The sequence below is a fragment of the Pan paniscus genome, chromosome 2 (assembly GCF_029289425.2).
Source record: "Pan paniscus chromosome 2, NHGRI_mPanPan1-v2.0_pri, whole genome shotgun sequence".
Taxonomy (NCBI): Eukaryota; Metazoa; Chordata; class Mammalia; order Primates; family Hominidae; genus Pan; species Pan paniscus.
This window is the reverse complement of record NC_085926.1, coordinates 54,107,175-55,226,812: the sequence shown is the minus strand read 5'-3', so window position 1 is coordinate 55,226,812 and position 1,119,638 is coordinate 54,107,175. Positions and strand designations below refer to the sequence as shown.

At 42.0% G+C, this 1,119,638-nt stretch overlaps 3 protein-coding genes and 3 long non-coding RNA genes across 8 annotated transcripts; 3 read left to right on the top strand and 3 right to left on the bottom strand.

The window, feature by feature from the left end:
- Positions 1 to 52,863: 52,863 nt before the first annotated feature.
- Positions 52,864 to 63,783, bottom strand: LOC130541406 (uncharacterized). The gene is made up of 3 exons (XR_008955457.1): positions 63,539 to 63,783; positions 55,359 to 55,468; positions 52,864 to 53,090 (listed from the first exon to the last, which is right to left on the bottom strand). It is a non-coding gene; the product is annotated as an uncharacterized LOC130541406 (long non-coding RNA).
- A 96,475-nt stretch (positions 63,784 to 160,258) lies between these two features.
- Positions 160,259 to 1,111,537, bottom strand: CACNA2D3 (calcium voltage-gated channel auxiliary subunit alpha2delta 3). 3 transcript variants are annotated; one of them, XM_003818723.8, is made up of 38 exons: positions 1,111,253 to 1,111,537; positions 1,110,494 to 1,110,575; positions 913,044 to 913,160; positions 846,769 to 846,828; positions 736,688 to 736,850; positions 671,723 to 671,854; positions 664,815 to 664,875; positions 664,566 to 664,716; positions 652,813 to 652,887; positions 606,888 to 606,977; positions 592,545 to 592,658; positions 482,085 to 482,163; positions 470,592 to 470,725; positions 418,418 to 418,435; positions 398,246 to 398,317; positions 396,828 to 396,908; positions 389,024 to 389,098; positions 361,700 to 361,783; positions 354,236 to 354,307; positions 353,914 to 353,975; positions 352,461 to 352,528; positions 347,979 to 348,024; positions 347,719 to 347,816; positions 345,232 to 345,325; positions 341,838 to 341,933; positions 336,416 to 336,537; positions 333,416 to 333,496; positions 264,468 to 264,529; positions 263,125 to 263,169; positions 247,453 to 247,515; positions 244,369 to 244,439; positions 227,274 to 227,349; positions 224,272 to 224,324; positions 222,689 to 222,744; positions 213,827 to 213,938; positions 161,245 to 161,357; positions 160,943 to 161,025; positions 160,259 to 160,678 (listed from the first exon to the last, which is right to left on the bottom strand). In XM_003818723.8, exons 1-38 carry the CDS (start codon positions 1,111,372 to 1,111,374, stop codon positions 160,586 to 160,588), a joined length of 3,276 nt encoding a protein of 1,091 aa, XP_003818771.6. In that variant the 5' UTR covers positions 1,111,375 to 1,111,537; the 3' UTR covers positions 160,259 to 160,585. The 3 variants fall into 3 exon arrangements, 2 of the variants coding, with proteins under 2 accessions (XP_003818771.6, XP_034812569.2); XR_004670571.3 differs by having other exon boundaries at positions 160,609 to 160,678; positions 160,943 to 161,021; positions 1,111,253 to 1,111,490; XM_034956678.3 differs by lacking the exon at positions 418,418 to 418,435 and having other exon boundaries at positions 1,111,253 to 1,111,487.
- On the top strand, positions 305,184 to 315,430 carry LRTM1 (leucine rich repeats and transmembrane domains 1). Its single transcript, XM_003818724.6, has 3 exons — positions 305,184 to 305,338; positions 308,020 to 308,616; positions 314,361 to 315,430. The coding sequence occupies exons 1-3, from the start codon at positions 305,332 to 305,334 to the stop codon at positions 314,792 to 314,794; spliced, it is 1,038 nt and encodes a 345-aa protein (XP_003818772.3). The 5' UTR covers positions 305,184 to 305,331; the 3' UTR covers positions 314,795 to 315,430.
- On the top strand, positions 332,029 to 359,561 carry LOC130541330 (uncharacterized). The gene is made up of 7 exons (XR_008955373.1): positions 332,029 to 332,125; positions 336,328 to 336,620; positions 338,528 to 338,670; positions 354,381 to 354,637; positions 356,166 to 356,304; positions 357,009 to 357,051; positions 357,610 to 359,561. It is a non-coding gene; the product is annotated as an uncharacterized LOC130541330 (long non-coding RNA).
- On the top strand, positions 600,077 to 602,990 carry LOC106633824 (uncharacterized). The gene is made up of 3 exons (XR_008624753.2): positions 600,077 to 600,326; positions 601,650 to 601,693; positions 601,980 to 602,990. It is a non-coding gene; the product is annotated as an uncharacterized LOC106633824 (long non-coding RNA).
- LOC117979670 (small ribosomal subunit protein uS19-like) lies at positions 607,051 to 612,713 on the bottom strand. Its single transcript, XM_034956680.3, has one exon. The coding sequence runs from the start codon at positions 608,535 to 608,537 to the stop codon at positions 608,088 to 608,090; it is 450 nt and encodes a 149-aa protein (XP_034812571.1). The 5' UTR covers positions 608,538 to 612,713; the 3' UTR covers positions 607,051 to 608,087.
- Positions 1,111,538 to 1,119,638: the final 8,101 nt, after the last annotated feature.

Genomic DNA, 1,119,638 nt, shown 5'->3' with positions numbered 1-1,119,638 from the left:
TCTAGCTTTGGTTAGCATCCTTATTCTTTTCTCTGAGTCAATGTGGATACCCTGGTCAAAAGTTTCTTATTGATTTTGGAAAAGAACTGACTTCACATTTATAACCAGCAGTGCTCTGATGTCTGGGAAGTAGAGTTATGGGGAATAACGACTAATGGGCAATCCCAGAGGGCCAGCTGCATGCTGACAACTCTCCCTGCACATCATTTAGCAGGGTCTTCATTTTGGAGCAATGGATGAAGGCCTGTCCAGCATTGCATGAAGGCTGCTTTGTGACTCTGTTTTATCCCTCTTCTTGAAATAGGAGGTGTTCTCTGAAACAATCATATATGTTAAACTTGTATGATGAACGTCAGGGAGGATAAACCTTATATATTTGTTGGTGCATTGATCCATCCATCCATCCATCCATCTATCCATCATCCATACTTATTGTGTACTCTGCTTGTTTCTTCTTACAAGGACACCCATAATTCTACTCTCTTCAAGGATGGTGCATTAAGCATGTATTTTATTTTGATATTTGACATCTTGGGGCCTTGTGGAAACTGGAAAAAACTGCCCCCTCAGGGTTAGTTAATTTCGACAGACAGCAAATATCACCCCCAGGAGAATATCTTCCATATGCGAACCAACCTAACACAACCACTTCTTTTTCAGACTCTCACTGGGTTCTCAAACTTGGGCCATTATCCTCTTACCCTAATCTCTCTAGGTCCAGGTACCAGGGTACCAAGAGATAGTCCCCAGAGCCTACCAAAATTATTTAAGCCAGCCAATGCTAAACCTGCTTAACCTGCCTCCCACATTGCTTCCTGCAAAAGCCACAATAAAGATTCTTGCCCATATTTTCCCCTTGCTCCTCTTGCCTCTTGATGGACCCTGGTGCTTCCTGTGTGGCCCTCTGTGGCGCAGCATGCCCCTCCTCTTAAGAACTGTGAGTAACAAACTATCTTTTCAATGGCTGTTCGCTTTTGTTCTGTTGGCCTCACCGTACCAATAATAATAAAAGCTATATTTTAAACAGGTGGAATCAATATACCTTCCTTCAGAGCCTCAACACAGATCTGAATGGATCTGTGGCCCTGAGATTGGAGGTCAGGAAACCCAGTCCTGACTGTACCAGATGCATAACAAGTGTTTTGTCCAAACCATTTGATGTTGCTAGGGTTACATTTCCACTACCATCAACATGGACAATTTTAATTTTGAGGCATTGCAATAAAGGTCACATGGGTTTGCATACATGAAATACATAGCATGTGTTAGGAAGGAAATTAAATCTGATGTTACTTCCCTTAAGCATCTCGTTCTTCCTTACTCGAGTTTTATAAACCCCACTCTAGGAGATTTTCTCTATGTGTAATCCCGATTGAGCTGGTGGGGACCACAGGGAGGTCCATTTTCAACCTCAGCGTGAAGAATAAAGTGGCGGTAGGCATCAAAGGCACAAAAGTGGAGTCGGATTTCTTGTAGTGACTGTGCCACTCACTGGCTGGGTGGTCATAGGAAAATTACTATTCTTCTCTGTGCCTTGTTTTCCTGATCTGTAAAATGGGGATAATTCCCTTCTTCACAGGATTGTTCTGAAGATGAAGTAGGACACTTAGAAAGTCGTGCATGTTCTGTGGATGTCAATGAGTAGGGGTAGAAAGAGCACTACAAGGAGACTTCCTGTATCACCACAGACTCACTCCCGCACCTCTCATGATTGTAAATCCCAAGCAACCATCATAATATACCTCTGCTGTTTTGGTTTCTTTTTTAAACTTTTATTTTAAGTTCAAAGGTCCATGTACAGGATGTTCAGGTTTGTTACATAGGTAAACATGTGTCATGGGGGTTTGTTGTGCAGATTATTTCATCACCCAGGTATTAACCCTAGTATCCATTAGTTATTTTTCCTGATCCTCTCCCTCCTCCCACTCTCCACCCTCCAATAGGCCCCAGTGTGTGTTGTTCCCCTCTATGTGTCCATGTGTTCTCATCATTTAGCTCCCACTTATAAGTGAGAACATGTGGTATTTGGTTTTCTGTTCCTGTGTTAGTTTGCTAGGGATAATGGCCTCCAGCTCCATCCATGTCCCTGAAAAGGAAATGATCCCGTTCTTTATTATGGCTGCATAGTATCCCATGGTGTATATGTACCACATTTTCTTTATTCAGTCTATCACTGATGAGCATTTGAGTTGATTCCTTGTCATTACTGTTGTGAATAGTGCTGCAATGAGCATACACATGCATGTGTCTTTATGATAGAATGATTTATATTCCTTTGGGTATATACCCAGCAGTGGGATTGCTGTGTTGAATGGTATTTCTGTTTTTAGGTCTTTGAGGAATTGACACACTGTGTTCCACGAAGGCTGAACTAATTTATACTCCCACCAAGAGTGTATAGCATTCCTTTTTCTCCACAACCTCACCAGCATTTGTTATTTTTTTGACTTTTTAATAATAACCATTCTGAATTGTGTTAGATAGTATCTCATTGTGGTTTTGATTTGCATTTCTCTAATGATCAGTGATGTTGAGCTTTCTTTCATATGCTGGTTGGACACATGTATGTCTTCTTTTGAGAAGTATCTGTTCATGTCCTTTGCCCACTTTTTAATGGGGTTGTGTGGGTTTTGTTTTGTTTTGTTTTGTAAATTTCTTTAGGTTCCTTATAGATGCTGGATATTAGATCTTTGTCAGATGCATAATTTGCAAAAATTTTGTCCCATTCCATAGGTTGCTCATTTACTCTGTTGATAGTTTCTTTCACTGTGCAGAAGCTCTTTAGTTTAGATTCCACTTGTCAACTTTTGCTTTTGTTCCAATTGTTTTTGGTGTCTGCATCATGAAATCTTTGCTCACGCCTGTGTCCAGAATGGTATTGCCTAGGTTGCCTTCCAGGATTTTTATAGTTTTAGAATATCCCCCTACTGTCGACAAGATGCCATTTCTCTGATCAACTACTTTCTAGAGAATGGAGCAGCTGGTTTAACCAAGCTACTTTTGACCTGAACATGACATACCTTATCTAAATCTCAAACAAGAACTAAAATATTATATGTTGATAGATCTTCAAGCCAAAACAGTTTTACTGTTACGAATGACATTTTTACAATCAATACCCAATCCTGCAGGTTTATGAAATGACTATACTGGAATATCTGAACTGATTTTAAACAACCTGATTTCAACTGATGCCACTTAAGTGTCCTACTAGCCAATCAGAGATGAGCTGCTTCTTTATTGCCTGCTGCTTGATTCCTTTTCCCCTCAAGAAGCCTTCTCCTGATGATTGTTTTCAAAGTATGATGGACAATTGGGCCATGTGTGGTGGCTCACACCTGTAATCCCAGCACTTTGGGAGGCTGAGACCAGAAGTTCAAGACCAACCTAGCCAACATAGTGAGACTCCCCCAACTCTACAAAACAAGAAAAGAAAGGCTGGGCTCAGTGACTCACGCCTGTAATCCCAGCACTTTGGGAGGCTGAGGCGAGTGGATCACAATGTCAGGAGATTGAGACCATCCTGGCCAACATAGTGAAACCCTGTCTCTACTAAAATACAAAAAAATTAGCCAGGCATAGTGGCATGCACCTGTAGTCCCAGCTACTTGGGAGGCTGAGGCAGGGGAATCACTTGAACCCAGAAAGTGGAGGTTGCAGCGAGCCGAGGTCACACCACTGAACTCCAGCCTGGCAATAGAGCAAGACTCCGTCTCAAAAAAAAAAAAAAAAGTATGATGGACAGTAATGATAAATAGATCTCATTAGTACTGAAATAATAACTAATTGATAAATGATTAAAATATGTAAGCACAGATTTAGTATAAGTATGTGGACATCAGAGTCAGTCCAACCCTCATTGGAATTTAAACTCTAGTACTCGTACGAGACATTTACCTTCTCAGAACCTTGTTTATTCAACTGTAGAATGCAAGTGGTAAATTGACCTTGCAGGGTTATAAATGCCGGTAACGCAGTAATAGCAACCATGACAGTTAGTATCTATGGAGCACTTACCACTTGCTAGGCATTATATTAATTCATTTTTAACCCAAGCAATAGCCCTACAAGGTGATTATTATGATCAGTTTACAGTTGAAGATGACGAGGCACAGATAAGTAAAGTGATACTTGGATAGTTGGAGCCAGCATTGGCACCCAGGATGCCTGATCTGGAGCCTGTGCCCTTAACCGCTACACTATGTGGTCTCCCAGTAATATTTCAGCAGTTATCAACACACATTTTTCTTGATTTCAGGTTGTTTTGAGGCCTCTGGGATAAGGAATGTCAAGACCCCTCTCACAGCTCAACTGCCCACCCACTCTCACTGCCAAGCCCCTTCTGTCACCAGCTCATATCTCTCAAAACGCAACACTCCCTCCACTGCCAATTCAGGCTTCGGGAGCTGGTAGGAATGGGGGAGTCCAAAAGGCCAGGGTGGGGGCCAGGCTGCCTCAAGAAGGGGCCCAAGGAAACTTGGAAGCAGGGCCGGAATGAGTCAATCAGTCAGCAAGTATTTATTTAGTGCTAGGCAGCTTGGGGGATACAGAGAATTATAAGACGCCATCCGGTCCCTGGCTGGATTTCTGGCGAGATTCCCCCATGTAAGAACCAAGCCTGGAGCTGACGCCCACCCAGCCCATGGAAGGCTGCCATGGCTGTGAAAGTGGCTGCCTGGCCTCTGCGGAGGAGAAGGGAGAGGCAGGGAGGCAAAGAAGCTTGGAATGGGCAGGCCAAGCTCGTGTCCCAGCAATGCCACATGCCACAAGCGAGTCACATCACCATTCTGAGCCTCAGTTTCCACGGATGTACAATGGGAATAATAGCAGTACTTGCCCAGGTATTGACCAGCTGGTGTGTGGAAAGTGTTTAGTCCGGGGCTTGGTGTGATCCAAAAATGCAGGTGCTTTTTAAAAGGCAATGATTTTGTTAGACAGTAAAAAAAGGTGTGTTCTGGAAGCCCTTTGTGTCCAGGCCCAGATCCTTTTGACCACATGACAATCCAGTCACCACTGTGGCAGCCATGCAACACAGGTGTAACTGAGAGCACTCTCACATGCTGCCTGCTGGGAGCTCCTGCACACACCCTTCATGGATGCTCCCTTCACTGAGAGGAAGTTAACACCTATGGGTGACCTATGGGTATCGCTTAACCAGCAGAAGACAGAGCTGGAAGATAAATACTCCCCTCCTTTGTCCTTCAGGCACACAATTCTGAGATGCTCTCTACACACTCCTCAGAATCCCCTGCTACATGTGGGCAAGCCCTACTGTGGAGGCCTGCTTGAACCCACCCTCTCCCTGTGGCACTCTCCCCACTCCTCCTACCTGTTTCCTGGGACCACTCCCCACAGTAACCGCACTCGTGGTATGTGTGTGGAAGGAAGTTCCCCAGGGAAAACGTGGTACAACAAAATGCCCAAGAGCTCACTCAGACTTGGGTTCGAACCCAAGCTCTCCCAAGCACTGGCTGTGAGATGGAAGCGTTACCAAATGTCTCTGAACCTGTGTTTCACCATCAGTAAAGTGGGAATACTTCGTGGTATAGGCTGTATGCGGTGGAGAAAATAATGTCTAGAAAGTGTTTCATCTCCTAGATTTGATAAACAAATTTGGTAAAGTCTCAGGTTACAAAATCAGTGTACACAACTCAGCAGCTCTGCTATATACCAATAATGATTAAGCTGAGAATCAAATCAAGAGCTCAATTCCTTTTACAACAGCTACAAGAAAGAAAAAGAAACCTAGGAATAAACTTAACCAAGGAGATGAAAGATCTCTACAAGAACTATAAAACGCTGCTGAAAGAAATCATACAAGACACAAATGGAAACACATCCCATGCTCATGGATTGGAAGAATCGATATTGTGAAAATGACCATACTGCCCAAAGCAATCTACAGATTCAATGCAATTCCTATCAAAATACCAACATTATTTTTCACAGAATTAGAAAAAAAAAATCCTGAAATTCATATGAAAGCAAAAAAGAGCCTCAATAGCTAAATAAATCCTAAGCAAAAAGAACAAATCTGAAGGCATTACATTATCAGACTTCAGGTTATACTACAAGGCTATAGTTACCAAAACAGCATGGTACTGGTATAAAAGTAGGCACACAGACCAATGGAACAGAATAGGGAACCCAAAAATAAAGCCAAATATTTACAACCAACTGATCTTTGACAAAGCATACAAAGGTATAAATTGGGGAAAGGAAAATCTATTTAATAAATGGTGCTGGGAAAACTGACTAGCCACATGAAGAAAGAAACTAGATATCTCTCACATTTTTGTTTATACAAAAATAAACTCAAGATGGATCAAAGTCTTAAATCTGAGACCCAAAAACCATAAAAATTCTAGAATACAACCTTGGAAAAATGCTTCTGACATTGGCCCAAGCAAAGAATTCAAGAATTCATGACTAAGACCCCAAAAGCCAATGCAACAGAAACAAAAATAAATAAATGGGACCTGATTAAATTAAAAAGCTTTTGCACAGCAAAAGAAATAATCATGAGTAAACAGACAACCCACAGAATGGGAGAAAATATTTGCAAACTATGCATCTAACAAAAGACTAGTATCCAGCATCTACAAGGAATTGAAGCAAATCAGCAAGAAAGAAACAATCCCATCAAAAAGTGGGCAAATGACATAAATAGACATTTCTCAAAAGAAAATATACAAATAGCCAACAAATATATGAAAAAATGCTCAACATCACTAATCATCAGGGAAACTCAAATTAAAACCACAATGAGACACCACGTTAGTCTTCCAAGAATGGCTATCACTAAAAAGTCAAAAAACAATAGATGTTAGCATGGATATGGTGAAAGCGAAACATTTAAGTACTGCTGGTGGCAATGTGAATTAGTACAACCCCTATGAAAAGTAGTAAGGCTATTCCTTAAAGAATTAAAAGTAGGTCTACTATTCAATCCAGCAATCCCACTACTGGGTATCTACCCAAGGGGAAAGAAGTCATTATATGAAAAAGACACCGGCACAAGCATGTTTATAGCAGTACAATTCACAATTGCAAAGATATGGAATCAACCTAAGTGCCCATTGACCAATGAGTGGATAAAAACAATGTGGTATATATACCCCAGGGAATACTACTCAGCCATAAAAAGGAACAAGATAATGTCTTTTGTGGCAACTTGGATAGAGCTGGAGGCCGTTATTCTAAGTGAAGTATATTATTCAAGGATGGAAAACCAAACACAGTATGTTCTTACTTATAAGTGGGAACTAAGCTATGAATATGTAAAAGCATACATAGTGATATAATGGACTTTGGAGACTCAGGAGGGGGATGGTGGGAGGAGGATGTGGGATTTAAAAAACTACATATTTGGTACAACATACACCACTTGGGTGACAAGTGCCCTAAAATCTCAGCATTCGCCACTATATAATTCTTCCATGTAATAAAAAACCACTTATACCCCAAAGCCATTGAAATTTAAAAAGTCTAAAAATAAAAAGACTTTTTTTAAAAAAATAGAAAGTGCTTAGTCTGTGCCTGGTGCCCAGAGCTGAGTTCTCCAGAAGCAGAACCTGAGGCCAGGATTCGTGGGAAAGAGATTTATTGGGAGGTGATCCAAGGAAAAGCCAGAGAAAGGGAAGCCAGAAGGAAGGGAATCAAAGATATCAAGAAAGTTACACCAAAAATGACTTTGGCTGAATCCCCCAGGGAGCTCTGGAAACAATGCAGACCCAGCTCAGAGGGAGGTGGCTTGTTAAGGGCTGTCCCTGGGGGATATAAACTCCCAGACACCTTGGCTCTTAGTGCATTCAGGCAAGGTAGGCTCCAGCAGGCTCACCTATAAAGACATTCAGGTTCAGGTTGCTTGGAGTGAATGCACAGTGGGAACAGAGTGCAAGAAAATGATCAGCAGAGATAACAGGCCCTAAGAAATCTGGGTACGGCACTGACCTTCTCTGCCACAGCTTATTAGTGTTGTTGTTCATGGTTAGTATGCTATTTTTTTTAGAGGCTTCTGGAATAATAGAAAAGCAAGGCTCTAGAGCATTCAAAACACCAGTTTCCCCAATTCCCTTGAGGCTTTCCTTCTTAGAGCTCATCTTCACTAAACATCATGTGATGATGACCTCTCCTCTGAAAACCAGCCTCCTGAGTGGGCCTGCTACCATTTGTCAACAGCCACTCAAGGCTTTTCCCAGTCCCCGGAGACACCCTGAGGGTAGCAGTAATAATGCACTCTCACTCTTTTTCTCCCTCCCTCTCCACCCTCATCCCCCTCTTTCTCTCTGAAGGTTCACATACCGAAGACCCCTCCAGATCTCTGGTGGTGACTAGCCTGGAGATGGGGGAGCCACAGGCACCACAGAGAGGCCAGGCTGGGAACAGAGGTGATTGGAATCTTCCAGGTGAGGGGAGGTGGTGTTCTCAACACAGGAAGAGGGGAGAGGCAGAGCGTCAAGTGGGTGGTTTGGAAGTTATTTGGTGACAGTTGGATACGGGGAGGTGAGACAGACAGGAGGCACTCAGGATCCCTGGCCAGGTTTCCCACTTGGGCAAATGGGTAGATGGTGGAGACATTCACTGGAATGGCAAAGCAGAGGAGAAGCAGGCTTAGTGGTGGAAGACAAGCCCAGTGTAAGATCTTTTCTATTTGAAATCTACAAGACGGGCAAATAAAACCGTCATTAGGCAGAAGGCTCTTTGAGTCTGTAGCCCAGGAAAGCCAGCTTGGTGAAGCTATAAATTGAAGATCTACCAAAATGAAGCAAGTGAGGACCTACCATTGAGGAAGAGCAGGACTGTGATGTCATGTGACCTACTAGCTGGGACTTGGAGATCAGCACATGGAAAAGGCATGTCTGGCTTCTGTCTCTGTAGAGGAGAGCACAGGCTTCCTCTCATGCCACTTCCCCTCATGTTCTTCCATCAACCTTGATGCTCCTGGCAATGCAGTGTTGAAAACATTTTGTTGAAAAGACGTCTTTTTTGGAGAATGTGCTGAGCAGGGTTGGGGCTATTACTCTCCTGACTACACGGCTTCTCCCACTCCAGCCTCTGCTCTGATACTGCTGAGGGAATGGCTATTTTTGGGTCTCTCTGGCAAAGAGGGCTCAGGTACTGCTGCTTCCCTCAGCTCTGTCCTGACTCTTTTTTTCTAACACTCCTGGCCCTGTCCCATCCCTGTCAGAGTAGGTGCATCGCTGTCTGTAAAGGAAATGCATTCTGGAAAGAAGCTCCAGGTTGCAGAAGCTCTGCCACCTGACGTAGAACTATTGCAGGGACCATAGAGGCACAACTGTGATGGGCCCCTGTGTTAGTCAGGGTTCTTTGGAGGGACAGAAATGATAGGATAGAAAGGGAGTTTATTAAGGAGAATTGACTCACACGATCACAAGATGAAGTCCCACAATAGGCCGTCTGCAAGCTGAGGAGCAAGGAAGCCAGTAGTGGCTCAATCCAAGTCCCAAAGCCTTGAAAGTAGGGAAGCCAATGGTGCAGCCTCCATTCTGTGACCAAAGGCCTGAGAGCCCCTGGCAGACAACTGGTGTAAGTCCAAGAGTCCAAAGGCCCAAGAATCTGGAGTCTGATATTCATGGGCAGGAAGCATCTAGCACCGAAGAAAGATAAAAGCCAGAAAACTCTGCAACCCAGCTTATTCCATTCTCTTCTGCCTGCTTTTTCTAGCCACACTGGCAGCCAAATGGATGGTGCCCACCCACACTGAGGGTGGGTCTTCCTCTCCCAGTCCACTGAGTCAAATGTCAATCTCCTCTGGCAACACTGTCACAGACACACCCAGAAACAATACTTTGCATCCTTCAATCCAATCAGGTTAACACCTAATATTAACCATCACAACACCTTCTTCCCTTTCCTGGAGAGGAATCTGTAGCTCCTCAATCAGCACCCCAGGCCTCCTCCCTGCTTTGAGAACGTCTCAGAGCTGACCCTACCCTCAGCTGGCTCTCTCACTCTCAAGTATGTGCCACAGACCTGTCTCTGGGTTGAGGACACTAGAGGTCTTGAGCATCAGGAAATGAGCTCCCTAGGGAGAATCTCATGGCCCCTTTTGTTCATCAGAGTCCATACTCAATAGACTTGTGAAAGGGACAAGGGACACCTTGCCCAGAACTTGGGATCAGTGAAATACTCCTGAAGGAAGTGATGTCCCTTGTGAGTTTTGACCAGGTGAGTAGGATTACCCAGATTCAGAGAGGCCAGGGGGAAAAAAGACCATTCCAGGCAGAGGGAATTGCATAAACCCGGTCCAGAGGACAGAAGGAAAGAGCCCATCCAGGAATTCCCTTTGGTTGGAGCATGAATTCACAAAGAAGAAAATGAGATGTGTGTCCCAGGAAGTTAAGACAGGCCAGGTCATGCAGACTCCTCATACAAGGGAGGTGGGTTCCAGGGAGGGAAAGTGGGTTCTGGAAAGGCAGGGATGCAGACTTTGAAGGGGTTTGAGCAAGGAACAAATCTGATCATGTTTGAACTTTAAAAGGTAGTTTTGGCTAGCAAGTGGAGAATGGATTGAGGCTCACTTTTGGAAACAGAGCAATGGGGATGGGAGAAGAGGAGTCAGCTGTTGAGGTCCAAGTGAGAGATGAGTGCAGTCTCACCAGGGTGGTGGACGGGGATGAAAAGAAGTGGATGGATTTCAAAAGTGTTCAAGAACTACAGTTGATTGAGTCTGGCAACTGAATAGATGTGAGAGGCAAGTTACAGGGAGGAGTCAAGGACGTCACTGAGAGTTTTGATCTAGACAACTGTGAGAGGATGGGACTATTCACTGCAATAGAAAGTCAGGAAGCAGGTGAGAGTGGGGTGGGACATGATCTTGCGTTTCTATCAACTGAATTAACCATCTGATCTTCATGAGTGACGATAGCCAGTTGGTGCTTGCAGCTTGCAGTTTGCAGCATGCTCTCACGCTGCTTCCTCCAATGTCCTTTCATCTGTGTGAGTGTTCCTGGCAATGCCATGTTTAAAACATTTGGTTGAAAGGGCTGGAGTGAATTTGTTCAGCTCAACCCATACTCTCCCATCCTCATCACTCAAGACACATAGACTCAACTCCCAATAGCCAACATCTGTATTGCTGTGCCTGATGCTTTCCTCTTGCTGGAATTAACATATTCCAGGGGCACCTCCTAACCAATGATGTTTAATGGTTGGTAGTTGTGTTTAAATACCCCGGCTCCCTCACCCCTGAGGCAGGATCACTCTGAAGGGTGTGTTCTCCACCCCCTCCCAGAGATCCTCAGCAGGATTAACTCTACTCACTCACTGGGGAAGCTGGCCTAGAATGCACTCATTATTGACCATCTTCCCTTCCCGGCTCTCTTCTCCACAGTCATATTGTCTTCACTTCCTGATCAGGGCCTATTTGGGGAATAATTCAAACCAAGACATTAGCCCATGGATGTGAACAACTGTGGGACAGAGTGGGGTTGTCCCACCGTCTCCAGTGGACACAGTGGAGTACATAAAGAAAAAGAGAATCTATTAAACAGGACACAGGAGAAGGTCAACAACTAAGGGTTGGGCTGAGACATTCCTTGAAAGGAATCCAAGAAGGCTCAGTCTAGGAAGTGGGAGAAGGGAGTCTCAGGAGTTGACAGTGAGCAGCATTGTCTGATTCCACCAAGCCATACAGTCATGTGAGATAAGAACCAAACTGCTCCTACCAAGGTAAGCATTGTGGAGGTCACTGATAAACTGGGTGGCAGCAGTGTCAGAAAAGCGATGTGGAAGAATTCAAGCTGTGGTAAGTTGAGGGATCCGAGCAAATATAGATGCTCACCTTGTTTTCTCCTCCTCTCACTACTCATCAACTCCTTCCCCTCTTTGACCCCAGAGAGAATTCCCTTTCCCTCCCAGTTCTTTGTGCCCTCCCACCAGAGGGCCTTTGCATATTTTTGTTCCTCTGCCTGGAATGGCTTCTCGATCCCACTCATCTTCTGAACTCCTTCAAATTCTTTAAAATTTTCCTGATGCCCAAGACATGATTAGCTTCCTTCACTAGTTCTCTAAAGCTATTGCTTTTCTTAAAAGCATTTATCTCAGATTGCACTTTCTTTCTTCTCACTCTTTATCCATCTTGTCCACTCAATTTTAAGCTCTGCTATGCTCACCGTTACATCCCCCAGTGCCTTGCCTGGTGCTCTCTGACATAATAGAAATTCAATAAATATTTATTGAATGAATGAGCCCTCCTCCTGGTTGACATCCCCACTCTTGATAACCCTGGGCCTTGAACTTGAAAACAAGGATCTTCAACAACATGCACCATCCTACTTTTTTATTCTTCTAATTATTAGATTGGTGCAAACATAATTGCAGTTTTTTCCATTAAAAGTAATTGCAAAAACTGCAATCACATTTGCACTAACCCAGTAGAATCATATGCAAAGCCTGTAATGATTCTCTCCCCAGTTGCCCTGCTTTTATGTGCCATTTTATTCTGGTTTCCAGCATGTTCGGTTTCCTGTTGGACAAGGTCTACCTCTCCTCGGCTAGGATTATGAAGCCAGTGGGCTCTTTTAGTAGCTTTGGCTATGGATAGTCAAAACCAATCTACTGCTCAGCTGTCAGAGCCTGAGGAAGCTTTAATTACAGAGAACATGGATATCACGGGAGACATTTCTAAGCTTTTCAAACTGTAGGACCCATCTGGACAATTTCAGAAAGGTTAGCCGTGTGGTGTGTTCCATGTTACATAACCCATGCTTAATACTCCTGCTTGTGTTCCCAGACATTACCAAAAAAATTTCAGGACACTTTTACCCCAAGGTATCTAGAAAACTTATAGAAAGCCTCCTCAAAATGTTCATGTTTATGCCCAGGTTCAACATGTGAATCCTTCCATCACTTTCCTCTTTGAACACTCACGAGGGAATAGGGTCTTGTGCTCTCTGAAGATTCCTTTAGTCTTTGGCCTGCCCCCATGTCAGGTGGTAATCACCACTTTAAAACACTGAGATTAGTGCAGTAAAAAAGATTTATGAATATTAATTCTTTTTATAGCAGGTCATAATGTGAGCTAGAGAACAAACAGAGTATGGTTTCATTCCAACGCCTTACTGCAAAGAAGAATGGGGGTTGCACATTGTGGAAAATATTAGTTGGAGATGCTAGTTTGAAAACTAATTTATAGAGAATGGCTTTGGCCATAACTCGCCAGACACCCTGAATTTGTGGAGAATCTGTTCTAGAGAGTAAGGATCATGAATTTTATAAGCATTGTATTGTTCACAATCAATAGCATTATCCAAAAAATTTTTAAAATATACTATTACAATGCAAACCCCAAAACACTACAGTGGCTCATATTAAGAAGAAAGATGATTCCTTTTCAAACTTTCTAGAGTTAGAGTTTACAAGGTTGAGTTTTCCCACTGGCTGCTCATTTCCCTACAACTCCATTATAGCCTTCACCTTTGCCCCTCCCTGAAATGATGTTTTCAGAAATCACTGGAGTATTCAATTCAGTAGCCTCTCCTTGCTGTCTTTGCAGTATTCTGACATCATTGACCCTTTCTTCCCTGACATTCTCTCTTCCTTTGACATCAGCAAGAAAAATCCTAGAAGGCTGTGTAACTGCAGTTAAGGGCACAGGCTGGATTCACTCAGGTTATCGGGGTTCCAATCTCAGCCCTATACTTAACTAGCTGTGGGACTTTGGACAAGTTAATTAACCTCGTTGTCCTCATCTGTAAAGTGGGAGTAAGGGTAGTACTCACCTCTTGGAGTGGCTGTGTGTCCCCTGCCTGTTAACTTGGTCACCTTTGAGAATCAATGTTTAATTTTGATGCCCGAGCTAAGTCATTGGTTTTTCTCTTTAGAGTTTATGTTTTGGAGTCTTGATTAAGAAATCCTTTCCTATTCCAAAGTCATAAAGATATTATTTACACTTTCTTCATTAATTCTATACTTTTAACTTTCACATTTGATTCTTATTGTATATAGAGTTTATTTTTTATTTGAAGGGAAGTAGCAATTAAATTTTAATTTGCCATAGAGTGAGGTTATTTACCAAATAATCAGTTCTTTCTCTCATTGATTCGTGATGCCATTTTTGTAATATGCCAAGTTCCTGGAGGCACCCGGGAGTCCACATGAGTATTCTGATCTGCTACCTTTGTCTTCAGTCCTGCCCCTATTTTATTGCCATACTATCCTAATTACTACTGCTTTTTAATATTTCTTAATACCTGGCAGGAAGAATCTTCGTGCTCTTCTCTTTCAAAATATTATTTAATATCTACAGACCTTTATTTATCCATACATATTTTAGAATCTATTTTTTTAAAAAAAACCTTGAAATTTAATTGGAATTGCATTAATTTTCAACTTAGTTTGAGAAATATTGATAACATTCTAATGTTGAATTACCCCAACCCTGGGCATGATCCTTATGTAGGCCTCCTTTTATGTCCTAGAATAAAATTTAACATTTTTCATAAAGATCCTGTGTAGTCTTTATTAAGTTAGCTAAGAGATAATTCCAGTTTAATTGATAATTCAAGGTAGAATTTTTTTTTCTCTCTTTTTTTGAGACGGAGTCTCACTCTGTTGCCCAGGCTGCAGTGCAGTGGCATGATCTTAGCTAACTGCAACCCCCATCTCCTGGGTTCAAGCTATTGTCCTGCCTCAGCCTCCCAAGTAGCTGGGATTACAGGTGCCACTACCACACCTAGCTAAGTATTTTTGTATTTATTTTTAGTAGAGGCGAAGTTTCACCATGTTGGTCAGACTGGGCTTGAACTCCTGACTCAGGTGATCTGCCAGCCTCAGCCTCCCAACGTGCTGGGATTATAGGCGTGAGCCACCGGACCCAGCCACAAGGTAGAAAATTTGACAATTCAAATTATCTTATACTTTTGAATAGAAATTTGCTTTAGTAGGTGCACATTAGTAGTGTTATTGATTTTTATTCTCTTATTGTTTTCCAAATGTTTTTTTTTGTTTTTGTTTTTGTTTTGAGACAGAGTCTCACTGACTTTGTCACCCAGGCTGAAGTGCAGTGGCATGATATCATCTCACTGCAACGTTAGCCTTCCTGGTTCAGGCAATTCTCCTGCTTCAGCCTCCCTAGTAGCTGGGATTACAGGTGTGTGCCACCACTAACAGCTAATTTTTATATTTTTAGTAGAGACGGGGTCTCACCACATTGGCTGGGCTGGTCCCAAACTTCTGACCTCAAGTGATTCACCCATGTTGACCTCCCAAACTGCTGGGATTACAGGCATGAGCCACCGAGCAGCCCCAGATGTTTTGAATAATGGTTGTTACGGTGATAATTCTTTTCTTTGTCCTGACCTGAAAAAAAATAGTTCTAAAATCTTGTAAAGCGTATTCATTAAAATGATGTTTTCAATGAATTTTGATAGATAAACTTTATCAGATTACGGAAATTCCTTTATAGTCTAGTTTTCTAAAGTTTTTTTTTTTTCCAGAAATGGATGTTGAACTTATTTTTTGCTTTTTTAATTTTTTAATTTTTAATTTTAACTTGTATGGGTATATAGTAGGTGTATATTTTTATGGGGAACATGAGATGTTTTGATACAGGTATGCAATGTGAAATAATCACATCGTATAAAATGGTTCATCCATCCCCTCAAGTATTTATCCTTTGTGTTACAAATAATCCAATTATACTCTTTTGGCTATTTTTAAATGTATAATTAAATTATTATTGACCATAGTCACTCTGTTGTGCTATCAAATACTAGATCTTATACATTCTTTCTAACTATTAATATTTTTTGTACCCATTAACCATCCTCATCTCTCCATGTTGAAATTTACTGCATGCTTTCTCTATTACTATTGCAACCTTAAACTTTATTAGTCTATTAAAAAGAAGTTATATTGCTGGGTTTTCTTATTTTAAGCCATCCTTGAGTCATGGTCATTTTAATATACTTTCAGAAATAAATAGGATGTATTTTATTGAAGATTTAAAAAATTAAGTTTAGAAGCTGACTTGTACTATTATTTTTGTCATGTACTTGTTTCGTGTGACTTGGCTGTTAGAATTATACTAGCCTCAGCCAGGCGCGGTGGCTCACCCCTGTAATCCTAGCACCTTGGGAAGCCAAGGCAGGTGGATTGTCTGAGCTCAAGAGTTTGAGACCAGTCTGGGCAACACGGCAAAACCCCATCTCTACTAAAATACAAAAAATTAGCCGGGCGTGACGGTGTGCATGTGTAATCAATCTCAGCTACTCGGGAGGCTGAGGCAGGAGAATTGCTAGAAGCTGGGAGGCAGAGGTGTCAGTGAGCTGAGATTGTCCCACTGCACTCCAGCCTGGGCAACAGAGTGAGACTCTATCTCAAAAAAAAAAAAAAAAAAAAAAGAATTATACTAGCCTCACAAAATAATCTGTCCATACTTCGTCATTTTTGACTTTTTGGGACAACATGTATAACAACTGCATATTCCTTACCTCATCTCTAAAACCCTCTATGCGTGTCATTTTGGAGTAGGAGCGAATTGATTATCACTTTAATTTCTTTAAATAATACAAGTTTATGTACATTTTAACATTTTTTATAAACATTGTTTTTTCTAGGTTTGCAAATATATTAGAATATGACTGATATTATTTAACTTGTCCCTATATTTATTCTGTATTCTTTATTTCATCTCCCTTTTTCCCTGTTATTTGAAAAAAACTGTTACCAGAAAGGGTTATTTAGTAGTCATCTAAAAAGTCTGACTTTTGTGTGTTAAGATCTGTATTTGTTTATTGTTATACTCATCTCCATTTTATCGATTTATGCCTCTTCATATTGCCATATTTCTTATTTGGGGAGGCTTGCTCTATTTTCCTTTTTCTACCATCTTTAAATAACCACTTAGCTTATTAATTTTCAATCTTTATTTTGAGAATATATTCAAAGCTATAAACTGTCCTCTGAAAACTGTGTTAGCTACATCCCACAAATGCTGACATAAATGGCTTTCATTGTCATTAAGCAAGAAGTCTGCTGCAATTCCTCCTTTTCTTTTCTATTTTACCCATTGTCTACCTGGTAGTAGATTTTGTTTTGTTTTGCTTTTTCTTAGATTTCAGACATACTAATCTTTTTTTCAGTCAACTCTATTAGTTTTAAATTGTATTACATTGAAGTTAGAGAATATTGTCTAGAATTCAGACAATAGGAATATATTGAGACTTTCTTTGGTCTGTAGCATATGATCTGTTTCTGTGACTGATAAATTTATTCTAGAACAAAAATGTATATTCTGTGTTTGGGTGCAAAGTTCTATATAAATTTGTGTGTATAATTTGGTAATTATTTTATTGTCATCTTCTCCATTTCAGTTTATGTTGATTGGATATAGTATGTCAGTTTCTGAGAGCAATGATTTAAAATCTCCAATAACTTTTTACTTCTCTCTCTTGTTTCTGTCATCCATTGCTTTGTGCATTTTGCTCTCAAAATTGTGAATGCTTGTAGATTATTTTTTAAATTTAAATGCAGCGTCTCTCTTCATTCCCTGTGATTTTTAAAATCTTACATATCTGAAATGCTCTTTTGATTCATATTTGTGTGGCATATCTTCTTCTATCCTTTATTTTTCTCAATTCTCTGTCCTTTTATTTGAAGTGTATCTTTTTCCAACATTATATAGCTGGGTGATGTTTTGATTTTTGTTTTAATTTAATTTGAGAATCCCTGTCTTCTGTTAAGCATGTTCATTTTATTCATATTATTTATAATATTGAATTAATTGAGGCACATTTCTGCCATTTAACATTATGATTCTTGAATGTATCATTTAAAATTTTTATTTTAAAGATCATTTCTTATTTTTCATTAGCAGTTTATTTTTAAAGTTACTAATTCTATTTCTGTTTTCCCACTAGTAAGCCTCAAACTTTTTAGGACTCATACTTTTATTTATTTTTTCTTACAATGCTTCAAGCTGATAAATATTTATATCTTCTCCTTTACAAATGACTAATATCCCCTTACCTACTTTAGTCTCCCTCAATTCCTATTTTTATATCACCCCTGTAGGAAATTTCAACTTTAGAATTTTGTTAATTTTGAATTTATAAGGCACAATATATCCCTTTAGACTCATTCAAGTATATAAGAGAAAAGATCTTCTCTTTAATGTTCCTTTACAGTTTATTCACTTATTATATCTGCTTAATAAAATTTGCTATGAGGATAAAGTGAGAAAATTCATATAAATTGTTTAGAGCAACTCCTGAATTCCAGCAAGTTTTCTTATGATTGCTTTCTGGTCTCAAGAAATTTGTATAATATTTAAAAACATAAAACGATATAATTCAAAGGTCTCTTGGACAACAAATAATAGAGAAGTTTCTAACCTAATGATTCACTGTGAATCCTGCAGAATTTTATGTAACACTATGGGTACATGTTATATATTTGGACAGGCATGCAACATTTTTCTGAAGAACATGGCTTTAATCATACACTCAATGGATTTAATAACCCAAAACAGATTCTAGTTTAATCCATCCACCTCATTTTAAAGATTTTAAACCGAAAGCAAAAATTAAAAAAAAAAAGAGAGAGAGATTTATTTAGGATGTCACAGGAAGTTGTTGGCAGAGCTCAGAGGTACACAGTGCTAGACTTTTAGGTCCAGAAGAGCAGTGACTATCTGGCCATCTCAAAGTTGAATCTCAAGAACCTACCATACAGCTGAGCACAAAATAGACCATCAGTACATACTGGTTTGAGGAAGAAATATTCAAATGAAAGAGTAGCACCAGAATCAGGATGTAGCTGAACTACTTAAATCCCAGGATGCAATTTATATCTCAGCACTAAAAACTGCCCTTTTAAATTCAGCCATCAGAACTCAGAAAAAAAGATTATAAAATAAAAAGTAAGTCCTTCATTGCGTGTTAAAATTAGAGAAATTAGAGACATAGCATTTAAGTTTACAAAATCATCTTACAGCTAAGTTTTTATTCAACTTGGTTTTGTTTTCCAATTTAGTTTCACCATCTGCATTTAAGTGACCCTTCCATTTGGCAAAGCAGATATTTATTTTAGAACAAATGAGGAGACTTTCACTTCCAGGAAAAAAGAATAGACATACTTTTCATTATTTCCCCAATTAAGTCAAATAAAAACTGAATGTAAAATAAACATAAGGTGAAGATAAGAAGACAAACCAGCTGGAGACCTTGGGTCTCAAAAGGCAGTGAGTTCCCTGGGTTTTCTCTTTGTCTCATTTAGCCTGGACTTGTAGCTGAAGAAACCAGCAGCATGGAAACATCAATAATCAATAGACACAGCCCAAAAAAATTAAAAAATTCTAAACAAAAGCCCCATTTTCTAACCAAGATATCTCAAAAGGGACAGCCAGCCTACCAAGACAGAATACTTTAAGACAATAACTGTTCTACTCTAGCCAAACATCACAGTAAAAACAGAGACCCCAACTCCACTCTTGCTAGGAAAGACTGAGTGGGGACTCTAGATGTTTACCAGGAAGTAACAAGACACCTCAACACCCTTGCAGAAGTGAAGTCAGAGAAGACTGAGTAGGAAGCCAGAACTCCTGCCAGTGACACCTTCCTTCTTCCCTGCCATGATGTCAAAGAAAACCTTGTAATGAAGCACCTCTACTCCTTTCCACTAGAGTGGTATCAGAGAAGGCCTAGGGGAGAATCAGGACATTCACCATCACTCAGCAGCAAAGAGGTCACTCTCCCACAATGTCAGTGGAGGGCACACGGGGAGCAGTAGTGAAGCACTCCTGTTCCTCCTACCAGGGTGGTATCAGCAGAGGCCTGGCGAGGAGCCAGGAGCAGTCATAAGGGGACTTTACTTCCTCAGGTGACAACAGAGGCTAAGTGGGAAATCTTGATGCCTACCCAACCTTGCACTAAGAAGACAGTCCCTTTCTACCTCTGCTGAAGTGGCATCACACACACACACACACACACACACACACACACACACAGCTAAAACAGGTTTAAATAAAGTTCAGAATCATAATACCAAAAATGACCTTGTTTCAATAAAATATTATTCAGCATACTAAGAACTGAGAAAATCTCAACTGTAATGAAGAAAGACAATCAATAGATAGAGATATGAATATGACAGAGATATTAGAATTATCTGACAAGGATTTTAAAGCAGTCATAATAAAAATGCTTCAAAGAGCAATTACAAATGTTGATAAACAATTTTTTTAATGTAAAATGAAAAGTCACAGTGAAGAAATAGAAAAGTCTCAGAAAAGAAATACAAAGAAGAACCAAATGGAACTTCTGGAACTGGAAAATATAATACCTGAAATTTTCAAACAACAAAAATTTCAACAGATGGGCTTAATAGCAAAATAGCGGGCACAGAGGAAAGAATCAGCAAACTTAAGAGTAGAACAATGTAAGTTACTTAATCTGGACAATGGAGAAAAAATAAGCTTAAAACAAATGAACTTCAGGAACCTGTGAGACTATAACAAAAGATCTGTTTGTGTCATCAGAGTCCCAGAAGGACAAGACAATAAAACAAGACTTAAAAATAGTCCCCAAAATTATGATTGATAACTTTCTAATTTGGCATAAGACATATGCCTACAGTTTCAAAAATTAAGAGAATCTCACAGAGAATAAACCCAAAGAAATCCAAGACACATCAAACTTCTGAAAACTAAGATAAAAAAATTGTAGAAGCTGCAAGAAAGAAACACCATCTTACCTACAGAGTAAAAACCATTTAAATGACTGTAAATTCTCATCAGAATCCATGGAGGATGTAAAGATGTGGCACCAAATATTCCAAGTGCTGGAGGAAAAAAAAATACCAATATAGATTTATATATCCAGCAAAAATACTCTTCCAGGAATGGATAGGACATCATGTCATTTTCATAGGAAGGCAGCATTAAGAGAATTTTGTCACCAAAAAGACCTACCCTGAAATAATAAGTAGAGGAAATTCTCTTAACAGAAAGGAAATGATAAGAGAGGTTTCCAAACATGAAGAAAAAAGAAAGAACAACTGCAAGAGTAAAAATATGGGTAAATTTTCCTTCTCCTCTTGGATTTGTGAATTATGCTTGACAGAAAAGCAAAAATTCTAACACTATTCAATGCAGTTCTAAATGTTTGTATGGGAAATATTTAAGACAATTATTTTATATTAAGACAATTTTATTATAAATGTGGAGGTAAAGGGGGTAGGGTTTCCATATTCCACTAGAACTGTTACAATGATTGTAATAAGTTATGTATATGTAATGTAAAACTTCAGGAAACCACTCAAAAGCTACACAAAAATTTACTTTTAAAACAAAGATAAATCATCATGTTATTTTTAAAATGTCAACTAATCCACAGGAAGGCATTTTTAAAAAAGAGAAATGAAAAACAGAACAAACAAAACAAAAAATGGCAGACTTAAACTCTAACATATCAATAATTACATTAAACGTGAGTGGCCTGCAAAACAGGAACTGAAAGACAGAAATTGGCAGGGTGGATTAAAAATGATAACACATCTGAATGATTAAAGAACAAGACCCAAGTATATGCTGCCAAAAAGAGACTCACCTCACCTGAAGGACACACATAGACTGAAACTAAAGGGATGGAAAAAGATACCTCATGCAAACGGAAACCAAAAGAGAATAGCAGTAATTATATTTATATCAGATAAAATAGACTTTAAGTCAAAAACTGTAGAAAGAGACAAAGAAGGTATTTATATAATAATCATAAATGGGTCGATTCAGCAAAAGTAAACAACAATTGTAAATATATATGCACCCAACACTGAAGCATCAAATATATAAAACAAATAGTAATAGATCTAAAGGGAGAGATAGATTGCAATACAATATTAGTAGGGGACTTTAGCACCCACACTTTCAGCAATCAACAGATCATCCAGACAGAAAACCAACAAAGAAGCATCAGAGTTAAATTACATTCTAGACCAAATGGACCTAACCAACATTTACTGAACATTTGATCCAACAGCTGCAGAATACACATTCTACTAATTAGCACATGGAACATTCTCCAGAATAGAACATATGTTAGGCCACAGAGCAAGTCTCAACAAATTTTTAAAAATCAGTTGAATCAAGTATCCTTTCTGACCAGGGTAGAATAAACTAAAAATATGTAACAAAAGGAATTTTGGAAACTGTATGAACACATGGAAATTTAACAGCATGTTCCTGAACAACCAATGGGCAATAAATTAGGAAGGAAAGTTAAATAATTTATTGAAACAAATAAAAATGAAAACACAGCATACCAAGACCTATGGGATATAGCAAAAGCAATACTAAGAGGGAAGTCATAGCAATGAATGCCTACATCAAAAAAGCATTGAAAATAAGCAACCTAACAATGCAACTCAAGAAATGAAAAAAGTAAGAACAAACCAAACTCAAAATAAATAGAAGGAGAAAATATAATAAAGATTAGAGTAGAACTAAACAAAATAGAGGCTAAAAAAAACCCCAAAGGATCAGTGAAATGAAAGTTGGTTTTCTTAAATGATAAGCAAGATTGACAAACCTTTAGGTAGGCTAAGATAAAAAAGTGGACCTAAATAAATAAGATCAGAGACTATAAAGGAGACTTTACAATCAATACCACAGAAATACAAATGATTGTTAGAGACTATTATGAACAACTATATGCAAAAAATTGGAAAACATAGAAGAAAAGGACAAATTCCTGTATGCATACAATGTGAACAGACTAATAACAAGTTATGAGATTGAATCAGTAATAAAAAGACTCCCAACAAAGAAAAGTTCAGGACTGGATAGTTCACTGCTGAATTCCACCAAACTTTTAGAATTAATATTAATTCTTCTCAAACTTTTCCAAAAAATGAAGGGAAGGGAATTCTTCTAAGCACACTCTATGAGGCCAGCATTACCCTGATCTCAAAACCAGAAAAGGACAAACAAAGGTAGCTACAGGCCAATATCACTGATGAACATAGACACAAATGTTCTAAAACAAATACTAGCAAATCAAATCCAACAGCACATCAAAAAGATTATACACCATGATCAAGTAGGATTTATTCCAGAGATGGAAGGATGGTTTAACATACATAAGTCAATAAATGTGATAGATCATATCAACAGAATGAAGGACAATAATCATATGATCTTCTCAATAGACCCAGGAAAAACATTTAATAAAATTCAACATCTTGATAAAAACTGAACAAATTAAGCATAGAACAAATGTACCTCAAAACAATAAAAGTCACAAATGGCAAACTCACAGCTAACATCATACTGAAAGAAGAAATGTTGAAAGCCTTTCCTCTAAGATCTGGAAGAAGACCAGAATGCCCACTTTTGCCACTTCTGTTTAATATAGTACTGAAACTCCCACTGAGAGCAATTAGGCAAGAGAAATAAATTAAGGGCATTCAAATTGAAAATGAGGAAGTCAACTTGTCCCTGTTTGCAGACAACATAATCTTATGTTTAGAAAAACCTAAAGACTCCACCAAAATCTGTTTGACCCAATAAACAAATTCAGTAAAGCTGCAGAATAGAAAATCAACACACAAAAGTCAGTAGCATTTCTATACACCAATTGCAAACCATCTGAAAAAAAAATCAAGAAAGCAATCCCATTTACAACAGGTGCAAAAAAATTACCTAAGTATAAATTTAACCAAAGAGGTGAAAGATCTGTTTAGTGAAAACTATAAGTCACTGATGAAAGAAATTGAAGAGGACGCCAGAAATTGAAAGCCATCCTATGGTCATGGATTGGAAGAATTAATATTGTTAAAATGTCCATACTACCCAAAGAAAACTACGTATTTAATGCAATCCCTGTCAAAATAACAATAATATTCTTCACAGAAATAGAAAAAACAATCCTAAAATTTATATGAAATCAGAAGAGACCCCAAATAGACAAAGGAATTTGAGCAAAAAGAGCAAAGCTGTAGGCACCACACACAAAATATACTACAAAGCTATAGTAACCAAAACAGCATGGTACTGGTATAAAAACAGATACATAGCCCAACTGAACAGAATAGAGAACCCAGAAATAAATTTACATATTTACAGGAAAATGATTTTTGAAAAAGGCACCAAGAACATACAATGGAGAAAGGACAGTTTCTTCAATAAGTGGGGCTGGGGAAACTGGATATTCATAAACAGAAGAATGAAACTAGATCCCTATTTCTCACCATTACAAAAATCAACTTGATGTGATTAAAGACTTAAATGTAGGACCCCAAACTATGAAACTATAAGAAGAAAATATAAGGAAAATGCTTCAGGACATTGGTCTAGGCCAAGACTTTCTAGATGAGATCTCAAAAGCACAGGCATCAAAAGCAAAAATAGACAAATGGGGTTATGTGAAACTAAAATGCTTCTTCATGGCAAAGGAAACAACAAAGTGAAGAGACAACCTACAGGATGGGAGAAAATATTTACAAACTATCCATCCAACAAGGGATTAATATCCAGAATGTATAAGGAACTCAAATAACTCAACAACAAAAAGATAAATAATCCAATTTTAAAACAGACAAATGATATGAATAGATATTTCTCAAAGAAGACATACAAATGACAACAAATATATGAAAAAATGCCCAACATCACTAACTATCATGGAAATGTGAATCAACACCACAATGAGATATCATAGCATCCCAGTTAAAATGACTATTATGAAAACATAAAAGTTTACAAGTGCTGGTGATGAAGAGAAAGCAGAAGTCTTATACACCACTAATGGGAATGTAAACTAGTACAACCACTATGGAAAACAGTATGGAAGTTACTCAAGCAACTAAAAATATAAATACCATATCATCCAGCAATTCTACCACTGGGCATATACCCAAAGGAAAGGATATCAGTATATCAAAAACATATCTGGCCCTCCATGTTTACTGCAGCACTATTTATAATAATCAAGATATGGAATCAACCTAGTTGCCCATCAATAAAACAACAAACAAATAAAATGTGGTATGTATACACAATGGAATATTATCCAACCATAAAAAAGAATGAAATCTTGTCATTTGTGGTAACATGGATGAGCCTGAAGGACATTATGTTAAGTGAAATAAACTAGGCACAGAAAGACAAATACCACGTGTTCTAACATATGTGGGAGCCAAAAGGGGTTGATCTCATAGAAGTATAGAGTGAAAGAGTAGTTATAAGAAGCTGGAAAGTGTAGGGGGATAAGTAGGTGTAGGGAGGGCTTGATTAATGGGTTCAAAATAGCAGTTAGATAGGAGGAAAAGTTCTAGTGTTCTGTAGCACAGCAGGGTGACTACAGTTAATAATAATTTATAATTCAGAATAGCTAGAAGAGAATTTTTAATGTTTTCACACAAAGAAATATTATTTGAGGCTCAGTGCAGTGACTCACACCTGTAATCCCAGCACTTTGGGAGGCCGAGGCAGGCAGATCACCTGAGGTCAGGAGTTCGAGACCAGCCTGACCAACATGGAGAAACCCTATCTCTATCAAAAATACAAAATTAGCCAGGCCTGGTGGTTCATGCCTGTAATCTCAGCTACTCGGGAGGCTGAGGCAGGAGAATGGCTTGGACCCAGGAGGCGGAGGTTACTGTGAGCCTAGATCACACCATTGCACTCCAGCCTGGGCAACAAGAGTGAAACTCCACCTCAAAAAAAAAAAACAGTATTTGAGATAATGAATATGTCAATTATCCTAGTTGTATTATTACACATTATCTGTATGTATCAAAATATCACATACTCCACAAATATATATATTATTAAGTATCATCTTAAAATTTAAAATGAAAAATTATGACCCAATTATATGCTCTCTAGAAAAAACTTCAAACATAGCAATCTAAGTAGGTTGAAATTAAAAGGATGGAAAAAGATATTATGAAAACATTTATCAAAAGAAGCAGAAGTAGCTTCTTCAATTCTATTAATATCTGATAGAATACTTATCAGATATTAATATCTGATAAAGTAGCCTTCAGGGCAAAGAAAATTACCAGAGACAAAGAAGAATGTTACATAATAATAAAAGAGTCAGCCCACAAAGAAGACATAGCAATTCTAATTGTGCATCCACCAAACAACGTAGCTGCAATACGTGAGCAAGAAACTGATAGAGATGAAAGAAGAAACAGACAAATCTACGATTATAGCTGGCAACTTCAACACTTCCTCTGTCAGCATTTAATAGAACACTAGACCAAAAATCAGCAGAGATATAGAAGAATTCAGCAACAATCAGTTAATAAGATCTAATTGACATGTGTAGAACACCCATTAACAGTAGAATACACATTCTTTTTAAGCACCTATGGAATATATACCAAGATACATCACACTGTGGAAGATAAAACAAGCTTTAACAATTTTAAGATAACTGAAACAATACATAGTTTATTTTCTGGCCACAATGGAATAAAACTAAAAATCAATAACAGAAGGATAACAGGAAAATCTCCAAACACTTGGAGACTAACCAACTTGCTTCAAATAATTTATGGGTCAAAGAGGAAGTCTCAAGGGAATTTTTTTAAAACACTAAATAAAAATGAAAACACAGCACATCAAACTTTGTATATCACAGCTAAAACAGTGCAGAGAAGAAAATTCATAGAACTAAATACTTAATTTAGAAAACAAGAAAACTGTAAACAATTTAAACTCCCAAATGTAAAAAATGAAGAGCAAAACAACCCAGAGCAAATAGAAACAGAGAAATAATATAGATAACAGCAGAAATCAATGAACTAAAAAACACTGATGAAATAAACCAAAAAAATTTCAAATAAAAGAGGAGAGAGATCAAGCTCATGAATTGAAAAACTAAATAGTAAAAATGTCAATACTCTCCAAAGTTATATGCATGTTTAATTCATATTTAATGAATTTAAATATGTTTAATGTTTTTTTAAATTTTATTATTATTATACTTTAAGTTTTAGGGTACATGTGCACAACGTGCAGGTTTGTTACGTATGTATACATGTGCCATGCTGGTGTGCTGCACCCATTAGCTCGTCATTTAGCATTAGGTATATCTCCTAATGCTATCCCTCCCCCCTCCCCCCACCCCACAACTGTCCCCGGTGTGTGATGTTCCCCTTCCTGTGTCCATGTGTTCTCATTGTTCAATTCCCACCTATGAGTGAGAACATGTGGTGTTTGCTTTTTTGTCCTTGCAATAGTTTGCTGAGAATGATGGTTTCCAGCTTCATCCATGTCCCTACAAAGGACATGAACTCATCATTTTTTATGGCTGCATAGTATTCCATGGTGTATATGTGCCACATTTTCTTAATTCAGTCTATCATTGTTGGACATTTGGCTTGGTTCCAAGTCTTTGCTATTGTGAATAGTGCCACAATAAACATTCGTGTACATGTGTCTTTATAGCAGCATGATTTATAATCCTTTGGGTATATACCTAGTAATGGGATGGCTGGGTCAAATGGTATTTCTAGTTCTAGATCCCTGAGGAATCGCCACACTGACTTCCACAATGGTTGAACTAGTTTACAGTCCCACCAACAGTGTAAAAATGTTCCTATTTCTCCACATCCTCTCCAGCACCTGTTGTTTCCTGACTTTTTAATGATTGCCATTCTAACTGGTGTGAGATGGTATCTCATTGGGGTTTTGATTTGCATTTCTCTAATGGCCAGTGATGATGAGCATTTTTTCATGTGTCTTTTGGCTGCATAAATGTCTTCTTCTGAGAAGTGTCTGTTCATATCCTTTGCCCACTTTTTGATGAAGTTGTTTGTTTTTTTCTTGTAAATTTGTTTGAGTTCATTGTAGATTCTGGATATTAGCCCTTTGTCAGATGAGTAGGTTGCAAAAATTTTCTCCCATTCTGTAGGCTGCCTGTTCACTCTGATGGTAGTTTCTTTTGCTGTGCAGAAGCTCTTTAGTTTAATTACATCCCATTTGTCAATTTTGGCTTTTGTTGCCATGGCTTTTGGTGTTTTAGACATGAAGTCCTTGCCCATGCCTATGTCCTGAATGTATTGCCTAGGTTTTCTTCTAGGGTTTTTATGGTTTTAGGTCTAACATTTAAGTCTTTAATCCATCTTGAATTAATTTTTGTATAAGGTGTAAGGAAGGGATCCAGTTTCAGCTTTCTACATATGGCTAGCCAGTTTTCCCAGCGCCATTTATTAAATAGGGAATCCTTTCCCCATTGCTTGTTTTTCTCAGGTTTGTCAAAGATCAGATAGTTGTAGATATGCAGCATTATTTCTGAGGGCTCTGTTCTGTTCCATTGGTCTATATCTCTGTTTTGGTACCAGTACCACACTGTTTTGGTTACTGTAGCCTTGTAGTATAGTTTGAAGTCAGGTAGTGTGATGCCTCCAGCTTTGTTCTTTTGGCTTAGGATTGACTTGGCAATGCGGGCTCTTTTTTGGTTCCATATGAACTTTAAGGTGGTTTTTTCCAATTCTGTGAAGAAAGTCATTGGTAGCTTGATGGGGATGGCATTGAATCTATAAATTACCTTGGGCAGAATGGCCATTTTCATGATACTGATTCTTCCTACCCATGAGCATGGAATGTTCTTCCATTTGCTTGTATCCTCTTTTATTTCATTGAGCAGTGGTTTGTAGTTCTCCTTGAAGAGGTCCTTCATGTCCCTTGTAAGTTGGATTCCTAGGTATTTCATTCTCTTTGAAGCAATTGTGAATGGGAGTTCACTCATGATTTGGCTCTCTGTTTGTCTGTTATTGGTGTATAAGAATGCTTGTGATTTTTGCACATTGATTTTGTATCCTGAGACTTTGCTGAAGTTGCCTATCATCTTAAGGAGATTTGGGGCTGAGACAATGGGGTTTTCTAGATCTACAATCATGTCATCTGCAAACAGGGACAATTTGACTTCCTATTTTCCTAATTGAATGCCCTTTATTTCCTTCTGCCTAATTGCCCTGGCCAGAACTTCCAACACTATGTTGAATAGGAGTGGTGAGAGAGGGCATCCGTGTCTTGTGCCAGTTTTCAAAGGGAATGCTTCCAGTTTTTGCCCCTTCAGTATGATATTGGCTGTGGGTTTGTCATAGATAGCTCTTATTATTTTGAGATATGTCCCATCAATACCTAATTTATTGAGAGTTTTTAGCATGAAGTGTTGCTGAATTTTGTCAAAGGCCTTTTCTGCATGTATTGAGGTAGTCATGTGGTTTTTGTCTTTGGTTCAGTTTATCTGCTGAATTACAATTATTGATTTGCATATGTTGCACCAGCCTTGCATCCCAGGGATGAAGCCCACTTGATCATGGTGGATAAGCTTTTTGATGTGCTGCTGGATTCAGTTTGCCAGTATTTTATTGAGGATTTTTTCATCAATGTTCATCAAGGATATTGGTCTAAAATTCTCTTTTTTTGTTGTGTCTCTGCCAGGCTTTGGTATCAGGATGATGCTGGCCTCATAAAATGAGTTAGGGAGGATTCCCTCTTTTTCTATTGATTGGAATAGTTTCAGAAGGAATGGCACCTGCTCCTCCTTGTACCTCTGGTAGGATTCAGCTGAATCCATCTGGTCCTGGACTTTTTTTGGTTGGTAAGCTATTATTGCCACAATTTCAGAGCCTATTATTGGTCTATTCGGAGATTCAACTTCTTCCTAGTTTAGTCCTGGGAGGGTGTATGTGTCAAGGAATTTATCCATTTCTTCTAGATTTTCTAGTTTATTTGCGTAGAGGTGTTTATAGTATTTTCTGATGGTAGTTTGTATTTCTGTGGGATCAGTGGTGATATCCCCTTTATCTTTTTTATTGCGTCTATTTGATTCTTCTCTCTTTTCTTCTTTACTAGTCTTGCTGGTGGTCTATCAATTTTGTTGATCTTTTCAAAAAACCAGCTCCTGGATTCATTGATTTTTTGAAGGGTTTTTCGTGTCTCTATCTCCTTCAGTTCTGCTCTGATCTTAGTTATTTCTTGCCTTCTGCTAGCTTTTGAATGTGTTTGCTCTTGCTTCTCTAGTTCTTTTAATTGTGATGTTAGGGTGTCAATTTTAGATCCTTCCTGCTTTCTGTTGTGGGCACTTAGTGCTATAAATTTCCCTCTACACACTGCTTTGAATGTGTCCCAGAGATTCTGGTATGTTGTGTCTTTGTTCTCGTTGGTTTCAAAGAACATCTTTATTTCTGCCTTCATTTCGTTATGTACCCAGTAGTCATTCAGGAGCAGGTTGTTCAGTTTCCATGTAGTTGAGTGGTTTTGAGTGAGTTTCTTAATCCTGAGTTCTAGTTTGATTGCACTGTTGTCTGAGAGACAGTTTGTTATAATTTCTGTTCTTTTACATTTGCTGAGGAGTGCTTTACTTCCAACTGTGGTCAATTTTGGAATAGGTGTGGTGTGGTGCTGAAAAAAAATGTATATTCTGTTGATTTGGGGTGGAGAGTTCTGTAGATGTCTGTTAGGTCTGCTTGTTGCAGAGCTGAGTTCAATTCCTGGATATCCTTGTTAACTTTCTGTCTCATTGATCTGTCTAATGTTGACAGTGGGGTGTTAAAGTCTCCCATTATTATTGTGTGGGAGTCTAAGTCTCTTTCTAGGTCTCTAAGGACTTGCTTTATGAATCTGGGTGCTCCTGTATTGGGTGCATATATATTTAGGATAGTTAGCTCTTCTTGTTGAATTGATCCCTTTACCATTATGTAATGGCCTTCTTTGTCTCTTTTGATCTTTGTTGGTTTAAAGTCTGTTTTATCAGAGACTAGGATTGCAACCCCTGCCTTTTTTTGTTTTCCATTTGCTTGGTAGATCTTCCTCCATCCTTTTATTTTGAGCCTATGTGTGTCTCTGCAGGTGAGATGGGTTTCCTGAATACAGCACACTGATGGGTCTTGACTCTATCCAATTTGCCAGTCTGTGTCTTTTAATTGGAGCATTTAGCCCATTTACATTTAAGGTTAATATTGTTATGTGTGAATTCGATCCTGTCATTTTGATGTTAGCTGGTTATTTTGCTTGTTAGTTGATGCACTTTCTTCCTAGCCTCGATGGTCTTTATAATTTGGCATGTTTTTGCAGTGGCTGGTACTGGTTGTTCCTTTCCATGTTTAGTGCTTCCCTCAGGAGCTCTTGTAAGGCAGGCCTGGTGGTGACAAAATCTCTCAGCATTTGCTTGTCTGTAAAGGATTTTATTTCTCCTTCACTTCTGAAGCTTAGTTTGGCTGGATATGAAATTCTGGGTTGAAAATTCTTTTCTATAAAAATGTTGAATATTGGCCCCCACTCTCTTCTGTCTTGCAGAGTTTCTGCAGAGAGCTCAGCTGTTAGTCTGATGGGCTTCCCTTTGTGGGTAACCCGACCTTTCTCTCTGGCTGCCCTTAACATTTTTTCCTTCATTTTAACTTTGGTGAATCTAACAATTATGTGTCTTGGAGTTGCTCTTCTCGAGGAGTATCTTTGTGGTGTTCTCTGTATTTCCTGAATGTGAATGTTTACCTGCCTTGCTAGATTGGGGAAGTTCTTCTGGATAATATCCTGCAGAGTGTTTTCCAACTTGGTTCCATTCTCCCCATCACTTTCAGGTACACCAATCAGACGTAGATTGGCTCTTTTCATATAGTCCCATATGTCTTGGAGGCTTTGTTCATTTCTTTTTATTCTCTTTTCTCTAAACTTCTATTCTCGCTTCATTTCATTCATTTCGTCTTCCATTGCTGATACCCTTTCTTCCAGTTGATCTCATCGGCTACTGAGGCTTGTGCGTTCATCACGTAGTTCTCGTGCCATGGTTTTCAGCTCCATCAGGTCCTTTGAGGACTTCTCTGCATTGGTTATTCTAGTTAGCCATTTGTCTAATTTTTTTTCAAGGTTTTTAACTTCTTTGCTGTGGGTTCGAACTTCCACCTTTAGCTTGGAGTAGTTTGATCTTCTGAAGCCTTCTTCTCTCAACTCGTCAAAGTCATTCTCTGTCCAGCTTTGTTCCATTGCTGGTGAGGAGCTGCGTTCCTTTGGAGGAGGAGAGGTGCTCTGATTTTTAGAGTTTCCAGTTTTTCTGCTCTGTTTTTTCCCCAACTTTGTGGTTTTATCTACCTTTGGTCTTTGTTGATGGTGACGTACAGATGAGTTTTTGGTGTGGATGTCCTTTCTGTTTGTTAGTTTTCCTTCTAACAGTCAGGACCCTCAGCTGCAGGTCTGTTGGAGTTTGCTGGAGGTCCACTCCAGACCCTGTTTGCCTGGGTATCAGCAGCGGTGGCTGCAGAACAGTGAATATTGGTGAACCGCAAATGCTGCTGCCTGATTATTCCTCTGGAAGTTTTGTCTCAGAGGAGTACCCAGCTGTGTGAGGTGTCAGTCTGCCCCTACTGGTGGGTGCCTCCCAGTTAGGCTACTCGGGGGTCAGGGACCCATTTGAGGAGGCAGTCTGCCCGTTCTCAGATCTCAAGCTGAGTGCTGGGAGAACCACTGCTCTCTTCAAAGCTGTCAGACAGGGACATTTAAGTCTGCAGAGGATTCTGCTGCCTTTTGTTTGTCTGTGCCCTGCCCCCAGAGGTGGAGCGTACAGAGGCAGGCAGGCCTCCTTGAGCTATGGTGGGCTCCACCCAGTTCGAGCTTCCCGGCCGCTTTGTTTACCTACTCAAGCCTGAGCAATGGTGGGCGCCCCTCCCCCAGCCTCTCTGCTGCCTTGCAGTTTGATCTCAGACTGCTGTGCTTTCAATGAGTGAGGCTCTGTGGGCGTAGGACCCTCGGAAGCAGGTGCGTGATATAATCTCCTGGTGGGCCATTTGTTAAGCCCGTTGGAAAAGCACAGTATTAGGGTGGGAGTGACCCGATTTTCCAGGTTCCATCTGTCACCCCTTTCTTTGACTAGAAAGGGAATTCTCTGACCCCTTGTGCTTCCTGGGTGAGGCGATGCCTCGCCCTGCTTCAGCTCACGCACGGTACGCTGCACCCACTGTCCGGCACTCCCCAGTGAGATGAACCTGGTACCTCAGTTGGAAATGCAGAAATCACCCATCTTCTGCATCGCTTATGCTGGGAGCTGTAGACTGGAGCCATTCCTATTCGGCCATCTTGGCTCCACCTCCATTTAATGTTAAGTTTAATTCAAAATCCCGACAAGATTTCTTGTAGATATAGACAATATTACTCTAATATTTACATGAAAAGGCAAAGGAGCTAGAATATCCACAACAATTTTGAGAAGGTAGAATACAGTAGGAGGTATCAGTCTACTCAATTTCAAAACTTATTATATAGATATAGGAATCAAGACTGGTAGTATTTGTAAAGGAATAAACATATAGATCAATGGAACAGATTAGAGAACCCAGAAATAGATCCATATAAGTACAACTTGATCATTTTTAAGAAAGATGTAAATGCAATTCAATGTAGGAGCAATAGCCTTGTCAACAAATGGTGCTGGAGCAATTGAATATCCACAGGCAAAAAACAAAAACAAAACCTTGATGTAAACCACACACATTATGCGAAAGTTTATTCAAAATGGATCACAGACTTAAACATAAAATGTAAAACTGTAAAACTTTCAGAATAGAAGCATAAAAGAAAATCTTCAAGATCTAGGACTAGGCAAAATGTTTTTAGATCGAACACTGAAAGCATAATATATAAAAGGAAAATATTGATAAATTGAGCTTCACCAAAATTTTTAACTTACTTTCTTCAAAAGACCCTCTTAAAATAATGAAAATACAAGGTATGGATTTGGAGAAAATACTTCCACTCTACATACCCACTAAATGACTGGCATCTAGAATATTTTAAAAATGCTAAAAACATACAATTCAATTAGATAATGGGCAAAATATATGCAAAGACACTATATTGAAGAATATATACAAATGTCACATAAGCCCATAAAACAGTGGTCAGCATCATTCTCCATAAGGAAAACACAAAACCACAATGAAATATCACAACATACCTATGAGAATCAGCAAAATAAAAAATAATGCCAAAATCAAATGCTGTTGAAGATACAGAGAAATTGAGTCACACATAAACTACTGGAGGGAATGTAAAATGTTACTGCCACCTGGAAAACAGCAGTTTTTTTAGAAACTAAACATGTAACCGCCATTGACCCAGCAATTGTACTCCTGGGCTTTTATCCCAGAATAATCAAAACTTATGTTGACACTAAAACCTGTGCATGAATGTTTATAGCATTCTTATTCACAGTAAAAATCCCAAACTGGAAACAACCCCAATGTCCTTCAATGGTTTAAACAGATTATGGCATATCCATATCATACCAGCAATTAAAAGGAATTAACTATCAACACACAGAACTTGGATGACTCCCCAGAGAATTATGCTGAGTGGAAGAGAAAAAAAAAAGCCAATCTCAAAAGGTTACAAATTGTATGACTCCATTTTTAAAACATTCATAAAATGACAAAATGATAGAAATGGAGAACAGATTAGTAGTTGCCAGGGAACAGCAAAGAAGGAAGTGAGGCTAGAAAAAGGACAATGTGAGGGATCCTTGTAGTGATGTAAGTATTCTGCATCTAGACTATATCAATGTCAGTATCCTGCTTTTTTGTACTGATGTTTTGCAAGATGCTGCCAGTGGAGGAAACTGGGCAAAGGGTACTAAAAGAACTCTGTATTATTTCTTACAACTACATGTGAATCTATATTATTTCAAAATAAAAGTTTGAAACAACAATAAACACAATAGACCCTTCACATCAAAATATTAATAGAACTTTTATTGCTTGTTTTCCTAAATTACTTTTACTAAATAATTTCTCTGAACTGAGTTGGTCAGTGAAGACATCTGGTTTCTTCCAGACTTGCTGCATTTCTCTCCACCACTCTGTCCTCACCCTAGACCCTTTCAGGAAAAAGTTACCTGGGCACTTTCAGCCTTCCCCTGCTCAGTAGGCCTGGTCAGATTTCCAGACTCAGTTCTCAGAGCTTTCTTCCCTTATCATACAGCACTGGAGGGCATTCTGGAGGCCACCTCTCTACTAAAATTAGGGGTAATTAAGGAAACAGACATAATCCAGTTTCATTCATTTGAAATGGTGAAGCAGTCAGCAGTCATACATCCTCAATAGAGATGAAATACAACAAATAGAGAAGTATTAATTTAGCAGAGAAGGATATGGAAGACTAATAAAATTAAGAGAAAATGGAAAAGCAGTAATAATTTATTAAAAACTGTTGTTTGGTGAGGTATTAATGTCTGGGGCTCACCATTAGAGTGGAGAACCTTCAGCAGCATCTACACAGAGCAGCCACTTGTGGCTGGAAGGGGTGGGCTCCATGAAATGTCCCTTATATTCCTTGGGTGCCTGGTTGCCGCCTCCTGAAATTAGCCTTTCATAGCACCATGGACCTTATATCCCTTCTTAATTGTTTCAGATTCATTTTGCTGTAAGTGTGAGACCCATTTCATGCAAGATTTTATTGAAATCTTACTGGTACACAACTAGCCATTTACTGGTAGATTTAGTGGGCAGATTTTCTCAACCACAGCACAAAGTTAGCTTCGAAGGGCTGGAAAGATAACTCCAAGGGAGTTTTAATATATTATTGTATTAGTGTTTATTGCTAGTGTTTTGTTTGTAAAAATTAAATAGGTTTCCCAAAGCACATACCTTTTGACCCCACTACATTAATAGAGGCTTAATTATTTACATGTGTCTAAAGTTTGATATTACAAAAAGGAATTTTTATACATTTTTAAATACTAAGATGTAATATCAATTGATGATAATTTCAATACATACACAAATTATTTATTGACCTAATACCTGTATTTCCTTATAAAGCCAAACTGAGTTATAATAAATGCTATACCTTGACCTTGTTATCATCATAATTTGTTTTTATTGTTAGAAAAACCTATATATCACATGACATGTGTAAGAAAGGGAGGAGGGAAGAAGCTGATTTATTTGCTCTCCAACAAATCATATTCACCTTCTTCCTTGGAGGCCACTTGACCTCTGCAAACCCATATGTTATCCATCTCTCTGTCCTCCAAGCATGTGGTCACTGGTTGTGGGTGGGTTCTACACTCTGGGTTTGTTTTGATAAATGAAGAGCTGGCTCAAATACCATGTGTGACCTGAGCGAGACTGAGTCTCAGGTTTCTGACATGTGAGGCTGCCATGGAGGTTTTGTTGAGTGTAGACAGAAATGGCCACAAATTTGAAGATGTTGTCTATCTCTAGAGCTGGTGTTATTCAGTCATGTTGGGCAGATTTTGTTTTCTGAAGGGTGAAGAATAATGGAGATGGGATTATTCTTGAATGCTGCTGATTCTTTGGAGTTTGCTGAGTTGCTTTAGGAAATAAGAAATGAATCGGAGGCCCAGGTAGTTCCTCACTGCCTCCAGGACCCAGCATCACTGGGTCACCCTAGGGAGCAATGATAAAGAGAACATCAGGGACAATATCCCTGGCCTGGACTCTGGTCACCTAAGAAGGGGCACCCTTGACAGTGACAATGAAAGAGAGAAAAATGTAGTGGATTCTACCTGATGAGGATCCCAACTGGAGTTGTTCTCAGATCATTTTGTGAACACACAGGAGAGAGCAATTAGGGAAATTCAGAGAAAATTTTAGGGTATTTGGAAAGGTAGAATCAACACAGTACTCAGAATTAGGATCCTGGACATTTGGGAGTTAAACATAAACATGACCCCATTTTACCATCACTGACTGAGGAGGCTTACTAATTTGGTATATGACTATATCTGCATTTATTAATTTTTTCTAACTGCAGTATTTCCAGAACTTTACATGCAGTAACTTGGTTCTTAAAAAAGCCTTGCCAGGGTTGGGCGTGGTGGCTCACACCTGTAATCCTAGCACTTTGGGAGGCCGAGGCGGGCGGATCACGAGGTCAGGAGATTGAGACCATCCTGGTTAACATGGTGAAACCCCGTCTCTACTAAAAATATAAAAGTTAGCCAGGCGTGGTTGTGGGCACCTGTAGTCCCAGCTACTTGGGAGGCTGAGGCAGGAGAATGGCGAGAACCCCGGAGGCGGAGCTGGCAGTGAGCCGAGGTCACGCCACTGCACTCCAGCCTGGGTGACAGAGCGAGACTCCATCTCAAAAAGAAAGCCTTGCCAGGCAGATATTGTCCCCATTTGACTTATAGGATTAGTGAGGCTCAGAGTGTTGAGTAATTTGCACAATGTCACTCAACTGCTTGAATGGTAGGTGTGTCTGTTCTCAAAGGCTGGGCTACATTTCCTCACTAGCTGTATCCCCGATTTCCAATCCTGGGCTTGATTCCAAAGGATACAGGAGTCCTGTGGAAGGATAGGCTTGCTACACCTTGAATCCCACTTAGAAGTTCACCTGAGGGATGGCTCTTGACCATGACTGGGCCAGTCATCACACCTCATCCTGTAGGGAGAAGGGGTAGAGCACATGGATAGAGGGAAGGAGGAGGGATTTCCTAAGGGTGATTGTGTTCTGGCCCAACAAATCCACACTGTCCACTGTATCTCCCCATGTGAGGAAGCGATTTATCACTTGGGGGTGGGAGATCAAATGGGTGAGGAAGATTGCATCACACAGAACAGAAGCTTCAAGGGCTTGCCTCACAAATGATTCATTGCAGTTATCTCCAGAGCCTGAACCCCTGGGATCCAGGCCATCATCTCCCTGACAGGAACAGATAACAAACTTGTTTCTCCCCACAACTGATGCCTGAAACCAATCTCAAACTGCCCACCTCTTCCCTGGAAAACAGTCCTCATAGATGAGTAACAAGATTGCCAACTCCAAGGGCACCAATTCTAATCTGTCTTGTCAGGTCAACCCAGACAGATTTCTTTCTCAGAAAATTGATTTCTTCAAACAATTATATAGCAAGCATTTGCCATTCCCTTAAAAGATGGACACAATGACAGAAAAGAAGCTAGAACATAGTATCCATATAATTTTTATACCACCCGTTGCAGACTGAGACAGAGATTAGGCTGGGTGACATGCAGTGTGTGTCACCCACATAGAAGTGGCAAAAATTATTTAGCTTAAAATAAACGGTTACCATGTATAATTAAAACTTTCAAAGAGTTGTCCATTGATCGAAAAACATTATCCCCTGCTCTTGTTTCCAGCTGTATGTGGAGCTGATTGGCTCATTTAGGGGCAATATGCCTTTGATATTTGAATCCGTCGTTCACTTTAACTTTAAACAGACAGGCTGGGGAGAGGAAGCTGGGCTGGTGATGTGCTAATTCTTGTTTGTGATTTACCCCTGAGGAACTATAAGAAACCTGCAACTTATTGTACATTAACAACTGAAACTGGAGACAACCACATCTGGTTTGTTGGTTGGTCCTCCCCCACCCCTCCCTCTGCTTTTTAAAAAAAACACAGCAACCCAAAATGCTTAAGCTAGATAGTTTGATTAAAATGGTTAATCTATCAGGGATAAAAGGTTGGAGGATAAATTACTCCCGAGAGAAAGGTTGAGTCATTTTGCAAGACGGGTTATAAGCATCAGTAAATAAAAGCAATTTTTTTAGCCTATTATGGAATTTCTCAAAGACGTTGTATAAAGAATGTGTGGTAAAGCTTTTAAAATGCATTCAAGTTTTGCAGTTGGAGGGCCAAGTGGCTCTGAACCACTGGAGTAGTCTGTCTGGTACCCGTTTTGGTCTCTCACAGAGGCCCATGGTCCTGAGGAAGGAGATGGGTTGTGGGTTGGTTTGAGGTAGGAAGCAATCAGCTTAATAAGGGGCCCCTTTGTCCATTAAAAATATATTTTATGATTGCATTGGTGTGAAGAAAAATATATTAATATTATATATGAAAACATTTTAAACTCTTCCTCTCACTCCTCCTCTCCCCTTCCCTCTTTTCTGCTTCCCTCTTCCCCCACCCTGCCCCTCTGTTTCCACCTGCTTTCCTGTCCATTCCTTTCCTTGTTTCTGGCTTTGTCTATCCACAACACTCTCCATAGTCTCTTATCCCGGCCACTGCAATGTCTCGCCTGCTGTTTTTCTGACTCACCTTTGAAATATTCCTTTGACTTTAATTAAACTCAAGGGCCTGGAAAACTCATTCATTCCTGTCTTTAAAAAAAAATAGACAAGCAAAATTTCCAGGCCGTTTTCTTGATTTTCAGTTCCTACACTTTTTTCAGCTCTCAACGACTGTAATCTCTTCTTTCACACAATACTTTCTTTTCCCATAGTCAACCAACTTGGCCTCATGTCAATTGAGCATTGATTTTTTTTTTTTTTTAAGAAAATGCTACGAATAAAGAAGCTAGCACAATGAAAAGGATCCAGTGGCAATTGGAATGAATGGCCCTACATTTTCAGGCCTTCTGAAAATGATTTTTCATTTATGAGATGCTTTTGACTCTAGTCCAGACCAAAACAAAGAAGGGTCAAATTTTCCTGAGAATCACAATGTAGTGACGCCTGGGATTTATCGAGAAAATCTTTCATGATGAGATTTCCAGTTCATATTTCCAGGTGTGGAAAGTGTTTTCCCAGTTTAATGAGAGCACCAACAGGGTAGGTACTTGCCTGATTCAAACAGGTAAATAGATTTGTGGTCTTCCCATTACACGTGGGTTTTATTGATTCTACTGCTGTTAGTTACATGGGATTAAGATGATGTTGAAATGAACTCACCATGCTCAGGTCCTAGAGAGAAAATCCATGACTCACATGAATGAGTCTTAGTGAATGAGGTTGGCTAGAGGATTGTGTGTCTCTTGGGAACTTCAAAGCTCAGAAAAGAAGCTGTTTTGTAAAACTAGGCAGGAAAACCATTTATGAAAACTCTGGCCATGATTTCAGAGCACATGAGAGGATGGTGAGGAAATGAGAAACCAAATGAAATGCCAAGGAAAGAAGTTACCATTTTCTGAGCTTCCACTGTGTTCTGGACACATCACAGACAACATCTCATTTCATCCCTCTCAGGAGACCCAGCAGGAAAGTATTCTCTGTGAGCAACCCCACTGCAACCACCACCCACTTAACAGGTGAGGAAACGAAGGTAGAGAGTCTAAACAACTTGCCCAAGTTTACATACAGTTGCTGTATAAACCCTTTTGCGATTCTTTTGCCTTTGAAGAAACCATTCTTCCAGCATCTCTTCTTGGAGACTTAAGAGTAGAAGCTGTTTATATTAGGCCTTCCAGAAAAGTGACGTTTTTATTTAAAAAGAAAATATTAGCATGTTGTTGGAAGCTCCAAGTCTCCTGTGGTAGGACAGGAATCCAGCTAGGGGTGAGGGACTTGGGGGCTGGGGAGACTGGGCATGCACCAGTGAGGAGCCGGCCATCAGCCATCTGCTCTGGGCACTTTATGTGGTTCCTTCACCCTTCCGGGCACCACATTACAACTGTCACAGCAAAGTCCTTCGGGGTGATGTGATACAAAGATGACATTCCCATTTATCACTCCTTAAACGAAAATAAACAGAGGGAAATTATTAAATATTGCAATATCGCATATGTTGTGTCTAATTTAGGATTCACCATAGACTAAAATCATCACTGTTTACAAAAACACTATCTGAGTGCTGGGTACTTTCAACGAGATTCCTTACATGCAAGGAAAGCATAATACGCATGTTTTCTATTTGAATGCCAAACTCAGAGAGGTTACCTTATTAAAAACCCTAGTTCATATAAATGCCAGGTGTTTTTAGAAAATATCATAGTTCATAAATACTGCATCCCCTCAGATCATCTCCTCAGCCTCTGTCTTCAACATGGTACCAGGAAAAGTGTCAGAACTTGCAAAACCACTTTGAATCCACAAATACAGGGTGGGTATTAAAAAAAAAATTCAATGCATAAACCCCTGGGAAAAATGGAGACAAGCCAAAGAAAAGGGCTTGTCTTTTTAGGAGCTCCCAGAAAGGAGGAAAATCCTCCAGAGAGGCTCCTAACTGGGTGGAAAAAGGCTCAAAATGGAACCAAAGTTTAATTGCCTCTCCAGGAGCCAAGCCAGGCCTGGAGGGAAAATGGGAGACAGGTCTTTGATTCAGCGCATCTGTACCACACGGGCCTCACCATGTGCAGGCCAGCATGATCCTCCCCCTCCAGAATGTGTTCGCACTTCCTGTATCCTTCCCCAATACACACTAATGCACCTGTGGGGTGGGGAAGGGGCTCTCTTTTAGAGACAAGCTTGGGCCCCAAGAAGGAAATTACATAACAATAAAGTCATTCTGGGTTTGTCTCACTAACCTATAAATTAAGCCTGATCCTGTAGGCCAGAGTGGAAAGGAGTTTGCAGATATTTTGAGCACCCATCTAGTCCAGTGGTTCTCAAAGTATGGTCCCTGGACCAGCAGCAGCATCAACATCATCTGGGAATTTGTTAGAAGTGCAAATTCTCAGGCCCCACCTCAGGTCCATTGTATCAGAAGGTCTTGGTGAGGGCCTAGCATCCTGTACTGTAACATGTCCTCCAAAGGATGCTGGTGCTGATGTGTGGGTATGCATGCTGTATTTTCAAAATCATTGGCCTGGTTTACTAGGTAATGGTAACCCCCAGGGCTATGCCTTCCTGATTTTATGCTGCCGATAATTGAATGCTTGCTGTCCTTTAATTTAAGCATTCCCACAACTTTTGTGGTTGGTACTAATATTTTTCCCATTTTACAAATGAGGAAACAGATATTCCGAGATTAAAGAGTACTCAAAACACTGACCTAGTCAATGTGAGAATAAGGTTTAAATCCACAGACAACACTGTTTACATGCATTACGATTCTCCACACTGGAACTCCTCTCCTATCAGAAATATCTGACTTGCGAAAGGAAACTGTAAGAATCAATAAGACCTAACACAGAACATCAGACTGTAGGCTTGGGAGAAATGTTAGAATCCACCCTTCAACTTACATAGAAATTCTCTACAGTAATGTTCCGTAAAGGATGTTCCAGGGACCACTAGTTTCACAGAATATTAACAGGCAGGTACACATAGAGTTCCATGGCCAAATAAGTTTGAAAAATGGTGGCTTAAACTTTGCTGAGTTAATTTCTTAGCAGCAGGACTTCTCAGTGCTGTTGATGAACGTGATCAGGCATGAGGTGACCCACCACAGGTACAGTGCGTACCATATGTCTCATGTTTAATTGACTACGGAACTGTTTGCTCCCAGAGCATTTCTTGATTTTGTAAGGCTGTAGAATAAGATTTTGGAAGCCCCAACCTACAATATGCTTTGGAAGGCAGGATCCAGGCTGTGGGTGAAGATCTCCAGTCTTAGGACACTTCCTGCTCTCCAGGAAGCCCAAGCTGTGAGCAGATATGCCTGCCTGCTTGGAAGTTCTGTGTGTTGAGTGGAACCTCCTCCTCAATAGCTTCCTGCCACTGCTACTTATTCTTTCCTGGGCAAGACTGAGGGTAAGTCTAGTAAGTCCCTCTTTCACATCGAGGCTCCTTGGAGATGAGAAGGCAAGCACTCTATTCCTTCCTAAGACTTGTTTATCCAGGACTCAACTCTCCAGGCCTTCCAGCCTTTGCTCAGTGCTATTGTCATCCCCTTTCATCTGGATTATTGCAGTAGCCTCATAGCTAGCCTTTGATATTTTGACTCCTCTAATGTCCATGGCAGCCAAAGCAGAAAATATAAATAATCCTATCTTGTCCCTACTTACAACACTTCAGTGGTTCTTCATGGAACTTGGATTGAAACCCAACTCTCTAAATTGGCCTAATGCCCTGAGACATCCTCCTCCTCCCTATCTGAAAATTTAACAGTGCCTTTTCTTCACGAAGCTCCAGCTACACTCTCCTCTCCCTTCCCAACTGGCTCTTTCCCACCTCCAGGCCTCTGTCCTTGCTGTTCCCTCTTCCTGAAATGCTCTTCCGTCACTTACTGAGAGGCTGCCTCCCACTGACCTCTTAGGTCTTAGTTTAAACTGTCACCTTCTCAGAGGCCTTCCCAGACAACTAGTCTCTCTTAGGGTTCCTATTACCCCCTGCCTCAGCACTCTGCCCTTTCCCTTATTATACAGCCCATGCTTCCTAATTCTACGCTTGTGTGAGAATTGGTTTAATATCTGTATCCCCTGCTCAAAAGTAAAATTGATTGCATATCCAATAAAGACCCTTATGCCTTGCATATAGCCTGCTGTCAAAATTTTGGGATGAAGGGACAATTGTTTGTCTCCAGACCCTTCACATCCTTCACCTCCACCTTCTCAACTGCTAGTTCCTGGAACTTACACACACAATAGGTGTGCTCTGCCTCATGACGTTATTATCTCCTATGCCCTGGATACCATATCTCGATTCACACCAGAGACTAAATTACCTTTTCCAGTGGCTGCCTCCTACCTTGGGCTCACACTAGACTAACACTAAGTCTTCAAACACTGCCAGCTCTTTCCACATGTACTCCCCTACAGTATGACTTGCCTGGGCTAAAAATATGCTACAAATTCCGAGGCCTCAGCACAGATCCTCTGTCTTAACATCTGTTGAATACTTCTCTTTTTCTCAAGCATGAAGTCATCTCATTCTTATCGTAGTCACTGATACCTTGCAAGGAGCTAGGGTGAGGAGTGAAGACTAAGTCCTGTGACTCAGACCCACAGCGGCTTCCCACTAGATTGGCACTATCCTTTGGTGATAGCGCATCCTTCAGTTGAAGGGCTAATGGTGGCACTTCAGGTGCTATGTCACCCAGTGAAAGGTGCACTATTTGGGGAGCCCGTTCACCTGAGCTGACACTGAAGGTAGCCCTGTTTGAGCAGAGAAATTGATCCCTCTATTCTCACAAGTACTTTTATTCCCCCCATTTGGCATCCCATATCTCTTTTTCTTCTCCTCATCTTTGGAGGCACGTACCCTTCTATGTTGTGGACCTGTCTGAGCTAAGTAAATTTTCTTCTTCCACATAGTCATTTTGAAATTTAAAATGCTCTCTGGCTGGCCAGGCCTGCATGGTGGCTCACACCTGTAATCCCAGCACTTTGGGTTACTGAGGCAGGTGGATCACTTGAGGTCAGGAGTTCTAGACCAGTCTGGCCAACATGGTGAAACCCCATCTCTACTAAAAATACAAAAAATTAGCTGGATGTGGTGACAGGTGCCTGTAATCCCAGCTACTCAGGAGGCTGAGGCAGGAGAATCGCTTGAACCTGGGAGGTGGAGGTTGCAGTGAGCCGAGATCACACCAGTGAACTCCAACCTGGGCGACAGAGCAAGACTCTGTCTCAAACATACATACATACATAAAAAAATGCTCTCTGTTTTCACCTTCAGTATTTACTGTAGAGATTGAATTAAGCTTAAGAGGAGGAATATAATGTAATGATTAAGGATTAATAATTAAAATCATGGTCTTTAGATGCAGACGGAATTGGGTTATGATCCTGGCTTCATCAGTCACTAGATGTCACCTCAGGAAAGTTGTTAAGGGCCCTCAGAATACTCACAAAATGGACCATTCAAATGCACCTTCCAGAATGTAGCAAGAATCTAATTGGCACTATGGCTGCCATGGGTAAAAGGGGGCTGGAGTTGTCATTTCTTCTTATTGTTTAGTCTCTGTCATGTCTGTCTTCCATAACTAGTTGCTCCAAAGGTGGGGATTAGCAAACTTTTTCTGTGGAGATCTAGAGAGCAAAGATTTTAGGCCTCATGGGCTGTATAGTCTCTGTTGAAACCACTCAACTCTGCCATTGTAGTGCAAAGACATCCACAAACAACATAGAAACAAATGAGCATGTTCGTGTTTCAAAAAAAAAAAACCTTAATTTACAAAAGCAGGCTGCAGGCTGAATTTGGCTTGCTGATTGTAGTTTGCCAACCCCTGTCACAGACTTCATTTGTAGGTGACTGTTTGATGGCTTTGGAAACTCTGAGCCCCTGGCTTCCACGCAGCATGGCTTCTGGCCTGAAGGATAGGCAGGAATCTGTGCCACTCTGATCATGTAAGTTTTAGTTTTGCCAGATGAATCTCCATGCTATTTGTGGGAAACTCTGCAGGTCGTCCAGGAAGAATGACCTCAGTCAGCCAAGAAAATCTCTCTCCTTGGGAAATGTCTTGGTGGTGACAGAATCAGTTTGTACAAAGAGGAAAAGACACTTGTCCAGTCCATTGAAATGACAAAGCTAAGTCCCTGCATCAAATGCCACATTAGAAGAGATTCTAACAATTAGCAATCTGTGAAGAGGAAGGAATCAAATGTAGCCTGATGGGTTTCCTGGCTGGCTCTAAATTCTCTTTATTAACTCGGATTGCATTTGGCTGCTTGTAGCTAAAATCTGACTGTAGTGGCTGAATCAAATAGATTTAATATTGGTAACCTAACAGAAAGTCTTTCAAAGACCATGGTTCCTCCTAGCTCCCTGTCTTGTAATCCTTCTAGTGTCTCTTTTGACTTCACAGCCACAAGATGGCTACTCTGAGTCCAGGCATCGGGTGCAAACTTTAGGCTAGAACAAGAAAAAAATGATAAGGAACAAAGTCCTCTCCAGAGTCATCTGTCCCAGGAGCCTTTCACAGTGGACTTTGCACTTACATTTCATTGGCCAGATGAGAGTCACATGACTAAGCTTCAGGGGAGTCTGGGGAAATGAATTTCTTTAACTGGGCACACTGATACCTCAGACAAATCTGGAGTTCTCTTATTGAGAAAAAAAGGAGAGTGGATTTTGAGGGAGGCAGTAGCAAGGTCTGTCACATTATCCAAAATGGCAAGTGTGTGCTGCACAGTGGTTGAAAACAGGACTCTAAAATTGGACTGACTCGGCCAGGGTTCCTCATTTCTGAAGGAGAATCATATAACCTCTCTCAGGGTTGTTATTAGGATTGGATAAAATAATCCATGTAAAGTGCCAGACATTAACAGACATCGTTATTGTTTACTATTGCTACTATTCTTCCTCCCTGCCCCTCGGAAACTGCATTTTTTTTTTAAGTAAATTCAATTTCTTTGAAGTATATAAATGAGAGAATGCTTGGAAGATTTGAATAATTCTGTTTGACAGAGTCCCAAGAGGGTCTTTGAACTAGGTTCTGAAAAATGAGTAGGAATTTGCCAGGCAAAAAAGAGGGAACCAGGAAGGGCATTCCAGGAAAAGGGAACAGCAAATGCAAAAGCGTGGCGTCAAAAAAGAGCATTTGGCCTCATCACATCACCTAGTAGTGATTCTTTCTAACTGCAGAGATATCAGGGGAATGTTTCCAAAGGTCTAAGGAACATGACTAGAGATTAAGAGGCAACTGCAGTGGCTCCACTATCAAGCACAAGCTCTTTGTAAAGTGTTTATGTTCGTTAAATGGAAACAACCAGAAATGTAGAGCTGCCTGTTCAGAAACTGTTGGACTAGATTTTATTCTGCACTTACTATCCCTGTCCTGGACTCAGCACTTTACATTCACTAGCATGTGCACCATTCTGGTAACTTTATGAAGTAATTGTTATAATCCCCATTTCATGTGCGAGCTAACTGAAGTTCAGGCAGGTTAAACAAGACGTTCACCCAAGTTCACCCAAGCAAGGGCCAGAGCTCTTAATGGTGAATCTGTCATCTCTCCAGGCAAGCCATCTACCTCCTCCATTATCATCTTTATTGTTTTTATTTTTTTATTTTTATTTTTTTCAAGATGGAGTCTCGCTCTGTCACACAGGCTGGAGTGCAGTGGCGCAATCTTGGCTCACTGCAAACTCCGCCTCCCAGGTTCAAGCGATTCTCCTGCCTCAGCCTCCTGAGTAGCTGGGATTACAGGCATGCACCACCACACCCGGCTAATTTTGTATTTTTAGTAGAGATGGGGTTTCACCATGTTGGCCAGGCTGGCCTCGAACTCCTGACCTCAGGTGATCTGCCTGCCTCAGCCTCCCAAATCATTGGGATTACAAGTGTGAACCACTGCACCCAGCCTCCATCACCATCTTTAGATCATCTTTATGTAGGAGACTGTAGCAATGTTCCTCAAGGCTTAGAATCTTAGGGCTGGAAGAGATTAGAGCTGTGCATTCCAATACGGCAACTACTGGCCACATGTGACTATTAAGCCTTTGAAATGTAGCCATACAAATGTAGCCTTGAAATGTATGGCTAGTGCAACTGATGAATTGAATTTTAAATTTTATTTAATATTAATTAATTTTAATTTAAAAATTAATACTAAATTAGATATTGGAAAGCTTTAAGTATGTTTGGAATAACTTGGGTATGGAGATATATCTTTTTGCCTGTAAATTTTATGAAATCTAAATACAGGTCAAATATGTCTGATGAAAACTTGGCATCTGAAATGCGAGGTACTTTAAGAGTAAGACACACTCTGGATTTCAAAGATGGAGTACAAAAAATAATGTATAATATGTCACTAATAAATTTTATATTGATTATATGTTGAAATGGTAGTATTTTAGGTATATTGGATTTAATAGAACATATTTTTACACTTAATTTTACCTGTTTTTACATTTTAAAATGTGACTACTAGAGAATTTAAAATTACTTATGTAACTCACATTATATTTCTGCTGAATTATACTGCTATAGAGAACACATCTTTTCAGATGGGAAACGCTGGCTTCTCTCTGTTTTGAAGAGAAGTTGATTACTGGATGGGGACAGATCCCATTCACACTTTTGTCTCAAATGGCACAAACTTGGACAAGTCACCACGTTTCCATGGATCAAGTTCTAAAAAACTGTAAAACTGTGAAACTACAAGAAAACATTGGAGAAACTCTCTAGGCCATTGGTATGGGCCAAAAAATTCTTGAGCAATACCGTACAAACACAGGCAACCAATGCAAAAATGAACAAATGGGATCACATCAAGTTAAAAAGCTTCTGCAAAACAAAGGAAACAAAAAACAGAGTGAAGCGACAACCCGCAAAATGGGAGAAAATATTTGCAAACTATCCATCTGACAAGGGATTAATAACCAGAATATATAAGAAGCTCAACAACTCTATAGTAAAAAATCTAATAATTCAATTTAAAAAGGGGAAAGATATTTGAATAGACATTTCTCAAAAGAAGACATAAGTAGCCAATAGGCACATGAAAAGATGTTCAACGTCATTGATCATCAGAGAAAGGCAAATGAAAATTACAAAGAGATACCATCTCACCCCAGTTAAAATGGCTTATATCCAAAAGTCAGGCAATAACAAATGCTGATGAGGATGTGGAGAAAAGGGAACTCTCATACACCGTTGGTGGGAATGTAAATTAATACAACCACTATAGAGAACAGTTTGGAGGTTCCTCAAAAAACTAAAAACAGAGCTACCATATGATTCAGCAATCCTACTGCTGGGTATGTACCCAAAAGAAAGGAAATCAGTGTATTGAAGAGATATCTGTACTCCCATGTTTGTTGCAGTACTGTTGGCAATAGCCAGGATTTAGAAGCAACCTAAGTGTCCATCAACAGATGAATGGATAAAGAAAATGTGGTGCTTATACACAATGGAGTACTATTCAGCCATAATAAAGGAATGAGATCTTGTCATTTGCAACAACATGGATGGAACTGGAGGTCATTATGCTAAGTGAAATAAGCCTGGCATAGAAAGACAAACATTGCTTGTTCTCATTTATTTGTGGGATCTAAACATCACAACAATTGAACTCATGGAGACAGAGGGTAGAAGGATGGTTACCAGAGGCTGGAAAGGGTGGTGGGAGGATGCCAGGGAGATGGGGATGGTTAATGGGTACAAAAAAAAAAATAGAAAGATTAAGATCTAGTATTTGATACCACAACAGGGTGACTATAGCCGATAATAATTTAACTGTACATTTTCAAATAACTAAGAGTATGATTGGATTGATGGTAACACAAAGGATAAATGCTTGACAGGATTGATACCCCATTTTACATAATATGATGATTGTGCATTGCATGCCCATATCAAAACACCTCATGTACCCCATAAATATACACACCTACTATGTACCCACAAAAATTAAAATATAGAAATTATTAAAAACCAAAAAAACCAGGTAAACTTCTTTTACATTCCAGGTTCCTATGATCCTATTGAAATCTCCAGAATTTCAAATACAGTAATTATCATAGTTTAATATCAAGAGGAAAACTGGAGTTTTTTTTTTTTTTTTCAGACGGAGACTCACTCTGTTGCCCAGGTTGGAGTGCAATGGTGTGATCTCGACTCACTGCAACCCTGCCTCCTGGGTTCAAGCGATTCTCCTGCCTCAGCCTCCTGAGTAGCTGGGATTACAGGCGCATGCCACCACGCCTGGCTAATTTTTGTATTTTTAGTAGAGATGGGGTTTCACCATGTTGGAAAACTGGAGTTTTACATCTAATATAGGAAACTATCTGGTAATGAGTTATGCTTCTGCAATGGTATTTTAGACTTGATTCAAAAGCATAACAAATTCATAGTTATCCTTACTAGATAATGTGTAGTATATGTGTGTGGTTATATATAAATGTATATATATGCACTAACACACACACACATATATATACATACACACATACACATGTATACACACACACGCAAGTTACTATTCTTATTTCAATATTTCAGACAGGAAAACTGATTAAATAACTCATCCAAAGTCACTTTGCTAGTAGTAAAGGGTAGAGCTGGGACTCATGTTGTAGTCTGTGTGATCCCAATGTCTGCACAAATATCCACTTCCCTATAATACCAGTGCCCATGGCCAGCCCCTTCAGAGTGCCCTCTCCTTTCAGTCATCAGCTTTAAACCCAGGAGCCACAACTGAGTCTGTGCTGAAATGGGGAAGGAGTTCGGAGTCTGGGTGCCCTGAAATCTATAAAAGGTTCAGGGAACTTTGAGGTGAGAGGTTATTAATTAGCCTCCCAGACCAAAGGGAGTGCTTCCCATTTGTTAATTTGATTTTGTTTAGGTTACTGAGCCATGATTCATCCTTAATTGCATTGTTTCAAATGACTAAATAGTCTAAGTATTAACCGACTGCTGAGTGGTTGCCCAGCTTTGGTTTAAGTGGGACATCTTCAGCTTAGGAGTCATTAAAATCAAAACACTGTTGGGCTTCCAGTGGGGTATTGGGTCATCTGCCCACTGAAAGATGGTCCTGGTGCCTGGTGGAACTCCAGAAAATGGAGAATGTACCCCTTCTGTCCCTGTTGCCTGTGTGGGAACTGGACCTCCCACTTCATGTGGGGTTGAAAGTTCCCATAGATGGAATGCCACAGGACAGACTAATCTGATTCAATAGATAGACCTTCCTCCTGACTGTGGACCTTAGCAACGCACTCCACCAGAAAGGTTTTGAAAAAAAATTTTTTTTTGAAATGGAGTTTCGTTCTTGTTGCCCAGGCTGGATTGCAGTGGTGCGATCATGGCTCACTGCAGCCTCTGCCTCCCGGGTTCAAGTGATTCTTCTGCTTCAGCCTCCCAAGTAGCTGGGATTACAGGTGTGTGCCACCACGCCCAGCTAATTTTTTTTTTTTTTTTTTTAGTAGAGACAGGGTTTCATCATGTTGGCCCGGCTGGTGTCGAACTCCTGACGTCAGGTGATCCGCCCGCCATGCCCAATCTGAAGTCTGATAATGCATAGGAAGATTTCCAGATTAAAATTATTATTCTCAGAACATGTTCTACTGGGCCTCAGATTCCTTTTCTATCAAATGGGAGTAATGTCAGCTCTATCCTTTACTCCACTGTGTGAGCAGAGAAAATGACATGATCTCTTATAATAAGCTTTGGAAACATTTTTCAAACAGCTTATCAAAATGTAAAATATTGTTGGTTGAATATAAATCTTTTTCAGCACACTTGTGGGTGTCATGAGTCTTTGACTATGAAATCTATTTATGTTTAATTCCATACTACATTCCCAGCCCTATATTTTAAACTAGTAATTCTGAAGTATCCCAGCAGCTTGTGAAAGACTGTCAGGAGCTGAGAAAGGATGTGAACTTGGGCTTCATTCATGGTTAAGTTTCTAAAACATACAGGTTGGAAGTGAAAGAGGCTGTCATGGTAATGACTATATCAGGGCGATGGGCAAGTTTGGTTTGAACCATGGTTTGAGGGTATGACACACTCCACATGCTAGATTGATGCTTCTCACACTTTAGCATTCATAAAACTACCTGGAAAAGCTTGTTAAAATACAGATTCCTGGGTCTGATGCTTGGAGACTCTGATTCAGGGGGTCTGGGATGAAACCAGGGACAGGGCATTTCTAACCCAGTCCTAGTTGATGCTGATGCTGCTGGTCCACAGTCCATAGTTCAGGTAGAGCTGTTCTAGGTGAATCCTCTGTAGGACTGCAGCTACTAGGATTGGTCTAACCAGTCCCAGACCCTTCATCTACCAGGACAGCTGGCTAATACCCCCAAGGAACTCTGTCATCTCAGGAATTGCCAAGCCAAACTGCCCCCTTTTCCATTCATTCTGAGAGAGTGAATGGCTCCGGGAGTAATCTCCCTGTCTCAGAACACTCTTATGACCACACATAAATTTACTTTAAAATAAGCAAGGCGTGAACATGTAAGAATCCACTTAACATGAAGACTGACAGATTTCAGAATAATGTCCTTGTACTACAAATACCCCCACCCCAGGATGGATTGCAGAGGGCTTAGAAAAGAAAGCCTGGATGGATATCCACATCTGTCAGTGAGACAGAGAGACAGGCTCAGTCACTCTATCTTCCTCAGAGCCTCTCCCTGATCTTTGGGAAAGGGGAGTGAACAACGGAACTGTGAAAAGAGGCCTTTTGACTCTTTTCACGTACTAAGCTCCTGAATCACGCTGGTTTGCTTCAGACAGAGCAACACTCTTTAAGGCGGAACATCTGGACAGGGCAAGAAAGGGATCGGCCACATGGACTGGTGGCCTGCTCCAGATGTCTCAAAGGAATAAAGACATTCCCTCGTACAACATCAGAATCATCTGAGCATGCTACGAAATGTGTTTAATTTTGAATCTGAATATAGGTTAAAATGTCCATGATTTAAGTCAACAGCAGGAAGACCTGACACTGAGGGACTATGACAATGAAAATTCCTAAGGAGGACACTGACTTGGAGGAGACATTTGCAGTAAATTACAACCATGTTAGGAACATCAGGCTCATAGCTGGTGGAGCATTTGGCTGTGGGTTGTATTAATTTAGCTAAATACTAATATGCATATCTAAGTTCATTCACTCTCCGGATTAGCACAGTATTGTAACAGCCTAATATAGCATTAGCCTAATTTGATATGCAAGTATTAACATGAAAGGGGATCCCTTTCGTGACAAGGTATTATTTCTATAGCAATTTAATATTTTATTGGTCTGAGACAATCCAGCGCCAATTTGCTTCCCTCCCCAAATACAGCATAATAAACATGGGCTTCTTTGTTGTAGCTGTGGTTTAAGGACAGCCACAGTACGGATAGGGCATGAAGTTTTATTCCCCCGCTCCCCACATCAAACCTCTGTGTCTTCCTCACCATCAGAGGCCCATTGGCATTGTTGATGGTCTGTTTGCATACCTTTCTTTCTTGCCTAAGGGAAGTCAGATGGGATATTTAAGATCCTCCCCAACTTCCAGATTCTAGGATTGAAAACAGAGCAATAATGTGCCTGCTGCATCCCAAGTCGGGAGATGACTCACCCTTCCAGACTTCCTGGAATCCCCATGGAAATGGGCTTGCATCTTATTTAAATGGAAAAGTACAGCCATGACGAAAAAGGAAAATGTCGGTCAGGGTCATGTTGGTGTCAAGGCGCTAGGAAAAAGATAAAGGTCGGCATATTTTTCTCAGAACAGAAGCCTGCTGACCTATTCCCCCAGAGCAAGATCTCTTGCCCTCCTGCCCCCTACTGAAGAACAGTGTGGGTCTGGGACTGAGAGAGAGACCTTGCTGGCCTGGAACACAAGAGATGGCTGCCACTGCTGCCCCAGCTTCCCCTCCCACAGGGGCATGTGCCCAACCTCCTCTTTCTAGAGCCCCTGACCCTGACCTTGGTCAAGCCCTCCTTACCTCTTGCAGTAGACTTTAAATTGAATTTCCTTGTCTCCAGTGTTTCTCCTGTTAATCCAGCTTCCACCCTGCTGCACAATAATCATGTAATAGAAGAGTTCTGAATAGGACACTCCTCTGCTTCAAAGATTTCCGTGGCTCCCCATTGCCTAGAGAATAAAATTCAAATTCTTGTAGTTCTTAACGTCCTGGCTATGTTTGCAGCTCCCTCTTCCACCTCCGTCCTCCCTCTAAGACTCACTATTTTCTTCTGCTGCTTCAGCAAATCCAGGACTCCAAATGTCCCATGACCTTCTCCATCTCAGGGCCTTTGCTCATCTGGGTTCCTGCTGCAGGGAATTCTGTCCCTTGTGCCTTTTGGACCACTGTTCTACCTTTAAAGCCAAGTTCTGATTCCCTCCTTTCCAGAACATTTTCCCTATGCCACCTTAGTCTATTTTTGTTACTATAACAGAATAAGACTTACACAAAGTAAGACTGTGTAATTTCTAAAGAAAAGAGGCTTATTTAATTCATGGTTGTGGAGGTTGGGAAGTTCAAGATCTGGCATTCCATCTGGTGAGGGCGTCAAGCTGCTTCAACTCATGGCAGAAAGCAGAAGAAAGGAGAAGCTCTGTCTCTCATGAGAACGAATCCATTCCCAGTAAAACTAATGCAGCCTCTCAAGAAATCCATCTTAAAAACCTAATCACCAGCTAGGCTTGGTGGTTCATGCCTGTAATTCCAGTACTTTGGGAGGCTGAGGTGGGTGGATCACGAGGTCAAGAGATCAAGACTGTCCTGGCCAACAGGGTGAAACCCTGTCTCTACTAAAAATACAAAAATTAGCCAGGCGTGGTGGCTTGCACCTGTAGTCCCAGCTACATGGGAGGCTGAGGCCGGAGAATCGCCTGAACCCAGGAGGCAGAGGTTGCAGTGGGCTGAGATCGCACCACTGCACTCCAGCCTAGAGACAGACAGAGACTCCGTCTCAAAAAAACAAAAAACAAAAAACAAACCAAAACAAAGAAACCTAATCACCTCTTAAAGGTACCACCTCCCAACAGCACTACATTGGTGATTAAATTTCAACATGAGTTTTGGCAGGGACAAACCACATCCAAACCTACTGAGAATTAGTCACTTTTGGACCCCTATATTTGGTCTTCTAGTCTATTTAGTTATGTGCGTTATTGGCCTCCCCAGTAGACTCTGCAGTCTTAAAGAAAGAGCTTGGTCTAGGCCACTAATTTTCTATAATCTGCAATCTTTTATATCCTTATATCTTTGAAAAAGTATCTATTATTTCTAAATGAAAATTTTGCCTATGTAGACTCACAGGACGCGTGAGTCAGAGGGATGTTATCAACTATTGGTGACGGCAAGTCATTGCATCCGGGCCTATATCCCGCTCTGTAGCTAAGGCAGACAATGATCATCAATCATGGTGGTCTTTCCAATGACCCCAGATGTAACTTTCTGATCCTTCCAACCCGGTGCTCCTAGCAGCAACCATTAATCATTCAGAGTTGATATTTACTTGCCATCCCCTATCTAGTTTCTTAGCCTTTATTTTCCAATTTCCTCCCCCCTCTCCTTTATGGCTGGTATTGCACAGCAGTCTTACTGGAAGCCCTAAAGGAAGTTCGTGCTGTAAAAGTTGAAATTTTTGTCTGTTCTTTTAAAAGCCTCCAGCAGTGAGGCAGGTAAGAGTTTGGGGAGAAATCTGAGATGTTCTTCTATTGGGAAGATTCACCCAGCTCTCCTTTAACTTAAAGGAAACTCAGTGCAAAGTCTAGTTCAGCCAATTAGCTGCACTGGTTGGTTACAGCTAAAAGAAGATGATCAGTGTTCATGTTTAACTTTATAATATTGATATAGAACCCATAAATGCCACCTCAGCTCTTCAACATTGAAGAATAGGCAACAAAGTTTTCTCCTTTGAAATGAAACTACTATATTTCTAATAAAGAAAGAAGCCACATTTAGGAGAATTTTACAAAAACATTTCTTATCTTTTCCAACAAGTCTCTCTCCATTTGAGGAAAAGCCCGGTGATATTAAGGAACCCACTGATAGCTCCACAGGTGTATTCACCCACCCAAGGCAGGGCCACCAACGGGACTGGATACACTCACTGGCCTGTGGCCTCTGAAATTCGTCCTGAAGCCAAACTCCTTTTAGGCAACATGACATGATCAAGGCCAAAAACAGACATTCCCCTCAAGTAGGGGTTTTAATTACTTCGTGTGGTACCAGAATAGAAAATTCTAGAGAATTCTTTCCCTTTACTTCAGTAAACTTAGCAACAATGAATTCAAACTAAAGGGAATCACATTTTGACTGTACTCAGTGGATAAACTTCCACATTTATATTTACTGACACCCATTCAGAGCCAGATGTGGTTGTCTATCCTGGAGTTATAGCAGCGATTTACCTTGAAGAAAGCCTGGTCCGTGGAGAACTTCCATCCACTACACGAATGCATGCTGCAAATGACATTCACATTCGTGATTTCCAGAAAAGGACAAAGAAGTACGACTTACACTGTGCAAGCAAACAAAACAATAACACTGGTCAAACATTATTTCCCATTGATGTGAGTATTGGAATTCCTCTAAATGTGCCCCAGCTTGGCTCCTCCTCTCATCCCTTCCCTTGATAACTCCTGTCCACCTGTAAGAGTTCCTGCACTTACTGCCACGTTTGAGTGTCCCCCTCTGTTACCTTCTGCCTCCCAAACCTGATGAGTGAGCCCTCTGCATCCCTGTACTGCCCTGTTATTTCCAAACTCCCCTTCAACACTGACAATGCATAGGAAGATTTCCAGATTAAAATTATTATTCTCAGAACATGTTCTACTGGGCCTCAGATTCCTTTTCTATCAAATGTCCTTCAAACTGTCCCTGTCCTATTGATTATTGTTAACTCTCTCACCAGTATATTGCTGGAACATTACAATTGTTGAAGAAATGCTTATTGAGGGAATGCATTTAATGAAGCTGTTAATATTTAGAGAAACCTTTCTTTAAAAGAAGAAAAATGGCTGAGTTGAAAATCACTGAACTATCACTCAATTCCATTTTCCTGTTAAAGATGGACAGACAGCACAACACACACACACACACACACACACACACACACACACACACAACATAGAAATAGTTCTTTCCATGAAGTTTCTTTAGAACTTTACTGTATGACTCTCATTCTGTTGACTGTGGTCAGAATTATGTTTTCATCTTATGCAGTTTATCTAGTCTTCTGTACCAGGCTGTGTATTCTTCAAGGTCAAGGACTGAGTATTTCATTTCACCCACAGCACCCTCTCAAGTAGAATTACCATGTGTCTTCTTGCTACAGAGTTCTCTCTCTTCTCTCTCTCTCTCTCTCTCTGGATCTCATTTAAAAAAAAAACACAACAAATAAAACGTGAGGCTTCAATACTTTGGCTGGGTTAGTTGACTATGTGGTGCCAAGGAAATGGCTTGGTGGTTTTTTAGTTTGGTTTGTCTTTTGTTCTCTGAATTTAGCATCATGCGAAGACAGAGTATAGCCTAAAGGTGTATTTAAAATGTCGTCCTATTTCTGAGCTTACTCAGACAGGCAATAGAAAATGGCATTCTTGATAATTAATGCCCTTACAGAAATTCAGCACAGGCTAGCAACTGTAAACAATAAGTTATTAGTCAGGGGAGGTGCTTGCAACATGAGCACGGAAATTCCCATGGAACTTCATAGGGCATGAAAGGGAAGATTCAAGATGCTCTGGATAATTTCGTTACTGTGTTTGCTTGATCATTTTATACTTAAGCAGACTGTTCATTACCATCATCTCAACCTCTTCTGCTAGCTTAAATTCCTCTTAATTCATTTATAAAACAAAATTAGAATGTTGACTGCAACCTATAAAGTAAGCCCACATCTTTGTTTAATTATAGATTCTACATAAACTATTTTAGCATTACTGAAGGTATATAAAGAAGGAATAAAAGAAGATTATTATTCTGTTAAAATGCCAGCTAAAAACAAACAACAATTTTTTAAATGTGCATTTATATCATGGCAAGAGACTGTGTTTAAAATCCCCAAACTCCTGAAGCTGTTTGAGAATTATGCCAGTGCACTGCAGACAAAAAAAAAAAAAAAAAGACAAAACTGGTTGAACATAATACATGAGTAGTTGAAATATGGTTTAATTTTTTTCCTTCTGATTCTTTTTCCCCCCTTTGGAAACCGATAAAAGATTTTGTATTTTTTAAAAAATCGACCTCATTTTTAGTTTATTTTCTAAAAGTGGAGATGTCTTTACATATGTTCAAAAGTATGTCTGTCAAACCTTTGGAGGACTTCTCAGAATGAAGAAATCTGCAATGCATATCTTACCAAATTGTTTGGGGATTTTCCACTTTTATGTGTTTGGGCATTTTTCCCTCTTAAACATCAAACCTAATAATCGTGGCAGAAGGTTAAATATTTTCCATACTTTGTTTTTGAAATTTGTTCCTTTCAAAGAACGAACATATGGGGGAAAGAAATCTACACACCCAATCTATTATGATGGCTACCTCTGGGGTTAGGGAGTAGAACCACAAAGTGGGGGCAATGAGGGGGCTCTCACTTCTTTCACCATTTTATTTACAATGAAAATGTATCCATGTGCCACTTGTACAATTTTCATAGCTACTTAATGAAAAAAAATCATATTTAGAGAAAAAATATCAATTTGGATAATTGTAAATGTTTTATGGTATCCCAAGTGTGAAGATTACACATAGGATTGCAAAGAGAAAGAAATAGGGAGGAATTCCTGTTTGCTTGGCTGGTAGTATCCACTCTTTAAAGCATTTCTGTACAGAAAGAGAAATAAAAGAATTGATACTTTGATTAGTTACATGAAGATGATATTGAATTCATTTTCTCTGATGCCAGTTTGCTTTAACTTAATATCCCTTTTAAAAATCCACGCCCTCATGACATCATCAGTTCATGCACTATTTCTTGGGGCATTAAAATAGAAACTTAAAGTTTACATGAAACAACCGAATTCAAGAGACTACGCTATTTAAATTTCCAAATCTATTAGGGGCTAGGAATGAAATGTAATGCTAATTTAATTTAGTAATTTTTTCTCTTTCCACCAAAACGCACTGTCATTGCTTGTGAAAGCCTCAATCCCATCCCCATCCCCAACTTTCTTTTTCCATCAGTCTGGGATGGAATTACAGGCTGATTTGAAGCACAAAGTCCAGTTGCATCCCAGACCCTTGTCTCTAAACAGCCAGTGCCACAGGATGTTTCATGACCACAGCATGTCCATCATCTTACTTTCCAAATGCAGTGATGAAGGTTGAATGGGTGGAGCTTTTTAGTCTTCAAGGATTTAAAACTACGCACACACAATGCAAGAGGCTGGCAGGAGTCCTTTGTAAGAGTGTGTGTGTGTGTGTGTGTGTGTGTGTGTGTGTGTGTGTGTGTGAAAGAGTTGGATCAAATGAGTGGTGTCCTGTTCAGAGCAGGACATAAGTTTCATTCCATGAAAGGAAACATAATTAATTCCACTTCCATCAGCACATCAAGAGGATGATTGGTAACTCACCTCCTACCAGCCCTGGCTGCAAGGGAGAGGTAGCCCAAGGGAAGTGACCCTTTATTGGGCCTGTGCTGGTCTCTGGCTGGCCAGGGAAAGCACACACCTCCACACTCCCAGACCCCTCCACGTCCCCCTGGAGCCTGTCAGTGTTTTAGTTCTGTCCTTTTTCCACTCTTGGGAGGACAACAATGTGTCTCCAGGTCCTGCAGTCTGGGTTTGATTAAATAATTATAAACTCCCAGCAGCAGGTCTATCATTTATGTCCTGAAACATGCCAGCATGTGTCTTTTGTGGCCATGCCAGCCAATCATAAAGCCACTCTCCTTATTGTCACTAAGAACACAGTGGTTCAATGTTTGTGCTTGTTCCTGGATTTTGGCTATAGAATGTTGCCCAGCAGTTTGCTGCTGGTGCCAACATCACTACAGAACTTCATAATAAATCCTTTCTATATTTATTCAGTCCAGTGTTCTGACACTGAAATTGCCTTTTATGAGCATATGATCAGAGGCTTCCATTTTCCACTTCTAACTCGGGGCGATTATATGTTCTAACAGAAAAGACCTCAAGACTTGTTGTCCATACATGCAGCATGGCATGGGGATTGCCAACTGGCTGGGGGAAAGTAGGAGATTGGAAGTGCGTGAGAGCTGACCTTTTACCCCACGCAAAGGAAGCACAGAGATGATCTCTTTAATCCATTTGGTTAAAATGTTTAAAATTTTCCACTTCCTCCACAACTAAAGCCCAAAATAAAGTTGCCCAAGCAAGGCAGTAATATTTCATAGTAACATGCCATCTCCTACAAAAGGGCAAGGGGAGAAGGGGGAGGTAGGGATACCATTTAATTGAGTTCAAGAAACTTTTGAAGAAATGTTTTTCATTCTTGCCTTAACTGAGTCACAAGTGATCTCTAAATGGCTCCAATGTTAAGTATATCATATCAACCAAAACTAGGAAAGCGACTGAAATACCTGAATGGGAAGCCTTTTTCTATTTTTTATGTATATGAAAAATCTCACAATAATTCACATGGCCAGAATGACCTTCCACTAATGACAATTTAAGAAGAGGTCTCTAGAAATTACGATGTATAAAAATTTAGCAATGAAACACAGCCATGTTTTGGAAAGAGAAAGATGTGTTCTTTTTTGTTTTGCATAGTTCTGTACAGGTTCAGAAAAATATGAGTACACATGGCCTATATGTGTTTTCATTTTTGAAAAACGATCAAAGCCACTCATTTATTGAAAGGAATACAATACACAAAAAGAGATAACAAGGCTTAGTGAAAATAAACTGCATAAACTGGAGGAAGAGTACTAGAATAACAAAATAAAACCCATCAGTCGTTCATTTTTCATCACTGTCTTTCGTTTGCATTTACATTTCCTGAAATGCCATGGCATCGTATCAGTCTGCAGATGAAATGTGAATCTCGAAAGAAGAGTTACTTTATACAAAGGTGGAATCGGTTGAAGGTTGCATGTTTTGTTTTTACTGCATCCTTTAAAAGGATCATTAAAATGTTTCCGCTCAATGCAGATAGCAATAATTATCATTACAGGAAAGGCTTCAGATATTACATTTCACTTTTAAGAAAATGGGTTTTAGAATAAATATTAAATATATTTAAAATATATACAGTTTGACATTATTTTTCAAAATAAAAATATCTTATATTTTCAAAAACTGTAAGTTGAGATTTTGTTGCTTTGTTTTTAAGATTTGAGAACTAACTTCTTTCAGTATTATAATTCCTGGTGACATCACATTTACCCCAACAGTATTCAAATTATATATGTATTTTTGAAAATGAAGTTATTCAAATAAATTATTTTCAAATGTATCAACTTAAAACTATACTACTATTCTAGTGAGACTAACTTAAGTTGGAGACTAACTTTATAATTAATAAAGACATTTCAGTATGAAATGTGTAGTAATATACTGTGACTGCACATTTCTTTGGGTGAATATTACTGGGGAAAATAGTTAGAAAAAAGAAAAAGTTTAAAATAGACCAAGTAGTCAAGAAGATAGAGAAATACAGTTTTTGCCCTCCTTTAGCTTTATATAGGAACTACTTATGCTTGTAAACATGAGAAAGACAAAGAATTCTTAGAGACTAAATGTTTCAAATGTAGAACTTTTAGACATTTGTGAGAAAAGCTGGTTTCTTAAAAAAAGTGCTTTTGACAAACAGTGCTTAAACAGAAATGCAGCCGTGTACAGGACTGTTTTTAGTTAAAAAATTTCAATGTGCCAACCAAAAAGCGATGTAATCGGTAACTGGCCACTAGGGGGCTTTCCTATTGGTCCATTCTTATAAAGGACAGTAACTAATAATAAACAAACTGCAAAGATGTACTCCAATATTTTCTATCATACACATAGAAATAGCTGATTAGGAAGTGACAAGAGTCTGGTTATCCTATCATCTGGTTATTTAGATAGTATAAAAGTATTGATTAATTTTTTGCTTCTTCACTAAACAGACTTTTTAAAAAAAAATCAACTGCTGTTATTTTGGGGTTTGTTTTTAGTTCAATAATGGTTGTTTTATCTGCTTCTCATAATCTTCTTTTGTTTTATTGATTTTCCCCAGATATGAAAATAATGAACTTAATTTAATCCAACCAGTACATTGATTCAGTCTGTTTACTCAGATTAACCTAAACAGATATGCTAGCTTGTCAGAGCCTATGTTCATCATCTCTTTTGACAACTCTCCAAACTGTGGTCATGTTGAGATCCAGTGGCACCATGGTGTGGTGTTCAATCAGCAAACCTTTGTTGAGCATTTACTATATACTGGATGCTGTGCTTGGTGCTAGCCTACAGGTGGAAACCAACTTAGTGTCATGGTCCTCACAGAGACAGCAAGGAACAAGATGAGAAAGGAAAGGGGTTTTGAGGAGGTTCCATTTGAGCAGAATCCTGAGTGGTACAAGGGAGAAAGCCATGTGAGTGTGATAGTCCAGAAGGTGGGATTTGGGATTTATTATTAGGAGGCCCGGGTTCAGGTCCCGTCTCCTTTACTCACCAGCTGAGTATGAACTTGGGGAGTTCATGGACACTCTCTGACTTTGCTGTCTCACCAGGAATGTTAACAGTTCTGGCTCCATTCCCTGCAATTGTGCCTGTACCTCCTCCCTCACCAGATTTTGGGAGGATCAAATGAAGTGAGTGATTTGAGATTACAAATGATTTTTATTGAGTGAATTTTCAACTAGAAAACTTTGATGAACAAGATGCCTTCTTGTCCCCAAGTTTTAAAATATTTAATAATCAATAGCATGAAAAATGTTCCATTAAGTTAACATTGTTTTTGAAAAATATCATTTTTAATATGAATACATATATGCATAAGAGGGTTAGCCAAAGACATAATCCAACATAGATATTTCTGGTTAAATTATGAATATTTTCATTTTTTCCTTTTTGCTTTTTGTACTTTCTGATTTTCTGTACTGGCCATGAAATGTTTCACAATAAAATAATATACTAATTAAACAAAATCATAAAGAAAAAAGATATTGATAGAGTAGGTGGAAAAATTCCATTTTCAACCAACATAAAATTTCTCTTTGTAGATGTTTTGTTAAATATTCATGTGGAGAGATTTTCATCAAAATCTTTAGATAATTTTCAAATCCCCACAAAAACCATTAACATCAAACTTTTTAAAACTTAAATTGAATTTTCCTTTTATAGTCTAAATCTCTTTCACCTGTTTGTTAAATTCCAAAAAGGAAATGTATTTCAAAAATGAAAATTATTTTTCAATGTAATTATACATCTATGTTAACTTCTATGCTTAAACTTGTTCCTTTAAGATTTGTTTTTAAAATAAGTGACTCCTTCAAATGCCTCTCTGCCTTTGCATTTGCTGTGCATTAGGGTGACTTTCTGCTAATTTATACCACCTTTCAGAGTACATTCGAACAAGATGCATTTGAAAAATGCCCCAACATTATCCTTTCCACGGCACTCTGATTTTATGCATTTCCACCTTGCTTTCATAAACTATGCAACATTGACCTATCTGCTGATTTTTTCTGAATTCTCTTGGTGATAAGAAATTTGTTATACCTACTTTTTTCGTTTTGCTTACTTTTAGGAACGCAAGTCCTGAATTAATAAGTTTTGGTTGTTAAAAATACAAAGGTCGGATGAAGTTCCAAGTCCATCCTCTCCTAGAGGCTGCCGTCAGTGCGTTGGATAGCATTCCTTTTGTTGCTGTTTTTCTAATACATCTGCATCCAGAGATACAGACCTAAAGAAACACGTAGTTTGGGGTTGCTTCTCTTTTAAACAACATAATCTGAATCATATGAAGAAAGTATTGTTCCACACTTTCTTTTCCTCAAGATCTCTTGGAGATCTATCTGCATCAGGATGCATAGATCCACATCGTTTAAAAATAATCTGTTTCGAAGATGTATCCTCGGCCCTCTTTGGATGCCTAACGTTTGTAGGAACTTAACTATTAAGTGATCCAAATGTGTGATTTCAAGTCAGTTCCGAATATGCTAGACCCCTACTTTAAGCCTAGCACTGTGGACCCTGAGAGGAATGAGGTTATTACCCCTGCTCTGGAAGAGAATGTCAGATATTTCTTGAAAGGGGGAAGGAGGTAATAAATTCAAGGACTATTAACTCTTCTGCTGTATCATACATTTAATGTTTTAGAAATAAGCTGTTCCACTTTAAGAACAAAATAATTTAAACTCTAGGCACCAAGATCTAGAAGCTGGAAGCAATCTTGGGAAATCATCTTTGTCTGTCTTCTACCTTTAGACATTTAACTCAGGATGGAAAATTGAGTCGCAGGGAAAATGAACACTCAATTGAAACTGTGTACATGCCCAGAAAGAATCTAATGCTGCCTCAGAATCTGTTATGCTGATGTAGCTATTTCATTCCTCGGCATGTGTTTGGTATCTTGACTTTTCTTTATTATTTAACTAAGGAGGTGTCTCCTCATGTTTTCAAATAAAAGGCTTGATCAGTTTACTAACCTGTAACAGGGAGGTGGCCAGCGAGTTGGTGGAAATACCTGTTAAGAGGTAGAAGCTTTTTCATTGAGAGGCCAGGCAGGGCAGATGTTTGCACAGTTCTGAGACCAGCCTCATCAATGATGCTGCTAAATACTGCCACAGTTTTAGGGATGGTGAAGAGGAACCCCCACTCATTCCTTTGTACCCATCTTCTCTTCATACAGGTGCTCACATTTCTCTGAACTCTGTGCTTGGGCTTCTAAGAGTGCCAAAAAGGGTTAAACTGTGGGTGGTATGTTTGGTGTTCTAAACTGGTTTCATAGGAACGGCATAGGATACACGTAGGATTTCAGGTGAGGCAGAAGATGCAGAGCAGCGCTAAACTCTTCCAGACAGCGAAAACCAACCTATAAGAAGCAGGCAGTCTTCTCTGTGCAGTTACAGCTCTACCGGCCCTAGGTCCCAGCAGACAGGCAAGAGCCTGCACTGCTGGGTACAAGCCAGGTCGATCTATCAGAAACCCTTATCCTGTCTCCAGTGAACACTGAGCTTTCACAGAACAATTGTTGGAATGTAAGGAGAAAGAGTTTTCTCTCTGAGACAAGGAAGGTAATTTTAAAAATATATTGAACTATCAGAGATGTAGAGAAATAATATTTGATAATGCAACGTTTGACTCAAAACACCCAAAGTGCCTAAGCTTAAGCAGGACATTTGTGTCTTAAATAAGTTTATTTTAGATACAAGAAAATGAGTTAAAAAAAAACACACACACACAAAAGATATATCAGAAACCAATTATTAACATCACAGAAAGATCTGCCATGGCTAGCTTTAACATAAAATATCCCAATGATGCACTGATATTTTTATTTATTTATTCTTAAAATATGCCCTTTTTGGTTGTTTTTAGGAAAAAAATTGTTTTTGGATTCTTGAATTATAAAATATTAGAGCTTCATGTTCATGTAGCTGAATTCTTCCAGGTAATGTCACAGGCACGTAAAAAGACATCTTAATAGTGTTAGGAATTTTAAATGGTTTGTTAAAACACACATCAACTAAGAAAAATAAGGCAGAATCGATCTATGACTGAGAAAATTGCCTGTAAATTCAATTTGTTTTGTTTTAATTTGGACTTTTTAATAAGCAAGCAATATTTTAGGTCAATGAGATTCGATTTGTAGGCATAGATGTATTTTCCTTCTATACCACAAACATACGAAATACTAATAAAAACCATACTGTGGAGCTTGCCAAGGTGATCTTCTTTATTATGGCCCTGATTTCTGAGTGCAGAAATCACATAGATATATTTCTAGCCTCTAGACAGTGTATACATTACATGTCTTATCAAAATCAAATACTCTAATCTAGTAACAACAGTATTTTTCATTTTAATTGATAGATGGTATTTATGAATAATTTTATGCAAATAGAGTGTCACTGAAATTTTACTCAATGGAAAAAACAATTCTCTGAGCCAGAAAACTTTTACCAAAATAATGTCAGATAACTTTGTTGGAAACTATGGCCATTTTTTCTGATATTACTATGGTTTGAATGTGTCCCCCAAAATTCATGTGTTGGAAATTTAATCCCTAATGTAACAGTGCTGAGAGGTGAGACCACTAAGAGGTGATTAGGTCATGAGGGCTCTGCCTTTGTGAATAAATTAATGTCGTTTTCATGGGAGTGGGTTAATTATTGTGGGAGTCAGCTCCTGATCAAAGGATGAGTTTGGCCCCTTCTCTCTCACCCTCTCTTTGCCCATCTGCCATGGGATGACACAGCAAGAAGTCCCTCATCAGATAAGGCCCCTTGATCTTGGACTTCTCAGCCTCCAGAACCATGAGCCGAGTACATTTATTTTCTTTATAAATTACCCAGTCTCATGTATTCTGTTATAGCAGCAGATTAAGACAGACATCAACAAAAACATCAAAGATATACAAAAATGCCAGTTTGATTTTTTTAACATCTCTTGCTTTCTGTGTAATGCACCATGAATTTCTTATTTATAAAATATGTTCTTGCAGCAATTTAGAGATTAATTTGAAGCAATTGAGAATTTAATCCATCTCACTTTTAGGGGAGGTAAGATTAGATTAATTTACTCCACTAAATTCAATAAAGGGCTCCTTTCATTTGGGCTCAGTTTATCTCCTTCCAGTTCCTAGTTGTGCAATCTGGAGTTTGTGAGGCACGGTGGACATACCTTTGCTCGCATCAGCCACCTACTTCATGAGCTGCACGTGCCCCTCAGAGCCTTGGCTTCCTGCACTTGAGTTTCAGCCCTCTGGAGCTTTATATGTTGCAGAGAATGCCTAAGGAAACCTGTCTCGCAAAAGTAGACTGAAGACCACATGTGTTGAACCACAGCCCATGCCAAGCTGCCCTTGAGGGAGAGGGGCTAATGCAGGACTTTGAAGGCAGGATAGAAGAAAGAGTCTGGGAAATGCTTTGGAAAATGGCAAAGCAGTCCAAAAAGATTTTAGTTTTATGTCTGTTTAGGGAAGACCAAATATCAGACAGGATGTAATGTGACATTTAGATTTAATTGTGTTGATGATTTGCAGATTTGGAAATACACTTCCTTGATTGTCCAGTGTCCTCGGGAGCTGGATCTACCCAGGAGTGGTAGTTGCTTACAAGAAATGAACTATGAAAAAAAGTTTACTGTGCTTTCAGTCTGGAGCTCAAGAAAAATATAGTGACAAGGTGTGTTAGACTGCCTCTCGTCCACAGGAGAAAAGACAGACCAACCTGGATTTCCACTTTATATCTACCACTGATGAGCTGTGTGACCTCGGGCAAGTGAACTAACCTCTCTGGTCCTGTTTTCTCATCTGCAAAAAGGTGATAATAGTAATAGCTATATTCATGAAGATTTAATTCATGCCAGGGATTATTCTAGAAAGATGTATTAACTTAGTCATCACAGCAACGTTTGAATTTAGAATCACAATTAGCTTCTTGTCCCGTTGAAGAAACAAAGGTTTGGTGTTTTTTTGTTTGTTTGTTTTTTGTTTTGTTTTGTTTTTGAGATGGAGTCTTGCTCTGTCACCCAGGTTGGAGTGCAGTGGCACAATCTAGGCTCACTGCAACCTCCACCTCCTGGGTTCAAGCTATTCTCGTGCCTCAGCCTCCCAAGTAGCTGAGACTTCAGGCACGTGCCACCACACCCAGCTAATTTTTGTATTTTAGTCAAGAGATGGGGTTTCACCATGTTGGCCAGGCAGGTCTTGAACTCCTGACCTCAAGCAATCCACTCACCTTGGCCTCTCAGAGTGCTGGGATTACAGGCGTGAGCCACCACACCCGGCCAAGTTGAGGAAACTAAGGTTTGAATGAGTTAAGTAAGTGGCTCCAGCTCATATAGCTAGAAATGCAGAGTCAAATGTCAGGTCAAAATGTCTAGATCCAAGGAATGTGTTCTGACACACAATACCATGAGAGACAGGCTAACATTAGCTGAGGCCAGGGACTGTGAGCTGGATTGGATCCCCGCAAGCTCCCATCACTTACAGGCTGCAAACGTGCCAAGCAACAGAGCCTCTCTGGGCTTGTCCCACTGTAAATCAGGGATAATAATGGGATCTGCCTCATGGTGCTTCTGTGAGGATCAAATGAGGTAATATTTGTTAACTCAGAACAGTGCTTGGTAAGAACTAGGTAACTATTTAAGAGTGCTCTTAGTATTATGTTAGAACTTATACTCTGCAATGATATGGATTGAAGCAAAATTTAATTAATACATATAAATTACTTAGCTGTACATAGTAACTACCCAATAAATAATTCCTTCTAGGAGATTTTGTGCTAAGTATGAGGCAAGGTTTAAGTCCTAGTGAGGTGCAGATCACAGGGCCCAGGGCCACCTACTGTGGAGCTCACAGTCTAATGGAAAGAAGAAGAACAGTTTTAATTTTCTTTTCTCCAAGGGATCAGAAAATTCTGTCTTTAAGCAGGCAGATTTCTCACCTGCCTGTAATAATACTCATGCAATAGGATAAATGGATTGAGGAGTATTCCCAGGCTCATCTTTTCCCCTAGCCTAGTAGAGAGAATCCTATGGGTACCGCCTCCATTTCTATCTCTTAGCCACCATCGGCAGGATGACTGAATCTGACATAGAGGGTGGGAAAAACTAGGTCAATCTCCACAATAAAACATCAAGTGAAAAAGGAGGGGGGAAAGCAAAGTGCCATCTTCAGAACACAGCAAGGGCATGCAAATGTGTGCATGTAGGGTGTGTATGTTGGGTATACATGCATGTGTGTGTTTTGCGAGTGCGTGCTGTGTGTGTGAGTGTATGTGTTGGGGGCTGGGGTGGTTCCAGTGTAACTTCAGGGTTTAGGGAAGGTATAAGACAATAAGATTGAAGTAAGTATTACAAGGATCTACATTTTCTTTCTTGTTGTCAAAATACAGGAGTAAAAGAACTCTATTCCTCTATTATTACTTTTGGCTCACTGATTGTATTTGCGCAAGTCATGCTCCTTGGAGACCAAAAAACCATGTGGTTTTATGGGGTATGGAACACCTATTTGCCAGGAACCTTGCTGGCCCATTTGTTTGAGAGAGACTCTCAAGTTCTGCCTGTCCTTGATCATGACCCTAAAGCAAATAAGATTTCAAGGTTGTTCCAGTCTTGGAGAGCCCAGCCACATGATTGCTTGGGCATCAGTGGGTTCTTTTTCTAGTCTCAGAGCCTTCAATGCAGAGTATGCAGTTATTAATCATTTCCCAATCTTAGACCACTGTGCCGTGGCCTCTCTAACATTGGCAAGAACTATTACAATCACAGGGGACAGATTCTACAAACACTAATGTACAGCAGTTTCCCAAACTTCCCTGATGGTGAAAAAACTGTTTCCTGGGATCAATCTAGCAATACTGAAGCAGAAATTCTAGATGAAATGTCCAGAAATCTGGATTTTTGACCAACATCACAGGCAACTTTTATCAGTAAAGTCTGGGACAACGGTGTGGATGTTTCCAGCATTGCCAAAGCTCCCTACCCATGAAGAAGAAGCCAGGTGTCTTTCATGACTGGTGTACTGGCCACCTATGGTAACTAAAGTTGAGGATGAGAGATGAGGACCCATTACCCTGCACCCAACTTAGCAGCACCAAAGTTCATTATCTTTAGGGGCATAATTAGTTCAGGTAGAGCAAAGCTACACTGTAGACACAGTTGTAGATGTCTGCTTGCCCTTCCTCACCTCCTCTTCTCACATTCCTCTCTGAGCCACTCACTTGCTGCCTCTGGGCTCACTACTCTTTTGAATTCCTGAGGTCAACACTTTAAATATGATACCTTAAAGCCCCCAGATGAGCTCACCTCTAGATCTCCTGAGAGCAAGTTTCTCGACAGAATATATTAGTATCCTGGCAGCAGCTGGAGGATCAAAGCTAAATCTCCTAAACTGTATAAGTGGAGACTCCCTGCCTAGGGCTTCGGACACCCCTTCAACTTACTGTTGGGTATAGCTACCATACTTTCCTTTGACTACCAAGAACAGTGTGACCTTGATTCAGAAGTTGCCATACAGGTTTTACTGAGAACCTGTGAATCTTCTCAGAGTATTTTTAGTTGAAAAGTATTGTGGAATTTTATTAGTTTTCTATTGCTGTGTAACAGTATTACCACAAAATTAGCCACTCAAAGCAGCACACATTTATTATCTCACAATTACTGTAAGTCAGAAGTCCAGAAACTACTTAGCTGGGTCCTCTGCCTAGAGTCTCATAAAACTGCATTCAAGGAGTTGACTGGGGCTACGGTCTCATCTGAGTCTTGACTGGGGAAGAATCTGTTTTCTAACTAATTGAGGTTGTTGAGAGAATTTAGTTTCTTGAAGCTGTAGAACTGAGAACTTCCATTTTTTATGGCTGTTGACCAGAGGCCACCCTCAGTTCCTTGACATGGGTCTTCCAACATGATCACATGGCACATCAAAGCAAGCAAGTTGGGGAGAGACCCCAGCAAGACTGGTGCTACAATCTTATATTATATAATCATACACATGTAATCACATACATTTTGTCCCCTTTTTCATGCTCTTTTGATTAAAAGAAAATCACAGAGCTGGGCACAGTGGCTCATGCCTATAATCCCAGCACTTTGGGAGGCCAAGGCGGGCAGATTGCCTGAGGTCAGGAGTTTGAGACCAGTCTGGCCAACATGGTAAAACCCCATCTATACTAAAAATACAAAAAAAAAATATCCGGGTGTGGTGGCATGCACCTGTAATCCCAGCTACTTGGGAGGCTGAGGCAGGGGAATTGCTTGAACCAGGGAGGCAGAGGTTGCAGTGAACTGAGATTGTGCCACTACACTCCAGCCTGGGCAATAGAGCAAGACTCCATCTCAAAAAAGAAAACAAAATTACAGGTCTTGCCCACATTCAAGGGCATGGGCACCCCCAGATGACCCTGAGGGGGATTACCTTAATGAGTTTGTGTGTGAAAGCAGTGATCACTAATTAGAGTGTCTGCTCAACCCCAAAACAACACTACTTCTCTAAGACGTGGGTTAACTGTGGCAGCCATGTGTGTGCTGTGGGACCCCATACCCTGACCAGAGTTGATTGATGGGCAGGCAGAGACCCAACCCAAAGTGAAGCAATCAAATTCTGCCTTCCAGGATTTGGGCACTGGAGTTTACAAACAGCCAGTTAGTCTGGGCTATTTTCCTTCACGGAAGAGAAGACAACTATTTGTTGGGTGATCTTTTTCCAAAATGTACACATGGGAAAGAGAGAACAAAATTGGGACAGAGAGAATGATGAAGGTGATCTCCAGGGGAAAAAAATGAAAATTAGAGATGGAGAAAACGATTCACAATTCACTTGGGTTTCCAGTGGCGATCTAGTTTATGGTTCCAGATTCTTATGTAACACATTGATGATGAGTTCCAGAACTCTTTCAATATCCTGTCAGTAAATCTTCTATTTTGCTTAAGCTTGTTCAAGTCGGCTCCTGTTCCTTGTCAAGGTAAAGAATCCTGATTAAGTTGAGATCTCAAAGCGGGCCTTATCTGTTCCTCACTTATAACCTCTCCAGCCTTCATTCACCTGCCCACATATCCATCCACCTAATAGACATTTCTCTACTCCCTCATATGGCCCCTGCACTGTCCTGGATGCTGGGATACAACAGCAAACAAGACTTTAGCTCCTCACCCTCACCACTTCACAATCTATGGAGATGCCAGGCAGGTAAGCAGAGTCCCAGGTGGGAGGTGCTGAGGAGCACAGAAAAGAGGCAGGAACCTGAGCCTGGGGAGGAGGTCTCCAGGAAGGCTTCCAAGAGGAAGTGGCTAAACTGAGATATAAGAAGCAAGTCAGGACTAACCAAATGAAGGGGATAGCAGAGACAATTGTGCCAGGCAATGGGAACAGCATGTGAGGAGGCGACAAGGCAAATCTGAACAGCCTGGGAGCAGGAGCAAGACAAGTCTGCAGTCAAGAGAGCTGAGTGTATATGAAGAGACCTTTCATGGAAATGGTGAGAAAGCTGACATTTTATACATCTGTCCCCCAAAACTATTACATCTTTGAAGCTAGGCACTGTCATTTTTTTTTAATTATGAACACTTAGCTTTCCATTAGGGATTTATTAATTTAAAAGTACGTGTTAGGGCATCTTATTTACTTTTTCACTTGTATAAATTAAAATTCACTCTTTTCAATGTAGACATCTATGATCTCTGACAATGCATGCAGCTATATAACCACCCCCATTACCACAATAGAGAATAGTTTCATCACTCAAAAAACTTCCCTCAAGCTGCTGCTTTGTGATCAACCCCTCTCCCCACTCCCTGCCCTTGCTAATATTCTGTATGTTCAGTATTTTATTTAATCTTCGTATCTACCTGTGCAGTATAGATAGTAGTATTCTACTTTACAGACGAGGAAACCAAGGCTCAATGGATTGTTGTCTTCCTTCTTTCCCTGGCTTCATTCTAGAATTGAGTGATTGCTCTGTCTGTGAAGATAAGGGGCCTGTTCCCTCAGATCATCAAGTAGGGCACTCACATTTGTCAGGTCACACACAAGAAAACATCAAGTCAGTTCAGAAAATTGCCCCTTGTTTTCTAAGACTTGAGCTCTGTGCTGAAAGGATATAAGAACAGAAAACTGGCATTATCCCTGGGTCAGATCTGCATTTCCTGGCCTTCTGCTGTGGGGCCAAAGGCATGCATTTCATGAAGCCAATAAAATGCACCTTGTTCTCAAGAAATGTTACAACAGCTGGCTTCCAGATCCTCTGATTGTTATGTCTTTTTTGAGAAGTATCCATTAATTACTTTTAATCATCTCTTGATTTTACCAGGAAGGTCATTATTTCTACAGGGAGCTTACGGACAGATTTGGGAGTGTTTTCATGTTGTTTTTTTCCTGTGGTGTGGTGTAACTTTCTTTGTCATCAATACATACGTCAAAGCAGGCTAACCAGAGTATTTCCCCAGCCACAGCATATGGTTGGGTCATGCAAACAACCATCGTAAATCCTCCTTGACAATGGCCCAAAATGATATCGTGACCTGGTCCCAGTGGAATCCAGATTTATGAAGATCTGAATGTGAGAACTGAGTGTTAGGAGCATGGATTTTTGAAAATGTGCCACATGAATACATCTGTCTATTTATATGGCTACTTGCCTCCATATGTGGCCAGTGAATGAAAAATATGTGCAGAGGTATTTGAAAAATTCTTGAGGTGCCTGAATAAGCTTGCCTGGTCCCTGGCGCAGAGTCAGCACCCAATAAATATTCCCTGAGTGAGTGAGTGAATGGATAGATGAAGGAAGTGGAACTTGGGTGAGTTATAAGGCATCTCATTTTTCTAGAAAGTAGCTCACTACTATAAGGGCATACTTGATTACCTTTTCTACTGCTGAATGCACCCAATTTTGTTCAGGAAACCTCTGTATCCTCAATCCCAGTGGTAACTCTTAGTCTAAGCTAATCAGAACATGGCATTTTTTCATGGAGACTATGATTGGTCTGGGAAGATGCAATGTGACCTCTGTTGGCCCAATCAGATTAAAGGGGATGAGTTTTAAGTCCATGGCATGGGAAGAAGTTTTTCATTTTTTTTTCTCTGGGGAAAGACAAGGGATGTCACCCTATTTCTGCTCTAGGGCTTTTCCCTTCCATGCCAAGATCCTGCCTGGGCTGCCCCATTTACCTTATGACCTTGAGCGGAATCATTTTGGATTTGAGCCTAGTCCTGTGCAAAACAGAGAGCAGAAAACAATCTTATTCTTGATGACATAGTTGAGCTCCTGGACATTCCTGGAGAAGACCAGGATGCTGGACCAGATTTCACTCTTGTTGTTTGACAGAGCAATTTCCTTCTGGTTACCTTATGTTGGAATTTTTGTTGCTCTCTCCTGAAAACAAAAAGCTAAGGTGAAAGTCTGAAGTTGAGAAGAGAATAAAGAAGAAAGAGCTCAGTTAGTTATTTTGTGTTGTTTCTATCAACAATAATAGCAACTTTTGCATGTAGAATACATGCATGAAGATTGGTGTTAGATCCTGTCTTTCATTGTATGTATACACACCCCTGGGAGGTGAGTACTGTTATGCTTGCTTTGCTCACCTCCTTCAGGTAAGATTTGCCCACCTGGAAAAGAAGTTTTCCTCCTTTTCTAGTGATGCTGTGAGTCTTTTTCTTTCCCCTTATTAGTTTTTGCGCTGGTTTCCCTGGCAACAAAGAGAAAAAGAGGTTTCCATTATTATGTACTCCACAACCTGTCATGTCTTCATCCATTCATACTATTGTCCTTCTCACTGGTTCATGAAATTTAGAAAATGGGTTAGCAATTATTCCTTTTGCAGTTACTATAAGCAGGGTGTAGGCATGGAAGAAAGAGAAGAGGAACAGCATGGTCTGCTTTGCTTATGCAAGTTTTACAAAGAAACATGAAAACAACCCTTGCCTACAGTGATCTTATTCTCTAATTGGGGCACCAGGGCAGGGCATTTCAGATGGTGATAAGAGACTTGAATAAATAGAAATACAAAACTGTGTTAGCCATCAAAAACTAGCATGTCATTAATTCTTGGATGAGAGGAACATATTACTTTCAAATCCAGACTTATTTTTTTGGTCTCTTCCTCCACCATCATCTTTTGCCTGGAGAGCTGCAGTGACTTCCAGATCTGCTTCCACCCTGTCTACTGTCTGATTGATTCTTCACACTGAAACTAGAGAGATTTTGTGGAGAAGCAATGCAGACCATGTCATTCCTCTGCTCTTTCTTGCATGCCTACAAGATTCTGCCTGGGGCGTTCCTCCAACCGCTACACCCTGGTCTTATGCCATGCCCCGTCCAATTCTTTCTGTTGCTTTCCTTTTGGGAAATTTCCAGCCCCACCAAGCAAAGGCCTTTTCATATGCTGTTCCCTCTGTCTGAAACACCCTTTTCTCTTCTCTTCAATTAGTCAACACCTATTTATCTTCCTTCCATTCTCACTTCAAACATGCCATCCTCAGCAAAGCCTTCTTTGACCTCCTTGTGTCAGATAAAACCTACAACAGGCTCTCATAGCACTAAGGATCTTTCCTTTGGACTTGTCCCAGCTGCAGCTCTGCAGTTTGAGTCATCATTTAAGATACACCTCCAGATAGAGAGGGATCTTATCCATGTTTAGTCACTATTGGATCTCCAGAGCTTGACAAAGCATCTGGCATATGGTAGATGCTCAGTAAATATTTATTGAAAGAAAGAATGAGTATATAAACATGCAATCCATGCTCACTTTGTGCCAGACACCATGCTATGAACCTAACCATATTTTCATTTACTTATTAGAACTCTTTAGTTCCTTTCTATGAGAGAAACACTATTGTTGTCATTCCCATTTTATAGTTGAGAGCACTGAGGCTTAGAGAGATGAAAGGTGTCCAAGGTTACACACCAAGTAAGTGAGAGAGCTGGGATTCCAGCTAGGCACATGGCTTCACATACTGAACTCTTAACTACTGGCCTCTGCCACGTCTCACAGAGGAAAGAAAGTTCTGGAAGGTCAGAGGAAGGAGAAGCTTTGTAAGCAAGCAGGAGTTTGGGCTAGTCCCAAAAGGCAAGCTGGCTTCATCCAGAGAGGGGATAAGAAGGAGTGGTGGTGCAGTGGCACACTGCCAACCTAAAGGCACCTTAGAGCAAGGTTCCCTTCTGGGTGGGTGAATTAGAAAAAAAATGCCTTGTCCTTCCTGCAAGAGCTGGCTTAATTTCAGCTTCCACTTTCTGGCTCTCTGGGCCACCCTCGCCACTTTTTTTTTCTTTTTTTTTTTTTTCCCCAGTGCACAAACCACTCAGCCATATGCAGCACTCTGCAGGCATGAAGACTCAGAGGCAAAAAAACAAGAAGTGAAAAACTCCATTTGGCTAGAGTGGAGGCTTTCTGAAGCAGATATAAAAGTCTAAGACTTGTGTTGTCCAATATAATAGCCACTTACCACACGTGGCTATTTAAATTTCAGTGAATTAAAATTCAATACAATTAAAATATCTGTTCGTCAATTATATTATCTGCTTTTTATAGCTACCTGGAGTTGATAGCTGCCAGAGTGGAAAGCACAGATAGAAAACATTTCCATTGTTGTGGAGAGTTCTATTGGACAGCTCTGGTCCAGAAAGCAAGGTGGAGCCATTGACTGTAAAAAATTGCTCACCCTTTATGCATGCCATTGGGCTATGAGGAGTCATGAAAGGGTTTTAAGCAGGGAAGTGGTGTGAAAGAAGTATAGTGCTAAGAGAAGTAATAATATCGTTTATTGAGGGATAAGTGTGTTAAGTACCTCACAGGCATGATTGCATTTAAGGCAGGTAGTATCATATCCCCATTGTACAGACAAGGAAATTGTGGCACAGTGAGGTTAAATAACTCATACAGCTCCAGGTCTGTCTGATCCCAAAAGGTTCTACCTTATACCATGCTCCTAGCCTGTACTCTAATCAACATGATGATGGGAGTGTATTATTCAAAAAAGCAGAGCTCAAGTTCAGAGAGGCCCATTTGGCAGCCCTAGTAGGCATGAAATAATAATGACTTCAACTAGGGGGTCAAGAGCTCCCTTTGTAGCAAGCTTCAGAGGTTTCTTGTTCTTTGTTCTTGGCCTATAGTTTCCTCCCTTCCTCCCCAACCATTAATCGCAATCGCTTTCATTTTCTTTGGAATCATCTTTGCTTATTCTTTCGCTCCTCTTGTTGGTGTTTCCAGAGAAAATTGTGTTTGCATTAGGTTTTATCCTAATAAATTTTTATCCCTGGAAGTACGTCTCCTGCCTCATCCTGCTGTTAGGCCTCTTCCTAGAGATCCCAGGACACAGCTGGAGAGCTTGTGTGGGCCCCACCATGAGCCAAGCCCACAAATCCCATCTGGAAATGTGCGTGGCAGAAGCTTTCCCTCTCCTTCTAGTTCTCCTGGTGAATGCAAATGCACCAGTGTGTCCCATTTCCTGCTGGGACATGGGGCCTTTTTGTTTCTTTGGCCTCCTGGTGTTGAAGGTAAACTCCCCTGGGGAGTACTTGCAGCTTCATTTTATGGTCCAGCAAACTTTAATTTGTGACTATTTCAGCTTTAGGTGAAGTCTGTCAAGCAATGGAGGTGGATTGGCCTTCCCTGGGTCTTATAAAGAGAATTGGTTTCTAGAATTTGGTTTTTTAGAGTATGGACAAGCAGATCCCCATTACTCTCCCCATCACCCCCGAGGAAGTCTATGAGAGGAACCCTTGAATGCTGATCTATGTGTGACAGCTGGGGAAATTGAGGCATCAAAGGAGGAGAGAATTCCACATGCATCAAAATTAAAGAACTAGAGAGAAAACCATGACATCCAGGTTGCCTGGTCATGATTTAACCACAAACCGCACTCGCCTATTTAGTTACAACAAACACAAAAGAGATAAACATAGATGTAAGTTAGTCTAAACACCAAATTTTAGAAGTTTTTCCTCTGATGTCTAGTCAGTCATCCTGACCTTTATTGGAGGATAAACCAACTTGCAACAGCTGTGGATAATTATTTACTGTAAGTCAGAGACCAAAGGGCTTGGATAATGAAGTGAATTCGGCATTAGAAGGAGAGAGATGTGCTTTAGCACCAGAAAGTTACCTTTTAAGTTGATTTCTGAATTTCAAAGATCAAGAGGTACCAAATTCACTATCTAAGAGATGCTGGAAAAGCGCAGGATGTGCTGAGCAGTGGACTTTGTTCACATGTGAGGGGTTTTACAAACATGTACAGCCACACCTGGCCCTTCCTCAGCCTGGAATCATTCAAGAAGATACTTTGTGCAGATGCTACTGAGATGACACATCCCTTGCTGTCCATAAAAGTGATCTACAGCTGGCTGTGGAGTTACCCAGCCATCTTGGCTACTCAATAAGAAACAGATTTGGATTCCCTCACTCAGGCTGTCAGATTTTACAGCTGTCTGAGGGTCTATGGCAGTGTGGCCTCTCAGCAAGACACTGCTGAAGTGGGGCTCAAACATTTGGCAGTCAAGAGAGGGACAAAAGCTTTGTATAATTTGGGACTGAGTTCAAAGCCAATAACATTTACACTCCAGGCCAAGAAAGCATTTTAAAGCCAGCGAGGTGCCTCTAAGCCAATAAGGTGTTATTACCTTTAAGCACATCTCTTCTGCCCTTTGATAATAAGCGTTGTTTTAAAGTATTTGAAAATACCATTCACAATTTAAAACAGGATATATCACCTCCACACTTTGAACACCCAAAAAGAAAAAGAAGCCTTGATTGATGTTTATGCACTTCCATTATGGACAATCCTCCAAACACAACACAAGACATACACACACATGCACACTTCCTCATCCTCACCTGTGCTGCAAAATAATGGAATCTGGCCACCCCACATGTGGCAAGAGGAGCAGTGAGGCCAATCAAGTTCCTCTCCAGGAGCCCCATTCCTAAAGGCCAGCCAGTACAGGGAAAAATTCGTTGCAAGTGTTCCCATGCCTTGCATAAGGTTCAGCCCCCAGGATGCTTTCCAGAGCAAGACCTCTGCTGAGAACTCTGTGTTCTAGAATTTTAATTAAACAGACCACAAAACCCACTTGCTCCCAAGTTAAATTCTAAGTCTAAACTTGAGAACAACAGAAAGTAGGGAAATGTGATCATTGGCCTGGGCAAAATGGTTGAGCACAGAATAGAGACAGTGTAAGGCAAAAAGTAAGAGTACAGAGTCTAGAGCTAGGCAGCTTAGGCTCAAATCCTGGTTCTGCTACTCCCTGGCTGTATGACCTTGGGCCCATTACTTATCTTATGAGGTTAAGTGAATCCCTGTAACTTGGAATCATGACTCAGAACTGAGGGTAACCTTGAAGACCCTCTTGTTCAACCATTATCCCATTAGACTCAGCCATGATGATGAATGAGGAGACCCAAGAATTCCCAGTTCCCAGCCCTTCACCATCAGAGTGGACCATGAGGGTGTGCCAGTGGCAGAAGAAGAGGAAGGCAGGAGGTCTCCCAAATCTTTTGCCAAATACCTTAGCCTAAACTGGAAAATATCTTAGGGTTGCTGGATGGACAACAGAGCCGAAAGCTCTATGCGAACCTTAGGAGGCCGATGGACAGCTAAGAAACTGCTTCTTATCTGTCTCTCTCCTTCCAGGATTCAGTCTCTGGTTTCTGGAGTGAGAACTACCGTGCTACGTTCCATTGTTTCCTGTCTGAAGCATGTAGTTCACCATGGAATACATAGTCTTTTTCCAGCTGTCCTACGTGTCCAGTCTCAACTCCCATCCCACACATCCCCTCTGTCTGACCACACTGACCATCTGCTGCCTAACACGTCACACATATGCATGACTCCAGGCCTAGACATGGTTTTCCCTCTACTTGCAATGTTCTTCCCCCTTTTCAAGTCCCTACTCATTCTTCAGGATTAAGACCAATGTTACCTCTTCTGTAAGGTTTTCCTAGACAGGATCACTAATTCTAATCATAGAGAAGTCAAGTACTGCACTGAACCCTTTTTATGATTATTTCATTCATTCACTGAATCCTCACTACAATCCAATGAAATAGATCCTACTATAATCCCCATTTTAAGATGAGGAAACCAAGGCTCACAGGAGTTAAGTAAAGCCCAAGGTTACACAGCTAGTTAGTGAGAGAGCCAGTTTCAAGCCCAGCTCTAATTATTCTAGAAGCAAATTCTTCCCCCATGGGTCTCCCAGTGAACTTTATTGACTCTCCCAGTGAACTTTACTTATACTTTGGTTACATCATTTTCCCAGTTTAACTTTCTCTCCCCTACAAGATTAAAAATCAAGTTGGATGTTAGATTTATTTTTATCTCTAGTACTTAGCTCACTGCTTGGCCCACAGTAGATCCTTCACATAAATGTGAAAAAATGTGTTAATGGAGAAATGAATGAATAGATGAAAGGATAGAAGAGTAGAAGGAAAGAAGGAAGGAAGGAAGGGAGGGAGGGAGGGAAGGAATCAAGGAATAAAAATATTTGACTTCCTCAGAGGTACATATTATAAAACAAAGTAGCCTTTTCCAAGTACATCAAACATTATGTTCCATAGAGAAGAATTTTAATGCCGCCTGAAAAAATGTGACTAGATATTCAATACATATTTTATATTGACCCTGGGCCTTATTAATGGCAGGAAATTCAAAGGAAGTCAAGTCTATACTGTATGCACCTACTGCCAGAAATGAGGAGCCTACAAATGTTGGACAAAGCAAAAAACATCTGGGCCTGACCATGACCTTGAAGAATGGAGATATTATGCTCTCTGAGCTTAGTCTTTTTGCTTGGAATAAAACCAAAACTAAAACCAAAAACCCCACCTCTATGTTCTTCTCATGATTTGAATGCCTTTCCCTTTGCTATGTCCTCCCTGGGAGAAGTCTCATCAACAGACTTCAAACAGGTAATCTTGCAGCTGCTACACATTCAAGTGTTTAGACTACATCTAAACTTGCTTTTTTATAACAACTTGCTTATTAGGGATGCATAAATAGATCTAGAGAAAATGAGAACAGATCTTATCTTTGGGTAAAAATATGTAAGGCACCAAACAGACTCATTAGAGAAGGTTCAGAAGTCAGGGCCTGTGGCTCAGAGTTCAAATTGGCCTGGCCAGAGCAAGCCTCCTCTCAGAACAGATGAGTCAGTGTGGTTATCACTCAGTGTTTTCAAAGCATAGAGGATGCAATCTGAGAGGCAAACGTGAGTTTCCAGATAGGGAGAGAGGAAGAATCAGGATTATGAGTGACATGTTAAAATATAATGTCGTGGTCTGCAAGGCCTAAATGCTTTGGGCAATGTTGTGTCTGGAATTTCTGCGGGACAAGCCGTGTCCAGCTGTGAAGTCATTCCTAGTGGGTTTGCGACAAGAGTGTAACTCAGGGCCTTGCCTTGGTGTACCCTAAATGTGGAGAGGCTGACCACTTGCCTAATTGAAGGCAGATGGGAGGTTGCAAAGCTGGGTAAAGAAGAAGCTTTCTGACATCTGTCTTTGACCCAAAAGGAGATAAACTCAGGCCACGTTTTAAAAAGACCCCCTGAATGATTTACGTTTACCAATTCCTATAGATATCTTAGCAAAGATTTTGCTTCAGTGCTAAGTACGTATCCTTGCTTTGAATGGATATCTGAAACTGTTTTCTGTATTGACTTTGTCCAGTTCCATTTTGGAAGAAGAGACATTTATAAAGTAGACAATGCCCTGTACATACCCCCACATCCTAAATATGAGAAATAATCACAGCTTCCACGTACAGAGTGTTAATTACATGTGAGAGACTCTGACAAGTGCTTGATAGGACATTGTCTCATTTAGTCTTCACAAGCAACCCTGAGAGGCAGAGGTGCTTGTTCATCTGTTTTATGGATGCGAATAAGGAGACATCCAGTTATTCAGCAGCAGAAACAAGACTTGTATTCAGGACTTGGTTAAAGGCCAAACTCCAGCCATTCTTACAGTAATGCAATTCTCCCCAGCTTTTCACATATTTGTTTAAGTCTCCCCTAGGTTCTAGATGATCAGGGCTGTGTTTTGCCCTTCTCTGGGCATCACACAGTGCAATGTACATACTAACAGCTAAATGCATGATGAAACCTTTTCTTTTTCTTAATGAAAAAGGCAGAATACTAAATTTTTCAGATGGTGAGTGTGATCCATGCATGAAGTGGGACAGAAATGAATCAAGAAAGAAGTTTTGTCAACACAAGAATGAGAGACTCCTGTTTGGGCTTGTTGTTGAAGGTCCCATCTTATATCACAGAGGTCATGAAACTGGGAGCCAAACAAAAGGGCATATGTTGCTGGACGATAGATGTTCTGCTCACTCAGGAACCAAGACCACTTCAAAGTTTGCTTGGCTTGGTGGGAAGCTGTTGCCAAGGAGAAGAGTCCCTGTGTCCCAACTGCCCATAAATATGTCTCCAAACAGCAGGAAGGAGTTGTACAAAATGATTGTAGTAGCTGGAGCAGGGGGGTGGAGACTTGGGAAGTAGATTTGTCTCCTTCCACAGCACTGACTGAGCTAGGAAGCATTCCACATTCCAACTGGCCAAGAAAAACACAGCCCAGCACTGGTAGGGAGGCAGCCATCGGGGAACAGCTGAACCACCATGGTCATCCAGCCTCTCAAAGACTGTCACCGCAAGAGTGAAGCCAGAGCCTGCGGTTTCCTGTCATCCTCTCTGGGACACAGCTCAGTCTTCCAATGACTCATGGCCAGTGGCGTGCAAAGATTTCACGTCCCATCTCCAACAGAGCCCAACCTGTGCAGAGCCACGGCCGTTCCCACTGCTTCTTCCTCATGGGTTGCTTAATGAGGGGATTAATGATGACCAGGATGTGAGTGGACATCTTCACATAAGCAGCCCGGCTGTAAAACTGGCCGTGCACAGGCAAGCAAAAACAAAGCAGGGGGTGGGTAACACTCAGCAGCACTGCACCAAGGCTTCTGTGTCTCAAGTCTTCTGGTCATGTGGGGAGAGGAGAGGAAACTGAAATTTATTAACTTCAGGCCTCTAGAGAGATGGTGAGGCTCAGTGGTTAAGAGTGTGGGTGTCAGATTGCATCCGGCTTCATCACTTCCTATTGGCTTAGTGATCTTGGGAAGTTCCTCAGCCCCTCTGAACCTCAATCTTTTCATTCAGAAAAAGGGAATGATAGTAGTATCTACTGCATTAAGTGGTTTTGAAGATCAAATGGAGATTTATAAATGTAAAGTTTGGTAAATGTTAGCTTTTGTCATTGTTATTTTTACCACCATTGATACTCCAGTTTAGTTGGTGATGGGAGCTGAAGAACAGTGGAAGTTACTTCTGAAGGAATTAATACCAATTATAGAGTAAATGCTTTGTGGAAGTTGAACACTGGACTTCAGTTATTAATTGGAAGAGAGCCTTGCTCCTAATACCGGCTGTGTTCTGTGAATGATTAAGCCTAAAGACCTTTTGGGATCTGTGGTAACTCAGGAATAGACTGGCCAGGGTGACAGTCTCACTTCCCACTTGGAAACACTATTAATAATCCAACCCCCAACCATACCCAAGCTTGCTCTTCAGTTCTACCAAAATTTATTGAAGGCTCGTCACATGCCAGGCACTACTGGCATGGTGGGGAGGTGGGGGCATGAATATAACAGAGAAGTGTAACACATGGGCCCTGTATTCAAGACATGAACAGGTGAGATGAATATATGTACACTCAAGTAACTACCATGCAGCAAATCATTGCTCCAGTGCTGAAACAAACTACATGCAAGGCACATGGGGAGAGACTGATTCTGAGTGGGAATATCTGTGAAGTCTTCTTGGAGGATATGTGTTTTGAGATGAACCTCAAATGTCGATGTGAAGAGGAGGTAAACAATGTAGATAAAGGGATCATCTTTTGCAACAGTAGTAGCCTAGAGTAGACTAAAGGAATAAACTGGAAGATAAAGTTGAGGAGGTTGGAGAAGACCATATTCTGCAGAGTTTTGATGGTCAGGCTGAAAGATTTGGATTTTGTTATTTATATTGGGAGACAATATGCCTTGGGAATAGAAGCTCAGGCATTGACTCTGAAATGTATTTGAGTCATGGCTATACTTTGTGCACATGGTGTGACCTGAGAAAAACATTTCACCTTCTGGACCACAGTCTCCCCACTAGAAAGAAGGGCTCACAGCAGTGGTTCACTCACAGGACTGTGGATGTGCACAGGCTGCTCAGCACTGTTCCTCAGCATGGTACAGTCTTATAAATATTAGCCATTGCTCTCATCATCAGCAATCAAGAGGCTGTTGCAATAGCTTAGGGAGAAATGGTGAGCATCTGGGGTAGGACAGTGCCAAGCAAAAAGGAGGAATGCATGTACCTTTCAGAGGCAGAATAGGGAAGTGAATAGGGCTATTGGGCATGAGAAGTGAGAAGGGAGCAAGGATGACTTAAGGATTTGAACCTGGAGACCAGGAGTTTTGAAATGGTGTTACCAAGTTCAGGTCATGGAAAATGTCTCAGTTTGGGCTGTATTGAATCAAAGGTGGCTGGTAAATCCTTCAGATTGGTCTTTTTCCTGGGGATTTCAAAGGCAAATATCCAAATTTCAGTAGAATTTTTTGGACAAGAGACTTAGACTGGAGGATCATGCCTTTAGAAGTGAAAGTCAAGCCTTTGGAATGATAAATGGTCCTGAAAGGGTCTTTAAGAGCAATAATGTTGCTGGGAAATGGACATTATTAAATGTCTATTTATAAGAGAGGATAGAGGGAAAAAAATGGAAGACTACTAGGCAGTTACTATGTTTCTAAAACCAAGTGATGGATGTGTCAAACAGGCTGTGGTAGTCAGCTCAGCAGACAAAGATGAGGTCATTAGTTTGATTATACCTTCCATTTGCATCTCAGGAGAGTATAGGGAAGAAGCTAGTTTGTAAGGCATTAAAGAGAAAATAATGGGGAAATGTGGTGTGTGCTTCATTGTAAAGAAGTTCAGAAGTTAAAGGAATGTAAGAGAGAAAGGTAAGGACGTTGAAACAAATGTGAGTTTGGGGTAGAAACGATTTGAACAGTTTTGTAGAGTAGAGGAAACATCCACTGGAGAAAAATTAAAGATGCACCAGAGGAAAGAGGTTATTGTTGATCTAAGGAGAGTCAGGAAAATGTGTGAATTACAGATTTATAAGGATGTTCGTTTCAGAGCAAACAAAGACCTCATCTTATGTGGATTCCAGAGCAAGGAAGAAAGATTAGGTTTAAAGGCAAACAAAAAAAATTACTTTGGTAGCTGATGGAGTTCATGTTGGTGTACCTTTGCCTTCTAATAAACTATAGATTTTCCTTTAATAATTTAATGAGATTTCATAAGTTTTTATAAATGTGGAGGGATTTTTCTCCCTTAGCTCTCTTGAGAGGCTGAGTAGAGTGGAGCAGGAATAACCACAAGAGTGGTTTGGAAGTCAGAAGTTCAGACCAGTCATAACCTCATTAAATCTCAGTGATCTCACCCACAAACGGAGAATGCCCACCAAGAGGATGAACTGTGGTTTAACTGAGATAATACATGTGTCTGACTTTGTAAAATTGATCTGTAACTAACTATACTTTATTTTTATCTGTCATATTTATCATATTGTGTTCTTGAAGCTATTTTGTTTTTTGTTTTTTTTTTTCGGAATCAGTTCAATACTTGAAGAGAGAATGATGCCTGGGACATGAGCGAAACGGAAAGTTTGTGCTGTGCCTTATTTATGCTCTAGATAGTGCATGATGCAGAGGAAAGCAAGGCATATTTAGAAGCCAGTTCCTGTCAAATACTCAGAAAAGTGCCACTACAACGCTGTGGGGGGACTTCACAGATTTTCCACCAAGACAGTCCCCTTCTCCCCCAACTTTTTTCCAATGATATCGCCAACATGGTTTTGAATGACTCAAGCTTTGGGACGCATACCACTTCCCTGGTTATACACGTTTGCCATTTCCCAGATTTCATCATTAGGGCATTTCCTGAAATTCAGCCCAACATTTTCCTTTTTTTCTCATTTCAAAAAGGATTCTGTTTCAAGTCTCAGCTGTCAAATGGGGAACCCAACTGTGAACGGTAGCGCATTTGACTGTGACATCAGAGTTTCCAATGGGAATGCCGCTTTCCACCCCTGATATCAAATTCTCCCTTTGATTCAGGGCTTGAGAATAATGCACAAGTCTATACAGACCACACCGAGGTGCTACTGCTGGGGCCAATAGCAGCAGGACCCCAGATTGCCTTTGTGGTTGGCAGCCCACAAGAACTGTCTGCCAAGAACCCCCTTGGAAACTCATCACCTTTCCAAGACCCCGTTTTCAAGTAGATCAAAGTATTTTCCTCATCCTGGTGAAAGCCAGAGGTTCAGGTCAAAGTGAATGAGTGTGGGATTCTGAAGGAAGCTGGCAGAACATCAAAGACAGTTGGGTGGGACCTGAGTCTTTTCTTTGAAAACTCTTTTCTATTGTTTCCCAGACTTTTTCAGTCTGACACATCATTGAACTTGCCCCTGTGCTCCCACCCCAGTCTCTACAACCCCTATTCAGCTTCCATTAGTTCCATCATCTGATCCTGAAATTCCTTAGGTGATTCTGTGTTCCAAAAGCAAGTGACCACACATATGTACTGACCTATACATATGAATAACTGCCCATATCCACCTGCACTTACCTTATCCTAAGCCATAAACCCATAATTAAATTTTATTTTCTTTTATTCTGAAAGTACTTTTTTGTATCCAGAACACTTAATACACAGCTCTGTGTCTCCCCATTAGACTGTACACTCCCTGAGGACAGCAATCTTCTCTGTGCCCTTTCTCAGACCAGCACAGAGCCTGCTGCACTTAAAAAATTTGATAAATGATTAGCGAACACTCTAGGTAATCTTAACCTTCCTCCTAATTTTAATAATTATCCATTTATGCTACAGCAAGGAATTTGGGGGAACTGAATTGTCACTCTTGATACTCCTGAAAAAAAATATATTTGAGACCATTGTTTTCTAATTTAGATCATAACGAAACAAGCAGTCATTATGGATATAATAAATACTGTAATAATTATAGCCATCCTAGGTCATATTCATTGAACACTGACTCTGTGTCGTGCAGATGCAACATGTGTTCTGCCATGTGTTATCTCCTTTGGCTGTTAATGTTGGAGTGCCCTGGGCTCAGCCCTTGGTCTTCACCTCTTCTCCCTCTATACTCTTGATGGTCTCACGTCAGCTATATGCCACCGACCCCCAATTTCACGAGACCAGATTTCTCTCCCAAACTCCAAACTTATATATCCACTGCCTCCACCTGGAAGTCGAATAGACTTCACAAGTTCAATATGTCCAATACTTACTCTTGATCTTTCTGAAAAAGCTGCTCTACCTGCTGCCTTTCCCAGCTCAATTGATGGCAATGCCCTCATTCCAGCGGCTCAGGCCAAAATCCTTACAGTCTTCTACATTCTACTTCTTCTCTCCTACATCCAACCCATAAAAAGTCCTGCTGACTTTATCTTCAAAATATATCCAGAATTCAGCCATTTCTCACCACTTCCCTGGCTACAATTCCAGTCCAATCCATGCTCACCTCATTCCTAGGTTAGAGCTATACCCTCCCAATAGAGCTCTGTGCTGCTTCTGCTCATGCCCTATGGAATGGTCTCAAGAAAACAACACAAAATACACAGTATATATATATAATTTATTTTTTGGGACATAGGGTCACTCTGTTGCCCAGGCTGGAGTGTTTGTTTCCAGGAGGGGAGGTGTGAGAGAATTCCAGAATCTGTATAAACTAGAGTAGCTGAGACTACAGGCACGCACCACCACACCCGGCTAATTTTTGTATTTTGGTAGAGATGGGGTTTCACTATGCTGGCCAGGCTGATATTGAACCCCTGACCTCAAATGATCTGCACCCCTCGGTCTCCCAAAATGCTGGGATTACAGGCAAGACCCACCGTGCCTGACCTCAGGATACATATTTTATCAGATTTTGACCCTCCAATGATTCCCAGTTTCACTACAAGGAAAAGCCAGATTCTTTCCAAGGCCTGGCATGATTTGGGGTCCACTTGTCCTCTGACTTTATGTCTTGATACTCCTCCCATTACTCCCTGTCCTCCTTGCTATTCAGTGAACATGCCAGGCAGGCTCCCACCTTCGAATCTTGGCTCTAGCACTTCTCTCTGCCTACAGTGTTTTTCCTGCAAATGCTACTTGGCTAATTCATCACCCTTCCAAGTCTCAATGAGGTTTGCTCAGACCATCTTCCTCATGCCACCACTTGCCCACCTGCCAACACCCCTCTTCTACTCACTCTGTACTATGTTTTCTTTTTTCCATAGTGTTTCTCACCTCCTAGTATAGTGTAGAAAGTTACTTGTATATTATACTATTTGGTTATCTTTCTTTCCCTTGTATAATTCAAGCTATGTGAGGGTACAGTTTTTGTCTCTTTTGTTTGGAAAAGTGTCTGGCTCACGTTGTAGATACTCAGTAAACATTGTTGAATGAGTGGGTAAGAAATGCCAGATGTTCCTAGAATCAAGATACTCAGGTCTCAGAGCTCCAAGTGGCTTCAATGCCCTGAGCGTCCGCACATTCTTACACCCTTCATGCTCCATCTCACACTCAAAAGCCCAACACACACCCCACACCCTAAATCCTCTAAATCCATTTCTACAGCCTGAATTTCTATCTTGAGAAACTACTTCTGTCTGCCAGAGAGTGGCAAGGCATCATTTCATTTGCCTGAAACCAAATCCAGTGAAGGACAGGAGTTTCTTTGTCACAAGTGGCTGCTTGGTGGGTAGAAACTAACAAAATGTGACCAGCATGGGCAGCTCCCCTGGCAAATTGTTCCTTGAAGAGAGAATTGCAGTCTGCACAATTCCCGCCAAGTGATTATCTTCTTCTGCTCTCGATGCTTACTGAGAAGAGTGCTGGGCATGAACTGTCAAATCTCCAAGGGCAGTGATGGGAAAAGAGGCTTATTTTGGAGGCAAGCAGGAATGTCTTCCATCTATCCAGAAGAGAGACTGTCTCCTGTTTTATTAACTACAGTTCCATTACTTGGCTACCGTCTTTTACAGGGTACAGGTTAAGGAATACAAACTCAACTCAAAGGCTTTCAATTCATTCAGGAGCAGGGTCTTTGGGAAATTTTCCATGAGCATCAGCAGAAATTAGCAGCCAAATTTTAGGATGAGGAAGTGCCAAGCTGCAGGTGGCAAACTTCTCAGGCATCATCTTCTTTTTCTTCTTCCTTTAAGACACCCAAGCACTGGGTGTTATCATCCCAGTATTTTTCCTAAGCTTTGATAAAAAAGAGACTTTCTTAGGCTTTGTTAAGCATTCTGAGGGAGCAATAACATACAATCCCAGAGAGAATATACCTGATCCTTGACATTTCCATGAGAAACACCAAAAAGAAAGTAATTGATAAAGTAAGTTCATTGAATAAGGGGGCCATAAGGCCACCTTTCCCACACAAACACATCCAGACATTCATATTTTCTATTTCTTCATATTCAACTCATTGTCTTAGTCAGCTTGAGTGTTTTTTTTTTTTAATTACAAACTGGATAGCTTTGAAACAACATAACTTTATTTCTCACAGATCTGGGAGCTGAGAAGTCCAAGGTCAAGGCACTGGCAGTTTTAATTTCATGCCCACTTTCTGGTTAATATATGGCACTTTCTTGCTGTGTCCTCACCTAATGGAAGGGAGGAAGTAAGCTCTCTCGGAACTCTTATAAGGACAGTAATCTCATTCATGGGGCCTCAACCCTCATGACTTCATCTAATCCTAATTACCTCCCAAAGACCCCACCTCTTAACATCACATTAGGGCATAAGATTTCAATGTAAGAATCTGGAGGGTACACAGCATTCGGTCCACAGTACTCACTATGTGCTCTACAGTGTATAGGATAAGTATTGGGTCTATTAAATCCCTTCCACCTAAGATTAGTTGTTCATTGCGATCCTACTATTATTTTACATGCCTCTCCCAGACTCCACGTTTTTTGTTTTTTTTTTTTTTCATGCTCAGTGTACTTAGCAACAGACCCAGGTCTATTCTATAAGGCATTTTATCTCTCCCTGGATCATCTCCTGTTCATTATCATCTTATTTTTATCCTATTACATTCTAGATTTATTATCTATTATATTACATGCCTGGAGGGTGGGATTCAATTTGAGGAGGGGAGATGTGAGAGAATTCCATACTGATTTCCCTTCTGTCTTTATGGCATCCTGTAATTTCAGACACTTGCCATTTCTACGCATCCACACTGGCCTCCCATACATCTGTTCTCCACACAATAACCAGAGTGACATTTTAAAAGCTCAGATATGCCTACATTACCCTCATTGCTTAAAATTCTTCAGAGATTCCCATTGCTCTAAACTCTTCAGAGATTCCTATTGCTCTGACCCTCAAGCTCCATATCTCCAGTGTGGCCTCTGTGGTCCTGGGCACTCTGACTTTTGCAGGTCACTGGTCTCCTCTTACCCCTCTCCGATGCATGTTCTCACTGCTCCAGCCACCTTCATCCTTATATTCAGGAATAATCCAGACTCTGGACCCCAAAAAGCATTTATCAGGTATTCCATCTGTCTAGGATGCTCCCTCTGCCTTCACCTCCTCACCTGCCTCCTCTACCTAGCTAACTCACCTTAAGATTTCAGCTCAGCCATCATCTACCAGGAAACTCCTTTGCCGGCCAAAACCCTGTCTTCCCAACCTGGCCTCTCCATTGGTGCCGCTGTAATGCCATCATGGTGTTGTGTGCTGCTCCTGTGTAGCACCACTTCCCTTGTTTTGTCTTCTGCTTTCTTTGTCTCCATTTCATCCTCTTTTCCTGGTAGACACTGAGCTCTATCAAAAGTGTTTTTGCCACTATTGTATCCTCAGCACATAGCATGTTCCCAAGAATAGTATGTATTTAATAAACAACTTATTCATTGAATAAACGAGTAAATGAGTAAATGAATAAAAGAAAATCTCATTAAGGCACCTCTTATTTTATAATTGAAATTAAATGTGATTAGATATTGACCTTGCAAAGAACATGATCTAGTAATATATTAGTCAGGCTAGGTTATGCTACAGTAACAAATAACCCCAAAATTTTGGGGTTCAAACAACAAAGCTTCTGTTGGGAATGTAAAATGGCACCGCAAGGCAATTTCTTACTAAACTAAACATGTGCTTACCATATGACCCAGCAATTGCACTCTTGGGCATTTATCCCAGGGAAGTGAAAACTTATATTCATGCAAAATTCTGTGCATAAATGTTCATAGCAGCTCCATTCATAATAGCCCTAAACTGGAAACAACTCAAATGTCTTTCAATGGGTAGATGGTTAAACAAACTGTGGTGTATCTATACCATGGAACACTACTAAACAAGAAAAAGGGATCAACTATCTATACACACGACAACTTCAATATATCTCAAGGGAATTGTGCCAAGTGGAAAAAAGTTACATATTTTTTTTGCACAACATTGTGAATGTAATTAATGCCACTGAATAATACGCTTAAAAATGGTTAGAATGATGGCCAGGCATGGTGGCTCATGCCAGTAATCCCAGCACTTTGGGAGGCCGAGACGGGCAGATCAGCTGAGGTCAGGAGTTTGACACCAGCCTGGCCAACGTGGTGAAACCCTGTCTCTACTAAAAATACAAAAATGAGCCAGGCCTGGTGGTGCATGCCTGTAATCCCAGCTACTAGGGAGGCTGAGGCAGGAGAATCGCTTGAACCTGGGAGGTGGAGGTTGCAATGAGCTGAGATCGCACCACTGTACTCCAGCCTGGGTGACAGAGTAAGACTCTGTCTCAAATAAATAAATAAAGTAAAATAATGTAAGATAAGATAAGAACTACTTACATACCATTTACATTGTATTAGGTATTATAGGTAATCTAGAGTTGATTTTAAATATTTGGGAGGATATGCATAGTTTATATGCAAATACAACCCCATTTTATATAAGCACCTTGAGCATTCATGGATTTTGGTATCAGCAGGGGTTTCTGGAATCAATCCTCTGTGGATGCTGAAGGACGACTGTACTCCCTGACTCTTAAAGGCTTCCAGCTATAAGCAACATACATCATTTCCACTCATGTTTCATCGGCCAAAGCAAATCCTCTGGCTTTACTAACTTCTAGGAAGCAGGGAAGTTCAGCCTTGCTATGTGTCTGAAAATAAAATAATCAAAATATTGATAAAAGCACCACAGTCACAGCTGTTGATTAAGATTATATAAATGGTTAAAATACTTGCAAAGCATTTAACATTTATGCCATTATCACGTGACCAATTAAATAAGCATCTTCCATTTAGCAATAAATTGAATGTAGGGAAATACAAAAATAAATATTACACTTGTCACTGTGGATAAAACTTTGTACTGGGCCTGAGTTTCACTCTTCAGAAAAAGTGAAATGCTAAAATGTAAGTTAAAATGCACCCATGTAACAAAGACAGTTTCTCCTTTTGCCCACTGAATTTTCATGGAAGTAATGCTTACATGTAGCTTTTCTAGCTGAAGGCGTCTAAGTTAGTCAAAGCGTACCTGTAGCTTTTCTATCTGAAGACATAAGTAGTCAATTTAAAATGAAACTGACATGTGTGAAAAAGTTTGTACATGTTCAGGGAGGCTGTGTAGAAGGCGTTGGGATGGGTGAGCATACATGGATCAGATTGATAAATTTGGAAGATCACAGGTGCAGGACAAACAACAGAAAAGCGAGGAGTTTGCTAAGAAAAGAAACATAATACCACTAATCAAGAAATAACCAGAAAGCTCTGAGAATAACCAACTACATATTGTAGTTGTAAGAAATTAAATAAAATATTTTGCTATGTAGAAACATCTAAGACGTATTTTTAACATGCACCTTTTATGTATTTAATAAACAGCTTGTATATATTTAAGAACACAATTATATTGATCAGAGTTGCTTAGGGTCAGGAACAACAGGAAACTCATGCTTAACGAGCATCCAGTGACTGGCATCACTGTCTATGGCACCCAACTTTAACCCACATGATGCTCTCGCATCTTTACTAGCACCCTATTTTACAAATGCATCGAGAGTCAGAAAAGTGATATTATGTCTCCAGAGCTGCCATGTGCATCTAGGACTGCCCGACCACTGAGTCTAGTAGACTGTGCTGTACCCCTTACTCATCATCAGTTCCCTGGGGTGGCACCACGTACAAGGGCTGCTGTGACTGGCTTCAGCCTCCTTTTCCAAACTCTGTTCACTGCTTCCTTCTATGGCTTCCAATCTCCAGCCAAAGGACATCTCTCACACTTCCTCAAGCCCAGCCTTCAAAATGCAGCCTCTGCCTCTTCAAATGAAGATCCCCCTGCCCTTTCTTTCTTACCTCTTTACCCCAAATCTTACCGATTCTGCAGATCCTAGCTCATGTGCTACCTCCTTCAAGTCTTTCATCATCATTACCTTAAAACCTTTCAGATACAAAGCAAGAAATTAATGAATGGATGAATGAATGAAGAGATAGGCAAATGGTGTTTTCCCCTAAAAGCTATGTTCTGTCCCCCTAATTCTTTCCCAAGCGTTTTGTAGTTGTTGTTATATTCTATTGGCTATTATGTAGCTATTTGAATTCAACTCAGAAGACATTAATTTCATTTTTATTATTGCAGAGTTCCATGCTGAGTAGGGAGGGGAATACAACAGTGGATAAGACCCAGTCCAGTCTCTGCACTTTACGTTTTCACAAACCCTTTTGGTGAAATCACCTCTAACGCACTTGAGCTCCCTCGTCAGACTCTCAGATCCTTGAAAGAGAAAGTACATTTACAGAGTAGGAATGCTACTTCATGCTTTTTTCTAAGAGAATTCTGACTTACATCAACATCCTTCATCAAGAGCAAAGCTCAATGTAGAATAACTCCATTCCTGGCCAAGTCAAGACCCGCCAGGCTCCGGGATGCCTGGCTTCATCACTCAGGATCGCAAATAGCCTATTGCGGCTTCAGCTGGTTTGAAATGATAAGGTTGGGAAAACCAAACAGTACTGCCCCAGTGTTCATAAAAATAAGCAGAAATTAGAGAAGCCTTAGCATTCTTAAGAGTTATCATTTATTATGATAACCTTGCTCATTTCAAGAGTGATCCCGGAACAGTAAAAAAAATTAAAATAAGATGGCAACGTAATACTACTATTTAAAATAAAATCATGGATTAATACCAGAAAACTTCAGATTATTCCATTTAACTTCATGTAGGGGAGTCTGCAGAAGTAAGTGACTCAGGCTTTTTATTTATAGAAACAACTTGGATGTTGGTCTGAGAAGTGAGATAAAGTTTTCAAATAAGCTCAAGTCACAGAGAATTGTAAATAATGAAGAACCATGTGGATGGAAAATAAATCTTTTAAGTACCCTAATTGATAGGAGAAGCATTTCATATTAGATAAAACCTAATAAAAATATTTAAAGACAGGATGTAAAAATTATACACACACACACACACACATATATATATATATAAAATCATGAAACCTGCATCACCATTTTGTATCCCAAGGGAAAACAAGAAGAAAAAAATAAAAAGGAAAAGTTGTATTGCTATTTAAAAAAAAAAAAAAAGTAAATTTCTTACTGCTCGCTCCACAAGAGGAACCTTGGAACTAAAGTGTGGGGCACAGACTGGCTGAGGACCCAGCTAGCCAACAGCATTCCCTGGTCTGAATTAGCAAAAGGCACCCTCTCTGGGTGGATTCAGCACTTTGAACATACGGCTTGACATCTGAAGAGTCGGTTTCAGCTAAGGAAAGGTGTCTGCCTCCCAGGAAATGCAGCCCTGCCTAAGTGCTGGACTGTAGCTCCCCGGTCCCTTTGCAGTAGGACATACATTTCACAATGGACCCCACCAGCCCCCTGGAATTCTGCATAAAATGTCTGGGGGAAAAGCATTGGATTGTAGTCCCCATTCTAATTTTTGAACTAATCTTCACCTCTCTGAGCTCAGTTTCTTCCCCTGCAAATTGAGAAAGTGGTGCCCATCAGACCTACTCCAATGGGAAGGATCAGATGAGCTTACTCATGGGGAAAGGCTGGGTTAATTGCCCACCATCATATAGGAGTAAAACTATCCATGTTGAATAAGCCATCCCTCATTTACATTTCAGAGCATAAAATGTTTTCCCATTTTACATCCTAATGTATTCGTATTTTGACATTTTAAAGTGCATTTATTTTCCAATTTTGTTCATGTAGATTTGTTTCTTCAAGTAAATTAATAATTATAATAAATTGAAACATGATAATGATTACCATTTACTGACCACATTTCCATGTGCCAGGCATTGTATCAAGCACTTCTAATATCTTTGTGGTCTCATGTCATCCTCACAAGGTGGGAGTGTTACTTCCTCCATTGTACAGATGCAAAACCTAAGACACAAAAATTAAGTAACAAAAAATAGCATACACAGGGTTTAAATGAACATCTTTGTGATCCACAGCTTTTCCTCCCCAAAATTTCATTATGGAAAATTTGAAACAGAGATAAACAGTAATCACTCTATGCTACCACCTCACTTTTGGCATAATGCTGTTCATCCTCTTTATATTATTCTAATATTGTAGGAGGATTTCTTTTCATTACAGGGTGGATAGAATAGAGAGAGGATTTTTTATGCAGTTGAGGTACAGCTATTAATAGTTGGCCTCCACCACCAGTTCAGGAAGATGGGAGAAAAACTAATGTTGTCTGCGTTGTAATAGTTTTTTTTTTTTTTTTAGCTTCTGCAAGTGCGAATTTAATTCCTAACATCATTCTTAGAATCATTTATTCTTGCTAATAATTGCAGCAATAACAATTCAGAATCTCTGCAGCTTTGGCAAAGGTGGTCAAGGAAATAAACATCGTATTTAATTAAGTCTCTATTGAGAGTAAGTGGAAGGTGCTTAATCATGTTCATGAGCCTCTAACTACACTCTCTTATCAGAGACTCCACTCGGGACACTCTGTAGCTTCTTACAACTGACAGGCTACAAATCATGCCCTGGACTGCACCACTGATTCCTTTGAAAAATATCACCTGCAACTTGTGCACATCATGCCTCCAGATATTAGACTCTATTTATGGAACCCATCCTGTACAAATCGTACTGACTTTAGAAAACCTTCCCAGTATCAAAACATAGGCATCCCTATTGGGCTCAAAATATCTGATTCCCATAGGCTTGAGCAACGTAGAGTTGCTCATTCAAAAGCCCAGCTTCTTCTCCAGGTTTCTGGTTTGGTGATAATCAAGAGAACTTTTGAGCGATTACTGTGTCAAGTAATGAATTGGGCACTTAAGAATGATCTCTTTTAACGTTAAGAACAATCCTATGAGGTAGTTAACACCCTCATTTTATAAATAGGGAACCAATCTTAAAGTGATTATTTGTCCAGGGTTCTCTTTTTTCTGAGCACATGAGAATCCTAGTTGGCTTGACACTAGCTCAGTTTTAACCACAACGTGCTAATACCTCCCAGGCTAGGCATTGGCTCCAAAGAGACAATGAGGCTCTATCACACCTCTCTCCCCTGTGAGCCCTCCAGCTGCAGTGAATCAAAAAAGAGCACTCTCTCAGATAGAACCAGGATTAGTCTACTGGTCGAGTCCACATATTAATATTTTGCCATTCCAGATCTGAGCCACAATCCACTCCTCCGTGCCATGCTCTGGAAGCAATTCAGGAAGTAAAAGAGGATTCACAGAGCCATTGCGATCAACCCAACATGGTTTGTTGAAGAATTGAAGGACTTGGAAATCACAGTTCCTTTGCTTCCCTTCTTTTATGGTTATATGCTCCTTAGGAAAAACACCAGAGAGTAGGTGTCCCCCAGGCATAAGTTTTCACCCACACACATCAGGATAAGCTTCTGTTGCATCCGCACTTGAGCTAATCTCAAAGGAGACAATTTGGGGAATTTCAATCATGCTCGCCTGGTGTCACAGCCCCTCTAGCAGCAAGCAATGCTTGGATCCTTATGGGAAATTCAAGTGCTCACAATTCCAGCTGTGCAATGGATGTCATTCTCACTTTGTCTTCCACTGGTGTGGGGTAGCTGCGGAAATGCTACATCTGTCATCCTTACTTTCAAGAAAAAAAAGTCTCTATTACAAGGCTATCTATAGTTTTTCCAATGTTTCTGCAAAGAAGGGGAAAAGAGGATGTGTTGAAAGACATGGCTGCCTGTGGACACTGCTGAGTAAATTTTGGCCAGTGTGGTGTAGTCATGAAGCTCCAAAAATATATATTTTTTCCTGGTTCAAAAGGGAAGGGAACAGTTCCCCACTGCACTAGGAAAGTGCTGGGACTTGACAGACAAAGACAAAACCTACTCTTGCCACTTTTCTCTGAAGTGTTTCCGTAAGCCCAAATTTCTGGGTGGTTACAAGTAATTTGCTTCAACTTAATTTCTTTCATTCAAGTTTTTGGAAAAAAAAATCTGTCACAGGCAATGGAAAATAATTAAGACATTAGCCCAGTGTTGGATGTTCAGACAGCAAGCTGCATTAACCTACATGTCAATGTTGAATTACAGTATTACCAAACATACAGTAGAGACAGAAAGTCAAGGAATGAGAGAAACAAATGAGCCCTGGTCATATTCCACTCATTAAGTTCCTTGCCTTTCTGCTCTGGCCATCATCTTCTCCAGTCCTCTGCTGCTATCTCTTGAATGAATTGACTCTGCCAACTTTGAGGATCCTCCTTAGTAATCTATTCAATATGTGCATTCCCTTTGGAAGGAATACAGTAGTCTGGTGTGCGTTTTCTATCTGCTCCTAATTTCCTATCCTGTGAATTATGTCATCTAGTTTTTGTGCTTTTGCCAGTGGGAAAAGGCTGTCTAGATCAATTTGGTTGGACCACCTCATATCCCTAGGAACACCAATTAGATCACCACGAAGCTGACTCATGCCTAGGAAGACCACCCTCAGTTTCCTCTACTGTCCCTTAGTTTAAACACTTAGCCTTAGGAAGGCTCTCGGAGATGTCATCTGACACACAGTGCTTCTGCCTAATCCAGTTTGTACACATCTTGCAAAAGCCACAGACATATGCTGAGATATTCAATCTACAAAGAGATGTATTCTGGCTATGGAGGGTAGACTTTGATCCAGGAAGTGAGATTTTTTTTATTCCCACCCTCCCGAATTTCATCAGAGCAGCTACAGAGGATGTGGGAAGCTCTTATGATTTCCAGACTGACGTTATTAGATTAGAATGTAAGGGGTAATGCAATGCTCACATCTACACAAACGGCAAAGAATGAAAAGAACTTCACGTCAAATTACCTGGATCATTGTTTCCATTGTTTAGTTTGTTGTCCATGGCAAAACACATACTCAGAAAATTTTGTAAAGCATTTTAATCCAATCTTGTCTTCTTGGCAGAATCCATTTAAAGGGATGGAAGATTGATGTCCATGGCATCCTCTGAACCTAAGATCCTAAGACATGTCACCCATAATCTGGTCACACCATCCAAAAGAAACCCTGAAGGCACAGGTAATTAACATGAAATGTTCAAACATACTTTGAAGACAAAGCATATTTTCTTCTTGTTGTCTTCTCTACTCTGTGTTAATCATTTGGTTAATGGATACGGGTCAACTAAAAATTGGACTTGTATTTAGAAGTCATTAAAGGGAAAAAGGGAGAAATTTGTTTGGCTGTCCAGCAGGACTCTGAAAGCTGGTACCTGCCATGCTTGTCTGGGAAGAAGAGGCATGAATGTGACCTTTTGGGTAGAACACAAATAGCCAGCATTCCTTACGCTTGTGGCTCCAACGACCCCAGGGCTGTCCCTGGAAATTGATTATAGAAGCTCTTGTCAGGGTCCTGGCTTCTGAAGCCAAATCTAATTAGAGATGAGCAACCACAGCCCCATTCGTTCATGGCTAGAATCTGCTTTCCTCTGAACCAATCAGACAGTAGCTGTACCTGCATGGAGGAGAAAAGAACTTGTTCCTGGACTATGTTCCTGTGTTATAATGAATCAGACCAAGGGCTGGGTTATTTTGCTTGGTTATCCCAAATACTTGACTCTATGCACCCTCTGCTCTGGCTGTCATAGTCCCTTTGCTGCCACCAGCAATAAAAACATGTATCGGTTAAAAAAGAATAATTCCAGAACCATCACAGATAACTAGCTACATATTCCAGATGCCCATAAGACGGGAGGTGTCTTCAATTGGAAACATCACAACCATGGTTTTGTTTGTTCAATTTACATAAATTAGCAGCTGGTTTCTCAATTTCCTCCACCAAAGTCAATACTCACAAGGAAACATTTTTATAGATGACAGAAGTATTAATTGCCTGGAAGTCCCTAAATTGGAATAACATTCTTTTTAGAGCAAGACCTGATATTGTATTATTATAATTTTATTACATGAATATACTGTTGTTTCAAATCATACAGGATACATAATAAAAAGATTCCCTTCAAACATCGCAATTCTCCATATACACAAACATGGATCCCCTCTATTTCCATGAAGAAATTGCTGTTGGCAGTTTTTGCCATACACTTCCAGAATATTTTCAGTTAAACTAAATATTTATGTTTTTGTTTTTCTGTTTCATATAGTTATAGCTTACACATATCAGGTTAACTTTTTTAAAAATTTAATATGCCTTGGAGCCTTTTCCATGTAAGCATATATAAATTTTATCACCTTCCTTTTAATTGAGAATCTATCACCTGGTCTCTTTCCCAATATTAGGGGAAATGTTTCCAAATCTCACCATTTAGCATGATGCCTCCCATAGGTTTTTGTAGATTTTTTTCTATCCAATCAAGGAAGTTCCTTCTATTCTTAGTTTGCAGAGAGTTTCTCATATTGAATAGATGTTAAACTTTGTCAAATGTTTTTCCATACAGCTATGGAGATGATGATTAAATTAGTTTTTACTTTCTGTTTATGTGCTGAACTACATTGATTTATTTTCAAATGTTAAAATACTCTTGCATATGTGGAATAAACCCCACTTGGTCATGCTATATTATCCTTTTCATATACTGCTAGATTCTATTTGCTAATATTGTGTAACATTTTTACATTTATATGAAGGAAAGAGTTTGTCGTTCTTCTTTCTTACAACTCCTTCGGTTTTGGAATCAGTTTATGCTGTCCTCATAAAAAGAATTAGGCAGGAGTCTCTTTTTTTCTACTTTCTAGAAGCCTTTGTACAAGATTAGTTTACCTTTTCCTGAATTTTGGAAAAAGGCACCAATGAAGTCTTCTGTGCCTGGAGTTTTGTTTGTGGAGAGGTTTTTAATAATGAATTCCATTTCTTTAGTAGATACCAAAGCATTCAGATTTCTGTTTCTTCTTTTGTCAGCTTACATAATTTGCATATCTCATGGAATGTGTCCATTTCAACCAAATTTCCAAATGTATTGGCCTAAGGCTGTTTGTTGTAACATACTATTTGCTTTTTAATATCTGTAGGGTCTGTGGTGAAAATTTTCTCTTTCTTGCTAGTTTCCCTTTCTTTTTCAAAGTTCTTCTTGGTAGCAGTTTATTCAATTTTATCAGTCTTCTCAAGGAAATATTTTAGGATTTTTAAATTCTATTGTACTTGTTGTTTTTCTATGTAATTCTTTTATCATATAGTACAAGAAAATTCTGGTCTCTGCCTGTGGTAGGCAGAATAAGGGTCCCTCAAAAATATCCACATCCTAATCCCTGGAATCTGTGAATATGTTACCATACATGGCAAAAATAACTTTGCAGATGCAATTAAGGTTTTGGTCCTTTAGATGAGGAGATTATCCTGGATTTTCCAGGTAGGCTGAATCTAATCACAATGTCCTTAAGAGTAGAGAACCTGTCTCAGCTTCACACAGAAAAATGGAACATGAATAGGATTCAACCTGCTATTTCTGGCATTGAAATGCAAGAATGGGAACACCAGCCAAGAAATTTGGTCGTCTCTAAAAACTGAGAATAGGCCTGGGCATAGTGGCTCATGCCTATAATACCAGTGCTTTGGGAGGCCAAGGCAGGAGGATTGCTTGAGGCCAAGAGTTTGAGGCCAGCCTGGGCAACATGGCAAGACCCTTTCTCTACAAAAATAAAAATAAAATTAGCCAGGCATAATGGTGTGGGTCTGTAGTCCTAGCTACTTGGGAAGCTGAGGCAGGAGAATCACTTGAGCCCAGGAGGTCAAGGCGTCAGTGAGCCATAATTGTACTGCTGCACTCCAGCCTGAATGACAGGAAGAGACCCTGTCTATAGGAAAAAAAAAAAAAAAAAAGCTGAGAATGGCCTTCAATTTATAGCCAGCAACTGATCCTACAACCTCAAGGAACTGGATTCTGCCAACAACCCAAATGAGCAAGAAACAGATTGAGCCTCCAGAAAAATAAGGCAACCCTGTCTCCACCTTGATTTTAGCCCAGTGAGATCCGTGCAAACTTTCTGACCTGTAGAATTATAAGATAATAGATTTATGTTGTTTTAAACCACTAAGTTTGCGGTAATTTGTTACAATAGCAATAGAAAATGATTATGCCACCCTGCATAGCTTAGAGTCCAAAGAGGGAGCAAGAACATACATCACCCACGACAAATCAGCAGGGTATGACTGTGGGGTGGGGGAGGGGAGATGAGTGATTTAACCCTGGCTTCACCTTCAAAAAGAGCCTCAAATTTAAATTTGACTTTATTGGCAAATGCCCATATATGTACATATGATCATTGTAATATGAGTACATCTATGTGTATGAAATAATCCAACTTGTTAAACATTTAAATGCTGCAAAGATTTGTCACCCTTTTGAAACATTTCTTCATTTTCCCATGTATTGCAGATCTCAAAGACAGTGGTCTGAGCCTCTTTCACGTGAAAGGAGGCAGGACTTAGTGGAGCTGAGCAGAGCTCCATTGACAGTGTGTTCCATAAGGAAGGAACTATGTGTGCAAATCCCAGTAATGAAGATAGAAATCATGGGCACAGAGAACATGAGAGGAAACCACAGAGTCTGACACAGTGATGGGGCTGCAGGTGGCAAAAGGGATACTGGGGAAGCAGGCAGGACCTGCTGGTGTAGGGTCCATAGGGCTGTGCTAGCAGTTTGGACCTCATCCAAAGGGCAATGAGGAGCTATGAAAGGTTTAAAGGGGAAGGGGACTCACACTTAATTGTGTTCTCTCCGGCAGTATTCCCTGGTTATAACATAGATGTAATAGCTTCCCCATCCCTCTCTACATCTTGACCTTCTGGGAAGAAGAGCACCCAGCCGAGGTGGAATGGTGGGTAGGAGATTCAGGTGGCCTTAAGGTTACAAGCAAGGAAGGAAGTTCTAATTTGGGCCTCCAGAGTTTGCTCGTGGCAATTGAAAATATTTCCTGTGAAAGGCAAAAGACAAGCTGAACTGACAGATGATCCCCCTTCTTAATGGACTCTGCACCCAGTCAATGTCACTGCCTCCTTCTCTGTGAGGCAGACCCTTGGCAGGGCTGCCCGCACTATTCTTATACTTTTCTCTTATACTTTTCCGCACTTTTTTTTTTTTTTACTTCTTATAAATTTTTTCAGACAAACAGAAAAGTCAAGCATGATATTACTCACACTCACAGACCATTTCCTCTGACAATTGTTAACATTTTACCATGTTTGATTCATCTAATTTTTGTTCAGTAGTATGTTGCAGTAAATTACAGACATCAAGACATTTTATCCTAAAATGGTTAAGTACAAATCCTGGAGGATTGTTCTATATACCACAGATCAGTATAATTCCTAACAAGATTAACAGTTGCTTAATATAATCTAAGCCAAGTCTATCTTCCCATTTCCCCCACTGTCCCCAAATGTCTTTACAACTGCTTTGTTCCATTTAAGACTCAATCAAAGTCGTGTATTTTATTAGATTATTGTTTCTCTTGAGTTTCCTTTAATGGCAACAGACCCTCACCACCACCCTTATTTATTTATTTATTTATTTATTTATTTATTTATTTATTTTAATTTTTTGACATGGAGTCTTGCTCTGTCACCCAGGCTGGAGTACAGTGGTGTGATCTCGGCTCACTGCAACCTCCACCTCCCAAGTTCAAGCAATTCTCCTGCCTCAGCCTCCCAAGTAGCTGGTATTACAGGTGCTTGCCACCACGCCTGGCTAATTTTTGTATTTTTTGGTAGAGACGGGGTTTTGCCACGTTGGCCAGGCTAGTCTCAAACTCCTGACCTCAGGTGATCCACCCACCTCGGCCTTGGCCTCCCAAAGTGCTAGGATTACAGGCATGAGCCACCACGCCTGGTTCTTTACTTTATTTTCCCAAGACATTTAAACTTGTTAAAGGGGCCAGGCCAACTGTCCTATAGACCAGTGGTCCCCAACCTTTGTGGCACCAGGGACAGTTTTCGTGGAAGGCAATTTTTCCAGGGATGGTTGGGGGTAGTGGGGTTGGAGGGACAGGGTGTTGAGGGGGATGGTTTTAGGATGAAACTTCCACCTCACATTGTCAGGCATTAGTTAGATTCTCATAAGAAACACACAACCTAGATCCCTGGCATGCACAGTTCACAATAGGGCTCCTGCTCCTATGAGAACCTAATGCTATGGCTGATCTGGCAGGAGGTGGAACTCAGATGGTAATGCTCGCTGGTTCACCACTCACCTCCTGCTGTGCAGCCCAGTTCCTAACAGGCCATGGACTGGTATCAGGCCACAGCCCAGGGTTTGGGGACCCCTGCTGTAGACTGTCCCACATTCTGGATTTGTTTAACTGGTTCCTCACGGTGTTGATAAACTTCTTCCTCTGCTCCCTTATCTCTGTTTCCAATAAGCTGGAGATTAAATATATACACTTGATTAGAATCCCCTTAGCATTTTCAGTATGCTCATTTTATAAGTGATGCCAGGTACTTCGTACTGCATCTTGCTGGGGCATGTCATATTTGGTGGCCCCACCATGACATATGTCAAGATTAATTTCTACTTAAGACAATGACAGTGAGAGGTTTTCTTCTTATGAGATGCAAGTCTATGGAAATAATTCATTGGCACCATGTGTATACCTAGTTCTCCACTAATGGTTTGCCTAAAAGTTTTTATGTCTATTTTTATTTTTATTTGAATAGAGTTATTTCACAGATTGCAAAATGATCATGTGCTTTTTGATCCAGAGATGGGCTAAGCATGAGAACGATCCAACTCTTTTGTTTGGAGGACCAGCTAACCTCTAATGTCCCCTGTTTTCTTACAGTCCTGCTTCTCTGGGTGTTGTCTGGAAGGGGCATGTTCAAGGTTGTCAGACCTCTGTTCTCTGCAGCACATGCATATACACACACATATCCAGCCAACAACTGAGGTTGTCTTTCAATTACTGACAGAATTGTAGCCAGACAGCCAACTTCCAAGAGCAGAGGTGTCCGAGGTGGCAGGAAGCATAAGGCCCCCATGGGGCCGCCTCTCACATGCATGGCCCTGTCACAAGGGCAGTCAATTGCCCATCTCCTGTTTGCTTTATGGGGAGCACCCAGCTGAGGAGGAATGATGGGTAGAAGATTCATGTGACCCTAAGGTTATGGGCAAGGAAGGAAGTTCTGATTTCGGACTCCAGAGTTTGCTCGTGGCAACTGAAAATATTTCCCGTGAAAGGCAAAAGAAAAGCTGAACTGACAGATGATCCCTCTTCTACATGGACTCTGCACCCAGTCAATGTCACTGCCTCCTTCTCTGTGAGGAAGACTCTTGGCAGAGCTGCCCCATGCTATCCTTTTGAATGAAGACTCTGTTAATTAAATACCACTGTGCTTCCAGGAGACATTTTCTAGGCAATTATTGATTCCAATTCAACTCGATGGAAATGTTCCCCGCATTCTTGGGAGGACTCCCTGAGATGGTAACCTTTTCCCAAATTTTTTTTTTTTTTTTTTTTTTACTATTTTTTAAGCTTCCCTGTACATTTGGAAATTATATAATCCTCTAATAAAACCAAAATGAATATAATTGGGTTCTTCAGTGGATTCAAGTATTTGTTCATTTCCAAAAATGGAGAGATTTTATCATTTTGGTCGCTTTTATCCCCTCTGTAAATTTAGCTTGGATACCTATTGGCTGTTATTTTCTCCACTTCGCCAACCACTAAACAGTTAGAAATACAGGGGATGCAGCTCAGGGGACTTTCATGTGGCTCTTTTCTCTGGAAAACCACTGGCTTGGCATCCCTTGGCTTACTATGTTGGTCTAATATTCTGTCTGCAAAGGTAACATTGTGGTTTAGCAAAGGAAAGGAAAAAAAATACAGGGGAAGTGGAGTGCCAAACTATGGTGTAAAAGACTTGTTTTGAAAATCATTAAAGATACATCAGAGTCCACAGGGTCTTTGATTTCAGGACCATGAATGGGGGTCAGATGGCTCATACACTCCTTGACATCATAAGCACCGTTTTGTGGGTCTTTGCACTGGTGCATTTTCCTGGGGAGAAGGGTCACGACTTTCACCAGATCCGCAAAGGAGTTCATGACCCAACAAACTAATGTGATTTTCAGTGCCCAGGAAATCACAGCAAGACACACTAAATGGAAAGGAACTGAAACACAAAATAAACCTCACCATATGACCTCCCCAGATGACAGCCTTGCTTTAGCCTCCTGTCCCAGTAGAATGAGTAACACCTTCTTTTACCATCCAAAAGGTCCTCATTTGCATGGTCTCCCTGTTTATAACCCTGGTTCATACTCTATTGGCATAAGGTTCCCACTCCTCTCTGCAAATCACCAATACCATCCTTTTCCCAGTCCGTCTGCTTAATGGGACTTTCTGCTAAAGCAGATCATGTCTTTTTGGCTAAAGCTGTCCTCAAAATGGTGATAATGCTCCAGATTATCAGATCATAAAACCCTGCGGGGTACATCAGGCACAGGGCCTGGGTCAAAGGCAGGCCTCTGGGAAGACTGTTTACAGGATTGAGCTGCTCTAAAACTCCCTTGGGTGGAGTCCAAGTCAGTCTCCCTACCCCTGTCATGGGGCAGGTCAGGGGCAGTGGGAGAACAGAGAGGGATGAGGACTTGGGCTCAGGTCTCATAGTCATAAAGCATAATGCATTTAGAGTTTTGCCACCATAGACAAATATAACCTCACAGCTAGGGCGGAGGATGCAGGACATTTTATGAAAAGTTCTTAGGTACCATGACATCTTCTCTACCTTTTCACGATTTAAAGAATCTGAAAAAAAGTGAAAACACCCCAGCTCACTCTCAACCTCTGGAAAGCCTTGGACCCAAGATATTTATTCAGTCCATCATTCAACAAATATTATTAAACACGTACGATGTGCCGGGCAAAATGATTCACTGTATACAAAGCAGATGTTGGTCCTTGCCCTCCCAGAACTCCCGGCTTGGGCTAGCACAGGGTGTAAAGAGGTGCTTTGGAGATGCTGCCAGATGCCAAGCCCCCAGCACATTGTAGTCATTAAAAAAAAAAAAGGTCATTATTAATGTTATTCATTTCCAACATTAGTACAGACTGCCTCTTGACTTTGAACAAACTGGTTAATATTGTTTCTCTTACTTTTTTCTTATGACCAGTAAATAATTGATATTTGACTGCTGATGCTCATTTATAAAATGAGAATCATCAGACTACTACAATGTTTTATTTATTTGCTGTTGCTACACTGATACATTTAACAGGCTAATTTTCATCCTATGAATATTTAGATAGATAAATTAAGGAATTAGGCATTCTGTTCTATAATTCTATTAATCCCTAATAGATAGGAATTAAGGAATTTCATTTAATTGGTTTTGGGAGTCTTGTTACATACATACATATATATAGCCAAAAGTCAACTACACATACATAAAGCCATAGAAAAGAAGAAAAGATAAATATCCATACATCTTTGTTAAAAATATATATTAACAATGGAGATTGTTTTTTCTTTACTTTTATTTATTTACTTATTTGAGACAGAATCTCACTCTGTCACCCAGGCGGGAGTGCAATGGTGCTATCTCGGCTCACTGCAGCCTCCACCTCCTGGGTTCAGGTGATTCTCTTGCCTCAGCCTCCCAAGTAGCTGGGATTACAGGCATGCTCCACCACGCCCAGCTAATTTTTTGTATTTTCAGTAGAGCTAGGGTTTCACTATGTTGGCTAGGCTGGTCTCAAACCCCTGACCTCAGGTGATCTGCCCACCTCGGCCTCCCAAAGTACTGGGATTACAGGCGTGAGCCACTGTGCCCAGCCTGTTTTTTCTTTTAAAAAGTTAGCATTACTTAAAGAACTTGACAATTACTATCATTAAATAAAATAATTCATGCATTTTCCTTTGATTTTGTTAGCAGTAACGGGAGTTGCTTCATTAGCTCTTCCCTTTAAACCAGAGTGTCATTTTGGAAAATGGATGGAAAATATTTTTGAGAGTGTTATTCGCTGCAATTTGTCTTTCTCTTTGGAAATAGTCACTTCAATAATAAACCCGATCTGAAATGCATTGTCTGCACTTGGTGAAAGCACTTGGGGGTCGTGGATTTCACAACTCTCTAATCTCTGCACACTGCAAGATCTTTCCCAGCCCAGTGTGATAAATCAAATTAATGTCTCCAATTACAGCCCAGGAAAACAAGAGACAATTGGTTCAGAATGAGCTGGCCACTTTGCAAATCATGACCTTTTTATTTATTGTGTATATCATGCCTGCCTTTTAGGCATTTTTATTTGAGGTATCTGTAGTTAATGATATGGTTCATTAGCTGGAGGACGGCTCATGCAGCTTAGCAACACAGTAGTTCACAGCACTGTGGGACTTAACTGATTCCACATGGCCCGGAATAGTTTCCTAATAGGGCTTTAGCAGGAATATTTTGATGTGTACATAGCAAATGACATATTTCCAACCAAAAGTACACAGCGGAGGTGTGGCACGCTGAACAATGTTATTTTTGGCTGGTATGTAATTAATATCACCAGCTGTTTCTATTACTTAGACTTTTTTCCCCCTTTGACTTCCATCAGACTAAAGTCATCGCATTTTTGGCCATTGATTAGAATGTTTTTGTGGTTGAATTACTCAGCGTAAACTGAACACCCACATAGGTGTGAGAAGTTAATTGTTTTTCTTTGTACTAAATGCAGCCCAGCCAGCAGAGGAAACAACAACAACAACCACCACCACAACAAAAAACAGTTCCCGTGCTGTGGGAGATCCACTTTTTCTCGCACATAAAATCCGTGGATCCCAGCACTGGCTATATGTGAGAAACACCTGGGTATTGATCTAAGAACACTGGCTCTATCTCACAGATCCCAATTTAATTGGTTTAGGGAAGGTCCCAGGCATCAGTATTTTTAAAAAATCTCCCCAGAGTTGAGAGCCTCTGACACTTCTTGTCCTCTGAGCCATCTTTTTAAACCATCAGTTGGATTAACCCTTGGTGGCTCCCCATTGTGTTTACAGGGCATCTAAGCCTCTTATGCCCCCGTGACCCTGAATGACCCAGTGCCTGACCTCTCTCCTACTCTTCCTTCCGCCCCTACTGCCCTGGCTGCATGGTTTCCATTGTTACTTCAACTCACAGAACTCTAGTCTGCCTAAGACCTCCCTCCACTCCTGCCATTGCGTCACCCTCAGTGCTCTCCCACCCTCTCTTTGCCAGACTTGTTCTTGTCATAGCTCAAGTCCCAGCCTAAATATCACCTGGGACCTGGGCGACCTCTCCTCACAATTTAAACCATGTCCCTGTGATTCTGCCTGCAGCCTGGGACTTTCCTCCTTAGCTTCTAGCACTGCTGGTCGTTGGGCATCTGTTTGTGTAACTCTTGGTATAACATTGTCTCTCTTGGGAGATTGTAGACTCTGTAGGGCCGGTGCTTGGATTTGCCTGGCATCTGCTCTGCTCCTCTAATCGTTACTTCACATGACAAAGAGAAGATGCTCGCTTAGCACTGATGGAATGAATTAATGCCTGAATGAATGGCTAATAAAATTTCATAAAATGACATAGGATTTAGAAAGACTGAACCCATGCTATGGAAAAAAGTACACACTTAGCACGAGTAGTGACAACATGGCTTAAACGGTGACTCATTTACAAACATCCCACCTTCTCTAGAATACGATTTACTCTCAGAGAGCTGAATGGAAAGAAAACTCTGATAGCTTAGAAAACTAATTGAATGTTAACATCTTAAAGTTTGGAGAAATTTGAATACAGTTGTTAGAGTCTCAGCATTTCAAACATGAGAAAGAAAAACAAAGGTTTTTGGGAGAATGTGTTTTCAGTGTATTTATCTCTCAGGAACCTCCCAAATCACAAAACAAGTCATTGATTTAAAACATCTATTGGAGTAGTTAGTCGTCCCTCCCAGTGATCTTTCTGAGCATTTTACGTTTCAACCTTAACCATCCTCCATCCTCCAAATGGAAATATAATAATTTAATACAAACATAAAACATCTAACTGAGGCTTTGGCACTTCATCGGGAACAAGTTAACTTATTTTCCATTTTTATTTTAGATTCAGGGGTATATGTGCAGCTTAGTTACCTGAGTATATTGCATGATGTTGAGGTTTGAGATACGAATGATCCCGTCACCCAGGTACTGAATTAAGTTTTTCAACCCTTCCCTTCTTCCTCCCTTCCCCACTAGTAGTCCCCAGTTTCTTTTTTTCTTATTTTTTTCTTTCTTTTTTTTTTTTTTTTTTTTTTTTTGAGATGGAGTCTTGCTCTGTCACCAGGCTGGAGTGCTGTGGTGCCATCTCGGCTCACTGCAACCTCTGACTCCCTGGTTCAAGCGATTCTACTGCCTCAGCCTTCCGAGTAGCTGGGATTACAGGCACGCGTCACCACACCCAACTAATTTTTGTGTTTTTAGTAGAGATGAGGTTTCACCATGGTGGCCAGAATGGTCTTGATCTCTTGACCTCGTGATACACCCGCTTCGGTCTCCCAAAGTGCTGGGATTACAGGCATGAGCCACCACGCCCAACCTCCAGTTTCTATTGTTGCCATTTTTATGTCCATCAGTACCTGATGTTTAGATCCCACTTAGAAGTGAGAACGTGTGGTATTTGGTATTCTGTTTCTGAATTAATTTGTCCATACCCTCTCTAGACCTGTGTTGTGCAATGTGGCTATTGAGCATTGGGAATGTGCCTGGTCTACACTGGGATGTGCTATAAGTGCAAAATGCAAACTGGATTTTGAAGAGCTACTAGCAAAATATATAATATACTATATTAAACATTCTTATATTGATTATATATTGAAATGATAGTATTTTGGACATTTGGGGGTAAATAAAAGATATTCTTAAAATTAATTTATCTTGTTCCTTTTTGCTTTTTAACTTAAAATTGCATGGGTGCAGGGGGGCTTGCATTTGTGGCTTGCAGTTTATTTCTATTGGACAGTGCTGGTTTGGAAGGCAAGCTTTATGGAGTCAGGGACCAGGTCCGCATTGTTTATGCCAATTCTTCCACATCAGTTCTTACACACTTATTATACACCAGTTCTAAGCACAAAGTGTGATACACACTTGATCCCCTCCACTGCCAAAACAAAATACTGTAGTATTAAATAAATGAAGTGAGGCCAGGCACCTTGGCTTACATGTGTAACCCCAGCGTTTTGGGACACCGAGGCGGAAGTATGGCTTGAGCACAGAAGTTTGAGACCAGCCTGGGCAATGTGGCGAAACCCCATCTCTACAAAAAATACAAAAATTAGCTGGGCATTGTGGTGCACCTGTGGTCCCAGCTGCTCGGGAGGCTGAGGTGGGAGAATCACCTGAGTCCAGGAGGTGTAGGATAGAGTGAGCCATGATCACACCATTGCACTCCAGCCTGGGCTACAAGGTGAGACTCTGTCTCAGTGAATCAATCAATCAAGCAAGCAAGCAAACTTTGTAGAAATTCCCATATGAATCTGAATCGAAAATGTGCAAGCAGTTCATTTAAAACAGTTCATTAAAAACCTTTACACTATTTTTAGAGTTCATTTGGAGGTCCGGCTATCAGATCACCAATTGTTTGAAGCCTGTTCCACGGCATCTCAGAGCATCCATCCATGGTGGTGTTCAAAGAATGCAGCCAGGGAACAAATGGTTTCCAGGCTGTCTGTGCATTTCTCTGTGTTCTTCTGAAAGTAGCCACAGGCAACTGAGAACGTTAAGAGTCTCACTGTAGCCTGACTATAGTCTGGGAGTCTTGATGGGTCATTGCTGTGCCAGTGTCATAAAATACTAGCCAGGAGACTGGATTCTTTTACTAATTTTTGGTCCCTTAGGCTCGAAACCTCAGCAAGCCATGGACCCTTGGTGTGCTCTGCTTTCCTCCTCTGTAAAGGACGTATAAAAATATTTGAGCTGGGTCCTTCATTGGGTTACTGTAATGATGACCAGGATAAGGATTTCTAGAAACAACCAACATTTGTAGGAAAGCAACAAAAAAGGCAGAGAAAATAAATGTACCTCATTTTTTCAGTAGTAACTCAGAACCTTTGCGCATACAGGGAGAGTATTTAGAAACTTTTTCTCAGGGATAAAAGCACAACTCCTTCCTTTAAGGGAGTCGCAGTCACTGTAGTTTCTTCCCTCATGCTTTCAAGAAAATGCCTTTGAAGTTAGTAGTGTCAGAAATGCTCACCAGACAACTCTGAGGGACACTGGCAAGGAAGGGAGTTGGCTGGTGTTGATCTAGATGAGACTGTGGGAGAACAGTTCATCCCAGCAGCCCCTTCAACCAATGACCACCCTGCGGGGAAAGCCACCCAGGCGATTTAGACTTGCAGTTCTCCACCTTCAGCCCATTATATTTATTTTAAATATAATTCAGCAATGTTTAATAAACAAGACTGTTCATTGCCTTGATGTTTGTTCTTTGCAATTCATTTTAAACACATCAAGATATAAATTCATGAGGAAATATTGGGTATAATTTGAAGTACCCAGATTTTTCAAGCGAAATTGCAAACATAAAGATTGGTGTGCTTTGCCTATGTACACAAATTCAATTTGGCAATAGAGGCTGTTTCCAAGATCTTCAACATGTGTGGCAATCTTTTTCTAGTCCTAAAACCAATTAAAAAATCAGGAAGGGAGGATATATAATATATATATTTATATGTGTGTACATATATAATTTTCCCATCTTGCAGATTTTTTTTGGCTCAGGTTGTTTGTTAGTGTAGATATAACCTTCCCAGGTCTTCCACAAAAGAAAATACTTAATTTATATAGCTATAACTTTGAAGAAATGTTTGCCCTCCACCCAGGTATCTGTGCAGTCCTAAGTCTACCTGACTTACTCCAGTAAGAATAGGAATTATTTTTCCTAAGAATCCACAGCTAGGTTAGAAAGGAAGTTTAGACACTTTTCGTTTGTGGATTTCAGATGTTTAGGTTAGTTGGTTTGTTCTGATGGATTTCACCTAAAGTCCTTGAGTAACTAGCAATGTTATCTTTGTCAGCTAATGATGTTGGAGTAGCGCTGATGTTGTGTTGCAATATCCCAGCCTTTATCTGGGCCACCTAACACATGGGACTATGACTATTTCAATGGTTTTAGAGCCTGCCTGGACCTTTTTCTTTAGCAAAGTCTTAAAGAAAACCCAAATGATTCTAAAATAATTGAGATGATTCAAAGGCTCCATTCCAAGTTAGATGAGAAGGCATCTGGATTAGACTTGAGGATTTTCCAAGCTCCAGTGGCAAAGAGATTGTGAATGAAAATCTTTTAATGCAAATATTACTGTTCATTGGGTGGTATGTCAGTAATGTGCACTCGGACATATGACAGTGAATGTTTGGGGGCTATATAAAGCTCCAATCAAACTGACTTCAGATTTTTGGCCCTTTATTTCTCCAATTGCATTGTTCTTAATATAAAACTTTATATAAATGCAAGAAATATCTCAGTGAATATTTATTCCATGGGTGAATATAAATGCATTATTCTTCATCTAAACTGGTACCCAGAGGCCAGTACAATACTGACTTCACATGAGCCGTTCACTACTTTCTAGTCATGTTGTGAAGAGGTGATGAATAGACTTTGATCTTGCCCAACTGGGAAGGAATGAACATCCCTAAATCTGATCTTTTCTTCTAGGCAGCTGACTCAACCATTGATTCTTATGTAATGTTTATTTTCCAGATTTGAAATCTAGAATGCCTCTGAATTCTTGTCCTTGGCATAGTAAATAAGATTTTTTTCTCACATACCCCAGTTTTTATGATGTGCCCAGACCTAGACCTACATAGAGCTCCTATTTTGTGTTTTCTCTTGGCTTATTCCATGATAATTCCAGAGCTGCTTCCCAGGCATTGTTAATGTCAATTAACTGCCATGGTTCCTGCGTCATTTTGGATCCATTGGCCCTAGCTGAATCCCTCATTAATTCTTGGCCCTGTCTTTTTAGAGAACAGTGTTGCCTCTATTGTCCCCTTGGGCATGGCTTTATGAACTTGTGAGAAAGCTAGTTTTCTCTTAACCCTTATACTGAAGACTTTCTCTTGGGGTGACTGCAATCCTATGATGAATATCTTCCTTTTGCTGAAGAAAGCTGGCTTCTGGGCATGTAACATTTGTCTCTGTTTCAATGTTTCACACCCCTTTGCAGTCGTCTTTTCCAACTGAATTGGCAATGCTCTTATCGTCAATGAAAACAATCAAGATTAATTATTGGTCCCTTCATGGGCTTTGGTAGATCATTAATCAACTGAGCCTCTGCATTGTGTAGCATCATTGGACCCAACCTATCTATTTCCATGGGACAGATCAATCATTACTGCTTAGTGAGGGTACACTCACTCTTCCCTAACAGCAAGATGCACTTAGCCATCTGCTTGGGGTCGGACCCTAATCTGAACAATTTCTTTCATATAATCCTTTAATTGCTATGTGATATGGAAAGTTCATGCTTTAGGAATGAATTAATGAGACGCATTCAATAGTGCCTGGTATATACTGATCTAATCTGGATCTGAATTAGAGTATGTGTCATCTATGCTTAGAGTTGAAGTCTACTTAACTTTAGGCTAATTATATGATTTCTAATAATAAGAGTTAAAAGAGCTTGTGTTAAAGGGGGGTTTGTGACTTACTTTTTCTGTAAATATGCATGTTACATTCACTTTTTTTTTCTTTTTGAGACAGAGACTCACTCTGTCACCCAGGTGGGAGTGCAGTGGCACAATCTCAGCTCACTGCAACCTCCACCTTCCTAGTTCAAGCTATTCTCCGGCCTCAGCCTCCTGAGTAGCTGGGACTACAGGCACATACCACCACGCCCGGCTAAGTTTTTGTATATTTAGTAGAAACAGGGTTTCACCATGTTGCTCAGGCTAGTCTCAAACTCCTGACCTCAAGTGATCTGCCCGCCTCGGCCTCCCAAAGTGCTGGGTTTACAGATGTGTGCCACTGTGCCCGGCCTTCATTCACATTTTTGTTTGTGCTTCACAATGGTTCTCTGAGATTAATACTATCATTGTGCCCATTTTGCAGATGAAGAAGTTAAAATGATGAAGAGGCAAAGTGATTTGCTCAAAATCATAGCATTAACAGCGCTGTATCTGGGTGTTAGTGAAGCAGTAGCAATTCCCAAGACATTTACAATGGAACATGAACCTTCCATGGATTAAACTTTATGGTTATGGCAGTCATATTGTTCTCACATGCTCCTGCCCTCCAAGCCCTCCTTCCTTTCTGAAACTCACCAAATTGGCTCTTTAATCCTCCCATTGGTCTTGATGGATATCACCTTTCTCAGACAACAATACTAAGGCAGTTAACTCCAAGCCATCTGCTCTTGAAATTTGTATATATTACAGTGGCCAATAACTTATGCACACCATTTCTCAGGACTCAGAGAATGTAGAAATGTTTCTTGTTTCATAGACTATAATCAGTTTTGAGGTCCATCTAGAGCATCTTAGACCAAATCATTTATATACAACTAACACTTGAAATAGCCAGCTCATGAGTGCAGAAAAGTCACAAAGATGCTTGTGTGGGTTTCTTTATCCCTTTTCCACTAATAAAAGTTTTCATCTTTGATTGGTTTAATATCGTATTTTTTTTTTGCTTGTTTTCAAAGTAAAACTGGTAATAAAAAGCTGAAATGTCATCTGGACAATATACTCTGTGGCCAGTCTTCAAAATCACCCAATAAGTTACAGAAGTAGTTCATGTATTAAACAGACTGTAGGAAGTTGACATAAATTAACTAAGCTTCAGCATTTTGTTTTAACTTTAAATGATATTACTCAGGCTGTAAGATCCCAGGAAAGAAAACAGCCTGGTAGGGTCCATTCTTCTTTACTGGCTCTTATAGAGACCCGCACATCCCAGCAGAACTTCATTAAAGTCTCTTGTGTTACTTTCACCTATGCCGCCTCCACTCTGGCTCTGTTGAAAGAAGTCCTGCCCCAACAATGGATCAAGGCATGAGTAGGCATGAATTAAATGGTAAGCCAGCAGCTCCAGGTCAGAATGGGGGACCTTGGTCCCCACATGCCTTTTACCCCTGAGAATCCTGAGGGGCACCCTGAGCCTTTCTTTTTTCTAGTTCAGAAACCAAAGCCAGCTGTGATGGCAAGAAGGGCATGAGAAGTTGTGTGCAAAGCTGGGAACTGTGGCTCAGCTGGCCACTTACATGTCACCCCTAGGGACTATGTGTGGGTGAGGAGAGACATCCTTCTCCATGATATCCTCTGAAAGTTGGGGATGGCACCCAGGAACCCTGCTGGAAAGCCAAATTTGTCCTCCCTTCTTCATTTTGAAGGCATCTTGAAACTGCATTAGAAAACTGGCTGGGACCAACTACTGAGGATCTATATTTTTGATTTAATATTTACTTTATTTCACAAATAATTCCTTCATTGTTGAAAGAGTAGAAAGCTCAGTACTACCTCAAGTCCTGACCCCCTACTCTCCTCACCACTGAGAGATAACCTCTATCCTCATTCTGTTGAATGCTTTCAGATCTTTTTGCTTTTAAATGGGGAGTAAATACACACTCCCCCCAATGCATCCATACTCATTTTCATACTCCTCTCCCCACACAAATTGGATCAAATGTTTTAGATCCTTTTCCCTTTGATATAGCTTACAAGCTCTTTCCAGGTCAATTAGTAGAGTTTGCTACTAACCTTTGTTAAAATGGAATTGGGATGAGCAGTCCTACCCTTAACATTTGTGAATCTGCAACCTGGTTGGACAGTAAAAGTGAAGGCTGACATAGCATGGGTCTAAATATTTTAAAGTTACAAAGTCAGCTATAAGCCATTAAGTGAAAAAACATTTTATTGTCAAACCATGATAATCATGACTTTATTCTCAGGAGGGCCAGGTTCAAATTTAGACTCCTTGGACCCCTTGAGCTCTGTGCCAGAACACAGCAAGCTGGCCCTGGCCCCTGCACCTGCTTCCCAGCTTCAGCTCATCCTACAGCCACCTCATAAGCTGAATGCCCTTGGGAGATGGATCTGGGAGTTCAGAGACATTTCCAGGTCCTGTGAGCCTGCGGTGTGGTCTCTAGAGGGAGGGGTACAGGCTCTAGGCAGGCACAACCCCTTGATGTGAGGCTTCCTCACCCTGACATGAAGGACTAGGCTGCTGGAGGAGGGCCAGGAGAGCCCCTAATGTATGAAGCCATGGCAGGGTTGTCCTGGTGATCGGCATCCTTGTGTGTGGATATTTGTACACTTAGCCAATTATTTCCACAGGTTAAAAGTTCATTGGTTGAATCCAAAACCAATGAGCATTGTGAGGCTTTGGAGTCATATTTGTGTACGATCTTTCTGAAAGCAGGCTCCATGTTACATCACCCAACAGTGCAGGAAAGTGCCTGTAAGCAAATGCCAAGTGCACACCTACACTGAATAACAGGGATTCTTTTCCATTGCCACCAATCCGATAGATAAAAAGGATATATTACAACTGAACTCACATCTCATTGTTTAATGAGAGGAATCCTTTTTCGTATCAGTTTGATTATTTGTATTTCATATTCTGTGAATTAATTAATTACATATTTTTTATTAGGTGGTTTAATTTCTTCTGTTTGGTCTCTCGGTTCATTGAATATTAATCCTTTGGCATATCCAGAAACAAACTTATTCTTGAATTAGGTAAATTATTTTTGTTCCTATTATTCTGTTATGAATCTATTACTCCTCAAGAGTGAGTTCTAAAAATGGACCATTTTGAGAATTTAATAATGCTAAATTCAGTGGTCTGATTATATGGGTCAGTTCAATTGAACATATTATTCACCTATTCATCACCTACATGTGCTAAGCAAAATGACAGATAGAACTCTACAACTGCATCAAAAATGTTTGAGGTTCAATATTAAAACAGGATGGAGTGAGAACACTTCCAAATTCTCCACAATCCCTTACTTACCACTAAGGAGAAGATGTTGTCTAAAGGCAGAGAGTCATCTGTATATATGCCTAGATATACAAAATAATTACACTTCCTGTGTGGTACCCAAAGCCATGTGTGCTACAGTTTCTTGGGGATCTAAAAGATTTTCAAAGATAGTTTCAATTACGTGCACGATTCACTTTATACAATGGGGTGAGCCCTGGGCTGTTGCAACACCACCCAACACAAATCATTTTGAGAAAAGCAATAATAATAGAGATAACATCATCACATTCGAGGACATAGAAAAGGAATGTATTGACTCTTATTTATAGGGAATCACAGAGCTCCCATGAGAAGTTCTGTCTTGAGAGAAACGTATTCAGGCAGTTAGAAAATAACGAATATTTATTCAGTGTGATTGGGATGCTGTTCACCATGCGAAGTGAGTTGCACTGCCTTGTTTAATCCTTGCACACTTTTTTTATGAGGTAGGTGCCTTTATAGAATGTGATAATCCCTGTTCTACAGATGAGGAAACAGGCAAGGAAAGATAAAGTAACTTGTAAGAGGTGGCATATATATAGCAAGAGGTCGACCAAGGATTTGTTCTCCTGGGCTCCGGGTCTCATCTCTGTTGCCTCTCATGAGAGTGCAGGACATTCTAGGTAAAGTAGGCACCTGGAGGGAAGGTGTAGCGATGTGGGGATGCAGAGTATGTTTAAGAAATGAGCCTATGAATCTAGAAGATGATGTCAGATACCTGGCATTGAGCTGCCACATGCCCTTTCAAGGCACATGCTCTTCCTTCCTTCTGACAAGAAAGAGCCTTCAAGTCCCTCTCAGAATTGCCCTCCATATAGCCAGTGCCAATCAGGAGACGTTATGATGTCTTAGCACTACAACAGAAATTCTTTACCAGAGGCCCGAGGATTTCCTGGGTCCATGTTTACAGATCTTGAAAGACTGTGTACCTGTACAAATGTGTATCTTTTCTGGGGAGGCAGTTCATAGCTTTCATCAGATTCTCAATAGGATCCTTGACTCAAGAAAGATCAAGAACTGCTGGTTAAGATAGAAGAAAATTTAAGAGTATATCAAGAGACAGCTGCAACTAAAGCTGGAAAACAAACTCTGGGGGTCTTTAATTCAACAAATATTTATTAAGCATATGCCAGGTGATAATCCTTGTGTGGAAAACTGGTGTTGCAAATATTTGGGGGCCATTTGAGTAGCTCAAAGTTTACTGGAGGCTCAGAAATTGGGGGTTTATTCACACGCAGAAAAAAAGGATGGTTTTAATGTATGGTGTTGCTATGCTGTGTGATGTTGTTATGCTGTATAGTTTATATGTGTCTCTGCTACGTAAGATGGCATTAGCAATGGCCCATTCCCAAAAAACATTATCCAAAAATTCAGAGTGTATGTATTGATTTATATCTAGGACCTAGCAATGGTTTCTTTTCTCTTTTTCTTTTTCTTTTTTTTTTTTTTTGAGATGGAGTCTCACTCTGTCACCCAGGCTGGAGTGCAGTGGCACGATCTCAGCTCACTGCAACTTCCGCCTCTTGAGTATAAGTGACTCTCCTGCCTCAGCCTCCTGAGTAGCATGTGCCACCATGCCTTGCTAATTTTTGTGTGTGTGTGTGTGTGTTTTTAGTAGAGATGGGGTTTTACCGTGTTGCTCAGGCTGATCTCGAACTCCTTACCTCAAGTGGTCTGCCCACCTCGGCCTCCCAAAGTGCTGGGATTACAGGTGTGAGCCACTGCACCCAGCCCCAACAGTTTCTTTAAATAGGATAAGGAACCACCCCACATTGAACCTAAGTAAGGGCTATAGAGGCAGAGAACTCTCCACCCCCTGAGCCAACGTGGTCTCTCATTCTTATCTGTATAGAGGTATTTGAACACATACTCATTTGGGCTTATCAAAGAGAATGGAGACACAGCTATCTGGAAATAAGTCAGATATTGTCTAACTCTTATATTGTCCACATTGAGAAACTGGGGAGAAAAGTGGGGTGGAGGCATAACTAAGTTGACAATCAGGCTGGGACTGCAACCCAGAGCCCTTGATTCTCCCCTTTATAATGTATAAATTATATTCACATTCTTAGTATCCATTAATACAGATGCCGTCTTCTCATAAAGGCCTACGATCAGTGCTTTCAAAGCAGGAGGGTATGGAATTGCCCCTTTTCCAGAGGTATGAATCTCTGTGACTTCAAACCAGGTTCCATGCTCCCTTGAAGTACACAAGTTTTTCCCAAGTAGTATGTATATGCACGGGGAGTTTTAGGAGAATCTACTTCCCCAGCTTCTACTGTACTCTTTGCTAAAAGTGATCTACTTGATCACTGCTGTGGAGGCAGGTGAGCTCTCAAGTTCTCCCGTCAGTGGATGCAGAAACAAAGATGTTAGCACAAGTAGTCAATTTGGAAGGCGATCCTGGGAAACACTGTATTGGAGTGGGACCTGAGATGGAGAAGGAAAGGAAGCATATGAAAGGTGTGCTCTCAATCTCTCATTCTGCTGGGGGTACTCTGGGATCCCACGTAGGGCGTGCATCGGGAAGGAAATGTAAATGTGGACTGTGTGGCTTAGCAGGCTCCAGGTGCAGAGAAAGCATCAGGTGAAGCCATGGAGGGCATGGATACGAGCAGAGCATCAGCAGTTCTCATAAAAGACACCATACCAGCACACCTTTCCCACCTGCCCCAGTGCAGTAATTCTTCTGCTCCATTACGAATAAAGGGCCTGTCTTTTGCCAACCTCTGTTCCTGCCATGGTGTAGTGTTCCAGGGTGCCAAACACTACACCAACCAAGGTGTAGTGTTCCAGGGTGCCAAAGGAACAGCTCGAGGTGCTCTAATTTCATGTCCACAGAGTCTTCTTTAATTAATGTCCCATAAACCTACCCCTATGCATTTCATTAAGAGATGAAATGACAATAAAATTTTACATTTTATGTCTGATAATGCATTGAAATTTATATTTATGTTTGTATCAATTATGTTTTAGTAATTCATAATGATAATTCAACCCAGAAGAATTTTATTTTTAAGTTTAAGGTCACAAGAAATACAGGAAATTCTAAATTCTAGTTTATATGCATATTTATGTCACGAATTATGATAGGTCAGTAAGAGCATTTTAAACACAGAAACACATTACATTAGTGTAAAATTTCATAGGAAGGTGAGTAGAATGCAATTTCAAAGAAAAATACAAAGTTTCTTCTTCATATTTCCATTCTATTGGATGTATTTTAGAATGGGAGAACATTTTTATGCTAAAATTTTAATAGTTCTTTTTTTTTTTTCTGAGACAGAGTCTCACTCTGTCACCCAGGCTGGAGTGCAGTGATTGGATCTCGGCTCACTGCAAGCTCTGCCTCCCAGGTTATCGCCATTCTCCTGCCTCAGCCTCCTGAGTAGCTGGGACTACAGGCGCCCGCCACCACGCCCGGCTAATTTTTTGTATTTTTAGTAGAGACGGGGTTTCACTGTGTTAGCCAGGATGGTCTCGATCTCCTGACCTCGCGATCTGCCTGCCTCGGCCTCCCAAAGTGCTGGGATTACAGGAAAAATTTTAATAGTTCTAATGCTGAAACTATTTTAACATGTTGAGAAATGTTAGTTGTCATATTAAAAAGAAAGATGATATCTAGGCTTCCAAAGTTCTTGCAGGGACGGGTATGAGAGCAAGTTAAGAAATCTCTTGGTCTAGAACACTTTTCAAATTCTTTGTTTCAATTTAGGCCAATAGTTCTCATCCATCGCATATTGGTGACTTATCTATAACACTTTCATAGTGAAATGTGATAAATACAGAAGAGTGTCTAATTGGAAATGCCAGATCGCTGATTTATCACTAAGCAAAATCCCAGGTAGCCATCACCACACCGAAAAACAGAACATTTCAAGCCCCCAGAGGCCCACCTCATGCCTCATTCCTTCTTCCTGTCCCAGGGGAAACTTCGATCTTGGCCTTTATGGAAATCCCTTCCTTTTCTCCCTTTATGGTTTTATCAGTTAAACATGTATTGCTAAATGATATAACTTTTCCTGTTTTTCCCCCTTTAAATAAGCTCACCCACACATTCTCTTGGGTCAAGCTTCTTTCACTCAACATTATGTTTCAGATATTCATCCATGTTGATTCATTTTAATTGATATAGTTAACTCATTGTCTTTGTTCTCAGCCAGTATTTCATTTTAGAAATACACCACAGTGGCCGGGCACAGTGGCTCACGCCTGTAATCCCAGCACTTTGGGAGGCCAAGGCGGGCAGATCATGAGGTCAGGAGATCCAGACCACGGTCTCTACTAAAGATCATCAGGAGATCGAAACCCCGTCTCTACTAAAAATACAAAAAAAATTAGCCAGGCGCGGTGGTGGGTGCCTGTAGTCCCAGCTACTCGGGAGGCTGAGGCAGGAGAATGGCGTGAACCCGGGAGGCAGAGCTTGCAGTGAGCCGAGATCGTGCCAGTGCACTCCAGCCTGGGCTACAGAATGAGACTCCGTCTCAAAAAAAAAAAAAAAAAAAAAATACACCACAGTTTGTTTATGCATCTTACTGTTGATAGACTTTTTTGGGTTGTTTCTATCTCTGAGCATACATGAAACACTTCTGTGAGCATTCCTGCGCGTGCCTCACGTACACACTCACACTTCTATTGAGTATATGCCAAGGGGTGGAATTAATGGGTCATATAGTAATTGTATGAGAAAGTTCAGTAATCAATGCCAAATGGATTTTCAAAACTGTTGTATTAATTTATACTCCCACTGACAGCACCTGAGAGTTCCCATTGGTTCTCATCCATTCTAACACTTGCTACTATATGAATTCTGAATTTTAGCCATTGTGATGGTTTGTGTCATGGAAACTTATTGTGATTTTAATTAATATTTTCCTGTTTACAAAAAAGGTTGAGCACATTTCTGTGTGTTTATCGACCATTTTGATATTCTCTTTGATGAGGTAGAGTTTTTTGGCAATTTTTCTATCAGGTAATCTTACTGTTTTTAAAGATATCTTTATGTATTCTCAATACATACCTTGTCAATTATATGTTGTTAATACCTTGTATTCTGTTACATTTTCATTCTTATAAGGGTAGCTTTTGATGGAGTACATTTCATCCCTTTTTGTCTTTGTGATTAATGCTTTTAGTGTCCTGTTTAAATAACTTTCCCCTATTCCAAGGTCATGAAGACATTCTATACATAGAATGCCTTATATGTATATATAGAATGTCTTATATTGTATTTTAGAAGTTATATTGTGTCATTTACTGTTTTACTTTTTGCTTTACAACCCACCTAATATTGATTTTTGTGTACGATGTTTTATAGTGTTTAACTTCTTTTTTTTTTTTAATATGGAAAGCAAACTGACCCAGCACAACTTTTTGGACAACATATAACTTTTTATGTAGAAAGCAAAGTTGACCCAGCACAACTGATTGAAACTGGCTCTCTGCACTGATTTGCAGTGCCAGTTTGCCATGAGTCAAGTGTCCACACGTGTAGAGCTGTGTTTCTGGGCTCTCTTTTCTGCTCTGTTGGCCAATTTGGCAGTCCTAGTGCCATTGCCACCCTGTCTTGTGGACTGTACATTTAACGTTTGTAGAGCAAATCTTCCCACTTTTTAAATCAGAATTGTCTTGGCTTATCTTTGCCCTTTGCATTTCCACATAAATTTTAGAATCAGTTTGTCAATTTTCACAAAAGTGGCTGGGATTTTGATTAGGATTGCATTGACTGTATGGATCACTGGAATCAATCTCTGTAAATATTAAGTCTTCTGATCTATGAAGACTACACACGTTTGTGTAGTCCTCAAGTTATTTAGATCTCATTTAATTTAACTCCCATTGTTTTATGGTTTTCTGTATGGATGTCTTATACATGATTTGTTTGAATTTTTTTTACCCCCTAGGTATTTGATGCTTTAAATTCTATTATAAATGGCAAAGTTTTAAATTATGTTCGATAACTGTCAATTGTTGATAGAAAAGCAAGAAATTCCTTTCATATTATCCTTGCATCTAGCAATCTTGATAAATTCATTCTAATAGTTTTTCTGTAGATTCTTTTGGATTCTATACATGTATATCTATTTTACCTGTAAATAATAATACTTCTACTTTTTACCCATTTAAATTGTAATTATTTATCTTTCATCTTTGTGCTAACTATGATACTTAGGACAATGTAGAATCAAGTGGTACTAATGGGTCTTCCTGTCTCTTTTCCCATCACAGAAGGAAAGCTTTTACCATTTTGCCATTGATGATAATATATCTTATATGTTTTATGTAGATACTTTGATGACAGTAATTACATTCTATTCCTAGATTACTAAGAGTTTTTAATAATGAATGGGTGCTGAATTTTATTAAGCACTTTAGAAATACATGTTGAGGTGCTTATTTTTTCCCTTTTAATACAATGACTTACATTGATTAATTTTTTTTTTAAGCTCACTCTGTCACCCTGGCTGGAGTGCAGTGGTGCAATCTTGGCTCACTGCAACCTCTGCCTCCCAGGTTCAAGATTCTCCTGCCTCAGCCTCCTGAGTAACTAGGACTACAGTAGTGCATCACCATAGCCAGCTAATTTTCATATTTTTTGTAGAGATGGGGTTTCGCCATGTTGGCCAGTCTGGTCTTGAACTCCTGGGCTCAAGTGATCTGCCAGCTTCAGCCTCCCAAAGTGCTGGGATTATAGGCATGAGTCACCGTGCCTGGCCTGATTTTAAAATGTTAAAACAACCATAAATCCCTAGAACAAACCCAAGTCGGCTGTGATGTGTTATCCTTCCCATAAATCAGTAGATTTGGTTTACTTAAGATTTCTGCATCTATGTTCATGAGAGAGACTGGCTTATAATTTTCTTTCCAATAATGCTCTTGTTGGGTATTGATATTAAGACTATTTTAGCCTCATAGAATGCACTAGTAAGCATTCTCTCTTTCTGTTCTCTGGTGGAATTTGCATTCCATTTTTCTATCTCTCCAGGCATCATTGTAGTTATCTCACTGAGATCTTCCACTTCACTTTTCAGTTGTGTCTAAAATGCAGTTAAACTGTTCATTTCAGTTACTTTATAGTTGAGTTTTAGAGTTTCCATTTGATGCAATTTTATAATTTCCTGTTGCCTGCTAAAATTTTTGATATTATCTTTTTGAATAAAAGCCCATGTCTAAGAATTCCATTTTCTAATGCTCTCTGGATTTATTTCTATGGTCTATTATTTCTCCTGGATATTGGTTCCATAGTCCTGTCTCTTTGCCTGGGAAGTAGAGTCAGAGTAAGTTACAAGATTAGCCCAGATTCATGAAATGGAGAACTAGGCTCTACTGCTTGATGAGAAGAGCTGCAGGCACATTATAAAGGACAAGGATAGGATAGATACAAAGGGATGGGAAAGATACCACCAATCTACCTCCGTGCCTGATTAATTCCTAGTCATCTTATCACTGGGTCGCATTTCCCAATTATCCACTGTCATATTACCTTCTTTCTCCTTTTTACAACACTCACCACTGTTAGAAATTTTAGATGTATATGGGTGACTCATTGATTAACATGCATGTTCAGTATGATCTTGATGCATTAATAGCATTATTTAAAAGTTTCAAGGTATAAGGAGGCAGAGGCTGGACCATGTGGCCTACCCTGTACCCCTTCTCCTAGATCAGTGCATGACGCATGCTGGGTATAATAAGTATCAATGAAGCATAAAATAGAAATGGATGTACAGCCAACTATGTGAGGAAGGTACTTCTACATATGTCCATTTTATAGATGATGAACTGGGGGCCCAGGGAGATCACAGAGCTGGTCAGCAATAGCTCTGCAGTCTATCTGATTGTAAAATCAGTGCTCTTGGCTGCTGTACCCTGCTGCCATGAAAGTAACTATGGGTTATGTATTTGGTAACACTAAGGTCCCACCACCCATATCAGGTTCAATTGTGAATTGGATCTTTTTGGAAAGTAAGAGTTTTGAACTGTTACTGGCCTAACAACCACTACACAACCCATTGAAATGCTTAGTTTTTTCTTTAGTAGGCAATATCAACTGAGAGATAAACTGGATTTATTACCTTTGTGACACAGGAGCAGAAAATGGTTAATTTGTCATCTTACTTCATTTTGACTCCTGAATAGATTGCCAACAGCAGAAGGTGGTACAGTTAGAAATGTCCCTTTTACACCTGTCAGGTCAGTTTCTCGGGGTCATTAATCCCTACAGACCCCCAGTAGACACAGAGCTGGCTGCTCATTCAGTCTGTCCTCAGGATATAGTCAGAGGGGGGCAGAGTGAAGGTGACCACAGTGTGTCCCGGTCAGCCTTTCAGACGTTGACACAGCAGCTGCCTGACCCAGGCTTGATCCTAAAGAAGACGGGTATAGAAAGCAGCCTTGGCTGAGATATACTTTCACTGAGGTTTGGCTTTGGAGTTGAAAGAACAAGTGTGACCTGTGGCCATGGTTTTTATCAACTGGGAGAACTTGGGGAAATTTAATATTTCTGAACCTTCATTTTGTCATCTGTAATGTGGGGATAGATGATACCTAATACATCAACTGTAGTGGGTTAATCACAGAATCAAAAAATATTAAGCTTCCTGATCTAAAGGAGTGTTGTTTTAGCCTGACCAGCATAGATTCCCTTTCTTCTCTAGGGAACAGTAGCCCACATTTCCTTTGGAGAAACACAATTCCTTGACACTCAGGTTATGAGTTTTGGGTTGGCCTTCATCATGGCTCCAGGAATGAAACTTATGATCCAGGCCTGGCTAATCAGGATATTCTATCCCCCTGACCACAGTCCACAGGGATTGGCTTGCAGACGGGCATATGACCCAATATAATCCGAGTAGCTCCTGGAATTAAACCCAAAAAGATGTAGGTAAGGAGCTGCTGTTTGTTTACTTTGCCATCACATGGAGTCAGGACATGAAACCAGCAGAGATGACACAGAACCTGAAGATGGTTAGCACAGGTCTTGTTGATATCATTTAAATTCCCTGATTAAGCCACTCCTGAAGACTATACCTGGACTGTTCTATTAGTTAAATCAATAAATACCCTTTTCATTTTTGATTAAGTAATACTAGCTGAAATTTTTAAAGGAAACTCTTCATATAGTTCCCCTATTTTACAGAAAATTGAGGTTCAGAAATGAGTAGTAAAACCTGTCTAAACATTGAGTAAAATATGAACTGCCTGCAGGCCAGGTGTGGTGGCTCACACCTGTAATCCTAGCACTTTGGGAGGCCAAGGCAGACAGATCACCTGAGGTCAAGAGTTCAAGACCAGCCTGGCCAACATGGCAAAGCCCTGTCTCTACTAAAAATACAAAAATTAGCCAGGCCTGGTGATGCACGCCTGTAATCCCAGCTATTTGGGAGTCTGAGGCATGATAATTGCTTGAACCTGAGAGGTGGAGGTTGCGGTGAGCTGAGATCACACCACTGCATTGCAGCCGGGGTGACAGAGCAAGACTTTGTCTCAAAAAAAAAAAAAAACCAGTAAACTCCCTTCAGGATCATGGACTTCGTCACTGTCAGGCCCTCTTCTCTGTATCTTCACTCACTCTGGTTTCCTGCCTGATTTCCTTTTCCCTTTGTTCTACCCAATGACATCCACCCAGTCTTCCAAGTTCTGCTCAAGTCCTTTCGTTTCAGGATGTCCTCGCTGACTTTGCTTCATCACACGTCCAACACAGGTCAGCCTATTCCACAAATGCACAGCTTTCTCTCTGACCCGTTCATGTCTCAAGAAGACTGTTCAGAGGTATGAAAGGTAACTGAACACTGTAATTCTCGGCTCTTCATGTTCATAGGGACACTCTTTCTTGCTAATGGATCAAATTGTGTCAATCCCCATTGCTGAGGTGATTTTTAGCTTGACGATGAATTAACAGTTAATTCATTAAGGGCACATCATCTTAGTGCAATACAGAAGCCGTATTCGGTCTGGCCTCTTTTGCATTTGTATCATGATAGTTTGTCTTTTTGCTGCAAGAGAAAAGGAGAGTTGAACACTCTCTTACCTTTCTTAATCAATAGTTTTATAAATTATAAGATATCTTGCCATTATTACTCTTTAAAAATATAAATGACAAAAATAAGATCCAGGTGAATTAGTATAAAATGTAAAAAAGGAAATATTTTTAAAATTGGAAGCAATAAAAGCTACCCTCTGCCTTTGGGATGGAGAAAGCCTTTTTCAGCATAGGAGCCAACACAAAAACCATGAAGAAATGTAGAGTTATAAAGATATATTTATATAAACTTAGTACATAAAAAATCACAATGAGCAGAAACAAATGATAATGACAAATGTATGTGATGGGTGAATACTATAACTTTCCATACAACAACTTATTTTTCCCAATAGAAAATAAACAAAAACTTGAATAAGAAATTTTCAATAAGGAGACTATTGATGGCTAATCCACACAGTTAAAGCATGTTTATCTTCATGTGGACTCGGATAAGCCAGTCAGAAAAACAGTATCATTCTCCTTCTAAAATTGAAAAAAAAATACATGAAAACAGTATCTTGTGTGTATCAGAATGCAAAAAACAAGAACCCAGATATATTGCTGGTACCAAGTGTGAGTGACTGCTGACTTAACAGTAAATGTCAAATCAGAAATGTGTATTCCCTTTGATCCTACAATTCTACCTGTACAAATTTATCCAGAGGAAATACTCAGAAAAGATTCCTGTACAGGAATATTTTTTAATTAGCCCTTTGTAATACTGTAAAATTGAAAACAACTTACATGTCCAATAATTGCACATTGGTTAATTAAATTAAAATAAATAATATATCCACATGATAGAATTATCAAAAATGATGATATAGATCTATATTTATTGATTTAGAAAGATGTTCACAATATATAGACAAGTGAAAAAAATCAAAGCTACAAAGTCTACAAGGTCACATTTTTTTAAATGCTTGTAATAAACACTTGGAGAATAATACAAACATACATAGCAAGACGATAATAGGTTGATCCCTAGATTCCAAGATCATGGGTGATTTTTCTTGGTTTTGTTTTTCTGTAGTTTTCAAATTTCTGTAATAAACTTGTTACTTTTAAAATTAGAAATACTTTTAAAATACAAGCAGCATGCCTTTGCATTTATTTTTACTCATGCAACTGGTGCCTGTGCCTGATAGATAGCACCCAATAAGGCAATAAGGACTTATATGCCATTGGGCTTCCATTATATGGAAGAGTCAGGGGCGATTTGCCCAGCATATGGGCCAGTGGACCTCTTCTCTTTTTTTTTTAACCAGGACTGGTATTTTCAGGCACAGAGATTTGCTCATTACCCACTCCATCCATCCACCAACTGGGCACGGGAACCATAAACATTGTCGTTTCCCAAATGGAAGAAGGTATGGCTTTGAAGAGCTGAGCCTTTAATCAGACAAAACATCTCACTTTGCCCTAGTCATTAAACCGACTTCAGAGACAAAGGCCCAAGGCCCTGCACATGTTCAGTTTGTGTAAAGACAGTCAGCTGATGCAAAACACTGGGCATACCGGGTGTTTATATTAGAAGTAATGAACTGAAAGCCGGGCATCTAATCCTTTCCCTAGCCAGGAGGTACTTCCAAAATTTTAAATGTCTTTTTTTAAAGAGTAATAGAACTTTATAAGCATATTGGTCCTTTCATCTCCCTGAAAGTATATTCAAGGCATAATTCAGACCTTCACATTAGATCATATTAAGCCTAATTTTGTTCTTCAGCTCAGCAAAGAGCCTGGGGGCCTTTAGGAAGTTGTAAGAGTCATAGAAGTTAAAGAACCTGACTTTTTAAACACACATGCATCTTTTCCATATGATAATGAATGTGTTTGAATGTATTGCCTGGGGGTCTTGCCAACACCTTGGAGGATTTACCTCAATTTACCAAGGGTGGGTCACTCCAGCCACAAAGGGATGTGGGGACAGGAGTACAACCCTGCTGGTAACTCCTATTAGATTTCCACTTTACTCTCATCCCGTCGTCCTCCTTTTAAGTTTCTAATCAGCAGTCATGCTGAGGCTGTTTTTGGTGAGCCAAGGGTATATGGTAACTGATGGCCTTCAAATTCCCAACTGGCTTGCTCCAGGGACCTCACGTTTAACTACCACATCAGGATGACTTTCATAATTTTGTTTTTCAGCCACATCTGAGATCTCAGGTGATAGTAGTGATTCAATTCTTAAAAAAAAAAAAAAATGACAGCATAAACCTCACTAATTGAAGTAAGACACTTGTGGCATAATAGAGAGGGCATGGACTCTGGTCATAGACCTGGATTCAAATCGTAGCTCTCCCATTACCTAGCCGTGTGTTCTGGGGCTCATCACTTAGCGTCTCTGAGCCTCAATTTCTTAGTCTCTGAAGGGAGAGAGAGAGAGCAATACATGGCCAGCCTACCTCACGGAGTGGGGACAGATGAGATCATGAATGTGGAAACACTTTGTGAACTGTAAAAAGCTTGTATCAGGAGTGTGATGCCAAGTTTTGCTGTTTTGCTAACTTCACATGCAGTCAGGTCTCAGGTATCAGCGGTTGGAAGAGCAGCCATGGGTGAGTGACAGAGGTGCTCAGATCTGAGGTGAGGAGCCTTCAAGAAGTGTCTCTGAGTCCATTGCAAACCCATATCCTTCTTGTTGTGTGGAGTCAGAAGTCACTTTCCATGGCAGCAAGCTCTAGGACCATATGCCTGCTTTGATAACCTAGAATTTTGTTATGATGACTATTGCTCAAGTTCACAAAAGTTGGCTGCTCTCTGGGACAAGAAAATCTTTTCAAGGAGACTCTGTTGGCTAGTGGGATCTTCTGAAGGGGACTTGGCCAGCAGCCACCCTCATTCATTCCCCCTCCCCAGGCTGACTCTCCATCTATTAGCATGAAAAACGAGGAACTGATTGGGCTTATATCATCTGTAAGTTAGCTTAGCTGAGTCGAGATCATTTGTCTAGTGCACATATTCCCGAGGCCGAGGAGGGTCGTCATTCTGTTTTCCAGTGAGGTCATCCCCCATGTCTGCAGTGTTGACATCCAGCTAACCACAGGCTGCATGTTAGCAGACGACTTAGCCTTTCATCCAGGAGCGACAGGCCAACTTTGGAGTTTCCTTCCTTTGCTATGTTCCATTCTGTTCTTTTCTCTTGTGTTACCGTCTCCGCTTCGGCTGGTTGATAAGACCCTTAAACCTCAAACAGAGGTGTCTGGCTTGACCATGAAATGTTCTTCCCATGCCATCTGGGAACACATTTTCCTTTATAACTCATTTTGAAGCTGTTTTTCATGTGGTGTGGCACGCAGAATGCTTTTCTTTCATTGATGGGGCCTGCTTGTGGCTCTCAAATGCAAACACAAGATTTATCAAAAGGGATGGTCAGCCATGGGCCCTCTGGTTGCACCATATTCAGAAAACCAAATGTGCCTAAAGTAACAGTAAAGCTCACAATGTCAGAAAACTTTGAAAATCTCAGTGCTGATCTCACTGTGCCAGCTCCCATGCTGGAGGGGAGATTTATGATCTTTTAACTAGGTGCCGTAGTATGCTGATGCTCATTTGTAATCTTTATAATAACTCTCTAGTGGGCACTGCCATTCCCACTTTGGAGGTGAGGAACCAAAAGCCCAGAGAAGTGAAGTGGCTCACCTAGGGACACACAGGCAGGAAATGCAAAGCCAGACAGGCAGAGACTTACAGCACACACACTTTGCACAGCTCTCAAATATTGTCAAGGAAAGGTTGACAATGAAAATCAAGGAAAGATTGAGCAACTTTTCCAGACTACAGAAACATGACAACTAAATCTAATATGTGATTCTGAAATGGATCAGTTTGTCATAATTGGCATTATTGGGACTATTGGTGAAACTTGAATGGGATCTGAGGATTAGATGGTAGTAAGATATCCTTGTTAGTTTCCTGCTTTCAATGGTTTTATTGTGGTTATGTAAGAGGGAATCCTTAATACTAGGAAAGCCACTGCATGGCAACAGAACATCAGGCGGACAACTGACTCACAAATGGTTCAGAGAAAAAACTCTTTGTACCTTATTTGTAACTCTGTAACTTGTGATTGCTTCCAAATTTCAAAAAAATAAATTAAGAAAAAACATTAAAAATATAGCTCTTATGGCCTCAGATCCAGAATCAAGTTGAATCTTAAATTAAAATCAATTGTAGAGTTTCAATGTCCTTTTCCCTTCTTTGTAGGCTGGTGGGATTTGTCTTTTGATGGCAGAATTGTTGTTTCACGAGGCTGGGCGTGGTGGCTTACACCTGTAATCCCAGCACTTTGGGAGGCTGAAGTGGGTGGATCACGAGGTCAAGAGATCAAGACCATTCTGGCCAACATGGTGAAACCCTGTCTTTACTAAAAATACAAAAATTAGCTTGGCCTGGTGGCGCACACCTGCAATCCCAGCTACTCGGGAGGCTGAGGCAGGAGAATCACTTGAACCCGGGAGATGGAGGTTGCAGTGAGTGGAGATCACGCCTGGTGACAGAGCGAGACTCTGTCTCAAAAAAACAACAACAAAAAAACCCAAAAAAGAATTGTCACTTCAGGAGTACCTGCTTGCCATCTTTCCATGATTTTTATCTTATCCCCTAGATTGGAGTTTCCCTTACCTCCAAAGTAAGCTAAAATTAAAAAGGAGTTGCCTATGAAGTCATGATGTGATGAGGATTGCAAGCCATGGATAAAGGCCGAGAAACATATTAGTAAATCTTAACATTCAGACAATTATCTCAGGGAAACAAAAAAAGATTTATAACTTTCTAAACCAACTTTCTAAAACTCACTCCAGGAATGTGGAATAAAGCCCCTAGAGAAGTAGATACTGATTTTGTAGCTGTGGAGAGGATTTCCTCTGTGAAGAAAAATAGTCAACTGTTCTCTTGGGACAACTGTATGGAAATGAGAATTCGATTCTCAGCCTTTTGATAATTATGGATTTTAAAGAATTACAAAGGAATAACTTTTGACAACATTTACAATATCTACACCTAAATGAAAAAGGAAATAAGCACAACACAACCAACCCCTTCCTTCCTTAAGTTAAAGAAAAAGAAAATTCCTTCCATAGGGAATGGTTCTCTGACATTTGTATCTTCAGCATCCAGATAACTATGGTTAACTTTAAGTATTTTATAATTACTTTTTAAATTGCATTGAATTCTGTTAAATTATTTGCATGTGTTGAATACATATCCCTATAAAATAGAAAAGTGATTGAATCTAAAAAAATTATTTAGAGGTTTCCTTAGAATATTATCTGGCCTAAGGATCTCCAGATTTTGAGATTTCATGAAGGAGAAACAATTGGATGACTTAAATCGGAAAGAACTATAGAAAGTTTATGATTTCTACTTTCATTAATTAAGAGCATAAAATACAAATAAAATAAACATTATCCTTATACTTTTATAGTCTTACAATAAAGGGTAGTCCTTTAAATAAAATACATGTAACTTTATGAAAACTTACAGCCATTCCTTATGTTTCTTTCAAAACTGAGGACTGGTAGACATGTTTTCATTGACCAGCCTGGTCTGCTTGACTAGAGTTTGGAAAATCCTGTTCTATTCCAGCTACTTCATTCTGCAGATGCTGGGTTCAGAGTGGAGTAGGGACTTCCCTAACTAATGCTGCCATTTAAGGGAAGAGTGAGACCTTGCACTCAGGTCTCTGAAGTCTTAAGCCAGCGTGCTTGTCACTGCACCCAGCAGTTAGCTTTATATAGGTCTATCAGCTAGATTTCTTTAGGTTATAATCAACTGAAAACTAACTTAAATTGGATTAAACAATAAAAGGATTTATTGGCTCAGGTAATGGAAAAGTTCAAAGTATGGCTTCAGGCAAGGCTTAATTCAGGTGGCCAAAGCATGTCATTCCCCAGGATCTGATTTCCTTTATAGCGTCATTAGGCACAGTTGCCCTCCTTGCCATTCTAGGGAGTCCCTATGTGGCTGCAAAAATTTCTGACTTCATGTCCTTAAACCATGAACTTCATAGGAATAAACATTGTTGCTGCATAGCTACTGCACATCCTGGAAGTCATTCTCTCACTCATCAGATGAGTCTGGGCTGCACGGCCTTACACAATTGGATTCAACTGGCTTATTAAGTCACAGGCTTCTCCTTAAATCTATCATTGTTGCTGCTGTGAGTTGGGGAGATTGATGGCTTAAGCCAGTCAGGGCTTGGGCCTGTCTCAGTCCACTCAGGCTGCTATAACAAAATACGCTAAACTGGGTAGGTTTTAAACAACAGAAGTTTATTTCTTACAGTTCTAGACACTGGTAAGTCTAAGATCAAGGCGCTGTCACAGTCGGTGTCTGGTGAACCCCCAGTCTCTGGTTCACAGGTGGCACCTTCTGTCTGGTTCCTCACATGGTAGAAGGGAAGGCAGTTCTCTGGGGCCTCTTTTATAAGAGTACTAATCCTGTTCACCTAATCATCCACCAAAGGCCGCACTTCCTAAAACTATCACATTGGGAATCAGATTTCAACATTTTAGGCTGAAACAAGCATTCAGACGACATCACCTCTTGGAGCTTGGAGTGGGTCAGTTCCCCATAAACAACCCAGCAGATGATGAGAAAGAAGTGGTTTCCGAGTGAGAAATTAGAATAGTGTTTTATTAGAAGAAGGGTGAATGAATGCTGGGCAAAAAGATAAACACAGGTGTATATTACTACTCTCAAAGAGTTTATTGCATTAAAAAATGCTTTACCCAAAAGGGCATGGACTGTCTCCAGCTTGTCTATGGCTCTGTCTCCAGCCTCTGGAGTGGTACTGGCACTTGGAAGACCCTCAGTAAATATGATGGAAAATGTTAGAAAACTAGAAATATACAAAAAGAATTCAATAAAACAAAATGTGTTTATAATCCCCTAATCCAAAAATAATCACTCTTAAAATGTTGGTATAGTACCTTTTTTCTTCCTATGTAAAGATGCATATAGTTTTTTATATTTGGAAGTATAATGTTTATTCAGATTTTATCTTGCTTTTATTTTCCACTTAATATTTTAGCATACACATTTTCCAAGACAGAAAAATCAGTTGAAAACACAATTTTTAACAACTGTATGACATTCTATCGTAAGGATTTGGTGTAATTTATTCAAATAATTCTTGAGATCCTGTTTCTAATTTTTCACTATTTACAGAATGCTGTAAAAAACATACAGCTACATAAATATTTATGTGTCTTTAAGAAATTGTGAGTGATAGGTATTTTGTGTGTGTGTGTGTGAGTATGCAAGCCTATTCCCCCCACCTTGTATTCTAAGGCTTTTGCTGCTTGATTTTCTGTGCTGATGAGGATAATGGGTAAAGAGGAGAATTGGAAGGAGAAAAATGAGCTAAATTCATTTACTTTTTAAAAAAGACAAGTGGGTATTCAAGAAAGAAAACATGGGAAATTTGGGAGGAGTTGTCTGAAGGATGGAGATGCTGGTTTTTGGAAAGAGAAATTTGTATGTGAGTTACTCAAGTGATGTGTGAGCCTTTGGAAGAGGGATGCCCAAAGAGGATTTTCAATTAGTCTTGCTGTGTATTGCATCTCCCTTGCCATCTCTCCAAGAAGCTTCAAAAAAGCAACATGTTATAATTCAGGGGTTTTGGAGTTGGATTTATTTTTCTTTTGAAAGACAGGATTTGTCAGGAGATAAGAAAATGATGAGAAAAACACCCCTGCCCCTCCTTTTCTGGTTAAATATCCTTAGGAAATGCTGCAAGAAGTAGAATTATCAAGTCACAAAGTGTGCAGTTTCTTTTAAATTTTTATTATTATTACACTTTAAGTTTTAGGGTACATGTGCACAATGTGCAGGTTTGTTACATATGTATACATGTGCCATGTTGGTGTGCCGCACCCATTAACTCGTCATTTAACATTAGGTATATCTCCTAATGCTATCCCTCCTCCCTCCCCCCACCCCACAACAGTCCCCAGAGTGTGATGTTCCCCTTCCTGTGTCCATGTGTTCTCATTGTTCAATTCCCACCTCTGAGTGAGAACATGTGCTGTTTGGTTTTTTGTCCTTGTGATAGTTTGCTGAGAATGATGGTTTCCAGTTTCATCCATGTCCCTACAAAGGACATGAACTCATCATTTTTTATGGCTGCATAGTATTCCATGGTGTATATGTGCCACATTTTCTTAATCCAGTCTATCATGTTGGACATTTGGGTTGGTTCCAAGTCTTTGCTATTGTGAATAGTGCCGCAATAAACATATGTGTGCATGTGTCTTTATAGCAGCATGATTTATAGTCCTTTGGGTATATACCCAGTAATGGGATGGCTGGGTCAAATGGTATTTCTAGTTCTAGATCCCTGAGGAATCGCCACACTGACTTCCACAATGGTTGAACTAGTTTACAGTCCCACAAACAGTGTAAAAGTGTTCCTATTTCTCCACATCTTCTCCAGCACCTGTTGTTCCCTGACTTTTTAATGACCGCCATTCTAACTGGTGTGAGATGCTATCTCACTGTGGTTTTGATTTGCATTTCTCTGATGGCCAGTGAGGATGAGCATTTTTTCACGTGTTTTTTGGCTGCATAAATGTCTTCTTCTGAGAAGTGTCTGTTCATATCCTTCACCCACTTTTTGATGGGGTTTTTTTTTCTTGTAAATTTGTTTGAGTTCATTGTAGATTCTGGATATTAGTCCTTTGTCAGATGAGTAGGTTGCAAAAATTTTCTCCCATTTTGTAGGTTGCCTGTTCACTTTGATGGTAGTTTCTTTTGCTGTGCAGAAGCTCTTTAGTTTAATTAGATCCCATTTGTCAATTTTGGCTTTTGTTGCCATTGCTTTTGGTGTTTTAGACATGAAGTCCTTGCCCATGCCTATGTCCTGAATGGTATTGCCTTGGTTTTCTTCTAGGGTTTTTATGGTTTTAGGTCTAACATGTAAGTCTTTAATCCATCTTGAATTAATTTTTGTATAAGGTGTAAGGAAGGGATCCAGTTTCAGCTTTCTACATATGGCTAGCCAGTTTTCCCAGCACCATTTATTAAATAGGGAATCCTTTCCCCATTGCTTGTTTTTCTCAGGTTTGTCAAAGATCAGATGGTTGTAGATATGCAGCATTATTTCTGAGGGCTCTGTTCTGTTCCATTGATCTATATCTCTGTTTTGGTATCAGTACCATGCTGTTTTGGTTACTGTAGCCTTGTAGTATAGTTTGAAGTCAGGTAGCGTGATGCCTCCAGCTTTGTTCTTTTGGCTTAGGATTGACTTGGCGATGCGGGCTCTTTTTTGGTTCCATATGAACTTTAAAGTATATTTTTCCAATTCTGTGAAGAAAGTTATTGGTAGCTTGATGGGTATGGCATTGAATCTATAAATTACCTTGGGCAGTATGGCTATTTTTACGATATTGATTCTTCCTACCCATGAGCATGGAATGTTCTTCCATTTGTTTGTATCCTCTTTTATTTCCTTGAGCAGCGGTTTGTAGTTCTCCTTGAAGAGGTCCTTCATGTCCCTTGTAAGTTGGATTCCTAGGTATTTTATTCTCTTTGAAGCAATTGTGAATGGGAGTTCACTCATGATTTGGCTCTCTGTTTGTCTGTTATTGGTGTTTAAGAAGGCTTGTGATTTTTGTACATTGATTTTGTATCCCAAGACTTTGCTGAAGCTGCTTATCAGCTTAAGGAGATTTTGGGCTGAGACAATGGGGTTTTCTAGATATACAATCATGTCATCTGCAAACAGGGACAATTTGACTTCCTCTTTTCCTAATTGAATACCCTTTATTTCCTTCTCCTGCCTAATTGCCCTGGCCAGAATTTCCAACACTATGTTGAATAGGAGTGGTGAGAGAGGGCTTCCCTGTCTTGTGCCAGTTTTCAAAGGGAATGCTTCCAGTTTTTGCCCATTCAGTATGATATTGGCTGTGGGTTTGTCATAGATAGCTCTTATTATTTTGAGATATGTACCATCAATACCTAATTTCTTGAGAGTTTTTGGCATGAAGGGTTGTTGAATTTTGTCAAAGGCCTTTTCTGCATCTATTGAGATAATCATGTGGTTTTTGTCGTTGGTTCTGTTTATATGCTGGATTACATTTATTGATTTGCGAATGTTGAACCAGCCTTGCATCCCAGGGATGAAGCCCACTTGATCATGGTGGATAAGCTTTTTGATGTGCTGCTGGATTTGGTTTGCCAGTATTTTATTGAGGATTTTTGCATCACAAAGTGTGCAGTTTTAAAAGACTACTGTGACGTCCAGAAAGGGTGTAGGAATTTGCATTTCCATTAGCAGACAATTAGAGCATGTTGTGTACTCTTTTGATAGAAGCTCTGAATATTTTTGGAAAACAAATATCCACGATTTTTTTTCCATGCATTGTGTTGTGGAAGATGGATTTTATTGACAGATGGCAAATTCTGAAGTGGGACGTCATATGGTTCTTGTAGGTCTCGCCCATCCTGGTTTGGGCTAAGTTCAAGAAGGAATGTCGAGAAAGAACATATTATAGCTTCCATGGTAGAGGTGAGTCTGGGCTGCATGGCCTTACACAGTTGGATTCAACTATTTTTATTTCCCTGGGACATTTTGGATGGTTTTCCTGAGAAGAACCACATCAAAGCCGCATTGGGGAGGTTTTTCCAAGAATACAGCATGGATATGTTCTGCCATCTGTTCCTATAGGAAGGCCAGACGAAGATGGCTGTGGGGGAAAGCGTCCACCTGTTCTTCCAGGAACTCAGGAATACCTTCTTTTGAGTATGCTGGTGCTGAAGAATAGGGCACATCTTTGAAACAAAGGGAACCACGGAGACATGTTGAACAGTTCACCTGGACTTGTTTTTCTGTCACTTCCATCAACTGGTCATTAGGAAACTCCAACACAACCCAACAGGCCAATGAGGCCCACATATCCTCATGCTTTTAGAAAGGGCCAAGCAAGACAATGTGTTCCACTTTGCTGCCTAGGACATCTGAGTCATTAAACCTTCTTCTAAAGTAAAGCCCCAACGAGGAATGTATGCCGCTTCTAATCTGAAACAGCTTTGCCTCAAGGCTTCCATCTTGAGAAGAAATGCTTTGGTGCTCCCAGCATCCTTGGCTGGGGCTACTCTTCTTGAGACTGCTTTTGAGCCTTGCTGCTGCTAAGTGCTTCTTGTAAAATACGGTAAATGTAGGGCCTCAGTAATGCTTTCCTTGAGGGAGGGAAGAAGAAAGAGTTGTGCAAGACAGACAGCTGAGCACACGTAATGATTGCCATATGTCAAAGGATTTTGGGACTTTAAAATGGACTTGGGCAGTTCTTTGCTAAGTGTTCCCATAAAACAACTGTTTTTATAGGTTTCTGAGGTCTCAGCAATGGAAAACATGGATTTCTGATCTTTCTGTATCTTGTTTAGTTTTACCATTCCTTTGTTCCAAGGACTTAGAGACTGTCTCCCTTTGGCACCAACCAGAACTTGATTTGGATCACCCAGTATGGCTCATGAATTACTTTTCTCATGATATTCCCAATGTTCACTAGCCTTTAGAAAAGTAGGAAAAATTGCCCTTGAAGTAAACCTTACAGACCTTGGAGCAGAAGTTGACAAAAATCATGACCAATGAGCCCCAAACCACTTCTCATATCCCTCTTCCCCTTCAGTGGCAAAATAAGATAATTAATTTGATAATAAGGCAAAAAACCTTAGGTCAAAGGAATGTACGTAAATTAATAACTTCCTTTATATTTAATCCCTAATCTTTGATATCTTTCTGTGAAGCTCTCCCCACAGTCTAAAATATCTCAGTTGGCTTCTATATAGGAGGAAGAAGCAAAGATTCTTCCAATGGCCCCAAGGAAAAGATTCGATTAAATTCTTCAAATCAGGGAGTCTGGGTGCTCTGCTCCTAAGCTCTTCCCATATACTTCTTTGCAAATTATAAACTGCATCTTTCCGCTTAACAAAGTTTAAGATAGGATTCACGTGTTTGAAGGAGGATTCAACAAAGTTCTTGCTTTTCTGAAACATACCCCGGTCTCAGAGACAGAAATAAAAAAGTAAACAAGATCTCTATTTATGTTATTAAATGCTGCTAAGGAGATAAACAGAAGAGTGTGCAAAAGAATGATTGAGGGGGATATTGCCTTTTGAGGTGCAGCGGTCAGCAGAAGTCTTCCAAGAAGCTGATAGTGAACTACCCCTGAAAGATGAGAGTTGATGGGAAGGGTGTTCAAGATAGAAGGAACAGGCCAGATGCGGTGGCTCAGGCCTGTAATCCCAGCACTTTGGGATGCCGAGGCGGGTGGATCACAAGGTCAGGAGAGGGAGACCATCCTGGCCAACATGGTGAAACTCCGATTCTAATAAAAATACAAAAATTAGCTAGGTGTGGTGGTGCATGCCTACAGTCCCAGCTACTCAGGAGGCTGAGGCAGGAGAACCACTTGAACACAGGAGGCAGAGGTTGCAATGAGAGAGAAGGAACAAACAAGATGGAAGTCTAGAGGCCAGAAAGGGCTTAGCAAGGAATAAAGAAGACCAGTGTGGCTGCAGTAGAGTGAGTAAGGGGCAAAGCATGTGATGAGGATAAAGATGCAGAATACAGGGGCTGTGAAACCCAGCTGGGCCTTGTTGGTCATGGAAACAAGCTTGGATTTCAGCAAACTCTAGGTAATATGAAGGCCTTCAAGTTCTGAGTTCAAAATGAATCTTTGTGCCTGGGATTTGGAAAGCCATATGCCATTAAAGGGAGAGTCACATCAGAAGTGCCGAAATTATGAGTTTGCATAAGAAAGCAAAGGCATAGCACCTTTAAAATACTGATTATTAAAATCGTCTCCTCTCACACAGCCCTCTCCATTCAACACCATTTCCTGTCTCAACCTATCCAGTCAACATCTTTGTTGGTTTGTCTCATGGCGGTGATTGTATAATGTAAATATCAGACAACACAATGTAAATACAAGGCAAATTCGAAAATTGAATTGCCAAATTTGATGCAGTAGTTCTTGGAGTCCCTCAGAGTTGAAGAATCAAGTTAGCTATACCCAAAGCCATGGACCAAGGAGGATTAGTTAGGGTTAAACCAAAAGAGAAAATCAATCAGATTTGAGAATATAATTGGGGCTTTAAAGGAGAATGATTTGAATACCAAAGGTTAAGATTAAGAGAATCCCTCAGGAAAATTTATGAAATCTTTGAATAATTTTGAAAAAGAGAGAGAGAGAGACAGAGACTGATGGAGAGACATAGACTTTACGACAATATCACAAAAGTTCAAGGCAAATTGAATTTTCCTATTATAAAATTTTGTCAGAAAATGGAAAAAAACCACTCAATTCTTGTTGTGTATTTTCTAGGACAGCAGAATTTTAACCTAGCCCTGTATTTTGTTAAATAAATAAACTTGTTTTCATAATTGCCAGCTTTGTTTTTCAAGTAAAAGTCCCAAATAACTGTCTTTCACCATTTATTTTGAAAATGTAGTCCCAATTTTTGATGGACTCATGTTAAGTGGCAGTTTCCCAGCACCAATTATCTTTGGATAATGAACACCTCCTGTGCTCACAGTTAAGAATGTGCTGCCTCGGCATGTGAAGACGGTGGCCCTGAGTTACTCATCAATTCCTGAATACCTAGTTACATCTCAAAGAGAAAGACGGCTCTTCTGACTGCTTATACCCTCCCCTGGTCCCTCACCATATGTGAGGAGCTGTCTGGGAAAAGAAGAAAGTTGGGTCTAAGACCCACTGGCTTCAGCCAAATGAGTTAATCGACTGTAGTCTAGCCAGCAAAGGAAGACACTTACCCCCAAGAAGAAATATATTTCTGTTAAGCAAGAACTTTCAGAAGCTACATTTACAATTTAATAGTCCCAGGAATTTTCAGATGTCTGGATAATAGTGTGAAGACTTCCCAGATGGAAAATGTATTCTTCTGTTCAGGAATTATAAACATGAAACAAGCACTGGAAATTCTTTCCCACACTGCTTTTGAGAGTGTCTGTCTGTGGACACCTCTTCAGAAATTTCCTGAGGCAGGGCCAAGAGCTTAGGACTTTGTAAGCAAGAGAATTAGGGACCATTTCCAGGGTTCTCCTCTTCCTCATTGTATGATCTTGGACAACAGGCTTACCCTCTCATTTATCTCAACTCTGAAGTTGGGCATAGCAATTCAGAGAATTGAGAATTAAGGCGGCAGTACATAGAAAATGCTTGCTACTCTAACCCATTATCACGTGTTCACTAGTAGTAGTAGAACAACAGTACCTAGAAAGAAGTTAGACCTGACAATTCTAAACTCAGTGTCACATTTTGAAAAGTGAAGATATTAAATTGTTCTAAGGATTTTGTTAGTCATGGTAACTTCTTCTCAGCTCATACTGCAAATCATGTAAGGTTCACAGTGCCTTATGTACCAAGCAAAACATTCCAACTTTATTCTGTAGGTTAGGAAAAAAAAGCTTTGGAAAATATTTAATTCATAGTTTTTTAAAAATAACTAATTATTATAATAATATTAGCTCACATTTACCAAATGCTTATTTCACACAAGTCACTGTTCACAGCATTTTCATATAAGAATTCATTTAATCCTCGCACAACCCTATATTATCATTTCTCATTTTACAGATGGGAAGTTGAGATACTGAGAAGTTAAATAGTAGAGCCAAGACTTAAAGTAAGGAAGTATGGCTTCAGACCCAGTGCTTGTAGCCGTTAGTCTATAGTGTTCCACGGAAGTATCATCTTTGTGTTTGCATTTAGAAGGGCCCAAATGGAGACAAGGTTGTGAATTAGGCTGTTGAAAAAGTTCAGAAGAGAGATGATGAAAACATGACCTACTTTCATAGTAGATGTAGCAGAATGCACAATTTCAAAGACCTGAATACAGGCAGAAATTAAACAACACTACTTTGTGTTTGACAGAATCTGGGGGGGGTAGGGGGTGGGAGGCTATCTGAAGGGGAGTGATGAAAAGAAAGAAGAATTAGGAGGAATTAGTTTCTGTCTTGGTTGGCCAATTGGCTAAATAGATAAGATTTACAAGGAAGTAGATCTAGAAATAGAAAGGAGGATAAGAAGTTCAGTTATGGACACAAGAGGTTTGAAGTTCTTGAAAACATCCACAGAGAAATGTTAAAGTGTTATTTAAGCCAGAGAGTTGCTAGAGATTCTAAGAAGAAAGCAACAGAGTTTAATATTTAAAAAAAATTAAGCAAATCCACAGAATGGGAGAAAATATTTGTAAATTTTAAATCTGAGAAGGGACTTATATATAGGATATATAAAGAACTGCTACAACTCAACAATAAAAAGAAAAATAGCCCTTTTTTTAAAGTGGGCAACGAGTCTGAACAGACTTTTCTCCAAAGGAAATATACAATGGCCAATGAGCACATGAAAAAAAGGTGCTCAACGTCATTAGCCATTAGGGAAATGTGAATCAAAACCACAATAAAATACCACTTGATACCTCCTAGGATGGCTATAATAAAAAGGATATAGATAATAACAAGTAACAGCAAGGATGTGAAGAAATTGGAATACTCATACAGTGCTAGTGGGAATGAAAAATGGTGCAGCCAGTTTGAAAAACAGTTTGGCAGTTTCTCAAAATGTTAAATATGGTGTTGCCATATGATCTTACAATTCTATTCCTAAGTATCTGCCCAAGAGAAATGAAAGCATGTCTGCACAAAAAGTTGTACACAAATGTTCATAGCAGCATTGTTCATAATAGTCAAAAAGCAGCAACTCAAATTTCTATGAACTGATGGATAAATGGATAAATGTGGTTGAGTCACACAATAGAATATTATTCAGCAATAAAAAAGGAAAGAAGTACTGTTACATGCTTCAACATGAATGAACCTTGGAAACATTATGCTAGGTGAAAGATGCCAGACATGAAAGACTACATATTATGTGATTCCATTTATATAAAATGTTCAGAACAGACAAATCTATAGAGGCAAGAAGTTGATTAGTGGCTGTGTAGGGCTGGGGATTGGGAGTGGAGAGGAGGAGGGAAATGGGAGTGACTGCTAATGGATATGGGGTTTCTTTTTGGGAACATACAACAACTACTGAACTGTATACTTTAAATGAGTGAATTGTGTGGTATGTGAATTATATCTCAATAAAGCTATTTTCAAAAATTAATCAGGTACAATAATATAACTAAATACAGCAGTCTATATCTATAAATTATGGTGTTTAGACTGCGAAGTTTAGGCCGGGTGCGGTGGCTCATGCCTATAATCCCAGCATCTTGGGAGGCCGAGGTGGGTGGATCACCTGAGGGCAGGAGTTTGAGACCAGCCTAGGCAGCATGGTGAAACCCCGTCTCTACTAAAAATACAAAAATTTGCCAGGCATGGTGGTGCACGCCTGTAGTCCCAGCTACTCGGGAGGTTGAGGCAGAAGAATCACTTGAACCCAGGAGGTGGAGGTTGCAGTGAGCCGAGATTGTGCCACTGCACTCCAGCCTGGGCAACGGAACAAGGCTCCATCTCAAAAAAAAAAAAAAAGGACTGGGAAGTTTAACTGACACAACAGGAGCAAATTTTATTCTGTCTTTTTTTCCCCCTTTCTCTATTATTACTTACTAATAATATTTTCAGCAGTGGATTCACTAAATTCCTCTCTACTTTTTTTCCAAATGAATTCTTTAAAAGACTCCTGAGTGATATATAAGATTACAGAAAAACTCCAACTCTCATAAGTTACACCCAACCAGCAAGCAAATGAATCAAATTAATCTTAAACTGGCAATTTCAAATATTTACAAAGTCTGTCTTTTAATTCCTACTGTGTTTGAAAGTGGCATTCTGAAGGACATACTGAGTCATGATTGCATAATGGGCCCAAGCATTAAGTTACTGGTAACTGGAAAGGATTCAACTCAAATTAATTCTAAACCCATAATCTTATGAGTTTACAAACAAAGGCTGCACTTTAATTCTGGTGGGTTTAGAAGTTTTCTTCCAAAACCTTGTCCTTTCAAGAATAACAGCACCTATCACCTCCCCACGCCAGATGGTTTTCCATCATCAGATCTTGGAATAATTTCATTCTTTCTAAAACCAAAAAGCAGTCCTAGTTCCAAACTGCAGTTCATTAGGAGAGTTCCATGGTGTTTGTCAGGCCTCGTGCCACATGCTTTCACCAAAATGGTTTTCATACATGTCCATGGGGCAATGGTCTGCATCCACTTAAGATGCCTACCATGTGGTTGGGAATTTGTATTGCTGATCTGGAAAGGGGCAGTGTGAGGCTCAGGCCTTGCTGCTCAAACTGGAGTCTGTGGGCAACACGGAGGGGATGCACGAGAGCTGGTTCTGCAGGAGTTCTGGGAGGGTAAGATGAGTCAGAACATGGCTACAAACTAAGGTCTTGAGGCTTTTTTTTTTTTTTTTTTAAACAGAGTCTCACTCTTTTGCCCAGGCTGGAGTGCAGTAAGGCGATCTTGGCTCACGGCAACCTCTGTGCCCCAGGTTCAAGCGATTCTCCTGCCTCAGCCTCCCGAGTAGCTGGGACTACAGGCATGCATCACCACACCTGGCTAATTTTTTGTATTTTTGGTAGAGATGGAGGTCTCACTTTGTTAACCAGGCTGGTCTCAAACTCCTGACCTCAAGCAATCTGCCCACTTAGGCCTCCCAAAGTGCTGGGATTACAGGAGTAAGCCACCACGCCCAGGGGACTTTGAGCTTTATTTGGTAGACACAGGGAGCCCTTTGAGGTTTTTAATAGGAACACAAGATACTCTAAGATGTCTATGAGTGAAATGTATTTCTATTGTATAGCATCCATACCTCGGCCGCAAATAATGGATTGTGTTAGCGAGTGCTTCCTGTGTGCCAGACACCAGCTTTACACTTGACCTACATTCTATCCTTTACTCTTTACAATCATCCTGTTGTGAGGCCTTCTGTTATCCCTGTTTATAGGTGAGAAGACAGCAGGATTTCAGGTAGGTTAAGGAATTGAGCCAAAGCTACATGGTTTATAAATCACAAAGCCAGGACTCAAATTTCCATCTATCTAACTTAAAGATTTATTCCTACCTCTGAGGGCTGGGTGGCTCTGGAGGCTGTCCCTCCAGTGAGGGGTGTTAAAAGCTTGAAGGAGATGGAGGTGGGGGGATGGTAAACAAGGGGCTGGTGGTTGGCTGAAGATCTTTCTGTCCCAGCCACTGTGTGAGCCACAGGAATACAGAAGCAAGGGTCTTCCCCTCACCTCAAGGGACTTCCTCTCTAGCATAGTCAGGCAACATCAGTGCTACATTCACTGCACTGGAGAGATGACACCGGCTGGAAGGGCAGGGCTCTGAGTTCCTGCTGCAAAGTCGGTGTTGGAGGTGAGTAAGGTGCTGGGTTTTGAAATGAGGCCAACTGCTTCACACCCTGCTCGGCCATTAAGTTGGCTATTGGGAACAGTCAGAATGTTTAGTGACATCCTCGATACATTAGAAGCACATAACCAACATCACTTCCTGTTATTCTTGTTACTCCTGTAACCATTATTCCTTCCAGGCCTGGGCAGATATTCTTTTCCTTCATGCTAATCCAGGGCTGTCCTTCCAAATGTTCAGATTCACTGGATGCGGAAGGCTCTTAGGAAAGAGTCTTCATTTCACACAAAACGTTGATGACTTTGCAGAAGGTGTTTTGGATGTTTTCTTTTGCTGAGCCCCAGTGGCGTGTGTTGTATAGACAGGTTAAAGCAAGAGTCAAGGAGTATTTCTGGCTGGACACAATGGCTCACGCCTATAATCCCAGCACTTTGGGAGGCTGAGGTGGGAGGATCACTTGAGCCCAGGAGTTTGAAACCAATCTGAGCAACATAGCAAAATGCTGTCTCTACAAAAAATACAAAAATTAGCCTGGCCTGGTGGTGTGTGCCTGTCATCCCAGCTACTTGGGAGGCTGAGGTGGGAGGATCACTTGAACCCAGGAGGTTGAGGCTGCAGTGAGCTGAGATCACACCACGGCACTCCAGCCTAGGTGACAGGGCAAGACCTTGTCTCAAAAAAAAAAAAAAGGAGTATTTCCAAGAAAGGAATGAACAGGTCAGGCAAAGGCAATCAATGGAGGATCCTGAGATGGTGTAAATAAAACCAGGAAAGAAGGAAATGGCGTGCGTGCCTTGCGTCCACACTTACATGCTTGATGAGCTTGATAGCAGAGCACAGACAGTGGGCAACTGAGTGTAGAGGTTACCAAGACAAAGAGAAGGATATGAACACTGCTCTGCTGCTGACTGGCTGCGGGACCTCGGGCCCCAGACTTCATCTCCACATGCCTTAACTTTCTCTTCAGTAAAATGGAAACAATATCAACCTCACAGGGACCTTTTGAGGCTAAATTAAATGTTGGCCTGGTGCCTGGAATATGATAAATGTGTAACAAATGGAAATGACCAAATAAACTATTTTGAATGCAAGCCCTGGAATTTCTCAGTAATGATGTAGGTATTGATAGCCTTGCTTTGCAAACAAGGAAACTGGGGCTGTAGAGGTTAAGCTTCTTGTGTAAAATGAGGATGTTTATACTTGCTTCATAGTGGCAGCTGTTGTGACAATTACTTATTCACAGACATGTAGTGAGTACTGGGGCACAAGAGTGAATAAAGACCAAACTTCTGTTTTGTTTTGTTTTGTTATAGAACTTATATTCTCATTGTCAAAGACAGATGATGAAGACAGGACAAGGCAGGTAATGGTAAGTGCTCCAGTGAAAATAAAATCATGTGCTAGGAAGAAACTGGGGGAATACTCAGCTTTGGTGGCCAAGAAAGTTGTTTTTTACGAGGTGACATATCAGTTGAGACCTGAACAGCAAAAGGTGCCATCCAGGAGGAGGCCCTGGGGAAGAGCATTCCAGGCAGAAGAACAGCCAGTGCCAAGGCCCTGGGGTAGGAACAAGGCTGGCGTGTTGAAGGCTGGAACGAAGCCCTCTGCACATGAAGAGCGGTGGCTGCTGGGGGGTTGGACAGGAAGGCAGGAGAAGAGCCTATAGATTTTCAAAGTCCAGGGAAAGAGCTTGGATCTTTTTTTTCTTAAGTACAATGGGAAGGTTTGTTTTAAAGTTTGTTTTCTCAGAATTTTATTATGAAAAATTTTCAAATATAAAAAAGAAGTGAAAGAATTTTACAATTGAACTTCCATATATTTATCACCTAAATTCACAACTAACATTTGACTGAATTTTCTTGATCATATACCTAGCCATTTCACTCACCCATTGATAAATCTTATGTTTTTTCCTCTTTTCAAAGTAAGTTGGAAGACGAGCCAAGTGACACAGCACACCTGTTATTCATAAGGAAGATGAATTCAGGGACGGGGTGGGGCAGTGAGGAGCAGCCCAGAGACCCTTGATCAGGCTGCTGGAGTTGGGGGGAATCTCATGGCTTCTACTAAGGCTAGTGGTGGGGATAGAATGTAGCAGAAAAATTCTGAATGTGTCCTGGAGGTGTAGTCAGTAGGACTTTCTGGGAGTTTGGACATGGGGTGAGTAAGAGAGGAGTCAAAGGTGGTTCATAATCATTTGGCTTATGCTACGGGGTGATGGTGCTGGGGCTGGTGAGGCTGTTTACTGAGATGAGAAAACAGGGAGAAGCTGAATAGAAGGAGAAAATACAGAAAATAGGGGCGTGTTAAGATTGAGACACCTCTAACCTCTAGTACATGCATGTGGGTAAGTAAGGTAACAGCAGGATCTATGAGTCTGGAGCTCAGTGGAGGAGTTTGGCTGCAGTGGTGAACTTGGGAGTCATCAGCACATAGGTGACTTTTCAAGCTGGAGGACTGAAAGAGATGACTTAGGGAGGGAGGGCAGTGGAGAGAGAAGGGGTCTCAGGAACAAGTGCTAGGGCATGCAAAGATGGAAGAAGGTGGGGAGAGGAGGAATCACCAGCTAGGAGGAAGAAGGAGCACCCATGAGGGAATAGGAAACCGAGGGAGCCAGGGGTCCAGGAGAGCTAAGAGAATGGATTTCAAGAACTCATGGTTGGGTGAATCAGTAAGATGAGAATGGGAGGGCAAACATCTGACTCGGCCTCAAGAAGGCTCCTGCTGGCCTCAAGAAGAGCCCTCTTATGGTGGGGAAGGAATCCACCCTGGCATCTGTTGAGGAAAGAATGTCACTAGAAAGCATAATCCAGGAGCACTGGAGAGTAACTGAAGGAGTTTTACTGTGCAGGACAGAAGGAAAAGTGAGTGATGTTCAGAGAGGTGACTCGAGAGAGAAGGTCTTTTAAAATAAAAGTATTAAGGATTGCCTGTGTGCTTGGGAATGATCCCGTAGAGGGGAAAGGACTACTGATGCAAGAGAGGGAGGTATCAACTCTATAAAGTCGGGAGCAAAGTCCTTGAGGAGGTGAGAGAGGGGCAGGAGGGGGCACATGCAGAAGGACTGCTTTTGACAGCACAGGGACACTGCATGAGGGCATCAGAGGAGGGGACTGAGAGAGGGAGTACAGATGAGGCAGGTCAGTAGGTTTTGTGGGAAGATGGAGGCACCCCTTTGTGATGCTGGTGAAGCTACAAGTGCATGCACTGAAGAGATGGGGTCATGCGCTGAAGAGGTGGAGAGGGAAGGTATGAGGTAGGTGTTTTGGAAATCAAGAAAGTGACATACAGTGGAAGTGGAGTGAGAGCATCGGGTCGTGGGTAGTGCCCATTTGAAACAGATGTACCATCATGAATTCAAATGTGACTGGTGAGCTAGTTGGGTGTTTTGCTCCAACCATGTTTAGCTGCTTGGAGGGAGGCAGAGTAAACAAAAATCTGCCTTTAACCAGAAGTTGAGGCTTAGTCAGCTGGGTGTGATTAAGGGTGGAAGGGAGTTTGTGCATGATTTTAATATTGTAAGGATGAGCAGTGGAACAGGCAGTGCCATGGGATCCCAGCCCACAAGTGGCTAAGCACAAAGGAGGGTTGAGCAGGCATAGTTGGGTGTCGCTTCTTTAGGCTATTAGCACCTGTGCTGGCCAAACCAGGTGTGAGGGGATCACTGGTTTGACCTTTTCACATCACCACCCTGGCAAACGAACAGACACTGCAGCCACTTAGAAATATACCCAAATTATGCTGCCCAAGTAACTACAGCAAGGAAGCTCCTTTCCCCTCTACAGCTAAGACAGGTGGAAAGGATCGATCTAGCCCAAACCAGACTCCGTTTCACCGAACAGCAGGAAAGAGGTGGCATTCTTTTTAAGGTCGCGGAAGCTTCCTAGATCTCTACCTGACACACTCAGCCCAGCCTTGAGTTAAAGAAGTCAGTACCCCACTCAGAATCCAGTTAGTAAACTTCATAAGTGGGCAGAGGGCTCCTCAAGAGTTATGTACTCTCTGAAGAAAACTACAGAATGCACATATCCTAGCGGCAGGAGGGCTGGAACATCATTTGGCCTTTGAAGGTGGCAACACTGTTTTTTAATTGACAGTTTTGTAAGGAGCTAGTTGGATTGAGGCATCATTTATTTATGTACTTCTTGTCCAAAATGCAAATTAATCTGGCTCAGCAGGAAGGAATAGTGGTAGTATAAGCATGGTATGAGATGCAGTTGTTTAGAGCAAGGGCTGCTGGAAAAGGTTCAGCCTTTTGACTTCCAACAAGTCGCTTATCCTCTGCATACCTTGGCACCCTTTGTGAAATGGAGAGAATTGTAGCGTCTGTCTCAAAGACTTGTGATGATTATGTGTGTTAAGTACTTAGCACTGTGTTTAGCACATATTAAGCTCTGTGCTTAATAGTATTGTTTCTTCAACCTCCTCCCACTCCTCATTATTATTATCATTATAACTATTATTTTGACTACCATTGAATTGTTAGTACGTTAATATCAAAGTAACTCTGATACAAATGCAATTCACTGATGCACAGGCATGATCGCTCTAGGGAACAGACATATTGACTGAGGGGACTGATCTTCCTGAATGGGGTTTAGGAAGGTTTCTGAGTGTGTAGAGAGAAGAGAAGACAATTCTTAAAGAATGGCTCTTGCTAATGAAAGGTATTATGAACTGAATATAGCCTCTCCTTCAATTTATATGTTGAAGTCCTAACCCCCCATGTGTATTAGAGATTGGGCATTCAAGGAAGTGATTAAAGTGAAGTGAGGTCTTAAGTTCGGAGCCCTGATCTGATAGAACTGAGCTGAAAGTGGCCTTATACAGGAGCAAGAGACACTAGATGTGGCTTGCTCTCTCCACCATATGAGGATACCATGAGAAGGTGGCCATGTGCAAACCAGGAAGAGAGCCCTCACCAGAAACGGACACTGTTGGACCTGAACCTGGAGCTTCTTGCCTCCAGAAGTGTGAGAAACACAGCTACTGTTTAAGCCACCCAGTTTATGGCATTTTGTTGTAGCAGCCCCAGGAGAATAATCCAGGGCTCCCCTCAGTGCCCGTCGCAGGTACTCCGCACCCTCACAAGATGGGTGACCAAATAAGGAAAGGAAGCATGTGGCTATGTTGTGTAAATGACATGTTGGCACTGGAAGAGAGCACTTGCAGATTATAGCCTTTAATATGTCTTAACTGGGTCTACATTATTAATTGAGTTAATTAATCCCCATCACCCTTACTGACCTGTCATGTTTTGAGAGAGGTGAATTAAGGTCTCCCCATGCTGTGATCTTTATAACCTGCTGTATTCCCTATACTTATGCTTTAGACATTTTGATGGCTTCCTTTGCTAATAAGTTGTGTCCATTTTGCTGTTTTTGCTTTGAATACAACCTTGTATATTTTTAACATTATGCACCAGCCGTCTTCTCTCTAGCTCTCTCTCTTTCTCACACTCTCTTTCATTTTCCTGGCATGTTTTTTGGTTGCAGAAATAAGAGCTTTCTGGCATAGCTCCCTGCAGCTGAGGATCATCACGATATACTTTAAGCATGTACTTTATGCCACAAAGAGCACAGGTAACCTGAGGAGGTATCTTGGCTCCAGATGCACCAGCTGTGCAACCTTTTCCAGTTACTGAACCCCTTAGCTTCAATTTTGTTTTGTTTTGAATCTGTGAAATGGAGCAATGTCTGTGTCACAAGTTCACTGTGAGAACTTGTGTGATCACAGATGTAGAGCCCCAGTTTAGTGGTCAATAGTAGCGACTGGTATTGTGTGGTCTTGAGAAAATACCTACCCATCTAGGAAGCACGCATGCCTTTATTGTCAGAAATATTATTTTACCTAATTCATTCACACATATACATTATTTTTACCTATCATCCATCATTAAATAAATTAAGAAAATGTGGGAAATTTGAAATTATATGTCAAATTGGGCATACTAATGATAAGAAAAAATAATTACTTTAAAGAATTCAACAGTTTATAAAATGAAAAGAGACAAATGTTTTGTCCAGTATCGATTGTGTCATGAATGAACTGAGAACTTTGTAAGTAAAGTGTATTTCCTCCGCACCTCCCACTGCCTTTTCAACTCTAATTTAATCTCTCCTCCACCTCCTACCTATTAAACTCTTACTACACTGAGACTGTTAGCAAACCCAGGGACAGGTTTCATTCAGTAGATTGAGGGCGAGGCTTAGAAATGGAACAGCCCAGGCTGGGCGCAGTGGCTCATGCCTGTAATTCCAACACTTTGGGAGGCCGAGGCAGGTGGATGACCTTAGGTCAGGAGTTTGAGACCAGCCTGGCCAACATGGTGAAACTCTTCTCTACTAAAAATACAAAAATTAGCCAGGCATGGTGGCACATGCCTGTAATCCTAGTTACTTGGGAGGCTGAGGCAGGAGAATCGCTTGAACCCGGGATGGGGAGGTTGCAGTGAGCCGAGACTGTGCCATTGCACTCTACCCTGGACAACAAGAGTGAAACTCTGTCAAAAAAAAAAAAAAAAAAAGAAAAGAAAAAGAAATGGAATAGCCTAGACTTCATCACTGTGCAATATAGCCATGTAACAAAACTGTACTCATATCCCTTACATTTATACAAAAAGAGAAATGTATATTCTTAGAAGGTTCTTCAAATGTTCTTGAAACCCCTGAAATTTTGATGCAAAATGTGATGTGTCTCATGTCTCTGGGAAGCTGTAGTTTTCTTTAGATTCTCAAAGGGGTTCTTCACCCCGAAAAAGTTAAGAACACTTGTTATAAGCCATTGGTTCTCTAATTTTACAGCAACTTTAGTAGTATTAAAGCAGAAGAGAGGAAGGGAGTTCAGTATAGCATAAAATGATATAGTAGCTTTGTTTTTAAAAAATAGATCCAAATACCTGTAATTGGATATATGTGTGTGTGTGTGTGTGTATCTGTGTATAGTGATATTGTTTCTAAGTAATTTGGTAGTAGTAGTATTACCAGAATGAGTATGAGGTAATAAAATAATAGTAAAAATGATTAAAATAGTACCAGCTAAAATTATTGAACTTACTGTATACCACATCCTGATATCTTGTGCAACTAGAACTACTACCCAATTTAGATATATTGTTCAATTTAAACCTCAGAACAACTGTGAGATGAGTTCCTTATTAACCCCATTATACAGATGAGAAAACTGAGGGTTAAATCTACCAGATATTTTGACAAAATCACTCAAGGAGTAAGTCGTGAAGCCGTGACTCTAACAAGACTTTGCATTATATAATATTCATTCTATGCTTTTTGGCAGTGTCAGAGTAGTATGTTGAACATGACATACTGTAGTATAACAACACTAAAACTAAAAATAATACTAACACGAACTAAAATAACACCAAAATTATTAACAGATCCATTGTTATTGCTACAAGGAAAGGTGCACATTATATTTTAGTACATATTGTCTAGCAGCAAACAGATGATGAATGATTACAATATAGTTAGCTCCATTAATATAATTGTTGCCATCCGTTTTGGAGATCTCAATTCATTATGGCATCATTGTTGTGTCTAAAATTATAAAAATAAAATAAAATGTTGTTCACATCACTCTTTACCCTGGCAAAGGTGGAGCATTATAATATTCCTGCTAATAATGCAAACAATGTAGATCACTAAGCATAGCACACTATTCGTGTATTATTGCACTCTGTCTATAAGCATTATATTTTTTGCACCATATTATGGTAAAAAATGACATGTTTGATGACAAATACAGACAGCAGAGCATACAATACTGGTATAAATCTATAAATTATAAATATTGGGACTCTCATGTGTATTCAATTAGAAACTAAACTAAAATGCATTATCATTTCAGTATATATTGGAATAGTACCAATTCAGTACATACTTGAGTAGTATCTCTCTTCAGAAAATACTTGTTATGTAAGTATTAGCATGGCTGTGTTAGCGTTTTTGCTAAAATTATAGATATGACACACTGGTTATTATATTGGCAGAATTGCTTCCATTTTGAAAGTAAGTATGACATGGCTTAGTAGTAATATCATCACAAATGCTAACATCATAGGACCATCATATAGAATGGTATAGCAAAAGGATTACTTCTACTATCAGAGATGGCACAGAACCTGAGTGATTCCCGTGTGTCTGGCCATTTGCATGTAAAAATGGAGAAGTCTCAGTCCAAAGTTCTACTTTTGAGGAGTCGTAATGCTTCCTTATTTCCCTGTAAAGCTGCAGTCATAAAGGTGGTTTCTCAGATCCAACATACACTGAGTATAGACCAGTGGGCTCCATATTTGCACTTTTGTTGTTGCTACTAAAACTACAGGTGGCATTAGCGTAGCAGCTGTATTGTTCTCATAACTTGAAGTAACGTAGGATTATGTACAAGGGAGGGTGGTGTTACTGTTTAAAATGTATATGGAATATAATAATGCTATTGCTGCAGAAATAGATGCTAGAATGGCATTGGGGCACTGTGTTGTGGATTAGCAATATTGCCGATCTTTCTGCTAAAACAGTATATGGAATAATAATACACTAGTAATGATGGTACAGATTGAGTATTCACTGTCAGAAATGCTTAGGACCATGAGTGTTTCAGATTTCACATTTTTTTTAAATTTTGGAATATTTACATTACACTTACCAGTTCAACATCCCTACTCCAAAAATCCAAAACCTGAAATGCTCCGATGAGGACTTCCTTTGAGCATCATGACCACACTCAAAAATTTTCAGATTTTGGAGTTTGGATTTTTGGATTTGGGATGCTTAATCTGGACCAGTATTGCATACACTACACTTCAATACGGCTGAATGGAATTGCTGTTTCCTGAGTCTTGATGACAGCATGTGGCATGAAAAGAAAGTGATGTGGAGAAAGTTGACAGGTGGCTAAGTGAATAGAACACATGCTCTGGCACCATTAGGCTGGCTTCAAATTCTGGCTTTGTCCATCACCGCCTCTGTAACTTGGTCAAGGAGTATAACCTCTCTGAACCTTAGGCCTATAATCTGCAACGCTTGTCTTCTCATGGCTTGAGCCAGCTTTGACTGTGAGGAATTATGTGACATAATGACTGTGAAGTGCTTTCCACAGTCAGCACTCAACAAATGTCCCCATCTCTGCCCCACAGTGATTGCTACAGCTTGAAGATTATGTGGTGGCATAACTAAATAGCATGTTCAAGGACAATATCGAATCGTTTATAAATATAACGACAATATGACTATAATTTAGGACTCTTCTTGATGCTCTGGCTAGTAGGGGCATATCACGCCATGGGTGACAGTATTTTATTTAAAAGATGCCACTCAAATATTTATCTCTCTTTACTAATTTATTGCTAACCATTTGGAGCTAGGATAATTAAAATATGGGTTGTTTAGTATAGGATCTTGTGGTAGAATTTTTATTAACAAGATTTTGACAACCTAACATAGTCAGGATATAGCAGTAATAGTACACACAATGCTACGGTTTAGGACCACATCTTACAGCATAGCCTAAAGAAAGTAACTGCTTTGAGGTGGCCAATGCTGGCAGAAACAATGTGATTTTATGCTTCACTTTATTATATATAATTGTGGGAACAGAAATAAGATATCGCACTGAACTGCATTATGTCAACCTATACTTTTTGCCCTACAATTCAAGTAGCAGTAACACTAGCACACTATGTGAATTATGCTGTTTATATTAATAGTTATATGAATATGTCATTAGATTATACTAGGGTGCTTCCAGCGTTTGAAATAATGCTACTTTGTGTGATGTTAAAGTAAAAATTATAGTCACATTTGTAATATAGTATTTCCAATATCCATAGGACTGACATTATTCTAGTGTACACATCTGTAATGTTGCAAGGATGTTCCTAACTCATCATATTATGAGAGCTTCAAAAATTGGCAGCAGCGATATTCTAAATTAGGAGACTGACAGATTAGGCCTCACATATCAAATCTTTCCTGCTGCTTCTTTTGTATAGCTCGCAGTATAACAGTGGTGTTTACATTTTTGAACGCTTGCAAAAAAAAACCTCAAAGGAGTAATATTTTTGTCATATAAAATATAAGAAATTTGAATTTCAGTGTCCTTAATGTCCTTAAATATAGTTTTACTAGAACATAGCTGCTTTGGAGCTGTAATGGCAGAGTTAAACAGCTGCATCAGAGACAATAAGGCCCACCGAGTCTAAGCCAATTACTCTGGCTCTTTAAGAAAAATGTTTGCTGATCCCTGGTTTAAACAACACTACATTGCCTGTAATGTGCCTATGAGTGGAAAGTATTGTATTTTGAAAGTAGTAAAAATGAAGCCATCATGTCGTATTACCATATGCTGTTTCTAATCATAGGCAACAGAAGTATCGCTATAATCTACTATTGTATGTTGCCTTTACAGTGTCCGAATGCTGCTAAATTATAATATCCTAAACTAGAAAGTATTGCTATCTCAACTTACTACCTAGAAGAGGGAACCGGTGTCTGATATAGGACGGGACTATGGTATCCAGCTGCATATTGTTACGGTTAAGGGTAAAAAGTGTGGAGTAAGGCCTTGTTTCTTACTGGCCCTAGTAACTTTGGGTAACTTGCTTGTTGAGACTTAGTGCATCATTTGGTGGTCCCAAGATTTACATGAAATGTTGTAAAGGGCTCTGTGTGGTACCTTGTAAACAGAAGGTTTTGATAAATAATATCGTGTGGGTGGTTTATTCATTCAGCAAATGCTTTCTGGGTGTCACTGAAGTTGGGGAGTTACTCCAAGCATTGAGGATACAACAGTCAACACAGATGAGTCCCTGCCACATAGGATATGAGGAGGGGACTCTGGCAGTAAATGAGAAAATGACAAATTCTAGTGAGTACCATGGTGTGAATGAAACAGTAGGTAGTGAGAGAGCATTCCTGGGTGTTCGGTGGAAAACTGCTGAGGCCTGGATGACAAGGAGGCCACCACCTGAATAGTTTAAGATACAATGTAGCTAGATTGCTATTTTATTGAATCTGTAGTTTACTCTCTTACACTATGGAAGAGATTCCCAGCATTGGTACAGTCAACCTCCATAATTTAGATGCCAATAGGGATCCCGAAGGTTAATGGCATCTATTAAATTGTAAAGACAAAATCCCTAATAATCCTTAAGGATTAGAATAGGGTTCCTCAACTTTGGCACTGTTGAAACATTTGGTCAAACAATTCTTTGTTGTCGGGGGCTGTCCTGGGCTTTGTAGGATGTTAGCAGCATCCCTGGTCTCTATCCACTAGATGCCAGTAGCACTGCCCCTTCCCCCACAATGTATCTTCTGCCACTGCCAAATGACCCCCCTGGGGCAAAGTTGTCTAGGTCTGTAACACTGGATTAAGGGAAACGATGCCTGCAAAGCCCCCAGTAGGAACTTTGGTCACTACCAGCTGCATGTGTGTGACGAAGTCCTATTAGTAGAAATGCCCCCAGCTGACTCTCCAGCAAATATGTGCCAATTAGAGACATCTTTGCAAAGCTTCCAAATTGCAGACACTGCAAATGGCCCTCAGGGGTCTGTTAAATTATTATGACCTCTGATATTGATAATAAAGCTGTGCTCTTTCTGCCTGTAATTTTAATATTTTACTAAACTATAGAGTCTCCTATAACAAGAGCTATATTATTATCCTCTACAGTGCTGTACTGTTCATAATTTAAATAATAATGTACATTTCCTCATCCTAAATTACTTCACACATTAAATAGTAGTTTTTACCAACACCATTACAATCCTATTTTAGTGTGCTACATTATTCTAATTCTGTGTTCCCTTCAATACTGCTCATAAAAGGACGGCACATGGAGCTGGCCAGTCTTTAATTTTAGGACACATGGAGGTATCATTGCATTGTCTTGTCTATGCTGCATTTTAGTATTCTACCCTCAATAAATATTGCAATTGTTCTATTATAATTTTATGAATTTTACCTAGTATATACATACAATGAATTTTATAATTATACAAGTATATACATGCATATATGAAATAGTTCTATATTTTAGGAGGAACGTTGCTACACTATGATTAGCTATAGATGCCTTCTGAATCTGTTAAAAATTATATTGAATGTCACAGCCTATAACTTTAGTAACTAATTGTGCTATATAATGCTCTATTAAACTATATCACATTAATTAGTCATAAACTGTACATTTTAGTAAAAAGTTCTCTGATAAGTTACCTTTGGATATGTTTGGTATCAATCATATTAATATTGCATACAGAAATCTCCTACTGCAAATTTTAGAAAGACAACATACTCTAGAATATCCTAAAGAGAGGGAAGAAACTGAAATATTTGTTGGGGACAGTGGGATAGAAGTCGACTCAGGAAAGAATATGTCAGGTTGCTTACTGGTCTGCCCAGGTATGCTAGGCAGCCCAGATGTGCTCAGCAGCTCAGGTAGCCATAGAATGTTATGTGACTTGTGTATTCTAAGTGAGACATGGGGATAAATGAAGACAGGGGAGGGCTGCTGGGCAGCAGACAGTGGCCTGGAAGTGGGAGGACAGGAATAGCAGCCGCACTCAGGGAGGTGAGTTGGCAGGCTGGTATTAGAGAGCAGGGAGTGGAGGCCAAGCAGTTTGGAGAGATGGCAATAAGATCAGTGGGTAGGAGACGCGGAGATGTTGTAGTACAAAGTTATTGGCAATTCATTCATCCATTCGAAGTACTTGATTGGCTGAGTGCCCTGACTCAGAAGCAAAATTGCCTGGCTTCTAATCCCAACTCTGCTCTTTTCCAACCATGTGACCTTTGGGAGCATGACTTTTCCCCTTGTGCCTCCATTTCTCCATGTGTATAATGATGATCAGAATCACACCTACTTCCTAGGTGTGCTGTGAAAATCCCACGAGTTAAACAAGGAAGTCACTTCAAATAACACCAGGCAGAGAGAGTCAGACCACAGTAAACAGTAGGTGCTAGCTTTGTCACTGTTATTGGTGGTTTTAGTTGTATTATAGGCCAGGCACTGTTCTGGGAGCTGGAGATGAAGTCACGAACGATAGAGGAGTCCTTGACCTATGGAGCTGGAATACAGTAGGTGAAACTGAAAATAAAATGATTCCAGATACTGATGTAAAGGAAAAGTAAAACCAGAGGAGTGGGACTGGGGGAGAAGAGCAGCTGTACCAGGGGTCTCTGAGGAAGGAATCTTTGAAGGGAGCGTGGATGTTGGGAAGGGGCAGCCACATGAAGACCAGGGTCTAGAGCCCTCCAAGCAGAGGGCACATGAAAAACAAAAGCCCTGAGTGGGCACCAGGCCTGGCATTTTCAAAGGCTTGGAGGCAGAGCCATGGAGCACAGCGGGTCTGCGGCAGAGCAGCACAGGATGGTGTGGGAAAGGGAGGCAGAGTCTAGCCGAGTCCCTGTAGGTCCCACAGCTCAGCGGATGCCAACCTGGCTTCATATTAACATCACCTGGGGAGTTTTAACAAAAACTAAAATGCCTGGGTTCTGCCCCAGAGTTTTTGTTTGTTTGTTTGAGATGGTGTCTCGCTCTGTCGCCCAGGCTGGAGTGCAGTGGCGCGATCTTGGCTCACTGCAACCTCCTCCTTCCGGGTTCAAGCGATTCTCCTGCCTCAGCCTTCCGAGTAGCTGGGATTACAGGCACCTGCCACCATGCCCGGCTAATTTTTGTATTTTTAGTAGAGACAGGGTTTCATCATGTTGGCCAGGCTAGTCTCCAACTCCTGATCTCAGGTGATCTGCCCACCTTAGCCTCCCAAAGTGCTGGGATTACAGGCATAAGCCACCATGGCCGGCCTGCCCCAGAGATTTTTTGAAAGGTCCCTGAGTGATTCGAACACACAGAAGACTCAGAGAACCCCTGCTGTGGACTACAGTAAGGGATGTGTATGTTGTTTTAATTGTACTGGGCAAGGCTAGGATCAGATATTTGTTTCCGAAAAACTGCTCTGGTTGTTGTGTGGAGAACGGACTGTGGAGTGGGACTGGGTGGTCGCTGACAGTGGAAGAGAGGAGACTAATGAGGACATAGGTCTTCAGAGACCAGGGACGGGGGTGGTGACTGGGAAGAGGATGGCAGCTGTGAGGGGCTGGGAAAAGTGATGGTCAGGTTTGGTGTTTGAAGGGCACAGCTCGTGAGACTTGCTGCAAGGTGGGTTGCAGGGGAAAGCGCAAATCGGGTGGCCCCAAGGTTTGGGGTTGGAGTTGCGTCAGTGGGAAGAAAAAAGTTTAACGGAGGGGGATCATGAGTTGTGCTTAGGACACATTAAGTTGGAGAAAATTATTCAATTTCAAAGTAGACAAACAGAGGGTCCAGTTGCTTGGAGCTGTTGTGAGAACAGCGAATCAGAGGTGCCTGGTGGGTCAGTTACATGAATGTAATCGTGACAAGGGCATGAGGTGCAGTGTGACTCAAGGATGCTATATTTATGCCATAAACAGTTTAACAAAAATGACTCCATCGTTTAGAATGAGACTGGGAGTGGAATTATACGTAATTATATTACATGTATTTTGCATCATTTGCATTAAATTATGGGCATTATAACATAATATGCTTGACTTATTGTTGCCAGTTTTTAAGAACTGTAATGGAGAATCATAGGTTATGTCATGTTATTTTTGTTAAAAATTAACTAAAATATGATTTCTCTCTTATAAATCATCTAACTTGCTCTCTTTTAAAATCACCTAAATTTTCCTATAAATCACCTAGATCTGTGATAAATTCATCTTTCTCAGTATTAAGCTCAATTTTCCTCTGGTCATCACCTTAGGTATAAATAGAATGTCTTTATACTTGTAACTTCATGGGTTTAGAGTCTTATCAATCATTCCAGCTTAATAAATTGTGGCTCCTTATCTGATATCAATATGTCAGTGTAAATGTAATATATCTTTATATTTTTATGAGCAACAAATGAATTTATTCATTTACCAAGTGCACAGAGTGAGTAATATCAATTGTCACAATTCTATAGCTCCATGGCTTTTGAAAGTTTGGCAAGTTTGCCTGTTACAGTAGTTACAGTATTGTGATGTTGAGAACAAACAAACAGCACTGGAGGCATAGTAATTTAATTTTAAAAGAAGTTAGTTATAACAATGTAGTGGAATCATTTTAGTATAAAGCAGTACAGTGACATCAGTTTTCCTAAAATATCAAGAGGATAATGTGCCCCTTTTGAAAAGAGTTTAAGTAGGATTCTCTGGATAACTTTTAGATGTCGTCTGTCCTATAAAGTAAGGCATTCTCTACTCCGCCTAGGCATGGAAATTTCACTTTATTTAGTAACCATGATCCAGTGAAATCTGTTTTCTTTGGGTCAAGAGCCAGTGTTTAGAAATGCTTACATGTCTGGGTAGTTTCATCTCATAATACTTGAGATCTAATTTCATATCTTGTTTATGGGGAAAGCCAGAAGCCAAATTTGTAATCAATCATTGTTCTTTTCCTCCTTCAAGTCAAGTCTCCTCAGACCGAATTCCTAGGATTTATGACTTCTTTATTTCTATTCCCAAATAATTCACCACTTGAATATGATGAAAGCTTGTGTTTGCATCCAAATTATGATTTTCATTGAAGTTTAGTTCAACAAAATTCACGGTTCTATGTAATAAACTCTTCCCATGTAGATGATATTTTGATATACGTCTATAAATATTTTTATAACTGAGAGTGAAGCATCACGTCTATAAATATTTTTATAACTGAGAGTGAAGCATCTAAACAAACAGTTGTTAAATATGTGCCTAGAATCTGCTTTAGAACAAAGGCTCTGCCAACAGCCATCATTTCCTGGTTTCTGGAATGGGGACCTTTTCCCCCATGCATTGTTTTCAGTTGGTATTCTTAGCAATAAAGTGATGATAAAATCCAAACACGGAGATTATGATTTTAATATACTTTATTTAAAAAGTACATAGTTTTAAATTGGTTTCAATAGGTTTCAAGCAGAAGGGACACTGCCTACCACTTGCGGTCCCATTTCTGATGAAGGGTGATGATTATCATGTGGCAAACTCACATTTGCATGACTGGCAAAGTAAAAAGATAACTTTTTGTCAACATATCTTTAAGAGTTTATATCACGCACAGTTTAAAATCATGATGAGATGCTGATGGTTGGACTATATTCATGTCTCGTATGTTGCACCATATTTTGGTTCACAGTTTATCCATGATTTAGCATGCCAAGAGAACATCTCAGTCAGTGTCACCTTGAGAAGAGCATCAAAAGCAGAGGGAGCAGAAGGAGGACTGTCTGGGCTTGGAGACTCGGCGCACCCCCACACTCCCTTGCATTCTCCTATGGGGAAAGGCAGGGGTTGGTTAGACGGAAATAGACTCCAGGACACCTTCAACTTTCCAACCATGTGGATTCCCCAGACCTCTCTCCCCTCTCTAATGAAAGAACGAAGTCTTCTGGGACCTAGGTGATGGTGCAGATTCAGTTTACTGAAAGGGATTATTTTCTCACGAGTAAACTTTTCAGCTGTAGTTCTTGGACCACTGTGAGACTCTCATGGTGATTCTGATGGGAAAAGGAAACAGGAACAGTTCTCAGACTTACCTCAGGATGGAAGCCATGACAAGATTCTGGGCGCCTTCTGATCTTCTGGGCCTTTAGACGTTCACACTTAAGGGATTCATTATGTTGACTGTAGTTAAGGCATGTTTCCAAGGATTGCTTTTTTCTACTCTGCATTTCAGAGGTCAAAATTTGGCAATGACAACTCTCTTAACTACTCTCTCTCTCCAACAGTGGAAAGGATGTAATTTTCCTTCTCTAATATTTCTCCCCCAGGTTTCCCTACCACTCATACCCCTTACTGGTTTCCGTGGTAGTGAGTGGACCTGCACACAAAAGGATATACCTGATTTCAATGGGTGCCATGGTGATGGGGGCCACAGATTCACAGAGGCAGCTGCTGTCCACCACCACCATGAACAGGTTGCTGCTTGGGATTTGCTGGATGACAAAGGACCTGTTGGAACAAGAGGTAGCGAGACAGTCATTTACCATCCATCAATTAAAGAGCCATGAGGAAGACCTCTCCTGGGTGGCAGTAACTACCATATTTTGTAAAGCAAATTTTGGAGACTGTTTTACTACTAATGTTACCTTTCTCCATGAGGCGCTTCACTAGGAAAACAATAGCTATGATGACATGCGGCTCATACAACTCACCTTGGAAAGACTGAAATGCTGTATGTACAAAACACAAGAGTCAGAGTTGGCTGAATCACCTGTTCCCAAGGTTTAAGAGGTTAGACTTTCAAAGCCTAATTTCCTTCTCCCAGAGCCTAAACATTACCCCAAGTTACATTTGATGTTCCTCTAAGTGGCGTTTTCTCTCCTCCTTCCCTCAACGATAGACTGAAACTATGTCATACCAATGGCAAAAGAGATAGTGAACTTCTTTTAGAGCCTTCCTTATACTGCTTTGCACAATGTCTGCCCAGTATACAGGAACAGTGTTTTGAATGAGATTAATGCTAGTCATTTATGAGGTCCCACACTTCCCAGAGCCCAAGTTCTGTAAGAAAGAACCAAGGCTGTATATCTGCTCTGACCTTCTGCTCCATCAGGATAGTTAGTCCAACTTAAACAAGCTTGGCAGTGCCTCCTTCTCACATTGCCCAACATGGTGAAGTGACAAAGAAAGACACTATAAAATAATCCTTTAACACAAAACACTACTGACTCTTTGGAGGAACAAATGAGGGATCAAAATCTCATATTCTTCCAGAACCAGATTAGCTAAATATTTAACTCCAGGGTTAGAACCCCTATCACATAATATTTCATTAAATTCAGTTTAATAGATTTTAACAAATGGAAATTAACAAAATTGTCAGTTTCTCCAAAGTTTTATCTTCATTTGCCTTTCTCGCAATAAATTTGTTCCATTCTTTTGAGTATATCACCATGGTGAACTAAAATCATGCAATGAAGAAAAGTTCTTCTGCTTTATGGGACGTTATAAAGAAGGGAAAGGAACTCCCCCTTTTTTAACCTGTTGCCACCTCATATGTTGAATGATCCATGAATGCCTCTCAGAGAAAATCATGCAATAAAGAAAAGTTCTTCTGCTTTATGGGACGTTATAAAGAAGGGAAAGGAACTCCCCCTTTTTTAACCTGTTGCCACCTCATATGTTGAATGATCCATGAATGCCTCTCAGAGAGACTGAAACACAATTGGTTTCTTTTCTATAAATGCCCAATGCCCATCTAATATTCCACAGTTATGTTCATACCCCACAGTTATGTTCACAGGGCTTGCCACTGTGCAAAGATGTTTCCTCAATGCCTTAACCACTATCCACACTGGGACACCTACTCTCTGCTCTTCCTACTCTTGTCTAGAACTATATCTGGCCTCAGAAAAATATTCAATCTTGCTGTTTTGCTAATTAATTTCATCTATATCTGTCTATATCTTCTTTACCTTCCCTCTTTAACACTAGACTCTTTCTTGCCTATGCAAGAATGTTACTCCAGCAGTTGGCCTCTTCTGAATGGATTTTGCCCATCAACATAAATATATTCTACCTGAGATAGCTCTCATCAGAGAACCAACAATTTCCACCTTTGAGGCGGCAGGTTAACAGAGTCTCAAAGACAAGTACAAAACCAAGATCACAAAACACTCTGAAGAACAAATGGCTGACTAGAAGATTAAGCCAAGTGTGTCTGCCAGATGAACAATAAAGGAGAAGAGGTGAAAATATGACATAAAAGATCCAAAGGAGAAAATATTTTTTGCACCGAAAAAACAAATCCAATTCTTTTCAATGAGTGAGCCCACTGAAACATGAGTAAAAAACTTCCTATCATCAATCATCAAAGATACAGACCAATCCTAAAAGCTTCCCTAGAAACAAATTACTTAGAATGAGAATAAAACCAGTTTCTCAATGGGAGTACTGAAGATGAAGAAACAGAGTAATATATTTAAAGAAGTTTTGAGGAAAAAAGAGAGTCAAAGGTATGCCAGTGTCCAGAGAAAAATAGATTCTAAATCTCTGTAGACATTTATAGAAAATTATATTTTCAAATTAGGAATAATCATTGAAAAATATTTAAAAGTATTTAAAACCTGATCAATATGGATAGCATGAGAAATTAAACACCCCCTACAGACACATGACTGCCAGTATAAGCCTAAAATTATTACCAATCACAATAACTGTGAGGTTGTTAGATTCACATATTAAAAGGCAAAGACTCTTAAATTGGGTTTATAAACATTATGCTGTTTGCCACAAACACTCCTAAAACAGAATGACATAGGAGAAGGGGAAAATATACCAAAAATATGCTAACAAAAAAAGAAACAGGTTCAGGTTTAGCAGTAATATACAGATATTCAGAGTAAAATAAATATCATTAAAATATAATAAATAAAAGAGTTCATACCAAAAAGTATTATAATCCACTAACAAGATAAAATATGATTCTTTAGTCACATAATGATCACAGTATACAAACTGAAAGAAATAACAAAAGGGATTTCTGAAAGCATGATCTGTTAAAAATATGGACCCAAAACTCTTCAGATATAAACAACACAGAATATAAATTATTTTCAAACACAGGGAACTGCAACACATTCCAAAGAACCTATAGTACTGATTACACATTCTTCTTTTATGGTAGACTACAATTAGAAATGAATACCAAAAAGATATAAACAAACAGTGAAAATTAAAAGTTAAAAAACACCTTTCATCAATCCTTGAGATTTGATAATAGCCCAGATTCACATTTGTGCGGTAGAACCTTAGACATTTTCATCAGAAAAAATAAATAAAGGTCGCAAATATTTGACTCAGTTTTCAAATCAAGAAGCTGGAAAAATAAGAAGATAAACCTGCACCTGTGCCCTATACATTGTCTTCCCCCTTGTCCAGTGGACTGAGTATTAATGTCCCTCTGCAAAGCCTATCTTTCAGGCTTCTTCAAGGATGTGACTGGTGGAAAAGAAGAGATAGGTGACCGCTGCACAAATGGTTCCCCTCATCTACTAGCCCTTCCTGGAGGTTGGCAAACATGCTGTCACATCTCCCAGCTCAGGAAAAACAAATCTGTCTCTTAACCCTCCCTCCTGCAACCACCCCATTTCTCTGTTTTTCCTTATAACACAACTCCTAAAAATAATTATCTATAATCCTTCTCTCTCTCCCTCCAACTCTCTCTCTTCACACATCTCCCTCCTTCAGAAATTGTATTCCAACAAGGCTGTAGTCCTCATCACTCCAACTGAATCAGTTATTGCCAAGGACACCAATGACTTCACCACTTTCCTTCTGTCTCTTCTTCCTTGCTTGTTTACTGTCTGCCCCTCATAAAAGACTGTAGTTTCCAAGGCAACAAGGCTGCATCTGACTGCCTGAGGTTATCAGTTATCTCTAGCACCTAGGGTTGTGCCTGGGATAGAGCAACTTCTCAGTAAGTATTTGTTGAGTCAATGACAGAACTTGAAATGATAAAGGCAGAAGAATAAAATAAAAATTAAACTGTGCAGATAACCAACAGAATCAAACTCTGGTTTAAAAGCTTACTGACATAAATTAACTTTGGCACTCATGATCAAGAAATTAAGTCACAAAGTATCATTATAACCTGTAAGATACGGGAGCATTTTCAACATTTTTTGGTGACTATTATGTATAGCCTTGTAAACAATCTGAGAACTTAAGAGAAAACACACCTTTGGGGATAAAGCATAAATTATCTACATTTGGCCAAGCTATAAAAATCATGAGCAGACCAATTGCCATGAACAAAACTGAAATGCTCATTGAGAATCTACCCCCAGGTGAATTCTACCCAATCAATCACCCAAAGAACAGATATTGCTGTGTTCATAGAAAACCCACATGAACCCACTGACCAACTATTAGAACTAATAAAAGAACTCAGCAAGCTGGCTAGTTACATAAGCAGCATATAAAACCACAGCCTGACACTGGCAATAACCAATGAAAAATATTTGTGAAATAAAGAACCATTGATAGTATCAATAATCAGTATAAAAGGCCCAAGAATAAATCTAGTAAAACATATGCCTTAATGAAGAAAATGATGCAAATTTACTGAGGAACATAAAAATACTAGCTAAAAATTGGAGGGAAGTACAATGGTGGTGGAAAGGAACACTCATATTTTAAATATGTCATTTCTCTCTTAATTAACTTTTTAATTCAAAGCAATTTCAATAAAAATAGGATATTTTATGGAATTTGAGAACATGATTCTAGGATTCTTTCAGAAGAGTAAATATAGAGAATAGTCTGGACAATCACAAAAAATTGGGTTTTAAAAAAAAGGGAAGGGCAGTTGCTTGCCATATCCGGTATCGAAACTCGTGAGACAATTCATAGAAGAGGAAACACAGATGAGTAACAAATACGTAAAAGCGGGTTCAATCTCACTAAAAATTAGAGAAGTATAAGTGAAAATAATGATTTGACTAGGACATGGGTAAAAATTTAAGTCTATGATAATATCAAATAATGGAGAAAGTCTGAAGATATGAATACTCTTCTATACCACAGGTGGGAAAGTGAAATTTATAGCTACTATGAGGACAATTTGTTATTATTATAGTGGAAATCTTTTACACCCTATTTCTCTGTAGTTTTACTTCTCAGTAAAATAAACTCATGTTCAGAACCCAAGAAGTCATGTACAAAGATGCTCTTGGTAGCAATGTTCGCTGTAAGAAAGAAATAGCAAAAACCCCACCTAAATGTCCAACAATGGGGCAATGATTGAATAAGCAAGAATATGTCCACTCGGTGGTCTTCTTGGCACCAAGTGACAGGGTAAAGAGGATCTCTATTTACTATCATGAAAGGAGACCCAAGACGTTGAGTGGGAAAATAATGTTGTAAAACTATACGTAAAGTACCAGTATTTAAGAATATTTAGGACTATTTAAGAATATTTAATTCTGCTACAGAGAAACAAGAAAAATAAATGAGATGGATAAAACTTATAAGATGTATTAGGTATAGACAGCATTTAAGTGACCCATGACTCATGTTAGACCAGAGTAAATGGACTCAATAAGTAGAGCGTATGCAAGTTGAACAGAAATAGTAAAGGAAGAACATATGAAGTGTCTTCCTATAGAGAAGAAGGAAGGGAAGAACCACGTAAAATTAAATGCGCTCAATTCTTAAGGCACAGACCTTGTTGTCTCTAGGTTGATAGCTCTCTCCTGGCTCATCCTTAAATTAACTCACTGGCAACATCCATTCTCTGCCTGAGACACACAGATAAATGTGTGGCTGCTCAGGAGGTTACAGGCAAGCTACACACTTGCCCTTGCACCTCTCCAATAAGGCAAGTGTGTGTTGGCTGCAGGCACCTTCTGCCTACTGAGGCCCTGTTCCAGACTGAGGACCCTCAAGTGTGGTCCTCCTTGCTACACCATCAGTGGGAGACAGAGCAGGAGAGGGTGGAGACAAGGGAAGGGAAAGGAAGGGAAGATGGGAGAGAGAAGAGGGGAATAGAGGAACAGTGCATAACACAGGTTACAGGGGGGGAGATCCTCCATCCTCTTTCCCCTTGCTTCTAGCCATATGCTTTAAATGAATTCAATCAATCAGCCAAGTGATTTGAGCATCTTAATTTCTTGGTAAGCCTTTTTGTTTTGTAACCTCTAGGATTACTTGCCTGGTAAGTAGTTGGCATTTATACATAAAGTGAGTACAAAAAAAAGACACATTTCTATAAATTCTTTATATGTCTATCTATCGCTCTGTCTTTATGTATGTATGTATGTATGTATGTATGTATGTATGTATGTATGTATCTAATGCATGGATGTATAAATAAAGGTCAGGAAGGTTACACACCACACCAGCAACAGTGGTTACCTCTGAAGAAAGGACTGTGACAGGGAGTAACTGTCAAGGGACACTTGAACTCCATCTGTAACCCTGAAGTTCTCTACAAGGAGAATGTATTAATGTCTTCTTAAAACAAGTATAAAGTGAACTGTGAGGGTCAAGCCCATTTTACAAAAGAGAAAACTGAAACTCAACGAGGATAAGTAAACTCTTACCACAGCTATATGAATAAGATAAAATTATGCCCATTTTACAGATAGGGAAACAAAAAACTAAGTACCTAGAGTAACCGGGGCAGAGCAGAGGTTCAAACCCAAAGTTGCAGCCCTCCGGAGTCCAGGCTAGTGTGGTTCTTTTGCCACAGGCAGCAGACTGTCTGTCTCGTGCTGGAACGATTAGAGCTCAAACTCCTTGAGGACAGACCCAGAGTGATCACTCAGTGCAGATGCTTCATGACAGCAAATGCAAGATGTCATTGTTTTCAAAGTCCCACAGCCAACTTTCCTTCTTTCTTTCCCAAATCCTAGGAGTTGAAAAGCCCTGAAAGCAGCTACACTGAGAGGAGAAAAGCCCCCCCCTACAAAAGATTGCCAGCGGAAAGATTAACTACTTTTCCATATTTTAAAGACTTACTGTCTGCTTATTAACATGGTGCTTCGGAGGGGCCTGGGCAATGTTAGCTGTACATTTATGTGTACAATGTGTATTTATGGCCCAGGGTGCAGGGTTGAACTTCATAAAACACACCTCCATCCAGCTGGGCCCAGCAGCCAGGCTGACATCATAGTCAGAGGGGCTGTGGCCTGGTGGGTTTGCCTGGGGGCCAAAAAAGGCGAGGAGGGAAATGCCTCAGCAGAGAATCACAGCGGTTGTTTCTAAGCAGGGATAGGTCAAAATGCGTGAAATAAATTAGGTCCTCGAGGGAAAGGGAGTTGGGAGAGGGAAGCAATTTTGATGTGTCCATTGCCAGAACTGAAATAATCCAGTCCTCCCTTTCCCACTCACTACAGACAGAGAAAGAACTGGAGGGAAAAAGATGATGCGATTTCAAGACAGCCTCCCCTGACAAGACAGAGTATTTGCCGCACACTATCTTCCGAGAGGGGCTTTCCTGAGCAAATGATGAAAGCGATCACCATGCCTCCCTCATACTCCCTCCAAACAAGCACGCGGGATGGGGAGGAACGCAGGGATAAGATCCCCCGAGGACCACAGGATTGCACATGTGGAGAGCTTGTTTGGCTTGCCTTTCATTAAATGGGTACAAAACTGTAGCTTGAAAAATATTTGGTCAGGATAGAATCTTAAAACGTTTTGACCCTAGACTGAGGTATTTCACCCTTTATAGATTTTTACCCTTTATATAGATTCTCCAGATTTTATCCAAAGATAAAATGAAAGCCAATGAGTCGGTCCCAGGGAGCTACTGAATTTGGCACTGGCCCTGTTCACAGTGTCCTGTTCCCCGGCTGGATGGGGCACGTGACTGTGGCTCTCCACCAGGATCCTGTTCTCCTTGGAGGTGGAAAGTGGCCCTATCCCCCACCTGCCCTGCCCCAGCAAGCACCAGGTTTCCCTACATGGACCTGGGCCCATAAGTTGAGAGCAAACATTTGGTGACTGTTTAAATTCAAAGGAAAACTTAATTATTTTGTATGTGTTCTAGCATAACTGGATAGCCATCTTATGAGACAGTAGGAGGGAGGTGGACAGGAAGAGAAATACACAAATATTTTCTCCTTATGATTATTGATGCAATGATCTCAAATGAAATGTAGTAACTAAACTTCAGCAGGACATTGAAAAAGCAACATAGCATGCCGCAGTGAGGATTGGCCTAGAAATGCAAGTGAACAAGATTATTGAGTGGTCCCAGCTTAATGAAAATAGAAACATGAAACAATTTTTTTTTCTTTCGTTTCCTTCCTTTCCTTCCCTTTCCTTCCTTTCCTTCCCTTCCTTCCCTTCCCTCCCCTCTCCTCTCCTTCCCTCCCCTCCCCTCTCCTTCCCTCTCCCTCCTCTCTCTCCTTTCTTTCGACATGGTCTTGCTCTGTCGTCCAGGCTGGAGTGCAGTGGTGCAATCGTAGCTCACTGCAGCCTTGAATTCCTGGGCTCAAGCAATCCTTCCCACTCAGTCTCCCAAGGAGCTGGGACCACAGGAGCATGACCCATGCCTAAGGGTAAAAGTATCTGTTGGAGGGAAATACCTCTTTGCATGAATACTGACATTCTTGTTAGGTAGGCCCTGACCAGTGTTCACATGGCAGACAAAAGGCAGGCCCGTTTTCTAACCCAAATAAGCTTGGAGTGGGAGTATGGGGTTGGGGCAGGATTTCCAACTTTAAATTAGTGCCAGCCAACTCTAGAACTTGTGGTGCATGGTGTCACTTTGTCCTCCCCTAAATCTGGGACGACAAAAAATCCCCACTTGACATCCAGTTCACATCCCAGAAAATCTGTTCATGTAAGACACCCTATACAGCATTGGAAAACAGTCAGTGCTGTGGGATCTGTTCAGTAGGTGCCTAAAAGACACTGGACAGAAATCCCATCCCTGAAAAAAATCCTTAAAAGAACAGAAGTGGGCACCCCTTTGTGAATCAAATTTAGCATCATGCTTAGGATAAAACACTCAGAGCAGGCTAATTAGAGTCAGAAGAAGGCAAGGAGGCTCACTCTCCTCTGTTATTTATCCTTGTTCTAAAAGTACCAGCCTATGCAATTAAATCAGAGAAAAGACAGATGATTCTCTGTTGGAACGAAGGAAGTGTTCTCAGGTCCCTAAAGCTTGCCCCTGCCCCCATCCCCATAATAATTTCCTCCGTTTCCCTATATATCTTAATGGTGTTACCCTCTATGCAGTCACACAGCCAGAGATCTCCAATGAACTCTGAACATCTTCCTCCCTGAACATTGCCATGCTCTGGTTTGACTATGTCCTTAATGCCTCTCAAATCCATCCTCCCATCTCCATCCTGCAGGGCCAGCTTTATGGGTGTGACCAGTGTAGTTGCAGAGGGGCCTACTCTCAGAAGGGCTGGTCACTTGGAGTTCAGTGTTCTCCGCAGGCATGGCTGTCTTAAAATTCTTAACTTTGTCTTTGAATTTGTGTTTTATAAGTGAAGTCCAGAGGCCAATGGGGCATGCACAGGAGTGGAGAGAGGAGGGCTGTGAGGAGGGGGTGGTTGAGGCTTGCCTCATGTACAGTGGCACTCGCCTCCATCTCCCCAGGGTGTTCCCAGCTACCTATTCCCCTCCTGCACTCAGCCCAGCAACTAGAGCCCTGCCCCCCACCTCACCGGCACCTGGCTGGGCCTGGGCCAGGCAAGCAGAGGGTCAAGGCTTGGGAGTGACTGGCAGTGCCACAGCATGTTCAGTGGGTGACTTAGCAGGGGCAAACCTCCCGCCCACCCTGATCCAGGTACTAAGTATTTGGTATTTGATGCAAAGATTGAAATCCCTTGTAGACTGGCTGTGCCCCATGAGTAGGGACAGCAAGCCCCTGGCAAGGGGAGATTCAGTCCCCTCCTCCAGCCAGGACACAGCACCTCGGTCCTGTGGCTAGTGGGAGGGAGAAGCCCTGCGGCTGCTGAGCTGCGTACCCCACCAGGTAACTGGGCAGGGCTCCTTAAGCACTGGGCCAATGTGCAGCCCTGTGTCTGAAGGAGCACAATATTAAAATGGCAAATAAAAAAATCATGAACAGTCAAGAGAGACCACAGAAAGAAGGAAAAAGTTTTACCTTTTAGTACCTTTAAGAATACATTTTTCTTGCTTTTTAAACAAGCAGCCCACAATTTTATTTTGCACTAGGCCTGGCCAATTATGAAGCCAACCCTGCTAATCTGTAAAATGTTAGGCTTATCTTCCAACTGGTCTCCCTGCCATGGCCCATTCTTGAGGTGGTCCTTCCCAAGTGCAAGGCTGACACCCCCATCCCTCTTTTTACACCTTTCCACAGCCCCTGTCATCTACCTGATGGTCTGCATTGAGTGAAGCAAACAGGGCCTTTATGTTCTACCTGGCTCTCTCTCCAGCCTGACGTGTTCAACCATCCCAGCCCCAAAGCCACCTTCCTGTCCAACATCCAGGCTGCTGACCTACCCACGAGCCCCTGAGTGCACCATGCTGCTTCTCTCATAGTGCTGAGACCCAGATGGAGCTCTAATTCTTACCTTGGTTGCTCACTGGAATCACCTGAAGAGCATTTTGTTTTGTTTCATTTTGCATTTTTTTTCTACTGATGGCCATGCCTAACATAAATTATATTGGAATCCTTGCAAGAAGGACCAAGGCATCTGTTTTTTTTTTTTTTTTTTTTCTTTTAAGCTTCTGGAATGATTCCAACATCCTTCAAGGCTGAGACTGTCTGGTCTAGAGTTGTGCTTCTCAAGCTAAGTATGCTTATGGATGACCTGAGGATCTTGCTGAAATGTCAGTTTCTGTTCAGTGGGTCTAGGGTAGGGCCTATGATTCTGCCTTTCTCACCTTCTACCAGGCAATACTGATGCTGCTGGTTCGGGGACCAGCAAGCCTCTGAGTGTTGAAGCCACCTCCTCCCATACCTTTGGAGAACCCCAATTCAGTTATAAAAGACTTATTAAATGTCACTTTCTCCATTAAGCCCTCCTTCTCAAAGGGAAGTATGTCTTCCTCCATTCTCCCATGACATGTTGTAGGTACCTGTATCACCCATATAAAATCCACAGCTTTCTATATGTGTGTGGAATTAAATGCTCACAGCGACTTTGCCATCCTTGTACTGCTACACTGGAAATGACTAGGACAGACATCAGCACTCTAGGCTACATAAAGGATAGTCTGAAAACTGTAAGCTTTGGAGTGTGTAGAAAATTCTCTTTTTGTAACCCAGGAAAACAAACGGAAGAGTTACCTTCTAGGGCAGCTAAAAGTGAGATCCAATAAGAGACTTCTGTAAATGTCAGATGGGAGGCAGAGGTCAAACACATTAAGAAGCCATAAACAAAACAAATAAGAAAACAAATGGTTTCCCAGTAGGAGCTCAAATCAAAAGCCGTAAGGACAGATGCCTCCAGTTCTACAGGTTGGTGGCAGTAGGAATTGATTTAATCATCAATACGGTATAGTGAGTAGGCTAGCTACTGTCTTCCTTTCCTCCATCTTTCTCTAGGTAATCAGGCAGACAGACAGCTATTAATATTTTGTTTTGTAATTTGGGTAATTTTGTTTCCTACTAGACTTCTGAGAGCAAGGCAGAGACCTCCTTTTTTTTTGTTTTCTACGCATCATTGAATAACAATGGAAAATGAGTAGAAGATACAGCCAGGTGTGGTGGCTCATGCCTGTTATCCCAGCACTTTGAGAGGCCAAGGAAGGAGGGTCGCTTAACCCCAGGAGTTTGAGACCAGCCTAGGAAACTCATAGTGAGGCTCTATGTCAAAGAAAAAAAAAGACAGATATGATGATGTGTGCCTGTAGTCCCAGCTACTCGGGAGGCTGAGGCAGGAGGATCACTTGAGCCCAGGACTTTGAGGCTGCAGTGAGCTATGATCATGCCACTGCACTCCAGCCTGGGCAACAGACCAAGACACTGTCTCAAAAAACAAACAAACAAAAAATGAAAGATAAAAATATAATTCAAAGTAGCACAAGCTCTTTGGCAAATGGGTTTCATAGAATATAGTACAAGGTTTAAGCAGCCCAGAATTTTTGTTTATTCTCACCATTCTTCAAGGTTCACAACCACTTTCAGAAAACAAAGAGCCCTGTCTGACCTTCTACAGAAGTTTCTCTTTGATATCCAATCTCCCTTCTTTTGGTACAAATATCTTCCTTCTGGGAAGGACTGCACCCTTCCCTCAGGCAGCCCAGGTGCTTCTGAGGAGCTAGCCCTGTCCAGGCATGCTGTCTAGACCTAAGCGGATTGGTACAATTCCTTCCCCTGGAGAAAGCAATGGGTTCAGAGATGGGTACTGAACCTAAGTTATTTCAATCAGTCTGAAACGCAGAATTCTTATCTCTACTCCAAACATATGAAAACAAAGACATTTTCAGCCTCAGGAGCTACTGGCAGCTTTCCTGTGCTCATGAAAGGAAATGCCTGCTGGGAAATGCATAGAGAAAACCTGGATCTTGGTCTTAACCTTTGGGAAACTTGAGTAAGCCCTATCTGAAGCTTACATCTCAACTTTTCCCTGTATTGTTTAAGCTTGCTTGAGTTGAGCCTCTGTCATTTGTAAACAAAAGGATATCAAGTGATAAGCTCTTAAATTCCGTATCATCACCACTACATTGCCTGATCACCCTGCAGTTGGAAAATCTAGGCTTTAGGGAGCTGAGCCCTAGAAGCCATAAGCATGGCTCACACCCGGTTTACCCTGGATGGCCTGCCAAGAACCAAGCTGGTATAGGCCTCTTCTGCTCCATTTCACTAGTGTGGGAAATGTGCTGTGTTTTCATAGTTAAGTGCTAAGATTAAATCGGACCAGCATATTCTCTTTGTTATACTTATTTATTCAAAAATGTATACAATAGACACATTATGGCATTCCATTTGTGACTTGCTGATGGGGAAAGCACACAAAAAGCCAGAAGGATGCTTTGCCTGCAGGGCAGTGTCCCATGGTGGTATTTATTCTGTTATAGACAGAATGCATCAGTAAGAGCCATGATAATGACTTCCACTCATCCTCAGCCCACAAGGATTTATTGAGATTTATGGTGCCGACCTACAGCTTGAAAACAACCTGGGCAGGAGGTTCTTTGGCATTGTCAGCCCAAGGCAGATGGCAAGGAATGGTATTTTGTGTTTGAAATATGGGAGAGAAAGCCCCATGGAATGAAAAGGAAGAGGGGCCCAGTTTTCTTTTCGTATCCCAGAGGAAGGGAATCTCAAAAGAGCTCACAACAAAGGATATTTTTAAAACCTGGCTATCATTTTAGTTTTTCAAAGTTTTTTTTTTCTTTGTACTAGGGTCTTCAGTAAATCTTCTTAATTATGACATGAACCATTTTTCTTCTAATCCCCTTAAGAAGAGTAAGGAGTTTGTTAACTATTTTCACTGAAACTATTAATGTCTTTTCTTATAAATAATGACAATAATAGCTAACATTTACGGAGTGTTTACTTAATGCCAAACCCTTTTCTAAGCAGTTCCCCTTTAATCTTCACACCAACTCAAAGAAATATCATTTTCTCCATTTTATAGATGAAGACACTCAAGCATTAAGTTAAACAACTTTCCCAAATCCTAAAAAAACATCAAATCTCAAAGTATCAAAACTCTACAAAGCTAGACCTGCTTGATGCTAACCTTTGTTTCATCCTTTACACTCTATATAACTAATCACCACCATCATCGTGACCATCATCACCATCACCATCACCACCAACATCAGTAAGTCTACCACTTACTGAGCACTTACCCTATATAGGCATTGTATGATAGTCTTTACCTAAAATGGACTCATTTCCCAACTCTGTGAGGAACTTCAATAATTAGACCTGATTTTGCTTTAAGATAGCACAGGTTTAATAGGTATGATCTGGATTCCAGCTCTCAGGCAATAGAGCCTGCCATCTCACCCATCATACTGATATGGACAGGAGGCAAGGAAATACTGCGTAGGAGACAGCAGGTCCCTGACAAAGGCCCCACCCTCAAGCCTGGAAACTGGTGGCTCTAAATGGGAACAGTTATTCCTGTTTTTGCACCCAAATATTGCCTCTTGATCCACCATGCTCCCTATCCTGTACCCATATAAACCCCAAACCTCAGGCTCTACAAGCAGATGAGCAGATAAACAGAAGAGCAGCCTGGCAGAGGAGAGAAGAAAAGGAGCATCTGAATGTTGAAAGGAGTTTGGCTGGGGACAGTTGGAGAGGAGAACGGGTGTGGGATAGCTGAACTCCAGGGGAAGATCATCTTCCCATTCCATCCCTTTCCACCCCCCAATCCATCCCACTGAGTGCCACCTCTATCACCCAATAAAATCCCCGTATCCACCATCCTTCAAGTCCATATGTGACCTGATTCTTCTCGGATGCTGGACAAGAACCTGGGTACCAAGAGGGCACTAAGCTGGTTAATACTTAAGCTATCTATGGACAGCAGAGCTAAAAGAGCACTGTAGCATGCCCACTGGGGCTTCCAGAGTTTCAGCCACACAACCTTAGTTGCCACCGTGGGGCTGGAGCCCAAAAGTGTCCACCCCGGCTCCTGCACCTGCCCGTCTGCATGTTCCCCATCCCATAAGGGGTTTGAGCAGCAGCCACAGCCAGAACAGACAAGCCACACCCCTGTTGCACTTCCTGCGAGGGGGGTCAGATAACTCTCCTGTTTCAATACAACAACATCTCATGTGGAAATGTGTTTGGGCAATAGTAATGTAATGATTCTCTGGTAAACAGAGAAAAGAGAATCTGTCCCTACATCGAAGGGAGAATTTAACATTACCTAGAACTCACAGTTCTAATCTTCTATTTTCTATCATCTTTTATACTGTCTTTCACAATTTCCATGTGAATTGTTGGGTTCATTTAGCAAAATAGAATAGCCTCAGAATGAATCATCAGGAAGCCTGAATAAAAGTGTACACTTTAAAAGTATAAAGAATTCACTGGGAAGTTAAACATCTCCCTTTATGTGATCTGGCAAAGTCAAATTGTGATCATTGAGAAGTACTTTATAAAAGGTTGGACATCTTGCATTACATGAACAAAATATTTTTGTTAAGTGTACCATGTTAATGGTAAGAAAACAATTGAGCTAAATATGAAGCCAGTTTTGCATAGAAAAAAAGAGCGGCGGTGGGGAGGGGAAGTATCACACCATTTAAATCCTTCTACTTATCCTGATTTTACAGATGAGGCAATGGCTCAAAGTTACAGAGCTAATAAGATGTGAACCTGGGATTCAAACCCAGGCCATTTGGCCTCAGAGCCTGAACATGTAACTTTTCTGCCTCTTAGTTCTGAGTAATGAGCTGGCATGTGATTTTTGTTTTATTTTTTACACAATTCTCTATTTTTCAATTTTCTGCAATGAATAGGAATCACATTTTAATAAGCACCAAGAACCATGGAATAATAACTTTCTATTTAAAAAAAAACATATATATATATATTTTTTTAAAACTAAATCTCAGTGTTCAGTATTTTACTCTATAGTCTCAGTTGCTGACCACCAGAAAAACTAAAACCAGAGCGAAACTTTTCCAGGATCATTAATTGAAAGAACAATGAAATCCCTCCTTAGTGGTCTTGCTGTCCTCTTCTATGTACTCATTTTTACCGTATATCCTTGGGGTGAGTTCTCCCCAGAAGGAATCCTCTCTGAATCTCTCTATAACATCAGCTGTATCACTGCCTGATCTACAATTGGAGCTTGATACATTTTTGCTGACTGAAATAAAAGCTGAATTCATGCTTTCCTACTTTGACTCTATCTAAGCTTTCTGAATAATATATCTTGTAGCTTTGAATTAATATACCAGGGAAATAATTAAACAAATCATGTAGTCTGCTATACTTTGGGTTCTGACTTCTGAAATCAATGCTCCAAATAATTCCCACCCCTATTCAACTGTCCCTTATCACAACATAGCATGGTTATTCACTCTGAATAGTATGAGTACCGTGGTAGAGACCTATAGCCAGGAAGAAGTTTGAAGAGAGACAGATGTATTCCAGAAACACTGGATGAAAGGCAATGTTTTAGACTTTTAAATTACTGTTCCTATGGATTTTTTTTTGGTGATTTGTCAAAATTTTGATCATTGAGAATTACTTTATAAAAGGTTGGACATCTTGCATTACATGAACAAAGGATTTTGTTCATTTTGCATGACATGAACAAAGCATTTTGTATTCTAAATAGGAAAAAAATCTCTCACAAGAAAAATCAGAACTATTCTCCCATTCAGTGTATACTTGATCCACACAAAGAATATCAATATGCAATAAAGGGGAAGAAAAAAATGGAGGTGGGAGATAACAGGGTATGCCAGAAAGCCAACTGGTTCAGAAGTTAATGGACTTGAATTGAACTCCCATTGTGAAATTAAATTAATGGGCAAATCACCATGAGAAGTGTTTTGTTCCTTCCCTCTTCTTAGTTTTCCTACCTCATAAGTGATTTCTAAGATCCCTTCCCAATATAATACTAAAATATTTGGCTTTCACATCACTGCTTCCTCCTTAACAAAAAAAATCTCACATTTCTCCAGGCTGTTAACAGACTTCAGTTAGTTATTGCCATTATCTTCTTCCATGAGCTCTCTCCATTGCTAACCCTCTTTTTTGGTGGGATGGGGGGAATCTTGACCTTATAATTTAAAAAATTATTTTGTTGTAAACTGACAATTTATACTGGTATATATTCATGGGGCATGAAGTGATGTTATAATTTATGAATAAAATGTGGAATGATTAAGATTGTTTACATATCTGTATTATTCTCATGCTGCTAATAAAGACATACCTGAGACTGGATAATTTATAAAGGAAAAAGGTTTAATTGACTCACGGTTCCACGTGGCTGGGGAGGCCTCACAATCATGGCAGAAGCCGAAGGAAGAGCAAAGGGATGTCTTACATAGTGGCTATTCACTATCACGAGAGCGGCACAGGAAAGACCTACCCCCATGATTCAATTACCTCCCACCGGGTCCCTCCCATGACACATGGAAATTATGGGAGCTACAATTCAAGATGAGATTTGGGCAGGGACACAGCCAAATCATAACAGAATCCATCACCTCAAATACCATGTTTCATGGTGAGAGCATTTGAGATTTATTCTTGTAGCAGTTTTGAAATGTACAATACACTATTATTAACTATATTCACCATGATGTGCAACAGAACTCCAGAAAAAGTCCTTATTCTTCCTGTGTGAGATTTTGTACCCTTCAAACATCATTTCCCCATTCCTCCCTCTACCTCAGCCTCTGTTACCACCATGCTACTCTGTTTCTATGAGTTCAGTTGTTTCAGATTCCACATATAAGTGAGAACATGCAGTATTTGTCTTTCTGTGTCTGGCTTATTTCATATAGAATAATTGTTCTCCAATTCCATCCATGATGTTGCAAATGACAGAATTTCATTCTTTTTAATGCCAAATAGTATTCCATTGTGCGCTTATACTGCATTTTCCTTATCCATTCATCTATTGATGAACACTTAGGTTGATTCCATAACTTAGCTATTACGAAAAGTGCTGCAGTAAAGATGGGAGTGCAGACATCTCTTTAAAAAATTGATTTCAAATCTTTTGGGTAAATACCCGGAAGTAGGATGGCTACAACTTACGGTAATTCTATTTTTAGTTTTTAAGGAAACTCCATACAGTTTTCTATAATGGCTGTACTAATTTACATTCCCACCAAAAGTGTACAAAGTTTCGCTTTTCTCCACATCCTTCTCAACACTTGTTATCTTTCATCCTTTTAATAACAGCTAGTCTGGCAGGTGTGAAATGATATCTCATTGTCATTTTAATTTGTATATCCCTGATGATTACTGATATTGAACATGTTTTTCATAGATCTATTGGCCATTTCTATGTCTTCATTTGAAAAGTGTTGATTCAGGTCCCTTGTCCACTTTTTAACTGGGGTTTTTGTTTTGTTTTCTTGCTGTTGAGTTGTTTGAATTCCTTATAATATTTTGGATACTGACTCTTTTTCTGGTATATGGCTTACAAACATTTTCTCTCAATCTGTAGATTGTCTATTCACACTATTAACTGTTTCCTTTGCTGTTAAGAAGCTTTTTAGTTTGACACAATCTCATTTGTCTATTTTTGCTTTTGTTGCCTATGCTTTTGGGGTCAAACCTAAAAAAACATTGCCCAGACCAATGTGTAGTTTTTAGCATTTCTGTACACTAACACTGAACTATTCAAAAAAGAAATCAGGAGGACAATCCCATTTATAATAGCCACAAAAAAAGCTTAGGAGTAAATTTAACCAAGGAGGTCAAAGACCTGTACACTTAAAACTATTAAACATTGATGAAAGAAACTAAAGAAGCCACCAAAAATGGAAAATATCCTGTTTTTGTAGATTGGAAAAATCAATATTGCTAAGATGTCCATCCAACCCAAACTGATCCACAGATTAAATGCAATCTCTATCAAAATTCCAATTTCATTTTCCGTAGAAATAGAAAAAAAATTCCAAAATTCATGAGAAATCACCACAAGTCCCTAACAGCCAAGGCCATCATAAGTAAAAATCAGTGAAGCTGGAGATACCATACTACATAATTTCAAACTATACAACAAAGCTATAGTAATTAAAACAGCATGATTCTGGCAAAGAAATAAACACATCTATTAATGGAACAGAATAAAGAGCCCAGAAATGAACCTGTACAAATATGGTCAACTGATTTTTACTGGAATACACACTGAGAAAAGGACAGTCTCTTCAACACATGGTGTGGGACAACTGGATATCCACTTGCAAAAGAATGAAACTGGACCATATCGCACATTATGTACAAAAATCAACTCAAAATAGATTAAAGACTTACATGTAACACCAGATACTATAAAACTACTAGCAGAAAACACAGGGGAAAAATTATGCAGCAGTAGTCTGAGCAATGATTCTTTGGATTTGACACCAACTCTCTTTAATCAGCATGTTTCTTATATAAAAAAGACTTGTTTAAACTCTAAAAGTTAAAATTCAAAAATCCAGAAATGTAACACCTGTATATCAGTTCTAACTAGTACAGATAAATTCTGTACATGATAAAGGAGAAAAGTTTTAAGAACTAAATATCATATTCCAGGGCTAGAGGCAAAAACGAAACAAAATCACCTTCTGAAGCCTAAAACCAGGCCACCAAAAGCACAAGAAGATCCACTGGTAATTTAAACACATGCTACAATAAAACTCAACATTCTCTAGAAGAATATAACAGAATCCAGGACATCTACAATGTACCATCCACAATATCCAAAGTACAAAACTGACTATGCATGTGAAGAAACTTGTACAGTAATTGTGTCACATAGTAAAATGTGACAAAATAGTCAACAGAAAAATCAATCTAAAGATAGACCAACATCTGGCCCAGGTATTAGAGTTAGTAGATAATGGTAATATATTATACTTTATAATATAGTATATTAAATAATATATTTATATATTAATTAAACTTTAGCAAGTGGCTATACTGAGGTATGAAATGGGGAATTCCAGCAGAAATATGGAAACTATATAAATGAACCAAATGCAAATCTTAAAACAGAAAGAATAAAATATTTTAAATCCAAAATTCACTGAGTGTTATATATTCAAGGCAGACTGAATGCAACAGAAGATAGGATCAGTATACCTGAAGTCAGGTCAATAGAAATTATTCAAATTAGAGAACAAAGAGAAAAACAAGGTTAAAACACAAATGAACAGAAGCTCAGTAAGCAGTAAAATAGTACCAAGTAGTCTAACAAACAAGTATTTAGAATCCCAGAGTTGAGTAAAGAGAAAATGAATCAAAAAATACATTGAAGAAATACTGAGTGGGCTAAAATAAGAGACAGGAATTGGGATTATATTATCCTAAGGTAAGTACACTACACCTGAAGCAATTTAATATTATTTGAAGATAGAACATGAGCAATTAAAGATGTATACTGTAAACCTTAGTGCAACCAATACAAAAAAAAGCTTAAAAGTATATAAATAATAAGCCAATAGCAGGAAAAAAATGGAATCATAAAATAGTCAATATAAAAGACAGAAAAAAAGAGGATGAACAAGCAGAAATCAACTAGAAAAGTGCTAGATTTCAAGCCAATAATATCAGTAACTTCATTAAAAATAAATGGTCTATATGAATGACCAAATGCTTTTACCTTAAGGTCAGAAACAGAAAAGCATGTCTGATTTTACCATTTCTCCTTTACATTGTACTTGAAGTTACAGCCTGTGCAGTAAGGCAAGAAAGGACATAAAATTCATCCAGATTTTAAAGAAAGGAAGAAATTATCTTTATTTGATGACCGTATGTCCATATTTGTAGGAAATGTAATCAAACCTACCAAAAACTACTAGAAATGATAAGGAAGCTTAGAAAGGATGCAGGATATAAAATTCAATATAGATAAGCAACTTGGATTTTTTGGCAGCAAAAAGCAGTTGGAAAATGAAGTAATACTACTTAAACAGCATAAAAATATTCAGATTTAGAGAGAAATCTGACAACAGATGTGCAGGAACTATATACTACTGAAAACCATGAATCATTGCTGTTAGAATTTAAAGGAAGCTTGAGTATGAGCATTGGTTAGAAGTCCCAGTGTTGTTAAGATGTCAGTTCTATCTATACTGATTTCCATATTTTATAAATAAAAGGCAAATTAATCAAAATCCTATCAGAGTAAGGAATAAACTATTAACTACACAACATGGTGAATCTCAAAATAATTAAATGGTATGTAAGGAGCTGGACCAACAAAGAATACATACTGTATGATTCCATTTACATAAAATTCTAGAAAATACAAGCTCATTGATAGTGACAAAAAGAAAATCAGTAGTAACTTGGGGATAGAATTAGGTGGAGAGAAACCAGTGGGAGGGATTACAAAGAGGAAGAAACAAATTTTTAGAGGTAATGGATATACTCATCTTGTTTGTGGTGATAGTTTCATGGATATAGACATTTGTCAAAAATTTTCTAAATGTACATTTTAAATATGGTCAGTATATTCTACATTAAATATGCGGCAAGTTGTTTAAAAAAAATAAATGGCCCAAATGTACCAATTAAAAGGTAGATTGATATACTGGATTAAAAGGTGAAACCCAATTATGTCCTATCTATAAGAACACACATTAATTGTAAGCATACTGAAAAGATTAAAGCTAAAAGATGGGGAAAGATTCCACGAAAATGTTAGTCACAATGAACCTGCAGTAGCTATATTAATATTAGACAAAGCGTACTTCAGAACAAGGAATACTGCAAGTGTAAAAAGGGACATCACAAAATGACAGAGGAGTCAATTCACTAAAAAGGCATAACAATCCTAAATATGCATGTATCTAATGACCAAACCTCAAATAAATGGGACCAAAAATGAATACACATTGAAAGAGAAATAAACAAATCTACAATTACAGTTGGAGACTGCAACACTCCTCTCTTGGTAATGAACAGAAAAAGTAGAATACATAGAAAATCTGTAAGAATATAGAAAACAACTTTACCTAAGTAACATTTATAGAAAACTTTAACAACAACACTATATATATATACACACACACAGGTATATACATATATATGTGTATATATACACACACACATATATACAGAATATATATATATATATATGTTCATAAGGAATATTCACAAAGTTAGATCATGTTTTGGATCACAAAGCAAATCTTTACAATTTTAAAAGAATTAAAATTATACAAAGAATGCTCCCAAACCATAATAAAATAGAACTCCAAATCAGTAACAGAAAAGTTTCTGGAAAACCCTCAAATATTTTCAAATGAACGATACAGCTTTAAATAACCTCAAGGTCAAAGAGGAAGCCATAAGGAAAATGAGAAAATATTTTGAATTTAATGAAAAGTGTGAGGGGAGGAGCCAAGATGGCCGAATAGGAACAGCTCCGGTCTACAGCTCCCAGTGTGAGCAACGCAGAAGACAGTCATTTCTGCATTTCCATCTGAGGTACTGGGTTCATCTCACTAGGGAGTGCCAGACAGTGGGCGCAGGTCAGTGGGTGTGTCCACCGTGCGCGAGCCGAAGCAGGGCGAGGCATTGCCTCACTTGGGAAGCGCAAGGGGTCAGGGAGTTCCCTTTCTGACTCAAAGAAAGGGGTGACAGACGGCACCTGGAAAATCGGGTCACTCCCACACGAATACTGCGCTTTTCCGACGGGCTTAAAAAACGGCACACCACGAGATTATATCCCGCACCTGGCTCGGAGGGTCCTACGCCCACGGAGTCTCGCTGATTGCTAGCACAGCAGTCTGAGATCAAACTGCAAGGTGGCAGCGAGGCTCGGGGAGGGGTGCCTGCCATTGCCCAGGCTTGATTAGGTAAACAAAGTAGCCCGGGAGCTTGAACTGGGTGGAGCCCATCACAGCTCAAGGAGGCCTGCCTGCCTCTGTAGCCTCCACCTCTGGGGGCAGGGCACAGACCAACAAAAAGACAGCAGTAACCTCTGCAGACTTAAATGTCCCTGTCTGACAGCTTTGAAGAGAGCAGTGGTTCTCCCAGCATGCAGCTGGAGATCTGAGAAAGGGCAGACTGCCTCCTCAAGTGGGTCCCTGACCCCTGACCCCCGGGCAGCCTAACTGGGAGGCACCCCCCAGCACGGGCACACTGACATCTCACACGGTAGGGTATTCCAACAGACCTGCAGCTGAGGGTCCTCTCTGTTAGAAGGAAAACTAACAAACAGAAAGGACATCCACACCAAAAACCCATCTGTACATCACCATCATCAAAGACCAAAAGTAGATAAAACCACAAAGATGGGGAAAAAACAGAACAGAAAAACTGGAAACTCTAAAAAGCAGAGCACCTCTCCTCCTCCAAAGGAACACAGTTCCTCACCAGCAACGGAACAAAGCTGGATGGAGAATGACTTCGACGAGCTGAGAGAAGAAGGCTTCAGACGATCAAATTACTCTGAGCTACGGGAGGACATTCAAACCAAAGGGAAAGAAGTTGAAAACTTTGAAAAAAATTTAGAAGAATGTATAACTAGAATAACCAATACAGAGAAGTGCTTAAAGGAGCTGATGGAGCTGAAAACCAAGGCTCGAGAACTACGTGAAGAATGCAAAAGCCTCAGGAGCCGATGCGATCAACTGGAAGACAGGGTATCAGCAATGGAAGATGAAATGAATGAAATGAAGTGAGAAGGGAAGTTTAGAGAAAAAAGAATAAAAAGAAATAGGCAAAGCCTCCAAGAAATATGGGACTATGTGAAAAGACCAAATCTACATCTGATTGGTGTACCTGAAAGTGATGGGGAGAATGGAACCAAGTTGGAAAACACTCTGCAGGATATTATCCAGGAGAACTTCCCCAATCTAGCAAGGCAGGCGAACGTTCAGATTCAGGAAATACAGAGAACGCCACAAAGATACTCCTCGAGAAGAGCAACTCCAAGACACATAATTGTCAGATTCACCAAAGTTGAAATGAAGGAAAAAATGTTAAGGGCAGCCAGAGAGAAAGGTCGAGTTACCCTCAAAGGGAAGCCCATCAGACTAACAGCAGATCTCTCGGCAGAAACTCTACAAGCCAGAAGAGAGTGGGGGCCAATATTCAACATTCTTAAAGAAAAGAATTTTCAACCCAGAATTTCATATCCAGCCAAACTAAGCTTCATAAGTGAAGGAGAAATAAAATACTTTACAGACAAGCAAATGCTGAGAGATTTTGTCACCACCAGGCCTGCCTTACAAGAGCTCCTGAAGGAAGCACTAAACATGGAAAGGAACAACCGGTACCAGCCGCTGCTAAATCATGCCAAAATGTAAAGACCATCGAGACTAGGAAGAAACTGCATCAACTAACGAGCAAAATCACCAGCTAACATCAAAATGACAGGATCAAATTCACACATAACAATATTAACTTTAAATGTAAATGGACTAAATGCTCCAATTAAAAGAGACAGACTGGCAAATTGGATAAAGAGCCAAGACCCATCAGTGTGCTGTATTCAGGAAACCCATCTCACGTGCAGAGACACACATAGGCTCAAAATAAAAGGATGGACGAAGATCTACCAAGCAAATGGAAAACAAAAAAAGGCAGGGGTTGCAATCCTAGTCTCTGACAAAACAGACTTTAAACCAACAAAGATCAAAAGAGACAAAGAAGGCCATTACATAATGGTAAAGGGATCAATTCAACAAGAAGAGCTAACTATCCTAAATATATATGCACCCAATACAGGAGCACCCAGATTCATAAAGCAAGTCCTGAGTGACCTACAAAGAGACTTAGACTCCCACACATTAATAATGGGAGACTTTAACACCCCACTGTCAATATTAGACAGATCAACGAGACAGAAAGTCAACAAGGATACCCAGGAATTGAACTCAGCTCTGCACCAAGCAGACCTAGTAGACATCTACAGAACTCTCCACCCCAAATCAACAGAATATACATTTTTTTCAGCACCACACCACACCTATTCCAAAATTGACCACATACTGGGAAGTAAAGCTCTCCTCAGCAAATGTAAAAGAACAGAAATTATAACAAACTATCTCTCAGACCACAGTGCAATCAAACTAGAACTCAGGATTAAGAATCTCACTCAAAACCACTCAACTACATGGAAACTGAACAACCTGCTCCTGAATGACTACTGGGTACATAACGAAATGAAGGCAGAAATAAAGATGTTCTTTGAAACCAACGAGAACAAAGACACAACATACCAGAATCTCTGGGACGCATTCAAAGCAGTGTGTAGAGGGAAATTTATAGCACTAAATGCCCACAAGAGAAAGCAGGAAAGATCCAAAATTGACACCCTAACATCACAATTAAAAGAACTAGAAAAGCAAGAGCAAACACATTCAAAAGCTAGCAGAAGGCAAGAAATAACTAAAATCAGAGCAGAACTGAAGGAAATAGGGACACAAAAAACCCTTCAAAAAATTAATGAATCCAGGAGCTGGTTTTTTGAAAGGATCAACAAAATTGATAGACTGCTAGCAAGACTAATAAAGAAAAAAAGAGAGAAGAATCAAATAGACACAATGAAAAATGATAAAGGGGATATCACCACCGATCCCACAGAAATACAAACTACCATCAGAGAATACTACAAACACCCTACGCAAATAAACTAGAAAATCTAGAAGAAATGGATAAATTCCTGGACATATACACTCTCCCAAGACTAAACCAGGAAGAAGTTGAATCTCTGAATAGACCAATAACAGGAGCTGAAATTGTGGCAATAATCAATAGCTTACCAACCAAAAAGAGACCAGGACCAGATGGATTCACAGCCGAATTCTACCAGAGGTACAAGGAGGAACTGGTACAATTCCTTCTGAAACTATTCCAATCAATAGAAAAAGAGGGAATCCTCCCTAACTCATTTTATGAGGCCAGCATCATTCTGATACCAAAGCCAGGCAGAGACACAACCAAAAAAGAGAATTTTAGACCAATATCCTTGATGAACATTGATGCAAAAATCCTCAATAAAATACTGGCAAACCGAATCCAGCAGCACATCAAAAAGCTTATCCACCATGATCAAGTGGGCTTCATCCCTGGGATGCAAGGCTGGTTCAATATATGCAAATCAATAAATGTAATCCAGCATATAAACAGAACCAGAGACAAAAACCACATGATTATCTCAATAGATGCAGAAAAAGCCTTTGACAAAATTCAACAACCCTTCATGCTAAAAACTCTCAATAAATTAGGTATTGATGGGATGTATTTCAAAATAATAAGAGCTATCTATGAAAAACCCACAGCCAATATCATATTGAATGGGCAAAAACTGGAAGCATTCCCTTTGAAAACTGGCACAAGACATGGATGCCCTCTCTCACCACTCCTATTCAACATAGTGTTGGAAGTTCTGGCCAGGGCAATCAGGCAGGAGAAGGAAATAAAGGGTATTCAATTAGGAAAAGAGGAAGTCAAATTGTCCCTGTTTGCAGACGACATGATTGTATATCTAGAAAGCCCCATGGTCTCAGCCCAAAATCTCCTTAAGCTGATAAGCAACTTCAGCAAAGTCTCAGGATACAAAATCAATGTACAAAAATCACAAGCATTCTTATACACCAATAGCAGACAAACAGAGAGCCAAATCATGAGTGAACTCCCATTCACAATTGCTTCAAAGAGAAGAAAATACCTAGGAATCCAACTTACAAGGGATGTGAAGGACCTCTTCAAGGAGAACTACAAACCACTGCTCAATGAAATAAAAGAGGATACAAACAAATGGAAGAACATTCCATGCTCATGGGTAGGAAGAATCAATATCATGAAAATGGCCATATTGCCCAAGGTAATTTACAGATTCAATGCCATCCTCATCAAGCTACCAATGACTTTCTTCACAGAATTGGAAAAAACTACTTTAAAGTTCATATGGAACCAAAAAAGAGCCCGCATCGCCAAGTCAATCCTAAGCCAAAAGAACAAAGCTGGAGGCATCACACTACCTGACTTCAAACTATACTACAAGGCTACAGTAACCAAAACCGCATGGTACTGGTACCAAAACAGACATATAGATCAATGGAACAGAACAGAGCCCTCAGAAATAACGCCGCATATCTACAACTATCTGATCTTTGACAAACCTGAGAAAAACAAGCAATGGGGAAAGGATTCCCTATTTAATAAATGGTGCTGGGAAAACTGGCTAGCCATATGGAGAAAGCTGAAACTGGATCCCTTCCTTATACCTTATACAAAAATCAATTCAAGATGGATTAAAGACTTAAACGTTAGACCTAAAACCTTAAAAACCCTAGAAGAAAACCTAGGCATTACCATTCAGGACATAGGCATGGGCAAGGACTTCATGTCTAAAACACCAAAAGCCATGGCAACAAAAGACAAAATTGACAAATGGGATCTAATTAAGCTAAAGAGCTTCTGCACAGCAAAAGAAACTACCATCAGAGTGAACAGGCAACCTACAAAACGGGAGAAAATTTTCGCAACCTACTCATCTGACAAAGGGCTAATATCCAGAATCTACAATGAACTCAAACAAATTTACAAGAAAAAAACAAACAACCCCATCAAAAAGTGGGCGAAGGACATGAACAGACACTTCTCAAAAGAAGACATTTATGCAGCCAAAAAACACATGAAAAAATGCTCATCATCCCTGGCCATCAGAGAAATGCAAATCTCACACCAGTTAGAATGGCAATCATTAAAAAGTCAGGAAACAACAGGTGCTGGAGAGGATGTGGAGAAATAGGAACACTTTTACACTGTTGGTGGGACTGTAAACTAGTTCAACCATTGTGGAAGTCAGCGTGGCAATTCCTCAGGGATCTAGAACTAGAAATACCATTTGACCCAGCCATCCCATTACTGGGTATATACCCAAAGGACTATAAATCATGCTGCTATAAAGACACATGCACACGTATGTTTATTGCGGCATTATTCACAATAGCAAAGACTTGGAACCAACCCAAATGTCCAACAATGATAGACTGGATTAAGAAAATGTGGCACATATACACCATGGAATACTATGCAGCCATAAAAAATGATGAGTTCATGTCCTTTGTAGGGACATGGATGAAACTGGAAATCATCATTCTCCGTAAACTATCACAAGAACAAAAAACCAAACACCGCATATTCTCACTCATAGGTGGGAATTGAACAATGAGATCACATGGACACAGGAAGGGGAATATCACACTCTGGGGACTGTGGTGGGGTGGGGGGAGGGGGGAGGGATAGCATCGGGAGATATACCTAATGCTAGATGACGAGTTAGTGGGTGCAGCGCACCAGCATGGCACATGTATACATATGTAACTAACCTGCACAATGTGCACGTGTACCCTAAAACTTAAAGTATAATAAAAAAAAAGAGGTTAAAAAAAAAAGTGTAACATAACACATATCAAAATTTTTAGGATATAGTTAAAGAAGTACTTCACAGAAAATTTCTAATATTAAATGTTTATATTAGAAAGAAGAAAGTCCTCAAATCAATAATCTGAGTTTCTACTATAAGAAACTAGAAAAAGAAGAATAAAATTCAAAGCAAGGAGGACAAAGAAAACAATGAAGAAGAGAATATTAAAATTGAGAATAGAAAACAATAGAGAAATCAAACTAACAGCTGGTTCTTTTAAATGATCAATAAAACTAATAAACTTTTAGACTGTTTTATCTATTACAAAGTAAAAAGAGAAAAGACATAAACTAAAACTATTAGTAAGAAAGAAACGACATTACTACAGATTCTACAGACACTAAAAGAGCAATAAGGAAATACAAAACAATCAAAACAATGCTCATAAATTCAATAACTTAGATGAACTAAAGAAATTCCTTGAAAGACACAAACTACCAAAGCTCACTCAAGAAATAATAGCTAACCTCAATGATCTTAAATAAAGATATTGAATTCATAGCTAAAACTTTTTCTACAACGAAATCTCTAAGCCCAGATGTCTTCACTGGGGAATTCTACTAAACATTTAAGGGAGAAGTAGTACAGATTTGACACAAAATCTTCTAGAATATAAAAGAGGAGAGAACACTTCACAAGTGTTTTTATAAGGCTAGCATCATCCTGATATCAAAACCAGATGACAGCATTATAAAAAGACCACGATAGGCTTGACGCGGTGGCTCATGCCTGTAATCCCAGCACTTTGGGAGGCCGAGGCGGATGGATCACCTGAGGTCAGGAGTTCAAGACCAGCCTAGCCAGCATGGTGAAACCCCATCTCTACTAAAAATACAAAAAATTAGCCAGTCATGGTGGCAGGCGCCTGTAATCACAGCTACTTGGGAGGCTGAAGCAGGAGAATCACTTGAACCTGGGAGGCAGAGGTTGCAGTGAGCCGAGATCATACCACTGCATGCCAGCCTGGGCAACAAGAATGAAACTCTGTCTCAAAAACAAAAAACACTATATATCAACAGACCTTATTAACATAGAGTAAAAAAGCCACAACATAATATTAGCAATTTGAATACAGTAATATAAAATAGAACAATATATCATGACCAAGTATGGTTTACCCCAAGAATCCAAGACCAGTTCAAGATTCAAAAATTATCTAAAGACTAAAGAAGTCCATATGATTATCTCAAATGATGAGAAAAAATATTTGACAAACTTTAGTAACCTTTTTTGATAAAAGAGAAATAAATCTCAAGAAATTAGGAACAGAAGGAACTCCCTTAACTTGATAAAGGATGTTGAAATAAACAAACAGTAAACATTAGACTTAATGATAAAATTCTAACAGCTTTCCCCCCTAAAACTGGGAACATGGCCAGGGTGTCTGCTGGCACTCTCCTATTCACCATCACTCTGGAGGTTCCAGTCAGTGCAATAAGACAGAAAAAAAAAAAAAAAGAAAGAAAGAAATAAAAGAAACAAAAGGCATACAGATTGGAAAGGAAGAAATATAACCATCTTAATGCACATACGATATAATCTGTCTACATAGAATAGTCTAAGATGTTATAAAAAAGCGAGTGTTGACTAATAAGTTTAGAAAAGTTCAGAAACGAGATAAATATAGAAAAATCAATCACGTTTCTAAATACTAGCAATGAACAGTTCGTAATTGAAATGAAAAAGTATAATTTATAATAGCACTAAAGGTACAAGAAATAGGTATAACTTTTTTAAAAACTGGAAAAATCATTATATTGAAAACTATAGAATACTGATGAAAAAACAAAGACAACTGAAATAAATGGATGGTTACACCATGCTTATGGACTGGAAGACTTGGTTGTGTTAAGATGTCAGGGCTCCCCAGCTGAGCTATATAATCAACCCAGTTTCAAACAAAATCCCAGCAGACTTTTCAAAATATTTCTAGACAAGCGTATTTTAAAATTTACATGGAAAGGCAAATGTACTAGAATAGCCAAAGGCATTTTGAGAAAGAATAAAGTAAAGGATTCTTCTTGCTTGATTTCAAGACTTAATATAATGCTATAATAATCAAGACGGTTTTATATTAGAGAAAAGATAGACACATAGATAAATTAAAATGTGTTCAATCAGATGTATACATATATAGTCATTGGAATTTCAACAAAGGTTCAAAGGCAAGTCAGTGGAGAAATGACAGTCTTTTCAACAAATGATAATGGAATAATTGGATATCCATAATGCTAAATAAATAAAAATCTTAATCTGTACCTCACACCATGTATAAAAATTAATTCCAAATGAATCACAGACCTAAATGTAAAGCTGACGAGTATAAAATTTATAGAAGAAAGCATAGAAGAAAAACTTTTGTGACCTTGGCTTAGGCAAAGATTTCTTAGATATGAAACAAAAGTACAATCCATTAAAAAGTCAATCAATGGGATTTCAATGAAATAAAATACTTTCTGCTCTGTGCAAGATACTATTAAGAGAATGAAAAGACAAGCTGCAGGCCATGTTTTTACAAAGGATTTGTATCTAGAATATACAAAAAATTTGCAACAGTAAAAAACTCAATAAAAAGAAAACAAAGTACCTTTTTTTTAAAATCAGCAAAACATTTGAACAGATATTGAATAAGATGTAGATCACAAGGAATTACATGAAAAGAATCTTAAAATCATTATTCGTCATGGAAGTGCAAAACCACAATGAGATGCCACTATGGTACCCTTAAGAATGGCAAGAAAGAAAGAAAGAAAGAAAGAGAGGGAGGGAGGGAGGGAGGGAGCAAGGAAGGAAGGAAGGAAGGAATGAATAATACCAAGAGCTGGCAAGGATAAGGAACACCTGGAACTCCCCTACAGTGCTGACAAGAAGGCAAAATGGTACAGATACTATGTAAAACAGTTTGGAGGTTACTTTCTTCTACAATTAAACACACATTTCCCACACAATCCAGCAACCCCACTCCCAGGTTCATTCAGGTGAAATGACAACCTTATGTTCATACAAACACCTACATGTGAATGTTTATGGTGGTTTTATTCATAATCACCAAAAACTCCAAAGTGTCCAAATGTCCTTCTACTGGATAATGGATAAACAAAATATGATACATTTATACAGTGAATACCAGCAATAATATGAATAAATCTCAAATGCATTATGCTGATATAAGAAGTCAGATTTTAAAGGCTATATTCTGTATGATTCTACTTATATGACATTCTGGAAAAGGCCAAATTGTAGGGTCACAAAAATATCATGGTTGCCGATGAGCTGTGGTTGGGGGAATGGATTGACTGGGAATAGACTGACCTCCAATGCACCTAAGGAGAATTTTCTCAGATGATAGAATTGCTATATCTTGATTATAGTAGTAAATACACAACTGTAAATATTTGTCAAAACTCATAGAAGTCTATAGCAAAAGGAGCCAATTTTATCACGAGTAAATTGAAAATGTAAATAAAAATACAGTAAAATATACCATAAGCAATAACAACTAAAAAGAAAGACCAAAACATATGCTGTTTCAAAGAGGCGAACTTAAATACAAAGACACAGATAAGTGGAAGGTAAAAAGATGGTAAAAGATGTAACATGCAAATTCTAAGTGGAAGAAAGCTGGTTTGGCTAAATTAAGATCAGACAAAGACAAAGGATGTCACCAGAGATAAAGACGGCCATATTCTAATAGTGAAAATAAGACAGAAAATAAGATAATCAAGAAGACATAAAAATTCTAGATGTGTAAGCACATAATAACAGGATTTCAAAATAATGAAACAAAAATTTACAGACTAAAGGGAGAGAGACATAGATCCACAATTGTAGTTGGAGATTTTAACAAATCTCTCTTGGGATTTTATCAAACATTTCAGCCATAAATAAATTAGAATACAGAAGATTTCAACAACACAATGTCTTGACCTAATTCACATTTATAGAATATTTCAACTAACAACTACCAAATATACATTCTTTTAAAATGCACATGGAATATTCACCAAAATAGCAATATTCTGGACCATAAAACTAATCTAAAAAACATTAAAATACTGACATCATGCAGAATATGATTTCCAACCACAACAGAGTTGAAGTAGGAATAAAACATATTAAGGTATCTAGAAATTCTTTAAAAATAATTAGAAAATTAAGCAGCACACTTCTAAATAACACATGCCAAAAGAAATCACAATGCAGATTAGAAAATATTTAAACTACAAGACAGTAAAAGGCATCATATCAAAACCTGTGGAATATCACCACTCCTAGAGGGAAATGTATAGATTTAAATGTTTATTAGAGAATAAAAATGATCTAAAAATAATGATCAAAGCTTTTACCTTAAGAAACTAGAAAAAAAGCAAATAAACCCAAAGAAAATAGAAGAAATCATAAAGATCAAAAAAATAGGCAATGAAATAGAAAGTGAACAATATGGACATATTTTTTAAACACCAAAGAACGATTTTTTGAAAAAAGCAAATAAAAGCTTTAGAAAATCATTTGCAACACATTTCATTATAAAGAATTATTTCTAACACATGTAAAAACAACTGCACTCTCACTTCTAATAAGATAAATGAAAATTGGAACTACAATAAGTTAGCATTTTTTAAATCTACTGTAGATTGGAAAAAAATCCAAGGGTTTGATAATGCCCCCACTGGCAAGTCTAAAGAGTAACAGGTACTTGCATACATTACTAGAAGAAATGCAAAATGATACAACTTCCATGGAGGAGTTTGGTAATATCCAGAAAAATTATATATGTGTTTACCCTTTCACCCAGGAATCCCATGTCTATGAATCTATCCCAAAATGTTAAATTATACATGCATTAAGCTGTTCATTGTAAGATCATGTGTAATAAGACAAGGCTTGAAGTAACCTGAATGTCAATGAGTAGGAGACTGAGCAAGCAATTGTATCTCTATACAATGGAGTACCATGCAGCTTTGAAACAGAATGAGGGAAATCTCATTTCCAAAACCTATGAGGAAAGATCAGTGGCATATAATATAATATGAAGAAAGGCATGGTGCTGAAGAGTGTGTATGATATGCTTCATTTTGTAAAAGAAATGAAAAAAATGAATACATTTCAATAAATAAAAAGCTAAACCAACTAACAAAAATGATTACCTATTAGGAGAGAGAGAAAATAGGATGAAGGATTGGGAAATGGAAGCGATGCTGCTCTAAATTACCTCATTTTGTGGTTGTGGCATTGACACCATGTGCATGCACATTTTATATAACTGAAAAAAGCACTCCTCAAATCAAAAATAACAATAACGAAAAACCCTCCTGTATAAGAAATTGTTGGAGTAACCCCACAAAGCAAAAAGTATTTCAAATGGCTTTTTTATTATTAGAGATGAGGTCTCACTATGTAGCCCAGGTTGGAGCACAGTGGCATGATCATAGCTCATTGCAGCCTCAGACTCCTGGGCTCAAGTGATCCTCCCGCTTTAGCCTCCTGAGTAGCTGGGACTACAGGTGTGTGCCATTGTACTATGCTTTAAATGACTTTAAAACACAGTTTTTTTTCAAACTATTTCCATCTTGTGATTTAGCCTAAAAATAAAAAGACTACAAAGAATTCTTAAACAATACTGAGTCATTCTACTTTTAGCAACAATATTGATACTGATACTTGAAAATTATTTTTGTATGTTGTAGCTTAAATAATTATTATGCTGATATGGTTAGGAAGTGAGATTTTTAGTGTAAGAGAAAAGAGATACACTATGGGTTGAACTGTATCCCACCCAGAGTCATATGTTGAAACTCTTACCTGCAATGTGATGGTCTTTAGAGACAGGGCCTTTGGGAGGTAATTAGCTTTAGATGAGGTCATAAGGGTAGAGCCCTCATGGTGGAATACATGCTCTCCTAAGAAGAAACCAGAGACGAACCTGCTCCATCTATCACGTGAGGATACAGCAAGAAGGCCATTCACTAACTAAAGAAGAGAGCCATTACCAGAACCTGACCGTGCTGGCACCCTGATCTAGGACCTCCCAGCCTCCAAAAATGTGGGAAATAAATGTCTACTATTTAATCCATCCAGCCTACGGTATTTTTTTCTAAACAGCAGCCAGAGTAGACTTAAACAATGTACAAGTGTGAATCCAAGAAGTTAATTAAAAATCACGCAATTTTGATTTGGAAGTAGAACTATTAGCATGAGCACTTGATTTATTGTCTCTTTCTAAACAAAAATATATTTCCTAGGTTTGACTCCTAAAAAGACTTAAAAGATTTTGGCAAAGCCATTAGCAATGAATACTTAGGCCCAGATTGTGGTCTCTAAAGAACATTTCCCAATAAACAAAACCAAGACTCCCTTGAAAATGGCTGATTCCAGATTTGAGGCAGAAAATGTACAAAATAAGCCTGTAATATCTTGTTATGCAGAACCCAAGGAAATTATCAAAGACTAATGAGGTACTGTCAAAAGGTCACAAGGACCAAGTTGAAGTGGCTTCCACAGGCCAAAGACGAGAAAGTTGTTATCAAATAAATTATATCTTCAAGACAAAACACTAACAATTGTTGAAGCTGCATATGGGTACACAGGGTTCATTCCACTATTCTTCCTAATTTTATATGTCTGTCACACTACCACAGAAAACATTTCACAATTCATCTTTTCCAACGACCATTAAAAGGTCAAAAAGAGATTTGTGCATCAAATCAGAATTTTTCTGATTTCTCACTCTTCTGCATCTTTTCCCCGTAGTCAATTTCTGAATTATCGTTTTGGGGGATAAGAGAATAGCATAGTGCTGCAGGCTGGGGCATTTTCTGAAGATGAACATCATAAAGTCCTGGCATGGGACTCACTGTTCTTTGGTTTCTACAGGTGAAGAAATGAGTGCTTCTGCCTCTTTTAGGTTTTTCTATGGCTCTATTTCAAGAAAGGTATTTTGCGAAGATGCTAGAATGATCTTTCAGGGTAGCCAACACGTACTTCCTTTCTGGTTCTTGTAACTAAAGTTGCAGGGCAGCATCTCTGCTTCACAATCCCGGTTCAAGTGATTCTCCTGCCTCAGCCTCCCAAGTAGCTGGGATTACAGGTGCGTACCATCATGCCCGGCTAATTTTGGTATTTTTAATAGAGACAGAGTTTCACCATGTTGGCCAGGCTGGTCTCGAACTCCTCACCTCAAGTGATCTACCCACCCTGGCCTCCCAAAGTGCTGGGATTACAGGTGGGAGCCACTGCACCTGGTCAAGGGTGTTTTCATTTTATGGTTAATAGACTATGCCAAGTGGTTTAATGTAATCACCCACAGGTACAGGTGCCCTTGGCACAGTCACTACCTTTACCCTGTCAAACTTTACTTGTTAACACAACATCAGACTTCAGGCAACACCTGGTGGAACTGATGTTGTATCTACACAGCAAAGAGGCATGGAGAATTCAAGTTAACGTGTATTCAAGACCTTTCTCTTGAATTATCTACATCACTGGGGCTACCAAATTTTAATATCCATCCTCACTCATGAGTTACTAGACAGTCTGTCTGAATTCACCACTTCACATAACATATAGAACCATAGCCGGAAAGCATTTTTGGAATTATCCTAAATACCCTGACCATTCAAGGGTATATTTTTTCTACCCTGCTCAGTTTCCAAACACGGCAAACAAGATTGTCTATTATTTGTTTTGCCTCCTTTCTTAAACACCAATTCAATTTTTGGAGCTTGATAAGCATGCATTTGAAGCCCATGTCCTTTATAACGGAGAAATGACATAAAAATAGATAAACAGGCCAGTGAGGAAATGGTTAGAATCAATAGTATTAGCATAATTCATTTGAGAGATTTACTGTGAACTGAAATATGCATTCTGGAACACATGGGCCTGCTCAGAGAACTGTGTGACTTTATACATCCTGAGCACTTTATCCTGTTTTAATCAGGGTCCATTAATCTCAACAATTTTTCATGTTGCTTTAATTTTCCTGATTAGTTGTACTTATAGCCATGCTCACACATTCACAAAGTATTTCTGAAGCTCGTTTTTCTGCAACTCCCTCAACAGGCCTGTGTAATGTCATTTCAATGTTGCTCATTATTAAGTTGAAATAATTAACTCGGCACCCTGCTAGAAAAGTCAATGCCGTTTCTTTTATAGTATCAGAAGGTTTGTAAATAATTACTAACAAAAGCATTAAATGTATAAACATGTCTATCACTACTGTATTTTCTGTTTTTCTTACAATTTAAATTACAAACAGGCTTCTCCTAGCACCTTAATATGAGAAATAAAAGCTGAGGCCTCTTAGGCTCCATTCTCAGTTGGCACTATATCTTCCTGGAGAAGGGTTCTGGAAAATAATTTCCACCTAATACCTGTTCTTTATAAAAGTTATATCTTATGTCCCAAAATAGGCAACAGAGAAAGAAATAAAAAAAAATGGCATTTATGTCTGTACTTTGTAACTAACTCTTACTGAGATTTATCTTAATAAAGAATGGTTCCAAACTATTTTACTTCTAGGAATTGATACTTGAAAGAGTCACTACATAAATACACAGAGTTTTCAGAGTAAAGACATTCATCTATGATGGCATTGCTTATATAGCCAAATATTAAGAGCCTAAGTGGTGTTGGTTAAAGAAACTAGTAAATCCACATACTGCGTGGTTATTTTTTTAAGAAATTATGTTGCAGAAATATTTAGAGGCAATGAAATATGCTTATGACATTTCAAGTTTAAAAAGGCATGTTATAAAATAGTATTTATAATATTGTTCTATTTTTGAAAAAAAAACAGAAAGCATGAATGGAAGCAAATACACCGAAATTTTATCAGTAGTTTTACTGCTGAATGATGAGACTACAGATAATTCTCTAACACTACCATAAGCCAGTACTACTTTTGTATTGAGAAAATAATTATGATGAGCTATGCTTTTAATGCAATATATAGGAAAAATGGTTAATTTTCTTACTATATAAACTCAATAGAAATGTCTAGCACCTTAAAAGAAAAGACTAACAATATAAGACTTAACAACTTAAGAGACAAAGAGAAGTAAGGACATAATTAGACGGCACACAGAGATGGAAATATAAATAACCTTAAAACATATGACAGGTGTTCAAATTTGATCATAAAAAGAAAAGTTAAGACAACAATGATATTCCATCTTTCATCTATCAGACTGAAAAAGAGCAAAACATTTCATAACACACCGTGTTGGTATGAATATAACTAATATTCTCATAAATTGGTAGAAGAACAGTTTGGTTTCACATTTCCAGAGTGCATTTTTTTTCCCCAAGGATCTATCAAAATTATAAACATGTATACCCTTTGACTCATCAATTCTTCTAGTAATTTAATGTATAGATAAATTGCATCTTATACAAAGATATTCCTTTCTGCTTTGAGTTAAGTAGCCAATGTTTTGGAACAACAGAAAGTCCAATCTGGATTAAATGAAAACATTCCCCAAAATGGAATCTCATACAACCTTAAATATATATATATTTTTATATTATATATTAAATATATTTTATATATAATATATATTATATATTAAATATATTTTATATAATATATTATATATAAAATATATTTAATATATAATATATATTATATAAAATATATTTAATATATAATATACATTATATATATTTTTACGGGTATATATACACATTTATATTTTATATATATTTTAAGGGTATATATACACATTTCAGATACTTCAAGGAGATATATATATATATATACACACACACACACATAAATGACATGATAGTTTCAGACATATCGGGTGAAATAAAAGGTAAAGTACAATATATACACTGTGTTATCATTGTATAAAAAAATGAGTTGCAAAACATTTAATATACCTAAGCGCCTATATGTGCATAAGCCATCTATGCAAGGAGAGGGACACACCAGGGCTTGGAAACAATGGTTGCTCCTCTAGAGGAGAGAACTCAGGGGATTACGGGTGGCAGAGACTTAATTCTTATTGCATATCCTATGTACCACATTAGTTACTTACCATGTTTATGCTACTTCATACAAATATTTATTTATGTATTTTGTCAGTTAATAGTTGTTTTTAAATTATCAGCTATGGAGAAGCAATGATGTGAAGAAAGATTTGTAAGCATCAGGACTAACTACTGGGCTTTGAGTCTGGTATCATAAGGGGCTTCCTCCCTGTAGGACCTCAGGCAAGCCCCCTCCCTTCTCTGGACCACCTTCTCTTTTCCTAAGGAAAATCACAAAGTTGCCTTTCAGCTCTTGGGAATCTGAGCTTCTAGTTGTTTTCAAAACAGATACTTGTTTTTAAATATCACACAAAATAACAGGTGTCTCAGCTACTAGAATTACACACAACCCCCGCCCTACCTCCCCCGCCCACCCCCCATCGCACTTTACAAAGTTATTCTCTTGGGAAACCTCATCTCAATCAACAGCTTTGTGAGCACTACTTTATACACAAGGTCCTATGTTAAGTGCTAGGAACACAGGAATTAACATGACATGTTCCTGTCTACAATGAATTAAATATAAGACCTCCCAGCTATTGAGCACCAACTAAATGCCAGGCACCGGTTTTTCTATAATACCTTGTAATATTCACATCAAGCCAATCCCCTGTAGGTGCTATTAGCATCTTCATTTTACAGAGGCACAGATGGCAACTAAGAGGGGAAGTGACTTGCTGACAAAGGTTGCCCAATTAGGAACTGATGGCACTGAGATCTCAAACCCAGGTCTTCATGACGCCAAAGCCAGTATTTTTTGCTACTATTTCAACCTACCTCATTTGGTTTAATGGGGGAGGAAGACTAAGAAAGAGATGATTAAACAGTAATGTGGTAAGTGTTGTGAGAGAACCCCTGGGTACACCTAATGGAGATTTGCATGAAACTGGCATTGAGAAGTGTATGGCTCCTGTCAAACTGGATGCTTGTAGATTTCTTCCCTTAGATCAAGTGGATCAGAGAATTTTCAGTTTCCAAAGCAAACCCTGATTTTGAGATGAACTCAATCTGAGATGTGGCTACATAGATGACTAGTATCATGACAGAGAGGCATCCACATGGATGCCAACAGGAATTCTCTGTCAGCTTTCAGAGTCAGGCAGATCTGGACTTAATTCAACTCCAGCACATAGTGGCTCTGTTAGATTGGTCAGGAGAGTTTACTCCTCTGAGCCTCAAGTTCCCCTTGGTGAAAGGCAGATGAAGTGGAAAAAATGGAAAAAACAATAAATGTGGAAATGAACACAAAACTCTTTTTGAAAAGTAGGCATTCAATAAACAGTAATCATATATGAATTCTCATATAGGCTTAGATCTACTGAAATAATCCAAGATTGCAGGGGCAACCTACTTCAATAGAAATGGAATCACTCGTGAAATATATAATTTGTTTTCTAAAAGTCAGTACAGCAATGTTTTCAGATGCATCTGATACAATGATTTTATCCTGATAATTTCTCCCACATCCTCCTGACTTTGATCATCTACACCTCTAATTATTCTGGATCATAGGTGATTCTGATCCTCATCTTGTACCCTCTCCACCCATTTTCTTTCAGATGCACTAAGAAGCTTCGTCATTAGCCAGTTAAGCTTCTTGGGCTACATCTTCCAAGGCACGAACAACATACTGAAATTAATGACTGTCTCTACCCTGGGGTGCCAAGTGGTCTTCTTGTCAAAATCATGAGAGATGCTCCAAAAGGTGGGCGGTTACTAAAGAGAAAGAAAAAATTCAAGTCCCAAAGAAAACTTGATCATTAAAAAACGAATTTTCTTTTTGAGTATACAGGATGTCCCTTGAAAAAGTTGTTTGGGTCTAGAAACTTTGTATCTACATTCAACATGCTGCATTTCAGGCAGCATTTCTGCTTTGATCCTTTGAGCTCCTTTAATACATCAGATGGGTTTTTAATACCCATAGGAATATATAAACTCTTTCCAAGCTAAACAAATGGAGGGCAAGCTGGAGAGTTAATAAACACACATCTATAGGGTTTTGGCAACTTGCTAAGCCACTTCAGGTGCAGTACTGGGCAGAGCAAGGGGGGAACACAGACTGCTCTTTGAGGTAGGGATAGAGGGAGCCACAGCACAAACAACCACCAGGATGGAGACAATGCACCGCAGAAATGCAACTTGCAAACGTCAATAGTGTGGACACAGCTCTGCACGCCTCCATTCCACATGCAAATAAACATTCTAAAAATATTCCTTGGCTCTGCTGGTGTCCTACCCTCCGGCATGGAAGAGGAAAGCCTCACTGTGTTGTTAGCCCAGACAAACTTCCATGTGCTCCCACCCCTCTTCCCCACACATTAAGAAATGTACAAATGGGAAATTGTGAGACTAATTCATGTCAGGTAGAAACCTGCCTAGTCATTATAGACATGCGCCCCTCTCATTTTATATCATGGACTCAGGAGGGAAAACAGTAATTTATAACATTTCCTGTACTAAAACCCTCCAAACACTGCTTATCAAAGAGCAAGTAAAGATAGCAACACCTACACAACAACATCCATTCTATCTGGATCCTCAAAGTTGTAATCATCCTTGAGTCTGGAAATAGGGTACTTTTTCCTCTGAGCAGCTGAGGGAAAGAATCAGGGAAACCCTGTCCCCAGTAAAATGCTTCATTGAACTGAGATTCAGAGGGTTTGGTAGAAAAATTGACCAGAGGTTTTAATCCCAATTATTATAGTATCTTTGGACCCCACTTTCATCTTATGGCACTATTTCAACAACGCAAAATAAAGTGCCCAGGATAAGCATTTACCTCTTCCTCCCCTTTTTAAAATTTAAAGCCAAGACGATTTTAGCAACCATAAACATATAGCACTAATTAGGATATTCATTGTAAGAGCTAGCATTGAATTATTCAAACCTGGCCCCATACCCATAATACAAAAAGAAGGCAGACTTGTATTAAAGACTGATTAGCACAGCCTCAACATTATATGACATATCATTGAAAATCTTTTCAATGTGATAGTCATGTTTTAAAGCTTTAATGCTGGAAAGAAATTGGTTTTTATGATGCAGAAGTTACTTCTACCATGTTTCTGAGATGCAGAAGAGGAGGCAAGAAAATACAGGGAGGATGTGGCTGGTTTTCCTCTACTGCTGCTTGGGTATGACTGTGTTGAATTGAGATAGGAAATATTTTGACTTGGGTAATCCACAGTTTTGTGCATTACCACCCAACATGGCAAGATATAAGGAAGTAAAGACAACAAGGGAAAACTTGGGGAAAAATAAGATGAAGAGCCTTCAATCTCCAAAGGGAAGAATATGACCACTGGTGCTACTCTCACTGCAGAGTGGAAAGCTGACTCGTTTAGAAATTAAACAAAGCCCATTTGAAAAGATTGCTGATTATTTCATGGGAAAATGAATCCTATTGATTTACATGTTTTAAACAAGATTGAGTATGGTAGTTTGGCAAGAATCTATACAGCAGGAGATACAAAAATATTTCAACAAATTAGCATATGCTTGCAAGTTAAGTGGTTAAAAAACTTACATTTTAACACCTACAAATTATATTATTCATGACACTAATGTACTCCCACTGACAAAGTCTGTATCTAATTTGTGTAATGAAGGATCTGGTCACTGTTGAGTATGTGTATTCCCAGATCCAGATTTCCAAATTTCTTGTCAACCAAGAGCTCAAGTAGACCCAGGAAGTGGCAAAAATCCAAGAGCTATTTTATCTAGGACAGTCTCATCAGAGCAAAAAAAACCTCACCATCTACTTTTCCTGACTGAAACTATTAGTTTTACCTTCAAGGCTGAGAAATCTCGAGTAAGGAGTCCTGTGGTTTTCCTGCATCCCTGTCAACACAGATAGGTTTGTGGACTGTGCTCCATAAAAATGTCTTCCATTTATGAAGCATTTATTCTGCACTATGCACTGTGCTAAGTATGAAAGTAATACATCTTTTTTTTAAACCCACACATAGATCCTAAGAGGCATGGACTATGCTTATAGCCCTCTTGGAGATGAGCAAAGTGAGGGTTAGGGCATTTAAATAATGTGTTAAGATCTTTGCACTAGTAAGTGTGGTAGCCCAGACCATAGTTCAGTCCCAGAGGCCACCTTCTTAGCCTTTACTCAAGGAAAATGCTGTGTCCCTATTGTGCAATGGATCCATTATACAGGTCATTTCCAGAAGCCTCACTTGGTAGAAACACCTGCAGGGCACTCACTGAGAACAGTCTAAAGACTTGTGGTAAATCGCCCACCCAGCTTGAGACCTCAACAGGAAATTGGAGTCGTTCGTTGGAAAATGGAATCCCTGAACTATGGTTTTCTGAACTGTAGCCCACGAAACATGTCAACACAGCTTCGAGACCAATTACTTTCTTTCAGCTTTGCAGATAAATGAAAGGTGCGTGGGGAGAAGCGATGAGAGAAGAAAACTGTAGCCACAGCTTTTGGGGCTTCCAGGAAGATGAGCAAAGCTTGTGTACAGATCTCAAAGTGAAACCGACGGCAATATAATTTTTATGAGAAGTGATGAGTGATACTAACTAAAAAAGCACACGCTAAAAAACAAAAACAAAAACCTAATTTACCTTAGAAATTAATATTTTGCCAACATTGAAATGTTGAAATGAAAATGTTACATGTGTTTAAAGTTTTATTTTTGGTTAATTATTTTTCTTAACTGGTTCTAACTATTTATTTTGCAATTGATTCTAAGCAAGTCTTTGTGAATCTCTTTCTTGGCAAAGGGGGCTGGGTAATCAAGAAGGAAAGAAACATACTGGAAAATAGTAAAACATTACATCCTTTTTAGATTCCAATTTTGTCCAACTTGTTGACAGTCACAAATGCCCAGAAAATATGGGCTGAGTTGTTTTCGATTGCTGTTTGAATAACAGATTAATTTAATAATCAGTGGGGTATTGGATGACAAAAATTATTGGTTAGAGCAGCCAAACCACCAACCCTAATGACATTCTTATGTAAATTCTTATTTTCTTTTAGGCTCCTGCATTCTTAATAAACCCTATATTTTTGAAAATCCCTTTAAAAACACTACATACTGTCCCTGTATATTATAATAGATCTGTCTATGCTATAGACATACAAATGTCCACTTTTGGAGTTGCCAATTTGAAGGTTTCTATTTAGAGTAACTGAGTCACCTCTTGATGTATTTTCCATACGAAACCATCTAATGATTCTGGAAACAGGACACAGAAATGGAGTAGGACGCAGCTCAACTTTGTTCTTCAAAGACTTCTGAAGACTGAAAAGACTTCTGCTATATGGGTAGAACCACCTGACATGATTTACTTAGTTCTAGCAAAATGTTTAGACACCAGGGTCAGCGGATCTCTTCTAAGAGATGGGCAGATTGTTAATGACAGTCCAAAAGCAAACTGCAGCTGAAGCCTGTTCCCGTGGGAAGTGCTCAGTTCTTTGGGATTGTTGCTCTATGGTTTGCCATTGCTTGTGGAGGAAAGTAATCGCTGCCTTGAGACTAGTTTGTAATGGACACGGTTCTGTATGTTCCGTTGCGGAAGGCGAGATGTTTTCCTATGAAAAAGATCTTACTGCGTAATTTCTGAAATACTATAATTTTCACCAAACTCAATTTCCAGCGCACTCCTGGCCAAACGCTGCAGAATTGTGTTATTTTTGAATGTCATTGCCCCTGACCTGAAGTTACCTACAAAGTTGGTCAAAAATTAGTAATTGTCTTAGAGAACTAGACCTGAAAAATCTCATTCCTTCCAGGGAAAGGTTGATAAATTTCTATGCGAATTAGATGTAAAGCAGAGGTACAGATTCAGCTTTCTGGATGCCACCAATCATACTGGCCATTGTACATCTATGGGTCATCAAGAAGAGTAAGACAACAAAAATCAAATAACATCATTTTCCTCCTTAATATATCGCATTCTGAGAATACAAAGCTCACAGAAAATGCCAAACAACAGCTTCATAAATACTTTGATAAATACTCAAATATATCTTCTAATAAACTGTATTTCATAAAATGGAGCAAGGAGGGATAAAGAGAAAAGAATATGCAAAAGACAAGAATAAAAGGGTTCCACTCTTCAAAAGCACTCAACGAAACTGTTTATGGGTCCTTTTTTATATTGTATAAACATTAAATCGTAATTATATAACAAAGCTTCACAAAGATTTTTGGATTAGGAATAAAAGTAGTCTTAAATTGATTTCTCATCCAACTAGCTACCCCAGTGATCTGTCAATTTCTAATCTCTAAAAAGAAGAGGAGGAGGAAGAGAACAAGTGAGTTGTTTGCTCTGTTAGGACCAGCGTGTGCGTGTGTGTGTGTGTGTGCGTGCATGCGCGCTTAGCGGTGAGAGAGAAGGAAGGGACAAAGGGGTAGCAAATGGCTGTCTGAATGAGGAGTTTCTGTTTCAAGAGGCCACCATGTCATTTTTCCCATCATCTAGAATCTGATCATTTTTACTCTTTTCCTTAAAACCTTTCAGTGGTTCCATACCGGTGTCAGGGTACTTAGCATTTGAAGTCCTTCAAAGGACTAGTTCTCTTTGACAGGATCAAAAGGGCAACAAGCCCTAGGCCTTGATCAGCCCTTGTCCCCTCTGTCATCTCTCCTCACCCACAACTCTCTATTCAGCTTCCTGGAACTTCTAACGATGTGTTGACCAAACCACAATTTCTCTCATCTCCACAATGCTCTTCTCTCTGCCCGGGTGTGCATACCCAACTTCTCACCCTGGTGGTATTGTGTTAGGTGCTATTTCTTCCAGGAAGCTTTTTTTGACCACCTAAGCCTTCCTTCTGTGACCCCCATGTAACATTTACTCTCTAATCATGGCACTAACCATGGAGTATTGGCATTGCCTGGTTACTCATCTGCAAACTCCATGAAGGCAAGAATTTTGTGTGTCTCATTCACCACTGTCTCCTCAAAGTGCAGCCCAGTGTCTGGGATGCAAGCAGACGATCAAGAAATGTTTACTCAAGTCCTGAGCTATCTTCACATTTTCTTCCTATGACCCTAATTTGTTTTCTGAGTGAATTCCTTAGAGACCTCCTTCAAGATCATTAATAAATCAGCCCTCATATCTTACCTACCAAATTGCCATCTCACAAGTTAGCAATAAGAAACAGGCAAAACCATTCCATGATGTTAGAAATCAAGAGAGTGGTTATCCCGTGGTCAGTAAGGTTACACTTAGAGGAGGGCAGGTGTGGGGGTCGGTGCTTCTGAGGAGCCTGTAATGTTATTTCACTTCCTAACCAGGGTGCTGGTTATGCAGGAATATTCACTTTGTGCAAATTAATCAAGCTGCAAACTTACAGTTTGGACACTTTTCTGTAGGTGTGATGCTTCAATCAAATGTTTACTAAAAAAAAAAAAGAAAAAGCCCAAGTCCCCATTTCTGTCCCCACCCAGACTCCCGGGGCTTTATTGTTCTGCTTCTGCAGTGTATGACTGACCTGCCAGGTGGTGGTCTTGAAATAAAGCTTGGAAAGGAAAATCCTCCAATGCCTACAGTGTCTTTTCACTGCTGCTAGCACACTGTGCAAAGCTTTACTCCACTTACTACCCAATCTCCTGTGAGTCTTCAACCCAACGTCGTATTAGAGAGCTAAAACAGACTAGCCATGACTGATATAAATCTCTTCAGCTTCAACTATGCTTTTTTTTTTTTTTTGAGATAGAGTCTCATTCTGTCACCCAGGCTGGAGTGCAGTGGCGCAATCTTGGCTCACTGCAACCTCCGCCTCCTGGGTTCAAGCAATTCTTGTGCCTCAGCTCCTGAGTAGCAGCTGGGATCACAGGCGCGTACCACCCTGCCTGGCCAATTTTTGTATTTTTAGTAGAGACGGAGTTTCACCATATTGGCCATGCTGAGCTCGAACTCCTGACCTCAAGTGATACGCCTGTCTCAGCCTCCCAAAGTGCTGGGATTACAGGTGGGAGCCACCGCGCCCAGCCTTCACCTTTGTATCTTATCCATCTTGGCATTCCCCAAAGCACCAGCACAGTTTCTAGACCACAGCAGGAATGCAATGACCTCCTATTCCTACTGAATGAAAGGTAGTTATTTCTTTAGTTTGAAATCTTTAGGTCGCTTTCTTTAATCCAACTGCATTTATTTCTTTATTTTCTAATTACGTTTTCTAATAAGGAAAAATACTGCTTGCTCTACCAATGTCCTATCTTAGTTCTATTGGTTTTCTCACTTAGAATAGAAATAAGAACCCTAACTTGCTCTACTAAATATGACTGTGCCTATCTTCACTAAGAGATACTGGCTGCCTCATAGAGTTTGTAGTTATGATGACTGAGGGTATAGTATGCATTTGGTCAAAAAGGATCTCAATCATTATAAAACCAGTAGCATTTACCTCACAAAACCATAGAGTCATGAATTGTCAACAACCCTTCCATCACACACAGCCTGTGATCATATCTGAGACATATATGCTATACCTTTTTATACAGGGAATTCTACAGTAGTGAAATAACATTAGACTGTGGAAAGAAATATTCACATTTCAGCAGAATGGTTTACAGGTGTTAAAAACTTTTTATATATTTGGTGTTATGTGTTTCCATCTATTCAGGCTGCTATAACAAAATATCTCAGAGTGGGTAATTTATAAACAACGGAACTTTATTGCTCACAGTTTTGGAGGCTGGGAATCCCAAGATCAAGACACCAGCTGACTTAGTGTTTAGTGAGGGCTTGTTTTCTGCCTCAATGATAACACCTTTTAGCTGTGTCTTTACATGATGGAAGGTCAAACAGATTCCCTCAAACTTATTTTATAAGGGCACTAATACCTTTCATAAGGGCAGAGACCTCATGATCTAATCATCTCCTAAAGGCCTCTCTTCTTAATACTATCACATTGGGGATTAGGTTCCAACAAGGAGATTTTGGGGGGACACCAACATTCAGACCATAGCCTTATGCACATGTTACATGTGACTGTTTACTGAGTACTTAATCTGATTCAGGCATTACGCTAAATTCACAACACACATTTTCTCACTTTAACTCCTATAACAAGCCATGATATGCTTACTATTATAATCCCCCAAATCACCCAGGAATAAGCAGAACTTCATGGAGTTAAGGTTTTTGTCCAAGGTCAAAGAGTGAATAATTAGTGAAGTCAGAACTCACATTCTGAACCCATTGCTTCCAAGGCTCCTGCATGAACCGTACACTTCAGTACTTTCTTGTGGTGGATCTAGAATGCCCCCAAGTCAGAAAAACAAACTATAACATGGTAGACTGGGCAAATGTGGAAGCCATCCTGCTCTAAATACTCAGACACACTAGATGAAATAGTAAAACAAAACAAACATGTTTAAATACAAAAGATCTTACAAGAGAAGACACTTAAAGCTAACTTGTAAATTTACTGCTAAGTGTAAAAAATGGATAATCTGGCACTCTCTGAGGCTCTGAATAGGAAAACCAATATTGCCCATGAGAAATCAAACTTCAAGCCTAAACTACATGCTGCTTAGGAAAAACATGTATTCTAATTATATGGTACAGAAATTCCTAAATACAAAAAACTTACATAACAATTATTCCCAGGCAGTCATTACTAATAGGATACATGATAGAAGCCAAAATGCAAATATATTGTGAAGAGAAACTCAAATTCTATTCTGTTCCCAGAGAAATAATATTTAATAGTAGAGATCAATTCACAGTTAAAAATGACAAAATACATGAGCCAATAATCTAACATGGAAAAACACAGATAGAAGAAAAAAGAGGATTGATACTCCTAAAATTTAAACTATTAGAACAATCTTAAAAGGTTTTTATAATTTGGTACAGAGAACCTAAGAATAAGACTGTATAAAAGAAAACATATATTTTTAAGAGAAGCAAATGAAATGTCTAGAAATAAAAAGCTCAATAGATTGTTTAAGCAGCAGACCAGACAGGATCAAAAGGAAATTAGTGAACTGGAATATGAGTTTAAAGAAATTACCCAGAATAAAGCACATAAAAAATAGAAATGAATTTATATCTGGAATCACTTCAGTGAAACCTCAGAACATTCGAGAGAGACTGAACACTGTAAAAGCCATCAGAAACGGGGGAGAGTTCAGACTACCTACAAAGGTACAAGGCTAAAAGTGAGAAGACAATGGAATATCTTAAAAATATTTTAATTTTGAGGTTATGGAGATAAACCATCACTGTTGAGTACATACTAAATTTGGGATTTTAGACAAAGAATGAGAATTTATCACTCTCAGATCATTCTTGGAAAAACTTCTGAAGTACTGTAAAACAAAAAGCAATGTTTTTTTTTAAATTAAAGAGTAACTATAAACATATAAAAATGCAGGTAAACATGTTATTTACTATAGGCAGCAGCAATAGTAATAATTATTTCATGGGTTAAAAACACAGTAGAACTAGAAGGTTAGAAAATATTATTTGAAAGAGATGTGAGGTAATCCAGCTTAACAAAATCTAAGTTTTTGTTTGTTCTGGAGGAGAGAGGAGATCCTCACCAATTGAAACATCGTAAAAAGGCAAAGGGCAACTACTAAAGGAATAGTGTGTACTTTACATAGAGTATGAAAAAAAAAAAGGAATAGAAAAACCCAATCAATCCAATGGAAGGGAAAGAAACGAAGAAGAGAGAGGAAGGAAGGAGGGAAGGAAGGAGGAAGGGAGGGAGGGAGGGAAGGAAAGAAAGAAGGAAAAAAGGAAGGAAGGAAGGAAAGAAAGAAGGAAGAAAGAAACAAAGAAAAAACATGAGGAATAAGAGCATATAAAATGATGGTAGAAATACTCCAAACTTGTTGGTAAGCACCATAAATTTTAAAAGATTAAACTATCAGATAATAGAAATAATAAAAACTTCAAATCCAGCTATATTCTGTTTATAAAACAAAATCCTAGTGCAAAATGATGAAAAAGGGTTGAAAACGGAGGGAAAGGGGAAAATATGGCTAGCAAGTATTACCAAAATAGAGCTAGTGTACCTCTGCTATTAGCAAACCAAATAGACATTAGGGCATAAAGCACTTTCATGTGTAAAGAGGGTTATTACATAGTGATAACAGGAATGATTTCTTAGGCAGCTATAATAATCATGAACAGGGATGTCCATGGTAAGTAACATAACTTCAAAATACAGAAAGCAAAATGAATTGAATGGCACAAAAACGTCCATAAGCCTGGTGAGAGATTAACTGACATCTAAAATAGACTGAAAATAAAGGTAGGTTTGAAACATAATTTGTACACTTTGTCCAAAGGACACACATTGATCCCTGTACCCAGCTATTAGAGAATGTAACTTGCTTTCAAAAACATGTGGACAAGGACTGGAAATACAAAGCAAGTTTCCACAAATACTAAAATAGATGTGTTATACAGACCACAAGGCCATTTAACTAGGCTTCAGTAATAAAAAGGATGGCCTCAACTCCCATATATTTGGACATTTTAAAACATGATTTAAGCATTTACAGATCAAAAAATGGTAAAAATTAGAAACTTGTTAGAGATGAATAAGAATGAAGGCTATATATATATATATATATATATACACACACATACATATACATATATATACACATATATATATACACATATATATATATGTAAAATTTAGAGATGCACTGGAATGCAGAGAGAAATGTATACCTAGACATATATATGCTTATATCTATATACATATAAAATGAACCTGAAAAGCTAAGCATCAAAGACAAAATGTTAGAAAATAAAAAAACAATGTAAACTCAAGAATCATAGAAGAAAGATAAAACACATCTCTGGCAGTATGGAAAGGGAGAGAGAGAGGGAAGGAGGCAAGAGGAAAGGGAGCAAGAGGGAGGATCAATTAAAAACTTTAAAAGGGGGCAAAATCACAAATACAGTAACATTTTTAATCAAAAGAAAACACTATCAACAATGCCTGCAATAACCTTGAAAAATGAGATGAAATAGGCAGTTTTCTAAGAAATATAATCACCAAAACCATTTCAAAAGGAAAAAGAAAATCCAGAAATATCTAACCACAAAAGAAACTAATTTCATAGTTGTAAATTTATACACACACGAAAAAACACACACATACAAATCCCACCAGTCACTAATAGTTTTATAAGTTTTACCAAACCTTCAAGAAACAGATACTGGATTCCATCTTATATTAAATGCTACAGATATTACAGAAAGAGAGAAACTGTAAGTAATTTTGTGGCAATAAAATGACCTTAATAGGAAAGCCAAATGACAGTGCAAGGAAGAAAACGTATCGCCACTCTCCTTTTTGAGCATAAAAACAAAAAGTTCATGGTGTAAGTAAATTGAATCCAGCAATATGTGTGATATATTATTACTTTTTTTTTTTTGAGACGGAATCTAGCTCTGTTGCCAGGCTGGAGTGCAGTGCCGAGATATTGGCTCACTGCAACCTCCACCTCCTGAGTTCAAGCAATTCTCTTGTCTCAATCTCCCAAGTAGCTGGGATTACAGGTGCCCGCCACCATGCCTGGCTAATTTTTGTATTTTTTAGTAGAGGCGGGGTTTCACCATGTTGGCCAGAGTGGTCTCAAACTCCTGACCTCAGGTGATACACCCGCCTTGGTCTCCCAAAGTGCTGAGATTACAGGCGTGAGCCACCGCGCCTGGCCTGTTTATGACAATGAAGGTCCATCCTGAAAAAGCAAGTATATTTTCACATTAGACATTCTACATACTATTAATATATAATATATACTACATATAAAGTATGTAATACATACATACTATACATATGTAATATATACTACATAGATTATGTATAATACATATACATATGTATTATATATTTATTTTATGAAAATAGAACCACAAAATATACATTATAGATATCATGAAATAATACATACATATGATATGTACATATAATACATATATTATACATATAAAAACCCTATCAGAATTCATGGAAATTAATAAGCTAATTCCAAAATTAGTATGCAAGAGTAGAGTCAAGAATAACCAAGAAAATTTAGAAGTATTTTATATGTATATATATATTTCATGATTTAAAATTTTAGAAATATTAATGTAACATGTTAACAAACTAAGGAAAATTTTTTTGTAATGGATGTTGAATTTTCTTATAAAATTCAAAATCAATTTAGATTTCAACAATAACAATGGCAACAAAAATTCTTACAAAAGTTTTCTTTAGCCTTATAAATTGTTACTACCAAAAATCTACAGCAATTATGGAATTAATAGTGATGGTTGCACAACATTGTGAATGTACTTAATGCTCCTGAATTATACACTTTAAAATGGTTAAATGGTAAATTTTATATTCTTTATATTTTATGACAATAAAAAAGTCCTTTAGCAAACATACTTGACATGTAATTATTGGAGGCACTTCCTTTAAATCAGGAATGACACATGGTTGCCTAATCTCATCGCTTTTATTTAACGATGTGTCAGAAGTATAGTGCAACAAAACAGAAAATAATAATTAAGTATGGAGATTAGAAAGAAAACGTTTCACAAATGATATTACTGTCCATGCAAAAAGTCCAAGAGCATCCATACACAAACAAGTCGATCTCAAAGAGCATTTAGCAGTGTGTTGGATACAATATTCAATATACAGAAATCAGTGATATGTTCATATACTAGTTATTACAAATTAGAAAAGTAGTTTTAAGTATATACTATTTATGATAGAAGAAAAACTATGGGGTGTGTAGGTATAAATATATAAAGTTATAAAATTGTATTAAAAGGCATAGAAAAGGCATATAACTAAAGACATATACTTAGTTTATTATAAAAAATAGTAATTATCTTTAAATTGATCTATCACGTACAGAAATTTTAATCAAAACCCTATCAGAATTCATGGAAATTAACAAGCTAGTTCCAAAATTAGTATGCAAGAGTAAAGAGCCAAGAATAAATAAGAAAACTTAGAAGAATAAGGAAAGGAGCTTGTTCTCTTAAATACCAAGTCATATTATAAAGCTATAATAATTAAAGAGATATGGTATTGATACATAGGTATTAAGAAACCATAAGATCTGGAAACAGATCTGCATATAGATGGGAACTCAGCCCATGACTAGACTTATTAAAAAAAGAAAGAAAGAAAGAAAGAAAATTTCTACGCATTGTGTGCCTGTAGTCCCAGCTACTTGGGAGGCTGAGACAGGAGGATTGCTTGATCCCAGGAGTTTGAGACCAGCCCAGGCAACACAGTAAGACCCCATCTCTTAAAAAAAAAAAAAAAAAAAAAAAAGGCATCTGTAAAGAATCAAACCATAGAATAGGAAGACCCACATACAATGCATACGATTGTAAAGAAATAGTATCCAAAAGAGAAAGAACACCCAAATCAATAAGAGTAGATCCAATCACCCAGACGGGAACTGCCCAATTGAAATAAAGAGGTCAGAAACCCCAAATAAGCAATAAAACCATTAAAAGAGGCTCAACCTCATTAGCAATCAGGGAAATGCATACTCAACCACCAAGAAACATTTCCAATTTATCAGGTTTGGTTAAATCCTGAAGGCTTGTGCCTTCAGTAAAGATATGTCAGGACATTCTTGAACACACAGTTCAAACTGCCAACCGTCAATTAAGAAAGCACCAATTAGGACTTTCTCAAAACATGAACAAACTGACCTACAAATCTCCTATACTGCAGGATGTATTTTCATGCATTCTGAATGCTTCCCAGTGTCTAGAATATCTTATAAAGCCAAGTGGTGTTTCTTCCAAGCTGATAGAAATACTTCCTCATGCAAGAGGGCAGCCATGTTTTCTATTGGTGTAACTGTGCCTGCAAGTCACACAGACCCATCTGGGAAAGTTCTGTGCTGAGCAGAAAGGTGTAGGGGGTTAGAGGGTGGGGGGATGGCTTACTTGGAGCAGTCTTCACAAGCAATATTCCCTGTAGTCTCCTTGATGGTGCGCTCAGAGACGAATGCTGGATATTCAGTATCACAAGGCTCTAGGGTCTGTTTCAATTTCTGGGCTGTAGGGATAGGGGAAAAAAAAAAGGTAAAGAATTCAAGGCACATGCTCAAAATTGTGACTGGCAGCCCACAGCAACCCAGAACACAGTTCCGCTTCTGCTGCTCTGTGATTTTTCTAGCACAGCATAATGCATTATTTTCTAATTAGTGAAGTGATTTCATCTGCCAAGCAACTCTATAAGCTATAATTCCTCCAACAGTTGTGTTGGCTTGATCAGCTATCATTTATGCATCACAAGAATTCTACTTTCTGGGACAACATCAGTCACTGGGTCTCTGACCTCAGACTTACTCAAACTTAGCAACAACACATATGTGTATCTGAATAAATGTATAAAATATAAGTTATACCATATTATTTAGGGTGAGACAAAGGTCATTATACAATTGCATGGTTTTATTATAGAAAGAAAATTGAAATATGAAATAGTAAAATACGTAATGTCTTTGAAGCACAGCCATGAACCAAATCCTACTATTATGAAGCTCTCTGTCCAATAATACACCATGTCAATTTTAAAGCACTAAATAACCCTGGTATGTGGATGAGCACATAGTAGGCACTCGGTAGAGGCTTGGCAGTTGATTGTCCAGTGGGCAAGATCCAAAACCTCACTGGGTCTCAATTTTCTTATTTGTAAACTGAGGATAATAAAGTTCTATCAGAGGTTGATGTGAGAAGTAAATAAAACAATGTATATTGAGTACTTAGTACAGTAACTGGAACATAATGAGTGTTAAGTAAATGTCAAATAATGATAATAATAATAGCAACAACAACAAAGATAACAGTAGCATTCTAATGAAGCCATTTTGACATTATAATGATGACAATAATGATAGACACTATAGCATAGTGGTTAAAGGTGAAGGCTCTGAAGTAAGAGAAGTTTGGAGTACCAATCCCTGCTTTGCTACTTCTAGCGAATCCTCACTGTTCTCACCTGTAAAATGGGGATGCTAGTAGCACAGGTACTCTTCACAGGAGGTCTACTTGTTAACATTTCCCCAAGAGAATGTTTGTAGATTTCCAATACCAAAGTTTGTACAAAGCCTTCAGCTATTGTTTTTGTAGAAAAAAAAATCTTATTTACATTTCAATTCCAAAATTCAATGGGATTTTAACAAAACTATGTGTGAACAAACTCTCATGTTACATTCCAAATATAACTGGTTGGTGGGCAGAACTACGGGAAGATATTTTGTCCACTGGCCATGTGGGATGCTGCTGGCACTAAGCAAGCCATCAGTGCTACTGCACACAAAACAACTGCTGGGTAACAACCAAACACTTGTGGGGTGATCAGGAAACGATTCTAAGCATTTGTAGTATCCTAGCAATGATGGTTTCTTATATGTAGGCTTTTCGATGAGGTTTAATTATTTTGAGGAAATTGGTTGGGGGTTTGGGGTTGGAGCACAATGCATTGTAATCTTTGTTATTTAAAACAAAAGGAAGTAGACTCTTCATCAGCTCTTTTAGTCAGGATACAGAATTTTCAGTAACTGGTCACTGACATTAAGGGGAAATGTCTATAGTAACCTCACAGGATCGTTCTGAGGAATAAATGAACAAAAGCATGTACAGCTCTTAGCAGAGTGAAGCCTGCATGCACGTTTGCCCATCTACATGCATACACACAGCCTTCATGAAATGCTAGTCATTAGCAAATGTTACCATCCACAGGCCAGGGGCTGGCTAGCTATGTAGTAGCTAAAAGCACCAATTCCAGGCAGTGAATCCTGCCACTGCTGTGTGACAGCAGGTAAGCTTTTAACCGTTTTACACCTTAGTGTCCTCATCTGCTAAATGGGAATAGCAGTACCAAGCTTGTGTGGTTGTTTGAGAATCAAATGAATTACATGGACAGTAGCTGGCACGCTGTGAGTGCTGCTTAAGTGTATGTTTTTACTACCACCATGACTCCTGCTGCACTCGTGCTATTTCATGGAGTCAGGCTTTTTGAACCATCACCTTTTGGTAGAAAAGGCAAGCAAATGGCTGCCTCTCTGACTCCTGACTACACTGATTGTACAGTGCTGGTAGTCATTCTCCAGAAAGGCCAGGTTTCAGACACTATCCCTCTGTCCCCAAGATGCTAGCTCATTGGAGGGAACATTAAATGCCTGCTGAATACAAGAATGACTCTCTTGAGTAGTGTTTTCAAACAAATAAAATAGAATAAAATGGACCAAAAAATGTGAGAACCTCTGTCCCTTACGACACATTTCTTTCTTGCCTTTCAGATGGAGGGTAAGGTGAATTTTAGGTGCTCCAGGCCCAACAGTAACAACACAGAAGAGGCACGTGGTGGGAACATCATTCTCTTCCCAAATCTTTTTCAGTGCGTCTGTTTTGTAAGAAGGACATCTTTGTTTGATAGTAGGGAGTTTCTACCACCTTTCTATCTTTTTCACTTCTTTCTCTCATTTGCTCTCCTCTCCTTTTAAGCTGAAGAGGCCAAACACAAAGCTCATAGGATCTGGCTACAATTTGGTAACACTTTTTATTTTCATGGTTCTGATTTTTACAACAGATTTCTCTGTATGGCAAGTCATTCTGGTTTTCAGTTTATAAAACTTTCTTTTCATATTTAAATTATTTGAATTTCAAAAAGTGAGTCCCTTGACATGAAATAAAAGATTTAAGTATACAATAGCTTCGGTTATAAGTGGATGTGGCACAAGCATGCAGATGGAATATAAAAAACTAATGATGGCATAACAGCTACATTTATGAAGAAATTGCTGCGTTCCAGATGCTGTCCTGCTTAATATGAATTAATTTATTTAACAGTAAAACATGACAAAATTAAAAAATAAACTATGAGGTATGAACAGTTGTTATCTGTTTTGCAGATGGTGAATGGAGGAAAAAGAATGAGGGTAAATTGCCCAAATTCATCCACTGAGTATGTGGCAGAACCAAAATTTGACCTTGGGCTGTCTGGCTCCAGCATGTATATGTTTAACTGCTCTGTGAAGTTCGGCCAATGAAAAAAAATAAGAAAGGTCTTTGGGTCAGGCTGAGATAGGCAGCACACGTGATTTGAATAAGCCTGATAATTGCACCATCTCTAATTCTAATTGTCTGGGCCCAGTTGCAATGGAATGAGTCCAATACTCTCAATGGTGAGACTCATTTGGCTCTGATCCTTTCTGGAGATGAAATTCTTTTTCCTTTGACAATTGTAGGGCACTCCATGCCGATATAGTGATAAACCGTTGGGTCTATTTGCAGCACGACTATTGGCTGGAAGTTGCTTGATGTGCTTTTGGGAAACGTGAATTATCGTGTAAAGCCATGGCCACATTTAATTTAAATAACATGGCTAGGACTTACTTTGTCTAGAGTGCTATGGAAAACACCACATATATGTGCAATTGCTACTATTTATCTATGGAATTTCAAACCAATAACTGAGGCTGCTTGCAATCTACTGGATACTGTTTTTGTTGTTGTTGTTGCTGTTGGAGACAGAGTCTCACTCTGTCACCCAGTCTGGAGTACAGTGCTGTGATCTCGGCTCACTGCAACCTCCGCCTCCTGGGTTCAAATGATTCTCCTACCTTAGCCTCCCAAGTAGCTGGGATTATAGGCATGCACCATAATGCTTGGCTAGTTTTTTTGTATTTTTAGTAGAGATGGGGGTTGCACCATGTTGGCCAGGCTAGTCTCGAACTCCTGGCCTCAGTGATCTGCCCACTCTGGCTTCCCAAAGTGCTGGGATTACAGGCGTGAGCCACCGTGCCTAGCCATATTGGATACTGTTTTAACTCTTAGGCATTCAGAACTCACATCTTACAAAGCTGTAGGTATTCAAGGATCACTGAGCTCAGTTTGGCTGATTCCTTCTTTTACAAGAAGGGAAAAATGAGGTTCCAGAAGCAGACACTGCCTGCCGTGGGTCCCACAGAGAGTGACTCATCACAATCATCAACTCACACAGCAAACCACCACCACCTTCACCATCAATCTTCACTATGCACTTACTACATGCCAAACCCTGTGCCAGGCCCTTAGCATGGGCAGAATCTTCATCACCACAGAATAAACAAGCCCTTGCTACTGTCCCATTTTGCAGATGAAGAAACTAAAGCTCAGAAACGAAGACACGTGCCCAAGGTCACACTGCAGTGAGTGATGGGGTCCAGATGCGAGCCAGGCCCTCACATCCTGGAGCCCACACTGCTGTGCCTCCTATCCCAGTTACGCCGATGTCACCATGACCTATCACCCACTCACAATGAAGCACCCAAGCGAGTGTCCGCACAATTGAATTTCTTTAATTTTCCCTTAGCAACAAATGTCCCTGATGAGAAAAACTGACTTGGGTTCACAGTAATTATGTGCAGACAATTGGGATTGAATAGATTTGCCATTTGAAAAGCCTTCCTCTTCTTTTGTTTCTGTGAATGCACCCCTGTTCACAACCGGGTGCCAGAAAGCTCTGTTCTCTTTGTGCAACTTCACCAAAATGATACCTTTGTGATAATCAAGCAGAAATGGGCTTCCACAGTCCCCTTCATTAAGGAAATGGAGCAGATAAACAGTGTAATTATGGATTCCATTTTTAGCTAAAACAAAGACGTATGTCTCAGCTCAGGGTCTTTATCTATTGAGGGAATGGTAAATTTAGAATGAAGAAACCTTGCAAGCCAATAGCATATGGTGCCTGGAACATTTCCCTCCTTACGCTGGGTCTGGGATTTATATTTACATTTAATAAGATATCCCAATGACAGCAACCCTGTAGATGGACGAATTCACCTTTGCTTGTTTTCTTTTCTTCATCCATAAAATGGAAAAAGTCATATTGATGCCCAGCAGAGGGCTGTCAGCTGGAATTCCAGTGCAGTAGCTGCAGCTCTCGCTGTCGTCATTAGCTGAGGGAGGTCTTGGCTTAGGTCTGAGTCCACTGCCTCTTAGCTGTCTGACTTAGGTGCTTCAGAGAGGCTTGGTGGCAAATTCTAGCAGTCCCCACCCCTCAGGTATGTTGAACGGATCTGAAGATAATCTATGTGCCAGCTCTCTGGAAATGGCAAAGCACTTATGTATCAGCACACCATGCATCAATGATGCAATTATGTGACAAGGTCTCTCTGTAGTCTGTGGAAAGGAGGTCTCACAGTCTGGCAGTGGGAGTCAGAGGACATGCTGAAATGATCTATTTGGGGTCCTTTCTACAAATCTCCTTAAGACAGAAAATAGAGAACTGAAGCACCATATTATTCCTTTCAGCTAAAAATTGGACCACTTTTGGTCCAGCTGGGGTGGGGGTGGTGAAATTGCAGAATGGGAGCCTTCACAAGTATCTCTCAACGTCATGGGTGCAGAGACCATACCTGGCTCCCTTAGTCACTGTCCCCTACTCTGCACCCCTTGGTCTAGGCCACGGTTTCTCAACAGTGGCATTATCGATATTTTGAGTGGGATATTTCTTTGTTATGGGGGCTGTCTTGTGTGTTGCAGGATATTTAGCTGCATCCCTGGCCTCTATGCACCAGATTCTAATAAGAACCCTCCTCCTCCATGCTATGACAGCAAAAACGTCTCCAGCCATTCCCCTGGGAGGCAAAACTGCCCCATTTGAAAACCACTGTTCTAGGCAAAGATCATAGTGAATGGCATTCAGTAAAAACTCTAGAATCCATAGGACCACAATAACAGTATGACTAGATGTCTGTGGTGGCAGGTCACAAAGAAGGGAAACAGGCCAAGGCCAGGATGAGGGAAGTGGGAGTGAAAGCAGACATGAAGAGAAGGGAGCGTCTTCACTAGGTATGAAGAAGAATGCCAAAAAGAAAACCACTGAAAACAACAAGCCTGCTGCCTTCAGCCCTGTGCAAACTCCTAAGAAATAACCAGACATTTCGGTTAAAAAAAAACCACCACCACCCAAAGCGTGAGCGCCCACCCACCATGCATGGAGTACTTGCACAAGGGCTTGGCACGCATTGCTTAGTTCACTTCTCACAGCCACATTATGTCTATTGTTTCCTCTGTTGACAAATGGAACCAAAGTCCAGAGAGACCAAGTGACTTGCCCAGAACCTCACAGCAGGCAAGAAGCAGAGAAAGGCTACCCAGGGTTCCTAACCACGAGGTTCCAAAGCTGCTCCGGCCTCTCAGAGCTCACAATCTGATTCAGAGGGCGAGGGGATTTGTCCCCAGGGCACTGGTGCCGCAGAGACAGCAGCCATTTAACCAACTTGCAACTCATTTTCCTGGGCTCTATTGATTTTATTTTTTTTAAATCTCATTTTTTTTTCACTCCTATTAGTAAAATTGTAGAAAAGTGAGTCAAATAAGAAAAGCGAATGGTAAAAGATAACCAAGTGCGCATTTAGTAGGTTCTTTCTCATCTTTCTTTTTTCAAATCATGTGCAATTTTAACAAAAGCAAGTTGACACTACAGGTAAGATTTCCTTTCGGGAACATGACAGTCTTCTTTTCCTAACTCATATGTTGGTGTTTGTTTATTGACTCCCTATTTCCCATACCAACTACTGACCCTAATTAGCCCCATATCTCCTTCCTCCCACCATTTTATGTGTTTTTGTGTATATACGGTTTTGTTTCCTGGGTTTTGTCTTGTTTTGTTATAATTTCATGAGCATTTTTTAATTTCATCAAAAAGTTTTCAGAAACAGAATCATTTTTCTTTCTGTGGATGGGTTGTAATTTATTTTAAAATGGCCTTTAGTGTTAGACATTTAAAGAGTTACCAGTATTTGCAATTATAAATTCCCTGGTGATGATCATCCTATCATAGAAACCTTTGTTCCCATCCAGGTTTATGTCCTCAGGCTGAATTTCTATAAGTGGGATTTGGGGCACTGTCACTCAGAACTCAACCCAGCAGGGAGGAGCAAAATTGGGTCCAAGTCCTGGGGGTCACCAGACCAATGTGCATGTGTGTGGATGAAAGCAGCACACAGGGGCCCTGCTCCACTGGGCTGTCAGCCTCCCAGGGCAGAGCCAAGCCTGGACAGGCATGGATTAGGCTCCCAGTTATCAGAGAGCAAACTATGCGGGCATCAGCAGGGGCAGAACTCAGCAGATTCTGCTCCATCTCATGTTCTAAGCAGAAATCAGAGAGTTCCTGGATTCCGGCAAAACGAGCCTATGTGTAAGTTACAAAGCCATGACTATAGTGACCCTAATGGTCATGCCTAGCACCAGAAAGATTTGTTAGGATATTGAATCAGCAAAGATAAAGCACCTACTGTGTGCTCAGCACCAGTTAGGTGTTAAGAGAGAACAATGTTTAAGACATAGCTCCTACCATCAAGAAATTCTAGGTTAGTGTAAAACACAAACAGTGAGGCAATAATGGTAAAGAAGAGATAGGATAACGCATGAGCTGACTGGGGCAGGAGCAAGAAGAAAATGTTCATTCTGCCTGAGGGAGTTGAGGGAATCCTCACAGACTGGGATCTTAAGGGAAAGGAGAGGGAATGTTAGATTAAAATAGATCCAGCACCTGGGGAAATGCTGATATGCGACTAATCAATCTCTTTTTTAAAAGACAGACAGTTAGAAATAATAAGAATGGTAATAGCCTACTAGTCCCTGGCCTCCCAAGTAGGAAAATGAACATGAATGAAGGAAAGAAAGAACAGAGTGTATCTGAGAAATAGCACATGAGTGGGCAGGCCTGGGGCAGACTGCTGGAGCCAGCGTTCATTAAGGATCACTGGATTTGTAGGCGATCATCATCATTGTCATGGTCACAGTGTCACCACCATTATAATTATGGATACTCTTTCTTTTATTTATTTATTTTCCTTCCAACTTTTATTTTAGGTGTGGAGGGTACATGCAGGTTTTTTATACGGGTCAACTGCATGTCTCGAGGGTTTGGTGTACAGATTATTTCATCATCCTGGTAGTGAACGTAGTACCCGATAGGTAGTTTTTTCATCCTCACCCTCCTCCCACCCTCCACCTCAATTAGGCCCCAGTGTCTGTCGTTCCCTTCTTTGTATCTATGTTTACTCAATGTTTACCTTACTTATACATGAGAACATGCAGTATTGCTACTATTTTTTGAGGACTTATGTTCCAGTCACTGTGGTCAGCACGTAATATGATTTCTCACAGCATTAAACATACATGCACACACACACACTCCCTTTCTAAGATAAATATTATTTTTCCCCATTGTACTTAGCATAGGGAAACTGAGCCTTGGACACAGATCAGCTGATATGCCCAAGGCCAACCTCTAAGCTGGGACTGAAACGTATTCTAACTCCACAACCCATGCCTCCAAGAGTCTCTACTAATTACACCCTCCTCAAATCATCAAAGGTATTTGAGAAGGGATAGTAATGTGGTCAGATTTATGTTCTATGAGGGTAACTGTGAAAACAAAAATAGAATGGCTGGCTAATCATTCATTTAGCCTGAGACACAGGCAGTGTGTCTGTCTCCCTTCTATTTCAGCATTGCCCATGAGCTTTCTGAAGAATTTACCTGTGCAATGTATGACCTCAAAGCCTTAGTTAAGGAAACAGGTCAAGATGTACATTCAACGTGGGTTGAATGAAGCCTGTGGAATTCTGTGTCAGACTGGATAGCACAGCACTTAGCACAAAGGGTGGCTTTTTGCTGACAGAGATGAAAAATCATCACTTTGTCCTGGGGAATTTTCTGTGAGCCAGCACATCCCTGATGAAAAGTAGCCAGTGAACCCAGCGCTTATCCCTCCAAGCTGGGAAACAGAAACCAGTTGCTGCTCACCTTTAGCTGTCATATCGGAGTGCCACCAACTGCAGAGGTTAAATTCCACCAGGAACCTAAACAGATCGTGGAAAAGCCCAATGTTACTTCGTCATCCATGCCCATATCACAGAACAGTGACTTTCTGTATTCTTTGGCATCGCTTACCTCATTTGAGAACATCACAATTTGGAGATATCAACACAGTTGGCTGAGTTACCACTAAATTTTCACAGGGGTTTATCTTTCTTGTGAAAGGCTATTTTATCCCTAAAGCCAGGTTCACCTAGACTCAAAGATTCCTAGATGAGGAATAACCTGCTGTATAGGCTGAAATACTTTTCTCGTATTGTTCACCAGTTGTTCAATCTTAATATCATCTAGTTTGATTCCACAGTAAAAAGCCAATTTCTAATAAGCTTCTCTTCCCTTAGTTCAGAAATACAAATAGAATATTCTCCTCTACCAAGACTATGAACTGTAGTAATAAAACATGCTTTCAAAATGAATACTGTGACTCGAACTTGTTTAAGCCCCCTCTGTGTGTGTGTGTGTATGTATAGAGGGAGGTGGAACAGACTTCTCTCTATGAAATTATGCCACAATGCAACTTCATAAAAATCAACATTTCTCAATGGCTGGTAAAGACTACAAAAATAATATAAATTATCCTCCAAAGGATGAAGAGAAATCAAAATTTGGTCATTTGTTTCTCAGGCTTATGGCTACTATTCCTAGCAGCTCTCTCTCAATCAAAATCCCACTATTATCTGTTAATGTTCTTTCTCTGCCTCCTGTGTATATGGATAATTTACTTCCCATTTGAATTCACAAACTTTATTAAATTAATATAGGTTACATTAAGTTAAGAGGACAGTGACTATCCATCAAATGGCATGAAATTTGCCTCAAACCCACAGAACTGGAGTCTGTAGGAAATAAGCAGGGGAAATAAGAATGAGAGAGTTTGGTGCAACTTAAACAATCTTGTTTACATGTTCATCTATGTAATTCTTCCCTTTTGTGTGACACGGTGTTTCTGTAATGTGTCTAATATCTAGTCTGAAAGTCAAAACTTTCATCTTTGTGCCATTTCAAGTGTTATCTAAGTCATAGATGCAACCAGCACCTCCAAACAAGACCATAGTTTGACAGAATAAACAATGAAATCATACCTGAGAAAGCCCCCAGCCCTAGCTGACAATCTCACAGGCACCCATTCCTGCACAGGCCAAGACAGCCAAAGTGGCATGGTGGACAGTCACAGCAGTGTGCTCTTCTGACCACAGCCCACCCAGGCTGCAGAAAAATCAGCCAGATATCCATGTGAAATTGAGCAGTAACCACAATAAGTAAATTTGTTGTGTATTGCAAATGATCTGCTAAACGATGACCTAATAGCATAAGGAGTGATGAAGAGTCACTTAATAAAAGATCATTTTTTGGTCTCTGTGTTCAATATTTTGAGATGTTCAATGAAGTTATCTCAGAGTACTAGGAATCTAATGGTTATTGAAAGCATGACTCACAATCTCTTAGATCACTTTATGATACAAAAGGGAAAATATTAATACTTTTCAAAAAATGCAGCAGATTTTACTTACAAGACAAGTTCTGTCATGATCCATTTTACTGCAGAGAGGAAGGCATTATAAGGCTGAAGAGAAGAATTCAGTTCATTAAAAACAATGTAGTGCACACAAAATTTGTAGCTTAATTTAGGGCTTTACATAAGGACAATGTTATTCTTCTAGAGAGATTGATATCATGTTAAAAAACAGTGGCGTTCTAGCTAAGTGAAGAAAATTGTTGGATACTGTATCCTAAAACAAACATTTTAAAACTTTGAACTCCACTCTAGTGAGATGTGATTTACAAGTAAAATAAACCTGATCTAATACAAGGGTTATCAGTGGGAGGAAAAAGGAAGTTCAGCACCCGATGCTTAAACCTTTACCCTCTAGGGGCTAATATTTTGAAGCTTAATGCTGAGGGGGCTGGAATCATATAACTAATTTCAAATGGTAATTTACAGGGCAGCCTCTTGGAAAGGTGATTCCCTGTTCTCCATCACTGTATGTCATTCACTAAAATAAGCAAAAATTGCATACACCTGATTTTAATGCCGTCCATGAATTATGTAGGATTTAAGCTGCCTTTTCTCACACTTACATATTTGGACTTGAAGAAAATGATAACCATATAAACATGTGATTTTATCCTTGCTGAAAATCCCTTTCACTCTATAAAAGAAGGCACTGAAAGCCTAATCTTTATTTCAGAATATTTTAATTAAAAAAAGCAGTTGGATTGTTTACTCTGTGATATTTCCTATGTGGATAATTCAATTTCCTGAATTCTGGAAAATACCAAGTCTCCCCCTCAGTTGGTTCCTTGTACCTAGCTATGCCAGTTATGTGAGTGGTGGGTGAACTTGAGAGACAGACAATGACACTGGCAAATCCCGGGCTCTGGGCTCCAGATGTCAGGTCCAGAAGAATCTCAGAACCTTTTGTGGTTGCCTTTAGATATCGGAGAATTGAAATGCATGCCAAATCCTTGCTTCTGCAGCTAGAGCTGCTTAATCCCACCTTCTGAGCATTTTAATTATAAGAACTAGAACTAAGAATGGAGGAATTATCCAGTTTTAAATGAAACAAGAACAAATTTACATGCCCCCAGTCATTCTCAAAACTTTCCCAGTCCGGCCAGAAAGTAAATGAGCAGAACAACAACAACAACAATGCTGAGGCTCTTCCCAGCCCACCCAGATTTCAGACTTGGTGTATCTCTTGCTCTGGTTCAACCGAGTGCTTCCACATCATTCCTTGAATCACAGTGTTCTGGGCCGCCAGGATTAGGGTCAGATAAGGATGTGAACTTTTAACAGTTGCCTGAAACCACACTTTGCAGTCCTGCGGTTTTGCCATTACATTTTACGGCTTGAAAAATAATCATCTTGCTTTCAAAAAGACCGGGGTGGTCAGACTATGGGACGATGTTGTGTCTTTGTATCTGCTGGGTGGGTAATGTGCGTCAGGGGAAGGAGAGAGTGAATAAAAGGATTAAGGAAGCTTTGGAGGTTGCGGGGGAAAGAGGGCAGTAGCAGGGGCAGCTCGCTCTGAGGCCAGGGGAAGGCACTCAGGCATTCCATGCCAGGCATTGGCTCAATATATGAGTAAACAAAGGGATTATGCAAATACAGGATTAAAAAAATTTAAATGCAAATTATCATCTAAAAGCATAAAGCCACTGAGCTTTTAAATCTAATGGTGAAAATATATCTTGGGAACCTTTAATGTCTGGAAATATTCATGCTAAGGTTAGGGGAGTTGGGTTAGAAAGACATAGTGAGTCTCACTAAAAAGCTGTATTTTTCAAAATATTCATTTTAGTTGCCTCTTAAAAATTTGCCAGCTCTGAATCATTTCTTGCTCCCTCAGTGTAGGAGAACTGTGTTAATTATCTGTTTTTTAAATAATCCCCTTGTAACATCTTACATCTGCAAATTAGAAAGTATGCATATTTTAAAGCCAAAATGGCTTTTAAGTGTTGTGTTTCAAACAAAATTTTAGGTTAATTTTTGGTACTTACAAAATAATAACATTGTAAGGGTTATATTTAAACACATATGACAGACTATCCAGAGGTACACTATGTCTGGTTTTTTTCTGTGTTTTTAGGTATTGCTGGCCAAATTTACATTGTCTACACATTGTAAATTATATTTTTAATTTGGGAGTAAGTGGTAACAGTTAATTTCTGGCCATCTGAAAGCCAGTTTCTAATGGTACAACAATAGCTATGCTGATTGATCCTCATCTGTGACATCACCAAGGAATCAGCTCCAGGGAAAATGATGCTGAAACCCAGTGGCATGATTAGGGGAGAGGGAATATCTGTGATCAAAATGGGAATTAGGGCAAAAGCTCACAACTCTGTTACAAACTAAAAGGAAAAGTTCTGTTGAACAAAACCAAGTTCTTTTATATACAAATGAGAGAATTAACAAAACTTCTCCCTTTTTCCATCTGTCACAAGGGGCTGCTGCATTAATCCATCAAAGACTTTAGATCCATTTCTCATTCATATAATTACTGGATTTGAGTTGAAATAGCAGTGGCTTTTTAAAATTTTAATTTAATTTAATTTAATTTAATTTTTTTGAGAGGCAGGCTCGCTCTGTTGCCCAGGCTGGAGTGCAGTGGCATGATCTTGGTTCACTGCAACCTCCTCCTCCAAGGTTCAAGTGGTTCTCCCGCCTCAGCCTCCTGAGTAGCTGGGATTATAGGCACACGCCACCACGCCTGGCTAATTTTTGTATTTTTAGTAGAGACGGGGTTTCACCATGTTGGCCAGGCTGGTCTCAAACTCCTGACCCCAAGTGATCCAGCCACCTCGGCCTCCCAAAGTGCTGGGATTACGGGCATGAGCTGCCGCGCCCGGCCTGAAGTGTTTTTTTTTTTTTTTTTTAAGTGAGTAAAGTCAAAATGTTCATGATTTTGCAAAAAGATAAACTTGATTACTCCAAAGAGGAAGATAACACTCAGACAGGGAGAAAGACAGAAATGTGCAGCTGTTTTCTGAGTGACAGCATAGTACTTACATCCACGAGGCCATGGGCGCCATCGCTGCTTTCCTTGTTGGCTCTACACATGGCTTGGTAGTCATAAAGGGTAATTCTACAGGAAAGAAATGGAAGGGAGCTTCACTAAATGAGAAAACACGGGAACCAGTTGATGCTATGTACTACAAGGTGAGCAGTCACTATCATCAAGTGCAACAGTGACAAACACCATGCAGCCCTAACATGGATGATGAACAAGGAGCCTGGCAAAGGCCAGTGCTGGAGGCACAGTCATGTTATCACTTGGAATTTGAAGAACAAAGGGAACGAAGGTATTGGAAAGGGTAGAGGGGGATGAGGACCCATCTAACTTGACGAAACAGTCATTTGGTCTGAACAAGGATGGTCTGCATTGAGCAAGATATTCCAAAGGGAATGTGCTGTTCTGAACTGGATTCTAAGACCCGGATGGAATTTACTTGGGCCATGTCTCCAAGGGACAGGAGAACTAAGAAGAACCACTTTGGGATAAAGCATGGCAGGATTCTGTTTCTCAAGCACCAGGAAACAGGTTTGGACCAGGATAAGCCCTGTACATTGACAAAGTGTAGGAAACCAGCTGGCTTACTAATTGTAATCCCTACTCCTTATTGTCATCACCATAAGAGTGAATGTACCTTATTTTGAAAACAGCATAGCTTATGAAACAAAAACAAAGTGGACATTTTTTTCCTACACTGGTGATAAAAGTATGGCTTTCATCCCAATTATGACCTTTACTCTGTTGCAAAAATGTTTTACTTTAACATTATTCAATGTATTTTAATTCCCCCATCAACAAAGGAAAGGTGAATGGCAATTTCTGGTAGCATGTGTTAGGACTCAGAAACCATTACGCCAAAATATGGTGCTTTGACTTGAAGCAGTCTCAAAGTTTCTCCGACCTTGCTGCCTGTCTCCCTTACCACACAGTCTCTTAATCCTCTGTCTCACCCAAACCACAGGATGCAGTTGTTTTCTGAAGTTCCCTTATCTATCTAAAAGCCAGATCTGCCAAAGAGGAATACAATTGCCTTTCCTGACATTTCATTCACCAGAGAAGAGAAGATTACAATTCATATTACAGAGGAAGAGATTGAAAATTAAACACCACACCTAGAGCCCAGGCCAACTTCTTCCCAAATCATTGTCAGCTCTCCATCCCATTCAATTTCCATTGAAATTATTTACTAACCATTTAGGCCCACTCGTTTCCCCCTCAAAATCATTTATTATCCCTCAAGTAGCCATATTTCCCCCTTTTCCCTCCCCTACGAAGACGGGCATTTAAGCATCTGTACCCCATTGGGTTACTGGGTAACCATTCTACTATGATTCCCCTGTGTTGTCCATATTAAAATAAATTTTGTGTGCCTTTTTTTCCTATTCACCTGCCCTTTGTCAGTTCATTTTCAGCAAACCTTCAGGGGGTGATGGGGCAAGCTCTCCCTCTTTGCCCCTACACATGTTCCAGTATTTAGATGGTATGAACATCCTATCCCATGCTTGAAAGGTATAGCCAAAGGAGTCTGGCATTCCCACCCTTCCCTTCGGCATCCCCTCCTGCCATGAGTAGCAGCCCAATGGAGAGACACGTAAAGTCGAGCCTGAGTTACATAACAACTGCCAGATGAGATTTTAAACACTTTAATACATGTGCTTCTACATGACTGGATGAAATTCTCTCCACAGGAATTCCTTTCTAGAATACTACAATGGTTAATGTTGAGTGCACTTACTGCTGTGCTTGGAAAGACCTGTAGATGTAAAAGCTTCATGCAGCAGGACTGGTGTTGGCTCTGTTTCACACCGACCTCTAGCACCTAGTACAGCACCCAGCATACAGAAGGCATTCAGTTTTAAAAGGGTGAATGCATAAATGATTGCCTGATTGCACAAATGTTACACAGATGATGAGAACAAAGTGGTCAACTGCAAAATGTGATGTGGAGGCTCCTTATCTGGACAGTAACTTACGGACATTACCGATAAATGGATTAAACACAGTCGTCTGTGGGTACCAAGCAGAAAACCAGCCACATTTGACCAAATGGAAGATCAAAGCCAGCTCCTAACCAGCAGCATCACACAGCACTCCTTGGGCAGCAAAGCCCAAGGGGATACCAGTGGTCACGTAGCCAGTCCTCAAGGTCTTTTCGTCATCAGAATATTTCTTCACTGTCCTCTGGCTTTTTTCCTTACACAGATGCAGGCAAGAAGCTTTGAAGCTTTGTTTATACAAACAGAAACGAAGACCATAAATCAGCCAAGCATTAGGCTTGGGGGTGTCCCCGCACAAACTTCTCACAGAAACGCTCTCACCATTGACACAGCCCTAGCACTAACCCAGACACCGGGATATGTCACAGAATCAACTGCAGACCACAATGGACAACTCTAATTGGTCCCTGACTGGCCCGCCAGGCCACCATCTCCATCCTCACTCAGGAGATTTCTACAGGTACCCCTGCAAGGGCTTTCTAGCATTTGGCAAGAATTGGTATTGACTTATCCTTTTCCCACTGCCCAATGCTTTCTCTACACCTAAAACATGTGCCAGAGCCAGGTGAGAGGCAGCATGGGGTTGAGAGGAACGTGCATGTGCTTGGAGTCTCACAGCCATGGATGCAGGATGGCCATGGTTTCAAAAGTTGGTCCTGTCGTATATTCAGGGTACATTCTTTTTTTTTTTTTTTTTTTTTGATATGGAGTCTCACTCTCTGTCACCCAAGCTGGAGTGCAATGGCATGGTCTCAGCTCACTGCAACCTCTGCCTCCCAGGTTCAAGCAATTCTCCCACTTCAGCCTCCCGAGTAGTTGGGACTACAGGCGCATGCCACCACACCCAACTAATTTTGTATTTTTAGTAGAGATGGGGTTTCACTATGTTGGCCAGGCTGGTCTCGAACTCCTGACCTCGTGATCCACCTGCCTCAGCCTCCCAAAATGCTGGGATTACAGGCGTGAGCCACCGCGCTCGGCCTCCAGGGTGCATTCTTGAGCAGCTTGCTGATACTCTTCAAAGGCTTCATTTCCTGACTTATTAAACAATTACAGAGACGTTCTGAGATCTAAATAACCAGCTGTGTAGAAGTACACTGAAATATGCTCTAAGTGTGCCAACGTTGTTAAGATCCTTACAACAGAAGACTGATTTTATTCTTTGTCAGAGTTCGGGCTCTTAAAGCTGCACTGTTCCCAAAGGCTCAAGGGAAGGCAGTGTGACATAGTGAAAATGCCATCTTTGAAGTCAGTAATACCTGAGCTCAAAACCTAACTCATCCACTTATAAAAATGTCTTTTTAACCCTCTTGGTGCCTCAGTTTCCTATCTGTGAAATGGTGAGAATAATGACTACCTTATAGGGTGGTCATAGGGTTAAAGAAAGTTATCTATGTGTTGCATTCAGCACAGTGCCTGCTAGAGAGGAAGTATTCAACAGGAGGCAGAGCTATAGCTGCTGTTATAAGTATTGGTACCTTTTCATTGCCACTACCAATTAATGGGCTGGTGTTTAAAGGAATGGGAATTGACACAGGCATTACCCAGCTGGCTGAAAGATGAACAAGGCTCCTGGTTTTCTTAGCTCATTGGCATAGACAATGCAGAGTAAAATCCATGCTTGCTACTGCAATACAAGGACACCATCAGAAGCTGTGCTGGTGTTACCAAGCGATGATGCAGGAACTTCTGTCCATGGGCTTCTTAGCGGAAGGCAATGATAACAACAGCTGATGTGTACTGAACTCTGTTTAGCAACCATAAGCGAGGTACTCCCCTAAACACATCCCTATAAGATAGATTATAATCATCTCCATTTTACAGAGGGGAAAACCAAGTCTTAGCCAGCCTAAATAAATATGCCCAAGTTCACATAGATCATTGGTGATAGAGCCAGATTTAGTAGGGGGCCAAGCTGAATCCACCACCTTTTACTCTCTGCTCAGAAGCAGGCTCTGACAGATTCTAAGAAATGCTTAGGCTTCAGACCTGTTCCCCAGCCCAGGGTCTTATTGGAATGTCACAAAAAATGCTGCCCAAGATAACCAATGTCCAGAATCAACTTTCAACCCAAGCTGAAGGGCTGATGAGTCACCAGGCCAGACTGGAACAGCTGGCTGCACTTGTGAATACTTCTTACCATGGTAACCACCCTGACAGATGGCAGGAAACTCAGGATTCTCCTTGGATCATTTTCAAAGGCTCTAGTTTACATGTTGGGGCTAAACTAAATTGCTCTGGGGCAGCCCCCAGGCCAAGGTTCCTTTTATTTATTTATTTATTTTTAAATATTACTTTAAGTTATAGGATACATGCGCAGAACATGCAGGTTTGTTACACAGGAATACATGTGCCATGGTGGTTTGCTGTACCTATCAACCCATCATCTAGGTTTTAAGCCCCATGTGAATTAGATATTTGTCCTAACGTCTCCCTCCCCTTGTTCCCCACTCCTCTATTTCAAAAGGAGGCTTTCCTGATACTATTGCCATTGACGAGGTTACAAAATAAGCCTTCCCTGTCTTCTCCACACTTGGACAGCTTTAACTAGATGTTGCAGCAGGAGACTTCCAGATTATTACCCTTTTTGAAGTGACTTTGTTACTGTTTTAAATAACTCCATTTTGCGGCTACCTGTATCCTGTTCGGCTGATTATAGTTAAAGAACATGATAATTGCCTGCTTTCATTTGACTCTAAAATCAGCTCTGAGAATCATGCCCAGCCCAAGACTAGTGCTGTGTGCAGCTGCACTCAGCAGTGGGGGTGTATTCTTATTACAGATAACATGCCTTAATCCCCATGACATCACCACCAGGCTACTCCAACCAACCTTATCATTAGCATCGCTGTGTGCCCACATGGATGGTGGAACTTTGAAACTTTAAACTTTGACAGAAGGCAGATACGGCCTCTGAAGAAGCAGCTCAAAGCAATGCAAACAAAGCCTGGTAGCCCTGCACCCATGCTGGGTAGAGCCTTGGATGATAAACTCATGACATTAAGACATGTTTAAAGCCATTTTGCTGATACTGTTCTTTCTTTTCCAACTAGACAAAAATCCTGACCAAGAAAAATATTTGCTCTAAGAATTAGCAGGCTGCATTTTAACAGCATAAGCTCAGCTAATTTAGGCTGGCTAATTTAGGGGTGGTTAGCAACTGTGGGGCTCAACATTTATTAAACACCTACTATGTACCATGAGGCCAGGTAATTTTCCTGTAATAATTCATCAAATTAGCTCACTTTGGCTAAACAACTGGCCTAAAAACAATCTTGAAACAGCTTAATGTCTGCAAATACAGCCCTAAAAACAGGACAAGGGAGGCATTTGACATAGAGATCTATCATGGGACATAATTAAGCAATTCCGAATTGAAAAGTCTGAGAAGCAAAATGACTCACTAAGGTAGCATGTAAAAATATGTCTTCTTTGTTGCGCTATAAAATGTGTCCTCTGGGGGCAGCTTTCAACTTGCAATTGAAAAGGCATGGGGTAGGAACATAGGAAATTCTTAACAAAGAGACCGTCGCCATGGGAAGCCCTTACTCATTCTTACATCTCAGAAAGCCAGGAACGTAGAAAGCTCAACCTGTTGATAGGAGTGCTAATAGAAGATTCAAAATGTGCTCTCCCTTCTCTCCTGCTCGTATCAGTCATCATCTCATCCCACAGCAACTTCTTGCAGAGATGGCACTGTTCTTTAAGATTGGTGCAGTGTCTCTAACACAGCAGAGGCAGTGAATTTACAAAACCCTGGTCCTACTGCCTTTGAGCCCTCCAACTGGAAATTAGTTAAACAACTTTAGCTGGCCGGGCGCGGTGGCTCACGCCTGTAATCCCAGCACTTTGGGAGGCCAAGGAGGACGGATCATGAGGTCAGGAGATCGAGACCATCCTGGCTAAAATAGTGAAACCCCGTCTCTACTAAAAATATAAAAAATTAGCCGGGCATGGTAGTAGGCGCCTGTAGTCCCAGCTACTCGGGAGGCTTAGGCAGGAGAATGGCGTGAACCCCGGAGACAGAGCTTTCAGTGAGCTGAGACCGCGCCACTGCACTGCAGCCTGGGCGACAGAGCAAGACTCCATCTCAAAAAACAAAACAAAACAAAACAAAACAAAAACCAACTTTAGCTAATGAGCACCCATCATTAGCCAAGAATAAACCACACAGGCTATCAGGACCTCTCAGGGTTCACTGCTGAACACTGAATGGGGAGCAACAAGAAAGCGTCACTCATTTGGTGGGTGGATTAAGCAGAGGGTCTGTTGGCACCAAATCAACACCTTTCATCAACAGATGCTGATAATATAAAGAGAAACAAAATTGTAGATACTGAGATATTAATCCCATCAGCATCTTACCCAAGTAAGAAGAACAGTAACCATAAGAATTAATTGATTAAAGGCCAGGTGTGGTGGCTCACGCCTGTAATCCCACAACTTTCAGAAGCCAAGGTGGGCCGATCACTTGAGGTCAGGAGTTCAACACTAGCCTGGCCAACATGGCAAAACCCCATCTCTATTAAAAATACAAATTAGCCTGGCGTGGTGGCACGCACCTGTAGTCCCAGCTACTCGGCAGGCTAAGACATGAGAATTGCTTGAACCCAGGAGGCGGAGGTGGCAGTGAACTGAGATTGTGCCACCGCACTCCAGCCTGGGCATGGGCAATAGAGCAAGACTCCATCTCAAAAAAAAAAAAAAAAAAGAATTAATTGATTACTTTCTGTCAGCAGTGTTGACATTCTCTCTGATGGTCATATTTTATATGAGGGGAAACTAAGTCTCAGAGAGATGAAGTCACAGGTCCAAGATTATCAGCACACTAGTAATCAAAGGGGCTGGATTATTAGTCCAGGTCTCATAGTTTAAAGCTGCACACTTAAACTGCTTCCCAAACATGAATTCCCAAGGGATATCTTGCTCCTTAGGGATCTCATGGGCCTCTGATGAGGCCTTATCAGAAGAATCTGGAAAATTGGATGTAAACTCACTCTCAATTCCTAAGGCATACACATTGGCATTTGTTTAAAACAGTGATCCTCAACTTTGGCTGCCCTTTAGAATCACCTGGGGAACTTCAAATACATTTTCTTTCCTTTTCTTTTCTCTTTTGAGATGGGGTATTGTTCTGTCACCCAGGCTTCAGTGCAGTGGCACATAGCTCACTGTAGCCTTCAACTCCTCAGTTCAAGCGATCCTCCTGCCTCAGCCTCCTGGATAGCTAGGACTACAGGTGCATGTCACCACATCTAGTTAATTTTTTTCCTTTTTTTGGGTGGGGGGATGTAGAGATGAGGTCTCACGTGCTGGATGTGGTTGCCCAAGATGGTCTCGAACTCCCGAGCTCAAGCACTTCCCCCACCTCGGCCTCCCAAAGTGCTGGGATTACAGGCATCAGTCACTGAGCCGGGCCAAAGTAATTTTATATACATGATGATACCTGAGCATCTCACCTCCTATCTGCAATATTTCATTAGTCTGGGGTGGGGCTATTTTTTAAGCTCCCCAAGGAATTCTAATGTGCAAACAGGTTTGACAGCCATGAATTTTAGAATGTGATATACCTCACTTGCATTTTCTTGTGTTGTTTCTTCCCCTCTCACCTTAACTGTAAGTAGCTTGCAGGCAGGAACTGGACTTTATTTATTTTTTGTTTTGTTATACTTTAAGTTCTGGGATACATGTGCAGAATGTGCAGGTTTGTTACCTAGGTATACATGTGCCATGGTGGTTTGCTGCACCCATCAACCCATCATCTACATTAGGTATTTCTCCTAATGCTCTCCCTCCCCTTGCTCCCCACCCCCTGACAGGCCCCGGTGTGTGATGTTCCCCTCCCTGTGTCCATGTGTTCTCATTGTTCAACTCCCAATTATGAGTGAGAACATGCGGTGTTTGGTTTTCTGTTCTTGTGTTAGTTTGCTGAGAATGATGGTTTCCAGCTTCATTCATGTCCCTGCAAAGGACGTGAACTCATCCTTTTATATGGCTGCATAGTATTCCATGGTGTATATGTGCCACATTTTCTTTATCTAGTCTATCATTGATGAGCATTTGGGTTGGTTCCACTTTAAAACCCAGACACATCCTCCCAGGGCTTAGTACCAGTCTGGACACATTCAGGGGTACTTCCTTGACTCACCAAATAGGAGGTGCCGCCTGCAAACCTCAAGGATAAACAGTTTCCCATTGTCCTGGAGAGCAGCACTGATTTGATAAACAAGTGTGAGTGCCCCAGAGCCAAGAAGAGAGGGTCCTCTGAAAGAAGGTGGCCCTGGGGAGACCAACAAACTTCCAGCATCAAGACAGTCCCTGTCCCCACTCAGAGCGGATGTTGCTCTACCAACCGCATTTGCTTTGCTCCTGGGGCAAGTGATCAAATTCATGGGTGCCCAGTAAATGCACCTAGCTGCCAGCTGGTTTGCCCATTCACGCAGCCCCTCCCATGGAAATTAGCTTCACTTACGAAACTGAAGGGGAAAATGGAATCACAATTAATTCAATATAGAAAATATTAAATTTCTTTTGCCTCCTTAGAAGGAAAAAGCTGAATTCTGCTTTGGGAATGAGTTAATGCAAAACCCATTTGAAGCAGGAGAGCTGATTCTGGGGAAGCGTCCTTGGGCTCTGCCACATTCATGAAGCCAGGTCTATATTTCATAGCAACTGCACCACAATGATGCCTGTACTGCATTTGGCAGTGTGGGGCATGTCATTGAGGCTTAATAAATGTTAGTACCTCTGAGTGTTGGTATTGCTGCTGTTATGATTATTATTCATAAAACCCAACAGGTGTTATTGAGTGTTCCTACTTCCATTGTCTGGGGTCAGGCAGGCACACGGACAGGTGGTTAGAAGGTGGCTATGATAATTTGTGTTCAGGACCGCATTGGGCATGCTGTGGGGAGGGAAGACTAGGAGAAGAGTTATGAATACAGCCCCATCACTCAAGGATTTCCAAAGGGGTTATCAGAGGAAGCCAGAGGACTCGTATAGTTTGAAGCAAACTGGGGCATGCTGGATGTGGTAGAGACTATCAGTAGTTTCACAATAACTATTCTCCTCTTCTGGTGAGCAGAACTCTGACTTTTTAATATGCACATTTCCCAGGTTTCTTTGTAGTGAGGTAAGGCCAAGTGATTAAGCACAAGTATTGTATGGGAGGCTGCTTAATACATTAAAAATCTTATTTAAAGCATTTATTAAAAAGGAATTTGAAACTTGGCCTTTTGGAGCTTTTGGAACTCCCTGAACTCTTCTTTTGCAAGCCTGAATTGCAGATGTGATGGCTGGGGCTCAGCAGCTACATTGAATCATGAGGTAACCTTGAACTTAAAAGCCATCTTGGAGAAAGGTAGAAGAAAAAGTTGTGGTCCTGGGTCTGTAACATAAGGGTCCCAAATTAGTATTTTTAGACTTCCTTACCATAAGAGATGAAAAAAAACCTCCTATCTTCTTTAAGTCGTCCCTGTTAATTTGGATTTTCCTATTATTTGTGGCTGGACCAATTCTAACTAATACACTGGACTCCAAGTTTGATTAAAAAACTTTCTTTGGCCAGGTGCAGTGGCTCACACCTGTAATCCCAGCACTTTGGGAGGCTGAGGCAGTTGGATCATCTGAGGTCAGGAGTTCAAGACCAGCTTGACCAACATGGCAAAACCCTGTCTCTACTAAAAATACAGAAATTAATTGGGCATGGTGGCGGGCACCTGTAATCCCAGCTACTCAGGAGGTAGAGGCAGGAAAATCGCTTGAATCCGGGAGGCGGAGGTTGCAGTAAGCCAAGATTGCACCATTGCACTCCAGCCTGGGTGACAAGAGCGAAACTCCATCTCAAGAAAAAATAAATAAGTAAAAAGAAAGACTTTCTTTCTCTATCTCTTAAGGCAGAGCAAATATGAATGTAAAAAGAAAAATCTCTGCAGAAGATATGCTAGTCTGCTCCATCTATGGAGAAGACATGAATGGTTATCAGGAGAACATGCTCTGGAATCTGAGAGACATGAGTTCAAATTCTGTCTTCTCACTCGTGCCTGTGAGAGAGCTTGACAAGTTGCTGGGAGCCTCCACTTCTAGTCCCTTGTTTGTCGAATGGAAATAATAATAGTAGTTACTTCATGGAATTGTGATGGGAATTAATTAAGGTAATGCATGTTAACTGCCTGGAATAATGCCTTGCCTATAGTTAGTATGTAATAAGTGAGACAGACTGAATGATGATGAAGATGAGGGCAGTTACTGCTATTGCTGTAACTGGGGATGCTCAAGCAGCAGCTTTTGGATTTTAAAGAGTGGTTCATTGGAAGCTCCATGTCTCCGCATTCCAGAAAGTTTGGCCCAGAAATATACTTGTCCAAGCCAATCTGTCTCCTTGTTCCCTTCAATGCCACCTCTGACAAAGCATAATTCTGAGGACATGGTCAGGTCAGCAGGAAGCCACGAAGCCATTACACTCATTACATGAGTTGTTGAGTATTAGACATCAGCGGGGCAGTCGGCATTAAAGGCGAGCAGCCATCCAAACATAACAGAATTCTCCTTTAACACTCTCTACACTCCAAGGCCAGGGCACTCGCTGAAGTGTAATGTGATTACCAAAGACAGGGAAAGCTCCCAAGTCCCACCACACAGAGACAGGAGTAGAAATGATACAGATCTTGGATTCTACCTGGATGTGTTACCTTTTAGAAAGGTGATTTAAATAGCAGAAGCTGCCACAGGGAATTCCACACAAGCCAGCCATGTTAACGAACATTTGTGGGGTGCAGCGACAAGGACATCTGCCAGATCCCACAGGGAAAATATGAATGGCCTTGGATGGGTAAAAGCTCAAGCATGTTGCACCAAGCACAGCAGAAATACAAACAAGGAAAACCATGCAAAACCACACACACACACAAAACACACACACACACACACACACACACAAGCAGTTGCAACCAAAAAAAAAAAAGAGAGAGAGACAGATAAGACAATGGCCATGAAAGATAGGTACTATTGGTGGCTTGACAGCAAAAACAAAAACAAGTTATTTGAGAGCTGTCCATTTCCCGGCAAGCCAAGGACCAGGTGTGCTCCATTGGTCTTTCTGGCCTCGAGCATAATCAGATAGACAAAGAACAAGGGAAGAGCCTTTGGTCTTTCCAGAAATCACAAGTATGTTGGTAATAACAAAAAACCCAGGGTAAACCCTCAAGTTCTGGATATTTGATAACAGCCACATTTTCATCCTTCAGTAAAGATTTCTTTCTTTACCTGTTTTTTGAAGGCTCTTGCTCTTTCCTTGGGCTCCATATTGAACTCATTTCAACTTTCCCTTCGGTCTCCCTGGCTCAAATGTCCTAAAAGTCATATTTGTGCCTCTTATGTAACAAATGGCACTTAATGTCCAGGTTGGTGCCCAGCTCCGCAGAACTCAGGCAAGATGTATTACATTACTTACAAGGGGAAGGGAGGAGAGGAATTGGAAAAGGGTGGAAGAGCCTTTGCTTTTTCATGTCTTACTAGCAACCTGCTAGATATTTTGCTGGAGCAAGGTGCCCTACCTGAGATTAACCCAGAGTGTTATCCTTGCTGTCTATGTGCTTAGTGTTTTGCCCTAGCATCAGTGGTTCCAGTGCCCCCCAGGGGCCTCTAGGAGAGTAAAGTGCTAATATGGTTTGGATCTGTGTCCTCACCCAAATCTCATGTTGAACTATAATCCCCAATGCTGGAGGTGGGGCTGAGATTGGATCATGGGGGCAGATTGGAAGTGATTGCATCATGGTGGCAGATTTCCCCCCTTGGTACTGCTCTTGTGATAGTGAGTGAGTGCTCACGAGATCTCGTTGTTTTAAGGTGTTTAGCACATCTCCTCCTCCCTCTTCCTCCTGCTTCAGCCATGTGAAGACATGCCTGCTTCTCCTTCACCATCCGTGATGGTTGTAAGTCTCCTGAGGCCTCCCCAGCCATGCTTCCTGTACAGCCTGTGGAACTGTGAGTCAATTAAACCTCTTTTCTTTGTAAATTACCCAGTCTCAGGTATTGCTTTTTTCTTTCTTTTTTTTTTTTTCTTGTTGTTCAGGTATTTCTTTATAGCAGTGTGAGAACGGACTAACACAAGCACCATCAAGACACTGAAGGTGGGGGCCCCTCCCATCACACACTAAGGGGAGGATGCAGGGACAAGAAGATAATCCAAGAAGCTGACCTCAAAAAGATGGGCTGGGGGCTCTTCCCTCTAGGAAGAGACGGATTCAGACATTGCTTAGAAGTCTAAAAAGAGGAGAAAGAACAGAGGAAACAGAGAAAGGTAAAAGCCGTGGATCAGAGAGGACCGCCAGGAGCTCTCACTTTGCGATATGATTCATTTGTGCCAGCTGATTGTGCCCTGCAGGGATCTCCCCTGTGGTCACAATGGGAGACATCCAGGAAGGAGGCTGAGTGCCCACACTCAGGAGGGTGGGCTGTAGGCATGTATGTACCTTCAAGCTGGGGACACCTCAGTTACTCACATATCATTCCATATATCCCTCACTTGTAGGTATATGAATAACTATTTTCATCCTATTTTGCTGCAGAGATCAGGTGACTCCTAAGAGCCTAGTAGCTAGACTGCTACCATGCTTTTAACCTCGTGTCTTGATGCTGGCTGCACATGATAATCACAGAGAAGCTTTTAAAGAGTACAAGTGCCTGGGCAACATCCCCAAATCAACTTAATATACAATTTCTTGGGCTGCAGCTTGAACTTGGAGTGTTTTTAAAGGTCCCCAGGGATGCTAACGCACAAGAGAGTTCAGGTCCATGAATCACCCCAACACTGTGCTGTAAAGGTAACTGCTATGTAGTAACTATCCTTTGGGGGTTATTAGTGATAAAATAAGACAAACAAACAAAACAAAACAGGAGAAAATTGGAAAATAAGAAGAACATATGGAACTCTACTCAAAAGGTATTCTTATCTCCTGTTTGCAATGGCTTTGCAATTTGAAAAGCATTTTAACATATTGTATTTTAGTTAATTCTCAGAAAATCCATTGAGGTCCCTATTTTGGTAATGAAGAAACAGGCTCAGAGAGGCTGACGACACCGTCCATGGCCACACAGTGGAGAATCTTGTGCTCAACCTGAAGTCTTCTTATTTCAAGTCCAGAGTATCACAAAGGCCCCGTCAGGAATCTTGAAAGAAGAAGACTCCTATGACAGGCTGTATTTTCTCCCTTTTCCCTAGATACATGACAACATTGAATTTGCATTACCAGGGGTAAACAAATTCTAATGAAAGGATTTTGAGACTAGATTTTCTCTTAATAGTTGCAAGAGGCCGGGCATGGTGACTCACACCTGTAATCCTAGCACTTTGGGAGGCCAAGTTGGGGGGATCACCTGAGGTCAGGAGTCCAAGACCAGCCTAGCCAACATGGTGAAACCCCGTCTCTACTAAAAATACAAAAATTAGCTGGGCATGGTGGTGTGCACCTGTAGTCCCAGCTACTCGGGAGGATGAGGCAGAAGAATCGCTTGAATCCAGAAGGCGGTGGTTGCAGTGAGCCGAGATTGCACCACTGCACTCCAGCCTGGGCAACAAGCGAGACTCTGTCTCAAAAAAAAAAAAAAAAAAAAAAAAATACTCGATACTTTTTGAACACGGGGCCCCACATTTTTATTTTGCACTGGGCCCTGCAAATTGTGCAACTGGTCCTATTTATGCCCGTCTCAGAGTTATTGGAAAGCCTGCAAAGAGGTAAGATCTGTCAAGGACAAGCCAAGCCTGGAGTCTGGTGGGTGCTCAGCGAACGCAGCCATGATTATTACTGTCATGCTGCTGAACCTATTGGTCTGTGAGTTGGATCCTGGATACTAGGTCATATGTAAGCTGGCTAGAGTCAGGTCAAAGAGTCAACTAAAGTGCCCAAGAGTGGTCAATTTTGCCTCTTAGATTGTTTCACACGCTGCTGTGAGACTTTCTCAAAATTCTTTCAAGTTGTTAATTTGTTCACATAAATCAGTGGTTTTCCTTCTGCCTGCACTACAGACCCAGAAGTGGATGTTCTTTCCCTCTGATGGCACTGTCAGGTAGAAGAGCCAATGGGTCACGAGGTGAGTGGTCAGAATGGTCAGGGGAGAGGTCTGCTGTCACCCAGACAAGCATCACCTTGCTTCCCTGGAGAGAGGCAGCAAAGTGACCAAGACAGAGAAACAAAGGGGAGGCTATGAAGGGAGGTAGTGCTCTCCTCTTGGAGCTCTGTCTTTCTGGAGAAGATGGTTTGTGGAGTTCTTGTGCATGAAACTTGTTTCTTTCTTTCTTTTTTTTTTTGTTTGAGATGGAGTCTCGCTCTGTCACCCAGGCCCAGGCTGAAGTGCAGTAGCATGACCTCGGCTTATCGCAATCTCCGCCTCCCAGGTTCAAGCAATTCTCCTGCCTCAGCCTCCCAATTAGCTAGGATTATGGGCACACACCACCATGCCCAGCTAATTTTTGTATCTTTAGTAGAGACAGCATTTCACCTTGTTGGCCAGGCTGGTCTTGAACTCCTGACCTCAAGTGATCCACCCATCTCTGCCTCCCAAAGTGCTGGGATTACAGGCGTGAGCCACTGCACCCGGTCTGAAATTTGTTTCTTTAGGACTGGGTATAAGACTATCAGATAAAGAAACTGAGGGCCAGCCCGGTACTGTCCAAGATGCTGAGATGAGGGGTCAGCACAGTAAACTGATCTCGAGTTTCACCTGGGCTAACCACAGCACCGGAGCAACGCAGCTTCATGTAACCCATGTTTGAGGGTGGGCTCAATTCAATATGGTGCATGACTTCTGATCCAGAGTGCTGTCAGTTACAGCCAACTATATCCTTTCACTGCTTCTGAACTATAGATCTTCTCTGAATGACAGGACTGTCAACCTTATGCTCTGAGCAAGCACTGCATGCTGGGAAAGGCAACGGCACAAATGTGTGATTGCAAGGACTATGGTCCTCCAACACCAGAGACCCATCATATGGTGTCATAGGAAGCCTGTAGGGAGAGGTGTAAATGTAGATGAAGCAATACCTGGTGCTAAGTGGAAAGCAAATTCAAGACAGAACGAAGATCGATAACAAAAATCATGGCTGCAGCTCACAACTAATTGAGCTCTTCATACATGCCAAGTTCTGTGCTAAGAACTTTATGCTTATTATGATCTCACTAGCTCTGACAGCAACCCTTGGAAGTAATTATTGTCATCTTCATTTTCCATGTAGAGAAACCAGTGTTTGGAGAGGTAATCTGACTAAATCAAGCAGCTGGTAATGTCAGAGCCTAGATTTGACCCCAGTCTGTCTGACTCCAAAAATCAAACTCTCAATGCTCTACTGGCCCCAGTGAGGAGGCCCGTCAAAGAAGCCCAGGAGGTTTGTCAACTTGCTCCTGGATGATAGCAGTTGCTGTAATAACTGAGTTCCCAGCCCTTCCTTTTTCTCAAATATGTTGGCTACTCTTGTAGTAAAAGAAAGTTCTAGATTCATGCCAACTGTACTTCACCCACATGAAGGAGAAGACTAGAGGTTCAAAATTCCATTACACCCTTTCTCTTTCTCCCACCAAACAGTTTGAAAGGAATATCCAAGAGGGAGAGGAAAAAATAGGTTTGTTAAAGAAGTTGAAAAATGTGCTTTCAAATGAGAAACACGTGTGCGATTATTCCTCATCTTTTGTCTCCTCCCCCCACCAAGTTGAAAAGAAGTTAACATGATACAAATGCACACATCCACATAAAGATAGGAAAAGTCAGTGGTGCCGTGGATGGCAGGCCAGGAGCTGCTGCAGGAAGCTTGAAGAAGTGGTGGAAAACTCCACAGCCACTCCAGCCCAGATCCAAGCAGAGTTTTCAAGCATGTGTACAATGACTCCCAGCAAAGAAGAAAACTGTACTTGAATTTTTTTTAGAAGGGAAGGGAGCAGGAGGGGACGATCTGCTACAGGCAGGCCTGAGAGCAAGCAAGTATGTCAGAGATTGCAGAAGTGCTGGTGCTAGGCCAGGTTCTTATATCATTTCTTTTTTTTTTCTTCCCTTCTGGCACAAACAAGCTATGGAATTTCAAACACTGGGTCATCATTTTTGAATTCCCTGCTTTCAGCAAAGTGCTCAGTTGGTCTTGTTGACTAGCTTAAAAGTCTGATTTCCTGAGCTAACACTTCCTAGCCATTCAGCTGCAGAAGAGTAATAAACCAGGGGCCTGCCTACCCACTGGCCACCGATGTGCAATGGATCTCTCAGGGAAGCTGGAGGGCCATCCTTGCATTTCCTGCCATTATATATTTAACAGCATCAAATATGCCCATTAAAGCACCACTTGAAAGGCTAACATTCTTCCTGGGAGGCCAAGGGAAGGGAGACAGCATGGACCCCCAGGGAGGCATTCTAACACCTGATCTCATGGGATGATGGCTTTTCCCAGAAGTTTAGGTATTCCCAAGAGCATGGCTGACCTGCCCATGAGGGACATGGGGCCGTAAGGAAGCTGCTCTACACAAGCTTTATTCAGGATCAGCGAGAGTTCTTACACCTGGATGAGTAGTCAGTATCTGCCACCTGTGGAATTTGGCACCATCTAGGTTTTCTTCCAGAAGCAGACTTAAACTTACCTCCATCAAGAGCGGATTTTGAGAATTTTCACTTGATTTTCTAAAACAACATCAAGAAGTCTCTAAATACCACCTTTCATCCCCAAGTTCCAGATTTCTAGGGAGCTTCCCAGGTTAATCAATAGGAGACAAAATACACTCCACCCTTCCGGCCAGGTGAAAACCTTTCCTACTTCTTCGCAGTGACTTGCTTCAGACTGACACAATCACATCACAGTGCAGCCTCCTACTTCAATACTGGCCTCCAATAAACGCTCTGCTGGGTGAACAGGAAACTCATTGTGAACTGAGTTTCTAAGACTCTGACACTCTAACACTCGTGCAAGAGGCATCGAATTTCAGAGAGATCTTTTGGAGCATGAACACAAGTAAAAACCAGCTACGGGGTCAAGTCTGGGCTTGCTTTATTTGACCTTGGCTTGTTTTATTTTATTTAGGAAAACTTTTGGGGGGAATGCAGTGGACCATAAAACCCTTACCTTTTAAAGGAGCCCATTGTTAGCAATTTGTTCATCACAGCTCCCTCGATCTCACCAAAAAAGTCTCCAGTCTATGGGGAAGAAGACATATGAGGAGGTGTAGATAAATAATGTGCCCCAACAGGAGAGAAGAAATGAAAAGGGACACAGTCTGTGTCCTGGAACTGACAGGAGCAAAAGGCAGGTTTTCAGGAAAGTGGAAAAGGTTTTAACAGTCATGAGAAGTCATGGGATTACACAGCAAACTAGTGAGCAGATGCGAATGCTTCCACGGTACGTGGGAGGGGGCTGCGTAACCCATGCTGAATGCTGAAATTAAAACACGCATGCACACACATGTGCACACACACATACCCCACTACCCTTGGATGGAGTAGGTAGTAATATGCACATAATCCCTTGTGATTAAAACACTACTTCATCTAGGCAGAAACAGGCTATGAGAGGGCTTCCTAAGCACTAATAAAAAGAATTGTTTATAATTCCTGGACGACCTGTTTAGGGAAATACAGCAGTCCACTTCATCAGCCCAATAAAGTTCCTGCAGTTGAGAATCCATCCTTTCTCAGAATCACTTTCTGAGGATCACTTTCATTTTGTCATAGGCAGTTGACATGTTGACCAAGAGTAAGACTATCCAGCCCCTTGAGGAGACAGCATGGCCAATGAGACTTCTAATGGCCTACCCCACACCTGAGGCTGTCTTAAGGTCATTCGAAGCTTTGCAGTCATTCCCCACCACCAGGCTGATGTTTTTGTAAGTCTGCTTCTTGGTGCTGGCCAAGATTTGCAGACTTTGGTGGAATGGAGAATTAACATCCTCATGCATGCCCTCTGAATTTCTGGAGCCACTATCATGCAAGGTGTCCCATGGGGGAGGGCGTATGCAGTGCATGGAACAGAGCCTGCAGCAAGGGCCTTCTGCCAACATGCTGAAATGAGCCAGTGTTGACCAGAAGAGAAGCCCCATCTCTACTCTGGGTGCTCTGAAGATTTGTAGCTTGTGAGTGGCTGGGTGGGTGGGTGGAGGGCACTGCAATAAGAATCCAAATTATGTAAATTCCGTAGGCTTTGTATTAACTAAACCCCAATTCCATTGCAACTAACTGAGTGACCTCAACCACACTCCTGGGAGTTTTCAGGTAGCAAGACATATATATAAACTTTGGCAAAATGTAAAGGGGGAGAAAAGGAGGAAGAAGGAAACAACATTTCTCTGACTGAATATTGACCACTTCCTTTTTCACTACAGGGAAACTTGGAAACTTTTGCAAACTCTGTGGGCGTGTACTACTGCTAGGAGCAAGAAGGACATTTGTATTTCGTGTGTGTAATATGCCAGTTTCAATGAAACTGGTTGTTAGATGAAGAATTATCCTAATTGGGGCACAGGAAGTCAGACAACATCAAACAAGCCCAGGCTGAGCAGGCTGGCAAACTCACTGGGTCTATTGCAGGCTTATTCCATGGAGACATAGAGCAGAGAATCTGTAGTGGCCATGGCTGCTCATGGCTGAAACAGAGACACTGTTTCCATCATTTGTTGGCTGCTCCAGGACTCACCCCCGGAAGACATCCACTGCACCCTTCCTGAGCCCCGGGATCATTCCTCTCTCACCCCTACATGAGTAGAGCAGAAGACTAGAGCTCCTCCCTCCAGGCAACTAATGTGTATTCTTGCTCCATAGATTCTTGAATGCCTATGTTCCTCCTCCCAGCCAACAGGGCATATAACTATAGGCCAAAGGACTAATCCTGCTGTCTCAGGGACTGGCCTTGTTTCATGGGCCCATTCATCCTATCTAATGTCCATGGACTGTCCCATGTCTAGTGATGTAAAGCATCAGAGGAGACTGGGAATGGGCATTTTGAGTCTCAATAGCGCAACCAAGGGGCACTGAAAATCCTACAACATTCTCATAAAATAAGACAGGAAATGAAAGCACAATTCCTCAAGTTTCCTGGAGCCCCTGTTTATAAATTACCAAACCATTCATTTCAGACCCTAAGAAGCCACACTTAAGGACAATTAACTAATTGATTAAGCAGTGAACCTATCATACTGCTGACTACTAAAGAATTTTAAATGTTTTAAAAGAGACTTCATTATAATGTATTAGTATACTCAAATATTTGAATTAGAAGAAACCTTACATTGTCAACCATCCTCATTGCACAGAGCCTATCTAGAGGTCTAGACAAGTTAAGGAACTTGCTGATGATCCCAAAACTAGTTAAGGAAGAGAGCTAACATCAGAAACCACCTTCCTCCTCTGATGGTGATACTTTATTATATGCACTGTTGAACTTGTTTGTATTTTACCTTTTTTTATACGTTAATGTAATTTCTAATTGCAGGAAAAGTTTTAATGCAGAAAATTTGAATGGAAAAACTTGTTTTTCTTTTACGGTACCATTGACTTTAACTCTTATTTTGATTTCCAGGCAGAGTGGAGATTTCTGTGCTCAAGCCCATAGCTTGGTTTCCTTTCATCTCTCTCCCTCCCACCCCTACACTGCACATGGTGCAGTCAAATGAAGAATATTCCTCTTCTATCTCTGGACCCTTGTCCCTTGGTGTTGAGAGCCCAAGCTATTAATCCTTGAACTCAGATAACTGATTTTTAAAAAGCAAAAACCAGAACGAAAGCCATAAACAATAATTATGTAGAAACATACGTGTATGTGTGTGCACACGTATGAAGATGAAATATCGGAAGGAAAAAAACCTTAAAGTTGCCCAAACTATTTAAGGCACCCCACCCTCGAGGCAAAAGTTCTTTATGTGGCACAGACAACTCTTTGGCTAAGAGTTCTATAAATTGAACATTTTATGAGTGAGAGAACAGACCCTGGGCACTGTCACCCCCCTGCACCCCCCAGTGGGAGGTAAAAACTCTTTGGGGCCTGCTGAGAAGCAGACTGTGGCATTCTTAGAGGGATGGAAATAAGGTTTTATAATCTCCTGCTATTACCTCCTAAATAAAGATCATTGTCTCCAAGTTTTAACACCATAATTTGTTCCCCCTGACCCAAGCACATTCTGAGCTCCTTACTTGGAGCTGGTAGAAAGTTTTCACTCACCTGTGTGTAGTCTTCAGACACCAAAATAAATCCATTATTGTCTATGAGGTAACAATTCACAGTCTAGAAAATTAAAACAAAAAACAAAAAACAAAAAAACAGCTTCAACTTCGGGCCATCACACTGCTTTTAAACAGAATGACACACTTCCAACCTGAGACAAACTTATTTTTTTGGAAGGCAATTGTTTTCAGGCAATTGCAAAAGCCTGCTGGTTCTAGGCTTTAAGGCCATGGTTAAGATAACCCCGGTGTTTACTTTGCAAAACTAACAAAAATAAAAGACTGAACAAGTCTTGAATGATCCAGATTGGAATAAAATTGCATTAAAAAATGATGAATTACAGTTTGTCTTCCTTTTTTTTTTTCTTTATACGACCTGAATAATATTTCCCAGGAACAAAGTGCTCAGAAGCCCCCAAGCCTGTATTGGTGGTTGAAGTGCAGGCTGTTTTGAAAGCAAAACGCCAGCACAATGTCATTACTCTAATGATGTATTAATGAAAACACCGTGTCAGCTCAGAGGACCATCAGGGGACCAGGTAATATTTTTTAATTTGTTCATAGACTGAGGCAGGGGGGAAGGGACAGACTTCTGTTAAAGGGGCCCCTCAGGCCTCCTAAAGGTTTTCAAACTGTGTTTTTAATTGGGAGCGGGATTTGGGGGCAGGGCCGTTAGCTTTTGGTAGCTCAGACTTATAAATTGTAGAAAGCAAGGTAAGCCCAAACCTCTGCTTCCCCCACACTACTTTAATCTCAAGTGAATGATTTGCTACAGGCTAAGTTTTAATTACAGTGCTGTGGAGTTTAAACTTAAGGTTTAATTCCGTCCTTGATGTAACTCAGTTTCTATTTATTACAGCTTTACATACCAACTGCAACATTTAATTTGTAACATATCTTTACTCTGAGCTAAATTCCGCCTAGCTCCAGGCCACCACGGGGCTGATGTTTTCTGGGACATTTGCCTATCCACAGGGGTGGTTTTGGTTAGGCACAAAAGGGCAGCAGTGAGTTGGTCAGAATGGTCCGTCCTTTATTAGTAGACAGTGACTGTGCAGAATCAACAGAAAATTAAAAGCCCTGCTAGCACCTCTTATAAAAGAGTTGGCTGCTCTGGTGAACAGCAGAGCTTCTCCTGGTTATACAAAGGGATCAGATGAATTACTTGAGTAACCTGTTCACAGCTTGGCTATTTGAAGAAGCTCTTGGCCTCAGGGACACTACCTTGGTCCTGGAGGGAGTCTTGATAAGCTTTCTCCATTGTCAGGAGATAGCATCATGGAAGCAATCTCATAGAACTGTGTTTCTAATATGGTAGCCACCAGCCTTATGTAAATTTAAATTTAATTTCAACTTAATTAAAATTAATGCAACTGAAAATTCAGTTCCTTAGTTGCACAAGTCACATTTCAAGGGTTCCACAGCTACCTCTGGTTAGTGACTACACTTTTGGACATTTATATCGTTGTGGAAAGTTCTTCTGGACAGCAATGTCTTAGATTATACTAGTACTACAATGAGTTTTAACCTAGTCTACATTGGGTCATAACAAACAACTCTGTATCCTTGCTGATCTGAATGTCATTGCCAGAAGCATTTGAACCAGAGCAATTCCATCTTTAGAGGCTGGAGAAAATGAGGCTAAGACCTGTTGGGCTGCATTCCCAGAAAGTTAAGGCATTCTAAGTCACAGGATGAGATAGGAGGTCGGCATAAGATACAAGTCATAAAGACCTTGCTGATACAACAGGTTGCAGTAAAGAAGCCGGCTAAAACCCACCAAAACCAAAGTGGCGATGAGTGTGACCTCTGGTCATCTTCACTGCTATACTCCCACCAGTGCCATGACAGTATACAAATGTCACGGCAATGTCAAGAAGTTACCCTATTGGTCTAAAAAAGGGGAGGCATGAATCATCCACCCCTTGTTTAGCCTATAATTTAAAAAAAAAAAAACATAAAAATGGGCAACCAGCAGCCCTCAAGGATGCTCTGCCTACAGTGTAGCCATTCTTGATCCCTTTACTTTCCTAATAAACTTGTTTTCACTTTATAAACTTGCCCTGAATTCCTTCTTACGTGAGATCCAAGAACCCTCTCTTGGGGTCTGGATCAGGACCCGTTTCCAGTAACATCTTTCTGGTGAATCCCAGATGGATGAGACTGAAGAGACCCCCAACCCAAAGGAAAATCATCTGCATGCACCAGTTGACTGACTTTGGGTAAGTGGGGTGCATCTACCTGGGTAAAGGATGGGACTGGGTTAGAGGCCCAACTTAGGGGAGTTAAGAGTCTCTCCTAAGGCAGAGTGGGCTAAAGGCTCCTATTAATGAAAGGCAAAGATGCTTGATCAAACTTGGGTTCAAGGCTCAACTTAGGAAGGTTAGAGTCATTCCTAGGATTTAGGGGGTTAGAGGCTCCTCTCAGTAAAGTCCCTCTCAGCTAAGAATGGGTTTGGCACTATGGAATGTTAACTACTATTCTCTTTGGATTAATCTGTCTTGCACTTGTTGCTAAGGGCTATGGGTGACAGGATAAAGCATGTACAGGACCACAGGACATGGGGAGCTTTTTCCTCCCCCGAAAAAGGGAAACTTGAGAGCTGATGGGACTGCCAGAAAACATCCCTTCACTACTGGCAAGTGGCCACCTGAACTTTTCAGTTTCACTGCAATAGCTGGGTCTTTCTCTGGCCTCCCTGAGCTCTTCACTTTCCCCACCCTGCCACAGGCAATGCTTTGCTCTCTCTCCTTTACCTTTCTTATCTTTTCTGTTACCCAGGGCCACCATCTTGCCCAGAGGCAACAAGTTGAAACTCCTGGTCAGAGGTTGGATTAACAATGATGGGACCCAATGGGGGGCAAGTATGAGCCTTGCCAGTTTGATACTGGGCGCTAAGCAAAGGGGCTAATGTCTGTGTTTTGTCACATGTATTTTGCTCTGGCCAGAATGGAAAATCATTTTCCTTTGTGTTGCGGCTTGGCTCCCAGGGCTGTGGTCCAGCCAGCCCGGTCACTACGGCTGCTCAGGGAAAGGGAACCCAGAAGCCTGGGATGCCAATAAAAGGGTAAACATTTCTTACCAGTCAGACTTCTAGCCTCTTTTTCTCTTTCTCCCCACCCCCCCTCCCTTTCTCTCTCTCTCTCTTTTTTCCTCTCTTTCTTTCTCTCCCCGTCGCTCCCAATGGGTTGAATGAATGGTAAAAATCACTGTTTAGGTAAAAATTCTCTGTAAAGGATTTATCCTGTTAGGTAAAAAATCCTCTGTAAAGTTTTGATAAATGGGAAAAAGGATTTGTGAGGCTAGTCTTAAACTGTAGTGAATCTGGTGTGCTGTGTGTGTCTTTCTGTATTGTTCTGTCATAAAAGAGGGGTACTCTAGGATAGAGTGCGAGCCTAGGACTCCCATAAGCCCACTGTTCAAGAAGGCGCAGCAAACTGGTCAGTTAAAAACTTTGCTGCACATCCCTGAAAAAAGAAAAAAAAAAAACTGGATGACATTTCCCTATTGTCTTGTATGTCCTTGGAAACTTGACCTTGTAACCATGTGACTGTGCTTTCTCTTTTCACAATGGCAGCATGGGTTCAGGGTTCAATTCCTGGTTTAGGGAATGAGTCTTTTATCTTCTGCCTGTCTGTGTATTTATATGTGTTGTATGTGTAATATAAAAGAGCTTTGATTCATTGGCTTAAAAATAATAGGTGCTTAAATCAAATATTGTCAGAAAAGTAAAAAGCGTAATGTCTTTTAGTTCAGGTGACTTTAGTAATCTTTGGGAAATAAAGATAGTTTTAAAGATTATTGATAAAATTAAAATATCTTCAAAAATGTAAACATTTGGTCTAAATTATGCAAGTCAGATATTAGCTTTGCTAAATATTTTAAGGTCATAAACTGCTTCTTTGATTTTTGAAAATTGTTCAGCTTCCCTATTTTGCAGCATTAGATTCTAGATAAGGCCTGGGGACATATGGAGAGTCATGCCCTCTAGTTATACTGGAAACAGTCAGACCTTATGGTGTCCTAGGCTAGGCACCTAGTACATAATTAAAATCCCTTACTTACCAAGGTTTTTACCAAAAGTAAAAGTTGCTAAGAGTTAACACTGTAACATGTATTTGAGACCACCAAGGAAACAGTTGTACACTCAAGGTGTGTAAGAAAAGTAGAATATATTTTGGAAGGTGGATTTTTTTATGCCTAGATTAAAGGGTTAAAGGATTGTTTTAAGTTAGGATAAAGCTAAAAGTTTGAATGACTTGTGGAAGGTTTGTAAAAAATTAATGGTAAAAGAAATTCTGTGTGTGGACATTGACTAAAGTTAAAGAGGTAGTATTCAGTTTTTCTGTAAATTAAACACTGGAATAAAAGCACAACAGGTTTTTCTTAGAACACTGATCTGCTCTTTCACAAAAAAAATGTAAAGGGTTATACAAGGTTTATGAAAATCTTACCTCATGGTCAAACTGATTAAGACTGAATACATTTGTCTATAAGGTTTTATTAAGAATTGGATTTAACATTAATAGTACACTAATGCAAAGGTAAAACTTGGCTTATTTGGTATAAAAATCATAACAGGAAGCATTATCAAATGTGAAATAGTGTTTGGCTTTCTTTGGGATATATTTATATAGTTGTGTTATTGGTATGTGTTCCAAAATTATAAGAAGCCCTATAATTCTAACATGGCTTACTGTATGTTATTAATAGTTATAATTGTTATGTAAGATTTGGATGCCACAGAAGTAACCAAATTTCTTTATCAATTGTGGCTTTAATAGTGGCTGTCCTAAGACTTTTTATCATCCACAGACAACTGTTGTCTTGTTTTAATCTTCTTCAAGAGATGGTTTATAATCAACTATAGAACTCTGACAGGTGCTATTGAATACAGATTTCTGATAATGTTGGAGACTGTGACATTAGAATAGAGGAAGAAACTTTCAGGACTCTCACAGAGAGCTGAAATGTTCATGACAGAACAGTAGTTCTGTTAAAGCAGAATAGGAGTCAACTGCATGAACTGAACTAATAAAAAACTGAAGTAATATTTTTTCTTTTACTTTTTTGCTTAAAACATTGCTGATCCTTTTTGTTTTCCAGGGCCAAGAAAATTTTTCTTTTGAGCTATTTACAGCTTTTAACAATTGAGTAAACTATACTTCTGCGAAAAAATTTAGAGAATATTTGTTTCTCTCTACCTGGTTCCTCCAGAATTTGGAAACTATTTGAGAGTATCTTAACTTATGGCAATATAGTTATTTGCATAAATGCAGTAAGAACCTGTTTTCTATTGTAATAGGATACAACTGGAGAAACTGGTTATTTTACCAAGGCTTTGACTGGAATGGTGTGTTTACCTTTAAGGAATCAAACTTGAGTTAGAGAGCCAAGAAGAGCCCCTTGAAAAAAACTAGCCCCATACCTTGTCTACACAGTCCCTGTATAGGGTTCCTGACCTGTGGTAAGTAAAGAATGTCACCTTCCGAAAGGCCCAGGAGCCCCAAGTTATCTTGGGACCTCAAGAGGAGAAGAATTTACTCAACTCATAGATATCTGGGGTACAAACCCATGGCTAGGCTTGGCTTTAAAAAAAAGTCTTATCTGAGATTCCCTCTATGGAACAAAATTTCATCAAAGACAAATTTAAAAGCCTATGTGAAAAATAATTATTCTTGCTGCACTGTATACAAATAATCAGGCCAAGTATAATAAAGCAAATTAGTCTTACTATGATATGTCTCCAGCAAAAATGGGAAACTAAAGAGAGAACAATTATGTTTCAAGAACTGTGGTATACCCTGTTATTAAGTTCTAGTCTCATCAGTTGATTTTAAGTTTTTTTCTGTAATTTAGGCCAACCCTGTTTATTCCTGTGAACCAACCAGTGATCTCTTGACTGCTGCTCAGAAGAAACAAGAGGGATGGGTAATGTAAAAATCTGGATCAATATTCTAATTCTGGGCATGTGTTGGAATCAGCTAGCAACCTCATATCAGCTTGGTTCCAACAGTTGCCCAGTTCATGGAACGCCTTATTTAGTTTACTTGGGATAATTTTACTTATTTTGTTTTACTGTTTTGGAATACACTGCTATTGTACTCTTTGTGTAGAAATGCTGGACAAGCTTACTAAATGTTGTCTTACACTGAGCACTTTTTAATCTTCTAGATATCATCTTTTGTCAGAACTCGGAGTTATGAACGGCCCTTGCCATACCAATGCTTTCTGACTGAGCTCCTCTCTACCCTGAATGCAAGAGACCCAATAGTTAGGCAGGAATGGCATTGCCCCTATCAGCATGAAGAAGTTACAGAAGATGCATCTTTATCCCTCTGCAACCGTTAGGATTAAGGGTTTTCTTATAAAAGGGAGGGGGGGAATGTTAGAGGTGTTTGAACCAGAGCAACTCCATCTTGAATAGGGGCTGGGTAAAATGAGGCTGAGACCTATTGGGCTGCATTCCCAGACGGTTAAGGCATTCTGTGTCACAGGATGAGTTAGGAGGTCAGCACAAGATACAGGTCATAAAGATCTTGCTGATAAACAGGATGCAGTAAAGAAGCTGGCTAAAACCACCAAAACCAAGATGGTGATGACAGTAAACTCTGAACATCCTCACTGCTACACTCCCACCAGTGCCATGACAGTTTACAAATGCCATGGCAACGTCAGGAAGATACCCTATATGGTCTAAAAAGGAGAAGCATGAATAATCCACCCATTGTTTAGCATATCATCAAGAAATAACGATAAAAATGGGCAACCAGCAGCCCTCGAGGCTGCTCTACCTATGGAACAGCCATTCTTTTATTCCTTTACATTCTTAATAAACTTGTTTTCAGTTTACTCTATGGACTTTCCATGAATTCTTTCTTGTGTGAGGTCCAAGAACCCTCTCTTGGGGTGTGGATTGGGATCCCTTTCAGGTAACATCATGATGCTCATTCTGCAGATACAGACATTGAAGCAAGGGGCGGCTAACCTCTGCTGAGTCAGTAAATACATGTTGAGTACAGAAGTGGCCTCCATATTCAGATACTGTCAATATTCAAATCCCCACAGCTGCATGTAAGGCCACAAATCATCATAACCTCTACTCCTAATTAAAACTTAGTCCCTACTCCAACATCTCTAACTAATTAGTACTCTTGCTATTAGACCTACATCTTTGGTCAATATCTTTCCGTTTGCCTAATACTGTAAATATTGAGCAATGCAATACAGGTACAAGGCAAACAGATTATAAAGTCAATTGAAAATCTTGACAAAGAGGCAAGATTTCATGAAGTCCATGAAAGTAATGTTAAACAGCTCCAATCACACAGGAAGCCATTGGCACATTAGAATCTGTCAGAGGCAGAAAGATGAAAAAATACTTGCTACAAATAAAACATGAGCTGTACTTCCAAAGGGAATAATTTCAACGGCAAAGGACTAAGAAAAGTACCTAGGAAAATTGATCAAATTCTTTACTATATTTTACCCTTTTTGTGGTCATTCTGAGAAAAATCAAAATATAAAGTGAAGGATTTCATATTGTGCTATTTTATCATCTTATCAGAAACACTAAACTCCTGGCCCCTAAACCCCATTTGTTTCTTTGGAAAATTAGAGTACAATTGCAAATATAACCTAAATTTATTTAAAAAATAAACACAGTTTCATACTTTCCACTTTATTTAGAGAAAAATATTCAAAATAACTTTTTATTATTTGCTGTAAACATTTGGTTCTTTTTCTGACCTTTCTTCTTAGAACGAGGCCCTCCTTATAATGCTCCTTATAACAGCCGGCACCAGTAGAAGGGAGATCAGAAGACTCACTTCTCAGGCGTCTGCCCTGCTCCCTCCCACTCCCACTTCTGGTGTGGAAGGAACAGAGCTGAGAGCTCTGGAGCAGGGGCAAACACTGCTTTAACTCAGAACTTGGAAAACCAAGCTGCAAAAATAGGGGAGTGGCCTCCTTGGGAGAATACCAGACGAAAACTATCACACAAAGAAGTTTTTCATAAAACATGACTGTCACTAATAATAGTAACAATAAGAATGTAAGAAGAAGAATAAGGAGGATGGTAGCTACAGGAAGACATCGACTCATGAAAACCTCACTTTTCACAGCATCAAGCAGGGAATTTTTCTCTTGGAAAGAAGAGAAAACTGAGATGTTGTCTTTTTTTATTATTATACTTAAAGTTTTAGGGTACATGTGCACAATGTGCAGGTTAGTTACATATGTATACATGTGCCATGCTGGTGCGCTGCACCCACTAACTCGTCATCTAGCATTAGGTGTATCTCCCAATGCTATCCCTCCCCCCTCCCCCCACCCCACAACAGGAAGGGGAACATCACACTCTGGGGACTGTTGTGAGATGTTGTCTTCTCCAAGGTCACACACACACAAGTGAGACTTGAGTCCATTGCTATGGGACTCCAAAGCCCACACTCCTTCTACTGGCTGACCCCCACCCTTACTTTCTAAAAGACAGCAGGACACAGTTAGGGTCTAGGGATTTTGCCTGCTCATGGAAGGCTTTCCTTGTTTGAAAAAAGCAATCCCTTTATATAATGTATGTGTGTGTCTGTGTGTGTGTGTGTGTGTATCTATATCTATACCTATATTTATATCTAATCTCTATGGATATCTAAGACAGATCTTGTCTGACACCTGCTACCAAAGGAAACCACAACAAATGGCAGAAAAATCAATGTACCAAGTGTCTGGGGTGTTATTATTGTGGCTGAAAGCAAGTAAAAACAATAAAAGTGACTGACGTCTGGGTCAGTTTGGTCAAGTGGTATCAACCCCAATTATAGGTTCCTAGACTCCCTGGGCATAGCAATTCTTGAGCTAATATCTGAACCAAGACATAGTTTAGGGGGATTTTTTCTATCCATCTCCACAACTTGCTACAGAATAATCTATGGAAGAAAAAAATATGTCCATTATAGGCTAGAGTCTAAAAATATACTTAATGAACCACTCATTTTGGTAAGATTGCTCTACATCCTAGCAAACAATGATGGGAAGAGGAACAAGGCGGAGAACTGGCCAGGGATCCTGAAGGACAACATGCCTAAGCTTCCATTTCCACCAAAGGGGGGCACTTTTTTTTTTTTTTTTGGAGACCAAGTCTCACTCTGTTGCCCAGGCTGGAGTGCGGTGGCATAATCTTAGCTCACTGCAACCTCTGCCTCCCAGGTTCAAGAGATTCTCTTGCCTCAGCCTCCTGAGTAGCTGGGATCACAGGCATATGCTACCACACCCAGCTAATTTTTGTGTATTTTAAAAATAGAGACAGGGTTTCACCACGTTGCCCAGGCTGGTCTTGAACTCCTGGCCTCAAGTGATCCTCCCGCCTTGGCCTCCCAAAGTGCTGGGATTACAGGCGTGAGCCACTGTGCCTGGCCTTGGCCTCACATCTTCCCCAGCAAACTAGACACGTTTCCCGTGCATAGGCTGGGGAACAGCATTTATTTCTTCTACACTGAGTACCAGTTGGTATTTATTTCTTATACCATGCTTCTATTTAACACTATTTAAATCAACTTTTTCCCTCTTATATTAAGATTCCAGGACAGAAATTTGGCAGCAGAGAAGATGCCTTACCATACTTGTTTATGGCTAACTTTGAATTTCAAGGTCACACTCAGTATAAAAAGACTTGTGCACCATATTAAGCAAGAAACAGGTACTGTCAACATTGGGATTTACAAATCACTGAGGAAAATTACAAGTCCAAGGCAGGGTGCTGTGTCATTGATGTAGACCTTGGTCACTGAATCTGAAAGGTGCCACTGCATTTTTTTTTTTTTTTTTTTTTTAGATGGAGTCTCACTCTGTTGCCCAGGCTGGAGTGCAGTGGCACGTGATGTTAGTTCACTGCAACCTCTGCCTCCCAGGTTCAGGTGATTCTCCTGCTTCAGCCTCCTGAGTAGCTGAGACTACAGGTGCACACCCCAATGCCTAGCTAATTTTTGTATTTTTAGTAAAGACGGGATTTCACCATGTTGGCCAGGCTGCTCTCAAACTCCTGACCTCAAGTGATCTGCCTGCCTTGGCCTCCCAAAGTGCTGGGATAATAGGTGTGAGCCATCGTGCCCAGCCACATTTTCTTTATAGACACTGCTGTTACTTTGTCTAACTGTAAACATTAAAAGGCAAATTGAGTGACAAGATGACTTTCTAAACAGACCTCCCTGTCAATGACCACTTGGATTAAATTATTATTGAGAAGTAGAGTGCAGTGGAGTGAGCCCACTGGAGTTAGGGGGTCAGAGTGCTGGGTTTATGGATAAATTAGGACAGAATTAGCTAGAGTCCAGTCTGATCAACTGTTTTTTCCGTATCACTTTACAATAAACAATATTCAATTCCCTTCTCCATATGGCCTGTCCAATAAAAGGAAATGGGAACTATTTTCTCAGCTTTCCCTCGCTTGTGCTACCCTTTCCTCCCAAATTAATCCCAACATCTTAGAAGATGTCTATCTGTCACCCTGCCTCAAGGGTGCACTAACAAGTTGAAGAGCTTGAAGAAATTAGGAGTTCAAACAGACACTTGTAAGCACCTACTCCACAACTACCTTTGGCAAAACATCTGGGGATGAGGTTGTTTTTAAAAATGCAGCAATAAAGGGCAGGGTGGAGAGCACAGAGGGAAGTTGGATGTTTTAAAAAAGGCATCTTCCTGCAACTATTCAGATGGCTCCGTATTACTCAGAGAAGTCTGATTCTTAGTCACAGAGGTGGGTCAGGTAGATACCTGAAGTTAAAGCCCAAACCCAGGCCATGGGAATTGGGCAGTCACATATTGGAAGGGCAGGGTGCCTGGGAGTGACAAATGGCAGTACTAACCTTGTGTACACCGGAAGGGGTACTAGCCCAAAGGCTAAGACACCAGTTTGAGAATCACAGACTATGACATTTGCTATCGGTGTGACCTCGAACAAAGTCTTTCTAACACTCCGAGTCTGTTTTCTGATCTGAAAGATGGAGATAGCACCAACTATTTCATAATGTTCCTGAGATTAAATGGGAGGGTGAATGTAAAGTACTGAGCATAGTACCTAGTGCATAGTAAGTCCTCCAAGAACACAGGCTTCCATCTGCTCAGCAAATGTTTATTGGTCACCTATGATGTGTCATTTTTACAAGTATCCTAATGCTACAATTGTACAGTTTTTCAGAAACGGAAGTTGTTACATAGTTCATAGCAGGAGGTCCCGGCTGACTGGCTGAGCTTTGCTGCTTTTTGCCTTTTGTTTGGAAGGATGCCTTTTGTTTGATTGGAGAAACAACTCACTTAGAAACCCGGTATTGCACTGCCTGTTGTCTTCATTTGTGGTGAGAGAGGGAGAGAGAAACACACACACACACTAGGTTCTTGCATCTGAGGATGGGGCCTGAATCTCTGTACATCAGGCACAGGAAGGTGCCACTCCTTGCTACTTTTCTCCAGGTCTCATGATCCAATCCCTAATATTTCCATTGTGGAATACGCTTGACACTTACTTCACATCATTTGCTCTATCTTTTCATTAACTAACGATCATATCAAAACACTGTCTTTTGAAAAAATTTATTGCAGAGGGGTCACCTAGGAAAGATGCACTTGGTAGGGGTCACCTGTGCCCCCCTGTCCTCCTTTGCTATTCAAATCGTCCTCAAACCTACCCTCTGGCTGAGGTGGGCAGTCCAACATGCAGGCAGGTGCCTGGCTGCCTGGAGGCAGCCCTTCTCGTTGCCCTGTCATAATTCAAGCAGGTCTTTCTGATGCCAGAGGAAATGCCTACAAGCCCTCGAAAAGTCTTAGAGATTTTTAATAAGGGTTATTAGCCTCTATTCCTTTGGAACAAGAAAGGGTAGAGCTGACTTTGATCATGAAGTTTTCGATTCTCTCGCTGCCGTCACACCTCTTCCAATGCCTCAGTAGGAGACACCTTCTCACCTTCCACCGTCTTTGCTAACTCCTGGTACTCTCATCAGGAGATGAGAAGTGTTGCACAGGTGAGTGGAAGAAGAGACTGAAAGCAGTGAGGAAACACTAGCACCTGCAGGTCAGACTGAGATCAGAGGTGAACGTGGCCCTCGTTCCTCCCTTCTGTCCTGAATGCTAACTGTGTTTTCCTTGACCACAATGACCCTTTGCCACTTTGGTGCCTCTACAGTGGTGTTCTCTGCTTGCAAAGCTCTTCTCAGGCTTCAGGAATTGTCTTCAATATCATCTCCTTCTTTGGTTGACTTAAATGTTACCCCCTCAGAGAAGCCTTCCCTGACTACCGCATGTCAGTTTACTCTGCAGGACTTACCACAATTGATGATCATATAAGTTTATCTCTCCTGCTAACTGGTAAGCTTCAGGAGAGCAGGGCCTTTTCTGACTTTGCTTCCCGTTGACTGCCCAGTGCTCAGCCAGGCACCAGGTGCCTAAGAAGGGCTCGGTAAAGATGTCTTGAAGGAAGAAATGAGTGTGTGAACTGTTGCCTCAATGGCTTGGAAGTTAACATTCACCCCGGGTGAAATGGAGCTCCTTAAAAGTCAGCCCCATGGCCAGGGCCTCAAGTCACATGGCTCAGGTTCTGACTGGGCCAACCAAAGATGCACCTCTACAAGACGGCAGAGCATCTGGCACACTGGCTCCACCTACCAGCCATAGCACTCCTGCCAAGGCCCAGAGAGTGCACTGATGGGGGAGACAAAGGGGCTGGAGTGGATCTAAGGCTAAGTGTGTCTGATAAGCCCGAGGGAGTTGGGCCAGGTCATAAGTGCAATGGAGAAGCCAGACCACTGAACTTAATGAGCCCCCACAGCTGTTTTTAATGGAGACCTGATCATTCGAGGGCAGTTGGGGGAGAGGAGGAACATGGTCTCATATGCCTAATTAAAAGTCACAAAAAAGAGAATGACACATGGCAAGAGTCTGCTGAAACAATGGAAAGGGGCCTTGGTGAGAAGGCAGGACTGACTTTTCTATTTAAAACAGTGTCAATTGGTTGCCTGGAACCAAAATTTAAGAGTCAAAGAGGACAATGGATGACAGCTTCGAAGTACAAACTCAGGACATTTGAGCATCAGATCAAGTTCAGAAATCAGGGCAACTTCGAGGCTTAATTTTCAAAGCATGTGGACCTTTAAATGACATTTGAATAGGGGTTTATCCCAACGGTTGCTAAAAGAACATTGTTAGTAGTGAGCAAGAGGTCGTAGCCTGTGCTTACTATGCCCAGGGGAAATTATCACTTGCCCAAAGTATATATACCATTGCTGTCTGAGGTTTCAAACCCAGCAACCTGAAACCACAGCATGGAAGAAAACATCTTCAGAGTTTGTTTGTTTTTTTAATTTATAACCAACATTTACTGAATGCTTATCATTTCCAGGAGCCATACCATGCATTGTTCATATCTTATCTATTCATTCTTCACCACTACTCTGTGAGGTGGATATTTCTATCCCCATTGTATAGTTGAGAAAACTGAGGCATGGAAAGATTTGGAAACTTGCCCAAGGTCACACATTTTATTACTGTCAGAGTCACAACTTGAAGCTAGTCAGTGTAAATAGTTTTGCCTTTAACCACCATGTTAGACTGCCTGTGAAAGCAGTCATTGAAGAATGAACATGTATTGGATGTTTCCAACTCTAAGTGGAAATCCATTTCCACTTGTTTTTATATAAGGATGCACTGAGGCAGTGTGGGTTCTGGGAAGATTACTGTCTCTGGCTTTAGTTATAAAATTGTTTAACCAACTATCCAACCATCTATCCAATCAATCGACCAACTACCTAACCAACCAACCAATGAGCCAACCAACTATTCAAGCTACTGCCCTAGCTGTGAGCCACCCGTCCAACCATCTGTACAATCAGCCAACTAACCAACTAACCATCCTCACTCCTCTTACTGTAAAACTGGGATTCATAATTATACCCACTGTGCAAGTGAAGAGCTTAACACAGGGCCTCGAGACACTGATTAATCACTACTACTATTGAGTTGTGTTGTTCTTGAGCTGAGCACTCCAATAAGACAATAAATGTCTCAAAGACATGGGAGAGGCTTGAGGCCCACTTGACTATCCTACAAAAATTATCCCTGAACTTGCTGAAAAGGGTGTGGACCATACAACTTCACAGGGTATTCTTTCCTAAGGGGAAATTAGTTTTGATCTGATGATCACAGAAACTTGGGCTTCTGCAGAAAACTTTGCTGATTGGCTTTTTTTTTTGATACTGTGACTTATACAATGATTATGATTTTCTAACCAGCAGCCAGATCCTCTGGGACCGAGCATTTTGTTTTAACTTCATCCTGGACTTCCTTTTATATTTCCTTACTTGTTTTTCCTTTGTCCACCTTTTTGAAATCTACTTCCTAATCTATGTTTTCTGTGTTGAAATTGTTTGGTTAGGATTTCTTAAGTCCTCGTGATAAGCAGAAGGAATATAAATATGTGACTATTTATAAGGTCTAGTTTACATATTGACTGCGGTTTCACTGATGCAGAGAGAGAAAGGCTACCTCAGGAGAAGTGAAAAGGCCACCATGCTTCTGCCTGCTCCAAAACATGGGGCAGAGGGTATGGGATGGCATGGTATAAAAACATAAGGCAGATGGAAACACTTTGGGTAGTGGCATAGTTTCTTCTTCCATTGCGCATGTGTAGGATTAAAATCCCTCCTCCCAAAAGGCAGAGAGAGAGAAAAAGAGGAGAGGAGAGGAGAGCAGAGGAGAGGGGAGGGGAGAGGAGAGGAGGGGAGGGGAAGGGAGGAGAGGGGTGAGGAAGGGAGGGGAGGAGAGAAGAAGAAAGGAGAGGAGGGGAGGCTGGGGAGAGGAGGGGACAGGAAGGGAGGAGAGGGGTGAAGAAGGGAGGGGAGGAGAGGAGGGGAGGGGAAGGGAGGAGAGGGGTGAGGAAGGGAGGAGAGGGGTGAGGAAGGGAGGAGAGGGGTGAGGAAGGGAGGGGAGGAGAGGAGAAGAAAGGAGAGGAGAGGAGGGGAGGGGAGGGGAAGGGAAGGGAGGAGAGGGGTGAGGAACGGAGGGGAGGAGAGGAGGGGAGGGGAGGGGAGGAGAGGAGGGAGATGGGGAGAGAGAGAGAGAACAGAAGAGGAGAAAGAAAGAAAAGAAAAAAGAAAAGATTTGTAGGAGAGAAGCAGTATGCTACAAAGAAACATTTTGAGTTTCAAAGTTTTTAACTCCTAGGTTTTTTGTTTGCTTATTACATGAAATTAGCTGAATCACTTAATTTCTCTGATCCTCAGTTTTTCTTATCTGCAAGATGGGTCAACAAGTCCTACCTATTTCACCGGTTGTTACAAGGATGGAAAGAGATTAAGGCATGTAGAAAAAGGTTTGAGAATTGTAATGTGAGCTTCAAACAGTAGGAGTTAGGAGTTTGTATTATTTCCTACAAAATGTCAAAATTCCAATAGTGCTATCCATGAGACATTTAAAGCACATTTCCAGCTGTTATAAACTGATGGGAGGTGGGGAACAAAAAAAAAAGAAACAAAGCAAATAAAGCAAATGATTTTTTTTTTTTTAAGATTGGCCCAGTACAATGCGTCAACCTGGCCTTGTTTATAAGGGCATTCCCTCGGTCATAAAGCACCATCTGTCACCTTCTCTCTACAGGGGTAGAAACAGGACCAGGAGGCCGTCTTACCTCATCATCACAGCTGATGGAGCATTTGCCATCCAGGGAAGCACACTGTGAAGGCAAAAAGTGGAGGGAAATGTGTTACTATGTTACTTGGGCATCCCAGTGCCTGCTGTGGCTGCCACTGAGCTACTTAAGGACAAGCTATCCAAGTCATGGGCTAGAATTCAAATACCCAATTTCATTGAAAAGGAATGCTCCATGATGTGTCTTGTCTACTATCTCTGGAATCAGTATCAATTCCAAGTAGTAATGTAAAATAAAAGATCTATGAAACAACTGAGCAGCGGGGGCAGGCACAGTGGCTCACACCTGTAATCCCTGCACTTTCGGAGGCCAAGGAGGGCAGATCACTTGAGGTCAGGAGTTCGAGACCAGCCTGGCCACATGGCGAAATCCCATCTCTACTAAGACGTACAAAAATTACCCTAGTGTGGTGGCAGGCGCCTGTAATCCCAGCTACTCAGGAGGCTGAGGCAGGAGAATCACTTGAACCAGGGAGGTGGAGGGTGCAGTGAGCCGAGATCGCACCACTGCACTCCAGCCTGGGAGACAGAGCAAGACTATCTCAAAAAAAAAAAAAAAAAAAAAAAAAAAAAATCTACTTTATGTTGTCATTAAACAGTAATGATATCTTTTTAAGATCTCAAATCTTTTGGTAACTACAAATACAATTATGTAATTAATTTAAAATTCATTAATTCTCAATGACTTTAAAAAACCCCTGTCCATCTCCTTAGTTTATAGCTTCCTAAAGTATCTTAATTTAAAGGATGATAAGCCATTCTAACATTTATTCTTGGTCAGATGGAAGCAACTTATCAGTGGCCCTTTCTACCAAATTACTCAACAAATACCACTGAGATGACTTAGTACAGAGAGCATAGCGAAAAGAAAACAATGTTCCCAGATTCTCCAAGGTAGACCCTGTGAACAAAGAAGTCAGATACATGTTTTGGAGAAACTAGTTACGTAAAGGGTTTCTAGATTTTGATAATGAGATTCACAAGTAAGTAACCAGGCACGACCACAGGATTAGGAGAAAGTCAGTATGAAAATCTCACAAAGGCCCCAATACTTAAAAGAAAAACTCCTTTGGAAGGTCACTATCTTGATCCCACAATTAAAACTGTTCCTAGGAGCAAATTCCCTGCTTTGCTCAGCATGTGGTGTCTAACATGCTGACAGCCCTTTATTTTGCAGTGAAATGAAAGGTAATCTGAGCAGCCGGCAGTTGATTTTACAAACATTCATCGGAAATCTGGCACTTTCAGGCTCCAGGTACCCAAATGTGAACACCTGTATAATAACAGTGTCGCTAATGCTTCAAGATGCTGATTATAACTTACCTGTCTGCTGGCAGTCCAGAACTTCCTTTGGAAAAATTCAAGTTTCATCTGAATGCCTACAGCTGGGACAAATTATAAATAAAACAAGGCATTAGTGATCCCTTTACACAATTATTTAAGATTATCATTGAAAATTATCCGTCATGGCAAGAAGCTGATATAAGCATATAAAATAAAATGTACAGTGAAGCATACAACTAAAACATTTTATCTTTCAGGTAAAGAATTCTCAAGTTTACCTGCACTCACAGAACTCTCGATACAAAACAAACAGCACAGTGCAGATGGCTCTTTGGAGACATGTTACTTCGGCATTTCTAAAATTCATATGCTTGCACCACTGCCCCTACCCCCACCCCAACACAAGCTGAGAAGAGGAAAGAAAAAAAAAATTCAAAAGATCACTATTGCGTCAGTTCCTGTATCAGCTATTACTGTTTGAACTTGCATGTCTAAAATGTGTACTCTGCATGTGTTTTTGAGACGTAACATTTGAAAAGCACTTGTCATGAGGCTAGAATTCAGAAGTGAGTCACTTTACTATAATGTGTCTTAGTTTAACTGGCCTCCTAGAGTCCACATCTCAAGGTTCTTCTCTCCCACGGAACTCTGGTAAAATTATGTAATTTTTTCTTTGTCTGTGAAAAGCTTCCTAAAGCAACTGTGAATGCTAGTTCTAGTGACAGAAACAGCCAAAAAGAGAAGAGGTTAAGAATGTGACTTGAAACTTTGGGAAGTGAAATTTAGTGGAACCTCAAAACTATAACATGAGGAAGTTCACCTTATTTTTCTCCATGAAGCCCAAACCACTTGAAAGACTTGAAACCATCTCAGGAAGTAAAATGGTAAGGGCAAAATGCTCCTCAGATGGTGGGAAAACTTGAGAGGCGTTAAGAAGAATGAGACTACAGGGAATACTGAATTCCCTGGAGCACGTCATTTACCCCAGTGCAGTTTTGCAAACTGTAGTCTGTTGCACACAACCTCCCAATTTTTACCATATTTGCATACCACCAATACTCTTATTTTCCTTCCACATTTCTTTCTTTTGCTTAAAGACCTACAGTAATTCAACCTAAATAATATTGGAACACCCATCAAAAGAAATACACAATTGTAAGAAAAAAAATCACTTAAATACTCTAAAAATTTTGCGTGCCACTATACTGGACCTCCCATTTGGGTAATCATTGTTGTGCTGGCTTCAGGAACTTGGAGATTCATAAAGGTCTTGGGCTGTTATTACCCTGATAACTGTCAAGGGCATTTCTACTTCCTAAAGAAATTGTTGAAGCAAGCCCTGAGAGTAAAGGTTAACTGGGTGTGTACATTGGGAGAGATTTGCCATCTGTGTTTGCACTTAGAATTTCAGACTCTAGGATAAAGACTAGAGCAGTGCACGGCTGCAACATGCAGAATGTGAAAAGCCTCTGAAATGCACCATGTCAGTGCCCAGGCTCATTCTGCTCTGCCTTAAGTGTCCTTCGTTCTCTGGACCACAACCTTCCCAAGAATGAGGACCTGTTCTTGCTCCCTGCTGGACCCCTGCCTCCAGCAAGATGCTGAGTACACAGACGACCCATAGGTAAATGCTTGCTTTTTAAAAAAACTTTCAAGTGGTATTATAGTCAGCAGTTAGAGAGAAACATAGAAGAGTAACACCTATGCGAATCATTTGTTTGTTTGAGACAGAATCTCACTCTGTTGTCCAGGCTGGAGTGCAGTGGTGTGATCTCAGCTCACTGCAACCTCTGCTTCCCAGGTTCAAGTGATTCTTATGCCTCAGCCTCCTGAGTAGCTGGGATTACAGGTGTGCACCACCACACCTGGCTAATTTTTGTATTTTCTGTAGAGATGAAGTTTCACCATCTTAGCCAGGCTGATCTCTAACTCGTGGGCTCAAGTGACCTGCCTGCCTCAACCTCCCAAAGTGCTGGGATTACAGGTGTGAGCCATGTGGCTGGTTTGGGTATGTTTTAAAAGTGTCCCAGATGATTCTCACGCACAGCCAAGGTGGGGGATGGCTTTAGTAAATCAGCTGTTGGGGACCTACTGTGATGTGGGCCACGTGGCCAGACTACACAACACAAAAGCTGTTCTTCCCGGCACTGGAGAACATTTCAGAGAATGCCTCAAGGAAGCTGATTTTGAGTCTGATGGTAGTTGACTGCATTTCAAATAAATCTCATCTTCCAAATGCCTGACAGGCCAGGGTGCAGGGTGCAAAACAGGGTCTGGGCTGAATTCTGATCAGATGCACTGGCAGGCGGGGGTGAGTGCTGGGCTTGGAACACGTATCTCCGGTTTCACCAAAGATAGGCAGGGGCTGGCTAAAAACTGACTTCAGAGGAGAGGCCTCAAAATTGTTGTGACAACCAGTAACTGGTATCTAAGAGGAGGGTGGGAAATGAGTTCATGTGTCCTCCTCTGTGTGCCTCTTTACAGCTCCCCTCCACAGTACTCCCCAGCCAGCCCCCACCAGGTTGTCAGGAAGAGAGTAAGGCTAAGGCTACCCCTCAGAGCCAAGGGCAAGCTGCAAGGCCCTACAGGGTAGAGCATCAGGGCTCCCTGAAAGAGTCACTCCAGGGTAGCCATTCCATGGTGCTTCTCCCTCCAACAGCCCAGAGCTGTCCTGGGCCCACCTGTCATCTCTTGAGCTTCCATGAGTCTCCTGATGCCCTTTCTGAGACCCCCACCCCCGTTCTCTGATGGAGCCCTCATCTTCACCTCCCTGATGAAGCCAGCTGCTCCCCGCTGGGTGTTTATCCATCTCACATACTTGCAGCCTGTTCTCATCTGCCCCTGTCGGTCCTCTACCCCAGCTCCTTGGGGCGCTTTCATCTTTCCTCATGAGTCAGTCCCTCCATCCCATTAATCATGCAGGCTGCTTCTCTCTGATCTCCCTCCAGCAGGCTGCATCCTCGTCCTGGTCCTGATGCCCTGAACTAGACACTGCTTCCCTCTCTCCTCACTCACACCCCTGCCTGCACCATGAGGTTGTTGCCCAAAGGCTCCTAGATAGTCCTGGCTGCAATTGTTCTGCTAGTTTTGACCTAGCTGTGTTCCGGCTGGCTGACCTCATCCCCTTTCCAGTAACACTGGCCCCTGGCTTCCTGTGGCATATCTGGGGTTTGCAGTGTTTTCTTTTACCCATAAGTTAATATACTCTCCTATGATTAAGGGACTCACAATTTCATTGATGGATCAACTTCACGACCATTTGTTCAGTGAGTACTAAGCTCTACACTGGGTACTAAGCTCCCTCCACGTCCAGTTGAGGAGTAGATCCATTGTAAAAGCTACACTAGAGGCATAAAGAACTGGAGCGTGCAGAGAATGGGGCTGACTTGGCCTGGTGAGAGCTTTGTGTAAGGTGAGGCATGGAGAGCCCACTCACAGAACAGTAAGAAGCCAGGGAAGATGGCAATCCAAATGGAGGAAACAGAAAGGGAGGGGAAGGGAGAGAACCTTTTTAAAGACCATCATTTGTTTGGAGGCTTGAGAAGAATGGGAACGGGGACCCAGTTGTTCAGGCTGAGGTCAAATGGCAAAAGGTCTTGAATGTCAGGCCAAAACTTCAAGAGTATCTTGTAGGCCAGAGATTGGTCCAATGGTCAGATCCAGCTTCTTTTTGTAAATAAAGTTTTCTTGCAGCACAGCCACACTAATTGGTTTGCACACTGTCTATGACTCCAATAGCAGAGCTGAGTAGTTTTAACTGAGATTGCATGGCCCACAAAACCTCAGTTATTTACTATTGGTCCTTTACAGAAAAAGTATTCTGACATCTGCCATTGGTGCCATTGAAGGTCTTTAGTATCAAAGTGGCAGGATCAGGTTTATATTTTTAGAAAGCCCACTCTGAAAGTTTGCAGAGGAAGTGCTAGGGAAAGGGCCTGTAAAATGGGAAATGGGAGAATGAGAGTAAGGGATCGAGAGTAACAGGATTGAGCTAATTATTTCTTGAGTGTGAAAATGATTTAAAGTGCAAAAAACAAGGCAACAAAAAAAAAATAAGAATAACCCTCTCCCCCAACAAACAAGCAAATAAACAAAAATGCTTAAGGGAATCCTATGGCCAACTCTATTCAGAAAAACAAATATCACCTGCCACAAACAGAAGTGTAGCTTCCTTTCACTATTTTCCTTAGTTTTGGTCCACATTTTTCTTCTTTTTGACCTTTATCAGAGAAAACACGACTACTTCAGTGAGTCCCACTCTCTCCCTTCAGCCCCCACATAACCTAAATGGAACCTGAGACATTTGTCAAGCCCGTCTATTTTGTTCTTTCAGCAACATTTCAAGCCGTAACAGTATATTGATTTAAGTCAGTCTTGCTAATTTAATAAGGAAAACAAAGACAGCAAATGCTTTTGTGAAACTCAAGTCCCAAGGAGAGTTACAGAAAAAAAAAATCACCATTCCTGGGGTTTGTAATGTTTTAGACAGTCCAGAAAATCATCAACATATTTCCCCGGAGGTCACAGTGCTCCTTACTTCAATTTGATTACAGATGTCCCAGGGCTCCCCCCCTCCTGGGAATCTTCATCACATGGATAGAGACAAAGTCCCTTTACACAACTGCATCTGGTGATATCTTACTCACCACCCAGGAACACAACCGATCCAGAAAATATTATCCCATAGGATCCTTCCCCATGTGCCAATATGGGGTGAGCCTCCTAGGACAGTGACCCCAAGATACTGGGATGGTCTTTGGAAATCAAGACAGCAAAATTATTGTTACAAGAATTGCCATCTCAAAGAGCCCAGAATCCTTTCATGTGAAATATTCAGGAATCTGAAGCACTGACCTCTCTTTTGAACTATCTGTGTGACTGTTCTCACAACTCCTCTCAATACTCTAAGAGGGCTTAACTACAGATATCGAAACTTCAACAAAGTATCTTCCTTCCAGACTTCCTCTTTTCCCAACTGTCTAACTTCCTTCTTATCTACTTTTACCCTCCCTTCTTCCATTCCTTTCTCCCATGTTTATCAGAAACCCAGTATGTGCTGGGTGATAGGTGTATTGAGAAAAAGATGTGAGAGAGACAACCGCCAGGGGTACAGGCCTGGGGAGAGCAGTCAAATCACCGAAGAGAGATTCACACTTCAGCATCCCCAGAGCTGACAGAAACGAATGCAGGGCATCATCCAAAACACATAGACCATTTGCTTTGCAGAATACCAATGATCAGCATGCTTGAATCTAGGGACAGGCAGCTGACCTTGAATGCTCTGATCCTGTGCTGTCCAAATTAGTGGCCATTAGTTACATGTGGCTATTTAAATAAAAATTAACTAAAATTAAATAATATTCATAATTTAGTTCCTTAGTTGCACTAGTTAGATGTCAAGTGCCCAGTAGCCACAGGGTGCTAGAGGCTACGGTACTGGACCATGCAGATCTAGAATATTTCCATCATTGCAGAGACTTCTACTGGACGATGACCAGTGATCCCAGAAGGAACCATAGAAAAGAAATGGACCCTAGCACTCCTTAAGGATGGAAGGTACAATTCTCCACAAATCTGTCCATACTACCACTCCCCAGAGGTAGAAGAAATGAGATGACTTAGGTATAGGGGGTTTAGATCAGACAGGACTGCCAGCGTGAGACAACCTGGACTTGCAAGGGGAAGTTGGAAATGAGTTTGAATGAACCCTAAAGAAATCAATGCAACAACCACCCTCCAGATTTATTTATTTTGCTTTATAAAACTTGAGACTACAAATTACATTTGCAGTGCTATTATGTTTAAATGCATTCAAGATGAAATCATGCATGCATCTCATATCATGTTAATAGACATGCATTCAAGTGTAATCTGAAACTCACAAAATATAAAATTAGAAATAAAACATATAAAATTAGAAATAAAACAACTTTTCTCATATCATATTCATTTAGAAATAATTTTCTGTGGGGTTGGCCTCAACTTGCAACATACTAGAGGGGCACAGATCTGGTTTGCAAAATAGTGCTCACTATGCCTGGCACACAAGCTCACCCAAACACCCCTACTTCCATTTGCCCAGCCCTCCAGTCATACAATATATTCACATACACATAGAGAGCTCATCCAAAAGGCAGAAAAACAATCCTGCCACCATCAGTGAATTCCAATCAGGAATTGTTTTGCTGCGAGAACTGACTGCAAACCCGTTTTAAGACCACTGCTGTGTACCCTTGGGTATGTCACTTTACCTCTCTGTCTCCACCAATAGAGTTGTACCGGCTCTGGCTTCTGAACAGAATTTTTGTGGGACAAAAATCAGTGAGAGTAAATAAAATCACGGGTATTAAAACACTCTAACTAGTTGATAGTGTTGTCATCATTCATGTTATGACTTGCTCCTAGAGCTTTTATTCTTTATTCTTATGTTTCATGGCTAATATACCTTTCATGCGAATTATGTTGAGAGTGAGCAGAAAATTCATCTATGACCAATGCAAACTGTCCACTCCTAGGAATGTTCCTTAGAGTGTTATATCAGTGAGCAAATGCATTACAAAATCATGCTATCAGCCAAGCAGGCTCTTAGAGAATTAATCTTTTTCCTTCAGGATTAAGGAAAGGTGTGCTCCACCATTCAAAACCTGTGCTATGGTTTGAATGTTGGTCCTCTCTGAAACTCATGTTAAAATTTGATCTCTAATGCAGCAGTATTAAGAGGTGGCACTTTTAAGAGGTGATTGGGTCCTGAGGACTCTGTCCTCATGAATGGATTAATCTATTAATAGATTAATGGGTTAATGGATTAATGAGTTATCATGAGAGTGGGACTGGTGGATTTACAGGAAGAGGGAGAGAGACCTGAGTGAGCACGCTCAGTCCCCTCACGATGCCATGCCCTGTGCCTCCCTGGGACTCTGCAGAGCCCCCACCAGCAAGTCCCTCACCACATGGGGCCCCTTGAACTTGGACTTCTCAGCCTCTGAGAAGAGGCTTTAAGAAGTGAATTCCTTTTCTTTACAAATTACCCGGCTTCTACCACTCTGTTAAAAGCAAAAGAAAGCAGAAGATGTCCTGCCACCCACCCCTTCTGGAATTGTGATCATTCATGCATACTCAGGACAAGGTTAGACAGGTCAGGGTACAGAACCCAAGAAGACTGCTGTCCATGATACTGGTGCCATCAGCTTCCTGTGCGCATCAATCAGGCCACCTGCCCACAAAACTTCTCAATGACCTGGCTACTGCTGGACAATTGCAAATGTGGACAATTACCATTTCATTGTGGTGTCCAGGCAGAGAAACAGATCCAAGAGCTGACTTGCACTGGCTTGTTCTACAAACAGAAGATTTTCTCCTAATAGATTCCAATCCATAGGTAGGAATATAGTAGAAAATTGTAGTTTTATTAGAGGAAATACAACTACAAGAAGTTAATAATAAATAAATTACCTGCTAAGGATTTCCCATATATTTCATCTCTTAGGAGTAGAGTGACTTTTCCCAAAACCCAAATTGTACAGATAAATGCTCATCCAGATCATCAGCTTCCTTGCTGGTCATATTTCTTAATCAGGGCACTGGGTATTTTTACATGGCTTGGTTAATATCTCTTATCCAGTCTCACCTCCACTTTGACAGTCTCTGAATTTTTATTTCTTTGTGCACCATGGCAAAGATTGCTAGCAGTGATAGTAACAAGGCCTGGCATGTTTGGATTCCAACTTGCCTTAGTTAACGGTCAACTGTAATAGCCATTACCCAAGCCACGTTTGTTTAAATGTTTTCTTCTGTTTGTTTTCAAAACAGTTAACTGCAAGTAGAACTAACAACGAATCTGAATGTCATTTTTTGGGAATATTTCATGATTAACCCAGGGTTTGGAAAAAGGGCACTGTTCTGGAGCATCAAGGAAAATAACTCCAACCTTCTTTACATCAAATGTGAGCCCATTCCGGAGGTCTGTTGGTGTCCAAGATAAATGACTTACCACATGAATAACAATTTAAAACTGCAATGTGAATTAGGACATAACTCATCTGTTAAATATTTCATGTGAAGATGTTAATGAATTGCATGATGGAATGTTGGACAAAAAAGACAACTGAAATCCTGGGACTAATTTGGGCAAAACTGAGAACAGAGTATCCTCGGGAAGATGAGGGGGAAGGAAGGGAAGGCAGCTGCACTCTTGTCCCCCTGGGTATCAGGCTGGCAAATTCAAAAGCTTTCTTAGAAGATTATAGGCAAGGGAGAATGATCAGCAACAACTTTTGGAGAAATATTTAGATCAAAGCAATATGCATTTGTTATAATCTTGGTAAAGCCTGAACATTAATCTCCAAGCTATGGTATTATTTCAGAAATTAGAAAAAAAAATTCTCACAGCAGCAGAAACACCTCATATTTTAGCCTAGTGCAAGTGAAGAAATATAATGATAAAAGGGGAGGAGGTATTTTAAATGTAACCCCTAAATGATTGCATATTTCACTTCTGAAGTATTCCCTGTGGTATGGGGGGTTGGTAATCTTTCTTATACGTGCTTTTAAATAACAAAGCACTCCATGATATATGTCTGTGGTGAGAGAGAGGGAGGAGAAATAGCTCACATTATCACTCCATTGACAAGGCCATAGCAGAAGATTTTCTTTGCTGAGGAGGCCTATTTTAATCTGTAACCATCCCTACCTGCTGCCTGTGACTGGCTTCTGGGAACGAGTGTAGGAAGGCCTGATCCATTTGGCCACACATTTCTTTCATAATCACTTTGGTTTTTTTTTTTTTGTCCTGTCAGAGCTTCTCGGAACAGTCACCTTTGGTAAAGTAGAGTAAATGACAATTATAAATGTTTCCTCCATTTGGGTTCTAATTACTTGGCTGGATTGATGTTGAAAAGAATTAGCAGGGTTGTGGAATGGAATAATAATTTTCTTTTCACCCCTGAGGTAATCTGGAAGCATTTTTCCAGACTTCATCTGAAGAAACCTATATTCCCTCAGCTTTCCCAGGCTGCCGGAGCTAGCATCAAACAGTTTTTGTCAGATCATTTTATGCTCACAAAGTTCTTCAAATAATATTATTTCAATAAAGTTTTCAAGCCAATACATTTTTAGAGTCAATTCCCACCCTTTCAACCTTTCAGAAGAAAACATTTAAGCCTCGGGCTTCATTGTATTTTAATCAGGGCTGCACAAATCAATGTCCTTTAAAAAATTATAAGCTTCCAAGTTATAGCTCCCTAGTTAATAATTTCTTATTAGGTCACCACCTAATAACAGTTACTAAAGAGACCATAACAAAATTGGGGGTCAAGTTTCTAAACATTTCCAAACCAATAATAGAACAGCCACATATAGTTGCCAAACATCTCTGAGTTGGATGTTTATGACTTATTTAATATAAAATAGCACTAAAATCTCCACGTGGGCAGTCTACAGAGCTGGAGGGATGCCTGTAAACCTTCTGACTGTCAGGTTCATGTTACAGGGCACGGAGATGGTGAAGAACTTGCCCAAGCACACCCAGCTCCCTGGAGGGACCTGAGTCCCCTGTGGAGCTCCCAAACTCAAATTCCCTCCAGAGCTGACAGGGAACTGTGGTGAACTGAACACCATCCTGTGCCGCAGTCTCCAGGGAGCTGCAGAGCTCAGCTTGGCCCAACTGGTACCTTGTGGAACACGAGACTCAATATATAGACAGTTCATTTGAAAAACTGACAGCACTCTAATAGGATTGCCAGATAAAGGGGGTTTTTGCTGACGCAAGATCTTGCTCTGTTGCCCAGGCTGGAGTGCAGTGGCGCGATCATGGCTCACTGCAGCCTCGACCTCCCAGGCTCAGGCAATTATCCCACCATAGTCTCCCGAGTAGCTAGGACTACAGGCATGTGCCACCATGCCTCGTTAATTTTTGTGTTTTTTGTAGAGACAGGGTTTTGCCATGTTGCCCAGGCTGGTCTCAAACTCCTGGGTTCAAGCAATCCTCCTGCCTTGGCCTCCCAAAGTGCTGAGATTACAAGTGTGAGCCACCATGCCAGGCAGATAAAATATTTTTGGTTTACTAAATCTGGCAACTCTAGGCTGGGGGTTACACAGAACATCCCCAGACAATGACCTGGGGTGATCTCTGTTGCATACTTAGCCCTGAGAGAATTGAGACAATTTGTATCCTGCAGCTTAACAGTTAGGACTGGGGACCAAGGCCACCTCCATCAACATGACTTTCATGACTTTGCTATTAGTTCCAGAAAATTCGTGCTCAGAAAGATAATAACTATTGCTTTACTCAGGAGACGTCCCAATCCCAACCAGATCCCCACATTGGAAGACCTGCCCAGACTCCAAAATGCTGTAAATATCCACCCTGGCTTCCTCTTTCTGAGATACTTCTAAGACTATCAAGGTTGTATTCTCCCTTACTGCTGTAGGGAATAAACTGACTTTGACCTAAAAATACTCTTTAAAAAAATAGAGGTGGGGTCTTGCTCTGTCGCCCAGGCTGGAGTGCAGTGGCACAATCATAGCTCACTGCAGCCTCCAACTCTTGGGCTCAGGCAGTCCTCCTGCCTCAGCCTCCTGAGTAGCTGGGATTATAGGCTGAAGCCACCACACCCATCCGATACATGGAATATTCTGTTGGTTTTCTTGTCAGCAGTTAAACCTGCTTCTTCATAGCATTTATCAATATTTGACATTAAATGACATTTTATATTATTTATTGTGTTTCATCCTCATCCAACTAGAGGTTGAGGCTCTTTGTTTACTGCTGTATTCCCTGTACCTAGAGAAGCTCCCAGCACAGGCAGGCACTTGTGAACCCACACGGGGTGGTTGAATGCAATGTGGATGGAGATATCAATTATTCTCAGGGAGTTTGCTCTCTCCAGACATCTACCTCTGCCATCCATGTGGTTTGGACTCTGTCCCAAGAGCAACAGAGAGCAATGAAAAGGTTCTCAGCAGGGGAGGGAAGGATGTGAGACACAAATAGATTTGTGCTTTGGAAAAATCTACAAGGGAAGTTGCTGGGATGCATGGTTTGTGTCTGGGGGACTGTGTAGGGGTCATGCGTGCTCATCCTACCGGGTGAGAAATGACAGATGGACTTGCATGGAGCAATGGGCACCAGGGATGGAGAAGTGTGATCTTGTTTCTAACCCCTCCTGACTGGGTGAAGCCTGGAACCCCTGAGTTTGCCAAAGGCCCATCAGTTGTATCTGAATCTGGCCAGTTACAGCACTTCCCCACCGGCCCTTCCTAACACACACACCAGACCTCAAGGCTCTGTCATTTTAGTTTGATAAGTTTGAACATGCTTTGGCTTCCAAGTAAATTATTTAATGAAACATACTTCTCTGCTCACCAGATATGTCTCCGAATTACCTAAGACTTATTCCATGATGAAAATTATTTTATGGTTGGGTGTGGTGGCTCACACCTGTAATCCCAGCACTTTAGGAGGCTGAGATGGGATGACTGCTTGAAGCCAGGAGTTCAAGACCAGCCTGAGCAACAGAGTGAGACCCCGTCTCTATAAAAAGTTTTAAAAAATTAGCTGAGTGCAGTGGCGTACACCTATAGTCTAAGTTCCGTAGGAAGATCACCTGAGCCCAGGAGTTTGAGGCTGCATTGAGCTATGATTGTGCCACTGAACTCCAGCCTGGGGGACAGAAACCCTGTCTCTAAAAAAAAAAGAAAATTATTTTATAACTTGATTCATAGGAATTATATCACATAGTAATCATAGCAGTAGTAATAATCACAATTAATCCCATTTATGAAGCCCTCTAGTATGTGCCAGGTGTCTGCTAGAAGCTTAAAAAACTTTATTGCTAAGCCTAATAACATCCTGCAAACTTGATATTGGAGAAGAGCAAGGGTCATAGAAGAAAGTTACGGGCCTCAAGTCTCCTACTAAGAAGTTACCTTCACCCCTGTTTTCAACCTATACAGCAAAGGCAAAGAGGTTTCCCTAACTGTAAGATGTAGTGTGCTCTCGGTGTTCTTTTCTGTCAGATAAAATGCAAACTGGAGGTATCAAGGTAAGTCATTTGCTACCTAAACACTCTAGAATATTTGCACCAATTAATGCATCTCAATATTCAAATGGGTTCTGTCTTCCCCTAGGTAATGATGACTGATTTGCTTAGGTGATTAGGCCATTACCTTAAGATTACTCTGAGAACGAATTACCTAATCTGGAGGTAGAGTGAAAGAACTCTCCACTAAAGAGGCAGGGTCTGTAGGATGAGCAGGAATTTATGACAGCCTAAGACCAGTTGAAGAGGGAGTGGGGGAGAAAGTATTTTTGGCTGTGCACAGAATCCTAGGTTGGTAATGAGTTTGAAAAGACTGAGAACGTTAAGACCATGTGGCCCATGCAAGTTAGGAAGCTGCATTTCCTGGCCTTTAAAAGACAAAGACCGGAAGGTTAAAACAAAAACTGGTAATTATTCTGGGGATAGCCTGACACAGCAAAATTGTCCCCTTGGTGGTGGGTCAACAAGACCATCACTTTCTTTTCCCGGAATCTCCAATTCATTGTACATGGAAAGGATGACTACACCAGGAACAGCCAAGGGAAGACCATGCGCTTACGAGTCTGCTTGTGCAGCAAGGCAGCCTGGCAAGGCAAGCCACTGGGCTTGGTTCCCTCTGGCCAGGGAGATACCCACTTCAAAGTCAAACACCTGGGTGGCAGATGTGATCAGCTGCAGCAGACCTGGCCCAAGGCAGATCCTCCCAGAAGAGCTGCACATGAGGTGATTATGAGGAGGGAGGGGAGGGAGAAGGAGACAGGGAAACATTAAGGAGGGGCGGACGGCACTCTGGAGTAATCACGCACTTTTTTCCCTCTCATTTCCTGGAATCTCAGGACCTTAGAATATGTGGGAGTCAGCCCTGGAGTGGAGAATACCAATTTTTTCTCTTCATCAGGCAGATGGCGAGGCTGGAAAAGCCATCTTCTGTTGTTAAGCGACTGCTCCTTGACTCTCACCAGGTTTCGTGAGCAGGCTGAGCTGGTCAGGTCTCTTGAGAGTGGGCTGTGAGGTGGGGCTGGCACTTTCCCATCTGATTTGGCAAGCCACCTCCAACTCCTTCTCAGCAGGGCCAATACCCAAAAGAGCCCCCGCGGTAGACAGAGGCCTCAGGGGAGAGCCAGGCTGTCTGATCTCAGTGTCCCTCAATTTACACATTTCTCCATTCCACCAACATTCTGTTGGGACTCAAAGAATGATATCCCAAAGACTGGAGCTTTGACATGCTGAAAGACCTTAGAAGCTGCCTCAGAATCAACGTTCCTCTAGCCTAGTCTTGTTTCTCCTCTTATCCTAAGTGCAGGGAGGGACTCTCTTTGGAATATCCTCATCTGACCAAGAGAGCTTTTTTTTTCTTTTTTCTTTTTTCCAAAAGAAATGCAATTGTCTTAAACCCCTGCCCTAGAAATCTCATCAAATAACCAGGAAAGATCAATGACCAGAGAAGAGAGTGGGAGTCATCACCAGCTCAGACAGACTTTTCATCTGTTCTTCTGAGAGTAGCTTCAAGAGATTACCTGGGGGACATTATCTGCATAATAAGACAACCTTTGTCCCTGTGCAGCTCTGCCCCTCACCTTCCCTAATGTCTGCCCGTCTCCTCCAGGGTGGGTCCCCATCTCCCCTGTCCCCTGTGAAAAATGTATATACAATATGTAAGCTTCTGTACCCCACTGGGTTATTGGATAATCATTCTCCTACGATTCCCCATGTTACGTACGTTCGAATAATTTTGTATGTCTTTTCTCCTACTAATCGGTCTTTTGTCAGTTGATTTTCAGCAAACCTTCAGAGGGTGAAGGGGAAGTTTCCTCTTCACCTCTCATATTCCCTAAGCATAGCTGGTGCCCAGTAAGCATTCAATAAAAGCTAGATGAGTAAATGAATGAGCAAATGCACTGTGGTCCAGACACAAGGAGGTTAATCGGCGCCTCTCATGCTCTGAAACCCAGTTGTTCTTCTTTCTGGAGATTCCTGGCACCCCCTGGCTCTTCTCCGTCCCCTCAGCTAAAGCATTCCATGCTTAAGGCCTCAGGGAAGGGAGGACACACAGGAATCCAGAGAACAAAGCAGCAGATTCTGGATTTTTGACCCTCAAAAGCTGAGGCCTGGGGAATCTCAGGGCAGGAAGAAAAACAGGGGAACTGCCTGGGCCAGTTTGTCCTCTCTGCACCCTGTCTTCTCCACACCCTACCTCCAGCCTCCTGAACGAGCTGCTCAGGAAAGATGATTTGGACTGGAAAGGGAAGAGAATCAAAGGGAAGCCGAGGGGCTGGTAGACCCCGACAGAAAGATATGCACCCTGATGTCTGGGCAGGCATCTGCCTTCCTACCTTGGGTCTAACTCTGGAAACTACCAGAGCAGTGAGGAGTATTCTGCTCCACACAGTCCTTTCTCTCCTATTGCTGGGAAGAATGTGAAAGCATCCCTGCTCTAAGCCCTGCTACTGCCAGAAAGGAGACAGCCTCCCAGAGGCCACAGACAGACAACTCAGTGGGGAAGTGTTCGTGCTCCCGCAGGCTCTTCAGAGTGAGGCCCAGGGAGCTGCCGACTGACTCGAAGGTGACCTTCCCTTGGAATGAGAAGGCCATAGCACTGACCTGTGCCTGGACTGATGACAGAAGACCAGATGCGACTGGGTGACTCAGGAAATGCCTGCATGATGACATGATTAAATAACCCCCTCTCTCTTTGGCCTCAGGTAAACCCTGGGAATAGGCAGAGAGACACTGAATTCATGGAAAGTTCTTGCCTACTAGGATAATGAAGACTTCTGATGGAAATTAGGTTGAATTCAAATAAAACTGCATTGATGGCACTCCTGAAATCTGTGGACTGAAATCTGTGGCCTCTGCTTATTCATGACACAAGAACATAAACAATGGAGCACTTAGCAAAAGGGGGTGACCTCAAGAGGCTACTCAGACTCCAAGTCCCAGGCCTTTCCTCAGGTCTGCTTGGGGCTGATCCTGGAAGAGAACCTAGGGTTGTGCGCACTGAGTTGCAGTGCACCCCCCTCACCCACTCCCAGTGATTCCCACAGCCTGTCAAGCTAGCAGAGGCAGGAGCCCGAGGTTGCGCCAAGTGTTCACAGGCAAGGGGGAAACAACCAGCACAATGGCTTAATCCTCACCTCCTTCCCAGCTCCTGGGGAATTGGACCTTTTAGCATGGACAAAAGTCTTTAAAATAGAAAGGATCGTGAATGTCCAAGTATTGCAAGAAGTGGCTTTGAGAGAATAAGGTCTTCTGAGGCCCTGTTGTAATGACTGGTACTTTTCCTCTACGCACAGCATGGGCCATCTGACCACCAAGCGCGAGGGCTTCAGCTGTGTCCCATGATCTTGGCCCAGTGCTATCTGTACTGAGGGTGGGGAATTTCATGAGTCTCACCTCTATAGGTAAGAAGCCATAGTGTTACCGGGCCCCACCACTTTAGCAGTTTCTTAGTTACTATCTGTGTCTGCTTCCTTCCCAGATTTGAAAATTTCAGACAAACTTAGGGCTGAGTCCTGCCTGTTTCATGTACATGCAGCATGCCTTCAGAGTCAGTTTTCTCATTTGCACAATGGGAACAGGAGTCATGCACACCTTATAGGTTTGTGCCTTAAATGAGCTAATGTATGTCATGAGCCTAGCACAGTGCCAGGCATATAGTAAATATTCAGTAAATGTCACCCACACATACACATAACAACAGGTATGTACATTAAATACATGCATTATTTAATCCATATCCTGGTTTCCTCCCCTGCAGTTGAGTCTCTGTACAGTTTTTCCAAGACTGGAGAATGACTCCTGCTCAACAATCCATCCACTAAGCAGACTCCATGTCACCTTCAGGAACATTAGGCTTCAAATCCCTAAGAAAAGTTTCCTCCTTTGTTGCTGGAAGACAAGTAAGCCAGACCTAGTGTCATCTCAACCACCCAGAACATTCCCAACTCTGCTGAATTTGTAAAACATCCAAAGAGCACGTGGAATCCTCATAGATAGATATTGTCATTGTCCCTCTGTTCTACAGCTGAGGGCATTGAGGTTTTGGAGTGGCTGGGCTGGAAAACAGATGAGAGAGCTTTCCCATCTGGAAGCTGGAGGGAACTATGCAGGCACCAGAATTTGAACCCATGAACACCAGATCTTTCTGACTTCAGAATAGAAGCAGAAAATAAATAACTATAATGAATGAGCCAAAGGGACTCACCTAAAATTACTTCAAAAAATATGCATTTAATGACCCTGTCCCTATAGAAAAGACTGACATTCCATCTGCTTAATATGAGATTGGTAAGTCCACATTTTCTTGCAAGTTTTTGCCTCATGTTTTATTTTTTCTTTCCCACATCTGTGAACTGATCTGTTTCTGAGAGCCCAAAAAGAGCTCCTAAGATGCTCATGACATCTTCCAGAGCCTCCAGACCCTTCACGTTTGCGGCCTCCCTCTGAAGAAATAAGACAACTGGGGAGCCTCCTGGGAAACTAGGCAGGGCCCCAAAGAGATCAGAGCCCTGGGGGGCTTAGTTTCTAGGAAACCTGTGCCCACAGGGGTGCTGCAGAGTGCAAGGCCAACATCCTTTGTCTCTAAGAAGGCGGTTACAGAGGGAAGAAATAGTATAGAACCAACAGGGGTGCAGGAGGCAGTTTATAAACACAGCTGGCCAGCCAGGCCCAGTGGCTAACATGTGTAATCCCAGCACTTTGGGAGGCTGAGGCGGGCAGATCTTGAGGCCACGAGTTTGTGACCAGCTGGCCAACATGGTGAAATGCCATCTCTACTAAAAAGACAAAAATTAGCCAGGTATGGTGGCAGGCACCTGTAGTCCCGGCTACTTGGGAGGCTGAGGCAGGAGAATCATTTGAACCTGGGGTAGGGAGGTTGCAGTGAGCCGAGATCACGTCACTGCGCTCCAGCCTGGGTAATGGAGTGAGACTGTCTCCAAAAATTAAAATAAAATAACAAGCATGGCTGGTCCTAAGAAGATAGAAAATAGAATTACTGAGGGCCCACTCTGGGCCAGGCACCCACCCTGTGTTATCTTACTTAACTCTTCAGCCATCCTGCAAGGGAGAAGTTGTTTTCTCCATTAAAGAAAAGGTACACGGCGGTTCAGTGACTTAACCAGGGCTGTGCAGTTGCTAGGACTTCTTGGAACTGGGACTGGAGCCCTGCACGCCTGACTCAGAGCCAGCCGCCCTGTGGCTCCCAGGCTCTCCTGTGGTTCTCAGTGGGGCTGCGTCACCCCCTAGGGGTCTGTTCTGGAAGTCTGTAGAGATGCTTCCAAGTTCACAGTAACTGAAATCCTACAACTCACAGGACAGCAGCCCCCCACCCCACTGCCCCCGGGCCCCGCACCAAAGAACAGTTCCATGTCCCTAATGGTATTGATTGCTTGGAACTCTGTTTTATGTCCAAATACAAAGTATGTCTTGCACATGGAATTTTCTAGAAACATTACTATAGTGCTGTGAAAAAGAGAGATGGGTCTTCTTTATCTTGTCTGCGGCTTAGCTATTACAGAGGTATCTGGCAGGATTTGTGGGTGAGATGTCTACATAGTGGCCACTGCATTGACAGATTTTGCACCAAAGTGCAGCACAAGCATCTAGCTACTTTATTCTGTATTATCTTGTAGTTATGCCCCAAAATATTACAATATATATTTTCCTATTATAAACAACTCTCAACTAGTTCTTGATATTATAGTTGGAGCGTTCTGTAGATTTTTTTGGCAGCATATAGGAAAACAAGTTACATTTTCTATGAATTTCATTTGGAGATAGTAAAGGGAATATTACAAATGATTATTTAAAAGGAGCCTTGGGTGTGAGAAGACTCAGGACTGTCCTGGCTTCAGTTTCCCCTCTGCCACTGAGCCCAGTGAGTATCCTCTTTATTTTCCCTCTCACCCCATCTTGTCTGTGGCTCTCCTCTCCTGCTCTTGCCTTGAAAGCACAGACTTGGCTCAGGCAAACCTCACATGTCACCATGCTTCCTCTGTGCGTCCCTTCCCGTTTATTTTGGCCCCGATCAAGGTGCAAGATATTGGTATCTGAGGCTCAGCTCAACTGATGGATTTCCCATCTCACAGCCGAGCAGTAAAAGAACGGGTTCCTTTCGTGAGTAGAGAACCCGGGTCCTAGATAAGGAAAACTCTTGAGGCTGCCCTGCCACAGCCTGGAGCTGCGCAGGTCCACTCTCCTGTTGGCATATTTTCTTTGATCAAGCAGCATTCTTTGAATTGCTGGTAGGCTGGGAAACAGGAGGAAGCATTGCAAACTGCTTCTTCTTGCATAAAGCATCTTAATTATAATTATTGTCAGCATTATATCGCTGCCTTGCAAGATGAAGAGGGAAGGAAGGAACACTGCAATTTCACAGCATACACAGGTTCCCTAAAATGAGGAGGGGGTTGCAAAGAGTAAAAGAGCAAGGAACAGAGCCCTCAGTAGATTAAAAGGGGCCTTTGTAGTGGCTGCATCTGTACATTAAAATAAATCTCTCCCAGCACTAAAATAACATGTACGTTCATTTGGGCCAGTGCCACATTCAGCATTTAAGAAATTTGACAAAACATTGCTTGAGCATGTTGAAGTTTGCCAGCTCAGAACAAAACAAGAAAGCTACCTCGGCTGTATGGAAATAGTTCTCCCAGTTCCCTACTTTTCACTTATGACTCCCATTTTCCAGCTGCACTTGAAAGAAAAAGACTTTGCCCTTTTTTCAGGTGCCAACCACTTAGCATGGCCCTGAAATGCACAGCAAATTGCCATTGGAGGTGGTAGATTTCAAGACGAATCTTTTTCTTTTCCCCTAAAGGAAACTACTAGAGACTCTGCATGCCTGATGAAGCCTTTAATAGCTAGAGAAACATTATTTGGGGTGGCCCTCAGGTAGACTAGACATGAATAATGCCTCATAAAAATAATTACTTCTACCCAGAGCACAGCATGCCAGATGAGCTTGGCAGGGGCCCAGTTTTCAGAAAGAATCACAGGCAAAAAAAAGTCTTCCATCCAAGAGCCTAAGGATGCATCTATCTGTGGCAGAGACCACAGTCACTTCTGTGGAGTGTGCCCCTGCAAAACCAGTTCTGAATTTTTCTGAGGCCCTGACCAACGATGTTGGGCGGTTTTTCAGGCTACTGTTTGCAACACAATTAGGCCTGAAATAAGTGACCAATGCGCTTGAGAATGTTGATAATGTACCCTGATTCCAGTGCTGCCCCTTGGGTATGGCATCAATGGGTAGATTTACACAAGTTCAGAGCTGGAATGGTGGAGTGGGCCATTGAACCCAACCTGCTTATTTCATAAACCAATAATGAACGATCCAAAGAGGCTAGCAACTTGCCTGATGTGATTCATAGATGGCTCAAACTAATTTGAACTCCAGCTGAGCTGGAATAATAGAAAGCTGTTACTTTTGCCAGCTGAGCACGCATGTCCCCTTTTTTCAGCAGCAGAGACCCTCCCTCCTTATCCACACCTAGACCATTTCCTTTGGGGAGCTGTCATGACTCCAATTTCCAGTCCATGTGGCATGTGTAGGCTTAACCCTCCACCTGCTAGGCAAAGGGATGCATCCTATGCTCCTGTGCCAAAGTGATAGGCACTGACCTAAACCATATCAAGGAGAACAAGCCCCAGGACATTGAACTGAAACTTTTAGGAAAGAGGGGGTTTCTTTCCACTGAGTTTGCCAATCTGCTCAGATGAATATTGGGGGCACTGGATGAGGAAGGCCTGCTTGAGAACAGGGCTGACACAAAGAAAAGTAAAACAAGAGACTGAGAAACTTGGTGATTTCAGCTGAGCCCCAGATCCAACTGTACCTGAAGCTGGTTATAACTATGGACTTTTTAGTTACATGAAACAATGTATTTCCAACCATCCCCAAATAATCAAATAATCAACTTCCTTTAATTTACTGATTTTGCTTAAACCAATCTGAGTTTGGTGGTTGTTGCCTGCACTAAACAGCTCCTGGCAGATGCAACTGTAGTCTAGTTTGGTAGGAGATGAGCAAATTATCTTCATGTATAGAGATCCGTCACATAAGCACCTCCATGCAGACAGTCAAATACAATAGCTGACAACAGCATGGGCATGAAAGGCAAATCTGTGGCATGAATGGTGCCCTTCCCTACTTCATGTCAAGTGTCTCTCATGAAACCTAGTATTCCTTCCAAGGAGTCTCATCATCCTTCCAGCATAGTGTGCCTGGCAACCATGACCATCATCCAGTTGTACCAAGTTAGCTGATCATGCAGAGGTGCTCATGGTGAAACCACTGCAGGAAGACGCTACCTTTGCCCATACTAGTTGAATGTACATAGGCCATTGAACTGCTCTTAGTAACCAAGTTCTGGACAATGAAGAAGGCAAACACATATATGCCCATGAAGGGCCTAGTTGCTAACCTCTTGGGAGCATTTTAATTTTTTTCTAATGACAATTATCAATAATCTTCCAGTTTTTACTGAGGTCAGCTGTGAGGTGATACAGTGAGAGAATTACTCATCTGGATGGGCTCTCAAGAGGTCACCTGGAATGGACCTTGGGCTCACATCACACATACTTTCCCAGTCAAAAAGTTTCCTATCTCACTCCCTAGTCAAGACAACCAGGGGAAAGTGAGCTGGGGGTGAGAGGAGAAGTAGAAATAGAATGTCATTGTAATTTGAGGTCATAGGAAGGTCGACAGCACTTGATGGGTGATATTCAACTGGACATCACCATCTCCTCCGTAGAAGGTCTACCCTGTATTGAAGGAGAAAGGCCAAGACTGCATTTCCTGGAATCTCCCCCATGTGTGGTTCCAGATTAGCATTTGCCAATAAGGAGCTAGTGCTAGATTTAGAAGGCAGCAAAGAGACAGAGGCCATGTTGCTCTGGAGGCAGCTGCAGGCAAATTTGTTGGCAGATGTGAGGTTTGAAGCAGCTCCCTAGTGAGTGCTAGAGAACCATTTACATGGATGCTTCCTGACCCACATCCCCAAACATTGCAATGATTATAAAAGCTTCTAGTTGCCTTAGGGCTAGCATCCAAGCCCTTCATATTTGGAATACATAGGGTAACTTCCGTTCCCAAGACCGAGTCCTGACTGATAAGAGTCAGGACCTCTTATTTTCATGGGGTATAGCCAGAGCAAAAATTTCCTTTGCCTGCTACTAAGTCTCCACTATCTCCATACTATAATCAGGCCTATTCCCAGGGCATCAGGCCACTGTGGGGACATCTAGCACTCAAAATTTTGTGGATATATGCTGCTAACCCACAGACTCCACAGTATGGGTTCTCCTGCAGGTACACATGAGAATGCTTCAGTGCCTCCTGAGAAGTCCTATCCTGCACTGGCAGATGCCAGCTGAGATCACCTGGAATCCTGGTATTCTTTTTCTTTCTCCCTGCTCAGCAAGTCCTAACCAGAGCCTGTTATACACCTTGTTTTCTGTCTCTTAGGTTTGCATTAGCACTGCTTGGAAGATTATTCCACCCTTTTCTTCTGTTTCTTGGTCTACTGGAAAAGTTAAGAGGCAGCATAGAGTAAAGGTGGGCTCAGAATTAGAATCCAGTGATCCCACTTACCAGCCGTGGAAGGGATTTAGGCAAGTTACTTAACCCGCCTCTGCTCAGTCTTTAAGATTATGATGATGAAAACTGGATCAAGCACAGTGTCTGGAACACAGTAAGAGCTCAGTAATTGTTAGTTTTGGTATTATAGTATTTTCCTAGAATGGAAGATCACTTTCATTATGGGGTTCCAGAAAAGATTAATGATGACCCAATTACTTGTCTAAGGCTCTCCAGGTAATTCTAATCATCTTAAATGCACTATGGTCACAGGCAGATTAATTTTTCATAATGCTTAACTATTTTTGTTGACACAGTGTTACAATTACAGATAAAGATCATTCACACTACAGCTCCATGCCTTAAGAGTACTCTCAGTCAGGGACTAAATGGTCCCATGATTTTTTTTTTTTTTTTAATAAACCACATCTACTTCCAAAGTTATATGTCTTACCTTTCATTTCTTCCATGATTTCGGGTGTTTAAGAAAGGATTGGATTCTTTGCATCCAGTGGAGAAGAGAGCAAAGCAACATGCTTTTCTGAGGTTGGGCAAAATGCTAGCTCCCCCCAGCTTTGCACCCAGCTCCCATGAAAGGACGGCTCTCCTGTCATTATTTGGCATTTTGCAACAAGGCCTTGGTGAAAGTAACCTGCTCTTCTTCGTTAAGTCAAACTTTCCACTGGAAGGGCTGTTTCTAAGAGGCTTTCTCTTCTTTCCTGCTGCTAACGGCCCTCACATCCCCCCTCCTTTCATTTTCTTCCCCTCTCTATATTCTCTTCATCCAACAAATACTGACTGAGGATCTCTGTGCTGGGGACACAGTGAAGGATGTGACAGCTCAGGTGTTCCCTGGGCTAAAATCTCTGAAGGCATACAGATATTATGCAACCAATAACCATTGTGGTGGTCTGAAGACATGTACAGGATGGGTACAGGAGTATAAGAGGGGGCACTCAACCAAGTCCTGGAGACTGGGGGAGAAATGGTTTTTAACCTGCAGCCTGAAGCTAGGGGTGGAGGTAAGCATTAACAGGCAAAGTGAGAGGCAGGGAAAGAACATGAGAAGCTAAGACACTGATGTGGAATTCCATAGAACTGAGAGTCTTTCAGGACAGGCACATCAATGCACACTGCTTTTTATTTCCTTAGCAGCTTCCACTTCTATTTATGGCATCTTAGAACCAAGGAAATGTGATAATGAGGCAGGGTACTCGTTTTCCTGCTGTTTGGAAAGAGCTGGGCGAATAAGTGTGGCAAAGAACTCTTGTGAAGAGCAGGAGCCGGGATAGAGGTCAGGCCTCCTCCTTTATTCCAACGAGGATGGCCCCCGCCATCCACCACCCTACCTACGCCTGGCATTACCTCAGCTTTGCTGCATTGCCCACTGACTACCTGGCAGAAGTAACTTCTCTGCATGCTGCAAACCCTGCCTGGTCCCTGCCTGATTCCCAACATACAATGTCCCAGGACACCTATAATCTTGAAAAAAGCAAGGCTGCCTATAGACACCTAATGGGGTAGTGATAGGGAACCACTGTCATACCTGCATTTGGTGGGGCTGGGGACTGACTGCACTGGATAAGCTTGAGATTCCATTGGGTGGGCTGAGAGGCACTGACACTAAAGTTTGAAGAACTTACATAACTTGCCCCAGGTTATGGTGCTAATAAGTGGGAGGGAATGGAAAGAAGTCCAGGCCTCCTCAAAGTCTGTATTTCCTATGGATAGGCACCTAAAAGACATTGTTCTTGCTCTGGAGACACTCATTGGCTCCTAGGGAAAAAGAGATACATGCCTGGGCTGGATACAGGAGAGAGAGGTCAAAAAAGAGATGGCATTTGAAGACAGGGTGGCCCTACTTGGCCACTTTCAAGGCCAAGATACTACAGAGTAAGGCTCGGAGAGCCAGATCCCCTGGCAATTCTAACCACTGCCACAGACAGACTGGAGGGCACAATACTAGCAGGTATCAACACCATGTATTCTTCTGCACATGCCACAGACACCAACTTATATATTCCTGAAAAACTGCTAATGTTCAGATGAGGGAGGGAGGAGGGGCTGAACTGGGAAAATGAGTACCTGCATGCTGATTGATGGGAATTCCTAACCTTCCTTTCCCTGCCCAGCTCTCAGATGCTGACAAACAAGCTTATAGCCCCCAAACAAGCCCTAGAATTACTGTCATCTTCCCCATTCTCCAGTTTGGCTAAGTTTTCATTGATTCACCCAATAGTAAAGTCTATTTGTGGAGAAACTTTCAATCTGCATTTTAGTGCCTCACTCTTAAAAGTGAACTAGGCTACAGATATTTGGGGAGAGCCTTCACCTTGAAAAAAGAAAGAAAAACATACAACTAAATGAGTTAGTGTTACAGCAGAGACAGCAAACACACACACACACACACACACACACACACACACACACACACACACACCCAGCTCTAACTACAGTCAATATATTCAGAGATAAAAGAAGTTATTGTGTCTTTGAAACAAGAAAAGGCTGCTATAAAAAATAACTCTTGGAGGCTGGGCGCGGTGGCTCACGCCTGTAATCCCAGCACTTTGGGAGGCTGAGGCAGGCGGATCATGAGGTCAGGAGTTCGAGACCATCCTGGCTAACATGGTGAAACCCCGTCTCTACTAAAAATACAAAAAAATTAGCCAGGCAGGGTGGTGGGCGCCTGTAGTCCCAGCTACTCAGGAGGCTGAGGCAGGGGAATGGCGTGAACCCGGGAGGCAGAGCTTGCAGTGAGCCCAGATCATGCCACTGCACTCCAGCCTGGGCGACAGAGTGAGATTCCGTCTCAAAATAAATAAATAAATAAATAAACAAATAAATAAATAAATAAATACCCTGGGAAATTTAAAATAAAACAGTCAAAACATACAAATGAATTTAAAAGTAGAAAGATATATGTTGGGAAAAGAAAACGTGGCAGATAATAAAACAAAAAGACCTAAAAAATACTCTAACAAAATTTCCTAGAACTGAAGGATATGCATTTCTAAAGCAAAAGAGTTCGTAGGTCCTCAGCGCAATGAATGAAGTGAACTCACAGCATCTTGGCATAATGAACATGCAGAAAGCTTCTAGGGTGGAGGCTGGGCAATCCTGTTCCTACCAAAGGATATGGAAATGGTATGATACCAGACTTACTAAACAACACAGGAAGTCAAAAGAAAATGGAGCAATGCCTTCAAAATTCAAAATGATTTTCAGCCAGGTATTCTATGTCCAGTCAAATGGTTAGGAAATGAAGGCATGGAATGAAGACCTTTTCAGAGCTACAAGGTCAGAGGAAATTTTACCACCCTTTCTTAGTAAACTACTGGAAAATGTTCACCACCTAAATGAGAAATTAAGTCAAAAAAAGAAGGCATGAGGGTTTAGGAGAAAGGGGGAGATGACAGAGAAAAATAGGGAAGAGAAGTCTCAGGTGCCTGCATGCCCAGCAAACCTAGAGAGCTATTAGTCCGGACTGAAATAGGATGACACAGAGAGGGAGATCTCACCAAAGCAAGATGAAATAGGCAGAAATACCAAACATTTAGAAAATAGTAGTAATACATATTTGAGACATCTGATGAAACACATGGGGGAAAAATTTAAGATGAGTAGAAGGAAAACCAAGCAATAAGAAGACCAGGGGATTTTCTAATCCAGGGAAAAATATCATAAAAAAGAAAACACATACCATGCTATTAAAATAATAGAGAATGTACATAGATTGTCCTAATAATATATTCGCTGACTAATTAATTAAGAACAATGAAATGGGCATACAGTCATGTTGGTGGAATAGGAAGAGGGCAGGATGAGCCGGTGTAAAAAGTCCAAAGCACCATGTATTAAAGGAAGTAAATACACGTCTAAAATTAACTAAAAAACGGCAATCTTAACTTGCCAGTGAGAAATAGAGACACTAAGAGAGTTGGAAGTGGTGGCCTCTAGGAAGTGAGAATAGGGGTTGGGAATGATGGATCAGGGCATGATTTTTTTCTTTTTTAAAAAACATTGTTATTATTCTCATTTTTTTTTTTTTTTTTTTTTTTTACCAGAGATAGCGTGTTGCTATTACCCAGGCTGGAGTGAAGTGGCATGATCATAGTCCACTGTAGCCTCGAACTCCTGGGTTCAAGTGATCCTCTTGCCTCAACCTCCCTAGCAGCTGGGACTACAGGCACCTGCTACCATACATGGTTAATTTTGAGTTTTTATTTTATTATTATTTTTGAGATGGAGTGTTGCTCTGTCGCCCAGGCTGGAGTGCAGTGGCACAGTCTCAGCTCACTGCAACCTCCGCCTCCTGGGTTCAAGCAATTCTCCTGCCTCAGCCTCCTGAGTAGCTGGGACTACAGGCACGTGCCACCGCGCCTGGCTAATTTTTTGTATTTTTAGTAGAGATGGGGTTTCACTGCGTTAGCCAGGATTGTCTCAATCTCCTGACCTTGTGATCCGCCCGCCTCGGCCTCCCAAAGCTCTGGGATTACAGGCATGAGCCACCGTGCCTGGCCTAATTTTTTTATTTTTTTAGAGATGGAGCCTCTCTGTGTTGCCCAGGCTGGTCTCAAACTCCTGTCCTCAAATGATCCTTCTGGCTCAGTCTCCCAAGCTGCTGGGATTACAGGCGTGAACCACTATGCCTGGCTCCTGCTTTTTCTTCTTTTTAAAACATCTTTAGCACCACTTAAGTTTTAGAAACTGCATTCATATATTACTTTGCTATAAAACCAAGTTACTTAGAAATAGAGATGCATTAAGAGGAGCATATAATCAGATTCAAGGTCCCAGCCTCAAGATTCAGGCCTAAAACTATTTCCCTCTTCGCTTATTTCTCCCTGTGCCCAAATCAGAGGGTGTGCATGCTCTCGTGGAGGCTGCTGCCACTGTGGGAGGGGATGGCAGAACTCAGGGGGAGAGGTCAGCCCCTACTTCTTGGGCCAGAGTCTGAATCTTTGAGCTTTGACTGACTGCCTGTTCAGAAGGTGAGTCTTAGCCATGCTGGGACTTTCAAGGGGCCATGGGCTGGTGTTAAAAGCACTGACACACCTGGGCAGAGATACACGGTTGTATCACTGCCCTGTTGCAGAAATCATTCTGCAGATGCTCTGGGATACCATGGCTAAGGTAACAAAGGATTGCCAGGCTCTAGCCAACACTTCCTTGGTAAACCCTATTTGAAGTTCCTACGTGACTGAGGAAGCATTTTTGCAAGAAGGAAACTGATCCCAAGAATACCACTTGTGATGATCTCTGGATGGAATGATTTTCAAATAAATCAAGTAGGTTTACTGAAAGGCAGCTGTCTTTGCCATTTCACGAGGTTGAAGTTTATCCCATGGTGAGCAGTTTCCATTTTTACTACAGCCGAGACAGGTGCAAACAGAGCTGCAGAACTGTGTGGCAGGGAGGAGGCCAATGCATGTCCCTGAAGCCTCTCCCCAGACCCAAGGGACTCATCCTAGCCTTTGACTTAATGTCCCTTCCTCTAGCGGTCAAAGACATCCATGCGAACCCTCGTGGTTAGAATTCTACCAAGATCCCATTAGCAGGAAGAAATTATTACTTTAATAAAACTTAAACTTGTAACATCCCACAAACCATTAAATGTTATGGGTTGTCTTGTCACAAAAGACAATGAAAACAATATGGGGCATTGTGAGGGGAGCAATGATAGATATTGAAAAACCCAAATGTCGTTAAGATTTTATTTACTGCTCACCCACATAATCCCGGCATTATAAAAATGATGAACAATGAATGGAGGGGGAAAACGACAGATGAAACTGGAGTCTTAAAGCCCCATCCCTGGGCCAATAAGTAGTTTGAAAATAGCGTCCGTCAGGATCCATATGTTTTCTGCATGTGTAAGAATACTCTCACACAGGGGGCTTACTTCATAACTGAGATTCTTTTTCATTTAATTCAGTCATATTAGATTATGGGGCTGATTATGATCATATCCACAAATCAGTATTTTAACAGAGTTTCCATGGAAACACTATATGCCCCTGTTTTTTTACTTTTTGGACAAGGCTTTGCCTGTTTAACAACTTGAACAAGTTTGACGAGGACAACATGTTTTGTTTAAGTTACATTAACTGGGGCCAATATTTCCTAATTGCATTACCAGGAGAAACATTCACGGCATTACTCGTACCATGGAAAACCTCCCCTAGTCCAGTGTTTGATTTGCTTTAATCACTGGAGAACAGGAAACATACCAGGATTGCCTTGTCTTATCAAGTTTTAAATGTGTTAACTGGTTTTAAATCTATGAAATAATCTCCCTTATTAAATGACAAAGTTAGTCTTGTTAAGAGGATAGGCATTTATGGCTATATCCATTTATTTTTCAAGATGCAAACATACAGATACCTTTGGCTCCCTGCTAGGGAGGTGAACTCATTGTCCATAAACATATGCCCTTTTTTGCATATGGGTTTCAGAAAAATTCCACCAAAAAAGCCCCCTTCCCCTGCAAAACCTGCAAAAATAAACTGAATAATATCAAGCACAGAATAAATGCAAAAGGAATGTCCAGAGTACAAAGACTTTTCATACAACAGCCTTTTTGTTTGTTTGTTTCTTTTTGGTCCTTTTAGGCATTCACACCCAGAAAACTAGTGATGTTCACTTCCAATAGTGACAGTTTGGGAGTAGCCTGTAGCAAGGTTTTTGAAAATGCTGCATTATATAAAGACAAGGGGAGGGGGCTTTACGGACTGGTGTCAGAGTTCACCCTGACAGCAAATAAAACACATGGCCCGAAGCTCTGTGAGATGTCTGTGTCTGAAATGTTGGTGGAGCTTAATAAAATATCAGTGAGGAATAGTTTAATTTTATAGCATTAGGCACCGAGGCAGTAATTTGAGTGGGATGAGCTGTATTTTAATACATCAAAGTATACTACACTACAGGGAAGTTGAATATATTTTTAGAAGACAGTTGCTCCCTATTCAGAATTACTTGACTCAAAAATCTTCCTTTCTCAAGGATAAGTAGAAAATAGTTGCAGTCTTCCAAGAGCTACCCATCTACTTTTAAAACTGTGCACATATCTCAAAAGTTAGCTAATCTGTCTCCAGGCAAATGCTTCTTACTGGGAGTGTGGGGCTGTGGCCTCAGACTGGACACCAATGTGGTGAGTGTGTGGTTTTTTCCTGACCATAGAAGATTGATTGAGCTGTCCAGTGGGAAGGCTGTAAGGTCAGCTCCACCTTCTCCATCTTCCACCCCTCTTTTTGAGATGCTCATCTGCTCAGATGGGAGTCCTAGAGGTATCCTGTCCTCTTGCATTATGACCTAGAATTCCATCATGGAAAGGGAGTGGTCATTCCACTTCCACTTTCTTCCAGGGCATGCTCTATCTTCAGACTCTGGACGCTCTAAAGCAAGCATGGCCAGCGGCTTTTGTTCATGTGGTTGTCCAAACAATCATGTGGGCCGAGGGGCAGGAGCAGGCCCACAAAACGCCATGCTTCTCCCGCTACTGGTCTATAGATCAAAGGGAGTTCTCTCCTTCCTGCCCAGCAATGAAGAGAGGGTGGGCCTGCAGGGGCGGCTTCTGAATAGGGAAACAGCCATGACAAATGTGTCCCAGATCTGACTGATAGCTCCGTTCTGGGGGATGGACCAGATTATTGCTAACTCTCTGCACAAAATGCCTTGCTTTCCCCACCTCCGGCCCCAGCACACTTTGCCCAATCCCCGGCCACAGCAGACAGACAGCAGGCTGCCCTCTTTTCCCTGTGGCCCTGCCTCCCTGAAGAAATGGGCAGCGGGAACCTACAAAGGTGAATGTCTTGGCCCTTTTTTTGCTTTTCTCCACATGCCAGTGGAAGGGACTGGGAAGAATAAGATGAGATAAAAACGCAGAGTAGTTCAAAGGCTTTGAAGTCAGGCAGATGAGGGTTCAAGTCCCAGCTCTGCCCCTTAGAAATTGGGTCTCAGGCAAGTGAGTCAGTCTCATCAAGTTTCAATTTTCTCTTTAGTAAGACATAGAAGATAATAGTTCCTACCCTGGAGTGGTGGAGAAAGAACATGATCATTTCCAGGTAAAGCACCCTGTGTCTGAGAACTTCTGGAATGTTGTAAGAGTTTCAGATGTTGGATTCAGCCTTGAGAATTTAAGGATGCACTGTGTCCAACAAATTGGATTTCTAGACAGAGGAAAAGCTAACCAAATAATAAACTGCTAAATAACAGTGCCTCATTATCCCAAATGGAGAGGTAGCATCACAGTTTCCGCTTGGTCCCAGTTTGCTGTCTAACGTGTGCTACCCTTTTCAGATCAACTTCCTCTGGACTAAGCACTTCATTTCTGCAGGCCAATGCACATGCTCTCCTGGGACAGCTTCAGCGGAACAGCATGTCCACTGCCCATGGCACACTAATTGGGATTGTCCACATGCCCAAACTCAACCCTGACTTTTCTAGAATCATATTTCTAGCGCAAGCCATGGGTTTCCTGTGCAAATGCACAGACCACAACAACCTTTTCAACATGCTCTCAAATTTTGTGTTTCCCTTGAAAGACATTTTTAAAAATAAAAACTTATTTTTATCACTGTAGAAAAATTACCATGGTCACAGGACAAGGAGAAGACACTGAGTCTATATCAAGATGTATAATTTGGGGGTGGGGGTAACTAAGGGGGCTTGGTCAATAGCTTCCCAGGGCATGATTCAAATTCTCCCTTCAGCAAAATGATGCTTGGCTTTGTATTATATACTTTAGGGGCATTTGGGCTAGTCAAACTTGCAAATGGCAAGGATCTATACTACAGGAACACCAACTAGGATTATGTTATCATGGTGTCACCAGCTGGCTATCTAATACTGTCTGCTTCAAGCACTGGACTAGAAAGGATTCTGAGGCCATGGATGGCCCCAGGGGCTGCTGAGCAAGGCTGCCATGAGGCCACAAAGCAGGTAGTTGCAGGACGTAAACACTCATTTGCCACTTCTGGTCTGCTGCAGTGTTTGCATCTGCACTAACATATACACAAACTCACAGGAGGAAATGTTATGTCCCATCCAGGCAGTATTGGAGTCCCAACAGGGCTGGTTCTTCCTTGACTGCACTGGACCCAGGCACTGATGTGGTAAGAATGCAACTCTTCCATTCTGCTGCCCCTCAGACACATGCAGAAAGGATTTGCCCACAACTGCCAACTCCACATCAAAGCTCAGGATCTGAGAAACGTGTACGGGGATTTCATAATGCTTGTGAAATCATACTGAGGACAGCAAGGGGCTTTTCTCTGGTTATGGTCAGATGGTAAAAACTGATGGTTTTCAATATTAATAATAAAGTGACTGGGAGATGAGGTGGGGGACAGCAACCAGCCTCTCACCCCTTCTCCAGCACCTGCTTGCCCAAGCTCCTTCCTCACCCTGTGCTGTGATCATGCCTGCCTTCTGCTAGCCCCTAAGATGCTGTGCCATCTCACTGGCCTCTCAGCGTAACACATGCCATGCCTTTACCTGGAATGGCCCTCGTCTCTTCCCCTCTCTGTGGTAAATTCTGGCTAGTACTTCAGATTTCAGCCTGGCTATAACATCCATTGGGATGCCTACCCTCACCTCTCAGGCTGAATTGCCAGACTGCATTCTCTTATGGAACCATGCACCTCTTTTTCCTTGCACTTTTAATGGCTGTACTTTTTCATATACAGTTGACCCTTGCACAACACGAGTTTGAACTGCACAGGTCCACTAATACACAGATTGGAAAATACATAATTTACGGAATGTGAAACCTGGATACTTGGAAGGTTGACTTTTCCTACATGTGGGTTCCACAGGGCCAGTTGCAGGACTGGTGCAAGCACAGATTGCTGGAACCAATCCCCCTCATATACCGAGGGACAACTGTATTTGCATAGTGGTATAATGAATTTCTGTCCCCTTTCTACACTGTAGTGGCCATTTGGACTGTAGGTCCATTCATTGAGCTGTGTCTTATTTTGATGCCTATGACACTCCCAAACACAGAGCTTTGCAGGTAGGGAACGCTCAGTAGATACTTCTTTCATCAAGAAAGAATACACACAAAGGGGTCCAGAATGAGACTCCCTTGAGCACACCTTATTTTTAAGTAAGGGTGTTTTCACCTTCAGAAGTGGAAAGCACCAAAAATAGAGAAACACCAGTCTCTAAGGGGTGAACACGGGCACTGCTCACGCTCAGCAAATCTAACCACCTTAGCATCTCCTCACACACAGCGGCACTCAGCTGCCTTTCCAGACGCCTTCATGGCGGGAGCAACTGGAGGCCATGGATAGGAACTTATAAACATCAGCCGTAGCAGTGAGAGCATACACGGAGTTTATTTTCTCCTCAGCCCTCATTAGAATCACAAATGAAATGCTGACAACACATGAAGGAGCTTGCTTGTTGAACACAATGTTTCCACTCCTATCAACCTCAAAACTCTGATAGTCATGCTTCATGATGCAAGCTAAGCAGCCCTGGGGAGATGACTACATGCTTTCTCTAATTATGCAAGGATGGGAAAGAGGGCCTCCTACCAGCGACGGGCTGACTGGAGACAAGGTCCACAGGGAAGCCTTAAAAAAATCACAGCACGAGCATGTAGTAGGTAACCCAATATGGGATTTTTGAATTAAAAGAAAAGATGAGAACATCAGTATTGCACCAGAAGGGGAAGGTGCCCATTATAAACCTGAATGGAGGCTGCAGCAAAGTCAAGGCAGGGCCTTTATTTTGCTAACAAACATCCCACATGAAAGTGGTAGTTGCATGATACTAACAATCAACTTTCCTTTGTTTGTGGAGCGATTTTGATGACAAGCAGAGATATGTAGAGCACAAATTCACTGAGATTGCACTTGATTCTAGGCACACACACAAAGGCTTTATAATACGAAAAGATGGGGAGCTCTGTCCACGGGCAGAATACTCCTTTGCATTTAACTTGCCTGTTTTTGTACCAAGCAGATTAGTTCAAGCAGATACAATCTAAGTACCTAGTTGATACCTATAGACACAATAATAGAAGATACTAGCTAATGTATATTACTATGTGCAAAAGATTTTTTTTTTTTTACTATGATTCTCGTGATAAAAAACTGTTTAACCCTTTCCATAAATGTGCAAGCTGGGTTCCTTTGCACAGATGATGAAGTTAAAGATCAGAGAGGTTAAGTAACTCATTCAAGGCCACACAGCCAGTAAATGTTGGAGGCGGTATTTTTGAGCCTAGATGGTTTCACTCCAGATTCCATGTGTTTAGCAGGAACACTGTTCTAAAATGAAATGACTGGACTCACAAAGGGGATTCCTGAAGTGCAGGATGTGTAATGTGGGCTACAATCTAAGTCCTGCTTAAGATAAACTGTTTTCCAGAGCATTTTCAAGCTATGTATATATCAAAGAACTCATATAGAACAAACCTTAAAGAGAAAAAAGCATAACACAGGCTTGCTATTGCTTCATGATATACATACAGTAAACTATAATTTAAAAATATGAAACATACATTGTAACCTATTACAGAAACTGAACTATCACGTTATAGTAAAAGTACAAAAGCAAATAAAAACCCAACAACAAGAACTGCAAAAAACACTCATTTCATGTGTTAACATGAGCAAACAATCAAACACGAACATGAATTTGATTCCAATTTATATTCCTGGGGCACAGACAAAAGTAGCCACTCAAAAGATCTAAGTAAAACAATGTGTCACTGTGAGGCTTTGGCCAGGCTTCCTAAGCTGCCATGTTTCTTGATCCATTTGTTTCTTTCATTAACTTTATGTCAACCAGCATCTGCCTATGTTTATTCCACCAGCCACATGAGCTCACTAATTACCTTTAATCATACTTATCTGAAATGCATCTTTATCTTTACACATGTCCTGAGTGCAGGACAACTGAACGCTGGAAGGCTGACATTGGGAAGATATTGGAATGGGAAGTCTGTATTTCCTCTAACCCTGACAGTATAGGGAGGATTAACCCCCAAAATGCAAGTCTACCCCAGAGGTAGACTTAGATGGTCTACCTCTGCCACCATCTGAAGTTCCCCAGCAAGGACTTCTAAGAACTGGTTCCCTGAGAGTTAGACAGTGTCAGGGAAATCCTACCTTGTTCAAACAAAATCACGTGCAGTCTTCTCATGGAAAACAGGTTCAAGGTGATGAGAAAACTGCTAAATAGCACCCTCCAGACTTGGGCACCATGGCTCATGCCTGTAGTCCCAGCACTTTGGGAGGCCAAGGCGGGTGGATCACTTGAGGTCAGGAGTTCGAGACCAGCCTGACCAACATTGTGAAACCCGTCTCTACTAAAAAATAAATACAGAAATTAGCGGGGCGTGGTGGTGCGTGCCTGTAATCCCAGCTACTCAGGAGGCTGAGGCATGAGAATCGCTTGAACCTTGGAGATGGAAGTTGCAGTGAGCTAAGACAGCGCCACTGCACTCCAGCCTGGGCAACAGGTGACACTCTGTCTCAAACAAAAACAAAACACAAAAAAACAAAACAAAACAGACTGGTGAGCTCTTTGAAGACCAGGAACCAGTATGTAATATCTTTTCTAGTCTACACAGAACCTGGCTAAGTCTTAGGCTCTGTGGAAACGTGGATGCCGAAAAGAAACATTTTGGCCACTGTCTTCCTTAGCTTTAGGGAGGCTGGAGGCATACATTTCAAACCCACTACTCCACTAATTTTATCAGGCAACTCAAGGCCTGCTAAAGGGAGTTCAAACTCCACTGATATTCATATGCAGTAAACGGAATAATCCTAGGCATTCCTTGAACCTGAATTCTTACCTTATCAAAAGGGCAAGAAAAAACAAGGAGATGAACACATCCTCCCCACTTTCTTACTAGAGAAAACGTATGGCAGCCTTGGTTCTCCACTGAACGGCTCAAGAGGGAACTGTGTTCTCACCTCCTGAGTCAGAGCTTCCAGATAATTAAATATACATCTTAATGTCAAAAGAATGGGTTGTGTAAAAAATGACCTTAGGGCATAAAATGAATACAACTATAGGTTCCCTTAATATTGTACCAAACGTTGGTACTCACAATCCATGTGTTTGCAACAAATAACGCTGTAAACCTTGGGTAAGTTTTTATCTTCTCCGTCCCTGTTTTGTAATTTGTATTAAAAGTAATAGTAACATCATGGATGGGCACAATGGCTCATGCCTGTTATCCCAGCACTTTGGGAGGCCGAGGCAGGTGGACCACCCCAGGTCAGGAGTTAGAGACCAGCCTGACCAACATGACGAAACCCCGTCTCTACCAAAAATACAAAATAATTAGCTGGGCATGGTGGTGTGTGCCTGTAATCCCAGCTATTCCGGAGGCTGAGGCAGGAGAATTGCTTGAACGTGGGAGGTGGAGGTTGCAGTAAGCTGAGACCAGGCCACTGCACTCTAGCCTGCAGTGGCCTGGATGACAGAGTGAGACTTTGTCTCAAAAAAAAAAGTAATAGTAATATCTTTATTCATTCAATATTTACTTAATAAACCTATTAAGTGGGTTTTGAAGAAAGTATGGGAAACAAACAGGTCATTTGAAACTTAATGTCTAGTGAGTTGTTGTCACTTTAAAGGGAGATAATGCAATAAAATGTGGAGGCAGAAACTGCTATGATCTCCAACAGCTATGCCTCCTCTTCTTCCAAGACACACTGCTAGACAACATTTCCCAGCATCTCTTGCTGTTAGACATGGTCATGTGATTTAATTCTGGCTAATAGAATGTGAGCAGAAGTGGTAAGTACCTTTTCCAACTGATGGAGAGGGCTCTGAGAGCCAAGAAGAGGTCACAGCCACAAGGTGGAAGAAGCCTGGGTCCCTGAATGACACCATGGAGCCCAGGCCCCTGTCAACCTGAACTAGACTGTGATAAGAGAAATAAATGAGCTATTCTGTTAAACCACTGAGATTTGGGTGTTGTTTGTTAAAATAGCATAATTTTAATACAAATTATTAGCACTATGTGCCCCATTGTAAGCATTAAATACATGATTGATGGGGTTGTCATTTTAAAATATATTCCTAGTTTTCTATGTTTCTTATTTTTCTATCTCTTATAGGATAGTAAATCCAAAGGCAGAGGTCCAGAAAGAAGGAAGGAAGGAAGGAAGGGAGGGAGGGAGGGAGGGAGGGAGGGAAGACAATATTACAACTTTAAAATAGCTCTGTATAAACTGTGTACCTGGGTGCCATTTGGTCATCCACAATTCCTAGGAAACTATTTTCACTATTATCCACATGTCTCCAATGTCAAACTTTCTTTCTAACCAAACGAAATTTCTGCATGGATTTGTGGTGCCAAGGGCCTAGCCTACTCCCCACTATTCCTGGCTGCAGCTGTCACTAGGCCTGGCTGCCTTCCCTGGCATTAGATCGCCATACCACATGGTTTGGATGAGGAGCCTGTTGACAGGGATGGAGGAGCACCTGGCCATGACTTTACCAAGGCAGACCTTACAATTGGGAGAAATGCTCATATTTGTTATAAGGGCTCATCACACGTACAGACCCCTTGGCAGAGAAAGACAGATGTTACCTGTGGGGCTAATCCTCTTGGTGAGAGAGGAGGCAAACTCTAGGCATGCTATATTTACACAGATAACTCAGCCAGTCACTAGAAGACAAGACATCTCAAATATTCCAGTAAAGGAAATGTGCCTTTACTTGCTTCTTAATTTTTGTTGTAGCGAGTTGAATATACAGAAGTAAAAGCAGAAAACATTTATTTTCCCCTCTTTTTCTTTAGTCTCCCCTCCAAGTAATCAGCATTATCAGTTTGGTGACTGACCTTTCCCACTTATTCCATTTTCAGACAAACCAACGCGTATTTATAGGGTTAATTCCTCCATCTCTAACACTTTTTGAATATAAATGGGATTATACAATATGCTTCCCATTCAAATTGCTTTATTTTGCCTCCCATTTTATTATGAATGTTCTCCCAGATGGGTATATTTAGTTCTAATTGTTCTTTTTCATTTATTATTATTATTTTTTGAGACAAGGTCTCACTCTGTTGCCCAGGCTGCTGTGTAGTGGCGTGATCTCGGCTCACTGCAGCCCACTCTTGGGCTCAGGTGATCCTCCTACCTCAGCCTCCCAAGTAGCTCAGGCTATAGGTGCTCACCACCACACCCAGCTAATTTTTTGTATTTTTGGTAGAGATGGGGTTTCACCATGTTGCCTGGGTTGGCTTTGAACTCCTGGACTCAAGTGATCCACCCACCTTAGCCTCCCAAAGTGCTAGGATTGCAAGCGTGAACCACTGAGCCTGGCCTTTATTCTTTAAATACCTGTGTAATATTGCCTGGGAGAAAGAGCTATTACATGCTGGATTTCAAGACATTGTCAATTTTACTGTAGGGTTAATAATCATTGATTTTTCATTTCAGGGAAATTAAATGGTAAATAGACTAACATATTAGAAAACATTCTGGCTTAAAAAGGGCGAAAGAATATGTCTCAGAAGCTTGGAAATTTTTGAAATCTCAGTGTGATTATAAACACAATTTTACTCTAAGGGTGCATCTGCAGCTAGCTCCCATGTGGGAACCTGGGGTCCTGGCAGGTCTTGGGGCCAGGAGCCCCTCATAGTGCAGTTCTCCTCTTTAAGGAGTGGCTCTGGCCTGAGCTGACATTCAGCATCTCTCCTTGGTTCCTCTTTTTGCAAGCATGGCTGTCTTGCCACCTCTTGGATGTGCTCACCACGGGAGGGAGGGAGAAAGAAAAGGCACTGCCTAGCATTAGCATGCATATCACACACCCTCCCTTTTTTCTCTTGGCTGAGGTCAGATGGAATAAATCAATCAGCCTCCACATCCAAGTGTCCGGGGGGGCAGTCCAGGCCATGTGTGCATTGTCCATCTTTTAACCCCCAATTGGGGTCAGCATGAGTAAAACAGAACCAAAAAAACCCCTTGGGCAGTAAGCAGATGTTGCCAGGAACCCATTAGCTCTGGGGCTTCTCTACGAGTTTCCTGGGCATTCGTGTTTTAGGTGGGAGCAGCCAGCTCAGACTCTTTGAAGTCTATAAATCCATGCTGCTAGTAAGAGATGCCACTTTGTTTTTTGTTTTGTTTTGAGAAGAAGTCTCACTCTGTCACCCAGGCTGGAGTACAGTGGCACGATCTTGGCTCACTACAACCTCTGCCTCCTGGGTTCAAGCGATTCTCCTGCCTCAGCCTCCTGAGTAGCTGAGATTACAGAAGGCCACCATCACGCCCAGCTAATTTTTGTATTTTAGTAGAGATGGGGTTTCACCTTGTCGGCCAGGCTGGTCTCGAACTCCTGTCCTCAACTGATCTGCCTACTCAGCCTCTCAAAGTATTGGGATTACAGGCGTGAGCCACCATGCCTGGCCAAGATGCCACTTTGGATCTCTTGCTCTACCAGATATGTGCTAGGCACTTAAGTATCACCTGATCCTCCCTGCCTCCGGCGAGGTAGGTATTATCTACATTCTACAGATAGGATGCTGATGCTCAGAGAGCCTGGGATTTTCCCAGGACCATAGAACTTTAGGGAATAAGCAGCATGAAAGTGTGCTTCTTCATTTAGCTTTTAACCAGAAGTGTCCTTGACTGCCTTTGGTTCTCTGCCAGGGTCTTGACCTCCAACATCCAATTGTGCTGTCAACAGATTCATCATTTTCAGGCCCCCAAGTCTAAGATATCTGGATCCCAGTTGGGCCTTATAGACACGGCTAAATATCTCCACTATAACCTAAAGAGGTATTTAAATTCCCTGTCTGTCTAAGCCCCCTTAAAGTTGGTAAGTACAGTGCCTTTCAATCCCATTTATGCTTTTTGACCAGAATGACAAGGTTCTGGACATAAGAAGGCCTTAAAGATCATCTTACCCAACCCCCTCATTTGACAGATGAGGCAACAGGAGAGTGGATATGTTTGCCTGGGTGGCGGGAGTTGAGGGTGGGTGACAGGTGGGGTGGTGGACTAGTGAGAGCAGTTGCCAGAGGATGGGATAACCAGAGTTTGCAGATCACAGACTGTGGGCCGATCTATGCCTCTAACTGTTTTTGTAAATAAAGTTTTATTGGAATGCAGGCACACCCATTGATTTATGTATTGTCTTTGGCTGTTTCCAAACTATAATAGCAGAGTCCAATAATTGCATTGGAGACTGATGGCTCTTAAGGTCTAAAATGTTTACTATCTGGCCTTCGCAAAAAAATGTTTCTGACCCCAGGGAAAGAGAGAGGCACACAGGTAGATATGAGTTATTAGTAACTTTCTAGTTCTTAGAAGGAGTGTTAAGTTCACAAGTGTTTGTTGTGTTATGATAAATTAATGATTGAATGCTAATGGGGGCCATTGATGGTTATGTATGTATTTCCATTAATAATGGAAATTATTGTCATTAAATTCTGTGCACCTGAAACAGATAGATAGGAAGGAGGGAGTGGAAGGAAGGAGAGAAGAAATCATTGAGTTCTTAAGATTTAAGTGGCTCTTCATCACCTGACTTGCTTTGTCACCTACACCTGACTTTTGCCCATTGTATCTGTGATGCTCAAAAAAATGTTGGAGAGAAGGACAAAAGATGGCAGGTTGGGTAAAGTGGGCTTTCTGGAAGAGGCAGGATGAATATACTGGGTTATGTGGGGTGACAAGGGGCTTGGCCAAAGGATGAAAGAGTCCACAAAGTACAGGTTGTTGAAAATAATCAAAATTTGATGTTTTCAACTTCCATTCACAAAGGGCCCCTTCCCTCTGTACCTGCAGAGTGGCACGAAGGGCCAGGCTCCACGGCCCTCTGTCAGGACCTCCCGCAGGACATTCCTCCTGCTGACCGGTCCAGGTTGTCCTCAGAAGTTGGTAGCATACAAGTCCTGAAAGCCTTTCTCATGCAAAATTGTGAACACTTATGAAGACACTCTGGGCCATGTCGTGTACTGCCATATTTAATCCTGGGCACAGCCTGGTAAAGTAAGGGCCAATGTTGTCCCCATGTCAGAGATGGGGCTCTGGGTGGGTAAGTCACTTGCCTGGAGACACGCAGCTGGTGATGGTGGAGCCAAATATCGACTCTGGACCCACCTGATTCCAGAGCCCAAACCCAATGGCTCAATTATACCTCCTGGAGCCAAGGATTGCAGTTCATGCTGCTTCCATAAAAGCGTACACACAGTTACACACAGCAGAACATTTTGTTTTATCTAGAAGGGCAGCTTCAGGGGTTGAAACCCCACCTCAGGAAATGGCAGGGGATTTGCACATTCAAAGAAACGGTTCCAGTCCCTGGTGGGAAAGTTCCCTGAAGCTTCAATTAGAGAAGAGTCACAGTTGACTGACGCCTGATGCTCACAGGGGGCGGCTTTATTGTTTTATATGTGAAAAATGAGGGAAGGGCCAGGACCTCAGCATCAGAGAAATGAAGAAAGATTAAGAAGTATTTCTAAAGTCACACTAACCAAAAGGTCAATTCAACTCGGGGGCTGGGGAGTGGGTGGGGTGTGGGGGCGGCAAGCAAGCAAGCAAGCAAGCAGCTGAGAAGTATTTGTGGCACCAGAAGGAAGGTTGTGATGTCCACTAAAGGAAACCATGGCTATGAATTTCAGGGCATCAAGACCCTGTCAACACAGCTAATCCCCACAGATGCTGGCTGAATAAGACTTCGATGACCAAAGAAGTGCATTGTGCAAACCGTGTCAGCCTCCAGCAGGCCAATTTGTCCTCATATTACACACTCTGCGGGCTCTGCTGCTCGACCCCCAGGTGAGGGTCCCGTCCAGCATCCCCCAACCCAAAGAGGGGTGACCCGGCATGGTTAATAAGTCAACAGAATTCAGAAGCCACAGCCGGATTAAGAAGGCAGTTTTATTTTGGTGCCCTGTACTTCAAGCAGATTAAATAATCAAAAAGGCCGAGGCACTGGGGTCATGTTTGAATGCTACAGCTGTTCACCAAGGTTTGACAAACATTCTTTATGCGGCTCATCGTCTGAATGGGAAAGGCAGGGATGATCCTGGGGAGGCCAACATTTTAAGAAAGAAGAGGGGCACGATCCCAAGATCCTCTTATGGAAACTGATCCCAGCCAGATGGAGACAAGGGGAAGGGCTGCTTAAATAAGTGGTCTTTTGAAAGCAACAACTGTTTTCTGCATTGAAGAAAAGCAAGGGCAGGGTTCAGAAAGACTGAATGTAAAGCTGGGCTCCGAGTCTGCCATGCCCTTCGTGTGTTGCTCTGCACATTAATTAAAGGGTCTACGAGGTCAGCAAGGACGCCCAAGAAGACTCAGTCATGAAAGGTGAGCCCTGATCAATTCCCGTTGGAAAAGTTCTTGTCTGGGAGAAAGATGGTATCCCCTCACAAAGGTATGTGCGGGAAGTCTATTCTCAAGTCGTCTGTCTTAAAAGACTGGACAGATATGAAAAATGTCTCTGCATGGAAGGATTTATGTTTGCGCATGTTGGGTGCAGAGGAAGAGGGTGGAGAGAAATGTATGCAGTCATGACATGAATATGTAGTTGGCATGTCACGGGCCATTTCATAGAAAACATGGTGCTTGTAGTTGGAGTTCATATATTATTCCTTTGGGGGGAAAAGTGGAACCAATGAAAGAATGAACAAATTGGCTACAATCTCAGAGAGGCAAGCCTTTCATTAATAGATCAGTGGATTCTGCGGCAAACATGTTCTCTGGTTTAAGAATTAATTTCCTGCAACTAATTAATGCTTGAGCCCCACAGCTAAAAATGAGGGGTGTCCGTTCATTACTGAGGGGAAGATGTTTTGGCTTTGAAAGGAGTCATTTAGATTATTTGCAAAATTATAGAAAGGAAAACAGTGGTTTTGCTCTTTGATATTCTGGAAAGGGGAAGGGGACTGTGATGTTCTGCATCCCTTGAACTAAATTAAACTGAGAAGACTCTCTTTCAGAAGGCTCTCTAAACATCTTCCCTATTGCCCTAGAGCACTGTTAGCCTCAGTAGAGAATTTAAGGAAGACAGGGGAAAAGGCTCAAGTGCATGACAGCCATGCTGTGTATTTCCCTAGTTAAGGCCCAAAACAAGCAAGCAAGCAAGCAAGCAAGCAAGCAAACAAACAATCAAACAAAGCCCCTTTCAAGAGCTTCCACTATGAGTAGATAACTATTTTGAGTTTTGGATATTATTGTGTGGCCTCATGAATTCCTCTACCACTTTATAATAAACTGCCCTTGACAGATGTTTGCCATATTTTGAAATTCAAGTCTCAAAAAAAAAAAAGATGGGAGTGTTACAGCTACTTTGGTGAATGACAGAGCAGTATCTAAGAAAATGTGAACTTAACCTCCTCTCTGAGCCCTGTGAGAAGATTTCTCTGGATTCCAGAGACCCTCTCCCAGTTCCTGCACAGCCAAGGCAGTCTGAACAAGGATGCTGTTTTATAGCATCATTTAGAATGAAGAAAAAAACTGCAACAGTTCAACTACCCCTCATAAGAGTGGGGGTAAATATTAATACTAAATGTGGCATGCTCTCACCATGGAATATGCTACAACAGTTAAAAGGAATGAATTAGCTTTCCACGTATCCATGTGGATAGATCAGTTTTCAGTGAACAGAGCAAACTGCAGAATGAGACATATTGACGATTACATTTATTTGGATTTTTAAAAAGTGTTATGTAAAACAGAGTGTGTGTGTGTGTGTGTGTATTTGACAGGCAGTGGAGCACAGTAGATAAGAACTCTGACAGACTCTGGAGGGAGGAAAAGTGGAGCACAGTAGATAAGAACTCTGACAGACTCTGGAGGGAGGAAGACAGCCTTGGTCCTTATCACAGCTCTACTATAATACTCTGTGTGAACTTGGGCAAGTGATTCAGCTTTTCTGTGCCTGGCTTCCTCATCTTTCAAATGGGGATAATAATGGAACCATATTTACAAGGTTATGAGGATTAATTAATATACATATTTATAAAGCACTTAGAATGGTAGGTGGCTCAAAATGCATGCTATATGGTTATTTGAGATTTTTGTCATTACTAATGATTGTTTTTAAAATGTCTGGAGAGACACATCAGTAATGGTGTGAGGAAAAGGGCTTATGCTGGAAAATAGAAATTGGGCATGAATCAAAGTAAGTTCAACTGCATAAGTAATGCATTGTTCTTTTGAGTTAAAAGAAAAAAGAATCAAGGAAGTACGATAACCCATGAAGGACTTGCAGAACTATTATAGAAAATGGGTATTTATTATACTATTCTTAATGCTTTTCTATATTTTTATAATCTTGAATAAAAACGCAGCAGACACTATCCTTGTTCATGGAATTACAATGGCAAAAATGGATATCAATATGTAGCAGCGCCTTCGATCTGCCCTATCCAATACAGTAACCATTAGCCACACGTGGCTACTGTTGTTTAAAATAGTTAAAATGAAATACAAATAAAAATTCAGTTCCTTGGTTGCAGTAGTTGCATCTCAAAAGCTCGGTAGCCACACATGGCTATTGGCTCCCATACTGGACAGCAGATGTAGGACACTTCTATCATCACAGAAAGTTGTATTAGACAGCACTGTTCTGCAGCATACTTTACAGAAACGTAAGTATCTGAAATCCTCTAACACTCTTTTACACATCTGGCCCCATATAATTCTGCTGTGGCCTACAAACGGCATATACACCCCAAATATTTTTTTTCACCCTTCTATTTGATATCACTAAGTCTTCCATCTTCCGAATCAGGAGACACTGAGCGTATCTTTCTCAAGGCTTCAGACAATAGTTGGCACAAAGATTGCAGAAGGTAATGACACTGGGGATGTACTCTGACCAGCCTGGCTCTACTAAAGACGGTGAGTAACAGAACCTCTCTTCCAGGTTGTAGAAGGTTTCACCTGGCTGGAAAGCACATTACCTGTAAATTCCAAGGCGGAAAAGTGCTGATACCACACCTCACAAACTGGTTCCTATCCCAATTTCTTTCTGTTTGTTGTAGGTGAACTGCTCCTGTTTTCCAGTGTGATTGTCCTGCTCCAGGTGGTACGCAGCTGCCCGGACAAGTGTTACTGTCAGTCATCTACAAATTTTGTAGACTGCAGCCAGCAGGGTCTGGCCGAAATCCCTTCCCATTTACCTCCTCAGACTCGAACGCTGCATTTACAAGATAATCAGATACACCATCTTCCTGCTTTTGCATTTAGGTCAGTGCCATGGCTCATGACCTTAAACTTGTCCAACAATTCCCTTTCAAATCTGGCCCCTGGAGCTTTCCATGGGCTTCAGCACTTGCAGGTTTTAAATCTAACCCAGAATTCACTCCTTTCCCTGGAAAGCAGACTTTTCCATTCCCTCCCTCAGCTGAGGGAGCTTGATTTGTCATCAAACAACATAAGCCACCTTCCCACATCCTTGGGAGAGACTTGGGAGAACCTAACTATACTTGCAGTTCAACAAAACCAGCTTCAGCAGCTTGATCGAGCACTCCTGGAATCCATGCCCAGTGTGAGGCTTTTACTTCTCAAGGACAACCTCTGGAAATGCAATTGCCACTTGCTCGGTCTTAAACTCTGGCTGGAGAAATTTGTCTATAAAGGTCAGTCATGTCTATTTGGAACCCCCCATCTGTGTGTTACCAGCCTAGGATGAATCTCATCTGTTCTCTGCATTAGAAAGAATGTGGAGGAGTGTGTAAGGGGTGGATTTGGGCTTTTACACATCGGTGCCATTTCACGGTATGGCGAAAGAGTCAAGTGAGTCATTAGAAGGTGTTTAAATTCAGGTTCTAAATTAATCTACAAATATGTTGCATGGAGATAACTTTCACTTGTTTAATTAATATAACAAGAAGTTACTTATCTGGGAGTATGCTATTAAGAAGGAGGACATTCAATCATCACCTGAATAACTGCTCAACCCCAAATAACACCAACCTCTTATTATCAAGTGTGATCCAATTGTGGGTATGGTTATCTCTCTCTGGGATATTTTTCTCTCTTTGTCTGCTTCTACCCATTTGACAACTGTCATTCTTTTCTAAAATTGTCCTTTCTGCTTTAGCAAACACCACTGTCACTGAAATTGGGTGCAACAGGGCCTCTCTCTAAAGTTACTCACAATTTCTTTAACATGATGACAACAGCAAAGCAAGAGATCTCAGACTATTAAAGACGGGGGCTCTGGAAACCACCCAGGGTTAGCAAACTACAGCCCCAGGGCCACAGCCCATCTCCCGTTTCTGTAAATAAAGTTTTACTGGAACACAGCCATGCCCATTCATTATATAATGAGTGAGTGGTTGCTTTGCACTATAAAAGCAGAGTAGTTGTGACAGGGGCTGTATTGTCCATCTGGCCCTTTACAGAAAAGTTTGCCAACCCCTGTTGTCAATGGGCAACAGAGTCCCAGAGAGGTTCAGTGACTTGCCCAAGATCACAGAGCAGAAGCCCAGGTGAGAACAGAAGGCATGGCTTTTGGGTCTTGACCCGACATTCTTTCCTCCACTTCACAGTGCTTCACTCTTCCTAGCTCTCAGCATGATTCATTCATTCCTATATTTGAGTGCCTTTTGTATGCCAGGCACTGAGAAGATGGCAGTGCCTAACCATCACAGAGATTTCATTCTGGTAGTAGAAACAGATGTTAAATAAGATGATAAATAAAGATACATGTTTAGAATAGCAGTTAGTGCTAAGAAACAATGAGGCAGGGGAAGGGGAGAGTGATAGAATGTGGGTCTCATTTTTGATAGGATGGATGGGAAGATGTCTCCAAGGAGGTGACATGGCTGAGCAGAACCCAAAGACTGAGGAGGAATGAGCCATGAGATAACTGGGGGAAGGAATAGTGAGCACAAAGGGCTTGATGAGGGGGAAAACTTGGCTTGGCTGCAGGACAAAAAGAGGGACGAGACACTGGCTAGTGCAGAGGAAGGGAGTGAGTGGACACAGACAAGACAACACCAGTACTTGGGGGTCAGATCATGCAGAAGTGTGCAGAGAAGGCCAAGATGCTTGGACTTTAAGTGAGATGGAAAGCTCTTGAAGAGTTTTAGTCAAGGGAACAATAGGATCTGATTACAATGTAAAAGGTCACTCTGTAGACTCTTGGGAGAGCTGACGAAAGGCTGCAGAAGAAGAACCAGGGAGATGAGGGAGAAGGTGATTTCAGTCAGCCAGCGAAGATGATGGTGGCCCAAACCAGGGTGGTGAGACATGATCAATGCTGGGAGATACTTGGAATACTGAACTGGCAGACATTGCTAATGGGTTGGAGTGGATGACTAAGAGAAGACCATAATTATGGGAAAGTCTATTTTGATTTGTCCTGCAGTGGTAACCAAGTAAATGGTGATGCCTTCAGCTGACAAGGGGCAAAGAGGGGACTGGGGGGAGCGAGTGAGTGTGTTGGGGAGGTGGTCAATTAGGACTTCAGCTTGGGGCATGTCAAGTTTGAGATGTTCTGTACATATCCATGGGGAGTTGTTGAGTTGGAGGTTGTATATTTAAGCCCGAAGCTCAGGAAGATGTTGGAGCTACAGACATGAATTAGGGAAGTCAACAGTGTCTGCATGGTTGTAGCGGTTCTCAGCGGGAATGAGGTTAGGGTGAATACAACATGGGTTGAAACGTACGATATTGAATAAATCCTTCTCAACAATGTAATAGCAAATTACATAATCAATATCCAGTCGGCATTCAAGCCCACCAGCAACAGGAGCCACATACTATGGCAACATCTTCCTTATAAGAGGTTACAAATAAAATTGTTTACATCTACAGGTAAAGTGGCTTGAACTATTGTATTGTGGATTAAATTGTAAGCACAGGCCAGCCAACACAGAAAGATAGTTTTCATTAAAGAACATTTCTTGATTAAAAAAAAGAAAAAGTTCCCAGGACTAGGGCACTGGAAGCAACCTGGGATGGGATGAAATCTGCCCTACTCTGCCACAAACTTGCTGGTGGTCTTTGGGAAAATTAGTACACTTCCCTAGCACTCAGTGTCACCAGAGGGAAACTGGAGTTCCTACGGCCCATTCCAGTCCTCAGATTCTGTGACGCATTTCAACACGCCGTCACAACAGAGCTGCATGAGTACAGATCACAGCTTTTCTTCGGAGGAAGGCAGAAATTGATTTGGGGTAATAAGACCTGGATGTCCCAACATAACTAGGAAAAATCCAAATATGTGTCAAACATGGGAGACAGTCTGATTATAGATATATTGAATACAGGCAAAATAAGGGAACAGATATGAGTCAAGATCTTCTTTTAAAAAAAGATATATAAACAAATGCAAACACTACAGGTATTAGGGCAGGCTAACTGACATAACAGACTAGCCCAGACTTTAGTTATATATGCAATAAAATCTGTTGCTCATTCATGTCAGAGTTCAAAGGAAATGGGGGCAGGGTCTGCATTCCATGCAGTCATTTAGGGACATAAGCCCCCTCGAGCTTGTGATGTCGCCAAGTTTATCACGTGGCCTCTAAGGTCATCCCCAAGTGGGAACAAAATGCATGGCGGATTACACGGGGGCTTTATGGCCTGGAGGTGGCATTAATTAATTCAATTAATTGAATTCCATAGTCCAGAATTCAATTAATTCAATTAATTGAATTCCATTGTCCAGAATTCAATCACATGGCCTCAAATAGACCACAAAAAGTGGGAAAATTTAGTCTTCCTGCTGGCCTAAGAGCAAAAAGATGTGCTTTGGTGAATACATAATAATATCTCCTCCAAAGAAATATGCACACAGATTGTATGATTAATATTTCTCTCTATTTACTACTAAACAAGTCATCTTCACTTCACTAAACATTTACTCTGAGCTAGGTATTATGCTAAATACTTGACATATTTTATCCAACTGAGTCCTCAGAGCAATCTTGGGAAGTGAATTTTAATTATCCTCATCTCCCACTTTCCAGATGAGCAAGCAGAGGCACAACGTGGTCAAGGGAGTTTTTCACGGCTGCACAGCTATGTAATGTTCAGACTCAAGATTTGAATCTAGTTTCTCCCAAGACAGAGGTGAAGAGCTACTAGTGATCAGATAGAGAACAATGAGTGCTTGGCAAGCTGGAGCTTCTTGCATTGTCAGTTACGTTAATCTAGAAGGATGTGGGACCCTCAAGCTGTAATCAGCAGATTTGACGAGGGGGTCATGGCCCATGAAATGGTGGAGAGTGGGAGTTGCATCCTGGCTGAGGATCACCTGCACAGGAGACCACAGAGCATTTGGCAGCCATAGCCCCTGCCTTCCAGCTATGTCCCAGGCTCCAGTCTGGGTATTTCCTTGGCTCTGGGTCCAGAGGCTGTGGCTCCCACCTTAATACCGAACAACAGAAAGTCTGGAACTGGAGAAACACAGTTCTTAAGTCTGGGGTGATTGGGTAAACCACCCTAGTCAAGGTGGAAGTCAGCTGATGAACCTGTCCATCCCCCTGGCAGGTGGTCTTGCTTCCCCTGATAGAAGTCTCCATGCTCTCTGGCTGGATTAAATATCATGACTACTTCTCAAAGCCCCATCATTTCATTTCTGTCTCTCTGACCTTTTTGTCTTGCAACCAACTTCCTGGCAGAGGCTCCTATGGTCAGGTGCAGAGGAATGAAATGGTCCATGAGGCAAGAATCCTTAATCTCAATGGCACTTTGAACTCATCTGGAGCAGCTGCTCTGAACCTCTGGCCTCAGGAAAATCAGTGGCTCAAAAAAGGAAGAAATTCCCCTTTTATCTTTCTGCTTTAGGGTGAGGACTGTTTCCTCAAAGGATTGCTAGAGAAGCCAGGAGGAACCCAAGAGACTCTGGTGGTGGGTGATTCAGTTTTAAGCAGTGGCAACAAAAAGGACATGGGTTGAATTTTGCCACTGCCACTCACCCTGGTGTGTTGGGGCCACCTGATAATCCTTGCACTGCAAGATAGGCCCTATCTACCTACAGGGCCACTTATGACTTATCTTGTAGTAAGCTTAGAGAGAGTAAATGTGAAAGCATTCCTAAAACTCTGAAGTGCCATGCAATGGAGGGTGCTAATAATGTTGAAGTGATGCCCTCTACATATGTCTTTCTGGTATAATTTCCTAATTCACTTATTGTGTGTACTAAGAATCTCCTCCAATCTAACTTTGCTAACAGCAGTGCCAGTCTTTTCGGCTGGCCTAGGGGAGGTGCTTATGGCAGCCCGAGAGGGCCAAGGTGCAGGTCATGGGGCAGTTCTGTCCAGTCAAAAGGCTTCCTAGCAGACAGTGCCGAGGGCCATCCTGCCCACTCCTCTGACCTCACAACGCTCCTGAGAGGAGGATGTGGCGAGGCAGCGAGTGTAGTGGAAAAAACTTGGACTGAGCATGGAGAACTGGGTTTGGATGTTGTTTCATCCACTCGTGACCTCTGTGAGTCTGGACAAGAGTTACCTACAAGAGTGGAGTATTAGGACTTATCTAACAGTGCTTTGTAAACCATCAAGTTGGATACAAATAGCATGTTTTCATGGCAGAAAATTAAGTCAGCGAAGCACGTTTTCCCAAAATCAAAGAGTAAATCAGTGGTCACACTAGACTAGACTTCAGTCTGCTAGCTCAGGGCTCTCTCCAGGAAAGAATGACCGACCACCCAAATTCCCCCGACCAACAGCAGTCTACACACCTGAGGATATCAATCACCTTACAGGTAATGGAAACTGGGTTTAATAACGCATTGGAAAGTTCAGTATTCAAAGCCGTAAATGTTCTGAGGCCTGAGGAGACACATTCATGGTACCGAATTCCAGGAACTAAACTTCCAGTATTGTCAAATCCACAGATCACTCCAAGACCATTCCACCTCTCCATTTGGCATCACTGAACAGTGTTGAGACACACAGGATCTTTGTAATAAACACATAACATCACAACAATGCACATTTATTTTTACTTTTTCCTTAGATTTTCAATGGGAATCTGGTACAAAAGTTTTCTTGTCTGTGGGGCTCACTAGGACCATGCGTGGCACGAATGCAGTGGGCAGCTGTGCCCTCACCATCGGCCCCCAGCGTGCCTTCTTGTCAGCTTTTGCATTGTTTTCTCTGAGCATTTATAGAACATGAAGGTTACTGGGCTTCTAATGAATTCTTGGCCATAAGTAATTGCCAATTTAGTGTGTGGCATTTTTAGTATTTAGCCAATTTAGGAATCCTAAAATCATAAAATATGGTTGTTAAATTCTTTGACTCCAGGATTTAAAAAAAAAAAGGTACTTCATAAATTCCATCTGCCTAAGTTTTTGCAGGCAGAGGATTTTGGAACTCTGTTGTATCAAGGCTTTGTTATTGTTCTTTGCTTTTGTTTTTTAAAGGGGGAATAACAGACGGCATCATCTGTGAATCACCAGACACCTGGAAGGGAAAGGACCTCCTTAGGATCCCTCATGAGCTGTACCAGCCCTGCCCTCTTCCTGCTCCTGATCCAGTGTCCTCGCAGGCTCAGTGGCCCGGCTCTGCCCACGGTGTGGTCCTGAGGCCTCCTGAGAACCACAACGCGGGGGAGCGAGAACTCTTGGAGTGCGAGCTCAAACCCAAGCCAAGGCAGGCCAATCTGCGTCATGCCATTGCCACTGTCATCATCACTGGCGTTGTGTGTGGGATTGTGTGTCTCATGATGTTGGCAGCTGCCATCTATGGCTGCACCTATGCGGCAATCACAGCCCAGTACCATGGGGGACCCTTGGCTCAAACCAATGATCCTGGGAAGGTGGAAGAAAAAGAGCGATTTGACAGCTCACCAGCCTGAGAGCTTTTGTCTCAAATAGGATTGGTCATTGCAGGCCAGAAGATAGCGTCTGAGTAGGGCTGATGTGTTTCCTGTTAGTCTGATTTTGCTTTTGCCAAAAGACAAAAAAAAAAAAAAAAAGAAAAAAAAAAGATGTGTCTGTAAAAAATATTTCTGGGGAGGAATTTATGTTGCGATCTTTAAAATACTATAGGTAAAATAAAGATGATACTTGTGCTCTGGGCCTGGGAAGTTATTACAATGATTCTATGTGGGGGTAAGACACACATAGAGAAAGGGAAGATGCCATCTCTTCCAGGTACTCTTCTGTGGATTAAGTTCCTTTTACAAAGCAACAGAAATTCAAACACACATGCCAATCAGCATTCCTGGGAGCTTTATGGTCCACTGGAAAACTGCCCAATTTTGAGTGCTTGGGAAGAGGCTGGTGATCTTACCCGACGGGCATTGAATGCCTCTATAATTCGAGTTCATGCTAGATCAGTGATACTTTTAGATGTTGTATATGTTATAAATTTAGTGGAAGCTGTTGGTTGGGAATTTCATAGCTTGCCACAAGAGTCAAAGTCTATTTCATTTTCGAAATCAGAAAACCATTTGGGGCCTTCTAGGCCTCAGAGGAAGAAGAAGATTCCATGTCCGGATAATAGGACTCAGGCCCTGAGTCTGGGGAAGTTTTCTGATGAAAGGTTAAAAAACATATAAACAAACACAAAGAGGATGGGGAGCCAGAATTTGGGGCAGATATTACCAAAAGGCCATATCCACCAAGGGATTGGAACCTTCCATTTATAACTCTTACAGCAGGAATGAATTTAGGTTGGGCTGAGAGCGAGATAATGACTTTTGTGTATCTGTATCTGCATACATAGCGCACAGAGTGCATAGAGTTGTACAACCACACCCACACATAAACATACTCTGAGCAATCAGTTTACCCACTAATGAAATGCAGCCGTGTCAGGGTGGAAGCCAGCAGCTGTTGTCCACCACCCAGATTGTCTACTCCCCACACTGGGATAGGAGTAAGAAGGAAGACTGCAGAGAGTGGGAATTACCAAGAAACTCAAGATAGGTGGCGGCAGCTATCCTCAATGTTATTTAGGCCATGGTTTTAAAAAATCAGGTGTGGCTGGCTTTACTCCACAGACATGGTCTTGAAGAGTTGCATGCAAAGTGAATTTTTGTAAATTGAATCATCATTTTAATGCAGTAGGGGAGCTGGCTATTTAAAGGAACCTTTCATGGAATCTTTCTGTAATAGAAATAATTGGCTCCAGATTTATGCATTTTGTAAATTTTGCATTTTCTCATGCTAGGTTTTCTTAAAGTGGAATCTACCTGTTCTCTCTCATGATGCTCACAGTCACCTGTTAGTATTAAAATCATTTTACACAAGAAGAGAGGACAGAGAAGTTATGGACATGTTAAAAGCAGAGAATGGCAAATATAGGGCCAGCTGTCCCTCCAGAGGCCATGACAGACATTGCTAATCAATCTCAGCACTCTTCCTAGCTCAGCACCACAGATGCCTTAAGACAGCACTGTAGGCAACCAGAACTAATCAACTGGAGTTGGTTCAAAGGATAAAACACATTTGCTACTCAGGGTACTGGCTCTACATTCACTCCTTCAGGCCATGTAATGATTGGTTTGGATCCTAAATCAGTAGTCCATTCTCTAACTGAAATGTGAATGGAAGGTTCACATGTGTATGGGATAGATGCAGGGAAACGGGTGAACCTATCACTTCCTACTGTGCAGGTCTCACACGGATGCACCTCTAATAATCACAGAGACAATCTACACCTGCCATGGTGCTTCATAGCTAGTGTGGGCCCCACACACCCAGAGGCTAAAGATGGACCACCTTTCTGGAGCAGCAATTTTGCTAGATGATTTTTCTAGGGGACAAAGTTTAAATTTCGATGGTAATTTTTTTCTGAATATCGAAAGAAACTGAAATACCTTAAATTGTAGATCAAAGAAAGACCCCAAGGAAAGCCTGCTGACCCATCAGCTCTGTCCCAGGCCCTGGCACCTCCTCTCCATGGGCCACTCAGTGGACATGGCTCAATATCCTTCTTTATGGACGTAGTGACTACTTTCCAAGTGAAAAAACCTTTCTTTCCATGGCCCTGGACTGAGGATGCTTGGCCAAGAAGGCAGTGTGAGAAAGGAATTATACGTTTTTATACCTTGTCCCAGTTTCACCAAATGTTTCCAGAGCTCACACCGTGTACCGTGTACCAGACATAGTGCAAGGCGTTCTTGTGTAATCCTGACACCCACCGCATGAGCCACTTGAACGGATATTACATTAGCTGAGAGCTACTGAGGTCAATAACGCATGCTTCATTTTAATGCAGTGATTTCAGTCAGCAAGTGCACTGGGCCCTGCCAGAGGTTTGGTGACAGTGGAGGTCAACCCAGTCCCCCTACCCACAGAGATTACATGAGGGAGTTTCTGATCCACCACAGAAAACCCTGAACGTGACTAGAATCCTTGCTTGTCAACACTTATATCCTTTTAGATTTCTAAGTACAGATGATAACTCAGGCAAACAGACTTCCTGCTTTATGGGCAGTCTTTAAGGAAAATGATTAAAATGATGCATACTTATATTCAGATTTCTATCTTTTGCCTACAGTCACCACAAACAGCAGTTGGCAATGAAAATAATTACTTACCCTGAAATGTCAACAGCTTCTCAGCACAGAAAAAAATATAAATCAAATTGTTTAGATTAACAAATGCAGAGTTATCATTTGTTAATATGAGAAATGAAATGTTTTAACTGTAAAAAACATTGCAGATGAAAGACCCAATTTGCAGGGTATTCTGTGAGAACCACAAATTATCTTTCACAACCACTATAGCTCATGAGGGGTAATTTGCAAACGCCTCATAGACTATTTTCAGCTGTTTATTGCTGCTGTCATATTCATAGATTCCCTTATAAAAATGTCCTTCTGTCATAGAAGACTTGCTGAGGGTACACTGTGGACAAAAATCACGTTTAGTGTTGATTGTTTCTGAGAAAACTAAAAATATAGTTCTTTCATCATATTTAGTCGAACAGTATGGCTACAGACGGGTGATTTTTGCCTTGCCAGGGATCATAAATTCACAGATATTGTAGCTGTCTGTAGTGAGGCATAAAAAAAGGGGCATGAAGAATGTACTCTGCCACAGAGATTTTGGAGAAGGAAGACCTAGAATCAACTTTATATCTGAAAAGTTTTCACAAATAAGGCAAATATCCCTGACCCTACAGGAAGAATCTTTTGCTTAAGATTATAAAATGCCAGTGGATTACTAAGGGTTTCATTTTTCCTTATAAAAATGGCAAGACTAAAAAGTGATGCACACACAGATTTCTTCCTGAAGGTCTGTGCAAATCAAATCTCCTTGCTTGAGTTAACCAAGTACCCCTGAAACAAGACACCTTTATCTTAGATCCTAAATATCAAAGGAAGTGGTTAAACTAATTTCTAAAATAATCTATCTGTAACACACATTCACATAATTATCCAACAACTGTTAGAAACCTATAACTTTCTATTGCAGGTCAGGAAATTACTGTTTCCAGTTTGGGAAAACCCATCCCTGTATCCATTGCTAAATGCTATTGACAGAAACCTACACAAAATGATATTCCAACTCCACATGGCATTGCTGGGCTATGATCTGCATGCATGACTTTAGGGAACCATCCTTTTGCTCTTTTGATTAAAATGCTTTATTTTTTAGACTCAAATTGCAATGCAGTCTCAAAGAAACCCCTACCCCATTCAGAGAAGCAGCTGCCTAATCAACCACTTCCCTTTCAGATTCTTTTTTATTTTAATTTTTATTTATTTTTACTGATATATAATCCCTTTCAGATTCTTAACTGGACTACTCATATCTACGTTTTACTCCAATGACACTGAATATTCATTTGGGTGGACAGGATAGGATGTCAGCCAGCTACAAAGGCCCATCAAGACGACCTCGATAACAAATCAGAGGACTGGGGATCTGAGAAGGGTCTTAGAGAGCATTTAGTCCAGGCCTGGAGAATTTCAGAATAGCTGCCACCAGCCTTTCTATCCATTGCAGACATTGCTAATAGATCATGACAAAGTTATCTGCTGAGCCCAGACAAGGCCTCATAATTTTTTTTTTTAAATCTGTTTTCCAGGTACCCATTACTGATCAGCTGGAGTTGACATAAGAGATTAAACCTATTTGTTACTCTGATATAGTTCCATGTCCTTATTTTACAGAGGAAACGGAAGCATGGAAAGGAAAGCAACATTACACAAGTCATGCACAGAATTAACTGCAGACTTATAAATGCAGTTGCAGGAGATGGGGTTAGCATAGATAACACAACACGATCCTCACCATTCTTTGTTCATTTAGTGGTGAATCACAATATCAAAACTATGACATTATTATACTAAGTATTTGGATAAGGGCAATTACAACGCCATTATCAGCATTTATTGAGCACCCAATTTCGTGCCATGTATTTTCCAAGCATAATACTTAATTTTCTCTAAGCCTCATAGTAACCAAAACACGTGGGTATTGTACTGCCACATTACATACGAAGACACAGACAGCTTAGGTCATTTGCTCAACGTCACACCACTGGTAAATGGTGGAGTGGGAATCTGGATGAAACTCTTCCCAAGGCCAACACCCAGGCACTTTTCAGGACCTGACAGGTTCAAAGAAGTCAGAGTTAGGATCCTTTCCTGGCACTGCCAACACTTACCTTAAAGCATGGCAGGGCAAAGAAACCCAATCACCAACCAGTAGGACACTGCCAGAGCTCTGGTACTACTAAAACCAGGAGGCCAGCTGAAGGAGCCAAGGCAAAATGGGGAAATAAGAACCCTTTCATAATCTATGGCTCTACTGGGCTGGAAAAGGCAGTCTCCAAATGAGAAGGGAAGAAACTCAGTCATACTCTCTTGAAATTATTTGAGAAAAATGGGAAATTTAGAGTCTAGATTAAGATGCTAGCCAATAAGTATTTCCCATTGAAATACTCATTAATACACAGAAGAGGAGAAAGTTACGAGGGCCACGGAAATTAGGAATACTGCTCAAGGATAGCTAAGTCTCCAGGAGGAATATCTACTATCTAAAGCAGAAGTGCAGCCTTGGCAACATGGTAAAATCCCGTTTCTACAAAAAATGCAAAAATTAATTAGATGTGGTGGCACATGCCTATGATCCCAGCTACACAGGAGCCTGAGGGAGGATTGCTTGAGTTCAGGAGATCAAGGCTGCAGTGATTCATTCCAGTCACTGCACTCCAGTCTGAGTGACCGAGTGAGATCCTATCTCAAAAAAACAACACAAAACAAAACAGAGCAGAGGTGTGACCTTGAAACAGTTGAGTGGGGTGTCAAGGACGAGAGCAATAGTCTGTACAGCCCATCCTATGCTGATATGCCTTCCACTGAGGCCCTGAGTTTAAAAAAAAATCAGAGGAATCATGCTGTCCTGTATGTAGGGTATCTGAGGACATTGAACTTCTACAATACCTCCCATTGAGACCCCACTGTCTTCATTCATTAAAGATGAAGACCGTCTACAATGTGGCATACAGGAGGATGTTCTCCTTTTCCAAGTATTAAGGCTAAAGGAGTGAACAAGAAATATAAAATATCTGTCCCATGAAACTTAACATCTAGCAGAGGGAGAAGATCAAGAAATACAAATCATATCAGGTGGTGAACAAGCAGATGTGAAGAGGAGAGAACGCTGGGGATATGGAAGAGGAAGAGTTTTTATTTTACATGTGGTGATAAGGAAGGTCCCTGCTGAGAAAATATTTGAGGAGAGACCTGAAGGAAATGATGGAACCAGTGGTGAAGGTATCTGGAGGAAAAATGTCCCATGGAAAAGGCATGGCAGGTGCAAAGGCCCTGAGGTAGCAGCAAGGTTGGTGTGACTGAAGAACAAGGAGGTAGTGTGGCTGTGGTTGAGTGGGCAAAAGGGAAGTAGAAGGAGCTGAGATTAGAGGGTAATAGGGGTCAAATCATGTAGGACTTACAGGTTGTGGCAGGTGCTTTTAGGATAACTCTCAATGATTCTTGCCTCCTGGAACTCATGCTCTCTCCTTGACTGTGGGCTGGACCTAGTGACTTGCTTCGAACAAACAGAATATGGGAAAAGTAATAAGATGTCCATTCCAAGATTAAGTTACAAAAAACTCCAGCTTCTATCTTGCTCACTCTCTCTTGCTTGTCCTATTCAAAGTAAACTAGCTCACTATGAGCTACCCTATGGAGAAGCCTATGTGGCAAGGAGGTAAGAGAGGTCTCTGGCCAACAGTGAGTGAGGAACTGAGTCTCTCAGTCCAACAAACCACAAGGAGCTAACTGAATCCTGCTAATGATCTCATGAGTGACGGTGGAAGCATTTCCTCTGTTGAGCCTTCAGATGAGTCCGCAACCCTCAACAACACTTTCATTTCAGCCTCATGGAAGATCCTGAGCCAGAGGACTCAGCTAAGCTGCATCCAGAGTCCTGACTCACAGGTACTGTACAATAGTAAATGTCTGTAGCTACAATGTCTGTAGCTTTAAGGCATTAAGCTTTAGCATAAGATAACTAATACCTGGACCTCTGTGAGAATTTTGGCTTTTAGCTCTGAGTAAAGTGGGAAGTCAATAGAGAGTTTTGGATAGAAGAGTGGCATGATATTACTTATCTTTAACATGATTTCTGTGGCTCATATGAAGAATAAAATGAAGAGGTGAAGGTTGGGAGAAGACAGGGGAAGCGGTAGAAGCTGCTGCTTCTACGACAATCCAGGGCAGAGATGAAAGTGGAGCGGCCCACTGAGGGAACAGTGGAAGTGCTGAGAAGTGGTCAGACTCTGTACATAACTGAAAGAAATAACAGGATTTATAGGCAGATTGGTTGTAGGTAGGAGGAAAAGGAAAGAGTCAAGAATGACTTCCAGATCCTGATTCAAAGCCAGGCACAGGGGTACATGCCTGTAGTTCCAGCTGCTCATGAGGCTGAGGCAGGAGGATCACTCGAGCCCAGGAGTTCAAGACCAGTCTGGGGAAAAACGTGTGACCCCCATCTCTTTAAAAAAAAAAAAAAAAAAGACGACAAAGAAGGAGGAGGAGGAGGAGAAGCGGGGAGGGGGAAGGGAAAGAATAGGAAGAGGAAGAGGAAGAAGAGAAAAAAAGAAGAGGAAGAAGATCCTGATTCAAACAAATTGTAAAAAATAAATGACATTTTTGAGACAACTAGAATTTACATTCTGACTAGGTAATAGATTTAGGAATTATTTTTAGGTAATTGTATTGCTATATTAAAATACAAAGAAGTCCTTATCTTTTAAAGATGTAGGCTGACGTATTTATGAATGAAACGATGTAATGACTAAGATTTGATTTAAAATAATATGGGAGGGGTGGTTGTGGATTGGCAAATTGAAGGACATAGTGGCCAAGGGTTGATGGCTACTGGGATTGGGCACAAGATCCATGGAATTTCATTGTATTTTTTTCTGTCTACTTTTGAGTACATTCAATATTATCCAAGATGACATGCTTTGTTTAAAAAAATAAATGAATGACTCCAAAGGTTTTGGACTAACTAGAAAATGAGAATTATTGAGTTGGATTTTAAATTATCAAGGCTATGGAGAAAGGGTGGAGGGGGAGGGTGTGAATGCAATCAGGACTTCAGCCTGGCATCTAATGAATTTGACAGGCCTATTGGAGAAAGAGTAGAGACACTGAATAGGCAAGTAAGGTCAAGTAAGAGAAGTGTGGCTTGGGAATCACCAGTTTATGAACAGTGTTCAAAGCCTTGAGAGTAAATAGGAGCACAGGTGGAGAACCCTGGGGCCCTCCAACATTTACTAGTTAGGGAGATGAGTGAATCAGCAAACGAGACCTAGGAGGGTTGGACAGTGAGGTCAGCTAAGAACCAAGTAAAGGGAAACTTCAAGGAGAAAGTGATCAACATGGTGAAGCACTGCTAATAGGCCACGACAAAAGAACAATGGAAGTTACTGAAATTACTGGTGACCTTCATGAGGAATATTTCATTGTGGAGTGGGTTTCAGAGAAAATGGAAAACAGCAAGGCAGAGGAGCATATAGCATAAAAGAATGAGTAACGCATCACACAAATAAAATAATGTAACAGAATACTTTTGACTTAAAAACCTGACTATATCATAAAATCTGGAAGTTGGTGGAAGAATGGTAAAGCATATACTATGACCATACACGATGTTTTCATTCTGAAATTTTATTTTGAAAGACAATTTTCTACTACCATCTGCCTGAGCTGTGTCATGTATAATTGTGTACTTTGGCCTTGAGGTGACAATGACATTCAGGCATTGATCCTAACTTCCTGCACATCTTCTCACCCAGAAGAGAACCCAGGAGTTCTTGGTAAGTGCAAACTTTGGGAGACATTGGGAATAAAAAACCCTTGATCAGCACTGTCCCTTTCCCACCAGACACTGATCAAAGCATTTTCCTCAGGCAAGAAAGTCCATGTACTGGACTTTCAGTCAAGTCAAAGGGTTTAGGCAGGGATGTCCAATCTTTTGGCTTCCGTGGGCCACACTGGAAGAAGAAGAATTGTCTTCTTCACCACGCTGATCACTTTCTCCTTGAAGTCTCCCTTTACTTGGTTCTCAGCTGACCTCACTGTCCAACCCTCCTAGGTCTCATTTGCTGATTCACTCATCTCCCTGACTTGTAAATGTTGCAGGGCCCCAGGGTTCTCCACCTGTGTTGCACACAAAATATATTAACACTAATGATAGCTGATGAGCTAAAAAAAAAAAAAAAAAAGATCACAAAAAAAATCTCATAATGTTTTAAGGAAGTTTACGAATTTGTGTTGAGCTGCATTTGAAGCTGCACAGCCCATGGGCCGCAGGTTGGACAAGCTTGGACTCTTCTGCTGCAGATTCTGCTCATGCCCGTCCCTTTTTTCCCAAGGGAGGGAAATTCATGTCAGCTCATCTATCCTCTGTGGGCCCTTTACTTAGCATGAGTCATATATATTCTAGTCTTAACTGAGATCAAAATCCCAACAAGGTCACTAGGAGATTTGCCTGGATAAAGGCGGTTAAATAAATCCCCAAATCTCTCATGAGCCATGTTGGAAAAAAAAAAAAAATCCCATAAACTGTTTTCCACCAAAGCATGTGAGGGCATTTTCAATGTTCTACCAAGCATTATGCTGATTGCACTGTTCAGAGATTTATAAGCTAGAGTGAAGATTAACTAAATCATCGTCTTGACTTACAATGAAAACATATATTTTTAGAAAGCTTAGGATCTTTGATTGGAATTTCTGTGTAACCACACAGACAAAAACATTAGGCACTACCGATGCACAACCTCTGATACTCAAAGCTCTGTCTTCGGCATCCACTTACATAACCTCTGATTTCAATATCTACTTCATTTTTATAGAAACATGTTTAAATAGGTGAGTGAACAAATCAGCCTTTTTCGTTGTTCTTTTAAATAGAATATGTGACATATGTTCATGTGAAGTTGGGTTTGGCAAGCTTTTTCTGTGAAGGAGCAGGTAGTGGATATTTTTGGCTTTTCAGTTTCTATGGTCTCTACCCCTCCATCTACTCAGCTCTGCCATTTTAGCAAGAAGGTATTCACAGACAATATGGGCATGGCTGCATTTCAATACAACTTTGTCTACAAAAACAGGCAGTGGAGAGCTCACAAGATTTTTTGCTTTTTCTCTTTTGTTTTGAGACAGGGTCTCACTCTGTCACCCAGGCTGGAGTACAATGGCATGATCTCGGCTCACTGCAGCCTTGACCTTCCTGGCTCAAGCTATCCTCCCACCTCAGCCTCCTGAATAATTGGGACTACAGGTGCCTGCCAGCCTGCCCAGCTAATTTTTGTATTTTTTTTGTAGAGGTGGTGTTTCACCATGTTGCCCAGGCTGGTCTTGAACTCCTAGGTTCAAGCAATCTACCTGACTCAGCCTCCCAAAGCATTAGGATTACAGGCATGAGCCACCACACCCGGCCTGACAAGGTATTTATATCCAGAATATATGAACAACTCTTACAGCTCAACAATATGAAGACAACCTAATTTAATTTAAATATGGGCAAAGGATCTGAATAGACCTTTCTCTAAAGAAAATATACAAATGGCAAGTAAGCACACGAAAATATGCTAAGTCATTAGGGAAATAGAAATCACTTCACACCCACTAGGATGGCTAAAATAAAAAAGACAGATAGTATTAGAAAGGATGTAGAAAAACTGGAATGTTCATATGTTGCTGGTGGTGGTGTAAAATGGTGCAGCCACTTTGGAAAACAGTTTTGCAGTTCTTTCAAATACCAAACAGAGTTACCATATGACCCAACAATTCTACTTTTAGGTATGTACCCAAGAGACTATAAAAACATAGGTCTGTACAAAAACATGCGCATGGATGCTCATATCAACATTACTAACAGCTAAAAAAGCATCCATCAACTTATGAATGGATGTGCTAAACGTTGTCTATCCATACAAGGGAATATTATATGGCAATTTAAAAATGAAGTACTGATACAGGCTACAATGTAGATGGATCATAAAAACATTATGTTAAATGAAGGAAGCTTGTCACAAAAGGGCACATATTACATGATTCCATTTATCTGGAATGTCCAAAAATAGACAAATCCATACAGAAAGTACATGAGTGGTTTCCTAGAGCTGTAGTTTGCGAACCTCAGCTCTGAGGCACAGGTATGTGAAAGTGTGAGTTTCTAAGTTTTAATACAAAACATATGAAGATATTATTAATATAATCTTCTGATATGCAAGTTTTCAGAAAAAATAACATAATACAGGAAACAGCACTGACTAGTGAGCAGCAGTGGGAGTAACATATGGTAATTCTTAATGAAGAGAGCGACAATAATAATTTAGCAGCTAATGATTATTACCCACCCAGATGTAAGCATTTACCAAAAACTTTATATACATAAAAACTTATTTCTCTCAACAGGAATCAGACACTCCCCCAAACGCAAGACTGAATCTGGGTATGAGACATATTCCAGTATTGGTTAATTCCTTCCCTTTTCTCTGGTGGTAAAATAAATGTCCACCTTTTAAAAATAAGGCTGTTAGAGATCCAGCCTCTTCACCAAACAACCTCCTCTTAACACATGTGAAAAGGAAGGCACAGGGGTGAGGCCTGGGGAAGGGGATGGCCTGTGCTCACTCATAAATACTCAGTTCACACTGTCTTTTATGTCCACATCCCACCATGACCTCTAAAAGAAGTGGCTTAACTTGCTGATTTAGAACACACAAGCAGGTATGAGGATGTGTCACCCCAAAATTCTGCTGCTCGTTTTTGAGTGGAGGGCGCGTTGGGGCTTTTGAGGAGTTTAGAAAGGGACAGTAACTCTTGGGAGCAAGTGTCCTGGAGAGTGAGCACAGAGGATCCAGTTTCTCAAAACTCTGGGCTATTTTTATTCCTGGGGCAATAATCCTCAACATGCCCTTGTCACTGGCTACTGTGTGGTATGCAGAGCAGCTGCTCTAATGTCCAGCTCTCACTCTTAAACTCTGCTGTAGACTTTAAATAAAGTGTGACCTATAGCTACATCACTAACCCATTTCTATAAAGTTTGCTGTTGTCAGTCCTACTGGCTTAGACCTGCTTCTGTCCCTGCATAGTACTCATTTGTTAGCTTAATAAAAATGTCAAACATATAAAAAGTCCCATCTCATAGTTGACATTCAGAGCAAAGACTTGCCTTGGGTTGCCCACTTTCCCTGGGTCAGCTACCCACCTACTCATCAGCTCTGGTTGTAGAACCTGGTAACTACCCCCAAAACCCAAGAGACTCATTCAGGTCTCACAGCACCCACGTGGAATATGGACACATGGATGAGGAATCTCATTCCAGGTTACTGGAGGCATTAGTTCCCATTGTATATGGGATATACTCTTCCTGTATATCTTTGCATGATGACTGCAGACTGCGTCTCATGATTCACACCTCCATTCATGTCACCTCATCAGGGAGGCCTTCTCAAACCACCCCCAACCTGGAAAGGCATTGCCCCACCACATACCCATGTGCACATGGCTGCGCACTTCCTCTCCCCTTTGCCACTGCCAACCACATTTCATCTCTTAATCCTACTCCATTTCTAGAGAGTATTTACCACTACTAGAAATCAATCCTTCCTTCCTTCCTTCCTTCTTCCTCCCTCCCTCCCTTTCATTTCTTCCCTTCCTTCCCTTCCTCTCTCTCATTCCTGCAATACTTGTCTGTATCTGCCACACAAATGGAAGCTCTCCATTGGCAGCAACTTGGCCATGCTCAGCATTCTCAGAGGGTGCTGCAGCATTTGTGTGGAACAATTCTTCATTGGGAAGCTGTCATCTCAGTCTCTGGACGTCGATGCCAACAGTGCCCTTGTCATCAATTGACAATCCCCTGACACCCTCCACAGTGCCTTCTGGGGTACTTGTTCACAGCTGTATCCCCAGCGCTAGGAACATTGTAGGTGCAATATATATATTTATTGAATGAGTTAATTAAAAATAAAGAAATGAATCAAGATTGTTAGTCTATAAGGAAAAACACTGAATTTGAAAGCACTGAGTTGAAGTTTACCTGTCAGTTTAACCCAACAGTTCTCAATCTCAGCACTACTGACATGTGAACCACATAATTCTTTGTTGTGGAGGCTGTCTTGTGCTTTGCAAGATGTTTAGCACCATTCCTGACCTCTACCCACTAGATGCCAGTAGCATCCTCCTAACCAGTAGTGCCAATCAGAAATGTTTTTTGATGGTGCCAAATGTCCCCTGGTGGCAAAATCACCCCCGGTTGGAAACTACTGGTTTAATCAGTAAGTTTTCATTTTTGCCAAAATAAAATAGTTCCTTTGCTCAGATTTTAAAAACTAGAGGTTTATCCAGGCAGACTTGATACACACTTTCTGACATACTAGTTAACTCCTACATACCAAATATGTGAGATCCCACCAAAGGAATGTTGACAAGTTAAATTTTTGCCTAGAACATTTTGCCAGCATTATTCACCTAACTCTAATGAAGGGCCCATAGTAAATACTGCATTCAGATTAAATACCACATACTTGGCAACAGTTAATGATCACTGATGTTAATCAATCCCTTTCCTAATTAGCTGGTTAAATGGGATCTTCCCCTTCATTACACTGCCCTGAGTTATGCAAATGAGACCACATAACCCACATTTTCAAATTTCTCCAGTAACAGATCTAAAGTGTTCTGTGTTTCTTGCAAATCAACTCCCAAACTTACTAAAATTCATTGAATTTTATAATTTAAAAAGATATATAAATCCTACCTCAATAAAGCTGTTTAAAAAGAGCAGTTTCTATAAGAAACCAATGTCTCTGGTGTCTATACTCCTTTTTATCTGCTGATGTGATCAGATTAGCTATTCTAAGCATCACCTTAGATGCCCGGACCTCAGAAAAGACATCTACTGATGCAGAGATAACTACTGGTCCAACAAGGTTGCTTTTGGGATGTGACACAAAACAATTTTCTATTCCTTAAAATATTCATATTGATCAATATCATATTACTATAGTATGGACTGGAGTTTTAGCTACTGAGTGATTATCTGTCTTAGAGTTTTAGTCAAGTACTATGTTTCCACTATCTGGTCAATAAATATGTACCTACATAAAGGAGGTGAAAATGAAGTCCGTCTTCCTTGAATCATTTATTTATCCAGTATCGCTCCCATATGGACCGTATGTTAGCCCTTGTACTTGGCACTGGGAATAAAAAGATAATTGGGTCTTTGCCCTTAAAGAGTTCAAAACTATCTAAGAAATCAAAATGAAACATTTTTAGGAGCAATTTTAGATTTTGGTATGTTAAAAGGTACACTTTAAAGCAAGTGCACATAATTCAGATTTCATTATTTAATATTTTACACATCTCTAGAAGTCTGAAATTGTTAACAAATATTGGGATTGAGTATCTTGTATTTGTCAGAGGGAGGGTCTAGAAGATAAACAGGGAAGTCAGACAGACAATTTGAGGAGGGGAAGAAGTCTCCTGCAGGGCCACACCTTCCATCTTGCTTCAATTCTGCCTCCCTGCATTTCTTCCTACCAGGTCATTTCTACCCTGATATGGTAGATGCGGTGCCTATGACTGCTGGACTAGTGGGCCAGGTCTCTCCAGGGAGAACAAAGTAAAGAATCACCACCACGATCAGCGTAATTTATAAAACTCAAGTCAACAATAAGTAAGTTAAGGCAAAATAGGTTTTGCCCTTTCTCCTCTCTTGTGTGTGCTCTCTTGCCCTTCTACCTTCCGCCCTCTGTCATAACATGACACAGCACGAAGGCTCTTGCCAGATGTGGGCACCTGGATCTTGGGGTTTGCAGCCTGCAGAACTGTAAGAAATAAATTTATTTTCTGTATAAATTACCCATTCTGTGGGAGAAAATTTTTGCAAACGAAGCATCTGATAAAAGTCTAATGTCCAGTATCTATAAGGAACTTAAACAAATTTACAAGAGAAAACAAATAGCCCCATTAAAAAGTGGGCAAAGGACATGAATAGACACTTCTCAGAAGAAGACATACGTGCAGCTCACAAGCATATGAAAAAAAGCTCAACATCACTGATCATTAGATAAATGCAAATCAAAACCACAATGAGATACCATCTCACACCAGTCAGAATGGCTATTATTAAAAAGTCAAAAAATAACAGATGCTGGTGAAGTTGGAGAGAAAAAGGAGTGCTTATACACTGTTGGTGGGAGTGTAAATTAGTTCAGCCATTGTAGAAAACAGTGTTGCGATTCCTTAAAGAGCTGGAAACAGAACTACCATCCTACTCAGCAATCCCATTTCTGGGTATATACCCGAAGGAATATAAATCATTCTATCATAAAGACACATCCAAGTGTATTTTACCGCAGCACTATTCACAATAGCAAAGACATGGAATCAACCTAAATGCCCGTCAATGATAGACTGGATAAAGAAAATGTGGTACATATACACCATGGAATACTACGCAGCCATAAAAAAAGAATGAGATCAGGTCCTTTGCAGGAACATAGATGGAATTGCAGGCCATTATCCTTAGCAAACTAATGCAGGAACAGAAAACCAAATACCGCATGTTCTCACTTATACGTAGGAGCTAAATGATGAGAACACATGGACACAGAGAGGGGAACAACACACACTAGGGCCTAATGGAGGGTGGAGGGTGGGAGGAGGGAGAGGATCAGGAAAAATAACTAATGGGTACTAGGCTTAATACCTGTGCAATAAAATAATCTGTACAACAAGCCCCCATAACACAGTTTACCTATGTAACAAACGTGCACGTGTACCCCTGAACTTAAAATAAAGTTAAATAAAAAAAATTACTCATTCTGTGGTATTCTGTTATAACAAAACAAAATGGATTAAGACACTGGTTATTATTTACTTATAGCTAGAGTGCCTGGCAAAAGCAGAGGCTCAGGAAATATTTATTTATTGAATGAATGAATATGCCACCAACTTTTAGATAAAAACAGGTTATGCTAAACTCTAACATTTTTATTCTTCTCTCTTATCCAAGAATTTTCTTGTTTGTTTTCTCATTTTATCCCTGAATTGACACACGGGAAGGCAAGGGAGGTAATAATCCCAAGCCTATTTTAGATAGAACTTTAGAGACCCAAGACCACACATTTAGCAAGTTATAGAGTGAATGACAAACTGCGTGGACCTTACAGTCCAAGATCTGCATTTCCAGTGACAACAATGCAATGGATGAGGGACCTGACACAACAGAAGGTTCCAGGGCTAGGATGAGACTTGGTAGGCCAAAGGGAGAGTCCCACCACTTCTTCCTGTGCAGTGGGAAAGCAATTAAGAAAATGCAGCACACTGGTGGCAGCTGGAGAGTTGGCAGGCTTCTCAAGAGAAGGACTGTAAGCAATGTCATAGGCCGGGAAGATGGATGGGGCCCATTTATGCACCAAGGCTGGCGTACGAATGGAATCTTGCCCAGTCTGACTGGCCTTTCTTCAAAGGTGTCATTGACAGATGAGTATCTAAATGTTTTTGTTTAAAAAAGAAAACACACAAAAGAGAAAGAAGAGAATAAAACAAAAAACAAGAAAATGAAACAAAAAAACCTCTTTCTACCCCAGACATATACAGCCAATGAACATGAGATGACCAGGTCAGGCCTGGGAGCGAAGCTGGCCTTTCCAAGGAGTCCTTGATAATTATTTGCATAGTTGTACACCTCTTCTTTCAGAAGAGTTCCACTTTAACACAAGGATTTCATTGAGACCTAACATTCCTGCCAGTCGGCTGTCTCCCATCTGCTGTTGGGGCACACTGATGGGAGAAAAGCCTGCTCACATATTCATCTTCATCTGCCAAAACAAGGCTTCTTCCCCAATTAAAATGGCCTTTTTAATTTTAGAGTGGTAAACAGTGTCTACTTAATTTGAGGAAAATACACAGAGGAAAGTTACCAAACCTAATCACACAGTGATATGATGGTTGAGTCAGAGTCAGGAAAACTTGGGGAGGGGGTGCTGAAGAGGCCGCTCTGTTTTTGGAGACAGAGAGGTCTTCTTGAGGTCACTGCCTTCGTGGTGCTGCATCCACAGCAGCCTTCAACATCAAAACCAAGCAATTCTGTTTTATCTTTGTCTACCAAAGTTTGAAAAAGGTTAACAGTCACCAATTCTAAAAGGTAAGGACTAAATACGGTTCTTTAAATGACCTTGCTTCTTGGCCTTGCTCTGTAATTATCTTCTGAAAATGGGGGCCATTTGGCATACACAGAGAAGCAGTAAATAGGAGGGTGCCTTCTCCACCCGCTCAGGGTGGACCAAACTGTGTCTCGTGACCTGCCTGTGGTCTATGGCCAGCGATGCAACTCGACAATAGACTGGCATAGCATTTGGAAAGTGCACGTTCTTCTCTAGACTGGATACACAGTGTTCAGGCTCAGACCACGTTTCACCTATACTCAGCCAAACAGGCATTTATGAAATGTAAGGCATTTGGAAACATGTGAGCATAGTTTGTAAACTTGGACAGAGGTGGCTGGGACAGGCACAGTGACCTTAGGGCTCATCCTTCATGATGACTAAACTAGAAACCCAAAGAAAGGGTTTTAAAAAGAAATTTCAAACAGACAACCAGATATTCTGGCCAGACCATGTCATTGACAGCTGCTGCATGTGGCCTCAGCTCCCGGGAGATAACATGCCTTCAGAATTAGCTCGCTGGACCAGCCTGGAGGTAAGCAAGTCTGACCTCCTTTAAGCATAAGTAAATCTTGTTGAGTTAAATGATCCTGTCTCCCACTTTCCTCAAGGAACATGAGACATTAAGTGACAAAATTTGAAGACAGCAACAGTGAATCCTCAGAGCCCATATCTCCTGGCTGATTAAGAATAGGTCTGCTTAGTTCAAGATGAGCCACAGGTCAGATACATAAGGCTGTCATCCTTGTCACACCCAGTAACTCAGGAATAACCAGGGCAACTACCCCCAGATCTTTCAACCCTACTAATACAACTATACACAGGCCAAGTCAGAAATAAAGTGGGGGGAAAAAAGCAGTATTTCCTCACCAAAGAACAACCACTTCAAACAGGTCTCCTCCATCTGCTCCATTTATACTCCTTCCCACAAATATTCAGTGTGTGAAGACACAGAAGTGGATGTTAAGTCACCCTAAAGTATAACTTATTGAGGGAGACTGCTGGAAAACAAAAATCGCTCTCTTTAGTAAACCCAGCCAATACCAGGATGGTGCTTGGAGCATATCACCCACCCATCAACCAATGGCTCCAAAATGATCAGAATAAACCATGTGCCAGACACACCCTTGGGCTTTGTTTTTATGTCAGCATCTGTCTTCAAAGAGGGCTTTTTGGTAGTTGCCAGCCCTTTAGGCCAAATGCCACCAATGAAAGCCCCTAGCCATCCACAGACAGCTGCTGACACTCCTAAAAAGTGAGAGAAATGGAAAAAGCCAGAAACAGGACTTCTTTGACAATTCAAGACTCTCAGTCATATAATATTTTGGCTTTCCCCTAGTCCCAAACCCAGCACCTGCAGATACAGCTAACTCTAATTCCCCAGGGGGATTAGGGGGATGAAAATCTCAGTCTCTCTGGAGAAGGGCACATTTCAGTTTGTGTTTGCCTAAAACAAACCTGCAGTTTCCTTGTATGCCCACTGTCATCCTAATGACACAGAAGCTGGAGATCTGGAGTTTACTTTGAATGAACATGCTACCTACCATCAAGAAATTCTCCTCGGCAAGTACTGACAATTTCTTACTGGCTCAGAGTTTAAGGATAGAAACGCTGGGAAAGTTTTCTGTTTTCACATCAACCACCACCAGCTGTCAGAGTCTTGGTTTGAAGGAGATGACACCAAGCTGAGAAGGAAGTAATTTAAAATTGTTTTCTCCTTTGAAAACCTTTTTGGAGGATAAGTGTGCCTCGCAGAAGTAGCCCACTGGCCGGATGAATGGGCACCATGCTTACTTTGTCTTCATGGATTGAATCAATTATTTACCTGCCACCACAGGAGATTTCCGTTCATCCAGGAGCTGGATGGATGTACTCGCTGTCACCACATTGCTTTTATTGACTGGTCCTGTGAAAAGAAAAAACACCACAACAAAAATGAAGATAATTACAGTGTACACATTAAGAGAGTAATCATATTGGTCTACAGTCACCAATTCTGCAAATTGTTCTGGGGCTTGGTCCCAGGCCCTAGAGTCCTCTGAGGTGTGGATGCTCTGCCTACGCTGCCAGGCCATGAGTGCAGTGCTGCGAGTCCTCCCAGCTGAAGGAATCGGCGAGTTGAGTTATGACCACCAGTGCACTGGGGAACATCCAGCCTCTTCACATCGAAACCATTGACCACCATCGAGGGACCACATTTTTCGGTAATCTGTGGTTTCAAATTGCAGTGTTTACTTGTGTCAGTGGTCATATTTACACTGCCTGTCTAAATATAACCATGAAGAGCTGTATGAGGGCTTTGAAATTATTTTACAAGTTGGCAACTTTAGCTCTGATTCATTGGTTAAATCTTTACTGATCTATAAAATTGTAATTTCGAGCCCAGTTTTTCTGGGCAAAATTATTCTAAACAGGGATAGAGCTAGAGCATAATCTTCACTCCAAACTATTATTATTCTGGTAACAATATGGCATTAGTATTAAGAGATTTTCAATTACCAGCAATGGTTCCAATATCCATGAATTAAAAGATACTGAGCACAAATTCTGAATGCCTGGAGTTAACAATTTAGTCCAATGCCCACCTGCTAAAAGGTGCTCAATGAATGTGAGTTGGATGAAATCCAATTGAATTAAGAAGCAGGGAAAAGTCAAACCTGAATATGAATACACTTAGGACCAAAGTAATGAGAAATTTTCTCCTGGCCCAAGTTTAAGCAGCAATAAAAACCAGTTTCTTTTCTAGTTTGTACAGGTATTCAATACATAGCAGAGAAAATTAGAGACAGCTCCACCACAGAGAGAGCTCCACCACAGAGACTTGCAGTTGGTGATTTTTAAGATTTTCCCGGACTCTAAGGGGGTTATGAAATGTCCTAAGATGTTACGTCATCTGTAACTTTGTCATGAACAAGGTAAACTCACTTCATGGATTGAATCAATTATTTTACATTGAAAGTTTGGTGAAAATCCCAGTTACCAAAAACCAATCCAACAACAGCTTTAGTTAACTCGATGATTCCAGAATCAGAAGAACAGCAAGCTAAGTTCTATTATTTTTCTTTAGAGGATTGTGACAAGGAAGTCTTAAGAGATTGCTTGACAGAAGACAATGTTATTATTCATAGGTCTGCAGCAGAATGAAAAAGTTCACTGTCTCTTGATATTTTCAGCAATAAAGTGTGGTACAGACAAGCACAAAGAAAGAGCTTCAGGCAGGCACGGTCCCAGCACTTTGGGAAGCCAAGGAGGGTGGATCACTTTAGGTCAGCAGTTAGAGACCAGCCTGGCCAACATGGTGAAACCTCAACTCTACCAAAAATACAAAAATTAGCTGGGTATGGTGGCGGGTGCCTGTAATCCCAGCTACTGAGGAGGCTGAGGCAGGAGAATCGCTTGAACCCAGAAGGCAGAGGTTGCAATGAGCCAAGATCATGCCACTGCACTCCAACCTGGGTGACGGAGCAAGACTCTGTCTCAAAAAAAAAAAAAAAGACAGGGTCGGGGGGGAGAGAGAGAGAGAGAGAGAGAGGAAAAGAAAAGAAAAGAAAAGAAAGAAAAAGAAAGAAAAAAGGAAAAGAAAAAGAAAGAAAGAAAGAAAGAAAGGAAGCAAGCAAGCAAGCAAGCAAGCGAGCTTCAGACACCTGGAAATTTATATTTGAGAAAGCACACACAACTACAGGCAGGCATACACACAGGTCTATCAGCAAAGGAGCACAGACCCAAAGAACCTTAGACCTGAAAAGAATCTAACAGATAATCTAGTCTGAAATCCCAAGCAGCGAAGAATCTCATCAATAACATTCAGCCTCTCCTTAAATATGTCCATTGATGAGGGACTGTCTTCCTAATGAGCCCATTCAACCAACTGTAAGAGCACTCTTTGCTTTCTACAAATTTCAAAAGCACCCTTTCTGAAAATATTTTCAGTCATGGAAATGAGAAAGCACCAAGCCTTAGGGAGGGGGACTGGGCACAAACCCTGGAGAACTTCCCTTAGGATTGAGTTAGGAATATTTGTAGAAGATTAATATGAAAGGAACTGATATATGTAAAATATAACTACAGATTGAACTTTCCAGAGCAACCCAAGTTTACAGAACTAGGTTTCCTTCATCTCTCAAGTTTCTGCAATAAGCAGTATAGAGTGAGTACCCAAAATACCAGATGCATGAGGCAAGAGAAAAAAAAAATACGAGGAAAACTGAAGCATTTCCGGTATGTTTTGCTTCCAAAACTGGTGGAAATAAGACATCATTCAGTTCTTTTTGGAGGCAGGTGACTTTAATTTTTTATACTATCATATCATAAACTCTTAGGACTGAAAAACTAATCGGCTACATGCCTGTCATTGGTAACTGCAGGCTCCTGTCGAGAGAGCACATGGTTATACAAAGTCAGTCCTTAGTCCGGCATATCAGTTTAAATCAATTCAGTTCAAATGGGGAACAGTGGACCTCTGCAGAGATGTGACTCACTGAAGGTTCTGGCAAGGGATGCTTGAATTTTCTCTAAGTGGGGCCGTGACTACATTTAAAAAAACTGACTGACAAGTTTCTATTAAAATCCCATAGGATGCAAAACATCAGCCCTGCTTCCTGAAATACATTTACATAATCTGGTAAAGGAAAAACCTTCCTCTTCTTTGAGGCTATTACTCTTATGGAACAGGTCACTGGTTCAGGGCTGACCCAATATTCAGCACTGGCTCTGAGGGTTGAACTTGGTTCCTTTCAGCATTCAGGCAGCTCCCCAACACCCTGCACACAATGCCCAGACCCACTGGACCAGACAGACAGAGCCCGCCTCCAACAAGGGCACCCACCAGTGCTGAACGGGATCGAGTAGACGAAGCTCCCTGGAATCTGCTCAGCGGCTCTTCGGTACCAGAGAGGGAAATGGTCTGCGTTAAAAATGTTCTCCTTGTCGCCAGCTTTCAGGAAGTCCCTTGCAGTGGAAAAGAATCAGAAGAACATGCATCACTCAGCAGAGTAAAGGTGGGCCTGGAGCACCCCGACAGCCTTCATCAGGTAAAACCAGTGTTCACTTTTAGAACCCCAACTTGCCTTTCTCAGTAGAGAGGGGGCCTCACTTAACACTGTGCACCCCAGATTACTCAAAAACATCTTGCAGAGCTCTGGGAGTCAAATTCTGAGTGGGTAAAATGATTTTTCCTTGTATATCTAGTGAACTAATTGTCTTAAAGTCTGAAGCCAAGCAAACAAAGCCTACAGAAATCCTATCAGAAAACCCAAGGATGTCCCCTCTAAACCAGAAAGCTTTGTCTGGCTTTAATACTCTCACACATATACTCATACCCTTGGGAGAATCAACTCCTTAAGTAGATCTCATTCTTCTTAGAGCAAGTGTAAAGAAGGTAAACACGCTTCTCAGAAGAAGTGCAAAGGAAGTAAATGTGAGCCCACACTGAGATCTTTGTACCTTCTTCCCTCACCTGCCTCCTCGCTGGACAAACAGGCCTGCTCCTGCCCCCTGTGTGCATCCCTGCCCTCCACTGACTCCCTGCCTTCTGCGCAGAGAGCTTGTCTATAGGGAAGGCTAGGTGCATTCTTCTTTCTATCTCTTCCTTTCAAAATCACACTCATTTTCAAAGTGCGCCTCATCTACCATCTACCCCATGAATCCACAGAAACACATGCAAGCTTTTGCCACACCCTGGGCCCCCACAATCTTGGTAACTTTCATATAGCCCTTTATTTATTTTTTGGCCTGCACAATCATCATATCCCCTCCCCAGACCTCCCAAGATCTCTGAGGACAGGAGATTTGTTCACATTTGTGCACTCTTCACAGAGCCTTAAGCATATTCAAGTCCCAGTGCATGATTATTCACCTGACATCCCTCTAGAGAGTCACATGTGCTGTCCAGCACCTGAAGCGCCTCATCTTGGCTGATACGGTGCAACTCAGGCGGTGGGGGGATGACCTCCTGGTTAGGCCACAGTCTGCTGCAGACATTTTTCCGGAAGGGAGACCAATCAGGGGACAACATATAGGTAGGGAAAAGGCCATGAGTTGAAGCAGAAATGGCACCACTTTCAACCCAGCAGTTTGCAGCAGAGAGTTGGATCACAAGGACCATGGAGAGAAATTTTCATGCTAAGTTGTAACTGGTTGGTTTCCTGAACTTGGCACCCAGTTCAGGAAAGCATTCAGTAGTTGCAGGGTGTGTCTAACCAGGGTTCCCTTCACCTCTACCAAAGATGGAGTGCCCACTTTTGGAGAGGAGGCCCATGCCCTTGGAGGACACCCTCCAGGTTCTTAGATAGCTCTGGAATCTACCTCCCTGTAACTTGTACTAGCATGTCCTAACTCCTTTCTAAGGTCTGGGACCTTCCTCCTCCCAATATTTCCAGGGCCTGGCTCTCAGCAGGCGCTTGGTGTATGCTTAATGATCACAAGAAAAATCTAATCTCATATCCAGATAAGAGCTCTTCCAGTATTAAACACAATTTCCTATATCTTCAAAAATAAAATTTCTCAATTTGTTTAAATTCCTTTCTATGGCCGTCTTCATAAGTGCTCTACTTTGTTAATACTGCTATAAAATTTTGTGCTACTAGAACTGGTAATTGTAGGTCAAAAATGGTCTGACATAGCATAGCTGCTTGCATTTGATCTTGACTCTTATTGACAAAATGACTCTCCAGAAATTAAAAGTGTTTAAAAGAAAATTTTTTACAAAGCACTCTTCTCTCATTCAGAAGGCTAAGGCCAACTTTGGAGTCATGTGCAAGATTGAGAAAGTGCAGAGATCCCCTGTGCTATCTAGAATGCTGGAGATCAGGACTTCCAGGCTCATCCTGGTAGACAAGCTCTTCCTTGTGCTGCTGTATTCAGTGGTAATGTTTCCTAATCTAAAAGTCATCAGGCTTCGGGAATACTGAAATTTTAGCCTTTTCATTTCTTTCGCTAGACATGAAATTCTTCAAAAACCTGACCTGGACGGTGTGAGGAGGAGCCTCTGTTGCCTGGCCCATGGCAGGATGCATTGCTACTCTCTACCCTGGGTCACAGGTGCAGCCACGACTGAGCAGAAGGTGTTCGCACTCCCGGCAGGTCTGTTCAGTGGTCATTACAGCTAAGAGGTGCCCTGTCTGTGCAGCACAGGTTAATGATGCCCACACGGGGCCTTTTTCCAGAGTCATGGTAGATGAGATGGTGGCTTGGTTAGAAGGTATGAAGTGGTCCTCACTTAAGACAGTGACATTCAGGCTTTGGGGGTGGCTGGCAATAGATCTGGAATGCTGCACATCTGGGTGTCCAGTGCCCTGCTGCCCGGGACAGTGCTGGCACCTAGGGCAGCCAGCAGGAGCCTGCAGCACTTGATCCCCATTAGCCCTGGTGTCACTGCGAAAGGACTGAGTTGCCGGGAAACCCTGGAGGCCTCTGCCAACTACTAGGCAGCGATTCTGGAGGAAACAGGAAGGAGCAACCTGATTTTACAGAATCCCAAAAATGTTCTTCAGGAAGAAAGATCCTTCTGGGTAAGGTGAAAGTCTCCTCCTGGATACTAGGAGCTATTGCAGTGGTGTGTCAGGCTGGTCTAGATTCTGGGAAGAACTGGGTGACTCTGAGTGAGTAATTGAGTCTCTGACCCCCATTTACTCATCTACAAAATGGGAACAATAAAAACGCTGCACTTTACCAGGGTTGTATCAGAATTACATAACACCATATGTGAAAGAGTGTTATGGACACTGAAAACAGGCTCTAACAAATATATGGGATTCTTAAAGCCCAAGAGCTCTTTTGTTCTCTGTGGTTGAAAGGGCAGGGGTAAAGTGGCCATCTTCTAAACTTAAGGCTGTACGCTGTGAAGGCTAACATCACTGGATGCTATATGCATGGGATGTGAGAAGTCGTACTGAAGGCACAGAATGTATTATAACTATTGGGGGTGACGGCCAAGTTTCAGTATAATTGACCTACTTCCAAATGCAGGTGGCGGGGGTATGGGATGAAATCTCAGTGTAGGAGACTGATGATAGTATGAGATAATTGCAGGGTAGCAACTTTATATTATCAAGTTCTCTGCCCAATACTTAAAGCTCTGCCTTTCATGCCCTAGTCAAAAGCAAAAACTAAACCAAAAGTCAGAAATGCTAAAAACTTTCTAAGCCTGCCTTAGAGAGTGTATCCAAATAGCTGGATCTTAACAAATCCCATTTGATGGGAGGGGATAGGCAGGTAAGACCCTAAGACAATAGATGTCAAGGTGCCTCTATATGAAGCAATGACAGGAGTTTCTTGAAGACAGAAGATTTCATCCATTCAAATTGTCAATGAGTACCCACTCTGTGGGTCACGTAATGCCACAAAGAATAGAACACACAGTTGTAGGAATTTTTAGCTTCCCAAAGAAATTTTCCATCCATTAAAAAAAAAAAAGAGTTTTTTTGAGACAGAGTCTCACTCTGTTGCCCAGGCTGGAGTGCAGTGACACAGTCTCAGCTCACTACAGCCTTCACCTCCCGGGTTCAAGTGATTCTCCTACCTCAGCCTCCTGAGTAGCTGGGATTACAGGTGTGTGCCACCATGCCCGGCTAATGTTTGTATTTTTAGTAAAGACAGGATTTCACCATGTTGACCAGGCTGGTCTCAAACTCCTGACCTCAAGTGATCTGCCTGCCTTGGCCTCCCAAAGTTCTGGGATTACAGGCATGAGCCACTGTGCCCAGCTCATCCATAATTTTTTTTGATCTTCACAGTAACCAAAAGAGATCATCGCTCTCACTTTTCAGGAGGACAGAATGAAGATACCCAAGTGAGATAAGCCAGGTACACCTCCCAGCATCCTTATTGTGGTCCTTTGTCTTTTAAATCCGTCACAATAACACAGTTATCAGACCAGCAAGGTGTCATGTTTTATTGTTACTGTTTTGCAGCTTTGCTTGTTTCAGTCTCAATGCCAGCAGCAGACTTTCTCAATGAGTATTAGAAAATGAATTCCCTTGTCTCCCCTTGCCTATCTGGATCCTAACAGGAGAAGGCAATGTGTATCTCAGCACCTCTAGTCCTTCCCAGGAACTTGCCCTCTGGAAAAACAATTGTCTGGGGGAAAAACGCTTAAAAAAGCCTTTAAAAATCAAGTTGCAACTATAATCAAACTTCATAGATGATAAATGTGAGTATCAAGAAGGTCAAAGTCCTGGAACAGAATTCAAAGCCAATCTCTTAAAATACCTAAACATTGATTGATCTGTCATTTACCAGACTTGGTTTTGTAAGGTTATATGGTGGGTGTCAGGGCCTCACCTAGCAGAGGCAAACAGCACTGTCAAGCTCCAAGGAAGCACTGCCTCCTTGGACCCCTGATGAGCCAATCCCTCTCAAATTGGCAGCTACCCTGTGGCTTGGTTATTCACCTCCAGGTACCCTGAAGGTTGGGGGTATAATGTTCTGTGGTAACCTCTGAACTCTCACACACATACTTGCAAACCACTCTCTAACTTTCTGAATCTTGGGACCCATTTGTCCATGTCTTAACAATCTCTCTTGCTTCAGAGAAAAGAAATAGAAAAAACTTATTAACAGACTCAGAAAAGACTTCACAGTCTACCTACTAGCCCTGGTGAAACACCAATTTGATGAGTTAAGGGCCCATGGTTCTCTGAAGATGCAGGGGCTGAGCATCTGGGTACTAGACCTGGAAACTCTCTGCCCACCATCCATCCACGTCTCTTTGGAAGTCCAAGGAGACACTGTCAAACCCCAGCATCCCCAGAGGGCCCACTCCTGGGTGTGGAGCTCTGCAGCCCCTCAGGCTAAGCACAGAGGCAGAGGTTTATTAGTAAAATGTAAACAAACAGGACTTGGAACAGTGACTTTTGTACAGGCAGGAATTCCTCAGCATAGCTGCAGAACAGCTGAACACCCTGAAGCCATTTGTTACGAGATGAGTGTTTCCTCCCTCTGGCGGCTCCCCCAGCAGCCGCACCACCTCCCAGAGTTCTGAAATGACTCATCAGGGCGGGAGAGGACTCCAGGACAGTGGACAGAAGCCAACAAGCGTGAGGAACAAAGGGTGGTGGAAGGGCTAACGGGCAGGTGAAAGCACATGCTGGGGCCCGCATGGTAGAACAGAGAGGAAAAATCTCAATAGGCCTGGGGTGGCCTAAATTATGTTTCTACCAGTAGTGGAATCAAGAAATGAAATAAGCTTCCCTTTGAATGTTCCATTTCAGAAGCTCCCTGGGCCCCTGTAGAGGATCCCTCCTACTTACTGATTGGTGAGCTGCTCAGCCCCGACAAACAGGTTGATTCTGGAGAGGCCTGTGCGAGTGCCGAGGAAGGCAACCTCCACGCCCTTGTCAGAATTTCTGAAACAGAACAACGGACGTCAGGGGGAGGCCTCTAGACAGTAAGCAGATAATACCTTGCATTTTAAGACTCACAGAATGTTTTTACCAAATAGTAGTTTTGAAACTTAAACTTTAAAAGAAGATACAGAAACACACACACACACACACACACACACACACACACACACACGAGCACAGATTGCCAACTTGTATCCCTTACAAAAGTTTTCAAAGTAATACTTGCAGGAAAAATGAAGAACTTCCTGCCAACAAAAGCAGCATGTGAAAAAAATCTACTTCCAACCATACACACATCTTTATTTCAAGGTTCTGGGTGCAAGTTCAAAGAGGTCAGGCTAAGAACGGGAAGGACTAGCCAGTTAGGGCTTAGGACTCGCTTTTTGCATTAAAGCTACCAAGTTTATTCTTGGTCTTGAGATCATTTGTGGAATCTGCCATTAAAGCAGCTGAGCCACGGAACCAAGTTTGCAGCACCCCACAGCCTGGAATTCCATGTAGTTGGAATTGGTTTTGACATCCACACAGTTGTGGGGGCACCAGCTTATCACTTCTACCAGACCACAGGCCTTATTCTCACCACCAACCCCAAAGAGATGTGTAAAGAAATGGCTTCTTCCAATAGCTCTGAAGGAGGCTACACATAGGAACTCTAAGAAGGCCTTGGCAAGGAAAACTAATGTAAAAATTCACTAAATATCATTTTGTTTCAACTTCCAAGGCAAATTCTATATGCTTGAGTGTGTTCTTTAGGAGATTTGCAAGGTATATTTCTCCTATGCAAAAAGCAAATGGCCTTTCTTCAGAAACACATAATATTTTTTTTCTTTCTTTTTCTTTTTTTTTTTTTTTTTTGAGACGGAGTCTGGCTCTGTCACCCAGGCTGGAGTGCAATGGCGCTATCTCGGCTCACTGCAAGCTTCGCCTCCCGGGTTCATGCCGTTCTCCTGCCTCAGCCTCCCGAGTAGCTGGGACTACAGGCGCCTACCACCACACGTGGCTTATTTTTTGCATTTTTAGTAGAGACAGCGTTTCACTGTGTTAGCCAGGATGGTCTCGATCTCCTGCCATTGTGATCTGCCCACCTCGGCCTCCCAAAGTGCTGGGATTACAGGTGTGAGCCACCATGCCCGGTCCACAAACACATAATTTTATCCTACAATAAATGTATGAAGAGAACACCAATTCTTGAGCTTGTTTCTCTGTCCTAAATGCTACTAGTAATTTGATCCAAAGTATTCTCCACGTTATCTTCAAAGTAAGGTCATTTGGTTACTTGATCTTTGATGAAAGTCAAAATGGTGGATGCTACCTTTAAGTATTTAAGGGCTGAATAAAAACCAACACTATGCATTTCTGCTTGTAGCCTACACCAAATTGGAAAGCCAGGCTGTCCAATCAGTTACAGATGGTGGACTACAAAGCAAGTTACCATTTTGGAAATCTTTAGTATGTGTTAGGAGTGAATCAGCAACCTTTGCTCAAGATTTTGAGTTTCATGAGAGCCGAAAAGAAACACTACAAGGTTTACTAGAGAAAGAAACCCCAGGAAAGGCTCAATTCGTTGCCAGCTTCCCAGGAACTAAGATCCATGCCATGAAGGCAAGCAGTTCAAAGACACCCCTAATAATGAAAATGGCAGTCTCTCTGGGGCTCCAGATTTGCATACTAAACAGCCTACCTGACATCTCCATTTGGGAGACTTTCAGTCATTTTAAGCTCACGATGTCTAGAAGAGAGACTGGCCATGCCCAGCCCTAAACCTGATCCTCCCCCAGTGTCTCTTGTGTTAGCAAATAGCACCGTCTGCCCAATAGCTCATGATATAAACCTGGGAATGATCCTTGATGGCTCAACCTCCCTACCCTCCACAACAAACCCATCATCAAGTCCTGGAGACCTTGCCTCTGAAGCAAGCCACAAGTGGACCTCTTCTCTCTGTGCCCACTGCCCAGGTCCAAGTCATGAATCCCTGGGAAAACTGTAGGAACCTTTACTATTGTTCTTACCCCATCAACCTCTGTTCTCCACACAGCAATAGAGAGATCTTTTTGTAAAATGAAAATCTGATCATTTTCTTCCCCTTCTTAAAATCCTTCAGTGATCTTCCAGTGCTCTGAGTATAAAATCCAAAATCCTTAACCTGACTCCCAAGGTCCTGAGCCATGCGGCCCCTCTGCAGCCTCATCCTCTGACATCTTCCAGGCTATCCTCTATATGTCAGCTGTGTCCACCTTCTTTAAATTCCTCCAATGTGTCAAATGCTTTCTCATCTCAAGGCCTTTGTACATGCTGTTCCTGGAATGCTGCCCAAACCTTGAACTAGTTCCCATCTTCCTCCTCCACTTTAGATCTGTTACACTTTATGTGTCTTTACTTTTCCTTCAAAGCAGTTATGATTCTAGATAATACAGCACACTATATACCACAGGTGCCATGATGTTAAGGGCTCTATCTGTGTGGTTTCTCTCCATTTCCCCAACACCTCGCTCAGAGTGTGGCACATAACACACACACAGTCGACACTTGATGAGTGAATGAATGAAAATAAGAACAGAATGAATGTCAGGATGGAAGGGAAGATACAATGAGGGAATGAACTATTGAATAGAAAAATGGAGAGAAACAGGATAGAAGGGAAGATAAAATGAGGGAATGAACTAAGGAAGAACAGAAAAGTGGAGAGAAATGAATCATGTAACACATGAAAATATAAGGGAAAAGGAATGGTTCTTCCTTTTCTTTTTAATCTTTAATAGTCTACTTAAAGTAATAATGGTAAAGAAATAATAATAAGCTGCTAAAGCAGTTCTCATCCTAGTCTTTGATATCAACTACCACGGCCTTCCCCACAGCCCTCCACCCTCCACTTCAGAAATAAAACCACAGGGTTATATCTAACACCCTATGAAACTGAGCTCTCACTTCTCCATCCTACTCACAACCTAACCTGGCCCAGATCCCAAGCTCCCTCAAGACTGCAAAGTAGAGAGAGCTGTGGCGAGGCAGGCAACGAAGTTCCCTTCCGCCTCCCTCTCTCTCGGAAGTGTCACCCTACCTCAGCGTACCAAATTTCATGTAACGTTAAAACTCAAACAAATTATATGTCAAAGCCAGGAGCTTGCCATCCAAGCCCGAGCCGCTAATCTGCTCTAGCTCTTGTGGTTTGGAGCTTGGGGGAAAATTAAAGAACTTTAACACCAGGTTCCTAAAACAGTTTAGTTCTTTAAACCATAACCATATTTCGGAGTGTTGGTGAGGAAATGGCCATGAAACGAGGACACGTGCAACCACTTACTCAGATTTGTTGAGGGCCAGGCTGGTCCAATACGCTTCAATGGGGGCACTCACCACCGCGTCAAAAAGGACTTCTTGGATCAATTCTTTATCACCTGTTGGGAGGGACAGACAAGAGGATGCTTCAGCAGGGCTGGAAGAGGGGCATGAGACGCACTCATGGGCTCATTGTGCAGCGTCTGCAGGCTACTTTCTCATGCGGCATGTTGCTTTATGAGTTAAGTTCCCACTAGTTGAAAATATGAAACAGTTCTGACACCTGGTATGCCTGCAACACAGGAGCCTCCAAAGCATTTGGGCAAGAAGGTAGTCAACTGAGAGCCTTGGGTGTCTCACACTTCAGTTTCTTGCTTTCTCACCCCATCTCGTGGTTCCTGCCATGGACCAGCAGGCTGAGTCCCAGATTTGGAGACCAGAAGCCAGTACTCCTTGAACACTTGGCTGTCATCATCCCCATCTCTGTCCTCTCCTAAAACTGAAATTCTTTAGCACACTGAAATTCTCAGCCTGTTGTCACATGGGAAAGAGATACCATAACTTAATAACCCCTGGGATTCTTATTTTGTGATTCCTTCTTTTTAAGAATTGTTTCATTTTATTTATTTTTATTTATTTGTTTATTTTTTTGAGACACGGTCTCACTCTGTCACCCAGACTGGAGTGCAGTAGTACAATCTCAGCTCACAACAACCTCTGCCTCTCAGGCTCAAGCCAGTCTCCTACCTCAGCCTCCCAAGTAGCTGGGATTACAGGCACAGGCCACTACCACCTGGCTAATTTTTGTATTTTTAGTAGAGATGGGGTTTTACCATGTTGGCCAGGTTAATCTCAAACTCCTGACCTCAAATGATCTGCCTGAATCAGCCTCCCAAAGTGCTGGGATTACAGGCATGAGCCACCACGCTCGGCCAAGAATTGTTTCATTTTAAAGGAGAATGTCTGTTGCCATCCAAAGGGACTCTTGGTAGAGCTCTGTGGAAGAGGCCAAGGAATGAGAGGATATGGTAAGTCTAGGAGAGGCATCCTAGAATTTTCAAATCACTCTGCAGAGAAGGATAACTAATTATCACATGGGACAGGACAGTCCTCACCTTGACTGGGGACTAAAAAAAAAAAAAAGAGCTTTGCTGAAAAGCGAAAGCTAGAAATAACTTATCAGTAAGACAATGAATATATTAAGTTATGTAGTGGAATTCTATATAGTAATGCAAATAAAAGTGTTAAAGCTAAATGATCAACACAAATTTCAAAAATATAATGGGTGAAAACACAAGTTGTAGTACATATATATTTTATGCACATATTGTATGTATTATAATATAGTAATTCATACAATATACCATAAAGTTTAATATGTATTTTAAAATAATAAAATTAATGCTACATATTGTTTATAGATACCTACATATGTAGGAATAGCATTAAATTATTGAGAATAATGAACAAATACAGAAGGTCATTCTCTTTGGGAGGGAAACGAGGCTGAGCAGGGACCCAGGGGCTTCAACTTTATCTATAATGTCTCATTCCTTAAAAAGCACCTGGAGTAAGTATGGCAAAATATTAAGACTGCATAGAGCTGGATGGTGACTACAAATGTATTATTCATATTGTCTCTATACTTTTGTTTTTTAAATATGTCCTTAAGAAGTCAAAGACAATGACACATTGGGCTCACAGGATGTCCATCTGATCCTTTCCCCACCAGGGCATATCCCAAAAAGTAAATCCATTCTATGGAGATGTCATTTAGTAGCTGGATAATCTCCTTACACCTCTCATAGGATTACATATGTAAAACACTTTTCAGGTCATTGAATACATGATGCTTGTTAGAGGTGGGGGCAGATATCATGATCAGTTTTAGTGGCTCTCCCCTGCCCAAACTGTAGCTACTGGAGCTATACTGTGAGAGTATAGGGTCTGTTCCTGCTTTTGAGGGATATCCAGGGCTGCCGCTGCTCTTCCCTCTTTTGCACCAGCTGAGAGATTTCCTACTCACTGAACTCCCCTAGAAGGGGATGCTTGGTAGGCAGGGCACTCAGCATGTACCACACTGAGAGGCTACGTGTCCCCGTTGTGACCCTACTCTTGGGAGAACCAGGAGATCTAGATATAGCCTTGAATGAGGCACAATCCTACTTCCAGCCTTGGTTTCTCATTTGCAAAATAAGGGAGATATGCAAATATTTACAGTCCCTTCCCAGTTGTAACATTGTCATCCTATTCAGTTGCTTGACTAAATGGTTCAGAAGGGGACAAAGCCCAATGCAAACAGCTAAACCAGGATTGGGGATTCTGTACAATTTTCCATAATCCACATTCTTTCTCCTGTTCCTATAGGAAGCAGATATTTGATTAGATTTCATGTGACTGATAATCTCTGCCAAAGCAAAGCTTCCCTTAACAAGTGAGGCCAAAAAATGTTTTGAGTTCATTCCCCACCATCACCCCTGAAGGCACAGCACACTTTTGAAAGCATACTCACACTGGAGCAGAGGTTCTTTGCCTTTTAGGTAGAGCTTAATCGCTTCTAACTGAGACAGATGGCGGTGCTCAGGGTGTAGGTCAGTGTTGCAGTAGGACCTAAGAACATGACATGGCCCAAAACAAGAGCATGTCAATATTTACAGCATCTGCTTCCTTTGCCTTGGAATCAGGAAAACTGGGCAAGGGAGCACAAACCATGTGGAATCAAAGAGGGCAATGAAGGATGCCATGGTCAAGGAGGGATGGTTTAATTCTTACCATTCATCTGCCAAGGACACATCGGGATGTTCTAAGTCATGCAGGCCTGGGGGTCAAGGAGAAGGGGTTCATGAATAAGTACCACTCCCCCAGTCCTCCTGTGTGCTTCAAATATTCTAGGGTAGGGCTGCGGGGTGGGTTAAGGATAGACATCAACCCTAAGGGACCTGCCTTGGAGCAGGGACTCTGAGGAAAATAAACGAGTTGCCTTCCAGGCAGGACTCTCTCCCCATCTCTACCTCACTCAGCCCAGCACTGCCACCTTCCCTGGCTGTTCATCCCAGGAAAACCTTAACCCCTTGAAGATAGAGGATACACAAATGAGTTCAGAGGGAGAAGCTTAACAGGACTTTAGAAACACTCTCTCTGGTGCTCCATATAGTCTAAGTTGGGAACCGGGCTAGGCCATTGACCTCCTGTGTGATGTCAACAGGTTATTTTACTTCTCTAAACGTCAGTTTCTTCATGTGAAAAGCAGGAATAATAGTCCCTAATTGATGTGTGGTTGTGAGGGTGAAATCATAGGTTGAACAATATGAAGTCGTCAATACTCAACTGTTTTTGAGCAGCAAAGATTGCTAGTTGTTACAGGATCCTAAGTGAAAACGGTCATCCGCCTGGGAAAGAAACTAGGGGAGCTGGGGCTTGCATGGAATCTGGGAGTTTTAATAGAAGGTTCCAGACCATCCTAACTCTGCAAGGATAACTGTTTCATTGCACTTTCACATGGCTTGATCTTAATGGGTTATCAGCAGACATATACTTCTGAATGATGACCTCGGGAACTCCCATGATGCTTATAGCCTGTTTTGGGAAGTTAGTTTCTTAAATGACTGATAGTATCTTACTGCACTCAGGACTCCAGTTTCCTTCTCAAACACAAATCTATAAAAGAAGTAGCAAAATACTAGACCTATCACACAATTCTGCTTGATTTTACAGAAAGTAGAGAATACATTAGAATGAACATCATTGCATATGATCCAAGTGGGCATACCCATGCTCCAACACCTACAGGCTGAATGACCTTGGGGATGTCATGTCAGCTCTTTGAGTTATATCTACCATGAGATACAAGTAATACTGCATAGCTCACAAGTGCCAGAAAACAGTTAAATGGGACAGGGATTAGTCCCTAGTACAATCCATCTATCTGTGCAGCCTTCCTTCTTTTTTTCCTTTCCTTCTTCCCAACCAAACAACTTTCCTTCCTTCCTTTTGCCCTCCTCCCATTCCTTCCTTTCTTCCATACTTTTACTGAGCATCTGCTATATGCCAGGTATGATTCTAGGCCCTGAGAATATAGCAGTGAAAAAACAAAACAAAAATTACTGCCTTCATTGTATTTAATTTCTAGTGGCAGAAAAGAGATAGTAAATTACATTAAAATTTAACTTTAGAGAATATCAGATGGTAGCAAGGGCTAAAAAGGAAAAGAGAACATGGAACAAGAACAGGGAGGACCAAGAGATAAGGAGGGTTGAAGGGAGAAAGAAAGAGAGAAAGAGAGAGAGAGAGAGAGAGAGAGAGAGAGAGAGAGAGAGAGAGATTCCATTGTAACTATGGAGGTCAGGAAAGGCTTCACTGAGAAAGTGACCTGAATGAGGAAAGGAAGAGTCATGCAGGTGGCAGGAAGGGTGCTCATGGCAGAAGGAATAACAAGTGCAAAGGCCCTGAGAAGGGACTGTACCTTCCCAGAAAACCGGGTTTAGAGTGTCAAGTCTTTTTCTAGTTGCAGTTCCCATCCTCCCAATCTCATTTACAAAATCGTCTCTGGCTATATTTCACAGGACCTATAAATGACACTCAGAAAAGATGAGATCTATCGGGAAGATCTTTTTGACTGCTTCTTCTCTGGGTTCCTAGGGCACCAAGGAAATTTAATTGCTTTCTAATTCTCTCACCTCTGACATTGGTCCTTCTGATAAAAATCATATCCACTGATGACTGGAACTGTTGACAATAATGACATAAGCTCTAATTTGTTGAACAATTATCATGTGCAATACATATAAAAGATACAAAGTGGCCAGGCGCGGTGGCTCACACCTGTAACCCCAGCACTTTCGGAGGCCGAGGAAGGCAGATAACGAGGTCAGGAGTTCCAGACCAGCCTAACCAACATGGTGAAACCCTGTCTCTACTAAAAATACAAAAATTAGCTGGGCGTGGTGGCATGCTCCTGTAATCCCAGCTACTCAGGAGGCTGAGGCAGGAGACTCACCTGAACCCAGGAGATGGTGGAGGTTGCAGTGAGCTGAGATCACACCATTGCACTCCAGACTCAGCAACAGAGCAAGACTCCATCACACACACACAAAAAAAGATACAAAGTGTTGAAAAAGATTAAAAGATTCATAAGAGAAACAATTTCAGCAGGTAGAATTATAGCCCACACCTTCAATCTTGGTAATGACTTTTTATATTTTTTAGCAAAAGCTACCTATTTGCCACCTTTGTAATCTCTGGCATTGGCAAAGCATGTGGAAAATTCCTACATTCTGTAGGCAGTTATTCCTTATTGAAGATCCTATAGAAGTATGGTTGCCAACCCCAAGGAACTCCTTCCCTCTCCAAGAACAGAAGAGAACAATAACACACCATGGCTCCTAGAGAGATGACAAGATCCTCTACTATTTGGCCCAAGGGGAAGCAGCTTTCTTAAGTTCTATTACTCAGCAAAGCTGGCAGGATTGTCAGTCTTTTTATTTACAGAGGACCAACAGAGAGAGGAAGATATGACCTCATTTGGGTGGATAAGCAGCCACTCTCCCCCTTGCTGAGGATTTGAGCTAATTTTTTGCACAGTGGTTACAGTTAGCTCTGAAATTCTCTGTGATTGCTTAGCCTCACAGCTGTGGAACATACAGGAAGATAGTGACTGAAAAAGAATCCAAAAGACAATGCAAAACAACTGTGTGTATCTGTGTCTCCATGCATGTATGTATGTATGTGAGTGAGAGAGAGAGAGAGAGAGGAAGGGAGGGACAGGCCCATGTATTGAGGATTGACCAAGGGAGCAGACCCATGAGAGGCAGTTAATCTCTTAATAACCTCTCCTATTGTTCTGACCATGAGTTGTTTCTTCAGCGTGACCTCACATGGCTTAGACATGAATTTTCTGGCTTCATGGGCAGTGATGTCCACAGAGCCAACATGGCCCACAGAGGCAGAAAATTCTAGAAGTGAAAACATGATCCTGAAAACACATCCTGCAGAGGGTCTTGCTCAAGTCACAGAGTTGCCTGTGTTCTCTGGCATGTCTCTGGGAAGAGAGACCACATGGTTAGCTCTTTGGTGGGCACACTCTGGGTTGTGCCCAGCTCACAGTGAGCCTCTCTACTCTCCTTTCTGCCCCTATACGATCTCACAAGCGCTTGGGAAGCACAAACCAACATCCCTGAAACAACACGGGCAGGGACCACTGGCAGTAAATCAGAGGCTATCTAGGGGGTTGGCGTCTCAGGGAACATCCATCTCCTTCCTCACGCCCTGTGGCATCATCTGAGGGCGCCATGGATGGCCCAGCTTCTGGAAACTCACCACATACATGTGTAATCAGTTCCGACCAATTAAAACTTTGCTTATAATTGACCTTCCCATTCCTGGCTGTCCTCCCTAAAGACATCCAGAAAGACTACTGTTCTGGGCCCACTCCTTCTCTGTGGACATGCAAAACCTAACGACCTGCAAGTGAGTCACTCAAGGCCACTCAGGGAGTGGTGCCCTTCAGAAACAATGTCCACCACCCCTGTGAGCTCCTAATGCTGGGACAGGTAACCTCTCTGAACTACTAGGGAGCTGGCAGATGAAAAGGATAGCACATGTGACAGCAATTTTAAAATTTAAAGAGCTATAACAACTGCTCCTGTTTACTGAGAGTTTACTGTGCCTCTGTGCTTTATGAAGATAAGAGGGTCTGGGAACTTCAAGGTGCTACTTACTCCCTCTGACCTATGTAAATCATTTAAATGGTCACATTTCCCTTTGGGCCAGGGCTGCCATGAAACACAAGTGAAATACGTGGCTCAACTGTGTAGGAGAGACTAAGGCTCTCATATCTCTGTTTTCATGGTTTCCCCTGGGCATGAGTTACTTCATAAATTTGTATTTCTCCCAAGTACTGATTTTTATGTATGAGAAGAATATACTTGAGGGATGATTCCTATTTACTGATACTCTGCTTCCATCCACAATGTTGTTGACTGTGAGTTACTCATAGTCAACAGCTTTGTGGATGAAAGTAGAATATAAGTAAATTAAACCACAACCATGAATCGGAACTCCTGTCATTCTGAAATCTAGGCACACCAGGGAAGAAGAAAGGTATTAAGAATATCAAGTAGGCATTCGTTTGAGTGGAATGTCCAAGGGACTGGTCACAGGTGCGGACAGATGAACAAGTTCTTCGGCTAACTCAATAGCTAGCTCCCGAGCTTTCCTCCCACACCAAAGGATAAGACGAGCCAGGCAGTATCTTACCTTCTTCGATGGTTACATTCCCTCGGAAGAAATATTTCCCATGACCTCTGGAAAGCGCCACACCTAAACTGTGCAGAGAGACAAAGCAAATCTTGAAATCCCTGGCATCGACTCGAATAGACTTGTGGGCTAACATTTTTTAATTTTCCATTTTTCACATTTCCATTTTATGATCTGTCAACAATTTTTCCAACCATTTACTTTCAAAACCCCACTGATTATCACTGGTGTTGGTTTTTCTTAGGTTCAATCAGCTGCTTCAAAGTAACTTCTGATTGGAAATGCCAGCAGCAATTGGCTACTCTTTGTGTTTTCAGAGTTGTGGCAAACTGCTCGCCCTTCCAGCAAGCCCTTCTCTCAGATGCCCTCCCGAGGACCATGAGCCCTGCTCTTTATACACCCTTGCCCTGCATTCAGCCAGAGATGGGTCTCTCCAGCCCCTAGACTTTGGGACTCGGGGAAATTGACCCCTTCTCAAGGGCAAAAACAAAAACTTCCACTACTACATGAGTGTAACCACATTACTGTGTTGCAGGCTTCTTTGCCCAATCCTCTCAGTACTCTAATAGGTTTTTCACACTCACTGGCTTGATTTAAGATCCATTCCGTTTTTATCAAAAGCAAGAGACTATGTTTTTAAAACATAGTCCCTTACATTAGAGAGACTATTTGGCAAACCCACTTAGCAGCTCATGTGGTCCTTATTTGCTCCTGGTTCCACATGGAATCCACCCATGATCCTTGGCAGCTTAGGACAACAATGCTAGAATTTATTTTTCAGATTATTCTACAGTCAGTAAACTCCTTCTCTCCTTAGCTCTGAGACGCCAGTTCAGGAATATGAAGCAGGCTTACTGAAATAATTTTTTACAAAATGAATTACAACACTAAGTTAATAGTAGTGGGAAACTTTAGAATGCTACATACACATCTGAAAGCAGCCAATGAGGCAAAGCCATTTTTCAGGACTGTTACAAAGAGAAACAACAGGATTCAAAAGTAGACAAGCACACAAGGACAGTTCAGAGAAATGGAAACAGAGGCACAACATGTAGGGATGGATATGCCATCTCCAGGTTTGAAGGATTGTTTTTTTGGTCATGGAAATAAAAGGTGAAATGGAACTCACAAAGCAGCAAGTTCAATGGTTAAGGACCCTGGTAACCCTCTGCACTTGTCTTCACCCTTAGCAGGAACCCCCAAAGCATATTTGCTTGACAATGAGATGCAAAGCCATGGCAGATTGAGTGAGTTCTCCTAGGTGAGCCTGAACCATCTCCCCCCCTTCTGGAAAACAAAAGCAGCCTGGGAAAAGCCCCTTCCTCACTCTTTCCAGCCTTTTGGCAGGGTGTTTGGTTATCTTCAGATGATGAGCTCTGAGAGTGTCAGCAGGTTTTGTACAAACACAACTGATGGGTCTGATGGAATGTCCATGTATTATGGTCAGCTCTACCTGAAAGGAGTACCCTTGATGTCTGTATAATAGTAGTCATTTGTCATCACCAAAACCCGTTTCTAGATTGAAAAAAAAAAAAAAGTCGTAGAGAAAAGAAAACATGGTTAGTCTGCTAAGTGACGTCTTCAGAAATAAATAAAAATAAATGGACACACTATGATCAGGTTAACAGTACTACATGAATCTTGTTTGAGATAAGTAAAGACAAGAGAAAAATGATCTCAGCGAAAGATATTTATTCCAGATATAGCTTTCAAAGCTAATTTTTCACAGTGGTTTGTTTTAAATTAAGCAGCAAAAATGTTTGAGAAAAATGTACCCCTTTGTCCACTGTCTTCTTCACCTCCATGGAAAACTTCCCCGTCTTTCGATTCACCATAGCATTTCTCAACTAAAATGATAAAAGAAAAGTGTGTTAGTTCTTCCCTGGGTTATCATGTAATCTGGACATCTTGCATCCTCAGCGTGCAGTGGAGCCTCTATATTGAACTTACACCTCGAAAACAGAGCTTCTGAAGAATAAAACACCCAACTGCTCGTGTACAATGGGAGACAGGCTAACAACAATAAATAAATGACCTTCATCTTTAATTTGGGGAGCTCGTGTAAACTTCAGGACAATAACAAAAGAGCCTTGACAATACTGATGAATCCTGGGAGTCAGAGAGTGAACTCCTGGAGACCCGCTAAAATGCCGAGCAAGAATGTCTCTGGGGACAAGGTACGTTTTCAAAAAGGGTACTGATTTGTCATGGAGAAATCACTTTTCAAAACATAATCAAGTTAAAGACGTTTTCCTACACAGTAGTTAAAAAGAAGAAGAAGAAAAAAAAAGGCCAAGCATTTGGAAGACAGGGGTTAGCCTTTCCTAAGATGAATCATCTTTAAATGCTCTCTGAGAAATCTGGGCCAATTAATGACCTTGCTGATGAGGCAGTGAACAGGAGCGACCCTGTATCTGATTTTTGGAGGTCCTGTTTAGGAGCAGCGAGCCTGGCTCTCCTCCCCCACCCCCAGCTGACCTCATCTAATTACATGTGGCCCTTCCATGAGTTCAGAGGAGGACAGCAGACGCAGTGATGAAAGATGTGCCGTCATGGGCACCAAGGCAAGACGACAGAGAAGGCCAGTTAATGGAATAGGAGCAAACGCTGACATGCCACAGCCTGTCAGGAAAGGCTCTCTCCCCACCCCTCTCTTGTCTTTTTCATCTTTTCCCCTCTTTTCTCCTTTGAGGAGCTTGAGTAAGATCTGGCCGATAGAAAACTGCAACACTAGCAAGCAACCTAAATTTGATTCGAGGCTGTCTAGATTTGGGTTTGCATTCTCATCTTCTGTGTGAGTGAGTAAAGGCATAATTTTTAGCTGGAGGCATGTATAAAATAAAACATATATTTTACTCTAGATTTTTTTTAACAACACATAATAGGCATTTCTGGAAATATTTTCCCATTTTAACTTTTGTGGTTTTGGACAGGGAGAGCTGGTCCTAATTAAGTCTACTTTCTAACTTTTAAGAACGGCTCGATTTATCTTTAACATGGTTTTCATTTTTCCTCTTTCTGGTGCCTGCCTAAAGCCATTTGGGACCTTCTCCTCTCACATTCCCCAGGCAAACTAGAGATTAGGTAAGCCTCGCTGTGTCTCCATGCCACCCCACCCCCAACTCCCAGTAGCACAGAACAATCAACATGGGGGTCTGGGAGTGTCCAAGGCCAGGGTCACTGATGCCTCCTTTAGTCTTGCCCTTTTCTTAAATCATAACAAAAACAGGTTATACTTATTGAACCTACTAGTGAAGCAGGATGGCACTGTAGTTAAGGAATGGACTCTGGAGCCAGAGCTTTATGATCTTGGGTATCTCGATCACTTACCATCTCTGTGACTCAGTTTCCTCTTCTGAAAAATGGAACTAATGCCAGCACCCATCTCATTAAGTTGTAGTGAAGACTGACGAGTCAATATTTAGAAGAGTGTCTGGTGCCTCCCAAGCACTCAATACATGCTAGCTATCCTCCATCATCATCAACACCACAGTCAACAGTATCTGTATCATCGTCATCCTCATTACCATCTTGCTCATTTTCACTTAGTGTCAGACACCTTTCAGTAGCTTAAAGCATCAGGATTCGGACTTGAGTTTGCTTGAGGCAGATGCCCAAGCTCAATGTTTTCCAAACTGTTTTGACTTTGAGCCATGTAAGAAATACATCTTACTCTGATGAGCCCCTCTCTATCTCCTATTTTAGTAGATTTCGTTGCTATGTTGCTCATGAACCACTAAATGGATTTTGTGACCTCTCCTCCAACTCCCCACATTGAAAACTGCTGCTCTTAACTGCCTGTAGGTTTACATAGACCGAAAAGGAGACAGCCCCAGGTAAAGAGGTAAACCACGATATCGATGTTCAAGTTTTGCCACTGACACAAGCCAGCTGTCCCGTGACCTCTCTGTGGCTCACTTTCTTCCTGTTTCATTCATTCTGTCTAAAGTGTTCATGAGTGAGGACTCCCAGACCCCAGGGATCCTGTCAGGGGCTATAAAAAGGGAGGTCATCAGATTCCTATGAAATTCGGATACTACTGAGAGATACTGTTTACTGAGTTCTTACTGAGCTCTTACTGTGTGTCAGGCACAGATTTTAAACCCCTCAAACTTATCTTCTGAGGTGCTGTTATTATCTCCATTTTACAGGTGGAGAAATAGGCACAGATAAGAAGTTTGCCCAGGGTAACGAGGCCTCTGCCTCTTGAGCCCATGCTCTTAACCTCTGCTTCCCAAATCAGAAGAGAAAGCACTTGGACAACATTAAATATTTTATAGCATTAATATAAAAATCATATATTATTTCTGAGTTTTTAAAAACCAAATAAAATGTTTTAACAATTGACCACGTCATAGTCTGAGGTCCTAACTTCCTGGCAGACTCTTCTACAAGCTCTAAGTACTATGATCTAGGGTTGACGGGAAGGTGGCTTTCTGTCCTCCTTGCCAGAGGAGGAAAGGGAGTTTGATGACTTAATAGACTGCCCTGTGAGAATACAGCATTGTGAGGCTGGAACATTCTAGAAATGTCACTTTTTTATCTTAGGAGGCTGCGGCTTGAGAAGAGGAGCAACTTGCCCAGAATCACAGTGAGTGGCACCCCTAGGTTGTAAGACGGCAGAGGAGTCCTAAGCACAGGCCAAAGTGATGGGGAAGAGCAATGCAATCAGTCCCCACCTAAGGCGGGGAGGGCATGATGTTCACTGCTTTGAACTTGCCACTGCTTGGATTTACAACAGTGAACAACTGGAAAAATGCAAATGGCCTGGCAGAGGAAAATTTCCAAACAAGTTTTGATGTGCTCATATGTTAGCATATTATGTAGTCATTAAAAAACCCACGTGCAGCTGTTCAACTCTACACATAGTCAGAGAAAGGCAAATTAAAACATCAGTGGCATACCTTGATTTTTCCATATCAGATATCAAGCATTCGCAAGTGTGGTAATGCAATGGACATTAAAGCAGCTTGTACCACGGTGTACTCAATAAAATAAAAGGTAAAATCTCCTCAAGCTGAAAATACTCATCTGGCGACAGTGATCAGCCTCTCCGCTCTCTGGGAACCACCCTTTCCCCTGGGGCCTGCATTGTCCAGTTCAGATGTGCTTCTCCAGAGCCCCTGGTGAATGTGTCTCTCTTCTGCAGTGCTGAAGCAGAAGCTCCTTGGATAACCACTCAAAGCACCCACTTTCCTGCCAACCTCGTTACAGCTGGAAGCCATGTTTCCTGTTTCATTGTTAGCCTGCTACTCTGACCAGCCATGTTACAGTTCATTAAGGAAGCTTTCCCCAGAGATTCACTGGCCACCTTAAGTTGTGTGTATGATTATGGAATGATAGCTCGTGCTCCTAATGGTGGCTCATTGTCCACATTAGAACGTGAGCCTCACCTTTTCTGGTGCACAGGCAGCCTGCATTTCTAAGCCCCTAATGACATGCAACCACAGACAAGCTGGCAGTTTAAAGAGGAAGGGAGACACAGTGGATAAACAGGTCTGTCATTCCCAAGCAAGCATTCAACCAGCGTAGGAAAACAGACCTGAGCATGGAGAACCTGCAAAACATTCTCTCTCTTCCTCCTCCCCTATGTGTCAGTTTGGGTTTGGAGTGGGTGGGGGAGTGCTGTGCTTAGTTTGGGTGTCCAGAGCTCAAGCATGAGCTGGAGAGACACTCTGGGAAGGGTATAAAAAAGAATCAAATAAATGGACTAAGGTCTCAGAAATATGTCCCATGAAAAAGGCTTTTTTGCCTTATAGGGCTTCGGGCAAAAAAGACTCCGGAGAAATTTTCCATCAGAGTCATCATGGGTATGAAGCAATGTAGTTGCCTAGAGGGTAGTAGGGGAAAAAAGGCTTTTACCACAACAGAAGGGATTGTAGTTAGATTCAAAGTAGCATCTATGGGGCAGTATTCACAACAATACCATGCAGACAAACATCTGTTTAGCAGCTACTATGTGCAAGGCACTCCCTATCTTTTCTGCACCCGCAGAGGAGGATAACCCATATACTATGCGTCACTGAAATAGAGTCTTCAAGGACTCCTGGACTCAAGGACTTAAGGGCTCTCTCCATGGAATATCCAAGTGTCAAGACCACGGCTCTGTGGGCCAGGCTGCCTGAGTTGGAATCCACACTCTATGTCCTTAGGCCATTACATCCATTCTCTGCCTCAGTTTCCTCACCTGTAAAATGGAGATAAAACACCCATTTCATAGGTTCACTGTGATAAATAAATAAGTTCACTCATGAACTTAGAATGGTACTGGTGTACAGGAAGAGCTAATATATGGCAGTTATTATTTTTATGAGTTTTTTTCTATTAATAGATATAATCACATTCAATGTGGAAAGCGTGGGAATGACTGGAAGTTAATAGGAACAAAACAAAAAAATCACCCTCAATTCCTTGTGCCATCTCTGAGAATTTATAACCAAAGGATAAACGCTATTTTTAAGATAATTTTCCCTTCCCAGAGGGGATCTACACTGGCAATTCAGACTGGGCTATGCATGTCTCAAAATCCCCTGCTGGCACACGGGTCCACCAAAGATCTGCCCTACTTATTGTATTCCTGCCCTGATGCCTAACTCATCCTGCAGAGTGGGACAGAAGTCCTGCTCATACTGCTATAAATAGTTTTAAATTGTTGTCTTTTTTTCTTTTAATTTTAGCCAGTCTATTTTATATACATTGTAGCAGTATATACGAACTTACTTCATTTTTGGAAGTATGCAGGTTATAACTGTGGTTACTAAATTCAGGAGCCTACTTCCTAGAGAAGTAGAACTCACCTTCCAAGAAATTCTCTGCATCTGGGCAGACTCTACTGCTTCTTCCTCAGTGGGCTGTGCTTACATGTTCTTTCCTAGATTTCAACCTAAACCCTGTCCTCTGCTACTCAGGTGCAAATCCCAAGGCCCAGCACATGGATATGTAAGATTTTGTGCAGACTTCACAATGATGCTTTCTGTAGATTCCAGAATTCTCCAATTAGTGACGTGCAAATCCCCAGGAGAGAAATGGTGGTTTGGGTTTTCCCAAGTCAAATATGTTGATAGAGAAGGAATTCACATTCCAAATGCACCATATTCCAAGGCGACAAGTTAAGAGACTCAAACCAAAGACATAACCAGAGAACAATTTGTGCAGAACAAAAGCACTGGACTTGCTTGAGATGTCCAACTCTGAAGTTGGACAGACAGAATGCAGTCCTGGGTGTCACGTGGAGGTGAAGAACACACACGTGAGGCTGCGAATCCAATGCCTGCAGCTCCAATGAGAAAGCAAAGTAGGATGAGGAGATACAAAGTGTTCCCAAACTGTGATTACTAAAGGAGACATTCGCTCACTGAAAATTAGCTGGGGCACAGGTGATGACTGGAGTGAGCTGAGTCATACATCTCTTCAAGTAGCATGCAAAAAGGGAGACGATTCAGTGAGGTCACAAACAAGCAAACAAACAAACAAAAAAAATCAACAGATAAAGTGAAGAAGGAAGAGGAAGGGCAACAATGGAAAGTCCCCTCCGAAGATTCATAGCAACTGTAAATCCACAGGACATTCATTCATGACAGGGTCCCCTGAGGACTGATGAGGTCAGAATAATACTAACAATGGCTACCACTTGTAGAATGCTTACTTACTCCCCAGAACGGTGCAAGTACTTCTCTGTTTTTCAATCTATTAATCCATTTAATCCTCAGAACAGCTCTATGAGGTGGGGACAACTGCCATCACACTCATTTTCTTGGGGAAAAATAAAACAAAGAACACAAAATAAAACTGAAGTCTAGAGAGGCATAATCACTCACCCAAGACAAACATCCGGCAAGCAGAGAAGGCGGGATTTGAACCTGGCAGGAGTCTAAAACCCGAGTGGCACTCCTCACAATTGCGCTAAGCCAGGGTGGACACATTAGGTGCAGGACAATCCTAAGAACTGACTGGATCCTTGTGACAGTGTTTAAGGAATAAGAAGATAGAAAACTCGACCACGCTATTGAGCTGACACCGTCAGCTCATTGGCTTGCGGGGAAAAGGGTATGGAGGAGGAAGGAGCTTTTATCAAATGGCAAAGTTATTTTGTCTAAACTTGGGTTTAAGTAGACTTAGAGCAGATGAAGAAGAAAAGAGGCTAAATTTCTAGAACAGGTATGGCTCTCACATTTTACCGGCAAGGATGAAAATGAGAGATTTATGCTAGTTGAGCTGGTGACAAAGTGCAGAGGTGTGGAAAGAAGGAAAGCTGCAGTGGAAGCACTGTGATGCTGGCCCCCTGTTCTGGAAGGCATGAGAACCCAGTCTGGGCTTTCAAATGGTTCTCCTCAACATCCCTTTGGAGAGCAGGATGCAGTGAGAGATGGAAACAACGCCAGCTCAACAGTGGAACTTAAGAAAGGACCCTAGACGAATCTGGGAGGGTAGGGCAGAGAAACGTAGCCTCAGCACACACACACTCTTAGAAAAAGGGAAGAGTAGGGACCCAGATGGAAACACCTGGGAAGTTATGATTTAATTAAGGAGAGTCCACCTGGATTCACACAAAGGCAGCCGTGTCTAACAAATCTGATTTATTGAGGAAGTACCAAGAAGACCTGACAGGGTTAAGTCATGGGTATAAGGAGAGCTTTTGATAGAGCACCATAGGCTGAATCTACGTGGGGAAAAAGCATGGGGCACAATTGCAGCAAGGCCAGAGCAGAATGAAAGGCTGGGAAGGTACAGGAAATGGGCAGCCGACCAAGCAGGAGAAAAGTGAGCCTGCAGAGCCCTGGGCTGTACTCTGAAAACAAGGGCTGTGCCAATGAGGTCCTGACAGGTGAATTCTTGCTGCCCAGGAACCTGCCTGCTTGGCCTGCAGGCACCCTGACTTTGCACCAGGCAGAGCCTGCTGTTGCCCAGCCAGGTTCCACTGAAGATGTCAGGGGCCATCCACTGCACTGGGAAGAAGGCTGGAGTCATCAGCTGCAGAGGGGACCAGCGTCCGCCAGGGGATGGTTTTAGTAGACTGCACAAACAGCTGGGGTGGCTGGCCTGTCTGCAACTGGTCCGACTGACCGGCTGAAGAGTTATAAAACTCCACACATGGTACAAAGGCCCCTTGTCTCCACGTCCCTCTGGTAGCCAGGTGTCCCTTCAGTGGGCCTCTTGGCCAACTCCTGGGATCGCCCCCAGGTACAGAAGTGGGTACAATGCAGCTCCTTCTCCACAAGGCCTGAAAACAAATCACTTACCACGTCATCTCGGTCTTCCCACTCCACCTCAGAGAGGTCAACGCTACTATAGTTAGGTTTCCTTCGCTTTTTTCCTTCTTCGTACTAGCAAGGGGAAGAAGATAAAGAAAAGAAAAACAAAAGTCCGTGAAGTCATCAGCCAGGGCAATCTTTACCTTCCCAAGTCCTGTTTCATGGACAGAGCTTGGGAGTGGACCGATGAGGGTGAGAAGCCCAGCAGGGTGACAGTCCTAGGGACTTTTAATGACAGGAAAGCCAAGGTCAGATGCCTCTAAACATTGGCTCCAAGTTGGGAGTAGAAAAGTTAACTCTTTGCTTGATATGAATTTACCTTGTAGACTTCTTGGTTTCCAAAACACCAGATGCAAAGGAAAATTTGTCCCCTCCTTGAATGGGGTGTGTGTGTGTGTGTGTGTGTGTGTGTGTGTGTGTGTGTATACACATATATGGTATACATGTAAACAATGTAAATTCTGTAAATCATAGCAGACTAGTTAGCAGTTGGATTTGTCTTCCCATTGAATGGGGTGTGTGTGTGTGTGTGTGTGTGTGTGTGTGTGTGTGTATCCCAAAGCTGCTAAAACTCAATCCGTGATACGAGAAAGGGCTTCTTACTTACATTTACCAAAAAATCTAGTCATATCCCCCTATACTTTATAATTCTCTCTCCTCTACCTTTTGTCTCAAACCTACCCGTACTCCTTAGCTAGGAAGCAAAAGCACTGATCTCCACAGCTGGGGCTGGGCTCAGCATACTGGTGGCATTTTGCAGACACACAGAACCATCTATTCGCTGTCACACTGGCCACAGCAGTACTGAACTAAGCATGGCTCCTTTACCTGGAGTAGATGAGGGTATTGGGAATCACAGCCAGATGTAATGGCTGTTAGGGCATTTCTCCGGAAAAGCTGATGAGTGCATGAATAACTGGGGAAGTGGTTTTAGTTTTCTGCCCTAAATCACTGGTGTTAGTCACCCTGCAAGCCTACCATTTTATCGACCGGACGTTCTTGTGTCTGGACATTCTTGTGTCTTGAGGCCTTTCATGCTGGTTGTGGGGTGTTTATAACGTAGGAAAGTCTGCCCTCTGCTGCAGGCTAAGGATTAGCAACCCCTTTACACGTTCATCAGTTACGGTTAACGGCACATTGGAAAAATATATATGCATGTATACTGCTTTCTTTTTCACTTTTCTCTCCAGCTTGGTCATCTTTTGATTTAATTGGAAGGTTCTAAGTGAGATACAGGGTCAGTCTAAGTGTTTGAAGACCCCAAAACCATAGGTTGCCATTTTTGACACTGATCAGCTACTATGGAGACAGGTGCTGAGGCCATACTGGGCATGAAGGAGAAAACTGCCACCCATATGTTGAACCAGACAAGTGTAAACTGACCCCCAGTGGGATGAGGGGAGGGCCAGAAGGGGTCGATCTTGCACCACTGTGGTGCCAAACAGGGCCAAGTGTCCACGCATGCACTCTTTTCTTACCTGTCAACTGCATTTCAGGAACTCTGCGACCTCTCTGGAGACTCCCCCTCCTCACCACTACCTAGGATAGTGCCTAGCCTCCTATGGCCAGTGGGCTCTTAACACCCTGATCAATGGTGAGCCCACCCCACTACTCTTAGGTTTTCAATTAACAGACATTCACGGTCAGTTTTATGACATCAGATCCACTCCAGATGAAGGGGAAGGAAAGTGGTTCCCTCAGAAGCCGCTGTAAACAATAGCAGATTAGCAGTCGGATCTTGTTAAGGAAAGTTCCTGTGTGCATGGAAGCCCTGGTCCTTGTGAGATGCAGTCTTGGGCTGAACAGAAAAGAACAGCAACGAGGTCAACCGGAGTTGTCAGCAGCGGTGCCTTGCCCCTCAGTGTGGAGGAGTGCGGGGCAGGGATAGTCGTGTCCCCCTGAGGACTTAGAGTCAGACAGTCATTCTGGACCTCTGTTACCTAAGAACCATTACTGAGAACTATTAGGTACCCCAGAAACTCACACAGCCCAGATCCTGAACTTCACAGGCAGAACTTTCATAATTTCTTGGGTAGCCTGATACTGGATCTAAACTGTCTATTTTGAGGAAGTTCTTTCTTTGGTCACTTCAAAGTGCTTCTTTATTCATTTATTCAATGCACATTTATTGTATACCTACTACTAAGTGCAAGGCACTAAAGATACAAAGTCAATTAAACAGTGCTTCACTCTTTCCCAAGGACTTACTTGTGGTTTATCCTTCTTAATTCTGCTTCTTTAAGGTCAATTTATTGCCCATAATGCATTTGGGAAAACAGGTTCTCACAAGTTAAATAAATTAAATCACAAGTCAAATAAGATCGCATAGCTTGTATGGTAGAGAACACCCCACCCAACACCAGCCTCTGTCAAATTTTCATGTCTAAGCCTCATGTTATTTAAAGAGCTTTGAAAAAAGACTACAAGCTCCAGAGCAACAAATGTTCCTTCGTCCTCAAAAAAAAGTGTCCATGTGTCTTTTTCAGAGGAGAAGGTCACAGTGGCTCTGCTGTGTCACACCACTCACATCACATTGGGTGTGTGATCCTGAACCAGGTATCCAGCTACTCCAAGCTTCCTTCGTCAGTTACAAAATGGGTAAAAACAATAGCACCTCCATGGCAAAGAAAGGTTGAGAGTATTAAATGAAATATTGTATGTAAAATGGCAAACACATTCCCAGACACAGTAAAATATTTTCATATTCAGCTAGCAAGATTCCTGAGAGTCATGCATTTTGTGGAATGACACAGGCTCATTGAATAAAATTGGCTAATATCTCATTTTCCTGAAATGAAGAAGACCATTCAATAATTTTACTGGTCACCATTCTGCAAACCATAGGCAGACAGAAGCTGTTTGTTGACTATGATGGTGTCAGACAATCACATTCATATGTCTCTGCTTGGTGTGTAGCTTACAAGTTTGAACTGAAGACTCTCCTGGCAGAAAAATTCATACCTGCGCTAAAGAACCCAAGTCATTTTAGATGGTATTTGGCAAAGGTGGAATCAGCAGAGAATTCTTGACTTCTGATCCTCCCCAAATGTCTTTATTCGTTTTTTATAATCTCTCAATAAATACAGTATATTTCACCAAAAAGGTATTCAAGATACTTGGAATGATTAGAGAGTGATGGAATAAAAGATTTCCCATCATACTAGCCCATGAGCCACCATATTCCAGCAAGTCTCTATAGTCTAATTTCATGGCAAGATACAGATCGGGGGTAGGGATACTTCCTCTGGAACAATGTTTAAGAATGCCCTTCTACAATGTCTGCTTAGCCAGGTACGTAAAATGGGTATGAAACACTTTTCATTTGGGTCTTTTTTAGAGAATAAGCTCCTTTAGAATATAAACAGTCATGCAGCAGAGTGATTAGTTTGAGTGAGAAAAGGAAAAGTCAGTGGGCTGTTGCATAGATATAACAGGCCAAGAGCTATGAGACAACTCTAATGTACTAAGCCTAAATCCACCTACCTCTTTTCCCCTACTAAGAAACTACATTAAAAGGCCAGAGAGTGGCACTCCATTAGGAAGGTTCCCATGCTTTGGCCTGCCACCACCCATTCCCCATGTTTTCCAGGTTAATCACCTCGGTTTTCCTGTAGGGAACTCCTTGGGCACCACTCCCATTAAGCATAATTCTAGTGAAGGTACAACCATCCTTCATGTGGCCTGATCAGTGGGGGAGGCCCACATCGCTCCAGGATGTCACTGGTTCAGAGGTGGGTACATAACCCACGCAAATTCAAATGAGATTCAAGAGATTCAATTTGGGATGCATTCCTGGATTTATCCAGGAAAAGAGGTGTTGCTAAGGTGCCAGGATGGGAGCTTAGAATAGCTCATGGCCATCTCTGCCACTACTTGGAGAGAGTCTTCCTGGGCATGAAGCCAGGGCAGAGAAAGCAGAGAAAAGATATGAAGAGAGTCCTGAAAATGTGGTGTGTGCACCTGGATCAGGCTGTACCTGAAATCCTTGGATGTTTCATGTATCAATACTTTATCTCCATATTATCCCCCTTCCCTTTTAAAGGCCTTTTTTTTTTTTTTTTTTAAAGCTGGCTTAGATCTTAAGCATTGAGTAGTCAACAGAATTCCAACTTGTATATATTTAGTGCCTTTATTTTTTTCTTTTCAAATGAATGGTTTTTAAAGTACATGTTATGTGAAGTATTCACAAACACTGGTGCTTCCATGATTATTGAGGAACATGTGATTTATAAAATGCCTCACTGTTTTCCAAGATACACGATTGTGTCTGGGCACAGTTGATTTCTCCTTGCCTACTCCCCCTCGCCCCTCACCCCCATGAGTGACAGAAAAAGAACTAAATTCTCATATGTCCAACTCCCATGCCCAATCTCCCTTCTCCCAAGCAGTTTTAAAAGGGGACAAATCCCAGGTCCCTCGGCTCCACCACTTCTTCTTCTTCTGCGTGAGGAGTTGGTTACCGGGGCCTAAGCATCGTGTATGGCATTTGTTAGTGTATCTATAATCTGTAACTTCCTTTGAAAATATGATTAACTAATTGCAAACGGTTTCCAAAGGTTTATAAACAGATACTTTGAGAGCCACAGGTAGGTTTGTAGTTTTTGGTGCCTGTTTTATGAAAAAAATCTGTGGGGGAGAATTTAATAAGGAAAGATATTCTGTGCTATGAAATACTTTGAGGTGGAGTTTCAAATAAAGGCCAGATGTGGGGAACACACAAACAAGCCCTTGGCCTAGCAGGATGGGACGAGAGGGCACTCATCCGAGGAGCAAGCTGGAACCAGGACTTGCCTGCAGCACAGAGCCTTCCTGGCCATATTTAATGGTCTGGATACCAGCAACCCTTTGCGTTACCTACAGACTGACTTTGGAAGCACAGTGGGCTGGGCCAAGATGATGGCCATGTTGATTTAAATAAAACAAAAACCCTTTGCTCCTTCTGTGTTCTGGGAAAGGCCAGAGGAAATCAGCTGTACACATCCATGCAGCCTCTGTGGAACAAATATTGTGTGTGCTAATAATTGATAATCTATATGTGCCACTCCATGCTGCCAACAGGAAGGAAGGGGATGGGGTGGGAGAGGAAGAAACTTTGCCCAAAGCTAATGCCATCTGGACATGGGGTGTGACCGAGGGCTGACAACCAGCGATTATCTGGGGCAGATGTTTCTCTCCCAGGCAGCCGCAGTCCTCAGCTGGTGAAGACCTTTACCACTTCCTCTGAAGCCCTGTGTCTTCTCTCCTCCCCAAGGCTCAAGGGACCATTTCAGGAGAAGGGATGTAGGTACGCCTTACTCCTCCATATGCAAGAGATAAGGACCAATGGCCACAGGGCACTTCATTCCTTCACTCACTCATCCATTCTTTCCCTCATTCACTCATTTGTTCACCTACACATTCCAAAATACTGTTGGACACCTAATATTTCTCAGGCTCTGTGCCAGGCCTGGGCAAGCCTTGGAGGGCATGAAAAAGCACCCAGGGAGAATGAGCTCCCACCCTCATGTTCTTGATCCCAATTCACTACCAGTGAATCAGGCTTCATCAAGGGAACCCATTGAGAAGGGTGCTTAAAGCCAGGGTCCTGGAGTCAGACTCTGATTCTAATCAGTTCTACATGCTGTGTGGTCTGGGGCTAGGTGTGCACGTCTCTGTGCCTCATTTTCCTCATTTTCCTTATCCGTAAGATGGAGGTACGGGCACTCAGCTTACAGTGCTGCACTAAGAAGCAAATGGGTATAAACATGGTTTAGCAAGGAGCCCAGTACATCCTGTGTCTTAATAAATATGGCCTGAAAACACGCCCATTTGGCCAGTACCAATGGCTGATACTGATTGATGAGATGCAGCAGCCCCTGCCCCCATGCAGCTCACCCCTAGGGAGGAAGTTCCTTCACAGGTAAAGGGAGTTCATAACAGTATCATGTTTATAAATAGCCCTATTCCTTTAAGGAGGTTGTTCGACCTGACTTGGTGCTGATTTGTCTCAAGGTCAAGGCGAAGGCCAGAGGGGCCTGTGGCAGAGTGAGGGCCTCCTCCCCTTTGATTCCATGTTGCCAGCTGCACATCAAGGCCTCTGGTTGCAACAGACTCAGAGGAGGTGGCCCCGGGGAAAGGCAGCCCCAGTGGCCTCTGTCAGCCCCTACTCCCTTGGGGATCAGTAGCGGGAAGGTGGGGGGCATGAAGTCACAATCTAAGAACTTTGGGCATTTGGTGTTTCCTTACTTTCCCCCTCTTATCCATGTAATAACTGCTCATTGTTGAAAATTTGGAAAATAATGAAAAGTATACAAAGTGAAAAGTACATTGCCCTTACTAACACCACACCGGCGTCTGCACCTGCCATTCTGCTCTCTTTCCCAAAGGGTAAAAGTACTTTGAATCAGTTACTGTTTTCACTTTTCAAAGTTCATTGTTTTCCTAAAAAGGAATTTATAAAATGTAGTAACTAATCTTGTTCTGCTTTCCAAGTGACTGCCTTTAGAAAAGAATAAAAAAGCGATTATTCCCCCGCTGGGCAGTTTCCCCCTGCACTTCCCATCATTCGTCAGGAAGGTGAATGTTTCTGGTGCCAGGCTTTGTGCTAACAGCGGTGCATGTCTCGTTTCATTTTCACAACTCCAGGTGAGGGATAACTGCTTCAGAGATGGGAAAACGCAGCACCCAGAAAGGGCGGGTCACGTGGTGACACGGCTGACAGGCAGCAGCATCGTGGCGCAGCCTGCCCAACCTCGTTTCTGAGCCTGTGGTCTGGTGGTCACTGGCCCTCAGCACTGCCTCACCTGAGGTGCTCTTCTCCTGGCTAATGCAGGTCCTTGGTTCAGGTGGCAACTGCTGATGGGACTGGACCCAGAAGACCCATTAACAGTCACAGAATCACACTGGCAGTCAAATCCCACTAGCCGGTCTTGTCTCTGTTACCAGCTGACTCATTTGGCCTGCCCTGAAACTGAGCTTGGTGGCCAGGGAGAGGAGAAGCAGTGTCAGATTAAGAACACCTAGGCCAAGGCCAGGCACAGTGGCTCGCGCCTGTAATCCCAGCACTTTCGGAGGCTGAGGCGGGTCTGGAGTTTGAGACCAGCCTGGCCAACATGGCAAAAACCCATCTCTACCAAAAAACACAAAAATTAGCTGAGTGCAGTTGTGTGTGCCGTAGTCCTAGCTACTCTGGAGGTTGAGGCACAAAAATTGCTTGAAACTGGGAGGCGGAGGTTGCAGTGAGCTGAGATTGCACCACTGCACTCCAGCCTGGGCGACAGAGAGAGACTGTCTTGGAAAAAAAAAAAAAAAAGAACAAAGCTTTTGACAAAATTCAACAACCCTTCATGCTAAAAACTCTCAATAAATTAGGTATTGATGGGACGTATTTCAAAATAATAACAGCTATCTATGACAAACCCACAGCCAATATCATACTGAATGGGCAAAAACTGGAAGCATTCCCTTTGAAAACTGGCACAAGACAGGGATGCCCTCTCTCACCACTCCTATTCAACATAGTGTTGGAAGTTCTGGCCAGGGCAATTAGGCAGGAGAAGGAAATAAAGGGTATTCAATTAGGAAAAGAGGAAGTCAAATTGTCCCTGTTTGCAGACAACATGATTGTATATCTAGAAAACCCCATTGTCTCAGCCCAAAATCTCCTTAAGCTGATAAGCAACTTCAGCAAAGTCTCAGGATACAAAATCAATGTACAAAAATCACAAGCATTCTTATACACCAACAACAGACAGAGAGCCAAATCATGAGTGAACTCCCATTCACAATTGCTTCAAAGAGAATAAAATACCTAGGAATCCAACTTACAAGGGATGTGAAGCACCTCTTCAAGGAGAACTACAAACCACTGCTGAATGAAATACAAGAGGATACAAGCAAATGGAAGAACATTCCATGCTCATGGGTAGGAAGAATCAGTATCGTGAAAATGGCCATTCTGCCCAAGGTAATTTATAGATTCAATGCCATCCCCATCAAGCTACCAATGACTTTCTTCACAGAATTGGAAAAAACCACCTTAAAGTTCATATGGAACCAAAAAAGAGCCCGCATTGCCAAGTCAATCCTAAGCCAAAAGAACAAAGCTGGAGGCATCACACTACCTGACTTCAAACTATACTACAAGGCTACAGTAACCAAAACAGTGTGGTACTGGTACCAAAACAGAGATATAGACCAATGGAACAGAACAGAGCCCTCAGAAATAACGCCGCATACCTACAACTATCTTATCTTTGACAAACCTGAGAAAAACAAGCAATGGGGAAAGGATTCCCTATTTAATAAATGGTGCTGGGAAAACTGGCTAGCCATATGTAGGAAGCTGAAACTGGATCCCTTCCTTACACCTTATACAAAAATCAATTCAAGATGGATTAAAGATTTAAACATTAGACCTAAAACCATAAAAACCCTAGAAGAAAACCTAGGCATTACCATTCAGGACATAGGCATGGGCAAGGACTTCATGTCCAAAACACCAAAAGCAATGGCAACAAAAGACAAAATTGACAAATGGGATCTAATTAAGCTAAAGAGCTTCTGCACAGCAAAAGAAACTACCATCAGAGTGAACAGGCAACCTACAAAATGGGAGAAAATTTTCGCAACCTACTCATCTGACAAAGGGCTAATATCCAGAATCTACAATGAACTCAAACAAATTTACAAGAAAAAAACAAACAACCCCATCAAAAAGTGGGCGAAGGACATGAACAGACACTTCTCAAAAGAAGACATTTATGCAGCCAAAAAACACATGAAAAAATGCTCATCATCACTGGCCATCAGAGAAATGCAAATCAAAACCACTATGAGATACCATCTCACACCAGTTAGAATGGCAATCATTAAAAAGTCAGGAAACAACAGGTGCTGGAGAGGATGTGGAGAAATAGGAACACTTTTACACTGTTGGTGGGACTGTAAACTAGTTCAACCATTGCGGAAGTCAGTGTGGCGATTCCTCAGGGATCTAGAACTAGAAATACCATTTGACCCAGCCATCTCATTACTGGGTATATACCCAAATGACTATAAATCATGCTGCTATAAAGACACATGCACACGTATGTTTATTGCGGCATTATTCACAATAGCAAAGACTGGGAACCAACCCAAATGTCCAACAATGATAGACTGGATTAAGAAAATGTGGCACATATACACCATGGAATACTATGCAGCCATAAAAAATGATGAGTTCATGTCCTTTGTAGGGACATGGATGAAATTGGAAATCATTATTCTCAGTAAACTATCGCAAGAACAAAAAACCAAACACTGCATATTCTCACTCATAGGTGGGAACTGAACAACTGAACAATGAGATCACATGGACACAGGAAGGGGAATATCACACTCTGGGGACTGTGGTGGGGTGGGGGGAGGGGGGAGGGATAGCATTGGGAGATATACCTAATGCTAGATGATGAGTTAGTGGGTGCAGCGCACCAGCATGGCACATGTATACATATGTAACTAACCTGCACAATGTGCACATGTACCCTAAAACTTAAAGTATAAAAAAAAAAAAAAGAACACCTACAATAAACTGAGTGGCTGCAGTGAGTTAAGCAGCAATATGCTGACGCCCAGCTTACAATATCTTACTAAATTTCACCAATATCCATCTCAGGGCCTCAGGGAACCCTTGTGGTATGGGAGGATATCATTTCAGCTCGGATTTCCACTGAAATGGTGCTGTCTCCTTGGATGTGTGACTCCCTGACAGCCCAGATTTCTCTAGACAAGATGCCCAATGGGATGACATAGACATTATGCCAAGAGAAAAATGCCAATGAGCCTCTATTCGGAGATGCAATCTTACATGTCACGGAAAGATGAGAAGCCCAGATATACTGCAGAGAAAAAGGGTCATGAGGGTGTGTCAAAAACCAGCAGGAAGGTGGGAAGGAGGCAACGGGGCATGTCAAGACAACAAGCCCTTTCCTTTTTCTAAAAGGTACTGTGCTCTTATTAATTAATGTTTTTAAGCATCTCAAAGATGAAAAGTTGTATGTGCTCTCTTAGTATGATTACAAAATCCTTTTGATCGCTGTAAAACTAAAACAGCTTTGGTATTTTTTTTTTTTAAAAAAACAACAATTAACAGGCTGCTTTGAAAACCTGAATGACCTTTATCTTAATCAGTGTCCTCTGGGTAGCCATGAGTCACACACAGCACTGTGTGTGGGGAGGAGGTGGCTTAGCCCACCACCGTTTTTGTAGGTCAAACACGCTTACCACACCGAGGCTGGATTTAAGCTCCCATTCTCAAAAAGCCAGTTGGTCTTGTAACAGCAAGCTAGACATAAAAATCAAAATAGTGCTGAGTAGTTGAGCTGGGAGGAACCTTTTGTGCCGGCAATGGGACAGAGAACAGGACACTCTGAAAGCAGGGAGGGAGAGTGGCAACTCCATACCTCTGCTGTAGGCAAAGGAGTGACGCTGAGAAAAGAATGCTCCTCGGCAAAGAGGAAGGAACACACACAGACGGGCATGCAAAATAAAGATCCATGTGGGCACCCGGGGGCATCTGCTGAGTTGGAGCACTTAGAGGCAAACAAAACCGTCTCTAAAGTCTCCTCGACAAAAGTTAGATGCAAGACAGCCTCGAAATAAATTTCAGACAGGGCTGCACTGAGTTCCCGAACATGGATATATGCCTTCTCCAAAGCCAAGTTCATAAAAGTTTTCAGAAACTGCTGTGTCATTAGAACATCCAGGGTAAAAAAGAGGACCTCTATAATTTGAAAGTATGTCTGTGACATTTGGCAGGTAACTTTTTTAAAAATTTACAGAACTTTCTTTGACATTATTCCTTTGAGCAGTTGACCATATCAAAAGACTTTTGGGTATGTGGAGCCGTCAGACCGTTTTGAATATGAGGTACAATTAGGGACAACTAATTGATTCTAGTTTTGAAACTGCAAAAACATTGACTTCCTTTATTCACTCAAGTAAAATCTCAAAGTAGTATCCATCAACACTACAAAATGTTAACTTTCGAAAGATGCCACGGCTAACCACCACGGAAGAGGGAGTTCTCTCTTGTTGGTTTTCCTCCTGTGGTCAGTAGTTCGGGCCCATTGGCTCATATCCTGTCACCCCATTTCCAATGCCTCTCCTTAACTTAGTCCCTGGGGAGTGGACTCTAGTCTCACCATCTCAGAGATGGCTGAGGAACAGAGAGAGCCTTCAACTTCAGGTTTTTATGCTAAACGACAAGCAGGGCAGGAAGCTGGCAATGAATTTGCAAGTGAAGTTAATAAAGGGATGCAGGCAAGAGGGAAAGAAATTCTTTCTTCCAAGCCAACTGCCATTACCTGATTTATGCCTGTAATAGCATCAACCAACAACCAACGTCAGAATGCTGAGCCTTCATCACGTGTGTGTGTGTGTGTGTGTGTGTGTGTGTGTGTGTGTGTAATTTTATTTAGGGAGATGCTTGGTTAAATAGCTTTATTTTGTTTTGCTTTTCCTGCTAAAAATTGTTGAAGATACTTATGAAGGAAGAAAAGACATGAAGGGCTCCATCTTTGTGGCCACCTTTTCCATGAAAGAAATTTCCCAGATCCTTCCAGCTGAGTCTCTCTCCTTTCTCAAATGGGGTGGCCCTTCTTCTGCAACCCTCTGAGGATACTGTGCTTCACAGTATAAATATGTATGTGACCACTTTGTACACATATGCTCTAAGCCCCAGCCATGTTCCGACTACCAAACTGAGCTGGTTCTTGTCCATCATTGGTCCATCTTCTCGACTGGATAGGTGATCCAGCAAAATACTCAGTTTTGATTTTGTGTGTGTGTGATTCTCAATTACAGTGATATGTCTTTTTAAAAATGTTTCTGGATGCATGCTGGTCTGAATAAACCCAAGAGAGCTCTGATGTGATTCATAACTCAGAGGACAGCCAAATGTCCCTTGTAAGACTGAGTTCTCTGGGTCTTATATTTGCCTGTGACCATGGAAACACAGGCAGGAGCTGGAATGGGTGAGTATAATCAGAGAAAGTGGTGTGAGCCAGGCAAAGCAAGCAGCACCCATCAACCTACCATGTCCATTGCTTCTATCTTCTAAATGTCTCTTGGAATTGGATCATATCAATCTTGCCGTCAGCTTAGTGTCAGCCACTGTGATAGCTCTGCCCTTGATACAAGCAGGCATCCCCTAAGCGGTCTCCCTGCCTGTACTCTAACCCTTCCAATCCATTCTCCAGGGTCCAGCCAGAGAGATTCTTTCACAACCCAAATCAGATCATATCACTGCTTAGGCTGGAATCCTCATAGCTCCTCATGTCCTAGATGATGGCACCCAACAGTCCAGAATTCCACAAGTCCCTGTGACTTGGCCTCTGCTTGCTGTTCTGGCCTCTTTCTCGCCACTCCCTGCCTCTCACTGTACTCCCCAGCTAGACTGAGCTGGCTGCTGAAAATGTCATCATCGTTCTTGCCTTCAGGCCTCTGCACATGCCACCCCATGTGCTCTGAATTCTCTTTACTCCAACTTAGGGTCGTGGTCAATTTCTGCTAACCCCTCAGGATTTCAACTCCTCTTGGAAGTCTGTCCTGACCTGGCCAGGCTAGGTCAGGTCAAGTCCTTCCCATACTCTCCTCAGCCTCCCATGGCCCTATCTCCCCAGCCATCACACTGTACTGCAAATTATTAGCTTACTTGCCTGTTTCCCCCACTAGGTCCTAAGCATCTTTGGTAAAAAGACTATTTCAGGTTCACCACTGGACCACATGCCTAGGACAGTGCCTGGCAAAGAACAGGTTCCCATGAATATGTGACGAATGAGTGGACCGAGGGAATGAACAAATTAGTCTATGTAGTCATTTAATAAACACATGCATAACAATGACCTATGTTTTTGGCCTTTTCTAGATGTTTTAGGAACATTAACTCATTTAACCCTCATCACAGTCTCATGTAGTAGGCACTATTTTTTTGTTCTCATTTTTCAGCGGAGGAAACTGAGGTCAGGAAGGTTAAGTAGCTTGGATGAATTTCAGCCCCAGAATCTGACCTCAGAGACTGCTCTGCTCCATAGAGAAACAGGCACTAGTGAGCCTCCCAGTCTGGAGCTGAAATCACTGCCCAGTGCCTACTTGAGATGTATCCTGAGGACGCAGGAAGGGGATGACAGCAAGGTGACCTACAGTCACCATTAACCAGGTCCCTAGAGTTCCATACTGAGCAGAGCTGAGTTTCAAATCATTAACGCTCAAATGAATCTTCCCTTTAAATATATACGAACATAACATTTATATTTGTATTTCAGCCTGGATAAACATGGGTTTCATTAACTTGGGAGTCCAACCCCATATTCATGAAAAGCCTGCAGCAATCCTGGGAGTCAGATAAAAGTCCCAGCCCCTCCCAGTTACTACTAGATCCTCTTCCTGGAGTGCAGCTAGAGACTTAGAAACTCCAGGAGAGGCCCTTTGGGAGAAGCAGGCATTTGGAAGAATCAGAATATTTTAACTGGTTCTAATATGCAGGATACATTTCTAAAATCTCTACACTTCTTCACTGTGGAGAGGTAAAAATACTCAGTGATGTCTGTCAGCTTCTAAATATTCCAGATAAACCCTTGGTCTGACTTCTCTCCTCTTTCTTCTGTTTCTATTTCCCATTCCCAAGGAATCCAGCTTAGCTCATTGGGCCAACCTTTCTGCTTGGCCACATTTCTGCCAAGCCAGGTCCCAGTCCCAATTTAAATCCAGCTTGAGCATTCCTTAGCAGAGGGATCCTTGGGCTGCCGATCTAATTTGGAGTGAGTGTGTGTGTGTGTGTGTGTGTGTGTGTGTGCATCTACTTTCCAGATGATGTTCTAAATTTGTCTCTTGCAGAGTGGGGCTTCAGCTCTGCCTGGGGTGAATTGCCTACCTTGATCTTATGGACTTTGGTATTATAGTCATTGGATTCAAAGGAGAGAAGCTGTCGTGGCTGCAGTAAATGTCCCCTTGACTTGCTCCTCAAGAGGCTCTTGCCCTTCCAGGAAGAGACAGGCATCAAAAGCATGGAATTTAAGACCTGAACCCAGAGGCTACCAGGTTGGAGCTGGTAGGTCAGTTTGTCATTTGGGATTTCTGTCCTTGGTTAGCTGGCACACAGAAGTGGCCAAGCCAATAAAAACCCCAGCAACGGGCCAAATAAATGCTCCCAGGGACAATCCTATCATGCTACATAATGGAGGGAGGGGGCCACTGGGGCAGGCACGGGGTAGACTCCATCTCTAGGAGAAAGGGACAAATGAGGCTGAGAAGAAGTTTCAGCAAAAACCTTGCCTGTCTTAGCCAAGCTCCTTCTTTGCCTCAAAATTCCAAATGTATTAGTGTTTCCCTTTGCCTAGCAACCTCCACAGAGAATGTAAAAATGGCACCTGGGAGATGTGTTTGGAAATAGATGTGCCTATCACATGATGATGAAAGTTCACCTAAGTGTATCATGGTTAGAGCACATTCCTCAATGAAGTACAATGGTCAGTGCAGTGGTGTGATAGGGATTAAATTATTGTGCCAAAAAGCCCATGGCTTCAACATTTTTATTTGCATTCTTTGGGTCTTATCATTTAGGATTATGTAAAAATGACAGCTGCTTATAATTATTTGGAGGTTTGAGCTGCAGTAATTAAAAAAGTCTGCCTTTATCTTACTGCTACCAGATTTAACCCCGCGAGGTTGGGTCTATTGAACTTCAAAGAGGGGAGCAAGAAATAAAAGAAAACTCCACACATTACCAACAAATTTCTAGTGATTCATTTAAATGTATAACCAGTTATTCCAACAGCCTTCAAACCTTTAATTATCTTTTAAATATATATAATTTGGGACTGCTAATTAGATAGCAATTTAATGCTCTCATGGGGATTCAGATGGAAGGTCTTTCTAAAATGTAAACTCCCAGAGGAATAATCATTGGCATTCAAATGATTGAATTCTTCAGTTATTCAAATGAATGTGGGCATTTACCCAGTTGGGATCATTTGGATATTCCGCTGTCAGATCCAGCTGTAGGGTTTTACAGGGCCCACAACAGAGTGAGGGTAAGGCTAGGTTATCTCTGGGTCAAGTCCATCTCCCCGGAGACAAACAAGATGTGTTCTTTGGGAAAGTCTAACATCACTTAAGCAGCCCAGTCAAGTCTCCTCTTAGAGGCAGATGGCTCTGTTTCCTATTTTAAGGAGGAACAAACTTTCCTGGAATTTGCAGTTATGAAAGTTCTAATGCAATGCCTGCTTCTCAGGCTTTCTCCAAGCTGTTCTGCCTGCTATTGTCTGGGCAGTTAACATTTTAATTAATAACTCTCTCCCCTCAGCAGGCTGTCACAGATGGAAGAGGAGAGTGTTTCATTCTGCCTTGAGCTCCTACTTCCTGTGTATTCCCAACCCCGGTGAGATGGTCCTTTAAATTACATAAAGATGTGCATCAATCACATGGAGAAAAGCAATTGATCAATTAGATGACACTGGGCAATGTTAGAAGCCAGCACTCACATCCCAGCCTTGCAATAGGGCTAGGGTCTGCATTCCTGAGCTGAAGCTAGTAGCTGGCAGCTGAGGCTCATTTCCCCCACAAGGGGAAGGAGGTGCAGACAAATCTATAGGAATTTTTAAGAGATCATTATTCAACACTTTGCCTGTAATTACATTTTGATGAGGTTTTTATTGCTAATTCATCATCCAAGATGGGGCATTCTAGATATGAAATTAATCTAGTAGAACAAAGGTCAGAGTGTGTCCAGTGAAAAGAAAAGCCTTTTCCTCATCAAATCCTTTCTTCAAATAATAAAGCAGCCGAGAATCCTATCTTCTAAATCAAATTTCCTTAAAGCGCCTACTCTCAGTTATTAATAGCATAAAGCCAAGGCTCCTTGGTACTTCTACAAGCAAATGTGGATTCTCCAAGCAGGCTGGTGTGTTAGGAATACATGCTCAGGGGCCTGAAATAGAATGGGAAGCATGCTCAACGCCATGGTGTTAATGTAAAAGCCTATGTGAGAGCACTCAAAACTGCATCTGAAGCTCTAGTCTACAGCAAATCAATTTTTGCAGAGACACATCAGCCTGCTGGCGTCTTGGCTTGAATTCTCTCAGAAGTCCCTGAGAACAGGATTCAAGTGCAAAGTTTTTATTTGACAGGGATTCCCAGGAAATACCCGCAGGGACATGGCAAAGTGATTCAGAGATGGGAGGGCAGCCAACAGGGTGCAGGCATGTTACCACTATGGGCAACTGTGGCATAATCCCATCAGGGAACTCTGGGAGCCAGTGTAAAACACACCCCTCAGAGACACCCCACCTGAGAAGGGCAGTCTTTGGCTGAGGGATGCTAATTTCTCGTCACATCTTGTCTGCTGCGTGCCTGAGAAGAGATGACTACAGAAGCCAGAGAAAGCCTTCACCTAGCTGCTGTCAGGTATGAGCCATGCTACACATACAGGAATGGTCAGAGCAGAGTGGAGGAAACGGGGCAGTACCAGCAACGACTTCACGACATGCAGCCTCAAATAGGAATTTGTCAACAAAACCTGGGTCACCTACCCTTCTTTGAAAATCTGGCCTAAATCTATGAACAGAATCCAGAACCCAGCATATTCACCATCCCCATGCCTCAGGGTTTTTGTACACACTGTTTCTTCAGCCTGGACCAGTCTCCATAGTTTTTCTCATCCTCCAGGACTCAGCTTAATACATCATCCTGGCCAGGCATGGTGGCTCACGCCTGTAATCCTAGCACTTTGGGAGGCCAAGACAGGTGGCTTGCCTGAGCTCAGGAGTTTGAGGCCAGCCTGGACAACATGATGAAACCCTGTTTCTACTAAAACACAAAAAGTCATCAGAGCATAGTGGCAGGTGCCTGTAATGCCAGCTACTCAGGAGGCTGAGGCAGGAGAACTGCTTGAACCTGGGAGGTGGAGAATGCAGTGAGCCGAGATTGTGCCACTGCACTCCAGCCTGGGCAACAAAGTGAAATTCTGTCTCAAAAACAAAAAACAAACAAACAAAAAAACCATCATCCTTAAGAAAGGGTCTCCCTGACCATCTAACTAAGGCAGGTACCTCTCCCGACTTTTTGTTTTCTCAGATTTTTGTTTCTTTTGGCGAGCTTATCCAAATTGTGTAGTATTTTTATTTATCAGTTTGTTTTAGAACTTTAAAAACCCATATCTTCTCTATGAGAATGAAAACACCAAATAAAGGGACAATTCTATCTGCTTTATCACTAGATCTTTGGCATCTAATAGGGTGTCTGCCACATGACAGGTGTTCAACAGAAAAATGCCAAGTGAGGGAAGGACAGGAGCAGGTGGGGGAGGGAAAGATGGCAGGAAAAAGGAAGGGAGGAAGGGTTCCAGTCACACACAAATGAGCAAGTAACTCATCCAGGTTATCTGAAAGGCCCTCTGCTGCTCCCAAGCGTGCTGGACTGTGGCCTCAAAGTTATAGGCTGCAAACCAGCTCCCTGCAGCCTTCCCTAGCTACCCAGTGCACAGCGAGACACCAGGTCCTTTCATAAATTCTCCTTCTTGTCAGTACTCTCAACCGTGGTGCTTGATAACATATTGTTTCATTGTGTGCTCCATTTCCTATACATGGGTTTTCTCTCGTCATTTATTTGTCATTCCACCCCCTTTGCCAAGTACCTCACCAGGCCCTGGATATACAAAGCTGAACAAAACACAGTCTCATCAGTGTCTTCATGCTACTCGCAGCACAGAGGAGCAGATGTGTCATGATATTTCTACAATGTCGTGGGGAGCCCAGACTCAAAGGTCCATGCAAGAAGACTTGAGGAATGGGGACAGACCCCTCTGTGGGGTAAGGGGAGGCTGAGAGGACTAAAGTTTTACAAACGAGGGGTGACAGGGCAGCAGGAGGTGGTGTCAGACTGTGAGCTCCTTGAGAGCAGGGGTCAGAGCCACACCCAGCAGTGGTTCCCAGACTTTGGGATTCATGGTTGGATCAGTCAGGCTGTTCTGGTTGCCAGCAACAGATAACAATTCTTAATCACTTGAGCAGAAGGGGGGGCTTATTGGAAGGGAATATGGAAATTCTCCACTCCCACTACAACGGGAGATAGATAAATAATGAATGAATCAATCACTAAAGGACAGAGGGTCTCTCATTCTTCCTTTTTCTTTTTCCTTCCCTCCATCTCTTTCTTCCTTCCTCTCTCCCTCCTTTACTTTTCTTTGCATTCTTCCATATTTCCTTTCTTCTTTCTCTCTTTCTTTCCTGGCAGAGTAATGACTATAAAAGACAAACCTTCCATGTATTCTCACCTTCGTATCACTCAGGGCCACAGCAGGAAGCACGTGGTATACACGAGCTGGCAAATTAAGGAGGATTTAGTAAAGAGGCTCTTGGAAAGGCCTGGGCAGGGTGTAGGAAATGACAGGAAATGGTGCAGCACCCTGAAGTTAGAAACAGTGGGGCGCACCCACCCATCTGCATGAAGGGTCAGAGGGAAAAGCAGGTGCCGGAGCCCAGAGAGTAGTAGGCTTATGAAGCTTTAGAGGGGGTGCAGCCAGTCCCGGAGGACACGGGTGAACACACAGCCTGACTCCCCTCCCCTCTCTCCATTTCCTGTGAGTGTCCCCCACTCAGCAGACCCAGAGTCGCAGCCCAGATCAGAGGGGTCATTGCTGTGTTCCATACAGGTGGGCATCCTAGGGCCAGGGGGATGCTGTCTGGAGAGGCTGACAGAGGCTCTGCAGCCCAACCTGGCATTTTGTCAAATAACCTGAGGACACAGCTTCAGGATTAAAGAACATTCTTTCAGTTGAATAAGCTTAATTTTATGAAGAAAATACACTGTCCTACAAAGCAGGGGTTCCTTGCTGGCAAGAGGGACCCAGAAGAACTATGGGCTCACAGAGGTGGGTAATTATCTATAGCTGTCTTCTTGGTTTTTCTTCTGAAGACTGACCCGAATTTACTTTTTGATTGACACATTCCTTGGCCTAAGCATCAGGGAATATCTTTTTTGCCCTTCAAATATGTATTTATTTATTAATTTAATTTTAAAAATCATTATATATAGAGAATCTTCACGCACAGTCAACCCCTCTGTGGTGAGCACTCCATGCACGAGGCAATGAGAACTGACCCAGGCAAGGCACCCAGGGCTCTCAGCACAAGGCCTGGCCCGAGACCCGTGGTGAGGGCAGTGCTGTGATTCCTGGTAGCCTGGGTGCTGCGGTGCCTGGCACCCAAAGGGGATTCATAAGCACACTGTCCATAATAAAAAAAATACCTGTGGGATTGATTCCAGACCCCATCAATCCCTTGAGTGTCCAAGCACACACCCAGTCACAGGAGTTGTGGGTTCTCAAGGTTTGCAGAAAGGGCGTAGCTCCCACCCAACAGAAACCCAGGCACCCACTGACTTGAGTTGTAAGCCCTCCCCTCAACGCTGCAATCTGTCCACTCGTGCCCAGACCAGGCAGTGAGGACGGTGCCCTCACCAATTCCGTCAGGAAGAAAGCACACAAGGCTCTGTTTTCTTTTTCTTTCTTTTTTTCAAACCAAATGATGTATTTCCAAAAGAACAGGCTCGCTACATGGGGTCACACAGTCTTGTTTATTTTTTCTCAGAGAACGCTCTCCTCTGAGCAGATACACTTACTAAGCCTCTGTTAATTCTTTCTTTGAAACTAAACGAAATGGACTCAGACCAGGCCTAGGTTGCTGTCGCCCGGGCTCTGTTCTGAGAATGTGCACTGGCAGGGGCTGGCTCTGCATGGGGACCGGGTACTCGGCGGTGCCCGCGCGCCACCTACTGGGCAGTCTCTTTCAGTTCAGCAGCAGCCTGAGAGCGGGGGTCCAGGAGGCTGGTAACAGATCCCTGCATTTGGGGACCACCGAAAGTTCCGTGAACAATGCTAGGCCCAACTCCCCATCCCCCCACCCCCATAGGCTGTGGCCGGCAGAATGCGTGGTCCTGAGATGAGACAGAGAAGTCAGGCCTGAGGTCAGTGATCCTGGGGAGAGTGTAGGGTATCTGCTGAGTGCAGTCCTCCCCCACCTCCTCTGGGAAGCCCTCCTGCATCTCAGGGCACCCTTCCTCTAAGGAAAAGCAGAGACTTCGTCTGTGAGCCCATAGTTCTTCTTGGTCCCTCTTACCACCAGGGAACCCTTGCTTTGTGTGATGAGCTTCTTGTGGGCAGAGACCTCCTTCTACCTGCTTCTATGTCTCCATTAAATAGCATAGTGCTGGACTTAAGGACATCTGATGAATGCTTGCAGGCAAGCAGGAGGGGATAGGGAGGGATGAAAAGAAAAGGGAGCTTAACCAACCACATTTCTGTTTCTGCACCCGACGTAGCAAGGACTCAACAAATGTTTGGTGAATGAACGTGTGTCACCTGCTCTTCTCATTTATTGTAAGAAACTGGTACTCAGATATCCAACCATCAGCATCACTCAAACATCCTGCAGATCATTCACCAAATATTTACTGACTACCCCTTCTGTGTAGTAGCAAACTCCCAGCTATTCACAAAGGACCACAGGGGAGAAGTTAAACAATAGACGTTTTCCAAGTGTGGTGATTCAAGAAAACTAAAGCAGGGGATGTGATGGAGAGTGATGGAGGAGTATGGCTTCTCTGGGTGGGTGCAGCGATGCTTCTCTGAGGTGACATCTGAGCTAAGAAGTGGAGGATGAGAAAATGCCAGTAAAAGGTGTACCTGGGACAAGATTTCAGGTAAAGAAGAGTTGAGCATGAGAATTTGGAGCAGGAAGGAGCTTGCGGTTTCTGAGGAACGGACGAAAGGACCTGCTATTTCCTCAGTTGCGGAATTGCATAGTTAAGAAAAATTCCATTTGACTTTCACATCTAAATTCTTTGGAATTATACAGAATCTCTTCCTATGGCCTATTGCTTGAACTAAGTCAGCTGGATTCTAGAAGTGCTCCTACCTTTTTAAACCCTTATTTAAACTGATGTTTGATGTGCACTGTCTAGTTAGCATTTAACACATATTTACATGTGTCCATGGGGGATGTCCACTTAGTTCCATACAAGAGGACTAAAGTGTGAGAACATTTACACTGATTAGCATGTCCACGTATCAATCCATGGATTTAATAACCTTCCATGAGGACCCATCTATAACCATTAACAAACGTGCACTGCCCAGGAATCCACAAGAACAAAGAAGCAGAATCCATGTTTGGAATGGGGCAAGGACAGTCCAGAGTGACACAGGGAAAGGCGAGTGCCATCCTGGAACCCAGGCTGTGGAGAGCTGGTGGTGGAAACAGCAATATTAAATTCCAGCGGAGGTGCGAGGACTCTTGGGTTAGGAAAATTTAAACTCGTTCAAGAGTTCATCTGAGTTTTCCAGAACAACAGAAATGGCTTTGGCATCAAAACATTCTGATTTAGATGACCTAAGTGCTCAGGTTCACCTAGTGTGGCTACTGCTTTCCACCCACTGGCCTCCATGACAGTTTGTCTGTGGAAGTCTAGATGGCGTAGGGGTGAACCTACATGGCTAGAATAGGCAGAGTTTCCAGGCCAAACTATGGAGCTCATCTGCCCTGGCAATCAAGTCAAGGCCCCTTGAATTCTGGGCAACCTCCCACTTCCATTCCTGGACACTGGAGAGGCTACAGCCTGGGAGGGAGGGGTGGTGGCCACGGCAGAGGAGGCTAACTGGCCACTAACTGTTGGCCCAGACTTCCAGGATGGCACAATGATGGGTGGTGGTGGAAATAGGGCCTGCTCTAACCCACTTTAAGGAAAGAGGAGGTCCTATAATCCATTTTATCTAGAAGGGTCCAAAATGTCTGGTCACACTCTAGACCTGTGTTGTCCCTTATGGGGGCCACAGCCACTGGTGGGTCTTGAGCACCTGCAATGTGGCTTGCCTGAATTGAGATGTGCCATGTAGGATACACATCATATTTCAAAGATTAGCATGAAAAGAATGTAAAATATCACATTAATAATGTCTGTATTGATTATATATTGAAACACTGATATTTTGGATATGCTGGGATAAATAAAATATATTCTTAAATTTAATTTCACTTGTTTCTTTTGTATTCTTTTAGATGTGGCTCCTAGAAAATTTGAAATTACATAGGCAGCTCCTGTTTGTGGCTCACATTATATTCCTACTGGACAGTGTTAAGTCTAGACAGATTCTGACATGATTACCTCGGTATTGGTCCATATGGCTGCAAAGACCAGGTATCCCAGTCACTCCCACCCTCCAACCACTCTGCCTCCCATTTCCTGAAGAACCCACACAGCAGAGTGAACTTAGTACACCTAAACTGACTGGGGTTAAGGGTCCTAGTTCTGGCACTTTCCAGTTATGTGATCTGGGAGACGTCACCTTAGGACTCAGTGCCTCAGCTTCCCATCTGTAACATGAGGATATTTACCTTCATCTTAGAGAAGCCCAGCTGCTCAGCCCAGTACTCACAGTTGTCCTCACTTCAACTCCAGGCTGCTGCTAGATGTATCTTCCACCTGGACCTCCCCTCCCCTTCATCCTTTCCTTAAGCCTCTAGGCCTTTCCAAGGCACATAATATCCTAGGCTTGCTATTCAATTAGTCAGTGATTAAAAGCATTAACACATGTGAAACACTTAGAATAGTTCCTGTCCCATAAAAAGGAATCAGTGAATGTTAGAAAAATATACTAATACCAACAACAACAAACAAATAAAAAGCGCATCTTCTCTACTGTCCACAGTTACTGATACACGTATCGTATCCATCCTATTAGAGTTTGAGTTATTTGAGGTAGGGCACATCTCTGTGACCTCTCTGAGCAGCTTGCTCAAGCCTACAACATAGTGAACATTCAGTGTATGTTGAAGGAATGAATGTGAATTTCTCTCCATCATTTTTACCTCCCATCTCATCCACTCCCACATATGTGACCCACGTGACTGGCAGATTTTCATCCAGAATGAAAACCCTACAGCATCCTTCCTCATCTCCTGGGTTTGCAGACACAGAGCAAACAGCTTCTGGCCAATTTCAATGCAGGCTTCATGGAAATGAGTCCTAAATTTTGCCTGCCTGAGGCTCCTCTGTGGAACCCTGCCATTGCTGCAGCTGCTGAAAGGGAACCTCCTTTGTGTTCTCCTGTTGGTTTGACCAGGTCCACATTCCAGACCTCCTCCTTGGGGGAAGGAAATCAATTTAGCTGTCCCTTTATTCTAAAAGGTAGGGACAGATGGATGACCAATCCGCTGTTGGGCAAAAGAAAAGGAGATCTATTCAGGGCTCCACATTCTAAGAAAAATTCATAAAGCTCTCAAATACAAAGGAATTATAAAAAGCAAGAAAACAAAATCTAGTCTGTAACTATACCTCAATGTTTAACAAGTGGTAACGATCAAACAAACAAACATTCCAGGGGCATCATAACAACTCAAAAAGCATTTCTCAAGATCAAGAGCATTTAATCACTCTGGCTACGTGCTGTTGTTCCATTCCCCACCTTGAGAACAGGTGTCTGTCCCCATTTGTGCTGCAGCCCCCCAGCCCCTTTGAAGATTACTTTATCAGTCTTCAGTCTAACACAGGACTGAGCCACACCAGGCACAAGGGCAATGCTTGCTGAACCAACATCAGTTAATCTATCAGGAAGTCACAAGCTGGTGGCGAGGACAGAAAGGTTGAGAAGCCCTTAGAGGAGGACTAAGGAGAGCCCAGAGATCACAGAGAAGCACTGCTTCAGCAGCTTTGCCAGTTAAACCAAAGTGAGTCCGCTGATTAAGGCCCCTATGTCTGAGCTGTTCTTGGAGACACTTCGTGATTCACAACCAAATCACACAAGATTAAAGGAAATGCTGGATAAAATCAAGCCAAACATTAAGTTCAGGGGAAAGATTTTATAGGACAAATTAGAAAAATATTGGTATTGTGCTTCAGAGAAACCCACCTCTTTCCTCTGACTGTAGGGGCCGAAACAAAGTCCATGGCAGATGGAGAGGGAATAGGAGTTACTTTAAGTCAGCTTGCTGTGTCCTCCCCATGCTGGCCACAACCCCACACTCACACTCACCGTGCTAATCTGGCAGCCTTGGCCAGAACTAAGGGGATCGTCCATTTGTAATAAGGATTCGATTATATGGCTGGGCTTGCGAGGAGACAAATGGAGTTTGAATGAGGGTTCCCTGCCTGAGCTAGCCAGAGAAGCTGCTAGCAGCTGGCTGTTCCTAGCCATGCCTGAGAGCTCTGGCCAGGATGGATTTATGCTCCATGAAGACACTGGATTTCCAAGGTAAGTTCACAAGTCATTTACAACCTCCAGAAGAACCTAAAGTAAGTAAAAATGAAACCGGTTTTAGAGGATCCCTTCACTTATTCATCTACTGAGTCCCTACTCTGTGCTGAGGGGACTGATGGTTAAGGAAGGAGGAGGGGGAAAGCAGGGATAAGTGAACAAAACAGAGATGAACAAACAACTAGTGCACGCCAGAGCCACGGGTATTCATGCCGGCTGACTCTTAGCTATCATTCTTTAGCTACTGTGGCTGCTAGTATTATTGCTACCTTTAAAACAAACAAACAACCTTGGTTTCTTCACATGGTAGGACTCACATAGAACCTCTAGTACAAGTTGTCTACTTGTCTTCTAGACCACAGTTGGCCAAGCTTGCCGTAGAACCAAAAAGAAAACTGATGGTGTATGTACACGATCCCTTCCCAATGTCTATCACAAAAACCTGAATCACCTGAATAATCAAAAAGTGCTCTTTAGGTTGCCTCTTTAAGCATCCATTACCACCATGTTCTTCCAACCTTTAGGGAAGCTGAGGACAGAACAATAGAAAATAAACACAAACAAGATGTCCAAATAACCACTACTGCCTCTGAGATATTCTGGGGCCTGCTTTTCTGCACCAGGTCCTTTGCTTGCGTTATCTCATTTACTGTGACAACAAGCTACGATCTATGCACTATGGTTATGGCAGGATTGCAAGAGAAAAGTGCAGCTCAGAGAGCCTGTGTGATTGCCCAAAGTCACACAGTGCGGATGTAGTGGGACTAGGAGTTGAGCTTCACAGTGTGATGCTGGAATTGAGTCCTTCCCACTTTGCTGCGTCTTTTGCTCAGAAGGAAAATGCAGAACTCAAGTCAGAGTCAACATACACTTATTGACCACATTCAGATGGGTTAATTCATGTAATGCTTAACGGTTGGTATCACCCTAAACTTCTTCTAAGTATCTGATGGCCTCAGGGTGAGAGACAGATGAATGGGACAGAGACCAACGGGTCTGATCATTCCTTATGTTCTTGTCATGGATCAGCTGCAACATGGTTCATATGGTTTGGGTTCTCACAAATAGAATATGGGGCATTTGTTTGGGCCACCCCATGTATGGCGTGGCCAAAATCCTAGCAACCACCACCACTTTTGACCCTAGCAACCACTACCACTTTTGGTGTGTCAACAGAAGAACAGCAATGGCATGTGTTTACAAGTATCTGTACTCTTAGGAGATGAACAGCATTGATGGAGTTGGTCTGCTTTTCCAAGAGCCTTTCAGCTGCCCTCTCAGTGGCCACAGCTCTGGAGAGTGCATCAGATGGACTATTTACAAACACACCACTTGCTGCAGGGCCAGAAGACATAAAAGACTGCTAGGCAAATGTTTGTTGGCAAAGCACTGTGGGGACCAGTTCACATTGTGAGTCGACTGTGTGGCAGGCAGCTAATCATTTCCATTGCCACAGACAGAAAGATGCTACCTTGGTGACTTCTGACATCTGATTCCATTTCATTTTTCCTTTAAATGACAGGCAATGATAAATAGGAAATTAATCCATTTACTGGTAGAAGATTTGGGTTTGATTGTTTCATGGACTCTGTTCCTTTCCAATTTGGAATAAATACACACTAGGAGCCCAAACTCAGTCACACAAACTTGTAACTTCTCTTACTTCCAGCAAATGATGCCAACTGGGCAACCTGGAGATGGGTAATGTGCCAAGAGTTTTAAACTTCAATATGTCTTTGGACTTAAATGTCTTTAAAAAGACAGCCGCTTTTTCAATCAGACTTTTCAATAATTCTGAGTTACATTTGGAATTAGCCAACTAGTTAATTCAGTCCTTTTCTGATAAAAAGATTGTTGAAATTGAATATAACCATAAGGCCCATCTTAAAGCATGCATATGGCATCCACATGATGTGGTCATGACTCCATTAATACCAGGGCGATTAGAGCAAAGTTGGATGATGATGGAGCTCTCACATGAACTGTTTCTAAACAATGATGCAAGTGAGAAGTGAACTGGTCCCCACAATGCTTTGCCAACAAACATTTGCATAGCAGGCACTGCCGCTACTTTCTCATTCTGATGAATGGGAAAAGATGGGTGGGGTGGATGGGTACGTATGCATTTGTGTATGTGCATATAGGTACGTGTGTGTTTGTTGATTGCTAAAGAAAACGATCTACACTTTCTTAACTTTAAAAAACAGTGTTCACTGCATTACTCTTTATAATTCTATATCTTCTTTAAAAATTAGATAAGTACACACAAACCCAAAGGGATGTCCTTTTTTCAACACACTGCAACTAGTTCAGGGGTGGCAAACATGTGGCACACTTGTGGCCAATGCCCCAAGGGCAGCCTTGCCCAGGGATGTGGGTTGATGCTACCATGGGCTGTTTTGGATTTGGCCTAACCCTACTCACTTCAGAGACAGTAAAAATGATACTGAGAGAAAGAAAGTGGTTTACATATCAGTTCACCAAGCAATGCTACTGGATATGACATAGGCAGGAAACAGAGAAAAATCTCAGCTGCTCTGATTTAACAAAAAAGCTGTTGAATAGCTTCTATCCACAAGACACTGGGCTTAAGTAATGTAATTTGGGGGCAAATCCCATTGTAATAAATTTCCAGGGATCTTGGGTCTAATTTATCGTGCCAAATTAGACTTGCAGTAAGTGGGTCTAGAGCTGGAGTATGAGTGTCCATGTATTACATCAAGGGACCCGTTATGATAGGTTTCATGCTGTCTAGAGTTAAAAAAATTTTCCATATGTTGGCAGATGTGAGATAAATAAATAAATGCATATACACATATATGGCTTTATATACAAAATCATAATGGTAAATATATTTATCCAACATTATTTATGTATTATGTGTCCAAATACCAGTTTATAAACTCTATAACAATCTTTACAATGCTATGAATTCAATCGTTTTTTAAAAGTGAAAACTGCAGCAAAGTGTCATCACTGTTGAATTGAAGGAAATCTTTTAAAATCATAAAAGCAGAAATGCAGAAGTACATAATTTCTCTTACCAGCAGCCTGAGTTCCGGATGCGTCAGGATATATCCATTATTTGTGATTGCAAAGGCATAACCGTGAATCCCTAACTGTAAGAGGAAGCAAGAAAGAAACCTTCATTAGCTTGCTCCCTGGTGAATTCACAAAGCATAAAGCAGCCCGGCATTTAGTAATTTACAGCTTTAACTTGTCATTCATAACCCTTATCAGCACAATATTTCATTAAAATGAATGCAAGGCACTGATCCTTGACATTTGGTGGAAATGAAGACCTGTCAGAGGATAAGCTCAACAAATAGCACAATTTAAAATGTCACATCCCCACATTGGCATCCAAGGGCTTTATTTTGATTTATTTAAAACAAAACAATTACCTTTTTTTTTTTAACAAGAAAGTGGCTAATGTTTCTGGAAAGACCCTATGTCCAAGTGCACAGAACTTTATCAATGGAGGTGCCTTCTCTCTGCCTGTAATAAGGAAAGAGGGGTCCCCATGCTGCCTCACTTCTAGACTTCGTATAATTCCACGCCCACAGGGGCCATCTCAAATTGGCGCTCCCCTAGGCCGTCATTTTCCATAATTCTTCAAACATAAAGTGTCCCCCTGTCCCAGCCTACACAGGAGCCTGGCAACCCTTTTCATATCCTTTCGTCTTCAAATTGTGTGGCTGCCTAGCTTTTCCATGCATGCTTCCATCAACACAAAGCCTGGGTAATTTTCTATGCGGAGCCTCACTTGATTTATGTTTTCTGACTAAATGGGACTATGGGAAATAGTTTGTGAGCAATGAAATGTTTTATTAGCTTTAAAAAGTATGTAATCAAATTTAACACTGCACTTATTTAAATAATAATCCCGGCTTTTTGACAATATTTCTATTACACAGTTGACTGCACCCATTGGCTACAATAAATTTACCTACAAATCATTCATGTATTAAAACGGCCTCTGGCATAAAACCCATACTGATCTGTCTCTCTGAAGAAAGAAAATGTAACCCAGTTTTGGCCAGAGCAGTGAAAGGGGAGAAGAAAAAAAGAAATTCTCTATTTTTTTTTCCTGAGGAGTTATTTCACAGTTCTGAGCCCCACTGTTAATTTTCTTTAAATTCTCTGCCACTCACATTCTTGAATATGATACTATTAAATGATCCAGACAACAGAGTTTACAAACCAGGAATGACCCTGTCTGCCTGTTAGCTTAACGTCAAGGTGATGTGAAATTAACTTCAGAGAATTTAACACTGGCAATTAAAAGTTTCCGTTGCATTACATAAAGCAAATATGCACGTGGTAGTCAAGGGCAACAGACGTCTTCTCCTGGAGTTACCTTGCACGGCAAGTCTTAATAAGATTCTACTTGACTCTAATGATAAAAGTATATTTCATTATGCTGTGAAAGATAAACCAGAGATTTCCTATCCTTTGAGATGTATATCGTCTCTTTCATCTTGTCTCTTGGAAAAATGTCAGACACAGTCAACACTGCATTAATTACCATTATTATGTTTCAGTTTCAGATGGACTGGAGGGGTCAAAAAAAAATCTTGAGAGTTTGGCTTTTTCCATTAAAGGCAAAAATTGTATTTGGGAATTCAAACTCAAAATTAAACAAAACAAATAATATTTTATAGTCAGCTCATGTATTCAGCACCTTCTAATGTACATTACTTTGGTTCTTCTTCTTTTGCTTGTGAGAAGCAATACTCAAAAGAAGGCAGGACTCCTCTTAATGCCTGTACTCTTATAGTACTTATCAAAATTATAATAATTATCTGTGGGGTTGAGTATAAGTAATCAGGACTTTTGATTATTTCATGCCTGCCTCCCCTACCAGAATGTAAGTTTCATGAGAGCAAAGGTCCTATCATGGGGTTAAAAATATATGGCGGGGTGGTTGGAATAGAGAGACGAGAGGGGAAAGAAGAAAGAGAAAAAGGTGGAAGTAGGGAAACAATAAAAGAAACTGCATTTAGTGCAGATTCTACACAGCTTAGCTAAACTCTCTGCTTCCTCCCCCAGAATGCAGACGCTGAGCTCATCTTCCCATCCCAATGTCCTGTATTCATTAACCAAGTGCCATCTCTGTTTCCTTATTGCCCCTTCATGCCTCAACCCACTGCACTCTGCCTTTGCCCACCCTCCACCACCAAATATGCCATGGAAATCCCTTTCTCTACGGTTGCCAGGGGCCTCTTCATTGCCAAACCTTACAGGATTTTCTCCCTCCAATCTTCCTACTTTTCTTAGCCCATTGCTTCCTCTTCCTCGACACTATTCCCTCAGTTTCCAGGTCCCATACTCCTGGGCTTTCTCCTTTTCACAGGATCTTTGTCCTTTGCCCATTCCTCAAGTACTCATTTTCCCTAAGATTCTGTCCCCAGTACCTACTGTCTGCCTTAGCTCTCCTCTCCCTCAATAAGCTGCAGTGACCACCTCTGTGCTGTTGCTCCCCAGATCCATGCGCTGGCCTCAGTCTCCCCCTTCAGTGGCAAACCAAGTATCCAACAGGGTAGTGGTCATCTTTCTTGGCCATTGCTCTGGCACCTCAGACTCACCCAGTCACAGTGGAGTTCTTCTAAAGCTGTTCTTCCTCCTCCTCTCTCAGTAGGCGGCACCACCAACCACACAGACTCCCCAGTTAGAAACTGCAGCATCAGTAGTATGAAATCCTACTAATGTTTTTCTCCAGGTTTGCTCCAATTCCATCCTGCTACCCAACTGTACCACTACTATATTAATTCAACAGATTTCCACAATGGTCCTCACTGCTCTTCCTGCCTCAGAGATTGACCCCAACAAAACCATCCTCCAGGTTGATCCAAGTCAAAGATAATTCTGACCATGTTGCTTTCCTTTGTGACAGCCACTAACAACCCCTTTCATATGTAAGACAGAGCCATAGGCCTGTTCATCAGGTCTCCCTGGGGTCTGGCCCCTGCCTGAGTACCCAACCCTGCCTCCCTCCACTCACTGCCACTCAAGGCACACGGCAGTAACAATCCCCCTGCAATTTTCTCGCCCAGCCAGACCTTTATTGTCACAGTGCCTGCTACCCAAGGCACCCCTCCTTCTCTCTCCCTGTGGCTAATCCTCACCCATGCTATAAGCTCAGCCTCAGCTCATCTCTTGTAAAAAGGCTCTCCTGACCTGCACTTTGCTTTGTCCTTTCCATACCATCATCACTATGTTTACCCTAGCACCTAAAAATGCTATACTTGGCTGGGCACAGTAGCTCATGCCTGTAATCCTAACAGTTTGAGAGGCTAGGCAGGTGGATCACCTGAGGTCAGGAGTTCGAGACCAGCCTGACCAACATGGTGAAACCCTGTCTCTACTAAAAATACAAAAATTAGCCAGGCATGGTGGCGGGCACCTGTAATCCCAGCTACTCGGGAGGCTGAGGCAGGAGAATCGCTTGAACCCGGGAGGTGGAAGTTGCACCACTGCACTCTAGCCTGGGCAACAGAGTAAGGCTCAAAGAAAAAAAAAAAAAAAGCTACACTCACTTTTCTGCCTCTCAACCCTAGGTAGTTCTCTTTCCTTCCTCTGATTTGTCCTAGAAAGAACTGGAGGTGGTCGGGCGCAGTGGCTCAGGCCTGTAATCTCAGCACTTTGGGAGGCTGAGGCAGGCAGATCATTTCAGGTTAGGGGTTCAAGACCAGCCTGGTGAACATGGTGAAACCCCATCTCTACTAAAAATACAAAAACCAGCCAGGCACGATGGTGGGTGCCTGTAATCCCAGATACTCTGGAGGCTGAGGCAGGAGAATTGCTTGAACCTGGAAGGCAGAGGTTGCAGTGAGCCAAGATCGTGCCACGGTACTCCAGCCTGGGTGACAGAGCCAGACCCTGTCTCAAAAAAAAAAAAAAAAAAAGAAAAAGAAAACAGAAAAGAAAAGAGAAGAAAAAAGAAATAACTGGAGGCAGTACTTCCTCCATCAGAATGAGCTCTTTGTGGGAAAGGGGCCACCTCACTTACCTTTGACTTCTACAGTCCCTAGGACAAGGTCAGGCATGCGGCAGGCGTTCAGTTACAGTTTGTGTATTTAAGACATTTGCCACTTAACTCAAATGTTACCTAGCTCATCTTGAAAATTCCAACTAAAGTAAATATTAAAAAAGAGCTGAAAAGGAGAAGCCAATTTGCTCCAGGAGATGCACAGCCAGTCCTTCTTAAGCCTGTACCTGAGAAAGTCTTCCTGATATTCAGAAACTGGTTAAAATCCTCCCCAGGAAAGCATTCTGAGAAAATAACATCAGAATGTTTTGTGTGTTGGTTGATGGCATATAGCTACATCCTAATGTAGACGAAGGAAGGGCAGCTCTGACCACATCTCAAAATACAACACATTCTGTGGATGAGTCTGTCAAATAATTAAAAGCTTATATGACGAAGTCCAACATTAGTTTTTGGCCACAAATCAATACACTGATGAAATCGCTAATTTTGGTTTTATCCAAAATAGAACCAGTCTTCCTGTCCATTCTAATGTACAGTGCCATGGAGTAATGGAGAACAGATCGGACACAAGGCCTTCCAGCACTTGGGCTTGCCAAAGGGGCCCTGGACCAGAGGCATGTTCTCCTGGAGGCCAGAAGCCACGTGGTCCAACAGCCTGGGGAAAGGAGGCACTTCCCTTCCAACTGGAGAGTCTGGGCTAATGAAGTGAACCCAATTATAAAATGGCTCGTTATGTTAACAGAGGTCGTGGTGTCTGGAAATTATTGCTGGGGTGTCTGGAATTCTTAATAAAAATTACAGGAAGTCTGATTGCTTGTGGGAAAATCTATGAAGCTAAGGGAGAAAGAAAGAATTCTATCTACTGGGAAAACCCCAAGAGCCAAGAGCTGATTCATCTTTACAAGGTGTTAATCAGGAGGGCAAGGTGTGACCTGAACTCTGTTCCCTGGAGCTCTCCTCTCCTGGATGAGAGGGGCCCATTTGGCCATGGCTGTCCCTGGCTGACACGCACCCCTTTCACAAGGCTCTGTATGGGAACCAGAGGGAAGGATGCCTTAGGTTAACTTATGCCATATCTACGTCAATGGTTCCCAGCTTGACCCTTGGAAAAGCACAAAACACACATGCCTGCATTTCAAGCACTGCTGGTTAATTTTCTATAGTTGATCTTCTTCCTCTGTTCCCTTGTTATGCTTCGTTTCCTTCATCTGTTACTAGCAGAATGATGTTGAGAAAGTTATTTCAAGCATCCTTAAGTAAAAATGAGGCCAAAGGGTCCCCACTTCATGGGAATGTAATAAGAATTCAACAGGAATAATGCATGTAAAGTACTTTGGATGACACCAACCACATAGTAAGATGTTCAATAAATGTTTTAGTGTATTTTAGTTATTATTATCATTTTATTTTAACTATTACTATTATGATTGTCATTGCTCTTATTGTTCTTGGTAGCATTGTGGTTACAGAGGTTAAAATCATGGCTCTTGGGGCCCGGCACGGTGGCTCATGCCTGTAATCCCAGCACTTTGGGAGGCTGAGGCGGGTGGATCATGAGGTCAGGAGGTCGAGACCATCCTGGCTAACATGGTGAAACCCCATCTCTACTAAAAATATAAAAAATCAGCCAGGTGTGGTGGCGGGCACCTGTAGTCCCAGCTACTCGGGGGGCTGAGGCAGGAGAATGGCGTGAACCCAGGAGGTGGAGCTTGCGGTGAGCTGAGATCATGCCACTGCACTCCAGCCCTGGGTGACAGAGCGAGACTCCGTCTCAAAAAAAAAAAAAAAAAAAAAAAAAAATCATGGCTCTTGGCAGGGTGCAGTGGCTCACGCCTGTAATCCCAGCACTTTGGGAGGCTGAGGCGGGTGGATCACCAAGTCAGGAGTTCAAGACCAGCCTGACCAACATGGTGAAACCCCATCTCCACTAAAAGGACAAAAATTAGCCAGGCATGGTGGCGTGCACGTGTAATCCCAGCTATTTAGGAAGCTGAGGCAGGAGAACCGCTTGAACCCAGGAGGTGGAGGTTGCAGTGAGCTGAGATGGTGCCACTGCACTCCAGCCTGGGCCACAGAGTGAGAGTCCATCTCAAAAAAAAAAAGACATGGTTCTCCTGCTTGCAAGGTGTGAGATTTGGCAAGATATTTAAGCTTTCCATGCCTCAGTTTCTTTAACTATAAAATGGGGGTGACTGTAATGTTTACTTAGTAAGTGAGATAATGCCATAAAGAGCTCTGCACATTGCCTGGTAGAGGAAGCTTGGAGAAACGGACACAAAGGATAATTGTTACTGGTTCCTTGTTATGTTCCTTCTTTCTCGATTTATTGGACACATATCAAGTAGTGGCTCGGTGCTTAGGTTTCTAAATCTCCTCATGTGAAATAAGAGGCTCAAGAATTGTTTGGAAAAGTTCTCTACAGGTGGGATGCCTTTTCTGAAACTGAGCCAGCAGTTCTGGACACCTAGGTCTGGCAATTTCATCAAAAGTCAAGTCCACTATCTTTAGGGGCCTCAAAGTCTTCCCTCATCTCCATCTTTGACTTTTAGTTTCTCAGGAACTACAGTTTCCAATATTTATTATGTGGGTTTGGATCAATGAAATGTCCTTTCATGCCTCTGGGAACTTAACTCCAATTATAAAAGCCCTGGTGGATGAAGCTGGAACGAGGGATTGGAGGGACTTGTCCACACCCACCTCATCAATGATGGAGCCAGGAACCTGCAGAGTCAAGCTCTAACCACTGCCTGCCTCCACCTGAGGCCCAGGAAAGCCCAGGTCCCCCTCACAGCTGTGGTGAATCAGGCCCCAGCACATCAGGGAGGGTGGTGCTAAGAAAGAAGCCCCTGGCAGCCAATAATCCCTGATTCCTGGGCTCCCTTTAGATGGAGACAAAGAGAACCCTCGTTAATCTGAGTGGGCCAGAAATGGAGACCAGCTAGCCGGTCAGCTTGGTGCTGGGGGAGAAGGGGGTGGATGTGGTGTTCGCCCCTGTGCAGCCAGTGGAGCCCTTCGTCCAGTGAATCAACCAGATCTGGTGGGGGCTGCTCTCTGATGCCTCTGGCATGCACATGCTCATGCCTACATTTAGAGCACTCTTGGGCAGTGCTGTGTGCCTGGGTTGTGCCTCAAGGGCATCCCCCTCCCACTTTTTGATTTGTTTTTCCAAAGAGTCCCCACCAGGAAATAGGAGAGTTTTCTGGATGGGGTCTAAGAACTCTCCGGACTATTTTTTTTTTATTTTTTGATATGGAGTCTCGCTCTGTCACCCAGGCTGCAGTGCAGTGGTGCAATTTCAGCTCACTGCAAGCTCCGCCTCCCAGGTTCACGCCATTCTCCTGCCTCAGCCTCCCGAGCAGCTGGGACTACAGGCGCCTGCCATCACGACCGGCTAATTGTCTTGTATTGTTAGTAGAGACGGGGTTTCACCGTGTTAGCCAGGATGGTCTCCATCTCCTGACCTCGTGATCCACCCGCATCGGCCTCCCAAAGTGCTGGGATTACAGGCGTGAGTCTCCACGCCCGGCCTGGACTATCTTTTTAAAAGGCAAACCAGTCATGTTGATATCCTGTGTGTATCAGAAAAATTCAATGATCATGTCAAAACTTAAGATATAACATTGATTCTTTAAACTGAGGTTAGAGGAGGTAAATAAGAAAAACAGCAAGTCATTGTAAATAATAAAAAAAAACCTTTTAAATAACTGTGCAGATGGTACAAAGACAAGCTAACAGGCTGTAATAGTGGTGAGCAAAAACATCGCTCCAAAGTAGAGTTTGAAGCCTGAACTTTGTGAAAACAAGGCTCTGGGCATCTCTGTTGCTTTGATTTCAGGGATTAGGTCATTCATTACCTTGTATTTGGGGATGGTCTTCAGAAGTTCTTTCACTGGGACATCTGTGCCAACCACTCCCAGAAGAATGCCCTTCGATCTCTGTTGAAAATAAACATTGAATTATAATAACAGTAAGTTAACTTGGCAAAAGACATAGAATCTCACAAGAAGTCACATACCGTCTGCCTGGTGCCTTCCCCAAACTGATACAGATTGAGGATTAACCCATATCTCCAAGAATGGTCTCTTCTATCCCCCACCCTCCACCCAAAATGTTACTGGGTAAAATGAGAGCTTCTCAGGCCAACCATTAACTACTACAGTCCCCAACGCATAATCCTACCAAGATACTACAATAGCTTCCCTCTCCTCTCTTGAAAATTAAACACTGATTTGAAGAAACCCAAGAGTTTCAGCAGCTAAGGGCTCTAAACATTCACCAGTTTCTCTTATGAAAGCTTTTTACAGGAAAGACAGCATGTTAACTGCTTTCTCAATTTACACTGCCATCTGGTGCCCAGGAGAGAGAGTCTAAATAGCAAGAGAAATATATAATAACCCTAATACTTTTACCAACTGAGGACCAAGGTGAAGGAATAGGCCTCTGGAGCCCCATTTTCCCAGGCATGTAGCCATTGTGATTTGCTAAAACTTTTCAGTGTCAGAAAGGCCATTTTTTTGAGGCTTTATGGTGAGTTGAACAGTGTCCCCCCAAGTTCATGTCCACCCAGAACCTCAGAATATAATGCTATTTGGAAATAGCATCTTTGCATACGTAATTGTTAAGGATCTTGAGATGAAATCATCGTGGATTTAGCGTGGGCTCTAAATCCCATGACTGATTTCCTTACAACAGGGAAGGACACAGAGAGACATATAAGAGGAACAGGTCACATGAAAACAGAGGCAGAGATTGGAGTGACACTGCCACAAGCCAAGGAATGCCGGGGGCCCCGAGAAGCTGAAAGAGGCAAGGAGAAATTCTTCCCTAGAACCTTCAGAGGGAGCATGGCCCTGCTGACATCTTGATTTCAGACTTCCAGGCTCTAGAACTGTGAGAGAAGAAATTTCTATTTTTTTAAGCCACACAGTTTGTGGCACTTCATTCCTAACAGCCCTAGGAAACTAATAAAAGGCTGGTAACTATAAAGGAGAGTGGTCAGTGCACCATAATCATGGATGGTCTCTGGGGCTTTTCCTCCTCTGGTCCTCTAATACTTAAACTTTGGAAAGGTGTTGCCAACTCTAAAATGATGCCAGCCTGGGTTCCTCTCATCTGTTTTTGATTTGGTGATTCTAACAGCAAGATCAAACAATAAGGAAAAATGACATACATCCTATGCTTAAAAATCAAAAGTCACCAGAGCTGGAGTCAGAGGGGGTCTGAGAAAACCACCCTCCTAGCATCAAGCAGGAAGCTCAGCGACTGTACTCACGGTTTCGTTCTGCTTACTAAACACAGGCATGGCTACAGTGGTCATCAGGACGGGGCCCTGATCATCAGTCAGCTGGATGGAAGAGAAAAGCCAGTTACCGGGGAACGGTCTGGAAACCACAGTTCTGGAGGCCACCCCCTTGACAATCATGTCCTTTCCAAACCAGGGGCTGTTGAGATGGAACAGTGCCCACTCAAGCCTTTAGTGGAGCGGGGAGCACAATGTGTGTCCTGGATTTGCAGAGGACAGTCCCAGCCCCCAGCTGGGGAAACAAATCATTTGTCGTTAGTCACTCTAGCAGATGTGTTCTCTGCTTTCAGCCACTTTGGTTCAAACAGAACCTTGTTTGGATCTTCCTGATTCATTTTATTTTATTAGCACAGGTTTATTTTACTATTTTGCCTCCCAGACACTTATGTTTCTTAAGAGTGCTTCTCCGTAATCTAAATATTGAGGATCAGAAAGCATGCACATAAAGGGTCTGGTGAGTTGCCCCTGCTAAAAACAACAGAATCTGGATGCATTTATTTTCCCCAAGGTAGCCAGTCAAGGCTGTTTTACCTCTCTGGGTCTCTGAATGCCAGTCCCAGACGGAAAACAAATAAAACAAAAACAAAATTAAATAATAACTTTATTATCTGACTTCTAAAATCATGATGAAGAAGGTAATCATTTCTCTTATAAGAATGGCCCTTGAGGACAGGCGTGGTGGCTCACATCTGTAATCCCAGCACTTTGGGAGGCCAAGGCAGGCAGATCATGAGGTCAGGAGACTGAGACCATCCTGGCTAACATGGTGAAACCCCGTCTCTACTAAAAATACAAAAAATTAGCCAGGTGTGGTGGCAGGTGCCTGTAGTCTCAGCTACTCGGGAGGCTGAGGCAGGAGAATGGTGTGAACCCGGGAAACGGAGCTTGCAGTGAGCCGAGATAGTGCCACTGCACTCCAGGCTGGGTGACAGAGCAAGGCTCTCTCCCAAAACAAAAAAAGAAAAAGAAAAAAAAAAAAAAGAATGGCCCTTGAAATACAGCATGTGATTCACGTCTGTAAACCTCTCAATTGGGTTACAGACACATGGAGACACACCATTGCACCTGCTTTTTACACAGTGTTGGGAGACAGGCAGGAACCCCTACTCTGTCCCAAACAAATAGGGAAACAGAGTCTTGGAACATGGTAGGCTTTGGCCCAAGACAAATCTGGTTCTAAATCTCAGCTCTGAATCTTTCCTAACTGCACTAGTGAAGTCTCCACATGCTCATATGAAATAATGCCCACTATTCCCCAGCACTGTTGCCATGAAGACAAAACAGAAAACTGCCCAGCATGGTACCTGGCATATGGAAGTGCTCAAAGGATGCCAGCTTCTTTTCTCTGCCTTCGAGGTCACACAGCTAGTAAGCAGCAGAGTCCAAAATGAGATTAAGGCTGGAGGCACTGCTGACAGGCACCAAAATTGACCAGGCAAGTCCTTCTGGCTTCGTAGCCTGTTCAAGCCCCAAGTGCAGCAATCTGTGAACTAGAATCCACTATCTTCAACCTAGCGTGTTTTCTGATATTTGGACACTTCTCTTCCATAGCTTTAGTTCCACAGAATAATCAGGCATTGCTCCCTCAATCTACTTGGAAAGAGGCATTATAAAGAGAAGATCCTAAAATCTAAGCGTTTGAAGCCCCCATTGACTGGCTGGTCTCTTGAGTAAAGGTCATTAAACTTAGTCTTTCTTTTGCCTTGTTCTTCTAATAGATTATTAGAGCTGTGGGGTGTCACTACTTACAATGTAGTACCCAGAACAGCAGCACCTGTAGCACCTAAGTGCTTGTTAGTCTCAGGCCCCATTCCAAACACTCTGAATGTGAATAATTATTTTAATGATTCGTATGTATATTAAAATGCAAGAAGCATTCGTATAGGGCAATCCTTTCCATTTCATTTCCATCAATAATCATGACAGCTAAAGAGAAGCTGGCAGGTGTTGGAAAAAAACTCCCAACAGGGGTGGAGGGGGCCATGCTTTTATAAGTTTTACATGGATATCAAGATAGTCCTATATCCCTCCGTGACAAGTAAAATGAAGCAAGAATCTCCTGGTCTGTCTAGGACTGGGAACTCATGGTGACATGCTTAATTTTATGTGTCAACTTGGCTAGGCCATCATGCTCAGTTGTTTGAGCAACTGCCAGTCTAGATGTTGCTGGGAAGGTGTTTTTTAGATGTGACTAACATTTTAATCAGTAGTAAAGCAGATTTAATCAGTAGTAAAGCAGATTATTCTCCATAATGTGGGTGGGTCTCATCCAATCCATTGAAGGCCTTAAGAGAAAAGACAAGGCCCCCCTCAAAAGAAGGAATTCTGCCTGTAGACTGTCTTCAAACTCAAGACTGCAACATCAACTCTTGCTGCAATTTCCAGCATGTCAGACTGCCTGCCTTGCAGATTTCAGACTTGCCAGCCCCACAATTGTGTAACCCAATTCCTTAAACTGAATTCCTCCCCACCCTATCTGTATAGCCTATCTCTAGCTCTATAGGCTATCTCTAGAGAACCATGACTAATAATATACATGGTAATCATATAAGTGATTATTTTGGGCATCCTAATTTGGGTGAAAGAATATGTAAACAACTTTAATTCATCAATATAATAAACAAAAAATATTAACTATGAGATGATGCTGACAGTTAGTGTTGCCATGAACCAAGTCAACCAGTATATACAGTCTGTAACAGTTTTTGGAAACATGGTTCTAACATCTTGCTTAAAATACTCAAAGCATACTGTGGCCACCACTGGAAACCTGCAAGGCCATTTTCAAAGGCAGAACCAGCCCATGGTAAATAGTTCTCTTAGAATTAGAAGTCTTCCCATATTCTGACTCCTTGATTAATCGTTAATGCTATAAAGAAAACTGATTTGAGCTGATCCATAACTCCGCACAACTTCCACTTTGCAACTCAAATCAAATTTCAAGCAGTGCCAACATGTAACATGGATGAAATAAAAACATACCATTGACAATAATGAGAAATGAAGCCTTTTTCCTGCAACCAGTAAAAATCAGTTATAAATTACTAGTAATTGTCCTGGCACAAAGACAAGATTATGAGAAACTAACTTCAAAATATTAAGCCAGAATATAGTATCAACTTCACTCAGGAGCTAATTCCAAATGTAATTACTGCATCATTACTTTAAAAAAGAAACCCATAATATTGCATTTGTACTGAAACCATTCATTTGTAACCAGCCCCAGGTAAACAAAGGAAATGCATTCAGTTCAGTCTGGCAACAGTTCACATGTGGGCCAATGATCTCATGGACCTCTCCTAGGGGCAGTTCTGGCCCCAATTTGAACTGGCTTGGCCAGAACCCTAACTCGTAGGCTTTCCTATGTATACCAGTTCATCATTATGGCAACAAAGACTGGCAGGAACACAGAAATACCATTTGCAGAAAATTAAGACTCTCTTCTGCACCCACCAGCTCCATCATTCCCAGTCCCCACAGGTCTGGACTCTGTGAATCTTAAACGTTTCATGGAGAAACACATCAATTTGCAAGTTCATTTGCACTGTAAGCACTTTATGATTGAAAGGCATTCTATACTCTTGCCATAGGAAATAGCAGTCAATGGCAAGTTTTTTTTTTTTTTCCCAGACCACCAAGCAGAAGTTATGCAGCCAACTATGGCCAGAAACCCTCTGTCCCCCAACACGTTGCTAGGGGGGTCCCTGCTTTTCTGTGGCCCCCCAACCTGTAGCTGCTACTGAGGCAAGGGCGCTGCTTATGATTCATACATGTGGCTTCCAAGAAAAATGCAGACGTAGAGTCAACATTCATTTTCCAAGGGGTAGGAGCAGGAGATGGGGGTCACCATGGTCCATCTGGGCAAAATCCCATTAACTTAAGTCCAAGTGGGAATCTTAAAATGAACTGCTATGCAATTACACTTGCCCAGGCTTTAAGCAGGCCTCTGAAACCTGTGGTTGTGGTGCTCTGTTGTATAATAAGTGTATATTATTCCATATCCTTCATTTCCCATGCTACATAATGGGGACCGTTTGGGTATCAAAGGAAATGATGAATAATAATACTGAACATCTGGTTTATAAAACACAAACTTGCTCAACAGATTGACTGCTTCCTGTCAGCTTCCCAAGTTAATCATGCATGTAGGCTCATATGAATATGCATTTGAACTCATGTGCAAGGTCCACGTGGCCATGCCAGGCCTACTCCTTAATACTTGATTAGTTTCCCACTGATGGCACCAGTTGGCAACATGGCTAGACCTAGGGCATGACCCCAGAGAGTATAACAACACAGGACTTGTGACCCATCCATTTTGCTGCTGGCCTAGTCACCTACTCATTGATTTCCTTAATAAACACTCCTCGAGCATCAGCTATGTGCCAGCTTCCATGCCATGTGCTGGGAAACAACTAGGAATAAGGCATGGGTCTTATCCCCAAGGAGCCTCAAGTCTGCTAAGGGAGAAAGAAAAGCTAACATGGCAGAGGAAGAACTAGCTGGGAATGGCATGCTGGCTCTCATTCGGTGAGCAGAGAGGTTCTCTTTTCCAAGTCTAGCATGAACTAAAGTGAAAATGCCTGGTGTTTATCAATATCTGTCAGGGTTTATATGACAGATTCAGAATGCTTCCTGAAAGCCAGTCTAACAAACGCAGGAGAAAGTAGTCTGCCGCAGAGTGATTTCATTCCATTGCTTTATACTTAAGGATATTGGTAAATGGAACAATGCAGGGGTAGACATCTTGTAAACTGCCTGGCCCCTTTCTTTTCCTTCTTCTGCAGGTATCACCCACTTCCTTTAGGAAAGTCCTCTTCACCCCGTCTAACCACAAGGTTTCTTAGCAGTCAAGCTCTCCCATCCTGAGTGTGGGGATGGACAGCCAACCCAGGCTGTGTTAACCAGAGCACTTCACACACAGAAGTGTGCACACACACACTCAGCGCGAGCTGCACTGGTAAGTTTATTAACTAGGCATGTAGTTCAGGCTAGGCTACCTGAGATGTTTTTCTTTTTCCCAGGAGCAAATGGGAAAGACTCCCTATTCTCCTTTGTGAATGGCTATAAGAACGTCAGCTTGACAGCCGTGTCCCCTTGCTACAGAGAGGCGATGAGACCGAATAAAATAAACTCAACAGAGAGGAGGAGAGACGTGTGTGTGTGTGTGTGTGTGTGTGTGTGTGCTGTGTGTATGATGGAGAAGAGAGAGATAAAGAGGGAGGGAGGAAAAAAAAGAGGGAAAGGGCGGGAGGGTACCTGTCCCTGAATGCCTTCATTCCCAAGATCAATTCCACCAATGCCCCTTTTCCATTATGGGGTTCCCTGAGCCAATAAGTTTTCTCTTTTAGCTTCAATGAGCACGAAATGGATTTGTAACTCTTAGACGTACCAATTTGGGCCATAAATGACCTAGGCAGCTCTAGATACCCACTGAGGTGGTCCCAAGTGCCATGTACAATCCACACAAAGGAGAAATTTCTGAGGCCAAAAAGGCCAAAGGCAAAAGGGTACCAACATTCCCAAGATGGATGGTTGCATATCTTTCCCACAAGAGAAGAAATTTAGGTACCTGCAAAGTACCCAAATACTGATGGTAATGACTACTCTTTATGATGGTATAAAAGACTATTGTCACTAGAATTTTATGTCAAGCCTTCACAATGAGTAGAAATTTGGCTGCTTCCCCAGTGGTTGCCCATGGTGGGGAGCAGTTGTGGCTATGTGCTTGCTGTCTGGGCAGCCTCCACCTTTGAAGGACATCTGTTTGGGTTGCCTTCTTCATAACTCTATTCAGAGGAAGCTTGCCAGGACTGGTGGCAGAAGCCTCTGTCTCTCCTGCAGCTGGAAGCCCCTGGGGGTGAATGCCAAGCTGCAGAGAAAGGAGGCAAGCTGGACCTGGAAGGCATCTGAGCAAGCCAAGGACAGCACTCTTGGCAGCCCATTTGAGGACTGCCAGGTGGTTTTCAGCGGAGCCGCCTGCCAGATCTGCTCAGCCCTAGAGGCTTGGGCTTAAAGGGAAGGTTGTGCACAAATGGTGGACTCAGCTCAGATACAGGACTGGCTCCAAGTCAAGAACAAAAGCTAATCCACTAACTCTCATCAAATATCATATTTCTTCTATATTTTGCTCCTCTTACATTTGTGTTGCTTTATTATTAACATTGATCAACATATTGACTATGTTAGTAAATAATATAAATATATAATACTATAACACATAAATATTTTATATGTGTGTGTATAACTTGTGAATACGCAGCGGTGTTTCTGCTAGCTTCCTCTCAACACCTGCGAGGAACTTCAACCTGCACTCTAGGAAAAGACACTGCCACCATCTAGTGGCCATTAGGGTAAATTGCAGGCACGAGGACCTGGACAACAAAAAGCCATTTCCAGAGTATGGGCCTTACAAACAAAAATATATTTAGGGGCCAGGTGCGGTGACTCGCGCCTGTAATCCCAGCACTTTGGGAGGCCAAGTGGCCAAATCCCAGCACTTTGGGAGGGCGGATCACCTGAGGTTGGGAGTTTGAGACCAGCTTGGCCAACGTGGCGAAAACCCGTCTGCACTAAAAATACAAAAATTAGCTGGGCGTGGTGGGGGCACTCCTGTAATCCCAGCTACTCTACTTGGGAGGCTGAGGCAGGAGAATTGCTTGAGCCCAGGAGGTGACGGTTGCAGCAAACCGATATCGTGCCATTGTGCAACAGCCTGGACTGCAGAGTAAGACTCCATCTCAAAAAAAAAAAAGTATTTAAATGCCAGCTGATGTCGTTTAGTTACCTACCCAACTGAAGCAAAGACCGGCTGTTATCAACAATTAGGTCTGATAATAACATTTGCCTTGACAGAAAAGGAGTAGTACTAAGAGGTGGAAAAACACAGCTGTGCACATCTATAAATCAGACGAGACATTATGAAAAGAGAACCATTGATTCTTTAAGATAACCAGAATCTGGGCTGGGCGTGGTGGCTCACACCTGTAATCCCAGCACTTTGGGAGGCCAAGGCAGGTGGATCATGAGGTCAGGAGTTCAAGATCAGCCTGGCCAAGATGGTGAAATCCCGTCTCTACTAAAAATACAAAAAATTAGCCAGGCGTGGTGATGGATGCCTGTAATCCCAGCTACTCAGAAGGCTGAGGCAGAGAATTGCTTGAACCTGGGAGGCAGAGGTTGCAGTGACCTGAGATCTCGCCACTGCACTCCAGCCTGGGTGACAGAGCAAAACTCCATCTCAAAAAAAAAAAAAAAAGAAGAAGAAGAAGAAGAAAAGATATGCAGAATCTGAGAATGTGACAGGGGAGCTTAGCAAAGGAGAGGTTCTTTCACACCCACTTTCTCAAATGCAGCTTGAACAAAAGGGACACCAACTCCTTGGCACTTTCACCTCTCCCCATGAGCTTAAGTTTATCAATGACTTGGGAATTCTTAAGGGCCATTCTCTGGGTAGCACATAATAGGGTTAACGGGGTGAGGCTGGGAAGAAATGTCACCCATGTTCTGCAGTTTGCACACTCCATGGCAAGGAGAGAGGAAGACAACAGAAAGCCATCAGAACAGCTCTCTGTACAATTAGTTTGTGAGGGCACCAGGGAGAACAGCAGGGAGACGTACATCTGGAAAAGGGGATGTAAGCAGACTATGTGGCAATTTAGATACCTTCCCCAAACAAAGTCTCTGCACCCTTCCCTCCTCCACCAGCCAAAAAAGTCCTCTGTACCTAACCTTTCAATGGCCAACTACTTGCACCACCCCCAAATCTCCCACCCCCTTCCATCATCACAACATCTCTTATCCTCAACACTGGGCAGACATGTCAGGGAAAGAATCTAGTAAGACTGTGCTAGGCATGTTCAGGAGGATGTTTTCTCCGGAGACACACCCCCAGTAGAGATACAGACACCCTTTGGAGGAAGAACACAGGTGAAAATCCACTGAAACGTGGGGCAAGGAGATCCTATTGCATCTCATGCCTGGAAAGGGACCACAGTATTGATTCTGCCTACTTGGCTAATGTTAACATCATCTGACTCTGGCTGTGGATTTTGCTCTTATATTCTTTAGATTTCCACTACTTTTAGTGATAATCTTAAGGTTTGCTGATTGTGAGCAGTTTTAATTGAGAGACTTTACAATTAGAATAAGAAACAAGAATAAGAAATAAGTAAACCTTTCAAGTAACATGTCCTCTTGCTTTTCACTTGATTGTCTTGGTAAAGTGTAATCACTAAATCTTGAGAATGCTACAAAAAAGATATTTTGCTTTTAGCCAAACATTTTCCCTCTTCTTACTGAATCATTATTACTTGCATTTGAGATCTGGAGATTCCATATTCTTCCATGAGATTTCACTGCATTTTAACTTGTTTAAATACAAAAGTAAACAGATTTCCCTCTTTGAACTTTAACTGCATCTTGTATGAGCTAAATTGTTGAATTTGTTTGTTCTCTTTCTCTTCTTAACAAACTGAAGACAACTTTGTGAATATAATGCTGGACAATCTTGGAACATCTATATGAGAATCTAAAAACAGTCCTCTTCTAATAAAATTGTTATTATTCGGGAACATTTTGATATTCTGTCCTTTTGTTCCAGTGATTCTAGGATATGTTATTAAGAAAGGAATATGTTTTATGAGTAAACTTCTAGATAGAGGGAGGATACTGCCTTTGACCATGAACATATATAAATAAAGCCATGGTCATGAGAATATCACTGATTAACATATCTGAAAGCTGCCTTGGAAAGCGCTTTGTTGGTTTATTTGGGTATAACCTGCTTATTTCAAGAATGCCCAGGACTAATGACAATGAAAATTATCATGAGGCATTGGATTTTGGTCAATATTTATGATGAGCCATGATACATAATTGACCCCCCATGGTGGCCAAATGTTCATATTTTCACAAACGTGGTTTAGACACCTCCAAATAGATGCCCTGAAAACACAGGCAACTGTCAGAGCTTTGGGGCCCTGGGACAAAACCTTCTCCTTGTTTAAAGACCCCCTGAAATGCTGCTTCCTCCATAAAACCTTCCCTAACTAAGTGGAAATGAGAACCAGATGTTCTCAAACTTCACTACAAAGATAATCATATTTATTCTACAACCAAAGATACCATCTAGGACCAAAATTTGTGCAAACTGTTAATGAAGCAAAGTCACTGAACACTGTGGCTGGAAGAAATGCTGGGAATTGTGTAAAGCCTGTGAACTCCAAGGGCAGAAGCTGGGAAAGATTCCTCTTTTCATCCATGGCATTTAGCACAGAGCCTGGTACACAAGACATGCCCAGCAAATGGTCCTTAAATGAATTTATTCCAACACTATCCTTTAATTTATTTCACAAATGAGGCCCAGGGAGTAAAGAAGGCAGAGAAAATTAGTACCAGAATTCAGGCAAGACGCTGGGGCTAGTGCTCCCTCTTTCACATTATACAGTCTGTCCTTGCTCACGGCTCCTTCACTGAATATCTTTGTGTATTTTGCCTGTATCAGTGTGGTTGGACTGAGACTGTAAGGAAGTGCTGAGAAGCTGGTGCACAACGTCCAGCTGATGTCACAGTGATAAAAGAAAAGGACTTAAAAAAAACACAGCTTAGTTGAACACTGCAATGTGCTTAGCAGCACGGAGAAGACAAAAAGTAACAAGCAAACGGAAGCAAACAGACCTGCATTAACATGCTGGAGAAGGTTACTCAAACTTGCTGAGTCATTTTTATTGATCTATCTTTCCATCCTTCCTTCTGTCTATCCATCCACACGCCTACCTTTCCATATCCATTGCCAAATATCATTTGTACTTGTTACCAAACATTGCTGTGAATGTTTTGCATCTACGTAGCCTTAAATTGAACCCTGACAAAGACCTTGCAAGTGCCTACGCTCATTTCACAAGTGAAGGAGTTAAAAAGGCAAAGTACCTTGCTTCAGGTACAGAAAACAGCAGAGTAGAGATCTGAGTCTTGGTCTACCTGATGCCAGAGCCTGTGTAGTAACCACTCCACCCTCAGACTCTTGTTTTGGGGTGCAAAGACAAATGCCATGTTTGGCCCTCAGGAGTTTGAAGTGTAGCAAAGGAGGTTGCAATCAAGCAAATCATCCTTCAAATAGGAAAAGTCCTTAGAGTTCTTGGAGGCATTAAATGAATTATAGACATAAAGTGCCCAGCACAGTGCCTGGGACATCTGACAAGTGCAATTAATCTCATAAAGACCATTCCAGACTAGGCCAGAGAAATTCTTATGCTTCTTTGAAATCCAAAGATTTGAACTTCATCTATCTCCTGAATTGCATAAATAAAATAGGAAGACATGTTTCCTTTATCCCATGATCAAATATCTTGGTCTTAACAGTTAAATAATATGAAAGCAGTTGGTGGGGGTGGGGAGTGGTTAATTATAATTAATTATGATCATAAATATTAAAGGAGATTAGGAAGGATGCACACTGGGAAGGAAGTTGTTATAGAGGAAGGGAGTCTGGGAAGAAGGGACAGATGCTTCAGAAGTACCCAGCCTGTAAATCATCTAATGTGTTCCAGGCCTGGGCAAATATGGATGGGTCCCATCCAAGCACACAGGGCTCATGATTCAGCAAGTGGTTCAATTTCGTGAGTCATTTCTGGAAAAAGAAAATCCATACCACGGCATTAGTCTTTGCTTGACATTTTCTACTTCATGAAACTTGGTTGGGTTTTCCAAAATCCTTCCAGTTAATTTGAAGGGATAAACATCTAACATTTTGTTTTTGAACTTCTTGGTAGCACTGATGTACAGGATTGCACAACTGCTCCAGTTTACCCCAGAGGGTCATTTCAGTTGAATCCTTTGGCATGAGATGTCTGGCAGCGCATCCAGAGCCATTCCTTCAGTTCTCATGGAAGTGGGCTACATTTGGGTTTGTAATGGATATATATCCATTAATTGGGGATGTGACCAGTGAGTAACATGACTGGAAAAAGCATCAGGCAGCTGAACATGACCAGACCATTAAATATGTGGCTCAATTTACTAAGAAAAACCAAAAGGCAGTTGCTTCATTAAAATAATTAATTTTTTAGTTTTAATGTGCACAAACAATACAGGTAGACAAATTTTGTCAGAAAATTCGATTTGTATTGTATCAAAAAAATTTTGCCAAAAAGTAAAGAAAAGCTATGCATATGCACATATGGTATGTGTGTTTTCTCTTGAGTAACTCATCATATTAATCTAGTATATCTTCCACACAGGAAATCCCTTCCTATGAGAATAAAGTCAGATTAAAATCACTGATGATGATTTCACATTGATTTGATATAGACTTCATTTATTATATTTTACATAGATTTGGTTTTCAAATTAGTAACTAAATTGTATTGAATCTGATTTACCTCAGTGTTAAAATGGTGTTCTTGTGTCATCTTTCTCTAATGCAATTCGAAAATAAAATATGTTTATTTCCTGGGTTGTTTAATTATTTATCTCTTTAAGATACTGGCAGTTGTCCTTTAACTTGTTCTTTAGCTGGCCTCTTCCAAGGCCTCGGCCATAAAGTGTAGATTCATACATTGTTGATTTCAGGAAACATCCAGTGTGTCAAGTGATGGATACAGGTGTTCTAAATCTACCAAGAAATACGGAAGAGATCCCAAAATGAAAACCCAACTCATTGAGTTCAAGATCAACTTTGTGTCAATAAAAATGACCTACAGAACTGTATCTATAAGCAAGGAAACAGAACATTGAGTGTCCTGTGATGTCCCCTTCAAGACCACCCAGGCTAAATATTGGTGATACTGACATTAATATCATGGTATCCCAATTCAGAGGGCTTTGTGAAATAACTTTCCTCGATCCTCTACCTTCCCTTCTGTGTAGAAGGAAGAAGGGTGTTTTTATATCTTCGGGGATGTAAGAACAACTGAGATGAAAACAACTTTAAAAATTTCATTGTTTTTACTCAGATGTTTCCTTAACATTCAAAAGAAAAGGCAGTTTCATTGCAGCAATGTTGTGAGTACAGTTTGTATTGTTTTAGCACCTTAAAAGAGTCATATTTTATAACTGTGCTTGATTTAAATAAATAGAAAACAGTCACATATTTAAATAAATGAGAATTTTTGAAAGAAGACACTGGATTTCTAAGACACTAAGAATTAAGTCTGAAACTAGAAAGCACTGAGATGTAAGGAACTGTAAAATCAATTTTTGGTTTTCAGCTTAATAAACACCAAGTTCTTTTTGCCTATTTTTTAAAGAAACCATTTCTGCTTTAACTTTATTAAATGTGTCTGTATTAAACAAGGTATAATGCTGCTAGCATTATTAATAATATTACTGTCCCTGCCATGGCCAACACTACCCCTCATTGAGCATGTGGCGTGGATGGGCCCTGAGCAGGTGCTGCTCCTGTACTCTCAGGAAAATCCCATAAGGGACGTGTCTGTACCCCATTAAAACAAGAAAAACCGAGGCTCAGGACGATGTATCCTGGGTCCATATCCTGGGTCCAAGGTTACCAGTGAGAACTGGCAGGTGGGGCCTCCACTCCATATCCAGCTGACTCAAGTTAGTCTTAAGAGCGATGGGCTCCTTTGCCTCACCTGTAGGAGTGGAATGCGTCCCTTCTGCAATGATGAATGCAATACCAGAGGTTACACAACTTGGTACAACACTCTCCAAATAGCAAGTTGGGCAGATGTCATTCTCACCCCGCTTCATTTTTCCCATTTTTAAGCCAAGGTAGCCCTTCCCCCAACCAGAGATGTGAGGAGGACAGGGAACACCTACTGACTGAGGCTCATGTTGGGTGGGTGACCTCCACGGTGTAACCACACACCTACCATTTTTTGTGGATTTCCCATGCTCAGATCAATGTCGCTCTAAGCATCTGACATGGACTGAGTCTTTGATTAAAGATTGGTAGATCGCCTTTGGTAGAAAATAAGGATTACTGATAAGCTAAGGTACTTTCAGACTTGTCCCACGTAAGACAACCCACTGTTTATAAACCTTTGTCCTTCTGATTATAGCTGTCTGTACCAAGAATCAATGCATGTTATGCATGTGTATTTTTGCAACAGAGTTTGGGTTTCCCACTTTTTCATTTGTTTATTTCTTGGGAGAGTTGGGCTTAGCAGACTATTGTTAGGTTAACTCTTGGTAGTCTATTTCATTTAGTGTATTTATGAGTAAAACAATTAGTTCATTACTACAAATATAATCATTTACTTATAAAAATAATGTATGCTCATAATACAGAATTTGAAATATGCAAAAATGTATTAAGAAAACAAAATACATATTTGTTCTCCTACCAACAGGAAATAGCCACTATTAAATATGTCTATGCATTTCTTTCCAATACAGTTTTGTACATCTGTTTGTACACACACGCACACACACACAACAGGAGCATAATGTACATAAAATGTTACACTCTAATTTTAAAATGATGTATTTTCTTACATTATTAAATATCCTTTTGAACTATGGTTTTGTTTATGGCTTCTTAATATTCTGTTTTTTGGAAGTTCAGTGACTTTTTCAACCACTTTCTCATTTCAGGTATTTTGGCTCTTCTTTTCCTCATTATGAATAAAATTGCAAGTCACTGACCAATTTAGGCTAGATTCTGCAAAAGAGGGTTGTTGAGTCAAAGGCTGAAAGTGTGAAAGTTACTGGTATGTAGTGGTATGTTTTATTGAAGGCTTTTATCAATTTTCATGCATGAAAGTGTAAAAGCTAAAAAAAAACTTTTAAAAAAGTTAATAATAAAATGTAATATTGTGTTTTTACTTTGTTTTTTTCCTGAATAATCAGGAAAAATAGTATATAAAGCATAAAAATAGTACATGAACATGTCAAATGTTCAAATAAATCTGAAAATGGAGTAAACCCTGATTTTTCCCCTTACACACAAGTAGACACACACTATGAGGTTGTTTGATATGAAGAGATTATTTCCTTTCAATAAGAAATGCAAATAGCAGGCTGGGCATGGTAGCTCATACCTGGAATCCCAGCACTTTGGGAGGCTGGGGCAGGTGGATCACCTGAGGTTAGGAGTTCAAGACCAGCCTGGCCAACATGGTGAAACTCTGTCTCTACTAAAAATACAAAAATTAGCTGGGTGTGGTGGCAGGTGCCTGTAATCCCAGCTACTCGGGAGGTTGAGGCAAGAGAATCGCTTGAACCCAGGAGGCAGAGGTTGCAGTGAGCCGAGATCACGCAATTGCACTCCAGCGCAGGCAACATGAGCTAATCTCTTTCTCAAATTTAAAAAAGAAAGAAAGAAAGAAAATAAAAAAGAAATGCAAATAGCATCTTGCTTCCAAACAGAGCTCCATGACCCCCAGGAACCCATAAGTAGCTTCAGCTGGAGTGCCTATATGCTGTCCTGCTGGCTATCCTGCCAGTAGGAAGCCATGCACTTTGAATCTGAGGGTCTTGCATTCATTTATTTCAGGCCTCAAGTGCAAAGTTGGATAGGGCCATGGAAAAGGGGTCAGCCAAGACTCACATGGGTACACTTGCAAAGTTCACCTCCTTCCTCAGCAGCAGAGCAGCCTGTCTGGGCTGCCACAGACACACTCATACAGAACTATGGCAGAGAACAAAATACTTAGTTATATAACCATTGTTAGGGTTGGGCAATATGCCATCACTCAGATTTCCACAGAGCCTCTCACGCTGGCTACGGGAAAAGCTTAAGTGACTAGACTTGCTCTCTGGTTTCTAGCACCATAGCCTTATTCATAAAATAGATTCAATAATTTAAACTGTAGTCCACTGTGCTGCTATCATTTTTCAGACTGTGAGTATATCAATCTTAACACCCCCGGCTTGGGAATGCATATAAAAAGTACCTTACATGTTACTATAAAATAGTAAATGATAAGGAGAAAAATAGGGTTTTCAAAACAAGAAGTAATAGTTTACATGCAAAGCAAAGTACAGGTAAAAGCAAATGAGTCATAAACCAGAACCAAATGTAAATAGTTATCAGTTCTCAGTTTTGCACTTCATTTGCATCAGTTTAGATGGTTATATAACTGTAATTTAACACTGAAATCACTAGACCTGCAGTTCTACAAAAACAGCAGCTTTGCAAACTTTCAATTTTTGATTTTCATTGACAGTTAATTCAACTGTTCGAAGTACAGAAGTTAAATGAGGCAAAGAATGATAAATGATGCCTCGCAATTGCTGAAATCTGATTACCCTGAGATAAGAGCTAGGCCAAATTCTACTTGTACAAATTTGTACCTAAGGAATGAGAAAGAGAGAGAGAGAAAGAGAGAGAGAGAGAGAGGAAAGAAAGAAGGAAAGAAAGAAAGAAAGAAAGAAAGAAAGAAAGAAAGAAAGAAAGACTCTAGAAAAACGAAGGCTTCCATTTATTCCTCCAAAATATAATATAAACAAGGAAACAAAGAAAATGCAAATAGATTCAGGATGCCATTTGCACTCGGGGAGAAATTAATAAAACAGTTCCATTCTGAAAGAGAGACCAAAAATCGACCTCCATTTAAGAAGCTAATTTATGCACTCCTGAGTCCTCATACAAGTTAAGCAGCACAGAAAATCACAGCAGGCATAGAACAACAGATCTTGAACCCTGCTGTGTTTGTTCAAGGAGGCAAGTTAAGCTATTCCTAACAGGAAACAAAACACGCAGTCGGGCTATTAAACAGGGATCATTTTGCCATACTGCGCAGCCCTGAATGCATCAATTGCTGTTCCAAACAGGATTAGAGATGTGGTTTGCTTTAACTATGGTTTTGTGAAAAATGCTTATGCCTACTCAGAATTCTCAGGTTGATATTAACTAATACGGTGTCAGGAAAGACATAGAGCACCTAGGAAACCTTTAAGAAATGTTCTTTTGCAAATTCCAAAGTTGTGTGGATGTAGCAGAAAATGAAGGGAAAGGGTACCAGGGTCTGGACACGTTCATCCACATAAATAGCCACGTTTGGAATTCCCTGAAGAGTATTTTTGACTTTAAACATTCGGGCCCACTCTACGTTGATTAAACCTACATTGATTAAATTAATCCTGCAGTGAATAACTGATGTTTAGCTCCTATAGACAGAATCTACGTGAAGAAAAATGCAGCTAGAAAAAGGGACTATTTTGTTCAATAGTATTACTATTGAACATACATTTGTAAATGGCTTTGGGTAATTCTGCTATGTTATTATCATAAAATCAGATCTCTCGGACACTTTTGTAGAAGTAAAGAAGAATTTTTAAAAAGCAGACCTTTCTTACACATAGACCTCTCTTCATTGTTGAATTCAGGGACAATCAATCCACCCAAGAAACTGGTCCAATTTCCAACCAGAAGAATGAATTTGTGACGCCTTGAAAGTGCTGCATCTGCATTGCTACATATTTTTTAGCCAAAACCTCAGGACGCTACCTCCATATTTGCTAAGAATATTTAATATTTATCAGGTTCATCACCAGTTAGTGCCACTCCAATTTTATATCAAGGCTTGAAATTTATAGAGTCTAGGAATTATCTTGGAGATGCTTAAGAACCATAGAAAAAATAATATTTTTTTCAAACTGTTGTTCTAAAACATTGTCATAAAGGAATAGAAGTTTTGGAAGACCCTCAAAATATTAGAATCATGAAAACCATAACTTACAGACAACAGTCATTAACGGCTGCTACACATAAGAGGGACACCCAAATGGGACATTTTTAGTTGCAGATCAGCCAAGAGATTAAAATAAGTATGTTTACAGAGACGTAACTATTTAAAATATTTATAGAGAAAATAGTTGCAGATGATACAAAGGCAGAGTCCAACAAAAACACAGCGCAAATGCAGACACCATATGGTACAATGTATGCGCTCATGACCTCATGTGAAAAGTAGGCCAAAGCTGTAGTGGCTGGGGGTGCCTCTCTTTCACCCCTGGAACAACAAACTCAGGGGTTTGGAAAGAGCTCATTAGAATCATGGCCACAGATGAGTGAAATCTATGGGTAATGTCAAAGGCATTAGGAAGAAACCTCTCAAAACAATTCTCCCGACAAACTTTTGCTTTGTTGGGGTTTCAAGACCAATCTCCATTTCTTTCTGACTACATGAAGAAGGTGCAGTCAGTTCAAGCACACAGGTTTTTTTTGTGTGTGTGTGTTTTTTGAGGTGGAGTCTCACCCTGTCACCAGGCTGGAGTGCAGTAGTGTGATCTCGGCTCACTGCAACCTCCACCTCCCAGGTTCAAGCAATTCTCCTGCCTCAGCCTCTGGATTAGCTGGGACTACAGGTGTGTGCCACCACGCCCGGCTAATTTTTGTATTTTTAGAAGAGACGTGGTCTCACCATGTTGGCCAGGATGGTCTCGATCTCCTGACCTCGTGAACCACCTGCCTCGGCCTCCCAAAGCGCTAGGATTACAGGCGTGAGCCACCATGCCTGGCCCAACCACAGAGTTTCTAATGAAATGGGGGGAGCACCCATACCTGCTGGGCTCTTTTGCCCTCTCCCAGTTATTCATTAGGCTTGAGTCAGAATCACAAAACACTGGGCAGAGGTCCCAGACCACCCCTCAGATACGACTGCTCTCTTGATGTGCTATGAAGCACCAGGGGTCAAGTCAAGCCAAGTGGTAATAAGAACTCTATATTTTGAGGGTCTACCATATGCCAGGCTCTGTGCGAGGAACAGGCAAGAGAAGTAACTTTCAAAACGAAAGTGGAAAGTTAGTTTATCATTCTCCTTAAGGAAATAAAAACATGTAGGCTTACAGAGGTTAAGTAACTTAGCCATGGTAACAAATGGATGAAGGCCAAAATGGAACCACCACATTCCTTTGCTGGTCAAGCAGCAAGACAGTAAATCTAAGGAAAGCTGACACTTGCAAGAACCTCATTCTTCCGGCAAAGGCCTCTGCAAGTGTCACTGAGGTAATACTGGGGAAGGGATGGGAAGGGGAGTTGGGGGCAGGGATGCTAATACATTACCAGGTGGAGACTTGCAGCCTTTGGGAGGATGCCTTCAATCTATGGTGCACATCTCCCTCAACTCCTCTTACCCTCCAGCCTAGATACCTGAGGTTTATGTTCAAACTCCTTCTTCAAAGAGCTGAATTTCCCGCAAACTACCCCCAAAATGTTCTGAAACCATGTCGCATACATCTCTTAGTATTTTGTAAGGTAAGTGCCTTTCTCTATTTTAACAGAAAAAAGACAATTTCTATCATGATAGGAACAGAAGGCAAAGCTATTCCTTTTCACATAGGGCTATAGAACAAGTCCCTTGGGATGTCTGACATCATTCGGAGACAGGGGAAAAAAATTAGGAAGCCAGCTGAGGTACCTTCCTTGACTTTTATATGACCACAATAATATGCTACACTTTGCAGGGCATGTGATGTGAGTCAATATATGGTGACAGAAGAAGTGAATGCAATGAAGTAAGTGCTACTGAAGTATTATATAGCCCAGCAACATTTGTTCTTCTGTATTCTGTGTTGCTTTGTTTTGAACTTTGTTTTACAATTCTATGGCTGGCTGGGCGCAGTGGCTCACGTCTGTAATCCCAGCATTTTGAGGCCGAGGCAGGCAGATCACCTGAGGTCAGGAATTCAAGATCAGCCTGGCCAACATGGCAAAACCCTGTCTCTACTAAAAATACAAAAATAAGCCAGGTGCGGTGGCACATGTCTGTAGTCCCAGCTATTCAGGAGGCTGAGGCAGCAGAATCGATTAAACCCGGGAGGTGGAGATTGCAGTGAGCCGAGATTGTTGCACTCCAGCCTGGGTGACATAGTGAGACTCTGTCTCAAAAAATAAAATAAAACAAAATTCTATGGCTGATGGCACCTCCAATTCATGAATTATTTTCTATAACAGGAATACTTTGTATATGGATCAGTGGAAATTTGATGAATAAATGTCAAGAAGTGGAAGCTGGTCCATTTTTAGGCAGAGAATTTGTGAAGTCTCTCTATCAAAAAAATTCAAATGTAGGTAATTAAGAAAGCATGTCCTATCAAAGACATTGAGCCTTCCAAACAATCTGGAATTCTGACCATTTATTTACCCTGGAAGCTGTTGTGAGCCTTGAATACTTTAACTTTTAATGAAGTGTTCCGTCCTTTTGTGATGGCATTGAAGTGTAATCAAACATTACCACAAGCCAAGTCACACACTAGCATGCCTTGCCTTGTTTAAATACCTCAAATATATTTGAGTAATTGTGTAATGATTTCTAGGCCTCTGGTTGTCCATATGGTCTGAACAGACTGTCTTTAGTAGAGCAGTTGTGCTCTCTCTCAATGAGAAGGAACCAAATCACCTCTGCTCTAAACTGGAGAGCTTAGGAGACGCTGTTTAAATTTCAGGGTGGTGCCCTACCTTGACTCTTGAAACACAACATCTGGCCCCAAGAAATTGCTGTGTCTTCCAGAAGTCTTGCTTATGTTTGTGAAACACACAAGAACAATGCAGCAGGCACTGAGTGACATATTTTCTGCCATAAATGTCCTTAGGATACGACGACATGCTATGAGGGTGACACAGCAAAGCCATCACTGCAACCACATGGAGTCTTTCTGGACAGAGAATATTCTAGATGGTGGAACTAGATCATCTCAGACAATGGGGACCAGTGAAAGGGTCTGGCCATTGGCAAGAAATCTGCTCTAATGGTCTCTGGGATGATGAAGCCAGCAAAGGAGCTGCTGATTTTTACAATTAATAAAATCCAATAAGTTTTCAGCGATTTGGCTTAGGAGCCCCAAATTTAAACTTGGTTACCACGCCTTACTAATTATTCACATTATTTGTCTCCCTAAAAATTACCTCAGAGAAGGCCTGGAATGCTACGTTGGAAGGAATGTGTCAAACTTATTCTTGACCTATTATTTGATAATTCTTAGAGAAACAGTTGGGCACAGATTCACCTCCCAATCACTGGCCACTATAGGGTCCTTTGGAGGGACTAACTCAGCAAAGGAGCAGTGGACAACTGAGTCTGCTGGCCTCTCTGTTCCTGCCCAACTTCAGGTTTCTGCAGCTGTGGAAAAAAACCATTTCACTGGTCATGAACAGTGTCAAATGTACAACACCATGGAGGCATGCATGACTCGTGAGTTCTGGGGGTGACTGGAATGTGACAGAAGAGAATTTACCTTTTGTGCCTGAGGGAGCTGAAGGGGGAAAACAAAACAAAACAAAAAAGAAAAAAGTTGATCATTACATAAGTAATTAAGATTAATGGTAAAGCTTCATTTTCTTGCCATTTGCAAATGGAGAAACCAAAATGGGGAGACAAGTGAAAAAGAAGTAAAGCAAGTTATTTTTCAAAACAAAGCTACAGTGCTGATTATTTGACCTGCTTTCTGAATTTGTGGTATCAACAGATAATCTACAAGCTTTCCAGCATGTGTTTTGGGAATCACCACATCCAAAGCAGTTGGTAAACTCCTATAAAGCTGGAACCGAGGCTCTTCTGCCCAGTGATCCGAAGGGCACAATTCCATGACCCAGTTCCTTCTTCCTTTGACCAGCAGTTTTCAACTGGATGAGGGCCATCTGGAGACATTGGGGGTTGTCAAAACTAGGGGGTGAAAGGGAAGGGAGCGAGAGCTGTTGGCCTCTAGAGGGTAGAGGCCAAGGGACACTGTGGTACATCTTACAATGCACAGGACAGTCCCCCACAAAAACAAACTGCCCAGCCCATATATCCATAGTGCCAAAGTTGAGAAACCCTGCTGTATATAAAGGTAAGACTGTTAGAAAAATGCTTGTTTTTAAAGTCAATTTTTCTTGCTTTGTAGCACATTAACTGTTCCCTTTATTGGTGGTTAAGGAAGTATGCACCAGGATTTGTGCATTTAAAGTAAAGCTGATGTTCTAAGAACAAGGAAAAGGCAGTCAGTCAATCCATAAAATAAGACATAACAGCTTTCCCAATGGCACAGGCGAGAAACTGAAATTAATAGGTATGTGGAAAAAGATCAACATTTACGAGACATATTTGTCTATATTTCTGTGTTGAGAGTATTGGGCTATGGTTTAATTCCACAGTATTATGACTGCCATTATAGTATGCAGTGTTTTTGAAAGCATCTTTCTAATCTGGAATGGAATTAACATGATCCGTGTATTAAATACCCAATCTAAGAATTACATCATTACGAAGATTTACTTCTCAACATAGGGACTAACATTTATCGAGTGTGAACTTGTCACCAGGCACTGTATTACGTCTTTGCATTATCCCATTAAATCACAGCAACCCAATGCTAGGTATCCCTATTTTACAGAGAAAAACTAAAATGGAACTTAAAGGTTAAGTAATTATACAATGTCCCATAGATAAACAATCATAGGACTGTGCTGCCTGACTTTAGAACATACTAATTCAACTCAATTCACACATAAATAAAGACCCCAAACACTTGGGAATTGTGACAGTAGACTTGCTCTCTGTCTCTCTAGAGCTTATGACATCAGAAGTGCTAGAAAATCCAAAGCAACTAAATCAGACATCTTAAGGTCTCCACTTGAATCATCAGACTTTCCCATTCTTTTTACTCTGGGAAGAATGCTTTCTCTTCTGATAAAAGAAGACCAGGGATCTCTTAAACTTGCCCTAAACCCCTGCCCCTGTGGATGGAGCCCACAAAGAGTAGAACCGAACAAACAAGATGTTTTGGATCTCAGAGATGTCTCCAAAATGGTATTGAGAATGTCTATGAAAAGCAGACTCCAACTTCTCCAACACTCAATTTCCAACACTTTTATCTTATACGGGTCTCCCAATTTAAGAAGACGGAAATACGAGGATGTTTTCCTGATTTGTTCCTCCTAGTTATGGCTGGAACTATTCAGAAAGGAAGCTCATAAGCTCCTCCAGTGCTTTTCAAGAGTTCCGGAAAAAATAGATCACGAGATGAGAAACTGAGTTTAAAATGAGGAATCACTTTTAAAAAAGCTTCTCAAATATTAAACATCTTTTCACACAACAGGAAAGAAACCTTGGATACATGAACATTGTGGAATGAAAAATGTATATTTTCTTAGGAAAGCGTTTGTGTCGAATCACAGCTATGTCCTGTGAAAGCAAGGGGCCATGAGTATGACAAATGTTTGATGGACTGCAAAATAAATACCGAAGTGAAGCCCTGCACAAACTGCTGGACTTTGCAGGCCTCTCTGACAGAAGAGCTGTCCTTTCTCTCTCTATTTTATCTTTGTTGAGCAGGAAACACCTCTTTTTGACTCATCCATTTAAGCAAATGGGAAGAAATCCTGGGAAGGAAAATGACAGACCAGGCCTTTGTGGTGATGTCCTCAGTTTAAGACTGCCCTCATCCTCCCCGCAAAACATATATTTTCCTCAAGAAATAACTTACGAGAACAAAGAGCAACTTTCCTACTGGAGCTTTTAAATAATGTAAATTACAGCTTGTGATGCCCTCACCAGGCTGGACCTCTCTGAAGGAGTCTCAGGGTAGAATAGCACACATTTAGATCAGATCCTATGTGGCCACAGATGCTGCTGCTGGGAGCTGGCTCCCCAACACATTGTCACCCAGCATTCATGACTTGCATGCAGGGCCCTGCCCTAGGGGCCAGACCAGCCAGATACCTGCTCTGCTTTGGCCTTTGGCTCAAGTCTTGAGGCATATGCCTTCCAGCCTCTGGCCAGTGTGCTTGTCTGTAAAGTGGAATGATAGAGAGAGGGCTGGGGAAAGGCCAGGTCTTGGATGGCCGCTAGGTTTTACCTTGAGACCCAGCTCTGACTAATTAGCAATGGCAGGATGAAGGGCTATGTTGAGAAGGATTCTGAAGTCATGGCTGAGTTTCACTGGAAAGAATTTTATAACCAGCCAGGTGCGGTGGTTCACACCTGTAATCCCAGAACTTTGGGAAGTCAAGTTGGGCAGATTGCTTGAGTCCAGGAGTTTGAGACCAGCCTGGGCAACATAGTGAAACTCCATCTCTACAAAAAATACAAAAAAATTAGCTGGGAATGGTGGCACATGCCTGTAGTCCCAGCTACTCGGGAGGCTGAGGTGGGGAGAATCACCTGAGCCCAGGAGGTTGAGGCTGCTGTGAGCCCTGATAATGCCACTGCACTCCAGCCTGGGCGACAGAGTGAGATCCTGTCTCAAAAAAAAAAAAAGAATATTATAACCAAATAGCAGCATTTGTTATAAATAAGAAATGGCAAAACATTTCCCTGCGCTTTTTTTCTATAGTTCTGAGCACAACTCTAGTGACTACGCAATTTTTTCAAGTAATGCCTTTCTATCCTGCTAGGTCACAAACTCCATGAGGGCAGAGAAGACATCTTCCCCATATGTATGTGTGAAGTCCTCTAACCTGTGACTGGTACTTCCCTTGTTAAATAAGCTACCTTATTACTAGGATATGCCCAGAGATGATGCCAGGGAAAGATAATCGGGGTAACTGCCTTGAATCCTTGAATCAACACCCCCCACCACCATGTTAATCACCCAAGCTGATGGCCTTCAAGAGAAAAATATATCTGCTAGAGGAATAGATTTGAAACTCACATTCCCACATGCCTGGTATAGATGTCTGTCTATGAGTGATGTCTCAGTGACCCCTGGATATGCATAAAACCAGCCAGGGCACTTCTCATCATCATGAGGCTCCAGATGAGGTCACATCTCTTCCTCAACACACCGGGGAGATGTTTTCTTCTTCAAAGCCACCTTGTCAGGCATTGCCAACCAGGCTCTGCCTTGCTGGGTCTATTTCCTCATTTACTCCATGAGGGGTCTGGACAGGCAGCATTGGGTTCCTTCCTGGCCCACACCGCAGACTGTAGGATTCTCTGTATAACTGAATACATCCTCAAGTCATTTTTCCAAAAGAAGGGTAAAGAAAAAAGTTGTGGTGTGCTGTGGGTTTACACACTCCTGAGAAAAAGGTGGGTGCATGATACATTTCAGGTGACACTTCACATTCAAACATGGAGAATGTGTATTCAGAAGGGGATGAAGGAGAGGAAATGATGAAGATAAAGGTGACAGCAATAACATAAATAGTCACTGTTGACTGGACTTTTTCCTTAAACCAGGGACCTGGCTAAATGCTTGATCAGTTTTAGCTCTTTTGCTTTTTGTAGTGAATCTCTGGATTAGATGTTAGTATCTTCTCAGTTTATAGGTGAGGAAACAGACAATATTTAGAATGGTTAAATATCTCACCAAGGTCACCCAGTCAGGAAATGTTCCTGTTGAAAGTCAAGGACAAGGCTCTGTGTGGACCCACGTCTGCTCCAACCAGTGCTACTTCTCACACGACCACACAATAGCAGCACAAACCTACACCCCCGAAGGACTTGGGGACCTCATGGGCCATTCCATCTGGGCATCACCCAGAAGAGAAAGCAGGGATGAGAAATCCTGGCACGACTCCTTATGGAAGAGTCTGGATGGAGGACAGAGAACCCAGCCACCATGGTTTTCAATATGTGGTGTATCAGGTGGATGGTGCAACATGAAGACTGTCCGTGCTCTCTCTGGTCACAGACACTTGTTCTGTCCTCTCATCCCGGAGCTCTTCCTAAGACCCCTCTCCACTTGCCTGGCAAACACCTATTTCTCTGGTCAGTTGTCTGTGTCTCAAAGAAGACTTGTTTACCCTCTCTTGTCATATGCTCTTTTCGCAGGCCTTCATAGTACCACATACCTGCAATTGGTAGCAAAGTTATTGCCATGCTGCTTTTCTTTTTCAGTACCAGAAACCCTAATTTTAGCCAAGCTTAGCTAAATGACTCTATTAAAGATAAAAGCAGTTAAATGGGTTCAGTCATGGCCAATGAGGTATGCACAATGTGGCTTTTCCAGATAGTGTCTTTAAAAGGACTCCCTCCATCCTACTGCCAGGAAGGTGAATGTGATGACTAGAGCTCTAGCAGTCATTCTGGCCTATGAGGTTATCTTAAGGCTAACAGCCATGCACTAGGATATTGAAGACAGCAGTAATGACAGGTGATTATGACAGCTGTGACATGCTATCCACCATTTGAAGTGCTTTACCTATATTAACTTACTGAAAACTCACAGTAATCTTATTAGGTAAGCTGTATTATTACTCTAATTCTGCAGATGTTGAAACTACAAGGTCACAAAGCCAGAGAGCAATAAAGACAGAACTTGAGAAGGAAGGCCGGTGACCAGACTATTGAATGGTCTAGATAAGAACTGACAGAGGCAGGGCATGGTGGCTCATGCCTGTGCTCCCAGCACTTCGGGAGGCCGAGGTGAGCAGATCACCCGAGGTCAGGAGTTCGAGACCAGCATGACCAACATGGCGAAACCCTGTCTCTACTAAAAATACAAAAAAATTAGCTGGGCATGGTGGAGTGTGCCTGTAATCCCAGCTACTTGGGAGGCTGAAGCAGGAGAATCGCTTGCACATGGGAGGCAGAGGTTGCAGTGAGCTAACATTACACCACTGCACTCCAGCCTGGGTGACACAGTGAGATGCTGTCTCAAAAAAAAAAAAAAAAAAAAAAAAAAAAAAAGAACTGAGGGAGAACAGGATCAGCACACTGGTGGTGTGGAGGCAGCAGGCAATAGTCTGACCCCAGGTAGAGTTGAGAATTGAGATGATAGCCTGGATCATGATAGAAGAGACATAAAAGATGCGGCCAAGGTTTGTCCTTGATAAATGCAAAAACAGAGCTGCCATTTACTGAGAAGATGAGTATGGGAGAAGCACAGTTGAGGAAAAACACTAAGAGCTCAGTTTTGTCCAAAATTAAGAAAAGTTCAAGATGTCTCTTAGGATTGCAGGCAGAGGTGTAGGGTAGGCAGCTGGAAATATGAAGCTCATGTCCCGGGAGGAGGCCTGAGCTTGGTTACTGTCTGCACGTAGATGAGGTTACCGAAGGGGTGAGTGTAGGCAGAGGACAGCGAGAGCCCAGGACTCAATCGTGGACATCCCACCAGGGAGAGCCCATGTGATGAGATGGGACCAGCGCAGGCAACCTGTGAGGAACAACAGGTGAGGCACAAAGGAGATGTGAGGAAGAGATCTGAGGCCCTGATAAAGGTATTTCAAAAAGAAAAATACCCACTGAGCAGAGGGACATGTTTTTGTTTTAATTCTCCTAATTCACTTCATTTCTACCTCAGAGTTTCACACAGAGCCATGGGGGTGATTGAAGGGACATCTAGTGCTCTAGCTCAACGAAGTTCCAAACTTGAGTGGAGTCTTTTTCAAACGTAAAACTCCAATTAAAGATCTATTGATCAAAACAACACATTTCACTGTGAAATATGTAAAGACCAAATAGGAAACAAAGTATCTTCCTGCCAACTGTGTAAAACAAAAAAAGCCTGGCCTACATATGTTTATTCCATTTGTAAAACTGGCCCTTTGCCTCGGGCCTCATGAATGAATGATCAATCCCTGCTTGCTGCTGAGGTTCTGTGTGTTCATTTTTTTCCCTGTGGATGCTTGCATGTATAATCTTCCATTCTTCTTCATTAAGCAATGTGGATAAAGATCCGTACTCTACTATAGAGCAAAGAAAGTTCGGTTAAATGGCTCAAACTCTAAAACCTATGCCAAGGGGTCTCTGATGAGCTAAGATTTGGCAGTGCAGGTTCTGTCTCACATCCTTCCACTTCTGCCACCCCACACCATGCCACCACTGCTGCTCATCTGCTCTCTCCAGGTTCACTCCAGCCCTCCAATCCAATCCTTCCTTTACATGGCACCCAGAATGATCTGAAAGTATAAGCCTGGTACTTGGCGGCCTGTGCTTCAAATTTCACTTGCCTTAAAGCCTTTGTGGGGCTCTTTCCTCTGATTGGTTAATGCTCTGCCCCGACAACTTCATGTCAATTCTCTGACTACCCCACTTCCCTGCCTCACTGATTCCCTACCCATGCGTCAGATCTCAGCTCTGATGGCACCTCTTCTGGCAGGTGTTATTATCTCTACCCCAAGTGTCTTTCTATAATATCATCTTGTTTATTCCTGTCTTAGCATTTGTTGCACTGTGTAATCTTCCTCATTACTTGTTTAGGTTTTTTGATGACCTCCATATAAGATCTACCGAGGGACTGTATCTATCTTATTCATTGTTGTATTCCTAGGGACTATACCTATGCCTGGCCCTTGGTAAGAATTCAGTGTATATTTGTTGAAAAGAAGGAAGGAGGGAAAGAGGGAAATGGGAAAGAAAGAAAAAAAGATCAGGGAGGGAGGGAGAGAAAAAGAAAAAAGGAAGGGGGGAGAGAGGAAGGAGGAAAGGGAAGGAAGGGAGGAAGAGAGGAAGAAAGGAAGGGAGGGAGGGGAAAAAAGAATGAATGAAAGAAAAAGAAAGAAAGAAAGAAGGAAAGAAAGAGAGAAGGAAGAGATAAAGGAAGGAAGGAGGAAAGGAAGAGAGAAAGAGGGAGAGAAAGAGAGAAAGGAGAGCAGAAGGAAAGGAAGGAGAAGAAAGAAGGAAGAGAGGAAGAAGCAATGAAAGAAGGAGGGCCTTGGAGCTTGGTAGACCAGCTTTCAAATACTACCTCTACCACTTAGTAGCCGTAAGAACCTGGACAACAATATAGCGTCTCTGAACTCTAGAGGTCTCATCTGTAAAATAGTAGTAATAACATTATTTCATGAGATTAATGCGAGGATTAAACGAGCTAATGCATATTGAGTCTTTACAAAAACAACTGGCCCATAACAGTTGCTGTTTTTATCCTTTGATTTCGTAACCTCCAGAGTATTTAGGGCTGGCTCCAATCCGATAGCATATGAGAGGTTACAGTAATCACCAACCTCATGGTCCACAGGTGACCCTACAGACCTGGTATCAGAACCCCTCTCACTGAGCCACTGCTGCATCACAGTGGGATACTGAAGAAATGATAGGGTCTCAGCAAGGTACATTAGGCAGAGTGTGACTCCTATCTCTACTAATAGTGTTATTACTACAATTTTACAGGTGAGAAATCCAGAACACTTGTCTCTTTATGTTCATTATCTAACCCCTTTCCTTCAGTGTCCCTTGCCCTGGGTAAGAGGCCAAGCCCCATGATGTGGACATTACCCAGACCCAAGCCATCAACTCAACTCATCGCTTTCCCTTGGCCACAGCAATTGGCTCGGGGTAGACGTGTGACCTAATCTAGTCTAATCGAGACTTTTCATTTACACCCCTCTCCCATTTTTCCCCTGCTAGCTTTCCTCTTGACTATAATCTGAGAGGAAAGACCTAGAACTAAACTACTGGGGAAAGATAATCAAATAGGCCTGAGAGTGAAGTCAACAGCAGGGAGGGCATGGCAGTGACATGGCAGAGCTCAGCACCCATGGTGTCTTCTGACCCCACATCCATGAGACCTAGCTTCTAATGGCTTTCAGCTCAGTATAAGCTATTGGGGCATCTGGAGTGAACTGAATTTTTCTTACTATTTTTTATTTTTTAAAAATTATTATTATACTTTAAGTTTTAGGGTACATGTGCACAATGTGCAAGTTAGTTACATATGTATACATGTGCCATGCTGGTGTGCTGCACCCATTAACTCGTCCTTTAGCATTAGGTATATCTCCTAATGCTATCCCTCCCCCCTCCCGCCACCCCACAACAGGCCCCAGAGTGTGATGTTCCCCTTCCTGTGGCCATGTGTTCTCATTGTTCAATTCCCACCTATGAGTTAGAATATGCGGTGTTTGGTTTTTTGTTCTTGTGATAGTTTACTGAGAATGATGATTTCCAGTTTCACCCATGTCCCTACAAAGGACATGAACTCATCATTTTTTATGGCTGCATAGTATTCCATGGTGTATATGTGCCACATTTTCTTAATCCAGTCTATCATTGTTGGACATTTGCCTTGGTTCCAAGTCTTTGCTATTGTGAATAGTGCCGCAATAAACATATGTGTGCATGTGTCTTTATAGCAGCATGATTTATAGTCCTTTGGGTATATACGCAGTAATGGGATGGCTGGGTCAAATGCTATTTCTAGTGCTAGATCCGTGAGGAATCGCCACACTGACTTCCACAATAGTTAAACTAGTTTACAGTCCCACCAACAGTGTAAAAGTGTTCCTATTTCTCCACATCTTCTCCAGCACCTGTTGTTTCCTGACTTTTTAATGATTGCCATTCTAACTGGTGTGAGATGGTATCTCATTGTGGTTTTGATTTGCATTTCTCTGATGGCCAGTGATGGTGAGCATTTTTTCATGTGTTTTTTGGCTGCATAAATATCTTCTTTTGAGAAGTGTCTGCTCATGTCCTTCGCCCACTTTTTGATGGGGTTGTTTGTTTTTTTCTTGTAAATTTGTTTGAGTTCATTGTAGATTCTGGATATTAGCCCTTTGTCAGATGAGTAGGTTGCGAAAATTTTCTCCCATTTTGTAGGTTGCCTGTTCACTCTGATGGTAGTTTCTTTTGCTGTGCAAAAGCTCTTCAGTTTAATTAGATCCCATTTGTCAATTTTGGCTTTTGTTGCCATTGCTTTCGGTGTCTTAGACATGAAGTCCTTGCTCATGCCTCTGTCCTGAATGGTATTGCCTAGGTTTTCTTCTAGGGTTTTTATGGTTTTAGGTCTAATGTTTAAGTCTTTAATCCATCTTGAATTAATTTTTGTATAAGGTGTAAGGAAGGGATCCAGTTTCAGCTTTCTCCACATGGCTAGCCAGTTTTCCCAGCACCATTTATTAAATAGGGAATCCTTTCCCCATTGCTTGTTTTTCTCAGGTTTGTCAAAGATCAGATGGTTGTAGATATGTGGCGTTATTTCTGAGGGCTCTGTTCTGTTCCATTGATCTATATCTCTGTTTTGGTATCAGTACCATGCTGTTTTGGTTACTGTAGCCTTGTAGTATAGTTTGAAGTCAGGTAGCGTGATGCCTCCGGCTTTGTTCTTTTGGCTTAGGATTGACTTGGCGATGTGGGCTCTTTTTTAGTTCCATATGAACTTTAAAGTAGTTTTTCCAATTCTGTGAAGAAAGTCATTGGTAGCTTTATGAGGACGGCATTGAATCTATAAATTACCTTGGGCAGTATGGCCATTCTCACGATATTGATTCTTCCTACCCATGAGCATGGAATGTTCTTCCATTTGTTTGTATCCTCTTTTATTTCATTGAGCAGTGGTCTGTAGTTCTCCTTGAAGAGGTCCTTCATGTCCCTTGTAAGTTGGATTCCTAGGTATTTTATTCTCTTTGAAGCAATTGTGAATGGGAGTTCACTCATGATTTGGCTCTCTGTTTGTCTGTTATTGGTATTTAAGAATGCTTGTGGTTTTTGTACATTGATTTTGTATCCTGAGACTTTGCTGAAGTTGCTTATCAGCTTAAGGAGATTTTGGACTGAGACAGTGGGGTTTTCTAGATATACAATCATGTCATCTGCAAACAGGGACAATTTGACTTCCTCTTTTCCTAACTGAATACTCTTTATTTCCTTCTCCTGCCTGATTGCCCTGGCCAGAACTTCCAACACTATGTTGAATAGGACTGGTGAGAGAGGGCATCCCTGTCTTGTGCCAGTTTTCAAAGGGAACGCTTCCAGTTTTTGCCTATTCAGTATGATATTGGCTGTGGGTCTGTCATAGATAGCTCTTATTATTTTGAGATATGTCCCATCAATACCTAATTTATTGAGAGTTTTTAGCATGAAGGGTTGTTGAATTTTGTCAAAGGCCTTTTCTACATCTATTGAGATAATCATGTGGTTTTTGTCTTTGGTTCTGTTTAAATGCTGGATTACATTTATTGATTTGCGTATATTGAACCAGCCTTGCATCCCAGGGATGAAGCCCACTTGATCATGGTGGATAAGCTTTTTGATGTGCTGCTGGATTCGGTTTGCCAGTATTTTATTGAGGATTTTTGCATCAATGTTCATCAAGGATATTGGTCTAAAATTCTCTTTTTTGGTTGTGTCTCTGTCTGGCTTTGGTATCAGGATGATGCTGGCCTCATAAAATGAGTTAGGGAGGATTCCCTCTTTTTCTATTGATTGGAATAGTTTCAGAAGGAATGGTACCAATTCCTCCTTGTACCTCTGGTAGAATTCGGCTGTGAATCCATCTGGTCCTGGACTCTTTTTGGTTGGTAAGCTATTGATTATTGCCACAATTTCAGAGCCTGTTATTGGTCTATTCAGAGATTCAACTTCTTCCTGGTTTAGTCTTGGGAGGGTGTATGTGTTGAGGAATTTATCCATTTCTTCTAGATTTTCTAGTTTATTTGCGTAGAGGTGTTTGTAGCATTCTCTGATGGTAGTTTGTATTTCTGTGGGATCGGTAGTGATATCCCCTTTATCATTTTTTATTGCGTCTATTTGATTCTTCTCTCTTCTTTATTAGTCTTGCTAGCGGTCTATCAATTTTGTTGATCCTTTCAAAAAACCAGCTCCTGGATTCATTAATTTTTTGAAGGGTTTTTTGTGTCTCTATTTCCTTCAGTTCTGCTCTGATCTTACTTATTTCTTGCCTTCTGCTAGCTTTTGAATGTGTTTGCTCTTGCTTTTCTAGTTCTTTTAATTGTGATGTTAGGGTGTCAATTTTGGATCTTTCCTGCTTTCTGTTGTGGGCATTTAGTGCTATAAATTTCCCTCTACACACTGCTTTGAATGTGTCCCAGAGATTCTGGTATGTTGTGTCTTTGTTCTCGTTGGTTTCAAAGAACATCTTTATTTCTGCCTTCATTTCGTTATGTTCCCAGTAGTCATTCAGGAATAGGTTGTTCAGTTTCCATGTAGTTGAGTGGTTTTGAGTGAGTTTCTTCACCCTGAGTTCTAGTTTGATCGCACTGTGGTCTGAGAGACAGTTTGTTATAATTTCTGTTCTTTTACATTTGCTGAGGAGAGCTTTACTTCCAACTATGTGGTCAATTTTGGAATAGGTGTGGTGTGGTGCTGAAAAAAATGTATGTTCTGTTGATTTGGGGTGGAGAGTTCTGCAGATATCTATTAGGTCCACTTGGTGCAGAGCTGAGTTCAATTCCTCAGTTTCCTTGTTAACTTTCTGTCTCGTTGATCTGTCTAATATTGACAGTGGGGTGTTAAAGTCTCCCATTATTAATGTGTGGGAGTCTAAGTCTCTTCGTAGGTCACTCAAGACTTGCTTTATGAAACTGGGTGCTCCTGTATTGGGTGCATATATATTTAGGATAGTTAGCTCTTCTTGTTGAATTGATCCCTTTACCATTATGTAATGGCCTTGTCTCTTTTGATCTTTGTTGGTTTCAAATCTGTTTTGTCAGAGACTAGGATTGCAGCCCCTGCCTCTCTTTGTTTTCCATTTGCTTGGTAGATCTTCCTCCATCCTTTTATTTTGAGCCTATGTGTGTCTCTGCACGTGAGATGGGTTTCCTGAATACAGCACACTGATGGGTCTTGATTCTTTATCCAATTTGCCAGTCTGTGTCTTTTAATTGGAGCATTTAGTCCATTTACATTTAAAGTTAATATTGTTATGTGTGAATTTGATCCTGTCATTTTGATGTTAGCTGATTATTTTGCTCGTTAGTTGATGCAGTTTCTTCCTAGCCTCGATGGTCTTTACAATTTGGCATGATTTTGCAGTGGCTGGTACCAGTTGTTCCTTTCCATGTTTAATGCTTCCTTCAGGAGCTCTTTTAGGGCAGGTCTGGCTGTGACAAACTCTCTCAGCATTTGCTTGTCTGTAAAGTATTTTATTTCTCCTTCACTTCTGAAGCTTAGTTTGGCTGGATATGAAATTCTGGGTTGAAAATTCTTTTCTTTAAGAATGTTGAATATTGGCCCTCACTCTCTCCTGGCTTGTAGCGTTTCTGCCAAGAGATCCGCTGTTAGTCTGATGGGCTTCCCTTTGTTGGTAATCCGACCTTTCTCTCTGGCTGCCCTTAACATTTTTTCCTTCATTTCCACTTTGGTGAATCTGACAATTATGTGTCTTGGAGTTGCTCTTCTCAAGGAGTATCTTTGTGGCGTTCTCTGTATTTCCTGAATCTGAATGTTGGCCTGCCTTGCTAGATTGGGGAAGTTCTCCTGGATCATATCCTGCAGAGTGTTTTCCAACTTGGTTCCATTCTTCCTGTCACTTTCAGGTACACCAATCAGACGTAGATTTGGTTTTTTCACATAGTCCCATATTTCTTGGAGGCTTTGTTCGTTTCTTTTTATTCTTTTTTCTCTAAACTTCCCTTCTCGCTTCATTTCATCTTCCATCACTGATACCCTTTCTTCCAGTTGATCACATCGGCTCCTGAGGCTTCTGCATTCTTCACGTAGTTCTTGAGCCTTGGCTTTCAGCTCCATCAGCTCCTTTAAGCACTTCTCGGTATTGGTTATTCTAGTTATATATTTGTCTAAATTTTTTTCAGAGTTTTCAACTTCTTTGCCTTTGGTTTGAATTTCCTCCTGTAGCTCGGAGTAATTTGATCGTCTGAAGCCTTCTTCCCTCAACTCATCAAAGTCATTCTCCGTCCAGCTTTGTTCAGTTGCTGGTGAGGAACTGCATTCCTTTGGAGGAGGAGAAGCGCTCTGCTTTTTAGAGTTTCCTGTTTTTCTGCTCTGTTTTTTCCCCATCTTTGTGGTTTTATCTACTTTTGGTCTTTGATGATGGTGACGTACAGATGGGTTTTTGGTGTGGATGTCCTTTCTGTTTGTTAGTTTTCCTTCTACCAGACAGGACCCTGAGCTGCAGGTCTGTTGGAGTTTGCTAGAGGTCCAGACCCTGTTTGCCTGGGTAACAGCAGTGGTGGCTGCAGAACAGCGGACTTTCGTGAATCGCGAATGCTGCTGTCTGATCGTTCCTCTGGAAGTTTTGTCTCAGAGGAGTACCCGGCCGTGTGAGGTGTCAGTCTGCCCCTACTGGGGGGTGCCTCCCAGTTAGGCTGCTCGGGGGTCAGGGGTCAGGGACCCACTTGAGGAGGCAGTCTGTCCATTCTCACATCTCCAGCTGCATGCTGGGAGAACCGCTGCTCTCTTCAAAGCTGTCAGACAGGGACATTTAAGTCTGCAGAGGTTACTGCTGTCTTTTTGTTTGTCTGTGCCCTGCCCCCAGAGGACTACTATTTTCATAGAAACTTGCAGCTGGCTATCTCTTAGGTAGACACCATGGCAGATCACAACTAGATTTTATTTGTACAAATAAAGGGATTCAACAAAATATTTCTGTAACTGTTTGCTCAGCTTCAAAAATACTCAGGAGTAATTTCCTCAAAAGATTTCCAATGCTATGCATGAAATTTCCTTACAAACATATGGGGCATCATATTTCTCCAAAGTCTAGAAGCTATTCTGGTTTTTATAATAATATTGGATAGGTCAGGGACACAAAAGGTATCTCTCTGAATATCCTTCTCCTTGGAATCTTCTCCCCTCCCTACCCCAGCTTTCCCATGAGTGCCAGTCTGCTACTTCCTTCACTCCACATTCCTTCTCTAGCTCTTTAAATGTGGACACCCTGTTGCTCACTCCATAATCCCTAATTGCGTGACCTCTCCCAGTTGCATGGCTTCAGCTAACCCCTTGCCATTATGGTGATGTTGAAGGAGGAGGAGGAGGAAAGAGTAGGAACAGAGGTAGAGAGATAACCCTGCAGAGGGGAAGATAAGTTAAAAACAGGGTCAATAAAAGCAAACAAACATAGCTGACTTTACTACTTTAAAACTATTCATGTCCTCATTCTAATTTTTGCTGCATATCAGTAAGTCCTTCCAATTTTGTTGGAAAGACTTGTGGGTAAAATAGTATCTATGTATTCCAAATTTTCTTGCTTTTATGAAATTGGGTATTATCTTACCAGGACATACATAATTTAATAGTGATTTCTCAATCTCTAGTTTGGGGTATGGATGGGACTTCAATTTTTTTTTTTTCTTCCAATGGTATGTTTAAAAGGAAGGAAAAGATGAACAGAAAGACCCTTCTTGGCAACATATATACTTTCCTAAGTGTTTCTTTTTAAAAATCACACAAGTAATGCCGGTTTTTTGTAGAAAATTAGATATAAAAGATAGGCCAAAAAAAGACATTTAAAGCTCCCTATGATGCTAATATCCACCGCTGATCTCAATTGACTTCATGTTAAATAACTTTATGATATTTAAATTATTTGAATATGTAATAAGTTACTTATTAAATTTCTTATTATTAGAGATCTAGGCTGTCACTAACATGAATGACACTGTAATGGACATCCTTGTAGTCAAATTGTTAGGCACCCTCTCAACTTTTCAAGAAGGTGAATTACTGGTTAAAGGGTATTGCACATTTCAGTCCAAATACTCTCAAGAAAAGTTATCCCAAGTTACACTCTGAGCAATGTTCTCTCTTTCTGATGTTCATTGTACCCCCGCCAAGCCAACACCTTCATTTTTAAAGATATTCCAGGCCGGGCATGATGGCTCACGTCTGTAATCCCAGCACTCTGGGAGGCCAAAATGGGCAGATCACTTGAGGTCAGGAGTTTGACACCAGCCTGGCCAACATGGTGAAACCCCATCTCTAATAAAAAATACAAAAATTAGCCAGGCGTGGTGCTGGGTGCCTATAGTACCAGCTACTCAGGAGGCTGAGGCGTTAGAATCTCTTGAGCCTGGGAAGCAGAGGTTACAGTGAGCTGAGATCATACCACTGCACTCCAGCCTGGGTGACAGAGTAAGACTCTGTCTAAGAAAAAAAAAAAAAAAGATATTCCAGTAATTTTAAAATACAGATTATCTGGATAAGCCTTTCCCAGGGTCTGAATGAGTTAAAGGCATAGAGAATATTAAACTTCAAAATTCCTGAATGGCCAAGTGGCTAGCTCTGCTACAGGTCTACAAAGAGCACCACACCGTCCACCACACCAGATTAGTTAGCAGCAATGTGGACTGGTCACTGAAGGTCAGATTTTCAAACTTAATTTTGAATGAAAAGATCTGGAGTTTTTGTTCTAGTAGTACAGCCCTGCCTAGATGAAAGGTAAGCCTGCATAAATTACTCATTTGATGGCAGACATTCTTTGAGATGCTGAAAAATGTGGATTATTAATGGGCAGACCAGAACAAGTCTCATATTACATATAGCTAAGGAGTATCAGTGGAGGGAAGGCCCCAGACATTTTGCTCATTATAATGTCCTGAAAATTCTCACAATAAGAAGTCATTTCTCATCAAGCTTTCACTCTGCATTGTATCTGAAAAATAAGGTTCCAATTAAAATTGCCATTCTTCAGCCTTATTGTGGGTGATCATCTGGCTGAAAAGTGATCTGAATTGGAGTTTTGGTAATGTGGGGGAGCTGGAGGTTCTGCCAGTTCTCTGTGAGAATGCAGACTGGTAGAACCAGATGGAAATTTGGCAAAGTCCAGATAAAACTACAATAAGGATGCATTTGTATTTCCTGCTTGAAAATTATATTGGTCCCCATGGCAGTCCAGGGTCTAACGACATAAAGGGATTCATCGAAGGCGGCAGTGTAGATTAAGGAGGGTCTGATATGGAAGGAAGCTCTTTTCTGCAGCATTCATTTTGGAAATATCCAAACAGGATGCAAAGCCACTCAGACCTTCTCCTGAACTCCCACCCTACCAGTGTCACTTTTCAACATTGTGACTGCTTCCAGTTGGATGCTCTAAGCTGCTGGTTTTAATTAAAACTTAATTTGCAAAAAAATGTTTCATAATTTATGCATGTCATGTAATTCCTCTGAGATTGTGAGCTTGGAGCCAATGTAGGTCCATATAAGGAAACACTATGCCGAGAAAGTTAGGGGAGGAAAGGGACAGAGGAAGAGAAGTACCAATGGGGACACAGTAGAGGAAGGTACTGATACTTCCTTTCAGCCTCCTGTCAACCTGGCTCTGCAGCCACCTGGGACAGACATGGGACTTGCTGTGTGAGGCAGACAGCCTGTTTGGCAGGTTATAGACATGGAGAACCCAGAGAGTCAATAATGGCCAGAATGGTCCTCCAAGGAAAACCTCACCAGGGGAGATGGGAGCCAAAGAACTTGAAACTCTCCAAAAAGATGAAAGGGTCTTCATATTCCCTACAAAAGGCAGCATTAAAATCCTTCAGAAGAAAATTAGTGAAAACTCAAGAGTCTGCAATGAAGCCATTACTTCACTCAACAGATGTCTTCAAGAGAGAACCTGCACAGAGCTGACAAACTGCTGAACCACAAAGAAATCTGTATAGTAACTTAACTAGAAATACCGGGCCCCCAAGAATGACAAACAGAAAGAACTTCCCCCAACACATACACTTTGTTCATTGGAAAGTGAACAAAATCTTCAGTCATCCTCCATGTCTGCAGTGGGAAGAGTATATGAACAGTTTTTGTCATAGCAAAAAATATCAAAGGTGGCAGAATCAAATAAATATGCAACCTACACATTCACAAAGCAAGAGGCACTATGCTGGTGCCATATTTTTTAGCCACAGACCTGGTCTATAATATAAAAACAACTATTAGCCTGAAATAAGTACAACTCCAGGCATTTCTGCTATGATATGATATATATCAGTGAGAAACCTCACCTTCTGTGAAATTGCACACTAAAAATAACAGAATGTATGGGAAAAATAGGATTAGAACAGACAGCTCAAACTCTTAGAAATCTGGTAACCAGAACACCAAACAAAAACAATCACCACTTTCATAAACTATTAGCACAATTAAAATGACATGTTTTTATTAAAAAAATAAATTACTCTATCATTTTTTAAAGAAGGAGTCAATAACTTGAAGGCAGGAAGTTTAAGGAAGAGTTCAGGCAGCTGAGTAATGGAGCAAGGGCAAAAGGCTCAGGTCTAGGGTGAAACAAACAGGGAACATGTCCCAAGACAGAACATGTGACCAGCTGGAGCCCAGAGGAAAAGATTTAAGTGAAAAACTCTCGTGTGCTGAAATGTGCCTCTCTGCAGGCTGCTGCTCGCTAGTGGGTTGGTATACTCTGCTTTCACCTGTTGCTTCCTCAGTGGTGCAAAACTCTAGCAGTCCAGGAAAAATGCCGTATGACCCAGTGAGATTCTGTGTTATAGTAACATCATTCTCTATTTACCAATTACGTGGGAGCTAATTCACATTATAGAAACACATGCTGTAGTGGAAGAGGTGACATTCTTCTTACTAAACTCTGGTCCATTCTTTTTTTTGAGATGGAGTCTCGCTCTGTCACCCAGGCTGGAGTGCAGTGGCATGATCTTGGCTCACTGTAACCTCTGCCTCTCGGGTTCAAGCAATTCTCCTGCCTCAGCCTCCTGAGTAGCTGGGACTACAGGTACATGCCAATGCGCCTGGCTATTTTTTTTGTTATTTTTAGTACAGATGGGGTTTCACCATGTTGGCCAGGGTGGTCTCAATCTCCCAACCTCGAGATCCACCTGCCTCAGCCTCCCAAAGTGCTGGGATTACAGGTGTGGGCCACCACGCCCAGCCTGGTCCATTCTTTTCATAGAAAATGACACTATGTAAAGACATTGGGGTAAAATAGCTTTAACATTCTTGGTAGCCATAATTAAGAATTACAAAGTTTGAGAAGTTTAATGCTCAAAAAGCAGCAAAGCTATGAATTTTCTAAGACAGATAATATTTGATAACTTTATAATACAGTAGCTGAAGTGAGTAATATTTTAAGTGTCACACTTTTCACGGGATTTTCAAAGTTGGAGAGGGGCACCCATCAAAGGTGTGGGACCTTCTAGGATAAAATATAGTATTACAAAGCAGATCTTCCAGATTTCTCAAGCAACTCCCTGGAGTCTAAATTTGCTTCCTTATTTGGCTTACTTATTTTTACTTAACAATAATGGAGCTTTACATTTGCATAGCAATGGTTTAGTTTGCAAACAGGTTTTTAGATGTAAGAGCTCTAAGGTGAACATCACATAGCTATCATAAGGTTTATAAAAGTCTTTTTTCTTAAGGGAGTCACAGAGAATGACAAAAAGGTGTGCAAAAGCTCTGGAACTCATCTTTAGAGGACATTACAAACTCAAGAAGTCACACAATCAGTAAGGTGCTTTAAATATTTTTATCATGTTTTGTGCTTTGCTATGTCTCAAGTTTAAAAAGTTCAAAAAGAACTTGCAAAAGTGAAATGGCTCAAAAATGGGGGTTGTGGGGAGACCAAAAAAACCGTATGATACCATATGATACTGTCGTATCTTCCACAACTTTAAATGCTGTCCTCAGATTTTTATGGCTGAATCGTAAGCCTCTCAAAATAGTGGCTTTGTGTAGAGAGGCTTCCCTAAAGATAGTTAATCACAGTGACACAGGCTTCTACCACCTACTGAAATTGTACAATAGGAGGTGGCCACAGCAAGGGCAAATGCCAGGTTCATCATTGTGTTCTTCTATCTCCTTGGCTGCATGGTTACTGTTAGAACATTCCTGAACAAAGAGAGATACATTCCTGGAAACACGGTCTCAGTATATCATCAGCCAGGGGAAGAAAGACAACCCTGTGTCTCTTGTTGATCTAGAACTTACCCTAGAAACAAAAGACACAATGTCACTTTAGTTTGTTCCAGTGTAAATTTACCAACGGCTGCCTTCAAGACAGAGAGCATCATTTAGCAAATCACAAGTGGTCTGATGACAACAGTCCATCTTCTAGGGTCACTTGAAAGATGATCTTAAAGAATCCCATGTTAAAAAGCTGTCTGCTCTAACTAAGTGGCTTAGGGGTATAATTTAGAAGACAGCTCTGGAGAAGCATCTCCAGAAGAATAGGTTCGCTGTTGCTCTTCAAAACAGCTGATACAGCTGATGAAATGATGCCTTCACGGAGCTCTGTGGCAGCCCGTGAAAGGGCTATGTAAACTGAAAGGTTCAATTTTGTCCTTCCATTTCCTTACTCCTATGAAAAACGTAATAAGCTATTAAATAAAAGTAAGTGACCATGTAGCTCTTTTATCCATGAAGTCTGTGTCTCACGGAAGTGAACACAGTAAATGGCCAGTCCAGAGTAGAGGTGTGAGCTGTGGGAGACAGACAGTCCTCTGTGAGATGCTCCTGATTAGAGAATCTTTCAGGGAACTTTCAGCTCTATAATTTTAGTCTGTGAAGAATGCTGTGATTCTAGTCTAAGTGAAGTGCTTTTCTTGGGAAAATTTATGAACATTTCATTCTCTTACATATTGTTTTTACCTTCCACTGGTAAATATATATTATGTTCACTGGGCCAGAGAAAGAACTACCAAAGCCATGTATTGCCTGATACTAGTTCTCTTTGTGCACATAAGCACTTCTCAAAGTCAAGACTGGATCCAGTGGCTAACAATGAGAACTCACACATGCTAAGCACTTACTCCAAGGCAGGCCAGGTGCTCAGGGATCTATGCATGCTCACAGAAAGCCCCCTGAGAACTCTAGGGTTCAAGTACAATCATCTTCACTCTGCAAATGAGGACACTGAGACTGACTCCAAAGCCTGTTTTTTGATCTGATAGTATAATCAAGTCAAATAGTCTGGCTGGTCTTTCCCTAAAAACTTAAAAGTACTCTGTTAATGGATAATGAAGGGAATACAAGGTAAAAATAAAAATGAAGTGGTCTGCTTGTAGACTAGCAAAGAGCTTTGTTCTCCACTCAAGCCTGCTGACACACTGACTACCATACCACTTCAGGCTTATTTTGGTCCTATGTGAAAGGGAGGTCTGTTAATATGCTGGGATTGCTGATTCTCTCAAACTACATTTTGTTCCCCAGCCCCCAAGTCTGGGGTTTGGCAATCTTCAAGCACACTTTGCCAAACACATGTTCCTATGATTTTGAAATCTATGTGTATTTTCAGTGGAATTTTTCCTGCCGTTGATTAATTTACAATTAAATCATGAAACAGAGTAACTCTTATCAAATATCGGTATTTCCTACTGGTGTTTACAATTCAATGGGAGTTTTTTCCCTTAGTATAGAAAGTCAGGTCTTATCAGTGGCTCTTGGGCCCAAACCTCAAAGAGGCAGATTTGCTTCTGAAGTTCACATTTAAAAACTAGAGAAATCCAAATGCCAATTGGATTCTCAATAATTGAGCAACAAAATGGTTGCCTTAGAGTGAAAGATATGCCATACCCACCTAATCAAGACTTAGAAACAAGCTTTGTAAGGGCCAAGGTGACATATAGGTAAGTTAACTGACAGCCAGAACAAAACTCAACATTCCTTTAAAATAGACAAAATCCAGACACTCATAAACATAATGCCCACCATCACAATGTCATTATGCTCATTATCTGTTCAAAAATTACTATATATAGAAATGGGAAAATGTGACTCATAAGTGGTAAAACAATCAATAGGTAACATATATACAGAAATGATAAAATTCACAAACACAGACTTTAAATTAGCTGCTAAAATTTCATAAAAGATTTAAAAGAAAACATGAACACAATAAAGGGATACATAAAAATTAAAAGCCAAATCAAAAACCAATAAAAACCAAAACCAAATGGAACTCCTAAAGTTTAAAAATACAATACTTAAAATTTTTAAAAAGTCACTGTATGGGTCTAACAAAAGATTAGACATGGCAGAAGAAGTAATCGGCCTGAAGACACAGCAATAGAAACAATAAGAAATGAAGCACACAGAGAAAAAAAAGTTGAAAAATAACTTCAGTAACCAGTAGGATAATATCAAGTAGATGAATAAATGTGCAGTTAAAAGTCCAGGATGGTTTTGGAGCAGTGGAGAACAAATAAAATATCTGAAGAAATAATGACTAAATATCTTTAGTTTGATAAAAATTATAAACCCACCAATCCAAGAAGGTTAATGAACCTCAAGAAAAATAAACAAAAAGAAAACAATACCAAGGCACTGTGTAATATTGCTGAAAACATATCATAACAACAAAATCTTAAGCAGCTAATAAAATAAAGGCACGTAGGTTTAGGGGATGAAGAGTAAGAATTATCAGTGACTTCCCGTCAAAAAGAATACAAGCCAAATGATCCTAGAGCAGCCACTTTCAAGTATTATAAGAAAACAACTGTAAACTAGAATTCTGTATCTAGTGAAAATAACACTCTAAAAGAAGGCAAAGTAGAAATGCTTTCATACGAAAAAAAAAAAAAATCTGAGAGAACTCACTGCCAGCAGAGCTGAACTATAGGAAAAATTAAAGGAAATTCTTCAGACTGAAGAAGAATTATTCCAATTGGAAGCTTGAGTATATCCAAAAGAATAAATAGCACCAGAAATGAAAAACATGTGGGTAACTATAAGATTTCTTCCTCACTTTATTAACTATTTTAAGCAAAATAAAAACAATGTATTGTGAGGTTTATAACATATGTGGAAGTAAAAAGTATCTTAATAATAGCGTATAGTGTGAAAGGGGGGCATTGCAGGTATACTGTTATAAGTTTCTTCCACTAGAAGTAAGGTAGACTGTGAGAAGTTAAAGGCACAAATAATTAACAATCACTCAAAAGAAACAACTAAGAGGTGTAGCTATTATTGGGTCAGAAGTGGAGATAAAATGGAAGTTAAAACATTCAATTCAAAATAATGTAGAAAAAGAATAAAAACATAATATATAGATACATGCATGTATATATGTGTGATCATTATATATAAAATTTGCTCTTATATATCAAGGAAAGAGGAGCTATCACCATAGATCTTGAAGACATTAAAAGAAATCTAAGAGAATATTATGAACATCTTTATGCCAATAAATCAATAACTTAGATGAAATGAACAAACTCCTTGTAACACAAATGAGAAAAATTGATATTAAGAAATAAAAAATCTAAATAGCCCTATATCTACAAAAGAAAATGAATTTGGAAGGAGGAACTTCCCCACAAAGAAAGCTCCAGGCTCAAATAGTTTCATTAATGAATTCTAACAAACATTCAAGAAGAAATACAGCAATCTTACAAAAACATGTTTTAGAAAATAAAGAAGGAAATACATCCCAACTCATTTTATTACATCAGCATTATTAAAACCTGACAAACAAATACAACCCAGCTTTCTCTACAAAGCCACTGCACTACACTGACCTAGATGAAGGGAGTTATGTGGGGGATGGCCTCATCCATTAGAGTTCTAGGTGAGGGCTATAAGAGGCTTTTGCCCCATCATCACCAAGAGTGGTTGCTGCTCTAACCTGACCCCGTTACTCTGTCTCTCTCTGAAAGACATTTGAGATCAAGATTTGGTATGCCGAGGCCACACAGGCCAAACCATCTCACTATTAAACCTCTCGCACAGATATATCCCCATTGCCTACATTTGAAAAGCTTAAATAGCTCAAACAGCCACGAATTCTGGGCATTTATACAGAAGTTGGTTGAAACAAGAGCTTAAAAAACCCTTGCCAAACAGTTGCACAGAGCACAGGAAGTAAAGGGATAAAACCTGTTACAGTCTTGGCTCTCACTTCACTTATCACAGGAGATATCGGGTGGTAAACCAACAAGTATTTACGATGACAGGAAAAAATATAATTTATTCACTTCCTTCCTAGAAAGATGACTGAACTTTGGATGGTTGAGATGGGTTGGCATTTTCTATTTTCTGTCATCTTCTCCTCTACTCTCCCTCACTCCCCAGTCCTTTTCCTCTTTATACAAACATCAGTTTCTTTTCTTCAGAGGTATAAGTCTTCCATCACTGGACATAAACAAAATCTCCATGGATGTAGAAGAAAAGTAACAGGATTTGCTTAGGCTCATAGGCTGTTCTATCTAAAAGGAGTCTGTAGAAAACAGCAGTTTTTTGCCTGCACAGAATCTGTCCCTCCTTTTGGCAACAGCATTTTGATTTGCCTTTGAGGTAAAACCCAGCCCCTACTCTCAGATTTTGCAGTTGGAAGGAGCTGACTCCACCTTCCCTTAAATCCAAGGGTAGACACGTGACTCCAGTCTGGCCAATCAGAACTCTCCATCTTGCTGACCACATGACTGGTTGAGTTAGAGATAAGCTGGTGGTAGAAGCCCTGAGTGTGGGCACCAGGGCGTTAGCTGGAACCATGAGGAAACAGATTTCTTTCTTCTGAGGGCAGAGGGCTATACTGGAAGGATAAAAATCTGGAGCTGCTGATGACGATCTTGACTGCACACAGGGGAAAAAGCCTCATCTGAAAATAAAACCACACAGAGGAAAACAGAGCCAAGAGATGGCAAGAGGCAGATTCCTGACAGCATTTGGGCACCTAGAGCTAGCCATACCTGAAGGTAGTGCTATACTTTGACATTTCAGTTTTATGATTCAATTGATTTTCCTTAATCACACAAGTCTGGCCAATCTGGAATTCTGTCACAGCCAAAGAAGCCTGATTCACTATGTCAACATATTATAAGTTATCTATTCCAGTGGTTCATGAACTCTGCTCTATGGAGTCCCAAAATTCTGCATGCCACAGGTGAACCAAAGGGACTGAGCGAGAGGGCTCTCTGATCCCAATTCAATCAGAATTACTGTAACACTGTTCATGTTACAGCAAAGGAGGGCCAAACATAGACCTCAGGCATCAGTTGCCTGCTCACCCTTCAGTGCAGAGCTATACACCTGCCATGTTCTGGGAAAACACTCAGGTGTCACACTCTCCAGGAGCTGTCACGAACCATGGATATTCAGGGAACTAACCAGTAAGCAAAAGATAATAATATCCTGAAAATACAGATGGCTTCATTGGAAAAGCCTCTTTACCATAGTGAATGGTGTAACCTACATTCAGAAGCACCAAGCAGGTTCATTGTTTTTGCATTCTTTACAGATCACAGTAGGGCAGAGCTTTGTTTAGAACCATCTTCTCTGATTGCTGCTGGGCTCATGTGAAAAGTCCTACATGCTTGCCAGGAAACAAACTTATTTTTGTACTGACTGTCCATCAGAGTAAAGGGTAAAAACTTCAGAACTCTAAAATGGTGATCTGGTTTTTGAAAAGTCTTCTGGAATCTGTCCTCTTTAAATTTTTTTTTAAAGCAAAATCTGGTTACTTTTGAGACAACTTAATTAAGTCCCATCTGTCTCAATGTGACTGCCCTCTGTTTTGAAGTGGAAAAAAAGACAGAGAATCCAAACTGGCAATAATGTCCTTTTAATTGAATAAACCAAGAGTTTTCTCATTCTAATGAGCATAAACTATTTACAGAAAAGATTTTATTTAAATTACCCAGAGTGATTACTTTAAATGCACGGTTTGGTTAAAAGCTAGAGTCATAAATAATTAATTTTTCTTTTTAAAAGAATTATGCAAATGTAAGCCATGAGGCTAAAAATGGAAAATGTCTAATCACATATGAACTTAGCTTGCATTTCTCTTCCTTGTTATTTTCCCTCCATATTTCTGTCTTTGCATCTGCTCTGAATACATCTGCCCTTGTTTCTCAGGGTCTAAGGTGGTTCTTACACCCTCTGGGAACCCTTTATATTCCTACTGAGCATTGAGAAATAATAATAAATGGGTGTAACCCAACTCTGTATCAGTCCTCATATAATGTCATATGCACACGGATGTTAGCAAATTCCTGGTGATGGACCTAAGACGGAATCAATTGATTAGGACATGTTTCCCAGGCATCTGTCATGTGGAGGCATTCTGCTGAGTGAGCAGAGCTCAGAGAAAGAAACTCTTCTTGGAGGAACATCCATAGACTACCCATAACAGAAAGTTAAAAAAAAAAAAAATACAAAGAAGGTGCCAAAATCAGACAGGGAAATGAAGTACCGATAGGCCAATGGGCTGGTTAATAGTGCACAGCAGGAGACACCACAGAAGTGAGAATTTCTGACTGTGGAGATGGTGCTTTTCAGGGCAAACTCAACCTGAAACTCCACAATCCTTTTCACCTTGACTGACACTGCCTAGCAATAGTGACAGCCCTGAGCATGGCCAAGAAAGAAAAGCCCCTTCTGGATGGTGGACTGTAGGAGGGCACACAGTGACAGCACCAGCTCAGTGAGTCACTAGGGGCTCAGGCTCAAGCATGATCAGGCTCCAGAGGTGCGAGTGACAATGAACTTGGAAGGTGAGCTCTAGGTATAGAGAGATTGAGATGTGTTCTGCTGCTATTCTAGCTGTTGAAGTTCTGGAGTACAGGAAAAGGTGTGAACGGCATAATCAGGCATCAGGAATTCCGAGCACCTAGAAGGTGCACCTAAAGAGTTTCATTTGGCCCTAGCTGTTTTTAAAGGTATCTGTGAAACAAATACCTTTAGATGACACATGCATGCTATATATAGATCACATATACCCTGACCCCCATTGTCTTATACTCAGTCTTCTCTGCACACTTACTTCACCAGCTTGGCTCATGGGAACCTTTTCCTTTTCACATGGATGCTAAACAGTATGTACATGTTAGACTGTTGCCTTGCAATAGCAGCAGGCAACCCTACTTTGGCTGCCACAGCACCAGCAGATGAGAGGGGAGAAGGCAGGTCCCTAGGAGAGGACACCACACCAGTTACCCTGACAACAAGCAAGCCAGGCAGTATCTATCATTATCTCCCTTTTATATGTGATAAAAAGCACAGAAGGGTTATGCAAGCAGTCTCAGACGGCACAGCTGCTAAGTGGCAAAGCAAGCATTTGAAACCAGGTCCTCTGCCTCCAGGGCCTGTGTTCCTAACTACCCTAGTACACTCCAGCCAGGAAAATGTAATCCAGGAATCACTCCATAAGTGACATAAATACCTAAGTAGGAAGGAAAGTGAAATCATTCCTCATTATACAAGATGTTTATTTGACTCTTTCTCGAATAGCTCCATATTGCAATTCTTTGGGAGAACACAGAGGAGGGTGAATCTCAAAACAGAGGAATGGGCTCTGACCCCTGAAACAGCCTGTGTCGCCTTAACTTGCTCGGCCTGACCTGGAGATCCCTGAAGCCCCAGCTCATTTTAAGCTCGGGCTCACTTTAGATGTGAGCCAAACTGGCCTCAGTGAACACTGCCTCAATCCAAAATCTAAATTTTGGTTTAGAGGAGCTTTAGAGAAAGCTCTGACAACTCATATACCTAGAATTAAATAGCAGTTTAATGAGTAATGAGTAAATGAAACAGAGGCATAGATCAACTTTCCGTCCAAATAACCCTGGGTTCACAATTAAGAGGAGAGAAAGCAAGCTTGGCAAAACAGTTTGATTTTGGAAATAGCTTCATGGATTTTCCCAGCCTACTTACTGAATATGGTAGTGCACACAGATCTGAGAAGCATTTGGGCCTTGGCTGTGCTCAAAAACTTTATTCAGCACCAAGCACATGATCATACCTTTACGGTGTCAGGAATCTCCACTTGGTTATCATAAAGGAATTCCAACATCATGCTGCTCAAAGTTTCAGCAAAGGACAAGCCAGGGATTATTCAGATAAAGGGCAAATGTCTTAATGCTTTAATAACTCACCAGTTTTATTTTTGAATATTTGCATTCTACTCAGAAAGGACACAGTTTTTTTAAAACACATATCTTGGAATAGATATTTGGGAAAGTTATTCAATTATTCAATGCCTCAGTTTTATCATCTGAAAATAGGGATAACAATAATACCTATCTCGTAAGACTGTTATATATTTATACTTAATGATATGCTTATATTTAAATAAAATATTAACGTTACATTTATTTAGAAATATTCTTGACATATAGTTATGTGTTAATCTCTTTGAACTGTGCCTGGCCAACTGTGAGCATTCAATAAATGCAGCTGTAATTTTTATCATTATTTTTGGCCGCTCAATCAACAATGCATGAAGCCAGGGAAAGGTAAGGTTTTTTTTCACTCAACAAAACTTATTAAATGTCTCCTACATACCAGGTACTAAGAATTTCTGGAGAAATATTTTAGAAATGAATATCTAAGAATACTTAGAGTAGGCAAATTCAACCCACTGAGTCATTACTGCAATGATTATCTTCACATGAATATTTTAAATATTCACAGTATCAGCACTTTAACTTTGTTATACAATATAAATTTTATAGCACCTGACCCAATGAAGTAGAGAAACTTGGACCCAGAAAAAGGAAGTGATTTATATAAGGGCACATGGCAGAGCACAGGCTGGAGCCTCAGTCTTCAAACTTCTTTCGTCAATGTCCATTGAGTTGTCAAGGAGCCTCAGAAATTCTGGGGTGTGGTCACTGATAGCACCAAGTTGAAAGGGACAAAGGTCAGTTTCTCAGTATCCCCAGGCTTTCCACTCCTCATTTGAAGAGTTTCAAAAGTGATTTTTTGGACACCTCCGACTGGCTCCTTGAATGGATACTAAGAGGAAGGTAATTACCACAAAGAAGACATCTAGAGACTTGGGGCTCTAAGGTGTCTGGGTGCCCTGACAGATCTTCCCCCACACTTAGTCACGGACTGGTGGTGAGACTTCTTGAACAATCAGGCAAGGAATATTAGACAAAACCAGTTAAGGAAATCAGCCAAACATGTTCACCTCAACAGGCTATATTGAGGAGCAGCCTTCCTTAAGATTATCACGTCCAACACTGGTACAAAAAAGGTAAAAGGTTTTCAAACCCTTATGACCCACAGTAATATCATGACTGACAGATGAGATTACTCAGTTAAAAGATAAAAGAAAATATGAAGTCACAGAATACAGCCGGATGCTAATTAATAAGGAAATGTATATAAATGCAGTAACAGTATTGGGGACAGAGCAGTATAAAATGGCGGCCATCAGAAGCCAACAGCAAGGATTAGGAAGTTGCTAATAAGTGGAAGACTATAAACAGTGACAGGGATCAGAATATGCCACCCCAAAATATGCCACTTTGTCATAAAGATTATTTTCAGCTGAAGGCAACTGAGAAAGAGCAGATGCAGGAGGAATTATGTGTCCTTTACCTTTTCTGCCTAAAATCTGGACACAAATTTCCTTTTGTGAAGGTTTGCCTTCCCCTCTCCTGTACCAGGAAGAGGCAATAACTCTTATCACTGGAAACAGCACTAACTTTCATCTGCATAGCAAACTTTACTAAATAATCCTTATCATCCATTTGTCTTCCCTATTTACCTTCCCACAATGTGCCACCCCTAGAAGCCTAAACCTCCTTTCCTTTGTCTTGTCACTTCTCCATAATTTATTACCCTTTGTTAAAACAGTATATAAACTCAAAGGCCTAATTAATTTTTAAAGTTTTCACTTCTTTCCTGTGTGGCCCCCCATGTGCATATGAAATAAACCTTTCTCCTAATAATCTGTTTTTGTCAGTTTAATTAATCAGCTTTGGTCACTGAATCTAAGAGGGTAGATGAAAAGTTTCCTTTCTCCCCTAGAACAGCTACCTTCCAGTTTCATGTGAAGAAATCAATTGTGCTTCTGGTTCAGATTCTTAAGAAAAATAAAAGATACATCATGATTTAGATTTTTTTAAAAAATCCTAACGGTGATCTAAATTAATATATGAGGGGGCTTAAATGATTTTATGAAGCAATGAATTTCAACTGATAAGGTGGTTTACACCAACAGAATCAGACTGTATTGTTATCTGGATAGCTTCTTACCTATAACTAATACAAATGAGCTATTTCAGAATTCAATTGCTCCAAAACTCAAGGCAATTGTCTTTAAACGCGTTATGAGTACTGAATATTCCCTCAAATATGTGTGTTCAGGAAACAACCACAAGAGGGGAAAAGCTCTGAAACATGTGGGAATGGTAAAATTTGATCATTTTCATCTTTTTATTGCTAACTAAAATGAGTAACAAACACAGAGTTATTTCAAATAACAATGGCTTCCATATCTCCATGTTGGGAAATTTGAAAATCTAATACCAAAAGTGATAGCAAGTTGAAGTCATACATTCATGCACTCATTCACTCACACAACAAACATTTATAGGAGTATTGGGCATGTGAGCCACACGCAAAGATATATAAGATGCAGGCTCTCTGAGGTGTCACCGTATGTGCTCCCAGTTTCAACATTCCATATGTAAAATCAGCTGTGTGTTTTTTTAACCATGGATAAATCAGATGGGTGTGAAATTACATACTGTTTATCAACTAGGTTATAGCTAAGTGATAAGTGCATTACATTCACAGTTTTTTAAGATTTAAACTTATCAGGACTAATAATATAGTTATTTGCTATTTATTTACCTACCAAATATCTATAAAGCCTGGGCCAAGGAAGACTGTGGACATGAGAGACTTGGGCATGATTCAGTCCTGGGATGCTTACAAAGTGAAGAGACACAGGAGTAAATAAAGATAACCATACTGTATTATATAATAACTGGCCCATGGAGGCAGTGCAGGGAGGGGACTCCAGAAGAGGCAGTACTTAAAAAGAGACTTAAAGGACTGCAGAAGCATTAGGTAAATAGATTCAACTATAACAAGAGTAAAATCAGGTTCTCCCAAGTGGACACTATTTTACCATTCATTCATCCATATTACCATTTGTATGGTACTGTGTTAGGTACTGGGAACAGAGTGGTAAACAAAAAAATGTCAGTTAGTGACCCAGACTTTATTTTAGAGACCGTTACTCTAGAGTTACCACGCATAACTTAAAAATAGTCCAAGCAATACGTAATAATAATAAGCTGTGCTAAGTGCTAACAAGAACAAGAAGTGGCTCTATGAGAGAGTAATAGGTGGTCCCTTTCTATTTGAGGAGTTAGGGAAGGGATTTGTAACTTGAAACATAAAGATTAGGTGAGTGTTAGCCAGGAAACAAGAGAGGACCATGATGGCAGAGGGTGGCTGGGTGCTCACCTCCCAGGAACTAAAATAATGGCAGGGAGAAGGCTGAAGTGTTAAGAGTGAACCCAAAAGATCACTTAGAAGTCTGCAGGGAAGTTCCAGGCAGGAGAAAGGGTAGATGGCACATTGCTAATGACAAGAAGGGAAAATATATGAGATGTATACTGAGAGTGGAATCAATAGGACTTGTGTCTCAAACCCAGTGACATGGTGTTTGCCTCATTTACCAGGGACAAGATATAACAAGGTTCTGGGCCACTATCCTCTGGTACCAACCAAGGCTTTCTTCAGTGGATTTGTCTCTCTCCTAATCACTGACATTTCTGTACAATAAGACATGTCATGCAGGATTTGCATTCAGGCTTGTTGGCTTCGGAATTTCCCTACAGAAAATAATTCATGTATTTTGCTTGTCATTTAGGTAGACAAAGAGAAGCAATTTACAACAAAAGAAAACAAGAGAGGCCCATATAGCTAGACTAAACATAGAGATCTGTTCCCACAGTTCTTAACATTTTGGAGGATGACAGCCTCCTCTACAAAAAATAAATAAATAAAAGGAAACAATAAGACATGCACATGTACAAGTTTTGATGGGAGGGATCACAGGCTGCTTGAAATTCACACATGGCTGGATGTCAGATTTTTGAGATCTCCTAATGAAGGCCAATCTTCCCATTCTTCAATTGGAGAAGCTGAGGAGCAGATGTTACATAACATAGTAGGGGAGAAAAAAAAATCAAAATGGACATCTTCTGACCCTTTTTAAAATCATTGCATTTTATAACCTATTGAACATTTGGCAGAAACATATCTTTCAGTCAAGATATTCTAACAATGGGACTAGCAGTACCTTATCCCAACCAATCCCATGTGGGAAGAAGCTCCATGGCTCTGCTGGTGGCTACTGGGGTCCTGGGGAAGGATGGTGTTTACAGGTGTGCAGTTACTCTGGTTCTGAGCTCCTGCCAGATTTGTTCTGTTTGTAAACTACCTCACCATCCTAATGCACACTCTCTGGCCCCCTTCCCAAGAGGGTAGAGAGGTACAAAACTAAAACTTCCCATGATGTCCTCCAAAAACCACTCTTGGAGGCCTTTGTGAAAATGTGGTGGACTTTCAGTAAGATGCAGAGGTTTTCACTATAGCAGAACAAATAGCATGAAATTAAATAGGAGCTATCCTTGCTCTTGAAAAGATCCTGTCACTTTGCCCATCTGGGGTCAGGTCCCCTGCCCGCTCACGAAGTCTGCTGCTCCCTCTTCTCTCTGGAGGCAAACTTGCTCTTTTCATTTGTCCCATCTTCTTCTACGGAACATTTCTGTTCTTCCCCTCTTTCATTGCAACTCTGCACTGGACTCCCTACACCTTTCACATCTTGATGGCCCCAACTCCTTTCCTGCAGAAGTTTGGTACTATGTTTGAATATAAGACTGATTTGGAGGTGAACATTTGCAAATAATTGTGCATGGAGGGATGAGGTTACGTTTGATCATCTCTTCTTTAATAAGACAAAGTGACTATTTGGGGGGAGCAAAACAGAGTTCAGTTATTAAAAAAAAGTAAGTCTGACAATGTCACGGCTTCTCCTTCCGGCTCCCACCTAGAGTAGTCTGGGTACAAAAGTTCAGACCAGAGGCAAGGTTTCTAAAAGATACCAACTCTTAGCCCCAAGGTTAATTGGCCTGCTTCCTGGAAGGCCTCCAGCACGAGCCGCAGATCACTGCTGCGCTCTGCAATGCAGGTGTTCCCAGGCTGCTAAACTTGCTTCCGTTCAGAGGTCTACCTCTCCGCCCTGGCCTGCCTTCCGGACACCTTGGCTTGTTCAACTGAGTATTTGAAGCTTTGATCTACTTATTAACCCACTGCTTGACTTGCCTGACTACCCTTCACAGTGGACAGACTTACCATACAAAGTCATTAAAAATGCCCTCAAGGAATTTGATTCAGGACCCTCAATTTCCTTCAGTAGAGAAGTTGTGTGTATCATGAATAACATTTCATGATTTTTGACATACTGACAGCAGTTGGGGTTATATAAATTATAGGATGTGATTACAGTATTTGCTGTGATAACACCATCAAAATCCTTTTGTGACGTTTAACACATTCAAAATGCAAATTCCAAGATATTTAAAAGCCCATCAAATAGAATTGTTATGACTCAACATTTAAACCTAGGAATGCTGTGGTTTCTTTTACAAGTGTGATGAGCTGAGTTTTCCTTCTGTCATTTAATATAGCACAGAGAACTCTCCATGTAAGAGATACATGTTGCAAAATTTAAAGTTTCCTACCTTGGGTTGCCAAGGCTATGGGAAACATAATTCAGGACAAGTTAGGTTCCAGTGTTTTCATTATTTATTTTTATTTTTATTTTTATTTTTATATTTATTTATTTATTTATTTATTTATTTATTTATTTATTTATTTGAGATGGAGTCTTACTCGGTCACCCAGGCTGGAGTGCAGTGGCGCGATCTCGGCTCACTGCAACCTCCACCTCCCGGGTTCAAGTGATTCTCCTGCCTCAGTCTCCCGAGTAGCTGGGATTACAGGCACACGGCACCATGCCCGGCTAATTTTTGTATTTTTAGTAGAGATGGGGTTTCGCCATGTTGGCCAGGCTGGTTTTGAACTCCTGACCTCAAGTGATCTGCCTGCCTTGGCCTCCCAAAGTGCTGGGATTACAGGTGTGAGCCACCATGCCCGGCTGGCTCCAGTGTTTTCATATCTCAAAGTGGGTACCATGGGTTTTTTTTAATTCAGTAGAGGTGATATAACTCAAACTTGTGGGAACAGGAACAACATTTCGAATCTCCCATTAGGCATTCTAAAGACTTCGGCAGTTCCTTAAAAGCAGCCTCAGAGGACACACACGTCTGCAGGAGACCTTCTTGCATGTAACATGGAATCTGAGGTCACAGTCTCACACCTGGGCAGAAGACCCAAGGTTGAATTCCATTTGTTCCATGAATTATCCCATTTCCTTAGGCAAAATCCTCAATCTCACTAAACCTCAGCTTCCTCATCAAGTAAATGGCGATAATAGGGCCTATCTGACACATGCAAAAGCTCGTAACACAGGGTCTGGTGTGCGTTTTACCTGCCCCATAATGGCAGCTCTTAGTACCCCAGTTATTCTTGCTGTGCTACTCAGATGACACCTGCCCTACTCCACCGTTAGGAAGGATGCTTCAGAAGTGCATCATCAATTTGCACAGCTCAGCCTTTCCTCTCAAGCTTCTTGGTTCTTACTCTAGTCATTTCTAAATGATGTAGTCATAAAGTCTTTTGAGACAAGGAGAGGTGATGGCTTCAGTAGACTTTTTTTTTCTTTTTCTCAAGCATGGCATGATGCTTTTAGGCAGGACAAGCTGGACACACGACCTACAGCAGGGGCCTTGACCGCAAAGAGTGAAGATGACTCTGAATGCTCTTCTGCTGGGAAGGGAAACACATGCATGGCCCAGTCTTTTCCCTTTTCTTTTGGAGAGTGTCAGACCTTGGCAAGTCCAAAATAAAAGGAAGGAAGAATTCACTCCACAAAAACTCTATATGGAACAATAAGTAATAATGTTATCCTGAATTTCTACATAATAATGATTAGCACTTATTGAGCACTTGATATAGGCGTGGCATAGTGCTAAACAATATTATGTTTTTAAATCTTCACAATTCTATGAGATCACCACCACTATTCTTTCCATTTCACAAAAGAAACCTTAACAGTATATAATACAGCATTGTTATATGCTATGGAATTTACTGTAGAATACTTCAGAGTAGATGTTTTGATACAAATGTGAATGCTAATTTTAGTCTATATATCAAAAATGGTCAATTGACCTCATTAGGAATATACCTTCCAGCTAGTATTTAAACAAATGGTTGCATGTGCTATGGGTATTTATCTCTGACCAACACCAAAAATTTTCTCAATTACCACAATGGATATTAGAAGTGAACTCTTACTGGTAAAATTGGACATATCCACTCTGTGGATTGGTTCAATATGCTGCAGGAGCCTTGCCTTTCTCTGCAAACACCCAAATAAGTACTTTGGGAGCTCTATCTTTAGAAATAGTGCCCCCCCTGGCCAGATTTTTAAACAGTCTTGCCTTCAGCTGCTGACTCAGGCCTCTCAGTTACCTGACTCCAAATAGAACGTTAGCTGACTCTTGCAAATAATGCATTTGCTCTGATGCAACGGGCCATCAGAACACCTAAAGGATAAAGAGCTGGAACCTCCTTGAGCTTTAAAACAGTTGGCTTTTGTGCATACTTGCTAATAAATATCTGCATAGATGGTAGAATTGGCCTGAGACTTGTTACAGCCTCACTGCTAAATGTTGGAGGATGCCAATAACTACTAAAAATATTTTAACATGTACAAATTACCGAATTGGCTTGGATTGTTCACTGCAAGGACTTAGGCTGTATTTCCTAAAAATGAACACTTATCCTATTGGCCAGCATAGGGACTAATCTTTAGCTCAGTAGATGTCTTTTGTCAATGAACTAGGTAACTTTACATCTGGTTCTGCAAGTGTCCCTAGAACACTGATGGCCAAAGAGTAGACTCTCCTGTTTACTGACCAGCTACAGACAGAGAAGGGCAATCCAGCTTAATAAGAGAACCATCAAGCCCACACATTCTGAGTGTTCCTAATTCAGCCCTATGTTGGATTATCATCTCCAGAGAAATGGGAAATTGGCAAACTTAATCTAGATTCCATGAAGTCTGGGGAAATCACCAGACCTTACAAAAATGTCTGGCTCTGCTAATATAGCAAAGGGCCTCTGTGAATGTATGTACTGTGGCCAAGGCACAGCCCTTGCTGTGTCTCTGCATTCCCAACCACTAATCTTCTTTTCCAAGTTTGTTTCTGTTTGCATTCAGTTGTACTTGGTTGAAAATCTGTTCTTAGTAACATTAATAGTTAAAATTAAGATTATTTTAACCCTTAAATAACTTATGTTTAACAAAACCACAACATTTTCTAAATAAAAAGACCCACACATTTTAGTAACCAAATAGGAATATCATTTTTAAAAGAAAGTTTTTTCAATACAATACAGTTTTGTTACATACGTATTGTCATACAGTGATCAATACTTCTTGAGAATTTCATGCTTTTACATACCAGAAAGCCAAATAAGAAGCAGATTGTCAAGTGCTATGATGGCAAACAGCTGTCAAAAATCTATGATTCCAACCCCCCCATTCCTTTAGTATACTGTTACAAAAGTTGAAATGCTAATTCATTAAGGATTTCTTAGCGTCTTCTTCAGGAAACTCACTACCATTCTATCAAGATATCAGGCTTTCTGGGAATTTTCCTTTCCAGTCTGGCCCAGAGCAATTAGCTTGGCCTGAATAAGGATGGTAATTAAAAGCAGAGAGCATTTACAATCTGATGAAGAACTGAGGGCTAATGCTAAAGAAGCTTCATGGACCTGCATGTTTTTCCTGGCCTCTCCCAATATCAAATTTCTCTGGAGTTCACCTAAATCATGATGATGTCCCACCAAAAAATCACATTCCACACTTCCCCATAAACCATATCTTTAGCAAGAAAACCACTGTTAGGAACTTTTCCATCAGACCCAAGTAATACAGTATAAACAATATGCCTTAAGCAATCAATCTTTTCCCCAACATATTGCATTTAGCAACATGCACAGAAAAGGAGCACTGCAGAAATGTGGTTCATCCCCCAAATGTCCCTGTTCTTCCTTCAAAATCAGTAACTGCTGCTTAGATGGAGGTGGCATTCATAAAAATCAGTTGCTTCAGACCTAAACTTGATCATTCAGCTAGGTTTTCAAAAGGAAAGACAAATATGACACATGCATTTTGGAGACAATATTTTAGACTCTCTCTTAGTACCACCATCCATGTTGTAGCAATATTCTTTATATTATTTCTTCTGTAATCCTTGGGGTCTCATTGTACCGTTTTAGGAAAAGTATAGTACAGACAGGGAGAAACAAACAAACTGTAGTGCACAGTAAACAGAGACTGGTGGTAGGACTGACAGCAAGCCACTTGGCCTCTCTGAATTCATCCTGGGTACTTACTCTGTGCTAGGCACAGTATCAGGTTATAGAGACACATCACAGACTGCCCCAGACCTTACGTTACTGTTCAAGAGATAGACAAAACAAGAATTTTAAAAGAGAAGGAAAAGTCAAAGCACCTAATTAAGATAATTCTAAATGATCATAATCTCTATGAAGAAAACCTATAGGGGACCTGAGATGGAAAGTCAATGGGCACATTTTAGCTGAGACAAAGAACATGGGAAAGAGCCTCTTCCCCAGTAGAGGAGCAGGGCAGCAGGGGAGTCTTTCCAGTTCAGAAGGAGAAGAATGTTCAAAAGCCCAGGGGAGGGAGAAAGTTTGGGTTGTTCAGGCAACTAAAAGGTGACCAGCACAGCTGATGTTCTGAGAGTGAGGGAGAATGGCCAGTGATGGTGAGGCACTATTGACCATGGTAAGAACGTGGGGGAAACACAGGAAAAAGCACATTACAAGTACAACTGTAAGGGATTATTTTCAAGGATTTCCTGAATGCCCATTACTTGACAGCCAGATTTGATTCCAATCTTGTCAAAATCTTGTTTAAAAATTCCATTCTGGGCCAGGAGTGGTAGCTCACACCTGTAATCTCAGCAATTCGGGAGGCCAAGGTGGGTGGATCACCTAAGGTGAGGAGTTCAAGACCAGCCTGTTGAACATGGTGAAACCTCGTCTCTACTAAAAATACACAAATTAGCTGGGCGTAGTGGCACACGCCTTGTAGTCCCAACTACTTGGGAGGCTGAGGCAGGAGAATCACTTGAACCTGGGAGGTGGAGGTTGCAGTGAGCTGAGATTGGGCCACTGCACTCCAGCCTGGGCAACAGGAGACTCTGTCTCAAAAAAAAAAAAAAAAAAAAAGGCCCTTCTGTTATAACAGTGGGCAAAAGTAACATCATAACGGTGGGCAAAAGTAACATCAATTTTATCTTAACAATGACACAGCTGATATGTCAGAATGCCATTATCTTAGCTCCTCAAACCATGGACACATGAATTCAGATCTTTTTGATGAATGTGGCAAAATCTTTGTTGGATTGGTGGTGCTGGGTACCTAAGAGAGAAGCCCAGTCTCATGGTGAAGATGCATCCACTCATCACATGCCTAATGAAGATGGCCTTGAGCAAGGATGCTACATGCTGAGTGAAATGTTGGAGAAGATGCCATTCTTAACTAACAGCTAGAAAACGCAGATATTTTCACATGCCCTCCAACCTTTGGATCTCTGAGTCTATGAGATTTACACACCTGATTCTATACATATACTTACTACGTGCCTGATCATATATCGAGGATGCGACAGTTAACCAGACACCATCCCTCTCCTCAAGGAATTTAAAGTTCAGTGGCAAAAAGTTTATTTGGACTTCTTAATATAATAGTACAAGAAGTTCTAGGATGGTGCTACATGCTTTGGAAACAGGCCATCAATGCCCCACTCTAGACTGGAGGTCCATCCAAGGAGGTCAGAGGAGATGATGAAACTGAGACCAAAAGATAAGCCCAGAGGCTTCTGAATGGAGTGGGAGGAAGAGATCACTTCCTGCAGAGAGAAAAGCAGGTACAGTGGTCTAGGTGTGAGAGAATACAGGGCTGGTTCTAGAGACTATAAATGTGTGAGTAGGTTAAGGCTGGAGGATGGTGGCACGGAATGGGGAAAGGCCCCATTCAAACTGTAACCCCCAATGTTGGAGAAGGGGCCTGCCGGGAGGTGACTGGATCATTGGTGCTGATGTCCCCCCTTGCTGTTCTCCTCACAGTGAGCGAGTGGTCATAAGATCTGGTTGTTTAAAAGTGTGTAGCAGCTCCCCACTCTCTCTCTTCCTCCTGCTCCAGCCACGTAGGACGTGCCTGCTTCCCCTTTGCCTTCTGCCATGTGGAAGGAAAAGACTGAGATGTTCACTGGAGTCAGGTCATCAAGGTCTTCAAATGCTCTGAATTTAGGCTCCCCTGGAGGGCTTTAAGCCCGTGGTGATCCTACTTAAGCCAGCAGTGAGCCTTTAGATTCTCTAACTTATTAGTTGACAATTAAAATAGCTCAATTATTTATGAAAACTTTTCAAATTGGGTCTTCAAATATTTTCCAGAGGCAGACAGAAAAAGTCATCTAATGTGGTCTCAAGATGTCCCTGCACTTATAAGGTGTGTGGACAGTGTTTCCCACTGGTCCCTGCTATTGGAATACCATGGGGGTCCATTGAACCCCATGTTCCTCAAAGGAAGGCTCTTTCCATGGAAACAACTGCTCCTTTAACAGCTGGCTAAGTGACAGAGAAACAGACTATAGGATGAGTACTCCAGCCTTGCTTCATCTTGGGCTGCCTTTAATTTGATCACTTCAGAAGAGAAATCAATGACAAGAGTGTTTAATAGTTGTTTCTATCAACCAGAAAAGATGTTGATGTTCCAGATTTTTAGATTAAACGTAATGAAAATTGATTTAAAAGCATGTTCCTTCTGCCTGAATAAACTACTGGCTTTGCTTTTCCTTTCTTTGTTCAGAACGAGAGAGAAATTTCTCCTAAGGACCTTGCACTGAGAGATAGACTGAGTCATGTCTGCTCTGTACATCTAATAAGAGCATGTGTCACCAGCAGAGTAAGGTTAGGAGGGGCCCTCAATGGCCATTTCACTCATAAGTGGGTGTGAAAGGTCATGAAGGCAGGGGAGGCAAGAGTGATTCTCTGCTACTTTTAAATAGAAGCAGGCTAAGAGGCCAAGTCAGGTGAAATGTTCTTACCTATGGTGTCTTTGTGCCATGGCCTCATAGATAACACGTTTATATTTGGCACATCGATTCTTGTGGAGTAAAGGTGAAAGAATGAAATCTTTCACATGGAGAAAATCCTGTGTACAGTAACAGAAGAGAAACTGGCAGCTGGTATCAAACCACAGGCTGATTCTCTGGGATTATTTTAATTGTTCTTCATGCTGGTAATAAGAGGAATGTGTTCATTTTAGTCTAAACCATGTCAAAGCATGAGAATCAGCTCTGAGAAGTTACCCAAATATCTGGGCCATGAAGTAGGGGAAAAGCAGTACAGATTTGGTTGTGTTGGCCAAAATATCTTCCTCAGCTCTCGGAAGGCACAAGGGAGAGGGCTTCCCACCACCCACACAGCAGGGATAGTCTATGGAGGAAGGGCAGCATCCTCCAGCATGTGGGGCCAGGGGGAGGCTGTGGGGACACTTGGGTCCACTGGGGCTTAAAGGAGGATGTGAACCTGGGGCTCAGAGAATAGGAAAGAAGACCCACTCCTGAGAGTTAGGATCAGAGCTCAGCCGGGCTGTAACTTACAGAAACCTCAGACAGAAAGACAGAGGTCTAGAAATGCCAACTCCTTCAGACTCTAGGCATTTCCTCCTATCCAGGCCTCTTTTGTTGTTGTTACTGTTTTGTTTTGTTGTTTTGTCTTTGTTTGGTTGCTGTTTTGTTTTTTTAAATTGGAGACAGGGTCTCACTCTGTTGCCCAGGCTAGAGTGCAGTGGTGCAGTCATGGCTCACTGCAGCCTTGATCTCCAGGGCTCAAGTGATCCTCTCACCTCAGCCTTCCGAGGAGCTGGGACCACAGGCACATTCCACTGTGCCTGACTGATTTCTTCAATTTATTTTTTATAGCGACAGTGGGTCTCACTATGTTGCCCATCTCCAACTCCTAGGCTCAAGCAATTCTCCTGCCTAAGCCTCGCTAAGTGCTGGAATTACAGGTATAAGCCACTGCAGGCAGCCTCCCGACCTCTTAGAAAATGTTATCCATAGCCCTGGCTGATCTGTTTCTATCCCTTGGCCTTCTGGGACATAACTGATTGGATAAATGATGGACATCTGACCTCAATGGAACCATGGGCTAGAGTGAGTTGTGTATATAATTTGCTCAGAAATGTAAACTCAGATACACAACACACACTGATTTCATCCTTTTTGGATCTCAACTGGGGCATTATGTAAAGCCAGGACTGGGAGGAGACCAGGAAACTGTGTTTCACCGATGATTGGGGATGGCAAGTAGGAGGGACAAGAAAAAAGAACAAAGGAAGAAGGAAGAAAGAACAAAAAGAGTGGTCACTTGCTCTTGGTGGCTTCTTGCTCCTTGATGGTCCTTATCCCTCCTGGGGCTGCCCCTGAGCCATCCAGTAAATTTCTCACAGCTTGAGTGGGTTCTCTTGCCTACAGCCAATGCTTTCTAAGAGGTGACAGAAGTACAATGAGCCAGTGTTTGATTATCAGAAGTGATGAAGAAAAATAAGGCCGAAATATGATAAAATAGTCATATTACTATACTAACTTTCTCAATTTGATTTTTGAATACAGACACAACCTGCCAATCCCCATAGCCATCTTTCCTAACTGGACTCAACCCAGCACTCTGTTGTAAACTTAAGGGTACAACAGAGAATCCACAGCAGAGAATCCTATACGACTATTCTCAGAGGTTGACACCTGATTACTTAGAATACTACCTAGGCTCTGCAGTGCAAGGAAAGATGAAAACAATGCTTCAGAGTCTCCCTGGGATGTGGCCAAGCAACTGGGCTTCGTGTCTCCATTTCCCAATACCTACCAGAGGACCTCTGCTTCTATATGCTTTATATGAAAGGGTCCACAAAGACATTTAACTAAAGGGCTCCATAGCTTAACAGTATGGTATCATAATTAATACCCTGCTGATGTGGTACATGATCTCAGGCATGGATTGGTTTCGGATTCTACCAACAAGTTTTGTGCAGGACTCTGGTACTTCTCGGTCTTCCCAGGATCAATTTCCTTTTGGATTGATTTCTCCTCACTCTGTGAGATTGAGGCCATTAAGTCATAGGTCTGTCTCATCTCTCAACGTTTGGCTGTGACTCAAACAGGCCTATCTATCATAGGCTTAATATAAATGCTGAAAGGCAAATAAATTAAGTTATGTAATGAAAGTTAACAACATTATGTTAGATACCAAAAACTGTAGAGCCATTTTTGGCACCATGTAGAGAGATCCTGTCTGGGAATTAAGCCAATAAGAGGCAAGGAACAGTGGCCGGGCGTGGTGGCTCACATCTGTAATCCCAGCACTTTGGGAGGCTAAGGCAGGCAGATCACAAGGTCAGGAGTTCGAGACCATCCTGGCCAGTATGGTGAAACCCTGTCTCTACTAAAAATACAAAAAGTTAGCCAGGTGTGGTGGCGGGCGCCTGTAATCCCAGCTACTCAGGACGCTAAGGCAGGAGAATCACTTGAACTCAGGAGGCAGAAGTTGCAGTGAGCCAAGATCGTACCACTGCACTCCAGCCTGGGCGACGGAGTGAGACTCCATTTCAAAAAAAAAAAAAAAAAAAAAAAAAAGAGTCAAAGAGCAAGTCAAAATAATATTGGGATTAACCCCTGATATGGTTTGGGTCTATGTCCCCACCCAAATCTTGTATCAAATTGTAACCCCCGGTGTTGGAGAAGTGGCCTGCTGGGAGGTGACTGGATCATGGGTGCAGATGTCCGCCCTTGCTGTTCTCCTGAGAGTGAGTGAGTGCTCATGAGATCTGGTTGTTTAAAAGTGTGTAGCACCTCCCCACTCTCTCTCTTCCTCCTGCTCCAGTCATATAGGACATGCCTGCTTCCCCTTTGCCTTCCACGACGATTGTAAGTTTCCTGAGGCCTCCTCAGCCATGCTTCCTATATAGCCTGCGGAACCCTGAGCCAATTAAACCTCTTTTCTTTATAAATTACCCAGGCTCAGTCTCGGGTAGTTCTTTATATTAATAGCAATGCGAGAAGAAACTAATACAACCCCTGAATCTAGTCACGCCTCAAGACAGAACTGTATAGACATCCTGGTTCCAAGAGTCATCAAATTGCCTTTTTGACCATTCCCACTTTGCATTGGAAGCTGTGACTTGTAAACAAAGAGTGCTGAATAATCCATCATGTTGTATGATTATTCAGGCTAGATGCTCTTATCCACTGGTGTATGGCAGAGGATAGAGGCTGTTCTTTCATTACAGACAGTTGCAAATCATTAATCCATAAAAGCAGAAACAACAATAAACACCTGAAATCTAGAAATCATTTTCATTTTTAGCCCTAAGCTTTTCTACTAGTTGACAGTCACCCATATAGAGTGTTAGGACATCTTTTCTGAAGATAATAATTTTATATCATCAATTCATGGTTTTATAATACCAACTCTGTTTAATAGAAAACTCTAGAATCAATGGAAGAGGAAAATATTTGGATGCATATAAGTGGTACCAAAAATCAGGAATACACTCATATTTTTAACATCTCCTGGAAAAAAATAATCATAATAGTAATCTGTTTCAATGGAAATAAAGTACTGTAATATTTATAGTCTGTGCCAGAGTTATAATGACTGCGGGGCCAGAAGTGAAGTGTCACAGCATGCTCCACATGTTTTTAACACGGTTTCTAAAGGCTCTGGAGGCTATTAAATTTAATGAACCCATCTGCTATGAAATAGAGGTCCCAACATAATCAGTTTCCTCCTTGCCATGTAATGCAGATGGCATTCTCTGTTCCACAACCCAGCAGGATGGTTTATGTTTCTCTTTACGTGTGTCTCTTTGTTTTGACGATTGGAACTTCTTTGATATGCAGCAGTGTCTTGGAAAAATACTGTAAATTCCATTTCCAAGCCCAAGAACATCCTTAGGATGGCTTTGACCCCGTTTAATTGCTTCTAGGCAGTAAGAGGTTATAGCTTAATCACCCAAATGACTCCTAAATGGCCTAGGTGCCATTCCTAGATGGGAAACTGAAACAAATGTGCAATTTATCAAATGCAAAGTGTTTTCTCCAAGTTGGACTTAGTGGGGGGTGAGAAGGAGGGATACAGGTCCAATTTGCAAATGCAACTAAATTGGTTTGAAAAGTTCCTACAAATTGCCTACTGAATTGCATTACCAGCAAACGGGAGGGGCAAGAGGGCTTGATAATGAATTCTCATTATTTTAAATGGTCACATTCCCACTGTTTCTAAAACATTTCTTTGCTTCCCTTCTGCGTGTCACTGTGGTCTGTGTAAACTCCCCTGGAGGGGCTGATCAGGAATGCTGATGCTTCCTTGGTTTGATACTGGTTCTATCCTGCACAGCAAGTTGAATAGCATTCCCAAGCTGATTAAGACCCAACTCCAAAGCACAAGTCATTTGCTTTTAAAATGGAACAAATTCCATTGTTAATGATTTTTTGCTCTGCACCTAAGAGATAATGACTATGCATGACTTGTATTCATATGAGAGGCCTATGAATTTCAGAATTCTGGTGTTTGCTGTTTTGTCAATTAATACATGAGATCTTATTAGATTCAACATAATTAATGTTGTTAACATTAAGTCATTTATTTGGGTTTCACCAGGAAAACAAATTGAACAGGATAGCCAAGCAGGAAACAGAATATTTAATCAGACTGGTAGCAACAAGCAGGGAGAATGGGCCCTGAAAGGAAGTTTTGTCAGTTTCTGATTCTAGAATTGGTTAAATGCAATGATTGGCTCTCATGTGCAAGAACCCAAACTCAGCTTCTGTTCACAGCTAAACTTTTATCTTGAACTTGTCCAGAACCAAAACTATGGATCAATGTATAATTAATAGCGAAAGCACTATACTCACGGGTCATTTTTAAGCTATTTATTTAAGCATTAAATCAGTTATATAATTATATTTATTGCTGTTGGGTTTTCAGCCACAAAAACTGATGAGTCAAGCAAAGAGGAATTCCTTTTCCTTAACTACCCAGATAATTACAGAGAAAGAAGAGTCAGACCATATTAAGCCATCTTTTGGGTACAAGTGTCCAAACATACTAGATAATCAACAAATATTTACCTACTCCCTTAGTATTTAGTAGGAATAATACACATCAGCAGGGTCACAGATCTTCTGATTCCTAAAGGAATCACAGCTCCTTTCAGACTGCAATATAACAAAGAGAACCAGGCTCCTCTGGGAAACATCAGTGCTAAGTAGAAATGTTATGATGAAGAATGGACATAGCTATCCTAAAACTTTCTCTTGACAGTTTGCAGGAGATATGGTTGCATTTCCTTCTGGCATTATCTTTCCCTCTCAGACCAGAGCACATGGACAGAGACCACTGGGGTAGGCAAGATTCAAAAATGGCCCCCAAGATTTCTGCCGCAAGTACACACCCCATCAAATTCCCTCTCCTTGAGTGTGAGCTGATGGGATATCCCTGGTATAATTAGATTACTAATCAATTGACTTGGAGTTAATTAAAAAAGAAATGATCCTGAGTCAGCCTGACTCAATGGAAGAAGCTTTTAAGGGAAGGTGAAGCATCAGAGAGATGTATTTTTGCTGGGCTGGAGGAAAACAAACAGCATTGTGTGACAGCCTACAGGGGCCACATGGCAAGGAACTTTGGGTGGCCTTTGGGAGCTGGGAGTGGTCCCCAGCTGACAGCAAGCAAGAAAATGGAAACTCAGTCCTATACGGGCAAAGAACTGAATTCTGCCAACAAGCTGAATGAGCTTAGAAGAGGCCCCTGAGTTGCAGATGAGACCTGCAGTGCAGTCAACGCTTCCTTGTAGCCTTGTGAGTGACTGAGCTGAGGATCCACCTAACTTGTGCTGAGACTTTTGATCCATGGCAACCTGGAGATGATACACTTGTGCTGTTTAAAGCCACTAAGTCTGTGCTGATTTGTTAAAGGGCAGTAGAGAACTAGCAGAGCCATAAAGTGATGCTGACCCACATAATGGGAGTGTGTTGGTTGTTTCTAGATGGAAATCACAGCTGCTCACACACCAATTAGTGACCCCTCTCTCTGTGTCTGGAAAGATCTGTTCTCCTTCTTGGAGTACACAGCTGCCCGAGGCCACTAAGAGACAATAAGAGAAAAAGCAGACACTAACCCAGCCCCCAGATCCACCACATCAACCAAGGATGACACAAACAAATCAAGGAAAATTACCCTATAGAAAGAAAGAAAGAAAAATGAAGCATCAATTTTCTCTGAATGCAAGGAAGATGTTTTTTTTCTCCCTAGTTTTTTATGGTTGCTTTGCCCATATTCAGCACAGTGGTAATTTTTTAGCAACTTTCTTTACAGTCTTTCCAAAGCATTCATTTACAGATTCACAGAAACAATGACTTTCTTTTCATACTCACAATCTGTTGGTTTAAATAATATTTAATTCATTTATACAATTATGATAAAATTACCACTGGCATCAATAGGTTTGGGAATGAAGACAACTGACTTCAAGTAAGCTTGCAACTCAAGCATGGGGAACAGACATATGCTTCGTGCACCAGAATGGCCTTCCAGATCACATGTCCAGGGTGCTGTGGGCGACAGGCACAAATGGTTGCATTGCCAAGGGCGCTTAACTGACACTGAGTCCGTTAAGCTGTGGCCAATTAACCCTTTTCACGTTTAGAAAAAAAAAAAAAAAAAGTGCAGCTTGCTGCCAGCACTCATTTGATTTTGCATAAACACGGTTTTTGAGGTTGAAGCAAATCTGACTGATTTTCAATGTGAAAATAAAATATAAAAACTGTTCTTGGAGTTATTTCTAAAACAGAACTAACATCAAAATTGTTTGAATCGTCAGAATCGCTTATTTTGGAAAAATCGGATTCATCAAATGAATCTTCGGCCAACAACTGTTTGAGAATGATGTTAACATCATGTGTAGGAATGCAACATTCTCTAGGATTTGACATTTTTAGCCATTGAGAATTACTATATTTTGTAAATGTAAATACCACTACTAAAAACAGAATGTTTTGGGAAACAGAAGACATCATTCTCTTTATAGGATATTTATAGAAAAATAATAATAAAAGTGAGATATTTTGTGGCAAAGTTATCTCGGGTTAACAGCTGCAGCCGCAAGTGTCGGCAGCAAGTATTTTCGGGGCAAATGGGCAAAGGGTGAAGGGGGCTGCTACCGTATTTCCCTTTCCTTGTGTAATTCAGCAAGGGCTCTCCTCAGTAAGGGTGTTAGGGGTGAAAGGTTCTGCCTGGCTAGTGCGGCACAATCCCAGTGTTTTCTGGGGACACTGACCCAGGCACTTACCCCCAGACATTAGTGCCTGGCTCACAGCACATAATTACAGCCAAATGAATTCCAAAGAATTAAAGAGTATCTTTAAACAAACAATGTTTTCCAAGATACTCATCATACTTAACTACCAAGTTCTATTATGAATATGGTAACAATCATGTAGTTACTATGTGAGACCCAGCTCAAAGAAAGGAGAATCCAGTATTTTTAAAAACTTCTTTCAGCCCAGGAAATAAACTCACACTAGGTTTTCTAAAATTGGGAAATGACAATAAATAGTATTTATTGCATTCATACTATGCATAGACATTTAATCCTTAGAGTGAACCCTGGAAGGCAGGTCGTATTCTCATGTTAGAAATGAGGAAAACTATACTGAAAGAGGCTAAGTAACTGGCTTAAAGTCACAGAGCAAATATGGAGTAGGCATGCAATTCAAACCTGGGATGCTGTTCTAACCTACATTCAGTGCCCTTAGTGAATAAACTAAGGTAGACAATAAATATGCTTAAAAAAAAATCCAGAGCTATCAATACCAACAAAACATCAGGTTACTAAAATGGAGTCAATCATCATTCCTAATGCCAAGTGCTCGTGGAGTCTAGTCTCTTTCATTACTGCAAGCTGGGTCACCTTAGGGTAATGCTGGCTTGAAACTGTCCTGGATGTGTCAGGACAGTCATAAATTCAAAACTGCTCATCTCCCCCTTGATCTTTTGGGTGGTTCCAAAGTTGGTGAGCATCTCAGAATTTAGACTCTGCAGATGAGTTCACCATGTGAATCCTATTTTGACCCCGTATAAATGATGGGGTTTTGTTGTTGTTTGTTTGTTCGTGTCCTGGCAGAATCCAGGTCCACATAAAGAGCTGGAAGAAACTGCTGCTTCCTGGTCAGAGGTACCTGTTGAAGCAGCAGCTGCCTTCTCTTCACCCGGCAGACCTAACAAAGAGGAAGACAGACTCCCCAGTGTCCTTCCTGGCCTGACAGGTTGCTCAACATCATGAAAAGGAGAAGGAACCCTCAGGACATTCTACTGGGAGATCTGTTTATTAGGGCAATTTGCAAAGATACAGCAACAGAACCTTGGGAAGCATAGCAACAATGTTGGGCTATCATTTTAGGGATAACCTGATTTTGCGGGTTTAGTTTTATGAACCTCAAAGAGTTCTTTAAGAAGTGGAATAAATGAGCTCTGTCATCTTGGCATACCAAGTTTACTTAGTAATGGGCCACTTGAAATGTTATTTTAAAGTAAATAAGAATGATTATGGCACAGAATGTAAAATTTGTGCAAATGTTTAAGATAAAGCAAAAGACTTCAGAGACTTTCCTCTGTAACTACATGCCCAGATCTGCCCCAGACCATATATTTTGGCTCTGTGGTCACAAAAGTACTTTAGCGCAAAAGTTTGAGTAGCAATGGGTTCTCCCTCTAACTTCCTAGATCTGTATGTAATTAGCAAATCTAATACAACAACCGATTTAAGTGCTGAACATTACCTAAAGCAAGGCATCATATTAATGCAAAGCTGTATCTGCTTCATGAACTTATATCTGCCGTGAGCATCAGGTTATGTGTCCCTGGTCAAAACAATACATAAGTGTGATGTTTCTTTCTCTGCAGGCACACAATGTCCATCTGCTTCTCATTGGTGGTGCTAATTTTGAGGACCCGCTCAAGATGTTGCTGAGATTCATCCAATATATAGTATACTAAGACAGTGTACATAGTATCCCACTGTTCAGGTGCCACTTTTTCCCCCTCATGACTAATGAAAAGTCTAGGGAAGCATTTTGAGGTCATAAAAATACTCTGCTCATCATCGAACTTTCCCCCTAGATTTAGCATCCATTGACAGACCTTTGCCCTAACTGGTCTTTACCAAAATGGTTGCAAAATAGTGATTTTCCAACTCCATCACTCCCTCCTCATTTGCCAGTCAGCACTCCATTATACACTGCACTCTTCTCACCCACTGACTTACCTATCTGGTTCATCTGTTTGGGATTTGTTTAGTTATTTATTATCAGTAAGGACATGTGGATTTCTGCTTTATTCAACAAGTTACAAGCCATTATTGTCATTCCTTATTTTGAGGCTCAAATTGTCCCAGATTTGACCAATGAGAGCCTCTTCATGCTGATCCTGTGTCCTTTTGACATGACCACATTATTGTTTTGAGCACTTCCTTAGTTTCTGGCACAAAATATTCCAAGCTTATTATTATTATTGTCATCATCATTATTATTATTTGGTACCTTCTCTGCTGCAGCCCTGGAATAAGCAATTACTCTAAGGGTCCCTGGCTCCTCTTAGTGGGGAGTGTTTTTTAGAAGCCAGAATCTGGGTACTGGATGGGCTCATTGCTACTTTGGTGCTACTGCTTGTAGGTCCTTTAGAAAGACAGAGTTGGGATTTTTCAATCAAGTCTAATCCCATAGGCAGATCCCCTGTCTTCAGCATTTACACATTTGCCCAATACCTCCATACTCACAAAATGGATTCAGAATTGCTGTAACCATATTACCACAAATGACACCAACTGGAGTTTAGAATTTATTTGCAGTTCTCTTTTCCTCCCTAGATTGAGGGGTAGAGAGTGAAAGTATTGTGTTCAAAATTTAATATTGTGTGTACTACTATATTCTAAAGTTTTTTTCCTCCCTTTCTGAGAAATTTTTTATTCACTTGAAATATTATTGGATTCATTTTGTTCTGTTTGCATTCACTTTTAATTTTCCCCCAATCTTGTTTAATTTTTGAATACACAGAACATTCATATGCTTTCAAAAGTCAAAACTGTGCAAAAAGGTATACTCAGAGTTGTGTCATTTTCTCCCGAAGCCCTGCACCACCTCCCATATCCTAATAAGATGTGGGAGGTGGTGCAGAGAAGATGGCTTGGGGAGGGAATGATAGTTCTGTTGGTAACCAGTTCTGTTGGTTTCTGGTTTATTCTGTTTCTTGTTTTTGCTTTTTTTTTTTTTTTTGTAAAGTAAGTAATTACATATCTATCTTCTTTTTTCCTCATTTCCTATATAAAAGGTAGTATGCTATATATAATTCTTGCAAAAAGTAGTATGCTATATGTGATTTTGCTCATTTTACTTAGAAGTATATTCTGTAAATCACTATCAACTAATGCAGGTCATTCTCATTCTTGTTTTTAATATTGACTCCATTAGGTGTAGGTACCATAGTCTATTCAATCTCTTATGTTTGGGCATTTAGGTAACTTCCCATATTTTTAAATTACAAGCTGCTCTGCAATGAACAAACTTGTGCATATATTTTTGTGCTGTTAGAGGTCCATCTTCAGGGTTGAATTCTTAGAAGTAAGATTGCTGGATCAAAGGGTAAATGCAAATTAACTTCCATAGAGATTGCCCCATTTTGCATTCCCACAATCAATGAATAAGAGTGTCCCTTTTCCCATAGCCTCACCAACAGAGTGCAAGGTTAAGCTTTTAGTTTTTGCCACTCTGATGGGTGAGAAATGGTATCTCATTATAGTTTAATTTGCATTTTTCTTCTTATGAAATTGTACATCTTATGTTTAAAAGCCATTTTTTATTCTTTTTTGTGAATTGTCAATTTTTTTTGCTCATTTTGTTCCTATAGCAATTTTGGGGGTTTCTCCTCAATTTTAAAAAGTTCTTTATATATTGGAGATTATTAATTCTTCATGTGTACTATGTGTCACAAATATTTTCTCCTATTTTATCATTTGTCTTTTGGCTTTGCTTATGATGTGTTTTTGGCTTACAAAAGTTTTTTTTGTCGTTGATAAATAAGTTGTAGTCAAACTTATTTATCTTTCTCTTTATTGCCTGTAGATTTTGCAGTCATTGTTAAAGTCTTCCCAGAATCCAGGTCACAGAGGAATTTACCCAGGTTTTCTTCTACTGCTTGTAATGGTTTCATTTTTTACAATTTAGACGTCTGATCCACTTGGATTTCTTCCTTGGGTATGATGTGAAGACTGAACTAATTCTATTTTTCTCTAAATGGCTATCTGATTTTCCCAAAAGCATCTATTACAAAGCCCATCTTAGCCCCACTGATCTGAGACATCACCTCTATTATATACTAAATCCCCATATGTAGTTGATTTTTTGGACCTTCTACTCTACTGATCTGTCTGTCCAGGTGCTACTACCATAATGTTTTAATTGTAGAAACTGTGTCTTATATTTTTTTAAATTGATGAAACAAATAAAATGACTGAACAAACTGGCTATTTGGGGTTTGTACACAAAACCACTGAGTGATTTGGTTACTTTAATACTAGCTAGCCACACTCCTCCTCCTCCTCACTCCTATTTTTCCTGCCTTACCCAACAACATACAAGAAAAGATGAAGTTATCACCATGGCTGCTATTGTTAATATGGTGCCAACATAAATGGGGCAGCTTATTTTGTTTCCATGATTTAAAACCAAACTGGGGACAGACTCAAGCTGATAGAAGCTCATGGTCTCCCTAGCATCGGAGAAGCCTTTTCAGCTCAACATTCATCTTTATTCAAGATGACTTTTCTTGGGGAAGGAGTCTCCCTTTTTGACAAGGGGATACATTCATATTTCCAGGGCCGCATTGCATACTTTAAGGCTGAGATGGCGCAGGCTGCTGTGGCCTGGCCTGTGTCATGGTGTCCCCTGAAATGAGTTCCCACATGCTTTTCCTGCCCTGAGTTTGCCTGCAGCTGCCAGAAGTGCAGCAGGAATGAGAGAGCCCAGGGAGAGAAAAGCTGACCCATGACAGCCATCGAGATCACTCTGGAGGACGGCTGTGTCTGGGTTACAGTGATTAATGTGATGTTAATCCCAACAAAAATGACTGGAGAGAGACCCTGTGAGAACACTTACAATCAATAAATGAAAAACACCACTCCCATCAGACTTATTATCACTATGAAAAATCACCCTGAGATTACATAAGAAACCCAGCCATTGAGCCATTACTTGATGATTGGCAAAGCTCCTCCTTTTCAGCTAATTCAGCATCAGAATCTGCTGCTTAGAATTCGGCTTTAGAATGGGCCCATGGTCAGAGTTCAAACAACAATCCAGTGCCTACTGAACCACCATTCAAGCATATTCTCACTTATGCATGGGAAGAAAATGCAACTGTAGCCTCCATGGTGGCCCCAATTCATTATTAGAGCTGAGCTTTGGTTACATTCCCAATTGAGACACAAAGATTCATTGCCAGGACTGGGGCTCACATATGGTGAGGACAGAATCTAAGAATGCTTGTAATCATTGCTACACTGACAGAATTTGAACACATGTGAAAAAGTGGGACAGAAGTAACGAGAAAAGACACAAGCAAAACGTGATTTCTTTTGTGCAGACCAGCTACCTTTCTGAAGTACGTGTCATACTTTCTAGTACATTATGATTTTTCACCAACTTTGCTTGTCAAGGTGACCAACACTATACAAACAATCAAGAAAAGTGTCACTGAACACAAAAAATAAGAGTGATACAGTTGCTATTTTCTGGAATTAACACAATTTGGGGATGGGGGTAAAGCTTAGCCTCTTTCCCAGGGCCCCGTGGACTCACAGTGCTGTCAATGTAAGCTTCGGTCCACACCACATCATGCTCCTGGTCGATGACTTTGGGCCGGCTAAGCACGTGAAGGTATTCCATGACATTCTCCTGCACATCAGCCAAGGTGGAGATCTGGGTAAAAAATCCTGTCAAAACCCAAGGGAGGGCCAAGTTTAGTAACAGACAGAAAGACCTGCAACTGGGAATATGCATATGCCATGCCTTCTTGCCCTCTAGCTAGTTTCCTTCTTTTTTCTTTTCAATGTTAGCTCCTCTCCCCCATTTTTCTTTTCAACGTTAGCTCCTCTCCCCCATCACCCACTTTATGAGTAATAAGTTCATGTTAGAAAATACAGTCAAGCAAATGTAATAAAATTAAAATCAGCCATAAACTCATCTCCCAGAGGAAGTTCCTGTTAATTCTTTGGAGAATATCCTCCCTAACTTTATACGCACCCCCCACTCCCCACATACATATATACACACACACACACACACACACACACACACACACACACACACATATATACACACACACACACAGTATATGTTTACACAGACATACTGTGTGTGTGTGTGTGTGTGTGTGTGTTTATTCCCTGGTACAAATGACAGTCCTTTCTACATGATATTTTGTAACCTTATTTTTTCATTTTTGTGAGTCTATTTCCAAAGGAAAAACTAGGAACCATAAAAATTAAAGGCTAGTTCATTTTTATAAACATAACAATAATAGTTATGATTAATTTTTGAGTGCTAAGTGCCATAAAATTTGCTAAACACTTGATCAACGTTGTCCCTTTTCTTTGTGACAACATATTTAAGTGCAGATGACTGTGCCCATTTTAAAGATAAGATGACTGATGCAGATGGGGGATATGTTTTTTGCCTATGTTCTCTCAGGCATCAAGTAGCAAATACAGATGATGAGTCCAGGTTTGTAAGTCTCTTAATTTGTCCCTTTTACTTCTACTGAATTTTGCCCTTTGTATGTTTGAGGCTAACATTTCAGCCCATATCATGATGTGGTCCCCAGTGCTGCCTTTTAAATATGTTGGGTAGACATGATTTCTTTCTTTCCTTCTTTTTTTTTTTTTGAGATGGAGTCTCACTCTGTCACCCAGGCTGGAGTGCAGTGGTGCAATCTCTGCTCACTGCAAGCTCCGCCTCCCAGGTTCACACCATTCTCCTGCTTCAGCCTCCTGAGTAGCTGGGACTACAGGCACCCGCCACCACGCCCGGCTGTTTTGTATTTTTAGTAGAGACAGGGTTTCACCGTGTTAGCTAGGACAGTCTTGATCTCCTGACCTCGTGATCCGCCTGCCTCGGCCTCCCAAAGTGCTGGGATTACAGGCATGAGCCACCACGCCCAGCCAGGTAGACATGATTTCTAAGCAACAGAAACATTCTCACCATGCTGTTGTCTTGTGATTGGTGACACTATTTTGGTCTTTAGTTCCAGGGCGCTGCTATGTTCCTGTACTGCTGTAGAGCTTGGGGTCACATCAGCTTTGCTGTGGGTTAGGAGATGTTAAAAGGGAAAGGGTGAACTGAACACAGGCCTGGATCCCTTGGAGGGAGCCCTTCATTCACACATTTATTGAAGGTTTCCTTTGTGTTTAGCATTGAAGAAGCAGCGATTAACAAGGTGAGCAAGACCCCTGCCCCCCTGGGGCCTGGCAGTTCTGAGTAAACAGACAATTACAAAATGGCACATTCAACATTAAGCTAAAACTTACAACAGGCACAGCCAATCAAATGTGGTTACCTTGAGCAAGGGTCAGTGTAGCTAGAACCTGAAGGATGAGGACCAGTTAGCCAGAGGAACTGGAATTAAAGATAGTGTCCAGCAAAACAAGGAATATAAACAAGGACCCAGGATCAGAGAGAAGCAGGCCCCTTCTAGGAACTAAAAATAGCTCAGAATGGCTGGAGTTAAGGAGTTGGTAGAGAGAGGGTAGAGTTAAGATGACATAAGATGACAGAAATGGGCAGGAGGACTGTCACACACAACTTGGGAAAGAGTTTAGACTTTATCCTATATGCAGGTAGTCAGGGAAGGATTTCAAGCAGGGGATGGACACAGATTCTTGTTTCCTCCCCGTGCCTCTAAATAAGGATCCTAGGCTCATACCACCTCCTACTCGCCAAACAAATTAAAGAGAGTATGTGTGCCTCTGAGGCCAGCTCCATCACAGCACTAGCTCCAGAGTTTATAGAATCTCTTAGTGACTAAAATAGGGCTCAGGGTAAGGAAATACCAGCCCTGCTGTTGTCCAGAAAGGGTCGGGACCCACCCAGAGGATTTCTAAACAAAGGCCAGCTGGTTTGAATTTGGTGTGCCAACCCCAAACCAGGTTGGGACCATGTGGCTTCTGGGTTCCTGATGACAGCTCTGCATAGTGCTAATTAGCATGCATTGTCACTCCTGCCTGCCCCACCCTCCTGGCCTGGGTCAGAGCCTTTCCCATCCCAGGGGAAACAGGGCTCCAAAGGAATAGGCTGTGAGTTTCTGTCCTAGTTTGAGACCTGGGAGCAGGGCCTATGTTCACCTCTCTCAGCCATCAGGCACCATAGTTAGGGAGACCCATTTGGGATGCTGCTTTAGCAATGCTCCTAGATGGTTCCTCTTAGAGGCATGGTCAGAAAGGACAGGTTTTAAAAAGGATTGCCAGAGGATAGGGAACATGCCACATACACAGTTATCATCTCTCCAAGCATGGAGGCTGCAATCAGCGTTTGATAAGAAAGAAAATATTTCATCTCTTCTTTAGTAGGCAAATCTTGGGCTCTGCGTTAAGGGGTCTTGACACAGAGGACAAGCTAAGAGGGGTGCTACCATGGTAAAGTAGGGAGACACAACTCAATAGCTCCAGACCTTTAGGATACAGGGATGAGTGCTTTGCAGTGTCAAACAATTCTGTTTAGGCGCCTGTGCTCTTGGGCCCAGACAGGATCTTGTAGGAGTTCTTCTTGGTTGCCTGTATTCACATCTAATCCTCAAAGCCAGCAGTAAAGCTCTCTGATTTGGATTTTCCAAAACAGTGCCAAGGGAAGAAAGATGAATTTAAGGAGGAGGGTGGGAGGGACAGGTTATTAGGATAGAGAGGGAGTTGGGGGAAAACAATCATACATTTGGAAAAGGACAGAGCTGAGAAATCATCCCCACTTGTCCTTGCTTATCACAGCCAAGGTTCTGAAAGATTACAGAAAGCTGACTTCTCTCCAGAGCGACAGACCCACGGCCAACTGTATACCCGACACTTCCACAGGGATAACTAGCAGGATTCTCAGGCCGAATGCATCCAAAGCCAACTCCCGACTTCACTTCCCAAATCCATTCCTCTCCCAGTTGGTCATTCCCATCTCAGAAATGGCACCACTTCCCAAAGAGGCCAAAACATAATTATCCTCCATATCCCTCCTTTCCTCACCCCACCCCATATGTAATACACCAGCATGTTCTTCTGGTCCTATCTCTAAAATCTATCTAAATTCACTTCCCAATCTCCACTGCTTCACTACTCCAAGATGCCATCATCTCTCACCCAGAGTCCACAAGAGTCTCCCCACAAATCCCTCTCCCCCTTGTCTAGGCTCCTCACAGCCATCAGAGATTGTCTAAAAGGTCGCAGCAAATCATCATCTTCCTGGTTGAAATCCTACAATAGCTTATATTTAGAGTTAAAATAAAATCCAGATGTCTTACCCTGACCTCCAAGACCCTCCCTGAATTGGCTCCACCTACCTGGGTGACCTCATCCCTGCCATCTCCCTCTTGCTCACTGTTCAGGCTCGCTGGCCTTCTTTCCCCGCCTCTCACATGCCAACTGCGTTCCCCTCCTCAGGGCCTGTGCACTTGCTGCCCTCTGCCTGGGACACCCTTTATCCCATTTTCCATGTTTGGTTCCTTTTTGTCACTCAGGGCTCAGCTCAGAGAGGCCCTCCCTGACATTCCTGTCTGAAGTCACTTCCTCTCCCTTCACCCTGCATCAGTCCCTTCAGAGGACTCATCCATCATTGGATTCTCACTTGCTTATTGTGTTCTCTCTAACTGGAATATTAGCTCCACGAAATGATTCAAAAATCCCCACCTTGTTGGGAGCAATATTCCAAGAACAGGGAGGGAAGGTATGCAGGAGCCATTAGTAAGGTGGGAACATTCTCTGAGGTCTTACTGAGATCCACCTTGCCTCTCTGGATGTGGGCCTCACAATGGCCCAAAGCATGTGCTCACCGTGTAGGGGAAGAAACACAAACTCTGAGTCAGTAATTTGTCCTGGATGAATTCGAATCCAGGTTCATTTTATTCCAAAGCCTTTGCTCTGAACCACTGAAGACACTGCCTCTTTCGCTGCTGGGAAGGGACAGGAGAGCAGCTCAGAGCTCCTCCTCCAGGAGGGTAACTCTAATGGGCTATTTGCGTATTGTAGCTGGGGAACTCTGAGGATGGGGATGGGGCAATATATGACTGTCCTTTGAGCAATGAGCAACAACAAAGATCTACTCAAACCCCAGTCTATAGTTCCAACTTATATTTCACTATGTAGACCAGGGATGCAGATGTATAAAAAGGTGAGAAAAGATAAAATTTTAAAAATAATATTGACAATAACAATGTATGCTGCAAAGCTTATGCACATTTGATTCCAACTCATTAAAGTTTAAAATCTTTCTGAGCCTTTTTTTTTTTTTTTTGGTTTTTAAATGTCTTAGTGTAAGTTTTAGTTAACAAATGATGGATAATAGGAAATCGCTAAGGGCTAGAATCTGGCTGTAACCATAGACACTTCCCTTGTTTTCCCTCTGTATTCTCTCAGCTGGCCACTTTCCCTCCCCTTTCCCTCTGTTTTTTTTCCTGTTAAATTCTAGGTCTTGAATGTTTATTCTCTTTTTTAATGTGCTTTTTTGGACTTCATATATCATGTAAGAAAACAGAATCAGCAATCATTCGCTAATTACCAAGGAGCAATTAATGCTGAAGTTAGCCACCTATTACAAATGGTCTGCTCATTTTTCTCTATAACATCAATTTATTTACCTTATTCCCTTGCAGAGCTCCTTCTGTGAACTCTGGGTTACAAATACTGCATGTGATAAACCATATGCAACGCAGTGCTTTGTGTTTCTGAGATATTACCCTTACTTGGGGATTTTTAGAGTCTTTTGCCTCAAAGCTGCCTGAGCATGAGAAGCTCCTGTGGTGAATCATTAAATACTCCACTTTGCAATGACCAGATCCAAGGGTACCAGGAGTCTGTCCTCAGTGGGCAGATCCTAGCTGTCTACCTCAAATAGTGAGGTCCTCCTTCCATCTTTGGAGTGACGGGTATAGCTTCCTTTGATTCCTTTGAGTCTTTGAGTCTTTCCAAAGACTCTTCCCACCTTAAGCAAGGCAGGCGGAAAACCTGAGAGCCAGTACCAAAATTTCAGTCTCCAGAGGGTGCTGAGGTAAGAATGAGATTTAGGAGGGCAGTGAAGGTGATGCTGTGGCTTCCCTGGTTTGCATTCCCTATGAGCAACGGTGTTCTTGGAAGACGCTCCCAATACTGTGTTCTGTGTCATCTTCCTCCTCCTCCCGGTCAAGATCACACACTACTGAAAAAAACACTTATTTCTATAGAAAAAGGTACAATTTATAAACAGCTTCCTACCTCCCTGTCTTCTCTGACTTCACAAAAAACAAGCAAGAGGTCTGTTGAGTGCTGAGAGCAGAAGAACCCATATTCATGGTGTTGGAGAGAATGGACATTGAGGGCAGGGAGCCCAATGGTCTTGGTGGGAGAACCGCACTCCTGAGCAGAGCTCTCAAAATCAGCTTGAGCCTCAGATGAAGGGACACATCTTTTCCTTTGTGACTATGACTACATTTTAATTTCTAACTCCATGTTAAAAATACAAGAAAAAGAAGAAAACAATCTAAAGGTACACACTGGGGAAATAGGAATGCTGTCTCCTTCTTATAGCTCTGTGGCTACACCCATCACACCTTGCTGTGGTTTCTCCTGGTCTCATCTTATCTACAGCCTTAATGTCCCCAACTCTGAAACATCAGGACCTGAACCATACCACTGTGCAAGCTGAAGCAGTGCCATTTCCAGAACATACAGGCTGGGCATAAATCCCAGCTCTGGCCTTTGTTAATTATGGCACACTGAAATCCTTTCTCACTCTCTAGTTTTCTTTTCCTAGATTACCTCAAATGAAGAGAGATACGTAAGAGTTCTCTATGAATCACAGCTTTCTCCTCTCCAAAGAGAAGCAGCCTTACATCTGATGAAGAGTTCAGGCTGGGGCTTTGGATCACCTGGGCCTAAATCCTAGCTCTACTGCCTGCTGGCTGGTAATCTGGAACAAGGTGCTAGTCTTGCTCAGCCTCAGTTTCCTTCTCTGTAAACAAAAATAATGATAACAGTACCTCATAGAGCCTTTGGGAGGATCAAAAGAGGTAATGCACAGATGTACTCTGTTCTATGCCTGGCACTTAGTGAGCAGCTTGTCATCCTTAGTTGCTGTTTTACAATAACAGCAAGCATCACCATCTTCATTGCCACTCAAAATCTCTGATTCTAAGGAATGTGTGCAATGAACTACAAAAAGGTATTTAAATAGCTGCTGTTTGTGCCTTCCTTCACCTCTCTTGAAATAGCAAAATGTTTTAATTGCCCCTTTTCTCCTGCTGTCGCCTATGACCATTGTGGCCTCATAAATGTGAAGCTATCTTTTGGGGGACACTACATGTGGAAAGATATAATGAGGTTAAGAATCTTTTTATTGAAAAAAGATTAGGAGCTGGACCTTCCAGGAAGTCTCAGGCCACCAGTTCTCTTTCGAATAAGGAGAGAATGACCTTTAGCCCATGGAAAAGGGGTAAACTAAGCAGACGACAACACATGTGGCATTTCCATTGGACCTGACGATGACTGATCGGTTGAGAACCCAAACATGGAGGCCCTTCTTTATTTGCACAGCTGGAAAACACTCCATTAACTGTGATTTCTGAAGGAGAATCAGCCAGTGCTTATTTAAAATCTTGGCATACTGAATGTTAGAGAAGGTCACCATGGCTTTGTGAAATGTCTGGGCTAGTCGGTAGTCGGCCCTCTTTTCTGTTTTCCAGTTCACTTATTTTTGAAATAGTGTGAATGCAGAACTTTAAATTCCACCAGCCATTCTACAGTGGCAATGATTGTTTTAATGTATGTAAAATGGCTTGCTGCTTTGTCTCATTAGGGTTGGTTCCCTCAAGACAGGACCTACTTATGCATAAAATGAAATAAACTCACAAGCTCCAGGCCTCCCTGGATTTTGCTGGTAGACTGGAGGAGGCAGAGAACTATTGCAAGGGGTACGAATGTCCCCAGACATTCATTTCCAGAGGAAAGTGTCTGAGATCTGCTAGCTAAGAACTGTCTCCATGGCTACCAGACTCCCAAGGAAGAAGTCCTGCACTGATAGCAGGTCCTTGACCACTAACTCAGGGACAATGTGAGAGCCCTCATGATTCTTGCTCCCTCCCAGGGTCATTCTGTGGTCAGGCCCAGTGGGTTAGTTCTGCCTCCTTGGACACTCCTTGGGTCTGCTCTGGTCCCTGAATGCTAATGCTTCATTTCACTGCAGAAGTTGGCTGAGTCAGGGTGAAAATATGTAAGGGGGCCCTCTGGACCTCATGACACTTGAGATGAAAAATGTTATGCTGCCTCCATACTATAACAATCTGAGACTATAAACAATGATTTAATTAATGACCATAGAAGAATACTTGCTCACCGATGTTACATGGTCCAAAACCCCTTAACTGACGCAACGTGAAGCCAATGTTTATATGGGCACAGATGACTGGAATATCACATTTTGATGGCATTGCTACTTTGAAGAGTGGCAAACAGTGACATTCCCAAGGCTCTTTACATAGAAGCAGAATGAGGAAGATGAAACTATCAAGAGGGGCTAACTCTGGTAGGAAGGGAAATAACTGGATGTGGACAGGAAGGGAAGGAGAATTATTATGGAATCCACAGCCTGTCCAGCCAAGCAGCTACTATTACCTCCCTGGATTTTCTGCACTGCTGTACTCAGAACTTATAAATCCTAAAGGCTATATTCTATAGCCAGGCCCTAAAATACTCTGAGTTGACTAAACTGTCTTCAAAAGGATGCCTCAAAGATTCTTATAAACAATGACTAAAACTAAATTATGGTGTAATATTAGTTGATTAAGACAAGACTTCAATTTCAGTAATTTTCATCAGCTGGACACAGACAGTGGTAAAAACAATAACCCATGACTAAATGCATACTAGCTGATGGAAGAATTGCAATCTGATGTGGCAAGAAATAACAGCAAATTTTTTTAAAAAAAATTAAAAAATGGAAAGGAACTCTTTTTTTCAAGACCACAGAATAAAGGAAAAAATGGGAAAAGTATAGCTAACTCAAGGTTTTTAAATGTCAACAAAGTTCCAAAACTAATTTCAAGAAAGGCCTCTTCACTCAGACGAAATCTGGGATCTACTCAGCCTCCCTCTCCTCTGCCTGTGTTCTTCCTATAGTTCTCCCTGAAATGAGGCCAAATGTGTAACTCTGAGACAAGCAGAATTATTGATACCTTTTAGTGAAGCAAGCCAGACAATGAACAAAACACAATTGCAGAAGGTGTTATTTTAGAGCTTCAAGGATATGTTAAAAACTTCCATGCAGCCCTTCCTTTTGTAGATGAGGAAATTGAGCCTTGCTTGAAAGACTGTTCAAATAGAAGCAGATAATTAAAGAAAATGCCAAGCAAAGGGAAAGATGGGTGCAGGTTTAAGAGCCTGGCTCTTCACCTATTCTTGGAGAACTTTCCCACACTCCCATCCACAATGCTGAGCGCCCCCCAGAGCATTTATTTCTCCATGGGCTTCCTCTGCCCACACCCAGTTCAGCAGGGAGAAAGAATCGGCCCAAGCTGGGTACCATAATCTCTTCAAAGGGGTGAGGAAGAGGACGTGAAATCAGAATTTAGATTTGCTAGTCAGCCTCAAATGGAAAAGATATCAATACTCCTTTCCGATATTGTGCCTTGCCCACAGTATTCTTGCGTGGATGGATGGGCATGCATGGTATGGGGTGGCCATTCCTGGCTGTATGCATGCCATAGTAGGGAAGGTCTATCTACAAGGAAGAAGAATGCCATGGACATGTCAGAAGAAACTGAGAAGAAACAGAAAAACAAAAACATGTCTTCCTTCTCCCTTGTGAGACCCAAGCTTCCCTTCCTACCAGGGTTCTCAGTCACCCCCCTCTCTCCAAAATGCCCCCTTTTTTAATTTCAGGGAACAACTTTGGGGGCTTGCACCTAAAACAACTTTGTCTTAGGCCATCAAAACTGGAGCTAAGACCCACAAACCCTTCACTGAGTCCTCTTTTCTCCACTAAAGTCCAAACACTGGAACTTTTATGAAGGATGGCTTAGGAGACCCATTTAAAGCAGACCACTGAAATCCATCAATACCAATCTACTATGCAACAGGACCTACCTTCCTTTATTAGTACTTAGAGTCAACTTACCTATTTTTTCAAACATCAAAGGAGCACCCACTCTGGTACGAGGCTGGGCTGTGTCAGAGCACCCAAGATGAAATCAGAGTCAAAGGCTGCTCTCATGGAGCTTGTAGCCTCAGAAGGGAGGCCAACAGGACCCAGAGATCAACATAACACAAGAGAATAACTCAGGGTGCTTACATACCAGAGCCAAGCTACCAACTTTATTTATATGGCATCATGTCATGCCCACAACATGTGTGAGGGGAAGGTATTGTCACTACCTCTGCTCTGTAGATGACGTGACTCAGATCTACCCAGATAGGTTTGGTAACTTGCACATAGTTGGTGGATACTGATTGCTCGACTTGGATACGACTTGGATACAAGGAGTCTGGACTCTCCTCCCTATTAACTTGCTATGCTTTGCCTTCTTGGCCATGTGTAAAATGAAAAGAAGGCCTTCACAGACTGGGCAGCCCTATTACTTCCTTCCCAGTGCTGTCCCCAAACTATTTGTTTCTGACATGCAACAGGGAATTGGTAATCAATTAACCTTATGAATATAAAAAAGCTAATGATTATTGAGCACTTATTATGTCCTAGTATTGAACGAGGCACTTAATATGCACCATTTCGTTAATAAGTATTAAAGGAAGAACTGTATACAAACTTTCAGTTAGACAGAAGAAATGAGTTCAAGAGATATACAGTATAACATAGTGACTATAGTTAATGTGTTATATACTTGAAAATTGCTAAAAGAATAGATTTTAGGTATTCTCATCACAAATAAATAATAAAGATGTAAGGCAATACATATGTTAATTACCTTGATGTAGTCATTTACACAATGTACACATACTTCAAAACATCATGTTCTACACCATAAATACACATAATTTTATTTGATAGTTTAAAAATTAAAGGAAGAATTATTATTGCCATTACCATTTTGAGTATTAGAACATTGAGGCAAGTTAAAGTTGACCAACTTAATTAGTAATGTATGTAAAGTTATGCTATAAGAACATATCAAACTAAAAATCTCAGTGGCTTAACATAAAAGTTTATTTGTCATGAACACTACTTATAATCCAGTGTGGGTTGGCAGATGCAAGGGGCAGTGAAAGTCATCTGCTCCATGTGTTCACTCAAGGACCCAGGATGATGAAGGCTGCTGCATCTCGTGACTGTTCTGTCTGGACCATGGACCTTCAGAGTTCACAAGAGCAGAAGAGAGTACCAACACCACCACACTAGCTCTCAAATGCTTTAGCCCAGAAATGACTCAGGTTGATTTCACTCCCGCCCTATTGGCCAGAACCAGTCTTGAAGCCCCACCTATAGGCAAGAAGGCTAGGAATGATGAGACAGCATATGGATATTTGATGCACAGTAAATGTCTCTGCCATAGCAATTCTCCCAAGGCTACTCAGCTACTAAGCAGAAGAGTGGAAAGGCTTAACCACTCCACTTGACTATGTCCTCAAAATTTGGCACTGGGCATAGTGGCTCATGCCTGTAAAGAGGCCACTTTGGGAGGCCAAGGCGGGCAGATCACTTGAGCTCAGGAGTTCTAGACCAGCCTGGCCAACATGGCGAAACCCTGTCTCTACTAAAAATACAAAAATTAGCTGGGTATTGTGGTGCACACCTGTAATCTCAGCTACTCGGGAGGCTGAGGCACAAGAACTGCTTGAACTTGGGAGGCGTGGTCTGCAGTGAGCTGACATCGCGTTACTGCACTCCAGCCTGGGCAACAGAGCAAGATTCTGTCCACAAAAAAAAAAAGAAAAAAAAAAAGAACAGAAAAAAAAAAACATAATTTGGAAGAAACCGTTACAAGTCTATCAGTAATCACTTAGATATACCCAGACTTTATCTTAGAATTATTAGAACACTCTACTTTCTCATGAATATTCCTAATTCTGCACAAGTAGGTAGAAGTTATTCAGAGCCGAGCACAATGGGAAGACCCACCTTTGTTGGCACAGGCCATCCACTTTAGATTGTCTGCAAACGCAGCCTCTCGTCCAATGAGGTATGTGAAGATGCGAACCTGAAGGGAAGACAAACACATGGCTGAGCGGCATTCACTTTTCGCCATCCTGCACAGATCACATGCATGGCTCACACACATGTGGCTTACCTCTTTAATGCTCCATGCTTCCCATCTGCAGGAACATATTTAAGACATCTGAAGTACAGTCAGCTAGAAATGTATTCAAAATTGGGGCCTTTGATCTTTTATACCATATGGCACTCACTGGTGGTGGTTGTTTTTCGGTGCGCAAGTCATGACAGAAGAGAATAACTGGGAATGGGAGACTGGCAGCCTCACGGGCCTGGGCTTGCTCCACACATATGGACAAGGATCATCTAAGCTTGGACCAAATCCCCAACCATTTTCCCCATTCACACAGGAAATGCAGAGTGTGCTCTTCTTGGGAATAAAAATGCCCCTGAAAGACCCTCGACATTTCCCTCCAATGGTGAGGCCAGGCTGCAGAGACTCTCTTACCATCTGTGGTGTCTGGCATGATATTAGAAGATAATTAACTGGGATGAGAGACACAGCCTGTGGCCAGGAGATCTATGGGGACTCTTTCTAGTCTTCCTAAGCTTTCGGTTCCTGAAGAGCAAAAAACATATGTAAAAACCTGGCTTTCTTATTTTCTATTGGTTTCTCAACCCTCTCTTATGAGGTCAGAACTCTTTGAAACAAAGCATGACCTACCTGCCAGATGGTACTTAAGGTTAAATGGAAGAAAGATAAGGAACGAAAAGGTTAAAATCCTTTAATTCAATTTAAAATGGTATGTGGGTCAATGCCACACAGTCCAAATAAAACCCTTCGGATGGGCCATGTGCAGCCTGTGGCCACCTCTTTGTGACTGAGGTCAGTGAAGACATGGCATTAGATGAATGACACTCAGCAGGTGGTATCAAAGGCTTTACCAGGTGATGTCCTTCCAGCTCCTCTAGTCTGATGGGTCAAGTGCTCCTATTGCTCCTCCCCAGCCTTTGCTACAATTGTGGTTAGCTAGCATTTTGTGTAGCTGGTCTGTGAAGTCGATCTGCTCCACTAGAGTATCCAGTTGACTAGGGAAGGAAGAGATGTGTCTCCTTTACCTGGCTGGGCCCTGATGGAGCACTGCACTTGGAACATTGATACTCAATACATGAAGAGATTAAAAAAAAAAAAAAACAAAAAACGCTTACAGTGGATTGTAAAAATGAATATTCTGTTTTAATTATGCATATCCTCTAATCTGGGCATTATAACTTGAAGGCTAGTTGTGAGGTAATGGTTTCTTCCTAATTTAAAGGGATATGTAAATGCACGTTATTATTATGGAATGTCAGTCTGTGCTCATCTGTGCTTGGTAAGGCCATTACTTTATTTATCACAGCTCCTGCAAGGGGATTTCTGGGGTGGATGGGCAGGCAGACAGACCTCTCTCCAGTCCTCTGGCTCTTCTCCACACCATTCCCATCAGAGTCACATTTGGGAGTGAGGATACGGTTTTTGTTTTGTTTTGTTTTTTAAATTGGGAGATTCTGGCTTCTCTTGGGGGGAAAAGAAAGCAAAGATCCAGCTGGGCGCGGTGGCTCACACCTGTATTCCCAGTACTTTGGGAGGCCGAGGTGGGCAGATCACGAGGTCAGGAGATCGAGACCATCCTGGCCAACATGGTGAAACCCCGTCTCTACTAAAAATACAAAAAAATTAGCTGTGCATGGTGGCATGCATCTGTAGTCCCAGCTACTCGGGAGGCTGAGGCAGGAGAATTGCTTGAACCTGGGAGGCGGAGGTTGCAGTGAGCTGAGTTTGCGCCACTGCACTCCAGCCTGGTGATAGAGTGAGGGCCCATGTCAAAAAAAAAAAAAAGCAAAGATCCAGCCTCATATTGCCAAAAGTGATTACCACTGATCCTCCTTCATATAGCTGCACCCCCTGTTCACTTTCTCTGCCTGTCCACTGTCGGCACTTAACTGAGAATCTCTGATTGAGGGGAGAAACTGAGGCCCAGTTAAGTAAAGTGTTTTGCTTCATTTCATCAAAGTTGCATCTCATGAGAGAGGACTTCTAAGACCTCAGGATAGCACTGGTATCTGCTTTTAACCTTTGGGATATGCTGGTTTGGTCAATACAGAAGATCCCAACCAGCTCCAAGGCCCAGAGCCAGCACCCACAGAATCCAGGAGGAACTGGAATCAAGTCTCTTGAGACCAGACCCATGCTTTCTCATAAATCTTTGTCTTTAATTTCAAATTTAAGCTCTTTAAAGGGGAAACACTAGACCGACAAAAACTTGTATCCCCACTGGCTCCTTGGCAAGCAAGAAGCCTAAGAGATGCCTCTGAGGAAATGAAGCTATGAGTCTATCTTCATAAGCAAAGACCCAACACAAAACAACCCATATTTTTGAGCAAAAGTAGCTGTGAGTGCCAGCCTCCTCTGCTGTCTAGACGAAGAGCCTTCATATAAACCGAGTTCTCTTGGAGACATAGTTAAAACTCCAGAACAATACTGTGAATCACCAGCAAAACTTCTACAACTCCTAATTTAAAAGATGGCAACCTATTTGGAAAACCAGTAGAATTGTGCCAAACTTCAGATCAGACATGGCTGCTTAAGAATAATTATGCTAACAATAACCATAATAATGAAAACCATCACCATGTCCCCTACCTCACCAGCACAGTCCTACCACGACCACCACCACCACTGAGGCTGCTACAATCAGCACCATCCCCTGGGTCAGGTAATGTGCTGAGGGGTTTATGGGTATTATATTTGCTTCATTGGTTTGTATGTTATTTTATTGCTTATGAAAGAAAATCAGAATAATGTTCAATATTTCCACTGATTTGTAGTCCTTGGCTCCCAGTACACTGACCTCCTTATCTGAGCAGAAATGGCATGAAAATGACTTGTTGCATGTCTGCCTACAAAATAAACATAATCAAAGGATGCTGGGTTCACGCCCTACATCTCTCACAATAATGCCTTTCAACTGACCACAGAAGAAAAGAGATTTTACTTTAAAGTAGGAAATATTTTGGAGAGAAATTTAATAATAGCATTTTATATTTGCAGGTTTTTTTTTCACACAGTAATTCCACCCTCAGGCATTTATCTTATAGCTGGGATAACAAATAAAATGCTTATGGGGACTAAGAGGTAACAAAAAGGACAGAAGTGGTAGAAGAGAGTACATATTTTCTGGAAGCCCTAGAATTCAGATTTAGACATTTTCAAAAATACACAATTAAAAGTACAAGGATGTTCACCTTCATTACTTGTAAAGGTCAAAAACTGTTAAATTCTAAGTCTTTCTTGATAGCTGACTGGCTACAAGTTCATGGTACATTCGTGTAGTGGGCTACCCAGCAGCTATGTCCTCATCCATGATGTACTGGTAAAGGTAAAAAGCAAGTTGTGGGTTTTGTGTAGCACAAAATTCTATTTTTTTCTAAAAGTGGCCTCATACTTCTTATTTCATAAATTTTATACCATTTTACAAACTAGCATTGCTTTAATAATTAAAGATCATTTTAAGTGAAAAGAAAGTAATGACATTGCTACTTCCTGAACAACTCTGTTACAACATAGGAAGAATAAATGTTGCTGTGAAAATCAAACACAAAAAAGAGATGACATGTGGAAATTAAGTCCTGGCCTTGCATATTCCAGTTAGTACTGCCTTACGCTACTGCTCATTTAACTGAGAGCAAAACCTCTGTGAACAACAGTCAAATTGCTCCTAATTTCCATCATTAACAGATTCTGTACCCTAATGGATTTTATTTCCAACAACTGGAGTTTCTTCCCTAGGAAGCACCACGTAACAAACTTTCAGTGGTCTGCCTTGAGCCCAGCTACTTTTCAGATGCAAGGAGTGTGAAGCAGAGCCAAATCTGGGGTGCTCCTGAAGGCCAGGTGCACGGCACAGACAACCATGGGAAGGTGCTGTGACATAGTTCTGGCATACACCAGAGCTCCCCGTAAAGCCAGGCTTTCATGCTCATCATCTGCAGGCATGGAGCGCACCACTTTCATTAATGCAGCTCAAAGGCAGGGGTGGAAAAAAAAAGTCTGCATCAGCCTCTTCGCTCATTTTGATCTCCCACTTAAGTTTGGATGGTCTTTAAATGTTCTACAAACCCAATTAAGCTTAATAAAATGTTAAGATGTAGACTTTCAAAGTTCAAAGTCACTTACCTTAATCTACTTAGTATAAAATTTCCCCAATGGAACCAACAAAAAACTCATCCAGATTTTTTCAAAAAACCGATTATGCTTTTTACTCACATAGAAGCAATCCCCATCAGAAACTGAGAGGGGTACCCTTCTTTTTAACCTTTGGTGAAGATAGATAGTCTGTAAAGATAATGAATCAAATTTTCTCCTTTCTGCAGCCATTAAAATTAGGGGAAAGAAGTGGCTACCAGGAGAGTTATATGGGGCAGTTGCACAGACAGAAAATAGGCTGCTGCTGCCTGCACATCTCCCTTCAATAATGAAGAAAGCTTGTGTTTCTGAGAGAGTCCAAGAGGAGTAGTTTGTCATCTATCACGTGTAACTCATGAGTGCCTACTATGTGCCAGGGACCATTCTTGGTGCCAGGGCTACCATGGGTAAACAAAACAAATTCTGCCCTCAGGGACTTCACATTTTCTTGGGAGGGAAACATAATAAATGGCAAATTCATATAGAATGTTTATGTATTTGTTGGATTAAACGCTGATAAAGAAAATAATGCAAAGTAAGGTGATGGAGAGTGATGGGGGCTGCATTTTTAGAAAAGGAAGATGGGAAGGTCTTCCTGATAAGATGGCATATGATCAGAGATCTAGACAAAATGGAGTGGGGGAGAAGGAACAAGCCATATAGCTAATGGGAAAGAGCATTCCAGGTGAAGGGAACAAAAGGTACGAGGTCCCTGCGACAGGGAAGCTCCAGAGATATTGAAGGGGCTCGTGTTAATGGAACGTAGTCACCTAGCAGAGGCTGCAGGAAATTAACTTGGAGATACAATGGGTGCCACATCATGTGGATGCCTGCAAGCCACTTTTCCTTTTTTTTCAGGAGAGACTGAGCAGAAGTCTGACATGAGCTGATACATAATGTAAAAGGATCATTCTGGCTGCAGGATAGAGCATAGGCCATGAACAGTGCACTCAACCTGGCTGCCCATTCCATTATCCTATGATAATCTTATAATTCTGAATGCCCATGTCCCATCCACAGCCATAGAGAGTAAGGGTAGAAACAGAGGTAGTAAGTAGGAGGCCACTACAATGTTCCAGGTGAGAGATGACTGTGGCTCTGGCCAGGGCAGTGAGAGTCCTCAAACTTCACAAGGCATCAGTATCACCAGGGGCCTCGAATCACATGTTGAAGGTGGAGTCATAGCACCCACCCTCCCGAGGTTCAGAATAAAGTAGGCCCAGGGATATACATTTTTAAAAATGTCCGTGGGGTCTGACACAGGTAGGCTAAGGCCGACACTTTAAAACATGCCACCAAGCAGATGAGGTCTAAGTGAGACCAAACATTAAGAAATCACTGGAGCCATTTCCAGGAAAGCTATTCCTACAATTTACTAAGGATTGAGGCAAAACTTTAGGGAGTTTACAATCCAGTGGGTGGTTAAAAAAATAGAGAAGCTGGATCAAAATGACATTTTTTAAAAAGCTTGTGTCAACCAAAGAAGGCAGGATCATGAGACATCAGCCAGACTTGGCAAGCAGGATTAGCTAACTATACTTTCCTCTTTCCCCAAGAAAGGGCAGATCTGTACCCAGCTGTCTGTAGCTGCTGAGCTGGGTCTTCACAATCTTTGGAATTACAATAATTCCACTCTTGCTCCCAGATGCAGAGGAAAGGAAGGTTTGGAGACCAAGGACTTACGAGCCTCAAAAAACAGTCTATATTTTTATAGAAAAAAGAAGGTAATCTTTTATTTTAAAAAACACTTAACTACAAATCCATTCCTTCTACCTTTAAAAGCAAGCAAGTTGTATGAATTATTTATGTCAGTGTCATTTGCTACCAAATCTCTTCATTACCTATCGGTGCCCACATTCATGGGTTCTAAATTTTAATTTAGCTAAGTGGCAGCCTCCGTATTAGGCATGCCTTCCTGTCATCTTCCTGTCTTCTCACCTGCTCATGTCCTTTTGGACTCACTGCCCAACTCAGTTATTCCCTAAAATATTTCCAGGATTTCTCAAAATGATGGATGACTTCAGCTTTAGAAAGGGGTCTCCTGACATCTTTATGTTTTAAAGTCCATTTGCAGCTAATGAATATGTTCTTAATCTATATCTTCACAAAAGATATTACTAACCAACTTTCATTGTTATTTGCTCATTTCTATGATTTCTGGTACAGAGAAGCATTTCTGAATAAAATCCTTAATCTTTAAGCAGAAGATAAGGGTTGGAACCTGATTACTCACATAAATGCTTCATAAATCATTGCCAATATTTATCTTCATGAAAATTCCACAAGAGTAGAGATGGGCTCAAAGAAGGTTGACTCCAAAGGAGACAGTTATATTGAGCAGGCTGCTTTAATCTATAAGCCATCATGCTCATAATAAAAGAAGAAACATCCTTATCCAGAAGGAAGAGAAAGGCAACCATGGTAACGCTACCCTGAACAGCAATAAAATGGGATAAATTGAATTAAATTACAAAAGTAATAAAATTTCAACAAACGAATATCATAGATGATTATGAAAAATGGACTGTCACCTTAGGGATGCTCTAAGAGTCTATACAATCTCCTTTTTCCCAAGCACAAGTGCCTGATACCTCAAGTGTGGTATTGAAAAAAAAAATTCCAATTCAGAAAAAAAAAAAATTGTTATTTGTAATCTTCTGGCCAAAGGGATAAAAGTCCAGTTTTATGGCCACGTGTTTTGTTAAGGTGAAGGAGACAGGTGTTTCTTGGCCATCCAGAGACTACGACCTGGGGTTGGTACAATGGAACACAAGATTACATACAGCTCAATGGAGCAATAAGAAGTCAAGCTGCAAACATCCTTAAAGGTGTGTGATGCAATTTATTAGACTATCCAGCTCCACTGAATTCATTCAGAGGACAGGGCCAGTGTATTAACCATGTCTTTGGATTTTTCTGTAGTATTATTGCTCTGATGTCTGAGGCCTTATGACCTTGGAGGGACTCCCCCTCCTAGGGTTAGCTAATTCCTGGAGATAGTAAGCAACTGGCCTGCAAGTGCATTTCTGATACACAAACCAACCAATCCACAGCCCATGCCTCCAATCACCTCCCTTCATCAGGCTCTCACACTCGAGGTCATACCACCTGCCCTAATCACCCCAGGACCAGGTAGCAGACAACTCGGGGCAGCCCCTCTACCCCAGTGCCCACTGAGATGATTGACTGTCCAATGCTAAGCCTGGTTGGCCTGCTTTCCCTCTTTCTTCCCATGGAAAACACAATAAAGGCTCCTGCCCTCTAGATCTCTCTCTCTGCCCACTCATCTTGCCTTGGTACTTCCCTGTGTGTCCTTTCATGGTATGGCATGCCTTCTGCTTCTAGGCAACTATGGATACAATATAGTTCTTCCTTCATGACAATCATTTCTGTGTCTGTGTGCCTTATTATACCTGACTAAAACAAATTCCAGGTATTCTTAAAACGACCAAGTATTATTTGTTTCAGGTGGGTTCAATGCTACACTTACTGGCTTGGTGATCTTGAGAGAGGTATTTAAACCTACTGAGCTGTGCATGCACCTCCCCCAACATGGGGAGCCTCCACCCACCCACCTCACATTGGTGATCAACAACAAATGAGACAATGGATGCAAGGACAGGTCAGAAGCACCAAATCCCATTCAGTTAGAGTTGCATCCCACTCACATTTCAGATAACTTGCTGCAGTGAAACTAAACAAAGGGAGCCAAGGAAAGCCAAGTCTTCCATCCATAGATACTTCCCTCAGCCTGCCCAGAAGTTTGGTTGAAGAGGAAGCTGACTCCTGTGGGTGAAGAATGGGATTTTTCACAGGGGTGGGTTTTGACAAGCCATCAAAGGATAATGGGGTTGACAGTTTCTAACATAATCAGGAACACTAGAGCTATAATAACAATTACAACTTTTATAACCCTTGGAGAGTCAAAGGATCCACTGAGAACTTGGCAGTGGCTATAAACCTTCTCCTACCCCTGACTTCCTCCCCGCAAAATCCAAAGTCTATACACTCACAATTTCAGATAAAATTCATGAGGGTTGGGGCATTTCCTCCACCAAAACCCAGACCTGGATTGTCTAAGTACATCTGGCTCCCAGGTTAAGAACCCTTGTCTTATAAATCTCTTGTATTTTGCACTATAAATTCCTCAAAATCAAAATGGTTTCTTCGGATGATCAAGATGGGCCCTCTTAGTGGATGTGCTCACCAAACTGAGAAAGTTCATTTGGTCATTTACATGCCCATTCTGCGACAGTTTTGTGCAGAGCAGATATCAGCTATTCACATTCAGATCCAGAAAAGTCATATCAGAAGTCAGTCCTCTACATGGAGGGACATTGTGGAGAAATCAGGAGCCCTGAGACAGAATAGGCATCACTGTGGACCTTGGGTTTTTATGATGCACATCACATCATTAAGCCTTTGCATGACCACATGTAAAGGAGCAGGGATGAAAGGGACAGACAGACAGAACTGAGTCTGTAGAATCCAGCACAGTGCTTGGCACAGGGCCAGCACTCAAACACTTGTTGATTGGCCAATACCATAAAACCCCTGTCTGCTGATACTAGGGATCCTGAAACAAACCTGTCTCTAAGCTTCAGGCTGCTGGACACTGCATGGCCTAGGATTTTTATGGCTCAGAAGACCTGTCCTGCTTCCCTTGCCCTCCAAAACACTGAGAGATCAAGTGGTGACAGCCATTTGTTCATAGGTATGCCCCATCTCTCAAGAAGGATTACAGATTCAATACCATGAACAAGAAGGCAAAGTAACATGTATAAGGCCATCAAATTAACCAAAAACAGATCAGAAAATTGACTTATGTCAAAGGGGAATAAATTAATTGTTCCACAAATTGGGATGGCAATGGTTATGTTCATAAAACATCATGGGGCTGTGTCACTCTCTAGCTTAAAGCCCTCCAGTGCCTTCCCATTGTACTTGGAATACATTCTAAACTCCTAACACCACAGCTAAGATGCCCTGGAAGGTCCAGACCTTCTCCTTCTGGACCAACTCCTTCTGGCTTTCTAGACTTTCAGTCCACCTCTCCCACTACCTGGAGTGCCCCTCACCTCCTGTTTGCATGGCTAACCCTCTTTCATCCCAGTTACCGTCATCCTCATCACCCCTTTTGTTTTCTTCATGATACTCAGTATATTCTTAAGTTATATTAATGGTTTATTAGTTTACTTATGTTTATTTCTACTTCCAAGCTGAAACACAGATGTGAGAGCAGAAGGAGGCACCTGTGCCCAATTCAGTACCTGGCATGGAGTAGATTCTCAACGAATATTAGTTACCCACCTTTTCTATCCTTCTTTTCACAAATTTGGGAAATTAAGGGAAGTCAGCATGGGACATACTTGAATTTATCAGCATAGAGCTCATTCCTTCATTGCGACTCTATTTTCAATACTTTTCTATTTTTCCAGACTGATCTGTTATCAATCAGTTGAGATTTTACTTTCTCTATGCTCAGTTCCCATGATTTCTTTTTCTCCTGAAGCTCAGTGATAACATATGAGGTAACGGAGGTATAAAAAAGCTCTGATCTGTGTTATTACAGCCTCATAGTCAGGGACCAGAAAAAAGGTGTCTTAGGCAAGGCCTCCCATGGATGGAAGATCAGTATTATAATATTTCTTCTTAGGTGCCTGCCTCTTGATTCTAGATGGAAGCCATGCAAAGATTGAAGCCAACTGTATTTTAAATAACTGCCTGCTTCAGGGATTCCCTAGTAGGGAAAAGATTGCATCTTAAAATAGCAATGTGATGGTTGCTATTCCAAGCAGCTTTCAGTGGAAATCTCTCCTTTTCCCTACACTTTGTAACAGTGGACAGATGGCATCATTTCATGGAAGCCAGAGCTGAGTGGGTGGACAAGTTGGCACAAAGCAGTGGTTACCAAACAGGGCTAAGAATTGGATACCCCCATATTGAGAATCTGAGTCTTCCCTCAAATGAGCTGTGAGGCCTTGGGGTAAGTTACTTGATTATTTATTTATTTATTTATTTATTTATTTATTTATTATTTTTTGAGACACAGTCTCACTCTGCCACCCAGGATGGAGTGCAGTGGCTCGATCACAGCTCACTACAACCTCCGCCTCCCAGGTTCAAGCGATTCTCATGACTCAGCCTCCCAAGTAGCTGGGACTACAGGCATGTACCACCACATTGGCTAATTTTTGTATTTTTAGTAGAGATGGGGTTTCGCCATGTTGGCCAGGCTGGTCTTGAACTCCTGGGCTCGTGTGATCAACTCGCCTCAACTTCCCAAAGTGCTGGGATTATAGCCATGAGCCACCGCACCCAGCCCCAGCACTGTTTGAAGTCGAGGCAGACAGACTGCTTGAGCCCACAAGTTTGAAACCAGCCTGGGCAACATGGCAAGACCTCATCTCTACGAAAAATACAAAAATTAGCCAAGTGTGGTGGTACTCACCTGTAGTCCTAGCTACTTGGAAGACTGAATTGTCGGGGGCAGTAGTCAGGGTTGCAGTGAGCCGAGATCCACCACTGCACTCCAGCCTGGTGACAGAGAGACACCTTGTCTCAAAAAAAAAAAAAAAATTAAAAAATTAAATAAATTTATATGAAAATACAAAGGAATGAGAATATCCAAAAAATCTCCTAAAAAAATAGGAACAAGGCAGGACAATTATGTCACTGGCTATCAAGGTTTATTGTAAAGTATGGTAATTAAGGCAGTGTGGCTTTAGTGTACAAATACAAAAATTGTCCAGTGGACCACCAAGGAAAACTCCAAAGCAGACCAACACATACATGGATCCCTAATTTACAACAAAGAGGACCACTGCAGAGCCTGGTGAAATAACAGTCTTTTTTTTTAATTTTTCTTATTATTTTTTTTTCTTTAGATGGGGTTTCACCATGTTGGCCAGGCTGGTCTTGAACTCTTGAGCTCAAGCTATCCACCCACCTCAGCCTCCCAGGGTGGCGTTGAGCCACCTTGCCCAGCAAGTTACTTGATCTTTGTAAGTCTCATTTTCCTTGCTTGTAAATTGGTCAACATTATAGAACCAGAATGATGTTGTGAAATGGATCAAATGAAGTAAAATGTTTGGGACTTGAGGGGCAGGGAGGATTAATTCTGCAAAGGAAGAGGGGTCTTCTAAGAGATCTCCAAAGGTGCTCTTTGCCTAGACCCTAAAGAGAGAAAAATAGAACAGAGAAACCGGGAAAGGTCTGAGAGTATAACGCCTGATGACATGACCTGGGTGTGTCCCTCTAGGCCTTAGAGAAAGGCTCCTCTTCCTTTAATGCTCTCCCTTCCCGCCATCCACCCCCACCCTGAGTTTGTCTCCCTTTGCCTCCCCCTGCCTCTGGATCAGTGAGACCCCAAAGGCCCACATCAGGGTACACAACCAAGACCCACTTGGCCTTGGGCACAGCTGGAGTCCTTGTGATTTTCTCATTGGGATTTGGGGCCAAAGCCCCACAGTAAGAAGTCGCATGCCTCTGGACAGTGTCCCCTCTCGTACCACCCTGCAGAAGCAGCACAGCAGCAGGTTGCAGGTCGAGGAGTCAGGAGTTTTGGAGTCTGCCCAAATCATTCTCAGACTCATTAAAACCAACAGCTGTTGTGAATTCTAAGATAGCACAGTTGCCTTTTCCCAAGATCTTGTCATTTCTGTTTTCCCAACCCATCCTCCCTGTCACTAGGAATTAGTCCAAAATAGCAGTTTCCCCTGTCACCTCACTTACTGCCTTCTGGGACTTCTGTCAGTAAGAAAAGTCAAGGACTCGTCAGACAACTGGAAGGATATTGCTGAGGACAGTGTTCAGTCTGTTTTACCTGTGATTCTCCAAAAGGCAGACAGGTTAGGGACATAGCTCTTTGTGGAAGGGGGAAGGACAGATCAGAATGACTTGTGGGTTTTTGGTGATCTGTACAAGCTTACTTTCTGTATACCAACCTCTTGCCCTTCCAGGGACTCTAATAACCCAAGATCCTCAACTCCCACTATGGACGCATGCGCCCCTGGCTGAAGACCCTACTGTAGGAAGCTGCCAGTAGGACTTCAGTGAGCAGTAGCCTCAGGTGAATAGGGTGGGAAGGCAAGTCAATGTTCCTGAGAATTTGGGGCAACCATTATCTTCTTTTTGAGAAGCCCCAGAGAAAGTTTATTTCTTACCTTCAGTCAGTAAAAGTTGTATTTTATCCTAAGCAATCATTGTGTCTTAATCTCTCAGACAGTGATTTGTACGGCTGTCCTGGTTCCCTCTTTGCAAGTGCAAACTGGCTCAAGCAGAGGGCTCAAATACCCCATCGGAGACTACGTGTTCTGTGGCTCCCCTGTCTTTGGTGTCCTTTTCTCCTTGCTGCTGACAACTGACTTGTGTTACCTTTTCTGTTTTATGTTTCCCATCCATCCACCCTCCCACCTAGCCTTCCATCCATCAAATATTAACTGGAAATACTAGATACTAAACATCCTGATGCATGCTGGAGGCACAATGGGGAGGAAAAAATCCATATGGTCTCTGCCCTTGTGGAAGTTGTAAGCTCTTGAAATACTTTTTATAGAATGGGGAAGGCAAAGGAATATGAAGAAAATATATGTATTTTTTTATACATATATAAAACTAAATGTAAATAGTTATATATATATACACACACACATATAATATATATAATTCCTCATATATATATATATACACAAACACACACACACACACATACATATGAGGAGAAGGGCCTGTCATTCCAGAACTGGGTCGCTACTGCACCCTCCCCACAAAGAGCTTGGTTTCCCTGAATAGGACACATGCAATCTTGGACACTATGGCCCCAGCTCCAGTTGATAAGGAGGATCATGTAAATGCAAAATCATCCTATTCCTTTTCTAAGCATAGTGCACTGGTAAGATGAAAATTTGAGGCAAAAAGAATCCCAATGTCTTCCCCAACTGTTTGTTCCTAGAAATAACCTTGCAGGCACTCTCCATGTTATTTTTTGTTTGTGTGTTGTTTTTTTTTTTTGTTTTTTTTTTTTTGAGACGGAGTCTCACTCTCCCTCTGTCACCCAGGCTGGAGTGCAGTGGTGGGATCCTGGCTCACTGCAACCTCTGCCTCCCAGGTTCAGGCAATTCTCCCGCTTCGGCCTCCCAAGTAGCTGGGATTACATGCCCACACCACCATGCTCAGCTAATTTTTGTATGTTTAGTAGAGATGGGGTTTTGCCATGTTGGCCAGACTAGTCTTGAAATCCTGACCTCAGGTGATCCACTCACCTCGGCCTCCCCAAGTGCCTCCACGTTCTTTTCTTCTTCTCTGACAAGTCTTTTTTTTTTCCTATTGAGACAGTCTGTCACCCAGGCTGGAGTGCAGTGGCATGATCTCAGCTCACTGCAGCCCAAAGCAATCCTCCCATCTCAACCTCCCAAGAAGCCGGGACTATAGGCATGCGCCACCACACCTGGCTAATTTTTGTATGTTTTGTGGTGATGAAGTCTTGCCATATTGCCTAGGCTGGTCTTAAACTCCTGGGCTCAAGATAGCCTCGGCCACCCAAAGTGTTGGGATTGCACATGTAAGCCACCATGCCCAGCCCCAAGTCTTACACGTAAGAGAAAAGCAAGAAAAGTTAAGCAGTACTGGTCATACAATAAGTGGGAGAAAAAGGCATTGTGACAGATAAGGGCTGAAGAAGGTAGGATCACATGGGATCATAGATCATTCTTGTCTTCAAAGAGCTTCCTGTCAGTAGAGAAGCTATAAACCCATAGGCAGAACTTACATGGAAATGTATAGGGATGATGGCAAAGGGTGCTCTGCAAGGGAGCAAACAAATCAGGGAAATGCAAACCAAGAGGAACAATGTATTTTAAAAGAGAATAAACAGTCTTGAGAGCTGGCCTCTATCTTGTTTCCATACCCTCATAGTTTTGTTTATTTGCTTGTTTGTTGTTTTTCTAGGGTCAGCATTTTTCATGGGGATCAAGAGAGGAGAAAGATACCATGTGCTGGAACTGAGTTGACTTTTTCAAAATATGTTTCCTTCAGTTGGGAGACTAGAGACTGATCAAAGCCAATGGCTCTTATGACTGCAGGAAGTTCTGCAATCTTCCATTTTAAACACGGCTTTTTGGGAGACTAGAGCTTTTCCTAGAAGAGTAGGTTTGAGGACATGTCACTAGTACCCTATTACACTGAAGAGAGAAGCCAGATTATCTGCCACTTGGAAACTCACTCTTTCAGAGCACTGGGCAATTTCTAATGACAGCCGGTATTAAAAATGGTCCTAGTGAACAACATAGAGTGGAGAAACAAATGACTTATTTGGAACCTTCTTGCTAAAATACCATTCTGTGACTTCTATATCTTCTGCTAATATCCTAGTCCAAGCCACCAATTCCTCTCACTTGGAGAACCAGGTGGAACTCTTACCTGAGCTCTTCCATTGCTATCCAGCCCCAGAGAGAGCTTGTTGTAATAGGAATAAGATAGAGTCCCTCTGGCTGGGCATGGTGGCACACACCTGTAATTCCAGCACTTTGGGAGGCCGAGACAGGTGGATCACCTGAGGTCAGGAGTTCAAAACAAGCCTGGCCAACATGGCGAAACCCCATCTCTAACAAAAGTACAACAAATTAGCTGGGTGTGATGAAGCACACCTACAATCCCAGCTACTCAGGAGGCTGAGGCAAGAGAATCGCTTGAACCCAGGAGGCGGAGGTTGCAGTGAGCCGAGATTTCGCCACTGCACTCCACCCTGGGCGACAGAGTGAGACTCCATCTCAGAAAAGAAGACAGAGATCCCCACCTTTGCTCACAGCTCTATAGAGGCCTTCCCTTATTTAAAATAAAAGTCAAAATGTGCTGAGCCCTTCCCTGTTTTGTAATCTCACCTCCACTTGCCCCCCTACTCAGCCCCAACTGCCAAATTCCCAACCACCCTCTTCTTCCCAGGCTAGACTTGTAAAAAATTCCTTCGACACCTGAAGTTCTTTCCTGTTACAGGGCCTTTGCACATATTGCCCACCTGCCTGCTCTGCACTAAAACATTTTAACACAGCTATCTCCTTCCTATTTTTTAGGACTCATCATTGAACTTTCCACCTCCAAAAGACCCTTCCTCCTCTCCTTATCTATCAAAAGTCCCCCTTCTTAGTCTCTGCCTTGGCCTCTGTTGGTTTTCTGCATAGCACATGGTGTAATTTACAGTTATTTTGTCTGTCCTCTTGTTATATTCTGTTCCCTACACACACACGCACGCGCACACACACATACACATGGATATAAGCTTCATGATGGAGATATATTAGTTTTGTTCACTGTTGTTTTCCCAACTGCTAACCCATAGCAAATACCCCAAAAATGAATACGGTTATTGCATACAATTAAGCTAAGTGGGGATAATCCATCAAGGTATAAGGAGTAAGAACATGCAAAAAGAAATAGAGGGATTAAATGAGCACTAAAGTACTAAAACCTAGCATGTTGAACATCAGCCCCAAACCTGGTACCATACACGATACGACTGCATTGAGGTGGTCACTGTCATCATTCTTATTTAACAGTTGAACAAACCGAGGATTACAAAGGGTGAGAATCTGTCCCAGGTCACACAGCAGGCAAATGATAGCTACTGGACCTTTTCAAGGCATGTGGGACCCCAAAGCTCATTTTCTTAATTGCTACATTATGACATGAGAACATAATAACAGGGCAAAGTGCATGAACCAGCAGATCCCAGAATACTACCCATGGCAACAAAAACAAATAAACAAAAGACAGAGAACAAGATGTTCAAGCTCACTTTTAAGCACCAATACAAATACAAGGTTTAAAGTATTTTTGTTTGTTTTTTGCCTATCAAATTGAAAATGATGTGTTAACAACAAGGGTATTGGGAAATATCCTTTCTGCTGATGGAAATGTAAATTGGCATAAGTTTTCTGAAAATAACTTGACCACATCTATTAAATATTTTAAATGTGCATAACCTTTGACACAGCAATTCTACTTCTAGGAAATCAACACAAGGAAACAATCATATAAAGAAATGAAGATTTAGCAGAAAGAATTTATGTTGCAGTACTGTTCACATTACAGAAAAATTACAACAACCTAAACGTATCACAGAAGGGGATTAAATTATAGTACATTTAATCATGAACTTTCATGAAGCCATCACAAATAATGGCAAAGCCGATTGCTAATGACTTGGAAAGACATCACTAAATGAACAAAAGAGGTTACAAAATGCCCCATATACAGTCTGATCCCATTTATGTGTGTCTGTGTGTGTGTGTGTGTATACATATATATACACGTATATATATATACACATATATATGTGTATATATATATACGTGTATATATATATACGTGTATATATATATATATATACACACACACGTATATATATATACATGCATGGAAAAATAATGGAAAGATATATGCAAAAAGTGTCTAGTACCATAATCTCTCGAGGGTGGATAACAAGTGATCCCTGTTTCTTTCCCAGTATCTGTTTTTTTATTCTTTTTCCAAATTTTCTAGAATTAACATGTAATGCTGTTTTCTATAAGAAAAGTATTTTAAAGAAAAAAATTCCACTCAATTCCATTTAATAAAAATTTACAGAGGATCTCCTATGCAGCTCTGAGGTACTAGGAATATAATGGTGACCCAATCCCCAACTCCATATAGATGATATCCAGGTAGCAAACACATCATGCATGTCTTAAGTACAGATGCTTAAGAGTAGAAGCATAGATTATAGAGGTGATGTGCTATTAAAAGGAGCTCATGGGCATAAAGATGTTCTACTGAAAATTAATTAGAAGTACCACCATCCCCACAGTTCATCTCAACAATGGATTAGACCAACCGCAATGTGAAGGGTCATCCAGAGCTGCTGAGAACTGGCAAGTCCTCATTTATCTGTGTGTTTGCAGTGGAAAGCTTATTTCCAAGGGACTTCAACCTTCATTTCATTTCACGCTTCACCCCTTTGGAAAACTTCTGACCCAAAATGTGTCCTGTGCTCAATGTGATGTGTGAATGCTAGGAGTGATTGTGGGTATCTGAGATGTGGGGGCAGAGCTTCCCAGAGGTCATGGCTTCTGAAGGCTCACCATCCATCTCTATTGTCCTAAGGGCACCAGGGAACAAAATCTAGACCCCAAAAGTGCTAGGGGAATCCACTAAATTCTGTGACTATAGAAGACTGCCTAAGCAGCAGTTCTGCCATTAAGAAGTCCAGGAAATGTGTAAATTCATTGTCAATACAGCTTTGCTGCTACTCTGGTTAACACAGTATTTTTGATCTTCTTTAGCGGTTGAAGAACAGAGAAGAAATGTTGGTGTGCTTCCTGTCTCCACGCTAGGGCAGAGAAAGACTGGAGGTAGTGACTTAATGGTTACACTCAAACCTTGCATCCCTAGGCCTGAGGCCAGTCTCCTGCTTCAGCAGATAACGAGTTTGGCAATTTCTGATAGTCTTTTCTGGATGCTAATCCCCATCACCGAACTTCCATAATGCATGATATAATTTAACACACCTGGCAGACTCACCACCAGTTCATTCTTTTGTTATGTAATAGCCCAGAGTGAAGCCGAGGATGTTAATGCTCTGACAACCAGTTATTATCCCCAATAACAGGCATTTCCAAAGGATTACTGCCCTCAGAAACCATTTCGTAATAACTGGCAACTGGAAGACAATGTAGCAAAGTCAGATGGTCTTTGTGAGTTGCCATTTATTTCCTACCGATCTGCAAAGATGCTTCGAGCATCCCCAAATGAAACAACCAGGGTAGTGATGGGGTGTCACGCACCAAGATAAATCAGTGAAGTTAGAGGGATGCATGCCTTAGAGTTACTCTTTAGAGTCTTTCTATTTTTATAAGCCTTTTCATCTTTTCCCCACATCTTTGCCCTTTTTATATTATTCTGGCCTCCTAAAAGCCTGCTTCCAGGGAAGTTGCAGTAGTCCTGAGAGCTTTCCTGTGAACTGACTTCACTGTGAAGATGCTCTACCCTTGTGTGAGGCCCTGAGGGAAAAGGAGTCATGGGGTGAATTTCTTTCTGATATGCATGTCCTGACTTAACTGAGTCCCACTTTAGGAAGATCATTTGAGTTGGGTATGACAAGAGAAGAATGACTTACTGTCCTCAGCATGCAACAGTTTAGGTATCAGTCTATGGCAAAGTCAGACTTTACTCAACACAATGCTACCCCGTTGCTAAGCCTGCCCAGCCTCTTGGACAACGATTTCCTTCCAGGGAGCAGTTTCGCCAGACACAAATCCTCTTTTAAAAATGCCTATGAATGAGATATCTTCCTTAGGATAGTTCCCCAAAACTATTATCCAAATGATATGCACTCATAGCATCCAAAGTCAAACTCCGAATTCTGAAACATCAAGAAGGTGCTTTTTTTTTTAAATCTCACTGCCACAATAAAAATCGAGTTCTTTGTACTTTGTGCAGATGGCATAAATCCCAGCTGTTTGAACTTGGGCTACGTGTTCACTGATGAAATTAAATCGACATCATCTTCCTTTATCTTGACAGTTCAGACCGCTGGAGGCAACTGCTGCTCTGTCAGGTTAGGGTAGTCAGTGCTAAAATTATTATACTGCCTTTAAGTTTATCTTTGATTAAAAATTAAATTTAACTTCCTTTTATCATTTTCCATACCCCAACACCATGCATGTGTTCTCTAAGTTAAATCAAGATGGACTAAATATTTAATACCCCGCTCTAATTAGCTACAACTGTTACCTGATTTCTCTCTGTAAATGAATATGAAAGGGCCCCAGAGGCCTAACGTTAACCTTCATCCACTCTCGTTACAGGAGAGAAACTACAGGCTCTAATTAGCTGCTTCAAATTGCAAAGAAATAGAATTTTCATAACCAGCTTATTAAAATCCTAGGGCCCCTTTGGAATAGGGCAAATTGCTTCTACCCTGATCTGCTTATCCTGGTACAACACCATACAGAAAACTCGTGTTGTCTGCCTTATACAGCTCATATTTCTCCCAAATTAATGAGTACTCAAATCATTCCAGCTGCCCTCTTGGCACAAGGAAAAACTGAAAATCTATGACTGCCAAGTGACGTGGGTAACTCAGCTGCTAAATAAAATCTGCTTAAGGGGACACAGCTGCTGAGGTGCCTGTTTACATTAAGATTACTAAATCCATGAACACAGAACAAAAGTCCCGAGATAGTTAAGTAGTGTTCAACACTTGGGTTAACCCATCTATTCATCCAAGGCCCTCAAAGTGCAAGTGTCCCACCTAGGCAGAAACATGAGGTTTCTACCAAATGACTTCTTCTCGCTAGGACAGATGCCTAAGCATTACCGTGGGAGAACCTGTGGGGATGGTCCCCAGTGAGTTCCCACTTTAGAAGTTCTGATCAGTTTTACTTCCACTGATGTCTAAGTATAAGCCACTCAAAGCTGTCATTCTTGCTAAAATTAAACTAGATTTTAGATTTGTTAATTTTTGACATTTCATAAATCTTCATCAGAATTCTTTCTTCTGTGCTCTGACCTTTTGACTTTTTCGAGGGTCCACATAAAACTCTGAAGACCACAACGTGGAAGTCTTAGGAAATGATGCCCCAAAGGTCAGCAGTCAGTGAATGGTGTCTCAAATAGAAGTGCTCAGCCATTCAGTGGGACTTCCTAAGGAGGCTCTGAATAATCACTTCAGACTGAGAGAATGAGAGAGTACTGGGGAATCAATAAAGAACAACAAGGCACAGGGGAAATGGCTTACGCATGTATTTATTCACTGAACACTCATTAACACAAAATTAATATGACCTTCCATTGCTATCCCCAAATTCCAGACACGAAGAGATTTTATTTAAATGTCTCCAAAATCTCTATTATCAATGACCTAGTCCCATTAAATTCTTAACCCAGAGTTCAAAAGCTGAACTCTCACCCCAGACCCGTGTCTTGTCCACACACAAGCATTCAAAACCAAACAGCCCTTAAAGTCAGTCATGGGCCACCAAAGAACACATTAGCAAGGACCATCTTCTCTCATTGGATCTGTAAGTGTATGTGCGTGTTTTCAACAAGGATCACAAGTTGTAGCCTGGGTTCCCTGGCTAATTACAAAAACATGTTCTCTTTGCCGTCCTGAACATTCTGCCCTGTGTGCTTCGCACTGTCCAAATCATGTAAAATTACAGAGTGATGTCATCAAATATATCAGGCTCAAGGGAAACAGATGAAGATTCTATAAACACTTTTCACCCTTAAACACGTAGCCTAAACAGAATACTTCCTCTCCCTGTAAGAGAAAAACAGCAACAAATGAGATTTAAAAAACAGAATGAGGACATGTGAACATCAACCCACAAACATTTGAAGATGATTAAGGAAGCACAGGCATAAATGAAGATAAGAGGGAAAATGTTGCTCTCAGAAGAAAAAAAAGGGCCTTGACACTGAAAGAACCCAATACAAAGTCAGTTTCAATTACACGGTGATGCTTTTGATCCACGCCATTGCCCTATACGTTTCTGCTTGTTCTGAAGTGTTCGTCTAAATACCTGTCTCCACAGAAGACATTACCTGCCTTTGAACGGTCCTGCCTCATTTAAAATCAGAGAACTCAGACATTTTAACACACAGTTACAGAATCCTGAGTGCCACTAAGAACCAAAATTTTGGAAGGGTGGAATTTGTAGGTATTTCCTTAAGATGAGGGTTACTCTGCCCCAGTAAAGACAGAATTCTCTCAAATCCTTCACCATTACTTTCATCATGACACTTCTGACTCTTCTAGGGCCAAGATAAGCCCCAGACATGTTCTGGACCAAATGCAAAATCAGCACACAGTGTGACCTTGAAGAGAGAGCCAATGATGTAAATAACTGTGACCTGGAAAAGCATGCTTACATTTTGTTTTGCTTTTGACACTTAAATGTACACAAGTGGTCATCAACAACTTTTGGGGTACATAGAGTCTTTAAAAACAGCTCAATGTATGAGGGTTCGAAGAACCTACTGAATGAGAAGGATAGAGTCAAGTGTCAATTATCCATGCCAATAACAGGAATAGTAGTGTGCTTCATATAAAATGTCAAAGATCCTAAGTGTCCATTTCAGAAGGCAGTATGACTTTGCATAGTATCTTTCCTAATTACTTAGAAGAAATGTGAGTCTGAGAATGTGAAAAAAGTATGTACATACAGGTGTGTGTCTATGCCTATATATACAATCATTTTGATCTATAACTACATAAAAGCACAAGATGGATTTATACGCAACACTAACTGACCCTTCAGACTATTCTTTTTTTGGCAAGTTGACTTTTTTAGGGTACTTACCAACCTAGTTCTGTGTGGTAGATCAAATGGGCTGACAGTCTTTAAAGCACAGTTCCCCATCTTTCTCATTATGATGACATTGTTACTTGATCTCTTGACAGTTTCAAATTAGAAAATCAACCCAAAAGATGTGTTTAAAGAGAATTTAAATTAATTTTGTTTCGGTAATGCAGCAACACTTGTTGCAAGGTGTGCAATGTATGACTGAGTCATACTCACTGTGCTATGTTAAATAATTCTGTTTCGGCCGGGCACATTGGCTCACTCCTGTAATTCCAGCACTTGGGGAGGCCAAGGCGGTGGATCACCTGAGGTCAGGAGTTCGAGACCAGCCTGACCAACACCGTGAAACCCCATCTCTATTAAAAATACAAAAATTAGCCAGGCGTGGTGGTGTGTGCCTGTAATTCCAGCTACCTGGTAGGTGGAGACAGGAGAATTGCTTGAGTCCAGGAGGCGGAGGTTGCAGTGAGCCAAGATCACGCCACTGCACTCCAGCCTGGGCGACAGCGAGACTCCATCAAAAAGAAAGAAAGGAAAGAAAGAAAGATTCTGTTTCAATCTAACTTGTTGCCCCAAAGGAGGCAAAACACTCCAAAGTGACCATTTCCATTAGTCAGGCTTCCATATCTGCATGCTCTAGCTAGCCTTTCCAGCAGAGCCAGTGACCACTGGAAGCAGAAGTAAGGCCCAGTGGTTGTCCACAGAGACTAGTTTAACTCAGAGTTTCACAAATGTGTCTTCTGTGCATGGATATGGGTGCCACCAGGGTGGATTCTCTGGGCAATTTCAGTAGCCCCAGTGGACATTTTGTGTCTTGTTCATTACTATGCTCTAAGAACCTGGACAGCAAAGTTGAACATGTAAGTGTCAAAGATGCAGGTCTATGCCTTTAGTATGCTAATAATGTGCAGTGTACATTTTTTCAGGTGGGACTATGGCTTTCTAAACTTCCAATACATATTTGGTAAAAGAATAATAAAATTAAATGAAAATAAAAAGGCCTCCATAAACACTAATTTTTTTTTTTTTTTTGAGACGGAGTCTTGCTCTGTTGTCCAGGTTGGAGTGCAGTGGTGTGATCTCAGCTCACTGCAAGCTCCGCCTCCTGGGTTCATGGCATTCTCCTGCCTTAGCCTCCTGAGTAGCTGGGACTACAGGCGCCTGCCATCACGCCCAGCTTATTTTTTGTATTTTTAGTAGAGATGCGCTTTCAACATGTTAGGCAGGATGGTCTCAATCTCCTGACCTCGTAATCCACCCACCATGGCCTCCCAAACTGCTGGGATTATAGGCGTGAGCCACCATGCCCGGCCCATAAACACTGATTTTTAAAACATAGAGTACCATTAACAATTAGCATTCAGAGAACTTCATACCCTGGGAAGACCCACCGAACAGAGACAAAAGCAATACTCTTATTGATAACACTCGGATGGAGGAAAGCTGGCGTTTCTGTGCTATTTCATCGACAAAGCTGCATCCAGATGTCTGCCACCACCCAATGACTGTGCACAATCAGTGAGAACCAACGAGCCCAGCTCCTGGAATAAAGCAACTCTTACAAATACATTTAAAAGTATTAATTGGAGAAATTCTGCTTCTAGCTATGATGGACTATGTACTGTCAGATGAATCCTAATACTGAGAACATCTATCTATTAAGGTTGGATAAACTACAAAAAAGAAAAAGGGCAATGAGGGCTTGAAGGTGCCACCAGATCCTACAGCGAAAATAATTACAAGGAGTAAAGACCTATATTCACTCCCATTCCCCTCTCATAGCATTTGCCAATTCATAGGGAAGAATATGAGGCTGGGTGCAGTGGCTCACACCTATAATCCCAGCACTTTGGGAGGCCGAGGTGGGTGGATCACATGAGGCCAGGAGTTAGAGATCATAGGGAAGGGCATGAAAGCCAAACAGGAAACAGCAATCTAGAATTAGTGGCAGCCTTACTAGAAGATGAAGACCAAAAAGATGGGTTCAGGCTACAGAAAAAAATCCAGAAGAAAAGGGAACTCTAGGGAAATAAGTCCATGTTCTGCAGACAATTTCTCCCGAATGTATTTGATAATGACTAAGTTATGTATGTGTTAGTTAAGACTCAATAAAACCAAGTAGAAAGCAGCTAAAAGACTGAAATGTTAAGCAGAGAACCTGACCATCATAAAATGGTGGGAAATCAAAATTTAAAGTTAAGCCCTCACCAAGGAGGAGACAGCACATGTAGAAACTACAAGCTTTCAGCTGAAACCTCTGAAATGGCTAAGCCTGCAGAGTCAGGACAAATTATAAATAAACAAGTTGTAATTAGATCAAGATACTTTGCCTGTATTCTATTTGCCCGCCACAGGATTTATTGTTTCTAAGAGGAAGATAAGAACATCCAAAGCCTCAACAATTTTTCATATACACCATCAGGCAAGCAATCAAGAATTGTTGGGCATGCCAAGAAACAGAGCCACATAACTGAAAGTCAAGAGATAAAAAAAGGAAAGAGATAATAGACTTACAGGTAATCCAGATATTACAGACATCAGGCACAGACTCTAAAATAACCATGATCAAAATATTGAAGAAAACAGATGAAAAGATAAAGTATAAAAAAGAATTGTATGAAATTCCTAGAATTGAAAACATTGATTAAAATTAAGAATTCATCATATCTATTTAATAGAAGATTAGACACTACCGAAGAGAAGATTAATAAACTGGAGAAGTCAGTAGAAATATCCAGCTCGAACTGTATAGAGAAAAAACTAGAAAACAAAGAAGAAGCAAAAAATAAATATGGGATCTGGTCACAAGATCTGATACGTAACTGGAATTCTTAAAGAATTTAAAAAAAGAATGGGGCAAAGGAAATATTTGGAGGAAGTGAGACAAAAATTTTACAAAACTGATGACAAACTTCCGGCCATAGATTCAAGAAGATATACACACTCCAAGTAAAATAAATGCAAAAGAAAACATTCTTACACATATCATAATACAAATTCTAAACAGTATATAAAAATCTTAAAGTCAGCTAAAGAAAAAAACATACTAAAAAGCAATAAGACTAACAATTGAACTTCTCAAAAGAAGTAAGAAAGGTCTAAAAGGACAGAACATATCTTTTTTTAATATATACTTAAAGTTCTGGGGTACATGTGCAGAACATGCAGTTTTGTTACATAGCTATACATGTGTCATGGTACTTTGCTACACCCATCAACCCGTCACCTACATTAGGTATTTCTCCTAATGTTATCACTTCCCTGCCCGCCCCCCAGCCACTGACAGGCCCTGGTGTGTGATGTTCCCCTCCCTGTGTCCATGTGTTTTCATTGTTGAACTCCCACTTATGAGTGAGAACATGCAGTGTTTGGCTTTCTGTTTTTGTGATAGTTTGCTGAGAATGATAGTTTCTAGCTTCATCCATGTCCCTGCAAAGGACATGAACTCATCCTGTTTTATGGCTGCATAGTATTCCATGGTGTATATGTGCCACATTTTCTTTATCCAGCCTATTATTGATAGACATCTGGGTTGGTTCCAAGTCTTTGCTATTGTGAATAGTGCTGCAATAAACATATGTGTGCATGTGTCTTTATAGCAGAATGATTTATAATCTTTTGGGTATATACCCAGTAATGGGATTGCTGGGTCAAATTGTATTTCTAGTTCTAGATCCTTGAGGAATTGCCACACTGTCTTCCACAATGGTTGAACTAATTTACACTCCCACCAACAGTGTAAGAGCGTTCCTATTTCTCCACATCCTCTCCCACATCTATTGTTTCCTGACTTTTTAATGACCTCCATTCTAACTGGTGTGAGATGGTATCTCATTGTGGTTTTGATTTGCATTTCTCTAATGACCAGTGATGATGAGCATTTTTTCATATGTCTGTTGGCTGCATAACTGTCTTCTTTTGAGAAGTGTCTGTTCATATCCTTTGCCCACTTTTTCATGGGGTTGTTTTTCTCTTACAAATTTCAGTTCTTTGTAGATTCTGGATATTAGCCCTTTGTCAGCTGGATAGATTGCAAAAATCTTCTCCCATTCTGTAGGTTGCCTGTTCACTCTGACGATAGTTTCTTTTGCTTTGCAGAAGCTCTTTAGTTTAATTAGATCCCGTTTGTCAATTTTGGCTTTTGTTGCCATTGCTTTTGGTGTTTTAGACATGAAGCCTTTGCCCATGCCTATGTCCTGAATGGTATTACCCACGTTTCCTTACAGGATTTTTATGGTTCTAGGTTTTACGTTTAAGTCTTTGATCCATCTTGAGTTGATTTTTGTATAAGGTGTAAGGGAGGGGCCCAGTTTCAGTTTTCTGCATATGGCTAGCCAGTTTTACCAACAACATTTATTAAATAGGTAATATTTTCCCCATTACTTGTGTCAGGTTTCTCAAAGATCAGATTGTTGTAGATGTGTGGTGTTATTTCTGAGGCCTCTGTTCTGTTCCATTGGTCTATATGTCTGTTTTGGTACCAGTACCATGCTGTTTTGGTTACCGTAGTCTTGTAGTATAGTTTGAAGTCAGGTAGTGTGATGCCTCCAGCCTTGTTCTTCTTGCCCAGGATTGTCTTGGCTATGTAGGCTCTTTTTTGGTTGCATATGAAGTTTAAAGTAGTTTTTTCCAATTCTGTGAAGAAAGTCAGTGGTAACTTGATGGGGATAGCACTGAATGTATAAATTACTTTGGGCAACATGGCCATTTTCACCATATTGATTCTTCCTAACCATGAGCATGGAATATTTTTCCATTTATTTGTGTCCTCTCTGATTTCCTTGAGCACTGGTTTTTAGTTCTACTTGAAGAGGTCCTTCACATCCCTTGTAAGTTGTATTCCTGAGTATTTTATTCTCTTAGTAGCAATTGTGAATGGGAGTTCACTCATGATTTGGCTCTCTGTTTGTCTATTATTGGTGTATAGGAATGCTTGTGATTTCTGCCATTGATTTTGTATCCTGAGACTTTGCTGAAGTTGCTTATCAGCCTAAGGAGACTCCACTGAGACGATGTGGTTTTCTAAATATACAATCATGTCATCTGCAAACAGAGACCATTTGACTTCCTCTCTTCCTATATGAATACCCTTTGTTTCTTTCTCTTGCCTGATTGCCCTAGCCAGAATTTCCAATACTATGTTGAATAGGAGTGGTGAGAGAAGGCACCCTTGTCTTGTGCTGGTTGTCCAAGGGAATGCTTCCAGTTTTTGCCCATTCAGTATGATATTGGACGTGGGTCTGTCATAAATAGCGCTCGTTATTTTGAGATACATTCCATTGATACCCAGTTTATTAAGAGCTTTGGGCATGAAGGGGTGTTGAATTTTGTCAAAGGCCTTTTCTGCATCTATTGAGATAATCATGTGGTTTTTGTGATTGGTTTTATTTTGTGATGGATCCCATTTATTGATTTGCATATGTTGAACCAAACTTGCATCCCAGGTATGAAGCTGACTTGATTGTGGCGGATAAGCTTTTTGATATGCTGCTAGATTTGGTTTGCCAGTTTTTTATTGAAGATTTTTGCATCAATGTTAATGAGCGATATTGACCTGAAATTTTCATTTTTTGTTGTGTCTCTGCTAGGTTTTGGTATCAGAATGATGCTGGCCTCATAAAATGAGTTAGGGAGGATTCCCTCTTTTTCTATTGATTGGAATAGTTTCAGAAGGAATGGTACCAGCTCCTCTTTGTACCTCTGGTAGAATTTGGCTGTGAATCCATCTGGTCCTGGACTTCTTTTGGTTGGTAGGCTATTAATTACTGCTTCAATTTCGGAACTTGTTATTGGTTTATTCAGGGATTCGACTTCTTCCTGGTTTAGACTTGGGAGGGTATATGTGTCCAGAAATTTATCCATTTCTTCTAGATTTTCTAGTTCATTTGCATAGAGGTGTTCATAATATTCTCTGATGGTAGTTTGTATTTCTGTGGGTTCAGTGGTGATATCCCCTATATCATTTTTTATGGCATCTATTTGATTCTTCTCTCTTTTCTTATTAGTCTGGCTAACAGTCTATCTATTTTCTTGATCTTTTCTAAAAACCAGTTCCTGGATTCATTAATTTTTTGAAGTGTTTTTCGTGTCTGTATCTCCTTCAGTTCTGCTCTGATCTTAATCATATCCTGTCTTCTGCTAGATTTTGAATTTGTTTGCTGTTGCTTCTCTAGTTCTTTTAATTTTGATATTAGGGTGTCAATTTTAGATCTTTCCTGCTTTCTCTTGTGGGCAATTAGTGCTATAAATTTCCCTCTACACACTGCTTTAAATGTGTCCCAGAAATTCTGGTATGTTGTGTCTTCGTTCTCATTGGTTTCAAAGAACATCTTTGTTTCTGCCTTCATTTCCTTATTTACCCAGTAGTCATTTAGGAGCAGGTTGTTCAGTTTCCATGTAGTTGTGTGGTTTTGAGTGAGTTTCTTAATCCTGAGTTCTAGTTTGATGGTACTGTGTTCTGAGAGACTGTTTGTTATTATTTCCATTCTTTTGCATTTTCTGAGGAATGTTTTACTTCCAATTATGTGGTCCAGTTTAGAATAAGTGCAGTGAGGCGCTGAAAAGAATGTATATTCTGTTTATTTGGGATGGAGAGTTCTGTAGATGTCTGTTAGGTCCTCTTGGTCCAGAGGTGAGTTCAAGTCCTGAATATCCTTGTTAATTTTCAGTCTTGTTGATCTAATATTGACAGTGGGGTGTTAAAGTCTCCCACTATTATTGTGTGGGAGTCTAAGTCTCTTTGTAGGTCTCTAAGAACTTGCTTTATGAATCTGGGTGCTCCTGTATTGGGTGTATATATATTTAGGATAGTTAGCTCTTCTTGCTGCACTGATCCCTTTACCATTATGTAATGCCCTTCTTTGTCTCTTTCAATCTTTGTTGGTTTAAAGTCTGTTTTATCAGACATTAGGATTGCAACTCCTGCCATTTTTTGCTTTCCATTTCCTTGGTAAAAATTCCTCCATCCCTTCATTTTCAGCCTATGTGTGTCTGCACGTGAGATGGGTCTCCTGAATACAGCACATGATGGGTCTTGACTCTTTATCCAATTTGCCAGCCTGTGTCTTTTAATTGGGGCATTTAGCCCATTTACATTTAAGGTTAATATTGTTATGTGTGAATTTGATCCTGTCATTATGATGCTAGCTGGTTGTTTTGTCTGTTAGTTGATGCAGTTTCTTCATAGTGCAAGATGGCTGAATAGGAACAGCTGCGGTCTGCAGCTCCCAGTGAGATCAACGCAGAAGGTGGGTGATTTCTGCATTTCCAACTGAGGTACTCGGTTCATCTCACTGGGAATGGCTGGACAGTGGGTGCAGCCCACGGAGGGTGAGCCGAAGCAGAGTGGGACATCACCTCACCCTGGAAGTGCAAGGCGTCGGAGAATTTTCTCCCCAACCCAAGTGAAACCATGAGGGACTGAGCCTGAGGAACTCTGGCACAGAAACTGTGCTTGTCCTATGATTTTCACAACCCACAAACCAGGAGAGTCCCTCTGGTGCCTACCCCACCAGGGCGCTGGGTTTCAAGCACAAAACTGGGTAGCCATTTGGGCAGACACTAAACTAGCTGTAGGAGTTTTTTCCATACCCCAGTGGCGCCTAGAATGCCAGCAAGACAGAACCATTCACTCCCCTGGAAAGGGGTGCTGAAGCCAGGGAGCCAAGTGGTCTGGCTCAGCGGGTCCCACCCCCATGGAGCCCAACAAACTAAGATCCACTGGCTTGAAATTCTCACTGCCAGCACAGCAGCAGTCTGAGATCCAAATGGGATGCTCTAGCTTGGTGGGAGGAGGGACGTCCGCCATTGCTGAGGCTTGAGTAGACAGTTTTACACTCACAGTGTAAACAAAGCCACTGGGAAGTTTGAACTAGGTGTAGCCCACTGCTGCTCAGCAAGGCTGCTATGGCCAGACTGCCAGATTTCTCCTCTCTGGGCAGGGAATCTCTGAAAAAAAGGCAGCAGCCTCAGTCAGGGACTTATAGATAAAACCCCCATCTCTCTGGGACAGAGCACCTGGGGGAGGGGGCGGCTGTGGGTGCAGCTTCAGCAGACTTTAGTGTCCCTGCCTGATGGCTCTGAAGAGAGCAGCAGACCTCCCAGTACAGCGTTTGAGCTCTGCTAAGGGTGAGACTGCCTCCTCAAGTCGGTCCCTGACCCCCATGTATCCTGACTGGGAGACACCTCTCAGTAGGGGCTGACAGAGGCCTCATACAGGAGAGCTCTGGCTGGCATCTGGCAGGTGCCCCTCTGGGACGAAGCCTCCAGAGGAAAGATCAGGCAGCAATCTTTGCTGTTCTGCAGCCTCTGCTAGTGATACCCAGGCAAACAGGGTCGGGAGTGGACCTCCAGCAAACTCCAGCAGGGCGGCAGCTGAGGGGCCTGACTGTCAGAAGGAAAACTAACAAACAGAAAGGAATAGCACATCCACTCAAAGACCCCATCCGAAGGTCACCAACATAAAAGACCAAAGGTAGATAAATCCACAAAGATGGGGAGAAACCAGCACAAAAAGGCTGAAAATTCCAAAAACCAGAAGGCCTCTTCTCCTCCAAAGGATCACAACTCCTAACCAGCAAGGGAACAAAACTGGACAGAGAATAGGTTTGACAAATTGACAGAAGTAGGCTTCAGAAGATGGGTAATAACAAACTCCTCCAAGCTAAAGGAGCATGTTCTAACCCAATGCAAGGAAGTTAAGAACCTTGAAAAAAGGTTAGACGAATTGCTCACTAGAATAACCAGTGTAGAGAACATAAATGACCTGATGGAGGTGAAAAACACAGCATGAGAACTTCGTGAAGCATATACAAGTTTCAATAGCTGAACTGATCAAGCAGAAGAAAGGATATCAGTGATTGAAAACCAACTTAATGAAATAAAGCAAGAAGACAAGATTAGAGAAAAAAGAATAAAAAGCAACAAAGCAAGCCTCCAAGAAATATGGGACTATGTGAAAAGACCAAATCTACATTTAATTGGTGTACCTGAAAGTGACAAGGAGAATGGAACCAAGTTGGAAAACACTCTTCAGGATATTAGCCAGGAGAACTTCCCCAACCTAGCAAGACAGGCCAACATTCAAATTCAGGAAATACAGAGACCACCACAAAGATACTCCTTGAGAAGAGCAACCCCAAGACACATAAACGTCAGATTCACCAAGGTTGAAATGAAGGAAAAAATGTTAAGGCAGCCAGAGAGAAAGGTCGAATTACCCACAAAGGGAAGCCCATCTTTTTTTTTTTTTTTTTTTTTTTTTTTTTTTTTTGAGATGGAGTTTTGCTCTTTGTTGCCCAGGCTGGAGTGCAGTGGTGCAATCTCGGCTCACTGCAACCTCCGCCTCCTGGGTTCAAGTGATTCTCTGGTCTCAGCCTCCCAAGTTGGGATTACAGGTGCCTACCACCACACCTGGCTAATTTTTGTATTTTTAGTAGAGACGGGGTTTCACCATGTTGGCCAGGCTGGTCTCGAACTCCTGACCTCAGGTGATCCACCTGCCTTGGCTTCCCAAAATGCTGGGATTACAGGCATGAGCCACCGTGCCCAGTCAAGAGAACATATCTTTAAAGAACTGAAAAAATGTAAGCCTTGGAATTCTGTACCCCATTAAAAACATTCTTTAAAATGACAGCAAAATTAAAATATTTTCAGACACATTTATCAGCAGAATTTAAAGAAATAATTCAGGCAGAAGAAAAATGATCCCATTAATAACACAGAAAATGGGGAAAAACCATGTGAGTCACTCTAATTAAATATTTCCTATTTAAAATGACAATAATCATGGCTTGGAGGATTAATATGGCACCAAGGACGGGTGAGCTTAAATAGAGGTAAACTGTTCTAAGGTATGTACATTATATAAGTGGGAAAAGTGCTAATATAATATAGACTCTAATAAATTGAGAATAAATGTTATAACCTCTAGGGTAATCACTGAAGTAAATAATAAAATAATGTTTACTAACAAGCTAATAGATGACAAAACTGAATAATAGAAATATTTTGCCTTTTTTAGATTAATCAACTAGAAACATAGATAAGAAAAATAGCAAGATTATAGGTAAGATTGAATTATACAATAATTACATTGAATAGCCACTATTTTTTAGTATATCTTGTCCTTTCTTTTTACCTTCAAACCATGTAAAGCACAATGTAATTATAAATGATCCTATGTATTTAGATGTAATAATAAGAGCTGATTCGACAGGAAAATATGACAACCTTAAATCTGTATACTGATAATAACACATACAACAACATATAAAACCAAAAAGCTGAAATGTTAAGCAGAGCTAAAATGAGACAGAGAGAAATACAATATCATAGTGGGGAATTCCAACTGATAGAATAAGCAAACAGAGCAATCAGTAGAGACTAGATCTGAATATTATAATTAGTCAATTTGATCACATTGACATATATGGAACACTGCATTCATCAACTGCTGAATGCATTTTTTTTTACAAGTGCTCAAGGATCATTAACCAAAACACACCATATGATCAACTGTAAAGCAAGTCTAAATGTATTTGAATGGATGGACATAATATAGAAGGTATTCAACATGTCAGTGGAATAAACTAAAAATCATAAAATTTTAACTAGAAAATTTGGTATTCAAATTGTTTCAGAATTAAATAATACACTTTAAATAAAGTTCACAATAAAAATTAGAAAATAGTTTGAGTTCAATGATAATGAAAATATGATATCTAAAAGTGCACTATTACTAAAGCAACTACAGGGAAGTTGGTATCTCTAAATGCATATAATAAAAAAGTAAGGCTGGAAACCAATAATCTAAGGTTCCATTTTAACAAGCTAAAAAGAGGTCAAATTTAACCCCAAAAAAGTGGAGTAAAGGAAATAAAAAATAAGAATAGAAATCGATGACACAGAAAACAGATGTACAATGCCAAAAAGTTACTTCTTGAAAATCCATAAAATTGATAAATCCTTAAGCAAGATGGATTTAGAAACAATGAGTGAAAACATAAATTAATCATATTGGAAATGGAAAAAAGAAGGGCTCTACAGATCTTTTACATGTGAAAAAGGAAATAAGGGGACTTTATAAACAACTTTAGGCCAATAAATATGAAAAATTATAGGAAATGGACACATTCCTCAAAAAGCACAACTTACTAAAACTGAATCAAGATGAAATGTTAAAGTCAGAATAGTCTTCCATCTATTAAAGTGATTGAATCTATAATGAAAAATCTTCCCTCAAAGTAAACTACAGTCCCTTGTGGCTTCACCATTGAATTCTTCCATACAATTAAGGAAGAAATAACAATCTTACACAAATCCTTCCAGAGAGTATAAGAAGAAGAAACTCTGCCCAACTCATTTTGAGGCCAGCATACCCTAATAAAAAAAGCTGAAAACAGCATTACAAAAAGGAAATTTTCAGACCAGTATCTGTCTTGACATAGACACAAAGATCTTAAAATTGCACAAAGTCAAACGCAGTGAAATATAAAAGTTTAATATATTATGACAAAGTTGAATTTATACCACGAATGTAAAGTTATTTTATCATTTGAAAATCAAACAATGTAATCCATGACATTAAAAAAGAAGAAAAAATTATATAATTTTAATAGGTGCACAAGCACTCGATAAAATTCAACATCCATTCACATCCATTTTTACCACACTAGGAACAGAAGAGCACTTCTTTAACCTTAAAAAGAATATGTATGAAAATCAAAAGCAGCATAAGACTTAATGGTAAAACTAGTAAAAGCATTCATCCTGAGATCATGAAAGAGGTAAGAATATGTGCTAATCCTTATTCTTTCAACATTGTACTGGTGGTGTAACAAGATAAAAAAAAAAAAAAGAAATCCAGTGCAACTTGGTAAGAAAAAGAAATAAAAGGTATATAGATTGGGAAAGTAGAAATATAGCAGACACTATTCAAACACAATATGATTATATACACAGAAAATAAAAAAGATATAGTCATCATTAACCCTTTTCAGTAAGTGAACTTGGCAAAATCATTGTACACAAGATCATTAAAAAGTTGATGGCTTCCAAATATTAGAAAATTAAAAATTAAAAAACTCTATATCATATAATTGCAGCAAAGCCTTTTAAATACCTGGTAATAAACCTTAGGAAAAATGTGTAAGACTTCTAACACAAAAACTGCAAAATATTACAGAAAGAAAATAAGTGAAGGGATGGACTGTTAATGGATTGGAAGACTCAATATTATAAAGATACGTCAATCCTTCTTCAGTTGATTTTTACATTCAACTCAATCGCAATCAAAGTCTCAGCAGATTATTTTGTAGAAATCAATAAATTGACTCTAAAATTTGTATGGAAATACAAAGAACCAAGAAGAGCAAAGACAATTTTGAAGAATCAAAATGATATTGGAAGTCTTATACTACCAGATATTAGGACTTACATAAAACTCAAGTAATTAAAACAGAGTACAAACATAAACAGACCAATAGCATAACATCAGAATATCTAAGAAAAAAAAACTAATTTTTAAAAAGTACTACTATAATCCAATGGGAAAAAATGTCTTTCATAAATCGTGCTGCATCAACTATATGGAGAAAAATAAGCCATAATTAATTCCAGATGGATTTTAATAATAAAGTTTAATAGTGAAGCTTAATAATTAAGCTTCCAAAATATAATATTGTGGACTATCATCCACCATTGGGGCAGGGAAATATGTCTTAAATTGTATATTAAAAAGCACTGTCCATAAAAGAAAAGATCAATACACTGAACTTTACCAAAATTTTTAAAAACTTCTGTTCATCAAAAGATAGCATTAAAAGAAAGAGCAAACTACAGGGTGGGAGAAGATATTCTCAGTCTAAATATCCGATAAAGGATTGGTATCTGGACTACATAAAGAATGACTATAAATCATTAAGTTAAAAAAGTATATCATGAGATTTCTTAAATTGTCAAAAATCTTGAACACTTCACAAAAAATACATAGGCATAGCCAATATACAAATAAATATCTGTATTTCATATACATTTCTAATATACATATGAAAACTGATCAACATTAGTGATCACAGGGATGGGAATTAAGATGATACTTAGATATTAAAACACCCACATGCAGAACACACACACGCACACACACCCACCACACACGCACGCACATACACCACACACACGCACACACACCACACACAAGCACACACTCAAACGCGCACACATGCACACCACACACACCACACACACCACACATGCACACACACCACACACGCGCACACACACACGCACACATGCACACACCACACACGCACGCACACACCACACACGCATACACACGCACCACACAGACACACACACACCACACACACACATGCACACTACACACACACCACACACACGAATGTATGCACACACGCACACATACACACCACACACTCACACATACACACCACACACGCACACCACACACACACGCACACACACATGCGCACACAGACACACCAGAATAGTGAAAATTAAGAACATTTGGGATTGCAAACGTTGGCAAAGATAAACTAAAATGCTCTTTGTTACCACTACTTTGGAAAGGTGTTTGGCAGAATTTTCTTATGCAGAACACATGTATACCTTTTGAGGTGGTAATTCGACTCCTGGATATTCCCTAATAGAAATGTATACACAAGTGTGCAACAGAAGATGTGGAAGAATTTTCACAGCAGCATAATTTGAAATAGCTAAAACTGGAAAGAGTCTACATATCCATCTACGCTAGATGAGATAATGATATGTCCATACCAGAGTACTACACAGCAATGATAAAAACAAACCCCTGGCACACACAACATCTCAAAGACATGTCACTGAGTGAAAGAAACCAGACACCAGAGAGTATGTTACATAAGGTTCAGGTGCAATAACAGGTAAAACTAACCCATGGAGATAGAAGTCAGAAAAGTAGTTACTGTAGGGGACAGAATGACTAGAAGGAGGCATGATGAAGGAGGCTTGAAGGTCCTGGCAGGTTCTGTCTTGACGCTATGATTTAACATGGTAGAGGGAACTTGTTAAAAAAAAAAAAAAAGTGCCACACACTTAAGTTTTGCGTCCCTTATCACATGCATTTTTGAAATGCTCCACATAAAGTCTTTTAAAAAATAATTTATTATGCTATGTGAAAGGCAAATAAAATCTTGGGACCCCAAATTCACTATGCCCAAAGGGAAAAGTTTAGCTTGGAAGCTGAGACATGGAAAAACAAAACCAAAAACAAAACCCAAAAACTCCTTTACTTTTGTTCCTAAACTGATAGCTACAGATAGAACTTCTCATGTCTCAACAGGGGCCACCCTAACAATGTAAATTAACAGCTCATAGACACAGGACAGGAGGAGACCAGAAATCCTCCCCCACCCACCCAGAGATGAATGTATATTTGACAGCTTCCTGTACTCTATTTTCCCTTATGTAAAGTGCAGATTTACTGAGTGTAAGATGAATATGTAATTGACTGTAACGTCTACCCCCTCCTTTTCACACGCAACATATGGATACACAAGATTGTGAACACATCTTCCCTCTTTTTTTTTATCTTTCCCCTCCTGCCCACTTTTCCCCTTTAAATACTGAAGCCCTCAAAACCCTCTTCAGAAAAGGTATGGGCCACACATACTACTGTGGCCCGTGTCTCTTTTTCCTGGGTGTATCCTCAACCTTAGCAAAATAAACCTCCAAACTGTTTGAGATCTGTTTACATGCTTTTTGGTTTGCACTTATAGAAGACTGTATCAGTAGGGGACAAACTGGGGAAGCGTACATGGGAACATAGTATTATTTTTGCATTTCTTGTTAGTCTAAAATTATTTCAAAATAAAGTTTGTGTTTTTATTTTAAAATATATAATTGACAAAGATTGAATATATTCAAGATATGCAATGTGATGATTTGATATACATATACATGTTGTAATGATTATTACAATCAAATTAATTAACACATCTATCGCCATCCCTGCTGTATATTAGATACCCAGAACTTATTAATCTTCTAACTACAAGTTTGTACTCTGATCAGCATGACTTCAATTCTCCTACTTCCCAGCCCCTGGCAACCACTTGTTCATATGTGAGATGAAACATATTTGTCTTTCTGTGTTTGGCTTAGCATAATGTCCTCCAGGTTTATCCATGTTGTCACAAATGGCAGGGTTTCCCTCTTTTTTATGGCTGAAAAATATTCCATTACATATCTGCTACTGTGATATTGTGAAATATATATTTGGTCTTCCTCCCTGTTTCCTGACACAGAGCTCATAAAATACTTGGATCTCCAGTGATAGGAGTGTCTTCTGTATGCTAACGAGATGACTTGTGGCTGAGGGCCCCTAGATAGCCTCAGGATGGAGGCTGGTTGCCAAGGGAACCAACCATCTGATTAGAGGACTGGAACTTTCAGGCCTCCTCTCTACCTCCCCCTGCCCCCCCATATTCTGGGGAGGGGAAGGGAGCTGAATGTTGAGTTAATAAACAAGTGGACATAATGAATCCTTCATAAAAAACTCAGTCTCAAAAATACTGAGTTCTGAGAGGTTTCAGACAGCTGAACATGGGAGGTTCTTAGAGTGTGGTGCATCCAGAGAGGGCATGGGAGCTCCGTGGTGCCCCTTCTCCCATACTTTGCCCTGTGCATCTCTACCATCTGGCTGTTGAACTGTATCCTTTGTAATATCCTTTATAATAAACATGTACATTTATTATAAGTAAAGTGTTTCCCTGAGTTCTGTGACCCACTCTAGAAAGTTAATAGATCTCAAGGATGAGGTTGTGGGAACCCCCCAATTCACAGCTGGTCGATCAGAAGTATAGGTGACAATCTACTACCTGCAACTATCCTCTGAAGTAGGGGCAGTCTTGAGGGACAGTCCTCAACCTGTCTCCAGGTAGATAGTGTCAGAACTGAATTGATTTAGAGGAAACCCAGCTGGTATCTACTGGAGAATCTGCTGGACAGTTGATTGCTTGGTGTGTGGAGAAAAAACTCAGACATCCAGGATCACAGAAGTGTACTGTGTTGTAAAAGTATTATAAGAGAAACTGAGTTTGGATTTTCCTATATCACTAAAACTCAATTTCTGTATCCACTCATCCACATGTTGATGGACACTTAGATGGTTTCTATACTTTGCTATTGTGAATTAGGCATCGATAAGCATGGGAATGCAGTTATCTCTTTGCTATCGATTTCATTTCCTTCAACACAGTGCTACCATCACCCTCGTGACCATGAGTGTACATGATCCAGAGGCAAAGAGGTGGTCTAGTGAGGAAATAGTCTATGATTGTAAAATTTTTGTCAAGAGTGTAAACATATGAAACAAGTTGGAAAAGTTGGGCTGAATCACAGTAGCTCTAAGTGAAACCCACTGACCTTACCAATTTCCACTTTCCAAGCATGGCCATTGCTCTCACCATTGGCAATCTGAAGAGTCTTGGGGTATATCAAGTCCATGAAGGAATCCTGAGAGTGGCTACAGGACTGAAAAAGCTGAATCCTAAGGCTTGTTCTCTGAGTAAAACATCCTGTTAAGACAACTCACGTTGAAGGATACCCTGGCCCCAGAGCACTCGCCCTCCATCCCAGAGGTACAACGTGCTCCATAAATGAAAGAGCTTCAGTTTTGATGACTTTGCTTCTGAACTGTAATCTTGAATAAATTAATGCCATTGCTAATCTCTCACAGATGAATACAGGCTGCCTGCAAACAATAGCGCCCTTGTTTCCAGGCCCAGTGACATCAAAATATCATCTTGCCTTTCATCATCTTTGTCTTTATCTTTAGTTATTCCCGCTGTGGGATGAAAACAACCCAAGACAAGATATAACTCCTGTGGAGTCCAGGACCTGCAACATATTTCTTTCCAACCAAGAAATCCCAGCTTTCTGCTGTCTGTCCCTCTGCTCACTTGTCACAATCCACCTCAACCAACAAATCTAACCTCCTCCCCACCAAGAAGATTCAAAAACCATCATCACATATGTGAAACTTGAACAATGGCTACATTCTCCACACAATATTTTCATCTTGTAATTTCATATGATGCAATCTGGAGGGAAAGTTTAATGGAATAAACATTCAGGCTAAGATTTAACTGCATGAGAGTAGGATTTTGAACATAATACTCTAAGGCTACAGACTCCTTAGCCCCAGCCAGGCAGGAGAGTGGCTCTCTCAACTTTAATTATTTGCAATGAGACCCTTACTGTGTATGAACCCTCCCAGAGTTATCTCTGACCTAGCAGTTTCTGCCAGGCCCTCCTTGTGCCAAGCACTTACGTTGTGTCAACTTTCCAGACCTCACCTCATCCTGAGGTAGAAACTATTTTTATCCACATCTTACAAATGGGGAAGCTAAGGCTTGAGGTCATCCAGATAATGAGAAGAAAAGAGGAATTTCAACTCCAGGGTCCATTATCTTAACTACATACAGCACTCCTTCTCTTACACAGGCTATACAACGTGATCCAGGGAAGGGTGGCTCTTAACTTCTTTCTATTGGCCACTTTTATGTGAGGATAATGTTATCTGCTTGGATCTTCCCCAGTTTATTTCATTCTTGTTACTCGTAAAATTGGCTTTGCCCAAACCACATGTTTTCTGTGGAGAATCACATAATTCCAAAGAAAGCTCAGACCTTGAGCTTTGGCTTTAGAAAGCAAGAAGGAGTTGGCTCTCACTAAGATCTCTGTCCTTCTATTATCACTTCTAGCAGTGAGCAAAGTAGCATCAGATGCTTCCTCAAGACAGAACTCCCAATAGCCTGTTCCTGTATAAAACAAACTCATTAAATGATAAGACATAATGGGGTCACAAAGGACAATTACTGAACATTTGCTTATGTGACTGGCACTGTTCTAAGCCATTACAGGAGTCTTCTCACCTAATCATCACAACATTCCTATGAGTAGTATGGTGGGCAGAATACTATGTTCCCCTACCCCTGTCCCCATGATGTCTAGGAGTTTGTGATTATGTGATGTTATATGACAAAGGGGAATTAAGGTTGCAGATGGAATTAAGATTGCTAATCAGATGATGTTAAAATAGGGCCAGTTATCCCATGGGACCAATGCAACCACAGGGTTGTTGAAAGTGGAAGAGAGTTTCAGAGTTAGTGCTGCCGTGCAAGATAGACTAAGCCGGCTGTGGCTGGGCTTTGCAGATGGAAGGGGCAATGGGCCAAGAAATTCAGAAAGCCTCTGGAAAATGGAAAAGGCAAGAAAACACATTCTCTTTGTATTAGTCCGTTTACATGCTTCTGATAAAGACATACCCAAGACTGGGCAATTTACAAAATAAAGAGGTTTAATAGACTCTCAGTTCCACGTGGCTGGAGAGGCCTCACAATCATGGTGGAAGGTGAAAGGCACATCTCACGTGGTGGCAGACAAGAGAATAGAGCTTGTGCAGGGAAAATCCCCCTTATAAAACCATCAGATCTCGAGAGACTTATTCACTATCATGAGAATTGCACAGGAAAGGCCTGACCCCATGATTCAACTACTTCCCACCAGGTCCCTCCCACAACACATAGGAATTGTGGGAGTTACAATTCAAGATGGGTGGGGACACAGCCAAACCATATCACTCTCCTTGCGTCTCCAGAAAGGAATACAGTTCAGCTGACACCTTGACTTTAACCCAGTGAGACCTTCATCTGATCTCTGACTCCAAGAACTGTCAGATAGTAAATGGAGTTGTTTAAGCCACTACATTTGTAGTAATTTGTTACAACATAAACAGGAAATGAATACAGGTAGGCTTTATCAAGATGATAATCTCCATTTTTACAGATGAAGAAACTGGCATTGAGAGCTTTATACTCTTGCCTGAGGTCACCTAACAAGTAAGTTGTAGAGTTAGAATTTTAACCAGGCTGTCTAGAGCCCTCTTATAATAGTAGGCCTTCTCCCCAAGGCAGCTCCTCCTCCTACTCAAAATTGTCTCTATTATTTCTTGCATTAAAACACAGGCTGTATTTGATAAGTTTAATATTCACCATATAGCATTTAAAGGGAAGGGAGGGAGGGGAGGAAGACAACCTTTATCTAGCTTTAGGCATTTTATATTTATCTGCAGAAAGCTATGAGGGAGCTACTCCAAGTGGCAAGCATGTCAGAGAGCTTATGTGGTCTGGTAGCAGCAGATGAGGAAGGGCAGGTACTGCCAACTGTCTACCTAACATCATCCCTATTTCTCCTTTTTCCCAGAGTCCCAACTTTGTCCAGATATCCACTCTTCTATGTTCAGAGATGTGGCTTCCTCCCAAGTCCCAGTGTGGAATCACGATTGGTCTATGTTAATCATGGTAATCCCATCTGTTTCGCCAATGATTGGTTCTGGCATAAACATGTGACCCATTTCTGGCCAATGGGATCTACAGAGGTGCCTGTGTGGGGGTAGGGAAGAACTCCCTCTTTTATAAGATAAAAAGAGATATAGAAAATCCGCTGGTGTCTCCTCAAACTGCTGCCATCACCTGAGACTATGATAGTGTCATTGTTTACATGTTAAGAATGGCAGAGAGTATCGCTATAAAAATTACTTTGAGCTGCTGAATTAGCCAGCTCCAGAACTGCTCTGTCTCCGGGTGACAGATGTTTGAAGTTGGCTTATCCTAACTGGTGCAATAGGTCTTTTGTGTGTGTGCTGTTCACTTTATGTCATTTAGTAAGGCAATGTGGAGCGCTGAGGCACAGTCTTACGTACATGGTACCCAGTGAACAGTGGCTATTACTCTCTTTTTTATGCGAGAGAAAGCTGGCTCAGAGAGGTAAGCTGGCTTGAGAAAAATCACGTTATTTTATGGCACAATTAGGATAAGAGTTCAGCCCTCTGTGAGTCCAAAGTTTGGCCTTTGCCCACCAATCAAACAGCCTCTCCCCTGTTTGTTATTTGATGGCAAGAGTTCAATTACCTTCTATCAAAATATGCTACATAGCCACAGATGAATGACAGTGACACTGGTTGTTCAGTTTACCCAGATTGTAATTAAATTGCCTCCTCAGCTGGGCCTCTGACTTTTTAACATTTTCAATTGTAGGTAAGGAGATTTAATTAAATATTCTAAGTAATATCCTCCTAACTGATAGCAAATCTATAGTAATGGTTGTAAGGTCTCTAAACATACTTAAAATGTAATGTATTCCCATTACACTCAATGCGGCTAACAATTAATATTCTAATTACCAGTTAAAAATCATTTCTATAGGGAGAGGCTCTTGGAGCCTCTGGTCTAAATGAAATCTTCCATTAAAATCAAGCTGTTCACCAATCCCATTTTCTCTTCTTATGTACTCAGGAGGACTGTGTTTCCCAGTTTTCCTGGTAGTCACATTGGTGGGTCCATGTGGCTAAATTGTGGACAATGGAATATGAACAGAAATGATATACCCACTTCCCAGCTGGCTAAAAACCTGCCTGTGCAATTTGCCTCAATCTTTCTCTCCCGCTTGCCACAACTGTCAAGACCGCACGTTAAAGTTGGTGGCACCAATGACAGAAGGACACTGGATCCTCAAATCCCAATAGAACTACTCAATCTGCATCATATTGGAATGTGAGAAGAAATAAATCTTCGTTTTTGTTAAGTCATTTAGATTTCATATTCATTATTATTGTTATGGCAACACAGGTCAGCCTAGCCTCGTTAATACAAATATTTCTTCAAGACATTGATTTTCCCTTCATCATACTTACCACAATTTGCCATTAAGTATTTTATTTGGGGTTTGCTTATCTATTTCCTGACTTCTCAGTAACCACTGTTCACCTGTGCTATTCATAGGTGCTAATTCAATGCCTGGTACACAATAGGTGCTCCACAAATACTTGCTCAATGCATGAACAAATGAATATCTAGCAAATGAATGAGTCGATTCTCTGATTTTTGACTCCCACCTCTCTCCCTATGTGTGTGTGTGAAAACAAAAGACTTTTTTTGTTGTTGTTTTGGAAAACAGTACCTCTACCAGGTGGTAGGCGACTGATTTTATTTTTATTTTAGAGACAGGGTCTTGCTCTTTCATGCAGGCTAGAGTGCAGTGGCAATCCATGGCTCACTGCAGACTCAAACTCCTAGGATCAAGTAATCCTCCCACCTCAGCCTCCTGAGTAGCTGGACCCACAGGCACATGCCATCATTTCCAGCTAATTTTCAATTTTTTTTGTACGGATAGGGTCTCGCTATGTTACCCAGGCTGGTCTTGAACTACTGGTCACAAGCAACCATCCCACTTTGGCCTCCCAAAATTCTGTGATGACAGGTGTGAGCCACCATGCCTGGCAAGTGATGGATTTTAAAAGATAAGACTTCCAAGGCAGAAGGATCACTTGAGTCCAGGAGTTCGAGACAAGTCTAGGTAACATAGTGAGACCCTGTCTCTACAAAAAAATTTAAAAATTAGCCCAGCATGGTGATGTACACCTGCAGTCCCAACTACTCGGGAGGCTGAGTGGGAGGATCACTTGAACCCAGGAGGCTAAGGCTTTAGTGAATCGAGATCATGCCACTGCCCTCCAGCCTGGGCAACAGAGGGAGACCCTCTCTTTAAGAAAAAAAAAAGAGAGAGAGAGGACTTTAAGCAGTCTGCAGCTGGAGTTTAAAAATGAAGGCTGGGCGCGGTGGCTCACACCTATAATCCTAGCACTTTGGGATGCCAAGGCAGGCGGATCACTTGAGGTCAGCAGTTCGAGACCAGCCTGGCCAATATGGTGAAACTCCATCTCTACTAAAAATACAAAAAAAAAAAAAATTAGTCAGGCATGGTGGTGTGCACCTGTAGTCCCAGTCAGTTGGGAGGCTGAGGCGGGAGAATTGCCTGAACCCAGGAAGTGGAGGTTGCAGTGAGCCGAGATTGAGTCATTGCACTCTAGCCTAGGTGACAGAGCAAGACTCCATCTTGAAAAAAAAAAAAAAAAAGATGAAGATGGGTATAGAATTAGGTTTTAGGGTTGATAAGCAGATGTAAAAAATAGTTATTTAAAATTGGCCTCACCTTATCATACCAGAATTAGTGGAAAACCAAAAGAAAAAAAAATTGTCTTTTCAATCAATAGGGTTACAGAAAAAGAGAGAAACTTAAGACCCAAGATTTAAGTCAAAACCAAACTGGTCTGGTGAAAAATAAATGAATGCCTAAAAGACTGTCAAGGCTTGTCAGGGTCTCACCCCTCCACCATGAATTCAGGTGTTGGAGGAAATTCTGGAGCCGCCTAGGATTTGAGCATTTAAATTATGGCTTAACTTACAAATATGCATTCAAAAGCATTCTCCTCTAAAAGATTTAATTATCTGTCTCTTTTCCAAATAGCCCAACTCTCTACCTCCTGCATACTTGGGCCAAGGCTGGGGGTATTCAATGCTAAGATTCCAGCTTTGTCTCTGCTCAATCAACACTTACCTATTATAAACAACCAATTTGGCAGTAATCACAAGGTCTCCAACCAAAAGGATCCTGTTCAACTCCATCCTTTCGAAGAAGTGTTTATTAGGGTTATTTTTGTCACTTTGTCTTTGGTAGCTCTACAGAGTGGGCCACACAGCTAGTAATCTAAACCTTAAAATTTATCTCACTGACTTGAAACTTCCATGTTTCATTAGAACATGCAGGCAAAACAGTTTTGGCCTGCCATCAAATTCGATAACACCTTTGTATATATCATGTGATACCACTCAGCTACTTCTCATTCTCAGAGATTAAAGACCAGTGAATTAGAATGGATTATTCAGTTAGAAATCCAGAAAAGTTTCACTGGATGGTTTTATATGTTCTTTGATCGACTCGAGGCCAGGAATATAAGGCCCCTGAGTTCTTTAAATTATGTCTCCCACATCTCTGACTTTGGCTTCAAATAAACAATTACCTTGCCAGACCATAACCTTCATTCATTGTTCAGCACTTGAAAGCTTTAAACAATGCATATCTCTAGCATCTCTGTGGATACAGGTGGACTTAAAGTCACATAACCAAGTCTTAATTATTATAAATGGGGTCTAACTCCAATAGGCAAAAGAGAATGAAAACAGGATTTGGAAGGGCCTTTCCATCAGATAAACAGCTCCTTCTATACACAAACTCAATGTGCCACTTACTTTTCTCACTCCTCTGCTGAAGTGAAACAAGCAAATAAAAACTCAGGCAGTCATTTCCCCAGAATCTCCCTCTCCTTCAAGCTACCCCACATAGTGAAATTCTTGGATGAGCAGACCATGGAAATTAAACAGTCAGCAAAAGCCTATGGACAGCCTTACTCAAAGGCTTTATCATCATACAGCTTCTCGGTAAAGCTTTGGAGACATTAGCCACACTCTGATACTGGGACTACAAAGAAAATTCCACAGATGAAAGAATCAGGATCTCTTTCCAGCCAACAAAACCAATGTCAGTCTGAAACCATCACTCTCATTCAAGGCCTCCTTCCCACTCAAATCCTAGGTTGCCCTGTGAATCCCTTTCGTGTACTGGGACATGGGTGTGAATGTCTTTTGCACTGAGGCATGGGATTGATGGCAGGATGAGCCAGGGTTGAATAATTTATCTAACCTTTGTCCAGAACTAAAAGCCAATGGGAACATCCAATGAACATAATGAACAAACTTAAATATAACATGTGGGAAACATAACAAACTTCAAATCAAACCTTTCTTCTGACCTCCAAAATGCCAAAAATGTCCCTTAGAACTAGACTGGACCATGGCCAATTACATCTGAATTCATTACATATGTTTTGGGGGATGGGGCTTTTGCCTGGACTCACCCTAATGAATTGTTCGGCCTTCATGGAAATGCTCTAATGACAATAATTTTCAGGAAGTAGCTGGCTCTTGCCTTCTTTCACTTGCTACCCATTAATACACCTTCTATGCATTACTTAGATTAAGGATTTTGTAAAGGAGGCCTTTGTAAGAGAAATAACTTGGGCAGAAGTGCAGCAGAGCATGAAATCCCAATCTGGATGGTTGGCTGCTTCATAAAATGTGACCAGGAACGGAGAAGCCAGAAACAGAGGTAGGGAACAGAGTGATGGATCTCACAGTAGCTGATGGAAAGTTTCCCAACCATATCATGACAATTGGCCTATGCAGGGCCCCAAATGAAATCCATTATATTGGCCACAAAGCATGGGATTCTGGCACAGTCAGTGCAAAAATGTTTCCCTCTGTGAGCTTTAAATGTTATCACGCAGCCTCCCACTGCTCCTCACCCTGAGAGTGAGGGCCTAAAGCTGGAGAGCATCAATTCTCACAATGGCCTTGACAACCAGTTACAAGATCATTTTTGAAGAGAAGCAAACTCATAGCACTTCAGTAAAAGGTACAGTCTACTGAGGTGTTGTTATTCAAGGACAGCTGGTCTCAATGGCAACATGTCACTCATGAAAGTCCAAGCACCAAAGCCTGAGGATAGATACCATTTTTAATAAATAAAGACAGATGTTAATCATTCTACTAATATGCCAGCCATCCACTTGCATTCTAAAGGATGTTCCTGAATGAAAGGGAAAGGGGTGACTGAGGCATAACCCTAGGCAAGCATTGGCATGGTGGCTTCATGCATTGTTAATGTTATGTGAACAACACTGTTAAGAACTGCCACGACTTTGGGAAGAAAATGTTGGAATAAAGCCCCTAGGCTAACCTTCTATTGAAATGTTGATCCCCAGAAGAGAACAGGATGCATGGCCATCCCCAAACTCCATCTCAGCTGAAGAAAATGCAAGAAGGTATCTCCTTATGTTAAAAGATGACTTTACTTGGATACATCAAAATAGTGCACTGCTGGGTCTTCATGCAAATGCTTCTAGTCAAAGGAATGCTGGATCCATGGAAGAACTGGACTTCAATGTGGGAATGAGGCTCCAGTTGATTTGGCCTTATGGTGTGTGAACAAGATGGTTCTTAAAACATATGGGCTAGTGATACTGCCTCAAAGGAGCACAGAAGCCAGAACAGATCATTCTATTATTTTATGAGAACTATACGAGGAGAAGAGGGGCCATGCATAGCATCTCCGTCATCACTTTATGAGGCATGAGAGTCAGTATCACTGAAGTGCTTGTCTCAGACCAAGTCTGCTTTCTAGTATGAACAAGACAATAGGCTTCAGACACATATCCGCATAGCAAATCAAAACTCATTAAGTTAGGATCAGCACATTATTTGAAGCAACTTATATTCTTCTAACCAGGAAGATGCCCTATTATGCTATAATTATATCAGATATCAAACAGGGTTAATTCAAAGCTTTTAGTTATAGGAAGATTGGGAGGCCCAAACTGTTGAATTAAATAACTCTACAATTCTATGCTAAAATACTCATTAAAAATATTGAACCTCAATAAGAAGAAAGTCTGTCAATGTGTTATCTATAACCCTTGAGTCCTTGGATTTTTCTACTGTGAAGTCATCCCTTCACTCAAAACAAACAAAGGAGCAAATCAGAACAACAACAAAAAACCTGTGAGAACCAATTGTAGCACTGGCATGTTACCAGGGGCTGGGGACAACGTCTTTACAAAGGCCAAGTTTTTCTTCTCAACAAGTGAGGAATCTAGAATAGGCTACAGATAAGTTACCTTATAATTCTAGTTCAATGATATAACTCCTAAGACACTGACACAAACAATATAATTTGGCAGCACCAAGAGCTAACTTTGCTGGGAAAGGAAATAATGTGACCCCTAGAGAAGGAGAAAGGAAGTGAGGATTTAAAATAAGTCCAAAGAATTGAAATTGATATGGCAAAATGTGAATATTTGCTAAATCCAGATAGTGGGTATTCAGTACATTTGAAATATTTCACAAATTAAAAACAATGAACTTAATCTTTTGGAGACTGAGCCATTTTTGGAAATAATCAGGCAGGAAGACCCATGCAGATGACAGTGCAGGGGCTGGGCCAGCTACACTCCATGGTCCACAGTAGCTCTGTACCCAGCAGAGCTCAGAGAATACAGAAAGCCCCACAGGAAAGTCCCATTACTTTGACTTCAATGCACTCTCCACTCTCTACAGGGTTGTTTCCCTGTAGAAATGGGGGTGGGGGGTAAAGAATCTCCTTTTTGGGTCAAGGAAGTAATGGTGTTGGGTAGGAGGGAGGTAGGGGTGGAAAACTGCAATGCACACCAAGAACAACTGGACTTGGATCATATCTTTCAAAAGATCATGAAATAACAGATTTTAAACAATAGGAAGGAGTCCCACATCTGTGTCACTGCCTCATGTTAGATGGGGTATATTAATATTTGTGTCTCTTGGCCTAAACACCTCTTGTTAAAGGGATTCCACCCCCGTACAGCTGTGCTGTTCCTATCACCAACGTCCGGGTGATCAGGAAGACTGTTCTCTGGCAAGTCAAAAAAGAAAATGACTAGCTCAACAAATTTTTATCAAGACATGCAGCTCACAGAGATCCCTGAGCCTGCAGCAATCAACACAGGGAAAAGGCAAAAACCTATTAGCCAGGTATTAAAAAAAAGAGGGAAAAATAAAGAAATGGAAACTACGTATGAACTGGGGATCCAGTGTCCCCCCAAAAGAAGGTTTTAGCTGTCCTTACAAGTCAGTTAAAAATGTTTAAGGAACATACTTAAACTGCAGCATTTCTAATGTGGCTGTCACACTACATTTAATGCAGAAAAGATGTATTTTTAAATGATCCGGTTACTCCAAGGCTTTGGCTTATAAAAGCCTTTTTTATTGAGATTCTAAATTCCAGTCTGAATAACCTTTCAATTTGTTCCAGTAATTTTTCCCCTCCTGCATTTGCATTGGCAATACAGCTGGAGTCATTTCAAAGCCTGGGCCCTGAGCACTGAGCCTTTTGTACCAAGTCTCCCCCTTCAGCATAGACTGTGGGTGCCAGATCTGACATTTCTATGAAGCTGTTTGCACAAGAAAAACCACTTGCTTTTCAAAGATCAAGATTAAAGAGAGCTTAGGAAAAGAAAGACAGCATGTAGTATTTTTCATCACCCCTGTGATTACCTAGGGGTAGAGGTAGGGGTCTGAACTACAAATTAAGTCACCTCAAGATTCCTTGAGTAGTTAAAAGTGCTACAAACAAATGCGGCTCTCTGTTAATATCTCTGCTTACATCCCAAAGCCCTTGTTTCATTATCTAACCATCACTTTCCTTTGTGCTCTACTGTGAGCTTGCCGACATTTTGCAACTTGGCTCTTGAGTGACACTCATGATAAAACATCAGTGTGAAGGTATGAACAAGGTTTAAACTTGATAGCTTTTCATGTGGCACCTTCTTCCTAAATATTGAAAAGAAAATGAGACCTTGCAAAGATGGGATAATTGTAGGGGGATTTTAGGTCATTCCAATCAAAACCTGGTAGGAGGATAGTCAATGTTTATTGAACCATGTGGCCAGCACTGAGCAAGATGCTTTCAGGAATACTTTTGTCCAAAACTAAACATGTGAATAACAAAAGGTGGCCACCATTCCAATTGTAGGGACACTAGTTATCCTTAAAAAAATGTAATACCACCCAAGAATCTAGAAACTACTTTTACATTTAGTTTGTTTGAGTAGGATTAGGCCTGTAAAATTCTTATAAGTAAATTCTAGCTCCAAATGGATAAAATGAATCACATGTAAGTTAATACAAATAAACTCTGGGGCACCTTGTCCAACCTAAAACTTTTATTTATTTTTTTATCCTTTTTTTTTCTTCCAACTTTTAATTTAAGTTCAGGGGGTACATGTGCAGGTTTGTTACATGAGTAAATTGCATGTCACTGGCGTTTGGTGTACGAATTATTTCATTACCCAAGTAGTGGGCACAATACCAGGTGGATAGTTTTGTGATCCTCACCCTCCTCCCACCCTCCACCCTCATATAAGCCCCGGTGTCTATTGTTCCCCTCTTTGTGTCCATGTGTACTCAATGTTTAGCTCCCACTTATAAATGAAAACATGTAGGATTTGGTTTTCTGTTCCTATATTAATTTGCTTAGGATAATGGCTTCCAGCTGCATCCATGTTGCTGCGAAGAATGTGATTTCATTCTTTTTATGGCTATGCAGTATTCCATGATGTGTATGTACCACATTTTCTTTATCCAATCCACCATTTACAGGCATCTACGTTGATTCCATCTCTTTGCTCTTGTGAAAAGGAGCGCTCATGCAAGCATGTGTCTTTTTGGCAGAATGATTTATATTCTTTTGGGTATACTTTCAGTACTTTGATTGCTGGGTTGAATAGTAGTTCTGTTCTAAGTTCTCTGAGAAATCTCCAACTGCTTTCCACAGTGGCTAAACTACTTTCAGACCAGCAGTGTATAAGCATTCCCTTTTCCTCTGCAACCTCTCCAACATCTGTTATTTTTAAACTTTTTAATGACAGCCATTCTGACTGGTGAGATGGTATCTCATAGTGGTTCTGATTTACATTTCTGTAATCATTAGTGATGTTGGGCATTTTTTCATATGCTTGTTGGCCATGTATATGTCTTTTTTTGAGAAGTGTCTGTTCATGTCCTTTGTTCATTTTTTAGTGGAGTGGTTTAAGTTCCTTAAGTTCCTTATAGATTCCCTGGACATTAGACTTTGTCAGATGCACAGTTTGCAAATATTTTCTCCCATTCTGTCTGTTTACTTTGTTGATAACTTCTTTTGCTGTGCAGAAGCTCTTCAGTTTAGTTAGGTCCCACTTGTCAATGTTTTTGTTGCAATTGCTTTTGAGAGTTTTCATCACGAATTCTTTCCCAAGGCCTATCTATGTCCAGAATGGTTACTTCTTAGGTTTTCTTCCAGGGTTTTTACAATTTTAGGTTTTACTTTTAAGTCTTTAATCCATCTTGAGTTGATTTTTGTATATGGTGAAAAGAAACGGCCTGGTTTCAATCCTTTGCATGCAGATAGCCAATTATCCCAGCACCATTTATTTTTGAATAGGGAGTCCTTTCCCCATTGCTTGTTACTGTCGACTTGGTTGAAGATCAGATGGTTGTAGGTGTGTGGCTTTATTTCTAGGTTCTCTGACCTGTTCCATTGGTCTGTGTCTGCTTTTGTACCAGTATCATGCTGTTTTGGTTACTGTAGCCTTGTAGTTTAGTTTGAAGTCTATACTACAGTGTGATGTAGTGTGATGTCTCGGGCTTTATTCTTTCGGCTTAAGATTGCTTTGGCTATTCAGACTCATTTTTGGTTCCATGTAAATTTTAGAATAGTTTATTCTAGTTCTGTGAAAAATGACATTAGTAGTTTGATAGGGATGGCACTGAATCTATAAATTGCTTTGGGCAGTATGGCCATTTTAACAACATTGATTCTTCCCATCCATGAGCATAAAGTGTTTTCCCATTTGTTTGTTGTTGTCTCTGATTTCTTTCAGCAGCGTTTTGTAATTTGTGTTGTAGAGATATTTCACCTCCCTCCGTAGCTGTATTCCTACAATCTAAAACTTTTAAATGACCTTTTGTAGGGAAAAAAACATTTATAACACATATTTACATCTTTCAAGCACATCCTTGTGAGCAGGAGCTAGATATATTAGATACAGAGAGGATGGAGGGGGAAATCTCAGTAGACTCCTTGAAATTCCTTACAAACAACTATTAGGCTTCCTGTACATGGTAGGATTGATTTTACTTTCATTAAGATCACTAGTTTTCAAAGCTTTAATGACACAAACCAGTTTCTCATGTAATTTGCTTCTGATCCACTTTCAAACATTAGATGATCTTTTTTGGTGGAGTGCACACATCTTAGTTGGTAGAAATAAAGACAACTTATAGGATTAGAGATGACTTGTAAAGCCTAGAAAGAAACTTCAGATCAGTGGCCAAATTGGTTTCTTTTAGGAATCAGAGGCACTTGACAAGCACTCATGAAAAGAACCTGATTTCTTTCATCCAATATGGCCCAGTTGCATTTAAATTTAGAACAAAGACTTCTGCAGCCTCTACTTTTAGAATAATTACTGATGGCTCTTACTTTTTGAGAATATGCTGGGACACTCAGAGGGAGGCGGTTCAATGGCTAAGCCTATAGCTCTGGAGTCTAATGAATTGGTGTTAGGTCTTCGTTTTTTCACTGAACAGTTTTGAGACTTGGGCAAGTAATTTTCCAGCCCTATACAAAGGGACTAGTGATAGCTCCTGTCTCACAGGGCTGCCATGACAATTACATGAGGCAACTCCTAGAAAGCACTTTGCATAGAGCCCAATGCATAGGATAAAGTCAACTAAATAAAAACTTAATATTCCTATAGTATAACTATTTACCATTCTTCTACCAACTGGTTATTTATTCAAGTCTCATAAATTATAAAATTCTAAGGCTATAACCATACATACTAAAAATAAAAATAAAAACTTGGCATCTTGACTGTCACTTATTTGAAACATCCTCTGGAGAAACAATGTCCAACAGAACTTTCTTCAGTGATGAAAATATTGTATATTTGTGCTGACATGGTTGTCACCAGCCAATGGGATTATTAAAACACTTGAAATTTGGTTGGTGCAACCAAGGAATTGAATTTTTAATTTGGTTTAATTTTAATTAAATTAAATGTGAATTTTAAGTGGCCACAAGTGGCTGATGGCCACCATGTTGGGCAGCTCAGTCACCTCTGGAATACGAGGAAAATAGACAGGAGAGCATAAATAAACAAAGAAATCAGTATCAGTGGGAAAAGCCACATTTGGATGAGAATGATTACTTAGCACTCACCCAGCAAACACTTGAGATGTTCCATGAGTCGTGAAGGTGAAAGTGAGCTGGGAGTTATAGACTGTCCTGAATTCGAATTCTGGATCTATCACTTACACGTTGTAATAGCTAGGTCAATCTGTTAGCTTCTTCTTAGCCAGGGGCTATGATAGGTAGTGCACGTAGATAATAAATGCTAGGAGTGGATTCTGCTCCCTAAGGAAACCCAGAAGGGACAACCTTGTGTGTACCTGTGTCACGCACAGGTTAAAAGCACATCAGCACCCACACAAACACACGATTTAACCTCATGGTTAATATGGTTGTTTGGGTTGGCATAGTTCGGGTTATTTATTTAGTAAGAATATAAACTGTCCAGTAAGCACCCTTACTGTGTGGTGAAGCCCAAAGGGATAGAGGAAAAGCCAAACTAATATTATTTAGCACATATTAAGTACTTTCCATTTAATCTCACGGCAGCCAGGATGAAGTCAATATTACTATCCTCATTTTATGTAGGCTACAAACCGAGGCATAGAGTGGTTAAATCACTCACCCAAAGGAACACAGCGAGCTGGAACCAAAATCTAGTCTGATAAAAGTCCCAATTCAGAAGAATCACTGCTGAGAAATAGAACAATAAATGGGGTGTGCCCTTATATTAAAATGCTGCTAGTCTCACGGAGAAGATAAGACATAAACACAAGGCAGCAGGACGTAAAATTAAGAGTGAGACATACATTGTCACAGGGAAGAGGAGAAAGGGCAAGAAGGAAACGCTGGCTTCTGAGCAACTTGTTAGTGACTGGGGGGAAGCAGGCTGTTTCCCAAAGGATGAAAAGACTTTGCTTAATCATGACAAGCATGGGACACTCTTCTGCCCCATTAAAGAAGGAGCTCAGCAGATGCCCGGGACTGGAGAGATGAGCCTCCCTCTGACCTCCAGCCCCTTCCCCCTTGCTCCTCCAGCATCTCATGCAGTCTTCTTCCTCCTCCTGATTCTCTCTTGCCTGCTAGGTCTCCCAAGCATCCTATCAGAGAGAGGCTGGCATGGGGCCAAAGGAACAGTTTTTGAAACTGGAAACCAGATGCCACCAGCTCCCTATGACTTGGGTTCTGTCATGGCTTGATGCCTTGGTCTTATTTTCGTCTTAAGACTTCTGAGCAGGTTCAGGGTCTTCCTCTGTGTATTCAATGAAGCACACTGTCAGCACCAGTAATCACTAAATAATAACGGTAATTACACCCTTCTTACCTAAATGTCTCCTATGATTTCAATAATTCCACTCTAAAGTCCTTGCAGGGCCGCCTGCATTCACGTGGTTGTTAGTGATTTGTACAAGCTTTTGCTCGCTCTCCCATACGTCCTTGTGTGTCTATAAATGGGTATATTTGGGGAAAACACACAGGGTGGGAGATAAATACATAGGCAGGCCATTGCCCATGCACCAATTTATAAAATGCATCATAAGATATGAAAAGTGTTAGGCAAATGTGTTTATTTCTATGTTGTTCACATTTCCCTCAGTCATATCACATCTCCTTCTCCAAATGTTCTAATCATGTTTTATTCCAACTATAAGAATTCTGCTTACTTGTACGTTCTCATCTCTTCAAAGATGACGTCAAGCAGGAGGCAGAGATTGAGTTTTAATCCCTCGCTTGCCCTTCCGAATGTCAAGTATTTGTGGTGTTTAGCGTTTTCAAAATCAATGGGGACCAAAAACATATCAAAATGAGTATCAAGATCATTCAGAGCAGAATATTAAACACGCCTTATGTTTTTCTAAGGCAAGTTTTAAAAACAGGACTGGCAACAAAGCAAGTTCAAAGTTTATGAAAACAGACAACTCTAGCTTTATTCCATTTCCCTCTGTCTGGAAGCCAGCTCTTTTGAAAAAGTTCAAAGGAAAACTGAATTGTGATTCCCTTTCTAAATAAACAACATCATCCCTGTGTGTCAATAAGTTAACCATCCCCCAGTCCCTGATGTCCAAACCTACACCCCCTAATTTGCTATTCACATTCCTGAGACTACCCCTTGGTTACAAATCTGCTATTGTTGTTCTTTAATTCTACACTGACAGGCAGTCTCCTGGGGAGCACCCATAAGTAGTCAATTGTCGCCAGGATCTGAAAATAGCTTGAAAATATTATTTGGATTGTTTGCAGTTCATCATTTTAAATGAAAGTAAGGAGAGAGAGCAGCAAAAATGACAATAGCTAAAAAAATGGGCAATAAACCTTATTTTCTGTTTGTGCAAAGTGTTGCTAAGATAACATATTGTGCATGATTTTAAAAACAAGAATGAATGGCAGGCCAAGAGTGAAGATTACCATGCCCACAAGTGAAATAAGGCTGGAAGAAAAAAATATGTCTGGCTAAGGGAAAACTAAATTAACTGCTCCATCTTCAAGATATTTAGCCAAGATTCTTCCTCCTTCCATCTCCTACCCTCTACCCAGCAGTAGCTTTAGCATCCATTAAAAACGGTGATTTGAATGCATGGAAGGTAGTTAGAAAAGGACTAGAAGTATCTTGCCTATAGCACTCTTGCTCCAACTCCCTCTCTCTGGAATGCAGGAAAAATAAGTTAAGTGTGCACATGGCTCCATTCCTTCCAGACCACAGGAGTGTGGGGCACCTTGCAGCCAGAGGGAAGGAAGAAACAGGAGAGAGGAAAAGAGGTGGAGAAAGGGCAGTGAACATGTATTCTTGGGAGTGAGGATTCTATCAAAATGGTCAGATAGGGATTTCTGCTTGTCCTTGGAAACTGTAGGATTAGAAAAGCTGATGCTCTAAAGTTCGTTCAGCCAAATGAAGGCGGTTCCCTAAGACAGTGGTCCTCAAACTTTACTGTGGATAAGAGTCACCTTGGGTGCTTGTTAACATGCAGATACCTGAGTCTGACTCTGGACCCAGAGTTAGAAACTTCAGAAACAGAGCCAGGAATGTGACGTTTTTGTTTGCTTGTTTTTGTGAGATGGGGTCTCTGTCATCCAGGTTGGAGTACAGTGGTGCAATCGCAGCTCACTGCAACCTCCGCTGCCTGGGCTCAAGTGATCCTCCTACCTTAGCCTCCTGAGTAGCTGGGACCACAAGCATGCACCACCATGCCTGGCTAATGTTTTGTATTTTTGGTAGAGACAGGGTTTTGCCATGTTGCCTGGGCTGGTCTTGAACTCCTGAGCTCAAGTGATCCACCTGCCTCGGCCTCCCAAAGTGCTGGGATTACAGGCATGAGTCACAGCGTCTGGCCAAGAATCTGATTTTTTTAAGAGAGCTCCAGAGCACTAAAGCTAGGGACCCCCAAATCTTGTAAACAAACAACAGGATCAAAAACACTGCTTCTCACTACTGGGTTCCCCAAACAAAAAACTCTGCATACTCTTGGACTTGTAAGAGTCAAGAGACAATGGGAAGTAAGCAAGGATGATTTTTAACATAATACTGCTGGCTAATTTATGAGCTTACCCCCATTTTAGCATTCTTTAAAATGTCTTCTGGAGGGTTCAGTGCTAGAGCAGAGAATAGGGTCTTCCATGAAGTGGAACCACAGGACAACTGGGTTTGCTAAGTAATGTGGTGATGGTAGGTGCACATACAGCCACCGACCACGCACAAGAAGAAAGGTGAGTGGGGGACAGTGGAACTGTGCCATTCTTTCCTCTGTGTACTCGCTACCACCACATTCCCTGACCACACACCTCTCTGCTGATAACCACATCCTGAACAAGAGAAATAAAACCCTCTTCTAAGGAAACATCCTATGACAAGGAAAAGCAAACAAAGTGAATTACAAAATCAGCTGATGACAGAAGTCAAACTCATTTCTACGCATTGTAAATAGCATCGGACCTCATAGGCATTTGAAAATAGTTTCCTAATGTCAGTGTAGTAGGAAGCAGACTCCTCCTGCCCTGCCATGCAGAATATCACTGCTGCTGGAATGGGGGGGACCTTCCAGCCCACCGTCTTGAGATGAAACGTGAAGGCTGCAGGGAGCCCTCTCCAATCTGCTAACCCAGGGAGCCACTGGTCCAAATAACACCAGCAATTATTTGTGAAGTTACAACTGTTGGCAACTATAATGGAAACTACTAAGAAGATTTTTATCTGAATATAATGGTGGAGTTACTAGAAGCCAGACAGGAACACAATCCACTCCCCGACCCTGGCCATGCCTCCCACCTCTCTCCCAGTCTCTAGGACCACACTGGGGGAGACAAGTGAAGAGACAGATGAGAATAAGATGTAGAAAGAAGGGTAAATAAGAAAACCAAGGCCTTTTCAGGAACAGTAGTCAACGCAAAAGCCAAGAAAAGAATATCTGATCATCTGTCTTCACAACATTTTTAAACTTTTGGCAAAACCACCATAAAAATCAGAAGGCAAATAACAGAGAAAATTATTTGTGAACAATGACAAAAGTTAATATCCATCTATAAAAAGACTTCTTGCAAATCAATAAGGAGAAGGATGTACTCTTCAATTTTAAACAAAAGTGGAGGCAAAAGTCTTGAGTCATTCACAGAGAAGAAAATATGAATGACTATAAAATCTTATTGGTAATGAAAGAATTGCAAATTAAGAAGAGGTTGCATTTATTCTGTTATCATGTTGGCTAAGGTTTTTTAAAAGTTCATCTCTAGCAACAACTAGCAGGTAAGGGGAAGACAGCACTGGTACATTGCTGGTGGGGATGTGCATTAATAGAACTCTCCTTGAGGGCCATTTGCAAACCGGTACCCACAGCTTTAAAATACTCGTAACCTTGGAACCACTCATGCATTTGTATGTATGCATCCTAGAAACAACTTGTGATATGCACAAAGATGATGGTTTAAAAAAAAAAAGCAACAAGAAATAGAAAAAAAAAACTAAACTTGAATACTGTTCAGTCACTGAAATCAAGTTTTCATAAAATATTTTCAGCCAGGTGTGGTGGCTCATGCCTGTAATACCAGTACTTTGGGAGGCTGTAGCAGGTGGACTGCCTGAGGTCAGGAGTTCAAGACCAGCCTGGCCAACATGGTAAAACCCCATCTCTACTAAAAATACAAAAATTAGCTGCGCATGGTGGTGGGCACCTGTAATCCCAGCTACTCAGGAGGCTGAGGCAGGAGAATCACTTGAATCCAGGAGGCAGAGGTTGCAGTGAGCTGAGACTGTGCCATTGCACTCCAGCCTGGGTGACAAGAGCACAACTCCATCTCAAAAAAAAAATATTTTATGACATGACAAAGTGGTAATGACATGATAGGGAAGGAGGCTCAAGATAAAAAGTTATGTAGAATGATCCTCACTTTGTGAAAAGCATTTATAGAAAAAAGGCTAGAAATTACTACATTGGGATTTTAACTATGCATTCCCTATGAGATGCATTCACTGGAAAACCTTATTTTTCTCCTTATATTTTTCTATTTCTCAGAATAAAAAGAATATAACAAAGGTATCAGAAGACACAAAAGAAGAAAAGGGAATGAAAACAGAGGAGGGGGTAAGCATGTGGACCCTCTTACAGGGAAGGAACCCAAATACAGCTAGCAATACCTCAGGCACTTTTTCAAAAGAGCTACTTGAGAATTCGAGTTTGGGTATTTTGAGTATGTTGAATGCAAAGCATCCACCAACTGTCTTGTCACAGGATTTGAGCAGTGGGTGGACTGAATCTTCCTGTTAACTGTTCCTGAGGCCACCAAATGTCAATAGCAGAGCAGCCCATCTAGGAGAGCATACCTTCACCAGTCCAAGGCAAAATGAGGAAAATCAGTGTGTATAGTATTTTCTATAAAGTTATATGTATATTTATGTGTCATTTAATAACAGGGATACTATGTTCTAAAAAAATGTGTTATTACAAGATTTGGTTGTTGTGTGAACACCATAGAGTGTATTTACACACACCTAGAGTGTGTACATAGCATAGCCTACTACACACCAAGGCTATATGGGACAGCCCAGTGCTCCTAGGCTACAAACCTGTACAGCATGTGACTACTGAATACTGTAGGCAACTATAACACAATGGTAAGTATTTATTTATCTAAACATACCTAAACATAGAAAAGATATCGGAAAGTATGGTATAGAAGATTAAAAATGGAACTCCTGTATAGGGCACTCACCATGAATGGAGCTTGCAGGACTGGAAGTTGCCCTAGGTGAGTTAGTGAGTAAGCGCTGAGTGAATGTGAAGGCCTAGGACATTCCTGTACACTTTAGAAGCACTATACACTTAGGCTACACTAAATTTATTTTTTAAAATGTATTTCTTCAATAATAAATATCTAAGCTAACTATGACTTTTATTTTATAAACTTTTAATTTTTTTAACTTTTTGATTCTTCTGTAGTAACATGACTTAAAATATAAACACATCGTACAGCTGTACAAAAATTCTTTATATCTTTATTAGCTTTTTTCTACTTTTAAAATTTTTAATTTTTTTATTTTACTTTTTAAACTTTTTTGTTAAAAACGAAGACATAAACACCCACATTAGCCTAGACCTACACAGGGTCAGGATTATCAATATCCCCATCTTCTACCTCCACCTCTTGTCCCACTGGAAGGTCTTCAGGGGCAATAACAGGCATGGAGCTGTCATCTCCTATGATAGCAATGCCTTCTTCTGGACACCTCCTGAAGGACCTGCCTGAGGCTGTGTTATAGCTAAATTTTCTTTTCAATAAGTAGATGGAGTACACTCTAAAATAATGATAAAAGTATAGTACAGTACATAAACCAGTAACATAGTTGTTTATCATCAAGTATTTTGTACTGTACATAATTGTGTGTGCTATACTTTTATATGACTGTTGGTGCCAGCCTTGTTTACACCAGCGTCACCACAAACACGTGAGTAATGTGTTGCACTAACATGTCAGGATGGCTGCAGCCTAGGTGGCTGGAATATTTTAGCCTCATTATAATCTTATGGAAACACTGTTGTATATGCGGTTCATTGTTGACTGGAACATCGTTATGCAGAGCATGACTGTATTTCACTGAAAGGATTATCCTTTATTCCTATAATGACCTTCCCACATTTTAGTGTTAAGATGCCCATTTTTCTACGAGATGATGAGATAATAAATACTAGTTGTTCTGTTTTGGTTTTCTTAACATATTGACAAAGCAAAATTAAAACCTGCAGCTTTGTGTTACTACACAACTTTGGGGCTTTTTTGTTGGTGGTGGTGGTGGTGGTGTTTTTTTTTTACATTTTGCTGGTCCATGAAATCCAGCTATCTGATATCCAACTCTTAAATCCCTAAGCCTCACTTAAAAAGAGTTAACCATTTCATGTGTGGAAGCAAAAACTAAATGGCTTTTTTTCTTCAGGCACTTGCTGGGTAAATTCTCAGCAGAGGATGATAGATTACTACTTTTGAGTTGAACAGAATTGCCAAGGCAGAGACATCTGTGGAATACAAGCATTCTTTCCAAAAAGGCTGCTAGAGACACACACATCTACCCACAGAATGAAAGAAACCTGTAACTGGTCTACAGCCCATCCTGCCTTTTGGTGAGTTGATACAGGTAACTGGGTGGGGATCCATTTTGCTGGTTGATGGGTTGTGTCCAGAGAGCTGAGGCTTGGGAATTTCTAAGAAATTTTCGTAGGATCCAGACTTAAATGGAAGCTCAGTTCTAGCTAGTGTCTTGAGGGTCACCAGAGTCTGAACACAAAAGAAAGAAAGAAAAAGAAAAGAATAGAAAAGAAAACCAAGCAGGGAGCATGTGAGCCCAGAGCTGGGCACCCAGGCCCTGAGTCTGGCATACAAGTTCATGGTCCCCTGCTCCCTCTGCAGGCGCAGCGTCCAGAAATGTGGTGGACTAAGGAGAGAGGATGTGGGCTGGCATTCTGCTGAAATGCTCTCCTGACTTGAAGGGGCATGACTTAAAAGGAATTCTTAGTGGAGGGAAGAGAAAAACAAGTCTGATGGATCAAAAGAAATTAATATTACTGGCTGGGCGTGGTGGCTCACACATGCCTGTAATCCCAGCACTTTGGGGAGGCCAAGGCGGGTGGATCACTTGAGATCAGGAGTTTGAGACCAACCTGGCCAACATGGTGAAACCCTGTCACTACTAAGAATACAAAAATTAGCTGGGCATGGTGGCGCATGCCTGTAGTCCCAGCTACTCGGGAGGCTGAGGTGGGAGAATCGCTAGAACCCAGGAGGCGAGGTTGCAGTGAGCCGAGGTCACGCCACTGTACTCCAGCCTGGACAACAAGTGAGACTCTGTCTCAAAAAAAAAGGAAGAAAGAAATTAATATTATTAATTACTTTAACTAGTTATCAGCTGTTTGTAATAAATGACATTGTGACAACTTGAGGGCTATTCACAGAGTCAAAATTAAAAGATAAAGAACAATTGGTGAAGGCATCCACTGCATTCTCTTTAATTTCCTGAAGCTGAAAAGACAAATAAATGAAATACTGCAAATGTGAACATTTTACTAAGCACACAGTAGATAAATTAAAAACTCTGTCCTACAGGAAAATACAGCAACACATCCTCACTCACATAGGCCCCAGAGCTGGCTCCTCTCCAAGCCACTGGGGTCTGAAGGAATTCAGCACTTGCTCATTTTCATGTTAATAAACTAAGGATTTTGAATTAGAGAGTATTATAATTACTTTTCTTTCTAAGCTGTCTGCTGGCAATATACTTTCGGCACCTTTTTTTTGGCATTCTGATAACCTCCTCTAGGCAAGTGATTTAAATACAGTCAGTCTTCCATCACTGACCCTCTCTTTCTCTCCTCATTGACTGAATATTGCCTGGATGTGCAGCTGGAAACTAAGCAAGTGAGTCACCACAATATGTTCCTTTGTTGATTACACATATCAGCTGTTTGTATGGAGTCTTCGAGCCATTGGGAAGTCCCCTGGTAGCAAAGAGCATGGCTGCTGCTGAAATTTGACCAGAATATCTTGGGGAGGGGAGCAGAAGAGTCAGTGCAGTGTAGGGCCACACTGTTAGCCAAGAGAAAGGCTATTTCCATGGCCTGAGTGTTCAAAGGCACATAAAACTCTGCAGCGTAGCTTCGTTTTCTTTCACACAGGGGTGAGCCATCACGGGTGGTAGAAGGCTCTGGCGGGTTGGGAACCAGGTCTCTTCTCCTAAGAACTGACAAAGCCCAACCCCATTAGAGTAGACAGCTAACATCTTCTAAAGGCATCTTCAAACACACACACACACACACACATACACACGCACACACAATCAGAGAAAAGCTCAACCAAAAAACTTCATACTTCCTTGCCATTTGTAGGCCACACACCACCGTAAAATAGAATAATAAAATAATCAATCATAGGGTAAAAAGACAGCCCTCGATTGAGTGGGGCTTTGCTGCACTACCCCTCAGAGGTGACTTTCCCAGAAGACTAGCCTAAATCCTTCTAGCATGAGTGTAAGGTTTTCCCTTCTTATTCTAGACACAGGAGAAATGAAAAGGGAAAACAAAGTAATCAAACTGCACAAAACCTATTTGCCATATTTTAACAAATAAATTCTATCTATGAAATAACATTCTCCCAAATTGCAGGATCCATACTGGTTCTTCAGTCAGATAAAATTCTGTTATCAAATCACAGGCCACCCAGAATAAAAGGATATTTAGTCTAGTTAACTGTCAAAAACCATAGCTATTCAATACAAATACCACTAGCCAGATAACATACTCCATGGAAAATATAGGTAAAAATAAGCAATTCACACAAATGAGATGATAAAAGTAATGATGATGATGATAATGATCCATTCAGCAGATATTTATTGAATATTTACTTTGTGCTGGGCCCTGTTATGAGTATTTAGGACTTAATCAGTGAATAAGCTACAAAGATCCCCATCCCTGTGTGCAAACAGTCTATTGGAGAGGAACAATGAACACTATAAATAAGTAAATTATAAAGTATGTAAGAAAGTAGTAAGGAAAATTACTATGGGAAAAAAAATTAAGCAAATTGAGAAGCATTTGGAGTTTTAGAACCAGAGTCAATGGACAGAACTAGAGTTAGTGGAGGGGAGAGAAAAATAAATCTGATGACAAGATCAATAGAAATTAATATTACTGGCTGGGCGTGGTGGGTCATCATGGTAGATGTTACAGAGAAAGTGACAAGTGGGCAGACTTAAAGGAGATGAGATAGTTGGCTGTGCAGATATCTAGGGAAAAATGTCCCAAGCAGATGATACAACCAGTGCAAAGTTGTAGAGGCAGGAGAGTGCCTGCTTGTCTCAGGAGTTGTAAGGAGGTTGTCCAGGCTGGAGACACATGAATGAAAGGAAAGAGACATGGGTTTTTTCTAAGGAACTAGCTTCTACTTGGAGAAAATGGAAGCCACCAGAGGACTGAGCAGAGGAGAAACATGAGCTAACGTGCATTTTAAACAAATCACTCTGGCTGTTGTGCTGAAAACAGATTATAGGGGAAGGGGTGTCAAAGAGGCAGGGAGACTAGTTAGGAGGCTAGTGTAGTGTTCATGTGACCAGACCAGTGGGTAGGGGGGGGTGTGTGTGTGTGTCAGAGTCGGCATATCTGGACGTAGAGCCACGAGGATTGACTAATTCACTTGTTGAGGGTTAAGAGAGAAAGAGTCTTCAAGGATGACTTTAAGCTGCTGATCTATGCAGTGAGAAGGAGGGTTTTGCTCTTGAACACACTGGGGGTGGCTGAGGGAAGAACCAGTTGGGGAGGTAGTTGAGGAGCTGAACTTTGGACAAGAGAAGTCTGAGATGCCCATTAGACATCCAGGCAGAGATGCAGGGAAGCAATTTGATGCACAAGTCTGAGCTTCAGGAAAGAGGTCTGTCCTGGAGATACACATCTGGGGGCTGTCAACATGTAGATGGAATTGAAAGAAATGGGCCTGGATCAGATCACACCATCCCTGGGAATAAATGTGGATAGAGGAGAAAGTAGCAATAAGCACTGTGCCTGGAGCATGTAGGCTGGAAGAACTGAGCGGGAACCAAAAGAAGGCTGAGAAGAGGCTTGTGAGAGGAATGAAACCAAGAGGCCTCAGTATCCTGGCAGCCAAGAAAATCAAGGAGAGGGCGAGATTGACTGTGTTAAATGCTGCTGCTAAGTGAAGCAGAAGAAACACTGAAAATGAACTGCTGGTTTCAGCGACTATCACTACAATTATTAGCATTAATAATTGCAGCTATGGCTTTTGAACTCTTTCTCTGTGTCAGGAACCACGTCATGTGCTTTATGTATATGACCTCATTCTCTTTTTTTTTTTTTTTCTTTTTTTTTGAGACAGTCTCACACTGTCTCCCAGGCTGGAGCACAATGGTGCAATTTCAGCTCACTGCAACCTCCACCTCCTGGGTTCAAGCGATTCTCCTGCCTCAGCCTCCTGAGTAGCTGGGGATTACAGGTGCACACCACCACGTCCAGCTAATTTTTGTATTTTTAGTAGAGACGCGGTTTCACCATGTTGGTCAGGCTGGTCTTGAACCCCTGACCTTGAGATCCGCCCACCTTGGCCTCCCAAAGTGCTTGGATTACAGGCATGAGCCACCGCACCCGGCCTTACAATTATTAGCATTAATAATTGCAGCTATGGCTTTTGAGCTCTTTCTCTGTGTCAGGAACCACGTCATGTGCTTTATGTGTACGACCTCATTCACTCTTTACAACTGTCCTCAGAGCCCATATCACTGTCATCATAATGCAGACCTAAATATTGAGTTTTGGAGAAGTAAAGTATACTCGGCCAAGCAGGAGAAAGGATGCGAATAGAAACCCCACTGAATAATCTACCTTTCTTCTCCTTTCCTTCCCTCCTTCATTTGTTCATTCATTCCTTCACTCCCTTCATCCATCCTTCCTGTCCTTCATAATATTCATAGGAAAAAAGGCACAGGAAAAAGAGAAAGTGAAAAAGGTCACAAATAAAAAATGAGTATGGAGACAAGGAAAAAAAGAAGGAAATAAATTAGGGACTCCTTATAGATACAAATGGCTTCTATTTGAGCTAATATCAGTAGGTAATTTGGGAGACACAGGACATTTAAAACGAATATCTGACCAATTAATACAAAGTAAGAAATAAGAGTTTCATGCTCTTGGGGACAAAGAGTCATGTTTGCTATTCACCTAATTCTTTTCTTCTGTTTTTAAAGGCCAGTGTGATTCTTTTAAAAAATAAAACATATGATGTTGCTTATACAACATGAAAGATAATAAAACCAGGAGAAGGAAATAATATCACTAAGTAAGAACATTCTGGTTAATAACAACGCAAAGACAAGTAGATTCACAGAGTTCTACTCATGAGTTTAAAAACAAAACAAAACAAAAAAAACCTGTTGGCTAAGCTGTCTTTGAGACAAAGGGTACCTGTCTGAAGTCTGTATGCAGAAGAATCATTCTCAGTAATAAAGTCGTTCTAGTGACAGCATATATCTAACACCAATGTGATTTATTAGGAAGAGGAGCTTGCAAAGCTCTGCACTAAATACCTCCTTTGAAAATCAAATTCAGCCAGATATGGGACTCACAAGGGTTTAGAAAGCCAAGTTGCTATGTCAAAATGATTCTTTCCATGATTCCTGCAAACACATGCCTCTCTGTTCAGTGTTGTGTCTCCAACATGCAATAAGTATTCAATTATCCTTTACTGAAATAGCTGAACCCAAGTGATTCCTTTTGGTTTAGATAGTCTATTTCAAAACTTTTGGGCGTATCAACCACCTAGCTTTCAGAAGATCAATTTCCTGTTTCCCCTTCTATCTACTAGAAGTTTTATTTCCTTAAAAAATACTTAGAAAAATTTGTCCCAAGAAAAGTAAAAATTTGCCCGGGCATGGTGGCTCATGCCTGTAATCCCGGCACACTGGGAGGCCAAGGCAGGTGGATCATGAGGTCAGGAGTCTAGACCATCCTGGCCAACATGGTGAAACCCCGTCTCTATTAAAGGTACAAAAAAAAAAAAATTAGCCAGGCGTGGTGTTGTGTGCCTGTAATCCCAGCTACTCAGGAGGCTGAGGCAGAAGAATCACTTGAACCTGGGAGGCGGAGGCTGCAGTGAGCCGAGATGGCACCATTGCACTCCAGCCTGGGTGACAGGGTGAGGCCCAGTCTCAAAAAAACAAAAAAGAAAGAAAAAGAAAAAGAAAAATCCGATTTGAATAACAGAATACTTTGAGTGCTTCTTCTTAGCACTCAGGTATGCCACCTATAGAGACCATATATCAAAGCTTCCAAATTTTTCTTGATTTACAATGACTCCGGGTCAAAACAAATGTCTAACAGCCCTTTTTATTAAGTAGTTATGCCCTGACAACTCAATAGGCATTTGAAAAAGTAACAATATTTTATATCACCCTTAACCATATTTACACCTGATAGATCAGGCATAAATTCTCGAGCCTTGAAATCAGACTGGACACCAACCCTCATTTCCTATTCCACATTAATTTTTACATAATACTTGTTTTTTTAATCACAGCAATTGCCAAAAACCCATCTTCACAGAGCTATGACATCACTAAAAGGAGAAAGCATAATCCACTGAAATTACTAATTCATGAGATGTCAAATAGTGTTGCTAAGCTGTGCTGTCATTGGAAATGTAAAATATTCTGCAGAGCCCTGGTGATTTTGCTGCATACCAAAGGGTACCTCGGCCCACAGTTCGGGAAACATAGCCATGTACTAAGCCTAAATTATAGAGTATCTAAAACCTACTACACTGTGAATTGGGAAGACATTCAAACGTACACCTGGTTTCTTTCTCTTACCTCCTGTTGTTTTGTAGATTCAGTCTTAACATTACTTTAACCTTTGACCATGAATCTTGAGATAGACTAACGAATTTATATCCTTCCTGCAAAAATCTGAACCATCTGCAGTTTAATGACAAGTGCTAGTCAGAGTACTATTGAAGAGGTTGTTAGCTCAGGGGTCAGCAAGCTTTATCTGTAAATATTTTAGGCTTTGTGCGCCATTTGGTCTCTGTTGCAACTATTCAACTCAGCCACATAGTGAAAAAGCAGCCACAGACAATATGTAAATGAATGGGCATGGCTGTGTTCCAATAAAACTTTATTTATATCAATAGGCAGCAGGCCAGACTTGGCCCACAGATTGTATTTTAGCAAACCATGGTCTAGCTAGATAGGGAGATTGCTCTATTTCATTATTTGAAATTAACACAGTCCTGCTATGAGAATCGAGACAATTCAAACTGCAATGGTAAAAGTATTTCTGTAAAAGCCATGTAATGCAGCAAGCACCTACTGATCCCCTTTCAGGGCAGGTGCAGGAATAGGGTACAGAAGCATAAGGGTTGTCCTTGCCCATGAGCACCCCACAGTCTACAAGGAGGCACATGTGTATATAAGTTAATGATTATAGTAGGAAAGCAAAGATGAGTGATGATTTTCACCTGATGAGGTGGAGGAAGGACTCAGGTGACAGCCAAAGAAAACAACTCCCAAAACACAAAATGACCAGGGGTGGTCTCTATGAACAAGAAGTCTTTCTGCAGTTGTCTGTACTAATAGCTAGCCATGAACAGTTACTAGGTAGGGACGATATCAGCCACAATGCTGAGCACATTATAGGTGGTATATTATTTTCCCAGATGAGACAACGGAGGTTAAGATTACATTGCTAGTCAAGAGCAACAGCAGGATTTGAAGGCAGGTGTTTTTTCCCCAGGATCTGTTTCTTAGTCACTGTAATATACAGCTTCTAGAAAAAGGCATTCAGAAGGAAAGTAATCAGATTGACTGACTGATTCACTCCAGGGATTGGCAAACTATAGCCCACAAGCCAAATCTGGCCCACTGCCAGTTTTTGCAAATAAAGTTTTATTGGAAAACTGCTATGCCCATTCATTCACATGTTGTCTATGACTGCTTTAATGCTACAGTAGCAGACTTAAGTAACTGCAACACAGACTGCAATCACCTGTAAAGCCTAAAACACTATCTGGCACTTTGCAGAAAAACTTTGAGGACCTCCGATTCATTCATTCAATTGAACGGTTTTTCTTTTTGTTGTTGTTGATTTCATTCATTCTCATTTTCAGAGCTAGTCCATGACCTTCTGGCCTCAGGAAGTCCATCCCTCTGCATTTTTCGGCGTTGAACCACCCTCAGAAATATGCCCAACAGGCTTTTGTTCTCTGGAGCCTCGTCATTTTCCATATTTGTCTCAGCTGCCAAGACGCACATGCAGGAGTTGATAGATTGTAAGGTGACATTTAATCAAAGTCAGGGTTTTCATGTCTTGTTGAATTTGAAGGTAAACACGTTTCCACAGTTTCCTGCACTCCAAGCAGTGGGATGCATGCATTACGTAAACGAGATTGAAGAGGGAGGCGACTTTGTAGACCCTCCTCTTATCTGTCTGAGAATCACACCAGCCAGCCCAGCCAACCCTAAACCTGCTGGACCCACTGGGCTGCTCTCACAATTTGTGTTCACTTGAGAACTTCTTAACATGGGATTTTTTTTTAACATGACAAACGTTTAATAATGGTTTTTAATTTTGTACGCTGTCTCCTGGGCTTCTCAGGAAATGTGAAAGGTCAGAGTGTCTCCTGCCATTTGATCAGATATCTACACTATCTATTCAAACTGCACCAAGGGAAATGCACCAAGGGAAAATAAGACAGAACAAGCCCAGTGAAGTAATCAATAAGCAAATGTTAGCATTGTCTGCAGTGTCCACTCAGGGGTGGAAAGGAGAAGACACAGCAGCTGGCAAAACAGGTAACTTCAGATGATGTGCTTGATCCAGAATGAAGCCAAGGCTCCCTCCAGCCTAAAATAAAGGTGGTGTTTGCTGTTGGCTGAATTGTGTCTCCCAAAAAGATATGTTGAGGTCCTAATCCCCAGTACCTGTAAATGTGGGCTTAATTGGAAACAGGGTCTTTGCAGATACAGTCAAGTTAAGGATGTATTGGGTTAGGTTTTCCCTGATCAAATGACTGGTGTCTTTATAAAAAGATGGAAATTTTGGCCAGGCGTGGTGGCTTACAACTGTAATCCCAGCACTTTGGGAGGCCAAGACGGGCAGACTACATGGGTCAGGAGTTCAAGACCCGCCTGGCCAACACGGTGAAACCATCTCTCTACTAAAAATACAAAAATTAGCCGGGCATGGTTGCGGCGTGTGCTACTCGGGAGGCTGAGGCAGGAGAATCGCTTGAACCTGGGGGATAGAGGTTGCAGTGAGCCGAGATAGCACCAGTGCACTCCAGCTTGGGCTACATGAGTGAAACTCTGTCTCAAAAAAAAAAAAAAAAAAAGGTGGAAATTTGGGCACAGACACACAGAGGAAGATGGCCACGTGAAAAAAGGGGCAAGGATTGGAGTTATGCTGCCACAATCCAAGGAACACCAAGGGTTACTAGCAACCACTAGAAGCTAGGAGCAATGCATGGAACAAACTCTTCTCTAGAGTTTTCAGAGAGACCACGGCCCTGACAACACCTTGATTTCAGACTTCTAGCTTCCAAAACTGTGAGAGAATAAATGTCTATTGTTTTAGGCCATCTAGTTTGTGATACAAGGCATCCCTGAGAAACATAGTATTGATGGCAATAGTGCTCCTAAGAAAGGAAGAAGGGGAAGCATGACAGTGAACACTGGAGGGTCGCTTTCCCTGCACCAAGTACCATGCTGTGTGTATTGTATGCATTATTTCAATGCTCGCCACCTTTGACATAAGTATTGGTAATTTCCATTTTATGGTCAAAGAAACTACTCCTGGAGAGCTTGTCCACTGTCACAGGGCTAACAAGTAGCAAGGCCTGGAATCAAATGCTGGTGCATTGAACTCCAAATCCATGCTTGCAATCACTACTTCCTACTGCTGACCAAGCCCACATTGAAAGTTTTTGTCTGTATATCTGGTTTTTGTGTTTTTATTTCCAGACATAGCAAGGCAGTCCATACAGAGAAGCTAGCTCCAAGACCTCTTACCTAGGGAAAGAGAGAACTCACACCTCTATCTGTGGGGAGCTGCCACCTCAGGCAAGTCCTCTCCTAGTAACTTGAGGCTGCAGAAGGATGGTGGCATTTATGAAGTTCATTACTACTGTGATGCTGAGTGTTCCATTTCAGAAGTGAATTTCTAGTTATATCTCATTCCTTTTTATTCCTGTCAGTGAGAAACTTTGTAGAGGGGGTGTGAATGAAGGGGAAGAGGATACAATCTATATTGGTTTGTTTATGAGAATCTTTATCTAGTTGCTTTTGCAAGATAACCAAGATCCAATTTTTGCTTTTCCTATTTTCACTGTGCTGTTTTGTCATAAAATTTAATCAACTCAGAAGTTAAAATTAATAGCTCAGCTTCAGAGATGTCATCAAGACTGACTCGACTTCAGAGAAGGCAGTGGGTGGTGAGATGGTAAGAACACACCAAGTCTCCACTTGATCTCTCCAAGCAGTGCTCAGCCCAAGCCTACTGCTTGGGAATCACACTGATGACCTTGTGGGAAGATTAGATTTTAATCTTCCTTTCCAGATGTAGCTTTCCAGATGTATTTATAAAATAGAGTATATTTAAAGGCCATTCTGAAGGCATTCACTATACTCATTTTTTGAACTTGTAATTCTTTAATTCTATTCCTTATTAATTTCTTTTTTCTTTTTTGAGTCAGAGTTTTACTCTGTCACCCAGGCTGGAGTGCAGTGGCACCATCTCAGATCACTGCAGCTCAAGCGATTCTTGTGCCTCAGCCTCCCAAGTAGCGGAGATTATAGGCCTGCACCACCATACCTGGCTAATTTTTATATTTTTAGTAGAGACAGGGTTTCGTCATGTTGGCCAGGCCGGTCTCAAACTCCTGGCTCAAATGATCCACTCGCCTTGACCTCCCAAAGTGCTGGGATTACAGGCGTGAGCCACCACGCCCGGGCTAATTCTATTCCTTATTGATTTCATTCTCAATGTTCTAATGATATACAACATAAAGAAGAACTTTAAGTCTGCATATAATTATGCCTCTCTGTTTCCTTCTCATATTTATATTTAAATACTTTTGTTATCATGACATTACTAGGGTTTTGTGGTGTGTGTGTGTATGTGTGTGTGTGTGTGTGGTGTTCTGTTTTGCATAAATGAGACACAAAAGGAGGCAGCCAGAATGCAGTATAAACATCACACTTTGCAATCATGCACACATGATTCAAATTCCAAATCCCCCCCATATTTGTTTTTGGGCAGGTCACTTATTTTCTCTGAACCTAAGTTGTTCACCAATTAAAAGCTTGCCTCAGGGGCTGGGCATGGTGACTCAACACCTGTAATCCCAGCACTTTGAGAGGTGGAGGCAGGCGGATCACTTGAGGCCAAAAGTTTGAAACCAGCCTGGCCAACTTGGCGAAACCCCATCTCTACTAAAAGTAAGAAAGTTAGCTGGGTGTGGTGGTGCATGCCTGCCTGCAACCTCAGCTCCTTGGGAAGCGGAGGCATGAGAATCACTTGACCCCAGGAGGCAGAGGTTGCAGTGAGCCGAGAGTGCATCACACCAGCCTGGGTGACAAAGCGAGACTCTGTTTCAAAAAGCAAAACCAAAAAACTTGCATCACATGGACATTTAAATGTTAAAATACTTTTCTCCACAGATCCAACCTTCTATCTTCCCCTATATGTCATCATGTCCACCTCTGTTTAATATTTTCACTATTCTTTTTTTTTTTTTTTTTTTTTTTTTGAGATGGAGTCTCACTCTGTCACCCAGGCTGGAGTGCAGTGAATGCGATCTTGACCCACTACAACCTCCGCCTCCTGGGTTTGAGCGATTTTCTTGGCTCAGCCTCCCAAGTAGCTGGGACTACAGGCATGTGCCACCATGCCTGGCCTTTTTATTTTTATTTTTTTTTTGTATTTTTAGTAGAGATGGGGGTTTCACCATGTTGGTCAGGCTGGTCTTGAACTCCTGACCTCAAATGATCTGCCTGCCTCAGCCTCCCAAAGTGCTGGGATTACAGGTGTGAGCCACCGTGCCTGGTCTCACTATTCTTTCTATCCATACATGACACGGTATACCATGATGACATGGTATAATAGACTTGAGAGATATGGTCACAAGTCAGAGTTTTGTCTACTTTCTCTTCTCTCTCTCTCTCTCTCTCTCTCCTTAGATAATAACACAGAGGAAAATTTTAAAAATGGGAACTCCATATAGCCATCAGATTTTAGGGAAAAAAGCCATTAGATAATCAATGAAAAAGTCATGTTCTCTCTCTTAACAACAGAGTTCTCACACTTAGAATCAACATTCCATGGCTTAAGAAAGGTGTCTACCTCTCCCCTCGGTTGTCAGCCCCGGGACCAACCCTGCACTTGGCACACAGAGTGAGTGCTCAGTCTACCCCTGGAGAATAACTGGGGATCAGAGGAAGGGCTCTTTCACTACTACCCATTATTGATTATAACTCCATTTTCAAAATGCAACAACATAGCTATAACCCTGAAAAACCTCCCAAGCATCCAAAGGTCTTAAATGCAATCTGAAAGTAAACATGTGTCTCTGTACAGGATGGCACGATGAGAGCACTCAGGGAGGACAGCCTCTCCTCGATCAATTCTTACATCAAAGGAGAAGACCAACAACAATGAGTCCAGCAGCTCATGATCCTCCTGCTACATTCACAAATGCCATTTTTCCTCTTTGCAAATATCCCAATTATAGTAGCACCTGGAGGCACACACAGGCCAGGGAAACCCTGAGGATACCCAGACAGAAGAATAAGTCTCCTCAGGCAAGACCCAGGCTGGGGGTAGGGGCCATGTTGAAGAAGATTAAGCACATTTTTACTATCTGAAAGCTACATAAAAATTCAATAAAAACTCCATTCATCAGCACAGCCTCAGAATCTTGCAAACATATAAACACATCTGGAAAAATGAGAAACATCTGGGTAGCCAAGAGAACAAAACCTTAGAATAAAAAGGAAGTGTTGTTGAGCTGAGCAAGATTATCAGCTTCTCCTTTTCCACAATTAGGTGAACATATATCTTTGAAAGTATCCACACATTTGATCCAGGGACATAGCTGGTGATTATTTTTCCCTAGCAAACCATTTTTTTTTTAGCTTCTCAATGAATTTGGAGGCTATTTTACAGTTCCAACCTCCCCCAGTCATGCCCTACAATCCTCCCTTACAAAAGTTGTTTGTGTGAGGGAATTATATTTTGTTCATATAGGAAAGAAGAACTAAAAGTATCTCTTTCCGCTGTTACTGGTTTTCATAAAGTACAGGTTTTAGAATTTAAATTAACAGCAACAAAAATGTTCACTCAGATCTATCACACTGGTTCAAGCAATAAACGATTTGCTTCAGCATTTTAAAAGTTTCAAACTTTGAATTAATTTGCAAATTTGGCAATTGCCAAAAAGGTAATTTTATTCATGATGGAAAATATTCACAGTAGCTCTGCCATTTTATTTAAAAATAAGAAATGATTTTGCCTTTGGACTCCATATTCACCTACTCAACACTGATCAAGTCTGACATTTTGCTGACCTTGAACCCACTGCGAAGCATGTTTTCAAAGAATGGTCTGCGTGGTCCTGAATCTATTTCCTATGTCAGCAACTGCCAGAGACAAAGGCACTTCTGAGCAGAGCTGTGAAGGATGAGTAAGAGTGTGACACAGAGATAAGGGGTCATCTCAGGCACAGGGTATATGACATTGCACAAAGAATGGAGGCCTACCACAATATGGAAAACTGCAAGCGGCTTGACCATGTGTGGACCCCTTGCTGCCCCAGCTGTCCCAGGGATTGATGCACACAGAGAGGATATGGAGTGCTCAGTCACTGCCTCAGTAGGCCCTGAACTTCTTGCTATTCCCTCAACCTCTCTAGCATCTATCTAAGGTGAGATAAGAAAAGGATGCTTTTGAGTAGACTTGGGAAGAGACAGAGCCTCTTTGAATATATAATACCCAAGAATATGCCTAGAGCAGGCTAGTCTTTGCAGCCCTAAAGAGCTAATTATTTTGCAGCTGTTACACCCAGGGCATTCAAAAGCCACAAAGACCCTCCCCTTCCAGTATGGAGCCTAAGGGAGCCCTAACAAGGCTAAGGAAAAGGACCAATGGGACCGCAGAGGAAGGGAACTCAGACAGAGAGGAGTTTGGGTCTTAAAGGGCAAGAGAGGGGCTGCCTGGCTGACAGGTAAGTCTTGAACCATGTTTCCCATCTTCTGGATTCTGTGTTCTTGGCTGACCAAATGTTAGGGTCTTTAATCCTTCCTTCTGCCACTCTCCACAAAAAAGAAACCTATTCCTGAATTTTGAAATCTTGCGTTATAGAAAACAAAATTCCTTGGGATTCCAATTCAGACTGCTCGTTGAGCTACCACTGCTACACTTGCCTAATCATAACGCCAGTGTTTTTGTCTTTAATTCATTATCATTTAATTTTTAAACCTGAGAAAAAAGCAAATTTTACCAAAGAAATGTTTATGCAATTAATTAACTTGATCATCAACTTTTTTTTTTTTTTTTTTTTGAGACCGAGTCTCACTCTGTCACCCAGGCTGGGATGCAACTGCACGATCTCGACTCATTACAACCTCCACCTCCCGGCTTCAAGAGATTCTTCTGCCTCAGCCTCCCAAGTGGCTGGGACTACAGGCGCGCACCACCATGCCCGGCTAATTTTTGTATTTTTAGTAGAGATGGGGTGTCACCATATTGGCCAGGCTGGCCTCAAACTCCTGACCTCATGATCTGCCCTCCTTGGCCTCCCAAAATGCTGGAATTACAGGCATGAGCCACCGCGCCCGGCCAATCATCTACTTTTTTATTGTGCTCTTTTCCCTCAGGTGTGGTTAGAATTTCAGGATTTCCTCTATGCCCAATCTTTCCTATTAAACTCTCTCTTGTCTTCAATTTGCAGTCCCTCTTCTTGTCAGCTTCTTCTATCTAAACAGCAGACCTGAAATCATATAATCACCAACTCTTAATGCAGAAGGCACTTTAACTTCTCCATAACCACACCACTACTTCTCTCTTGGAAACATCAAGCTAAATTATTACAGAAAGGCCTGTCTAAAATAGAGGGCAAACCTACTGCCTAGATATTCCCTCCCTTCCCGGGGATCTAAGCTCCTGGAACTTTCTCCAGACCCCTTAGATTCAGATCATTCTATTCAAAAGAAGTCTCCAAAAACAAGACCCATCTACTACTCCCTCCGTCTTTTCCTCGTGCCTTTTTTAAATAATCGACATTTTTGTTCTGTGAATTTTTCACCTCTTGCTTCATTTCTCTCTCTCATCACACATGTGTCCCTCAGGACTCTAAAGGTAACTCAACTTTCCCTCCTAAATCCTGTGGTCCATTGCCCTTTCTTTGTCTCGGATGAGTATCTATTTTTAAGACTAAAATTACTCTCTCTCCTCCTCCCACAGCTTAATCAATCAAACTTTGCTCCTGTGGCCACTACAACAAGATTCCAATATTCTCTTTGGTTCAGAGACTTGACTATGTTCCCACCCAAATAATGAATCAACTGGGGCAAAGATAGTAATATTTCATAATAATAAAACATGATTTATAACATATTCCTGGGAGAGAGACTAGATGAGTAAGTACGTTGCCCCCCCCAAAAAAAAAACAAAAACAAACAAAAAACTACTCAAATATCATTGTTTTAATTGTTTCAAGCATTAATCAAATTTTCATCTACTCACTCTATATATCCATAATCAATACATTGCTTTAAAAGGAATGTTAAATCACAATGCTTATTTGAAGAGAACTTCAACCCGTTTGTCTTTAAATAAAGGCCTGTTCTTTTTATTGAAGAGTACCATTTATAAGTTCAGGTGATGATAGCTAATTTTTGCCTTAGTGCAAATATCAATTCAATCTTGCCATTTATGTGGAAAAAGGAGGAAGCTTAGAATATATCACATATGCTCAGGTCTGCCTTTCCTTTTTATTTTCCCTCTTCCTGTAGAACTACCAAAACCAGACTATCTTGCATAAAATAAGCCAGCTGAGGTTACCTTCTAGTAAATGGGTATAAGACTCATGGTACCAAGTACTGTTACAACAGTTTTAAGTTTAGCAAGTAAAGTTACATATTTGGGGGGCACAAAAAAAGAAAACAAGCTTGTAAAGTTAATCATGTAAGTTCTATTCCAGGGATATCTATTTATTAAACACTGGGAGATTGTGCTTAAGGGCACGTACATATCAACTCCTTTCTGAATCTCAAACGCCACACATCATTTCAGTTTAAAGAGAGATTTTTAAAAGGCTGTAACTAATTACCAACTCCCTGAACGTGCTGAACCAGAACTAATGCAGTATGGACATCTGACTCCCTACTTGGTGCCAAAAAATTTATTTTACCTCAGTTGTTTTGGGGGGTCAAAGTTAAATGCAAGGGAGATGGCCTCAAAATTCTTAGCCCTGGCCAATCTATCTTTCCTCTGCCTACAAGAGCAATTTAAATCGAAGTTTATTTTTAGGTTTAATTAAGCCACTCTCCCCTCTCATTGGCAGGCAGCTGACAGTGCACCTCTGACCTTCCCCAACTAATCGAACTTCAGGAGTGCTCCTCAGGGAAAGTGGATTCAGTCTCTGCTCACTGGGATTCCTGCCAGCCCACGGGAAGGGCAGTTCCAATGATCTGGATACCAAGACACAGCAGAAGGGCATTTTTCCAGATGCCATCTCTCTGGCTCATTTATCTGAACCCTTCTGCCCTGTACACAGTGCAGCAGGTAGGGGCCCAGCACACACCCCTGCATACAACCCAACAATAAATGTCTAACAGGAGGGTTTGAACAACCCAACAGTCCCCAGGTACCTAGTCAGAGCCTACGGAGGTCTTACCGAGACCCAGGCACCATGCTAAGTGCTGGGAGAGACAGAAGACAGGTCCCACCAGGTGTAAACCCAAGCTAGCAATAAAACCATTCTTTCAATCATCTCTATTTATATGTAAAGAGCATGGTCCCTTTAACATGGAGTTTGCCATTTCAGTTTCAGTGTCTGGATAAATAAGGAACTGCTGGGAAAGGGGAGGAAAGGGGCTAAGATTTATTGAGGGCCTGCTATAAGCCAAGAATCGTGTTAGGTCTTTCACCTGTGTTAATGCATGATTCCCACAACAACCGTGCATGGTTGATGTTACTAAAGACGAGGAACTGGAGGCTCAGGGAAGTAAGGGGTGGTCAGCTCGTGATTGCACTGAAATGAAAACCCAGCACTTACATAAGCATGTTTCAAAGAAGGCCATTTCTGCAGAATATCAAAGGGATTCTAGGGAAGACAAAACGATCCCAAGACAAGGATATAACCATGGGAGTAGGCGGTGGAAGTGGTGTGGAGGACACCATCTTGGAAGGGATGGTGTTCAGGAATGGAGAGGTCAGGTTTGGGAAATGCTGAGGCAAACAAAGCTGAACAGGCCTGCCTGTTGTAGGTCTCTCAGAGCCTTTACTTTCGTCACTCTTCAGAGGGGTGCACTAGAAGCAGTATCTCCCAAACTTCTTTGATTGTTGAGACTTTTTACTCATACTTTGCCTCAAGCACAACTATGGGGGTGCATTTACAAAGACTGAAATATGAGTGGCACCCCAGGAATGCACAGCAGCATGATGGCCTTCATTCTCTGCGTCTCCTCCCTCTACTTCAGCATTGTACTGAGCAGAAATGAGTCCTAGACTCATCCCTGCCCACTGCCTAAGCCATGAACTTCAGGGAGAGAAGATGAAGAGGACTGACTAACCACCTTTCCCCAGGGGCCAGGAGAGGCTTTCACCACTTTTTTCCTCCGTCAACAGAAAAGGTCAGGCCCTTCAGGTCAGCCCTCAACACCTAGATCCTTATCCTCACATGACTGCCTCTGTCCAGCCGTTCCTCTGTTGTCCCAAACTCCTTGTGTGTGTCCTCTGTCATTCCTGGTTCAGCATCGGCAAAATCCACCTTATCTTCCACCCCTACCCTCAACTTCATCTTCACCTTCATGCTCCATCTGGCTGTCCAAGTCTGTCTGTCCTTGGAAAACTCTGCTTCCTCTATTCCTATCAAGTGATGGCCCTGTCTCCCAAACCCTGCATACCATGCAGCCTGTAAATTCAAGGGAGTATATCTTCTCTGTTATGTATTGCCAAATCCAAAAATGTCCCCCTCCTTCTCTGAAAAAGCCCAGATCCTGTGGTGCACTTTTTGTCAGGCTAGACTAACCATGGCCCTCTTGTTGCTGCTGTCTCCTGACTTCCTAATCACTCATGAATACTTCAGCATTGGGCTCACTGGCTCTCTCTAGTCTCTTCTGCTGTCATTCTTAGTGATATTAAAATCCTAGCCTCTGAGCTCCTTAACACCATCTCTCTCAATAATGGTGTTCTCTACCTCACTTCCACTGCCTACTCCCATGGTTATAGCCAAGGCATTGTCATTGTCAATACTGCATTTCCTACAAAATCTTAACTTTCTGAACTCAGCTATCAGACCATCAGCTCACTTCCCATACATTGGGACCTCAAAATAGTTGATCCTCCACTGTCTACCACCTCTCTCTTATCCTCACTTCCTTTTTACCCACCTCAGATTCCAAGGCTCACTCCTTTTGAATCTACACTCAATTCTATTAACTATCCTTCCAACCAACTTGAACCCCAACCCTATAAACCCAACTTTCTACTTCCTTTGTACCTGTACCCAAGCAGCTAAATATGGCTGGAGAAAAACACACAACCCCGTTGGCCAGTCCCACTTTAAATTTATAATTAAAAATCTCCAGGGGCTCCTCCCCACTGCTGGTCATCCTTCTAATTTTCCCTGCTCAATTATCTTCCCAACTCTCCTAAGGCAACAATTATACCTGTTTCTCTCCTCAAACTTCCATCCTCCTTCCCCTTCTCACTCTAACTTCCAACACTCTCCCCTCTTTAACTCCCTCACAAATGAATGGATGGATGAATGAATGAATGAATGAATGAGGCTCAGGCTCTGTGGCTCCCCTTTGAAAAAATAATGCTCTGTATCATCAGCAGAATAAAGGAACCCTGGGGACCACATTTATGTTCCAAGCATCTTCAAAGCTTTTGCTGGCTAAAAGAGAACAATTACCCAAAGTTATTCTAGAGTGTTATTATCGCTCCCAAATAGTTTCAACAGCCTTCAGGGATGACAGCTGACAAATGCCATGCAAAGTAAAAAGTTATCTATTACCCTTAATGACAAATGAGAAATCAACACAAACCTGGAGATTTCCTAGGCTATCCTGGCTGCCTCCCTTGCTCTGCTTCATCAGCCATGGAAGACACAGCTGCCGGCGGTTTAAGTCTAGAGACACACGAGGCTTTCCTCTGCCTCTTAGGCAGGCTGGCAGGTGAAGGGGCAGCTGGATTCCAGGGTGCAGAGGAGAGAGTGAAGGGCCTTTCACCTCACAGGTCCTCACTGCACCCTAGTCCAGAGAGGAAGGTCAAATATTGAGAAAGAAGCTTTTTAGCCAAAGGGTGTGCCAAACCCATCAGCATAATTTGCACTTGAAGCTGAGATTCAGGATGGTTTATAAATGTTAAGGATTAATGTCCTACCAGATATTACCTTTGATATTTTTCAAAGTTATTTCAAAGAACAAAAGATTGTCATTTAAGTGTGCCCTGAAAGAAGGAGTTTCATTTTTGATAACATGTGAAAAGTTCATGGTGAGGCAGTGCAGTCATTAACTCATCTAAGTTTTTGAGACTTACAGATTTCACTAATTTGGAGAGAAAAATGGATCCTGAAAATCATCTAATTTCTCCAAATCCATTCGTGCAACACTAGTCTCATGAGTTGCGTTTTGCAAAACAAACGTTTTCCTGATCAGGTAAGTTTGGGAAGAATGACATATTCTCCTCTTGGAATTTTCAAGCATACTAAAGGTGCTGAGAAGTCCAGTAATGAAGAAACCTGCCTTAACTTGTTCTGTTACACACAGCATTTCCAAAACCTACTCAAATAATCTTTTCTACACCCACCCCAAACACCTTTTAACATTTGGCTGAATACTTCCAAGAAAACTGATGTGGTCCAAATTTCCCATTATATGGATTTTTAAAACTAGACTCTAAGAGAGGTGAATTTACCCCAGATTACACAGCTGTTAAAGACAGAAGTATGTGTGGCATCACCCTTGATTCCATCTCCAAAGACAAATATCCCTAAAGGACTTCAGCCCTTTCTCCCTAAGCCCATGTGTAGTCTCAGAATCTTGTACAACACAGTCACCCCATCAACAGAAGTTGGCATGTGAGATTAAATTTACTTGTCATTCCTAAACTGGCTTCCACGTGTTTGGACTCTGGGTTTCTAAAGTAACAATGTCATCGTCATTATCATCATCATAATCGTTGTCATTGGTATCACAGCTGTCATCTCTTGAGGATTTACTCGTGCCAGCTACCATACTATGGGCTTACAGGCACTATCTCCTTTAATCCTTGCGACCACTTTAGGAGAGAGTGAACACGACCATTCCTAACTCACACACGGGACAGCCGAAGCACAGATCCCTTATGTGTCTTGCACAAGGTCACCTAATTTGAAAGTGCCTTAGCTGACATCTTGGCAAAGCCAAATAAGTTGCTCCCAGGACACTTCCTCAGTCCTGACTAATCCATAGATGTGATGCTGAGTTAAACAACCAACGTGTTCAGGTCCACAATAGCACATACTATTCCCAACAAATCCATTTCATCTTTAGTTTTCATTCTGGAAACAACCCCTAAAACGAGGCCAGAGTCCTCATCAGCACACTTCAGAGAAGTGTGGATACAAGAACCATTTCTGAGGTCTACCCATGATCTCAGAGAAAGAAAAAGGCCAATGTGAGGTTAGAACTTGCAGGGTAGGATTAGAATATGGCACTGAAGGGCTGGGGCACTGAACTCAGACCCTCTGGCTGTTTTCTCAGCTTGGCCTCATCCTCTGAGACACACAGCATTCCTGCTTTCCCTCTAAATTCTCTTCCCCAAAACTGCAAAGCAGCCAGCCTGATTAAGAAACTCCAACCAATAAAAGCACCGCTTGGTCCAACAGCAAAGGTGCTAATTACCTGTTATGGCTCAACCAGTTGCAAATGGAAACCTTAAAAAAGCAGCTGTGTGTGTTCAACATCCTGTACCAAATGAGGTCTCCTGATACTCACATGCTCAACCCCAGAGCAAAAATCTCAAGCAGGGCAAGGACCTCCTTTGGTTCTTGGATCTTGATGAAACAGGACAATGGGGAAACTTTCAGAGTACACCTGGAGAATCCCTTTGAAGGGCAGACTCTTTCCCTTGGCAGAGCACAGTCATCTCAGTCAACACATTGCTGTGCTTTTGTGACCCCATCAAGTCTCACTGACTTTCTCATTATGCAGGGGCAGATGGGGGCAGACCCACTTGTGGTCAATTACTTAACTCCTCCAGGATTTTACGTTAACCCCTGCGTCTTAGGGTGCTAGGTCTTGGCAACCTCCCAATTTGCAAGCAGCACTTGGCTTTAAGTGTACATTTCCAGCGCTGCTTCAGCTAGGGAATGACTTTGTCCCCTCCCTCCATGGACTATTGCATAATTCTGCTGGGAGAGAGCCCAAAAGATCCCCCATTCCTGCCCTGGAGCAGCTGTATTTCCGTGCAGAGACCACGAACCTCACCTGGCCATCTGCTGGGGGAAACACTGGAAGGAAAGGTGTTATATAAATAGGAGGGTAGCTGAGGGCTGATAGAGGAGCTCTGTTCTCCTTGTCACTTTTGATAAATCACGTACTCCCTCACTTACTTTCTCCTCTGCCTTCCCAACAGCAAAGTGATTACTGAAGAGGCACCAGCCAAGCCTTTACAGAACAGAATAGAAATAGGTCGGGCTGTATATATTACACTCTCACAGGCTCCCAAGAGCCTCTCTGTGAGCACAACCAAGCAGCCCAGGTGTCTCTGAAGCTCCCCTTCAGCCCTGCAAAGGGTAGGAGTACAGACCAACTAGATTGGAAATGGAGGGAAACAATCAGACAGTTTCTTTGACTTAATGAGATTCAAATTTTTCTCCAATGAAATGAGACCCCAGCTACTAGATACAAAGGAAATGATTAATATATGTTAACTTCCAAAATGGAGGATGGGCCTTCTTGTGAAAATGCGTGAAGTACCAAAAACAAATTTTTGCTTCTTTCTAGGTGTGGTTTTTAAAATGATTTATGTTTTTTGTTTGTTTGTTTGTTTGTTTACAACTGGTAAACCTCCACTAGACAAGTTGATTTCCTAGCTCAAAAAATACATTTCTGTCCACCACCAGATTATTAATAATAATTTCCATATTAACTTGGCTTTCATCTCACATGCCGTCACATGGGTGAAGGAAGGCAGGGAGAGAGAATCTGATCTGGGGTTGATGGGCAGATTCCCCTCACTCTGCTCAGTAGCCATTCCCAGTGAGCCAGGAATGCATCTCATCAAGGTAATAAAACATAAATCAAAGTGAGCAGGTCCACACCCCAGGCTGAGGGTGTGTGTCTGCTTGTGCTATTTGCAAGACAACAAACAGGTCTGAAAATTAAATGTGAAAAATCAGCAAAGACCAAGACCTATCACAGGAAGAAAGAACAGGACCCTGACAGTCCAGCTAATGCCTATAATCGCAGTGATAAAGGCTCATAAATGGGTTCATTCCACCTTGTCACTCACAGCCCTAGCTGCCTCCCCTCACTCCTGCTACCTGGGATGACCTTTTGTCATGCTTGAGAAAACAGCTTCCCACTGTGAGTTCTCTTACAGAGTGGCCAGATGGGGCGGTTTTGCTCCATTATTTGCGCCTGTAAAGGGAAAATGCCAACAGAAAGATTCATTATGGTCCAGCCCATCTCCGCAAAGCTTCTCTGATTTATTAGGGCATAAACTGCTGTATGGGCTGTAATGAGACATAAATGTTCTGGAAGGCCTATGAACTCCAGGAGGAAACGCCTTGCCAGCACACGTCTGTGCACCTAATTTATTAACAGCTTGTGCCGACACAGCCTGGAAAATCCTGCCAACTTCACAATCTGTGGCAGTCACCTTTTGGGTGGGCAGGAGAGAATAGGAAAATGTATGTCCAAATCAGACAAGTGACAGAAAACGTATGGGCATGCTGCACAGAACTGTGAAGCCTTGCAATTCCTCCATGAACTCTACAGCAGAATTTTGGCCAAGCTTCCTGTGGGGGAGAGCAAGGTTTCCCCAGCTATATGATGGGGAAATCAAACTGGACATTTTGTTGTTTCAGTGTTTCCTTGGTCCTGAATTAATACAATGGAAAACACATTTTGCATTTCAGAAGAGCCCCAGTCACCAGGATGGGCGCAGTGGCTCATGCCTGTCATCCCAGCACTTTGGGAGGCTGAGGAGGGTGGATAGCTTGAGCCCAGGAGTTCAAGACCAGCCTGGGAACATAGTGAAACCCCATCTCTACCAAAAATGTAAAAACTAGCCAGTCTCATAACCTGGTCTCAAAACAAATAAATAGATTAAAATTTAAAAATAAAATTAAAAGTTTTTTTTTTAAAAAAGAGCCCCAGTCATTGTCCCAACTTCCTCTATAATCTGAAGGATACTTTCTCTAATGCAGTATTTGCCCCAGCTCATTAGTGTCTAGCACTCTTTGCAAGACGATTAACATTTTTGATCTCTAAACATCATCCTTTAGGTTCTAAATACAGAACAAAAAATTAACAACAGACCAGTCCACTTTTATACTTCCTATAGTTTGCAACCAATTCTTTTTCTTAGATCATAATACACAAGTCTCTTTAATTCAATTTTGGCTGCATTTGCCAAACTTTACGAAAACAATGAGATTAAGTTGTGAACCACCAGGAAAATATGAAACATCCTGACTCGATATTAGGTATTAGAGATTTTATGCTTCATGCCCTCATGAAAAGAGATCATCTTTTGTCACTGAAACATTCCTTTACACAATGCTCCTTGAGCACACACCATGTGCTGGAGATCCAACAGAAATGGACATGGCCCCAACCCAGGACTGACTATGTGGTTTGCAAAATGAAATTGTGAAAAGTATTAAGGATTTCAAGATGAAAATAGCAGAGCATTAAGCCAAGCATGGGGCCCTTCTGAATGTGGAACCCTGTTTAACTGCACAGTAGCATGCTCATGAAGCTAGCCCTGACTCTTCAGTTGTGGAGTTCACAGTTTCAGGAAGGAGCCAAACAATAAGACATCTCTAATGAGAATGTAAGAATCAGAGGTAAATGCCAAGAAGAAAAGGAATATAATCCCATGTGAAAACATGAAAAAGGAACATGACCTAGGCTATTGAAATCTGGAAGGTGTATGTGTCCCATTGAGTAATAGGAACTTTGTGGGACGTGGAACAGCTTCTAAAAATGCTATCTCACAGAAGGCACTTGTGCCTTGGAGCAGGAAAAGCCCACGTTTGAGGTGAGCCCTGACAGAGACTAGATGCCTGGACACTGTACGGCCTTCCAGGCTGCATGACCACTGCCATCTTGAAGGAACACTTGCAGAAACCACAGAATTGACTGGTTCCCACAGGGTCCCTGTCTCCTGTGTGAAGTGGCTGAAGTAACAAACCCATCTACCACTACGGCAATCCCTGCAGGGTTGGTGAAGATATTTACATTTGTAACACCAGAAGGAATGGAATGAATGTATTTTTAATTCAAGAGACTAAGAACTCCCCGATACAAAGCAAATGCCAAAAGTGAGCCTAGAGTGCATTTCCACACCTGAGCAATAAGCCTGTGTAAACAGTGACTGAGATTTTGCCACTGTAATTAAACACAGCAAAAGGCCACGGATGCTTCCTTGAACAATGGCGGAGGTGAACCCACATGTCAGCTTCATTGTTCTTGGTCCCTAGAGTATTGGACCCATCATCCTAGCTCCAGCAGCACTCCTGAACTCTGCAGGGCTGTTTGCACTTGATTAAATGTTATTGTACAAATGGAGAATGAAGGCTCAGGTCTTTTCCCTCTCAGACACACTCTAATGACTCAGGGTGGAGAAAAGAGAAAAAACTCAAGGCACTGTATGTCTGATTAACCCAATTTTTAAAATTAGGCCTAACTTCTTACTAATATTTAAGGCATTCTCTCCCATGCTCAGAGGATTTGCTTTTTTATTTTAGTCTTGTATCCCAAGGCCTACTGATGATATTTGCTCTTAAAATAGTTTTTCTTAAACACAGCAAGGTTATAGTAAATAGCCTTCTGAATTTCGGAATAAGAAAATTCTTTTTCTCAAATCTGCTTGCCATTTCATGTTGATATAAAATTCTAATATAAAAATATCTATTTTGACTTTTTTTTTTTTTTTTGAGATGGGGGTCTCATTCTGTCGCCCAGGCTGGAGTGCAGTCATGTAATTATGGCTCACTGCAGCCTTCACCTCCCAGGCTCAGGTGATCCTCCTGCTTCAGCCTCTCAAGTAGCTGGGAGAACAGGCATGCACCACCATGCCTGGCTTTTTAAAAAAAATTATTTTTAGGGACTGGGTCTCCCTATGTTACACAGGTTGATCTTGAAGTCCTGGGCTCAAGCAATTCCCTTAGCTCAGTTTCCCAAAATGCTAGGATTACAGACGTGAGCCACGGCACCTGACCTTATTTTGACTCTTTTAATATGTGGTCCAAATATTCATCACCATTTTCCGACAAACTAGACTGTGTCTTTTCTTTAACTCAGCAGAAAGTGGTCTGTGTGATGACAGGCAATGCATCAGTTTTCAAGGTTCAATACCCTGGCTTGAGTGATGGTAGGGATGTTGTCTCTGATGGAACAGGAATAAAATGAAAACCTGTTTATCTAACCATGGCAAGCAGACGCATCCACTACAAATGGCATCTGACCTTCTTCTTGCCACTTCCTTCCAGCCTCTGCCTTGGAGGGTGGTTACAGATTATGGATCCAACATGCACAAAACAAAACTGGCCTGAAGGTGTCATAAGTTAGTCTTCAAAACCAATTCATACAGTTCACTCTTTGTTTTCTTCTAATCCTGAGGTCCTAGGGTTCCAACATTATATTTGAAAAAAAATAGTTCAAGGTAGGGTCCTTTTTATGTGAATGTCTCATAAATGATCCAATCAGTAAGGTTTTAAAACAGTGTTCATGTACCAGTTATACTGTGCCAGCCAGAATATAGATGAGTAATTAACATGAGAAGACCTGATCTTTGGGAATTTAAGCTGGAATGAGCTGCTTCTGCTAAAAACATGAAGGAATTAACTTTTTGGTCAACAGAGTTCATGAATGGCTCTTCTGACAGGAGGAAAATCCACCGCTAGAGCCAGAGAACTGCCCTCAAATGTTCCACTAGAATTCAGCAGCCATCCACCTGGGCAGAGTCTTGAAAGGATTCTGCTGCCCCAGGTGACAAGCCAGACAGACGAATTTGATAGCACAAAGTACTTCCAACCATGCAAGGTTGACAATACAGGTCCAAGTTCCCCTCGTACTACCAGGTAATCCCCCAGTCACCCTGAATCACATGTCACAAAATAAGACTGATCTTTTGTCTTAGAAAAACGTGGTTCAACGCCTTTTAAGGCCTTTCTTTCTATACATATATTTTAAAGGACAAATTTGGAGAGGAGGTGACTTCACAGCAAAAAATGTCTTTGGTACCTGCAGACATGAGAGGAGATTAATGAGTCCTTATATTGGAGGAAGAAAACTAATAGGCATCCCTGACTTTTCTTTATCACTATGTCAGCAATGGGGTTGGATAGATCTCTGCACACAGAGCATCTTCATTTTTAAATATAGAAACTGAGGCAGTAACACTCCACGAATGCCATTCTGAATGGGTCCTTCTTGGCTTGGGTTCCATTCACTAATATGTTAGGGAATAATCTACTGCTAAGAGAAACCTAGGCAGAGCCTTGTTCCAACTTTGTTAGGTCACCAATGACATATTTATAAAGAATATATTTTTATTTTGTATTTTATCTTATATTTTAAGCTGTTAGAATATGACTATCTTTGAAGACATTTCTCCTATTTTCCCCCAAGTCAACTTTTCCTACATCTCCTTGCTGTTACCTTTTAAAGTTGTCTGTTGAGAAACTAAAAGATTCTTGAGTTTCCCTTTTATAAATAAGGAATTATTAGGAGGCAAACCCTCTTTTTCCTCATCATGTTCTCTAGCAATCAAATACTGGATAATATATCTAAAGGTAGATTTTTCTGAGTTAGTTCTATCCCATCTATACCCCTCCCTGATTATTCATCCACCCATTCAAATACTCATTCTCAGCCTGGGCAACATGGTGAGACTCCATCCCTACAAAAAAATTAGCTGGGCATGGTGGCACATCCCTGTAGTCTCAGCTACTCAGGAGGCTGAGGTAGGAGTATCGCTTGAACCTGGGAGGTTGAGGCTGCAGTGAGCCATGATTGTGCAGTGCAAATCCAGCCTGGGTGGCAGAACCTGGGTGGCAGAGCAAACCCTGTCTCAAAAAAAAAAAAAAAAATAACCATCCTCTGTCTCACCCATCCATGTACCCACCCACCCATCGCTACAACCCTTACTATTAATGTTACAGTTCATAAAATTTGGGGCCAAAGAACTCTTTCCCTTTGGCCCCTGTCAGTAGTCTCTTCCTATCTCTGGCAGGTTTTGTGGTATTATGAGCCGTCTAATGCATTCAGGAGCAGAAATCTTTATGTTTTGGGATTAGTGCAGTTACTGTACATGTGGTCATTTACACAGTATATGGAGCTGAGGAAAACTGATTTTCTTAATGGAAATAAAAAATAAGTACACTATAAAATAACTTTGTATTTCATTTCCAAGTTCTGTGGCTGTAAATAAAGCTTTGTTCATTGAGCAAGAAGGCGAACCCTGGAGAACTGACTCGGCACTCCATGCTATGCGACAGACGGCTTTGCCAGAGAGATGAATGCATTTCATTATCTTGAGCTTATTCCATAGGCATAATTAGAACTCCTTTGAGAAGTCAACTAATTATGTAATATCCAGCAAAGTATGTCAGGATTTCATTTTGGCATTAAGCGGAATCTATCAAGCTCCCTTTTAATTTACGATTCCCTGCTAGAAAGGAACCAAACAGGACATGTCGTTTGCACAGCAATGGTTTCTGATTAGTACCACTGGATAACATAAAGGTGGAGTATATATCTTCCCCTTGGGGCACTGCTGGAGAAAAGGCAGCTTAGGTCAGCCCGATATATTATTAGATGTCCCCATTGTCCTACAGAAACACAGCTGCAGGTATATTATTTCTGGCTGGAACAATGGTAATACGAAGGAAAAGCAGAGACATCAAATGAACCTTTACTAGCTGGCTCATTTTTCCTTCTCTACATAGCCTGCATGGAGCAGGGCAATCTGGTCCCAGAGTCAGGGGTTCCAGCTAAAGCCCCATATGTACCAACACACAGCCAGTGCCTCCACCTCCAGCCACGGGTTTGCTCCATGCTCCCTCCTTGCTGAGCTCCTGCAACCTTGCTTGCTTCCTAGAGAAAGCACCAGCCTCTGAGTCCCCCTGCTCAGCCCTTTCCCATCTACAGGAGGTCTCACCACCCAGTCTTAGGCCCACGAAATGGCCTTGGCACCTGCCAAAGACTTTCTCAAGTTTGTGAAAAGAAAGGGAAAAATATGGTGGAACAAAGACATTTTTCAACAAGAGGAAAATGAGAGGTAAAACCAGGCGGTTTCATTTGCAGTTAACTTATAAAATAAAATGTGACATTTCCCCACAAAGACCAAGTTACTCCTGGATAAATTAGCTTCAGATGATGCTGAAAGGGGGAGGTGGCAGTGAGGAGTAAGCAATCCAGCTGCTGTGTAGCTGCCAAGCAGCCAAAATAGGGTTCAACAGATTTCTAAAAATTTCAAATGACAGAGTATTTTGGAACACGTAGATATGGCTTTCTGAGTTCAGAAATGCAAGGTCAAGCATCCAGGATACAAGGAGACCTTGGGGAAACGGGTGGTAAACCCATTGTCCAAGGGCCACTACTGGCCTTACCCATGGCACAGGGACACCACTGGCCTTGTTGTGCAGGGCAGGTTATGCTCACTGGTCCCTTTACTGGCCAGACTGGCCCTAAAAAGCCTATCCAAGATAGCATTCCAGAAAGCTACCCCAGAAGGCCTGAAGCTGGCCCTTGGGGATGCAACCTCTTTGCCATCGCCGATTCAGCTCAGCACAGCTGGAGTTAATGAAAGAGTTAATGTGATTTTCCACTCTCCACACTTGCTTTGAGGGACTCTGGTGAGAACTGGGCCTGCTCAAATCACCTTTAGGGAATGGAAAAATCTAACTCACCACACATGAAGGCGAGCGCAGAAAGGAATGCTGGAGATGAACCAAGGACAGGCTGAACATGACTACACCATCAGGACGCAAGAAGGGAAAACACAGGCAGGAGAGGGTGGCAGTGAAGTGGCCATCTTCCACACTGCATGCAGATGACCCCCTCTCTCACACATCCAAGCCCCAGTCCTCAGGGTGCTGGGTTCCAGGACTGGCGTGCACATGGCAAGGAAGGGGCTCAGCCCCCATCTGCTGGTGCATCTCACAGATGTGTCAGCTGGTATGAGTTAGTCAGGCAGTGACCACATTTTGGGGAGAAATCATCCATTGATTTATCACAGGGGGCATAAATCATAAATGCATTTGTTGTCTTCATCGCCTTTCTTGTCATCCTGCCCCTCTGAAGTGAAATTAAGAGGCAGATGTCTTATCTGGGATCAATTCCAGACCCCATTTGTGTTTTAAAAAAGAAAACCAGGAAGGGTTTCACACAAACCTCCTGACTCAGGTTGATCAAAGTCTTGGTGCCTGGAAGGCCAAGTCATCACATACATAACTGAGAGGCCCAGGGCCATGAAGGCGTGAGGGGTGGACACCTCGGCTCACACTGCCCCTGGAGTCCAGATAGGGCTGAAGCCAACAGGAGGTGCCACACTGCCTCTAAAACAAGCCAAACCCCCTCTCTGGCTCAAAGACACCAACATCCACAGATCTTCCCACACAGCTAGAGAGAGGCTAGTCAGTTCTGGCTATAAATTCTACAACTAAGTCATTGAAAACATCAGCCGCAGCAAGGACAGAGAGGGTTCCTTCCAGAAAGCTCTGGAGGGTTCTTCTGAAGCACTTTCACATTCTGAGGCCTCATGTCCCATCACGGTCTTTTTGGGGGTGTTCTGACTCATTCACCTTGTTCTTTCTCCTCAATAATTTTATCCCATTTCCCTCACTGGTTCCTGGACCGAAAGATATTGCCACATGCTATTGCTCATTTGGTTCCTGTCACAAAACTGAGAAGGAGCCACTATCAGCAAGGCTGTTTTACAAATTAGAAGCCCAGAGAAATTCAGTGGCTTGTTTGAGATCACATTGTACAAGCCTAAGTTGGTCATCAAACTCAGCTTCTCTGACCTTCAAATGTAAGACTCTAACTCCTGGTTACTCCTACTGAATTTCTGCTTCCACATTAACACTGAGAAGATATTTCCCTTTCCTGACTCTTCTAAGTACACTTACACTTTCCACCAACAGCACCAGCCAGGTGGACCTGAACAGCCCTGGAATCCAGGAGAGAAGCAAACGCAGCAAAATCCTTGCCTTGAGACCATGAGGCAAGCCCAGCAGACGCACTTGCTGGCCTGAGGCTGAGGGAGGAGGCAGGGGCTTGGATATGGAGAAGGTGAGGGCCTCTGGAGGACGACCTATGGACGGGGCCACCAACAGCAGGGAAACAGGGAATTCTTGGCTGTTCCTGTCCAAGAGGTCTTCCTAAATTCTTCACAGCCTTCAAAGTCAGGCACTTGGTGCCTAAACCTGCTGGACTGAATGCCATGCACAGTATTTAATCTATTAGGACTATGGCTAGTCCTAACAGATTAGTCACTTTAGACTCTCCCTTGTTGTGGTCAGCAACACTAGCCTTCCAGGGATCACAGGTAGGCGAGTCCAGGGAGTGTCAGGCTCCATCCATGAAAGTTTGAGTTATTTCAACCCTGCAAGCACATGCTTTGTGTTCAGTCCTCAGTAGCATAGAGGCTCCCAGCACCCCCGCCAATCCATCTATAAAAAACACACACACACATACACACATACACACAAACGCACACACAGAAGGAACTTCGTATCAGGCAGCTACTATGTGCTAACAGACTGAGCATTGGGCATCCACTGGTGACCCAGAGGAACATGATATCTGCCCTTATGTAATTTACGATGCAGAGTTAATAATCAGAGAAACCCCAAAATAATATCTAATTTTAACTATAAGATGGTGTCATTAAGGAAAATATTAATAGCAGGTACTATGAAAGCCTGTAGCAGGAAAAGAAGTGGTGATCCAGGGGGGATATTTCACTGAAGATGTGGAGTAATATTTTTAACACACACACACACACACACACCCCTGAGATGTCTGTGTGAACCATAGGGCTGTTACTCTGGGATTTTCTTGAGAGCCTGGAGAGACTGCTAAGTCAGCCTTTTACCACCTCTGGTGAATCTATTGCAGCAACAGGAAACTGGGAATCTTTAAGTGTTCTGCTTACAAGAGGTGGAAGCAGAGATCCACACCCCAGCATCTGCACCCCACCCCTTTTTCCTGATGTTAGTGAGCCAGCTATCAATCCCTAGCTTAAGATGACTCTCTCTGGATTTTTTTAATGTACCTGTAGTTTTGTTTAATGAAAAGAGCATATAGCCCCTTTCCTAAGTCAAGAGGAAGGGAAAGAGTCAGTACTTTAGGAGGGTTAAGGTAATTATTCTGTGTAGACAAAACACATTTCAATAAGTATGTCCTTGGCTCACACAGACATTTGGAGTTCTGAACCAGAACAGTCTTCTTTGAAATTCTAAAACCGTCAGTTTTTGTTTCTGTCCCATTGAGGCACAGAAACACATCATCTGAAAGCAAAATTAAAGTGATCCAAATCTTAAAAACCCTAAAGTTTCCATGGGCTTTGAGGGTCCGATTCATAGAAGTAAGGGTTGAAAGGGCTAAAAATTCAGGCTTTGACCTAGAAGGCTCTAGACACTTGTACCCCAGCCAGGTTGACCCTCTCCAGATCCAAGTGCACCTTGGAAATCTGTTCCAGGGTTCTGGTGGGGCCTCAGAAGCCTTCCTGGCCATTTGGCTAATCCTCCCTCGACATCTTACTTTCAGTTCGCATTCCAGCACGGATTTCCACATGGGCCTCTTTTGCTTCCCAATAAGGCTCGGCAAGCAGCAGGCAGCAGGATTCACTCTGGACAGTTAACACGCAGCTCTTACAAGCCTCCCCCAAAGAGGCCCATCAGTCACCAACCTCAGCTGTTTTCTTTTCTAGATAGGAATCCCCGAGGAGTGGGCAGAATAGAACAAAATCTATTTTTACATTAGGAATGAGCAAACAATGAACCGAGCTCGACTTTCACGTGGAGATCTTGGGAGGGAGGGAGCATAAAGGCTCTTGTGGGATGCTCTGGGCCGAGAGAAGGGTCTGAGAGGAGCCAGGGCCTGGCGTGCTGGGCTGCAGTAATGGAACATGTTCACTAAGCCCTATAAATCTCCTCCCTTCATATTTTTATGGAAATGATTAAGGTAAGGTAAGTAGGGCAGATAATCTGTTGATGGCCAAAACCATTTGGCATTGGGAGCCTCAGGTTTTATCTGCAGATGTTTGAAGAGAGAATGTAAGGGCCAGCCTACTGAGAATACAGGATTTCCCAAAATCTACAGGAAGAAGGAGCTTCATTTATGAGGTGTAAAGGTGATTTCTCTACCAATAAAGTTAGCTTAGAAAGCAGCCAGGTGCGGTGGCTCACGCCTGTAATCCCAGCACTTTGGGAGGCCGAGGCGGGTGGATCACAAGGTCAGGAGATGGAGACCATCCTGGCTAATATGGTGAAACCCCGTCTCTACTAAAAATACAAAAAATTAGCCGGGCGTGGTGGTGGGCGCCTGTAGTCCCAGCTACTCAGCAGGCTGAGACAGAAGAATGGCCTGAACTTGGGAGGCAGAGCTTGCAGTGAGCCGAGATGGTGCCACTGCACTCCAGCCTGGGCGACAGAGCAAGACTCTGTCTCAAAAATAAAAAAATAAAAAAAATAAAAAAAGAAACCAAAAGGCTCCTCTGTGATGAGGACCCAATGACATGGAAAAAGTATTCAGTACTAGAAGATGCAAGGCTCAAGGTCAGGTTTTGAGTTGGGAATCATTCCCTTTGGGTTGTCAGGATTGAGGTCAAAGGGTAAGTCATTATTTTGTCTGCCTATGCCATTAAATACACAAAGCAGTTGGGGATTTGCAGGGAGGATGCAGACACCATGCTTTGACCTAAATCTGCTTGTTCTGATCTTCTTCCACAAATGTTTACTGAGCACCACCTAGGCATCTAGCACTGTGCCAGGCACTAAGCTCTGGGGGAGAACAAAACAGGAACCGATCTTGTTGTTTACTAAAGAAGACAAACACTGCAGAGATAAATGACAGCAATCATCACCACTGCTTTACGTACTACAAAGATGTTCAAGGTGCAAGGAAATTCTACCACCTGAAAGCCTTTCCTGTCCAAGGTCACTCTCTCTGTCCCCGTGGCAGTTTTCCTGAAAGTTCATCCAGCACCATTCAAAATTCAGGACACGCTTCTTGGCAACACTCCCCAGGTCCCTGGATGCTCTCTGCATTCCCAAGGAAGCTCAACAGGGAAGCCGTAGGCAGACTTATATGATCTCTGTCCACCCCCAGAGATTCAGACGAGGAGGAGGAACTGGGGATCAGGTGAAAGGTATGGGCTTTGGAGTCAAGTTACTTAACCTGCTCTCAACTCAGTTTTCTCACTTACAAAAGGGATATACTATAAATATCTGTATCATAAAAGTGCTGGGAGTATCAATGAAGTGATGCTCATAGGAAATGCAGGAAAGTGCTCAGCAGGCATTCACACCCTCCTGCCAAAGGCTCCCTGAACGCACACTGTGTGCCAGGCACCACTCTGGGCACTTTGGAAAAAACAAACGCAGTGCCCAGCTCACAAAGTGTTCTGCTTCTAGCAGATGACATAACAAAAATTTACTTCCTTGTGTTATTTATCTAATTTTTTACAAGATGAAAGGTGCTATCAGTAAAAGAAAAGCACTGACTAAGATAGCTGGAGATCAGGGGACAGGGGACAACTTTAAATCTAGTAGGACAGAGCTCATTGAAAAAGTAGTACCTAAGCAAAAGACATGAAGGAAGTTAGAGTAAGTCAGTGTGGCAATCTGGGGGCAAAGTGCCCCAGAGAGAGGGAACAGGAAGCACAAAGACCCCAAAGTAGTTGTGTATCTTGCATGCCTGAGAACAGTGGGCTGCGCAGAGGGCATGAAGGGGCAGCAGTTGAGAGGAAGGCAGGGAACAGGCACCCATCACACCAGGCCTTACTGACTCCCACCAAGACACTGGCTTAAACTCTGCACTGAGCGGGGAGTGAGTGGAGGTTTGGGGGGATCTTTGGTACCAGAAGCCTCCAGTTTTCAAAGCGTCTTTCTCCCATCCCATAGGTTTCCTCTTTACTCTGCTGATTGTATCCGTTGCTGTGCAGAAGCTTCTTAGTTTGGTGTAGTCCCATTTATCTATTTTTTGCTTTTGTTGCTTATGCTTCTGGTGTCATCTCCAAGAAATCATTTATAAACCATTCATCTGATACGGGGTTAATTTCCAAAACATAAGAGATTCCTAAAAACAGCAAACAAATAACCTGATTTTAAAAATGGGCAAAGAACCTGAATAGGCATTTCTCCAGAGAAGATATACAAATGGTCAACAGGTAAATGGAAAGCTGCTCAACATTGTTCATCATCAGGGAAATGCAAATCAAAACCACAATGAGATACCATCTGACACCTGTTAGGATGGCTATTACCAAAAAGACAAAATATAACAAGTGTTGATGAGAAAAAGGAAGAACACTTGTGCCCTGTTGGTGAAACATAAGTTGGTACAGCCATTATGAAAACAGTATGGAGATTCCTCAAAACATTAAAAAATAAAACTGCCATATAATCCAGCAATCCCACTTCTTGGTATATGTCCAAAGAAAATAAAATCACTGTCTCAAAGAGGTTATCTGTATACCCATGTTCACTGCAGCACTATTCACAACAGCCCAGATATGGAAACAATGCAATGTCCATTGGCAACTGAATGGATAAAGAAAATGTAGTGTACACATACAATATAATTTCTTTTTTCTTTTTTGAGACAGAGTCTCACTCACTCTGTTGCTCAGGCAGGAAAGCAGTGGTACAATCTCAGCTCATTGCAACTTCCACCTCCCAGTCTCCCGCTTGAGTCTCCTGAGTAGCTGGGATTACAGGCATGTGCCACCATGCCAGGCTAATTTTTGTATTTTTAGTAGAGACGGGGTTTCACCATGTTGGCTAGGCTGGTCTCAAACTCCTGACCTCAAATGATCCACCTGCCTCGGCCTCCCAAAGTGCTGGGATTACAGGTGCGAGCCACTGCACCTGACCTTATATACATACAATGGAATCTTACCCAGCCTTGGAAAGAAGGAAATCCTACCATTTACAACATGGATGGACCTGGAAGACATTATGCAAAGTGAAATAAGTTAGTCACAGGACAAATACTACGGAATTTCTCATCTACCTGGCATCTAAAATAGTCAGAGGTATACAAGTAGATAACAAAATGGTGGCTACTAGGGGCCGGCAGGGAGAGAGATCATGGGAGCTGTTGTTGAATGTGTATAAAGTTACTGTTATACAAGATGAGAAAGTTCCAGTGATCTGCTGTATAACATTGTGCCTATAGTTAACAATATGGTACTATGCACCCAAAAAATTGGTAAGAGATTAGATCTCATGTTAAGTGTTCTAATCACAAAAACAAAACAAAAAAGAAGGGACACAAGGAAATGTGTGGAGGTGATAAATATGTTTATCACCTGGGCTGTGTGTCAGGCCTCTGAGCCCAAGCTAAGCCATCATATTCCCTGTAACCTGCACGTACACATCCAGATCGCGGGTTCCTGCCTTAACTGATGACATTCCACCACAAAAGTGAAAATGGCCTATTCCTGCCTTAACTGAAGACATTGTCTTGTGAAATTCCTTCTCCTGGCTCATCCTGGCTCAAAAGCTCCCCCACTGAGTACCCTGTGACCCCCCACTCCTGCCCGCCAGAGAACAACCCCCCTTTTTCCTTTACCTACCCAAATCCTATAAAACAGCCCCACCCCTATCTCCCTTTGCTGACTCTTTTCGGACTCAGCCCGCCTGCACCCAGGTGAAATAAACAGCCATGTTGCTCACACAAAGCCTGTTTGGTGGTCTCTTCACACGGACGCGCATGAAACTGTGATCATAACATGAGCATATACATACATCTGCATGCACCAACTGTATAATTATGTGCAATTTTTGTGTACCAATTCTAACTGGGGAAGGGGGAAGGGTTACTCTGCTGCTGTGTGGAGAACAGGCCAGGGTGCCTGCCTGCTTCTGGTGAAACAAATCCATCTGAGAATTGGGAAGTCATGCGATTTGATTGCACCTTGTGTGCAGGTAGCAGGGTGTCAGGGAGTGGGGAAGCACAGCTGGCTGCCAGGACTGTGGGCCCCTAATTTTCTGCACACTGGGCACTTTTCCTAGCTGGGAGAGGCTGCCCTGCTGTCTTCTCAGTGCTGCTCAGCTCCCCTCCTTGGCCTATCCCACAAAGGAAATGGCAGGAAAGTGGGCACAGTTTGCCTGATGAGTTCATGGACAGGCAGGATGGTGCTCAACCAGGCTGGCTCTCCTGGGATGCCACTGGGCAGTTTCTGACTGCCAGAGACCAGCAGCCTCTGTTGGAGGGGACCGCCATTCACTGGGGTCCCAGCCAGTTCACAGTCTATGGTCTCTCACAAACAGGCTGCTGGGAGGCTTCCCATCCAACCACTTACTGGGAGAGTTTTGCCAAGGGAGTGAATGAGATAAGAAAATAATGCAAGGTCACTTCGGAGAATTAAGTGCTTTGAAAACCAATCATCAGGCCATACACATTCCCAAATCTACCATGCCAAGTCTGTATCCTCTCTGTGTTCACAGCAGCACAGGCTGCCTAAGGATGCCTACTCAGAGGCACCTGCTGATCCTGGTCCAGGGTCCCATGGACCATAATCTTCTCCATCGCTAATGTTCACTGTGCACTTGCCTCCCCTCAAGTCCTCAGTAGACACTGGGCACTACTAATCTGCCCAAAAACAACCCTGCAAGATGGGGACATGGTTCTTGTCTCCTATTTTCTAAATGAGGGAAACACAGCACAAGGAGAGGAAATCACTTGCCTGAAGTCACTCAGATCAGAAACAGTAAAGCCTAGATACCCACCCAGGTAGTCCGAGCCTTGACTACTACTCTAGAAAATGGACAAATAATATAAAAGTGACACTATTTTTCAAACCTCCTTTTTATATTTCACTAATACAGACAGGCTCTTGTTTCTTGAAACTCATCTCATTTGAATTGATGAACATTAGCTACTATTTATCATTAATTAATGATACCAACTGGTCAAATATTTCTCAGTATATTTTGATAGATGCCAGGAGTTTAGGTAAAATGGATAATGCACATATATTTATTCATGAAATAGGTGATAAAGAAAAACCTGGGTATGTTTTGGAAATGCAGTAGAATACTTTAATCTTCTTCTAAGTCAACCACAACAGCACACAAGATTAATCCATATTAGGGATAAAAGAGCACTTTCTATTTCCCACATCCAAATTCATCCAGTACAACTATGTTTTAACTACAGCAGATGGATTTTAACAATGCGAGTGGTTGAAAATTATGGTAACGATGATAATGATATAGCCATTGTGTACTGTGCCTGCTATGTGCCCAGCACTGAGCTTGGGAGCACATCATTTTGTTTAATTCTTAATAATACTGCCAGGTATGTATAATTAGCCCGATTTTACAGATGGAGAAATTGAGTTGTCAGCATCCAGGCACTACCCTTTTTCCATTAGGCAGCACTGCGCTCCCACCCACACCCCCAAGAGCCCTACTCAATAGTCCAAGAGAAATAAAAACCTAGGAATTAAGAACTTGACATATCAGTAGATTGCAAATAATACAGAATTCATGCAGCAAGCTTCCAGTCATTACGGGGTATTCCAGCCAATAAGCTAACATGTCCAGCACCAAGCACACGTTGGATTGGGCTCTGTGAGGCTGGGCCCCCAGCTTGGGACTGGCGCTGGGGCTCTGCAAACCACGTTTCTGCTTTGTCAGCTATTCCTGGCTAGGGTCTGCCTGGTCTGGCCAATAAGGTCAATAGGAGGATGTTGCATCCATGGAGGGAGAGGGACCTTCCTGTTTGCTTCCCATTGGATTCTCATTCCCAACGCCTTCATCCTAGCAGGGTTTCTTCACTCCAGCAAGGACAGCTCATTCCAGTAGCAGTAAATTAACCTAGTTGGTAGCTCGCCAACACTCACAGAATCAGTCTCATTGCATCTCCTTCAGAGACCCCAGAACTCCCTCCTAAAAAGTCTGATTCGCATCCCCACAGGACCCTCCTGTGAGCTCAGAGACCTTAGCACTTGCCCGCCGGCATGCCCTTGCCAGAGGTCTGGGTCCCAGCCTGATAGAGCTTCTCCCCCAAGCTTCTAAATTTTAGTAACCTCTTTCTTTCCTCTGCCCCTCCTCCCATACGAACTATTGAGGTGGTGGCTGTTGTCTGCAGTTGCTACTTCCAAGAAAACCTAGAGTTCTATTTTGTCCTTTCATCTCATCAATACTTGATTTGCAATTTTTAACATTAAATTATCTCTGTTCAAATAACTGGTAGATGCCTGTCCCTGATTCCTGTCCAATTCACTGGGAATACAACCACACTGAGTGGCACTTCTGGACATGCTCTGGCTTGCAGAAACACTCTTTGCCAAGCCCCGGAGGGCACCCTAACCCCCTCAAAACCCCAAAAATATGATCTATAAGCCACCTATGAACACAGATTCTGGGGTTGCGCCTGCAGAAAATGGAGCCCACGAATCACTTTTGGCAAGACCCCCCATTGCCAACCCCTCGGTGACTCCAATGTGCTACAATTTAAGAGTAGTAGACATGGAGACAGTTGGATATGGATATGAAACTGGAGACTTCCAGTTTCATTGCTGTGGGCTCAGTGGCAAGGGACTTAAATCCTCTGAGCTCTCTCACCTGCAAAATAAGAATGCTACTAGAAGTGCTCCCCACTGGGTGGGGCTAAGCATTACACAGTGAGCTAAGGTAACAGAGTGTTTGACTCTTCCCCAACACCAGCAGAGGAGAGGATTCCCTTAAGAGTGGCTACCTAGATAGCCATTTACTAGAGGATGGTGGGGGTCACCTGGAAAGAATGCACACTGCCCTCCCACCTGCTTTCTGAGGTCCACAGCACCTGGATGGAGCCCAAGGCCCCAGTGCCACACCCAGGAAGAGAAACCAGTTTCCACCCCAGGGGAAGTACCATGCATCTGTCGTGGGCCCCTGACATGAAGTGATTTTTCAATGGCTGGCAGCAGCCGTGCATCAGTGGCTTCGTTCCTAACTTGTCTTGTCATGTTCTTCTTGCTGGAGTCACAAGATGTCTAATACCAGCAGAAGTAATTAAAAATAAACCAGAGACAATGAACCATTTCAACTCTCCCTTCAGCTGCAGGGAGGGCCTGCGTGAGCTCTCACCCCAGTGACTGAAAATGCCTTTTCCTGTCATGCTGTTGACTGACCATGAGAAATGAGTGTTCCTATTTTCCTGAGATAGCTTTAGGATTTATCACCCTTGAAGAAACACAGCAATGACACAAACTCACTCAAAACTTTTGGACCAAATGTGACTTCAGCCAGGGAAGGAGAAAGAAAAAGAGGAAAGGAGGGAAAAAGAGGAGAGAGAAATGTCAGCACCCAAGAGACCCCTGGAATGAAACAGCAGTGAGAAATAGGAGCATCTTGGAGCATTCACAGAAGTGAAAAGGTCTACTACCTACACTCCCCACCCTTTTTAATCAGTTGTGATGAGGAGAGTTAATACCATCGGTACATGCAGCCCAAGTCCATGTCTCCTAGGCCAATTCCCTATACAGTTGCCAGACAGCCCTTCTGAAAACAGTCAGTTCACTCCTCTCCATTCAAAAGCCTCCCATATGTCTGGCACAGTGGCTGATGCCTGTAATCTCAGCACTTTGGGAGACCAAGGCAGGCGGATCACTTGAGGTCAGGAGTTCAAGACCGGCCTGACCAACATGATGAAACCCCATCTCTACTAAAAATACAAAAATTAGCCGGGTGTGGTGGTGTGCGCCTATCATCCGAGCTACTTGGGAGGCTGAGACAGGAGAATCACTTGAATCCAGGAGGCGGAGGTTGCAGTGAGCCATGATTACGCAACTACACTCCAGCCCGGGTGACACAGCGAAACTCGGTCTCAAAAAAAAAAAAAAAAAAAAAAAAAAAAAAAAAAAGCCTCCCATGGCTCCTCACTACCCCCCTGGATCACATCCCAACATCTCACTGTGCCCACTGAAGCCCAGAGAAGTTGGCTGCTGCCTGTGCTGCCAGCCTCCCTATCACCCTGTTCCCATGTCCACTGGGCTCCAGCCACCTGCACTTCCTCCTGCTCCTCATACACATCCACCTTTTCCTACCCAGGGCTTCTGAAGTACTGTTCCCTCTGCCATGAATGCCTTCCCCACCCAGCTCCTCTCCCTCACACATGCTCTCCTCCAAGAGGCTTGTCTTGGCCACCCTGTCTAGGAGAGCTGCCATTACCCATTCTCTGTCTCAGGTTCTTGTTTGTCTTGTTCAGAAGACTTACGATTAAATGATTTGGTCTTTTCATTTGCTGGTTACCTGTGATCTGTTATCTGCTCTACGTGATCTCATTGGAGGTGTCTTAGCCCCCTACTCCTGGGCTCCATTACAATGGACTGCAAGACACAGCGGGCCCTCAATAAATACCTGTTGCATGAATGCATTACCCTAAGACAGCTACCTCCTTCCCTTTTTTTCCGCTGCCAGCCACCCTTGCCACCTTCAACATCCCTTATTAATCCAGTCCTATGGGATGAAGAATACAGACAGCCAGAGTGGAGGTCGTGTGGAGGCTAGGGGGTGGGTGGAGCATTTATTTTGTGAGGCTTCTTTGGGCACAGTATGATCTTAACGCCTTCCCAAGTTGCCTGTGGTCTTGGGCAAATCCCTTCTCTCAACCAGTCAAAGGGAGGCAAAGAAAATGCTTTGTAAAATGATTTGAAAGTCAGAGAAGAGAACAACGCAGTTTAGTGGGGAAGAAAGAACAAAACATCCCTTCCAAATTGCTTAAGATGATTGAAGGGTTGGGTTCTTAAAAGAATAATCCCTGAATAAGCTCAGGAAATCTGGCCCTCAGAATGGCACATGCCCCACAGAACTATCAGGAGAAGAGGGGATTCCTGAGCTTTACAAAACCTCCTCAGAGGTGCCACGGTAAAGCTAAGCCTTTCAGCACCCCGGAGGCCACTGGGGCAAGGCTGGCTTGAGGCTTTATCCTCCAAGTTATAGCACGGGGGAGGCTTGGGGCACAAAATCCCCAAGCCAGCCCCTCCTCGAAGATGCATGTGACACCAGCCCAAAGGACAGTCACTTCCAACAGAGTTCCAAAAGTGCCCTGAGCCAGGTCCCCTAAGCCATTCCATGATCAAGGGCATCCCTTTACCCTCAAACCAAGAGCTGCTTCTGCCCTCCTTGCAGTCCTCACCAGGCTACCAAGGATCCTCCAGCAGCCCTGAGCCTCTCACATGGTCTCAAAGCTACCATCCTTGCTTTTTTTTTTTTTCTCGAGATAACCGAAGATAAAACGCACAGTACACAGCACGGAAATCGCATTCACCTTTGAAGTTCTCCTGTCCTTTTAGAAGAGGAAAATCATTTAATCACATCTAGAGAGCCTCATCCTGAGGCCCCACAATTTGCTGTTCTCCTGCTCTCTGACTGTAGCCCCAGTGGGTTCTAAGATCAACGAGTTCCTGACATTCTGCAGACCCTCCTGTACTTGGGGGCAGGAGGCCAAGGAAAAAGACTTACTGTCCCGATGACAATGTATAGAGTGTGGACAGCTCTTCCTCTGACCTATGGTCATTTTACCTTGTTTTGTTCTCAAGATGTCTGCATCCTGGTTAAGGGTCTAAGCTCAGCATTTGAGTGTTGGAGTGGTCATTTCAGGTCCACCAAATGCTAGTCAGGGAATCCTGAATGTGGCCTCTTCATGCCTCAGTTTCCTCAACTGTGAAAGGGGATAACGATAGTATACTTCTCATGAGGTTTCTGTGAGAATTAGATACACACGGAGCATTTAGAACAGTCTCTGACACTCAGCATTCAGTAGGAATTAGCTATCATTAGTATTGTTTTATAAATTGGGGTATAAGAAATTGGTTTAAAACATTCTCTCACTGAGGGCCAGGCACAGTGGCTCAGGCCTGTAATCCCAGCACTTTGGGAGACTGAGGCAGGTAGAACACTTGAGACCAGGAGTTCGAAACCAGCCTGGCCAACAAAGTGAAACCCCATCTCTATAAAAAATGCAAAAAGTAGGCCTGGCACAGTAGTTCACACCTATAATTGTAGCACTTTGGGAGGCCAAGGCAGGTGGATCACTTGAGGTCAGGAGTTCAAGACCAGCCTGGCTAATATGGTGAAACCTCATCTCTACTAAAAAATATAAAAATTAGCTGGGTGTGGTGGCACACACGTGTAATCCCAGCTACTGGGGAGGCTGAGGCAGAAGAATCACTTGAACCTAGGAGGCGGAGGTTGCAGTGAGTCAAGAACATGCACCACTACACTCCAGCCTGGGCAACACAGCAAGACTCTGTTTAAAAAAAAAAAAAGAAAATTAGCCGGGTGTGGTGGTGCCTGCCTGTAATCCTAGCTACTCGGGAGGCTGAGGCATGAGTAATCACTTGAACCCGGGAGGCGGAGGTTGCAGTTAGCCAAGATCACACCACTGCACTCCAGCCTGGGTGACAAAGCAAGACTCCGTCTCAAACAAACAAACAAAAACAAAAAACAAAAAAACAAGCTACCCTACAATTGTTTGAAATATCACCCTCAAAAAAAAAATTAGCTCATTGAGGAATATTCAGGTTCAGGGAAATGAAGACGAAGTAGAACATTCTAGTAATGCTTCTGTGGCTCAAAACACAACCAGGTGAGGGTCAGTTCATGCAGTGACATCTAACAGGTGTGGATGGCTCACCATCCACCTGCACACCTAGGCAGTATGTCATTATTTTACCCACAGTAGAAGTAGTTAGGATGAGCTCTGTTATTTGACAGTTACAGGCCAAATCCTCACTCCCTAAAGTGTAACACAAGGCAAAATAAGGGTTATTAATTTATGGATAAGTCAACTCTGCCCCCACAGTAACAGACAGTGTTACGGAGTGAATGTGTCTCCCAAAGATTCTTATGTTGAAATCCTAGCCTGCATTGTTATGGTATTAGGAGTTGGGGCCTTTGGGAAGTAATTAGGATTAGATGAGGTCATAAGGGTGGAGCCCTCATGAATGGGATTAGTGTCCTTATAAGACTCGTGAGGGAGCTTGCTTCCTCATTCGACTCAATGCCAGGTGAGGATACCAAGAGAAGGCAGCAGTTTACAACCCAAAAGAGGGGCCTCAAAAAGAACTGTACCATGTTGGCACCCTGATCTGACTTCCAGCCTCCAGGACTGTGAGCAATAAATTCCTGTTGTTTATAAGCCACCCAGTCATTGATATTTTGTCATAGCAGCCCAAGCTGACTGAGATAGGGAGTCTCTGATTTCCCGAGCCTCTGTAGAGGGAGCCTAATTTCTCTCCAGGGTGTTTGTTCCCTGTTACCACAGTGACCTGAAAGCTGTGAAATTCTGTCCTGTGTCCATGTCACCACCAAAACCAGGTTCAAGGGGCAGTCAAGTCTAGCATTTATAAAGACCCCTACATTCCAATGTTCCAGGCCAAGGCTGGGCAGCCTGGCAGCCTACTCTACCTCTAAGCAACCCCATTACCATGTAAGATATCCCAGTCTTGATGGTAGCACTGATGAAGAAGCAAGGAGAGAGGGAAAGAAAAGAGAACTACTCATTACAGAAAAGGAGAAAGGGCTGCTAAACATTTTGGTAAGAGAAGCTCCAGCATGAAAAGGAGTATTCGGCATCAAGTCTCCCAGCCCTCCACCATTTATTATCTGGCTAGTGTAACTGATATAGTTTGGATGTTTGCCCCTACAAATCTCATGTTGGAATCTGACCACCAATGTTGGATGTGGGACCTGGTGGGAGGTGTTTGGGTCATGGGGTTGGATCCTCCATGATTGGCTTGGTGCTGCCCCATGGTAATGACCGAGTTATCATTCTAATAGTTCATGTGAGAGCCGATCATTAAAAACAGCCTGGCCCTACCCCTTTTCTCTCTCTTACCTCCTCCTCTCTCACCATGTGACATACCTGCTCCTCCTTCACCTTCTGCCATTAGTGGAAACAGCATGAGGCCCTCAACAGAACCAGAGCAGGTGCTGGCACCATATTTCTTGTACATCCAGCAGATCCATGTGCCATATACACCTCTTTTCTTTATAAATTACCCAACCGCAGGTGTTCCTTTATGCTAACGCAGAATGGACTAACACAATCATGTATTCAAGCAGAAAAAAGCAGTGGAAAAATAGGGAAAAACCGTCATTACCATCTTCTGTTGAATTCAGCAGAGTCATGAAATTCTGAGGGTATCTCAATGACTTTCAGCAATATGCTGGTTGGTCTAAATTTTTAAAAGGTTCCTTTAGATTAGTGGTGGGAAACCATATTCTTAAAGGGGTTGATAGTAAATTTTTTAGGCTTCACAGGCCATCTGGTCTTTGTCACAACTACTCAATTCTGCCATCAGCCATAGACAATAGTAAACAAATGGGTGTGACTATGTCAAAATAATACCTTACTTGTGGACACTGAAATTTGAATTCTATATAATGTTCTCATGCCATGAAATACTGTTTCTTTGAACATTTAAAAATGTGAAAATCATTCATAACTCATAAGCTGCAAAAGCAGGCAATGGGCCAGATTTGGCACATGGACCACAGTTTGTCAACCTCTCCTTTAAATAACCTGGCTAATCATTTTCTTACCTATCCAGCCATTGCTTCTCTGTCTTGTGCATCAAGGGGGAGGTAATGATAAATAATTCCATGACTTTTCCTTTTTTTTAGTTCACTTGGAAAAGCAACTACATAGATGGTGGGCATAGCCATTTTTCTAATTTCAGTGAATGCAGCGTTATTTCCTGAGCAGGTCCTGGAACGAGTTCCTCTCATATTGGAGTTCATATTTTATTCCAAGTGTGTAAGAGCTGCTGTTAGGTCATAACCAATGGATATTAGGCAAAAGTAAATGGCATCCAATAAATGAATAAATAGCTCCTCATTTCTGCTCTCAGAAATGAAATACTGGCAAGGGACACATTGCATAAGCAATCATGATGCTGCCTTCATAGGCTCACAGTTAAAATCACCAATAATGCATTCCTTCTTCCAACTCACTCTAAAATGCTTTATTAAGCAGTTGCTTGGAGCAAGGCCCTGTTGGATGGTAGGCAGCTTTTACAAATGACACTCACAAATGCCCCCCCAGTCTGTTCCCCAACTTCCTTCTGCTTTCCCTTTCTTGGAACCCAGCTGCTACACTGTAAGGTAATCCAGGCTACTGTACTGAGGACAGTGGACACACAGGGTTGCCTTGGAAGATGAGACACCATGTGGAGAGAAAGCCTATGGAGAGGAGAACTGAGGCAGACAGTCAAGCTCCTAGCTTCACCAGGGACCCCACCTGATACCATGTGAAATAGAACCACCACCTAGTTAACCCATAGAATCACAAGAAATAATAAATTATTGTTATTTTAAGCCACTAGACTTGGGGATGCTTTATAGCATTGCTATGTAAGTAATTTCCCTCCCTTTCTCCCTTTTCCTTGCTTCTTGTGTTAGTTTTCTACTGCTACATAACAAATGATCATAAATGTAGTGGCTTAAAACAGAACAGTTATTATTATCTCACAGTTTTTGTGGGTCAGGAGTTGGGGCACAAACAAGCTGGGTCCTCTGCTCATGATCCTACAAGTCTACAATCGAGGTGCTAACTGGGCTGTGTTTTCATCTGCAGGCTTGACTGGGGAAGAATCTGCCTCCAAGCTCACCTAGATTGTTGGCAGAATTCATTTCTTTTTGCTGTAAGACTGAGGGTCCAGCCTTTTTCTGGCTGTCAGCTGGAAGCCACTCTCACATTCAAGGCTGCCTGTAGTTTCTGGCCATAAAGGCTTCATCACACCATCAGGGAGAGTCTCTCTGCCCTTGTGGAGGGTCCAGTCCCTCTTTCCAGGATTCTCAATTAAATAAGGCCCACCCAGGAGTGTAAATTAGTTCAACCATTGTGGAAGACCGTGTGGTGATTCCTCAAAGAGCTAGAGGCAGAAATACCATTTGAACCAGCAATCCCATTACTGGGTATATGCCCAAAGGAATATAAATCATTCTATTATAAAGATAACATGCATGTGTATGTTCACTGCAGCACTATTTACAATAGCAAAGTCATGGAATTGACCTAAATGCCCATCAGTGATAGACTGGATACAGAAAATGTGGTACATATATCTCACATACCACATATACCACTGTGCAGCCATAAAAAGGAAAAAGATCACGTCCTTTGGAGGGACATGGTTAGAGTTGGAAGCCATTATCCTCAGCAAACTAATGCAGGAACAGAAAACCAAACCACATGTTCCCACTTTGGACACATGGGGGCAAACAACACATACTGGGCACCTTTGTGGGGTGAGAGAGCATCAGGAAGAATAGCCAATGGATGCTGGGCTTAATACCTGGGTAATAGAATGATCTGTGCAGTAAACCACCATGGCACATGTTTACCTATGTAAAAAACCTGCACAACCTGCACATATATCCCAGAACTTAAAAGACTGAGAGAGAGAGAGAGGAAGGAAGGAAGGAAGGGAGGGAGGGAGGGAGGGAGGGAGGGAGGGAGGGAGGGAGGGAGGGAGGGAGGGAGGGAGGGAGGGAGGGAAGGAAGGAGGGAAGGAAGGAGGGAAGGAAGGAGGGAAGGAAGGAAGGAGGGAAGGAAGGAAGGAGGGAAGGAAGGAAGGAAGGAAGGAAGGAAGGAAGGAAGGAAGGAAGGAAGGAAGGAAGGAAAACCTGCCCACCCAGGATATCCCTTCTGATTAACTCAAAAATCAACTGACTTGAAACAAAACCCTTCACCTATATGAGATTCCACTGGTTAAAAGCAAGCTACAGGTCCTGCCCACACAGAAGGTAAAGAGATTATACAGGACATAAACACTAGGGGGAAGGGCTCAGGCAGGTACCCTAGGCCCTCTACACCACACTTCTTGGCAGGATGGGATATAGTGAAAGGTAGTAGGATTGCTCAGAAGTAGAGAACCTGCTCTCTTGGACTCACCAAAGAATGAAGATGAAAGACAGGTCCAGAAACAATTATTGTATTGGACACAAAGCTATACTTCCTTAAGACAGTTCCTAGGGAGTTTTGAGTTTAGGGCTCAGGCAAGGACAAAAGGCCTCTGGCTGGAAATGGCCTCTGGCTGGAGAAGAAGAGGGAAGGCTCCGGGCAAACCTAAGAGAAGGGAACAAATCCCCAGAGGCTGGGGAACAGCAAGTACCTGTTCCCCTAGAGCAGTGGTCAGGAACTCCACACCTGTGGGAGGGAAACCATATGAGTGAAGTGGGCTGAGAGGAAATGAAGAGTGGTGATGAGGGTCATGTCCAAAGGAAGCATGCATTTGCTACCTAATGGGGACAGCTGCTGCTCAGCGCCAGCAGCGGCCTTGTCATATAGGAATGTTGGACCCAAACTGCCAGGTGTAACCTATTATGAGAGAAACTACAACTCTAAAATTTTATAGAATAACGATATGGTTTGGCTCTGTGTCCCCACCCAAATCTCATCTTGAATTGTAATCCCCAGATGTTGAGGGAGCTACCTGGTGGGAGGTGATTGGATCATGGGAGTGGTCTCCCCCATGCAGTTCTCATGATAGTGAATGAGTTCTCATGAGATTTAATGGTTTCATAAGAGGCTCTTTCCCCTTCACTCACTCTCTTACCTGCCGCCATGTAAGATGTGCCTGCTTCCCCTTCTGCCATGATTGTAAGTTTCCTGAGGCCTCCCAGCCATGCACAATTGTGAGTCAATTAAACCTCTTTTCTTTATAAATTACCCACTCTCAGGCAGTTCTTTATAGCAGTGTGAAAATGGACTAATACAAATATCTTGACTTTTAATGTTGATTGGTAATTGACAGTTTTTAAGACAGAATATGAACCAAGAAACACAAACCTGTGCAGTGAATTCAACTGAGGAAATGAGTCCTTGTAAAAGTCAATAGAGGGCAGCAATATGGCAAAGACTGCAGAGTATCTAAACCCTACTCTTTGGGCTATTTCTTGTGGCAGTAGTTCCACAAGTGTGGTTCCCCACCAGCAGCCTCCGCAGCACTCAGGAACTAGTTAGAAATGCAAACTCTCAGCCTTACTCAGATCTACTGCATCAGAAGTTGTAGAGGAACGAGCCCTCGGGTGATCCAGAAGCTCACTCAAGTTTGAGAACTACTGTTTTATGGGAATCACATTCCAGCCTTGAGATCATTTTTTTCTGTCCTGAACCCATTTCCCATTTCTACAATCTTGAAGATTGTCAATTACAACATGGCACAACTCTCTACTGAATAGCTAACATTCAAAATAATGGAGAAAGATGACTGCTCAGACATTGCTCATCATCTCACTTTAACACAATGCTGAATCGTATTGGGTTTTTATGCGAGTTGATTACCTGCACCTTCACATGGAAGTTCATAAAGAAGAGAATGTATATGTATAAAAATGTCGTGGAACTCCCCAGAATAGGGCAGAGGGGAAGAAAGACTGCTGTTAACTTGTAATCATAAAAGAAGACCCTTTTGCTACAGAAAGAAAATCCACTTCTGCTTGATAATACTTGATAAGTAGATGAAACTGCTTTAAGTAATGTCGAAATTTCCAGAATTCTGGTTTCAATTAATCCAAGAACGCATCTGGCCTAAAATGAATACTATTCATTTGGAAAGATACACTGAAATTTGTGTTTTGTCTGGAGAATTAGGACTTTGCAGCCCTCATCCTATGCCTCTACAAGTAAGGACGGGGCATTTAAATACCAATATTCTTGGGTAAATGCTATTCATTGAATGTCACCAAGTGGGAAAGATTCATGTGATACAACATGTGAGACTCACATGAAAAAACACTTGCTGTTCATAGAGCTGCTTATTAAAACTCCCCTTCACGTTCTTCTGCTTTTATAAATGGCTCTAAATAATGCAAAATATCCTTCACCATGATTTGAGATGTCATGACATCTGTGAACATTCTATTTGGCTGCAAAATGTCCATGGTCCTACTCATGTTTACTTATACTGGAGCCTCCCTCTTAGCACCCTCAGTCACTCAGCCACCTGGCAGGGCTGTGCATTAGGCCCTGCCAGACGCTCAGCACTGGGCCGTGTGCTACAGAGGTGCAACTGTGTCAAGTAGTCTCCTCCTTTCACATCATGTATGTTTATTATGAACTAATTCTGGCCTCTACCTGTCTCTGGAAGTTACCACATGAACTACTGCTGACATCTAATATAACCCTAAGAGTGAACCTCCATCTACTTCAAGGGTTGGACTGAACTCAGTGTTTATGGTTGATCAAATTTATTCCTGGATATCCTCTGGGCAGGAGACATCTCAGAATCCCACATAGTCAGCTCAGCACCGCCAGCTTTTTCTCCAGCTTCAGAGGTGATGGCTCTTTTCAAGACTGGATAGCAGGGGAAGGAGTTGGCACCCATTTGGGGACCATGTTGCACAAAATGTACGTAGTCTTAATGACCAGGCTCACACTTGGTGAGGTGAGATGGCAGTGATAGGTGTGGACCAACAGTGACAAAGGGAATATAGAAAGACACCTCCCATCTCATGTTCGGAGTATGTGCTCCCTAGATAGAGTTGAGGACACAGCTGTCATTTGTCTCCTGTTTCTTTTTACCAGTGTGTTTAATTCCCAGAAATTAAGTATGCAAAACAGATAAAGCAGTACGGACTTGGCCTGGACTGACTCGTGTACCTATAGAGACAGTCAGGATAACACTACTGGCACATGCAGTAGAAAAACACCTTTGTGATACCCCCAGAAGAGCACCCACTTTGCTATCTTTTCCCTGCTAAAATTCCACCATTTAGGTGAGACAGTGACCACCAACTGTCAGTCTACTGGCTGGTGCCCACTGAGAAACTTGTTAAAAACATGGATTACTGAACCACATCCCCAGAGATTTTGCTGCTGGAGGGGTGGGGTAGGATACAGGTATACATAATTTTAAAGATCTCCCCAGGGAACTCAGGCAAGATAACAGCTTGAGAAACCTCTGAGTTCAGGCACTCAGAATACACCAAAAATATTAGTATCAGTCAATTAATAACCTCACAATGGCCTCAAAAGGTTAATAACTGTCAACGTGGAAAGCAAAGACAGGATCAGAATAGAGAACAGACAAGTTCTGACAATGGTGAAGAACAGCAGTGGGAGATAGAAGTTTCTGGGTGGTAATGGGGGCCGTGGGAGGAACTATACAAACACAATATGTAAAGGAGAGGCCTGCAGGGCTACCATGACTGATTTCACCATTCTATAGATGCTGGGCCCAACATGCAGCTCTGCCTCAAGGGAAAATAAAAATAAAGAAAAGCACAGCCCAATATGGATGAAGCCCACTTCACAATGAATCTTTTCACAGAATACGTCCACTATGTCTTTACAAGTTTCTTCTCTCCTCCAAAAGTTTCATTTTTGAAAACAAGAAAAGCCGGTCTTCAGTTTTGGTCAACCAAAAAACACAAGGCTGAGAAACCATAGATCATTATGAGATTAAGTCTACATGAGGCACTTACTCATGGACAAGCTGGAGATTACAGTAAAGATTCTCAATGGAGTCCACTGCACAGACGGGATCAGCATCAACTTACCTTTCGATCTGGCCAATTGTATTTCGCAAAGATTGTATCATAGGTGTCCACCGCCCCATCAGTTATGAGCATGATGGCCTGACTGCAGATACTTCCTTGTCCCGTGTGGTTGAACTAGGGAAAGAAATAAGTTCAAAATAGTATACACATCAGAGAATTCTGTGTATCAGTGAAAAATCAGAGACATGAGACCTGGGACTAAGGAAGCCTTTTAAAATGACAGCACACTGTCCACCACCAAAACAACCTACACAAAAAGTCTTTCCACACAGATCACCACATTTGCTCTGACAAATTGGATCTTTAAGCCAAAAATAAAATTCTAAGCCCTCCAACCAACTGAAACAGACCTTACTGTTGGCCAAGGGAATCCCAGAGAAATCTGAAAAAGTACTTCAGGCCATGCCAGGAAGTGGGGGAAGGGTCAGACATACCTGGTTATACCCCCTCCCTTTGGAGTTTTGGGAGAACTGATCAGCACTAATGTTAAAACCACAATCATAAGACTGACAAAACAGACTCTTTGTAGCAATAATATACAAAATTCCAACCTGACTCTGGCATAGCACTGAAAGGCAGATAGTAGGCCCTGAAGGAAATCAAGGTATTTTACTCCAAAATATATTTATTTATTTGGAAATGGTCATATAAAGTCTTCTCCTGTGGGGGATATTTGCATTCGCTAGAGAATTTCCTTCCCTTTCTAGGTCTTTTCCTAATCCAGGAGAGATTCAACTAAGACTTTGACATCTTTTAAGGTCTGAAAAGAGATATTTGCCATCTATTCTCTCTGAAGCCTGCCACTTAGAGGCTTCATCTACATAACAAAACCCTGGCTTCCACACCCCTCTTAACTCAAGGATTTCTTTCTGCTGACTTCAACTCTTCATGCAAAGCTTAATTCTTTCAACCAATTGCCAGTCAGAAATCTTTGAATCCACCTATGACCTGTAAGTGCGCCCTATCCCTTTGAAATGTCTTGCCTTTCCAGGCTGAACCAATGTATACCTTACTTGTATCATGTCTTTGCCTGTAACTTCAGTCTCCCTTAAATGTATAAAACCAAGCTGTAACATGACCACAACTTAGGCATATGCTCTCAGGACCCCTTGAGGCTGCACCCCAGGACACAGCCATTCATATTTGGCTCAGAATAAATATCTTTAAATACTTCATCGAGCTTGGCTTTTTTTTTTTTTTCCAATAGATCCAAATACAGATCACAGGGGGATTTCAAAAAATACACATGAGGTGGGAAGGAAGAGTCTAGGATTGCACAACCTCTCTTACCTTCAGGTATGGACTGTGTTTTAGAAAATAAGCCCAAAGGAGTTGGCACAGAAATGTTTTAGGGACACATTATACAAACAATGGGCTACCTGAGAGACAATATCTCTTTCAAAAGCTAAATGAGGCTAGTTCGGGTGGATCTGATGAGTACAGAATGCAGCATATAATAAAATCAAGGAGGTTTTAGGCATATAGAGAGAAAGTCAGTAACATGACAATTCACTTGAGAAGCCCAAGGATTTTCTTAATAAGGGTTCATTTCAAATTTATATTGTTGGTATGTAAACTTACATATTAGTTTATACGTTAGCATGTATGGCATGCTGAAGTTCTAAGATTGCACTCACTGGTATGTAAAACCCTAGAGTTCTTCAACTTTCAGCTTTATGTAAGATTTTAGCAGCTCTCAGCCTTTGTGAGTGGTAGGCAGCTAGAGTGACTGAATATGGTTGCCAGAGCAGAATGTCCTTCCCTGGAATCGGGGTGAAAAATTCCCTTAATTAATGCTATTAATGATGCAATTGAAAGTAATACCATGTCCTTTAAAATCCCTACAATTACATGTCAATGCTGCGAGATGGGAAACACATAAAAAATCTTCAACCTTCAGTAAGTAAAAACCTTCTCTATTAAAATCTGCAAAGTGTATTCATTTGTTCTAAAATTATTTGCTAAGTGCCCACACAGCACTAGGAATGAAACATACAAAAATCTCTTCCCTCACGTAGCTTCGTATTCTCTTGGGGAATGTCAGGACTCTGAGCCCAAGCCAAGCCATCGCATCCCCTGTGACCTGCATGTATACGCCCAGATGGCCTGAAGTAACTAAAGAATCACAAAAGAAGTGAATATGCCCTGCCCCACCTTAACTGATGACATTCCACCACAAAAGAAGTGTAAATGGCCAGTCCTTGCCTTAACTGATGACATTACCTTGTGAAAGTCCTTTTCCTGGCTCATCCTGGCTCAAAAAGCACCCCCACTGAGCACCTTGCGACCCCCGCTCCTACCCGCCAGAGAACAAACCCCCTTTGACTGTAATTTTCCTTTACCTACCCAAATCCTATAAAACGGCCCCACCCTTATCTCCCTTCTCTGACTCTCTTTTCGGACTCAGCCCGCCTGCACCCAGGTGAAATAAACAGCCTTGTTGCTCACACAAAGCCCGTTTGGTGGTCTCTTCACATGGACGCGCATGAAATTTGGTGCCGTGACTCGGATCGGGGGATCTCCCTTGGGAGATCAATCCCCTGTCCTTCTGCTCTTTGCTCCGTGAGAAAGATCCACCTACGACCTCAGGTCCTCAGACCAACCAGCCCAAGAAACATCTCACCAATTTCAAATCTGGTAAGCGGCCTCTTTTTACTCTCTTCTCCAACCTCCCTCACTATCCCTCAACCTCTTTCTCCTTTCAATCTTGGCGCCACACTTCAATCTCTCCCTTCTCTTAATTTCAATTCATTTTCTGGTAGAGACAAAAGAGACATGTTTTATCCGTGAACCCAAAACTCCGGCGCCGGTCACGGACTGGGAAGGCAGTCTTCCCTTGGTGTTTAATCATTGCAGGGACGCCTCTCTGATTTCACGTTTCAGACCACGCAGGGACGCCTGCCTTGGTCCTTCACCCTTAGCGGCAAGTCCCGCTTTCCTGGGGCAGGGGCAAGTACCCCTCAACCCCTTCCCCTTCACCCTTAGCGGCAAGTCCCGCTTTTCTGGGGCAGGGGCAAGTACCCCTCAATCCCTTCTCCTTCACCCTTAGCAGCAAGTCCCGCTTTCCTAGGGGGCAAGAACCCCCCAATCGCTTTTCACGCCCCAACCTCTTATCTCTGTGCCCCAATCCCTTATTTCCACACCCCAATCTCTTATCTCTGCGCCCCAATCCCTTATTTCCGTGCCCCAACCCTTTCTCTGCTTTTCTGGAGGGGAAGAAACCCCCACCCCTTCTCGGTGTCTCTACTCTTTTCTCTGGGCTTGCCTCCTTCACTATGGGCAAGCTTCCACCTTCCATTCCTTTCTTCTCCCTTAGCATGTATTCTTAAGAACTTAAAATCTCTTCAATTCTCACCTGACCTAAAATCTAAGCGTCTTATTTTCTTCTGCAATGCCACTTGACCCCAATACAAACTCAACAGTAGTTCCAAATAGCCAGAAAACGGCACTTTCAATTTTTCCACCCTACAAGATCTAAATAATTCTTGTCGTAAAATGGGCAAATGGTCTGAGGTGCCTGACATCCAGGCATTCTGTTACACATCAGTCCCTTCCTAGTCTCTGTGCCCAGTGCAACTCGTCCCAAATCTTCCTTCTTTCCCTCCCGCCTGTCCCCTCAGTACCAACCCCAAGAGTCGCTGAGTCTTTCTAATCTTCCTTTTCTACAGACCCATCTGACCTCTCCCCTCCTTGACAGGCCGAGCTAGGCCCCAATTCTTCCTCAGCCTCCACTCCTCCACCCTATAATCTTTTTATCACCTCCCCTCCTCACACCTGCTCCTGCTTACAGTTTCATTCCGTGACTAGCCCTCCCCGACCTGCCCAGCAATTTATTCTTAAAAAGGCGGCTGGAGCTAAAGGCATAGTCAAGGTTAATGCTCCTTTTTCTTTATCCCAAATCAGATAGTGTTTAGGCTGTTTTTCATCAAATATAAAAATCTAGCCCAGTTCATGGCTCGTTTGGCAGCAACCCTAAGACACTTTACAGCCCTAGCCCCTAAAAGGTCAAAAGGCCATCTTATTCTCAATATACATTTTATTACCCAATCTGCTCCCAACATTAAATAAAACTCCAAAAACTGGAATCTGGCCCTCAAACCCCACAACAAGACTTAATTAACCTCACCTTCAAGGTGTGTAATAACAGAAAAAAGTTGCAATTCCTTGCCTCCACTGTGAGACAAACCCCAGCCACATCTCCAGCACACAAGAACTTCCAAACGCCTGAACTGTAGCAGCCAGACGTTTCTCCAGAACCTCCTCCCCCAGGAACTTGCTACACATGCCGGAAATCTGGCCACTGGGCCAAGGAACGCCCGCAGCCCGGGATTCCTCCTAAGCCGCGTCCCATCTGTGTGGGACCCCACTGAAAATCGGACTGTTCAACTCACCTGGCAGCCACTCCCAGAGCTCCTGGAACTCTGGCCCAAGGTTCTCTGACTGACTCCTTCTTGGCTTACTGGCTGAAGACTGACGCTGCCTGATCGCCTCAGAAGCCCCGTAGACCATCATGGACGCCGAGCTTTAGGTAACTCACAGTGGAAGGTAAGTCCGTCCCCTTCTTAATCAATACGGAGGCTACCCACTTCACATTACCTTCTTTTCAAGGGCCTGTTTCCCTTGCCTCCATAACTGTTGTGGGTATTGACGGCCAGGCTTCTAAACCTCTTAAAACTCCCCAACTGTGGTGCCAACTTAGACAATACTCTTTAAAGCACTCCTTTTTAGTTATCCCCACCTGCCCAGTTCCCTTATTAGGCTGAGACACTTTAACTAAATTATCTGCTTCCCTGACTATTCCTGGACTACAGCTATATCTCATTGCCGCCCTTCTTCCCAATCCAAAGCCTCCTTTGCGTCCTCCTCTTGTATCCCCCCACCTTAACCCACAAGTATAAGATACCTCTACTCCCTCCTTGGTGACCGATCATGCACCCCTTACCATCTCATTAAAACCTAATCACCCTTACCCTACTCAACGCCAATATCCCATCCCGCAGCACACTTTAAAAAGATTAAAGCCTGTTATCACTCGTCTGCTACAGCATGGCCTTTTAAAGCCTATAAACTCCCCTTACAATTCCCCCATTTTACCTGTCCTAAAACCAGACAAGCCTTACAAGTTAGTTCAGGATCTGTGCCTTATCAACCAAATTGTTTTGCCTATCCACCCCATGGTGCCAAACCCGTATACTCTCCTATCCTCAATACCTCCCTCTACTACCCATTAGTCTGTTCTAGAACTCAAACATGCTTTCTTTACTATTCCTTTGCACCCTTCATCTCAGCCTCTCTTTGCTTTCACTTAGACTCACCCTGACACTGATTAGGCTCAGCAAATTACCTGGGCTGTACTGCCACAAGGCTTCACAGACAGCCCCCATTACTTCAGTCAAGCCCAAATTTCATCCTCATCTGTTACCTATCTCGGCATAATTCACACGTGCTTTCCCTGCTTTCCCTGCTGATCGTGTCTGATTAATCTCCCAAACCTCAATCCCTTACAAAACAACAACTCCTTTCCTTCCTAGGCATGGTTATAGAGCAGTCAGAATTCTTACACAAGAGCCAGGACCACACCCTGTAGGCTTTCCGTCCAAACAACTTGACCTTACTGTTTTAGCCTAGCCCTCATGTCTGCGTGCAGAGGCTGCCGCTGCTTTAATACTTTTAGAGGCCCTAAAAATCACAAACTATGCTCAACTCACTCTCTACATTTCTCATAACTTCCAAAATCTATTTTCTTCCTCATACCTGACGCATATGCTTTCTGCTCCCCGGCTCCTTCAGCTGTACTCACTCTTTGTTAAGTCCCACAATTACCATCGTTCCTGGCCCGGACTTCAATCTGGCCTCCCACATTATTCTTGATACCACACCTGACCCCCACGACTGTGTCTCTCTGATCCACCTGATATTCACCCCATTTTCCCATATTTCCTTCTTTCCTGTTCCTCACCCTGATCACGCTTGATTTATTGATGGTAGTTTCACCAGGCCTAATCGCCACATACCAGCAAAGGCAGGCTATGCTATAGTACAAGCCACTAGCCTGCCTCTTAGAACCTCTCATTTCCTTTCCATCGTGGAAATCTATCCTCAAGGAAATAACTTCTCAGTGTTCCATCTGCTATTCTACTACTCCTCAGGGATTATTCAGGCCCCCTCCCTTCCCTACACATCAAGCTCGAGGATTTGCCCCCACCCAGGACTGGCAAATTAGCTTTACTTAACATGCCCGAGTCAGGAAACTAAAATACCTCTTAGTCTAAATAGACACTTTCACTGAATAAGTAAAGTCCTTTCCTACAGGGTCTGAGAAGGCCACCACAGTCATTTCTTCCATTCTGTCAGACATAATTCCTCATTTTAGCCTTCCCACCTCAATACAGTCTGATAACAGATGAGCCTTTATTAGTCAAATCAGCCAAGCAGTTTTTCAGGCTCTTAGTATTCAGTGAAACCTTTATATCCCTTACAGTCCTCCATCTTCAAGAAAGGTAGAATGGACTGAAGGTCTTTTAAAAACACACCTCACCAAGCTCAGCCACCAAAAAGGACTGGACAATACTTTTATCACTTTCCCTTCTCAGAATTCAGGCCTGTCCTCGGAATGCTACAAGGTACAGCCCATTTAAGCTCCTGTATAGATGCTCCTTTTTATTAGGCCTCAGTCTCATTCCAGACACCGGACCAACTTAGACTGTGCCCCCAAAAAAACTTGTCATCCCTACTATTTTCTGTCTAGTCATACTCCTATTTTCCATTCTCAACTACTCATACATGCCCTGCTCTTGTTTACACTGCCGGTTTACACTGTTTCTCCAAGCCATCACAGCTGATATCTCCTGGTGCTATCCCCAAACTGCCACTCTTAACTCTTGAAGTAAATAAATAATCTTTGCTGGCAGGACTATGCTGAATCTCCTTAGGCACTCTCTAATCAGATGCCCTAGGTCCTCCCAATTCTTAGACCTTTTATACCTGTTTTTCTCCTTATTCCATTTAGTTTTTCAGTTCATACAAAACCGTATCCAGGCCATCACCAATCATTCTATACAACAAATGTTTCTTCTAACAACCCCACAATATCACCCCTTACTATAAGATCTCCTTTCAGCTTAATCTCTCCCACTCTAGGTTCCCACACCGCCCCTAATCCCGCTTGAAGCAGCCCTGAGAAACATCGTCCACTCTCTCTCCATACCACCCCACAAAAATTTTCGCCGCCCCAACACTTCAACACTATTTTGTATTATTTTTCTTATTAAGAAGGCAGGAATGTCAGGCCTCTGAGCCCAAGCCAAGCCATCTCATCCCCTGTGACCTGCATGTATACGCCCAGATGGCCTGAAGTAACTAAAGAATCACAAAAGAAGTGAATATGCCCTGCCCCACCTTAACTGATGACATTCCACCACAAAAGAAGTGTAAATGGCCAGTCCTTGCCTTAACTGATGACATTACCTTGTGAAAGTCCTTTTCCTGGCTCAAAAAGCACCCCCCTGAGCACCTTGCGACCCCCCCCCCCGCTCCTGCCCACTGAGCACCTTGCGACCCCCACTCCTACCTGCCAGAGAACAAACCCCCTTTGACTGTAATTTTCCTTTACCTACCCAAATCCTATAAAACGGCCCCACCCTTATCTCCCTTCGCTGACTCTCTTTTCGGACTCAGCCCGCCTGCACCCAGGTGAAATAAACAGCCATGTTGCTCACACAAAGCCTGTTTGGTGGTCTCTTCACACAGACGCGCATGAAAGGGAAGACATACAAAAACAAGGTAAATAAGTAAACTACATTGTATGTTTGATGATGGTGATGTTAAGGGTGGGGAAAGAAGAAAGCAAAGAAGGATAGGAAATGGGAGGGGGCAATTCTAGAAACCATAGTCAGGGAAGACCTCACTGAGAAGGTGACATTTGAATTATACCTGAGAGATGTGAGTATCTGAGGGAAAGATATTCCAGGAAGGGCAAACGTTAAGTGCAAAGGCACTGAGTGGGAGTGTGCCTGGCAGGTTCAATCTATTGAACCATGACACTGGGGAGGGATGGTGGCTACTCTTGGCTTTGCTGGCTGGCCACTGGTGAATGAGAGACGTAATAAAGCATTCAAATTAAAGATATTAATGCCTAGTCTTCAGGCACTTAGACATCTGATGTGGAGTCTGAAGTTGCAGTAACTTGAGAGAAGACCATACATAACTGGATAGATGAATAGATAGATAAATGGATGAATGGAATTGCCTTATGGCCATACTGAGACACAGCAAAGCCAACTCGAATCACGCACGGGGTACCATGGCATAGGGGAAAGCACTCGATGTCATCTCAGCAACACAGCTGTGTGCCTGGAATAAGTTTCCTTCCGGAGCTTTCATTCTTCCACAGACAAGATAAGAATAACATCCTTAAGTGGTTGGTACACCACAGGTTAAATGTTCAATGTTTGTTATATGCCAGGCTACGTGTATTAACACGAATTTACTTAATCCTTACTAGCCTCTGAGGTAGGTACTACTGAGACAGCCAGGTGGGAAGGACTCCTTGGCAAAACTCCAACCAGCCTGTACACTGGGAGGAATGTGCACTGGGATGGAGCCACAGAAGTTTGTGTCGTTTGCAGTGGGTAGGAGCCTGGTCCCTCCTCTTCCTGTGAGGAACCTGGAATTCAATCTGTGAGGTGGGAAGAAGCATGTACTAGCAGGACTAGTACCTGTTTCCCTTTTTTCCCTTTTTGCCCAATAAATCCGATTTTTCTTACTCTTCAAACTTCTGCAAGCCTAAACTTTCGTGGCCATGTGACAAGGATCCTGTCTTTAGCTGAGCTAAGGAAAAGTCTTCCAACGCTATCATTATCTTTATTTTACAGGTAGGAAACTAAGGCACAGAGAGATTAGCTAACTTGCCCCAGGTCACACAGCTACTATCTGACATAGCTGGGATTTGAATCCAGATCATCAAGCTCTAGAATCTACTCTCCAATTTAGCACACAATATGGCCTTTCAGTAATACAGGAAGATCAGTAAGCAAATGGATAGGTGGTAGGGCTCCAAAAGTATTAATCTCCTCCTCCTGCCTCTACTTCCTCCATCCCTTTTAGGGTTTCAGGGTCACAGGGGAGTCACCAGGGCTGTGATCCTGAGGGTGAGTGCTCCTTACATGTGGTGCCCCAGACACTTTCCTCATGTTAGTCCTGGCCCTGGCAGCCACTCCTGCAACTCTGACTGCACATGTGCAATTGAGTTAATGAGCAGACGCAGCCCCTGACACTGTCACGTTAGTAGGTAGAAACACCTGGAAACTCCGCTATCACACCACAAAGCTTTCCACGCGACCACTATTCTACTGTCTTTATCAATATAACTTACTATTTCAGAAAATGCTTGCCCAGGAAGGTAAAACTCGGAAATAACCTCATTGCTTATTCCAGGAACTTCCTGAAAGACCCATCAATTCTTCAATAGAAAGCATCAAAGGACAATTTACACCCTAAGACTGAACCCCTGACCTCAAAATCTTTCCCTTGCTATGTTCACCAACCTCAACAGAAATATTAGGATTCTTACCTGATCCTAGCCAAGCCCCCTCCCTCATCTCCCATTAAAAGGTCCATCTTCAACCAAACTTAAGTCTCAATAAATATCTGGACATTGTCCTTTCAACTCTGGGAAGCTGCTAAGACTCTGTCCTTACTGCAGAAGAAAAAACAGCCTTGTACCCTGGTCTTCTCAACAGGTTGTTCTGGAGATGTTCTGGGAGACTGCATTAAACACAGCTTCGCACCATTGAATAAACTCAGCAACAAGCCAATGCATAAAAGTAATCTATGCTTCAGGTCACAGAAGCTTCAAGGGGAAAAAAACAGAATACTCTAGGGCCATTGTTCACAAACTCATTTGAAAACATCCTGGAAAAATTTTCCCAAACACATGGAAAGAAAGAGAGGAAAAAAGAAGATATCTGAATAATGTGGACTAGAATAAAGAGCTGCCAGGAGCTGTTTATTTAAAAACAGTACTTTCTTCTCTGGCTGAGTCCCTGGTATTCTCTGCTGCAATCTGTAGCTGGAGAATTTTGAAGAATGCAATTAAATTCAAATGGTTTGATGAGTAATATCTTTTCTCTTCATATTTGTCTAAAACTTTTTTTTACTGAATAGCGAGAGTGATGAAAGTGTTTTCCATAATAATAACAATGACAAGGGCCTGATGATGAACTACAATTAGCTCAGTGATTCATCAGTTAGCAGTGAAATTTTCAATGCATCCTGACATTTAGAGCATTTGGTTGTGATTAACAGTCTTTGAAATGTCACCGAATTTTATTTAATTGGCTAAGAAAAAATTTTAAAAGGTAATCACTGCAAAGATCACATTCATCGCCAAAAATGATAATTGCAGTTGTCACATGACAAGGTAGATGCTAACTACTGTAGCAAACTGGCTCTGTGTTCTTACAGAATCTAATGAATGCAGCAGAGATCAAGAGCTTGAAGGGGCTTAGAAGTTTTTTTGAATGCTCCTTTCAAAGCCATTTGTATCAAGAACTGCAAGCCTTTAAGTCATCTGAGCAAATACCGAAACTGAAATGCAGGTAACTGTAAAACAGAATTAACTCCATTCAATTATAGTAACCTCTGAACCATTCTAAGCTCCAGCCACGATCACAATTTTAAGCACGTGTGTGTGTGCGTGTATATGTGTGTGTTCAAGAAATAACTTTTTATTTCATATTGACTTGTAAAGGCAGGCATAATACACAGGAAGATAATAATATCACTTAAAGGTCATATTGATGAAGTAGAAAATATTAATAGACAAAGCTTCATTTTCATGGGAGATTAACCACCTCTGTGTTTGTCAAAGAGTTTAGCTATTTAAAAGCTCACTGGCAATAGATGATATGAAATGTTTCTCCCTATGAGATAAATGTGCACTCAAACAAATATAGTGTTAACCGCCAACCAATCTCAAGCTGGGACATTTTGTAACATTTATCTTTGTGTGTGTGTTTTGATGGAGTCTCGCTCTGTCACCCAGGCTGAAGTGCAGTGGTGCAATCTCAGCTCACTGCAACCTCTCCCTCCTGGGTTCAAGCGATTCTCCTGCCTCACCCTCCCGAATAGCTGGGATTACAGGCACCTACCACCATGCCTGACTAATTTTTCTGTATTTTTAGTAGAGACGGGATTTCACCATGTTGGTCAGGCTGGTCTCGAACCCCGGACCTCTGGTGATCCGCCCACCTCAGCCTCCCAAAGTGCTGGGATTACAGGTGTGAGCCACCGTGCCTGGCCTATCATTGTGTTTTTTAAACAACATTTATTCGGCTTTTTGCTTTCCAAGATCTATATTCAGCTCATGTGGTTATCTGACTGACCAGACTCCAGAGGTATTTTTACAGGGGTATGGAGGGTTTTCCTGTTCAAAAATGCTTCCCTCACAAAGATTCAGGGTAAAAAAGTCCACCATGTGTTGGTGATTTCTCTGGGTCTTAATAGTCCCTGTGAAAGTGTGAATACACCTTCTTGGAGCATACAATATTATGCCCCAAAATGTGGTTGGTGAGCTGTAACTTCTACAAGATGCTAATACGGAGATGATGGTATGATATAAAGTGTTCCTGGGTTAGTAAGTGTGGGTAAACACATTTTTAAAGGTTTGTTCACTGCAGGACTTCTCAAGGCCTTTGATATGCCCAAGTACCTTGTGAGTCTGCAAGAGGAGGATGGCATCTCCTCACCTTGAGCACAACCCCCATGTGGGAGTACCCTGGCAGGCCGGCATTAAACTGCGCATGCTATGGGAAATAGTGTCTTAGGAGGGTCTGAGAACAAAGGTGACAGATGGAAGGGATGGACAGAGAAAGGGTACCAGGGAAAGCAACAGAAAACAGAGGAAGGGGAGCAGACACTCCTAATGACTTGGGCAAAGAGAACCAAAGCATTTGTAGTGGGAGCTGTGTCTAGAGACCTGGGGTCTCAGTGGTCACAGAGGTGGCACTTCTCACCCAGCCCAGCACTGCTGAAAGGGAGCCGGGTCCTGCCTCATCAGGCTGAATCTCAACCCCACGAGAAAGGGACCACCAGGACCACCTCATGGGTGTGTGACATGCACAGCTGCACAAGATTACACTGAGAAAGCTCCGCACTTGGTTCAACGCTTTGCTACCATTACCTTAAAATTCTCAATAACTGTGAACAAGAAACCCTGCAAACTCTGGCTGAGTTAGGCTTCTCAGCCCAATCTGCCTTACTCCAGGGGCCACAGACTTAACCATACAACAATCTCCTAACCCTTTCTCCTTCGCCACTTAGGCCAGAGAACAGGGAAACAGAAATTCACTGCAGGGAAGACTTCCAAACAAGGGACTCCACAGCTCAGAGAAGTCTCCCCCTGCTCTGGCCACTAGGTTTTTGAGATAAAAGGAGAGGGAATTTTCAAATTGTGACAGGTCTTTTCAATATCACCACCTGGAAAGAGCCTGCTGAGATGCAGGGACCCAAGCCCTAAGAAGGCACCTGCCCAGCAGCCTAGTCCTCTGTCCTCGCCGGCTGTGTCACTAAAACTATTACTTTGCTGTCAACAGAGATGCACTGTCCAAAACATGGACTCTTACATAAATGTTTACATCCTGTAGCCAACAGCCCCTTGGAGCTCATGAGGTGACTGGGGCTTTGGATTTGTACTGAGGAAGTTGACTTGGCACCTTCTCTCCTTATTTTTCTCTTCTCCTCTGCAGTCATGACACTGGCTCAGGACTGAGATCTAAACAGTCATCTTCGTGGCAACAGGTATTATTGGTAAAAGAGAGTCTAGAAATTAGGGCCTAGCCTTTCTTGAGAGGCCAGTATAGCTGAGTAGTAAAAACTCAAGTTTTGGAGTCAGGTGTAACTAACCCACAATCCAAGTTATGAACTGTGGAGTGAATGACTCACCTGCCTGGGCCTCTGCTTGCTCACCTGCAAAATGACAACAGCCTGCCCTACAGAGCTGCCTGCAGACCAACAGCAGCAAGGCCTTGGGAGTCTCTGCTGGTCTCCCAGCTCCTGCTTGACACCTCAAGATGATGTTGCTCCATTTAGTGCCTGTTTGTTCTCAGACTATCCCATGCCTTCTTCCTGCAAACCACAGCTCTCAAGCTCCCCAACAGTTTGACAAGGATCATACAAAGGGGAAAGGAAGCAAGGAAAGAATCAAGGTATTTCTAAGCAATTTCTCTACGCTCTCAGGGGATAGGCATTTTCTGGCCGTGACTGTGTCTCCTCCATAGTTCCAGCTTCCACAGGACAGGTCCTTCCCTCCATAGTCACAGTTCTTCTTGGGTAGCCTCCTCCACACTTCTGAATGGCCCATCTGAATGGCCACAGTGACTCAGCTCTGATGTCACCCCTCCTGCCTGTTGTACCCCCTGCCCTAGAGAGGAGATGCCTCCTGCTGATGCTAATCTGTGGATTGCTTCATTCTCTGGTTTCTCAGCTTTTCCATCCCTTATGCCATCAATTGCCCGAATTAAACTCCTACTATTTAAAATACCTAGAGTGGTTTTTATTTTTCTGCTTCTTAACATCTTCACTGCTATCTCCCTAGTCCAAGTCACCATTATCTTTACCCAGATAACTTAATGGCCTCCCTGTTATTGTCCTTGCCCTCCTAGGGTTGCTTCTAAATACAGCAGCCAGAAAAATGCTGTTGAGTTCAAAACCATGTCATTCTCTGCCTAGACCCTCCAATGGCTTTCCACTCCACAGTCAAAGCCCTCATTAGTGTCTCTATGACGCTACTCAATTTGGCTCCTGCTGCTTCCATGGTCTCATTCCCTAGCATTCTCTCTTCCCCACTGTGCTCTGGTTTGACCTCACTGGCTGGCATCTGGTTCCCTAGATGACTTAAATGGCCAGCCAGTCTCACTCTCCCATCCCATGCCTATAGATCTGCTCAGTGTCAGCCAGAGCTGGCCCACGATTTTTTTCTTTTTCTACTTTTTTTTGAGACAGAGTCTCGCTCTGTCACCCAGGCTGGAGTGCACAATCTCGGCTCACTTCAAGCTCCACCTCCCGGGTTAACACCATTCTCCTGCCTCCACCTCCCGAGTAGCTGGGACTACAGGCACTCGCCACCATGCCTGGCTAATTTTTTGTATTTTTAGTAGAGATGGGGTTTCACCGTGTTAGCCAGGATGGTCTGGATCTCCTGACCTCATGATCCGCCCATCTCGGCCTCCCAAAGGGCTGGGATTAAAGGTCTGAGCCACAGCGCCCAGCCTGGCCCACAATTTTCTAAAACAACACCCATCTATTCTCCAAGGGATGAGAAAGGCAAATCAAAGAGGAACTTACATCACTCAGAATGTTGAAGGCCTCATTCAGAGCTATATCCAACATTCCAATTCCTTTGGCGAAAAGTTTGTCCAGATGCTCCCTGAAGTGCTGAAACAACAAAGCAGAAAATCCATTAGTGTCTGTCCTGTTATGTGAAACACCAACCTTGAATGAATTAGATGTACGCCATGGCAAGACCAATGATTGTCAGATCCAACCGGTCATAATTTACTTTTTCCTTCTACATTCAAAACATAAGAACTTACTCAATGTAAAACTTACCTTCAATATTCATGGTTTAGCTTCAGTTACAGTTTAGGAAGAAAATCAGCTGAACTCTGGTGAAAAGCATTTAATTCATCTAAAATTGCCACTTTCCTCTCCCGTTTCATCATTGGTGACTCTTTTCCTCTCCTACCCCTACTCTCCCGCTCCTGATCACATTTAGGACTCTGCATATGCACCCCTCCACTGGGAACCCACTCTCAATCCATTCCCTGGCTCTCCTGCCACGCTCTCTCCCACCCACTTTTCACATCTCATATGGGCATAACCCTCTTCCCACCGCATGACGTATTCTCAGAGCACCAGCCTCTAAGACTAGCCTAGAATGCTTCCTTTGTGACTCCATGCTGCCATCAGGTACTCAGATCCACCTTTCACTGAGCACTGCATAATTAAACTCTGTCCCCACCTAAGACTGTGACATTTCTTAAGATACGGCATTACTCTGTCTTCATGTCTACCACATGCATAATACACACAGAAGGGGCTCAATAGATAGCTCTAAGGAGCAAGGATAAAGACTGGATCACAACATGAAAACTGATTATAACAAGAGAGACACAGGCTAGAAATCCAGAAGAGCTCCAGGGAATAAGGAGAATGGGAGTGAGGCTCTTCCAGAGTAGGCCCTAAGACCCTTCTGGCTCTGCAGAAGCTCAGCATTAGCTAGAGATTAAAGGGGACTAAAGAAAGTAACTGCGAAACCCCACACGTTTCTGCTTCCCAACAAAGGGGCAAGAGCGAATTCAGGCTCATGCCCAGGAACAGGTCAGTGCACACAATGCATGTCCAGGAACACATGCATGTATGAGTGACCCAAAAGCCCACACCCACGGTGGCACCACGGCCTCGCTTTGCTTTCCAGTCACTGCATTCCGAACCCCTTTCTTTTTCTTTTTTTCTTTTTTTTGACTGGAACCATGTGCGCCTTTATTAGCTGAGCCACTGCTTGAGAGGGATGAAGCGGGAGGAGTGGGTGGCCCCGATGCCGGGCCCGCCGTGTTTTATGGGCTTGTAGGTGATGGAGAACTCGCCCAGGTAGTGGTCGATCATCTCGGGCTTGATCTCCACCTGGTTGAAGGTCTTGCCGTTGTAGACGCCCACCATGCTGCCCACCATCTCCGGCAGGATGATCACGCCCCGCAGGTGCGTCTTCACCACTTCCGGCTTCTCCACGGGCGGCACCTCCTTCTTGGCCTTGCGCAGGCGCTTCAGCAGGGAGTGCTGCTTCCGCCGCAGGCCCCGGTTCAGCCGCCGCTGCTGGCGCGCACTGTACAGCGGCATCAGCCGCTTGTAAGACATGTCCAGCAGCTGGTCCAGGTCCACGCCGCGGTAGGTGAACTTGCGGAAGGTCTGCTGCTTCTTCTGCTCTACTTCTGCCATCTTGCCGGATCCTCAGAAAAGAGCTCTCTGGTCCGCGCCTGCGCAGTTATCACGAAATTACCCTTGCTTTTTCTATTGAAATGGTTTTTCTCCCCAAAGGCATCCCCACTTTTGTCCGCTGGGAAAACTGGCTGGAGGACTCACCAGGAGGGAGAGGAACAGGAAGAATGAGCTCATGGAAAATATCCACCCATGATTTCCTTGCTAAGGAGTGGCTTGCTTTCTCTTACCACGCCCTAACACCCAACAACGCCCCAGGCATGCCATCAGCACTCAGATGGTGAAACCCATTCATGATGTGTCTAATTGGCCACACTGCTTAGGACCCCCAAAATGATCACGGAATCAGAATGGATCGTAGAGACAAATCTTAGGGCATGCTGATTGTTTTAAGATGCTGCTCTGTCTCTCCTTGGGTCCCCTCAGAAGCAGTAGGAGCCCCCAGTCATTGAGCTGGGCAGAAGATTTGCTCGCAAGATGGTGCCAGTGTGAACGCCAAAGTTTGGGTGGGTTCTTCATGGTAAAAACCTTTGAATGACACCTGGGCCTAACATGAATCGAGGCTGAATTTGAAACTGGTTGCTCACCTTGGGCACATATACAACCCACAAGACCCTCTTCCCTGGCCCGCTCCGCTGTCATAGCAACCTTCCTTGCCCTCTGGCCCATCAGAGCAGCCACCATTATTGAAGCCTGCCTGGTGTTAGGCCCTTAAAAAATACAGTGCAACTGAGTCTTCATGACAATCATGTGAGGTTCCATCATCCCACTTTACAGATAGAGAGACTGAGAACTGTGTCCAAATACACACACCACCTAGTTGCCTGGCCCAGGTTTCAATCCAGGTCACCTACACCTACTCTAATGCCCTTCTTCTTTCTGCTAATATACCTGTTGTTTCTCTAAATTAGCAAAATAATTTTTGTTTTCTTTTTGAGCACCTTGTATGCCAGGCACTTGCCATGGGCTTGACATATACCTGAGCAGTCTGGCTCCAGAATGCTCACTTTAATCTCTGCTCCTGGGTGGGAGCTAAGTCTTCAGGAGATGATCAAATGGCTTGAGTGATGGGGGAGAGGAATCCTGAGGGCCAGGGAACTAGGCAATCTCAGGGTGAGGAGCCAAGCTCTGTGCGTCTCTTTTCTTCCTGCCCGATTCTCAAGGCCCATCAGGATGCCAAGTGCATGGCAGGTCCTCCAGGAATGCCTGGTGAACAAATCCAGGCAATTAACCGAGTCCAAGGAAGCCAGGCGTCCCAGCTGTAGTTGGGCAGGAAGGGGGTCTGCCTTCACCAACAACCACCCCCCGGTGGAAATCAGGCTTGTGACCACCATGAGGACTTAGGCTCTGAAAGTGTCAACACATGGTGGTCCCCACACCCTCCTGCACCCACCTAGGGACACGGAGCATGATGAAACACCCATCACCCAGCTCACTGAAAGGCTGGTCATTAACCAGCCCTAGATTCACAAAGCTGTGGCCAGACTCTGCCTTTACAAGTTCATTCTATTTGCCTGATGTCATTTCTGCCAAATGCCTTAATTGCACTCAGTCACACAAGTTAACACAGCATTTTTTTCTTTTTTTTCTTGAGACGGAGTAGTCTCGCTCTGTCGCCCAGGCTGGAGTGCAGTGGTGCGATCTCGGCTCACCGGAAGCTCCGCCTCCCGGGTTCATGCCATTCTCCTGCCTCAGCCTCCAGAGTAGCTGGGACTACAGGCGCCCGCCACCACGCCTGGCTAATTTTTTGTATTTTTAATAGAGACGGGGTTTCACCGTGTTAGCCAGGATGGTCTTGATCTCCTGACCTCATGATCCACCCGCCTCAGCCTCCCAAAGTGTTGGGATTACAGGCATGAGCCACCGGGCCCAGCCTACACCGCATGTTTTTAAACAACCTGCACAACATTTAATTTTTCTTTTCATCTCTGTGTAGCTCATGTGGCACTTCAGGCAATGGTTGCTTTTTTACAGTTGGACATTTAGATCAAATGTAACAACATGTTATCGAGTTCCCTTTAATTCGCTTTTATAACAAGGTCAGTTGTGATTTTGTTTCTTCCTGGTACATATCTGGTCCATATATTAGACGGAAAAACTATCTTCTCAAGTTAAGGACTCCCAAATGATGCCACCAATAAAGGACTCTCTGTGTTTGTTTCTCCCTCCTCTCTCTCTCTCATGTCCAACTCCCTCTTCTCCTCCTCCACACCCTGACCCAGATCACCATCCTGGTCTTTGGAGCTTCATTTAGCCCTCTGCCCAACTCTCCTACACAAAACCAGCTCTTGTCTCCCAGGGAACTACCTCCCATGATGTGTCCTCCACTAAGAGCTGCTCTGTCCAGTTAGGTAGCCTTGAGCCACATGTAGAATTTACATTTAAATGTAATTATTAATAAAATTACCTAACATTAAAAATACAGTTCCTCAGTAGTGCTAACCTCATTTCAAGTGCTCATTAGCCACATGTGGCTAGTGGCTACTGCACTGGACACTGCCAATTAATGAACATCGCCATCATTGCAGGAAGTGCAACTGGACAGCACTGACCCAGAGACAGGGGTTAAAATGGACCTTCCTTCCTATCAAGCCATGGACTAATGGTGAGTCAGAGGAAGGTCTAAGACCTGGACCCAGGGACATGTGTGAGTTTTGCCTGCCCAGCATCAAGTCCCCTTCTTCTGATTTTCCTTCTCCCACCAACCCATAATTCATATGATTGGAGTGAAGCTAATGTCTCTCTCCCTCCCTCCCAGATCAAGGAGTGGGACCATTTATCAGACCTGTCCAGTCTATGAATTCCACCCCAAGGGCCACAGTTGTGCACGGGCATTGAGCCAATCCCTGGACTTCTGCTGGCACGTGGGAGGAAGGACTCTCTCTTTCCATGAGGATTGCTGAGAGGAAGCCTAGGGCTGCCAGCAATCATCCTGCCACCGCAAGGGAGGTGCACACCTGAATGAAGGTAACAGCCGCAGAGAGCAAAGCCCACATGGAGGAGCCAGGACAGGATGGAGACAACAAGGCTTGAGCCCCTAGATCCGGGCATGCCTGGCCTTTTAGGTAAGTGAACCAATACCTTTGCTCCTCTGCTTAACCAGTTTTAGCTGATGTGGGCCACTTAATTGAAAAGATCCCTTATGATTACCACAACCAAACCAATGACCCTGGCTGCGGAGACCATACCTCGTGAAAGCTTCCCCTGCATTAAAATGATCTTCCTCTTCTCCCCTATGCCCCTTCTCCCCTTCTTAATCACAGCCATCGTATGGTGCGATCGGTTTACCGCGCCTGTGCTAGACTGAATACAGCACTTTATACACAGCAGGCTTTTGGTGCTCGAGGCTTTAACAGCCAGTGCTTTGACGACCCATGGCACGGAGGAATTTGTGATTTTGCTGATGATCAATCCTAACCATGTACACCCCAAGGGTAGTGTCTGGAAGCAAAGGAAGGGGCTGGCTGACTGCCCTGCATTCTCTTCATCACTACAGATTTATTTTTCTCTACTCCCAGTTGTGGTCGTTGTAAGATCCAGAAATTGTTATGTTTAATGCCATCATATCATTGTTATTGTGCGGAGGCAATTGGTATACAGGCCCTATGAACTCTGATTTAAAAAAAAAAAAAAAAAAAAAACTGGCCAGGTGCAGTGGCTCATGCCTGTAATCCCAGCATTTTGGGAGGCCAAGGCAGGCAGATCACGAGGTCAGGAGATTGCAACCGTCCTGGCTAACATGGTGAAACCCCGTCTCTACTAAAAATACAAAAAATTAGCCAGACGTGGTGGCAGGTGCCTGTAGTCCCAGCTACTCGGGAGGCTGAGGCAGAAGAATGGCGTGAACCCGGGAGGCAGAGCTTGCAGTGAGCTGAGATTGCACCACTGCACTCCAGCCTGGGCGAAAGAGTGAGACTCCATTTCAAAACAAACAAACAAACAAAAAACTGAACTGGGGGTCAGGAGACTGAATTCCAGTGCTGGTTATACCATTTACCAACTGAACCCCTGAGACAAGTGGCTTTAGTTCTCTGGCTTCAATTTTGCCTGCTGTGAAATGAGGATGGGAAAGCACCTGAGTAGTGGGTGGGGTAGTGAGAGCATCAGTGCCTCAGAACAGCAGGCAGGACTTCCTTCCAATTCCTGCTCTGACATTCGCCCTCTCTACAAGCCTGAGTAAGACACTGCCTTATCTGTGCCTTCATTTCTCTCTGATACTTGGTGGTACTGGGTTGACTTCTCCCTGGGGGACCCGAAAAAAGAAGTCATCTGAAAGAATTTTGGTGACAGAAAAAAAACGTGAGACTTTCATTTCATATTCACTAAAAGAAAGAACTGTCTTCAACATGTGAAAATTAAAACAGACTACATCTCCAACGCTTTCTATGCCCACTTCCTGGGTTGCAACTTTATAATCTAATAGACCTTGGAAAAGGAATTATTTTGCCCTTCGAGGGCCAGGTTTTCTCAAATGGATAGAGACACGTAGCTGACTTCACTGACCCCAGGACCCGAGTGCCTCAAGGGCACAGCTACAGAACAGAAGGCTCCAGATCGCCCAAGTCAGGGAGACGCTCAACAGCCGTGTACCAAAAGGTGGCCAGTTCTCATTATTTTTCTCAATTAAAATAAACCATTTATTGGAAATGGTGACAGTTCCATTTTATTATTAAACCTCAATAAAGGAGGAGGGTGGCTCTTTATCTTTGCTTCAAGCGACTCACGCAGCATATGCTGCTGCCCAGGAAAAAGCCTCGCTTCCAAAGCAATTAGTGCAGCTTAATGCCTGGGGAGATGAGCCCACGCTGGCGCCACCACTCCCTGTGCCCAAATGCCAGCAGCACGGCCACATCCGCTTATCTCTGACAAACAGCCACAACGTTCAGGCCAGCAGAGGATCCTGGTGAAATAAGCCTCTCCTTCACCAGTATTCAGTTTAGTTGAATCATACTGATGACTCTCTGTGATCACAGCAATCATGTTTTTTTTCCTGTCTATGTAATTATAATAAATGTTTGAGTCCTTCCTGTTAAGAGCAAGGTGTCAAATGGACATCAGCGGACAAAACAAGCCCTTGAGAGCTGGTGGTCCTGGCTGGGAGTACAGCCGCTATTTGGAGGGGAGGCTAATAGCCATCTATCAATGACACCCATCAGGGTCATTCGAGTACGGCAGACATGAATTTCGTACCCATTAGGAGTGGACAAAGGTTGTTGCAGCAACTCCACCATGGGAAGGCTTCAGAAGTCACGTCCCCAAGCCCTCCAAGGGCAGCCAATACTGGCAAAGTGACAACTGTATGCTAGGCATCACATGCTTTTTGTACATTACTTTGCTTGATCCTCCTAACACCCCTAAAAGAAAGGTACTATTACATTCTTATTTTACATGTAGGCCGAGGACACGAGAAAGGTCAAGACGGCAGAGTGGGTTTCAAAGTGCTGAGTCCCTATGCAATAGGGCCCCTTCACAGCGCCCAGGGCCCAGCTCTCTACGTCCCTGATAAACTACAGCATGCAGGTGGGTGCAGAGACTTAGGTTCGTGTGCAAAGCTAAGATTCTGTGCAGGGCTGGTTTCCAGGGGATGTGACATATGCAGTGGCCCAGAGTCCCATTTTCAGAAGGACTCAGTGTTTGGTTTAATGCTTTGCTACCACTGTCCTGAAATTCTTTATAATTGTATTTTTTGAATCTGTGATTTGTACGTGAAATCCAGTGGAGCAGTGGAGCATGCCTGTGAGCAGAGGAGACACCCAAAAGATGGTGTCTGCTGCTCCTTGCTGCCCTGTTCACACGCAGCACAGAATTCTGGTGTGTTGCTACAGTGCAGGTATCCTCAAATGGACTTCACTTTAATAGGTCACTTTGCACTGTGGCTGTCAGGTAGCTCGAGCTCACTGGAAAATTAAAATTAAGGCATTAAAGGTAAGAGTGTTCTGTAGAGCCTCTTTCATTTTCAGTTCTGTCAGTAAACAGACACAGGATTGCCTGCTTTCTCCTAAAACAGAGATGTGGCTCCTATCAGCCTAAATGACGAGCAGGGTCCCAACAGCCATGTCCACCCTCTTCTGATGCCCAACTCCTCAGTGAGACTTCCAGATAAGCTCACGGGGTTCTGTGGTCCCACTACTACTGTGCTCCAAACCCAAAGTGCAGAAGCCCATTTTTCAGAGGCTCAAAGGGTGCCCACACCTGTCCTCCCCGCTGATTTGGATATTACACCACAAGATTATCTGATGTAAATCTGGACACTTCCTCTTGATCTAATTCCTCCTGACGACACACACACACCCAACCCTAACCTCAACCTGGGATGAGTCTCTCTTATTCCCATTTAGTCTGAGAACTCCCTTGGCTGACTTTTACAGCCTCTTTGGGGCAAATCTCTCAGGGATGTTAGGGCAGTGCAGAGCCAATATATCTTGTAGGTAAGGCACATATCTTGTGACATGGCTACCACCAAGCCTAGGTTCCTGTAAATCAGACTGTCATTTAATTCCCGTGGGAAGCAGTGACATGGTATTTCTCAAAGAAGAAAACAGAATGGCTGAAGAAAGCTGGTAGGAAGGAGGCAGGCCCAGCTGTTTGCAATTTGGGGGAGACAGTACAGACACTGATAGAATGGCATCTGAGCTATTCCCCGTTTCTCCTTTACGTGTGTGTAACAAATTGATGTGTCTGAAGGTAGCAGCTGTTTAATGCCAGTGCCAAATTAGAGAAAAGATAGATCTCCTGGATGTGAACAATGAACATTATTTCATCCAGGTAGTCAGATTAGCTACATCCTCATTTCAATGGCAAAAGCACTAATTATTTCATGCAGGATGATGGTGATGAGCTCAGAATTGGTGATTCTCTACAATTGGGAAATACCTAAAGTGGAACGGCCCCTCTACCTAAGCAGTGCACATTTCCAAGTAACTGCTGAGAGGGAGGGACATGATGATTACCATGCCTGTGAACAAGGCCAGCTCCAAGAGGAGCCGTATTATGTGAGCTCATCGTCCTTCTTGTGAGGTCATGTGGACTTGTCAGTGCATCTCAGGGAACTAGGCTTTGCAAACCCCTGAAAGCCTGGGAAAAGCTGAAGCCCAGTGCTGCATGGACAGGACGCCTGTGCTGTGTTTCTGCATGGCATGGCAGTGTGTGTACACAGTAGGCCTCACCCTTCACGTCTTTCTGAAATTTCCAAAGGTCTCCATTTATCCTTTATGAACTTCATGAAAATCTTGACTTGATTCAAATGCGTTTCTTGGAGGAAGAATGTTTTCAGTGGCTGCAGTGTGCCAGGGTAGACAGAAGTCAGTTTCAATTCATTACAAACACAGTGCCAGCTCTGAGGATGCCTCAGCTCAGAAAAGGTACGTATTGATAGCCAACACCCGGGGGAATGTGATGCTGACCAGTGCTGTGGGTGCCAGCGCACTCGTCTGCATCAAACCATCACCTCGCAGTCACACCTACAGTTCTTTGCACTCAATGCAAAGCTATGGCCCAGGATGGGGGGAGCAGCATGTGCTAAGACACAGGTTAGGAGTCATATTCCCCATGCAGTGGTGGCTACATTCATTTCTGGGAAAGCTCAGCAAAGAAATGTGACCCCAGGGACACCTAAATTTGGACTTTTTCTGTATGAGCACTTGGAAGATTTGTAGCATTTTATAAAACTTGTATTCAATTAAAATGTGTTTCAATGATCTCTGTATTTTGCCAAGCTTAATTACATATGGGTATTAAACTTAATTGTCTGAATTTCTTCCATTCTTATTCGTGTCTGTGAATAAACAAATACCCTGTAAGGCACTGTGTGTGTGTGTGTGTGTGTGTGTGTGTGTGTGTGTGCGCGCATATATATATATGTATGTATGTATCAACATTAATTTGAACTTTGACCAGTCCCCTACTAGTGAAAGTTTAAATTTTCAGTATTTTATGTTTTCAACATTACTATAGTAAAAATCTTTGTACTCACATTGTAGTGCATATGTGTAGTAAGATAATTATAACAACCTCATGGAAGATAAAGAATTGAGTCAATAATTTCTTCATTTATACCATGCAGAGTGACTGTGAGGACTTAATAAGATAATGTAGACAGAGTGCTTCATACAGAGTTCAGCATATAGTAGGCACTCAGTAAACACTAGATCTTATTAGTAGGGCACCTGTGGCTTACAATCCCTTATGGCACTGTATTTTTAGTCTATTAAAGTATCCAAGTTGAAATTCTAGAAACAAACAACAACAATTAAAAAAAAAAAACCCCAAACTCTACATACAGAAAAAGGAAAGTCACTGGCTCCTAGAACGAGAAGCCTGGGAGTGCAGCTGTCTCAGTGAAGGGAGGGACAGGGGACCCAGTGGTGGCCTCAGGGCTCAGTCTGTCTTCTCTACTATATCTCCTGGCTCTACTTGGTTTCATTCCCCCAGCAAGCTCTTGAGCACACAGCTGCCTACATCAGTGGTCTCACATCCTCCTAGCTCAGCCTGCCCACTGGCAAGAGCTATGGTTGCCAGATAAATATAGGATGCCCAATTAACTTTGAATTTTGGATACATAACAATGAATATAATAAAAATGTATTCTTTGTTATCTGATATTTAAAATTGAGTGCCCTGTTTGTTTGTTTTGCAAAATCTGGCAACTTTACCCAAGAGCAGTTTCAGCAATATTGCTATCAGAAAAGTCCCCAGAAATACTCTGATCAGGCCAACTTAGGATGTGTGTCTGGGCCTGAGCCAATCAGGTGGCCAGAGAATGGGACCTCTGACTTATTCAGGTCTGGATCGCATCACCACGTCTGAACTTGCGGGTGTGGTGGGGAGAAATGGGGAAAGTCCTACCTGACTTCACCAAATGGGTTTTCTAAGGACAGAGGGATTTCATGTAAAGGATGAGAGAGAGAGGTGCTGGACAGATAAGAACAGTCAACTTATAAGCAGCTTCTCAGAAGAGGTACAGCCTTTTAGTGGCAGTAGCAAGGTCCATATTCTAGAAAAACACACTGATGCAGGCCAGGGTAGCAAAGGTGTGCCAAAACACATGCACTTCCACATGCATGCTCTCACTGCACTCATTTCCTCTGCAGCAGCATGTGGGGGCAGACATACATGTAGTGAGAAGATCAGATAAAGAAAAAATGGTAGCTTTTCCCAGGGATATCACAATATGCTTCTTAAAAGTTAGATAAAAGAGTTTCTAGAAAATAGGTGGTCCAGGGATGTTTTCAGGCCCAGCAGAAAGAGAATGCCCAAGACAGAAGAGAAGAGACTGCTACCATCAACTAATATTCTCTGGGTGCCCTCTACACACCAGCCTTGTCTCTGAGTCCTCATGAGTTCAATCCTCACAGCAATCCCCAGACAGAAGGTAGGTACTCTTATTACCCTCCTTTTAAGAATGAGAGAATGAATTCACATCACTTGACTAGGTCTCACAGCTAATAAATGGTAGAGCTGGAGCTTATATCCAAGCATTTGGTCTCTAAAAAAGTTTTTTTGCCAGAAACTTTTTATATTAGAAAATTTTAATGATCAACTTACAGCCAATCTTGTTTTATCAATATCCTGACACCATCTACATCGACGTCCCTTTTGGCAGCCAGCCTCCAAAATGGCCTCCTATGATTCTCACCCACTGATACGCAGACCCTTGTGTTGGGCCCTCTTACATTACACCAGGGGTTGGTGTCTGCAACAAAGAGAATGTCATAGAAGTGATGGTATGCCACCTGCAAGATTAGGTTGTAAGTAACACTATGGCTTCTATCACAGTTGCTCGTCTGATCTCTATTGGATACTTCCCTCTGGAGGAAGCCAACTGCTTTGCTGGAAGCAGCCCTGGGGAGATGCCATGGAGTAAGAAACTGAAGCTTCCAACCAACAGCTGTCAGGAAACTGAAGTCTCTTTCCAAGAGCCATATGAATTAGCTTAGACATGGATCTTCCATCCTAGCCAGCCCTTGGAAGACCAGCCCCCAGCCTACATCCTGAATGCAACCTCCCTAGAGACCCTGAGCCAGAACAACCCAGTCAGGCTACTCCTGGGTTCTTGAGTCCAGGAACTACATGAGATAATAAATGTTTGTTGTTTTAAGCCTATGGTCTCCAATCTTTTTGGCACCAGAGACTGGTTTCACAGAAGACAATCTGTTCAAGGACAGGGGTATGGGGAGGTAGCCCGGGATGGTAGCGGGGCAGGGCGAAGGATGAAATTGTTCCACCTCAGATCATCAGGCATTACTTAGATTCTCATAAGGGGCACACAGCCTAGATCCCTTGTATGCATAGTTCACAATAAGGTTTGCACTCCTGTAAGAATCAAATGATGCTGCTGGCTGATCTGAGGTAGAGCTCAGGTGGTAATGCTTGCTCACTCGCCCGCTACTTACCTCCTGCTGTGCAGCCTGGTTCCTAACAGACCAGAGACCAGTATGGTATTTGATCTGTGGCCTGTGGGTTGGGGACCCCTGTTTTAGCTATTAAGTTTAGGGGTAATTTGTTCCACAACAGCAGATAACTAATATACTCATCTAGATTATTGTGAAGCACATCCCAGATATCATATTATTTCATCTGTAAACATTTTAAAAACAAACCACGTTTCACTTTGTCACAGTTACAGAGTTTGAATGAGGATTCATGTAAGATCTACTCATTGTGATTGATTGAGATATCTCTTAAGTCTCTTATTCCAGAGTTCCCTCTCCATTATTTTTCTCACAAGTTTTGTTGAAGAAATAACTTGTTGGTCATGAAGAGCATTCCAGAATCCAGATTTTACTAACTGTATTCCTGAGGTGTCATTTAACATGTTCTTCTGTCCCTCTATTTTAATTGATGGTGAGATTGAGCAGTTTGATTGGATTCAGATTTGACTACATATTTATTTATTTATTTATTTGGTATTTACTTATTTATTTGCTATTCATTCGTGATGTTTTTTACTTCCCTCCAACAAATGAGTAGTAGTCTCCTTGCGATGATGGTAGTCATCAATGACCAATGCCCAGATTCATTAATTCATCAGAAGCTGCAACATAGTGATATTTTAATTTCATCATCTCTCTTCATTTATTAGATAACCAATTTCTGCAAAGAAGTGCTTCCTCTTTTGCACTGTTAAGTCAGCTGAAGAACCACTTGTAGAAGAAAATTGGATAAATGTTAGCTGCCGTTCATTTCTTTACTGGTTTTCAAAATAAAGATTGGTCCGAAGGTGATCAATGAGGATCTCCCACACCCTTTTTCTTTTTTAGTATCATCAATGGCTTTTCTGCTTCATCATTTTAGTCTCAGCATGGGTTGTAACATATATTATATGTTTCCAAATGTTGATGATTTTTGTGTGTTTTTTGGGGGAGTGGTGGAGGGATATTTAATTTATCCCATCTTTGGCCAGTGGGAGCCGCTTCTCTTCAGACTTGCTACCAAGTCCCCATACAGTAGTTGATAGCTTCCTGCTATCACAATAAGCAAGAGGTTACAGACTCATCTTGTTCATCTTCTGCCCCTAACCTAGAATCGGCCATTTCTCTAAGGAACCAAGAAATTCACCATTCTTAACCATTTACACTCTATTATCTCTAAATTTTCCTTGGGCATACACCTGGGGAATGAGAAGGAAGGAGGAAGAGAAAAAAATAACTGAAGAGGGCCAAGTAAAAGGGCAAAGAAGAAAAGTGTAACATGGCCATCTGAGAAGCTTGCACAAAATGTGATGCAAACATTACTCCAAAAACCTGACAGGCAAAGTGACAAGTAAATACAGTGGGAAAGCACTTGCTAGACCCTGGCCTGGAATTTACTCCAAGGACAGGAAACATGGTGAGGGAAAGATTGGCATTAGAACAATTTGATGAAATAGGCAAGAGTTTCATGCTTGAGTAAGACAGGCTCTGCCCTGGGCCAGTACCATAGTGAGAATTCAAATTCTATCCTCAGCAATGGAAGGGGCCTCCAAGGACACCCATTAGGTACAACGTCCTCTGGTCTAAGTGAAGTGAGGTCTGCCTATATTAGCCCCACAACTTTGCTACCAAAGACTCTCCTTCCCTTTCCTCATGGTACACATTTTATCCCAATATCCTTGCAGCATTCATTGAGTCATCAAATGTTTATTAAGAAGCCACCAAGTACAACATGCTGTGCTTGATCAATTGAACAAGGGGAGACCTGGTCTCTTCCTGCAGAGTTCACAGGCCAGTGGAGAGAGATCTCAATCAATAAGCACACAGCTACATGCAGGAGTAGCAAGTACCATCAGGGAGAGGCTCATGGTGATTTGGTAGTGTATTTGGTAGTATAAAACAGAGGCACTAAAGGAGGGCCTGGAGGTAAAGGCAGGGCTGCTAGAGCATGAGATTTTTAGATGGAGAAATAGTGTTTGTAGGTACCAAGGCTCTGGGGTAGGAGGAAACAGAGCATACACAAATAATTGTAACAAAGTCATGGAATCCAGAGCAAAGAAAGGAAAAGGGAACACAGCGCACCATGAGCCTGGAAATGCAGCAAGGAGCCAGACTCAGCACGAACTTCCAGGCATTCAGTGTTTGTGTTCACTAAGTTATTGGCTACAGTGGTTGTTTAAGGATCAAGAGACCTTAAGACTCAGAGGTAAGATGGAATGACATGCTGTAGGTTCATAATATGGGATAGAAAGCCTTCTCGGCGACCCTTAGATTAGCAGCAGTGGACCATGAGTAAACAGAAACGTGGACCTCAAAGAACAAGGCAAGAGAGGCCCAGAGCCATTCACAGGCTATAAAACCAAACAGCTGTAATTCACAAGAAATGGAAACATGGATTTTCATCCTCAGGACATGAAATAAGTGCTCCCATTACAGAAAATTAAGATTCAGTCACTACCAAGGGAAACAAAACAGCAGAGAAATCTCTGCAACAAAGACTTTTATGACACACCAATACAGGAAACTTTTTTCTTTTTTGAATTCACTGTTGGAAGATTAAAGATATACCTTGTTAAATTATCCAAGTCATTTTTCTGAAGCAAAACACCTCTTTGCAAATGTACAGTCTACCTGGCAGGTAAAAATGCAAATTAATAAACATAATGTACACTGTAAGAGGTCTGTGGCTGTTAAGTCACAGGTCAACTAAATATCCACTGTGACTCTGATCCACTTAGTGGAGACAGTCTCATGACATTTATTGTTTGTATCCACCTGTGAATGTGGCCAGGATGCTTGTCATGTCTAGTCATGGGGGTGGTCCATTTTCACAGCAGTTCACCAAAACCCTTTCCTGTATCCCTGAGCCACAGCAAATACAGGGGCCCCTCCTCTGCACAGACTGCTTATCCCAGCAGTGTAGGACTGTGGGGGTAATAAGGCGGTCCAGTCTTGTCTGCCACTGTAGACTGGTGGGTCATTTCAGCTGGCTGAAAAACTAAGTTTTAAATGGGGCGATTAGCAGGTAGGCATCCTCAGATTCATCCGCTGGTCTTATCCCTTCCCAGAGCTTGCCCTTTCTCAGTTATCAGGGCATCTTCCCAGCGCCCTGGACCTTATCTACTTTTCGACCTGGTAGGCAGTAGATTTCATGAGTATAATTAATATATCTCTACTCACCTCTAATTGAAGTTAAAGGAAATTTAAAAAGAATTCATTATTCCCATCACAGAGAAACTAGCAAAATATGCTAATCATCTGACATCTGGACAATACTCTTCACAAAGATAATAAACGCAGGAGCTAGAGAAGGTCCTTCACTTGGGGTTCAGGCCTTCCACGGGCCTCCCTGACTTTACTTCCATAAAGCCAACTTGGCCTTTTTCTCTGTTGCTCACGGTCCTTGGGCTGCTTCTGATTCCAGGTAAACTATGATTATGAGTCTAAAAAAAATGATTAATGTCAGTGCAACAGCAGGGAGAATCCATGAGAGGGTTTCCTCAGTCAATCAGGAGAAGGCCCTGAAACCGGCCCAGATCAAAGATGTCTGACCAGGAAACACCAGACCATTTAGGAGAAAGAAATTCTCCTCCAACAGGGTGTGCTTTATGGAACCCACCTTATCGGCTCTGCTGATTTTCAGCTGTAAGCCCTCACTTCCCTCTCTTCCTCACTTCCTTCCTCTTCCTCTTCCCAAGGGGAGCAGAGGAAGGGGAAGGAAACCAACCCTGGGACAGCCAACTAGTAGAATGAACAGAACTGGTGTGAATCTCAACTCCTGGGACAGACCATGGGGGCACTGGCATTCTTTCTTTAAATCTCTTCCTTTTAATATAGTCCTTGTGCAAATGTGTACAGCACCAGGAATAAGTTAATATGATGCATGATCCTTTTCGAAAGATAAAACAAACATCCCTTTAACAGTATGTGTGCTGAATTCATTTATTTAAAACAGAAAATGCCACATAACTCCAATATGCGATTCTGGAATAGGCACTGATTTTTTTTTTCACTCTTCTCTCTCCACATCCTGCCAAAATCTGAATATAATTTTCAAGGTGGTATCACATATTAAAGATGGCAATTCTTATCCAAGTTTGAAAAGATTCTTCTCTGCACTCCACCCCCTTTCTGAGACCAAGTCAGCAAAGAGACTGGATAGTCCTGGGCCCCAGGCCTCATCATTCCATGTTTCTCATTTGATGGAAACTACTCATTTGAGCACAAAAGCAGGCACACTAAATTAACAAAATGCCCCTTCCAGTCAGCATTTTAGAAGAAAAATGATTCCACTGCTGAATCAATAAGTGGCACACCAAGGATCTTAAAGACAAAGACAAAAGAGCACCTGGCTAAGGTGACCCTATCTGTGGAGAGAAGTCATTCACAGTCTGAGTCTTTGGAAGTGGGACATAAATTGACATGCAGAAATTGAGAGAGAGTTATTTGAAAGCTGCTTAGCCAAGATCATTCAAATAACCTCCTGAAACAGAAATACCGTCTGAGAAAGGGTTGACAATTAGAAACATGTGACTCAAAAACACAGCTAAGCCCCATGCATCCCCACACACAGAACCACATGCACAGAGTACAGTTAGGTGTGACATGTATTTCAATCCAGCTAGGCTGTATTCACACTTTGCTCAGGTGGAGTTGTGACTTTGACACAAACTCTCAAAGGTTATTTCTGCACGAGGCTTGGCTGAGTCCCTCAATTAGGACAAACCCCCAGATACAGCACTCACTGACACATTCTTTCCTGGATTCTGGGATAAGACTGGGACATGAATGCTGTCCACAAACTTGCAAAGAGGGCGATGCTACATTTGGCGAAGAAAAGCCAGGGATTAGAGAAGAGGTATTTGTAAAAAAATGTCCAGGCAGGGTGTGGTGGCTCACTCCTGTAATCCCAGCATTTTGGGAGGCCAAGGCGGGTGGATGACCTGAGGTCAGCAGTTCGAGACCAGCCTGGCCAACATGGTGAAACCCCGTCTCTACCAACAATACAAAATTAGCCGGGCATGGTGGCGGATGTCTGTAATACCAGCTACTTGGGAGGCTGAGGCAGAAGAATCACTTGAATCTGGGAGGCGGAGGTTACAGTTACAGTGAGTCGAGATCATGCCACTGCACTCCAGCCTGGGTGACGAGAGTGAAACTCCATCTCAAAAAGAAAAAAAAAAAAAAGGAAAGAAGAAAAGATCCAAAACACGGGTCCTGGAAAATTCTGAAATATAGAAGCCAGATACAGTCAGATCTAGTCTGTCAAATGCTTCAGTTTTCAAACAAACCTGCATTAACACCCATCACCCAGCTCCCACTGAATCAGTCTTGAGGTGGGTAGGGCATTGAAATGGACTTAAAAAAAAAAAAAGCATTATGATTCTGCTGCTACACTGCAAATTAAAATCCTCTGCTTTAAGGAGTGTAAAATTAAAAGGAGTAGCTTAGCCTGAAAGAAGCAAAAACGAAAAGTAACCAAGTAAAATTTTAAGGCATGTATCCCCATCATTGCAAAGTACTTGGCAGGTATTATGGGTTAAATTGTGTCCTGCAAAAAGACATGTTGAAGTCCAAACCCCAGTACCTTAGAATGTGATCTTATTTAGGATAGGGCCATTACTAACGTAATTAATTAAGTTAATATGAGGTCACTGGGATGGGCCCCTAATCTAGCGTTTTTATAAGAGACACAGCCACACACAGGGTGAAGATGACCATATGAAGATGGAGGCAGAGACTGGAGTGATGCATCTAGATGCCAAGGAAGGCCAAGGATCGACAGCCACCACCAGAGGCTAGAAGAGGCAAGGAAGGAATCTCCCTTGCAGGCTTCCGAGGAAGCATGACCTGCCAATACCTTGGTTTCAAACTTCTAGCCTCCAGAACTGTAAGACAATATACTACTTCTGTTATTTTAAGCCACCAAGTTTGTGGTACTTTGTTATGGCAGTCCAAGAAAATGTACACAACAACATTTCCCAAATCACCACCTACAAAACTTACTTGATTAAATGGTGTTCCTAGAAAATGCTTTGGAAATGCCATAAAATAAATTATTTAACTCTTGGAGAGAGTCACAATATACACGAGCATTTTAAAAGCTCTGAGAAGTCGTGTGGTGAAGAAGCATATTCTTTGACCACAAAACCCCCTCCTCTCTGTTCCCTATGAGCGGACGTGTTAAGATCACATCATAGAACTGCTATTTCCTCAAGTACATTTTTGAGAAACACCTGCTTTGCCAATAAAAAAGGAGAAGCATGCTATGAACTTGCTCTTTCTAAGAAACACGGTTAGATGCCAGGTTTCCACAGCCCTCCTTGTCACTTGATGTGCAAGCAGGACCTGAGATATTTCAAACACGTTTAGAGTCTATCTGAGTTTCCCTCTGTATTAGTTTGCCAGGGCTGCCACAACAAAATATCACAGGCTGAGTGGCTTAAGCCACTCAGATCTATATTTTCTTACAGTTTTAGAGGTTAGAAGTCTAAGGTGAAGGTGTCGGCAGTTTTGGCTTCTCCCGAGGCCTCCTTTCTTGGTATACAGATGGCCACCTTATCACTAGGTCTTTTAGTGACCTTTTCACTGTGCATGTGTATCACTGATGCCTCTTTTTCTAATAAGAACAGCTACCATATTGGCTCACAGCCACACCCTTATGACCTCATATAACCTTAACTGTCTCTTTAAAGGCCCCATCTCCAAATACACATTAAAGATTAGGGCTTAAACACACAATTGTTGGGGGGACATGATTCAGTCCATAACACCCCCTCAATTGCTCAGTCAGGAGGCATAGGTTCTTGGGTTGTAGTTAAGAAAACAGACGAAAAAGGTTAAGTTCCTCAAGGTCTCTAGCAAGTATCAGACTCCAGATCACAACTCAATGGCCTCAACGTCATGGGGTCCATTCACCTCCCCACACTACTTAGCCTCTATCCCCTGCAAGCCTCTTCTATGGCAAGAAGGTCCCTAGTTATACATTTCTTCAATAGATTGTGCATTCTTTTAAAACACATTCTTATTACTTTATTGCGCAAAGAAATTTGGCCATGACATTTTTAAATCTGCAAGAGTCACGTTCATCATAGCAAGCAGCAAGGATGAAGCCACATCTTTGAGCACTACCACTGAGATTTCCAGCAAAGTGGTCTACACACAGCATGGTCTACACCAGTCGTTGTATCTCAAAGCTTGGCAAGGGAGGAAAAACCTTACAGTGGTTAAACACACAAATTCTGGAGCCAGGCCACGTACATGCAAAACCTAGCCATACTACTCTTTATTGTGTGTGTGATTTTCGTAACATCTCTTCCTCCATAAAATGGGCAAAACAGAATGCACCAGACAAGGCTGTTTGGAAGGTCAAATGAGATGAGCAAAGGGCTGGAAACTAGCAAATATTCAGGAATTATTAGCTGCTATTAGGGGAATGTTTAAAGCCTTTTAAAAAATAATTATAGACTGACATAAAAGTTGCAAAGCTAGTATCAGAAAGTTCCTGTGCCCTTCACCCAGCTTCCCCCAATGATAACATCTTTATTGTAGTACAATATTCAAACCCAGGAAACTGATGGTGGTATAATACTGTTAACCTAACTACAGACTTCATTTGGATTTCACCAGTTTTCACATTCATTTTTTTGTTGTGTGTACAATTTTATGAAATTTTATCACAAGAATAGACTTGTGTCACAACCACCACAATCAGGATTCAGAACTGTTCTATCACCATAAAGAAACTCCCTTGCAATAACCCTTTATCGCCCTATACTCCCTCCACTCCTAGTCCCTGGAAACCACTGATCATTTTCTATCACTATAATTTTATTTTGAGAATGTCATATAAATGGAATCATACAGTATGTAACTTTTTGAGACTGGCTTTTTTTAACTTAGCAGTTCTTCTGTATGAATGTACCATAGTCTGTTTATTCATTCCCGTGCTGAAGGAAACTTGGGTTGTTTCCAGTTTGGGTGGTTACAATGAAAACTGCTAGGAGCATTCATGTGCAAGTCTTTGTATAAACATAATTTTTCATTCCTTTTGGTAAATATCCAGGAATGGGATTGCTGGGTCATAGGTAAAGTCATACAGTATCCATATGTTTAAATTTATGAGAAAATTGCCAAACTGTTTTCCAGAATGGCTGCACTATTTTACGTTCCTATCAACAACCTATGAGAGATCCAATTGCTCTGTGTCCTAGCCCGCATTTAGTATTGTCAGTATTTTTTTTTACTTTGGCTATTGTGTGTAGCGGCACTGTGGGAATTTCTCATCACTTGGAGAGTCTTGCCGGGGGATATATGAGGGGATGGCAATGATGCAGGGAGTCCGGCCTCATCGGCAGGAGAATCACTTGAACCCAGGAGGTGGAGGGTGCAGTGAGCCAAGATGGCATCACTGCACTCTAGCCTGGGTGACAGAGAGTGAGACTCTGCCTCAAAAAACAAAACAAAACAAAAAACCCAGCTGCATGGGGAGCCATTCCACAGTCAGAAACTATAGTGCCGCATGACCTCAGGGACAGGAGGTGGGGAGAAACAGATCTAGAGGGACATGAACATGCCCACTGGAGATACAGAAAGTATGTCCTTCCCTTGCACAGTGCCAATTCCTCTGCCCAGGGGCTCCCTTAATGTTGTTCATTCTCAGTGGCAATGGCAAAATACTATTGAAATGGAAACCTTAAAATTGGGTTTTTGTCCACTTACTGCTTCTCTGGCTCGAAGGACTACATGGAAAAGATTTTCAACTTCACTTCTGAGGCAAATTAAAAAATATGTTTCTCAAAAAGTCATATGAAGTAGTGAAGAGGATCTGAAGTGACTCAGAGGAATATGCAGGCAAGCATGAAGCGAATATCTGCAGCACAGGACTGGGAGATAGGTGCATTTTGCTGAAAAGGTTGTGGATACTATGATTATGTTAATTTAGACTTTTACAGTCAGAGTTGAGCAAAGAGGGATTAGAGAGGGGGTGAAAAGAGGTAGAGCCTTCAGGCCACGTCGTCTTCTTGTTCATGACCCAGGGATCCAGTGCTCCAGTGTGTGCGCACAGGGCTACATTTGCAGGGCTGCAGCACCACAAATGCAGGCTGGAATGGAGCGAGCGGGAGCCTCTGAATTCAACTCACTTCATGTGCCTTGTTTCCCAGAATGGCGTCTCCTAGTCTTCCTCATCTCGGCAAATGGCAATCCTCCCAAGACTCAGACCCCAAATCCTAGCATCATCCTTGTCTCTTCTTCCTGGAACCCACATCCCAATACCCAGCAAGTCCTGTCACCTGTGCGTTCAAGAGAGCCAGCATCTGGCCACGCTTTACCCACTCCACCACTCTCACCCTGGGGTGAGCCACCATCCTCTGTTTCCTGAATCTTGGCAGTAACCTTCTAACTGGTTGTCCTACCTCTACCTTCCCCAGCCCCAACTTGCTCCCCAGCATCCAGCCTATTCCTTGTGCTGAAAGAGACTTCCTCTATCGACTATTCCAACCTTCTTATAGTACTGAAAATAACTCCTTCAACCCTAGAAAGGCTGCTCTCCAGCCCCTGAAAAGTATAAAACAAGAAGCCAACAGAAGGAATGCATTGGTTGTTATGTGATTAATAAATGAAATATATATAAATAAAGTTACATTACATAGTCAAGTGAAAATAGTACCTGGTTCTAATGCAATTTGATAAGCCCCCTTCCCCTGATTCATTGCTATGTTCTGCCTTCAAATAAAGAAAAAGGAAGAATAGTTAATCTAAGCTACAGAAATGGATCAGACTCTGTACTCATCTCAGAATTAAAATTCAATTTATTCTACTACTAAAGGAGTCTGCATCATAATCTGAAGGCATTACAGAAGAAAAGTCACTCAAATGAGCTGGAGCAAATATCATCAAATTCACATGAAATGATTTCCCCTATAGATTATTATTTATACATGCCACACAGCTGTCAATCAGTTCCTGTCTGCATTTAGTACAAACTCACTTATCTAATTCTGACATGCACTAGGATTCACAGTAATGTCCCCAGAAGGACTGGCACATGCTTTTCTGGGATCTACATACTGGAAAATGAGACAAAGCCTCTGGCCTCATATAACTTACATACTAGTGGGTGGGGGCAATAATGGGGAGAGACACCAAATAAATTTAAAGATATTTAAGGTAAAATAGCTTAACAATAAGAAACAAGTGTTCTGTATGGTGGGTTGGGTGAGAAAGAGTGAAGTAGGGAGCATGGGCTGCTGTGGTTGGGTGGTCAGGGCAGTCCCACTAAGAGAGGTAGCATTCGAGGCAAGTCCTTGGCTGGAAAAGTCATTGCATGTCTGAAATGGTGGTGAATAATAAAGACTGGGAATGGATGGGGTTAGAAGGTGAGTCCACAATAGGATAAGGGCCATTATCATGCATGGTGAGGAGCTCGAAACTTCTTAGAACCATCATTAGGCATGTGGGTTTCAACCAGTGTTTGGGTTGAATTGTGTCCCCCACAAAAGATACACTGAAGCCCTAATCCTCAGTCCTAGAAGGGTTGTTGCAGATGTAATTAGCTGCCTTAAGATGAAGTCACACTGGAGTAGGTTGGACCCCTAATGCAATATGACTGGTGTCTTTAGAAAAGATGACCAGGTAAAGATAGACACACAGAATGCCACGTGAAGACAGAGGACAGGAATTATACATCTGCAAGCCAGAGAACACCAAAGATTGCAGGAAAACCACCAAAACTAGGAGCAGGCCAAAAAAGGTTCCTCTACAGGTTTCAGGGGAAGCTTGGCTCTGCTGACAATTTGATTTTCAGACTGTCAGCCTCCAGAACTGTGAGACAATACATTTCTGCTGTTTTAAGCCACCTACTTTGTGGTACTTCATCACAGCAGCCCTTGGAAACTACTCCAGCAGTACGGCCTTCATGGGATGTTGACTACAGAAGGGATGTGATCTGATGTTTATGTTAACAAGGCACAGCACTCTGTCTCTTGCGTGGAGAATAGGCTGGATGCTGGGGATCAAGTGGGGGCTGGGGAAGGCAAAGGTAGGACAACCAATTAGAAAGTTACTGCCAAGATTCAGGAAACAGAGAATGGTGGCTCAGCCCAGGGTGAGAGCAGTGGAGTGGGTAAAGCGTGGCCAGATGCTGGCTCTCTTGAAGGCACAGGTGACAGGACTTGCTGGCTATTGGGATGTGGGTTCCAAGAAGAAGAAACAAGGATGATGCTAGGATTTGGGGTCTGAGTCTTGGAAAGGAGGACTGCCGTTTGCTGAGATGAGGAAGACTAGGAGAAGGTGTGATTTGGGGAGGTAAGGCCAAGAGTTTGGTTTTCGATACAAGAAACTTACATTCCTGATTAACATGCCAAAGGACCCCTGAGTAGGCAGGGCTGAGATCAGGGTTGGCAGTGTGAGTGCTGGCATCATTGGGGTCTAAAGTCTGGGTCTAACAATACTTTATTATCTGTCTTCTTCCACCTGAACTTGTATCTCCATGGGAGAAGGGACTTCATCACTCTTGCTCCCCATTATACCCCTAAAGTCCTAATGGTGCTTAGCCTAAGGCAGACACTCAAATGTTTGTTGAATCAATGGGCAAATCAACACACATAAAAGGTTTTACATGTGGGCAAAAGTTAAATACCATTTAACTCAATTTCAGGCCCATATCCTAAGGAATTAAACAAATCCAAATATTAATATACTGATGCTCATCATAGCATTGTTTATAATAGCAAAAAATAAAAAATAAAAGACCCTGGAAGTAAGCTATATTTTCAATAATAAGGAGGTTGGAATGCTATGTATCCATCTAAAATACAGGAGGATATTTCAGGGTCTGTAAGGGCTATCCCAATTTACTCTTATTTTAAAAAGACATTTAGATAAGTTAAACTTTTCTTTTTTTAAAGCATGCATATCTAATAAAATGATGGCCTTGCAGATAAACACAAAAATACTAGAGTTGGTTCTTTGTCACAATGAACTACATGCAACTTATAATTCTCTTGCTATTGCTTATCCATATTCTTGATTGTTTCGTGTAGTAAGAAATTGTCAGGCTTTTTAAACATGAGAAAACATCATTCCACAGACAAAGCGTCATTGCTGTGGGTGTGCTCCTCTTCCCAGCATGTCTGTATGAAAGTATTCCACATTTTGAAATCTTAGCCTTGAAGCCATCATCCAACTTGCCAGCTTAGACCATACAACGAACAGCCTTCCCTGGGTCAGGAACAGTGAAGACATGGACGAAAGATAGATCCTGCCTTCAAGAAAGCTAGACTGATGCTGAGACATAGTCACAGAGGAAGGAAGTTGAGTCAGGACTTGTCTTCTGGGAGCCAGAGAGACCTCTAAGGATACCCCAGAGGGGTAGCCCTTGAAAGAAAGAAAGGGGTTGGATAGATGGGGTTGAGAGAGCCTGGTAGGTAGTAGGAATTCTTGGAAAATACAAGAACTGAAAACAGTTGAGCACTTTTGGGCAACTCAGCAGTCCTGGAGCCTTATTTAGGAGGAGGAGGTGGTGGGGGGCAGCGCTTCTTCCTCTTCTGTGGAGCCTCACACTGGCTCTTCCTGCCGGGCGGGCTGCACGGCCAGCGCCCTCTGAGTCCAGCTTCCTAATTGATTCTGCCTGTGTCCAATGCGACTGACTCACCAATTAAGGCATAGCTGATTGAAGCTTGCCCGCATCTCTGGTTATTTCTTCTTTCCACACATTTGTTGATAGTGACACCGAACAGAGAGGGACCACCCACAAAACCCTCCAGCTTTAGACAACGAGAATGTCTAAACAACAGCAGACACTGCACTGCTTCAACTTGAGTTTGGAATCCCAGATTATGAGGTGGGTGCTTTTGAAAGGGTCCCATTCCAGGCCCTTTCTGCAATGTGAGGAGTGTGAGTAAAGAAGTTGCCTCTTCCAGTGGTGAGATAAACTTTCACGCCGTTGCAAATGAAGTGGAAACAAATTGAATGCTGGTTTAAAAAATAACAAAGACAGGCTGCCCTAAAATTCAGTCTCCTTACTTCAAAAATCTCTATCATAATTCAGGACTCTTTTATTATGTCAGTCCTCTTTTGAAGGCACCCCACAAACAGGTAGAAAAGAGAACATATTTATCGTCAGAGCTAAGAAATTTGAGTACAAATCCAGGGTTAGCTTCATGGGTGTGTGACCTGTATAATTCACATATGCTCTGTGCTCAGACGGCCTCTGCCCTTGGTTTAATGCTCTGCTGCTGCTCTCTTTCTTCTTTTTTCCCTTTTTTTTTTTTTTGAGATAGAATCTCGCTCTGTCGCCCAGGCTGGAGTGCAGTGGCATGATCTCAGCTCACTGCAACCTCCACCTCCCAGGTTCAAGTGATTCTCCTGCCTCAGCCTCTGGAGTAGCTGGGACTACAGGTGCTTGCCACCATGCCCACCTAATTTTTGTATTGTTTGTAGAGATGGAGTTTCGCCATGTTGGCCAGGCTGGTCTCTAACTCCTGACTTCAGGTGATCCGCCTGCCTCGGCCTCCCAAAATGCTAGGATTACAGGCATGAGCCACCACGCCTGGCCTTGCTATTGGCCATCTTGAAGCTCATAATAACTTTTGAACAAGAAGCCCTGCATTTTTATTTTGTACTGGATCTTGAAAATTATGTAGCCAGTCCTGATGGCAACTATGGCTTTGTGCAGACACAGGGACAGGAACCAGGCACTGTGGTGGAGGACTGTGTGCATTTATGGACATTTTTTTCTCTACATAAATGCCTACCAGTGTTTATCAGTGCCTGGTTTTATTTCCCAGTGTCCTCAAAGGCTCAAATAAGAAAACAGTATTTTTTTTCTTTAACTGGCAACTGGGCACAGAGTCCTTCACAACTATTAGTTTGATGTGCTAGCTATTAAAATTAGCCAGTGTCAAACATCAGGAAAAAATAAACATGTTTAGAAGGCATATCGTACCATGAAATTATTTAACATTTTAACTCCAAAAATGAGTCAAACATTTAAATCAGACTCCAGAAGCACATGCTCATGAAGTTTCATGTAATGACATTCAAACAAATCCAAGCAGAATTGCTAGAGTTTCTTACTAGTGACTGGGGAATAAGATTTGGGGTTGTGTTAGATCCCAATAGTGGCTAATACTATGTCGGTGGACAGACTGCAACAGACTGATTCCCTTGGAAGCTTGTTAAAAACATCCTAGGCCTCCAGGCTGAGAGGTTCTGATCCTGCAGGCTTTGGGTGGGCCCAGGAATCATACTTTTAAAAATCTTGTCCAGGGCATGGTGGCTCATGCCTATAATCCCAGCACTTAGGGAGGCTGAGGCAGGAGGATCACTTGAGCCCAGGAGTTACAGACCAGCTTGGGCAACATAGCAGGACCCCGTTTCTATAAAAAATCCAAAAATTACCCTGGAGTGGTGGCAAACACCTGTAGTCGTAGCTACTCAGGAGACTGACTGACGTAGGAGGATCCTTTGAGACCAGGAGTTTGAGTCTGTAGTGAGCTATGATCATGCCACTGCACTCCAGCCTGAATGACACAGTGAGATACTGTCTCTACAAAGAAAACCAAAACAAAACAATGTTGTCTTTAAGATTCTTAGGCCCAGCCAAGTTTTGGTCATCCACCACCTTGATAACCAGAATGGGATTTCAGAAAGTAAGTAAGTCAAAATGCACAGTCAAATGTCGACCAAGTCTCCTCCAGCATAGTGTGTCTAACAATGGAAATGTGGCAAGACTGTGGTCTTGGTTAGCCACTCTGCATCGTGCAATTCTGATTGCAAGACTTTGGGCACATGATCTGGACGTCACAAGAAAACCCAAAACAAAACATCTGATATCTATGAAAGTGAGTCAAAATTGAAGAAATGTCTGGGCAACGAGATCAAGTGCAGGTTCAGGGAGTGTCATGACAGGGATGGCTCCAGAAGCTAGGTCCAGGCTGCACTGGTGAAATGTTTGCTCCCTGTGAGACCCACATTTTCCACTCCCGGCTCATTAGACGCTCACATAATGAAGCCAGAGCGCAGGAGGCTCATCACAACTGGGGAGGAAGAAAAGCCAAAAACAAGTACAGCAGGAGGCTCTCTATTTAAAAATAGTCAGTTCCCTCATTGCCTCACAGCACACCGCATTATCTTGGTTACTCAGCAATCTGCAGATCCCCAAAGTGGTCCTTGAGGAGAAGCCAGTAATTCAGCTCCTGACCCCTGAGTGGAATGCTAATGAGAACTCAGCTCCAACCGGGGCATACTGATCTGTGCTGCATGTTCTCCTGCAAGACCCAGCTGGCTGTTCAATGAAGTCAATCCAGCTTGACCCAGCAAGAGTTTGTAGCAAATACCCACGAAAGCTGCTAGACTTAAGGCTAATCTTTTAAGTGTTACCGATGGAGGATCATCTTCTCCCTCTAAGGATAAGAAAGAGGCAGTTACACAAGCAGAAATACCTTCTGCTTTGTGCAGTGGATGAATTTAATGGAGAAGAGACTGCTCCTGAATTAGCAACATGACCCAGAGTGAGGGAAACTCAGAGGGTTTAGGCAGGTGGGAGTAAAGCTGCAGGAGGTTTCTTCCACTATTTTTCAGACCTTCTACCCAAGCCATTTCATCTCCCCCAATCCCATGAAGGTGCGTCGAACACTGCTTGAAACCGCAGAACTGGCAACGTTCTGGCAAGACAACAGCTCCTTCCTGGGAAATGCCTTCAGCTCCAACCTCCAGTCCGAAAGTGTTTCAGGCAAAAAAATAAAAACTCCGGGGCCGTGCACAGGCTGTGCCAGCAGACTTATGCCGCCAGGTCCCTTGGCCAGCACAACATAGGACCTGGCATCTGGATGGTCCTCCCCAGGCTCAGGGATCACAGCTGAGGCAGAGACCCTGGCAGCCACCCAAGGGTCTGCCCGTGTGCCTGGCAGGCTCAGATGTCCTGGCACTGTGACCCAGACCTAAGGAACGAGCAGAGTGAAGCCACGCGGCACTAAAAGCTTCAGTGATTTCTCAAAGCTCATTTTAACCAGGTTTAGCAAAAGCAACAGTTTAATCCCACAGAAATAATTAAAGTTCGAGGGCAGGAAAAGGAAACAAGGCTGCTTTTCCCCGCATTGATGGGATAATCTGCATGTGAAAGACCACTGTTTTGCCTACCAGAGGTTTTTTCCTCCCCTCCACCTTATTAATTAGTTATTTTATTTATTTACGTGAAGCACCGGGAAGAAAAAACAGAAACGCATGTATGCTCATGCTCAGCTCCCTGTTAATGGAATTCACAATACAAATTGGGGAGCATGTGTGTTAATGTGTTACACCTGAGGTCACTGTCCAATAAAGGGCCTGACCATAGCAACATCTAACAGAAACGCTGAGTTGTCAGGCTGTATTCACATGAAATTGCTGACATTTGACCACTTTTTGATCTACAAAAACAGCGATTTAATGGTTCCTCCAAGTAGCTTTTTATTCTGAGCAAGTCTTTCTAGATTCATCTAATATAAAATATAAGATCCAAGGGTTTGATTTCCTCTCCCTCAGAGTATGTGATGAACAAATGAAAGGCAAGATGAGGCTGTGGAAAGTCAGGAGTGGCAACCCGAGTTTAAGGGGATGGCGTGACTATATTCCTGTTGTCCTGATCACATTCACAATGTTCCAGTCAGTTATAAATATAACAGCCAAGGCGGCCGCACCTGCAAGCAACTCAATAGGGCGCGATTTTAAAATGCACGGTGGGACCTCTTGCTAGTTGCATTTTCTTTCATATCTTCCTATCATTGTCACCTGCCATAAAAATAACATCAATTTTAGTGTAAAACCAGAATTCTTTGGACATTAGATGCTGGCCACGAAAACCCAGAGCGTCACAAACGGTGTTTTGCTAACATGTCTCTGGAGTGGTCTGCAGAGTGGTCCAGGTACTCTGGGTAATTTCATCGCATTTTACTCAGAGACTATGTTGACCAATGGCCAAGGACACGAGCGTGAATCAAAGTGTGGACCTGTTTCTGTGCCATATTCTAAAATCCCCATTATCATTAGCTAAATATTTGTGAAATCATGAACAGGACATTTTAACTTAGTGGTTTGGGTGTTTCCATTAAAAATGTCGAAAGGTAGAGGACTTGGTATTAAGGTATGCACATGAGAACTCCATACAGAAGGACTCATCTTCCTGGGAGAGATGTCCTGGGAAAGGCTTGTTCTGATACTGCACTGTATCCTTTATATCCTCTGTCTTTCTGTATTCGAACCATCTGGGATGTAAACACCTCTCAATAAAGCATTCATCATCATTATTATTTGAGTAAATAATTACATTTGTTAAGATGCTGGGCACTGGGCAAAATGTTCTAAAAGCTCTTATCCCATTTAATAACAGAGCCCCACTGGGATATGTATCTGAAGCCAAGGTAGATTTTTTTCTTTTTTCTTTTTTTTCTTTTTTTCTTTTTCTTTTTTTTTTTTTTTTTTGTGAGACGGAGTCTCGCTGTTGCCCAGGCTGGAGTGTGGTGGCATGATCTCGGCTCACTGCAACCTCCGCCTCCCAGGTTCAAGCAATTTCTCCTGCCTCAGTCTCCTAAGTAGCTGGAATTACAGACACACATCCCCATGCCCGGCTAATTTTTTTTGTTGTTGTTGTGTTTTTTTTTAGTAGAGATAGTGTTTCACCATGTTGCCCAGGCTGGTCTCAAATTCCTGACCTCAAGTGATCCACCCACCTCAGCTTCCCAAAGTGCTGGGATTACAGGCATGAGCCACCACGCCCAGCCCCAAGGTAGTATTGATCCTCGCTCTATGGATGGGAAAGGGCAGCTCACAGGGGTGTGATGTGACACAACCAGTGCCCACGGCTGGTCACCATGGCTAAGACTCAAAGCTGCAGTAACCTAAATCTTAACCATTAGGCATTTCCATTTCTAAAATTACCTTCTCCCACCAAAACAGAATTTAAATTCACCCCAAAGACTAAAAATTGTCATGCTGAACAGTAACTGCAATGGGATATATGTGTGTTGCTATAACATAGCAAAACCCTAGACAACTCGGGATCTAGGGTTCCTATTTTTCTTGGTTGTTTTATCCATGGTTTTATTTTTCACCTTTTCCCCAAATACCACACTGTCATCTCCTACTCTTTCAGCTGTCAGTTTTCCCACCCATCACTCTTCCTTTTACCCTCAAGACCATTTTAAACTATAGCAGGACAAGAAATCTAGTATTTCCTTATCCATTCACTTACCTATGTGGTCAGTAATATTTAAGCCCATTCGATGGGCTAGACACCCTTTTAATAGATGCAGCAGAGAAAACACAGAGTACAAGTGCCCACTGAGACTTTCAGGGGTGAAGGTGGGAGAGAGAGGTCAAGGAGCAAGTGGAAAAAAAAGAAAGAAATGCCTGTTATAAGGGCTCCCAAAAATCAGGGCAAGGTGATATGGAGAAGGGGAGACAGGGAAGATGACCTTGCAGCTGAGATCTCACAAGGTGTTGAGGCCCTAAGGAGGTGGGAAAGGGTGTGGGGTGCCCACAGTGGGAAAAGATCAGAGACTGGCTAGTAGACAGAGAGGCAGCAAGGCCTCCTCCTAATGAAAGAAGGCCTCACCCTAATGAAAGAAGGTTAGATTTTATCTCAGGTGGAAAGGGAAAACCTTGGAGTAGGGGATGAGGTTGGCCAGGAGACTGATTGGCTGGGATGTGCTTCTTTCTTCCTTCATTCAATGCTATCTATGGAGAGCCTGACCCTATGCTGTGTGCCATGGAGACAGTGGTGACCACAATGTTGTCCATGAGATGCTGGCCTGTGGGGAGGGCAGTGAGAAACTAGGTCACATGTGGCCTCATGGGAAGACCACAGGGGCCACTGAGCCCCTTGTTAGGTGGGAAGGGAAGATTTTCTAAAGGGAATGTTATTTTATCTGAGATCAGAAAATGGGAAAGAGTTAACCAGGCGAAGAAGGAGTGTGGGAGAACAGGAAGGAGAGAAACAGCACGTTCCAGAGAGGGGAAAAGAACATATGCAATGGTCTGGTTTTAAGAAGGTGCATGGTGAAGTCAAGAACAGAAGAATTTTGATTTGGCTGGATCAGGAAAGACGAAGAGAGAAAGCTGGTGGAGACCAGGGGTGGGAAGAGGTCATACTAGCAAGAGATGAGAACCCACAAGCAAAAGGCATATCATGCAGGGCTTGACGAGGGGGCCTAATGATCCAACCATCCAAGCTGGGACGCTTCTGACAGTGAAGGGCAGTGCTTTTACTAACTAGTCCATGAGAGTCCATACATATGGAGACTAACCCCTGGGCAAACAGGGATGTATCCCCTTCTAGGTACTAATAGGGAGTTTGCCATTGTGTTAACAACAAGGGGAAGGTGATGAAATGCAAGCAGGGAAGTCCTCTAAGCAGCTGTGCTTCCACAGGCCTATCTGCTTCATGTGGAAGCACATGCACTGGAGGTCAGGACCAGCGGAATGGAACTCTGCACCAAGGCCAGGGCTGAGATGCTGGGAGAAGACAATGATGACAGTAACTGCGGAGGGCCAGCTAGACTAGATATGGGGGGCAGGGACTGGAGATTACTAGGGAGGGAGAATCAATGGACTTGGAGACTGAAGGAGGGACCTAAAATGGCTTGTAGGTGTAGGTTTTGGCATCTGGATCCACAGTGGCACCATTCCTGGGATGAGGAGTGCTGAAAGAGAAAGCTGTCTCTGGATACTTCTTCCCCCGCCCTCCCCACCTAATTGCTTTCCCTTCATAGTTAATAGCCAAATTGGTTAAAATTATATGCCAAGTAAGAGTAAATGGGCTCTGAGTGGCATTCAAGGGGCCCTATATAGAGTAAATGGCTTTGCTCCTCTGTGGTAGTCCAAGTAGTGAATGGATGGGTGAGTTCTGGGTATGTGAGGTGTGAACATTTATGATAAGGTATAACTGTATCTGGGAACATACTACTCCCCCTGAGTCTCAGGATTTGATCAGTTTCAAATCAATAAAATCAGTTTTAGTGCTATGTTTATTATTGATATTATTTCTTATATCTACCTCTGTTTCACTAGTGCTACCCCAAAGCTCCACAAAACTGATATCAAGACAGGGTACCAGGGAAAAAGCCTCAGGAAGAGGGCAGGCTGTGTGGTCGACAGGATGCTCAGGTGAGGCATGGGTGCTGCTGGGACCCAAGCAGTTGTCACAGGCAAAGAAAGGCATGGGCACTGAAAGCAGGGGACCAGAGGACAAGGTTTACAAGCAGCAGTCTCAGTCTCCATAGCATGTCCTTGGTAGGAACTGGGGAGAAATGGCAGGGGCACAACCACCAGGTCACTGCCAGGCAACAGTAAGCCAGCTTTTCACTTCATTAGTCTCCTTGGCTAAGTGGCAGAACCAAGGAGTATGGACACCCATCCATATCCACAACCATACACACACACACACACAGACACACACACACCCACACACACACCACACACACACAGCTTTCAGCAGACCTGTCTATGTACAGCCACAGAGAATTCCAAGATAAAACAACCTCGAGAGATTCCCAGATGGGTAGAAATAAATGACAAACTATTGTATTAGTCTTCACTTTACACTTCATACATATAAACAGTTGTGCCCTTTCTACTAAGATGGGCACCACAGCTCCATAAGGATACATTATCACATAAATGTCCCAACACATCATATTCAGTGATACTCTTTTAAAACACAAATCTGAACTAGAATTTACTCTATAGAACAAATCTTTAGAAGAATGACATAGGGTTGAACCATGCCGGAAAGGTAACTCTACCTGCTCAGATAGTGAAGATAATAGGATAGTATTTGAAATCTTCAGATGAGTATTCATGATGTGGTTGTGCACTTACTGATTGTGTATACCCGCATGTGTCTCTTAAACTCTCTCAGCTTCTCCGTCTATCCAGTCTTCTGTCAACTCAGCTGACAAATACATCTGGGCCCAGGACCCCAGGTGTAAAAGTTGGAAATGATACTGGTAATAATCATGAGAATCCAATAAGAAGTATTTTCTAAATTGCAAAATGCTGTATTTATTATTGATATTATTTCTTACCTCTATCTCTATTTACAACATATATCCAAGTCTTCTTGCCCTCCAGTTAAACACTGATGAACAGAGAAATCAGAAATTGGTTAACTGGCAAGTTTATTGAAGGTAGACAGTCTAAGGAAAGATCCACCCCAAATCCTCATTTGCCAAAAGAGTTGAAATGAGAAGAGTAAAGGAATATTACCCAATCTAGTCATGCTCTCAACTACCAATTCCCATGTTCACCTTTCAGAAAGATTTTAACCTGATGCTAATGTTATGTTATTTATTTAATAACAGACTTCTCCTTCTAGTCTTGTCCACAGTCTAGACCAGGGATTGGAAAACTAAGACTCATGGGCCATATTTTGCCTGCCACCTATTTTTTTAAATAAAGTTTTATTGGAACATAACCATGCCCACTCATTTACGTATTACCCATGGCTGCTTTCATGCTACAATTGTAAAGTTGAGTAGTTACAGCAGAAATTGTATGGCCCACGAAGCCTAGAATATTTACTATCAGGCCCTTAACAAAAAAATTTTGCTAACATCTTATCTAGGCTTATACAAAGAATTCACAATTAGCACACTATAATGAAGTGGAGATTAATGAAAAATGTTTGTATCATATTAATGGTTTTAACCCAAACAATTTATTGGCATATATTGGCTAATCGTGTTAGTTCCCCAGTAGTATATTGGTTATTTTCAAACAATTGCATTTCATCAAATTGATAAAAATATATAGTATAATATAAAAAAAGAATTGAGCTTAGTTTCTGTACTACATCTCGCATAGAAACAGTCCCTAGATCACTTGTGTAGCCTTAACTCTACAAAGCTACTGTACAGGAATTAGGAACTATTTTGCATTATGCATCATTTGAATCACTGTGAGATAGCTGCATTATAATTTATTTAAATCAGTAAGGTGATATGGATTTAAAATGTAGCTGTATCTATTGCCTGTGCTTATCAAGGGATAAGCACAAATCAGCTCATGTGCAAAGGGAGAAACATATCTGGAAATCAGCAGAAGTTATATCCTCACAATCACAAGAAAATAACTGGCACTTACAGACCCACAAAAATAGTTTCTTTTAAATATTTTTATTAATTCCAATATTAGGAAACTACTTATTTAAAATATTTTCTTTATGATTGTGAAAGGATTTGGGGTTCATTGTAAAGACACACTAACAGTGGAGAAATATATCAGGTGTACCTCCTGAATCCTTCCCCTTCCTTCCCTCCCTCTGTTCCTTTATTCTTCCCTCTCTTCTTTCCTCTCCTCTCCTCCCCTCCCCTCCACTGTCCTCCCCTCTCCTTCTTTCTTTCTGTCTTTAAGCAAACAAAATAGAAGCCATGAACCATACTATTCTGAAATTTACATGTGTTTCTTTATCTAACCATATATGATTATCACTCTTTTGTGGTAATATATATAAACCTACTTTATTCTTGTAATTTAGAGCCAAATTATGTTAAATTATACTGGATCTAGAATTTATTTACATGTAGGTTGTTCTCAATTTTTCTCTATGTAAATTATTTTTAATGTACTCATGACATTTAAAAAGCAGTGCAACTCTTACTATCTTTTATTGGTTTTGAATTGAATAAAAGTGGGTATTTGTTCTCTCCACAAACTTTGTCTCCCTAGGTGTTTCAGCAGGCAACATTTGCCCATGTGCAGAAGGGCTACTTTCTGCTTATGATTCATAACATACCCCTCACCCCAGTATCACTCACAAACTGTACATTCTATACCTATAAGGCCAGAGAAGGTAGGAAGTTTTAGAATCCAGGGTGCCTCCATTGACAAATCTCAGGCTGAAAGAAAAGTACTGGGGAAAATCCAGCAACTCTGGTGTGTACTTTTATTAGTTTATGAAGTTTTAGTGACTTCTGATCCCACAAGAAAAGATCAAAACTGCCAAAGAAGATGAAAGTTACAAGGGTTTCTAAGATGGGCTGATTTTGCAACAAATATTTGCAAATGAATCTTAAACAGAGCCATGAAATTCAGTGGATTTCAGGACATCTTCATTATAAAACCAGAGAAAAATCATATCATTCTCCTTCCTCACTCTCTTCCCCTACACTCCCCCAAGACAGACCACAGGAGGTTCATTTTAAGGTCTGATGAATGGTTCAGAAGGTCTGTAGTAGATTAGGATGAGAGTTTACTCATTTAAATTCTATATTTGAACTCCAGGCTCACCCAATTTGTCATGGTTTCTTTTTCCTTAAAGGAAAAAAAAAAGTCAGTTATTTGGAACATAAAACAGCAAAGCAAAACTCTCTCCAGACAGTAAACAATAGCTTTAAAAGACAAAACCAAAAACCTAACAGAATTTTAAGACCCCCTTTTCAGGGATGGTGTGCTGTGGGCTATTTCAAGCAAAATTTCGGAAATCTATGTTCCAGGACAACTCAGTTTGATCAAGGCCAGCACTTTCACCCTAACCTTTCCTCTGTTTTAAGACTCATGGAGATCCTCTCACTACCCCTTCGACATTTTTAAATGGAGTTTATCAGAGCCTGTTATAATTTAAATGATCTACTTCTGACTTCTCAGGGGGTCACCTGAGTATTGTGAAACCAGAATTGGCTGTCAGTGCACAACATCATAATCCCAGCCGTCACCTTCTAGAAGCCCCTTCACGCCCTTTCATTAACTTGAAGTAACACTGCAGTGGCCACCAGGGAAAGAGTCCTAAGATGAAAGGTATGGGCAGGAAAGAATCTTGGGTATTTGGCTGTCATAAGAACTTGTCAGCATGCACATGAGTATTTTGATTAAAGAATGAAACACCCCAAAGGATCTGGCACATTCTAGTCAGACTCATTTAACTCAGGACAGAAGACTAGCATCGATGATCACACCACGAGTTCTACACAGGTTTATACAGAAGGTCATAATTCTCCATCCCCATCACACAAAGAATGTGAGAAAATGGACTCAAAGCTCCATTCAGGGTGTTTAGACAGAATGAGACAGTGAGAACTGCCAACCCTGGACTCAGATAATTTCACCCACAATCTCACTCTGATGGCCCTGATTATATTAAAATGTAATGAGTTTGATGCTTTTGTTTTCAGTGTTTTGTGGATGTTCTAGTGATGTGAAAACAAAAAAAAAAAAACTTTTTTCAACCACAATCCTCTCCCAGGTGGCTTATCTACTCAAATTCATTCATTCATTCATACTTCTATGGAACATCTATCTCATAGGCACTGGCATGGTTGCCCAGAGCATTTTCCCTCGGAAAACCAGGCAAGTCTGCCCAGCAAAGGCCTGCCTCTCAGCCACAGGTATAGGCACCTGAACCAGGCTGCTGACTAGGCTGCCCCACCCCTTGAGATTCAATCATGGCTCCAGAATGGGCACCTGATTTAGCAGAACCAATCAGAGTTCACGGAAGACACCTAGAGGAGATAGCTGGGGAGAGGGGATGACTCCTAACATCCAGTGTAAGGTTTTGGGTGCAGACTTTTCCACCCTAGGAATTTGGTGCTAGGGAAGCTGATGTAAATTTCCATTTTGCTTTTCATGAATTTGCTACTGTCTGCCACATGCCATTAAGTAAGTCCTAAATGAACATGGCCCAACACTGAATTTATGGTAAAAATGGAAACTGGTTTAAGGTTTCAAGCAATGAAGCTCAGCATTATTTAAACATATCCCCAAATACTAATAAAAAAAAATGCTTTGTCGTCTGAGCTTTTCTCCAAATAAAAAGACACATACGGTAAGAACATCAAAACTTCCTGTCATTAAAAAGTGAACCACAATCAGTACTTTTTTATATAACTAAAGCAACCTAACATGCATTATACAACCGTTCACACTAATTTGATAAAGCTTCTCTTCAAGAATTTCTCACCTACTGCAGATTATTTTTTAATTACACTTTTTATTTTGAGGTAATCATAGATCCACATGTAACTGTAAGAAATAATAAAGAGGCCAAGCATGGTGGCTCGCGCCTGTAATCCCAGCACTTTGGGAGGTGGAGACAGCAGGATCACTTGAGCCCAGAAGCTCAAGTCCAACCTGGGCAATACAGCAAGACCCCGTGTCTTACAAATAAAATAATAATAATAATAATAAGAGAAATGCCACACATTCTTTACCTGGTATTCATCAATGACATGTTACAAACTACAGCATAACATCACAAGGGATACTGACATTGATATGATCAAGACACAGAACAGTTCCACCACCACAAGGAGCCCTCATGTTACCCTTTTATAATCACACTGACCTCTCCCCACTCCCATGCCTCACCCCTGGCAACCACTAATCTGTTCTCTCTTTCTATTAAACTTGTCATTTCAAGAAAGTAATGTGAATGGGATCATGAAGTATGTGTTCTTTTGATATTGGCTTTTTTATTTTTCACTCAGCATGACTCCCTAAAGATTCAAGGATTCATTTACATTCTTGGATGTATCTATCAATAGATTGCTGTTTTTTTTTAATTACTAAGTAATATTCCATAGTGGCGACATAGAACAGTTTGTTTAACCATTCAGTCATTGAAGGATATCTGGGTTGTTTCTAGTTCTAGGCTATTACAAATAAAGATGCTATGAACATTTCTGTATGGGGCTTTTATGTGAACATAATTTTAATTTCTCTGAGATTAATGCCAAGGATGCAATTGCTGAGTAATATGGAAGTTACATATTTAGTTTTAGAAGAAACTGTCAAAACTGTCTTCCAGAGTGCCTGTGCTATTTTACATTCCCACAGCAATGTGTGAGTGATCCTGTTTCTCCACATCCTCCCCAATATTTGGTGTTTTTATTCTTTTTATTTTTTATTCTAGTTACTCTGATAGGTATAGTGATATCTAACTGTGGTTTTAATTTTCATTTCCTTCGTGGCTAAGAACACTGAGTATCTTTTCATGTACTTTCTTGCCATCTGTATATCCTCTTCAGTAAAATGTCTATTCATGGCTTTTGCCCATTTTTAAATTCAATCGTGTTTATTGTTGAGTTTTAAGAATTACTTATATATTCTCTATATATTTGTGGACATGTGGACATGTGCTTTGCAAATATCTTCTCTCAATCTGTAGCTTATCTTTTCATCCTGTTAACAGAGTCTTTCACATAGCAAAAGGTTTGGTTCTTTTTTTTCATTTTAATGAGATCCATTTTAACAAATTTTCCTTTTACAAATTATATTTTTGATATAAAGCCTAAGAACGCTTTGCCTAGCCCTACATCTTGAAGATTTTCTCCCCGCATCTATTTTTTTTTTCAAAAATGTCATGGTTGTACGGTTTTAAGTCTTTGATCCGTTTGAGTTAAATGTTGTTTCAGTTGTGAGGTTTGAGTCAAGGTTAATTTGTTGGTTTTTGTTTGTTTTTGTCTGTGAATGATCAATTGCTCCAGAGCCATTTGTTGAAAAGATATCCTTCCTCCATCGAATTGTTTCTGCACCTTTGTCTAAATTAGTTGGGTGTATATATGTGGGTATATGTCTTGTGTTCTCTATTCTATTCCATTAATCTATATGTCTATTTCTCTTCTAATGCCACATTCTCTTGTGTACTGTTACTATATAATAGGCCTTAACATTGGGTAGATTGATTCCTTCTACTTCATTCTTCTTTAAGATCATCTTACTATTCTAGGGACTGTGAATTCCTAGGTAAACTCTAGAATACTCTACACAAATCTTGCAGATATTTCTATAGGAATTGTATCAAACCTAAACACAGTTTGGTATTATTATACATACATATTAAATTAAACCTACATATTAATATTAAATATATAACTATTAAATATATAAATATTAAACCTACATATCAGTTTGAAAAAAAATGACACCTTTACCCTGTGGAGACTTCTCATCCATGAACATGGTAAGTCTCTCCAATTATTTAGGTCTTCTTTGATTTCCTTCATCAGCATGTTGTAATTTTCAGCAAATATAGCCTATATACACATGTTTTCTTAGGCTTATTTCTTTGGAACAATTATAAATTGTATTATGTTTTAAATTTCAGTTACCATAGGTTCATTGTTTGTATTAACGTAGAGAAATAGGATGGTTTTTGTGTTGATCTTGTATATGTGACCTTACTGAGCTCTCTTATTAGTTCTAGGAAATTTTTTTGTGTGTAGATTCTATGAGATTTTCTATGTACACAATCATGTTATCTGAAAATAGGAAGTTTTACTTCTTCCTTTGTAACCCGTATGCCTTTTACTTCTTTTCCTGGCCTGACTAAAACTTAACACTTTGTCAAATGTCAGTGTGGACATCCTTACCTGTTCCTGATCTTAAGAGGAAAAGCTTTCAAACTTTCACTGTTAAGTTTGATGTTACCTGTAGGTTTCTGTAGATGGTCTCTATCAATTTGGAGAAGTTACTTCCCATTCCCAATGCACTGAGAAGTTTTTTATTTTTAAAATTATAAAGGGTGTTTTTTATCAAATGCCTTTTCTGAGTCAATTAATATGATCATATGAGTTGTCATTTTCAGCTTGTTGATATAGTAGATTACATTGATTGATTTGACATGGATGTTACATTGGCTTTGCGTATCTAAATAATCCTGCTTGGAGGTAGCATATTATTTTTTATATACATCATTGGGTTTGATGTGCTGAAATTTTGTTGAGGATTCTTGCATGTAAGTTCATGAGAAATACTGTTCTTTTTCTGCACTGTCTTTGGTTTGTCAGGGAAATGCTAGCCTTATAAAATGAGCTGGGGTGATTTCCTTACTCTTCTATTTTTCTGGAAGAGATTGTGTAAAATTGATATTAATTCTTCTTTAAATGTTTGGTAGAATTCTCCAGTGAAAGCATCCAGACCTGAAAATGGTTTTTTTGGCAGGGAGAGGGTGCTTTTAAATTATCAACTCAATTCCTTTAATAGTTATAGAATTAGTCTAGCTATCTATTTCATCTTGGTTGAATTTTGGAAGTTTGTGGCTTTGAGAATTTGATCAATTTTTTTCTAAGTCGTTAATTCATGAGTGTAAAGTTGTTTACAATAGTATTTTATTATCCTTTTAATGACTGCAGGTTCAGTACTGGCATCTCGTTTCATTCCTGATATTGCTGATTTGTCTTCTCTCTTTTTATTTTTTTTAATTTTTTTAATTTGTTTTTTTGAGACAGAGTCTTGCTCTGTCACCAGACTGGAGCGCAGTGGCACCATCTCAGCTTACTGCAAACTCTGCCTCCCGGGTTCAAGCGATTCTCCTGCCTCAACCTACCAAGTAGCTGGGACTATAGGCACATGCCACCACGCCCAGTTAATTTCTGCATTTTTAGTAGCGACAGGGTTTCACAATGTTGGCCAGGATGGTCTCCAACTCCTGACCTCAGGTGATCCATCTGCCTCGGCCTCCCAAAGTGCTGGGATTACATGCTTGAGCAACCGCGCCTGCCCCTCTCTTTTCATTTTTAACAGTCTTGGTAGAGGTTTATCAGTTTTACTGATTTAAAGAACCAGCTTTTGGTGTCATTGATTTTTCTCTACTGTTTTCCTATTTCAATTTAGTTGAGTTTGGCTCTTTATTATTTTCTCCCTCCTGCTTGCTTTAGTTTTATTTTGCACTATTTTTTCTAATTTCTTGAGGTGGAAACTTCAATTATTAGAGAACTTAAATATGTAAGTATATAGTGCTATAAATTTCTCCCCTAACATTGCTATAGCTTTGTTCCACCTCTTTTGATATGTAATCTTTGTTTTCATTCAGATTTATATTTTTTTAAATTTCTTTTAAGACTTTCTCTTTGACCCAAGTATTTTTTTAATAGTATACTGTTTAATTTCTAAGTGTCTGGGGATTTTTCTGCTGTCTTTCTGTTATGAATTTCCTGTTCTATTCCATTTTCATCAAAAATTATATTCCACAATTTTAAAGACTTAATTTTAAGGTTTCTACTATGACCCAGGATGTTTTATCTTGCTTAATGTTCCATAGGTGCTTGAGAAGAACGTGTATTCTGCTGTTATTTAGATAAAGTGCTCTATAAATGTCATTTCAATCTCATTGGTTGATGGTGTTGTTCAGCTCTTCTATATCCTTGCTGACTTTTTGTACAGTAGCCTATCAACTGGTGACTGTGGAATGTACAAGTCCCAACTATAATTGTAAATCTGTCTATTTCTATCCTCAGCTCTAACAGTTTCTGCTTTGTGTATTTTGAAACTGTGTATTTTGATCCAAACACACTTAGGATTGTAATGTTTTTCTATGCGAGTGATCCTTTTATCATTATAAAATATCCCTTTCTTTGCCTCTAGTAATTTTCTTTGCCCTGAAGACTTTATATGGTATTAATATAATCACTCCTACTTTAAAATTAATGTTAGCATGGTACATATTTTTCTGATTTTTTTACTTTCAACATATCTGTCACTGTATTTCAAATGAGTTTCTTTTTTTTTTCTTTTTTTTTGAGATGGATCTCGCTCTATTGCCCAGGCTGGAGTGCAGTGGTGCAATCTCAGCTCACTGCAACCTCCACCTCCCGGGTTCAAGTGATTCTCCTGCCTCAGCCTCCCAAGTAGCTGGGACTACAGGCATATGCCACCACGCCCAGCTAATTTTTTGTACTTTTAGAAGAGACGGGATTTCAACATGTTAGCCAGGATGGTCTCGATTTCCTGACCCCATGATCTGTCTGCCTCAGCCTCCCAAAGTGCTAGGATTACAGGCATGAACCACTGTGCCAGGCCTCAAGTGAGTTTCTTATAGTCAGCATATGGTCATATGGTTGGATCATGTTTGTTTGTGTTTTTTTAATCCACTCAAACAAGCTCTGCCTTGACATTGATGGTCTTAAGAACACTTAAATTTCAGGTGATATATTTTGGCTGTGTCCCACCCAAATCTCATCTTGAATTTGAGCTCCCATAATCCCCATGTGTCATTGGAGGGACCTGGTGGGAGGTAACCGAATCATGAAGGTGGGTTTTTCCTATGCTGTTCTCATGATACTGAACAAATTTCATGAGATCTGATGATTTTAAAAAGGGCAGTTACTCTGCACATGCTCTCTTGCCTGCTGCCATGTAAGATGTGCCTTTGCTCTTTCTTTGCCTTCTGCCGTGATTGTGAGACCTCCCCAGCTATGTGGAACTTGGGTCCATTAAACCTCTTTTTCTTTATAAATTACCCAGTCTCAGGTATGTCTTTATTAGCAGAGAGCAGACTAATACATAAGGTGATTAATGATATATTAAAACTTGAGTCTGCCAATTTATTTTTTTCCTATTCATCCTCTTTCTAATTCCTCTGTTTCTCATTTCTTACCTTCCTATGAGTTACTTTTTAAGAATAACTCTCTGTATTGTTTTCTTAGTGGTTGCTGTAGGTATTATGGTACAAATATGTAATTTATTACTGTCTACTCATATCAGTATTTACGATTTCCATTGAAGTATAGAAACCTTCTATTTAGGTCCCTTTACCCTTCACACTTTTAAAATATAATTGTCTTAAGTATTCCATCCATAAACATTGGGTATCACATCAGATGGTGTTAGGCCAGTTTTGCTTCAACTATCAAACATAATTTAAGAATTGTCTGAGAATTAGGATACTCTAATTGTAATCTTCTTACTCATTCCAATGTTGTTCTCTGCTTTCTGAATTTCCAAGCTTTCTTTCCTTATTTCCTTTCTGTTTAGAGAATTCCCTTTAGACATTATTTAAGGGTAGGTTTACAGGCAACAGTTTTACAGTTTTCCTTCCATTGAGAATGCCTTTATTTCTCCTTCATTCCTGATGGATATTTTCACTGGATATAGAATCCTGGGTTGGCAGTTCTTTTCTTTCAGTATTTGAAAAATGCTATGCTACTTACTTCTGGTCTTCATGATTTCATATGAGAAATCTATGTAATTCAAATTGGTGTTCCATATAAGCAATGTGTCCTTTCTCTCTGGCTGTTTCTAGATTTTTTTCTTGTCTAATTATATTTATGATGTGTCTTGGCATGGATTTACATAGGTTTATTCTATTTGGAGTTTGCATAACCTCTTGAATATGTATGCTTACACCTTTTACCCAGTTTGGGGGAGTTTCCAGACAATACATCTTTAAATACCTCTTCAGTCCCATTCTCTCTCTCCTCTCCTATGACTTTGATGTAATTAATGTTATTTTTTTTGTTATTGTCCCTCAAGTCCCTGAGACTGTTCATTTTGGTCCAGTCTATTTTCTCTCTGTTGTTCAAATTGGGTAATTGCTATTGATCTGTCCTGAAATTCACTGATTTTATCTGCTGTCATCTTCACTCTATTGAGCTCATCAGTGAGCTTTTATTTAGTGGTTGTATTTTTCAGTTCAATAATTTCTATTTGGCTCTATTTTATAACTTCTATTTCTTTGGGAGATTTTCTACTGTTTCATTTGTTGCAAGAGAATTCCTGTTGCTTGTTAAAACAATTTTGTAATTCCAACATCCAATTCATGTAAATACTGGCTTCTGTTGATTGTTTTTTCTCATTCATGTTGTGATTTTCCCAGTTCTTGGCATTTTAATTGCATTCTGGGCATTATGGATTTTATATTATGAGACTCTGGATCTGATTTCATCTTTTCTCTTAGCAGTCATTCTCGGTAGGAGAAGGGCCAAGGGGGTATGCATGGGGCAAAAGATCAACTTCTTATTTGGCCCCACTGAAACCATGTAGGATTGGTTGTTCCATTGATACTCAGCTGGAGTAGAAAAAGTGTTGTCACAAAGGTTTTCTGTGGTCCTTTGGCTAGAAGGAACGAGATTTTCTGGGACTTTCCTTTTTTTTTTTAATCTGTGCCTATTGTTGGTCCAGGTGAGATTCTGGAATGCTCTATTCAGGATATATGGGAGTCAAAGAGGAAAATCAGGGAACTTCCCTTTTGTCTTTAAGACCCAAAGCCCCTAGACATTTCATTTTCTCCTTTTCAAGTCTTCTTATACAGATTAAGCATACTAATCCAAAAATCCAAGATCCAAAATATGAAATTCTCCAAAATCTGAAACTTTTTGAGACTCGATATAATGCTCAACAGTCATATCCAAAGGAAATGCTCATTGGAGCATTGTGGATTTCAGATTTTCAGATTAGGGATGCTCAACCCGTAAGTATAATGCAAATATTCCAAAATCTGAAAAATCAGAAACACTTCTAGTCCCAACCATTTTAGATAAGGAATACTCAACCTATACTTGTTTGTTGCGTTATGTCTAGGGCTTCTCAGTTATAAAGGTGAGGACCTCATTGGAATATGGTTACTCCATATTGGCAGAATAAGAAGTCCAGATTAGTTTTTATATTCAAAAGTATTCCAGTCTTCAATATCCATAAACTCAAAGGCAATTTAGAATAATTTCTTAGCCCATTTCCTCTAATGACTTTTTTTCATTCATAAAACTTCCTATTTCCAAAGATCATACTGTCCTTTGTTCCTCTGGGAAGCACTCTGAAGGAAGGCTTTGATCATTTAAGTGTTTGTTCTGTTTAACGTTGCAAGCACCAGGATGGAACACCTATTTGAGGCTCTGAAGGATATTACAATATTGGAATAGGGATGAGATCTTCACTTACACAATGGCCAAACAACGGGAAAGTCTCTAGAAAAATGCGGCTATAGACTTAAGTCACTTTTCTTACCTTAGCCTAGACAATTACCATGAATGAGCATTCTCAGGTTACACCTGTTCTTTGAACTTCAGTGTACTTGGTTCCTCACTCCTAAATATGAAGCTTATCATGCTGCTTCTTTCCCCTCAAATTGAAGCCCAGATATTAACTCTACTGTATTTTTCACTTTATACTTTGTGTTCCAACTGGAATGAATTTCTCCCAATCCTCTGTTGCTCACTTCCTCAAAGATACCCAAATTAAGTGCTTCTACTACCTGCATCTAAGACAGCACCAACACAATAGGAGCCAGGGGATTCTCTCCAGCACATAGAATGTGCCTCACAAAAGCCTGCCTTGGCCATTGCCCCCAGCTACCTCATGCAGGTCTGCTCTCCAGGGGAAGAGCAGCTCTGTGTGTCAGGTACAGAAAATCAACATGGGCAATGGCAGCTGTGAGTCCCAGAAGCTGTGACATGGCTGCAGCCACAGCTATACCTTCAAGTGAAATTGTCAACTGGCCCTGTAGGGGTGGTATAGTGGTGGTTGCGGTAGCTGTATTGACAAATTTAAAGGTGGCTAAAGGGAAACAGGATTTATTTTACAGAAGTCTACTTTAGAAATTTTCCTAGGATACTCCAAAACTGGAGGGGAAACCTCTATCCCATTGTGTAAGATTCTCCTTTAACGTATCATCCTTTTGTTCCACAATATTAATGGAACAGGCAATGCTTGGCACATTGAGGATACAGTAGTGAGCAGACAGCATTCCTATCCTTGTAAGGCTCACCTTTAATAGCAGACAAGTTACCCCAACAGTTACCCCAATGACCATTTAATCAATTGTGAGAAGGACAAGGGAAATAACAAGTGGGTTCAATTTTCTTTGAAATCTCAGCAAGAGCCATATTCTTTCAAGAGTGTCAACGTAAGCATCAAGCACACCATAGCATTGTGTTTATTAGAGCACAAGGACAATAAGTGAATGCAATTGTTTCAGAACTAGCAAGCCTTTGAATTCAATGTAATTATTTTAGTGCCATGATTTTCTTTGTGCTCTTAATAAATATTCTACACATGGGGGCTCCAAGGGCCTCAATGAAAGGGCAGTGCATTTGATAAGACAGATTTATTGTGAAACAATCACTATGAGGGAGACAGGGGTGTACCATGACTGGAATGCTCCCCCGAGCTGCCCCTACCTCTTTGTTTGTCCTGTCGGCTTGCACCAAAGTTCCATTCAGGCAAGGTTCCACATAGTGAAGCTCCTCATTATACTGCAAAGGAAAAAAGTCAAGAAGGAACACTTAATTAAGGAATTGAAGGGTACTTCTTAATAATTTAAGGAGGTACGCACACAAACAAAAAAGCGGCACAATCACAGGCTCCATTTATTCACATAAGGTGAACTCTCTCATGGGTGTCCCTCTAGACAACTATGATTATGTGCTGCAGACAGACTTTATTCTTTTCTTGTTTGAAGGAGAAACTTCTAGAGCATGTGCTGGTAGCTGGCAGGGTTCAGGGTGCACCCTGTTAACTGATCATTCTTTGGGGTTGCCTCCAAACGCTGGCAGTTCCCTGGGCATGGCTGACAGCCCATGGTCCTGGTGGGAGCTGAAGAGCATCCCAGAGTTGCATGGATACAGCTCCAGCTACTGTCTTTGGCTTCATGGAACCAAGGGACACATGTGTGGCTTACACATGAGTGGGGACAGAATAAGCCTTGATGTTCCCTGGTCACTCTGCAAGGGTATGTGGGTGCTGATCAGGAAACTGTCCATGCACAATTTCCCATACATTGCCAACACCGGCACTCCCATCACTTCAATCCCAGAATATCCAGAATAGGACCCCCCCCCCCTTTTTATTTGCCCAAAGCTCACAACCAGGTAGCAAAAATGTGAGTATTCTCATCATTTCTCTCAGCAAGCTTGCTTCTCTGCCCTGCAGGGAGGCTGGTCCTTACGCATCTGATCGTGTTGCCTCTTGTCAATCCTATTCACAGCTCCCATTGCTGTGCAGATGAATGTTCCCGGGACTTTGCGAGGCTCTGGACCCTTGGTCCTGCTGACACTCTAGCATCTTTACTCATCAGCCTTCCCCTAAAACTTATCCTGGCCAGCCATTATTCCCCTGCTGTCCTCTGACATGTCTCCTCTTTTCCTTCAGTCCCTCCAATGCTGGGACCCCTGCTTTGAGCTCTCGCTCTGGCACCTCTTCTCTCTGGCTGACTCCTGTTCACCTCCTGGGTCAGATTACTCCCACCTCCTCTGGGAAGCAGCCTCTGGTGCAGGCTAGGCACTGGGTTAGGTCCCTCTTCCATATAATCCCTGTAAATTCTAATTATCTGTTGGCCGGATTCCCCACCACAAAGTGGGACCACACCATTAGGGCCCATGCCTGGTCCTTCAGTGTTATTTTCTGCAGCAAGCACAGGGCTGGACCCACAGTAGGTGCCTGAGGACCATTTGATTGATGACAGTGTTATGGTATATCTACTTTAGCAGCCAAAGAGGCCCGGAGCTCCTGAGGGAAGAGAACAGAACCGTCTCTCCCAGACCCAGCTAACTCTTGAGCAAACAGGGCCTCGGGAGTTTGTGCTTTAAAACTAAAGTCAGCGAGGACCAGGCAGGGCTGTGAGCAAGGGAGTGAGTGGAATAAAGATATGAGTTTGGGAAATCCCTCTGGATACACCGCAGGGACAGGTCGAAGAGGGGCTAGACCTAAAGCTGCTCAAGAGCAACTGGGATGCATCAGGTTTCCCATGGAGAGAGCCTCACTAAGCAAGCAGAAGTGGTGATCAAACTGACCTTGGCAATTAATTGTTATTGAGCACTTACTGCATCTAGGCAGCAGGTAAACTTCATCTGCACGTTATCTTAGCACCGTTTGGCAAGCACGTCCAATCACTCACCCTTTACAGATGGGGAAACTGAGGCACGGCAAAAACGATCGACTTGCCTAAAGACACCAGAGAGTAAGTGAGGGGTGGTGGAGTCCAGATTCAAATTCAGGCAGTCTGACCTCACTGCCACTCACAACAGGTCCTCAATGCCCCCAACTTATCCTCTCTGGCCCCCAAACCTCCAGATCTCCCCATCGGTCAGGCTTGTGCCCTCTCTTTCATCTTTGCTTTTAGTCATATAAAAAGCATTTGAAAAATTATATCCCAATGATTTGAGGGCTTAAATATCTTCTAACAAGGCATGGAGAAAAAATATATTTATGACATTAGCCATTGACAAATGGGAGTATGACTTTTAGTCAACAAACAGAACATCACTCAGGATCCAAGAAGCAACTGCAGAGTTCAATATGAAGGAAAACTCCTCCAAAGCTCTCAATCTCTGTTGGACTGACCCTGGAAGTTGCTGAGAAAACGGCCAGTCCCCTCTCCTTCACTTCCCTTGCTGACTCTTTTGGTTTAGGGTGACAATACACCGATTTCTAAGGCCTGAAGCACAAAGGGTCTTAGCCAGTCACAGCCATCCAGTTCCGCTTTGTTGGACACGACCTTTCATAGGCTGCCCTGCAGCTAGGGGCAGTCAAATGACCATGACATAAGGGAAAGTTTGATGGGCAGTTTCAATGAAACGTTTTCCTGCCATTAAGGGAAAACTCATCTATACTCACCCTTTTCTTCCTGCTTGGGATGCTATTGTGGAGTTGCTGCAGCCATTTTGCAACTATGAGGTTACAAGAGAAAGAACGGAATGCAAAGCCCAAGGAAGACAGAGCAGGAAGATGGAGCCAGTGTGGGCCCCTGAAGATAATGTTGAGCTACTGTGCAAAAGCGGCAGCCACCTTCCTCCAGGCTTCTTACATGACATTATCAGATGCCTGTATGCTGAACCAACCTTTCCTCACCTGTTCTGTAAACCAGAGCCCAAAACTTTCTTAACTGAGGTTCCCACCGTGGTTTTACTTCCTCTCATTCTTCCATTTTCCAGGTAAATTGAATCACTTCATTGACATTCTACCTAATACACACTCTCAAAATTGATTCCTGGGGTTGTACAGTTTGAGCTGGGAGTCAGGTCACTTGGGTCCAAGTCCTGCCTCTACCGTGTACTCACTGTGTGGCCTTGGAGAAGTTGCTAAGCCTCTCTGATCCCAGAATCTTATGCATAAGAATATACTAATTCACCTTCAGTCTCCCTCTGGGGGCCCCTGCAGAAATTGAGTGAGGCAACAGACCTGAAACTGCCTTGCTAATATAAAAGTCTATACTTGTGGGGGCTCCAGAGGGGATTTAAAAGTCAAGAAGACCAAGGAGTTCTTGCCCTCATCAGGGAGGTACATGTGCAGTAATCAAAACCATGCTTGCCAGCACTGTGTGTGCTATGGCCTCAGTGGAAGAATCCGCTCTTCAGAATCCCAGCCAGCTTGTTAGTGGCATCATCCAAGCTTGCAGTTGACTAATTTCCCTTGACTGCATCAGGATAAAGCTATGCTGAGCAATCTGGTCTGTATCACCAGAGGGAGCTGGGCTCAGCCATGTGTGTAAGGGAACTGTGCACACCAGGCAGCTGCACTAAGGCCCGCTAGCTATGCACGCTCCTCTCACTACCCAACAGCTCCTCCCGAGGGGGACCCCAAGGATGCCCTGTGCACGGAACTGCTTCCAGACTCCTCGCAGCCCTTTATTTGGAAATCTTTCAGCTTCTGCATTTTTGTGTATGTTCTCTAGATTTCTATTTTGTGAAACGATGATGTAGAAGAGCCATATATATTTACAACTCAAGATTTGGTCACCTCTTGCCCTAAGACACAACAGCCTTATAAATGGCTCTCCTTGATCCCTAATGAAATAATCTGATATCAACAGTCTAAGGAAGAAAAGGATACAATGTACATCATCACCAGCTAGATGCAATTTCCTTCTATAATTTGCTTTTACTCCCCTGCACTACCAGGATTGAACCCTAAAGACGTACTTAAACTTTCCCCTTTCTGCCCAAGTGGTTAGTCCTTCTTGCAAATTTCCGGGAAATGGGAAGAGTCTCTTAGGAAGACAGGAGTGGGCCCAGGCTGCCCTGGAAATGGGTCCAGTCCAGCCCACCAACTACACGGTAAGGAAATGGACAAACAGCTTTCACCCCTTAAAGAGCTTAGAAGCTGCCACATAGCATACGGGGACTCGGATGCTGTTGGCTTTCTTCTCCCTGCTTCCTTCCTGGTTGGCTTTCCTTTTCTGATTCTCACAAGGGTAGAACAGTAGAGCTAAAGCAACTGAGGCAGGCAGGCCCGGGTTCAAATCCTGACTCTGCCACACACTAGCTGGGTGACCTTGGCCTCAACTTTTGTGTTGGGGAAACAGGTATTCTAACTGCACCTCTTTCATGAGCTCACTGTGAGGATGAAATAAGTCAACATAGAACCTGGCACGTAAGAATGAGAAAGGCATCTAGGTGCACAGGCACAAATGCACAAAAAAGAAAAGAAAATATATATGTGAGTGTGATGTGTGCTACATAGAGGGAAAGGCCAACAGATGACACCCTGCACCCAGAGCTGGAACTTGCTATGAAGGAAGAGGGTGATGTCAGTGACGGCAAAGTGACTCACTCTTTGGAACAGGGGCATGTGTCCTTGGCCTTCTCTGGAGATCATGGATCTGCATTTGTTGGGGATAAGATGCCATGTCATCAGGCACATGTCACTATCCACGTATCCAAGACAAGCCCATGATGTCTGGCCACACACTGTCCCACTCTAAGCCACCCTCTGAATCCTCCCAGGGACCGGGGTCTTTGGCAGATAGGGAGCCAAGACGGTGCAGCCAGCTTACTGGGAAATCCCCACGCAGGAAGGCATCTGCCACAGAACTCTTCACTTCTTTATTTGCTCACTAAATATTACCCTAAGCACCTACTGTGTGCTGGGGACATAAAACACTGGCTAAGTTTGCTCATGACCATCATTGTAGAGTGACAATGAACCGTTTTTTACTTTTCTTAGTAAAAGAGTATGTTTACTCTTGTTCCATCTGAACATAAGGTCTTTTTTCCTTTTGTTTGTTTTTGTTTGTTTGTTTTTGAAACACGGGTCTCACTCAGGTATCATCCAGGCTGGAGTGCAGTGGTGGGATCACAGCTCGCTGCAGCCTCCACCTCCCAGGGTCAAGCAGTCCTTCTGACTCAGCTTCCCAAATAGTTCGGACCACAGGCACATGCCACCACGTCCAGCTAATTTTTTTATTATTATTTGTAGTAACAAGGTCTCCCTATGTTGCCCAGGCTGGTCTCCAACTCCTGGGCTTGAGCAATCCTCCTGCCTCAGCCTCCCAAGTACTAGGATTACAGGCATGAGCCACTGCACCTGGCCCTGGCTTTCCTTTTTATAACAAATAGTGCTTATTTGTGATGCTGCAACAGTCCCTCCAAAAATAACAACAAGCTTGAGACAAACCCACAATCTTCCTCAGGTATTAGACTACATCGCACAACTCTTGCTGAGGTAACTGTCCCTCTGTCTCCATTCAACCAACCTCCAAACTCTCCGCCCTGAAGGCAAGGGACACATCATCATATGCCTTTTCTTTCCTTTTGCCCAATGTCTGTGAGCATTCCCTACATCTCCCCTTTTACAGACACAGCAAAGTGATCAATGAGAATCTTAATGATGATCTAAAATAGGAAAGGCAACTTTGATTAAATGAAGGGCCAGAACGTTTTGGGGAAGGATCTAAAAGCAATGCAAATGGGCTAGACCCTCCCACCAAGGTTCACAGGAGCTTCTGCATTAGTGTAGAATCCCAGCATACACAGGCTCAGGTGAATCACAGTCCAAAAGCCAGAGAGCCAAAGACAACTGACTTTGGGCTCTGGATAACAGTGAGGAACCCACCTAATGTCAGAAGCTGAACTTGAGAGATGAAAGCAATTCCGCTTTCAGGCCTAACAGAAGGTTATCAGTCGCCTAGAGAAGAGGATGAGGAAAGACCTCTCTAAGCAGGGACCGGCTTCGGGGCGCATCTCAACACCCTGCCCTGAAGCTGAGACTCATTTTTGTGGGTCTCCATTGCCTCCATGGGTTGTCCCAATTCCTCCACCTGGCTGACCAGACTGGTTCGATCTGGCTTGCCTCTCTCCATCCAGTCTCATTCATTTCACCATCACTCACCGGATCCACTTGCCTCCACATTCACCCACCCCCCTATGTGATCCAGACACACCAAGAGCTCCTTCTTAGGGGCTGGGATAGGGGGATCTTACACCTGCAAATGGCACTTTCCTCCTCAGTTGTTGACTCCTTCCTCCTTTTCTCCCTGCCTTATCCCATCACGTTTGCCTATGCCTGGCTAGCCTACTTATCTTCAAGTGTCCACTTAGTCATTACTTCTTCTGATAAGCCACCACAGAGCCCCAGGCGGTACATGACCCAGCTCTAGACACCCAGCCCCCCAACTACTCCCTCTCCAAGACTGCACTGGCCACACTGTGTTGTGAGACCTGCTTCCTGGTAGCCCCCAAACAAGGCTCACACACAGAAAACCTAAGTCTCTGAGAGCAGACAGCTTGTCTTAAGTTAGCCCCAATGCTTAATGCAGAGCACTCAGTACTATTTGTTGAATGAATCGATAGAACCAAGAAACAAAAAGGCAAAATTGCAGAGAAGATCACTGATGGAAAGGACTAGGAACAAAGCCAGAAAAAAAATTGGCACAGAAACAAAAAATAAGATAAGAATCTCTACCCCCTTCAAAAAACAGGTAAATAAACAAAAAGTAAAGGAATTAAGTGGCTATGTTTTAAAGAATCCAAAGTTCTGCCAAAAAAAACCATAGAATTAAATGCTGCCATGCTCATGTAATACAAGAAACTGATGCAGAATTGCTGGGACTCCATTAAATATTTTTACAGTTTTACTGGTGCACTTTTGATTAAATAACCTTTGAATGAAAACATGTAGGGATTATGTAATAAAGCAGATGAACACACATTATTTTGACCAACACAAGCCATCCTAGGGATCTTTTGCATTACAAAAGCATCTTATGTAATTTGAAACACAACTGGACACAATTAGTAGTACAGAACAAATGAGTACTGAAAGAAAATACTATCCTCATACTTTTAATACAGAATCGATTACTTTAAAAAGCAAATCCACAGCGGCAAAGCATTGGAGAAACCGTTCTAAAGAAAATCTGCAAATTAAAACCAGGGCATCAGAAAGTTCTTGCTTGAACTAACAAATGATGCTCTTCTTAATTCAAGTCTGCACAAATATGGGCTGCAGGAGGCATTTAAATTGATTTAACAATATTGGCCCAGTTAATGCTGTGTTCATTTAATGCATGGCTTAAGCTTCTGTAAAGTCATTTTTCAAATTTCAACATCGGACAGAATTAGCACCCTCATTTTTATGATAATATTGTTAATTTAATGCATGGCTTGAAGTTAGACTTCAAAGTGAATCAGAAAAATATGCCTTTTCTCTTGTCAGAGACATCTCTCTTCATGCACCAGTGGTTTGACCTTAAAATTTTAACTTCAACTGCACAAAATTACTCTCATATTTCAACTGTTCTTTCATAATTCAATCAGTTAGTTTGTCCATTTTAGATAGATCTTGTAATACCTTGCCCATGAAAGCTAAAACAATTTTTAACATTATCTCTTTATGTTTATACTCTGGATAGATCAAGATCAGAAACTTTTCAGTATAATATTAAACATGCAGTTCACGATGAACTTAATAAAACCTGCAAAACCGAAAGACGAACTTAAGTGGCCAAGGGAAGTCTTTCCCACTATTTAAATCTCTTTCCTCCGACCTCCATTATGGCACTGAAAATCAAGAGACAATGATGAATTAGATTTGCACAAACAAAAACCTACAGTACACGAGGGCTTCCGGCACTGAAAATATTGTATTCTTTACTTTTCCTCTAAAACAGTGAGCTATCTCCACAAACATCTACCCGGCAAGCAAAGGAAGGCTGACAGTGTAATGGAGGGTGAAATGATAATGTCCTCTTTCATAAATGGAATCCAGCCGATGATAACAATGCACTCACACAGATTTGCAGGGCGTTCTGGATGGCGTTTCAAATATCCCATCCCCCTGCACTTTAAGAACCTGCAGTTGGGTCGCCCTCTACACAGGAGACAAGTGACCATTTTAAACAGACTGAGGGAAAACCTACACCATATTACTAGAGCAATTATGTCAGGGCAGAAACAGAAGGAGGTGATGGGGGAAAAAAAAATAAGAATTCAACGAGGCAAAATTTGCAGAACACACTTAGGATTGGGAGAGACAATTCAAGGGAATGCAAATGAAAATTAGCCAGCTAGGAATCTCCTATTATTTAGAAGCCTCAAACTGTTGGTAACTGTGTAAACATTATGCCCTGTTTGGTAGACATTCTGGGAGGTGCCTGTGTATATACCCTTTGGTGCATAAATTTCACTTCTAGATTTTATTCAATAGAAGCACACCCAACCTTGCAAAAATATATGCATTCCATTCAGTGCACTGTACGCACTGCACTCACTGCAGCACTTCTGAGTAACAAATGTGATGGAATGCTCTGTTATTCAAATACATTTGACTGAAATAAGAGTTGCTGAATATTCTGTAAAATATGAATCTATTTTTGCGAAAAGACTGTGTGCTCATATACACAGAAACATTTAGAATATGTGCCAAATGAAAGAGAAATGAGAACATTACTGAATTGTTTAAAATTATTACATACATTGCCTACATTAAAAAGCAATGAACCTATAAACATTACTATTAATTAATGGTTCTTTTATGACCTTGGCCTTCTAATATAAATTCACTAACATATCTGATCCATTCTCTTATCCATTAGAGGAACAAAGTTCATGATTTTACTATAAAGGCTTCAAATAAAGAAGTTCAGTGTCTTTCTAGTTGTTGAAATAATTATGTAAATAGTGTTGAAGCTGATTATTTATGTTGAAAATGAACAAACAGATGTACAGTGAGGGTTAATGGGATCTTTAATGGGTTTCTTTATATAAAGGGACAATTTGGGGTAAAAAAATTTTTTTTCTTAACTCTTCTATAATAACTGGCATGCCTACTTTTAATTATCTTAGTCACCCTCTCTTCTTTATTGAGTTGACACTGTTTGTATATCTTAATGAACTTACATAGATTATTTCAATCGATTGGTTTTGTTAACAGAACAATAAATCCTGACTGATAAAGAATGCAGGATGTAATTAGTTAGCTCTTCTTATTACGTGAATTTCTGATACTTCTGTAATGAGTAATTAAAGATTAATAAGAAAGATAGTCTCATATTAGCTGCTTCTTATCTATAAATGCTTCAGGATGTGTGGAGATCAAGCCACATTTGCATTCTCACCACTAGGCTGGCAACTAGAGTAACTTGGCAGCAAACCCAAAGTTCTAACTGAAAGTCTCCTTCCAAAGAACTATGCCTCAAGGCCATATAATTTCATGATAAGATGGCTGAGTGGATCAACTATATCCTCTTCACTTCTGCTCAGGAAAGGGTGCAAGGTGAAGCCGGACAATGTCTGAGCCTTCACCGTGCCACCTTTTCTGGCTGTGTAACTCAAAAAGTCACTTCTGCGGCTTCATGCCTCTGTCTCCATGCCACATAGCACAGAGCTGGGGTGAGGATTCAATGAGATAATCCACACAGGACACTTAGCAACTGACTTGCACACAGTGAGTGGAAGGCAGCTGTGGTTATTATTCATTCAACAAATATTTAAACTCCTGCTATTTGCCAAGCACTGCCTAGGTGCTGGGGATACATCCATGAATGAACAAGACTAACCCCTGCTCCCAAGGAATTTAGTATTCTCTTTCTTTTCCCTTTCGTCTTTAGGATTTCTTAAAATCAGAAACTTTTGTTCTGAGAGTCTGATCAGAAGAGGCCTGTATAGGCAGGATACTAATTCAGACAATCCCCTCGGCCATCTTCATGTCACTTAGAGGCCCAGGCCCTCTGCCTGGAGAACACAAGTGGGTGTCACGCCTATGCAGAAGGCAGCCCAGTCATAAGGCTCCATCCATGACAACATACTCTCCTTGTGGGTTTAGGGGAGCCATGCAGACCACAGCAACAGCATTCTCGGAGCACCCTCTTCTTTTGTATCCCACCACTGGCTAAGGAGCCCTGTGCACCAGCTTGACTCTGGTGCATCAACTCAGATGATCCCAGCAGCAACCCTGTGGGCAAGGTGAGCACACCTACTTCACAGCTGAGGTAGCTGATGCCCAGACTAAAGTAATTAGCCCAAGACACACAGCATATGTGGTGAATGGGATTCAAAACAGCCCAACTCCAAAACCCAGGCTCTGCCCCCATCACCATGCTGCCTCCATTGCCCATAGCAACTACTCCACCTCCCAAATAGATGTGATGTGTGTTATTTTCATGCAAAAGAATAAGTGTCCACCACACACACACACACACACACACACACACACACTTGGTTAAGTGCTCAAGGACTCAAAGAAATCAGGCTCACTCTGACGAGCCTTTGGTAAGAGAGTGGGAGGAACATAAGGGGCATGATGAAAATCATACCAAATAATCAGTGGGAAGAAGAAAAAGAACTGGAGATTGTAAACCAAAAATAAAATTCTAAGACCCCCCCCTCAACCATCTGAATGGACTTCCTCCTCTACACAGGAGACAAAGGCTCTTTTAAAATTTAATCTGAGAGACTGTTTCAGGCCGTGATGGGAAATGGGGGTCGAACATGCCTCCTTACACCTCTCCGGCATGAACATCAACACAGACTTTAAGTCTGATAAGAAATATTTTACAACCTATTCTCTCTGAAGCCTAGGATGTGAAGGCTTCCTCTACAAATAAGAACTCGGGCCTCCACCATCCTTTATCTTAACCCAGACATTCCTTTCTATTCACCCCCAGCTCTTTAGAAAAACTCAACCAATTGTCAACCAGAAAATTTTAAAATCTACCTATAAGCTGGAAGCCCCTGCTTCGAGCTGTCCTGCCTTTCCGGACCAAACCAATGTATTTCTTAAATGTATTTGACTGAAGTCTCATGTCTCCCTAAAATGTAGAAAAACAAGCTGCACCAGTGAACCAAGCTGAACAGGTGCCCAACCACCTTGGGCGCATGTTCTTAGGACCTCCTGAGGGCTGTGTCACAGGCCATGGTCACTCATATTTGGCTCAGAATAAATCTCTTCAAATATTTTGCAGAGTTTGCCTCTTTTCATTGACAAGATGGACACCTGAATAAGTGGTCATTTCCAGGCTACATGACTGCCCGGTCTCAGGCTTGGTTCCCTGCTCTACCATTTGCCAGCCTTGTGACCTGGACAAGTTACTGACACTCTTCCAATCTCAGCACCTTCATTTGAGAATATGCCCAAACCACCCCCTACCTCCTAGACTTGCTGTGAAAAACCAAGATAATAAAAATATGAAGATTAAGGCATTTATTAAAAGCAGGCATTTAATAAATGCCACTTTTTTTCCAGAAGCTGAAATAAAGTGTTCTGTGAGCCATAAACTGCTCTCCATATTTTAGTTGCTTCATTGCCATTATTATTATTATTATTAATTATTATCATCGTCAATATCATCAGGCTAACCTAGCTGGAAGTTAATTTCCATGTGAGAAATTCTAGTGGTTTGGTGAAAATCTTGCTAAGTCTGTTTTCCAAGAATCTGAAAATGTCAGCTCCCCAGGAATACCACATCTGGTGTGTCATTCTCTCAGATGGTGTGGCTGTGTGGTAGGTTAAGACAGGCAACGTGTGTTCAACTGCATTTCCAAAAGCCCTTCCACTGCCTTCCACTGTCCATGACTCTGTTAACTTTCATGAGACTAACCAGGCCTCATGTTCTGGCATCTAGATGCTCTGGATCTAACAGCGAGAGCAATGTTAACCAGTCGCTACCAAAAGATCAAATGAACCCAAGTGCAAAGAAGGCACAAAACGGTGCACTCACAGCAATTATGTTGAAGAAGTCATCATCCCCAAGTGTATCCAAAATGGATGAGACTGTTTGCTTCGCGATAGTCAGACGGAGTCCTTTCATGCTGCCACTGACGTCAACTAAAATGACCACGTCTTTCGGAGAAGTTGCTGCCTGGATGTACCTAGGTCAAGGGAAAATTTAAGTAAAAATTAATCCTGACTTCACTTCTCTTCAAGATATCTCTTTGAGAAATAACAAAGAGGTCTAACCACTGCCTACCATTTTCGGTTCCTGCAGTCGAAGGCAATGACTCCATTCTCATCTGGTTCCCATTTAATCCCTAGAAGAAAAATGGGGTCATGAGAAACCCAGAAACTTCAAATATTTATTCATAGCATTTCAAGGCTGCTCTACTTTGCTGATTGAATGGACAGGGTGAAAAATCACATGCAAAGACCAACCCCAGAGCTCATCACATGCTCCATCACCAAATCCAGGAAGGAGCTGTTGGGCCATAACCCTATAGCAAACACAGCGCTAGCTCAGCTGCTCCAAAGGCCTGCAGAGAGTGGAGATGTTTTTAGGACTGTGCTGTCCATTGAGAGAGTATGTGACTCCAGCTCCTTCCCTTGGCTAGGGATAAAGGTAGCCGAAGTCATTTCTTACTGTCCAGCAAGTTGTTGCACCTGGGGGGATCATCCATAGATCTCTGGGCAGAGTCTGGCCCGTCCCTGGACCAGGTGATGTAATGTCTATAGCAGGGGGGTTGAAAGCATAGATACAATGTTTCCAACTAAGGACATACACGGGTCTGTTCCCTCCCCACTCCTGTTTTTAAAATCAGAAATTTTGGCCTGGCTTTCCACATTGAAATGAAATAAAATGGCTCTCATTATGCTGCATAATAAAGTTTGAATTTCAGCTCCTGAAGCCTGGGGAGTTTTCCCCATGTGTAAAATCAGATCCAACATCCTTAGTCTTGTGGTTTGCAGCCTAGTCAGGATATATCCAACTTAGTTTTTAAGAATAAAATATCATTTGAAAAGAAAGGCATTGGCTGCTTAAAAATAAGACAGAAAATCACTGTTTTCAACCATCAGTTCTGCTCAGGGATGGAGGATTTGCAACAGAGACTTTGGAGATAAGAAAATAAAAACAGAAATATCGTTTTCACAGGAGAGAATCCTGACTCAGCTGATGGCACTGAGATTCTTTTTTTCCGATTAACAATGGCCAGCTTTCTAAAGGACCACAATGGGCTAATAACAGGCATCTGCTGAAGATAACATCCCCAAATTATCACACAGATAACCTTGAGACAGTAGTCTGTAATGCAAAGAGATATTGGGTTCTGTCCTTCTTGTACCTACATTTCCCACTGCACATGTGTCTAATTTAAAAACACTCCCCATAAGAAATCAGAAAATGTTAGTATAAGAAGCTACTGCCAAATTGGAGGTCATTAGGTAATAAAGATAAAATACAACTAGTATGATGTTGCACACTAAGGGACAAGAATGCAATTAATTTAAAAATATCTGACACATTGCTTTGCATAAAGCCAGGTACCATTAGGATGGCACAGTCTTGAGAAACAGTGAAGTTATATCCCTGGTGAGGCTAGGCAATGCTCCAATTTATAATTCCACAAATAACTGGTTTGAGTGTGATATAAAGATAATTTTTTATTTTTTGTTTTTTAAATGTGTTGACCCACGGGAGGTGTTCAGTGGATGTTTCTTGAATTGAACTGTGGTGAGTGATCTTAGACCACGGCCACCCCTGGCCCCAGAATGTACGTAAATCCCTATGTGAAACTGAAAATAATGTCAAAATCTCTGCTGCAGATTCAAATGCTCAAATTTGAGTGAATTTGAATCATTGTGCAACACTGCTATATCCCACGGGTTCTCTCCCACAGGCATTACAAACTAACATTGGAGGAAAATTAATTTCATTTAAGACAATCTATGACTTCCTGTTCTCTTTTAGCTTGTGAAAATAAACAGTAGGGCCAAAGGAACAGAGACCGATACAAGACTGAAGGTCAAGCCACATGTTCCCAACATAATTCTGTGTGGCAATGAGGTTTGAGACTGTGAAATGGAACTATGAAGGACTACAACAAATAGCACAATAAAAATCTGAATATCTTTTTGCCCTGTGGTTTTATTTCTGCTCCACGTTCTCCTTTTCTCTCCACTTCAGGAAAGGGCATCTTCGTCCATTCCTTCTCCTGTCTTTAAAGCGCAGTATTTTCCATACAACATCACTGGCACTGCCAATGACATTCAAACCATCTCCAGCCAGGCGCAGTGGCTCACGCCTGTAATCCCAACACTTTGGGAGGCCAAGGTGGATCATGAGGTGAAGAGTTAAAGACCAGCCTGTCCAAAATGGTGAAGCCCCATCTCTACTAAAACTGCAACAACTAGCCAGGTGTGGTGGCAGGCGCCTGTAATCCCAGCTACTTGGCAGGTTGAGGCAGGAGAATTGCTTGAACTTGGGCAGCAGAGGTTGCAGTGAGCCAAGATTGCACCACTGCACTCCAGCCTGGGAGACAGAGTAAGACTCCTTCTCAAAAAACAAACAGAGAACAACAACAACAACAAAAAACCACCTCCACCTGAACAGATACTGCCTATCCTACTGAAACATGGCATTTGTCTTCCCTACTTGAAAGCAAAAAGTCCAGAAAGATGTGGAAACAAGGAAAATCAAGAGGTGGCAGATATTGGTTTATCCCTAAGTTCTGCCCAATTCCTTCCTCAAAAAATATTTAGTACTTGGCTCATAATTTAAAGTTTAAACACATACCTTCCAGATAACTTTAGATCTAAAATATCTGATCAAAAATACATGCTGGCTTCTAATGTGAGTCAAGCTACAGTCAAACTTGGCTGTAAAATGTCTTCTGAGAAGCTGCCTATGCACTTCTCTAAAAAGAGCTCCTTTATTCAACTAGATGCCATCTCTCTTGCCAATCTCCTGAGAGATTACGCACCATGAATATGAGGATATAGCAAGACAGTTGCTATGAAAATTATAAATTATGGTGTTCCATGATCATCTTTATTAGGGCAGTCCTGTTGAGCTAGCCAAGGAAGAAAACCCTAATATCAATCATACTCTCCCCATTGCTAAACCTGAGCCTGGTGAGGAAGGCATGGAAGGGAAGAAACAAAAAGTAATGCTGTGCACAGAACCTGAACTTGATACTAGCAAACAGCATGTATGAGTCCAAACTTATGGAGAACTCTTTACTTAGCTGTTCAGCTCCCTCATCGTGGCTGTAGCTATGAACCAGCTTTCACCTTCCTATGGCAGCCAAATCATAGTGCAAGGATAAGACAATCATTGACCTTTGTAATTACCAAGCCTTCTACAGGAACAAACTCCCCTGCGTACGGCTATAGAAAGGTGACAGTCTGATGTTGGGGAAGGGACCAGGGCTTCTTATAATCATGCATGAACCTAACTGATGTCCTGTGTTTGATTAGACAGTGACCTGTCTGTGATGTATAGACACAGTTTTCTTTATGTAGGTAAGAGTACATGGGTAGGTACTGTCAGCCAGCCACATCATTTTAAATAAAGCTAAGAATTGGCCAGAACAGGAAGAACAGATCAGTCACTGGTGGCCTCAGCCAATAACCAGGTAGAAAACAGGTCCCACAGAGGGCTATAAAAAGATGAACTGGTCAAGGCTCACAGGAAAAGGGATGACTGTGCAGCCCTTTGATCCTCTGCCTCCTGGGAGATGGGGAGCCTGGAGAACACTACTCATTAGATGAGATGGTCATAAAGCATCAGAAGGAAATAGCCAACAGATGGGCATGCCCAGTGTCCAGGACATGGTGGGCAGTGGGGTGGAAAGGGCAGGTACTAAAAGACTTGGAGGAGAGGGATCAATGAGAACATAAAGGGACTATGGCTCTGTACTGCATTTATGCCAGCTCCTTGCTGAGTCATCAAGTCTCTACCAGAGTGCAGCTGGGGACCAGCTCCCCCAAAGAGGCAATAGCTCTATTCTGTCTGAAGAGAGAGGGCAGCTGCCACTGGTGTGATGGGAGACAACAGATCTGGTGGAATTTGATCTAATGGGTGATTCATTCATTCAACAAACACATATTGAACACCCACTATGTGTTATTCTTGCAGCTAGTGACAGAGTAATGGACAAAACAAATGACTCCTCCCAGGGGCAAATATTATAGTAGAGGAGACAGGAATTGAAAGCCTGATGGTTCAGGATTTCAGGGTAGAGTTCCCATTTTATAAAGTAAGAACTATAGAGCCTAATGAAGTCATCTGTTCAGTAAGACCTTTTTGCAATGCAAGCCCTGAAAGATAAGGCTGGTCCCTTGGAAACGGGGTATCAGACTACAGAAGTCTCTTCCTACAGCATTATGTTATTCAACATGGTGACTACTAACCACGTGTGGCCATTTAATTTTAATTTTAAATAAAGTTAAATAACATTTAAATTTCAGTTCCTCAGCCTCACTAGGCACACTTCAAGTGCTCACTACCCCTGTGTGGCCAGTGACATTAGTGATATTAGATAGGATACAGAACATTTCCACCATCTCATAAAGTCCTTTTGAGAGACACAAGAGAGTTACCACATGCCCTTAGGACATAAATTGCACTGGTGAAGGCCTATGTGTGAAGCCATGCAGAAATGGACATCATCATCACGCCAAGGCTTTCAGGCTAATGCTTACCAAAATTCTCCTTCCCAGGACTCTTTCCTCTCACGCCAGGAGTTGGAGTTGGTGATCCTTCTCAGTGATCACCCAGCCCCTTCTATTTCCCTCAGCTTAGCATGAAACACACTGTACCATGATGATGTTTGCCTGTCTATCTCCCCATGGTGGTCACTGATGCCCCCTCCTTTGGGGATCCAGTCTAGGCAAAGCCACAATAATCCTGACTAGTCCCCAGGGTTTCGGATGGCTGACCTTACCCACTAGTTCTTCAGGCATCAGTGGTGGGCATGCGACTCAGACCAGGCTAATTCTTGGACTTTCATCCAAGCTACTGGGACAGATGCTGTCTCCTCCCCTGGAACCCCCACTGAGAAATCCTGCCAGGCCTGTTCCCCATTACGAGGAGATCACTTGCCAGTGAGACAAGGTTAGAATGGAAGAAGGCAGAAATGAGAGCTGAAAGGAAGGATTCAAATTCCAAATGACTTTGCTCCAGTCTCTCATTGCTGCCGCCCAAATGGCACACTCCCTAGATTTCAAATTACATGAGCCAGTAAGTGTGCTTCTTGCTGGAGCTAGCTGGAATTGTGTTTCTGTCCCTTGCAAACAAAATCCACGACAAATGCATGTCCCCACAAGAGGGAGCTGGATGAGGGCAGAGACCTCTTTTGTCTAGTTCATGCTTTTATCCTCAGGGCCTCATACAGTGGTACAAAGCCAGAACTCAGTAAGACTGAAGAAAGACTCCTGCTTAAGAACACGCACACTTACTACTGATTCACACCACTCTAACAATGGAAAGAGGCATCCTGAAAAGAAAAACATCCTCACAAAATGCTCATGATCACTCTTTGAGTCACATGTCCAGGAGGCAAGAGGTATGCTCTGTGTTCAGAACCAAGCACAGAGTTGAGTGGCCACATGACATTTATCAAGGCATTGAAACACCTTGGTGGACTGTGGCCCACGTCTTTACTAACACAGAAATTATGCAGGCATTTTACAGAGCCACATCCTGCCCAAAAGTCCTAAAAGAACAGTAAGCCTGGCTGAACCAATTGTTCTGACTGATAAAAACCTTGTATGTAAATTAATCTCCCCTATTACACAAACCTTTTATGAGGATTCCCTTTATTTTCAAATGTCCTCCTGACCATAGTTTAAGGACTCCCTGTTGGAGGAGACAACAGGTGATTTGCGGTTTCTACTTATCTGTCTTGCCCTCTTCACAGTGCCGCATAGTGAGAGGGTTAGATACCCAGGGGCTTCCCAAGCAGAGGAACCTCTCCCCTAGGCTCCGATTTCAGCAATATCTGCACCAGATTTGCTCTTTGTTGAGTGTACCAAGGCAGACTGCAATTTGGTGGCACTGGAACTTTAATCGTCCACTGTTCATTATGGCATTATCTTTAATAGGATGCTTATTGTTTACATTTCTGTGAGCTCCGGGAGGAAGCATGTGTGCCATGCTGAACATGACTCTTGGGAAATGTTCTGTAATCTGGCAAAGCAGAGACCCAGCAGGCAATTCTCGAGGGTCAGATGTTGTGCACGGGGCAAACAGCTCCGCAAGGCAGAGGCCGGCAGTCTGTGCCTCAAAGTGGGAAGACATCAGGTGCCTAGTCTTACTTAATGAAAACATGAAAGACTTCACTTAATTGCTCCAAGATTATGCAGGGTGGGGTTTTTTTCCCCCTTCTTTTAGGTTGAGCTTGTTAATTTCTACAGCTGTGATGTTGGCACAGGTGCAGCCCCGAGTCCTGTTTTCACAACTTGTGAGCAAAATTAAAACTTCCCTTTTTAATTAAAATTCAAACCAAGCCAGAATTAAAATCCTATCACAAAGCAGAGGCCTGGGAAGGCTCCAGAAGGAACACCTGTTCCAAAGGCATGATGGACAGCCTCTGAGATACGCACCGCTGGGGGTACTGGGGGTGCTAGGGTGCTGGGAGCACCCTCTGTGGAGGGGTTCTTGCCGTCAGCGATGCTTGGGCCATTTCAACATCTTCCTGCAAGGGGAGTCAGCTCTTGGGTGGACAAATCCGGTTCAAATTCTCTATTTCTTATACCTGTTAGTGAGAATTTAATTGCCCAAGTATGCTCTTTTCCCCAATAATAATAATTATAGCAATAATAGCAGCAGTATTGGTAATAAGGCCAAACTCTTGTTCAGAAGTATTAAATAAGGTACAGTTCACACTACAGTTCTTCACATTTGGTGACAGCTCTGTGAATTATTCTATTGAGAACAGGGCAGGTCCAGAGAGTTCCTGTGATCATGTCCTGTGTGTGTGTATGCCCATCTGGATGCCACCTTGCCATTCCTGTCCTGCACCCTGACAATAGGTTTGGAATTCATCTTTCATTTTCTTCTAAGAAAAGGCAGAAAAGTTTTAACCTTGAACCCTAAAGAAAAATATCACATTATCAGTTATCATTAATCTGAGTCGTAACTGTCAATGCAGGGATACTCACCCGGATACTGCCTAAAAAAGCCCTTTGCACTTCCAAAGTACTGCCATATGAGAGATGGGTCACGGTCAAAGTTATCTACAAAAACTTTGTTTAGAGATTCAGACCAATAAACCCCATTGACAATTGCAGGGTCTGTAAAAAAGAAAGAGAGAGAGAGGGGTGTATTAGAAACCAAAGTGAAATAAAATTCCTGGCATCCCACACCGCTTGGCAGATACTGGCACAAGGTACTCCATCTTGCAGGAGGCTATGAAGAAAGTTATAGCCACAAAAACGTTTAGCTCCTGGGGTGTCCAGATGCTGGGGATTCCCCTCCTGCCTGAGCCCTCCTAGTCTCCCAGGAGCCTCTATTGATGGTTCCTTACTTGAAAGACACTTCCTTTTATTTGTACCTTTCAATATCACATATCCCATAGAGAAAATCACATAATCCTCTTTAAGAAAGCAGAGAGAGACCTTATTAGCATTATTTTCCTGCTTTTCCCCCTACGGAGCCAAAACTCGGCATTAAAAATAGGAAAACTGTATTTTCTCTCACTGTAATCACCTCAGCCACCAACACAGCCCTATTCCATTTCTCTTGTCCCTGATTAGAAGTTTGCTTTTTAAAAAAAAATAAATAAATTGAAATTACATAACTAAATCTCTCTACTTCTTCTGTTCAGCAGAATGTGATCTCTGTGAAAGCACAGACTGCCTCTTGGTCTTCTGCTGTACCCTTTGACCAGCACATGGCAGAAGCTCCAAAACTCTTGTAGAGGAACAGAGGGAAGGATGGATGGATGGTGGTATGATTTGGCTATGTCCCCACCCAAATCTCATCTTGAATTGCAGCTCCCATAATTCCCATGTGTTGTGGGAGGGACCTGGTAGGAGATAATTGAATCATGGGGGTGGGGCAGGTCTTTTCTGTGCTGTTCTTATGATAGCAAATAAGTCTCACGAGACCTGAGACTTTTTACAAAGGGGCACTCCCCTACATATGTTCTCTTGCATGTCACCATGTAAGATGTGCCTTTGCTCCTCCTTTGCCTTCTGCCATGACTGTGAGGCCTCCCCAGCCATGTGGAACTGTGAGTCAGTTAAACCTCTTTCCTTTATAAATTATCCAATCTCAGGTATGTCTTTATTACCAGCATGGGAACAGACTAATACAGATGGATAACACAAAGGTTGTTCTCCAGATACCAGGCAATCATTTGCTCTTCTGCCATGGAATCCCATGAGCAAATCTCTTTTCCTCACCTATGGTAGCCCAAAGATAACTCCTTGCCTTCAGTTCAGAGATTTAAAAAAATAAGGGTGAATTCCTATTTAACACAATATTGGAATTCCTGGCCAGGGCAATCAGGCAAGAGAAAGAAATAAAGGGCATTCAAATAGGAAGAAAGGAAGTCAAACTATCCCTGTTTACAGATGACATGATCCTATACCTAGAAAACCCCACAGTCCCAGCCCAAAAGCTTCTTAAGCTCATAAACAATTTCAGCAAAGTCTCAGGATACAACATCAATGTGCAAAATATCACTAGCATTCCTATACACCAACGACAGTGAAGCTGAAAGCCAAATCATGAATGAACTCCCATTCACAACTGCCACAAAAAGAATAAAGTACCTAGAAATATAGCTAACTAGGGAGGTGAAAGATCTCTACAAGGAGAACTACAAACCACTGCTCCAAGCAATAAGAGATGACACAAACAAATGCAAGACATCCCATGCTCATGGATAAGAAGAATCAATATTGTTAAAATGGTCATACTGCCCAAAGCAATTCATAGATTGAATGCTAATCCTAATAAATTACCGTTGAGATTCTTCACAGAACTAGAAAAACTATTTTTAAATTCATATGAAACTAAAAAAGAGCCTGAATAGCCAAGGCAACCCTAATCAAAATGAATAAAAGCTAGAGGCATCACAGTATCTGACTTCAAACTATACTACAGGGCTACAGTAACCAAAACAGCAGTGGTACTGGTATGAGAACAGATACATAGACCAATGGAACCAAATAGAGAGGAAAGAAATAAGACTGCATGCCTACAACTATCTTATCTTTGACAAACCTGACAAAAACAAGCAATGGGGAAAGGATTCCCTATTCAATAAATGATGCTGGAATAACTGGCTAGCCATATGTAGAAGATTAAAACTGGACCTCTTCCTTATACTGTATACAAAAATTAACACAAGATGGTTTAAAGACATAAATGTAAAACCCAAAACTATAAAAACCCTGGAATACAACCTAGACAATACCATTCAGGACACAGGCACAGGCAAATATTTCATGACAAAGACACCAAAAGCAATTGCAACAAAAGCAAAAATTGACAAGTGGGATCTAATTAAACCAGAGAGCTTCTGCAAAAGAAACCATCAACAGAGTAAACAGACAACCTACAGAATAGGAGAAAATTTTTGCAAATTATGCATCTGACAAAGGTCTAATATCCAGCATCTATAAGGAACTTAAACAAATTTACAAGAAAAACAATCCTATTAAAAAGTGGACAAAGGAAATGAACAGACACTTCTCAAAAGAAGGCATACATGCAGCCAACAATCACATTTTAAAAAGCTCAACATCACTGATCATTAGAGAAATGCAAATCAAAACCACAATGAGATACTGTCTCATACCAGTCAGAATGGCTGTTATTAAAAAGTCAAAAAGTAACAGATGCTGGTGAGGTTGTGGAGAAAAAGGAACACTTTTACACTGTTGGTGGGGGTGTAAATTAGTTCAACCATTGTGGAAGACAGTGTAGCGATTCCTCAAAGACCTAAAGACAGAAATACCATTAGACTCAGCAATCCCATTACTGGGCATATACTCAAAGGAGTACAAATCAGTCTATTATAAAGATACACCCATGCATATGTTCAGTGCTGCACTACTCACAACAGTAAAGACATGGAATCAACATAAATGTCCATCAATGATAAGAAAATGTGGCACATGTACACCATGAAATACTATGCAGCCATAAAAAAGAACAAGACCATGTCCTTTGCAGGAACATGGATGGAACTGCAGGCCATTATCCTTAGCAAAACTAATACAGGAACAGAAAACCAAATACTGCTTGTTCTCACTTATTAAGTGGGAGCTAAATGATGAGAACACATGGACACATAGAGGAGAACAACACACACTGGGGCCTTTCAGAGGGTGAAGGTTTGGAGGAGGGAGGGGATTAGGAAAAATAACTAATATGTACTAGGCTTAATACCTAAGTGATGAAATAATCTGTACGACAAACCCCCATGACACACGTGTGTCTATATAACAAACCTGCACATGTACCCCTGAAGTTAAAAATAAAAGTTGAAGCCAGGTGTGGTGGCTCACACCTGTAATCCCAGCACTTTGGGAGGCCGAGGTGGGCAGATCACTTGAGGGCAGGAGTTCGAGGACAGCCTGGCCAACATGGTGAAAGCCCATCTCTACTAAAAATAGAAAAACTAGCCGGGCGTGGTGGCGGACGTCTGTAGTCCCAGCTACTTGGGAGGCTGAGACAGGAAAATAGCTTGAACCTGGGAGGCGGAGGTTGAGCCGAGATCGCGCCACTGCACTCCAGCCTGGGTGACAGAGCAAGCCTCAGTCTCAACAATAAAAATAAAAATAAAATAAAAGTTGGAAAAAAAATAAGGGTGAAGATGAAGAAGGAGAATAAACAAGTATTTCCTGTACACTGGCTGAAGCAATGTGGGTCACTGAGGATGCTCTGTGATGGTTCACTTTTTCTTTTTAACCTCTGAAGACCCTGTTTCAAAATGATGCCACATTAAGCAACATTCCGTTCTTAGAGGAGAAATAGCTGTCAAGTGTCAGGATGAAAAGTTTGAGAATGACTACATGAGTTATTAATGATGAGGAAGAGGAGGTGGAGGAGAAACTTTCACTGAGTCCTTCCCGGGGTATAGGCGTGGTGCTTACTTTATCTCCTATCCCCCCTCAGCAGACCTCCAAGGCAGGCTGGATCCCTTGTTCTCCTCCATTCTACAGCAGTGGAAACTATAGCACCAGGATATGAGGTACTTTCCTAAAAGCATCCAACTACTAAGGGGCAAAGTCTCTGATCTGAGGTTTCCTTATTTGTAAAATGGGGATAATAATACCCAACCTATACACACACACCATGGAATAATACACGGCCATAAAAAATAATGAGATTATATCCTTTGCAGTGACATGGATGGAGCCAGAGGCCATTATCCTGAGTGAATTAACAGAGGAACAGAAAACTAAACAGCCTATGTTCTCACTTATAAGTGGGAGCTAAACACTGAGTACACATGGACACAAAGAAGGGAACAACAGACACTGGGGCCTACTTGAGGGTGGAGGGTGGGAGGAGGGTGAGGATCAAAAAATTACCAATTGGGTACTATGCTTATTACCTGGGTGATAAAATAATCTGTACACATGTGACATGCAATTTACCCATATAACAAACCTGCACATGTACCTCCTGAACCTAACACAAAAGATGGAAAGAAAAAAAAATACCCACCCTAGAGACCTGTTTAGAAGGTTAAACAAATCAACAGAAAACAGCTAATGGCCGAAGGCACTCACACTGCCATTGATGGGGCTGTTCCCTTGGCCTAGAGCCCTGTACCCTCACCAGAGATCCCTGCTGGATGCCAAGTCACGCAATCCTACTGTGACATCCTCATTCCAGAGATTCATCAATACCATACAGACAGGAGGGGTGAGGACGGATGAGGTTACTCCAGTCGTCAAGTTGCAGAGGAAACAATGAGCAACATAATGCTAGAAATGGTCACATAAGTCAGGTCCACTTACGAGGGCACTCAGGATTGGCCCCAGTGCACCTCCCCTCCTCCACAGCTGTCTACACCTTTCCAGCGGCAGCCCCAGGACATCCACCTACACAGCTCTAGAGTCCACAGAATGGCTCCAGGGCCAGTGGGCAGACACAGTGTACTGGCTTGTTGTGTCACCTCTGCCCTGCCTTATTCCTTCAGATCACTGAGGTAACTGGGATTCTGAATCCCATCTCAAGGGTAAATGCTCTAACTCTTGTAAACTGTCATAAACCCTATCATAGCCTGGGGGTGTGAAAATGACCCAATCAGCCTTTCACCACAAAGTAATATTAGGAGGACTTTATCCTCACAATCCTGGAAAATGGATCTCTTTCTTTTTCCTGTCCAAGCTTGATAACGATTATTGTGACTCACCCCTAGCGGCAAAACCCACTTAAATTAATCCACAAAGATGCAAATACAATAATGACACTGAAAAATCCATGGTGCTTGCCTCCAGCAATGGGCTCAATTATGTCGGCGTCATAAAAACCTTCCACAAAAAGAAGCGAAATTCCATTTCCTTAGCTCGCTGTCTCAACATGTTAAGGAGTCAAACAGTTTACAGTTAGACAATTATTTTTTCTTAAGTGTGGCAACTGGGATTTGCCCAGTTTTGACAATTCTTTTTTCTTAAGTGTGGTTTCTTTGGTGTCCAGACCTCCAGGTGGTCCTAGAAATCTAAGATTGCCCCCTGAGGAACTGTGAACATCTTCAGAAATACAAAGCAAACTGAGGATGTTTCATTTACTTCATTTGGACACCATATCTTGCTCTAAAATTATGCTTCTGCAAGAAGAGGGGGCTTCGATTTTTCCAAGGGCGTGGTGAACAAGGGGAAATAGAATCACTAAAAAAATATAATCTACCTAAAATGGGGGCTGTGTTGTACACACCCATTTGATCAAATATTTGAAATAACACTTATCTTGGCTTGTAACATAATCACAGTGTATTGATTTCACAAGCTTGCTTAGCAAGCAGTTTTAATAGAAGGGGAAATCTTAAATAGCTGTCTATTGTTACAGTCATTTAAAAGATAGGAAAAGAAAAAACAGAAAAAATAGATGGAGCTTTCATCTAAGTATTTACGTTAAAAAAAAAAAGTTAAATATGATTTTCCCAACATCACTGACAGAAAGTGGAAATGAAGTAACCCACAGGACAGTCAATGCTGTCCATGCCCCACATATACCCAGGTCCCCTGGCCCTTCCACTGTCCCATGGGGAGCAGGCAAACGTCATGCTGGGGTGTGGATCAGAGCTCAGCCTCATGTTCCCTCCATGGTGGCTGAGCTGATTTGTTTTCTTATGGTCACTTGTGAAAATGACAGCAACCTGCTGAGTAGCAGGCAAACCATTTTCCTTGTTTGTGTTTTGTTTCAAATTCTGTTTAAAAGACCCCTTTGCTTTACTTACGGTTCTTTAGGCCTCAGATTTATCTGAGCCTTGACTTGTACCTCCACCTCTCATCTTTTTAGAGGTTTAAGATACTGAATTAGCTTTCTGTGGCAGCTGTGGCAAAATACTGCAAACTGGATGGCTTAAAGACAACAGAGATTTATTCTCTCAAAATTCAGGATATAAACAGTTAAAAATCAAGCTGCCAGCAGGGTTGCTTCCTTCTGGAGGTTCTAAGAGAGTGTGTTCCATGCCCGTCTCTTAATCTCTGGTGCTCGCCTGCCGTCCTTGATACTTCTTGGCTTGTAGCCTCATTATTTCCATCTCCACCTCCATCTTCAAATGGCCTTCCCTTCTGTGTATCTCTGTGTCAAATCTCTCTCTCTCCTTTGTCTCAGAAGGACTGGTCATTGGGTTTAGGCACCACCCTAAATTTGGGACGATCTCATCTCAAGATCCTTAAATTAATTATGCCTGCAAAGACCCTATTTTCAAATAAAACCACATTTGCAGGTACTGGAGATCAGAACGTGAACATACTTTTTTGGGACCAATGTTCAATGTTCTCTGAATTATCCTACACAACATACCCATATCTCATGGTTTTTATGTATTCTTTTAAAAATCTGAGTTTAATAAGAGCAGGGCTTCTACCTAGTGAAGGATGTTTCAAGGCCTTCACCCTTTTCTTCTTTATGGGAACAATTCAGATTTTCATGTTCATGTTATATTTTCCTAAGCTAACCATTCTTCCTGACCTCTGTCAATGGGTCCTACCTGTAATGCACTAAGTTGGATTAAAATCACTTTGCTGAATGTCTAGTGTATGTATCAATGCCCAGAACTCTGCTCAATAAAGTGAATTCCAGGATAGCATGGTCATTTTCTCCAATATTCCTATCCAATCCACATTAACTTATTATTCATATTGGTCAATGTGTAATCCAGGAATAGCAGTTCTGTTTCCTCTACCTTCCGAGACATGAAATTACCCCCAGTGCCAGTCAAGAATCTATCAGATGTTCAGCTTTTACTAAAACAGACTAGTAGCAGATGTTTGGGGAGTAAAAGTCCCACACAACCTTTGTGATAAATTTACAATTTGTATGTGAAGAGCGCCTCCCACAACCCTGATCTGTCTTTGTAATGCATCCTATAACCTAGCAGCAAATTCCTTTTGTAGTTTTCTTTTTTCATTTTCACCCAGATAACTGCTCTGGCTTGTGGTGTGCACACTGCTACACAGGGTCTTCTCTCTCTGCACACTCCTATACACTCTTGCATACCTTTCCAGATTAGTTTTGCACCTTTGAATAAGGTACTCCCTCTTATGACTGTATTTTAGTTACATGTTCCATCCTGAGCAGTGCCTGAGATGGTCAGCCCACATAGATCCAAGCAAATTAATGGATGTAAAGCACTTAGCACAGCAACTGGCACATACAAAAGGCTTCATAAATACTGGCTGTTACTTACTCCATTCATTAGAAAATAAATAAATAAGGTCTTGGCTGGGCACACTGGCTCACACCTGTAATCTCAACACTTTGGGAGGTCAAGGCGGGTGGATTACTTGAGCTCAGGAGTTTGAGACCAATCTGGCCAACATGGCGAAACTCCATCTCTACAGAAAATACAAAACAGTAGACAGGCGGGGTGGTGTGCGCCTGTAATCCCAGCTACTCAAGAAGCCGAGGTGAAAGGATTGCTTGAAAATGGGAGGTCAAGGCTGCAATGAGCCAAGATTGTACTACTGGACTCCAGACTGGGTGACAGAGTGAGACCTTGTCTCAAAAAAAAAAAAGAGAGTGAGAGAGAAAAGAAAAGAAATAAATAAAGTCTCAAGAGGGGCTTCCAACTTTCACCATGTTCTCCACATCAGGGTTGCTGGGTAGCACCTGAACAGCAGCACGGCAGTCAGGACTACAGCCTTGAAGCTTGAGTCCCAGGTATGAGATCTCACTTACCACTGGTTAGCTGATGGCCTTGGACCTGGACTTAATGTTCCTCAGCCCCAGTGCCTTCATCTGTAGAAGCCAGGTGAGAGCGGCTCTTCCTCAAAGGTAGCTGAGACAAGGCAAAGAACTTGCTGTGTGGTGGGAGGACTGCATACACTACCAGGGCCCATTCACTAGTCCCAGAACAGTGGAAGCCTCCAACTCCCCACCCGCAGCAGTTCAGCTGTCCTGAGACTATCCAGGGCAGACTTTATGCAAGTCTCTTTCTCTCTTCCTTAAATTATCAAGGGCAAGGTACTGTGGTGACGCTTTCATTCATGTGTTTACTCGACAAATATTGATTGAGTACCTACTGTATCAGGCATTCAACATTATGCCAGACAATGAAGTTGACATTTCAGTATGAGGAGAGAAACAATGGCAAATAAATGAGAATTTCAAGTAGAAATAGGTGTAATGAAAATAAACTGGGATAAGCCAGAGAGTTACTGTCTGTGGAAAGTGGGGAGGGGGTTTACCCAAATTGGGTGGTCAAAGATGACCTCCCAGAGGTCATATAGATGACCTGAATGCTGAGATGGCACCAGCTCCCAAATGCCTACGCTAGCAAGAGCTTTGTACACAGAGTGAATAAGCAAGATCAAAAACCCTGAGTTGGGAAGAATCCGGTGTCTTGGCGAGAGGTACTAGATGAGGCTGGAGAGGTGGGGAGGTCGTGGCAAGGATTTTAGCAGATAGGCAAGTTTCCTGCCAACAATGCATTTTGTAGCAGACATAATCTGTATTCCACTCATGCCAAGGTCCATCATGCCTTTCTGCATGGCTCCAAAATCAAATTTATTTTCCAAAATCTGTAGCGAGCATGGCCTACTTCCTCTTCCCAGGACAGGCAATCAGAAACTTCATGGATGCCTTAGTGCTTGAGTTTCCACTCCAGACCTCAGTCATCTGATACACACTTGATTTTTTTCCCCAATACCATTTATTCTCCACCGAATTAGCAGAACTGTATTAATTTAAACTTGCCATTTTCTACCACAAAAAATGGGTCAGCTTCTAGGGAATCTGAATGAAGAAGAACAATTATAAGCTAACACAGAATTAGAGACAAACTACATTTACCCAAAAACCACTGATGGAAGGGAAGGGACTCAGCTCAGAATCAACAGGATTTTTAAAGTGTGGCCCCTGTGCAGATGCCTGCCTTAAACAAGGCTGGAGAAAGGATCTCTGTCTTTCCTAAATGCCTTCAAAGCTGTGCACCTCTCAGCTATGAAATTATAGCAGGCAGGGGAGCCTGGGGATTAAGCCCACGCAGGAGTTTTCTTCTGTGCCGTGTGTTGGACCAAATTCAAGACGAGAATGGTTGGATAGTTTTCATGTCTCCCATTTCAGCAAGTAAATGACATCTCTCCCATTCATTCTAAGTAGATCATAGATTAAATAATGAACAGTTTTGATGCTAATTATCAAGCACTTATATCTATTGGAAAATAGTCCTTAATGTGTGCTGAATTATACAATAGGTTTATTTGCCAAACATTTACCCTTCCTCTAAACTTAGTGATATGCTAGACATGAAATGCAGGTTGCTTTTCACAAAGCTGGAGCCATTTTCTGGCAGCCCTGGGACCAGAGGGACAAGGAGGATTCATGGCCCAATGCTGAACCACTCCGGATGGAGCTGGGAAGCAAATGGCTTGGCAAATTCCAGAGAATGCTCTAGTCTCCCTCAGCCTGTTGCCTTGGTATACTACACTTCAGGCTTCATTCCCTGGTGAATGATTAGAATTCACGTGAATTAGAATTCTAATTAGAATTCAGGTGAATGATTAGAATTTTCTTTTGCCATAAATATATCAATTTTAAATAGTCTTTCTCCCTTCATATATTTTAAATTTTGTGGAGAAACTTGCATTTCCTCTTCCTCATTCTCCTGGAATAAACCATTCACAAGTCTCCTTTAGAGACATTAAGAAGAAAATTGTATCACAGAAATCATGATGATGCTGATGATGATAGCGGCAGAGATGACCACTTAGGGGGCACTTACAATGTGCCACACACTATGTGTGGCCCTTTCCAGGCAGACATGAACTACTTTTCCTAGCCACATTTTACAGATGAGGAAATCTATCCCCAAAGCTTTGAAGTCCATTGCTATAGTACATTACCTTGCTCAAAGCGAAAGTTTGCTAAGTTCCTGTAAAAACTCCTAGATAACAGAGGACTTGAACTCTATTTACTGGCTACCAGACAGTACACAGGGGGTGGGAGAAAGCAATGGCAGGGAAGGCGCAGTCCACGGACCAGGGTAACACGTGGCTCAGAGGAGGCTGCCAGCCCCTAGCCATCATCAAATAATTAGGTGACCCCTAGAAGAGGGGGCTCCCTCAGGCTTTCCTGGGGCCCTGACAGGACATCTTAGTACTTAATACTCAGGATATACGCATACATTAAAGAGGGCAGGATGGATGAAGATAGAGTAGTACTGGGTACCAATTTGGAGTCCCCCTCCAAGAGTTCCTAGATGCATCCAGCCCAGGTTCTCTGCTGCAAAGCAGGCCAGTGAGGCTACTGCATCACTATCAGCATTTGGACTTGAGGTATGCTGGTAGAGGGGACATTTACAAGGCATAAAATCATGGCTAAAATACTGTAGAGTGAACTTAGGCACATTCCAAGAGGCTTCTGATTCTAAAATGGCATTTGATTGGCTGTAGTTAAGCTAATATTCACTAATTTAAAACACCTCTTTTGATACATGATACTTCGCCATCACTAAGTCACCTTTCCATTCTAACAAAATGCTGAGGAACCCACTCCTTCCTTTTGGCTCTGGCTGGAAAGGACATAAGGCTCATTTTGGAAAGGTTCAGAAATGGGGTGAGCACAGAATCCCTCTTTTCCCACCAGCAAATACTAGAACAATGCCAGTGTTGCAAAACTGTCACAGCAGCTCTTTGGAACTCAAGCATTTTGCTTGAAAATCTGTGCTGAACACGACGGCCAGAGCACCCACGCTATTCCAGAAGCATCAGTAGTTTTTGAAAACTCATCACAGAGAGATTAATCCCACTGCCTGAGGCTTCACACCATTCTGATCTGGCCCAGGACCCCTTTTGGAAACAAATCCACTTTCCCTCCAGCTCCCAACAGACACCCAAATCTGCACTGGTCAAGCTCACTGAGCCTTTCTCTTTTACATCGTCTGATTGTTTCCTTTACGTTAACTCTTACAACTATTGAACAACCCACCCAAAGGGTATTAAATCATGTCATATTTTCTAATATCCCCAAAGCATTTAGCACCTATACTGGATATAGTATGCATTTATTCATTCATTCATTCAGAAAATATTTACTGAATGCCCACTGTGTGCCAGGCACCTGCTAGGATTTGGAGACAAAGCAGTGGGCAAAACCAGACACGGCCTTTGACCTAGTGGAGTGCACAGCTCATTGGGGTAAAATGGAATCTGCAGAACGCACAGGCATGGGGTGGGCAGGTTGTAGAGTGGTCCTGGCAGAGCCAAAAGAAGTCTAAGTGCCTGGAATGCAGGAAATAAAAAGGAGGCTGGGGTGGGAAATGGGGACAGGGGGAACCAAGTAGGGCTTTGCAGACCTGGGTCTGCAGTCTGTCCTCAATCTCAAGAGGAGTGGATTCCTCCTTTGCCATTTAGAGAGCAACCAAGTGGTGGCAGGTGAGTGGGGCTGGAAGGCTGGAGGGGAGTGTTTAGAGGCTCCTGCAGTCATCCATGGGATACATGAGGGCACCTGTACAAGGGTGGCAGAGGGAGAGAAGCCAGTGGGACACAGAGAGGATGTGCTTGCAAACACGTGTTGGTCCAGGTTTTGCACTGAAGGCAGGTGCTGTGCCAGCTGTTGAAGCTCTCTTCTGCACTGTCCCAGCACCCATGTGGGGAATCCCCCACAGCAAGAAGCCAGGACAACCATGCTGCAGAATCACTATACCACGGGGAAATGAGCCAAGGGGAGGGGCATGCCCCTTAGATCACACGTAAATGGGAAATTCTGTTGACTGCAACAGGGAAACGTGTCCCCAAAAAGCTGTCTTGTCATAGATTTGCAGACTAAAACTGATTTCCCTGTTGAAACTGTCCTCAAAATGCAATCCCTTCATGCCATTCTTCCCGTCTGTCTCCAATAGACAGAACTGTATCATCAGCAGCATGAAAGAGCATAGGGAAGTGGTATCCTTGACCGCCCACATTTGGGGGTGTGAAACCTCCAGGGGGTGCTTTCTTGGCGGGAGCCACTGCGCCACGCGGTGCCAGCTGCTCGGCCCCCTCGCACTCCATCACGCTCACAGCTCCGGGGAAGGCCCAGGCTATTTCTGGAGGATGAGGGAACCGAGGCCCAGCAAGGAAACACCACACAGCCAGTGAGTAACGTGGGTTCCTCTCCCATGGCCCCCTCAGCAGAGGGGATGCAGGGGACGGGCGATGCAGGATGGGGTGGGCTCAGAGCCACTTAACCCTTGGCGTTTATCCTAAGCCCTCCTCATAAAGTAAAACCAGATAAACTCTTAGCCATTCCATCAACCAGAATTTAAAAAATACCTATGGGATTTGAAGCCTTGTCCTATGCTCTGTGGGGGCGGGGGGACAAAAGAAACAATTCTGGAAAGAACTGATAGATGACAAGTCATTTACAATAAAGGACAACACCCAGTTAGAGAGTACACAGCTGTCATCATTTAGCAAGAACCGATTCCTGATATTCACTCAGGGAAGTCTCTTCTCATTTTAACCTTTCGGAAGAGAGAAAGAAATTTAAACATTCCTTCCTTCCATCTTCCAGACAGGCCTGGCTCCCAGTAAAATATGATTTTGTGAGCCTGCCATCTGGGCTGATGCTATCAGCTTTTTATTGATATTTAATATAAACACAGCCCCGAGGCTAGCAGGTATCCTGACAGGGTCTGAAATATAATTGCCAAGGAACTGTACAAATGCGTGTAGCAATTAAGGAGCTGTCAGGGATACTGCTGGAGCGAAGACATAGAAGCCGCAGACTGGACAAAGAAAGGCTGGGGCTGCAGCTGGGGGCATGTGGGCAGCAGAGGGCTGTGGGAAAGGAATGGGGAGCAGCATCACACGTCACTACACCGTCAGAGCTTCCGTGGGCCCAGACACGGCACGCAGTGAGATCAGGGGATTATGGACATTTGAAAAAGGGAACGGGGGCAAGTTCAGGTTTGTTGTTTGTTTTTTTGTTTGTTTGTTGGTTTTTTTGTTTTTGAGACGGAGTCTCGCTCTTTCGCCCAGGCCAGACTGCAGTGGCACGATCTCAGCTCACTGCAAGTTCCGCCTCCTGGGTTCACGCCATTCTCCTGCCTCAGCCTCCAGAGTAGCTGGGACTACAGGCGCCTGCCACCACATTCGGCTAATTTTTTGTATTTTTAGTAGAGACGGGGTTTCACCGTGTTAGCCAGGATGGTCTCGATCTCCTGACCTCGTGATCCACCCGCCTCGGTCTCCCAAAGTGCTGGGATTACAGGCGGAAGCCACCATGCCTGGCCTGTTGTTTGTTTTTAACAGCAAAAGGCCAACTGCTGACTCTCCTGCCTCTAATATGAGATTTATATTGGAGAGACAATATGCAACCATGAGCCTGCTTCTAAGAGAGGTCTGGATGGGGAGCCAAGGGGACAGGGAAAAGGAAGAAGGTGGTGTCTACTGAACATACTGGGTTTGGGGATCAGAATGGCCAGGTTTGGTAATGGGAGCATCTGCCCCTTAATTTGTTTTTAAATGCCTAGGAAAGGAACTGCTGCTAGAGGTCTGAGCTTCAAATAGCCAATGGGGTAGTAGAATAAAGAAATCTTGATCTCTTGCTTGAACCATGGGTGGAAAAAGGCTCCTCCCTCCTATGTCAGTGATTTCAGGTAGAACACAACCTTTTAAAGATTTTAGCAGTTATGTATTTCATGATGTTGGAGAAATTTTAACCAACACATCTAACTCTTAATTCTCAAAATCCCTTGCTCCTAATGTGGCTACATTTATTTAGATGAAAATAAAGAGTAAGTCATTTAGAGAAAAGCTTAAAGTAATCACACAGGTGTTGGGCAGGACTGGAGATATCCTGAGTGTGGCCCATGACCTGCTGGGACTGGGGAAATACAGTTCCCATAGCTCAGAGCAGCAAAGTTTCTCAGCTCCTCCCAGTTCCCCTCCTCAGTCACTCCACACCAAAGCCTTAACACTGTCCAGAACAATGTGTGGGGTGGCAGGTGGCATGTGAACACATCACTTGTATAAAGAAAATGAGGTTTTAGGCTGGGTGCAGTGGCTCATGCCTGTAATCCAAGTGCTTTGGAAGGTCAAGGCAGGAGGATCATTTGAGGCCAGGAGTTTGAGACCAGCCTGCGTAATATAGCAAGACTCCATGTCTACATTTATTATTATTGTTTAGAAAACTAGCTGGCTGCAGTGGTGGATCCCTGTAGTCCTAGCTACTAGGGAGGCTGAGGTGGGAGGACTGCTTGAGCCCAGGAGTTTGAGGTTGCAGTGAGCCATGCTTGTGCCACTACACTTCAGTCTGGGCAGAAAGGCAAGACCCTGTCTCTCTAAAAAAAAAAAAAAAAAAAAAAAAAAAAAAAAAAACAAAAACAAAAAACAAAAAAGGTTGGGGGAGGTTCTTCTTTAAAATATAAATAAATCCTCTATGGCTTCCTGCTCTGCAATTGACAAACTGCTGAATCCATTCAGCCCCCAAAACATAAAACTGTAGATGTGGCCACGTAACAAAGGGCATTTCTAGCTCTCTACCCACGGGAGAGTGTAAGCAGGAGTCAGAAATTGGCCTGAGAAAGTTCAGAAAGATGTTCCAAGAAGTGGGCAATACCATCTGTGAGCACATCTCACAAGAGATCTGGCCCCTCCCAGAGTTCCAGGGAGGGAGCCAATTTTGTGCTGAGGTGGTTTTGATGGACATGGTGCCAGGGGCCTGGGTTCTCATGGCTAGAACATTGTAAGTACATGCCCAATTTCATGCGAAGATCTACAGGTTGTAAACCTCCCTGAACTATACCACTGGAAGTTTAAACTGCTTCCAAAGGGTATGATACACGCTAGGAATTATGCCAACTTCCAGTAATGTTAGCCAAGAACTATTAACAAGGACTCCAGCCATCTTTGCGCTGGACCTCATTCACCCTATAAATTCCTTTATCAACTATTTCTTTGGCTTGTTGAACAACAGCAGTGAAGCCAAATTAAATGAGACCAAATGACTCAGCTTATGGACCTCTGTAGCTCCTATATACTAACTGCTAACTCCTGAGTGGCACAGACAAGTGCCTGAAGATCCCCTCCTCTTGTCATATAAATGGTTCATTAAAAATAATAAAAGAGTACAAATTTAATTCTATTAAACTACTTATAACCAGGATGACTAAATGTTTGATCATCCAAACTGGACCACTTTTGAGAAGAAATGGGAGTCTTTTAATTAACACAGAAACAAAGAGTACAAATTAGGCTTATTCTGAGCAAACCAAGATGAATGGGCCTTCCATTTATAATTCACTCCACTCCATAAAGAATGGAACTGGTTGACCGTCTGTGTGTGTGTGTGTGTGTGTGTGTGTGTGTGTGCGCGCGCGCGCGCGTGTGTGTGTGTGCATGTGTTGATCTCTGGTGTCATCATGATACGCAGTTGGTTGGTTAACCAAAAAAGATTATAGCAAGGAGTCATTTTCAAAAAACATTAAACACCTTCTTTTAATAATTAGCCAGCCTTCACATGCAGGATCATGACCTTTTGAGTCTTGGGGGAGGTTTACCAGCTGCGGGCATTCTGCATGCTCTAGACACCAGCCCTCCAAAGTGTTTTATCAATGGGAGAAGAAAGGAAGAACATTAATTAATCTACTAAGTTGTTTAGGTAGAGGCTACTTAGGCATTTCTACTGTAATTATGTCAGTGCTCTCTACTTCTTCAAGTTAGGTGTCTTCCCAATATAAGGAACCAAACACACCTACTCAAAATACCTTTCAAAATATTAGCCCAAGGAACTACAAAAATGAGGGGTAAAAATGGCTTTGTGGAGAAAATGATCCAGACATTGCCCGTGGCTTCACCAGTGACCTGGTTTCTGTCTTTATTTCTTTTCTGCATCCTGCAGGGCTGCCTCCATGCTCAGGTTCTTCCTTTCACACATCCAGGCCCTTCCCCCGACCCCTGTTGTCCGGTATTTCCAGTCTTTCCCCTTATAGGGCCACAAAATTGCCATAGCACTTACAGTCATCACATCTTTTCCTAACCCTACCGAGGCAGAATAGGGGATCTTCAGATGTCTTCTGACTGCATGGACGGTGACTACTGTATGCCCATCCCTCAACTAGTCGGCACAGGAGGGTGATGGAGCATGCCAACCTGCTTAAACCTATTAAGCCTTGGATCTGAATGCAAGCCCAGCAGTCCTGAAAGATGGGTTCCTGAACGAAATTCAGGGTGCCAGAATAAAGACCACAGGGAAGAAGAAGATAAGGTCACCAAATATAAACATCTCTTCCAAGTTTCCAGTATTGTCACAAACACCCACAGAGTCATCTCAGAGGTCATACAACCCAAGGGACCTAGGATTTAACCAAGTCACTAATTCAGTTAAGGAATTTAAATTGGTCAGGATCATTCCCCAAGTGAAGCACTTCCATACCATATTGTTGTACAAGAAATTTGTTAGCATTCTAAAACTGCATGGCAGATAAAAGGAACTGTATCAGTCACCAGCAAGGAAAGTTTAATGCAAGACACAGATCTCTTGGGATGTAAAGAAAAAAAAGAAAGAAGTGCTTCGTGGAAAATAATGTTGCAAGTCCAGCAGATTACATGCTGCAAATAACAATGAAAAAGGGGAAAATGTTACTGCTACTAAAATAAAACCAAGCAAGCCATACATATTTAACAGGAAGTACACCAAGAGTGGAACAAGCCAGCTGCTACAAAAATGATATATGACAAGGACAGGCCTTCAGAAATGGAAGTTAAGCTCCAAGTATCTTCAAGGACAGAACTACTTAGAAATTTTAGCTGAAATTGTTTTAAAAAGAACATGCTTTAAAGTCAAGGGTTGGAAATATTTTTAAAATTTTTGAGTAGTTCAAACTTTATTATTTTCAAATTTGAAAAAATAAACTAATTCAGAAAGATCTTCTAGCAATATAGGTGCTAAAACTTGTGTATCGTGGTGTTGTTCTATTTTATCAGTTTGTTAGTTTGGAATATATTTTAAATGGCCAGAAGTACACAGCACGTCACACCTTGGTAACATTTAAGAGTCCTAACGCATTTGATGACTAATTTTATTACAGCAGGTAACTAGAAACAAGACATGCTATCTATGCAGCTAGTATCCAATTCACCTTTTTAATTTAATCCTCCACGATTTTACCATCTGATTTGATGATTATTTTTAAACAGCTTGGTTTTACTTTGTATATGAATTAATGGACATGTCAATTTAAAGTTGCTATTTCAATAGCATTTACATAATTAAAATATAATAAATTTTTTTTAAGAACTGAAAACTCTGTTACTCATAGAATGTCTCAAAGCAAGGACGGTCCATGATGCCAGGTCAAGGGTTACAAAGTAAAAATTTTAAAAGCTGGCTTGAGGCCAGGCATGGTGGCTCATGCCTGTAATCCAAATGCTTTGGGAGGCTGAGATGAGAGGATTGCTTGAGGCCAGGAGTTTGAGACCAGCCTGGGCAATATAGTGAGACCCCCATCCCTACAAAAATTTAGACTAGGCACAGTGGTGCACACCTGTACTTCTAGCTACTTGGGAGGTTAAAGCGGGAGGATCCCTTGAGCCCAAGAGTTGGAGGTTGCAGTGAGCTATGATCATGCCACTGCACTCCAGTCTTGATAACAGAATATGACCCTGTATCTTTAAAAACATTTAAAAAAAAAAAAAAGGCTAGTTTGGTCACTGTAAGATCAGAAGATTAGAGGAATGAACAACAATAACAAAAGATATAAAGAGAGAATAATAAAGCCTGTTTCAAAACAATAACCCACCATTAAAAGGTAGAATTATTTAAGAGCAAACATGTCACTTGAAACGGATATTTAATTCAATATTAAGTTATTCAATATTCGCTCTCTAAATGTATTATGTACTTACCATCTATATATGGAGATATTATCTCTTACAATTGAATTATAGATAAAACATAGTTAATTAGCATATGGGATCAGTAAAAATTCATACCAGAGGGTCAATTCAATCCTCTTGAATAACTCAAAGCCTATTTATAAAGAAAAGAAGGACAAAGAAAAACAAGGCTTTTTGTTTTGAAAGCAGCTAACTACACAGTACAACGAGGGGAACAAAAAAATTAATAACTTTCTAGGTCCTTAACTTTCTCCAGACATTGTCTTTAAAGCAAGAAAAAAAGGTTCAAATGTTTTAAATCTCTCCAAAACTATTAGCAAAAACAACATGGAAATATATAACAGATGCACGGAGGCATCTTGGGGTGAATATATTGAGGACCCTCAACTGCAAATTCTAAAATCTATTTAATTGTGCCAAAGAGAAAGACAAGAAAGACCTTTTGATAAAGAAAATGCAAGAGTATTTTTTAAAAATCTTGAGGTCCTGAGCCAAGGACTATTCCTCAGTGGGGTCCTCTAGCCTGACAGGACCACCAAAACACAAGCTGTGCTGTCACATTGGCCACCTCCAAGAACAGGGAGAGAGGCCAAGCCTCAGCCGCGAAATGGCAGGAGAGTGGAATAATAAATGAATTCTGCAGTAAGTCTTCACTGAGTGCATTTCATCTTAAACCAGACATACAGCTCTTTTTGGAGGGCCAGGAAGTAGAAAGCACCCTTTAAAAATAGTTTCATTCTTTCCCTTAAAAGATAAATTCTTAATTGGTTAACAAAAATATCCGCTGTTAAAAAATCAAATGATCAGAAAGGAAATTAAAGTCACCCTATGCAATTGAGAACCACTGTTAAAATCCTGATGTGAAACAGTTTACTTCCTCCTCTAACTATGGAAAGACATTTTGTTTGTACTAAGATGGGATTATTACAACCTAACGCCACCCTCCGACCTTTTTGTTCCATTTATCAATTTCCCAAGCCATGTGCATATCGCTCTGATCTGTAACAGCAGTATAGCATTCCATTTCAAGTAGGGAGAAGTAAAAGGGTCTGTTTTCATGAGTGAGATTTTTAGTACCCAGAGTATTTGAAGGGATATGTATTAATCGGAATAAATGTAACTTCCTCACAAATGTAAAGAGAAAAAGGCTGGAACTGAGAGGTGAAGCCTGTGTCTTCACTATAAAAGTGAACACATGAGGTGTTCGCTTGTCAAGGTAATTCCAATGAATATGACCAAGATAATTCCCCCAAACCTCATTCTCTCTTGTCTTTTTCCTATAAACAAATAGAAATGCTGTTTTTAATTTTCATTATGAAATAATTTTGTGTTCCTTAATATTGAGTGTCAACTTGATTGGACTGAAGGATGCAAAGTATTGTTCCTGGGTGTGACTGTGAGGGTGTTGGCAAAGGAGATGAACATTTTGAGTCAGTGGGCTGGGAGAGGCAGACCCACCACCCTGCATCTGGGTGGCACCATCTAATCAGCCGCCAGTGTGACTAAAATAAACCAGGCAGGAGAAGGTGGAAAAGTAGACTTGCTGAGTCTGCCGGCCTTCATGTCTCTCCTGTGCTGCATGCTTCCTGCCCGCCAACATCAGACTCCATGTTCTCCAGCTTTTGGATTCTTGGGCTTACACCAGTGGTTTTGCAGGGACTCTCGGGCCTTTGGCTACAGACTGAAGACTGCACTGTTGGCTTCCCTACTTGTGAGGTTTTGGGACTCAGACTGATCCACCACTGGCTTCCTTGCTCCTCCACTTGCAGATGGTCCATTGTGGGACTTTACTTTGTGCCTATGTGAGTTAATTCTCCTTAATAAACTCCCTTTCAGGCTGGGTGTGGTGGCTCACACCTGTAATCTCAGCACTTTGGGAGGACAAGGTGGGCAGATCACAAGGTCAGAAGATTGAGACCATCCTGGCCAACATGGTAAAACCCCATCTCTACTAAAAATATAAAAATGAGCTGGGCGTGGTGGTACGCGCCTGTAATCCCAGCTACTCGGGAGGCTGAGGCAGGAGAATTGCTTGAACCAGGGAGTCGGAGGTTGCAGCGAGCCGAGATCACGCCACTGCACTCCAGCCTGGAGACAGAGTGAGACTCTGTCTCAAAAAACAAAAACAACGACAACAAAAAAACTCTCATTCACATATACATATATCCTATTAGTTCTGTCGCTCTAGAGAACCCTGACTAATACACATTTCAAACATCAAAAAACTTGCAAAAATTGTAGGAAAAAAAAAAAACCCACACACACCCTTTCCTAAATGTTAACCTCTTACTTAACCACAGCCAAGAATCAAAACCACAACATTGCCACTGCTACGAAACCATCACCTAAATCTACAGATCTTATTTAAATTTCATCAATGTCCTTGTCTGGGCCTAGCTTCAATCCAGGACTACACATTGCCTGCCTCTCTAGTCTCTAATTCAGGACAGATCCTCAGTCTTTCTTCATCCTTCATGATCTTTCTTGATGCTTTCCACTTCCTCCGGCAGTACCATGTGACGGTAACTTGAGAAACTGCCCAACAAGACTCAGAAGAGCCCTGGCTAGTTATTTTGTAGCGTGTCTAAATAAGTGTCCAAGGGCTGCCATAACAAAGCTACCACCACCAGGGTGGCTTAGAACAACAGAAACTTACTCCTTAGTTCTGGAGGCCAGAAGCCTGGAGTAAAGTCGTTTGCAGAGCTGGTTCCTTTTGGAGGCTGTCAAGCAGAAACTGTCCTAATCCCCTCTCCTAGCTTCTCGTGGTTGTTGGCAGTCCTTTTTGCTTGGTTTGTAAATGCATGACTCCCATTTCTGCCTCCATCTTTATATGACCATCTTCTCTATGTGCCTCTGTGTGTCTTTCCCTCTCCTTTTCTTTTCTTTTCTTTTTTTTTTTTTTTCTGAGACGGAGTCTTGCTCTGTTGCCCAGGCTGGAATGCAATGGTGTAATCTCAGCTCACTGCAAGCTCTGCCTCCCAGGTTCACGCCATTCTCCTGCCTCAGCCTCCCGAGTAGCTGGGACTACAGGCACCCGCCACCATGCCCGGCTAATTTTTTGTATTTTTAGTAGAGATGGGGTTTCACCATGTTAGCCAGGATGGTCTCAATCTCCTGACCTCGTGATCTGCCCACCTTGGCCTCCCAAAGTGCTGGGATTACAGGCGTGAGCCACCACGCTCGGCCTCCCTTTTCTTAAAAGGACACCTATTATTAGATTTAGGACCCACTCTAAATCCAGTATGACTTCATCTCAAGATCCTTAACTAGTTACATCTGCAAAGGCCCTATTTTTCATATAAGGTTACTGCTATGGAATGAATGTTTATGTCCCCACAGAATTCATAGATTGTGGGGATACCTACAATAATCCCCAATCCCCAGTGTGATGGTACTAGGAGATGGGGTCTTTGGGTGGTAATTAAATCATGAGCGGGAACACACATGATGAAATTAGTGCCTTTAAAAAAAAGAGACATAAGAGAGCTCGCTTCCTCTCTTGCTGGTTTACTGCCATCTGAGGACACAGGAGGAAAACAGCCATCTGCAAACTAGGAAAAGAGTCCTCACCAGAATCCAACCACTACCTATTTACCCGACCATTTTATATATACCTGACCAATGCATACTATGGAACAGTGACTGGGTTATGAGTCCTGTCTGACGATCTCTCACGCTACCTTAACATGAGACAACATTAGCAGATGAAAATGATTATTTTATTTCTGAAAAATAATATCAAATTCAAAATGCCCATGGTATCTTGGGGAAGATAACGGCAAATTATATTTAGCTTTATATTTGGTACTTCAATTATTTTTAAAAAGCTTAGCAGCAGCTTCGCAGTTCGCTATTGTTTCTTACTTGAGGTCAACATTTACCAGTCATCAGTCTGTTAGCCAGGGGAGAAACGCTGTTATCCAGGGAGGCATCTGGGTTTGAGGATGCCGCTGAATTGGAAGTTCTTGCAGGAAATCATTATTTCCATAAACTGCCAAGACTCCAGCTCTGCCTCACAGGCCAAGTGAAAGGGATGCTGAGGACAATCATCATGTTCAATAGCTCGGCCACCACTTGATTAGAGGAGATGAGGCTCACTTGGTAGGATCTGTTCTTTGCAGAAATTCACTTGGGGAGAAACAACAGCTTATCTCTTCCAAGACGGCTGCAAATTGAGTTGGTGATTATTTCACTCCTACGCACAGACTTTCCAGGCTCACCTATTTTTCTTCTTTTAGGGAAAATGGATGGCGGTTCCTCTCTCCCAACCCAGAAGCAGGGCCTGCTCGTCAGCAGCTTTGCAAAACTGGTCCTAAAATACCCGGCCACAAACTGGCTGGTGCAGAGAATACTTTCTGACACATCTCACCAGTCTCCCAGTTAAACACATTTCTTTCTTCAGAAATTTCTTTAATCAAGCAGAGGAGCCCCTCACACTCACAATTTGTGAGCTGCCTGCCCCAGCCTTTGAGCTTTACCAATTTTGAAAAAATAAAGCTTTGAAAACAGAAATGACTATTCAGAACATATTCTCACCCTTCACTTCTGTGAGCACTGTCATGTGTGTGTCCACAAGGACCTGGTCAACTGAGATTGAGATGACTTTGGTCAGGAAAGCAAAAGTAGCGGAAGGCAAAGAGACGCACACCTTCACATGGAAATAGGGTACACACCACACAAATGCCGCAAAGCAAAAGAAAACATTTAGCACATACAACACACACACACACACACACACACACACACACACACCCCTTCAAAATGCAACAGGATACTGATGGTCCTGGGCAAGGCACCATTAACTGTTCACTAGGCTGCATTTGAATAAGAAGTAACACAGGAGAAGGAGAAATAGGGGCACTTTCAATAACACATCTCCCTGAAAAATAACACTGGTCATGTATACAGCACTCTCCATTTGCTCAGCTAAGCACTTTCATGCTGTGGCTCACTTAAGCCTCTATGATAAAGGTCCTATTATGCACACTTACAAATGAGGAAACTGAGGCCATAGAAGGCTTAAGTAATTTGCCCAAGGTGACCCTACTAGGAGCTAGTGGAACATGAACACGGCCGACACGACTGAGCATTCAGGATGTGTCAAGGAGCTATCCTAAGACAGCTATGGATGACAACACATTGAATCAAAACAACTCTAGGGTGAGTACTAATGTAATTCTCATTTTACAGACGGCAAAACTGAACGTAAGCCACCAAGTAACATGTCCAAGGTCACACAGTTAGCAGCAGAGCCACGAGATAAGTCCTCTTGACCACATTTTATTGACAGAAACCAACGTAAAGAGAGAATAAGTAAATTACTGGGGCCACATTTCCAAAGTTCAAAACTAAGACAAATTCACACATATAGTATGGACTCTTCTGGTCCCGCCCCCTTAAGAGAAATGGGCCAGGGGTCACTCATGCACATGGATGCACCTTGTACAGAAATTATGGAGCACCCCCATAATTCTCCGCATCTTTGCACCAGGGCCAAAGGCAATGAAGACAAGGCAGCATGGGAGGACAGTGAATCCCTCAGAACACGGGCTAAGTCTGTTAGGAGAAAGCCGGCCTTCCCTTGAGGTGGCCCCTGTGAATGCCCAGAAGCTTGGCATCCTCTCTCTCTCTGCTTGCCTGGATCCTCAAATCCCCCTTGTGTTGTCAGAGGAGGATTACAGCCCACAAGGCCAGGGAAAGAAGCTGTGAAGGGGCAAGGGTGCTCTCTGTCTTCTCTTAGCCATGAGGGCATGCCTAACACAGCTTCCTTCATGAACGGATGAGGACTCCCCCAAGGGACGCTGGAGGAGGGGGAGGAAAGAGAGACTGAGAAAAAGAACAGAACAGCACAGAACACAACAGAGCTGTTCAGTTTCCTGGGAAGGCATTCATAGCAGGCTGGTATGGGATTCATTGGCTGATAGTATGGTGGTATTTGATTAATGTCCACATCAATTTAACTTGCCAAATATTGCTCTCAGTCAAGCAACCTTGGGGTGCTAGGGAGCAGCCCATGGGGTGGACAGTGGCAGGGTTGGCAGATCCTTAAATAATCTAAAAGGCCCAAGGAGGTGATGTGACTTGTCCGAAGCTGGTTCTCAGCAGGTTTGATACCAGAGCCCAGATCACCTCCTGAGTTCTATTCCCCAGGTGGACACTCACGTGACTGTGCAGGCTGGAGCACTCCTGGGTGAAAAATGTTAGTGAATGAAGAGCACACAGCCAGGGTCCCAGTGTGGGTCACAGAGAGGAACCACGAGCCCTCTCAGATTTCTGCATGGAGGATGAGAGCAACGAACAGAGATGTCTCAGCCAGGTACAAGTCCGGGCCAGAAACAAAGGCCAAGGTGTAGCTCTCCCACAGACATGGTGCCCAGCTCAGGTCTGGAGTGAGCCGCCGTTATGCTTCCCAAGCATTGTCTCACAGTTTCTGTAGGTGCTGCCTAACCACAGGGAGTGAGGACCTCAAGGCAAACAAACAGCCAGGTTCAAATCCCTACTTGACTATGCCCGAGTGTCCATGAACAGGTAGGAACCCTCTGATTCCCTGTAAAATGTGGCATCCCATGTCTTCTTCCCACTGTGACCTGAGTATCAGGGATAACTCAGTAGAAATGGTGCTCAGCGTAGGGCCTCGCTCCAGTAGGCACTCAAAACATAATTGCTGCCATTATTCTGTTTGGATACAACCATGGTGGAGCTGTTTCCCTGCAAGTGCATGACCCATAGTAAGTGTTCACTGAATGTTTGTAAAATAAGTGACTCCAATGAGGGAGTGCTATTACACCCCCATTTCACAGAGAGGCAAGCAAAGGACGGGGTACGTGTGTTTGAAGCATTTCCTCCAAGGTCCTAAGCATGGAGAGGTGAGGGCAAGAATTTAACCATGCCCTCTAGTCCAGAGCCCACTTGCTTCACCACCACATGATGTGCCTCTGCCCTCAGAGTCAGTTTGCAAGTTCCAGGAAAAGTTAACCCTAATCACGCACATGGCCAAAGAGGAGCTCTTCATGAGATGATCAACATGCCTGCATCCTCTGCTCTGTGTGTCTCTGTGCCTGTCTGTCCCTCCCTTCTTCCATCTCCCTCTCTCTCTCTCTCTGCCTTGGTTTCCTTATCTGTAAAAAGAGGATAACAATACTTAGCTGATAGGACTAAGAGAGAGTCATTGTTATTGACAGGAGTGATAGCCATTTATCGAGCATTTATTCATGCGCAACAGTCTGCCTGGCGCCTGGCACTGCATCTCCGCCACCGAGGTGAGGTGGAGACAGCCACCTTTCACAAGTGGGAAAGGGGAAGGGACTTCTCCAAAGGTGACACAGCGCTGGGCACCCAAAAACACTTGATGCATGGCAGCTGCTCTAATAATAGCAAGAGAATAGGCTTCAGCTATTCTATCAGAGTGAGAGAAAGAGACAGAGGAAAGATGCTCTGCAGAAATGCCCAGGGTCCTCATCTCACCCCATTCTTGGCTAGGATCACTCCCCCAGCACATGGCATTCTCTGCTTTTGGGGCCTGCTGGCTGTGGCCCAGGGCCAGCCTGTTCACTGGCCACCTACCCAGAGCTGGCTCACAGAGCAGCAGCAAAGCGAGCCATGGAAGTAAGAGTGACATGGGGACATGCGGCCACCCTGTGGAGGACACATTTGCCCATTACTGGGCTGCTGGCCTGGCTGGTTTCTGGAGGAGTTCCCATCACAGGAGCACGGATAATCCCTTGTGGGGTGGGTCCCCATCGTCCTTGAGATTGTCCTGCTCCCTCTCTGCATATCTCAATTCATAAACAAATGGAAAGTGTTCCAACCTAACCATAAATATTCCAAACACATGCACAAAAATGTTCACAGCATAAAATCCAAAAAGTGCAGGAAGAGAGAAGGAAAAGGGCAACCTATAATCCAATGACCCAGGACGACCACCTCTATACTGATAAATGCCAGTCTATTTTATCACCCCCTACATATAATGACCTGTTTCGTGTATGCGGCATGCCACTAGCAGCCTGGCAGTTTTTCACTAGCTCTATATCATAGGATTAGAGGTCAAGGCTGAACACTGGATGTTTTTAATAACTTTTTGCTGCTTTAGGGTGATTCAAGTAGAAAGCCCACATTTTTAGATGGAATACATAAAACACAACCACTAACAGTCACGTCTAAATAGCTCTTAGCAGTGAAATCTCCAAGAGATCCTCTGTAAGTTGAAACTTCTAATTTTCCCACAGATAACCTTTTAGCCTCTTTTATTTTGGGTCATTCTACCTGGTGGCCACTTCATCTGTTTTCCAGACAAGAATGAGTTCAGAGCTGACACTGACAAATTGACCAGCACAGGCTCTAGTCACATCAGACATAATTCAGCCTCCCGACAGGTGACCTGTCCATCTTGCAGCTTCTACTTTTAGTTGGACAATATGTCCTGATGTGAACTCCAGCTTGGGCCAGTTTGCCAGCTCAGGACACAGCCTGCTATCATATATTCTCTTAATAAATATTCAACAGCATAAAGTGATACCTCTATAATTATTAATAATTTAGAGTTCTCAATATTCTGTTTTCTCAATTACAGCCATTATTGGAAATGTAAATCAATGAAGGATATAACAGCTTAACAACCACATAAAACAAAGGAGATGGCAGGCACAGAGAGAATAAAAATAGAAGTCATATTTTAACCTTGAATCTTCACAAAGTCCAAAACTGACACATGAACATTGTTATAATGAAAAACTTATGCTTTTATAGAATAAAATGGTAAGTTTATGAATCAAGAAAACAACAAAAAATAGGCAGTGTGACACAAAAGGACACTGAATATTTGCTTATTCATTTAAATATTTCTTAGAACTTACTTTATTTGAGGCACTATTTTAAAGCGGTGAGTCCTAAATTTTAAAATGCATCCGAATCAACTGGAGGACTTGTAAAAAAACAAGATTGCTGGGCACTCTCTCCAGAGTATTTGATTCAGTAGATCTGGGGGAGGACCCAGAATTTTTCATTTCTAACAAGTTCCCAGATGATATTGATGCTGTTGTTTTGGGACCACAATATGTGAGCCACTGTTCCAGGCTATAAAAATACAGCAGAGAATGAACCAAAGCCCTTCCCCCATGGAGCTTGCATTCTACTGGAATGATGAAGCATAAAACAATTTCAGTAGTGGCAAATGGGTCATTTTTACCATGAAAAAATAAAGTCAGAGAAGAATTGGGAATGACGGAGAAGATAGGAATCATTTATTTTATTTATATTGTTTATTTTTTGATACAGAGTCTAGCTCTGTCACCCAGGCTGCAGTGCAGTGGTGCAATCTCAGCTCACTGCAGCCTCAACCTCCCTAGCTCAAGCAATTCTCCCACCACAGCCTCTTAAGTAGCTGGGACTACAGGCGTGTACCACCATGCCTGGCTAATTTTTCTATTTTTTTGTAGAGACAACGTTTTGTCATGTTGGCCAGGCTGCTCTTTAACTCCTGGGCTCGAGCAATCCTCTGGCCTTGGCCTCCCAAAGTGTTGGGATTATAGGCGTGAGCCACCATGCCCAGCCAGAATCTTTTTTCTTTTTTTTTTTTAAGAAGTTGGTCAGAGACAGCATTTCTGAGGATGTAGCATTTAAACAAATGGAGTGAACGAATGAAGAGAGAGAGGCCATATACCATTACAGCGGGAAAGGCTTCCAGGCAGATGGAGCATCGCGTGGGAAGACCACCATGTGCTGATGAGCTTCACATGGTGAAGAACAGCTCCGAGTGAGCAGGGGAGGAAATGAGCTCTGAGAAGGCAGGAGGGCAGGGAAGCTCTTCTATCAGAAGGTTACAGTTGTGAGTGGAGATGTGATGCAATCTGATGCATGTTTTAAAAAGACCACCCTGAACTACACACAATTATTATTTGTCAATTTTAAAAATTTTAACAAAAGAAGAATTAAAAACTACCCATAATTCTGCCACCAAAAAAGACTACCCTGGCTATTTTGAGATGTCGAGAAAAGACTGTCCAGAAACAGAGATGCAAGCAAGAAGAACTGTCACTTAAGAGGCAATCACAGCCAGCCAGGCGAGAGAAGACGGCAGCCTGGACCAGGGTGGTCACCAGAAGAGCGTGCAAGGAGGGTGGCAATGGAAGCTGTCCTGCAGAGGGAGCTGACAGACTTCTGGTGGGACAGGATGTGGGTGTGTGCAACAGAGGGCTCCAGGATAACCACAGTGGTTAATAAATATGTTTTTATTTGGAAACATTCACAAATGCACAGAAAATTTTCAAGAATAAAAATAGCACAAAGAACACCTGTATATTTTTCTCCTAGATTGCCCTATTTTGAACACTTTATCCCACTTGCTTCAACATTTACACACCCTATTAACACACACACACACACTATTTTCCATTTCAAACCACTTGAAGACAAACTGCACACACCATGACCCTTCTTCCCTAAAGACCTTAGAGCACCAATATTTCGACCCTGGTACATCCTGTTGTATTTATGCAGTGCCTCTTTTGAGTGAGCATGATGCTTGACAGAAAACACATCAGATGGCTGGGTGCTGTGGCTCACACCTGTAATCCCAGCACTTTGGGAAGCTGAGGCAGGCAGATCACCTGAGGTCAGGAGTTCGAGACTAGCCTGGCCAACATGGCAAAGCCCCATCGCTATTAAAAATACAAAAATTAGCCAGGCATGGTGGCATGCCCCTGTAATCCCAGCTACTTGGGAGGCTGAAGCAAGAGAATCGCTTGAACCTGGGAGATGGAGGTTGCAGTGAGCCTGGATCGTGCCACTGCACTCAACCTGAGTGACAGAATGAGACTCTGTCTCAAAAAAAAAAAAAAAAAAAAGGAAAGAAAAGAAAATACATTAGCCCATGGTACAACCTAGCTAGGAACCAGCACACTCAGAACAATGCAAGAAAGTAAACCAGGGACTGCATCATTCCACCACCAATTTCTGTAAGAGCTCTAAGGTTAACAGGATTTGAGAAGCTTTCAGAATGAGGCTAGGTGGCTTTGAAAGCAGACAGGGTTTAGACAGACAGGAGAAAGGACAGATGGGATGTCAGGCAGGTAGGAGGGCAAGTCTGCTGAAACCCTGAGGAGGAAATGGGCATGGCCACTAATCATGAGAGAAATGCAAATTAAAGCCACAATGTGATACCGTCTTACACTAGTAAGAATGGCCATTATGAAAAAGTCAAAAAAATAACAGATGCTGGTGAAGATGCAGAGAAAGGGGCTTATCCTACTCTTAGTGGGAATGTAAAGTAGTACAACCTCTATGGAAAACAGTATGAAAATTTCTCAAAGAACTGAAAATAGAGCTATCATTTGATCCAGCAATCCCACTGCTGGGTACACACCCAAAGGAAAAGAAGTCAGTATATCAAAAAGATCCATGCATCCAAATGTTTATTGCAGCACTATTCGCAATAACAAAGATATGGAATCAACCTAAGTGTCCATCAATGGATGACTGGATAAAGAAAATGTATGGTATGTATACCATGGAATATTACTCACTCATAAAAAGAATGAAATCATGTCTTTTGCAGCAACATGGATGGAACTAGAGGCCATTATCTTCAGTGGAATAACTCAGAAACAGAAAGTGAAATAGTGCATGTCCTCATTTACAAATGATAGCTAAATGATGCGTACACATGGACATAGAGAATGAAATAATAGATATTGTAAACATTGGAGCGGGGTGAGGGATGAGAAATTCCTTATTGGGTATAATGTACACTATTCAGGTGATGGTTACATCACAAGCCCAGACTTCACCACTACTCAATGTATCCATGCAGCAAAACTGTACTTGTTAACATATTGTTAACAAGGCACATGCTGCACAGCCCTAAATCTCAAACCTTGATTCAATGCAGCACATGTTTCTGTGAGCACATGATTGGGGCTAAAGTTACAGATTAACAGCATGTCAAAGCAGAACAATTTTTCTTTCTACAGATCAAAATGGAGTTTCTTATGTCTTCCTTTTTCTACAAAGACACAGTAACAATTGGATCTCTCTTTCTCTTCCCCACACTTTTACCCCCTACATTGATACAAATAAAAAAAGAAAATGGGCAGGGCATCCACAGGGTCAGGCAGAAAGCCACCCTCACTGTGGAGACTCGATGGCAAGTGATGGAAAATGAGGTGAGAGAGGCAGTGTGGGCCCGCGGAGAGGCAAGACACCGGCTGCCAGGCCAAGGGTGAAATGAGAAAGGCAACTGCTCTGCTTGCTCCAGGCACCCTGACCATCCGCAGAGGGAATTTTATGTTTAGAACAGGAAGACTGACCTGACTAGCACAGTGACAACATGGCAAATGAATAGACAAAAATCCGTTTTTTATTTTTGCCAATGCTGCAAATTTCTAAAATTGTCTCCTCTGCCTCAAAGTCCTCTTGGTCAGGATTCCACCCAAGCAATTCAAGTTTCTCAGTAACTAGCCAATCCCTCTGACTTCTGACATTCCGAACCCGGACATCACAGAAACACAATTAACTTTGCTTCTCCTGGACTCTGCCACACAGCAAGAGATGCCGCCTTCACCAGAATGACATTTCCATAGCCAGGCTCTCATTGCCAGGCTCAGAGACAAGCTTATTCACTGCAAGCTGATAAATGCAGACAGAAATCAAAAGTTCTGCTTGCACAAGGGGAAAAAATCTTCTGAGGGTATAGAGGCAGCTCAAAACGAGATTGAAACATGATGAACCACAGCCATTTTTTTGATTAAGTGGGTTTTTTCAATTTGCCACTTAAAGGGAACTATGAATATCCTTCCGTCATACTTCCCTATCAACTTTCTCCAAGAGGCAGCTGGGCCAGGACTACCTGTAATTCTGAAGCACTGTAAGTCCCAGCCCAAGTTTATCCCCAACAGGTGTGCAGACGTGATAATCTACAATCAGTAGGTATGTAAAAATCCTCTTCTGTAAGCAGGAAATGCAGAAACAAGATTCAGACAAATTGCTAGAGCATGTCAGCTGTTCCCACAGCTTCGAATAATCCATCCTCGACCAGCACACAAGACAGAGCAAACCATCACATCTTAAAAGCCATGGCAGTTGCCAGCTCAAGTTTCTGCAGGCTCTTAAAGGGCTTATTCCGGGTGTCCTGAACTCTGTGTTCTTTAAACCAAAAGAAGATTCGTCTCCTCAAAACTATAGCATGGGAGGAAAGTATTCTCTGGCCTGTTCAGCCCACCTGAGCCCTGAGAAACAGCTAGGCCAGTCTCAGTGGTGCCAGTGTGTATGACTCAGGGAGAGACCACAACAGGACACAGCTTTTTTCAGCTTAGCCAACAAAGCACAATCTCCCAGATGTTTATTTCCTACAAAAGATTTCACATTCAGGCAATATTGCATATGGTTGAGCATACGAATGGGCTGTGTAACCCTCAGCCAGTTAAACAACGTCTCTGAGTTCCCTTCTTCATTTATAAAATGAGGGGGGATGAAACAGAGATGATCTTCAGAGGGCTGCTGTGAGAATTGAAGGAGATAATATATTTAAAGCACTTAGCCCAGTGCCTGGTGTATAGTGAGTCCTTCAAAAATAGTAATGTTACATTAGTTGAGTCCAATTTTCCTATCTTACTTTGAAGATACGTGATGCCAAGTCTGGGCTGGTCTTGTGAGGAAATGAAGGAAACATTTCCCTAGATTTGCTTCTGATTAGCTCTATACACAAATGTGCTCAGTGCCCTTCAGAGTGGGAAAAACACAGTCCTTTCCCATTCCCTCTCAACTTAATCACAGGTAGATAGTGTCAGCTTTTCCAGCTCCACGGGGCTCATCAAATCTTGCATCTTTCAACCAGCAACTACGGAGCACCCACCAAGTGCCGGGCCAGGAGAGCTCCACCAGCAGCGTGGGCAGAACAGTCCCAGCTGTGACCACATACGGTACAGTGCATGCAAGAACAGGGCACTGGAGGTAGCATGGATGGGACCCATAGTCTCATTGGTGTCACTGAAGGAAGCAACAAAGAAACTGAACTGTGCTAAGGAATCCCAAGAAGTGAAGGAGGAGGGACCACTTGCCTAAGATGTTCACATCCCCCACGACTTTGACCTGGGCACTGTCAGCTCTTTCCTGCAAGCTGCTTAGAATCCAGGACCTCACCCAATACTGAAGGACTGGGTCTACAATGGACTGCAAAGGCAGCCTGGCAGCCAGCTCCCTCCATTTCCAACACACATTCCTACAGCCACAGAAGCTGTCTGCCTGCCCACCCCTACCCTAAATACATCTGCCCAAATACACACTCCTAAAATTCCTGACGGCCGCTTGTGAAATCTAAAATATCCAAAGTAAAGCAATAAAAAAATTATATCACTTAACATCCCAAACTGGATAAGAAACAACAAAAATAATAAGAATTATAAAGAAAGATAATTAATGACAAGAATACGGCCATTTTTTTTCCTTTAAGCTCAAAATTTACCAAATTCAAAGACCAGTTGTACTCTACAGCAAGTGACTGGGCCAGCCTCCGAGCAGTCCACCTGTAAACCTCTGCCAGGGAGAAGCCTCTCCAGAACAACCTGAATGCTCACAGCAACTGGGAGGAACATCATTCCCACTTCACAGGTAAGGAAACCGAGGGCCAGACAGGTGGAATGAATCTTCCAGGTCCACCCAGCTGATGTCAGCATGCTCAGGGGTCAAATCCAGGTCTTTAGGGGCTTCAAAGCTGGATTCTTAATGGCTGTAGCACAGTGTCTCCTAGTCCTGGCCCCCATAGCTCAGAGACCCAGAATGACTTGTCCGAGGCATACAGGCTGTGGGTGACAGGTACAGAACCCAAGACTGGCACCCTTGCCTCTATTTGGCAGGGCACAGAGAGAATGACAAGTTGAAGACCACTAACATGAACGCCTACTGTTAAGAAAAGGGTATGCATACTACATGAGCCCACGTTTATACAAAACAAAGTGTAGAAGGACATCTATAAATGAGAAAACACTAGAGGTAGCTTGGCAGGTGACACATCATGGTATACCATCATGGTGGCACCCCTGTGCTGTCATTTCAGAGGACTGAGTTCCATCACTGTGCTGGCTCACTGAACTTTCCTTCTGGAACTTTTGCTGCCTTGGTATAATGAAACCACAAAAGGTCAGTAGCGGGTTAAAGGTGTTTTTCCTTTTCTAATCAGGTTGGTGATTCTAGGCCTGCTCTCCCTGACACAGGCAAGACTCCCTCCCACCAGCATGGCCACATGAGATCGTGCCACTTAACTCCCCACACTAATATCCATTAATATGACTTTGAGCTACAATGGAGGAAAAGCCTTTTAGTAAGTCACATTTTTCTTTATTAGGGCTCTGAGCTATGGGCTGCTCCATCTGAATTTGCATGTTTAAGGGGCAATTACACAAGGACAGAAATGTCAGCCCACAAGCTGATAGCTGCTTGATAATCTCACAAATTCCTGGACAGGAATAATTAGAGGAAAGGTTCACACGTATTTGGCATAAAAAAACGTGTGTTTGCCCAGCCACACTGACCCTTCCAAAAAAGAAATAAGTAAGGTTCATTCTGGGACAAATCAAAAGAAATAAGCAAGGTTTCGTGTTTCAATCATAAAGGAAAATATGGGTCAGGATAAATACAGGTACAAGAGGGGCATTTCCGTTGGGCTTTTATGTGATACTAAAGGAAACCAAAACATCCAAGTTGTGGTTAGAATTGAAGAATAACCCAATATATAAAGACTACATCTACATCATCATCATCATTTTATTAGCATTATATGACATACTGTTACATATTGCAATATTTGATATTTTCTTTTTAAGTGTTGTTAACTCACTTAATCCTCACAACAACCTTCTGGGGTAGAAACTATTCTCATACCCATTTTTTTTTTTTTATCTGTTAAGTGATTCTGTGCCCAATATTGCAAACTGTTAAGTATCAGGGCTGTGACTCATATACAAAGCCTCTGCTTTCACTTATGTTACAGTAGTGACTGTAACCCTGGCTGCACACCAACACCTCCTGGGTTTTTCCAAGCCTTATCCACATCTTAAATTTTCTGATTTCCCACAGCATGGAGGGGCATGTGCATGTTTAAGAAGCTTCTTGAGAACTTAAACATTTCTGGCACAACAACATGAAGAGCTCCACAGAACTGTTCCATAGTGAAACTGGTGAAAGTTATTTAAAAAAGAAGAAAAAACACAAAAATTTAAAGTATCTGGAATTGGTCCTAAGGGCATATAGCAAATGAAGAAACATTTATTCAAGAAACCCCACTAAAACTCAGTAAGAACAGCAAGGCACTATGGTGTTTGAACAAAGACCTGCTCCCTCCCTCTCTCATCCAAGTTTGGCAAGACACAAACTCACTCTAGGCTTATACGGCCAAGAACGCAGGGTTCTCTCTCCCCAAAGTTCACAGTTGGAGGGCATTCATCCCAGGAGGGGCAGGTCATCAGCATTTCTCATCCTGCTACCAGCTGCCTGTTGCTGAAGCTAAGTTCTGGGCGAGTACAGCTGAGAAATGAGGGCTCCCTTCGTCCATAACACCTGCACTCGAAGTCTTTATTTTGGGCATGACTTTCTGAGAAGACTGGGACCCTGATTGCTCTTGCCCAAACTTGAAAGGCAAACGCTCCACACTGGGAGAGGCAAGCTGAGAAGACTTGAGGCTACTACTCCCCTTCCACCGAGCTAAGTACTCACTTCTAAACATACATGTCACTGAGAGGGAGCCAAGATGGCCGAATAGGAACAGCTCCGGTCTACAGCTCCCAGCGTGAGCGACGCAGAAGACGGGTGATTTCTGCATTTCCATCTGAGGTACCGGGTTCATCTCACTAGGGAGTGCCAGACAGTGGGCGCAGGCCAGTGGGTGCACACACCGTGCGCGAGCCGAAGCAGGGCGAGGCATTGCCTCACCTGGGAAGCGCAACGGGTCAGGGAGTTCCCTTTCCGAGTCAAAGAAAGGGGTGACGGACGCACCTGGAAAACTCGGGTCACTCCCACCCGAATATTGCGCGTTTCAGACCGGCTTAAAAAACGGCGCACCACGAGACTATATCCCACACCTGGCTCGGAGGGTCCTACACCCTCGGAATCTCGCTGATTGCTAGCACAGCAGTCTGAGATCCAACTGCAAGGCGGCAGCGAGGCTGGGGGAGGGGCGCCCGCCATTGCCCAGGCTTGCTTAGGTAAACAAAGCAGCCGGGAAGCTCGAACTGGGTGGAGCCCACCACAGCTCAAGGAGGCCTGCCTGCCTCTGTAGGCTCCACCTCTGGGGGCAGGGCACAGACAAACAAAAAGACAGCAGTAACCTCTGCAGACTTAAATGTCCCTGTCTGACAGCTTTGAAGAGAGCTGTGGTTCTCCCAGCACGCAGCTGGAGATCTGAGAACGGGCAGACTGCCTCCTCAAGTGGGTCCCTAACCCCTGATCCCCGAGCAGCCTAACTGGGAGGCACCCCCCAGCAGGGGCACACTGACACCTCACACGGCAGGGTATTCCAACAGACCTGCAGCTGAGGGTCCTGTCTGTTAGAAGGAAAACTAACAAACAGAAAGGACATCCACACCGAAAACCCATCTGTACATCACCATCATCAAAGACCAAAAGTAGATAAAACCACAAAGATGGGGAGAAAACAGAACAGAAAAACAGGAAACTCTAAAATGCAGAGCGCCTCTCCTCCTCCAAAGGAACGCAGTTCCTCACCAGCAACGGAACAAAGCTGGATGGAGAATGATTTTGACGAGCTGAGAGAAGAAGGCTTCAGACGATCAAATTACTCTGAGCTACGGGAGGACATTCAAACCAAAGGCAAAGAAGTTGAAAACTTTGAAAAAAATTGAGAAGAATGTATAACTAGAATAACCAATACAGAGAAGTGCTTAAAGGAGCTGATGGAGCTGAAAACCAAGGCTCGAGAACTACGTGAAGAATGCAGAAGCCTCAGGAGCCGATGCGATCAACTGGAAGAAAGGGTATCAGCAATGGAAGATGAAATGAATGAAACGAAGCGAGAAGGGAAGTCTAGAGAAAAAAGAATAAAAAGAAATGAGCAAAGCCTCCAAGAAATATGGGACTATGTGAAAAGACCAAATCTACGTCTGATTGGTGTACCTGAAAGTGATGCGGAGAATGAAACCAAGTTGGAAACCACTCTGCAGGATATTATCCAGGAGAACTTCCCCAATCTAGCAAGGCAGGCCAACATTCAGATTCAGGAAATACAGAGAACACCACAAAGATACTCCTCGAGAAGAGCAACTCCAAGACACATAATTGTCAGATTCACCAAAGTTGAAATGAAGGAAAAAATGTTAAGGGCAGCCAGACAGAAAGGTCGGGTTACCCTCAAAGGGAAGCCCATCAGACTAACAGCGGATCTCTCGGCAGAAACCCTACAAGCCAGAAGAGAGTGGGGGCCAATATTCAACATTCTTAAAGAAAAGAATTTTCAACCCAGAATTTCATATCCAGCCAAACTAAGCTTCATAAGTGAAGGAGAAATAAAATACTTTACAGACAAGCAAATGCTGACCGATTTTGTCACCACCAGGCCTGCCCTAAAAGAGCTCCTGAAGGAAGCGCTAAATATGGAAAGGAACAACCGGTACCAGCCGCTGCAAAATCATGCCAAAATGTAAAGACCATCAAGACTAGGAAGAAACTGCATCAACTAACGAGCAAAATCACCAGCTAACATCATAATGACAGGATCAAATTCACACATAACAATATTAACTTTAAATGTAAATGGACTAAATTCTCCAATTAAAAGACACAGACTGGCAAGTTGGATAAAGAGTCAAGACCCATCAGTGTGCTGTATTCAGGAAACCCATCTCACGTGCAGAGACACACATAGGCTCAAAATAAAAGGATGGAGGAAGATCTACCAAGCAAATGGAAAACAAAAAAAGGCAGGGGTTGCAATCCTAGTCTCTGATAAAACAGACTTTAAACCAACAAAGATCAAAAGAGACAAAGAAGGCCATTACATAATGGTAAAGGGATCAATTCAACAAGAGGAGCTAACTATCCTAAATATTTATGCACCCAATACAGGAGCACCCAGATTCATAAAGCAAGTCCTGAGTGACCTACAAAGAGACTTAGACTCCCACACATTAATAATGGGAGACTTTAACACCCCACTGTCAACATTAGACAGATCAACGAGACAGAAAGTCAACAAGGATACCCAGGAATTGAACTCATCTCAGCACCAAGCGGACCTAATAGACATCTACAGAACTCTCCACCCCAAATCAACAGAATATACATTTTTTTCAGCACCACACCACACCTATTCCAAAATTGACCACATAGTTGGAAGTAAAGCTCTCCTCAGCAAATGTAAAAGAACAGAAATTATAACAAACTATCTCTCAGACCACAGTGCAATCAAACTAGAACTCAGGATTAAGAATCTCACTCAAAGCCGCTCAACTACATGGAAACTGAACAACCTGCTCCTGAATGACTACTGGGTACATAACGAAATGAAGGCAGAAATAAAGATGTTCTTTGAAACCAACGAGAACAAAGACACAACATACCAGAATCTCTGGGACGCATTCAAAGCAGTGTGCAGAGGGAAATTTATAGCACTAAATGCCCACAAGAGAAAGCAGGAAAGATCCAAAATTGACACCCTAACATCACAATTAAAAGAACTAGAAAAGCAAGAGCAAACACATTCAAAAGCTAGCAGAAGGCAAGAAATAACTAAAATCAGAGCAGAACTGAAGGAAATAGACACACAAAAAACCCTTCAAAAAATTAATGAATCCAGGAGCTGGTTTTTTGAAAGGATCAACAAAATTGATAGACCGCTAGCAAGACTAATAAAGAAAAAAAGAGAGAAGAATCAAATAGACGCAATAAAAAATGATAAAGGGGATATCACCACCGATCCCACAGAAATACAAACTACCATCAGAGAATACTACAAACACCTCTACGCAAATAAACTAGAAAATCTAGAAGAAATGGATACATTCCTCGACACATACACTCTCCCAAGACTAAACCAGGAAGAAGTTGAATCTCTGAATAGACCAATAACAGGAGCTGAAATTGTGGCAATAATCAATAGTTTACCAACCAAAAAGAGTCCAGGACCAGATGGATTCACAGCCGAATTCTACCAGAGGTACAAGGAGGAACTGGTACCATTCCTTCTGAAACTATTCCAATCAATAGAAAAAGAGGGAATCCTCCCTAACTCATTTTATGAGGCCAGCATCATTCTGATACCAAAGCCTGGCAGAGACACAACCAAAAAAGAGAATTTTAGACCAATATCCTTGATGAACATTGATGCAAAAATCCTCAATAAAATACTGGCAAACCGAATCCAGCAGCACATCAAAAAGCTTATCCACCATGATCAAGTGGGCTTCATCCCTGGGATGCAAGGCTGGTTCAACATATGCAAATCAATAAATGTAATCCAGCATATAAACAGAGCCAAAGACAAAAACCACATGATTATCTCAATAGATGCAGAAAAAGCCTTTGACAAAATTCAACAACCCTTCATGCTAAAAACTCTCAATAAATTAGGTATTGATGGGACATATTTTAAAATAATAAGAGCTATCTATGACAAACCCACAGCCAATATCATACTGAATGGGCAAAAACTGGAAGCATTCCCTTTGAAAACTGGCACAAGACAGGGATGCCCTCTCTCACCGCTCCTATTCAACATAGTGTTGGAAGTTCTGGCCAGGGCAATCAGGCAGGAGAAGGAAATAAAGGGTATTCAATTAGGAAAAGAGGAAGTCAAATTGTCCCTGTTTGCAGACGACATGATTGTGTATCTAGAAAACCCCATCGTCTCAGCCCAAAATCTCCTTAAGCTGATAAGCAACTTCAGCAAAGTCTCAGGATACAAAATCAATGTACAAAAATCACAAGCATTCTTATACACCAACAACAGACAAACAGAGAGCCAAATCATGAGTGAACTCCCATTCACAATTGCTTCAAAGAGAATAAAATACCTAGGAATCCAACTTACAAGGGATGTGAAGCACCTCTTCAAGGAGAACTACAAACCACTGCTCAAGGAAATAAAAGAGGATACAAACAAATGGAAGAACATTCCTTGCTCATGGGTAGGAAGAATCAATATCGTGAGAATGGCCATACTGCCCAAGGTAATTTACAGATTCAATGCCATCCCCATCAAGCTACCAATGACTTTCTTCACAGAATTGGAAAAAACTACTTCAAAGTTCATATGGAACCAAAAGAGAGCCCGCATCGCCAAGTCAATCCTAAGCCAAAAGAACAAAGCTGGAGGCATCACACTACCTGACTTCAAACTATACTACAAGGCTACAGTAACCCAAACAGCATGGTACTGGTACCAAAACAGAAATATAGATCAATGGAACAGAACAGAGCCCTCAGAAATAACGCCGCTTACCTACAACTATCTGATCTTTGACAAACCTGAGAAAAACAAGCAATGGGGAAAGGATTCCCTATTTAATAAATGGTGCTGGGAAAACTGGCTAGCCATATGTAGAAAGCTGAAACTGGATCCCTTCCTTACACCTTATACAAAAATCAATTCAAGATGGATTAAAGACTTAAACGTTAGACCTAAAACCATAAAAACCCTAGAAGAAAACCTAGGCATTACCATTCAGGACATAGGCGTGGGCAAGGACTTCATGTCCAAAACACCAAAAGCAATGGCAACAAAAGCCAAAATTGACAAATGGGATCTAATTAAACTAAAGAGCTTCTGCACAGCAAAAGAAACTACCATCAGAGTGAATAGGCAACCTACAACATGGGAGAAAATTTTCGCAACCTACTCATCTGACAAAGGGCTAATATCCAGAATCTACAGTGAACTCCAACAAATTTACAAGAAAAAAACAAACAACCCCATCAAAAAGTGGGCGAAGGACATGAACAGGCACTTCTCAAAAGAAGACATTTATGCAGCCAAAAAACACATGAAAAAATGCTCATCATCACTGGCCATCAGAGAAATGCAAATCAAAACCACTATGAGATATCATCTCACACCAGTTAGAATGGCAATCATTCAAAAGTCAGGAAACAACAGGTGCTGGAGAGGATGTGGAGAAATAGGAACACTTTTACACTGTTGGTGGGACTGTAAACTAGTTCAACCATTGTGGAAGTCAGCGTGGCAATTCCTCAGGGATCTAGAACTAGAAATACCATTTGACCCAGCCATCCCATTACTGGGTATATACCCAAAGGACTATAAATCATGCTGCTATAAAGACACATGCACACGTATGTTTATTGCGGCATTATTCACAATAGCAAAGACTTGGAACCAACCCAAATGTCCAACAATGATAGACTGGATTAAGAAAATGTGGCACATTTACACCATGGAATACTATGCAGCCATAAAAAATGATGAGTTCATATCCTTTGTAGGGACATGGATGAAATTGGAAACCATCATTCTCAGTAAACTATCGCAAGAACAAAAAACCAAACACCGCATATTCTCACTCATAGGTGGGAATTGAACAATGAGATCACATGGACACAGGAAGGGGAATATCATACTCTGGGGACTGTGGTGGGGAGGGGGGAGGGGGGAGGGATAGCATTGGGAGATATACCTAATGCTAGATGACGAGTTAGTGGGTGCAGCGCACCAGCATGGCACATGTATACATATGTAACTAACCTGCACAATGTGCACATGTACCCTAAAACTTAAAGTATAATAAAAAAAAAAAAACAAAAAAAAACATACATGTCACTAAGAGAGAATCATGCCATAGTCCCCACCCCCAGCTCCAAAACTATGGCTCAGAGATTGTGCCCAGGGGAGGCTGGGAGAAAGCAGGCCATAAAACAAATAGTTTGAAATTTCTTCCCAAATGAACTGACTTCAGTTGCAACTGAGTGTAGATAAGTTCAAGCCTAAGGACACTCTGGAAAATAGTGGAGGTTGTAGTGGAAAACAATTGGGAAGAGACTGATAGATTCATTGGAGATATAATCTAAACTGTAGGCTGGTAAGTTTGCTGGACAGATCTCTACAGGAAGAGACAGCTGGGAGGAGGACATATCTCAAATACTGGCCTTGGGAAATATCCCTTCAGAAGAGCAAGGATTTGATCAAAGCAGACTGTGGAGCAATTTATGCCCCATGGCATGGTTTAAAAAAAGAGAGAACAGTCAGTCAACAATTGGGGGTGCCTGGCCCCACGTGGTGGCTCACGCCTGTAATCCCAGCACTTCGGGAGGCTGAAGTGGGCAGATCACCTGAGATCAGCAGTTGAAGCAAGCCTAACCAACATGGTGAAACCCTGTCTCTACTAAAAATACAAAAATCAGCTGGGCGTGGTGATGGGTACTTGTAATTCCAGCTACTTGGGAGGCTGATGCAGGAGAATCACTTGAACCCAGGAGGTGGAGGTTGCAGTGAGCTGAGATCATGCCACTGAACTCCAGCCGGGGCAACAGAGCAAGACTCCATCTCGAAAAAACAATAATGAAAACAAAAACAAATAATTATGGGTACTTAAGGGTTGGTGTAGCCAGGGAAAAAGACCAAGCTCTTGTTGACTGTGCTCTACCCAAGGCATTACCCTCTGAAAAGCAAAAGCAGCATCAGGGGCTTCATATTGGGAAGGGGGGCAGAGAAGGGAAGAAATAGACTTCACTAAGATAATCCAGCCAGTCACTAAAATCAAATAACAATAACGAACCCCAGAGGCTGAAACCAGTACCCAGGGTTGCTAAAATATATGATCTAAAATGTCCAGTTTCTAATAAAAATTACAAGACATGCAAAAAATAGGAAAATATGACACATACACAAAGAAAAAAACAAGCAGGCAACAGAAACTGCCTGTGAGAGTGACCAGAAATTGTTCTTTGTTTAATAGACAAAGACTTCAAAGTAGCTATTATAAATATGTTCAAAGAATTAAAGAAAACCATAATTAAAGAGGTAAAGATGGATATTACGACATCACATCAAATAGAGAATTAAATAAAAAGATAGAAATTATAAAAAGAACCAAATGGAAATTCTGGGCTTAAAAACACAATAACAGAAATAAAAAATTCTTTAGAGGGACTCAAAAGCATATTTGAACTGGAGGAAGAAGAATTAACAAACTTGAAGATAGATTAATAGAGATTATGCAATTAAAAAAAAGAGAAAAAATGAACAGAGCTTAGATGTGAGACACCATTACATTCACCAACATATGGGTGATGGGAATGTAAGAAGGAGAGAACAAAGAGAAGAAACAGAAAAAGATACTGAAGGATATTGAATGAATATAAACTTTCTAAAATTATTGAAAAATAATAACCTGCATATCCAGGAAGCTCAATGAACTCCAATTCATATAAATGCAAACAGATATGCAAAAAGACACATCATAGAAAAAAAAAAGCTGAAGGCCAAAGACAAGGAAAAAATATTGAAAGCAGACAAGAAAAAAATGACTCATTACAAGAATATTACAAGTGAAACTGCATAACATTAAAAGCTGACTTCTTAGTAGAAACCATAAAGGCCATCAAAACAATGAAATAATATATTCAAAGTGTCAAAGAACAAAACTGTCAACCAAAAATCCTATATCCAGCATAGCTATTTTTTAAAAATGAATATAGAATAAAGATATTAACAGATAAAGAAAAACTGAGAGAATTTAGTGCTAGCAGACCTGGCTTACAGGAAATGCTAAAAGAAGTTCTGCATGCTGAGAGCAAATAACCCAAGATGGTAATTCAAAGTCACAAGACAAAAATCAAGATCACCAAAAAGGTGAATATGTAACTATGAAAGACAAAATGAATGCCCATGTCTTCACCTTTCTTAATTGATTAAATAACAATTGTATACGGCAATATTATGCAATGTATGGTTGGGTCTAAAACATATAGAGAGGTAATATATTTGCCAAAAACAGCATGAAGGAAGTGGTTGAGTGCAGAGATATATGCGGCTAAGAAATCCAGATGGTAACTGAAATCCACAGGAATAAATAAAAATATCCAGAAATACATTTTAAATAAGGTTAATATAATGAAGCTATAAATATATACCTTATGAACTAAAACATATATGCCATTATATGTATATACATATGACGTACTACATCTTTCTTTAGTATACTATATACTATACCACACGTGCTATATGAATATATGCTATGCTAACATCAGACTTAATAATAAATGTGAATTAATTAAATAATCCAAGAGGCAGAGATTTTTCAGACTAGATTTTTATAAAATGCACCAAGTACATGTTATCTATAAGAGAAACACTTTAGATTCAAAGATACAAACAGGCTAAAAGCAAAATGAAAAGAAGTGTATTATGGAAACAGCAACCCTTCTTGTTCTATTAACAAGAAAGCTGGAATGGTTAGAATAATATGAGACAAATAGATTTTAAAACAAAAAAAGTTACTGAAGATAAAGAGAAACATTTTATAATGATAAAAGAGTAAATCTGTCGGGAAGATATAACAATTATACACATATACACACCTACACACAGAGCATCAAATTTCATGAAGTAAAAACTGACAGAGATGAAAAAAGAAATAGACAATTAAACAATGACTGGTGAGGACTTCAATATCTCACTTTGAATACAGAGTAAAACAACTAGGCAGAAGATTAATATGGAAATAAAGGATTCCAAAACACTATAAACCACCTAGACGCAACAGACACTCCACCCAACAATACATTACACATTCTTCTCATGTGCACGTGGGACATTCTCTAGGACAGACCATAGGATAAGCCATAAAACAAACTTCAATAAATTTTAAAGGGTGGAAATAATCAAAAGTGTATGTTCTGACCACAATGCAATAAAATTAGAACTCAATAATAGGAAGAAATTTGGGGAATTCACAACTATGTGAAACTAAGCAACACACTCCTAAATAACCAGTGCATCAAAGAAGAAATCAAATGACAAACAACAAAATATTTTGAGATAAATGAAAACAGACACACAAGAGACCAAAACTTATGTAGTGCAGTTACAGCAGTGTTTAGAGAAAAATTTATAGCTGCAAATGCCTCTATTAAGAAAGAATAAAAAGCTCAAAGCAATAGGCTAAACTTCCACCCTAACACACTGGAAAAAGAACGACAAAGTAAAGCTAAAGCAAGAAGAAGAAAAGAAATAATAAAGACTAGAATGAAAATTAATAAAATTGAGTATAGAAAAAAATATTTGAGAAAATCAACGAAACCAAAAGATGATTCATTAAGAAGATAAAAAAATTGACAAAACTTTAGCTAGATTAAACACGAAAAAGAAAGAAAAACTCAAATTACCAGAATCTGAAAGAGGGCATATTACTAACAACTTTACAGAAATAAAAGGATTATAAAGGAACACTATAAACAACTGTATGCCAATAAAATAAATAACTTAGATGAAATGGACAAATTCCTACAAAGACACAAACCACGAAAACTGACCCAAAAAGAAATAGATAATCTGAAAACAACGAGTAAAGAGATTGAATTATTAACTTTAAAAAGCTATCCAAAAAGAAAAGCCAGGGCCACTGGTAAATTCTATCAAACATTTAAAGAATACCAATTCTTCATGAACTCTTCCAAAATTATAAAAAAGGAGAACAATTCCCAATACGTTCTATGAGCCCAATCATACTCTGACACCAAAACGTCAAAGACATCACAAGAAAACTATAGAGCTATCTTTTATAAATATGACTGCAAAAACGTCATACTAACAAACCAAATCCAGCAACACTTAAGAAGAATTATATACCATAACCAAATGAGATTTATCCCTAGAATGCAAGGTTGTTTTAACATCTGGAAATCAATTAATCTAATACACCAAATCAATAGAATAAAAAACAAAAGCCACATGATCATTTAAGTAGATGCAGCAAAAGCATTTGACAAAATCCAAACCCTTTCATGATTAAAAACAACCCTCAACAAACTAGGAATAGAAGGTGACTTCTTCAACTTTATAGAGGATATCTCCAAAATAGTAATAATAATAATAATAACATCCCACTTAATGGTGAAATATTAAATGCTTTCTTTAAGATCAGGAACAAGAAAAGAATTACCTGCTCTTAACACTTTTACTAGAAACAATAAAGGCCATCAAAACAATGAAATACATACTCCAAGTGTCAAAGAACAAAACTGTCACTATACTGGAAGTTCTAGCCAGAACAATAGGTAGGTTGGTCAGTAAGTAAGTAAGTAAGTAGGTAAATAAATAAATAAATAAATGGTGCTTTGGTTTGAATGTGTCCCCCAAAGTTCATGTGTTAGAAACTTAGTACCCAATACAGCAGTGTTGAGAGATGAGACCTGTAAGAGTTGACTAGGTCATGAGGTCTCTGCCCTCATGAATGGATTAAGGCCATTATCAAAATAGTGGTTTGCTGCAGGAGTGAGTTCCTGAAAATAGAAATAAGCTTGGCTTTCTCCCTTTCTCACTTTCACCCTCTCTTGCCCTTCAGCCTCCTGCCATGAGATGATGCAGCCCAAAGTCCCTTGTTGCATGCCAATGACATGATCTTGGACTTCCCAGTCTCTGGAACTATGAGCAAAATAAATTTCTGTTCAATATAAATTACTCACTTTATGGTATTCTGTTATAGCAACATAAAATAGACACAGGAAATGGCATTTGGATTTGAAAGAAAGAAGTAAAATTATCTCTATTCACAAATTACATAAGCTTGTACATAGAAATTCCTAAGAAACCCACTAAAAAACTATTACAACTAATAAACAAGTCAGCAAGATTGCAGAATACAAATACATAAAAATCAATTGTATTTCTATGCACTTGCCATAACAACCCAACAATGAAATTAAGAAAACAATTTCATTTATAATATCATTAAAAAGAATAAACATTTTGAAATAATTTAATAAATTTAACAAAGGGTTTGAAAACTACAAAACTGTTGAGAAAAATTAAAGATCCAAGTAAAATGAAAAAAATATATCTCATATTCATGGATTTAAAATCTTAACATTGTTAAAATGGCAATACTCTCCAAAAAAAAAGCTACAGATTCAGTTCAATCTCTGTCAGAATCCCAGGTGACCTCTCTGTAGAAATTGACAAACTGATTCTAAAATACATGTAGAATTGCAAGGGACCTGGAATAGCCAAAACACTCTTGAAAAATATGAACAAAATCAGAGGACTCATACTTGCTGATTTCAAATTTTACTACAAAATAAGAATCAGGACTAGCATAAAAATAGATCAATAGACATGAGAGTCCAGAAATAAAGCTGTGTGTCCATGGTAAACTGATTTTCTACAAGGGAATCATGACTCGCTTCAATGGGGGAAAGAACAGTCTTTTCAACAAACCATGCTGAGACAACTGGAGAGCCACATGCAAAAGAATGAGGTTGGACTCTTACCTCACACAAAAACTCAAATAGAACTCATACAAAAAACTCAAATAGAGCACAAGCCTACATGTAAGAGCTAAAACTATACAACTCTTACAAGAAAACACAGGAATAAATTTTCATGACCTTAGCTTTGGCAACAGATTCTTAGATATGACACCAATAGTATGAGTAACAAAATTTAAAAATAGGTAAATTGGACTTCATCAAAATTAAAACCTTTTGTTCTTCAAAGAGCATCATCCAGAAAGCAAAAAAGACAACTCACAGAATCGGAGAAAATATTTGCAAATCATATCTCTTGATAAGGGACTTGTATCTGGAATACATAAAAAATTCTTACACCACCATAATAAAAAGACAACCCGATTAAAGATGAACAAAGGATCTAAAGAGACATTTCTCCAAAGAGCATATTCAAATGGCCAATAAGCACATAAAAAGAAGCCTTGAAATCATTAGTCATCACAGAAATACAAATCAAAACCACTTCTCACCCTTCTGACAAAAAGTCAGATAAGAAATCAGAACCTACATACATTACTGGTGAGAGTCAAAAATGATGCAGCCGCTTTGATAGTTTTTCAAACAGTAAAACACAGAGTTACAATTTGATCCAGCAATTCCATTTCTAGGTATATACCCAAGAGAAATGAAAACATGTATCCACAGAAAAATGTGAGTGTTCTTAGCAGCATTATTCATAATAGACAAAAAGTTAGTAGCAACCCAAGTGCCCATCAACAGATGAATGGATAAACAAAATGTAGTATTTATGTACAATGGAATATTATTCTGCCATAAAAAGAAATGAATACTGATATATGATACAAATGAAAAAATCTTGAAAGCATTGTGCTAAGTGAAATAAGCCAGTCACAAAAGCTCACATATAATATGATTACATTTATCTAAAATATCCAGAAAAGGTAAATCTATAGGGACAGAAAGATCATTCGTTGCTTGGGGTGGGGTGAATGTTGGGACAAGGGAACGATAGCCAAAGAGTACAGGGTTTCTTTGTGCGGTGATGAAAATGCTCTAAAATGTAATGGTGACTGATGGCTGCAAATATCTGTGAATACACTAAAACCACTGAATTGTACACTTTAAACAGGCAAATTGTATGTTATGTGAATTGTATCTCAATAAAGGGGTTAGGAAAAATTACAGCAGCTCTCTGAGCGATTTTGATCAGTAAGTGACTGAGATGAGAGCCTCTGCTCCAACCTCTGGTGTCCAGAGGCTCCCCAGCTTGTCTCTCTACAGCATAAAAGGTTACTCCTTCCTGATGCTGTCCACGGACTGAGTCAGTTCTAGGTTTTGAGAACTGCTCTTTTGTTTGGGACAAATACACTGAGCATCATCCAGAAATTAGCTGTGTGATGACCCAGCTTCATCTGCTTCTCAGATTAAACACTAAAGCCAGCCTCCCACTGCTGGGCCAAGACACTCTTCCCTTGGCTCTCAGGAAGGGAGATGGTGCTGGTCCAGTACTTCTGACAGAGTTGCCTCATCTTGCTTCCCCAGAGTGTTATAATATGAGAAAGGCCAGGAAGAACTGCACTAGGGCACTCACTAAATATCAGCCTTTGCACATGTAATGAACTTCCGTCCGAAGTATCTATGCAGAAGGATACTGGAACCACTAGGAAGTTAACTTGCACTTTTGTAAGACAAGCTTTGTCTCCACTGGCCACTTTAGTTTCCACAATATTGCAATCTGCCATCTTAAGAGGTTTTATTCTTAATGCAGACACAGCTTTATATAATAGGTGTGTTCAAACTCTTTGCTTCACTTCTTGGCTGGCACTGCTCTGGCCCCAGTGGCCTTAACGTAGCCATTCAGGGCCAGCGTAATGTTGTGCTTTTCAACCAACCAAGTTAATACTCACTGCCCATTTAAAATCAGATCTTGGTCTCCATCCTTTGTCAACAGGACATCTGACTTAGATTTCTGTCAGCTGAGCTAATATAAACCAAATCCCTTCAGACACAGAGTATGAAACAATTCCTGCTAAGTTGGCCATCCATTATACAGAAATATATGCCACAGGCCTGGAATGGGAGATAAGACTCTTTCTGGCACAAGCTGAAAGTATATTACATATCTCCTACGACTAAGCTATTTATTAGGGAAAGGCACTGCTTAGAATAGGAAAAGATATTATCATTGCCGCTGTGCTGCCTGAAAAGGAGGCAAGGCTCAGAAAATACTCCCTACTGCACTGTTGAACAGTCTGACTTCTTCATCTCCAATTCACTCTGGGGTGGGGCTGTTAGTCTATAGATTTTGATTATAGGAAAAGAGGCATCCCTGCCTCTCAAACGCTGGTGTCACCCAGAGCACTGTGAGATGGTGGAGGGTGAATGGGATCAGAGCGTCCCCCAGATTGCATTTGGGCTGGAAGGCAGTTCGGGCCTACTCACATCTCTGTGAACCCCACTTTCTTACAGCCCCTGCCTTGCTAAGAAGTCATTACTGTTAACACCAGGACACTGACCTCTCATCTTAGAAACCGGTCCCTGGGGAGCCTCTTTCTCAGTGATGACTCCACGAGTGTGAAATGGGTGGCCTTCACAACACATGGCAGATTTCACAGGTGTAGGCATTTCATGTCTCCCCAAAGGGCACCCATCTGTCAACTGAGGACAGTTGTTGGCACCTAGAGGCCCCTCCCTGCAGGCAGACATGCACAGAGCATGTTCGTCACCATGCCTTCCGTGTGCAGGTGGCACTCGGGCCCCCACACCCTGTGAGGTTCTTAGGTTTCCACCCTCATCCCCTGAGTCCCTTTTCTCCCCCCTCAATTTCTCAAGGGACATATACTTGTTAATTCCTCACATTAGCTACTAAATGTCATTTTCAAATATTCTATACAGAATCCATATTTATAGGCTGAAGATGGCTTTTCCCGTGTAAGTAAAAAAAATAACCACCAAACCCTAAGTCTTCTTTCCTGTTTTATTAACTCAAGTGACATCTGGGAGGGGAAAAAATGGTTGAAAAATGTCAAAAGATATTTCATATCTTGACAGTTGAAACAACTTCTCATAGTATCTCCTTCATCGAACTCCTTAGAATGAGCTACAGAGGAAAAGAAACCCAAAACTCTAGAATAAAATGTGTCAGGATAAGCAGAGAGCATTTCTGGAATCAGGTTATCAAGAATACCAGGCACAAAAACAATGAGTCGGGTGGCTGAGGCCAAGAGGAGCCTACAGCTGGTCCCAGATGACTGGCCCAGGTCACACAGGTGCTGGGTGCATGAAGAAGACGCCAGGACTCTGTGTGACCCCATCTCGGTGCTTCTCAGAGGGGCACTTCTCAGACACTGGGGGGAACCCCAGGTGCTTGCTCTTGCTTTCCCTCTCTCTCTCTCCCCCTTCCTCACCCCTCACTTCCCCTACCCTCTCTCTACCATTCCTTGCCATTCTTTCTCTCAGGTAGCTTCTCCCCATCATGCTGTAGGGGTCTCAGGCCTTACGGAACTCTCACAGGAGTTGGCTAACGTGTCCAGTCTGACAGCTAGCAAAGGGAGGAGCGGGGATGGGACCCCAACCATCACTCGTAACCACGCTGACACACAGTGTTAGTCTCAGCTCTGCATTTAGCAGGGGAAAATTCCACCCCCATCCCCAGCCCTGTTTTAATGTAAAGAAGCCTCTGCAGATGTGGTCAGTCCCTGAAAATATTCCATTCACGATACTTATGGGAGCCCACTGTGCTTTGTTGGAAAGACACCAGGAAAGCCCAGCCCCAGAACGACTTCCCCAAGCACCAGGGGTTCTGAGGGCTGCAAAGCTGAGGGAGATGGCTGACCTCTTATGGTAGGATGCCCGGGGCAACTTTAGGCTCGTACCTCAGCCCAGTGGGGTCCTGGTCCACTGGCTATGAGACAGCCCTGGAAGCCTTGTCAGCCAGCTTCCAAGGGCATGCAGAGCAAGGAGGGAGGCAGGGTTGGAGCAACAGGAAGGTGAGCCCAAGGCAAGGCAGCCTTGGGGGCATCAGGAGACATGAGCTGACGCCTGGATGCCCTGTGAGGCTCAGGAGTCCCCTCAGAGAAGAGGCAGAACCTCTGTTGGGCATGAAGAGAAGACGCACATTTACCTACTGCTGACGTCACTGTCAGTAAACCACGTTATATTGTAGTTGAAGGAACGCAACAGCTCTACACCTGGGTGATACTCAGTGTTTACAGCCTGTGCAGCAGGTGGGCACAGCCTGTGGTCTGCGATGCTGACTCCTCAGTTGTGGGGAGGGGCTGGGGTGGACAAGAGGCACTGGGGCCAGGGTCTTGTAGCTATGTCATTTACCAATCACACACATCGTTTCACTATCTGAACCACTAGCATACCCACACCAATGCTTCCTAGCTGAGGTCAGCCTGTGCTGCAGGAACTGTCATTAAGAACCAGCCATGGCTACACTCTAATCTGGCTTTGACCAGGCGGATCCAAGAAAACCTTTCCTCTTCATCAATGAGGAGCAGCCTGGGGGTTGGGCTTCTCCCAAGCCACTGCTCAAGGGGAGTCTCTTCTTGCCCACTTAAGCAACGCAGCTAGGACAACAGGCAGACCTGGATCCAAATTCACACTTGAAGAAGTAACTAACCTTCTTGAGCCTGAGTCTTCTCATCTGTAAGGTGGTTTGTGGAAAAGCAAATCACCACCACCCAAATCCGTGTGATCCTTAGAAGGGACTACTGTAAAGTGGTTTGTGAAAAAGCAAATCACCACCACCCAACTCAGCCTTTTTTGGGGCTCCCACTCCTGCAGGGGGAAACTTCCACTATCTCACTAGTGCTGGTCTATCACAGGTACCCCGACTGGTCCTGAGCCTGCAGCCCCAACAGACAGCCCTTCATCACCTCTTCATCTGGATTTTGGGGGCACTTTGTCTTGCTAATTCCCCTCCTCCCACTCTGCCTGTGATAGCAGTGAGTAGAGAACATGAAAATCTACCCCAGAAAAGTCTCTGAAAGTCAGTTCTGATCCAATTTCCCCACATCCAGCCTGGGACTTGAATAAAGTAGACACGGGTGAAGATGTGGTCACGTGGACTCAACCGCTGGGGCTCTGCTTCAAAGCACTAGTGGGCAACCAGACTTGGAACCCAGAGACTTTTCACTCCAGTCTGAGAGTTATGCACCCTCAATCTCTCTAGGCCATTTTATTGATCTCTAAGATGTGGATTAGTCCACCTGCCAGATGATAAAGTAACAGTGTGTTGCATCTCTATGCCTATGGAGACATGCAAATATCTACATGTGTGGGCATGAAACAGCACAGCAGCAGTTGTTGAAGTAGAAACCACTCGAGAATTGTTATACCACCGTGAAGTGAGGGTGGAAAAAAGAAAAACATCAGAAATGTACAGAAATACCTCTGTCACTTAAGAATGAAGGAAGAGTTCAGACAGTGGCACTTTGGAGATGATGAAATGGCACTGCCACACGGGGCAGCCTGTGATGTCTTCAGAAATAAGAAAGGTCATCAAGTCATTTGTACTAGAAACTCACCTATCTGAGGTGTGAACTTTCAAATGTCATCTTAAGGAACTGGTGGCCCTGAGCAGAGAACATCCCTGAGAGAGGGCACCTTATCCCCAAAGCCCACCTGTGCTGTTGTCCGGCATTCATCAGGTAGTGAAGATGGCCTACAAGGAACCCCTGGCCCAAACCCCCAATGACACATGTCCCTGATGCATGTCAGGCTCCAGGATGTGGCTTTTGACAATGGATCTAAGCAGAGGAGACTGGCTGCTGCATTCTTGGCCACTTAGCCCTAGGCCTCCCATCTCGAGGGTCCACTGAGGCCCAGGAACAGGTGCTTCACAAAGTCCTCTTGAAAGTTCTCTGTCAGTGAGAGAACAAATGGGACTGCACAGTCACTTCTTGAGATAAGAAAACCTCACTTCTAATCCCAGTTTCCAGTGTGACCCTTGGAAGCACTGACATATTTTTTTCCCAAGTGCAGAATGTTCTTCATATTTGAGGCAGGGCATTTCCATGTCTGTGACACCCATCGGCAGATGATTAGAGTATCACAGAATCATTTTAGAGGGAAACCATTTCTCTTTTCCCAGGCCAACATCATTCATCTTAAAATAACTACTGCCACCCTAAGGACACAGTATGAAACTTAATACAATCTCCTGCAAAGGTAGCATCTGCACTGACTGCCAGAAACAACTTACTTGGGCGTTCTCCTACCTCTAACAAAACTACTGTTGGCCATTTTCACCACAAAGCAGAGAAAGCTAGCACCTGGGAAGCCGTTAACAATTTACATGCAGGCGTATTTCCTTTTATCAGATAGCTGTGTTCTCTGAACAATTAACTTGTAGATGGGCAGCTTTGTAACTCAACTTTTTTAGTTCTTTCATTTTTAATTACTAAAAAAGCAGCACATGTTCCTCATAAAATATTCAAACTGAACAGAAGGGTAGAAAGTGGAAAGTCAGCGCTATTAATTTCCTGAACATCTCTCCAGAAATCTTCTGCATATACAACCACTTATATCCTCTCTCTCTGTTTCTCTCTCTCTCTCTCTCTCTCACACACACACAAACACACATACACACGGATTTTACTATGCATTTTCTTCTGCATCTTTTCTTGTGCATCTTTGTCACTTGCTGGGCACCTTTGGGACCTTTCTCTTGAGCACAGGGAGTTCCAGCTCAGCAGAATCTCTTGGTCCCAGGAAACGTCCATACCTTCTGAGACGTTCCATGATAAAAGGATGCCATAATCAAGTAACTTAGGGAAAAGTTGATGCATCAGATTGAACGGCTTTCTTTTTCTACAGTAGAAATTCGTATTCCTTGAACATCTCAGGTAGATAGTGCAATGGCACAAGCAGTAGATTCTCCAAGGCATCACCCTCCCTTATTTCAACCCAAAACATTCTGTGAAGGACTACTTACCAATAGCTTGTGTGGTGTGTTCTCTCCCACCGCAATATTCTCCACCTCCCACCCCACCCCAGCCCCTGGCTAAATTATTTCCTACCCATCCTTCAGATGGCAGCGGGCCTAAGTGTCCTCTGCCCGTGGCCACCCCCACCTTCCCAGTTCAGCCCAGGCTGAGCTGCTGTGGGATACACTCTTACTGTACCACAACCCTTTCCTCCACAGCATTTCCTCCGGGTGCATCATATGCCCAGCTGTGTGCTGACTTCCCGCCTGCCTTCCCACTGACCTATAAGCTCCAAGAGAGCATGGGCAGAGTCTGCTCATCTCTCACCACACCTCCTCACACCCATGCAGCGTCTGGCATGCTAGAGGTGCTCCATGAATATTTATTAAATCAATAGATGGTGGCAGTGTCCCACAGAACCCAGTTCTGCAAATGCCATTCCAGTTGCTATAGTGGAGGAATTCACTTCTCCTAAACACACTGCAGTGAACTTTCTGGCAAGGAGAAGAGCCTTTTTGCATTCTGATCATCATCACCTCCTTACTCACTTCTCTTAGACATATTTTGGTATGGCAAGTTTGCAGGATTAAATGTGGAACTGTCTCACTCCCAACAGAAATATCCCCTATGTGTGAGCAGTTGGTACCCATTGGCATTCTGATGCAGAATTTGCCTCCCATTTTTAAAACGACTCTTTGCTGCAACATTATTTTCATAAAGGGAAGAAATTGGAAGTGTTTATGTAAAATAAGACTAGTTTTCATTTATGATGGATTTTCATATGCTGAGATGAAAATAGCACAATTTGACAAAAACAGGGCCTTACATTTGCCGCACATATAAAGTGTGCATATAAACAGGCATGACGGCTGGGTGCGGTGGCTCATGCCTGTAACCCCAGCACTTTGGGAGGCCAAGGCAGGTGGATCACTTGAGGTCAGGAGTTCGAGACCAGCCTGGCCAACATGGTGTCTCTAATAAAAATACAAAAATTATCTGGGCATGGTGATGTGCACCTGTAAACCCAGCTACTTGGGAGGCTGAGGCAGTAGAATCACTTGAACCCAGGAGGCAGAGGTTGCAATGAGCTGAGATTGCACCACTGCACTCCAGCCTGGGTGACAGAGTGATACTCCATCTCAAAACAAACAAACAAACAAACAAACAAACAAAAAACAGGCATGACATAGCTAGCTGAAAACTCAGCCATCAGGGTGGTGGAGATGCACAGTATAGGGTGGTGGAGATGCACAGTATAGGGAGGCAGTGTGGAGCCCGGGTGGTTCTAAAGCCAAAGCACTGGGCTTGCATGCTGATTGCCCACTTTGCTAGCTGAGTGATTCTGAGCAAGTCTCTAAGCCTCAGTTTTCTCACCTCTAAAGTGAGAATTAGTAATGGTTCCTGCTTCAGTGAGTTGGGGTAGGATTGCATTGTATGAGATCATATTATGCCTGGAACATAGTAAGCACCACAAAAATGTTACCTGAAGGAAAAGAAACTGATGGAGGCATCAGTTGACTAATGCACAGGTGAGTGTCTCTAAGGTCAATGAGTAGATAGTGTGTTCTGGACAGAAGTTTCCATCAGCTTGGATTCGGGAAGAGTAAAAGAGTGTAAAAAATGAAAAGATTTTCTTTATGTCCCTGGAAGCTATTGCTTCCAAACAGCTGAGGGCCCCCAGGTCCTTCTAAGAGTTACCAGCAAAAGGAAAGCAGAGCATTACTTAAAGCCTGATATGGTTTGGCTGTGTCCCCGCCCAAATCTCATCTTGAATTCCCATGTGTTGTGGGAGGGACCTGGAGGGAGGAAATTGAATCATGGGGCAGGTTTTTCCCATGCTGTTCTCATGATAGTGAATAACTCTCACGAGATCTGATGGTTTTATAAGGAGGAGCTTCCCGGCACAAGCTCTCTCTTTGCCTGCTGCCATCCATGTAAGATGTGACTTGCTCCTCCTTGCCTTCCGCCATGATTGTGAGGCCTCCCCAGCCATGTGGAACTGTAAGTCCATTAAACCTCTTTTTCTTCCCAGTCTCAGGTATGTCTTTATCAGCAGTGTGAAAACAGACTAATATGAAGCCCTACAGCCTTTCACTGACATAGACACCAAGCTTCCTGGGAGCAAAGTGGCCCAAGAAGTAGGACATGGACACACAGAGGTTCACCACATCCATGCATGATGAGCAGGTGGGTGGAGAGCAGGTGCAGGTATCAAAGACTGAGCCACCTGCCAGGGTGCTTGTCAGCCTCTGACCCAGCAACTCTACCTCCACATTGTCCTCTCTTCACTGAATTTCTTCATGTACAACTGCAGTGAAAAAAGGGTTTCCTAGGTGCAGGAGAAAAAGGAAGGCTACCTGGCTCAGGATCAGAGATATTCCCAGGCATAAGCCATGCCACTGTGAGGGACCTGGTGTCACTATCATCATTCTTATAACAATACTAACAATTGAGCTCTCAGTAAACTTTTGTTACACAGTAGTCTGAAATGCTTAATATCCGTTGTTTCATTTTATCTTCACAAAGCCCCCATGAGATAGGTGCTATCATTGTCTTTGCACAGATAAGCAAGAAGCATGGTCTGAGCCTTTTGTGGGAGTAGGGTCAACATGGAGGCAGCAAGGATATGTTATATTCACATTCATACCACACACCCTGTGCGAGCCCGATGGCTGGCCAGGGCACCTGGCTAGCATTCCTGAGGAGGCCTGGGAGCCACCTGCAGACCATCTACTGGTCTCTACCGTGCTTCTTAAATCCTGGAAGTCTAGTCTGCATTTCCCTCAGCAAGGCAATCCCTTTCTCAAACAGGGGGACCTGTGGCATATATAACTAACTGAGTCAGCCCAGGGACAGTAGCTCTTAATCTCTTTCCCCCACTGGAACATACTTGACTGCCACCACAGGCTGCAACACTTGCTGCTGCAATTTTCACGGTGCTGAAGGTGGCTCCACTCTTCTCCTTCCCAGGCAAAACACAGAAAGCAAGTGCTTGATCCTGAAGTTATCATAGAAGTGACCTTGAAACCTCTCTCAGCCATTTTTTAAAAATAAATCATCTACAAACTCCAGCTCCCTACTATTACTGTAACCTTTCACAAATGTCGGGGCACCAGGGTGAAATAAAACACTATTAGTAACCATTCCTGCTCTCCCATTGTCCTTTACTGCTCCTGGTACCACCTTTCAGAATTTCTCTAGCCTAGGTGCAGCTCCTATCCAACTGCAAGACTCCATCTGGATTCCCATTCCTTTGAAAAAAGAGATTAAAAATACAAACAAATTAGATCCTGAAAGTAATTACTTCATTAGGTATACATCTAAAATTACTGTCTTCAGAAACAAACAAGAATCAAAATTTAAATACAAGAAGAGTTGACAGAACCAACAAGCAGATAGATAAAACAACAAACATTTGTGATGGCCTGTAATAAGAGGATTCAGTTCAATTCAACGACATACTTAGAAGCGCATTTCTATTCCAGGTCCTCTGCTATGGTCCCAAGGGAATGAAAAAAAAAAAACACAGCCCCTGCCTCCAAGTTCAAGGGAGGAGAGTACAGTGAAAAAGAAACTGCTGAAAAATGTGATGAATAATCTAACAGAAGGAGAGACAAAACCCCCACACGGGGGCATAAATGAGGGGGCAGAGGATGGTTCTGGAGAGGAGGGCTAGGGCCAGAGGGAAAGACACGGCAGCCGTGGAGCCAGGCTCTCAGGAAAGGACAGGTCTTTCCAGAATGGAGAAAGGACAGTACCCTCAGCAGGAGGTCAGAGCCTAAGCAAAGGTCTTCAGAGAGTCTGGAGTCCTGGGATCTAGCATGACCAGGAAGAGGGGGAATGGGGTAGCCAGGAAAAGAGGGCAGTAAACCAGAGCTGGTTTGTGAGCGTGTTTGCACTTCATTCTACAAACAGGGCTGAATGGAAGGGGTCTGGGCTTGGGGAAGAGCATCCCCTACATATTTTTGGCAGGACAGTGACGGTAACCCATCTGGTTTGCTGGGAGCTGAGTCAGTGTGAGGAATCAATGTGTATCAAATTCCTCCGTGTGCCAGGTGTTCTGCTGGATGCTGCACCTTCACTTTCTTTAATGCTCAAAATGACAATTTACATCTTACAGATGAAGAAACAGAGGGCCCAAGAGTGAAATGCCCTTTCTAGTCCACCATGCTGATACTCACAGCACTGGATACAAGCCCAGGCCTGCCAATCTCCAAAGACTCCTTGATAGCACTGGGAAGAGCTCCATGGTAGACAAGAACAGAGATGATGGGGATGGCAAGGGACAGTGACCCAGGTGAAAAGGGAACCAGGGGACAGGAACAGTGCTTCAGAGAGCCTTAGGCAGGAAGCATAAACTCTTTTCTCACTTGGATTTTGGGAAAGAATCACGTGTACCTAAAGTGATGCCTTTGAGTTTTGCCCCAGGTAACTTCCCTGGACCTGACTCTAGAACAGAGGCTGTGGAAGAATTGCCTTGGAGAATGGTGGTCCCCACTGCTTCTATAACACATGGGGTCATTGTCAATGAGATAATGCACTGAAAGTCCTCACTACAGAGCATGGCTGTTGGTAAGTAATCCACTCATCCATCCATCCATCCATCCATCCACTCACCCACCCACCCTTCATCCATTCATCCATTCATCCATCCATCCATCCATTCCCCCACCTACCCATCCATCCATCCATCCATCCATCCACTCACTCACCCACCCTTCATCCATTCATCCATCCATCTACCTATGCATGTGTCAATCCATCTATTCATCCATCCATCCATTTATCCATCCATCCACCTACTCATTCATGAAATGCAACTTCCAGGCTAAACATAAGCCTAAGCATAGGACTGAGGAGCCACAAAGGGCCAAATCACACCTTCCTTCTACTAATACAACTTCTGAGAAAATACAGACACAAACCTATGCATACACACATATACATCTCTGCAGACCTATGTTTATGCGCATCTGTGCCACATACACATGCAGAAGTATGGAGGCATTGCCAATAGACTTGAACTCAGCCACTCAACTTGTGAATTTTAAGTCAGGGATAGTTATTTTGCCATATAAAATATAATTTCCAAACTAGAAGAGAAAAACTATGAGTAATTTGGGATGACAGCTGTGGAGTTACTTCAGTGGCACTATCTTGTATGTTTCCTATCAAATGCCTTAGTCCTATTATGCTCACATTGCTGGAATAGGGGTTCCTGGAATCCAAACTACATCTTGGGAAAGTTTCCTGGGCCTTGCTGAGGACTGTAGGTACCAACAGACCATGTGGGACGAGGTTCTCGAGTGCTATTTCTCTAGGTCCAGAGCAATGTGCTCTGGCGTAATTCCTCTGATCTTGACTCCCAATACCAAGTTATGGCCATATCATCATCACATTCCATTAGGGCTGGGAGACAACAAGGAAGCAAGATTGGAGCCTAACCCAAATGCTTTAGTTCAGAATCCTGAGAAGAAAATCCATTTCAAGTTGGAATTTGTTTCTGACATCCTGGGGTCAGTCACTCTTGTTCACTTATGTGTGTGCTCTCTCTCCCTCTCTTTCAAACACACACACACACACACAAACACACACACACGTGAAGGGAAAAGAAACAAAGGGAAAGGAAAAAATTTTAAACAGCTTTTTATAAGGTTTGTGAGCCTTCTTGCACATCAAATAGCTCTTGGAAAACAACATTTTAATGATTTCCGTGTAAACGAATCAGAAACATATGGATTAAATTTTCCTTAAAATATACACATGTAATTAAGGGGAAAAGTGCCTGGCAAAATGCATTTTGTGTTTTATCAAGCTCAACATTTGAAAAATAGGTTGAGACATCTGACAAATCCAAATTCAGCAACCCTGCCCATCCCTCCAGCAGCCTGCATTCTCTGCTCCTAAGCAGGGGACCCAATGCCATCTCATCAGACTTCTGCCCTTTTCTTGGGCTTTTTAGAAGAACCTATTGGACTGTAACAGACAGATTGATTTCTCACGCTCTGCAGTGGTGGTTACAGGTCTTCCCTTTCCTGGAGCTCTTTTCATTTTCAGGGGCTGGACCCTGAGCACAATGTAGCTTTGCAGCCCAGTTTTCCCAGCCTGACTGGGTGCCCTGCTGGGGAAGTCTAGAGGATGAAGGCGTGGTCTAGCCTGTGTCCTGCAATTCACACCTCCCCTTCACCTCTGCCACTTCAGCCTACCTCTCCCGGATGTCCTCCGTTACTGGGGGAAGAAGAGGAATTGAGATTGGGTTACTTCCTATGTTTTTTCTTCCTCTGTGCAAGAACAAAGTGAAAACAGTGTTTTGATTGTAATCTATATTCATTCCCTTACCTTGCAATAAGTATTTATTGAGCATCTACCATGTGCTGGGTATCCTGCTGGGGTTCCCGCCTTCATGGGGCTGATATGCTCACTGGAGCTTGCTCTCTAGGGCCCCAGGCCCAAGGGCTCTCACCTTATCCATCCAGTCTTGGCCCATGTGCTGTTCTTCTCTGGATTTTCTCCAAACCAGGCCCTGAACACCTCCTCCCTCTCCCTCTTCTTCAGTGTGAGTGGGAACTGGTATTCTTCAGTGGCTCTCTTCCTGGCAAAGCTGTCGCCATATTTCACCTGTCACCATCATGTTCATGACCTCCTGATGGCTCCCACAGCCTCTCACCACCTGGCCAGCCCTTCCAGGCTCCATAATTGCCTTTCTGACTTCCACAAAGGAGCAGTTGTTCCCACTGCTGCTGCCACTTTGGCTGGGATCTGCCCAACTTGCCCCACTCCACAGCCCCCTTGGACAACAAGCTCCCTCAGTCTTGGAGTTACAGTACCTACTCACCTGCTAAAGGCCCCCCTTTTAATGCCATCACCTGGGTGATTAGGTTTCAACATACAGATTTTGGAAGGACACAAACATTCAGACCACAGCACTTGAGTCCTGGATGGACACCATGTGCCATCCACCCCTCTAAGTGTTCAATCCTCAGCACATCCCCCGAGGCAACTCACTATGATTGTCATCTCCAGCTTAGGGATGAGGAAAACGAGGCACAGGTATTGTATGCAGTTACAGATGTGAGAGTAGGGCAACCCTGGGGTCAGTGGGTCCTTGTCAGGTTGGATCTGGGTGTGACTCTGGGTGTGACTCTGGCCCCAGCCTCCCTCCATTCCCAGACATTTCCAGGCCTTATTCTTTAGCTTTCCTGAAGAGTCTGTGGGCCACCCAGTCTCCTCTCAAAAAGTTTCTTTGCTATCAGCCAGGTTCTGTTTCTGTTGCTTATAAGAACCATGAAAACACCACAGCCCTGGATGACGTCTCATAGCCCAGGAGGCACAGGTGTCAGTGTCTTCCACACCAACCAACATCTGGGAAAAACACATCTGTAAAGAGCATGGGCAGGGGTAAAGGGGGCACAAGGCTGCATCTGCAGGGTCCTCTGCCCTCAGAGAACCTAAAGTAGAGAAGGAAAGACTGCATGCTCTGCATTCACAGAACAGAGCAGTGCTAGAGCAGAGGAATAAACAAAAGTCACTTCCATCACACAAGACAAAAAGAATCAAGGAGGTTATATTTGAGCTGGTTTCTAAGAATAGGCATTAGGACAAGCAGGAAAGGAGGGACAGGGATAATAGGAATAAAAACAGTGAAATAAACTACAATGGAAGAAAAAGGAAGGTGTGTTCAGTGAACAAAAGCAGGGTCTCACCTGGGTGGACAGAGGTGGAAAATGGAAATGAAGGAATAAGTTGAGAGCACAGCATTTTCTTTCACACACATTCACATATTTACAAACACACATGCACAGACCTGCCCATAGACAGAAACATGCACATACATATAAGGTGTATGTGTATACGTACTGTATATGTGTGTGTATGTATATATGTATGTGTGTGTATATAATGTGTATATATACGTATAAACTTTACAGCACTTCAGTTGAGAAAGTCCTTAAAAGAGTTCAGCTTTATCTGAATTCTCTGCCAGATCATCAGCAGTTCTTGCAAAAGCATCCTGCCTCTTGCTTTACTCATAGAGGATATGGACTCATTTACGGCTCTAAAGGTATCAGCCATTCATCTTCAAAGTCTCCAAAATAGTAAGACTCACAGGCTGGGGATGCCAGAGCAGCCACTCAGCAAACATCTGCTGAAGGAGTTTCATGAAAAAAGCTGCTGCATCAGGCACGCTGAGGGCCCTGAGAAGCATTTCTAAACACTCTATGAATATGCCTCTTTGAGTTCCCATGGGCACAGCTTGCCCACATCACCAACTTTGAAGCTGCAGTCTCTTTCAGTGCTCAAGAGAAAGGCACCTCAGCCAGAGAGGAAAGCATGAACCCGGCTGAGCAGCCCAGTTGCCAGGCCCGCCCACGGAGGCAGAAAGCAGACTGTAGAAAGCAAGTAGAGTTTACCAGCTAGTTTCATCTAGGACCAAAAATTATACCCCAGAACATAGATCACAGAAGCTCCTAGGCAAGTATCAAACCACTTTGGTATATGCCCACAGAAGTCCAAGCAGCTAGGAGAGAATGACCTTGTATTGGTTTTCTTTGTTGGGGGTAAGGTTTCCAACCCAAAAACAGCACAGCCAGTGACCAATCTCCGAGCATTTGTTTTGAGTAAGTCATCAATAACTAGATCTGAGCTGGAGGACCTTCTAAACATAAAATATATTTCTGTAGCTTGAAAAGGAAAAAAAAAAAGGCTGTTAGGGGCTGGTTTGAATTAGGTAGAGTGGAGACAGGAATTTGCCTGAAGTCCCTGCCTCTCCTCTGCCCTTGAGCAGTGATTCACTACCTGGCTGAGACAAGACAGAACACCTGGCTGACCCTGGTCCATGCCCCACAGCCTGGCTGGGTGACAATGGACTGGGCAGAGGTGATGGGCAGATCCCAGGAGGGCTGCTGAGGATGACTTTGAATATCATTATCTACCTCCCACGGCTCAAAAAAATCTGACTATCCCTGAAGATTCTGTCTAGGAATCATTACAAGCATGATTCTATAGCCTGGGTGATCAGTGGTGGTGTGGGTCCCTTACATGTTACTACCATTAAAAGGCACAATTATGCCTTTAAAGCTAGAGGTGCAATTAAATCTCTATAATGGTGTTAATGGCTCAAGAAACCTTGAAGCAACTGTCATATTTTAAAAGATCATTCTGAATTGTTTTACGTCTGAAATTGCTCTGTAAAATCATGTTAATTTTTCATCTTCAGTTGGGAATATATTGAATGCCAAGAAGATGGCTTTCTTTTGGCCACATCGCACAAAAAGGGGCAGTTTCATTTAGGATTTCATCTGCTGACAGGATCATTCTAGAGAACTAAACTCCACTAAATGAAGCTGAGCTCAGCCCTCTATGTCTTGGTTCCATTTGTTTCTAAGGAAGAGTCCAAAGTAAAGAGTAGGGTAGAGGATATGGCCCAGTCCAGAGCCCTCTAGGATTTGTTTAGATTGACATCACTTTCTCTAAGAGGAAAAATGAAAAAAAGATGAACTGTGGCCCTGCCCATGTGAAGAAGTAGACAGGTCCCATCCTTGGCACTCCCACTGTCCCCTGGCTGTCCACACTGTGGCCAATATGTGATACATGGTGTTCTAATTATCTCATTATCTGTTCCCTATATGAACTGTGAATCTCTTGAGGGAGGGGCTGCATCTGATTCACCTCGGAATCCCCAGTAACTATCAGAACAGTTAATGAATGGGGTACTGCCTCCACTGACTCTTAAGGATGGATAACAGGTAAACCAGGAAAAAGAGACATTATGTATCCAACTATACCTAATATCCAACACGCATAAGAAAAATGTTTCAGAGACAGTTAGTTGGAATCTCTTTAATCACTGACCAAACCCCTTAAATAGTGACTTAGAACATTTCAGAAGTGCAATTTGTATTCATGTTATTTTCCAATAAAAACAACGGCGGCTAAAATGCACTGCGCACTTTCTGTATGGTACTGTTGTATTAAGGGCTACACACACATCATTTCATATCCTCTCACTAACCCTCTGAGGGAGGCAGTATCATTATCCCTATTTCACAAATAGGGAAACTGAGCCTCAGAAAGGCAAAGTTGCTTGCTTAAGATCACACAGCCTACAAGAGGAAGAACAGGACTTAAACCCATAGCCCTTGCTCTTGACTACTGAGCTCTTGTATATGATTTGGAAACTGGCCCCTGATATCTTTGAAACCTTGATGGGAGACAATGTGGCATATTTTTTACTTTGAAGATTCCATGACTTTCTGGCTTATTTTTCTAGGAGGATAGTTCTTTGTTTAGAAGTTTTTTAGCTATGACCAAGCAGAGCAAACTACTACTCAATAGCGATAGGATAAAGATGCTGAAAACTACTACTCAATAGCAATAGGATAAAGATGCTGAAAACAACTTAAACCCTTTATAAACATTATTCCATTTAGCCCTCAAAACCACCCCCATGAGGTAGATATGATTATTATTCACATCATAAGATGAGAAAATTCAGACCTAAAAAGATGAGGTGACGTGCCCAAGGTCACAGCCAGAAGGAAGTAGAACACGGTCTGACCAGAGTCCATCCGATGTCAGAGCCCAGTCCTTGGCCACTATAATTCCAACTGGAAATGGCAGATGGGAACTTAGGGAAAAATAAACTCTAGAGTTTATGTGAAGACTGGATTTGAGGCACACAAGCCTGGAAATAAGGAATTCTGTTAAGGTCCATGCTGCTTTATACTCTAAGAAAAGACCCCAGCTGTTTCCATTGCACCCCTAGGAGCTCTCCAGCCCTTAAATGCCATTCCACAAACTGGAAGAAGAAAACAAAGGTACCACATCAGGGGTCAGCAGACTACAGCCTGCAGGTTACATCCAGCCATCTCTTTTTGTAGGTAAATTTCACTGGAACACAGCCATTTGGCTGCGTTTGTGCCTGAACAGCAGAGTTGCAACAGAGACTCTATGGCTGGCAAAGCCTAAGATATTTACTATCTGGTCCTTTATAGAAACTGCCAACCCCTATTCTACATGTTAGAGAGCCTGATGTAAACAACCAGCCAGAGAAACAGCAAGCCCAGAAGCTCCAGGCAGAACAGGTACATGCTTCACCTATCCAGTTGATACCTGACACACTCAGCTTATAACTGTGCTTTTCAAAAAAAATGAAACAAACCAAAACTATATCCCAAACCAGCCAGCCCCTACTTCTCAACCCCCTGATTCTTCACCTCCTAAAAGGAGCAGCGGCTGGGAGTCTTACCTTTGTTGTACATGTTCGTTGGTACTTGGACGTCACTTAGACTGATGTTCACAGGCAAATTATTAAAATGGTCATTTGGGGCTAAGATGAATTCCTTCCCCAGCTCCAAAAAATTCCCGTCTTTATCCCTTTCATTTATCAGCACAGCATTGAAGTATTCATACTGAAAGACAAAGTCAAAAAACATTACATGTGGCTTAGGGAAGAGGGCTGTGAACTCACTTAGACCTGGGCACAGGCCATGTGCCATCCCTTACACTGTGGACCTTCATCTGCTCACATAATCTTTTTATGTTTTATGTACTGTCCATGGCTGCTTTTGCATGGGTGAGATAGCATTATATAAATATTTTCCAATGTCACTAAATACTCCCAGAAAACATAAATGTTAAGGGGCAACGCAGTACTTTCTTATGTGCATATAGAGAAAACTGCCCTAGAAACATTTTAATTCTTTAAATTTTGAAGAGAGACCCTGACTTTATGCAGCCTATATTAAGTTGAAGGAGGCTGAAAATCAGCAAAAAATAACAGGCAAATATACATCAGATCATCATGCTTGCTATGGAAAAATAATACAGCAGGGTAAAGGGATTAGCAGCTTCAGAAGGACTGTGTGTTTATACATGGTGTTTGAGAAGGTCTCACTGCGATGGCAACACTCAAATAGAGATTAAATGAGGGGAGAAATCCAGTGGTGTGGCCATCAGGGAAACATCCGAGAAAGAACAGCAAGGGAAAAGCCCTCAGATGGGAGTGTGCTGGCATGATTTACAAATGGCTATATCATCATCTCACATATACAGAAGGCTTACTTTGTGTCAGAAATTACTCTAAGTGCCTTTCATGTGTTAACTCATCTGATTCTCCTAACAATGTTATGAGGTGGATTTTATGAGTATTCCTACTTCACAAATGAGGACACTTAGGAATAGAGAATGTATACGTCCTGCAAAAAATTACATAGCTGATAAGGAAAGCCAGAATTCAAATACAGGCCATCTATCTTGAGTCTGTGCTTAAATCTACTGTATCAGATGGCCAATGGCAGGTGTGGGTGGAATTAACAGAGCAGAACCTTAAAATAACTACAATTAATATGCTCTAGAGGCTAATGGAAAAAGTGGACAACATGTAAGAACAGATGGGTAATATAAGCAGAGAGATGGATATTCTATGAAAGAATCAATGTGAAATGCTAGAAATCAAAAACATTGTAACAGAAATGAAGAATACCTTTGCTGGTTCATTAGTAGACTGAACACAGCCAAGGAAATAATTGCAGAGGATGAAGATGTGTCAAAAGAAACTCCCCAAAAAGAAATGCAAAAAGAAGAGAAAATAGAAAGGGAACAGAATATCCAAGAATTGTGAGATAATCACAAAACGTATAACATATGTGTAATGGGACACCAGACTGAGAAGAATGGAAACTGAAATATTTGAAATAATAATGGCTGAGTATTTTCCAAAATTAATGACAAAAATCAAGCTACAGATCAAGGAAGTTGAGAGAACACTGAACACAATGAATATTACAAAGATTTACATCTACACATATCATATTCAAACTGTATAAAATCAAAGACAAAGAGAAAATCTTGAAAGAAACCAGAAAGCGGGTGGGAGAATCTTACCTGTAGGGGAACAGGGATAAGGATTACATCAGACTTCTCTTCAGAAGCCATCCAGGCAAGAAGAGAATGGAGTGAACCACTTAAAAAGTGTTCAAAGAAAGAACCATCAACCTAGAATTCTGTATCCCATGAAATTACCCTTCACAAGTAAAGGAGAAATAAAGACCTTCTCAGGCAAACAAAAATGAAGGAATCTGTTGCCAGTAGACTTGCCTTGCAAGAATTGTTAAAAGTTCTTAAGAGAGAAGCAAAATGATATAGTTTAGAAATTCTCATCTGCATTAAGACAGGAAGAATGTTTGGCCAGGCACAGTGGCTCACACTTGTAATCCCAGAACTTTGGGAAACCAAGGCAGGAGGATTGCTTGAGCCCAGCAGTTCAAGACCACCCTAGGCAACATGGTGAAACCCTGTCTCTACAAAAAAAAAAAAAAAAAATTAGTCAGGCAAATTAGTCGGTTGCGGTGGCACCCGCCTGTAGTCCCAGCTACTTAGGAGGCTGAACCAGGAGGATCACCAGAGCCTAGGAGGTTGAGGCTGCAGTGAGTCATGATTGTGCCAATGTACTCTAGCCTGGGTGACAGAGTGAGACCCTGTCTTACCAAAAAAAAAAAAAAAATAGTGTTAGAGCAAGAATAAATGAAGGTAGATAAAATATTTTGTTATTCTTAACTAATCTAACATATAACAGCTTGTTCAAAATAATAATAGTAATAAATTACTGTCTATGGATAAGTGAAATGAATAATAGCAGTGTTATAAGAAACTGGAGGGAGGAATGTGGAATACTCTGTACTATGATTTGAATGTGTTCCCTCCAAATTTTAGGTGTTATAATGTGACAGTAATAAGTGGTGTGGTCATTAAGAGATGAATAGGCCATGAGGGCTCCTCCCTCATGAATGGGATTAGATGTCCTTATAACAGGGATTGACAGAGAAAGTCTGTCCCTTTTTCCATTCTATCTTCTACCAGGTGAGGAAACAACACTCTTCCCTTCAAGAGGATACAGTATCAGTGCATCATATTGGAAACAGAGCAGCCTACACCACACACTAAACATGCCAGCACCTTGATCTTGGGCTTTCCAGCCTCCAGAACTGTGAGAAAATAAATTTCTTTTCTTTATAAATTAAGAAGAATTTATAAAGTCTCAGGTATTCTGTTGTAGCAGCACAAATGGCCAAGACACTCAGTTATAAGATACCTGCACTACAGATGAAGTAGTGTAAGGTTATCTGAAGTGGACTTAAATTAGTTGTAAATGCATACAGCAAACTTTAAGGCAACTACTAAAATAACTGTAAAAGGAAGCATAATTTATATGCTAAGAGAGGAGAGAAAATTAAGTCACATAACATGTTCAATTAAAACTAGAGAAGGCAGAAAAAGAGTAGAAGAAAAAAAAGAAAGAAAGAAGGAAAGAAAAAGAAAGAAAGAAAGGAAGGAAAAGAAAAGAAAAAAGAAAAGAAAAGAAAAGAAAAGTGAGAGAAAGAAAGGAAGGAAGGAAAGAAGGAAGGAAGATGGACGGACCTGGTGTAGTGAATAGAAAACTGTTACAAATATGGTACATATAAATCCAACTATATCAATAATCACCTTGAATGAGCATGGAATAAATACATCAATCAAAAGACAGAGGCTGGCAGAGTAGATTAAAATACAAGACCTAACTATATTTTGTCCATAAGAAGCCCACTTTAAACATAAAGACACAGATATATTAAAAGTAAAGGGATGAAGAAAGATATACCATGCTAACATTAATCAAAAGAAAGTGAGGGTAGTTGGTTTAATTTCAGACAAAACAGACTTCAGAGCAGGGAAAATTATCAAGGAATAAGATAGGCAGGCATTACTTAATGATAAAGAGGTCAATTCTCTAAGAAGACAAAGCAATCCTTAATGTAGTATGCATCTAACAGCACAGTGTTAAAATACATGAAACAAAGACTGATAGAACTGCAAGGAGAAACAGATGAACTAGCTATTATAGTTAAAGACTTAAATGCCCCTGTATCAGTAACTGACAGACTCAGGAGGCAAAGTACTGGTAAGAATACAGTTGAAATGAACAATACCATCAATTGGATCTAATTTACATTTATAGAATACTTCATCCAACAAGAGAAGAATACACATTCTTCTTAAGCATGTAAAGATGCTTGCTTGGAACATTCAAGATAGACCACATCAGGGGCCCTAAAACACATCTTCACAAACTTAAAAGAATGGAAATCATACGGTGTCTGCTCTCAGACCACAATGAAATTAAACTGGAAATCAATAACAAAAAAGATAGCTGAAAAAAATCCCAAAATATTTGGAGATTAGACAACATACTTTTAAAAGAATTCTCAAGATAATTTTTTAAAAAATTAAAATGAAAACACAGCCTATCAAAAGGTGTGGGATGTAGCAAAAGCAAAGCTTACAAGGAAATTTATAGCACTGAACACATGTATCAGAAGAGAAAAGAAGATCTAGAAGCAATCATCTAAGCTTCTACTTTAGAAAACTAGAAAAAGAAGAGCATATTAAATCTAAAGTAAGCAGAAAAAATGTATATTTTTTATTCTGCAAAGCAGAAATCAATGAAATTAAAAACAGAAAATCAGTAGAATCAATGAAACCAAAAATTTGTTCTTTTTAAAATTATAGTACAAAGATCCAAATAAAAATTAACAAAGGGAAGGGGTACATGAGGCAAAGTCCCAAGGAATCCAGGTGCAACCTTCCAAGAGTTCTGCCCCAGTGCAATCACAGAGATTATACTTAATTCTTCTATTAATGAGTTGTAATAATACATTGGAAGTGGTGTCTAACAGAGACTCAGCATTCAGGATTTTTATTGTGGGTTGGTCCTGTAGCAATACTACTTTCAAACTTAACCTAGTTAACATTTATAGAACTCCATACCTAACAACTGCAGAGCACACATTCTTTTCTAGATCATATACTGGGCCATCAAATAAGTCTTAATAAATTTAAAATGACTGAAATCCACATACTATGTTCTCTGATAATAATGAGCTACATTTAGAAATCAATGTATGATATTGATATGAAAAATATCATTGATATCTAGATTTTAATAAAAGATGATACCTGCAAATAGACTAAAGATTTGGATATTAAACAAAATACTTATTAATAATACATATGTCAAGGAAAAAAATGACATGGGAAATTGGAAAATATTTTGAAATTAATCATAATGAAAACAACATATCAATATTTGTGAGATGCAACGAAAGCAGAGCTTAGAGAAGAAGTTACACATTTAAAAGCTTATAATATAGAAGAAAAAAATTTCAAGATAAATAGTCTACCTCAAGATTCTACCTTAACAAGGTATTAAAAAGATGAATAAATGAAACTCAATGTTAAAAGAAGGAATAAAGTAATAGAGATAAGTACAGAAATTTAAAACAAAACAAGTAACAGGAAAAAATCAATAATACCAAAATTTGGTTAATATAATGAACAAAATTATGAAATTCTAGTTACACTGATTAAGAAAAAAAGTAAGAAAGCAGAAAATACCAGTATCTGGGATGAAAGAGGAAACATTACTCCAGATCCTACAGATAATGAAAGGATAAGGGAATATTACAAACAACTTTATGCCAATAAGTTCAATAACTTAGGTTAAATGTCAAACTCCTTGGGAAACAGAAATTATCAAAATGGACACAAGAAGAAATACAAAATATAACTGGCCCTAGAAATACAAAAGATATTGATTTCACTGTTAATAGCCATGATAAAACAAACAACTCTAGGTTCATATGCCTTAACTGATGGATTCTATCAAATATATGAGAAAAAAATACAAACAATCTTATATAGACTCTTTAGGAAAATTAGAGGAGAAAATACTTCCTATCTAATTTAATGAGGGTAGCCTAACCTTGACACCAAACAAGAACTTTAAAAAAAAAAAAAAACTATACGCCAATATCCCTCATAAGCCTAGATACAAAAATCTTAACAAAATTTTAAATCAAATCCACCTATAAATAAAGGGATAATACATCACGACCAAATTGTATTAATCCCAGGAATTCAAGGTTGGTTTAATATTTGATTAATCAACATAATTCACCACATCAACAGAACAAAGAAGGAAAATCATAACATCAAATAGATAAAGAAAAAGCATGTGATAGAATTCAATTTTTGTTCATCATAAAAACCCTCAGGAAATTTGAAATAAGGAAAAATATCTTCAACCTAATGAAAAGGATTTACAAAAAAAACCTGTATCTGACATTATATTGATGAAGAAGCACTGAATGTTTTCCCCCTAAGATCAGGAACAAGGCAAGGTTGTCTTACCACTTCTATTCAATACTGTAAAGGTGGTCCTGGCAAATACTGTAAGACAAATAAATAAACAAAAGCCATAGGTATTGAAAAGGGAAAAAAATCTGTCTTTACTTTTCTACATAGATTTTGTCTATATAGAAAATCCTAAGGAATTCACATAATATAACTTAAAAGAGAGTTAACAAGATCACAGAATACAAAATAAATACACAAAATCCATTTTATTTCAATATACTAACACAAAACAGTTGGAAATTGAACTGGAAAATAATAGCATTTATGATAGCATAGAATAAAATAGGTATCAATTAAACTATAATAGGTGTATATTAAACTATGTGCAATGTCTGTATACTACAAAGTACTAAAAACCACAAAATATTTGTTTGAACTTAAAGAAGACTTATATAAATGGACAGAGGTAGCTTGCTCAAAAATTGGAGAATTCTATTTTATGATGCAAGTTCTTCCCAAAGTGATCTATAAATTCAATGAACTCCCAATCAAAATATATAAGCATTTTTAATATAAATTGAAAAGCTGATTTAAAATTTTACATATAAGTAAAAGAGACCTCAATTTTCAAAACAATTTTTAAAAAGAAGAAAAAAGCCCAAGGACTCACATTTTCTGATTTTAGGCCTTCCTCTAAATCAAATTAATCAAAGCAGTATGGTATTAGCATTAGAATAGACAAACAGATCATGAAACGGAGAGTGCAGAAATAAAGCTGCACATATATGGTCAATTGACATCAAATAAAGGTGCTTAGGTAATTCAGTGAGGACAGTATTTTCAACAAACTGTGCTGAAACAAATGACTAAAAACTACATTCTCAACCCCTAACTCACACCATACACATATGAATTTGAGATGGATGACAGACTTAAATGTAAAAACTAAATCTGTAATATTTCTAGGAAAAAAGTAAAGGATACTTTATGGCCTCCAGGTAGGCGTTGATTTCTTAGGCTACAGAAGGCACTTACATTTTAAAAATGGATAATTTGGAATTTATGAAAATTCAAAACTTCTGGTCATCAAATTCACCAGTAATAAAACAAAAATGAAAGCCACTGTTCAGGAAAAAGTATTCGCAATACACACATCTGAAAAATGACCTGTGCCCTAAATATGTAAACAACTCCTGTAACTCAACTGAAAATATTAATCAAAATATGGGCAAAAGATTTGAACAGACACTTTACAAAAGAAGGTATGTGAATGGTCAATCTGCAGACCAACATGTGTTCAATGTCATTAGTCATCAGGGAAGTACAAAATAAAACTCCAATCAGATGCCATTTTATACCCACTAGAAGTGCTGACATTAAAAATTCCAGTAATATTAAACATTGCCAAGGATATGGAGCAATCAAATATCTCATATATTGCTTGTGGAAATATAAAATGGTACAAACACTTTGGAAAAACATTTTGCAGCTTCTTATAATGTTAAACATATATCTACCATATGACCCAGCAATTCCACTTCTAGCTATTTACCTAAGGGAAATGAGAACATATGCCCACAAAAATATTTGTGTGAATATTCACGGAAACCCCATTCATAATAGCCCCAAACTAGAAATAACCTAAATATCCATTAACAGTTAAAGGATTAACAAATCTGTGATATATTCATGTAATGGATTACTACTTAACAACAACTTACTGATACATTCAAAGTATCAATGAATCTCACAAACATTCTGAGTAAAAGAAACCAGAGACAAAAGAGTACATATGCATGATTTCATGCATACGAAGTTCTAATACAGGCAAAATTATTATTCAATAGTGATGGCACTCAGGAGTTGCTTCTCAGAGGGAGAGTGAGAGTCAACTAGAGAGGTACACAAGAGAGCTTCCTGGAGTCCTGGAAATTTCCCTATCTGGTTGGTTGTTTGTTTTGAGACGGAGTCTCACTCTGTCCACCCAGGCTGGAACGCAGTGGCCTGATCTTGGCTCACTGCAGCCTCTGCCTCCTGGGTTCAAGTGATCCTCCTGCCTCAGCCTCCCAAGTGGCTGGGATAACAAGTGTGCACCACCACACCCTGCTAATTTTTGTATTTTTAGTAGAGATGGGGTTTCACCATGTTGGCTAGGCTGGTTTTGAACTCTTGGCCTCAAGTGATCTGCCCTCTTCAGCCTCCCAAAGTGCTGGGATTACAGGTGTGAGCCACTGCTCCTGGCCAAATTTCCCTATCTTGATGATACATGGGTTACTCAGGTGGATTCATTTGTCAGTACTCATTGAATTGCATGCTAAAGAATTGCGCATTTTTCCATATAGAAATTCATGCCTCAATAAAAAAAAATTAAAGTCACTAAAGACCTTTCAATTCTTTTTGAATAATTAATTCAAGAAGTTTATAGAAACAGAACTCAAGTTAATAAATTCCATCCCTAACCATTTTTTAAAGCAAAATTCACTGTAAGATGTCACCCAGAAATAAAAAAAATCATACTTTTCTGCTGAAAGACCAATCAATGGCACTCCTCACTGTGCGGAAATACCTTGACCAGCCCATGAACCGCTCAATGCCAATGGGAAGGACCCCTTCTCTTAAGTAGTCTGCTTTCTAGGAAACATGTCAGCAGCACTTCTTCCCACAGCACCTGATATGGTTTGGCTCTATGTCCCCACCCAAATCTCATCTTGAATTGTAATCCAAATTATAATTCCCAGGTGTCGAGGGAGGGACCAGATGGGAGGTGACTGGATCACGGGAGCAGTTTCCCCTGCTGTCCTCATGACAGTGAGTGAATTCTCATGAGATCTGGATGTTTGATAAGTATGCCCCTTCATGCTTGCTCTCTCTCTCTCTCTCTCCCTCTCTCTCACCTGCCACCATGTAAGACAGGCCTGCTTCCCCTTCTGCCATGATTGTAAGTTTCCTGAGGCCTCCCCAGCCATGTGGAACTGTGAGTCAATTAAACCTCTTTCCTTTATAAATTACCCAGCCTCACGTATTCTTTATAGCAGTGTGAAAACAGACTAATACAGCACCCTGTTGAAGGAAGTCTTAATCTTCCATAGACCAAAGTGCTTCACATATTATCTACCTTTTCCAAACTCAAGCCTTCACTCCATCGTTTCATAGAACTGGAAGTTAAAATAGCAAAATGAAGCCTCAGCCTGCTTAAGGACAATGAATAATGGTTCATGCACAGGCTCTCTGAAAGCAGCTTCAAAACTGCCATTTAATTGAATAAGCTGCGCTGCCCAGAATGCAAATGAAATAGGGATGAAAGCCTAAGCATGATTTTGCTCAATGGCACTCATCATTTACCAGGGACGATTGTGTGTTCTGCTTCTCCTCCCCAAACCCATTTGTCTCTTCTGTATTGATTTTGAAAAGGCTGATTCAGTACAAACAAGAAGAATCATTTCTCAGTCTTTGGAATGCATTGCTCTAATTATGAGGCTCAGTGGTTTTGTCCATATGATCAACGCAGGAAAAGACATGTTTAGTCCAAGTCACCTCAGTATTTCTGAATCCTTGTTCCCCATGTCATCGGAGTAAATTTAATTCTTTTGTGGGTGTGTCTGATGACCTACTAAGTGTGATGGGAGCACAACAGAACTAATCCAGGGGACAAAATGTGGCATATAAAATACCAGAGACAAACTACTAGGTGTGTTGTTCACCAGATACCGGCCCAGGCCCAGGCTCAGGAGGTGGTTCAATGAGTAAGTATTTAAAAGTTATTCAATAGGGCAGGGGCCAGCAAACTTTTTCTGTCAAGGGTCAGACAGTAAATATTTTGGGCTTCAGAGTCTTTGTTGCAGCTCTTCACCTGTACTGTTGTGGCATGACAGCTGCCATAGATAATACAAACGGGCCTGGCTGTGCTCCAGCCATTTACCAGAAAATTACAAAGTTGCAAAAAAGATTTGGCCTTCAGGCTGTAGTTGGTCAACCCAGGCAGCAGGATGCTGTGGGATATTCAAGGGACAGAAATTATTAAAAACTTCTCTGACTGGAAGAGATTTTCAGCAAAGATGCACGAGGCTGGGCCTTGAAAATTGGAGGATTAGGACATGCCAAGATAAGGAGGGAGACAGGAGAAGTAAAGGCATAGGAGCTGGTAACTAGGGAAGGGAATAGGACATATCTCAGATTGGCTGAATGAGAGGGTAGTAATGGGGAGTTCAGAGACAAAAACAGCTGGGGGCCAGGGCAGAGAAGGTCCTGAATACTGGAATAAGCACTGGACATTATTTTCTGGACCAAGGATTCCAAACATTTTTGATCAAGCATTCCTTTCACTAAAAAGTTCTTGAGGCCATGCGCGGTTGCTCACGCCTGAAATCCTAACATTTTGGGAGGTTGAGATGGGTGGATTGCCTGAGCTCAAGAGTTCAAGACCAGCCTGGGCAATACAGTGAAACCCTGTCTCTATTAAAATACAAAAATTAGCCAGGTGTGGTAGCATGCGCCTGTAGTCCCAGCTATGCGGGAGGCTGAGGCAGGAGAATTGCTTGAACCCAGGAGGTGGAGGTTGCAGAGAGCTGAGATTGTGCCACTGTACTCCAGCCTGGGTGACAAGAGCCAGACTCCAACTCCAAAAAAAAAAAAAAAAAAAGTTTTGAGCAATACCTCCCACATACATATTTATTTATAACTCATATGTACTACCTGCCATTGTCTTAACATTTGTACATTATAAAACAAACTACAAAAATGACATTACATGTAAATGTAAATTAAAGTAGCATATTCTCTCTGGGCATTCCATTCTCTCTGGGCTCACTCCGTGCAGCCCCAGATGCAGCATGTCCAGAGAATGAGCTGTAGAACAGAAAGTCATTCTACAGCATACTCACAGGGAAAGAGGTTTTTTCTTTTTCAATGAACAAAGTTTGGGAAATACAGGGAGAGCTGAGTTTAAGGAAAGGCAAAGAGGTTTATTCATTGAAGGACTTATCAGAGCCTTTAACTCTTTCTAAGTTAAAGTGTTTGAATATTGGGGTTTGGGGTCACATGGAGCACGTCCTGGTGCGGTGACAACTGGTAATCAGTTGTTGGTTGACTGACCAAACGAAAGTGTCAAAATCCATTTGATCCACAGGCCTCTCACAAGACCTGCACTCCACAAAACTGCCTTCACAATCAACTCTTCAGGCCGGGTGAGGCCAGGGAAAGCTGCTCAGAGGGTGAGGAAGATCACGCTATAAGTAATGGCTCCTATGGCCTGGGATAAGGGAAAGCTGTAGGAGGCCACGGTCCTATCATTGCACAGCCTCTGTCACAAATTTGGACAGAGGAGCTGGTCCAGAGTAGTATGGTAAAAATGACTCCAGAAGTGTCCAGAATTGCTGGTCTGTGCCATCACCATAAGAAGAAAAGAACAAGGTTCCTGGCTTTGTTATACCTTGACAGTTCTGCAGCTTCCCTAAGGGCCACCTGGGCATCCCTCTTGCCTTCAGAGTTCCCCTCCTTTAATGCCACTGTCACAGAAAGTGGCAATTTTCAATTCTGATAGAGGTGCCACAAGGGAAAGGAATCCATTGCTCCAGCCCAGCCCTCTGCCCCTGTAGAATCCAGCAGCTCTGGCCTAATCACCAGTTCATCTAGGCTCCTGTAACTATGTAGAGCAAAGCTTCAGATTCTATAAGAAGAACTCCTAGACAGCAAAAAGGCTCTGTTTGCGTGCCCTCCCTGGTGGGCTGGCAGTGACTGCCTGTGCGTGTTGAGAAAGTTTCCGGGTCTATATCTCAACCAGAGGAAAGGGTGCTACCTTCTCACTGGTGGCCCAGCCTCTCCTCCACCACCAACGTCCTCCAAAACTCATTACTCCCCAGTTTAGAGGTTGGCAAACTTTTTCTGCAAAGAACTACCCAGATAGTAAATATTTTAGGTTTTGCAGGCCAGACAGTCTCTGTGGCAACATTCAATTTTGCTGTTTTAGTAAAAACAGCCAAATGCAATACATTTTAAAAATGGGTGTGGCTGTGTTCCAATAAAACTTTATTTATAAAAACAGGCAGCTGGCAGGACATGGCCCGCCAGCCCTCATTTCCTGAACTCTGCTATGGTTCCCTCTTTTCAGGTGAGAGCACATAATCTCAGAAATCAAGGTGTCCTAAGACAGTGCTTCTCAACTCTGGCCAAACCTCAGAACAATGAACTCTGAATCCCTGGACAGAGGTCCAAGCAGCAGGATTCTTTCAGTCTCCCCAGGTGAGTCCAATGTGCAGCCCAGGCTGAGACACCATGTTTTCAAGGGTGGCTTCTGCTTCCCTGTCCTGCAGGGTAAGTTGCGTAACAAAAATACAAGGTGCCACCGCAAAGGGCTTGTTTCCTAGGCTCCACACATTGTGGCGTGGAAATTAAATTCCTCCTGTAGCTTCTCGCATTGTTTCCTGTGTGCATGCTGTAGAGCCAACTGGCTGCAAACTCCCTAAGAGGCGCACCTGAGCTTCTCTCACATCGATGCACCACTGACCCTAAGAACAAGTCCTACTCCAAAAATCCAGCCTGGCGGAAAGATCTAGAACACATGGTCAGCAGCAAAGCCAGTGCCCACTCAGTAAGTGACTATTAGTCAAGGTTCTCCAAAGAAACAGAACCAATAGGAGAGAGAGAGAGAATATAGAATATGGATAGGATAATGAGATATGTATACATTCCTTATATGTGCCTCAGTCTCCTCATCTGTAAAGTGGAGTAACTGTGAACTCCTTCACAGTTGTATGCCCAGCTCCTATCACGGCATCCAGCACAGGGAAGAGAAGTAAGAACTCAGTACCAGGAATCCATGGTGATGGGCTCCATCACACCTGCAGGGCTCAGGGGTCTCCCACTCTCCCTGAAGGCTTTCCCCTTCCCAGCAACCCCGCTTCCTCTGAACTCTTCTCCCCATGGGGGAAATTGGCGGGTTCTTTGAACCTTTCCCTCATGGTATTCACTCCGCTGGTGAGCCCTCAAAGGACAGGCAGCCACCTATGCATCCCTGGATTCCTGGAGCATCTGTCCTTCCCAGCATCTGTGGAGGTGCCTTTCTCACCTCCACAGTCCTGGCACCAGGCACAGTGCCCAGAGGTCCTCAGTCAAAGGTGTGAGGATGACTGAACAGACATGGCTGTCCTTGTCTGTACCACTTAGGGAAACATTTGTGTGTTTTACCTCCAGCTAGGAAGAGCCTTCCCACTCTCTCCCTGGCAACTTAGATCAAGCCAGAGGAAGAATTAGATGGACCTCCTGATTCTGTTGACACCTTCCTCTGCCTGGATTCAACCCTGCATTCCATTCATGAAGCGGGAACCGGCCTGGTGTGGCCCGGAGAGCCAGGGCGTGGGAGCCTGCTGCGCAGGGATGGAACGGTGCTTACTGCTGAGTCTCGGACTGTTTCTCTTCCTGTGAAGTGGGATTGGTGCCGCCCACCTCCTCAGGTCTTTCTGTGATCAAATGGGATACAATGTACACAAGTCACCACACAGTGCCTGCAGCAGGTTCCTAATGTGTTTTCCTTTTCTCCTTTTTTCCTTATTGTTTTCTTCTTCCCAGCTCTGGGATGATGGCCAGCTTTTTACAACTTAGATTAAAAAATAAAAATTAGTAGGAATACTAGTTCTACATGAGCCAAACAAACACCCAGCTCCCGGTGCATGTGTGTCCTATGGGGAAGTAACATCATTGCTACTCAGCCATGCCCCTCTCCAAAGGTTTAGTGCCATCTGGTTACTACTCAATCATCTCATTTTCTCCTCATATGTGAAAACTGATTTTTTTAAAGATCTGTTCCAGAATATTTCTAAGTATTAACTCATTTATAATCCCCCAAGTGTCACAGTTCCTTTAAAAAAAAAATAGGTAATGAATATCCCTCTTCCAGCCATCTGGAATCTCCAGCCTGAGAAAATTCAAATACAAGTATTAATGGCCTACTTAACAAGCCACTTATGAAGGCTTTCCACTGCAGCTTTCTGCAGGCCTCGCTGGCCACTGGGCATTTCACTCTAAAAGCCATGGAGTGAAGTGTTTAACTCCAGCACACTGGGTTCCAACCCCAGCTCTGCTCCTTATCTACAGCCTCTCAGCTCCGCATCTATAAAATGAGTTTATAACCACCCAGATTATAGTCAAGTTTCCTAGAGAAATAAATGGAGAAAGAGTCAAAAGCACTCAGTTCAGTGCCTGGCACACAATATTAGATTGAACTGTATAAAACTACCCTTTTGTGGGCTAAAAAGTGTCGAATACCAGCAAGTTCATGTGGTTCTACCTACCAGGGTTCCAACAAATGGCAGCAGTCACTATTGCAGTGGAGCTGACTGACAGGCAGAGGACAGAGAGACACGCTGAAAGCCAGGGTGAAGACACAGTCGTCTCCCACATCTGATCCCTCAGCACCCACTTTGGGCCCCTCAATATCACCTCCTTATGGCATAGCGAGCTTCCAGAAATACCAACCTGAGTGGGCCATCTCCCAGCATGCAATCCTTCAAGGACTTTTTCCTGCTCTTAGGACACAAGACAAGATCCTTAGCACGGCCGATGAGGCCCTGCCCACTCTGGCCTCTGCCCTCCTGGCCAGCCACACCAGCACCACCTCCCTGCTGCTCCCTCCATTCAGCCTCCCTGGTCTCTGCTGGTAGCTCCATGATTCTCTATGCATGTGGTCTCTGTCCATGCTGGTCCCCTTGCCCAGGATACCTGCTCCACCTTCTGCTCACACAATCCTGGTTCCTCCTTGGATTCAGCTCAGTTATCATGTGCCTAGGACAGCTGCCTCTGAACTCCTTGACTGGGGATCTTGGAGCCTCACCAGCCTGTCCCATATAGTACTTATCCCAGGGGTCATCGCACACTTATCTGAGTGATTACTCAGTTGATAGGGCCTCTGCTCTACAGTGTGAGATACATGTTTGGAGGAAGCATAGCTGTTTCTTCCTGTGCCACTGTAATCTCGGTATCTAATACAATACAGAGTACAGAACAGGTACTCAGTAGAGACTGCTGAAGGAATGTGAAGAAAGAGTAGAGACTGTTGAAGGAATGCGAAGAAAGAGAGAAGGGAGTGTCCCACCTCAGCAATGTCCTACCGTGGCCTGAGGACATGGCAGGAGCTCAGAGGGGCTAAGGGCAGCCAATAGTGAGCCAAGCTATGACCTAGAGAGTCAGGATGGACTGTTAGGGGAACTGTGTAGAGTCCAAGGGCCTGGGCTATTGTGAGGCTAGTCGGGCCACTGTTCAGTCTAATGCCATGATGGGGGGTTTCATAAGGTAGCTAGGAACTCCCCTGAGGGCTCCATCATGACCCAAAAAGCCCTCATAAGAAGATATCAGACTAATGGACACCCCAGCCTGGCAGGGCCTTTCATCAGTTCTTTCATTCATCAGTTGGTTTCGGAAGTCCTCCTATGTGCTCCTTCTACCCTTGCTTCCCTCTGCCCCGTAGCAGCCAGAATGATCCTTTTAAAATGAAATAAAACTACCTTGCTTAAGCAACCCATCCCATTGGTATGGAATAACCCAAGGTCATGCTTGATCTAGCTCTTTCCTCCCTCTCCAACTCAACCAGATGCACAGGCCATCTTTGGATCTTCAAATAGACAAAGTTCATTACCATTTCAGAATGTTTGCATTTACTGTTCATCCTGCCTGGAAGCCTATTCCCCTAAGACCTTTGTATGGGTGGCTTCAGGTCTTAGCACAAATGCTGGCTCCACAGGAAGACCTTTCCTGAAAACACCCTCCTGTACCTTTCCGGTGACTGCCAAGCCCAGCCCCATCCAACAGCACTTTGTATGATGATGGGCATGTTCTGTACCTGTACTGTCTGATACAACAGCCACTAGCCACATGTGGTCATTGAGCATGTGAAGGTCACCAGTGTGACTGAAGAACTGATTTTTTACTCTTATTTCATTTTAATTAATTTTACTTTAACTTTAAATAGCCACCCATGGCTTGTGGCTACCATACTGAACAACAGGCCCACGCCCCTATTTTTTTTCTTTATTGCATTCAATATCTAAAGTGTTTAAAATTGTTCCTAAGCTTTCTGTCTATCTCCTCCATTAGAAACTTGAGCTCCCTAAGAAGAGAAATATTTTTAATCTTGTTCATAGTTGGAACTCCAGGGCCTGGCTGTTGGGAGACCCTCGAATATGATTTGAATAAGTAGGCTTGTGTCAAAAACTGTGTTGACACACTTATCCTCATAATATGGATCCAAGAGCAGAAGTCTCCACTCCAGGACTTGTCCCCAAGCAACAGTAAGATGTGCCATGCTTGTTGCTACTAATGACAGAAGTACTACATTTGCAAAGAACTGTCTGGTTTTTTTCCCCCTTTGATACAGGGTCTTGCTCTGTCACCCAAGCAGGAGTGCAGTGGCACAATCTCAGTCCACCACAGCCTCAACCTCCTGGGCTCAAGCGATGCTCCCAACTCAGCCTCCAAAGTAGCTGGGACTACAGGTGCATGCCACCATTCCCAGCTAATTTTATTCATTTTTTGTAAAGATGGGGTCTCACTATGTTGCCCAGGCTGGTCTCAAACTCCTGGGCTCAAGGGATCCTCCCACCTTGGCCTCTCAAAGTGCAGGACTGCCTTTTTGAATCATAGTGGGTATAAGGTTATGTGAATAATAAGTTCATCCCCAATCATCTGCATCAAGACTTATTTTCTAGAGTAGGAGGAAAAGGAGGTGACTAATACCTAAGGAGAAAATCAGCATATGGAAGTGCGTCACTCATCTAAGCAGCATTTCTCTCTCTACCATGTTGTCAGGTAGAGAAACAGGCAAATGCTGTGAATAAGGTTGCTTTGGCCTGCTCAGCATCTCTCCTCCCTTGTTTCAGAACTAGAAACCCCATTCTCCACTACAAGAGGGGCTATGAATCAAGAGGGCCCTGTCAGCCACACTCCACTCAAGAGCACATGACCCAGGCTGGCCGATTAGAGTCCTTTTCCAGGGAATGCTGGGGATGCTGGGAGACTGAGGTCCCTGTACCCTGTGTCAAGGGTCACAAGATGTGGTGCTGCTGCTTTGGGCTGCCAGTGGCCATCTTGCCCCACACAGAGATCATTATTCTGAGAACAAAGCCTAACAGAAACAGAGTCATGAGCTGGCAAGGAAGAGTAAAGTTTGATCAAATGATTCTGGTGAAATCTTTGACAAATCATACTGAAAGGCAGTCACATCTTGGAACGCCTAGATTAGTGAGTCAATACATTCCCTTTTTGTTTTTTATTCTAATTTGACTTGGGTTGCTGGAGTCCTGAAAAAGTGTTCAGCAACACTGCAGTGAACACTTGCAGTTAGGTTGGCTTCCCTGAATCTCAGTTTTCCTCCCAGGAGAAAAAGCATCAACAACATCTACTCATTTTAGTTAAGACATTTCTTTGGAAGTGATGGAATTTATCTTAAGATATGGAAGTGCTTGATGGAATTCAAAGGATTAAATGCAACCAGCTGTCAGGAAGGGCCTGGAACCAGAATCAAAAAAGCCTTCCAACTCCTGGGCAAAGTTCTCTCACCTCTCCTTTCTACTTCTCTCCAGGTGTTTGCACCAGTCTCCTCTTTACAGTCTGGCTTTCTTAGCCCATTCATTTATAGAACAAAAGAGAACTACTCACTCACAGCTTCCCCCTGTCTATGTCTTTCTGTTCAGAGACTAGCCCGGAATAGGCTGAAATTTTTCACGCAATTCCCAAATCTTAGGAAAGGAATGCAGGGGGCAGGGACAGGACAGGAAGCAAAGGAGTCAAGTTGTGCATAGTTATTGGGCCCACCCTCATGAATGAAGGGGCTGTTGGGGGGTCATTGTTAGTCTGTCAGAGACTTTAAAAGCTGTATATTGGCCGGGCACTCAGACCTATAATCCCAGAACTTTGGGAGGCCAAGGCAGGTGGATCAATTGAGGTCAGGAGCTCAAGACCAGCCTGGCCAACCTGGTGAAACCCCGTCTCTACTAAAAATATAAAAATTGGCTAAGCGTGCTGTTGCACGTCTGTAGTCCCAGCTACTCAGGAGGCTGAGGCAGAAGAATTGCTTGAACCCAGGAGATGGAGGCTGCAGTGAGCCAAGATCACACAACTGCACTCCAGCCTGGATGACAGGGCAACTCTGTCTCAAAAAAAAAAAAAAAAAGTGTCTATTATACTATGCTATGGAGGGTTTTCATAAGGACTTTCTGAGCTAACATATCATATATAAAATCATCAGTGTAAATGACACTGATTGCTAGATGACTCACACTCAAGAACGATAAGTTGAATCTGAACATGTGGCTTGCAGGTACAAACCAGAAAGCCAACTTACAAGACCAACCATCCTATAGTGAGTTCCTTTACTGTCCAATAACTAGACTTCCTTGGTTCAAGTTAAAAAATTCTCCTATGAATTTCAATCCAAAACTGAGTGGCAAAATGTGAAAGAACAGGGCTCAACCAGGGTACTTGGGTTTTAGAGCATAATACTTCAAGCATGATGATAACCCCTGATTCTAAGGCAAATCCATATTTTTGGTGCTGCCTATTAATAGTAGTAAACTGTATTTAAAATTATCTGCCTAGGTGGGCTGGGCACGGTGGCTCATGCCTGTAATCCCAGCACTTTGGGAGGCCGAGGCGGGCAAATCACGAGGTCAGGAGTTCGAGACCAGCCTGGCCAACACGATGAAACCCCATCTCTACTAAAATTACAAAAATTAGCTAGGCGTAGTGAGAGGTGCCTGTAATCCCAGCTACTCGGGAGGCTGAGGCAGGAGAAATGCTTGAACCTGGAAGGCAGAGACTACAGTGAGCTGATATCGTACCACTGCACTCCAGCCCAGGCAACAGAGTAAGACTCCATCTCAAGAAAAAAAAAAAAAAAATTATCTACCTAGGTGGCTCTTCTTCAAAGGAACTCTCATACTCTCATAATTCACAACAGACTAAAAAGGGTTTCTGCACAAAGTCCAATTTAAGTAAGAAATAAATCACTTCCTAGTTTCCACATCATAATAACTTCACCATTTCCAGTTACAAGAGTTAAGAAGCAATTAAAAGAGAGACACAGAATATGTGGCCTCATTATCATGATTATTATTGCCATTTAGAATGTTCTCACACTTAATATCGCAGTGGTCCAGTTGCCCCGGTGATTTACTCTCACGTTTCTCACAGGATGTTAATTAGGGGAAGAGACTACCAAGGCCACAGCATACATATCACAAAAGGTCATGATGTCCATCCCTGGTTACCAAGGTAACAAATTTTCCTAATGTCTTTTCCATCACTACCTAGCATCTTCAACACAGAGCTGCCTCTCTGATTAAAAGGAAAAAAAAGGTGATAACTCAACAAGTAAACTTATCACTGGTGTGCCTAATGTGCGGTGCTGGATTTCCAACAGGCTGTACCTGATACAGTCCGCGGGGAGGGGGTCATGGAGAATAGGAAGGAGAATGGAACAGAAAGAAAAGTTTTTCTAGACATATTTAGAATTTTCCAAAATCTGAAAAAAAATGTTATGTAGTTCCTGTGTCATTTTTAAAAAATGGCCATGTTATTTAAAGTTACATTAAGGGTGATATGCTGGGAGTACCGTAGTGTTTCATTGCTTAGGGTTTCTTGAGGTCTTACTCAAACCCTCCTACCCATCTCACCCCATAAGGAAACTGCAGCACAACATGATTACATAACCATCTGAAGGTCCTACAGCTAGGAGGTGACAGAATCTATGCTTGAAACCTGATGTGAACAATTTCAGTGCTTACTCCAGGTGAGTTGCTCCGGGCAACTTTCCAGAACTTCAATTTAACAATATCTTATAGAAAAGCAGTCATTTATTTACAATATACCTATATCATACATTGTCTTGTATTTAGTAGGTGTTCTGAATATGTTTGAATGAGTTGACCTATTATCTGAATTATAATAAGTTACAGAAATGAGAAGTCATAAGTCAAGGAAACAAAAATTAGAAATTACAACACAATGACATTCCTTATGGGTTTTGCAACAACTACTAAGAAACAAGGTGAAAGATGGTGAGACTGTGATATTTTTCTCTCTCAGACTTCCCTATTTATTTTTGTGGTTGTTGTTTTAACTTCATATGACAATAAATAAATAGGATAAAAAATTAAACATCAAAATAAAAAATAATACAAGAAGGTAAATCCATTTAGTGCCTTGACACTTCATTTGAGATAATGCTCTGGAGAAAACGGATAAACTCTTCTGTGCTGACAATACAGATCGGGGAACTGCTCTGTGGCAAGAGAAAACAACTTCAATTTTGTCTTGTCAATGGAGGTTAACCTTCTATGTAACCTTAACAAGGTCTGTTCCCACCATGCACCCTGTAAAGGCTAAGAAACACTTTCACCTAATCAACTGCAAGATGCTGTTTGCTTTAGAAGCCTTTAGGGTCAAAAACAAAATTTTTTTAGGCTCTGTGCATCAAGACCTCAAAAAAAAATCATTGTGTGGCATTTAGACTTACGCAACAAGCTCTTACAGCAAATGCATATAAAAAGTGCAAATTTATGCAAAAAGCCCTCAAGGTTAATATTCCTCCAGCAATTTTCTATCCTTTTTCAATTAATTTAAAATAGCAATAGCATGCTCTCAATGCCAAGCCATTTAAAAGGATTCATCACTCATTCATTCATTCATTCATTCTCTCAATTAGCATTTGCTAGGCCCCTGTGACATGTTAAGGTGGTGGGAACAGTAATGCTCACAGAGTGTTCCATGCACTCTGCTACATTTCCCAGCATCCCTTGTAATTGGTGTTGGGCATGTGACTGCTTTGGCCACTGGGTTGTGAGCAGAAGTGATGTGTGTCACTTCCTATCTAAAGTACATGAGAGGGGGCTATGAGTCTCCCACATTCTCTCTTCCCCTTGTAGTAATTCCAGAAGCTACATTTTCCAAATGACATGGCTACAGGATGAAAGGTGCCTAGGTCCCTGAGTCACTCGTTGGAAAGGAACCGCCTGGAGAGCTCCCAGACCCAGTGGCATTTACATGAGCAAGAAATAACCTTCAATGTGTGAATCCCCTGAGGTTTCTGGTTTGTTTGTTATCAGAGCTATCATGGACTAACGCAGGTGGGCACTGGGTGAGGCATGTGAAAAGAAGACAAATAATATAAATCCCTGCCCTAATTTATTCAAATCAAAGAAAACAGAAAATAAACATAAATTATGGGTATTAGTCTTTTATAAAAATGTTTCCTTAAATTGGTTTAAACCACCTCAATTCACATTCAGATCTCCCTGCTTGCTAGTAATGAAGGCATTCTACTTGGTTGAAAGCCTTCCATTAGTTTAAAAGCTCCAATTGTTGAACTATCGACGTCTGTAAGAGTGTAATAAGGGATAGAATAACTAAGTGTTATGGAAGCGGAAGCTATAGCCATATTAACATTCATGAGTTTACTCACCACAGTTCCATTCCTAATCATTTACAGATAAAAATACAACAACAAAAATTTCAACTTACAGAAAAGCCAAATGCTTCTCACTGCCCCTCCTCTGCTCCCAAGTAACAACTGCGTCTGCAGTATCACTTTCAGTTATGACATCTCAATTCTGCTTCAATTATTATGGAAAGAAACACTGTTAGAGAGTTACCAAATACAGCAAATGTAATTTGTTGGGAATCTGAGTTGTTATATACATATTTCTTGATGCATATTTCTTCCAAGTGTTACCTTTAAGAAGGAAAATACATTTGTGTGCCAATGAAACCCAAAGGAACGTAAATATCTGGCTGTTCAAAAGGAAAAAGTCATTGTAGAAATCCCCATATGTATATTTTCACATCACTTAATGAAATTTTTGTATAAACTAATAGAGCCAATATGGTAACGTGGTGTGAGCACATTTGCACCCATAAAGATTCATTTATATAAACTAACACAGACATTGCTTAACCTCTCAAAGCATATCTTCCCCCTCCTCAGAAAGCTCCACATTAATTCAAATTTATTCACTTCATAAAGCCTAAGCAAATGGAATTCAGACAAACTCATCTAGTGATAGAGTTGCCTGTAGTCAGGGGTGGAATAAAATGAGAATGTCTATTAGCTTTTCAACCGCTCTGGAGAATGAAGGCCATGTACACTTTTTGGAAAAAGATGTAAAGCCTGGGCTTGCAAGAACAAATAGCTGTGGAAGAACCGAGCACAGTTACCAATCATTTCACACGCTCCAACTGTTTTGAAGTCTTTGATCTTTGCCAGAGAAGCCACGGAAGCCAGGTCACTGAGAAGCCACCCCAAATTCCAGGGCCATTGTGGAATATTAGCCACAGGTTTTCCAGAGGCTGGAAATGGAGATCACACAACTTAACCATCTGCTTAAGGTTTCCAAGAAATCCTGAAGGCATCCCAGGAACACACTGGAAACACAACTCCACTTTGGCTGTGCAAATGAAACATCAAAGGGGAGTGAAGGTTTGAGGAAAGCTGATGAATGTCCCAAAGCTCTGGAAGACAAAATACATGTGTGGCTTCTCAACAAATGTCCTTACTGTTTCATTATCTAGAGGCAGCCTAGCCAGAGGCCACTCTTTCATGTTTGACCTCTACATTCCCCTTCCTAGAAGCACTAGCAGAAGGGCAGTCAGTCCATCTCCACGGATTTCAGGGCCCTCAGGAAGCAGGCATCTCTAAACCTTGCTGGTTCTCCCCAACAGAGACAAAGACATATAGAATCAGAGAGTGTCCCAGGACCCAGGGAGTCCTGTGGTCATTATAGAGAGGAATAACCTCAGGCCTATGAGTGAGAAGGCTTGGACATTCTTCTATGGATTGTTTTCTTTTTCTGGATGAATCTTCAACTTTCTAGATCTCTGTTTCCCCATCTGTCACAAAGGAATTTCCACCAGATGACCCTAAGGGTTCCCTCCCAGCTTTCATACATTTCAGATTCTGGAGTCTTCCCAGGCTTTCCAGGCATTTAACACCATCCAGCAGAGTGGTAAATGGAAATAGAAGCCCATGTTTTCCACCAAAAGAACCCCCAAAGGGAGATAAAATAGAAATATCTCTAGAAGGAGGAAGGCAGCCCAAGTTGGCCAGCCACTATCATTATATTACGGAAAGGCCCATTTTTCAATTAAAAATTTCATACATATTTTATATTCTTTAACTTGTTTGTGACCCCTGCTTTTATGATTTTTCTTATCATAAGACCCTCATTTCAGTAACTGAAACATGTATTTACTACTACAGGGAAACTAAAAATCACACTGGTGATGACCCAAGGCAGTAAAATATGGGGAGAAAACACAACGAAGTGATCTAAGAAGTAAAGAACTTGCGACTGTGGGGTGTAGGGTGAGGGGCTGCAGATCCACATGGCTCTGTACCAAGCAACCATCTCATCAATGGTATGTTCCCTGCAGACCCCCAGGAAAAGGCATGATGAAAAATCAAAGAAATACATCCTGAGGGTCAGTGATTTCAGTGCAATTATTTGAGGAGGAACACCTGTAGCATACCTTTAGCATTCAGGGAAGTTTTCTTTCCTTCTTTTTTTTTGTAGAGACAGGGTCTCAATATGTTGCCCAGGCTGGTCTCAAACTCCTGGGCTCAAGTGATCCTCCTGCCTCAGACTCCCAAAGTGCTGGGACAGGAGAGTTTTAAGTCCTATTACAGACTCGACTTGTGTGAGCATGTGCAGGTACATGGAGTTTGGGGATGAGCAGTTTCCTACAATTCTCATATTTTGGCTAAAGATTGAGAGGAGAAGAAATTCTCCTGGATTTTTACAGAATCAACTCCAAAAGGGTAAAACAGGCTGCTAAGTAGAGCTGGATTTCCCAGATTCAAAAGATGGTATGATTTTGATTAAATGAATACCTGTAAAAATTTTACTAATAGCTGCCCACTGAGCATGCTTTACTATAAAATATTTAAATACATCATTTAATCATTTGCTTTCAAGTGTTTGGCCACATATTTGATAAGTGCTTAAATAACTTCTTTCCATGAAACTGTATAGTAAAATTGTGTCTGTCATGACATTTCTATGGCTGCAGGACACACAGACTAATGTGTAGCCTTCTCTCCTATCGGTTTCTGATGTCTACAAGAAGGGAGGGAGAAAAAGGTGGGAGCCACTGCCAAGCTCAGGACTTCATCATTTTCAGTAGCAATTTAAAATAAGGAAAATATGTAAGAGTTAAGGCTGGCAATACAAGCAGGAAGCAGGTTCCAGAAAGGCCTATAATTACGGTTTCCAAAACTTCCATATTTCTTCTGCTATGATCAATTTTTGCTGTGAAGTAGCCTTCCATCATTCTCAGGGGATATGTCCCAAGACTCCCAGTGAATGTCTGAAATCATGAACAGTACTGAACCCTATTGTATTAGTTCATTCTCACGCTGCTAATAAAGACATACCTGAGACTGGGTAATTTATAAAGGAAAGAGGTTTAATTGACTCACAGTTCAGCTTGGCTGGAGAGGCCTCAGGAAACTTACAATCACAGTGGAAGGGGAAGCAAACATGTCCTTCTTCACATGGCTGCAGGAAGGAGAAGTGCCGAGCAAAGGGGGAAAAGCTTCTTATAAAACCATCAGATCTCATGAAAACTCACTATCAAGAGAACAGCATGGAGGTAACTGCTCCATGATTCAGTTGCCTCCCACTGGGTCCCTCCCACAACACATGTGTTATGGTAACACATGTAGTTACAGTAACTACAATTCAAGGTGAGATTTGGGTGGGGATATAGCCAAATCATATCACCTATATATGAGATGGGTTTTTTATATATATACATATCAATGATAAAGTTTAATTTATAAATTAGGCAATGTAAGAGATTAACAATAAGTAATAAGTAATTATTAGAAAAGCATTATTAAGTAAAATAAGGGTTATTTGAACATAAGCACTGCCACACCACAACAGCAGATCTGATAATTGAGCCACCTGACTAATGGGTGAGTAGTGTAGACAGCGTGGACACACCTGACAAAGGGAAGATTCACATTGAAGATGCAAGATTCATCACACTGCTCAGAATGACAAGCAATATATATATATATATATATTTATATTTATATATATATATATTTTTTTGAGACAGAGTCTCGCTCTGTTGCCCAGGCTGGAGTGCAGTGGTGCAATCTTGGCTCACTGCAAGCTCCGCCTCCCAGGTTCACACCATTCTCCTGCCTCAGCCTCCCTAGTAGCTGGGACTACAGGCACCTGCCACCACACCTGGCTAATTTTTTGTATTTTTAGTAGAGACAGGGTTTCACTGTGTTAGCCAGGATGGTCTCAATCTCCTGACCTCATGACCTTCCCACCTTGGCCTCCCAAACTGCTGGAATTACAGGTGTGAGCCACTGCGCCTGGCCGCAGTTTTAAACTTATGAATTATTTCTGGAATTTGCCATGTAATATTTTCAGACCATGGTTCACCTCAGACAACTGAAACTGCAGATACAAAGAGGGCTAGTGTATTATATCACTTGCTCTAGTCATTAATTAAATTTTTTTATTATGCTGTTATTTTTAAATTTAAATATACTCCTTCTAAAAGATAACTTTGTAGCATTCCCAGAAAATGGAAAACTTGTGTCATGAGCCATAAAGTAAAAAGAAATCATAAAATAGAATAAAAATAAGTAGTGGCATTCTAGCTAACTATAGTTGCCTGCTGTGTCTTGGTTAAAAATGGAGATAAGCAAAAATGAGGAAAATGTTGAAGACATATTAATAGTGAATTAAGACTTTCCTCCTGAGGTTTGCTAACAGAAAGAAAGCAACTGTTAGTTCAATATCCCAAGTGAATATCCTGCCCAAACTCCTCTCTACCACCCATAAATGATCAAGTACAAGAGGGTACACCACGGGAAAAACTGCTCCAGCCATGGACTGAGGATCCACCAAGGAGTTTTAACCTCAGAGAGGGTCAAATGTGAAGTCCAGAAATTTCTCTAGGAGAAATCTGATCTCCATGTGAAGATCTGGTTGGAAGACAGACACCTGGAGCCACAGGACAAGCCAGGAGAGGGAGGCAGAGATTCAGGGAGGAGATCATGATGACTTAAATCAAGATAGCAGACTTGGAGGTGGAGAGAAATGGACAGGTGAGGAGAGAATGGGGATTTGACAATGGAGAAAACTCAGAGAATGATTAATGTGGGGGCCCAGGGAGATGGCAAGTCAAAGATGCTCCGCAAATTTCTGGTTTGTGTCAATGAGTGGGTGCTGGGGCTGTTCTTAGAGAGGGGAAACACAAGAAGAGAAGCAGGCTGGGGTGGAGGAAGTGATGACTGTTAAGTTTTAAATACACTGTAACGGGAGGCAGTCTGCTCCGGAGGATAAATATCCATGTCCTAGATTCACAATGCATGGCTTCCAATCACTGCTTGGCCACTTACTAAGTTTTCCCACAACGACCTTGGCCAAGCTGCTAATTCATTATGTGCCTCATTTACCCCATCTGAAAAAAAAAGGATAGTTCTTTCCTCTTAGGTTATAGGTACTCTATGCCAGATACCCATCTCATCACTTTACATATGAGCTAATACCCCATGAGAATTATCTGTTGGTATCGTTCCTACAAGCCCAAGTTATCTTGATAGTATTTACTGGTCAACAAATATCTCCACAGTGACTAGTATGAGTCATGCCTTAGGCTGGTCTCTGCTGACCTTCCCTACAAAGCCCAAGCCTCCTCTCTCTACCCACTGATGAGGGTATCCAGCCATGAAACTACCATGGTATCTACTGTTTCTTTACAACTAGATATGGAACAGGTGTCCATGGTCTATCACACTAACCACTTGGATCTTTAACATAAAATAAAGTTATTGATGTCTTAGAAATTTGTGAAACTGCCTTCAAATCCATACAAAATTATTTGTAAACCATATATTCAATAAGGGGTTAATACCCAAGATAGATAAGAAACTCATATCAACTCAATAGCAAGAAAACAAACAACCTAGTTTAAAAATGGGCAAATGACCTGAACAGACGTTTGAACAAAGAACACATACAAATGATCATCAGGTATATGGAAACGTGATCAACATCACTAATCACCAGGGAAACGCAAATCAAAACCACAAAGAAGTAACATCTCATACTCGTTAGAATGGCTATTATCAAAAAGTCAAAAGGTAACAAGTGTTGGCATGGAGGGGGAGAAAAGGGACCCTTGTATACTGTTGGTGGGAATGTAAGTTAGTACAGCCATTATGGAAAACAGTGTGGTGGTTCCTCAAAAAAACAGAACTAGAACTACCATATGATCCAGCAATCTCATTTCTGGGTGTATCTCAAAAGGGGGTAAATCACTATCTCAAAGAGATAGCTGCACACCCACAATCATTGCAGCATTATTCACAGTGGCCAAGATATGAAAACAACCTAAATGTGCATTGGCAGGTGAATGGATAAAAAAAAATGTGATATATGTGATATATATATATACACACACACACACATATGCAGGAATATTATATATTAATATAATTAATATAATATTCACATGTATGAATATTATTCAGCCTTTAAAAAGAAGGAAATGCTACCATTTGAGATAACATGGATGAATCAGGAGGACATTATGCTAAGTTTCATAAGCCAGGCACAGAAAGACAAATACTGCATGATCTCACTTATATGTGAAATCTAAAAAAAAAAAAAAAATCAAACTTACAGTAACACAGAATGATGGTTGCCAGGGGCTGAGAGTGGAGAAAAGGGGGAGATGTTGGTCAAAGGATACACACTTACAGTTATATGATGAATAAGTTCTGCAGACCTAATTTACAGCATGGCGATAATAGTTAATACTAATGCACTGAATACTTGAAATTTGTTGAGAGTAGATCTTCAGTGTTTTCCTCGCTCTCTGTCACACACACACACACACACACACACACACACACACACACAAATGGTAACCATGTGAGAAGATGGATATGTTATTTGTAATGTATATGTATATCAAAACATCACTTTGTATACCTTAAATATATACAATGTTTATTTGTTTATTTGTCAATTATGTCTCAATAAAGCTGGGAGAGGGAAGCATAACTTGGCAAGCAGTTTGACTCTTAGGGCAAGGTTGATTGTAGACAGCGTTATAGGCAGAGACTAATAGTTGATCTTGGGGGAAGGGAACTTCAGCAGCTCTCCCATGATCCCAAGAAGAGCCCAAAGAAACTGATGAGACCTCCCAAGTATGCTGACTAACTTTCTTAAAAGAAGATTTCTTCATTTGTTCTAAATAAATGGAATTCAGTACCAAAAGCTCAAAACAAAACAAACCAAACCAGTCCCTTATTCTTATTTTTCCTCTTGCTGCAATTGAGACTTTCCATGCCATTTGCTTTTGCCCAGGGAGATAATTCAATTATTTTATTCTCCAACAAGCAGATCACTGGCAAAGCTAGGGGATTTTCTGCCCCAGATTAAATCAGGACTATTTGTTGCACACAGAGAACATTCTTTCCTTTGCAGCTCACAAAAGGGACAGCTATGGTGGTAGAGAATTCACCAGCAAAGCTTGGTGGTGAGACCAAAGCACACCCTCAGCCTTTAGTCTCAGGTCTCAGGCTCCACCAGGATAATTTCTGTTGCCTAAGTTGCTTCATTCATCCCTGACTTGCCGCACTGTGCAAGGTAATTTCTTACTTAGATTTCAGTTCTCCTGAGAGTCTGTGCTCAGTCAGGGTGAAAAGTTTGATGCTAACAGCTTCAGTGTAGAATATATTTACAAATAAAAAGACTAGTGGCTATAAAATGATTTCCTAGGCCTCACTAATATCACCACTGGATTACAGAGGCATTCTGGAAGCTATTTTGGCCCAGTATCTCAAAGCTTCAACCAAATGATATTAAAACTCAGCATCGTGGAGGGAAGTATGCAGCAGAGTGTATATCCAAGAACTCAACTTCACTTGAAAAATGAAAAAGTTCAATTCAAACTTGACTTATTTTTCTAAGTGCATGGAATCCTGGGACTTAGACCAGCCTCCTTCTTCTGTTTGTTCCTGATGGTCTCATTTTCCCTCTTCCCCTTCTTTCTCTTATTTCTCTCTCTTAATCTTTCCTTCTTCCTTTTTTAATGAAGCTCCTTCTTCAATTATAGCCAAAATTTACTAAGTACTTGCATGCCAGGTGGTCTACTATATGCTTTTTAAAGTTATTATTATACTTTAAGTTCTGGGATACATGTGCAGAACATGAAGGTTTGTTACACAGGTACACACGTGCCATAGTGGTTTGCTGCACCCATCAACCCATCATCTACATTAGGTATTTCTCCTAATGAAATCCCTCCCCTAGGCCCCCACCCCCTGACAGGCCCCGGTATGTGATGTTCCCCTCCCTGTGTCCATGTGTTCTCATTGTTCAACTCCCACTTATGAGTGACAACATGCAGTGTTTGGTTTTCAGTTCCTGTGTTAGTTTGCTGAGAATGATGGTTTCCAGCTTCAACCATGTCCCCGCAAAGGACATGAACTCATCCTTTTTAATGGCTGCATAGTATTCCATGGTGTGTATGTGCTACATTTTCTTTATCCTGTCCATCATTGATGGGCATTTGGGTTGGTTCCAAGTCTTTGCTATTGTGAATAGTGCTGCAATAAACATATGCGTGCATATGTCTGTATAGTAGAATGATTTATAATCCTTTGGGTATATACCCAGTAAAGGGATGGCTGGGTCAAATGGTATTTCTGGTTCTAGATCCCTGAGGAATAACCACACTGTCTTCCACAATGGTTGAACTAATTTACACTCCCACCAACAGTGTAAAAGCATTCCTATTTCTCCATATCCTCTCCAGCATCTGTTGTTTCCTGACTTTTTAATAATCGCCATTCTAAATGGCGCCATCGTCATGGGGTGAGATGGTATCTCATTGTGGTTCTGATTTGCATTTCTCTAATGATCAGTGATGATGAGCTTTTTTTCATATGTTTGTTGGCCACATAAATGTCTTCTTTTGAGAAGTGTCTGTTGATATCCTTCATCCACTTTTTAATGGGGTTGTTTGTTTCTTCCTTGTAAATTTGTTTAAGTTCCTTGTAGATTCTGGATATTAGTCCTTTGTCAGATGGATGCATTGCAAAACTTTTCTCCCATTCTGTAGGTTGCCTGTTCACTCTGATGGTAGTTTCTTTTGCTGTGCAGAAGCTCTTTAGTTTAATTAGATCTCATTTCTCAATTTTGGCTTTTGTTGCCATTGCTTCTGGTGTTTTAGTCATGACGTCTTTGCCCATGCCTATGTCCTGAATGGTATTGCCTAGGTTTTCTTCTAGGGTTTTTATGGTTTTAGGTCTTCTGTTTAAGTCTTTAATCCATCCTGAGTTAATTTTTTTATAAGGTGTAAGTAAGGGATCCAGTTTCAGTTTTCTGCATATGGCTGGCAAGTTTTCCCAACACCATTTATTAAATAGGGAATCCTTTCCCCATTGCTTATTTTTGTCAGGTTTGTCAAAGATCAGATGGTTCTAGATGTGTGGCATTATATCGGAGGCCTCTGTTCTGTTTCATTGGTCTATATATCTGTTTTGGTACCAGTACCATGCTGTTTTGGTTACTGTAGTCTTGCAGTATAGTTTGAAGTAAGGTAGCATGATGCCTCCAGCTTTATTCTTTTTGCTTAGGATTGACTTGGGTATACGGGCTCTTTTTTGGTTCCACACAAAATTTAAAGTAGTTTTTTCTAATTCTAGGGAAAAAGTCAATGGTAGCTTGATGGGGACAGCGCTGAATCTATAAATTACTTTGGGCATTATGGCCATTTTCACGATACTGATTCTTCCTATCCATGAGCAAGGAATGTTTTTCTATTTGTGTCCTTTTATTTCCTTGAGCAGTGGTTTGTAGTTCTCCTTGAAGAGGTCCTTCATATCCCTTATAAGTCGTATACCTAGGTGTTTTATTCTCTTTGTAGCAACTGTGAATGGGAGTTCACTCATGATTTGGCTCTCTGTTTATCTATTATTGGTGTACAGAAATGTTTGTGATTTTTGCACATTGATTTTGTATCCTGAGACTTTGCTGAAGTTGCTTATCAGCTTAAGGAGATTTTGGGCTGAGACGATGGGGTTTTCTAAATATACAATCATGTCATCTGCAAACAGACACAATTTGACTTCCTCTCTTCCTATTTGAATACCCTTTATTTCTTTCTCTTGCCTGACTGCTCTAGCCAGAACTTCCAATACTATGTTGAATAGGAGTGGTGAGAGAGGGTTGTGTCGGTTTTCAAAGGGAATGCTTCCAGTTTTTACCCATTCAGTATGATATAGGCTGTGGGTTTGTCATAAATAGCTCTTATTACTTTGAGATACATTCCATCAATACCTAGTTTATTGAAAGTTTTTAGCATGAAGGGGTGTTGAATTTTATCGAAGGCCTTTTCTGCATCTATGAGATAATCATGCGGTTTTTGTCATTGGTTCTGTTTATGTGATGGATTACATTTATTGATTTGTGTATGTTGAACCAGCCTTGCATCCCAGGGATGAAGCTGACTTGATCGTGTTGGATAAGCTTTTTGATGTGCTGCTGGATATGGTTTGCCAGTATTTTATTGAGGATTTTTGCATCGATGTTCATCAGGGATATTGGCCTGAAATTTTCTTTTTTTCTTGTGTCTCTGCCAGGTTTTGGTATCAGGATGATGCTGGCCTCACAAAATATGTTAGGGAGGAGTCCCTCTTTTTCTATCATTTGGAATCATTTCAGAAGGAATGGTACCAACTCCTCTTTGTACCTCTGATAGAATTCGGCTGTGAATTCATCTGGTCCTGGACTTTTTTTCGTTGGTAGTCTATTACTGCCTCAATTTCAGAACTTGTTACTACTCTATTTAGGGATTCAACTTCTTCCTGGTTTAGTCTTGTGAGGGTGTATGTGTCCAGGAGTTTATGCATTTCTTCTAGATTTTCTAGTTTATTTGTGTAGAGGTGTTTATAGTATTCTCTGATGGTAGTTTATATTTCTGTGGGATCAGCAGTGATATCCCCTTTATTATTTTTTATTATGTCTACTCGATTCTTCTCTCTTTTCTTATTTATTAGTCTGGCTAGTGGTCTAGCTATTTTGTTAATCTTTAAAAAAAACAGCTCCTGGATTCACTGATTATTTTGAAGAGTTTTCGTATCTCTATCTCCTTCAGTTCTGCTCTGATCTTAGTTATTTCTTGTCTTCTGCTAGCTTTTGAATTTGTTTGCTCTTGTTTCTCTAGTTCTTTATATTGTGATGTTAGGGTGTTGATTTTAGATCTTTCCTGCTTTCTCCTGTGGGCATTTAGTGCTATAAATTTCCCTCTACACACTGCTTTAAATGTGTCCCAGAGATTCTGGTACGTTGTGTCTTTGTTCTCATTGGTTTCAAAGAACTTATTTATTTCTGCCTTGATTTCGTTATTTACCCAGTAGTCATTCAGGAGCAGGTTGTTCAGTTTCCATGTAGTTGTGTGGTTTTGAGTGAGTTTCTTAATCCTGAATTCTAATTTGATTGCACTGTGGTCTGAGAAACTGATTTCTGTTCTTTTGCATTTGCTGAGTAGTGTTTTACTTCCAATTACATAGTCAATTTTAGAATAAGTGTGATGTGGTGCTGAGAAGGATGTGTATTCTGTTTATTTGGGGTGGAGAGTTCTGTAGATGTCTATTAGGTCTGCTTGTTTCAGAACTGAGTTCAAGTCCTGAATATCCTTGTTAATTTTCTGTCTCATTGATCTAATATTGACAGTGGCATGTTAAAGTCTCTCATTATTATTGTGTGGGAGTCTAAGTCTCTCTGTAGGTCTCTAAGAACTCACTTTATGAATCTAGATGCTCCTGTATCGGGTGCATATATATTTAGGATAGTTAGCTCTTCTTGTTGCATTGATCCCTTTACCATTATGTAATGCCCTTATTGGTCTTTTTTGATCTTTGTTGGTTTAAAGTCTGTTTTATCAGAGACTAGGATTGCAACCTCTGCTTTTTTATGCTTTCCATTTGCTTGGTAAATATTTCTCCATCCCTTTATTTTGAGCCTATGGGTGCCTTTGAATACAGCACACTGATGGGTCTTGACTCTTTACCCAATTTGCCAGTCTGTGTCTTTTAATTGGGGCATTTAGCCCATTTACATTTAAGGTTATTATTGTTATGTAGGAATTTGATCCTTTCATTATGATTCTAGCTGGTTATTTTACCCATTAATTGATGCGGTTTCTTCATAGACTTGATAGTCTTTACAACTTGGTATGTTTTTCCAGTGGCTGGTACCCGTTTTTCCTCCTTTCCATATTTAGTGCTTTCTTCAGGAGCTCGTGGAAGGGAAGCCTGGTGATGACAAAATCTCTCAGCATTTGCTTGTCTGTAAAGGATTTTATTTCTCCTTCACTTATGAAGCTTAGTTTGGCTGGATATGAAATTCTGGGTTGAAAATTCTTTTCTTTAAGAATGTTGAATATTGGCCCCCACTCTCTTCTGGCTTATAGGGTTTCTGCAGAGAGATCTGCTGTTATTCTGATGGGCTTCCTTTTGTGGGTAACCCAACCTTTCTCTCTAGCTGCCCTTAACATTTTTCCTTCATTTCAACCTTGGTGAATTTGACATTTGTGTGTCTTGGGGTTGCTCTTCTTGAGGAGTATCTTTGTGATGTTCTCTGTATTTCCTAAATTTGAATGTTGGCCTGTCTTGCTAGATTGGGGAAATTCTCCTGCATAATATCCTGAAGAGTGTTTTCCAACTTGGTTCCATTGTCCCCATCACTTTCAGGTACATCAGTCAAAAGTAAGTTTGGTCTTTTCACAGAGTCCCATATTTCTTGGAGGCTTTTTGCCTTCTTTTTCATTCTTTTTTCTCTAATCTTGTCTTCACACTTTATCTCATTAAGTTGATCTTCAGTCTCTGATATCCTTTCTTCCGCTTGATCGGCTTGGCTATTGATACTTGTGTATGCTTCATGAAGTTCTCGTGCTGTGTTTTTCAGCTCCATCAGGTCATTTATGTTATTCTCTAAACTGGTTATTCTAGTTAGCAATTCCTCTAACCTTTTTTCAAGGGTCTTAGCTTCCTTGTGTCGGGTTAGAACATGCTCCTTTAGCTCAGAGGAGTTTGTTATTACCCACCTTCTGAAGCCTACTTCTGTCAGTTCGTCAAACTCATTCTCCATCCAGTTTTGTTCCCTTGCTGTCAAGGCGTTGTGATCCTTTGGAGGACAAGAGGCATTCGGTTTTTGGAATCTTCAGCCTTTTTGCACTGGTTTTTCCTCATCTTCATGGATTTATCAACCTTTGGTCTTTGATGCTGGTGACAGACATCCGGATGAGGTTTTTGTGTGGACATCCTTTTTGTTGATATTGATGCTATTCCTTTCTGTTTGTTGGTTTTCCTTCTAACAGTCAGGTCCCTCTGCTGCAGGTCTGCTGGAGTTTGCTGGAGGTGCACTCCAGACCCTGTTTGCCTGGGTATCACCAGCAGAGGCTGCACAACAGCAAAGATTGCTGCCTGTTCCTTCCTCTGCAAGCTTCGTCCCAGAGGGGCAGCCACCAGATGGCAGTCAGAGCTCTCCTGTATGAGGTGTCTATTGACCCTTGCTGGGAGGTGTCTCCCAATCAGGGGGAATAGGGTTCAGGGACCCACTTGAGGAGGCAGTCTGTCCCTTAGCAGAGCTCAAGCACTGTGCTGGGAGATGGGCTGTTCTCTTAAGAGCCGGCAGGCAGGAACATTTAAGTCTGCTGAAGCTGTACCCACAGCCACCCCATCCCCCAGGTGCTCTCTCCCAGGGAGATGGGAGTTTGATCTATAAGCCCCTAACTGGGGCTGCTGCCTTTCTTTCAGAGATGTCGTACCCAGAAAGGAGGCAAGAGAGGCAGTCCGGCTACAGAGGCTTTGCTGAGCTGCAGTGGGCTCCACCCAGTTCGAACTTCCCAGCAGCTTTGTTTACACTGTGAGGGGTAAACCACCTACTCAAGCCTCAGTAATGGCAGACGCACCTCCCCCCACCAAGCTTGAGCATCCCAGGTAGACTTCAGACTGCTGTGCTAGCAGCAAGAATTTCAATCCAGTGGATCTTAGCTTGCTGGACTCCGTGGGGGTGGGATCTGCTGAGCTAGACCACTTGGCTCCCTGACTTCAGCCCACTTTCCAGAGCGGGGAAACGGTTCTGTATTGCTGGCATTCCAGGCGCCACGGGGACATGAAAAAAACTGCAGCTAGCTCAGTGTCTGACCAAACGGCTGCCCCGTTTTGTGCTTGAAACCCAGGGCCCTGGTGGCCTAGGCACCCGAGGGAATCTCCTGGTCTGCAGGTTGCAAAGACTGTGGGAAAAGCATAGTATCTGGCTGGAATGCAGCATTCCTCACGGCACAGTCCCTCACGGCTTCCCTTGCCTAGGGTAGGGAGGTCCCCAACCCCTTGCACTTCCCAGGTGAGGCAAAGCCCTACCCTGCTTCAGCTCACCCTCCACGGACTGCACCCACTGTCCAACCAGTCCCAATGAGATGAGTTGGTACCTCAGTTGGAAATGCAGAAATCACCCGCCTTCTACGTTGATCTCGCTGGGGGCTGCAGACTGGAGTTGTTTGTATTTGGCCATCTTGCCAGCCACCTCCAAGAGAACCTGCTACATGCTTTTTATGTATCACTTCATAGAAACATCCAAAGACCTATGCAGTACTTCTATTATTATCATCTCCATTTTTTGTTTCAATTTTTTAAATGTACAATTGACACATCATAACTGTACATATTTACACAATATGATGTGATGTTTTGACACATGCATACACTGTGTAATGACCAAATCAGCATAATTACCGTATCCATCACCTCAAACATTCATCATTTCTTTGTGATAAGAACTTTCAAAACCTCTCTTCTAGCTATTTTGAAATATAGAATATGTCATTCTTAATTCTAATCATCCTACTATGCAATGGAACACAAGCATTTATTCTTCCTAACTGTAGTTCGTACCTATCAACCAATCTCTCCCCACTCCTCCTTCCCCTGTACCCTCCCATCCTCTGGAAACCACTATTCTCCCTCTACTTCTATGAGAACAACTTTTTACATTCCATATATGACTGAAATCATGCAGTATTTTTCCTTAAGTGCCTGGCTTATTTCACTCAATATAATGTCTCCAGATTCACCCATGTTGCTCTAAATGACAGATGTTATCTCCATTTTGCAGATGAGGACACCAGACTCACAGAGATGAGGCGAGGCAACTTGCCCTAAGTCTCACAATGGCTTGCCCAAGTCTCAATCAAGCTAAGACTTGAGACCCATAATTGCTGACTCAATATCTGTTACTTGGCAATCCCTGAGCTTCTCTTTCTCTTTCACTGTGTCCTTTCCACTTCCATGAGCCTAAGTGGGTTCAGGCAGCATTGATGTATTTCCAAGACTCTTCCCAGTTCCCTGGTCACACTTTACAGTTCACAGCACAGAAGGGAGCCCATGTGGGCTGCCAAGGGCAGCCCACAGAGTTGGTGCCTCTTGCCAGTCCCAGTTGGTTAGACTCACATTCAGACAGCATTTGATGCTTTGCTTTGAACTTATTTTCCTCGAGACAGATCATCTGAGGCAATGATGTGTATCCTTTTGCCAGCCAGGACCCCTATTGTTGTTTATTTGATATGGAAAAAATCCCACCCTGGTCTTCTCACTCAAAGACGACATACCAAAAAATATTTAACTTTTAAGTTTAAAAGTTACTTAAAGTTGATTCTTAGTACTGAGAACTGAATGGTACTTCCAGCAAGTAGGCTACAAGCCACAGTACAGCAGAACCCAGCAGGACCATCTGAACTTTTCTTTTTAAATGATCTTTGTTTCTCAACCCAAAGATAACACCACAAAATGACGAAGCAAACCTTTCAACACTGGATTGCCTACAAAATCCCAACCAACTGTCCCAAAGTTTTGAAGGACACCCACTTTTCTAGCTATACTTATAATTATACAGTGTTAGGCAACTAACAAAACTCAACGCAGCCTAGAAATCAAAACATTATAATGAGATTGGTCACATTTTACAACTATTTTATATCAGTCATACTAAGCTTCTTCTTTTAAACTTTTCTACATGTTTAAGTCCATTTTTCTTTTTTAAAAAAGTAAGTAACTTTGTTGCCCAGGCCCCTGAAAAAAATAAACACAATATATGAATAACACTTGTAATGTTACTGAGCAGCGCCAGCCATTGAGGGGAAAAACTTGGCTCGGATCAGCAAATTTTCCTTCCTTCCAAAAATAAAAAAGGCAACAACATCAGCATAATTACTGTTTTGTTTTCCTTTCCTCTGTTAGCTTGTGGGTTTTTTTTACAACAATGGGTGGTATAACCAGCATTAACAGTGATATCATATAGAAAGAATCCTGAATTTAACAGTGTAAAAATTAATTTGAGACTTCTTTTAGTATCTTTTTTCCAATTCTCTCCTTGATTCAACATCAAAAAAAAAAAAATTATACAACACTCACTGTGGTAGTCAGAATTCTGAAAATGGTCCCATCCAAGATTCCTATCCCTTGATTATTCAAACACTAATCTAAGGGTATTTTGCAGATGAAATTAAAGTCTTGAGTCAGTTGACCTTAAAATACGGAGATGTGAACCCGATTCAAAAGCAGAGTTTTCCCTGGCTGGCGGCAGAAGAGAAAGTCAGACAGATTCAAAACACAAAAAGGACTCAACACACGGTTGGTGGTTTTGAAGGTGGAGGGGACCACATGCAAGGGACAACGACAACCAGCAAGGCAGGGGGGACCTCAGTCTCATAACCATAAGAAACCGAATTCTTCCAACAGCCTCAATGAACTAGGAAGTCAGTCTTTCCAGATCTCCACATTAAAAGCCCAGCCAGCACCTTACCTTCAGCCTTGTGAGATCCAGGGCAGAAAAATCAGCCAAGCCCACTCAGACTTCTGACTTACAGAATTGGGAAACAATGAATCAGTTATTAATGTTAACGAGTTATGTAACAATAGAAAAGTAGTACATCTCTAGGTTGATGCAAAAGTAATTGCGGTTTTGGCCATTTCGTTCAATGCCAATTACTTTTGCACCAACCTGCACGCATGGCTGTGTGCTAGAGGGTTCCAAAATGGAGTGTATGCACTTGGATGTGGTCATAACTGAGCAGTTTACCTCCCAGAACATAAACCAAGAGTACAGTAGACCACTCTTATCCACAGAGATACGTTCCAAGACTCCCAGTGGATGCCTGAAACTGCAATGGTACTGAACCCTGTATACACTATGTTTTTTCCTACACATACATACATATGATAACGTTTAATTTATAAATTAGGCACAGTAAGAGATTAACAATAACTAATAAAAATAACAATTATAGCAATTACTGTAATAAAGTAATGTGAATGTGCTTGTTTGCTAGCTCTCTGTCCCTCAAATTCAAATATAATGATCTTAACGAAACTCAGTGAGATATAAAGTAATCAAACAGGAAATTCAATAAAATCAGGAAAACAATAAATGATCTTAAGGAAACATTCAACAATGATTTAGATTTCATTAAAAAAACCTTGGAAATGAAGAATTCAATGAATGAAATAAAAATGCAATTGAATTTGTTAACGACAGACTAGATGAAGCAGAAAAACAATGTCTGAATGTGAAGACAGATCTTTTGAAATAACCCAGGCAGACCAAAAAAAAGGAGAAGAAAAGAAAAGAAATTAAAGAATGAAGAAAGCCTACAGGACTTATGGGATACCACAAAGTGAACAAATGTTCACGTTATGGAAGTTCAAAAAGGAGAAGAGATGGGAAAAGGCAAAGAAAATGTATTTAAGTAGAAGATGGCCAAATAGGAACAGCTCCGGTCTACAGCTCCCAGCGTAAGCGACGCAGAAGACGGGTGATTTCTGCATTTCCATATGAGGTACTGGGTTCACCTCACTAGGGAGTGCCAGACAGTGTGCCCAGGATAATGCGTGCAGCGCACCGTGCGCTAGCCGAAGCACGGTGAGGCATTGCCTCACTCGGGAAGCACAAGGGGTCAGGGAGTTCCCTTTCCTAGTCAAACAAAGGGGTGACAGACGGCACCTGGAAAATCGGGTCACTCCCACCCTAATACTGCACTTTTCCGACGGGCTTAAAAAACGGCACACCAGGAGATTATATCCCGCACTTGGCTCGGAGGGTCCTACGCCCACGGAGTCTTGCTGATTGCTAGCACAGCACTCTGAGATCAAACTGCAAGGTGGCAGCGAGGCTGGGGGAGGGGCGCTCGCCATTGCCCAGGCTTGCTTAGGTAAACAAAGCAGCCGGGAAGCTCGAACTGGGTGGAGCCCAACACAGCTCAAGGAGGCCTGCCTGCCTCTGTAGGCTCCACCTCTGGGGGCAGGGCACAGACAAACAAAAAGACAGCAATAACCTCTGCAGACTTAAATGTCCCTGTCTGACAGCTTTGAAGAGAGCAGTGGTTCTCCCAGCATGCAGCTGGAGATGTGAGAACAGGCAGACTGCCTCCTCAAGTGGGTCCCTGACCCCTGACCCCCAAGCAGCCTAACTGGGAGGCACTCCCCCGTAGGGGCAGACTGACACCTCACAAGGACGGGTACTCCTCTGAGACAAAACTTCGAGAAGAACGATCAGACAGCAGCATTCGTGGTTCATGAAAAACTGCTGTTCTGCAGCCACTGCTGCTGTTACCCAGGCAAACAGGGTCTGGAGTGGACCTCTAGCAAACTCCAACAGATCTGCAGCTGAGGGTCCTGTATGGTAGAAGGAAAACTAACAAACAGAAAGGACATCCACACCAAAAACCCATCTGTATATCGCCATCATCAAAGACCAAAAGTAGATAAAACCACAAAGATGGGGAAAAAACAGAGCAGAAAAACTGGAAACTCTAAAAAGCAGAGCACCTCTCCTCCTCCAAAAGAACGCAGTTCCTCACCAGCAATGGAACAAAGCTGGATGGAGAATGACTTTGAAGAGCTGAGAGAAGAAGGCTTCAGACGATCAAACGACTCCAAGCTACAGGAGGAAATTCAAACCAAAGGCAAAAAAGTTAAAAACTTTGATAAAAACTTAGATGAATGTATAACTAGAATAACCAATAGAAGTGCTTAAAGGAGCTGATGGAGCTGAAAGTCAAGGCTCGAGAACTATGTGAAGAATGCAGAAGCCTCAGGAGCCGATGTGATCAACTGGAAGAACGGGTATCAGTGGTGGAAGATGAAATGAATGAAATGAAGCGAGACAAGAAGTATAGAGAAAAAAGAATAAAAAGAAATGAACAAAGCCTCCAAGAAATATGGGACTATGTGAAAAGACCAAATCTACGTGATTGGTGTACCTCAAAGTGACGGGGAGAATGGAACCAAGTTGGAAAACACTCTGCAAGATATTATCCAGGAGAACTTCCCCAATCTAGCAAGGCAAGCCAATATTCAGATTCAGGAAATACAGAGAACGCCACAAAGATACTCCTCCAGAAGAGCAACTCCAAGACACGTAATTGTCAGACTCACCAAAGTTGAAATGAAGGAAAAAATGTTAAGGGCAGCCAGAGAGAAAGGTCGGGTTACCCACAAAGGGAAGCCCATCAGACTAACAGCGGATCTCTCGGCGGAAACTCTACAAGCCAGGAGAGAGTGGGGGCCAATATTCAACATTCTTAAAGAAAAGAATTTTCAACCCAGAATTTCATATCCAGCCAAACTAAGCTTCAGAAGTGAAGGAGAAATAAAATCCTTTACAGACAAGCAAATGCTGAGAGATTTTGTCACCATCACGCCTGCCCTAAGAGAGCTCCTGAAGGAAGCACTAAACATGGAAAGGAACAACCGGTACCAGCCGCTGCAAAATCATGCCAAAATGTAAAGACCATCGAGACTAGGAAGAAACTGCATCAACTAATGAGCAAAACAACCAGCTAATGTCATAATGACAGGATCAAATTCAAACATAACAATATTAACTTTAAATGTAAATGGACCAAATGCTCCAATTAAAAGACACAGACTGGCAAATTGGATAAAGAGTCAAGACCCATCAGTGTGCTGTATTCAGGAAACCCATCTCACGTGCAGAGACACACATGGGTTCAAAATAAAAGGATGGAGGAAGATGTACCAAGAAAATGGAAAACAAAAAAAGGCAGGGCTAGCAATCCTAGTCTCTGATAAAACAGACTTTAAACCAACAAAGATCAAAAGAGACAAAGAAGGCCATTACATAATGGTAAAGGGATCAATTCAACAAGAAGAGCTAACTATCCTAAATATATATGCACCCAATACAGGAACACCCAGATTCATAAAGCAAGCCCTGAGTGACATACAAAGAGATTTAGACTCCCACACAATAGTAATGGGAGACTTTAACACCCCACTGTTAACATTAGACAGGTCAGCGAGAAAAAGTTAACAAGGATACCCAGGAATTGAACTCAGCTCTGCACCAAGTGGACCTAATAGACATCTACAGAACACTCCACCACAAATCAACAGAATATGCATTTTTTTCAGCACCACACCACACCTATTCCAAAATTGACCACATACTGGGAAGTAAAGCTCTCCTCAGCAAATGTAAAAGAACAGAAATTATAACAAACTGTCTCTCAGACCACAGTGCAATCAAACTAGAACTCAGGATTAAGAAACTCACTCAAAACCACTCAACTACATGGAAACTGAACAACTTGCTCCTGAATGACTACTGGGTACATAATGAAATGAAGGCAGAAATAAAGATGTTCTTTGAAACCAATGAGTACAAAGACACAACATACCAGAATCTCTGGGACACATTCAAAGCAGTGTGTAGAGAGAAATTTATAGCACTAAATGCCCACAAGAGAAAGCAGGAAAGATCCAAAATTGACATCCTAACATTACAATTAAAAGAACTAGAAAAGCAAGAGCAAACATATTCAAAAGCTAGCAGAAGGCAAGAAATAACTAAAATCAGAGCAGAACTGAAGGAAATAGAGACACGAAAAACCCTTCAAAAAATTAATGAATCCAGAAGCTGGTTTTTTGAAAGGATCAACAAAATTGATAGACCACTAGCAAGACTAATGAAGAAAAAAAGAGAGAAGAATCAAATAGATGCAATAAAAAATGATAAAGGGGATATCCTCACCAATTCCACAGAAATACAAACTACCATCAGAGAATACTACAAACACCTCTACGCAAATAAACTAGAAAATCTAGAAGAAATGGATAAATTCCTCAACACATACATCCTCCCAAGACTAAACCAGGAAGAAGTTGAATCTCTGAATAAACCAATAACAGGATCTGAAATTGTGGCAATAATCAATAGCTTACCAACCAAAAAGAGTCCAGGACCAGATGGATTCACAGCCAAATTCTACCAGAGGTATAAGGAGGAACTGGTACCATTCCTTCTGAAACTATTCCAATCAATAGAAAAAGAGGGAATCCTCCCTAACTCATTTTATGAGGCCAGCATCATCCTGATACCAAAGCCGGGCAGAGACACAACAAAAAAAGAGAATTTTAGACCAATATCCTTGATGAACACTGATGCAAAAATCCTCAATAAAATACTGGCAAACCAAATCCAGCAAGACATCAAAAAGCTTATCCACCATGATCAAGTGGGCTTCATCCCTGGGATGCAAGGCTGGTTCAATATATTCAAATCAATAAATGTAATCAAGCATATAAACAGAACCAAAGACAAAAACCACATGATTATCTCAATAGATGCAGAAAAGGCCTTTGACAAAATTCAACAACCTTCATGCTAAAAACCCTCAATAAATTAGGTATTGATGGGACGTATCTCAAAATAATAAGAGCTATCTATGACAAACCCCCAGCCAATATTACACTGAATGGGCAAAAACTGGAAGCATTCCCTTTGAAAACTGGCACAAGACAGGGATGCCCTCTCTCACCAGTCCTATTCAACATAGTGTTGGAAGTTCTGGCCAGGGCAATAAGGCAGAAGAAGGAAATAAAGGGTATTCAATTAGAAAAGAGGAAGTCAAATTGTCCCTGTTAGCAGATGACATGATTGTATATCTAGAAAACCCCATTGTCTCAGCCCAAAATCTCCTTAAGCTGATAAGCAACTTCAGCAAAGCCTCAGGTTACAAAATCAATGTACAAAAATCACAAGCATTCTTATACACCAATAATGGACAAACAGAGAGCCAAATCATGAGTGAATTCCCATTCACAATTGCTTCAAAGAGAATAAAATACCTAGGAATCCAACTTACAAGGGATGTGAAGGACCTCTTCAAGGAGAACTACAAACCACTGCTCAATGAAATAAACGAGGATACAAAGAAATGGAAGAACATTCCATGCTCATGGGTAGGAAGAATCAATATCGTAAAAATGGCCATACTGCCCAAGGTAATTTATAGATTCAATACCATCCCCTTCAAGCTACCAATAACTTTCTTCACAGAATTGGAAAAAACTACTTTAAAGTTCATATGGAACCAAAAAAGAGCCTGCGTCGCCAAGTCAATCCTAAGCCAAAAGAACAAAGCTGGAGGCATCACGCTACCTGACTTCAAACTATACTACAAGGCTACAGTAACCAAAACAGTGTGGTACTGGTACCAAAACAGAGATATAGATCAATGGAACAGAACAGAGCCCTCAGAAATAACGCCGCATATCTACAACTATCTGATCTTTGACAAACCTGAGAAAAACAAGCAATGGGGAAAGGATTCCCTATTTAATAAATGGTGCTGGGAAAACTGGCTAGCCATATGTAGAAAGCTGAAACTGGATCCCTTCCTTACACCTTACACAAAAAATTAATTCAAGATGGATTAAAGACTTAAATGTTAGACCTAAAACCATAAAAACCGTAGAAGAAAACCTAGGCATTACCATTCAGGACATAGGCATGGGCAAGGACTTCATGTCTAAAACACCAAAAGCAATGGCAACAAAAGCCAAAATTGACAAAAAAAATTAAACTAAACAGCTTCTGCACAGCCAAAGAAACTACCATCAGAGTGAACAGGCAACCTACAAAATGGGAGAAAATTTTTGCAACCAACTCATCTGACAAAGGGCTAATATCCAGAATCTACAATGAACTCAAACAAATTTACAAGAAAAAAACAAACAACCCCATCAAAAAGTGGGCAAAGGATATGAACAGACACTTCTCAAAAGAAGACATTTATGCAGCCAAAAGACAAATGAAAAAATGCTCATCATCACTGGCCATCAGAGAAATGCAAATCAAAACCACAATGAGATAACATCTCACACCAGTTAGAATGGCGATCATTAAAAAGTCAGGAAACAACAGGTGCTGGAGAGGATGTGGAGAAATAGGAACACTTTTACACTGTTGGTGGGACCGTAAACTAGTTCAACCATTGTGGAAGTCAGTGTGGCGATTCCTCAGGGATCTAGAACTAGAAATACCATTTGACCCAGCCATCCCATTACTGGGTATATACCCAAAGGACTATAAATCATGCTGCTATAAAGACACATGCACATGTATGTTTATTGCGGCACTATTCACGATAGCAAAGACTTGGAACCAAGCCAAATGTCCAACAATGATAGACTGGATTAAGAAAATGTGGCACATATACACCATGGAATACTATGCAGCCATAAAAAATGATGAGTTCATGTCCTTTGTAGGGACATGGATGAAATTGGAAATCATCATTCTCAGTAAACTATCGCAAGGACGAAAAACCAAACACCGCATGTTCTCACTCACAGGTGGGAATTGAACAATGAGAACATATGGACACAGGAAGGGGAACATCACACTCTGGGGCCTGTTGTGGGGTGGAAGGAGGGGGGAGGGATAGCATTAGGAGATATACCTAATGCTAAAGGACAAGTTAATGGGTGCAGCACACCAGCATGGCACATGTATACATATGTAACTAACCTGCACATTGTGCTCATGTACCCTAAAACTTAGAGTATAATAATAATAAAATAAAATAAAAAAAGAAAATGTATTTAAGGAAATAACAGTTTAAAACGTCCTAAATCTTGGGAGAGAGATAAACATCCAGATCCAGGAAGCTCAAAAACCTCCAACAGATTCAACCAAAAAGGTCCTGTCTGAGGCACACTGTAGTCAAATTGTCAAAAGTCTAAGACAAAGAGAGAATTCTAAACACAGCAAGAGAAAAACATCAAATCACATACAAAGGAACCCTTACTAGACTATCAGTAGATTTCTCAGCAGAAACCTTACAGGCCAGGAAATAATTGGATAATATATTCAAAGTAGTAAAAGGAAAAAAAAAAAAAAACTGCCAGCAAAGAATACTATACCCAAAAGCTATATTTCAGAAATGAAAGAAATAAAGTTTTCTCAGACAACCAAAAACTGAGGAAATTCATCATCACTAGGTCAATCTTACAAAGCAATGCTTACAGGAGTGCTACACATTGAAGTGAAATGTCAATAACTCTCATAATGAAAACACATGAAACTACAAAATTCACTGGTGGAGCAAATACACATAGAAGTAAGAGAAAAGAATCAAACATTATCACTACAGAAAACTACCAAACTGCAATGATAAGCAATGAGAGAAAGAAAGGAATAAAGGATATCAAAAACTTATCAAAAACCAATTAACAAAATGACAGGAGTAAGTTCTCACCTACAAATAATAACCTTGAACGTAAATGAATTAAATTTCCCAATTAAAAGATACAGGCTGGCAGAATGGATACAAAAATACAACCCAACTATATGCTGCCTACAGGAAATTTACTTTGCATGTAAAGATGCAAAGACTTAAAATAAAGGAATAGAAAAATGATATCCATACAAATAGAAACTAAAAGTGAGCAGGAGTACCTAAACTTACATATTTTAAAAAGACTTTTAAGTCAAAGGCTGTAAGAAGAGACAAAGAAAGTCATTATATAATGACAAAGGGATCATTCAGTGAGAGGATATAAAAATTGTAAATATATATGTACCCAACACCAGAGCACATGTATATATGGTTGTGTGCACATATATTTATATGTAAAGCAAATATTATTAGATCTCAAAAGATATATAGATTCCAATACAATAAAATTTGGGGACTTCAAAACCCCACTCTCAGTACTGGACATATCATCTATACAGAAAATCAATAAAGAAACATCCAATATAAGCTGTGTTATAGACCAAATACACCTATGGACATTTACAGAAAATTTCATCCAACAGCTGCAGAAGACACATTGTTTTCATCAGCACATGTGACATTCTCCAGGACTGACCATATGTTAGATCACAAAACAAGTCTCAACAAGTTTTTAAAAATCAAAATAATATCAACTGTATTTTCTAATGACAATGTAATAAAACTAGAAATCAGTAACAAGAAGAACTTTCAAAACTATACAAATGCATGTAAATTAAACAACATGCTCTTGAACAACAAACGGGTCAATGAAGGAATTAAGAAAGAGATTGAAAAATTTATTGAAACAAATTAAAACAGAAACACAACATACCAAAACCTATAGCATACAGCAAAGGCAGTATTAAGAGGGAAGTTTATAACAATAAATGCATACATCAAAAAAACTAGAAAGATTTCAAATAACCTAATTATACACCTCAATGAACTAGAAAAACAAACCAAACCCCAAATTAGTACATGGAAAGAAATAAATAAAATTGAGACCAACAGAACAAAAGAAGATCAACAAAATGAAAAGTTGGCTTTTTGAAAAGATAAACAAAATTCATAAACCATTAGGTAGACTAATTAAAAAAAAAAAGACCCAAGTAAGCAAAATGAGAAACAAAAAAAGAATTACAGCTGATACTACAGAAATACAAACAATCATTACAGACCACTATAAGCAACTATAGGCCAAAAAACTGGAAAACCCAGAGGAAATGGACAAATTCCTGGACACATACAACTTATAAAGATTTTGCCAAGAAGAAATAGAAAACTCAAACAGACCAATAATGAACCAAGAGATTAAAGTTGTAGTTAAAAATCTCCCAATAAAGAAAAGCCCGGGGACCGAGTGGTTTCACTGCTCAACTTTTAAAGAAAAACTAATGCCAATTCTTCTCAAATTATTTCCAAGAAATGAATAGGAGGTAGCACTTCCAAATTCACTCTATGAGGCCAACATTACCCTGTTACAATACCAGACAAGGACACAACACCAACCAAAAAAAGAAAACTACAGGCCAATGTCCCTAATCAATACAGATGCAAAAATTCTCAAAAGAATCTGTTTGCAGATGATCTTATATATAGAAAAACAACCTAAAGCCTCCACCAAAACTCTTAGAATGGACAAACAATTTCGGTAAAGTTGCAGGATACAAAATCAATATATTAATATAAAAATCAGTAGTATTCCTACACACCAACAACAAACTAGCTAAAAAAGAAATCAAGAAAGCAATCCTATTTACAATTGGTACCAAAAATAAATAAAATACTTCAGAATAAATTTAACCAACAAGACAAAAGATCTCTACAAGGAAGCCTATGAACACTGATGAAAGAAATCAAGAAGACACACACACAAAAAAATGGAAAGACATCCCAGCCTCATGAATATACCGAAGAATTACTTTGTTAAAATGACCATACTACCCAAAGCAATCTACAGATTCAATGCAATCTCTATCAAAATACTAATGACATTCTTCACAGAAACAGAAAATAAATCCTAAAATTTGGATAGAACCATATAAGAGTCTGAATATCCAAAGCAATCCTGAGCAAAAAGAACAAAGCTGGAGGCTTCATACTATCTGACTTCAAAATATAACATAGTACTGGCATAAAAACAGACACATAGACCAATGGAACAGAATAGAGAGCCCAGAAATAAATCCAGTTACATGGAGCCAGCTGATTTCCCACAAAGGTGCCAACAACATTCACTAGCGAAACGACAGCCTCTTTAATAAATGGTGCTGGAAATACTGGATATACATTTGTAGAAGAATGAAACTAAACCCATATCTCTCACCACATAGAAAAAAATCAACTCAAAATGAATTAAAGACTTAAATCTTAAAATGAAATTATGAAATGAGTAGAAGAAACCATAGGAGAAATGCTTCAGGACATTGATCTGGCAAAGATTTTATGGCAAAGACCTTAAAAGCACAGACAACAGAAGCAAAAATAGACAAATGGAATTATATCAAACTAAAATACTTCTACACAGCAAAGGAAAACAATCAATAGAGTGAAGAGACAACCTCCAAAATGGGAAAAAAAAATCTGCAAACTACTCGTCTAAAATGTATTAATATTCAGAATATACAAAAAACTCATACAACATTAGAAAAACAATCGGATTAAAAATGGGCAAATGATCTGAGTGGACATCTCTCAAAATAATCTGGCATACAAATGTCCAAGTATGTTAAAAAATGCTCAACATCGCTAATCAACAGGAAAATACAAATCAAAACCACAATATCATCTCACCTCAGGATGGTTATCATCAAAAAGACAAAAAAAGCAAATGTTGGTGAGGAGGCAGAGAAAGGGGAATTCTTATACAGTGTTGGTGGGAATGTAAATTAGTACAGACATTATGGAAAACAGTATGGAGGTTCCTCAAAAAAAACTCAAAATAGAGCTATCATATGATCCAGCAATCCCCCTACTGGGTATATATCCAAAGGAAAGGAAGTCAGTATGTTGAAGAGATATCTGCGCCCCCATGTTTATCGCAGCACCATTCGCAATAGCCAAGATAGGGAAGCAACTCATGTTCATCAACAGATGAATGAACAGAGCAAATGTGGAATGTATACACATTTATATACAAGTCAGCCTTAAATAAGAAAGAAATTCCGTCACTTGCTGCAACATGGATGAGCCTGAAGGACATAAGCGAAATAAGCCAGGCACAGAAAGACAAATGCTGTGTATTCTCACCCATATGCAGAAGCTAAAAAAGTTGATCTCATATAAGCAGAGAATAGAATAATGGTTATTAGAGGTGGGGAAAGAGGGAGGTGGATAGCCAAAGGTTGGTTAATGGATACAAACATACAACCATATAGTAGGAATAAGTTCTAATGTTTCATAGCACTGTAGGGTGTCTATAACTAACAATTTATTGTATATTTTTAAATAGCTGGAAGAGAGGATTTTGAATGTTTCCAATATGAAGAAATCATACATGTTTGAGGTGATGGATGTACTGATCACCGCTGTACATTGTGCACATGTATTGAAACATCACATGGTACCCCCTAAATATGTACAATTATTATGTGTCAATAATAAATGATAATTTTTGAAATACCATATGCAAAGTTATAATAATAAAAGCCAATCAGTGGTTGCCAGGAGTGAGGCAATGGGGTGAGGAGACTGACTACACAGGGGTACAAGAGAACTTTTGGGGGTGAGGGAGGGAAATGTCGTTTGTAATGATTTTGCTGTTGGCTACATAAAGGAACGCATCTGTCAAAATTCATCAAATTGTACACTTAAAGTGTATGAATTTTATTCATGCAAATTATACTTTACTAAAGTTGAGTCCTCAAAAAATAAATTTAAAAAGAAACATCTTAAGAAATAGTGTTTTACTGATCAGTTAGGGCTACCACATATAATTACTCGGCCAAGAATCAGTGGAGGGTGTGTGCAGATTCATAGGACTGTTAGTACTGATATTAGAGACATGCTAGTTCAACCTTTCCACCTAACAAATTAGAAGGACATCAGTGCTAGCCTGGCCAGAAGGCTCTCCCCCTTCTTTTACTAACTATACACTAATTTCCATGATTTCAGCTCATGTGGTTTGGGTATCACTGATTGCACCTCTGGATCCAGTAGAGAATATGTGACTTATGCATAAACCACACAATAAAATCGATCTCCCCAACATGTGGGGGACAGGTACTTTGCACAGCTGGAACTAATAATGGGAGGGCCCAGGACTTTTGTGCAAATATTATCACAACACAGGTCCTTTTATCTGGCATATAAGCAGTTGAGGAACTGGTGGGGACAACCACATGGACACAACTTACCTAACAGTAACTCAAGACAGAGGAAGAAGGAATTGAGAGAGCAAGAGAGAGAGCAAGAGCAAGACATTGTTTGAATCCTTGGACTGGGCCCTGCCTGAAATCTGAACTACCCATGAATATTTCACTTATGAGAGCCAAAGCAGGTTCATTTTGCCTAAGCTAGTTTGAGCTGTGTTTCTGTTAATGGCAACCAAAAAGATCTCGTTTGTATAAATGTGGAAGCGGAAAGTCCTGAGAGGGATGGTGTTTCAGGTCGAATTAAGTCCCCCCAAAAGATATGTTGAAGTCCTAACCACAGGTACCTGTGATTGTGACCTTACTTGGAAACTGGGTCTTTGCAGATGTAAAAAGTCAATTAAAGGTCATAGTAGATTATGGTGAGCCCTAAATCCAATATAACTGCTGTCCTTATAAGAAAAGGAGGCTGGGCACAGTGGCTCCTGCCTGTAATCCCAGCACTTCAGGAGGTTAAGGAGGGCAGATAACTTGAGCCTAGAAATTCAAGGCTAGCATGGACAACAAAGAAAGACCTCATCTGTACAAAAAATACAAAAAATTAGCTGGGTGTGGTGGTGCATACTTATGGTCCCAGCAGCTTGGGAAGCTGAGGTAGGAAGACTGCTTAAGCCCAGGAGGTTGAGGCTACAGACAGCCGTGATCATGCCACTGCACTCCAGCTTAGGTGACAGAGAGGGACCCTGTCAGAAAGAAAGAGGAGAAAGAGAGAGAGAAAGAAAAAGAGAGAGGGAAGAAAGAAAGAAAAAAAGAAGACATAGAGACACAGACAAACACCGAGGGAAGATGACCACATGGAGAGGGAGTCAGAAATTAGAGTGATGCGGCAGGAAGCCAAGGCATGCCAAGGACAGCCAGCAACCACCAGAAGCCAGAAGAGGCAAGGGATAATTCTTCCCAAGAACTTCAGAGGGAGCATCACCCTGCTGACATCTCAATTTCAGACATCAAGCCTCCAGAACCATGAAATAAATTCCTGTTGTTTTAAGCCACAACTTTGTGGTATTTTGTTACAGAAGCCCTGGGAAATTAATACAGATTTTGGTACTAGGAAGTGAAGTGCTGCTGTGACAAGTACCTAAACATGTGGCAGTGGCTTTGGATTGGGTAATGGAATAATTTTGAGATTCAAGACAGAAAAAGCCTAGGTTGCTTTAAAGAGACTGCTGGGAGAAATACAGACATTAAAGACAATTCCAGTGCGAGTTCAGAAAGAAAACTGTAGAAAGAGGTACTATCATCTTACAGAAGACACATATGATATGGTTTGGCTGTGTCCCCACCTAAATCTCACCTTAAATTGTAATAATCTCCATGTGTCAAGGGCAGAGCCAGGTGGAGATAATTGAATCATGGGGGACAATTTCCCCCATACTGTTCCCATGGCAGTGAGTAAGTCTCATGAGATCTGATGGTTTTATAAATGGGAGTTCCCCTGCACAAGCTCTCTTGCCTGCCACCATGTAAGATGTTCCTTTGTTTCTCCTTTGCCTTCTGCCATGATTGTGAGGCCTCTCCAGCCATGCTGAACTGGAGGTCCATTAAACCTCTTTCCTTGATAAATTACCCAGTCTCAGGTATGTCTTTATTAGCAGCCTGAGAACAGACTAATACAATATATTTTCATGAACAGAATGTCGCTAGAAAAAGGAAGTTTAAAGGTACTTCTAGTGAGGCCTTAAAAGGAAATTATGAACATGTTATTGGACACTGGAGGAAAGCTGTTAGACACTGGAGGATGCAGGAGGAAAGGGCACTGGAGGTAATCCTAGAGCTTGTGTGTATGTATTTATTGAGATACAGAGTGGTATAAAATTTGCCTTGGTATCAAATGGTAGAAAACTTGGCTGAGTTATCTTCTACCACTGGGTAGAAAGCAGAACTTATAAGTGATGACCTTGAAGATGATTTGAAAGCAAAGTGCAGAAGGTGTGGCCTAGTTTTTCCTTGCTGCTTATACTGATATGTGAGAGGAAAGTGATAAACTGAGGATGGAATTGTTAATCAAAAAGAAATCCACACTTCGTGATTTTGAAATTTTTCAGTCTATCCAGTTAGCAAAAAATGTGATAGCACACTCTGGAGAGAACACCAAGAGCGTAACTGTACACACTTCCTCTGGAGAGATTAGGCATGTGACTCGTGAACCCAATCAATCACCTAAAGAGAAGCCAGGAATAGAGATGGGATTATCCAGGAAAAATCTGTGAAGAATCGTTCTGTCTAATGGCATGAATCCACTTGACATTTGTAGAAGACTAACAAGGTTTTAAAAATACAAAAATTAGCTGAGCGTGGTGGTGTGTGCCTGTAGTCCCAGCTACTTGGGAGGCTGAGGCAGGAAAATCTCTTGAACCCGGGAGGCAGAGCTTGCAGTGAGCCAAGATTGCGCCACTGCACTCCAGCCTCCAGCCTGGCGACAGAGCAAGAGGCTGTCTCAAAAAAAAAAAAAAAAAAAAAAAGATTATTATATCAGCAGAAAGGGACAGACATAGGATAAAATGAAGGAAGAATGAATCTGAAGTCAGGGGCACAGATTCAGAAGCCAGAGAAGGCAGGGCCAAGAGGTCGAGGTTGCCACCTGGTACCCAGAAGGTGGAGCCTTGAACCACAGAGAATGATTCTCAGGCCTTAAAGCCTAGTAGAGTTTGTTCTGCTGGGTTGCGAACCTACTTGGTATCCATGACTCTTTTATTCCTTCCAATTCCTCCCATTTGGAGTAGGAATGTCTATCCTATGCCAGTTCCACCATTGTATTTCAAAAGCAGATAACTTGTTTCTCAGATCCACAAATGGAGAGGAATTTTGTCCCAGGATGCACCACACCCTGAGTCTCCCTGACACCTGAATAAATGAGTTAGAAGATGAGATGTGGGACCTTTTGAGTTGGTTATAATTACATGAGATTGTCTTAGTCCATTTAGTGTTGCTATAAAGGAATACCCAAGGCTGGGTAATTTATAAAGAAGAGGTTCCTCAGGCTCCTTCCACTATGGTGGAAGGTGAAGGGGAGCCAGCGTGTGCAGTGACCACATGCTGAGAGAGGAAGCAAGAGAGAGAGGGCCGGGGAGGTGCCAGGCGCTTTTTAACAACCAGCACTCACCAGAACTAATAATGAGAACTCATCCCCTCCCCTGAACCAGGGAGGGCATTAATCTATTCATGAGGGATCCTCTCCTATGGCCCCAACACTTCCCATTAGGCCCCACCTCCAACAATGGGGATCAAATTTCAATATGAGATTCATAGGGGACAAACATTCAAACTAGAGCAGAGATTTTGGACTTAAGAGTCGATGCTGGAATGGATTAAGATTTGAAGAGATGTTGGGATTGAATGTGTTTTGCACATAGGAAGGATATGAATTTTTGGAGGCCAAAAGGCAATATGTTGTAGGCTAAATTGTGTCCCCTCAAAAAGATATGTGGAAGTCCTAACCCTAGGTACCTGTGAATGTGAATTCTATCGTTTAGAACCATGAAATAATAAATTCCTGTTGTTTTTAAGCCACTGAGTCTGTGGCACTGTGTTGTGAAGGTCCTGGGAAATTAATACAGGCAGAGACTCACCTAGTTCCCCAGAGCCAATCAGTGGCAAACTGTGAACCATGAACCTGACTTGTAGATTGACTTAGCTTACAAAGGGTGAGAAAAGGATTACATTGCTTAAATATTATAATTATTTCTTCCAAAAACAACTGGTGTTTCCAATTATTACATTTATATAAAAAATATCCAAAAGACAGGACAAATAGTAGAGCTTGTGGACATATATTTATTTAGATACAAAGGGTATTAGTCTATTATCACATTGCTATAAATACCTGACATTGGGTAAGTTATAAGAAAAGAGGTTTAAATGGTCCTTGCTTCTCTACAGGCTGTACAGGAAGCACAGTGGCTTCTGCTTCTGGAGAGGCCTTGGGAAACCTACAATCATGGTGGAAGGCAAAAGGGGAGTGAGGCATCTTACATGGCAGAGCAGGGACAAGAAGGTAGGCGGAGGTGCCACACACTTGTAAACAACCAGATCCCATGAGAACTATCTCAACAACAGCACCAAGGGGGATGGTGTTAAACCATGAGAAACCTCCCCCATGATCCAATCACCTCCCACCAGGCCCCACCTCCAACAATGGGGATTACAATTCAACATGAGATTTGGGTGGGAACACAGATCCAAACCATATCACAGAATGACTTAAAATTGGCAAATGAGGTTATATTTTAAATAATATAAAGAAAACCACACTTGAAACAAAACTTAAAACACCAAATTAGCAAATATTTTTCATTGTAAACATGAAGTGAACACACTATGTTCTTAAATGGAGTAAACTTGTCTTGCCCTAAGTATTCAGCTACACATAGAGATAAATTCCTGTATTTAGCCAATTCTTCAATATTAGTCAACAAGAGCAGGATGCACCACACCCTGAGTCTCAAATTTTATGTTGTTTGTATCAAATGAAGCCAGAGCTCTCTCTCTCTTGTGGTTTGTCCATTCACTCTATAAGAGGTATTAATGGAGTGTGATTAGTAGCAGAACACGTATTGATTCTTGGATCCAGCTTCTTTACTCCATATTATTGCAACCTAACCTACAGAACTGAAGATTCAAAACTACAGTTCAATGATGACATTAAAAAGTAGTTTGCTACTTGTCTTTCACTGAGGGTTGATTGAATGACATTAACCATTCTAAAATAAATAAATTCAAGACAAAGTCTTATATTGTTCCAAAGTACTCATTTTTTGATTCATCTTGAGTCAATCCAAGACATGAAGAGACACAAAATAACAGAAGATGAACCTATCTCTGCACAACGATTTATGGCTCTCCTGCCAAATGTTCTTCTGCAATTTGCCTTGCAGTTGTGAAAATAAGACATTGTCATGATATAATAATGCATAAGTGAAGCACCTGTCACAAAGACCAGAGTTCTGGACAATAGAGACAGCTGGGTCCACTGGGTTCACAAACACAATAGAGGTCTAGAGTGGTTTAATCATGGGGTATTGGTGCCCACAGAGGTGGAGACAATAGGACACTAATGAGAACATGAAGGCTGCTTACTCGTTTTTCCACTTGTTAGCACACTGACACTTTTTTGAAAGGGACACTTATAGATTTGGGCCTTCTGGCATCCCTCACCCCATCTCTGTTTCATCCTCCAGTGTTTTGGGTGAAACTAGATCTCTCCTACTTTCGTTTGGGGGAACTGATGGGAATATAACCCAGGGGAGGAAGAAACAGAGACAGAGTGAGAGTGCTCGGGTCCTGATGACATTGTTTGGATTCCTGGATCAAACAGGGTCTAAAATACAGAACTAGAAGAGATGGCTCCTCCTCCTGCTCTTGATCCAGGCCTCAGCAGCCAGTGCTCACCTACTTACTCCCATTAGCTCTGAGCTGGGCATATGTCTTAGCTAATTTTTCAGGCCATTCAGAGGCAATGAGCCTCAGTTTGGAGACCCTTGTGTGGAGCTGCCAGGGAGGCAGATTCTTCTTTCCCACTGGGCTTGGATCTGGAAGGATGTGAGGCTGGCACTGCAGCACCTCAGCTTGCTTGAGAACGGACCAGCCCAGGAAGACGAGACTGAACTATGGATGCAGAAAAGTAGGATTCTGTTGTCGTCTGAGCCCCTGGATTCATCCTTAACTGAAGCCAGATGTCTCCTTGAACCTTTTCGTAAATTCCCTCGTGGTTGTGCTACTTTGTGTGGAGTTTTCTGTCACTTCCCATTGATATCATCACTAAATATGGGTTTTTCTATTGTTAGTTCTTTCTGGAACTCTCTCCCAAAGTATTATTGAAGAACATAAATCCATTACCAAGACAAAGGACAAGATTAAAATTACCATCCTGGAATGGCCAGAAATGTCATCTAAAAGACCCCAAAGGTTGGCTCACCGCAATACACGTCAAGACAAGACTAATCCTTGCAGCTTTCTTCCCCCACTGCCAAAGCATCACTTTCAAAAGAACAGGAAAGTCAGGCTCTCTGGCCTGTATTTGCTTTGACGTGTAACTGTGGCCTAACAGAACCAAGCGGTCCCTGCCTGAATGTCAGCAGGAGCAACAGATGACTGTCCTCCTGCCATCATTCAAGGCCAACAAGAATCTAAATAAACAAAAGCTCTGCCTGGCTCTGAGGCCACAAAGGCCCTGCCACATCACATGAGACCACTTCTGTGGTCTGGCCTCCAAGCCCTGTGTATACGACACTTGACTGACACAAAAACAAAACACTGGAAAAAGTTTAGTTTCTGGAAACTTCCTCTCACAGACATTTGAGGTTCTTAGACTTGAACCAGTCCTGAAATAGCCTTGAAACTCCTGATGTTTGCCTCAGACAACTTGCTCTTCCAGGATTTTTCTTCTTTTTTCTTTTCATACATTCTCAATTTTAATCTTCTTGGCCACAAATTCATCGTTAATACTTTCACCGATCACAATATAATTTCTCAGATTTTCTTTCCTTAAAATAGATAATTTTTAAGAAAAGCAAAAACCTGCAGCTGCCATGCATGTGGTGGTTTTCATCTATTTTGAATTGAAACAGATTAGCACTCAGAAAAGTTGCGTAACACTGATCAAAGGAAGCTGAGCTCATAATGCCTGGTCCACAACATTTGAAAACATGGACAGTTTTGTTGGCTGAAAAAAGTGCCTATTATGTAGTTAACAAGACGTCAATGCCTCACTTAAAAAACGCTCCTTCTAGGATACCCGCCTCCGGGATCCCACCTTGAAGGATGCACAATTTGGAAGAGGCCTTGTCGGAGAGCTGGAGAGTTCAGAGACACTCACTTGGTGCCCCATATACCAACTGCCTCAGAAATTCCAGGAGAGTCAGAGGTGCAGAGAATTCAGTGGGGAGGAAGGGGAGGCCAGGGAAGGGCATGCTGCGGCAGATATGTCAGATATCATGCACTGCCAGCGCTGTCAGGAGATGAAAATGACATCCTCAGGCTAGATTCTGAGAGGGATTAGACACCATCGTCATGAGGCTTGCTTAAATGTCATTTAGGAATCCCATCATTAGCACTATACCCCAAATATGATTTGATCAAAAAGAGGCAGTACTCCTTAAGGGAAAAAAAGGACACAAAAAAAGCAAAAATGATAAAAGGTGAATACCCATCAATTCTGGGTGGTAATCTTGATGTTTGTTATATTATCCATTGTTCTTTTCTGAAAGTTTTTAAAGAAAAGGCAGCAGCATAGTGTGGGAAGGAGCTTTATCTGTGGGCCCAGACACCTTACTTCTTTTCTTCCCTCTGCCCCTCACCATCTGTGGGTCCTTATCTAAGCAAATCCCTTGGGAGGTTTCAGTAGACCCAACTGTGCAGAGAGAGGTCCTCCCTCTCTATGCTCTATGGATATTCCCCCATGAAAGTTCTTGACCAAATTGGCCAACATTTGAAAACTGAGAACCTGAACACATAAAGGCACTGATTCTATCACATATGGATGTTAAAGAAAGACAGCATATCAGTTAGGAGACATGAAGGTTGTTGAAATTGAAGCCTCTTGTAAAAGTACAGGTTAGGAAAGACATCTTCCAGCAAAACACGAAAAGACATCTCCCCGAAAACATGTTCTCTTCTTCTATGAACATGTGTGGATGTAACCCACAGGCAGTCCAACCTACTCCTGGATTCCTCATTGCCAAAGCTATGTACACCTGCTTCATCCATTCTTTCAGGCCACTCAGTCCACACTCCAACAGTCACCTATATGCTAGGGCATCTTTTAGGACAGGCACTGGAGAGACCACAGGAACAAAGCAATTCCTCTTTCAGGGAGCTCTGAGACAAGTTCATGAGAGGTCTTATAAACATCTACCCTCCTAGAACAAGGGAGTGGCTGGAAGTAACCGCATAAGCACAGAACTGCTGGCCCATCCCCTCCTTTCTGTTTTTGTTGGACGGATCCTTTCTGTTTTTCCTGACTACCAAAATAAGGTATGTCTATAACTAAAAACTCACACATTACAGAAATGTGATGCAAAAATTGGAAGTCTCCAACACTCCCTACCTCCTCCCCTCCTAGATATAATCACTGGCAATAAAGATATGAATGCTCCATTTTCTCCTTCTTCACATGAGTGTGTGTGTGCGTGTGTGTGTGTGTGTGTGTATACATAGAAATAAAAAGTATACATAGAATAAGTGTATGAACATATATATGTACATAAACATATTTATTTATTCTATGAATGCTCTCTTACAAGTTGCTTTTATCTATGAATTAATACAGCTCAGAACTGGTTTCCTAAGAGTATTCAAGGTTAAGAATTCTCAAGACTCCAGGCTGAACTCATGTTGCAGGCATGTTTTGCTCGGCCTGAGTAGTAAAGTATCAGCGTTTTAACTTTCAACTCATTGCCAACATTTTTTAAAGAAATGAGATGGTTCGTTTCCAAATCTGGGTTTCCAGCTGTGGCAACAGTGGACCTAGCTTTCCACAGGGTGCCAATGGCTGAAGCAGAGTCATGGTGGCCCACCTTAGAGGGGGGTTGTCCCAGCCCCATCCCCTGCCTATATCCCTGAGCCGAGGCTCATAATCACTACCATTTGTCATTGGACACCTGGTTGACTTGACATGCATCTGCTACCTGCCCGTTACAGGTGGGCTCTGGAGTTTGCATTCTCCGGTACATTTAGTTCAGACTGAGACTCCCTCATGGCAGGAAGAGGCTCACTCTGTTTAAGGGCGTTGGGAGAGGGTAGAAATGAGGAGAAGATGGCTTCATGGAGGGTGTAGAATTTTAGCTGCACTTGGAAAGGTAGAGTCTTCTCCAAGAAAGAGGATGTTTATCTCTAAAGCAATAGTAAAAGGAATTTGGTTTTCTAATAAGGAAATCCTAAAAGTAGTACAGAGTGATGAGCCAAGTTCTGAGTTAGGACTCATAAGCTCCTATAGTCATGTTATTCAGAAGTAGACAGCTCTGAGGGCCTCAAAATTCAGACTAACCATTAACTTAAAACTGAGAAAAGTGAGAGCTACATGCTGCTGGCAGCTCTGAGTGTGCCTCTAGAGAGGAGATGTTTGGCATGATATGGCCCTAATGCATGTTATGTGGCCTCCTTGATTTCTTTATCAGATCAGGAGGTAGCCATCCATGGGCAAAATGAGAGAAAAGTACAAGAAACCAAAAATAGAGCAGTTTACGAAAAGGCCCACCACATCACCAGACCAGTTTATGAAAAGGCCCACTGCATCACCAGGGTTCTTTGGTTGCAAGCAAAAGACACTGATTATGGCAACTTAAACTAACAGGGAATGTTTTGAAAACACACAGGGGACCTCACAGAATCAACAACGCTGGAGAACCGAGACTTGAGAAATAAGGGACTAGGGCCACCCTGAATTTCCAAGTAAGCAGGAATTGCTCATTAATGTGGTAAGGAAGATGCTAGAAAAAAAGGTGTCTGGGACATTTTCCTCAAATTAAATTCCTGGGAGACTCTAACAGGACAGGTTTGGATCACAGGTCCCCTCTGGCTAGGAGACAGCTGGGCACCTTGGTTAATATTTTCAACCAAGGAAATTCACTGGGAAGTGCTCAAAAGAAAAAGGAAATAGATAAGGGGGAAATGCGGTGTCATACCCATTGCCTTTGATAAACAAAATGTGGCCCAGGTCTCCACTCCTTCCTTGCCTTGCTGGGATATAGTGGCCATCCCCTGGTGCTTTCAAGTTCGCTGCAAATGTTGAGCAACACAATGAGGAAGTCCAGAAGCAAAGAGAATCAGAGTAAATAAAAGCCAAATCCTCCCCATGCCCTTCCCAACAAAACAAAACAGCAGCATGTTTTGCAATAGAACTCTACAAAGCAAAGATGACTTTGCGGTCACTTTGATCTATGACCGATGACTCAAATCAAAGGAAGAAACCGTGAAAGTTGTTTTCCTTCCCAAGTTTTTCTATCTGCATTCAAGACAAGACATGGCAAGAGACGAATGTGAAGGCTGAACACAATGTAGCCGACCCAGTGAGGAAGGAATGCCAAATCCCCACCGGCATGTCTGCAGATGGGAAGCAGAGCACAATGCCAGGCTGGTCGGCCAAGGATCTGTCTGCTCCACCAGGAAAACACTTGGCGGACATGTCAGGTGAGAGGAAGAAAGCGTACCCAATCCAGGAGGCCCTGTCCCCCTGCCAACTCTCTAATTCTTCCTAGTGAAGAAGCCCAAAAGAATGAACAGCTATGGACAAAGAGCAATTTACATGGGGATCCAAATATACAGAAACTGCAACCTGCCAATCATAAGTTTTGCAACAAATGTACCACAATCTAAGACGCTGCCTAAAGTGAATTTTGCCTCATTACTGTGCCCGCCCACCCACCACCCCACCACACACAGACATGCATACACTTCATATGACAAAACTAAACAACCACAGGAAAAGGCAAATGGCTGGCTGTATGGAAGAATTCCTGGTCTAGCCTGAATTCCCCAGAGGCTGCTTCTGGCATATAAAGCTGCCCCATATCCCCCGACTATATGTTGTCTCTTTCACCAATAAAATAAGAGAAGTTTATTCAAGGTGTTGTTCTGCAAAAGTTTCCCTTTGCTACTTTCTCCACTAACTTTATTCAGCACCTACTGTGAGCCAGGAGTTTCCAGTATATTACACCTTTAAAAGTTCCATTTAGCCCCCTCTTCTAGGTAGGTATTAACAGCCATTTCTACAGACAAGGCAGACCCAGGGAGATGTGGGGCATAAATTCCCAAGAGGCTACTAAATGGTGGAATGGGTTTCATAAGCAACCAAAATCTTGAGTTCTGTCCCCATTTAGTCTCTGACCCTCATCTCAAATAGCGACTCATGAAGAGGCTGGCGACGGGTACGACAGGACCCTCTGTTTCTCAGCAGACCTGGCTGAGCGCTGTACATGGGCAGGGCCCTTCGCCTGTTCACACATACTGAATGGACACCTAGATGGTTGATTGGATTAATGGATGAGTAAAGGCTGACTTAGGAAACTACTGAATTAAGCTACATGAACCACACAGCATGAATTTTTATCACTCTTCAGCTAAAGATTTGATGCTGCTACATGAATATCAGCCCATTGACGGCGCGTTCAGCTGCAAGGAGCAGAAAAGCCACCCCACCATGGCTTAAACAAGTAAGATCTTTGTTTTTCTCAAGGATAATGATGTTCACAAGTGGACAGTTAAGGGAAAGTGGAGCTGTTGAAGCACATCATTGATGTACAAGGTTCCATCTTCCAAGCCCACCATCTTTAGTCTGTGGCTTTCATCTTCATAGTAGCAGAATGGCTGCTACACCTCCAAGCACAGCATCTGTGCTCCAGGCCAAAGAAAGGGAGAAGGAGTAAAGGGCCCTCTTTATAAAATGTATGCTTTTATGTGATGGAAGAAGCATTCTCTAGAAGCTTCTGCCAATGTCTCATTGGCCAAAACTAGGCCACATGAGCATTCAGAGATACAAGGGAGGCTGAGAGATCAAGGGGAATGAGGCAAGGGAGAAGGCGGATGGAATGGGTACTGTGAATTATCCTATAGAGACCACTAGATATAGCCACTACTTAAGTCCATATCAATAATTTAAGCGTATGAGCTGGACACGGTGGTACACATCTGTAGTCCTTGCTACTTAGGAGGCAGAGGCAGGAGGATTGCTTGAACCCAGGAGTTCAAGACCAGCCTGGGCAACACAGTAGTAAGACCTCCATCTCTAAAAAAAGTTTTAAATTATTTAAGCATATTTGAGCAAAGGGAACAGGTCTTTGTGGTTTTCTTTGTTCAACAGCCAGTATAAAACAATGCATAAGTAGAGACTTGAATATAACAGTTTCTGTGTCATTTCCATGCCAATCAAATATATCATTCATCATTATTCATTCAGCCCATGGGCCCCTGTTGGGTAATGGATAATCTTTTCAATGAATGATACCTGGCACATAAAAGGCACTTAGAAATGTTTTTTGAATTGAACTAGATCACATTTGTCTAATGATGAAGAAATGAGTGTTGAGTGCAATGAGTTATACACCTTATACAAAAATTAATTCAAGATGGATTAAAGATATTTTTAAATGTTAGACCTAAAACCATAAAAACCCTAGAAGAAAACCTAGGCAATACCATTCAGGACATAGGCATGGGCAAGGACTTCATGTCTAAAACACCAAAAGCCATGGCAACAAAAGCCAAAATTGACAAATGGGATCTAATTAAACTAAACAGCTTCTGCACAGCAAAAGAAACTACCATCAGAGTGAACAGGCAACCTACGGAATGGGAGAAAATTTTTGCAATCTACTCAACTGACAAAGGGCTAATATCCAGAATCTACAATGAACTCCAAAAATTTACAAGAAAAAAACAAACAACCCCAACAAAAAGTGGGTGAAGGATATGAACACACACTTCTCAAAAGAAGACATTTATGTAGCCAAAAGACACATGAGAAAATGCTCATCATCACTGGCCACCAGAGAAATGCAAATCAAAACCACAATGAGATACCATCTCACACCAGTTAGAATGGCAATCATTAAAGAGCCAGGAAACAACAGGTGCTGGAGAGGATGTGGAGAAATAGGAACACTTTTACACGGTTGGTGGGACTGTAAACTAGTTCAACCATTGTGGAAGTCAGTGTGGCGATTCCTCAGGGATCTAGAACTAGAAATACCATTTGACCCAGCCATCCCATTACTGGGTATTTACCCAAAGGATTATAAATCATGCTGCTATAAAGACACATGCACACGTATGTTTACGGTGGCACTATTCACGATAGCAAAGACTTGGAACCAAGCCAAATGTCCAACAATGATAAACTGGATTAAGAAAATGTGGCACATATACACCATGGAATGCTATGCAGCCATAAAAAATGATGAGTTCATGTCCTTTGTAGGGACATGGATGAAGCTGGAAACCATCATTCTCAGCAAATTATCGCAAGGACAAAAAACCAAACACCGCATGTTCTCACTCATAGGTGGGAATTGAACAATGAGAACACATGGACACAGGAAGGGGAACATCGCACACCGGGGCCTGTTGTGAGCGGGGGGGAGCGGGGAGGGATAGCATTAGGAGATATACCTAATGTTAAATGACGAGTTAATGGGTGCAGCACACCAGCATGGCACATGTATACATATGTAACTAAGCTGCATGTTGTGCACATGTACCCTAAAACTTAAAGTATAATAAAAATAAAAATAATTTTTTTAAAAAGAAATAGAAGACACCATTCCTACCCTTGAAAAGTCTGCAATTCAGAAAGGGAGCTCAGGACAACCAGTACATCTTACAGAATAGTTGTTTGCTAATAAAAGCAGTTTGAAGATAGAAAAGAAGAACATGGTTAGGGTGGGCTTCCTCCAGAGGGGGGGTTTCATCTGAGCCTTAAAGAAAAACAACTACTACTGCTTATATCCCTCCTAACACAGCTGTCAGCCCACAGGAGAAAGGTCAGAGCTGGGTGGCATTTATACTAATCCTTTAAGGTAGGTATAACCATTCATGCATTACAGGGCTAACCCCAGGTCCGCTGGGCTGGGCTGGATCTCCTTTACTAGAGAGGAGAGAGATCAGGGCATCCCAGTCAAGGAGTGGGTAAAGGTGTGGGTAAGGAAAGGGTGAGGGCACAAGCCAGCCCTGCTGGGTGCTGGGATGGTCCATAGGTGACTGAATGCGAGGCTGGCCAGGCAAGGTCAGAGTAACACCTGACCACAAGCAGGACATTTGGATTTGTGGGTATCAGAGTATCAGAACAACCTCAGCTTATTAAATGTGATGGTGACACAATATAAATGTCACATTGGAGAAGCACTGCAGACAGTTGTGGGGCAGGGAGGAGGAGAGAGGGCAGACGGGATGGAAGGAAAACAGTGAGAGCTGGTTCCTCCTTTCCTGATGTGTGAGGAGGACTCAGTCTCCCATCATGAGGAAAGTGTATTTCCTAGAGGTCAAGGGCAAGCCTCCACTGTGACTGCCTCCCCCAAGGCATGCTTTATGACACAAGCCTGTCCCCTGGCCATGGCTTCTTGAACCAGGGGTGGTAGCACCACGAAAACACAGCCACCCACTGTTTCTCCCTCCTAAAAATCTGGGAGTGGGACTCAAACCCTCCAGCCCATGGACTGCCAGCACTGGCCTCAAAAAGACACAGAAATTCAGGGGGCAGGAGTCACTTTCTGGCACAGCAGAGAAACCAGGTCTGCAAAGAGGCTGACAGGAAAGCCATAGGTGCTTGTGGGTGACAGAGACTGCCTTGGTTGCTAAGAACTCTCTTCTTCCCTGCCCGAAGCCCTCAGGAGGCCTGATTATTCTGCTGCCCTTGAGATTCATGAGCTAATTCTCTACCTTCACACACACACACACACACACACACACACACACACACACACACACATACACACACACCCTCCTTTATGTAGGCCAGCTTGAGTGGGTTTCCTTAATTTGCAAGCACAGTAACCTCAAAGGAGACAAAATATTTCAAAATAAGACATGAGACTAGCTGGACAAACGTGGCTCTAGGCTGCTAGCTGTGATAACCCGAAGATGGGAGGTGGGCACCCCCAACTGCCATAGGATCAATGGGATAGGGACACTGAGGACAGCAGTGAGGCTGCTTTTACAGCTGCTGCTCTTGAGACAATGGCAAGGTTTCTCAAAATGGCAGGTGGAAATGAAATCCATCCAGCCAAGGTGATCAATCCACACCTGGTCGACTGATTGGGCACTTGTATTCCCACATATCTTCTGCAGAGTTATAGGAGGTACAAAATGTATGCTTGCTCATTCATTCCAATATTCAATTCTTACCAGAAGCTACCAGAAAACTAAAACAAAATGTATATTCTACCAAAGTAAAAATGGCAGATTAATCTTTTGGTGTTATATAAAGCTTAGATCAAGTACATCATTTGTAAAGATGATCACCAATCTATTAGTGCCTCCCTTAATGATTGTTAAATTACCCCTTTAATGGATAATTAATGCACTTAATGTCTCTCACTATTATGATTACTTTTATGCAAATTTAGAATGATAATAGCTGATAAATACAATACTCCCTTTGTCATAATTTAGTCATCTAAATGCCCTTGCTACAAGAGACAGGCCACCTTATATGCTTTTAATAATAATTCAATACAGTCGTTCCTTTAAACAAAGAAATGTGCATTAATTACACTTTGATTTCTCAAAGAGCTTTTCCATCACCCAGGGAGTTGCTCTGAAATCTGCCATGAAAGGTCATCTTGATTTCCCAAAGCAACACTTTTTCAGGAAGGTTTTTGGAACTGACAATTATTTGTAAAAGTCTTCATGGTCCTTATTTTGGTCGGTAAAGGTAAATCACCCATCCTAAGGCATATCATGAAACACAAATTAGTAACTAAAACTCCTTACACATCAGCTTCTAAATTATTTCACTATGTAATTATATTACAATTATTTTACATACTTCACATATCATTTTTAAATGAATTATTTCATACTTAGGAAGTAGCCCACAAGGGAGCTATAAGAAAGATTCACTTAGAAACCAACCAATTTTCCTCATGCAAAGAGCATTATAGTAATTATAAAGGAGTGACTCTTCTGCACTTCTATAACCCTTTCCATGGAGTTAACAAGCCTTCATCTTCAGAGAAACTTTAGCTAGCCATTCAATCATTATTCTTTTTTTATAACTCTAGTTGTTTCTAATATCTGCATTAAACAAGCCTCTACAGAACTCATATATACACTGTGTAAATATCTCTATCTATGCATCATCCTCCTACCTCATCAAAGAACTGCTAAGCATCCATACTGTCTGCCCACCCCCTGCCATGTGACAGTGCACCAACTGCAAACACTCTCAGCCAATGAGTGTCTGTCTTCCTTGTTACCTGACTGCAGTGTTGGCACCTCTGGTCACCATCCACTTGGTTTCCTAACCATCATGTTTGACCAGAAAAGTCCAAGAGTTCATGTTCATCCATGCTGCAATGAATAAATAGAGTAAAGAAAGGAAGACGGTAAAAAAGTGAATTTCCTTGTGGTCCCAGGCATCCTCAAAGATATGGATCAGTGTGTAATCAGGGCTCCTTGGACATTATGAAAAGATTTCTTGAACATCCTTGAGGTCTAGGAGGAGTGACTGGCAATATCGGCACCCCTTGGCTGAAGGCCTACCATACTGCAGGAATGCATCTGAGTCTCTTAGAGCTCACATTTCCAGAAAAGCTATTCCCAGCTAAATGGGAGCTGCAAGAACCTGACTTAACAGATGGGCCAGAATGAGCCAAGGAAACAACACAGGGGAAAATACCCAAGGGGTTTTATTTTAATTAGAAAAATTCAAAACCAAAAACACACACATGGAATGAAGGAGCCTTCAACAAGCATGCCCATTGTGCATTGCCTGTAATGGCTTAAGTCTGGGAAAATGTCTTGAAAAAGGTCTCTCAATAAAGGGACAGAAAAATAAAAGTGGTGCATTCATAGCAAACACAGTCGTTACGACGGCTCATTGAAAAAACTATTGAATAAAAAAGCAAATTGCAGAATGCCATGTAGGGTATGTAACCATTTAGGTAAAATCCTCACAAGCCAATACTACCCATTTTGGAAGGAATACAAGTGTATTACCATGATTTGAAAAATGCCAAAAAGGAGAATTACCAATTTAAAATAGTGGTTGCTCTAGGTGTGACAATATGTACGCATAATTTATTGGAGCCTACTGTAACAGATGTTCTACCACTTCTAATGAAGTGCAGAAGCTTTACTTGCATTTAGGTCCCTTTAACCTCTTCACTCTTTAAGTATAATTGTCTTGTTTCTTCTGATGTGTACACCTTTCATAGGTATACATGTGCCATGGTGGTTTGCTGCATCTATCAACCCGTCATCTAGGTTTTAAGCCCCGCATGCCTTACATATTTGTCCTAATGCTCTCCCTCCCCTTGCTCCCCACTCCCGACAGGCCCCAGGGTGTGATGCTGCCCTCCCTGTGTCTATGTATTCTCATTGTTCAACTCCCACTTATGAGTGAGAACATGCAGTGTTTGGTTTTCTGTTCTTGTGTTGGTTTGCTGAGAATGATGGCTTCCAGCTTCAACCATGTCCCTGCAAAGGACATGGACTCTATTCTTTTTTATGGCTGCATAGTATTCCATGGTGTACATGTGCCACACTTTCTTTAACCAGTCTATCATTGATGGGCATTTGGGTTGGTTCCACGTCTTTGCTATTGTAAACAGTGCTGCAATAAACATATGTGTGCATGTGTCTTTATAGTAGAATGATTTACAATCCTTTGGGTATATACCCAGTAATGGGATTGCTGGGTCAAATGGTATTTCTGGTTCTAGATCCCTGAGGAATAACCACACTGTCTTCCACAATGGTTGGACTAATTTACACTCCCAACAGTGTAAAAGCGTTCCTATTTCTCCACAGCCTCACCAGCATCTGTTGTTTTCTGACTTTTTAATAATTGCCATTCTAACTGGCGTGAGATGTTATCTCATTGTGGTTTTGATTTGCATTTTTCTAATGACCAGTGATGATGAGTTTTTTTTAATATGTTTGTTTAGCCATTATTTTTTGGTCTCATTCTCTTCTCTCCTTCTGGATCTCAGATGATGTGAATCTAGTTCTTTTGTTATTATTCCAAAGATCCTTTAGGTCTCTCTGTTTTTCAAACTGAGTAAATTCTAGGATAATTTCTGTTTATCTGTTCTCAATTTCACTGATTCTATCCTCTGTCGTTCCCACTCTATTAATAAGTGTAACCCGTGAGGTTTTTTGTTAATTTTGGTGATTGTATTTTTCATTTCTATAATTTCCACTTGGTTCTCTTTTAAATTACTTCTGTTTTTGGCTAAGATTTTCTAATTTTCATTTGTTTGCAGAGAATTTGTAATTGCTTCTTGAAGTGTTTATATAATAGCTTCTTTAAAATTCTTGTTAGATAATTCCAACATCTGATTCATTACTGATTCATGTGGATTGTCTTTTCTTATTAAAGTTATGATTTCTCTGGATTCTTGGTATGGTGAGTGATTTTTATTATATCCTGGACATTGTAGATATTACATTATGGGACTCTGGATTCTATTTCATCTCTTCATTTTGCAGGCATTCCCCCTGCCAAGGTGTAGCAGAAGGGCTGGGTGGGAGTGTATGTTAGCTTCCCACTGGGCCCTGTCAACACTACCTCAGCAAAAGTGGAACACTGAGTCACACTGCCTTATTGCATTTAAATGGGGTGGAAGTTCAGCTCTCCCCTCAGCCCTGCTGACATCTTCCCAGTGAACATGGGGCTACAATTCACATCACCTGAGTTGCAGGGGTGTAAGCTCAGCTCCCCATTAGAGCTGAGTTCAGGTAAAAGCTCAGCTCCCCATGGGACTCCACTAACACCAGAGGCACGCAGGATCGGAGAGATGACACAATCTTTGTTGGTGCAGAATGCATACGAAAGTTGCTTCTCTCCCTGCAGAACTAGGACCATTCTGAGTTACTGACCCCAAAGGGCAGGGGAGTGGAGTGCTGACTGGTTGTTTCCCACTACCTTGTTCCACTTCACTGATGCTAGGTAGAGTGGAAACCCACTGAGTCCCACTCACACTGGGGCTGGGGAGACTGAGTAGCCCTACCTCCCATCAACTTTGTAGTATACTATAAAAGGCATACTGTGGTTATAGGATTAATGTCAGCCATAGGCCTAATCAAACATCCTGCTGGGCTTACACTACATGTCCATTAGAAGTATGATGAAACCTGGCCTGGGGATTTCCAACCTAGCCCAGGGATTAGTGGGTCTCTATGACAACTGGACCTATAAATCCTGGTTACCCTAAAGATAAGGCCGCCTAGCACAGATGCAACTTTCATAAACCTTAAAACGAAGCTTACCCTTACTAGAATAGCTTAAACTTTCTTTATGAAAGAAACACTTGGAAACTGGCCTGGACTGAATACAAGTATAAGAAAGGGGGAAGAATCCCCTAAACTCTGAGAATGGTCTCCAGATGGAGACCCTCCTGGTTGGGTGGGCCTGACCCCTGACTGTGTCTGGCCCAGGCCACCAGCCTGCTACTGCTAAGCATGCTGTCAGAGCACTGCCAGAATAAGCTGCCTGCGCATCAGATGGCAGCACCTAAGACTCACCTCTGATGCAAATCAAACCAAAGAAGAAATATCGTCCTTGGGGAGGTTGGTTAACTAGGACCACCCAAAAGCCCTGAACAAGACAACCTTGATTAGTCTCACTGATGCCAGATGGGTCCCACTGACGCTGGTGGGGGACTGGAAGTGGGCCAAAATCAAAATGATAACTAGCTCTGCTTTACAACATCCCATTTAGTCTCACTGCTGCTGGGTGGGTGTGGAGGTCCAGCTCCTCATCGGCATAGGAGAAGGAATGTTGATAGCCCAAACTTTCATTGCTGTATTCAGTCTTGATGATGCTGGGTGGGAGTGTAAGCACAGCTCACCACTAGAATGGAAGAAAATAGAAAGCTGACTACCCCCAACTTGCATTGCCTTGTTCAGTCTTGCTGATGCTGGGCAAGAGTGGAGGCTCGTTTCACTAGTGGCCCCCACTGACAGTACTCTGACAGGGGAACAGGAGCACTGCCTACTTCCACCAAGGAGGAAATGGAAGATTGGGTTCCTGCTCAGCCATGCAAACACCACCCAGTGGGAGAACCTGAGCACTGCTGCTTCCATCAGGCAAGGAACGATTAGCTCCTTGCTCATTTCCGCTGACACCACCAGGTGGGGGAATGGAAGCAATGCTGCTTGCTTCTGCTAGTTAGGAGTATGCGAAGATCATTTCAGGGGGTTGGATAATTAGTATTTCCACTGGTCCTGGGCTGCTATTGGGTGAATATCACCCAAAAGATTTTATGCTATTAGGCCACCCTTTTCCTCGTCCTTTGTCTAGGAGGAACACGCTTTTCTTGCAGTCTGCACCCATTAGAGGTCCAGGTGGCAGGCTTCTGGAGCACTCTGTTCATAATGTGTGAGAAGTAACAAGGAAACTCAGAGGACCCACGGCCATGCTCTTCCTCATGTGCAAAGGTCCGCAGGCCATCTGTCTTCTCCCATCTTTCAAAGTCTTCCTACGCTCATTTGCTATGTGATATCTAAATGTTTTTAGTTACAAGAGGGAGAAGCAAGGGGTAATGGAGATACTCCTTTGCTGGAACTAGAAATATCAGTCATGTTCTAATGTTGTCCAAGGAGGATGGATTCAGGTGTTACTTTGTACAATTCAAATTTTAATTTTACAAAAGCCAAAAGAATATTTGATCAAAGGAAAGCTAATTCTTGACAGACAAATCTGAAGATGAAAGCTCTATTTCCAGAATACATTCATGTATTCAATATTTATTTATCAAATGTCTATTTAGCTGCAGATACTGGCTTATCCCTGTAGTTACATCAACGAAGAAGGCAACAGATGCTGTCTCTATCCTGATAGAGTCTACACTGGAAAGAGACCTAGACATTGGACAAGTACATAAATCCCCCTCCAGTCATAGCTGCAGTAAGCAACAGTCATGGTCCCAAATGAGCTAGCTGCACTCCTCCCTCTTCCAACCTCCAGCGTTGGAATGTTGAGCTCAACAGAGAGTCATTTTATTATTCATTAGGCAAGTAGACGTGTGTTCATTTTTTGCTTGGAATCATAACATCATCTCCATAATATTCTGATTAAAATGTGTTCGCCTACCCAAATTTAAAACTTTTGAATTTTTTAAAAAAATAATTCCACCACTTAATTTTTTTTTGACCCATGCAAAAGGCATGGTGAAAAAGACTATGACATCAAACCAAGACCCAGTCATCCTGGGTCTTCATTTAAACACATGGAGATTGGAACTCAGAAGATACAACGCAGACAGCATATTAGGGAAACTGACCAAAGTGCCAACCTTTACTCCATATTCATTTTGTATTTTAATTAAAATACACTGAATCCAGTAGGCTTTCTTAAAATTAATGCCTGCAGGGATTTAGAAATGAAAAAAATCTATATACAGAGCAGCAGCAATATGCATATGCTGAAAGCCTCACATTCTTAATGTGTTTGTAGTGTTTCAATAATACCTTAACAGAATCCTAACCAAGCCTGGGTGGGGAGAAACACATCAAATGGGTCCGCTGGCACTGAACACTTAGAATGCGATGTCAGTACTTTTGCTTTCAAGGGAAAAAAAATCACAGATAATTAGAGAAAGAGCATGTTTTTCATTTCCTCTTTCTTTAAAATGAATTATAATATTTTGGAGAAAAACATTGTATTCTAGAATTCACCTCATTACAGAAACACATCTGCCTTTTTTTGCTCTAGTTATATATTGATAACACCATCTGAAAACACACAGTGAGTCGAGAGATCTGAAATAATAATAATAATAACAAGATCTTTGTTTATCCCAGAAAGAAAAGAGTTTATTTTCTGATAATAAAAATAATATAAAAATTAGAAGGTTCAGAAGGATCAAAATGTTGAGATAGCTATAATCCTACTATTCTGGTGATTTACAGGCTTTTAGATGTATATCTATGAACACACACATTTATGAAAATGAGACCACAAAAATACAAAGCATTCTGCGGTTTTGATTTTTTTCGTGTTGCCTGAAAACACAGTCATGTATATTTTTTCCACCATTACAGCCACAGATAGACCCTTATAGTTTTGATGGCTGAAATTTATCTAAGGAGCCTCTGTGAATGGACATTAGGTTTAAACAACCAATTTTATCAATGCATTTTATAAGTTCATATTTTGATAAAGCTAGAAATTTATATTTTAATATAGCTATAAAGTCGGCCGGGTGTGGTGGCTCATGCCTGTAATCCCAGCACTTTGGGAGGCTGAGGCAGGTGGTTCACTTGAGGACAGGAGTTCGAGACCATCCTGGCCAACATAGCTGAAACCCCGTCTCTACTAAAAATACAAAAATTGAGACTAGTAGTAGTTAAGTTTTTGGGGAGTCAAAAATTATACTCAAATTATTTACTGTGCAGGAGTCAGCGCCCCTAAGCCCCTGTGTTGTTTAAGGGTCAACTGTTATCAGTTATTGCACTAAAGAATTAGTTGTCAAGCAAATTTCCTTAATAATCAAAAAATGTAGAGGAACCCTCCAATGACAGAATCTTCATATATTTAAGGCATTAACTGTAGTCTAAAAGTCAAAGTCATTGCAGGTCTGGAAGAGACTCATGGATACAAGCGGTTTGGAGCTTAGTGCAGGGGAGACCCTAGACATATCCAAAGGATCCAGAATACTCAAAACCCATCAAGCAACCAAATCACGTCCAGAATTAAGCCAATTTCTGCATATGTTGAGTTGAAAACTTTAATCAAAGATATAAAACTGGTTACTTGATGGTATAAACTCCAACTGTCAGTTCTGGAGACAAAGAGTTATAAATCACAAAAGCCAAATAATCCACGGGCAATCTTCATAATATCCGCACAGAGAATTCTGAACAAGCTCAACAACTCAATGAAAGCTGTATTACTGACCCAACCTCAATATTTTTAACACTTTGATTGAAGGGGAGGGAACATATCAGTAATGTTTTTGAAAGTAAAAAATAGCAACACAACATTTTGATAAATCTGCACAGAATAATTTGGATTGAAAGAGACACCTAGCAAATAATAACAAATCCGCGTATATAAGCTCATTGTAAAACTTGCTTGGGGCTTGTAAATGTTTTCACATTTTCCCACAATTTACATAGAAAGTTGTTGTGCAGCAAGGACATAATTAGTATTAAATATGATTAATCCATACTATGGTGGAACTCAGAAAGTGTTCTGTGTTTTGATGCTGCATTTTTTCCAATTTCCATCTCCAATATAGTCAAGTACACATTTATAGGGCATTCATTCCCTATTGCTCTAAACAGATTGTCTGATTATCATCAGGGAATTAGAGCCTTTTCTTCCCAATGACTGGGAAATCTAACCCTCTTATGATTACGTTATTCTTATTTCACGGATGTTAAATTTTCTGCAGTATAATGAAATCCATAGAAGGCTATTTAAAAATTACCTCAAAAATAAAATGAAACAGAAATTACCTCAAGTGAATGCTATTCCAACATCCAAGAAAAATCTGTGGCAAAAGACAAGTACTTCACATTTTAGGGGGCTTCATATTGCTGGGTACCAAGGGTAGGCATGGGACTTGAGTAGAGTCTGGCAAAGTGCTATTCGCAGTCCAGTTGTCTACAGAGCACCATCATGATATAACCCCTAGGAAATCTACCAGTCTTTTCAACTCTCACTGAACGGCTCCTCAGCCACAACTGAGAAGCTTATGACCACTCTTAAAGAGGGTACTACAAATACCAGCATTCTCCTGTGAAAACAGGATCTAGCCGAAATTCACAATCACAGACAGACACACTCACCTACCCAGTCCCTCCTCCCCAAATCAGGTGGTTTGCCATTTGAAAATTACGAGAGAAGAAAGAAAGAAAAAAAGGAAACAAGGAGAAAAGAAACGAAAAGGAAAGGAAAAAACTGCTTGCCATTATAATATTTACAAGAGAACTTTCCATGGGTCTCAAGTTTTTCTGCAATTTAGTTTTGTGATTTTTTTTAGTTGATTAAAGCTAATCTTGCTCCCTTTTAACATTCCTTTTTTAAATCTGAGGATCCTATCCCATATTAGCCATGCTCTGGGGGGAAAAAATGTAGCTCATTAAGAGTGGAAATCTATAGCAGCTGCCAGTCTTTCTGCTTTTGTTGTTGCCCAACTGAGAATTTATTCCATATACCAGAGAGGGCTGGCTTTATAATCCCCATCCCAAACCATCGCATCTTCCTCCAGGTACATCCCACCAGCTTGGGTCTTTAAGCCATAATGGCTGACCAAAGATTCACCCTCCTTGGGCTACAACAGGCATCTGATCTCTACTAGTGTCAAGGGCAAAGCCCCAACGGTAAGACAGATTTTTCCTTCCTCACGATAAATCAAGCATAAATCTGTAAAAAGGAAAATCAACTTCATCAGATGTAGGAACACTACAGTAACTAGATAAATTATGTTAATACAGACTAACCAAATGCATCAAGGAAATGACATCTGAGGAGTTTCACAAAAATATTGGAAGAAAGGCAACATACACAAAGAGTGAGATGGTTTAAATAAGGCAGATTTTTGTTACCCTCTTTAATTTGTTTTTTGCTAAATTTTGAAAGGTAGAAAGAGATCGTTGATAGTAGAAATAAGGCCCATTTGGGTGGACACAAAGAAGATATTTAAAAGTAAAAGGTGAAAAAAAAAAAAAGAAATATATCAAAGTTCCACATTTTTTAACTCTGGCCCAACATTTTTAAAGACTTTTTTTTAACATCCATAAATGGACTTGCAGCTGCACTGGTGCGAATCATCAGCGACATCTAGTGGATGGTCACGTTATGGTGTCTGGCTGCAGCTTAAATTCAAATCAGATCTCGGCCCCCAGTGCCTCATCCTATCTTAACATTTATTGTTTGCAGAAAAAAATAGGTGACCTTCATTTACTTTAATTCAATAAGTCTGTCTGAGTTTAGTCTAAAGATATGAACATGGAAGAAACTGTTAAGTTGCTTAGTCAACCTGGCAAGTTTCACGCTTACGAAGAACCTGAGAAAGTCTAACTGTTGTGTGCAGCCGAGCCCTGGGTTTTATAAAGCCACATTGTTGCTCAGATTGATTTAATTCAAGTGGAAGAAGAAAGGGCTGCATGGTAAACAAACACTGAGGTAGTAATTACGTGACTATGGCCAATGCTATTTCACCCCTGTCAAGCACATTATGCTTCAGACATTTTTCAAAATGACTTGACATTTTTTCTGCCTGACATGTTTTGGGTTTGATACAGTGAAAACAGCTGGTTGCCTCCTGCTGCCTGGAAAATCTAACAGTGGAGAAATCATGTTGAGGGCTCTTAACTTCCCTGCAGAATCTCTTAAAAGCCTGCAAAAGAAGCTCCTTGCTGCCACAATGCTGGTCAGGGAGAAGGGTATCACAGAGAAAACAAGGGCTTTGTAGGCAGCTGGATTTCTGGTCCGGGTCCTGATCCCTTGTTCCCCATACCATGTCCTACCTGTCTGACCTTGGGGATGTTATTAACCTGTGAATCCTGTTGTGACATGTTAGATCATCAGCATACTGCCTGAGGACAGTAACCTGGAGTTATGCTTACTAGACTAGACGCTCCGCACTGGCAGGGAGCATGGCTCATGTGTTTATGACTACAAATAAGGTCGCCAGATTCAGCAAATAAAAATACAGGAGGCACAGTTAAATTTACATTTAAGATTTAACTGTGTGTCCTATATTGTATCTGGAGATCCTACCATTTGCCTAGGGTAGTTCTGGCTTCCAGCTCTTGTCCGAGTAATCATCAATAGCTCCTCTTTCATTTTTAAAAGTATCTTAATCTGAAAATAAATAATCCTGGGTCCCTAACTGGGAGTGCACACCAAGCATGATGCGGAGGCCCTCCCGGCACATCTTAACCAAATGAACGGCCATTTTCTGGATGGGAGACCCAAGGAGAAGAAGCACATGTGTCCGAGATGTTTGCTAATTTAAATACTGCTCTCTGTTAACACATTTCAAAAATTGTGTTTTTTGAAAAATTTTATTCATCAACAGATACGTACAGATAACCTACATGTGCAGGGCTTTCTGGCACTCTACAACACCAAATGACCAGGCAGAGGGCATCCCAGTTCACGCCCAAGTAAACATACTCAAGTAAACAGTCTCGTTCCTGCCTTCTGGTAATGCAGTCCAAAACACAGAAAGGGTACACAGAACATAACGAAAGGAAAGAACGGTGGGTAGAAGAGAGAGGAAGGCAGGGAGAAAGAAGGGAAGGAAGAGAGAAGGAGAGAGAAGAGAAAGAAAAACAAGGAAGGGTCAAGGAAGACACAAAGGTAGAAACAGTACAAGTAGACACATTAACAGCATATTATCTTTGAATCTAGAAAGGATTTTCTGATTTAACAGAATGCAAAGAAATCAAAGGATAAGACTTTACAAACAGACATCACCACCAACTGTGGTTACAAATTACTTTCTAAAATGAAAAAAAAAAATCAAAGAATGCGTTTTTACACAAGAACTATTAAGAATTCAGATTTGACAGCTGACAAGTTCAGTTGTTCCTCAAGGGACAGACACAGCATCTATCCTCTATTTGTGGCACACATATTTCACTGCTCAACTGATTTCACTTGTGCACACTAATTGGGGCTGGTATTTATGATGGATTAATGACAGAGCCAGTCAGGAATGCTGAAACACTATCATTAATATTGCCAGGGAAGAATAGCTCAGTAGGGAGGTGCATCATAATTAATGTTACCTAAGAAATTATTTTCAGTATTCAAAATATTTAAGGGAATAACTGGTGGTAAATTTAATGTGAGAAACAAAAGCACTGTGTAATTGATTCCAAAATATCCCAACCCATTAAAAGCAGTGGAAAGGCAAATATTATGACACATCTCTAAAGTGCAGTTTATAACAAAGATGGAAGGCTAAAGAACAACAACATAACTTAGAGCTATAAAAATTATTGCTATTTTATGGCATTCTTAAACATATATATATTTCAAATTAGTGTTTGGTGCCTGAAGTAAACTTTGCAAATATCCTGTACCTTCAGAATAAAATAATAATGTGTCTACCAGCTGTCTCCAACCAGCTAATCTATGATACAGAGGGGCCCCTCCCCTCTTCTCTTGACCACTATGTAAGCCAGAGATGACGTCTATCTGAAAAATTCTCCAGGACACACACCTGAGTTATAGTCATGAAATTCAACTGTCTGACCAGGAGGAACAAGTCAACTCTTATCTAAACCAACCAATTTCCAATGTGCCATGCAGGTGGCTACTGTCTCTGAGGCTAGGAGTATGCTGATTGTAACTGCCATTATGAAATCTGGGCTACCAAAGGGCCCATCTGTGTACGTCCCCTCTACGTCTGTGGAAGGGCAGCAAGATCACTCACTGAGCCAGACCTCCAAAAGCTTTACTCTGCTGTTAGAAGGCAGAGCAGTGGGATGCTCCGGGGCAGGGAACTCATCCCTTCTCTAGCCTTAGGGCCTGATCCAGGGCCTGGTGCTTCAGAGTTTGGAACTCAGTGCTGGTTCACTGACACAAGCAATATCTGAGCTCCCCCAAAAGTGATCATGAGAGAGAGGTGAGTTCATTGATTTACCTGCATTTCAGAGGAAAACCCAAACCCACTCTGCCTTGGCCATTTCTGGTATCCTCAGGTGTTCAGGTGGGGTAGAGCTGAGGGTTGGAGAGAGGACAACAGGGATACATGGAAAATTCCAGAAAAGGAGATGAACAGCAGAGTGGGAAGATGCTTAAACAATTTTAAGCCTGGTGCTTTAGATTCCTTTCTCATTTTATCCTTAACCTGTGTATCAGAGGAGTTAGTAACTTGCCTAAGAATTTGCGCAGCTATTAAATGGCTACCTGGCCTTTGAAATTAAATCTTTCTGACTTCTTTGTTTGTTTGTTTTGAGATGGAGTCTCACTCTTGTCACCCAGGCTGGAGTGCAATGGCACGATCTCGGCTCACTGCAACTGCCACCTCCCGGTTCGAGCTATTCTCCTGCCTAAGCTTCCTGAGTAGCTGGGATTACAGGTGCCTGCCACCACGCCTGGCTAATTTTTTTGTATTTTTAGTAAAGGCGGGGTTTCACCACATTGGCCAGGCTGGTCTTGAACTCCTGACCTCAGGCGATACACCCGCCTCAGCCTCCCAAAGTTCTGGGATTACAGGCGTGAGCCACCGCGCCCAGCTCTTTCTGACTTCTAAATCCATGTTCCTTCACTAGCTGAGGCTGCTTCAAGGAGGAGACAGAACAGGTCGGGGGTCCTTCTCTCTTTTTTCTGTACCCCCACGTCCAGCTCTGTGAGCAAAGCAGATGGGATGCAGAGACACAGGGATGCAGAAACGTGGTAATCGGAAAGATTTGGGGATGCAGGTATGCAGACGATGCAGGAATATGGAGAATGCAGGAAAGTGGGGATGCAGAGATGAAGAGGATGTGAGAGATGCAGATATGGGAAATACAGGATGTGGGGATGGGAGGATGCAGGGAGAGAATGGCAAGGATAGGAGAGGCAGTGTGGAGAAATCTAAGTGCAGTGGACCACAGTAGACCAGGTGTTGCCTCCTGGCCACTTGCTCCATCCCCAGAGTACAGAGCCCACCCCAGGTCCTGGCTCCATCTGCAGCTCAGAATCTGACTGGAATGCAAAACAGAGTTATTCAGCAGAGGATAAAAGCCTCGTCATCTCCAGGAGTCATGTAGTAAAGCCTTCCTTCAGAGAGGCTCAGGCCCATCAGGAAATGTGATCAGCTAATGTACATCCAGGCACAAAAGGAGGGAGTGGTTATTGTCCTCAGGGCAAAAACACCAACAGATTCTGTGGCCTCCTTTGAAAAACACGAAAGTCCATTCTGTCATAAAGAGCTCCTTTTGTACCTCAATCAACATTAGCACTTTTTGCTTTTCATGGAACCAGGAGCTAGGAGCTTCTCCTCGCAGCTGCACCTGCACCCCAGGGGCTCCTGCCTCTTTTCGCAGCCTGGCTGTGGGAAGGTCCCATAGCTCACTCTAACCAAGACTGGTTACATAATCTATAGGCCCAGTACAAAATGAAAATACAGGGCCCCTTGTTCAAAAATTATTAAACCTGCCTGGGCAACAAAGTGAGACCCTGTCTCTACAAACACACACACACACAGACACTACCCAACAAACAAACAAACAAAAACCCAGAAAACATTAGCATGTCATGGTGGTGTGCAGCTATAGTACCAGCTACTTGGAAGGCTGAGCTGTGCTCCCTTGACCACAGGGGTTTGAGGCTGCAGTGAGCCATGATCATGCCACTGCACTCTAGCCTGAGTGACAGAGTCAGACCCTGTCTCAAAAAAAAAAAAAAAAAATTAAGAATTTCAAGATGGCAACAGAAGAGCATTAAACCCAGCATGGCACCCTCCTGAATATGGGGCCTGTGCTCCCGGGCATGTCACAGACCCACGAGGTGGGCCTAGTTCCTAACGCTCCAGGTAGGTCAGAGAAAAGCATCTAGCTGGAAAAGATGGAATCCCAACTCTGACACAGGCTAAGGCACTTTTTACTCAGAAAAACCAGGGAGGCTTATTCAAAACCAGGGCCTATGTACAGAGTCCACTCTCCAGAATCAGAAGCCAGGGGCACACTTCTGACTACAAGGCAGATGATGATAACTGACCACTGATACATGCCTGCAGCCCACAGTCAACAAAGCCCTCCACATAAGCATTGCTCTCCAAGCTCAATATGAATTCAGAGCATAGCGAATCAGTACCAGCTCTGTGCCAGGCACGGTACTAGGGGCTGAGGGTGCAAAGGAGAGGGAGGCACACAGGTCTCAGTTGACTTTCCCCAAAACCCCAGGTAGGATCCTGAGGCTTAAATTAAAAAAATGCCAGGTTGCAAGCTATTATAAACAAGTTGTAGACACCAATGAATATTTACCCTCTAATTCATTTCTTCTTTTTATCTTAAAAATGTTTCAAATTCAATTTTGATTACCCCCAAATAATTTTCTTACACAAATCTAAACATCCCAGATAAGGCACATATCCCCTTTGATCCCACTGCTAACTCCAGGCCCTTCCCAGATGTCATCAACAGACTTTTTCCTCTCTCATGATAGACGTATTTAGCTATTCATGCAAAATATATATGATCAGTTTCCCTTTTAACTTGCATTATATCATATTGTACAAATAATTCTGAATCCTGCCTCTGCCTTTTAAAGTTAACAATATTCTCTGAGCATCATCCCAGCCATTACCTGTAGAATTGCTTCATTCTAGAAGGAATAACGTTTTTGCCTGCTGTCCCATTCCACGGATAGGCCACAGTTGCTTTAGCTTTTCCCACACAGGCAAACATTTAGGCAGTTAGTCAATTTTTGCTAAATCAAACAACACGGCATTCTGGTGCACATGTGTTAGTGTTTCTGTAGGCAGATTGCAAGGCGTGGAGTTGCTGGTTCGTAGGGTCTGTGCATTTTTAGTTTTAAAATCTTCTGCAAAACGGATCTGCAGTGTGGCTATACCAGCAAGAACCCCATTTCCCCAGGCCCTTACCAACATTTGATATCATCACCATCATCATCATCATCATTATTTTGCCAACTGATTGTTAAAATGGTGCTGCCTTAATTTACTTCTCCCTGATTACTAATGAGATTGAGCATCTTTTCTTTGTCCATGTAATTCCACTCCTGTCAACTCACTCTTCGTATCTGTTGCCTATCTTTCTACTGTTTCTTTGCAGCAGATTGATACTGATGAGTTTTTATTTTGATATTGTTGTTATTGATATGGAAGGGGTTCTTTCTATATCCTTCATACTGGTCCTTTGTCTGTTTCCTTAAACATTTTCTTAAACATTTCAAAATTGGAAACATGCTCTTCAAACGTCCCTAGCACCAGAGACGGATACAAACTCAGAAAAGGTTACTAACACTACTGCAATTAGGGCCTGTAGTACACAAACTCCAATTTGCTATTGCTGTTACCTTTTGAAAAATCTTCAGTGTCACAGCACATTAGCCGCTGGAAACCACCATGAGGGGTGAAGCCCAGGGACCAGAACCACCCCAGGGGACTGCAGGCAATCATCGTTACCAGGTTCAATTAACTGCTTTACAAAAGCAGGGCTCGTTCTCTCTAACCAGTGAACCCTGACATGCAGACACTACAATTAGAAGCAAAGGATAAATTAAAACACGTCCTCTCTGCCACATGGAATAATGAGCACAAGGGCAGACCTAATCATATTTTTTAAAGCTACAAATGAATTATAAGAACAAGGACAATGGACAAAACTGAGAGGTGATTCATAAGGCTCTCGGTGTGGTGGACCGCCCACCTGCTGTTGGAAACACAGGGAAGGACAAGGGCTCTTATCCCAATGCTTCTTGCACATCTTTTCTTCCATGATGATCTGAAATATACTCCCTTAAATATCTCACCATCCTGAAACGTGAAGTCGCCTAGGGCAATACACTGCTCAGTGGCTTGAATCTCCTCTTCTCATATGCATTCATTAAATTCTTATCGTCAACATGCCCTGCTTCCCAACCCTCAACATGATAACCGTGCAGCAGGAAAGAGTTACCTCTCCCAGAAAAAGCAAATATGCCAACAACCGCTGCCCCACCCCTCTGTGGGGTCCAGGTGAACTTTTCAAATCCAGAGCTGGTTGCTGCCAAGCTGGAAGGGTATATAGAATCCCATCCGCAGACACTCCCAAGGGACCCCTGAGGCCCTCCTGGCTCAGGAGCAGGTGTCACCTGCTCTGCCTTTTTCCCCTCTTTAGTCTATTAAGCTGAAAGATAATAGAAAAAAGGGCAGAGGGAGCAAAAGCAAACACAAGAACAGTGTCTGATTCACTCTATCAAGGCACCTCCGACTGTCATAAGTCTCAGGAAAAATATTCTAGAATCTTTCCTCCTCAGGGAAAATATTCTAGAACATTTCTTTTGCAAGCACATCCAAGAAAACAATAAACAAACAAAGATATTCACCCAAGGAAAGATTTGTCTTCTACAGTAAGAAGCACACAAGGCCCTTGGTATAGAAATGCTGCCAATTATAGATATGTTCCCACACACCACAAACACATTCACTGCCCCAGCATCTGACCACGGGTGCCTCTTGCTTCATCTCAGAGCAAAACTTCCAGGAAAGAGCATCATGGATATTGTAGAGGGTGACTAGGAAATACAGATGCAATAGCATTGAATACTACAGGACACCATGCTGTAACCCAATAGAGGAAGAAAACAGAAAAGCCGCCTACCTGACTCAATTCAACCTGTACCTTTGATAGTCTGTTTTCCAAATTTATTACAACTTCCCATCACTCAACACTACCAGATCAAAGAAAAATGTGGCAAATATTCATCAACAAAAGCTGCTTTCCAGAAATCCTAACGTTTACCCACTGGTCACAGAAAAAACAAACAACAACAAACTCAACTAATTTTGCATCCCAGGTCCAGCACTTCCTCCCCTGTGACTTTTGGTAATTTATTTAACTTCTCTGGGTGTCAGTTTGGTCATTTATGAAGTAGGGGCAATAATAGTACATTTCCTCCCCTGAGATTGGTCTGAGGATTCAATTTGATGGTCATAACCCCCAAATGCTGCCTAACAGTCTAAAGTGTAAGGCACACCTTGTGAATCTGAGCCAAGGTTCTGTAACTCCTCTCAAATCATAACCTGAGACTGGAAGTGGACCTGGCAGGAGATGTCACTGAGATCCGAGGTCAAAACCTGCAGATGAAGTTGGGGCATATGAGACCTGTGAAAGTCCAATATAGATGACACTAAACCAAAGAGAATTTTGCTGATTTTAATCTGACAGTAATGTTGTCTTTAAAAGCTGAATAGGGACCAGGTGCGGTGGCTCATGCCTGTACTCCCAGCACTTTGGGAGGCCAAGGTGGGTGGATCACGAGGTAAAGAGATCGAGACCATCCTGGCCAACATAGTGAAACCCCATCTCTACTAAAAATACAAAAATTAGCTGGGCATAGTGGCGTGTGCCTGTAGACCCAGCTACTCAGGAGGCTGAGGCAGGAGAATCACTTGAACTCAGGAGGCGGAGGGTGCAATGAGCCGAGATTGCACTACTCAACTCCAGCCTGGGCGACAGAGCGAGACTCCATCTGAAAACAAACAAACAAACAAACAAACAAACAAACAAAAACTGAATAGGCCGGGCGCAGTAGCTCACGCCTGTAATCCCAGCACTTTGGGAAGCCTTGGCGGGTGGATCACCTGAGGTCAGGAGTTTGAGACCAGCTTGACCAACATGGTGAAACCCCGTCTCTACTAAAAATACAAAAATTAGCCAGGCATGGTGGCGCGCACCTGTAGTCCCAGCTACTCAGGAGGCTGAGGCAGGAGAATCGCTTGAATCCAGGAGGCGGAGGTTGCAGTGAGCCAAGATCATGCCACTGCACTCCAGCCTGGGTGACAGAGCAAGACTCCATCTCAAAAAACAAAAAATAAAAGCTGAATGAATAAAGCCCCAGATTCCAGACATCTGTAAGTGCTAAGATATGTCTAAGAGCGTGGAGGTGCTCCTGGAAACTTCAGTGGGACAGCATTTTCTCAGACTACCTGCCCTAGAGTTAAATGTCACTTTTAATTCAGGAGGTCCCAGAAAAAGTTGGCACACAGAGCCAAAAAGAAGTATAGAATATAATAAATAACTGGTATTTAATAACGAAAGCAGGATACTTGTGGCAATCATAAGAGGGATATCCTTCAAGGCCATTAATGAAATTGGAACAATAGTATAAAATGTGTCCTCGCAGCAGTCTCTTGTTCGTGTTTCTCTACTCATATATAAAGGTACTTGTGTAAAACAACAAGAAATGAAACTGAGCAGTCAGCTGGCCTAGTGCCCCAAAACCGGCTGACTGCACAGGGAAACTGTTCCAGGTCTTTTGTTCTCTCTGACTAGTAAGATGGGGGCTTCTATCTGCCACCCACACCCAGGACGGTATAAGTGTGACCAAGGGTTTAAGCACAGCCCCTCTGTGGACACAGGACATCCCATCCTGTGGGCCACCAGGGTCCAAAGAGGCTTGACATGGCTCAAGTTCCGAGACTGAACAGCCTTCCTACTGCGGAAGTGACTCCCAATTCTGCTGGCGGCATTGTCACTTTTTCTCTTTGGCAAATCGTATTTTAACTCTCATCCTACTGCATATCTAACTTTTGAGATGATCCTCCACTTTTTCCTTCAGTCATTCAGTCCTTCAAATAGTTACTGAGTGCCAGATGTGTGCTTAAGCTCTGCTGACAGGGCTGAAAGCAGACGTGGTCCCTGGAGGCCACAGTCTACAAAGGAGGTAGAGGTTAAATATGCAATTATAAACATAATCAACATCTTTGTATTTCAAGGGTATGGGTCAAAATAATAACCACAATAATAATAAAGGTTACCCCAAACTGGGATCATCATCTCTACCAAACAGTATACCAAATATTAATACTTCATGTAGATCAACTGGCCTGTGGGAGCCTGACACCCTGTAGGGAGGGTATCCTCTTCCTAACTATACAAACTAGGCATGTAAGAAATATGCCCAGTCTCACCACCAGTGAGAAAAAAAGCCAAGATTCAAATCTGTGTCTTTCTGTTTTCAGAAGACATTTCCTCAAAGGTGAATATCTACCTCATCCAGAATATTAATCAGCAAACAGCAGAGGCAGACATAAGGAATCATCTTTTATTTCCTTGTAATCGAAGAGGCATTCTGACCAGACAAAAGCTGTGTTGTGGCTCATGATTCTTCTTGACCTGGATTTCAAAAAATATCGCCTTTAAGCTATAATTCCTCCTTTTCCTCTGGCCCAGCCTTCTTCCTCTTAATCAGAGTGACCTCTACATTTCAGCCAATCTCAAATAGAACAAGACAAAAGGCTTTAAAATACACACACAAAAACATTTCATGGTGAAACTGAAACTTCTGAGGAAGAAGGATAGATTATGAATACATTCATATGCAGGACAGAATTACTTCCAAGTAAGTCAAAGCAAAGGTTTAATCTGGTTCTGAGTATTAATATCTTCAACTAGACAGCAAACTAACGTCTAGAGTAAAACAGGCATTACAGTTTGAAAGTTAAGTTCTTAAAATTACCCAAAAAAAGTCCTTTTATATTATTCAAAAGAACCCTTGGCTGGGTGCAGTGGCTCATGCCTGTAATTTCAGAACTTCGGGAGGCCGAGGCGGATGGATCACTTGAGCCCAGGAGCTCAAGACCAGCCTGGGCAAAATGACAAAACCCTGTCTCCTATTACAAATGTAAAAATTACCTGGGTGTGGTGGCATATGCCTATAGTCCCAGCTACTTAGGAGGCTGAGATGGGAAGATCACCTGAGCCTGGGAGGTCCGGGCTGTAGTGAGCCATGATCACACCACTGCACTCCAGCCTGGGTGACAGGAGTAAAACCCTCTCACACATACACACACACACACACACACACCACAACAAACATGAACCCCTGTCATCTAAAATAATAAAATTATTTGCAGGATCTGTGTGTGAATGATCCAATCAATCTTTCCTCGGAATTTACCTGTTTCAATTTTAAAGTAGAAAGTTTATATTTATTTGAGGGGGTAGGGAGATAATAGGTAATTTTATTCTCAGACATTATTTCCCTTAGGATAATGCTATATCTGTAGAAGTTGCTAGATTTCCTAAAAGAATGAGCATACAACCTGCAGAAAAATAGTTGCTATCCTTTCCATGTAAAAGATCAGAATCTTAAAGACTTAGATAATTCTAGATCAGGAAAGAAAATAAACTAGACCCAACTCGTAGTCTGAAAGAACATACGACTTGCCCAAGTTCACACAGTTGATTAGTAAAACATCAGAATCTCTGGCTACTAAAGAAAATACTCCAAACAAGAAAATTATTATTTTACCTTCCATTAATACCTACCAGCATGGGAAAGTCTGTTTTGTTTTGCTTTGTGTTCCCAATTGTTTGTGCTGTTGTTGTTTTATTTTGCTGTGAACAAGTGAAATGTCAGATCTAGGATTTTCCATGAAAGACTGACTCTCATGGCTTTGAAAGGTATTCCAAGATGATAATGTTAGAAGTATACTTTCTGATTGACACAAATATTCAGGCAGAACCTCAACACACACAATTTTTGCTATGAAGCACTCATCCTTAGAAGCCGATTACGCCTCCCTCTGAGTTCCTACCTGTATTTTTTAAGAGACTGCCTGCCAAAGACATACCATGTCTATAGCTCTGAGTATGGGACTGTGGAGACGGGTGGACACCTGCCTGACAGCGGAAACTTGAGTTGTATGAGTATATTTCCCTTCCAATTTTTTGTTTCCAATTTAAAAAATGTTTTCTTTATAAGCATAGATCTGTTTAATAACCTTATAAGTATTAATTTAACAGCCATTAAATATAATCAATTACCTTGTTCATAATTAATTGTATAGTTATATATTTATAATTGCATATTAAGTGGCAGAAAAATATCATCTAGATGAGGAAAACCAGCAAACTGATGAATTTATTATAAGTAACAACAAAAGCCAGCTGTTTCACTAATGGTCTCCTGTCAGTATATGAAAATGTGTTTGAATTTTACGGCAATAATTGAATCTCCTATGATTAAGCTATAAGTATTTTTTAAAGAAAGAATCAGCTTTTTTTCTAATTGAAATAAACGGATGACAACTTCATGAATTACTAACAATTCACAACTCTGATGATAACCAATCACCTGTGGCTTTTAACTGTATCACCATTATGGATGTAACAGATTCTAACAAACATTTGTGGACATGCTACTAGATGTCAGGTGCCTACTCTCACAGAGCTTATATTTTGCTGGAGGAGACAGAAAAGGAACAAAAAGAATCCTATTGGGGGCTCCAAAAATGGAAGGGAATGAGACAGGAACAGAGCAGACACCAAGGGAAAACATTGGAGGTAGCTGCCAATCCACTGCATAATCTTGGGCAGGTGTGCAGAGCTTTGCAAGTGACCTGGGAGTTAATATTTTATTCTAAGTGTAAGCAACACGCAAGTGTCAACAACTAAGTAGCTTAACCATATTTGTATCTTAAAAGATCACACGTGCTATGTGGAGAATAGATCCAATTGCCAAATGACAAACTGTTTGCCTTATGTATACATCTGTAATAATAATAAAGCAATGTTTAATCATTTTTACTAAGTTATTATATCTAATTTAGAGGGGTTTTTTTGGTTTCATGCGTTTCTGGGTCAGAATTTACCATTCTAGAAAATTTATTTTTGAAATACTTGACAGACCTTTCAAATAATCCCTAAGTTTCATCTTCAATTTATTTCTTCACAAGATTTTGTCCAGTGAAAAATAAGGTCAATGTTACAACCTATGGTCCTCTGAGGCAATATGGCTTACTGGTCTTTGAAGCCAGAAAGACTTAGGTGTGATTCATCCATCCACTGTTGTCTGTAACTTGGGTCCATCACTTGGCCTCTGAATCTTTAGTTTCTCCATATGTAAAACAGAGATAATGGTATCTACCCCACAGGATTATAGGGAGAAGAATAAATGAAATAATGTCTGTGAAGGACTTATGCCACTGCCTGTACTTAATACATTATCAATAATGGTGTCTATTACTCTTATCATTGTTACTATATCCTATTAGTATTATTACCAACAAGGAGAAATATCCTAAAGTTGTTAGTCATAAAATAATTTTTAATTGGAAGAAATTAGGATTACCATGCCACAGGCATATGCTTGGAGATATGTATATTATGAAAATCTACATCACAAAATAACTTGAAAGTAGAAAAGAATTCTAATTCCTATCAGGTAAATTAACAGACATAAATAAGAGTGGAAAATTTATGGTGAGTTGTCTACTTTCTGGATTGCCACCAGATTCAAGGTTTAATTTAAAAATTAAACAGTAGTTGGCAAATCCCTGGATCACAAGATTCTTAGTGAATAATCAACAACCTAAGGGCATTCCCCTTTACTGTCAGAGAATTTTCTGGAGAAAGATCCTGAGGTGATTTCTGGGGTCTGCCAATGATTTCTGCAGTCAGCCATCTTAATGAAAGAAACACTAAGTTTTATGGAAATGTACTGTGGGACTCTGAATATTATAATTAACAGAACCATGAAGGGTTTGTCTAGCATAATTTTGGATATGCCAAGAACGCTCTGGTGTCCCCAAATGCCCCCTTTACAAAGTTTTTGACGTCTGAAACACCGCAATCACACTGTGTATGTAAAAACAATAAAACGAAACTTTAGAAGTATTTGTTCGTTGAAATATTTAATAAAATTGAAATTGGTGACATATTGTGTTTAAAATGAATTATTTAAAACAAATGTGTTTGAAACAACTATTTATTTAAAATAAATATCCCCAGGCTCTGAGAAAGCCCAGTTGGAAAAAAAAAAAAAAAGTTAAAAGAATAATAAAAGAGCCAAGGACTTTGGTAGGAAAGAATTCACTTTATAAATGAACAGTTCAGACTTCTGTAGCCACCATTACCCACAAATTAAGACCTATAGTCACAATAGGAAAAAAAATGTTGTAACAAGAAAAATTAGGGCAATGGGGAAAAGATACAGGAGTTTTTCCAAGTTGTTCATTATTCATGCAATTAGGAATAAAAAGACCAGAGTTTCTAAACACATAAGCGGCAAAGAAAAAAAGAGGGTCACTAACGTGGAAACTTTGCACAGGCAAATAAAAGACAACTTTGGAAGAAGCAAATAATGGTATTTTCTCCCTCTAAATTGCAAAATAAAATGACTGTTCAAACAAAACCTTATCAATTATCATTACTGTAAAGTTGCACTTTTTGTCTTTAAACTTGTTAACATCAATACGTTAATATAGATTTAGAACGGGATGGTACTAATACAATTAAGCTGTCAAAGTTATAAGGTTTTCAGAAACAATGTTTACATTTCAAGATTCTATAACAGAAATGCATTTTTCTCTTTCATTTATCTAGAAGATGGCCTTGTGTAGTTCTTTTGGAATGAATAAGTCAATGCTGTTCTCACTGCTGATATAATGTTAGAATGCACAAGATCAAACCACTGGAGGCTGCCCTGCTATGTAGTATATCATTCTCTCCTTTTCATCTCTTTAATAATTGTTTCCTAATATAAATTTAATTGATTTAAACTATACTATTTCTTAGTATAAATTTAATTGATTTAAACTTACATTACACGGATGAATCTTATAAGTAAATGTATACAAATCAGTAAAACATATAACACAATGTCTAGCATACTATAAGAAATTACTAGACAAGTGAAGAGGCAAAAAAAAAAAAGTGACTTAAAAAGAAAAAAGCAGTCAAAAGAAACAGAAAGGAACCAGATGGCGAAATTACCAGAGAAGGAATTTAAAACTGTTATTGTCAGTATATTCAAAGACTTAAAAAAAACATAATCAGTGTATAGATGGAGAATTTCAGCAAAGAAATGGAAAATAAAAAAAAAGATTTAATGAAAATCCAGGAACTAAAAATACAATATATGAAATAAAACAGTCACTAAATGATTTTAATGGAAGATTGGAGAGTACAGAAGAAAAAGTTAATAAACTTGTAGATAAATTACAGGTTGGAAACAAATGAAAAGAGCCACAGTGAGGATATTAAGCAATCTAACATAGATATCATTTAAGTTCCAGAAGGAAATATAAAGAGAAAGGGGCAGGTAACATTTTGAAGAAATAATTATTTAAAAATTTCCAAATATAGTTAGAATATTTTAAAATGTCAGCAAACTCCAAGCAGAGCAAGCAGATATATACATATATATATATATATATATATATGCATCTAGAAACATCCTTATCACACTGTGTAGTACACTGAAAATCAAACATAATGAGGAAACTCTTGAAAGCAGAAGAGAAAAATGACTCACTGAATACAGGAGAACAAAGATACAAATGTTGGCGGATATATCATCAGAAACACTAAAGATCAGAAGAGAATGGAATTACATCCTTAAAATGCTAAAAGAAAAAGAATTAGCTGTCAATTCACAATTCTATTTCCAGCAAAATTATCCTTCCAAAATGAGGTTAAAACGAAGATATTTTTAGAAAAACAAAAGCTGAGTGGTATTGCTACCAGACTTGCAAAGCAAAAATTAAAAATTGCTAAAAGGGGTCTTTAAGCTGAAGAGAAATAACAGATGGAAACTCAACTCTATATGAAGGAATGAAGAGTGTCAGAAATGGTAAATATGTAGGTAAATATATTATTGTCTTTACATTAATTTCTTTAGAAGATAGCCATTTAAAGCAAAATCAAAAGCAAAACAAAAATGTTACATTATGAGATGTATAACATATATAAAAGATAAATGATAATACCAAAAATTAAGGTAGATTTAAAGACAATAGAGAAATTAAGTGATGTGCTAAAGCACATTCAATTAACTCAAAAGAAGACAGGAAAAGAAATGAACAACAACAACAAAAAAAACAGAGAGAAAGTATATAAGAAGGCAAATCCAATTATATGAATAATTACATAAAGTGTAAATGACTAAACCATTCAACTAAAAGGCAGAGGTTGTCAGACTAAAAAAAAAAAAAAAAAAAAGAACAAGACCAGAATTACAGACAGGTTATAAGTAAAGGTACAGAAAAAAGATACACCATATAAAATCTACTGCTGCAAAACCAGGAATATTCACACTAATATGAATATTTCTTAATGATAAAAGATAAAATCTAAAAGATAAAATGATAACATTAAACAGAAGACAAAGCAATCCTAAATGTGTAACACCTAATAAAAAGAGTTTCAAAATACATGAACAAAAATCCATCAGAACTAAACAGATAAACAAATCCACAATCATATTTGAAGACTTTAATACCACAAGTTAAAGGAGCATTAACAAGGAAAATTGGAAAACATTTTGAACTGAAAGATAATGAAAACAGGATATATTAAAATGAGAGAGAGGAGAATGCAGTGAAAGCACCATTTAGAAGAAATGTACAGTATCCAATGTTTACATCAGAAAAGAAGAAAGAATTCATCCAACACTGTGGACGAATATCAGACATTATGATCAATAAAAGAAACCAGACACAAAAGACTATGTACTATACTATTCTATTTTTTATAAAGTTCAAGAATATATAAAACTAATTTATGATGTTAGCAATCACAAGAATGGTTTACTGTGAAGGATAGAAGGAAGCTGAATTCAAAGAGGGCAGAAAGGAACTCTCCTTATGAAGTCAAACTTCAAGTTTTCAGACCTACACATTGTACTGTATGCAAATTTTACAAAGTGAAATAAAAAATAACACTCATCACAAGTGTAGTTAAGCAGCAGTTTGTGTAAATGAACATCAAACAGGTGATATCCTGGCTCTTTTTTGTTTTTTGTTTCACTTGGATCTTTCTATCCCCTTTGTTTAGCATGACGTCTGGATTACAACAGGTATTCAGTGAATATGGGCATACCTCAGAAATACTGTAGGTTTAGTTCCATAACACCATGATAAAGCAAATATTACAATAAAGCAAATCACATGAATTTTTTTGTTTCTCAGTACACATAAAAGTTACATTTATACTATACCACAGTCTATTAAGTGTGCAATAGCATTATGTCTAAAAATCAATGTGTGTACCTTAATTTTAAAATACTTTACTGATACAAAATGCTAATGATCATCTGAGCCTTTAGTGAGTTGTAATCTTTCTGCTGGTGGAGGGTCTTGACTCCATGTTGATGGCTGCTGACTGATCAGGGTGATGGTTGCTAAAGGTTGGAGTGACTGTGGCAATTTCTTAAAATAAGACAATAATGAAGTTTGCTTCAACAATTCACTCCTCCTTTCACAAAAGATTTCTCAGTAGCATGCAATGTTGTTTGATAGCATTTTACCCACAGCAGAACTTCGAAAACTGGAGTCAATCCTTTTAAACCCTGCTGCTGCCTTATCAACTACCTTTATAAAACATTCTAAATCCCTCCTTGTCAGTTCAACAATGTTTACAGCATCTTTACTGGGAGTAGTTTCCACCTCAAGAAGCCACTTTGTTCATCCATAAGAATCAGTTTCTCATTCATTAAACTTTTATCATGAGATTGCAGCAAATCAGTCACATTTTCAGGTTCCGTTTCTAATTCTAGTCCTCTTGCTATTTCTACCACATCTACAGTAACTTCCTTCACTCAAGTCTTGAACCCCTCAAAGACATCCATGAGGCTTAGACTCTGACAAATTCTTGTTAATGCTGATAGTTTTACCTCCTTTCATGAATCAGAAGTATTCTTAGTGGCATCTAGAATGGTGAATCCTTTCCAAAAGCTTTTCAATTTACTTTGTCCAGACCAGACGGATCACTATTTATGGTGGCTACAGCCTTACTAACTGCATTTCTTAAATAATAAGACTTGAAAGTTGAAATTACTCCCTGATCCATGGACTGTAGAACGGATGTTGTGTTAGCAGGCATGAAAACAACATTAATCTCTTTGTACATCCCTAGCAAAGCTCTTAGGTTGCCATGTGCGTTGTCAATGAGATGTAACATTTTGAAAGGAATCCTTTCTCTGAGCAGTATGTCTCAATAACAGGCTTAAAATATTCAGTAAACCATGCGGCAAACAGATGTGCGGTCATCCAGGCTTTGTTGTTCCATTTATAGAGCACAGGTATGGTAGATTTAGCATAACTCTTAAGGGCCCTAGGGTTCTTGGAATGGTAAGTAAGCATTGGCTTCAACTTAAGGTCACCAGTTGCATTAGCCCCTAATAAGAGAGTCAGCCCGAGCTTTGAAGCTCTGAATCCAGGCACTGAATTCTCCTCTCTCTTTTTTTTTTTCTTTTTCCTGGGACAGAGTCTTGCTCTGTTGCCCAGGCTGGAGAGCAGTGGCGCAATCTCGGCGCACTGCATCCTCCACCTCCCGGCTTCAAGCAATTCTCCTGCCTCAGCCTCCTGAGTAGCTGGTATTACACATGCAAGCCACCACGCCTGGCTATTTTTTTGTGCGTATTTTTAGTAGAGATGGGGTTTCACCATGTTGGCCAGGCTGGTCTCAAACTCCTGACCTTGTGATCTGTCCGCGTTGGCCTCCCAAAGTGCTAGGATTACAGGTGTGAGCCACCACACCCAGCCGACTTCTCCTCTTCAACTAGGAGAATCCTAGATAGCATCTTCTTCCAATATAAGGTTGTTGCATCAGCCTTATATGTTGTCTATAGCCACCTTCATCAATTATCTTAGATCTTAAACATTCTGAATAACTTGCTGTACTTTCTACATCAGCACTTGCTGCTTCGCCTTGCACTTTTATGTTATACAGATGGCTTCCTTCCTTAAGCCTCATGAACCAACTCTGCTAGCTTCAAGCTTTTCTTTGGTAGCTTTCTCACTTCTCTCAGCCTTCATAGAACTGAAAAGAGTAAGGGCCTTGCTCCAAATTAGGCTTTGGCTTAAGGAAGTATTGTGACAGGTCTGATCTATCTAGACCACTAAAATGTCTCCATATCAGCAATAAGGCTGTGTTCACTGAAGTAGCACTTGTAATTTCCTTCAAGACTTTTCCTTTGCTCTCACAACTTAGCTAACTGCTTGGTGCAAGAGGCCTAGCTTTCGGCCCATCTCTGCTTTCAACATGCCTTCCTCACTAAGCTTAATCACTTCCAGCTTTTGATTTAAAGTGAGAGACATGTGACTCTTCCTTTCGCTTGAACACTTAGAGGCCACTGTAGGGTTATTAATTGGCCTAATTTCAATATTCTTGTGGCTCAGGAAATAGGTCTGAAGAGAGGGAGAGAGATGAGGGAATGGCTGGTTGGTGGGACAGTCCAACACATGCAATATTTATCAATTAAGTTTGTCATTTTATATGGGTGTGGTTCATGGTGCCCCAAAATAATTACAATAGTAACGTCCAAAGATCACTGATCACAGATTACCATAACACATATAGCAATAGTGAAAAAGTCTGAAATATTGTGAGAATTACCAAAGTGTGACACAAAGACATGACGTGAGCATGTGCTGTTGGAAAAAACGGCACCAGTAAACTTGTTCAACTCAGGGTTGCTATAAAGCTTTAATTTGTAAAAACACAGTATCTGTGATGGGCAATAGAGCAAAGCACAATAAAATGAAGCATATCTGTATTTGTTGGAAGAATACATAAATGAATAAAGGTTGCAGAACAATCAATCCTACCCTCATGGAGCTCACAACATTTTCTTAACTGGTTAGCTCCTGTTCATGTTATATTATAGCCATTTGCTTACATGCCTATCTAATTTCCTGGAGAGTTAGGGTGCCCTCTCAGTTTGTGGGAGTCCCATAACCTACAACTGGACTTAGTTCTGAATAAATGTTAAATTAAGCAACAAATGGACACTTATGTGAAAAAAATTAACAAGATAGGAAGTAATAAGCATCATTGAAGAAGCAAAAATAAAGTGTCATTAGAGTTGCCAAAAGACAAAATTACAACAAATTTGGTTATAGATTGACTTGGCTCTTATTAATAATTCATGGATGAGGCTAGTCTCCATTCTACAAAATAGAATGAGAGCTCTCACTGGGCAATGGCAGAACAGTAGGTTTTGTAAGATGAGAAAAAGGAGACAGAACAATAGAAAAAAGAGGAACTGGTTAACATCTGGTTACTACAGGTTACTTTTTCGGTAATAGTTAAAGCAGATGGGTCTTTCTATTTATGCTGACTCAGGTAGACTGGAATGTTCTGTTTTCAGGGAAAAAACTGTTCTTTCAGGGTATCTGTCTGCTTCCTTAAAGTTTCAGTTTGATTACGTGGCATTTAGCAGGACTGACTCCATTTTGGTTTTGCCTGGTCTGTTAGGCAATTTTAATTTTGCATTTGTGGAAAATTACGATATTATGTGTTCTCTGTGCTTGGAGATATTGAGTGGAGCTCTTAGAAGCTCCACTCAATCCAGACTTGACCTTTGGGGATTTTCTCCAAGGTACCCTGAACTCCCAAACTAGGTGAGGTCTCCTTGTCAAGCACTGTGATAATACCTTGTACTTCTCTTTCATGTCACTTATCACAATTGAAATTTGATTTAAATTATTTAAATGATTACTTACATCATCACATCTTTAATATCTGTCCCTCCCATTAGACAGTAAGTTCTAGGAGAAGAAAGACAGCATCTCTCTGTCCAGCTCAGGGCCATATTCACAGTACAGTGCCTGATACACAGGAGGCCATTAACAACTATTGGCTGAATGAATCATAGTATGTGAGATGGATGAGATCTTAGAAATCACCTAGATGTTATAAGTGCATCCTTTTACGGATGAGCAAAGAAGCCACAGCAGCAGATCTCTGAGCATGTAAATGGTCCAGCTGGGAATGAAACTACTAGATCCTAAATTTCTCAACCTCCAGGCCAAGGCTCTCCCTATTGGATCAAGCTGAGGTTCTGCCCACTGCCCCTTCTTCCACTCTCATTTGACCAATAGTCAAGGTCATGAGCATAACATGTGACCACCAAATAACTGGTTAACACAAAGCTCAAAGTCATAACACTGGCCTTATTCACAAGTTATAATGCCTACTCAAATGAAATGATAGTGTGTGTTTGGATCAGATGTGTGTGTGTGTAACAACTGAGAAGTAGCTTTGATTTTTAAACTATCACACTTAAAGATTCCTTGGAAACTATTTATACATCAGTCTTATGAATAAATGACATGTGGCAAGTCCTAACTAAGAAACATCTAATCTAAGATCTTAAGATGAAGAAGACACTGTGTCCACCTGCCAAGCTGATACACATTAAAAAACAAAAGCAATAGGCATACTTTCATCAGTTAGGTGACTGTGGGGGTGGTTATTTTAACATAAAAATGTGAAAGTTCCTTCTCTTTTCATTTATTTCTCCTACAGATGTGACCCCTATTTTGTTTACTGCACAAAAGCCAATTCCCTATCTCTATGAAAAACACCAGTTCTGATTCTGGGCCTGGGTTTTCCTTGCTTTTTCCCATCGCCCCACAGCTAGAAGCTCAACATCTTACTCAGTCAAAGTGGAGACTGACAGATTGGAGCTTGGTAAGAACTCAGGAAAACCCCCAGTGAGAATAGTCATTTCCTCCACTCAAGAAGTAGTTCTACTAAACCCTTCTACTGCTCTTGTTTACAATATACAGTTTTCCCCAAGGCAAAAGCCCTACTTTCCAGCAGAAAAATGCTGTAGAGGTAGGTGATAGCTCTGCTCTGCTGTTTGCTGTTCCATTGTCCTTTTTTAAAAAATAAATGTTATTGCATATATTTAAAGTATAATATATATACAGTAAAATGGTTACTATAGTGGAACAAATTAATATATCCATCAGCTCACGTAGTTACCCATCCCCCTTCCCAGTGACAAAAGCAGCTATAATCTATCTACTCACTTAATAAAAGTCCTGAATACAATACACTATTATTAACTATAGTTCTCATGTTGCACATTAGATCAACTTGTACTTCCTACATATTTGCTATTTTGTATTCTTTGACCTACACTCCCATTTCCTCTCTCCCACCGTGAACATGGTAATGAATGTTTTATTTTCTATCTCTATATATCTAACCACTTTTTGTTTTTTTAGATTCCACACGTAAGTGAGATCATGAAATATTTTTCTTTCTGTGTTTGGCTTATTTCACTTAGCATAATGTCCTCCCCATTTGTCCATGTTGTAGCAAATGTTAAGACCCTCTCCTTTTTTAAGGTTGAATAATATTCCATTGTATATATGTGTACACACATTGTACAATGTGTGTGTATATACACAATGGAGTATTCTTCAATCTGAAATATATATAGTGTACATATATATACACACATACACACTATATACATATATATATGCACACAGTTTCTTTATCCATTAGTCCACTGATGGGCACCTAGGTTGTTTCTCTATCTTGGCTATTGTGGAAAATGGCACAATTAACATGTGACTGCAGGTATCTTTATGAGGTGGTGATTTCATTTCCTTTGAGTATATACCCAGAAGAGCAATTTCTGGGTCATACAGTCATTCTATTTTCAATTTGTTTAGCAACCTCCATACTGTTTTTCATAATGGCTACACCAATCTATATTCCCACCAACAGCATACAAGAGTTTCCTTTTCTCCACAGCCTCACCAACACTTGTCTTTTTGTCTTTTTGACAACAGTTATCCTAACAGGTGTGAAGTGATATTGCGCAGTTTTAATTTGTATTTCTCTGATGATTAGTGATGCTGAGCCCCTTTCTGTGTATCCGTGAGCCATTTTTATGTCATATTTGGAGAAATGTATACTAATGTCCTTTGCACATTGCTAATTGGGTCATTTTTTTTTTTTTGCTATTGAGTTGTATGAGTTCTTTATAAATTTTGGCTATTAACCCTTAGCAGATACATGATTTGTGAATTTTTTCCCAATATTTTTGTTAATTGTTTCCATTGCTGTGCAGAAGCTATTTAGTTTGATGTAGTCCCATTTATTTATTTTTGCTTTTGTAGCCTGAGCTTTTGGTGTGACATCCAAGAAATCACTGTCAAGGTCACCGTCAAGGAGTTTACGCCCTATATTTTCTTCTAGCAGTTTTATGGTTTCAGGTTTTACATTTAGGTCTTTCATCCATTTTGAGTTGATTTTTGTATATAAGATAAGGGTCCAATTTCATTCTTTTGCACATGGAAATCCAGTTTTCCCAGCACCATTTATTAATGAGACTATTCTTTCCCCCATTGTGTCTTTTTGTTGCCCTTCTCAGAAACTAGTTGACCACATATGTTTGGATTTATTTCTGGGCTCTCTATCCTATTCTACAAGTCTATGTGTCTGCTTTTTGCCAGTAACATGTTGTTTTGATTGTTATGCTTTGTAATATAATTTTAACAGGAAATGTGAAGCCTCCAACTTTTTTTTTTTTTTTTTTTTTTTTTACTGAGTAGTACTTTGGCTATTCAGGGTTTAATGTGGTTCCACATAAATTTTAGGGTTTTTACATTTATGTGAAGAATGCCATTGGGATTTTGATAGGGATTGCATTGGATCTATACATATTGCTTTTTAGTATATAGTACAGTACAGTATAGTATAGACATTTTAGTATAGTACAGTATAGACATTTTAACAATATTAATTCTTCCAATTCATGAGCATGAAATATCTATTTGTGTCCTCTTCAATTTCTTTCATCAATGTTTTATAGTTTTCAGTGTACTCTTCAATTTGTTTCATCAATGTTTTATAGTTTTCAGTGTATGTCTTTTACTTCCTTGGTAAAATTTATTCTTAAGTATTTCATCTTGTTTTATTTTTGATGCTATTAGAAATGAGATTATTTTCTTGAATTTTTCATCTAGGTTGTTATTTGTATATAGAAATACAAGAAATTTTTGTATCTTTATTTTACATCCTGCAACTTTATTGAGACCTAACAGCTTTTTGGTGGAGTCTTTGGGGTTTTCTACATAAAGGATCATGTCATCTGTAATTAGTGATAATTTTACTTCTTTTGTTCCAATCTGAAAGCTTTTTATTTCTTTTTTGTCTAACTGCTCTTGCTAACACTTCCAGTACTATGTTGAATAGAAGTGGCAAGTGTGGGCATTCTTACCTTACAGCAGATCTTAAAAGAAAAGCTTTCAGTTTCTCCTCATTGATTATGATGCTAGCTGTCGGTTTTTCATAAATGAACTTTATTATGCTGAGAAACCTTCCATCTATACCTAAACTGTTAAGAGTTTTCATCAAGAAAGGACGTTGAACTTTGTTGAATGCTTTTTCTGCATCAGTTTATATGATCGTGTGGTTTTTGTCTGTTAATGAAAGTATCACATTGATTAACTTGCATATGCTAGTCTTACATGGCCAGGGATACATCTCTCTTGATTATGATGTATAATCTTCTTGATTTGTTCTTGAATTTGAGTTGCTAAAATATTATTGATGATTTTTTACATCAATATTCATCAGAGATATTGATACTGACCTGACGTGTAGTTTTCTTTACCGTGGTGTCTTTGGTTTAGGTATCAAGGTGATGCTGGCTTCAGAAAACATGTTAGGAAGTATTCCCTCAAGCTCTATTTTTTGGATGAGTTTAAGAAGTTTGGGTAGTAATTCTTGTTTGAAAATGTAGTATAATTCAGCCGTAAAGCCATCTGGTCCTGGGCTTTTATTTTTTAGGAGGTTTTTAATTACTACTTCAATCTCTTTGTTATTGCTCTATGCGGGCTTTGCATTTCTTCCTGATTCAACCTTGGCAAAACCTTGGTTTTAGAAAGAATTTATCCATTTCCTCTAGGTTATCAAATTTCTTGGCATATAATTGTTCTTAATAGTTACTTATGAAGCTTTTTATTTCTGAGGCTTCTGTTATAATGTCTCCACTTTCATTTCTGATTTCATATATTTGAGTCTTCTCTCTTTTCTTAGTCTAGCTAAGGGTTTGTTAATTTTGTTTAAGTTTTCAAAAAATAACCAATTCAGTTAATTTTTTCTATGGTTTTTCTAGCCCTCATTTGATTTATTTCTGTTCTGATTTTTATTATTTCCTTCCTTCTGTTAACTTTGGGTTTAACTTGTTCTTCTTTTTCTAGTTCCTTGAGGTGTAATGTTGGGCTACTTATTTAAAATCTTTCTTCTTATTATTTGAAATATTTCTTATTTTTTAATGTAGGCATTTACAATTATGAACTTCCCTTCCAGAACCACTTTTGTTGTATCCCACAGGTTTTGGTATGTTATGTCTTCACTACCTTTTGTCTCAAGATATTTTTATTGTGTGTGTGTGTGTGTGTGTGTGTGTGTGTGTGTGTTTGTGTTTGAGATAGGGTCTGGCTCTGTCACCCAGGCTGGAGTGCAGTGGCACAATCTTGGCTCATTGAAACCTCTGCCTCCCAGGTTTAAGCCACCCTTCCACCTCAGCTTCCTGAATAGCTGAAACTACAGGTACGCGCCACCAAGACCGGCTACTTTTTTTTATTTTTTGCAGAGACAGGTCTCACTTGTTGCCCAAGCTGGTCTCGAACTCTTCAAGCGATCTGTCCATCTCCATCTCCCAAAGTGCTGGGATTATAGGCGTGAGCCACTGTGCCTGGCCAAGATATTGCTAAATTTTCCTCTTGATTTCTTCTTTGACCCACTGGGCTGTTCAGGAGCATGTTGTTTAATTTCCACATATTGACTTTTCCAAAAATCTTCCTATTGTTGATTCGTAGTTTCATATACTTGTGGTCATAAATAATACTTGATATGATTCCAATCTTCTTAAGTTTGTTAAGACTTATTTTGTGGCTTACCATATGGTTTGTCCTGGAGAATGCTCCACGTGCACTAAGGAAGAATGTATATTCTGCTGCTGTTGGATGGAAAGTTCTGTATATATTTGTTAAGTCCATTTTTTTCTGAAGTGTACTTCAATTACAGTATTTCCTTATTAATTTTCATCTGTTTGATCTGTCCATTGTCGAAAGTGGGATATTAAAGTCCCTTACTATTATTGTATTGCTGTCTATTTCTCCCTTAATGTCAATTAATATTTGTCTTAGGTGCTCTCAGATTGGGTGCATATATATTTACAGACGTTATGTCCTCTTGATGAATTGAGCCCTTTATCATTAAATAGTGACCCTGTTTGTCTTTTGTGACAGTTTCATACTTAAAATCTATTTTATTAGATATAAGTATAGCCAGCCCTGCTCTTTTTTTTGGTTGCCATTTGCATGCAATATCTTCTTCCATTCCTTTACTTTCAGCCTATGTGTGTCCTTAAGGTTAAAGTGGGTCTCTTGCCGGTAGCATATAGTTGGACCTTGTTTTTTTAATCAATTTAGCCACTCTATGTCTTTTGATTGGAGAATTTAATCCATTTATATTCATTGTAATTATTGATAGGTAAAGAATTATTACTGCCATTTTATTAACTGTATTCTGGTTGCTTCACAGATCCTTTGTTCCCTTCTCCCTCTCTTGTTTTTTTATCTTTGTAATCTGGTAAGTTTCTGTAGTGCTAAGTTTTTATTCTTTTCTCTTTATCATTGGTATATATGCTATAGGTTTTGCTTTGTAGTTACCATATGGTTTATGCAAAACATCATACAGTTATAATAGGATATTTTACACTGGTAACAACTTAATTTCATTCTCATACACTCTTGACTTTTGCCCTCTCCCAACAATTTATATTTTTGATGTCAGAATTTACGTCTTTTTATATTAAGCATTTCTTAATTAATGGTAGCTATCACTATTTTTGACTGTTTTGACTTCTAACCTTTATACTAGAGATATATATGATTTACAGAGTATCATATCAACAATGAAGTATTCTGGACTTGACCTTTACCATTGAATTTTATACTTTCATATGTTGTCACATTAGTAATTCACATCCTTTTGTTTCTACTTGAAGAACTCTCTTAAGTATTTCTTCTAAGACAGGTTTAGTGGTAATAAATTCTCTCAACGTTTGCTTGCCTAGGAAAGACGTTTGTTTCTCCTTTATTCCTGAAGGACACCTTTAATGGGTATAGTATTCTTGGCTGACATTCTTTTCCCTTTCAGTACTTTAAAATTTTCATCCCATTCTCTCCGGGCTTGTAACGTTTCTCTTAAGAAATTCACTGACATTCTAATGATGATTTCCCTTATATGTGACTTGACACTTTTCTCTTGTTCTTTTAAAATTATCTCTTTTTCATTGACTTTTGATAGTTTAATTATAATGTACCTCAGAGAGAACAACTTTGGGTTGAACTTGTCTGGGGACTTTTGAGTTTCACAGATCTGGATGTCCAAATCTCTTCCAAGAATTTGGAGGTTTTCTGCAATTATTTCATTATTGCATAAGCTTCCTCTTCCTACCTCTGTCCCTTATCCTTCTGCAATTCTCCTAATATGAATCTTTGCTCACTTGATGGCATTTCGTAAGTTCTGCAGACTGTCTTCAATCTTTCATTCATTTTTCTTTTTTTTTCTGTTGACTAGGTAATTTCAAAAGACCTATCATCAAGTTCAGAGTTTCTTTCTTCTGCTTGATCTAGTCTGATGTTGAAGTTTTCTATTATAGTTTTTATTTCATTCATTGAATTCTTCAGCTCCAAGATTTTTATTTGGTTCTTTTTAATGATATTTATCTCTGTTGAGATTATCAGTCAGATCATGAATTTTTTTTCTGATTTCACTGAATTGCCTATCTATCTTATCTCAAATCTCACAGAGTTTCCTCACAATCATTATTCTGAATTCCTTTTTAGAAAATTCATAAATTTCCTTTTCTTGGAGTAAGTTACTAGAGAATTATTGTGTTACTTTGGCAATGTCCTGTTTCCTTGCTTTTTCATGTTTCTTATTCCTTGCATTGATGTCTGCACATCTGGTGAAACAATCACCTCTTCCAAACTTTACAGACTGGCTTTTATAGGGAAAGACTTTCACTTGCAGATGGGTCTTACTATGCCAATTGGGTAGGGCATGGTGACTCTAAGTTCCTAGTAGAAGCGGTTGTATATCCTCTGTGAAGCTTCTTCAGCTGTGATCAATGTCAGAAATGACTGTGGGTGTCTGGTAGACTAGGCTGTAGGAGTTTGGGGCAGTGGTGGTGGTAGCAAAGGCTGTCAGGGTCCTTGGTGACAAGGACTTTTGATGTCCTCCTCTTCTTCCCACACAATGGTGAGTCTTAGATGAGAAGATCTCTCTTGATGTCAGGTCTGACACAGCCCTCAAGCAGCTGCAACAGTACTGAGTTCCAGGAAACAGGTGCTCAGAATATCCATGGAAGAGGAGTCCCGGGCTCAGGGTTTCATGAGCTTATTTTGGCACCTGAGTTCTAAGGTGAATGTTCACTCTCCAAGGCAGGGTTGGAGGTAGATTGCCTACACACCAGGATCTGTGACTCTGGGGTACAACCAAGCAGCTGAGGCCGCTCTGGGGAGCTGGGTTGTAGTTGTAACTCTGACCCCAGGGGACAGGATACAGAACTGGCCTTTCTCTGAGGAAGAAGGGGTGCTCTGACGATTTGAGCCCAGGGAGCAAGGTAAAGCTGCAATTTGGGAACCAGTGCCAACAGGCACAGTGGCAATTCAGGCCCCAGTGAATGAGATGCCTACCTCATAGTGGTAACTCTGGACCCCCAGATGGTGAGACACAGAAGCATCCTAGACCCTGTACGGACACATGCAGCAGCAACAAGGTACCCAAAATGGCAAAGCCTAGCTGCTGCTTGCATCCTGGAAGGCAGGGAAGAGCACAGTGATGACCCCACTCCCCAAGAAGAGGGGTGTCTCATACTCTGCAAGGCCAGTCCAGTTCTAGGGAAGCAGGGTACTACAGTTCTTCAGCCAGTAGGGCACAAGGTGTCCCAGCTCAACCAACACCGTTTCCCTGGGATGTGGGATACCACGTCAGATCAGCCCAGGGATGTGTGGCTGCTCAGTCTGGCTATGGCTCCATTTCCCCACGAGTTGATGTACCTCTTTAGCTCAGGCACAGGAAGCCTTACTGCTCTAGGCAGACAAGGCACCGATTCCCCAGGATGCAGGGTGCTGCTTCAGCTTAAGCTCTGAGGGGCGAAGCATGATAGTGACTGGGAGGGGTAGGTAGAGCAGCTACACACCAGCTTGGCCCCTGGGGTAGCGTGTAGCAGCAGCTCAGCTTAGGGATGGTGGGCCAGCAGGCAAGGGTGGTTCAGTGGCAACAAAGCCTCAGGGACGACAGGGTGCTGTGGCTAACTGCACCAGAGCCAGACACACTCCAGCAGTGGTTCAAGTTCAAAGACGGTACAGTACCCACATGGGTCACAGGGGACAGGACACAGTGTCAGCTGCTTCTGTGGGGAGAGTGCAGCTGTGTGGACACCAGCCAGCTCCCTCAGCTGACCTGAGCACCTGTGAGGTCGGTAGGAGTCCCCAGTGGAGAGCACTACAAGTGTCCACATCGACGACGGGTGCTTCCGGCAGTCTTCTTGCTCACCTTTTTTCCACAGGGAGAAGTAACTCCTGGTTTTGAACTGACCCCACCTTGGGGATGGGGTAGCAGAAGCAAGGCACTTCCCTTCTCTATGCGTCCATCCTGGGCTTCTGTGGTCTACAGGGCTTCTGTTACTCCTTTGATGCACTTCAGCCCTATTTAGTTATTTTCATCAAAATCCAGCAGTTTATTCATTGCTTTGGCTGTCTTTGCAGGGCGGCAGGGGACAAGCACTAAGGGCTTCTTCTAGCCAGCCATCTTGTTGACATCACTCTCCCATTGTCCTTGCTAATCCTTTTTCCTAGAAAGGCTTCCTTTTCCTAGTGGATGGTGAAAGAAGTTCTACATTGAGTGCTGGGGCTCCTGAGCTGCCCCTTCTCTCCTTTCCTGGGTTTCCTTCAACACAAAGCTCCCATTGTAACAGGTAAGCAGGTAGAGTAAGCTGCTCTAGGAAGTATCAGAAGTCATCTTATCTCAGAGGTTTCCCACCAACAGTCTTTATTCCCCCTCCACTCCAAAGACCCCACCCCACCTTTGAAATCAGGCCACTGCATTTGCAAGGTAGGCTCTTCCAGCTTGGGGAGGACCAGGAGGAAGTGTGCTGCCAGCTCCTTTCCCTTCCCATACCTGTTATCCCTCTGAATGTCACCACACTTTTCTTTTTCCCTATTACTTACAAAACAACAAAGAAAAACTATCATAGAAAACTTTGTAATAGAAAAAGCTTCTGCAGGATACACAATTCAAAACCATATTTTTTTCTCTCTCTGTGCACCCGCTCTGTGCAATTGGCACTTATTTGAGGCAGCTTTCAAAGAAAATATGTTTGTGGTTCAAAGATAAGCAGGTTTTTAGTAAACTGTCAAAAGGACTTTTTTTCTTCTTCTTTACTGCCAGTGGAAAAACTCAAAAAGAAAGAGTATGTAAGAGGGGGAAGGCATTCTGAATTGTACTAGAACATGTATAGACTTAATTTTCTGGAAATTCATCAATGGCTAGGTATTCAAAGCTAGGGTCTCCTGCTTCTCCACCCGGAATTGGGTTTTGTCATCAAAATAATGAGGATGAAACACTAAAATAATTACATGTAATAACTGAGACACAGGGTAGTATTTTTTTAAACTCTGTTCTCATTGGAACTATCAATCTTTTAAGAAAAGCCTATGTTAACTCGCAGCATAAAGTAAAAAAGGAGAGAGATGCTATTATAATAAAGCCTCTATTATCAATTATGACTGAAAATTGACCCAATGAAGATATCAGGGAATAAAGAACTACACCAAGAGAAGGCCAATCTAGAACCCACAGGCCACCAGAAAGAGGGACAAGCCAGAGGGCTGAACTGACACCAGTGTCCACAAGAAAGTTACCCTGCCAGGCTGGGCATGGTGGCTCATACCTATAATCCCAGCACTTTGGGAGGCCAAGTCAGGCAGGTCACTTGAGCCCAGGAGCTCAAGACCAGCCTAACCAACATGGTGAAACCCGGTATCCACAAAAAATACAAGAAGTAGCTGGGTGTCATGGTGCACACCTGTAATCCCAGCTACTCGGGAAGCTGAGGCACAAGAATCACTTGAAGCTGGGAGGCGCAGGTTGTAGTGAGCTGAGATCGCACCACTGCACTCCGGTCTGGGTGACAGATCAAGACTCTGTCTCAAAAAAAAAAAAAAAGAAAGAAAGAAAGAAAGAAAGCCACCCCGCCAATGAAGGCCAAGCACATCTGCTTTCTATGGAGGATTCTGCATTTTGGTTTGTTCACACATGCTATCCTTCAGGAGCTGCATTTTGCCTCTTGCCCCAGTACAGTTTTTGTTAACAACTAACAATCTAATGCCATAGTAAGGACATTACAGAGGGGGCTGTAGATGTCCAAGCCATAAGGTCATGGGGGAAAAGTTAAACCTCTGAAAAGACTGCAAGGGGAATTTAAGTGGAAAATAAAATCGTAATAATAAAGGAGTTGTAACTTTCTTTTTGTAACTTTTGATTATTTTACCAATGAAAAGCAAATTCTTCACTTTGAAGCACATGAATGTTGCAATGATGCAACGTCTCCAGTCTAAAGCAAGAGAAGGGGCAGATCCATCATCTCTTTTCTGTTTTGGGAAGACGGAAGCTAAGATATATATGAGTTAAAACTACACAGGTTAGGAAATTTTGCAAAACCACTTTTTTTTTTTTCTCTGTATGAAAACAGACTTCCAGCTCCCTGTACTCCTCCTGAGCTAATAGGGTAGGTTCCTTCTCAGCGTTATTTCACAGTGAGCAGATGGTAGTCTGAAATTTTTTTGATAAAAACAATTATCTGCCAGGGGTTGCTGAGAGGTCAGCAGAACCCAGATTAACAATTGATCAGCTCTAATGGACCATCATAGTAATAAATTCAGAGCCAGTACACAGACCTGCCACCTCAGTAATAGCAATGGGGCTGACACCCAAGCTGTTAATAGACTTGCACTTAATAGCATAGAAGCTTCAGTAGCTTCAAAACCTTCATCTAAGCCAAGACAAATTCTTCCATGCACAGCCAGTTTATCAAAGGCCTCTCTTTCACAGGTCTCCACCAAAGTGCATGTGGTTTACTTTGACCCATAGAGGAGTTCACTGAGGTCGGAGCACCAGTGTGAATGGCACTGTCATATTGACAGAGTATTTCAACATCTACTCTTATGTTCAGACCACAATGGTACCCTCTGATGCTTTTGTTGTACATGTCCAGAACAGGTGACTGGGGAGGAAAACTTTAGCTCCCTTTCCTTGTTCCCAAGAGAACAAAAACTAGAGACTTATTTTCTTGGTGCCTCATTTTTTCAAGAGAGATGCCAATGCTGCATTCACAATCACAGCACCCTTTTTGACAGAGGGAATCGCTTGTGCTACACCAGAATTTTACTGTAAAACTTCGGAAATAGGAAATCAGAACACTCTTGGGAAATAATAATAGCTTCAGATGGACAAAAAAGAATGTCTCTATGTTGGCTGAACTAAAACCACAAAACATTTTTCATCTGCTGAAGGATAAGTAATCCCCAAAAGTCAACCACATCATCCCCTCCCATGCCCCATCCCACCAACCCTTGTCTCTCAGTAAAACTGACCACATGAGCCATAAATAACAGATTTTACAAAGCAGTCATCACTTCCAATAATGTTTCTCACTCTCTCCTGCACAATCACTCCTTCCTGTTGAACCAATGAAGCCAGAAAAAATCAAAGAATGAGGACATTCCTTAACATAATCACAGTATAGGGATGAAGATCCAACAATCCAACATTAATACAGCATTGTTTTCTAATGCACAGTCCATATTAGAACTTTGTTTTCTAGTGCAGGATCCAGTTCAGGATCACACATTGCATGTAGTAGTCATGTGTCCTCATCTCTTTGAATTAGGAGCAAATCCTCAACATTTCTTTCTCCTTCTTGATCTTGGCATTTTTGAAGACGAGTCCAGACAGTTACTCTGTAGAATGTTCCTCAATCTAGATTTGTCTGATGTTTTATCATGATTACAGTCAGGCTACACATTTTGGGCAAGAATTCTACATAACTGTGTTATATTTTTCTGAGTCATCACATCTGGAGGCACTTGATGTCACTTTGTCTCATTATTGGTGACATTAACTTCGATTATTTGTTTAAGGTGGTGTCTATCAGGTTTCTCCACAATAAAATTGCTATTTTTCCCTTGTAATTGATGAGTAACTTGTGGGCAAATAGTTTGAGACTATAAGTGTCCTGTTCTTCACCAAACTTTTGCCAACTAATTTTAGCATCCACTGAAGATTCTTGCCTCAGTTAATTACCATAATTTTCTAACTCAATCATTTTTCTATATGCATTAGTTGCCTTCTAAGACATTCCCCCTCATTTGTCTTTTTTTTTTTTAAGATGGAGTTTCGCTCTTTGTTGCCCAGGCTGGAGTGCACTGGCGTGATCTCGGCTGACTCCAACATCCACCTCCCAGCTTCAAGCGATTCTCCTGTATCAGCCTACTAAGTAGCTGGGATTACCGGCACCTGCCACCATGCCCAGCTAATTTTTGTATTTTTAGTAGAGACAGGGTTTCACCATGTTGGCCAAGCTGGTCTCAAACTCCTGATCCGCCCGCCTTGGCCTCCCAACGTGCTGGGACTACAGGTGTTGAGCCACCCAGCCTGGCCCATTTAAATTTAATAGACATTTAAAATATGTCTATTAAAAAATAGACATATTTTTTAATCTATCTATCTGTTTATTTATTATCAAGTGGACTCATGGATTCTTATTTTATTCATTGTTACAAGCTAAGTTGATATGAGTTGAGTTTCTGTCACTTAAAATCAGAATATTCCTGAAAAGCCTTCAGGAACTTCTGAGAAAAGTGACACAGTTTCCCTGGGCATTGCACTCAAGAGGTCCTTATAATCTTCACACCTGCCAAAGTGCTTCCTGATGCTGCCATTAAATCCCTTCTGGCCCACTCTACAAGTCCAAACTCTCTGACGATCAGGCTCAAAGAAGACAAATGTGGCCAGTAAATGGCCCCTAGATCTTTGTGGAGCAATCATGTGAGAACTGAGTATGGCTTTAGGAAGGTGAGGTACTTCTTGCTATATTCAAGGTTCTTCTCACTATCTTCTGTCCCTTCTCAGCAGCTTCGCTCAAAGAGCTGGGCCAGCTGCCGACTCCTCTTCCAATGTTTCCAACCATCCTCAGAGCTTCTCCTCATTCCCCTCTTATGCTTAGCTATACCTCTGGCTCTATTTGTTTCAAATGTTCAGTATTATGCCTAAAAAGACTGCTGATGATGGACTTGATATTTTTTGTTTGCCCCTCCAGAACCATTCTTCAAACTTCCTCACCCAGCTCAATGACTGAACTGAACTGCATCAACCATACCAACAGCTGGATTCAGCCAATGGTGAGTATTGGCAAGAAATAAGAAAGCAAGAGAGTACTGGGGTATCATTATCCCAAATTTCACCCTTTCCAGCTCACCATGGGTGGCTATACTCCTCTATCAAATCCTTTTTCCAGGTAGCCATCTTCCCTGAGTTCTGGAAACCCTAGTTTTCCTCTCTTCAGGTCATAAGTATGGCCAGCTCTGGGGTATGCCACCATTGCCTTTTGGTCTATCTGAACACCACTGCGTGTTGGTTTCACTTAACCCCGAGTATACATTTGAAAATATTTCCTTAATTAAACTTTCCTTGATCACCCCACTTGAATATGCATTGTTGTACCCACAAAGCAAAAGACAGAGATGAGGGTGATGACAAGGACACATCTTCCAGAGAGACATGCAGCCGGTGGTCAGCTTTGGTATTGCCATCTTTTTTTGTGCTTAATGATTTACGTCTGCCTTTCTATTTCCCATATAAATGGGAATATAGGAAAGTTAACACTATTTCCAAATTGTGACCACATGCCACTAAAAGAAATATGTCTAGCAAAGCTCAAACTTTAAGATTTGCTCCTTCTGTTTTCCTAGTGGTGCGGAAAGGTCACAAAACTCAAAGTGCCAATTTAGATAAAAGTTCTTTCAGGGAAACCCAAAGGAATCTCCAAGTTTTACTTATTTACTTACTTACTTACTTACTTACTTATTTGAGACAGACTCTCACTCTGTCACCCAGGCTGGAGTGCGATGGCTCAATCTCAGCTCACTGCAACGTCTGCTGCCCAGGTTCAAGCAATTCTCCTGCCTCAGTTTCCCAAGTAGCTGGGATTACAGGCATGCGCTACCACACCCAGCTAATTTTTGTATTTTTAGTAGAGACAGGGTTTCACCATGTTGGCCAGGCTGGTCTCGAACTCCTGGCCTCAAGCGATGCACCTGCCTCAGTCTCCCAAAGTGCTAGGATTACAGGCGTGAGCCACCACACCCAGCTGGAACCTCCAAGTATTATTTAATTAACTTGTTGCCCTTTACTATGTTTTCTATACACATCGACATGAAAATCCTTCTCTATCAGACACAGTCATGTCATGATCAGGTACAAGATCTACTGCAAGAAATTAATGAAATGGATGTTTGAATCTCAAATCAGTGAATGATTCCATTTTTAAATGTTATTAACAATCAATTCAAGGATAGATCCATCACAGTATTGCTTTCAGTCACTTGCATTCCAAAATGCAGCCAGCCAAGTGGGATTTGGATGTATTCTGCTATCTTATCAATTCACCATTGAGAGATCTGGTGATTATTGTCAGTTGACCGATTTAACTCCCCCTAAATTGGGGAATAGTTTATTGAAATCTGATTACACACATGTGAGTGTTTGACATCACCCATTATAACTGTCATTGTTAGAAGGTGGTTGCGGATTGCTTAAGAATCCTGTCAAAGATTCCAACTCAGTACCATCCTCTCAAAAGCCTCTCCCTCCCAATCACTGAAAAATCAGTATTCCTGGTGTACCTGGTACTTCTCCTTTGGCAGGAAACACACAAAACAATTTAACTCAAACTATAATCAGTTACCTGTAAGTCTGCATCAAATTCATGTTTCAGGTGTGCTTCTTCTGCAGCCTCCACCAGACGCTAAAAAAAAAAAAACCAGAAGACAGCATTAAGGATCAGAATTGTGGCCTGAACCCCATTTCTCCACTGACCAAAAGTGACAGATTATATCGTGGTTCATACATTGTGATCTGATGCCTTTGCTCCCATGAAACTGAAAATAATCACATCAGTGTCAATACTGGGTTTCTGCCTCCATCATTCAATCAATAATTCTTCCAATTAATATTTATTGTTATGTACACATTTATAAATGCACGTGTGTTCTGCATCCATTTACATAACAATTCAGACACTGGCCCTTGAGGCCCAATGCAGATCCAAAACCCACCTAGCATAGTGCATTCCTTAGGTATAGAACGCCCTTAGTCAAGATTTATTGCCTTGAATTGAGTCCAACTTTAAGTGGGCTAGCTTTCTTCCCCAATATTTTGGAAAAGAGTACTTATTTTAATTCCCTCAATCATTCAAGGTGAATTCTTTCTGTACCCAGTTCTAATATGTAATTATCAGGTGACAGTTATTTGCATTTTATGGTCCATCAATGCCACTGTGACAATCTGCAACCCAATAAAGCAATCACTTAAATTAAACGAATACTCAGGACCCACAACAACACAATTCTTGTTATTCTTCTCAGCCAGTGAAATTCAACACATTAATATTCTTATGAAACCCATTTCATAATGCCTTCATTTAGATAATTAGTCAACAATCAAAATCATTTTTACTTTAATTTGATTTTGCCTACAATAAGATATTTCCCACCTTGAAAATATAGGCTAGAGGATATTACAGAAAACTCTCATTTGGTGAAATAATATTTCACTGAAATTATATCAAACTAAAAGCAAAATCTTAGATCCAAGCAAAAATTTGACCACTTCTATTTCTCCTGTGGTCACTCTTGTATCCTATGCTGTCTTTAACTTGCTTTTTCTTGACATAATATAGGCCTGAGTTCAATAGGCCACGTGTGAAAAATGATGGCATTAATATTAATCTCTAAACGGTCACAAATTGATGGACAAATGTCCCATGAATAATTATTAAACTGGATATGGAAGTGAAGAGGCTGAAATACATTCGGGTAACTTTAAGCAGCAGTAGAGAGTACCAAAGCCCACTTTCGCCACAGGAGATACAAAGAAAGAGACAGGCCAGCCAGAGACAGTGCTGCCCACAGACAGAGATTTGGGAAGGGTGGAAATGTGATTTCCCAGACTATCTTCAGTTGATCAGAAGGTCAGGAAGGGTTTTTTCCTTCACTGGTCAAAGAACAATCCCCAGAGAACATCAGAGGCCAGAGCCAGGAGACCTGGTCCTCATTCTAGCCCGGATGCTAACTCACTACAGGTGTGAAATCTTGAGCAGGACCCTTCCCCTGTCTGAGCCTCAGCTTCCTCACCTGAAAATACAAAAAGTGGTGACCCTAGAGCAGTGCTTCCCAAAGTGCAGACCCACACTGGCAGGATCAGTTTCACCTGGGAAATTGTAGAAATGCCCATCCCAGCCCCACCGAATCAAAAGTTCTGGAGGTGAGGACCAGCAATCTGGTCTAACAAGCCCTGCAGGTAGTTCTGATGCCACTAAAGTTTGAGAACCACTGGCTAAAAATACCATTCATCCCATTCCTCACCTCACTCCTGATGCTTGATTAAACCTCCAAGGTTTCTCAACTCTTATTTAACTTTGTAAAATCCATGTACCTAGGCCAGGCATGGTGGGTTCACACTAGTAATCCTAGCACTTTGGGAGGCAGAGGCGGGCAGATCACCTGAGGTAAGGAATTAGAGACCAGCCTGGTCAACGTGGCAAAAAACCCATCTCAACAAAAAACACAAAAATTAGCCAGGCGTGGTGGCACATGCCTATAGTCTCAGCTATTCAGGAGGCTGAGGCAGGAGAATCATTTGAACCAAGGAGGCAGAGGCTGCAGTGAGCCAAGATCACACCACTGCATTCCAGCCTGGGCGACAGAGTGAGACTCTGTCTCAAAAACAAAAAACAAAACTTATGTATTCCTACCTAAAATACTGTCACTTTAACACATAAAATTCTTTACAGAAAAAAAAGACATAAGATGGAGGGGATGAGAAACAGAAAAGTAAGAAAAGGAACAATCTACAAAGATCAGGTAAGTGGGCCCCAAGCGTTCATTGGGTCACTCTCTTCCTAAAATCATCCTAGTCAATGAAGTTTGAAAGCCTTCTGGGATCACGTGGTACAATCTGCAAAAACACTGTGGATCCTGACAGATGAGTGACAGGCAGTGATATATAAAAAGAAAGAAAACTATGTGTTTCTGAGAGCATATTCTCTTAATCTTTGTAACAGATTTAGAATTTCTATGCATGTATCACGAAATCAGTTACATATTGAGCTTTACAGAATGTGTATTAAATATTATGCATGTCTGAATACTTACATTATCAAAACAAGTCATGCATTTGAGCATTTATTTACTGCAACACACAATGGATTTTTAATGGTGTCTACGCACTGAGAATCTAGAGAAAAAAAGTTGATAAAATGTTTAAATGATCAAAAGATAAAGTAAAACTACACAATTACCAAGACAGATAATACTGAAAAAAAGTAAAGAATTGGAAAGGAAAAAATAATAATAAAGTCATGTAAGACCAACAAAAAAGAGAACAGGATGAAAATAATAGGCAAGTTGAAATCACCATGAAACAGTATCCATGAAATGTATTTCATATATATTTTATTTACATATGTGTGTATGTATATGTATACTGTACAGTCATGCAAACTATGTAACATATTCCTATATAACAAAACATAAAGTATATTTCAACCATAAACGCTGCAATACAAAGTAGGTAACAATACAAGAAGGTAACACTGGAAAGCATCTGATAATATTGTATTAACTACTAAGGGCAGCCACAACACTGCATTCTGTGCTGAGTGAAGTAAATACATGAGAATTTGACCTGCTAGCAAGTTTTTATGTTCATGTTCAAGTTAAATTTGCCTCCTGCCTTTTTTTTTTTCTAATACGGAACTCTTCGCGAATTTGTGTGTCATCCTTGCTAATCTCTGGATTGCTCTCATTTTAGTATATGTGCTGCCGAAGCAAGCACTGCATGTCTTTTTTTAAACTTAATTTACCCCACATATTTCCTTCTCCATCCATGAAGATATTTTTTCCATCATTCTCACTAGAAAGCTTTAGGAAACATGATTCAAGAAATGATAATCAACCAGCAGCTACAAGTAATGGTTGTTTCTTATGAAGCAAATAGGTATCCCAGAAGAGAGCTCTTTGAATGGATACGCCCTGCATGCAGCACCCACTGGGTTGTCCCAACCTGCCCTCTGATGCCAATAGGAGACAGGCCTACATTTTCTGGGAGAACTCAGAAGATGCCCTCCCAAAACAGGCTCAGCTGCTGTGTACGACAGTCATGAAAAATGGCACATCATCAAGAACTATGTGTCTTGTGGAAAGAACAAAGGACTGTAATCTTTCCTCTGAAAGTACTCTTATAAAGGTAAACAAATTAAAAGAAATGTTATTTAAGAAGAAAACCATCTTCCATAGATTTACCTAAAACAGGCTGGGTGTGGTATAATCCCAGCACTTTGGGAGGCCGAGGGGGGCGGATCGTATGAGCCCAGGACTTCAAAATCAGCCTGGGCAACATGGCAAATCCCCATCTCTACAAAAAATACAAAAATTAGCCAGGCTTGGTGGCACCCACCTGTAGTCCCAGCTAGCAGTGAAACTCAGGTGGGAGGATCACTTGAGCCCGGGAGGCAGAGGCTGCAGTGAGCCAAGATTATACTACTGCACTCCAGCCTGGGCAACAGAACAAGACCCTATCTCAAAAAATAAAAATAAAAAAAGCTGAGTCATGGGGACAGAAGTTTCTACTGTGTTTTGCTTTGTTTTGTTTTGTTTTTGAGACGGAGTCTCGCTCTGTCACCCAGGCTGGAGTGCAATGGCGTGATCTCGGCTCACTGCAAGCTCCGCCTCCTGGGTTCAAGCTATTCTCCTGCCTCAGCCTCCTGAGTAGCTGGGATTACAGGCATGCGCCATCACTCCCAGCTAATTTTTGTATTTTTTAGCAGAGATGGGGTTTCACCATGTTGGCTAGGCTGGTCTCGAACTCCTGACCTCAGGTGATCTGCCCACCTGGGCCTCCCAAAGTGCTGGGATTACAGGCGTGAGTCACTGCACCTGGCCAAGTTTCTCCAGTTAATAAAATTAAAATACACTGATTCATCATCTAACAAAGTCAAGACCACAGAGCTTCAAATTCTGATGCTTGCCAATAGAAAGTAACAGCCTATTATTGACATCTCTTTTCTTAGCAAATGTCATTATAATCATCTAAGTCCAATGAAATACGTTTTTAAAACAAATCTGCAGGTAAGAAAAATCCATTAAATTTGCTAATATTTTAGTTATTATATAAGAAACTGCCACTGAGCCTGGGGAAAACTGTTACTCTATTATACCTATTATAAAGGCAGTGTACTTTTAATAATAATGTTAATTTTCTTTTATATGAATTCCTTTTTTAGGTCAACAGATGGGATTATAGAATTGTGAATGTGGTTTTTAATTAAACGTGAACACTGGAAACAAAAATGGCTTTGAAGACTCCAGCCTACGGAACTGAGCTGTGAGGTAAGAGAAAACAGCAGTTTTGTCCACAAATCTTTTATCCCTTGTTAAATGCCAAAGCTTTTCCTAACTCAATAAAAATGATAACAATATACTGGAATACACATCCTGGACTTGGAAAAAAGCACCTATAAGCTAAAAGGTTGTAATTCATGAGTTGATGCACATTTCACTGGCTTTTTATATTTCTATATAACTCATCCCTTTTAGTGAAATAAATACAAACAAGAGCCATCTTTATAAACAGACAATGCTAGAAGCCATAGACCACGGATAGTATTTACAGCTTTGGTGAAGGCGAAGCTGCCAAGGGGAATAGCGGGGATATTAAAGCATTTCATTTAAAATCACATCTTATTTCTTGTTACAATGACCCTATGTATATCCGCACAACATTACAGAATGCACAGTGTCCCGTTTCCTCCCCGCGACACTTAAATCAGGACTAGCGTTAAAGACATGGTAGAGGTCAAACTTTCCATCATGGGCCAGAAGCGGAAAACCGGACACCACGTCTAAGTAAAAATTGGATCAGAAAAAGAAAATGATTTTTTTGTCTTCATGTATTTTATGTTTTTGTTCCTGGCCATTTTGGCTTAACAAGGGGAGAAAAGAGAAAGAACTGTGCGGTGAGAGGCGGGAAGGTAATGGAAAATGTTACTACACTACCAACGTAACTTAACTGCTGGACTCCTGATTTTATCACAATGAACAAATCGTGTACAAATAAAGAAAATTTCAAATAAAAATCCCTAAAATGGGCGGTAGGGACAATTATGGATGAAAATCCTCAAAACAAAACAGAAATATAAAAACCATATGGAAGAGCAATGTAAAAAGTTATTTTTATTTCTTATGCTAAAGCTAAAAAGCTTTGGGTTGTAAAATGCTGTTAAAATGGGGTGTTGGAATTTAATAAAGATTTCAAAGCACTTAATATATTTAGTGGTTTTCATGTAATGTTTTGCAACAACACATTTAATACTCATACCAGGCTTTTTACTGCCTTTTTTCTGGAATGAATACATAATTCTTTCTCAAATAAGGTTTAAGCTCAAATGGGGGGAACTCAAATCCATAATCATGAACATGGGTTTGGGCTACACGAAGGGTTAACTTGGAGTTAGTTATTGAATTGTCATTAATACCAGAGTTAGAGATCACATGACTCTTCCTTTGAATCAACAAGAATTCAATGTGTAGAAAAATGGCCAAACAGAGGAATTAAGAAATAGTAGTAATTACTATCACAACCATACCCAGAGCGGCATGGTTGAACTGTTACCCTAGATTCAGTGGCTTTTGTTTTTTTGTTTTTTGTTTTTTGTTTTTGAGACAGAGTCTCACTCTATTGCCCAGGCGATCTCGGCTCACTGCAAGCTCCCCTCCCGGGTTCACACCATTCTCCTGCCTCGGCCTCCCGAGTGGCTGGGACTACAGGTGCCCGCTACCATGCCTGGCTAATTTTTTGTATTTTTAGTAGAGACGGGATTTCACTGTGTTAGCCAGGATGGTCTCCATCTCCTGACCTGGTGATCCGCCTGCCTCGGCCTCCCAAAGTGCTGGGATTACAGACGTGAGCCACCGCACCCGGCTGGCTTTTGTTTTAAGGGCAAGAGTTTGAGTTACACCATTTGTCCATCAGTGTGTACCCGGGACTAATGCGATCCTAGCAGCATGTTACACAGCAGGGCTTGAACTTGACATGCTGACAGTCTACAGAAGTGAAGACAGAGGAGATCTAAGTCCTCTCTGCAGTCACAAATTTCAAACTCAATCAATCACGGATTAAAATGAAAAATCTCTACCCTCATTAAAGGCACTTAGCACATCAAAAGATGTTTCCAGGAACCCAGGCAAAATGAGATTGATTTGTTTCCCATACTTATTTCAAAGTCTTGTCTTGTACCAAGGGTCAGAAATCATCCATTTAAGAACTGTTACATTGGAGAAATAAAGTAAGTTGTTCAGATTTACATTTTCATTCCTTCTGGTGTTGAGATTCCTTCCCCTCTGTCCTTGGGATAGAGTTGTTTATCACTCCGTTAACAGTGTAGATTAATCTTTGCTGCTTTGTAGCTAGAGCAATTAGACGAATATTTCCCAAAGTGTCGGAGAGGTACCACCAGTGATCCATGAAAAAAACGTAAGATGGTTTACAGAATAGTGAGGGACACACAAGGAAAATAGCTATTTCAATGAGAAGGGACAAGTGACAAAGAATGCTGTCAGGAAGCCAAGGAAGCTTCCCAGAAGACATGACATTTAAGCTGAGCTCTGAAGGAGAACAGGAAGGATGCAGGAGAAAGAGAAGTGCTGAAAGAACATTCCAGCCAATAGGAACATTTCACACAAAGTTTTGGAGGTAAGAAAATGTTCTGGAAACAGCAATTAAGAGAAATATTCTGGAAACAGTTAGTGCTCTGGGACCTACACAGAGGCCACATCAATGACTGGATGACCATCAGGTAATAAACCAAGGCGAAATGAATAACCTGCAGAAATGGACACAATTAGACAAGAAGAAAGCCAACACACCTTTCCCTGCCACCCTGCAATGCTGCAACTGCAGTTAGAGTCATAGCTGAAACCTTAATAATATTCAGTAATCCTTATTGATACAAATGTTTTTTACTTTTCGATTCCAATAGAAATGGCACATATAAATCACCAACTATCAAGATGATCATTTCTTTGGAGAAACACAGCTTTTAAGGAGCCTTCATTATTTCTTTGTTCCTGTAGAAGAAATAAGCTTTGTTGCACATGAATGAACATTTTGTATAAAATGACCTTCTGCCTGAAAGCTGCAAAAATTGCTTCTGCTTTAAAAATGGCAAACATTTCAAAGTGGATTATAAAAGCTAATCTATAAAGTTTCTAGAGAAAGCAGGTAACAGAACAATAGAGAAAACACATCGTGCATGTATGTGGGGAGCTTTCTTCCCTTCCTTCACTCCTCCCCTTTCCTGTCTCCTTCAGACTGTATAAGGCTACACTGGCCTTTTACAAGACAAAATAAGCCTAGAGTTTACATCAAAGACATGATCACAATCAATAACAAATTATCTTTGTTTCCACAAGAGATACCTGTTATCAATTTGAGGCTGATTAAATTAATACCCGTTATCAGAATGAATGGCCAATTTCCAAACCAAAGCCATCGCATTCTACATCTAAGCCTGCATTTGCCAAAGTGCAACATTTGCAAAGCTGCTGAAGACGGAAACAGCCAAACTTTGTTCAAAGGGCTGCCCAAGGACCAAGGCAGCTCAGGGAGAGGTAGGAAGAAGAGACAACCTTCGATTTGAGCCCAAGTAATTTTTCCAAATGACCCAGTATTTTAAATGATGTTCTTCTGCTTACATAGCTCTCCTGGGAATGTTTTAGAGTTGATTATCAAAATCAAGGCTATTTAACCATGAAACTTAAAAAGTCCCTGCAGGGAGAATGGCGTGAACCCGGGAGGCGGAGCTTGCAGTGAGCCGAGATCGCGCCACTGCACTCCAGCCTGGGCGACAGAACGAGACTCCGTCTCAAAAAAAAAAAAAAAAAAAAAAGTCCCTGCAGGACCCTTCAGTTCTGAGGTAACTGCACTATTTCTTTTGTGGGCAATGGAACTATCTTTAACTTCCCAAGGGGATAGTCCACAATGAATGGTGACTATGACATTACATCATCTGAGGCATGAGTTCCCAACCCCCAGCATGGACCAGTACTGGTCGGTGGCCCGTTAGGAACTGGGCCGCACAGCAGGAGGTGAGTGGAGGGCCTGCGAGCATCACTGCCTGAGCTCAGCCTCCTGTCAGATCATCAGCATTAGATTCTCATAGGAGCATGAACTCTATTGTGAACTGCGCATGCAAGGGATCCAGCCTGCACGCTCCTTAAGAGAATCTAACTAATGCCTGATTATCTGAGGTGGAACAGCCTCATCCCAAAGCAATCCCTCATTCCCCCATGCAAAAACTGTCTTTCATGAAACCGATCCCTGATGCCAAAAAGGTTGGGGACCGCTGACCTGAAGGATGAACATTTGTTCTCCAAAATGAAAGGAAATTTCCTATCCCCAAGGCCTCTGATTGTGGTGAATAAAATTCTGTTCCAGCCCTTAATTATACCTTTCCAGGGCTTACTCAGAAGGTGTTGACTAGAACTCACCATGGCAGAGTATTGAAGGTATTGCCCAACTAGCCAAGGAAGACAGGGACATCTGCCCCAGATAAGTCACAGCCAACATAACAAGGTGTTGGTACTGGTAAGGAAGTCTGTCCTGCAGAGAGTTTCCATTCCTGGTTGTATCACTTTTCTGTCACTTCTGTTTAGTTTAGCAAGTACTTGTTGAGAACCTATTAGGTAACAAGAACATCACCAAAAACTGAACCCCAATAAATAGATAACTGAGTCTTAGGCCTCAAGAAGTTTGGGGTACATTTTGTTACAGTAGAGTCAGAACAGGTCTCAGAAATCAAAGACAAGAGTTTGAATCCAGGTCTTCCTACTCACTGACTCTGGGCAAGTCTTAACTTCTCTGAGTCCTGGTTTTCTAATCTGATGAACACAAATAATAAAACCTTTAGTCTGTACCTCAGTGTGTGAATCTGATGAGAATATACATACAAAAATTTCCCAAAGGATTCCACACAAGTGTAAGATATTATTAAGACAGGGTAGAGGAAGAGACAAGATTTTCCAGCATAAAACAGCTTGATTGAAACAAGGAAACTTCCCAGAGTCACTGCCTCCCACGGTTGGTTCTCATATAGGGAGAACTTGGAACAACTCCCCAAGTTCACAGTTACATGGAGGTTATGTGAAAGTTAATTCTGCTGCCAAGAAAAGGACTCCAAATCTTGTGTTCAAAAACACAAGGCTGTGCATCTGCTCCTTAAGGGCGGGTTTTCAGAATCCACCACTCTTTCAGTTCCAGAGGTAAAATCTGTGATCAGTGAGGCTGAAAATGGAATGAGGCAAAGGCCTTTATGGAAGGGTTTGACTGATGTCCTCAGAATGGCACAAACACAGAAATTAAGCTGTTTGCCAAAGCAAGCTCCTGTGACAGATGGCACCTGTGAGACACTGGACAGGATGGTGAGTGTGGCAGGCAGCTCCTTGCCCCCAGGCCCCAACTATGGCCAGGGAAGAAAATTTTTCTTTCTCCTTGAAAATGAAATAACACTAACAATTTCCATGTCCATTCAGACTTTACCTTCTCAAGATGGATTTTTATATAAAGTGATGCAGAGAAAAATCTGTTCCAATTGCCTTGTTGTTCTTTCCTTCCAACTATCCAACCAAATGTTTACCAGGCAACTTCAGTTTGGGAAGGAATATATCGTGTTGGTCCAGGGAACAGCCCCGAGGTCCGACAATCTGAATTCAAATCCTGCCTCCAGCAACTTTATAATACCTCTCTGAGCCAATGTTCTTGGCATTGAGTAAATGTCCACTAATGTTATCTTGCTGCTGATGATGATGATGATTAATTATGTGGGAAGAATTACACTAACGGCTGACGCAATGAAGATAATGGCACTCTCACACAGTTCAGTTGGAAGAGGAGGCAAATAACTAGATAATGTGGCGTGGGCTACAATAGGAGGGCCACACAAGATGATAACAGCAATTATTGAGCTTCACACTGCCTGGCCTATGTGCCAAGCTGTCCTAAGTGCTTTAGTCATTGAATCCAGCAAATCCTCACAACTGCTCTATAAAACAAAGCACAGATACCATCCTAACTTTACACCAAAGGGAAACCAAAGGGAAGAGAGGTTATAGCACTATGAAAACGAAGGGCATAGAGCACCAGTGCAGGAATGCTCATAAATGATGCAACAGTAAGCTGGGGTTAAAGGAGTGGAAGTTAGCCAGGTGACTGAGAGAGGTGACGGCGAAGGAGCAGCAAAGGCTCCAGGGTGGGAGCCTCCTCTGCCTAGTCTCTCCTGTCTGCAGAGCTGCAGGTGTGGAATGGGAAGGGGGAAGAGTGCAAAAGGGCAGGCAAGTGGGACTCAGATAGGCAAGGGTGTTGAGCTAGGCTAAGGAGTACTGTGGCCTGTGTGCAGCGGGAGATCTCATGGGTCATAAGACCCACGTGATCAGACCTGAACTTTAATTCACCTTTAAAAGTAATCTGGTGGCAGTGCTGAAAAAAATTAAGAAGGATAAACCTGAAACAGAGACTGAGGCAGAGAGACCACTTGCTTTAATGCCATTTATTCCACAAATACCTTAATCCATGAGCAATTCCTGTGGGCTCTCCCTCCAAAATACACCCCATGTTTCACTACTTTTGTCATCCTCTCCCCTGTTATATCCCTAGCAAAGCCACGGCCATCTCTTCTCTGGAAACCCTCAGCATCCTAACAAGTGTCCAGTTGGCACTCAGTGCCCTGGATCCCATTCTTTTTCTGGCAATCCCACATGGTTGCCAGAAAAAGCCTTTTAAGAACAATTCTGATGGCAGCACTCCCTGTTTGAAACCCACTAGTGACTTCCCACTAATCATGACTATGACCCATAAGGTCCTTTGATCTGGCCCAGTACCCTCAGATCCTGAGCCCCAGCCATCTTTCTGGCCCCAGACCACTACCAACTTGTCTCTGTCATCCTGCTGTTCTCTTGACCAAGGATATTCTTGTCCTAGATCCTTGTATGTTTGACTGCCCCTCATTGGTCACTCTGCAGCTCAAATGACTCCTCCTCAAGGATGTCACCCCCACCCCACCCCCTAACAAAGGATTGAGCACTTTGTGCTCAAAGCAGCACTGAGAATATGGCTAGTGCTCAAAATGCAGTTGGACAAATTAAAACATATCTATTACTCACCCTACTGGGTGCCAGGCACTGTGTTAGTCTGGGCATATAAGGTTTATAAGACACAGCTGTTGTCTTCAAGGACATTAGAGTCCAGGATGGGAAAGAAACCAGTAGGCAACTGCAACACAACATGATAAAGGCTCTAACAGGAGCTAAGCAAGGAATCCTACATACCACCAAGGGAGCAACTAGACCAGGCTTACAGGGTACAAAGAGGCTCCTCACGTATGGTACAAGAAGCCTTCTCATCTACACTGAGACCTGAAAGACAAGAGCCAGCCCAGAAAACAAAGGAAGGGCCTTCCAGGATGAGGGAACTGCAAGTACAGTGGCAAAAGAAGGCATGACATGTTCAGGCAATCATGAGTGACTTGGCATATGAAGGTTATGTAGAGGGGAGCCTGTGTCGGGGGCGGGGAGCTAGTGAGAAAGGAGGCTGGAGAGCAAAATATTATTGATTATTGATGTTATCTAGATGTTCTCAAATGAGCAAAAGGTGATCCAAGACAATAACGAGAAAGATTGAAGACAAAACATCTGAAAGTTATTTAGGAAGAGGAATATACAGGACTTGGAGGCCAACAGGATACAGAGAATAAGGGAAACGGCAGAGTGATGGAACTATTAGGTGGGTGCAAAGGTAATTACTTTTTCACCAACCTATAGCTTGGTGCCCTTACTCACTACCTGGTACTGCCTCCAGGGGGTGTCCAGCAACAACCAGAGAAGGAGCTGAGCTCAGGAGGAACACTGAACGAAAGAAGGGCTAGCAGGTATGATAAAATCTCATAGTAAGACCAGGCAATACAAGCACAGAATGTTTTTAAAAGTGAAGTCCATTCAATCTTGTGACTAAGGGTGTGTGTTGGAGAATGCCTGCTGACTCTCAGCACCATCTAAGCTGTGTCTTCTATGGTAGGGCTGGAGGCCTACCACCACATGCTCTTGACTCCCTTGCCCTGAGCAGGGCTCCAGGTCAGATTCTTGAGAGGTCTGCAAACTGAAAGAGAAGAAACCAATATTCTCCAGCTGAAGTGATGTGCACGTATGTGGGCATGTGCAGATGGCAGGTATCTTTGGTCATTCAGACACACTCCCACGAATTACCCACTCGTGCTGCAGACACCGGAGATCGTTGGTGGTGGCTTCCTGCAACCGCAGCACTTCCTAGATTTGTCAACTCAGACAGCAGTTTCCCTGACCCTCACTCCCTCAGTTTTTCTAACTATCAAATAAGCCTTTAATTCCCTTTATTAAACCCCTGCCTACTTGAAACGCCTAAAGATATTCCTTAAAAAATAAAACCTAAAGGGTTTTTGTTTTCTCATCAAACATGACTAGGTGATCCACAGGGTACCTGTGTAAGAACCACTTCAGAGCACAGGAAGGGGCAGGGGCCAAAGTGCAGAGAGCTGTGAAAGTGGGAGGGATGGAAGTTTGGGATAAAACATCCAGATTCCTATATTGAGAAACCGATTTGGGCCACAGCAGGAAGAAAATGCAAGGTGAAAGAAGGCTTTAAGATGAAAACATGCTCATAGCAGTGAAGGTAGTAATAAGAACTGCCCTGGGAAGCTCCCAGAAGACCCAGCTCAAGGCAACTCCAGGATCCTCCCCAAGGATCAGAAAGCCATTGAGCAAGCCTCCAATTCAAAGGAGGCTTAAACTTAAACCTTCCACCTTATTTCCTGAAGGGATTACAGATACAGTCATAAAGACACCATGGCACTGGAAGGAGAAGTTGTTTAAAGTTGCATCCCTTTCCTGGACCACACAGCCTACAGTGCATTATAATTTCTTTCTACTGTATCCTTAATTTGCTTAGGAAGAGACCAATTACATATATAATATAGGCATGCTTTGTTAAAAAGCAGCAATTTGTGAAATGTATATATTTAAAACATACCACAGTTTTCAACTGTTTTCTCATTTGTTCATTCATAACATACCAGGGGCCTTGAAAACAAAATCCAAATGACCTGAGTCACTCGACTTCTGAAGAACCCTGTGTAATAAGACCAAGCAGGCTTTTACTTCTCTAAGGGAAAGTCAACCACATGCGCTTATATGTGAAGCTTATTCCAAATGAAATCAAGAACAAATAATGAAAAATAAGACTATTCCCCTGACTCTGGTCCCTGAACATTTTACACAAGTCCCTGGTTTCGATTAATACCACACTGGTGGCTTCAGGGTCCTCAGAAAAAGCCTTCCTCCCCCAGGTGCAGAAATAAAATCCTGAGGCCAAGACTCTAAACTTTGCCCAAGACTTTCAAGAGATGACTGCTCCAATTTGAAACATGGGGCAGTGAGGGAACCAGCACTGGCATGATAGGACGCATGTGAACTTCTGAGTCCCAGGGGGCTGGGTCAAACAAGGGCCTGGGTTATGAATGAAATGTATGTGCCTGAAATTCACTTTTGTTATTTTTCCATTCTAATTCTCATACATTCCTCTTGAATTCAAGGAATGACATTTTCACCCTCTGGAACCAAACTTAGCATTTTAAATTTCCAAGGATGAGAAGCTAGCTTAAAGGATAAGCTGGCTCTCCCGTTTTTAATGCCCAGGTAATGAACTGAAATTACACACAGGGTTTGAATTTTTATGGAACGTTATTCATACACTTGACTCTCTCAGCTTCAACTCTTTCTCCTTTGTCAACCCTAATTATAACTTTATTTCAAAATAACAAAGAAATAAGCAGATGTATGAACACACACAAGTGATAAAAGATTTGAGGATTTTTTTTAAAAGAAAAGACAGAGAGCTAATGAAGAAGGACTAAACCCATTTTACACAGAAGTAAACTGACAGTAGAAACTGAAATTCCCTGGTATCTATACAATGCTCACCTGTACCCCGTGCATGGTTCTAGGGGCTCATAATGTTTTGCTCGTATTTTCCCCTCCTCACCCTACATCCTGCAGCAGGGACTCTGGCAACTCTCCAAGGCTCTGACATGACCAGAGTGGAGTCCTGCTTCCAGCACAATACTCCATGCTCCCCTCTCTGCCACCCACCCTCTTCTTTCACTGTGAAAAAGACACACAGAGAAATGGCAAACCCAACAAAAACACCACTTTGTGAGTTAAAACAGTTGAATACCAGCAATTCCACGTAGCTGAAGTTAATTCATAAAATATATTTGAACTTTAGTGGCTTTTAAGTTTTTAAGTTTCCCTTTAACAGTCCAAAGGAGTTGATGGCTTGTTCACTCTGAGGCGCTGGCTAAGAAAACCAAACCAGGCCCACAAAGCCATCTCTGAGGCCCTTGGGGCCAGGCATGCTACCCTAGGTCAGGATTATTTGGATTTTAGAAAGGTAAAATGATAAATATTTGTTATAACTCATATACAGAGAGGTCTGGGCCAGCACCCCATAATCAAATATTAACATTTCTATAGTAGACAAATAATTATTCATATTAAATAGAATAAATAAATATTAAACATATCCACATGTCAGTTCAGGCCACGTTTTTCCACCAAACATGTTATTAAAAACCTTTCAACTTTTGGAGATTTCTTGACTTCAAAATTGAAGATATCAGAGTGTGAACCTCCTGATACTTGAACAAAAAATAAAGTGACAGAAGTTTCTTGATTTTATGTTTGATGACCACAAAGTTTTCTGAGCCCTTTGGCTCAGCTTCTACTTGGGCTAATAAATCACAAAGTTAAATGAGTACAAATAGATCAAATAAATGTCAATGGGAGGAGAGATCTTACTTGAGTGATGGAAATTGGAGAGAGGAAAATGCACACGATGTGATGTGCATCCATGATCACAGTATAAAACAACTTGGTAAATTTACTAAAATCATATATAATTTGGTAAATTTACTAAAATCAATGAATTATGTACTTAAAATAAGCAAATTGTATTATATGTAAATTATATCTCGATGAAGTTGTTAGAAAAAAGTAACAATGGAAGACATTCAGAAATGTGAGTTAATATAGCAGTTTTCAAATGTAGAAACCCACTTATGTAAAATATCACCCTATTTTCTCATAGTAAAGTGTTCCTAGTAATGTAAAATGGTATGGTCACTTTGGAAAGTCATTCAAAAGGTTAAATACAAGAGTTACCATATGACCCAGCAATTCGACTCCTAGATACACACCCAAGGAAAATGAGAACCTATGTCCACACAAAAACATATACACAAATGTTCAAAGCAGCATCAATCATTACAGTCAAAAGGTGGAAACAACCCAAATGTCCAAGAACTGATGAATGGATCAACAAAATGGAATGTATCCATACAAGGGAATATCATTCAGCAATAAAAGGAATATTGAGATGTAGCAGATGACTCTTGAAAACGGTAGGCTCAGTGAAAGAAATCAAAGAACATAAAAGACCATGTATTGTATTATTTCATTTACATGAAATGTCCAAAAAAGGCAAATCCATAGAAACAGAAAGATTTGTGGATGCCTAGGGCTGGGAGGAATGCTGAGATTGAAGGAAAAATGTTAAAGTGTACTGGTTTTTTTTTTTTTTTTCTGGAGTCGGGGGTGAGAAAAATATTCTAAAACTGATTGTGGTAATGGTTGTACAGCTGTGAATACACAAAAAAAAAACCCCACTGAATTATATACTCTAAATGGAAAAATTATATGCTATGTGACTATTTCAATAAAACTGTTACCAAAAAAGTGTCTTTAGTATATTAGAGTGCAATGTTGTTTGGTGTTCTTTAATGGGTACAATAAGTCCTTGGCCACCAATAACTTAGTGGGTACAATCCACCTCCACAGAATGTGCCACTGTGACAGCAAGTCAACATGAACAGAAGAAAAGTTCTCATCCGCTCACCAGGGGATTAGGCAAATCTGTGGAGAGACTGAAATCTCCTTTAAGCATTCCTTATATATGGATTGGATTCTTAATTAGCATCTTTTATGTGTCTTTAGCACAATGACCCATTTCAGATTAACTAGATGAATTACTGTCATTTGCAATAACTGTGAACAAGAAACGCTAAATAAATATTATTGAGATAAAAGTAAGTTAAACATATTTTTAAAATCCTTAGAAGCGTGTTACATTGTGAATATTCAACTACTGGCATCTAAGAATTGTAAGTCTGATGGCATCTAGCAGAATTCTAGCTCAATCCAAAGCTAAAATATGAATACTGCTAATTAAAAGGGTTCTCACTTCTAGGGTAAGTAAATACCAAATGGAGAAAAAGATCATAGATTTGCAACAACATTTTGAAAGGCTTATAATAATTTATTACTGTTTATTTATAGCCCACCTCATTCCAAAAATGATTTTCCCATTGCTCATATGCTACGTGAAGATACAAGTTTAATTAAGAACATCTAATCTTAAGGGGCATGAAGCTAATTAGTCAGAAAATATTTATTAAGCATCTACTATATGGAAGAAACACGGCCACACACTGAAGGGAGCTACAAATTACTTATCGCAGTCTGCACTGTAGGAATTTGTTGTCACATCTAGTAATAATAAATATAATAACTATGCCTAATGCAATTTGCCAGACTTCAAATAAGAGGTCTGAGTTATAGGGGTATAAGGGTTGAACAAGAAAGTGATGACTTGCCACTACTGAGGCCAGGAAGACTTCACAGAGGAGATAGAATCTGAATGAACTTTCAGATGCAGGTTCGGAAGAAAGAAGGCAGATGTCCTAGGTGGGAAAGGCCGACATGCCCTTGGGGAATGGAGGGCACACCTGTCTGGGCAGAGAATAAAATAAGGGTGGAGAGGAGAGCTGGGACCAGCCTGGACCATCAGTCTAAGGGCTGAGATTCATCCTAAATAAAAGAGGTGTCAGAGGAAAGGTGATCCAGGGTGGTCAGAGGCTGGGGTCCAGTGGGGACAGCAGCTGGACAATGGGAAAGAGATTATGACAAAGTCAAGGCCCTGACTTGTCCAGTTCCTCAGGCCCGCCGGCAGTCACTTAAAGCAGTGTCCAGACCACTGAGCACATGCAGGTGACTTGCCTGCACGACCACAGCTCCCTGTCACTGTCAAAGCAAATCCCACCCACCAGCAGAATGAACTTAGTTCTATTCTATACCACTGTTTTTTTTTTTTAAGGTTTGTGTCATTAAATTATTTTACAAGTTTTTTGTTTGTTTGTTTGCTTTTTTAAGAGGACAATGCTCCTTTGTAAAGTCTCGAGCCTGAAACAAACAAACGAAACTCAACAACTCTTTTGGTGACCTGTCAGATCCCTTAGACACTGATATATGCATACTTATTGTTATTACTTCAATTCTATTAATTAAGCTTTCACTATTTGGGGGGATTGTAAGCAAGGTAATTAACATAGCAAGAAGGATAGCCATAAGAGAACCCTACTGCCGGCCGGACGCAGTGGCTCACACCTGTAATCCCAGCACTTTGGGAGGCTGAGGCGGGAGGATCACAAGGTCAGGAGATAGAGACCATCCTGGCTAACACAATGAAACCCCGTCTCTACTAAAAATACAAAAAATTAGCCAGGCATGGTGGCAAGCGCCTATAGTCCCAGCTACTCAGGAGGCTGAGGCAGGAGAATGGCGTGAACCCAGGAGGCGGAGCTTGCAGTGAGCCGAGATCGTGCCACTACACTACAGCCTGGGTGACAGAGCGAGACTCCGCCTCAAAAAAAAAAAAAAAAAAAGAACCCTACCCCCAAATATTACCTTGGAGCAGGACACGTATGCTGATTATTAAACTGATTACACTACATATGCCAGTTATATAATGGAAATTCAAGTTTACATGAAGCAGAAAAGATCAGTGACTTACCTGGGTTTTCTCTCCCTCTCTGTCTCTGTTCTGTGCTCACTCACTCTCTCTCCTCCTTTCTGTGCTCACTCTCCTGCTCTTTCACTCTCTCTCTCCCCCTCTCCCCTTCTCTTTCTTTCTCTCCCTCAGAAGTTCAACCATTATTTATTAAGCAAAGACTAGTAAGATCTCCCTTTGAAGACTGCACAAAATAGTAAAGGAGACAAATAGGTAATCAAATAACTACTATTTGTTTTGGGGTTTTGTTTGTTTGTTTGTTTTTGTAGAGACAAGTCCCTACATTGCCTAGGCTGGTCTAGAACTCCTGGGCTCAAGCGATCCTCCCACCTCGGCCTTCCAAAGTGCTGAGATTACAGGAGTACTTGGTACGATGAATGTTACAGGTAACTCAGATGTGGTTTTAAATAAGCATTAAAATAATAACTCTTTTAAAAAATAAGTCAAAACAAGCTATGTATTCCAATAAAATCTTGTTCCTTATATAATTACTCTCATTTACCAATACTTCATTAAGACAAACCACCTAATCTATGCTCTCTAATAAGTCACAGCTGCTAAGGTACAGCTACTCAATGAAAGCCACCAACAGCGCATTTTTCTTTGCTGATAACTCATATTATAAGCCACAAGCAGACAGTGGTGGTGAATCACAGGACAGACACACAAAATACTAGAGTTCAAGGTGGGCAAGGCTCTAGGCCATGCGGATGGCAGAAAACGTTTCTTGGTCAGGGGCCAAGAAAGAGCAAACGAGTGTTAAAAAGTCCAAAGGGGCAGGGGGAAGGAACATAACCCAAAAAACTCTGGGAAAACATGATGGTGTGGCAAGGTCCTGCCCCAGTTTAAAATAAGTTCATGTGAGAAGGCAAGGAGGACTACCAAAAATCTGGGATGAGCTCTACTGGGCACTAAGTTAATGGGCAGAGTTTGTGGCCAGGGGTCTTTCAAGCCCCTGTAAGGCTGTGCTTCTCTCTTGCCTTAACTCCCCCATGGTGTTTTTACCACTCTGATGGGTTTCATTCCTCATGAGCCCTGCACTCCCTCTGAACTAGGGACATTTGACAACTGCTTCTTGAGATTAAATAATGGGTGGTCAGAACTAGACCCTTCAGTTTTCCTTTCTCTAAATGCCGGCTTTCTTCTCTCATCCCATATGGTGGAGGGCATCTGAAACAAGACAGGGACATTTAAGTGCTAATGGCCAGAGGATCCCTATACTCATAACGGGGCTAGGAGCAGAACTGCCATTCACAGGAGTGGTCTGCCTTTTTGTAATTTAACTGAAAAGTCTTCCTTAGTGGAGGATCAAGTGAGTCTAGTGAACGAAATTTAGCACACAGAAATATTGGTTAATGCTGTAGTATAAAAAAACTCTAAGAAATATGATTGGACAGCTGTTGGGAGTAGAAAATTATTAGAAAAGGTAAGCTGGTACTAAGAGAATTAGACTTGGCAGTTTATCAAATGTGAGAGGGCAACGATGGATAGATTCGAAGTCAATAATCACTTTATCACTCCTAACAACTTCCACCTGGCAGGTGCCTGGATTCTCGCCACAACATTTATGTGCAAAATGCGTTTGCTTAGTCTCCCTTGTTTTCTTTGCTCTCTGCTTTGAATTTGGAACACCCTTCCCATTCAAGGTTGCTTTTCTCTTTATGAGCATTGTAGCCATTTCTAAAAATTTTAACCATTATTGCAGAATCATTTGGGATAATGCAAATATACATGGAGTTAAGCAAACAGCTGCCTTTTTCTCATCAAGAGGCATCTGGGCAAAGGAGGAAAAAGAGGAAAGTAAAGAAAAACTGATTTCAAAATTCAGGAACCATGTCTACTGAATATTTAAGCCAGTGATTTCCAAAGTGAAATGCATAGGCCCTTCTCAAAGATTTCTCTGCTGGTTTTTCAGTTGTATAAAGAAACCCTACTCTACTTTACGGGCACAGTGCCTACATCATTTCAAAAAAATAATCTAGTACATATGTGGAGCTGGCACATCTCCTGCGAATCCAATTTAAGCTCCTAATCTTTGCATCCTAATGGGTTTAAACATTTTCTGATCAGAGGAAAAATGTATTTTACATTTGCTTTCCAAGTTTCAGAGCAAACTATTTTCTAGCCCTGGGGATATTAATTCTCAAAAAGAAATTCTAACTTCTCTTTCATTTCAAGAAGTTTTCTAGATGAAGTGTAGAGTAATGGGAAAAGTTAGTCCCATGCCATCATCATTGAACACTGCATGTTATTCAAACCAACAATAAGCATGCATGTCTTTTCCACATGTGGTGTCTCTGACTAGACTCATTTCATCCCTGCCTGGCAAGCTCCTACTCCTCCTTCAACACCCTAATCAAATATCCCCTGCTCCATGAAAACTTTGCTGAACACTCCAAAGCAGAAAAATGCCTCCTTACTCTGGGGTTCTGGATCTCTTGCACTGCAACATTTGACAAATCTGTACTGAGCTCAGAGAGATGCTGCATCTGTATTATATTGTAAACATCAGCTGCAAAACAGACCCTTCCCTCCTTCTATCCCTGGATACCTTGGGCTTAGAAGAGTACTCCAGGCATACTGGTGCTCCACCAGTGTCTGTTCAACAATGAATGCATCTTCCCATCTTTCCATGGTACATCCCTCTCTTACTGTGGTAAACTGTGGAAGGATAGGCTGTATTTTATTTTATTTTATTTATTTATTTTGAGATGGAGTCTCGCTCTGTCACCAGGCTGGAGTGCAGTGGCATGATCTTGGCTCATTGCAACCTCCGCCTCCCAAGTTCAAGCGATTCTCCTGCCTCAGCCTCCCGAGTAGCTGGGATTACAGGCATGTGCCACCATGCTCAGCTAATTTTGTACTTTTAGTAGAGACAGAGTTTCTCCATTTTGGTCAGGCTGGTCTCAAACTCCCAATCTCAGGTGATCTGCCCACCTTGGCCTCCCAAAGTGCTGGGATTACAGGTGTGAGCCACTGTGACCGGCCGGATAGCCTGTATTATCCACCTGGGTTTCTTCAGCCCCTGGCATACAGTCATTACTCAGTGAAAATAGGATGAATGTAGGAGAGAAAGAGGCAGGGAAGAAGAAAGGGAAGGAGGAAAGGAAAAAGCCAGTGGTGCCCCATCTCCATCACGCATTCCACACATTTGTTGAATGGCTTCCTCCTCATGACTTCTTTACTTGTGTATTCCTCATGTCATGACACATTTTCTACCTTGAGTTTGAGAGGTTTATAGACACATCTTATCTGCTGGAATAGAAGCCATCTGAAGTCCAGAACTTGTTTGTCTAGGCCACAGAGTGGAGCGTCTTAAGCCCAGAAGTCACTGAATTGTCTGTTGACTAAAGATTCAGCAAACATGACAGAGGACTGCAGGATGTTTGAAGTGGTCCCCACTTCATTTGAAGCAGAACGTCTAATTTGTGAGTCATGTCAATGGTTCAACAAAGTGAATTGGTAAATTGAGCCAGGTTTGAGGAAACACAAGTTTTACTATCCAATTTCAGATGACAAACCTCAGCAGTTGCTGCCAACCATTTCATTTCCCCATTTATCTCCTATCAGACAGAAATAGCATAAAATTTGTCTTCAATCTACCATGGAAAATAACGAGAATGCATGAGATGGTACATACTAAGAAATCTGAGTTTCTCTGACAAGAGGAGTTCAATATGTTATTAGTCAAATACAATGCTTCAAAAAGCTAAATATGATTATTTACTTGATGGTTATTCATTGATGTCAAAAATGCTACTTTTCATTCACCTCCTTCCTCTTTCCGCTTCTTTGCACTTATATTTAGTTTGGAGCAAGTGCAGTCTGTGAGTTATGGTCTATATTGTAATAAACAGCTGAAGAGAGTCACTATAATCAAGTGAAAAGTAATCAATATGGGAAATGCAACGGTCTTACTTCAAAAGTCTAAAATTGTTGTATAATTGGCTTTCTTCCATTTGCCATCCTTTTTTGTTCACAATTTTTTTAGGCTGAAGGAGTAACTTGACCTACGTGTGTTAAGAGGAAAGGAAATCATTTAAGCAGGAGCAAATGAGATACTATTATCACAGCTCAATATAAAATTGCCGTCCATCATTTAAACAATTTGATCTGTGGCAAGGACAGGAAATTTCCATAAATGTTCTTAAAGCCTACAAAACATTTTTCAAACTATCAAATTAAGAGGCACAAGAATAATTAGATATTGCTCAAGGTCTTTCTATTCCGAAGGGAGAGATTTTTCAGAAAGATAAAATCGTATGTCCCTGTTGTTTTGATATTTGGTCTTAATGAAAACAGGGCCATGTTTCAGGCAATGTTTGAGCTACAAAAGTGTCAAAAAGGTCTTTACTAATTATTTTTTTAGGAAGCTAATCAACACACCCTACATGGAGAGAATATTAATGTGTCCTCCACACATCTGTTGGTTTAATGGACATTCTGGGGTCTGCCCAGCGCATACCAAACCCTCTCTGAGAGCTGGCTAAAAACCCACCTGCAGGGGCTCAGGCGCCATAATGTTCTAATCAATCGTGTTCTCAAAAGTGGACATCTAACCGAGTCGGTCTCTTCAGATACTCTTCTCTATCTAGAATTGGAGGTTAGAGATGTCCATCAGTCCCTGTGGGATATCTGAAGTAAGGGCAGCCATTGGTGATGGTGGTGCACAGAGGCCCAGAGAAAGTCAGCGTGCTAAGAGGAGAAGGAAGCCAGTGGGTAGGGCTACTTTCTCAGATCCTGGTCACTCCCTGGACCCAACCTCACTCCATCATGCACCTCTGTTACTTCACCATCCAATCCTCATTGTCATAATGCTGCTTACTGTGGGTTTTGGTGATCTGCCACCCAAAGAACCTTGAGATGACTTTGCCAAAAGCAACCTTGACTGCTTGGCAGGCCAGTAAGACAGCTTCTTTATAAACTCAATAAACAATGACACAGGCATGCTCATTGGGGGTTTCTGATTATTCAGATTCAGAGGGTGCCCAAAATCCTGAGGAAATTAGATTGGAGTGCTTTCAGGCTTGGCCTAGCAAGAAAAAATGTGCAAGATCAACTGACCAGAAGAAGTTATTAAAGACCTCAGCTATTATTTTAACCCAGGAGGCCAATGTGACAATATTCTAATATTCCCCAGGTCGATCCTATACTCACTCTAGAGTGCAAGGAACTGGGGCCCCATATGATGACAGTGGCATTGAAAAACTGCTTGACATCAGGACACCTTGCACTATAACTGGTTAAGGGCCAGCTTTTGGTTTTTTTGTTTTGTTTTGTCCTATCGTGTATGTGTGTTTTCCAACACTCTGTAGTACAATACTTTCATAAAATGCAAAAGTGATTGATGTTGCACATTGTCATATATATATATATATATTTATTTTATTTTTTTTTTTGAGATGGAGTCTCGCTCTATCGCTAGGCTGGAGTGCAGTGGCGCAATCTCGGCTCACTGCAATCTCTGCCTCCTGGGTTCAAGCGATTCCCCTGCCTCAGCCTCCCAAGTAGCTGGGACTACAGGCGCACACCACCACACCTGGCTAATTTTTTGTATTTTAGTGGAGACGAGGTTTCACCATGTTGACCAGGATGGTCTCAATCTCCTGACCTCATGATCCACTTGCCTCAGCCTCCCAAAGTGCTGGGATTACAGGCATGAGCCACCGTGTCTGGCTGCACATTGTAATATTCTTATAAATATTTAACACTTATACTCAATTTCTGTTCCCATCTCATTGCGATATCAACAGTTCCTGAACTGACATTTGTACATGGTCCACACTTTGGGGAGTTCTGGTCTCTGCTGCAGTTGACTCAAGGCTTGACACACACCGCTGTTCAGCTGTCCCCACTCAATGCTTCTGATACTATAAAATGGGAGTGCACCATGCCTGGAAGGCTGGTAGTAATCAAATCCCTGCTTTGTCGGCACTGGATTTGTGACTCTAGACTAGAAATACAACCTCTCTGAATTTTCCCCCACATGCAGAATGAGGATATATGGTAGGCAGAATTCTCTTACAGGGTCAGCCAAGATCCCCATGGCCCTGGTCAATATGTGCTGCACACTCCCCTCCCGGGAGTGTCGGCAGGGCCCGTGAATATGATGGGATAGCCACCCCTCAATTACGTGATATTATATAAGATGTTATATAAGCAGAAATGGGAGCCATTGATTCCCTGCCACACGGTGAGAGAGCCCCATGACTAGGACTTGAAGGCGGCCTCTGAGGGCTGAGACAAAACCCTGGCCAAAAGCCAGAAAGAAAATGGGGACCCCAGTCCTATGACCTCAACAGAATGAATCCTGCCAACAACCTGAAGGAGCTTGGAAGAAGACCCTGAGCCTCAAACAAGACCTTCGTCCTCGCCGACACTTTGATTTCTGCCTTGTGAGACAGTGAGCAGGAAAACCAGCTCTGCTGTGCCTGGACCTCCGACCTAGAGATGATGACAATAAACTGGCATCGTCTTTATCTTGCTAAATGTGTGGTGATTTGTTATGGTGGGTGCCATGCCTACTAATTGTGGTGTTGTTGCAAAGATGAGAAATCAGTTACGGGAAGTGCTGAGCATATCATAATCTCTCAGCTCCCAGGAGCTGTTAACGCTCATGTTGATGGTTAGTCTTCATTACCCACACAGGCCTATCTGCATGCTGAGTAAAGTGCGTGCATGTACAGACACACACGCGCATGCATAAAATTCCACCAGACTTCATGAGTCTTCCTCAGAGAAGGAGCTGCCTGTCACTTCAAAAACTAGCTTGCATCTCTTAGATCCTCTCCTGTCTCTCTCTTTGGATAACTTTCGCAAGCCTAGGAGGCTGGTAAGGCAGCTACTATCATTCCCATTATACCAGACAAAAACCTGAGGCTCAGACCCCACCCAAGGTCACCAAATCTGTCAGTTCATGGTCAACCACAAGCCTAGTCTTTAAAAATCATCTACAGCTGCCTCATTTTTAAATTTAAAGCTTTCTTTAGCTGCAATAGGTGCCTCACACTGTTTAAAAAATGAAGTTTTGCAAACATCATGGGATGTCGCTGATTGTAATGCAGGTATCTGCCCATCATGAAATCACAAAGTAAATGGTATTTTCTGATCCTCAAATGAAAAAACTAAAGTGGATATGCTCACAAGCAAAACCTGAGAAGCTGAACTGGGCCTAAAATTCGTCATTCTTAGATACTTCCTTTGCAATGAGAATCAAAAACCAGATAGATCATGCTGGCAATGTTAGGGGACACAGCCCACCAGCCTAGCCTGCTTTGTTTGACCTGGGCATGATACCCAGAGCTCCTAGTCAGGTATGCAGTGTCTTCAACCCACTTGACAGGTTCCACACCAACCTGCCCACTTCATTTATGACCACCTATCTGGTATGCTGTGGAATTCTTCGCTTGGTACTTAACCTTCCATAAAAACAACAGTCAACTCATGATTATGGTAAACATTTTCACTGGCATGTTTCACAGCTAAGAAACATTACATTTTTATGTTTTGTGTGCAGCTATCTGAAAATATGGAATTTTTTAACACTTGCTACCACAAATGCAGTGACAAATATTAACCATTCTTAAGGTCTTCTTCTTTTTTGAAATTTTTACTATATAGACTCTCAAACACTCTAACACCATTGAAACGCTACATTTTCGAATTTTTTAAAGCCATATGGATGAGACATAGAAAAACCAAATAAAACACATTCTGGGTGTTATGCAGCCCAGGTCTTGATTGGACCATATAAATCTGTCTTCTGGGAGTGATGGGGTTGAATGGCCCCTCTCCACTTTTCAGGGCACATATTTTATCATCACAAGACTTTACATTATGAATGATATATAAATACATGTGCCCCAAGAAATATGTGTAGAAAGTTACTCTCCAAGGGACAGGGCAGACAGCATCTGCCAGTATCAACATGCCTAGAGGAAACTGAGCACAGAGGAGCCAAGAACTGCAGCCAGATTCCTATTGGGTCGTGACACAGCCCAGGGTCAGACCAAAGGTAATGATTGATAGCTTAAGTGCCCAAAACTCAGGACAAGGTGGCCTCTCGATACCCCTGCAGCCTGAGTCCTGCCACAAGAGGGATAACAGAGCCTACCAGGAATGAAAACAGGTCTTCAGTTCTCTGCAATGTTCAGAGCTGAAAAGGCAGATTGACAATCCCAGTCTCTGTCACTTTTATTAAAAATTCAAGCCAGAATTGATTCCTAGAATTTAGTATTTGCAATTTTGTTTGCATATATAGTTTTTCATTCATCTATTTGAAGAAACTAGAACTGAAAAACACAGATAATTCTCTTACTCTGGCCTGACCGAAATCAATCCACCAACTACCTGGAGCAGGGGTCAGCAAATATTTCTATAAAAAGCCAAATGGCAAATATTTTTGGCTTTGCTGGCCAACTCTGCAGTTTCAGTGCGAAGATGATACATAAAAGGTATGGCTGCGTTCCAATAAACATTATTTACAAAAAAAGGTGGGGGGCCAACCACATTTGGCCCATGGGCCATAGTTTGCTAACTCCTGGCCTAGGATGCTGAAAACACACCCAGCATCCTCATCATTTGTTGTCATTGCCTTTTATTCTTACAATGGCATCCTGATACATGTCCTTCATCTAGTACATCCTCCACCTGCCAACAGAATCTCTAAAATAGAGGTCTGAGCATGACTCTCTTTGCCAAATCTTAGATGGCCCCATGGAGTGGAGAAGTGCCCCAAAAGCTACTTCAGGGAAATTCACTAGTCCAGAAAATCATGGATGATTTACATCAAACAAAAGGTATTTACCTTCAAATAACAAGTGCTTGGGAAGTGCCAGCTTCAGCTTCAACAAAGTTAAGCAGATTCCTTTACTGCAAGACATCTGAGAATTATACACTAATAGATGTCATGCAACTATAATGAAGGAGCAAGAATCACTTCTCAAATAGGTTTGACCATAGAACCCTTGATTTCCACTGAGTGTCGCTTGGAACTTGTGTTCCAGAGGAAATATCTTGGAGAACTCCCATATGAGACATTGGTTTCTTGCGTGACATAGATTACCCTTTGTCATCCAGGCCTAAGCTATGTGGAGTTCCTAGCGTGAGCCTAGGATGCCTGCCAGCTCACTCACTTGAGCTGGGCATCACATTGTCAACATGCCAGGGACTTTTCTATCTCTATGCCAAAACACACACTCTGACCTCTACCCATGCCTGACAAATTCATACTGCAGGGGCCAGTTCAACGTTTAAGCAGGCTCTCCCAAAAGTTTATCTCCCAGACCTTTGTTTTCAGAGAATATTTGAAATAATAACTCAATTATCTCATAGAGTTTAATTTATTCCTACTTGAAGGTGAGCAACATGATCCTAGGGGAAGTGTTACTTCCCACTTGAACTTGGGAGCTTGCATAGACCTATTTTGAGGATAGACCCTGAAGCCATGTTCTATTTGTTTCTCTAAGCTAGTGCAATACATTCGTTTAATACGAGGTCATTTCTCCCATAATGCATAGTTATGAAATACTAAATATACTACCTCATCTCTCCCCGTACCTTATATTATTTACTGGAGATCCAGTAAATAATACACATATCCTGCAACATAAAAGGGTGGTTGAGTGGAAGGACATGGGAAGTGTTTATGAGAGGAAGTTAAGGAAGGTGGGAGGAAAAAAAATTGTCCTAGAACACAGCCAACAAATATCAAATATAAACCATTAAAATTAATTATCCTATTTGCTTCCCAGACTTTTCCCTCTACCTTTTGACTTTTAGTAACTGAATACTGGCCTTCTAGCTTGCATCTGGTTGATATCCAATTTGCTGCGTTTTTGATTCGTAGACAATTTCCCAAGCTAAGTACCAGAATAGGAATTACAAAGCTCCAGGGCTGGAGAGAACAACATGACCATTTTTCAGAGAAGAAGCCACAGCCAGCAGGGAGATGCCTTGCCCAGGCAGCTCCCCCTAGGACGTCTCTCATCCTGGGAGATTGCTCAAGGGCCTTGAGGCGCCCCTGTTCTCCCTCTGCAGGCCTCTGATTTTAAGCATCCTCAGGCATTATCATCCTAATTTTACAGATGATGAAACCTGGGCATGGAGACATCGAGTGGCCTGCCAAAGTGACTCACTTGAACGCTGAATGTTAATGCCAAAATGTCACAACCGGACCTCTTTGCACTCAGAGGGGAGGAGGTGTCCTTTCCTTAAACAAAATTGTATATTCTTCTTCACAAAGAAACAACTGGATGAATTCTGCATTAAGACATAAATAATACTTTTTAAATAAATCCATTGGTTAAAACAAAACAGGCTGTTTCTAAAGCACTTTACCTTTTCTTTAATTAATTTTATATTTTGGAGTGATTTTAAGTTTACAGAAAAATTGAGAAGAAAATAGAACTCCCCATATATCACCTCGTCTCATCCACCTCCACCTCACACACACAATTTCCCATATTCTTCACATCTTGCATTAATGTAGCACATATGTTACAACTGATGAGCCATCATTATTAATTAAAGCCCATAGTTTACATTAGGGCTAACTCTTGGTGTTGTACTTCCTATGGGTTTTGACATGTGTCCAACATTACAGTATCATACAAAGCAGTTTCATTGCCCTAAAACTTTCCTGTGCTCTATTCTATTCGTCTCTGCTTCTCCCCTACCCCTGGACACCATTGATCTTTTTTCTGTCTCCACAGTTTTTCTTTCTCCAGAATGGCATATAGTTGGAATCATGCAGCATGTTGCCTTTTCACATTGGCTTCTTTCACTTAGCAGGATGCATTCAAATTTCCTCCAGGTCTTCTCGTAGTTTGATAGGCCATTTCTTTTTATTACTGAATAACATTCCATTGTCTGGAGTACCACCGTTTGCCTATCCATTCACCTATTAAATAATATTTTGGTTGCTTCCAAGTTTTGGCAATTGTGAGTAAGTCTGCTATAAACATTTGCTTGCAGGTTTTGGACATACGTTTTCAACTCATTTGGGTAAATACAAAAGAGCTCAATTGCTGGATCATATGGTAAGAATATGTGTAGTCCTATAAGAAACTGCCAAGTCGTCTTCCAAAGTGGCTGTTACCGTTTTGCATTCCTGCCAGCAATGAACAAGAGTTCTTATTGCTTCACATCCTCACCAGCAATTGGTGTCGAGCACTTTATATTTCAATAAAAGATGTGAATGTGATCACATCAATTTATGACAGCTTTTTGGGAATTCATTTGCTGTGTTCCAAGAGGCAAGATGTGATATTCAATATGCTCGAGTCCACATAATAATGACTTGTTTATTCTAAGTTTGTACAGAGCCAATTGTACCCGCTGACCATGCCTCATTCATTTAATAGATATGCATTAAGTCCCTCCCATGCTTTGGGCAACATGGTGCCATGGAGAACAGAGTGGCGAACAAGATGAATTCGCAGAGCTCACAGTGTGGCACAGACTAGGGTGTCAATAACCTTGATCACATCACACCAAGAGGAACCAAAGCTAAGGGAGGAGCCATGTGTGGTCGCCTTTCATGGTAAGTCCCCAATCATGGCAGCCCACAAGGAGGGGGTCCTACATATGCCTCTTAAATGACAAAACAAAGGCCCTAAGTAAGCTTCATGCAACTGTATTTTTGCAAAGTACCAGGAAGAATTTTCCCTGCCAGAAAACCCAGGGAGAAAAGTGACATAGAAGCTAAAATGAGGAAGTGCTGGTAGAGAGTCTGAATTGAGAATGTTTATCATTCCTGAAAGTGTTTTTTAAAAAACACTGATGATGGAGGAATGCAAATTTTTAAAATTAATACCACTGTTACAGACTGTATAGACTCATATGGCCCATTTTCAATAAACTGCACTGACAAAAATTGTTCAGTATTTTTAGAGTGATATTCATCAACACTTAACGCTGAACGCTCCTTGTATTTTAAGGGCACCATCCCATCTACTTCCCATTTTTTAAGACTACTCGAAGGCTCTCTGTGCTGGCAGCATCTACGAGCCAGCCCACATTATTTATAAAGGGTTTCACAGGGACAGGAATGCAGTGCCTAAGAGTGGCTGCCAAGGCATAACTCACCACACTGTGTCAAGGTTAGACCTCGGTGCCAATAAAGATTCATTAGGTACAAAAAACTGAGTCAGCAGTGTCTTTGCAATGACCTGAGGCCTCCTCTTGGCACTGAACTCTGCAAGTTCTCAGCAAAGAGAAAAAGCAAAGCTGAAAGACAGTTTTTAGTTCATATATAACACAACAACGATGTGTTTCAGATGGACAACAGCAGCCCACACAGAGAGGGCCAAAAAGGATAATTTTGAAACACCACCCCATAAGCTCAACTCACTTTTATCCCTTAAGTTCTCTCTCTGGTGAATGACAATTAACCTATATTGTTGATCCTGGCCCTGTCAAAAGCTGTCCAAATTTCACTGAGGGAGCTGCTCCCAATGTCCCCGCCCTCCCACCCAATCAGGGCATTGTGGGATTGTCATCACAGATTACGTCAGCCGGGAAGTCTGCAATTTGTAAGAAAATCAATCCAGGATGTGGTTGGTCCAGCCAGTCCTGGGGACCTCCAAATACCCTACTGACCAAGGACTTAGCAGTTCCGTGGTCACTGGCCCCATGACCAGCCTTCAGAGCAATCACTGAAATCAGGGCAGTGAAGAGCTTGGCTACACATGCACTTTGCACTATGAAGTCTCCAGACTAACTCGAGTTTATGCTTCGAAATGGGCATGCAGTCCAAATGGGCTCTTCTTCTCTCTTCCTGTTTGTAGCCTCTTCCTAGACACATGACTTAATATACCATCCATATGTCAATCCTCCAAGGCCTCCATGTCCTACCTTTACTCCTGCCCTGGGCTTAGGCCTCACAGATCCAACGGCATCTTTTACATCTCCAGGTACATGTGTAATAGACATCTCAAACTTAACATGGCCAGAGCAGAACTGAAGGCTGTAGAGCAATGCCTAGGAGCATCATTTGTTTCTCTCTTTCCCCCATGGCCAACACATGCTCCCCCATGGCCAACCTATGAACAATTCCTGATGACTCTAACTTCAAATATATCCTGACCATACCTCTCTCCATCTCTACTGATACAACCCCATTTCCAGATCACTTCACTGATGACTGCCAGAGCCCCTTCACTGGCCTTTATTTCCACTCTAGCTCCTGCAGACTAGTCTCTATACAGCAGCCGGAGTGCCCGGATTGGAAATCAGATCACATCTCCTCCTGCTGGAAACACTTCAATGGCCTCCAGTTGCACTTCAAGTACGACCTACATTCCTAATCTTAGCCTCAAAGTCGTACATAACCCAGCCCCTGTCCATCTCATCAGCCTCATCCTTCAGGCCATACAGATCCCAGTGTCAAACTGTCACATCTGCAGAGAGACTGCCCCTGATCTCCCACTCTAAAGAGGTTACCCCAATCACTCTCTCATATCATTTCCATTCTCTGAAGCACACTTAGCATTTTTCATACACAAACACATGCCATGACTATAAAGTTTGTTTACAATGGTATCTCAAGTGCCCAGATATATAAACAGGACAGAGAAAATCCACAATAAATATTTTGTTGAAGGAATAAAAACGCATAAGCCATCCTTCAATACATCCAACGCAGTCATTTTCCTCTCTGGTGTTGCAAAAGATTTTTGTTTTTATGATTGTTGTTGAGCAAAAGCTGCAGTCGTTGGCTTACATTTAGAGACTGTGCTGCACAAAAGATATGTATCAGTAAACGCTGGAATCCCACTCAAGCTCAGGGAGAGACACATGAGAACCAAGTAGCCCAAGGGGTCCAGCAGACGCGGTCTTAGATCCCACACTCCAGCCTCGAGGTAGAATGACAAGAGGAATTAAATTGAATAGTTAAATCATTTTGCCTGGTTTTTTTTTTTTCCTTTTGGCTAATTTTGCATTCATTCAATTGGCTTTGATTAGAAGTAAGAGCACTGACAGAAAACTCTGACTGCACTAGAAAGAGACCCAGAGACACTCAGGAGGGGCCCTTGGATGAAAACCACCAGAACCTCATTTAACTTGCAGCTCACCACAGCACTGTTTGTCATTTTTTTTTAATTATACTTGCATTTTTTCCTTTTTTGGTTTTAGACCTTAAAAAAATCCTTCATACTTTATAAGCTTTAAAGTACTGAAACACTAGTCCTTGTTGACTTTTGCCCATGTCTCAAATTCAATTTAAAGAGATATCATCAGAAGGGCAAAAAGGCCCTGGGCTGTCCTTAAAACAATAGCAAACTGGATCGTGTCTCCTTAATTCCCTGTGTGAGGGTGTTTGCAGCAGGCTCATAAAGTGCACACTGACGCCAATAACTCTAAGGAGAAAAATTCCTCCGCTTCCAAGATCTGATCCAAAGCAAACACTGCACAGCACATATGGGTAGGTGCTGAGGGGCTGGAAGGCTGAGATTCATGTGAGAAGTTGAAAGGACCTTGAATGTGTGTAGCTTGGCTAAAGAGACATGATAACTGCCCTTAAATATTTGACAGAGTAAACACTAAAGGGGAAAGAAAATAATGGCCAAAGCTACACAAAGAAGGCAATTAAGAGTAATGGGAATCTCGGGCAAACATGATAAAAAGCCGTCCTGCCAGGTAGAACTTCTAGATGGAAGAATAGTTCTCCTTAGTACAGAACCAAGCATCACCCTGAGGGGCCTTTCCTGAGGCTTCTGCACCTCTCCTGGAGCAAGGCTGACTGGCCTAACTTTTAGACCAGGACCAGGTGGCAAGAAGCCCAAGTCTGCAGGGAGGTGGCTTGGCCAATTTCTCTGGCATTTCATCTCCCTACTCTACCGCCTTCCCTAAAGCCCACCGGGAGACAAGGGAATGCTTCCACAAGGTCATTTCAGGATGCAGAGCTGAGGCTAGCATTTTCAAACATTACTCTGCGCTACTGCATGGCTGGGAAAGAGTTGGGTGGCAGGGATGGGGCGCGGTGGGAATGCTAGATAACTCATCAGAATGCCTTGCTTTAGAGATGTGGTTCCCAAACTCCAGTGATAATCAAAACCACCTGGAAAATACAGGGAGGGTGTTACCTTTACAAAAAAAAAAATGCTATTCCTGGACCTTCTTATACCCATATCTGCTGAACCAGGGCCACACTGCTGGCAGGGGGCAAAGGTGAGATTCAAACCCATGTTAGTCCGGCTCAGAGATTCCACACTCAGCTGCTGGATACAAACCATAAGAAGACATCAACCATTCCCAAGGATTTCACGTTTCCATCTCTGCATTTCTTTCAGAGCTACAAAGAAATTCTGCTTCCCTAACTATACTGCTATTTCTGACTTTGAGGGAATAGCTCTACCAGTAAGACTGCACGACTTAAATAAGGTGACAAGAAAACCACCAAATTGGCTAGTGGGGGAGGTGGGGATGGTTAATGGGTACAAAAAAGAAAACAGAGAGAATGGGTAAGATCTATTATTTGATAGCACATCAGGCTGACTACAGTCAATAATGATTATACATTTTAAAACAACTTAAAGAGTGTAAATGAATTGTCTGCAACTCAATGGATAAATGCTTGCAGGGATGGATACCCCATTCTTTATGATGTCCTATTTCACACTGCACGCCTGTATGAAAACATCTCATGTGCCTCATAAATATTTACACCTACTATGTACCCACAAGAATTAAAAATTTTAAAAAGTTGTTTAAGAAAATCACCAAATTTATTGGTCAGAACTTATCAAGATTTATGACCACAACTGTATCCCAAGACTTCCAGAAGTTAATTGTTGCTAACATTGGTGTGTATTTTCCTTGAATAAAGTAAGCACCACTGCCTTTCTACTCACAGTGGAAGGTGACATTTGGGAGCATGCTGCAATTTGTGGAAGTACCCCAAACTGCAGGGGCTTTGTGCCATCCAGCATGGGCTCTACTGCTCCCTGGGGGACCAGAAGTGCCTGATCCGATTGGGAAGGGCCTTTCCAAACCTCAGGAGCTGCTGCTGTTATGTCTGTGACTTTTCCACACACTGATTTATTTGTTGTGACCTCCTGAGTTACAACTGACTTTTCCCAGGTTGATGTCTGTGAACAGCACAGAACAAACTGTTAAGGTTCAGTTCACTTTAACAAGCATTTATTGAATATCTGGTAGGGGTAATACTACTACTACTCCAAGGAGCAGTAATAACACACAACCATCAACACCACACCACTGTCTTTAACTGTACCAGTACCCTAGGACTCTATCCTCGCACAAATCCTATGAAGTAGGTGCTACTACCACCTTTATTTTATAAACGACTCAGTAGAGGCTCCCAGGAATAAAGTTAGCTTGCACAGTGATGAGCAGAGAGGGAGACCCAGGACTAGAAATCAGGTACACCTGCTATCCTGTGACCCTTTTGCTGTCTGACTTTCCATTGTGCCAAGTCCAAGTGGATTATAAGAATAAGAATGCCCTGGCCTATCATCACCTGGGGAAATAACACAAGCATATGTATCCACGTATCCATGCAGCACAGGTCATCAAAAACAAAGCACCAACAGCCATGAAGACCAGGAGGGAGAATTTGCTGCAGACTCTGAGAGAAGTGCTGCAAAGGAGAAATCAGACTCTGCAGAGGAGGTATCCAACATGGGTTTAGATGAATCTGATGTGTAGCTTCAGACCACTCTGCAGAGATCTTTGAATGCTAAGATTAGGCATCTGCATTTTATTGCATAAGGCACCAGGAGGCCAAAAGAGAGCTGAGCAAGGAATGATAAAACTAGGATGTGCTTTATAAAAGTTACCTGGCAACAGGGCACAGCCCTGCTATTATATAGGGTGGTAGGCAGAGAGGCTAGGGCAGAGGTTCCAAGAACTGTCTTGGCAAAGAGTAATGTGCTTGGTGGTGCAGTGAGTCTAAAGAGGAGGTTACCAACTGGCTTGTAGAAAGGCAGTTTCTCACCTTATAAACACAAAGTGGAACCATATAAACTGCTGAAATGAAGCACGCTTTAAAGTTATTACAACACAACTACCCTTAGTTACTAAGAACCTTCAAACACGGAGACAAAGCTGAGAACAAGAGTTAGATGAAGGGCTTTGAGCAGAGAACACAAACACTTTATTAGTTTGAACACCATTCCAACAATCTTGTTTATATGACTTCCCAAGTCACAACACACTTAGATGCAGTAAAATTAAAAATGGCAGCAAGCAGCAGCAGGAAGCCACCAATGGCTGACCAAGGAAAAAAGAGACAGAAAAATGTTTAAAAATCAGACTCAACGCCAGGCGTGGTAGCTCATGCCTGTAATCCCAGCACTTTGGAAGGCCAAGGCAGGCAGATCACTCGAGGTCAGGAGTTCAAGACCAGCCTGGCCAACATGCGGTAACCCCCTCTCTAGTAAAAATACAAAAATTAGCCAGGCATGGTGGTAGGTATCTGTAATCCCAGCTACTTGAGAAGCTGAGGCAGGAGAATTGCTTTAGCCCAGGAGGTGGAGGGTGCAGTGAGCCGAGATCGCGCCTCCAGCCTGGGCGACACAGTGAGACTCTGTCTCAAAAAAAAACAAAAAAAAAAAAACAGACTCAAGATCTCAAAATCCAAGCAGTATGGAAACATCTGACCTAGAAGCAAACAGCTTCTGTATGCCCTTACCAAGTGACTGTGTCACACACACATGGATGTTAAATTCGTGAGACAGGGCCACAAAAGAAGTGATAAGTTATAATACCATCCAGGTAAGCAGACAGGTAGAGAACACATTGAAGACATATGTCCCACAAAATTCACAGTATTTTACAAGGTTGATGCTTCGAATATCTGGAAAGCTCACTCTTGTGGAGCATTTGCCTGGGTTGTGAGCAAGAGGATACAATGTGGCTGGTGTTGATAACAGAACAGTTGAGCCCACCATCTTGAAACTTCTAGATGTTTCTAAATACACTCCAATAAAGCATGCACAAAATGTGAAAGTGTAAACTACTTTGCAGTTAGCTTAGAAGAACCTAAAATAGCCTACATTTTTGTCAGTGAAGCCTCTGAACACTAATCCTAAAGTAGTCAGTGGTACCCCTCCACTTGCACTGACACTCAGACTTTAAGCCCAGAGAGAGAAAGGCCATATCTGTCTTCTTCACTTCTCTATCTTGGGACCTGGCATAGAACCTAAAATGCAATAGATGTTTAATTTAAAAAAAAATGAAAAAGTGATTAATCTCCATTAGAAAATACACCTATCTGAAATATCCATTTAAATAAACACATAAGAACTAAAGTGACACTGTGTAACTAGAAACCCATTTGGAGTTCTCAGCAAGAAAGTACAGTTATTTTAACAGCTTTTAATAAATAAAAAAAAAAAAAGAGGAGGAGACACTCTCCATTCAAATGCCCTCACAATACAAGTTCTGAAAGAACAGAATTTCAACTGGAAGGGGGAAGGAAACACAGCCCACTGGGAGATCAGCTAAGTCTTCCATGATCAGCAGCCAGAGTTGAAGGTATAATTGAATTTAGCTACTTTGAACATAAAATGTCAAAAGAGGCACCAGAAGCCTAAACACAAGACAAATGCATGACCAATGTCTGAACCAATGGGCCCTCTGTCCAAGGAATGTGTTAAAGAGAATTTACATCATGGCAGCCAGCATACGCAGACACATAGAAGATGAGCAACTGCTCTGAACAATGAGAACAAGAACCCAGATTCCTGATGCTCAGGTACAGGAAGGAGGACTGAGGTTAAACACTGAGGTAAGAACTTAAAGAAGTCATGAACAGATGAGCACTACATCCCCTGAGAAAGCCAAGATGGGCCTGCTATCATGGGAAGACGTGATGGATGCCTGGGGGAGGGGGGAGTGATTTTTCAGGAAGCTTTGTGTACAATGAAGCTTAAACCTAATTAAAAAGAAAAAAGAAGCTTGTGGGTGATTGTATAGATAAGGAAGCAAATAATGAAAAGTTAGACAGACAAAAATTAAAGGAGCATAGTGAAATAAAGATAAACACAGCAATGCTCCAAAAAGATAAGGAGCAAACAGCTTGGCTCAGAGTCAGGGGAGCCATTAAGGGCTGTGGTGAGGAGGTGTGACAGATGGGGCTGGTATTGCTGATGGGCTCCATGAAGTCTTTGCTTCGGAATTCCTAAAAAGAGCTGCCTCTCAGGAATGCCCCCTAATGAGAGATTCCTAATGAGAAAGCGCAACGTTCAGAACCAATGGTTGCAGGAGGCCAGGCCAGGATGCATGCAATCCACAGTCTCAGCAGGCTTGGGGTGTGTGGGCGCCTCTTGCTCTGCTTCATGCCACCCTCCTAAGTCCCTGTTCTTGAACCCCACAGTGTGACTGTGGAGCTGAGAGCTGCAATTGCAAGAACAGCTCAGAAACTCAGCACCCCGTCCCCAAAATGCCTTTCTTTAGTTTTCTACCACCCCAGACCCATTTTCTCTCTCCCTCCCTGGGACACAACCAAGAGCCTCTCACTTCCTACTGCAGGATGCTAATCAAAAAAATAACAGTCGGACGGGCGCAGTGGCTCATGCCTGTAATCCCAGCACTTTGGGAGGCTGAGGCAGGAGGATAACTTAAGGTCAGGAGTTCAAGACCAGCCTGGCCAACGTAGTGTAACCCCGTCTCTACTAAAAACACAAAAATTAGCCAGGCATGATGGTGCATACCTGTGATCCAAGTTACTGGGGAGACGGAGGCAGGAGAAGTGCTTGAACTGGGAGGCGGAGGTTGCAGTGAGTGGGGATCATGCCACAGCACTCCAGCCTGGGTGACAGAGCGAGACTCCGTCTCAAAAAAATAAAAATAAAAAAAAAACAGTCACAATTAGGTGTGTTTCTGACACAGCATCTCTCTTCTTGACAGAAAAGAAAGATGAGCAAATAATTTTAGTGCCATTTGCAATAATCCCCAGAATAAGAAAAACTTGAGTTACGGCCAAAGAAATAAGCAGTGTTTCTTCTGCGAACAAGAGAGTCCTGATAGTGTGCTTCGAATTTCCATTTAAGAAGAAATAGATGTCTCTGCTGAGTTCATAGTATCATGCATTTTCTAACTTGAAACACAATATTGTAGATAACAGAACATCAGCAATAAAATTATAAGAAAATTACCCATTTTGACTTGAGTATGGAGACTCTGTCAATTAAAAAATATTTTATCTTGCAGTTAAAATGTTTCCATAAATCATGGGTCACAGCTCTTTCAGCTACAATATCAGCCAGTGAAATCAAAAATAACTCCACCAAAACGTATCAATACTTACTCAGGCTGAGAGCAACAAGGGCCAAATTCCAAAAAGAATGATAATTGACTATGTTGAATCCATTCAAAGGGCAGCAAAGGGATCTGTGGTTAGAAAACTGGATTACTGTCAAGAAGTGAATGTTTAATTCCTGGCTGACACCTTGGGTGTTCTTGATCAAACCTATGATGCAATCAACTCATCACTCCAATGAACCCAAGAGCAGAATCATCTCTGAATTCTTTTTTTAAGGAAGATTAACTTCTTTGTATTCACATACATACATAGGAGCCAAATAAATGTATGATGTGGCTTTCTGTATATGGGCCTGCTTCGAAAAGCATATAGCCCTATACAATTACATTTATTAAATAAACATTTATTAGGAGCCTACAGTGTACCAAGCCCCATGGGAGGGTACTGCCTTCTAGGGCCCACAAGTATGTCAGCAAGTGGAAGGAAATTGAGGTCATTTATACAGGCACGGTGGGTCTCAGGCAAGGAAGCACCAGTTCTATTGGGGATAGGACTGAGAGGAGCCTGGAATCATCTTACCAGATCCATGGGGTCCCTGGCAATTGGACCCTAAAGGAGCCTTCTATGAAGAAGGAGCCCATGGTGTTTGTTTTTTTTTTTTTAAGTCAACCAACATAAGTTATTTTGGTCCTGACCCAGCACAATCTCATTCTTTTCTCTGTATCCCACAAACATCTGATGTTTAATATAGAAATAAGTAGATTCTGCGTTTAGGGTGTTTATTACAAGGCATCCATCAAATCTGATAGAAACATGAGCAGCAGAAAGCTGAGGCATCATCTTAAGTTGCCGTCTAAAGAACTTATTAATAAGGCAGAGTAAAGATCCCCACTTCAGCTGGTCTCCAAAATGAAAGGGATTTCATATTACAGCTCCCCTATACTCCCAAAGAGCATTTAAAACACTTCTTCAAACCTCTATGCCAGCAGGAAAGTGCACTGGTTAAGAGATGGAAATTTGCGGTTGGGCAGATGGAGGTTTAATCATAGCTTTCCCAACTATGGCCTGAGCCACTCCCTCCCTGCAGCTCCTTCCTATGTGTGAGGGGCGAAGGGGTAATAACAACATCTGCCTGTCCAACAGGCATAAGGTGCCAACCGGGCCCTTGCGTATAAAATATGCAGCACAGTGCTGTCTGTGGTCAAGGCTCCATCAACATTGCAATGTGTCCCCTGCCATGATATTGGCTGGCTTTGTCATTTTCCTCATCACATTTGTAACCTTCACAGTCAGCCACTTGCCCGAATCTAAACCCGTTATAAATGCATGTACATTTTAAACTGTATGCTTACAATTGTATACTCAAAAATTGAATATGGTTAAAATGGTAAACTTTATGTTGTGCACATTTTATTCCAATTATTTGAAATTATAGGGAAAAAGCAAAACTATAGAGACAGTAAAAGGATCAAAGGTTGCCAAGAGCACAGCAGATTTTTAGGGCAGTCAAACTATTCTGTATGATACGGTAATGACGGATACAGGACATTACACACTTGTTAAAACCCTTAGAACTATACAACACAAACAGTGAGCCCTAATGGAAATTATAGACTTTAGTTAATAGTATTGTATCAGTATTTGTTTGATTGCAACAAATGTACCAGGCTAATACAAGATGTTAATAATGCGAGAAACTGGAGGGGGCAGGAAGGAGGTAAATGGGGGTTCTCTGTACTTTCTGCTTAATTTTTCTGTAAACCTAAACCTGTTCTCCCAAGAACATATATTAATTTTTAAGACCACATGAGAAGAACAACAGGTAACAATTATGCCATGTCAAACAAATTCACAGAGATCCCAAATACAATTAACATCTATATATCATGAAGAGGAAACAGATAACTATGGCAAAGGCTATTTGGTATTCTAAAGGAGAAATCAATTCCATGTCATTCTCGTGGATGCTGGCTACTCCAACAGCCCAAAATGATCTCTTCACACAGCTGTGCTCCCTGGTGCTGAGTTGGACCAGACACTGGATGACAGCAGTGGGCCAGGTTGCTCTGACGGAGGCTTCTGTATCCTATCATCCGTCTCCTCACCTCCATGCCATGTTTTACAGTCATCTCGGGAAGTAACACTTACAAATGAATCACCAGGAATCAGGCCTGAACTAACAACACCCCAACTTCAAGGCAGGGTCATCAAACATCTTGAGCCAGGATATGGTTTCCTCCTCCTTGAGGATGGGAACTTTTTTTTTCAACCCTCCTCCCTTACCCCCAGCCTCCACCAAAGGTCCACTCAGTCCAGAGGTTCAGGGGCAGCATCCTATAAATCCTGGCATGGGAGGACAGATGTCATGACACAAGTGGGAAATTTCCAGCTCCCTGTATTTATTTAACAGAAAACAACACCTGATTTCCTGCAAAACTTTGATTCAGATTCTACACATGCAATTTTTTTTTAAAAAAAAAGAGCATCAAGAGAGACTTGGAACTAATCATGTCCTATCTAAGATTGCAAAGACTTAGAATCTTCCACGGCAAAGGTAGAGGCCAGTGGAGATGACGTTAGGCTTAGAGGTGCTTTGGGGAGTGACAGGAGGTAGTCGCTAGACACCCCATTAAGTGACACTGAGCCTCACAGAGAAAAAAAGTCTTCCTTTTCCTGTTCTCCTTGATGCCTCTTAATTGAGACAAGGAAAAACAATGTCTCAGCCTCTCGGGAACTCCGATCCCAGCTCCTCTGCCCTCTCACCACAGGTCTCTGATGAAAGCCTTGCAGGTCATGGAAAAGAGCTAGAACTGAGCAAGGCCATTTGGATTCACTCTCCCTCTTAGGTATCTTCTTCTATGACCAGCTGGTTTCCCTTCAGCAGTAGTGTTTAAAAGCCTGCTTTAAAAAAGAAATTGAAAAAAAGAAGAAAATGTAAAGAAAAACATTCTGTTAAACATTTCTACAGGTACTACTCAGATAAGGCAAAAATTATGAAGGAAAAAACAGAAACAGCTGGAGGTTGTGTTACAGGAAAGGGGTCCCGATCCAGACCCCAGGAGAGGGTTCTTGGATCTCGCTCAAAAAAGAATTCAGGGTCAGTCTGCAGGGCAAAGTGAAAGCAAGTTTATTACTACGTAAGTAAAGGAATAAAAGAATGGCTACTCCACAGACAGAGAAGCCCCAAGGGCTGCCGGTTGTGCATTTTTATGGTTATTTCTTGACAATATGCTAAACAAGGGGTGGATTATTCATGCCTCTCCTTTTTAGACCCTATAGGGTAACTTCCTGTCGTTGCCATGGCATTTGTAAACTGTCATGGCGCTCATGGTGGGAGAGCAGCAGTGAGGACGACCAGAGGTCACTCTCGTGGCCATTTTGGTTTTGGTGGGTTTTGGCCAGCTCCTTTACTGTAACCTGTTTTTATCACTAAGCTCTTTATGACCTGTATTTTGGGCTGACCTCCTATCTCATCCTGTGACTGAGAATGCCTTAGCCATCTAGGAATGCAGCCCAGTAGGTTTCAGCCTTATTTTACCCAGCTCCTAATTAAGATGGAGTGCTCTGGTTCACACACCTCTGACAGCTGGGTCACTCCAACTCATTTACTGTACTCATGGGGAAACTGAGACACTCCCCTTCCCCCACCCAAGAGGAGACTCAATTTCTACATAGACGTCACAGAGCTAATAAGCAGCCAAGCTGGAACTCAAGCCAGGTCCTGTGAGTCTGTTTCCACCCAGAGAAAAGTTGCCTGAGAAATATAAACCTTCTGGTTAGATGGCATATGAGGCAGAAAAGAATTGTATGGGGATAAATGATTTCTCGTTGCCAGAACACAATTTGCTTTACTTTATGGTTTCCAGCAGTGCCAAGGACATGTTAGAAAGCAATGGATAGGTCTCCCTTTCTCCCTCCCTCCCTCATTCAATCACCAAATATTTGGGGAGCCAGGCACTGAGGTGGGAGCAGAGACACAAATGGCACAAAGACATACTGCTCTGCCTTCAAAGAACTCATAATCAAGTCAGAAGTCCAGACACCAGGTGATGAAGCACTCCCTGCTGTAACTGCAGGGTGCCCTGGAACAGAGGAAGGAGCCTACGGGAGAGGTGAGAGAGAGGCTGCGGGAACCTAACTCAGCAGTGCCCTTTAATAATGATGCTTGTTAGTCCCTAATAATAAGTAGACTGTAATATTCTATTACTACTTCCTCCAATTATCTGTGACATGGTGAGATAATTTGCAGCAAAATAACTCGTAAAAACTTCCTTTAAACTGTCTCTGAATTTTTTTAAATGCATATTTCTATCAGCAAAAAGTCAGCATATGCCTACAAATAGATATATTTATGCACAATATTATACTGTATAAATATCATGATTATGGACATTATCATAATATACTATTGCTCTATCATGTATACTCTAAACTTAAAAATAGGCATTTTAAAAGAGATATTTCAATATTTACTCCCTGCACTGCAGAGATGTATCCTATGTCCTTCTTTAGAAATCACTACTCTGGCTCAAGGCTTCTCTAAATGAGATCCCATGAATTCTTGGGCTGTGGGGGGTAGAGGGTTTAAAATTCCAACTCTCCACTGGGGATGGTGGCTCATACCTGTAATCCTAGCACTTTGAGAGGATGAGGCGAGAGGCTCTCTTGAGCCCAGAAGTTCAAGACCAGGCTGTGCAACATAATAAGACAAAACAATGAAGAAATTAGCTGGGTGTGGTGGTGCATGCCTGTAGTCGCAGCACTGTGGGAGGCTGAGGCAGGAGAGTGGCTTGAGCTCAGGAGTTCGAGACCAGCCTGGGCCACATGGTGAAATCCCATCTCTACAAAAAATTAGCTGGGCGTGGGGGCACACGCCTGTAGTCCCAACTACTTGGGAGGCTGTGGTGAGAGGATCCCTTGAAACCAGGAGGTCGAGGCTGCAGTGGGCTATGATGGTGCCACTATACTCCAGCCTGGATGACAGATCTAGACCCTGTCTCTTAAAAAAAAATTAAAAAAGAAAATTCCAACTCTCCAGCCCTCCTCTAAGTTTATTGAATCAACTCTCTAGGGTAGGGCCCAGGAATTTGCATTTAACAATCTCCTCAGGGGGGCTTTAAACACATTGAAGGCCTAGAAGCACTTCTCTGGGTTAAACAAATTTTCCCAAGAGGGAAAAAAAAGTTTAAAAATGTGCTTAATGCAATAAATCTGTTTCAACTGCTCACTATTCAAGAAAGGTCACTTTGGGCAGCAAGGACAGTAAATTGTTTTCAGTGTGTGAGGGTGTCTGCCCACACACTGGCCTGTGATGCGAAGGAGGGGTCTTGGCACAAACGTGCAAACTCTGTACGGCTACCCAGGGCAGGCCCCCTCGGGCCCCATGCTCCTCTGAGGCAGGTGCTTCCTGCTCAGAGAAGGCTGCCTGCCAAGCCCCGCACAGCCCGACAGCTATGGCTGGGTGGCTACAGCCCAGATCAGGCTTCGGGAAGCAACTCGCCACCTCTGCAAGTGGTAAATTACACATCTCATCACCTTCAAACCAGTTGCTGTTGACTACCTTAGACACTCTCGTTATTGATGTCAGTTTTATCTCCTGAAACTCAGGAGGTGTTTTCAAAGTTTAAACCAGTTGGTAATTTGTACAGTGCCGTTCTTATCAATGATTTGTCACCTAAGCTACTGGTTTGGAGGGAACACAAGACTCCAAGCTCTGAAGCATCAGCTTCACGCAGGAAGATGTCCTGCTCCTAAGTCACCAATCACACTGTACCCGGGATGATCTATCCCACTCCTATCCACCCCACCGTATCCTTCCCAACATTACCAACCAGCCTGCACATGCCCTCTCCATGCACATACACCAACATCAATCTCCACCATTTCAATGCAATTTTATGCCTTTAGAATGATACTCAGATCCACTGCCTCACAGGACTGCTTTTTGTGTAGATTTCTATTACTAACTCAACAGTAGGAGTTTCTCTGATCCTGAAGCTGCCTTACTCATCTTTAAATCCCTCTAATGCCTATTATTTACATGCAATCATGGTCCAATAAATGTCCAGTGGATAAGTGGCCTATGGTATTCTATTATAAACATTCTAATATATGTTTAGGTGAGACAGTAATATTATACTACTGCTATAGTACTTTTACATATGATTAAAATAAATATTAAATAGATATTGATGGGCTTTCAAGTCCAAGCTCACCCACTTGCCAGCTGTGTGTTCTTTGGCAAATAACTTAATAGCTCTGTGAATCAGTTTTCTCACCTACGAGATGGAGAGATAGCAACATCTACTCCTTAATGTTCTGAAGATTAAATAAACTTGTACATGTAATAAAATCAGAACCATGCCTGATCACTGGAAACACTTAATAAATGTTATATATCATTCTACTAATTCAACAAGTACCATCATTATTGACCCAGGCACTACGCTAAGTACTCAGCATGCAAAAATACAAAAAAACCGCACTCTAGCTTGAAGGAGTGCAGTTAGTTACATACACTATGGAAGTCTCATAGCAGAAGCTAAGATAATATAAAGATTTGGATCTACTGTAAGAGCCAGCAGATGGATGAAGTGAGGAAGGTTCTAAATACCTAGTAGCTATCAATTGCTGGAGATGCTACGACACTTGACAACCTCTCAGGGTTTTGAGCTCCGAAAGAAGGGGACACTAGTAGCAGTAATAATGCCAAACTCACGCTCCCAGGCTTTAAATTATCTGTGTAATGCCATCCTATGTATACCAGATGCCAGGGTGAACCAACCTTCCTGACCCCTTCAGGTCAGAGGAAACGCTGGAGTGCTACCATTCTGAGTTTGTCTCTATGCCAAACCTCCGGGTCACATAGTCTCTCTGCACAGCTTCCCAGTAAATCTCCACCAAGTTACCTAGCTGGGAGTTGATGGGCACTATAGCTTGGAACCTAGCGACTGGCTCAGAGGATCTACCCTGGGAGGCTCTACTATCAGGATGACTGATCAGCCACTGGTAGAGTCTAAGGGTTGAGAAACTTGGAAGATAAAGAGAACAAACACTGAAGGCAGTTTGAACAAATGCAGCATTTTCACCCAGACTTCTTTAATGGAACTCAAAGGTGCTTAAGCAACATAGGAGAAGTATTAGCTCATGTGATGAAAAGGGCCGGAGAGTTATCTTAGTGAAAGTGACCATGGAAAGTCTCTTTGAGAACTGACATTTGAACAGACACCAGAAGAAGTTCAGGGCAAGCCACTGGCCATCTGGAGGAAGAGCAGTCTAGGTGAGGGGACAGCAGGCGTGAAGCTTCAGAGCAGGGAAGTGGGGAGCAGTGAGTAAAAGAGAAAATGGAAACAGACGAGATCAGGTCAGTGACGAGACCAGAGCAGCTCTGACCTCATACCTCTGTGATGAGGAGTGTGGGGACCCTCTGATTAGACAAACTTCAGCCTTGTTCTCACACCTGGGGTGTGCCCCATCCAAGCCTTGTGGACTGGGGATCAAGAAGGGACAGATCTCCATGGAAAACCAGGAAGTAGAATAGTGGATGCTGTACAGAAAGGGGAAAAAATGGACAGGATCTATTACCAGAGAACCACAGAAATCCAAAAGCTCACTTCATTTGGAACAAGCTCCACTTCACCAGTCACATTACATTAAATGTCCATTAGCAGGTGAATGGATAAATAAACTATGGTACTTCCATACCATGGAACACCACTCAGCAGGACAGCACCATGAACCTTTCTGCTTCCCATTCTTTTGAAATACTGGAAGAAGGTACATTTTCTGTTTCACTTTATATTCATTTCTTTTCAAACATATTAAGCTTTTATATCAGCCTGACCTTGACAAAATATGTTTCTTTTTCATGGACAAATGGATTGTTAAAAATACTATAACAAGTCTGCAACTCACTTTGAAACGCACCAGAAATAAGACGTATTAATGGATGGCTAGAAGGATAGAGAGATGGACAGATAAGTGATAAAATGAGGATACTTAATATCAATGGCAGATATGAATGGGGGGTGTATGGGTGTTTGTGTGGCAAAATTGTTTCAATTGTGTTGCATGTTTGGATATTTTCATAATAAAATGTTGTGAGTAGGGAACACTATCAGCACAAACCTGAAAAATAGCATTGGTAGAAGCAATATTTTTCTAAGTATTTCTTTCAAAATCAATAGGATAAACTTGCCCATAACCTAAGTTTTCTAAAATCATTTCTCTTTGAGTACTGTCACGTTTCTTTGTCCTTTGTCATCCTGAAAAGTGAGATAACCACTATGACTCATCACCTTTGGAGAAATCTTTTCTCCAAGAAATAACTCTCCAGCATCTTTAAATAAATGTATGTAAAATTCATAATTAGTTACTCAATAAATATTTACTCTTTAAAGTCACAAGAAAATTAGGGTCTGATGATTAAACCTCCTATGACTTTCCACCCTGTAATTAACAGGAGTGAGCGGTACCATTAGTAGTTTCAATTCTACCCACTAGAGTGCATCCTGTAACTCACTCACAAAGAATAGTGCTGTTGTCTAATATTTTAAAAGGCTATTAATTAAAGAAAACTTATTTAAGTTACTCGAGTTTCTAATATTGTTGTAGGTAAAATATTCTGATCAGATCTCTGGCATATCAGAAAAATTTCTGATCGTTCACTCATTCCATGAACTTCCTGGGTGTCTGCACTACAGGAGGCACTATCCTGGGTGAACTAAACACACACAGTCCTTCTCCTCACTGGGCTAAAGTTCTAGTGGGAAAGCAAATGAGAGCCAGATGCCTTAAAAGGTAATTTTAAATACTGATGAGTTCTATGAAGAAAAGGTATAAACAAGACAACATGAGAGAAAATGATAGCGTCACAGTGGTCGTGGTGGGAGGTGTTAGGGGAGTGAAGGGGGTATTTGGGGTAGGGTGAAAGGGGTTCTACCTTAGGCAAGAGGGCCAAGGAATGAAATTTTCCCCAAAGAGAAGAATCCAAGAGGAACCCTGAATATCAAGGAGAGACCAGATTTTTTGGTGAAGAAGATTCCACTCAGAGAGAACACTGCATGCAAGGGCACTCTAGAAGAGAGAATAGGTTGGCACGTTCATGGAGCTTGAGGGAGGTCCCGGAAGGAACTCAGCAGAAGAGGGGCTGGGAGAGACAGGCGTGGCCAGGACCATTCAATGGCCTTGCCAGTGAATTCTGATTTCATTGTAAATAAAGTCAGAAATCACAGAGGATGATAAGTTCTCTGCAATAATGAACCGAACTTCCAGGATTAATACTGGTTGCTTTGATGTATACATTCTATAGACTGCAAAATAATCCCAGGGTTAGAGAAAATAACCTGGCTACTGGGATGCTGGAATGTCTGTGGTGATGCTGCTAATAGCTGCTGTGGCTACACAATGATAACTAGAAAAGACAATTAATGGGCTTTGGTGTGTGTTCAGAATTGGGACACATGTTTTACAGGCCGTTCCTTCCTCAAGCCCCATGAGCCAGGGCAGTCACTGCTCTCTTCTTACAGCAGATGATCCGGAAGCTCAGAGACAGAAATGACCTTCCCTAAGTCACAAAGCGATCAAGAGGCAGAGTCAGGACTTGAACCTGGATCCAGGAGGTCCCACAGACCATTTTCTTCACCAATGAATCAAGTGGCCCATAAGCGACAAGCCCTTTGGACGGCATGCTGGGGAATGCCAGAAAGACAGTATCTGTAAGCGACTGATTGCTGAAGACAGGTGTCATTCTCTGGCTCATCTTCTCCTAGCCCATCCTCACCCAAATAGATACACACACACACACACACACACACAGGGAGGGGAGATGAAGAGAAGCTACAAAAAGAGAAAAACACAGCTGAAAGTTGTTTTCAAGTCAAGTGTATCTATCACCTTTTCCTGTGGCAACAGCAACATGCTCACAACCTGCCTGGTTCAGAAAAGAAAAAGAGCACACATGTGGCAGTGGGTTAGAGTTCATATTTTCCTTTGTGGCCCACGGTAAACAAGTTATGGTGTTTTATTCCTGTGCACCCATCACCCAAGCCATAGGAGAAAAACATTGTTCCCAAATGTTTTCTTACTGCAGCGCCTTTGTGCACCAGTGATTGCTGTAATTTAACCTCCATAATAAAACAGAATCATCACTGGATGACAATTTATAGCACAGTTTCAGAACTGTTTACTTCTTCTACAGTGCTCCATAGTGATTAAGATTTACTGGTGTTGTATGTCCTCGGGGAGCACTCACACAGCCCTGCCAACAGCCATCGAGCCAGACAAGTGAGGCGCTCACTTAAGGCACCCAAACGTTTTGGATGCAAGTGGCAGCCTGTGTCTTAATAACCAAAAAGGGGTGTCCATGGCTTGATCTACCCCTGTGGACAATGAAATGACCTATAAAGCATTCCAGGTGACTCAGCCGCCTCCCGTGGAGTTGTGCATCTTTCTGATAAATCACTTTGAAGACATATACATGGAATGCCAATGTTATATAACCACCTATTGGAAGAAAGGAGGGTGAAGATGCTGTTTGAAATGAGGCTATTTGACTGGCTGGCTTATTAATGGGGAGGAGGAGGGAATGGCATCGGGGCAATGCAGTGAAAGACACAAGGAAATAAAGGAAGTGAAAAGACATGGAACTTTAGGGGCATGAAATCAAGTATCAGGAGTGGCAAAGGGGTGGCATCAATAAATCCCCCTCCACTGGAAAAGGACCAGTCTAGTCTTCTCAATAGGGCCTACAACTACTGTGGGACAACTCAGTTTTCCACTAATGCAGAGACAGCAGAACTTAAGCAATGCAGGTATTAATAAGGGTGTTAAAAGTGCATCCATTTTAAAGGAATTCTAAGACAAAGAAGGCTGTGCAGCAATGTCACTGATGGATCTGGACTCTGGAGTTGGACATGTTGGACCTGCATCTGCTCTGCCAAGCTTTCCCTCTGTGACGTTGGACCTGCTCAGTTTCCTCATCTGTCAAAAGGAGGTAATAATACCACCTCCCTCATGAGGTTGTTGAGAAAATGGAATGCAAAGATGTGTCTTAGGCACAAGGTGGGAAGCCAGGTACAAGGAAAGCAGTTAAGAAAAGTTCACTGTAAATGTTATCTTTCCACCTTTGCACTACTGCTCCAACCTCAGACATCAGCATACCACCATCACCATTTGCCGTATCTGCCTACTACTGTGTGTGCGGATTTCTGTCTGTCTGTCTGTCTGTCTATCTATGTCTCGTTCTATGTCTGTGTGTATACAGAAACTTGAGCTATTCATACTCTTAGCACATCATCATCACTGGTCCATGCAAGGCCCCATCTTGAGTTATATCTTCTCCTTCAGCCCTGACCTCTACTCTTATTCCCCTCCCCCACTTGCACCCACTCTAATGGATTCAATGGACTCCTTAATGGGGCATGTGTTTATAGAAAATGCATATGGGTGTTTTATATACTTTTAATTTATATAGATGCTACTGTACTATAAATCTTATGCTATTTCTTATGCATTGTTTCACTCAAGATCAGTGTGGGTTGCTATGTGATCACTGCTTTTACAACCACATCCAGCACATTTGAACTGTCCCTTTCCCTAATGATGGGTTCTAGGGAGTCTCTAGCTGCCTTCAAAAACCAGGCTGCAACTGGCCTTCTCACCTCACCTTTACTTAATATGTTTCTTTGAATCAACGTACATAACATATAACTTCCGCTTTAAAAGGAAGTTATATTTGTTATAATGTAAATTTCATGTAACTATTAAAATTATTAGACAGCTATGAGCGTGTGACCCCTGGGCTCCCACAGGTACATCACTCCATTAAGGACCGGCCTGATGCTCATTCACACTAGACACCATCCTGCATTCCACTTATAGGCTGGGGCCAATGAGCTCTGGCTGCCAATCTAGTTTTCCTCTCTAAACATTCTGTTTAACCTGCAGCTTCTCCCTCTCTCAAACAAGCAAGAGCAATGAGAGGACCAAGCAGAGCCTTGAAGCCCCTCCCTCTGTGCCCAAGGAAGACACTGCAATGCAGAGCCTGTTTCACCTTCACTTTCCTCTCCTTGTCCGTCTCAGGGACCCTGCCCAGCTGAGGAAGTCAGGCTGTGCAGAGCAGGAGGGCGTCCATGCGCAAGAAGACTATACAGATGGGAGCTCTCCATAACCCACTGGGGCCGCCCTGCAGACTAGTCTCCTGGGATTCTGAGGAGGCAGAGTTTCTTCTAGGTTACCTCCCTGAGATAGTAGTGTTGGAAGCATTGGAACCAGAAAAACTCCATCGTTTTTTTTTTTTTTTGAGACGGAGTCTTCCTCTGTCGCCAGGCTATGTAGTACAGTGGCGCGATCTCAGCTCACTGCAAACTCCACCTCCCAGGTTCAAGCGATTCCCCTGCCTCAGCCTCCTGAGTAGCTGTGACTACAAACATGCACCACCACAGCTGGTTAATTTTTTGTTATTTTAGTAGAGACAGGGTTTCACCATTCTGGCCAGGATGGTCTAGATCTCCTGACCTCATGATCCGCCCGCCTCAGCCTCCCAAAAGTGCTGGGATTACAGGCATGAGCCACTGCGCCTGGCCGCAACTCCATCTTAAATAGGGGCTGGGTAAAATAAGGCTGAGACCTACTGGGCTGCATTTCTAGACAGTCAGGCATTCTAAGTCACAGGATGAGACAGGAGGTCGGCACAAGATACAGGTCATAAAGACCTTGCTGATAAAACAGGTGGCAGTAAAGAAGCTGGCCAAAACCCACCAAAACCAAAACGGCAACGAGAGTGACCTCTGGTCGTCTTCACTGCTACAATCCCACCAGCACCATGACAGTTTACAAATGCCATGGCAATGTCAGGAAGTTACCCTATATGGTCTAAAAAGGGAAGGCATGAATAATCCACCTCTTGTTTAGCATATCATCAAGAAATAACAAAAAAATGAGCAACCAGCAGCCCTTGGAGCTGCTCTGCCTATGGAGTAGCCATTCTTTATTCCTTTACTTTCTTAATAAACTTGCTTTCACTTTACTTTATGGACTCGCCCTGAATTCTTTCTTGAGCAAGATCTAAGAACCCTCTCTTGGGGTCTGGATTGGGACCCCTGTCCTGCAATAGTAGCATTTGCCATAGCTGAATTTTTAAAACCTCTTCAAATATTCCTATTAAGTGTTCTATCATATCCATACTTTCTGTATGATTATATTAATAATTAGACCAAGAATAATAGTAACTAGTCTTTAGGAAGTAGAACTATGTGCCAGGCACTGGGCTAAAACACTTTACATCAATGTTCTCATTTGACCCTCAAAAATAACTCCATTAAGTAGGTATTCTAACCCTCATCTTAGAGTTAAGGTTCCCAAAGCTTAGGGAGTTTAAGTAAATCGGGCAAGATTATTCAGCTATTAAATGACTAGGACAGGATCTGAGCTGAGTGAGTTTGGTGCCCAAACCAGAGCCTGCTTCTGCTATGCTGGTTGTAAAAGGTACTATTTACATATACAAATAAAAATAAATGACCATTTACAAAGTGTTCGCCATGTAACCCATGGGCTCATGCCAGACCCATGTTTGCTCATTTGATCCTCATGTTAGTTTTGAGGTCACTTGTGTGATTGCTTCCATCTCAAGGAGGGAGCGTGTGACCTGGGCTCAGAGCTAGTCTGAGGGAACCAGCCTCAAATCCATTCTTGCCATATCCAGAGAGTCACAATCCCTGCCACATGAGAACACGTCCATTTTACAGACAAGAAAACTGAGACTCAGGGAGGTTCAGGTCTCACTGTCAGTGGATAATGGCTAACCTCAGGTCTCACTGTCAGTGGATAATGGCTAACCTCAGGTCTCACTAGCTCCAAAGCCCAGTTCACTCCCTTCCAAAGTGAACCTGTTTCCCAAGAGATGACTGAACATCTAAGTGCATCAAAGTCTGCATAAAAAATAGCCTGTAATCCCAGCACTTTGAGAGGCCAAGGTGGGTGGATCACTTGAGGTCAGGAGTCAAGACCAGCCTGGCCAACATGGTGAAACCCCGTCTCTACTGAAAATACAAAAATTAGCTGAGCGTGGTGGCAAGCGCCTGTAATCCCAGCTACTTAGGAGGCTGAGGCATGAGAATTGCTTGAACCCGGGAGGCGGAGGTTGCAGTGAGCCGAGATCACACTACTGCACTCCAGCTAGCAGAGTGAGACTCTGTCTCAAAAAAAAATTAAATTAAATTAAAAAGTCTACACATAAAACAAATGACAGGGGCAAAGTCCCTGCACTTCCATTTCTACATGAGGAAGTAATTCCCAAGGCTGACCTTCTTAAATTGCTGGGGCCAATGAAGCAGGTTAAGGGAGCGTGCTTGGAGAACCACAGCCATTGCTGAAAGTGAGCAAATTATGCATTGTCTCCTTATAACTGCCTCAGAGAGGTGAGACCCAATGGGACACAAGCTCGGAGAACTAACAGGTGACGTTCCCCCTTGGGCTGGCTCCTACGAGGTTCCCTCCACCCATGAATTGTCCAAATGTTGGGGGAGACTCCCTAAACAGGACAATCCTGAACTGGTCCATCTGCTAAATGTAGCTGAAAATTAAAAAGCAGGCTCTTTGCTTCCCTTAAACACAGGCTTCTCGGGCTTTCTCCCAGCACAATAGAGGCGGCTGCACTTCCCAGCTCCCTCCTCCTGAGTGCTGCCCGGGGGGCTTCACTCTCGGTGGGCTGTACAAAAGATTTGTGCTCTCCAGTCTCCAGAGCGCATTCGGCTGGAAGAGAGGAACAGGCAACAAAGGAGCCATCTCAGGGCACCACAGCCTCTGATCACTGAGAAGGCGACATACTTTCTAAGGGTGGGCAGGTGCATATAAATCAATACCCAGAGAAAAGTGGGGAACATGGCAGCTTTTCCCTAGACACAAAGGGAAAGGGAGGCGGCCAATGAGCAGTGCAGACACAGAAATGCAAACCCTGCCGCAACTTCCTGTATTCTTAAAATGACACCCGAACTCTTCCAGTGAACGCCTAGCACCCACCAAGCCAGGTGTGTGAAGCGCTGGGAGAAAATTGGGGAGCAGAGTAAAATGGACCAACCACTGGCCTGGGAGGTGGTGAGGAAGACATTGAAATAAACACATGAATCGACCACCTCTATTCCACCACACCATGCCCCTCACAGCAGGAAAAAAAAACCCCTTGTCTTGCTCTCTCCTCTCCAAACCCTCTCTCCACTCTATCCTCTTCTCAATGCCTTCAACTGGTCCCACATTCTACTTCCTCTCCAGCTTCACATGTGCTGTTCCTTCTGGTTCTGCCACCTCCCAGGACCTGGTGTATGTTTGGCTTCACTCCCTGGGTTCCCTGGGTGGCACGGCCAGGACTCCCGATTTCAAAGCCTTCCTGTCTCCCCTAATAGCACATAAACTCCATGTGGGGAGGGAGCCCACTATAAATCTAGATCTTAACAGTAGCCAACCCAAAGACCCCAGGCTGATATAACTTAGAGCCCACAAAGCAGACAGGTGGTCAAGGAAAGATGGGGCAGGTGAGGTGAGCATGCTTCCCCACCCACACACAGGCCTTGGACGAATGAAGGTAGCTCAGGACAGGAAAAGAAGACACAAAAATTGCACCTCTACTCTCAAGCTTTTATTTTCTCCTCTTTGAAATGACAGGAATTCTCAAAGAAATAAGCACTTCATCTCACTCCCGACAGGCATTAGTTCAAAGCATCACTCCCCAATCCAATTCTCAGCTGTGGTTACCAGATAAATCAGAGAACCTGAACTTGATTTACACATCGGATGTGTTTCAAAGTGGCATATAAGTAAATACACATGCGTGCTCACGTGTCCTATACATATGTGAATTATATCTCAGTAAAGCTGCTTAAAAATTGCAAGGGTGGCTGGGTGCTATGTTTCAAGGTTGTGCCAATAATTAGATAACTGCTTTTTAAATGCTAACAACTCAGTTATTAAGACAAGTTGTACACATGACAAACATCAGAGAGGAGATGTGAGAATCTAATTTAAAATCATTGACTATGCAAACGTGAAATTTCAAAATATGTAAATGCACCACACTGTGATAAAAAGGAAGGATACATGGGGCTAATTTCTTCCTGTTAATTCTGCTAAAATAACCCCTTTATTGTCCCGTTCCTGCCATGGTGAGCTCTTTGTGTTGCTGTTGATGAAGGCTTAATGCTCTTTCTTTCTAGAACGAAGTTTAATGAATTATTTTTTCTATAAGGTGCCTGTGCAGAGAGATAAGTGCCACATATTCAAATGTAGCCACTTTGAGCATTTTTCATCCCCTTCTCCACGTGACCAATACTGTCTCAGTCCATGCTACAGGAAAGTTATGCTGGGGACCAGGGTGGATTGAGGGAGGGAGGGGATAGCTCTGATTTTCATTTGCCGATTCTATGAATGGGACCAGACTGGGAATTATTTACACGAATCAAACCTTTTTGAGATTGGGAGAAAACAGACAACAAAACAAATAGAACTTTTTATAGGTGAGGGCTGAACAAGAGCTAAACATCCTCAAATGTTAAAGGTGAAGAAAATCTCAGTCTCATTTGGTAGTTCAGGAACTTTAAAAAAGAAAGATTCCATGTCCCCTTATAATGCACATTCTTACCTTAAATCCTTTGAATGGTCTTTCCCCCGCACCCAGCCAAGAATTTTTTAAATCCAACTTCACAAGTATCACTTAAATGAGATAATATATGCAAAGCATAGCATAGTGTCTTGGCAAGCAAGAAGCACTCAGTAATGTGATGATCATGATGACAACAGAGATGATATCAATGATGAAAACAATGGCAATGAATCCAGCTGGCTTTCTGTGGGGGAATTATGGAAGCTATAAGTATGCTGCCTACTTCACATACACATAGACTCTGCTAACCCTAATCTGACTAATGCAGGGGTTGCAAACTCAATGTTCCTTGGGGCCAGAGTAGCAAATAAACGACTAGGGAGCTGCATGGAAATCAACCAATAGAGACATTCATGCTGATGCTGATTGCTTTTCTATGGACATGGAGGCCCAGGATGGCTACACTTCTCCATTTTCCAAGATTTAAATCTGGATATTTTAATATCACTACATATTTTTATATGTGATTTCATTTTTCCCCCTTAAAGCCAACACAGACCAAGTAAAAGGTATCTACAACCAGGATTGGCCTGGGGGACACAGCTTTACAATTCTGATGTGATTAATTATTTTTTATTTCCCCATCTCCAATGACGAAATTCCCATGAAAATGAATGCTCATGTGTCAACCACCAACCCCCACACTTCTGCCCATCCCCTCCATTTTAAACACATGTGTACTGAACATACTTTCCTAGAAAAAAAATCATCTCTACCAAATCTGGTCTCAGAGGCCAACCCTAATTCCCCCGTGTGGACCACAGCAAGCTGATGCACTATCCCCAGACCATGGCCACAGTGACTGCAATGACAGACTCCCAGCACATCAAGGGAATGGATCCACTGAGCCCTTTGAAGGGAAGTCCTCTTGGAGACAGGCTGCCAGGCTCAAAAGGCATCCTAACAGAGGCCACCCACTGGCTGGCCAAGAGGCTGCCTGCAGGGCTCCACTCCCCTATGAGTCTGACTGTGCTCCAGTCAGACTGGAGCTGCTTCCATCATCTCTGCGCAGCTGGTACCCATGTATTCATGGCTGGCTAAAAGTCATAAGAGTCCGAATCTTTGCCCAGCCTAGAGTTTTTACTAAGGCAACTCTTGCATTAGTCAAATCAGGGCCACAACCTGGGTTAGGGTTAGCAGTCTTCGAGTGTCTGCAGAAACACCTGCTTGAGGTAGGAAGACTCCTGCTCATTGGCTGGAGTGGGGCTGTCTATGAGCAACTCCAACCGTGACCCTGGATGAGGAGTCTGCTTTCTGACATCCATCACGGGCTTTGCAGAGGTACTAGAGAAGTTCCTCTCTATAAATCCCATCAAACACACTCACGAAATGCTCCAGAGTCACTGGGTGCAGTGAGGGGAGGCTCTCTAAGTATATTCCTAAGGATCTGATTTTCCTTCCCAAGTGACACACACACACACACACACACACACACACATATCAATTAAAAAGCACACAAGAACAAAAAATCCACATTTACCCCTGATAGTACAAAGCCTTGCATGTTCATCTATTCAGGCTGCCAGTAAGCCTGGGATGTGCAATAAATGATATCCCAGCTGATTTTTAACAAAGATTCTGATTACTCGTAAGGGCTGTCATCTCTCCACTGAATGCAGTGTAAATGAAATGCCAATGAATTCCTAACTATCTTTTCATTTTCCCCCTCATAACCTAATTTAGAAAATGTAAATAATCTCACTCTGTTTGCAGGACCAGCTGCTCCTCACCTCCATATGGGAAACTGAGTAAAGACCAAAAAAGTACAACCAATGCCACCAACACATCGCTAGTTAAACAGACTAAATATGCATTCAAAATATTTCTGAAACCCTTTAATTTGTTGCTGGTAATTTATAAAATTATAGACAGTGGTCTTTTATCATTATTATTATTATTATTATTATGGCTTTCTTCTGTCATTTGGATCTCTTGATGGTAACACATCAGTAATTCACCCATCATAATTTCCTCCCACCCACAAACCTTTTAAGATTGCTTTTGCCTGGCCTGAGTATAAATTAAGAGGCATTGTTTTCTACCTGGCCTAGTGTAGAACAACAACAACAACATAATACTCTGAAAAATCAGAACTGGGACAAACATCTTGGTGCCACATTGCTGTGTCAGGTTCATTTGCTTGGAGCCAACAGTGGAGGATTCTGGAAAGTCCATGAACCCCACAGTTGCTTTGCAGTTGAGCTCTAATACTTTCTTTTCCCCTTTATCAGGAGTTCTCTGGCCAAAGGGAAGGGGTGTAGCCCATACGATCCATATCACCCTCACTTTAAGTTATCCTGACCCCAAGACAAAGGCCTGTAAGTCAATCCACAAACATTTACTGAGCACTTAACTATAGTTTGAAGCACCGTAGTAGGCACTGGGGCCAGAGTAAAGGCAAGTTGGGACAAGAAAAGAAATAGTACAGTTAAACAAGGGGAAAGAGTATTACCAGGCAATGTATGAAAATAAAAAGTAAAAATGAAGAAGAAATGGCTAATACACATGTAAAAAGATGGTCAACTTAACTACACAGTACCTTTCAGAGAAGTCAATCAAAGTGACCCTGGTGGTCAGTCTGGGTGCTCAGACAATGAGCCATCTGGGAACAGGGCCCCTTCCCGGTGAGAGGGGCTGCACCAAGCTCAAATTCTCTTGCAACTACTGACTTTCTCTCACAGTAGTGGGGAGGCTGAAACACCCTGGGCACCACAGTCCCTAGGTACTGAGCCGCCGATGCTCCCAGCTGATTCCTCCAAACAGCTGGCACCCCAAAGTCAAGAAGCTTAGTGCTAGTTAGCCTGTCCCTCCTCCTCAGGACTGTTCCCATGATACACTCCAGAAAGGGAGGAGAAGGGGAGGGCCCCTCCAAGCATGTCCAGCAGAGTGCCTACACCCACATTCCTCTCTGTGGGAGGATGGGGATCAGAATCTGGGCCATCTCTCTGTTTTGGCAAGCCCATGCTCTGTGTGACATGGTGTAATTTCCTCAAACCCTGGTGCAGGACAGATGAGGAGCCAGAGGGACCCACTGTGCCAAACGGTGAGTAATTAAAGAAAATAACTTGAGGCCAGGCGTGGTGGCTCATGCCTGTAATCCCAGTACTTTGGGAGGCCGAGGTGGGCGGATCACCTGAGGTCAGGAGTTCGAGACCAGCCCGGCCAACATGGTGAAATCCCATCTCTACTAAAAATACAAAAATTAGCCGGGCGTGGTGGCGGACACCTGTAATCCCAGCTACTCAGGAGGCTGAGGCAGGAGAGTCGCTTGAACCCGGGAGGCGGAGGTGGCAGTGAGCCAAGATCGGGCCATTGCACTCCAGCCTGGGCAACAAGAGTGAAACTGCGTCTCAAAACCAAAAAAAACAAACAAATGAAACAAAACAAAAAACCATGAGATACTATAGTTGGCCAAAAGACTAATAGTAGTCAAATACTAGAGAGGATAATGCGGAAATAGTTCCCTTCCAACCACACAGGTGGGAACGTAGGCAGGCATAGCATTGTCTGTAGAACAATCTGGCAAGATACACCCAAAGCCTTAATTTCAATTCTAGGAATACATCCTAATAAATACATCAAATAAATGGACAAAAGTTTCTTTGCAAGAGAGTTTATCATATTATTGCTTATAACAGTGAAACACTACAGATGCCATCAATGTTCACTAAGAGAGAGCTGCTTGATTGGAACATCCAGAAAGCAGTCATGAAAAATAATAGAAATCTATATTAATTGACATGTCCACAACATGTAATCTTTTAAAAAGCTTGTTACAAGAAGGAATAATCCCATGTTTTAGAAGTTTATATACACCCACACTTATCTATATACTCATGCACAAACAGAAAAAAAAAACCTGTAAGGACAGAAACTAAGATGCTGAAAAACGAAAGGTATTGAGAGACATTAAGTACCATTTGATAATTACTTCTTCATGCTGTGATCTTTCCTTTCCCCTTTTTCATTTTCTGCACATTCTTTTTTCTTTCACGATGAATATGTATGACTTTTATAACCAGTAAAAACAAAAAGCATTAAAAAACACATGGGTGCTTCTACAGTAGACATAGAAAACACAAAACTAAGACTTCCATAAAGCTTTGCAAATGGAAAGCGTTTAGTCCAATTATTTGGGAAAGAGATAAATAACCATGAAGTTGAGGAGGGTTTGATGCAATGGTTCTACCCACAAAGAAGAATGCTTTCTACAGGCCAACATCCCCAGAATAAGCATGAAAGTTAAGATACAGTCCACCAAGTCAAGCCAACTTCAATGATGTGAGGCTGATGGAAAACTGAGAGCTTGAGGAGAGAAGACATGAAATTGCACATACAAGTCATCCAGTGGTTCCCCTTCCTTCCCTTTAGTGGTAAGCATATACCCCCAAGGGGGTGGACAAGTTGTTCCCTCTCAACGTGGGAGGGACAGCAGTCTTCTGGGCCTAGCTGTGAGGCTCAGGTTGGCTCAAACTGAAGTATGTTAGCGGAAACCCTGGGCCCATTTGGGGTGAAACCCACAAGGACCATGCAGTTCCATGTGGTTTTGTTCTCAGCCATTAACCAAAGATGGTTCACTGACCTCATCAAAACTGGTGAATACAGATTGTTGCTCTTTTTTTAAGATTCTTCTGGTTTGAGGTTTTTGCTCTAAATTTCCTTACATATATACGTACGATTTTGCAAGCAACCCAGTTTACCAAAAAAAGGGGACAAATAGACCACAAGATACATCAACATAAAAAATTAATAGTCTCCTCCCTCTATCTGTGACTCAAAACAGAAAACATTATTTTTTTCTGAAACAAATGTACTGCTCTTTCAAAGTACAAGCTTTGAAATTCTGAGATAAGATCAGAAATGAAAACAAGACAGAAAACAAAAATATTTTAGATCTATACAGCCATATATACCTCCACTGCCTGAGAACTTAAAGTGATCCTGGCACTGTTAGGCTATATTCAGTTCCTAAAACCTCCACAACTCATTTTGGACTTAACATGTAAAGAAAATAATCAGTTCTGTCTTAAGAACCTTTCCTTAACTTACAAATGGATAAACGGAATCAATTATTTCATTCCCAATGTAATCCTTTTGAAAGTATGCCTCAAACACAATTTTCACAATGTCTATAGATCAGATGAGTTTTTAAACCAGAAGTATTCATATAGTCCCTATAGATATTAATTCCTTATACAGCTTATATTTTGGGGATGGAGTATGCTTTACTTGGGTGCATCCTGCTTTTCATGCCTCACTGTATATATTCCCATAAAAACACTGATGTATGTTATAGTCATACATATGTAGACAGGCACCAGTCAAAAAACATTCCAAGAAAGTTGCTTTAATAGTACCCTCTAGCTTTTTGGAAGATTGGCGTAAATCTCTTCTGCAGAGAGAAAAATCCATTTTTCTGAGAAGGTAAATGTTTATTAAATGCAAATACTGATATTCGTTTCCTAGGAAAAATGTCTTGCTGCATGTGGAATTTCTCGATAAAAAGCTTTCAAGTCCCAGGTTTCTCCAGATAAACCCCTATCGGTGAACTGATGCGTGAATGCACTGAAATTGAATTACTGTACAACAGCAATTACTTTCCACAGTACAGCTATAATGGGAATCAGTTCCATAATGAACAGCAGGTAACTATAGGAAGGGGGGAAAACTTAATATAAAATCTAGTCTCCTTTAGCTCTTCCCAACAAGCAAAGGTATTTATTTTTAAGCAAAACACTCTTTTCAAGGGCCTGATTTATCATTTTATCAATATAAATCAAAAAATAAGTGAAACAACATTAAGTTTATTTACAGGTGTGAGTTTCAGGGTGCTTTCAAAATTTATTAAATATCTTACCCAAGGTTTGAAAACAATTGGCTCATCACTGAGTAGGTCTAGCTACAACTTGTGTTTTATATCTCTTCACATTCCCCAAAAGAGTTCATTCTTTTAGATACATCTAATTAATTGTAATGTTTTGCTTGAAATGCTACCACAACAGATACTATCCTATAATCCCCCCAGTGCTCCTTCCCGCTCTGAAACCTGTTAAAGTTTGTGGAGGTCTGAAGTCTGCATAGGCTGACATTTAGGGTCCTCTGAATCAGTGTCTGGCCCTGAAACCAGGAACACCTGAGAAGACCAGAGGAGGTTCTCAGCCCAGCTCAAATCAGTGTGATGAAGGCAGTGGCAGAGCTGTTCAGTGCAACCAAAGGCAAAATCCACTAGAAGGAATTCACCTTTAGAAAACCATCCTAGAGAATATTAGCATAAAATCATAAATTCACCAAAGTCTTTTTGTCATTTCCTGGTTTACCTGCTTTTCTCTTATGCTGCTCATCTCAGTTATATGTACCGCACCAAAATTACAGGATCATGACATCCCCTTGGCTGTGATGGAATTGGTCCTCAAAGTATATCCTTACAATCAGAGATGTCCGTGGTTACGCAGTTACTTCCTACAGATTCTCTTCCCACTGCACATTTGGCTGTGCCTGCTCAGAGTTCCCTGGAGCCCCAGATAATGCTTGCAGTTGATTGATAGTTTGTGCCACTCCCCCTGAAGGGCTGGATTTTAAAGACAAAGGAAAGGCTGGGGGCAGCCTGTCCATATAACCAAGGTCATGCAATATAACCCTTCTGCCTTCTCCCTCCCCTCAAATCAGGGTACATTTCTCAACATCAGCAACTCAGGAGAAAGGGGAGTGGTGTCAAATTTGCCTTCCATCAATATCAAAGATGAGCTCTGACTTGTGACACAGACAAGCATTTCCAGGTGTCACTTAGGAATGGTCTGATGGGAATCCACAGTTGGCAGAGGACTGGTGCATATCCTTTCCTCTATGTCCAACATGTGAAATATCTCCCTTGAAATGTTAATGAACTAAAAGCAAATGGACTCCATTTCTTGTCCATTCGTAGGGACTTAAAACTTGACAAACTGCTTAGCAATATTAATTGAGGGCTTGGTAGCATAAATATGTCTGAACAATGAAGGTGAGAGATGGTGCCTTGGGCACAACTGCTATACACAAAAGCAAGCAGGAGCATGGCCATATCAAATAACCTATAGCAAGCCTCTGCGCGGGTGTGAAAAAATTACTTAAACCACCAATGGCATTAAAAAGAACTAGAAAATATTAGTTAAGAAATGCTACCATAATGATGGCACCATTATGTTAATGGAAATTACTGAAGCTAAGGTTATTTATAATTTGCTAGCCTGAAAAAAAAGTTACATATAGTCCATTACCAATGAGATGACAGGGGTTATGTAATGGGCAGGCCACTTTAGGTTTCACATTTACTTCAGACATCTGACGGGGAGAAAATAGGACTTTCTGTGATAGGATAATTGCATAGTGGAGAGTAATTCAAATAGGAGATGAGGATGATAAAATCACTCTGATTCAACTAATCACTGGGAAAAGTGATGGAGGAAAATGATGAAATCAAGCCAGAAGAGACAGAGAAGAAGATCAACATTGTTTAACAGGCAGGAGATGACAGGCTACATTAAAGGACGAGGTTATTGTAGTACTCCATGTTTTTCCCCCAGCACTAACTGAACCTAGTTTCACAGACTAAAGGTGTTGTTATTGTAGCTTCCTAAATTGCTACTGCCAGACTCATAAATATTTTATGTACATCAGTGGAAATGTTAATAAATCAGGGTTGTTTGTGAACCAGGTTTCTCTTACACACGTCCCTGGAGTCACTACTGATTCACACTAGGAAAACACAAGGTAGGGCACCTGAACCTGGGACCCAACTCCAACTGCTGGGGGAGGGAGAGGGGGGCTTGGAAATGGAAGATTCCTAGGTGTGGCGCATCAGAGTGATAGGGCCAAACCTAAAATCTGTTCTGTTCCTGACCTACCAGAAAATAGCGGGGTGGGGGCCCAGCACGGTGGCTCACGCCTGTAATCCCAGCACTTTGGGAGGCCAAGGCAGGCAGATCACGAGGTCAGGAGATCGAGACCATCCTGGCTAACACAGTGAAACCCCGTCTCTACTAAAAATACAAAAAATTAGCCAGGCGTGGTGGCGGGTGCCTGTAGTCCCAGCTACTGGGGAGGCTGAGGCAGGAGAAAAGCATGAACCCAGGAGGCAGAGCTTGCAGTGAGCTGAGATCGCGTCACTGCACTCCAGCCTGGGCAACACAGCAAGACTCTGTCTTAAAAAAAAAAAAAAGAAAAGAGGAGAGGAGAGGAGAGGAGAGAAAAGAGGGGGTAGGGTCACTGCCCAGTGGGTGGCATGGGAAAGGACCCCACCTTGTCTCACAGTGGTGCATTCCAGTGCAAGGCTACAAATAATGACTCCACTGCAAACCCATGGGCAAATTTGGACCTGAGGTCTTTGCTCTTCAAATGTTCACAAATCTCACAGGCAAACAGCAACTTTTCCTAATGGAGAATCAAGGTATCATTAAAATAGGAAAAGAGTCACACTCACTGCTTCCCTGGCCTCCAAAGGGACATCTCATTCCAAATGGCATATGTGTCCTGAGTGTTAACAAGAGAGCCACATGGCTCACAGTGAGGACAAGGCCCATCTCTACCGTCCCCAGACTAAACCCCTACGTGACATACAAACTCTCTTTAAAGACGGGCGTGGGGAAATCCACATAACACTGGACCAATTAACCAAGATGTTACAGGCTCGAGCATCAAGCGTAATTACAGAAGGCCTGTGCATTTATTTTAAAATATATAGAATACACATTGCAAGGAATCTGGCTGCCTTTATTCTGGGAATATTTCAATTTAAACAGAGCAACTTATTTTTTTCTTCTCAAAGGAACTACACCCACCATACCAAATCATCTTTTTTTTTTTATCTTCACTAATTTAACGCAAAAAGGTTTTAAAATTAGGCAATACGAAGACGCTAAACCCAGTTCACGTTCCCTCCTGTCATCATCCAGGTGCTTCCTAAAGCTGCAAGACTACCTCCTATCAGATGTTCACAGACTAGAAGGCCCTTTAACCAGCTGTAACAGCAAACGTTTACTGAACATTTACTGTTTGCCAGACACTGAGCTAAATAAACACCTTACATAGATACAGAGGTACTGCAACCCCACCACCTAGGTGTAAAAATTAACTCTGCTGAGCCCTGCCCACGTGACCTGGGCAAATGACTTCACCCTGCCAAGCCTGTTTGATCATTTCTAAGACAACAATAATAACAGTGTCTCACTCCTAGTGTTGATGCAAGAATGAGATTGCATACATAAAGTGATTAGCACAGGGGCTGGTGCATCTGAACTCAATAAGTGTAAGCACGTATTTATTAAATCATTGACTTCTCCTAATGCCGCCAGGCTGGTAAGTGAGGAAAAAGAGATTCACAGGGGTTACTCAGCTTTGCTCACTGGTCTCCCACCTTGGGGCAGAACTGAGATTCGGGACAGTTCCACTACTTTCAGAGCCCATGTCTCACTGACCACGTGGGCCCACTGCCTCAAGGAGGTGAGGTCTAGGTTCTGGTGCTGGCTGGACCTCTGTGTCAAGGCAGCATGCTGCACGGCCCCCTCCCCCCGCCACTCCCAATGCTCCCCTAATTCCAGGCACCAGGGCTACTTTGTCAATTGTAGAAGCAGAACCTACAGATATTTATGTCCTTTTCTCCTCTAAAATTCTGTGATTCACAAAGAAATGCATGCTAAAATAATATGTCCCCCTCTCAAATTGACAATACTGTTACTAGTTTTTTTTTGTTTTTTTTTTTTGCAAGGATTTCAGAAAATAAGCACTTGCACACCACTGCCACTGGAGCAGCTGTGAATTGGCACAACCTTATCTGGACAGAAATGCTTTCATATGCATAAAGAACCTTGAAGATTGCTTCTGAGCCTCTTAACTGTCTTCTGTGTTCTGGAATTCACATTAAGGAAATACACTCCAGGATACTGAAAGCAAGGAGGCAGTAAAGAATGTGGACTCTGGGGTCATTATGACTGGGGCTCTCTCTCACTCCTCATGTGACCTCGGAGAAGCTACTCAACTTCTTCCTCTCAGTCTCCTCTCTTGTAAAATGGGGATAATACTAACATCCACCATGGAGGTGTTACAAGGATAATACAAGTGAGTACATATACGGTCCTTAAAGGAACAGTTTACCTGTAGTAGGTGCTTGGTTGGTTGATCCATTATAAATATATAAGAAGATTCACTGCAGCATTATTTATGTCAAAACTTGCAAGTGAGCGAGGTGTGGTGGTACATACCTGTAGCCCCAGCTACTCAGGAGACTGAGGTGGGAAGATCACTAGAGCCCAGGAGTTTGAGAACAGCCTGGGCAACACATATCTTAAAAACTTTTTTTTTTTTTTGAGCCAGAGTCTCACGCTGTCACCCAGGCTGTAGTGCAATGGTGCAATCTTGGCTCACTGCAACCTCCGCCTCCTGGGTTCAAGCAATTCTCCTTCCTCAGCCTCCCAAGTAGCTGGGATTACAGGCACCCACCAACACACCCGGCTAATTTTTATGTTTTTAGTAGAGACAGGGTTTCACCATGTTGGCCAGGCTGGTCACAAACTCCTGACCTCAGATGATCTGCCTGCCTCGGCCTCCCAAAGTGCTGGGATTACAGGCATGAGCCACCGCGCCCGGCCAATAAAAACTTTCAAATAACTCAGACATCCAAATATATAGGAACAGTTATATCAATTATGACACACTCATAGACTGAAATGTTATGCAACCATTTGAGAAAATCACAAAACACAGTGACACAAGAAAATGCTCAGACTAGAGCTTAGTTGAACCCTAGTGTACCTTTGAATGGTTTTTGGCCGTTACTGAATGCATCATACAGTTAAAGGCCCACGTTGAATGGCTGTACAATTAGTGGCAGCTCTGCTGAAGGCATACATTTACCAGAATAAAACTGGCACAGGAACCCTCTATGAAAAGGGCAGTTTGTGCCCCTAGTGACTGCTTTTCCTGGCTAACCAGACTGTAAAAATAAAAGTATTTACGTAACAGATGAGTGAGTCAACTTTTATCTTTGAGAGATTGGTTCATCAATGCCATCCCCTGAAGCTGCCTTTGTGTCTTCAGGCGATACAGGGCACAAAACAGAGGCACTTACCCTGACGGCCTCAGACTTCTTGTGAAACATCTCTTCCATGTTCTTTGCCAGCTTCTTTACCAGTTGGAGGCCATCGATTTCTTCTATGGCAACGTCTTTCTCATACTCTTTGTATTTCTGTAAGAAGAGAGGGCAACATTCAAGACACACGACACCGTAAAACACCACAGCTGTGATTTCAGACCACATCTACCCACAAGGAATAAATAAAGATAAAATTACACCATGACTGCTTCTGGTGAATTTGTGGATATTAAACTGTGTTTCAAAATTATTAAGCCAACTAGGGAGAAGCATGAAACTGACTCTGGCTCTCCTGGGAGACTTAACCAGCACCCAGGAAAGGAATATATCTTAACCCAATTAAACTATCATCTGTCTATTTATAAGAGACTGATTTCACCCACAGTTGACTCAAATTCTCAATAAAGACAATTTTTCATTTAAAAGCCATCACATACCCTGGTAGTTTATCTGTTTAAATGTGCAGTTCTCAAAGTGATCCCAAAACTCCTATGGGTCCCTGAGACCCTTTCAGGGTCCATGAAGTCCTCATTTTTCCAACAGCGTGTCTATGTGAAGCCAGATTTTCTTCAGCAACCAATCACAAGAGATTGAACACAGAAGCAGATATGGGAATCCACCTATTTCCTCTTAAATCAAATATTAAAGAGATTTGCAAAATGAAAAACAGCTACTCCTCTAATATTTTTATTCTGGAAAGTATTGTTATTTTCCATAAAATATATTATAATATATATGTTAACATGTAATGAGTTTTTTTATCCTTGTATTAATCACTTTTTGAATTTCTTGGTTTTAATTTCTAATATGGTAAATATCAATAGACACAAGTAACGCACATAAAGAGACGCTCTCAGGGAGTCCTCAGGACTCTGTAAGAGTGTAAAGGGTCCTGAGACCCAAAACACGGTTTAATTAAGATTTAATTTTGTTCCTAGTGGAAGGAAATATTGTTTATTAATAGGAACCTTCCAAATGAAGTTTATAACACTTTTAATGTCAACATGAATCCATCACATTTATTTGGTTATCAAACAGCTGGAAAATTAAAGATGCTGGGTAAGATATATTTACTCTTATTTGTGGGGAAACTCTGAATCAGTTTACTAATTCCTCACCCCAAGCTCTTACCCAGGGAAATCAAGGGGCTCCACATCTCATCTCAGCTCTAGAGACCTTAAGAGTTAGTTGTGAAAAGGAAAATGTATTACATTTTAATGGCAGAATAATTTTTGAGATATAAATCTACATTTTCTCTCCATTCATTCCTCCCATCCTATACCTTCAAAATGTAAATTGGGAGGCTCAGTTTCTCCTTGACTCGAGGAAGGGTGTGTGTGTGTGTGTGTGTGTGTGTGTGTGTGTGTCACAAAATGCTTCCCTTCCTTGTTCAAATGCTCAAATGTCCAAGTCTTTTGACGCAGTAATACTGGGTATCCTGAAATGAGATTACTGTTTGAGGACAAGGGGAGGAACTCTAAGGAAAGCAACGAGAGTAAAGAGAGAATTCCTCAGATCCTTAAACTAAAACAAAATCCTTAGAGCCTAGAGGTGAGGCTGGAGGCATCTGGCCATGTGTTCTAGGAGCAGCAAGATACCCCTCTCTTAGCCTGAGCAACATAGTGAGACCCAGTCTCTACAAATTTTTTTTGGTTTGTTTTTAATTAATCAGATATGGTGGCACATGTCTGCAGTCCCACTGCTTGGTGAGCTGAAGTGGAAGGATTGCTTGAGCCTGGGAGGTTGAGGCTGCAGTGAGCTATGATTATCCCACTGTACTCCAGCCTGGGTGACACAGTAAGGCCTTGTCTCAGGAAAAAAAAAAAAAAAAAAAAAAAAAAAGATACTCCTCTTACCCTTACAGGCAGGTAGGAACCTAGACATGGACTCCCCAGCAACCCCGTATTCACTGGCATAGGGGAAGTGGGAAGAGGTCCTCAAAATGGATCTCTTCCTCTGACCTGAATATTAGACCCAAGAGCTTGGAGTTTCTCAGCATTAAGTTGACCCTGGAAAAATTAAGAAGTGGTATTTCTGGACCATGTGAGTCTAGACCAAGATTGACATCTGCCACACTGCTTATTAGCTGTTTTGAACTGCTTTACATGGTCCTATAACTGATCATGAGTTGTAGTTTCATGTTTCCCCCCGCTCCCTGAAAACATCCATAAAAATCTTATGAGTTTCTCTTGCATCTCACCTGAAAAACCATTTATTCCTTCAATCTAGACTTTTCTCTCTCCCCACCAAAGCTGTCCTATTCTCCAACACAAGAAGGCTTCATGCTCCATCCCAGACCCCAAAACCGTCTGTGCTCTTCTCTCCTGGCATCATAGATTGTGTGGCCCTGGAAGCAAGGACAGGTCCTTGTGGTTGCTGCCACAGCCCACAGCAGACACAAAAGACTTCTCTGGATGGAGCCTATTGCAGAGTAATTGCAATTTTACAATGCAAGGAAGATGGAAGGAAAGATGCAGCTGCATTTTCCTATGGTTCTATAAGGCTGCTATGGTTTGAATGTGTCCCCCAAAGTTCATGTATTGGAAACTTAATCCCCAATACAGTAGTACTGGGAGATGAGGCCTAATAAGAGATAATAAGGTTATGAAGGCTCCACCCTCATGAATGGATTAATGCTGTTATCACAGGAATAGGTAAGTTATGGAGAAACTGCGTGTGTTATAAAAGCGAGTTTGGGGCCAGGTGCGGTGGTTCACACCTGTAATCCCAGCACTTTGGGAGGCCAAGGTGGGTGGATCACCTGAGGTCAGGAGTTCGAGACCAGCCTGGCCAACATGGTGAAACCCCATCTCTACTAAAAATACAAAAAATTAGTCAGTTATGGTGGTGGGCGCCTGTAATCCTAGCTACTCAGGAGACTGAGGCAGAAGAATCACTTCAACCTGGGAGGCGGATATTGCAGTGAGCCGCGATCGCGCCATTGCACTCCAGCCTGGGCAACAAAACCAAAACTCTGTCTCAAAAAAGAAAAAAAAAAGTGAGTTTGGCCCACTCTTGCTCTCAGGCTTGGCTCTCCTTGCCCTTCTACCACCTGCCATGGGATGATGAAGCAAGAAGGCCCTTGCCAGATTCGGGCCCCTTGACCTTAGACTTCCTAGCCTCCAGAACTGGAAGAAATAGAACTCTTCTCTTGTAAATTACCCAATCTATGATAATCTGTTACAGCAACACTCAACACAGTAAGGCAAAGAGTGACCTTCCCTACCCCTACCTTGGGAGGTTGACTGGATTGGCCTCGGAGGTGGGGCTCTGGCCAGCCCAAACCTGGCTCAAGCTAACAGCGTGCTCTGGTATGTGAATAAAACTTCAATGACCATCACTGAGACTATTCCTAAGTTCAAATGGAAGCCAATATCTTTGGAGCTAAAATTCCCAGGAGCTCTTTGCTGCCTGCCAGATGTGCTCCAAAAACCAACATTGAAACTCAGCTTATACCCAAGGCTGATTTACCACCAAAAATACAAAGTTCAAGACTGAGTAAAACAAACGAAACTAATGCAGTCTAATATTTATAGTCAGTGAAATGATGTCTAAATTCTGTAATTAAGGTAATCTAGAGGCTTAAGATAAAGAAAAATAAGATGGATTTCACAATTCATCTTTATCTGAAGTTTTTGGTTTTAAATCAGGCCCCAATATTCTGGCCATATCTGTTACCTGTATGTGTTTCTCTCCCAATAGACTTCTAGAAGGGAATCGATTTATTGAACTCTAACTTTCCACCAAGTTTTCAATGAGATCTTCCTATATCCCACTTTTTTCTTCTGAGTCTGCTCTGTGAACAGAAGCCCCTGGCTTTACGGCAGGTTGTCAGTCTCCCAGGACTACTGGTGCCTGTAACATCGCTAACTAATCTCAGCACAAAGCTCTTTGCCAAGCTGTGGATTCCAGATCTGGGATAAGCTGAGCAGTTTAATGGTTCCATTCCTCTCTAGCCTGAGTATCCACCCTTCAGACCACATACCCACAGGTGTTTCTTGCAAACGAGCCAAGAATATACTACTTTCTTATCATCCTGGGGAAGTATCTCATAAGCAAAAAGCACTCTGTCCTTCCAAGACATGTTAATGCCTGCTGGAATCACATCAGAAAAATATAATGCCTTACTCTTTCCAGGAAATGTTTCACTTTGCTGGAAACAAAAGATTCTGAAGAACAAAGACCCAGTGATAGTCATTAATCAATCAAAAGCCCTTAGTAACTTAAAATGTTGACATACATCAAAATTACTGAAAAGGTACCTACAGTAGAAAACCAAGCAATTTGACCTCCAGTAACTGGATAGAGTGAGCTATTCCAGTACAAAAGAATTTCACATAGCCATCCCAAACTGTGTCAAAGAATACAGGAAATAGTGTCACAACGTATGACAGACAGTAACTGTTTACTTTTTGTTTTAAATCACTAATCTCACACACACGCACACACACACACACACACCCTGCTAGGAGGACATATACAATGTACACAATGTGATTGTACATTCACAGCCAGCTGTACAATCAGAAATGATTTTTTTCTTTCTTCTTTTGCTTACCTTTATTTTCTAATTTTTCAATGACTATTTCACATTCAAAAATATATATAAGTTGTAGTTATATTTACAACAGAATATGAGCACCTAATAAACAGATTCCTTTAAGGGAATGTGGTCCCAATTAGACTCTTTGTAGTTAAGCGACATGTCTTCATTACCAGAGTTTAAGGAAGTCAGTAAAATGAGTCCTGTGTGTATCACAGGCCCAGGATGGTGCCAGAAGCTTTTCACGTGTATCACAGGCCCAGGATGGTGCCAGAAGCTTTTCACCTATTAATTTGTCTAATCCTCACAACCCCCCGTGTTGCAGGTGGAGAGCTGAGGCACACAGAAGGTCAACCAGCATTGAAGGTCAATTCGTTGGAGGGTTTCAAACCTAGCAGGGTCTTTCTTCTAGATGCTCCATCTTTTGACCTTGTGGGGAAGGGGAGTAGAGGGGTAGGTGACTGAGGGTCTAAAACTTTGCAAACTTGTTTCAGAGGACCCATTTTACTACCATAAAAACACTTGTTTTGTTGATTTTGTAGCCAACAGTGGCTTGAACTTGGCAAGAGAGGCAAATACCAAAACCTGGAGACACTGGCAGTTAACAGGGGCTGCGGCAGTTTACACGACTGTTCCAAGCCATCAGGGCACATGTGAAGTCACGAGAGTTGATTGTTCCTCCACAGGGCCTCTGCGGGGTGAGCTTGGAGCCTTCCCCCAGGGAGCAGACACAGCTGTCAACAACAAAAATACCTGGAGAGGGCAAAGCAAGCCCATTCTGAAGGGGGCCCTGGAACCTCAATTAGAAATTACTCCATGGCCACATGCAGGCTACCAACTGGCTTCTGTTCCCTAAAGTACCAAGAAAGACCTGGAGGAAAAATACCTAAAATTCTTCCTTCTCCTCCTAGGGTTTGCCTCTCCACACAGCTGTGCAGGCAATGGGCCTTTTTATTTTCTATAGCTTCAAGGATGCCAGTACAAATTACTTTTGTTTCACGTAAAAGCAGTCATCCTTCAACTGGGAAAAGGAGTTAAGAAAGTATTACCAGGTCCCTCTAAACACAAAAGGAAGGCAGAGAGGAAAACAAAAATGGAAGCGATGACTATGGCACCAGGTGAAAGGTTTGAGCCAGGCTGGCTTTGCATCCTGTCTCCAGCACTCCATTTGTTTGTTCTGCAAACTATACTTGGTGTCTCTGGTATGCCAGGCAGGGTGCTAGACACCAAGCACATGATAACGAGTAAAGTGATGTTTAAGAAAGCTTGCTGTCTAAATTCTCAAAAGAAGATATACACATAGCCAAGAAACATATGAAAAAATGCTCAACATCACTAATGATCAGAAAAATGCAAATCAAAACCACAATGCGAAACCACCTTACTCCTGCAAGAATGGCCATAATCAAAAAAATCAGAAAATAATATATGTTGGTGTGGATGTGGTAAAAAGGGAACACTTCTACACTACTGGTGGGAATGTAAACTAGTACAACCACTATAGAAAACAGTATGGCAATTCCCTAAGAAACTAAAAGTGGAACTACCATTTGATCCAGCAATCCCACTACTGGGTATCTACCCAGAGGAAAAGAAGTCATTATATGAAAAAGATACTTGCACACACATGCTTATAGTGGCACAATTCGCTATCAGAAAATTGTGGAACCAACCCAAATACCCATCAATCAATGAGTGGATAAAGAAACTATGGTATAGATATATGATGGAATATTATTCAGCCATAAATAGGGAATAAATTAATGACATTCACATCAACCTGGAGGGAATTGGAGACCATTTTTCTAAGTGCAGTAACTTAGGAATAGAAAACCAAACATCATATGTTCTCACTTATAAGTGGTACCTAACTATGAGGATGCAAAGGTATAAGAATGACACAATGGACTTTTGGGACTCAGGGAGAAAGGGAGTAAGGGTGGGAAGCAGGCGAGGGATAAAAGACTACAAATTGGGTTCAGTGTATACTGCTTGGGTGATGGGTGCACCAAAATCTCACAAATCACCACTAAAGAACACACTCATGTAACCAAACACTACCTGTTCCCCAAAAACATGTGAAAATTAAAAAAAAATTAAAGAAAGCTTGCTTTCTTTGCTAATGGTCAGGATATTCTGAGAAGGAAACAGGCAAGGAAGATGCAGCATCAGGGAAAGTCTGATGAGGGTAGTCAGGGCAGTGACTCCTATCTTGCAGAACCCTTTGAGGACGACAAGGCTGGGGGTGGGGTGGGAGGGGCAACAGGGGATAAAGATGCCAGGAAGAGAGAGCAGCAAGGAGGAAAGTCCAGAGGGGAGACTCCCGGGGCTCAAGGAAGTGCTCACTGCCCCACTGCACTGGAGCATGGATGGCCACGGTTGGATGACTTTGGTGAGAGATGAGGCCAGTGAAGTGAGCAGAGGCCAGGTCATCAAGGGCGGTTTACTAGGAGTAAGAGTTTGGACCCCATCCTGATGTGGGGAGGTGGGTGGGGCTGTGGGGACAGGCAACAACTGGAGCCACCAGGGGTGTTGAGGGTAGGAGGGATCAGTGATCAGGTCTGTGCTTTTGAATAACCTCAGTGTGCAGAATAGAGTAAGGGGGCAAAACTGGATGGAGACAAGGAAGTCAGAGGCTGCAGTGGCCAGGACTCAAAAGATGGCAATGGGGAGGGGCCACAAGAGGCAGAGGAATGAGAGGCAGGGCTCCTCGAGAGACATCGAGGGTTCTAGGGGCCAGACACAGCAACACTTTGGGCCAGCTGGCTGGGTCACTTTAAGGAAGCCATTAACCTCCTGAGCCTCAGGGTCCTCATTCAGAACTCAAGAGATGATGATGTCCGTCATCCAGGGCTGCCCTGCAGTCTTACTGGGAGGACATCTGTCAAAGCCCTCAGCACAGTGCCTGCACATAATGAACCACCCCAAATCCTAGTGCTACCTTATTTTTCCCTCTTGGCATTTCTGGCTACAGGGGATTCTAGCAAGCATTGTGTTTTCATATTCCTAAACTGAAGGTCTCGATGTAACAGACAAATTCCGACAGGGTGGTGGATGATGCTGATGTCTTCGCTGGGCCTAACCCCGGCTTGGTGCAGTAAGCAGAGATGCCCCAGCAAGGCAGCCTGTGGATTTAGCCAGGACTGGGGTCTAGGCAGAACGCATTCTGTGTCACATCTGTGACATGGAAGAAAGGCAAGCCTGAGAAACTTTGTATTCTCTCTGTCACAAAAGAGCCTCTGAAGCTTCCATCCCTTCTGTTAGCAGAATCAGCATTTGGCAAGAAATCCTGCGGTGAGCCAAGAACATTTATCATTTGGGAAGGAAGACACAGAAATGCATTATTTCTGCAGCATCTATTTTGCCAGATCATTTCACACAAACACCACGAAGAGAAAAGTACTACTTCACTGTCAGAACACTTAATGTTGTTCATACGTTTGGGTTGGTTTTTTTCCTATGTGAGAATTGTGTATCTAAAAGTGAGTCGCCTAGAACAGCCCCCAGAGAGGGAGCTCCAGTCAGGAGACTTCTGGCCAATCAGAATTAATTTGGATAAAAGCCAAACACGGAAGAGGGGCTCTGAGTGGACTTGGCACCAGGAAAAAAAATACCCTCTGCAGAGGACAAACGCAGGAAGCATCATTAGCCAAAGAGTGGGTGCATGTTAACATGGTCTCTTGGCTAAATTTTCTCATCAAAAACTGAAATTACACCTCTAGAGTCGGCATAATTAAATCACTGCATGAGGATTAACAGAAGGCCCTGGCGGGGAGATGGCACAGGAAGGACCTGCCCATCCCCAAGTGAAAATGTGGAGCGTTTGCCTTGAAGTCTGCGACCTGAAACAAATGGGCTGCTTCTCTATCCCTCTCCCAACCCTCTGGCACTTCCCTTAAAATCCTCTAATTCAGATCCCCCAATAACCCTGACACTGGGATAGTAACCCAGAGATAGTCCAAGCCCTTTAAGTTGCTTTGTTTATGTAAGTGTGAAAGAAGCCTCACGTTCCCACCCTAAGGTTCTTTTTTTTTCTTTTGCTTTTTCTCTTTTTATTCCTTCAAGCTCTGAAATAGCCACAGTGCAAGAGAGAAATTCATTAACCCAATCATTTAAGATGGGATTATGCCAATACAAAAAAGAAACTTAAACTGAAAATGTGGCTATTTTCTTTCATTCAACAAATATTTACAAATGGTTTACCATGTGCCAAGCTGCACGGAGATGGGGGGAATGTGTTGACAAACACATGTGGTTCCCTTGGGGTAAAAGAAGGCTTATTTTTGGTTCATTTTATTTAAAAATAAGTTGACGCAGAGATGCATGGATCATTTCTATGTAAACTTGCACCCTCATACCCTGCACGGCTGGTCTGTGTGCCTCCTCTGGAGGGCACACTGGTCTGCAGTACAGGTATGTTACTTCTGCCAGATGTGCAAGGGTGCTCTGGCCAGGGACAGAAAGGACCGGCCATCACAGCCACCAGGGAGAAAGAGGATCACAGGATGTAAAATGATGGATTAGTCAAAGTTCCCAGAAAAGGGGATGCCTATGCAGCATATATGATTCCCTGCTTCCTGGAAGATGTACTCTATGAAGGAGCCTAGTAATGTAATGAGACGGTCATGAGTCATTACGAGGCAGGACATCTGTGACCAAGGCGTGATAGAAAGGGGCAGCAAGGAGAGATGCGGAGGGGAGAAGAGAAACAGGGGACAGTCTCTTCAGGTTGCATGTAAGCTGTAAGCTCATCCTATGTCCCTCCAGTGGGGATAGAGTGATATAGTTCCTACTCTGTCTCCCTCAGCTTACTCCTAGTGAAGATAGCTGACCACGATGGGCCCAGTGGAAAGAATCTGTGTCAATATTGCTGCTGTGCTGCTGACTCGAAGCCTGATAGCAGCATCCCGCTTGGCTTAGAATTACTGGCCAGGGTTCAAATCGCAGTAGAATCACCAAGGTGCACTTGCTAGGGGCAAACGGTCCTAACACCAGCTTCAAGTTTGTCATGGTGCCTAGGACCAGGGACTCTCTAGCCAGATGTTCCACGTTCAAGTCCTCATGTTACCATGTACTAGCCACGTAACAAGTTGATCGGCCTCCACCAGGGTCCTTTCCTTGACAGTAAGGTGGATGAGACCAGACCTCATACTGCTCTTGAGATGATCAAATGATGTGAAGTGTGTAAAGTACGCAGCAGCAGAGTGCTGAACACAGAGTAAAATACTCACAAATGATGATGGTGATGGGAGAAGTAATAAATCTCAGTATTTCTAAAATTTCTGAAAAACGTCATTCTTTTGCCGCAACAATAAGAAGAAACGTGCAACCAACATTTACAACCTAACAGACCAACTAGCTCCCGATGTTGCTCTGGGCAATGGCATTTTTCTAATACATTCACAAGGCTCCAAGGACTCTTCAATAATAATTATTTGGTGAGGACTCTGTTCTGGCAGAAATTGGTTGCTAGAAGTCCATATTTGTGTGTGTGTATTGGTGGGGCAGAGGGAAGACAATTTTTAGATATGTTACTAAAGATGTTGCAATAAAAACTAATGTATAATTCTGCAGTCTCTCCTTATAGACAGCGTCGTTTTCTTATTATGACATAAATGTACTTAGTATCCCTCTTAACCCAATTATTGCATACAAAGGTGTCACTTCAAAACACAATACTCCAAAGCAATTACATTTTCAAGTAAATACACATCCAAATCCTTTAAACTGAAGTTAGGACCACTTCTTCTTAACCATCACAAAAACAAAACTGACTTCATGGAACTCTCAGCCACAAAAGAATACTTTTCTAGTTGAAATGGAAAGTGCCCTATTGTATGAATAATTCTGTTTCACACAGGTATTCCAATCTAGTGTCTCCAAGGTCAAAAATGTCCATTGTTAATGCTGTGCTCTTCCAGATCTAGTGAAGTTTGAGGACAATCATTGAGGAATGCAATTTTTCTGTCAAAGCCACAGGAACAAGAGACTACTTGAATCTGAACAAAAGACTGTTTTAGAAATGATGAAGAGAGAGAAGAGGACATCGCACTGAACTGCAAGCAGAGAGGAAGCAGACAGGACGCAGGGAGTGGCTCAGCCCCTACTTCTTCAGGGCTCAATGTGGCAAATGGATCCGGCTTGAGGGATTCAGAGCATGACCTGTACGCAGCGCCTCCTTAGTGGGTCGAGAAGCATGGAAATGAACCAACATCGAAAGCAACAGAGTTTCCTCAGCGTGCTTTTAAGAACTTCCAGCTAGACGGGAGGAACGGTGTGGTCTAAATGACTTTCCATGGTGCCTTCTGACACTCCCCTCAGGAGAGCACTGTCAGAATGATCAGGGGTCCCAGGGCCAGTGCCCCCAGAGCCCATGCTCCCAACTAGCTGTTTAGAGTGCCTGACTAAATTCCAGAGCTCCAGGGAGGCTGTCCCCAAGAGCAGCTGGCTCTGCCATGGGTGGTCTCTGACAGATTTCCACTACTTCCAGATTGTCAGGTTCTGAATTAAAAGATGGCTATCTCTCCTCTCCTGTTTTACTGTCTATACTCTTTAAAAAAATCTTCATAGGTTTCATAAGCTTTTCCTGTTCAACACAGTCAACTGGACAAATGCCTCTGATAAATTGTAGCTCTATGGTATAAAACTGCATGTGAATACTGCATTACATTCCTGTTTTAGATAAAGGAAATTAAGTCAGAAGCAAGCTACTATACCAGCTATTGATACAACCATCCGTGCCCTTATATAGGGGCATCACATAATGCTTTAAAACTGGGGAATTAATCTGTCTACTAAACAAAATCCAACAGTCTCAATGCTTATTTTAAAAACTCCAATTCCTGAGTATTCTCTAGATTCTTGAATGGGCATCTGAGGCTCTGAAATGAGAATGTTTATGCTATACATACATCCTTACAACCCCACAAGCCAAAACAATAATTACAAGTCCATGTGTGCTAGAGAAGAAATATCTCTTTGTATGCATTTATGAGTGTCTTTATGCACACCAACAAATTTAACTACAGCCCAAATGCAAATAATAAAATGTTATTGTACAAAGCCTGCACTACTTCATATAGATTGCTTTCTGCAGCCTACTTTTTATCAAACACATTTTTCTGATGTTCCAGTTGAAAATAATTCACCTTTTCTGCTCCCAGAAAATCAGAAGGAATGACCACAATAACAATAATGTATTATTAATAATAGCAGCCAGCATTTACTGAGCATTCTATTTGGGTCAGGGAGATATTATTTCCCCCATTTTATAGGTTAGGTAACTAAGGTATAGAGAGATCAAGCAACTTATCCAAAGTTACACCGCTACCAAGGAGTTTATTAATTAAGGGGATACTAGCCATTATAATAAGAATAACCCCCAAATCTCAGCGGCTTCACACAATAAAGGTTTATTTCTTGCTCATGTAACCATCCATGAAGAAGTTCTTTTCATCAGGTAGCCTTCCACATAGTGACTCAGGGACCCAGGATCCTCCCAATCCAACAGCTCTGTTCTCCTCTCAGGCCTTGGAGTCTTCCACATTCAGCCAGCCGATTGGGGGAGAGGGAGTGGAGAAAGTGTACCTGCTTCTTGAACTCCTTAGCCTGGACGTGGCCCTTATCAGTTCTGCTCATGGTCCACTGGCAGTAATTAGACACATAGTCCAATCAGATGAAGGACAGCCTGAGGAATGGAACCCATGGCTGAGGACTATCCCCAGGCTCCAAGTCAACACTATGGAAGAAGCAGCTTAAATCACCAGGGGAGCCAGGATTTGAACCCAGGCAGCACAGCCTCAGAGTCCATGCTCTTAACCACCATACCTTGGTTTAAAAGCTTGATAAACCACAACCAGATGAAACCTCAGATTAAAACTTGGCTGGGAAAAATCTGCAAGATGGATAGTTGAGAGCTGGTGCAATCAAGTCACAATCTACAGAAAGAATAACATAACCCAAGCACTTGTATGTGTAATTATGGTCAGAATCAGATGTTAAAGGCCAAGATACTGCAACACAAAAAGGAATACATTATAAACAATTCTTAGACCTTTTGTCTGACTTCCTTAATCCCAGCTCAAATAAAACTGCTATTTGAATAACATCAATGACCTTCTCTAGCACACGATATTAGTTGCCCAGGCGCCACAAAAGTTAATTGGCTTAACTAAAGTCTTTTAAATTCTATATCCAAGATGTCCTGGAAATCGAAGGCCATCAATGAATGAGTCTGCAAGATCCGTAACAAGCTTAAAGCTAATACTATTTGCAGCTGCTCAAGTGGTTTCTGTAGTTACAGGGCCAAAAGCCAGAATGAGAGTTAGGAACCTGCATCTGAATGATTCTTTAACTCTTTCACCTCCAAATTGAATAAAGAGATGCTGGTTTATGGCACAGCTGGACCCTAGCTTTTCACTGGGGAAGAGGCAATGGCTGAGTCTTCCTTCCCATGTTGGGAAGCTTCCTCTGTGAAAAGGTGGGGAGATTCTGACATATAATTCCCTACTGCCAATATCAGAGGCTAAGAAAAATGACCCACAGCATCAGCATCCTTTATGGAAACATCTCACTGCCTCCCATTTGCCCACAGCAGCCCACGGGTCCTCCAGGAGACTGCAGCAGGTGACCTTCCAATTTGCATCACCATAAACAGTACTAAAAATGAGGGTATTCTTATACATCAGAGCCATCCCTACGCTGAGATGCGAAGACATCATCTTTACCCTCTAAAAATTTCATTGTCACCAACTTCAGAATCAAATGATTTTTCTGACATATTTCACCAAGCCCAGCACCAGCACTTTCTCCCAACATCTTTAAAATCAGGGTGTTCAAATACAAAAGAACCCAGAAATAATCCATTTCAGACACCACTAACTCAAATGCCTCCAGAGGCCAGACAGGTCATATCAGGTGAGAGAAATGAGCCAGTCTGGAGTCGGCATCAGACGGCAGAGCTTCCATCCCATCCTAAGAAGTCAGCCACTTCTTGGTTTCTTTGATCTTTGTGTTGGCAGGGCAGGGGGCATGCGGCAGCTACCCGATCTTCTGTTTGTGATGAGAAGCCAGAAATCTGTGTTTTTATATGAAATCTCCCACTGAGTCCAGTTCTTTGAACATGCTGGGGCTTAGTACAAAATGTCTCTAAATATCTTCCTTCTCTTGAGGAAATTAACACACACAGTAACATAGCCTGGCATCTCCCAGAAACCACTGATGTGCTGGGCAGCAACCAGGCTGCTTCCAGGCACCACACACTCAGCCTCCAATCAGGCACCGCCACGATCTCCCGCGTGAGGTGTGAGGATGAGCCTGAGGCCCTGAGAGGGCAGCGGCCAGCCAGGGCCAATAAGGGACAGATGCCCACCTGGCTCACCAAGATCCCAGCCAGCTGAAGCAGAGCCATGGTCCTTCTCACCACTCACACTTCCTTGGCCATGCAAGGGCTCAGAACTCAAAGCTGCTTTTCCCTACAGACCCCAAGTGTGACCAAAAGCACTTGATTCCTCACACATTTTAGGTTGGTAGTCATGGAAATAGAAACCTGGAGTTGAGGAAGTTAATAGAAGTCCACACATTATTCTCAAGATAAGGACATTTCTATGGTGGTCTGAAGAATCCTAGAATACTAAGAAATGTAACTAATACTTCTCTCTCTCTCTCTCTCTCTCTCTCTCTCTCTCTCTCATATACACACACATAAAATCACTATGCTACCAATATTTTTTTCTCCTAACATCTGTTTAGGAAAATATAAGGAAATTGATCAATTCATCCACATCTTCCTGATTATTATGCTGTAATGTGCCTTTAATGGGGATTTTTGGAGCTTGGGGTTGGGGGGTGCGGCAGGCCACAGGTACTCTGGTATCCAATGAAGCCCATGGACCCCTCCTCAGAATGACTTTTTTCAATGCAAAAAAAGAAGACACAGAGGAAAGAAACTGATTATATTAAAACTCAGTTTTCAAAACTGTTTAAAACATAAATTTGTGAAGCAGAAACACAGGTGTTTCTTCATGGGTGCATTAAACAATGAGATCTAGTGGTGAGTCTAGAGTCATTATCATCAGTGTCCAGGATGAGCAAGAGCAAGGAGATATCCACATCAACCATGACATCACAGGAAAAGATCTGTGATTTCTGTTGGTGACAAAGTCACAGGCACTGCTGTGGCTTGTCATCTACATTTGTAAGTTAAGAAAGTCATATGTTTTGGTTAGAGGTTAGTGAAAGTAAAAGATGTCATTTTTTTCTCATCTATATTTATAGTCCCCTGAATTCTCCCAAGACTGTAGATACAGGTTCAGCACCTCTGTGCACTTCCAAGAAGTCCTGGAAAAAGTCCTTCAATGTGTGAATGGTGATCTGCCACTGCTTCCTACACAGTGTCAGGACAGGCAATGCCTATGGGCAAATGCTGGTCTATGTCACTAAGTCATCCTGTGTACTGTCTGATCATTAGCATACATTCATCATGTGATTTAAGGTTTCTGTACTTTAAACATATACATAAAATTTTGGACATTTCCTGAAACAATGCCACTAGACAGTTCTGTTCTCTAAGTATAAATTATAGTGCATGAGTTTCTCTGGCTGTTCTGCCAATAAATGATGATTTCTCAAATGGACTCAGGAAAGGTAAACACTAAACTGGAAGCAATTTTATTTCAGGCCGGGGTCACAGGGTAGAATTAATGGGAACTATAATTTTTTCCCTATGTACCACTAGGTTATTAAAATTCTTCACAAAGAACATAGGTTCATGTATTATTTGTGTGATTAAAAATACATAAAGTGTCAAGTTCAAAGAAATTTAGTAATCACTGTTATAAAAATATAATAACTGTCTTGTCTCATAATGTGCAAAGAGGAGTGTAACTGACTCACGTTTATGTTCAAGACATGAATTAAACAACCCATCAAACAAGCCTGGCCTTTGTCCACAGCTGCTACATTACTATGCCAAAATAAATATTTTAATCAATGTCTATGCAACTGTGTACTGTCACAGAAATCTGCTCATGAAATAATGCTAAATACAGATGCAAATTATACAAGTGCATTGTGTTTATAATTAAAGCCATGTTTAAAAAAAAAAAGAGCAAAAGATGCTCGGAGGAACCACAACAAAATTCCAATCGTGCCTGGGTATGGTGGCAGAATTTTGGATGACTTTTTCCAGTTTTCTAAATTTGTTATGTGACATAGCTTTTAAATTAGGAAACATAAAACCTAAGATGGAGAAAAATAGAAAAGTAAGGATGTGATTCAAATCCAGGCAGGCTCATTCGATAGCCCATGTCCTGACCTCCCTAATAACTCTCCTAAGACATTGGAAGGTAAAACGAGACTTTTTTCTTCTTATTAAAGCAAAATGTACTCACTGTAGGGAAAACAATCAGATGGTAGATGTAATCAAATAGAAGGGGGAAAAATGTTAATCCTCATTCTCCCAAATATCACAGTTTACTCCTCAATTTATATCTTTACAGATCTTTTTTTAAATGTAAGATTATAAATGTAATTGTTTTTTTACAATCAAAGTGAGGTCATCCTATACATGCCAAAGGGATCTATTTTCAATTTATTTCCCTAGGAAGCTTAAGAACAAAATAGCTCATCCTTCAGCTCACCAAAATACAAACAGGGACTTGCAAGGCTCTGACAACCCAGGGGCCCTCATACAAACACGCTGAGACCCATGGGGTGGGTGTAGTGAAGACAATAAAACAATAGGCTTCTCCAGGAAGAGGGGAGGCTCATTTGAAGCAACAGGCCTCAACCAGGGACCATTCTGTCCTGCAGGGACTCTTGGCAGTGTCTGCAGACAATCTTGGCTTTCACAACTCGGGGGAAGAAAGGGAGTTGCTACTGAATCCAGTGGACAGAGGTCAGAGATGCTGCTAAACATCCTGCAAAGTACAGAGCAGGCCCCGCCACAAAGGATTATCTGAGCAAACATGTCAAGAGTCCAGAGGTTGAGAAAAACTGGGTTAGAGAATCATTTTATACTGAATGAATATAACAAAAACCCTGATGACTCAAACCCAGTGTCCCTCCAGTAGCTGAAATTCTGTCCCAGGCATCTCAAAGAGTGGCCCCTGGACTCTTCCATGGAGAGGTTCTTGCAGCCCCACAAGGCAATCCCTCCCGCTGAGCAGCACTGAGCAATAGAAAAAAAAAAAAAAAAAACAGAAAAAAAGTCACTGATGAGGCTGACAGCAGATGCACACCAAATCCATCTTCTAATCGATCATGATAGCAGCTAATAACAGCTGGGCATGTCCCGTGAGCCATGTCTCCCCTAAGTGTTTTCACGCATCATAGCCTTCTCACAACGGCTCCTGAGACAGGCACAACTCCTGAGAGATGAGAAAACTGAGGCTTGCAGAGTTAACACCCTGGGTGAGGTATCATGCTTTGAAACTTCAGAAAGGCCACCAAACTCACAGACTCCAGTCATATATTTCATAGCACAGTGCATATGTGCAAACATACTCTGCTGGAAAAAATAGGCTTTTGAAAATGGCTCCAGTGAGAGACTTGATATATGCACTCGTCCAGTCAAACAAGAAACTCTGCTGAATTAATTTCTTCTTAGTAAACAAACCAACAAAACAATTTCCATCAGGAAATTAAATACAATTAGAAGAAAATTTTCGCTTTCAACAATGCCCTGACACTGTCAGAAAAGACTATAGAATCAAGTCAACCACTGATGTCTTACTCAATAAATAATTCCTAAATACCTACTATGTACCAGATACTATGCTGAGTGGTAGGACTACTCCAGAGAAGAAAAGCAATGTGCTCTCCATCCACCCAGAGCTTAGAATCTACTGGGGAGATGTCAACCAAATAAAAGCACAGAACACACATGTTGTTATACACCATGACAAATAGCATCAAGTCCTGTGAGTCTAACAAAAATCAAGTTAGATGGAGAGCAAAGGCCTCTCTGAGGAACTGCTGTTACCACGACGGAAAGGATGAGGTCACAGGAGAGGGAAAGACCGGAGACAAGAGACTCCCAGGCATGGAAAATGTCATGTGCCCACACCTTACACTCGGAGGATCCTGGAGTAAAAGCAGCATGAAGATGAATAAGATCACCCTCAATAACAGAGGGCAAGAGGCAGAAAGAGGAGATGAGAGCAGGGAGGAGAGATTACAGGTCCCGGGACCAAAGCCCCAAGCAGATGCCTCCGTGTACAACTGGATGGAGGAGGAAGAAGAGAGAAACAGATGAAGGAGGAGTGGACAGACAGGAGAGGGTGAGGTCACAGGGATAAGCAGTACCCCTTGAAGCTCACTGGGACATGGGCATGGTTTCCTCATCAGACTTTGGGAAAGGCAGTCTCATTTTCAGTGTTTAAAATTATTCACAGGCAATGAGGAGGTGAGAGTATGTGGAGCAGGAGTGCACGCTCAGCTGCAGTGATGCTTTCAGCAAACAGCCTGGAAGACCAAACTCGAGATCAAGAATTAGGAGAGGATCCACCAAGCGCTCTTTCCCTCTTATACTTGGGACCTTGCCGAATTTTTCCCTGGAAGCTCTACTGTAACTCATTCACCTGAAAAACACCACCTTCCAAATACCTGAATGGTAAGATGGAAAGTCCCCTCCACAAACAAAGGGTATTTTAAATACAGACCCCTGAGCTACACCAACCACTTCCAAATCTTCAATCCTTAGCAGTCACACAGAGACTTAACAATCCTAGAGGCCACACATCCATTTTACTGTACCTGAGAGATGCTGGAATTATTCTGGTGGAGAAATTGTAAGGCAAGAAGCCTTGACTGAAAGATTTTACCAGTGAGAGGAGAATGTGTCGCTAAAGTACCTAGCTTTGCTATAAAATTGAATGCAATACTCAGGGTTTTCAGAACATCTCAGCTTGGTGCTGTTACACACCAATGCTAACTTACAGATGCTAGATCAGGAATCAGAAAAGTAACAACGTGAGGCAAGAACTGTTTAAAGTTTCCTGTATAATTGCTTGACTGGCTTTTGTAGTTCAATTTCAGAGAAGTACTTTATTTTCCCTCTCTTGAATTATATATTCTATAATGTACATCAGACCTACATAAGGTATCTTAAACAATGGTCAGGTGGGAGACATGTATCTGCCTGAGTCATAGGTGTCACTTTTCCAAACACTGGTAAATCTAAAAGCAACATAGTTTCAAGGGAATCATCTACTCTCTTCCTCCTCCCTCCCAAAGAAATCTGGGACAAGTGTTTGTTATGTGTGTGTGTGCGTCCATATGTGCACATGTGCCTGCTGTGTTTCATGGGGTAGGATAAAATCTGGGAACAAGGAAAAGTGGAACCAGTACGGGAAATCATGGACTATTTCAATAGGTAGGATAACTACATTTTCTTTGGAAACTCCAACTAGTAATTGCAACTTTCATAATATTAAATGATTTCCTACTAAAATTATTATATAGGTGTGTGTTAAATATGTTTCCTTTTTCTTTTTCCTATCTCTGAATGTAAATAATTGTAATTTATTGTACTTATTTTTTTTGAGACAGGGTCTCATTTTGTCACCCAGGTTGGAGTTCAATGTCATGATCATAGGTCATTGCCATCTCAAACTCCTCAGCTCAAGTGATCCGCCTGCCTTGGCCTCCCAAAGTGCTGGGACTACAGGTGTGAGCCGCCATCCCCGGCCTCTTTTTTTTTTTTTTTTCTGTTTTTTGTTTGTTTGTTGTTGTTGTTGTTTGTTTGTTTTGAGACAGGATCTCACTCTGTTGCCCAAGCTGAGGTGCACTGGCTCGGTCATAACTCACCGTAACATCAAACTCCTGGGCTCAAGTGGGCCTCCTGCCTCAGCCTCCTCAGTAGCTGGGACTACACGTCTGCACCACCAAGCCTGGCTAATTTATTTTTTCTTTTGATAGAGACAAGATCTCACTATGTCGCCTATTTATCCTTTATTTTTTCTTTTTTTTTTTTCTGTTTTTCTTTTCTGTTTTTTTAAAGGGACAGAGTTCTCACTCTGCCACTAAGGCTAGAGTGTAGTGGTACAATAACAGCTCACTGCAACCTCAAACTCCTGGGCTCAAATGATCATCTGGTCTCAACCTCCTGAGTAGCTGGGACTATGGGTGCATACCACCATGCCCAGCTAAGTTTTTAAAACAAATTTTTGTTAGAAATGGAGTCTCGCTTTGTTGCCCAGGCTGGTCTCGAACGTGTGGCCTCAAGTGATCCTCCTACCTCAGTCTTCCAAAGTGCTTGGATTACAGATGTTAGCCACCACACCCAGTATGGTTAAGTTACTTTAAAAAGACCTCACTGACCCAACTGATCATCCAAAATCAGAATTGGTGACAATGACATTATTGGTCATACTTAGAAAGCAGCATAGTCAAAAGCCAAATATATAATCAGATATCAATTTCCCATATTAACAGAAGGAAACAGGGAGAAAAGGCATGAATGAAGATGAACAGTGGACCGGATTAGAATTAAGTCACAGGCTTACAAACTCTACCCCTCTCCGTTCAGCAGCACAGCCCACATCCTGAAGGCGAAGAAGCTACAGAGCATTAGAAAATAAATAATCCTTTGTAAATTAATGAGTCAGACAATGCAACCCAACATCCTCTGGAATGGCAAGGGCCATTTGGGAGAATATGCCACGTGGCAGAGACTGCTGGTGGCACTTCCTACATCAAGTCCATCACCTGGTGACAGGGCATCACATCCTATGAAACCCCCATCAGGTAAACTGCTGCTGTCAACCAACAAGACAAGTCCCAAAACACTCCTCTGTAGACAACAAAAATGCTTTCATGGAACTCAATTGAAGCACAGGAAGCTAAAAAGTTAAACAAATATCTAATAGAAGTCCTTATTAAAAGAAAGAACTTCCCCTGTTTAAAAATAATGATTTTATCTTCTGGTCCCATATTCTCATTTAACTTTTAAACTAACCTCTTTGATTAGAGAGAAAATCCTTTGAATTACTAAAGAAGGGGAAAAATACATCTGAGCAGCAAATGCTGAGAGAGGAGGTCGGACAGCATTGTTAGGGGGTCTACACCATCCCACGTTCATCAGCCATAAGGTTTTCACTACACAGGCACAGATTCACTGGGTAAAAACCAGCAACAAAACGCTTACAGGTTTCAATTACCAAATATTTATCTTCCAAATAAATCTTGTGTCTCCTAACCCTTACAGAAAATCGATGTGTTAATTCACTTCTATTTCATTCTATAATGTCTCCTTTTGTTAATCCTTTCCCCCGGGGGACGCTTTTCAAATCTTGTCACTAATCCTTTACTGAAAAAGTTCCCTTTTCTGAATTCAAGGTGAATTCTAGTTAATAAAGGAGCCCTGAATTTATCTGTCTTTTCTTGCATTCATTTTGTGTTCCGTGGGCGCTCTCGTTAATTGAATGCTTTTCTAGCTATTCCATTTCCTTGTTACCATTACGCTTCCTTTAATCCATTCATCTTTCATAAAACACAAGTAATGGGCTACAAAAGGTTAACCAGAGAAAAAGGAAATGACTGGAACATCAGCCAAACACCGAAAGTGAAAATTAACTTTGAAAATGTTTCAGCTGAGGAAGCACCCTGACTTGCGCAAACACTCCCCTTGCCAACAGAAGAGAGAGTGGCTAGGCCAGCGGAGCGGGACTGGGACTCTCTGGGGAGCTGCAGTGCCACGGTACACAGTCCTGGACCAGGAGTGTGGTGTTGGGCCCTGTACCCTCCTCCCTGCCTCTGCTATGTTTCAGTTAGGCTATAAAGCACTGGTTTTTTTTTTTAAATAATGGAACCACACATCTGAAGGTCAAGACGCATGAATTTCATGACTCCCACTACAAACCAACCAAGTTCTCACAACAAGCCAGTGAGGTATCAAAAGGTACATCTCACAAATTAAAACTTAGAGACTGCAGAGGCTACGAACTGGCCCACATTTCTTCTTGCAAATGGCAGACTGTGGATCCAGACCCAAATGGAAGATTTCAAAGGCCATCCATACTCTTTCCTCTTTCTTCTTCTTCTTCTTTTTTTTTTTTTTTAAAGAAACAGAGTCTTGCTCTGTTGCTCAGGCTGGAGTGCAGTGGTGTAATCAGCTCACTGCAGCCTCCACATCCTGGATTTAAGCAATCCTCCCAACTAATCTCCTGAGTAGCAGGTTTGAGCCACTGCACCTGGCCTCCACTTTCCTTCTAGGCCAGAGTGCAGAGGCATGATCACGGCTCACTGCAGCCTCAATCTTCCCAGGCTTGGGTAATTCCCCCAACCTCAGCCTCCTGAGTAGCTATAGCTGGGACTACAGGTATGCACCACCACACCTGGCTAATTTTTGTACTTTTTTGTACAGACAAGGTTTTGCCATGTTACCCAGGTTGGTCTTGAACTTCTAGGCTCAAGTGATCCACCCACCTCGGCCTCCCAAAATGCTGGGATTACAGGCATGAGCCACTGCGCCCGGCCTACTCCTTCCTTCTTAATCCTAAGGAATTAATCTGAAAGTTGAGTAAACTCACTGCAAAGTACTAATAACTCTCGTCTGTCGGTTTTATGAATCTGAAGTTCACATATAAGAATTTTAGAAACAAAACACTTCTGCATTGTTCAAAATTATTTCTCATAACCTGGCACATGCCCTGTGTGAGTGCTAGAAAGGATCCTGGAAGCCATAAATACCAAGTTGAGAAAAGTAAAAGCAGGTAACATTATTTTGCCACCACTGGCTTTGTACCTCCAATTCTTTCGTGTAGAGGTCCGTCTTTCTATTTGCCCTCACTCTCCCCTCTTCCTAGCCAACTCCCACTCATCCATCAATACCCAGATCAAGGGCCACTGCCTGTAAGAAGTCCCTACATTCCCTGGGGCGACACTTTGGTCTACCACACTGGTATATACTCTTTGGCTTACGCTCGTTCATCTTCCCAATGGGAGTGAGATATCCTAGAGTCTGGCATGTTTGAATATGCATATGAATCTCCCGAGGGGCTTTGTTAAAATTTGGATTCTGATCCAGATCTGGGGTGGTGTTGGGGATTTGGCATTTCTAACAACTTCTGTGTGATACTAATGCTAGTGGTCCATGGACCACAATTTGAGTTTAAAAGGAAAGATTGTGGATTTCATCTCCATAGCCCCCATGCACCAGGCAGCTAGAAATGGGGGTAAGGGGAGACTCACTGAGAGAGTGAGGAAGAATTCCTGCCTAGGGAGGTCAGGAAAGCTGCTTAGTGGTGTTACCATTTCTTCAGTCTTTTTTTTTTTTTTTTTTTTTTGGTGGCGGGGAGAGGGGAACCAACATTAAAACACAAAGCACCCTGATTTGAGAAGATGAAACAGGTTATGAACCAAGGTCTCAGTCTAAATTCAAAGTTACTTGCCACCATATTCAGCAAACTCAAAACAGGAACCATCTCCAGGATCTCAGGGAGCTCAGAAGTTAAAAACAGGTGAGAAAACATGGCATTCTGGGGAAATATAAACGAGGTTGTCAATGTTCTCTGTAATTTATGGCCCCTGCATGCCGACTCGCTTTTCCTAACTGGGGGTTGGGTTATGAAGTAACAATCCTGCATCTGTCCTACACTCCCCACCAGGACTCTCCTTCAGGGGCTAATAATAATAATAAGGATAATAGCCACAGCAGCTGCAGCAGCCCTAGGCTTAAGTGAGCATTCACCCTGACCCATGAACTGTCCCAAGCTCTTCACGTAAAAACAAAGTAGTTTAGCCCTACAACAACCCTGTGAAGTAGCTACTATTATCAGTTCCATTTTACCAAAGCACAACCTGGGGCTACAGGGAATGGCAGGCTTTGCCCAAGGTCACAGAGCTGGCTTGCAGAAGGGAAAGATTTAAATCCAGGCTGTCTGACTCCTAACAGTGCATGTTTAAAAGATACACTGCCAAGGTCATTTCAAGGTAAAGTGAAGGGAAAGGTGACCCTACAGACAAATTCTGAGACCTGGATCAAAAGCGCTAGGTAGGAAGTGGAGGAGGTATTCCCTGAGGTATGCAGAAAGGTCCCCCTGACCTCCAAAGACGCTGAGTTCATCCCAGACACAAGCCCAGCTCTGCCAAACTCAGCTTGAACATCAGGGTGTCCACTAATCTCCCGTTTTATTCATTTGCCCCCTACTTCGCATGGAACACATTTCTCTCCTTTTTCCCCACAATACAATTTGTCTCCTTCTCTCAGTTGGCTTTTTAGCTAAAAACAAGAGAGACGAAGCTTGAAACCTAATTAAGGAAATGGCCCATGTACAAAGAAAACAGCCAGGGATCATTATTCAAATGGCAGCCTCTCTTTTTATTTTTGAGGGAAAGCTAATGACTACTCTGCAGCCCAGTGGCCTCTATATCATATCGTGTACACATCCCGTTATTAGAGGATAATGTGAGCAATTGGAAAACACAGTGAATAAAAGCGAGCACGGATCCCTGTTCTCACTTAAATGCTGTTTTGATGATTTAAAATAAAGACAAATGTTATCCTGGGAAATGCAGAACTCCTTGTGGCCAAACTCATTCATCTTAGGTTAGTAAGTGTCCCTCTCCAACAGACCTGGGTCTATGTGATGGAAGCCAAGGGTGAGAAATGAGAAAGCAACAAGTCCAGCTGTACTTTCCTACATAACCAACACATCAGGGTGGCTGGGAGAGAGAAAAGGAGGAGAAGGGAGAGGAAGAAAGCAAAAGACATCCTCTGGAAAAGGTCTGGTTGGTTCTCCCACTGGACTTCACTGGAATCTACTGACCTCTAACCATTCTGACTGTCAAGTTCAATTCACATCCATCTCTTACCCCAGTGCCCAGGCGTCTTCCAAATGTCATCCCGGCCTTGCCATGTCCAGTCCTCCCTCCATAAAGCCACTGGGACGTGCATCCTAAAGTTCATCCCCTTCCAAGGCTGGGCAAAGGTGGACACAGCCCAAGGGACGTCCTCCAACTGAACCCTGCCAACCTCCCCTCATGCTCCAGGCACCCTGGGCTCCCTCCCCTTTTGTCAAAGCCCAGTCATTCCTTGAACTTGGGAAGGCAGGTATGAAAGGAAAATAAATCTTAGGACCCCAAAATCACTAAGCCAAAGGGAAAAGTTAAGCTACGAGCTGCATTGGGCAAACCTGCCTCCCATTCTATTCCTAAATAACTACAAAAATTTACAGAAAGCTACAGATCCCTCACAATTTTATCACAAGGAAATTCTTTGTGGACAAAGGACAGGCACAACTCAAAGTCATCCCTCTGCTCACATGAGGCAAATGGATATCTGATTGCTTCCTCGGCCTATTTCACTAAGCTAGACTAACTAAGGCATAAGTGACTATTCCTGTAAATTGTGCATTCAGTGAAAGGCTAATCAGAAATTCAAAAGAATGCAACCATTTGTCTCTCATCTACCTATGACCCGGAAGCCTCCTCCCCACTTCGAGTTGTCCCGTCTTTCCAGACTGAACCAAGGTACATCTTACATATATTTGATGGATCTCTCATGTCTCCCTAAAATGTATAAAACCAAGCTGTGCCCCGACTACCTTGGGCACATGTCTTCAGGACCTTCTGAGGCTGTGTCATGGGCACGTCCTTAACCTTGGCAAAATAAACTTTCTAAATTCACTGAGACCTGTTTCAGATACCTTTGGTTTACAGAGGCCCCACACAGTTCATGGTATCTGGAAAGCTCTCCATACTCCACACTCCCTCATCTCCTACCTGTCTCCTACAAGTCATGTCTACCCTCTTGAATCCCCAGCCTCAAAAAGCACACCTCACCACCTCCATGCACCTTTGGCACCCCCAACTCTTCTCGGCATAGCTCTCGCTACACTTCCAGGGTTTTCTAATCACCTCTTCTCTATGTGTCTCCACTGAAGATGTGTCTCATTCTGTGTCTCCTTCTTCATCATCCATACAGCCTTTGACTGGCACAAAATGGATTTATTTCTTCAAAAGACTTGCTGAGTGAATAGGTGGATGAGAATGAATAGGTAGACAAACATGAAAAAAAAAAGTGGAAGCAAGGCAATGATCTGGTGTAGCTTCACTCAAACTAGGAGAAAAAGCCACATACAGTCTCTCCCTACATTTCAAACCCCGGACTTCTCTAAAGCAAGAGAAGCCACTAAAGCCACCAGCAGTGGCAAGAGCCAATGATCACCACACTCCATAGCAGGTCTGCTGCCTTCCTCTGCAGTTCAGGCAATCTCCAGCTCTATCTCTTTATTTTTTTTCCCTAAACTAGCACCACCCTGCACTGGAAATGCCCGTCAAGGTGATGTGAGGGAGAGAAAGTTAGGGTGACAGAAAATCGATAAAATGACCAAGGCCTGGAACCTCACATGTGTGTTGTTTTTAGATTTGAACACAGACTTCACGCAAAGCGTGGGGAACAAGTCCACGCACTCCCCACACCACCAGCTTCATGCACAAAGGCAAGGTTTCTCCTGGCATTTTTCCTTGTCTACTCTTTTTCCTCCCACAGTGGCTCCAGCAGCAAGTGAAAGGGAAGAATGAGCAACCACTCAAAGGAGAGGACAAGCAGAGGGCTAGTGGGCAGGAGGATAGCTCATGAGGACAGCACAGACGTCTTCTTGTCACCAGGGGGCCTAAACTGAACCTGTTCCCTCGAAAAGCTTTGTCGCATACCCATTTGTTATGCAAGGCTTCTTTGGAAAGTGGCAGAAATACTTTCCTTGATCCTTGGGCAAGACCAAGTGCAAATGGGCCCCCAAAAAGACAGTATCGAAAATGACAACACAGGGTGGCAGAAATGATCACTGTGGGACAGGCTGTTACTTAGTCTTTCTTACTCATCAATTCCCAAAGCACTGGCGAATATCAGGGTTTCCCTTGCTAGAAAGTACAAAATCCCAGCTTCTTTATTCTGCCATTTCATACTGCTTCCAAATTATGGGATCAGCTTTAACGTAATGTAAACAAGTTTTCAAAACATCTAATTCTTAAAATAAAAATTTCTCCTTCTCCCCCTCCTTTCTGGGGGCCTTCCACTACCCCCAAGCATGCATTTAAATGTTTCAGGCATGCACTCTTTTGGGTGTGCAATTTTATTTGTTTTGATAAATGCAGAGTTGTGTAACCACCACCACAATCAAGATGCAGAACCGTTTCATCACTCCAGAAAATTCCCTCAAGGAGCCCCTTTGCAATCAATCACTCCCCAACCCAAACCTCTGGCAACCACAGATCTATTCTCTGTCCTAACAGATCTGCCTCTTCCAGAATGTCATATAAATAAAAATAAATGTGGCCCTTTGATTCTAGCTTCTTTCACTCAGTATGATGCATTCGCGATTCATCTGTGGGTGTTGTGTATGCCTCTAGCTTGTTCCTTTTTATTACTGAATAGTATTCCACTGCATGGATGTGATATATTGATATATACATATAACAGAATACTACTCAGCCATGAAAAGGAATGAAGTAATGGCATTCACAGTAACCTGGATGGAACTGGAGATCATTATTCTAAGAGAAGTAACTCAGGAATAGAAAACCAAACATCATATGTTCTCACTCATAAATGGGAGCTAAGCTATGAGGACATGAAGGCATAAGAATGATACAATGGACTATGGGGACTCTGGGGAAAGGGTGTAAGGTGGGTGAGGGATAAAAGACTACACATCGGGTACCGTGTATACTGCTCAGGTGATGGGTGCACCAAATTCTCAGAAATTACCACTAAAGAACTTATTCATGTAACCAAACACCACCTGTTCCCCAAAAACCTACTGAAATAAAAAAGAAAATAAAAAAATAATATCCCATTCTCCCCTCCACTCAGTTCCTGGTAACCTCTATTCTACTTTCTGTCTCTAGGAATTCGCCTATTCCAGGTACTTCGTATAAGTAGAATCACACAATGTTTGTCCTTTTGTGTCTGATTTATTTCACTTTGCATTATGTTTTCAAGGCTTATCCATGTTGTAGCATGTATCAAAAATTCATTCCTTTTTATGGTTGAAAATTCCATTGTATGCATATATCACATTTTATTAATTCACTCATCTGTTGATGGACATTCGGGCTGTTTCCACCTTTGGCTATTGTGAATAATCCTGCTAAGAACATTGTTGTGCCAGTCTCTATTTCAGTCTCTTCTTTCTGTTCTTTTGCAGTGTATACCTAGGAATGAAATTGCTGGGTCAGATGGTAACTCTACATTTAACTTTTTGTAGAACTACTGAACTGTTTCCCACAGCAGCTATACCATTTTACATTCACACCAACAACATATGAGGGTTCTGATTCCTCCACATCCTTGCCAACACTTAGTATCTGACTTTTTGGTTATAGTCATCCTAGTGGATGTGAAGTGTTGTTATCTGACTGTGGCTTTAATTTACATCTCACTGAGGCAAATTATTTCAGGATTTTTTTTCATGTACTTATTGGCCATTTGTATATCTTCTTTGAAGATATATGTTTATTCAGAACCTTTGTTCATTTTTAAATTGTGTTGTCTTTTTATTATTGAGCTGTAAGAGTTTTTGGTATATTCTAGAAACAAGTCTTTTATCAGATATAATTTCTAAATATTTTCTCCCTTTCTCTAGGTTACCTTTCACTTTCTTGATAGTGTTCTTGAAAGCACAAAAAAATTAATTTCTATGAAGTCCAATGTATTTATTTTTTATTTCATTCCTCATACTTTTGCTGTCATTATCTAAGAATTCATTGCCAAATCCAAGGTCATGAAATTTGACATCTATGTTTTCTTCTAAGAGCTTTACAGTTTTAGCTCTTAAATTTGGGCCTTTGGTCTAACATTTAGGTTTTTTGACAAATTTCTGTGTATGGTATGAGGTAGGGGTCCAACTTCATTCTTTTGCCTGTGGCTATGCAGTTGTCCCTACACCATTTGTTGAAAAGATTTTTCTTTCTACCACCGAAAGGTCTTGGCACACTTGCTGGAAATCAACTGACTAGATTTGTGAGGGTTTGTTTCTGGGCTTTCCATCAAACTAATGCTGTTTTTAAACTTTATTTTTTTTGGTCAATAATTACTTACCATTAATTATCTGCATGCTATCTCCCTTACTGGATTGTAAGTGTTACATTTCAAAATGTTTAGCACAGTGTTCAGCACGTAACAGAAATTTACCACTTTGGGAGGCCGAGACGGGCGGATCACGAGGTCAGGAGATCGAGACCATCTTGGCTAACACGGTGAAACCCCGTTTCTACTAAAAACACAAAAAATTAGCCGGGCGTGTTGGTGGGCGCCTGTAGTCCCAGCTACTTGGGAGGCTGAGGCAGGAGAATGGCATGAACCTGGGAGGCGGAGCTTGCAGTGAGCCGAGATCGCGCCACTGCACTCCAACCTGGGAGACACAGCGAGACTCCGTCTCAAAAAAAAAAAAAAAAAAACAGAAATGTACTCAATAGTTGAATGAATGAGTGAATCAATGTAAATGTTCCTTCCCTAGACTACACTTTGAATCTGTTCAGCACTCTCATTCCTAGAGTAACTATGTCCACCAGACATCCCCTGCTCCACGATCACAGTTTGGGTTCTAGGCAATGTCAGAAGCCTACCACTAAATCTTATCAAAAAGATAGCATATATTATGAATAAAAGTTTCAGAAAACCAACTGCTCCCGCCAGGCTCTGTTCTGTTTCGCTGGAGACAGGCACACTTTTTCCTAGTCCGTAGTAATTAACACTTACCTTTTTTAAAAAAAAGATTACAGGCTCAGATAATTCAGTTACCACCAACCATCAACAGCAAAAATGACAAGAGGTTCTGATGAACTGTGATTTGCGCTTTCACCAATATGAATGAAAATCAAAGGAACAGGTAAAAAGATGATGCATTTCAAGAAAAAGTAACCTTAAGGGTTACTTTAAAGGGACAAAATTTAGACAATATTTACATATGGACATGCCATTTTAATTGCCTATCTGAGAAAAAGGATATTAATCATTCCTGCAACTGCATTCTAAATTTGTGTGGTGATGGTGGAGACACGAATTTTTATTTTCTTTATTAAACAAGTAATATATGTTCATGATAGGTAAAGTAGGAAACTGACATAAGCAAAATATAAATAAGGATCACTCATAACCCACAAGCTAGTTAAAAGCAACAATTTGTATTTTGGTATGCAACCTGCCACGATGTTTTCCATCCATCCTGTGTACGTAGGTACATATTTTTATTTCATTTTATTATACTTTAAGTTTTAGGGTACATGTGCACAACATGCAGGTTTGTTACATATGTATACATGTGCCATGTTGGTGTGCTGCACCCATTAACTCGTCATTTAGCATTAGGTATATCTCCTAATGCTATCCCTCACCCCCCGCTACCCCACAACAGGCCCCGGTGTGGAATGATCCCCTTCCTGTGTCCGTGTGCTCTCATTGTTCAATTCCCACCTATGAGTGAGAACATGCGGTGTTTGGTTTTTTATCCTTGCGATAATTTGCTGAGAATGATGGTTTCCAGTTTCATCCATGTCCCTACAAAGGACATGAACTCATCATTTTTTATGGCTGCATAGTATTCCATGGTGTATATGTGCCACATTTTCTTAATCCAGTCTATCATTGTTGGACATTTGGGTTGGTTCCAAGTCTTTGCTATTGTGAATAGCGCCGCAGTAAACATACGTGTGCATGTGTCTTTATAGCAGCACGATTTATAGTCCTTTGGGTATAAACCCAGTAATGGGATGGCTGGGTCAAATGGTATTTCTAGTTCTAGATCCCTGAAGAATCGCCACACTGACTTCCACAATGGTTGAACTAGTTTACAGTCCCACCAACCGTGTAAAAGTGTTCCTATTTCTCCACATCCTCTCCAGCACCTGTTGTTTCCTGACTTTTTAATGACCGCCATTCCAACCGGTGTGAGATGGTATCTCAATGTGGTTTTGATTTGCATTTCTCTGATGGCCAGTGATGATGAGCATTTCTTCATGTGTTTTTTGGCTGCATAAATATCTTCTTTTCAGAAGTGTCTGTTCATATCCTTCGCCCACTTTCTGATGGGGCTGTTTGTTTTTTTCTTGTAAATTTGTTTGAGTTCATTGTAGATTCTGGATATTAGCCCTTTGTCAGATAAGTAGGTTGCGAAAATTTTCTCCCATTTTGTAGGTTGCCTGTTCACTCTGATGGTAGTTTCTTTTGCTGTGCAGAAGCTCTTTAGTTTAATTAGATCCCATTTGTCAATTTCAGCTTTTGTTGCCATTGCTTTTGGTGTTTTAGACATGAAGTCCTTGCCCATGCCTATGTCCTGAATGGTAATGTCTAAGTTTTCTTCTAGGGTTTTTATGGTTTTAGGTCTAACATGTAAATCTTTAATCCATCTTGAATTAATTTTTGTATAAGGTGTAAGGAAGGGATCCAGTTTCAGCTTTCTACATATGGCTAGCCAGTTTTCCCAGCACCATTTATTAAATAGGGAATCCTTTCCCCATTGCTTGTTTTTCTCAGGTTTGTCAAAGATCAGATAGTTGTAGGTATGCGGCGTTATTTCTGAGGGCTCTGTTCTGTTCCATTGATCTACGTCTCTGTTTTGGTACCAGTACCATGCTGTTTTGGTTACTGTAGCCTTGTTGTATAGTTTGAAGTCAGGTAGCGTGATGCTTCCGGCTTTGTTCTTTCGGCTTAGGATTGACTTGGTGATGTGGGCTCTTTTTTGGTTCCATATGAACTTTAAAGTAGTTTTTTGCAATTCTGTGAAGAAAGTCATTGGTAGCTTGATGGGGATGGCATTGAATCTATAAATTAACTTGGGCAGTATGGCCATTTTCACGATATTGATTCTTCCTACCCATGAGCATGGAATGTTCTTCCATTTCTTTGTATCCTCATTTATTTCATTGAGCAGTGGTTTGTAGTTCTCCTTGAAGAGGTCCTTCATGTCCCTTGTAAGTTGGATTCCTAGGTATTTTATTCTCTTTGAAGCAATTGTGAATGGGAGTTCACTCATGATTTGGCTCTCTGTTTGTCTGTTATTGGTGTATAAGAATGCTTGTGATTTTTGTACATTGATTTTGTATCCTGAGACTTTGCTGAAGTTGCTTATCAGCTTAAGGAGATTTTGGGCTGAGATGATGGGGCTTTCTAGATATACAATCATGTCGTCTGCAAACAGGGACAATTTGACATCCTCTTTTCCTAATTGAATACCCTTTATTTCCTTCTCCTGGCCAGGACTTCCAACACTATGTTGAATAGGAGTGGTGAGAGAGGGCATCCCTGTCTTGTGCCAGTTTTCAAAGGGAATGCTTCCAGTTTTTGCCCATTCAGTATGATATTGGCTGTGGGTTTGTCATAGATAGCTCTTATTATTTTGAGATACGTCCCATCAATACCTAATTTATTGAGTTTTTAGCATGAAGGGTTGTTGAATTTTGTCAAAGGCCTTTTCTGCATCTATTGAGATAATCACGTGGTTTTTGTCTTTGGTTCTGTTTATATGCTGGATTACATTTATTGATTTGCGTATATTGAACCAGCCTTGCATCCCAGGGATGAAGCCCACTTGATCATGGTGGATAAGCTTTTTGATGTGCTGCTGGATTCAGTTTGCCAGTATTTGATTGAGGATATTTGCATCAATGTTCATCAAGGATATTGGTCTAAAATTCTCTTTTTTGGTTGTGTCTCTGCCCGGCTTTGGTATCAGGATGATGCTGGCCTCATAAAATGAGTTAGGGAGGATTCCCTCTTTTTCTATAGATTGGAATAGTTTCAGAAGGAATGGTACCAGCTCCTCTTTGTACTTCTGGTAGAATTCGGCTGTGAATCCATCTGGTCCTGGACTCTTTTTGGTTGGTAAGCTATTGATTTTGCCACAATTTCAGATCCTGTTATTGGTCTATTCAGAGATTCAACTTCTTCCTGGTTTAGTCTTGGGAGGGTGTATGTGTCGAGGAATTTATCCATTTCTTCTAGATTTTCTAGTTTATTTGCGTAGAGGTGTTCGTAGTATTCTCTGATGGTAGTTTGTATTTCTGTGGAATCGGTGGTGATATCCCCCTTATCATTTTTTATTGCATCTGTTTGATTCTTCTCTCTTTTCTTCTTTATTAGTCTTGCTAGCGGTCTATCAATTTTGTTGATCCTTTCAAAAAACCAGCTCCTGGATTCATTAATTTTTTGAAGGGTTTTTTGTGTCTCTATTTCCTTCAGTTCTGCTCTGATTTTAGTTATTTCTTGCCTTCTGCTAGCTTTTGAATGTGTTTGCTCTTGCTTTTCTAGTTCTTTTAATTGTGATGTTAGGGTGTCAATTTTAGATCGTTCCTGCTTTCTCTTGTGGGCATTTAGTGCTACAAATTTCCCTCTACACACTGCTTTGAATGTGTCCCAGAGATTCTGTTATGTTGTATCTTTGTTCTGGTTGGTTTCAAAGAACATCTTTATTTCTGCCTTCATTTCGTTATGTACCCAGTAGTCATTCAGGAGCAGATTGTTCAGTTTCCATGTAGTTGAGAGGTTTTGAGTGAGTTTCTTAATCCTGAGTTCTAGTTTGATTGCACTGAGGTCTGAGAGACAGTTTGTTATAATTTCTGTTCTTTTACATTTGCTGAGGAGTGCTTTACTTCCAAGTATGTGGTCAATTTTGGAATAGGTGTGGTGTGGTACTGAAAAAAATGTATATTCTGTTGATTTGGGGTGGAGAGTTCTGTAGATGTCTATTAGGTCCGCTTGGTGCAGAGATGAGTTCAATTCCTGGGTATCCTTGTTAACTTTCTGTCTCGTTGATCTGTCTAATGTTGACAGTGGGGTGTTAAAGTCTCCCATTATTATTGTGTGGGAGTCTAAGTCTCTTTGTAGGTCACTCAGGACTTGCTTTATGAATCTGGGTGCTCCTGTATTGGGAGCATATATATTTAGGATAGTTAGCTCTTCTTGTTGAATTGATCCCTTTACCATTAGGTAATGGCCTTCTTTGTCTCTTTTGATCTTTGTTGGTTTAAAGTCTTTTATCAGAGACTAGGATTGCAACCCCTGCCTTTTTTTGTTTTCCATTGGCTTGGTATATCTTCCCCCGTCCCTTTATTTTGAGCCTATGTGTGTCTCTGCATGTGAGATGGGTTTCCTGAATATAGCACACTGATGGGTCTTGACTCTTTATCCAATTTGCCAGTCTGTGTCTTTTAATTGGAGCATTTAGTCCATTTACATTTAAAGTTAATATTGTTATGTGTGAATTTGATCCTGTCCTTATGATGTTAGCTGGTGATTTTGCTCGTTAGTTGATGCAGTTTCTTCCTAGCCTCGATGGTCTTTTCAATTTGGCATGTTTTTGCAGTGGCTGGTACTGGTTGTTCCTTTCCATGTTTAGTGCTTCCTTCAGGAGCTCTTTTAGGGCAGGCCTGGTGGTGACAGAATCTCTAAGCATTTGCTTGTCTGTGAAGTATTTTATTTCTCCTTCACTTATGAAGCTTAGTTTGGCTGGATATGAAATTCTGGGTTGAAAATTCTTTTCTTTAAGAATGTTGAATATTGGCCCCCACTCTCTTCCGGCTTGTAGAGTTTCTGCCGAGAGATCCGCTGTTAGTCTGATGCGCTTCCCTTTGTGGGTAACCCGACCTTTCTCTCTGGCTGCCCTTAACATTTTTTCCTTCATTTCAACTTTGGTGAATCTGACAATTATGTGTCTTGGAGTTGCTCTTCTCGAGGAGTATCTTTGTGGCGTTCTCTGTATTTCCTGAATCTGAATATTGGCCTGCCTTGCTAGATTGAGGAAGTTCTCCTGGGTAATATTCTGCAGAGTGTTTTCCAACTTGGTTCCATTCTCCCCGTCACTATCAGGTACACCATTCAGACATAGATTTGGTCTTTTCACATAGTCCCATATTTCTTGGAGGCTTTGTTCGTTTCTTTTTATTCTTTTTTCTCTAAACTTCCCTTCTCACTTCATTTCATTCATTTCATCTTCTATTGCTGATACCCTTTCTTCCAGTTGATCGCATCGGCTCCTGAGGCTTCTGCATTCTTCGCATAGTTCTCGAGCCTTGGCTTTCAGCTCCATCAGCTCCTTTAAGGACTTCTCTGCATTGGTTATTCTAGTTATACATTCCTCTAATTTTTTTTCAAAGTTTTTAACTTCTTTGCCATTGGTTTGAATTTCCTCCTGTAGCTCGGAGTAGTTTGATCGTCTGAAGCCTTCTTCTCTCAACTCGTCAAAGTCATTCTCCATCCAGCTTTGTTCCGTTGCTGGTGAGGAGCTGCATTCCTTTGGAGGAGGAGAGGCACTCTGCTTTTTAGAGTTTCCAGTTTTTCTGCTCTTTTTTTTCCCCATCTTTGTGGTTTTATCTACTTTTGGTCTTTGATGATGGTGACGTACAGATGGGTTTTTGGTGTGGATGTCCTTTCTGTTTGTTAGTTTTCCTTCTACCAGACAGGACCCTCAGCTGCAGGTCTGTTGAAGTTTGCTAGAGGTCCACTCCAGACCCTGTTTGCCAGGGTATCAGCAGCGGTGGCTGCAGAACAGTGGATTTTGGTGAACCGCAAATGCTGCTGCCTGATCTTCCTCTGGAAGTTTTGTCTCAGAGGAGTTCCCAGCCGTGTGATGTGTCTGTCTGCCCCTACTAGGGGGTGCCTCCCAGTTAGGCTGCTCGGGGGTCAGGGACCCACTTGAGGAGGCAGTCTGTCCATTCTCAGATCTCCAGCTGTGTGCTGGGAGAACCACTACTCTCTTCAAAGCTGTCAGACAGGGACATTTAAGTCTGCAGAGGTTACTGCTGTCTTTTTGTTTGTCTGTGCCCTGCCCCCAGAGGTGGAGCCTACAGAGGCAGGCAGGCCTCCTTGAGCTGTGGTGGGCTCCACCCAGTTCGAGCTTCCCGGCTGTTTTGTTTACCTAATCAAGCCTGGGGAATGGCAGGCGACCCTCCCCCAGCCTCGCTGCCGCCTTGCAGTTTGATCTCAGACTGCTGTGCTAGCTATCAGCGAGACTTCGTGGGCATAGGACCCTCCGAGCCAGGTGAGGAATATAATCTCCTGGTGTGCCGTTTTTTAAGCCCGTTGGAAAAGCACAGTATTAGGGTGGGAGTGACCCGATTTTCCAGGTGCCGTCTGTCACCCCTATCTTTGACTAGGAAAGGGAACTCCCTGACCCCTTGCGCTTCCCGAGTGAGACAATGCCTCGCCCTGCTTCGGCTCGCGCACGGTGCGCTGCACCCACTGTCCTGCACCCACTGTCTGGCACTCCCTAGTGAGATGAACCCGGTACCTCAGATGGAAATGCAGAAATCACCCGTCTTCTGCATCGCTCATGTTGGGAGCTGTAGACCAGAGCTGTTCCTATTCGGCCATCTTCGTAGGTATATATTTATATACTCCTTTATGACATACTTTTCCACATATTGAAAGCACTATTAATGTCAAATACATTGGACATCATCATTGTTATTGCTTTATAGCATTCCAGGATACTGAAGGGGTGTCATTTATTTAGCCAATCCCTTATTTTAGAACATCTTTTATTCTTGTAAACAATGCTGCAATGAATATCCGTCTCTGATCCTGATTTTAAGAAAATTATTGCAGCAGGTAATTGGACGACTATTTTTATTAAGAAGTACTGGTACCGAAGGAGCTCTATTCCACCAAAATTCATTTTTTACAGTTTATTCTCACACCGTTCATCAAGACAGAGATGTTTACTGTTCAGAGTATATTAGATGTCATCCTTAAAATTAAGACATTTTAATACGATTTTTCCTTCAGTAGATTGAATTTGAAATAATTCTAGATTTACAGAAAAGCTGCAAAGGGAATAGAGTTCCCATATACCCTTCACCCAACTTCTCCTAAAGTTAACATTATATGTTATTGTGGTATATTTGTCAATATAACAAATACAAAGCTAAAATATATAATATATAACAAATATAAAATTAAAACTAACCTATAAAACTATAAGATTAACATCAGTACAAAACTTAATTGTACCATTTTATTTTTTTAATTTTTTTAATTTTATTTTATTTTTTATTATTATTATACTTTAAGTTTTAGGGTGCATGTGCACAATTTGCAGGTTTGTTACATATGTATACATGTGCCATGTTGGTGTGCTGCACCCGTTAACTCGTCATTTAGCATTAGCTTAAATATTTTAACCATTTAAAAGGGAAAAAGGTTTTAATATGTAAGTACATATATCAGAGTAGTAGTTTTGTTTTGTTTTTGTTTTTTGTTTTTTGAGATGGAGTCTCACTGTGTCGCCCAGGCTGGAGTGCAGCGGTGCAATCTCGGCTCAATGCAACCTCCTTCTCCTGTGTTCAAGCAATTCCCGTGCCTCAGCCTCCTGAGTAGCTGGGACTACAGCCACGCACTCCACACTCAGCTAATTTTTGTATTTTTAGTAGAGACGGGGTTTCACCATGTTGACCAGGATGGTCTCGAGCTCCTGACCTCAAGTGATTCACCTGCCTCGGCCTCCCAAAGTGCTGGGACAGAGGAGTAGTTTAAAAAAAATCAGCAGCCTCTTCCTCTATCTACACAGAGAAACACCTCTGGTGTCAGAAGGCCAAGAACAACACTGTCGTTATCAGGTTTTGAGCGGACAAAGGGAATGTGATTCACCAGTGATGTATCCCAACTTGTGCAATTACACACACACACATTGCACTTGCTTTCTGACCTCACCAATTAAATCACATCCCCAGAATATCACATTACAATGAAAGCCAGAAACACAAAGTAAGCCTCTAAAGCAATTTCTTCCTCTTGTTATTAATACTTCCTGAAGAATTTTATCTGCTCTGTTAGGTATCTAAGCTCAAAACATTTGCCCATTAAATATCTTGTTCTCATGTTTAATACTCTGATAAAAGAGCGCAGATATGCAACTTCACATTATATTCTGTGACCAAAAACATTTCACAGCATCAGGAGATATCCATGGAGGGAGGACCCTTAAAGTCTACCTCTTCCCATTTAGAAAAAGAATTCTGACCCTACAGAGGGCAGGGATTTTACCCCAGGGCAGTCCACCGCTGCTGTCTCTGCCAGGATCAGAAAGTAGAACTTGGGACAACAGGACTGGCATCTTTTCTGCTTCACTGACACCACCTTCCCTGTCAATTCTCTTTGGACAACATTACTTCTCACTAAAATTCTGCAATTTATATCCTATAATTATAATCACATTTCAAAGTCCTGCTGGCTCAAAACTCAAATCAATCTCTCTTTCTTTGTTTTTAAAGTAAAAATCCTTTTAGGATCATGTAAAGTACGAAACTGCTTCATCAAAAGGGAAATGTACCCTCAAGAATAAAGACCTATTTCTCATGTATTTCTTCCTATTTGATAACAGACTTTTCTTATCTACAAGCACAAACAATGCTAACTACTATGATAAGGTTTGTGATTCAACTAATAATGACTGTATTTGATGACAAAAAAAAAAAACAAAGCGAAAACTAAAAGTGTATGTTCTTCTTAGAGGGCTAATTCCTACAGAAAGTGATGTCTTTTATTCTCTCACATTGAAACCTGTGCTCTTTCTCATAATACTTATCACAACTTGTAATACACTTATATATGTATCTGCTTTAATGTCTTCTCACTACACTGTAAATTCATGAAGCTCATTGCATACCCAGAGCCCAGCACATAGTCTGGTGACTTAAGAATCACAAGGACAGTAACATCACTGAATACAGTCACTTCTTTTCCTAGATCAGACTAGATGTCTAGAAGTCTACGTGATAGTAACATGAAGACTTCTAAGTTTCCATTCCTCAACTCCACAAGCACATTGACCCCCTCATGAGGGTGCTGGAGCACCAGAATGATCCACATAGTACTCTGGTGTCTCTACCTTGACGCATCTTTCCTCACACCTGATGGTTTGTTGTTGGCTAATGGCTACTATCCAAGGGCCTCTTAGCATGTCAACTTAGTCTTATAAAGTGGCATCATGAGCTTGTATTTATTCAATTCCAAAGCATCTCTATACCTATGTTAATTTATTAAAAAACTAATAAATATTCATTGAAAAACATTACAGATATTTGACATAGAAAATTCAGTGACAATTCCACCAACTCTCCATTCCCACCTACCCCGCAAAACCCCCTAGCTTAATATTTTTTTTCTCAGCGTTCAACATACATTTTAACAAACTGGAATTCTGTCATATGTTTTCCATTTTATGAAGAAGTGCCTTTTACAAATTATGTGATGAAAAGCCTTCTATATCAGTATACACTTTGTTGTCATCACTGCTGTGGTTGGTCATGCTTTGATTTGCTGAGACCACTTAAGCAATAAACTATCTTTTTAATATTATAAATGTCGGGAGAGAGGGAGCAATGAACAGTTTGCTTTAACACACATAAGGAAGCCTCCACTCTGTGCTATTTGCTGAGCAGTGTTAACTCCTGTCAGTACAATGCAGTAGAACTTCCTGTCAACTGGTCACATCAAACCCACGGAGACTGAACATCCATTCTTAACTGCCAGGAAATGCCACTGATTCAGATCCAGCTCACCTCCTAATATTCTGCATGAATACAGAGCTTAAGCTGTATCATTTTCAGCTTTAATTCTATGCAATAAAATAGAATTTATTTATTCCCAGCAAGAATGTGCAGAGGCAGGAAGACATCAATAAAACATAACCGCACCAACTGGCCGTTCTGTGGCTGAGGTGTTCCACGTGACCATGGTGGGCACACATCTGTTCGCACAGCTCTCGCTCAGCAGTTTAAGGAATGAAGGATCACCTCATTACAGAGCTGCCATGTTTGAGTGCGCTCTGGGGTCTGCCTGCACCCCTCAGAGCCCAGCACTTCCTCCCCCTCATGATCCACTCTGCCACCGGGAGGGTTCACCAGGCCTCTATACCTAGTTCCCACGTGGTCTGACACAGGCAGCTAGCCTTGTGTTTTTCGGCAATCTGGATACACAGTGGAAAAGATACTGAGTCACAAAATGTGCAAGAATCTACATAAAAATATAGTGATGCCTTCCTGTACCATAAATCATGGCTTCCAAGTGGCAAGGGAGGGCAGGGGCCCTGTTCCTGATACTGTTTTGCTCAACATCGCCTTATGCCTAACGGAGATGAGTGAATCACCTGTGGACACTGTCGGCTTCCCACACTTCCCCATGGTGCTATCCTCCTCCTCTCCACTCCAGGTTGTTTAGGAGCCAGGGCCTCAGCCAGCACTCATTTGCACATGATGCCATTCAATAAACACAAACCAGTGTGCCAACCTCTAGGGTGGATGCTGAAGACAGAGGAATAAACAATATAGCCACAGTCCTCATTCTCTGGGAGTTCACAGCCTCATAAAGGAAGAAACCAAGAAAGTAGTATGCTCAACACCATAGCAAGGGAAGTATGGAGTGTGTGGGCAGTTTCCAGGAGTGGGCTCCATCCTAGACTTGAGCATTAAAGGCATTTCCCAGAGGAAGGGATGCCTAAGCTGAGACCCAAAAAGGAGGAGGAATCGTTAGCTAAGAAAGGTGATGGCGAGAGGGAATGAATGATGCAGAGGGAACAGCAAAGCAAAGGCTCAAAGGTAAGAGATCAAAGGGCACAAGAGAGAACAGAGTCAGGAAGGGCTGTTATTGCTAAACTTGAGGGGGAAACTGTATGAGGCTGCGTGGCAGGCATGCTCCAAACTGTGGCGGGGAATCAAGTCTAGGCTTTCATGTCACCTCCTCCCTGAGGCCTGCCCTGACTACACTCCTTTACTCTCCCTCTTTTAGTACAGTGTTCAGGCCCTCACATTTCTGTCCCCCCTACACTACATTAGAACTTTAATGAATACAGGAAGTTCTTTGGGTTTCTGCCTACTCCCCACCAGCAAAGAGCTTGGGTCCAAGACTCATAGGTGCTTAATAAATATGTATTAAATGAACGAACAGGCCAGGCGCGGTGGCTCACGCCTGTAATCCCAGCACTTTGGGAGGCCGAGGAGGGCGGATCACGAGGTCAGGAGATCGAGACCATCCTGGCTAACATGGTGAAACCCTGTCTCTACTAAAAATGCAAAAAATTAGCCGGGCGTGGTGGCGAGCACCTGTAGTCCCAGCTACTCAGGAGGCTGAGGCAGGAGAATGGCGTGAACCCAGGAGGCAGAGCTTGTAGTGAGCAGAGATCGCACCACTGCACTCCAGCCTGGGCGACAGAACAAGACTCCGTCTCAAATAAATAAATAAATAAACAAACAAACAAACAAGTCATCTTTGTTGGTTTCACTTATGCCTAGTTGTATCAAAGAAATCACTGTTGGAATTCTCTACAGGTGGAACTAGCCTAGGCTGGCCCCTACCACTGAAAACACAGGGTATAAAATTCAGTTTAGGGAACCTTTGCTTCGTGTAAAAATGATGCTGCAGGCTAGACCAAAACCAACAACAAAACCAACACCTCAGGTCCTATGCTGATCACAGTCTACCAACCACATGGAGTTGAGGCAGCTACTCAAAGCCCAAACCCTCAAGACAAGGCCCTCCATTCTCGTTTTGAGAAAAGAGACAGCTCTGTGCACAAGATGCTAGAACTCGAAATGGTTTCAATTATTAGGACTAAGCCAGAGCTCTACTCAGACACTCATGCCTGTAGGTACAACAGGGCTGCTGGCACTACATACTGCTCTCCAGTAACAGACAGGGGGACAGAGATGGAAAGTTCTTGAAAATCGAACCTTCCTGTGCCACAAGGAGACAAGGCGTTTAAATGAAAGCTCCATTTTCAAAGTGCAAGCTAAGTGCAGTCTCAGCGTAGCCAAGGTCATCTCTGGGAAGAGCGTAGTACCAGAGAGACACAGAGAGGGAGCTTGTCAGGATTCCAATATTTAATAAATCCTCAGTCCCTGGGGAAATTACTCAGCTCTCCTTGGGCATACATACTAGTAGGGCCATCCCGTTTGGTCCTCACTCCCACACACACAGTGAAGGTCACTGCGCCCACCCGCCTGCAGCCATGAGTGGTAGAAAGGTGTCACTGAAATCACTCGTAATGTTTCAATTCTTTCCATTCGTTAGTCAGAATCTGCACCTCACCCCTGCTTGGACTTGTGCATTCCACTCATGAAACTGGGAATTAAATGAGTCATCAAAGTGACACAGCCAATCTCTCCATCGCTGGAGCCTCACAAAGGCACAGCAAAGCTTTGGGGAATGAGGAAACAAGTCCATTTATAGCAGTGAATTAGGTATCGTCGCAGGATCCGTGTACATTAAAGAATGCTAATTTGATTCTTGTCTGCTCTGTAGCTGGGCTGTCAATACTGGTGTTTTTGTGTGTGTGGTACATGTTTTGGGATACATGTGCAGAACGTGCAGGTTTGTTACATAGGTATACATGTGACATGGTGGTTCGCTGCACCCATCAACCCGTCATCTACATTAGGTATTTCTCCTAATGCTATCCCTCCCCTTGCCCCCCATCCCCCAACAGGCCCTGGTGTGTGATGTTCCCCTCCCCGTGTCCAGGTGTCCTCATTGTTCAACTCCCACTATGAGTGAGAACATGTGGTGTTTGGTTTTCTGTTCCTGTGTTAGTTTGCTGAGAATGATGGTTTCCAGCTTCATCCATGTCCCTGCAAACAACATGAACTCATTCTTTTTTATGGCTGCATAGTATTCCATGGTATATATGTGCCACATTTTCTTTATCCAGTCTATTACTGACGAACATTTGGGTTGGTTCCAAGTCTTTGCTATTGTGAATAGTGCTGCAATAAACATACGTGTGCGCATGTCTTTATAGTAGAATGATTTATAATCCTTTGGGTATACACCCAGTAATGGGATTACTGGGTCAAATGGTATTTCTGGTTCTAGATCCTTGAGGAATCACCACACTGACTTCCACAATGGGTGAACTAATTTACACTCCCACCAACAGTGTAAAAGCGTTCCTATTTCTCCACATCCTCTCCAGCATCTGTTGTTTCCTCACTTTTTAATGATCACCATTCTAACTGGCATGAGATGGTATCACATTGGGTTTTGATTTGCATTTCTCTAATGACCAGTGATGATGAGCTTTTTTTCATATGTTTGTTGGCTGCATAAATGTCTTCTTTTGAGAAATGTCTGTTCATATCCTTTGCCCACCTTTTGATGGGGTTGTTTTTTTCTAGTAAATTTGTTTAACTTCCTTGTAGATTCTAGATATTAGCCCTTTGCCAGATGGATAGAATGCAAAATTTTTCTCCCATTCTGTATGTTGCCTTTTCACTCTGATGACAGTTTCTTTTGCTGTGCAAAAGCTTCTTTAGTTTAATTAGATCCCATTTGTCCATTTTGGCTTTTGTTGCCATTGCTTTTGGTGTTTTAAGCATTCCTATACACCAATAATAGAGAGCCAAATCATGAGGGAACTCCCATTCACAATTGCTACAAAGAGAATAAAACACCTAGGAATACAACTTACAAGGGATGTGAAGGACCTCTTCAAGGAGAACTACAAACCACTGCTCAAGGAAACAAGAAGGGACACAAACAAATGGAAAAACATTCCATGCTCATGGACAGAAGAATCAATACCATGAAAATAGCCACACTGCTCAAAGTAATTTATAGATTCAATGCTATCCCCATCAAGCTGCCACTGACTTTCTTCACAGAATTAGAAAAAAACTACTTTAAATTTCATATGGAATCAAAAAAAAGCCCGTAGAGCCAAGACAATCCTAAGCAAAAAGAACAAAGCTGGAGGTATCACACTTCCTGCCTTCAAACTATACTACAAGGCTACAGTAACCAAAACAGCATGGTACTGGTACCAAAACAGATATATAGACCAATGGAACAGAACGGAGGCCTCAGAAATAATGCCACACATCTACAACCATCTAATCGTTTATAAACCTGACAAAAACAAGCAATCAGGAAAGGATTCCCTATTTAATAAATGGTGCTGGGAAAACTGGCTAGCCATATGCAGAAGATTGAAACTGGACCCCTTCGTGACACCGTATACAAAAATTAACTCAATATGGATTAAAGACTTAAACATAAGACCTAAAACCATAAAAACCCTAGAAGAAAACCTAGGCAATATCATTCAGGACATAGGCACTGGCAGGATTTTAAAAAGGGAGGAAAGGGCAGACGTTCGTGTGAATGGCAGCAACCCAGTCCTGCAGGGCAGCGTGTGGGGGCCTCCCTGGCCCAGGTCTGAAGGACAGGATGGTACACTGAGTCTGTGTCATTATGTGCCACCTCCATGCCATGGACCAGGGCCCAGTAATACAGCATCTGAAAAAGGATAGGCCCTGAATTTGAAAACTGGAGATGTACAACAAGAAGCGGCATGCCTGCGGTGGGCCATAGCTCATCAACCCTCATCTACATAAACAACCACAGTGTACAGTCATCAGTCATCCGTCACTGGTCATCGGTGGGCAACCCGATCAAGGAAAGCTGCCTCAGGGTGTAGCTCTAGCCTAGAGGTGGGTTTAGACGCAACAGTTGGGTAGCCAGAAAATAAACAATTTGGACCTTTACCTTAACCTGGAAGAAATGCACAGAAAAAAACTTCTTTACCATCCTCTCTCCCATACCAGCCCTGCCACTCTGTTTCTGCCTCTCATCCCCTCCTTAATTCCTCTTTTCCCTGCCTCAAAATACCAAACTTCTCTTGTATAATCAGCATGGACTCTCTCTAATGGCTCTCTCTTTCTTCTTCTTTTTTTTTTTTTTTTGAGACAGAGTCTTGCCCTGTTGACCAGGCTGGAGTGCAGCCACGTGATCTTGGCTCACTGCAACCTCCACCTCCCAAGTTCAAGCAATTCTCCTGCCTCAGCCTCCCAAGTAGCTGAGATTACAGGCGTATGCCACCACGCCTGGCTAATTTTTGTGGGTTTTTTTAGTAGAGACAGGGTTTCGCCATGGTGGCCAGGCTGGTCTTGAACTCCTGGTCTCAACTGATCTGCCCGCCTCAGCTTCCCAAATGCTGGGATTACAGGCGTGAGCCACTGCGTCTGGCCTCTTTCTTCGTTTTCTTATCAAACTGCTCTTCCTTCTCTCTCATCCCATCTTCATCATTCCAGCGTGAACCCTGCTGACTGTTCACTCCTCAACAAGGGGGCGGTGGGAGAGGGCGCAGGGCACATTCATTTGGGAAGAGTAGAGGGCTCAGGGGTGCAGTGGGCAGCCAACCCATCCCTGCAGGGAGGGGCATTCAATCAGGGCTTCAGGATGTCAGAGAAAGAATCCAACCCTGATTTTTAATAACCTTGCACTGAATTGTAGTATTTCCTTGAATTTTGAGTTCTTAAAGTAAACAAATAAAATTAGTATTAAAAGAACCTGCAACTTTATCCCCAGTAGAAATCAGATACTTTCCGGCCAGGTGCAGTGGCTCACGCCTGTAGTCCCAGCACTTTGGGAGGCCAAGGCAGGCAGATCACGGCAGATCACCTGAGGTCAGGAGTTCAAGACCAGCCTGGCCAATATGATGAAACCTCATCTCTACTAAAAACATAAAAATTAGCCGGGCGTGGTGGCAGCCACCTGTAATCCCAGCTACTTGGGAGGCTGAGGCAGGAGAACTGCTTGAACCCGGAAGGCAGAGGTTGCAGTGAGCTGAGATCATGCCACTGCACTCCAGCCTGGGTGACAGAGTGAGACTTCGTCTCAAAAAAAAAGAAATCAGATACTTTCCTATCACTTTTTAGTGTCTGTCAGTATCTCAAAACGGCATTCATTCTCATCACTATTTTGAAATTAAGACTGCTGCACATCTTGCTATTTAAGGTGTTACTAAAGAAGCACATATATTATTATATCACAAATCTGGGTTTTTTATATTTTGATAGCTGTATTTCATTATAATTGAGTTTCCTTATAATTCAATGCCTTTTATATTGTTTTTGAACTTGAATTTTTTTTCTAAGAAAAAATCTAAGTTTCAGACTGTCAAAGTGGTTGATGGCATAAAAGAGGTCAAGAACTACTCCCTGCCTAGGGGAGGGGTGCACACCCTGAGACCTGAAGGCATGAGACGACTTATCCAGCAAAGGCACAGAGGTGGGCGGGGGCAGAGGCTGCCAAGAGGAGGGCGCATGCTATGAGAGATGAAAGAGGGAACAGCAAAGTGGGTTTCTGAGTGCCCATCAGGCACAAGATACACGATCTCATTAGACATATAAAGATAAGGCAGGGCTCTGCCCAAGATGGCATGCAGTCCAGCACAGGCTCATAAGCAGGATTGTCTGCGGCAGGCAACTTCTTGGATGGACCCCAGTGGTCCCTGCCTCCTGGTCTTTATGCCTTTGTGCAACCCTCTTCCCATGAGTGTGGGTTAGACCTGGTGACTTCTTCCTAATGAATAAAATATGACAGAAGTGAAGCAATGTCACCTCCAAGATCAGATTACAAAAAGGCTCTCTTGCTGTCTCCCCTGGTCACTCTGCTGGAAGCCAGCTGCCATGCAGTGAGCTGCTCAACAGAGAGGCCCACGTGGCAAAGGTCTGAGGGAGCCAGCAAGGCCTGGAAGCCCTCAGACCATGCGTGAGCCTGGATGCAGTTCCCATCTAGCCGAGCCTTCAGGTGAGACTGCAGTCGGCTGACACCTTGAGTGCAGCCTGTCAGAGATCCTGGACAGAGAACCTAGTAAAGCTGGATACAGACTCCTGACCCAGAGAAACTGTGTAATAGTAAATGGCTGCTGTTTTAAGCCACTATTTTGCAATAGTAATTTTTGCAGTACAACAATAGATAATTTTGGGGGTAATTTGCAATACAATAGATAACTAATACAATGACCCCGAACACACAGTGACGAGCAGGAGCACTAACATTCTAGGGGTACTGAGAAAGACACCATCTCTTTTGGCTAGGAATAATGATATAAAAAGGTGTCTGAGGAGACTTGCACTTGAAGTGGGCCTCAAGGATCTCTCATCATATCAGGGAGTTGCAAGAAAGAAAAGAAAAAGAAAGAAAGAAGAAAAATAATCTATAAGAATGAGTCAGAATGATTACAGCCAGGTGATAAAGTTATGGGGTTTTGCTTTCTACTTTATACATTTCCGTATTTCATATATATATATATATATATATATATATATATATATATATATATATGCATAGAAATCATTCTACAAATGTAGAGATATATATTTGTATATTTTCCAGGTTTCTGTTTGTAAATATTGCTTTACAGCAGATTTTTTTTAAAGAATGGGGTAAATGTTAGAGTCATAAGAGAAGGTCATTTCCAGTAGACTAACACAAGCAAAGACACACTGTAGTATACTACGAGAGATACCATGGCTATAAGATTAATGACAGCCATACACCCACTCAAACATCTCACAGGACCTACACACTTAGCAGTATGATGCAACCTGGCCTGGGATTTCCAGCCCTGGCCCAGGGATTACTGGGTCTCTATGTCAACTGGATCCCAAAATCCTAGTTGCCCTAGAGATAAGGCCATCTAGCACAGACACAACTTTCACAAACCTTAAAACAAAGCTCACCCTTACCAGAATAGCTTAAAGCTCCATTATGAAAGAAATACCTGGGAACTGACCTGGACTGAGTACAGGTGTAAGAAAGGAGGAAGAATCCCTCAAACTCCGAGAACGGTCGCCAGATGGAGACCCTCCCAGTCGGGTGGTCATCTGGACCTTGTGTTTGGCCACCAGCCTGCTCCTGCTGTCCGTGTTGTGAGATTGCTGCCAGAGTAAATTGCCTGCACTTCAGACAGCGTCTAAGTCTCACCTTTAATGTGAATCACACCAAAGGGGAAACGTTGCCCTGTGAAAGCTGGTTAACTAGGACCACCCAAGAGCCAGAACGCAAGGAACAGAAAATGGTTTAGTTTATATGTGATTGGTGTATTAAAGAAATCAGTGGGAAATAAAGCAGGGAAGCTAGAATGGGATCAGAGGATGGAGGTTGTGTGCGTGAGAGAGACAGACAGACAGACACAGACAAAGAGACAGAGAAGGAGAGGGAGAAAAATATGTATATTTTCCCACTTCTGAACAGCCGACAAAGGAAGAAGGGCCCAGCAGCCAAGAGTAACGAGACGAATCCAAACCCTTCTCTCCAGCCAGTAAGCACAGCTGGAAGAGAGGAAAGAACAAACCCTGGGCCTTCACACATTCTCCAACAAGTTTCCTTACCAAATGATATCCTTGTGCCAGGCACGTGGAACCGCAAAAATCCACCTTCCCTTCTCCAGTGACGCATTTACCATGAGCAAAACAGCGGAAGAGCTGGACGTGCAGCTGGAGCCGAGTGACAATCTGCTCACCAGGAAGAGTGGCCGGCTGTCCTCACGGCCCATGGCAGGACTCAGAACAAGGGGGTCCAAGGCATGGCTTTTAATGTTCTCAAGCGCAGGGCTCAGGGAGAGACAAAGCCTGGGAGGAATGGGGTCCAAGGTGGCCAGAGCCGTTTGGTCCCACTCATCAGCTCACAGGTGCCCACCAGTGCCCCAGTGGTGACAGCCAGTCTACCCAGACTGGAAACACCAGAGGTCTTTGTGCCTCTGTGCAATCCCCTTTTCAGGAGTGTGGGTTAGACCTGGTGCCTTCTTTCTGATGAATAAAATATGACAAAAGTGAGGCAATGTCGCAAAAATGAAGCGATGTCACAAAAGTGAAGCAATGTCATAAGCAGAGGGCTCAGGGAGAGTTCTCGGGGGAAGCCAAGCAGCCAGACCCAGCTGTGTCTGGGACAAGCATCTGTGGGAAGGAGCCCTGAGTCCTCATCACTCATCCCTGGGAGGGGAACAGAAGAACCCCACAATAGGTTTAATGAACCTGAAAACAGGGATCACTTGCACCTTCTGTTCTCCAAGCAGTGTAGGAAGCCAGTAAGGTCCCATGGTCCTCCCACAACCAGCACATTTGATGCTAAAGACATGCATGTGGAACAGGTGGCCTAAGGAGCCATAGATGGCCCCACAGCTTCCCCAAGCCCAGAAGGTCCAGGAAGAATGGAAAGCTTCTCTCATTGGCTGCAAGCAGCTGGGGTGAAGCACACAGAGCTGGCAAAACTGCTCTAGCCTTGAGGTAGGTGAGGCAAAATGTACAAGAAAACAAAGCAGTGGCTCAAAATCAATCAACAACGGTGGCAGTGACTGGTAATGCCCACCTAACGTGTCACTCCCGACACACCGGCTTCCTTGTGGATGGGGGGTGGCGGGGCCATGTCCAGCTGTAGCCCATGGATATGGGAAGGTATGTGTCCCATCCAGACCCAGCACTTAAGAGACACTCAAGAAACTTCCAGTCCTCTCTTCCCTGTCTGGGTGTCTAGAAGCTTTATACTGAAACAAGATGAAAACAGCTCGCTCCCTGATCACTATCTAGACAAACGACTCCCTGAAGAATTGCCCAAGCCACTGGGGACTTTGCCTAAGCAACAAAGTAACTTTTATATTTTCCACAGAGCTTTTGGAGTGAATTTGTTACTTAGCACAGCCCAGTTTCTCTGAGACAAAATCAAAGGTGATTGGGAGCAAGGATGTCTCCATAGACGCCATCACTGACAGGTGACAGCGGGGCACCAGAGGCCCTCCACCACCATGCCTTGGCTCTATGTAGGTCCTTGGAACTGCATACAACTCCAGGGAGAGCCAGAGAGAGCACCACAAATCCATGGATTTCACTTCAGTAACTTGGTAGAACAAGGGCTCAAACCAGAAATTAAGTTCAATTAGAAGGAAAAAAAGTGACTTTTTCTGCACACCTCAATTTGTGGCTTGAAAACTGAACCCACTCCCCAGATGTCTGTATGACAAGTAAAGAAAAGGCCAACTGGCTCTTCTATAGATGTCTTTTTGGCCAAAGAAGATGATAATTTATCATTTCAGAGAATCATAGCATTTAGGATGAAATGGGACTTTCAAGTGTCGGGATGACACACAGGTTTCATCTCCTGTGCCAACTCCAGTGGGTTGGTGGTGACTTCCTGGAGGGCCATGTCAAAAGGATTCTAGGACTGCATCCAGGCTCAGCAGGGAACAGAGGATGGTTGATTAGCAAGGTCTGTGAGGGGAAGGCAGAGTGAGAGCACGTGAATAAGAGAAAAAAATAAATAAAGAAAAGAAAAGAAAAACAGTATGATCCCAAGAGCCCAGCTGTCTCATTTTATAGGTGGTGAAATCAAGGCCCAGGAAATGTGCCCACTGCTCTCTAGACACATGGTCCCAAAATCAGGGCTTGAACCCTCATCTCTCAATTCCAGTTCACTGTCATTCTGTTACCACCAGCTGTCACTTAGAAATAATTCCTTCTAAAAATGCAAATGAGATGCAGCCCTCCTGCCTCCTTCCAACATCTCTTGGAAACTTACTGTTCCTGATTTTATATAAAAATAATACATAAAACAAATCTCTTAAAAGCAGAGAGCTTCCTCCAACGGGTGACAAAAAGGGAAATCAGAGAAAGCTGAAGCTTGAGAGGGACTCAGGGCACTGTTTTGAAGATGGATGCAGGCTGTGTCAAAAGGAACGAGGGCAGCCTGAAGGAGCTGCAAGATGCCCTGGACTGAAAGCCAACAAAGAAATAGAAACCTCAGTCCTACAGCTGCAAGGAACTGAGATCAGCCAACAACTTGAACGAACATGGAAGAGTATTCTTCCCAGAGCCTCCAGATAAGAGCTAACCTAGGTGACACCTTGATTTCAGCCTTGTGCTAATGATGATCATAGAACTCAGCAGAGCCCACCCAGGCTTCCAACCTATGGAACTGTAAGATAATAAATGGGAGTTGTTTTAAGCCACTTGATTTCTCCTAAATTGTTATGCAGGAGTAGAAATACCATCAGCAGCTGAAATGGGTCTCCTATGGATGGTTGACAAAGCCATGGTTCAAGAATGAAGACCGTCAACATCTTGTTGAATGGTGGCAATGGTGGAAGCCAATATGTGGGGTATATTCAAGAGCAGCGTCAAGCAAATGGGTAAAGCAGGTCGATTAATTCCTGCAACACTGGCTATACAGTATTTCTGTTCTATATTTATATAAGGCAAGGCTTGTGAGATTAAAACAATAGCCAAAGATAAATCATCTCCAAAATGAAATTATGAAACAGTGCTGTCTGTTAAAACAGAGAAAAGAAACTCTTTTTCTCTTTTATATTTACAAATTCAGCACCTAGATAAGTTTGCTAAAGGCTGCTTTAACAATTTAACAATTGAGGAGAATGCTGAACACGAGAAGAATTTAAAAAACGATTTCACGCCTAAGCATCACAAGATCTGAATGAGATGGTGTTCATGTATGGCTTTTTCCATGCTCAAACCCAGACTAGCTGCTTCAGCTTCTGGTACAACAAGCCAAGGAATGCTTTTATTTTTCTGTTGCCCAGGGCCAAAATCTGCTAAATGTTATTATGATTACTACTAAAGAATGACAACACAACAGAGACCATGTATTAAGGTCTTTCCTCAAGTGTCAGACACTTTCCTCTAAGTATTTTATGTATTTTTAAGTGTCTTTGATCAATCAAATTCATGAAACAAACAAACAACAAAAAACAAGTGATTTCTATCCCTAACACTGTTCCATGAAGCTGCTTTTAAAAACTCATCCACCTCCTTTTTGCCAAGATAACTCCCATACATCTCTGGACACCTGGTCCAGACAGCACCTCCTTCCCCACATCTTCCCTGGCCACTGTCTGCATCCCCAGCCTAGGTGCCCAGGATCCTCCACTCCTTGCAGGATTTTCTTTACATGCTTTACACAGTGATGGTGGTTGGTACTCTTGCCATCACAGCACACCAATCATGTGTGGGCACATCTGCCTCACCTTCAGAATGTGCAGTCCCAAAGGTGGGGTCCACAATGTTTAGCTTTGCATCCCCAGCTCCTAGTATGCAGTACACAGTAGGTGTTCTTTTCTTTATCTTATTCTTCATTAAAACACAGGAAGACAGGCATGCAACAAAGGGATGGGAGAAAGAGGAAACTCACACCAGAACAAAAGAAATTAGGAAAAGGCTGCAAGAGATGGAGAAATGCTAAATCATAAGAGGGGCCCACACACTAGATCCAGCAATATTTCCTCCCCTCTGACATCCACAGAACTCCAAGATGGGATGGCAGCCCTGAAATAGAAAAGGCTCTACTAGTGGAATTCAAATCCAGGTGGGGCCTCTTTCACCTGTACCTGTACCGATCACTCACATCCAGGCCCCAAACTGTGGTTTGGCTGCTCCAATCACTGCTGTTTTCCTTGCTGAGCAGAGCACGGGCTCAATAGATCCCAAAAGCAAAGAACCAAACCAAGCCACAGGAACTCTTCTCTCCACGTCAGGTCCTCCTGGCCCAAAAATAACAAGGAGAGAAACCAAAACCCATTCCATGGGCTTCTCCATCCACTGCTTTCCCTTCTGAAGCCACATACTTCCAGAAGATTCTCATGCCACTAAGTTTCAGAACCAAACTTAGTCTGCCTTCAAGGTGACTGTTCCCAAGTGCTCTGCTTCCTATTTCCTATGACATAATCATTAGAAGACAAGGGGAGGGCTGAGTTCAAGTCCCAGCTCTGCCACTTACTAGCTGGGTGACCCTGAACAAGTCCTTTTCCTTCTGCAGGCCTCAGTTTTCTCATCTCTAAAATAGTGACAGCTGGGCACGGTGGCTTACACCTGTAATCCCAATACTTTGGGAGGCCAAGTGGGTAAAACACCTGAGGTCAGGAGTTCAAGACCACCCTGGCCAATATGATGAAACCCCATATCTACTAAAAATATAGAAATTAGCCAGGCGTGGTGGTGGGCACCTATAATCCCAGCTAGACAGGAGGCTGAGGCAGGAGAATCGCTTGAACCCAGGAGGCAGAGGTTGTAGTGAGCCAACATTGCGCCACGGCACTCCAGCCCGGGCGACGAGAGTGAAACTCCATCTCAATGAATAAAAAATAAAATGGTGACAAATAATTGCCCCTAATTCACAGAGCCTTAGTGAGGCACAATGAGATTGGGTCCACACCTCAGTGCAGTGGCCAGCGGGTGGTAACAGCACAGCAATGGCAGCCACTGGACATGGTATCAGCAGAGCTCGAACGACCCCTGAATGGCCATCACATGAAGGCTGTATGACCCAGAACAGACAAGCAGTTCTTTCACGTGAGCAGTAGCTTCTTTCCCATTAAAAATTTGTCATATGAGCTGCTTCTTTAAACCTCTTTTTCAAATTTCCATGCCACAGCTCAGAATATTAATATTCCCAATTGCCAAAACCAGCACACTGTTCTGATTCTGAATATGAACCACATATCAACCATAGGTTTCAGACCATTAACTTCTTTGCTTTTCCTTCTTTATTTTTTCATCAATTCTAACTCAGAGCAACCAAAGGGATTCATATTTTAAACATTACAAAAAAACACCCCCAAAACATCACATGCTTCCAGGCTGAAATGTTTTAGTGCCATTAGCTTAAGCCCCAAAATCATTATATGGATGAATTGCAAATCCCTGAAAAATCATAAGGGTTTAGGATGGAAAAAATAACTCAGGAGTGGGCTCTGGAAAAATCACTTAGAATATCCTGTCCCACAGCCACCAAAACATCACAGGTACCTCATCTTCTATATTTCACTTAGGAAACATCTTCTAAGTTTTCAGTCATATATAGCACAAGAAAAGCTTAAAACAGCCAGGGATTGGGTGTTCTTTTACCTTAACATCAGCCTGCAGTATGAAAAGCATCAAATGAATTTAGACTTACATCCAACTCTGAGGTTCTGAAAAACAGTGACTAACTTCTGTCTGGTTCAGAAAGGATACTTTTCACTCTTAAAAAGATGAAGTACTGGGTATCTACTACACAGTAACCATGTTTCTGAAACTTGATGAGCACCCATCTCAGTGACTGGAAGAGAGAATCTAGCCTGCACCTCCAATGGAAAACTTATTAACTCTCTAAACCCATGTATTTCAATTGTAACGAGTAGCCCACAACAGGAGGTTCTGGTTTGTCATAGCCTCCTTTGCAACTTCAGCAAGTCACTTTCACTAAAGAGCATTTATAAAGGGTTACTTAAGGAGGCTGAGTATGTTTTCCATACCTCAAATATCACATTGCAAGACACAATCTGTCAATTGTAAAAGGCAGAAACACACTGAGTACAAGTGAGTATACAAAAGTATTGTTTCTCAAACTTCTATTATTTGTCACACTTGGAAATGTCTAAACACCAACTGCAATATTTGCTTTTTAATAAAACTCGTATTTTTTTCTCACTGCCTCATCCTTAAGCCCCAGTGACTAAAATAACATCCTGGTTATGCTAGTTACAGCCTCCCCCCATTTCACATTAAAATGTATACAAACTGCCAAGCTCCATGCTCAAGGCACACCAAGGTAACGTCAACAAAAGACAGAGAACTGTTGCAAAAAAAAAAAAGCCACTGTCCCCTCCATGCTCTCCCTAAGAGGGCCTGCTTTGCCTGCTCCTGTAAACCACTGATATGTGCCCAAGCTTCTGCCGAATGAGTGCCAAGGGCCACCTGAGTGATGGTGGAGTGAGCCAGTCTCTAGTAACCAAGAGCTGGCAGAGACCTAGCAGATGCTGACACCCAAATTGGAATCTAAAGTAAGAAAGGGCATACATCACCTGCTGAGGTCACTCCCTCTGGCCTTGAATTCTGTCCTTCTGCATGGACTAGGCTGCTACTGAAATCATTCATTCATCTAGTCACCCGCTCACTCATCAGCAAATATGAATACATGACAGACCTTGGTGTGAACATGGAGACCCTAATGCAAACCAGGTCAGGGCTTGCGTTCCTAAGATACCAATGCAACAAGAGGGCCCTGTGTTCTCCACAACCATAACCCAACACCTTTCTCTTTCCACAGGGCAGAGTACACTTCAGGCAACATGAAACTCCAAAACCTAAAACACATGAATTCAGAAAATCAGAGTTCTTAAATGATTCCTTGATGCCGCATCATATTTCTCTTAACCTTATTTTCCATTTCAGTTGTCTGAGATAATAACTAGAAAAATATTTGTAAATTTATTATGGACGGCAGGTAGCACATTACCCAACTCCAATTCTAAGAAGCATTACTAAGATCTCATGTTCCAACATCCCTCATGTTAGTTTCATGCACAGTGGAGATGGCTAAAGGACTTCTCACTTCTACAAAGCTCAGGCCAAACCAGGCATTTTCTGGGTTTGGCAACAACCAAAAACTTCCAAGTCACTGATTTAAGTCCCTAGACCTAAGAACTTTTTCCACTGCTTTTAAATGTGATTATATAAAGAAAAAATTGGCCCATATTTTTCTAATCCTTGTGTCCTTCATCCATCAAATGCTTCCTCTGAAAGCTATTTGATACCTAAGAAGGCTTTTGAGCACTTTATAAGTCTTAAAATTTTCCTTCCTCTTTGAACTAGGAAACTGCCTGTTTTGCTTACAGCACACTAAACTTGAACCTCAAAAGGCTTTAAGTCTGTCTGAAATTTAAAACTCCTTCAAGTAGTGGGTTCTAACTGGAGAGAAAAAGATATACTTTGTTTCCCTTTTTTTTTTGCCTTCATATGCATACCAAAATGTAAAAGCATTATTTAAAAGAATAATGCATCTGTCTGTGTGTGTGTGTATATATAAACACACTATATATATATACACACACTATATATATACACACTATATATATACACACTATATATATATATATACACACACACTATATATAGATATATATACACACACACACATACTTTAAGTTCTGGGATACATGTGCAGAATGTGCAGGTTTGTTACATAGGTATACACATGCCAAGGTGGTTTGCTGCACCCATCAACCCGTCATCTACATTAGGTATTTCCCTAATGCTCTCCCTCCCCTATCCCCCAACCCCAACAGGCCCAGGTATGTGATGTTCCCCTCCCTGTGTCCATGTGTTCTCATTGTTCAACTCCCACTTATGAGTGAGAACATGTGGTGTTTGGTTTTCTGTTCCTGTGTTAGAATAGTGATCATTAAAAAGTCAAGAAACAACAGATGCTGGAGAGGATGTGGAGAAACAGGAAGGCTTTAACACTGCTGGTGGGAATGTAAATTAGTTCAACCATTGTGGAAGACAGTGTGGTGATTCCTCAAGGATCTAGAACCAGAAATACCATTTGACCCAGCAATCCCATTGCTGGGTATATACCCAAAGGATTATAAATCATTCTACTATAAAGACACATGCACAAGTATGTTTATTGCAGCACTGTTCACAATAGCAAAGATTTGGAACCAATCCAAATGTCCATCAATGATAGACTGGATAAAGAAAATGTGGCACATATACACCATGGAATACTATGCAGCCATAAAAAAGAATGAGTTCATGTTGTTTGCAGGGACATGGATGAAGCTGGAAACCATCATTCTCAGCAAAGTATCACAAGAACAGAAAACCAAATGCATCTCTTAAAATGCGGTTTTTGTGGCAATGAAAGAAAACTTGGTAGTGTTTGGTTCAACTGACTAAAAAGTAAAAGGCTGTAATGTAATTTACCTAAGTGTTTCCAAAATAAATAATACATAAATAAGAACCACATACCTCTCGCAGCAGCTAATATAAAGCCACCAGCTGCACTGAGCCTATTACAAACCTAAATACTGGATAAAAAGTCTGGCCAACATCCTCTATGTCTCCCTTTCTATTTTACTGTTAATAGCCAAGAAAAAACTTAAAGAAAAAGAAATGAGTGAGACATTAAACCTCTTCCAGTGCTAAGCTGGAAGATTATTCTAGGTCCAAATAAGAAGAAAAGATGAGCATGCTCCCTTGATCTGAGCCTTCAGGAAAACGAATGCAGCTTAGAGTTCAAAGCTGAGAGACTTACACTTCCTTCTGTCCTTAACCAGTCTCCTGATTTTCAAAGAAAAAAATCACAGACACTGTGGTTAACTTTCATCATTACACAAGACACATTCAATATAAGAGAACCTTTCCATGACTTCGTTTTTCAACACAAGAGCAGAAAAATCAGCCCACAGAAGTGATACAAGGACAGGAAGTAAGAGCAGTTTCCCAAAATGCTGGGCTGCAATCTTTGTAATCAGCCGAGGACACCACCCACCACATCTGGGTGGGCACCAGAGCCGATTATGTTAATTATGATTGGGCTGGATGAATAGCAAATTTGCCATATTGTGGCTGGGCAGCAAGTGGGGATAAAACACTGGCATTCAAGACATGCTGCTGGGTCTCTTCCTTCTGCCTGTATAGATGTAACATAGAAGGCAACATTGTCACTACAAGATGGCATATTTTCCTCCAACCATGCTAATGGATCCCTATTAATAATGAAGTTTAACAAATGTCACCTAAAGTGCAAGAAAAAAATGAAACAAAACACAGGCCAAAGACCATATAAAGCCAGAGGGGATGAGATTCCAGCCCTGCCAGGTACAGACATCATGCGTACCTTACGTAGATGGTATTCAGCATTATCATCTCTCACTGTGAGTTTCATTAGGCAAGGCTGTGTGTTCCATCTCATTGCTGTGTTGCCGGGGTCTAGCGCAGAATCCATCACACCAAAGGTGCACAACACGTGTTTGCTGTATCAATAAACTGAGAAACCCACAAACCAGCCCAGTTGGCCCCTCAGTGAATCACACATCTGTCACACACTGCTTCATAGATTGAATTTAACAACTAAAATCCCAGAAATCATAGGAGTTAAGAGAACCAACAGATCTTGGGCTCTGGCAATGCACCACCTCACTTCAAATCTTGGCATCACTTCCTCACTGTGTGACCCTGGGCAAGTTACTTTATCTTTTCATGCCTCAGATTCCCTCTTCTGTAAAATCATAGTAAAAATAGCCTTTACTCCACTGAGATGCTCTCATAATTAAATGATACAATCCAGGTGAGAGACTTAGAACACTGTCTGGCAAACATTAAGCACTTAATACATGTATACTATTTCTATTAATTTTTACTATTCCAAGTCTCTACACAGTAGCCACCATACAAGCTTCCAAATAGGACTATGAATAAGCACAACTTTCAGTAATTAAAAGTTAACCAACTACCTTAATAGGTATCAACAAAAACTAATATAAAAAGGTACTATGCAATAAAATAAGCAAGTTGCACAATAATAGATGCATAGCATGTGCTTCATTTGTATTAGAACAGTGGTAGAAGCTGTCTATGGGTATACACACACACACCACACACATGTGGAAGTATAACAAAATTTCTCTGCAAAGTCATAGTATAAATCCATCATAGTGACTACCTGGGGTGGAGGGGAATCAACAAGAGCCGAATCCTGATCTGTAATGTTCTAATTATAAGCAAGCAGATTCCTGATTTACTTAAATAATGAGTAAAAATTTAAAGCAAACTTGTAAAAGGTATACCAAACATAAAAACAAAAAGGAAATGAAAAAAGAAACATCGTCTCCACTCCCAGCACTGGGAGGTGGCTCGCCATGCGGTTGCTGGAAGGAGGAAACCATAATTACTTGAGTAATGGCTTCTTCTTGGCTAGACCACAGGTTCCGCTTGGCCAGGAACCATCTGCCTTTTCACTACCCCTGTGTCCCCCAGCTCCAATCATAGTGCTAATCACACGACGGATGCTCAGCAAATGTCTGCAGATTGAATGAACAGATTTTTTTTTAATTCAAAATTATTTAAGCAATTTGGTAAGGTCTTTCATTTTTCTGTATCTCTTTTCAAAGCCTGAACATATTTAATTACATAACTTTGAAACAATGGGTAAAAACTCCCGAAGTCTGAGTTTTAACCAGCATGTTTAAATTATAGATATTTGTGATGCAGAGGAATATATGCCTGCCTTCGACCTTTAGCTTTCCTCTTGTGGGTCCATCGCAGGAGGAAATGTTTTCTTTCATCTTTCCACTTTCCCCACTTCAGGGAACTCTCTCTGCCTCAATGTTGTTTCTTTTATGATGCCTCTTCCATCTTGCATCACGACCTTGGAGACACAATAAATAGCTTTCCTTGCCCTGTCCCACCACAGCCTGAGTTTGTGATATGATATGCAGACATGGTCTACCAAGCCCTGCCGCCAAAGCAAACACATCAGCAAAATCTACCCATCCTTGCTATAGATTTATGTCGGTCCAGCAATTATACAGCCTGTCATGGGTTCTGGGAACATGCTAAAGTGAAATATGGAAGAATTCCTTAGAGAGCAGCAGCAAAAAATCAAAACTGCTCCCTCCCCCAAACCCCCTACCCCCAACTGCATTCACAGCCCCCAGGAGACACATGTGGGGCTGCAAACAGCCTCCTGCCTTGACTGGCTTATTAGGATGGGACATAGTCAGGCACCATGGGGGGGTCTGTGCAATTCCAATGCGGGAAGTATGGGGACCACGCATTCCATGTTTTCCAGGACTGACCTGATTTCAAACACTCTAGCATACTGTCCTTCAAAGTATAACTGTGTATTTTGGGTCACAGTCCTAACTTTCCCCTCTACACACCAAGGATAGTGAGAGGTAGAATGTGACTCTGTATCCCTGAACACACAAGACCAGAGACCTTTCTGAATTTAAGCTGCCAATGCTAAGGGTGTGAAAGACTTTATGTCTCCTTCTATCCCTGCAAAGGCACACGTGAATGAGGAATTTTAGTGTTCTTCCAGCCATGGGAAAGCATATATTTGTTCAGATAGGGAGATTCTGTGGCTGCAAAATCCCATGTCCAGACCAGGCAGAATAAGGGGTTCAGACCTCAGGATTATCCCCAACACCTTGAGCAACCACTGCATGCCAAGCACTCTGCCAGGCTGGGAGCATTCAGCAATTAATAAAAGCAGTCCTAGGACCAAGACTAAGGGTCTGGTAGAGGAAGAAGATAGTAAACACATAATGACAAATTTAGTTCCTCCCCATGGTAACAAGCGCCAAGAAGGAATCTGCGTGCCAAAAAAATAAAACTGGACACCAGATGTGGAGAGAAGACGGGCTTGAGTATTCTCGGTTCCTAAAGGTTTTGTAAGGATTAAATAAGAATCAAAGCATCCATGTGAATATTCCATTCCACTTGCCCTGTATAATAGAGAAGCTGAAGAGAGATGCTAAAATAAATTGTTTAACTTACTTAAATGGTGCCATGGCTCAGAGGAATGAGTAGGCTACTTAGACATTTATTCTTAATAGAAATAAAACTGAGCATCTACTATGCGCCAGGACATAGGTGTCAAAGATACAGCAGGGAACAAAACAGACTATTCCCTCATTCTCATGATGTTTACATTCTAGTGAAGAGAAAGAGGGAACAAAGAGGAAATGAATTCAGAGTTCAGACAAGCTGAACTGGAGGAAATGAGACGGAGTCACATGATACAGAGTTACTGGGCAAAAGACTTTAGATTGCCTGGTTGTGGCAAGCTCCTCTAATGGAGATGATATCTGAGCTGAAACTGGAGTGATGAGCCAGGTGTGCAAAGAAGTGGGGAAAGAGCACTCAAGGCAGAGGGATTATGAGAGTCAAACTCCTGAGCAGAAAGGGCTTGGCATGTTTAAGGAAAAAAAAAAGAATACCAGCATGGCCACAGCCTTGTTGAGCACTATGAAGAATAGTAGGAGACGTGAGGGGAAGGAGACTGTTACGATTTAAATGTGTCCCCCGAAGCTCATGTGTTGGAAATGTAATTTACAAGTTCATATGTTGCTGGTATTTGGAGGTAAAACCTTTGAGAAGTAATTAGGATTAGATAAGGTCATCAAGACGGGACCTTCATTATATGACTGGTGGCTTTATAAGAAAAGGAAGAGAGACCTGAACTGACACGCTCCCTCTGTCTTGCTGCATGCTGCCTTCTGCCATGTTATGACACAGCAAGAAGGCCCTTGCCAGATGCAGCCCTTTGACCTTGGACTTCCCAGCCTCCAAAACTATAAAAAATATATTTATTTTCTTTATAAATTGCCCGGTCTCATGTATTCTGTTTATAGCAACAGAAAATAGATTAAGACAGAGACACATCCTTGGGGCCTTGAAAACCAAGGTAAGAATTTGAGGCAGTCAATTCTAGGGGTCTAGTTCCCAGAGAAAACAGAGATCAGTAGAAGAGGCTCCAAAGTGTGACATCTCTGCACAATACAACAAATACAGTTTCTGTTTAGAAAGTAGAAAAATTTGTCACATCTTGTTCCATTTGACAAATGGTTCAAGTGGCTAATAGCTGACTCCACGTCTATAAACATCAAACACTGTTTGGTTTAATTCTTAGAAGTTAGGGCTAAAGATTCTGAATTCCCAAGGAGAAGAAGGAGGAAACATATTTATTCAAGTTTCCCCTGCCCATACATTAAGGAATCTTAGCAGAGCAGCTGGTCCATAAACATGCCTGAAAATTCCTGAGCATTGCAAAAGCCAACGGCTAGAATGCAGGGCTTTGCTTCAGCAGCTGCAAATTTTGTCACTCTTCTCAGAAATCCCTATTTTGCAGCCACATAAATGCATTGGCAGGCTTCTGTTTCAACTAAATGGACGTTTAATTTTGTATGTTTCCTTCACAGAAAGTATTTATGATACATATTTACAATGCTGTCATCATAAAAGTTACTTAAGGGGATCTTCCAGTCATGATAAGTGTGCTTCCAGAGATGATGGTATGAGCCTCATGAGTCCTAGGAACAAGCAGCTTGGTTTTGGCTCAGCTGTATCCTTCTGGAAGAGTTCTTTTCAATCCCACCGCACAGTAAAAGCATTTCTATCCGGCTCTCCATCCAGCAGAAATGAAATCTCACCAGTGTGGCTTAATTAAGTGGAAGCATATCTCAAGTTTTCTTTTTTTGAGGGTTTTTTTCCTATTAAATCTGTATACTTGTTTAGACAAGCAAACCTAAAGAATTAAGAACTCACAATTGTGGATCAGAGCTGCACCTGCTGTGTTTGTTTTTCTCTTGATCAAAACTCTCAGCTCTGCTTGACTTCCTTTCATCAGCAGCCATCCCAGAAGCCAGTTAGGTCTGTGTCACCATGCCAGGCTCTCATCCTATCAGCTTAGCCATCCTGGTGGAAATAACATCTTTCCCACTAGCTCCTGGAGGGAAGTCAGGGAAGGCTCTGATTGGCCTAGCCTGAGTCACAAGCCCATTTTTTAGCCAACTCTATCTCCAGGGTAATGTGAGACATTGGTGGGCCAAGCCTGGGCCCCTGCCCACATTGTGGCTGAAGCTTATGGGACCCCAGCATCAAATGGAAGGAGAAAAAGTTTCCCCCAAAGAAATCAGAAAATGGGAGATAGGAAATTATGATGATCAGGTTAATACTTTAGCTACCTCAGTCCAGTATGGCAGAGACATGGGTTAACAAGGTCATTATGTGCTGTATCTAATCACATGCAACTGCGTAATACGGAATCTTCCTCCCTAGCCAGCACTGTCTGGGGCTTTAAAATTCTCTGAGTTTTGCTATCATAGGTTATTTATTATTAATCACTTCTGATCCCTTCAGGTGTTATGAAAGTGTTCAATCAATACTTTCAAACACTTACATGACCAAGCAGAAACAGAATCACTTACCTTTAAAACTATCCCCAACATTCTCAGCTATGTATTTTATGTTGGATCTTTTTCCTGCACTGAATGCTGATAGCATCAAATCTCTTCCTTCCAAAGTGTAAAGGAAAGCTCTGCTGCTAGAACATCTCAAAGACAAACTAAGTTTAATGGTAAAGGCGGCTTTCAGGCTCATGAGCTGGGTTGAAGTCAAATCTACCTTCCTTACTCTTACTTGAACTTCATTCTCCAACATCAGACAAGGTTGCCATCCTCTGCCATCCACCATCCCTAACACTATCTGACACTGCCTTACAGATTTGGGTATACAGTTATTGTTTGTCTTCTCAAGCTTTTCATGAGAAGGTAAGCTTCAGGGGTTCAGACTCTCATTTACTTGGGTCACCCCCAGGACCTAAACAGTGCTTACACACAGCAGGCACTCAATAAATACTGGTTGGATATGGAATTTACTGTCCACAGAATCCTTTTTTCCATAATCAATTATCACAGGGCCCAACCTGGAAATGCTATAATAAATAAATATTAAAACAAAAAGTATTACCATTCCTAGAAGTACTGGTGTACTGGAAATCCCCAACTCCACTAGGATAGCCATCTAACCAGGGTTTCAGAAAGCCCCTGAGGCCGTGAAGGTTACTATGCTTTGATGCTCCTCTGTTTCTACAGCCCTTTTATCTTCCAGCACCAGCTATGAACTTGTATTTACTTATAAAAATACCTTAAAACACTTCTCTCAAGTTCTATCGGGATCTTGATTTTATCCAATGTAATGGTCAATTTGTCGATGAGGACTGAATAACCAGGGACTATTGGACTATCCCCATTTTCTAATTTCTCCGATTGTCCTTCTTGACTTCCTACCTAGATTTCCCTCATTATTTCTCCATCAACAAGCTTCTGAAGGCAACTGTATGCAGAAAATGCTCAGCAAGACCATCACACCTTCTGAATTAGCCTATTGCAACCATGGAAGAACAGGGGGCCCGCTGCCCTTTGCCCATTTATTTTTTTATTCTCACTGAAACACTCTTAAGGTTTTCTTGCTTTAATGTTGGCCAGCAAACTCCCTCTTTCACAAATAAGCTTTTCAGATGAAAAAAATTTACTCTGTCTGCAATCAACCTTTCTAGAAGAAAACCATCCTCTCTGACATGACAAGACCTACAAAAAAACAACAACGGCAGGAACAGCAGCTGTGCAACACTGCTGACACCTAAAAGCGTAGGGAAAAAAAAATAGCTGGTGGGGGAAAAAAATAAGTCTATAAACATTTCAGAGAGGGAAAGCTCCCCTAGCTCTCACGCTACATGCAGCAACCAATCACTCTCTCAAAAGAAGAATGCAGGTCTTACATGAAGTGGAACAATTAATTTCACGCTTGTCATCCTGGCCTCAATAGTAAGTTGATTTGAATCAGATATTTGCCGTACATTACAGCTTGCAGGGGACAGTTCTGGTGCCTCCTGAGCTGACGGACTGCTCTGATGGCTACCATTGTAAAACAATCCATCAATAAGAGTAATTATGATATTGATCAAAGCAGTTGGCTGCTTCAGATTGGAATCAATTCTCAGGAGTTGCTGGGAACAGAAATGTCTAATGGACTATTCCATCACTAGTCACTGCAGCAAGTGAAACAGCTAATATTCTGGAAAGTTCTTAATAATTACTCATTGAATCTGCATTTCTGCTTCAGTGGTCATAAGTAGACCCTGCTAACTGTACCCTGAAAGTCAGTCCAAGTGGATGAAGGAAGGGCCAAACGCAGATTTATAAAGTGCCAGCACTGACCCAAAAAGTGCGACAAATAATGTGGAAAACTACCCTCCATACTTCTATTGTATCCTGTTAATCAGAGAGGCTCCTTATTTTTTTCTACAGACCTTCTGGATAAGAAAGTGCACTGGAAAGAAGACAGCTTATTTTGTAGAGGCTGCTCTTACAGTGGTTTTTTTTTGAGACGGAATCTCACTCCTTACAGTGGTCTTGACAAGAGAAGAACATGCTTTATTTCAATGTTGATGGTGTCAGTAACAGAGAGCACAATGCCATTAATGTGAACTTCTCAGGTGTGTGTCATTCATCATATTCTAGTGCATACAGAAAAATCTGGACTCTCCGGGAAGCAGCATAAACTTGGGGAGACCTACAATAGTACATAACCCTAATAAAACTGCTTTCTTTTTACCTCACTCAAATGCCTATTGATTTATAATCAGGGTCTGCCATATCCAGGACAGCCCCTATACGGCATGAGAAGATCACAAAAGCTGCCCATATTCCTCATCACATGGCCCCCTAGCCCACTTATGCCTGAAGGTTGCAATTTTTTGGATTTTGAAAATCAGATCTTGGCGATGACCTTGAGCAGTAGGATAAAAATAATTCCCATATGCTTAGCATTCCAATAATGGAACGCTAGGCATATTAATCAGCAGTCAGAGAAAGGGGAGGCATTCTATCCTGAGGCCTTCCTCTTCCAGGTACAACAAGACTTCACATAGCACTTCTGACCACACCACACACCTTCCTAGTGACAAGATTTCAGGTCCCCCAGAAAAAGTGTCACCAATTTCAGGTTCAAGGACCTTCCCTTTCCAAGATCCTGTGTATACAACCTTTTCTCAGGCTATAGCCCAGTGGTTCATTTCTCACAAAGCCTATTTTTTGTCCCTAAATTTAACAATGACTTCCTATTTCCAACTATGCTTTTGCATTTTTTTTTTCATTATGTGTCTTATTGCCCACCCCAACTCTGACACTTACTGGATCTGTGACCTTGGATAAGTTACTTAACCTCGCTTAACCTCATGTATCCATTTCTATACAGGGGGGTAAAATGATTAATTCTGGAAGTAATGTGTTTAGAAAAGACTTTACTGGAAGACATTTGAGATGATTTGAGAGATTCCCAGAGTACGTGGCAGTAGAGGTAAAGAAGAGGCTCTTAGGTAGAGTAAACAACATAAGCAAAGGCCTGCAGCGGGGAATATGGGGAGAACGATAAAGTAGGGTGGGAAGAAGACAGGGAAGGTTCTGGAATACAAAGGCCCAAAGACTGTACTTTTGTTACCGGCAATGGGAGTCTCATGCTGGACTTGCAAGCAAAGGACCGAGCTGATGAGAACAGTTTTAGGAAAGATAGCCCAGGAACTGTGAAAGATGGACCAGTTAGGAGGTGAATGCAATCATTCAGAGGAGAGATGATGATCATACACCAAATTCTTTCAAAATAAATCTTCTGTAATTGGGACCTTACTTCAAGTAGAAGTAGATTAATACTTGTGTGGACATTTGCCAGTGCAAGTCTTTATGCCGCATTTCATTCTGTTCTTTGCAAGCCGCAAGAGTGGTCCCACGTTGCTAGGAATTTACAGGATCATTACTGTCCCCCTCTGATGTATCGAAGCTCTATAAGACGCCTGAGTGAATTCCAAGTTCAGTTTGGAAAGTTTCAAGATAACAACAATATATTTATTTGAAGGCTTAGACGGTTTTAACGCCAGAATGACTCTTAACTCTCCTTAGCTCTATAAATATTACTATAAAATCAAACATGATTCCATTTTTAAAAGAGGGAAATCAGGTTTCAACAGTTTTTAACCTGAGAGAAAAATGTGTGCAATAGAAACCAAACAGCCATTCCACAGGGGAAATGTTACAGATGTTGTCTCTCCCCTCAGCAACCAAATATTAATTTCACTGATGGAGAGATTCAGGAGGTAGACAATAGTCAACTGAGGTTACTCCAGTGCTTTTATCTGCATTTGGCAGCACCTTTGAGCTGGGGCTGGAGGACAGGAAGATGTCCTATTAATGCTCTTCACAATAGATTCCATTGATAAAGCCTCCACACTGCAGGTAAGGACAGCGCTCATCCCAGAAATTGCACCAACTCCCTTAGAGTATACAAGCTGCTGTGCACAGCATTTTCCCATATCTTCCTTGTTGATTCCTGTGAATTTCTGACAAGGAAGATTTTTACTTTGATTCAAATAGGTTGGTAACAATAGTAACAACAACAGTAATACTCATAACAACTAACTCTCATATAGCATTTATGGCATGCTATGTGCTAGTCTTAGCATTTAGCATTTAATCCTCAGAAGAACCCTATGCATTAGGCATTATTATCATCTCCATCTTCATACTTGGAAACTGAAGCTCAGAAAGGTTAGGTAATTTGCCCAAGTCCTTATCTTCACCCATCAATACAGGCAGGCACACAAACATAACCACAAAGAAGCTACCGGAAGATTGCATTTGGTGGATACCTCATTGCACTCCTCCAGGGTTAATATAATGTATTGTTTTAAAAAGAAACAATTTATCAGAAGCTAATTGACTGAGTTCTCACTGGTCCCTAGGCCAGCCCCCTTGAAAGGGAAATGGACAAGTAGGGAGGAAGCGCTGGATTGTAAGATAATGAACCACTCTATCTTCAGTACCCTATCTGGAAATGGAAGATGATCCTCCAGAGATCAAACACACCACTGGCAAACCCAAAGCTGCCATCTGATGGGAGAGCATCCCTCCCCAAAGCAGTGCTTCTCAAGTGGTCTCTATGAGCATCAACATTCTCTAGGGAAATGGAAAAAATACATATTTTTGAGCCCATCCAACACCTAAACCAGCCGCTCACTGTAAGACACACAGGAAATCGGCCGGGCGCAGTTGCTCACACCTATAATCCCAGCACTTTGGGAGGCTGAGGCGGATGGATCACGAGGTCAGGAGTTTAAAACCAGCCTGGCCAACATGGTGAAACCCCATCTCTACTAAAATACAAAAATTAGCCAGGCGTGGTGACAGGCACCTATAATCCCAGCTACTCGGGAGGCTGAGGTAGGAGAATTGCTTGAACCTGGGTGGCAGAGGTTGCAGTGAGCCGAGATGGTGCCACTGCACTCCAGCCTGGGCAATAGACTCTGTCTCAAAAAAACAAAAACAAAAAACAAAAAAAAACAGGGAATCACATAGTCCTTGGATTAGAGGGTACATTATCCCAATTTCACTATCCTTTAAGTCCTCCAAAAGGCACACATGTGTACACAAACTCACAAATACTTCCTTCAAATCAAAACACATATGACAGGAATAGACAGTGATATGGCTTGGATCTGTGTCCCACCCAAATCTCACGTCCAATTGTCATCCCCAGTGTTGGAGGTGGGCCCTGGTGGAAGGTGACCGGATCACTCAAGAATGGTTTAGTACCATCCCTTTGGTGGTGTTCTCGCAATAGTGAGTTCTTGTGAGCTCTGGTCATTTGAAAGTGTGTGGCACCTCCCCCTTCACTCTCTCTCTGGCTCCTGCTCCAGCCATGTGACCTGCCTGCTACCCTTTTGCCTTCTGCCATGACTGTAAATTTCCTGAGGCCTCCCCAGAAGCCAAGCAGAATCCGCTGTGCTTCCTGTAAAACCTACAGAAGCACAAGCCGATTAAACCTCTTTTCTTTATAAATTACCCAGTCTCAGGTATTTCTTTACAGCAAGGTGAGAACACACTAATAGAGACCCACCCATACTCTCTTGCTCTCAGAAAGAATTAACACCACAAGACTCATTAATTAAAAATACAGTGTCATTGTAGTATTTTAAAACAAAGATGATCTGAGCAAAGAAAAAAAAAAGTTGGTTAAACTCAGGGCAGTTTTGAATCTTTAATATTAAAGGACCAATTTCAGAGCCACATGTAAACAAAATGGGCACCGAATGATTCAGGAAGAATATTAAATCAAATACTGACTTGAAAAGACCAGCAAAGTCTCTGAAAGTGTGGGCAGGTTGCTAAAGCCAGGAAATGATTTCAGATGAAGACCAAGATTGATGAAAGCAAAGATGGACTATGTTTCCTGGGGGGCTTAATCCTCCTGCTGCACTTCTCTTTCTGCTACCTCTCTACTTCCCGGCCTCAACACCCCTCTCATGGTGCCCTTGGTCAACTGCAGGTTCTAGGATGGTAGGAGAACAGGAAGCATGCTGCAGGCTTTCACCAGATGCCCAACAAACAACCTGGGGGGACACAGGGAGATGGCAGGGGAGCTATATCATATGGCTGGTCCCTGCGGAGAACAGAGCAGAGAGCACAGAAAGGCAGTTCCATGTGCCAGGGCAGGCAGCCTGCAGAGACCAAAGACAGGAGAGAGACAACCGAAGTCCTCACACAGAGTGTGCACAATTCTAATTTTAAGAGACTGCAGCCGAGTCCTAGTGACATAATCACTGGCCAGTTGAAGTCTTTACAGAAGTCCCTAAAACACTTCTAAAACAAAGGAAAGAATGAGTAAAAATAAAACCTATTGGACGTCAGCTAAGACACCAGCCTATTTTCCTTGGCCACAGAAATGAGACACAACTGATCCCATGCTCCTATCACATTTCTGTAATGAGTTGGGCTGCTGTTTTCTACAAGTAAGTCCTTGTATATCCATAGTATGACTAATTATAAATAATTTCTGGTATAAAATCCATTACAAAAAGCCCAACCTAAATCTAGGAATAGACTTCTGACAATCTCATCACCAGCCCATCCTGCAAGAAAACAAAGATTTTTCCTTCAAGGATCTACCTGTGTTTTAGCAAACCAGTACAAAGGGAATGGGAGAGACGGAGAGAGTATCGTACAAGAAAAAAAAAAAAAAAACTAGCTCTGCAAAAAGAGAAATTGGAACCACTGGGATCCAGATACTTTATATAGTGTATCTTGGGAGCTCAATTAAGGAGAATTTCTAAAAAAAAGATTACTGCATGAATAAAAAATTACATAAACACATAAATACTAGAACCAAGCAGATTTCAACAGGCAAGCTGGAACAGTAAAACACCAGGGCCTCACTATAACCCAGCAGGTCTTCAAGTTTCACACTATTGTTCCGTCTTATAAGTGAAATCGTTTTATGACAGTATCATTTTGATATTTATCTAACTAGCCTCTGGGAACCAGGTCACTTATTACTAACGCTGCTCCATGTCAGTTCTTACTCATGTTCCAAGGTAACAATATTTATTTAGATTCAAGTGAGAAGATACAGATGTCAAGGGCCAGAACTAAACACTGTTTAGGAAGGCAATGAAGTTACACGATTTGTGAAATTACTGTAGGAGTTAGATGAGATGGAATTGGTATAGAGGAGAAGGCTCCTAGAGCCCTTTTGACCAAAATAGGTTGACATTTCAGATTCCCACTCATTCTCACTCACTACAATGCCACCGTCTGCAGATCCTCAAAAAACAGTGGCAGATGACAGTAATAATGTTTCCAAAAGGAATCCTAGGTTTGTCATCTTCTTCAAAACAAAATAATCTATGGCTTCAAATTAAGACAGTTATACAGATATACTTGTTATCTGTTAACTTTAAAATACAAATACATAGACTTTAATAAAAGAGTTAGAGATGCCCTGCACCTATGATAGAGATTGACTCTGTTTCTCCCACCTCCAGCAACATGGCCTTAGTCTACTCTTGCAGAAGACTTCATCTCTTGCAGAAGACTCTTCACTGCTCTCCTGCTTTCCTCTCTCACCCCAATATCACCCCATCCCTCTTTTCAAAACACTGGAGCAAGATCAGTGTCATGCAGGCACCAAACCCAGCTGAACCTCCTCCTGACCTCCCTACTTATCTGACCCTGCCTAAGTCACTTACATAACCCCTGACCACTCTCCCCTAAGAGTCTATGGCTGAGATTATCTGTGCTCATAGTCTGTAGGCTAGTGCTGCCTCGGAGCCTTTGCACCCGCTGTTTCTCCTACTGAGAATGCTCTTTACTCAGATCTTTACTCCTTCCTGTCATTGGCCTTCAAATTAAATGCTACCTTCCCTGAACACTCAAACCAAGTCACTACCCAGCTGCTGTCTGGCATATTGCCTCTTTCTCTGCCCAGCTCTTACCACTCACTGTCTGATATTTTCTTGTTCATTTGCTTCTTGTCCTTCCTCTCCTAGACTGTAAGCCCCCTAGGAGTTGCATGCTTATCACCTTTGTAAATAAAATGAATTTATTGTTCTTTTTAAAAAATCTTTATTTTACGTAAGCCAAGCACTTTGGGCGATGACAGAGGGAAGACTGCTTGAGCCCAGAAGTTTGAGACCAGCCAGGGCAACAAGTCTAGACTCCATCTCTACAAAAAAAATTTAAAAATTAACCAAGTATTGTGGCATGCGCCTTTAGTCCCAGCTACATGGGAGGGTGAGGTGAGAGGATCGCTTGAGCCCAGGAGTTTGAGGCTACAGTGAGCTATAATCATATCACCGCACTCCAGTCTGGGTGACAAAGCAAGACCTTGCTCCTTAAAAAAAGTATTTATTTTAATTGTTAAGTAAAAAATTGTATATATTTATGGGGTATAATATGATGTTTTGATAAAGATATATATAATTAGAATGGCTAAATCAAGCCATTTAACAGTCATTACCTCACATAATCATCACTTTTTTGTGGTGAAAACACTTAAAATCTACTCTCTCATCCACTGTCCAGTAGATAATACATTGCCAGATTTATAGTTCTGTGTTTGTCACTTATCAACCACATGTTCACCACTGACCACAAAATCAGGATTTTGCCTGGAAATCCCAGCATGTACATTAGAACAAAGTCAACCAGTCCTGAAATCAAGGAGGAGAGAAAACTGCAGCAATGACACTAAATGGGCTAGTTGATCACAGCTACTTTCCATCAAGTCTATCAGACTTCACACGAAAAGCACATAATGATTCAGAGAAAAACAGTGTTCTCTGGGGAACCCTACCAAATGAATTTGCCCATTACATTTTCAGAGGAGTCTTGGCTGCTCCACCACCCACTGAAAGCACAGGGGACACCATGATAGCAAAAGTTTCATCATGGCATAATTGTTTTCAAACAAAAAGGTAACTAAAGAGTTGTCTATAGTTATCTAGGGTCATAATGAACCACTTTGATATTATTAAAAGACAAAAAAAGAAATAGTCCCACTCACACCAAAAAAAAAAAAACATATAATTTTGGTATAGAATGTTGAATATTGTGTATTATGGTTGAACCAGAACCAATAGGATGAGGTGTGTGTGTGTGTGTGTGTGTGTGTGTGTGTGTGTGTGTGTGTGTGTACGTAAACAGAGAGATTTATTCTAAGGAACTGGTTGTCACGATTACTGAGACTGGCAAGTTCAAATGTAGCCCAGTGTGTGTGTGTGTGTGTGTGTGTGTGTGTGTGCGTGTGTGTGTGTATGTAAACAGAGAGATTTATTCTAAGGAACCGGTTCTCACGATTACTGAGACTGGCAAGTTCAAATGTAGCCTGGCAGGCTGGAGACCCAGGAGAGCCACTGGTGCAGACAAAGTTCAAAGACAGTCTGCTGGAGAAGTCCTTCTCACTCTGGGATGCCAGATTTTTTATTCTACTCAGGCCTTTAATGGATTAGACAAGGCCCACCCACATTATAGAGGGCAATCTGTTTACTCATTGTTCACCAATTTAAATATTAATCTCATCCAAGAATGTCCTGTAATTTGGCATATAAAGTTAACCATCACAAGTCCTTGTCAACTTGGCACCCGCACGCATCTCTGTAAACCATGCTTAATCTCCAAACGAAAACAACAACAAGGTCACACTTCTTCCTAGTATGATAAAAACTAACCTGTGTACAACCAAATCCAACACTAGAAAGGGATGCAAAGTCTCTCCATGCTGTTTATTCTTCTCCTTGATATCCCGTAACTTAAATACTATGATATAAAGTTAATACATCTTACATTACATGACAAGAGGATAACAGAGGGAAGAAACCAAAGATATTTGCCTTGCACGCATACATATTCATAACCAAATATGGAAATACTCATGATAATTACAGTCCTCATTTCTGTAACTGATCACACGGTCATAGTTATTAACAACTACCTTCTTCCACTACCCATTCTGTATTCCCTTTGCCTTCAGCAAGCACCTCAACTAGTCATAGTTCTTTACCTGCTGGAGTAACCCAAACCTTAAAATCTGTATTAATCAGTTAGGTCTGCCATAACAAAGTACCACAGACTGGGGGGCTTAAACAACATAAATATATTTTCCCACGGTTCTGGAGACTGAGAAGTCCAACATCAAGACGCCAGCAGGGTTGGTTTCTGATGGCCTCTCTCCTTGGCTTGCTGCCTTGTTGCTGTGTCCTCACATGGTCTTTTCTCTGTGCCTGTGGATTCCTGGTATTTCTTCCTCTTCTTATAAGGACATCGATCCTACTGGATTAGGATTAGGGCCCCACCTTTTTTTTTCTTTTTCTTTTTTTTTTTTTTGAGATGGAGTTTCACTCTTGTTGCCCGGGCTGGAGTGCAGTGGAACGATCTCAGCTCTTTGTAACCTCCACCTCCCAGGTTCAAGGGATTCTCCTGCCTCAGCCTCCCGAGTTGCTGGGATTACAGGAGCATGCCACCACGCCCGGCTAATTTTTGTATTTTTAGTAGGGATGGGGTTTCACTATGTTGGCCAGGCTGGTCTTGAACTCCTGACCTCAGGAGATCCAACCACCTCGGCCTCCCAAAGTGCTGGGATTACAGGCATGAGTGGTGTGAGCCACCAAGCCCAGCCGGGCTCCACCCTTTTAATCTCACTTTACCTTAATTACCTTCTAAAAGACCCTATCTCCACATATAGTCACATTGGGAATCAGAGCTTTGACCTACACCTTTTGGAGGTAGGAGGACACAACTGAGTCCATAACAGCTTACAGTAACATTCCCATTCTCATCCAGGGTAACAGTCACCGTTAAGGAAAACTATTGTTACATAAGGAAAGACTGTTACATTTCCTAGGTGTTTTCAAGAATATTTTATTTACCAAATATTAATATATTTGGTCAGTAGTTTGAGCATCTACTATGCACCAGGCATGGTACTAGGCATGGCAGATATAAACAGTGATCAAATGAGACAAGACTGGAGTATGTCCTGGGTGTTGGGCATTGTGGGTCACTATTCTCAGATGTGACATCCCAATATGGAATTTCAAATCCTTTTCATTCCAGGCAATTTCTCTTGAACTGTAGATCAAGTACTAGTTGTGGTTTCCTGTTTTAGTTTTCTTTTTCAGGGGTGCCTAGTAGTCATATGTCAAGCTCTCCTCTGCCTATCTTCAATAGCGTGTCCCTTTCTCTTGAATTCTTTGTCTATTTTTTATATTTACAATGTTCCTAATGTTTACCTTCTACTTATTTTAAGGCATTATCTGTTGTGTTTATTTGCTCTTGTGTTCCTTCTAGTTTAATCTTTATTTCTAAAATATTTTTTATTTCCAATGCTTTCCTCACTTCTGCCACCTCATTTCCAAGATTTTTGTTTTGATTTATATTGTTCTCTCATATCTTGTATCACTTTCTTAACGTTTTAGTTCATTTTGACAATAGTGGGATATGGTTTTATTTTATTTATTTATTTATTTATTTATTTATTTATTTATTTGTTTGTGATGGAGTCGTGCTCTGTTGCCCAGGCTGAAGTGCAATGTTATGATTTTGGCTCACTGCAACCTCCACCTCCAGGGTTCAAGCAATTCTCCTGCCTCAGTCTCCCGAGTAACTGGGATTACAGGCATGCACCACCACGTCCAGCTAATTTTTGTATTTTTAGTAGAGACAGGGTTTCACCATGTTGGCCAGGCTGATCTTGAACTCCTGACCTCAGGTGATCCGCCCACCTGGACCTGCCAAACTGCTGGGACTACAGGCATGAACCACCATGCCCCAGAGTAGGATATGGTTTTAATCTGTTCTATGGGTATGTCTTTTTGTTGTGCTGATGTAGAGATGTTAGTCTGCTCATTCTTCCTCCCAACTTACTTTGTCTTTGTGTGGTGTTTTACACCTCCATCCTTTATACACCTTGTTGTTATGTGAAATTAATTTTCCTAAACATTTAGGAACAAAGCTGGTTCATAGCAGCTTTTCTCACTTCAGAGCTCCCTCTTCTGTTGTTCTCATGCAGTGTTAAAAAAATTTATGATAGTTGCTTGCTGAGATGCTGAGATATTCTGGCTCTCTTTTTTTTTTTTTTTTTTTTTTTTTTTTTGAGATGGAGTTTCTCTCCTGTTGCCCACGCTGGAGTGCAATGGTGCAATCTCAGCTCACTGCAGCCTCCATCTCCCAGGTTCAAGCGATTATCCTGCCTCAGCCTCCCAAGTAGCTGGGATTACAGACAGCCGCAACCACGCCCGGCTAATTTTTGTATTTTTAGTAGAGATGGAGTTTCGCCAAGTTGGCCAGGCTGGTCTTGACCTCCTGACCTCAGGTGATCCACCCACCTCGGCCTCCCAAAGTACTGGGATTACAGGCATGAGCCATCACATCCGGCCCCCACGTCCACTTTTATTACTAAATCTTAGAAGGAAAAATTGTTTGAGCATCTGGGCAAAAAGAACATGTGACTTACAAGGGAAAAAATATTATAATCAGACTTTAAAAAACAATGTAAGCAAAAAGAAAATAGAGGAACCTATCTAAGATCCTCAAGGGAAGAAAATATGAGCCATGGATTTTTGAATTAATTTCAAGTATAAAGGACACAGGCAACATGTAAGAACTCAGGGAATATTTTTCCTTCGAGCCATTTCTGAGAAATACACTAGAGAGTAAGCTTCAAAACAACCAAAATCGCTGAACAACAGAGGTTATGTCTGGTAGTGAACAGCAAATATATAGATGCTTGTAAAATTAAGACTAAATGAGGATTATAAGGGAGAGTATAGTATGTAATAGCTACATGCTCTCAAAATGTAGATATGCAGGTGCTCACGCCTGTAATCCCATCACCTAGGGAGGCCTAAGTGGGCAGATTGCTTGGAACTCCAGGGACTACCAGATGACAATGATGATACAGAGAAGCAAACTCCAAATTAATCTTGACAATACAGTCTTTTAAAAGTAATCATTCTTGCATTGCATTTTCATTTGAAGACAAAACAAGGGGTGGGGGCACTTGTGACAATTTTTAATGCTTAGATGAGCCTATTTTCCATAATCAGTATTCATGCATGATGACACTGATGAGAGACTAGGGGAGATCGTGTGACCTTCCCAAAGGCAGGCCTTCTGAATAGATGCTCTGTTTCTCAAGCCCTGCATTATACCAGGCAACAACTGCACTATGTCAAGGGTCCAAAGTTGACTGATGGAACCCATGCTTTAGCCCAAGGTGCTTTCAGTGCCAGTGCCAAGTCAGTGAAGTGGAAGGCAGTCCAGAACACCAGGCTCTGGATGGATGGTGGGAGAGCAGGCCTGGCCTTAGGTCAAAAGCCTCAACCCTTGAACACGAGCCACCATGAGAGCCAGGACTGTTTTCTCTGTTCAGCAAAAGCCACCTTTTGATGGGTCCAGGCAGGGGGTCCCCCAGGGAATAATCATTCTCATTCTCTCTCACTCTCTCTCAATCTCTCTCTCCCCCACACACACACACCCCCATACACATGCACACTTGCATACAATGTTAAAAAATAAAAATAAAAAGACATCTTGGAACTTTAAATTTAAATTTTTTTAAAAAAAGATAAAAAGACTGTGTTCTATTCCAATCCAGCTATTAATACTTGTAGGCTATGACCATGTACTTGTGGACCATGACCATATAATTTATTGTCCAAAGATACTGTTGAGATTGAAAGGGAATGACATTAATAATTATGACAACAGGTGTAAATTGGCACTGTCCTGGGTAAATCAGAATGAAAGAGTACCCTAGCTATAACCCACCCAACACGTTTTAAGCTGCTCAAATGTCATCTAAATTTTTCTTGAGTTCTTGTTCTGGCTTCCGCATAAAAGGCAAAAGTATATAATTACTAGAACTTCAATGGATCCCAGAGGATATGAACAAGAGGATTTTAGGAGGTACATGGACAAGCATGACCTTTTAATTGTATTGTTAAATATTTATATGTGGTTTAAACCTATGTATAGATAGTACTGTAAACACAGGTTCCAAATATATTATTACTTACAATGAAGCTAAAGTCTTGCAAATTGCTGTTTGATTTAAATATTAAAATGTTTGGTAAACACCTCTACATGTGATCTCATCATACACACAAGACTGGATATTGGATGTGGACACTTACTTTTGAAAATTACTGGCATATGCAATGCATGCTTCCTTTTTTTGTTTTTCTTCAGCCAATCAGTCAACAAACCCTGAGCCCTTACCTGTGAGCCAGGCATTACCCCAGACCAAGAGGCCACAGTGGGAACCCTGGCTCCTGCCACAGGGAACTCCTCAGCCAGTGAGTCTGCAGGACAAATGATGTCATTTTTAAAGCTAATAAGGCATTTGACATTTTGATTTAATAACAACAAATATTACTGTGTTTCACAGATGACAGTTTGCACATATGCGGTCTCATTCAACTAATTGCTATTAGTTTAAAGTCTAGGGGGAAATGTCCTTTTTCAAGATCACCTCCAACACCAGCTGCTTGCAGTTCCTCAGCTGCTCTTCCCAGGCCACAGATTCGGGGCACTTCCTCACACCAGCCCAGACTAGTTTTGCTCATCTGCAGCCATGGGGCCACTTCTACCAAAAGAAAGTGGGAGGAGACTGTCAAGGCTGGGCGCTCACTCCACGGCCACAGTGCTGTGCTACTTGGACACCAGGACTTCTCCAATTCCTCCCAACATCGCTCTATGTTGAGAAGGACTGGGGGGCATTACTAGGCTCTGAGGGAGAAGGTGCTATCATCAGGTGGTCAGGTCTGTTTCCAGCAGAGGATGGGGGGAGCAGGACTCCTGTATCTGCCAGGAAATGCCCCCTATATCTGTATCCCCTACAGACTAGCATTGTGCAATTCAGAAAGGGTCTGCAGATGCATTCTAATTTCCATCTCCGTATTCATCCAGTGAGGAAAGCAGGCTGGTGTCATTACCCACTCAGAGCTAAGGAGGATAAGGCTCAGAGGGATCCGTGGCTTGTCTGAAGTCACACTGCTAGCAATCGGCAGAGCTGGGTCAGAGCACGGGTGCTTTTTGCCCAGTTGTTTGAAGTCTGGAGCCTGGAGCCAGATAATTGGCCAGCCTCCTCCAAGACGCTGTATGTATAGCAGGGAGGGGACATTTTGTTTTGTTTCGTTTTCGTTTGTTTGTTTGATTTTCCTCTTTTGATTCTTAACAACTAATCTTTTTTAGTAAGAACTATCAAATGCTTCACTGGCCTCAAGAATGAGTGTAACAAAGGAAATACTATCATTTGTGCTGCAAAGTTAAAGACACATGAACAATAGCCGAACCCCACATGGTTTCCAAGCTGTGGAGATGGGTCACCAACAGGGCTTTGAGATCAGGAAAGTCATGAATAGCTAAGGACCAAAAACAAAACAAAACAAAGAGTGCTGAAAATAATTTGGAAACATGTGAATTTACAGAAGACTACACACTAAATATAATCAAGGGCACCCATTCCATTTTTGGCCGATTCTTCTGGCATCAGCTGCGTTTCGCAAACATTTGACAGCCCACGCAATCGCGGGTCTCCCACACCACCCCTTGTCTTTCTGGGTGGTTTCCAGCCTTGGGTTTCCAGGACTCCACAAGAACACAGGATGAAGGGAAATGCACAGGGGAGCTGGAGAGTGGGGACAGGGGGTACAATCTTGGAGGAGGTCTGGAATCAAGGGACACATGGTTTATGATCTGAAATTGCAATTGAGGCTAACTGTTGAGGCTGGCTGTGCAATTCACCCGGACCCAAATCTCCTCCTGTATCTCTGCTATTGAGAAGAGTAATTTCTACAGAGTTTTTCCATATTTTCGCAAATAGTTAAAGGCGCTTTACTGTCAGTCGTCTTCAAAATTCCCTGCTTGCCTGAGCAGCAATAGCAAAACAAAAGCAACCACCTCCACCATCTAACTGACCATGTTCCAAGACTTGCTAATATTTTCTTAGTAGTCCCCCTTATCCATGGTTTTGCTTTCTGTGGTTTCAACCTGCAGTCAACCTCAATCCAAAAATATTACACGGGAAATTCCAAAAATAAACAATTCGTATATTTTAAATTGTGTGCTATTCCGAGCTGCATGAGGAAATACCACCCAGGACCTGAATCGTCTCTTTGTCGGGCGTAGTCACACCATATATGCTACCCACCCATTTGTCACTCAGTAGCTGCCTGGGCGAGCAGATTGACTGTTGAGGCGTCGCAGGGCTTGTGTTCAAGTAACCCTTATTTTATTTCATAACGACCCCAAAGTACAAGAGTAGTGGTGCTGACATATTGTTATAATTGTTCTATTTTATTCTATTTATTTATTTCATTTCATTTCATTTTTATTTGAGACTGAGTCTCACTCTGTCCCCCAGGCTGGAGTGCAGTGGCACGATCTCAGCTCGCCGCAACCTCTGCCTCCCAGATTCAAGTGATTATCCTGCCTCAGCCTCCCGAGTAGCTGGGATTACAGACGTCCACCACCATGCCTGGCTTTTTGTTTGTTTGTTTGTTTGTTTGTTTTTTGTTTTTTTGTATTTTTAGTAGAGCTGGGATTTCACCACGTTGGCCAGGCTGGTCTGGAACTCCTGACCTCAGTTGATCTACCCGTCTCAGCCTCCCAAAGTGCTAGGATTACACATGTGAGCCACTGTGCCCAGCATGCTCTATTTTATTATTAGTTATTTTTAATCTTTTATTGTGCCTAATTTATAAATTCAACTTTATCATGAGTATGTATGTATGTATAGGAAAACACATAGTGTATACAGGTTTTGGTACTATCCAGTTTTCAGGAATCCACTGGGGGCCCTGGAACGTATTCCCTTTGGATAAAGAGGAACTACTGTACAAACTCTCACTGAATCCTCATGGCAGCCCTAAGTCACAGGTATTCTTATCATCATCATATTTTAGATGGAAAAACTGAGGCTTAGGAAGTTCAAGTAACTTACCCAAGGTTACATAAAAGCAACTGTGTTGGAACTATTTACCAGTTACCACCACCAACACACTCAGCACTGGAAGCTGGGTGACTGCTGACTGTGGCCCTAGAGGCCAAGCTCTTAATCCCTACCCTACACCGGCAACCTGTGCCACAGGAGCTTCCCTGATATTGCCAGTCTGGCATCCATCCCTCCACTTCCCACGTCCATGTGACCACAGCCACGTGAGCCAGCATGCAGGCCATATACCAGCCAAGTCTCTTGTGTGCAATTTGAATTGGGCATACCCAAATTGGTCTCCAGAAAACCCAGTTTGCACCGATTCTGCTCCGAGGCTGTGTCTTCATCTCAAAGTTACCAGACAGTCCCTTTGCTGATTAATAGGCTTTCTTAGACTGTGGATTCTGGAGCCAGATGGCCTCGGTTTGAATCGCAGCTCCACCTAGCTCACTGTGCTAGCTTTTCTCTTCTATAACAGAGGTACTCATGATACTAATAGAACCTACTGCTCTGTAGGCTATAAGGATTATATACAGCTCTGCTCAGGAAGTGCTTACAACAGTGCCCAACAGGCAGGGAGTGCCCAGTCATGATCATTACACAACAGCCCTATGCAGGCCAGCACTGAGATTTTTCTAGATAAATGTTCATATTTCTCTTAGAAACTGAATGTTTGGCAGCAAATAAAAGCAAAGATATAGACTGACCCCAAGAGGGCCGGCTCTTGGCTATTGGGCCAATTTGTCACTGGATTCAAGTTCTATTTTGAGGGCACCCAAAGGAAAGCAAAAGTAGACAAAAGTATAAAGACTCTAGCCAGGCGCAGTGACTCACGCCTGTAATCCCAGCATTTTGAGAGGCCGAGGTGAGTGGATCACTTGAGGTCAGGAGTTCAAGACCAGCCTGGCCAACATGGTGAAACCCGTCTCTACTCAAAATACAAAAATTAGCCAGGCATAGCAGCAGGTGCCTGTAATCCCAGCTACTCGGGAGGCTGAGACAGGAGAATCACTTGAACCTGGGAGGCAGAAGTGGCAGTGAGCCGAGATCGCACCATTGCACCACTGCACTCCAGACTGGGAGACAGAGTGGGACCCTGTCTCAAAACAACAAAACAAAACAAAAAAAAAACTCCAAACTTTATTTTTAGACAGTTTTTTACATCTCTTTACAAAACCAGCAGATGAGAAGAATTAAGAGCCTGAAATCAATTTGGGGAATCACATCATGAACCATAAAACAGATAAGTCAAATTCTTCCTCCTCCTCCTTCCTCTCATCCTCACTTACTAGGAGAAAATACATGCGGTGCTGGATGCTGATCCACATCCCTTTTACTTCGGCTAATTAGCATTCCGAGTAGGTGCCTCTCACAAAGAAAATCATCCTGCAACTTCTGTCTTTCTGATTATGCTGAAGCAGCAGAGGGTTTTCAGTAACCGCCTTTGACAAGCATTATTATATCTAGTAATTACTGTTCTCTTGGGAAGGTTGGAAGGAAACAGACTTGCTTATCATCCCTGATCTTTCAACTCAAATGCTGGGATTTTGACCTCCAAAAACCAACCAATGGGATCTGCCAGCCCCTTTGGTGGCTCCTATCTGGGATGTTTTCACTTCAACAACAACAACAACAAAAATACACCTAATATGACCATCACCAATTAATTCTTTTCTCCTGTCTTGATGGGTTGACTATTCCAAACTCCCTCTTACGTAGAGAGCCCCTTTAATACTTTGGACCACCCCAGACGCTGTTGTCATAAATGCCAAAATAATATTTCACATTAGAAATTAAGTTATTTAACTGTATTCTTCTGTTCCCTATGCAAACTTTATTCCTGGCCTGAAATAAGATTCCACAGGTGTCGTTTGCAGTGATTATTACAGCAGCTGATACTTAGCAAGACTTTACTAAGTGTCTAGCCTAGTGTAAAGTGATTTTATTTTAAAAGTACTATCTGATTTTATTCTCATAGAAACTAGGTTGATAGTTATTGTAGTCATATTTTAACTATAACTATTTTAATGATGAGTAAAGAGAGGATTAGAAACTAAGAAAAATAACTTGCCCAAAATTCCACATAAGATTGACTTGTGTGAAGCCATGATATTTACCCACTACACTCTTATTATCTCCTATGCTAGTATAATATTTTTGAGCCAAACTCAGATTGTCTGCTTTTTAGGAAGTGATGATTCTGAACCATGGCACCCAGTAGAACTACATTTGTTCTTCCTGAACCCCCTTAGCACACAATGATCTCCCTTCTTCTGACCCAACACTTTTGGCTTGGACACCTCATGTGGCAACAGGGGTCACAACAGATATAACAGAGCTTTTCAAATGCAGTTACTGAAAATCTTGAGCTGCGTCAGCGTTCCTTGATTCTAGAACTGACATTAAACTTTGTCCATGAATGTATATCTTGTCTCTCCATCTGAATTATAAAATCTCTAAAGGCTAAAAAGGTTAGGCTCATTGCTCTACACCCCTTCCTTTGGGATAGTGGTTAACCTTATGAATATTTACTGATTTACTTCCACATTTAACCAGTACAATAACTGCATTCTTGCTTATAGAGTTGAAAGCAAAGCAACTCAAAAATTCAATGCCTAATTTTTCCTGTTCTTCAAGAGCCTTTGAAAGGCCTTGGCAATACTTCAAGCCAAGTCCTACCCCAGAGCTGGGACTTAGTTGACTCAATAATTACTGTACAATACTGCCTTTTGTCCTATATTCTAGCCACAGGGTCAGACACCCACTTATTTTTACATATGAAATAATAATATTTTGACAATCATTAGGAAGAATGACTGATACATTTATGGACATCGCTTCCACAGTATGGTTACATTTTACAACAATAAACACATCTGTTGGTTTATATGTTGCTAATAAAATATTCAAAATGATCTGAAGACCTCAAATGAGTTTATTAGTGCTATGGTTTATGGTTTTGGTCAAAAGCACTTTTGGAGGCAGGAGCAAATTAATTTCCTTGACCCACAGGAGGAAAGAGAGTTGATGTGAATCACTGTACCATGTCTCAGTTGGCCCCATCATGGGCAGTTTAAACTGCATTAGAGAGATAACTGCCTTCTGTTTAGGGGTCTTCATAGCAGCTCTTGCAAAGCCTCTTTTTTACATTATTTAGACTTAAATTGGAAATGACCTTTTGTGTCATTTTTCCTTTTCTCAGGAAAAACAGGGTATATTTTCTTAATTGTATCCACTTCTCTGCCAGGTACTGTCATGTATAAAAACTGACAACCTAAAAACTAGATAACTTGAGATTTACTGCTTTCTCCCCAATCATAAGAAGCTCTGTGATGACAGAAGGAAAATACCTTAGCAAGTGCATTAATCTCTCAAGTTTTTCTATTAAAATAAGCCCACATAGTGGGACTGCCATAAAAAGCAATTATAGGAGCCAAATTGGATGTTTTTTTGCATAATCATTGAGGTGATTTGCTCTACCTCTGGGTTCAGCCACAATTTGCTTCTGCCTCCTTAATATGCACAGGTGATTGACAACTCACTAATAACTCAATGCCAACACAGAAGATTACGTGACTAAAATAAAACCCAAGGTTCCACAGAGGCTCAGCCACGCTATTAAAAAAGTTACAAACATACATTGAGGCAGTGAGGAAGAATGATATGGAGAAAAAATTTAATAACATGTAAATTATGCTACAGACAATGTGGGGACATAGAAAGGCAAGTCTGATGAATGCAAAGAAATTGGAAAAAAGTATGCAGCAGTGTGTTTCAAGTATGCACCTCAGAACACTAATTCCTCTGCATCAAGGGCTGCTGTAAGAAGACAGGTTTCATGTGACTGGGAGATGAGCCATACCACACCACTCCCAGGGACTCAAAGCAGTCAGCACAACCAAGTCTCTGAAAAGTCCTGCAGTAAAGAAACCTGCTTAACTTGGTTTCGCATTTCCTAAACTTATTTACCCATGGAACCATTTTTTCCCCTAAACTTCTCTACCCATGGAACTTGTGGAACTCACATAACTTTGAAGAAATCCTGCAACAGAAAAGAGAAAAGATGAAAAATGCAGCCAAGGGGAAACTGAGCCAGAGTCAGCATGCTTAGGTGCAGCCCATGCTGACAACAGAAGCACTTGGATTTTCAATCTGGGTAAATGAAATTGATGTAATAATTCCTGAGAGGCAGAAAAAAGGCAATTAAAAACTTGAGCACATTAAATGAAGTCTTGGTGGGTGAGCTAACATTCCTCTTCATAAAAGCCAAGCTCCAGGGATCCAGTTGCTTGGGTGAAGATTAATCTTTACCGTGTAAATCTATAAAAATGCTTTGGACCTGTATTTCATTTGTACAAGTCAGATAAATCCAAACTTCATGGATACTTAGCTTAGCAGGAAATACACAATACTAATTTTTCTTAGATAAAGAGCAACGGGGCCATCCCTAGGTAGATCTAGGTGGGTCTGGGAAGTAAACAAGTTTTACCCTCTCCTCTGAACTGCTTTCTCCCTCTCCAAGCCTCTGCTCTACCTGTTTCAAGGCTCCCCTGCATGGCAAACTTTATAAGCCCCTTCACACTGGATGTGCTATTCCTTCTAGGGACATGAGCAGCTTGAAAGAGACATGGTCATATTTAACACAAATTATTTAGCACAATTAATTCTTCGAGGGGGTACTGGAAGAGGTGTTAATAACAGACACTCTGTAGGGGAAGAATGTCCTCCTACCCTTGAAATCAAACCAAGGTAGCCACTGGCATCATCTACTGCCATTAAGCAGAGTCATTAGACTTCTCTTAATGGAATGTGTTTTGCATGTTAAAAAAAAAAAAAAAAAGAAGTTTCAGGCAACAACAACAGCCGCCCTTTAGGGAACAGCTAATGAGTACCAACTACTGTGCTGAGTGCACTACAGATATTATCACCCTCAATTTAACCTTGAAACTGCCAATGGCATGATATACTATGATATTCATGTTATCAATGAGGAAACTGAAGTTCAGGGTGTAAACTACTTGTACAAGAATCTCTTGGCAGTTATGGCGCAGGGCTGGAATGAACCCAGGGCAGCATGGCTTGACCACTATGTTATGTGGCCTGTTTAGTTTGGCCCCCTTGGAACAATGGTATTTCAAACGAGCTTTGCATTATTTGGAGAGTCACCCGATGACCCCGGCAAGAATTTTCTACATCTTTGACAACTTCTATGCACAGAGTTGTTATATGTTGAGCTAAGATTTTCTAACCCACCCCTCAATCTTCATCCACAGAACACATATTGGCATGTTGACTTGACATCCTGCTGTTCAGTCAAAAGTGACAATAATTCCAGAGTTTACTTCAGTATGTATTTTTCAATAAACTTCTTTATCTCAGAATAGTTTTAGATTTACAGAATAATTGCTAAGGCCATACAGGGAGTTTCCATATGTCGCACGCCCGGTTTCCTCTGTGGTTATCCACTTACATTTATTGGTGTATTTGTCACAACCAATGAATCAATATTAATACATTACTATTAATTTAAGTTCATGCTTTATTCAGATAGCCTTCATTTTTACCTAATGTCATTTTTCTGCTCCAGGATCACATCTAGGATATCACATTACACTTAATTGTCATGTTTGCTTAGCCTCCTGTTGTCTGTGACAGTTTCTATGAGACTTGCTTGTTTTGAGCAGTACTGTTTTGAGAAGTACTGGTCAGGTATTTTGTAGAGTATTCCTCAAATGGGAATCGTCTGATGGTTTTCTCATGAGGAGACTGAGGTTACAGGTTTTAGGGAGGAAGACCACAGAGGTAAAGTGTCACTCTCATCACATCTTATCAAGGGTACATGCTATTAATGTGACTTCTCACTATAAATGTTAACTCTGATCACCTGGCTGAGGTGGTGGCTGTCACGTTTCTCCACTGTCAAGTCACTCTTTTCCCCCTTCCTTTCCATGCTATACTCTTTGAAAGAAAGTCACTATGCACAGCCAACACTTGAGAAGTGGAAGTTATACTCCACCTCCCGGAAGCCAGAGCAGCTACTTAAATTATTTGCAATTCCTTGTCTGCTGTCCCCCTATTTATACATATTGTGAGTATTTATTTTAAAATTTGGGTTACAATCTAATACCACTTTATTTTGTTGCTTGAATTGTTCCAGCTTTGGCCACTGGGAGCTGATATGGTTTGAATCTGTGTCCCCACCAAATCTCATGTCGAATTATAACCCCCAGTGTTGGAGGCAGGGCCTGAGGGGAGGGGATTGGATCACGGGGGTGGATTTCTCATGAATGGTTTAGTACCATCCCCTTGGTGCTGTTCTTGTGACATTGAGTGAGTGCTCACGAGGTCTGGTTGTTTAAAAGTGCGTGGCACCTCCCCCATCTCTCTCTTTTGCTCCTACTCTCACCACGTGAAGTGCTGGCTCCCCCTTTGCCTTCTGCTGTGATTGTAAGTTTCCTGAGGCCTCCCCAGAAGCCGAGCAGATGCAGCTTCATGCTTCCTGCACAGCCTGTGGAACTGTGAGCCAATAAAACCTCTTTTCTTTATAAATTATCCAGTGTCAGGTATCTTTTTATAGCAATGTGAGAATGGACTAATACAGGATCCTTCTCAGTTGACTCCTCTGTCCCTCTAGCACACACTAATCATTGTGTTTGCTTGGTTTGCTGAGCACATCTTTACTTTAGGACACTATGAATGCCCCAGACTCATAAATTCCCTGCCCTCATCCTAGAATCAGCCATTTCTCCAAGTAGTCTTGGTTCCTTTTATAGGGAAATGGTATTAGAAACCAAGATCTGGAAGACGGGAATTTTTTTTAACTTTTATTTTAGGTTTAGGGGTACATGTGAAGGTTTGTTACACAGGTAAACATGTGTCTTGGGGGTCTGTTGTACATATTATTTCATCACCCAGGTATGAAGCCCAGTACCCAATAGTTATCTTTGCTGCTCCTCTTCCTCCTCTCACCCTCCCCACTCAAGTAGGTTCCAGTGTCTGTTGTTCCCTTCTTTGTGTTATTAAGTTCTCATCATTTAGCTCCCACTTATAAGTGAGAACATGTGGTATCTGGTTTTCTGTTCCTGTGTTAGTTTGCTAAGACTAATAACCTCCTGCTCCACTCATGTTCCTGCAAAGGACATGATCTCATTCTTTTATATGGCTGCATAGTATTCCATGGTGTATATACAACACATTTTCTTTATCCAATCTATCATTAATGGGCATGTAGGTTAATTCCATGTCTTTGCTATTGTGAATAGTGCTGTAATGAACATTTGCATGCATGTGTCTTTATGGTAGAATAATTTATATTCCTCTGGATACATACTCAGTAAATGGGATTGCTGGGTCAAATGGCAGTTCTGTTTTTAGCTCTTTGAGGAATTGCCATACTGCTTTCCACAATAGTTGAACTAATTTACATTCCCATCAACAGTGTATAAGTGTTTCCTTTTCTCCAAAACCTCGCCAGCATCTGCTTTTTGGTTTTGTTTGTTTTTTGGTTTTTGGCTTTTTTAATAATAGCTATTCTGACTGGTGTAAGATGGTATCTCAATGTGGTTTTGATTTGCATTTCTCTAATGATCTGAGCTATTTTTCATGTTTGTTGGCTGCATGTATGTCTTCTTTTGAGAAGTGTCTGTTCACGCCACTTTTTAATGGAGTTTTTTTTATTGTAAATTTAAGATCCTTACAGATGCTGGATATTAGACTTTTGTCAGATGCAAAGCTTGTAAATATTTTCTCCTATTCTGCAGGTTGTCTGTTTTCTCTTTTGATAGTTTATTTTGCTGTGCAGACGTTCTTAAGTTTAATTAGATCCAACTTCTCAATTTTTGCTTTTGCTGTCTTTGTCATGAAATCTTTGCCCGTTCCTATGTCCAGGATGAATGCCCAGGTTGTCTTCCAGGATATATTTTTTTAATGTTCATGAAAACTTATTTGGTTTTATTGTTGACCAATAGTCAGTATCCTTTGTCTTCTAGATAAAATCAATTCCTAATGCAGCCCTACAAGACAATTGAAAATAAACTGTATGATGACCAAATAGTTTCAAACCCTCCATGCTTAAGGATCCCCAACTTCTCTTCGACCTGTGAAGGGATTCAGATTTCTTGCTTGCAAGCAACTCCTCCTTGGATTAGAATGCCAAGTAGTTCAGATTGCTCATTTCCCTAATGCTACAAGAATTTTGTCCCAAAGAATGAATGTTCCTATACTCCTTCAGAAAGTGAAGCGCAAAGAGTCACTGTGCCACTTCACCAGTGCTATGTCATTGGATGTGTTTCCAATGGTGTGGAAGGCCACAGAAGCCAAAAAGGTAAGGCAGCCTTTAAAAATATATGCTCGGACGCATCCACTTATGGTGCCTGGAGGTTCTATGCCTTCGGATGAATTGTCCCTGTGGCATTCATTGGCGCTCTGTGCCCTCTGTGTGGTGCTCACCCTTGCCTAACTGGTAACCCTTTCTATGCAGCCCACAGTCTGTGGGTGATTGTTCTGTGGCTCCCAGTTAATGGATCTGTCTATCATTCATTCATTCCACATCATGCCAGCCTGACCCAGGCCCTGGTGATACGAGAGTAAATGCTAACAGACTAAGCCCCTGTTAGCACAGAATTGATATTCTGGGGATGGGAGGGAGTGGAACATAAAAGCATCAGATGGTATTAAGTGCTAAGAAGAAAAGTGGAGTGAATGAAAAAAGGACACCCAGTCTCTACTCAAATGCCTCCCTCTCAGAGGGGCCTTCCTGAACACACCCAACCACTCTTCCTCTCCTTAGCCCGCCATATTTGTCTTTCTGGTACTGTCAGAGCATTCACCTTATTGTGTATAACTATTTGTCTGGCTGGTGTCTCCACAGTAGACTGACAACTCCTTGAGAGTAGAGATGGGTTAAACTAATCATGACAGTACAGCATTTTGCAGACAGCCAGCACCCAGTGGAGATCAATCAAACTCCAAGGCAATTGATGGGCGTGAGACTTTGCAAACAATAAGGGCACAGTTTACAATATGGCTTTCTACTCTAATTGCATAATTTAAAGTCTGTAACTTTGTTATAGCCTCCTGTGCCACCATAAATCAAAATGTTCATGTGTTCTACAGCTGCAGTTCAAGGAATGGGCTATCCAATATTAGGGAAAGACTTACAAAGAGCCACACAGGGAAAAACCTAAACTGGTAAGAAAGGAGCAGACCCTGGAAGCATGGTGGAGTTGGGGAATGTGTTCAAAGCAGGGGTGGGGCTCAGGACGCTCTTTCAACCAAAACAAGGAAACAAAAACCCTCATGCAAGTCACCGCTTGTAACGTTTCCTTTTGAGTTTAAAAACTCAGTTCATAGTTGTGTTATTAAAATTAATATTATGCACATGAGGTTCTTAGCCCAGGGCCCAGTATAGTAATCCTACAATAAGTGGTATTGACATGAGAGCAGTGACAACTGACACTCACACTCTTACAAATACTACCACCCAACCCACTCTGAACCCTTGTGAGCACAACCCATTTAATGCTCACAATAACCCTATAAACTAGGTACTGTCATCACCTCCCTGTAGCTGAAAACCCCCAAGCTTCAAAGGATTCAGTAACTATTCTGAGAGCATAAAGCCAGCAACAGTGACTGATCCAGGATTGGAATGCTCGATCTGTTTGACTCTGCAGCTGAACTCTTCATGTTAGACAGACACACACACAGCACACCTGTGTATCATATATATATAAAGTATATGCACATATACACATGTGTTTACACAGCTGGGGCCGCCCCCAAGGCCACAGAGGAGGTCATTCCTGTGAAACATGCCTATGCTTAAATAACGAGACAATGGACTCCAGAGTCGGGGGGCTGAGCCAAGCCATACCATGTGGGAACAAGCAACGGCAGCTGCGCCAAGGGCCAGTGCAATAGCCTTGGCCCTGCTGCCTGGGTTCTTGTGAACTCCCCTCCCACCCTCCTCCAGGACCACCCCCCTTCCATTCACCATGCACCTGCTGGACAGTGAGCAGCTGTCTGCCTCTACGGAATGGAATATGACGAACATGAAACCAATAACCTTGGCCTTGACAAGACCATGTATTATTTATTATAATACTTGTGAAAAACATTCATTCATTCAACAAATTTTTATAAAATTACCTAAGAGTAGTTTATTACACACTAGAAATATATGGGTGAACAAACTGGACAAAAATCCCTTTCAGATGCAAGGTGGCATTCTAGCAGCACCTCAAAGCATCCTTACAACATGATTAAACACAGTTATGTACGTGTGTGAGCCTAATGCTCATAAGGCTGGCCCAGGACAGGGCCTGTTTCTTTGGCAGATGCTCAGAGAGTACCTGATGAATTTACTGACATATTAACTAACACATTGCTTTAGGTTTTTCAAGGAACTCTGACAATCATCACTTCAAAGAGCGCCTCACACTTACCCTGAAAGGGAGAAATAAGTAACACTGCCCCATCTTGCAGGTGTGGTGGATCTGTGCTTCCATGAAATTAGCTGGCAGAGTGAGAACCAGAAGGCAGGCTCTGTAACTCCTGCTTAAGAACTTCTACCCAGCCAAGGTGCTCCCCTGGATTTCACCAAACAGAAACACTCAGACATGCGGCAGTAATAACATTTGAGCCACCCACTTCCTAGAGACCCTATCCCCAGCCACAAAGCACTCCCCTCATCCTCTCCCTGGGGAGGCACCCTAAAGACATCACAGCAAACTGCTGACCACCACGCCCCGGCTCACATGTTAGCAGAGGGGGTATTTTTTGTAAACCACAGCCTGTGGCCAACACACTCAGGCAGAACCCAGAAATGGAGTCCATCCAAGTTACCGTGTGTCCCCATTATCATCTATCATGTTTACCAGGGCTCGGTATCTTTTGGCAATAGACCCCATTTACACGATTAAAAAGAAGCTTGGAAATTTTCGATCATTTAATTAATCTTTATGTATTTTGTCCTATTAAGCAGCAAAGAAAATGTTTACAGCTCAATTTAACAAATTAGCATTTGTAATTCCTCCTTTTGTAAAGAGATTTATCTACATCTACCTATATAAAATATTGTTGAAATAAAAACGTCATATCTAGATTCCTTGGCAAAATAGAAGGAATTTTATAAGACTGTGGAGGTAACATGTGGCCTGAATAATCTCTCACACAAATTATTGCATTTCTTGAGCTGTAAGTATAACATGCTTAATGAAGCTCAACATTTGCAACCTGTCTCCCACAGAGTCCAACAGAGTTTGCCTTTAGAATCCCCTGTGTCTAACTCTGGCTCAGAAACTATTTACATGCTGAGATGAGCCTTTTATTCATAGATCACAGTTATTCTCTTCGAAATTATCTACAGAAATTATTATGCCTTTTCAGAAATTAATGACCCTCACAATTTACCAATTCAAACATGTATTACCTTACATAATTCTTATGAGGTTGCAAAACATCTTCTTGGATATGGGTAAGGTAAGTTGGGAAGGAGAATTACACAAACTTCAAATCTTCATCTTTAGGAAGCTTAAATAAGAAGCTAGGAAATACTCTGCTGGCAAGACAAAGAAAAAAATGAAATCTGGCATAATTTCCCTGTAATAAAACTATGCTGCCTTTTAAATTCATGTCTGCTTTTAGAACCAGAAACTAGGAACACTAATGGCTTTAAAATACTTAAAACACAGAATGGAAAAAAAAAAAAAACAATTAAATGACTTAATAGCACTGTGCGTAAGCCTATTTTTTTCTTTTTGTTTTACTTTTTTCCTTTTTTGCTTAAACTTAAAATTACCTTTGGCAACGCTTCCTACTTGCATAACATTTTTCCATGGCTGATCCTTCTCCTGCCCTGTGTTATTGAGAAGCATCATATGTTGCAGTGGCAAAAACACAGATGACAAGAAGTTACAACAAGATGAGAAGGGAAGGAAGCCCTCTGTAACCTGCAAGTGTCCAAATATTACAATTTCCCTTTCTACTGAAATGAGTGGTCTGAACAAGATATAACAAAATGGGTCCCAGAACAGTAAATTTGGTGCATGACATAAAAAGCCTGCCAAGACGACAGATACTCTAGGGGGAAACTGGCATTTTTATAACTGGGGAATTGCCACGTGAGCAAAACAGAGTAAGAGAAGAAAAAAAGGGGGACCGAATAGCAAATTCCATGAAGGTTTCTTAACTTATCAGAAACTTTAGGCCGGGCATGGTGATTCATGCCTATAATCCCAGTGCTTTCGGAGGCCGAGGTGAGAGGATCACCTGACGCCAGGAGTTTGAGGCCAGCCTAGGCAACATGGCAAGACCCTGTCTCTACTAAAAATAAAAAATAAAAAATTTGGCCGGGCACGGTGGCTCACGCCTGTAATCCCAGCACTTTGGGAGGCCAAGGCAGGCAGATCACGAGGTCAGGAGATTGAGACCATCCTGGCTAATACGGTGAAACCCCGTCTCTACTAAACAAAATACAAAAATCAGCCGGGCACGGTGGCGGGCACCTGTAGTCCCAGCTACTCGGGAGGCTGAGGCAGGAGAATGGCATGAATGCGGGCGGCAGAGCTTGCAGTGAGCCAAGATAGCGCCACTGCATTCCAGCCTGGGCGACAGAGCGAGACTCCGTCTCAGAAAAAAAAAAAAATTAATTAGCTGAAATACTTTCAAATTCATAGAAACCAGGAGCCCTTGAGGCCTTACAAAGATCAAGGAAAATAGAATCACCATTGTAGAACAAAGCACCCAAACAAGAAAGAAAGGAAATCAAGCCTTCCAGCAGTGTTGTTGGTTTAGGAAACATATGCATTCATTCCTGAATCTTCCATACAGCACAAAGGAAGCTCTGACTCCACGGGAGATACCCAGCGCCCTGGAGGTATCTGAGACACACAAATGTGCTGATGCAACTGGCCTCTGGAAAGATCTCAGGGTCTTCCATGAAAACAAATGTGAGCTGCTCATGCAGAGAAGAGCGGCAGGGCACTGTGTCGCTCTGGCATGTCTGAAGCCCAAATTGAAAACCCAGACTCCATGCTTGACAATATAGGCGGTAATATTCCTCTGTGAAACAGTGATTCTGTCATCTCCCAATTCAGACTGAGGCTATTATCCAGTTTCCATAGTGTACACCTTGGTGGAGATCAGGAGAGGCCTGCTGAGAGCAATAATGGGAGAAAGAATAAAGTTGCAGATAAAATCGGTCACAAGTCCTTGTTCTCAGGGTTCTGACTTCAAGGTCTGAATTTCACGTGTGAAATAAAAGACTAGAATCCCCATGAAGTTGCTAAAGAGATGACTGCTAGACCATGGCCACCTCCTCAAAGACAGGGCCCATGTTCCCACCACAGTCTGGCAAGTCAATAAATACTTGTTTAATCTTTTTAGCACCAGTTAGTGGTGCCCAGCCTAGGTGATTCATATGCATTCTGTGTAATTCTCAGTGACAGGCAGGTATCATTCTCATCCTTCTCATTATTCTTGTACAGGCCATACAATCAAACCTCACTCGGAGGTTAGATGTCTCTCTAAGATTGCAACCAGTTAAGTGGCACAGTCAGGATCTGATTCCCGGTTTCTGCTATACCATCCTGTGAAGGAAGGCAAACTGAACCTTTGAACAGGCCTCAGTTTTCTCATCTATAAAATCAGGAGAATAGACCAAGTCTCTGGAAGCTCTGAAAGTCCACTATTCTCCTGTCCGTAGTGTCTAAGCTACAAGGCAGAAATTTGGTCTTGGAAAGGGTCACACAAAATCCCTTAAACACATAAACTTTAAATTGAAATAGAAGAGGATCCACAGAGCTCTGCTGGACCGAGACCATGCAAAGAACATGGTAGAACAAAGAACAAAGTACTCAACCAAGAAAGGAGCTACATTTGCTTTCCAATGCAAGTCAGTTCTGCTTCAGACGAGCATGGGTGGCTCAGAAGAACAGCTTCTGTCAAGCTTCGTGAAAGGGAGCAGGGAGGTGACCAAAAGAGACGTGGACAGGCCGGGTGCAGTGGCTCACACCTGTAATCCCAGCACTTTGGGAGGCTGAGGAGGGTGGATCACGAGGTCAGGAGATCAAGATCATCCTGGCCAACGAGGTGAAACCCCGTCTCTACTAAAATACAAAAATTAGCCAGGTGTAGTGGTGCACGCCTGTAATCCCAGCTACTCGGGAGGTTGAGGCATAAGAAATGCTTGAACCCGAGAGGCGGAGGTGAGCCAAGATCATACCGCTGCACTCCAGCCTAGGCGACAGAGCGAGACTCTGCCCCCCCTGCCCCCTCCCCAAAAAAGCCATGGACAATAGCTGAAATGTTTGGCTCTGTCTTGTCCCCTTGCAAAATTTCTCCACTCGTCACTCTCCCAAGGAACACCAAAAAACAAAATTTTACTCTTGTAAAAGACTAAAAATTTGTCATTTTTTTTTCTGTCCCTAAGTAAACAACTTCATGGGCAAATGAAACACTGCGAGCTGGGTAAACTAGTGAACTTTACGAGGCTACTAAATGTGGCCTAATAGCTTATCCCCAGGAAGCACACAAAAAGGGGCCTAGCACATAGCAAAATCCCGGTGCTGGACATTTCTCCCGGTGCCAAACACCCAGATCCTGAACGTGAAAACATAGCCCCTACACAGTAAAATATTGTTAACCCCAAGACCTTGGTTCATTTTCAACTGTGAGTTCCATAACATTTGTACTGTTCTATTCATGTTGTTAGCAGATTTTACATATCAACATGTTCTGCCATCTTCACAATGACCCTGCTGGTCTGCCAGGACAAAGGAGATTCCTTCTGTGTTTAACTTGAGTTCAGAGCTCTCTCTACCAAACATAGCTGCTTCCTACTAAAAGTAAAAGCTATGCCTGAATTTTGCTTACTGCGATGGACTAGACTATAGGAGACAAACACTCCTACTGATAACAATTAGAAAAGCTAGATCAAGTACAGATAATATGTATTTGGAGGAACTGTAGACCTATCAAGGCAGCCAGGAGTTGAGAGGCCAAATTTCTGGAAAAAAAATAGAAACTTCCTGAGGTGAACTCAACATTCTACATTGCTCTCCTCTTTGAGGCATTGGATAAATCAAAAGCCACATGGCTTAAGGCTGAGAAGCTGAACAGAGCTTTCGGCAGTGTTCTAGGACTAGCAGGGTTGGAAGACAGGAATTGGAGTTCAGAGCTACCAAGGCAGCCAGGAATCAAGGGGCAAATATCCTATAAAGAAGGGAATTGCAGGCCAGGTATGGTGGCTCATGCCTGTAATCCCAACACTTTGGGAGGCAAAAGTGGGAGGATTGTTTGAGGCCAGGAGTTTGAGACCAGCCTGGGCAACATAATCAAGACCCTTGTCTCAACAAAAAATAAAAAATTAGCTGGACATGGTGGCACATGCCTGTGGTCCCAGCTACTCCAGAGGCTGTGGTGGGAGAATTGCTTGAGCCCAGGAGGTTGCAGAGCTGTGATAATGCCACTGCATTCCAGCCTGGGTGACAGAGCAACTGCCTCCAAAAAAAAAAAAAAAAAAGCATCAGGGGCAGGAGGCGGGAAATTGCAGAGAGGATAACCTTACAGTCTGAGCCATTTCCCTCTTCCTGGGGTTTGATATTTACCTGGGACAAGTATCATGGTTAGAGAGGCAGCACAGCTTAACTGAGAGTAGCTATCAAGAGGCAGAAAACCGAAACAGACCTATCATCAGTCTCACGATGCTGGGGAGAAAAACACTGGAGAGTTCAGTGCCAATGACATTGAGAAACGCTGGTAAATGCTCCAGGCTTTCAGTCTGGACTACTGAAGAATTACACCCTGCTGGTAAGGGCCAATCAGAAATAGACCAGTCATACAAAGACTGACACCCAGGCTCCTGTCAGTTCAGTCCCCAATCCGGTGAAGGTGAACTCACTGCTCCTACTCTCAGTGCTTTCCGGAAATTAAAGAAAATTCTCTCTGGAGAAATATCAATGCAGAGACCCTCGCCTCTACAAGTTTCCAAGTACAATGTCCACCACTCAGTCTGAAGTTGCTGAGCATATCAATACACAGGGCCAAGAGAAAAAAAAAAGCATAATAGAAACAGAACCCCAGTGATATAGGTTTGAGGTCATCAGACACAGGCTTTAAAATAACTATAATTAATAGGTTCAAAAAAATAGGATTGTAAATTTCACCAAATAATTGTTGTCTGTAAGAAAAACCAAGTGAATATTCTTGAACTGAGAAATTAAGAGGTTTCAAACACAACAGATGTGTTTAACAGTAAATCAGATACAATGTTAAAGAATGTCAGTGCATTAAAAGATAAGTCAACAGAAAATATTCAGATTAACACACAATAAAAATAACATATGGGAAACATATAGGAAACTGCAAAACAGATACAGAGGATATTGTGAAAAGGTCTAACCTCATGGAGTCCCACAAGGGGAAATGAGAAAGAGAACCGGTAGGAAGCACTTTTTAAAAACACAGTGGTTAAGAAATTTCAGAAGGTGATAAAAGATATTCAGTCATGCACATATACACCACGGAATACTATGCAGCCATAAAAAATGATGAGTTCATGTCCTTTGTAGGGATATGGATGAAGCTGGAAACCATCATTCTCAGCAAACTATCGCAAGGACAAAAAACCAAACACCGCATGTTCTCACTCTTAGGTGGGAATTGAACAATGAAAACACCTGGACACAGGAAGGGGAACATCACACACTGGGGCCTGTTGTGGGGTGGGTGGAGGGGGGAGGGATAGCATTAGGAGATATACCTAATGTAAATGATGAGTTAATGCGTGCAGCACACCAACATGGCACATGTATACATATGTAACAAACCTGCACGTTGTGCACATGTACCCTAGAACTTAAAGTATATATATAAAGTAAAAAAAAAAAAAAAAAAAGATATTCAGTCACAAATTCAGGAAGCTTCGGGAATCTAAGCAGGGTAGATTTTTTTTTTAACTGACATTAGTACCACCATAGAAATTTGCAGAAAATTATCCCTTATGAAAATCTGAAACATGAGAAAGAATAAAGAGCAACCAAAAAGGTAAATGTGTATGTGAATCTAAACACACTTTGTATGAAATAAGAATAATATCTTAAAGTTTAATATCTAATAGGAATTTAAAACAAGAGAGACCTGACATACATGACAACACGAAAGACGAGAGAGGCAAAAGAAGTGAAAGTGTTCCAAGGTTCTTGAAATATTCATATACAGTCATGCCCTGCATAGCAACGTTTTAGTCAACAACAGACGGCATATACGACGGTGGTCTCATAAGATTATAATGGAGCTGGAATATTCCTATCACTTAGTGATGTCCCAGGTGTTGTAACATTGTAGTGCGATGCGTTACTCACCCATCTGTGGTCAAGCTGGTGTAAACAAAGCTATTGCACTGCCAATCACACAGAAGTATAGCACATATAGTTACGTACAATACATAATACTTGGTAATAAACAATGATGTTAGTGGTTTACGTATTTACTATACTGTAATTTTAATGTTATTTTAGAGTGTACTCCTTCTACTTCGTTAAAAAAAAAAAAAAGTTAAATGGAAAACATCTTCAGGCACGTCCTTCAGGAGGTATCCAGAAGAAGGCACTATCATCGCAGGAGATGACAGCTCTCTAGGTGTTACTGCCCATGAAGGCCTTCCAGTGGGACAAGGTGTGGAGGTGAAAGACAGTGATCCTGATGATCCTGACCCCATGTTGGCTTAGGCTAATGTGTGTGTTTGTGTCTTAGTTTTTAACCAAAAAATGTTTTAAGTAAAAAAAAAATTTAATAGAAAAAGCATATACAGTAAGTATATAATAAGGAAAATATTTTTTACAGCTGTACAACAGGTTTGTGTTTTAAGCTGTTATGAGAGTCAAAAAGCTTCAAATATTTAAGCTTTTAAGAAGAAAGTTACAGTAAGCTAAGGTTAATTTATTATTAGAGTCAGAAAAATAATTTTTTTTTTTGAGACAGAGTCTCGCTCTGTCACCCAGGCTGGAGTTTAATGGTGCGATCTCGGCTCACTGCAACCTCCACCTCCCGGGTTCAAGCAGTTCTCCTGCCTCAGCCTCCTGAGTAGACGGGATTCAGCACGTGCCACTACGCCCGGCAAATTTTTGTATTTTTAGTAGAGACGGGGTTTCACCATGTTGGTCAGGCTGGTCTCGAACTCCTGACCTCATGATCTGCCCACCTTGGCCTCCCAAAGTGATGGGATTACAGTGCTAGGATTACCGCACCCGGCCAAAAAATAATTTTGTATAAAGTGTACAGTATTTATAAAGTCTACAGTAGTATGCAGTAATGTCCTAGGCATTCACATTCACTCACTCCTCACCCCACTGCTTCATTCCACTCCTGCAAGCTCCATTTATCATTTTCCTATACAGGTGTACCATCTTTTGTCCTTTATGCCATATTTTATAGTACCTTTTCTACATTTACATATGTTTAGATATTCAAATACTTATCGTGTTACAACTGCCTACAATATTCAATACAGTAACGTGCTATACAGGTTTGTCACCTAGAAGCAATAGACTACAGCCTATTGTGCAGCAGGCTACACTGTCTAGGTTTAGTACACTTTACAATGTTTGCACAGTGACAAAATCACCTAACGACACAATTCTCAGAACATATGCCCATTGTTGAACAACATATGAATACAGTAAAGTACCTTAAACTAGTTAAATATGCACTTTGTAATATCTAGGGTAAGCATCCAAAGAATAAAATAAGAAGATTTAATTAACAAGGTGGTAAAGGTAAACAAATCTGAATAAAGTCATGCTTGATTAATCCAAAACAAAGCAAGAATGGAGACGAAAAAGTAACACAGAACATATGCGACAAATGAAAAACAATCACATGACATTTAAACTCAAACATATCAGTAATTCCATTAAAGTACATTAAATTCTCTAAAAGTTAAAAATATGACAGATTTCTTAAAAATCAAAACTTAACTACGTATTCCTTAAAATAAAAAACATAAACAGAGACTCAGAAAAGTTGTCACTAAGCTATTGATTTATATCATAATTTCACAAAGTTCAAAGGATTGAAATCAGAATAAATTTTGATCAGAGTGATATTAAGGTAGCAATCAATAACTTACGAAATAGAAAATTCCACAAATGTTTAGAAACTGAGTGTTATAAATGACCCTAAGGTCAATAAAGACATTGTAGTGGGATTAGAAACAATTTTGTGATGTTTAGTTTTATTTGTCAACTTGACTGGGGCACAGGGTACCCAGGTATTTGGTCAAACATTATTATCAGTGTGTCTGTGAGGGCTTCTAGATGAAATTAACACTTGACTCAGCAGACTCAGTAAAGAAGATTGCCCTCCCTAATGTACATAGGCCTCATCCAATCAGTTGAAGGCCTCAATAGAACAAAAAGGCTGAATAAGAGAAAACTTCTGCCTCACTGCCTTGAGCTGGGACATTGGTTTATTCCTGCCTTCAGGACATTGGCTTATTCCTGCCTTCACACTTGAACTGAAACATCAACTCTTCCTGGGTCTCAAGCCTACTAGCATTCAGAAAGAAATAGATCACCAGCTCTCCTGGTTCTGGGGGCTTCAGATTCAGACTGGAACTACACCATCAGCTATCCTGGATCCCCAGCTTGCTTACTGCAGATCTTGAAACTTGTCAGCCTCCGTAATTGCATAAGCCCATTCCTTATATTGATTCTGCTTCTCTGAAAAACTCTCACAAATACAAATTTTTAACTAAAATAATAAGTAAGCATAATACAATCAGCCCTCTGTATCTGTAAGTTCTGCATCCGTGGGTTCAACCAACTACTGATCAAAAATATTGAGGGCCAGGTGCAGTGGTTCACGCCTGTTATCCCAACACTTTGGGAGGCTGAGGCAGGAGGATCACTTGAGCCTAGGAGTTCAAGGCTGCAGTGAACTATGATTGCACCACTGCACTCCAGCCTGGATGACAGAAGAATGCCTCATCTCAAAAAAATATTTTTCAGAAAAAAAAATAAAAAGTAACAGTACAATAATTTTAAAAACAAGCTAAAAAATATAACGTATCAACTATTTGCATAGCATTTACATTCCATTAGTTATTATAAGTAATCTAGAAATGACTTAAAAGTATATGGGACAAGGTACATACGTTATATACAAATACAACACCAATTTGTATGAAAGACGTTAGCATCTGTGAATTTGGGTATTGGCATGGGAATTTAAAAATTACAAAAATCTCTCTAGTAAAACTTCCCCAAAACAATGACCTAATCTATAATATGTTAATTTAATAATTCATGTATTTCAGCAGGTTTCAATTTGGATTAACTCTCTTAGAGATGTAATGTTCACATTTGGAACAACCGCAAATGGTTCTTGTTAAAGGCAAGCTACCAGTTAGACATTCAAAATTATGACAGTACCTAGTGAAAATAATTGTGAAAGAGGCTGAGTTAATCATCAACTTTAAATATCCAAAGTAGAATAAACTATAATCATAAAATATGCTGGTAATCTCAAATGGAAACTAAATAATTGGAATTTTTAGTCATGACGGTACCATTCCCACGATCCCACCCTCTCACCACTAACATTTGAACGTTTTAGAGCATGTGCTGCGTGAAGTCAAAGACGCATGGATTTTAATTACTGTATCTTCAGCACTCAACAAAATGCCGCCACAGGTGGGTGCTAATATCTACAGCATAAATTAAAGGTTACCTCTTGGGGTGGTTGTGAAAATGAAATGCGGAAATGCACTCAAAGCGCTTTGCCTGTGCCTGGCATGGAGGAGACAGGATAAATGTCTGCTGGTTGAATAGCAAATTCTTCCTCACCTCCAGCCAGCCACCCACTTTCTCACCCCCTCCATTCCCACCCAAGGCCTCGTAGGCAAATTCAGCATAATATCTCAGCATCTTAGATGAGCCTAGGGTCAGCAGCAGGAAAGGCAGGAAGCCACTCAGTCACGCACTCTATAAATGATCCCTAAGAACCTACTCTGGGCCAAGCACTGTGCTGGGCTCAGCAGCACAGCTGAGCAGGACACCCTCAGCCCTGGCTCTGGAGAGAAGACAGGGAAGAAGAGGTGACAGCCCAAACGTGTCACGGTTGTAACCAGAGCTACAGGAGGAGACAAGTGGTTCAGTAGCCAGGGAAGGTTTCCTGGGACAGGGACGACAGGGGCTAAGACCTGCAGCTAGAGGAAGGGCCTCATGCAGAGGAAGCAGCAGGTGTGGGGGTGCTGAGGCTCCAGGCTGCCCAGCCTGGAAGAGGCTGCTGGGGTGGTGGGAAGAGCACTAAGGCAGAAGTTCACATGCCTGAGCCCTGCTAGTCCTCCAGCTGGAGAGCCCTTTTGGACCCAGTTGTCCCATTCGAGTGTGGCTTCGTTTTCTAAGCTGATCATCTGTCATTCTTTTAGTGCTACATTAGCATCTCAGCTTTTGTAAATTCACCCGTATGTTGGTCAGTTTTCATTTTTTGAAAACTTATTTTAACAAACTTTCTATATACAAGGAATGTTAGATAATAATCACACGCTTAATTAATGAGACTTTACTGAAAACCTAACTGATAAGAGCAATTATGTCTCAAATGCGCTTGCAATCCATGCGAGAAAAATACTGGTGCTATCAGAGCAGACCGACTGAAATGAAGTTGGAAGACACATTCTTAGGACCCACCAAGAAACAATTAACCAATTATTGACATAAAAGGAAAAAACTGCAATTTTTTTCATATTTTAAAGAGTCCTTTGTATGGAAGTTCTCAATCAAAACGTTGCTTGAAATTCCATTAAGAAACAGAAGAGCAAACACAATTTTAGAGATTCAAAAGGCACAGTTAGCACAATAAAATGCCAAGTGCAAAAACAGGCTTGAGGTTTTCATTGAATATTTATTCTACAAGTATCTCTCGGTTAGTAAGGAAAGATAGTAGTTTTTTTTTTAATTAAGAAGAATTCTTAATTAATTGCCACCACCTTGTTAGCATGTTTCCAGATATGCCCTATTCAACCAGGCTCTGCAGATTATGAGTGAGCACAACCACCAAGCTTTCAACAGGACTAAATCCACCACACAAATGCACCAACACACCATCTATCCATGTCAAAACACAGAGAGGGATCCGGAAGGTCCCCTAACACTGAAACACACAGGAAATAAGCCCAAAATGCTTATGCAGGGAGGTCATCTGCTGAAAGCCAGTACATAAGTAACGCTTCCCTTGTATGAGAAGAAAAAAAAAGATTGTAATGCCAAGTAGAAATGAGCAAAAATCCCCCCGAAGGAAGAGAAACCCAAGGGGTACATGGTTCACTATCCAAACCTACAGAGTTCAGGCAGATGTCAATAAAGGTCTCCATAAGGAGGTATCCATAACGCTTCTAAGACATCCACATTCATCTCCCCAAACATGAGATGGCAGTCCCTAGAAAAACAGAGCGGATATCCCAAAAGGCAGGAATCCCAGCTCAAATGAATAGGTGCAAGTCAATGGTGTCCAGCTCTCCAGGTTAAAGAGTGGGGGGAGACGTAGGAAGCCCTGAGCCATAGCATTTGCTGACTTCCAAGGTGTAAATAGTTTCACTCTGGCCACCTTCAAGCTACCAACATGAAGTCACTTCACTGAACACAAAATTGGGAAAAGATAAGCACAATCAGCTCTTGAGAGCTGGTACGAGGCAGCTCCAGCACGCATTGAAGTGGGTAAGAGGGAGACAGGGCTGCCATAAGAGGTTTTCATATGCAGGGCATGAGATCTACAGGAAAATATGGGTCACTAACTGTGGAGGACACCATATACCCCCAAAGATGTCCATGTCCTAATCCCCAGAACTGGTGAATATGTAAGTAATATTACATGAAAAAAGAGACTTTGCAAATGGGATTAAGGATCTTGAGATAGGGAGATTATCCTGGATTATCTGGGTGGACTCAGTGTAGTCACAAGGTCCTTATAAGAGAGAGGGAGATGACAGTCAAGGAGAGAGAAGCAGGGGCTGGTGTAATGCCACCGCTGGAAGAGACCACAAGCCAAGGACAGCCTCTAGAAGCTGGAAAAAGCAAGGAATATATTTTTCCCTAGAGCCTCCAGAAGGAACAGAGATCTGCTGACATTTTGATTTTAGTCCTTATATAAAATCAATTTTGGACTTCTCACATTTAGAACTACTAAATAATAAATTCATGTTGCTTTAAGCCACTAGGTTGGTGATATTTGTTACAGCAGCAAAAAGAAACTAACACACTGACTAAAATCCTGTTCCAAGTCATACAAATGTGTTGGGGGGTTAATATGCTAACATCTAGGAGAAATAAAAACTGTAAGACAGAAGTTACAAAACAGAACCCTTCACCTCACCCTAGGGTCAAATTGGACCTGCAGATTTAAAAACTTAAGCCAGCTTTCAATACCAAGACAGGTCATGTTTTAAAATAAATCATATTTTTTTCAGGCTTGTCTGAGAAAACTAGACATCTGACCCCACTGGTCCCACATCCCACAGGGCAGCAACAGCTGAGAGGGATGCAGCGGCCCCACGCATGTGCCAGTCTAGGTGGTCACAGTCCACCTGCACGCCACCCTCATCCCCAAGAGGTGGCCAGTCCAGCCCCTGGGGTGTGACAGTGGGAGACCCCCACTGTAAGCCAGGCTTGGTTGAAGCACAAAGAGAGGAGATGTGAAGGGGACAGTCCCACAAAGTGGGAGGGTGGTCTCCATCACCCTTGGGCTTTCCAGGAGTTTGGGGAGTCAAACCTCTCTCTCTAACGCACCTCTCTCTAATGCACCTCTCTCTAACGCACCTCTCTCTAATGCACCTCTCTCTCTAACACACCTTTCTCTAACACGCCTCTCTCTCTCTCTCCCCCAATACACCTCTAACACCTCTCTAACACGCCTCTCTCTCTCTCCCGAATACACCTCTAACACCTCTCTAACACGCCTCTCTCTCTCTCTCCCGAATACACCTCTCTCTAACACCTCTCTCACACGCCTCTCTCTCTCTCCCGAATACACCTCTCTCTAACACCTCTCTAACACGCCTCTCTCTCTCTCTCCCGAATACACCTCTCTCTAACACCTCTCTAACACGCCTCTCTCTCTCTAAAACACCCCCCTCAACACACCTCTCTCTCTACCTCTCTAACACATCTCTTTCTCTCTAACACACCTCTCTCTCTAACACCTGTCTGTCTCTCTCTGTCTCTCTCTCTCTCAGGCCTATATTAATTTCCTGGGGCTGCTGTAACAAATTACCACAAACTGTTGACATAAAACAACAGAAACTTATTCTCTCCCAGTTCTGAGGGCCATGCATCTTAGATTAACATGTCAGCAGGGCCACGTTCCTTCCAAAGGCTCCCTCCAAAGCAGCATCCATTCCTCATCCCTTCCAGCTTCTGGTGGCTGCTGGCATTCCTTGCTGTTCCTCAGCTGGAGTCACTTCGCTCTGATCTCTGCCTCTGTCTTCACATCCCTTTCTTCTCTGTGTGTCTGCATCTCCCTTTGCCTCTCCTTTAAAAGGATACTTGTGAGAGCATTTAGGGCCCATCTGAATAATCCAGGGTCATCTCCTCATCTCACAATATTTAATTACACCTCCAAAGACACTTTTTCTAAATAAGATAACCTTTACAAATTCCAGGGATTAGGACTTGGTATCTCCAGGCGGTCATGTCCAGCCTACTATGGTGTCCATCATCTCCCTAGCCCAGGGCAAGGTGGGAGGCAGCTCAGACAGAACCCAGGGGAAGGGACACTGCCACTGGCTGAGGCTGCAGGGAGGAGGAGGCGGCAGAGGCTCCCAAGCCAGCCCCCCTGGGCCCAGAGACCCTGCCTGTCCCCAAAAGGTCACTGCTCTGCTGAACACGCCTCTGGCTGCTTCACCATCGCACCAGAAACACACTCCTTCCTCCCTCCCAGGCCCCATCTGCAGCCCTCTCCCTTGCTCACTGCACACTGTGCCTTGCTCACGGTTCACCTGGGCTGCTCCTATCTCTCAGTCCCATGGGCCTTCCTCAATCAGGAGGCTGCCTCTCACCGCCCCACACCATCTAACAGCACTCGCTGCCTCAGTTTACCTTCTCTGCGCACTTGTCACCGCCTGGAATTACTCTTTGAGTTCTACTTAGTTCTTCTTTATCTCCCCCCACCAAACAGAAGTTCCACAAAATAAGGGGCCCTGGCTAAACTTGGCCCCACAGCATCCTCAAAGCACACACAAGCAGGTGCTCTAAAAAATAAGAGCTAGATGGCTGGTTTCCTGATTTCTCCTTACTAGGATAGTTTAAGTTCTGGCTGAGGAGTCCCGTCTTCCACCTGGGCTTATTTTTGACAAAAACAAAACAGTTAATGCATTACTCCTGGGTGTCCTTCAAGTGTGCTCAGTTAAATCACTGATGGTAAAAAGCTTTCTAACTCCAATTATGCTGTGCCACCTTCCAGCTGGAGGGCAAGAAGCCATCACGCTTTCTTTGAAATGCTTTTTCCTCATCTAATTAGTTTAAAATGTTGATATTACTCTATCAGTTCCACTATAGGCCTCGCACTTTGGTGCTCACAGCCCATCCCTAACACACCTGGTGGACAGCTGGATGGCAACTGGATAACAACCTGTCCATGCAAACTTTAAAAAGCACCAGATTTCAACCAGTATGCAAGTATTGGCTTCTGTTTATTATTATAGAAAGCACACATATACCTGGAATACTTAAAGATAATCAAAACATGCACTTTTAAACATCACTGAAACGTGAAGTGTATTATTGCAAGAAGATTGATACCAAAAAGCTTGGTAGTTCAGAATACAAAGATTCCATCTCTCAAAGCCTGTGCGTCCTTAGTTGTAAAATACCCTCCGCAAAGAGTGGGTGTCAGGCTTCTCAAACTGTGCTTCTGCCTTGTCCCTCCCCACCATACACACACACACACGTACAACTAAAATTGCAGGGTAGTAATTGTCAGAGGATACATAGGAACAGAGCGCACAAGCTCTCAAAGGGCTCAGCCGCTCAAGAACAGTGAAGACCACCTAATTCGGGGGACCAACACAGGACTGACGGGTTTTTATTTAACAAAGTAAGGTTAAAGAGGACACACATATACACATACACATGCATACCTTCCACAATCACGATCGTTCCATAAGAGAAAGGATATTTGAAGTCACAAGAAAAAGAAAAGAAAACAGTAAGCTCAGAATAAAGATCTTAGCCCTTGAATGGGATAGGCTTCCAGGCATGAATGCCTCCCTGCATTATCCTTACTTCTCTTCCGGCAACTGAGACCAGAGGAAATAAATTTCACACCCAGGGGCACTAGGGTGATTTTGTGAGCCGGTGACTTTGGAAATTCCATGTGAAAGCCTGTTCTAAGCACTGCGGCTGAGTAACAGATTAAAAAGTAAAGGATGCACGGCCCCACCTCCCACCCTCACATCGCCGTTCACTTGGAAAAGAGAACGTTTCCTGGGCAATGCATGGCAAACCCAGAGAACAAAGACAAGCTAGATCTTGGCTTCTAAAATCAAAAGGCCAAACCCACATGTGCGTAATAATGTTAATAGGCAATGGGGGGACTGATACGCAGTCAAAAGATACAAAGTTTCAGTTAAGACAAACACATTCTGGAGATGTATTGCACAGAATAGCTACTATAGTTAATAATACTGTATTGTATGCTTTAAAAACGCTGTAACAGTAGATCTTAAATGTTTTCACCACAAAAAAATGAGAAGTATGTGAGGTGATGGAGATGTTAATGAGCTTGCTTTAATCATTTCATAATGTAGACACAGATTAATCAAAACATCACATTGTGTACCATAAATATATACAATTTTGTAAATTATACCTTAATAAAGCTGGGGGGTAGGATATTTGAATGAAGATAAAATGGGGACAGAACTTTTCTCTCTCTCCACAACCCAAGAGGCCCTAGGCTCCCATGGCTACTCTCCTGAGGAGCTGACATCGACTTGGAGAGTGTGGACAATAGGGCCTGGGAGGGGACAGGATGATGTCACAGCCACATCTCAGCTGACTGACGCCTGGAAGATGTCACATCTGAGGACCCCTACTCTGGGGTATTGTGCTTTATTCAAGACTGTCTTCCCCTATCAGGCTTACTGGAAAGACTCCAGCCAAAGGGCAAAGGGCCTGGGTGCTGTATCTCAGCCCTTGCTGCACTCAACCTCTGAGCTCCAAATGGGAAGAACCATGGTGAACACGTCTCACTCTGTCCTTACTACCAGTATTTTGGTGTGATAAGACATGAAAACACCAGTGTTGTCATTTTGGTCTGGCGTTGTCACCTCTAGACACTGGCACAGGACAGGGATATATCAGAGCTGCCTCTTCCTGACTGTGCTGGGGCATCCTCTCCACACCCTGGCAGGATGCCTCAGCACCTAACTGAGCTGTTTAAAACAATAGGAGCACCAACCACACCTCTCTGTCAGTTCCTCATGCAACCTACAGCAAAAAGCACTGGCTCACCAGTGATGAGGACCACAGGAGATAAAATCTATTCAATTCTTCAACCTACCTTCAGGGGCAGCCCACTGTGTACTAACCAGGTCCTGCCTTTTGGCTCCAGATCTTGTCCCTTAGGGACCAGGGAGAAGGGGCCTCTGCTTGTCTCCCTCGAAGGTTGTGATGCAAAGGTCAATTTTAGAGCTCCTCTTTGTATTTACCAAGCAAAATAAAGGTCTTGAAAATATCAAGAATGTGGCATGTGGAAGTACTTGTAACTGACAAAATGTAAATACTGGATATTGAGGCACGGTCAGTGGCCATATCCCATTCAAGGGCTAAACTCTTTATTCTGAGCTTACTCTTTTCTTTTTTGTGTGTGTGACTTCAAACTGATTAATTCAGTGAGAGTCTTCTGGAATATGAGAATTTGCCAGCTTTGTTCCTGTCAGAGGCATCTCTGGTATTTATGAGTCACCACAAGATGCTCTGAAGGCCCCATGCCAACAAGACCTGACCTCCAGCAACTAAGAGATCTTAGCAAATACCTTCATCCCCATATTTCCACTTAAAATGCCAAGGTTCAGGGCATCCCCACTACAGTAGGGTTGACCCAGTGGTGGACCAACCACTCAACTGATTCCTGGGCCTCTCTCCTCCCCGTATTTTCCTACTGAATGGGCTCTATCAGCAAGGTGTTCAAGAGGGACTCCAGGCCAGAGGTATCAATGGCATTAGCTTTCTCCACAACAATCTAAGTGAACATAAATAATCTCCCTCATTTGATTCTTTTTTACTTCCATCTTCCTGTTGTTCTGCATTATGAATCCCCATATTTATCTTTTCCTAGTATTAGAAGAAAACCTGACAACTGCACAATATGCTATTTCACTCTGTCCCCTGTGATGTCAAATGAGACCAGTGGGTCCACATCTCATCCCTGCATTCAGCAACCTGAAGGTGGCAGGCCACAAGGAATTCCTTAATTCAGCCACCATCCCTTGAGCAATGCAAGGAAATGCATGCTCCTCAGGTGAGGACCACAGGAAGAAAGAAAGGATTGTTATCTTCCCCAGACAGATACTGATGGAGAAATCCAGTAAAGGACGATGAGCCGCAACTAAGGAAGAATACTGAGAGAGCAATTGTTCCTGTATTATCGATGTTCCCCGGGGGTTAAGGCAGGAGGGGTGGCCTTTAATGGCTCAAAGCCATACTGGTGAATAGCCACAGTAACATCACAGAAATATACTAATTAAAACAACCAGAGAAGGCCTGGAGAAAAGAGGTTTTCTTACTTCTATTTAAACTATCCCATTAGCAGCCTTCCAAAAAGGTTAAAAGAAATAAAATAGGTTTTCAGGAAGCAAATTACCTGGGCATTTTCCAAAAGGAAGGAAATTTGACCCAGTTTCAGTGATCAAGAGCCATTTGTGGATGCATTCATTAGCTCCAGCCACCCTTTCCAGCCACTGAAGGGGGGTCATCTGGTTTATTGGTCACAATAAACAATTGATGGTGGAGATTCTGACCTTGGCTCATCAGCTCAGGAGCCCACCTGATGTGCACAGATTAAAGGCTACTTGTGAGGAACCATGGAAATACATGAGCTCACATACAGAGAAGGGCAATTAGGAGGCTTGGAATGTGCTCGCCACATTCCAGCATCATCTCATTAATCCTCTAGAATGTCCTGTGGGGCAGGTCGTGTCAGCATTCCCAGTTCACACTCGAGGAAACTGAAGCCTGAAGGCAGAGATTGAACCCTCCCTGCCCTCCATCAGCTCTGAGTACAGGACAGACATTCCTGACTCTGTAAACCAAAAATAAAATTCTAAGGCGTTCCCACCCCCAACCATCTAAATGGATCCCTCCCCTCTCAGCCAAGGGCATTCCAAAGTTAACCTGAAAAACTAATTCAGGCCACGACGGGAAGTGGGGGTCGGACACACCTCATTATACCCTCCTCCCTTTTGGAATTCAGGAAAAGCCAACCAGCATTAACATCAACAGAGACTTTAAGTCTGAGAAGAAACATTTACAATCTATTCTCTCTGAAGCCTGCTACTTAGAGGCTTCATCTGCATGGTAAAACTTTGTTCTCCACAACCCCTTATCATTATAACCCAGACAATCCTTTCTATTGATTCCAGGCCTTTAGATAATAACTTAACTCTTACAACCAACTGCCAATCAGAAATTGTAATCTACCTATAACCTGGAAGCTCCCTCCCCCCACCACTTCAAGTTGTCCCACCACTTCGAGTTGTCTTGCCCTTCCAGATGGAACCAATGTACATCTTACAGATATTGATTGATGTATTATGTCTCCCTAAAAGGCATAAAAGCAAGCTGTACCCCCACCACCTTGGGCATATGTCATCAGGACCTCCGGAGGCTGTGTCACGGGTCCATCCTTAACCTTGGCAAAATAAATTTTCTATGTTGATTCAGACCTGTCTCAGATACTTTTGGGTTCACAACTCTAAACTAGTCTAGTAACTATTGGTCAGGATTTTTTTTTCCATTTCCTGAGCCTTTGGTTCCTCAAGGTATCTCAGGGTTTCTTGGCAAGAGAGAGGTGGGTGAAGTTGAGATTTCTGTACCTTCTCTGCAGTCTTACTAGCTAAATAAACTCATATTATTTCAATTTTGCCTTTGCTTCATTGTGCACCTTGCTCTCCATTTTTAAAACAAATCTAATACCTAAAAACCTAAAATGTAAAAAACTAGGGGAAGTAAAATAAGTTACATTTTATAATATATTTTTATAAAATAACTTTTACATATCTTTAAATAACAGTTTCCCTTTCACAAAGCATTAATTCATAGATGTTTATGTACACTGGTAAAGAAGCAAACGACAGAGAACGATAAAATGAAAGTAGTGAGTCCTTGTCGACTAAGGACAGCAATTAAGAATAGTAGGAAGAAAGTATTCACTTTATAAAAAATATGAGTCTAATTAAGTTTTGTATTAAAGAATACACGTAGTAAGGAGCAGGTAATGGTGTCATTCAGGGGTAAGGTTCCAAGGTAGGGGTATTAACTGGTGCAACCCATCTAAGAGTCAGTTTAGCAGGATCTATCAAAATTACCAGCACACACAGCCTTTATCCCTACATTTCCACTTCCAGTAATCTATCCTAAAATAAAAGTGCCCACAGGTGAAATGATGTATGTGCAGGGTATTCATGGCGGCACTGTGGATAAGAGCACAAGACAAGTCTCTCAAAGGGACCTGGTTAAAATTATAACAACCATTCACACAATGTCCTACTGTGCAGCTATAAAAAAAACCAAGGAAGTGTTTGCTTTGATATTGGAAGACTTCCAAAATGTATTCTTAAATGGAAAAAAAGCAAAGCTTGTAGCAACATGTATAGTGTGCTATCACATGTAAAAAAAAAAAGAGGGGAAATAAGAATATATATTAGTAGTAGCTTGTCTTTGTATACACATATATCCAGAAGGATAAACTAATATCAATTATTACCTATCTGGATGGAGAGTGATTACTGGACAAAGGGAAAAGAGGTGACAGATGAGCTTTCTGTTCCTTTTCATACCTGTTTGACGCTTAAGACATATATATACTACCTCTTTTAAAAGTTAATATTCATGTACACCCTGTCATTATATATCCAGTCCAGTTAACATATCCCTCCATTAAAACATGGGTACCCAGTCCCCCTTCTCAGGATGCAGCCTGGCAGTGTTTTACACATTACCAAGGACTACCAGAACTCACCACCTCTCTCTGCCTGACTCTTAGTCTCAGCACAGGTCAGGGAGGCACAAGGGTAAACCTGGATGGCAGACTCTTCAGGGGAACAATGAACAACAGAAGGCTGAGGAGACCAAATCTCCACACACTTAATAAACTCTCCCAGGCGCTTGTGTAAATTATTGCCAATCCCAGGACACTTCCCTCCAGGACATGATGACCCGCATTTCACTCTTTCCAAGTCCATTACCTCATCTACTCTTCCAGCGCCCAATCCTTGTCTAACAGATGAGGAAACTAAGTCTGCAGAAGTCCGGTGACCTTACCAAGTTCACATATACTCCCAGATTTTTAAACATATTTTTTCTTACACCAGTATGAGCTATCTTAAACACACACACACACACACAAACACACACACACACACAGAACTTTGTACAGTGTATAGATTTTTTAAATAGATTTGCTAATTCCCTACAAGGAAGTACACTAGGCAATCTTATTACCTAAGAACTGGTTGATTAAACTTACTGGACAGTTTTTCTTAAAAGAAGGTCACCTCATTGTTCCCAAACCTTAGATGTAATTTCTCATCATCCTAGTTTGACATGATAAAAAGTCACAGCTCACAGGCCGGGCCACAGGTGCCACCTCTGGGCTCATACACTCCTCTCCCCACCACCCCACATCCTCCTTACTGCTCTACTTTTTTTCCATATCACTTATCACCTTCTAACAAACGCTGTGTTTTCTTATTTATCATGCTTGTTGCCTTCCCCTCACTGAATATAAGCCCCATCAAGGTATGGATCTTCTTTTCTGTTCTCTGAGAGATCCTAAAGGCCTGGAACAGTATATAGTAGATGCCCTATAAATATGTGTAAAATCTACCCCAAATCCATTCTCAAACATCCCCATAAACTAAAAGAGATACACATGCAACATTCATCTCTAAAGGGATTCTGATTTCTAAACAAACTGCTTAGATATCTGATGACATGGTGGTGGCAAAAAGAGCACAGAAAATTTATACAGCAAAATAATAAAAAGTTTAAGATCAAAGACGTTTCTAGACAGCCAACGTATACTTTAGAACATCCTCTGGAGGAGGGTATTAAGGTTATGTTCCATTAATATAATCCAAGGGAACTGCTTGAGTCCAGGTTTTGAAAAATCTTTGTTCTTGGAGCAGACAATGAGATGAGAGATTCTACCATTACTGACTACAGCTCCTGTCTTTCTTCCATCAGAGTTAAAAGCCTTTCACATTACGCTTTTCTTTAAATAAAGTTGTAAAGGAGCATACGTTTGGAACAGAACACTGAAAATGTAATTTAATGCGTGAACTCCTTTCAGCCTCACTCCGTACAGAATCGGTACAGGGATAATTACTTTTGACCTCTATTTTCATTAGCTGAAAGTTCTGTTGAAAGTTCTCTCACATCTATGAGACCCAGCCCCAGTTAGAGTGTGAGTCTGCAGCAAGATCGTCAGACACAAAGGGCCAGGAGGGTGAGGCTGGCTGGACAACTGACTTTATTGAAAAACTCTTCTAAGGACACAAATGACCTCCCAGTCTTGTTTTGTTACATCCTCCGGGGTCTCCAATTATTTCGATGTCTATCTTGAAATCTTCCAAAAATTATGTGAGTCCTTGGTTCCAGTGAACTGACCACATTCTGAGACTTCCCTTCTGATATGGTTTGGCTGTGTCCCCACCCAAATCTCTTTTTAAATTGTAGCTCCCATAATTCCCCCATCTTGTGGGAGGGACCCCGTGGGAGACAACTGAATCATGGGGGTGGTTTCCCCCATACTGTTTTCATGGTAGTGAATAAGTCTCTGATCTGATGGTTTTATAAGGAGAAACCCCTTTCATTTGGTTCTCATTCTTTCTTGTCTGCCACCATGTAAGATGTGCCTTTTGCCTTCCACCATGTTTGTGAGGCCTCCCCAGCCACATGGAACTATAAGTCCATTAAACCTCTTTTTCTTTATAAATTGCCCAGTCTCATGTATGTATTTATCAGCAGCATGAAAACTGACAAATATACCTCCTCACCACATTCTCAACACCAAATATATTGTGATAATTGAAAAAAAAAAGTTTTTTAATGACCACCTACACAGTGATGCTCTAAAACAAGGAAAGCAGACCCATATAGACCAGAACTGGATGTGCCTGTCCAAAACAAAAGAAGCATGGCTATACTCCATCAAGAAGAGAGACACCTGAGAGTGACAAGGGGCTGGCACTGGCAAGGCCACACAGGGACTAGGCCTGGACACCCACTACCTGGTGAAAATGGGGTGGGGAGTGGGAGAAGTGCCTCCCTAGTCTCCAGTCAGAACTGCAGGTTCTCCAGGGCCAAGGCAGAGGCCATTCAGAGATTGACAATTCCATACCATAAGTGCCTTCCAGCCCAGGGCTATTGGAAACCAGCTCTATCAGGCAGGTACCTGAAGCAAACCCACATCTTGAAAGGCAGTTCTGGCCAGGTGTGGTGGCTCACACCTGTAATCTCAGCACTTTGGAAGGCCGAGGTAGACGGATCACGTGAGGTCAGGAGTTCGAGACCAGCCTTACCAACATGGTGAAACCTCAACTCTCCTAAAAATACAAAAAAATTAGCCAGGCATGGTGGCAGAAGCCTGTAATCCCAGCTACTCAGGAGGTTAAGGCAGGAGAATCACTTGAACCCAGGAGGCAGAGGTTGCAGTGAGCCGAGATCGCACCATTGCACTCCAGCCTGGGCAACAAGAGCAAAACTCCATCTCAAAAAGAAAGGCAGTTCCATGAACAAGATCAAACAACAAACAGAGCACCAGGACACACTCACTACTCACCCATTTTAGAAAAGTAAGAAATGTATCACAAAATCAAATCGACAACACTGAGCTGTTCAAACTTCCAAAGGGGACATGAATCACTGGACTCTAGTGGCAGGGGATGTGGATTCACACTGAGGCAGTCACTCAGCCAGCTGGGCTGTAGATCACTTTTCTGGATAATGGATAAGTGTCATGAGAACAGATGCACCGAGAAAGCTAATCCAAAGTAATCTTGTGGAAATGCTTGCTGACAAGCGGCCCTATCTCGTAGCTCCCATGATGAAGTGACACAGAGAAGAGAGTCATCACTTTCCCCTCCTGCCATAAGCACCCTCCTCACTCCCTAGTGACCACGCTCCATGGCCCACTCCCCCATATGGTGGAATGTGCACAGAGCCCAGTCCGTGACATTCCCGAGGTAACTCAGACAAATGCACATTTCTCCTCTCTGCTGGCTTGGAAGACTGCTACCTGGAATCTTACACCAACATCCATTCATCCAGGAAGGTTAGCAGTGGGTTTGTGCAAGGGAGAGAAATGTATCCCTCCAAGCCTCAGGTACAAGATGAAAAAATACCTACCAATAAGTCCAAGAGAGATTTTCAACTTGGTCTTAAATGCTCTTAAAAGCATAATGTATCCACCCGGATTACAGTGGTGTCAAATCACACAGAGGACACAGTGGTTCCAGGTCACGGGCAAGCCCAGCTCTGCCACTTGCTAGCTGTGTGACCTTGGCAAGTGGCAATATCTCTGAGCTTCACTTTTCTGGTGAGGAAGATGAAGACCCTAGCACACGTCTCCCAGCATTAGTGAGACTGTACATGTAAACTAATTTGTTGCCATGCATACAATTAGCACTCAGCACATATTAGCTCTTGTGGCAGACACTGCCTAGAAGGCCCATTCTATCTGAGCACCCAAGAAGACTACATTTCCCAGCCTCCTTTGCAGTGAAGTTAAGGCCAGATGAAGGGATTCTGGCCAGTGAGTGGCAGCAGAAGCAGGCCTGACTCCTACCACATTATCACCCACCCTGTGTCTAGTCACTGTTCATGGCTGACTGGCAGAGTATGCCCTATCAGGGGCTATAGGAAGTCCCTAGGGAAGAATGGAGCCTACAGATGAGAGGGACCCAGGTCCCCAAGTCACTCCTTGGAAGAGAACTGCATCAGATAGTCATGACCAAGAAATAAATTATGTATTATGTTAAGTTCCTGAAATTTAGGGGTTGTTTCAACAGCCAGAGTTAGTTACCCTGACTAATTCAGCTATTATATGAATCTTCATTTATCAGAAGTAGCCAAATCCCTAAATAAAGGAAACAGGAAAAGGAAATGCAGGAAGGAAATAAAAACCCCAAGCTTACTGGTATAGCTTACCGGCATAAAAGTAAGCCTACTAGTATAGCTCACCGGTATACCAAACTAAGCTTACTGGTATAGCTTAGTGCAACATGGCTGCTACATAGCTTAGCATTAGCCTCACCCTCTCAAGGTTGGGTCGCGGCAGGGTTTCACTGTTTGAGTTTTTAAGGCTGATCAATATGCCTCAGGAGAATGCGTGTGAGGGAGAGAACCATTATAATTTGGAAAAGCCAGTAGTAATGAGACCTTCCTCCCAGGACACAGAGTCTCTAGTACTCTTTTAAACACCATCTCAATAGAGTTTTAGTCTTCTAACCTCATAATAATCTGAGCTCAGTTCAAAATTTTCCCCTGGGTTAAACCTGTTTGACCTCATCCCCTAGCATACAGACAGAGCCACCGTTTCTCAGTGTCTCATAGCCTCAGGACCCTCAGCCAGCACTGTCATTGTTCAGAATTTCTAGGACTCTTTCTTTACTTTTACATTAATATATGCTTGCAGCAGAACATTTCTAGAAATGCGAAAAGAGAATTTGAGACCACTCCCCTTTCCCAATGAAGTACCCAAGAAGTGCCCACAACTAAGGTGCACCATCTTCGAACCTTTTCTATGTATAAATAATTATACATTCTATTTATTTTCATCAAGGTAATACATACATATAACACAGGCTTGCCAAATCGATTAAGCAACCAATACAGGGTGCCCAGTTACATTTAAACTTCAGATAAACACCAGATATATTTTTGATGTAAGTACATCCCAAATATCACATGAGCATACTTACAATTTTCAATATTCACTGTTTATCTGAAGTTCAAATTTAACGAGGTAGGCATCCTGCATCTTATCTGGCAACCCCAACATAAACGACACTGACTGTTTAATACTAGAGGGCATCCTCCACCCCAACCCTTTCTTACCTCCCTTTCTCTGCCCTCCTCCCCGACTCAGCATCACCCCATTCCAGCCCCAGAGGGACTACTTTCAACTCTTTTTGCTCTTTACCTTGGTGTCTGCCTCCAAGTTGCTAAATATCAAGAATATTAATATGGCTTATCATCAATTATAGGCATTATCAAGTGATGCCCATTGTGGTAAATGAAGGTTTAGCTCTCACAACAATGCCCTACTTCCTCTCCCTCCATCTCCCCAACAGAGTTATCATAATTTTCAAAACATTCAATAATGTAAACACTGGCCATAAACACATTTTCGTTGCTAAGCCAGGGAGCAGGCCACAGTTATATTTCCTTTCTTGTACAACTTTGCTTTTCTTAGCGTTATGAGCTGCTTTAAATTTTCACTTGCAGCTGGGCGCAGTGGAGCACACCTGTAATCCCAGCACTTTGGGAGGCCAAGGCGGGTGGATCACCTGAGGTCAGGAGTTCGAGACCAGCCTGGCCAATATGGCGAAACCCTGTCTCTACCATAAAAAACAAAAAAAATCCCATCCCCCATTACACTAGGTGAGTCCTCCCCATCTTGACATTCCATCTGTTCTGGAAGGCTGCTTTTTATATCCGTGATAACTTTCCCCCCTCTATTGTTATCCTCATGTAGCCGTGGTTAGTCAGGTGTCATGCCACCTAGATCAATCTCCTGGCTTCCTATTCATCTTTTACCTAACTCCATGTCTTCATTATTTTATTCTACTTATGGGGAATGTTCTTAACTTTATCTCCAGACCATCTACTGGATTTTTTATAATGGCAATCACTTTTCATTTCCAAGTCCTTTTTCTTATTCTCTATGTTTTTTTCTAAAAAACTTTCTGTTCTTGTTTTTTACCTGCAATATATTCTTTTATCTTTGAGGAGATGGTAAGTTTTTCCAATTTTTTCTCCTCTTCCATGTCTCCATTTCTTTTGTTTTGTTTTTTTCTTTTTTTTTTTTTTTTTTTTTTGTTTTTTTCTTCAAGACAGCATCTTGCTCTGTCACCCAGGCTGGAGTGCAATGCTGCAATCTTGGCTCACTGCAACCCACACCTCCCGGGTTCAAGCGATTCTCCTGCCTCAGCCTCCCAAGTAGCTGGGATTACAGGCATGTGCCACCACATCCAGCTAATTTTTTGTATTTTTAGTAGAGACAGGGTTTCACCATGTTAGCCAGGCTGGTCTTGAACTCCTGACCTCGTGATCCGCCCACCTTGGCCTCCCAAAGTGCTGGGATTACAGGCGTGAGCCACCGTGCCTGGCCCCATGTCTCCATTTCTCTGGAATTCCTTTTTTCTGATTGTTTTCACCTCTCTCTTTCACATTCGTGGCTTTCCTCAAGGTCTGGTTATCCTTGATGTTTGTGCACATAGGACTGGGCACTTATATTAGCCAAGGTTCTCCAGAAAACAGAAACAGAGCCATATACATATGGTTATATATATGGTATATACACACACACATATATTTCCCTACATATGTGAATGTGTATGTGTATATATATATGGAGATTTATTATGAGGAATTGGCTCATGTGATTATGGAGGCTGAGCAGTCCCACAATCTGCCATTTATAAAGCAGAGACCCAGAAAAGCTGGTGGGGTAATTCGGACCAAGTCTGCAGACCTGAGAATCAGAGGACCCAATGGTAGAAATCCCAATCCAAGGGCCAAAGAAAATGGTATGAGATGTCTCAGCTCAAAGGGTGAGGCAAGAAAAAAGGTGTGAGTTCCTCCTTATTCTGCCTTTTGGACACAGGAGCGGGCAGGAAGTGCAGAGTAGAGAAGGGTGGGTCCCTGGCTAGGGTCCCACTCCCAGGGACCTAGGTGAGGACAAGCACTCTTGCTTTCGTGCCCAAATGTTGCATTTTCCAAGACGACCCTAGCCCACCATACCCGTCATGGGCCTATAAAAATCTGAGACCCTAGCAAGCAGACACGCATGCAGCCAGACGTCAAGAGGCACATCAGCAGAAGAAGACACAAGCGGCTGGACAGCGAGGGGACATCGAGGATGCACGTCGGCAGAACAGCACACCGACAGATGCCAGCACACAGGCAGGCCACTGACCAGCGGGATGAGGCGGAGTTTGGCCAAGGGAGTTGAAGGAGAACTGGGGCCACACAGTGGCCCAACTCCAGAGGAAAACCATCTCCCTTCTGGCTTCCCCATCAGCGGAGAGCTGCTTCCACTCAATAAAACTTTGCTCTCATTTTCCAAGCTCATGTGTGATCAGATTCTTCCAGTATACCAAGGCAAGAACCTGGGATACAGAAAGCCCTTTGTCCTTGCAACAAGGTAGAGAGTCTAATTGAGCTAACACAAGCTGCCTACAGATGACAAACTAAAGGAGCACCCTGTAACACACACCCACGAGGGCTTCAGGAGCTGTAAACATTCACCCCTAGACACCGCCATGGAGTCAGAGCCCCACAGCCTGCCCATCTGTATGCTCCCCTAGAGGTTTGAGCAGCAAGGCAGTGAAGAAGCGAGCCACACCCCCATCGCACGCCCTGCGAGGGGGACAAGGGGACCCTTCCCGTTTCATTTTGTTCTTTTCAGGCTTTCAAAGGACTGGATGGTGCCCACCCACACTGGGGACAGCCATCTATTTTACTGAGTCCACTGATTCAAATGCTAATCTCATCCAAAAACCCTGTCAAAGACACATGCAGAAATAATGCTTATCTGGGTACCACGTGGCCAGTCGGGCTGACATGCAGCTGACAGCACCCAAAGCTGACTAGAAGCTCTACATGTGTGTCACCAGCCATGATCCCCAGACACAGTCGTTTTCTCCAGAGAAAAATCCTCCCAACCCTGACCCGGTGAGTTCACTTTCTGCACTTAACATACACTCTCCCCTAAGCCTCGCTTGACAGCAGAATTTCCTCTCCAAACATGGACTCTTTGGAGAGTCAAGTAGTGGGGAGAGAAGGGACACTACTGATAACTACAATTAATAACTATTAATAACTTTCAGGACATCAGACATAAACCAGGACTCTCCTGGGACATATATGGTCTTCTTACCTATGTCTATTATCCCCAGTTTCCTGGGTTTTTTTGCCAGGAACTGGGGAATCAACAGAACTCTCACTTTGTATACATTGTTTCTCTTTCAACCAAAATGAATCCATGCATTAACTGGATAATTAAAATATGTGTCCTGATTAAGGCTGCCTTTCTATTAATCATAGTAAATAGACCACAAGCACTTCTCTCCTCTCCCTAAAATGACATTTTAAAAAGCAGTGAAGGAAGAAAATGGGTATATCAACTCACAGTATAAGGAATGGAGAAGCAACTGCAACAAACAAGATTCATGCATTTTAGAAGATGGCATGAAGAAGACGTGGTAACTGGGACTTGGGGCTGGATTCTTCCAGTCTAACTGCCTGCAGCGTGAGACAGCCAGATGAGCTCACAGAATCCTGAACAAGCTTAGGACACAGAGGTGCCCCACATTTCAGAAACCAGCAGTGAGTTGCAGGGTCAAAGGGGACGATTGGTTGAACGCCTATTTTCAGGGCAGCTGGTCCCAGGTCCCTTCTGCACCAAGTGCAGTCACATGACTCTTCAACTCCCACGCTTCCCTTCCCGTTCTGCACGTTGTAGGGTGGATTCCCAGGCTAGGGGTGCCAGATAAAACACAGGAGCCCAATTACATGTGAATTTCATATAAACAACAGTATTTTCTATTAAGAGTATGTCCCAAATATTGCATGGCACATGTTTATATCCAAAATTATGTGTTATTTATCTGAAATTCAAATTTAACTGAGTGCCCCATAGTTTAATTTGTTTAATCTGGCAACCCCATTAATGAACAGAAAACTGTTCATTAATTCTTTTGAATTCACAGAGTTCTGATGTGCATTAAATGTCATTTTCTGAACTGGATATGGTCAAGGGGTCAGGAATTGCTGGGAGGAGTTCCCTGTTTTTATACCTTTGTCCAACTTATTTTGCCAAATTTATTTTAAAGAATGAAACTTGATTTCTCTGTTGTCAATTCAATTTTTTCCTTTACAGTTTCTTCTACTGCTTTTAAATTGAAAATCAAATGCACATTTGGCTAGATGATGATACAGTCTTTCGATAATTTCATTCCTTACATTTATTTTCTTAATCTATCTGTAATTTATTTGGGGTATAATATAAAATGAGGTTCAAACAAATCTTCTACCAAATAGTCAGTTGTAGACTATTTACTAAATAATCTTACAATTCCCTATAAGTGATTTGAGGACACCTAAAGGTGTAGACATTTACTGAACACGACCCATAAGGGTTGGAGTCTACGTGAAATGTTCTTTCCATCAATCAATAGTTCTTGATTTAATGCTATACTTCTTTTGTTACCGTAACTTCCAACATTAGAGCAATATTCTTATTCAAATAAGCCAAGCTTTCCCATCATGGCTCTAATTGTTTAAAATTTCTTTAATTATCTCATCTCAATATTCAGCACTTTTCAAAGTATATATAATGCTAACTATAATGTGTAATTTCAAATTTTCTGGTAGCTGCTTTAAAAGGTAAAAGGAAACAGGTGAAAATAATTGCAATGATATATATGGTTTAATCTAATATATACAAAATGTGATTTTAACATATAATCAGTATTCCGAAATTATGAAAGATTTCACATTCGTTTTGCTGTACTATGTCACCAAAACCCAGTGCTTACTTCACATTCACAGAGCGTCTCATTTCAGAGCAGCCACACACACTTCAGGTGCTCAGTAGCATTATGTGTGGCTCAGTGGCTATCACATTGGACAATGCAGTTCTAAGTAAACCACAGAATCATTTTAGCAAGTTGCTTCTCCCACAAAATATAATAATAACAATTTTGAACCATAAAGAAATATTTTCATCTTAAAATCTCAACAACAACAAAAAAGTTCCTATTTTCCAAAGCACTTGTCTAAAATGTTTAGAAAATAGGGAAACAGGAGACAAGTCTACAGGGTCAATATAATCTCAAAGCTATTCAATCCTAAGTAATCAAATGCTATGAAATGCAATACCCTAGAACAGTTCTCCCTGCAGCTTTGTTCCTACTCTGGCAATTACAGCAGGAATGTATACTGAAATGAGAAAATCACAAATATATGCCAGAGATCGTTTGCATTTTATTTTACCTTGATGCTTTCCTCCCAGCTGGATATCCACCACTAAAGCTGGAGATGGAATTGATACCACAGAGAAAAATCAGCTCAGCTTTCTATGTTAGGAGGCACTCGGTGTATTTTATTTGATGGTAAATTATTCCACTTCACAAATATTCTCCTTACTTCTTTGAAATTACTTTTCTCCTAGTTGGTGTAATAATTTAAGGGGCTGGGGCAACAGAAACTTAATACAGAGCATTTTGTGAGAAATTACTGAAAACCACAAATTATTTCTGCTCTGGAACAGCTACCCAGCATGAGGTCTAAACCCAATCTGCAACACTCAGAGATGTTAACACAGAGCCTGGGGCATGGCACTAGGGACTTCAGGATGGACTACCCACCCAACCACCTATTAGCTGTGTAACCAGGGGCAACCTCCTCCCTTGCCTGGATCTCAGCTACATCAGCTACAAAGCAAGAGGTTGGGTCTGACTGGAATTTTCCAGACTTCAGCCACTTATGTGCCAAGGTCATGGTAGCTGCTCTGTCCACATACCTCCGATTCCACAGGTAAACCTTTTCCTATAAAGGGCCAGATATTAAATAGTTTCCACTTTGTAGGCCAATCTCCATCCCACTGCTCAACTCTGCCAGGATAGCACAAAAGCAGTCATACCTAGCTCACACACAAATGAGAGGCTGTGTTCCAATAAAACTTTATTTACTAAAACAGAGGCAGTGGGCTGGATTTGACCCTGAGATCACAGTTTTCTGACCCCTGCAAATATTGTATTTATCAAATATTTTTATTTTAAAATTGATTCCCTTTCTTTACCTAGTGTTAATATCATACATGGAATACCAACATAATTTGCCATAAAATCTAGTGTATTCAGGGAAACAAATATAAAATACTATTTTTAACTATTGCATGCTATCATCTCATGTGCGGCACTTGGATAAATGTTCTTTCAATGACCATTAAGGGCCTCTGAAGAGCAAAGGCTCTAGGATGTTCTCCCTTAAGATTCTCTCACCTAAAAAAGAAGAAAATAGGAGTTCTAGGACAGCCTGGGGAACACGGCAAAACCCTGTCTCTACAAAAAAAAATAAAAAAATTAGTGGCGGGAGGTGGAGGGGACGGGTAGCACGTGCCTGTGGTCTCGGCTACTCAGGAGGCTGGGGATCGCTTGAGCCTGGCAGGTGGGGGTTGCAGTGATCCAAGACCACACCACTGCACTCCAGCCTGGGTGATGGTAAGACCCTGTCTCAAAAATAAATAAATAAAATTTTTAAAAAGAGAAAGCAAGAAAGAGTCCTCTTTTAGAGAGGTAGACTGAACTAATGAGAGGTAAGATGACAAGATGCCTTAGAACTGCTTCAAAACTACACAGGGACAGGGTAGGAGGGCAGTGGGGATACAGAGGAAACCAGATTTGCCAAAGAGTTAGTAACTACTGAATTTGGGTGTTTTATTAGTCTATATTTTGTATATGTTTAAAGATGTAATAAAATAAAAATTGTTAAAAGAAAATTATACTGAAATAGGGCATACAATCATTAGCCTTAGGAGGAGAGTCAAGGAGAAGGTGAAGAAGGAAAACAAGAAGTGAAGGCCAGAAATAAGGGGTTTATAAGAAAGAAATGATGAGAAAAGAAAAGGGATAGGGACAGGAAGAAAAGAAATGGAATAAATGTCCTCAGGCCAGCAGCCTTCTTTTCCACAACAAACGTTAAGGAGCAAGACATCTAGGAGCTCCCGGCCACGGCCATCACTCAGCACAGAAAAATCCGTGGAAGAACAAAGGCTTTTGAGAATGGCCTGTGCTGACCAGACCTGTGCACTCAGTGTCTAGCTGCAGGGAGGTCTGGCTAAAGCCTGGGGCTGCGAGGACGCCACCAGGCAAACCCAGAGAGGCAGTAACCCCCCGGGGCCTGAGGGACAGTGGCATGGCCTAGAATCCACAGATATGAAACCTTGAATCCCACAGTGCTCCCAAGCTGAGTGTCTTCCTTTTAAACAATTCCACACGAGGCTCAGTGCCAAAGCAGGAGAACAAAGCCATTTGATGTGCTAAAAATTGACCAATTTAATTTCATTGTCCAAACATACTGGAACTGAAGCATAAAAAGTGGGCAAATGGCACAAATGAACAGAGCCCCACAGAGCGGCTGGCCCATCAATACTCTATTGAGGTAGCCTGGCCAAGAGACCCCAGCTGGTGTACGGAAATATTCGGGGCCACGGGAAGCCAGAGGCTCTGGCCTCACATCAGGCTGTTGTCCCTAGGTGGCTCCTAGAAGAAGGTTCAAGATACATGAAACTGCCCTTAGAAAGCCCAAGTTGGCACACAGGAGTCAGGCCTTGCAGGCAACGGCGGGTTCACTGTGTCAGGCCTCTTGTCCTCAGATAGGCAGAGCCACAAGGAGCCTATTAGAGGATGGGGGCTCTTTTAGGTATTACAAAGACAAGACACACAAAGACAGTGGTTTGCTCCCGTCCTTGTTATGCACAAGTAAAGAACAGAACCAGCCTTTTAGATCTTTTAAGGTGAAAAAAAGAAAAGTCTGATAAGAACGAGGCAGCAGTCTGGCCTCTGACTCTCACTTTCCTTGGAACTTCGCGCATGCTATTTTTACTTTCATCACGTCCAAAGACACATACAACATCACCTTCCTAATCAAAGCCCCAGCAGAGACGCTTCACCTCACAGAGAAAGCAGCTCCCAAGTGGTCTCTAACACCCCAAAGCTAGAAACTTTTAACTTCAGGTTGGAGATAGGAAATGGGGAAGGAGGAATTTCAGACGTAGCCTTCAAAGAACGTGCAGAAAACCAAAAAATGGAGAGAAGAATATGGAAAGGATAGGCGACTGTTCCACTCAGTTCCCCTCACAGACTGTAACAGCTCACAAGACAGCAGCTCCCAGCCGCCTGCAGATCAAAGGCCCTCATACACAAGAGCAGTTCCCAAAAGGTGCCAAGTTCCTAAACAAGTGTGAGATATTATGATGACTGGCTGTGAGAAACCAACACACACGGCTCAGGGAAGGAATTTTACCTGCAAGTGATCCTCCCGGCTTCCCTCAAGAGATCAGTACCAAACCAGAGAAAGAAGATGGTACCAAAAATAAAAATTAAAACTCACTTCGAATAAGTTCTGCTACTATAAAGATGCCAGAGGTGGACCCACACTGAAGTCAGGCAGTACACGGTTTCCTGAAAACTGAAAGGAGAGGAGGACTTGAAGCAGGCCATCAACATCTTCCTACAGATGCTTAAATATTATGGCAGCAGACTTGAGGTCACGAGGAAGACATTTCCTGCCATCTCCCAAGCCTCGACTTCTCCAAGGCCCTTCTCAGGCCCACCCAATACATGTCCCATGACATTTTCCATAGTTCTGCTTTTCTGCTTGAAGAGCTGATGGAAGGAGATAGCGACAACTGAGACTAGAACAGCCTTTTAAAACTTGGCCCTTTCCTGCTCAGGAGGATGAGGCAGGAGCATTGCATTACTTGGGCTCAGGAGCTCAAAACCAACCTGGGCAACAAACGGAGACGCAATCTCTTTAAAAAATTTAAATTTTGAAGATAAAATTTAAGAAAAACTTTGTCCCTTTGTGTAATAAATTTTAAAATTGTTTACTAAAAGTCCTATTATAGCTTTTATATAAACATTAGTGGGGGAAAGTAAAACACGTTTTACATTGGATCTCATAAATAATGCAAAAGGTCTAATTTACCATAATCATGTCTGGCATTTATCTTCCGTCGATAATGTATCGGACGCATGCATTATTTTACATAGAAGCAATTGCAGGGCAGCAGAACTGCATCTGCATTTGGAATTCAGTAAATTCCAATGCCCCTTGAGCCCATGTGCAAAAATTGCCATCTCCAAAGACATTCACCTAGGCAAAGCCTGGAAATGTCATTATTTTCTATGTGAAATTAAGTGGGAAATTACAGAAAACGCAATTTAAATGAGGACTCTTTTCTGAAACATAAATATTCATAACTTGCAAACTGACAAAGCCCTGCAGATACCATAGGAACCACTTTATAAGAAGAGCTGATTCTTCCAGATTCCGTTTGTCAGTGACAAGATAATTTTCATAGCAACAAATTAACATCTCAAAGAGAACTGGGAGGGCTGTGACGTGGGCAGGAGGCAAGCTGGGGTCTAGCAAAGGCATTCCAGACTCAAGTTTTAACTTAACGGCTTCCCTGTGAAGATCCATCCATCAGGTGTCTTTCCCAGAACTCACTGCCCTCCTGCCCCTTAAGAGGCCTTATTTTGTACAGAGTGGTTCTTCATCTGATGAAGACTGCCTTTTTAACCAATCACTTTGTGACATCTTCTTCACTATCCTGAAATAAAAGTTAGATAATATCAACATATAATATTTTTTAAAATCAATAGTATATCCAACCTATAATATAAAAGAGAATCAAAGGCATATGGTTTAGAATAAAGTAATACGTATTTCAGTAGACAAATGCTTAGGCATAATGATACTGAAAGGCATGGCAAAACAGTCAGATGCTTCCACCTCTACAGAGCACCAGGAAAATTCAACAGCTACAAATGCCAACCACACAAGCATATCTTGATGGCCACCAACATTGTCCTCGGTGATGTGACTCCTCCAACACACTAACTCAATGATCAATGGCAGTCGTGCTCCTGGAAAATTCAGTGTTTATTAAAAGTATGAAATTGTAAAATGTGTGTTTAGATTAGGTTCTAGCTTCAAATAATCATGAACAGGGTTTTCACTTGCATAAATGTCCAGCAGGATCTCTGCTGCTCATGAGGGGTGTGGGACAATTCCCCACAAGCAGGGCTGCTGTACACACTGAAGGATGCTTGACATCCCTAAGCCTGGACATTAAACACCAACGGTGTCCACCAAACCTGTGAAAACCCAAGGCTGCACCACAAAAGTCCAAAGAAATGTTGCCACCATCACCATCCCCACGTCTCCCTAGACCTGGACTACCTGAGCAGCTTCTTCAGCTCACTAGCCCCACAGGACCTTGGGCACCTTACTCAACCTCCTTGTACCCCACTTTCCACATTTACAAAAGTGGGGACTATAACTGCATCAACTTCACATGGCTATGAGAAGGTAATGCCTTAATACTGTAAAAGTTTTGACCACCACACCTACACCTTCAATAAATATTAGATAACATGATGCTTGTGTCTATCATTGCATCTCTGTGTCAGACTCTCTTTGAGCTAAAGCTTAATGCAGAGGAGCCAGGTGTAAAGGAAAGCAGAGATGGGTGGGAGTGAGCTTTGGACAGAGCTGGTGGTCAGTGGTCTAGCAAAGGCACAGACGCAGAAATAAGCCAGGGTGGGGAGGCATGTTAAGGAACTTGGACTTGATTCTTAAGCGTCAGAGTTTTGCTCCAGATCACATGCATCAGAATGCCCTGGGACAACGGCCAGACGGCTGATTCCTGGGCCTAACCCAGACCAAATGATTTGGACCTCTGGGAGGCGGGACTGTGGCATATGCATATTAGGAAACCTCCCTCGAATAATTTGGATGCCCTCCGAGGTTCAAGGGCTGGCTGTAATTGACAGGTTATCATGTAAGACTTAGCATGGGAGTGACCAAGTTGGATGGGTGGCCATGTGAGAAAGATCAGAGTAGGTACAACCGGCGAGAGAAAAGCCAGGCAGGAGGCCCTTTCACAGAAGACCTAAGTGTTGAGGGCCCTACTATGGTCTAAATGTGTCCCCCCAAATCCATGTATTGGAATGTAATGGCCATTGTGATAGTATTAAGAGGTGGGTACTTTAGGAGGTGATTAAATCATGAGGGCTTTGCCCTCAAGATGGGATGAGAGCCCTTATAAAAGGGCTTGAGGGAGTGGGTTCACTCTCTTCCACATTTCCACCATGTGAGGACACCTAGTCAGTACCATCTATGAGGAACGCATCTTCACGTGAAACCAAACCTGCCAGTACCTTAATCCTGGGCTTCCCAGCCTCTAGAACTATGAGAAAATAAATTCATGTTCTTTATAAATTACCCAGTCTCGGTTATTTTGTTATAGCAGCAGAGCCAGACTAAGACAGGCCCCATCCACATGGTAATCAAGACAAGAGGAAGCAACAGCCAGGAGGAAGATTCCAGAGAGAATTTTAGAAAGACAAGGAGGTGGGAGACAGGAAGGAGGGAGAACTGGGGCTGGTTTCTGACTTTGGCCATTATGAAATGGTCCCATCATCATGTCCCTGCTTCTCAATTATGACTTTTTTTTAACTACTTTTAATCGACACGTCATATGTACACATTTTATGGGATAAAGGTAACATTTTGTTCCATGCATAGAATGTGTAAGGATCAAGTCAGGCTATCAGGGGTATCCATCATCTTGCATATTTATTATTTCTATGTGTTGGGAACATTTCAAGCCCTATCTTCTAGCTATTCTGAAATATACAACACATTGTTGTTAACTATAGTCACCCTACTCTCCTAACATTAGAATATATTCCTTTTAATTGTATGTTTGTACCCATTAACCAACCTCTCTTTATCCCCCACCACCACTCACACACCCTTCCCGCCCCCTCGTATCTACCATTCTACTCTCTATCTCCACGAGGTCAATTTGTTTTTAGCTTCCACATATGACTGAGAACATGCAATATTTGTTTTTCTGACAGCTTCCATGTTTGAGAACCAACTATGGGCCAGACCCTGAGCTCTCAACATCCCAGTGAGGCAGATAGTGTTCTTCCCATTTTGCAGGTGAGAAAATTGAGGCACAGAGAAGCAATGACTTGCCCACTGCCACATGGTCCATAAGTGAAGGAAATGAATTAGAACCTAGGTCTCTCAGGCCATGGAGCTGACACTCTCAACAACAACACATTGTAATTCAGCCTCGAAGGAGAATATTCTTCCTGCAACAAGCTCATCCAGGCTGGGGGTCCCTCCTGAGACTGGCACAGCCTAGTGGTCCTCAGTGAGAGCTCTAGGGATAGGCTGCCCAGGTTAGATAGCCACCCACTGGTCCCAAGACCTCAGGAAAGTGACTCCTTTTTTCCTCATCTAGAAACTAGAAATAATCATAGTGCCTGCTTAATGGGGCAGTTATGAAGATTAAATGAGATAATGTTTGAAAATATTTTAGCAAGCACCTGGTAATTAGAATGTTTACTATTATGATAGTATCCAATGCCACTGTCAGAGACAGAGGAGAAGCTCTAGCTAATTCCAAAAAGACTGAACCCTGGAAAAAGAACTGGCTACAACATGCAATTTGCAAGAAAATGAGCAAAAAGCCCTCTGCCTGCTTTTGCTTACTGAGTAATTGGTCACAGCATGACTCTGCTGCTGGGTCACCTGGAGCAGCCTCAATCATCCCACAGCCATAGCCATGGACTCTAAGGAATAGGGACATAAAGTCCCACCACCTGGGCTGAAACCAGGTTCCAACTCACCACATAACTGGGAAGTATCACTTCACCACGAGAGCTTCATGCCTTCACCTGTAAAAGGGGTTCGATAACAAAAGTTCCCTTCTCCAAGGGTTCTTGTGAGGATTAAATGTGAATCATTTAGCAGAGTGCCTGGCCAAGGTTACATGCTGAAAAACCATAATCATGAATAGCCTCCTCATCCCAGGTATGGGGGAAAAGACATTTGAAGGATAGCCTGTGCTGGGCTGCGGTTAACATTATTTCACTGCTGTCGTAATTCTTAAATTCTTCCTCCCCGTCATGGGTCTCCTACATGATCTGATTCTCCCTGAGGAATGAGCAGCTCTGCTAGCTCCATAATACCTGCTCCATTTGAAGTCGCTTTCCCTTGCACCAGCTGCAGTGCCATTAGTAACCCCTGGTTCATTTGCTGGGCTGAAATACCTGGAGGGCAGCATTGATTGTCCACAGAGAACAATCTACAGCAGCATGGCATGAATACATACACACACACACACACACACACACACACACACACACACACACACACCCCTCACATATGGGAAAAGCATGTAGGGAGCTGAGACCGCTTCATGGCTCTCGTGCTCATTCCCTGCTTTACAGGAGAAAAAAACAGACTCAGAGAAGAGTCATCTGCCCAAGACCCTGAAGCTCCAATGCTCTACAGCATGTACTTTCTGTGGACAACTATCTTCCCCCTTAGGTGTCTGGGTTTTCAATAACCCAAGGGTCTGTTTGGCTACTGCTATGGTTTTCACGTTTACACCAAAGAATACTGTGCATGTCACACCACTCCTGTCTCAATTATGTGTTGTCACCTGCATGTTGCATGGTGAAACTCAGTATCAATGCCCTGTTTGCAGAAGGAAAGGCAAGCTCCGTTTGTAACTGCAAGCACTTCTCGTTTAGCATAAACTCTCCACAGTGATATATTCTTGTCAAAACACATCACTTGTGTTAAAAATAAAAGTCTTCTCCTCCACCCCCAAGCAGTCATTAAAAGAACTTTCTGGAAGTGGGAGGATGAAGGGCCACCCACTCTTGATTCACTTGGCACTGCTGACTGACAGGGAATTAAAAAGAAAAAAAAAAAAAAGAAGCACTGCATCCCAGGTTTCCTCATTATTGATGGCACAAGACATTCTAAAGAAAACTTGCAGGGAGACCATGAATGTGCTAGAAGGCAGCTGGCAGGTCCCAAATAAACCCAAACCTCCTCCAAACAAACCGCCTCAATGCCAATGCATCCTCAGAATCCCCCCACTTCCCGGTTCAGGGGAGACACAGTGGATTTGGTGTTGTTATGCAACATAATCAACAACAGCAACAGCTAACGCTTTTGGGGCCCTTCATTGACTACCAGATCTGGGCTCTGTGTACATTCTCTCTTCACGGCAGCCCTGCGGAGGTAGGGCTCCTTATCTATCATTATTCCCAAACATCAGAAAAGAGAGGCCAGAAGAAGTTACAGAACTTGCCCCAATTGCATGGCCCTGACACCCAAACCCAGCCCTGCCTAACACCAAGCTCAGCTCTTCAAAGCCAAACTGTCCATGAGGGAGGCTGAATTTGCCACTCCCAGCACCAGGCACAAGCATGAGAAGAGACCATATCACCGATTTCCTTGTACTCGGTCGGTTCAACTTGAAAACACAGACAAAAAACAGCCCATGGCATTCCAAGGCACTCCCTGGGTACTAGATTACAAATCCATTTAAGGGTTTGGACTGCTCAGCATGCGTATGAAACTGAAAACACTAAATTAGATATGATGATGATGATGATGATGATGATGTTGATGTTTTAAGAGAAAAGGCATTAGAACATTAAATATGGCCAGAAGGCAGAAAAACACTCATTTTAAAATCATTAATCTGATGTGATCTGCCATCACAAAAAACCACTGAAGATTACATGTTTGTCCCAGAACACTGTCCCTGCTTGTTGAGGCCACTCCACTTCTGCTTCTCTTTTAGTGAATAGAAAAGGCTGCTGCATCTAAGCTTCAGGGTTAACCTCCATTTCCCCGGAGCAGGAATGTGTTTTGGCCTCATACGAGTTCTTCAAAACTTTCTTTGAGTGGGTTTATCGTGACTGATTAAAACAAATCCAACTCAAGAAAGGCACTTCTTTTTTTTTTTTTTTTGCTTCCACCTACATTGATCAAGTAGCAATTCAACACCATATATGATGGCAGGTTCTGCTATTATCCCACTTCATCTTTATGACAGTTCTGGGGCGGGGGTCCTTTTTTGTTTCCAGACAGAGAGCCCCATTTTACAGATGAGAAAACAGAGGCCCAACGAGGTTAAGTCTTTTATCCAAGATCACATGGCCACTAGGGAGCAGAGTCAGAATTAGAATTCAGCTCTACAGACCCCAACACCCTGTGTTCTGTCCAGTGGATCTCAACACTTCTGCAGTTGCAACTAATGTTTGTAAAATGTATCTGGAGTATTTTACTTATAATCTTATAAGGAGAGATTGATAAAAAGGATTTACTTTCTCTGGAAGCAAAATGGCTCACTGCCAATGGCATCAAAGTGAAAGAGATGGGAAGGCACAACAGCAGGAGTACTTTAAGATTCATGTCCAAAGGTCTCTATAGACAGAAACTCTGATAGTGACATGCTTAGAGATTTCAGCTGGGGCTAAAAATCAAAGGTACAATGATGTAAGGTTTTAAAACTCTCAATTTGGGGAAGGTGGAAAGTGGTGTGTGTGCTGGTGGCAGGGTGAGACACCACTCACCTAGAGCACAACCTTTTAGCCACCATCAGTAGGTCCTAAACTTGTGTTCTTCCATTCTCTCTCCCTTCTACAGAGGAAAGCAGATTTAAGAAACATTCACCCTTTCTGGGTACCTCACCTCACCTGCCACTGACACTTTCTAATAACCCTGCTTCCAGTAAGGAATACTGTGGCATGGCCTAAATGTGTGTGTGCCCCCGAAATTCATGTCAAATTCCTTACTCCCAAAGTGATGGTATTAGGAAGCAGGGCCTTTGGAGGATGATTAGATCATGAGGGCTCCACCCATAGGAATAAAATCAGTGCCCTTATAAAAGAGGCCCTGAAGAGCTAGCTCATTCCTTCCACAGTGAGGACACAACTGGAAAGCTCCATCAGTGAACTAGGAAACAGGCCCTCCCTTGATCTCGGACTTTCAGAACTGGGACAAATAAATTTCTGTTGTTTATAAGCTACTCAGTCTGTGGCATTTTGTTACAGCAGCCCAAATAGACTAAGACAACTGGGCAAACAGCATTTATGAGAATGGGTTGTGATGCTTAAAATTTAAAAAGTAGAAAATTATGTGTACTCATTAACTTTAATGACATAAGAAAACAACTCCTTTTGTAAACAATCTAAGGTGAAGGCACAACAAGTTTGAATTGTAGCTGATGGGGAAGATAAGCCTGTGTGTGGGATCTGACTGCTGAGATCAGGCCTCTGGTGAATGGTGCCCAATCCAGTGGGAAGGAACTCCCAGCAGACCTCTCCAAACTATCAGAACTCCAGACAACTTCCTCCTGAAGCTAGGCAAGAAGCACCCCTCATCCCGCAATTTGCCAATCCTACGTCCCGAGAAGCCCAGCTTGCCAGTCTGTTCCACCTCACACAGCATATTCAACTAGCACCACATGGTGATGACCCTGCCGTCCTACCTCCTGGGCTCTAGATCTCAAAGGACAGGGAAGGATGGGATAGCAAGGAATAAACTTGTCTGGAGAGCCACAAGACCACTTTCTGCCTTTGTGTTTGACTTTGGCCCTGTCCCTAAATGGTCTTAAGGTAAGACTATCTACCATGGAGGAGAGTTATGCACCTTAATTAATGGATGGAACACCCAAGCCCTTTCACAGTCAGAGATGCCACACACAGTATCAGTGAGCTGGTCTCATGGGAAGCCTCTTCTTAATCCTTTCAGCTATGACTATCCAAGCAAATATGACTCCCCACACTGGGTCCCGCTAGGAACTAAGTTCTTACATAAAAGCTTGCTGGTCAATACCCTGGCCAAGTAGAAATGAAAAGATTGGGATTTATAACCACGAAGTCCAAGAATTGCTTCAATAAATTTCAGCCCTCATTTCCCTCAAGCAAGGGTTACTTTAGCTCATGCTTGTAATAAAATATGCAGAGTTGTGCCTGAGGCTTAGATGCCATGGCTTCACTTTTGACTCAGGCTGGATGTATTGCAGGAGTGAGGTGGGGAAAATTCCATCAACTTGTCAAAGTCAGTCAAAGGCCAAATCCATTATCCTGAGTTGCTGGGGACAAACACTACAATTGGTATCAGAGGGGTCTGCCAAGTACTAAATGAGTGACGCTCTATATTCCACAGAATTTGGCAGCTAATATCACCACTAATGCCATTCTAATGATAAGCAAAATAAATATATATCCATTTTGGAAGTTTGGGGTTTGTGGATCTATTAGAGAAGGGGCCCTGTGTTCATTATCTTTTACCTGAAGAACTCATGAAAATCTCTTCTACATGAAGGAGCCAACAGTAAACTACAGCCGTGAAGCAATTCTCTGGCAGGAAACCCAGCAAACATGGCCTCCCATTTGCTCCAACAGCAGGAGCAACCCTATGGTTGGATTCCAACTCCAAGTGGTCTATCACAGGAATACATGGACTCTGAGGCACCTGGCCACCAGTCAAGAGGCGTCGTAGCCTAGGCTGATCAAGCATGGCATGGGTGCAGTCCTGAGGACATCATGAACACAGACTCTGCCGAGAACGCTATTCTTACAACATTCAGCACCCATGAACCACCAAGGAAGGATTTACAGGTCCTGACGCTGGACAGGTTGCATGTCGCTGTCCTTGGTGCTGAATCATTACAGCTCTCCTCAGCTGTGCTATCCCTACACGGTAATTCCTGCACAGCCTCTCCTGCTACTGGTTTGTTTGTTTGTTTGTTTGTTTGTTTTTAAGTTCTCCCTTTCTAAATTGATAACAGTGAGTTGCAATAGAATAGATGGAAAAAGCACAACCATGACCTACGCTTAACAGTCTATACAATGAGTTCTGTGTACATATGTTCCACAGCTAGATTAGAGTGTTCTGAGCAGCTGGTTGGGGGAGCACATACCCATGTTGATCCCCTGATGCTCTGTCTGTGGACCTGACAGTTATTTTGGAGTTCGACTCTCTTTGATAAGAGTGCCTGGCACCCTCCCTCCCTGTATGATAAACATCGGGTCATCCTTAAACACCCAACCCCCGGACCACGGACCACAGTACTGGTCTGTGGCCTGTTAGGAACCCGGCCACAGAGCAGGGGCAAGTGAGCATTACCACCTGAGCTCCACCTCTGTCAGATCAGTGGCAGCGGTGGCATTAGATTCTCATAGGAGCATGAGCCCTATTGTGAACTGTGCGTGCGAGGGATTCAGGCTGCACGCTCCTTATGAGAATCTAACTAATGCCTGATGATCTGAGATGGAACAGTTTCATCCTGAAACCATCCCTGTACCCCTTCTATCCATGGAAAATTTGTCTTCCACAACACTGGTCCCTGGTGCCATAAAGGTTGGGGACTGCTGCCCTAGTCAATCATGAGCTCACCCGGGAAGCCCTTCCTGACTGCCAGTCCCCATTCCAGACAGACAACTAGCGATGCCTTCCTCCACACCCCACGGTGCTTCATAGATCCCGTTACCCTCCAGCTCTGCAGTTCAGGGTTTGTGTGTCTACTTCCTTTATTCAGATGTGCTCTCCTTGAAGAAAGGGCCTGTATTTTAACAAAATTAAGAACACAAGTGTGGTGTTCAATTATTTCAATTGTCAAGCCTTTAAAATCTCTGTAGTTTCTGTCTACCCAGTTGCTATGAGATCAAAGCAAGAGACAGACGTGGTGGTATTCAACCGAGTATATTAAGTTTTATTTGCTAACATCTAAGACAGTCCAGGAGGCCTATCAATCCCTCCAGACACAGATAGAGTCATCTGGAGGCTGAAGGCCAAGATGTCAAGTGAGTCTTCCAAGGTCACCCCGTTCATCAGCAATGGCATCAACACAGGACCTGCTCTCCCTACAAGACTCTGAAAGTCACCGCGTCCTGCAGCACTCCCAGGGACAGCAGCAGCAGGAGCCCAAAATGCTGAGAGATTATCTGATTCCCAGCAGCAGACTCAGAAAAAGTGGTCACAGTGTCTCTTGTAGATGAATGGCATTCAGACCTCTGGGAACATCAGGCCAGCCTTTCCTTTCCCTCCTCACTAGGCCAACTCAGGGTCATGGCCACACCTGGAGCTTGGCAGGGCTTCCCATCATGGAGGAAGGCAGGAGCAACGCTGTCCTGGCTTCAGAGATGGAGAGGCCTGCCGTTGGTGAGCATTTGGGTTGGACCTCAGATTTTAAGGTCTCATTCCCTTTTAATTCACCCACTTTATTTTAATATTAACTCAGTTAATTTTTTTTTCAGAAGACATAAGGAAGGAGAGATATCATAAATCCAGATACAGCAGAGAGCGCATTAAAAATGCAGTTCTATTATCTTAAAACTAGAGATGTAATTAGAGCAGTCATGTAGTATGAAGAGAAATTACCAGAAAAAATATTTTAAAGGCCTGGGTGAAAAGAGAAAAAGGTCTATATCACTTAATCTCTAAAAAGTAAAGAAAGAAGGAGAAAAATACACCTTCAGATCTTTCAAATACTTCCCCAATGCCCCCTAAATTATCATTTTCGCCCAGCTTTTCTGTTTTACATGCATAATTTACCACAGTGCACAGTAGCCTCATTTCTTTCTTTCTTCACCCAAGATGCATATATCTTGGGAGGATGTGGAATTCATCCCTAGATTCACCCAACCGATCTGTGTCTTTCGGGATACTTAAAATTACTATTTGAAAAGAACACTTCCTCCTGCTATACTTACTATTAACTCTAAAATTTCATCCAAACAAAACACAACACAACACTGTATCAAGTTATGGCAACATCATATTCATTCACCAAGCTCACAGTGAGTGTCTGCAACTTGCTGGGTACACCATCCTCACCCTCATTCCCATCCTCAGGGCTGGAGATACAGACTAGTAATAAGGTCTCTGCCCTCCAAGAGCTCAAAGTTGGTGCCAGGACTGGTAAAGAAAGGAGTGATGGCAGCACAGTTGCTTAGGGCTGGAACAGAGGATAAAATAGAGACCTGGGGGAGGATGGGAGAGCAAGCCACATGCTGTCCTGGAATGCAAGAAAACCTCTGAGGGAGGGATGCTTAAGGCAAGTTAGGGAGGCTGAGTAGGGGTTATTGAATCAAAGGAGGAGGTGTGCATTACCTCCAGAGGAACAGCAGGGAATGTGCAGCAGTGTGATCAGCAGACCAGGTCATCAGATCTAACACAGGATTGGCAAACTATGACCTGCAAGCCTAATCCAACTGCTGCTTGTTTTTGTAAATAAAGTTTTATTAGAACACAGTCATGTCCATCATTTAATATTGTCTATGGCTGCTTTCACACAACAACAGCAGAGTCGAGTATTTGTAACAGAGACCTACAGAGCCCAAAATATTTACTACCTGGCCCTTTAAAGAAAAAATGTGTTGATCCCTTGGTCTACAGAATTTAGTGTTGAATCTATAGGATAATATGTTCGTGAATAGACATAATTTAACCTTTAGATGTCATGTTACTGACCTCTAAAAATCTAAAGCCCCATTCTAGAAGTGTGCTGCAGACAAATTAAAATTTTGGATCTTAAATAAGTTTGGCAGATGCCAGGGTAAAATTAAGCAGGCTTCTTTTTAAGGACTTCTAAGAGCCCTTAATGTGCAAATACTTGGGAAAAAATTAAAGTAGAATTTCTCAAAATTCTTTGCTCCAAAAACTTTTTGTGTTCCAAAAGCTCCTCTTCTGCCGGAAAAAAAAGTTCAATTCTGATGTAAGTATTTCTTTTTGTACCCTAAAGAGCTTATGTGTCAGGGCAAAGCAGAGCTTGGAAACTTCTATAAGCCATTTAGAAGAACTGCAATCTGAAAAGTACAACAATCACAACTTATGGTATTGAAACAGGTTTTTCCATTACTTCACCTTCTAACCAATGGGTTCATTACTATCCTGTCAACAGAAGAATTTCAGCATTTATGAACAGAACTTACAGGAAACATACACAAACCCCTCCCACTTCTAAGGCACAGGACCTTTGGCTCAGACCTTTGGGGTAGTCACACAACGCCAAATGAATCCTCCCGTAAGGGCTTCCCTACCTAGCCTACGTCCCTGGTCACTGAGAAGTCATTACCCTCGCTAATACTAGAAATGGTTGGGGCTCTCACCTCAGAATGTTGCTGACAGAGATAAACATTGCAACATTCCATTGTTTGCTCCAGAAAACTCCAGAATTTCAGTTCCAGAGGCAACCTCCCTCCATTTCACCCACATTAACTACTCTGAATCAAAGAAAAAACAAAGAAATTGAAACCAAGAAGAGATGAGAACTCAAGAACCTCATGTCCCCAAATGGATTCAATGCCATCGAGTATGATAATAACCCACATAAACCATAAAGTACTTCCCCATGGGATGGCCCATTTCACATGTCAGCCAGCCATGAAGGCAAGGGAAAGATGAGGTAGGGGCTGCACTAAGGCCTATGTATGCTCTGGGGATTGGGGAGACAAATGTCCTTTTCTCCTATAGCCAATGCTAAGCACAGCCTGGGTTCAAACCCAGACCTCAGGACTCTAAGCTCATGATCTTGGACAAGTGACCCAGACTCTCTAATACTTCATTTCTATGCTTCTAAAATTGGTGATGGGAGGATGGGGGAGGGCTTAAGGCCTTAGCAAAGGGTAAGTGAATACACATAGGAAGTGGCTACTATTCACTCAATTATATAAACATTGCCCACCTGTAGTCTGGGGCTGCGGCAATGACCAGAGGCAGCGCACACCCTGAAGGGTTTGTCAAGTGTGCGCCAAATGTTCCGACAGAACCTCTAGGGCTCCAGCTTTCCCCAATCAGCCTGAATCTCTGATCACTCTGTTTTCCCAACTCTGTAAGAGTACTTATTTCCTCCACTCAAAGAGCTAGAAAACAACATGTGCTTGTGCTCATGACAATTACCCTGCCTTCAAGCTTGACCTGGGACAGCTGTGTCTCATTGAAAAAGACCATCACAAATGCACCGGAATGCATGCCATGGAAAAAGCAGATGATTCCTGCTTTTTGATTCCACAGTCAAGGTAATTCCACTTTGCTTCAAATGAAAGGAAGTAAGGCTCTTTTTTTTTTTTTTTTTTTTTTCTTTTTTGAGACGGAGTTTCGCTTTTGTTGCTGAGGCTGGAGTGCAGTGGCGCAATCTCGGCTCACTGCAAACTCTGCCTCCCAGGTTCAAGTGATTCTCCTGCCTCAGCCTCCCGAGTAGCTGGGATTACAGTCATGCGCCACCATGTCCGGCTAATTTTTGTATTTTCAGTAGAGACGGGGTTTCACCATGTTGGCCAGACTGGTCTGGAACTACTGACCTCAGGTGATCCACCCGCCTCAGCCTCCCAAAGTGCTGGGATTACAAGCGTGAGCTACCGTACCCAGCCAGGCTCTTATTAAACTCAGGCAAATGTGAACCTAGAAATTGAGAGAACACAATACACAGATTTTTTTTTTTAATCTATGGGCTTCCTGAAAGTAAAAGTTTTAGAAAGGAAAAAGGCGCGTTGGCAAAAAGCACCCAAGTATATGGGCCAGGATGCAGATCTAACCCTGCCACCAATCAGCTATGTGACACTAAACAGGTCACCTCTTCTTCACAGGCCCCAGTTCCCTCTCAGCCTGCAAGAGGGCAGACCACCACAAACCCCACAGCTGCTTACCACTCCAAACACTAAAACTCTTATCAACCAGAATTAGGTGCAAACTACTATGGAATTTTGAAGTCTCTCTGCATTTCTTTCAATATATTTTCTGAATAGCAAAAAAAAAAAAAAAAAAAAAAAGATTTTCTTTATGCCTGGATTCTCCCGAACTCAATTCCACTTTCTTAACCACCGGTAATTGTGATGGTTTTTATTCCAATTTTGTTGGGGTCAAGCAAATTACATTTCACAGCATGAAAAATATTTTGGGGGGGAATGAGGTCAACTTCAGAAACGACAAATACAGTAAAGCTTTGTCTCTGATTATTTCCCACAGGAATATGTAGATTATATCTTTTACATGGGGACAAGTTGTGATTTAAAGAAATGTCATAATGTGCTGTGAAATAAACTCAGAAATAGGCTTTCCACCCAATGTCTGATAGATTAGTTCCTCTGCTTGTTAACTGAATTTGTGCATCGGCTTCTATTCATGACTCTGATTGTTATTTTCAAATTGTCACTTGAGCTATATGGTGCTTCCAGGATTTATTTTCCAGCCTGTGGCATGATAAGCAGTTTCTGCCATCCCAGTGGAAACCCACAGAGAGGAAGTGATCGCCCAGGGCCCACTTTCCCAACCACCAACCATAGCAAGTGTAGAGCACTCAGCCACAGCAAAGTAAAACCCAACCAAATTAACTGGTAGAGTTATCTAACGTAGTCACTCTAAATCAAATAACGTAGTAACATTTGTTTCAGACTACAGAAGAAACATTAGATGTGAAAATAAAGCCATTCATTGGATTTTTCAAAGGAATGGGAATCAAAGTTTTACCAACTCAGAATCAACATCCTGTTCCCATCTGCCCAATAGGAAGGAATGCATTTATTTATGCCAGTGACGAGAGGACTCCTGGCATCTGATTTTATTTATTACAGTATCACATTACAGAAAGCCATTTGTTACCTCTTCTTTATGCTTACAATAAAGGGTGACAATATTTATCAAAAAACTCATTATCAAGTGAGACAAAAAGCTAAAATTGGATTTCCAAAATAAAAATACCAATCAAGCAAAATCTCATTTAAAGCAAAAAGATTTTTCCATTCTGACAGGATTACTGAATGCTGATGAGTTCTCAGGGAGTGCTGGACAAGGCTGTACTGCTAAGTGGCTTACCCAAAACACTGTCATTTTTCATAAGTCCTAGCATAGAAAACACAAGTATTTGCATTAAAATTATTTTATAACTTCAGCTCCGGGGCAATCTAAGACCTAACTTTGATAAATGTTGTTGCCTGTAAATACATTTATAGAAGGGTGTATTTATCGACATTTCAAGCTCACTAGATTATTAGAAGTATCAAAACCAGCTTCCAAATTTAGGTATTTGCTTCAAACCATTATAAATATAATTTTAAAAACAGCTCATGTGTTCTGACAGCTTATTATGTGTCAGGCTCTCCCAGGACACCCATGGTTTCATTTCTCCCTTATAATCATGCCATGAGGGGGTCCTATCACAAGAAAACTGGGCCAAAACAAGTAATCAACTCCAAAGCCTATGTCAACCAGTGACCCATTACTTCTTCAATAAGAAGCATGTGCAACCTGGCCAGCTCGCAAGAATTGTTTAAAAAGTAAATGAAATAATTTACATGAAAGCACCTCAAAAAAATTTTTAAGTATAGGTGATGGGTTCAAATCCTGACTCTGCCCCTGTCAGCTGTGAAAATGAAGCAAGTCACATTAACTCTGACCTCTTAAAAAAAAATCTTTAAATTTTCTAATGGAGGTCTATGTTAGGGCAGATTTTAACAGGCACATACATTTTAAACTCAAGAATATATTTGGAATTACTTGAAAATAATTCGTAATGTCTCCTTATGTTATGCCTACCCATACCTATTGTCTGAATGCAGGGTTATTACTAACTTTTCTACAAGTCTAATTTGTAAGTAGCCAATGTTCATAATGAGAGGTTAATCACTGAATGGTACAATTCATCCTTAGGGAAGTTTATTTACTTTTACAACCCCTCGTGGTTGTTGTTACTGCTAAATATGAGTATCTTGATTAATAGCAGCAACATAATTGGTGTCCAATATCTATTCATCACCATAGCTCAATTTCTTTATAAAGTGCCTCCTTATATAATAAATAAGACCTTCATGTTCTACCTGACAGCTTGATTAATGACCCTGCAAGCAAACCCTTTTTCACAGTAAGTGAAGGGTGAATACTCTCAGTGTCAGCTGTTTCCACTCAGGCTAGAACCATCCACCAGTCACAGAGAAGAGGGAAGCCTCCTGTTATATATGGTGGGGGGGCAGGAACCCTAAGAAGTCTTTGTTATTCATCATGACAAGGGCAACCAGATGGTCTACCAGCTCAGAGATATCTACTGAAAGTTAACATCTATCAGGTAGCCTCCTTTTGCAAATGTTTACTGAGCCCCTACTGGATATAGAGAGCAAGACACAGCCCTTACCCTCAAAAGCTGCCCAGGGTGGAAGGTTGAGTAGACAAGTACAGGCTTAGTGCATGCAATATGCCCAACTCTAGGGTCACTGACCAAGTACATCCCAGGATATCAGCAGGGCAACAGCCAGGTCTGTTAGGGCAAGAGACAGGTATGGTGCTTAGAAGACTCAGAAGAAGAAGCAATATATGACTTGAGCCTCAAAGGAAGACAAGACAGAAACTACACATATAGCTACCAACAATGATTGGGGCTGCGGGTGGTGGCTGGCAGTTGCGAGAACTGACTAATCCCAGCTCTGTGCTCTGGGCCTCCTTGGACTAAGGGCAGTCCAGGTGGGACTTTAGCTTCAGTAGTAGGTTGATGTATCTCAGTGACATTGGCTATGGGAGCTGGGCTGACATCAGTCATGAGCCTCAGATTCCTATCTTTGAAATGCAGATGGTAGCACTCATTCACTCGGTCGACAGATCTTTGTTGTGTGCCCACTCTACATCTGACTTCTCGGGCTGTTGTGAGGACAAAGCAAGGTCATGCACTTGGTGTCACACATGTCACAAAGCAAGTGCACAGCAGATGGGCCTGAGCATGGTTCCCACCTGGTCAACTGAGAGCCTCACGTACCCCAATCACCTCCTGCCACTGTTGGGCAAGGGTTTCAGAAATGTAGAGCCACTACATCAAGCTAAGGTCATTCATCATGTTACACTCACATTTCTGGAAGATTTTCCTTTTCTTCCCAAATAAGGTTTAACAAAAAAAAAGGCAAAAGACAAAAGAAAACCAAAAAAAAAGAACATCAGCTAAGACATAAAATGCAAAAATAAAAAAAAAAAAGAAGAAAAAAAGAAACCTTCTCAGAAATTAAAGCTAAGAAATTCCAAGGCATACTGATAGCCCCGGCCACAACCCACAGACCCTGCTGAAGAATTTTGGGAGATGTCTTAGTTTCTGCTGCCATAACAAAATACCATAGATTAGGTGGCTTAAAAACAGACATACACGTCTCAGTTCTGGAGGCTCAAAGCCCAAGATCAAGTCGCTGGCCAATTCTGTTCCTGGTGAGGGCTCGCTTCCGGGTTTGTAGATAGCCACCTTCTCATTGTGTCCTCACAGATCTCTCTTCTTATAAGGGCACTAATCCCACCATGAAGGCTCCACCTTTCTGACCTAATTAGCTCCCAAAGGCCTCATCTCCAACTACCATCACATTGAGGATTAGGCTTCAACATATGAATACAAATTCGGTTTCAACATATAAATATGAATTAAGCTTCAACATATGAATTTTGAGGGAACATAAGCATTCAGTCCATCGCAGGGAATCCCAGCAAAATTCCCCCAATTACGCGTTTCCTCCACCACTGGGCAGGAGGCATGAGGGCGTAGACAGCTGCCTTAGAACATAACATCTCAGCCAATCACCGACAGACCCAAGAATCTAGCTGGATCATGGGAGAAAGGTTCCCCAAGAGTAGCAACAGAATTCCTGCAGAAGGAGCTTCTTCTGGGAGAGCCAGAAGAGAGCAAGACTGCCAAAAGGCCCAGCCTTCCAAATCCTTCTGCATGTCAGTAATCCACAGGCAACTTCTGAGGTACTGACAGACGATGCAAGCGGTCACATTCCTACTTTGAGTCAAACAGTTTAATCTTCAGCAAAGAAGATTCTTTCATGGCTATTTCTCTTTCCCTTTTTCCTCTTTCAAAATCAAAAAGGTGCTGGGCCTCTGATGAGGGTCACAGGACCTTCTCAGGATGAGCTATGTACAGCCTCTCAAGGTAGGGCTTCAAGCCACTACTAACCCCTCTCCTCCCAAAAAGGTTGACGGTGTGGGCAGAGGCAGTGCTGGGTACTGTCAGCCACCAACTCACATCAATATAGATGCTAAATTTTAAAAAAAAATGTTTGCTATGCAAATGAAGCTTCAAGGCTGTCACCTATAGTGCCTTCCAAACAGAGGCTTTCCACAGATCTGGAAACCAACTCCTCACTAGGCGGCCTCATCTGTTTGTGTCCCAGACTCTGCCCCTCTGTAGCCCAGAACCAAAAGCCCTGGATCCAAAGGAGGAAAATCTCATTCATCCATCCCATTTCATCCTTATTTATTTTAAAACTGCTTTCTTCAAAGGACATCAGTTTTTATTTTGACAGATTATTTCTGTTAATGGTATCAATTAGTCGGCATCTGACCAACTGTTCTGTTAAAGATGCAGACTGGCTGGATTTAAGTAAAAGCATAAAGCCAATTTCATAATTTCCAGGCAAACAACCAAGACAGCCCTCAGAAACAGCAAAGCACAGCTCAGTTGGTGACGATGCCACTCATCTTCGCCTTTTTCTTCGTGTGTCTGCTTACTAAAGCAGACAGAAAATCCAAAGGCATCTGCCAGTGTGGAGACTCAGGGAGGCTGACTCTCTGGGTAGGCAAATGCTGGCTTCTCTCTTCTGTCCACCTTGGGAGACCAGAGTTACCAAAATTGCTAGGCAATCAATACCTGATTGTCTCAACTGCCTTGGAGACAACTCCAGAAAGGAGGCCAAGGTAGGTACCCCAGAGGGCTGAAGCCGTATCTAAAGCCAACTCTAAAAGACAAAAATAAGGGTTGAGAACAGCAGAGCTTCTCATCTTAGGGCAAAGGCTATTTTCTGAGTACTAACCCTGAGTCTTAGCATCACTGAGGGTTCATGGCCAAACTGACCACATAGTAACCTCCAGAAAAGGGTCTGGACAGCTCCTCTCTGCAGGGAAGCTCTCCAGCTTACTACTTTACAGACTCCTTTTTACCTTGTCTTCTGCTAGTTTTGCTTCCATCTCTATGGAAACTGGAGTGAGGATCAGGAGCCAGCCTTGAAAATGATCGTCAGAAACCATCTCCTAATTCTATTTCCATGGAAACAGATGACAGATCCGTGGAAATAAGGTAATATTTTTGAATAAGGTAATCCTTCTTAAAAAATTATCCTTACCTCATTTTCTACCAATTTCACAGAGCTGGAATTCAAGAGTGTACATTGCTCATGAACTACAAAGGCAGCAACATTCACTTGAGGTTAAAGATAAATATAGGGGACAAAGAAGCAGGAATCCAACCACACAGAAACCAGTGAAATTAAGAAAACGTTGCCTCAGCAGCAATCAGAAGAGCGTGAAGTAGAGCACTCTGCACCCATCACACAGCATTTGTCTCAGGCCCTTGATCAACTTTTGAAATAGCATCATCACCATATATGATGGTTTTCACTAAAGAAGTAAAGTCGTTTCCTAAAAATGAAACTCGTAAGGAAGCTTTGTAACTGCAGGATACAAGTGTGGGGGCAGGATAATTCACCAAAGCCAATCGTCTTCCAAAGTGAACTACTCCATTAAAAAAGCCCGAGGAGTTAGCTTTTTCAGAGATTGATAAAACCGCTCCTGGATGGGCAGCAACCTAGTCCTGAAATGTGACTGTTCTACCTACCATTTCTGTTACTAGGAGTGAAACTGAGGAAACTGAAGATGTCCTGCCAAATTCTTCTTGTAAAATAATGTTGGTCCAAGACCCAAAATAACAAGCCACAGATAAAAAACCCGGAATTTAAAGGCTGAAATTGTAACAAGGCACAGCACTTTAGGTCAAAAATAGCCTGGGCTCATGAGAACTGGCATAGTTAGATAGATGGTATTTATGCTTAAGGAACTGGGAGAAGTGGAATTCGTAGGAAGGGACTCATGCTGTGGAGCAGATACAATGGATTTACCAACCTTTTCCTTGGCATCATGTTAACAGCTACCATTTATGGGGGACTCACTCTTTGGAAGGCATAAGCTCAACATTTCACACACATTTGATACAGCTGCCTCCCAGTAACCTACTATCATCCCCAAGTTGCAAAGAAGGAGCCTCAGGCCCTGGGTCACCCAGCCAGGATGGGGCTATACTGGAAACCAAGGCCTTTCTAACTTTTGACTCCAGCTCCCTAATCCCACACTGGGCTGCCTGAAATAATCACCACCAACACCTCCAGAGCACTCCCCCAACCCCAACCAAAGGAGAAAGCAACACTTCCTGGGGGCAGGTTAGGCAAAGTCCATGGACTGCTAAAAGCCAAGGTTAACAAAAAAAAAATCAACAAAGGAAGGCTTTAAATCACCTGGTAATGAATAAGTAAAGGGTAGTTTTGAAACTGCATATAAATATGTCAAAAGAAAATGTTTTTGTATTGCTAAGAGTGAGATGACAATGACAACAAAAAGCTACACAAGCTAATGACACCACAATATACAGACTCATGTGGGAAACAGATTTTAAGGCTGAATCAGAACAACTCAGGTGTGCATACCACTTGTTTCCAGTATCAGCTTTAGTAGGAGCACATGTGAATTAAAACATTATAAAATGCACAAATTGGCCACCATCATTATCCCTTCAAAAGAAATCAGAAAATAAGATAACAGCAAAGAATTGCTGCCACACAAAAAGCTTCAAGGACGTGAAAAGAAATACATCGAAGGCAGAATGAGTCAAGGCATTCATGGCTGTGGTCCAGGAGAACTGTTTCTTCCTTAAACACATAAAAGGGAAATTTGAAACTAAGCAAACCATTTGGAAAAACAGAATCCTGGAGCGAGGAAAGAAGAAAAGCCAATAATCTGGTTGGATGTATGCACGTAGGACAAATCAACTCCACAGCCAGTGTAACACAATAAAATGTGAAAAAGTGTGTTGGGGCTCAGAAACTGACACCCCAAAATACAGTGCTTTGTGCATGCTGAACTGAAAAGGACCCTCAAAGCTAGGCAATGCACAGTATTCTCTGAAGTTCCTTATCAGCCTAAAGTCTGGATATACCAAAGAAGAAAACAGTTCCCTCCAGTCCCTTCCCTGAGTTTTCATTAACTGAACCCATATCTCAGGAAGGAAGACTAAAGTCTGCCAACACACCTGGACAGACTTTTATATCAAACAATGAATGGTCCACTCTTTGGGCCCAAAAGACATTGTCCCAGACATTGTATGCTCTTCAAGCCCACTGACTTCTCCCTGTAATCATTTACTGCACCACAACAAAATTCCTCTTCTTCCCCTCCAATGACCTGTTTTGCCAAGCCCCTATTCTTTCTGTAACCTCAAGATGGTATATCAGCTTCTGCACCCCACTGGGGGCTGGGTCTTCATTCCGAGGGCTCCTGTATAACATAAAACAATGATTAAATAAATGTATATGCACTTTCTCCAATTAATCTGCCTTTTTTTTTTTTTTTTTTTTTTTTTTTTTTTTTTTTTTTTGAGACAATCTCGCTTTGTCACCCCAGGCTGGAGTGCAGTGTCGCGACCTCAGCTCACTGCAAGTTCTGCCTCCCGGGTTCACACCATTCTCCTGCCTCAGCCTTCCGAGTAGCTGGGACTACAGGCGCCCGCCACCATGCCCAGCTAATTTTTTTTTTAGTAGAGATGGGGTTTCACCATACTAGCCAGGATGGTCTCCATCTCCTGATCTCATGACCTGCCCGCCTCGGTCTCCCAAAGCACTGAGATTACAGGCGTAAACCACCGCGCCCGGCCTTAATCTGCCTCTTGAGAGTTGATTTCTCAGCAAATCTTGAGAGGGCCAGAGGAAACATCCCCCATGGCCCCTACAAGTCCATTTGCTAATGCTAACTATGAACACTTACACAACGGGGCCCCCTTTCACTTCAAAAGCATTTTAAAAGCAATGAAAAACCAGCTACAATGTGTGTGACACAGTCTGTGCTATGGTGGCACTTGAAATGGCAAGGAAAACTTAAGTCACTGAATTGTCTGAACTCTCAAAGAAGAGTTTCAATGTCTTGGGAAGTCAGGGAATAGGTACAAATCCAACTGTGCAGATGGAGCTGGCCGTGCCTCACTTCAACGCCCCCTACCCCAGACACAGCTGAAGCTCAACCAAAAGGCCTATAGCAGCAAATGAGGCAGAAACCAAGGGTAACAATACCTCAAAAATCAATGCCTCCACCAACACTGCCACTACCAAATGTCCATCTCCTCCTTCCAGAAAAACCTGAGATTTTTCTTCAAAATAGTGCAACTTCAGGCCGGGCACAGTGGCTCACGCCTGTAATCCCAGCACCTTGGGAGGCCAAGGCGGGTGGATCACAAGGTCAGGAGATCGAAACCATTCTGGCTAACACGGTGAAACCCCATCTCTACCAAAAAATACTAAAAATTAGCCAGGCGTGGTGGCGGGCGCCTGTAGTCCCAGCTACTCGGGAGACTGAGGCAGGAGAATGGCGCAAACCCGGGAGGCGGAGCTTCCAGTGAGCCGAGATCGCGCCACTGCACTCCAGCCTGGGCGACAGAGCGAGATTCTGTCTCAAAAAAAATAGTTCAAGTTCATCATTCTACTTTTGTAATAACCCCCAAACCAGGAAATCACCTCATCCACAATTAAGAAAGGTGGCAAGAAGATCCCAACCCACTTAAAAACCATCTCAGCAACTGTGGTTATCAGAATGGTTTGCCATCAAATCGTTCAAAACCGTCTCCCCTCACCCAGCAAAGGCATCTTCTTTTTGCCTGTCTATGGGTAGGACTGAAGGGGGAGTCTGTATGGGTGGCTGGCTTTTAACACAAATACTTTTGAAAATGGAAGTCCCAACAATTGGGCAGCACTTAGCACATCCTACAGCAGGGATCAGCAAACTATGGCCAAATTCTTCCATGGGGCCATAGTTTCCTACAATTGCCTGTTTTTGTACATGAAATTGTACTGGAATACAGGCGTGTCCCTGCCTTTATGTACTGTCTCTGGCTGCTGTCGTGCTACAAATATATAGAGTTGCAAAGCCTAAACTATTTATTATCCATCTCTTTACAGAAAATGTTTACCAATACCTAACCTAGAGCAAGGACCAGCTCCAATTAGCTAGCATCAAACACATCTGGACAGTTTGTTAAGCAATCAAATTCCAAAACCATCCCCCAGTGGGTCCAGAGGCCCAGGAATCTGCATTTTAACAAGCTCACAGGGATTTACAAACCACGCTGACACTCTATAAGCTTAGGAGAGATCTTTAAAATTTTAAATTAGCCAATTACTATTATATGAAAGGATGACTTTCTTTTGTAAAGTCAGTAAAGACTCAAAGCCTGAGCTTCCTCAGCTCTTTCTAAATTAAAATTTTCTGGGGCTGGAAAGTGCAAAGGCCAAACAACACCTGTTCAATCTTTTAGACATACCTGTGCTTTGCAAAGATTAATCATTTCCACTCAAGTTTGCTCAGCCATGTTCTCTAATTATTAGCAAGGTGCTGTTCTCAGATGGGGAGACTGTTTCCGTTTCCATAACAACTTGCTTCTGCCTTTGGTGCAAAAAATTCACTTGCAGAAAGAGTGAGCAAGCAGCCTGGTTCTGTGTGTGTCGGCCAGAAAAAAAACAGCCTTGTGGTAACTCATAACCCTTCACAGCACATTAGCAACCTTCTGAAAAACCTTTTAAAATTGCGTTATTATTAAATTTTCTTGTGATGGGCTATTTTAATACTAATTGTTGCCCAAATCATGGAGAAGGCTAATAATACAAGGTAATAATGTGCACTTTAGGATAGAGAATGATATAATTTTTCCCCAAGGGACAAAGAGGGGAGGACCCAAAGATGTTTGCAGAATGTTAAGCACAGAAAGGGTGCCAAGATCAAATAAGTCAGAGAAATTCTGGTTAAACAAATTAAACAGTTTTCTCCACTCTGAGACTTCATGGAGCTTTCATATCGCTGATGTACTCCTTGCCTCTCCCAAGGTGGAAGAATGGGCTTCATTTCAGGTCACAGAGCTGTTATTTTTGCAAAGAACCATAAATGCCCCCATCCCTTAGTATGAACTGGTCCCAGTTCCTTTAGTGCCCAGGACTTTCAGTGTTAAAACTGGGACAGTTCTGGGCAAACCAGGATAGCTGGTCCCCCCATCCTGCCCTCAGCACTCTCAGAGAGGCCCTTCTTGAAGCACCTGACATTGTTTTGGATTTAATTAAGTGTTGGTCTTCCTGGCTAGAGCGAAGGAAAGAAACTTGATTTCTCTTTGTAATCCCAATACCTACTAAAATGTTCAGCATAGAAAATATGATCAATAGATGTGCCTTGAAAAAATGAATCAATGAAATAGAAAGCAAAGAGTTATTGTAAACAATGTCCACCCTGCCTTCTAGTCATTCAATACTAGTAGGTTGAATCATATGAAATGGGCAGTTTTGTTAAGTCAAAGATGACGAAATATCAACAGTTTCATGTTTCAATCTAATTCACATACTTTTATTCTAGAACTAAGGTTTTACTCTGCAAAATATGTTATACAGAATTAGTAGTCACCTTCTCCATGTACTTAGCATTGGGTTCTAGGCCCGCACTTGCCCAACTGGGTTTACGTCATCCCCACCTATATGTAGTGGGCCATTCAGGAAGCGAGACCACATTTTAAAATGTACAACAAAGGGAGAGGGAGTCTTTAGATTTAGGGAGAGTTTACATTTCCAGAGGGGGGAAAAACCCACAATACTGTCACATCCAAGCAGCTTGCAGCAGTGCTGTGTGTAGCAACCAGGGCTTGCCAAAGACTACATGTCAAAGGCTCGACCGAAAACAAGTGCACAGGCCTAATATGAGTAACACATTTTCTGCCAAATCAAATGAACACCTTTCAATGTGGATTTACACTGGCAGCCCACGGAGAGTAAACAGCATTGTTGGGTTTGGAAGGGGGGAGTGGAGTGGCGAATGCCTGAAGGAGACACTGGCAGGGCAGACCTGCAGGGCAAACATTACAAAGGACCGCTCGTCTGTGCAAAGGAATGCTGGCAAGGAAAATGCTCGACAGCTCCATGGTCAGGCCATCCGTGGAAATAAGAGAAAGCTTTCTCTTTGGCCATTTAGAGGAGATGGCCAGAGTCGGGAGAAGAGGAAGGAGACAGTGAGATCTCTGTAGGCTCTAGTTGAGCAAAGAAGGACATCCAGAGTCAGGCATGAATGTTGGAGAGGCAGACAGACAGGAAGGACAGAAGATAGAGGAAAATGGTCAGCAGGAGCAGGCAGACAGACACGGGGAGAGACAGGGACCGAGAAGTTCAGCCTCGAATAATCCAAAGTTCAGTGGGAAGATATCCCATGGAAGTGGCATGCCATTAGAGCCACAGACCATGGTCCTGGAGAAGCAGACCTTGGGCTAGCTAAACATTCCAAACTGAAGAGTCAGAACTCTGCTCCTCACCCTCTGGCTGGTAGCTTGAACAGTTTAAGCCTTTAAGCTTTTTGTGAGTCCCACTTTACCTAATCATCTGTGCTTCTCAGTGTCAAGAGACATCTGAGTTGTTTTAATTAATAATCATTTTAGATTACAATTTTTTCCAATAGAGTTGGAGATAAAATATTTCATACCTGGAATCTGGGTGTTTGTAAACAACCTGCCCTCCCTCAGTGACAGTGATTTACTTAGGGCAGCATGACCTCCAATGGCTCTGAATGCATTCCAGAGTGAATCGTGCCACCGCCAGGGGTCAGCCCTGCCACCCAAGAAAACTACAACCACGAAGACTGCAGGGCCTGTCAGAATGTACCTGATAGCACTTGAGAATTTGGTTTAAGAATCATCAAAGCTCTTTCTTGGGCTCCTCTCACAGTAACCCATCAAGATCACTTTGGCACAGCAAAGTAACTGATGCCTCATGACAAAGCCTCAGTAAGCAACTTCCCCGATCATCTAGCTATTCCAAAAAAAAAAAAAGTCATCATCTTTAAAATGTAAACAGAAGGCTCATGAAACTTCCATCAAAGTACCTAAAATAGGGAATCCTCAAAGTTCCAGATGTGTAAGGTCCTTCAGGAACATTTGGTCCACACACTATCTCCTCCCTGAGTTGGACCGTCAGGCCCCCTGTCTAGGCTCTCTCCATCAATACATAAGGTCTCTGATAATTCAGTGTAAGGTTCACAAAAATTACTCCACCTGTCATTTTTTTTGTTTAGTTTAAAACATCTGACAAAGCCTAGAGAATGACTGGAATCTATTGGCATGGCAAAATAATAAAATCTACTCATCTTTCCAGCTGAGTTCAAGTTTGATGAAAATTTGGTTTCTTAAACAGAATAGAAGCTTTAAAATGTACACTTGCCAGACTTTATATAAAAAGCTTTTACTGAACAAAATTGATTCCAATAGAAGAAGGGTTTACTCACTGATCTGCCCTTGGCTGATATTGCTGAACTGAAAGGAGGAAGGAAGGAAGAATGGAGGGAGGGAGGGAGGCACTCAGGGAGGAAGGGAGATTTCTTGGTCCTCCTAGGACAAAATGATCAACACAGAGGAGGTCCACAGCAGCAATATTTTGGCATTCCAAACTGTGCTTCCGAGGGGCCCTAAATCTGGCCATTAAGACTTAATCTGAATCAAGAATATGTTTATCATATACACTAACTGTTAATTATACTTTGACGTTTACTCAGTAATTTATTTTGTACTGGGAATCAACAAACTTCTGCTCCTATTGGGTCTGATGTGGAAGCCTCTCTCTGAAGGTCAACTGGGCCCAGGGGCAAATTATCCTGGTCTTCTCTGGGTCTCTTGGCAGAGCCTCCTGGGTACCTGTTGCTGGAATGGCCTATTCCCAGGCCATCCTTTCCCCCTCACTCCTTTTTTTTTGAGATGGAGGCTAACTCTGTCACCCAGGCTGGAGTGCAACAGCACAACCTCGGCTCACTGCAACCTCCACACCTTCCGGGTCCAAGTGATTGTCCTGCCTCAGCCTCCCAAGCAGCTGGGATTACAGATGCCCACCACCACGCCTGGCTAATTTTTGTATTTTTAGTAGTGATGGGGTTTCACCATGTTGGCCAGGCTGGTCTCCAACTCTTGACATCAGGTGATCAGCCCACCTCAGCCACCCAAACTGCGGGGATTATAGGCATGAGCCACCACGCTCGGCCATTTCCCCCTCACTCTTGACCTGGAAAAATCATTATCATTCAGATCTTGGCTGAAATGTGTCCTCTTCAGAGAGAGGCCTTTCTTCTCCACCTTATATAGGAAATGTTTCCCTGATCCATCATCACCACCTACACACACACACACAAACACACACGCACGCACACTTGCACACACATGCACGCTTGCACACATACATGCACACACATACACACACATGTACAAGCACGCACACACATGCACGTTTGCATACATGCACACTACTATCACTGTTCTCTGTTGTCTTTATTGCATGAGTCACCATTTAATTTTTATTCATTTATTTATTTATTTTCTGTTTTTCCTACTAAACCATGAGCTTCATGAGGGCAAGTATCTGTGTATAGCTGAACTGCAGTAATAAATTGTAAAATAAAAGCATGAAACAGAATCAAAATGAGAGGCCATGGTCCACCGAGCAAAATGTAACTTGGTTCCCAATCCCTTTCCATGGACCATGAAGCTTTATTTTCAATCTCCGGAGCCCAGAAGAAAAGGACTATATCCAAAAAAATCCCTTTACATGAGCTGAGTGGGTCTGTGGGCACAGGCCACAGCCCTGTGGTAGGCATGGACCCTAATCACACAGGCCGTTACTTTTTTTGCAGGTTCAAGACCAGACACTGAATCTATTTCAGCCTTGATACTTTCGAAGAAATTTGAAAAGCTGCTTGTTTGTTTTGTTCTGTAGTTTTTCAGTTTTGTGCTTTTAAAACCAATGACCATTGGGGTCTCTCGTGTCACAACTAACTCACAGCTCACAAGCAGACTCAGAACAAGCAACATTTCCCTGCCAGTTGTGATGGCATGTTTCATATTCTCAGTGTCCTCAAACATCTATTTCAATCTCACCGTTTTGAGCACCATGCAATACATACTAAAACCAAGAAAGATAAAATGGCGCAGCAAGGGAATTTCAGGCGAGTGCACAGAAGATCTTCCACGCAGGACAGTGAGAGTTCAGAACGGAACCCTTGGGATGCGGCACCTACAGGTCAGCTTTCCTGGCACTGAATGTTGAAATAGGTAAGACCCTGCAAATTGGCTTGGCTGAGCCTTTGGACTCTGTGGAATGCTGGCCTGGACCACCTAAAGGGGCCTTCCATCTCTCCCATTTGCATCAATTGTTAATTCATTTGCATAAACAAACTTCAGAGAGTCCACAAGCCTGCCCTAAAGGAGTGGCCTGGTCCCATGCTCCTAGGCCAACCACAGTAACAGTGGCAGGAATGCTGAGAAGTCGGCTGACCTCGGGAAACACTCTGGGAATCTCATTTGGACTATAAACAGAATTAATCCAGGCCTCCTAAGGTGGCTCCTCAGTACCCACAGCATCATGGGAGGTGAATTCCAAATCTGGGCTCTCCATTTAAAACTGCAAACAACTCCCACCCCAAAATCACCCTAACTTATTCAACATCACTGCGGGGCTGTTCACTTATCTTCACATTTTAAAAGATAAGCACTCCAAGTAGGTAGAAAATTCCAATGATACTTTTGCAGGAATTACCAAACACAACCTACTCACCCTTATGCAAATGTGAAATCATGTTAGCCCAAGTGAATGGAAGTTACAAACTCATTCATTCCATAAGCATTTCTGGAGAACCTAGTGTCCCAGATTCTGTACAGAGGCTCCCACTGACCTCATTTCCACCAGCCACTTTACTGTTCTCTTCTCAAGATCTCTTCCTTCAGTCACAAGGAGTCAAATAGAACAGCCCTGAGCTGGCTCTACTGAAGGGCTCACTAACAAGTCAAATATAGGAAAGGAAAGAAAGAAAGAAAAATGTAGACAAAAATAGAGCAGAAAGAAGTGAAGGAAAGTGCTTAGGGCAAAAATGAGAAGACAGTGGACTGAAGAAGAGGAAGCTATGGAAAAAAAATGACAAGGAAGGGACTGTCATTCATGGAGAAGAAGAGCAAAAGCAAAGAAGAATCTGTAAATACTGCGCTCACCCTTGAATTAGACAAGATAAGAATCTACAGGGAGCCCTTTAAGGTCTTCTGTTCTAATGCTCCCTTAAGTCTGCCTTGTCCCAAGACTTAAAGCCTCCTACAACAGTCACAACCAAATGGACTTCCATTCCACTTCCGCCAGAGCCTCTCCAGTGACAAGGACCTCACTATTCCACCAAGCAGCTCTGTCCATCTTAACTACGTTGGGTATCCATTCCTCTGCACCCCAAGTAATGAAGGTGGTAAACAAGATGACCTCTAGACCCCAACCCCTCTTCCCACACTCTCTGATTCTAAAAGTTGGCTTCGCACTACATCAAAGACCCAAAAATCCAAATGTGGTTCTCCTTGACCTCACCAAGACTCCATGGGAGCAGGTCAAGTTGGACACATTATCTCCCAAACCTGAGCTTAGTCATTACAAATCCCCAGGCTCTGCAGTGTATGGCAATGACAAATGGCAGACGGGTATAAGGAACCCGCTGGAAGATGCTATGTCTTGGTGAGAGAAAAGCAGAAGGCTGGGGAGGCATTAATCAGAGTTGGAGGGTATCAGGTCCAATCAGTGCCTTTGCAGAGCTAGCAAAATCATACATGTTTCCATTGAACATGGCTTGACTGAGAACAGTTTACTGCGGGTCAACTATATACCTGGTTTGGGAATATCTAAACACCCCAGGTGAGCTTATGACCTAGTGGGGAACACAGCTGTCTCAATAACTCAACAGAATAACTCACTAACTCAATAAGAATGCAAGGTGGAGGGAATTAAGTGCAAGCAGAGGAACCAGCAGGACACTCTGTACATAGAATTCTTGTTCCGCAAAGGGAGTAAGATGCTTCCCCCAAGACCTGAAGACAAGTGGAATCCTTTTCCCTAAAACAATCTCACAAGATGTTTTTACGTAATTCAAGAAAACTGTAATCCAGGTAATATTATAACTCATAAAATCTTCCCGCAAAATATTAACTTTCATCAGGATATCTTTGATAGGAAAAATGACCTGAAATCTATCATCAGTCCAATGTAAATAAAAAGACATCATAATTTTTCAGACCATGAAGTCTGCAATCTTCATCTCTCCACATCAAAGAGATACACAGAATATTGTCATGGAAGTCTCATAAAAACTCATTTAAAATGTTCCAAAAGGTTCATAAGGTTATCTGATAAGTGCAACAAACTCTTCAAAATTCATCTCCTATAAATGAAGCACCACACAGGCAATAGCATCACTAACACCTTTTTAACTAAGATGATTGTGATTAAAGGTACTGGGGAAGAAAATAAAATCTTCCCCCATATTATCTTCCCCACATTACCAAATTTAAATAATTTAATTAAATGAACATCTAAGGGTAAAATAAAAACAAAAAGGGGGCAACAAACTCCTGTATCTTGAAATTAATGACACTCTCTGTATTCTTCTACCACATATTCAATTAACAAGGGGCTCTGGACAGGAGGGTAATTTTCTTCTTTATTCACAGGATTTCAAGGTGAGCAGCTAATAACTTGCAGTAAGTTGCTTGCTTAAGATTAATGGTATTCAGCAAGGAGCATTATAATTCAGAGCTGTCAGCCTCGGGAGAATAAATGGGAACGGGACATGATGGACTTTGGTTGCCAGTGGTCCTCAGGACCACAGAGTATCTGCTGGAAAAGAAAAGTCCCCAGCAGTTACATCTCCAACCTTGGATTTCCTCTTTGAAATGTTGAGACAGTGTGAAAGGAAACACAGCCAGCTTGACATGGATAGTCACGGTGAAGCCCAACCATCTCAACAAAGCCTCCACCCACCTCGTGGGTTCCTGGCACACAGGGCAACAAGTATTTCAGGCACACAGCTGTACTCTTCCCATGTCTGGGCTCCTCTCTTATTGGCATGCCTAAACCTCCCTTTGTGACTCCTTTCTCTGGATGGTACACTTCAGTTTACACCACTGGAGGTCAAATGTATATTTCTGGTGACCACATGGTTGCCTCTATACCATCCCATGGTATCATATATTAATGATAAGATGTGACTAGGGGACAAAGAGGGATCCAGAGCACAGAATCAGCTTTGTTTCTTCATTTGTTGTTGTTGTTTTTAGAGACAGGGTCTCATTCTGTCACCCAAGCTGGAGTGCAGTAGCATGCGCATGGCTCACTGCAGCCTCAAACACCTGGGCTCAAGCAATCCTCCCACCTCAGCCTCCGGAGTAGCTGGGACTACAGGTGTGTACCACCACACCTGGCTAATTTTTCTTTTTTTTTTTTTTTTTAGAGATGGAACTGGGCTTCCCAAAGGGGAATTACAGGCATGAGCCACTGTGCCCAGCCTGTTTCTTCATTTGTTAGAAACCCCTTCCTTCCTCAATATATGGAGGTCAAGAAGCTTCTAATTCAGAGGAAGTGAAGCTGTCCCAACGTCAAAGGAGCAGAGGGCCCTGTTGAACTGATCTTTGTCTACCTGTTCCACTGGGTCCTCACTTTTCCACCCACACAGGACACCAGAGCAGGAGTGAAGTTTAGCGTAAGCTAGTTCAGTGGTCCTCAGTCAGGGACAGTTCCACCACCAACCCATAGGGACATGGAGAAATACTTGGTGGGGGGTGACATTTGGGTTGTAACAATGGGTGGGGATAACTGGCATTTAGTGTGGACAGTCCCACACAAAGAACTGTCCCCCCACACACCATTCAAGTCCCCATCAAAAAAGACCGATCTTGTTCATTCATCTTGTTTGACAAAAAAAAAAAAAAAATGAGATTCAGAGAAGTCACGCATTCTGCCCACATTTACTTAGCTAGTTAAGAGGCAGAGCTGGGGCTAAAACCCAGCTTTTCTGGCTGCTTCTCTTTTCCACAAGGAAAGGTGAAAGCGGCAGTAACAGAGGTGGCAGAAACTGCTTACTGATCCCCTAGCATGGCCCAGGCCCTGGGTTAAGAGCTTTGCAGACTATCTTATGTTGAGTTTGCACAAGCAGCCTGAGAGGAATCTGAATCACGAAAGGGAAACTAACTTGATCAAGGCCACACAGCCTGGAAGTGTCGGGCCTGGGGCTCTCACTGGGGAATGTCCTGCTCAGGGGTGCAGTACTGTATATGCCACACAGAGGAAGGGCAGGCAGAAGTGGGCAGAGGGTAGTGGGTGAGGACAGACATACCAAGCCATCCTTCCCCCATCCCCACTGGTCACAAAATGCCCCCTCCGAAGGTCTCTAAGGGATGCAGCAAGGCCTGGAAAGACAGTGACTCTACCCTCCCACCCTGAACTTGATAATGGCCTAAAAAGGGATCAGAGGAAAAGGTTCCTCCCAAGGCTTAAGAGCTGTCTGGACAAAAAGACCAGAGATAAGTAAGATATCAGAGGAAACACAGGGGTTGAGAAAGTAAAATGACAAAGGTAATTCCAGGGGAGTCCCCCAAGGAGGAGAATGTGGAGCTCAGGGCAGCTGTGACTGCTGGCTCAGTGTGTGAACAGCTCCCTTGCCACTGCAGGGAACTGTTGGTCCCATCCTGCGGCAGCAGAGGGAGGATTCTCGAGGTGAGACTCACAGATTTCATGCCAGTGGAATCAAGATCCAGGTAGAGACTCAGAACTCCTGGAGGGTTTGGGGAGAGGGGGTACGTGCAGTCAGGCCCCACAGGAAAGGCAGGGGACAGCCGGGCCTACCCTCTGATTTCCCTCACACACAGAAACAGTGACAGAAAGCCGTCCTCCTCCCCTGAGAGTCTTTGCAGGTACAGGTCCCTCAGCCAGGAGTAGCCTCTCCCTGTCTCCCCAGCATCTCCTCTTCACCTGGCTGACTGCTACATGATGTTCAAACTCCACCGAGTGGCTGGCCATCTCCTTCCCTGACCTTCCTGATTGCGTTAGGTACCCGCAGTGGGCTGCTTAGCCCGTGGGCTGTTCCCTCTCCCTCTCCAGGAACCAACCACACTGTACCGAAATGAGCTGTTCCCTAGGTCTTGTCCCCAACAAGACCATGTGGTCTGTGTAGGAAGGGGCCAGGTACCTCCTGCAGCACCTGACATCATGCCTGGTGTGCTGGAGGTAGATGCACTGACGCTTCCGCATGCCATCACTCTGGGGACCAAGGCACCATGGCCATCTCCCTCCTCACTGTCCTTGCAGCTGCAGTGTGACATTTGTTTCTGCATGGGATCTTCCGCCATTGCAAACTAGATTATGTCATTACCCACTCAAAAGCCTCCAATGGCTCGCAGTTAGAGGGTGTTGCTTGCACCCAACTGATTTCTACCCCTCCCTGTGAGAGAATTAATCACCCCCACTCCGCTGCTATCAGGCTTGGCCATGTGACTTATTTTCACTAATGAAATGCGAGCAGGAAGTGAAACATGCACTTCAAAACAGCAGCTTTAGAAGCCATTATGGATTCCACCATCGCCCTTTCCTTCTGCTACAAGGATAGCAGTCTCCCAGAGAATGGCAGGTCCTTCAGCCGGAGTCCTGGGATGAAAGGAACGTGGAAAAGAGCCATGGCCAACTCATGAAGGTCATGCAACCATGTGGGTCTCAGTTAAAAGGTGGACTGTAGGTAGCCATTCCTTAAGGTTTCCCTTGAGATTTTCCTTCACAGTACTTACCACAATTAGCTGTTGTAGGACACTGAGATTTGGTTGTTACTGAAGTATAACTCAGCAAAAGTTGGCTCTTATAAGCACTTAGTGTCAAATCCAAAGTCATCACCACAACCTGCATAGCCCTACATCATCTGACCCCTTGATGCTTCTCCAACCTCATTTGCAACCACTCCTCCTCACTGGCTGTGTTCCAGCCACACTGGTCTTCTGACCATTTCTCAAATATGTCAAGAGTATTTCTGTTTCTGGACCTTGCACTTGTTTTTCCCTTTGCCTAGAATGTAACCAATCAGTGAGGCTTCTCTGACTGCCCTATCTGAGGCAGCACCTCCCACTATTCTCTATCCCCTTACCCTATTTATTGTTCTTCATACCACTTACTACCTGAAATTATATTATATATTAATTTCATTGTTCCTCATCCATTTCTGCACCAGCAGGCAGGGATTCCATCTGTCTTACGTATCTCTGAATCCTTAGGACAGAATCTGGCACATTACAGGTGCTCAATAGATACCTGTTGAGTGATCTGGGGCAGCACTGTCTTCCCTACTAGGTTATTAGTTCCATAAGGGCAGAATATGGGTGCTTTAAGATTCCATTTTTTCCTAAATGGGCACAATATTTCCCATTCTACATGTTAGTTTTAAATTCATACCACTTCCCTACCTTGAAGTTGGGTGGAATTTTACAGACTCAACCAGGATGGCATAAGTGATGCCAAAGGATTTTTGAAGTGAGCTCTTCTTCCTTGTTCTCTAGGGATGCTTGCTCTTGGATCCCACCTGTCACATTATGAGGAAGCCCAAACCATCCCAGACAGAGACTACATGGAGAGGCACCACGTAGGGTTCCAGCCCATAGCCCAGCTGAGGTTCCAGTACATGCATGTGAGCAAAGCTGTCTCTAGATAATTCCAATCCCCAGCCATCAAGTCATCCTCAGTCTTCGTCATCCCAGACGAGGTCCCAGCAGACACAGGCCACCCCTCCCGTGTCCAAATTCCTGACCCCAGAATCCATGAGCACACCAAAATGGTTATTTTTCGCAATGAAGTTTTGCGGTGTGTCGTTACTCAGCAAGAGTAACTGAAACATCTCTATCCCCAGCACACAACCCAAACCTGGGACAAAGCAGGCACTCAATAAATATCCTTGAGTGAAAGACAGGCTCTGGCCCAGTGTCCTCGCCTTCAGACTGAGGCTAAATTCCATCTCTTGCCTTGTCTCAAACAAGTCCTGGGGAAGAGCACTGCCCATGACCCGAGCCCCTCCAGGATTCACCGGGCTCCATACATCTCAAAAATGGCAAAGACCAGGAATGTGAAACCAGATTATGAGCTGCTAAACCTTGGCACCTACGGCTGGGAAGGTGTAAATGCACACAGTGGTGACTCCCCAAGGAGCAATCATTGCCGTTTTGTGTCAGAAAATGAGGAGACTCAGAACCCCTAACTAGGCTGGCTTCTGTTCAGCTTCTGCTGTATTTCCTAAAGGACTCTCTTGTCAAGGTACACAATGGAAAGAGGATGGCAACCTAAGAATGATGCTTTTCATATCATGATATTGAACAGGTTTGTGAAGCTGCTACCTAAAAAAGCAACAGTCATTTCAAATACAATGAACATGCTGGGAAGGGCACACAAGTTTGCACTGCTTTTTAAGGTCCTTGGCCTAGAACTTTGTCATCAACAACTCTTCTGTTGCCACTTAAGCCTAAGCTTTGCCAGCATATATGCCATTCAGTTACTAATTCATATGCAGAAGCAAAGGTGGGCTAACTGTGACGCTAAAGACACTCACAGTTCAGGGATCCTCCCTGGTAGGTGCCCCTCCAAGGGGAACTAACATGTGTTCACAGGCCTATGTTTTTGAAAATTAACAAAAGTAAGATATTTTAATCTCAACTGGCTAAGACTGCTGTCTCCTTTACCCCAACTTGCCCGTCATGCTTCTCTTCTGAGCAGGTGGCAATGGTATGGCCACGGCAGTGTAAGGATCTGGCGAAGGGGGAGTTCAGTGGAGGTGGGTTGGGTTTGGGTGCAGAGGGCTATCTGTACGTTTTATTTCCCTGTATGGTCATTGCTGGTTAGTAATATTGGCGGAGCTGGGATTCACACAGCTTTTACGTGTGTGAAGGGAATAATTTCAACATGGCATGACACTGTCTTTCATGAACATATTGCTCCCTTACTAAACAACTGCCAGCACACAGCCCTTTCCCACCTGCACACAGGCTCCCCTTTCGATGGCATCCACACAGCTGCAAACCTGGCACCTGGCTGCCTCCCCATACTGGACTCGCCTGCTGGACTTCGCCTTTGCTCATGTTTTTCTAGGTGAGGTCACCCTGGGTGCAGCCAGATCCCCATACCTGCTAATTTAGCTCCTTTTGTGAGCTATTTTATTTCGGATGCCTTCTGTGGAAATTTTGTTCCAGACTGACCTGAAAGTGTTTTCAGCATCGATTCTCTCTTTGAACAGTATAACCAGGGTTTGCCACTTGTGGGGAAAAAAGGAGCTCATCTTGAGCTTTAAGAACAGCATGAGGTGGGCTTCCTGTGTCCAGCCCACCCCAGTCAGAATTATGCCATGTGTCTTCTCTCCAGGATAAACCGACTTTTCCATTTTACATAAAATCGAATCTCTTGAATAACAAAGAGCACTGTAGATACTGAACTGGCTTCTCGGGACTAGATGGACACCCTTAGTTTTTCAGGGCTAATAATTGTTTTTTTTCCATGATCAAGTTCCCACATGCACTTCACCCACAGTGCTTGTTTTTCTGTGTTGTTTGAGGTGGTGGAGAGAGAGCACTTCCTCTTGGGGAAATGATTTTCATTTGTTCACTTAGCAAGCACTTTTGATCCTGTTTTGCTTGAAGCTTCGTGTCAGACCCGCCCATCTGCATACATGCAAAAGAAATAGGCTCTCTGGGTCCTTCTTCTGTGATGGTCATTAGTTTACAAATATTTCATTTGTCCTACCTCTGTGCACATGAAATCGAACTCCCTGCCCTGCTGAAATTAAGTATTGTCGTATGACTTACTTTGGCCAGTGGATTATGAGTGGGGGTGATCTGTTTTATCTCCTGGAAGAAGTCTCTAAGAGTCACGTGTCTGTTCACACTGCCCAGCAATTGTATTGTTTCCAATGCCAGAAGCTTTGCCTCCCCTCCAGTTTAAATCATCCTTTTGAATCAAACCCTCTTTAAATTATTCTTGTTTGCCTGGATCATTTATTTTCTGTTGGGATTTTGATTGATTCAGTCATCATAAAAACAGAACATGATCATTCAAGATGATTTAGAAAGTGGGGATGTAGAAATAAGTTTAAGAAAAAAAATCCATAGTTTTATACCCAAACATCCCTGATATTAACGTGGTCATTTTTTTTTTCCTTCTTGACTTTTCCTTGCTCAGTGCATTGTGCTTTAATTTGGTTGTGATCATTTGGTATGTACAATTTTAGGTGCTTTGTCATGAACATTATGTTTTACGTGGTATTATTACACATCATAAGAGTCCTTTTTAATAACTGTATAATAAGTGATGCAGTTTAAGGAAAAAAATTCTAAACTTTAATATCATAAGAAATTATATTCTGCATAGCTGAAATATATCCTGTGGTAGAAGAGGGGGTAAATCAAGAAAAACAAATTCAATGAACCTTTCTCCGGTGCCTCCCGTGTGCCAGGCTTGTGTTGGGTGCAAGATATGGAAGCAATTATGACAGAATCATCAAGTTCCCATGGGCTTAACACTGGTAAATGTTGATTCTATGTCTAATCCTCTTGGGACTAGGTTGGATTTGTTACCCACAAAATTTTTTAAAAATCTAATTTGACCAATAAAATTTCCCTCTTTTGAAAAATACTACACAAAATATTGCTCTTTTCCCTGGAGAGGATTCAAGCTTTTGCAATTTGGGGGAGATAGACTTTATAAAAAAAAAGAGACAAAATCATGAATAGGAAAGAAATCACAACACATTATTGAATCTGAAAGATAAAAGTATCATTTATATAGCAAACATACTACAAACATCCAGAAAATAACATACAATTATTATTATTTTATAAATTGTTTTAATTAACTGCCTGGCAAGCTCTGTAATCTTGTTTCTTTCTTCTAGTTTTTGGCTGAGTGCTTGTTGATCTACTCTTCATATGATGATGATTTTGTAATATCGTTTTCTATGGAGAGAATAGGAAGATGATTCATTCTCTTCTGGCAGTGGTTTTCCACATGGTCTGCACAGGAGAATATTTTGGGAACTTTTAAGAATCCTAATGTTCAGATGCTCCCTAGGTCCATTAAATCAGTATTGCTGGGGCCGGGTGCAGTGGCTCATGCCTGTAATCCCAGCACTTTGGGAGGCCAAGGTGGGTGGATCACCTGAGGTCAGGAGTTCGAGACCAGCCTGGCCAACATGGCAAAACCCCATCTCTACTAAAAATACAAAAAATTAGCTGGGTGTGGTGGCAGGTGCCTGTAATTCCAGCTACTTAGGATGCTGAGGCAGGAGAATTGCTTGAACCTGGGAGGCAGAGGTTGCAGTGAGCCAAGATTGCGCCACTGTACTCCAGCCTGGGCAACCGAGGGTGACTCTGTCTCAAAAAAAAATAATAAAATAAAATAAAGGAATTGCTGAGACCCTAGCATCAGTCAGAGCCCCAGCTCTAGAATGGGTGATGGAAGTCTGATTTTTACTATTGATCATTTAGAAAAGTTTCCTTTAGCTTCACTGCTTGTTACTGGCATTGTCATAGACGTTTTTAGGCTTGTTGTCAAATCTGGGAATACCTCTCTCCAATTTCTTTCAGAAGTAAGCTGTGAGACTTCACGTTGTTTCAAGTTTTCTGTGCGGTAACTAATCTTAAATGTTCTTTGAATGGAAGACGCTCATTAACCAATTTGTAATGTGTCCTCATTTTCTGTGTATAGGTTTTATGTTATTTTTCATTGAGATCAGTATTTTTATGTCAAAGGAGTAAGAAATTAAATTGCCTGAAGAAATGGGATTGGATGAGACCATTTTGCCCCCCAATACACCCCCTAGAGAGGCCAAATAAAATGCCACAGAAATACAAGGCCAGGGGCTCCTAATACCTCCCAGCCCCTGCTAAAGAATCACAAAGCTCTAAGTAGCCAGACTGAAGGAACCAAGGCCAGAGATTACAGGCAACACAGGAGACAGGGCAATCTTCAGTGCTTCCAGCACCAGGAAGCTGCAATGCCTCCCACCTTAGGTGGCAATTTCCTTCTGAAATAGTGCAGCTCCTTTTAAAATTATATCTTGCTTCTTTCTTCTCCTACCTCCCCCAAAGAACTTCTGCATGTAATCGTTACAAGGAAGCTGCTCACTAAGAGTCTTTGCACAGATAATTTATCCCCGTTTCTTCTTTTTTTTTTTTTTTTTGTTTGGTTGGGTTTTTTTGCTTTTTTTGTTTTTTTAAGACGGAGTTTTCACTCTTGTTGCCCAGGCTGGAGTGCAATGGCGCCATCTCGGCTCACTGCAACCTCCGCCTCCCGGGTTCAAGCGATCCTCCTGCCTCAGCCTCCCAAGTAACGAGGATTACAGGCATGCACCACCATGCTCGGCTAATTTTGTATTTTTTTAGTAGAGACAGGGATTCTCCATGTTGTTCAGGCTGGTCTCGAACTCCTGACCTCAGGGATCTGCCCACCTAGGCCTCCCAAAGTGCTGCGATTACAGGCGTGAGCCACCGTGCCCGGCCCCTGTTTCTTCTTTATGTTCCCACCAAAGTCACATCGTTGTCTGACTTGTTATCCCTCACTTAAAGAGGAAGTCATCCAAGCACAGGGGCTGGAGACCTCTGCTGACTTCCAAAACATGCAAGACTTTGGTGAGTGTTATGGGATATATTGTGTCCCCCTACACACACTCCAAAATTCATACACTGAAGCCCTAATCCCCAGTGGTAATGGAGGTGGAGCCTTTGAGAAGGTTATTAAGTTTAAACAGAGTCATAAAGTTGGGGCCTTAAGCTATCTGCTGGTACTGGTGTCTTTATAAGAACAGGAAGAGACACCAGAGAGCTCTCTCTTTCTACATGCACACCGGGGAAAGACCATGTGAGGACACAAAAAGGTGGCTGTCTGCAGGCCAGAAAGAAAGCCCTCACCACAAAGCAATCCTGAGGGCACCTTGACCTTGGACTTCCAGCCTCCAGAACTGTGAGAGAATACATTTCTAGTTGCTTAAGCCACCCAATCTATGGCATTTTGTTATAGCAGTTCTAGCAGACTAATACAGTTAATGTACTATCTATTACTGCATAGCAAGTCACTTCAAAAACTAATAGCTTAAAAAAATAATGATCATTTCTCATCTCACATGGTTTCTGTGGGTCAGGAATTGGGGAAGGGCTCAGCTGAGCAGTTCCCATGGTGGGTATCTCATGTGGTTGCCTCAGCTAGGAGCACCATCACCTAAAGGCTAAATGACGTTGGAGGATCCACTTCCAAAGTGGCTCCCTCACGTGGCTAGCAGTTAGTGCTAACAGTTGGCCAGCGCTTCAGCTTCTACCTACATGAGCCTCTCATGACATGGTGGCTGGCTCCACCAAGGCAAAGACAAAGACTGAGAAGTCACACATCATCACTTCTGCCAGGAAGGGCCAGCCCTGATTCAGAGTGGCAGAGAACAATATAAGAACGTGAAGACCGGGAGGGAATGGGGGCCATCGTGGAGTCTGGCTCCCAGGGACTCAAAAAGACTGACCAATAGGCACTACAGGTGTAGCAGACGCAACTGGTGCTCCACTCCACATCCGCTCACCTTCCAGCTGGGCAGGAAGTTCTGAGGAACATCCTCCCAGGAGCAGCTCTCATCCAGTGACTGACGGCATTAGCGTATGAAGGCCCCAGCTCCCTCCTCCGTGGGTGGGATAATTTTGTGGTGTATATGCTCCAGTGGCTCCCAGAGTTCCCTAGAAAATGACATTCCAGTTGTCCACAACAATAACTGGCTTGATGGCACACCCTTTATGGATGTCCTTCTTGTCCCTGTCTCATTTCCCCACTCCCCTGCTGGTGATTCGCGGGTTTGCCTTGTAAATAAACTATTTGCACCCAGATCACCAATTCAGGATCTACTGCTGGTGACTGAACCCCTGGGCAATTTGAAGACTGAAGGGTTTCCTATACTCATGAAGCTTTCTTCTAGCTGGGGAGAGCTAACATTTGCACATAAACCAGGCTAAAGCCTCAAAAAACAAAATTAGCCTGTTCCTAAAGAGAATAACGTGTTTGGTAAAACCTCAGTTGAAAAGCCCAAGATCACATGAAAACAATAAAAGTGACATTCTATGCATCTTTAAACTATGGTAAATCAAAGTTCTGGGAGGTATCCCTTTCCAAAACAAAAATTTGTTCATGTTGAAGTTTTGTTCTGGGAAGTTGCCCTGCTCCTGAATGACCTTCCTCAATGGCCCCACAGTCACAGGTTTGGTGCTGGGACCTGCTAAAGCATGGATTCCTGCAGACTGAACATGAGAGCTGATGGCAAAGAGCTCTCAGGCCCAACGTTAGATAACACACATCCATACCATGAGGGAGTTTTCCTCTTTATAACTTGTTTTCAATGTTTCTGCTTGTGTTAAGAGAAAAACACAAACAAAACCAATCAAAATAAAACAAAATCTCGACGTTGTATTTAAGGTTACCTTTAACAAAGCACTCACTTGTTCTTTATTTCCCAGTGTTGTCCCTTCCCGTGAGACCTAGGCCATATAACTGGCTCTGACCGATAGATGTGAGCAGAAGTTATGTGGTCCCTTCTGAGCCAAGGCAGGTAAAGATGGTGCATCCTCACCCTCTCCTCCCTTTCTGCAGCCACCAGACAAGCTGTATGATGTGGTGATGGAGCCAGAATGAATACAGTCTGCAGCCCTGAGTGGAGATTCAGGATGGACACGACCCTGGGGAGTACTCTGAGCCCAGCAGGCTTTGTGTGACCCATAGGTAAAGCTTTGTTGGGGTAAGTCACAAGATTTCAATGTTGTACTTACTACCACAGCATAGCCTAGCATGCTGACCACTAAACCATAGACCACTAAACCCTGACCACTATAACTACCTTTCCAATGTTCCATTTTACAGAGAGAGGACAGGCCTCGAGCTAATGGCCATCAGCAGGCAAACATAACCAGCTAGGATTTAATGCTCCTGTTTTGTTTTCATAGCAGTTATTTCTACCATGGAAGGCGATAATGGTTTGTTATTTATTTATAGTACTGATTCAAGGTTTTCATTTAAATAATTTTATTGAAATTTTTTTTAAGTAAGTCAATTTATAGAAAAACAATAAGTATCAGGTAAAACCATGAAGGTAAAACCGAATGACTGAAACGTAGGAAACATGACATTGGCTTCACAGAAGGAGAAAGAGGCAATCGCAGCTGGCCGGTTTTTTTTTTGTTTGACGGAACAGAATCGTACATCTGCAACAAGATCATGGATTTTTTAAATGTGGCTGTACACCACCACACCATGTTATCTCACAATCTGGTTGGACAAAACCTCACTTGGCCAGACTCTACAAAGGTAGACTGGGTAAATCCACCCAGAGGATGGATCAAAGCAGAGGTGCTGAGACACTGATGCCTGTCCTTGGGACAAGCTACCTGCAAAAGAAAGACATAAACTGGCATATTATGGCTATAATTGGGGAAACAATAATCATTCAGGGGGGAAAAAGAGTAGGGGGCGTTTGCGGCATGGAAAAGACTGTTTTAACATATGTGCTAGTAAAGCCCACAATTTTAAAAACACAGGTTCCTAAGCCCAAGACCTCTGGATTCAAATGTAACTCCATCACTTAACCTTGGGCCCATTAATTAACCTCCATGAACCTTGGTTCTCATTTGTAAAATGGAAATAATAAGACAACCTCCCTAATCAGGTTATTGTATTTAATGAGTTATTACATGTAAGTGCTGAGATTAGTACCTTGAACATAACAAATACTAGACAAGTATTGGCTATGTTTTTTCTCTTTTTTAAAAAAACTTGATACATAGTAGGACCTTAGTAAAAGGTGTTTGAGTTTGAATGAAAGAAAATAAGTATCTGGATGTAAAAGAGCATTAAAATTAGCTAAAGAGAGTCATTTTGTCCACTTATTATCGGGAGTTAAAAATATGCATATAAATCCTAGCAATCATGCCAACACAAATGCCCATATTTTGCAGCTAAAAAGCTAGGACTAGGTCTACAATTCAATTATTGATTATAGTCTACCATCTTATTTAGACTCTAATTCTTCAGGGAGTGAATGCTACCCAAAATGGAAGCTCTGAAGGGCTTTATACTGCATTTCACTTTATCAAAAGTGCACCAAAGGAACTGCAGCAGAAAAGGTTAAGAATTGTTCTTCAGAAGTTTTCAGAATGCAAGTGGCAACCCAATAATAGGCAATATAATTAATTCAGTGGGTTGGAACTTCCATTTAAAAAATAATGAAATAAAAATACCAGTGCAATGCCCATATAAGGAGAAACCATTGCTACACACACATACACACACACCAGTTTTCTATGCAAATATACGTCTTGTGAGTCATGTTTAAAAGTTCATGAGATGGGCCATAGCTCCTTTAAGGTTTCTCTTCATCAGCCATACATTTGTTTTATTATTTCTTTAGCATCTATCCATCCAGTTCTCCTCCCAAACCCAATTCCCTGAGGCCACATTTGTCTTTTTCAACCTTCATAAACAATAACATGAGCACGGTGCCTAACACATGGCAGATACTCAACAAATGTTGACTGAATAAATAAGGTTTGAGTTATTCCACAAGCCCACAAGTCCAGGGGCCACCCATTTCTCACTTAGATATTTATTTTTGCTGAAAAATAAATATGAGTACATTTCTCCTTTCCTAACTGTCTGCTTTCACTGTCTTCAAGTAAAGGATTCAGGCAGGCTGCTGACATTGACTTTTTCCTCTATCAACTGCTGTGGTCAGAGCTTTCACATATGATCTTACCTTTCCCCAGGAGAGCACTGTCATTTTTTTTGCAGACGTGGACACTCAGGCCCAGAACAGCGACTTATACCTGCCCAAGGTCACAGAGCTACCAACTTCTCTATGACCTGATACCCTGTGCCCTGCACATTCTGCACCATGGGTCCTCAATATAGAAGAATCTGTCTGCATTCTTCTCCAAAAAGAGACTGGGGTCTCAGTGGGCCTGTGGCTCATTTACACAATACAATGAGGAAGCAAGTGTGATAAAGCTCTCCCAAGCCCTGGATTCCTGCCCACATCATGAGTGTCACCTGTATGCATCCAACTTAGAGAAAGCTCCTTCCCAGGGGACCTCTCTTGCTTTCCAGAAGTTCAAGAAGCAAGAGGGGCTGCCCTGGCAATCTTCTCATGAAAAATAAGCCCTGAGTCACACAGCCACAGAGTTTTTTTCTCACACTTAAATACAAATTCTTCTGGTATTAAAAAGATCAATCATAAGTTATACTTTAAAATATCTATAAATGTCTCTTAAATATTTCTCCATGTGTCATTGTCCCATAAACACTATTAAAAATTAAGAAGGGAAGATAGGACAACTGCATTCTGTGGTTTCATTTTGCCTTTGCCTCTCCCTCTCTGGGCCCTTGATTGATTCACTTACCACTCAGTGCGTCCATCTCCCAGGCCACTGCTCCCTGGGCCACGAGGTGGACAAATGAACAGTTTCTGAGAAAAATCCATTTATTCCTTTAGAAATATTTGAGGCACCTACTATTTGCTAGACTGTTCAAGATGGGCTCATATGCATTGAATCGAAGATTTTGAAGAGAAGACAAAGTCGCTCATGGATTTTTTTTTAAGTGAGCATCATTTTAAAGTCCTATCAAATCAGAAGATCTGCCAATAGGAATGCAGCTTTGAAAGAAACAGGCACACACCCAATGATCGAAATCCACTGGTGTGGCGTGTAGGGCACTCAGCCACAGCACAATGCCCCCGCTTCTGAGATGAGAATGATCTGGGATATTAACCACTACATGTTGGTGCCAGGCTACGTGGGAGACAGAGCTGAAGCAGACAGTCCCTGCCCTCTAGGAAGGAGCTCAGTGCCCCAAGAGAGACCCAAGGGCACAGATAACCAAACACAAGTCAATCTTGGATCAGCATTCTGGAGAGCCTGTGGGAATGGTGTAGACCGGGATCATAGTAGCATAAACATGTTTCTAATCAGAACCCCTTTAAGGAGCTTAGCAAAGGCTTCATAGAAGAGGTGGCATTTGAGCAGGACCTGCAAAGGTGCTTGAAATAGTAACAGCTCTACAAGGATTTAGCAGGGAACAGTATGGGCAACAATGAGGAGGCAGGAAAGAGGATGGCTGAGAAAACAGGGTTTCTCCCTGGGGGCAGGGGGAGATAAAGGCAGAGGAATGGAGACGGAGTCCAGAAAAGGCGGCTGAAGGTAGCTTTGTGTATGACACCTGACTACACAGGAAGGGCTTAAGGAGCAGGCAGCATAGCACAGATCACAGAAGAATAAGTATGCCAACTGCTGGGGCAAGTATGTCCCTGGTCCATGGACACATCATTCTCTCAGCATTGTTTCAACAAAACATCCCTCTTAATGGGGGTCACACTGCCCCCATGCATCCTGGTGACCTTGTTCACTGCCCCAGCACTGGTAAAGCAAGTAGATATATGGACTTAGGTGAGGAGGTAGAACTGCCCAGGAGAATGGCCAATAATTCCAAGGCCCCTGAGAGCAGAAAAACACAGTTATTTGAAGTATCTCCACTCAGAAATTCATTCACCCATCCCTTCCTTCCTCCCTCCCCCAACTATCCATCCCTCTACCTATTCATCCATCTACTCATCCGCCTATCCACTCCATTCATTCACCCAACTGTCTATCCACTCATCTCTCCATCCATCCATTCACCCATCCATCCATTATCCATCCCTACATCCATTCATTCATCTATTCACCCACCCGTCCATTCACCTATCCATCCATTAATCCATCTCTACATCCATTAATTAATCTACTTATCCACCAACCCATCCATTCACCCATCCATCCATTAACCCATCCCTACATCTATTCATTCATCTATCTGTCCACCCACTCATCCATCCATTCACCCATCCACCCATTAATGCATCCCTGCATCCATTCATTCATCTATCCACCCACACATCCATCCATTCACCCATCCATCTATCCTCTATCCCTACATCCATTCATTCATCTATCTATCCACCCACTCATCCATCCATTTACCCATCCATCCATTATCCAACCCTACATCCATTCATTCGTCTATCTACCCACCCACCCATCCATTCACCCATCCATCCAATCCATTCACTCACCTCTCTGTCCCTTTCTCCATACACCCACTCATCCATCCATCCATCCATCATGTATTAAGCACCAATTCCACAGCTACACCAAGAGTTATCTCCTCTTAGAATACATCCTAATCCTCCTGGCTCAATTATAATTATCATTTTGTTTATTCCTCTCTAGTATTTTTGTTTTCATGTATGACTTACGCCTCTTCCAGCGTAATTTGACCATGGCTCTACCATTTAAAGGAATTAAATTGTAGTAATTATAATAAGATAAATAATAATGACATTACCATTTATTGAGGATTTACCATGTCCCAAGTTATTTGGTGAGCCCTCATAATGGCTCCCAGAGATACCAGTATGTTCCCAAACTTAGACTACATAGTCACACTGCTGAAGAAGCAAGACAGGAATGAGGTGTCCAGGCCTGTGGAGCCCCTGCCCTTCTCAAGAGAGGGAAGGGGGCTGAGGAGAGCCACGTGGGTTTCACTCATTTCCATACTCTTGCCCCTGGAATGAAAAGATTCCATTGTGCCTTTCATTTTCATTATATTTTTCCTTCAAAATCCCCTAAGTATTTCCCAAAGTTTAGACCTTTAACAGCTAAAGTAGAAACTGAAAAGGAAAAACCAGAAAATGACAAATTCAGTTCCCAGCAGGTAAACTGCATCCTAAAACTGGAGTTCTAGAGGTTTTTCATCTTTTTTATTTTGTCTCCCTAGAGACCACCAGAAGTTTTGGGGGTTTTTCTTCTATGGAGGGAAGCAAATCCCCAAAACTGAACTTCCCCAGAGAAGGTCAAATCTGTTACTAGTCCTTGTGTGTGCTTGTATGTGTTTCCATATGAGACAGAAAGAGAGACAGAGACAGAGAGATAAAGAGAGAAACAGAGGGGGAGGGGAGGGAGGAAGGAAGGTGGGGAGAGGGAGAGGGAGAGGGAGAGGGAGAGGGAGAGGAGGGAGGGAGAGGGAGAGGGAGAGGGAGAGGGAGAGGGAGAGGGAGAGGGAGAGGGAGAGGGAGAGGGAGAGGGAGAGGGAGAGGGAGAGGGAGAGGGAGAGGGAGAGGGAGAGGGAGAGGGAGAGGGAGAGGGAGAGGGAGAGGGAGAGGGAGAGGGAGAGGGAGAGGGAGAGGGAGAGAGAGAGAGAGAGAGAGAGAGAGAGAGAGAGAGAGAGAGATCCTTCAGGACAGCCCTCTCTCTTACTAAAATAGTACACAGTGCAGCACTCATTCAAGAGCCAGACACTGTCCATCTTCCCCCTAACCAAACTTCTTTAAATCTCAGAGAACCTGGAGGTACACTGCTGTGGGTACCCAAAACACATCACATTGGGGACCGAGCTTGCTGTCCTCATCCTACAAGCTGCTCCTCGTCATGTGTTCCTTGTTTGGCTGATGAGACCACCCAGCCACTGAAGGCCCTGCCCTGGGCTCCAGGCATCAGAGGGTCCCCCTGTCTCCTTCCTACAGCCACATTCTCTCAAAGAGAGGAGGAGTCTGTGGGCCAAGGGGACATGCCAACCCGGAACCCACACTCTTCCTCAACTACGCCTCACTCCGAATACTTTCAGGGATCCTGAAAGTCCCCAACCAAATGTTCGCCTTGAGCTTGCTTCTTGGACTTGTGTGGGCCCCTTTCCCAGGTGGTCCTCCTGAGGGCAGACAACACTGCCTATGTGTGCAACCCTAGGCCCAAGGCAGCCAAGAGGTGGCTGGTGGAGGTAGCATAGATTTATGCAGGCTGAGAGCTCCACATGTACTTGTGTGTGTGTGTGTGTGTGCACATGGGACCCCTTGCTGTAGTGATTAGGGCCAGGAGGATGGCCAAGAAAGGGGTCGGGCCACAGGTTGAGGACATTGCGATTTTGCTCCTTCCCTGAGCCCACAAATGTCAGGGACAAGTACGGATTCTACCTCCAGAACATCTCCCCAGTGCACATTCTGCAGTTCTCACTGTCCTGGCATAAAACCTTCACCACTGGACTGTCTCGCTCCCCTCAGGATCCCTCACTTCTCCCTGTGATCTGTACTGGTTGGTGCTTGAGTTGTCTTTTTTTTTTTTTTTTTTTAGATGGAGTTTTGCTCTGTCACCCAGGGCGGAGTACAATGGCACAATCTTAGCTCACTGCAACCTCTGCCTCCCGGGTTCAAGTGATCTTCCTGCCTCAGCCTCCTGAGTAGCTGGGATTACAGATGCCCACCACCACACCCGGCTAATTTTTGTATTTTTAGTAGAGATGCGGTTTCACCATGTTGGTCAGGCTGGTCTCAAACTCCTGACCTCAAGTGATCCACCTGCCTCGGCCTCCCAGAATGCTGGGAATACAGGCGTGAGCCACCGCACCCGGCCCGAGCTGTCTTCTTAAGGCATAAAACTGGTCAGATCCTCCACCCAGTCCACGGTGAAAGCTTCTTCTCTGACATGAAAACACAGCCACCTGTGGTCCACTGGTTCCTGCCCTGCTGGCCAACTCCATCTCCTTTTTCGCTTCACCTATATGAGGGCTCAGGCCACACTGACTCTGACCCTGCAAACCCCAACCTCCTGCCACATGCTAGTGTCCAAGCTGCCTTCCAGTGGGGAACATGTTCTTCACTTGGCAAGCCCATTCCAGCGCCTAGTTCTGATTCCACAGTCACCTCCTTTTTGAGGTCTCCTGCACCCCAATGCCTCCCAAAATTTAACCAAGTGGCTCCTCTCCCTGGGTCTGCAGCCTGTACTGGAAGGCATTTCTGACCATTCTGAAGTCTGATTCTGTGTCTACCTGTCCCTCCACATTGTGAGCCCTTCAAGGGAGGGACCTCAGCTTGGTCTCTGCATCCCAGCACTGTGTGTAGTATATGGAAGGGTAGCAAGAATGAAGGAGACATCTGGAGCTAAGAGCCCGTGGGCATCTCAAGGAGCATGTTTGGGCCATCACGGAAGCCAGTGGCATAAAAACCTTCCCATCAGCTGGGCGCAGTGGCTCACGCCTGTAATCCCAGCACTTTGGGACGCCAAGGCGGACGGATCACGAGGTCAAAACCAGCCTGGCCAGCATGGTGAAACCCTGTCTCTACTAAAAATATAAAAATTAGCTGGGCATGGTGGCACACGCCTATAGTCCCAACTGCTCGGGGGGCTGAGGCAGGAGAATTGCTTGAACCCAGGAGGCGGAGGTTGTGGTGAGCCGAGATGGTGCCAGTGCACTCCAGCTGGGCGACAGAGCAAGAGTCCGTCTCAAAAACAAACAAACAAACAAACAAACAGAAAAATCTTCCCATCATAACTACCTCTGAAGCCTTTGGAAAAGCCCACCTTGGCTCTCAGAGTCAAGCAGGACAACAAAAGCAAACAGTAATACACTGCTTACCATGTTCCAGGCTTTATCTACACTAACACTGTAATCCTCACCAAAATCTCACAAGCATCCCCATTGTACAGGGGAGGAAACAGAGGCACAGAAAGGTTACATAACTTGCCCAAGGTCACACAGAGTATGGAAGAGTCAGGCTCTGGCCCAGGCCATTTGGAGCCAAAGTCTGTCATCGTTTCTACAATGGGATACCACTGACAACAGCAAAGAAGGAATGAAGGAAGGAAAGGAGGGAGGGAGAAGAAACGAGTCTGTTTTGGTCCCTCCTTTACCAGAGATTAGTGGGAAATTCTCCAAGCAAGGGCTCCTCTGATTCCTTTCGTCTGCTAATTCCATATATGCCAAATACTGGTTTTTAGAGTCAGAAGAGCCAACGCTTCCTCTGTGCCAAGCTGATGGACTTAGACACTCAAGGTCCTTACTTCACACATCAGCCTCACTACTCAGATGTGACTGGTCTCCTCATTTTACAGATGGGGACACTAAGGCCCAGAAGAGCAAAGCCACACGCCCAAGTGACAGCCAACAGGCAGTGCAGGGGGAATTCCCAGCTGTCCCCTCACCCCCAGCTCTCACTCTGACATTTATTTTTCATTTTTTTTGGTAGGCGTGCACTGTTCCTCTGAAAAAGGTATGGGTTCTGATGCAGAAAAGGCAAATTGGAAATCTAGGGATATTATCAGCCTCATTCACTGAAAGGGGAAATTTTCCCTCTTTGCTGAAACTTTCATGCAGGTAAGAAAAGGCCTTCAGCCGCAGCCTTGGCCGGGACATCTGTCCAAAGCTCCAGGAGGGGCAGGCGTGCAGCCTGGCAGTGTCCACAGCTGTGACAGAGCCCTGCGCAGCCTCCACGTCTGCCTCTTGCTGCCACCCTGTGACAAAGTGTGGCAATCGCAGGCGGGAAACAGGGCCCAAGAGCCAACGGGGATGGAGGGGCCCTAGCGGTGACACCCCGCAGACTCCCTCAGGGCCTCCCCCTAAGACGTTCTGTGCACATGCGGCTCAGAAAGACCACACTCCCTTGTAGCTTCCATGGGCCCTGCTGGATGTGTGGAGAACTCTGTGGAGCTCACTCATCAAAGAGACACACTAGGCCATCCTCCCCTTCCCCACATTCCTGTGTCAGCCCATGGAATGGTAACATGCACCAAACCCTACAGAGGAAGAGTGAGAGACTGGACACAAACATTGCTCCCCTGCCAGTGAACTTGTGTGGGCAGAGCTGGGCAGACCTAGCTTATCAGCTGCAGCTAAGCCTCCTGCTCTCCCGGCAGCGGGAAAGAGAGCAGCATTGTTCCTAAAAGGCCTGCCTTTGTCCCCACTATCCGTGGATGTACCAAGCCAGTCTCAGCATCAGTCCCTGTGCTCGGGAACTAGAGGCCAAGGTCACCTCGAGTGTAGTGGAGGTCACAGACTGGAAGGAAGTTAGCCAATAAATTCATAACACAGTTACACCCAGGGACCAGCGCCTTCAAGAAAGTCCCAGGAGTAGCAGTACTGCATACAGGGCTTAGGGCTAGGGTTTAACACCAGGTCAAGGGCAGAAGTCAAGGCTGCAGGAATGAGGATAGCAGGGAAGAGGGCTGCCCCATCCCGAACAGAGAACCAGGAAAAAAGACCTATTTAAATAACAACAACAATAACAACCATAATAGAAATTCTAGAAGTGAAAAATATAATACAGGTTTTAAAAAATATATAAGCAAGTAAAAACAGTGAGATTAGGCCCACCTGAAGAGAAAGTAGGTGAAAAAAAGACAAACTGATGAAATCCCTCAAAATGCAGTGCAGAAAGATAAAGAGAAAATATGAAAGCGAAATTAAGAGACGTGAAGGCTAAAATGAAAAGCTCCAACATCCGTCCCGGAGAGAAGAGAGGCAATGATGAAGCAATACTGAAAAAGATAAAAGTGGAGACTCTTCCATAATTGAAAGCAGACAGGGGTCTCCCTATTGAAAAGTTGCCTGTTGGTCTATCTCACTTGTCGACTTCATGCAGTCTCTGGATGCTGCGCCCTGCACTGGGTGCTGAGGATGACCAGTGCTAAAGACAGGCACAGGGCAGACCCTACCCAGAGAAACGCAGATCGCAGAGCCCCCACGATGTGGGGATATGCCATGCAGGGCTAGGCTCTGCTGCGTATAACAAGCCTGTCATTCAGAAACCACCTGGAATCCTTCTTCTTTCTTAGACATCTTAGTGATATTAAATGGCTGAGAGGGACACTTCCCTAAAAGAAAAAAACTGCAATTCTTTACAGTGTCTAGAGCTCTCCATTTTTCAAGCTAGCAGTAAAGAGCTTACAGTTTGGCAACCAGGCTCCAGAATTCCACACACACACATCCAGGGTACTTTCATTATCAAAACACCCTGGTCCCCTACCACCGTGCACAGCGCAACTTCGCATCTGCAAATATCTCCATTTACTCCGGGGTTTAGACAGATTACATAATTGGCAACTTACCGCATTTTAATTAGCCATTGTTAATTCCTATTATTACTATTACCCTTAATTTATTAGACTGCTAAAACAACTGCATTTGGGAGCTTAAAGAGACAGTTTGCTCTGTCCCAGCCAACACTTAGATCTTGGTCTATCTTTTTAATGCCAGTCTTCTAGGGTAGGAGCCAATCTAAAATCTCAAAGTCTTTGGGAGATCCTATAAAGAGATATTTAAAGTGAAGCTTGACACCCTAAGACCTCTCTCTAAACCACAGCGAGTAGTTAAAACAAACACACAACTAATCTCTGAATATCTTTAAATTCTGTTAAAAACAGCAGAAGTTTTTTAAATGAATCGAATTCCTATAGTCCTAAGCTTGAAGGTTGGAATAAACAGTAAAAATGATAAAAACACTTGGCATTATTGAGCCCTTACTGTGTGTTCAATTCTCTGCTAAACTCTTGACATGTATTATTTCACTTAATCCTCATAATAACTCCGTAAGTGCATATTATTTTTCCCTTAGCAAACTAAAACTCAAATAAGTTGAGTACTTTGCTCAAATCCACACAACTAGTAAGCAGCAAAGCCAGTATTTGAACCCAGGTATGCCTGGCCCCAGAGCCTGGCTTTGCACCTTATGTTATTATCTTGCCTATATAAGGAAGAGTAAAGGCCATTTGGTCCAACCAAATCTGTCTGGTCTCCCAGGCAAGCCTGTGTCAGACACAGAGCTGGATACTACAAGAGAAACAAAGAGGAGAATTTCACATATGCACATGCAATGCACACACACAGGGCAGCGAGAATGGAGAGCGCTGATGAAGTTCACACCCTTGGCACAGTGAATCCCCTTATGAGGATGCTCTGAGGGGCATAATCAGTAATCAAATTCACAGAGACAGAAAAGATGTTCATCAGAGCACTGTTTACACTGGGGGAAACCTGGGCAACAACCTTCATGCTCCACACTGGGGAAAAGGGGACACAGCCACACAACATCCCCAGGGGGAAATGTTTTGTAGCCAGAACACAAATCATTTCGGAAAATGATGAGTAATAGGGGATATGCTCATAAGATAAAGTTGGGAGAAAATGCAAAATAACTTTATGTTGACAATCTGATTTCAGTTTTCAGCAGCCTGAAAGAAATGCTGCAAAATTTTAATGTGAATATTCTTGCATCATAAGATTCAGAAATTTTTTTCTTTTGTATCATCTAGTACATTCCAATTTTTCAAAGAAGAGGATAAATTTTATCTATCATATGAAAAAGCAGCATTTTTTGTGGTCCCTACAGTACTGCCTGAATCTACTTTAAAGTATCTTGCCATTATAACATAGCTGATACAATATGATCTCATTTATGTAAAGTACATATACATATACACAAATATACATACATTAAGCAAAAGAAAAAAGACTCAAAGAAATACATCAAAATATTAACAATCGGCCAGGCACAGTGGCTCATGCCTGTAATTCCAGCACTTTGGGAGGCCGAGGCAGGTGGATCACAAGATCAGAACATCGAGACCATCCTGTCTAACACAGTGAAACCCTGTCTCTACTAAAAATACAAAAAATTAGCCGGGCATGCTGGCGGGCGCCTGTAGTCCCAGCTACTTGGGAGGCTGAGGCAGGAGAATGGTGTGAACCCGGGAGGCAGAGCTTGCAGTGAGCTGAGATTACGCCACTGCACTCCAGCCTGGGCGACAGAGCAAGACTCCATCTCAAAAATATAAAAATAAAAATAAAAAAATTAACAATGACAAGGCCAGAATAATGGGATAGCAGTTTGTTGTTACTTGCTTTTTTATTTATCCATTATTTCCAAAATTTTCCATAGTGAACAGGCAATGTTTTATAATTTTAAAAGCTCCAAGTTGATCATAGTTATTATTTCTTCCCAGCAGTCATCCAGCATTTATACATGAACACAAGGAAATTCTTGTCTCTAGCACTTCTGAAGCCCGTGCCATCATACAAAACATCCACACCTGCAACAATGAACTCAGCATTTGTATTGAGGGGAAGCCACTTACATGACAACTGCCCTGGGAGCTTCTTCAATCCTGGGAAGAAAAGCAACTAGGACAAAAGAATTTGGCCAGAACCAAGCAGTTGTTGCTGGTATAACCAGTGTGTGCCTTAGCCTTGCTACCTACTTCCTGTGATGGGAACAAATTCTGGAGCAAAGAAACCTAGTCACAGCCTGCTTTTCACTGTACTTGGAGAACCAGTGTTAGCTAGTTACTCCTTATCACTCAGGGTTGTTGTACTTGTGCACACTCAGGGAGAGGGATGGCTTATACCTGTCCCTAACTAGCACAATCATTTTCACAGATACAACTCCACAAATGCAGGCCATGACAGAAAGGAAGTATAGTATAGTGGTTACAGACACAGACACTGGAGTCAAAATGCCCATTGTGGAATCCTGGCTCTACTGCCTCCTAGCCAAATAGCTTTGGGAAAGCCAATTAACATATTCCATGCCTCAGCTTCTTCATCAGTTAAATATGGATGGTAATAGAGTAGCTTCCTCACAGGGTTATGAGGATTTAGTGAGGTAATATGTCTTAGGTATTCTGAATGCTGTCTGGGCTTACATTAAATGTTCAACAAGTAGTAGTGTATCATCATCATTATCATCATCATCATCACCATCATCAGGCTTTGCCCTAAGGAGCCAAGAGGAAAACAAAGATGAGAAAAGGGCCTCGAAACACTTGTGGAGCTGAGGAAAGGGCCCACGGATACTACAACAGTAATTAGAAATCAAGGTCAGCTATAATGAATAAAGTGAGGTACAAAGAGGAGGAGGTTGGAATAAGGTTTCCTGAAGGCAGTAGCAACTGAGAGCCCAGCACTGAGCCCCTGGCATAGCAGGAACTGAAAAGCTCTTTGCTGAACTAAAGAATCAGGCCAGGAAGATTGAGAATTTAACAAGCTGCTATAGTGGCAAGGGAGGGAGTTTGGGGCAGTAGAAACAAGAGAACGAAGGGCCAAGAAGAAAGTACAGGATAAGTCCCTGAACTCACACAAGGAGGAGCAGTGAGGGTGACACTGGACCACGACAGGAAAGGGTCACAGCAGCACAAAGGGTCCAGGGACCTTGGGACCTGTCATAGTAATTCCTCATCCCTCTGGTCTCAGTAAAGAATCATGCCTTGGCAAGCCTCCTCTGAACCCAGACCAGAGTAGGTCTTCAGGTCATGAACTATCAGCATTCCTTCATGGAACTGCAAGGAGACTTGCAGGCATTAGTCTAATTATTTGAGATATGCCTGATTCTCACATTAGATTGTAATCTCCACGAGGGTGCAATCTTATTTTGCTTGTTCTTCTAATCCAAGAGCCGGCATGATACCTGGACAGAGTAGCAAGATGCAAAAATGTTTGTTGAATAAACGAATGAATAAATGAATGGATAAAATTATCAAATTCTGGTTGTTTTCTTGTGCTTCTGCTGGGGACTAAGGCAGTAACATTTTCTCTGGAGATGCTCTCCAGTTCCTCCCTACAAATGAAGTGGAGAAATGGAAAAAGAATGTGTTATTGATGTATTTTGACATCCTGGATTAAAAGCTGCTACACAAGAAGCAAAGTATTAATAGCCATCATCTCTCAAATTTATACTGCACTATTCAAGGGCTGAGTTCAAGGACTTTTTAAAAAAGAACACAAAGTGCTCTTCTTCACACTTCAGCCCCTCTGCCTCTCCTTCTCTTCCTCTCTTAACCCAGCATTCTTGCCCACAAAACAGGACCTGAGAAAGCAGATGAGCAGTAAAGTTTCATAGACCATTGCCTTGGGAAAATGAAGGTTTTGGACAGGTTGGTTGGGAGGCTTAAGTCACTATTGCAATAAACAAGGCAAAGATGATACATACACAGGGAGCTCAATGGGAAACACTTTCCCTTACTAAGTCCCAGAAAAAGCACTTTGAATGGAGCCTTGGGTATGGGCTGTTTCGACTTCCTAGGGGGACTCTGTGGTTACTTCAGCACATAATAGCTTTTAGGGAATTTTTTCCCCCAAATAGAGAAGGGTTACCAGTATGCCACTGCACCCAAGAATGAGAATTGATCATCTCAACAACCATGAGTCTACATCTAATATGACACATCTCAGGCATGCATGCACACACGCGCGCGTGCACACACACACACACACACACACACAGGTTTCACCTGCAGATCAGTGTTTCTCTTGGAAATTTAGATAACACCACAGAGAGGCGCCAATGAGCCCCCACTAGCTTATAGTCATGGCTGAGGACCAGGCAGACCTCTGTTTTGTCTCTTTTGATCTCACTGACTTCTCTAAGCCCCAGTTTTCTCAGCTGGTAAAGTGTTCATTCATTCTCCACACTCACTCATTCATTTATTCCATAGATATTTTCTGACAGAGACTATTACAGGAGCCAAAAATCCGAAGGCAGTAGCAACTGAGAGCCCAGGACCAACCAAACAAAGGTCTTGCTCTAGGGAACCAACATTCTCTGGATGAGGCATTACCACTGACATCAGACGGGGGGTGTGCAACTCAGAGAGGTGACGTGACTTGCCTAAGGCCACACAGCTAATAAGTGGTGGCACTGATCTGTGAAACCAGGGCTGTCTGAACACGAAGCCTGGACTCCCAACTGCATTTGCATTTGCCTCTTCCTCTGCTAGCAGTCACCTTAGTTGGTCCCAAGTGTTAGCACTGGGCTATGCAATGTGAAAGGCCCAGATAGAGGAAATTTGGGAGTGGCATGCCTGGCAGCAATGGAGAGGAAATGTGAGAGAAAGTGGGGCGAGTGGAAGAGGGCAGGGTGTGAAGCCCAGGGAGAGCAGGGGTCTTCAGAACACCTGGTATTTTGCTGAGCACTGGAGAACCTACAGTGTTTTTGCATCTCTGTTATAGTGGCTGCCTCCTCCTTAGAGCACCCACTGCATCCAGTATTTGTTTTTGTGCCTGCTGGACAAATATTTGTTTTCACATCTCCTTCTCTGACCAGGGATCATCTTTTTGAGGCCAGGAATGATGGCATGCCAGGACCTGGCCCAAGGAGATGTCTCACCTTTGATGCCAAGAATTAAAATAATGGTTGCTGCCCATTCATTGAATTCCTACGACTGCCAGACACTGAGATAAAGTTTAAATTCATGATCCAATTTAATCCTCATGACAGTCCAATGAAATAGGGATCATTTAAGGAAGAGGAAAATGGGAAGTAGAGAAGCTGAGAAACTGCTTTAAGCCACTGGTGGAGCCAGGATTCGAACCCACGGCCAGCTTCCGGTTTCAGGAACCTCACCCCTCAGCTCCATTGTTTATGTCTGGCCCAAGCAGCCAGTGTTCCTGAGATGTGCATTTCCCCTAAGCCTCTCAGCCTTCCATCCCCAGAGAGAACTCAGCTCTCCTCCCTGCCTCCAGCCTGGGCTGTGAACACACCACACTTGTTGAATGAATGCTGGCTTTTTTTTTATTTGGCAGTTTAAAGCAATTAACGTCATTTAGTCAGGCATGTCATTAAGTCAACATTCAAGGGAGGGTGGATCAGGGAAATGAATATACCAGGTTATATAAATACCAATTTACTCACTGTCTAAAATATCACAGAACTTCATCATATGTCAAATATTTTAGTCCCTTTTATTTTTGCCTTTTACATTCAAGGAAGACTCCATTCCCATATACAACTCTAAGAATGAGGCTGCGGTACAAGGGCTCCTGGGAGATAATGTCAGCAAAAATGCAGAGAAGAATTTGCCAAAATGCTATGTCATTTCTGCCTGCTCTGACATGAATGCGACTTTAGTCTTCTCTTGGCCATTCAGCTAAGTCTGCCTTGTCTGCAGAGCGTGGGCAGGCGTGAGTCTGCTGCGCCTGCTGGACAGCACCCCGAGGTGGGGACAGCAGCCCGTGCATGCCTCCCTCCACTCACAGAGACACCTGATGCAGACAGCTGCAGGGCAACAGGTGTGGGTGGGATGGGGGCACACTGGGACGAAGTGAAAAGAAGAAAGCCCAGAACCAAGTGCCACCCATCTCATGGTGGAACGCACCAGGAAATGAGGTTGGATCTGCTGTCCTCTGGAACTGTGCTGACCTTTGAGCTCTACTGCAGGCAAGCCCAGGGAGAAGCAGCGAGTTGCCCCAGATCCCCAAGCTCAGCAGTGTCAGGCCAGAACTAGAACCTGGACGTCCAGACCCCAGGCCAGACTCCTGCCCCCTCCAGCCCCGTGTCTCTCTGGTCCAACCACATCCTGCCCAAACAACAAAAAGAAAAGGGATCCAAATACAGAAAACCAGATCCAGATGGTAAGAGGAGAAATCCTAAGGAGGAGGTGGAACAAGACAAAATTAATCTTCAGAAAACAAAAAACAAACACATGCAAATATAATAGTCACCTTTTCATCTGGGATGGTGGTCCTTCACCTGGCTCTTCCATCACTAGCTTCGTGATCTTGGGCTCTACTTCCCCAAATGCAGAATGAGGATGGAATATGACTCATGGGCTAGTTATGAGGATTAACTTAAAGGATATCCTCATACACTCAATCAGTCACCAAACCCTGGTGACATCTCCTTGGGCCAGGTCATGGCATCTCAAGAAGTACAAGCCATCATTTCTGGCCTCAAAACAATGACCCCTGGTCAGAGAAGGAGATGTGAAAACAAGTATTTGTCCAGCAAGTACAATAACAAACACCGGATGCAGTGGGTGCTTTAAGGAGGAGGCAGGCACTATAACCAGAGATGCAAAAACACTGCAGGTTCTCTAGGTGCTAGGCAAAATACCAGATGCTCCGAGGACCACCGCTCACTCCAAGCTTCACAGACTGCCCTCTTCCAATCTCCCCGCTCTCTCTCACATTTCCTCCCCACTGCTCCCCAGCATGCCATCTCCAAATTTCCTGTCTCTGGCCTTCCACATTGCATAGCCCAGTGCTAACACTTGGAACCAACTAAAGTGGCTGCTGGCAAAGGAAGAGGCAAATGCAAATGCAGTTGAGAGTCCAGGCTTCATGTTCAGACAGCGCTGGATTCACAAATCGAGGCCACCACTTATTAGCTGTGTTGCCCTGGGCAAGTCACATCACCTCCATGAACTCATGTCTTCCTCTGGAAAATGATGCCATCAGAGCACCTGTCCCATGGGATCGTTGCAGTGGTGAAATGAAATTTATACAGACAGCATAGCACTGTGACTGGCTCATAAGCATTAGCTATCACCACTGATCGTTATTACTGGGGAAAACACAGCCTAGGTCTCAAAGATCAATGCTGCACCTCCCAGAATAAAACTGAACTAACTTATAATTTACCCCGGTAACATTTAGAGCACGGGTTTTTAAAACACATTTATTATATTGTGAAATCAATTTATAGGTCAGAGTCAGCCTTCTAAAATGAACAGAATAGAAAACAGAGTAGAGTAGAATAGTGTAGAATAGAGTACAACAGAGTCCCGTCTAGTCAACTTGCGTTGAATAGACTATAATAGAATAAAGTAGAAAATATCAGCCTGCACTGCAAAGAATAAGACTAAGTGATGTTTCATGAAACATGTTTCACATGTGAGGTTGTAAGTTGCAATGTAACATGTATTCTTTACTGTAAGCCACGGTTTAAGAAGTTTGAAAGGCACTGACTTAGAAAAAAAACACAGTTTTGTGCCCAAAAGGCCCCTGAGGGAGCAATTCTTGCACCAGGGAGATTAGGAGCAGGCTTTTATAGGAAGCAGATGGCGTCTTTCAAACTGATGTTCACTAAACAATTTTCTGTTAAAGGGCTAGTAACCACAGGTCCCGGTAACCTATTTGGTAAGAAGAAAAGCCATCGGTGACAGGTCAACAAATTTCCCTCCATCTCACAAATTGGAGAATGGCCACTCAACTGTGCTCAGTGATTTCTAAATAAACTGCTTCAACAAGCAGACGTGTATGTGGGTACCTTTGGACTTAAAAGATAAAATGTCTGACTTGCTCCAAAGCCCTCATTTCTATGGCAGGGAAAATCTCCATTCATGCCACCCACATTGAGGAAGGCTATACCCTGTGCCAGCCCATGCTTCAGACCTGGCTCAGGGGAAGAGCAGCTCCAGCCTCTGGCCCAGGACAACACAGCCTCCATGCACACGGATTTGTAAAAAATCACAGAGGGAAGATGTGCACAGGCCGGGAGAGAAGAGGTGCACAGGGCAGCAATCAAGATGTGCATAGGCCAGAATGGAAGGGAGGGAATGACTGAGTCTCTTTAGGGAAAGCCAGAAGCCTTCCCAGAGACAACATGTAAACAGTGTCTCTCAAAGCGTGGTCCACGGACCACCAAATGAGAGTCACCTGAGATGTCTGTTCACATGCAGATTCTGGGGCTCGGGGCCAAGCTTACTGGGCCAGGGTCTCTTGGAGTAAGCTCCTGAAATAATGCATCTTAACAAGCTCCCCAGGTAACATTTCTGCAGGCTAAAGCCTGACATCCTGTAGAATTGAGGCTCAGAAGCCAGACAAGGACAGCAGGGTCGGCAGTGTAAACAGGGCAATAGCACGGGCATGGGCACAGAGGCGTGACACAGCCGGATGCGTGCAAGGAACTCAAGCAGTGTGCTGTCACTGAAGCACTCAGTGTGAGGATGGGAAAGGTGGATGCAGCAGCAAAGGGATTTGGGTGCCCAACATAGCTCTGCACACCTCATTGAGTATTCAATGGATGTTTGTTGAAGCAGGAAGAAGTGAGAGAAGGAAGAAAGAAAAGGATGTCCAACATTTAGACAAAGGCAAATGTATGCTTGGGAATCTGTTAAGATTGCTAAAGATTCCCCTAAACCACGATATTCTACCCAAAAGAAGGCATTTGATCATCTGAACCTCAACTGAGGAAAAGGAGAAGGTTGGAGGCTTCAGGTTTCCAGAGTTTATTAGTGTTGAATAAACGCTTGACTAATTGTTCTGTCTCCTATCAGCTTCACTTATACAGATAATGGTAATAAGGGGAATGTTCCCTGATGACACACTGGGACCAAATATTTTGGCTGTTAAAAATAGATGCACTGGAGGAACATTTTCTCTAGGTGAAATTCAGGCTCAAATGCAATTGAATCTGAGGAGAGTTCACAAACACACCCTTCCGCATAAACTGGAACAGATTTCCAGTGGAGATCAGCTGGGTAGCTTTGAAAGGCATGGGACAGGGAGCAGACAAGGCATGGGGCTCAGGGCTGCCTCCCCCTGTCGTCCAAGAAGCCCACGGTGGGACGTGGAACCCTTCTTCCATCTGTGGCCTCAATACACTGGCCCGGGCCCAAGCCTGGTAGTCAGGACTCCAGCATTCAGGACCTGGCCCATTTCTGATTCACTGTGAGACGTGGGGCAGGCCACTGAGCCCCCACACACACTCACAGGTGGAGGGACTGTTTCCCAAGACCTGCCCCCTCTCCAAAGTCCTCTCATCTCCTTCTAAATGTGTAGGTCAGGCTCAGGAGGAATGTGCAAGGTGGGCATCAGATCCTGCTCACTCAGGGCACACAGTGCTCTGCGTAGCAGAAGTCATAGCTCCAAGGAGGAGTCACATCCCAGGGAGGCGCTGGAGGCAAGACCCCTCCAAAAGCCTCACAACACAATATTCAGTCCTGATATCTGAAGGAAGCAGAGGCTGGAGTGAAATGTCTTTTGGCAAAACTGCCCCCCATTAAATCCATATAACTCCCACTTCCCAGCAGCTATCTCCCCTCATGTCCGGGGATGCGTTGGTGCAGGCTGCGCCTGGGGAAGAGAGCAGACCACTGTGCCTGCAGGATGCAAATGCAAATAAAAACAACCCAAACTCACTTGATGGCCACTCTTAAAGATTTCCTCCTGCGTGAAGATGCCTGACAGGCCCCACGCAGGGTGCAGCAGTGAGATCACCCAAGGAACGTTCTGTGGATGCTGCAGGTATGTTGCAGAGGTAAGACTATGCAGCTCCCAGTAGCCTCCAAAGCACAGACTCAGAAATTCAGCCCCGGTGATATAAACAACAAATAAACAAATTAAAGAAGCAGCTCCCCGAGAAGGTGAGATCATAGCAAACACCACGCACACATCTTGATGCTGGCAGGGCCTCAACCCCATGTGAAGGCGAAGGGAACAGAAATTAAAATTCACATTTCTCCCTAATATCAGTGATAATGTGGCACTCAAGCGCTTTATGGAATTAGCTGCAGCAGCTTCCTAATTGCCTTTGCTGAGTTGCCTCCCCCAGGTTGATGGTGGCGGCTGCGACGGCCCCATCAGTCTCGCTTGGTGCTCCTCGTGCACCCGCCCGGCACTGCGGTGCTCCCGCAGCAGCTGCTCAGCTTGGTACTGCAGAGGCGCCTGGACCCCTCAGCCCAACTGGATGCTTCTGGGGGAGACTCTACCATGCCTCTAGCGTGCTGACCCAGATGGGCAGGGATGCTCCCAGAGGCAAGGAGGGGGAAGGCCAGCTAGGAGAACTGAGGACCAGCTTGTTCTGCTGTCTGGCAGTCCCTGCTGGCACTGCAAGGGTTGTGGGCAAGGGACCTGCCTGCATGGCTTTGGGGCTGGACTGTTGTAGCTGGAAGGCAGCCCCCACTTTTTGCAGCATCCATGCCCGATGTTGGGATTCATAAAACCCTGGCGTTGGAGAGTAAATGGGGAAAGGGCTGTGAAGGACCTGGTGATCTGCCTGTGCTCTACGGTGCTCTTATTTCCATCACTAGCATGCAAGGACAGGGAAAAGGCTGGGCGGCTATTCCTCCCTTTGTTTATCTGTACCTTCGTGCTGGCCACATACAAACAACCCCTGAAGCCCACCCCACAGATCGCTCTGTGCTAAGTGCCACAGGGGGAACCTCTCCAGGTCAGAAAGAGCAAGCATGCCCTGGGGAAATTTAAGGTCTACTTTACCAGCCTTCTGCTCACCCCTCCCCGCTCACCACCAAAGGAGATAAGGGGTTCACAGGATTTCACACAACCCAGAACCCCAGACCTGCCGGAGGCACAGAAGGCCCTGCAACAAGACTCATTCCAAGCAAAATAAAATCGATCCTAGTGAGTCCAGGGCTGTGGCTTTCAAGCTAGCTGTCGATTGTACAGAAAAACAGAACTGTGGCTTTATCAAAAGGAAAAAAAATAAGCACCAATAAATATCTAGGAAAGACAGACAAAGAATAGGAATAACAAAAACAGAGAAGCTAAAATTTACTCAGCACTTCCTGGGTGTACAGTTCTGTGCTAAGACCGTCACATGCCTCCGTACTTAATCCTCCCTATCATGACCCCATTTTACAGGTAAGGAACTTGAGGCCCTGAACGCTAAGAATCCAGCCAGATCTCAAAGCCAGATCCATCTGGTCCCAGAGTTTAAGAGCCCACACTGGCTTTCCTACACCATCATCCATTACCATAATGGGGAATACACAAAGGAAAACTTAGCCAAATTCAATTAGATTCTCAGAAACGCATCTTAGGAGTCAGACCACATGAGGGGAGGGCTGACCCTCAAGGGCAACTAAAAGATAAGCAGCATCCATTTATTATGACAAAAAGGGAGAAGTATAGAAAGCTAGAGGGCTCACTAGCCCTCCTCTTATTCCAGCTCTTACCCCTTTATGTTCCGCATTATGAAAGCAAATGACAATGCCCAAGCAACAAGACTAAGAATTCCACCAGGGACAATTTTAAGGGTGGGGAGAAGTTTCCACCAAACGCTCTGATGAGCCAATACCACACTAACACCAATGCAAAGGATAAATGGTTGGTCCTAGAAATCCCCCAAATACCTTTCCTCTGACCCGACAACAGCCCAAGCACCTGAACTGGGATTCACATGATGCGGACTCAGAGTCTGCCTTTGCCACGTGGAGCCATGTAGCCTGGGGCAAAGTTACATCCTCTGTCTCAGATGTTAAAGACGTTTCTGCATCTCTAAAACTGATGCAGATGATGATAGATCTGACCTCAGGGGTTGCTATGAGAAATTAAATGATATATCATAAATAAAGCACACATCATAAAATGCAAAAAACACCTACATCATTATTATTATTACTGCCGAAAACCCCTTGTAGAGCTGAGTTGTAGGCAACTTTGATGGAGGTCTCAAAACAAGGCCTCCAGATGGCTTGGCATTAACAACCCCTCAAGTGGACAAACTACTGTCTTTAGCAACCAACACTTGCTGGTATGTAGAAGCAACTCTTTGAGAATAATAATAACAATGACAACAGTCTACCTTTTCTATACACTTCCCATGAGTCACTTATTGCCAAGCATCCTGCATGCATCTTCTCATTTGGGCCTCTCAACTCACCCTAGAAGTTAGTACCATTGTGCCCATTTGAGAGGTGCGAACACTGAGGCTCAGCAACTGACTTGTCAGGGTCACATGACCAGTCAGCAGTAGCATCTCGATTCAAACCCAGATTGTCGTCACTCAGATTCAGACTCTCAACTCTACACAGTTCTGCCTTCCCAAGACCAGCCACCTCTCTTAAAAGTAGATTTTTAAAAGTCAATCCTCTGATTTCTTTCTAAGTAGACATATTTTTTTCCTATCACTCATAAAGCATTTGTTTCAAGCAAAAAAACTGAAAACCTCACTGTTCAAGTAGAAAATCCAGCTATGGCTCTATAATTCTGAAATTCCCGTTCCAGGAAATGTGTACTGTTGGCTTTTTCAAAAGATTAGTGAGCTGTGAGCCCTCTCCTGAGAGGATTACATCTTACTTCAGGGCGACCAGGTGGCTCCTGATGTTCTGAAATACTCGAACTTGGCCACACACTCTGGAATTTTAAATTAGTTACCAGTATTTACTAACAAAGGAAAACAACCCATGTATATAAAACACATACGCCCGCACACAAACACCCTTTATTGGTTGCCAGATAATGATTCGTCTGAAGTGTGTTGTCTGACTTGGTGTGCGAATTTCGTATTATAAAAGCAAATGACAATAGCATTCCAACAGGGACCTAGGCCAAAGTCAAGAGGAAAGAATATCCAAACGTAGCATTACCATTCCAGAAGTCAAATGACTATTATTATGTCAGTGGGGCAAAAGCCTATGCCCATTGAGCTGTTTGTACATGATGCAGTCATATTGCACTAATAGACATTTCACTAATAATGAAAACCAGTAGGAGGCTGAGCGTAAAGCTGGATGTTATGACTCGCGACTGTAGATTACCTGAATCCAGTGAATTTACTGTCTCCCACATCTATTGTTCTTTTTACAATATTCTTCCACCTCTGCCTCAAACAATACAATGGAAAAGGCGTTATGGATGGCACATGTACAAAGAGTCAAACACCTGCCCTATATTTCCAACTTTCACCTTGCTTCGCAAATTATAGCACAATGTTACAGCAACAGCAAATTTTAGTCTTACAGCTGCCCACTTCTGCTGTGCAAAGGACAAGATTAGGAGGATTTTGGAAAGAAAGCAAAAAAAAAAAATTCACCTCCCAGGGGACATAATAAATGCATTTGTCATTGTGCCCCTGCCACATTAAATGTGCGTAACATACACTGCCTTAATTTTATGAACTAATTATGGGATCAAAGTGACAAAAATTCCAAGTCTCTCTTGTTCATGAATAACGAAGTGGGACAGTATAAGTGAGAGGATGGCCTGAGAACCAAGGCTTCCCAGGTGCCACACATCATCCTAAACAACTGAAATGCTGCCCAAGGGGGCATCGGGATTAGAGGTTATCTGCAGCTGGCTTCTGAACAAGCTCCCACAGCAAGGGAAATGGCTGGGTATGCTGGGATCTCCTGTGGCATAAGGACCTCACTCTGGGCTGTGGGGCAGATGTGGCAACCCCAATTCCTTGGGTGATGGGCTTCTCTGGGCATCTCCCCCCATGCTCAGGGAGAAGGGAGCTGATCTCTAGGGGAAGGGTGCATATCTTGACAGAGGCCGCCGCCACTGCAGCCTTCCTCCTGCTCTGAAGTGCTCTCATCAGGGGCCAGCTGGGGATCACCTGCCTACATGCCAATGCCTGGCACTCACACATTCATGCACTTGCTCATTCACCAAGTACACATGTATGTATGCAGCCAGGCCCCACAGAAGCTCAATGAAGATTACCTGAAGAGCTTGTATTTGTATATTGCAACTAGGAATGACAACAACAACTCACTGGCAGGAGCCAAAGTGCCAGGCACAGTGCTAAGTGCTTTGCATATTTTATTTCATTTAACCTTCATCACAGCCTATAAGATAGAAGGTACTGGTCTCCTTTCTCATTTAAGGGTATAGGTTCAGAAATGTTAAACTACAAGGCAACGCTGAAGAGGAAATGTCAGATCTGGGACTCAAATCCAAGCCCATCTGACTCCAAGGCTACGCCCTCTCAGCTGTTAACCCAGGCTTTAATTGTTTCTGAATTAATATCCCAGATGTTTCTCATTTAATCCTCCCAAACACCTGTGAGATCGAAAATACAGGTATTATGCACATTCTTTTCAAATAGGAACTGAGGTCAAAAAGGATCACGCAAAGACAAGAAAATATAGCACTGTGGCCAGATGTGTAGACCCTGCTCAGTCACCTTGGGGAGGCTGCTTCAGTTCTGCAAGCCTCGGCTTCGCAATCTGTAAAATGGGGTGAATGGTAGTCCCTACCTCATTAGGTTGCTGGGAGAATTTAATGGGATGTCATAAGTAAAGGGCTTATCACAGTACCTGGAATGCAGAAACTACAGCGTTGAGTGTTACCTGTTTTTACTATTAGATTAAGCAATTTGCCCAGGGCCACGGTGGAAATGCACACAGAAAAGATAAAAAGAGAGATGCCACTGCTTAAGGCCAATGACCCCTCCTTTAACAACACAGCATCTCCAAAGATGTGAATCTTTGAAAATGCTCCAAGCTCTCGACCTGTTACTCATAAAATAAGAAAATGATTTCATTGGAGATGGAACAAAGGTGGGCAAAGGAAGCCTCCTAGACTGAAAGGAGCTGAGAGGGTAAGCTATCCAGCAGGAAAGAGAGAAAGCCAAAACGAGGACAGCCTGTCCCACAGGAGGCTTAGCCAGGGCCCCGCAGTTGGTCTGAGGCTCTGCTGCCACATCCTGGAATTCTTAACAATTTTTTAACAAGGGATTCTGCATTTTGCACTGAGGACCACAAATTACATAGCCAGTTCTGATCTCAGCAAGTCCTCAGATTCCAACTGCCTACAAAATTCCAGACGCTGAACAAATCCATGCCTGTTGGACTGGCGTGACTCAGTTCTGTCCTACTGCCCTGGTTCATTCTCTCAAGTCAGCCTCTCTAACACCCAAGAGGACAAGAACAGTCTTCCCCATCAGCAAGCATTATCTGGCACGTTCTGTGATGAGCAGCATCCATTTTTATTGGCACGGGCACGCGCACATACACACACTTAATAAGTATTACGGTAATGGCATGTGCAGGCCCCAAATATCAACTGGCAGTTGTTTCACCTAAAATGGAAAACTCGAGGACTGTTTTGTGAACCCACAGCATTTATAGCCTTACCCACCTTGCCTGTCCAGATCATTTACATGCATAACAGTCCTTTTAACCTTGGGAGGGTACTGTTTTCCATTAACAGGTGCCAAGATAAATACTCTGAAGTGCACAAAGTGAAGGAACAGCCATCCATTTCTTGTGAAAAGATAATGGTTTCCTTTCCACTATGGCCTTGAAATGTGCACCAATAGTTTGGTTTCTGAGTTGTTTACTTTCATAATGTTGATTTGGGGTAACTGGGAAGCTATGCAACATATAAATGTAATACACGTTATAAATTTAATGCCTTAAACAGCCTTGGAATGAGCACCCAATGAGTGTTGTTCAAAGCAAATGGACGTTGAAATGTTTACCATTTATTAGAAATGAACTGGACTATTTTCAAGTATGTATTTGTAAAAAATAATTCCCTTCTGAAAAGTAGACGTGCTAGCTATGCACACAGAAATCCCCTAAAACACATCAGCTGTACAAATACCTAATCTGCCAAGGGTGAGCTGTAAGTACAGGCCAAAGTACTGGGCTGTCGAAGGGCCTTAGAGTCTGCTTTTACATTATAGAGCAACCACTTCAGACAGAGTCTGTTGGTCACTAAATACTTAGGAAAATCACAAAAAATCAAGCATCCTCCTCTTCCTCATATCATTTTCTTCCTGTAAAGGAGAAGCAAAATTTTGTTTAATGGACCAAAGAGGGCTGATAAGGATTCTGTCAGTTTTACCAGAAGCCTGACATTAGGAACTTTTCCTTTCACTGAATGATACACAAAAGCTTCACTGCAGTCACTCGAGATGAAACCTAGGCCGCCATGTCTCTTGTATAAAAATTACATTTAAAGGGGAAAAAAATCTCATATGCTAATTCATAGGCTGGCATTTTATAACATCTATTTTATTTTTTTCTCAGTTTTGGCCACAGCAAACCTCTAAGTCAAATCACAGTGTCCCAGGGAACACACAATCTGCTAATATTGCCTGTGTAGAAGATGCTGTGGTCTCAACCCAAAGACTGTGCCAACAAGCACTGTGACTACAAAAGATGGAGGGACCCCTGAAGTAGCTGCTGCTCACGTCTGACAGAGGAGATGTGCTGGGGTGAAGAAAAAGCCCATTTGTTGGCATCATAGCATCTATGATGGTAAATCAGGATTCACGACAGGCCTGAAATACAGGCTCCTTCATGAAAATGTACACTTCTTTAGGTAGGCCCAACACACCAAACCATGGATTGATCAATGTAAGTGGGAACCCTAAACACCAAGTGGAGATAAATCCAAGGCTGATGAAGGCTAGAATCCCAAACCTGCACCTCCAAGAATATGTGCTTCAAACTTTAGGGAAATGAAACACCTGGAAGGGCCACAGGTGCCGGGGGTGATGGTTTCGCATTTCTTTTACTTTTGCTCATGCTGACATATGGCTATGTCTTCATCAAAAACTGGAAATAATAACTGTGTCAGCTCAGGCCCAATGGATTTCAGAATTATCAGGTGGTTTGGTATTCATGTGTTTGCCTAAAAATTGCACTAGTGTTAGAATTAATTAATTAAAATCAGCATGAGATCACCATGCTAATCAATCAAAATTATAACCACATGGGAATTAAAAATTTGAAGTTTGCCTCCAACCAGAAAACCATGCCTATATTTTCATTTTCCCTTAATTTTGAGTAGCATCTGTTGGTCTCCTGAGCAACACAGGCCGCAGCAGTTCCTAATGGGAGAAAAGGCAAAGTAGAAATGTATCTGGCAGAAAAGAAATTTTAAGGAGAAAAAAAACAAGGAAAGGAAAAGAAAAAAAAAAATGAGCAAAAAAGGCTCAGACCGAAAGTTAGCAAGTGGCCATGAGTAACTCTACAAGTGCAATGAGCTATATGCATAAGAGGCACAAACTGAATGCTCATTGGTTTGCCCTGCTCTGCTACTGTCTGGGTGATTGTGTTAATGAGACCAATAAACTGCCCTGAACGATTAAAAACTGTCACTTCAGAGATTTCAAGCTTTTAAAAATAACCTGCTAAGGAAAAGTCCAGTATTTAAAGTAATGCTATGAATTAAAGCATCCGCAGCATAGGTTGAACGCATTTATCATTCAGGATGGCAAATAACTGTGTTTATTCAACACAAAATGTTAGCAAAACAGCGCCTCCCCCACAAGAGCAATCTGAAGAGTGCTGGGCTTCCCACGAGCAGCAAGGCATTGCTACCTAATTCCTGATAAGTGAATACACTTATTCAATTATTTAAAAGTCCATCGATTTTCACATTGATGAAAAGTCATAATTATAAAAATGGCTTAAAGCACCAACCTTTTACTTTGCTGACTCTGTCCTGTGGAAAGAGATATCAACTTTATATATTAAAGCTGCCCTCTCAATAAATAGTTGATAAAGTAAAAAACGGATTGTTCATTCCAAGATGTGCGTGTTTGGTAAGTGCTCCATGAGGCGTCCAAGGTAAATGTCAATTCTTTTCCAGCGTTACTGGCAGAGACACACATTACCTGTATTTCCGTTGTGTATTTATCATCATGATTCTGGAAAATGTAACTGGAACCCTTCATTCCTGTAAACATTGGTTCCCCGAATGCAGGTCTAAGTAGAATGAAAAACCCAGCTCCTATGCAATTCTCCCTGAGGAGGATGAAATGAGAATCAGCCAGTTTAATGCCTTTGATTGTGATTGTTAGAGGTGTGGAGACTGAGTTTAACAGCCTAGGTTCCCGGACCTACTAGAATGCTTCTCACTGAATCCCAAAATACAGCGGTAATGAAACTATGCCTCCCCAAAAGAACCAAACAAAGTCCATTCTTTGGGGAAAATGAAGCAAGATAGAGGCAGCTGAATACTGACAGGCATGGATATATCAAATCAGAAACTTAATTAAAAGTTGAAGTGAACGTAAACCCCTGCAGTATCTGCCAGCTTAGCAAGGCAGCACGCAGGCATACAGCGGCGCACCAGCACCATCCCTCCAGGGGCCTGCTATTCTCTCACAGCATCTAAAACCCCTCAAGATGAACCCCAGCGCCCACAGACAAGTCCCACAATCTTCCATTCTGTACTGAAAACAGACAAATTTCCTAAAAGATGGCTTACTGCGTTTTATAAAATCAAAACCATCTTATTTCTAAGGACCTAACAGGTTGCCATTCCTGTGCTCAGTAAAGACAGAAGAAAAAAATATAGGGGCTATCTGGCATTGAATACCTAATATATTATAATAGGCTAAAGTGGCAAAACCCATGGTATTAAACATAGAAACAACTGATAAAATACTCTTATTTCTGAAGCCATAACAAGGTACATTGCTAAATGTTTGTGTTTACATTGATGAAGTCAGTAACAACACTGCTACCTCAAATTATATCACCTAATAAAAACATGTTACCAAAATGGCAGTTTTCCCAGTCACTAAACACCTTAAAATAGATGCATGGCCAATTATTATTTAACTTATATTCATAATAACTACTTTGTAAAGTGTATGCTTTAGTGGAAAAATGACTAAACTTCCATTCTAAAAATGAACACACTACATTGATTCACAACATGAAGTGTCAATTAGTGAAACTACATAAAATTATATGGTGGTATACAGCACACCTTACTTAACTGAAAATCAAGTTTAAAAATCCATGCCTTAAAAAGAGCAATTACACTCTATTATACAACATAGTATTGTCATCTTTGAGTCCCCTTAATACAGTGTTAATGCATTTTCCAGCCAAATTTTCCAACTCATTTTGAAAGCATCTTAATTGTTAAGGACACAGTGATATGACGGCAGGGTGCACAGAGTTCTGACTTAGAGGAGTAATTCCTCATGCAAATGGACAGAAACTTGAGAATTAGCAAAAGAGAAGCAATTATCCCCTTGTTTTCCCAAATGATGTTATGTCTCCTACACTCTGAGCACTCAGATCTACTCCCATTCATACTCTGAACTCTCTAAACCAATGTTCTTTGCTAATTTTAAAAATACAAAAGCATTTGCGGGGATAGTGGACCAAAACAGCCAAAAGATAGCTGAAAAATGCTCCTCAAGTTGTCTAACATGCTCCCCCACCACTTATGGAAGTCCCTGCCAAGTAACCCAAAGCCGTGAGTATTTCAGGACCCCCAGAGCAGACGATTCCAAACCAAGGACTAGGGTGGACACCCACCCTGGAACGCAATGCCAAGCAACACCTCACCTTTCCCTTGCATCAGATTACAAAATGCCAGGCAGCAGCAAGAAATGATAACAAAGCCATAAACAGCTGGAAATAATTACACAATTGTCAAGCTGCAAACATGACAAAAGCAAAGCAAGGCTAGTGAATTCAATATCAGAAAGGATGCTGATGAGAAGGTAAGAGAAGCATTTCAGCTTTTTCCAATTTGCTGTTATAGAGTAGCAAATAATAGGGTTGACGGAGTTTTGTGCAGTGTGTGTGTGTGTGTGTGTGTGTGTGTGTAACTTCAAAGAGAAAGAAAAAAACATATTTAATGTGTTCCTAGAAAATGTGAGATAAAAGATATGAAAGCACAACCAAAAAATATTAACAGGCTCTGAAGGGATTCTTTTAGAGTTGCTACAACTACAACGTGCAGATGAGAAATACTTCTTTAAAGTTATACAAAATGTTATCTTCTTTAAAAGCATAAGAAAAATATACAGGCAATGCTACAGTCCAGAATTCATCACATCAAACATCTGACAAGTGGGCAAAATGCCAAAGCAGGAGACAGATTGGTCCAGATTAAAAGAATACTAGGGAAAGAGGCAATTCCTATGCAACTCCTTTAAGTGCCGAGGTGGGCCACAGGCATGTAAATTCTCATCTTCCACAAGGGCATTTCGTAGCCTCAACTGTTTACCAACTGCCTATAATTCAAGAACACCTTCCCAAACAACAGAGTTGAGCAAGCAATCTTTCAATGAATAAGGTTTCAATGAATAAGGCTATTGGCGATTTTTAAACCATAATAACTTTTGTCATTCCATGGTGGGCCAACGCTTTATTACGATATTTGGATTTCATGTGGCAAACTGTTTCATATACTGTCCCCAAAAATGCTACTCTCTGAAGGGGAATGCCATAAATAAAATACGTACTTGGTTACCAGGCAGCATGCATAACACATATGGTACATTGGCCCAAAAATCATATTTTAAAATGTTTAAAAGTTAACTTAACAATTTAAGCTGTTTGTACCCATTTTCAGAGAATTATTCCCTAAAGGCCAATTTTATTTTCTATCATCAAGAGAATACTTTGATTAATCCTGTTGATCTGCTAACTTGAAATTCTTTGAACCCCTCTAATCTCTCCTCCCAGACCCATTTTTTTTTCTTTATTTCCTGAAGGGGAGAACGAAGGACCATTTATCTCACAATGTAATTTTAAGCTTATGCTTAAAATGCTGCCTATTTGAATTAAAATTGATGCAGCTTCTGATAAGAACCTAATAATCAATTCTCCATTCTCATTACTCTCCAGAATTACATGGATGCAGACCCATTTCTTAAGTTTGTGGACTACTCTCATAGGTTATTACCCGGCAGTGCAGCTGAGTGGAAAGATAACCACATTCATTCTCCTTATCTGTAATGATGTAATGCATCCTAGCCCTGGGTCTAGATGATTGGGGAATAATGGGATTGTACAACTGCAGGGATGACAAACAATAGTGCAGCGTCTTTCTCTGATACACTGAACCCCACGCCTCCAACGCAAGGTGAAAGGCATCACAAAATAGGCACTGAGTCTGCCCCTTGGATGAAGTTAGCATTTTCTGGCCCGAGGAGCATCTGCTCTGGCACTGAAACAGCAATACCGACACGGAGACGAGAGCCATGCAAAAACACTCAGTTTCCGAGCCCCAGCCAGGACAGTGCGAGTGAGTATCCTGCTCTTCTTTGTGGTTAGAATCAAGTGTCATCTAAAAATAACCGGTTGGTAGGAAGAAGTCACTGCACAGTACAATGCCAAGAAACCCGGGGATCAGAGAGTCCTCCGATAACTGATGCTGCTCGGGGCTCACGTTTGTTTGGAAAACTAAATCTGCCTCCATTTTCTGTGCCGGAAAAATCATCGCTTCCTGCCACCACAGAAACCTTACCTTTTGCAGAAGCTGGGAACCGGAGTACTTAGCAGCAATGGATTTTATCTCCCCACCAAAAGCCGAGGCCCAGAGCTTCACCCTACAGGGAGAAGGGGCACAGGAAGATATGTAACACCCGTGTCACAGTCAACACGCACGCACACGCACACGCACACATGGGACTATGGCTGAAGGAGCAGGGCGATGTAACATGTTTTAAAAGAAGAAAAGATAGAAAAAGCGCCTTGGTAGAAACTGCCAGCACCAAAACTGCAAAGCGCAGCGCGGGAGGGGGCCCGAGGGGGGTCGCGGAGTTAAGAATGCGCAAAGTCTCCCAGGCTCTCTAAAAAGACCACTGAGTTTCATTCGAACCACTGCCCGAGGACTCGACCCCCCAAACTGGGCATCACCTGGCAAATAGCAGTCAGAAGAAATCCACCCATCCCCCCCCCAAAAAAAGAAGTGGGGCGGCAGTAGAGCAAAGAGGGGGGAAATTCAGCGGCCCAAGGAAGTTGGATTCGGTAACCAGGCTCCAAAGTTGGTGCCGTCACTTGAGGTGAGCCTCTCCAGATCTCACTCGCCAACCTGCGGGCAGGGGCCAGAGCATCCCACCCCGGCCTCGCCGCCCGACGCGGGTCCCGAAAGGCAGGTGCGAGCGGCGAGGCCGACGCCCGCGGCGGGTCCTGCCCAGCCGCACCTGCAGGCGCCCAAACTTGGGCACGGTGGGTCGCAGGCGGCAAGGTCCCCTCCCCGGGCGGCGCAGGAGCCGGCACTTACACGGAGAGCGGTATCTGCTGCTCCGAGCGCACCACGTCCCCCAGCGCGGCGTAGAGAAGCGCGGCGGCGAGAAGCGCCGAGGCCCCCCGGGACGCGCGGCGCGGCGAGCCCGGCCCGGCCATGCTGGGCTCCCTCCGACGCGCCCGCTGCGGCGGCGACGAGAGCGGCCGCGGGGAGCTGCGCGGAGCGGGCGGTGGGCGAGCGCGCGGGGCTGCCTGCTCCGCTCCGCGCCGCCCCGCCTGCCTCTCGCGCGCCTGGCTCACTTGGGGAGCAGAAAAAGGAGCGGGTGGGGGGGGCGGGGAGGGCGGAGAGGAGGAGGGAGGGAGGAGAGGTGGGGAGGGAGGGAGGAGAGGTGGGGAGGGAGGCGGGCGGGGGAGGAGGCAGCGAGACGCGCCTCTAGCAGCAGCAGCCGCCCGGCCCCGCCTCGGCGGCCCTGGGGAGTCCGGCGGGCCGCGGCGGGAGGGCGGCGGGGCAGGAGGCGCCGCGCGGGCGGGGACTCGGAAACTCCAGTGTCCTTGGCCGCGGCGGAGCGCGCCCTGCCCCACCCGGGCTACTGCGGCCGCTGAGTTCTTTACAACTCCGCAGTCCGCCACCGCGGGCGCGACTCTCGGGCTGGCCCCGGGCCGGGCGACCCTAGCCAGGGTGGGGGTTGGGGGCGCGGGAGTGAAGCCGAGGGCAGGGCGCGGCGCTCCGCACTTTGCGGGCGGCTGCTAGGAGTGGGCGTAGCATGCCCGCTCCGCCCCTGGGCCGGGCGGGGTCGGGGGCCGCGGAACCTAAAGGGGGCGCGCCCTCCGCCCCCGCCGCGCGATTCTCCGGGGAGGGAGCTGGGGAAGAAGCAGGAATCTCAGAAAGGAGCACAGGCTCGCGGCGGCAGGCGGGATCGCACGCGGGGCGGATCGGGCTGGGGATGGGACTGGGTGGGAGCTCGGGGCTCTGGCTAGGGCAGCGCTGCGTGACCGCCCACAGCTGCTCCTCCGGCCGCGGCGCCCGACAGAGGAAAGCACGGAGGGCGGTGCTGCCACCACGGCGCGGGCGCACCAGCGCGGGGCTCCCGGCATCCGGCCGCAGCGCAGCGGCCCCCTCCGCGCCCGACCCAGGCCCCGGGGCTCCCCAGCTGCCGCTGCCCTCGGAGTCCGCCCGGCTGCGGCGACTGGTGGGGACCGGGATGTCAGGGTTGAGCGAGGAAGCCAACGCGGCGCCGAGTCGATCCTGACCGGGGGACACCCTGGATTTCGGGATAAAAGATTTCTCCGAGCCTGGGGGATTGCCTGCTCCCCACTCCGGCGCCCACCGCACTGGGCAGGAGGCAGTGAGCGCCGGAGGAGGCGCCTTCTCGCCGCCCTCAGGGGCGAGGAGAAAGGAAGCCGGAGAAGCCCCTGCGCGTCCTGGGAACCAGGCTTCTCCCCGCCTCTGTCGCCGCTGCCCCCACCCCGGGACCCAGCTTGCAGAACCCCTCTCCCCCGTGCGAGGTATGGGGTGTGATTGGGAACTTTGTGGAGCCCTTGCGCAGGCTGGCGGTAAAGACCGACCGGAGTGAGGCTGAGTCATCCTTGCCCGGCCAAGCGCAACTCCGGTGACCCCAGCAAGGAGTGCGCTCCTAACGTCGCCGGGGCTCCCGGCGCACCAGACACCTGGGTTCATATTTGCATGCCTTTCTGCAACCAGGGCTTTGCTTTCTGCCCCGTCACCCGCCCTTGGCCTCAGCATCCTCAGGTTGCAGGGAAGTAAGGGCGGGCTCCAGCTTCCGCCAGGTGGTGTCCGGCTAGGAGCCAGGCCGGCTCTCCTTTCCAGTAGTCCCTGGAAAAAGTTACCCCTGCAGATGTTGGGCTTGATCTCAGAGTTGGCAGCGAGGGAGAAGGACTGCTACCGAGAGGCTCTTAGTGCTTTTCCCGAGTGCGGGCAGACCCGAGCTCCCCTGGGCTCTGGCAGGTCGCGCTCCCACCTTGGGGGGCAACGCAAGGAACAGGCCCCTCTCCAGGAGCGCCAGGTGCGCCCCGCCCACGGGCAGTGTCTACAGCCTCTACGGATGACTAACCGGTTATAATGAATTCTCCGCTTCTGTGCATACCCTCCGCCTGAGGAAGCGTGCCAGCCCTTTCCAAACCGAGCCAAGCGCGGCCTGACCCCCGAGGCAAGGGGTCCCAGGAGTTGGACCCTCAAATTGGGGTTTAGAAGAAAATGTGTTTTCCTATCAGAACGCGGGATCGTTCTTCCTAAATGAAAGCATAGTGAATGAACCAGTGAGTGAGTGCATGCTAGCTCTTAGTAAGACCATCCGTTTCCTACATGGTATCTATATGATGACGCCCTTCATGCCTTCACTCATTCATGTAGTCAATAACTGTCAATCAGCTTCTATTGTACAGTAGGACATGCTGGGAAGCCAGTAGTGAACAAAGCAGGCTCTCTGCCCTCACCGAGTTTATACACTACAAAGAGGACAGGCTTTACTACAAAAACCATAATGGTAAATGCACAATTATACACTTTGACAAGGGAAAAACAATACTGTGTATGAAGAAAAAGTACCTGTGACACCCATACTATTGTTGTGCCTATTAACTGATGAGAACATCGAGGCACGGCAAAGTCATACAGCTTAAGTCATATTTAAGCAACCGCTTGACTGCTGGACTATACTGAAGACCACCTGGGCACCAAGGTCATGAAGACATTTCGTAATAAAGTCACTATGCGTTGCCAGCCTGACACCGGTGAATTTCGCAGTTGTCTCGGGCAACTAGAGAGTAGCGATGAGAGGCCAGGCACAGGAAGTCACAGTTCCAGGAGGAGTGTTTTGAGCATTTGTAACGCAGGCCATCTTAGGCAGAACATTATGCACATTACATTTAAGATGGATCCCGCTAACCATATCCTAGTATCTCAAAAATAAAAAATATTTAAACTAATACTAATAAACTCAGAACTCAAAGTGTCCAAAGATTTGGGGTCTTACCACTTACACACTGTAATATTCTTTCCAGAATCACAAAAATCAGTGCTGAAAGGGATCTGTAAGCAATCTAGTCTTGCAGTCTTATTTTAACAGAGAGGAAACTTGAGGCCCAGAAGGATTTAGCCACTTGTCCAAAGGCACACACCCCTTAAAGAGAATCTCCTCACTTTGAACCAGGGAGTTCCTGCAGCTACATGAGAATAAGGGACCAGGAGCACCTTCCAGTAAGCCAAATGCAGTACCAGGGCATTGGGCACTACTTGCCATTTTCACCCAAAAGCTTATATTTCAACACCCAACTCTCAGTTGAAGCATGGAATCCAGAGAAATAAAACTTTCATTGGTAGACCTATGCACTCCATCCCACCTAGCTGAGGATGTCGCACTTTGTCCTGCAACAGTGAGGAGCTGCTGGAGGTGTTTGAACAGAAGTGAAAGATGATGACACAGAAGTGAATGTTTTAGGAGCATTCACCTGATCCAGCATATGGAAGGGATTCTGGAGGAGCCCCTAGAGCAGTGGTTCTCGGTGCGCACGAGGGCATTGCCCTTGGGGGCATTTTGAACAGCTGGGACTTTTTTTTTTTTTTTTTGAGACGGAGTCTTGCTTTGTTGCCCAGGCTGAAGTGCAGTGGCACAATCTCGGCTCACTGCAACCTCCACCTCCCAGGTTCAAGTGACTCTCATGCCTCAGCCTCCCAGGTAGCTGGGATTACAGGGGCCTGCCACCATGCCTGGCTAATTTTTCTATTTTTAGTAGAGACAGGGTTTCACCATGTTGGCCAGGCTGGTCTTGAACTCCTGACCTCAAGTGATGTGCCTGCCTCAGCCTCCCAAAGTGCTGGGATTACAGGTGTGAGCCACTATGCCTGGGCTAGTTGGGATTTTTTCTGTTTGTCATGACTTGGGGTCCTACTGGCATTTAGTGGATAGGGGCAGAACAGGCCCATACAAGGACTTTCAAGTACCCCGCTGAACATTCAGGTAAGAGAAAAACCCCACTTATAAGCATCTGAATCTAGCATTAAAAGCCATTTTGTACATAAATTAAGAGGAGTTTTTGCATGGCTTTAATAAACACCATATTTTCCAGGAATGCAATTACAATATAAATAAAGGCATGGTTGTCTTCTGTTTTGTTCAGAACCTTACCAAGAAGTTGTTTGGTTGCTTGAGGTTTGTTTGATTTGTTGTTGTTGGTTTTCATTTTGGAAAATCTCCAACAGCAACTGTGCTCACAGATCGAGTTACCAACACACACACGTGTATCAGTCTGCATTTGGGGTGTGGCATTCACAGTTAGTCTGCACATAAGCACAAACAGCTAATAACGTCATTAGATCTTGTAGTTACATCTTGTGCGAGCATTTCATTTAAATACTTCTTATTTTATTATAAATTTATTTTACTTCTCTTTGCTGTTACCAAATAAGGCATCATATTGTCTTTTTAAAATTCTGACTTTGATTAGGTTATATTGTCTCAGAATTTCATGTCAGGATAGTAAAGGAGGTGTTGAGTCTATCTGGGTAAATATCTACTGTGAAAGGAATACCAGCTAAAAGGCTGAGATGTTGCTGATGAGGAAGCAAAATGGTTCACTCAAAAGGAGGAAAATAGCAAATGCTTTCACATTTAACCCAGCAATTCCTCTTCTGGAAATTTATCTTACAGTTACTGTATTAGTCTGTTCTCATGCTGCTATGAAGAAATGCCCAAGACTGGTTAATTCGTAAAGAAAAGAGGTTTAATTGATTCACAGTTCCACATGGCTGGGGAGACCTCAGGAAACTTAGAATCATAGCAGAAGGCACCTCTTCACAGGGCAGCAGGAGAGAGAATGTGTGCAAGCAGGGGAAATGCCAAATGCTTATAAAACCATCAGATCTTGTGGGATTCACTCGTTATCACAAGAACTGCATGGGGGAACCACCCCCATAATGTAATTACCTCCACCTGGTCCTGTCCTTGACAGGTGGGGATTATTATAATTCAAAGTGAGATTTGGGTGGGGACATAAGAGCCAAACCATATTATTCTGCCCCTGGCCCCTCCAAAATCGCATGTCTTCACATTTCAAAATGCAGTCATGCCTTTCCAACATTCCCCCAAAGTCTTAACTCATTCCAGCATTAACCCAAAAGTTCAAGTCCAAAGTCTCATCTGAGACAAGGCAAGTCCCTTATGCCTGTGAGCCTGTAAAATCAAAAGCAAGTTAGTTACTTCCTAGATACAGTGGGGGTACAGGCATTGGGTAAATACATGCATTCCAAATGAGAGAAATTGGCCAAAACAAAGGGGTTACAGGCCCCAGGCAAGTTTGAAATCCAGTAGAGCAGTCATTAAACCTTAAAGTTCCAAAATGATCTCCTTTGACTCCATATCTCACAACCTGGTCTTGCTGATGCAAGAGGTGGGGTCCCACAGCCTTGGGCAGCTCCACCCCTGTGGTTTTGCAGGGTATAGCCCCCCTCCTGGCTGCTTTCATGGGCTGCCATTGAGTGTCTGCAGCTTTTCCAGGTGCACAGTGCAAGCTGTCAGTGGATCTACCATTCTGGAGTCTGGAGGACTGGGGCCCTCTTCTGACAACTCCACTAGGCAGTGCCCCAGTGGGACTCTGTGTGGGGGCTCCCATCCTACATTTCTCTTCCACACTGCCCTAGCAGAGGTTCTCTATGAAGGCTCTGCCCCTGCAGACATGCAGGCATTTCTATACGTCCTCTGAAATCCAGGCAGAGGTTCCCAAACTTCAATTCTTGAATTCTGTGGACCCACAGACCTAAAACCACATGTAAACTGCCGAGTGTTGGGGCTTGAACCCTCTGAAGCAACGGTCCCAAGCTGTATGTTGGCCCCATTTAGCCATGGCTGGAGCTGAAGCAGCTGGGACAGAGGGCACCATGTCCTGAGACTGCATAGAGCAGGGGGTCCCCGGGCCTGGCCCACAGAACAATTTTTCCCTCCTTGGCCTCTGGGACTGTGATGAGAGGGGCTGCTGTGAAGGTCTGTGACATGCCCTGGAGATATTTCCCCATTGTCTTGGCTATCAACATTCAGCTCTTTGTTACATATACAAATGTCTGCAGCTGGCTTGAGTTTCTCCTCAGAAAATTGGTTTTTCCTTTCTGTCATATTGTCAGGCTGCAAATTTTCCAAACTTTATGCTCTGCTTCCTCTTAAATGCTCTGCCACTTAGAAATTTCTTCTGCCAGATACCCTCAATCGTCTCTCTCAAGTTCAAAGTTCAACAGAGATCTAGGTCAGGGGCACAATGCTGCCAGTCTCTTTGCAAAAGCATAGCAAGAGTGACCTTTACTCCGGTTCTGAACAAGTTCCTCATCTCCATCTGAGACCACCTCGGCCTAGACTTCGTTGTCCATATCACTATCAACATTTTGGTCAAAGCCAATCAACAAGTCTCTAGGAAGTTCCAAACTTTCCTACATTTTTCCTATCTTCTTCTAAGCCCTCCAAATTATTCCAACCGCTGCCTGTTACCCAGTTCCAAAGTTACTTTCACATTTTTGGGTATCCTTATAGCAGCACCCAACTCCTGGTACCAATTTACTGTATTAGTCTGTTCTCACACTGCTATGAAGAAATACCCAAGACTGGGTAATTTATAAAGAAAAGAGGTTTAATTGACTTATAGTTCCACATGGCTAGGAAGGCCTCAGGGAACTTACAATCATGGCAGAAGTCATTTCTTCACAGGGTGGCAGGAGAGAGAATGAGTGCAAGCAGGGGAAATGCCAGATGCTTACAAAACCATCAGATCTTGCAAGACTCACCCACTATCATGAGAACAGCATGGGGGAAACTGCCCCCATGATCTGATTACCTCCACCTGGTCCCACCCTTGACATATGGAGATTATTACAATTCAAATTGAGATCTGGGTGATATCAGTTACTGAATGACATGCATATGCAGTTACTCATCACTGCACTATCTTCAAGAGCAGAAGACTGGAAACAACCCAGCTGACTATCAGTATATGATTGGTTAAAGAAACTGATACATCCACACAATACAATATTATGCAGCCGTTTTTGAAAAATGAGGAGGCTTTCTACATATAGAGGTGAAAATATCTCTAGGATATATTAATTGTTTTAGAAGCAGGGTACATAACAGAGTATATGGGATGCTACTTTTGTGTGAGAAGGGGGAAAAATAAGAACACATTTGTGTATTTGCTTAAAGAAACAATGGAAGATATGCAAGAAACTGCTAATAGTTATTCCATGTTCAGAGATTGGGGGAACAGAGGAGATGGAGACAGGAGTGAGAGAGACATTTTACAATGTATATCATTGTAAATCTTCTGTTTTGTTTTGCTTTGTTTTGAGTTGCAGTCTCGCTCTGTCACCCAGGCTGGAATGCAGTGGCGTGATCTCAGCTCACTGCAACCTTCTGCCTCCTGGGTTCAAGCAATTCTCCTGTGTCAGCCTCCTGAGTAGCTGGGCTTACAAGCATGTGCCACCATGCCTGGCTAATTTTTGTATTTTTAGTAGAGACGGGGTTTCACCATGTTGGTCAGGCTGGCCTCAAACTCCTGACCTCGTGATCTGCCCGCCTCGGCCTCCCAAAGTGCTGGGATTACAGGCGTGAGCCACCATGCCCGGCCTCATTTTGATTTTTGAGCTATGTGAATATATTACTTATTCAAAGCAATAAGACTACAGCTTTTCATAGTTTTTTTAACAGTTTAGCTAGTGGGGTGTGGGCTAGAGTGGAGGGAGCAGACATTAGAGTGAAATGTGAAGGACATTTAAAATTCTTGATCCCCTACAGAAGTGTTTCTCAAACCCTGAGAGGTCCTGATTCAGGAAGTCCAAGTTGGGGTGTGAGGCAGAGGGACATCTATATTTCTAATCAGCTTCTGGGAGGATTCTGATGCCCATAGCCATGGAGGACTTTTTGTAAGCACAAAGCTTCTCTTACAGGTGTAGAGCCTACAGAAGTATGGACTTTGGGGTCACACAAACCTAGGTTCAAATTGTGGCTTACCCTCATCCTAGCTGCATGATGTTGGTCAAGTTACCTAACCTCTCCAAACACCCTTTTCTCAACCGCAAAGGATGGATAACAAAGAACTGACTTCACACAAACATACGGAGGATGAAATGGGATAATGCAGCTAAGTATTCAATCGTTATTTATTACCTTCATCTGGCAAACACAGCAGCCTTTCAGCACCCAGGTACTGCTCTGGCTCTCACTCTGCCTGGGCGTGCAAAGCCACAGGGAACCCTTCCCTCCACCCCCCACCACTGCTGCCTGGCCCAGACCTTTATCATTTTATCCCTATACTTCTGCGACTGACTCCTACTGGGTCATCCCTCCTCCTTTTGTCCCCTTCAAATACATCTTTCTTCCCACAGTGACCAGAGCCATCTTTTCAAAAACAAAAATCAGACCCTGAGA

Excerpts from the sequence above, each read along its gene's own strand:
- LRTM1 (XM_003818724.6), top strand. Across the intron at positions 308,617-314,360 it reads GGAGAAATTTGTCTATAAAG|GGGGAATAACAGACGGCATC; the intron begins GTCAGTCATGTC and ends TGTTTTTTAAAG.
- LOC117979670 (XM_034956680.3), bottom strand. The coding sequence starts at position 608,537 with ATGGCAGAAGTAGAGCAGAAGAAGCAGCAGACCTTCCGCAAGTTCACC.
- CACNA2D3 (XM_003818723.8), bottom strand. The coding sequence starts at position 1,111,374 with ATGGCCGGGCCGGGCTCGCCGCGCCGCGCGTCCCGGGGGGCCTCGGCG. Across the intron at positions 664,876-671,722 it reads CTTTTTTAGGCAGTATCCGG|GGATTAAATGGGAACCAGAT; the intron begins GTGAGTATCCCT and ends TTTTTCTTCTAG. Across the intron at positions 345,326-347,718 it reads CAAAGAACCTCTGCTCCAGT|GTGATAAAGAATTGATCCAA; the intron begins GTGAGTATGCTT and ends CCCTCCCAACAG.